Source organism: Stegodyphus dumicola, chromosome 8 (genome assembly GCF_044657685.1).
Source record: "Stegodyphus dumicola isolate Sdum_Otavi_A_Nest chromosome 8, ASM4465768v1".
In the NCBI taxonomy this organism is placed as follows: Eukaryota; Metazoa; Arthropoda; class Arachnida; order Araneae; family Eresidae; genus Stegodyphus; species Stegodyphus dumicola.
Genome location: NC_140775.1, coordinates 33,300,346 through 34,270,331, shown reverse-complemented (window position 1 = coordinate 34,270,331; position 969,986 = coordinate 33,300,346). Strand labels below are relative to the sequence as shown.

General features: G+C 33.5%; 4 protein-coding genes across 14 annotated transcripts; 2 read left to right on the top strand and 2 right to left on the bottom strand.

Annotated features, from left to right (window-relative positions):
- The first annotated feature begins 35,182 nt into the window (after positions 1-35,182).
- Positions 35,183-497,252, top strand: LOC118182896 (uncharacterized). 4 transcript variants are annotated; one of them, XR_015042537.1, is made up of 29 exons: positions 35,183-35,981; positions 163,756-163,906; positions 216,501-216,608; positions 228,598-228,637; positions 268,614-268,912; positions 282,208-282,718; positions 289,572-289,867; positions 291,543-291,833; positions 315,262-315,446; positions 319,774-319,984; positions 323,720-323,928; positions 327,458-327,680; positions 345,542-345,846; positions 380,549-380,826; positions 382,322-382,529; positions 408,243-408,508; positions 415,119-415,246; positions 418,065-418,146; positions 429,216-429,341; positions 432,568-432,676; positions 436,035-436,291; positions 437,173-437,315; positions 441,952-441,990; positions 442,085-442,218; positions 445,760-445,944; positions 448,453-448,628; positions 452,381-452,425; positions 468,344-468,416; positions 479,817-479,954. XR_015042537.1 is itself a non-coding variant. In XM_085821730.1 (29 exons), exons 1-29 carry the CDS (start codon positions 35,401-35,403, stop codon positions 480,941-480,943), a joined length of 6,222 nt encoding a protein of 2,073 aa, XP_085677856.1. In that variant the 5' UTR covers positions 35,183-35,400; the 3' UTR covers positions 480,944-497,252. The 4 variants fall into 4 exon arrangements, 1 of the variants encoding a protein (XP_085677856.1); XR_015042535.1 differs by having other exon boundaries at positions 228,598-229,051; XR_015042536.1 differs by having other exon boundaries at positions 228,598-229,051; positions 479,813-479,835.
- Positions 497,253-508,971: 11,719 nt separating this feature from the next.
- Positions 508,972-643,304, bottom strand: Atx-1 (Ataxin 1). 2 transcript variants are annotated; one of them, XM_035353041.2, is made up of 4 exons: positions 642,950-643,304; positions 548,242-549,284; positions 526,822-527,808; positions 508,972-522,409 (listed from the first exon to the last, which is right to left on the bottom strand). In XM_035353041.2, exons 2-4 carry the CDS (start codon positions 549,256-549,258, stop codon positions 521,951-521,953), a joined length of 2,463 nt encoding a protein of 820 aa, XP_035208932.1. In that variant the 5' UTR covers positions 549,259-549,284; positions 642,950-643,304; the 3' UTR covers positions 508,972-521,950. The 2 variants fall into 2 exon arrangements, with proteins under 2 accessions (XP_035208932.1, XP_035208933.1); XM_035353042.2 differs by lacking the exon at positions 642,950-643,304 and adding an exon at positions 557,135-557,705.
- Positions 643,305-666,364: 23,060 nt separating this feature from the next.
- On the bottom strand, positions 666,365-867,907 carry LOC118183484 (uncharacterized). 5 transcript variants are annotated; one of them, XM_085821725.1, is made up of 22 exons: positions 867,734-867,906; positions 846,799-847,043; positions 839,177-839,333; positions 838,605-838,724; positions 828,512-828,655; positions 811,911-812,066; positions 810,296-810,433; positions 801,491-801,634; positions 781,604-781,756; positions 747,803-747,946; positions 744,787-744,945; positions 737,301-737,426; positions 727,199-727,339; positions 726,937-727,122; positions 723,254-723,391; positions 719,420-719,545; positions 707,436-707,567; positions 705,142-705,264; positions 697,579-697,710; positions 691,342-691,468; positions 673,233-673,495; positions 666,365-666,627 (listed from the first exon to the last, which is right to left on the bottom strand). In XM_085821725.1, exons 1-22 carry the CDS (start codon positions 867,792-867,794, stop codon positions 666,476-666,478), a joined length of 3,267 nt encoding a protein of 1,088 aa, XP_085677851.1. In that variant the 5' UTR covers positions 867,795-867,906; the 3' UTR covers positions 666,365-666,475. The 5 variants fall into 5 exon arrangements, with proteins under 5 accessions (XP_085677851.1, XP_085677854.1, XP_085677853.1 ...); XM_085821728.1 differs by lacking the exon at positions 673,233-673,495 and having other exon boundaries at positions 867,734-867,907; XM_085821727.1 differs by lacking the exon at positions 810,296-810,433.
- Positions 867,908-876,285: 8,378 nt separating this feature from the next.
- Positions 876,286-966,535, top strand: LOC118191324 (uncharacterized). Of its 3 annotated transcripts, none has more exons than XM_085821724.1 (13): positions 876,286-876,442; positions 885,664-885,887; positions 895,686-895,909; positions 904,693-904,784; positions 916,352-916,504; positions 918,249-918,351; positions 921,682-921,827; positions 924,164-924,316; positions 927,629-927,731; positions 934,419-934,607; positions 942,676-942,800; positions 963,153-963,222; positions 965,670-966,535. In XM_085821724.1, exons 2-13 carry the CDS (start codon positions 885,680-885,682, stop codon positions 965,784-965,786), a joined length of 1,683 nt encoding a protein of 560 aa, XP_085677850.1. In that variant the 5' UTR covers positions 876,286-876,442; positions 885,664-885,679; the 3' UTR covers positions 965,787-966,535. The 3 variants fall into 3 exon arrangements, with proteins under 3 accessions (XP_085677850.1, XP_085677848.1, XP_085677849.1); XM_085821722.1 differs by having other exon boundaries at positions 876,379-876,514; XM_085821723.1 differs by lacking the exon at positions 876,286-876,442 and adding an exon at positions 881,978-881,997.
- The last annotated feature ends 3,451 nt before the right edge of the window (positions 966,536-969,986 follow it).

Sequence of the window (969,986 nt, the reverse complement as noted above, 5' to 3'; positions counted from 1 at the left end):
TTAGCAGCGTTAAAATCCCCGCAGATCAGAATGTGGGTTAGAGGAGTATGGTGTAAGTTGTCAAGTTCAGTTAGGAGGTCGTTGATACTGAGACTAGGGGGAAAGTAGCATGAAATGACCATGAGGCTTCTCTCTATTGAGTCCAGAATGATGGCAATTGTGTGGTTTGTCGTTCTCCAGACCATGGGATTCATTGCACCTTTATAGACGATCATAGCTAGCTTGTTATGGGAAAGAAAAATTTTGTTGTGTGAAGTTGAGCCAACTGGAAGTCCTTCTTTAGTGATATAAACCTCTTGAAAGATACCTAAGTCCGCCTGCTGTTGGAATTGGACATGCAGCATGTGACCTGTGGCTACTGAGGATCTTTGTAAGTTACATTGGATGACTTTGAGAACTGGAATTCTTGATCTTTGGGTGTTATCTAATGTTGTCCTGCTGTCCGCAGGAGTTTCTGGACCGCAGTCCTGTATACAGGACATTATCTTGAACTAGCCGCGTGGTGGCAGTCGTGATCTGTACCTTGTTGCTGATTTGCCAATGTGCAGTTTTTGCATATAGGATGCTCCTTGCAGGATCCTATGGGCATGGAATGTGCGCCTGCGCACTGCACACAAGAGGGTTGTTCTTGGTAATTCCTGCTGATGTGGCCTAGACCTTGAAAGTTGAAGCAACGAGGGACACGGAAGTATCTTCTAAAAGGGCAGGAAAAGAAGCCTAAGTAGATGCGGCCGCTAGATCCAAGCCTGTTGAAGTAGTCCCTATCCAATTGTGGATAATCCAGTTATTCTTGGAGTTGGATTGGTGTAGGGGAGTTCTTGGGTGGATAGTCCCTACTTTGTTGGACGGGAGATGTAACTCAAATGCCCTAACGATGTCTTTTGTAGTGAATTCTTCCGGTGCACCAAAGAGGATTATCGACTCTCTTCTTGGCTTTGGCTCTCGAAGGGTGAGTGAATCTTTTAAAGATGGTACTTGTTCTATTGAACTTTTCAGCTTGAGTAATTGCTCGCGGGTGTTACACCTGACTAAAAGCTCTTTGGATCTTGTGGTGCCAATCTGCTCTATAGGGATGCCCAATCTAGAAGGGTTTAGCTGAGAAGTAAGCTGCTTTTGGATGGCAATCGGGGAAGTGGTGGAATCTATGGGGGCTAGAAGTAGGACGTTGTCCGACAGCTTTTTCTGTGACCGTTTCTTTTTCCGTTGAATCAAGGTGAATGGACCTCCCTCGTCTTCTTGAACTTCCTGCTGTGCCTCTGCAGTGGTGGGGAGATGAGAGGAGGTTGGAACAGAAACTGATGTTGAGGAAGGTTCGAATAATGTTAGCAATTTCTGCAGGGAATCTGCTTGTCCGTTGTAGACTTCCAGTTGTGCTTGATGGGAGTTTATTATTAATTCCTGTTCAAGCACCAATTTCTGAGCCAGGTCCACAAAGTCCAGGATTATTTTGAGATCCTCTTTGTTCAGCTTGCGTTTGGCGTTGTTCGCTGCCAGGAACCGGGAAATGAAGGCGATCTGAGCCAAAAAGTTCTGCGTTCTTGAAAGGGATGAGTCGATAACGGGTGGACACGGTAAGCCTTCTGATGTAACGGAGGGGGGTGCGGAGGGAGGGAGGGAGGGAGGAGTCTTTAGCGGCCATTAGAAAATGGTCATATGATGAAATGGCATACACAGTGATTGACAACAGTATTGTGACTGATAAAATGGCGAATTAATAATAAAGGTACTATACACTTATTGGTGTAAAGTAACAGGTCTTCAATGCAGCTTTGGAAAATAATTAACAAGGATTTGGTGTAGGTGACAAAATGGCCGACGTACAGGATTTAGAAAAAAAAATTAAACGTACATATGCTAATACAAAATCAAAACACTAATTAATGCAATTAAACAAAATTAATAATATAGAATGATGCAGTAATATATTCCAAGATAATAAATACTTCTTTAGATGGTAAAATACCACAATTCATTACTGAGAAATTGATTTACGAAAGTAAAGCAGTTGTTTAAGACTTAGAATCTGTCAACTGTAACTCTGTCAACTCTTAGATACTGTCAACAGGTAATATCACATATACGCTTATTAATGTAGGCAATTAAAGAGATAATGCAGTACCAATTATAAAGATAACATAAATTAGCACTCTTGCTCAACAACGAAAATAGCCTAACGAGATTAATTTAAAAATGAATAAATGATGTACTTAAGGTATAAATGCAACATTTTAGAGTAAACAATTAGATATATGAACAGTCGTTAGTAATGAAAATCATGAATGCAAGCATTTTAAATACGATTAAAACATCTGTAAAAAGCTGGGATATTAAATAGAAAACTCCCCTTAAGTTTCTGAACTACCTAAGCGGCTAGGTTTGAAGATTAATTACTAATTAACAAAAACACATTTTAGCAAGAGATCATTATAAACCACACTAATGTATATGTAGATTAAGATTAAGAGCTTAGTAAATGTATAAGAACATTTCAAATCAGTTAAAAATTGCTTAAAAGTGACTGTAGCAGCCGAATTTACTTCAGTAAATACTCTAAGACCTGGTTATGCTGAATAGAACCAGTGTTCATAACTTTTATACATATTAATTTTTTTTAATTAAACAAAAAGAATGATCAAAATTCTGCCTCGACAAGTTTGCCAAACTCGATCTACTATATTGATATAAAAATTTTGGTTGTTCTAAGTATATTAGAAAAATATGACACTTTATATTACAAGAGGTACATTGAAGAGTTGACACGCAGACGGGAACCAGTGAACATCTTACTATTAAGATTGCTGTTGCATACAAGATATTACAAAAACATACTTATCAAACATTTAGATGTGATGTACAAAGAGAAACTTTCATTTAAGAGTAGAATAGGCGTATTAAATGCTAATAGCTGTATTACAATTAATATAAACTATTGAGTTAAAATTGTTCAATCATAGAAACTGTGATACAAAGAAAGTGCCTGTTACTAGCCTCTATTGAGCTGTGTATGTGACCTTTGCCAAGGACGAGTTGTTGTTGCGTCCTCTTGGCAAGATGGCTGACGTAAAAAAATCAGAGTCAACAGTACAAAATTACATAAGATATTACGATTTAACTAACAATGCTTTTACATGAATTATCAAAGATATTAGGAAAATACACAGCTCAATAGCAAGTTAAAAATTTGCCTACTTTGGTAATGATGAGATGAACTTGTTACAACGAGGTAATCCAAAGAAATGAATTTTACACAATTAATGCACTAATTTTGAGACTTAGAAAAAAAAATCCCATACACTTATCCTATGCTTCACAATGCTATAACACGCAATGAACGCTAACAATGACACAACGATAGACGAATCACAAGAACACTTATTACTTAAAAACTACTGCACGCACAAACACAAAACTTATATCGAATTGCTCCGCTAACACTTGGACAACTGATTATCAACTTTGTTTGCACTTTTAATTAGGATTTCCGCTAATTACGAAAGATAATCCAGGAACATCAACACACACGTCTTTCCTCCTCGGCGGAGGGATGGGCTCTTTTTTTGTGTACATGGGCAAAGCCAATGTAGTGCGCAATGCCGAGGTTGTGCGCGGTGCCTAGTTTGTGCAATTATAGGATGTTTTTTTAAATGAAAATAGATCGATGTGTACATGGGCAAAGCCAATGTAGTGCGCAATGCTGAGGATGTGCGCGGTGCCTATTTTGTGCAATTATAGGATGCTTTTTAAGTGAAAATAGATCGATGTGTAAATGGGCAAAGCCAATATAGTGCGCTATGCCGAGGTTGAGCGCGGTGCCTAGTTTGTGCAATTATAGGATGTTTTTTTAAGTGAAAATAGATCGATGTGTACATGGGCAAAGCCAATGTAGTGCGCTATGCCGAGGTTGTGGGCGGTGCCTAGTTTGTTCAATTATAGGATGTTTTTTAAGTGAAAATAGATCGATGTGTACATGGGCAAAGCCAATGTAGTGCGCTATGACGAGGTTGTGCGCGGTGCCTAGTTTGTGCAATTCTAGGATGTTTTTTAAGTGAAAATAGATCGATGTGTACATGGGCAAAGCCAATGTAGTGCGCAATACTGAGGTTGTGCGCGGTGCCTAGTTTGTGCAATTATAGGATGTTTTTTTAAGTGAAAATAGATCGATGTGTACATGGGCAGAGCACTACAGACCAGGCTTCCGGCCTCAGGTATAACCAATCGGAATAGTGCCTGACCTGTAGAAATTATCTACTATCTACTTCCGCCACTGCCAGGGCGAGCCCGCAAACCAGCGGCATTTATTGAGTCTAAGTCAGAAGTTACCGATTCACAGTAATGGTTGTTACAATGGCACCTTTGCAGACGTTGTCTGCTACATGAAAAGATGTAAGTGCTGTACTGAGCTGAGTATTATTCATATGCGCGTGTAATTACAATTGCTCTGATTGTGTAATGTTCCATCGGCAGTAATGGGTTAAGAGCACTGTATGAAATTTAGTACATTGAGTTAGAAAGGTGTCCGGATTTCACTGCAAATCGTTATTGGTGAACTTGGCTTAATCTTTGCTGCGTATCTGTCTGTGTCACATACTAAAGACATACTGTACATGCATACATAGCATGATGATATACATAGCATGAAGTTTACATACATAGCATGAAGATTATACATAGCACTAAAAATTACACATAGCATTAAAAAAATATACATAGCATCAAACATTATTACTGTTTTGCTCAATGAACAAATTATATAACTTACTATCCGCACAAATATTGTACTCATTAGTAGCTGTGCACACAGAATATTATAAACATTAAATAGGTCCTAGCAGCCAAACGTTATTTACATATTACATAATATATGCGTTTCATAATATGCGCTTACATAATATATAGGATTATAAGATAAATAATTAAATACTCGAATGCAGAACATTGCAAATTTGAATAGGTAAGTAAATGAATGATACTGAGATACATAAATAACGATTAATAGTGAGTAGCTAAAGAATAGTATTTAATACTAAAGCTCATAAGTGCATAACAAAGTTCGCAAATAGTACTATAAGTTTCAAAATTTCTTAATTTAATGCAAAACATACAGCTGGTTTTCAGGAATTTTGTGCGGAAATCGAAATGATGCAACTATCTTATAACTATTAATACTAAGTAAGCGCATGATAAATTCTAGATTAGATATGCTTGCTTAATAGGTTACACGATTTGCAATAAGGCATAATTACATAGCAGTAAAATAATAAAGAATATAGGGAAGTGCTATGGCTGACATGACTTAGTGCGCATTTTGATTACATGACACTTCTTGGTAATATGCAATAAAAACATAAGAGATAAAAATGGCAACATACTGAGATGAATGAGTACTAAGAATGAGGTTTCTGAGTACAGTAAGGAAAGCACAGAATACCATGGTACAATGAAAACAAGCATGAAATTTTGTACAACTGGCAACACATATTATTGATACGCATACAGGATCTTGCTTACATTACTTATGCAATGCTTAAATATACATAATATAATACATTCTTAAGATAATTTGCTTACGAAACATACTTATAAGAGTGTCAGTTCATTACTTAATGCTGATGGGAATCCACTTACATATATATACGTTGGATTATGTATTTACTACATTCAATTTAAGTGGAGGGCATAAGATTACGATTATATTGATTAAATTAATATATTAGACACGTTAATGTGTTGACAACATATACTGTAGTTACAAAATTCAGATTAAAATGAAAGCATATGATATCAATTATAATAATTAAGTTAATACTATAAACACATCGAGGATGATTATTACAGTCAAGTAAAAGTCACATAAAGTGTAGTATTTAAGGTAATACGTTAAATGCGTCTAACGAATAGGATAAGAGTATGATGAAAATAATATGGACATAACTCTAGTAAACAGATCTTACTTATCTGGTAGCAGGGTTATGCACTGGGAGGTATTAGGTGACAAATGAAAAGTGTACCCTGCAGAACTTGATGATCTTGTGAAGCTTAAAGCACGCACCCCTCCGTTCTAGTAGCATTTTTGTCCATTCCCTCCAATAACTATCTGAAGGAGGACGCATGTGGTGCGCCTCTGTCAATCTGCATATAAATGCATAATGGTCTGGCGTTCCGATTAGTCTACATTCACAGAGATCATAGTCTCTAAGTCCAAATATGTGTAGGTAATCAGGAAATGGGCCGTGCCCAGAGAGGAACGTAGTCAATGAAGATGAGTTGGAGAAGACAAGGTCTGTAAATTTTGGGATAAATTTATACGTCCTTCGACCTGTCCGGGAAGTATCCCATCTCTGCTGCCATTCTGCGTAAAGGTCGCCGCGTGTAATCTTTTTGAGATAAGAGGAAGGCAGAGGTAGAGCATGTTCTGGCAGGAAGATACCCGAAGCCGCTTGTTTTGCCTGTTCATCCACCAGCTCGTTGCCGACTACACCTGTGTGCGCTGGTACCCTGCTAATGATGGGACGATAATTGAGTGGGAGGTTGACTAATGCCCTTTGTATGGTGAGTACGAAGGGGTCTCGGCTGGCTGGTCCTTCTATGGCGGCTATGCTCGACAGTGAGTCACTATAGATATAGACAGTTTCTTGGTGACCATATGAGAGATCGATTGCTTTTTTAATAGCTAACAATTCAGCTTGGTAGACTGTGTTGTTCGTATTGAGTCTACGTTTCCAGCGGTATTTGATTTCTCCATCGATCATTGTGTATAAGCCGCATCTCGTGCCATCCTTTGTTTTGGAACCATCCGTGTAGATGGCTATTGCGTTCTGCCGACAGAGAAGTGTCTGCGTGTATATATTTTCCGCGAGGTTATGCTGGGCTGGGTGGCAGGGATAGTCAAAGATCTTGTGCATATACTCCGAGGTATGCAAGTTCCTGTTCCAGAGTTTATAGTCTTTCCTAAGTCGGAGAGTATTGGAGATAGCCGCCTCTCGCTCTGCCACCAAGTCTAGTGGTGGTATCCCTGTTAGGACTTGCAGTGCCGCTGTTGAAGTTGTCCTGTATCCTCTGCTTATTTGCAAAAGATGTGGGCGTTGGAGTGAGTTAAGTAGGCGCCTCTCTTGTACCGTTAGATGTTTTGCCCAAATGCCGGATCCGTATAAAATTATGGCCTGAGTAACGGTGAGATACCAATGTTTTAGCAGTTTCGATGAAATGCCCCAGGTTGGAGCCGCTGTTCTCTGCATGTAATTTTTAAGACTGTCTGTTTTTATTTTTAGATACTGAAGATACGGAAGCCAGGATAACCTTGAGTCAATGATTAAGCCCAAGTATTTGAGTTGTTTAACTATCTTGATGGGGTTGCCATAAAGTTTGATGGATGGATTCCTTTTGAGAGGTCTTTTGGCGCCTATGAGCAAAGCTTGGGATTTTGAGGCAGAGATCGTGATCTTGTGGTCCCTTGCCCAGAAGCTAAACTTGTCGAGGTAGAATTGCGCTGTCATTTCGAATTTGGATCTTCCATGGACTATAATCAAGAAGTAGTCCGCGTAGGCCAGTATGTCACAGTCCTTGGAATTGTCATCAAATTCCTTGAAGATTGAGTTGGCAACTATCGACCAAAGTACTGGTCCAAGGCATGAGCCCTGGGGGCATCCTTTCTTTAGGTGATGTCTGACTATACCATCGTTCGCTGTATACTGGAGTGTGCGATCGCTGAGGTAACTATGAATTAGCTCTTGTAGTTCTGCCGGGCAGTTCATCTGAAAAAAAGCCTGTATAACGTCTGGCCACCACAGGGAGTCAAATGCTCCCTGGATGTCCAGACTAATGATCAATGAGTGGTGCCCCTTGTTTCTGTTGCACTCTATCAAGTTCTTTAACTTGGAGATGGCGTGTTCTGTAGAAAGTCCTCCTCGGAAGCCAAATTGCCTGGGGTCTATGGAATTGTTTCTTTGTAGGAAAAAATTTAGTCTTCCAAGTACTACCCTTTCTAGCAGCTTGCCAAACGAGGGGATGAGACATATTGGCCTGTAGGATGTGGGTTGTTGTGGATCTTTGCCCGTTTTATGGAAGAGTGCTACCTCTGCATTTTTTCCCGATTACGGAAATTGTCTATTCTTCCAACAGGCACCGATGTACTCTTCGACTAGGTCAGGCGCAAAAGCATAAATCATGCGTATTACGGCATTGTCTAGCCTGTCCGGGCCTGGTGCCTTCTTTGTGTTTAGGTGTTTGACGATAGCCTCTATCTCATGCCTAGTAGGAGGGGGTTCCAAAGAAGTCTGATATCTGGTGAAGTTATTGAATGAAGTTCTTCTCTGATTGCGCAAGTTTGTCATCTGTCGGTGGGTCTTCTTTGAAGAGTGACTTAAGTATGTAGCTGATTGCTTCGGTTACACTAGCGGCTGTTGGAGCGATTGACAGGGGGATTTGTGTTGGTCTAAAGACCTTGTTGGTTGCAATCTTGAAAACCTTGTCGTATTTCTCAACGGTGCGAGAGCAGTATTCGCGCCAGGAGTCTTGCTTGGCTATAGAGATCTGTCGTTTATATCGCGCTTGTTGTATTTTGTAACGCGCGAAGAGTGTCCTGCGGACCATTGGTTCCTGTGCGGATAGAGCTTACCGTCTCAGTTTTCTGAGTTTGCTCCGTTCCTGTGACAATTGGGGTGTCCACCATGAGGCTGATGTCCGAATTTTAATTTTTTTTGTCTTGAAAGTCTTGCGGCAGGCATCAGTGCATTGGTCAATTAATTTGTCATAGGCTTTGTCTAGAGCTGCTCTGGTCGTGCTATTCTGAAGTGCTGTTTTAATAGAGGGGATGAAGGGAGAAAGGTGTTGTTCCAGTTTTTGTGTCCCACCATATGCCGTCTTAAATCTTTGTTTAATTACAATGCTGCGTGGGGATTGCAAGTTAAACATGATAGCTTGATGGTCACTAAGAGAAGGGAAGTCTGCTACTGTCCAGGCTGCAATATGTGAGGATAGCTGTGGTGTTGCCAAAGAGAGGTCAGGCCAGCCTCTGGCACGTATTGTGTCAAAGGTGGGAGGGAAGTCGCTTTTATTGAGGATGACCAATCCATGAGAACTTATGAAATCTATGACAGGAAAGGAGCGAGGACTGTCTGTTGGTGAGCCCCAAAGGCGGTTAGCAGCGTTAAAATCCCCGCAGATCAGAATGTGGGTTAGAGGAGTATGGTGTAAGTTGTCAAGTTCAGTTAGGAGGTCGTTGATACTGAGACTAGGGGGAAAGTAGCATGAAATGACCATGAGGCTTCTCTCTATTGAGTCCAGAATGATGGCAATTGTGTGGTTTGTCGTTCTCCAGACCATGGGATTCATTGCACCTTTATAGACGATCATAGCTAGCTTGTTATGGGAAAGAAAAATTTTGTTGTGTGAAGTTGAGCCAACTGGAAGTCCTTCTTTAGTGATATAAACCTCTTGAAAGATACCTAAGTCCGCCTGCTGTTGGAATTGGACATGCAGCATGTGACCTGTGGCTACTGAGGATCTTTGTAAGTTACATTGGATGACTTTGAGAACTGGAATTCTTGATCTTTGGGTGTTATCTAATGTTGTCCTGCTGTCCGCAGGAGTTTCTGGACCGCAGTCCTGTATACAGGACATTATCTTGAACTAGCCGCGTGGTGGCAGTCGTGATCTGTACCTTGTTGCTGATTTGCCAATGTGCAGTTTTTGCATATAGGATGCTCCTTGCAGGATCCTATGGGCATGGAATGTGCGCCTGCGCACTGCACACAAGAGGGTTGTTCTTGGTAATTCCTGCTGATGTGGCCTAGACCTTGAAAGTTGAAGCAACGAGGGACACGGAAGTATCTTCTAAAAGGGCAGGAAAAGAAGCCTAAGTAGATGCGGCCGCTAGATCCAAGCCTGTTGAAGTAGTCCCTATCCAATTGTGGATAATCCAGTTATTCTTGGAGTTGGATTGGTGTAGGGGAGTTCTTGGGTGGATAGTCCCTACTTTGTTGGACGGGAGATGTAACTCAAATGCCCTAACGATGTCTTTTGTAGTGAATTCTTCCGGTGCACCAAAGAGGATTATCGACTCTCTTCTTGGCTTTGGCTTTCGAAGGGTGAGTGAATCTTTTAAAGATGGTACTTGTTCTATTGAACTTTTCAGCTTGAGTAATTGCTCGCGGGTGTTACACCTGACTAAAAGCTCTTTGGATCTTGTGGTGCCAATCTGCTCTATAGGGATGCCCAATCTAGAAGGGTTTAGCTGAGAAGTAAGCTGCTTTTGGATGGCAATCGGGGAAGTGGTGGAATCTATGGGGGCTAGAAGTAGGACGTTGTCCGACAGCTTTTTCTGTGACCGTTTCTTTTTCCGTTGAATCAAGGTGAATGGACCTCCCTCGTCTTCTTGAACTTCCTGCTGTGCCTCTGCAGTGGTGGGGAGATGAGAGGAGGTTGGAACAGAAACTGATGTTGAGGAAGGTTCGAATAATGTTAGCAATTTCTGCAGGGAATCTGCTTGTCCGTTGTAGACTTCCAGTTGTGCTTGATGGGAGTTTATTATTAATTCCTGTTCAAGCACCAATTTCTGAGCCAGGTCCACAAAGTCCAGGATTATTTTGAGATCCTCTTTGTTCAGCTTGCGTTTGGCGTTGTTCGCTGCCAGGAACCGGGAAATGAAGGCGATCTGAGCCAAAAAGTTCTGCGTTCTTGAAAGGGATGAGTCGATAACGGGTGGACACGGTAAGCCTTCTGATGTAACGGAGGGGGTGCGGAGGGAGGGAGGGAGGGAGGAGTCTTTAGCGGCCATTAGAAAATGGTCATATGATGAAATGGCATACACAGTGATTGACAACAGTATTGTGACTGATAAAATGGCGAATTAATAATAAAGGTACTATACACTTATTGGTGTAAAGTAACAGGTCTTCAATGCAGCTTTGGAAAATAATTAACAAGGATTTGGTGTAGGTGACAAAATGGCCGACGTACAGGATTTAGAAAAAAAAATTAAACGTACATATGCTAATACAAAATCAAAACACTAATTAATGCAATTAAACAAAATTAATAATATAGAATGATGCAGTAATATATTCCAAGATAATAAATACTTCTTTAGATGGTAAAATACCACAATTCATTACTGAGAAATTGATTTACGAAAGTTAAAGCAGTTGTTTAAGACTTAGAATCTGTCAACTGTAACTCTGTCAACTCTTAGATACTGTCAACAGGTAATATCACATATACGCTTATTAATGTAGGCAATTAAAGAGATAATGCAGTACCAATTATAAAGATAACATAAATTAGCACTCTTGCTCAACAACGAAAATAGCCTAACGAGATTAATTTAAAAATGAATAAATGATGTACTTAAGGTATAAATGCAACATTTTAGAGTAAACAATTAGATATATGAACAGTCGTTAGTAATGAAAATCATGAATGCAAGCATTTTAAATACGATTAAAACATCTGTAAAAAGCTGGGATATTAAATAGAAAACTCCCCTTAAGTTTCTGAACTACCTAAGCGGCTAGGTTTGAAGATTAATTACTAATTAACAAAAACACATTTTAGCAAGAGATCATTATAAACCACACTAATGTATATGTAGATTAAGATTAAGAGCTTAGTAAATGTATAAGAACATTTCAAATCAGTTAAAAATTGCTTAAAAGTGACTGTAGCAGCCGAATTTACTTCAGTAAATACTCTAAGACCTGGTTATGCTGAATAGAACCAGTGTTCATAACTTTTATACATATTAATTTTTTTTAATTAAACAAAAAGAATGATCAAAATTCTGCCTCGACAAGTTTGCCAAACTCGATCTACTATATTGATATAAAAATTTTGGTTGTTCTAAGTATATTAGAAAAATATGACACTTTATATTACAAGAGGTACATTGAAGAGTTGACACGCAGACGGGAACCAGTGAACATCTTACTATTAAGATTGCTGTTGCATACAAGATATTACAAAAACATACTTATCAAACATTTAGATGTGATGTACAAAGAGAAACTTTCATTTAAGAGTAGAATAGGCGTATTAAATGCTAATAGCTGTATTACAATTAATATAAACTATTGAGTTAAAATTGTTCAATCATAGAAACTGTGATACAAAGAAAGTGCCTGTTACTAGCCTCTATTGAGCTGTGTATGTGACCTTTGCCAAGGACGAGTTGTTGTTGCGTCCTCTTGGCAAGATGGCTGACGTAAAAAAATCAGAGTCAACAGTACAAAATTACATAAGATATTACGATTTAACTAACAATGCTTTTACATGAATTATCAAAGATATTAGGAAAATACACAGCTCAATAGCAAGTTAAAAATTTGCCTACTTTGGTAATGATGAGATGAACTTGTTACAACGAGGTAATCCAAAGAAATGAATTTTACACAATTAATGCACTAATTTTGAGACTTAGAAAAAAAAATCCCATACACTTATCCTATGCTTCACAATGCTATAACACGCAATGAACGCTAACAATGACACAACGATAGACGAATCACAAGAACACTTATTACTTAAAAACTACTGCACGCACAAACACAAAACTTATATCGAATTGCTCCGCTAACACTTGGACAACTGATTATCAACTTTGTTTGCACTTTTAATTAGGATTTCCGCTAATTACGAAAGATAATCCAGGAACATCAACACACACGTCTTTCCTCCTCGGCGGAGGGATGGGCTCTTTTTTTGTGTACATGGGCAAAGCCAATGTAGTGCGCAATGCCGAGGTTGTGCGCGGTGCCTAGTTTGTGCAATTATAGGATGTTTTTTTAAATGAAAATAGATCGATGTGTACATGGGCAAAGCCAATGTAGTGCGCAATGCTGAGGATGTGCGCGGTGCCTATTTTGTGCAATTATAGGATGCTTTTTAAGTGAAAATAGATCGATGTGTAAATGGGCAAAGCCAATATAGTGCGCTATGCCGAGGTTGAGCGCGGTGCCTAGTTTGTGCAATTATAGGATGTTTTTTTAAGTGAAAATAGATCGATGTGTACATGGGCAAAGCCAATGTAGTGCGCTATGCCGAGGTTGTGGGCGGTGCCTAGTTTGTTCAATTATAGGATGTTTTTTAAGTGAAAATAGATCGATGTGTACATGGGCAAAGCCAATGTAGTGCGCTATGACGAGGTTGTGCGCGGTGCCTAGTTTGTGCAATTCTAGGATGTTTTTTAAGTGAAAATAGATCGATGTGTACATGGGCAAAGCCAATGTAGTGCGCAATACTGAGGTTGTGCGCGGTGCCTAGTTTGTGCAATTATAGGATGTTTTTTTAAGTGAAAATAGATCGATGTGTACATGGGCAGAGCACTACAGACCAGGCTTCCGGCCTCAGGTATAACCAATCGGAATAGTGCCTGACCTGTAGAAATTATCTACTATCTACTTCCGCCACTGCCAGGGCGAGCCCCGCAAACCAGCGGCATTTATTGAGTCTAAGTCAGAAGTTACCGATTCACAGTAATGGTTGTTACAATGGCACCTTTGCAGACGTTGTCTGCTACATGAAAAGATGTAAGTGCTGTACTGAGCTGAGTATTATTCATATGCGCGTGTAATTACAATTGCTCTGATTGTGTAATGTTCCATCGGCAGTAATGGGTTAAGAGCACTGTATGAAATTTAGTACATTGAGTTAGAAAGGTGTCCGGATTTCACTGCAAATCGTTATTGGTGAACTTGGCTTAATCTTTGCTGCGTATCTGTCTGTGTCACATACTAAAGACATACTGTACATGCATACATAGCATGATGATATACATAGCATGAAGTTTACATACATAGCATGAAGATTATACATAGCACTAAAAATTACACATAGCATTAAAAAAATATACATAGCATCAAACATTATTACTGTTTTGCTCAATGAACAAATTATATAACTTACTATCCGCACAAATATTGTACTCATTAGTAGCTGTGCACACAGAATATTATAAACATTAAATAGGTCCTAGCAGCCAAACGTTATTTACATATTACATAATATATGCGTTTCATAATATGCGCTTACATAATATATAGGATTATAAGATAAATAATTAAATACTCGAATGCAGAACATTGCAAATTTGAATAGGTAAGTAAATGAATGATACTGAGATACATAAATAACGATTAATAGTGAGTAGCTAAAGAATAGTATTTAATACTAAAGCTCATAAGTGCATAACAAAGTTCGCAAATAGTACTATAAGTTTCAAAATTTCTTAATTTAATGCAAAACATACAGCTGGTTTTCAGGAATTTTGTGCGGAAATCGAAATGATGCAACTATCTTATAACTATTAATACTAAGTAAGCGCATGATAAATTCTAGATTAGATATGCTTGCTTAATAGGTTACACGATTTGCAATAAGGCATAATTACATAGCAGTAAAATAATAAAGAATATAGGGAAGTGCTATGGCTGACATGACTTAGTGCGCATTTTGATTACATGACACTTCTTGGTAATATGCAATAAAAACATAAGAGATAAAAATGGCAACATACTGAGATGAATGAGTACTAAGAATGAGGTTTCTGAGTACAGTAAGGAAAGCACAGAATACCATGGTACAATGAAAACAAGCATGAAATTTTGTACAACTGGCAACACATATTATTGATACGCATACAGGATCTTGCTTACATTACTTATGCAATGCTTAAATATACATAATATAATACATTCTTAAGATAATTTGCTTACGAAACATACTTATAAGAGTGTCAGTTCATTACTTAATGCTGATGGGAATCCACTTACATATATATACGTTGGATTATGTATTTACTACATTCAATTTAAGTGGAGGGCATAAGATTACGATTATATTGATTAAATTAATATATTAGACACGTTAATGTGTTGACAACATATACTGTAGTTACAAAATTCAGATTAAAATGAAAGCATATGATATCAATTATAATAATTAAGTTAATACTATAAACACATCGAGGATGATTATTACAGTCAAGTAAAAGTCACATAAAGTGTAGTATTTAAGGTAATACGTTAAATGCGTCTAACGAATAGGATAAGAGTATGATGAAAATAATATGGACATAACTCTAGTAAACAGATCTTACTTATCTGGTAGCAGGGTTATGCACTGGGAGGTATTAGGTGACAAATGAAAAGTGTACCCTGCAGAACTTGATGATCTTGTGAAGCTTAAAGCACGCACCCCTCCGTTCTAGTAGCATTTTTGTCCATTCCCTCCAATAACTATCTGAAGGAGGACGCATGTGGTGCGCCTCTGTCAATCTGCATATAAATGCATAATGGTCTGGCGTTCCGATTAGTCTACATTCACAGAGATCATAGTCTCTAAGTCCAAATATGTGTAGGTAATCAGGAAATGGGCCGTGCCCAGAGAGGAACGTAGTCAATGAAGATGAGTTGGAGAAGACAAGGTCTGTAAATTTTGGGATAAATTTATACGTCCTTCGACCTGTCCGGGAAGTATCCCATCTCTGCTGCCATTCTGCGTAAAGGTCGCCGCGTGTAATCTTTTTGAGATAAGAGGAAGGCAGAGGTAGAGCATGTTCTGGCAGGAAGATACCCGAAGCCGCTTGTTTTGCCTGTTCATCCACCAGCTCGTTGCCGACTACACCTGTGTGCGCTGGTACCCTGCTAATGATGGGACGATAATTGAGTGGGAGGTTGACTAATGCCCTTTGTATGGTGAGTACGAAGGGGTCTCGGCTGGCTGGTCCTTCTATGGCGGCTATGCTCGACAGTGAGTCACTATAGATATAGACAGTTTCTTGGTGACCATATGAGAGATCGATTGCTTTTTTAATAGCTAACAATTCAGCTTGGTAGACTGTGTTGTTCGTATTGAGTCTACGTTTCCAGCGGTATTTGATTTCTCCATCGATCATTGTGTATAAGCCGCATCTCGTGCCATCCTTTGTTTTGGAACCATCCGTGTAGATGGCTATTGCGTTCTGCCGACAGAGAAGTGTCTGCGTGTATATATTTTCCGCGAGGTTATGCTGGGCTGGGTGGCAGGGATAGTCAAAGATCTTGTGCATATACTCCGAGGTATGCAAGTTCCTGTTCCAGAGTTTATAGTCTTTCCTAAGTCGGAGAGTATTGGAGATAGCCGCCTCTCGCTCTGCCACCAAGTCTAGTGGTGGTATCCCTGTTAGGACTTGCAGTGCCGCTGTTGAAGTTGTCCTGTATCCTCTGCTTATTTGCAAAAGATGTGGGCGTTGGAGTGAGTTAAGTAGGCGCCTCTCTTGTACCGTTAGATGTTTTGCCCAAATGCCGGATCCGTATAAAATTATGGCCTGAGTAACGGTGAGATACCAATGTTTTAGCAGTTTCGATGAAATGCCCCAGGTTGGAGCCGCTGTTCTCTGCATGTAATTTTTAAGACTGTCTGTTTTTATTTTTAGATACTGAAGATACGGAAGCCAGGATAACCTTGAGTCAATGATTAAGCCCAAGTATTTGAGTTGTTTAACTATCTTGATGGGGTTGCCATAAAGTTTGATGGATGGATTCCTTTTGAGAGGTCTTTTGGCGCCTATGAGCAAAGCTTGGGATTTTGAGGCAGAGATCGTGATCTTGTGGTCCCTTGCCCAGAAGCTAAACTTGTCGAGGTAGAATTGCGCTGTCATTTCGAATTTGGATCTTCCATGGACTATAATCAAGAAGTAGTCCGCGTAGGCCAGTATGTCACAGTCCTTGCAATTGTCATCAAATTCCTTGAAGATTGAGTTGGCAACTATCGACCAAAGTACTGGTCCAAGGCATGAGCCCTGGGGGCATCCTTTCTTTAGGTGATGTCTGACTATACCATCGTTCGCTGTATACTGGAGTGTGCGATCGCTGAGGTAACTATGAATTAGCTCTTGTAGTTCTGCCGGGCAGTTCATCTGAAAAAAAGCCTGTATAACGTCTGGCCACCACAGGGAGTCAAATGCTCCCTGGATGTCCAGACTAATGATCAATGAGTGGTGCCCCTTGTTTCTGTTGCACTCTATCAAGTTCTTTAACTTGGAGATGGCGTGTTCTGTAGAAAGTCCTCCTCGGAAGCCAAATTGCCTGGGGTCTATGGAATTGTTTCTTTGTAGGAAAAAATTTAGTCTTCCAAGTACTACCCTTTCTAGCAGCTTGCCAAACGAGGGGATGAGACATATTGGCCTGTAGGACGTGGGTTGTTGTGGATCTTTACCCGTTTTATAGAAGAGTGCTACCTCTGCATTTTTGGTCGATTTCGGGAAGTGTCTATTCTTCCAACAGGCACCGATGTACTCTTCGACTGGGTCAGGCGCAAAAGCATAAATCATGCGTATTACGGCATTGTCTAGCCTGTCCGGGCCTGGTGCCTTCTTTGTGTTTAGGTGTTTGACGATAGCCTCTATCTCATGCCTAGTAGGAGGGGCTTCCAAAGAAGTCTGATATCTGGTGAAGTTATTGAATGAAGTTCTTATCTCTGATTGCGCAAGGTTGTCATCTGTCGGTGGGTCTTCTTTGAAGAGTGACTTAAGTATGTAGCTGATTGCTTCGGTTGCACTAGTGGCTGTTGGAGCTATTGACAGAGGGATTTGTTTTGGTCTAAAGACCTTGTTGGTTGCAATCTTGAAAACCTTGTCGTATTTCTCAACGGTCCGAGAGCAGTATTCGCGCCAGGAGTCTTGCTTGGCTATAGAGATCTGTCGCTTATATTGTGCTTGTTGTATTTTGTAACGAGCGAAGAGGGTCCTGCGGACCATTGGCTCCTGTGTGGATTGAGCTTGCCGTCTCAGTTTTCTGAGTTTGCTCCGTTCCTGTGACAATTGGGGGTGTCCACCATGAGGCTGATGTCCGAATTTTAATTTTTTTTGTCTTGAAAGTCTTGCGGCAGGCATCAGTGCATTAGTCAATTAATTTGTCATAGGCTTTGTCTAGAGCTGCTCTGGTCGTGCTATTCTGAAGTGCTGTTTTAATAGAGGGGATGAAGGGAGAAAGGTGTTGTTCCAGTTTTTGTGTCCCACCATATGCTGTCTTAAATCTTTGTTTAATCACAATGCTGCGTGGGGATTGCAAGTTAAACATGATAGCTTGATGGTCACTAAGAGAAGGGAAGTCTGCTACTGTCCAGGCTGCAATATGTGAGGATAGCTGTGGTGTTGCCAAAGAGAGATCAGGCCAGCCTCTGGCACGTATTGTGTCAAAGGTGGGAGGGGTGTCGCTTTTATTGAGGATGACCAATCCATGAGAACTTATGAAATCTATGATAGGAAAGGAGCGAGGACTGTCTGTTGATGAGCCCCAAAGGCGGTTAGCAGCGTTAAAATCCCCGCAGATCAGAATGTGGGTTAGAGGAGTATGGTGTAAGAAGTAAAGTTCAGTTAGGAGGTCGTTGATACTGAGATTAGGGGGAAAGTAGCATGAAATGACCATGAGGCTTCCCTCTATTGAGTCCAGAATGATGGCAATTGTGTGGTTTGTCGTTCTCGAGACCATGGGATTCATTGCACCGTTATAGACGATCATAGCTAGCTTGTTATGGGAAAGAAAAATTTTGTTGTGTGAAGTTGAGCCAACTGGAAAACCTTCTTTAGTAATATAAACCTCTTGAAAGATACCTAAGTCCGCCTGCTGTTGGAATTGGACATGCAGCATGTGACTTGTGGCTACTGAGGATCTTTGTAAGTTACATTGGATGACTTTGAGAACTGGAATTCTTGATCTTTGGGTGTTATCTATTGTTGTCCTGCTGTCCGCAGGAGTTTCTGGACCGCAATCCTGTATACAGGACATTGTCTTGAACTAGCCGCGTGGTGGCAGTCGTGATCTGTACCTTGTTGCTGATTTGCCAATGTGCAGTTTTTGCATATAGGATCCTATGGGCATGGAATGTGGGCCTGCGCACTGCACACAAGAGGGTTGTTCTTGGCAATTCCTGCTGGTGTGGCCTAGACCTTGACAGTTGAAGCAACGAGGGACACGGAGGTATCTTCTAAAAGGGCAGGAGTAGAAGCCTAAGTAGATGCGGCCGCTAGATCCAAGCCTGTTGAAGTAGTCCCTATCCAATTGGATAATCCAGTTATTCTTGGAGTTGGATTGGTGTAGGGGAGTTCTTGGGTGGATAGCCCCTACTTTGTTGGACGGGAGATGTAACTCAAATGCCGTAACGATGTCTTTTGTAGTGAATTCTTCCGGTGTACCAAAAAGGATTATCGACTCTCTTCTTGGCTTTGGCTCTCGAAGGGTGAGTGAATCTTTTAAAGATGGTACTTGTTCTATTGAACTTTTCAGCTTGAGTTATTGCTCGCGGGTGTTACACCTGACTAAAAGCTCTTTGGATCTCGTGGTGCGAATCTGCTCTATAGGGATGCCCAATCTAGAGGGGTTTAGCTGAGAAGTAAGCTGCTTTTGGATGGCAATCGGGGAAGTGGTGGAATCTATGGGGGCTAGAAGTAGGACGTTGTCCGACAGCTTTTTCTGTGGCCGTTTCTTTTTCCGTTGAATCAAGGTGAATGGCCCTCCCTCGTCTTCTTGAACTTCCTGCTGTGCCTCTGCAGTGGTGGGGAGATGAGAGGAGGTTGGAACAGAAACTGATGTTGAGGAAGGTTCGAATAATGTTAGCAATTTCTGCAGGGAATCTGCTTGTCCGTTGTAGACTTCCAGTTGTGCTTGATGGGAGTTTATTATTAATTCCTGTTCAAGCACCAATTTCTGAGCCAGGTCCACAAAGTCCAGGATTATTTTGAGATCCTCTTTGTTCAGTTTGCGTTTGGCGTTGTTGGCTGCCAGGAACCGGGAAATGCAGGCGATCTGAGCCAAAAAGTTCTGCGTTCTTGGAAGGGATGAGTCGATAACGGGTGGATACGGTAAGCCTTCTGATGTAACGGAGGGAGGTGCGGAGGGAGGGAGTGAGGAGTCTTTAGCGGCCATTAGAAAATGGTCATATGATGAAATGGCATACACAGTGATTGACAACAGTATTATGACTGATAAAATGGCGAATTAATAATAAAGGTACTATACACTTATTGGTGTAAAGTAACAGGTCTTAAATGCAGCTTTGGAAAATAATTAACAAGGATTTGGTGTAGGTGACAAAATAGCCGACATACAGGATTTAGAAAAAAAAATTAAACATACATATGCTAATACAAAATCAAAACACTAATTAATGCAATTAAACAAAATTGATAATATAGAAAGGTGCAGTAATAAATTCCATAATAATAAAAACTTCTTTAGATGGTAAAATACCACAATTGATTACTGAGAAATTGATTTACAGAAATAAAGCAGTTGTTTAAGACTTAGAATCTGTCAACTGTAACTCTGTCAACTCTTAGATACTGTCAACAGGTAATATCACATATACGCTTATTAATGTAGGCAATTAAAGAGATAATGCAGTACTAAATATACAGATAACATAAATTAGCACTCTGGCTCAACAACGAAAATAGCCTAACGAGATTAATTTAACAATGAATAAATGATGTACTTAAGGTATAAATGCAACATTTTAGAGTAAACAATTAGATATATGAACAGTCGTTAGTAATGAAAATCATGAATGCAAGCATTTTAAATACGATTAAAACATCTGTAAATAGCTGGGATATTAAATAGAAAACTCCCCTTAAGTTTATGAACTGCCTAAGCGGCTAGGTTTGAAGATTAATTACTAATTAACAAAAACACATTTTAGCAAGAGATCATTATAAACCACACTAAAGTATATGTAGATTAAGGTTAAGAGCTTAGTAAATGTATAAGAACATTTCAAATCAGTTAAAAATTGCTTAAAAGTGACTGTAGCAGCCGAATTTACTTCAGTAAATACTCTAAGACCTGGTTATGCTGAATAGAACCAGTGTTCATAACTTTTATACATATTAATTTTTTTTAATTAAACAAAAAGAATGATCAAAATTCTGCCTCGACAAGTTTGCCAAACTCGATCTACTATATTGATATAAAAATTTTGGTTGTTCTAAGTATATTTGAAAAATATGACACTTTATATTACAAGAGGTACATTGAAGAGTTGACACGCAGACGGGAACCAGTGAACATCTTACTATTAAGATTGCTGTTGCATACAAGATATTACAAAAACATACTTATCAAACATTTAGATGTGATGTACAAAGAGAAACTTCTACAAAGAAAGTGCCTGTTACTAGGCTCTATTGAGCTGTGTATGTGACCTTTGCCAAGGACGAGTAGTTGTTGCGTCCTCTTGGCAAGATGGCTGACCTAAAAAAATCAGAGTCAACAGTACAAAATTACATAAGATATTACGATTTAACTAACAATGCTTTTACATGAATTATCAAAGATATTAACACAGCTCAATAGCAAGTTAAAAATTTGCCTACTTTGTTAATGATGAGATGAACTTGTTACAACGAGGTAATCCAAAGAAATGAATTTTACACAATTAATGCACTAATTTTGAGACTTAGAAAAAAAAATCCCATACACTTATCCTATGCTTCACAATGCTGTAAACACGCAATGAACGCTAACAATGACACAACAATAGACGAATCACAAGAACACTTATTACTTGAAAACCACTCCACGCACAAACACAAAACTTATATCGAATTGCTCCGCTAACACTTGGACAACTGATTATCAACTTTGTTTACACTTTTAATTAGGATTTCCGCTAATTACGAAAGATAATCCAGGAACTTCAACACACACGTCTTTCCTCCTCGGCGGAGGGATGGGCTCTTTTTTTGTGTACATGGGCAAAGCCAATGTATTGCGCAATGCCGAGGTTGTGCGCGGTGCCTAGTTTGTCCAATCATGGGATGTTTTTTTAAGTGAAAATAGATCGATGTGTACATGGGCAAAGCCAATGTAGTGCGCTATGACGAGGGTGTGCGCGGTGCCTAGTTTGTGCAATTTTAGGATGTTTTTTAAGTGAAAATAGATCGATGTGTACAATGGCAAAGTCAATGTAGTGCGCAATGCCGAGGTTGTGCGCGGCGCCTAGTTTGTGCAATTATAGGATGTTTTTTTAAGTGAAAATAGATCGATGTGTACATGGGCTGAGCCAATGTAGTGCGCAATGCCGAGGTTGTGCAATTCTCTGATATTTTTAAGGTGGAAATAGATGGATGTGTACATGGACACCAAGCTTTGATGTTTTTCGGGCGAATACGGATCGTTGTTTACAGAGGAAAACGAGATAATGTGTGATGACGAGCTGTCATGTAACGTATTTTATATGTAATGTTTAACATATCATTTGTGTATTTTAAATTTGTATTGTTGTTTTAATTGTGAACAATATTTAAGACATCATTTTTCATTTAAATTGTATTTTAATGTTTTGGTTTTGATATGTTTATAATGCTTTCCGACTTACGATATATATCGATAGCCCGACGATCTACTCAACAGTAGCAAAATTGTAAACTTTGACCTATAAGTAACTTTTACCTCATTATTATGATACGTAGTGTTTGCAATCGTAATCGCACTTGATAATATGAGTTCTTTGATAATACAGTGTCTCACAAAAGTGATGGGACACTTGTGCTTTACAAAAGGAAACTGTAATAAAATAAAGTAAAAAAACATGTAAAAATTTTTTGTGGGTGTGTTTCATACTTAAATTTAGTAACAATTATTACATCACATACGTTTTCTCAAAATATTAATTTAATAAAAATACAAATGTTTAGAACGGAGCAAAAAATGGTTCACATAAGTGATGGACACCATTAGGTACTACTACGTACTATGCAACAAAAATCGTCTGAAGTAAGCAATAAAAATATTTTTGGGGGTTTTTATTTTTACTCAAAGCAATTGGCAATAATTTATCGCAATCGTCTGCAGTATTTCTCTCCAGTTTGTTGTGGAATTTTTGTGTTTTTTATCTCTGTGCAGCCATGAATGCTAAACGAAAAGAAACTTTGCCTGAAATTCGAAAATTAGTTATTAAGTTGCATATTGAACGTGGAAATTCTATTAGAGAAACTGCTGAAACCGTTAACCTGAGTCATTCAACAGGTTTTAATATCATTAAACGATATAAAAAGAATCATATGATTCAGGATAAAGAAGACCTGGCCGACCATCAAAGCTATCCAATGGACTAAAGCGAATTATCGTTCGAAATATTAAAAAAAATCCAAGAATGAGTGCTCCCAAAGTTGCTGCTGATTTACAAGCATTATATGGAGTAATTGTTAATCCTGAGACTATTGGAAGAGTAATTCGATTTGCTGGATATCACGGTAGAGCAGCCAGGAAAAAATTCTTCGTGAGTGAAAAGAATAGAAACCTCAGACTGGCTTTCGCTAAATCCAACATAAATAAGAATTCTGATTACTGGAATGAAGTTATATTTGCTGATGAGAGTAAATTTAATATATTTGATTCTGACGGTAAAATCTTGGTTTGGAGAAAACCCAGGAAAGACAATTAATTAAAATCGGTGCTTCAAGAAGAATAGGGTAAAATCACTCCAGAAATCGCAAAAAATTAGTCGAATCCATCCCAAGAAGATTAAATCATGTTTTAAAAGTAAAAGGAAATCCAACAAAATATTAAAACCTTTTATAAAGTAAAATTTTTGGATAAATATTTGATGGAAAAGTAAGTGTCCCATCACTTATGTGAGCTATTTTTTGCTCCGTTCTAAACAATTGTATTTTTATTAAATTGATATTTTAATATTTTGAGAAAATGTATGTTATGTAGTAATTGTTACTAAATTTAATTATGAAACACACCCCCGAAAAGTTTTACATGTTTTTTTAAATTTATTTTACTACAGTTTCCTTTTGTAAAGCACAAGTGTCCCATCACTTTTGTGAGACACTGTATGTGTGTGTGTATGTGAAGCATTGCTTAGTGTTCCTAATTTGTAGTATTTATTTTCTTATAATATTTTCTTTCATTGCGAGAAATTAATTTTTTTATTTATTTATGTGTAGAATTCTAGTATACCTGCCTACAAAGAATATAATGTGATTTAGAAATTTAAGAACCTGTTTTTCATTAATGTGAAGTTTAAAATTTTTAGAAAATAATGAAAATTGTCTGCTTACTGGTATATAAGGAATTATGTTGTTACGTAGCAAAACGTTAATTTGTAAATATGATAATATTGATATGTTCCAGAGTATTAATTAAAAAAAAACTTTTTTTTATTTGTATAAATGCTAAAGCTTAAAAATCTTTGAAAATATGGAAGCTGTATGCAATACAAGTATGAGAGACTGCGACGTTCTTTATCCTTGTAATAACTGGTAGAATTCGCTTACTGTATCATGATAATTTTAAATATAAACAATTTATTATACTTATTTTCAGTTACGCCTAAGCTCAGAAATGTAAATTTAAAGAATTTGATGTTAATTTACAATAATAAACAATTCATTATTTTTTTTTAAAGAGAAAATACAAATTACGCGTAGCATGGAGAATACATTGTGACGTAACACCAAATTATTTATTAAAGGTGAAATAGCTAAAGGTTTCCGGTATTGTTTTTAAAATTACATTCTTTTAACCTTAATCATTTTTATTAATCATTTCTTAATATTTCTTTCTCTTAAAACCGTGTATAATAGTCATAAACTTATTTCTATTATTCACGATTTCTGGTGAAATCAAGATGGCTACCATTTTTTTAAACACGGAGTTTCGTCGAAAATCTGGATGGCAACCATTTTTCAAAACAACGTATTTCATGGGCTTTGGCGCCAAACCAAATTCGCCAAACTTTGAAGGTGGGCTATACTAAAGCTGTTCCCAATTTGTGTTCAGAATTGTTAGGCAGTTATTCAGTTTTGAAGAGATAGACCTGTTGTTGTTTTTGTGTTATTGTTTTTCGGTGTAGGTTATTATTATTTTTTTTTTTAATTTTCCATAATGGGTGAGTTTATGAGGAAATTTACAAAAGCTCTATTATTGGAGTTAGCGGAGGAGTTTGAAACAAATGTGTCTCAGGCAAATAGAGTAAGAGAAATTAGCCAGGCTATTCTAAATGCCGAGGACTATGAAGAAGAAGCTGCGAAAGAATACGCGGCAAGAATTTGTGCTGCGGCTGAGCAGAGAAAAGCAGAAGAAATAGCCGAACAAGAGAGAGCAGAGCGGGAACGTGAACAAGAGAGAGCGGAACGGGAACGGGAGCGAATTTTTGAATTGGAAAGGTTAAAACTGATGAATGTGGTTCAGACTAATAGCCTAGCTTCCACGGTTTCGAAAGTTGAACAATCTAGAGAAAAAAAAGAATCTAGTAGATGAAAGATCTAGTACCGCGTTTTGAACCGAGTAATATAGATATTTCATTATTCTTTATGCTATTTGAGAAACAAGCTCAAAAAGAGAACGTTAATGAGATTGATTGGGTCTCGCAATTAATTCCTTTATTACCTCACTATGTAGCCCAGTTAATAGTGAAAGAACCAGCGGATAAAGGGGATGATTATCAGCATGTTAAGAAATTACTCATGCAGAGATTCAAGCTTAGTTCTTGGGCACTAAAAACAAAATTTGAAGAACATTCTAGAAAAAACGGAATGTTATGGGTGGATTTAGTGTATGAATTGAGAGTGTATTTAGAGAATTGGTTGGATTCAGTAGAAGTTCAAGATTTTGAAAGTCTTAAGGAACTTATGCTCACTGAGCAAATTAAGCGGCGAGTCCCTCTAGAAATAAGAGAGCACTACTTAGACAATCGGGAAGAATTTAAAAAAGCTTCCATTTTAGCAGAGAAATGCGACAAGTATGAGGCTTTGCGAAGAGATACGAGGAAGTAAGAACAGAGAGCGGGGTTAAAGAAACCATTTGAGAAAGATAGAGAGCGGTATGTAAATTCTAACTGTAGTTATAATCAGAAAAGTAGTGGTCATCAAAAAATTAAATCAGAGGAGCATAGAAAAGTGGAGGCTCCTAAAAAAAGCAAGTTTTCAATGAAGCAGGTTTCGAGAAACAGCGGAAAATAAGGTGTTACCAATGTGGAAAGGACGGACATATCCGACCTAACTGTCCATCGCTGGAAAAGAATAAGGCTAATCTGGTGAATAATCTAGGAACGGAGAGTTTATGTTTTGAGCCGTATTTCAAGAAAGCAGTAATTAATGGGATAGAGAGAGAATATCTGAGAGATACTGGAGCTGGTATAGATCTGTGTAATAGTACTTGGATTTATACTAGTGACTTATTAGGGGAAACTGTATGGGTGAAACAGCCTTTGGACACAGAGTGTAAATGTTTACCTTTGGCGAAAGTCACCATTGAAGGTGATTTTGGTGTGGTCACCACAGAGGCAGCGGTTACTCATGTAGAGTTAGATAAAGAGTACTATTTGTTAGGGAATAAAACTGCACAGTTGATTGAGGAAATTAGGGAACGACCAGTCCTCTTGAATGTTGTGGATACTCGTAGTCAGGCGCATGCGCGCAGGAGTTTAGTGAGAGAGACTGCAGAAGACTTAGATTCCAGATCGGAAGAAGAGAAAGAGATAGAAACTGAAAGGGTCGTTAAAAATGAACATTCGGAAGAAAGGAGGTTAACCAGTAATACGGAGGAGGACATTAAAATTCCAGACATCAGTTTAGAGGAAAGGGCTATCCTTGCGGATGTTTCGCCAGCAGAATTCTCGGAAGCACAAGCAACAGAAACTCATGATAATGTTCAACACCAAACAAAATTTATTATATCGCATACTGAAGGAACACAAGATCTGCAGAATTCGATATTCGAAAAACCCACTTCTATCAAGACGCTTTCTTCTGAGAAATTGCTTCCAAATAACCTTGCTGTAAAAATGATGTTCAATTATAATGCTGAATCAAATGCATATGCTATATGGCGTACAATGTATAAGGAGACATTACCAGCCATTGGCGAGTTTTCTTTGGATGAACTGACAAATCATAAAGTCAGGAAAAAGAAATTGGGACCTCATCCAAATATAGTTGTAAATGTTGAAGAGTGTCCTATCTCAGTGATTGATTATTCAAGATCAGATCTATGGACAGCAGGAACTTTAGCATATGAAGTATATGGAGGAGCCAATCCTTTTTGTTCTGTAAACTATTGTTTGAAAAATGATTTTTGTAGCGTTTTGGAATTATATTTTTGTAGATTCAAAATTGTTTGCATTGTGTGTTTCTTATTCAAAATGGTTAGAATCAAATGTTTTGTGTTAATTATTAGCATTTTGTAAACTGAAAAGGTACTTTGTGTAGATTCAAAATTTAAATCTTTTTGTTGTATTTTTGCATTTTTGTTATCTAGAAATAAGTGCAGGGTAATATAACTGGCTTCTCTATTATCACTTAAATGGTTACCACTTGTGTTTTGAAAGCAGTGAAAAGTATTTAGAATTTTTCCTTCCATACTCAAGAAAAATTTCTTTATGAGGAGAGGAGTTGTGATAAGATCACATAAAAGAAGAAGAGACTGATTAATATGGACAAGGATGTCTCGTGAGAATAAGCTGAAAATTATTATTTTTTAACTTACAAACACGTTTTCAATAGTTGTTAAAATAGTCTTTATTAAAATAATTAAATCGTTGGCAATGTTAAAAACGCAAGCTCGAGAGCCACGAATTGCTCTCGCAGTTTCTCTCTTGTCGAATTGTATGTAGCCATTTTTTTTTTGCGTTCAATAAAAGTTTTATGCTGTGTTTTGTTTTGAACCTGATGTCACAACCCAGGGTTTGTATAGCGGTTTCGGCCACTACACCACAAGATGATTAAAGTTTTGTTATAAATACTATGTGACGTCATCTACAGGCCATATGTGTATCCGTTTTTATGAATTGCTACTCCTTATCGATATTATGCATCTTTGAAACTTTTCCTGCATCACTTAGGTAATTATACTTGCTTTGCATTTGAGAGGAATTTCAACGCATGAGAGATTTAATTTGAACAATTACTTTATACAAGTCTTCAGTTATTGCTATTTCTCGAAGTAAGGTAAGAGACACAATTGTCAGAAATATACAATAAGTTCTAAGCTTGACAAAACCAAACATACCAACTGAAAAGAAAAGCCAAAAGAAAGATTTTAGGAAACACGAGAAACAGATTTTCTTCTTAAAAAAAGTAAAAGCGCTTAGTCCCAACGGATATCCTGAAAATGTAAGTTTCTTTTGTTTTCTTTTCCTTTCTGAAAAAGGGCTGTTAGCCGGTATATATTTTTTCCAGTTTTTATTCTATATGTATGTTCGTCTGTGGCTGAAGGATAAATTAAAAAATAATAAAACAAATTTTAGAAAATTTTTGACATTTTGAATGAAATCAGAATCCTCAGTCAACAGGAATTGATGCTATTTTAAAATAGTACAGAATTAAATTTAGAACTGCTTCATTCTAAAAGTTATTCTCACCTTAAAAACATGATTCCTTAAAAACAAAATGGATGGTTTGGTTTATTTGGTTATGGCAAAGCATTCGAGGGCTAACTGCCTAAAGGAAGGAATGCTTTCGAAGAGGACTAAGGAAAACTGGCTCTTATACAAGTTACACGTGGGGAAAACTACGAAAACGCCCATGCAGGCAGTCCATTCGCCGAGATTTGAACTCCGGGCTGAACTACCAGTGTTCAGCGACTTTGCCTCTAGGCCGCTTGTGGGCCGAAAGCCAAATGGTAAGAGAAAGGAACTACTAGGCATTACCATTAATTTATACACATGAAAAGTAAATAAAAAGAGTAACAGAGTCCATGAAATGGATAACCCTAATTTTACAAATAATGAACACAAATATAAGAGATTTCTCCTTATCGAGTCTTGCTTTAACAAGTCTCCGTTTTAACAGAGGCCATATTTTTTATCAAGATATTTTTACGAATGAAATTTATGTTTCCTATGTTTATGAAATTGGCACTAACCTGCACTCATACTTAGCATAATATATAGTCTAAAAAGCAAACTAATTTCAAATACAAGCTCTTCCCAATCATAGGTCTGAAAACTGTAGAACTGACAGCTTAGTTATTGGTTGTTATCTATGCCTTACGTATTTTACAGTCGCTTTTGCGCGCATATTTTATCCTCCTTAATATTTTAAAATTTATATAAACATGAAACTAAATTTTAAAGAAAATAAATACATGTTTAATAAATATTGGGGTATAGCATAAATGCATACTTTTTAATCTGATTTATAACTTATGAGGTTTATTTTGAATGCTTTTCGGATTAGCCGGCCATTTCTTTAAGTGGTCCAATGCTTAGTCCCATAAAAGCAGCTAATTGGTGTTTACAATAATAAAGTACTCTTAGAAGAAACGTGACCAGAAATAAAAGACGAGAAAGATAGTTTAGCCCTTTATTTTTTTTGGTTTTTCTATAAATAAAATCTTAAAATTAAAGCGAAGAATGCACTCCACTGCAAAATTTAAAATTAGGCAAAAAGTAACTCAGATTTTGAACAAAAGTGTATCGATTTTGATGACGTTCAGATACAGACCCCGTTTCTTAAGGAGAAAAAATTATCCTTGCAAATTCAAAAATGGGGGACCCGTTTCTAATAGCCACTGAAATCAAGAGATTAATTAAAAATTTACACTAAACTAAGGTTGTATTTTTTCTTAATTTTTAACTCTTGACAATTTTTAATGTCTGGTTTATAATCCTTGAGCCCGTATTTAATTCTGAGAAATTATTCCGACATTTTCTTTTCTATTGGTACCACATCGTACGATGGGCCACGGCCTTTCTTAGAACTCTATCTCAACAGTCAGGGTCGCCACAGCTCAAGTTAGTACTTTTAGTAATATTAACGTGACTATCGATGTCATCCAATCATCTTAGCATAGCCTAGCATCCTAGCATCGTAGCATTTCCTAGTTTTCCTATTGATTTATAAGTAAACATTTTAAATATTAAAGAAGGATTCATTCGCTAAATCATATAATCAGTAAATTTCTTACGGTTAATTTTTATGTATTTGTAAAATCTCTTTCTTTATGTAATTTGTGTAATTTGTTGTTTTATCAATGTTGCTACAAGCCGCCATTGTTTACAGCGCTAAAGATTTTCCTTAGATGATTTCTTTCAAAAACAAACTAGACGAGTGAGTTTCTTGCGCCTCAAAATTAAGAACGAAAATTCAGAGCCAAATATAAGTCTTGCACAAAAGTAGTTTTTTTTCTCTTTTAAGTAGTTTTGATTACAAATATTTTTTAAGCGATTAATACAACGACTGGCAACAATAATACATTTCTTAGTTTTTATATCAATGTTATTTTAAGAATTTAACTAGTTAGGAATTTGTGCTAATTATGGTGTAAATTCTTGTTTCCGTAGTTCTCACCGGGATGCAAATGAGTCGTGTTATTATTTGAAACAGCTGTTGGAACGCTTTAGTGATAGAGCTTTTAGCAGTCTTACCTGCAGTTTACATTCTATCCATCAGCTCTAAAAAAGTTGATGCTGGCTGTAGCCATTTTGATAGTCGACGTTAAGAGCGCGCTGTTAAATATTTAAGCCAGTTTAAGTAGAGCATTTTGAATAGCCTCAGGCTGCGTTTCTTAAATTTAAACTTATATTATTTTAAAGATCCAAAATATAAGAGATTTGTTTTGTAAGCACAAGTGGTGTCTTCTGATAAATTTAATAACTGTTATTCTAACCTTACGGTTATTCTAAGCTTTGTCATTTTGATTCAGACTAGACGGATAACTCGCCTATCAGTCCAATACGGTCTGAAGGACATTGATTTAAGCATGTATACAATTTAGAACCTTACAACTTCTGAGCCAAGATTAACAAAGTGATTCAATATTTCAGGTTAATTGAGAGTTATTAGTAGTGTTACGAATTTGGTATTTAAAAAGCTAATGTTAGTTCAATTACAAATTAAATGGTTTTATTTCTCGCGCAGTGCAGCGCGTGACGAATATTAAAAGAAAGCTAAGCCGGAAAATTGAAAATACGAGAGGGCGTGCATTAAATAAATAAATATCTCTTTCTGATTTCAAGAAAGTACTGAAAATTCTAGCGCGTGATTTTAAAATCTTATAAAAGGAGGAAAACATCTCAGTTTGTAGGAGTTGCTTAGTTTGTTGTTGTTTAAAAAAAACTACTGTTGTTGATTGTAGCGAATTCGTGGATTAGCGTTCTTTAGCTGTTTTGAATTACGTTCTATTGGACATTTGAGTAGTTAAAAGAAAACTACTGTGAGATATTGTAATACTGCGTGATAATTTGAGAAAATTTAAGCATTTTTGTTGTGATAATAATAAATTTTTGTTCATTTTTTTTCATCGGACTTGTGCATTCATTTCATAACGAACCCGTACGCACGCAACAATTTTTGGTGTCAGAAGTGGGATTTGAATGCCAATAACAAGAGCGATGGAAGAACAATTCAGGCAAATGATGACTGCATTTGCTGCTTTCCAAGAAAAGATGGAAGGGGCCGTCAAATCCGTTAAGGAAGAAATGAAATTGGGCCAGGAATCCGTTAAGGAAGAAATGAAATTGGGCCAGGAATCCGTTAAGGACGAAATGAAAGCCGTTCAAGCTGGTCAAGAAAAGATTGAAGCATGTCAAGAAGAAATGAAAAGAGAAATTACCAGCATAATAGAAAATAAATTTGAAGCTATGGAAGGCAGAATTGACACAGTTGAAAATAAAGTTGGACAAATTGAAGAAAAAGTTTCTTTCGTAAAAGATCAAATTGAAGAAAGAGTTTCTTCGGTGAAAGAAGAAATAGAAAAAAAAGTTTCTTCTGTAAAAGAACATATAGAAGGGAGAGTTTCGGCTGTGGAGGAACGAATCGAAGGAAGAGTTTGTGCCGTCCAACACCAAGTCGAACAACAAATTGATGAGAGAGTTTCTGCAGTTGCCAAAGAAATGGAAACGTTAAAGAAATTCGTAGCGACGGCAGGGAGCAAGAATGATGATTTTAAATTCTTACCGATGCCTGCTCGTCCATTTCTGAAGCTATCCACATATGATGGGAAGACATCCTGGCAAGTGTACAAGACCCAGTTTTCTATCGTTGCGGATGCGAATGGATGGGATTCCCAAGCTAAGGCCTGTCATCTCGCCGCTTCTTTAAGAGCCGACGCAGCGGATATCCTTCAGACTCTTCCCGAAAACAAAAGGTTAGATTTCGAAGCTCTGTCCGGCGCTTTGGAGCTGCGCTTTGGGGAGAAGTGTTTAAAAGACTACAGCAGGCTCCAATTAAAATCTCGTCAACAGAAGCCTACCGAAACACTTCAGGAGCTCGCCACGGATGTTGAAAGGCTGTCCCACCTCGCCTTTTCGGAGTGCCCGACAGAAACAAGAGAAATCCTGTCGCTGCAATATTTCATCGACGGCATCCGAGATCCTGAAATACAGAAAGCTCTTCGAATGGCAGATGTAAAGGACATGAAAAGCGCTCTGTTGTACGCCATGAAGTTCGAGGCAGCCCAGCAAGCAACTAGTAGAGATCGCTACCCAGTTAGAGCTGTGCGAGTCCATGAGCCAGTGGATCAACTGATGGCTCGTTTAGATGATTTAGCCAGACAAGTCGACGGTTTGATACGGAGTAGGAGGGAGAAGAAAGTGGCTCTAAGGTGTTGGAGATGTGGTAGTGAAGGTCACCTAAGACGGAATTGCAGAGCACCCCAGGGTACGGAATATAAAGCAGATGATTTTACCAGACAAGTCAGTGGCTTGAGACGGAACGTATGTGAAAAGAAACTAATTCTAAAATGCTGGAACTGCGGAGTTGAAGGCCACATACGAAGAAATTGCAGAACATCCCGAGGTACGGAAAATAAGACCATTTCCCAGCAACGACGCAGTAAACAAATTAGTGACCATATCGAGGAACGGAGGTTGTCAGATAATGAAAAACCTTGTTTTAAAGCGCTTAAAATTTATACAGTGAGTGGCAACAGTAACGGAATGTCCATTGATGGGAATATCGATGGAGTTCCTTGCGATATGATCATTGACACAGGAGCTAATGTTACCATCATTAGGAAAGATTTAGCTGAACAGTTTAAAGATAAACTTATTTGGACGCCATCCTGTGTTACCCTTCAGACTGCGTCTGGTGATAAGATCGACATAACTGGGAAGTTAAACGTAAACATCACGTTTGGAAATGCCGCCTACCATCACACGGCTTATGTGGCGGATATCACAGATCCATGCATACTCGGATTGGACTTTTTAAGGAAATACAATTTTTCCTTAGACTTCAAAAACAACAAACTGCTTTCAGCATCTGGTGACATGACTATCCATCCTCAGAAGAGATCCTCACTTGGAAATGCCGACGCCTTGTCCGAAAGACCCAGCTCGGGAAGCCGCCGAAATCATACCAGGGTCGAAAAGAAACGCAAGACTACCATCTATTCTCCATCTCAGAAGCTCTCCGGTCGAGACCTTCGTCTGCCTTGTGACCACGTGTTTGATCGCCATACGGATGCGCCTTCATCGCCTGAGGAACACATCCAAGACGCCCAGGCCCGGTTTGAGGGGATGCACCGTTCTGCACGAAAGCGAGTCAACTTGGCGACGGAGAAAATGAAGACCAGATACAACACGAGAGCTACTGGACATAGATGCAACAAAGGAGACAAGGTGAGGTTGTGGAACCCGATTCAACGAAAAGGACTCAGTCCTAAATTACAGTCACCTTCGGATGGTCCATATACAGTCCTGAAGAGACTGAATGACGTCATGATTCGTAAGTCTTCGAACTCTAAACCTAAAGTCGTTCATTACGACAGGTTAGCTCATTGTTATGGCCATACTACATAATGTAAATAATTGTAAATAGTGTAAGACCATGGTCCTTTATGTTTTTAAATGTGTATTTGATTTGATTTGTATTTACTATTTGTTTTGTATTTAGTATTTGATAGCATTTGATTTGTTTAAGTTAGTTATTGCATTTATTATTCATGTTGTTTGATATTGTGATGTAATGTTTATGCAACAGTTGTAAGTTTAGCTTCCTGTCCAGGGATTGTACTGCCCGGGACGTGCAGTCCTTGGGAAGGGGGCAGTGTTACGAATTTGGTATTTAAAAAGCTAATGTTAGTTCAATTACAAATTAAATGGTTTTTTAAATACCAAATTCGTAACAGTACTTATTATACGTTTGTAAGTGGAATATAATTGGTTTTGCTTCCATTTATCTTCCTGCACATTTTAGCCACCGCTTTCCCCACAGAAGGAAAAACTGCTGTTAGCGTTCTCATTCTCCTTGCAGATATAACACCACCACAACGTTGACGAAAATTTAAGTTGTCATTAAAATACTCCAAGAAAAAGTTTATATTTTAAATTTATAAGAAAAATGATGCTCTTCCTTAATTATTCGGATTAACTTCAGAATTAAAAATGTTCTAAACTTACATTTTAAGAATTAAAATACTCAAAATGAAAACTATATAAACACAGCTATGCAATTATGTATCATTGTTTCGCTCTTTCACTCTACAAATCAAATAAAATTCATTCCTTGATGCTTTAATTTAGAGAAATAAATTTAAATTGATTATTTGAAAATATTCTGAAATTATTCAAGTACAAGATTATGCTTAAAAATTTTATGCAAAATTTATTCCGTTTCTAATAAAATATCACTTTCGAGTTCGGAGATTTTCCCCTCTCTTTTACGCTCTGTCTAATATTTTAGTCGTGCCATTTCCTTCTGTGTTTAAAGTTAAAAAGTTTCTAACCTTTAAACAGAGAACAAAATTTGATAAATCATTTTTAATTAGAGATAGTTAAATGGCCTTTACAGATAAAGATTAAGTTAAACTATTTTAATATAATTTATTTTAAAAAAGGATCGTCTGGATTTTCCACATAAGCAATTCACGTTTCGTTTTTTCACATGTATTATATAATAACTTATAAGTTCTTTTGTTCAGATGTATAAATATATATCAGCTGTATTCATACTTCTTTATTAATCTGCTGTTTCAAAGTAATTTCAATCTATTTATATTTAAATTATAAATTATTTTTTTTTGCGTGATTTTCAAGGTAAATAAAAAATTCGATCGATAACTGAACCTACTAAAATAGCTATCTAAAAGCTCTTTTCTATACTGAGAGTGAGATCCCTTTCGTTAAAGGATCCGAAGTCAGGGCGACGAGAAGACAACCCCTCTTCCAGCGAAATCGGCGCTTGCGCTGTGGAGGATTTCTCTCTTCGATCACCCCTCGGCTTTCAATGAGTCACTCCGATGTCCGCCATGATGCCGCGCCGACGCAGGGCGTCTCCGGAGTAGATCGTGAGTCTCCAGCCCCACCCGGCGGTCGACGACGTGTTGTGTTCTCCCGAACAGTTAAATTCTCGACTGGACGACTGCTTAATCGGATCTCACAGAAGACGACCTACGGCGATCTTCGCCATCATGTGGCCCCCTTTTCGTCGGCGCCCCGGCGCCTTAAAACCAGGGCGCGCTCGGAACATTCTCTGACATGGGGAATGAGGAAAGCCAACAAGGGGGCGGCGCCCCCGGACAGCAACAACAGGGCGCCCCCGGATCGGTCCCCTTCGGCATGGGTGGAGGACAAACTCAACCCAGATTCGGTGGGCCCCAACAACCGCCCGGCATGCGGCAGGTGGCCCCTACCGGGAGACCAAATCTCCGACCTGGGGGTCCCGGACCACCTCAACCGGCCATCAGGGGGCAGTATCCAGGCGGTCCTGGCACAGTTCCTAGACAACAGGGGCAACAAGTTCGTCCCGTTCAGGTAGGCGTTCAGCCTTGGGCAGAACCTCCAGTTCAACAGCCGCAACGCTTTCGGGCCCCCGGACCTCTGCAGCAGCAGGCGCCCCAGCAAGCGAGACAGCCCCAGACAGCTACTCCCTTGCGACCCATAGCACAACAACAGCAGTTGCAGCAACAGCAAGCCAAACAGCAACATCAGCAGGCCATGATGTTGGAAGAGGACATTGGTGTTGATCTAAGTAACTTGTCCGAAGAAGAGAAAGCCAAGATACTATCCGTGATGGCCAGAGCCCAGGATTTGGATGAAGACTACGAAAGGCACAAGAGGTAAGTTATAAGTATTAATTTTTGTTCGTGATAATTTATGAATGTTTATTATAAACTACTGCTCCTTTATTTGACAAACATTTTAGAGTGTAAAGCTGGGAAATTTATAATGCACACTAGCATAGTATAAGGCACAGGGATTATTTTTCTGTTTGATTTTAAATACGTTGCAATATTAAGTAAAAATTTGCTTTATAATGCTGTGAATTTTAAGTAGTGTTTATGAGTGTTGTATACATATATGAGTTTTAATACAATTTTAAATTTCTGGCTTTTTAAACGTGACGGTTTACAAATACAAAATATTTAACTTTTATGTCATAAATGTAAGGCGTAAATTTTAAAGTCTTCTTTTTTGCATATATTGCTTAGATATAGTTTAAAGAACAGTTTCATTTTTATATTGTGAATATAGCTGCGTGGATCTAATTATATCAAGTGGATCTAATTGTTTTCACATAATCATTGTAATAGAAATAAATAACATTAAAATCCAAAATGCACAAATGAATTGAAAAGACTACACGTTTATTTAAACATCTTAAAAAACACTTCTTCATGATTAGCTGAAAGTAAGGCATAAAACGCTTTTTTATTCTGATAAAACAATTTATTTATTCTTGAAACTATTATGCAGCTTCAAATGTGAGATTTAGAACAGTGTCTTTTGACGATACACGTACATAATTATTGAAAAAATGAAATGGATTCTTAATATAAGATTTTGAAGTTTTCTTTGATTAAAATTTTGAGTTCTTTACTTAGAAGAAAGGAACACTAAAAAAACTTTCAGATAAGCATACTATTTAAGTAAACTTTCCATCATTTATGGGATAAAATATACCGAAGTTACAGAATTAGTTAATGTCTGTGCCCTGCTATCGTTAGATTCCTAAGCATCAATGTTTTGTGAATTCATGGTATACGAAATAGAAATTAAGTTCAAAATCCAGGGTTATTTTCCAAATGAACAACACTTCAGAATTTTGCTTATATAATTATCATAAGTTTGCACTCAAAGCATTAATATTTGATCGATACAATAATGGGGATTAAACAACGGTAATTTTTTTTTTCTTTCCCCGTTTCTTATAAGAGCAACTAGAGTATTCATGCAAAACGTAATCTTATCTATCCCTTTTCCTGTCTTTTCTTCATGTTCTTGCTTGATTTGTTTTCTACATAATCTTTACTTTCCGTTGCTTGAGGTTTATTGAAAGGTTTTTGTAAATTTATAACATCGTGCTAAGCTTCATCTCGAATTTCCCGGTTTTTCTAGTGGAAACGTGTGTACTTAGAAAACATAATTCTCTTGGTTGACAATATGTATTCTTTCTTACAGGCTTTTAGGGTAAAACTTTGAATTTGCTTGCTGTCAAATAAAATATCCAAATTTTTACTTTTTTAAAATTTTAGCGTACTGAAATTAGTATCAAGGAAACTACATGGAATTTTCTCAGTCTTCCATTAATGTATAGTGTTTTAATGAGTTACGTGTGGTAATATGTTATTATTACTTAGAAGAGTCTTTTGTGGAGTGGTTTTGCTTTTAATTTCTGCGAAATCTTTTCAAGAAAAGTAGGCGTTGTTATTTATTGGTACTGAATAAAATATTTTCTTTATCTTCGATATTAAAAATTTGTACTGATGAATATAGCTCTAGGTCAATCTTTTAAAGGATCAGTTGAACTGTTATTTAACCTATTTTTTTAGTAACTTTTCTTAACAAAACTAAGTTATTTTTAACAAGAGTTGCTTTATATTTTATATGTCTTAAGGGTTAAAATAAGCAGTGTGAAAAATTGTACATTTTAATACTACTTCCTGAGTATACTACTATATGCATTAAAAATGGAAGTTAATGATATGAAGAAGTTTTGAAATAATATAAAAGATTACATAAGTCTTATTATACATAGTAAATTTATACATATTATGTTAAATTATCTACACTATTAAAATCTGAGCGCATCTGTTTGTTTGTGGTATCATCTCCTCCGTAACTGGGAGGAGTACCCCCGGATTCCAAAATTCGTAGGAAGCCATTTCGACAATTCTCATCTTCGTACAACTTTAATCAGCCGAGATATTAATTAAAATTTTTTCCGAGTGGCAGCAGTCTCGGGAGCCGCTGGAGATAAAAATGCTTTATTTCGAAAATTCTACTCGTTTTCAAATCGTAGAGTTTGTTAATAAAAATTTGTAAGTTTTACAAAATATGAAATAAAAATACCACTGCTCAGCGTTAAATATATTATTAGTCCAAAGGGATTTTGTCCCTGAGGGATTATTGTTTTCGTTCTGGCATTTTGCGTTGAATCTTTGAAAAGCTGTATCACTTTTCTAACTGTTGCCACCAACTATTATCTGTCTGTATTATATTTGAAGAAATTAAATAATGAAGAATCTACATAAATGTATGTATGTTTCTCGCATTGTGATAATACAACGGTACCTAGAGCCATAAAATTTTGAATGATGTAACTCTACTGCAAATATGGGCATCTGGAAGCCCAAATTTGAAATTTGGAATTTGTTTTATGATCGATTTCATATTTTGTAAAACTTTAACAAAGTTCTGATTAACAAGCTCAAGGATTTCAAAGCGAGTAATGGCAACGTTGTACAGAAAAAACATTTTTGTGTCCAGCGCGAGAGACTGTGTTTTGAAAAGTCTAAAGATATGCTCAATTTATATCAATATTGCTTTTGAACTGAATTTTATGATTTAAGTGCGAAGGACACGCTATTTAATTTAATTTAATTTAATTTTTAATAATTAGTAATTTTTAATACAGACAGTTTGAGTTTTTATGTATTTTTGCCTTGTCGAGAAGTGAGAACTGAATTAATTGAATGAGAAATACTCAATCGTCTGTGAAAAACTGTTTCTTTTTTGTTTTGTTTGCTTAATTTCTTTTATACATCGTTCTAGCTTTATTATAGTACTTGAATAGAACATGTGGCAACGATTAGATAATTCTTTAAATGATACAAATTTTGTGCATTCTGAGTTATAATATGAACGAAATATAATAAATACTGTTAAGTGAACCTAGCGTCAGAGTGTCGCTATGGTAAACAAAGTGAATTTTAAAGAATGCATTTATTCTATTGTGGTTTATGCGCTGTCGGCGAAGTAGATTTAATTAAATCCAATAAGTTTAAATGAAATGCAAGAAAAAATGCGTATAATTTAATATTCCGTACAAGGAAGTCATGTGGTGTACACATCAGATATTTTTATTTTTATTATATGAGGTCATAATCTGATGTTGAAGAAAGCACGAGATTGCAAGTGACGTCATTATATGCCGAAAACGTTTCGTTAATGTCACTAGTTTAAATAAATAGCTGCTGGTGGCAACGCTTTTTATTTCAGGTTAGGATAATTGACACGATATGTTACTGCCATGTTAATTCTTTTACTGATATTGAAAAAAAGTTGTTATATTGCATTAAATTTAAATCATGTCGTCACACGTATTACCTGAAATGTCAAAAGGTTTTGTTTAGAAGTTTTGCAACAACAAAAAGTTATTTACGAAATGGTTGTTGCTTGGAAAGAATAAACCGTTTTCATTCATATTGAAATGATTTAATGTATTTTCTTCTCAGGTGTACATAGTACTTTTAAATTTTTCGTTGGCCGAAGCCCGCTAGTATATATTAAATTTCGTTCAAATGGTAATTTCCTATTTTAATATTTGTGTTTATATTTTTTATATTAAAAGAGAATGGAATGCAGAAACAAACGCTCGAGCTTGTAAAATTGAAACTAAATTTGAGATGAGTTTTAATTTTATTCAACAGTAGAAATTTACTTGAATGAAATACCAATATGTATTTAATATGTATTTAAGAAGATAAGGGAAATATTTGCAGGACATTTTTGCATTGTTAAAACTTTTATACATTTTATTATTTTAAACTTTATAATGGCAATCTTCTTTGAAGTTTTAAAAGCGTAATTTGAAATTTTTCAGATTATAAAATTTATTCTATTTTTCAGTATATTTAATTTACAATAACAAGTTTAAGTTTGTTCGACATATTTTACAAACGTTTTACTTACATAACATGGATTTATGCTAAAATTCCAATTTAGTACTCCAGCTGTCAAACCGTTTTATGTGGGATCTGTACTCGGAAAGTTTCCATAATCTATCAACTCTGTTAAAGTGAAATGATGTTATAGGAATATCATGTTATAAAGGAGTTTTATTCTAAGAAGATATAATAATTATTTTCAAAGATAACTGTCAGAAAAAAAATTGATGAGCATATTCAAGGGAAAAATTCTGAAAGTTAGCAACAAGTTTAAACATTTATATTACAATCCACTTGTTTCATTTTTTATAATGTACTATACTTGCTTGATGCATGTATTCACAAAAACAGAAGTCCTCTGCATTTTCAGTTATTTACAAATGCTGCAAATATAAATATGATTATAAATTTTGCATTTCAGTTCAGTTTTACTTTATGATTAAAAAGAACAGTACCTTGAAAAACTACAGAATCATTTTCTTGTGGTAACATCCTTCTGCGTGTTATTTTTTTAGGATAATTCATGTATTCAAACTACAGATATTTTTTAAATTTAAGGTTTGAATGTAAGACAGAGTAACTGTAAGAATGTAAAACAGAGTAACTGTAAGAACTGTAGACTGTAAGAATGCATCTTGAATTGCTTACAAAACAAAGTTGCCTTAGATTAGATGAAACATAGCTGTGGAATATTTCTATACAATAAATGTAACTGTTCATTCTTTTCGAAGAACAAATCGTGAATAAGAATTTATTAACTAATTATAAACAGCTTATTAATTAATTAATTAAGCAAAAATTAAAATAAAATTACGCATCTTATTTTTGTTATGTGATTTAAATTTTGATGTAGTTTTTGAATCATACACATAGCTGATTATAAATGAAGCTGATATTGCTGAACGTCTCTGTAGAACAGACTGATGTTGCTAAACGAAAGTAATATAGTCATCAAGCTATCACCTCGATGACATGGGATTCACTGTATCATGTCGCATTTTCCTATATGACAGCCCTCGTAGGTACTTGTAACTATTCTTTCCTTGTCGCTATTCAGAGAAGAGTTTTATTTGAACTTGTGCGTTCATTTAAGCATTATGTTTCTTTGCAAAAAAAAAAAAAAAAAAAAAAAAAAATATAGTTTTCAAAACCTATTCATCCGGCAGCTTTTAGAACGATACAAGGCGGTGCCAGAACCTGAATTCCCTTAACTGTTTATTCTCTAGAACAAGGATTTCGAATCTTTTTCTTGTATCGACCCTCTTTTTAAAGGAATGGCTTACTTCGTCGACTTGCTTACATTTTTCTCTATAATATAGGCCATTATAATACTAATAATTGTATATAAATAACTTTAAAGATAGCAGTTGGACTATGAATATGAACAAAATGTTTGAAAAAAAAATGGTTTATTGATTTATATTTAATTATCATTTATATTACTATTATTTTTAATTTTACAAATATAAACAAGTTTTCAGAAACAAAATCTCTGGTTCTAATTGCACAAAAGTTTGTAATAAATATGATTACTGAACTTAAATGTATTGAAGCAATTTTTTTAATATTTAGCATAAAATTTCTTAATTTAATTTTTAAATCCCTTTCTTCAAAAATAATTAACGTCTTCCTTGTTTCTCATTCCAGTTTTGTATTCTTCGTACTTGTTTCGTCTATGTTTTTTCTCTTATATTTATTTTATATAATTTTTTCCCTTACTACATCATACAGCTTTATATTTATAAACAATTAATTGTCATTCGTAATAGCATTTTTTGGTAATAAATGGGATCTTGATTATGTTGATCAACTGCTAGCGCGCATTGGGTTATTGGCCCCCAATTTACACCTTGATCATCAGAGATTATCAACCTTAGAAATTTCATAGACTAATGGGGATTAATACTGACCCCGTTGGAAACCATTACTTTAGTGAGTTTAATTTTTAAAATATGAAATTTAATTTTTTTCCTCCAAATGTATGCCTTTACTTAAAATGTTTTAGAACTGAATATACAGATTGCTCTGTGTTTGTTGGTTTAACTAAAATGCGACAAATCAGATCTTTTTAAAAACAGGTTTAGCATTATAAACATTCAAGTTAAAGAAAACATTTGTTTATTTTTTGTTTATTTATATTATAAATATGGTATGGGAAAACTCATCGATAAAATTTTTATAGCTTTTAATGATTTATTTAATACTATACAACTGTTTTCTCATAAACAAATTGCGTTTATGAAAACGATAACATCATAAACATTAAAAGAGAAAGTAGAGATAATAGTTAGCACTGATTTATTTGATTACTGCAAAGCAAGTAAGGGCTATATGCCTAAAAGAAGGATAACTTCGTGGAGAACGTTCAACGTGAAACTAATTCCCCACGTGTTACACATGGGGAAAACCACAAAAACGCCGATGCAGCCAGCCCGTTTGCATGGAATCGAACTCAGGTCAAACTATCACTGATCGGCGGCTTTATTGCGTCTAATGTTCCTGCTAACGTCCTTTAATTTTTAAAACATAAAATTTAATTTTATTTCTCCAAATGTATGCCTTTACTTAAAAATTTTTTTAAAAATTTTCATAAACTTATTTCTAATCTTCCTGCTCAAGCTAAATTCTTGAATTAAGTGCAAAATGCAAAGAGGAGGAGAATTCGAGGATTCGAACTTCGATGAAAAGGAAACATTATCAATTCTACAGTTCAGTTCTACAGCTAATTCTACAGCAGCCAAGCAAAAAACAGCAATCTTCTAATTTTTAGAAACATTCTAAAATTAACGCTTATAATTAAAATTGAATCGACCTCTATTCTAAAATCAAGTAAAAGCGATAAATAATACAATAAAATATTTTTTTTGTCTTTAGGCTAAATTTTAAATTTAACGGGAAAATGTTATAAAATGAGTTTAAATCTTTTAAAATCTGATTAACACATTGCTTTTAAGCCAGTTTGAATCATCAAGGTTTAGAGTGAGGTTGAGAGTTGCTAGATTTCAAATAAAATAAATCTTCTTAAAATTGCATCTTGAGGAGTAATTGAGATTAGTGACTAATATGAAATTCCTTTTTTGGATATTACATATAAAACAAATCCTAAATAATAATAAATACATGTTTGCTTGAAATAAATCAAGTTTACTTCTAGTTTGGTTAATAAGGAATCTTAAGTTTTCTGTTTAAATAACCTCTATCATCCCAGTGATTATGAATGTTTTTTAAGTTTTAATTTATTTCATAAACTAATTTCTTTAACTCATAAGCTAATAATTCACTCATAACCACTCATAACTTTAACTTATAAACTAATAATTAGTGTATGAGTTTTTTCATAAATTAATTTCTTTATTTTTACTTTAATTCATAAAACTGGCACCAAAAGAAATCAATACGACAGCGTGTAGGATTAAATACATAAAATACTAGATTAAAGATCACATATTAAAATATTTTTCTATTATGAAAATCTTATTTTTATTAGAAATATATACTATATTAAGTAAGAAATATGGCTAATAAAACTATGTATGTTTTATTTTATTAAAATTTATGGTGTTATGCCAAAAATATTCTTATTAAATGGGGGCTAGATTAGGTTATTTGAATACAGCAAAGCAAATGGGGGCTATCACCCTAAGGAGAGGGATGCTTTCCTGGAGGACTTTCTAAGAACAACTAGCTCGTACTCGTGTTATACACAGTGAACACTACAAAAATCGACCATGCAGCCCCATCCGTTCTCTTGGGATCGAATTAGGCCTGAGCTCCCAGCTAACAATGGTTTTAACCACATTAATTAGAAATATGGTTTAATTACTTTAATGATAAATAAAAAAACCTAATATTACGTAAGCGATAACAGCTTCGTTTTTTTTTACTATCTGGGCGAGGTTGTAATCCAAATAGAATGAAGTCTGGAACATATGAAACAATTTTTCAGACATTAAGGATCATTTCGCAGTAAAATACTAAGACTGAAACAAAAGACGTCCATAAATTGTAATTCTGATATATAGCAAAATTCAAGCTTATTTAGGTTTTTTTAGCAAAAGTGGTATTTTTATATAAATAAAAATGCTGTTTGTTTTTAGGAATAAAGCTTGTTAACTATCGAAAGAATTTTCCCTATTACGTATAATATTGTATGCACATATTTATTTAAAACTATTACCGCAGAGGATTGCTGATGGTAATTTATTACAATACCCTAAAAGAAATTCTTTTACCGAATTGGAAACGGAGTATTTCAAAAAGATTGTAAACTAAATAGTGCTTGAACGATTTGTCGTAAACATATGGAATCCTGATTAAGAAAAGGATCTAATAAAATAATCTTTTACAATTTTGGTTGCCAGTAAAAATATATGGTATTTAAAATTTTAATCTTGCTTTATATAAAGGAATTTTCAATTAGAAAATCATTTTTTAGATTATTAAATACTGTTGGAAAGTAATAATAAAAAAATAACAAAGTGGAGATTCATCAAACTTATTAAAGCAGGAAACTTAAAAAGTCATTGTGCCTTTGCCAGGATTAAAACAACATTTTCCATCTGTTAGGTAGTTGTGCCAAAAACTTATAGCATAAGATCAGATGAGGGGAAATGGGAAAATTTTCTCATAACCCGTTCTATAATGCACATATACGACACTGGAAAAAATATCCCAAAGGAGTGTGCGATAATAAGAATCTCCAATGCGATAGTTCGTTACATTCGTTCTCTCACTTAAAGCTAATTGGGGAGAGGCATGATATCCTGTCAACCAAATCCAAGTAGTCAGAAGTTATTGTCTCCCAGCTGGACGGTTCGTTTTAGAAAAGGAGATTATAGTAGAGAACTATTGGATTATCCGAAAAGTTCTGCGGTTTTCCAAATTGAAGTACGTTTTCTTCTAGTTATTTTGTCACTTCTGATACGGAATGATCTTGACTGACGCGGATGGTTAAACATGGTTTTTTCTGTTCACTTTAGTTTCCTTTATATTCATTTTATATAATTTTTCCTCACTATACAGTACAGCTTTATATAAAAAAAAATTAACTGTTAGTTTTATGTGCAAGGCAGTTTTGTAATCAGTGGTATTTTGATTATGCCGATCAATTGCCTGTGGATATTCGGCTATCGACCCTAAATGACTCCTTAATTATCCCTAACCCCCTTTCAAATTCCATCTACATTCAGGGTAAATTCCGGCATAAACCCGTTGGAAATCTTTGTATTATATAAATGTTGTCTTTGTTAGTTAAATGTAAACTTTTTCACGTAGTGTTATTTTATGTTATCGAAGCTCGTTCTTTTTTTCGGGGCGAAGGACGTTCAACACTGCTTTTTTAAACAACTCGTTTCAAATATATAATTTTATATGCTTGAATTTCTGAATTAATTCTTAAACTACTAAATGTTTCAGGATTCTGAATGTGACGATCCGATTGCAGTTTTTCCTAGTAATGTTTATGATATTTTATATTTTATCAATTTTTGAAATACTATCTTTTTTGAAATTTTAATTGATAATCCCTTTTTAGATCTGTTGAACTGTAATTTAAAGTTTTCAGCTTGCCGGATTTCGTTCAAGATTTCCCCCCTTTAATTATTTAGAAGTAAAAGTATCCGGTATAAAAAATTGACTATTAAAAGTATCTTCAGTTTTGTTGAGATAAATTGTATTCTGCATGAATCTATTTTAAAGAACCCTGTTGTGAGAGAACATTTTCGTTAGAACAACAACAAAAAAATATTCTCCTCGCAATAGCCTCTAAGTGTAAGTGTTTTCAATCGTAAAAATTTTCCCTTGGAGGAATTTCATAGTTTCAACGGGAGAAATGTAGTCAGCTTTTTATTTATCTGTTAAGTATTTAGTTTTAGTTTATGAATATAAAAAGCTACTTTTATTCAAGTTTTGGTGCTTGTCAACATTTTCTATACTTCATCTTGTTTAATTTGTAAAACACATTAAAATAATCTAAATAAATATATACGTATTTTTATGTTTTGGAAAGGAGAGGAGAGAGATTGATTGCCTAGCAATGGTGAAAGAGGTGCATCACACACAAAAAAAGAGACTGAGAGCCACTGCTAGATAGAGCTAGAGAAGTGTATATAGAGATCCTTAGATAGAGAAGTGTGGAAAAAGGTGGTACACACTTAGTAGAATTCACATGAAACATGATTTTATAGTCATGTGGAGCTTCAGATGAGAAAGAAATGGGATTTATTGTAAAAATACCAAATTGTTTCCCGCACATAAAAACATTGTTTCAGATGCACTTCTGCATTGCATACAGCCACAAAATGCCATGTTGTTGTTAACCCAGGTTTCATCTGGATATATAAACACCTTTTTTTTCATAATGCACTTTTTTGAGTTATTGCATTTTTGTTTAACTAAATTCTTTGCAATTCTGATGCGCACTCGTTGATGAAGTCTGAACCCAGTATCTGGATATTAATCTGTCATGTATTCTGAAATGTAATTCGCTGTAAAAGGTAATTGCATCGCTATTGTTTTATGGCGAACTACGAGTACGTAAAGAATATTTGTCTAAGGAGAGGGATGTCTTTATGGGACGGGATTTTAAAGTTTAGCACGAAAGCATATATTTGTGACATAAATGTCAAAACGGCATATAAAATGCTAAACTATTAAATGACCTTTTGATAGTTTATAGCTTTCTTGATTGCTTTTCTAAGGATTTTATAGCTTTTTTTTGTTAGATGATTTATGAGTTTATAATTCCTTGGTTTACTCGGGGATTGTTGTAGGTTAACAAAAAGCTCTAGTTACGCCAATTTTTATAGGTGCAAGATACTACAATACTGAGATGTAGACTTTTTTTATCCCATTAGTATTAATTTTATTTATAGGGTCATCCATTTGAAAGTGAGCTGCCATAGCTTCATCAGGTACATTAAAACTCTGCAAATCCCTTTAAGAAACGCTTTGTAAAATCTTGCACCGTTATTTTGTTTGTTGGGTTAAATTGCCTTACATTATAGTACCATGTATTTAAAATTCATGCGACTTGCAAGTATTACCCTTGCAGCAAAGTATGAGATCTTTTATTAAACCTTTTACACAGATTTACAGTTAACCATTTTTTGAACTCTTGCCATTTTGTGAAGCACAAAATCTTTAATTTTTCATTCAAGTTTAACTATTTTGTAACTACTTAAAAATTAAATTAATTTAAACGTAATAAATGCAGCTGTTTTTAAAATCTTCATTTTTACTTCCTTGTACAAAGTAAAAAGGAAGTATTGTAATCGCGAAAAGATTCAGGCAGCATACTTCAACGAAAATATCCACTTTGACTGCTTTCGAAAGCAATTTAACGATGTTTTTGCGTGATATCTGTACATAAGGACAGAATAAAATACTCTTTTCCTTAAAAAAAAATATATAAAACTGCTTTAAAATGATTTCTGAAGAGTATTTTTCGTGGCGTCTGTACGAACGTATGTACGTACGTGCGTACGTACGTACGTACGTACGTATCAGCATAACTCAAAAACGAGTAGCCTCAGAGCGTTGAAATTTTTTATATAGGACTACTATAACATGTGATGTGCACCTCGTATTTTGGTTTCAATCGGCCGCGCCACACGTATATAAATATATTTATATATATATCCACTCTGTTACCCGGCTCAGTAATCTCAGTTTCTTTACTCTTATATGTTTGTAAATTGTACACTTTTTTCTTTAAAAATAATTGAATTATGTTGTTTTTATTTTCCGGTTAAGGGTTTTATGCCTTTAGTAAATCTGTATGCAATATGTTTAGAATTATCAACAATTTAAAAGTTGTTTAAGTGCCACTAAGCCTATTTGATGGCGGCGATTGCTTGTTTATATTTGAAACAGCTGAGTAGTAAATTTGTTGCCAATCTAGAGAAACGTAGCTTCGCAACAACAAAGATAAACGCCTTCATTTATTATTGCGATTTAAATCATGCTTAATCCTTTCTGGAATTTTTTCGAGGAATTAAGTGTTTAAGATTTCCTTAATTTTTAATAATTTAATTTTTAATAATTAGTAATTTTTAATAGAGATGTTTTGAGTTTTTATGTATTTTTGCCTTGTCGCGAAGTGAGAACTGAATTAATTGAATGAGAAATACTCAATCGTCTGTGAAAAACTGTTTCGTTTTTGTTTTGTTTGCTTAATTTCTTTTATACATCGTTCTAGCTTTATTATAGTACTTGAATAGAACATGTGGCAAAGATTAGATAATTCTTTAAATGATACAAATTTTATGCATTCTGAGTTATAATATGAACGAAATATAATAGTGTTAAGTGAACCTAGCGCCAGTGTCGCTATGGTAAATAAATAGAGTGAATTTTAAAGAATGCGCTTATTCTATTGTGGTTTATGCGCTGTCGGCGAAGTAGATATGATTAAATCCAATAAGTTTAAACAAAATGCAAGAAAAATTCGTATAATTTAATATTCCGTACAAGGAAGTCATGTGGTATAGACATCAGATTTTTTTATGATACATTGATATTTTAAAATACGCTTAATTTATAATAAATTCTTTTGTTATCTTTTATGAACAAGCTATAACAAAAAGTGTTTCATAATGTCGTGTATTTTATAATTAGAGACAATAGGTTTTAAATAATTTGTCTGTTTTCTATCATGCTACTTACTACATTTACAAAATTCTTCCTATGCGTTAAATGGCTAATGGAACCTTATCGTGCACGGAAACAATCAAATTATTCTTTGTAATGAAATGCCCGATATCCTTAGTTAGGATGAAACTTTTAATGTTGAAGGTGATATTTTTATCTTAGATAATTTCGTGCCCTCGGTAGATTTTTCTTCCCTCATAGCAAAGAATTTGTTTTCAGATTCTGCATTTGTTGCACCAGATAATTTCATAGTATGCTATTTAAACTTATTTGATTTTAGTCAACAGTAAATAAAAGTTGCTTTATTAGATGACAAGGATAGGTTTTGTTTTAGAAGAGAAGCGAAAGATTTTCTCGCGATTCTTCAAAATTTTATGTACATTTTAATCATAAAATTAATGATAAATTCATACCCAAACAGTTTTATACTGTAATCTAAAATTTAAAGATGGTAGTGAAAAATGTTTTCTATTTTTTGTATATTTGAAAATTTAAAAATGATGCTGTTAAATTAAAGTCAAGAAGGAAGAAAAATGTAGTTAATATTTGGAATCAAATCTTGAAAAAGAATTAGAATGATGAAAAAAAATTACATTGTTTTATTAAATCAAATTTTAAAACAGAAAAGGAATGATAAAAAGAACAACATTGTTTTATTATATCAAATTTCAGAATAGGAAAAAAACTATGAAAAGAAATATATTCCTCTGTTAAATTAAATTTTAAAACAAAAAAAAAAAAAAATATGGAAAGAAAGACAATGTTTTTTTAAATAAAGTTTTAAAACAGAACAGAACAATGAAACTAACGACATTGTTTTTAGCAAAATTTTAAAACAGAAAAATAACGATATTGTTTTGTTAAATGAAATTAAAAAAAAAGGTAAAGAACGATATTTTTGTGTTAAATCTAAAGAACGATACTGTTTTGTTAATTCAAGTTTTAACCTTGCAAGAACTGCATGAAAATTCAGTTTTTGTTTTTTAAAAACATTTTAATAATCAATTATATAATATTTTTATGAATTTCCTGCTTAAAGCTGCTGTATAAGATAAACTCCTATTTTTAATGAATGACACTTTTTCGAATAATCTGTATATATCGCTTAACGCCTTTTAAATTCAGTCTTATCAGTTTATATTTCTTAAATATACTTCTACTTGATAAAACAATGAATATTTCCAAACGCAGTGCGAGATGTATTTATTTAATACTCATTCGCCTACACGCGTCGAGAGTGTTCGATAGCGGCTTCAAAGGAATTCGATTTCAAATGCCACGGGTCGTCGTCTGAGACGTTTCATTTGTGAAAAGCTGCTGCTGTTCGAAGCGAATTTAACTAGGAGCTATTTCAAGAGGGTTTTGCATCTGGAAACTCTGATGCAACAAGTGAAGTAAATTGAAATCTGAAACGCATTTCTGCTGCTATAGTCGCTAATCTGAAGCCAGCCGCTCAAAGGTTCTCGAATTCTCTAGAAGCGGATTATTATTTGTTGACATTGAAATTCAACACGTGCGATGCGTTTCCACTGATTGGCGACTTGAAATATTATTGTGATATTTTGATTACTTATTACGTTTCGAGAAAATTCAGGAACATTTAAATTAATTTAAAAATTTGAAACGTGGTGTAAATATAGATGCCTTTTCTTTGTTTTATATTAAATGTAATGTCTCGTCTGCTTCCCATTTGCTTTGAGGGTCGCTCATCTTTCGATGTTTTTGATTCAGTAGAGTCATTTATGGGAGCGTTAGCATACGTTTCGCACCGTTACGCTACAATTCCATTTATTGTCCGCGAGTACCAAAAAGTGTTGTGATTGCAGGAGATTTTAATTTATGTTTCATATTGTTTGACAAATAGCAAATTTCATCAGTAGTACCTTTTGCAGTTCTTTAATTTACTTTTCAAATTATAACAGTATTGCTTAACCAACTGCAGATTTTAAAAATTTCACACTTATTTCTTTAAATTAATATATAATAATTTAATTCTTTTATTTTACAATAATATATCTAACTGTTATAATGTAAAATGACCGGCCGGTGGCGAAGTGGCTAGCCTCGATCCCCGTGCTGGGCAGGGTTGACTCAGCCTTTCATCCCTTAAGTGGATCGATAAAATGAGTACCAAGTTCGCTTGGGGAGTAAACACCAAGGGTCCAGCGACAAGCTAACTACTTGCCCAGGGCATATGCTGATGCACTCCGGGGCCCAAAGGTCAAGAATGCAGAAAAAGGGCACTGCAGGCCATGGCCCACTAGGGCTGTTTTAGGCACTAGGCCTTGGCCCACTAGGGCCACTGAGTTGTTTTAGTTATAAAATACATTTATTAATAATCGTGCAATGTTTAAACATTACTGTGATCAATAAAAGATGTTTATAATATTATTTATTACATGGCTTCTCGAGAATCAGAAACTTTTATAAACTAAATTAAGTTTAAAATTCTATAGCGCGACTTTTTACTTACTTTCACATTTTGAGTGCTTAAATTTCTCTCTTTCGTTTGCATTAAAAATTCATAAGTTAATACAAAAATATGAAATATAGAGGTAGCTTCTTTCCAAGATGTTTTTGCTGTTACCAGACTCATTTGTCTGGCAATGGTCAGCACAAACCCAAGACATACATCGTGGCAAGGAATGACATGCGCCTGTCGTTGGCAAGAGCCTTGAGTGCCATATACGTGACATTCTGACTTTAGCTCAGTTACGTCTTTTAAGGGAGCACCCCGCAGGGGGATGGGTCCAAGCGTTTCCCACTCTTCTTCCCTTACCACCAGTCTCTTGAGGGGACTTTTGGATCTTCGCATATTTAGAGTGCCACCATGCTGCACTGACACTATACTTACAAACATCCTCGCATTCTCAGTGATTCGAACCCTAGCCCTTCGGTACGGCAGGCAAACCAATATCCCAGTTCGGTGGCCTTCCTGGATGCACCGCCGTCCTTATCGCTGTATCGAATGCATTCGAATCCAGAGAAAGGCTTGGGTATTTGTAAGTATATAATGTCTTTACGGGTGCGGGCACTTAAATCCTCTCGAATCGAAAGTCCTCTCGAATACTTGGTAGTTGGGGATGAGAGGTGGGAGACTCACGGATCCGTAACGCCCGGGGCATTCTCCTTCAAAATTGGAAGAGAGTTCGGCAAAGACCTACTTTTACTTATAAGGTACCCAAGGCCCTTTCCAACGACTGAGAAATTCTGCGCTCCTTGCCACATTAAACTTCATCGAGAAATTGCCAGATCTCAGTCTAGTTGAAAATACTTAGATGATATCGAAAGAGAAAGAGAGTTTAAAGAATGTAAGCAATAAAATAAAATGAACAGAAGCTATGATTTCATGATGGTACGATCTAATTCCAATGAGTGACTTTAATAAATTTGTGTACCCAAGCAATATGCATTTGAAATTAAAAAACAAAAATTTTCGAATTAAATATTTATGATATCAATTATTTGAAATAATAATTAATATTTATGATATCAATTATTTGAAATACATTTAAAATTCATTGATTAATGGAAAGTGTTTAATATTTTGTTGTTTTGCTTTATTATTTTCTTTTGATTTAAAAATTAATTGAAGTTTATAAGAAACATAAATAAATGATAATGTATAATAAATTAATTGTATTTCATAAGAAATATAAACAATATACATATAAATAAATACTAGCTTATAAGGTATTTATCCCGCCTTCTTATCGTGCCTTCGTGGTGTAGGGGTCCGCACGTTGTGCGCGCATTCCAGAAGTCCGCGGTTTAATTCCCGGCGAAGGCGTTGCTCATTTTTGCCTGCTTCCAAAAATACCTAATGTCTCTACAAGTTTTGTAATTTCTTTTCATTTTTTATTCATAATATTTACAGCAATAATGTTATTTTAAATAATACAAATATTTTGATTTCTATATAAAATTTCAAAAGTTTATGTGTAATTTATTAACGCTAGCATTTAATTAACCTTTAAACTATGGTTAGATGCTCTGCCACCGCTGGCGGTGTCATCTGCTGCCCCGTTTTATGTCCAGACTTGGGCAGGTAGGGGGCTGCCTGTTTCTCCGCATGCACACTGATCTATTAAATTCTGACAAAGCTATGTTCTTTGCATAACATTTGCACCAAGTTATATATCTTTACTATTATGAAGCTCGAAGAGTAAAGATTTTAACCATACAACCATATAATTACCCGACTTGGAAAGAATAATAATAATAATATGAAAGTTAAACTTTAATTAAAGATTAAACTTTAATTTGCTCTGAGTTTTGCTGCATTTCTGCAACAATCAGGAAAACTTCGTTTCTCGGATTTACAGGAGGTTTCGCTCACCGATGCCGAAAGTTGCTTTAATTAAATGACGAATTGATCTAATATGACGGCATAACATATTTCCAGAAGTTTGGTTTATAAGGTAAATTCTGCCGATCTGATCAGCATAGTGCTCAGCGCTGCTGTATCACTATGCCCTTGTTCAAATATCGGAAAAGGCTATGACGTTTCTAAGTGTATGTGCGCCACAGGGACACTTAAAATGCTGGCCCCCCAAAAGTACTCTCGAGAAGTTTGTGTATAGGAAGTTTGTGCATAGGAATTTGTGTATATTCAGAACTTCAGAAACCCCTCCGGAGTTTCTCTACCCGAGATAAAATTTCTCTCTTCTCACTCATGTAAAATCGACTGCCTCCTATGGTGCACCCTGGGTAACATAACTAATATTAGCTTCATTAATATTATCCATTTTCGATAAGAAGATTGAATTTATTTTTAGAGACAAGTCTCCTTCTATTGTGAATGTTTTAGGCAAAACATTAAAACATCCACATAGACCGATAAAAAATAATAGCTGTTGCGAGCTACGAATAAGATAAGACAAAGTGATGATTTACTGTTGTTCTAAACAACACACGGCAGTATAAACAGCTGTAAATAGCTCAAGGAGAGGAAAAGAGATAAGGCATATTTTTCATATTATACAAAAAATACCTCTGATTACTAAATGTCACTTATTAGCTTTAAAGAATTATTCACTGAGCAATAGCTAAATATAATCTCACATTTCGGAACTCGTGATTCAGAACTGAACTGACTCTCACCGCTTTAACTGATTCTCACGGCTCAAACACAGTTAGATATAGTTGAAAACTGTTACATAAAATGTACCAAATAATCAACTAAAACTAAAAAAAGTCTTGAAGGTTTCAGATTTTAACGGTCACCCAAAAGGGTTTGTTAAGAATTTTATACTCTCGCGGAGCTTGTAGTTACAGTCTGTTCATTCACTCAACTCCTACTAACCCATTGTTTACCTTTTAGCTTTATTTTTAAGCATCGTTTTCTTCGCACTTACGCCATATTCAATTCAACAACAAAATCACAAAATGTTTAAAAGCTGCATAGTTTAGAATACGTTTAGAATTCCCGATGAAGCCTTAAGTGTCAGCATATATTTTTCTTCCCTTTTTTTTCTTCTTAAGTCTTTTCTCAGTTCATCAGATTAATGTTCAGTTTTCTTACTAACTTTATAAAACATTTTTTGTCTTTTTATTATTAATGTTTTGTGTGCTTACTTTATTTGTTAAATATCACATTCTCGCCGCTTATGCCACATAATATTAGATTCAACAGCAAAAGTTTTTTTCCGTACAGTGTTGGCCTACTCGCTTAGAAATTGTTGAGTTTGTTAATCAAAGATTCATTAAAGGCTTTGCAAAATATAATACAAATAATAAAACAAATTTGGAAATCAAAATTCCGTCTTCCAGGTTTCCATGCTCGGATGGAGGACTACGCTATTTAAAATTTGATGGCTCTAGGTACCGCTGTTATTTCATAATGCGAGGAACATACATACATGCAGGGTCTTCATTATTTAATTTCTTTAAAAATAATACAGAGCAATAATATTTAAGGTTACAATTTGAAAAGTGATCCGACGTTTATAGTGAACAGATGCAAAATCCCATTTCAAGACTATTTAGGTTATTTTGGATAAAAAGATGAGGAGGATACTGTTCAATTACCTTAAAAGACATAAGAAGAGTTACTCACAAGAATTTGTTTCTAGAATCAAGGTGGAACTATAAAAAGGCAGGTGCAGGTAAAAATGGGTGAGACATCAGCATTTCATCTTTCATCGTACACGTACAGTTCCGCCGTACTAACTGTGATTAGTTTTGATGCCCTAATTTTGATGGAAATATCCCGGCGCACGGATCTGAGTATTATCTTCATCTACCATCAAGCCTTTCCAAAGAATGTTCGATTTGCCAAGATTTTAAGTACCCCATCCCACATAGATATTACATTATCTTTACAAGCATCCATATCCTTTCCGAGATTTGAATCTGGTCTAACGATATGGCAGCCAGCAGTTTTAATGATTGTACTAATCAGGAAGTCAGTATAAAAACTGCGCTCATTTGAATTATAAAATAAATTATTCGTTTATTAAATAATTTTAATATATATTATTTAGTAAAGTATAAAATTCCTGTTTTTAAGTTTAGAAATATTTTTTGATGTCGGTGAACTTCTAATAATTAGAATGCAAATGCTGCAGCGGATGCGGATGCATTACAATACTTATTCTAATTTATGACGTCATAATGCTTACTAATCAGCAATCCTTATTGGTTCCTTCGATATTTATGGTTACTTTCTAACAACTTTTAATTATAGACTATTGTTATGAATTATTAGACAAATGCAATAAATTTAATACGATTTAACATTTATGTGTCAGTAGTGAAGTATTCATCTGGACTACTTGATTCTGCAAACCATATTGATATCTAAAGGGAACACTTAATGAATTAAGAATGTTCATACCATATCGATTCAGTGTTATGGCGAAATATTTACTTTCAGGATCGTTTAATCATCGATCGCTCGGAGACTACATCTAGGGAATTCATTCATCATTCTCAACTAAATTCTATCAATAAATTAATATTTAAATCTTGTCTCGGAGATTCGACTTCATGTAATTTTTCATCGATATGTTTTATGTATGAATTACTATATTTGAATCTGTTTAAAATGTAAGTAGGAATCAGCGCTTCTTTACCTTAGCAACTGACAACCCAATCGATTTGATCATCAATCAGTCATCGAGTTTTTGGATTTCAAAAATATTCACCCAGGCGTTAAAATTGCTTTTTTCCCGATACATGCTTGAGTTTCATTTTACACAAAATAGAAGGAAACACAGATATTGCGATTTATTTTTTATTTATTTTAATAGTAAGAATTCAGACCTTAAAATTCAAATTTAGCGTATTTGTTGCTGGTAACGTATGTCTGATATTTAGCATGTTTGTCAGGTTATTTTCCGTTATCCGACCACCGTACAATTTATTCAGTCAAAAGGCCTTTTTAATTCTGGCGGCAAAACATCGCAAAGAACGAAAAAGCATGGGATGGAGAAAGGAAGGGAAGACCGAAAGATTGCAATAGTAAAACAAATTCTGCAAATTAAATGCAATAAAATGCATTTTTGAATAATTTACATGTTTATCTAATTTCCTAACCTAAATTTATTTTTACCTAAATTTTTAGTGACGTACTTAAATTTACTTACTAGGCTTAATTTATAATTATTTTATTATAACACTGTTCTTCTCTCCTTCCCGACTTAACGTAAATTCGAAGTTTTATAAATACAAAAAAGCCGTAACATTCAAATTGTCACCAAGTAGAAATAAGGACTAATTAAACAATTCATCTTCTTTTATTGACCCATACTTCTTGCCTTCAGACAATATTAGCGAGATTAATTTATATTAAAATTCTAATAAAAATGAATACATACAAAGTTTAAAAAGCGATTCAGACTTAATCTAGTTGTGCGCTGATAGCAGCAACAAGTGGGGATAATAATGCAAAATAGAATAAAAAATACGTTTAAAATTCATCACATATTCAATTCGGAATAAATCAGATGAAAAAAAGCAAAAAACCAGAGGAATTAAGGCATTAAGAAATTGGTGGAAAATATTCCAAAACCAAAAATTAAATATGCAATTTATATTTTTCCTTGCATCATCAGGGGGCCCGGTGCAACTAAAGAAGTAAATAAATAAAACAGCCTCTTTCTATACATACAAAACCACGAATTAATATTTAATATTTAAAAATAATCTCAGAAAACAATCAAAGTAATCTGTATCTTTATCAATTTAACCTCTAAAGGCCGAAGTGTGTTTATGTTTATATTATATATATCTATATATATATTATAAAATTTTTATTTAAAAATAAAATTATTCCAAGTATTTCTACTCAATATGCTGCTAAAATTGATCAGTTTAGACAAAAAGTAAGAAATTTAGAACCAATTTCAGAAAGACCCAAAAGAAGTGAAATTGAATACCATTAAAGTTTAAAAAACCCTATACATATGTACGATAAGAATTAAGGAAATGTGAAATACTGTAAACTAAAAGTTACCAAAAAGTAAAAAAAAAAACACAAAGAGGAATTCAATCAAATCTGATATAACGTTTCCAACAGCGGGATTCATCAGACTCAAATGCAATCCCCCTTCCATTTGAAAATCATTGCTTTTCTGTTATCCAAAAAATTAGGAAAACGCAAAATATTTGTTTACGAATTGTTTATAATGTCTTTCACACAAAAGTTCATTTATAAACTGTTCATAAAATTTTGGAAATTACTTGACAGTTTCTATACCCTTAATCCTAAAACTCTGAACGCATCCCTCATTCACTGGACAAGAACATGCAAACCTAAAATTGAAAATAAGCAACTTTATAATAACGAGACAAAAATGGTTGGCGTAGATATTTTCAAGGCAAATTCTTAAAAAATAATAGTAAAAAATCCTCTGGATTTATTTTTGCTTATGAAGAAGGACCTGTGTTCTAATGACCCTCAAATTCATAGAATTATTCAAAATATACACAAAACTAAGACTGCTTTTTTTTCTAACTTTTAAATGTTTGGCATCATCAAAAACAAACTGCTTAGCAAAATAATCTCTCACCTGGCCGACATTTTTCTGACGCTTGGTAATTTTTATAACCTGTTTTGTTCTTGTGGTGACTTTATCTATTATTTGTCGATTTTATTTCATTAAAAAAGTTATTCTATAATACTTTGATAATATTAACCGAAATGTTGATCACAATAATCTGTGTAACTTTCATGTTTTCGTATACAAACAAACGGGACGATAACAGTTCGATAACAATATCCCAATGACAACGTTAACCTCCATCACATTAAGCGACGTCTACTACATCTCTGTGGAAAATCCTTAGCGTTTTTTTCACGCCTTTTCATGCAGAAATTATTACACTTTTATCGAATTGTTGGTAAAGCAGACATATTTATAAGCTTGACGTAATAGTTTTTATATATTATGACTTCATCTATCTGAGTCAATTATTAAATTCTGCAGAATATTGCCTCCTCCTTAGAAGTAGCTAAAAACGAAAAAGAAAACCATGCTAAGGTTTTTATGGAAAAAAGCTGAAATTATGCCACAGACGCCAAATTTCTTTCGCCCATCCAAGAAACCTCTCCCGTCAAGTGGGAAAATGCTCAGAACTTGGAAGATCATCGTATCTCTCGGACACAAACCATTAATTATGTTGTGCAGCGACATTCAGATTTTTTTGTTCTTTCAGAATGGACAGCGTTATCCTCTGATATATCCACTTAAAAAACTAAATTAAAAAAAAGAGGACTCGTCTTTGGATAAAATGTAAATGTAGTCGGCCACCGCACTCATAAATCTTAATCGGACCCTCTTCCCAATATGTTACGAGACTAATTTTTTCTGATTTGTTCTGGAATGATTCTAGTTGTCGTATCAACCATGGCTTATCGCTAGTTTCTGAGAAGAATAGTCCTTATCCGAAGCATTAGCGAGTGAATAGGATTTAAAGATGACTTAAAGAAACTTGCAGAGTTTTAAAACAAGCTTGACAGGCAAGTGAGTTAACATTAAAATCCTTATAATGTATTTGATTTTGTGTTTTTTGACAAGAACAGTAAATGAAATTTGAGTAAAGAATACTTCAGATTATAAACTAACACTAATAAAAATAGTTTGGTAATTAAATTTTAAAATAAAAATATAAAAACTTTTTAAAAATATAAAACGTCTTGAGTATTGTACTCGATCTTCGCTTTCAGATTCTAGTTCAGCACTTGAAAGAGTTCAGTGTTAAAGAATAACAGATTTAATATAGATTTAAGAGTTAAATTTCCACATTTTCAGATGGAGAATATAAATTCATATATTTAAAAGGAACTATTCGTAGCAGTGCGAAAACAGTTGAGTGAAAATTTACAACTATGTTTTGTAAATTATTATTGGGAGCTGCGGGTTTGAGGCTAACCATTAAATAGCCATTCCAGTTGAACAGAAAGAATTGTCAATTTAAAAGTAATGTGGAATATTAGTAATTAACGTAATAATATTAATACAGCAATACAATAATAGTAATTTAATACAATAATTCTAATTTATACAATAGAATAACTACAAGTAATGCAATATCATAATTTAATAATCATATGCAACAAAATAAATAGTTGTAAATAACTAAACCATATATTACCCAAATCCTCTTTAACGCGCGAGAAATATCGTAAACTTTCGATACTATTCAAAAAGCAAACTCTAAAACTTAATTCAGAAAACTGTTTCTCTTTGGAAACGGTAACTTTTCTGAGGAATAACAACTAACTTATTCTGGCTGTCGAAGCCGTATTTATATGGCATTTCACGGCTTTCAGAAGCTTTAAGAAATATCCCTTCTAGAACTACGAAAACTTCAAAAAATTCACCAAGTTAGCGAAAAATCGTCCTATGTCGATAACTTGTCAAACATCTTATTTGCCAAGTCCTGTCAATAACTTTTTTTCTCACATCTACGGCTCTATGCGAAAGCTAAAAAAACAGGAGACGCGAATTTAATTAACACCCCTAAAATTACCACCCTAAATGCAAAAATTAAATTCATACATTAATAAATAGCTTAAACAATGCAATCAAACAGACTTAAATATTTACACAAATTTACACTAATATTATTAACGATATGCTCAGAATCGTACATTTACGTAATAAAAAATTAATCAGGTCACATTTGATGATTTGTACTTCCTTGTACGAAGTAAAAGAAGTACTGTGATCCCGAAAAACTTTTGGTATCATGTTTCAACTGAAATATCCATTTTAATCGTTTCCGATGCCATTCGGTGAATTCCAATAGTGAAGGCAGTACTAACTTCTTTGAAATTAAAAAAAAAACCAAAACAAAAACAAAACAAACAAAACAAACAAAAAAAAAAAAAAAAAAAAAACAATAGAAATGCATAAAAATATTTTAGTCAAAGAAATGCTGCATAGGAGAAAGGCGCCCAGGATGGATGACTTTAGGTTTATATTATTATATCCACGTTGCACATGGAGGAAAACATGAAAATATTACGTAACCAGATATGGAAAGAATTATTTTATAGCATTAAGTACGTCGTTTTCTTTTATTAATAATTAGTTATTACTATTGGTATTGAAATTATAATATTGGTATAGTTATGCACATTTTTAAAAATTTTTTTATAGTGATTAGTGTTAAGTTTGTTATAATTTATCGGTTTAGAGTGCAGTTACCATTTATGAAATTTAAAGCTAGTAAGAAGATCATTTTTAAAATTTGAAAAAGAAGTTAAATCATGACGCAATTGAGACATAGATAGATCATTAGGCTAATATACGTTCGGAATTAGCATGGAAAGTCCGTAATCTTTAATTAAGTCCTTGAATATCAGCAGGACTTTAAATTGCCAGGATTGTTAAATGAGGGTAATTTTCCGTCTAATTAGTCAATTTTGCACCTAAATAATATATAATTTCCAGCGGAAATAATTTTTTGGTTATGAACACATTTGTTTTCTACAAAGAGATCGCTTGCAGGTGTCTACCAGGAATGAGATAGATAATAGAGATAGATAATAGAGATAGTAAGATTGATAATAGAGAGAAATCGCACTAACAAAAATTTATAGACACTCAAATTCATTTTCTGTACTGGCTTTTAATAATGTCTAAACCTCGTGATGAAGATAAATTTACCATTTTCTGAGTTCTTTTCAGCACAATTTTTAACATAGTTTTCCGATAAAAACACCTCAATAGTTGCTTTCTACTACATTTTATCAGTATTAATATCCTATGCACGCAAACATTCTTTGTTGCCACAAAAATTGAAAAAAAAGATACCAAAATATTGGCTAAAAACTTAAGGGAGTTTATGATTGATTTTCCAATTCGCAGATCCTATCGAGGTTTCGGTATATCGATGTGGTAATAAGTTGTTTTTATGGCTTTTTGATCACCAAACTGGAAACGCATTTAAACTATATAAAACTTCGCCCTGAGCATTTTTTTAGGTGGAAGTTGCGAAACATAAAATAAAAACGGACGCTTCGACCTGTTTAGCTTTCAGCTGGACCTGTAGAAGAGTTCTGAAGAGCTAATAAAATACAGAAAGGAGATTTTTGAATGTGAATAAGTGCTCTAGAAAGCATAAAGAAAGCAGTACTAAAATTAAGCGTCCTTTTCAAGTTTAATAAAAGATGAATAAATATCGAGCATTTAAATGCTATGATGGCTTTTTCAGAACAGCTTTTTCAAAACGGCTACTGGCATACTACCTTCACTCGCGACTATTACCACGAACACGCAAAAGCAGCTTGAACTGCGATATTTAAAAGTATGTCAAATAGGTATGATGTTATTGATATTCTTTTCTCTTTTAGTTTTGTATTTGCAGCTTTATTATATTATAAAACTAAATAAACTGTTGTTTACATGGAGCTTCAAATAGCATGATTCTAACAGGATCAGAAATACTTGCAACTAAAGCGAATGAAGCAAATATTTGCTACATAAATTATAAAACGGAAGCTTTCCTAAAGCTTATACAGACAGGAAATAATATATATTGTACATTTCCGAACATGAGCCAAAAGGTTAGATCCTGCTGCAAAAATTTGATAAAATTGAAAAGCCGTACGCAAGCCCAGTTTAAAATCTCCCTGTAAATCCACAAGGAACTTTCGCCTTCCTCAATACGTGTCTTTGTGCTGTAAGAGGTAGAATATACAGATACAAATTGGACGTTTCGGGGTTCAAATAGTGAACAAATCTGAAGATATATATATATATATATATATATATATATATATGCGTAAGATAAAAATATGTGAAGCAAACTTTTGATTTTTAATTAACAATAACCCCTTTAATCTTCATTTTAATTCAGACACTTCTCTTTTCTGTCCTAAATATGGTACCTATTTGTAATACATCAATCTAAACTGCGTCACTTCAAAATTAGCTCGCATCGTACAATCTTATGTACCGCTGCAATGCAGATACATTTTATATAACTGCTGAGTAAGATTTCTATTGAAACCAAAACCTTTTTCATTCTCCCATGCTTCTAAATGCGTCGATACATTCCTGCTTTCCTTACTTGTTTTAGGTTGTCGTCGCTTACCTCTTTTTCTGTCATTCATTGTATGTGTTAAGATGTATTAAACTTCTAAAAATGTGGGATGCATATTGCGCTTATTATTACGTGAGAATCAGAATATATGTCTCAAAACTAGTTTGTCTAGTTGTAGAAAGATTAGATATTTTGGAATCAGGAAGATTAAAAATGAGCAACGCCTTCGCCGGGAATCGAACGACAGATCTCAGGAATACGCGCTCAGCGTGCAGACCACCACACCACGAAGGCACGTTAAGAAGGCGGAAGAAATACCTTATACAGTAATAAATTATGTGGTATCTACGGTTGTGTTTGTTTGCGAGTTCCATCATTCTATCTATGCAATGATCCTCGCCAATCTACTCCTAAACGACCAATCCATTACATATATACATATCCAAAAGGAAGAGCATTCTATCATTTGAGTTAGCTGGACCTGAATAGAAAAGAAATTCAAGTTGTTGGTTTATAATTCAGTTTAGTTTCGATTCGGAAAAAAGGCCTAACACACTCTACAAACCCGCATATTTTATCGTGTGTCTTAGCTAGACCTGAGCTGAAGATAACCACCAATTCAAGTTTAGTTTTTTTTAGAAAAAGAATTGCATTCTACAGATCCAGGTATTTATTTGATCCATTACATATATCCGGGTACTTGATCGTCTGACTTAGATAGATCTGAGCTGAAGATAACCGACAATTTAAATTTAGTTTCCATTCGAAAAATAAGGGTGATAGCATGCCAATAATTTCTCGATTCTCACAACTTCTAGTCATGCTCATCATTTGATGCTTTAGCAATAGTATGGCGAAGGACTACGTATAAATATGGTATATATATATATATTATGTTAATTATAAAAGTTGAATCTAATAATATATAACTAGCAGATAAATTAGGAAATGTTTTCACGTTCAGATATTTAAAGTCTATTCGTCACATCATGCAGAGATCGCAAGCAATGCTAAAAATCAGAAATCCTCAAATGACAATAGTTTTTAGAGAAATGGCAAGAATCTCTCCATTTTTCACGTTACGCCACATTGTACTTCGAAGTCATCGTTCATTCAGAAAATAACGTGCCTTGGCAGATTGCCAGTTCATATCAATAAATCATTGTGTGAGTAGTTTAGTATTATAGAGGAATATACTCTTTTAATTTATATATTAAGTTTCAACATTGTATTGTTTATTAATATAACAAACTAAGGGATATAAAAATCAGTTTACGTAACTTTTAATAAAATTTTCATAATTTTTGAAGGCAGAGAGATTAATTTTCATCTCATTAGTATAATTAATAAAGAGCTGTATACCACTGCTGCGCCATTTTTAAACTGCATACCACTGCTGCAAAGTTTTGTTTTATAGAGCAAAAGTATAAATATTGTTTTCTTAAAAAAATTCTTCAGCTTTATCCTAAAGAGAAAAAATTGACCAGAGACTGTTTTTACTTTTACACTCTGCCAACATATACACATAACTAACGGAGGTAATGTTTTCGGTCTAAACATTTCATAGTGGAGTGAATAAGAACAAATTAGGGCCCCGAAAGCAGTTATTACTATTTTTACAATGTCTATGTGTCTGGCGATTTTTTCATCCACGATGATTGTTATATAAAACTTTCAAAATTTTCTATTTTTTATATTTGGGCTTTCCGCATTCATATAAAGAGTTGATTATATTTTGGGTAAAATTGAACAACCGGAAGTGATACTTATTTGAAGCCTACAACAGGTTTTAATGAAAAACTATACTAAAATATAATCCAAAACCTTTGAATTTTAGTATTTAAGACTTTTCCTTCAATGGGAACAGAATATTATAGTTTGGCTAAAACCGATAAATTGAAAGTGATATTTTATTTGAAGCTGTCAAGAGACTTTATGAAAAATATGTATTATGAAATAATTCCAAACTTCTTAGATTTGGCATCCCAAAATATCCCAAATGTTATTGTTGCTAGAAATATCCCAAAATGTTATTGTTGCTATGACTTATCTCGCTTGTCTCAGAGTAACATCAGAACAAGCAAATGAAATTCATAGTGGCAAGGAGTGCAAGATTGCGCCTGTCGTTGGCAAAAGCCTTGACCACCATATAGGTAAGCCCATTCCCCAGCTACTTCCAAAGGCACAACATCTTATCAACAGTTATATGCATCTGTGGAGCCCCAGGCAACCCAGACCACTATCTTTTCACCTGCCAAGGTGACAAAGGACCATCACCTCCTATGCCCAACCATGAAAAGAGATGCGTACCAGCGTTTTATCATCACCCACCAGCCAGCCATAACCAAAATCTGCAAAGCTGTTACGCAGATCGGGGCAATGGGGCGAGACATTTGCTCACCGCAATACACCCATCCAGCAACTCCTTCAACATGATAATCTTTCCGTCCCACCTTCCGACTATCCAACCTTATCAAAAGCTTATCACTCAGGGGTCACACCCACAAATTTCTAAACAAAAGCTCCCTACTACGAAGCCCTCAATTTTATTTGCACACATCAATCTTCTTTAGTACTTGCCTTACCGGTGTGCTAGTAGAGTACCAACTGTGTCAACACAAAGTGCCTTCGAATACCTATATCACCTTCCAACCTACTGCAATGCATGGTACACCGCACGTATACATCTTCCACCAACTCCGACTGTGCTTAAGCATTAGTGCACATATCAGTACCTACACCGTGACTTAGATAACTCTCTTAAACTGTGCACTGTCATAGTAACTGTGCAATTATTGTGACTGTGTACTCAAATTACTGTGCCTAACATAGTGTCTGCGCTGTAGCGACTGTACCAACCTATAGCAATTGTATTAAAACACAGTGATTGGGCCAAACTCCAAATTTAGTGCTATTAGTACCACAGTGTACACTAAACTTTAGTGTAGCCTGAACGCTCGCAAATTTGAAATATAGTGCAGACTGAACTTTCAGCGAACTCTAACACCAATTCATGGCACCATAACTCTACATCCGGTCCTCATTGCTTCATCTTTGTATTTAAGTGCTCACAGCACTCTTACAACCACAAGGATATCAGCAATACACATATGACTTCCTTTACCCCATTCTTTGTATTTTAGCATTTTACTTATGTATTTACTATCCTACATATGTGTCTCTCTTCATATTTTTCTTAATATCAATGCATCTTTATGTTCGCTTTGTCTGTACATGTATCTATTCTTGTTTTTGTTTTGTATATTTTTATGTATCTGTGTTATTCCAACGGCCATGCACACCCACAAAGCTATTGTGACGTAACATTGATCTTTAGATCTGTATTATAAACTCCCGAGGCAGCCTCACGGTGCCCCAGGGAGTTATTGTTCCTATATAGGGAAGGGCGGGGGACACACGCCTGTTTACCTATGTTAAACACCAGGCGTCCTCGTCCTCCGTCACCTGTCACCTGTGCTCAATTCCACCCCCAATTTTGATGGAGAGCAACCCGGGGGGGACGGGTCCGAGGGTCTTCGAACCCTTGTCTCCTACCACCAACCTCTCGAGAAGACTTATATGCAGCGAGCTCTCGAGAAGAGCTCGCTGCATATTTAGAGTGCCCCCATGTCACACAGACACTATACATTTACAAACATCTATGTCGTCTGTGCGATTCAAACCCGGGCACTTCGGTAAGACAGTCAGAGTCACTAACTACTATCCCGGTTGGGTGGCATATCCCAAAATAAAAGCTGTTACAGGATAATGAAATTGACTTTCCCTTCTCTTACTTGATCGGAGCAGACATTATTACTGTAAATAATGCTGAAAAAAAAGTTGAACATTTTTGAACGGGGTGAGTTAAAAATTAAGTTAAGCAATTTTATGCCAGATGTTGCATCAATACAATATTGATATAAAATTATTGTTGCCATCATATTAACGCCCAGCCATCAGGACGCCCAGACCTCGTATTAACTATCGAACTTTTGTGAGGTTAGAATTTGTGATTTTATTTCAGAAAACTCGCCTATATTTGAAAATTTAAAAAATGCCAAAACAGAAGTATAATAAATAATTTTAGTTTCATGATTTTTGTTCTCATTCAAATCCATTCAACAAAAGTCTAATTATTAACATAATCGTATAAGTTATTTATACGCAGGTATTTGTATTATGATTAGATTGTATGCTGTAGATTATAGAAAAAACGAAAGGGGGTTTATGAAGAAAACAGTTCTTTTAAAAGGGGTTGACACATAAAAAACGTTTCGGAGTATCTATTACACAAAGTCAGGAACCATATTTGGAGGTGGTACTAAACCGAAGAGCAAATTCATTGCATTTGTAAATAACTAAAAATAAAATATCGCATAGAAAAAGTTCTTGATGTATAGAAATTAGGTGACAAGCATTTTTATGCAGATTTGTTTATCCTAAAAATGAGATCCTATTCATAGTATTTTACCGAACTCGTATATTGGCAATGACAGGCTTCAGTGCAGCCAACTCGTAATATTATTTGCATTAATTAAATGAAAAATATTTTTAGTTTAATGAAATTTTTGCACGGTTACCATATTATGATTTCAAGGAATAAAACCTCAAGAGAATATTAATAGCGCACTTATAGATTTTGAAACTTATAAATTATTTCTGTGAAAATTTATCATATCGATTATAATAACAGTTACTCGTATAAATTAAAGACTGTAGTATATGAGAAAAGAATATCGAATGGCATTTAGAGAAAAAATCAATCTCGGATTGTTCTAAATTATATATTAATTGGGCATTCAATGCATATTGAATATGACGTTAAAAATCTCAAATTTTTAAACTAAATATTCCGACCAATTTTTGTTGAACGAGAATCAAACTTTATTGTTTTTATTTTTCATAACGAGCCAGTATTTACCTAAATATAAGTATAGGGATAAAAAGTTAGATTTCGTAAATTTTACATAATTTATTTATTTAAAGTGCCAAAACATTAATATTTACTCTTAAAACATTTTTGTAATTATAAATACATGTCTACGCCCGACGCTTGCAAAAATAAAGCCGGACAAGTGCTTTTGTGTGAACACGGTGTATATAGAAGGCTGAGAAATGAAATTGTTGCTTTCATCTGCCGATTTTGGTGCGAACTAAGTAAATTCACTGTTAACAAAACTTAACTTTAAACTTACGAATAAGAAAAAAAAAAGAATATGTTAAAAGAGAGAATTATGCTATGAACAGCACTTCGGCTCTGGTTATTATCACTGAAAAACGGACTGTATAAAAGTGGAAGCCTATTTGTGGCAACAGCTGCAATATTTTCCCGCGATACGTGGAAACACCATCCATCACAGAAAAACAATGAGCTCAGTTGTCATGACATTTAAAAGACACTAGCTTCGTTACTATTCTGTGCAAATTCAATCAATTTTTATGTTAGGAGTTAAAATGGTTGGAGGTGATACACTTTGTTGTGCTGTAGTTTAATAATTTATCTCAGATTTTATGTAAAAGCAAGCTGCTACTTTTTCGAATTACTTTTTTAATTGGTTACTTTTGTTGGATTTATTTTAGGAATTTAAGCCCATTTAAGATAATACAAACATGTACGAGGTTAGAAGATTTCATACTTTACAAGCAAGTTCATTTCAAAATTGAAGTAATTTCATAACTAAACTCTTAAAAAGTAAAACGGTAAGTTAAAAATATTATAATATGAATAATTGCTTCATTTAACACACTTCTGTAAGGTCCAATAGCGGCCGAGTGGTAAAGTCGTTGAACACTTGTAATTTATTTCGAGGTTCGAATCCTGCGAACGGGGCTGGCTGAATGGGTCTTTTCGTGGTTTTTCCTATGTGAAGCGAGTATACGAGCCCGTTTCCCTTAGAAAGTCCTGAACGAAGGCATCCCCCCTTGAGGTTCTGCCATAATCGCAAAAACCAAACCAATCTGTAAGAAGAAGTATATATCTACGTTCAAATTGCTTCAAAAAGAAAGGACTTGTAAGGACACTGTATAAAGACACGATTTATGACCTACAAAATGAACTTTGTTTCATCTTAATTATTACCGTATTTGCCTACGTAAAAGACGCAACTTTTTCTTTGAAAACGGTCTGAAAAACGGGGTGCGTTTTATATGTCAATACTTAGTTTTTGACTACATTCATTTCTGGAAATTTCCTCTATTCGGGAGTTATGCGATTTTTTTCTTGTCGGCTTCCAAAGTGTGGGAATATTACAGTTACGTAGAGTTCAGCTAATGCGCATGTGCTTTTGTCAACGATCACAGCTGGGTTCTTTTAAACTTTCCAGTTTTTGTGAATGACTTTTAAGTGCGTGAAATTTCTAGTGTTCAATTTTCTTAAAATTGTTGGCAAGTTATGGCTCAAAAACAACGTCGACATTGCTATAACATAGCATACAAGCTACTTGTGATTCCGTATTGTAAAGAATATGGAAACAGGGCTTCAGAGAGGCATTTCGGGCAACCCGAAATTGAGAAAATGATAAAAATTTGGCGGAATTATAATGATCAGTATAAAGTTTTATCTTTCAAAAATGTGTCTAAAAAAGAGGGTGCGTCTTATAGGCCGGTGCGTCATATACGCCGGCAAATACGGTATATTTTATTTTCAGTGCAGATGTACACGGGTGCGAAATAAAAATGTGATAGTTCTATATCTCCCAGTCTACTGGGCCGATTGATGAAATTCAAATTGCGTTTTTCATGTCTCGAAATCGCGACTCAGGATATGTATTAGATTTATATATAGCATTGTTCTAATATCGGTATTTTGACACCCAATCGGACTTTTTCTGAAATGGCATGCCAATTGTTTTTCCATATTTCGATTCTACGACTCAAATTATGACAAACTGCCAAGTTTTGTAAAAATCACGCTAGTAGTTTTTAAAAAAGTAGCTCTCAAAGCATTAGCTCCTCAATGTTAATTGAATTTGATATGGTATATTTATTAATATATCTTTTTTTTATTAAACTTACTTGATTCTTTCTTCCAGAATTCAAAATTTAAACTTAATCCAAATATAATTCGCAGATTTTTTATGATTTTTTTAAAAAAATTTGTATTTAAAAATATTTTTTATAAATTTTTCGAAAAATTTTTGCATTATAACCTATAAAATTTTAGAAATCATCTTAAAATAGATGTATCTTTAGGCACATCTGCAAAAAATGAAAACTTTTTATTCAAAATTTCCTAAGATATACGTGAATTTACATTTTGACACGTTTTGAAATTTGGCATATTTAATATAAGCAATAATAACGAAAATGTGGTTTACACACTTTGCTAAAATTATTTGAAAGAATAAACGATGGGCATTTATTTTCCTTTCACTCATCAATGAAGAAAAGGAAAGTAAGTAGGTTACTATAACTTAAGAATTTCGCCAAGTGAATTATTCTTGGCGGAAACGGAAAAAATGCGCCAAGATAAATTTTTGAATTTCTCCGTAAATTGCGCACCAAATTTTATAAAATTTAATACTTGGGCATAATTTGAGTCGTAGAATCGAAACATGGAAAACGTTTGGCATGATATTTCAGAAAAAGTCCAATTTTGTGTCAAAATATCTATATTAGAACAGTGCTATATATAAATCTAATATATATCCTAAGTCACGCTTTCGAGGCATGTAAAACGCAATTTGAATTTCGTCAATTGGTCCAGTAGAACGGTAGATATAAAACTGTTCCCTTCTTTTTTTCGCAATGTACATACAACGTAAAGTTAAAACGTTTTCATAGGTAGAAACCTATTTTGGCATAGGTAGAAACCTATTTTAAGGCACTTACGGCACAAAGTAATATTTCAATAAAATCCCTCTTATCCGGCACTATCAAAATAACGGCCGTTTTGTAGGTCTAAATTTAAATCCGAAATTTAGGCCTTGGAGAAGAAAAAAAATATATATATATATATATAATAATGGACTATAAGTTTCCAACGTGGGAAAAATTGATTTTTTTTCTGCCGCATAATGGAACAAGTGTTATCCTAATAAGAAACCAAGAACGTAAAGATAATTAAGAATATATGCAGAATATAAACTGCCAAGCGATGTATACCGCTAGAGGGTAGTGTCCATGATTTTAAGAAGATATTCACATTGAAAGAATTACTTCGTACTTTGCCTAGGAATCTTTATTTTGAAACGATTTCGAAAATTTCTGACTATTTTTTTTTCGAAGACAAATATTTCAATATCGTTTCGATTTAAAAATATCTAAATAAAGAAAAGCAAATACCTTTAAATAACAGTTAAGCTATAGTAAAATTAATAATCCATTAACATTTAACATTTTTTTAACATTAAAAAAATTCCAGCCATCAAATTTTGAATAACGTAGTCCTCCACCCGAACATGGGCACTTGGAAGCCCGAATCTTAAACTTCGAGTTTATTTTATTGTCTATTTCATATTTTGTAAAACTTCAGGGAATTTTTGGTAACAAACTCAACGATTTCCAATCGAGAAGAGCAACACTATACGGGGAGAGAAGAAAAAAAAAAAAAAAAAAAAACATTTTTATCTTCAGTGCGCGAGACTGTCTATCAGAAATCCTAAAGATATGCTGTTTTTAAGTATTATGTGATTTTGCTGCTGAATCGAAGATTATGTGGCGTAAGGGCCAAGACTGTGATATTGAATAAATAAAGTAAACGCACAAAACGTTAATAATAAAAAGACAAGAAAGGTTTTGTAAAACCATCTTACTATGAAAACTGAACATTGATATGATAAATAATGAAAAGACTTTAAAAAAGTGTGTGCGAACACTTAAGGCTGCATCGGGAATCCTAAACGTATACTGCTGAAACTTTAAAACTTTTGTAATTTTGCTGTTTAATTGTATTTGGCGTAAGTGTGAAAAAAATGATGTTTAACAATAAATAGTTAAAAGAAAAAGGCTAGTAGGAGTGAATGCAACAATAGACTGTGATCTCAGCGAGGGCGTAAAAAACCTTAACAAACCCATTTGAGTTAGCGTTATAATCTGAAAGCTTTCAGATATTTTTTTTTTTTTTTTGGTAATATAAGCAATACTATACAAAATTTTGCACAAAATGTCTCAGAAATTTAGAAGTTCAAAATGTTAAATTAGAGGAGAAAAAGCAAAAATTTTCATTCAAATAACTCAATGCTTATAAATTAAGAGTGTTTATTTTTGTTCTTTTATACGCCAGAAAATACAAATCTGTTTCGATTAAAGTTTGAAAACTTTGCAGATTTCTGAAGAATACCGTTCCATATAGACTTTATTAAATTTCTGTATGATTTTGGAAAGCAACATTTCTACAGGAATTTTGTTCTGTAGGAGGTTCATAAAATTTCCTTAGAATTGTGTAGAGAAGCATTTTTATACAGGATTAAATATAAAATTGCATAAAAGTTTCTATAGATCTCTAATATTCTCTATAATAATTTTTCATAGGGGCAAGAAGAGAGTGAATAAGCTTGGACGCATTTTTACCGCCCTTAAACATCTTTTACTACATACAACTGAAAAAAAACGTCAATGTTTCTTCTTTCCTTAGCAATATTCGCCATTTTGTGAAGCTGCGAAAGCAAAAATCTTCATTCATTAAAAACGAGTTTATTTGCAAATTTATAATTGGTAATCAAGTACAAATTTTTGACAAATGTTGAGAAAATGGAAACAATTTTTGACACAAATTTGCAAGCAATTTCTTGCATCTACGTGTTTTTAATGAATTATCCTGGATACCTTTTAATCATAGTAGTACAGAATACAAAATTCCTGCCGAATAAATTAATAAAACTAACGTGGGTAATTTACAGGAAAACAATCTGAAAGGATTTAAACTTTAACGTCAAATCAGAGAATTTATTATGCGTTTTTTTTTAATTAAACATCACTTTCTTCGTACTAACATCACATAAAATTCAACAGCAAAATTACAAAATTGTCAAGTTCCTGATACAGTGCAGAGTGTTGTCATGTATTTATTTATATCAGTTATGTTATTTCTTTAAAAATAATACATGACGATAACATTTGGCGGCAATATTCGTTTATTTGAAATTTGAAACGATGCACTCAATGTGTATCAACGAAAAAGTTCCTCTGCTGCTAAAAAAAATGTCAAGAGGAAAAACAAAGTTTGTTTAGAATATTTTCAAGCTACATCTGAAAACTCGGTGAAACAGTTTAGACTCAAGAAAGCTATTCTTTTAAACAGATTTTTCTATTAAAATCGATAGATATAACCTTTCATTTTTTAAACATAACACTCATTTTATTTTTAACGCAAGAGTTAAGTTATTAGTCTACTTAATAAATCATTGGTAAAAGATCTGAACTGCGTTCACTCGCAACTTAGATAATAGAAACGAGTCTCACTTGCGTTCATTAGGTGTTAAAATCAGAGCTTTTTGATTTTTGGGATGTGCTTTTTTTCTCTTTGTATCGCGTACGAAAGACTAATTAACCGGTATTTCCATTTAATATTATTTTTGAAAACAAGCGGGGGAGATGAAAGAAACCATACACAATCCGCGGTACTTAAAATCCCATCACCATTCACAGAAATGCCTGCAGCACTGTATCGATTATACTTAAAATCTTAATCTTGTCGTTACCATTATCTCAGCGTTCAATAGCTTACTTTCTTTTCTGCATTATTATCTGGAAAAATCCAGCGACGTAGAAGCAAGCGGCACTTCTATGGATTTAGAGCCTAAAGGCGGTACTTGTTAAATTTAGCTCCTTAAAATTCGTCCTCGGATTTAATCCTCTTTAAACTCTCTTAAAGAGAGCAGTTTAAATCATAACAAAGTAACTGCGCTGAATGCTTGTTGAGAATGCAGTTGGAGACTTTGAATCTTAAGGCCATTAAATTCTACTTATGTGTTTGTTCACCGAGGATTTTTAAGATAAATTTTATAACATTAGAGTGTTTAATTTTAAATCAAATGGTGGAAACGAGTCTGTAGGCAATGGAAGTGGAATCTTTTTAATGCTGTATATAATCGAAGTTAACTTGTTTAATTGCTTCAGTAGTATTTATATATATTTTTAGGTACAGCAAGAGAAATTAAAACAGTTTTCATTTAAAAATGATAAACGGTATTTAATAAAATAAAGAAAAATACTTTATCATATAGTTTTATGAAAACAAGAGATTGGATAATTCTTTTTATAAAATTCATCTACAGTTTTATATCACAAATAACAAAAGCGTGGCCCTTCATATATTTATAATGATGACTTATATTTTTGACGATGCATTCGATTATTTAATTTCGTATTTCAGCGAATATGCTTTTATTATTCGTGATATATAACTGTAAATGAATTTTGTAAAGACATTTATTCAATATTTTGTTCATATTAAAGTATATGATAAATTATTTTTCTTATTTTACTTCAGTAAATATTTTATCAGCTTTAAATAAAAGCTTATTTTATAAAAACTGTTTCAGTTTTTTTACCTTCTTTTTAGATTATATTACGCATTATAAATAAAATTATTCAACTGAAAAGTCCTTTTTCAATAATGAATCATTATTCTTTTACTTCTAACAATTCTATTATGCGAAACGGTTAAAAATTTGAGCGATTTTCGAATTTCGCAAAAATATCATGAGTGAATTAAATAAAAGCGTATAACAATTCATTTAATGCGAGGATGAATTCTTAGAAAAGAAATGCTGAACGAAATAAATTGAATGTTTTATTGAACTTTAATGAACAATAAATAAAAGCGTGATTTGGGGTAAATAAGATTATTTTAATTCTCTTTGACTTAATTTGAGAGCAGGAAATTCATTGCAGCACGAATTTACGCAATTACTTTTGAAATTCTTAGGGGATTTTCCAAGATTTAGAGATTATCGAATACATATACGAAAATCAGATATTTTCTGCGTTTCCTTAACATATTTTTCTATTATGTCAAATTATTTTAAATTGAAATATTTTTTATGCTCTTTTGCTTTAGAATTGCTTTAAAAATACTGTAAAGTAATCTTATTCCAAAAAAATTCAAACTGGAAGATTAAACTTTAATTTGCTCTGAGTTTTGCTGCATTTCTGCAACAATCAGGAAAACTTCGTTTCTCGGATTTACAGGAGGTTTCGCTCACCGATGCCGAAAGTTGCTTTAATTAAATGACGAATTGATCTAATATGACGGCATAACATATTTCCAGAAGTTTGGTTTATAAGGTAAATTCTGCCGATCTGATCAGCATAGTGCTCAGCGCTGCTGTATCACTATGCCCTTGTTCAAATATCGGAAAAGGCTATGACGTTTCTAAGTGTATGTGCGCCACAGGGACACTTAAAATGCTGGCCCCCCAAAAGTACTCTCGAGAAGTTTGTGTATAGGAAGTTTGTGCATAGGAATTTGTGTATATTCAGAACTTCAGAAACCCCTCCGGAGTTTCTCTACCCGAGATAAAATTTCTCTCTTCTCACTCATGTAAAATCGACTGCCTCCTATGGTGCACCCTGGGTAACATAACTAATATTAGCTTCATTAATATTATCCATTTTCGATAAGAAGATTGAATTTATTTTTAGAGACAAGTCTCCTTCTATTGTGAATGTTTTAGGCAAAACATTAAAACATCCACATAGACCGATAAAAAATAATAGCTGTTGCGAGCTACGAATGAGATAAGACAAAGTGACGATTTACTGTTGTTCTAAACAACGCACGGCAGTGTAAACAGCTGTAAATAGCTCAAGGAGAGGAAAAGAGATAAGGCATATTTTTCATATTATACAAAAAATACCTCTGATTACTAAATGTCACTTATTAGCTTTAAAGAATTAATCACTGAGCAATAGCTAAATATAATCTCACATTTCGGAACTCGTGATTCAGAACTGAACTGACTCTCACCGCTTTAACTGATTCTCACGGCTCAAACACAGTTAGATATAGTTAAAAACTGTTACATAAAATGTACCAAATAATCAACTAAAACTAAAAAAAGTCTTGAAGGTTTCAGATTTTAACGGTCACCCAAAAGGGTTTGTTAAGAATTTTATACTCTCGCGGAGCTTGTAGTTACAGTCTGTTCATTCACTCAACTCCTACTAACCCATTGTTTACCTTTTAGCTTTATTTTTAAGCATCGTTTTCTTCGCACTTACGCCATATTCAATTCAACAACAAAATCACAAAATGTTTAAAAGCTGCATAGTTTAGAATACGTTTAGAATTCCCGATGAAGCCTTAAGTGTCAGCATATATTTTTCTTCCCTTTTTTTTCTTCTTAAGTCTTTTCTCAGTTCATCAGATTAATGTTCAGTTTTCTTACTAACTTTATAAAACATTTTTTGTCTTTTTATTATTAATGTTTTGTGTGCTTACTTTATTTGTTAAATATCACATTCTCGCCGCTTATGCCACATAATATTAGATTCAACAGCAAAAGTTTTTTTCCGTACAGTGTTGGCCTACTCGCTTAGAAATTGTTGAGTTTGTTAATCAAAGATTCATTAAAGGCTTTGCAAAATATAATACAAATAATAAAACAAATTTGGAAATCAAAATTCCGTCTTCCAGGTTTCCATGCTCGGATGGAGGACTACGCTATTTAAAATTTGATGGCTCTAGGTACCGCCGTTATTTCATAATGCGAGGAACATACATACATGCAGGGTCTTCATTATTTAATTTCTTTAAAAATAATACAGAGCAATAATATTTAAGGTTACAATTTGAAAAGTGATCCGACGTTTATAGTGAACAGATGCAAAATCCCATTTCAAGACTATTTAGGTTATTTTGGATAAAAAGATGAGGAGGATACTGTTCAATTACCTTAAAAGACATAAGAAGAGTTACTCACAAGAATTTGTTTCTAGAATCAAGGTGGAACTATAAAAAGGCAGGTGCAGGTAAAAATGGGTGAGACATCAGCATTTCATCTTTCATCGTACACGTACAGTTCCGCCGTACTAACTGTGATTAGTTTTGATGCCCTAATTTTGATGGAAATATCCCGGCGCACGGATCTGAGTATTATCTTCATCTACCATCAAGCCTTTCCAAAGAATGTTCGATTTGCCAAGATTTTAAGTACCCCATCCCACATAGATATTACATTATCTTTACAAGCATCCATATCCTTTCCGAGATTTGAATCTGGTCTAACGATATGGCAGCCAGCAGTTTTAATGATTGTACTAATCAGGAAGTCAGTATAAAAACTGCGCTCATTTGAATTATAAAATAAATTATTCGTTTATTAAATAATTTTAATATATATTATTTAGTAAAGTATAAAATTCCTGTTTTTAAGTTTAGAAATATTTTTTGATGTCGGTGAACTTCTAATAATTAGAATGCAAATGCTGCAGCGGATGCGGATGGATTACAATACTTATTCTAATTTATGACGTCATAATGCTTACTAATCAGCAATCCTTATTGGTTCCTTCGATATTTATGGTTACTTTCTAACAACTTTTAATTATAGACTATTGTTATGAATTATTAGACAAATGCAGTAAATTTAATACGATTTAACATTTATGTGTCAGTAGTGAAGTATTCATCTGGACTACTTGATTCTGCAAACCATATTGATATCTAAAGGGAACACTTAATGAATTAAGAATGTTCATACCATATCGATTCAGTGTTATGGCGAAATATTTACTTTCAGGATCGTTTAATCATCGATCGCTCGGAGACTACATCTAGGGAATTCATTCATCATTCTCAACTAAATTCTATCAATAAATTAATATTTAAATCTTGTCTCGGAGATTCGACTTCATGTAATTTGTCATCGATATGTTTTATGTATGAATTACTATATTTGAATCTGTTTAAAATGTAAGTAAGAATCAGCGCTTCTTTACCTTAGCAACTGACAACCCAATCGATTTGATCATCAATCAGACATCGAGTTTTTGGATTTCAAAAATATTCACCCAGGCGTTAAAATTGCTTTTTTCCCGATACATGCTTGAGTTTCATTTTACACAAAATAGAAGGAAACACAGATATTGCGATTTATTTTTTATTTATTTTAATAGTAAGAATTCAGACCTTAAAATTCAAATTTAGCGTATTTGTTGCTGGTAATGTATGTCTGATATTTAGCATGTTTGTCAGGTTATTTTCCGTTATCCGACCACCGTACAATTTATTCAGTCAAAAGGCCTTTTTAATTCTGGCGGCAAAACATCGCAAAGAACGAAAAAGCATGGGATGGAGAAAGGAAGAAGAGACCGAAAGATTGCAATAGTAAAACAAATTCTGCAAATTAAATGCAATAAAATGCATTTTTGAATAATTTACATGTTTATCTAATTTCCTAACCTAAATTTATTTTTACCTAAATTTTTAGTGACGTACTTAAATTTACTTACTAGGCTTAATTTATAATTATTTTATTATAACACTGTTCTTCTCTCCTTCCCGACTTAACGTAAATTCGAAGTTTTATAAATACAAAAAAGCCGTAACATTCAAATTGTCACCAAATAGAAATAAGGACTAATTAAACAATTCATCTTCTTTTATTGACCCATACTTCTTGCCTTCAGACAATATTAGCGAGATTAATTTATATTAAAATTCTAATAAAAATGAATACATACAAAGTTTAAAAAGCGATTCAGACTTAATCTAGTTGTGCGCTGATAGCAGCAACAAGTGGGGATAATAATGCAAAATAGAATAAAAAATACGTTTAAAATTCATCACATATTCAATTCGGAATAAATCAGATGAAAAAAAGCAAAAAACCAGAGGAATTAAGGCATTAAGAAATTGGTGGAAAATATTCCAAAACCAAAAATTAAATATGCAATTTATATTTTTCCTTGCATCATCAGGGGGCCCGGTGCAACTAAAGAAGTAAATAAATAAAACAGCCTCTTTCTATACCTACAAAACCACGAATTAATATTTAATATTTAAAAATAATCTCAGAAAACAATCAAAGTAATCTGTATCTTTATCAATTTAACCTCTAAAGGCCGAAGTGTGTTTATGTTTATATTATATATATCTATATATATATTATAAAATTTTTATTTAAAAATAAAATTATTCCAAGTATTTCTACTCAATATGCTGCTAAAATTGATCAGTTTAGACAAAAAGTAAGAAATTTAGAACCAATTTCAGAAAGACCCAAAAGAAGTGAAATTGAATACCATTAAATTAAAAAAAACCCTATACATATGTACGATAAGAATTAAGGAAATGTGAAATACTGTAAACTAAAAGTTACCAAAAGTAAAAAAAAACACAAAGAGGAATTCAATCAAATCTGATATAACGTTTCCAACAGCGGGATTCATCAGACTCAAATGCAATCCCCCTTCCATTTGAAAATCATTGCTTTTCTGTTATCCAAAAAATTAGGAAAACGCAAAATATTTGTTTACGAATTGCTTATAATGTCTTTCACACAAAAGTTCATTTATAAACTGTTCATAAAATTTTGGAAATTACTTGACACTTTCTATACCCTTAATCCTAAAACTCTGAACGCATCCCTCATTCACTGGACAAGAACATGCAAACCTAAAATTGAAAATAAGCAACTTTATAATAACGAGACAAAAATGGTTGGCGTAGATATTTTCAAGGCAAATTCTTAAAAAATAATAGTAAAAAATCCTCTGGATTTATTTTTGCTTATGAAGAAGGACCTGTGTTCTAATGACCCTCAAATTCATAGAATTATTCAAAATATACACAAAACTAAGACTGCTTTTTTTCCTAACTTTTAAATGTTTGGCATCATCAAAAACAAACTGCTTAGCAAAATAATCTCTCACCTGGCCGACATTTTTCTGACGCTTGGTAATTTTTATAACCTGTTTTGTTCTTGTGGTGACTTTATCTATTATTTGTCGATTTTATTTCATTAAAAAAGTTATTCTATAATACTTTGATAATATTAACCGAAATGTTGATCACAATAATCTGTGTAACTTTCATGTTTTCGTATACAAACAAACGGGACGATAACAGTTCGATAACAATATCCCAATGACAACGTTAACCTCCATCACATTAAGCGACGTCTACTACATCTCTGTGGAAAATCCTTAGCGTTTTTTTCACGCCTTTTCATGCAGAAATTATTACACTTTTATCGAATTGTTGGTAAAGCAGACATATTTATAAGCTTGACGTAATAGTTTTTATATATTATGACTTCATCTATCTGAGTCAATTATTAAATTCTGCAGAATATTGCCTCCTCCTTAGAAGTAGCTAAAAACGAAAAAGAAAACCATGCTAAGGTTTTTATGGAAAAAAGCTGAAATTATGCCACAGACGCCAAATTTCTTTCGCCCATCCAAGAAACCTCTCCCGTCAAGTGGGAAAATGCTCAGAACTTGGAAGATCATCGTATCTCTCGGACACAAACCATTAATTATGTTGTGCAGCGACATTCAGATTTTTTTGTTCTTTCAGAATGGACAGCGTTATCCTCTGATATATCCACTTAAAAAACTAAATTAAAAAAAAGAGGACTCGTCTTTGGATAAAATGTAAATGTAGTCGGCCACCGCACTCATAAATCTTAATCGGACCCTCTTCCCAATATGTTACGAGACTAATTTTTTCTGATTTGTTCTGGAATGATTCTAGTTGTCGTATCAACCATGGCTTATCGCTAGTTTCTGAGAAGAATAGTCCTTATCCGAAGCATTAGCGAGTGAATAGGATTTAAAGATGACTTAAAGAAACTTGCAGAGTTTTAAAACAAGCTTGACAGGCAAGTGAGTTAACATTAAAATCCTTATAATGTATTTGATTTTGTGTTTTTTGACAAGAACAGTAAATGAAATTTGAGTAAAGAGTACTTCAGATTATAAACTAACACTAATAAAAATAGTTTGGTAATTAAATTTTAAAATAAAAATATAAAAACTTTTTAAAAATATAAAACGTCTTGAGTATTGTACTCGATCTTCGCTTTCAGATTCTAGTTCAGCACTTGAAAGAGTTCAGTGTTAAAGAATAACAGATTTAATATAGATTTAAGAGTTAAATTTCCACAAATTTTCAGATGGAGGATATAAATTCATATATTTAAAAGGAACTATTCGTAGCAGTGCGAAAACAGTTGAGTGAAAATTTACAACTATGTTTTGTAAATTATTATTGGGAGCTGCGGGTTTGAGGCTAACCATTAAATAGCCATTCCAGTTGAACAGAAAGAATTGTCAATTTAAAAATAATGTGGAATATTAGTAATTAACGTAATAATAATAATACAGCAATACAATAATAGTAATTTAATACAATAATTCTAATTTATACAATAGAATAACTACAAGTAATGCAATATCATAATTTAATAATCATATGCAACAAAATAAATAGTTGTAAATAACTAAACCATATATTACCCAAATCCTCTTTAACGCGCGAGAAATATCGTAAACTTTCGATACTATTCAAAAAGCAAACTCTAAAACTTAATTCAGAAAACTGTTTCTCTTTGGAAACGGTAACTTTTCTGAGGAATAACAACTAACTTATTCTGGCTGTCGAAGCCGTATTTATATGGCATTTCACGGCTTTCAGAAGCTTTAAGAAATATCCCTTCTAGAACTACGAAAACTTCAAAAAATTCACCAAGTTAGCGAAAAATCGTCCTATGTCGATAACTTGTCAAACATCTTATTTGCCAAGTCCTGTCAATAACTTTTTTTCTCCCATCTACGGCTCTATGCGAAAGCTAAAAAAACAGGAGACGCGAATTTAATTAACACCCCTAAAATTACCACCCTAAATGCAAAAATTAAATTCATACATTAATAAATAGCTTAAACAATGCAATCAAACAGACTTAAATATTTACACAAATTTACACTAATATTATTAACGATATGCTCAGAATCGTACATTTACGTAATAAAAAATTAATCAGGTCACATTTGATGATTTGTACTTCCTTGTACGAAGTAAAAGAAGTACTGTGATCCCGAAAAACTTTTGGTATCATGTTTCAACTGAAATATCCATTTTAATCGTTTCCGATGCCATTCGGTGAATTCCAATAGTGAAGGCAGTACTAACTTCTTTGAAATTAAAAAAAAAAACAAAACAAAAACAAAACAAACAAAACAAAAAAAAAACAAAACAAAAAAAAAAAAAAAAAAAAACAATAGAAATGCATAAAAATTCTTTAGTCAAAGAAATGCTGCATAGGAGAAAGGCGCCCAGGATGGATGACTTTAGGTTTATATTATTATATCCACGTTGCACATGGAGCAAAACATGAAAATATTACGTAACCAGATATGGAAAGAATTATTTTATGGCATTAAGTACGTCGTTTTCTTTTATTAATAATTAGTTATTACTATTGGTATTGAAATTATAATATTGGTATAGTTATGCACATTTTTAAAAAATTTTTTATAGTGATTAGTGTTAAGTTTGTTATAATTTATCGGTTTAGAGTGCAGTTACCATTTATGAAATTTAAAGCTAGTAAGAAGATCATTTTTAAAATTTGAAAAAGAAGTTAAATCATGACGCAATTGAGACATAGATAGATCATTAGGCTAATATACGTTCGGAATTAGCATGGAAAGTCCGTAATCTTTAATTAAGTCCTTGAATATCAGCAGGACTTTAAATTGCCAGGATTGTTAAATGAGGGTAATTTTCCGTCTAATTAGTCAATTTTGCACCTAAATAATATATAATTTCCAGCGGAAATAATTTTTTGGTTATGAACACATTTGTTTTCTACAAAGAGATCGCTTGCAGGTGTCTACCAGGAATGAGCGATCAGTTGTCAAAATGATTTAATCTCTCTTTTTTAAGGCTTCAGAAATATATTTAATAAAATATTAAATGACTTATTAATATCACATATGACATCATTACCAGGTAGCTAATGATTTACCAAGTCCCTCTTTGGAAGCAATATTGATACAAGAGCAAAACTGCATCTTAGATCATTTGCATAATTTTGATAACATTTTACTTTCAACTTCATGTTTCAACTTCATTTTTTAAAATAGTAAATAAATAAAATACAGTGTTTAGTTGTTTATCGCCTCAAATGCGTTTATTTATTATAAAACAGGTTGTTTTTTAATAATTAATTATTTTGCACTAATATCAACTTCTCATAAAAATACAGTGATATTTGAGTTGTAGGAATGCGCTTTACACTATAGAAATAGAATGAAAGATTATAGTTTTAAAAATTAACGAAATATATTTTACCAGATTTTCATTTAAATACTGAGGCCATCCCAAGACTCTTTTATAAAAACAAAGATTTGAAGAAAAATCACTGAGTTGCTTTTTAGTCTTTTTATAAACAGTATTTCTCCTTTGTATCTTTTAGGAAAGTCGTAGAACATCTGTATGGCTTAACAGAAATCAGCTGTTGGAATACCGTTTCATTCCCTAAATAGATTTTTTTGAACTGCTTTAATGTTATATAAAATACTCCACTGGCGACAAATCTCGTAAGAGGCATGATTAAGAACAAAGCATTAATCTTTGAGATAAAGGTGGTCGATGATTGTTGCACAATGCTCTTCTTTTTTCTAATTGAAACAATTTTCTACATGAAATCAAACTAAGAATTCCATTTTTTTCTCCAGTAAGCAGATGATATCTTAAAAATAAAAGCAAATTGAGATGTTATCAGTGTTATTAGTCATCATTTTCAACTTAGTCGGTGTTGGCTGTAACAAAATGAGTCATAAAAAGTCGTTGATAAACGACATTTATAAGTAGTTTGTTTGAAGAAGTGATAATTCTACGCAAAAAAAAAAAAAAAAAATATATAAGGAAGCGAAACTTATTCCCGTTTTCTTTTAAGACACCTGAAATTCGGGTGATAAAATATCCAGTTGAAATTTGGTAATATTTGATGCTGATTTCTCATTGAAAGATTATAAAAGGAAGGCTGAACTTACGTTTCTACTATCATTTACACATTTTCAATTTATAATTTAGTTAATACACTTATCTGACTCCAAATAATCTCAAATTGGAGCAGAATAGATTTAGTTTACAGCTAAAATATGGGAAACTTTAAACTTTCAAGTCAATTAACTCCACACTGAAAAATGCTTTCATGAAACATTGTCAATGACTAATTAGGTGAGAATGGATGAAAGAATTAACATTACTCAGACCATGTGTTCAGTATAGTATCAAATAGTCCCACCTTTCAAAAGAAAGGATACAAAGTCCTTTCTGGCTGAACATAGCTCAGCACCAAGAATCACATGTCAGCGCTTACAGTAAGTTCACATCTTTACAGGGCTCTATTGAATTTCTAAGTCTAAACTCAATTATGGCTTAAGGACTCAGTCGACCCAGTGGTATTGCAATAAAAAAGTCAACTGAATAGACTCAGGTGTATTCTGTAAAACTAACATCATTCTAAGATGAAATTTAGATTAATATTAAAATTTCTAATTAAATTTCGATTATTCGAAAATATAAATATATTAGTATATATATATATAATTTTCTTAGTGATGCCTGAAAGTGACCAAGTACTTATGAGTTCATTTTTAAAACTTTTTGAATAAATTATATTCTGACAAGAAATTTTTTGAATAACCTTTATCAAAACAAATAGGTTTTAAGGAAGATAATCAGTGCAGTATATGTTATAGAAAAATAAAATAATTTTGGAAATATTTAGTATTGTATATATATTTCACATATAAAACAAACAATATTTAACCCGAAAAACAGTCCAAAGTTTAATTACAAAAAGGAAGATTTTCTCACCCTTCCAGGAAATAAAACTGGATACTCAAAAAATTTGTAGAAAACTAAAATCATACTGACAATATTTATTAATTGATATATGAAACTAACACAGGCGTTCAAAAACAAATGTGACTAAATATACTATATTCGTTTAAATATCTTTTGAATATTTTAACTTAAAAATCTGCCATTGTTTAATAGCACTTTTATTTTTAAACATGTATGACCAAGTAGTAACTAAAGAATTATTATTTACTTTTTACAGCATTAATAACGCAAAAATGTGCTATTAAAATAAAAAAAATTTGGAAATTACAAAAAACAATTTTTTAAAAATATTTTTTGGAAACCTTGTGCAAAGCATAAAATCATCAACCATCTCCATTACGTTTCAGTAAAATAAGAACCACTGAATTACTGTTTTAAACATGGTCTGATGACAATTAACGTTTAAAATAGAAATAAGGGCCAATTATTGCATTCTATGTACAAAACAAATGCACTTTGTTACAAATTCCTATTAATTTATTTCCAAAATTTATTCATTCCGTTGATTAAATTTAGTCCTTTCCAATTATGTATCTTTTTAAACCCGGAAAAGGCTAAGGAATTTAATTCTGAGTTCGCAAAACTTCATTAGCGGTGGTTGAAGCAGCTTAGGAGAGAGAATTGAAGAAAAAGAACAGTAATGGCTGCGTTATGCTCCGGATGTTAGCATCCTGCTGCCACTGCAAATAAAGTAAAAAAAAAAAAAAAAAAAAAAAAAAAAAAACGAAGAAGCAAATCTTCTTTCAGGAAAATAATTCGTGGCTTTAAAAGATATTACTATTTTTAAACATTTTGCTTTGTGTCAGTAATTTGCTACTGAAAATTCCAAAAGTAAGATTTCTGTGAGTTTTATAATATGATGATTAGTCTCTGTTATTAGCTAATAAACAGTATGCATGTATATATGTTTCTCGCACTATAAAGGAAAATAGTGGAATCTAGAGTCACCAGATTTTGAATAAGTATTGTTTTCTCTCGAAAAAACCTCAGCGCTCAAACCCTGAATTTTGAATTTCGAAATTTTAGCCTAAAAGAAACGTTAGTCCCGAATGAGGTATTTGTCTCGAAACGGCAAATTGTTGCCATCAAATATTATCGCCCTGTTTTATATTCAAAGAAATTAAGTAATGAAGAATCTACATGTATGTATCAATGTTTTTCGCATTGTGAAAAAAAGAACCGTATCTATAATCTTCAAATTTTGAATAACGTAGTCCATCATCCGAACATCATCACCTGGAAGCCCTAATTTTGAATTTGTTTTATTATCCATTTCATTAATTAAGATACAATAACACGCCGAATAAATACTAATTCAGAAGTCAAACAACAAAAATCAGCGTTATATTTACAAAATTTTCACAGGACTAGTTTCGATGGTTTTACCGAACCACCATCTTCAGCTGCAAAACCGCAAATGAACCAGATAGGAAATAATGATTAGATAAGATAAGAAAGCCTGGACAAGAATAAGCAAGTGGCGCCATCTGTTGATGAAATCAGAACTAAAATATAATTTCTTTAAAGGCCGAAGGCAAATTTGGATTGGAATTAGGATCGTTAACTAGAACAGAAAGATTTTTATGAATGTGAAATGCCTCTAGAAAATCAAGTTCTCCAATGGAAGATGTTTTTTTGAATAATTTTGGCAGCAGAAAAACTGAAAGTGTGGTTTTCGGACCAACAATGTTGAGCAACAGAAGACTTCTGTGTTTCCTTTTTTCTAACATATGCCTCATGTTCCTTGACGCGAAATTTTAAGGCTCTCTTAGTTTGGCCAATGTAAATTAAACCACACTGGCAAGGAATCCTATAAATACCCCAGGAATTCATATCCGGAATGGGGTCCTTGAGTATGGAACTCGGAATTTTATTGATGGGAGAATAAACAACCCGAAAGTTAAATTTCTGCAAAATATGTGCAACTTTATAGCTAATTGATGGAAAGAAGGGAATGACAACAGAATTAAAAAAAAATTGTTTTATGTATTTTATTACTTCATATCATAATTCTGTAAAACTCATATGTTTGATAAAGTAGTAAGAGCTGGAAACTAGAAAATTCGTGGTTTGAAACTCTGCTAGAATACAGTTGATTTCCCAGGATTTCTGGTTTCGAAAAACGTAATATTTCCTACAAGTGTGTCTAAACTAAAATGTAGTGGATGATAAATTATTCATCAACCCCTGGATTTACCGAAAAAGACTTGTGCTTCATCTTGATCACTTTAAAATGGGGGATAATGTAAGGAATTATCGCAATCGCTCATGTGTACTTTTGCGGTATAAGTATTAGCTCCTTCAGCTGGCAGATGGGAGATCAATAGCTTGAATCATGTGGAGAACACAACTGATTTTTGTTGCTTCTTGGTTTTGAAAAATCTAGCAGTCTGCATAGGTTAGGCTATTTACTACGACAAAGACTCAAAAGCTATCTGTATTAGAAGTGATGTCTTTATGAAGGAATTTTTTTCTGAAAAATTTTCTCTTACTGACACTGAATTTCTAAAACACTAGCAATCAGAGCATTTATTTGCATAATCTAGAACTAATTGACGGACATATTTATAGGTAAATACATAGCAGACAAAAACGTCGCGCAGAAAATAACGCAAGGGGATAACATCTCGCAAAATACACCATGGGAGAAAATAAAATAAAGAGAAAACATCGCAGTTCTAAAACATTATGGCAGAAAATGAGGCGGTGCAAAAATTCAGTTTCAAAGCATTTTACGGAATATCGTGATAAAAAATAAATAACCATTGCAAACATGCGTTTTCTGACTGTGACTATTTAAGGGAACTTTTGCATAATGATGAATAAGCGCACGAAGACGTAATGACTATTTCTATTTTAGTATTTCATATTTTTTTATTAAATAATACATTTTTACCAAAAAAGCAAGAAGGAAACTTGAACATTAAAAATCTGGAAATTAGTAAAAATTGATGCTACTACATATATAGCATTCAATAGAATCTTTAAACGTATGTAGTTCCCTTTTTTGTTTTTTTTTTTTTAATGTTATATTTCTTATGAAAATCTGCTAACACGTCTTTATGAATGTGAAGGCAAGCCTCCACATGAGATGCTAACTGCAACCGGCACTGATCACGAGGCAAGTTTGAAGGACAAAACCGGTTTCTCGCTCTCTTCTACTGCTGGAGTACGTCGAGGTAGGACGCCCTTCTGGGCTGTCCTGGCCGAGTCCTCACTTTCTGAGATTTCCTTATTCCCTGGCTGCGTGAAGAAGCCATTTTTCATCTTTGGAGTCCCATTAAATTAAATCCATATTAAAAGAACTTATTTGGTCGATTGCCTGTAAGGCAGCATTTCGAGATCCATCTTCTGATAATGTTTTGTGACGAAAAGATATTTTGCGCAAAATTTCATCGGACTCTTGTTCGTTCCAAGAAGTCACACAGCCACGTGCTAATTCTTGAGGTCTAAGATTCCGAACTGGAAATGCATTTGAATTAATTTCATCAAAAATGTAAGTGACTTCAATGCAGCTAACTCTACTCAAATATGCTATTTACGTAAGGACTGTACTTTCGCGGATGAATTAAGATTCTTCTGGACTTCGTCTGTTACTCACGAGCAGCTTCATGTGCGCCTTGTGTTAGTTGTTTTATGTCTGGCAATGTGATATTTTTTGATATATATCTTTTACAGTCTGGCTAACTAATAAATTGTGAATTGTTTCAACGAGTCAATGTTGTCATTTTGGGGTAAGTTAAATTTTATTTTTTATTTCCTAGTTCACACATTTTACCCTTAGTTTTTCCAAGCATATTACAGGTTATTGCGGCACAATAGCAACAAACAAATGTAACATTTATTAACAAATAAATATAACAATGAAAAAGGTTAATTAAACGATGACTTTTCATATTTAGCAACATAAGTTTAGAATTCTATTATTGCTATGTGTAGCATTAATTTTTAATGATTACGTTTCCTTCTTGTGTTTTAAGTAAACGTTATTACTTAATACAAAAATCTGAAATATTTGAAGGAAGTCAAAATTTTACTTTATTTTCTACCACGATGTTTTCTACCAGAATATTATAGAACTTCGGCAACTTTTCCCTCATTCTTTACCCCTAGGATGTTTAGTATGATTATTTTTTCCCTGTGTTTCTTTCGCAACTTTTTCAACAGCGATATTTTTAACCTTATGCTGGTGGAAATACTTCAGGAATCTTCAGATCATTGTTCACAAGTACAAGGGAAAGGAGAAAACATAGCTTAATAGAAATAACCGAAGTGAACCAAAATGAGTTTGTTTTACATGAAAAGTTCATTTTAAAACTATGCATCAACAAATACATGACAAATGTAAGCTGACGTCGGTTTAGAAACAAAATGAAACTTCTGAAATTTTATGATGTCTTAGAGGTTTCAAACTGAGGTTGCTCTGAACCACAGGCGTTTCTGCTAATTTTTTTAAAAGTAAAAACACGAATTTATGAGTTTAAAAATAAAGGAAGTATTTCATTTACAATCGTGAACTTATTTTAAGGTTTTGAGCTTTAGGTAAACACAGCATTTTTTGAAAATGCTACCATTTTTAATATATTTCATTAAGACCAACAATGTTTTGTTAATAAGATTCTATGATTACTGAATGTTGATTAGAAGCTTTATTTGGTGTATAAAGTTTTAGTTACAAACAGAAAAAAATGCAAATCAAGGTTTACCCTCATTGAATAGTTAAAAAAAATTTTTTTGTGGTCTTTTTAATATTTTTTTTATTTTTACATTATCAAAGAAACGTTTGTTATTCTTGTTATATGCAATCTATTTTTATTTAATTTTAAAGTAAAAATTATTTCACGAAAAGAGTTACACATTTCCAACTTAGCAATGCTTTCAAGTTAAGTTGTAAAGACAAAAAGTCTCAACAGTCATTTGAAGGAAAGTCATTTGGCTTTCCTTCAAATGAATTTAGATTTCGCAGACTATTTCCTCTTTTGACTGTGGAAGTCAAAACAAAATGTCTTGTCGAAAAGCATTGCTGCAAAATTCTGTGACATTAAATGCATTCGAAATATGGGAAGACGAAGAGGCAATACATTAAAGGATCACGTGATGACCATAGTCGTCTATTGACCCTATGCCAAAATCTTTACGTCTAGACGCGAATAACAAATCTGCTGCATGAGCCAACAGTGGCGATTCATGAGTCGCGTCATGACACTGATAAATTTTTCGGAAGTGGCATAAAATTGAATTAGACTAGCTATTCAAAAGTAAAAGAATGACAGATTTGGGATGGGAAATCAAATAGTATGTGTTGTTATTAATGTTCGTTTTGAAATCTCCTTGAACATGGGTATGCTAATGTGCTAGAGGGTACATTTATCGCAAGCCACGTATCTAGAGCCCCATCAGTAACAGTATCATTTTTTCCATCGTTGTAATATTCTAGAACCGCTTGGATGATAAATTCGAGAATCTGATTTCACTCTTTTCTACTTGCTTCGGCAGTACATGAACTACACTACTCTTTTTTCTTCTAGACACCCCTCGAAATGATTTTAGTACCGATGAATGTTAAGTGTCTCTCTTTTGAATGTCTACCGTCTACCTTATAATATTACAATTAAAAATAATCATGTCTTTTAAAGCAGAAGGAATTCCCTCTTTCTGATATAACATATTTCTTTAACGATGATATCAAATTAATAAAGGTTTGCATACTAGGGTTATAACGGATGACATTATGGATTGTGTAGTCCAGACAAGTTCTGTAATTGTTTAGTTCAATTAACTTTGTTATTAATTAGCTGCCTGTCTTTAAGTTGTGAAACAATCTAGTACTTTAAAATATGAACTTCAAGGTTATCCCTCACACTCAATGTAACTGGTAACCATGGAAAAAACAGCTGAGGAGGTCGAATTGCTTAAGTTTTACTCCCATTTTGTTTTCATTTATTGTGTTTCGCTTCATGAACGGTGCTCGAATGAAGGTTCACTCGAATTACAGCCTCAGATGACGTGGAAACGTGCTGTGCGCATGAACCTTATAAGGTCCTTGGCTGGGCGGCGACGATGACAGTAGTTACGATCGGAAATGGAAAGGATGACATAGAATTGAAGTGCTTATTTTAAAGTAATAGAATATAGTTAGTTATTTCTTTATAAATATTAATTAAAATACCTGAATAAAGGGATGAGTAACAGATCAAAAGCTAAAACATTTATTCTTATTACTGTTAGTTTTTTGCTTTGTTTTTTCTAATATAAATTTCACGGAAAGACCTTATCAATAATCTTTATGCCTAGGGTTAAAAAGCATGTGCTCATGTCTGTTGTTACTCAAGAAAGAAAGTTTGAAAATCAGTAACGATAGTGCAGCCCTATTCCAACCTAATTTTTGTGAACACCCCTGTATGAAATCTGAGAATATTCCATCTCTTTCTCCTTACCAACATTATTCAGCATGATATGACAGTAACATTATTCCTTGTGTGACTTATGGATCGTTACGATGTTGAAGTGCTTGTTTTTTTAATACAGACTGTAACTTCCATTGAATAATTCACCAACGGCTATAACGCAGCTCTAATTGTGTCAACAAGCGACAGGAACTCTAAATAAAATTTTCACCAGAACAGCGTTTTCCAAACTATGATCTGAGTAACATGCGATTATTTTGAGGGTTCGTCAAGTCAAAATCAAAATTCAAAAAAATTCTGGAAACCACGTGGACACACTTAAATTAACAATTTAAGATAATTAATTACTTAATAACTTATAGAGCTGTTGTTATTGTTAACTAATATGATACCAACGATGTATTTTTGTACACGATCAAAATTATAATTGAATAAATGTTGTTTTTCATTAAAAAAATAAAAGGTACGCACCATTTAAACTTTATTTAACATTTAATTTATTTAGAGTGATAGGGGTTCCAAGGCCCTATCACTCTAAATATCACAAAATTATCCAAGGCCAACGGTTCTAAAAAAGATACCCTGCGGGGGGGGGTGAAGTTTTAAAGGGGCTGAATTATAATCAAGGGATCAATAGCCGAATATGCCCCAGCAATTGATCAGCGTTATCAAGATGCCATTGATTAAAATTATTATTAATAAAATTGATAAGGAGTTGTTTATTGATGCAAAACTACATCAACGCGAAAATCATTTAATATATTTCAGAAATCAATAACATTAAAAAACAATTATATAAACATTTCATGCGATAAGTGTAATACAAAAAGATAAAGCTCAGAAATGCAAGAAAACACACAAACACAGGAAAGGAAAGAAAAAAGTACAAGACCGCAAAACCTCGTCACTTATATGTAATTCATGGTATTATGATTATGTTATATGCTGTATGTGTATATCATAGAAAACATTTCAGAAAACCTTACTTTTAAAGTGTTCGATGGCAGAAAACGGTTAGGAATTTCTGCTACAAAGCGAATCAAACCATCATTTAATTACTACTCTTTGAATTACTACTCTTACTTCAGTTCTCTTTAAATCAACAATGTATTCATGCAGTCCTGAAATGGGACCGGGGAATGTGGAGAGCAACAAGGATGGGAAAACTGGAAAATTAAACTTTATTGAAGGAGAAAACTTTATAAGATTACTGAGTTGCCATGGATACCCGAAACCAGAAAATAACGAATTGGAGTGGAAGGCGATAGCAGAGCAACATGTTGTGTAGTTCGGTGCTTGCCAACAAATCTGAAACTGCCCTATCTGAAAATATCGCAGGCACTAATGTGATTATGAATTGGCAACAGTATTTAAGATTGGCAGTTTGTCAGATAAAGTAATGAAATGCAACATAATTATCTTGTGATTTAAACTCGGGACTTAGAACATAGTTATATTCTGACGTATAGAATAAATACTTATACAAAAGTAACTAAATAGTTACTTTTGTAACTTATAATCTAACATAATAAATTCATGTCTTAGAAAAGTAACAAAATACTAATTCTTGAGACTTAATGCAACATACCTATCTAGTTTCTTAAAAACGCACGAAATACTTCCTCTTGTGACTTGTATCTTGTGAATTCAAAACGTGAGGAAATGCTTTCGTGACTGAAAACGTAACATAATTATCTTGCGACTTAAAACTTTAATGTAAGGAAATATAACATACTTATCTTGTGACTTAAAAATATAATTAAATCCCTACTCTTGTGACATAAAACCTAACATAACTATACTATCTTGTGACTTGAAAAAGTGAAGCAATACTTAAAATTGTAAATTTAAAAGTAACGTAATTATCTTGCGACTTTAAAACTTAGTATAATAAAATATAAGTGAATCAACTTGTAACTCCGTTAACGAGACGTAAAAAATCGAATGCCTAGACTACATAACAGAGATTTCCTTAAGTTTTTAAACCTTGCGAAACCTTGAGATGAAAATGAACTTGTGGAACTTTCCAGAACATTTGAAATAATTAATCCGCCTCAGAGACTTCTACAGGAATATCGCCATAACATACAACTACTTCTGCAGGACTACTTCTAAGGTTCAACGGATACTTGGTTGAAAAACTTCTATACCGTTTCTGTCGCCAATAAAATAAAAGATAAAAAATAATTAAAGCTAACTATGTGTTGATGTTACTTCAAAGATAAATAATATCTTATGTCGGTGTGATTTGCAAATCGTTTAGAAATGACAATTTGCTAAGTTTCATGGATGATAGATGCGGTAAATGGGAAGACAGGTAGAGGTTACAGATGTTTATAAAGTCAGAAAGGAAGGTTACTAATACTATTTAATTAATTATTTATTATACCTCTTACAAGTTTCAGGCTATCTACTTTGACTTAATGCTTTTAGTTTTTAGCATGAATTATTTAAAAAATTATCTTACTACCAATAAAGAAACATGGATACCGCATTTTCGTTCTTCTTTTAGCGAGTGAAAAGATCATATGAAAAATATGATAAATTAGCACGCAAAAGTATTTAAAAACCTGTCCAAACTCGAGCTAAATTGCAATATCTGATAGCTTAAAATGCTTACAAACTGGTGTCAGTGATAATTAGGATAAATTACTTCAGGTAGTTTCGCAGTTTCAAATTTGCAGGGGCATTTCCTATAATCCCTTGGTGTCTTTCTCAGCGTTAAAATCCGATCAAATTTCGCCATAATCTGTTATGACATTTCTATAAACTAATACTGGTACCAAAACGAATTAAAATACTAAGTTCCATGATCAGCCATTTTGGGCCACAGTTTGTGATCTCTTCTCATTCTTGTTTCACTTATGCAAAACTTGCACCGAGTTATTTTTATTTAATTCTGCAGAGTAAGGAATCAAGGAAACACGTAAAGATCCTTTATACCGTAATTTTCAATTGCATGATATGTTATAATTAAAATTTGAATTTTGATATTAGTGCATATGTCATGGACAAGGTGATCGATGGTATCATTATACATAATGTATAGATAATATGCTGCAGCAATGAATTGAACAGTATGTATAATGATTTCGGCATAACATATAATGACCTGTTGATTACTTGACTCTTAACGTATGTATCTCTATTATTAATAGTTTTGTACATAAATATGCAAGGTCTTCGAGAATGAATGTTAGTTCATGAGATCTTTGGGAAATAGTAAGTATAATGTGAAACGGAAAGTGAATTTATTAAATTCAGTGGCTTAAAACGATCACGAATAAAATTTAAGTGTTAACATGTGCACTATTAACAGCACGACCGACGTGTAAAAATATTGTGAAGAACACCTAGCAAAGAACTTGCAACTGCTTGTGAGATTCTGCATATGGGATGATGAAGGCTATTAAGTCTTTCCCACTGAGGCTCATTTTTGATAAACCTTCAGAGCGAAAATTCCATTGGTCATCAGAATTTTATTATGGCCCATGAGATAGGTTTATTTCTACCAGTCTAACATCATGGGCAATTCAATTCTCCTTACAAATGATTCCTTATGCGGTAAGGTGTTGCATCATGTTGACAAAAGCTCAACAATTTAGTGTCTTCCATTTCCACTTTCTCGGTTAAAAGTAACAAAGACGATCTTCGGATGAACGAATTAAAGATTAGTGTGGTATAAACTTATAATAGCAAAGAAAAGGATTGCTCAAATAAGTCAGAATATTTTGCAAGGAATGAATTCTCCACATGCGGCGTATCGGTCTATAATTTTGCTGTTTTCGTATATGTATGATATATATTTCATAGAGCTTTGCGTGGCATCCCAAATATATTTTGAAAGGATGAGATCTCGTGATTTAGGTAATCGCAGTGTTTTCGTTGACCATAACTCAGTGTATGTAGATTTACCTGGCTATGCATTAGCTTGTCATAGAAAGATTATACCGAACAGTACAGACGCAGCCACGTCACGATTTAACTCAGCTGAATAAATACACAAAACATCTGTAGATTTACTAGGAATTCCACTGATTATAACTAAACAACTTTTATGCTTCTATGTAGTCACTTACAGCCTCTATACTCTCCTATTGTCATTTATAATTCACGGGTTCATGAGTTTTCTTAAAGCATAACCTCTTTGTCCACTCGAAACAGCTGCAAAGACGAATGGTCAGATTCGCTCTTTTCAGGTTTTCATTCACCGTATTGCTAAGCTCAAGCAAGCTGTACATCTTCGTGCACAGCACAGAGATGTACAGCTCGCAGCTCTTCTTACGTACACAAGTTGGGTATCGGCTTCTGGAGTCTGCAAAATGAAGCGAAAGTTCTACAGTCATCATGAATATTTTTATTGAAGCCACCCTAACATTGAATTTCTTTGTTATTGAGGGAATATTTCAACCCTGCTACTTGAAATGATTATTCCCAGCTAAAGGTCATCCTGATACTTTTTTACTGACGCACTTCTTTTGTAAGTATAAAGAGTAAAGAGGTAATGTTTTGTATTAACGATATATTCTTGAAATATTTATGAGTGAAAATATAAACTTCGCCTCTACCTCTTAAGTGCTGTGACCCAACATAGAAGCTCCAAATATTAGACCTCCCTAAAAGTAATATAAACAACAAAATCACGCCGTTCTCGATGCAAAAACACCTCTAGAAGTTTCCATATTTGTCCATTTAGCAAATGTAATCAATTACGCGATATAATTAATTGCTAGATTGCAAATAATCAATTGCATTTAGCAAATGTAATCAATTATGCGAATAGATAATATTGCTATGTATTCTTCATAAGCTCCTTTATACCAGTTAAGTTTGATTTATATACATAACGTATCTTTTCCTAAGCTTTTATTCCTGTTTACGAATTTATGTTTTTTTTCTGGAATAAGTAGTTGTGCAAGCAAAACTGGAAGGGACAGAAGACAGTGAAAATATTTAAATTAAGGATAAGGAGAATATAATAAGCATTATAAACTGATCAAAGTTATCTCCTTTAGGTCATACCATTGACGAAATAATTACTCTTACTTCCATCCTCTGAAATGCATTGTACAGAAAATAAATATACATAATTTGTTTGCAATTGACGTCTGTGTTTATCATGGTAAGCAATTTCTGTAGGTAATAAGAAAGGTAAGCTGATATCTTTTCTCCATTTCCTTTCACCTGAATGTGATTTTTTTCATTCTTATTTTTCTGAAGTTTGTTTGCGAATGTATTCAAATTAAGGCATTATCTTAAACAACGTCTTCTAGGTATTCCAATAATTTTAGTAACTTACAAATCTTTTACTTTTGGTGTAAATATGAGATAGATAAAACATCAAAACTAAATGTAGGTTCAAATGTCAGAATTTTCGAGTATCATGGGTTTCGTAGGCAGCGAAAAAGAATGCGCTGGCCACGCATGCCTACAAGTTCATAAGTGCGAAATTCTTTGGATGTAGCTGGCAATGCTACTACGAACGTAAAAGATAAGGACAACTGAATAGTAAACAACATGCTACCAATTCTAAGTGCTGAGAGATGACTTGTATGCACAACTTTGTAAGTACTGTATTTCATACATTCTAATATATATATTCTTTTAAATGTATGTTAACCTAGAATGATACTGCAAACTGTTGACAAAATGTTTCTAGTTTAGATTTTAAAGACGAAATACGTTTCATTAATTGTTATGTGCAATCTTGTCTTCGTTGGTAGCAATAACTAAAGACCTAAAGTTATCATCATGTCTTTGTTAAGTACTGAGAAAGGTTGTAAAAGACCCTTTTATTTAAACTCAAATGTAAGTGTAACAGAAGGCATTGATCGTGCTTACAGAACTTTCAACATTTGTGCCTTAAATCAAAGGTAATGAATTTGACTTAACAAAGTAAATTAAGTTAGCCCAATGGCCACATAGATAGAGAATGCGCAAGCGGGCTCTGATCTAAAGACGGCGTGTCAAGTCTAATGGCAAAATTAACGCAACGACGCAGAATACTGTTCTCAAGAGAATCAAATAGCAAATGTGGCCTTCAGCAGGCGGAAAATTCTGCGATTCTACTCTCAAAAACTTTCCTTTAAATACTATCTCCTTCCTATCTCATTTGAATACACGCGAACTAGATATTTGCATTCCAGCAGGAAAATGGCAAGAGAGAAAGGTACTAAAGTAAATTAACAGAAAATTCGTAGTTAAAAAATTAAATTATATTATAGGATATAACTAGCGTTCGAAATATCTTTCATTTAAATACGATAATGATATTATGTTAATTAAAATATAAAGTTAGGAGGTATGCATGTAAGAGAAAACTATGCAAAGCAAACTTCGGATTTTAATTCTCAATAGCCCCTTTTATTTTTTACTTTAATTAGGGTATTTTCTCTTTTTGTTCTAAAAATAGTAACTGCTAATAACCTTTCAATCTAAAGTGCGTCATTTCAGATTATTCAATGCGTCATTTTATATTATACTAACTTATACAACGTTGTAATCCAGGTGCGTTTTAGCTAATCAATGAATAAGCTTTCAAATGAAATCAAAACGGTACCAAAATCTTTTGACTCTCTCCTAAGCTTTCTTCCGAATGAGTTGCATTCCCGCTTGCTTGGCTCCAGCTAACAGGTAGAGGCTTTCCTCTCTCTTTTAGTGCCTTAAGATGCTGTAAAATTCCAAAAATAATATGAAAATCGGGTACAAATTCATCCCATGACGATATGCGAATCAGAGTATGCGTCTCAAGAATTAATTTCGAGAAATAAATATTGTTGTACCTGTAACTACGTTTATCTGCAAGTTTTATTCTTCTGCTACTCAATTATGCATATAGCAGCACCATTCCTAACCATCTGCTATATTTAAAACATATTTGTGTCTTTGCACTCATTTCTAAATTATTACATATATATTACAAATTAAGCTGTATATTTAAGTAATAAGACAGATATAACATCAAAAGAAACTAAATTACTAAACAGAGAGTATATAGCGTTTAAATGCATAGTTCTTTAAGCACTTTGAAATATAAATTAAGGATTTTATGCTAAACCGAATAGCAATACTCGTTTCTAGAGTGTAGCTATTCGTTAGCACATCTAGAAAATGAATCAAAGATCGTATATTTACGGTAGTGGCAGCAATTACTAGATTACTAGGCTGTATTAACAACAAGGGGCATGCTAGCATAACATAATATAAGCTCCTAAAAGTCTACATAGTTTTCCAAGGATATTTCTAACAACAGAAAATATAACTACACACTTTTAGAACGATTTCGGGACATTTAATAAATGTCAAATTGTAAAAAGCATTTTTTGAAAACGTTCGATGCGATAGCCTTTTTTTCTGGTCTATAATTCTTCATCATTATTTTCATGACAGAAGAGATTTTCGTAGAATTTCCAGGGCTATTTATTTTCTGTCATCTTCCATTACTTTCCAGCAAACCTGATGAACCTAGAAAGACTTTTTTTAAGAAACAAACAGAGACCGAAGGTATACTTTGAAAAGATTTCTACACAATACCTGTATCAGTCTTCATTTTTTCATGGATGCAGTGGTACGTTTCGAAGTATGGCTTGTTGCTTTGTCCTGAAGAAGTTTCACTATTTGAAAGTCACTAGGAATAGAGAAATAGAATTTCTTCTGTAAATATCACATGTTCGTTCTTTTGACAGCATGTTGAGTTGATTTAAAAATTTTTTCCACTCTTCTTATTTTTAGTTTGGCATTTTAAGAGGGTCCTGCGAGATTCATAAAGTCTTTAGTGAAACTTATTTTGCACTGAGGTAACCAAGTTTGTACACATTTTTCTTCGTTTTCGATAATAAATAGACGTTTTTTATTGCAGTTATTTAGCTAAACCCATGCTTAATCAAGGGATACAATGTATTTCCATTTATCTTCTGTTAGATATTATATTTCATCCCGGGTACTACGAATTAATCTGCTTTGAGCCACATGTCTCGGCAAAAGCTAGTGAACTTTGTTTTTTAGCGTTTTAGGCCGTAAATCTTAGTTTATTATTTTATTTATTATTACAGAGGATTTTGCAATGATTTCTGAGTCGGCGAATTTTCTCATATTACAAACGATTTAACTCTTAGAAACATAAGAAACAGTACTTACCTTTTCAGGTATTCATTTGCAGTCTTCTTCCCATGTAGAAGTAATGATTGACGGTTTTCCCTTTCTGATTAGCAATACTGTTTACTTCGCACTTGGAAATTTTAATTTTATTTTATTAAATTTTATTTTTAATGCATTTTATAACGTTTTTGAATTACAGAATAGGAATATTTCTCTTCGGAAAGCGCAAAAATATATCCTTCAATATACAGGCTTATTTACATATGACATTTCAAAAGAAGATTAAAATTAAAAGTTGCAGACGATATCTCTCATTTCAAATAATAAGCTACTACGACAAATTCTCATTCTAAAGCTTTTTTTCTAAAAATGCTTAAACACCTTTTATCGAAATTGTTCTAAAAATGTATAAACACCCTCTGAGGAAAACAAATAAACATTATTAAAAAGGGCGTTAATAGTTTTTTGATGCATAGTTTTTAAGCATTTTGGAATATAACTTAATGATTTTATGTAACATCAAATGGCAACACTCCGGGAACCAGATATGCATTAGCTTATATAGAAAATAAATAATTAAAGTTTATAAGTTTAGCACAATGGTGGCACTTTCCAGGATGTGTGGATAACAAACGCTGTGGCAGCATAATGTAATGTAACGTCTAAAATGTCTGGAATGTTGTCTTAACAACATTTCTAACACAGTGTATGTAACTATATACGGGACTCGAATGGCAGTTAACAATAGTTTGACATCTCTAACCACTCTGCTACGAAGGCAAGTACACTTCCGACGCGAATTCGAATTAAAGCAATTTTAATATCCTTCTAGAAGCAGCCAGGATCATAATTTATATATATGCTTAAACTTAGCAGAGTGAAAACTTTTCGGAATGCGGATCGAAATGAAAACAGCTCTCGAGTTTTCGCTCTTCAGAACAACTCGGTCGATGAATTCATTTCAATTCAGTTCCCGGCGAATGCATCCCACCGAATCATGTCAGCGTTCTGTTTCTTTCAGAGCTGGAAGGCCGATTTTACTATGCTATCGATTAGGGAGTAGAGAAGGAATACACGGAAAGGGAAGTGGCGCGTGTCGCAATTGGCTAGCCTACGGTTACAATCGGAAAAAGCCGTAGGACAGGAATTCTTAACTTTTTTTTTTTTGTCCCTGCACCCCTTTTACAATAGCTATAAGATGATCTATTCTCCTTTACCAAGAATTAATATACATATTAATTACCTTTGAGAAATAAATATGTATATTTATCTAGATTTAGATAATATTTCAGTGTGCTTTGTAAATTAAACAACAGAAGGTGTAGAAAATGATGATAAATACAAAACGCGAATAAAAGTACTTTTATACATTCATGTACTAAAACTAACTATTCATATACTAAACGATAATTAAAAGGCTGACCGCATTTCCCCTTTTTAACTATAAAATTCCCCCCAAGGAGAAATTCCTCCCTGCTAGAAAACCCTTGCCATAGGAGATCTAGTTTTAAAACAAACTACCCGAACTGAAATTTAAATGATTTCAAGTACTTATCAATCTGCATTAAAATATTCAGTGAAACGGTTGTAAATTATCAAAAAGGATAGGAGAAGATTTGTAAGTTATTGAAAGGAAATTTCACATTCCTCCCAAGCGTGATTTCGTGGATCAAGTGGTTAACACCGTTAAGTGGCAATTAAAAGACCTTTGATTCAAATGCCTGTGAAAGTACCGGTTTTTTCTGATTTCTGTTTCGAAAAAAAATCTAGCGAGCTGTAAAATCACGCTAGAACTAAAACGCAGCATATGATAATCTGTAACCACTTCGATTTGACTGATTTTTATCTTACGCTGTTCTAGCCGTCCTTTAAATGGGGGAGAATGTAAGGAATTTCGCATTATCTCTGTTCATGTTCTAGGAATGCAAGTGGTTAGCATATCGAGTTGCCAATTTAAAGATCCTTGATTCAAAGGACAGAAGAGGTATTGCTGATTTTTCACACCTAATGATACGAAAAAAGGCCGAATGATCTTAAACCTAAAGCTTTCCTGAAAACAGCCTAAGGGCTTATACATAGTAAGATAAAATTTACTTTAATATCCGAGTCAAGCAAATTTTTAAACACGAATTTGCATATTTCAACCACCTACGTAAAATCTATGGTTGCTAATACTAAATTATAACGCATTAAAGTTGTAAACAAACAGTCCTCGGCCAAAAACATAATATTTGGCGTTAGAAACAATTTTAGTAACTAAAATAATATTGCAATTAAGTTATATTTGAAACCTGTTAGGAATCAGATGCATGTATATTTATGTTAGTAAAATACAATTAAACCGAAGGTGACCGTAAGGGCTTTTTATTTCCGGATGCCTACGGACTGATAGTCATTGGCATTCAACCTATAGTTCTTGGATTCTGCGCAGTGAAATAAATTTTGAATGACTGTTATAATAAAATTAAACTAAAGGAACTAATGTCCGTCGAGCAGTTGCGAACCAATTATAGATTGACAATCACTAGGGCTTAGCTTAAGGTCATTGAGGTAGGGCAATGACACAAATTTAGATAGCTGGTTAAAATAAAATTAAATCGAAGGACACCAACGATCACCGGAGTGACAGTCAATGACCATCAAATTATTGGTGACTGAACTAAAATTTAGCGCATGACAGCTATTCCTGTCAAGTTGCAGCTCATCAGTCAACAAACTGATGATAAGCTTGTCACGAAACCTACTAGAAGACTACCATTTGGTAGTCAATCAGTGGGTTCTGTAGCCTATTAGTTGACTACCATCTTGGTAGTCATCTTTTAGATCATAGGTGTGGAACAGTTCATAAAATTTAAGTATATTATTTAATTAAAATTAAACAAAGAGCACAGATACCCAGTAGCAAAGGTTTTGGTCACCAATGACCTGCTAGTCGATGGACAGAAGCTGCTAGTTAATCGATACGTCACTGAGGCAAAGCAAACACTTTAGATAGATTTTAAAAATAAAATTAAAATTGAAATGTTGCTGGTCACTGGTGACTTACAGGTTGACCGTCACTGATGAACGATTTATAGGTCACTAATATGGAGAGATCCAATTATTACAGTTAAATTATTAAAACGCAATTAACCAGTGACTGTCAGAGCCATTAGTTTCTGGTTGACTTCTGGACTGGCAGCCATCAGCGTGGATTCGTACGATGTTTCATGCAGTAGCAATATTACCAGAGTACATATTAATAAGCAGTAATGTAAGTTAGTTAATGTTTCATTAAATCCAACACCACCGCAGCTGCAACAGCAGGAAGAAAACATCATAAAGAATTTTTGAAGTCTCCCTTCAGCTTCCCGCAAATCAAGTGCAGTCACTAAGCGTATTCAAAAGAAGAATTTATTCGACCATTTGGCAGCGTGTTCAACGAATTGGGATACTTATTTCCTAGGTGTTAAATTACATCCTTGCTTCTAAGCCCTTTCAGCAGCTATAAATGGTACACCAGCGCATGAAGTCACGTTTAAAAAGAACATTTGCAAATAATTTTCGACACTTGTACGAAAATGAGATCTGATTTCATAGATATACTTATATTTCCTACCTGATATTCCATACGACGAGGAAGGGGAAAAAAGCGAGATAAAATAATAACATTCCAGACTTATTAGGAAATCCACGCACGGCGTAGTTATCTTAATCGCCGTTCACTTGATTAGCCTTAGCAGCAGATTGGCGGGGAATTATTCCGCAGGGAGATGTCTATCTTCTCCTTTTATATTATTAGTATATTATTTATAGGAAAAGTAGAACTTTCTTTCTGGTTACATGGGCCAATTTGTACTCGACTTTCTGTACACGAATGACATTTTGACGTTGTTCACAAAAATGTTACTGATAACGCATGAAAATGGCGTAAATTTTAGCTTCACGATTTCATTTTATATGTGGATTATTTTTTAATAAACGCAGTACAGCACTTTTTGGAGGCTTATCATTTTTGGAAAAGATGAAAAGCTAGAAATACAGAGTGGTCAGTAAAAATTTCAAAATGATTTCTTCTTCTTTAAAAAAAAATTCCGTGAATCTATGTTTTATTGTAACTTGGCAAAAATTTGGCGATCAATTTGGGATTTGGAAAATTTTGCTCTAATCTTTTAATTTATTTTTAGCCCAAAGGGGCAGTTTGTCCAGTAGGGCTATTAATTTCATTCTGTCATTTTGCGTTGATTCACTATAAACGGCGAATCGCTTTTTAAATTGTTGCCAATGTAAAAAACCAGAAGTGGTGGTCATTTTATTGTGAAAGCACCTAATAGGCGCCCACTGCTACCATCCGCGAAAAGACATACAATTTTTACATCCAATGCCTTCTCCGGGATTCGAACCCGGGGACTTTGGTATCACAATCAGGCTCCCCTAACCACTATACCGTCTAGGCAGTCGCCACCAAATATTAGAGCCGTGTATTATATTTAAAGAAATTAAATAATGAAGAATCTGCATAAATATATTGTGTATTTCGAATTGTGATAAAAGAATGGTACCTAGAGCCATCAAATTTTGAAAAACGTACGTCTCCACCCGAATATGGGCATCTGGAAGCCCGAATTTGGAATTGGTTTTATTATCTATTTCATATTTTGTAAAACTTTAACGTATTTTTGATTAACAAACTCAAGGATTTCAAAGCGAGCAATGGGAAAACTGCACGGAAAAAAAATATCTCCAGCGTGCGAGTATGTGTATCAGAAATTCTAAAGATATGCTCTTTTTAAATATTTTGTGATATAGCTGTTGAATTCAATTTTATGGTTTAAGTGCGAAGAACATGATATTTAATACATAAAGGTAACACGCAAAATGTTAAAAAGTTAACGATTAAAAATAATAATAATAATAAAAAAATCCGCAAGCTTTCAGATTTTACATTATGCTCCAAGGTGCGATTTTGAACGTTTTGTGTGTTACCTTTATGTATTAAATATCATGTTCTTCGCACTTATACCATAAAATTCAATTCAACAGCAATATCACAAAAAAATTTTAAATGAGCATATCTTTAGAACTTCCGATACACACTCTCGCTCGTTGGAGATAAAAATGTTTTTTCTTCCCGTAGAGTGTTGCTATTGCTCGCTTTGCAATTGTTGAGTTTATTAATTAAAAATTCGTTAAAGTGTTACAAAATATAAAATCGATAATAAAAGAAATTCCAAATTAAGGCTTTCAGATGCCCGTAATTGGCGGAGGATTACGTTATTCAAGCCCTTTGGGCTAAAAATAATAAAGGGTACGTAATACAAAATCTGAAACCTTTCCTATTTTATTTTTTTAACTGCATTCATTTTGTTGTTTGGTTCACAGCCGCATTTTGTTTCCACTATGACGTTTTCACGTTTTTACTATTACTGCTGAACGAAACTGCTTTTCCTTTGAAGCAGGGATAAAATGTACGTGATGAAATATTTCAGAATGCTTAAATGATCTGAAAAACCGATCAAATTTTTTCGGTGAAATAGCGGGTCAAATAAAATATTTGAGAGGAGGGGACATTATTTTTTACTGTTTTGATTCAGAGACGAATTATATTTCTGATGGAATGTTTCCGATTTTGTAATATTCCAGCCCAATGAAAATGCTTTACATTTGAAATATGGACTAAAAATTAAAGTAATTAAATTTAAAAGTATGCTAAATGCTTGCTTAACCCCTTGGCCTACACGATATCTGCCAGTTGCGCCAGCTATAGTAAACAAGAAAGTCGTCGCGCGCCCTGCCATTCAGCTGTTCTGCCGCGTACTCGAACTGGCGCAAAATGTATACTTTTCATGACATATTAATTTCTGTGTAACGAAAGAAATTGTGAAATAATAAACAATGTTTAGGTACAACATCTTTACAGGAAACATATTACTGTTCTCATTATCATATTGAACAAGCTCTATCGAATCAGAGTCGGCAATAGTTCCACAATTCTCTTCACTACCATCAACATTTGATTTCCTTCTTCTTGGCAAGATGAGTATAAGAGATTTTTAATTCTTCATACGAAATTATATTTGAAACGTGTGAATGTAACCAAGCTTTACGGGGAACTAAAGTAACAGATCATCCAGTTTCGTCAGAAACAACTGAAAAAAAATACTGACGTTACAATCAAAGGAAAAATATTCGATGCAGAGCAACTCCAATCGCTTTTCTAATAATAATACGCGGTATTTTTTGCACAAACTCCTCACCCCGAGTCAGACTTGTGGCTTTTGTTTATGACACAAATAGACTAGTGGCTGCTGTTTATGACACAAATTCTTTACCATGAGTCAGGCTCGTAGTTACAAGGCCAAAGGGTTAAGTGCTTAAAAATGTCTAATTTAGTTGAAATGGCGAACGGCATTTTCGCTGAAATAGTGAAACAGTATGTACAGAAATCCCATTTTACGCGTAAATTAGCTTTACATAAATTAGGAGAATTCTGAACAAAAAGGTAGCAAAATTACAATGAATGTTTCAAATCGGAGAAAGAACATATATGAAAAGCCCGAAAATAATCGTTAGAAAATTGAAATCTATTTCAAGAATGAGATTTATTTACGTATTAAATAAATAAATAAATAAATTGTAAAAGAAGTTAGAATAAAAAATATCAAATTTTCTTTTGTTCTTTGAATTAGCGAGATGAAATCTACAACACAAAAATATTAAAACGATCACAAAGGCATATCAAATTCCACTTTTTCATATGTCTGTCTCCATTCTTTATTTGAATTTTTTTCAGAATTTGTTTATGTTTTTATTTTGTTGCCAAGTAAATGTTTATGTTTATTTTCTAGCCATGAATTTGTAATTTCAATTCAGTATTTCTAGGTTAAATCTACGTAACTTAGCACTTTTATTTTAACATATTTCCTTGCCATCAGTTTCGATTTTTTGTCCTCCCTTGTGATAAATACACGTCGCTTAATATTATCATCTGTCCGTCCTGCTCGTTTATGTACGAAAACAGGTAAAATGCTTCCAATAAAGTCAAAATAGGTTAATAAAATTACCAAGTAACAGAGAAATGTCGCCAAGTCAGGGATTATGTTGCCAAACAGTTAGGTGTCTATTTCAGTCAGCTATTTAAAATTAGGCAAAAAAGTATCCTTAGTTGGACGTAGATCTTGAATAACTTTATCCATTTTGAGGGCAATCAAACAGATCCCTCTTCTTCAGAAGGAAAACAAATCTGCATAATCCCCCTCGCCCTCTAAAAAATAAATTTCCTGAAATTATCTAACACAAATTAGTATTTGCTTGTTTGCCGAATTTTAAATTTTACTTTGGCATGTTCTTTTCGAACGAGGAATGCCCTCGGAATATCAAGGTTAGGAATACAACATCAACTATCAGAAACGTTATGATCTTTTAAAGACATTTTGAACAGCTCATAAACTTTTCTAAGTAATTATGAACAGCTCACAAACAGACGTTTGCAGTTTCATAACTGAAATTCTGTGAAAGTGTACATGTTTATATATGTGGGATTTACTTTCAAAAACATGGTCGAGCACAAGTAAAGCATAATTACTGCTTTATTTTACTAATACTAAATAAATAAAAAGTAAGATAAATAAAAGATAGTTAAAGTTAATAATGCAAGCAATTTCATTATGATAATCATTCCAAACACTTTAGACCAGTTTACAGGATTTATGTAATGATGAATATACAGTTCTCAATAAATACATTCAAGGGCTCGTCGGCCCACATATGGCTTGCTAGCTATAAGCAATAGACAAGCATCGTCCGCTTGTAACACAAGGAACTTGAGCCTCCAAGAAAAGCGTCGGTTTCCCACCAAGTCTTGTAGTCGTCTCCAGCACATCCAACGGCTGTCTGTCTCTCTTGTCATCGTTTAGTGTTATGATTCGATTAATGTTATCAAAATAGCCGTGAACAAACGCTATCACATTAAGCGGCGCTTACTTTAATTGTCTTCATAGACATAGCTCGTATAATCACGTTTTCTCATCTAATCTGTTTCTTCAAATCTGCAATGGATTTCATGACTTGGGATTTGCCAAGTATTTAACAAGTGGCAAGTGATGAAGAAGCCCTGTCTCTCTCTGTAGTCTTCCAAAGAAGTTCGAACTGGACATATCTATTTAGTTAGAGTCATTTGTTGCTTTTTCCGATCATTTCGTTTCTAGAATTGCACCAAAGACACAAGAAAAGAAAGAAATGAAAACGGGCTAATATGTCACCGGAAATGCGGGGTATGTCTTAGCAAAAATGTAACGTTACTTTACTTCTTGCTTTCTTATTAGTTTGTTTAACTTATTACTTTCCTGTTAACGTTTTAGTGCAATATACTTGCATAACTAGGGCCAAGTAATATTCAGTGCAGTGCAGTTCTTAAAAATCACTGTCATCAAATGCATAAATTTATTTTTCTTCAAATGAGAATTAATATTTCCCGAAATCGGTTTTTGACTACTCTTTCTTAAACAATCTTCAGTCTCTTTTTTTGTCAGTTCTCTTTTTTATACGGATAATGGTAACATGGGAACTTCAACTGTAATAAGCAGCAAGAAATAAAAATGTATGTAACTTGCTATTTTCGTTGAAGTTATTATCCCTGAAGTGGATGGCCTTTTGTTAAACTCCTCTGAAACCATCTCTGATCCATTGTCAAAAACTAACTGATCAAAAATCGCTGACTGCGCCTGATTTTTGTTTTTTGAATTATTTCTAAATTTCATTGTTACGGCCAAGGACTATATCTGCATAGATTCTTAAAGCCATCGTGATTTAAGATTTTCATACAATTTAAACAAAAAAAATTTAAAATGTATTTTGAAATGCATTTCTGTCATTAATGGAAAACAGTAGTAACAATAGAACGAAATTTTTTGACAGTTTTTCTACCGAGTATCCGAGTATTTTTTTTTTTTTTTTTTTTTTAGTTCAGAATAAAAATCCTTTGTAAGAAAAAAATACAATGGCCTTTAGAAAACTATTATTAGACATTAATTTTATTTTTTCTGTAAAGATTAAAATGCAAAATGTGCCATTCCGTAAACCTTAAAATATTAATTTTAACAGATGCAAATGGCATTTTAATATTTACAGAAGACAATTTTGCAGACGACATTTTAATATTTACAGATGACAGTATTACGTGTTTCTGATAACGGTAAAACAAAGATATAAATACATATTTATAACTGATTCGTTAACATCTATATCTATCTCATAATTACAGCGAAATCTCGGTTTAAGAATTTAACTCATTCCTGAAAGCCGTCCGTGAACCGAAATATTCATTAACCGAAACAATGTTCACCATGGAAGTCCAAAGTAAAATGAGATAATTAGTTTTTGGACCAAACATGATTGTTTATTCATTTATTAAGTTTCACAACAGCACATTCTTAAAGTCACCCAAAAATATAAATCCCAAAAATATAAATCAGTCGATTCTACTTGAGACTCAGTGGGTCTCTCTTTTACTCAAAATGTGTACAGCGTGTAGTGTTGCTGTTGATGTTTAAAAAAAAGTTAAACTGAAATATGTCATTATCATTGAAAATGCTCGTGTTGTACCCTGCTAATCATTTTCAGAATTAAATCTTAAGGAAAAAGTTTTCATCGTATCTCATTTTGCATAAACGTCCCGGGTAAACAATTAAGGATTATGTTTGTTTTCTTCCTCCTTTTTTGAAGTGATTTTTTACAAAATCGCCTTTTGTTGATGCTTCTGAAGTTGTTATAGTTCTTTTCTGTAGAGCTAAGTTTTACGAACCTCTTAATTTCTCCATGTTTTCATTCTTAACTTCCTAGTCCATGGTTTTCCCAAGGTACATAATATAATTACACATAATACATTATAAAGGTATTTATACCGCCTTCTTAGCATGCCTTCGTGTTGTAGTGTCAGCACGCTCGACGCGTATTCGAGTGGTCCGTGGTTTGAGTCCCAGCGAGAGCATTGCTCATATTTCATGTCTCCTGCTTCGAAATAACCTAATTCCTCTACAGTGGCGTCCGAGCTAAAAGGTGGTGGATGATGATTCGCCACCACCAGAATTTGGCAATTGGGTCCCCTAATCCACAGTTGCGCTTTAAAAGGGGGAGTATATAAGGTATTTCTCCAGCCGTCTTAGCATGTCTTCGTGGTGTAATAGCCAGCACTCTCGATGCGTATTTGAGAAGACCATGATTCGAGTTCCGGCGAGGGTATTGCTCATTGTTCGTGTCTCCTGCTTCGAAATAACCTAATATCTCTACAACGTAATCAAAAATACAATAATACATAACAATACAAACAAACGCCGAAAGCTCTGCCTCCAACCCAATCTGGTCATAATTTTCTCCCCACAGAAGTAACTGTCCTGTGACTCACTTAAATGTTTTAGAGTCCCTGAAGTTTAATCATGTAGCACAAGTTACATTGAAACACCTTCAAAAATTCTATGTTGCCTACTTTAAACGCTTGTAACTCGAGACACCTTTCGCCATATGAGGCAGTTTTTGTTCAAATAATTTAGTCGTTAACTGAAACATTCGTGAAGCTAGGCTTTCATAAGCCTTAGCTTCATTCTACATAAAAAAGCTGTTTAATGCAAAGACTAATGTTTTGATCTAAATTATCCAAGATATTGTTTTTGTAATTTAATAAAGATCAGAAATTAAGGAAAAAATTGCTCTTCGAAGTGCAATTAATGTGCCATTCTAGAAATTGCCCTTTTTAAGAGTAAATATAATAGAATGATGAACAAGGAAATTTTTACTTACGAATTTATATATTAATTAATATCAAAATGAAAAACAAATATTTGTATGTACAGATTTTTCAGGCCTTTCGAAATATGAAATATGAAAAGGCAATTGTGCCTTTTCATAGTTTCATCGTGTTTCAAGTCACGGCTAGTTCGAATTTCTAACCACTTTCACTTCAACAGTCTGCATGAGGAAATGCGATAATTCATTATCTGTATTTTCCCCACAACAAAACTTCGGCTAGTATAAACAAATTCTCATTATAAAATTAATTGTAAAATTAATGACTTTCCAGAACGATAAATAAAATAAAGATCCCAAGTTAAAGGAACAGAACTATGATTTTTCCGGAATGGCAACTTCAAAAGAATATTCTAAGGATTTGATTAAGATGAATTAGTTGTATTCTTATGCTTTCTAAAGTCTTAATAGAATTTACTAATATTATCAAAGATGGATTTTATTAAGAAGAACCTAATTTTCAGTTTATTTCTGTAATGTGCTGGAAGAGGAATTTCGTCTCAGTATGGAATGAAAATGAACAAGATATCTTACGATAAATATAACGATCTGAGGTAATAATTCGTTCTTTTTGTTCTAAAGTTAGCTAATAAACATCACGTCAGTTGGCTATTATCTATTTCTAATAAAGTAATTAGTAATTCCACAACTGGAAATTGACAGCAACACTTCTTCTCTTTTTGCATCTCATGGCCTGTCAATATTATTCCAGTATATTAAAAATTAATTCGAGTAGAAGCTGTCACAAAGGATACGCAGTTAATGAACTTTTCCTATCGATCCAATGGCTAAGACCAGTGGTAAACAACTGACATTCCCCGAAACCCATTGAGTTAAACAATTTCTCTGTTTCTCCCGTGAGAACTCATTTGTCAACGGCTGTTTGGAAGCTAACGGAAATATTATTATGGACGGCTGATTCTCAAGTGCAAGGAGACGTTTGCAAATCAGTGCTGTAAATGATGCCGTCTACCGGAAAACTTCATTACTATGCTAGAATTGAATGGTTATATTCCTTCTCCCCAAATGATTAGCCTGCACGTACAGCTATTCTGCTGGTTTTCGTAAGGAAATTAGAATTCAATACTATTACAAAACGCATATACGATGCAGTGTATAGGATTTAACTGCATTATCTAAATGCTATATATAATATATACGGTAGCTCACATTTGTTTTCGGACGCTTTTTTTTCCAAGTTTAGTTACAAATATTAGTTATTCAATATTAGCTAAATGACTCTATTTTTCATTCAACATATTCTAATCATTCGCTACTTCTTTTGAAAAATGTTATTCAAAACGTCTTTTGTTAAAAAAATGGTTTATTCAAACAATTCCTCTAACTGAACTCACATAAGTACTCGGACACTCACTTTGAACAAACACTTTACATTTAATAAAAGCATAAAAATAATGCAGCGTTCAGGATTTTGTTTTAATTTTGGAACTGAAATTACACTTTTTATGCGTTTTCGGATGGATTCAATTAATATACTCTTCTAGGTTCGGCTTTATCCCATTATTTCATTTGTTTCATTACTACTTAAGAACTGCTTACGGATTTCGAAACAAAATCATGTTTTCTTACATTTTCTCTCCAACTCACTCCCTGCATGTTCGATATATACTTCCGAAGGGTATGGAGGATTTTGATAATCTTATGACAGTTGTGCAACCAACAAACAAACATTTAGCGTTGTATGTTAAGGATCGTTATTCCGATAGAATTTAAATGTATTCTGCTTTCTAAGTTTTCTTGCAGATGCTTTTAGGTTTTTCATTAAGAATATTCATATGCTTTCCATATTATATTTCAATAAAAACTAAATTCCCATTCCAGAAGCAGTGAAACATCTCCGAGCCATTATGTCTCCAATCTCATGCTTAACAGTAGGCTATTGGTCTTTCAGACTTAGTTCTTCATTCGGCTTTCGCCCCATAAGAACCCGTCTATCTGACACAAATATATTAAATTCTGACTTGTCTTCAAATATTGCTCCCAAATATCTCCAAAATCTTTACTTACCATGGATTTTGTGAACACCAGGCTTATTTCCATTGTCATTTTTGTCGACGAAGCATTTTTCTACTGATCGTTCATTTTATTCATGACACTTCTACAGCCTAATGACACTTCTAGTACCAGGCTCAATGTTTTATTTCTTTTAAATTCTCTGTAGGTTTTACGGGTCTAAATTTTCTATCTTGTTTGATTTTATGTATGTTAAATCTCTAATATATTTTAATGTTAAGCTTTCACTAGCACCTATTTCAAGAATTGAATTCTGTTCTGGATGGGACAAGTTAATACAGGCACAGATGACAGGGCCTACTACTTAAGTTAAAAATAAAGTGTACAGTGAAAGAATTGATAATTTTAAGAACAGAATCATGCATGAAGCAAGTGCTACACCCGACGTTTTTGCCAAAGTAGGAATTGAATATTATTATAATATTTGTGGCATTGTTAATGGTGCACATGAAGTTATTAATTTTTCATGATCTTTATTGGTTGACCGACTGAAATAAAAGTACATTTTTTATCCATTTCTCATAATTTCATACTTTATGGAAATTTTACAAAAATTTCACATTTTATTCTTGAAGATACCTGCTTGTATTCTGCAGTTCCATTGCGACAAAAATATTACATATTTTGCAGAAACGATTTGTCAGTTTAAGAAATGGTAAGATTTGTTTTTGTACAGAATTTAACATGGCAAATTCTTTAGATCGATTAAAACTAGGCCAATGTATTATCGTCTACTAGAAAATCAATTTTCTTTTAAAAACGATCTGAATTTAAAACTTATCCCATCTATTCTTAAATTTTAAATCCCATTTATAATCTTAGTGGTTACTTTGATTTCATGAAGCATGAATTTCTGCTTTAAAATCCGAACCTGAATATTTACATATGAGCTTAAAAAGGAATTGTAAGTAAAATAAATGTCCTATAAAGTTTTCTTAAGCCTAAGAAGGACAGGTTCTATTCTGAAGATAAAACTTCTTCGAGAGCATCAAATTGATGCTTTACTGGCCAGCGGCTGAACGTTTCAACCACATTCGACGAGAAATAAGAAAATGCTCAATTCGAAGTGGTTATTTATTTTATTTATTCAGGAGTACATTCCTCTTCACAGTTAGAAATGAGGGCAAAACAATCTTGGATAGAATTTCGGAATTGGAAGGGGTTCTTCTGATTTCCCTTCCTGGCAGACGATCGATCATTTTGTCGGCGAAATCGAGCAAACAAGAAATCATAAACAACTAAGGGAAAACAGATTTATATATTATGGAAGATATAAGCAATCATTTCTTCTGTTTTAATGTTTTTTATATTCAAATGATTATAGGTTTCACTTATTTTGAGACTTCATCTTCTCAGATTTCATATATATATATATAAGATATTGGAGCAAAGCATATTATTTATGCTATTTTTTGTTTGCAGTAGCAGACATTTATATAAAACTAATATATCGCAGTATTAAGGTTTTGCTTATTTCAGAAAAGAATTGTGAAAAGGAAGTAAGGTTTTGGATAACTAATGCCATTAGAGTATACATAAATGTAATATCAGAAAATCGGTAACTAAAAATTATAACTTAAATTATCAATAGCACCACAATTCTTCATTTCAATTTGTCTATCTCCCCTTTCTGATTTAAATTATTTATGATAATTTTTATGGATCGTGTCTTTCCGTTCCGTGCTATAGCTTACGTAATCTTTCTGCATTGCGGATGGCTGTCATCTAATCGCAGCTCATAATTTAAACAAAGAAACCAAATCTATAAATATCACTGCTACTAATACGTAGCACTTTTTCTCTCTTCGCTTGCTGCTGCAACGTGTGTTTCTCGCTGGGCTTTAACCATTGTAGAAACATTAGGGTAACTGGAAAAGCCATAGAGATGAAAAATTAAGTAATTAACAAGTATTATTTAATTTGCTATTTTTTAATTCATTAGGATGAATATGTTTCTCTCACAATGTAGAGACATTAGGATATTTGGAAGCAGGAGACTGGAAACATGAACAATGTCCTCACCGGGAATCAAACCACGGACCTCTGAAATACCGGCTCAGTGGGCTGACCACTACACCACGAAGGCACGCTAAGAAAGCGGGAGAAATACCTTATATACTCCCACTTTTAAAGCACGACTGGGGTTTTAGGGGACCCAATCGCCAAATCCTGGGTGAGGAGAATCATCATCCAACACCTTTTTAGTTCAAGCGTCAATGTAGAGACATTAGGTTAATTGGAAAAGCCAGAGAGATAAAAAATTAGCAAACGCTTTCGCCGGGAATCGAACCACAGATTTCTCAAATACCGGCTCAGTGTGTTGACCACTACATCACAAAGGCACGCTAGGAAAGCGGAATAAATACCTCATAACATATACGAAATTGTCAAGTGCGTCTCGCACTCAAAATGGTGTGTGATTGAGAATGTGTAAAAAAGAATTAAGTATCGAGAAATAAACTGTGTATTGTTATCGTCAGCCACATCTGCGAACTTTCTTCTCCGGTGCGTTATCAGGTATCTACGCAGCTCCATCATTCTATCTAGGCGGCATAAAGAATAATCAAGTTTCTACATAATTATTATATAATTATTATATTATATAGCATATATATAATAATACAGGATGCGAGAGAAGACGCAAATAATTTTAACCATGGCGGATAGTTGTAAATGGTACTGGCGTGTTGAATGCATAATTACATTGTTGCAGTAAGAGGCAATCTTTGTGATCAAACTTTCTTTCTGGAACAGCAATTTTTTAGAATCATATTCTGATTCACATAGCAATATGGGCGCAGTACGTACCAGTCTTCATTACAATTTATGGAAGTTTACAACATCTTAAGACAAGTACAATGGCTAATAGAAGGAAATAAGCCGCTACGTATTAGATGAAAGCAAGCAAGCTAGAAAATGCGACACGTTCAAATGCCATTAGAATATACATAAGTATTATATAATTATTATATTATAAAATATTATATCGCAGTTAGGTCTTTTAAAAAGTTTTGATTTCAATTGAAATCTTACTCAGTGAATGGTTGACATGTACCTGCATTAGTAGCGTCAGTTAAGATTGTATTATATGGATTATTCTGGAAACGACGTAAGAAAAGGTTATTACAAGTAATTACTATTTTCAGAACAGAAAGGGATAAATTTATATTAAAATGAAAAGTTAAGGGGCTATTGCAAATTTAATTTGAAATTTTGATGATTTGCATATTTTTTATATACTCGTATATGACAAATATAGCTACTATATATATAAAATTAAAAAGGAAAAGTATGAACTAAAATAAAAATATTTTTTTATGAAGGCTCTAACCAATTCTTTTTCCAGGCAAGGCGTTGACAGCTACATAAGATATATAGTAAAGAAATATTGATTATATTATCTCCTAATATTAATTTTAGTAGAAGTATCTAAAAAGAGTGAACCCATAGCTAGGAAGTTTAATTCCGAAAATTGTTTTAAAGTAACTTGAATGTAAATTGTCAAAAATGTTTTACGGGGACTTAAGGTAAATCATGAATAACAAAATTTCACACTTTGAAAAAGAAATTAAAATAAAAGCAAGTAATTATTGCTATTGATCGGAAATTAGTTGACTTTTCAAAGGGAACAAACCAAGTCCCGTTCAGTGAACAATAATTAATAAATACGAAGGTGTTTCGTCTTTTACTCAAGTAATAATGGTGATGTCAAACTGGCAAATTAAGTTAGGCCAAATAGTTCAGCGAAATCATGGGATTTAGAACCAAAGTAGAGTACCAAAGAACTCATTTTGAACGAAGCATTTTCGCTAATACAAATTTTGAGTGAAAAGCAATTTATGTAGTAAAATTGATTAAATACTTGAGTAATTGTACCCCGACACCCTCGTTTTTATGCATTTTAATTCAAAACTATTTGCATAAAAATTAAAAATTGGTAATCTTAATTGGAATTATGAAATTAAACTCAAAGTAATTTAAATAAATATTGGAAAATTAAGAAACATAATGCTATCTTTGCAAAAACAATAAAAATTAATAAAATAATAAAATAAACAAAATAATAAAAATTGAAAAATTAATATATATAGAATATATAATAAGAAAAAAAGGAAATGTACATGAAGATATAAAAGGCCAGAAAAATCATTAATTACGTTCTTTCTAGTGGGATGTGGGCAAAGTGTTTTCTTCGGTGTCTTACTCAGAAGGGTTGTGTGCCGAATTTCCTTATCGGCAACGGAGGCTTTGAATTATTTCAGACGGCGAAACTTGTGAGAAGTAATTTATGGGGCATGGGAGGGACTAGGAATGCTTGAGGCACGTTTGTTGCGGAGTTTTTATGTGAGCGAAAACGTCTTTTAAAATTTTGAATATACTAGTGAATGGAAATTAATTAATTTCTGGCTAAATTGTATATATACATATATATAGTGTGTATGTGTGTGTTATACTGCATATATACTAGTAGAGTTATTAGTATTTATCTGTCTATGTATCTCTATATATTTATAGTTGACTAACTTAAAAAACTAACCTCATTATATTATACGAACTACCGTAAGATCTTCTCCAATCCCTGTTTAGAACTCGAACAAAGTATTTGCCTCTTATCTATTGCTCTTTGCTGAAATGCGCATTCATTTTATCTACTTGCCATTGTCCTGATAGCCCCCATCTAACCGCTTCCCTGCATTGTCAATTGTTTCAATATTTCATAAGTTCTATATAAAATGTGGCGTTTTTGTCGCAGCCATAGTGATGTCGGAACTAAGAATATATGTCCTAAGAATTTATTCTTGGAGAAAATAAAATTATGTGGTGATTATCCAGCTGTTTGTGGTTTTCCAAATTCTATCCGCCTATTACGCGTCCTATTTGAGAGCGAGCTACATCCCTAAAAATCTCGACCTTACTTGTTTTTCTGCCTGTAACACCAGATGTTTATGACATATTTCGTATTGTCGAATGCAAGTATTGAGAACCTCTATAAGACGACCATCGACCATTCCAATAGATTTTTATTTTCAATGTAGGAGATCGCCTTGGAGAATTTCATTACTGATATTATGTTATTCCCAGAAATATCAGAGGTGGTCTCCAGAAGGGAGTTCATTGAATGACATTTGTATTTCACTATCACTAATGTGCTTTAAGGAAAGCAGGAGCTAAACTGACTTGTTGAAGAGTATAGTTCTTATTTCAAATCCTCCTCGTTTCATTTACATTCTTAGTTTTCTTTCATGAGCCCCAATTTATAATGGGGGGGGGACTGTGATAAATTAAGCTTGTACTCCCATTTTTCTGTTGTCAACTAGTGTTCATTTGTCATATTATTACTACTAGGCAAAGTGTTTTAATGTGGAATTAGTGTTTGTGTATGTAACGGATGGCGTTTGATCAGCTATCTCATTAAAAGATGTGTGAAGCATACTAGCAGCAAATGCCAAATCTATTAGCAATCATAGCCTTTTAAGATCAGCACAACGACTTTCTTGATAGTCTTTGCCTTTAAAATAGCATTCAAATGTGACATTAATATTTTCTATGTCTTTAGAATAAACAAGATGAATAGAAGGAACTGAAGTGAGATCAGAATGTATAACACTGTCCGTAAATGAGTTTTAGGGAGTCGAGGAAAAGACTGTCTCATTTTTCGAGTTGGTATGGCAGCTTAATTTCAGTTATTCGTCTTTGACCATCATGGCAATGGTATTTTTCACTCACATTTCGTAAACATTCATACGTTGAGATATGTTTTGTACTTCATGAGGTCATATATTAGTTATATATATATATATATATATATAAGGTGGTTTCTCCCTATTTTCCGCGTGCCCTCGTGGTGTAAGCAGACAGCACATCTGGCTAGCAATCCGGAGGTCTAGTGATGGAATCACGGCTAGAGCAGATCCCGGCTTGCACGTTTTTATCGTCTCCTTCATCGATTAATTTAACGACTCTGCATATGTGTTATCCCTGAAGTGCACTAAATTAATGTGCGTGCTAAGTAGTTAATCAGCAGATCTAAATCCGTTAAAGTGCGGAAATTTTCGTCTGTATATAACGAATAACGTTGATAGAATCAATCAATCAATAGAGTAGTTACTATAATTATTCAGTGAATGAATTAAATCCCAACGAATCTATAAAAAGGTTTAAAAATGTTAATGCAATTAAGAAAATGAATCATAAGGAACATGATAAAATTATGCTTTCTTATTACTTCAGTCAAATGATTGGTAATATTTTGAATTGCATACCAGTGGACTTTTATGACAAGCACAACTTTTTGTGCTACATTTAGATTTGCATTCACATTTTCTGAAATCCTGTCTAGTACGCATATAACCAAACTATTCGTTGCTCGGAAAACCTCTCGATTTAAGCCAATGGTAGTACAAATAAGCATCACCATTAACTTCAGTCACATATTAGGATAAAATTATTTGTTTTCAATAAGTAGGTTTGTTATGATCCTACCATACGGCAAATAAAATATTTTAGTAGTTTTCAACATATTCTGCCGACATACTTCGTAGCATATGAACTGCAAAATGCAAATTTCCAACAACATGACATCAACATTGTGGGCGGAGTTAATAATAATGCTTATGCGGGCTGCCATTGGCCAATTTCAAGCGATTGTCCTAGTAATGTACAATTCGCCTTATGCGTCTAGTACCAAAGGATTGTTTTCTTGATGTTCGAAATAAGAATATTTAAAGCTTCTCATCCGTAAATGAAAGTAAAACAAAAGAACAAACATTTGCACTTTAATGATTCGGAATACCTTATTGTGTATTACCTAAACAAAGTGCTGAAAGCTCTAATTTTGTAGACGATTCCGTACTTTAACCAGTGTAATTTCCTACCACTATTATAAGGTTTGTCACAGCTCTTTAAGATGCTGAATGTCCACTGTAAGAGTTACTTGTAGGGTCATTTGTACTCTACAGCTCAAACAAATATTTGTTTAATGGGAAACTGCTTTTATCTCAGTCCAGGAAAGGGGTCTAAGTCGAATGTGCTCACTTCGGAATATATGGTGCATGCTTGAGTACCTTGTATACCGTTGTAAAAGTAAAGAAGCATAATGAAGAGAAATATGAGATCTTGCAACAAAACAAAACAGCATGTATGGTAATTTGGGGCCTTTCTGGCAGATTAAGAGGATTGCGATGTTCCAGAAAGCAGTGATACTGCTGAGCGTCAGCTGTATATTGTTGAGGAAGAGCATGACGAAGTATCACATACACAGAGCATCAAGTGCCACATCAGCATCACTCTGATATTTCCGGGCTATTGCCACATTCTCCTTTAAAAACAATTCACGGATGCAATGAATTTATCACTGGTTTTAAATTTCGTTCTCTTCTGATACCTACCATAATTTTCATTTCCTAAATTAATTTTATTGGATTGGATTGGATTATTCAATTATGGCAAAGCACACTAGGGCTATCTGTCTAAAAGGAGGGATGCCTTCGTGGAGGACTTTCTAAGGGAAACTGGCTCGTATACATGTTACATATGGGAAAAACCACGAAAATGCCCATGCAGCCATCCCGTTCGCGGGATTCGAACCTCGGACCGAACTACCAGTGTTCAGCGACTTTTCCGCTCGGGCCGCTGGTGGGCTTCCTAAATTGAAGGAACAACTTACTGAAAGTATGAAGATCAACGGCTGCGGTAGTTCCCAGAGAAAAACACCAATTTATAAAAAAGATCAAAACTATATATTTAAGCAATCAGAGATTATTATTAACCCTCAGATCCTGGGTACAAAATTCATAAAAGTGTAACAAAAGTGCATACTTTTCTTTCTGAGAAACTAATCATAATTGAAATCCCAGTTTCTGTTAACGCGATAAGAAAGTTCCCCGCTTATTTCAGGATAAGAGGTGAACGTGTTACTCACTGATCCCAGGTTCGAAGGGTTAAAAAGGTGAGAAAAAATTATACTAGTATGACTTGAGATGCAGCAAAACGTTCTATTACAGCTAAACCTAATGACAGCTTTAAGAATTGTTAAGTCTTAAATCTGTCATTAGATTCCTCATGCTAAAAGTGATTTACAGTCGTTTTGAGGACGAAAAAATGGTACAAAGCATAAATATAGTGATAGTTCATCTAAGCATACAACAACTAAATTAATAAGTTTAGTAATAAACGTAAAAATTAAAAGGAAAAGAAAGAAACAGAATAACCTAAATTTTAGAATGGTGTTAATTTTCTACATGAGCTCTGATTTCTACATAGGCCAGGGTCCTTGGACAATAGTTATCATCTTTAATCATTGTTGGCCCTTTACTCTCTTTTATGCTTTCTTTAAGCCATTAACCAAAATTCGTTCTTGGGAAAATCCACGAAATCTCTCATACTCACAAAAGTCTTTCAATAGTGGATTTTTATTCTAAGCCTTTCTTTCCCAAAATACTTACTCGTATTTCTTCTTTTTTTTTTAGCCTCAATTCTGCGCAACAGATATCGTCGCAATACATGCTATTTTTCGCATTTATTTTTATTCAACGTTTAAACGAATTTATGAACCTGCCATTTAAGAGAATCTTTGTGTATGCAAATTTCTCATAGGTAGTATATGCTGTATCCACCAGCTTCTAATTTCGCCTTGCTCAAAGCTTTTATTTTGATTATCAAAAAGGGGAAGGAATCTTATCGAAACTGTTTTTTATTTTAAATTTTCTCACAAATTGACTCGCTCCTAATATATCTCAGATATGGAATGAATAACAGTCAGACATGTTTTCCCAACTTTGCCATCAATCACATTAATTTCACAGACTGAAAACAAAGAGAGAAAAAAAGATTGGAAGGAATTCAATTTATTGCAACAACAAAAAAAGTAATCATCCGTCTGGGCAACTTCCTCAGCAGACCATTATTCGAAGCTTGTTCAGATTTTGCTGTTTACGCTGAATCATCAAAAGAAAAAAAACCTCGCTTATCGGAAAACGATTAGTAACCAAGAAAAGAAATTTTTTAAGATTTGTTTTTATAAAATCTCAAGGACTTCATTTTTTCAGATGAAATTTTGCTGCTTGTGTATAACTGAATTGGCAATATATAGTCATAGTTGGTCCATATGTCCACCATATATGAAATGTTTTAGATTCTACAAAATTGTTATGAACAAATTTTTGATAGAGTTAATTTATTCATTATCTTTCTGTTATTTAGTTCAATATAATAGTTGGACATTTTCATATATTAGAAAATAGCGTTCAACATCTAATTTAAAGATGTTTATAATTACAGAGTATCTATTACTAATTTAAAGTACCTGTAGCGTTCCTCACGGTGACATTTGTTGACACGAATATCTTCTGCATTACGAAAGACGAAATTCCTCTGCTGTTTTCGAACTTTTAAACCATATTAAAAATGCACACATTGCTTACTAGTATGTCCGACCTTTACATTACATTTTTGTGCTTTAATGATTCAAAATAAGAATATGATTTAAAAGTTTCATAAAAAGAATTATGAGGAATGTTTGCCTTCCTCAGTGTTTACCATCGTGGTGCAAGTTATAGCACATACAGCTAGCTACTGGTTGACCTCAGGTTCGAGTCAGGCGAGAGCATATTTAATTTTCTTATATTTCTATCTCCGAAAATATAACACAGTCTACAAGCAGCACTCGAATAAAAATGAGATGTACGACAATTAGTTAACACTTGGATTTTGTGATTTTCTTTTTCCAATCAGAAGAAGAATGCAAGAAATGTTCGACTTCCTCACTGCGTACCTTTGTGATGTAAGTCAAAGCAACTCAGCTAGCAATCGGAGAATCCGGAATTTGAATCCTGTCAAGGCTATTACAAATTTCTAATGTTTTCTACTTAGATTTCTAATGTCTACTTAAGACCCAGGTTTGAATGCCGGAGAAGGCACGAACGTTTGAAAGCGTATAGTATCCGGGCGTCAAGGAGGCACTCAAAATACATGGAAAGGCGAATTTATCTCGAAAGGTTTATGGTACGGGAAGAGGGGTGGGAGACTCTTGAACCGCCCCCAGGGTGTTCGCTCTCGGAAATTCAAATTGAAGCTGAAGTCTAATAGTTAGCTAGGCGCATCGATACTTCAAACACCTGTGATACAACAATGGTGCTGTCCTAGCTCCTACCTGTATGTGTTTCCTTCTTCGAGAAGTCTACACACAGTAATGCAGGACGTTTCAAAATTGTATTTAGAATGTCGTAATTCCCTAAATATTTATACTAGATGAAGTTTTACCTTAGACCAGTGGATAAAATTTATGATAGATCAATAGCTATATTGATATGTGCTTTTGTATATGCAATGGAAGAGTATTTATAAAAATGTTTAACTTTAAATGCATTTATTAAACTTTTAATAATCCCAGAAAAGCAAAATTTCGATCATACTTTAATAAGTATAAAACTGTAAAACTTAAAACTTCTATCTTGGACCAGTGGATAAAACATATGATATCTCAACAGCTATGTTAATATTGTGCTTATTGGGAGGGTATTTATAAAAATGTTTAACTTGTATATAATCCTAGAGAACAAAATTCGATCATGCATTAATAAGTTTAAAACTGTAAAATTTAAAAACTTGCATATCTTGTGTGTTCAAATGCTGCAGTACGTACCAAGAACTAATATATTATCTTAATATTTTCTGCTTATGTACGCCATTTAAGACTTTCGAAACCCATAAATGGCTAAATTTACAAGACCATTGAATATTGGGAACTTCTTTCCATGCCACGTTACTTAGTGTGGTTTGTTAATGTTTCTTAAGCTTTTGCAGTAATATAATACGGTGAATAATAATCTAACTGCGGATGATCATTCTTAACTAAATTATTCTGGTGGAAACGACCAGTCTTCTACAACAGATAATCACAGTAGCACCACTCATATAAGTACTTAGGCTAGGAGTTTAGAATAGCGCTAATCTTCCTCTCATTACGAGAGTAGTACATACATCATCATTAACGTAGAGAAGGTATAAGGAATTTTTATCAAATTAGAGGACTCGGCCATCTTCCGCAGCTGTTGTTACAACGGTTACAAGGCAAAACAGAAGGGAGAAAAGACCTTGAAGTGCCTATTTTGAAGTAATAGATTAAAGCTGAAGAAAGTGGCCATGCTAAAAATTAAATTATCCATTATAGGTGCACCAACTTGTTAAAGAATTTAGTCTTTTCTGTAATGAGTCTGTGATTATTTTAAAGTCATAATTTATGAAAATGTTTTAAAGAGTCTTAAAAATTTATACATTATACCATAATATCCCTGCTACCATTACAAAATTGCTCAAAATCTCTCCAAAACTTTCTTCATATTTATTGAAAAAAAATCCACGTATGAACGATACCGCACAGTTTAAATCCGAGTAAACGAATATATCAAACTGATAATTATGAAAATATGGAGCATAATTTTAGTCAATAAATGATGTTTTAACGCTATATGTTAAATAATTCCATATAAAATCATTTCATACTGTTACAAAAAATATTTTGCAATAATTTTCTTCTAAAGCTTTATTTTTGATCTCAAGTCATTGTTCTAACATGTTACCGATGCGCACAAATATATAAGAAAACAGAATCGAAGTTCAAATAAAGAAAAGGGTGACTGTTAAAAAAGCGTCGCCGTACTTTCTTCAAATGAGTTCACCGGAGCGAAATGTTCCACACCGACTATTGATTCATGTTCGCATGTTATCGATATTATAACAATGGCAGGAGGAAACGTTACTGCAATTTTCAATTTCTGGCTCCTGCAATAAAAGAAGTAGCGGCGAAACGATAAAATAGATTAAAAAATGAAAATAAAAAAAATGCTTTCACCCTTTCGAGCGTTAAACTGGTCACGAATTCTGCTCCATATAATTGTGGGTCTTTCGTATATATAAATATTTAATGTTGACACACCAAGGTTTAATATAAGGATCAGCTGAATCGGTTTGGGAATCAGTTTTCTGCATTACTAGGTTGGCAACAGTAATCGTTTTATTTCTATTCGCATAAATCTTCTGGATTTTTGAAGCAGTAAAAGGGAGGAGGATACTTGGAGTGTAGAATTGCGTTTTGTACTTAAGCTTGAATAAACTATCAAAAATATTTTATAGCGGTCTAAAGCTCTACATAAACAGTCCTTCAGGATATTTTTTAATAATTTGGATACACGTATATACAGTAGATTGGACCCCGTTCAGAGAGCAACTAAAGACTTTTTGTAGGACTTAATGTATATTGGAGACATGGGGAGAAGGTATACAGAGACAAACGCTTAAATTAGTTTATTAACTTCTGTAAATTTCTACGAAATATGCTTAAAAGGATTATTAAGAAAAACTGTAGCTTTCTTTGTTAATATCGTATATAATTAATATTGTATGAAAAAGAATTTGGTTCAGAATGAAATTTTTAAATATAAATAATAGTGGTATGAAGAAAAAGTTAGAAAATAATAATATTAGCTTTTGAAAGAGTTATGATACTTTATAATTAGGAAAAATTCCTGTTTAGATTAGAATAAGCCACATAGGAAAACTTTATGCATTTTGAGAGAAGTTGGCATCGGTCATCCTCAAGCATTAAAAAAATATGCAATCAAATTAGACAAATAAGACATACAGTAAACCGTTGCCGAATTCGGGGTTACGTTATTAATTTATTGGGCTTACTATGAAATCTCGTTCTACAAAGTTCTATAGAGAGATATGTTAGGTATAATTCAAATTAAGAAAGTACGTATAGTCTTAACAAACCTAACTATTGTTGTAATTAAAAGGAAACAAATGTTAATTGATAGAGTTTTAGATTAATGTTTAATAAGTACATGATACTATTATTCGTTTTAAAAAGCTAGTGGTTTTGGGAGCAATGGACAATGCAACACTTTAAAACTTTTGCAGCAAGGAAAGTTTCCACGCAAATTTTTTTAATCCCAAAGTATCATCTTCTTTCTTCGTTTGGTTCAATCTCCATTGCAAAATCAGTCAGTTTATGCGCGATTTTTAAACATTCGTTTAAAAATTTTTAAGGCTATTTATCTTCTTTATTATCACTGCTTTTACTATAGGCTAGTATTCTAGGATAATTAAATTCTTCGTTCCTAATTTCTAGATTAATTATTTGATTTTTCCTTATTAAATTTCTGAAAATTATTTGCCACCAATTGCTTTTTTAATTTGTAGGATTTCTCTAGTTTCATTTGAAATCAACTAAAATCTTTTTAAATTGTTGATAACTTCTGATAAAGAGAGCAAAATGTAATGAGGGAATGCCGAATGCAGAGTCCGGGCAATTTTGTATTTGATAGAAGGGGAAAATAATATGACTATGGAATTACAATGGACGTCCTTTTAACGGAAGGAATAATTTCATAACGTTCAACAAAAAGCTTTATCTGTAGCGGAAGAAGAGAAACATTTGGCATGTACATTTTGCTTCTCGTTGAGGGCTGGGTGGGAGATGTTTATTATTCTCTTCGTAGCGTTTAAAGTTTTGGCAGCAGAACATCAGCATCTTAATCGTTCAATTCTTTTGTCCACAGTTACATTATTTTAGCTGACTATTTATCTTCCACACGACATGGAAAGTATTGTCATTCTACAAGGCACGCAATATTTCATTTATCTTCTAAACTGTATAGAGTCATTAGGTTATTTAGAAACAGGATGAAAAGTGAAAAATGGGCACAGTCCTCTCCGGGACTCCAACACTCGACCTCTCGAATACGTGTCGAGTATGCTTTCAGGTGCACCTCGAAGATATGCGGAAAAGTACCGAGAAATTACCTTATAACTATCAAAATCGTAAAAAACAACCTTATATTTAGCGTAGGTATAATGAAACACTCAATCGATTTCGAGGGCAGCTAAAGGTCCCTCCTCATCAGGAGAAAGAAATACATAGAAAGAAGAAAATAGGAATCACAGAAACACGTGGTGCTTATCAGCACTGCACGTGGTTATAACTAGATTTTTAATCAGAGTTGCACTGCCCGCCTACTTTTACTGAGCCAGGCTGTCTGATCAAGCATAAAGAAATATTAGCGAAGTTAAAATAGGGAGCGAGGGGCAAATGCACATTACGCTCAAAATCTGAACTTCAAATAATGGAAAGCAACCACTGAACGGATTTTTATACACTCTGGTAGTACCAAGTGCGAGGAGGTAACGCCATCTATCGGCAAAAATAATTGAATTAAGATAGTAGAATTTTAAAGGCATTAGGAAGGACTGGATTGGACTTCAAATCATTAACTAAACTTTCTAAATCTTTGTGAATGTGAAAAGCCTCAAGAAAATCCAATTCGCCTATGGAAGAAGCCTTTTGGATGATTTTTTCAGACCCAAAATCAAAATTATGGTTAAAAGTCCAGCTATGATACGCTATTGAAGACTTGTTAATTTCCCCTTTTTTGACATAAGATTCATGTTCCTTGATACGAAACTTCAACGCTCTTTTTGTTTGGCCAATATATCTTAAACCACACTGATATGATATACTATAAATTCCCCAAGAATTCAAGACAGAAACGCAATCTTTTAGAATCGAAGGGTGAATTTTATTAATAGGGGAGAAACCGACTTGAAAATTGAATTTCTGGAGAATCCGTGCAATTTTATAGCTAACAGAAGGATAAAATGGAAGCACGACAAGGTCATTGATATTATTTCTAACAGTGGAATGTCTTCTTTGATGGGAATCTGAAAATTTTTTGACGGCTTTATCAATAATCACGGGAGAAAATCCACGGTCAATCGCAACTGCTCTCAAATAATTAAGTTCATTGGTAAGCAAAGATTCAGAGGAACAAACTTTTAGCGCGCGGAAAACATAATAGTAAAAAGAAGCCATTTTTTGCTTAACAGGGTGGCATGACTTGGCATGGGGTGGTAAACAAACTGCAAAGGGTTTACGGTACACAGTGGTGCTAAAATCGGTTTCATTGCGGATTATAAGAATATCGATATTCTTATACCTACGAAAAGATATATATAGCTTGTAAAGACATTAGGTACTTTTTCGAAGCAGGCAAGATGAAAAATATGCAACGCCTTCGCTGGGAATCAAACCGCGGACCTCTTAATTACGCGCTGAGCGTGCAGACTACTGCACCACGAAGGCTCGCTAAGAAGGCGGGAGAAATACGTTATAAGCTATAAGATGGTTGACAAATTAAGAAAGAATCAGAAATGTTTATAAAAACCTTAAAGCCCCGGACATAAACAGTTTGTTTCAGCACAGCAAGTAATATAATTGTGTAGTGTAGCAAGAAAATGTTTTTACTATTATAATATATTTCTACAAATATTAATACGTAAATAAATAATATATTGTAGACATACTGTAAACAGAACTTTAGAAAAATCAAGATAAAAATTTTATAGTAATATAATAAACCTAATTGTAAGGTATTTTCTACATTCTTACCCCATGCCTTCGGGGTGGAACTGGAAGCACGTCTAGATAGTTGTTGTGAGGTTGAACCTTGAATCCTTGAAACCCGGCAAACCTTGAATCCCGGTGAAAGCATTGCACATATTTGACATCCTATGATATTAACCTAATGTCTCTACGCGGTGTTATAGCTTACATGTACTTTCTAAACAAAAAGGAAAATAATAGGAAAAAGCTGCAAGCAACACAAAATTATCCAGAAATTTCACTTTTGAAATATCTTCTGAAATATTATATACACACTTCTTAATAATTATATTTATTTTACTTTCTAATTGATATGATTGAATACATTTAATTTATTTTCGATTTATACTGCCCCTAACAGATGCTTTTTATAAACATATGCACTTGTTATAATAAAAAATAATGTATGTGTGTGTTACTGTAAAAGCCCGAAGTGTAGTAAATCCTAGGTTTTACCGGTAAAATCTTGCTTTTACCAAAGTGGCTTGTTAAAAGTCCGAAGGATGCTTTAATATGATTCCATTTTGGCCTTTTACCAAGCCTTTGCGGCAAAACCTAGCAGTTACCAACGCTTCCGGTAAAAGCCCGAAACGAGGAATTTTCAAACCTTGAATAAGCCAGCGCACGCAAATTTCATCACGACACATTTCTGTTCCTGTTCCTCCTTATTTGCGCCGTTTGCAGTCTATCTTCGAGTGAATTCAAACAAGTGTAAGCGGCTACGAACAACCGAAACAGTTTGTTTCCATTTTAACATATTTTGCGTTTTTTATTTTGCTGAAACGAACTGAGTGATGTTATGCGGAAAAAGTTTTACGGCATTTTGTCTAACTTTATCAAAAATACACAGGATAACAATTTAGCAAATGAGAAATACACTAATAAATGAAATGAAAGAAGCGCAATGTGTGAAGGGAAAACAAACTGTTCGTTAGAGAAGGTTGAAACGCTATGATATTCTAAATATTGGAGGAAAGGACAAACGTAAAGCACCTCCACCTGCAGAAAAAGCAGAAATCCTGTATTATGTTACAATTGATGAAGACTTCAACATCATACACGACGCTCATATCGCAGTTGGCCATGCTGGTAGAACCCGTAAGATTAGCCCTTTGTTCCTCAATGTTTCACTACATGGAACACCCAACTTGAATCGCTTCTAAAACCATTACATTCAACCGTAAATGGATAAAAATGCCTTTATAATATACTTTGAACTTTTAGTTTTAAATAGTAGCTGGCAGCATATCACAAGGAGACCCAGAATGTTCCTCTATGATGTGCTATTAATATCCACTTATTTTCAAGTAATTTTCTATATTTTTTGTGATACATAAAAGAATTGTTTGGAAAAAACATTCTGTATAATTTTAATGGCTGCACTCTATATTATTTGTTCTACATTTATTTTTCATTTTTAATTTTCAATAATAAAATTCTAGCTTAAGTAATCCCTCGTTTCGGGGTTTTACAGGAAGACATTGGTATCTCCTAGATTTTACGGCAAAGGCTTGGTAAAAGACGGAATCATATTAAACCATGCTTCGGAATTTTACCAAGCCACTTTGGTAAAAGCTAAGCTTTACCGGTGAAACCTAAGATTTACCAGACTTCGGGTTTTTAGCGTAACGTATATATCAGTATAAAATATTGTTTGAACCCCTCCAACTATGAACTTTAATTATTATACTAATGTAGATGCAAGCTTTCATTGTGTGTGATTAAGAGTTAGCGTACTTCTTTTCTATGTTTTATTCATTTAATAGGAAAGATTTCGTTTACAGTTTTAAATTATCGCAATCGAATGGAAAAAAACTTGCAATTGAAAAGGAGAGTTGTTTAAGGAGATGAAACAAGAGAATTCTATTTTTAAAATCTTTGCTTTGAAAACACTTTCGTAGATTCATAAATATGAACCGTGTACGTCACAAACGTCATACACATTTCAGGAAGGATAAAAGAAATTTAAATAATCATGATTTACAATTTGCAATTCTATCACGTTAAAAATGATTTTAAATTCTAATTCTGTCACTTTGACTTTATCTTGGCCATCATCCCATTTCTTCTCCGTTGCTAGATTTTTAGTAATTTGTAATTCTACATTTTGATTTTAGGTCCTGTGCAATTTCAAAAAGTGAAGAACTGTAAATAATCTATGGAATAAAAAGCACAATATTTGTAACTTTTTTCTCTTTTTATTTTACGTAAAATTTAAAAAATAAAGTAAACGATTATTTTAAGTCACGGTACTTAATATACAGTGTTAAAAGAGCTTTAGTTATAGCAGACATTCATAAAAATTATCAATTGGCTAACATTTGAATGCATTAGGAATTATTGTACTAATAATAATAGATGTACGTTAAAATGAAATAAAAATCTAAATAATAAAGAACTACTATAAATGCTTTTAAAATGCTAAATAATAAAGTAGCTGCTGTTACAATTTAGAAGATAAATTAAAGATAGTTTGCTATGTCGAACAGCAATACACGGAAACTAGGCATTTCTCAGGTAATACGGAAATTAAACTATAGACATTTTCTCTCATGGAATAGCAACTCTTGTCAGGCCGAGTGCATAGTAAATACCCTAGCTACTTAACGTTTAGGAAAGTCTCGCAAACTGGAAAGATTAGATTTCGTTACAAATTCTTATAGTGTAAAAAATATGCGAGCAGAACAAATTATAAAGAAAGCAAAATTGCATTCCAATCTTATTTTGGTAAAACATAACGGAGAAAATTTGAACTGGAAAAAAACAATTTTAGTTTTGATTTTTGCTCAGTTAAGTGAGTGTTAATGAAAATTAATTTTATCTATCAAACAGAATTAAAAAAAAAACTATTATTTTGTTTAAATTAGAAATTAATTACAATTTAAGGGAATTTAAAATTTAATAATTATTTATATTGTTACAGAATATTAATTTAAGAATAAAGAAAACTTTTTCTCATAGCAATACGACAACAGACCTCGTGTTTTCAAGCAAAACTCTGGAATAAGCTCAATCATTATTATATACACTGCACAAAAACACAAAGATAAAATCATGGTATTAAAAAATGAAAAGTTAAATGAAAGGACCCTTTTATTTTCTTTCTGTGTAAAAAGAGTACATTTTTAAAGTTTTTTTAATCCTGAAGTGAAAAATAAAACATAAAACACCCCTTTTTAATTACCAATCATTGAACCCAATTATGATAAAAACTTTTCTTTCTTTACCAAAAAATTGGAGAAGCTTTAATAAATCTATCTATGCATCTGTTGAGTAATAAAAAGTGTTAATATATTCAATTAAAGTACTAAAAGCTTCGGATGTAAAAAAAAGCGCTTAGCAGAATTTTTCGAGTTAAAAAATACAAGAAAAACACTAAAAATATGAATTGAAGCCTTGATGGTGTTTATAATATGTGTTGTACGTCATTAAAGTGTATTAATTTTCATCTCTATTTACAGGCTGAATAAAAATATTTTGTCAATTTCTCTCACATTTCTCTTTTATTTCAACAACTCATGTGTTACTTCATTATTTCAATTTTGAATTATTCTTTTATAATGAGTTAATAAAAATATTTTGCCATATCCATAATATTTAGTCCGTTATTAATACAGCTATCTAGTTCAAAACTTAGAAGGAAAATGTTCGGCGTGATCTTTGCAGGTAGTTAGCCAGGGATTATCTTTGTTATTAAGACAAAAACCAATCGTGTAGATGAATGCATTTTAAAATCTAGTCGAGCTCTTTCTACAAACGCATTGAGGAAGGGTAAAATTACGCAAATGCTTTTACAATTTTTAGAACTTGGGGCTAAAACCCTATAGGAGAAATTACTGGATAATACTCACAGTATATTAATATGTTTTCTCTTTTGGGATTATAGAAAATTTCATTTTCTTTCTGGAAATACAGAAATTTTATATCAATAAAATACAATTAAAAAAGGTTTTTATACAATAAGCCTTTATTTAAAGTGGATATGCTACTTTATGCATAAAAAGAAGAAAAATGATTTATCATATAGTTTAATGGGAATAATATATTAAATAATTGTATTTAAAGAATTTATCTACAATTTTATATCGCGAATAATAAAAGCGTGGGGCGCTCATGATAAACTTTAAAAGATAATAGCTTATATATCTGGCAATGCAATTAAGTTAATAGATTAAGTTATTTAGGTGTCCCACGCTTTTATTATTCGCGATATAAAATTATAAATGAATTCTGTAAATAGAATTATTTAATATTTTATTCCCATCAAACTGTATGATAAATTACTTTTCTCCTTTTAATGCATTAATTATCATAAACGTTTTGTAGAAAATTTTTGTAATTGTACTTTATTTTCTATTTTTAGTCTCAGTCACACGTTATGAATGGTGAAATTGTTGACCTTATTAAAACATAAGCAATAAATTATAGGAAAATTGTGAAACAAAAAATAACTGGCCGTAATTCAAAGAATGAAGGAATCGCTTTGAATTTTCTGTATCAGAAATTGGATGTAATAACTATGTTAAAAGGAACATTTTACTTAAAGTGAAAAAACGAATAATGTGAAAAATCGTTAACTTTATTATTTTTTTATCATTCTTGTTTTAAAACAGCGAAAATTTTGCTTTACAGTCTGTGACAATTTCGAAACCTTATATCCAATATATTCTGGATGTTGAAATTTCATAATCATAAACGTCACATAGCAAACAATTTTCAAATATTTGCGAAAAATTCGGAAATTAAGTTGCAATTTTCATACTCGTTTCGGAAAAGATTTTTCTTCATTTTTTCTTGTAAAATTCTGATTCGATATAGTTAGCTTGTTGGTAAACGAAAATATGTGAGAAAATGTGTTTAAACATTGAATAATCGAATTTTATCGAATCTAAATCGAATTTTGAAAAAAAAAATTCTTAAAATTCTGTCTAAATTTGAATTTTGTCTAATAAAAATATTTTTCAGCCTGATTTCCTTCAGAAAATCGTGGCACTGTTTCCGGACAGCACTACACTGGTGTCCAAAAGGCAAGCGACAAAAGGAATTGGCGAAAGAACAACATAAAACCACGAGCGAAGTAGCTTGTATACGCATATGTAACCTAAACCACAGAAAAAAAAATTCATTACCAACAATGGAGACGTAAAGATTTTCATAAATAACCATCTCACGGTAGTATGAGGGCTGTATAGTGCAGAAATCCATATCATTGTTCAATATGTTCGTCTATTTCATGCGCCCATGAGTTTTGATGCCACTTTTACGGTCTATTACGAGCGATTTCCTTGTCGGCCGTTCTTAGACTAGGGAACAAGCCTTCATATCGAAGGCAATCCAAATATTCTACGCTGAATCCAATCGAATATATAAGGATAATGCTTGAAAGACGATTAATTTCTCTTCATAATTCATTCCAGAATCTTTACGTGAGAGAATATGCCTAATACATGAATGGGCACAGATTCTCCAAACCACCATAGATGATTTCATTCTTGGTATGATTCGATGCAGTCGAGCATGTGTTTGCGACAGAAGTCATCATATTCTTTATCGGTTGAATTGAAAGAATTTTTTTCGCCTCCTAAAATTCCTGTTTATTTGAATAGTTACCACGTATTTTATTTGAACACCTGCATGCCAATCCCTTTTGTTATGCTTCATGATCTGCGAAAATTTAAATAATTCCGAATAATTATTTTACCTTTAATCCTAATCTGCTTTTTTCTTTAAATTTCGGACATGAATGTGAATAATATTTTCTTAATTGGCAGACAACCTTCACGCTTTGCTAAATCATCCACCTCTGTAAAGCTCATTTCACTGCACATGAACTTTAATTGAGGTGAAGCTACATTTCAGGGATTCATGAAATTTGGTACTAGATTTCCAAATATCCGGACTTCAGGTTATTGGGAATTCTAATAATCGTCATCTTTTAAACAAAATAAAATTAAACTATTGTTAATTTGTTTATATGATCTAGAATTTTTTAATTTATTTAAAATTTAGTTTTCTTTCTTTATCTTTTTTTTTTTAATACAACAATTCGTTTAATTATATAACTGAACAGAAACAAGATACGCATTTTATTTTAAACAAATAAGAAATTATTTCAATACTTAATTTTAAGGCGTCAAAAATAAACTCAAATGATTATTATGTATGTATATTTACATAATATGTGGCTTTATAGATATCTTTTATTAATTACAATAATGTTGCAATAATAGCTAGGCATTATGAACTTATTATGAACTAAACGCATATTAAATTATACGGATTAGGTATGTTATTAAAAATAAAATAAAGATTAATTTATTCCGGAATCATTTAACTGAAATTAAATCATTAAGAATTTTAAGAAACCAGAGTTATAACCTGAAAGATAATTAAAGATCTTGCGATGCATCGAATAGTAACCCTCTGAGAATTGATTCATTTCCAATTAAATATATTAAAGGTCTCATAATTCATGTAATGAATACACATACCGAGTCCCCTTGATGATAAATACTTGGTAGCAAAATATAACATTACTTAACGTAACATAACTAACTACATGTAGCAGCCTAAAAAGCTGGAAATACAATAATGTAGCCATTTCTAACTGAAAACAAAACTGTATATTTTAAACTGAGGCTGCTACATAAATCAAAGTTGATTAATTGAATTATATAAATCTTTTAGAATATAAAAATAATAATCTGGTATTTGAAATTTGCCTGCATCTTTTTTTTTAAGCCCAAAGGAACGTTAATCCAGAAGGGCAATTAGTCTTGAAACGGCATTTCGCGTCGGTTCACTATAAATGTCAGATTAATTTTCAAACTGTACTTCCCAAATATCTTCCTGCATTATATTAAAAAAAATTAAATAATGAAGAATCTGCATGAATGAGTATCTTTCTCACATTATGGAAAAATAACGGTACCTAGAGCCATCCAATTTTGAATAACTTAATACTCCATCCGAATACGGCATCTGGAAGCCGTATGTGTAGTTTCGAACTTATTTTATTGTCTGTTTCCTATTTTGTAAAGATTTAACACATTTTTTATTAAAGAGACTCAACGATTTCAAAGCCAGGAGTGGCAACACACTGTACTGGAAAAAAAATTATATCCAGCGCTATCGGAAGTTCTAGAGATAGGCCTTTTAAAAATATTTTGAGTTCAAAGGACATTAGGCCAAATGATCTCGAAACGTGTGTGTGTGTAAATGAAAGAAAAGTACTTGTTTGAGCGGAATATGAAATCTGAGCGCTTTCAAAAATTTTTTTAGCAACTAAAAAAATAAAACCCTGACAGTCAAAGTTGGCAAAAATAACCTTCCATAAAAAGTGGTTTTATTGTTATTTATAAATATAAATATTATTAAATTAATTTTATTTCAGAAATAGTTTCTAAAAATAAATGAAGTTGGGATCGTAACAAAACTGCCACAAACTAGTACAGAAATGCAACGTTCCATGTTAAAAACTAATTTATCGATTTAATTCCATAAAAAAGTATTTTTGAGCCTCGAAGGCGATGTATCGCTTTCATTTATCATGTAAAATTAAATGCAAGCAAAATGAAAGCTTTATATAAGATCATTTCTCACAAACTGGAGAATAAACAACGAAACTGACCTAGAAGCAGCCCTTAGCAAATCTTTCTACATTTAATACAATAACTACTGCTACATAACATAATGGAACGTAACATATAATTGTTACCAATATGTAAGACTTTTAATTTGTCGCCATGCACCCTCCGGCATAGCCGATTGTCAAAAATGTTACTGTTGGGCAAAACATAAGATCTGTAATTTATATTTCAAATTTAATTAATCAGTCAGTTATGGCTTGCCTGCCATGAACGCAATTTTAACAATTTAAATCTTTAAATGGCTTATTATAGATATGGTATAGGTAAAAATGAATCTAATTAGCTAAACTAAAATAAACACATTTAATTTATAATACATCTAACAAATAAAATTTATTAAAAATATCCCAAAGCTTTCAGATTTTATACTACGCCCAAAGGGACTTTTTTAACATTTTGTGTTTACCCTTATTTATTAAATATCATGTTCTGCGGACTTAAAGGACATAAAATTCAATTCAACAGCAATATCGCAAAATATTTAAAAACCGCATAAATTTAGAATTTCCTACAGACTGTCTCGTGCGCCGGAGATAAATTTTCCCCTACAATGTTTCCATTGCTCGATTTCAAATTGCTGAGTTTTTTATTCAAAAATTCGTTAGAGGTTTACAAAATCTGAAATAGATAATAAAACAAATTCGAAATTCAAAATTTGGGCGTTCAGGTGCCCATGTTCGAGTGGAGGATTGCGTTATTCAAAATTTGATAGTTCTAGGTACCGCAGTTTTTTCACAATGCGAGAAACGTACATACATTCATGGAGATTCTTCATCATTTAATTTCTTTAAATATAATATAGGGCGATAATATTTGGTGGCAAGAGTTTAAAAAGTGTTTCGCCATTTATAGTGAAACGGGGCTTCTGGGCTACTTCGCCTTTGGAAGACCGAGTTTTTTATTTATTACTTGCAGTCTGATGTGATTGCTAAAAAGTCGAATATCTTCCATGCGTCCTCAGATCACTGCCGCTCAGCAAAGATCTCCAATTTATCATTTAAATTTAACTCTTTCGTTGCCGCTGAACAGACTAACTAAAGCAATAAAAGCAGTTCTTAAGCATTTATTTATTTTTTACTCCCTTTTTACAATATATCGTAGATATAAATTAAAATACATTTTATTTAATATATATATCCAACTGATTTATTCTAATAAATAAATACTGTTACTAAAGTAAAAAGTAATTTGAATATATTGCGTAACTGGTATAGACTAAGTTTTGTAAATATATTTTTTTTCAGAAATCAAAGAGTAACAGCTTTAAAACACTATTTAAAATATATAACTGCTATGAGACCTTGTTTCAGGACCTTGTCTCGTTCCTAAAAATAGTTCGTCATCCAAAATGTTCTTAAAACAAAGCAATTTTCCCATAGGAATTAATATTAAATGAATTCCCAAGCGATTGTTTAGAAAAGATTATTTTCTATGTAAATTCGTTATACAAAACCAACGGCATTCGTTAACTCGAACACAGACATAATCTGTAACACAATACTAAACGTATAAAAATATAGGAAAACAGAATAAAATTTCATCGTATCTCTACAAATTAAAGTTGCGTAAATAGAAAACGCCGAAGAAGCCAAAGATGCAAAAAAATTATTGTCTGAAAAAGTAGCCCTATTCCGTAAAAATATCAGGTGACTGTTGTTTTTGAAGCTATTTTTATTTTTCTTATCTCTTTTTTTCAACAGTGCTCGCCTCTGCTTGAGAAGCACTTTGTCCTATTAAAATGTCTATCCAGTTTGTTTCTGTCTATGCCTTAAATTTCTCACAAAGCAACATATAGCAGTGTCATATCAAATATTTATGCTAAGTCATGATACAATAATATTCTGTGAATTTTTACATCTTACCTCATTTAGCACAGATTTCAATGATCAGATAACTAGAAACGTCCCACTTTTCCTCTTCTTTTTCTGAACACATTCCCTCCATTATATTAGCTGGGATTTGGATTAGCATTTGTTACCAGTTTCTTGTTTGTGTCTCGAGATATCTTTCGTCATCTAAGATAATTTTCGTTTGAAAATTGTATTCGGAAGCCTATCTCTTCATGACACAAGGCATTCTTAAAAAAAGATTCCACTGCATTTAATCATTGCTGCTGGCCGGTGTAGTGATTAGTGACTCGGACTGCCGTACCGATGGGTCTCTGTTCGAATCCTGGAGAAGTCAGGGACTCGTATGCAAGGTTATTTTGTATGATATCTGTGCTGCAAGAGGGCTCTCAAAATACACTGAGAGCCTAAAGACCTCTTGGCATGTTACTGGTAGAGAGCCAGGGAGTGGGAGACCCTCGGAACGCTACCTAGTATGTTAATTTTCAAAATTGGGGATCAAACTGCATATTTAGTGCGACAGGACTATGCCTGTACGACCAATGGTGAATTTCTCGTGTTATGCCATCTTCTTCCTGTACCTGTGCTTGGATTTTAAGTCATATTGTAAGGTATTTTATCTCTTCTTACGGCAAGCCTTCGAGGTGTAATGGAAAGAACATCAGACTAGTAATCGGGAGATCCGAAAGAAAAGAAGTGCAAAAGTTTTTCTTCATGCAGTAAAGAAACCCTTGCTACTATAATTACTTGCTAGTAATCATCAAAATTCACATGCTATAATCCTAACGTTTTTTCAGCTAGAGGTTTGGCTAGCTTTGAATTTAAAGCAGTCTTTATTCCCTTTCATAAACTAAGAATGCATTTACGAAGCCTCATCACGTATAAAAGAAGTAACGAATCGCAATAGTTTTTCGAATATCCACATAGAGCCTCGAGTTACGAGAGAGTTCATTGGCATAGCAAGCAACAACAAGAATTCGAGAAACCTTTGCCCCTTGAGTATTGCTTCAAGAGAATTCAACTGTTCTCTGTCTAGGAATACTTTAAGTGGTAGCTAATACTCTAAATGGATAGTATCTTAGGTCTAATCCCCAGGGACGTTATCCCATCCCCTACCTTCCTTTTCAACGAATCGAGTGAAATCCCAGCAGAAAGAAGAATTCGATGAAGATATCTTTTACGCTTCCAGACATATTTTGAATTTTTGGTTGCGAAATGAGTTTTGAGAATCGTGGCAATATGTATCTAGTTTGCAATGTTACATCTTTTTATTATAATTTATATTTTGTTATGTAGTGTGTTTATATGTTATATTGAAATGATTAGAATATATCTGAAGAAGCGGTCCCCGTGTAAATTGATTTTGAAATGCTTTGAGAATTTTCCATAAAGCCAAATTTCCGTAGTCTAATAAGGAAGAATTCTTCTTATATTAAAGTTATATTAAAAAAGTGAGTCTGATTCTATAGCACACATGCACGTAAAATCTGAAATCATTCAGGTTTCAACGGTCGCTCGAAAAGCTCGTTTAAAGTTTAATATAGTTTATGAGTAAAAACTATCAATAGAAATGAGCAAAACGTACTAGATAAATAGTTGTAGATATATTAGGTATTTTTTGGAAGTAGGCAAGATGAAAAATGAGCAGGGCCTTCGCCGGGAATCGAACCGCGGACCTCTAGAATACGCGCCTAGCGTGCAGACCACCACACCACGAAGGCATGTCAAGAAGGCTGGAGAAATACCTTATATACTCCCCCTTTTAAAGGGCGACTAGGGTTTTTTAGGGATACCAATCGCCAAATCCTGGCCGTGGAGAATCATCATCCACCACCCTTTTATTTCGGGCGCCACTGTAGAGACATTAGGTATTTTTGGAAGCAGGCAAGATGAAAAATGAGCAAAGCCTTCGCCGGGAATCGAACCGAGGACCTCTGGAATACGCGTCTAGCGTGCAGACCACCACACCACAAAGGCATGCCAAGAAGGCGGGAGAAATAGTTTATGTAGTGATTTAGACTAATATCGGAGTGCTCTGTTTTTCTGCATATGGGAAAAGGAAAAAACTATAAATCTTTCTATAAAAAAATTGAATTTCTTTAATTAGATGCATCTTAATATAATTTAATATATTTTTAATAAAATCAATACGATTCAGAAGTTAAAAAAATAATATTCGTGTGAACTTGCATCTGTTGCTTTTGCGTCTATTGCTCAGAATTACTAGAAACTCGAATGATTCAACCTCGGTAGCGGGATTTCGTGATGCAAGTACGTAATCTGATCGGAGGCATCAATTACTATATTATAAAAATAACGGCTTTATAAAGTTCAGAACCATTCATGAATTCTAAGTCCAAAATATGCTTCAGAGGAAATTCTTTCCTCTGAATATTAATGAAGCTGTATTCTTTAACATACACAAGCTAGATGCGGAATTTTTAATTTTGATGTTGGTAACTTGCACTGAATAATTTTCCTCTTATTTGTAATGTCACTTTATTGCAGTGTTAATCACTCACTGGCATTGGGAAACAGGTAGTGCTAAGAGCTGATGCCAGTCACTGTGGTATAATGTCTTTATTTATCTTTCAATACCTAACAGTATATTACTTCTTATTACAAACACTGAGAGATTTTAATGCTTTTTAATCATATATATAATTTATATTATTTACAATACGTCCAACACATAATTTGTAGTATTTGGACTATAAATGAAACATTAAAATAAATGTTTAAGCTTTTAATATTTAAGAAACCATAAAGTCTTTTTTCTAACAAAAATAATTTGATAAGAAACTGTGTGCTATATTTTTAAACAAATAAATGCGTTTTTGTTACATGTTTTCAAAAGTATATTTGCTGACAAATTTGCCTATTGCATGTCATTTAAGAAGTAATAAAAGGCATTATAATTTATTATAATTTTTTAATTTCATACAAATTTGTATGTTAAATTTTTCTTAGCACATAATAAACGACATCCTAACCTTGCTTTAGGATGTTTATATAACGTATCTAAGTGCGTGCTTTAAAAATTTATTTTAAGTAATTTGGAATCCACTTTTTTTTACAAGTAATAAATTCTGTTATTTGTTGCTTTTAAAATTCCTTGCTGAATTTTTTTACTTTTATATTAGTTTAAAACAAAACGTAACATATGTAGTTTACTTATACAGACATAAAGCAGTACATTGCGATCAGCTGTTTATATAACATAAAGTAAATATAATTTATTCGAAACAGCTAAAACACGTCTTTTTTCGGTATTTGCCCAAGGAAAAGTCATTGTGATGCCGAAAGCCGAAACAAAGAAATTGCCTTTATTTCTGAATCTTGAAACAGCCCGGTTTTATTTGGCGGAAAACGTTTTTGAACTCTTTCCATTCAAATGGAATGTAGAATTTTGGATTGAAAAAAAAAGTATTTCTGATCTTTCGGACTGTTGTTCACTGAGCTGCGATGTGAATTGTAAATTTCGAAATTTCGTTCATTCCACGTTTGCAATATGATTTGGTTAAAAAACATAAGTTGCTTTTCATGGAAACGGTTAGTAGTTTTCACCGATAACAAAATAATCACGTTCTGTCTCATTCTTCCTGATTTCTTATTCAGCAGTTTCGCTGAGCTGAATTTATTTTTGCAGATAGTTACGTTTTTAAGTTTTCGTAAGGCAATGAATCTTCAAAAGCAGTTTTGATACTTCGATATGTGACAATCTAGTATAAAACCAAAACATTTCCCCAATGAGATTTACATTAAAAAAAATTGAAAGCTTTCAGATTTTATATTACGCCCACGTTTTTTCAGCATTTTGTGTGTTACCTTTATTTATTAAATATCATGCTTTTTTTCACTTAAATGACATAAAATTAATGTCAACAGCAATATCACGAAATATTTAAAAACAACATATATTTAGAATTTCAGGCAGAAAAAGAGTCTTGTGCGCTGGAGATAAAAATCTTGTTTTCCGTGGTGTTGCCATTGCTCTCTTTGAAACGGTTGCGTTTATACAAAATAGGAAACAGATAATAAACCAAATTCAAAATTCCGGCGCCCAGGTGCCCATGTAGGGGTGAAGGATTACGTTATTCAAAATTTGATGGTTCTAGGTACAGCCTTTTTTCACAATGTGAGAAACATACATACATTCATGCAGAATCTTCATTATTTAATTTCCTTAAATATAATACAGGCCGATAGCATTTGGTGGCAACAATTTAAAAAGTTATTCGCCGTTTATAGTGAAACGCCACGAAATGCCATCTTGAGACTAATAACCCTACTTGGCTACCTGTGGGCTAATTATTTAATTATTATTTGTATTAAGTACCCATACTAAAGTAATTTATACAAAATTGATTAGTGGCAATTCTGAGCGCGGTTAATCAAATATTGAGTATATTTAAGAGATTTACGTAATACTACCCTGTTCTGGAAAGGAGTCAGAGTTTCTGGCTGCAGCTTCGTTATTATAAATAAAATAATAAACGTACCTATTAAGGCGCGTTTTTTAAAGTGTTTATCATCAATAGCCACAGTAACTAGTATGCGTTTCCGGATACATACGTATTTGAAATTTATTTGCAAAACACATTTCTTAAATATTAAGGAATTAACTTTAAATGCTTTTCATATATGATATGACGTACTTCTTTCAAAACGTGGCTATCAAAAGAAACATTTTAAATTACATAAAGTGTTCTGATAATGAACTCACATAAGCACTTGGATTAATATTTCGTAAAAATATAAAAATAATGTATGCAAATGATATTTGATATATAATTTGATAATATTTAATATATTAATTTTCGTGCACTGTAACTAATTGTTTTTACTAAGGATGTTAAAATTTTCCCATTCCTCCTTAAATTATTTTCATTTATGCTTTTGAAGAGATATTAGTCCTGCATGCTCGCCTCTCATCCAGTTCATTCCATATATGTTTAATTAGGCTTAAGTCCAGAGAGTACGGAAGAGTTTTTGAAAACTTCAAAGCTGTAGCGAGTAGAGAACGTTTAGAGCTAGTTTTAGGATTCTTGTTTTGATGTAACGTGAATGCTTTTCGCATTCAAACATTTTAAGCAAATGTCTTCTTATTTTTGTTGAAATTCTCAGATATATGACTTTCGTAATACATGCATTGGATGCAAATCAAATAAATTTTCATTCGTGGGCAAACACTAAATATGTTAATATGATAAATCTTTACTTCTAGTAGACATTTTAAACGCAATACGTAACTTCTTATTTTTTTACTGACCAAGTATATCCTTCTTGCAATTCGGCCATTTTATCCATAACCCGTGATTAAACATCCGACAAGTTCACAATTATCATTCATTTTTAAGCTGTTCTTTCAGCATCAAGTTTAACAGCCGGGTCTGCTTGGTTTTCGGAGATAAATCTCCGATTCCTTTGCGTTAAAGATGAAATGCGATCGGAAGTTTAAGATCGTGTCAGTTGTTTCACACAATATCCATTGTTTCGTAACATCGAAGACGATAAAGTGATTTACATAAATACATTAATACATTAATGATTTTTGCGATACTTCTAATACTCGTGCCACTTTGAAAATGTCATATAATAAAATTTCTAGTTGAGATATTTAGTTGAGGCGTCTTGTCATGGTCACTTCAAATTTGAAATTCTAAGATATTTTATTAAAGAATTATCAATTTTAAACTGAAGGCAATAGCTCTCGTCATATATTTTTATTTAAAGCCAAAAATTAATAATCACCGTCGTGTTCAAACGTTCTAAGTGTTCGAAATTTATATGAATTAACCTTTAACTTTTTTTGAGTGGTTTTTCATTTTTGAAAAAAACGTTTTGAATGTGTTGTTTTCAACAAGGAGGTTTTCAAATAGATATGTTGTAATATATATGAAAAATTTGAATGAATTTAAGATTTTGTATATGCTTCTGCAGTTAAATTTAACCAAAAAAGTACGAGTCACTGTATGTATGGTTGAAAACGACTATGTTTTTGGAATGATTGTTTATATACACGGTTATATGAGCCCTGAAATCAATTTTTTTTTTTTTTTTTTTTTTTTTTTTTTTTTTTTTGTAGAGAATGAATATAGTTCAAATGCTGCAGTTTTGAGAATTCCGCATATTACAAACTCGAATTCTCATGTGGTTGTTTGCAAAACGTACAGAAAAATAACACAATTTATACATATATTGTCTTTTAGAAACTAATTTAGAAATTAATTCGTATATCTGAAAAAAATATTTCAAATATCAAAAATAGGTCGAAATTACCTTAAGTAGCCACCATCATCATTACTTTCACAACTCAAATTTATTAAATCTTTAATTTTTAAAAAAAGAATTGCAACATAGCATTTTTTAGAAATTGCTGTTATTTTAGAAATGTAATACTTCCAAAAATTTGTTGAGTTGAATTTAAGGAATGCTTTTGAAAACAATTTAAGCTTCTTATTTTAATGCTTGAGCATGGAGCAACTGAAAAAATTCGCATACCAAATTTATTTAAAAAATAGGACACCGTGTAGGGAATATCCGTGTTTCAAATACCTATGTAGGGAGCTTAGGTTTGATGTTTTATTTATTTAGAGTGTATTTTAATATTTTAAATGCGTTTAAGAAATATATATCAAAAGAGATGAAGAATATGTGTAACACACAGAAAAGGAGGCGAAAGCTTTATAAAGATCATTATAACATTCATGTTATTTCCCGATTGCTCCTCACACACGTCATTAATCGACATCCTTCTGAACTAATTTAAGTATTTTGGCAGAATGCCAGTAAGGGTCTCGCTTTCCGTGGTTAGATAACTAATCAATTTATATCGCTAGTATTATAAGATATTTTCCCCCTCGTTTTCGCGTTTTCAAGAGATCCAAGGTTCGCGTCCCGGCAAGGCCACACATTTTTTGTGTCCCTTGCTTAAAAATAAGCTAATGATTCTACAAGTGGGGCGCCAACTCATAGGTGGTGGAAGATAATTCGTCACCACCAGGACTTGGCGACTGGATTCTCTAATCCCCTGTCGCCCTTTTAAAGCAGAGTTAGTAAGGTATATTCTCTCTTCTTTTATCATGCCTTCGTGGTGTAATTAAAGCATACTGGACGCGTATTTGAGAGGTCCAGGGTTCGAGTCCTGGGAAGGGCGTTGCACATTTTTCACCTCTTCTGCTTGGAAAAACACTAATGACTCTACAGTCTAACTCACGTAGAAGACAGCGCTATGTTCTGATGAAAGGCTACCCCATTAATGGTTACGCGGTTAAAATCAATGAATATCGGTATTTCAACCAGGATTAAAATCCCTATGTACGGGCTAGTATGGTGGGGTTTTGTGATTTGCCCAATGTGTGACGTGAATGCGAGCCAGTTTACCACGAAGGCATTTCTTCCCTTATGCAGATAGCCTTCATGTTCTTTGTCAAATTCAACTAACCGTAGTGTTTTTGTGCAGTAGGGGCACCTAACATCCATCGATAAGTAAGTTTTCTAAAAAGGATGAAGCGAGAAAAATTGACGTGAAATTTTACAGTTCCATTTGCGGGTATGTTCTTGATCACCATTGGAATAGATATGGCGTTCAAGGCCTGAAAAAATGATAGATGAATCTTTGTCTTTCTTACCCGTGACTCAACGCGGACCTTCCCACATTTCTAAACTAAGGATGGGAACGATAACGTCATGATGTAGATTTAATGACTTAGTTTATCACGAACAAAAATATAATTACGAAAAAAAGCAGCAAAGTTTTTCATTATTCCGATAATTACAAGAACTCTTTTGATAAGCAAATAAAAAATGAAAATAGTCTAGTCACTGATTTAATGACAAACCATAATCTCATTTCCTTAGTTTAAAGGTTTTTAACTAGATATGTATGCATTATTTATCTTTATTTTATCGGATTTTTATGATTAATGAACCGTCTCATTGCGCAGAAAACAACGCAAGGAGTTAACGTTGTCGTACAAAAGCCATGTCGTACAAAAGTACAAAGGAAAAACAGCAAGAAAAAATATAGCAGTTAATATCGTGGTATACGTTTCTAAGGGCTGTGTGCTTTTTATAGTTATTAGTTCGTTTCAAAGATCAGTAATAATACCTTAAAAGCTAAAATTATATCTGTAATGTGAAACATGTGTTATTCTATTTTATTTATTTCTTAAAATTTAATTACTTTTTTGTTTGGATTAAATGATATATATAAAATTATTTTCATCCGTAAAGTGTGATGGCTAGTTTCACGCCAAAGATCATGAATCTGTATCTTTTTCTGTTTCTCTTTTCATTCAAATTGTTCACTTCCCCGCCTATCGAATTAATTTCCACCTTTGCGTTGCCCTGCGTTGGCAACACGCTTTTGAGATTTGTCGTTCGTAGAATTCGGTCGCTAAAAGCGTAGCTGACCTCTAACAGTTGTAATTCTTATTTTAAAGCTTATCTGTATTGCAGAATTATTACTAAATGTTTACGTATAATGTTTTATTATTAAATGTATTCAGTTTGGTTTGAATAGAACGAAAGTGCTTGAATTTATTAAGGATATTTAAAACTACATCATCCATTTCGGCGCCATTCTAAACACAGGAACGTAAACACAAATTCTATTTTGTTTTGCTATACTTTACACTATCTTAAAAGAAAGATGCATTGTTTATGAGATGAATATATGAAAATTATTGTATAAAAATGCAACTAATTTTTTTCAAAGCTAGGCAAATCATAAAAGTTTAAATGTGTTCATCTCAAAGCAGATTTTTTTTAGAGCAGACGATAATTCACGCAAATTTATCAGTACCTGAAGAGCGTTATAGGAATTTGTTTTAGTAAAATTTGCATTTAAAATTTTATTTCAAGCTTAGCGCACTTTCTTTGTTAAATCAACAATGATTTATACAATCTTGAAAACTATTTCAGCAGAGTTAGTTCAATTAAGCTTTGGAAAATTTGCATTTAATACCTAAAATTTTTCTCGAAATTAGGCACTCGTTTATTACTCGAATATTAAATATTCATACTGTATTTTTGCTGCAGTTACCAACAAGAGCGTCCAAAATGAAATGGAAATTTTAGTCTCAAAACCATTTCAGTATCTGAAATAAGGAAGTATAACATAAAAATAAGAATAGGAAGAATATCAAAGAAGATTTTGAAAAATGGAAAAAAACGTTTTGAAGACGTACAATAAAAATAGTTCTTGATACAGCAACAACAACAAAGTCGATCTTTTCAGATAAAAGACAACTTAAGATTGCATCTAAAGCATTGACAAGCACAAAAGAAGCCCTAGTATGAACAGGAAACACTAACTTATGTTTCTTTCTCGTACTGCTAGCGTCATCACAACGAAAGCCTTTCTACTCACAACAACAACAACAACAACAACAAAAAAAAAAAAAAAATCCCATTCATAATAAAAAAATTCAAAAACCCAAACCAAACGTATCAGCCATTGCGTTAAAGCCTAACACCCTCAGAAGAAACAACATGATGAAAAGAAAAATGAGTGAAGATAAAAATGTTTGCTACTCACGGCCTTTTTGCCTTCGACTGTCACCATTGACAACGTCACCTGCGAAGCGAGTGCCCTCTGGGAGTCTGAAGGTGGATTTAGATGATTGCAATCGGTAATGTAACTGAGATATTGAATTCGGTCTTATTCCAATACTCTTTGTGGTAAGATTTTGTTTTCGCTTTCTCCCCCCTCCAGGGGATCGCTCTGGAGAGTGCGTAGATGTGTTCTACTCGTAGTCTAGACGTTTTCTAGGAAAAGTTACGTTGTTTGTGATGGTACATAAATGCAGCCGGGAATTTGTGCTGACAGCTTGTCACCTTGAATTTTGACGAATATAGATTTTTTGAAGTCGCTCGCTCAAACATGAAAACAAACTTTCATTTCCATGAAGAAGCCTTCGATAAATATTAAACAGGCACGAATGTGGATTGATTCAGATTATTCTCAATTGAATTTTATTTTTATGCATCTTGTGAAAGCAAGCACACATTCAAATTAAAAAATAAGCATAGTTTTAACTTTAAATTGACACTGATTCATGTTAGAAATTTGTTTTCGCGTCTACAATTATTTTTAAAAAGTTTTCATTTTATTGAAAAAAAGCTTTGCCTTTGTATGACTTATGATTTATTGCTTGGAATTTATTTTTTAATCCGGATCTGAATTATTTAATATCTGCCGCTGTTGAGATATACTCCCTGTTTACCTTATGGATTTATATAAAAAAACTTTATAATTATAAAGAATAATGACAAGCTAAAAATAATCACAATGATCTCACTGTGGTCCCGTTACCTCCTTTTACTAATTACAAAACAACGTAGTTCCTCCTCACGTTACATTTTGCTATTGATAATTTCCAATTCCAATTATGTTCATTCCTATTGATAATAACATAATTTAATAGTAAGATTTATTATGTAGTGGCCAAACTAGGCATAATATTCTGCATTACAGAGAATGTGCCTTATAAGAAGAAAGAGGAAATTGATAAATTTTTCCATTTTTGCTTCTAGAAGAAAATGGGCCCATGTCAGTTTTCCTTGAAATGTAGATTCCATTTATATTAAACCAAGAAAGGAAATTCAATATAAAAATCAATTTATCTATTTTTAAATAACGAACTGGATCGCATGTCTTTTAGCCATTTTCCAGAAGTTAGAATTTCGGTAACTTAAATACAATAGGCACCGCTTAATGTGATCACATTTGTCCGCGGCTTTTGATAACGTTAAACAATGAGAAGAAATATCCTTCAGAAACATTAATGAAATTTAATTAATTTAATAAAAAAAAATCTGATTTTAAATTTCAAATTAAAATTATTTTCAGATTTTAGAATTTATTATCAGATTAATTTAATTTTATATTACCATCAGATTTTAAATTACGTCCAAAGGTGTGTTTTTTAACATTTTGTTTGTTACCTTCTTTTATTAAATATCATGTTATTCACATTTAAACCATACAGTTCTAGAGCAATATCGTAAAATAATTTTAAACTGAGCATATCTTTAGAATTTCGGATACATAGTCTCCCGCGCTGGAGATAAAAATGATTTTTCTGTTCAACGTTGCCATTGCTCGCTTCGAAATACTTGAGTTTGTTAATCAAAAATTCTTTGAATTGTTACAAAATATGAAGTGAATAATAAAACAAATTTCATATTCAGATTAGGGCTTCTACATGCCCATATTCTATGGAAGATTACGTTATTCAAATTTTGATGGTTCTAGGTACCATTCTTTTATCCCAGTGCGAGAAATATACATACATTTATGCAGATTCTTCATTATTTAATTTCTTCAAATATAAAACAGGGGGATAATATTTGGTGGCAACAGTTTGAAAAGTGAAACGAACATTCAGAGTGATTTGACGGAAAATCGCAAAATGAAAACAATAGTCCCTCAAAGCCCCTTTGGACTAATAAATAGAAAAAGGAACATATAAATAAGTACTTTTACAGAATTTTAATTAGATGAATGCAAAAAATTGTTTATGAGCTATTCGTAACATTTCTTGAAATTATTTGACCGATGTTATAACACTTAATCTTTATCCTCGGTATCCCTCACTCACTGAAGAAACATACAAATGTAAAATTTGAAGTTAATGTAAAAATGTGACCTTAGGTTGGGGTAGATGTTTTCAAGAGACTTTTCCCCCCGTTTTAGGAGTAGGGAAAAATATCCTGCAGAAATTTGTTTTCTGCTCAAGAAAAGAGCTCGTGTTTGACCCTCAGAATCGAGAGTTATTCAAAATCTAGGCCAAACTAAGGTTGCTTTTTTGCCTGATTTTAAATATTTGGTTAAAATCGAGAACTAGCTGTTTGGCGACATAATCCCTTACTTGGTGACATTTTTCTGACGCGTGTCAATTTGTAATTTATTTTTATCTTATTTGGCGGGGTTGCGAGTTTGTCTATTTGGAGGACTTTCTGAAACAGCGTAGCCACTATTTACGTTACAAATGACAGAAAACACTTAGTTTGTTCAATTTTACAGACATCCAGTTTGTTCAGTTATCGATAATGGAATTTGAGACAAGTAATTAGTGTTCTGAAGGTTTTGTTTGGCCAGTGTCGAATCATTCAGCTGTTAAGTAAAAGAGCTGAAAAGTAGAGAGTTATTAGCTAAGAACAGCCCGATTTGATCAGCAGGATCTGGTTCTTATGGTAGCCGATGTCTTTAGAAATTGGTTAGTGATTTTCATTTAATCCTGTTCTAACTAGATTAATATAGAACTTAAGGATTTCTCCTTTGACCGTTTCGACAAACAAAAAATGTAATCAATCAATTTAATGTAGCCATCGATTTGGCACCTATAATGGATAAGCGTGATGCCACAAAACTATAGATTTGGACGATTGTCTCTGGAACTGACTCAAAGAACCGATTTACTTTAATTAGCGAACAAGCTTTGATTTCAGAAAACTGTGAGGCTTACCTTCGGGCTATAATTGAAAAAACTTTTCGGCTGGCAGTTGAAGTCCAGAGTTCGAATCCTGGGGAGGGTACTGTACATTGTATTCTCGTTCTTACTTCGAAAAAAACCTAGTGCAAATTATTTTCGCAATCGCTGGTAGCACTCAAATATTTCCAATTATATAAGTGTTTTAAATGATGAAAATATTCGTATTTTGGCGTAGTCAAATAAAAAAAATTTTTGACCAATAAAGAAACCTAACATTGAATACGGTATTCATATATTTATATTTGAGAAAATTTTATACTGGTTATGAAAAAATAAAATTTTAAGAAGTTTTTTAGACTAAGATTGATCGGTATATTTAATTTCAGAATTCGTAGTTTTTGATGTTATTTTCACTTATTATATTGTTTTTGATGTTATTTTCACTTATTATATTATTTTTGATTTTATTTGATGTTATTTTATGTTTATTTATTATTTCTTGAGAGATTGGTTAATTAAGTTACAATAATTAGAGGGAATAAGTTGAAATGAAGGGCAGCAAAAATGTGTGTAATTTAATAGGCCGCATAAGGAAGTCATGCGCTTTGCTTTAGATTTTAAAAATATAAAATACGAAGTTTAATGTTATTTGAAATAATTTTGTAATTGTATTTTGTCTACGATTAAAGGTTACGAAAGTAAAGGTTGGGTATAGAATTTTGTCCATACAGTGTGTATCTTATAAAAATATATACATTTTTCTTCAACTTAATTACCCAGAAAATATTTTCCTGTGGCATAACGCATCTCGTTTTGAAATTAGATTCTGCGTAGGTAATCACGTGACTACTTTTTTTCATTCGCTAGAAATTCTTTCCGGTAGTTCCAAACGATATTATTTTAAAAATAAGTATGCCACTTATTTCCTATGATTAAAATAAATACTGAATGCCACTGATAAAACGACCGTTTTCCTTTAATCAAAGCATCAAAGATACCAACTTCAAAAGCTGAAGGAAAACTTCTTTGACTCTTTTCAAATGCAAATGCAGGGGTTATTCAAAGGAAGGAAATTAACTCATAAGAAAGCAGCTAAAACTTTTTATTTATTTACTTTTTTTTCTTTTCAGAGCCTGAGAGAGGTTTCAGAAGCTATTTAATTATTATCTTAATCTTGAAAAAGAATTAGTTTTGCGTTAAATACACTACGTGCCTGTATTTGAGAAAAAAAGTAGAGCTTTCAGAATTCTTGATTGGGTTTAATATTAAGTTACAACTGAGAAAATCGAAGTAGTTACTAATTACAGTTGTCTTAGTTATCGATTAGTGACAGCTTTCAGGAAATAGTATTCTATGTTAAGCTATAAACTGAAGTAGTTGATTAGTATATTACTAATTAATTTCTATATTAATTAATAATGTATTTAATGAAATGGCGACCTGTTAAAATTATGAAAATTACTAATTATAGTTTTTTAATTACAAATTAGTAATCGGTTTCGTGAAATGGAACTCTGTGTTTTAACGCAGAGAATTAATTTTAATTATGAAACTGAATTAATTAATAATTAATATTTCTCTTAGTTATTAATTAGTGATAGGTTCCGTGAAATTGTACTCTGTGTTTAAATTAGTAATCGGAAATAGTTACTAATTAGTGATGAGTTTTGTGAAATGCTACTCAGTGTTAAAATTAAAAAACTGAAATAGTTATTAATCATATTTTGAAAAACATATATATTATATAACCTCTACTAAATTTAATGTACAGAAAGTTTTAAACTTGTTAATGTCGAATGAAATTATCTGGTAAGGAATTATCGCATTTCTTTCGAATATGCTCTTCTGATGTACCGTATTTTTCGCCGTATAAGACGCACTTTTTCTCCCCAAAATCAAAGGGGGGGGAAAGTGCCTGCGTCTTATACGGCAAATACAAAAGCCCACCATGGCCCTCCGCTGCCCCTCCACCTCTGCATACATACCTTACCGCAGGAATACTCGGCCACTCCGTTCCCTTCCACCTCTTGGCGCCGTCTGAGACCAGGAAGCCCCGCTCTGCCTCGCACTGTATTTGGACGGTCTCTGCCTCGCGCTGCGATTGGCTGAGCGAAGAGGCGCGTGCCTTCGCTGAGAAAATGATAAGAGAGTGGAGGAAACAGGAGGATCAGCTCCAAAGTTGGATAAAAGCAAGCACACCTTGCGTGGACCAACTGCAAAGTGGCCAGAGTTAGAAGTAGAAGTAAAGAAGTGGATCACACGTCACCGGCAAAATGGACTTTCTGTCTCAACAAAAATGATAATCTATGAGGCCAAACGCATTGCTGTGGAGAAAGGCATTCAGGATTTCACCGGATCACCATCGTGGTGCTATAGATTTATGAAGAGATCTGGCCTTTCTATGCGCACCAAAACCAGAATTGCACAAAAAATGCCAAAGGAATACTATCACACAAGTGTGTGAATGGGTTAAAAGGTCATGGGACACCGTAAAGAAAGACATTGTTGTAAAATCATTCAAGAAGTGTGGCATTAGTAATGCCTTGGATGGAACAGAAGACGACGTCTTATTTGACACCAGTGAGGAAGAAAGTGATGACAATGACCGCGTAGATCTGTCCTTCCTCATTTCTGACAGCAGCGAAGAAGAGGAATTCTTGGGGTTAGAATAAAAACATGACAGCCTTATTTTTGTTACTTTCACTGTTTGCTGACTGTTTATGAGAGTAAAGATAGCTCTTAGTATGTTACATGGTTGACATAAAATTTTTCTTAAACTGCTGTTAACTTTATACAGTTGATATAAAATATTTTACTACAGAATTTGGTTCATAATCTTTTTTTTCTAGATTTGCCTCCTTTAAAATTGGGTGCGTCTTATATGCCGGTGCGTCTTATACGGCGAAAAATACGGTAAGTGATTAACATGACCAGCTAGCAAATAAAAGGATTATGATCGAACACGTTCAAAAACAAAGTTGAAAGTCTCCATTTCGTGTTTTCCAAAAAGTTAATGGTATTTGAAACAGATAGAGTAAAACTTGACTGAGTGCACATTTCAACGTACATATGTTTTTATGTCCTTATTCATATGTAAATGAATGAAAAACTGTCTATATTTTTAAAAATTTAGGCAAAAGAACAATTTTAGTAGATTTAAAAAAAATAATCTACCAATTTCGTGTAATGCCATCTATGAAGTAACGCAGTAAAGAAAATAACCATTTTAAGCTATTAGAATTCTGAAAACATTAGGAAGGACAGAACTGAAATTGATGCCATTAACTCAAGAAGGTAAATTTTTGAGAATATGAAAAATTTTAAGCGGACCTAGGTCACCAACTAAAGATGCTTTTACGAATAGTTATTTACAGAACCAAAGTTTGCAGTTCTGAAGCTGAAGAAGAAATTCCTTTTTCCAAACTTGCGAAATAATCCTGCAAATTTATTAATATTAATCTGGTTTTCGTTGCCTTAACACAATGGTCAAGTTTTTAACAGACATGAGTTTTTGCAGTGGTGTAAACATTTATAATCTGTAATTTGTCATTTAATTACATTTGAAGGAAAAAAAATCAATATATTCGTTAAATATCTCAATATCTCAATTTTTTATTGAATATTATTTTCTAAACTTACCAAATTTTACTTTTTATGCCTTAACACAGTTGTTAAATTCTTTTAAAAGCAAAAATAATCCCTTTTTTTACCTTGAATGTGCTAAAAACATCAATACTATGTTTCAGTTTCATTTCCGTAGAAACCGTGTAAAGTAGTTCATCATACGTGGACTTGGAATAGTAATATTTTATAGATGATATAGTTAAAATGGACAGGTGTTTTGAAAATTCAGCAACTCATTTTTAATGCATTCAAAAGTTTTAGCTAACTCTAGAATTTTGAAGAGGATAAAATATGGCTATATTTAGGCAACATGAATTTATTCAAATCTGCAGAAATTATAAATCGTCTGCGTTTCAAGTCAATAGTTGCATTTTCATATTTAGAACACACTTTTTCGTAAGAGCATCCGACTGTATTTGCGAAAATAATTCAGAATATGACTGAAAATTCTGCCGAATAATAGAAGTTATCTGTTATGAAAAAGACAAAAGGAATTTACACAGCCTGGCAAGAAAGATATGAATAACAATTTCTCGAAATATATTAGGTTATTTTCTAAGAAAAATATTTGCTAATAAATTATCAGAAAAAAAGGGGATGTGGGAAAGAGGTTCAAAGCAATTTTTCATAAGTAGAAGCAATAAAACGACGTAAATCTCTGTTGCTTACTCAAAGTTCTTGCCCAGAAAAATCCATAAATAATCATTAGAATGCAATGGGGGCATCTTATGTTGATAGCAAGCCCCAGATACCATTGGTAATAGAATAAATTCACCCGATTTATAAGAAAACCTTAGATGTTATGAACAAATATTTTGGTCTCTTAAATTTCTTATACATTTAACTGTTGTTTTATACAGCTACAGGGAATCCCCAAATGTATAAAAATCGGATATAAAGAGCACATGTTTTGGTCCTCTCTAATTTCCAATACATTTAATGCTATTTTACATCAAATGATATTTTACTTTATAAGGTATTCCTCCCGCCTTCTTAACGTGCCGTCATGGTGTGGTGGTCTGCACGCTCAACGCGTAATTGAGAGGCCTGTGGTTCGATTCCCGGCGAAGGCGTTATTAATTTTTCATCTTTCTTTCTTCAAAAACGTACCTAATGTCTCTACAATGGCGACCGAACTAAAAGGGTGTTGGATGAGGATTCTCCACACCCAGGATTTGGCGATTGTATACCCTAAAAACCCCAGTCGCCCTTTAAAGGGGGGTATATATGGTATTTCTCCCGCCTTCTTAGCGAGCCTTAGCGGTGTAGTAGTCTGCACGCTCAGCGCGTAATTGGTTCGATTCAGCGCGTCCATGGTTCGATTCCCGGCGAAGGCGTTGCTAATGTTTCATCTCTCTGGTTAGAAAAATAATCCTAACGACTCTAGAACTTTACCGATCCTTCGTGTGTTTGAAATTCAGATGTAACGAACAAATATTTGGTCCTGTATAAATTTTCTGCATATTTAATATTATTTTACACAATCCTAGTGAACATTCAAATGTATAAAAATCGGATGCAATGAATCAATGTTTTGGTTCCATACAATTTTCTGTATATAATGTTATTTTGTACGGCTATAACAAACTTACAAATGTAGAACAATCGGGTATAACGAACAAATGTTTACTGTACATTTAATGGTATTTTATACGGTTATAACGAACTTACAAATGTATAAAAAATAGGATATAACGAACTTTGTGCACATCTTCAACTGAAATTTGCTTAGATTTAGTGAAACATTTACCCAGAACTTCTAAAATTTTCAACTTGAAAAATTACTAACTGTCATGTTCATCTATGTTTAGGTTATAATGAAAAATATATCTTGGAGTTTCTTTTGTCTTGGAGCAGACATAATCTGAAAGGTCTATTATTGTGGTCTAAATACACGCGAATGAAAAAGAGAAATGAAAAAGATCCAAATATAATAATTAATAATCCATGTATTAAATACAGGGAATATTTATAAATACTAATATAGAAATATTCTGTCGAAAGAGGTAATTCACTAGATGAGAAGTTATTAAATGCATTATATAAAATTTAATAATAATAATTTTCTGAAAGCTCAATATTGTAACAATAATTTTTAAAACAATCTTACTGAAGTTTGTTGGTTTAAAACCAATGAGTTTAAAAGGATATTAAAAATTACTAAAGAAACGAAATGAAAACAGGCACACATATAGAGACCCAAAGTAAAATAATGTCTTTAACAAAACAGAGCTGATTGCTTAATTATATGCACGATTACTAACTAGCCTTTGTGTTGCAGGAAAAATACACTGGAATTCTAACACTATGCAACAGTGAACAAATATCCACTAGATTTCTAATAATTTATGCAAGACTGACATGAACATTAGATTTGAAAAGAAAATTAAAATTTAAAGAAAGACAAACACAATATTCGCGAAATACAATAAAACAAAACACACTGAATTACTATATGCTGCGATCAGTTGCTGCGGGTGAAAACATCGACAGAAAAATCATCGGCTGAAAATATCGCACGAAAAACAACGGAAGGGTTAAATCATGGTACAAGACATCGTGAGAGAAAAGAAAACAAGAAGAAATAATCGCGATATGAAACATAAATAAAGGGGCACAAAATTCTTCCCAGTTATAAAACATCGTCGGACAAAATATCTTGGTAAAAGATAAAGAATCTACAAATCGCAGATATGTCTTTTCTGAGTGAAAAACGTTTAACCAAATTTTAGCGTCATGATTTGGAAACACAAGAAGAAGCAAGTAATACTTTTAACTCTATATTTTTGTCTTAATTAATAAATGTTTGCTGTAGGAGCAAGGAGGAAAATGAATTATTCAAAATCTATAAAATGGTAAAAATTAATGCTGCGTATAGCAGTTATAAGAATTTGAAACTAATCTTCTTCTTTTATTCTTTATTTTTCCATTTAAACCTACTGATATATCTTCACACAGAAGGTTATTTGAATAATGCCTTTTACCTGTTAGCAATATAAGTTTAAAATTATGTCAACTGCTATACGTAGCATTAATTGTTACTAATTTCCAGGTTTTTAAAGTTTCTTTCCTGTTTTTCAGCAACTTCTTGTTCTTCAGTTTTTCAGTGTTTCAGTAAAATTTTATTAGTTGATATAAAAGTATGAAATATAAAGGTAAAATATTGCACTTACTTTTTTTTGTGCTCACCAAACATTGAGAGAAAATTCACTTAAAATATTCTTAATAGACAGAAAAGGCAAGTCAGCAATGTTATCATTGAACGATTATTTACAGATGCCCTGCATTTTAGCACGATAATTGATACGAGAGCCTCTTTATTTTCAAACACGATGTTTTATACCACTGCTTTATTTCTATAATATATCGCTAGACATTAAAATTGCAACACCATGAAGGAAAGCAAATACGAAAAGATATGGCATGAAGACAAAATGATTAAATTTGTAAGCATTTTGGAGGTTTACAGACGTACGAAATTAGTAGAAACAGCTGCTATCCCTAGCAGCTAAAACGGCCCTTAACCCATTAGGCATGGAGTCAAACTGAGCTTGGATGACAAAAATGGGCAGCTCATTACTAGCTGCTTCATGTCTATGCTTCACTTCATCAACCGTGTTAGCTGGAGAGGGGTGGCGGTCCAGTCTCTCAGCTACACATTTCATGTGTTTAGATTTGGGGACAGATCTGGAAACCGTGCAGGCCAGCGCAGCAATCGAATACTCTGTGTATCGAGGAAGGCAAGAACACGAAGTGAAACATGTGATCTTTCATTATCTTGTTGGAACATGGCGTTTGGAGGTCTCGAAGGTAAGGCCCAGCCGCTGGGCATAAGATCTCAGAAATCTATCCATCTGCGTTCAAATTACCGTCGATCCGAAATAGAGATGTGCGTGTCGTGTATCCGATGGCTCCCAAACCATCACACCAGGTGCAAGGCCCCTATGCCAATATCGAATGAAAGCGGGCGACGTGCGGTCTCCTCGGACACTCCAGACATGTATATGACAATCAGAATACTGCACGTAGAACCGGGACTCGTTTGAAAAGGCAACATTACGTCCCTCCTGTACCCAGCTCTGTCATTTGGCGCACGAGAGTCACCGTCTCTCTCTATGTTGCATTGTCAAGGGAAGCCGAAGTAATGGTTAGCTTACTGATAGTTCACGCTGCTGGAAACATTGACGCACCTTTACGAGCTGATAGTGGGCGTGCTGCAAGCATGTCCATTTCCTGACTTTCAGTCCATTTCCTTCCATGGACCTTGATGTGGTCGTACGTTTTGCTGTGCTGACCTCATAAATTGTCTGTCCTCTCTGGCGTTGTGATCCTGCATGCCCTTCAGCATGGCCCTCAGCAATCTATTGATTCCATATTCGTATGACAGTACTTGGATGTCGACCAGTGCGACCGACGATATAACACAGCGATTATCTAGACTTTCGGATAGGTAACGATCCTGCCCCTATCGAATTTCGAACCTTGCTGGTAAGCTTTTCTTCTTATCATTCGAGGCATAAAACGGTATTCTGAGCAAACTCCAACTTTCCGAATGAAAAATCCACTACACAAGTTTTCTTTTATGAAATTCTTCAGATGGCGTTTCTCCCTCCTGCGTCGTCTAAATGAGCTGAAATATTAATCATTTGCATATCTCAACTTCTGCTTCCTTTCATGGGATTTTTTTGACGTTCTTCAGATCATTCCTTCCTGGTATTGCAAATTTAATGGCCAGCAGCGTATTATATTATTTCAATAATGCTCGTATTGCACCGCTTTATTTTCTACTACGATGTTTTATATCATGATGTTTTAAAACTACATCGTTTTTTTTTCTTTTCTTCCGCGATATTTTTCTGAGTGACGTTTACCTCTTACATTACTATAACCTCACTGTTTTTGCCGCGATGGACAAAGAAATTAAGAAAATTACAATTTTGGAATTTTATAGTTTGGATACAAAGTAATTCAGAAAGGTCATCAAATGTAGAAAGTTGATAAATTTAAAAAATAGATTGATAAGCATTATATGAATGAAGAGGAGGTAGATTTATTTAAATATGGATAAACATACGACGACTATCATTTGAAGGAAGGAATGGTTCGTGGAAGACGTTATAGGGGAAGCTGGGCTAGAAGGCATGCTGCAAATGGTGAAAAACGTGAAATCCAATCAGGCAGCCTATCAGCATCGAAACCAGAACAAAATCCCAATATTCAGCGGGCTTTGCCACTCGGCCTGTGGTGGAGCCCATGTTTACATCATTTTTAAAATAATAAAACAGGCTTCAAATGAAAAAAAAGTCTGATGTCTTTGTAAATAAGAAATTAAATAAATTAATTATTTCTTTTGGACGCTTATTTTTTATGTTTTTTAATTTAAAATATTACTTACTTATTTAATAAGTGTTATCATAATACTTATTTATTGAAGTAGTTATTAAAGTAGTGCATTTCAGTTCTAATTTTATGCTTACTTAATCTGTGTTTTATTTAATTTACAGTAAAGAAATAAAAAATCAGGTTTGATTTTAGTTTACCATATTTCACATATATATTTTATTTACGTAAGAGCCGCACAGCACGCTTGCGAGAGCAGCAGTATGGCCACCCCTGACATGTTACTTAATATTCTGCGTTGCTAATTTTTTCTACTGATAAGATTTTAAAATCCGAAGATTCATTCTGTGTGATTTAAACTTCAAACTCATTCTACAGCAAACATTTACCAGAAACTATGATCCGAAATTCATCCGTTTGTTAATATTTTAGAAAATGTAAGCTGCAAAATTGCTGTGCAAGGCACTAACACTTCTCTTTGAATAAATTTACCAGAAAAGTAATTAAATTATCTCATAGGATCAGACTATGAAAAGTTTCGTTAATAAACACTTAACTTTTATAAAATTTGAGAGCCTAATTTCTGTAAGGAAGTAATTACCTTGTTACCAAAAAATAAAAATACCTTGTAATTACGCAGATGGCCTCTTAAGCTTCACTCTAACATTTTGTTCGGTTTGCTAATTACAATTAGTGGAGCTTTAATTACTGTCGACCTCGAATTAGGAATTTGGTAAAAATAGTTACATAGAATTAATTAAAGAATAGATACTATAATTTCTGGAACAAAGTGTGTAATTTAATAAATCTTGTTAACGTGAATATATCCATCTCTTTATGACGTTGTTAATGATAAATTTATTGATAGATTATGGTAAACATGTTTTTCGCAAATTGGGTACATGTTTTTACGTCTTATGAGATGTCTGCAATTAGTGAAGGATGTAAGAAGTCGGATGATAATTGCTCACTGATAGCGCTGTAGAAGCAAATAGCAGAGGCTGACAAGTAGTAATCTTAATTTCAAACGCAAGTTATCTGAATTTGGCAGCGGGATAAATAGCTCAATGAGAGATATGAACAGTAGGAAGGATACCTGAATTTCATCAATGGTCTTATGAGTGTAGTTCAGTTGCTTTTATTGCACAATTCCGTCTGGATTTTCCTGGAGAACGTATTCTCTTTACTAAGATCATATATTAACCGAAATTCAGGAGCTTGCTCAGGTGATCTTTTCCCTTCAGGCGATGATTGCAGTGTTTCTAAATTAGTTCAGTATAAGATATGAAGGAATTATTCTGAACATAGTGTTGTATATTTTAATGAATATTAGTATTTATTTATGTATATATAATGTAGGTCTTTGTATATACTTTTGCATTTTTATGAAATTGTTTATTTACTTTTTATTTAACTAGCGCATTTTAGCGGTAATTTCATGAATATTTAATGTGTATTTTCGTTTAATTTTGAATTTGTGGTCAGTCAGTATATTTGCATGAGTTTATTTCGTATATTATGTTGTGCAATTTTAAAATTTAGTTCATATTAAATGGTACAGATAGCTCAAGTAGGACTAGAAATAGAGGCACACAAGTTTCTATCGGGCTTAAGCGACTTGGCTATCGCCACGTTGGTAACATTTGGTGATTTCTTGCAAAGCTGCTGCCATTCTGGATGTTTTCGAAACATTAGGAACTATTTTCTCAAGTCTTCCTGAAATGCTTAAGCTGTCGTTTAGCAACCCTATAAATAGAATGCTGTGATAGACCTTGATTTCGCTGAATCAAGATTCTTGTCTGTTTTACATTATGGAGCTTCCTGTTTGGTAATTACTATTTTAGAATTTGCTCTACAGGTGATTTGCTCGATCTATGATATTCCTGATGTGTTTGCGGACTTTGTCTAACGTTCTTTTTTTTATAATTTATTTAAAGTTGTTTTATCTAACCTATAAAAATTGTTATCATTTTCGATAAAACCTTCTTTTTATCTGGAATAATTATTTAAGATATCTGCAAAGCTATAGCAAGGCTCACGCTGTTTGAATATATTTTTCATGTATCCGAGAGTTAAAGCTTTCCTTTATAGTACACTGTGATGAAGGTGCAAATATCAGCTTGATTTCTCATTAATTTCCGAGGTAATTTCGTCATCTTTTTCTTTAACGTATGACGAGAGATCCGTATCTTTGACCTTCCGGTTTGGTTAAAAAATTGTGTCCAAGCTGAATAGGGAAACATTCTAATTTAAGCTTTTTATGATTTTATAATGTTAGAATTCTTATTTGAAAAGACACGCAACCTGCTGCAATAGCCATTCGTGAATCTGTGAATGCAGTTTGTTTAAAATGAATAAATGAATATTAAAAACTTATAAGGTATTTTTTTCCTCCTTACCGCATGCCTTCGTGTTGTAATTGTAAGCATACTCGACGTGTATCCGAGATGCTCAGGGTCTCGGGGAGAGCATTGCACATTTTTCACATCTCTATCACAGAAAACCTAGTGACTCTAAAGTGGCGCTCGAACTAAAAGGCGGTAGACAATAATTACTAACTGCCAAGGTGTGGCGACGAGGTCCCCTAATCACCACTCTCTCTTTAAAAGGGGGAGTACATAAGGTATTTTCTCCCTCCTTTCCACATGCGTGGAACTTTCCATTTCGTGGTGTAATTGGAAGCACACTCGACCGCGTATTCGAGAGCGACGAGTCTCGATGAGGATACTGCACATTTTTCATGTCTCCTGTTTCAAAAAATCTTATTGATTCTACAAGCTAATATTCAAAAATACCAACGAAAATATTGTAAATTCAACATAAAATGCTTTTTTTTTTTTTGTATAAAAACTGATTAATATCAATTACTACGTGAAGGGGACTGATTTGTATAGTTTTTATTTCAACGAAAGCGTAACATGCTGTTATGTGCCATGTACTGCAAACCGACATTTTGGAAATGTTTTTTTCATTTTGCATTGAAGAAGTGAGAAAAATGTTAATGAATTAAAAGTTCAAAATGAGATTGTAATTAATCAGAGACTTCACAGATGTTCTACTTATCACCCGAATAACAAATGTATTCATTAGAGATAGAATATGTGTGAACTAGTGCATTAGATGGTTATTTCCTAATGGAAGCACGCCAAAAAATATACAGACCGATTTTTCATCCTAATGGTTGCTTTGTCGTTTTAACTAAATGGTAATGGAAGGGGAAATATTAAAAAAACGTTATTAATTACTTGCTTTAACTATGTCCTGAAGAGGTAAACGGTTAAACGAGGTTAAAATAAAAAGAAAGTTTGCGTTAAATATGCCATCATAAATGGCAACTGTCTTTTTATCTTTCTTCTAAATTTACTATTTTAAAAACTTTAATAACTTTAAGCAATAAAATTAGCAAATTTCTGTAGGTATTAGTTTTATTACTGAAGTTACCAATTAATAATTTTATTTAAGAAGTCCTGACGGTTTGGGAATGTCACGTAGTGAAAATCTTAAGAAACAACATAATTAAAAGCCTTTATTTTTTTCTGTGAACTCTGCGTGTTTAGGAAATAAGAACTCCTTATCAAAGTGTAATGCAGTTAAAGTTAGAATTCGACAATGTGGAATTAATGAGATTAAGGAGGCATTTACTTTGGGATTTGCTGTTTTAATTGGTGTTCCGAGACAGAAAAATCGATAATCTTTACAAATGAGAACAGGATCCAAAGTGACAGTTCTAATCGAGTTATATTTTCTCTCACGGTTTCTAGAAAGAGTATTTAGTAATTATGATCATCATTATAATGTTTTGAATGTTTTATTAGAAATTAATGAGTTCGTTATTTTTTTTATTTTGAATACTCTAGAAAATTGGATTTTTATTCAACTTCAACTTTAATTTTCAAATACGTATAGCAAACGATAATTGTATAAAAATAATGTGGACTTTTTTAAAGAAGGAGAGCTTGATTTGCTAAACAAATAGGAAAATGAAATAGTTATGCTAAAAGAGGAATAAAGTAATATTTAAAAAAGTAGAATAGTAAAATATATTCCTTTGAAGCAATATTTAACGTTTAATTCCCAGTTCTGAATTTATTTATCGATATTTTTATTCGAAGGGTTCAAGGAATTCGAGATTTAAAAGATTCGTGTGCTTTTGGTAGAGGCGGAGTTATTTTTGAATTTTCTCTAATCCGTATTTTAAACACGAAACACTCAAAACTTTCAAATCCTTCTTAAATTCGGAATCGGGTGTCGAAACGGTTTTTCGAAGCTTTCAAACCTTTAATCTCAAATCCATATAAATTTTTATTTAAGAATAAAAAGAAAAAAGAAAAAATATTTAAAATTAAATTTGTGTAATCAAATCAAAATTTTAAATATGCATTTGAGGAAATAAAATTCGAGAATACAACTTTTAATATTCATGTACATTTCTTAAAAATAGTCAAGCCAAATTTAGTAAATTAAGTTCAGGATTAAAATTCCTTAATATTCAGGTTCAAGCTTTTAGAGTAATTTGACTAAAATTGTAATTTGAGTAACAGTTTGAAATCTTTGAAATTTCCTAGAATCCTTTTTCATCAAGGAAAGAGTAAGGAAAAAAGTCGTATTTCAAATTTAAAATAAGTAATCATAAGACACGGAGCTCTCTCCATAAAAATGTGAAAACAAATCCCAACCTTGTTCATTTTAAAAGTTTAGAAATTCATACATGCAGTATGGCACTTAGGGATGCCGTGAGATAATACTGATGATCTATAAATATGTAGCCCAAAAAACGCCGAAATTATATGCTTGCGAAAAATTATCTTATCTTTAGTGTGTGTGTATTGAGAATACGGCAAAGCACGCTAGGGCTATCTGCCTAAGGGGAGGGATGCTTTCTTGTGGGACTTTCTAAGGGAACCTGGCTCGTATACACGTTACACATGGGGAAAACCACGAAAACGCCCATGCAGCCAGCCCGTTCGCGGGATTTTAACCTCGGACCGAACTACCAGTGTTCAGCGATTTTACCGCTCGGCCGCTGGTGGGCTATCTTTAGAAAATGGAAAATGTTTATCATACTTACAACATTGTGGTCGGTGCTTGCTAGGTGTTTAAACGGACCCTCTTTCCAATACTTACAACAGATAAATATTCCGATTTAAGAATATTTAGCTTGATTTGATCTGGCATGTTTTCACTGTCAGTTTATTTCAAAGACTCATTGCAGCTTTGTCGGAGAGCTACGCAAGGAAATAGCGAGTTTTGATTGTGAAAACGCATTAGAAGAGTGTAGGAACATTCATGTAATCTTTTGACGTGAAACTGCACTAATAGAACAATAAATCTTTGATCGATGAAGAAAGTTGAGTATACAACTTCGACAGCAGATATGTAATCATCATGCTCTCAATTCAGCTGGCTTGCTGAAAATATCGCTGTTGTGCATGATGCAATTCGTAAAGAACTCCAACGTAAAGAATAAAAATAAAAGAAGTTAAGGAACAGACTGAACTTACATTAATTATCTCGATAAGGAAATACATGATAAAGTGATAGCCGGAGAGATTTGTGAGAAATTTTATCCAGAGATTAAGGGGCGGTAAAACAAATCGTAGAAGACATATGCCATATAATATTTTTCAGTCTTAAATCAGAACATTTATTTGTTGTAAGTATGTAAAAATGTTTTCCATTTTCTAAAAAATTAAGTATTTTACTGAGCATATTGATTCCTTTGCTTTACTTAGGACTCTTCACCAATGAAATTACAACAACAGTGCTCTTTTTTTCTCATTGAACATGAACATTTCAGCTGGATGTGAAAAAAACCTAAGCTCGAAGATTCAAATTTTGAAATTATGAAGTTTGAATTTTTAAGTTTTGTAACGTAGGATTCGAAAGAAGCGAATGGAAAACGTGTACGATGATTCGAATTTTCAGATATTTAATATCTTTTAAGGGCTTACGAATCCATAGATTCGAATGTCTTATCCGCACTTCTGGGCTTCATATTTGAGAAAATTTAATTATACCTTATGTCTAATTTAAACGAATTGTTTCTAAAACGTTTCAAAGTCATATATCAGGAGCTTTGTTTCTAAACTCGTATTTTTCTTCTGGTTGTAGGGCGAAGGAAGAGGCGTCGGAACAGCGACCGCAGTTGCTGTGCCCTCTTTGTCAGGTGACTGACCTTGCCACCGAGACAAACAAGATGTGTGGAGACTGCGGGAAGAACTTTTGCCAGAAGTGTGGCACTTTCGTGCCTGGTGAAGGAAGGGTAAGTACCCTACTTTTCAGTACTCTGCCGTATCATAAATAAATATCGTAAGGAGTATATAATTGCTACTGAAATCTGATCTCTTATAGAAAGGGATGAAAATAATCTCTTTTGGATTAAAAAGCTCTAACGTGTGAACAATGAATTAAAACAAAAGACTTTTACATTAAACATGGAGTCTCAGCTCTTATTTGTTAAGATATTGGAGCCATTCAGAAAAAAATGTTCAATAGACATTGAAACATGCCGCACACCAAATACAGTAGAAGTGGTTTCGTAAAAATCCTTGTATGATTCTTCGTCTCTTTCTCATTAACGTCCAAATTCACCTTGCAACCTATTACCTATTTTTATATGTTATCTTTGCTAAATGAGCTCTTTCACTTCTGTGACTACTCCATCAGTAATGCACTCTGGGTGCACCACATCGTTTATCGTCTGTGAATGATAACTCAAATTATGCTCAATATTACATTTTGTAAAATTCGATGAGGAACTTACTAAAAAATTTAAAAATTATCTTATCTCATTTTTTTCAATAGGGCCAAGAATAATTCATTAAATGAAATTCTTAATTTATAGAAACCTATTTTCTTTTCCTTTTTTCACTGACTAAAGCGTATTTGCATTATTATGGCTTATAACAAATATACCAAATTTGGAAACGCGTCAGGATATAAATTCCCACAGATCTTTGAGAATTTTGTATAAAATAATTTTTTGCAAGTGTACCTAGAAATGCATCTACTTTAAAATGATGGTAAAATTTGATAGGTTATAATTCAAATTGGTTATAATTCAAAACAATTTCGAAAATTTTTTAAAAATTACTAAAAAATACAAACTTAAAAAAGAAAGAAAATAGCTGACACTTTTCTTTGAATTGAACCTAAATTTCGATATGTGAAAGAAGGAATCAAGTAAGTTGAATAAAAAAAATGAGAGATTAATAAATATATACCAAATTTAATTAACACTAGTGGAGCTAAAATTTTGAGAGCTAGTTTTTTTTAAATTTATTTATTTATTTTTTTTATTTGAAAACTACTTATGCGAGTTTTACAAAGCTTGGCACTTTGGCATAATTAAGTTGTAGAATCGAAATATGGGAAAATTTTGATATGTCATTTCAGAAAAAGTCCGTTTTTGTGTCAGAATACCTCTGTTAGAACAATTTCTTTGTATAAATTTAATTTATATCTTAAGTCGCACTTTTGAGACATGGTAAACAGAAGTTAAATTTCGTCGATTTGCTCAGCAGAATAGGAGATAAATCACTGTCTCATTTTTTAGTGCCCACCAGCGGCCGAGCGGTAAAGTCGCTGAACACTGGTAGTTCGGTCCGAGGTTCGAATCCCGCGAACGGGCTGGCTGCATGGGCATTTTCGTGGTTTTCCCCATGTGTAACGTGTATACGAGCCAGTTTCCCTTAGAAAGTCCTCCACGAAGGCATCCATCGTCTTAGGCAGATAGCCCTCGAGGCTTTGCCATAATCACACACACACATTTTTTAGTACATAGTTAAGGGAATTAATGCCTTCCGTCCAAAAATTCCATAGTGAGGTTTCTTATAAACAATTAATGTTCAAATCCAATACCGTTGCATCACGAATGTTCCAATAATCAAAATCCAATTAAATAAATAATATGCTATTCAATTGCCAAATAAAATATATATTTTTAATCAAAAGAAATAAGGAAGCAAAAATTTGAGTATGCTGATATAAGTTAAACCAGTTTTTACACATGACTAATTATACCTAAAATATAATGCAAAATTTCGTATTATCGACTTATTCATTTATTAGAATTATAAATTAGCTTTTGTTTACAACCGATCAACCAGAAATGATGCGTTACTTAACCTTTTTTTTTTTACTTCACTGTACGAAGTAAAAAGGAAGTGTCGAAAAGTTTCAGGCAGCATATTTCAACGAAAATATCAATTTTGACTGCAATCGAATCCAATTTAACGATGGTTTTGCGTGATATCTGTACATAAGGACAAAATAAAATACTCTTTTCCTTAAAAAAAAATATAAAACTGCTTTAAAAATGATTTCTGAAGAGTATTTTTCGTGGCGTCTGTACGAACGTATGTACGTACGTTCGTACGTACGTACGTATCAGCATAACTCAAAAACGAGTAGCCTCAGAATGTTGAAATTTTGTATATAGGACTGCTATAACATGTACATGTTCACCTCGTATTTTGGTTGCAATCGGCCGCACCAAACGTATATTAATATATTTATATAAATATCCACTCTGTTATCCGGCTCAATAATCTCAGTTTCTTTACTCTAATATGTTTGTAAATTGTACATTTTTTGCTTTAAAAATGATTGAATTATGTTTTTCTTATCTTCCGGTTAAGATATTTATGCCTTTAGTAAATATCTATGCATTATTTTTAGTTTGGTTTGGTTTATTTAATTACGGCAAAGCACACGAGGGCTATCTGCCTAAGGGGATGGATGCCTTCGTGGAGGACTTTCTAAGGGAAACTGGCTCGTATACACGTTACACATGGGGAAAACCACGAAAACGCCCATGCAGCCAGCCCGTTCGCGGGATTCGAACCTCGGACCAAACTACCAGTGTTCAGCGACTTTACCGCTCGGCCGCTGGTGGGCTTCGCAATATTTTTAGAATTATCAACAATTTTAAAGTTGTTTAAGTGCCGCTAAGCCTACTACTTCTCTTGATGGCAGCCATTGTTTGTTTACATTTGAAACAGAAGGATAGTGGATTTGTTGCCAATCTAGAGAAACTTAGCTTTGCAACAACAAAGATAATGCCTTCATTTATTATTGCCAATTAAATCATGCTTAATCCTTTCTGGAATTTATTCGAGGAAATAAGTGTTTAAGATTTACTTCGTAATTTTTAATATAGATATTTTGAGTTTTTACGTATTTTTGCCTTCTCGCGAAGTGGGAACTGAATTAATTGAATGAGAAATACACAATTGTCGGTAAAAAACTGTTTCTTTTCTGTTTTGGTTGCTTAATTTCTTTTATAAATCATTCTAGCTTTATTATAGTATTTGAATAGAACATGTGGCAACGATTAGATAATTCTATTCTTTAAATGATATAAATTTTGTGCATTCTGAGTTATAATATGAACGAAATATAATATTGTTATGTGAACCTAGCGCCAGAGTGTCGCTATGGTAAACAAGGTGAATTTTAGAGAATGCATTTATTCTATTGTGGTTTATGCGCTGTCGGCGAAGTAGATTTAATTCAATCCAATAAGTTTAAATGAAATGGAAGAAAAAATGCGTATAATTTAATATTCCGTATAAGGAACTCATGTGGTGTACACATCAGATTTTTTTATTTAAAACGTGGATTTCGGTCGGAAAGTCACGCGTTAGCAACATTAGATTTTTTTAAAACATGTAACTGAGTCTTTTTTACGATATATAAATGGCGATACAAGTTAACATCTGCTGTTTGTGAAGGTATCATTTTCATATTTTTCACTTGGTTCATTGAACTCGCAAGAGGAATTAGTTCTGTTGAAATTTTAATATATTATTAACAATTGCATTTGCTTATATTTATCAAATGTTTTCCTATAAAGCCCCAGCAGTGGTGAATTTTGGAAGTTCGATCCAGATTCGTGTGTGTGTGATTATGGCAAAGCCTCGAGGGCTATCTGCCTAAGAGGAGGGATGCCTTCTGGATGACTTTCTAAGGGAAACTGGCTCGTATACACGTTACACATGAAGAAAACCGTCGACCCAGATTCGATACCAGTGAAAGATGCGTGGTTGGCTTTCGTGTGTTTTACCACGTGTAATCTCAATATGAGACAGTTTCCCTTAGACGTTCTTCCCTGCAAGCATTCCTCCTCGAAAGAATATAACGGTTGTGTGCTTCACTAATATCCAATAATTAGCTCTTTCGTAAAAAGGAAGGAATAAGCAAATCACAATCATAGTTCGTTTGATGACAATACCACTATAAACAATCAGAGAATCCTCGCCTCCTTCGGTATTGTCGTAGCAGTGTTTACTGTAGAAATCTTTAGCTTTTAATTAAAAAATACTCAGTTTCAATTTGGGTTCCATCATAAAAATGCTTTTAAAGTAATTATACATTCAGATAAGAAAATCTTACAAAATAGAAATAGTTAATTAAGTTTCTAATGAATAAATTATATACTTAATTATTTTGTTCTCAGTTTTAATTCGAACTAAGGAGAAAGTGCAGGTTTATGTAAGATGACAAAAGCCCATACCTCATTACCTTTCCAAAAGGAATATAAGATTAAACTTTGAAAGTCTTCTGGAAGTTGAGTTTTGCAGAGGATAAGAAGTGTCGTTTAAGATTTGAAGAGGTGGAATAACTTACTGGAATAGTGAAGTCATGGAAGAAAATGTTTTTGAATTCACTGTGCTGCAGTTTGACATGTAATTGCTGTTCTAGTTTTATACAACCAGATTAAAGTGGAATTTCTATAGACAACAGAAGGAGTGTTTTTTGATTTTGTTAAAGGAAACAGAAAACACTCAGTGTCTAGACATGCTAGTATAATTTATCTCGGAAATTTAATGCTCGAAAAAAGCCCTATTAGAATTAATACTTTCGTAAAATTTAATTCTCTTTTTTTGTAGTTTTATTTCACTTTTGGGATCAACAGTTTATTGTGAAGCAGGAAACATGGAAAACAAGCAGTGTCCTTGCCGGAAGTTGAACCTGGACCTCTCAAATAAGCGCCTATTGTGCTACCATTACATCACAATAAATTCAATTCATCACAATTTACATTCCTAAAGGCATATGAAAAGGAGAGAGAAGATACCTTATGAACTCCCCCTTTTAGAGGGTGACTGGGGATTAGGGAACCCTATTGCCAAATCCTGGTGGTGACGAATTATTGTCCGCAACCTTTTAGTTAGGGCGCCACTGTAGAGTTATAAGATTATTTTAATGAAGAAGACGGGAAAGAATGTGCAATGCCCTTGCCGGGACTCGAAACTGGAGCTCGACGAGTGTGCTATCATAACACCACGAATACTCGACGAGTGTGCTATCATAGCACCACGAAGTCATGCGGGAAGGAGGGGGAAAATACTTTCTACACTTCAGTCTAACTCTTTAAAATATTTTTTATTTTACAAATGCCAGTCCATTGCGAAATAGCTTATTAATTACCTTTAACATTTTTGGACAATGCAATAATTAATTCAAAACTCTCGTTAAAAATAATTATCCATTATTTGTGGTTTAGAAGAATATAAAACGCTAAATAGTTGTAATAATAAAATCGATGAAGATAAACATTCAGACCCCTGGTTATGTAAGCGTTTTAAAACTTATTTCATCAGTTTCCTATGATACGCACTTTCTTACACCCTTAATCATTAATCAATATGTTTATATTTATTACATTTTTCAAAACGAAATAAAATTTGGTAATGTTCTGTTATCGGAACCGAATTTAGAAATGTATGAATGTATGCACGTGTGTATGCATGTATGTGCATATAGTATATGTATACACACACATAGATTCGAGCTTGCATATAGACATGACCATATGAACACATACATCCATACATATATGCATACATACATATACACTGCTGGATATTAAAATTGCAACACCAGGAAGGAATGATCTGACGAACGTCAAATCACATGAAAGGAAGAAGTTGGGATGTGCAAATGATTAGTATTTCAAAGCATTTAGACGACGCAAGAGGAGGGGAAACGACATCTGAAGCACTGCATAAAAGAAAAGTTAAGTAGTGGATTTATCATTGGGAAAGTGCTTTGTAAGGTTGGAGTTTGCTCAGAATATCGTGTTATGCCTTGACGAAGAAGAGGAAATGCTTACCAGCAAGTGTTGGAATTCGACAGAGGCAGTATCGTTGCCTATGGAAAGTGTAGATTATCGTTCCGTGATATCGCCAGTCGCACTAGTCGACATCCAAAAACGACATCGAACCTCTCATGGGAGTATGGAATCAATGGATTACTGAGGTTCATACTGAACAGCATGCAGGATCTCAACGCCCTGCCATGAAAAAAGCTAATGAGAACAGACATGTTGTGAGGTCAGCTCTGCAAAACCGTGCGACTACATCACGGAACATTAGTCAAGAAATGGGCATGTTTGCAGCACGCCCAGTATCAGCTCGTAAGGTGCGTCGACGTTTGCAGCAGCGTGAACTATCAGCAGGGTAACCATTGCTTCGATTTTCCTTGCCAATGAATGCAGCACAGAGAAAGACTCTATAGAGTCTGGTGCGCCAAAAGGACAAAGCTGGGGACTGGAGTGGCACAATGTCGTCTTTTCAAACGAGTCCCGGTTCCACGTGCAGTATTTTGACGGCCGTATACGTGCCTGGAGTGTTCTAAAAGACCGCACGTCGCCTGCTTGCATTCGATATCGGCATAGGGGCGCTGTACCTGTGTAATGGTTTGGTCAGCCAATGGGTACACGACACGCACATCTGTAGTTTAGATCGACGTAAATTTAATCGCAGATGGGTAGATTTATAGCACCTTACGTCCAGTGGTTTTGCTCTACTTTCGAGGTCCCCAAACGCCATGTTCCAAGAAGATAATACAAGACCACATGTTTCACGTCGTGTTCTGACCTTCCTCGATACACAGGGTATTCGATTGCTGCCTTGGCCTACAGGGTCTCCAGATCTGTCACCCACTTAAAACATCTGGCCATAGGTAGCTTAGAGACGAGCCTGCCATCCGTCTCCAGCTAATACGATTGATGAAGCGTGGCATAGATTTGAAGCAGCATGGAATGGGTTGCAGTTTCTATCATAAAAGCTCAGTTTGACTCCGCATTTAATGGCGGAAAGAGCGTTTGAGTTGCCAGGGGTGACAGCTGTGTCTACTAACTTCGCACCCCTGTAAAACTCCCAAATGCTTACAAATTTAATCATTTTGGCTTCATGCCATACTATTTACGTGCAGTAAATATCTTTATTGGTGCGCAATTTTAATGGCGTTGCAATTTTAATGGCCAGCAGTGTATTTTTGAATCTGGTCCTGCTAACAAAAAAAGTACCTAAAATTGAAGTTTGCAAAGTCTCTGACTGACACCGGACTGTTAACTCTCGGTTCTCAAGAGCACGTGAATCACAAATCCTTCCTCAGATAATGATAGGTTTTGAGAAGTTTGCGTTTTTACAGCAACATTTCTCGGAGAATCGGGATCACAGATGATTTCGTATAGATATATTCCCCAAATATTAGGTATTTTTAATGATCCTACGTAAGTAATTTGTTTTTAAGTTAAATGTTTCAAGAGTTATACAGAGTAAAACTAATGCTTTCCTCATGTTGAGTGACCATATCTCCATCCTTGGATAAGAAATTAATTTTTCCATTACCATTTTTTTGAAGAAAGAAATTTGTTGCATTATTTTATTTAGTACTAATTTTACTGTATTATGTTGCTTACTAAAATAGGTTAAATTAGTGTAATATGTTACTTCTGAAATAGGTACTGCAAGGTTTCTTTACGTTTATGAGCGCAACGTGTAGCATCAAATTTTAAAGTATCTGAGTACTGGAGCGCGATAACATATACTGCACAGTATTTATTTTCCCCATCTAATTTGAGATTATGTGTCAAAATAGCGTTGCCTTCATTCGGCGCTTTTCATCACGCTAAACGGAAATGGAGCGGGAAAAAACAAATAGTTGACTTAATCATCTGCTGCAGTTGCCGATGCTATGCTTATAAGTCAAGCTGAATGGGAAAAAGACCCTGAAATGTCTAATCTAAAGAGACCATCTATAAAATGTTATTCTGGCCTAAAAAGTTATTTAGACCTTTCAGAACATTCTATTGTACATACCTGAGAAATCTTTTTTCAACATAGTGCCTAGAGGTAAAAGACTGAATCTCAAATAGTGACTCCTTTTTCGAAATCAGCATAACAGAGAGTAACTTGTGAGAAGAACTAAAAGTATAGATATACAAATATTGGCATCGATGTAGTGTAGTAGCTTATAAGGTATATCCTTGCCTGCTTCCAAAAAAATAAAATGTCTCTGCAGTGGCCCCCGAACTAAAAGGGTTGCGGATGATGATTCTCTTCACTCAGGATTTGGCGAACGGGTCCTCTAAAAATCCCAGTCGCCCTTTAAAAGGGGGAGTATATAAGGTATTACTGCCGCCTTCTTGGCATGCCTTCATGGTGTGGTGGTCTGCACGCTGGGCACGTATTTCTGGAAGTCCGCGGTTCGATTTCCTGCAAAAGCGGTTGCTCATTTCTCATCTTTTCTACTTCCAAATTACCTAATGTGTCTACAAGCTTTCGGTGGCAAAATAAAAGCTAAAGATTTCACAAGAAACATCACCATCAAATCTTGGTCTTTGAACATGTCTTTTTACTAATCCACATTGTCAAACATAGATTCACATCAAGATGCAAAGTAACCTGAAGGATACTGTGAAGTTCCTTCCCCTGATGAAAGACGAAGAACGGAAGTGACCTACCCCGGAAAAACCGGTCGAGGCAGGTTGGTGGGGGGGGGGAGAAAGACTGGACTGAGTGGGCACTTGGGTTGGACCGGCAAGCAGGCGGTGTGAGAGTATAGAGAACTGAAACATGTTTTAATTTCTTTTGCGCGCCTTATATATATATATATTGTATACAGTTTATTTTACAGTGTATTCGTTGTATGGTGTATCAATAGCGCAGTATGTGTAATAAATTAGTGAAAAAAATGTCAAAGCGGACAAGTGTTATTTTCCCATTATGGTAAGTTCACGAAAAGAACCCACCTCGTGTTTTCAATGAGCACAAGGCATGACAAATGGCGCACCTCGCTAGGATAGTGGGAAAAAGGAAATCACCAAAAATACGAAGGGAATAAGATCGTAAAAAGTGATTTGAGTGAACGTGGTTTAAATGAAGGAAATAATTCACGAAAGCAAGCAAAATGACAAAAGATGGTCATGAAAGACGGAAAGTGGCACGCGTAAGCCTACACGTGCAAATAAACGAAAGGGTGTATGAAACCTCGTCGTGTGAAAAGTGATTAACCAGTGTGTGGTAAAAGTGATCATCAGTATTACCGTGGTGATATTATTAATTGAAATGTTCGTGCAGTGTTGAAACCAGTGTGTGGTAAAAGTGATCATCAGTATTACCGTGGTGATATTATTAAGTGAAGTGTTATGCAGTGCGATGAGGAAATTGTACAGAATGGAGCACAACTCGTCATTTTCTACTATCGGGATCAAAGGTAAGTCCCTCTTAATTTCTTGGGAAGCACAATATATAAATGAAGAGAGCTCCCTCCCTATAATTACTATAGTAACGGAGAAAATTAAAATTGTGTTAATGTCGGTTAATAACATGATTAGAATGCCAGGCGTTAAAGCCAGTAGACACTTAGAAGGTATATTTTATATGCAAGTAAGGAATTATGATTAATTTTGTTATTAAGGAGATAATGTATGCTAAATGAATGTTAAAATAGTTCAAAAATATGTCAGCAGTAATTTCGAAACATTTAATTGTGTACTCATGTTACTAATTCAGGTAGAAATGATTATCTAATTTTGTTGTTGCCGTGTTTTGACAAAATGTTTTAATCATTAAAGTTAATAGGTTGATTAAAAATTAATTAGTTTAATGATTTGAGAACAATAAGTAAATGTTTGTTTCATTGCCAGAATATGCAAAGTATTATTAGGGCGTAAGGCCAAAGTATTCAGAACTATTTCATTTTTTTTGTACTAATTCAAAAGCTAATATAATTTTTGGTATTTATGTGTTAACATTATATGGTGAAATATATGTTAATAGTGTAATATTCACTAATGATAATGTTTGCTAAATGAATAATGGTAGTATTCAGTAGTAGTGAAATATGTATGTTTGCCTGTAAAATCAAGTGTTATTTATGTATGTGTAAAGCTGTAAAACGAAATATCAGATGTTAATATGGGTCCTAAAAGGAGAAATAGGGTGTCAGAAGAATCTGATGAAATTATTAAGAACATGCAGGCTCAAATTAAGTTAAAGGAAACGGAGCTACAGTTAGAAAAGTGTAAGTTAGAGGCAGACGCGGCTAAAGACCGATTAAAAGAGATGGAATTTCGGGAAAGACAATTAGAGAGAGAGCATGAGATAAAAATTAAAGAACTAGAATTTCAGAGTAGGAAAATAGATAAAGTAGGAAGTAAATCGGGCTCAGAGGATGAAGAAATTTCAGATGCTGAGAGCAAGGGAAATGATTTCTTGAAACATTTAAAAATAATGAAAGGAGTTATGATTGACCCGCCATCTAAAGCTGAGGAATGGCCGTTCTTTTCCATCATGCGGAAATCATGTTTAATCTCTATAAAATTCCTGAAAAACATAAGGGGAAAATTATTTTGCAGAGTTTAAAAACTAAAGTTAAAAGTTTGATTTCCACTCTAGGTAAAAGGGATTTGGATAATTATATTAAGATTAAAGATACAGTATTAAAAGAATCCCAGATTACCCCATTGCAACATAAAAAGAATTTAGAAAAATGTGTAAAAAGATATGAGGAAACGTATACTCAGCACATAGCGAGGGTTGAGGCAGCACTTGATTTCTACTTAGAATCCAGAAAAGTTAAGACTTTTGATAAATTGAGAGAACTATTGATTGTCGATCAAGTAAAAGATCAATTACCCGCAAATGTTAAGGCGCATATACTGTTAAAAGAGGTAGAAAACTGGTTATCTCCGTCAGAGCTGGCAAATGATTTGGATAATTACGTTGGAGCAATGCCTAGAAATTGCAATACGAGTGGTCAGGAAGTAAATAAAGTGGGACCAAAACAGGAACCGATAAGACAAGGGGAGAAATTAGGACGACCAAATAAGAGTAAGGGAAATTTCAGTTCTGATTACAGGGTTGATAAGGAGAAGTAGAAAGGGGTAAAAACTTTAGAACCTCAAGGAATGATGCAGGCAAATAAGAAAGTTCTAAAATGTTTTCAGTGTCAGGGTGAAGGACACATAAAGCGTTTTTGTCCAGCGATAAACCTGATAGCGAAACCCAAGAGAGGAAGCGAAAAAGAGGATACGGATGAGGAAGCAAAGGGATTAAATAAAATATGCGTAGGGTTGAAGTTAGCTAACTATGCAGGAGAAATTCCGTTAACTAGGGCAAGTGGGGAATTACCTAGGATAGAGCTGCAGATAGGCAACGCTAGATTCAAAGGAGTGATTGATAGCGGAGCAGAAGTTACTGTAATCCGGAAATCGGTAGTTCCACAGGAATATTTGGAGTCTGGAGGGAAGATATGGTTACAACTTGCCGTAGGACCCCAGGTAGAAGCCCAATTAGTTACAGTACCTATCAGTATCTGGTCAGGAGAAGAGGAGGTATAGCCTTATGTAAACGTTCATGCAGCAGTAATGCATAATTTGAACTAGGAAGCGCTGGTGGCACCTCGAGATTTTAGACTTCTCAAAGAACAAGGAGATATTTATTGGAGAGAAAATAAGGAAGAAAAACTAGTATTGGGAGTTGGTCAGGTATCGAGTAACTTGGACGGAAAGGAATCGACAGAAAAAGCCAGTCACGAGGTCGAAGGTGAAACGGAAATAGCTCGTACTACACCGTTGGTAAGGAGTAAAGATGAGGGGGAAGTAGAAGTGGGGAACAGTGAGCAAGTGTCAGCTGATAACCCACCCTTATCGCAAACTCAACGTTTTAGACAGGAGCAAGCGGAATGTATTTCGCTGAAAAGCGGATTATGGATGCACGTAATAACAAGAATGGGTATTGGCTAGAGTCAGGAATTTTGTACCATACGGGAAGTGTCAATGGGCAGCGTTGTAGTCAGTTAGTTGTTCCTAAAAGCCGCAGGAAAGAAATTGTGAAGTTGGCTCACGAAAGCTTACAAGAGGGCACTCCGCAGCAAAGAAGACGGCGGAAAAGATTAAAATGTCGTTTTGGTGGGAAGGATTGTCAAAGGAGGTGCGGAAGTGGTGTGAAGCTTGCAAGGAATGCCAGCTACGAACGAAAGTTAAAGTGAAGGATAGGGCTCCAATTACAGCAGTAGGAGGATTTTGGCTTCCCTGCTCCGGGAACTTAAGCCCACTACAGGTCTACTCTCCCTTTGGGCACATCGTGGAGGTTCAACCTCCACTATTACCCTCCAGGAGAGCAGCGTACCACCTGGAGATAAACCCCAGGCAGCACCGGTCGTCTAATGCTCCTACTAGTCGCTTGGGCGAGCCCGTCGCAGCGGGACATTACCCAGTGACCCCGGGGAAACCCCCGCGTTACTAGAACCACGTGCCAGACTCCGGGGCCGGCCAATAAGTGACCTTTCCCAGAGCCTTCAGAACCACCAAGTTCATAAATTTTATACCCCCGTGGCCGAGACTGCCTAGGTACAGATCCTAGCCAGTAGAATTACAGCAGTAGGGAGGCCAAACTACAGCAGTAGGGTGGGCAGAACTTCCATTTCAAGTGGTTAATGCGGACGTTTTAGGGCCGATTGAGCCGAAATCTTCAAGAGGGCACCAGTATGTGTTATGTGTTGTTGATCCACATAGCAGATGGCTGGAGGCAATTCCAATAAAGGCGATAACAGCGAAGGCTACATGTGACGCTTTCATTGATATTTTCATGCGAACAGGAGTTCCGAGAATGATAGCCATGGATAACGGAACAAAATTTAAGGCTAAGCTAACACAAGAATTTTTAAGTAAGTTAGGGGCCTCGCCAAAATTTTCTACGCCAGGGTATCCGCAGTCAAACGGGCTAGTGGAAAGGTGGATAGGAACAATGAAGTCAATGTTGCATCACGCGATAAATACTCAAGGAAGAAACTGGGATAAGCAGTTACCATATTTGTTATGGGCTTATAGGGAGATACCGAATTCAACTACCGGAGTCTCACCATTTTTGCTGATGTATGGTCGGGTGCCAGTGGGGCCACTGGCGATACTTAAATCAAGTTGGGTAGATGAGACGGTATTACCACAAGGAGCTGGGGAATCAGTTACTGAATATTTAATTTCTCTTCGAAATAGGTTACAGGAGGCAGAGAAATTCGCTAAAGAAAATTCGGAAGCTAAGCAGCAGAAATATGTTCATCATCATAATTTGAGGTCTAAGGAAAATGAATTCGAGATAGGAGATGAGGTAGTAGTACTGATACCAACGTCAACAAATAAACTTTGCTCGAAATGGACAAGACCTGGAGAAATAGTTACGAAAAAGTCTCCACATTCATATTTGGTAAAATTGCCAGATGAATCTGTTAAACATTTGCATCAAAATAAGTTACGGAAATATATACAGCCTATAAATGCAGTAGGGATAATCTATGAGGCTGACACAGAATTTGGGGAGGTGCAGCACGCGCCTATTCAAAGAAACCCTAAAGTAGACAAACTTTTAGATAGGATCTGTGTTTCAGAGGAATGGAAACATTTAGATAGGTCACAGAGGGATCAGTTGAGCAGATTAATCAAATCTTTCCATGTAGTGTTTGACGGGGAGATTAAATGTGCGAAGGTAGGATCCCACAGTATCAGGTTAAAAACGGGAGTTGAAAGAAAGCAACCTTATGTTTATAAGGTACCTGAGGCGTTGAAGCCACAGGTGGAAAAACAAATTGCTGATTTGTTAGAAAGAGGTTTAATTGAACCTTCCACAGCAGAGATTGCTTACCCTATTGTGTGTGTAGCGAAACGGGACGGAAGCGTACGTTTATGTTGTGATTATCGAGGGCTTAATGCGGAAAGTCAGATTATCCCATTTCCTATGCAAAACGCAGAAGAGCTTCGGTATAAGGCAGGGGCAGCACGTTATTTGTCTACGCTAGATATTCTTAAGGGGTATTGGGAAATCCCTATGGACAAGGAAAGTAGACATCTGACGAGTTTTGTTTCTCCGAAGGGTCAGTATCAGTGGAAAGTGATGCCGTTCGGTTTGTCAGGTGCTGCCGCAACTTTCCAAAGAGTGATGAACCAAGCTCCTAGACCACATAGTGATTATGCTGAAAGTTTCATCGATGATATAATTATCTATTCGTCAACGTGGGAAGAACATCTTAAACATTAAATGAGCAGTACTCAGTACTTTACAGACATTGAACTTTACGGCTAATTTAGAGAAATGCTCTTTTGGCAAGTCGGAGATAAAGTATTTAGGTCACATAGTAGGCTCGGGCAGACATGGCCCAGATCCAGAGAAATTGCAGGTCATTAAAAATTTGAAGCCACCTAGAACCAAAAAGGCATTAAGATCAATTTTGGGGTTATATAATTACTATCGAGAGTATGTTCCGAATTATGCAAAAGTAGCTAGGCCGTTAACTGATCTCACGAGAAAATCTATACCTAATGATATACCTTGGGGGTCTGAAGCCGAGAAGGCATTCAAAGAATTAAAGGATGCATTGTGCACGGCATCGTCTTTATATACGCCGGATATACGGAAACCTTTTGAGTAAGTTAGGGAAATTAACACAGACGCCTCACTAATAGGTATTGGAGCGTGTTTACTTCAACGAGATGAGAATGGGAAAGCTAGACCGATAACATTTGCTAGCCAGAAATTAACTAGCGCTCAGTCTAAATGGAGCACTACAGAAAGAGAAGCGTATGCAATTATTTGGGCTCTCGACAAGTTCGAAACTTGGACATACGGAAATAAAATTTTGTTGCATACAGACCATAACCCATTAAAGTACTTAACCGAAGGGATACCCCGGAATGCTAGATTACAGAGATGGGCATTAGCTCTATCTCGCTTCCAAGTCACTGTATTGCATAAACCAGGAGCTAAAAACTCCGATGCAGACGCATTGTCTAGGATCCCTCACGAATGTGTAAGTGACCAATAATCTGAACTAAATTGAAAAAAAAAAAAGAAACTAATGTAGGTATCAATTTTTTTTTTTTTTTTTTTTTTTTTTTTTTTTTGTGTGTGTGTGTTTGTTTATTGTAACACTAGAAAAGATAATGTTCAAGGCAGTATGGCAAAAAGTATATGGATATTGTAATTTTCATTTATTATTTTTGTATTATTGTTATTCTAGAAAAGATTGTTTTATTAGGGTATGTTAGTAAAAGAATTATTCATTACAGAAGTGTCAGAGAGTTGATATTGTAATGTTTTGTTTGTATTGCTATAGAAATTTGGACATGTGCAGTTTTTATGTTTATATGTGTTAAGTGTTTTTTTTTTTTTTTTTTTTTTTTGTGTGTGTTAGTGTTTATAACTATAGCATGACCCTTTTTTTTTTTTTTTTTTTTTTTTTTTTTTTTTTTTTTTTGCTCTCTGAGTTTACTGTGATTACTTGTGCTGTGTCCCGGAAAAGAGGGACTACCTGGTAAGTGCCAAAATAATATGGGTTTCAAATTTTTCGACTCAGTCGTAAATATTTACAAACCAGAGGGGAGGTGTGAAGTTCCTTCCCTTGATAAAAGACCATGGAGGGAGGAAAGGGAGGAGGGGCCATTCCGCGCTAGAAGTGAAGCACTGCTTTGAAGCTTGGGTCACCAGACGGGGTGTTTTTGTTTACATTCAGAAGCTCGCTTGACAAAATTCTGATAGTATTTCGACACACGACAGTTCCATAGAAATCGAAAAGGGACACTCTCGCATGAAAGAAACATTCATAGTGTGATGGATAATAGCAATTTGTACAGTTTACTGACATTTACGCAAAAATCACATCTTGGTTATTTTTCGATAACTAACAACAGCGATTTTGATTATGAATTATTTTTTTTATAAAATTCTAAGCTGTTGCACTACAAAAATATAGATTTTAAGAAAATTGCTAAAAGAGATCTGCCAAAATTTATTTTCTAGAAGATTTGAAAAGTTTGAAACTTGATGGCTAAATGTAAATATAAAATTATGTATGTTAAAATATTTGTAATTAGGCACATAGGTCAGATTAAGTTTTTATTAAATAGAGTAACGCATGCAAGGGCTATCTGCCTAAAGAGAGAGATGCCATCGTGGGGGAATTTTGAAGAAAAACTGACCTTTGAGTGGGTATTAAAAATAATACTTATAATTTTCATTCAAATTATATTCATATATATTTTTTATGTAAAACTTTCGGGTGTATGCTAAATTAGTGTAAATTACTTTACACGAAAAATATAGTGAATGCACAGAAATTAAAGATTTGCACATGCCGGAAATGATAAATAGGAAATATGTATGGGTATTTATGCATGTGCTTGCAAAAAGCATGTATCTGCCTTTGACAAAATACTTAAATATTCATTAAATTATTTATAAATGTATTTGAAATGAAGAATTTATTGACTTATAAACAACTGTGATAGTACTGTGAAGAAATCTAATGATTAAATGTATCTAATTTATAATGATTATAAATGTTATCTAAATATATAATAACCTTAATATTGAATTGTAAACATAAATTGAAATCCTGTTGACAAATACGTTATAAAACTATTTAAGCAAGAATTGTTCGTATTGGAAAGCAATCTGTTAAAAGGTATTGTAAAGCAAATGCTATGAGATGCGCACTTAAGAACGTAATAAAGAGTTTTGGAATATGTATTGTTGAAATGAAGGGTAAAAAAAAAAAATCTGATAAGTATAATTAAAAGAATTATTCCCTTTACATTTTATAATAACTCAATACAAATTATTTACAATGTATTATTTACAAATGTATTATTTACAAGTTTTAAATAATACTTAAAAAAAAAGAAAAAAAAAAAAAAAAAAAAAACTTATTTTATTCCCTTTCAGAAATGTTCAGAGAAAGTCAAATACTATTTTCCTAATAATTCTCTAATTTAAAATGAACCGAATAGAGCATTAATTATAAATTGACTTACATTTTTCGATTTAAAAGAAGCCAAAAAATCATGTCATATTTAAGAAAGTATTTTAGGAAGAAGCTCTATAAATAGAAAAGAAATAATGCATAATTTTAATATTAATAATACAGTAAACTTTGATCTTAATTTTTGTACCTTAACCGAATAAAATCGAACTACCTTAATTTTTTTTTCCAATGTAATTAACGAAAACTTGTGAAAATATTTCATTCAAATTAAACCATTCTGAGAAAACTGTCCTGTGAAAAGTATAGCATTTAATTCCGTTCAGAATGAAATGTTGTTTAAAAATATGTTGTTTTCACATACTTAGGACTCTGAAGTGTTGTAGAAAAAGAAAATATATACATTTATATGTATATTTGCGACGTAATTACAAAATATTTACACCCGAACGCGTCAAATCCCATAGAACTCAATGGTAAATAACCCAATGTTTTGGTCACCACGTAGGGATCGCCGGTGCTTCAGAGCAGGGTACGGAGAAACTTGTTTAGGGCGACTCCTTCTTACTTCCTACCTCCATGTAAAAGACGAAGAACGGAAGTGACCTACCCCGGAAAAACCGGTCGAGGCAGGCTGGTGGGGGGGGGAAGAAAGACTGGACTGAGTGGGCGCTTGGGTTGGACCGGCAAGCAGGCGGTGTGAGAGTATAGAGAACTGAAACATGTTTTAATTTCTTTTGCACGCCTTATATATATATATATATTGTATATAGTTTATTTTACAGTGTATTCATTGTATGGTGTATCAATAGTGCAGTATGTCTAATAAATTAGTGAAAAAAATGTCAAAGCGGACAAGTGATTTTTTCCCATTATGGTAAGTTCACGAGAAGAACCCAACTCGTGTTTTGAATGAACACGAGGCATGACAGATACAACAAAGTAGGAAGAAACGTCTACCCAGTCTTAAGAGGAAGGCATGAAGGAATGTCCACCACTAACTAGATAAATCCTTTTAGTGATATCCCACCAGCGGCCGAGCGGTAAAGTCGCTGAAGACTGGTAGTTCGGTCCGAGGTTCGAATCCCACGAATGGGCTGGCTGCATGGGTGTTTTCGTGGTTTTTCCCATGTGTAACGTGTATACGAGCCAGTTTCCCTTAGAAAGTCCTCCACGAAGGCATATCTTTCCTTAGGCAGATAGCCCTAGTGTGCTTTGCCATAATTTAATACACCACCTTTTTGTGATTTTAGCTGTCGTTCGCTATTATGGTCACTGTATATGGAATAAGAATTGTTGAAATGACTAAAGAGTTTTTTACACAAATTAGATGCTATTATTTAAAACAAAATGACAAAAATTTTATGAGAGTAAATGTACTTTTAAGCATTCTATTTAAATGGAAAATTATAAAAAAATAGCGTTTTGAACTTTCTTCTTTCAAAATCGATTTCGTTTTTAATAATGTTAGACCATATTAAAAATTATTGGATTATTTAAATTTTATTAAATCGTAATCATGTAAATAATCCGTGTAAAATCAAAATTGTATAGGCATCTGTTTTATTATACTTTCATACTTGTTTGTTTATACTTTTGTAGTGAAATCTTGCAGACAATTCAGACGCAAATATATAGATCCGAACTCGCAGACTGAAAATATGCCATTGCTTGAGCCCTTCATTTCACAAATTATTCATACGATATTCATAAGATGGTTTCTCGACAAAATGGATCCTCAACTTAATACATTTATTCCGCCCTAGACCCCAATAAAAGAGAAAAATGCTTTGTTTGCGTATTTGAACATTTTGCTAAATTGCTCATGAATAATTCGTATCGTAATTCTGTATTCTGGCCATCAGCATTTAATACGCACTTGTATTTTATTGCTAGCATAAAAATACGTTACACAATGATTCATAAAAATACAACCCGAATCCTTCAATACATATATAAGAAATTACTAAAATTGCCTATAAATTTATTTTAGCCCATGATCAAGTTAAATTAATTAATTAAAACTAAATGCACGAGAGCTGTCTGGCAGAGGGAGGGATATTTGTTATTCATGGATGATTATCTAAGGAAAACTGGCTTATATTAGGAACAAAACACTTTAAAAAACTCCATTGAAGCTAACTCGTTCGATGGGATTTGAGCCTGGCTCGAACTACCACTTTGTAGCGATTTTATCCTCTCTGCCACCGATGAATTTGTTTTCAGCTAAACGACGAAGAAGAGTCCTTAGACTGTCCTTAGACTTCGCCGACTCGGGAGAGTCCGTAATGTTACATGCAATCAATGTGGTGTTCAAAATTATTTTTGAATTTTGTGGAACATCTAGAAGAGTTTTACGAAACCCCAAGATTCTGAAAAGTATGGTTTGAAGATCACTGCGCTAGAATATGCCGGATTTGACACCTTGTCCTTTGCCAAATGGATGTTGATCCAGAGCTGTGTATTTATGGCAACACAGGTTTTCGTACATTATAAATGCTTCTGATCTCATTGGTAATCATGTGAATCGAGATATTTAATAAGATCAAGTAGGATATAGATGCTCCAGCTAAGCGTAACAACTGTGATGCAGCACGCTTCCGATTCGAAGGTTCTTCTTTGCAAACCTGGCATAGATGTTCAAGTTCCTGTTTCCCTGTCCACAGAGTTAATCTCTTTTACCGAAACCAAAATTGGATTTTGAATAATTCCTACTTAAAAATAGAATTTAGATAACTCGATGTTTTCGAAGAGACAATATATTGCTAATTGTATCGGGTTGTCCGGAAAGCAACGCAGCCTTTTGCAATTGTTTAGCTTTCCTATACATTTTTAGCATCAAAAATGTTTTGAATTACATTATTTTATATAGAAATTTGAAGCTCTATTTCCGCTCTATGTTTCTATAACAAACATTTTGTTCCAAAATTATTAAAAAAATATTTACTACGTGTTTTTGTTTAGATGCCAAAACGGGATTTTCTGCAAATTTACTTGTATGAGTACAAGCTAGGCGCAGCGCAGCACAAACGGCTCGAAATGTCAACGAAATATGGGGCGAGAAAAGTGTTAGCGAAGCTACAGTTCCGCGATGGTACGAAAGGTTTCGTCGTGGAGAAAGATCCTGGAAGATCAAGAGCGTCGTGGGCGCCCCATATTCGCCTGACCTCTCACCGACCGATTACCACTTTTCAAACATCTGGATAACATTCTGCTGAAGAAATGCTTCAGAAAACAAGACGAGGCCAAAAACGCCTTTGATATCTTTATCGCGTCCAGAACTTTATTCTACCGGCATAAATAAACTTATATCTCGTTGTCAAAAATGCACTGATTCGGCTGGTGCTTATTTTGAGTAATAAAATTGTTTTTGAGTTCGTATTTTAAAGATAAAGGTTAAAAACCTGCATTATTTTCAGGACAACCTAATAATTATGTTGAATGCTTCTTTCACTTTAGTAGATGGTGGTTAAAATAAATCACAGTTAAATAGAATATAGTTTTATTTCTTTGTTGAAAGAAAGGAAGAGTTTCAACTCAGTTTGGTGTATATATATATATATATATATCTTCTGGTAATATAGCTGAATTTAATTTTAGGGGGAGAGGGATAAGTAGTTTAAAGCATAATCACTGAAGAAAGTTAAGATATTTGAATATGGCAAATCTCACGAAGGTTATCTGCCTAAAAATAGGCATGCATTCATGGAGGAATTTCTAAGGGAAACTGGCTGAAACGCATGCTGTACATGGAATAAACCACATAAAACCAGCCATGCAGACTGTCCGTTTATTTGGTTTCGAGCCTAGGTCAAATTATTAATATTCACTGCTGCAGAAAAATCTGACGCTGGTATATTATTCTATCTATTACTACATTACCGTCTACATAGGGGTACCTTAGAAGCGTCGCAAAAATAAAGGATAGACAAAATGATTTTCACTAATCAGTAAAAAATTTTGGTCTTTATTTTAATTTTATTTTAATTAACATATTATATTTTATGCTTGATCTTTCTTGCACTTCATTTGTTTCGCTGATAAGTTTGTCTGTGCTGAAATTACGTTAGTAGTCGAATAATATTATTGAGCTCTAAATATAAAATTTGAGTTGTAAATATTTTGAATCATTATTGTCTGTCCAGCCAGCATGAAATGGAAGTTAATTTTATTCTATTATTTTCCATACTTTCAAGCTAAAGTGTAAAATAAGTTTTTCAGTTGTTTCAGTGTTTCGATTGAGCCAAACTGCATTTCACTTTATGAGAAAGAAGAATATCTAACTGTGTGTGATTTATCTCACTTAAACATCAGAATAAGTCCATTAATTTTTATCCTGGCTACGAGCACAAGATTGCTTCCGGTCGCTGGCATGCATCTAGAGCACATTAAAAGTGGCTGTCCGACATTGTCCAGTACCGCCAGAGTTTTGAAAAAAGACCCTCCGAGGGAACAGGTCCAAGAGTCTTCTACCCCTCTTTGCATACCGCAAACACCTTCAAAGGACTTTTCGGCTTGCCATGTATTTACAAATGCTTCCATGCCGCACAAACCGTATACATTTACAAATATCCGTGCCTTCTCCGGGTTTCAAACCCGAGCCTAGAGATACGGCAGCTAGCAAAATTAACTGCTATACCTATCAAGGTGACTGTCTGACTGTATGTTTCCCCAGTAATCAAGATATCCATCGACCGTGAAGTTAAATGAATGACTGCACATTACCTATTATCTCTGCTCAATTATGACGGAGTTTTTAAGGCCGATGAACTGTAGTAGTTTGAACCCTGCTGAAAGGATTTTCTACATGGGTATTTTTGTGGTTTTTTTGCATGTGCACAAGCCGGGTTTTCTTATAAAATCTTACTCCACTGTGGCATCCCTTTTCTCAGACAGATAGTCCTTGTGTGTTTTCCATATTCAAATAACCTAACTACTATCTTTTCTAGCAACGAAGCACCAAAGCTAATCTTATCTTAGTTATTCGTATAAACGCAAAGTATTTTCCTGAAATGAAAATTCATCAAGTATTCTTGCCGCAGTTAAAACATTCCATTGCAACTGACCTAACAAATATTAAATGCTACGGAAGAACGCCCAAAGTTGCATTTGGGATTTCATTAGATTATTCAATATTAATGCATCTCATGTTTATGCTAGGTGTATTTCAAATTCTGCCATATATCTTTGAAGTTACTAAAGCTTCCATGCTACACTTTTCTTTTAAATTTTCACGTTATGCTACACTGTACAGCATTTAGTGGTCTAATATACCGTCAGCTGTAGGAGCTGTTGTCATTCCAAAAGCATTTATATGCATATATATATATATACCAATTCATTACCAAGTCATTCCATTAGCTGCAAATTTTCTTTCAAATTATGACAATGTATTACGTATTTGAGTAAACAGGGTTTCCTAACGTGGTCGGTATTAATACCCTAGTGATCGATGAAATTTTAATCGGGATCAGTGATGATTAAGGGTCGAGCAGTTGTCAACTGAAGGTCAATAACTGAATATGCACTCGCTTCTGATCGGCATACTCAAGATCTGATTGATTACCAAAAAAGTATTAACAAAACGGATGTTCACTGTTTATTGATATAAACTGCTTATTGATCGTACCGTATAGTAAGGAAGGAATCATATAAGGGAAAAATACCTTTATTAATCTAAAATTACTTTATCTAAAATTAGTTAATCTATTTTAAAAAGAAATAATGTCTTTTTTAAAATATAAAAATTTTTTATGCAATAAGTGTAATATAAAAAAATAAAACACAAAATCACAAAAAAATACAAAAATACAAAAAGCAAAAAATTGGAATGAAAAACAAAAAACAGACTGGATATTTTTAAAAAGGTGATTACAAAATTTTAATTAAGTAGTTTTCTTCCAAATATTAAAAAATGCATCAAGCGCAGCTATCATATTAATTATCGAACTTTCGTACAATTAGAATCTGTGATTTGGGTTCTGAAAACTTGTTTACATTTATTTGTAAAATTATAAATAATAATATAAGTACAAAAATTAAACATAATACAACTTCTCTTCGACACATTTGTTCATATTCTTAATCTTTAAGCATTTATATGCAATTATCTGTATTATGATTATGTTGCATTCTGTACATTACAAGGAAAAATGTAAGGGAGTCGATGAAGAAAACAATTTCTTTAAAATGGTTCGATGAAAGGAAAAGTTTGGAAATCTTTCTAGTAACACAAACTGAAAATTTAAAATAATACACTTAGTAATTTTAATATCGTTTTCAATTCTTTTGTCTTTCAATGAAAACAATAGTGTTAAATTAAGTATAATTAAGTGGTAAAGGTTTTGCTTATAGCTTATAGTAATCATCATTTCCAATTGATGATTTTCGTAAATATTTGGGCCATTATTATATTTATTAAGACATTTCTAATATGTGTTTTATATTTTTGCCTACGGAATGATAATTATGTATCTTTGTGTGTTATATTATAAGGTATTTCTTCTGTCTTCTTGACATGCCTTCGTGGTCCGCACGCTGGACGCGAATTCCAGAGGTCCGTGGTTCGATTCCCGGCGAAAGCGTTGCACATTTTTCAATCTCTCTTGCTTCCTAGTGTTGCTTCCAAAAAATCCTACGGAATGATCATTTGTTTACATTGTAGAGACATTTGGTTTATTTTTAGCAGGAGACATGAAAAATGAGCAATGCCCTCACCGGTGCTCGAACCACGGACTTCTCGATACGCGTCGAGTGTGCTGAGCACTACCCCTCGAAGGCATGCTAAGAAAGCTGGAGAAATACCTAATGACATAAATAAAACACGTAACATTAATTTAAATTATTCTTCTGATTTAATTATAATTTATGGACACTTATATATCTGAATATTTTATAAAATTATATTTTTATCTAAAATATCCTTAATTCAGTTTTTTTGTAATTGCTCCAGGTATTTTAAAAATGGCAAAACAAGAATTTTCTTTTCATGATAATAAATTTATTTTAAACAATAGAAACACGTCTGAGCTAAACCATTAATTCAAAACACGAATCGTGTTTACGATGTTACCTTCACGTTTTTAAAAATATATTCTAAAATCTCTTAGTTTCCATTTGCCATTAAACTTGTTTTTACAGTGCTTTGAAATTTAAATTTACCACAAAATAAGTAGATGCGTTTAAGCAAACTATAATAATAGCATATTTAAAAAGAGAATTTCTTTACAGCCACCATAAAATTATGGCAACAGTAACTGAGATTTATAAACGCCTCTTTCATTTTTCTTCCCTACTTTTCCAGAAGCATTCTGAGCGTTTTTCTCTATGTTCAATGGGGGTACACTCTAGAAAGGACTTTTATGGGTAAACGGGCAAAAAAGCAAATTTAACCATTATATGCAAAATGTTTACGACTTTATTTTCTTTGTTTACATAAGGTGAGCTTTGCTTTCGTATAATGAGGTTCAACGTTTTGAACCCAAAAGCTCTATATACCTTATTTCCTCACGTATGTTTTACTCTAACTCTTTAGCGCTAGGTTCTGATCATGTTAAATAAATTGGCAGAATTTTCCCTTTCCTCTATTGTATATAACCTTTCTTCTGAAGACTAGTTTATATAGATCAATTGCATTCCATTGATTATCTTATTTTTTATTCATTATATTCAATTTGTGTTTGCATTTTTGTATTAGCATTTCATCCATTTTATTTACATTTTCACTTATTATTTGAAACGTATTTTGTGCGAATTGTTCTTTAATCTAACCGGACGTGACAGGTGTTCTTCCACTTATGAAACTTTCAAAACATGCGATTTCACCTTACCTCTGTTATTTACGTTCCAGTCGATTTTTGCATTATCTACTGCTGCTGTGTTCTGTTGTTTCTGTGGGCCAAACGTTATGGCAAAAATTAAGTTTAACACATAAGTTATCGTCTCGAAGACTAAATACTTATAGTTTAATGAATGTGGCCAATAAGTAAGAGTGTTTCAACTAGAAATAAATAGCCAATGCGTTGCGTGAAGGCAAATAACCCAGTTGTTAAAATACCAGAATTATGGACTTTAACATTCAATAATAGTATTAAAACATATTACTTACTTGTATAGTGCCATTTCTTTGCCTAAGAACACACAAGAAACATACTTTTGCACATTTCGTTAATTTAATTTTTGAGTAGATACTTTCTGAATTAACTAATTTCTTGAATATATATCATTTTATCGTAATACCAAAATTATCGTTCGTAAGAGAAAGGAAAAAAAAAAAAAAAAAACACGCATCTTGATCGTTCTTTATGGCGTCTATTGACAAGGCTGTACGTGCACATTAGAAGACCTTAAATCATCCTTGCTGATAGTTAAATGATCAAGAAGATCGAAGGATAACGCAAAGACGCCAAATGGATATATTTTTGAAAGGAATAATTATTAGAATTCTGGAATGTGGACATTTCAAACCGAAGAGTTTCAAATTCTGATTGTGCCTCAGTATGTGGTTTCAAGACTGTGGAGATGTTATCCGACGACCAGTACAAGGTCGACCAAGAATAACAACCATTTGTCAAGACCAATATTTAACAATAACTGCTCGACGTGACAGTTGCGCTAGAGTACTTGATTCAGCGCTTACAACCATCACAGGAATACGGTCTCGAGGCGAAATGTTTACAGGAGACTCGATCATTCTGGTCTGTCTGCCAGACGACCAGACATTTGCATTCCTCTCCCGCTTGCGCATAAACGCGCTCGTCTAAATCGGACTTTGAAACGCCAACAATGGAGTTTGCAAGAGTGGGCCAATGCGATGTTTAGTGACGAATCCTGGTTTATCTGAACACTGATTTTCGTCGAATAACGATGTGGAGGGAACGTGAAACTCATTTTCACCCAAGAAACCTGGAAGGACATCATTTTCCTTCAAAGTGAGTCATGGTGTGGGCAGGCATAATGCTAAATGATCACACAGACCTCTACGTCTTTTGCAAGGGATCTGTAACTGCTAAAAGTATTGTACTGCTAAAAGACGAAGTCCTTGAGCCTGTTTAGAGGTGCTGTCAGTCCTGGATTCATATTCATGGATGATAAAGCACCTTGTCACCATGCAATTCTGATCGACAACTTCCTTCAAAGTGAAAATATTCAGTGCATGCCGTCGCCCGCTCGCTTTTCTGATCTTAAGCCTATTCGAATCTGTGGGACATGCTCGGGAGGACAAGTCGCAACTCTTCCGCACACACTACACTGCGTTCCAAAACTGAAAACAGCTCTCCTTAATGCTTAAGCAATTTGAGGGCACAACGCATCCACACTCTCATATGCGGAATCGTTGTGCAGCATGTGTGGCTACCAGAGGCAACTACTAACACTTTTTAAACTGCCAAATAACCTTTTCAGTTTAATTTTGTTTTAATAAAGTAGAAACTATTAGTTTGCTCTGTTTCCTTTCAAACTGTTTTTTAGATAATAAAATGATCAATATCTTTCTTTTGCATTGCTTTCTTATGGTAACAGCATTACACTCCCATATCACGTTTCCCACCATTCTGACTTAGATTCCTTTAAATATTCACATAAGCATCAATTATGCTTAACTTTTGGACACCAATATATATACTAAGACCAACGGTTGGAAACATAGGCCATATTAGAATATATGTTTTATGCATACACAAAATAAGCAGTATGAAAAACATCTGCTTGTGCGTAACACGAATGTGGAGTATATATATGAATGCTTTTTAGGACAAAGACCATAGTGAGAAAATTTTAATAAAATTACTTGATTCTATAAAAATGAACAAATAAAGAATATGATTACATATAAAAATAATTTAATGAACTTATAAAATCCGTTTATTGTGATACTAAGATAACCGACAATACCCAAGCCATGGAATCGGATTAATTTGTTTCATTTTTCGTCTTCCATGCGATCAATGTTTTATTTTGCTATTAAGTGTTTAGTTTTACTTTATGGATATAAACAAATACTTTCATTCACATTTTGGTATTTATCCATATTTTCTATGCTCTTTTGTTTAATTTATACAGTCCATTAAAAATAATTTGAATCTAAATAAATGTATATATATTTTCGAGTTTCGAAACGGAGGCGGAAATCTCCCATCAGTGTTAAAAGAGCTGCATGGGGGCACAATAGGTTGAGAACTACTGGACTGGACGCTGACCCTTTTATTGCAAACATTCATGCTTTACCGAGACTCAAATCTTTTTCCTTCGACCATGTGAGCAACCTTTGCAAGATTAAGCTTCTATACCTATAGTGTGGCTTAACGCTGTTCAACGTTTTTGATTAGCTGCGTTCATGGGCTATTGCTTCAAAAAAAGTAAGCTAACAATCTCATCCTTTACATTGTAAGAGAAATAGTAATCCAAAATTTTAAATTCGACAAAAAAGCAACCTTAATTTGGAGTAGACTTTGAAGGAAACTCTATCGATTTTGTGAGCGATCGGACACAGATTTAGCATTTGGAAGAAAAAAATTTCTAAAATTTTCTTATGCTTTTATATAAATCAATCTAAATAAAGAAGTTAACTCTTTTTCTAAAGAGACGGATAACATTTTTATTTCTTTTTGACAGATGGAAAAGCTTTAAAAGCAGACATTACAGATTGAATTTATAGTTAAATCAAAATTGTAAAACCTTTGTTAATCCACGTTCTAACTACAAGCATTTTACCCCTCTGCCAACCCCCTTCCCCCCAAAAAAGAGAAAGGAAAAAACCTTAGCGTCCATTTGGCTTTAATCTGTTTCGTTACAATACATTTCTGCTTTAAATTTTTATCTGACAAGCTGCGTCACAGCACGTTTAAGCAAGTAACAATAATCGCGAGATTACGGAAGAAAATATTTTATATCTGTTATAAATTCTACGCCTTCCTTCCCTCGACTTTTTATAAAATTCCTTTTCATTTCCTCTCATCCATATTTTTTTCGATAAATCGGTTTTACGAACTTCGTCATCTGGTAATACGATTATGTATAGTGATGTTCTTTTTATGAGGAAACAAGCGAAGTTTGCCGTTAGAGTGCTGCTCCTGTTTATGGGTTATGTGTTTTACTTTTCTCTATGTTCCGGCTTCCATTTTGTTTAATGGATTTGTTTTTCAGGAATAGAATTTTATTCAAAGTAACGAGCAGTTTACCAGGGTTTCAGTTTCGTAGTAATGATTGGGAAATAAAAAAATTAAAATTTTATATTACTAGGTTGCTGTTACAAATATTTTTATAGAAATGCGTCTAATGGTTTTAACTAAATTCGTAAAATTGGACTTTGAAAACATTAAAGTAAAGTATACTGGACGGCAACAGACTTAAAGAAGATAGAAGTTCTTTTTAAATAAATTTTCAAATGGCATACGAAAGAAATATAAATAGTCATTTACACAAAAAAGCATAAAAGTAGAAATATTAAATAGAAAAAAAAATAATAACTTAAAATTTAATTTCTCAGATTGAATTACTGGAAATGAAACGTATTTATGTCATTTCATTACTGAGTATCATATTTGCGAAGTATACTCATCTATAAATATATGATATTTAAACAAAACCAAAACAAAATTCTAACTCTATTATTCTCTGTAACGAAAAAAAATATATTAAGCTACGTAAAGTAAAAGGAGAAATAGTGAAAGTTCCATATTCTATGAACAAGACTTGATTGAAATGCTAACCTCATTAAGATCATTCAGAACAGGAAGCACGAAAATGTAGATATACCATCACCGAGAGTAGAACCAGGTATCTTTCAATTTCTAGTTTGACGTGCTACTTCTTACACCAAGAGTAAATAACTGCGATTATTTTTTACGTTCTCATCCACTTAAAGAGAGACTCAAGGGTTACAGCCGAAAACATCGCGGACGAAAACGTCGCGGAGAAAACAACGCAAGTCGAAAACGTCGTGATACAAAACGTCGTGAAAGAAAACATCGCAAAGAGAAAACATCGCAGTTCTAAAACATCGTGGTACAAAGTATCGTCGTCCAAAATAAAGCGGTTCAAAAATTTCGCAGTTTAAAAACATCGTCGTCGAAAATATCGCGGTAAAAAATAAAGTATCTACAAATCATCGCAAGACGATAACATCGCAGACATGCTTTTTTTAGGCTTTAATAATTGTAAATGGATATTTCCATAATGATTTGTAAGCGCGAGATAGAAAGAAAGATAATTTTTACTTTCATATTTTTTATTAACGAATAATTTTTTTCTGAAAAAGTAAGAAGGAAATTTAAGCATAGAAAATTAAGGCAACTTATAGCACTTAATAGAATTTTAAACTGACATAGTTAACTAACAAAGATAATTAATAAATCATTTTTTATAAAGTTTTCTCTGGTAATGTTTCATTAAAAGTATAATCTAAAAAAGTTTAGAAAAAGGAAGATTCCTAACTGCGTGACCTTATCTATGAAACATTGCTAATTATGAGATTATTTTCTTCACTTTTGTCAATCTAATACTCTTATAATGAAAATTATTTCTTGTTCTGCTTCAGTTTATTCGTAAGTATTAAGTTTCCTTCTTACTTTTTCAATAAAAATTTATTCGTTAATAAAAAATATGAAAGTAAAAATTATCTTTCTTTCTATCTCGCGCTTACAAATCATTATGGGAGTATCTATTTACAATTATTAAAGCCTGAAAAAAGTATGTCTGCGATGTTATCGTCCTGCGAATGATTTGTCGATACTTTATTTTGTACCGCGATATTTTCGACGACGATGTTTTTAAACTGCAAAAATTTTGAACCGCTTTATTTTGGACGACGATATTTTGTACCACGATGTTTTAGAACTGCGATGTTTTCTCCCACGATGTTTCGTAGTACGACGTTTTCGCCTTGTGTTGTTTTCTCGGCGACGTTTTCGCCCGCGATGATTTTGCCGCGATGTTATCGGCGGACACCGACTCAAGAGAAGCTTGAGAACTAGTGGATCATATTCAAGCGGTGAAGAATTCAGAAAATAAATCCAGGAAACACAAAATATGAATTATTTCCCCGTTGCAGTCGGATTATGGATCTCCCTGTTTATGTAACTGGAAGTAATACTTCCATACGTCACGAGACCACTGACGGGAGCATACAATAATTCCTTATAGCTTGCATGAAAATATCAAATAAAGGTTTCAAACATTAATATAAAAAATATAAAACAAAACAAAAAGGAAAAGAAAAGAAAATCTGAAAGGTTTCAGATTTTAAATAACGGCCAAAGGGACGTTTCTTTAACATTTTGTCTATAACCTTTATTTATTAAATATCACGTTCTGTCACTTAACCCTTTCCGGCACGCTACCTTTTAAAGTCAAAGTTTTGATTTAAAAAAAAAAAAGGTAGGCAGTCTAATTAGGCCTAGAGGAGTACACAAGTAAAATTTTGTGAAGATAACACTTATCGTTTTAATTCTGTGGGTGTGCTCAAAGTGGCACTCTGATTGAATAGAGCTTCGAAAAGAGTGCTGAAACGAGCATTGTTGTCAAGGAACTGACCGATGAGATGCGGAGAAGCAACGAATACAGACTCTTGGTGTTCCTAGATTATCGGTGAGCCCGGTCTGGGCACACCTAGGGTTCCCCGTTTGATTTTAGAAGAGATTTCAAGATAAAAATGAGGATCTTAAAAAACTAAACATGGCTAAAATATATTGACTGTTTTGTGTTCAGCTGCCATCTACTATAAATAAAGAAGGTTCAGAGTAACGTATAGTAACCTATAAACCCTTTTTTATGCAATTTTTCTGTGCGTACAGAAGGACATTTTTAGGTGTGTCCTGACAGGACACACTGTGCCGCAAAGGGTTAAACCATAAAATTCAGTTCAAGAGTAATATCGCAAAATAGATTTGAATTGAGTATATCTTTAAAATTTCCGATAGTCTCGCGCGCTGGAGATAAAAATATTTTTTCTGTACAACGTTGCCTTTATTTGCTTTGAAATCCTTGAGTTGGTTAATCAAAAATTCGTTAAAGGTTTACAAAATATGAAATCGATAATAAAACGAATTTCAAATTTCAAATTTGGACTTCCACATGCCCATATTCTCAATAGGATTACGTCATTCAAAATTCAATGGCTCCGTGTACCGTTATTTTATCACAATGCGAGAAATATGCAGATTTTTCATTACTTTATTTCTGCAAATACAATGCATGTCTCTAACATTTGGTGGCAACAGTTTGAAAAGTGAACCAACGCAAAACGAAAAAAATAATAATCCTTCAGGTACAAAGCTCCTTTGGACTAAAATGTTCGGTCCTGAGTAATGAATTTTGAAATTTTTCAAAGCAATAGTAATAACAAATGGCAATATTTTCACCAAAATCCATGAATGAATATTATTAATGATATCGAAAATATTATAGCCAACGTGTAAGGAATGAAAACATTCTTTGCTCGCATAAAAGTAGGGGGGAAATGCTACATTGGAGTAAATCTACACTGATCGAAAGATTACTTTTTACTAAATTTATGTCTTACATTTGCATGTATTTCTTTCATGTGTCCCTTTTCCTTGTGCTTATGTGATATTATGTTTACGATAAAGGTTTGACAATCAGAAGTTTAAAATTGTATGCACGGAAAATGGCAACTTCTAATTTCCTTTGGAACCTAATGCTTTCATTACTGGTATTGTAAATAAAATGATGACTGATGTAACTCCTCAAGAATTTCGACTGGTAAACTATAGCAGACATGACCAAATAGCAGCTGGAATGTTTGTGAGGCTCTTTGGCGTCTTAAATGCGGCCAGCGTCGTTCTGGCTGTCTTTTGGCTGAAAGTTGTACATCGATTTGAAGCTTAGAATACCAGTCTGACAATGAGAAGATCACGACTTTTGTGTATGGATATTGGACGATGTCTAATGTTCCTGTTATGACTCCTTTCAGACCTGCTGTTTTCATCATTAGAGGTGGAACTAAAATGCTTAAGATAGAATTCGTCAGAAATTGTAGATTGTTAATCTAGAACAGACATGGCCAAACTACGGTTGGTGAGTTCTTTAGCCTCTTAAATGAGACTTGATTGTAATAAAAGTAGTTTCTTTTTTGAAATATAATTTGAAACAAAAATGTGTTTACGGAATGCCTTTTACTCATCATAATTTAGCTATTTAAATTATATATGTTTAACGATTTTAAACAATTTCAAACTATTTTCTGCAAGCTAATTCTCAAATTAAGAAGCAAAAGCAAATAATTTTGTTTTTGGAGTTGCTGAAAGCAGAATATCGTTGTTTTTAGATAAAATAGTGGTTATCGCGACAGTAAAAAGACCAGTATGTTGTAAATCCAGTTTGTTGTATCCATGATTTGATGAAGTCTCAGAGCAGAGTAGCTCCCTGCCTCTTGGTTTATTATGCCGCACACATGATGTGTTTCTAATGTTATATTAGAACACTATGAATATTTATAAATACAATATTTACTTTTGAAAAACTGTCAGTTTTCATATCATGAATTAATTACAGTTTGAAGGTTTTACATATTGATCCTTACGCTAAATTTGTGGAAACAAATTATTACTTTTCATGCAAATCATTGGCACGTTAGCTACTATAGTATTTTTCTTCATTCGAATAAAAAATCTTTTACATTACTGAAAACATAATGTCATATTTGGTGTTTCGTTACAGACTGTAGACATATAGGAAAAAAAATTGCACTGCTCGACATTGAAAATGCAACACCAAGAAGGAGTGGTCAGAAATTTATGCAAATTTCAGAGTAGATGCACGTCTCTGAGTTAGCCGAATAACTCATTGAGCTCCAATAGAGCGTGTTCTGCATTCGGGCCACGTTGCTTTTAGTCTATCCTACTACGTTTGGCCGCAGTCTTACGTGCCTTTTAGAATTCGCCGGTGAGGTTTACTTACGGGCCAACTTGGTTAGTTTTTTTTTTTTTTTTTTTTTTTTTGTACAGCTCGGCTAAAATTTAGCTAGTTAGAATTAGTTTAGTTCCTTTTTTTCTATCATAAGCCCAAGTGGACTTTATGTAAGTTCGAGTGGATCTCTGTGTGGTATTTTGTTGAGGGAATAAAAGGATATTTTAAGCCTTCTTTGGACTTATGTTTTATAAATGTAAGAAGACTAGCGAATAGTCGCCAGACACTTCACTAAAGTTCTAGTAGACAAGGACAACAACTAGAACTTTATAATCTGTTAGGGTAATGTTATTGTGGCATCTATTAGCGGCCGAGTGGTTAAACGTATTGAGTACTAGTAGTTTGAGCCGGTTCAAATCCAAGCGAGCGGATTTGCTTCATGTGCGTTTTCATATATTTCACCGTGGGTAACATAAATACCAGTTAGTTTTCATTAAGAAGCCCTCCATGAAGACATTCCTTTTCTTAGACAGATAGGTGATATTCGCCATATTCAAATAATCAAATAACCAAACTTTGTAAATTAACGTCTTACAGCTCTAGAATAATCATATCAAAAGCAATAAAATTAAGCTATTTTAGAGGAAAAAATATTTAAATTATTTTTGTTTGTTTTGTAGTGCCAAAATTTGAAACCTAAGCCAATGCCAATGAGGAAACATTTCGGAGTCCCTATGGTAATCAAATCATCTACCTAAGGATCAGAAGAGTAATGATGAGTAGGGCTGAGGGAAACCAGAAAAGAGGGGAGGGAGGAGAGGAGGGAAGCCTACATGGCTGGTGAGTTCATGGTACAACATGAGATCCTCGTTCCGAGACGGTGAGTGTTGGGAGAAATCACAGCTGAGTAAAAAAGAGGATGAAGAATCATTGGCAATGGCAAATCTGAGAAGAATAAGGGTGGCAGGATGAAAGAAAAGAGTGAGAAAGAGCAGGTAACGTATTGGAGCGGTGCTGGTGACAGGAAAAGTTCGGCTTCCAAGATCATCTCCTGTGGCGCTATATATCTGCGTGAATGGAAGCTTGCCGGAAAGTCGAGATTAGGGTTAGCTGATCAGTGATGGAATTGAAACCTAAGTCTATTACTCAGTAGATTCCTCGTGACTATAAATAAATTAAATGCGTTTTTCAATCTTATAAAAGTGTCTGTTCATTTATTACTGATTTCATGGAAATTATTAAGAAACAAACTTTTTTAAATATCTAATTTTTACATAAGCAAATTAAGTATTATTAATATTTAGAAATTTAAAAACTTTTACTGCTTATACCAATTTTTAAATAATTACTAGTATATGGATTTCATGAATACGCGGAAGTATTCTGCTGATACTAATAATACTTTTTTAATGCGTTAACGTGTGTAGAGACATTAGGTATTTTTTGGAAGCCAGAGAGATAAAACATTAGCAACCTCCTTCGCCGGGAATCGAACCACGAATCTCTGGAATACCAGCACAGCGTGCAGAACCACTACACCACGAAGGCACCCTAGAAAGGTGGAAGAAATACCTTATACTTGTAAGGATTGTTTTAACTTTATCAACAGTTAAATTTTGAGTTAAACCTCCTTTCCTATCGCTTCTTAATTTCCCCTTACCACTTTCCGCCAGAACGTAGTTTTAGAATCACTCCTCCATGCTAATGAGGAAGAGCGGTATTTAACCACGAAATTCTCCCATCTTCGTGAGAGAGATACCAGATATTCTGGTCAGCCCTCGTCCGCCTTTTTAGGCTACTTTCTCGTAAGCTATTATTACGCTCGACCGTACTCTAGGCCCTTGATAGCTTCGCAGTCAATTAGCGTAAAGGGGCCAACTCTGTTAGAATTTTGATAGTTTCGGCTATATCTCTTTAGTTAAGATTAGTTTAGTTTGATTCTTAGTCTCTTAAGTTGAAGCCCAATTGCCGGCTTTATTGTACAACTCCAAGAAGGAGTTCTGTTAAATCTTATTTGAATAATAAAGGGTCTTTTAACCTTTCCAAGTTTATTCATTGTCTCACGAACTGAAGCGATTATTCGCTTACTAGTTCTTAAGATTCTTCACTTTCGACTGTAACTTAGAATTACACAGTGGACAATCCTACAATCTAATGTAATCCATGAATTATTTTCTATGATGTTTACAGAATAACTTAATTCTACATTATTTACATATTTAAGAGTTATGCATAACATTTGCAATAATATCTGAAAGTTTTGGTTTTTACAGTTGCCATGAAAATATGGCAATAACGCTTTTGCATTGATAAAAAGTGTTAGGTTCAAATCTGTGAGTTTTAGACACAAAAGAAATTTTGCAGAAGATACAAGATAAAGATGAGGAGTTTACGAGTAAAAGAAAAATAATTGTTCTTTATCAGAACGGCAATACCACAAAAAAAAAAAACTCTTACTGTGCAATGAAACTAGTTGAATGTTAAGATGGAATACGTAATCATATTTGATTTTTGATCTTATAAAGCTTTAAAAATGTTTAATATCTTAAAATGGAATTATTATTACTTCCTTGTACGAAGTAAAGGAAGAGTAGTAATCGCGAAAAATTTTGGCTACCAGATTTCAACGGAATTATTGATTTTGGCCATTCTCCAATCGATTTTGACTATTTTGGGGGGCGGGGGACATCTGTACGTACTGACAGAATAAAGTATTATTTATTTCAAAACGAATTGTAAAATGGATTCAAAATGGACTTTTTCGTAACGTCTATACGTACGTATGTAGGTATCTCGCATAGCTCTAAAACGATCAGCCTTAAAACGTTGAAAATTTGTATATGGGTATAAAAACATGTAAAATATCTAGTTGTTTGCCTCCCCTTTTATTACAATCTGTAGAACCAAGCATATATATATATATATATACTCACCCCTCTTACACGGCCTTTTTTTCTCAGTTATCGTTCGTATCTATCTACAGAAGTGTTTTAAATGGCAAAAATATTCATATTTGAGCAGTGACTGATTTAAAAAAAATAATTTTGGACACAAACGAAATTTAATTTTTAATGCAGTTTCCTGGTTCCTGTACTAATACCTGAGAAAGTTTTATGAAGAAATAAAATTGTAAGAAGTTTGACTCCCGTAGGACAAAAATTTACCGGATATTTAATTTCAAAATTCGCAAGATTTGATGCCATTTTCAACTTACCTTAAGGAATCGATTAATTTAGTTAGAATAATTCGAGGAAATAAGTTTATGCGAAATGAAAAAAATACATAATTTAATAGGCCGTATAAGGAAGTCATGTTGTGGGCACATCAATACTTTTTTCTCTCTCTCCCTCTTTTTTTAAATGTACAGTTATTTGAAAAATCGTTAGTTATTCTTGAAATTTATAAAATGTGACAAGAAACACATCTCGTCACAGAAACTGCAGATGAGGAATAAAAGTTTGTCAAAAGTGTTTGTTTATTTTACTATCAAAGTATCTTTTGGCGGTGGTTTCCTTTGAAACTTCTTTAAAAATTTCGCTTATTAGTACAATTAGCAGTCTGTGCTTTTTGTGATTAGAGTTGTTTTTTTATCCAAATTAAAAATCCTTTGTTTAAATTTTAACACTTTCGTTTCTCCCGTTTTGATTATTATGATTATTATTATCGCATAGCTGATATTAAAAATGGTAAAACGAAGTATTTAAATCAGTCTGGTTTGAAAGAAATATCAATTCCTATTGCTGCAAGCTTTCAACGAAAAATATAATTACTCACCTTGATGAAATATTTTTAACTGAGACTGTAAGCAATTTATACAGATATGTGTGTCCTCGTCTGGATTGTGTTAAACTATCATGATTACAGTTAAGTGCGATTAGTTCAATTTTATAATTCATTTCAAAGTGAAAAAGGGTACACATTATGCAATGCATTTCTAGAATTTTAATAGTAATTGCTAACGATCATAACAGTATTAGGTTATACTAATGTTTTCTCTTCTGAAAATGGATAAAACATTAATTATGCATGCTTATCACATTTAACATAATGGAAATCAGGAATACATCATAATGTTAGAAGTCATAGTGGGAAAGTGAATTATATTTTTAGCCATTCTTTCATACATTAATTTTGTCATCTGCATAGAGATCCATTAACATTGGGAACAACTACCATATTTTAATGGCAGGGATGAGGAAATTCACGTTAAAAGCTCAGCATTTAAATACTGCGTCATTTCTTCTCTAAAAATATAATAAATAATAAAAGTATAAAAAAGACAATGAGTTAATGTAAGAAATACATAACGCAGTAATGGAGGGGGATGAAGAACAGGAGAGCAAAAGCAAAATATTTTACTTTAAAATATTTTGAAAAACTATTAGTTTAAAACTGTATTTGTTTTGAATATGTATTTAGAAAAATTATTAAAGAAGGCTGCATTGTACGTATTGTTTAATGGGAAAATTGCAGATCTTTTAAAGACAACGTTTGCCTGTAAATGTTACTTTGCTGCCGTGAAAGACTCTATGTTAAGAAGATAATCATACAGGATTGGGAATCGTGAAAGCAATGCAACCAATGAACCATGGAACCATGGAAGGGGGGGGAAGTTTAGCCAAGTTTGTGCATTACCTCAGTTCTATCCCCCTTTTTTTATATGCAAAAAACAGATAAGTTCTGTTTACTGCATAATGATGGAAAATTACTATCAGGAAACATACATACTAACATTAAATATAAAACAAAACTGTCTTGATTAAGAAAAACAGTGTTGTGTCGCGAATTTCAGATATTAATGTTTTGTTTTAAGTTATCATTATTCAAATAATTTTGTTTGTACTCATGTATATTTGAAATTGGTAAAAATAATTGTTAAAGCTTTATTTAGCTCGTTAATCTTGCAGCTTAAGTTGTGTATCAAAAGACAGTAAACTTTACGGGGAAGACATCCGGTTTATAGCTTACGTTGACAGTAGAACTGAAGGCAGTTAGGTTTGTCGCATTTCTTTGCTGGCAGGCTCATTTACTAATTGTGCAGGAAGTCATAAATCGGCCTGCCTGTTTTCGCTTGCTTTTCTCTTTGTTATATTGCAATGTTTTATTTCAACTCCCATTCAAGACAGTGGGGGTTTTGTAAGTTTAGGTAATTTGATTTTATTCGTTATTTCCGCTGGTTAGCTGGAGGGTCCACTTTACATTCCTACGTTCAGGGTACAGATGTCCGGTTGCATTGTCAGATTTTTCTTGTTTTTGATTCGTTGAGGGGGTGTAATTTCTCTGTTAAAGATATAGTAAAATTCTGGGGTTGGCGGTATTTAATTTTATGCAATTTTGTAAGCCTATGAGCTTATGAGGGCGGAGAGACCGAGATTTCTCGGGAGGCTGCACAATGTTAGAAGTCATTCAGGATTAGGAGTTGGAGTGACGTAAAATTTCGTTAAAAAAGGTTCGAAGGGCATTTGCCCTGTGGCGGGGCTTTTCCACTTTCGGGGGCTTGCGCCCGCGGTCGGGTGCGGTGGTTCTCTCGGCTTTTAGCTGATAGGAGTTTTGTATAACGACAAGAGCTCAGCAAAAAAAAAAAAAAAAAAAAAAAAGGCTTTCGTGTATATTCCGAGAACTTTGAACAGTCATTTTCGAGGCTTTCCAGATAGAAGCATTTGATTTAAACAGAAGGCGTTGATAGAGATAGAGATTTGTCCCAGATAGAAGTTTGTTCCGAAGGTGCTATACGTAAGTTTTGAAGCGTCATAGTTAGAAGTAGTACCTGTTTTGTTATCCGGCTGCGGTGTGCGATGCGGGTAATTCATCTTGTGGTGTCTTCGTAGAGTCTTTTGCCACCCTTTTCTTCTGAATTTCGGTGGTGGGGTCGAGGAATTCATTTTGTGTCGTCGCAGTGTTGTCGAATCATCTACTTCAATATTAGTGATTTACATCTTAGTGCCTTCAATGAACGATGATCCTTTTTCAGCATTATACGGACCAATAGAGCTCGCGAATTCTGCAATGCTTCCGTTAAGCGGTTGCTGAGAGTGACGAAGGATTCCTGTCTACTAACTGGGAGTTATCTTATTCTTTTTATTTGGAAAGAATCATAGGTTGGGCCTTAAGTAAAATTTAAAATTACCATAACTAAAATATGTAATTTCCATAATTGTAATTTCTGTTTTGTTAGGGATCAAATTTTTTAAATAACTAAGTTTATGTATAGACTAAACCTAATAATCGTTCATTCTGTTGAATTTCGAAATTGTTCTACTGAAATGACCAGAAGTAATAATGAGGAATATAATTTAATTGTATGCAGGGGATACTGATCAGTTATCCATTATTTACTAATAATTTAATAATCTAGAAATTTAAAAATTGTGTGTTTAAAATTTAATTGCATTTGTTTAATTATTTTGTGTGTAATTTACGGTGGTCTATTATGTCGCTCCATTTGTTCAAGCCGGGAGGCTTTTAAGAATTATGGAGCTTTGTTGAATTTGGTGTTTTTTTTTTTTTTTTTTTTTTTTTTTTTTTTCTGGTGGGCTTCACAACGCGTCCAGTTGTACTAACCACTTACAATTAATTGATTTGAAAATGTATTTAGGTTTATTAAGGAATTCTTATTATGTTTGTTTTTGTTAGTTTTGTCCGGCACCAAGGTAATGAAGTTTTAAAAGTTAAAAAGCCCTTAATTTTCAGATACTGAACAACAGAAAAAAGGAAAATGTGCGAAGAGTTACAACAGTGAACAACAATGACAGCAGAAGATGTGAAAATATTTGGGCATTCTTTTTATCAATAAAGTCACTTAATTTAATGGTACAGAATTTGGAATACATAAACATTGTATAATAAAAAAGGTTCTAAAAGACTTTTTTAATATTAATATTTTTAGTTAACTGATGATTATATCAATGCGTGGTTTAATGTTAACTGTCTTTTTAATGCTAGTTTGAACTCACGCAGACTCTTCAACTTCTCTTGCAAATAGTGTTCTTTAATGTTATTTATAGCTTAGTTTCTTCATTCTCAAAGGTTATAATTCTTCCAATTATTTCAATGCGTTCATTTTGTTTTGAATTCTGAATTAATTAGGAAACCCTCGATTCTCTAACCAACCGAATAATGCTTTAACTTAAAAAGACCATGCTTTTATCCTCTCTAACATTCAGTCATTGTTTTAAATCCTCAGTGATCTGTCTCGAATAATGTTTTATATGTTAATATTCATGTTTGATGTTAACTCCTCGAGCGCACAGAGAGAACTAACATTTTTTTACTGCTCAATGACCTCTCTCGGATTGTTTATGATTACTCTCATTTTCGGAAACATCACTTGTAAGCATTAATCAACTGAATGCGTCAAAGAAGCATACATTTTTACCTTCGCTATTTTTTTCTTCGTCTTCATGAGTCATATTAAAATGCTGATGCAACTGTTAACGCGAGAATTAACAACTAAAATAATAATAATAATAATAACTAAAATAGGAAATTCATTTTTAAAGGTCCTTCATCTCAAAATATCTTAAAACTAACATACAAACCCTCCTCAGAATGCAAATCATAGATTAGATTGTATTATTAATCAAACTAGATTGTATTATTAAGGCTTTTAATATCCCACTGATTATATTTTTGAAATTTCACATTATTGAATATATAAATATATTATCCTACCTGTTTAAAAAGTCTTAAAATTCTAAGATAAATGATTAAATTTTAAACTGCTATAGTAATCTTTGTTATCCACAGCTTCAAAGGAAAGAATAATTAAATTAAACATTTTGATATTTTTTATGTTTTCGAATACTGAGCTACTATTTTTCTGTGTCAGCAGTTCGTATAGACATTGTGAATAAACAGGCCGGACAAGCAAAGAAATTAACTAAATATTTCAGCCTTTTCTTCAACTCTAAGCAGCAATAATTTTTACAGGTTCTGGATGTCTTCATCAATTTATATCCCAAATACAAATAGTATAGGGAATATAAAAAAGTGCTACAACACTTAACACTTTTATATTTTTTACTTGATCCGATGATCCGCTTAGTGAGCTCACGTCATACAAATCTTTTTCTTTTTAGATAAGATGAGCTTTGATAATCAAATTACATAATAGTCGTACATGGATCTCTAAATATTTTGGTACTGATGAAATCTTTCGAAGACAAGTATTTATTTTCCTGTATTGTTAAAATAGAGATTTCCTAAGGTTCTCTCATTTTCATAATATTACAGCATTTCTGTGAATTTCATGCGTTTATTGTCCAGATTAATAATTATTGCACAACTTCAAATTCTTTCTTTTATATTGTAGAGACATTAAGATTTTTAGAAGCAGACAAGATGAAAAATTAGCAAAGCCTTCGTCGGGAATCGAACCACGGACCTCTGAAATACCGGCTCAGTGTGCTGACCACTAAACTACGAAAGCGCGCTAGGAAGGCGGGAGAAATACCTTATATACTCCCCCTTTTAAAGGGCGACTGGGGCTTTTAGGGAACCCAATAGCCAAATCCTGGGTGTGGAGAGTCATCATCCACAACCCTTTTAGTTCGGGTGCCACTGTAGGAACATTAGGTATTTTAGAAGCAGGCAAGATGAAAAATGAGCAATCGCCTTCACCGGGAATCGAACCGCGGATCTCTGAAATACCGGCCCAGTGTGCAGAACTACGAAGGCACGCTAGGAAGCGGGAAAAATACCTTATAATGTGGTATTCAAATTATTGCTGTTACTAATCCTACAGTTAAGTCAGCATTCTCAAAATGCAACCAGGTAAAGTATACAATAAATATTTTCACAGAACATTTCCTACCTTAAAAAATGCTAGAAATTATTGAAAATGTGTCAAATTCATGTCCTATGGTGACTACAGTTAGGGATTATGTTGTGAATCAAATTAGTGAAACTGAAAAAAAAAACTGGATAATAAATATTAAAATCATTATTTCATTATAATTTTGCTCATAAAATGGATCTACGTGGTACTATTTTAGGTTACAATTACAAGAGAAATAAAAAAAAATTATTACTTAATTAATCATGTAAATGGCTAATTTTTCGTTCGTCGTAATATCAAAAAATGTCTCTATATTTTGATTTTAATTTACCGTGTTCCTGCAAAGGTTATGTAGAGCTCCGGAATTCCGGTTACAGCCGAAAACATCGTGGCAAAAAAAACATCGCGGACGAAAACGTCGCAGGGAAAACAACGCAAGGTGAAAACGTCGTGCTACAAAACATCGTGGGAGAAAACATTGCAAAGAGAAAATGTTGGTTGTCGCATTAGCACTGAAGGCGTAATGAGTACGTTTCCCCAAGCACAGAATTAAAGAATCATAAGTCAAAAGATTAACTACGAAATCTTTATTTAATAAAATAGGATAATTTTGCTTAACTTAAGCATAACAAAAAGTAATAATGTTCAAGGACATTAAAACACTGAAGTATTGAAAAGAATAACTTACATAGAATCATCATCAGTACTAAATATCATCAGGCTCACCTATGTTATGCAATAAGAAAAATAAACAGGAACATACTTTGCCATCGTACCTGAAAGAGAAGAAAGTACTACTGGATTAGACCTTTGGCCAGGTACAAGTAGCTAGGGTGAAAATCAAATATACTGCATTGCACACGAGCTTTACTTTCTCTCGCCAATATATACCTTGGCGCATGTTCGTTTCGTATGCCTTTCGAGTTTCATTATGCAAAATACCTAAATTTATGCTAACAGAAAACATCGCAGTTCTAAAACATCGTGGTACAAAACATCGTGGTCGAAAATAAAACGGTTCAAAAACTTCGCAGTTTCAAAATATCGTCGTCGAAAATATCGTGGTAAAAAATTAAGTATCTACAAATCATCGCATGACGATAACATCGCAGACATGCTTTTTTAGGCTTTAATAACTGTAAACAGATATTCCCATAATAATTTGTGAGCGCAAGATGTAAAGAAGGATAATTTTTACTTTCACATTTTTTTATTAACTAATAATTTTTTGCTGAAAAAGTAAGAAGGAAACTTAAGCATAGAAAATTAAATGAAACTTATAGATTATACTTTTTATGAAAAATTACCAGTAAAAACTTTATAAAAATGATTTATTAATGGTCTTTGTTAGTTAACTAGGTCGGTTTAAAATTCTATTAAGTGCTATAAGTTGCATTAATTTTCAATGCTTAAGTTTCCTTCTTATTTTCTCAGGAAACATTTATTAGTTAATATAAAATATGAAAAACAAATTATCCTTCTTTCCATCTTGCGCTCACAAATTTTTATGGGAATATCTATTTACAGTCTGAAGTCTGAAAAACGCATGTCTGCGATATTATCGTCACGCGATGATTTGTAGATACTTTATTTTTCACCACGATATTTTCGACGACGATGTTTTTGAACTGCGAAGTTTTTGAACCGCTTTATATTCGACGACGATGTTTTGTAGCACGATGTTTTAGAACTGCGATGTTTTCTCTTTCCAATGTTTTCTCCCACGATGTTTTGTAGCACGACGTTTTCACCTTGCGTTGTTTTCTCTGCGATGTTTTCGTCCGCGATGTTATCGGCGGACACCGGAATTCCTAATAACGCTGTTTGAAAACCATTGGCTCGATCTTTCAGATAAAAAATTATGTTTAATTTTATTTTGAAACGAAAGCTAGGAATGATTAATCTTAACATCGAAACAAATACAGAATGAATAGATATCATTATAAGTGGCTTCTTATATCTATGACCAAGGCCTGCTATATGGTATGACTTGTTATATCTAATATCTAGAGCAGGGTTCTTAACCAGAAGGAGAATTCCCCCCCCCTCTAGGAAGGAATTTCACAGTTCCAAGAGCGGACGGTTAGCCTGACTTCGCCTGCTTTCTGATAAACCGATAAAATTATCTAAATGTAAATAAATGCACATACATTTTTTCGGTATTTAGAAAAATGTGGGGAATGGTGAAAGAGATGGGGCAAAAAATGTTGACAATCATTGGTTAGAGTCTTGTCTAAAGTCTTGTTATATCTAATATCCTACTGTTTAGAGCTGAGTGTGAGCAAAACAGAATGTGGTGTGTGAAAGGTTATTTTCTTGTTTCTTTTTCATTGCGATAATAATCTCAGAGCAAGAGACTCTAACCAAACCATTGAGATATATTTGTTTTGTATTTTGCAAGAACTCTATTAGCGTAGTTTTCATGTTTTTACATTTTGTAGCTTTAATACTTAACTGCTATTTAAAATGTATGCTTAAGTATTCACTAAGAATTCCTTCATAAACGTCAGCAATTTATTGTCTAACATAATTGATAAATCATTTTACACCGACAGAGTTCATAAATTCCATCCATTTTATTTATCCATTCGTAGTGGGTTGAAACTAAAACGAAAATTTATAATACTAAAAGGGATTAATTACTTGTAGACATGAATGATAAGCCATAATAATGTAACAAGATGGCCTTGTGCCTGAAGAAGATATTAAATAATTTAAGGTACTTGACTTCTATAGAGGCAATGGCAAAAAGGATAATTGGCGGATTTCTGCACTGGCAAGAAACAAACAGTTACCAATCTAACTATATGTGCTAAACAAACGCTTAGGGATTACTGGTTTTTCGTAATTGAATTGTGTCCGTATAGCGGGTTTTCATTAAAAATAATTATTATGCTTAATGTTTCAACCTTCCATCTTCATAGCTGATGTTTGCGGCATTATTAGCAGCTGTTACTGAACTGTAGCCAATAGAAAAAGTCTGTAACAAATTAATTTTTCGGTACGTTTATGAAATACAAATTTAAATTAAACTGCTGAAGAAATTTGATTAACTGTAATAATAAATAGAATTATCCGGTATATTTAATAATAAACAGAATTTTTCGGACTGTTTATAAATTTGTTATTTCAAAAAGTTACGCAATTGTATTAAATAAGATAATTAATGTAAATATTAAATAAATTCTGTTGAAATGATGTTATTTTAAATGAATTACTGACAGAATTGTATTAAGTACTGTAATCAATGAAAATTCATATTAAATTTCTTCTGCCTATCTATGTGTTATATAGATATTGAATAAATTACCAATTCATCATTTAGCGCAGTCAGTTACGTTTCCAGAGATGTTTATAACATTTGGTCACAAGTATTACCTTCTAAGCCTACATCAGTTTCTCTCGTGAGGGTTGCTATAAAAGACAAATTTGTTTATTTGAAAGCAATGTGTTGCCATCGCCTCAAGCAAAATATTTATCTCAACGCATCAGCATATTCCCATTAGGTAAAGCGTACGGTACTCAGCAAACCAAATGATTGAAAAGTAATAAACGCTGTTCTTAAAAATACTTTTTCTGCTTTTTGGATTTGATTGATTTATGTAAAAATGCATTTAAATCATGAGAATTCGAATTAGAAATATTAAATATTTTAATAAAATGACAGTGGATGGCTCATCACAATTCAAGGATACAATCCTCATATCTTAGCACACTATATGGTGCTGATCTAAATTGAAACTCAGAAAAGAATGGGATCTCTGATTCCATTCAAATTCTTTGACTAAGCTCAGACAGAGCTTTCTTCAGGGCTGATGCTACGACGGAAATTTTTGAATCCAGGGGAAAAAAGTAGGGAGACATAAATTGAAGATCGCATAGGTCAAGAGGAGAAATAGCATCTACTAGAAACAAAGTTATTTATTCGATATTCGGAAATAAAATGACTTATTCTCAGTATCATCGATAATACTGATTCATTCGAGGATAACCTAATATCGATTAATCGGAATCAGTTCTAAATTGCCCAAGTCTAAAGCTGTGTGGCGCCTGCAAACGTTGGTGTCATAGATATCCAAGGAATCTTTAGGAGCCGATTTGCAGTCCCGTAAATTCGAGCGTGTGGATAATTGCCGAACCATTCCCATAAAAGTGGCACGCGATTTGTTCGAAATTGTTTTCGGGATAATTAACGGGGCCGGAAGTAGTTCCATTAGATACCCATATCGATTGGCGAAGCGCATAAACGCACCCATACATACTTGCATGCACGCGCTTAGGTTCTAGTTAATAATTAAAAAGCTGCGGGTTATTACGGTATATTAAAAAATTGAGAAATTGAAAGAGGTTTCTTTTAGTTGAAACAACATTGCTTTAGAAGTTATAAGAGCTCGTTTAAGTAAGTAATGAGTGCAACTGTGACTTTTTTTTAAGTTTTTTTATATTATTATACTCTTCATACGAAAGTGTCTATGAGAATGTTTTGCATTATTCCGAATAATGTGAGCTTTCTCTGTTTTGTTATAGATTAGTGAAATTGAAATGTTGATTTTTTTTGTTAGCTTGTCTCAGTTTAACCACAGTGTACGAAGTTTAGTTCACGGTTCAAGAAATTAAATTAACATAAAAAATCGCTTTACAAATTTTTAGAATATATTTCTGATTTTGGTAAAGCAAGATAAGGTTAAGTTGCTTGTACACGTAACACCGCTATGGGGGCTATTGCCCAAGAGTAAGGATACCTGCGTGGAGAATTTTTCCTTTCCATTTTCTTCAATAAATTGCGTTACGTTCGTTTTTTAAAGCTCCGACTGATAATTTCATCACAAATATGGTTATTGCTTCTCATGTTTTTGCAAAATTGTTTACTTCTGCGGAAGAGAAACCTTTATAGTAGACAGAGTTTTGTTCAAAATTCCGGCCATCTAAGGTTGCCATGAAAGAAAGAAATTAAAATGCACAAGAAAAGGTGAAAGAAAAGAGACGAACATTTGTTTTTACACGTATTGAAATACAGAAAATTAGAAAAGTATTTAATTCGCATCCAAGATAATAACTTCAAAAACTGTAGTCCTCGAACTTTTAACGCAAAATTATTGATGCCTTTTTACTAAACTGAAATTTTTTTGTTTTCATAAAATTATTTCCACTTTTAATAACTTTCTGAGGCTATTCTAAAACAAGGACGTGCTTTGTATATGTGATCTTCAAACATACATTTCCGCCATAGTTTCGCCTGTAACATAAGCTTAAAAAACGAGAAGGGAGAAAAAATTACATTATTCTTGTCGCATATTAAAAAGGACAACTGTCTCCGGCTGGTCCATGTGACTAATGATGCAAACGACTCCTGGCGGCCTCTTTAATAATTACTGGCCCCCTACTCGACATGTCCTTCAGCGGAGGAAGGTCACGTGATCCTCCAGCACAATGGGACTGGAACGTTGCGATTTTACTTTATTTTCGCTTATTCCGATTTTCCTTCTTTTTGGCTTTTTACGTTATTTTTCTTTCATTTTTTCTTTTATTCCACAGATTCTTTTCAGTGTATGAAGGGGTTTTATGCTCCAGATATCTTTTCGGTTCACTCACTGTGCATTATCTCTTTTTTTAGTTCGGTTTTAATGACGTGATGCTACCGAGACGGAAAGCGATTAGTGAAATTTTCTGTTAATATAAGACTCAAATTTATTACTTGTTGGGTTCTCTACTAATAATAAATCCAAACACAATTTTAGTATTTGATTTCTGAAAGTGCAATAAATAACCGCTCATTGGGATCCTAATTAATGTTATAAACTGTTGATACTGTTGTCGATATACCGAAATCTCGCTTGTTTGTATACGAAAACATAGAAAATACATCGTGCCTAGGGATCAACAATAATATAATAGAATTATTTCAGAATAAAGTTTTTAAGTTAATATAAAGTTACCAAATAGACGATAAGATCGCCAAATAAAGCCAAAGTAGATTATACAAATTCCTATGTGACAGAGAAGTGAAGACAAATTACAAAGAAGTGACCAAGTGAGGGGTTAAGTCGTCAAACAGTGTGACTTCGATTTCTGTCGACCATTTAAAATTAGGCAAAAAGGCAATCTTAGTTTGCAGTACATTTTGAATTATTCTGTTGAAGTTGATGGAGGTCAGACACAGGTCTTTCTTCTTCAGGAGATTTAATTCACTTTATAGCTTCAGGAGGTGATTCCATAACTTCAGGAGAACAAATTCTGCAGAACGGTTTTTTCTCTTAAGAAAAAAATCGTTGAAACTATCTACGACAAACTAAATTTGCTTTTGCTTAGGCTAAAGTTTCATATTTTCATTTCTAATAAAGGATGACTTTCGAATATTACGATTAGGGTCAAATAACGTTAAGAAACGTTATGAATAGTTCATAAACATACGTTTGCCTTTTTATAACTAAGATGTAGTGGAAATACCTATTTATTTGTTCTTGAAATTTTTATATTAAATTAGATAAATCCCATTGTTGTTTGAAGGGTAGTTCCTTTAATATTATTAAAATAGCCGTGGCCAAAAATGAACGCTTTAAGTTGCTCCTTTTGTATTACAGTATTACAAGTCTCGGAATGAAAATTTGAAGCAGAGTAAGTTAAATACTAAAGCAATTAATAAGAGTCTATCCAATAAATAATGTTATGTTATGTTATGTAGAAGTGAGGGGCCACCTAATATTTACCCTAAGTAAGTAGGCATTAGCCCCACACACTAACTAGGAAACTAACAACATTCTGCCATCATTCCTCGAGTTGTGATGGAAAATATGACTCCAGCGAGCAGTTGTGCAGGGAAATATTTTAAGATGTTATCTATTGTAGTGGGTACAGGCAATATGTTTCAGGACATTATATATTGCATTAGAAACAGACGTGATATGCCCACGTTACAAATCATTTTTGTAAACATGATCTGTTTACTATCAGAATTAATTAAGAACTATAAAATTGTTTACAAAGCTTACATTTAAGTACTGTTGTAAAGTTGTGCTGAATATTTAAAAGCACAAGCACAATTGTTACGATTCATTATGTGCTGTAACGTGTGTTTTTGTGTTAATTTTCAGAAATTATATTATTACCTAACAGTACATCGTTATTCGCATGCAAAAATTGATCTTGACTTTATAAATTGTGGTGGCTAGAAGAAACTAATTTTTAGTATATAGATCATGCCTACAATCATGACTTGTTTACATCATTTTTTACAAACAGCAGTCAAAACTAGAAAAGAATATAAAATAATGAAAAGACATAAATAAATAAATCTGAAAACAAAAGAAAAAAATCTGATGTTTACACCAATATGACTTCCTTGTACGGAATATTAAATTATACGTATTTTTTTGCATTTCGTTTAAACTTATTAGATTTAATTAAATCTACTTCGCCGACAGCGCATAACCACAATAAAATAAATGCATTCTTTAAAATTCACTCTATTTGTTTACCATAGCGACACTCTGGCGCTAGGTTCACTTAACAGTATTATATTTCGTTCATATTATAACTCAGAATGCACAAGATTTATATCATTTAAAGAATTACCTAATCGTTGCCACAAGTTCTATTCAAATACTATAATAAAGCTAGAACGATGTATAAAAGAAATTAAGCAAAACAAAACAAAAAAGAAACAGTTTTCACAGACGATTGAGTATTTCTCATTCAATTAATTCAGTTCTCACTTCTCGACAAGGGAAAAATATATAAAAACTCAAACTGTCTGTATTAAAAATTACTAATTATTAAAAATTAAATTATTAAAAATTAAGTAAATCTTAAACACTTATTTCCTCGAAAAAATTCCAGAAAGAATTAAGCATGATTTAATTCGCAATAATAAATGAAGGCGTTAGCTTTGTTGTTGCGAAGCTACGTTTCTCTAGATTGGCAACAAATTCACTACTCTGCTGTTTCAAATGTAAACAAGCAATGGCCGCCATCAAAAAAATTATTACGCTTAGCGGCACTTAAATAACTTTAAAATTGTTGATAACTCTAAAAATATTGCATACAGATTTACTAAAGGCATAAAAACCTTAACCGGAAGATAAAAACAACATAATTCAATCATTTTTAAAGCAAAAAGTGTACAATTTACAAACATATAAGAGTAAAGAAACTGATATCACTGAGCCGGGTAACAGAGTGGATATATATATAAATATATTTATATACGTTTGGTGCGGCCGATTGCAACCAAAATACGAGGTGCACATCTACATGTTATAGCAGTTCTATATACAAAATTTCAACGTTCTGAGGCTACTCGTTTTTGAGTTATGCGAGATACGTACGTACGTTCGTACAGACGCCACAAGAAATTCTCTTCAGAATTCATTTTAAAGCAGTTTTATAATTTTTTTGGAGGAAAAGAGTCTTTTATTCTGTCCTTACGTACAAATATCACGCAAAAATATTGTTAAATCGCATTCGAAAGCGGTCAAAATGGTTTTGTCGTTGAAATATGCTGCCTGAAACTTTTCGCGATAATAATACTTTCTTTTTACTTCGTACAAGAAACTAAAATTAGCTTCATCAGCATACTTATGCGTACTACGTATTTTTTGATATATCTGCATATATATGCTGATACATTGCCAACTTATTTTTGTCAATTCATTGTATGCAATTTCGTGTATTTTTACAATAATTAATGCAGTTCCTCAATAGTAATTCCTAAGCTCCGCAATAGTTACAAGGCGATTTTATTCCACCAAAGCTTAGGAGACATTTTCGTCAAGCTCTGCCTACCTTCCAGGACGAGGGTCATCTACTAATCTCTAGTTTCCATCCCGAAATTCCTGGAACCACCATTTACGATGGCTTACACTTAATCTCCGATACTCATATACTGCATTAATATTCCTGTTGATAATTATTTAGTCGAGCTCATAAAGCAAAATATGCCGAATATGCTCTTTTGTCCCATGCATTTAAATTCGAAAAAATAACTGTTAAAATCGAACCGCTGTTTCTAAAATCTGCAGAAGAATAAAAATAACGTAAGTTTAGTACCTGTTTTCATGTCTGGTTCCCAAAGGTAGTTTTACCCCATTTCTCTTCGATTTTTAGTTCATTCAGTTGAAAACGTCATATTATTTATTAGAGGTGGACAAAACTGCTGTTTTATGGTATCGGACCATAAAAAGTTCCTCATTGAACTACATCAGTTCCTTTTCATGACTCACCGGTCACTAACAATAAATTTAGAGCAAAACATTGGTAATGTGTAGTGGATTAAGAGTGGTTAGCGAGATTTGAGCTAAGAGAATCGAATGAGCAATGAGATCTGTAGATTAAATCAAACGTTAATTTCTTGAACTGATTTCTTTTTTCCTTAAACCTCCTTTATAAGTAGAGCTAACAATAAAATTCTGGATTAAACATTTTTGAAAAAGTTGGAAAATGATTAAAAATTAAACTCATTGTTAACATGATAGGACAAACATCCTTTTCTCTCCTTAAAATGGGAAATGAACTTTTCTGGCACGCTGCCAACATGAGCTTAGCTCATTTTCGCGATTTAAGCGTTCGCTTACGTAGTAACGTGAATCAGTTGGCAAATGAATATCTGTTCCTGACACGTTCCAAGAAGAGCTCGCTGTGAACTACAAAGGAGCCACCACTCCATTTTCTGGAATCAACTGTTTATTTGCTCGGTAAAGTGATCGGTTCTGTGAATCAGTTCCATAGTGGATTGCACAACTTTATTATTTATGGGATTACTAATAACCAACAGGAATCGGTATAAAATGAGACTTCTGCAGGAATAAAATTTCAAAGTTTTAAAAAGAACTTTCTTCCTCAACTGCAGGAGTGAAAGCGAAGGAAATAAAACCACTTGTCTACTTAAAAATAAATAACATGAACGAATTCGAGAATGTTCTATGCACCTTATGGGAAACGAAGCTCCTAGCACCGTATATTGGTTGAAATGATAATTAAGAAACAAATTCTTGAAAGCTGACGACAAAGAAAAATTGTAATTAATTTATGAAAGGGAAAGGAGAAAACCAGAACATTTTATGAATGTAAAAATCTTCTCAAAAATATGAAAATATATTTGACTGAAGCCTTTCTGATTGTTAGATTAATAAGTGAATCCGATAGCGGTATATTTCGGCCCGGATACGAATCCTTGAAAACGATTGGATGTTTCTAATTGTATATATTGGGGCAGTTAAAATACTGGCGAGCCGAAAGACCTTTCGAGAGGTTTGGTGGTAAGGGAGGAAGGGTAAGAAATCCTTGCATCCTTTCTCCCGGGTTTTAATTTAATGTCAGATTAGAAGTAATAATTTTCTTATGCTCACAGGCAACGATTTTCTTTCTTTGTTGCTTTCAGTATTCTGTAAGCCAACTGTTTTTTCTTATTTTTCATCAGTCTATTTAACTGAAAAGTTTTTGGATATAAATTATTTCCAGAATGCATTCAAAAATAATGTTATTTTAAACCAATTATGAATGTGCAAAAAAGTGCCATTTCTATTTAACTTTGCATTTCAGGATATATAGCGGAAGGTGTTAAATGAATAGAAGCTTAAATCAGTGTTCTTCAGACCCTACCAGTTTGAGAAGTTAGTTATTGCTACAGTCTTTTGAATTAATATGAAAAAAAATCTACGAATCAGGGATTCTGTTTATCGGCGATGTTTTATTAAGGAGAATTTGCGTTGCATCTATTCCTTTCTTTAAGATGTTTATAGTTACTTAGCTTGTTGTATAAGTGAGCCCTTATTCATTTATAAAAAGTATCAATTACTTTCGGTTCATTTCGAGGAGAAGAAGTCTTAACGAAACCACATTCTATAACACAACGATATTAATCGTATCAAAGTTAATGAATGAGTATCTTTAATTTATTACAATTGTTACATGAAATTTATTACCTGAAAGTTAACTTAAAAACCCCATGCTGCATCTGGTGTCAATAATCAGAAAACATTTTAAATATCCGGACATTATAAAACACGTTTTCAACAACACGCTTTGCGGTTTGTGTGCAAGTATGAAATCATATTTAATGCTGAATAATTGTAAATACTGACAAATCAGATAAGGGTCATTTGATACATTACTTAAATTAAGTTACAAGTTGAGATGATAAGTTAAGCTAAAATCTTTTTTCTCTCTTTTTCAGAGGTCGGTGTGGGTGTGTAACACCTGCTCCAACCGCAGAAAGCAACAAAGTGCTGCCATGGCGGCGGGAACTCAAAATGGTACGACCTACACATCGACAGGAGAAAAGGCAAGTCAAACATTTTATTATTATTATTATTATTTATAGAAATATAACTTTCTGATATTCTTGGGGGGGCAATAACAATCTATCTGAACAGGAGGCTTTGCGCTTTTTAGATGTAACATTAATGTTTAGATTTAACATTTTATAGCAGTTTATTTCCTCTTAGTTATTTACTATTGCAAAAGATTGCAGTATCCTGCGATAATATTTTAAAAAGTTATGGAACATCATATATCTTCGCGATGGAATTTTATTCTGAATCATTGCTTTTGCATCGTGCTTGAATGTGAACACAGATCTACGAATCTTAAGTGCATTAGGGGTTCGTTTGTTTATTTATGGTTAGCACCTTACCTATTGACCACAAGTGGCCCTATGCATCAATTAAGCTGTCCCAGTTATAAACAGAAACACAGCACACACAGTAAAGTAATCGGTGTAGTAGATATCTCTCACATACCTGTTTCGATAGTATAAGTAGATATAACGTTAGCAGTAGATATAAATAAGAAGGTATAGAATAAGTAGTAGATATAGAATTAGCAGTAGATATAAAGTTAGCAGCTACCCATAACTTTGCACATTCCCTTTCCTAACGCAACTCCGAGCATCCCGAAGGTTAGAATCAAAGTGCCTCTTATTCCATTTTTCTTTTCACTACGTTCTCAAGAAGACTTTAGAACCAACGAGGTTAATATACTCAGATCGAACATAGATATTAAAGACACAATTATACGTGCCTTTCTAAATTTCCTTTTGAATAAATCTGGAGTGCCTTTTAAGCTCGGGTTAGGATCACAGCATCATTGAAGCATGTGGTACTTAAAATGAAAAGTTTTCTAAAAACTTGTTGGTAGCGGCAGAAGAGTTCATAATCCTCGTATTATACTTCCAGATGTCGGAAACCCCTGAAATACCAGAACACGAGAGTAAACGATGTCTCAAAACTTTATACGAACACTGTTTATAGTTACTATGCAACAACTAAAGATAGCAGGTCACAGGTGACGGAGGATGGGGGCACCTCGCGTCTACAGAGGTAAGCAAGTGTATGCCCCTCGCCTTCCGCTATCCAGCCTTTATTGAAGAATTTAAGATTTTAGGCAAGTTATACGGCCATACAAGAGCTAGATGGCGATACAATGGTTACCAAAAAGAGCAAAACGACAAAAGAGAGCGTCATAACAACCTGAAATTGGCAAATGAGCACATGCACAGTGTCCTAGCAAAGCTGACTGCACCTGTAGTTGCGTTCGAGCACGATCGACACTAATACTGATGTACTCAAATAATTTGTTTTCCATTATATCGAAAAATAAGAGTAACATGTGATCCGAGTTCTATACGCGTAATGAATCCTATTGCCATTTTCTCAAGTTATGTTGTAAAGACATTACGTATTTTTTGAAAGCAGGCAAAATGAAAAATATGCAATGCCTTCGCCGGGAATCGAACCACGGACCTCACAATTACGCGCTGAGCGTGCAGACCACCACACCACGAAGGCATGCCAAGAAGGCGGGAGAAATACCTTATATACTCCCCATTTTAAGGAGCGACTGGGGTTTTAGGGGAACCAACCGCCAAATCCTGGTTGAGGAGAATCATCATCCAACACACTTTTATTCGGGCACCATTGTAGAGACATTAAGTATTTTTTGGAAGCAAGCAAGATGAAAAATATGCAACGCCATCGCCGGGAATCGAATCACGGACCTCTCAAGTACGCGCTGCTGAGCGTGCAGACCACCACACCACGAAGGCATGCCAAGAAGGCGAGAGAAATACCTTATAATGTTTTGACATGGATTTCACGTGTCAACCGCTTCACGGTGGAATTCAGCATTAAAATAATTTTTTAGTTGCCTATTTTAAAATAACAAAAGTGTGGGATACTACAGTAACAGACTGGAGATCATATGTATTTTCTGAATTCTTATTAAAATTTTAATGTCGAAACAAATTATGGGCTCTGTAAGAATTAATGAAGTGTTCCTCATTAATTCTTACATTCATTAAATGCACGAATACTGATATTAGTACACTAAGTCAAATTATCCAATCTTGGCAGCTTTACATCAACATGTGCATATCTGAGGAAACAAAACAACTTCCAGAACATCATCCGTTGCGGACACGTTCAAAAGAACACATGACGTTTTACTAGAAATTATCAACAATGTTTTATCTTTTCACTCCTTAATTGTGCAAAATGTTTGAATATAGTTTTGTTAGGATTGCTTAACCTTTTGTACGAATTAAAAACAATTAATTGCATTTGGCGCGCAAGACAAGAGCATTTGGCGGGAAAATGTTTAACACCAACTGGGTGATAAAAGATGAAACATGTTTAACTGGTTTGATTCTACGACTGGGATACGTTACAGTGAGTTTCTAAGTATTTTTTAACTCAGCACTAGTTTTTAAACTAATGCCCCGTTAGTAGTAAAAGTGTCAACACTATTCTATAATTACGATGTAACTGCAAATGTTAGATCGTTTTTTAAATTTCTAATGTTTACAATCTGAAAGAAAAGACAACAAAACAAATTATGAGATTTTTGACCGAAACTTGATTTCCTGTGTTTAATTTGCAACTAATTCATTTAGGTATTGCCAGTTAAATAATTAATATCCATGTCACAGTATTCTTAGTTTTTGCATTAATGCTAAAAGACTCAAAATACCCATTGGGTTATCACAACGTTAAGCTTAATACAAGAGAATATAAATGTAGAAAATCAGAAGGATATTATCATAGATATTAATTATCCTGCTGGGATCATATATCTGTTTTTTTTTTAAACGAAAAGATCCTACAGTTTAAAATACTTAATATACATGTAGCTGGATTTAATCTCTAAAACAGAGTTCCAGAGCTCGGATATATGACTATTAACAGTTATTAGAAGGAGCTTTTTAGTGATTATGAACGAAAAAATTGTGCATTTCCCTCCGGGATTCGAACTTCGGACCTCCTGGAAACATGTCGATTGCGATTCCAGTTACACCATGAAGGTAAGCGAAAAGGAGGGAGAAAATGCTTTATAGCTTCTTAAATTCCAAGCCTATATATAAATTTTGCAATTTTGAATCTGAACTGGGAAATGATAAAGGAAACAAAGTAATTATGAAATACGATAAAGCGGTTAGAGGTAATGTGAATATTTTTTGATGTCATTCCTTTTTTTTATTGTAATCCTAATCTCCATTTTGAAATGTGAATATTGCATTAAACGTTTCCTTTTAGATTTACTTATAAAACATATTAAACATATTTAAGTTAATTTAAGATTTAATATTGTATTTTGAATAGCATATTTAAGGGGCTTGTATTAAGCATGGATACTCATGGTTCATTCGTTTTACTAACTTTGAGCTGAGTTTCATTAATTTTTTTTATGATTTTTGTGTTCTCGTTCCATCTGCAAAGTAAATGTCTTTCTATGAAAATGATCTTTTGTACTCTCAGAGCTATAAACATTACACTGCTTTATCGAATATTAAATGTTTCACATTCGAAGGAAAGAGTTACTGGAGCTTAACGAAGCAAGACCTCTTGATCTCTCCACTATAAATTATGATTTTTGCTGTAAGCGAAGAAGTGAAATTTGCCTTGCTCCGATGCACTTCCACTGACATTAATCGCTAAAACATATTAAAGAGTAATAAGATCTGTTTTTTGCATGAAAAGAGGTAATGTTAGTTTCCCGTGTTCTTCAAGTAGTGTAATTCAAGAAGAGCAGACATTTATTTATCTAAATAGGCAGACATTTATATTTAATGCGACATAAATCAGGATGAGGAATTGTACCATTTCTTTCCCGGCAATTCATGTTAAAAGAAAGTAAATCACTTATATATTTCAGCTTATTATTATTTTTTTATTGTGGATATGGAAATCAAAATCGCAAAAATTTTTGCCAACTTATCCTGATGACAAATATTGTTACGTTATTTTTCTTTCTTTAGTACTTTCGTTACGGAGTTCGTGCAGATTTGGAGTGAATAATGACAACAGCCCTTGAGGAAGTATCGAAATACACTTTATTTAGCAAATATTAATCAGGACAGCTCCAAAATCACATTTACAGTCATCGAAGAACTACTATAAACACGCTGACACAATCAACGACACAACCTTCACAATATCAGGTTATAACGGTGAAGACAGCTTCACTGCAAAGCACACAAGAGTACAGCTCCCGATTCTGCTCGGTCGTTCTCGGAACTCCACGTACTCTCGAGTGTCTCCAAGCTACAACTCGCGATGCACTCGACGACACACATAGCACTGCTCCCGACTCTTCGGTTCAGTCGTTCCCGGAGCTCAACACACTCTCTCGACGATGCACTAACCGCGATACGCTAAGAGACTCTTTCAATGCACTCGACGACCCACTCGGCATTCGCTGCCCGGCTGTCAACTCGATCGACTCCGCACGGACTGACTAACTAACTCGATACTACCAGCAGGGTTTATATAGTTTTTGGCTTGTGTTCGAGAACATTCTGGTCTAAACGGGTAAGAATTCGTTTCAGAAGTTTCTCCATTCGTCCATGGGATATCGCCAATTTTGTCGCCAAACGGTCGATTTCTCGCCAACCTTACCTTCTTGTGGCAACCCTACCTTCCCTTGCCATTTTGTGGGAACCCTAACCCTGATGTGCGGGGAAGCTATTTTACCGCGCCTGGACATTTCGTAACAATAAAATAATCGTATTTCATTGTTACATTTTCGAAATATACTTTTAAGTACAAGATAAGAAATTTTTGCTTGATTTTGTAAATGAATGCTCCCATGGTGAGCAACTTTACTGAAGCATTAGACAAAAGAAGTCGTATAAAGCCAGTGCAGAGGGTTGGAGTTGAAAACTTCATCAAGATCACTCATCGGAACTAAAAAATTGTATAAATTTTGAAAGGTCTTCAGTGCATAGAATAAATAACAATAATAATAAATTGTGTACTTACTCCGCGCATCGAAACTGACCGCACAACAAAGCTCACCAGTTTGAATCGCTTTATTCTGGGCAGGAGTCGTGGGTTATCAGAGCTCAAAACACAACTAAGGGCACGGAGCGAAGAGTCGATGAGGGACTGGTCGTCGCACTCACATTCAGATAATCAAAAGCTACCTATCCTCTAAACCAGCAAAGGACAGTAAAATCCGGGCTCGTGTCTTTATGCCCGTAGAACCATGATTGTCAGAGTATTATACTAAGCCAGTACGTATAACGACAGGAATTTCACAGAATAAAAGCATAAAACAAAAAACTAGAAGTTACAGGTATTAGAAAAATATATTATTAAGAGATTAGAAAATAAAGCGTGAAAACATTCCACATGAACTTCAAAGAAGTATGACAAGTACTAATACTGTGTAAAAAGACTTAAGGGTTTTTAAAAAGGTTTGTGACATTTATGATTTAAATTACTAATAATTAGCTTACGTTAATGTCTTTCTTCTGTTTCTTGTCTCGTTACAATACTAGCTCAGACCAGTATAGTTTAAAACTAGGATGTAATCTTAACTGAGACCTCAAAAGGAACACAGTTTGCTTCCTCAAAGGAACTTGCCGGTTAAACCAAAAAATTATCAGCAATCCAGAATAATCTCGATTGCTGCTGTTTTTCTGCAGACGCCTCTCTCAGAGTAGGAATTAGGGCTATTGAAAGTTTTGTGAAGTTCGATAAACGTTAGAGATTTAACTAGTTTCCCATTTTCGATGCAAACACCGGCTGCAGATCTGCGTCAGTTTGTTGTGATAATAGAATCTTAACTTTAACCATATCAGCAGGCAGCTGTAATAATTAGTTGACGAAAAGTCTCATTCCATAGTTTGTCTTTAATTTTTAGTTCTATTAGATGACAAGTTATGGCCAATAAAGTTTACGTTACATTTTGCGTCTTATGCTGTGTGCCGAGAGTTAAACAATATCACATGGTAACGTTAATTATCGTTAATGTTATATACATAATTTCTAGGATTAGCATTTAGGTTAAAGGACAAGCAGTTCGTGTTAGTACGGTTTGACTGTTTTCACAGTTGTAGCGATTGACTTTTAAAATATGACTTCGTAGCACCTTTGAAAAGAAATTGCAAATATCAGTGGATTTTCTACAAGCAGGAAAAAAGATAACATCTATTATTTATACAACTATTATCTGTCGTACAAATGATTGTTAGCCGATTATTAGTTTTTTTAATGACGGGAGCTCACCTTTTGAGTTTAAAGATAATTCTACTCAGCAAATTCCAAATAATCACGTCTCTTCATGTTGGAATTGTAAGATGCATAGATAACGCTCCACCTCAAAATCGAGAATGTCATTCAACCTGGCTTTGATGAGTTCTTGTATAGCATTCAGTTCTGCAGTTCAGTTAAAAAAATGGGAAAAATTCTAAAATTTGCCGATTTATTCTACATTTGAAGAACAAAAAATCGACCGTTCCTCAAAATCTTAGGAAATGTCTCTTAAAACTGGCGAATATTATTCCAGAAATTCATAATGCATGAAGTTACTGCAACAGTTAATATTATAACCATTTTCAGAAAACATATTAAATACTCCGACGTTAAATACTAAACCACGAATAACATGTAAGTCGCCATGTTTGGTCACATTGCCTTGGGGTCTCTAGAGCCACTTCTCAGTGAATGGGATCGTTTTATCCCACTCTTGTCTGAATACGTTGGCTTGTCGAGGTTAATGGACACGGATTAATTTACGAGCGGTGCTCGAAATGCTTTATTCCAGCTTTAACATAACGCCTGCTTAGCTTAATGGCTTGAAGAGACGGATCGATTTTGAGATCTGGAATAACGCACAATCGGGGTCATGTTTCCCAATTCCTCTAATCTGACGCAGGTGGCAAAGAGTCACATCTGTGTTTTTCCCGACGTATAAAATCAAAATGGAGGCATTTATGCCGGAAATGAACATCCATCTTAGTCGAGTAACTCTGAGTCCTTAGAATATGACATTTTGCAAACAAGTTCTTTTCAAGCAATTACAAATTTACTCCAGACGTTCTTGCCTGAGTGTGAACAAAAGTGAATGAAGCTGTCGTCTGCCGAGCTAGTTAATGGTGCACATATAAAAACTTATTCATTTTTCAACTAATCTTTTTAAGTAATTTAAATTAGCAAAAGTTTATTACGATCAGTTTCTAGCAATACATACTTCACATAGAACAAATTAAATCCCATCAATCTTTCTCCGAACCCCTCTACTTATCAGCAATAATTTGCTTGTAATTTTTATTTTTTGCATTATGACATTTTTTTTACTTTAGACTATTTAGACTAGTTCACCGTTATCTATCTACATTAAGGAGAAAATCTTGGTTACAAAATGTTGCATTTTCGGAACTCAGACTAACGTGACTAAAACAAATGTACCTTTCCCGCATTAACGTCTCCATTTTGCTTTTATGTGTCAGGAAATACGAAAACGTGATTCTTTTACTGTAGACTTCATTTATGACAAAGCCCCAGAGGCAGATACGCAATAGAGTAAAATCAAGCCTTTTTGCAGGCCACGATATTGGTCCATTTCTGCCAATATTAAAAATTAAAGATCCAGTTCATCTCGATGAAGATTCGCAAAATAGAACTGTACTGCATCATTTTGAATGACGATCTTCTTTTCAGAGTCTGGCGTTTCCATTTACTCGATTTGAGGGAGCAAAGAGGTCTCAAAAATGTCTAATTGTATGCTAACTTCACTAGAACTTAAAAGAAGAATAGCAGATGTGTTCATGTGTAACACACAGATTCTTTTAGTTCTAAGTATGATAAATTACGCAACTGGTTTATGAGGAAAGTGGGTTCATCCAGGAAGAAGAATTAAAAATAAATCTGTATGTCTACTTTAAGCCTTTCATATAGCATAATACCTCTAACTTAGAACTGTGTTCTGCGTAGTGCATTGCTTGTCTTAGTTCTTATACTGTTTAATCTTTATCATATCATTTATTTATTCACATTTTTAAATCACCAACATATTCATATACGCTTTGTAAAACGCAGTTTATGTTTCACTTAGTCTAAACTACCATCTTGTAAATATAATGTAAAACGTTCTGTAAATTATTATTCTGACGTTTGTGTGTATTCGATAAAAAATTCCTGTAATATCTAGCACAGTACGTGTTTCTTTGAAATTTGTGTAAATACTTATATAATGTGTGTGGCACAGCTTTTAAATGTATTCACTGCTGTTCACTTATTGCAACACATGGTCCCAATGTATTTGCTTCAAGGACCTTATATTCTCACGTAACTCAACAAGATCTATTTAAATAACGTCGCTTTCCAAGCACTCCAGGCTTTTGGTCGTGATGAACAGTTGATAGATTTTCTTTTCCAGAAAGCGCACAAACAGTAGCTTAAGAACAATAGCATGCTTGTTGTCTTTCCGATTGAAGATTATTACAAGCTATTATTCTAGCAAGCAAAGTATTTATACTGTGCTAAACGCGTAAGTAATAATCTCGTTATTTTACGATTCAATTGAATGCAACAGTTGAATTCTATAGGGATTTAACCTATGCATGGCAAGAGTTTGTGACACACGGAGGCTTCGCGTGCCCAATAAAAACATGTAGGTAACTGTTTTCAGTAGCTTATTTAATGAAAGTATTTCCGTCCATTTCATGGAATCTTATTTCTCAGGTATTTTATGTCATCCCAACATCCATTTTCGAAGATTCTGTACATAAAATACGATCTGCGTCTGACCACCAAAGGCTACTGAAGAGTTCTAATATAGCAGAATATCATTTATTAAAGAGACTTAGTGAACCTTGATTATAAGACGGAATTCCTCGGATAAAGTGAAACAGACGTGAAAAAGAAATATGAACAGCATCTTTCAATGGTTTAACGACACAACAGCAGCAGAAGCCCATTCGTCCATATTCGAAACCTCTTCCTCGGTTTGCAGTACCAATATGCATTTGAGAATTATGCTTCCCGGGTCGTGAATATCCTTCCCGACTGCCCGGTGAATTGTTCTCCGCACAAGATAAAACTATTCCCTTGTAGAGTTCCTCTCTAGATTCTTCTACTCTTAATTCTAATTTACTGTTGAAAGTGAAGAATCTTAAGAACTAGTAAGAGAATAATCGCTTGAGTTCGTGTGACAGGAAACAACAAGATGGAGGGATAAAATAACCCTTTATTATTATTCAAAATAAGATTTGACAGAACTCTGTCTTGAAGTTGTACAATAAAGCCGACGCTTGGCCTTAAACTTAAGAGACTAAGAATTAAATTAATGTAAATTAAAGATATATCCGAAGCTATCAAAGTTCTAAGAGAGTTGGCTCCTTAACGTTAATAGACTGCGAAGCTATCAAGGGCCTAAAGTACGGCCGAGCGTGATAATAGCTTACGAGAGAGTAGCATAAAAAGGCGGACGTGCGCAGCCACAATTCCTGCTATCTCTCTCACTAAAACCGAAGAACTTCACGGCTAAATACTGCTCTTCCTCATTATGTATTCAGATGTGATTCTAAAACTACGTTCTGGCCGGAAGTGGTAAGTTGAAGTTAAGAATCGATAGGAAAGGAAATTTAACTCAAAATTTAACTGTTAATAAAATTAACATAATCCTTACACCCTAATTATACGTTTATTCAAAGTTTAAAAAAAATATCATGATTATTTTCATGTATTTTTATTTGAAACTTTTATTCAAGAAAATCTGAATGTATTTTTTCGGTTACAGTTTTACGATCACTTAAATTTATATGATTGAGAAAATAATTTCGGTATGCAGATAAGACGACGAACAATTCTGCATGCAGCAGAAAAATTCCTTATGGGGCTTTTTCATGTTAAGCCATTTTTATAATATATTGAAGATTATTATTCTAGCAAGCTATTATTAATCTCGTTCCATGAGAAATATACTCAAGATTGATGATAAATGAAGAAATTTTTATCTTAATCCTACAATATACGCTGAATATTTCGCAGTTAATATCCTGTTCATGCTTGAGGTATGCGAATGATATTCAGTAATAAATTCCTCAATAGAACTGAATACATTTCTCTTCTAGATGTCTCTCATTCAGCTTATGCAGTTAAATCCTTAATACTAAGATCTTCAATGGGAAAGGAAACAATTTGCTGATCCTTGAGCTTTGCGATTAACAAAACAGTAAATATTTCAGTCGAAAAATGTACCATTTTATTTATTTTATGTCTCATCGAGCAGCGTCATTTTATAAACATTCTTAAATTACATCCTTCATGCGCAACTGGTGTTTAAAAGACAGGTAAATGTATTCGCATAATTGTTCTATTATGCAATATAAAAGTATAGCATACATCACACGATAGGGAAAAGATGAAAGGTCTATGAAGTTATAAATTTTTTATGTTCACAACTTGTTAGACAGAATCAAAGCGATACTCGTTCTAGCTTCTTACAAAGCTGGAATACACTACTGCAATAATTCACTGTTGCGTTAACATCGTTAGTTTGTTAAACAACAACGCGTAAGCATATTCAGTAAAACTTTGGGAGTAATCACACATAAAGGAGGAAGTCTGGAGAACTGGAAGGGAAATAGTATTCCCTACCGTGGGCGTCTTCTGCAATTGGATTTTTTTTTTATTGTTGAATTATTTCTTGTATTCCGTAACATTCAAGAAAATACATTTAATATTACGGAAAGCAAGAACACATCATTTTAGGGACACATTTTTTGTTACAAAAAAAAAATTGTTTTTTGTTCAAGCAATCTCTAAACTCTGCATTTTCGTTCTGAAACTCTTCATTTAAAAACAAATTTAATTCTAATTTGCATATAATAAAATGGGAATATTAAGGGAAAACTGCCAAAATATGAGAGCGCAATATTTTACTCAGCAATTTTTTTTTAAATTTCTTTGTCCCTGAATGGATTTGCTGCACATAAAAAAAGTACACTTTTAAACTTACTTTACGCTCTGATTATTAAAATTGGTAGTTTTGAATTTAATTGTAAGCAGCTGTCTTTGTCAAAATTTATTAGGTACTTAGACCGAAATTAAATTTAATTTAGCCTTAACAAGCTCATTAAGAAGTCCTACTAAAGAGGAAAGCAATCAATCATTCATAAAGGGGGGAACTTCAGACAGCTATTTACATGGTTCAAGGATTTTCAGAAGATAATTTTCTTTGACAAAAGTTAACAAACTATAAAGTGTCGCTATAAATGAAAAAAAAAAAAATTCGAGTATTTTAAGTGAAAAAAATCTTTAGGAGAGTAATTTAAACCCTTCGAATAGTTATGATTATATTGGAAGCTACCTTTCATTTACACAAGCATTTATAGAAAATACGAAAAAAAAAGTCTCTCTTTCTTTTTATTAGAATGAAAATTATTCCGTTTCCCAAAAGACAATAAATTGAAAAACTCTACCTGACATTGGTTATTATTTGGTAAGCAGTAAACAAGTGTAGGATGATTTTATATGGATTTAAAAATTATATGTCTTCTCATAACCCATTTCCTTTCACGGAAATTGCGAAACTGGACTTCTGGGATTAGGTTAGATTAGGTTATCTGAATATAGCAAAGCACAAAAGGGTCATCTGCTTAAGAGGAGGGATGCCTTTATGGAAGACTATCTAAGGGACATTGAGTCAGTCGTCTTGACATTCGTTCACTTATCAGGCAGGCTTCCGTATACTCCAAACGAAGTGGACGTAGAGCCTTAGAGAGCTCATAACTGATCTCTGATCTATTCTATATCTTGTCACCTTAGTTAAGTTTAATATATAAGGTTATATACTTTTACTGTAGAACTGTCCTCCAGAATTCCCTCCTGGTTTCTGTAGATAATTAGTTTTTTCAATACTCTGAAAAATTTTATGCCTTGGGAATTCATTTCCTTTTCTCCTAACTTTATATCTAAACATATTTTCTGAAACATTGACTGAGTGAACTTCCATCTGCTGATCCATACTTTTTCTTCTGTTCCCAACAGATATCGGGAGACCAGAACCGGAAGGACGAGACCATGTCACGTGAGTACCTCCACCCAGCCTCCGTAGATGACGTAGTTTCCCTTTCCGCAGCGGGTGGGCAACCACAGTACTACCTCCTTATGGACGATGACGAGGATGAGTGGGGGGACTCGAGCTCCCCTCCTAGGGGGGACCTCACGAGCACCAACGATGGTTTCAGTGATCGAACCTCAAGCATAAGGCGCATGCTCGAAGAAGAGGACGAAGACGAAGATGAGGATACATACGACAGCGACGACGAGAACCGGGGGGGAGGAGGAGGGGGAACCTCCACCCTCCCCTATTACGACAGAAGCCCGGGGGAGGTTTACACCATACCTGAAGAGGAAGAGGACATGACATCGCCCACGCCACCCGCGGCGTGGGATGGAGAGCTCAACCCGGACACCGCGTCTTCCCTGCTACGCTGGAGAGGTATTACCCCCACCAATCCCCCAAAAAACAATATAGGTGGACACCCACTACCCTCCCCCCCAAGGAATGTGTTCGATGTTTTTGGAGGCAACGCCTGTGCACCATCACAATTGCATCTTCTGTCTCTTCTCTATCTTTCTCTGTTTTTAATCTCATGAGCAACCGCTGTTGTTGTATATATACTTCCGGAATGATCTTCTTATTGCTGGTTGATGTTATGATTTGCATCTTTATTATCTTACTCGTTAACTTGCCTGGTTCTTTGAAAAAATTCTAACTCATTCTTTTTCTGTTTTCGTTATTGGTGTTCCCGTTTCAGTTGTATTTAATGGCATTATTATTTTTTTTTTTGGATTTCCACTCCCCTATATTTGTTTTTTATTTTTGTTTTACTCTTTCTGTTTCCGCCTGTGTTTGTTGGTGGAATACGTGGGGATTTGTTATGAAAATTTATATTTCTATTAATTAAATAACTTAAATGTTACAATAAATCTCTTTGAGAATAAAGTTTATTGATAGATATATTATTATCGATTAGGAAGTTTCATAGAACTATAACTGCTTCTGTTAGAGGTAAATATAACTTCTTAACACCCAACATAAAATTTAGGATTAATCCAAAGTTAGCGTTTTGTCCCGACAGTTAATTCCACCTTTCTTTACACACGTTTACATCCTGTGTTATAGATTTCAATCTTGTTTATAACGCATTTAGAATACAATTTCAGTTTAGAATTTAGTAATCACCAACTATAATTATCCTCGATAGTTGAAAAGACAGACTATAAAACAGCAATAATTTTTGAAGGAGGAAAAGAATCATGAGCGGAAACTGTAATATGTGAAAACAGATCGTTTTTTTCCTATTAAGATCCTTTTTTGAAAGCTGAAAACAGATCGTTCTGCAAAGTAAATTCAAGAAATGAGGAAACTTCAGTAGAGCACTAAACAGTGCATTCTACTATATAAATAAAAAAAAGCGCCTAGCGTTCTGCACTGAGGATAGAAAGAAAGTAGAACTTGAATACATAGTTAAGAGTGGTCAACAAGAACGAGAATCGAAACAGTTTTTAAAACGAAAAGAATTTTCTATATACTCAAAGCTTTCTGAAAATCTAGTTTATCAACTGCAGAAGCAATTTCAATAATTTCAACTGAAGAAAGTTTGAATACGTGATTGAGAGTCCACCAAAAATAAGTAATAGATAAATTATGAGCTCTTTTTCTTCCAACAGAAGTTTTACATTTAAAATATTTCTCAGTAAGATTGCTTGAAGCCTTCGACATCTATCCAATGCTGGCAAACTGGTTAAGGGTTTGAATTCTATGCTGTTTAATTTCCTATACGGTTCAATTTGTTCTTCATTTATTTTCTATTTTCTCTCAAAGATTGACTTCAGCTAGATCTATGTACAATGTACATTGCACTGCAACTATCTTCGCTGCTTCATCACTTTACTACTTAGAATTTAGACTTCTTTCATTAGTTAGCTACCAGAGAAGAAAGTGCAACCAAACGCTCATTATTAACTATTAACCATTAGACAAAAATGTATTGAAACATTATTTGATTTTAGATAATTTTCTGTATTTTTCTCTATATTTACCTCATCAGTGAAAACAGTCTTGAAAAATAACGCAAAATTAGTTCTTTATAAATATCCGCTCTCTGTTAAGTAACGAGTTAGTTGCAGTTACAGGAACATTTTTCTGTTCTCTTAGTACAGGGTTTCCCAACGAGGACGTTGTTGACCCCCTGGAGGTCGTTAAACATTTTGAGGTCAGTGATGATCAAAGGGTCGACAACCGAATATGCACTGCAGTTGATAATACCCCATTATTACAAAAAATTATTAATGCATTGGATAGTTAATTTTTTATTTATATAAAGTTATACAATGTAGTAGAACTCATACGAAATAAATATAAGGGGGAAATACTCAAAAATTGTTTAATATATTTTAAAAATCAGTAATAACATTTTCAAAGACATGAATTCTTTCTGCTAGAAGTGCAACATAAAAAAGTAAAACCCAGGAACATTAGAAAATACAACCAAAGAAATACGAAGAACTCAAAACTTTTTCAGGATACAAACTGTTACATAAAAGGCATTTGCAAAATTTAAAAGAAGATTTTACTGTTTACTTTTAAGACACTGAAAATTTGAATGTATCAGCATGGCTCACAGAACCACTAACCTGCGATAAATTTGGTCTTGATATTATGTTGAAAGAAGAGTTGATTGCATTGAAGGAGGCTCTTATTCAAAACATATGGATACGTTAAGTTTTGAAAGACATCTGAGAGAAATATCCCAAAATGAACTTATTACCAAACCAATATTATTAACTTTTTCCTCTTCAGACCTAGTCGAAGCAGGCTTTAGGAAAGTCGAAGCAGGCTTTAGCCAATAATTTACTATGGGATACAAATAACAGGTTGAAAATATTTTAACAAGGAGATTTAAAAATTACTTCAAGCAGTTTTACTCCAAATATTAAAAAACAACTGCATTAATACATAAAACTCAACCATCACACTGATTAAATTCGAATTTTTGTGCAATTAGAATCTGTGATTTTTTTTCTAAAAATTTTCTTATATTTCAAAAGTTAAAAATAATTTGAAAAATTTAAAATAATCTAATTAACTATTTTTTACAAAAACTTTTGTTTCTATTATTAGATTAATTGTTATCGTTAAGTTACTTATGTGCAATTATTTGTATTATTATTATGTTGTGGGCTGTATATTATAGAGAAAAATATAAGCAGGTGGATGAAGTTAATCACTTTTTTAAAAGGGATTTATGCAGGAAAAAGCTTAGAAATCCTTGGATGAAGAGTTGCGGGTTCGAATCTCCCTCATGACAGTCCAAAAAATAATATTTTCATTCATTCAAATTTTCGTGTGCATAAATGGCATATACGGCAAACATTCATGAGTAGAAAATGAAAACACTCTTCTTCCTTTAAAATCAAATTTCTGATAATGTATCCTTTTATTCCTGTGCTAGAAAATAGATATTAGTATCATCTATAATTAGTAATTTTCATATAGATAACAAGGTGATAATTTTAGACTTTATTTCTGATAGCTTCGAAAGGCATTTACAGGAATACACAGTTTGTGAACAGCAAAAAAACTTCTTTTGCTCCTAAAAAAGAGGGAACTGGGTCTGTTCGATTTCGAAACTGATAAAATTTATTTAAAATTTGTTCCATACAAAATTGTCTGTATTTGTAATTTTGAATTTCACAGTGGCATGTTTGTTTTCCTATTAGAGTTCTCTCGAAATTTTACACTATTGTTAAATCTTATGAAAGAGACTGGAATCTTACTTGAACATACTCAGAGAAACTATTTGAGGGCAACTTACACTAAAATTTAGCAGTTTAAATGCACCAGATTAAAACAAAATGGTACTTTATATAAATAATTATAACTCTCAGATGTCTGTGTTAACACATTTTTGATTGCTAACTATAAATATAGCTAAAAATAGTAATAGATATAGCATTCCTAATTTATATTGTTTTCATTTTTAAAAACTGCATTTTAACTTCAAGTTAAAAATAAAATTTATCTTCCGATATATTTATTTTATTTTTAATACATAGGGTCTCATGAACAAATTTTCGCAGAAACACGTATTTTTCTCTTTACATTGCCTATTATCGTTTTACATATTTTGCGAAAACAACGTTATTTCAGATACATTAAATATTCATGGAATATGTTTATGGTTCACTTTCAGCGCCTAAGATTTATGGAAGTATTCACAACTTGAACCATTTTTTTTAAACACACAAAATATTCTTCATCCTAAACAGGCACTTGATTAAAAATATTGAAGGAAAGAAAATTATTCAACGAAATGTTTAAAACATATTTATACACTTCAAGGCCACAGTTAAATCATCCTATTATGATAGCAATATAAAGAATTGTTGTTATTAAACTTTAAAAGTAAAAAGTCTCATCGAGTAATATAAACTTTAAAAAATGAACAATCCTATTTATATTTTTAATTTAGTTAATCATAATTACACTTTATATTTCTGATCAGATATTAAGGCTATTTGAGAATATTGTTTCTTACTTTTAGCTTATTTCTGAACGTCTTCATTTCTATCGCATTAAAATAAATCGTATGATTTTTTAAAGCTTCTCGTGGTATATAAAAGAAAATTTTATATTACATACACTGCAGTTTATTAAGTTATTTCGCTTCCTAATCATTTCTGTGTTCATCACAGAATCACCTTCTATATCCTTCATGAACTTTTTCGTTTCGTTTACAAACATGCTGATTATTTGAATCGAAAAATTTCGTTTCTAACTTGTCTTAACATTCGGCACGTCTTTTCATTTAAAATCTATCATTATACGTTTTCTATATAGAATGTGAATCTTACGAGTTCATTTTTCAACAGACGATTTAAAGGCTGTCTTGCGAATAATAGTAATAAAAAGTCTTGAAATACCGAATATGATAATTGCAAAAGTATAGGCGCATTACACATATTTTATAAGTTATTAAATATTTTAAATCGAAATACGTTCTCATGAATAAGAAGAATAAGCTCTCTCGACTTATTAAAAATTCATTATAAAATTTTTCCAATTTCTAAAAGCAAATTTTAGCATTACCAGCATTGATCAATTTAGAGCGGTGAGATAATGTTTTATAATTTTTTAATTAATGCATGATTTTCTCTAAAATGAAAATAGATTTAAAATATTTAAAGATTACCGTTTTCCAGACTGGAAAGACTCAACTTTAGTTTAAAGTTCATTTCAAATTTTAAAAAGTCATAGAATTTCGAGAAGATTGATTAAAGTGATTACAGAATGGGAGTGTTATTTTAACTGAAAGTAAGTATTACTCACTTACAGTCTACTTTAAATCACTTTAAATTAAAGCATGAATTCGTATTTTCTATGTTATTTTGCTCCTATTCATTAATTAATTTACCAAAAAAATAGTTTGAATCGTGTTGCAAGTAATGCATACAATAACAAATGAGAAATAACTTTTCATAACCAGAAATAACAAGCGTAAAACAAAATTAAAGAAAATAAAAACTATTTAAGAAATATTTACTTCGGAGCAAGTAAAATGTTTCTTATTCTTTCAGAACTAAAATATTATAAACACGCAAACGAATTCAATCTGTGAGAGTGAAAAACCAATTAAAATCTCTGGCGAAATTCTTACTTTAAAAACAATTTTAATTACTAAAGGATGGAACAATAAATATGGCACTTAAATACGATATAATGAGAAATTCCGCTACTCTACTATTCAGATTCGAATATTATGTTAACTCCATTTTCATTTAGAATTCTTATCGTTATAATTCAGTGGCAGTAAAATGAACTTAATAATTAATCTTGCAATTTCTTTCTACGTGCAAGGCATTGAAAGTATTTTAATACTTTTTATTTTCTTTCCAATGAAATATAAAGTGTTAGCTGCCCCGACGATATGAAATTCTTTACTTGAAGCTTCTTTTGTCAAAATGTCAACATTTAATTTTCTTTCGAAGATAATTATACTAGAGTGAAAGTTTATTAGCTGTACAATCTGTGGTAGAAATAAGCTCAAAAGCTTGACAATTCTTTTTAAAACTTTCGGACGATCTGGTGTTAGATTTTCAACTTTTAAAATTAGATAGGTAATTTTAATGCTTCGTTACCGATTAGATCATAGCTAATAATGACTATAAGTAATATGCTGGCATACTGAGTTCTTGAACACATTATAAATCGAGAAAGTCATTCGAGCAGCATAGTTCTAGACATAAGGTTTCAATTTTTGAGCCCATAAGTATTTCAAAGCCATAGTTTGCACTTAAATGTTTAGCCCACATGATTAAACCCTGCATGATAAATAGGCACACTACATTACATTGTATATTGTTCAACATTTATGTGAATGATCCAAATTTACACAGGAAAGAACCTACAGGAGATACAATGAATTTATTATAAATCGTATTTCTCAATAGTTTTATAGGCATTACAAATATATATATATATATATACGAATACCGTCTTTACATGCATTAGCATAGAAAATTCAAATTAATATCGAGAAATATGAAGCCACTTTTGTTATGCAAAACAATTTCTGATTTTACATATACGGCATTAGCATGTTTGAGTTTTAGCGGATAGGATATTCTCTGTGACATCAATATCCTATATCATATATTTAAGTGTTGGCAACAGATTACCGTCTATAAGAATACGTTGAGTTTCCGGATTAGTTTTGTGTTCTCTCCTTGGGCTTTCATTTAGGCTATGTTAGGCATACTTATATTTTGCTATAAAAATTATAATATATTGCGATATACTAATTTAGAAGTAACCATATTTACGAAGAACTTGATGTTCAACTTGTTTTTAGGTTTTACTCAAGAACCGCTAGAAATTCTTTAGAGTATTTATAAAGTCAGTACATTACGGTCCTAAATTCTGATTCTCGTTCAAGCATCGGTCGACAAAGATCAAAAGAAATCCGTGTAATAACGTAACTGTTTCTTAGAATATTCTCTTATAACTATAGTTAAATAACTTCAAAATTAATTCAAATGAGATAACAGGTAAAGTTCCAGCTCTACTGCTCATAAAACGATACATTTAACACCCAAACTATCACTATTAGGCTTTCAAGTGCCTTTCGGTAAATTTCTTTTAGCCTGATGCTTGTCGAAAGCCTTTCTGTTCTAGTAACCGTTTAATGACTTTGAAATATTTGTTGAAAACGCTTACGCGATAACCCCTTTCACAAAATTCAGAAAGAATTTATCATAAGTCTACAGCCGCAAAAAAGTAAAGTTCTAGCAACCAATTAGCATTAAAAAACCTACGTCAAATCGAAACTTTTTAATAGAGGGAACATCAAAATAACCTAAAACAATGTGAAATAATTTTCAACTTATGTCATTTCTGAAAACCACGTATTCCTCCTAAGAAATATTTCTAGTTTGCAGTTTTTTTTATTTACTTTTATTTCCTTCGTTGTATTGCTGTTGTCGCTGCATCTGCATCAAAGTGTTCCAATCTTGAATGATGCTGTTTCATGTCATGTCGTCGTCGTACTTACGCTAATAGAACACGAATCGAAGAAATTTGCTTGAAAAATAGATTAGAAATGTTTTATTTATAGTTAGTGAACAATATCCTTATATTTGGTGTGGAAATGCGTATATACTTCATATATATATGTATATATCTCCACTTCTTTGTTTTATATGTTGTAAAACGTTTTCGTGCAAAATAATGTTAAGTTTATAGCATTTATTTGAAAAAGCTTTCAGGAATATAGCTATATTTAAGCGAATATATCTTAGAAGCTCGGAAATTAATCATGGTTTATTTTTATATCTAAACTGGGTTAGATATTAAATCAGAAATTAAATAGATGATGCGTATAAGGTTAATGTAGGATGATAGCTGTCAATCATAATAGTTTGTCGAATGTCAGGATACCGTTGTATGTGATGATTTCTCAACGGTACTTCCTCATAAAAGTGCCAGCACTTTTATTTAAGACATATTTTTCTGGATACCTTTTATGCAGGTAAGTTTTTAACTCTATTAAAAGGAACCTCTGAAGATGGGAGTACCGTTATGTCTGCAAACCGCTATGCAAATATTTAGTTTGCTACTCTGATTAGAAAAGAAACTGACAGTTTTACTAGCATAGCGATATTTTGTATACAATTATCTATACCTTTATGAAAATTACTATTTTGGGGTTGGAAATAACCTAAAATCAGAATCGCATAAGACACGACAGAATAGCATCATTAATAGAACAGATATGATTTCAATAATATAAAGAGAAAAGTTTAAATTTATTTCAAGATGATAAGATTTTATTAACAATGCTTTCTCTATCGGATTCGGAAAGTATTTTGATTCTAAGCAAAATGTACTGAAACTCACTACAGTTTTTTCCAATTTAAATGAATGATGTTAGTATAATTTGAAGTATCGTTTTCCTTAAACCTCAAATAGGAGTAGCATTAGTATACGGCTTTATTTCTTCCAACAGAAGAAATAAGCTAAGTCTTGTGATCGAAGCGACTGGGAGGAATAGGGTCAACCGTTAGTACTCGATAACGTCAATCATTACATTTTGTACTTTTCAATGAAATAAAGCAGAATTATCATTTCAGAGCGGTGGGATGTTGTCCTAAGATTGAGAGAGATAGAGCACGGACCACCAGCTCACCTAGGCACAGTAAGTTTGGAAAGGTTTGGTTGTAAGATAGACATTTGAACATAATCACGAAATAGGATTCAAAAATTAAAAATAAATTAAGAGGAATGACTAACTTCATAACAGCATAATCCATGGTTTGGTTTAGTTGATGGATTGGTCCAGCCCAATCTATGGACTAGCTCAGACCTTAAGTCTCGTGTCCACCGAAAACATCGTGGCAAAAAAAAACATCACGGACGAAAACGTCGCGGAGAAAACAACGTAAGGAGAAAACGTCGTGATCCAAAACATCCTGAAAGAAAAGAAAGCAAAGAGAAAACATCGCAGTTCTAAAACATCGTCGTACAAAATATCGCAGTCGAAAATACAGCGGTTCAAAAACTTCGCAGTTTAAAAACATCGTCGTCGAAAGTATTGTGGTAAAAAATAAAGTACCTACAAATCATCGCGTGACGCTAACATCGCACACATGCGTGTTACGGTTTTAAAAGTTGTAAATGCATGTTCTCGTAATGATTTGGGAGCCCAAGAAGGAAACAGGGATTCTTTTACTTCCATATTTTATAATTTTGAATAAATTAATAAATTTTTGCTGAATAAATAAGAAGGAAACTTAAGCATTTAAAAAATTGAAACTGAGTAGAAAATTAACTTATAGAACTTAATCGAATTTTAAACTTGCATAGTTAACTATCAAAGGTCAGTAACAAATTAACCTTTTTTTATAAAGTTTTATTGGTAATTTTTAAATTTTATGCAAAATCCACTTTAAAAATGCTTAGAAAAAGGATAACAGCATAAGTAACCTCTATCAAAATTGCTTAGTTAATTATCAAATTGTTTTCTTTCACACATATTAATCTGATATTATTTTAATGAAAATTATATTTTGTTTTGTTTCCGTTTATTCTTAACATGTCGTTAACGTTTTCATGTATAGCGGGCAATAAATTTTCTGGATGTCGATTTGTTAATTATGACGAAAGTCAGTTACATAACATTTCACTACGGGATTTGGAAAACGTGTGTGGGCGATGTTATCGTCATGCGATGATTTATAGGTACTTTATTTTTAACAACGTTATTTTTCACGGCGATGTTTTTAGACTTCAAAGGTTTTGAACCTCTTTATTTTTACCACAATATTTTGTACTAGGATGTTTCAGAACTGCGATGTTTTCTTTTTGCTTTATTTTCTCCCCCGGTGTTTTGTACGTGACGTTTTCACCTTGCGTTGTTTTCTACGCGACATTTTCGTTCAAGATATTGTCGGCTGTAACCTTAATTCAACATTATCTGATAATATCAGACGCACTGCTATATGAACTTAGCAGAATTTTTTCCGAATAGCAGCTTACGTTAATTCCGGTTCCTAACTATTTGAAATAACACCAAATAAATATGTTAAATCTGTCTTTAAACGTATCTATTTCAGGGAAGTTTCATTGGAAGTTAAGGCTCTATTTAGCATTTTTTAATATGACGTTAGATCACTCTGTCAATCTGTGACGTTCGCAGGGTTTAAATAGAGTAACGCGTAGTTGTAAAACCAAGTGAAATTGAAATTACAGATGATAAGATGTTTGAAGTCAGAATGCGGGTTATAATAATCAGTAGCACTACAGAGGAAAGATCTGAATTGTTCTGAATGTGGCAACAACCAAATACGTAGGACTCTTGTTTTATATTAATTTTTAAGTAAGATCTCAAACGTCCAATACTTGCTGAAAGTTAAATTTGTGACTAGACAAACCCTGGAATTGGAATGTTTTATGCATAAATTCAAGAGCTTTAGATGTTTACCTGAATCCCTTCTTTCTAATGAACTATAGAAGGCAGAGAGCTAGTAAAGGAATCAATTTTTTCAAAACATATTTATAATATGAAACTGAATAAGCTCAATTTTGAGATGAGCAGAAGCCTCAGAATTCAGAGGATATACCTTTCTTAAGACAAGTCGCCATAAAAACAGAGATTAGAAGTCTTCTTTTGAAAACGAATTTTAAAGTCAGGAGATCTGAATTTAACGGAGATCAGAAATAGGAGAACAAAGACTATTTGAAACATTGGTCCAAAGTAATACGAATTCTATGAATTCATAGACTAGATGTGCTTATGTAGGTATAATAAAATTCGTGATCCTAAATTCTCCAAAATATGTTTCCTTCAGTACCATTATTTTAGTGTAAATACCATTAACAAATTAAGAAGGAATTCAATACTCTCTCCTCCAACCTGAACATATAAGTACATCTTGAACAAAAAAAAAAAAAAAAAAAAAGGGGGACAAAAAGGGGGGGACAGTTCTATATCTTCTGTTCTAATGCGGCTATTGACGAAATTTAAGTTGCATTTTTCATGTCTTGAAAGTGAGACTTAGAATATATATTAGCCTTACGGTATGGCATTTTTCTAACAAAGTATTTTGACACAAATTAGGACTTTAATATTTTTGTAACACTTATTGATACACCATGTTGTTTAATATCTTGCATACTGAGAAGCCTTCCTTCTTATTTCTCTTTCTCTCTCTCTATAATATATATAGAGATAGATAGATAGGGTGTCTCAATACCATGGTTACATATTTCTAGGAAGGATGCGGTGTACTCAGATGGCTTGGAAATGCATAGCAATGTAGGGCTGAAAAAATATGCATAAAAAACAAGTGAATGCATAGAAAACAAACATATACATAGAAAATACCAAAAATGGCAGGAGATCACATAAGTGAATATATAGTTTATTAATAGGGGTGAAGATAGAAGCTAGACCAGTACCTCTATTGTACCACAGGTGATAGAAGTATTGTTGATCCCAGCTAATTGTTAAACTTCTGTCCCAATACTGAAGGAGAGAATCCGGGTGGCGCTTCGAAGGTCTCCTACCACTCTTCTTAGGCCATCGACCTTTCGAGAAAATTATCGGCCCGTCGTGTATTTTGAGTGATTCCACCCCGTACAGACACTATACGCTTACAAACAAACATCCGTACCTTCTCCAGGGTACGAACCCGAGTTCATCGGCACGGCAGTTGATGTCACTAAAAGTATACCAGTTGGGCGGTATAGGCAGTTTATATACATTATTATTATGTATATGCAATTAAATGAAGACGCTGTAAACCTAGCCTAATTATACGCTGAAACCTGCAATGACGGATGGCAATACTGAAAAATGCCAGTTACATATTCAAACTGGGTCAATAAATTATAAGAAATAAAAACTGCTTAATTAAGCAAAAAGCATTATAGTCAGTATTTCTTTAGCGAAGATTTTAATAAAACATGAGTTAGAAAATGTAGTGAAAATTAGAAAATGTAGTGAGTTAGGAAATGTAGAAAATGAGTTCCAAGTGTATATTATCAGCATCATCTTCATGAAATACCTGAGCTGGGTTTTGAAGTCACTCGTCTCTAAAATTTGGTTTTATTATTTAATTAACCTCTTACTTTTTTATTAATTTTATGCATAAATCTTTCATTGAGTCGTGTCCATTCGGCCCAGAAATTGAAAACTATAAGTGAAAGAGAGAAAATGAAGCACTTCAAAAATATGGAGCACAATAGTTTGCTTGAATGATTATTACTGCCTTTAAAGTTACCTGTTTAAGATCATTTTACGGTGCTTTGAAGATGCTATTATACAGATTATATCTAGGACTGGATTGGAGTAATAGACGTTTGCTGAATTGGACGTAAGTGAGATCTTCCCACTTGCTTAGTCTTTTAAGGCCTTGGTAAAAAATAAGAACAAAAGTTCCTTTTAATATACAGCAGCCATTTTTATGTATTTATTTTGTGTATAGCTATTCAGAGAGTGTTTATTTGAAAGTAATTTTTGCATATTGCAAAGTTTTTCATTAACTATATGCAGTTACACATTTCGATGCCAACAGCAGTAAACCTTTTCTGAACGAGGGGGAGTTACGCAATTAATACATTTTCCATACGGCAAAATCGCGTTCCGCAAAGTTAACTTTCTGTCGAAAAAAGGGTTAGCTTATAGTTCATATTAAGAATATGTGTCTAATGTACACAAATCCAAATATTATAGTAATCAAAAGAGGAAAATGAAATAAATTTTGATTGAAAGTATTTTTATTAATGCTCAATAAGTAAGTACATCATGCAAATATTATTTTTTTTTTAATTTTAAATAGCTAACGATTTTTCTTGGGACAATGTCTAATGCCACTCATTAAAAGTTTCTCAGTAAGAAGTGCAAAGTTTTTCAATAATTTTCATAAAGTGTCCTCTTCGTTCTTTATTTGATTCAATCCCCATTACAAAATCAAACAATTGTTGTGCTTTTTTTAACAATTTGTTCAACTTGTTATACGTTACAGACTCCTTCGATATCTCTGCTTCCACCATTGGCTGGTGTTATGTAATCATCACATTCTTCATTTTTTATTTCACTATCATTTTTCCCGCCTCCTGTGAAGGGACGGACAGTTATAACCATGCCTTTTCCGGGATTCGAACCCAGGCCCTTCGGTATCGCAGTCAGACTTCCCTACCACTATCCCGTCTGGGCGGCTTTCATTATTTCACTTTTTCACTATCATTATTAACAATTAATTCTTTAATTTCTCCTTCTTTCATGTCTGAAAATTCTTCGCCATCTATTGCTTTTTCAGTTTCTATGATTTCCTTGACTTCATTTTCAACAGACGGAAATCTTTTAAAATTGTTGACAACATTTAGGCATAGATGATGCCAGAAAGCATTCATCGTTGACGAACAAACTTGTTCCCGTGCGAGTTTAATCATTCGTATACAGGAGAAGAAAAGGATGGCACATTAGTGCTTCCAAAATGCCACTAATGTGCCATCCTTTCCTTTTCCTAGGGGTTTATTTGCATAGATGTAAACATGCCTGGCATAATAGGCTGTCAATGTTTTCATTATTCCCTTGATCCATTAGTTGGATTAAAGAAGTGATTTTGGGTGGAAGGTGTAAAATATCTACATTTCTATGCAATATTGTGAGAGCTTGAACAACGTAACCTGGAGGGTTGTCGATAATTAGGAGAACTTTAATGCTTAAGTTTTGCTGTTCTAAGCAATATTTGATGTCTTTCACAAATGAATTTTAAACCAGTCATTAAAGAGATGTATTGTAACGCGGCCGACTTTCTACAGCGTACCGCGTATAACTGGAGTTCTCACGATGGGCAAATTAAATGGATACAATTAAAATAAACCGTTGTCGCAAAACAGCGTTTTGCAAGTCCGTTGCATCCGTCTAGCAACCACCAAATCAGGTATTTTCTCCCTCCACCGAGCATGCATTCGTGGTGTAACGATAGCACACTCGGCGCGTATTCGAGAAGTCCAGGTTGGAGTCCTGGCGAGGGTATTGCACATTTTTCACACATCTTGCTTCAAAAATAGCATAATTACTCTACAGTGGCGCCCGAATTGAAAAAGATGGTGGACAATAATTCGTTACCATCAGGATTCGCCGACTGGTTCCCCTAATCCCCAGTGCATCTTTAAATGGGATAAGGTATTTTATCCCTCCTTCCAGAATGCCTTCGGGGTGTAAAGATAGCACACTCGGCGTGTATTCCAGAGGTCCAGGTTCGAGTCCCGGTGAGGGCATTGCACATTTCTCACATGTTCTGCTTCAAAAATAACCTACAAAGTTACTACTATTAACTCTAGAAAGTTATCAAATGAAGAAGCAATAATTTTAGTTAATAATTATTTATTAAAGTTTTTATGAAAGTTGATACTTCATTATTAGATTTATTTAAATAAAAAACGTATCTTTTTTCCCTTGTTATTTTTTTATTATTTTGTATTTCGTTTTGATAAGCGAAAAGGGACAACGAATGAGAAAATCTTTTTTTCATTTTTCACTTCATTGCGTGTTTCACCATTGACAGCTCATCAGTCAACTGGGGTAAGAAAACTGTCAAAATTCTCATCGCGCTCTCAATGTTCTTAAAAGGAAACACAGAGATATTTTAGATCCGGCAGTTTTTTCTTACCCGAAGAGTACCAGAATAAAGCAGAAATAGAAAAATTCAGACACACGACCTTGCATGTTGATTGTAAAGCCCGTATTAAACATTTCTCATTATAGCTTTCTTTTTAATGAAAATTTTCGTGGAAAACACAAAAGGAAAAAGGGATATATTTTGGTAAATGTCATGAATACTGATAAATACGATTAGATAAGGGAAAGTATACTAATTAGCATGACTATACTAATGTAAGTGGGAAATAAGTTCTATTTGTTCTATTCTATTGCCAGAATTTTATATCTATTGAAAAGAAACTGACGGAATGTTCGCCTTTTCCTCTGTGATTTTCACATCCTCTCTATTGAAGTTTCTATTTCTTGAATTTCTTGGATAGGTATTAGTATACATGAAGCATTGCTGATATTTATTCTGCTCTTTCATGTACTAATCAATGAACTAATTAATGTACTAAATAATGATTAATTTATTGTACTAATTAATGATGATAACTTAGACCTGAAACTTTCTTTGGGAAAGGGGGGGTCGGGTATTCTAAAAGAGAAGAAAAGATATTAGAGACCCATATCTCGGGGTACTTATCGTGCGGTTTAGAGACAATTACTGAAGTATTTTTACAAAGCGAGCTCTCTGTAACCCTTCAGAGAACGACATATTTGAAGTGAAATGAAACTCTTTGACTTTTAAATTCACATTTTGTGCACTTGAAAGGGTAAGCATGTTAAAATAGAGGCTAATAATAGAGCTACTAACCGCGATCTAGAAATGAGGTGCTCATATGGTAGGGCTCTGCCTTTTTGGATTATTTAAGTAAAGTTAATACAGTAAAATGCCCCGTAACCGGCACTAATAAATGGAACTTTTGAAAGTCTTAATTTAAATACGAAATTTAGACCTAGGAGATAAAATAGTAAGTAACAATCTGGATTTAAAATGTTGAAAATATTTGTGCTATGTTTCTGTCTCCCAACGCATCAAGCCTTATGCAATTATTGAATCAAGGAATCATACATACTTATAAAAATGACTTATAAGGTATTTCTCCCGCGTTCTTGGCGTACCTTCGTAGTGTAGTGGTCTACTACGCTGAACACGTATTCCAGAGTTCCGTGGTTCGATTCCCGGCGAAGGCGTTGCTCATTTTTCCACAGCAAAGAATGTTTGAATTATGTATAGTGTCTATCTCAAATAGTAAATAAAAATAATTCCGCTCTTTACAGAATTTATGATAAAATATTTGCTGTTTATACAGTTATTTTGTTGTTTCTTAAAAGGCATAATTATGCCTAATTTTAATCCACTTATTCCTTCGTATAAAAATAAACGGAAGGAAACAAGTCACAGTTGTGACCATAATAAAACCAAAGTAGTTGATTACCATTTACTTTATCTCGAATATGAAGGACTGAAAGAACTGGAAGGACTTGAGACAACATCTTCGAAATAGGCTAATTTTTATCGTAATACGCTTTTGAAGTACATTAAAATAAAAAATGTACAAACTGTCGAAAATGTTTTTCGCAAAGCCTAATTATCCATTAGGGAAGAAAAAAGAAGAAATAATACAATAATCCAAATTTCATATAATACTTTTGTTTTTTTTTTTTTTTAATTCCCAAATTTTTAATGCTGTATCTTTCTCAATTAATGAGATCTACAAAATAGAAAAGTTCCGATGAAAAAGTAAACTATTAACAATTCAAGTTTCGAAAAATGAACTGTAATTTCGAAACTTTCAGGGCAAGAGCGTGATTTATAATCGTCACAATAATGCTGATAATGAAATTTAAACCGAGTAATATTTTCACCTATACTGCTAAGGTGAAAAACTAAAAATCTTCAAACCTCTTTGTCCGTTAATTGGAAGGGAGAAAATTGTTGTGGATCTCACAGGATGTGTGTTGTCGAGGGATATCCACTCTGAGAACTTGATCGTCTGTCCTTTGCTTCTTGAAACAACCCCGCCGTGGGGACAGTGTGATCAATTAAGTCATCAATCAACTCTTTTCATTTTATACACATTATGGGGGGGTTGAAAAAGACGAAGTGGAAATCCTATCTCGGGGATGACGATTCAGGCAACATTTAATCCCAACGAGTGTCTGCCGTTGCTAATGCCGAAGAAGCATTTCAAATCGACGAGTCTTTCTCGGGGCAAATGGTAGTGTTTAAAAAGTAGTTGCGGATTTTTATTTAGACGTACCACGAGCGAAAAAAATAGTGACTGTTATACCTTGATTATCTGCTAATGCCTTCTCCTGATTATTTATTTGATTTTAAGTAAGAGTACGCCTTGTTTGGTTAATTTCTTTTGTATTTCAATAGAAAGTTTTAACTTTTGCTAAACCAGTCTTTTTATTTTGTTTCTCGGGTTTCTCAATTTGAAGGTAAGTTAGGTTGCTGGAATGCAATAGCACTGAGCACTTTAATACAGAAAGAGATGAAATTTTAAGTATTTTATTGGAATTTTGAAGAGACGTCTTAAAAAATGTAGGCTTGAATGAATTATTCAGCCTATGTATTACTTAATAACTAGGCTATATGCGTTATTAAATAACGCATATAGTTTGTGCTCATAAATTGTTCATAAGTTTTTCATAAAATACGCACGATGATTATCGCAGAACGTCCACACAAATAAGCAATAAAGCAATTCAAAAACTGAAACTAAAGCTGTCAGTAATTATCTTTTGCCATTTCATCAACAAAGAATGAATTCTCTCTCTTCCAATAAATTACACTCCTTAAATAATATTTAAGGTAAAAATTGTATCTATACCACTGCTCATAGATTAGATATATTTTTTAAACATTTTATTATTAGCTTAGTAAATAAATTTTAACTAAGAATTAAATCACCATAAGTCGAAATTAAAATCAGATATAAACTCATACTTACTTTAAACATTTCTCGTTTTGAATTCTCATTTCTGTCACCTAATTACTCATAAACGAGGCTTTGTGTAGAAGAATGCGGAGTAATATAAATGCGACATTACTTAAAAGAAAGACAGATAATTACTGCATAACTTGTTCTTACATAATATACTCGTTTGGCAAAGGGTTGACAGCATAGGAAATTTCCCGACTTTCTCGAGGCATAATGCTAATATGAGCCAGCTTCTGTTAAAATTTACTCCGAGAAGAGATCATTCAGATAGTTTTTGCCATGATGCAAGTAATCAAAGCTAATCTACATCCTTTACAAATACTTTCAACTAATTCTGAAATCAGATCGAATCTTAAAAAATATAGAACGTTATAAAAAATCATGTTTATCGCAAAGTGGCTTAAACAGCAAAATTAAAACAATATTTTACTTTTTTCCTTGTGTATTGTTAGACCTTAATTTTTTTTAGCGCCAGGTTCTAAAAATAAAAATAATATTCGCATAGTTTTTCCTTTTTTCAATGCGTTTAAAGAATGAGCTACCCAAAATATTAAAATGGATTCGTCCACGTAATGATGGTTTTACTCTTAGCAGCAACGGCAAACTCTCGCAAACCATCTGCGAAGGTCACGCCAAACCTTTCTCTTTAACAAGACCCGACCCATCACATCGAAGCAAACATCAACTGACATTTCAGTCTATGATTTCTCTGATTCAACTACCCATTTACCTTCTCTAATTATTTACGAATAATATGAGGTTTAAGAAGGAGAGAAGATTGGATTGTAGTTTTCTTTCAAAGAAATAATATTGTGATAGATACCTGTAGTAGTTTATCCCGACTATTTTTCATTGTTTATGTTCTTATTTGTAACCACCTCCTGCGGAAATTAAATTATTCGCGGAATCTTCTCCTCTTTATTTTCAAATGATAAAATTAGCCAAAAAAATCGGAAAAAGACTGAGGAAATGCGATATACATATGCAAAAGCAGTACACCATATAAGGAAATAAAACGTACAGATTGGAATTTCGATAATTAAATCAATGGCAACAACATTTGTATGCCTAGAAGGTTCCCTTTTCTTAACTAAAATATAACTCTTAACAAATAATTTTAAAATTAAATAGAACATTTTCTTTGTACAGTTTCCACAATAATTGTAGCAGAACGTGAAGCTATTCTTTCCAGTTATGGTATAAATCACGAAACGATGAGCAGGAACGTTTAATTAATTTAGAGAAATGAAAGATTCGTCTCACCATAAATTAAGCATTCAAAGATAACTATAGAGTGTCCCAACAAAATCGCTGGATTTAATATGCCTACAAAAATAATTTATTTGGAAGAAATGGAAAATGTTTTTGCATGCCTAAAGCAAGCAGTTGTTCCGATTTAAGAATGTTGAGTTTGATTTGACGTGGTAAAACTGACATTTTTTTCATTTTCAAATCATTTCACAGCTTCGTTGACTTAGAGCGCGGTAGAAACTTACAGAGGTGAAACCTCATTACAAGAATGCGGAGTGCTATGAAAAGAGTGTTGGGAAGCTTCCTGCTATCTTTTCACGTTCCTAATAGAACAACAAATCACAAACAGATGAAGAAATTTGAAGACACAAATTCGACAACAGACATTAAATCACCATTCTCTCGATCCAACCGAGTTGTTGAAATTATAGCTATTGCGCATGACAGCAAAATTACAATTCCTAAAGAATCCGAACTTAAAGAGTAAAAATGAAATAACTTATAGAGGAAACTAAAGGTGTCATTATAATCAGATACGTGAGAAAATGATTAGGAATTTCATCGAAGGCCTATAGTGCTGTATAATAAGTCTCCGTGAAGGACAGATGGCAGACATTAAATTTCCTAATTAAATCAGAATATTTAGCTGTTGTAACCATGTAAAAATATTTTCCACTTTCTAAAAGACAAGGTACTGGTCATATTGAATTCAGCGCTTTTATTGGGGCACCCTTAAATCTGTTTCTAAGGCACTTTCAGTTTTAACAGCAGATGAAACTACTTTTTTTCAAATACCTTAATGTTGTAGGTAGGTTCTAGACAATAAGGTAGCTCGTCAAATCCCTCCCCTTCGGTTACTTTCACTGAAGATGACCACTTTGTCGACGAGTATTTGAGTGCACACTTTGAACTAAGTATGAAGAAAGTAGTCATAATTTAGCAGCGTAGAAAGGGAATATTTTGAAAGTACTAAAATATTTTGTATTTGGAAGTGCTAAAACCAACTTAAAAGTTACAATTGACATTTAGTTGTTTAAGCTTTACCCAATATGGTGAAGTATTGCTCTAAGGCAGTGGCAGTTGACTAGTTTTTAAGTACGTGGCAGGTGAGGTGAAAAAAACTGGCGAAGGTACTGGCTATCATCTAGCGACAGAAAGAAGGGTACTTTTTGCGATTCTATTTTTTGTTACTGTCGAGTTGTTGACGTAGTAATTAGCAGCTATTCTTCTCCTGTAAAATGTATAAGTATTTTGGGGGTTTTCAAACATAACTTTAGAATATCCGCCGGTAACATGACATTTTTAGCCTTTTTTTCAGGAAGATGATTTTCTTCATGATAATCGGAAAATTCATAATTGTTTGCATGTTCTCATTAACTTCTGTTTCTTCTGATGTATTGTTCCTGAGCGGATCTCTAAATTTCTTTCAGGTCTGCTTGGTGAGATTTTTTTTCTTCAGAATTCTTGGTCAGTACGGGAAAATAGTCTGTCATTCGAATCTGTCTTTTTGTCTTCTTCTCCTGGTTTCGAGGTTTTGAAAGGTTCTTGAAGTATTCGGGTCATCCCCTATAATTGCTTGCTCACACGGGATCATCAGCAATAAGGGCGTGTAGGACTATCTTCTTTTTGAGATGGAAGTCAGCATTTCCGTGGTTTAAACTACTTTTTACACATCTTGTAACAGTGAAGCACAGATGCTATGTGTGGCCAAACCTCTGGCATTTATGACACTGGATTGGCCCATTCTCCCTTAACTTGATTCCTATATCCTTAGATTAATGCCTAGAATGCTGTTCCATTATATCTTGCTTTTTCTGCTTCAATTTTGTCAAGTTCAAGAAGATATATCAGTAGTATATCAACTTTTCTTCAAAATCTGTTTTGCTCATATCATGGGGAAGACTTTATTTCCATGACAATTTATCAGTTATCTTATTTACTCTCTCACATGTTCCTTGAAAGGTACCTCATTCACAAATCCATATGTGACAGAAAAAAGAATACAAAAGAAAAAGTGCTAGAAAAATAAAATAAAACTTATTTATTTGAAGAACTGCTGTTATTTCCAATTAACGAGCCATATTCAAGGAAAATATTTTAACGTAATCTAAGAGGAAGTTCACTTTTCAATAGTTTAAAATAAATCTGTCAATTAAAAGTTATTCAATTAACAACTAACTTCATTAAAAATTAATATTTAAGATATATTCTATTTATCCTCATTAAGCAAAAATTTTACGTTAGTTTCTAAACAAATGAATTTTAAATATAACTGAACCAGAACAGGAGTTTTAGTATCCATTAATTCTATTCAAATTAAACTTGTAGAGAGATTAGGTATTTTTTCCGGAAGCAGGCAAGATGAAAAATTAACAAACGCCTTCGCCGGGAATCGAACCACGTACCTCTAGAATACCGGCCCAAAGTGCAGAACCGCTACACCGCGAAGGCACGCTAGGAAGGCGGGATACCTTATAAACTAAATACGTTTATACAAAATGAAAATCGAGAATAAAAATAATATTGAGGATACAAGACTCCATATTAATATTCGAAATCTCGTTTGTATAATTAAGCATCAGAATATCTCTAAAGAAGATCCTGTTTCTCAGAAATTTATAATCAACCTCAACACAGCCTTAAGATAAAAAAAGTAATATTTTTACGGCTTTATTTGCATACTATCTCAAAAGAGAAGACTGCGTGATAAACTTTCTATTGTTCTTAAAACCCAAAAATCGTCAACCAACGGCTGAAAAATTGTTTGCACAGAGCGTAACATTTAGTTAAGAAAAAGTACGCTGAATTCTTTCTGTAGAACGCAATTTTGAAACAATTAAAGTGCTTTGCTGTCTTTATTTTTATTAAAGCAAACATCGTGTTAGTTTGCAAGTAAAAAAAATGACATGTGCTTGCATTAAATCACTTTCGGTGTTCTAAAAAATTATAAAGCAGTTTTTCTGCATTAAACTTGAATTCGCTAAATGAAATTTGCTTAGAATTGTTTTCTTAGTAAAAACCGAAATTTTAACTGCATCTGGAGAGTCGTTTACAACATATGCGGTTTTCACACACTTTGAAAATGATAATTTATTCACAAATGCCTGCACTATGCGTAGCTGTACGTAGCTGTAAATTTAATGTATTATGGTATCGGTCCCGGAGATAAGAGAGTCAAGATTTACCTAAAGACTTTTTATTTAGTTGAGAATTATCATATGAACTCAGTGCTTTCATCATTTTTGATGAAAATATTAAGCTTATGTTTATTAAACTGAAGAATATTAATAGTTTTTAGGAACAACTGACTATTTATTTTAAAGGCAGTCAAGATAAAGTTATGTGTATGGATGTATAAAATCTCACCTTATTATTTCAATAAATTTCCATCAGACAAGTTAAAGATAAAATACTTATTAGTACAATAGAGTACAGTAGGCGCCCCTTAATATGATCACCTTTATCCAAGACACAATAGTAACCGAATGATAACATCAAGCGATGAAAAAAAATCAATCAAAATATCAATAGTATTTAACTAATTTAGTATAAATATAATTAAAATTCATTGGAACTTGGTTATGTCACAGGAAAGCAATCAGTAGACTCTTATTCTGTCATTGATAATGCAGCTTGAATTGCTTCAGACTTTTGGCGCAAAAGTTATTTTTCGATAGCCTTAAATCAAAACTAAGCTGTTTGCGATTTAATCCCTTACTTGGTGATGTGTCTCTGCCAGTTGCCAATTTAGATACTCTATTTCGACCTCATATGTCAATTTACTCCAGTGTAAAAAAATTAATTCCTCAGCATTTTGATAAGATTAATCGAATTACTGATAACAATGAGCGATGTATTTTCCTTGTTTCCGTGTAGAAGTCGGCAGAACTTCGTCAATTCTATGGTCGGCGGCTGAGCGGTAAGTTGCTGAACATAGGTAGTTCGTTCTGGATTTTAATCTCGAAGAGTTGCTTAGATTTTATGGGAGTTTTCACGGTTATACGACTCAGTTTCCATAGAACGTCCTTTACAAAAGCATCTCTTCCCTTAGGTAGATAGCCCTCGAAAGCTTTGCTATAATTAAATAAACCATATCAAACCAAACTAATCGACAATTCGATAAAAATAACCAAATGATAGCATTAACCGCAATAACACTAAGCAGCGTTTATTTACTTCTGTTTATTATCCGATGCAACATGAATACGTTATACGCACTAGAAATTAGATAATATTGTAACTATTATCAGTTTTAACTGCTAAAGTACTTTTAGTGTCGTTATCATCATCCTCATCTATTTTAATTTTAATTACTTTAACTAAATTTGTAATAAATGCTGCTTCTTTTCAACAGAATTACTTTGATAATCTATATTTGATTATTCCGTGTTATCCGACAAATCATACTTATGAAAAACAAGTCCAAAAATATGGCAGAATAAACTGGAACAAGCAAATGAAAGCCAAAATGTTTAGTCTTTTTTTTCCCAAAACTCGAAAACAGGAGTTTATCTGACAATATTTTCCCTTCAGTTTTTATTACAGGGCCAGGTTCCACGAAAGGGATCTGGTTTCCAGCGAGGTTAAGTTAGGTTAGGATATTTGAATGTGACAAGGCATCCGAGAGTTATCTGTCCAACGAGAAGAATGTCTTAGTGGGGGAGTTTATAAGAAAAACTGACTTCACATTACCTATGAGGAAATGCCGTCCAGACGGTATAGTGGTTAGAAGAGCCTGACTGCGATACCAAAGCGTCCGGGTTCGAATCCTGGAGAAGGCATGGATGTAAAATTGTCTATACCTTCATAGGAGGTAATGGTGACCGGTAGTGGCCAGTGCCGTTATAAGCAAGTGCCGCCATTGGGAAAAACAAAACATATGGAGAAACTACGAAAAATTTCTGCAGCCAGCCCTCTGTGTGTGATGCGAAAGTATTAATCGAGAGCACTATATCTAGAAACGTCCGTTAAGAGTAGAAACACACTGCGAAACATCTCGCCCTGTATTATATATCTTGATTGATGCAGTTAAAATTGACTGATGCTAAATAAAAGGCAAATTCAGAACAAGATAATAATAAGTGAAATAAAATGAATTTTGTCTTGCATAAAATCTAAATATATCAGTGTGTTTATTTCATACAACCCTTCCTATATGACAAGAATAGTTGAATTCACATATTACCAATTGTATTATACAGTATATATCTTTGTGAAAGGCATAATGATATACTCAATGTTGTGACATAAATGCAGAATTTATTTGAGTAAAGTTATGCAAAATCTATATCACTCTTGCTTATAAATAGTTTATTTCTGGTTGTTGTATAACATGATTATGCGTATGTATTTGACAGTTAAATCCTAGTCTCTCTTCATTTATTCCTGTCCTGTCTTGTCATTTCTTGACAGTTTAATCTCATTTATGTCGCGTAATCGCGACACTAATGAATCAGGTTTCCTAAAATCCCGAATGTTTAAGGAGTCATTCATTAAATTTAGTAGTCGCGTTCCGCACCGAATCATTTAACGAATTCAATTATAGCAGTTGTTGATATAATGAAAATAACAGAAATCCAATGTTCTTTTGAAATTTTGAGCAATTTGACCGAATTTATATCTGATAATCGTTTGCCAAATTATTTTACTACCATGTTTTTAACTTTACTGGCAGTATAGTATAGAGCTGGGAGTAGAAGTACTTTATTAAATAAATTTTACTTTGGTATGTGTTTCAGAAATATTAAATTACCTTGTAAATAAATACTGGCACAAACATCTTTGAGTAAGACAGCCAATTCAAAAATCCTCTAACCGGCATGGGGTTTCGATAAGCCCACATATTTTGCAACTACCATGAAGAAGAGGCATTTTCTTGATTTTAATGTCAAAATGCTCCTGGTATTTTATCAATGCATTTACATACATTTAACATTGTGCCTTAATTTCTTGGACATATTTCAAGATGCACATATATATACTTCACAAAACAATATTTTAGACCGTATATATACGACCTTGTCTGTCAGATGCATCGTGACTCTGGGAGTCACACAAATTATTTCAGCCCACTTCATATTAGAATTAAACTCCCATACCAGTAAAGGTAAGTAATTTTCAAAACTGATCGTTGTAATTGTTTTAAATGCTGGCTATAAATATTCTGCTGACAGAACAACATTGAAACTAAGGGTATTTACACACATAAGAAATTCCAAATATCACATTACAAAAGGACAAAAAATATTTCTGACTTATTTACAGAATATTTTGTCAGACTCAAAGCTAAATAAAACATTAACCCTTTAATTAATTAATTGCCTTACCTCATTTCTTATGGTATTAATTAGAGTAGCATTTTATACTATCCTTCTTCACTATTCAAAATAGTATTCTAAAATCCGAAATGAGCGAATTAAATTAAAGTTATGCATTTTTCAGTTAACGTTTGTATCCACCAGAGACCGAGTGGGCAAGACCGATAAACACTGGCTCTTTAATCTGGATCCAACCCTGGGGTATGTGAGAGTTTTAATGATTTATTTCATGCGTAAGATCAATATCAGCCTGTCTTCAATAGAAAGTGCTCTCCGAAGGCATCCTTCTTCTCAGGTAGATAGTCCTCATGTATTCTGCTTTAAATAAATCAACTAACTAACCAATGAGTTAAAGGTTTCAAGGTGGTACATGTAGCATAGGTTAAGAAGAACATTATGAACCCTCATGCGAAGCAACAAATTCATCGTGTCCGTTTTTCAATAATATGCTGAAATAATTTGAATTAATCCAAAATCCAGTCTATTGTATGCTGTCAAAAAACCTTATCAGATTACAGCAAAGCACGGTAAAGCTGTTTGTTTAAGGAGGAATTTTTTTCGTGCGGGACATCCCCTTCCTCTTTAGGTTGTTTCTTTTCGTGTTTAAGGAAAACTGTTTCGTCATATTCATGTTATCTACAGGGAAAATCACGAATATGCTCATGCAGACAGCCCGTTGACCATGATTGAACCCAGGTATAACAACCATTCATCAAAAGTCTTATTCACTCAACCTGCTGGTGGACACTTGCTGAGATAGGATACAGGGTGTTTCAATAAAAACTGGTCCATTTTTACCTAACGCGAAAACGTAACGTGATTAGCCCATTCTACCACTTGAAATGGATTTTAAGTTACACTACCTTTGTGTCATGGTCATAACTACTCGACCCTTGGCTAAAGCTATTATTCCTTATTATCAAAAAAAACAGCATGAATATAACATGCATCAGGATATTTGCAATTAGTAACAGTAGCTGTAATCAACTTTGTTAAACTTGCCATAATCCCAAAGATGGTCATCAAATCTGTGAAAATAAAGAGGTGCATGAAAAGAAGATACTTAACCTAACAGCAGATTAAAAATATACTCTTAATCAAACAACAGATTGGAAATATATTCTCTTAATTAAACAGCAAATTCAAAACATACTTTTAAATGAACAACAGATTAAGTAGTAAAAATGCATTTTTCCTTTTCGAAACATATGAGTAGATGGTGGCGGGCGGTGTGCACATTAAAGAACCTGTAGCGTTCGAAAATTTTATATCACCTTTAATCCATGACCTCTATCACGCTGTTGGCTGAAATTTGAAGCGTTATCTTTTTTACTCCGCAGAAGACGAGCCATTACTAATTGATTACGTCCCGTTCCTATGGTAACCACTACTTCCGCATGACGTCATCCACTTAACGGGCTCTGGAGGATAAGTACCACCTAAGGAATTTCTCATGGAATAAAGCTTTTAGTAATGGAAAGGGAAGAAAATATTAACTCTGCAAAAAAAGCAAATTTTTCAAAGTTATTTTAGGAGACATGCAGTGCCGTAGAAACCATTGCTGTCGTATAAGTAAGATTAATTTTCGTCTGTCAATTTCGTTTATGCAATTGAAAAACACATTTTATTTATATTCTAGAGAAAGACTTGAAGAAAATTGTATTATGCAATCAACCATCACTAATACATTTTTTAGAGTGATTAGAAAGACATGTTTTAAGCAGAACGACTTCAAAGGCAACGTTTATAAAAGCCCTTAATGTATTTAAATGTCTTTGCTGTGATCTTATTCTTAACGATATAATTTTTAAATGTTTTTGATCTTTCGCGAGAAAGACATTACTTGTAGTAATTATGTAAACTTGCTTTCTTCATACATAACTCGAATACGGGTCCGTTTTCTTTAGACATTTTCAAGCAAACTTCCGCTTACTTACGCATTTCTCGATGCTTTGGCATAATTAATTAAACCAAATCAAATAATTCGATATTAAGATAATTTATAATAGATAGGATTAGAAAGATTTTTAATAGGCTAGAATTGCGTTATAAAATTTCATACAGTTTCATACAGTTAAGTTTATATTATAAATTAAATGTGCCACCTGTTTTTCAGGACAAATACCTTGAAACTTAGGTCCCTTTTAAATTCCTTTATACACCAAGCTTCAAAACAAAGAATAGTTAAATTAAACATTTTGGTATTTTTGAGTGTTTTCAAATGCTGAGTTAGTATTTTTATGGATTAATAGTTCTTATAAAGTTTGTGAATAAACATACCAAAGAACAACTAAAAAATAACCAAACATTTTTAGCTTTTTTTACGACTCAATCAGTAACAATTTTTACAGGTGAATCAAGAGCCAATTTGGCTGCCTTTATCAATTTACATCCAAATATAAATAGTAAAAAGAATACAAAAAAAAAAGTATGGTAATCCTTAACACTCTATAAACATAATATCGATCATTTTAGTGTGTTCACGCTACACACATTTGATTCTCTTCTTCTCCTGTAATATAAAGACTGGCAAAAATAAAATTGCTCAAATTATTAAATAATTCAATGAATGATGAATTTTTTAATGAAAAATGTTGAAATTATTAATGGATTTTTAGACTGCATTTTGAAATATTATCTATACGATCGGAAAAGGGCTTCAAACAGTGCGGCTTCTTTAATTTAAAAAAAAATGTTTAAAATAAATTATTCACATTTTTTTCAAACAGCATCAATATTTGAATATTTTTAGAGTTTTCTAAATAATATGATCAAATCATTCTAACAATTTTTAACACAAGCAGATAACAAACTTTGTTGCGCTAGGAAGTTTCCACGATAAATGCAAGAGCTTCCTGTTAACTTTTTTACAAGCAATTTTTATTATAAAAATAGCAACTGCATTGAATGAGAAAATATATAAAATATTTCAGGAAATCTATAATATAATATAACTCTTAGGAGTATTCCTTAATCAGAATTGGGAAACAAGCAAATGAAGAAATACTATTGAATTTTTCATTGAGAGGAGAAATAAGTGTTTTTTATTTGTTTATATAGGTAGAAAACAATATAGATTATTTGTATAGTTAATCCTATTCTTTTAAAGATAGATTTTTTTCACAAGAACCTGTCTGGCCTTTATGCTAAAATCGATAGAAATTAATTAAATACTAGAAAACTATCTATAAACTGTAAAAACAAATATTATCTTCTAGTAAAAATAGTTACAAAATTTTTACCTGTCAAGCATAAGCATTTTATAAAAAAGTTAGCTGAATGCTCCTGTAATGATCAAATATTAATTTTATTTCTATTTTCAGCAGTATCAAAGATATTTTAAATTAAGCTTTTAGCCAAGACAGGTACCAATTTACATTAAAATTTATTAAGTTTTAAATTTTAATTTGAAATTGAAACTGTATAGGGAAACTCATTTTTATTAAAAACTCGTTTGTTCGAGGTAATTATGCATCTGCTTTTGAAATTTCTGTACTCTTACCATGTGTAGAAAACTCAGTTCTTTGAAACTGCTGATAGCATTTTATTTGAAATATGAAAGAACAACTGGAATGGTTTGCTCTTTTATTCACGCTTATTTGTTTTTATGTGGTGGCAGCTGTAGTGATTTTTCCATGGCAACACAGCGATGAGACTCGTTACTCTATCCCCAATGGGAATAGGAAAACGGCGAAGCTAATTTCAAATCGGTATAGGTGCGGGCGGAGGGAAGGAAGACTTTATTTAATTTTTTTAACAAACTCTTTGTTTTATTATATGTAGAGATTAAAAGTAATACAAAATATTAAAAAAAATAAAACTCCCATTACATTACGCGCAAAAGGGGAGTTTTTTCAACGTTTTGTATGGTACCTTTATTTATTAAATGTCATGTTATTCGCACTTAAACCATACAATACAGTTCGACAGCAATATCGCAAAATAGTTTTTAAATGAACATATCTTTAGAATTTCCGATACACAGTCTCGCGCTTTGGTGATAAGAATGTTTTTTTTTTTTTTTTTTTTTTTGTATAGTGTTGTCATTGCTCGCTTCTAAATCGTTGAGTTTCTTAATCAAAAATTCGTTCAAGTTTTACAAAATATGAAATAGATAATAAAACAAATTCCAAATTTGGGCTTCCAGATGCCCATATTCGCTGGAGGATTACATTATTGAAACTTTGATGGCACTAGGTACCGCTGTTTTATCACAATGCGAGAAACATACATACATTTATGCGAATTCTTCATTACTTAATCTCTTTAAATATTGAACAGGGCTCTAATATTTGGTGGCAACAACTTAAAAAGTGAACCGATATTTATAGTGAATCAACGCAAAATGTCAAAAAGAAATTAATAGTTCTGCTGGGCAAATTGCCCCTTCGGAATAGTAATAATGTAAACTTTCTTTAGTTGTAAAGAATGAAAACATATAACTATACAATATTTTAATAGTTGAGAATCTTCTTGATTACAAGGTGTGAAAGTCTGAGCAACAGATGCGAACAAAATAAATGGTAAAGCTTCACCCTTTCAGTGCCGAATTCACAATATATCGCCATTTGCAACAGAGTATCGGTAAAGTGTTAGAACTCTGTTTCAAAACAAATTTATTATATATATAAATGGTCTAAGTAAGTCTATTACTGCTAAATGAATTATTCATGTGCGTAATAATAAGTAAATATTATATATTTTCGCTAGATAAATAACTAAATATAAGTATTTGTAATAATATTAAATTTTGTTTTCAATAATGATATTTAATAGACAGTAATGGCGCGGCGCATGTAACAAAGTTCTGCAATGAATCTAAATACCACATCTAAATTTCTACATGTGTGTTTCAGTGATATCTGTATCTAAATCAGTATTCAATCTAGTTTGAAAGCGAACTTATTAGAATACCAAAAATACCCAAAACTTATTAGAATACCAAAAATACCCAAAACTTATTAGAATACCAAATTAATCTAATCTAAAATATAATTAGTATCTCATCCGCAACATTCAAGTTGCATCAAGCAAACCCAAAGCAAGTTCCAAAGTTCAGACTGTTTCCACTTAGCGTTCTCTAAACCATTTCGCTTCTATTGATTTTCACGTTGCCATTCAGAGGCAGAGAAAAATATCTGTTCAAACCTGAACAAACGTTATTCAGGAATCACTTATTCTGCAACTAAGTATAAACATTTATAATAATACTAATTTCTTTTCTGTAACGTTGTTCAATAGACAGTAATGACGCGGGGTACCTAACAAAGTTCTACAATGAATCTAAATGCCACAACTGAATTTCTATACGTGTGATTCAATGGTATTTCTCTCTAAATCAATATTTAATCTAGTTTGAACGGGCATTTATTAGAGTGTCAAAACAAATTAATCTAATCTAAAACCTATTTACATCCCACATCTCATCCACAGCATTCAAGATGCATCAAGCAAGTCGAAAGTAAATTCCAAAGTTCAGACTGTTGCCGCTTAGTATTCTTTAAATCAATGCGCTTCTACTGATTTTCCTTTCGGAGGCTTCAGAGATTCAGTAAGCCATTCAGAGGCAGAGAAAAACTTCTATTCAAACTGGAACAAACGTTATAAACGAAACACTTGTTCCGAAGCAGATCCGTCTGAAGCTTGACGAGCGTCAAAGGAGTTATCCTTTACTTTTAAGGCTCGACACTAGTTATTTTGTTAGAAATGATTGAAAATTTAGCTTATTTTTAAATTTTAAATTTTATGCTTCATATTATGTGATCTACATAAAGCTTCGAACAAACGATGGTTATTCTAATGTGCAAATACCGTTTTTAGAAGAAAAGCTTGTTTTTATGTTTTTCATGATGTTTTTATATTTGATGTTATACGTATGAAATTTCAACATATAAATTGAAATAAAACTGGTTTTATTTTATTCTTTAATTATTTCGTAATGTACTGCTTTTTGAATTTTGTAAATATTTAGTTTGTTTTAGTTAAATTGGTTTGAGCTTTTCTATCAAACCTTAGCAAATTTGGCAAATTGGCACAGTATTCTCATAGGTACAATACTTTTGCTCTGTGATAAAAGGGTAAACATCAAATCTAAAAGGGTCAATAGTATGACGAAAGTCTTAACTGCAGATTTAGAATGATGGATAAAATACAAATGTAAATCCCCGCACAGCAGATGTAGAGTGGACAATGTTAGAAATTACACAAAAAATTTCTAAATCACTAATTCTTTTGAAATCACATGCTAACTACAGGGATATTATAAGACTGCTTTTCAAAGGCATAGTAGAGAAAAAGGAAAATGATACCTTACATTTTATTTTAGCCTGTGTCGCTTTCTTTCACGTCTTTTCTGCGGCAAGCCAATGATAAATTTGCACAAAATCCCTCTGAAATTCAGAACAACATTTTAGTTTCCGAAAAACAGAATGAAGATGAAATCACCTAAGGGCGAAATTCCATTTGAATGAAGCCTCATTTCTGGTAAAAGCATGTAACGTAGGCCGTAATGAAAATTAAACTCCTCCTCAACACAACCTTAATTCCAGTGATTCCCTTTCCACTTAGTAGGTCGTTTTCTGGGTCATTTGTATCTGTGTAATCGCAAGGAATTTGGGGATTATCGATTGGTCCATCGCAGCTATCGGGTGGTTGAATTTCATTATTGGAGCCGTTCTGTCATTGAGAATTTGAGAAAAGGAGAACAGAAACTTATAGAAAGCTTAGAACTCTTTACTGGAAGACTAATCCCACCCACATCTCTTGTTTGTCACCTCGTTTCGAAAATCATAAATATCTTTTCATATAATGAAGCTGAGAGTGTCGTGTTTTCTGGACTGTGTTTTACCGTATGTATCAATGATAGACACAAAAGACTGAATATATTTATAAGGTTTTTAAAGACGTCTGAGAAATACTTTCTCATGCTTATACTTGTTCCCCAGTTTCTTGCGGTGCGAAACGTTTGTAAAGAAATTTAGATAATATTATTTTTATTAATGATTTCTTAATTTAAAACTAGGCCTGCCTTTGTTCCGTATGGCATAATGCAAGAAATTTAATTATTTAAAAGACTTGATTTTATTATAATGTTTGTAATCAGAGCATATTATGTCATTACTGTTACTGCATATTAATGTTTGGAAGTTAAACGTGTTACTAGTATATTTGCTGATAGAAAATTATTTAAATGAAAACATAAGTTTATGAGAATTATGCTAATTTGTTAATAGCTAATGTTAATCATTATTGGTCTTTCCTATTCATTTCGTTTTCGAACACGTATAGTTCGTCTAATCCAGATAGGTATGCGTATGGAGTGACGCAAGCACATGGATTTAATGAATCTGAAATATTTGATTAGCGAGTATTTGCTTCCTGACGCAACTATTTGTCTTTGTTCCTACCTGCTTCACTATTAAGAGTCATTATATGTTTGGTAAGTGATGTCGAAATTTGATTTCCATTAGTTAGAGATAGAGTAATCTAGGCGTTGATTTGTGTAAAGTTGAATGATCTGTTAGCTGCTTAAAGCAACGTTTCTTCTAATAATTCCGCAAACTAGCGATTATTCAGTCATGTAACAATTTACCAAACAGGGAGCTCACAAAGCGTGATAAATTTTCTTTCGTAAACTTTTGCTTTTGTACATCATTTCTGTATAACTAACGAGATAAATTTTAACTTTGAATCTACGATTACGAAAAGATTGAGCTTATTTGGGGGGGGGCTGATATGTGTACCTTAGCAGCCTCTGCTGTGTGGATATAATATCACAAAAAGGCTTCCTTGTTATGATCTTTCCGGGCAGGTCCAGGGCGATAGACAGTTATCTGACCACTGAGTTCAACTATTTTCTTTTTTTATGCTCCCTATGCCTATTCCTTCTGTTGAGAAGTTGTTGGGTTCGGATTCAGGCGGACAAAGTCGTCGGGGCAAGATTTATTGTCCGAAAATGGGATGCTTTGTCGAACTTGTTCTTCTGCCTCATATGAGTTGATTACAAAAAGACAAATCCGATATTAGCAAAAGCTGACAAGAGACAATTGGCATTCGCCTTGATAAATAATATCACTACTTTTTGCTTTCTGCTGTATAAGAAATACTGACTAAATTGTAAGCCACATGTGCCAATCAGAGAATCTGAGAATTCAAATAGGAAATGTGGCACGTCTAACTCTTTTCGTGATTATTTTTCTACAAAAATTCGTTTTGTACTGTAATTCCGTTCTTCGATTGCGTTTAATCTTACCCATTTTTATATTTGGCTTCGAATTCATCTTAACTTTCAAGTATGCACTGTGGTTCTGCAAAGCGTGTGCAAACTCCTGGGTATGTTTCAAGAAGACAAATCGAAAGTTATATAGAAATGTAGAGCAGGAAACGCCATCTTTGTGTGTTAGTATACAGAGAGAACGAGGAATGAAATAGCAGCATGTAAGAAAATAAAACAAAAACTTTCTATTACTCACAAAAAATTTGAAAAATGTGTACAAAATATACATAATGGTTAAAATTGTGACCATGAACTGTATTACCCGTCTGACATCGTAAGCGCATGTAATCTAGAGCTGGACGATCCGCTGAGGAACTGATGCAAAGAACCGATTCAATTTACAGATCGAATTTACTCCAATTTCAGGAAACGGGATTGTGGCGCTCTTATAGTTTACGAACAGCTCTTTTTGGAAGCGTGCCAAGAATAGATATCCGCTATTCATTCACGAGCTGATTCACTTTACTGAGCGAAAGAACGCCTGATTAGCGAAAAAATAGAAGAAAGAAGCTGGAATCCTACCAGGAAAGTTCGATTCCCATTTTAGGAAGAAAATAATATTTATTCTCTCATGTTAAAAGTCAGTCTAATTTTTATCATTTCCAAACGTTATAAATTCTAAAATTTTATTATTACTTCTGTGTAGAAAGAAGATTTTATTGAATCCTTAAGTCAATTTAAGGAGTTACCGTTTGATTGATTGTTTTATTCCGATCCCATGGCTTTCCCGATTCTTTTCAATTTTCACTAGTTAACTGGTCCCGATCCCATTACTCATTTGGTTTTTTCCACTTTTCGCTTAATCCCTGTTAACCGCGTTCGATTCGCCCCTCGTTCCAGATCTTTCTCATCGAGGTTACTATTACTGAGCGGTGGGTCATAAAAATTAATTGTTGATCCTATCCATAAAAGAGTGGTTTCGCCCATCTTTAATGGAATCTCATACTCTTTTGAAAACTCTTGTCTAGTCTCGGGCTCTCTAGCAATTACACATATGCGAGCTACATTATCCTCATCACTTTCAGTTGAGATTTAGCTGCAGAAGACGAGGCATATTAAACCCGACGATCTTCCAGACTAAAGGATCAACGCCAAAATTCTCACGAAGGCTGCGTCCACGACTTTACGTTGCTGCATGGTTTTGGTTTGCTTTAATAGAAGAAGCTATATCTCCTACAATTTGTGCACACTTACCGGAAACACCCTATATATAATATGGGAACTCACTTTACATTCAATCAAAATCTTATGTATATCAAGCCTCTTCATTTACAGAAAATGCTCGTATTCGAATTTTCGGTGGAAAATATGAGGAAACTTTGCTCCACAGTGTAAATGTTTTATTGGAGATCAACCATCAATACTGTTGGTGTATTAAATTATTATAGCTAATGTATTCAATCATCATTTAATTTTTATAAATTATAAACGAAAATTGTCTGCAGTAGGCCAATAATGCGAAGTTCCAAATAACTCGTTTTTGCCTTAATTAGTTCATCTTTTCGAGTTGCGAACTCAGCTGCTGTCATCTTTCTTTGATTAAAAAATATAAGTTTACTTTTCTAGGTTATATTTCATTACTCTGATATAAAATAATTAAAAATTAATTGAAAATAAAGATATCATCATTAGAAAGCAAAGACACTCTTAAAACTAATTAAAGTTTGTGCTTTTATTTCTGAAAAACTCTGAAGTTTGGTTCAAAAACTATAATTCATTTTTATACATAACAGAAGATCTGAAGAGTGTTATCAATAGTATCTCAGTTAGCAAAGTAAGTGGATATCAGCCGGTTCAAATAATGCTTAGGAAAGAAAACCTTTCCTCAAATGAAAAATACGCTACAGCAATCTACAGCTTTCAGCCTTATTAGGTTGAGGAACTGAGCAACTGCTTCAAAAGCCTTGATGAGACTTTTTACTCATAGCAATGAAAATGTAAATATAGCAATTCTAGAAAAGGAGGTGGAGTTATTTGTTTACTTTTGTTCTTGCGTCTGATGAATGTTCTCCGTTCTGATGAATTTTTAAAGAGTTATGCAATTTTTAGTTAAGATAGTAAAGCATTAAAAGTTTAACCTTCAAAACTAGTCCTGCAAATTTATGCAACTTAAAGTTAATTCTTATTGCTTTAGAGTCCTCAGCATTTATTCTTCGGCATGTTTATTTAAGTTGATATTTTATTTAAGCTAATATTGATTTTAATATATTTCTGGAGGATATATTTCGAAATTACTACTAAAACTTTACTAATATTCTAAGCCAGAAGTGTTTATTTTCTGTTTTTATTCAATAATCTTTTTATATGTGAGTTAATAGTAAATCCCCACAACTATGAAAATGGGTTAAAATGTATCGTACCATTCCGTCATTGTTACAGTAACTCGTATATCGAAAACAATTGTTTCTGCTTTAAAGTATAAAGCTGAATTTAGTTTTTTTTTATGTTAATTCTTTTCTAAACCTTTCATTTCTTCAGTCTGTCTTCGCCAGAATGCAGATTAGTTTGAGTTTAAATAGCGAGCGAATTTATAATTTTGAGAGAATACTGTGGCATCCATCCAACGCATAGTTCACCGACCGATCGTAGAAGCTCTTGTTGGAAACGTGCTTAGAAAGTGTAATTCTCACTTCAGGGGAGAATGTTTTCTCCTCTCATGTAAACACTAATTTTCTTTCTTAATTAGATACTAGAAACATTCTGAAGTGTTTGTTGTTTGGTTGGGGGGGTGATTTTTGGTTCCTTGTATGATATGTAATATTTAAAAATTGTGAGATTACAGCAAGGTCATACCAAAACATGAAATAAACCGACATAATTTTTTCAAAAATGGCATCTTTTCCAAATGGTTTGCGGTTTTTCACCATGGACAAAAGTTTTCCGGGAGGAAGCTGTACTGTCAAGCAAACTGTACAAATTTTCGGTCGTCTCTTGATTTTAGCCAATGGCAGTCCAAAAAAGCATCTGTATTAACTCCGATTATTGTGAACATGTCACAAGGCCTGAAGCTTGTTTGCATTCAAGTATTACCAGAATTATTTTTATCTCTAAATAATTCTTTCGATAAACTGATATTTTTTGGATAAAATGGTTTGTTGTGCAAATCGGTTTATAATCGAAATATGACGAATTCTATCATGCGGTAACAGAAACATTTTCGACTAGATGGTTTGTAGTATATTCTGCAGATATACTTGGCAGTATATGAACAGTAGAATACAAATCTTCTCAAATTGAAATCGTCATCGCTTACCTGGGCTGTCATTGGCCAGTTTCAAATGGTTGTCATAGCAATGTTATAGTTCGATTATGTGCCCCCGGGACTAGCTTAAGTTCAGTAGACTAAAGTTGTCTTCGTCTAAGACGAGCAGCAACCCATTTAGCTGAACTATGTTGTGGTGAGTGAAACATATATCTGTTCAAGCGCAGGATTTGAAAGCCATTGTCGGAGGCAAATTGATAAATGAAGGCCTAACTTTGTGATTTACTGCTTTAAGCACATGATGTTCTGAAACCGCGCATGCAGAAGTGGATACTATTTGTTAATTCTCAGTTGTAGTACGGCATGCAATTTTAATAAACCCTTTAATTAAGTTACACCTTTGTGTGAGTTATTATTGACTTCTGTTGTCTAAGTTATCAGTTGGACTTCTGTTCATTTTGTGAAGGCAATAATTCGTTGGAATAAAAAGAGCAAATTAAGTAGATAACCAAGTTTAACCTTACAGAGTAACTATTCATTAAAAAATAAACCATCTAAATTCCTGCAAAATGCCATGAATCTACATTCTTGATGTTCTATATTCTTAAGTTGACATGATAAGTACAAGCATTCGCAAACATTTTCTAAGCAGCTATAACTCTAATAAACAAATGTATTTCTTTCAACTCGTAAAAAGTTGTACTTTTTTTACCTAAGACCTGTAGCAACATCAGGAATAGCTTGAACTGTTGTAATGTGCCGCCCGAACGGCATAGTGGTTAGCAGAGCCTACTGAGTTACCGAAGGGCCCGGGTTCGAATACCGAAGTAGGCATGGATATTTGTAAATGTATAGTGTCTGTATGGCATGGGGCACTATAAATATATGGCGAGCCGAAACTCCTGTCGGGGGAGGGAGACCCTCGGATCCGTCCTCCGGGGTGCTCTGTATGAAAACTGGGGACGGAACTGAACGAAGTTGTACTGTCACGTGTATGTTGCTCAAGGCTCTTGCCAACGACAGGCGTAATCTTGCTTTCGTAGCCACGATGAAGTTCTTGAACTTGTTCTGATGCTATTGTCAGAAAAGTGAGATAAGTCGCAACACAACAGCACACTGTTGTAATGTTTTATCTAAAATAACTTTCTCCCTCCGTTTTATCCGCATCGATTCACATTACTTTGGATAATAGGCATGTTTAATATTAGGAAAAAATTACTTTGACGTAGATTTGGAGTAAAACTCTATCAATTTTGAAGAGAATTATATATGGTCCCTCTTCTTCATGAGCAAAACTGTCTTTGCCAAAAAGGATTTTTCCTGAAGAAGTGGGATCTGTGTCAGATCACCCTCGAAATCTATAAAATTTTATTTAAGTTCTACGGCAAAATAAAGTTTTCTTTTCAAATTGTACAACGCGTTTCGCTTCCATTTGATTTTCTATATAATTATAAAGTTTTCTGAGAGTTGCTTAAACTAACCTCAGTATGCTATTCCTTTGTGAATGTGTGGTTGTGTTTCCGTGTATTACTTACGAATTGTAAAAGTGCAACGAACGAGTTAAAAATATTCGTTCAAAGTTTTTTTTTAACTTTAAAACTTACGAAATTCTTTGAGAATTAGGTAGTATTACAGAGCGTACTAGGACCGTTTTAATTATTTTTTTTTCTGTGTGTTGTGATGTTAAAAAACCTACTTTTGTGCTTACTGGGAATACGTGTTTTTATTTAATACTGCATCATTTTACCGTTCTTTATAATAACTATATTGCTGTAACAAGAATTTTGATACATTGGAGTTCGATGAAAACTGACAGTTTGAATTTATATTAAATTCACCGATACTGTTTAGAAGTTCGTATCGTATTGTCAGTTTTGTTACGTATTACGTATTATCTGTGCTACAAGCTTATCCAATGATTAAATGGTACTTAACAACTGTAGGATAATTTTTTAAAAATAAAAAGGTATCGTTGAAGATTATTAATAAAAAACTTTCAAGCATTCGATAGAGACAAAAAAGTATTTTATTTATGAGGAAGTATTTGTTGCAATCAAAACTTTATAAATTACTTAAATAATTTTTTTTTCTAATGAATTCTCTATAAAAATGACATAATTTATTACATAAAGTACTTCTCTATCTTAATTTACATTTAAAATTTGAAGCTTTTTCTGTCAAAAATTGCATTCTAGTCGCTACATCAAAAGTAAGACATTAGTCTGTATTAATATCTGAGGAGCGAATTTTCAAATATGATACCTAATTTTAGGATCACAGTTTGAAACACGATTAAACGCTAGATCTGACGAATATAATAATATCAGTTAACATTAAATTAGTCAAAAAAATAAACCACATTACTTGACCAATATTAATAATTTAGAATAAAATGTAATCCTATTATTATACTATTACTCTATAGCGGAATTACTATTATTTGTTTTACCAGGTTTTGAATTAAATTACCGATAATGATGTCGATTTTAAATTACCTGTGAACCTAGAAATCAATGTTTTCAAATTCGCATTACCTACGCGTTTTCAACAACTAAAAATCCTAATTGTAATTCAATTTTAGGAAGTAATTAAAATTAAATTTGCAAAGGAGAAACATTATTTTTTTATAATTTACTGAAATATTCAATTTTAGCTTGATATTAGTCATGAAGTAAATTATGAATTTTGAGAGCTACTGCCGCAAATCCCTCTTCTTCAACGAGAAAATTTATTATGCCTTTGAGATTCAACATAAATCTAAAAATATTACACCGATAAAATTTTGATTTAAAAGGCAAGAATCTTATATCAAGAAAGAAAAAACAAAAATTCTCTCAGTTATTATCTTCCTTTATCGTTTAGCCATTTTTATAAGTTTATTACAACTAAAATCATCTATAATGCTCTTATAATTGGTTAAATAATTCTTTCTTTCTTGTACCTATATAAACGCCAAAATGAACTCCTATAAGTTAATGAGTTTAGTTGTTCTTAAACTTTTTTAATGACTTACCTCTTTTTTCAATCCACTGAATTTTATTTTGTCAACAGGTGATATTACAACTACTGCTTCCTCGGTTTTCATTAATTTACGTTTACTTATAAGTGATATTTCCGGCGAGCACAATTTTTCCGTTTCTTGAATAAAAAGAGCAGTACCAGCTTCTCTTGGAATAACAGACTTTTTGTATAAACCTAGCGTTAATCTAAAGTTGCATTTATATCGTAAATATCGATTTCAAACTAACAAGCTTCTTTTCCATATATGTAAGATGATATGCATAAATCTTCTTTTTCACTTATTTGAAATTATTCCTTTCATGGGAAAATTAAGATATTTTAAGAAAATTGAGGACTGATTGTCTTTTGCTCCCCTTTCTTTGTTTACAGGCATGGGCCAGCCGTTCCAAATGCAGCAGCAGCAAAAACAGCCAGCAATCCAGTCCGGGCAACAGTCCGTGTCCCTGCTGGGCACGTCGGGAACGAGCGGAAGTGGTTTCGTGTCCGGCTCCCTCATCCCGAGCAGTGTGGTGACCCCTGGAGGCATGGGGAGGGGCGGAGGGACCATACCTAGGACCGTGCCCCTTACGGCCCTGTCCCAGACGCTGCAGCAGCAACAGCAGCCAGCGTGGCCCAATTCCCAGCCCCAGCAGCAACAGCAGCAAACGCAATGGAATTTACAGCAAGCAGTACGTCTACATTTATTTCTGTATTGCTCTTGATTGCACAGTATTCCCTCCTATGTTGAATGTCCCATGTAACAAACCCGCGCACAGAAACAGAAATGTCCTACATAATGAATTCCGTTTTGCATTACGAATCGCACATGAACGTAAGCACACTAAACAGAGATTTTTTTTTTATTTATGGTGAACAAAGGAAAAGAGAGCAAGAAGATATGAGAAATATTTTTACCTCTATATTTTTTGTCTGTAACAAAGATGTACTGAAAAAGGTAAGAACGACGTTTCAACATTCAAAAATTTAAAGTTAGAAATATTAAATTTAACTATTAATAGAATTTTAAGTATACCTAGTTAATTATTAAAATTCGTTAGTTAATCTCTTTTATAAAGCTAGACTGGTAGTGCGAACATGCGCTTAAAACTTTTAAACTCCGAAAACACATGTCTGCATTTTTTCATCATGCGATGATTGGTAGATATTTAATTTCTACCGCGATATTTTCTAAGAACGAATTTTTAAAACTGCGACGTTTACACACCGCTTTATTTTCTACGACGATATTTTATACAGTTATCTTTTCTACTTGCTTTCTTATTTTCACGATATTTTATACGACGATATTTTCCTCTTGCATTGTATTCTCTTTGCTGTTTCAAAAAGCGATATTTTCGGGGGAGACCAGTATCAGTAACTGAATACATTTCTAATATCATCAGCTAATACAAATTCAGTACAAAGGAAGTTCAATGTAACGGAGCTATAGCAAAATTTGAGTAACCTTGTCCATTGAAAGCAACAGCAGATGTAACCTGTGAAGTAGTTATTTGATAAGTCTTTCATTACACTCTGAGATATATACTGGAGGTAGAACTTTGGTTATTCTTTGTCAGCTATCACCATTTCCACAGAAGTCAGTGAAATTTATCAGTATCAGTATCTGAATGCATTTCTAATGTCATCAGCTGATACAAATTCGGTACAAAAGAAGTTCAGTGTAACAAAGTTATAGCAAAATTTGAGTAAACTTGTCCATTGAAAGCAATAACAAAAGTAATCTGTGAAGTAGTTATCTGATAAATCTTCCATTATATTCTGAGATATATAGAGATAGAACTTTCTTCATTCTTTATCAACTATCACAGTATCCCAAGAATTCAGTGAAATTTATTTCCAACAAACCAATTCTTTATTGTTTGTGTTTTTGTTTGCTAACTATATTTAATAGTTTTTTATAAATGTCTTTTTCTCACCATCCATCTAAAACACCGCAGGTGAAATTATTGTAACGAAAACAAGGAGAAAAGAATAGCTTGCAGAAGAAAAACATCCTAGCAAAGAACGAAAGCACTCGGCAAGTAGAAATAAAGTTTTCATTTTAAAACACCGGCGGAAAAACATCACAGTAAAAAATAAAGCGATGACAAAAATGTGTTTTTAAAGATTCTCAGCATTTTAGAAGATTAACAAAAATGCATACCTCTACGAAATTTCATAGCTTCTTTGCTTGAAAATCACAAAGTTTTGTTGTCTTGACATTTTTGTCATGTTGTTTACAAATTGAAAACCATCTGTCTTAACCTATCTTTGCATTGCTTTAATTTCTAAGCAGTCAGTAAGAACTGAATCGTCAAACGTTAGTTACATGCTCTAGCAGTTAGACAGTATAACCATTATGTGAGAAAAGTGATGCATTTAACACGCGACAAATTACAATGAAGCAACATTTCTATGCAATTTGTAGATAAATTAGGCATTTCAATGTGACGCGCTACTCGTACTTAGTATTCTAAACAAAGCATATTCACTTTAAACTGGCTTGAAATGAACACTGTCAGCTCTTAATGAGCAAAGTTTTCAAATGAGCCACGGTGATGGATTTATTTTGGAATTCATGGCTTAATACTTAGAAGTTCAAATAGGACTGCTTATTTGTTACAAATGCGGGATGACTGCTCTTAATTTAGCCATTAAATTGATTTCCTGAATTAGTAGCCGTGCATTTAATTCAGCACAATGTGGAAATTCCTCATTGACGAATCCGTAAGTTCTCAAGTAATGCAGATTAGAGCCAGACGTTGTTTGATTTCATTTAGATGTAATTGCAAACTTAAAGGTATGCTCACGATTCTTATGATTGTTATCAGCTTTGTAACAATAAAACTCCTATAAAAGTGACATGCAGACACGTATTTGCAAGTTTTTATTTTACTTACATATGTTTTTGTTTACTGTAATAATTAACATAAAATACAGAAATGTTTAGAGCATTCCAAAATAACGTGCCCTTCTAATCCCCGTTTCTTTGTTGTGCTGATGTTAAACACGCCTGTTACTTGGTCTTTATAATTTGGGTAACCAGAACGTTGCGCCACCAGAACATTTGTCATCATGTGTTGGATATCACGCGTTACATTTCCATAGTTTATAAACTTCTTATTATATCACATGACATTACTTATTCGTTATCCATTATTTTTAATTTCGTATTCTGCATTGCCCTTTTATTTCGAAATTATTATTAGTTTATTTTTCTATTCATATTCTTTCACGTACCCTCACAAGAAAGTATAAATTACTGTTAAACAAAGACTTCACGTATTCCTATAGCATAAACTTACAGGACTGCCTGTACTGCATTTTTAATATACAAACATTATATTATACATTGCACAGTAATATTAAACTTATATTGCATAAACCTTATATTGCACTTTTAATGCAATATAATTTTAATGTTCAGATCCCAGCTTAACTTTAAAACATTTTTTAAGTTAGACAGCCATAATACGCCACCTAGATTAAAAAAAATTGAGGTAAGAGACCTAGAAGTTTAAAATACAAAACATAAAATCATTATTTAAAATGAGTATAGGAATCCAGCTGCGTGGAATTAACTCAGAGTTATTTAGACCCTATTAGACTGACAAGCGAGTTATCACTACGTCTGAAATATTATGAAACAAATCCCACGAATGTTTATATAACCCTTCTAAAGCGCAACTTGTGCATTGAAATAAACTCTTCTGCTTGCGGGTATTCAAAATAACAGAGCTGAAATCTCAGACTAAAGATGCTGTAGTCAGACACAAGTAGCCTAATTAAGTTAGCTCGATATTTTAATGACTTACTTTTAACATCGGCCAGTGAAATGGCTAAAGCTGGAATATTGATTGCCAAGCTGGGTGATGACAAGTAGTTCACTGCAGGCGAGCTGTCAAGAGTTTTATATCTATTACATTCAAAATTCTCAGCTTAAATGCTCTACAATCTAATGAGAATCCTGGTGACGACTACGGAAAGGAGAAGTTATAGTTAAGGTTTAAATCGTAAAAACTAGTTAATTAGAATAAAATACTTTCCAAGAGCTGCTCAAACCAGCAATGTCGAATGGTAGGAAAACCATTCTATCATATTATTCTTTCTTATATTAATTAAGCAAAGAATTGACTTTATTCAAGATGTAGCTGTGGACTTTATCCTAATTGGATAGCTAGTGTACGAAGCTTTCAGCCGATGTTTTCCTCAGCGGCAAAAATTTCTGTTTTGTCAAATAACAAAATTCGTCTAATGAAACCAAGGCATACCTGATATTTAGTACACACGTAGCATTTGGTCAATAGTTCAGTTGCACTCTCAGCGATGGTTACAAAGTCATTTTAATCGTTAGTTATTTTTCTGATGATATTTGGTTGCATTGTTTAAACATGGAAACGGCTTCTAAGTTATATTTGATACGGAGTGGAAAGGCAAATTCTTGCTTTTTATTTTCCTCATTATGTTTTTCTTTATCCATCGTTTCTATGATGATTTCAGTCCTAATCGAAAGATATATCAACCTTTGCCTTACACAACAAGACATTTATTTTCCCGCTATACACATCCCACAATATGAGACACTTATTTTCTCACCAAACACATCCCACAATGTACAGATCCACAATAGAGAGCATTTATTTTCCCTTTATGCACATCCCGCTGTGTACAATACATTTATTTTCCCACTATATACTTTATAGAGTCTCGTTCTCTTTGGTAGCGATGCCAAGCTGTAAAAAAGACTATATGCGGAATTATCCCCAGGTCTTAGTGACAACAAGAAATCAGAAGATGGATGTAAAGAACCGTTTATTCAATGAAACATAGTTGTACAGATGGTCCCACTTGGATTTACGAAAAGCTAACACTTCTGGCTAAGGTAACGTTAAGCTTAAAATGCATTAAATTTAGACTAACGGCTCATAGGATAATTTAACTCGCAGGAAGGCTCTGATTCATAAAAGTCGGCGGAAACAAGCTGCTTGATGGCTAGAAGCACTCAACGCCACATAATCAAATCGCTAGTAATTCAAAATAGAAACGTATCCTTCAAGGAGGCACAACGCTCTAAAATCACCTTTCAAAAACCTTCCCTTAAATAGCACTTCTTTGATTCCAATTTGAATACACGCGAGCTAACTTATTAGCATTCTGGCACAAAAGCGTAGGCGAAAAAGAGACTGACAGAAAAGTTTCTGTAACTATAAATTAACTATCAGTAAAACTAAATACATCCCCACAACTTAAGAACTTGAAGATTATATCTTTCATTGCACTTACCTGCAAGGAAGACATAAATCAAGTAAACGTTAACACATACGCCTTCTGTCAGCAGTTTATCAACTTGCATAAAAACATCTTTCGTATACTTAGAATTATCTCAGTATAATAATTCACCAAAGCAGTATAAAGCTAAAAACTGTTTGTGGTCGACTACAGAGTAAGGTTCGATCAAAAGAAGAGTAGAATGCCTTTATAGGCTTGGATATCAGCTATGAAATTCCAGTCATAAAGTTTCTTAAGATATGCAGTTTTATGAAGAGTGTTTTCATAGTATGGTTTAAAGCATTTGGAAAATATAAACTCTAATTTTATCTCGTAAAGTAAATCATTAACTAAAGTATCAATTATGTTCTAATAAATTAAATATAAAATGTCTTATACATTACTTAGCAACGTTCTCCAGATATTAGAGAATAAATTATTGACTAAAATTATTTTCAGTGTTTATTATTAATCGGAAGTGAAGCCTTCCCACAAGATTTCAACATAACCCATTGAACATGTATCACTTATTTTAGCATTTAAGGGTTCCGTAAAGCTATATTCATCATGGAATTTGCAGCCGTTCATTTGAAAGTATTAATTACGAATATTTCTACGAATTTTACACATAAAACTGCGGACCATTTAGTTTTTAATTTAGTCGTACATTAATCGCTTGCGCAAGAAGCTTGAAGTAAATGTGTAAATGTTACCCTGAACTGAAGTGACAAGAATTTCTAATATTGAATGATTACTGATTGGATATGGTGCAAAAATTTAGATTTCATGTTACAGAATCCTCTTCGGCTTAATAAAAATTATTTAGTGAAACTTTGCAATTTGCAATTCCTTGTTTGGGGCAAGGGCAGGTATTGGAGGAAATACTACATTATCTACGTTCCTCGAACACATTCTGTATGAGTCCTGAAGTTTCTAACACTAAAGAATGTCTCTGAGTGGAACAGAAATAAAAATATGTAGTGGATAATAACTCGTCATCCTCTGAATTTCATCCATTGGGTCGCTTGATTCTTGCCAATCGCCCATTATATAGAGGAGAATATAAAGAATTTCTGCATTCCTAATGCGTGCTCTTGGAGTGCAGAATATTAGTAGGTTCCGTTAACAACTGGAAGAGCTCTGGTTCGAATCTCGGTGATAGTACACTTTATTTATCACGTTTCCTTGTTTCGAAATATTTAGTTAGCCTCTACATATATATCTACTACACCAAAATTAAAATGTGATAAACAATAACTCGGCATCGCCTGAGTTTGGTCGATTACGTCTCATGGCTTTAAGAGTCTCATGGCTCCGTAGTTTAAGTGAGGTAAAATATGTATAATGAATATCTCATTCTTCTTTATGTTTTCATGTAGATAATCAACAGCATGCGGCACGTCCAGAAACTAAGTTCCGTTTCAATTTATCTCCGCTGCAGCTCTGCGATCGCAGTTCCGCACATGCGCAGTAGACGCTCTGTATCAAGGAGAAGAAACGCGAGCCATTTGGAGATCGCTGTCCGTCACGTACGCTTTGTTGTGCTTGTTTACAATGTCGGTGTTAATTGAAAATCCCGCCGCTTGTGAAATCAGATCTGTGATTCGTTTTCTGAATGCGAGGAAAGTGAAACCTAGTGAAATTTATCGGCAAATTTGCGATGTTTACGGACCAAAAGCGATGAGTGATTCAATGGTGAGAAGATGGGTCCGAAAGTTCAATGACGGACGTAGTGATGTGCACGATGAAGAACGAAGTGGGCGTCCATCTTTGGTTACAGAAGAACTGGTTCACGCGATTGATGACAAGATCCATGAAAACCGAAGGTTTACAATTAGTGCTCTCGCTATGGAATTTCCCCAAATTTCACGATCACTAATGCAGGAAATTGTTACCGAAAAACTGAAATTTCGTTAACTTTGCTCACGTTGGGTACCAAAGATTCTTACTGAGCAACACAAAACAAAACGGATGGGTAGTGCACTTCAGTTTCTGACCCGTTATGCTGAAAGCGGCGAAGATTTCTGACACAGATAGTCACAGGAGATGAAACTTGGGTTTCTCCACACACCCCTGAAACGACACCCCTGAAAGTAAGCGGCAATCAATGGAATGGAGGCACACTTCATCCCCAGCAAAGGTTAAGCCGAAGCAAATCTTGACACCTCAAAAAATGATGTGCACAGTGTTCTGGGACTGGAAAGGCATCTTACTCATTGATTTCTTACCGCGTGGTCAAACAATCAGAGCAGATGCTTATTGCGAGACACTTCGGAAATTGTGCCACGCAATACAGAATAAGCGCCGAGGATTGCTGTCAAAAGGTGTTGTTTTTCTTCACGACAACACTCTGCAAATGTGACGAAAAACTTCCTACAGGGATTTGGCTGGGACGTGTTTGACCATCCTCCGTACAGCCCTGACCTCGCTCCTAGCGACTTTCATCTGTTTTTACATCTTAAGTCTTTCCTTGGCGGTCAACACTTCAACAATGACGACGAGCTGAAAGAAACTGTTTCCAACTGGTTGAAGACACAGGCGGCAAATTTGTATGAAGAAGGTATACAAAAACTTGTGCCACGCTATGACAAATGCCTGCAATATTTCGGCAGTTATGTGGAAAAGTAGTTTAAGAGTTGTTGGATTTTGTGCAATAAATAACTTTTCTGTAGCTGCACACAATTTACTTTTATTACCAAACGGAACTTTCTTTCTGGACGTACATTGTATTTTATGAACAACTATAATATGGTTAATATTCACAATTAGGAACTGTATGTACGGTAAATTAAACAAAACATTAATATAAAATAAAGATTTAAATTTTTAAGAAGTGCACTTATTACTTTTAAATAATTCGGAAGGTAAACTGTAGATTTTTTATACACTCTGGAAACGGATATTTGCAGCTCGAGTAGAAGATGAAAAGATCCTATACTTCATGTAACGGTAATAATTGCTGAGTTGCCTGGATGTTAGTTACAGAGTATCAAATCTTAAAGTATTGGTCTAGAAGTTCCTCCAAAAGCTTTTGCTGAAGACATTTTTGAAGATTTCTATTAAGAACCAAACCAAAAGTAGAAGCTGGTGCCATGTTTTATGAGCTATGCTACTGAAGGCTTCTTCTAAGAAAAACTGTAAATTTCTTAATGGATTCTGGTACATATTAAGAGATTACATCTTAAATGATACGGCATTTTCCTTTCTCTGATTACAAGAATGGTATAATATTTTCCTGCGCCAGACATTTTATTTAACACTCTCATAGAGGTTATACAATTCTTTTTTTGTACTAGTGATAAAGCAAGAAGATGCATCTTAAATCGTTTTAGCCGCTCGTAGATTTTTGCATTTGTAACTTCTATAAATCAGGAAATTACTTCTATAAATCAGGAAATGTATTTTAATATTTTAAACTTACAATTAATTTATAAAAATATTAACTGATAGGTTCATACAATAATTTAAACGATTTTTTAAAATTTTTTTAATTATTTCTTTTAATACCTAAAGAAAGAAACTTTAGAGGATTTCTGTCAAATAGCTAATAGAACATTTAGAGACATCAGTGTCGTTGCTTTAAAGTAGCGACATAAAATAGATTGCAAAAATATTAATTCCAAATACATATTTAGCATATGAATTTAATATGAAATAGTGATAAAGACATTTTGTTTCATATAAAGTGAGTCCAGAAAATCTGAATACCTCAGGGAAATTTCACACATTAAGTAATTATTACTTAGTATTAGTAATTGCTTAGTATATTAGTATTCAAGAAGAATAAATAAATAAAAATTTAATACTTTCAAAATAATAATAAAATTTATTTTTATAAGCATAATTACACAATATTCAGATTTTAGGAGAAATAAAAATATCGCAAATTGCATAATTCAGATTAGATTCCAAAGGTACATTCGAAATAGTTCCACAAACGCTGATAAATTCATCCATTATTTAAATACAATTATTGATGATGATTTCTTTTCTTATGTAGGTACCGGGATATAGCTAATATTTTAAAATATGTATTTTATCAGTACTCAGTACTTTGAAATTTATCCATACGGATTGATAAAGCTATTCTGAAAATTGAAAATTAACGGTAAAACTTTGAAATGAAATTCTTCAAAAAGCAGAAAACTTACTCAGAAGGAACTATAAATCTGTAGAAAATCTATTTTTGAAGTCTCGATGCAGCGACTAAAAAGTAACAAACTTACAGATATGCTGAGTACCTCTATGAAACTTTCCCGACGAGTATAAAAATAAATGCTTCATAGTTGCTTGAACAAATTCGATAAGCTATGAGCAAAGCTGTTCATCCCTGAAACATAAGAAGATTTCTGAGATCTGTTGGATTTCATGGTACAGTAAGTGCGTAAAAAGCGTTGGCATTTTTTCTTTCAAATAAATTTAAGAAACTACAGTTTGCGATATAAAATATCAAAAAGGATCTAAATCTTTGGATGACAGTGCTTTTTCACTGATGAAAGTAAGTTTTATGTGTACATCTGCGATAGTCGAGATAAGATATGGAAAAAAAAAGAAGGGAAATAAAAATGGTAAACCTGGCATCAATGTCGAAGTCCGTTGTAGGAGAACCCATTCTAATTTGGATTCAGCTAAATGTCAAAATCTGCTGTATAATAATCTGGAGCCACCTATGGGCAAATTAGAACTAAGATGCAATAAAACTGTCCAACAATTTAACTACCCTCAGAGTACTGCTTGGATTTTGAAACAGTGTATATGTCTTTTATTATTTGACAAATTAGTTCCATTCATTTAACCACTTACCTAATGCTGATTGAAAGGTTGTTTATCTGAATGCAACAAAATCAACAATGGCCATCTGAGCCTAATTAAAGATGAAGGGTGTTCCAATAAAAGCGCCGGATTCAGTATGTCCAATAAAATATTGCTTACAAGTAAATTAAGAATGGAAAAAAATGTCTGTCAATCCTCTCTGACATGTTCTACAGCACCATGCTCACTCGATATCATTTTCTCATACATGAACCTACTGAGATGACTAATGGCACATTAAACTTGTTATTTATATTAGTTTTACTCTTTACGCTCGGATTCTTTGGGACGTGCTAATGATGTTACGTACAATAGCGATGTTTACAACAAACCGGCTGGAATAAGAGTAGGATGATTTAATGTCTGCTCTCGAGCCTGTCTCCTCAAATTTCTTTATCAGTCTGCTATTTGTTATTCCATTAAGTACATTTTCATTTCGAAAGACTGCACAAAGGTTTCCAACAGTCGGTGCATAACACTTTACATACTTGTAATGAGTTTTCGTTATCAAAACTCACTATTCCTTTGTGTAGTGCACAAAGTCGACTAAGCTGTAACGACGTAAAGGTATGAACTGAGAGTTATAAAATGCCAGTCTTCTCGGGTCAAATCAAACTCAACATTCTTTAAGCGAAACATCTGTTTTCTCTTGTAATGTAGATGTATTTCCCACCTTCTAAAAGCAAAATCTTTTTGTGAGCATATTAAATCCTGCGGTTTGTTGGAACATCCTTTATATGCAGATCATACCTTTTTACGAACACATAATTAGCAAATAATATATCACTACTTCAGACTGTTCAGTACAAATTAATATGGAATATAAAGTACTCAAAACTGCATGTTGAAAACAAAATTAGGTAGGAAAAAATGTATTAAGAGCTCTCGCTGAAGTTAACATAATGCTGTGTGTTATAAATGCTTTAATCTTGACTAGAACAACATATATATGTATATATATGTTTGTGTGAGTGTTTGTATGTATATATGTATAAGTAATTTTATATTTTAAAATGTAAACAAAAGGCTCAAACCGGAAAAAATGTCCATCCAGTTACATTAATAAAACTAGTACGAGTTCTATAAAATCATATGAAATTGAAGCATAACTTTAATGAATAATCACATACTCATCATAATATGCATAGATATTTTCTATAAAATCCGAAAACAACTAAAATGGAGATTTTCTACAATTAACATATATTATGTTACAATAGAATAATGAAAATAAATTAATCCAGATTTTAAAGCTAGTTAAATTCTGATAATTATTTAATAATATTAAAATTTCCGCAGATCGGTTAAATTTCTCCTTTCAGCCAGTGCTAACAATTAACCGAAGTAAATTTTACTCTGCATATATAGAAAGGCATATTAAAAAATTAACAAATAAGAGATGCTTTGAAAGAAGCCTCGCAAAAGGCGTTAACCCATTGCCTGACGTGATTCCCAGTTAGAGATTTTACTCATTGGAATACCTAGTGAGGTCACGTTTGTTTACAGTGTTATGCACTATATTCAGAAAAGTGCTTACCTGGTATATATTTTTGTAACCGTTGTGGTAGTCATGTACTTTCAGTTACAAAAAGGTTTTAAATGACCCAAAGATTCATTTTATAGCATTTTTCAATTTAAAGAAACAAATTTTGTAAAAATTGCGAAATTTAACATTTGATACGTTTTTTTCGGTCCTTCTACTTATATTTACGAACGTTTTATGCTAATTTTAAAAAATAAAACATAAAACGTGTGACTCCAGTACAACACAAATTAACGGAAACACTTGGTAATAAAGTCGGAGACGATATATAGTGGCCGTTAACAAATTGAAGGGTGAAATGTTTGTGTGTGTTTGTAACAAAAAATAAAATATCAATTTAGAAAAGGTTTGTGATATTAAGTAGCAAATATTTCGATGCAGATTACTGTGGAAGTTATTGATCAATATACTTTTTTCCAAAATGAGGCTCTTATTAACAGTATTTTACAGAGGTTGTGCTGAAGGAAACTCTGGCGGGCTTATTGGCACACGACACAGTTCGTCATATTATTTGAGATAATTAAAAATGAAAAAATATTCATAGTTTTGTGAATATTTTTGTACAATTAGCAGATTATGTTTTGAAAGTAATAAAACTTCATGAGAATATTAATAACGTATTTTTAGACTTTGGAAAATTCTTTCACATAGCGAATGTGGCAAAAATATAAGCTCAAAACATAAAAACAGTACAATGCAAACAAAATACCATTGAATGGCATTTAAGGGGGAAAATGTGTTTCGAATTGATCTAATTTATTTATCAATCAACCCCTCCAAGAAAATAGAATATGGCATCAAAAATTTTGAAATTAAATATTTCGGCTAATTTTTGTCGCTCGGAAGTCAAACTATCTATGTTTTATTTTTTACAACAAGTATGCATTTTTCCTAAATATAAGTATAGGAACTGGAGGAGCGTATAAAAATTTAGATTTCGCAATTTTTATAAAATTAATTAGTACAAGTATGTATCTACTATCAACAGTTGCAAAAGGAAATGACCGGTGAAGGCTTATATGAACACAGTGTATACTGTGCGAAATGTTTGTTTTATTTAATTTCACTCTAAAAGGTTTTAAGGTTTTGCTTGTTTACTTTGAATGTAAAATTGTTAATTCATTTTATACATTTGCGATTTTTTGTATCTTATTAAAAAATACAAAGAATATTTGCCATGTGCAAAATAAAAGTTAGAAATTAATGCTGTAAATGCAACATCGAACTTCAGGTAGAATTTTGTATATTGCTATAAATAATATATATATAAAATTTGTATATATATATATATATATATATATATATATATCACATATGCTATATGCATGCTTGATGATGTAGATTTATAATAAAGTGCAATGACTGTTAACAATCAATAATTTTTTACTGAAACTATCCTAGTTATGTATTTATGACATAAAAAGAACGTGCTTTTGAGACAATTTTTTAATTTAAGAAAAATATTTTACACGGAATTACACCAAAAATTTCCAGAAATCGTGTTTTTCTCAATGCTTAGATGATTAAAATCTGTTCTGTTGTAGAATCAAAAACGTTCTGTGAAAGTACTAGCACTACTCAAAGTATTTTTATTTTTTTATATCCCATATAACTATATGTAAACATTACTAGCATAGTATGACGCTTAAATAATATTTTAGCTGATGAACTATTTAATTTTCGAATTCTTTTTGTTTAACAGGTTTTTCCTTATCAAAGAAGGCATTCATTTTACCAAATAAATGTTTTTGTGTCTTGTTGCTTTCTCGATTTTTAGTATGTTTAATTTGATTTCATATATTTATAATATGAAATTAATTCTTCACAGATTTAGGTTCAAAATTTAAATTTTGCGCTATGCATTTAAAATAATATCATGTACATAACATATATAGTTTTAAAAAGATGGGAAAATATTTTTGTGATATATAGCCATTTCAGCACTCTCGAATATATCTCAGTATCGTGATTTTTAGAAGTTTAATTCTTTTAATATCATTTTGGAATAACATGCCTAACAGTCTATCTCCAACATAGTTAGATACCTAGTTATTTATATACTGTTATCATAAAATCTTTCAAGAATTGCCGGATTAAAATCTTTAAGATTTTATAAGCTGAAACTGCGTCTTTAGATGAAATGTAAATAACGTAAAAAGATAAATGGATAGTGTTCGTCGAACTAAATATTTAAACTAATATTTCACATCTTCTGATATAATTAAACTTTTAACATTAATGATTGTATTAGCGTCATTTCTATAGTAAATTTATATTAAGTTCATTATATAATTGCTTTATTTTCTGACATTAAAATATTTACTCTTTAACTCAAAAAACACTCTCCTCTTAATTTCATAGCAAATGCAACAGCAAGTGACGCAAGGCGGTCAGCAGCAACTATCCCTGCAGATGTCCGCTCAGAAGCAGATGAAATCGAAGCCAATGGACCTCGCTCCTGGCCTCATGAGCCAGCAGCAGCAGCTTCAGCAGCAGCAGAAGCAGCAGCAACAGCAGCAGCAGTTGAAGGGTCAGAAGGGTCAGAAAACGGGAGAGCAGCAGGACTGGTCCCCTGGGACAGACCTCTCCCCCATCATGGACGTTTCCCCGTCGCTGGAAGCTGCGGAGCAAGAACTGATGGAGAAGTGCCAGGAGGCCGACCAGTTAAGACCCATTCCGAGGGCGACCTCTGGTACCATTTCGGGCATGTTGGCTGACTTCAACAAGGCGCTCGGACTGGCCACAACGCCCACGCTGGACGAGGGTCAGCAGCAGCAACGGAGTCTGGTTGTGGCGACGACGACGGCTCCTCAGCAGCAAATGAGCGGCGCGGTTGGCAGCGGCGGAACGGCCCCGACAGCAACGCTATCAGGTTTGTGCCAGTTAATAACAAATATTATTTTATATCAGTTATCTTAAGATTATGTCATAACTATTATTCTAAGAATTTACGTTTAGTGGATCATTAAACTGCAATCCCGTAACTACACTCGAACTCCGCTGTAACGAACCCAGCTTATAACGAATGAACATTCTTTGGTCCCATCCATTTTCCTGTGCACTTAATTATTTTTATACTGTTATAGCGAAAGTCTAAAAGATGTGAAAATCAGATATAATCAACTGTATTAATATCTGCGAATGAAACGTTTTTATATTTTTCGTATTTTTCCGAACAGGACATTCAAGAACAGGGCGAAACAGGTATGACACCCAATTCTAAGAGAACAGTAATATCTTAGGACACAGTTTGGTGTACATGGCAATTGACTAACAAACGTGAATGCGTTCTCAGATTCCATTCCAGTCTCCTTTGATTGAGCTGTCCCACAGAACTCTATTCGAGACTGATGCTATGATGGAAATTTTGAAGTTTATTCAGGGAAAGTGGAACCTTGGGAGCTTGCGGTTTTACAATTGATTCTTCTTTTACGAAAAGATAGATTTTGTTTCTTATCGGTTGGTTTTATTCGAATATATATGCTCTTTAAGTCCCGTCCTTAGAATATGGGTTTTGTATTCTTCAGGTTGTGAGGATTTATTTAAGTTATTTAACAGTTAATTTTATTTTGAAGCAACTTTCCTGTTACCATCGTTTTCAATCCGCGCTTTCTTTCCAGAATGCAAGTGAGAAAGCGCTCGTGTATTCAAATGAGGTATAAAGGAGTTAGTATTTAAGGGAAAGTTCTGGAAGGCGAATTTAGAGTTAGACAGAGAGAGAGCGTGCTCTTCCTACCTGAATGCCACACTGTAATCTTTGATTTACTGTAGATGCCATCTGGGAATATACTGAGTTAATAAAGAGTTCTTTACACCCTTTCTCTAGACTTTGTCACACTTAAGGATAATTCCTTACACAGTCTGTTGACGTGTAAGGTTTATGGCATAGTTAGTTTATTCTCGCTAAGAATACAAGACTTTATAAGGTGTTTTGCAAGACATAAAATATTCTTCAGAAATGTTATTGAATATGACTGATTAAACGTATTGTATCCTTTCTATACATAGGACACGTAGGGCATAAATGATCTTCCTATTTCATATTTTCCAGAACAGCAAACGTCTCACATAACCTTTCGCCCAAAGTCTCTGCACTCTGTTTCTGCATCCAAAGTTCATCCTCATAGCGACCAACAAACGTAAAGTTTCTCCAGTGAAGATAAGCTGGCCATTATTCGAGAAGTCTGAACTTAGTACAGTAAAAACAGTACATTTAATTCAAATCTATAATTTTGTTAACCTATAAAAAATCGAAACTATAATTTCTGCACACGGAAATATTTTTGGATACGAGGAAAGGTTTGAGAAAGGTGGAGCATAGGGATGTTGAAAAAACACTGAATGTTTCACCATTTAAAAAACCCTGCTTACATTTAAATAAATGGTTCAGACAAAGAACTTGTCAGACACTTTGAAGAAACTGGAAAAGAAAAAAATAACAAAATTAAGAAATCGCGTAATAATAATTCCAATTAAATCTTAATATGTTTTTATTTAAATAAGATTTATTTTTCACGTCTTTTCGTAGATAAGACAATGATTAATAACTTTTTTTTTATTCGTTATTTACTTTTTATACGTTTACGTTATGTAGAGAACAGAATTCCCGCTTCCTTTAAGTTCGTTACGGCGGAGTTTGACTGTATAAGTAAATCCAACAATCTAAATTATTTAATCTTCCAATGCAGAGCCACTAGGAGTTTTTAGCCCAAAGGGGCAATTTGCCCAGAATTGTTGCTACCAAATGTTAGAGCCCTGTATATTATTTAAAGAAATTTAATAGATAAAAATATGCATAAATGTATGTATGTTTCTAGCATTGTGATAAAACAACGGTACCTAGAGCCATAAAATTTTGAATAGCGTACGTCTCCACCCGAATATGAGCATTTGGAAGTTCTAACTTGGAATTTGTCTTAATATCTATTTCGTAAAGCATTTATGAGTTTTTGATTAACGACCTCAACGATTCGAAAGCGAGCAATGGCAACACTGGAAGTAGGACCAAGGCGTTTGGTTACGGAGTACCTTCGTAATAACTTCGTAATTACCTCCACATCATCGTTAATAGAAAATTGAGATAATTGAGAAAAGAAGCATTCGCTAAAAGTGAAAGGCAAAGCTATTAAGCTGAAGTCAAAAAGTCACTAAAGAGTCCTCATTGTTAGGACACAGGCAAAGAGTACAAGCAGTTGTCACAATAGAGAAGCTTAAGACTCAGGAGACATGAAAAATGTGCAGTGCCCTCGCCGGGACTGGAACCCTTCAAATGTGCGCGAGTGGACGAGTCAAGTGTGCTTCCAACTACACTACGAAGGCATGTGGAAAGGAGAGAAAAATTCGGTTTTTCATGAGACATCCTTCTCCTGACCAAGAACTATAGTCAGAAGGATAAATTCAGCAACATTCTTCCAAAAACTTTTAATTTTGGTATATATGTAGGCATCGTGTTCAAGCCATAAAGGCAATTTATCACACAACAAGAAGTCCAGAAAAACCCATAAAGGAGACATACAGAAATATACAAACATATATAACATATACAAACATATGGAATTAAAATAAGGCAAATTACCTGTTTTTCTGACCTTTTGAAAAACTGTGAAATTACAAAAAAAAAAAAAAAAAAAAAAAAAAAAAAACGTTGCAAATCCCTTTTGTAACCCATACAAGGATATCTCATAAAAACTTCCTGAATACCATTCACAATATATACTATTAAAGCGCACTTTTTCCTTTCACGATTCATATTTTAATACAGCCCAGTTTTATGAGTTTTCTTTTCGAGCTTCTCAGATAAAGGAAGCTGTTTCTTCATTTCTAAACTTACAGAAAACTTATTCATGACATTGAACAAATGAATTCATTGAAACAAGTTTTCATTAAAAAAAGGTGTATCTTGACTATGATCTGCATGATTTCTTTAACTCACTATCAAATCCGTAGTCAGAGACGCGACCAAATATTTAATAATTACTTACAGCAAACAACTGATCAAACTTGTCCGAACACTATATCTCTGCCGCACACATGAACTGGTTTGTCACTCTCTTACACTCAAGTGGACTATCGTAAGAGGAATAATATAGATATCAAAAACAGCTGAAAAAAAGGATAAAATCCTATATTATTATAAGCGCAATCCTATTTTAGATTGAATACTTTGTACCTCTTCCCAGATTTAGGATTCCCAAATTCTTTGGGCATGCTTATCTAAAATGTCTTCATGAATTTTTGTTTTAGCCAATAACGAATTTCTGTTTACTGCTGCCGGCTATTCAAGAACTTCATAACTTGTCCCAATTAATGTATAAACACTAATCTCACTAATCTACTAATCTCACTTTCGAAACAAAACGGCAATATTAGATGTACGAAGATGCTATTATGTTCCTGTCTCTCTTTTTATAAGATATTCATTGTAAGTGTAAGAGCATTTCGAAAGCAAAAATTCGATGGAAAAGGAGTAATAATATAACTAAAATTATTATTAAAATAGCAAACCGCCTACAAATATTGCATGTACACAATTTTTATATATATGTGTGTTTAAGGCAAAACTATTATTAACAAGATAAATGAGTGAAAATAAAATCCCTTTTGCAACAGTTTGTGAGCTTTAATTACTGCTGAACAAAATAATTACAGTACTATCCTTAAAATAAATGTTTCTAAATGTCGGATAGATTAAATCTGGTCGTTACCTCCTTCAAAGTAAGTTATATGCGAACATGCAGGGAAACTAGAGCTTACTCCATGAATGAAATTATCTGCAGAAGTTTCTTAGTGGAAATGTCCCTACCTCTCTCTCAGAATCGTCCTGAATGTCCTCCATGAAGATTATGTTTCCCGTCATATGAAAGAGTTTGATTTATAGGTACGGTTTTGGCCTCAAAATGAAGTCACACCGAGCTCTTGAGAAGCGAAGAAAAGCTAAGAGGGCAATAAAAACTATGCCGACAGTGTTTCTTTCATAAAAAGGATTGTGCAATTAAAATCCTTTTTCTTTAGATCAGATAGCTAAAACTGCTTTTTAATGCGATACTTTGAGGCAATTGAGGGTAGAATTTATTGCAACCGATATTACTTGTACAAGGAGGGTAAATGGTTGCTTCAGCGCGTCAACACTCCAAAGCTATTCTCAAGCGTTCCATGTGCTTTTGGCCGAAAGGAAATCCATAACAGTTTTTATGCCTTTAATTCGCAAGGTTTGTAGAGACATTAAGTGTTTTAGAAGCAGGCAAGATGAAAAATATGCAACGTCTTCTCTGGGAATCGAACGCGGGCTTCTCAATTACGCGCTGACCACTACACCACGATGACTCCCCAAGTAGGTGGGAAAAATACCTTATAGTTTTACCACCTATTACACCTTCAAAGCTGAAATCCAAAGGCTGGTCATTTTTATTCCATTATTAAATCTTGAAGAATTGCAGAGGACATGAGACACTTTTCAATCAACAGATTTCCAGGATTTTTCCTTCCTTTCAGCCGTGATGTAAGAGGTTTATTTTTTCTGAACTGCAGATAAATTGTCGCCCGTCTTTAAATTAGAATCCAGGAACAGCATTTAAATGCAACAAAAGTGAAATCTAACTGAAAGTCATTACATTATTGGCTTGCATTTAACAAATGAAGCTTAATATAAATCATCTCTTATTGCGGAAAGCTTATAATTCATTAAAGAAAAAAAGTACAAAAGGCAAATGATTAATTAAATGTTGTAACCCCAGGACTGAATGAGCGTCACCTAGCGGCCGCCGAAATAAACACCAGCCAAAAAACAAAGACTACAACAGTCAGTCGATGTGCGGGAGTCATGAACTAAGCATGCTGTTTCTCCGAGATGTTGTTCCCTGAGATTTACTTTGTAACTTAAATGTGTAATTATAAAGCTCTTAATTGTAATGTTTTATCTTTATTGTGTTTTGTTAATTAAAACTATTTAAAAAGGCCTATTGAGTCTTGTTTATGGTAGTTTGGGTTATAATGTCTAGAATTTCGGCTCTTAATTAAACACGATTGCTAACCATAACTGCTCAGTCAGGTGAATTATGATAGTTTAAAACCATTGGCTGAATTGTTAACATAGCTCTTTTCTAGATTATCTTTTCTCTCTCTTTTTAACAATCACTTACTTTGTACTTCTGGTGGAGTTCACATAAAAATGTAGAAGACAAAGTTAGTTAGTAAAATAACTGTTAAATAAAATAAATCTTACAACTTCAAGTAATATTTCGAAATTCTTTTGATCTTGTTTGGTTTTTTTTTTCATTATATATATATATATATATATATAGTATATAATCATATGTAAACATACATGATTATATATTTATGTATGCATCTATATGCCAGTTCTAAATTCTCTTCTGTTCTTTCGTGTATTTAACATATCAACCGAAGTAAGGCAAACCGAGATAGTAACCTTGGTCGAAATATTCATTTTGCTTTCCTAAATTCTATTCGCTGTTATTTATTTTTATGTTTCGTACAATTAGAATACCAAAAGATGTTTCGTACAAAAAACAAAGACTACAGCAGTCAGTCCATGTGCGGGAGTCATGAACATAGTTTTGCTGTGCTCTGTGTATGCTAACCTTAATAGAAAACTGGCCACAAATTGAGTAATATCCAGTTAATGGCAGAAAAACTATCATTCATTGTAGTAGATTATGCACTTTACTTTCATTAAATTTTCTAAATTCGCCTACAAGAACATATCATTCCGCTTCTTTCGTCTCTTGTTCAAACTTCCAAATTATATGTATTCATTGCTATATAATTGTCTCCATTCCCCCCTCGCTTTTCAAGCGAGAACTCGCCTTGTATGCTTAATGAATTGCCCAAACACAGGATTTGAAAAGATTTTTATGAGTTTTTCTCTTGATTACATTTGCAATCTGATAAAGAAAAGTGGATCCAGCTGCATATTTTGCTGTATTAATATTTTATCTAATTCCATCCAGATTTCTTTCTCTGTTAAGCTGCAAAAATATTTAATACGTATCTCTAAGAAAACAGTAATAACTAGAGTATAAGAAAAGTATGGGCAATGGATTCCTCTATAAAGGTACAAGCAAAAATCCAGCTGCATTCGAAGAAAGTCTTTAGATATTAATTTTGCGATTAAAAGTAAATCTTTAATTTCAGTCCGAAACGAAAACGCAAAGAGTAATCAAATATCGAACTTCAATGAAATGGAAGGATTATTCTTTCAGTAGTTGAAATAAGTAGAAATCAGCAACGTTACAATTTTATAAAGCTTTCAAAAGTAGTTTGCACAATCAAACCTGAATCAATAGCTGTTTTAAAATGAAGTATAAAGATTGTCTAAGTAAACGAACCGTTAGTTTCTTTCTAAGGAATAAATTTTGAGCTTGGTGAAAAAGATAAATGTTTTACTTCTTTACCTCAGCTGAAGTACCTCAGCTTATGCGGCATTTTATAACTTTAAATATTATATATTTTATATAATATTTAAAGTCAAAAGAGAGCATGTGCTATCGAGGTTTGACTATATTTAGTTCTGATGATTCTTCTTCTTTTAATTGATTCTTTTTCTTTTAATTAATTTTTTAATTTATATTTTATTAAGTTTATGATATAACTTCATGTTAAGATTTCATTAAAGTGATACATTCTGCATGTATAACTCTCTCGTCTTACAATTATGCATTTTACCTCTAGTGCTGTAAGTGAAAAAGTCGTTGTATTTCAATCAGGTGGCACGGAGATGGATCAGAACCAGAATCTCGTGCAACAGCAGTTCCAGCTTCAGCAGCAACAGCTTATGATTCAACAGCAGCAGCAGGTTATTCATCAGCAGCAACAGCAATTGCAACAGCAGGTACACTTTCAGCAGCAAATACAGCAACAGCAGCAAATACAGAACCAGCAGCAAGTTATAATACAAGATATACAGCAGCAACAGACCCTGACAGCCTCTCTTGTGCAGCAGCAACCGGGTGTGATCGTAGGCGGAACTCCGATGCAACAGCAGCCCCAATCCCAGCGGAAGGTAACTCTCTACTATTGTATAAATTAGGATTCCAACTAACTATAATTTTACATCCGAAATCCTTAAAATGCAATCATTGTTTTCTGGTCTTCTAATTAGGGTTTTAGGTTTCGTTTTGTTCCTCGTTATGAGGCTATAATGTGGACAGGCATACAAGCAACGTTGGCTTACAAATATTTTATGTCTCTTGTGTTACATTGTTTCTTTGTACTATTTATTGATCATAACAAGAACATGTCAATGAAATTGAAACGATGCATTACTTTTATGGTACTGTAGCGATCTAGTGTTGCTGTAAGCTGGCGTGATGCTGCTCGATATATGGTTGCTTGTGTTGTCATTTATTACGACCTCTGAGACGTGCAGCAATACACGCAGTTGATTTGCCCTTGAAAATTATGATAACCCTGGGATTTGATCTTAGGCTTGTCGTGTGGCAGTTAAATATACCACTAACGCAAAAGAGCTCTTGTATGATTGATTCTGGTTTAAGAAATGTTCTGTTGCGAGGGTAGGATTGTCTATTGAGCACCGTCCTTTCCCAAGCATTTCTAATGCGATATGAGGAGATGGCATTAATCGTCGTGAACTGAGCCTATGTGGTCATTCTTGTGATCCCACTGTGCTGCTAATGGTTTATTGTTGCATTGATGGCCCGTGGCTGCGGTTCCGGTGTATGTATGAACGTGCTTTAGGTAGACCTGTTGCTGCATTGTGCAGAGTAGTTGAAAGAGCGCCTTGGCCTGTATGTGACATTGTTTGTCATTTGTCCTTAGTGAGCATCAAACTACGCACTTTCGCTCAATGAGCGGAAGTGCGTAGTTTTCCGGGTCGTCTTGTAGCGGTCTCGTAGTGTTGTACTCTAGATCACAACGGATCGCGATAGCCAATCAAACGCTCGCACTGCAAAGCGGCTAGAATACCAGAATCCAACGTCGGAGAGATCTTTTGCATTATCGGTATGATCTTCGACTGCCATGTAACAGACATAGGATCAAATCATCTACGATTATTGAAGATATTGATAAAGGGCATTACAGGTGACAGAATGAATTGTTTGGTTTATCCAAATTTTAATCAAAAACAAACCGAAATATAAAATTCTCTGATGATGAAATTTGATGGAATGCCTCATTCTGCAGGTTTTATAATCTTCTCGAGGAAATTATATCTTTTGTTCTCTAATAAACAGTTAATTAAACATTCGTCAGAATATACCTGCTATTAAGAGACATGCACCAAATATATGTTTATGAGTAACTTCGAGTATAATTGCTTGGCAAATAGTTTATAAATGGCTATTTTCACAGAAAAGAATACAGGTCATAGTTTAGGAGGTAGCTTATCTTCTTATCAACTGTTAATTACTAGGTCCACACGAATAATTTCATTTTCAGATTCCCCAAAAATAATATTTATTTTTATGTTATGGAATTATAAGTAGCCGAGTGCTTTATTTGGAGAACATTTCACTCTCGATAAAGCTAAGGTTATTTCTGAGTGCTTTATTTCGGTGCTAAATTACTTTTATAAAATTTTAGCCAATATCCATGGATATATGGGATATCATAAGCCGTTGCAAATCCAGCTCCGCTGTAGCAGGGAAACTCTGTGACTTCTATCATATAACTGCAGGCATATAAAAACTTCTGCTTATTTTAACATATATTTCCAGGTTCACAGGCGTCTGCCACAGCCTACTATGGAACAGATGCAAGCGGCGGTCGCCATAGCAGCACAGACGCCCAGGAGCAAGTCCCAACCCCCCCGTACCCCCAGCATCGGAGCAACCCCCTCCTTCCAGAGACCAGTTTCGCCCATGATGGCTCCCGGTGGACAAAGGACTTCGCAATCGTCTACGCTCTACGATACGTCGACGAGCAACCTCCTCAGCGTTCAACAGCCAATGATGCTGGGCAGTGTCTCTCCTTCAGCAACCACTTCCATCAGCCCAACCTCTCGCAAGGTATGTCTATCCTTCAACAATTCGTTTTCAAGATATCATTGCTTTTAAAGCTCAGTTGCAATGACATGGACGTGTAAAGTGAAGTTACGAAAGCTTGTTTCTCACATAATTGATATAAATTACCTTAGGATAGCAAATTTTTCAAAAGAAAAGAAGGCAGAATTCGCAAGGAAGTCGCAGTGTATGGAAGGAAAATTCGCGAAACTTTTCACAGTGAAGGATTTACATTAACATTTCGGGGAAAGGGGAGATGCATGCAAAATAATAATATAGTCAACAAATAAAGTGAAGTTACATTAGAAATATTTTATTGAAATTTACATTAATAAACCAATTAAATTCTATAAACGTATTCAGCACCATTTTAAGAGCAAGAACAGCATTTAATTGGACGGAATTTTTATACTCTCTAACATATACATAATTTTTTCATTCATTGGCACTTTTTAAAAAAGAACCATTCGGTTTCAAAATTGCTTTTTGATATTGAAAAGCAGTGGAAAGTAATTTAACGCTAAGTGCAGCACATTGTACAAAAACGAAATCAATTTAAGTTTAAATTAAAAATTCTAATTCACTTGTTTTCTTTTTCACATAATCGATGTTTCTTCAATAATGACATTTCTCCGCTATTTATTCTAGTTAGTTTAAGCAACAACATAACACTGCTTTTTGTTTCTTTACTTTTCGAGTCCTTTACTAATACCCCTCTATTACAAGTCCTTCAGTACGTCCCCTGTTTCTTGATCCATTGCTTTCTGAATGCTGAGATGTCAGAGCTTCTTTTTTCCTGTCTTCCACCATAAAAATAAACACAGCAGTCTTCTTTAGGAATCCCCAAGGAGAAACAGAAAAATTTATAAAAGATTAAACCATATATATTGTTTGGTTCCCATGGTTACAGATCTTGTTTCTGGAGCAAGGCAAAAGTTTTCTCCGTCTTCCCCTCTCCCTCTACCACGTCTCTTGATTGCTATTTTTAGCCCTAAGGGTGTGTGTACTGGAGAAGGAAGTTTGCTATTGAATCTGGAATTGCCTTTCGGAATTATTTTGATTTCTTGCATTTAGCTTAACCCTAGATATATTTCGTTAACTCCGCAAGCAAAGATTTTTTTTTTCAATTCGAATTAGATGTGTCATCCTAATTATAATTAGGACTTATATTTTTTTTTTTATTTTCAAGCGTGAAATTCCTCGTTAATAATCCTGCTTTACGTGAATCAATTTAAGATAATTTTCCGCGGTGTTTTCATATTTTCTTTTCTGCGTATCCCCCTTAGTTTTTTAGCGCTAGTCCTGAAAATGTAAAAAAATATTATAATAATTTTCCCCTTCCTCTATTGTACATAGTTCTCCCCTTCTGAGGGCTACTTTACTACTAAATCATATTCGCCTTGTTATCTTTATTTTTCTTCGATATATTCAGTTTGTATTTGCATTTTTATATTAGGCCTGCAGCTATTTTATTTTCACTTGCATTTAATATTTGAAACATATTTTGTGAAGATTCTTCGTTAAGCTATATGGAGTGGCAGGTGTTCACTTTCCAAACATGTGATTTCACCTTACTTCTGTTGTTTACGTTCTATCTTATTGCAGCTTTGTCTACTGCTGATGTATTCGATCTTTCGAACTCCAGGTCCTCTATTCACCCACTTTTCTTTCGTTCTACCAATGTTCCTTTTGGAAACTGCGGTCAAGACTCACTCATGTGAGATGTCCCTGGGGCTTTACATGGTAACTTAACCAACGTATCTGGATAAATTACCATAAAGTATTGGTTGAAAATCCGTCAGATATTGCAATTTGATATTACTATGTATTCTTAGTGGGATGTAGGTTTCTTTTAAAAATATAATTTTGTGATAGTTACCGGTAGTTAATGAACGGCTACTTTTCATTCTTCATGTTTTTACTGTAACGCGCTCTTCGGAAATTAAACTACTCGTGTTACTTTTCTCTACCAAATTTCAGAAGATAAAATTAGTTAAAAAAAGGGAGATACACGAGAAAATATGGTAAATAAAGCAGTTTTAAAATAACGCTTTTAAGCAGCAGTATACTGATTCGTCTAGCAAATATGTTCAAGTCATCATATGAAGAAATTACTTTCGAATTCCCCAGCATAGTTGCCCAGTTAAAGAAATTATTACATAAATTCTGCACCACGGTAGGTAACACATAGCGTTTAGCTATATCTTTTATTACGTGTAGTAACATATAAGCTTCTTATAAAAATTACACTAAGCAACAAACTTTAACGAGTTTTTTCTTCTTTTAAACAGACTTACTGACCGTTACGAGAGAAGGTTTTGTTTTGACTCTGAACACCGTTACCAATAGTTTTTTTCCATGATTTTGAATAAGCTTACCAATTGTTTTGGGGTCCTTGTCGAGAGTTGATTTTGTCGAGAGTGATTTTTTCTAAGAAAGATATCATTATTTTATGCCTATAAATCAGCATAATTACTTTAGCATGGAAAATATTTTACTACTGATACTGTGGAGACTTAAAAGATTTTTCGAAGCAAGATATACAAAAAAATCCGCTTTGGTGTTGGTTCGAAGCATGGATCTTCAAGCTGTTAGCCGGACATGCTCATTGTTTATATCATGAGAGAACGCATGAGGGAATGCAATAACTCATTAAATTCTCCACTATTTAATGGACGAGTGAAATCTAATCGACGAAACTGAGGGGGATGATTATTTATTACCGTCAATATTGTATGTGCTCTTGAATGTATGTATAAACTATTGTGTGTGAACTATATGCAGAACTTCAATTGCGAAACTATTGTGCTATATGCGGAACCCTGATCATCATCTTACCCTATTTTACACCGAATATTGACTGTGGGTCCCAGAAATTAATATTCAGTAGCTCATATATCTAAAGGTATACTTAATATTCGTATTCGTACAAGTATGCTATGTTACCGTATAAGCAGCATCTTTAATGAGTTTGTAACAAGTTCAATGAGGACATTTGATACAGTAATAGGCACATTAAAAATAGCAAAAATTTATAGAGAGATATAACATTTCTTTTTTTTTCTTGATGTAGTAACAGGCACATTAAAAATAGTAAACTGGTGTGCAAAACTTAAGCAACAATGTAAAAATTTAGCAGATAGCCATGAAGTTGCAGAAAAGGAGGTCTGGAGGTCAGAACAATGAACATGTAAATCAGTAGAAACGTCATGTGTATGTAAATATCAGGAACGAAACGTCAGAGGCGACGTGAGCGTACACAAAACGCGTGATGTCGGCGCGCGCAGCTCAACAATAGAATAAAAGGAAGGACGGAGACGCAATTCAACACATTCGCTGCAAGTGCCAGTGAGTCATTTCGTGAAATATGGCTAGAAGAAATCACCTGGACGACTTCACACGTGGAAGAATGATCGGAAAACTGGAGGAGGGGCGTACTGTCACCAGTGTAGCTGCAGAGTTCGGAATCAACAAAAGTGTCGTTTTGCGCGCTTGGAAAGCGTTCCAAACCACGGATACAGCTGTTAGAAAGGTTGGTGGTGGCTGCCGGAGGACGACAACTGCAGGGAATGATTGATATATCGTCCTGCAGGCGAAACGAAGACGACAGCAGTCAGCAAGCGCCATTGCTCACAACTCTGTACAGCAACGGGGCGACAAGTGTCGTGGTTTACTGTGGCCAGCCCCTTCACAAAGGGGATCTATTAGGCCACCGTCCTGAACGCTGCCTCGTGTTGAAATTTGGCCACCGACGCCACCGTTTACAGTGGTGCAGAGAGCACAAAAACTGGACAACTGATCAATGGAGTCGTGTCTCTTTACGGATGAGAGTCGGTTCAATACCAGAAGCGATTCTCAACGCGTTTTGATTTGGAGAGAGGTCGAGACCCGGTTTTATCCTAGTAACATCAAGGAAAGACACCGTAACGGTGGTCCTGGAGTTTTTGTCTGAGAAGGCATTATGCTGAACGGGTGAACTGAGCTCCACGTTTTCGACAGAGGGTCTGTAACCGGGGATCGCTATTGTGAGGAGGTACTCCTTCCCGATGTGCCATTGGCCCAGACTTAATTTTTATGGATGACAATACACGGCCACATCGGACTCTTGCTGTTGAGGAGCTACTGGAAAGGGAAGATATCACTCGAATGGATTAGCCAGCGTACTCCCCAGATTTAAATCCCATCGAACATGTTTGGGATGCTTTGGAGAGACGCATTGCAACTCGCTTACATCCTCCGGAGAAACCCAACAACTCAAACAGATGCTGATTGAGGAATGGGCACTCCTACCGCAAGAAATATTGCACGAGCTGGTTCTGAGTATTCGGAGACGGTGCGAAGCAACCATTGCATTAGGGGAGGGCATATCCCATATTAAAGAACATCTGCTTGTTGTTCTTCCTCTTGGATAGACAATCATGAGTCACGATACTATGCGTTCAATAAAGCTTGTTTTTTTTTTTTTTATTCCATACCGTATGCATTGTATTCCTTTTTCAGCTCCGATACTTTCGTCATCCTTTATGTACATAATACTCTCCTTCATTTCTGCATTTCATGTCTCTCAGTTGATTTCTCGTGGAGTTACGGTAAAAACCCTGCTGTTGCTTAAGTTTTGCACACCAGTGTAAAAATATATTGAGAGATATAAAATTTCTTTTTTTTTTCTTTGATGCAGAAACAGGCACATTAAAAATAGTAAAAATATATAGACAGATATATTTTTTTTCTTTTTTCTCTCTATTGATGAAAAGCTATGCAAATGTAGCAAGAATAATGGAAATGTTGATGTGAATGATATCGATGTGATTATATAATCTTTGTTTTGAAATGTGAATAATTGGCATCTGTAGGGATGATGGCACACTGAAAGAGGGCCCTTGTCGGCTAAATGTCCTGTCTGCTAAATGTCGTGTCGGCTAAATGTCCTGTCTGCTAAATGTCGTGTCGGCTAAATGTCCTGTCGGCTAAGTGTCCGTGTCGGTTAAGTGTCCTTGTCGGCTAAATGTCCTGTTGGCTAATTGGGGTCGGTTAAGTGTCCTTGTCGGCTAAATGTCCTGTTGGCTAATTGGGGTCGGTTAAGTGTCATGTCGTCTAAGTGTCCGCGACCGCTGAAAGGCTTATCTCAAGCCAGTCCAGTAGTCATGCGTTGCTGTGACGTTGAAGAAATTCTTTGGTTCAACAGCCAGATAGGAAAGTCAGAGAGTAACCTTCGAAGGTAGTTTGTGGGAGTTTGTCTTTGTTAGTAGGACGAAAGCAATCACAACGTGGACGAATCCATTTTAAAAATTTAGGGTATCGTTTTCTCTGAAAGCATTGTGGAAGGGGAAATTTATGTGAACATTTTTTAAATTTCAGAACTTAATGCTGAAATGCTAAAGAAAAATACCCGAAGAAAGATGGTATTTCTTTTTTCCTGTTTGAGCAGAATTACTAATTACAAACTATATTCACATCTTACTCTCATCTTGAAAAAACATTCATAATTTAGAATTTCTCGACTGTAAAGTTTACGAAATAGCTGTTTGAAAGAAAACGTTTTCGAGAACTAAATGTTGAAGTTGCTAAAGGTTGTTGATATAATCACAATAATATAAAAACAACTGAAGCATGGCAAAACATTGCTTTGTTTCTATTAAACCCCTATGAGTGCTTTTCAAAAATTATCTTTTTATGGCAACAACAGTTATAATTGCTATTTATATTACGATTAAGTCACTAATAAATATCCAAAAGTTAAAATTTTTTCCTCCGATACATCATAAATTTGGTGCGTAAATACTACTTTCGTTCTTTATTTGGTAATAAATATTGTTTTCACTGCATAATTTTATTCTTTTAGTTTCATAAATTTAGACTAACTAATTAACTCATCCTCTGTCTTCAGCTAAAATGGAATTATATCGCTTATTAACAAAATAAAAAGTTTAATAAAACTAAATTACTATTTAATAAATGACAAAATGTATCTACAAATACAAAGGGAAATCAAATAGGGCTTTTAAGCATACATTTACCGGTGACACGAAAGGTAATTTGAAAATATTTAATATTTAAGTTATTCGTTATGTCACAAGTATCATCCGTAATTTCCCTGAGACTCAAGTTGAAAGCAAATGTTTTGTCTTTTCTTTCTTTGAAGAAAATGAAGAAAGAAAGAAAAACAAATAACAAATATTCATACTTTATCTGTCCTTGATTTGGATTTATTGGATTTATTGATTTGGATTTATTGGAAGTTATCATTCGTATTATTTACAGCCATAATAAAAAATACAAAAACTGATTAGATCCAATCAAAATCTTATTTACAGAAATTTTCATTATAATTTAAATATTTACTTACAATCCAATATTTATAAAAAACAGTTGTAAATCAAAAATTAATTTCTGTTTTCCACATTAATGAACAGTTCCTGAATCTCCGGATCCTTGAAATAGGAGGCCAAATCATTCTCATTTAGTAATCAAGGCTTTTACCTGTTATCTCTGATAATGGACAAAATGTCTCGTGGGTGTCCAGTAATGAAAGGATCGACTGCATATCTGATTGAGATAGTCATTAATGATTACACAGTTTTTTCTTTGATATAAGGGTCATTAGTAATTATATCAACGATAAATTTTCTCTTATGACCTTCTGTAATACTCGTGGTAGTGACTGGGTTAAGAAATAATGAAAACACCACACATAATGTTTTGCATTTTATTTCAAATTAATAAATAGATTTGTGCATTTTATTAATTTTGATATGCTTTTATATAATAATTAGCTTTGAAACGCTGCTGGTTAAAGTAAGAGTTAGAAAGTAAAAGAACTCCAAAATCCTTTGAGCCTACAAACAATCTCCACGAAACAATGCAAGATGATCTAGGCACCATTTGTGTCTCATTCTGGGTGATGAACGACAGAAGTCAAAAGGAGCTCCTTAGGGAAAAGTCTTGTGGTGGCTGTCCACATCCTTGCTCTGGGACTTGTAACCATGGCGATTGCTTCCCCCACCCCCACCCCATGTCTCTTTCTTAATCTTTTGCAGCCTTTTGGGTACAACTGCAATAGGTATCGGTTATCCGTAAGCTGGCGCTCAGTGAACTTTCCAAGTCTTTTTTTGTTTGCTCAGTTCTTTACTCCTTTCTTTCTAAAGAAACAGGCGTATTTCTGTCTTTTGAGCTAGCAGGCGTATTTTCCATGGAGGAATTAGCTCTCATGAATTGCGCTTGATTGCATTTCGTGGATGTTTTAGTATGAAAGAAAATATCTGAAATTCTCCCATATGTATAACTGAGAAACAATTATATCCCATGTACTAGTTCCTCGGTCTTTTAGGTACTGTATTTCGAAGCTTCGAAGCTAAACATATATAAGATGACCACAGAATAAGTATGCATTTCCATGTTGAATTCACGAGAAAACTGGGATAGTTAACAACTTTGGGACATTTATGTTTAAGTTTTACGAACGAAGAGTTATTTAACTTCAATTCTTTCTTTTCCGGCTCTTTTCGACATGAGGCTCACTCATTGCAGAATTTATGTAAATTTTGAGTGGTTATCAGTTTTTAAGATAATGTTTAGAGGAATTCAGAATACTTTTGTAAGAGATATAGCTAGCTGTCCACTGATGCCTTCTTGAATAACGTGTTTTGCTGTAGGCGACTACAGCGCTAGTTTTGATATCGGTAATGTAGATTGAGCTTAGATTCAAATTTCGTAAGTTGTGCATATAAATTTTTACCGTTGTCTATGCAGAGCTTGTAATCTGTATGCGGGTTAGATTAAAATTTTGAGCTAATAGAAACTGCGAAAACAGCTTGTGGTTAGACCAGGTCCAGCTGGTTCTTAATTTTATTTTTGTGTATTTTAATTTAACTCTTTAAATTAATGAAGTAGAATGAATTTTAAATTATTGTTTGCTTAAAATTAAAAATTTATGTAGAGACAATTTATGTAGAGACCCCTTTAGAATTTAGGCAGCACCTCACTTTTATTAAAATTAAACTAGCTACGTTACTTTTAACCACAGCAGATGTTACAATATTAAATGTTATTTCTTACAGAAATGGCCTCTGAGAAATGCAGGGCTATTGAAAAAGATGGATTTGATTTTTAATCGCTATATTGTGCTTTATGTTATCTAAATATTTTTAGTTTTTATAGCAAAAAAGTTAGAAAGTTTTCATGTATATATGTCCTTATATGGAGAGGCAAGGCACACTTGATATTTGCAAGAGCTCAGTGCGTTTGTTTTATACAGAAATTAAATGTTCAAATCATCATTAATGATCATTTTATAGCATATGGCTTTGAAACATAAGTTTGCCAAATGCAATATTTGGCAAACTTGTGTTTCAAAGCCATATGCTATAAAATGATCATTTTCCGTTGTTACAATCGCCCAAGACGTTACATCTCTCTTTTCTGCGGCCTTGCAATATAATCCAGCATATGTACATAGAAACAGAATACAGCTTTACTACCTGAAGGGAAACTAACGGAGCTCATATTGAAATTTACTAACAGTTACCAATAATATGTAAACAAAATTTGAACTTTCACAATTGTTTTGTGTATAAAAGCGAAGGGTTTTGAGTATTTAGATTAGAGATTCTGGCAGCCGCGTCTTGCTGTTACGCTAGTTTAGCCCTAAGTCTGTATTATAGTATATAGTAAACCTTATATTAGTGTCTTGCTAACTGACGTTTTAAAGTATACGCCGTTACCTACTCTGAGCCAGCTTGAGTCTACTTTATGGGCAGCCTAAGACTACATTATGTAAATTTTAAATTTTGAACTTTATATTATGTTAATTAAAATATCCGCAAGTCACAGAGATTCATCTATCGCTTAAACTGTGCTTTCTTGTTTTTTAGGAGTTACATAAAAAGTTACTTTCTCACGATTTCGTAAATTTTCAAACAGTATAATAATTCGCTAACAGTCTAGTAGGATTTGTAGGACACAGGTTTCTGGATACAGCAGAACCCTGCAGCCCATAAATTGTTAAGATGCCTGTAATACTTTCTCTAACAAAGTTGTTTAAAATCAGGTGCATCGTTTTGTTGATTCTATGTTACTGAGGCTGGTCAGTTGCCTCATAATATATATTAAATGCAAAAACAGGAAAAGTAGGTTGCCTCAGGCTATGGCAGCTCATTTCTTATGTTTTGTTAATACAAATCCAAGGCTGGATGTTCTAGACATCTTTTTCTAGCAAGATGGTGCTTCTTTCGATATTCACATTCTAACTGACTGACCAGAAGCAACGAAGCTGAAGCCGTAAACATTCCTCAGTTCCTGCGGTCAGTGTTTGGACTTTATTACCCGACACAATGGCCTCCTCCAAAATTTCTTTCTTATAAGCTTCATCAAGTTTAATTACTTGAAAATAAAAATGGCATCTCTCACTGAGAAGAAACAAGCGCTATTATAGCTTTCGTTCCCATCGAACTTGATATTTTAAGACATACATGGCTAAAATTGATTGCAATTTTAAGTGCGTTCCGAATAATCAATGGAAAGCTGGACACACATATTGACTACGCAGATAACTGTTTTCGCTGTATCTTCTAAAAAATAGTAAGTTAGTGACTGTAATAGTTTACTGAGTACAAAATAAAGCTGTAGTAGTAGTAGTAACGGAGGACGTGGGCACCATCCCTTCATCGTTAAAGTTAACCGGTAGTAGCACCACATCCGCCCTTATCTAGAGTTGACCATTTGGAGCTACGTGGGGGTCTCGCACGGAGCGGCCAGACCGTCCCATTTGCAGTGCTGCTCACCAATAAATAAAGCTGTATACTTCCTTTGTATTCTAAGAATTCCCACGCTTCTTGTACAAATGCCAGGATTTATGCTAATGAACCCTGTTATTATTTTATTTGGCCTTTACTACTTATTAGTTATTATGCCAATTAGTTAATGTACGTAAGCGAAGAATTTTTGAGTTTGCGAGACACCTTTTGGTAGCTTTTCTGACTTACTCCTATCCGCTATTGAATTGATTGATCGGTTTTAGCTTTACTAGCTACATTTGTTTTATGGATATTTAGTGCCCGAGCCAAAGCTTATTTAGGTGAGCGTTACTTTTCCATCTAATATTAATTTGACTGGACATTTTGTGCTACGTTTTCCTGCAAGTAAGGGCTGTTAAATTTGTATTATTGGGAAGTTTGTGTAATGGTCAGGCTGACATGTTAATAAACAGATTTAATGCAAACCTTCATCTGAGTTTAAATTTTCTGTAATTTAGAATGTAAGACGGAGTGCTATTTTAAGTCACCTGTGCTACTTTACGTGTACATACATGTAGTTTTTCCGAGTTTCAAATCTGAAACACTAAGGTAAGAGGAATAATAATGTATACCGAATATATATATATATATATATATATATATATATATATATATTGATTTTATACAGTTTACATTGCTTAGCTATTTCATTAGTGTCAGTATGTAGTCGGAAACCATTCTGAATATTCTGAAATATTCAAAGACTTTTTCAGGGCCAAATAATTATCCTTTATTCAGAAAATCAGCTTATGTCCCCGGAAACAATTGAACAGCATTTTGGGAGGCCTAATTATCCTGCAATGGAAATCAACCGTCGCGTATTTTCCTCTTCTGTTTTTTAAAAATTTTCGTCCCAAAATCGAGAGAGGAAAATTATTACTTCCGAAGGGCGCGTTTGAGGTAATGAATGAAAACTAGTTATGGATAAATTAAAGGTATCTATCCCAGGATTGTTTCTTTAAATGAAACCTACTTCCGATAAGAATACCAATATTAATATCTAATCAGATATTTTCATTTCTGCTTCCCTATAACTTGAATCACGTCTATTCTTATTATTGTCGCTGTTGGAAACTACATCTTCATATTTCCCCATCTAATATGTGAACAAGAGTATAAACATAATATTGATGTTTTAATTACATCCCACCCAGAAATCCAGTTATTCCTCAATTGGGTGAAAGCCCACAAAGTGAACGACGGCAATGAGGCGGCTGACCTCCTTGCAAAGGATGCATCGACTAACATCAACAGTGAGATGATTCATGTCCCATGGTCCCATATAAAATTTACACTGAATGCAATTGTCGACTCAAAGTGGCAAGAAGAATGGGATTCTGCATTGCAAGGCAGAACAGTCCACGATTTTTTTCCAAGAACTGACAAAGAGGCACTACACTATGACCATGTTCTGAATCAGTATATATCACAGGGCACGGTCCTTTCCCCACCTACTACTATGACAGAGGCATGTGCCCAACGGATCTCTGCCTATGTGGCGAAAGGGGTAAACCTGATCATTATATTTTTGACTGTAATCTAACAGACGGTAAATATCTGATTAAACCTAACAACAATCTAATACCATTTAAGAAATACGCAATAAAGAACAGACACCTTAGGGCCAAAATCAAAGACGTTCTTATACATATCTAAGTACTCGGACTAGGTATTTGTCATATCTAATGTTTATTAATCTTCATATAATACTAAAATATATTTCTTTAATTTTTTTATTTTATTGTTCCAATAATTTCATTTTCCTATGAGATGCTGAGGGACGGGATCTCCAAAGACTTACTTATTACACTCTCAGCCTTAGAAAGGACGTTTATTCATACATTTAGACTTTTGGAAGCATCAGTTGTTGTACTTTTCAAGGACAGTCTTCTCAGTATGATTTGTGTACACTATTAATATCAGAAATCACCAGAAATCTTAGAAAGTCCTCTCAAGGGGTTGATGATAAAAAAGAGACACAGGAGATCTTCGGACCACCCCCGGGATTTTCTCCCTCAAAACTGGGGTGGAAAGTTTAACAGTTAGCTAGGTTCAGCAATATCTCTATTACTTGTGGTACTACAGAGGTGTGGGCCTAGCTTCTACCTGTACCTGTTTTAATTGCATTTCATTTACGTTTTAGTGGCAATAGTTCCCTTTTTTTTTTGTTGTTAGAAGTTTGATAAAAATTTATCGAAAAAGTTTTTTTTATAGTAATTTTTGAGATTCACCATATAAAAAGTACACTAGCAAAATATTAGAGACGTTTCTATTAAATAATATGATTTTGTGAAAGTTAGGAGAAATGTGATATATTTGTCTGAAGAGATCTAAATGATTCCCGTTCGTGGTCGTGTCCAGATAAAGATTCGTGAATTTTATGAATGAAATGTTTCTTCTGATTAAATATCTTTACCCGCCACTGGACAGTCTCTGCTACTGTTTAGGTCTTAAATCATCCTTAAATAATTACAAAAGATGAATGTGGAGCTGACTCAGCAAAACTGTAGACTGAATGCCAGTTCGTGTTTGATTCGCTGTGATGGGTCGGTTCATATTATTAGGCTAGCATAAAGTTCAACAGTTAGGAAGGAAAGATTCCACTTAACTTCAAGTAGTTAGAGATAGTTTATATCTGGTTAGTTAGACCAAAACATTCACTACGTGGACTGATCCATTTTAAAAATTTAGGCGAGCCCGTTCTGTGAATACATTAATCTGGCATTTAAAATCGAGAGGTAAAAATAAGCAAGGGTATATATATATCATAACATTTTTTCCTTTAAATAATTTGCTGTGATTTTAAATTAATGAACCAAAAAGAGAGTGGAAAACGAACTCAATGTATCAAAAGGCCGTAATATTATGACTCTTAAAATACAGATTATAATTAATCGATTGAACCATGAGATTCGACTGGATTAAACAAGCCTTTACCTTCTTCCTTTCTAATGTATTTTTAGAATTGGGAGAGTAACGTGCGTAATGCAGAATATGAGAATGCACGGATAAGCTAATTTGACAGAGAAAATTTCCGATTTCTATGACTTTCAAAATAATTTATATTATTACCAGGACGAAAGCAACTTCTAAAATTACGGCATTTAATCGGATACCAATTCTCCTAAGGATTCTCTGCTGTTTATTAGTCTTTCTACAGTTCCGAAAATCCTAAATAATATACCCATCTTATTGTCTCTTTACTCTTTCCGAATTAGTCTTAACATTTTTAAATAACGTGTTTACAGCAGCAAGGATCTGCAGGGCTTAAAAAGTAATGAGACCAGAAAAGAAAAGCATCCCTTGCGCAAGTAAATCTATAATGGCTGCAAAACGGATCTCTATTTTCTTTAGGTACCATTTCTTCTCTCTTTAAACAGCCAAAAATCTCTTCCCTGATTTATTTAGCACTTAAGCGGACCGCGACGCCTTTTGCGATGTCTCCCTTTTCAGTACATTTTCCCGGAGTAGCAAACAAAAAGGAAAGCAACAGCCACCATTACCCAAATTGCATCCACCATCATTCGCGGCCGTTGAGCAAAGAAGCCGCTCTTTTCCTTGTTTTGTTTGTTTACCGTTTTGGCCATCAGTTGGCATTAAGACCAGAATTCTAATGCAGCTTTTGACGGTTATGGATGAGAAGGCCATAAGAAAAAAGAAATGTTTTAACCGGAGGAAATTTGGGGCCAGACCTTTAAAGCATGTTGATCTTCTTCAACTTCTATAATTGTGCGAATATTCTGATTATACGTTCAACACTTACAGTGCATCAAGACCTAGGTTTGGGTGACGAGATTTTTTTAACAGACGACCATATGGCACAACGAATGATTCATTTACAAATTTAAAAGAAAGAAGAATTGTTGGAAATTAATAGTTAACTTATGTTTAAAATTGTAGTATCTTTTGTAACAAAGTGTGAAGAGGCCGAAGCTCTTCCGGAAGAATACAATTACAAGAGCAAGTCTACTTAACATTGAGATAAATGGACATCTGCCTAAACTGGCGACATATCGCCAAGCTAGCGATGGTTTTGGCGACTAATTTTTATTGCCAAATTTGGTGAAAAAGGGCAAAAACTCCCCAAACTTCGCGACGTTTTTGTAAATAAATAAATTTTGTAATAATAATTGTAAATGATCCTTATATGTAACTGCAACCATAACCGGCCCTTACATGTAACTTTAGCCGTATATGCCATCCAGTAATTTTGGGAGATAGAAGGTACTAGAGATTTTCCGGCAACCGGGGGGGAGATAACTAGTATACGAGATCGAAAGAGCATCAGCTGCCAGTTTCAGTTCAGAGCTGATTTCGAAGAATTGAAAGATCTCCATTCGCTTCACTCTTCGAATGAATGCTCTTTGCATTGCTTTGATTAACGTTATTAATAGTGTGAATTAATAACTACTGATTGTGCTCTGTCCTTCTCAGAAGAGCTGTGAGAGTACTTTTGTGAAAAGTTACAGAACTGTAAAGTATTTCGTTTGAATAAATAAATTTTATCAAACTGTCATTGGTTCTGTGTGCATTCAATCCATTACGAACCCGTACGCATGCTACAATACATGTGTTATTTGTATAAAATTAAATGATATCTATCTAGTGAAAGATATATATGTGTGTGTGGATCGTAACATTTAAAATTTAATTGTTTTAATTTTTCAGTTTTTCAGCGGTTTCGAAATATATTTCTTTAGACTTTGTTTCTAATTTAACTAGTTGCTTAATGTGATTTCTTTTGAGTATCCAGGTTCGAAAATTCCTTTTATAGTGAATACATTTTATACAGTATTTTTCGTTTTGATTTATGTAGGAGCAGATTATATCGTGGTGTTTTATTACAGAAAGTAATAAATATTTCAAAAACACTTATACTTTGATTTATTACATTTTTATTTGCATTATAAAAAGTTTATGATCTTACATTATTAGTCCAAAGAGACTTTACTCCTGAAGGACTATTGTTTTCATTTTGCGATTTTGCGTTGAATCATTCTGAATGTCCGCATCACTTTTCAAACTGTTGCCGCCAAATACTATCGCCCCGTATTATATTTGAAGAAATTAAATAATGAAGAATTTACATTAACGTATGTATGTTTCTTGCATTGTGATAAAACAACGGTACTTATAACCATGAAATTTTGAATGACGTAATCCTACTGCGAATATGGGAATCTGGAAGACCAAATTTCAAATTTGGAATTTTTTTTATTATCGGTTTTATATTTTATAAAACTTTAACGAATTTTTGATAACAAACTCACGATTTAAAAGCGAGCAATGGCAACACTGGAGAGGAAAAATTATCTTCAGCGCGTGACACGGTCTATCGGAAATTCTAAAGATATGCTCTTTTAAATATTTTGTGATATTGCTGTTGGATTGAATTTTATGGTTTAAGTGCGAAAAACATGATATTTAAAAAATAAAGGTCACACACAAAACGTTAAAATAATGCCCCTTTGGGTGTAATGCAATATTTGAAAGCTATATATAGTATATATATTTTACTTTAGATTGCTTTTAGATTTTCGCAGTTCGTGGCTAAATAGTCTATGAGAGTTTTAAGTTTGTTTCGTAGTAGTTTAATCTTTTGGAGTTGTCTAAGGTACATCGAGAATGGACCACAGAATTAGTGGAAGAAATTTTCCTGGCAACGTTGTACAGAAAAAATATTTTTATCTCCAGCGAGCGGAACTGTGTATGGGAAATTCTAAAGAGAAGCTCATTTTAAAATTATTTTGCGACATTGCTGTTGAACTGAATTTTATGGTTTAAGTGCAAAGAGCATAATAATAAATAAATAAAGGTAACACACAAAACGTTAAAACGCCTCCTTGGACGTAATTTAAAATCTGAAACCTTTCAGTTTTTTTTAATTTAAATTAAATTAATTTATTTTTTATTTATTTTTCTTTTTATTTTATGAATTCATAATCTTTCAGATTTAATTCAAAAATGTGATACTGTTAAAATTTTCCTGTTGCTCCTTGGAACAGACTAAAGAACTTGTAACTATTTGTTTTATTAAATTATTTTATTTTATTATTTTATTGACTTATTTTGTTTTTGATTCAGTTCTGATGTATGTTTTCCCTGTTCGACTGCGAGGCACCAAATTTTGGTTTAATTATTTAATTATTGTGTCTTGATTTTATATCTGCATGTATATATATATATATGTATGTATGTATAACTAGAAATAATAACATAATCCGAAAATGGAAAGTTGAAAATAATTTATTTTAAATTTCACTTTATTGTTTATATAATGTGAAAGATATATAAAGATTAATGTCAACAATAGTAGTAAACTAACAGAAAGGCACAAATTAAAAACAACTGAAAGCAAAACTTGAGAAAATTAAAATTGAAACAATAATAAATTAATACAGAAAGAAAGTGATAAACGTAAATATTGAAAATAGTTGATAATTTCTGAGGTTTTAATCAAGGAGCGGGAAAAGCAGTCAAAGTCACGGTTATGAATTATATCTGGATGAACTGCAAAAGAAAGTACTCACATGGAATTATGTTTCTAATTTAAAATCAAACTAATTAAATTAGATATAATAAATTAAAATATTTTATACAAAATTTAAAGAAACCACTTTTCACGAAATTTTAAAAAGCAGTCCTCAAGATATATTCTGCCCCGATGCGACGCGAATCACTAGTTATTAAGTTTATATTTTAGCACTTTCTCATTTAATTAATTAATTCTGAAGCATTTTGTGCTACGTTAATAATATTTATTAATTAAATACTCTTCATGCAGATTTTTCACAGATTCTACTTATATACTTTTCACAAAATTTCTAAAATTGTAACAACTTGGACCCCAGCTGCTTTATGAAGTTTGGAAATTACTAGTAGGCAGTATGATCTAATTTCTTCAACTATAACAATTATTTTCAGTTTTACTAAGTTTAATGAAAAAAAGGTTAATTCCTATTTTCTGTTCTTTTTCCTATTTTCTTTCGTATTTTCTGTTTCATTTACTTCATATGCATTCGCTCAGACAGACCTATACCAAAAACAATCGAAAACGAATAGTAAGCATATGTTACCTGCAACTTTTTCATGAGAAATGAAAAGCCATTTTGCATACCATGATTGTTGATGCAGTATAATCTCTTACTTTAAAATAGGAGCTTTAAGACTTTTGCAGCCGTGCGCCGTTTGATATCGGAATACATGTCTTCATCGCTTCACAGTATTTGTTTTCATCATCTCATTTGATACTGTAATTTAAGGCAATCTTTATTCTTGCTCTTTTCGCTAAGAGAAGCATGCTAAACGTAAATGAACAAGGAATGATACATTTAGGGTATTTTACCATCTGCCGCAGCTGTCTTTACTATGGTTACGAGGCAAGCAGACCGGTAGAAAAAGACCGATAAATTACTGTCTTAAAGTAAAAGGCTACAAACTCCAATTTGGAAAGAGCTGTTATTAGTAAGAGACCGCAGTCATTCCCAATTAACCCTGAGGTTAATAATTCCCCTTTACAATAATTAGCTGCATGGAAAATAAAATTATGTGTCCTGTTTAAGAGGAGTTCATTTTGATAACCGTAAATTTTAGGTCCCCTGAAATTTAGGACATTATTGCCTAGAAACAGTCGAGCTTTTAGTTGCAAATTTTTTCTTTAGTTCTAATCTATTGTCCGTATACAATTCACATACACTGCCCGACATAGAAAATACAAGACCATGAAAGACTGGGTAGATCGTGAGGTCAGCTAACACACAAACAGAGCATGCATATGTAAATAAACATTGTTATTTATAAAAAGATAAATTTATATAGTATTGAAATACAGAGGGAATCGGTAAGATGTATGACCACCTATGTCGGCGATGCAGGCTACAACCGTGCGAGGTACAGATTCAATTAGTGTGCAGATAGTTTTTTGAAGGATAAAAGCCCTTATGCTCTGAATCCTCCTCCAAAGTTCGTCTTCCGATAACGGCTGGGACAAAGCGGAGAAACGATGGCCAATCACGTCTTAGACATGCTCGATCGGCGGAAAATTAGGAGAAATCGCAGGCCAAGGAAGCAATGGGACATACTGCAAGGCTTGTCGGCTAACGAATGTCGGTGCGGTATCATTTTGTCCTGCTGAAACATACCATTTTGCACCCGTTGAAAGTAAGGTAGTATAACCGTCTGCAGCACCTCATCAATGTACCGTCGTGCTTTTAATATGCCTCTGATGCGTAAAAGCTGTGACTTGCTTTCATGACTAATAGCAACCTATTATGCCATGCTGACGAGCGGTATGGCGTTCCGTAACAGTACTCGGACTAGCTCTATCTTACCGACGTCGCCAGATTCTTATCCGGTGACTATTATCAGGTAAACGAAACCCAGACATCGCTGAATATCACATTTGTCCATTTTGTCACATTTGAATTCAAATGTCCAAGTGGCTTATTGATGATATCATCGTAGTCATTGGCCTCGATTGTTTAGCGTTAATGACCATTTTCGTAGTAGGCAAAGCTCCCTGCACATTCCGAAAATTGTCCATAGTAGTCAATTGTGGGTCCGTCACCGATTCTCTTTCTATGCATCGATCTACGTCTAAATGGCTTGGTCTTTCTTTTTTTATTTACATTTCCTCCATCGGTCCATTCTATGCGCAACGAATACATCTGCCGGCGTTTTAGCAGCGATACGAAGGTAACACCAACCAGTGGTACATAAGCCTACAATTTGACCCCTCATAAAATCGTCCGTTTGCCGAAACGCCTACGGTTTCGTCATTCAGGCATCTCTTCATTCACGTGTGTCTTCCGGAATGTTGAACTTCTTCAAATGCTGAGTTTCCTAAGCAGCAGAGAGTAGCGACTGTTGGTTCGTCCTCCGTTTCCTTCCCTTTTATCTCCCTCTATAATTACGTAAACCAACTCTGCATGACTTGCTCTGCTACATATTCCCCAAAATTTGCATATTTCTACTGCCGAATCTTATACTGTTGCATTTTCTATGTCGAGCAGTGTACATTTCTTTGTGCAAGTTGGCTACAATCAAGTCGATGGTTCATGGATTATAATGTAATATTTTTGGGGAAATTACCTTTAGGTGACCGAATTTTTGGCGACAGTTTGAATAGCAGAGTTGCAAAGCATTTCATTTCGAAAATCATCTTCCCCTGTTTTCCGTTTGAGTACAGAATTCGAAGCTACAAACTTAACGGATAAACCTGTTAAGGCGTAGAACTGTGAATTATGTAATTTGAACAAGTATGCCTTTTACACGCTTATTTAATATGAAATTTACCAATATAAATAATATATAAAATTCACAGAAATTAATTTCAATATTTACTTTAAGTAAGTGAAATAATACTGAAAAATAAATTATCACAATATGAATATCACATTTATTTTAAGCTAGATTAAAGATGTCAATTGAGGAAATCCATTGAACAAACAAATACGGGTATTCAAAAGGTTGTAGAAACAAATAAATGTCTTTTGCTTAGTAGTAATTGCTTACAAAATGCGAAAAAGAGGGAGGATAAGGAAAATTATAGATAATTCCGAATTGTAAAACAAGGCGGTATATAACGGAGGCAACAGATGAAAAATATATCTGAAATAAAACCAAGTAGAAAATCTCTTAATTCTTTCAAAATATACTCGTTTCGTGATAAAGTCTCGTGAAAACTACTGAAATATTATTGGTGACATTAAAACTTGTTATCATACATAACAAATGTTTAAGCAGGAAAGATTCGATATTATTAACCTTCTAAGATATAGTTAAAGTACTTAAGCAGTTTTCTGGTTAGAGTGAGTTTAGTTTCTAAAATTAAGGGAACCCAACTTAATATTAGTTTACATTTTCAATAAAACTATATTGATTTGAATACCGATCACAAAGAATCCCTTTTTTTTCAGAAAAAAATCGTCTATAATCAAGTAAAAAATAGAGATCAAATAAACAAAATGGCGCAGACAGGCAAACTATAAAACATCAAGTAGTTTCTCGAAAATGCTGATTGATCGTAAAGAATCCTTCTGAGTTCAGCTCCGTATAGTTGCCTCAAAACTTGTCGGTAATAAAGAAAAATGGCTATCATATTTGGAATCAGGAGTACGAAATCGATTAAGAAACACTCAAAATAAATACTGAGAAGTAAAAAACCAATTTAGACGCAGAACTGCACCTTTCTAACAATAAAAAATAAAATAAGTAAATAAAGCTACATCATCAACAGTCTTCTAATCCCTTTAAATTTAGTCATTTCACTGTTAAACATCCAAGCTTTCTTCTCTGATTTATTTCACACTTAAACTGAACCCATCGAAGACCATCCCTTCAGTTTATTTTTCCTCGATGAAAAACAAAGAGAAACAACGACAACCATTAGCCAAATTGCATCCAACGTCGTTGGCGGCTGAGCGAAGAAGCCCTTTCTGTTACTTTTTTCTTGTTGGTGTTGTTTTGGTTTCTTTATTTATTATTTTGGCCATCATTCTACGTTAAGCCAGGAATTCTAATGCCCCTCTCGACGATTATGGACGACTGGCTCTTTGAGGAATGAAATGACTGTGATATCGGCAAGATTCAAACGAAAGTGAAATAAATTTCTTTAACTTTGGTTAGATGGCCTCTTAATTTTCTCAGTTTAAGTGTTTTTGTAAATTTTGGCTAACAAAGGTAAAGGGAAATATCACTCCGTCAACAAACTCAAAACAACTTAATTTTAAAACAACTTTTTTGTTTAAAAGAACTTAGAATATATATGCACTTCTCGTGCTCACAGGAATCAATCACCCTTTGTGGCGATGCAATTAAAGTAACATTCAACTTTAAATTAAAACGTAGATTAGTAGTCAAAGACTACACAATGAAATTCAAACCGGAATTGGCTCCAAACTCTTGAGGAAGCTAAAAGGAGAAGTTATAGTAAAGTTTAATTATAAAATAACTGGTTAATTTAAATAATACATGCTGTATCTGAATTTGAAGTTGCGGAGACAGTAGGTATTTTTTGAAAGCAAGAAGGATGTGAAAAAAGAGCAACGCCCTCGCCGGGAATCGAACCACGGACCTCTGGAATACGCACTTAGCGTGCTGAAAACTACACTATGAAGGCGGGTGAAATACCTTATAAAGTGTTTTATATTTATTCACGTGTTTAATAATTTTAAATTAATATTTTGTTAACACTGATATTTATTATTTCCTTGTATTGGGAGGCAACAAATTGTTCGTGATTATTTTCAGTCCAAAAGGGACGTTAGTCCCGAATAGAATATTTATCTAGAAACCGCATGTTGCGTTGAATCACTATAAACGACGTATAGTTTTTCAAATTGTCGCTACCAAATACTATCGCCATCGCCCTGTATTTCAAAGAAATTAAATAATGAAGAATGAGCATGAATGTATGCATGTTTCTCGTACTGCAAAAAAACAACGGTACCTAGAGCCATAACGCCAAATGAGGTACACGCACTTTGTTAAAATTATTTGAAAGTAATGAACGATGACCTTTAATTTTTTTTTATTTCTCCATAAATTTCTCACCAGATATTATAAAATTGAATACCTAGGTATAATTTGAGATGTCGAATCAAAATATGGGGAAACATTGGTATGTTATTTCAGAAAAAGTTCGATTTTGTGTTAAAATACCGAGTTAGTTTCAACTCTTTTGTTAGGTCCTCCGATTTTATTGGAAGCTCTGTTTAGAAATCTATGAGTTTAAACTTCGTGCGGGTAATTCTTCCAATCTATCATTATTTTGTTGGCCATATCGAATCGATCCCAAATTTGTTTTATCCAAGGATCCTATAAATTTGAAAATAATCCACTGCTTACTGATCTGTAGGAGGCAGGTCTCAATTTTTAACCATCTTTTTCAAAATACAAGATAATCACTTTATATGCTTGTTGATAAAAACAAAACGTGGTTTATCGAAAATTAATCGGTACTATATTAAATGAAAGTGCAAATGTTGCGAGTATGTTGTTACTTTAGACTTATTCACAAACGGCACTATATCGCTCTGCTTGGCTACAGTTTCACGATCGATGGGATAATACGTAAGTACCTGAATTTATTATGGAGTATTAAAAACGATTAAGAAGGCACTTTTACATTTTTACAAAGAAGTTCTATTATATTGGCATATGCCCAAATATAGAGGGGATGTGTAGAAAGGATAATTAATGTGTTGTTTTATTATCTGAGCACCACTAAGTAATGATAAGCAAGTAATGAAATTGTTTATATATTCGTACCCTCTTTAAAGGCAATCTACAGAACTTGTAAGAAAAAACACAATTAAATGTTGAAGCATTTTTTCGTATAACTATAAGAAACCAAAAGCGTAGAAAGCGAATGAAGCACTAACAACATTTTTATTGACTCGTTATATAAAAAAGAATTTCTGTTGCTTTGTTGTTCAGCGTATGCGACAAAAAATGTCAAACCCATTCTTTTAAGTCAAAGAACGGAGAATAAAGAAGACACTCGCTCCTTGTTTAGACGACGAGTTCTACAGGACACTATTTAACAAGATGAGCAAAAAAATGTAAAGTTGTTGTGCTATTTCTAATCTTTGTGTATTTGATTTTTAGAGGAAATTTCTAACGTTTCGCAAGCATCAGAGTTTCTCCTTTTTCCTATGAATGTCTTTTATTATAATTGCTAAGTTAATTTTATATTTAAATCTTTTTACGTATTTTCCGTTAACATTTTTGCAAAAATGCGTTGTGAAGTAATCGTATTTTCGAAGTTAAAATTCGAATAATTCGAAGATTCTGAGTTACCTTACGTTTTCTTGAACTTCTGGAATACGATAAAAAGACGTTTACCATTCGTTCATAAAACCCCCTCCGTTACCTATCAATGCCGAATTAGTAATATCAGTGCCGAGTGAATCCTTCTAAAAAAACATAATACTTAAGAAGAAAATGAAGAAAACTCGTGTAAGTAGAGTATAATACATTATAAAACTTCATCCATTTCTATGACAACTTTAACCTAAAATTATGTTGTTCAAAATGTTTCAGAATTTCATTTAATTATATGTTAATCTCAATTAAAAATACCTAATCTGATTTTAATTTAGTTACATGCTAATTATTTGTGCTATTGCTCCGTTTTTGGTCTTCATCCTCCTTTGTGAAATGTTAACGTAAGTTTACAAGTGCAAAACTTCGGACGAAAATATCGCGGAAAAAAACCACCCAAGACGAAAACGTCACTGTACGGAACATCATGCGATGATTTTTAGTTGCTTCATTTTGAATAACAATGTTTTGAAACAGCAATATATTTACACCGCTATTTTTTACCTTATTGTTTTAAAACTGCGATGTTTTTTTTCTAGTATTTTTTTTTTTTTTTTTTCTGTCATGATATTCAGTACTATGATGTTTTCCTTCTTGCGTAGTTTTTGTCCGCGACGTTTTTTGCGGCCACCAGAATTTAATACCTCTGTGTTACATATATTTGTTACGTATATTACTACATATATTACATACATTAATTAATACTGCTATGTTCCATATATAAATCACATGATCATGCTAATGGAAACGTAACTGATTTTTTTCGATTGCAATTCTAGATGTATTTTCTTGTTCGCATTGTTTCTTCTTTGTTGCAGGACCAGGACACTGAGACGGAGGGAGGAAAGAAAATCCGCCGTCGGCTGCCGCCCGTGCCCTTGGACCAAGAACCCACCTCCGTCCCTCTCCGAAGAACCAAAGACCGAACACGGACACTCTCTATGGGGGCTATGCCCCTCTCCACTTCATCAGACAAACCCTGGGATAGGAGGATACCACAAAGGTGAAAGAATGCTCACTCATACCCTCATTTTACGCATGGGAATTAACTGTTTAATCTGTTAATATGCTCAATTCAGAATCTATTTAACAGCCACTGGAGCAATATCTCAACGTATTAAAGTACAATAGTGAATACATCAATGTATTAAAGTACGCATAATAACAGTTAAACATGCTGTATATCTAAATTTTTCGAATGAAGGTTATACATATTTAAACGTTTGTAATAATCTCCAAGTAGCCTTACAATACAGCATCAAATGACGTAAGTTGTTAACATACCCTGAAACTTATTTTGAACGAAATAGGGCTTAACTTAGGAAGAAATCATCATGTCGATGCATACTGTGCCACGCAAGATAATCTAAAACACCTGCGGGGAATGCAACATATACGTTTCTGTTGGAAAAGAAAAATATTTTCCAGAATTATCATAGAAAATAAAGCACTTTGTATGGTTGTGATTTCTAATTTCAACAAAAAATAAGTATATTTTCTCAGCTATACGTTAGACCAAATAAATGTTCAGTAACATATACGTATGTTCACAGTAAAGAGGAAAAACTAAATTAACATGTAAATACAATTTGAGACATAGTATTTATTTTCGTGCATTGCAAAAGAGTTAGGCAAATTTGTATAAGAAAGAAGTGTTGTTTGTGATGCAAAAATAAAATCACGCCCAACAAGAGTAAATAATAGACCTTTGCCAGTTCACTCTGTATAAGATCTTTCATTTACCTTCAGAACTATAATAATGTACATTCTTATACTATATACTTATATGCTTATTAATATAAGCATTTTCTTTTCAGATTGTACGAGTATTAAAATATTTTTGCTTATCCTTGCAGTTGCAATATATTAAGAATACATAGACAAACGTTCAGCGGAAGTTGACAAATGTCGAGTGGGAAAGAAAATAAGAAAAACGAAGAGTATTTAAATCAGATAATAGATAAGGCTGGTAACTACTTTATATTTTTGTGTTGAATTATGAACCCAGCGCAAAAAAGGAAAATGTCGGTTATTTGACAATACAAATGTTATTTATTACTAGAGTAGATCAAGGCCTAATTATTCTTGTTGCAAAAATTACATTTTCTGCTGCAATCATTTGGTAAAAAAATTGCCAAAAAAACGGGTAGGGACAAATTTTATTTCTTCTTTTTGTGTAAGACAAAACGTTACATTAAAAGGGAAAATATTACCATTGATACCATATATACTTTGCCTGTCCTCTCATAGCCATATGGCAGATTTCGCCTGCTAGGTGGGCTGGGGGCCAGTGCTCAGAACTAACTATCTAACTAACTATATATACAAACAAAGCATGAATACAGTTGATAAAATTCATAGCAAAACTTAGAAAAGTATTTACATTAACAGTAGTGATACTGTTCTTTATATAGCATACTATAAAAATAGTTATAAATTTTACAACCTTAACTGTGTTACCAGATCTAGTTTTGTGCTTTCCTGTCTAGTTAAAGACCAGCTGTGAATTCGACAAAACGAGAAACCTTCAACGATAGTTAGCGTCGGCTTGAATGCTAAAAACTCGGCGTCCAACCGGGTTAGTGGTTAGCCAGGCTGATTATCGTAAAATGAGGCCTAGATCCGAATCACGGAGATAGCATCGATATTTATAAATTTATAGTGCCTGGGCGGCATGAGGGCATTTTAATATGCGGAGAGCCTGGATTCTAAAAGACTGGTAGTAGGGGGAAAGGGGTGGGAGATCCTTAGACCCTTTTCCCCGAGATGCTCTCTTTCAAAATTGGATGCGTATTTGAGCAAAGTCGTACTGTCACCTATATGGTGCTCAAGGCACTTGCCAATTCTAGGTTCAGTCTTGACGCCTTGCCACGATGAATTTAGTGGACTTGCTTTGATATCAAACACCTGATCTGATGTTATTGTCGATCGGGTGGGACAAGCCACAAACAAACAAAAACACACTAAAACTCTCACATACACACCTATGCACAATTTTCTAAATGATTGCCACTGAAATCTGCATAAATTCTGGAATCAGCATACCTCGTGGCAAAATAAGGCAAACAGGCATAACCATTTGTTAGAAAACCTCAAACATAATTCCATAATATAACCAAAAAGACAGATATTTCTGATGCTGAAAGTCATAGACAGAAACTTTGATGCACGATTCTGCTGTTGAACAATATATTTAAAAAGGTTTAACATAAGAAATATGAGATAGCATCGATGAAATGCAGGATGTCTAAAAGTTGCTGAACAACTTTAGCATCTGGTTGTTTGAGAATCGAACAACTTATAGCTTTGGTACTGGTCACACTTTAGCAACCATGGTTCAACGTTTTTGTGATAAATGACTGAACTTACACAACCTCGACATACGACAAAATAACCTCTGGTTGACTGTCTTCCAACTTTAGGCATGTGTAGCGAATCAATGTATCGAGATAAATTTTGACTGTTATTATTGGTTCATTGAAGAAGAAATGGTCGTAAAATCCAATCAAACAGCATTCCATAGCAAACATTCACTTCTGAGTTGTCTTGCTTCAACTTCCTTGTGACATGAGGATATTCATATCCACAAATCTTTACATTAAATTTACATCAATTCAAAGCAAACGGTTGAGAAAAAGCTTTGATATACACTCATGTCCATAAATTAAGGATAATGCAAAATCAGGCAAAGGAAGAGTTAGAAGCAAAACAAATTTGACTTATTTGTAAAGCTTATTGATTAAACAAAAGGAAAAGAGCAAAAAAAGATGCTATATGTTTGATATTATTAAAAAAAATTAGCCATTTTTTCTCCCTGGAGAAAATTACAAAAAAAACCTATTTACAAAAAACCAATATTACATCGTTAGTATGATTGTTAATACATTGTATGTCTCCCAGACGATGCAATACAGTCCGTACAACGCCTAGGCATGCTGAGTATCGATCTGATCTTGGGGGATATTACACCACTCAAAAAGCAATGCTCTCCGAAGTTCCGGTAGACATGTAGGAGGAGGTTGACGGGCTGCAACTCGTCGGCCAAGCATGTCCCACACGCCCTCTACTGGATTCAAGTTCGGTGAGAATGCTGGCCAGTCCATACGGGTGATATCCTCCGATTGAAGGCATTCGCTTACGATGTTTGCACGGTGAGGACGGGCGTTGTCATCCATAAACACAAATTGTGCGCCCATGGCGCCCCGAAAAAAACGTACATGTTGTTCCAGAACGTCGTCCCAATAGATTTGCCTTGTCATAGTTCCAATTTGAACATGCAGGTCAGTTCTGGAACCCAGAATAATTCCACCCCAAACGAGCACTCCTGCACCACCGTAACGGTGTCGTTCAATGATGTTTTCTTGGTGGTAACGGGTACCTGGAGCTGTCCATATGAAAATCCGGCGAGAATCAGACTGCAAGCTAAACCTGGACTCGTCGGAAAACATCACACAAAAGCCCACTGTTGCGGTGTCCACAATGCATGCTCTCTACTCCAGGCTAACAGCAGGCGACATTGAGTTGCAGTAAGTGGAACGCATCTGACAGGTCTACGAGCATATAGACCAATCTGCCCTAAGCATCTGTACACGGTCTGCCTTGAAATTGTCGTACTAGTGGCTGAAGAAAGCTGACGAGACAGGTCTGAGGCTGTGCTCTGCCTGTTTCTTTTGGCAGTAACTGCCAAATACCGGTCCTCATTCGGCGTTGTAACTCTGCGGCGACCTGTGCTGTAACGTCTACTCACATTACCATCATCTTGGAATCGCTGCCAAAGCCTGGAGATGACACTCTGGGCAATTCCAAGTTCGTCTGATACTTCCAGTTGAGTACGTCCACATTCCAGACGGCCGATAATTCTACCACGTAAAAAATCATCCAAATGTGTCCTTTGTGTCATAACTATTCGGTTATTGCACTGAAATGCTTATAAAGCGCCCTCGAACAATTTTACTTCTTTGCCTGTATTCCTTATATATCTTACACTCTCGTCATTGTGACGTACCATCGGTGTCATCTGGTTACTTGCTGATATTTGCATGCGATTCTTGAAGATGTGTGTAGTGATTTTACAGGTGATATATTTATTTTAGAGTTCGATTTCTGCGTGACTCCGAATTATCCTTAATTTATGGACATGAGTGTACTTGTAATAAACCGTAAAAGTTAACAGCGCTATCTCTTACAGGATGCGCAGCGTAATGAATAAAAATTGTTCAAGGATTTTGTCCACACCATATATAACAAAATAAAAGAGCTGACGATTGACACCTAAATTAACAATTCTTTTAGTTAAATCTTTTATTAATAAAATCCTTCATCTTCAACAGAACTACGTCTTTAGACGATGGTATGGCTTTGACGACGGCAGTGACAACAACCAGCTCCATTCTGGATTACATTGGTTTGACAACCTCTACTGACACCTACTTGCAGCTCCTCTCCTCTAAAGATTTCGGGGGATTGTTCAGCTCCTGCACAGCCACCACCACAACAACATCTTCTATACTAGACACTATACCTTCCTCTCTAGGATTATCGGTAAGAAAAAAAAATATTTTCTTCTATTACGTTTCAAGTTTGTGTTCATGAAAACTATTCATTTATGAATTATGACGATGCCCAACATTGTAAAATCTCTTTTGCGAAACAGCAAGAGCACATATTTTAGCTCAGAGTCTCACGAACACATGACAGGAGTGATTCTGTATTAGAGTGATTCTATATGATTTAAAATTACTCATGTCTCAGTTATTTGTGTATTGTTTGATTTCTCACTTACACTGGCTGCAATACAGACACCCCTCAATTAACGACAGATGGTAAAGGATCTCGTATATCAGACATGCTAAAATTTCTAAAATTTTACTGTAAATATTAAATATAACACCGCTCACTTTAAAGGCATTTCTGTATTGAAAGCAGTAAAACAATCGTTGTATTACTTCTTCTATAAGACTGCTTTTCAAGTGACAGATTTTAAAATTGTTAATGTGAAAGATCTCTACAAGCAGGAAAAGTTCACTCTGCTTCGAGGAATTCTCACTGGAAAAAGCTTACACCAAATCTCTTGCAATACCTAAAAAGAAAGGTGATGATCTTTAAAGGTTGATTTCCAGCAATGCAATACCAAGATTTTATTTTGCATGCAGTCTAAAATTTGAATCATAAAAATAGTTTCTATTTTATATTTTCTATGTAAATATAGGGGAAATTTTCTTTCTTCTATAGCTTGATTAATGCGGTAGCAATGAAACGTTAAAAATACCATTTTACAATTTTGTAGTACATATTATAGTGTGGTAATATTATTAATAAAAGTGACTTAGTTCTTGTCTCTAACTTTTTTTTTTCATTATTATGAGCCACGAGATATAACATAGTCCAGCATAATATTAAGAGAAAACAGATCGACAACAATAACACACTTTCATAAAATTTGTTAATAAATAATGATGATTTTATAACATTTTATAATGACTGTTGTTAACAGAACTGAAATGGAGCCTTGTAATGCTTACTCCATGATCCATCAGTTAAATGCCTGGTGATTAATGCATTTTGAAACCAAGAAAAACTTTAAGCACATTTATTTCAGAACTTTATTTTCGAGCTGTGCCAGCAGTATTGTGCCATGAACGAATTATATTTTGTAAGGAATGTTATTTTAGTTTTAAATTAAGCAGTTTTGCACAGATACTTGTCTTTTTTATCTTACCTCATTTCCTTAGCTGGCGTCTGAGTTATTTCAGAGACAGTGTGTTCTGCTGTTCGGCCACGTTGTTTCCCCGATTTAAGTTTGCTATGTAAGGCCGTGCGTATTAATTGCCGGTTTGTGTACCTTGAGGGGGGTAGGGCTAAAAGCAAATTCGCGTTAATTATCTCTGTGCAGCTTCGGCTGATTATTTAACTCAGTTTTAATTTTATATTTCTGTTTTTAGTTGCAAGCAAACGTCTTGGTTAAGTTTGTAAGCGGGAGGAGTTTCATTTGTAAATTCTTACTTGGGTTGAATAAAAACGTCTTTTCACCCTTCCTATGCCTTGTCATTGATACAATTTGAACTTAACGAATAGTCGCTTCATAGTTTAAGTATCGATCTAGATAACAAATTAAAGTTAATTTAGCTAGAATCACACAATTTAACCGGTAGCCAAAACATTCAAAAGCCAGACGTAGAAGAAGGCACATTCTTAGTCTTCTCTCTATTTTTCTGCGGTGTTATAAAGATGACTGCAACCACTGGCCTGATCTTTACACTTCTTTGCACATGCGTTAAGAGAAATGAACTGAAAGACTTAAACTTCCTTTATTAAAACCAAAAATCTTGCCATGATGATAAATCTAAAAAACAATGATTCGATCAAAATTACCCATTTTAAGCAAAGAATGCTGCTATACAAATTTGTAAATTTTGACTTAGTTTCTAAACGATATAAGATACTTTCAAACTTCGCTTTAAATAAGCTCTTTAAAATTTCAAAAGTTTTAAATATGTAATACTCTAAATTACAAAATTGTAATCCTCATTGTTGAAAGTATAAGTGTGTATTAAATTTCCAAATATAGTAGTTGCCTAGAAACCAAGTTCTACATTTACCATTTATAATTGTTATGCTATCATAGAAAACATTCTTTGTTGCTAAAATGCGAAAACGGCTTAAGAAGCCCTAAACTTTCAGCTGGAAGTATAATCTGCCAGAATTTGAGTTACCATTCGTTCTTTTACTGAGATGATAAAATTTATGTTAGTTTTATGCACAGTACAATGTTCATTGTACAATTTGATTTCAAAAACAGCTTTTCAGAAATAATTTAAGCATATCTCCATAATTAATTTTTTTCATAAACTGTTGGGTATGAAATGGAAACGCATATTATTCATATGGTTGTTTGTATCAAGACCTTTCATGTATTAACTATATTACTTACATTTAAATTTTATCCTTCAAACAGGATTTATAATATCTTATCCTTTTTAGTCTTATAATTCTAACTTTAGCCAAGAAATGTGCTTCAAACTTGTTTTCTTTTAAGGTTTGTTCACGTTTATCGTATTTTGCAGTTTTGGTGTGGCAACGACTGCGCAGTCGTAGGTTTTTGTGTTTGAAAGCTTATAAGTAACATAAATAACTGAATTGGAATTTTTGATCAATTAGTTTTATAATTAGCCTCATTGTTACAATTGTTTAATTTTCAACGCTAGTATACTCGTAATTTTAACATGTAACCATAGGAAATATAATTTATCCATGCAAGTAAATAATTCCACCTTGCCTTTTAATTTTAACGGTAATTGAAACTGTTGAAGTTATAGAGTTCTAATTGGGTAATACTAACTCAAAGTCATTCAGACCCTGTTAGACTAACAAGCGAATTATAACTCCGTCTAAAACGTACAACAAAGTCTTATGAAGGTTTTAAATAATCTTTTTATTTCAGTTTAAATTGAATAGAAAGCACAACTTGTGCATGCACTCAAACTCCCCTCCCCTTGCGGTAAATTTACAACTTAAATGTATCGCAGCCAGAGGCTGTGCATATTTGGTCTAACTAAGCTGTATTAAAACTTTAACGGGACTTTCTAACGTCAGCTAACTCAGTGATTAACGCCGAAATGTTAACTTTCAGAGAGAAGCATTAGAAAACAAAGCTGAAATTGCCGCTGTCAAGAGATGAATGTAATGTAAAATATTCAAGATATTTACTTTATTCTGTAACCTCCTTTGTCCCGGGAAGGGCTAATGGAAAGGAGAAGTTATAGAACAGATTAAAATCATAAACATTTATTAATTAGCACAAAATACCTTAACGGCAAGACCTCGGGAGAAAGTAGTCACTAGATTAGCCCGGCGCTCTCGATCAGCCCTTCAGTTTAAATTTAATTTTTTCCATACTTCTAGAATAAATATCATATATGTTTAATATTGATACCAAAATCACTTAACACATGGATGGGTTAGAGAATGGATAAGAAATTCAGCTCAAGGTAATCTAGCTTTTATGCTTTTCTTTACGTTAAAATAATAACAGGAAAACTACTTCACCAAAACTAACTTCCTGTGATCGAGGTAACAAGAAATTTAATGACGTTTCAACATGCACATTGACATAAGTGTAATGACCAAGGCTTTGGGTCCTACCTTAAGAGAGTTGTTAAGAGTCTATGTTAGCCAATCATACTGTTCTTTGAACTGAAATTGAGATTTTATAGTGCAGTAAAGTATGCATTTCTTTGCTTCAAATTCGGTTTTATCTGATTTGCACGTATTTTGCAGACGACCAGCATGCTGGGACGTCGAGATCTGAGCGCTCCCCACAGTCTCTCCTCCTACCTGCGCAGCAGCGGTGTGGGCGTTGTACCTTCCACTTCAGCCTCCTACCTCCTAGATCACTCAACCACGGACACAGGTCCCAAGCTTCCCTCCTACATGATGTCTCTGAAGCAGCAACTGCGGGAGGAACTTAGATCGGTTACGGAACAAAGGTGAGAAAACATGGAAACTAACTCTCTCTTTTAACTAGTTCTAACCCTAAATATTAGTTCAGATACATTTCTTGAAACTGTAGTGAACCTCAGGTACTACTGCTCATGTTTCGCTGGTAATACGACTAGTATATGGATTAAGTTACATTTCCGTGTTTTAAATAAAAGGAATTGTAACTATACAGTTACACAGTATGGCTTTATTTTTCCGCATTGAGATATCTTAGAAACCAGCTTTATCTGATATCGAATGTAACATTTACATATACTCTTGTCCAAATTTATCTTTACATACCTAAAAATAATGATATTCCATAAACTATCCAATCGATGTAATTCATTTTTGAAGGGAATCTGTGTTAACATTATCCCACAGAAAGTAATTAAATTGTTTCTTATATGCAAATCAAGGCATTACGTCATCCGACAATGAACAAAGCGTTTTACGTAAAGTGAATATATAAGTGAATTTGTACAATACAGCGTTTGATTTCAGTGTCTAAGAGCTCGAAAAGGTTTGTTACACTCCAAAGTATAATTTGGGAGAATCTGTGAAGTAGAGAATTATCGGCCGTTTAGAAGCATGGCAAAAACCCATATAAGCTGCGAGATATGTGACTATTTCAAGACAATCTCTACACTATGAAAACAACTTTAGAACTGTTCTAATTGTTCTAGAGTTCTGAAGTTGATCTAAAGTCGCAAACGAACAGCAACTGCTTCTAAAGATCGATATCTTACAATAACTGCTAATCATAAGACCAACTTTACTGTTTTGCAGTTATGTTAAGACATTGCAGCAGCGAATAGGACTGCTGTATCATGTCAAGCTGTATACAGAAACCTTAACGAACAAGGCTTTTATACCTGCATGTAGGAAGTCAAGGGTATGTGTTTTACTTTTTCATAACAAAAGAGGGATCGCATTCATTGTTGCAAAGATCATCACAACTGGAATGAACGCCAAGGGTCCCGTATTCTCTTTACTTAGGAGTCGAGGTTTAGTTTAACATCTGATTCTAAGCGTATTTGAATCTGTAGGAAGTCAGCCGTTTCGTTAATGCAAGTATGATGGTGAAGGAAGGAATAATGACAGATGGACGTACGCCCCTACAAGTTTTTAATAGCGGATCTATGACAGACAGAGATCGCGGGATGAGGTCTTAGGATCTTATGTAAGATTTCTCAGAGGGACGTATGGATTTGACTTTTTATTTATGGACGATAATGCTCTTCTTAATCTAGCAAAACTCATTTACAAATTCCTTAAAAGTGAAGGTACTGAGTGAATACACATGGATGATCTTAGAAAAGCAGTTGCATGGAGACATCCCCAACCTAAAGATGTAAATGCCTTCCTGTGGAGCGGTGCTTGCTACACAAGGGTGCCTGAGCCTAGGCTCTACTCCTTGTAGAACAGTTGGTAACTTCGAAGGTTGATATATGATTAACCAAGCAATTAAGGATATATTTTTTAATAATTAAAGCTCAGGTTTATATGATCAAATGCAAATTAAATACTAACAGCTATGAGCAAAAGATGAACTGGGAAGTTGATGAGCTGTTAATTAGATTAGCCACAGAGGCTGTCGAGCAGGTGAGAATGGTATTATATCACATGGTAAATTAATGTAAATACTAGTAGCCTGAATTCATATTAATAAGTTATGCGAAAAGAATACACAATACAGAATGCATGATAGAAGATGAAAGATAACTTCACATATATACAAACCCAAATACAGACATGAAATACAGAGATACAGAAAAATGATGGTACTTAGCAACTAGAGGCATGAAGGAAAAAGATGAAGTTTACATAATCCAAGCATTTAACTGGGATAGGTGCCTTTCCATATTATTTAAGTCAGTATAATCATAATTATAAATTTTTATGCTGGAGTTGTCAATAAGTTGCTGCGTACTGTGAAAAGTTTTAGCCAGTATATAGTAGTGAGTCATGAGCAACTCCATGTTGAGTTCCTCATGGATTCTATTGTTTCTTGTGTACCATTCAGCATGTAGGAAGCCGCAATACCCCTGTTTTCCACCATCTGCCCCTGTTTGCAATATTCTTTTTCTGGACAGTTGCGGGATTTGGACGATACCCCAATAGTCAGTGAAAGCCACCCGGGTGTTCGCACTCTGCTCTCACCTGTCACCACCTGTACCATTCAGCATTAATGATTTGTCTAAGTACACTGTTTTGACAGACCTGAAGATGTAAATGCCCTAAAGACAACATTGTTGGGAGAGTGATCGTAATTCCCCAAAGTGTGGTTAGCAGTGTTGTTGCCAGCATGAGAACACATTACGATATGTGTGTACAAGTCAGAGGAGATCGCATTCCATATTAAATGCATGAGTCTAAATTTTTCTGGGTTATTCTTTTTTTTTCTGAAATGTTCTCGCAAATTTTATTGCCATTTTTACTGTTCTGTTTTTATTTGCTAAAAATAGGCACCAAAATTTTAGGAATGTTTAAAGTACATATCAAACCCGCGCGTGAGTTTTAATACAGAGGAAGTTCTCACCATCCCTGAAACTTAAAATGCAGCTTTTTATGAATGAATAAAATTTGTATTTATGAATGAATAAAATTTGTGACCAATATCTAGATGGGAACCAAAGCATCACAAAACACTCGACAAATTTGCAGTTAAATGGGGAATAATTTTTGTTATATATTGTGGCAGGACTTTTTCCCAGCCAAATGAAATTAGCTATTTTGTTTATCTTCACTCCGAATTGAATATGGATGAATTTTACACGTATTATTTATTTTAATTTATTTTGCATTACATATATATACGTATATGAAGAAAGAACTGAATTTACGTTTATTATAGTATTTAATGCTATTTTGTCTGCAGTTTATTTAAATCTCATATTATAAAAGGCTAAGAGAAAGAAATGTGTGAAATGTATATGACGTGGACGCACATAGCTGATCAACGTTTATTAATGTTTCACAATACTTAACAAAGTTTTCAACCCAAACATTGTGTACAGTCAAGTTTATAACTAATTTCATGAGTTAATTTGTTAATTTACTAAGCATTGTTACTCAAAATCTGAGTTATGTTGTAAAATAAAACAATAAAATGATTGATCCATTTATCATTTAATATTATTTGTTTATTATTTCATTTCGTTTCGTCTTATCGCCATGTCTGAAATGTATATACAACATTAACGATGGATCTGTTCTGTACTTTTTAATTCTTTCCTTCTTATACGCATACAGTTCATACCGTAGCGAGTTTCATACGTTCGCTTATTCGATTCGTTAAGGAATCGGAGGCTTACTCGTATGTAAGAAATTTCTGACATAGTAGCTTGTAAGATTATTGTTGTTTTAAAGAATGAAAACACCTTTAAAAATATTTGTTATCCACATGTATTTAGCTTTAAAATTTAGCTTTAAAATAAAAATGTATTTAGCTTTAAAAATATCGAAAGTACAGATATATTTTTATGCAGTGTAACATTACTACCTTACAACTGAAGACATGTATCTTTTATCCAGGCGACGTATAACAGATCCTGACCTATCTGGGCTACTCTCGCATTCGACGTGGCTGGACGCTTCATCATACGATCCCTTGCGGAAACTAGGTTCATCAACTCTACCTTTAACTTCCAGTGGAAGTCGTCTTGGAGGTCCGCAGGCCAGGCGCAGTAGACATAGGAGGCATGCCTCCGACACCAAACTATCAATGTTCTCGTCGTTGGGTAGAGACGAGTTCGTGGTAAGTTAACTAAGTTTCTGCTTGCTGCACATTTGACGAATGCTGTTGTTTTCGGGTTGTAAGTAGGAGATGTATCCAACTCGTTTTGTGCTCTATAATTGCAATTAGAGTATGGATTTATATATCAGACACATAAAAACAATAATGTAATGTTTCTCGTCGAATGCAATGTGTCACGAGAAATAAGTTGTAAGTTTATGCCGACACGCATAGACCTTCAGCATGTACGAGCTAATATACTTTGAGAATAATATTGTGCTACTACTTCAAATCGGCAATATCATTAAAGTAGGCATCAGTGCATCTTATGCCAAAATCTTTTAAACGTACACTTTTTTACGGCTATCCCAAGATAATTACATAGTTCTTAGACATCCGGTTTCCTATCCCACCGTGCTGTCATCTTAGGCCTCCAATATGTACCAAATAAATCTGTTATTTCCCTAACATAAAGCAAATGGGCTGTGAGCACTGTTCCCAGTTCCAGACCGCTGGTCTCTGCTTTCAAATGTTATTTAGAAATACTTTTAAGAGTATTTTTAAATATCATTTTAAAAGCTATTCTCTGGCTGCATATAAAAAGCCAGGTGACTTACCTTCTTAATCTTCTAAGGAACCTTTATAACATCTCTCTTTATTAGATCCTTTATTAGATTTATATGTGATTTTTTTATTATATTTATAAATGGCTCTTTTAGTAACTGTTTATTATGTTTATAACTCTTTTATTACATCTTCAAATTAACAATTTACACATCCCGTGTTATAAAAACTCCTCTGCTTTCGGGATTAACAGAATGCAAAGAGTTAAACTTAAGTATGCGAAGTACAAGATTTGCAAGACAAAGCCCATCCATAAGCTTTGGCTCAGGCCCTCGACTCATGCAAGCAAACACGACAAGCAAAGGCTAAAGATGATTTGAGTAAATTAAAGACTGGATGAAAAATATATTAGGGTGGTTAGCGGTTCCTGCTGCAAATGTGTTCTAAATCAAAGAACTCTGCTTTTATATACATTAACTAATTTGTATCGTGGTGAGATCTAACGAAAGTGGAAGTGATAGTTTAGCTAAAAAGATCAAATCGGGAACTAATAAACATAAAACCCTACTATTATTTATGCAAAATTCTAGTTAATCTTCCTCTTTTAAAACTATTTCAGAATATGAAATTCATTTCTGTATACGATGGTTTTAAAATTGCAATGTTCTAGACGTACACATGTTTTTAATGTTCTATTGTTAAGCAATATTTATGCTTTTCTATAACTATGCAAGAAAGTTCGGAAATATTGAGAATCTGAGACGGACTTGTAAGAAACTGTCGTAAAATACTAGATGAAAACTTTTTATGCCTAAAAAATTGTTTCATTAGCTTGGTACAAAAAACTGTGTTTACACTGGAGGTTTTCTAAACCAGTTATACTAAATAAGGAATTTGATTTCGTTATACTAAATAGGAAAGTTTTTTATGTCTTTCTATTATTGCTCAAAAGTTAAACCATTATGAAGAGATTAGTACCATATATGCATTCAAACAGACACTATTATTAGAAGAATATTTTAGAGATATGTGCATTAAAACTGCATATATTTGTAGAGTTGTTTATTTCTGAGTAGGAAATAAGAAAAATCATCAGTGCCCTCACTAGGATTCTAACTTTGGATCTTTCCAATGACAGCCAGATGTGTTGTCAATTTCACCACGAAGGCTCGCATTAAGGAAGGGAAAAATTCCCTACGTTCTCCCACTTAAAGGGCGACTATGTCGAAAACGATTCAACCTCCAAATGCAGGTGTTGACGAATTATTGTCGACAACATGTTAGTACTTCCACCATTTGTAGAGTGATTAGAATTATTTCGGATTAGAAAAATGAAAACAAACCTCAGTACGCTCCCGGATTTCGTATGCCGGACCTCTCGACTGCCAACCGGATGTGCTCTCACGAAGGCATGTGCTAAAGGAGAAAACCCTACATTTTCAAGTAAAAGGAAAACATATTCTTTAGGTAAGATTCAGAAACTTAACGACAGTTTTATCATCACTTTTTATCATCATTTATCATTATATCTGAATAACGATTTTTCAAAACTTTAAAAATTCGGCTCTGATTCTTTCTTCATCAAAAGTACAGATTTAAGAAACATCCATGGGATTTAAAGAAAGAGACCTTCACAATCGTGTTCTGTGTTACTTAAGCTATTGAATTCGCTTCCCAAGCAAAAAAGAGAAACTTCCTTCAAGCATTTATGACATTGATTGCAATCGGTATAGCAGAAATAATCTGGCTGACTGTGGAGGAGGCAAATAACATTTTTATTCTATACTCCAACTAGATGACAGAAAGAATATTTTTTAAACAAGAGCATTTCCTTGCGAACACTTTAAAAGCCAGGGGGAAAATCCAATACAACAGCAACCTGTGTTCCTGATCCCTCTTTTCGAGATATCGAAAGGAGTTACAAAGAAGTTGTCTCTGTATTTCCCGCAACAGCGAAAAAACAAAAGCCCAAGAATTCCACATCTGCCATTTTTCCTCAATTTTCGAACTTCATGAATAGCTCTTAGAAGAAGAAGAAACGAGGCACGCGCTCTTTTCCAGAGTTGTTTCTTTTTCACCCATTCCAGAAGCTAGATAGATAAATGCATTTGCTTTCCCTCCCCACCACATGCATCGTACTGCTCTCTTTGATGTGCTAGATAGGTGAAGGAAGGATTCAGGTTTCTTTTTTCGATAAAGTGCTTCGGCGCCTGGCGAAGTTGCAAAGAGTGGAAAGAAGTATTTTTGCTCCTGTTTTTGGGTCTTCTTTTTGCATACGGGTAAAATGAAGACTTGTTGGGCTGACTATTGCTTACGAACTACTAAATACAAGATGAAAAATTGAGTTTTCTATGAGATAGTCTTCATAAAATTCGCTGTAAGTGCGTCTGTCTGTGTCTTAGAAGATATAAACTTCGCGAATATGGGAATAGTAAATGTATTCACAGACAGAACTTTCTTACATCATGAAGTTGTCTGATAAGCTGAAATTATTTGCCATGCAGAATGCTCTGCGGTGAATTAAAGTACATGCTCTGTTATTACTCTAAAATGCGTTACATTGTTTGAATTTAGTTGTGAAACGTTTTGCATCCAAAACTTTGGCAGATATACAGCATTTTCTAGCGTATTTTCCCCCATAGCGTTTTAGCGTTAGGTTAAGTTGTTAAGTTGTATTCCTTTTATTATTTTTGTTTTTATTTGGTGTATTCAATTTGTATTGAATTTTTATATTAGCAACTCGTTCATTTTATTTTCGCTTGCATCTATTCCTTGGAAAGTATTTTGTGCAGACTCTTTGTACGGACTCTCTACTCGGACGTGGCAGTTATTTTCGCCCTTAAGAAACTTTCTAAACATGTGATTTCACCTTACTTCTATTATTTACGTTCCAGCTCATTGTAGCCTTATCTGCTGCTGATATGTTCGATCTTTTGAAGTCCCATCTTTTGTTCGCCTCTCTAATGCTTTGCTTCTCCGATGCCCCTCTTGCGAATATCGGTCAAGATCCATGCCCGTCATGTTCGGCTCATTTACCGTCTGGTATTGGCTCAGTATCCATCAGATACTGGAATGCAGAGTATTTTTTTTTTTAAGAAATATTATTATGATAGTTATCAGTAGTTAACCCATGACTACTTTTCACTCGTTATGTTATTACTGACACCCCGTTCTTCGAAAATTAAATTACTTGCCTTATTTTCCCTTCTCGATTTTCGAACGATGAAATTAGTTTAAAAATAAAGGAGAAAAAGCAAGAAAATACAGTAATATATATTTAAATTTCCAGTAAGACAAAACTATTCTATCAAGCTGTAGAAACTTTGCTTCTTTTGAAATATTCTATAACTTTTTCGGAATAATTTTTCCAGAAATGTTCAAAGATTTCATAAATTTCCCCACGCATGCTCTTGCAGTGTACGTTTAACAGACTTATTTAACCACTGGAAGATGTGGGTTCCAATTTCAAAGTCACCGTGGATTTTCCATGTTTTCTTGTCTTAAAAACCTAGTAGATTCAACTAGAAAGTCAAGAATTTTTTTTTTTTTTTTTTTTTTTTTGAGTTAATATAGCTTATGTACTTTCATCTGCATTGACTTATACATTTTTTTTTATTTCTCCTGAAGTCTTTACTGTTTTTATTCTTTGAAAACACGGACTTTAAAAATCAAATTTGTTCACAGAATTTTATTGTAAAGTTTGGACTGTTCATTTTTTTGCATTCTTTTTAACTTCGTTGAGTTAGAAACATTCTGTGCGTCTAACACCCTTTTTGTCTTCTGTTTGAAGTTAATTTGCATCTTCTGGCTCTTCAAAAAGAAAAACGTATAAGTAGAGAACAAATTACATCATTAATTTTTGATAAACTATAGTCGACATAATAGTTCGTCCAACATTAAAATAAAGCATTTCAAGTTTTATTTCATCTTTAATGCAAAATAATAATTCTAAGCTGCTAATTGATTACTAATTACTATTTATAAAAAAGGAAACTGACAAAATTCTTACCTTTACTTTTTAATCTCACAAATAAAATTAACTAAAACTGAAAGCACAAACTAAGCCTGTAAATGGGGAGTACCATATCTCTAAAAATTACTAACTTCTTAAATAATTATTTTATAAAGGTAGGTTGTTAACTGAAAGTAATTTTTCTATCGGGATATTCAAAATAAAATTTTAGGCACAAAACTTAGCTCTTTTCTAGTCAATTTTATGAAGTTTTGCAACTCTATTTTTACTTTATTTCATTGATTTATTCGATTATGCTATGCTTTTGTTACTTATTCTATTTTAACTGCTTTACTTTAAGGGATAGATTCAAAATCAATTTCATAATGGGAAATGATACGTAATCAGTCAGGATCTAAGGTATAAAATGACAGTAATGGTAAATGACTTCGATAATGGTTAAGTGATAAAGATGTTCTCGAGGATAAAAGTTGATATCGTAGAGGAAACGAACTTTTCTTTAAAATACGCAAAAGTAACATACAATTAAGTATTTAAGAGGTCATATCGTTAACTACATTCATGAGTTTTACAATAAAGAAAAAAGGTGTAATTTTATTCCTAATAAACTTTAAAGTTTTGCAACTGACACAGATAATTCTGCATGTAGACATTACACTGAGTCGCCTTTTGGTGGCTGAAATTATGATACAAAATATTAAAGGAAAATGATTTACATTATATAAATCGCAAATACAAGATATCTGAAAAACCGAGAAAATTTTTGTTACGATTATGCAATACTAACGTATAACCTGAATATTTCTAAAATGCGGTAAATAGACTAACAGGCTTGCTGAATGCTGTATTACATGCACAAGCACTTGTAACGTAGCGGAGTGTAGTTTTGGAGAGTTTGTGGGTATATCAAGAAGGTGATATAATGCCATTAGTAAAAAAACAATTAACTTATTAACAATAAAATTACAAACATATAACATAAACATAAACCTATTAACAATTATTGAAACTTAAGAAACAAAATACAAATTAAAACAAATTATAAAAAGCATACTCAGCCCTTAGTATCAACACAACAACGCTTTTATACCTTTTGTAACACTGAAGGTGTATATGGTTTCTTGTTGCCGCAAAGTATTTCGCCAGTGAGGGTATTCTGTCACATTCTGAAGTAAGAAATATCCTTTGTTACGCATGCAAGCACTTAAAGAAACATACAGAAGTCATTAGAAAGAACTTGGTATATCAACATATTCAGTAGGAAGGATGCGTACACTTAGATCATGCACGGAAAAGATCTTTAGATGATCTCTTAAGTGTGAGAGAAGCTTTGGGTGCATAAAGCATTTAGTATACATTTACGAAATGCTCTACAAGAACTCCTCTGCAGGAAAGCTGGTGACAAGGGTGTAAGAAATAGTCTAAAAATGACTAAGATGGAATATAAAACTCCATATATTTTTTAGTTCGCTGTTTTGGTGTTGGTTCTTAATTTAAAAAATAATAGAAATCCAGACTCGAAAGCATTTTAGACTAGAAAATTAGAAGGATCTACCATATGAGGATAATATCCATAGATGGTTCAAGAGTTTCTATAGGCAACCAAAGCTGAGATGAGTTTTCTTGCAAAGCTTTCATTTTTCATCAAACCAAGTGTTTATGTACGCACTAATGTACACTAATCGAATCACAAATGTCGCTGCCTACGCATCTAACTATGAATCTAATGACGTATCTAAATGCCACATCTAAATTTCTGCAAGCGATGGTTCAGCTATAATTCTATGATCAAATACTCAATCTAGTTTTAAAAGGATTTATTAAAATACTAAAATTAATCTAATCTAGAATCTAGAATCGAATCTAATGTTACATCTCATGAGCAGCGTTCTAGCTGCGTCATAACAAATCGAAAGTCAACTTCTCACTGTTGCCATTTCGAGGCAGAGAAAAGTTTGTTTCTAATCAAACCGGAACATTGGCATAGTGAAAGTTTCTAGTCAAACCGGAACATCCCGGCCCCCGTTGGACAATTGTCCAACATCATTTGGAAATGGGAGTGGACTGATATTGGAGACGGCTCGGCGAAAGATTCCATCTGAAGTTCTGACGTCTACGACTCGTACTAGTCCATCTGGACCAGGAAAGGTTTCCTCTATGCGAGCTAGTATTCACTTCATGAGTGTCTTATTTTTATCCTTTAACAAGACTAGTTGTCCTGCCTTGAGATTGGATCTCACTTGATTCCATTTTGAGCGGTTCTGCAAATTATTAAGATATTCCACGCTCCAACGGTTCCAGAAATTAGCTCTAAGTTTTTGAATTAAGGTCCATCTAGAAGACCATCTAGAAGAATTAAGGTCCATCTAGAAGAATTAAGGTCCATCTAAGGTATCGACTTCTGGTATCGACAAAAATGGAGCTCCTATTAGGAAATGACCTGGAGTCAAAGGCTGAAGATCTATTGGATCAGCCGAAATAGGTGATAGAGGTCGAGAGTTCAAGCAGGCTTCTATTTGTGTAATTAATGTATACAGTCTTCAAAGTTTAAAATTGTCGTTTTCGCAACCTTTGTCAAAATTCTGTTCATTGATTTTATATTAGCCTCCCATTACCCGCCAAAATGCGGGGAGGAAGGAGGAATAAATCTCCATGTTATACCTTCTTCGGAACTAAAGCGCTGAATAGGATCCGATCTACAAATTCTAAAGAGTTTATCAAGAACATTTTTCGTTCCCTTGAAGTTCGTAGCGTTATCACTCCAAACAATGGATGGTTTAGATCGTCTGGCAATAAACCTTCTAAGGCATGCTACAAATGCTTCAGTAGACAAATCCGATACTACTTCTAGATGAATAGCCTTTGTACTAAAGCAATTAAACATCGCGATGTAGGATTTTAACGTAACTCTAGATCTTTTCAAATTAGGCTTGGTGATAACTGGACCTGCAAATTCCAGTCCTATTTTTCGAATGGTCTAGTTATTACAATTATATCTCTAGGTAAGTCTCCCATCATTTGGTTTATGGTTTGCGTTTCTTGTTCGAAAGCATGTCATGCATTTACTTATAACGCGTTTAACTCTATCTTGTCCTGAAGGTATCCAGTATAATTGTCTAATAAGAGAAAGTGTTGTTTGAACGCCCGAATGAAGAGATTTTTTATGATAATAATCTATGAGTAATTTAGTGAAATGATATCTTTTGGGTAAAAGAACTTGATGTTTGTGGTCTTCTGAAAGATTGGAGTAACGTAGTCTCCCACCAACTCGTAAAAGATCATCTTCATCAAGAAATACATTTAAGAATAAAACCTTACTATTACTTGGAACTGATCGTTTCGATTGCAGGCACTTAATTTCAGGTTGAAATTCAGAATGTTGTACACATTTGACTAGCACCTTTGTTGCATTCTGTAGTTCAGAAGCACTCAAAAAACTTTCTTTTCTTAATGGTGGATTGGTTCTACAGTTGTTCGCAAACCTTAAACACCACGCAGTAGTTCTAATCAATTTGCTGAATGACGAATACCTTTTAATGAATTCGTTCTCAATGGAATTTTCACCTGTGACTGTTGAGTTCACTACAGCTCCCCTTCGAAGTTCAAGCTCTTCATAATCCTTGAAATCTCTTACTGATTCTGCAAGTTTAGGCCTCGAATCGATGCTCTGTAATAGCCACTTAGGTCCATGCCACCACATGTCACTATTTCGTAGTTCAGACAACGTTATTACTTTCGTGGAATTTGTCTTTGTTCCTCTGGTCAGCATATCAGCCGGATTTTCATCTCCAGGGCAATAATTTCAGGACTCAGGTGATGTTTTCTCTCGTATTTCCGTATAAAGGTATTCATTAAAAGGTATAAATGGAAATGGCTTCCATTTATTTAAATCGCCCTTTATCCAATGCAACGTAACAGAAGAGTCTGACCAAAAATATACATTCATCTGGAGTCTTTTCTCTAACTGTTCTTTTACATTCGAGGCTAATCTTGCTCCGATGAGCGCCCCCATCAGCTCTAATCTTGGAAGGGACAGCTTCTTCAGTGGAGCTACTCTGGTTTTGGAAATGACAAAACTACTTCCTATTTCACTGTTCGTCGTGACGTATCGCAGGTATATCACAGCTCCATATGCCTTCTGACTTGCGTCGGTAAAGCAATGCATTTGACTATCTCTCAATTCAGACTTGTTAGACTTTCGGAAGTAATGTCGCGGAATGTTTACATTCTGAACCCCTGACAGTTCATTAATCCATTTCTTCATTCTGTTTTCAAAGTCCAATAGTAACGGATCATCCCAATCTACCCCAAATTGCTAAATTTCCTGCATTAGTATTTTTGCCCTAATGGTGAATGGACTTATAAATCCAATGGGATCGTAAAGCTTTCCAATGGTTTAAGAACTTCTCTTTGTCCCGAATTATAAAACTTCTCATCGATCCATTGTCTAATAGAATACGAACTGGTTCTCAATTATCTTTATCAGAAAATGGACGTATCATCACAGTACACGTTTGTAGCAATGCGCTGCGGAAAGTTTCCGTTTTTAATTCACTAATCTGAACATCTTTACTGGATGGAATTGTCGACACGACCTTGTTTTTCTTCGATTTGGATCCATTGCCCTCATCGATCCATTGTCTAATAGAATACGAACTGGTTCTAAATTATCTTTATCAGAAAATGGACGTATCATCACAGTACACGTTTGTAGCAATGCGCTGTGGAAAGTTTCCGTTTTTAATTGACTAATCTGAACATCTTTACTGGATGGAATTGTCGACACGACCTTGTTTTTCTCCGATTTGGTTTCGAGTTGGAAACAAATACACTGGTGTGCAAAAATTAAGGACGAGACGGTTTTTTTCAATATAACTTTGTACAAAAGCTTTCCAAATCAACACATTTAATACCGTAAGATTCCCAATACGTAAGAACATGAGTAATGTAAGCAACACTTACTAAAAGAGAAATCAGAGGGAGAAAAAGAAGCTTTATTGAAAAAGTAGCATGGAGCGCAATGCGACTGAAGACCGAAACATCCCTGTGATGGGTGTCCAGCAAGAAACATCCGGTCTTTATAATAGGGGATATGATCTCCCCTGACTGCTAGGCAGGTTTCACAGCGTCTGCCCATGCTGAGAATTAGGGTGTCAATGAGTTAGTTGTTGAGGCATTGCTGCCCAATCGTCTTGCAGCGCCAATCGAAGTTCCGGAATCGTTACTGGTGGTAAGGTACGAGCTGCCAAGCGTCTGCCTAGAAAATCCCATACATGCTCGATGGGATTGAGATCCGGAGATCGTGCCGGCCAATCCATACGTTCAATATCCTCACTCTCTAAGAGCTGTTCGGCAGCTACTGTGCGATGACATGGTGCATCGTCATCCATGAAAAGGAACTGCGGACCCATAGCGCCTCTAAAAAGATGCACATATGAAAGAAGAATCTCGTTACAATAACGGGTCCCGTTGACTGTACTTGCGTCGATGATGTGAAGGTCTGTACGACTACCAAGCATGATGCCTCCCCAAACGAGAACACCGCCACCTCCATACCTGTCCCTTTCAATGATGTTCGAGGGATGATTGCGGCTTCCCCTCTCTCTCCAGATGAGTATGCGATGAGAATCGCTACTCAGACTGAATCTGCTCTCATCTGTAAAGAGTACTTGTCCCCGTTCATTGTCTCTCCAATTCCGGTGTTCCCGGCACCACAGAGAACGCCTTCTCCGATGGGCAGGCGTTAGAGGTATACACCGTACAGGGCGTCGTGCAAACAGACCACCACCGTGCAGTCCTCTGGCCACGGTAAAACGCGATATCGGTCATCCAGTCGCCTGTGTCGTGTGTCTAGCGATTTCTCCCGCTGTCTGCCGCCTGTTTCTTCTGGCCTGTAAGGCAATATACCGGTCATCTGTGGTTGTGGTTCCTCGTGGACGACCCCTACTAAACCCCCGGATAGCTGTTCCTGTAGTTTGAAATTGTCTCCAAAGACATGAAACGATGCTGTGAGCAATTCCGAACTCTGCAGCCACACTTGTCACACTGCGGCCTTCCTCCAACTTCTCAATGATTCGACCTCGGGTAAAAGCATCCAGATGTCGTCTAACAGATTGATTATTCGCCATTTCTCGCTGAGGCAGCAACTCGGTGTGATTTTAACTGCTATACGGCGTGAAATCTCGTTGCCAGAAATACTGATCTTACACCGACAACATGCTCAGACACTCCCCCATTACGTCTACCTGTATATCTGCGCATGTGCTACCGTACATCACCTTACTTAATCTCCTGATTGGTCTTTCTGTCCGCTCTGCCTCTTCGTTCAGCTGATATACTAATTTTTCGACTTCGTCCTTAATTTTTGCCCACCAGTGTAGACCTATTGTGTTTTTATTACATATTTCGCACATTTTTCTTTCCTTACACTGCTTAATTTTATGCTGAGATTTAAGACACAAAAAACATCGGGCTTGAGATTTTAAAATATTTCTTTTCTCCTTCACGGTTATAATTTCCCTGCACTCCGAATCGTGTAGTTTGTCACAGTATATGCATTTACTACTAGCGACTGGAGCAACATATTCATACGTTTTAGGCGAACTTTTTTCAAACTGTTTACTGCGCTTGTTGTTTACATTATCGAGAGTGGAGTGGAGACGATCGTTTGATTTATGCCTCCCTTTATGAATCATTCCCGCTCTTTGTTTTGTTTTTGTTTCTCTACTTTCATTTAACTGCGTAGCTCTTTCGCGGCTTTCTATTTCTTAACGAATAAATTCCATTAATTCGTTAACGTTCTATGTTTGGTCACTGTTTCTATTGCGACTGTATTCTAATGTTATCTCTGATGGAATTAATTTTAACAATATTGGGCAAAGTAAACTATCGTAAGTTTCTGATACCACGTTCATTGACTTTAAGCATCTAATTTGAGTTTCACACTGATCATAAAAATTCCTAAGATTTTCTATATCCCTTACATTTCTAACAGGGGAAAGATTTAACAGTTTATTCATGTGAGCATTTATTACCAAATCTTTTCTCCCAAACCTGTTAGTTAACAATTCTATAGCTGAATAGTAGTTCTCATTTGTAAGCGAAAGTCCGGAAACGGCATTATAAGCTACCCCACCTAGTAATGACTTTAAGTAACTGAATTTATTTACTTTCGATAATGAGTCATTGTTATGGATAGCTGCCTCGAATTGACTCCAAAATTCCTGCCAACTGCTAGAATCACCAAAAAATTTAGCGATAGTCAATTTTGGAAGGCAAATAATTTTATTATTTTCAAGTTTGGAATCTATAGCGGTTTCCTTAGGAATGTTCATACTTTCCTTATCCGAATTTTCGAGTTTGTGAATTTTTTTCTTGCTCTAAATTGCCACAGTTGGATTTTTTCTTCATATTCTAGAGCGGATGAAACTTCAAGTTCAAATTCATCCTCTGGGACCTTCAAATCCTGTTCTATTTGAGTGTTTAAATCACTCAGAGGTTTTGCCTTTTCGTTTAATATGTCTAAAGTTTCTTCTATTACATTTATACTAACGTCATCTTTGCTTAATTCTGTCTCAATTTTTAGTACCTTGGACACTGCTGCCCTTAATACTTTGCGTTTCAATTTAAGCTTAGCGACAGTATCTTCCATAATTACTTTAAAATAGAAAACTTATCCTACCTTTTGCAGGCTTCGCACACTTCACACCGTGCAATCTATACTTACGAATCCATATTTTCGAATATTGGCCGGTTTCCCGGCATGTAGCACCAAAACATGTTTATGTACGCACTAATGTACACTAATCGAATCACAAATGTCGCTGCCTACGCATCTAACTATGAATCTAATGACGTATCTAAATGCCACATCTAAATTTCTGCAAGCGGTGGTTCAGCTATAATTCTATGATCAAATACTCAATCTAGTTTTAAAAGGATTTATTAAAATACTAAAATTAATCTAATCTAGAATCTAGAATCGAATCTAATGTTACATCTCATGAGCAGCGTTCTAGCTGCGTCATAACAAATCGAAAGTCAACTTCTCACTGTTGCCATTTCGAGGCAGAGAAAAGTTTGTTTCTAATCAAACCGGAACATCGTCATAGTGAAAGTTTCTAGTCAAACCGGAACACCAAGACTGACAAAAATATCACCTGATACCGCCATCTTTCATCAAAAATAAGCATTCGAATACAAGGGCTGATAAGGATATGTCTGTCTTGCTAGTCGAAGAATCCAATAAAGTGTTTCCATTCTTTGCCCATAGGATGGACGTTTCATCCCAGGAGCTATGGGATTTACAAAAGAAGCATTCCTCTTCTTGTTCATCTGAAACAAAATGCTTCATAGAAGTAACTGAGAGTTGTTACTCTGAATTTGTGGCCCGAAGATGAAGAATGGCTCGAAGATTAGCATTATTTCGATGTGTAGCTTTCTATTAATACGCCAAGCAAAAAAAAAAAAAAAAGAAAGAAAGAAAGCAGTGATTTTCACTATCTATGTTCACTTCTTGACTAGTTTCTAAATTTTACAAGATACTTCTGTTATACACTAAGAAAAAGTAGCACTTAATTGCTCCAAAATGTTTTCGATCTTCAGATTGATTTAACATGAACCTCCCTGTATGAGCTATTAACTGCAATAAACATGCTTCAAAGCATATTCATTACAAGTGTAAATAATAAACTCGCAATCCAAGGAAATTGAACAGTGCAATGATAAATATAATTCAAATGAATGGAAAAGTGATTTCAAAAGCACGCTCTTTCCCTGAAGACAGTTTTTTGCTTATGCGAAATATTTTAATGCTAATTAAAACAACTTCTCAGGAACTTGTCATTAATGGCCTATAAGAGAGCGCTGTACAAGCCGCTTCCTTTTAGTTGAACATTTTGGACCGCTGCCAGTCAAGTAAATAAGTCAGACATCCTATAATAGGATCATAATGATGCAAATTTAATATACTTGAAAACAAGTTCAAAAATTAAACCCGATTATGTTCCATTAGTTTTAAACAATATTTACATCTAAAAGAAAGTTTTAACTAGATTTTTTTTAATATGTCTGTACCAATTTTTTAGTAAATGAATGAGTTTTGCAATCCATGTCATTTACTCCGTTAATTACTAAGAATTATTGAAAATGATTCTAAATTTTTTATTCAAATAGGTAAAAGAATCGAATAATTAGAATGCATTTTAATTAACGTAAATCCATTTAATGCCTTGAGTTTTTTATTATACACCATTTCACGCATAAAGATGTGAATACACCTAATTCCGATTTTACGCGATAGATATGCTCCTGAAGAATACATGTAAAATAGATTCATATAAAAAATTGTAACTAAAGAATAAAAAAGGTCTAGTAAAAAACTGGTTTCGAATCTAAAAAATCAGCAAAGTAATTTAAAAATAAAAACCTCTCTGAAAATATTAGTTTTAAGCTTATTGTTTCAATAAAATATATATGTAAGAATAATATATAAGGAAAAAGTAATGAAACATATAATGAAATATATAATGAAATAATATATAATGAAGTTCTATTAAAGTAACATGTAATTAAAATCATAGCATGTAATGGAAAAATATTAAAGTAAATTTGTATTTGAAATGAAAACGAGCCCACATATACTCGTACAAACAAAAATCTGCTTTATACAAAACAAGATTTTATTCATTTTCACTTTCTGGCAATAAACGGAGTACATACTTACGTACGGCTGGAATATCACCTCTATCGCTAGAAGCTTTGTGGATATTGTTTTCTTCTTTTATTAATGAAATTATTTTTGATATCTCTTGAACAAAATCAACACGGGTCTCTTCTGGTCCTGAGTTTTCACTGGTTTGACAAATGAAATCAATTATTATTGGCCCTAAGGGGCAATTTGCTCAGAAGAGTTATTAATTTCATTTTTGTATTTTGCACTGGTTCACTATAAAAGTCTGAATCACTTTTCAAAATCTTGCAACCAAATATTAGAGCCCTGCAATTAAATAATGAATCTCGCATCGTAAATAAAACAACGGTACCTAAAGACATCCAATTTTGAATAGCATAAGCCTCCACTCGAATATAAGCATTCGGAAGCCCATATTTGAAATCTGTCTATATTTGAAATTCTATTTCATATTTTGTAAAACTTTAACGAAATTTTGGTTAACAAACTCAACGATTTCAAAGCGAGCGATGGCAACACTATATGGATAAAAAAAACTTTTATATCTCCAGCTCGCGAAACTGTATCGGAAATTCTAAAGATGTGCTTCTTTTAATATTTTGTGATATTTCTGTTGAAATGAATTTTATAGTTTAAATGGGAAGAATATGATATTTAATAAATAAAGGTAACACGCAAAACGTTTTAAAAAACCCTCCTTTGGATGTAATGTAAAATGGGAAAGATTTCAGATTTTATTTTATTTTTTTAATTTCCTTTTTAGTTCATTTTTACAGTAATGTACGTTTTGAATTATATAGTAACTTTGTATTATTTTCGCATTTTAGTATTTATTAAACTTTTTTTTGTTGTATTCGTTTTTCGGTTAGGCCGTTACATAATTCATTTTAAGAGACCGTCAACAGCTTCAGTCATGTTGAAATTTCCAAGGCCGTTCCTCATTCGGATCATGTTTGACAAAATGATTACCCAGTTTACTGGCTAATTCTTGACCTTCGTTTACTAAACCTGCATTTAGAAGTGGTCATTTCTTCATTATCACTGTGTTCGAACCTCTGATATTTCTCTTGCTTACTTACTTTGTCAACTAACAATTCATGAATATCTTCAAACGATAGATCATCGAATCCTTCTCCAATAATTGTGCGGGTCATTGTAACGATATTGGCAAATTCGATCATATTAGGGACGATGAGAGCTTTGTTTTTTAATAGTGCGCCAAAAAGCTTTACAACATACAATGAAAGTTGCTGGTTTAAAATAAAGCTAATCAAATTTAATTGAATCTCTAGCTGAGAATTTCTTCCGCACATTAATCATTGTTAATGTTTCATCATTCATTTAGTCCAAAAGATGTTGGAATAGTTGTTTTACGTACTATGGTTTAGATGTCGCAATTATATTTTGGTCTATACTTGGTTGTAACGAAGATGTAGCATTAGGTGGCAGAAATAAAATTTATACATTTAGATGTTCCAGCAGTTTTTTTTAGAATTTTACCAAGCAAATAAAACGTCTTAGGTCCAATCGTGTTAAATCGAATGAGCCCATGTAAAAAGGAAATTATATAGTTATTCTGAATTCGTGTTAAATGAAATTCGTGTAAAAATAGAATTAGATGTATTTTATTTTCCTCTTTTACATTGTTAAAAATTACTCAGAGCGTTTCTGCAGGGTTAAATTACAAAAGCAACTCCAGTAAATACCTAATTTTTATACAAGAAATAGGAGACATGTTTGCTTCCTTTGCAAACTTTTAACTTTTATAAAGTAGCTTACTTAACTGGCTAATTAGATTTGAATTCTATGATCCTTTGTTCCATTGCCAAAATTTAATTTTTAATGTGGTTTGCAGTTTCATAATGAAACAGACGTACAAACATTTCATACTCGTTTAAGGTAATGATCTTATCCAATAATAAAAAGTAGATTACAACTGTGCTGCATGCGCGTACCAAACTGATGTCCAAAATTAAGTAGCTTGCTCTGAGACGTATCTTGAAATATCTGCTGCCAAATCTGAAAATTTAGGAGATATATATACCTTTAAATAATATTTGCACTTGGTGTGAAACGAAAAATAACTAACAATCTACAACAAGAAATAATTCAGAAGCTTTTTTTTTTCTAAATAAAGTTATGGTTAGTCACAATTTAATGAAATTATTTAGAACATTCGTTTAAATGAAAATTTGAGATGAAAACATATTTTTTAAATTAAACCTCTTTACTTCAAATGGATCTAATTTGAGTATCTCCAGGAAAATGATATTTATATTGTAGAACACATTCCGATAAGCTTGTAGTACCTACTATATTACTAACTAGGCCATCATACTGTAACCTCCTATTGTAAGAGGACTGGTGGTTTAATTTAAATTTAGGTAATAGTTCAGCTGAGACTATATTTAAGAAAGTTCCTTTCTACCTTCACATTGTGGATAAAAATAAGAATACCAGGCATTTACTGTATGCTCTTTGGAACTGATATTATTTGTATTCTTTTGAGCTCGTCATAGGGAAATATTTGTGGTTTTGTATTATATACCTTTCCCAAACAACAATAAAACGTAGGTAGTACGTTCAAAAACCATGTCATTCGTCTTATGAGAGTTTTTAGCGTCTTCATAACGGTCTTCGTGACATGCTGAAGTGGTTCGTGTTTCAACCGTACTGTTGACGAGCGTCTTTCCACGAACAGTTCCAAAATGCTTTCAAAACCATTTGTAAAGTATATTTATTCAAATTACACATACATACTGCATATCCTTCAACCTACGACTAAATTATGTTGAAGTTACGTACGTACAAAATGCTCCCAAGTAGTGCTGTTATGACTTTTTGTTGAAATGTATCCTTGAGCTTACAGTACTTTTAGATACGTACTAATTTTGTTTAATCTTTTGCTTTTCATATCACAGATAGGGAAGTATAAGCTGATTATTTTGATCAATGTACCATCTATGCAGAATAACATCAGTCATTTTATAGAACTTCATTAATAGTTCCAGAATTTTTCAGAATGAAACTTTCTTTTCATTATTTTTTCAATACATTTATATAAATGTTATACAAAAGTATTAATAGTACCGGTATTTGGTATGCTACTGTCCGTTATAGAGTTATAGTGTACAGAAATTGTGCCGAATGTTCTGCCAGCTGTTCAAATAACATTTTGTTGCAACATTCCAAAAATCTTTTAACACAACGCTCATGGCACGCTTTATAGAAATACTACAACACAACACTTGACACAGAACTGTCTATTTCAGAATGTGACGTGATTTAAAACAGTATATATAGTGTATATACACGAATATATAGACGGGATTTAAAACTTTTATCATATAAATGTTTCACCCTCGTTCTTGAAATACGTACATTGAAGTTCTTGCACTAGTTGGCTTCCTCGTAATTTTGTTACAGTTGATACACTGTCATAGATTTATAAGGTATATTTTTCGCCTTCTTAGCATGCCTTCGTGGTGTAGTGGTCAGGACACTCGGCGCGCATTCGAGAGGTCCATGTTTCGAGTCCAGGCGAGGGCATTGCTCATGTTTCACGTCTCCTGCTTCAAAATACCTAATGACCCTACACATGTAATTTCATATTTCGCGATCTTAACTTCTGTATTTGTATACTATTTTTCGTAGGATGATCCACTGTCCAGATACAAGCTTTACCAGCCAACAAGCACGATGCCCTTCAAGTCTTTCGAGTTCGAATCCATCGACGATCATCTGCGAACGGACGGATTGTACAGCTCTTCTCCCTACACACGAAGTTCGTCACTCATCCGGGGCTCCACCTACCCCAGGAGGTCTTCATTGACGGACATGAGACTTCGCGCAGATGACTTAGATCACATCCCTCTCAGAGACACCTCTGTAAACACCTTAGGTGTAAGCACTAAGTCTCAAGACCCTGCGCTTCGGAGGTATAGCAGAGAATTGGCCAGGTAAGAAATTTCTGCAGTTAAATACATTCTTAAATTGGTTCTAATTAATGCCTAGTCTTAGGTTTAAGGCTCTCTGGCTCCCGGCAACCCAGTGATATTGAAGAAGCAGTTTGTACACATTGCTTCTCAGATACTTCAAATCAAAATAGACGTGGTGGAAATGTTAATGCTAATTGTCTAAAACAGTTTTAAAATATTTCGGTAACTGAGCTAATTGAGATATATTTTACCAACTAATTTCCCTAGCTTGTGCCTGTAATGGTTAATCTTCTTCAAGTACAGATGAAGAGGAAACGAAAAGCAACATTTATAGTTTAATGAGCCATAAGATAAAAGTCAGCGTCGACAGTTCAAAATTCAGTAGAGTCAACTTATAATCTAAGAATTATTTCATATTTCAGCTCTTGAGTACTTTCTTGAACACCTTCTCAGTTTTGCTTTAATATACGCAACTTAGCTAGACAAAGAGAGCATTAAAATTTGACATTAACCCTTTAACTGCTTAAGACATCTTTTTAAACATCGTAAGAGTTCCGTCAAAAATGTTTTACATATGTATACACGGACTGAAATTTTTCGAAAACGAATCTAAAGACGCATTAAAAGCACATAGAAGTATATTCAATAAGGTTATTATGTTGTTTGAATATTTCAAAGCAAACGAAGGTTATCTGCCTAAGGAAAGAGATGCCTTCATGGACTTTTTTATTGAAACTGGCTCACGTTACACATGGGAAAATCACGAAAATCTACATGCAGCCACACGTTTACTTGAGTTGGAGCTGGAGTCTAACTTCCAGTATTTAGAGAATTTAATCATTCTGCGACGCGATATTAATAAAAAAAAGTAAAACTGAGTATATATTCTATTATAACTAGCTATTTGTTTTGTTCCTTAACCATTCGTTCAACTTTACTAACATAGTCCAAAAGTCTTTTTTATCTGATGAATTACAATTCTTTTAATCTCTCCCCGTTTACCGAAATCTGTCTGTTAATTATTTTAATTATAGATCTTGATCCAAAGAGTGTCAGAGAGGCAAGGACGCCTGAATACGGGTAGTTCGAATCTATCCGAAAGGCTCAGCTAAAACATGCGAAATATTTCGGTAAATTTCAACCCTTTGTTTTCTCACATGTCTAACATAAATGACCCAGGAGGAAAACCCATTTATGCCCATACGCCCATTTTTTAGAGTAAACTAAAGTAATAATGTCATCTAGCGGACAAGGGGAATAGCTTCTACGTTATGAATTACTTCAGGCGAAAACGTATTCATATCCGTAGTAACCAAAGAAATATCTTGCGTACTAGGAAAAACAAATTTGTACATGTAACAAGAAGGAAGAAGAATTTGTGTAACATTCTTTATCCAGACTAATTCTTGTTTATAGTACTTGCCTCTTGTAACGATAACCTGTTGGTTTCGTCCATCAGTTTTTAGCAGTGCTTGTGAACATGGAATGGAAATTCTAGTCCAGGCCCCGTTCCAGTCGCCGAGTTCTCTGCCACGAAGAGATAAAAAACAGGAATCTACGCTGTATGGAAGATTTAGAAGCGTGAGATATTAGTTTAAGTTTATTTTTATGCGAGTTAGGACCTGAATGTAAAAGCAATTTTTTCCTTTTATTTCAAAATTTATTTGATTAGTTTCCTTGATGTGATATTGGTCATTGACATAAAAGCACCGGTAGACCATATACAAATCGAAAACATGCATTTCCTGATGAAACTGTAAAATAATCGAGCTTATCAGGTCCCTGAAGGGAAGAAAGTTTCATTTATTCCTTCAAAAAAGACTAAAAAATAGACCCGCTGGAAATGTTAACCATAACAAAACTACACGGCATGCATAAAATAAACATCATAACAATCAAATGCCACATGATAAATTCAGACACACTTTTAATTCTAAGTGCAACATCGATAGGTTACCCAAGAAAGGACACTTGCAACCTTTGTGATACTGTAAAAACACACTTTGATATCAGAAACGCTTGCCAAAAAAATCGGAAAAACTTGATAAACCACAAATGAACAAAACCTAATTTAAGATTTGAAAATCGAAATGAAGGAAAAAGAACTTGAATTCAGGAAGAGCCAATTATGACAGCGAAGATGGTTTGGTTTGGTTTATTAGATTACGGCAAAGCACTCGAGGGCTATCTGCCTTAAGGGAGGGATGCCTTCGTGGAGGACTTTCTAAGGGAAACTGGCTCGTATACACGTTACACATGGGGAAAACCACGAAAACACCCATGCAGCCAGCCCGTTCGCGGGATTCGAACCTCGGACCGAACTACCAGTGTTTAGCCACGTTACCGCTCGGCCGCTGGTGGGCCTACAGCGAAGATGTGTATTCCCAAGATTAACATCAGATGAAACCGTCGAGAAAGTATTTTAGTCACCTAAGAAAGTGAAAATTCGTTTCTCTTCTATTTTATATAATGAAGTTACACAAGCTAAAAATTCATTTTTCTCAAAATTTCTTTCAATGGACACAAATGGCTCTCCTTCCCCGTGTTTTCAAATATGACCCAATTTCCCGTAGATCGTTAATTCTCAAGATCGTTGGTTCCTTAAATCGTTGATTCATCAGTGTGCCCGAGGCATCTTAGGATGTCGGGAGATTGTCCTAGAAGTGCTGCAAGATATTTCGGAGATAAAAAAAAAATATATGTTATTTAGGCCTCTTGTTTAAGTCGCATCAGTCGCCTTTCTCATATTCATATTTTAGCAAGCAAGCTGTCTGTACTTTGCGAACAGCAAAGATCAGAGTAGAAAATAAACTTGAGGATGATATAAGAATTCCGCTGTCAACTGCAAGTCCCGATACCAAATATTTAGTTTATAGGTATTATTTGCAACTTTCATATTAGCAAATAAAGCTTTTTTTCAATGATTTATACTCTAGTAAAAATATGCTATTATAACTACTATTTTGTTTCTTCTTTTACAATATATTTCAGAAAATGAATAAAATTAATACTGGAGTAGACATTTATTTTAATCAAAATTTAGCTTGCTTCTAATAACACACTTCACTTCAGTTTTTAAAATATATAAAAAGAATCTGAGAAAGTTGCTGCAATGTTTCCAAGGGTGTCGCAGAATTCACCAGATTGGTAAACCCTACCTTACATAAGTTTTACCATGAAAACAACTCTCCTTTTAAGCACTGAAAGTGTGCGAACATTCGTAACATTTTGTTATAGATTGTATCTTACTCATCGAATGAAAATGGCACTCAATAGTTGAATGCTCACATTCAGTAAGTTATGTCAATTCCCTCGTTGTTTGACAGGGACTTGATATTAACGACTTGAGCTATCATCATCAAAATCTGATAGACGTCCAAAATGTGAATCATCAATTAAAATGATCCCATAAATTAAAATAACCATTTCTTTGGTGTAATTTCAGTCATGGCATAGTCCCATTTGCATCACAAATTGCTTTTGTCTGCTCTGCTGCCTTAATCCATGCTTAAAGTGTAGAATGTGCCAGAAATGTCAAACTTTGAGCTATTGATGCTTCCTGTTGCTCCATCTAAAAAATAGATAAACTATGCTCAAAATTTTATGAAATATGAGTCATTTTATGAACACAAAATTACATAGAAAGTAATAACAATGTAATAACGTCAAACGAACTCTTGGCGTTACAGTTCTAACTCATAAGAAACTAACTCATAAGAAAGTGTTGTTAATTTATGCACTAACCGAGACCTCGTGTGCTTTGCTGTATCCAAATAAACAAGCAATGCCACTCTTATTCTGACCCAGCAGCAGTCAGATGATAAAATTGCTGAATACTAGTAGTTAATCCAGATTCCTATCTCGCGAAACGGGCATTCTGTATGGGAGATGTCTCGGTTTTCCCCGTGTTTAATTAAAATACTAAACAGTTTCTCTTAAAAGGTGTTGAAGATGAAAACATCGCAGCAAAAAAGTCACGGACAAAAACGCCACGGAGAAAACAACACAAGGAAAACAAGTTGTCGGACAAAACATCGTGGGAGGAAAAAAAAGCAAGGAAAAACAATGTAATTCTAAAACATCTTCGTAGTCAACTAAAAGCGGTGAAAAAATTTCGCAGTTTTAAAACATTGTGGTTCAAAATAACATTGTCAAAGAAACAATGTTTCTGCGAATCATAGTATGATGATAATATCTCTGATATGCGTTTCCGGAATATAAAAATTTGAGGTGAATTTCGCATATTTAAAAGAATAAGAAGAATTGCGTAGAACTGTTAAATCCGCATTTCATATTTTTCTATTAACGAATAAATATTTACTGAAAAACAAACCAGGAATCTAAAACATCCCAAAACCTGAAAATTAGTAAAAATTAATGCTATTTGTAGCCAGTTAATAGAATTTTAATCTTATGTTCCTTTATCTTCCTTATCCTTTTTATACTATATTTTCTCATGAATATTTATTCATACAACTGTATAAAAGAGAATATTTATGTATTGACTTTTATTAGTTGGCAAAACAAGTTTAAAATTCTACTAATTAATATACGTAGCGTCAATTTTAACTGATTTTCAGATATTTAATGCAAAAGTTCCCATTTTTGCATTTTTAGTATAATACAAAAATTCGAATTATAGATATGAAACTAATATTTCCTCTTGTGTTCGCAAATCATTATAAAATTAATTAAAAAATTTTATAGTAGGAAAAAGCATGTCTGTAATGTTATCATCATGCATTTGTTTATAAGTACTTTGTTCTTAACCTCGATATTTTGTGCAACGATGTTTTGAAACTGCGAAGTTTTTGCACCGCTTTATTTTCTGCCACGATGTTTTAGAACTGCGAATGCTTTGTCTTTGCTTTCTTTTCTTTCATGATATTTTGTCCTTGAAATGTTTTCTCCGAGACGTTTCCTTCCGAGATGTTTTTCCGCGGGTATCATAAAAAGTCTCCCACGAAAGCATTCTTTTGCCGTTATGTAAATAATCCAGTGCAGTTTTTTAAAGTTCTATATTGTTCTTTCATTTTTTTGTATTGTTAGACAATACAATTGTTATTTCTTTTTTAAGTATCCTATTTTCTTATGTAATATATAGTGCACAACATTTATTTTTCTCCTTGATGAAAGGGAATTCCGTGCGAGACTCTTACATGCAGTAGAGTTTTTCTACAAACGAACCATAATCCATTACTACGTTTTTGCCTAATTTTGAATTTTAAACATTTTTTCTCTGTGTAGAACTAAATTATTAAGAAAAGTAATGTTCTTCATAGTTTTCAAAGGTCTGCTTTCAAAGGGCCTCACCTTCAAAGAAGCAGAAAGAAAGGATCACCTTTAGAATCACAGTACTATTAAAGATATTTTACCGGTAATTGCTTTCGAAAACAATGTAAGATATTCTCCCATTCAGATTGCTTACATTTAATAAACCGTTACGGTACTACAATATATCTACGCTTTTATCTTTCCACAGATTTCCCAAAATAGCGGACATCGATTACTATATACACAGTTGGAAGGACAAAAAAGATCATGTAATTGCTTTTCAAGGAGATAAACCGTAAAGGTTCTCATAAATGATGGAGCGAATCCACAGTGAATGGCAAAGTTGCATGTCTCATTTTATTATTTTCTTTAATTTATCTGTAAATATATCCTGGGAAACAGCTCTAGAATAGCAGCTGCTGAATCAGATATTCTTTAAAACGGCTGTACCGCTTTCGTGAAACGTCAAGATTGGTTATTTGGCTATATAATATATTATATTTTATAGCAAATTTAACTTAAATGCAAAGCGAAGTTTATTCTTTAACTAATTCCTGCAAACGATGCCCGCTTCACAAGCTCAGAATAAAATTTTAAAAATGCATTAAGGTAATTGATTATTTATTTAGTTTTAAAAGGAAATATATTTGATTATTTTATTTCAATGTATGGTATTTAGACTCATTAATTATTTTTCAATCTACCTTTCAATGCATTAAGTTGAAGTTCATGAAATCGCCTTATATACAAGATGTTCATCTTTATTCCTGTAAAGCAACTTCAAAAATGTAGTTGGCCGAGCAGATAAAACCACTGTAAATCAATAGTTTAACCTGAGTTAAAAATTTCGGGATTGTTTTTTTCGATTATGGTAAAGTATGCTAGGGTGATTTGTCTAAGAAAAAATATACCTTCGTGGAGAGCTTTCTAAGGGAAACTGCTTCGCATCCTAGTTACACGTGGAGAAAATCACGAAGGCGCTCATACGGACAGCATATTATCCTGGAATCGAACCTATGTCGAATACCAGTATTCAGCGACTTCACCGCTCGGCCGCTGGTGGGCTCTAAATTCCCGGAGAACAGATTCGACTGCATTAGTTTTTTCTAGTTTTCTACATATGTAACTTAAGTACGAGTCAATTTCCCTTAGAATTTTTTTCATAAAGGCATCATTTCTCTTGGCCAAATAGTCTTACTGTACTTTGTCATAATCAATTTATTAAAGAGCCAAAAATGCAAGACTGATGATTTCAGTTTCAAAGCGCAACGTATTTCACGTGAATGTCAGATAGATAATAACTCAGTTTTCCAAAACAGTTTTCTTGGTAACAGTAGTTCTTGCTTTCATAGATGTATTTCCTTAAGTCATTTTCATTCTATGCTCATCTTTTCAAAACATCACATATATGTGTCCTGTCGCTTCTTCAGGTCTCAAGATAAATTTTTGTTGTTCTCTTTTATTCCGTGACCAGATATGGATGAACTAATTAGTAATCTTGGATAGGTCAGGTTGTGCATCTATTACTAGTCGTAACATTAGCAGTGGCAGTACAACTGTTCCCCTCTGTCTAAGAACACCTTACGCAATGGAAATAGAGGTCTTGTTATTATTTCCAGTACTCTCGGCTTCAAAAGAAAGCTTTCGGATTGAAAGGTTTACGATTTACTAGCCTGTGCAGATATTTTTCATACATCTATGGCTGGAAAACTGTGGGGAATTGAAAGGCTAGAACACATTCGAGACATTTTTCTAAGCGTTTATATATAAATGTTTCCCAATCAAAGCTTCGGACTTAATATGCTCAGTGAAATACCTTATTTCAGAAAATAAACTTGTTTGTTGTATTGAATGTTTCAGAACTTGTTAACATATATACGACAATGAAGCAAATACAAAATATTGGCAGAGATCTTTGCCATATATAAGTAACTGTGACAATAAGAAATATAAAGAATGCAAGTAAACGATTATATTAGACCACAAAACAGTAACTGACAATAAGTGACGTGAATAGTATGTTGCAAAGCAAACCGCAAAGACTCTCAGATTGCCGCTCAGGTGGTAGAGTGGTTGATGACACTGACTGCCGTACCGATGGGCCCGGAATCGAGTCCTGGAGAAGACATATTTGGAGGCGTATAGTGACCATGCTGCATGGATGCACTAAATATACACGGCGAGCCGAAAGTCCTCGCGAGAGGTTGGTGGTAGGAGAAGAGAGGTGGGAGACTCTCGGATCGCTCCCTCAAATCTTGGATGGAAATTTAACAATTAACTAAGTTCAGCAATACTTCAGTTGCCTATGGTACTACGGAAGGGCTGACCTAGCTTCTACTTGTACCTGTCACATAAAATAGCGATGTTCTCAACGGGTCGGCTGAATCGACAGCGGGGTGACTTAATGTCTGTTGTTCCTGGGTCCTCAAGTTTCTCGATCAACTTGTGAACTGTTGTTTCATTAGATGCGCTTTTACTTTCAAATATTACAGAATAGCTCCAAAGGTTTATGTATAGCAATCGAGATTCTTATAATGAGTTTTAAAAATAAAACCTCTCTATTCTTTTCTATAACGCTCCATAAGAACTAAGCTGCAATGAAGCTGCGAATTAAACAGGTAAGGATAAACTGCCAGTTTTGCTAAATAAAATAAATTTCGGCATTCTTAAATCGGAACATCTACCGGTTTTAAATGTATAAAAATATTTTCCATTTTCTAGTATTTGGGGGAGGCATATTAAACCCGGCGCTTTGCTTGGGGCACTTTGTACGAGACGTCTGTGACATTATGTACTACGCAGAAGTTTGCATCTTCTAAAACTTATACGACAAGGATTATGACTGGGTTAATTTATTGCTTAATTCTGGTCCTAATTCTTTTCTAGTGGAGTAAAGGAACGAAGAGTTCAGAACAAAGTTCACATTTAATTTTCAGAACAATGAATGAATCATTTTGTCTACACTCCGACTATATTGTTCAAATTTGAATTTCTTTTATGTTATTTTAAATACCCACACTTGGCGGAGGGAGGTTATTGTACCCACAAGTAGAGCCTTCTGTCTAATGTTAAGACTTAATAAAAATGATTATTATTTTAACCTTCATAGGACTTCATCTTAATTGAGATCGAAGCCGGTAGCTCAATTATCAGTTTAGTAGGGTCTGAAAGGTCAACGTTTCAACGCAACTACTTCGTTGACGTTTCAACGCAACTAGAACACATTATAATATCTTTAATATTCTCCTTCTTATTCACTTTATTGAAAGTATAATTGTCTAAAATAATTAAATATGAAGTATTTCTTTGCTAACTGTTACGTTATCTATAAAGTTTCTGTTCATCATTAAGTTGTTAACAGCTAAGATTTCCAAAGTCGAAATTTATCAGTGGATTTTCTACACCCCCTAAAAGTTGGCTTTCTTTCAGAATGGTTGCATATGTTATATTGGCTTCCTTATCTAATGCTGCAACTAATCAACAGCTATCATCAGTTATACAACAGAATGCACGAAAACGAATCTTTCTCATTTTTCTAAAGTTTCAAATATTAATTTAAGATTTATGAGTGAAGATTCATTGCCTGATAATTTTCGCAAAAGGGACTTCAAATATAATGTACAAAAATTTTTCATTTTTATACCTTCCCCCAACAGTTGTGATGCAGAACGAAGTACCTGATTGGTTAGCTGGCGAGATGCCAATATCAGTCTTGTTAGTGTTAGGGTCGAATGTCACTCGGGAACTGGCTTCGAATTCTGAGCACCGGGCGATCAATCGACATCTTCCCCCACCACACATAAACGATATCCACCAGTGAATGTTCGCAGAAATAAAACTTGGAAATTTACCTGTAAACAATTTCAAAAGTACTTTCAACTTCTCTGGAAAATAGAAAGGATGAGGAATCTGAAAAATGGAGTGGAAAAGATGAAAGTAGTGAGAAATCAAAATTAGTTCTTACGTATTAATATCAGAATTGAGCAGCGATTCTCAACCGGTGGTAACCAAGAGAAAAGTAGGTGGTACGCAAAAAAAACAAAGCATTTTTAACTTATAAATTCAAAAATTAAGTACAACAACTTTCTGTTTAAGGTTTTTCAACATTCGTATATTTATGCTATCTGAGTTTCCAGGGTCAATAGCCACTCATAGACTTGAGCAAAATGATCCGTTTTTATTTTAAAAAATATTCTTTTAGCCATACACATAAAAAACATTGTCATAAATGATGTTTTAAAAGGAGTCATAGAAACGGATGTTGTATTCAATAGAAAATGAAAATACTTTTTTATATAAAGATAATAGTACCTAACTAATTCTTTTAGAGTTGATCGATTTATTAGCATGTCCACACTTTATTCGCCACCATTTCCGGGCTCATATTGCTCTTTTTTCCATTAGAATAATTACGTCGATTTGCTGTCTCTAAAAGCAGGTATTTTGTCTTCCTGTTGCTTTGCATTCCTTACTTTTCCACACAATTTGAGAGTATAATTGTTTATTTCTGAGGAAGTCGTAATATACAACGCATTTAAATATTTCTGAAAAAAGGACAAACAATCCTAGATTTCCAAAATGGAAAAATGGCGGGGAATGACTAAGCGGAAAAGTCATTATTCACAGGGGATGGATACAGGACAATTTACTAGCATTGTCCTGTATTACATTTTTATTTTCCTCTGTGATTTAAAATTTGAATTGCAGAATTTTCTATTTAGTGAATTATGGCTTGCGCATTTAGCATATTTATTGATATTTTTGGAAAATTAAATAAATTAAATTTAGAATTACAAGGACAAAGTGTTAATTTGTTTAACATTAGAGATAAAATAAATGCAAAAAATTCGAGCTAATAATCAGAGAGTTGGTTAATAATATTTTAAGCTTTTTACCACAGAAAATTTCTAACCGAAAATAAATTGAAAATAAAAGAAGAATTAACATCCGACATTAAATATCATTCTTTTCCATTGATGAGTAATTTCAACATGTATTTTCCCGAGGATTGTGAAAACGAAAACTGGATTAGAAATCCCATTTCGCCCAAATGCACCTAAAATTTTATTTCGTGAAGAAAAGGAACAACTGATATAAATTCCCTGTGATCGAACTCTAACTGAAGATTTCAAAAATAACACACTTGTTAACTTTTGGGTGAACAGAAAAAAAGAATTTAAAGGCATTTTAAATAAAGCTATTACATTTTTATTGCCACTTTGCACAACCTATTTGTGCGAAAAAAGATTTTCTTCCATGTTACATTTCAAAAATAAATACAGAACAAAATTAAAAGTGGATCGTAATTTACGGTTAAAACTAAGTAAAATAAGACCAGACATAAAGAACTTGAACTCTCTTAAACAGGCTCAAATTTCACACTAAAGTTTAAAATTAAAGTATTATAACTCAAATTTTGGTAATTAAAATGGTAACCATTTTTTAATCGAGTATTTTTATGTGTGATATTTAATACAAATAGCCAATAGGTTGCAGAAGTGGCGAAATATAGTTTTTTTAACATTTCTATTGCGAAATTGAAAAACAATCATTGTAAAATATAGTGGTGGCTCTAAAGTTTTTCAGTCTTTGTTTAAGTGGCACGCGTAGCGTACTATTTAAACAACGCGTGCATTGATGATTGATGATGCAGAGTGATTGAGAACCGCTGCATCAGAGAGTAATGCATGATAAAGAAAACAGCAGTCTGAAATTTTCCAATGAATCTTCAGCATTCAAAGGCCATAAATTATAAAATGTATTTTATATATATCCGTCGCAACAAAAGTTTTTTTTTAGGTCAACAAGTACAAAAAAGGCTTCTAAATTAACATTTTCCGCAAAACAGTGAGAATATTGCATTAACATACTTTAAACATATCCATCAGATCACAACGTTACGTTACTTGATGGCACCATTCTGCTTTCAATAACAACAAGGCTAGTTTTTCTTTTGTAATGCCGGAACTGAAAATGGTATTTACAGAGCGGTGTCATTAAATACTATCTGGAAAAGTGCAACAAGAATAAATTATTTGAATTTCTTGCATACCTTTTCTGTCTCTTATTCCAACCTACTTGTTTCCTTCAATGAAAAACAAAAAGGATAGCAGTTTACTCTAACGTCTCAGCTGAGACAAATCATCTTAAAGAAATATCAAAGAACAGATTTTATCGCAGCTGCCAGCAACTTTAATAATAGCGGGCAGATAGACAGACAAAGAATATAATTCTTTTGAAGTGAAATACAATGAAAATCATTTCTTTTTCTAAATATTTTCCTAAAACAGACAAATTTAAGGAAAGTTTTTAATTTGTCTTTTGTTCAGAAGGTATAAAAATTGTTTCTGTAGAGTGGAAGACTTAACTATGCAGAAAATTCGTAAAATGTCTTGTAGAGTTCCTTTATGTTAATTAACCAATAATTTTTAGTATTTACACCTTTACTGTCACTTTTACCTTCCGGTTTCTCGCCAGATAGCAAACTGGCTCGCGTGTATTTAAGCTAAGGTTTTTGACATTGGTTAAAACTTAATAAGCTAAATGACAAAAGTACCATTACATTCCAGGTTCCACTGCAAGACAGCGTGTTCTGCCTTTCGAGGTCACGTTACTAAGTTGCTGCTAGCTCAGCTAAGTTTCGTAGTTTTCGCCCTTGCATTATTATTCCAATATCAAATGTCCACGCCGGTTAAATCTGTGAGCTCACTTCGCGTTAAATAGATCTGTGTAGCCTTTCGCTTCTAGCTTATTTAAATTTTACATTTGAGCTTACTGTTATTTGAAGTTAACTCGCCATAAGTGCTGGCTTAGCTTGTAAGCACCAGGTATGCCTTCTGTTCTACCTCAGATTTAAATAAAGGGTATTTTACACCCTACTCAAAGCTCAGTTGCTATTTCAGACTTAGAGATAATTAGCTACCGTTCCATCTAAACTATGGTTACAAGTTATGTTAACCAAGAAGATTACCAAACGTCATAATCTGACTTGTTTTAGTGGAGCACTTAAGAAAAGTTATTTTCTATTTGCTTTCTTTAAGCTTTTTATTTTTTATTTTCAATTTTAAGAAGAGTTTATCTTCGTGGTTTACTAGTAGTTAGTTTGAAAAAAAATTCTATGCCTTTTCTTATTGAGTCGTTACCATAGCCAGAATCTCATGCATATTGACTTAATTTTAATGCAGTGCCTAGTGAAGATTGCATCGGGTCACTGGTCTCTTACCTGCAACGGTTGTGAAGCAGATGCCGAGAGTTATCGGCTTTGTTTGATAAAGTTGGTTAAGAAGTTATTTAAAATATTTTCTGCTTAATACGATCGCAATTAATCTTATTATTCGCATTTTGTTATCGATTTGCTTGTATAGATATTGTTATCGATTCGCTTATTCGATCCGCTGATTCGGATATTGTTTTCGATTTGCTTGTCCCGCCCGCTTGTATAGAAAAGAAAATCATAGAAAATATATCACTTATTGTGATCATCAATTCGGTTAATATGATCGAACTATTATATAATAAATTTTCTAAACTGACGTAAAGTCTCGAAATAAGTTTAAAACGCATTAAAAATCACCAATAAACATAGGAATCTTGCCAAGTAAGGGATTAAGCTGCTAATACATTGGTTTCGATTTTAATGAACATTTAAATTAGGCATTACCATTTAAAATTAGGCATCGAGACAAGTTGCCGTATTTGTCGATTCTGTACTAGAATGTCTTAACTGCCGCTCAACCAGTATAGTGGTTAGCGTCGCTAACTGCCATACCGAGGGCTCGGGTTCGAATTCCGGAGAAGGCAGGGATGTTTGTAAATGTATAGTATCGGTGCGGCATGGCGGCACTCTAAATATGCGGCGAACCGAAAGTCCTCTCGTGGGGTTTGAGGGAAGTGGAGGGGGTGCTTTCGATCAGAATTGGGAGGAGGAACTGAGTCAGTTCGCGCTATCACCTGTTAGGTGCTCAAGGCTGTTGCCAACGATAGGCGTAATCTTGCGTAATAAACGATAGGCGCAATTTCGTTATTCTTTCGTTCTTTTATGGCTGTAAATAATGCGAATGATAACTTAAAAATCCAAATAAAGGATAGATAAATTGCGAATATTTATTATTCTAATACATATAGTTCAACCTATAGTTTGTATACATGCGACATTTTAGAAGAGGGGGAAGACGATATTTCTCATTCCAAATAATCTGTTGTTTGAAATCTGTATTCGGAAATACTTGCTTTTTTTCAATTCTTTATCAAGCTCCTTCTAAAATTGTGTAATAACCCTTTATATAAAGTTCTTAGGAATGTACAAAAACGTAAATTTAATATTTTATGCAAATTTTGTTTTAATTTAAAAATACAAAAACATAAATCTTTGCCTCATTTAAAGCAATTTTTAATATGTTTGTACGCATGTCGACTGCGAAAATAAAGGCCTAGTAAGAAATTTTGTGAACACAGTTAGTTATTATATAATCAGTAGTAATTAAAGTACAAATCAATATTTTAAAAGCATGATAATACGTAAAAAAGCATTTAGAGTGATTTTAAGTTCCAAATTATCCTCATTGCATCGTCAGCAATTTCCATAGACAGGAATTTATCAAGAGATATCTATACCCCTGTGTCAATTTACTTATACGTTCGTCGCTTTTTTCTGAGCGAATTAAATCTGCTCATTAGGTGACCCAACAAAGCTTAATTACTCTGTCAACTTACCAATATGCTCTTGTAAGCAAAGACAAAGCGAGTAGATCCGAAAATAGGAAAAGAAAAAAGAGTAGTGGGGATAAAGTGCATTTGAAGCACGTGATGTCAGTTCCTCTGAAAAGGGGGAGAATTGAAAAACCTGAGCATTTTTTCGAAAGTACTTCTGATTTGCGGAGGAAAGGGATGGGGTTTTCTTTTCTTCTGCCAGTTCCAATTACGAGAAAAGATTTAATTTTAGAAGCTGTCTTGTAACTTTTTTTCTCCTGGACTAGGATATTTTTAATAACTTTGAGACAAAAAGTTAATCCAGGTTGACATGAAGTTTTGACAGAGGGTAGATTCAAGTATCGTATCAAATTTTGATTAGGAAAACTTTTCTAAAGGTCTCCCGATTCTAAATTTTGGTAAAAGAGGATTATTTTGATATTACCGTATTTTTATTTTAAGAGTTTTAATAGTATTGAATTTTTATATATGGAAATGACATACGTCAATGCAAAACATTAAACTAGGTTAATAAAAATATTTAGACTGACGAATATTCTATATAAAAACTCTGCCGATTTCAAGAGAAAGAGACACACGTCCTTCTTCTTCAAGAAGCATAATTTAGTTTAATAAAATAGTCGAAGATTAATTATTTGGTGACGCACCAGTGGCCGAGTGGATAAGACTGTTGAATGCAGTTTTGATCTTTATAGTGGTTAGACATCCTGATAGAATCAGTGAGCTTGGATTCTTGTCTCGTAAGAGGTCCGGAGTTTTGTAAATCTATAGTGTCCGTGCAACATGGAGGCACTAAATATGCATGGCGCGCCTAAAATAGTCTCGAGTGGCGTGATCGTAGACTAAGAGGGCTGAGAGATCCTTGAACAGGGCCGGATTTACGTATAAGCTACACAAGCTAAGTTTAGGGGGCCCCCAAAAAATTAAAATATAGTATAAATAGTATTAAAATATAAGGTTGTTCAGGAACATCTCGACACCTTAAGAGAAAATTACTGGTTGACATTTAAGGATTTTATCATTTATTTTTACAGAAAATAATTATTCCTGTATTAGTAACACATTATGAAAATTTGGCTTACCTGAAAAACATCATAGTTTATATAAATGCGATGAAAAACATAAAAGCCAGATGTCCACTTCTTCCTTAACTGCGGGAGATCTCGACAGGTATCTACGAGGCGGTAGGTACAATTCAGAACAATGGCGTTTTTTAAGAAATAAGGGCAACGCACTATGGAAAAGAAAGATTAACGGACTAAACACATATTAACAATGCAACAATATATATCCTCCCTTTTAACTATGTACATTTGTTGCATGTAAACTGGGGTTGGTTCTCATTTTGTACACACGCCTCATGGAATTACGTACTACACTCTCCAACACATTTCACCCACTTCCGTCCCGCAGTATCATCAAAATAGTACCCACCGCACTCGCCACAGTAATTTTCACTATCTTCGAGATCCCTCGAGGTACTGGGGGTAGTTCTTCCCTGACGTCTAGATCCTTGTGTTGGTGTTTTACTGTGCAGTTGACTCCTGTATTCTGCGGATGTTATAATGGCTGATTCTTGTTTTTTTCTCGTATTCCGTACAGAGTGGTTCTGTACTACTGGTACAGGGAATAATTCCGAAAATGATGTAGACGCTGATGTAGTAGATGGGGATGATGACCTCTGGAGGTTATCGTCTTCCTCTACCATAACTGGAATGGTTTTATTTGTAGTAAACATGAGTTCATATTCAAACACATTGTCTTCCAAAATATCGCGATTGTATGGGTATATTCCACATTTTCGAAAGTCATTGGCAAAACTGCCTGACACGACTTTCGAGATCTCTCCGTAACCTACTGTCTAAATCTCCCCGAGTTACCCATTTCTATGAAATATTTCAGCACCCCCCCCCTCTGACTGGCTATGAAAACTTTTTGCGTAGACATTCATGTTCCTAAGTGCCTGATCTCACTAGCCAGTCATTTGGAAATCGCCAAAAATCGAAGCCATCGTCCACGTTTATCATCGTTATCAAAGCCAATCTTGTACTTTATGCATTGCAAACTATGAAGAACTTACCTGACAGATTATTAATATTTATTTTCTTTATCAATCTCTTACTTTACAATAATTTCGATTCACAATGACGCACTACACTCTTAGGTTATTCCAATACAGTGGTTTCCATATGCGACACCAGGCTGCAGACCACTCTGGTGTCGATTTCAAGAGAAAGACAATATTATAAATAAAAGGCCTTATAAAGGGCCCCATATCTTAAATAGCTTAGGGCCATATCAAGTCTAAATCTGGCTCTGGCCTTGGACCTATATCTCAAATAGCTTAGGGCCTTATCAAGTCTAAATCCGGCTCTGTCCTTGAACCCATCCCTGAGGAGATTTCTTTCAAAATTGGTACGGAACTGCGCAAAATTACCTATATGGTTCCCAGAGCCCATGCCAACGGCAAAAGAAATCACACATGATAAAAATCGTGGATTTATTTAGATGTTGCTTGTCAGGCAAATGAAATAAGTTAAACCAACCACTCACCTCTAAACAGTGGTACTGTTCGACATGGATTCAGATCCCACCCAATGGTTGACTGCATAGGAGGTTTCGGGGTTTTTTGCTTGCGTAAAAGTGAATTTGAGGCAGTTTTCGATGCGATACTCACTGAGCATTTTTTTAGAACAAAAGCATTTTAAAGCGCTTCGTTGAGCTTTTAACTGCGTTTTAAGGATTCCTAATTTTATTTTTTCTTAAGTTACTATTTTGTGGATCATCTAAGTTGGTTTGCGAGTTAAAAGTATCTCTTGTCGGTTGTGATCGACCAAAAATCTATCGTTCTGGACTTGTTGGCTCTTCTTAATCTACATCCGCAAAAAATGGTGACCAGAATATGCCCACAAAAATACTGTTAAAATAAACTCTTGATATTAAAAATTTCAAAACCGCCAGATCTAGGAATTCGAAACCTTGGCAAGGTTCAAAAGCGACATTTATTTAATTCATAAAGCATTAACTTAATGAATTTTCAAAAACAAAAAATGAACTGCATGCTTTGCAGTGAAAAATAGTAGTTTCTAAAAATTTTATGTAAACAGTTTATTTATTATACTTTTCTGAGCTTCTGTGGTCACAACACAACTGTGTCAGTCCTAAGTCCCAAAATACTCTTTAGTATAAGAAACCAAGAAAATATTGAAAAAAAAGTGTAAAAATGTATGCCAACACTTTTCACTGCATCAGGAATTCTAAAATTATGTCGCTATGCAGCTTTTAAAAATTTTGTGATTTTGATGTCGAACTTTATGTGGCGTAAGTGCAAAGAAAACAACCTTTTATGCTAGTGGTGAAACGCCAGAGTACCTGGCTCGAAAAGCCTACCTCAATCGAAAAGTGTCAGCTTTTTTCGACCTTAGTCCCGAAGCAGGAGTGTAGTTGCTAAAATAATCGAAACTACTTAAAAATAGCACAAGGTCCTAAACTGATGATGCGGAAAGAACGTAAAATTTGTTGAATAGAAGAGATTGCAACGCTGTCAACGCTAAAATAAAAATAAAAATGCAGAAAAAGGATTCAGTAAGAAAACAATGTTTAATATAAAGCTACAAATAAAGGGATAGCTGGAGGGAGGTCAAGAGCAGACTGATAGACTGAGATCTGAGGGGAGAGCGAAACGCAAAAAGCCTTAGCAAACTCTTTCTCTGGCGACGGTTAAGATCTGAAACTTTTCAGACTTTTTGCTATTTTTATGTTACTTTTAATTCCCGCAAATAACTGAGGTTCTTCTATCTCATAAGCTGTAGCTATTTGTTCAGTAAAAATGTTATTTTAACCTACTTTGTGATTTGTTTCAGGCTAAACAATAACTCGCTGTCAGTCTAGTAAGTACAGCAAGAATTTCACGCAAGATTTTAGGTTCAATAGAACCTTACAAAATAGATGATAAATTAATATATTTTCTTTTAGTTAATTATTTTACGACTTTTTAAATAAAAACTTATGAGTTTTAATTAAAAGCTAAAAACGTTTTTATTACATCGACCTGTTGAGTATAAACGGAAAATATAATTCTCAGACACGTTAATTTTAATGTATACATAATTAATTATACAAAACCAAGAAATCTAATTCATTTTCGATTATTTTATTTCACGTAAATTCACAATCACATAGAGAGGGATTTAATTCAGCATTGATATAATCTTCCGTGTTTGTTCTCACCGAAAAGACGACAACGTTCTTCCTCTTTTGACAGCGTCATACGTATCTAAATAATAATGAAAATGAGTATTATTGGTTAAACAAACTATACGGCACGTTAAACTTGTTTACTTAAACGCTCGCATAAAAGCTATAAAATCATTATCTTTACGTGCGTTGGCGTTTCGCAATCTTCGATGCCTTCAGAAAAGAATATTTTGTTTAATTTTTCCTTTGGCAATCCGCCAGCCGAGAAGAGCGCCATCTCCCGTATATTATAACAATTTCTCATTCGGTGAGCAAGAAAACTAAACAAAAAGGAAAGAAACAAAAAAATTCTTTTTCGGAATGCTTTAAGCGCGAAAAAGAAAGTGTATATGAAATGTGAAATGGATAGAACACAAAACAATATCCGCATAGCAACTAAAATGTTTTTTCCCTCTTCTTTGAACTCAATGGAATGTTTGGAAAAAGCGTAGAACAAATTGTTTCCAAGATATGCAGGCGTTACCTGCGTCATTTTGATGGACATCAAAAACAATGTCTCTTTTTATCCAATTTTATCGGATTCTTTGCTATAAAAATGCATATTTAAAGTAAATACGGAAGCTTGTTTCGTCCCTGTTTTTGTTGAATAAGCAAGAGAATAAAATTTAAGCCAATAATGTTTCGAAATAATATATTTATTTACGCGTAAAATTCATTGCAGTTGCTTATGTTTTGTATCTAATTTACATTATATGCTTTTCATTTTCATTTTATACATAGAGGTGCGTCATATTATGAAAACAATGCTTTCCAGAAAGTAGTTCATAATGAGGAAGTCTGTTGCCACAAATTTCTATAAAAACTGCTACCATGCAGCACTTTAATCTATTCTTGAGACTGATCTAAAATCGCAGAACTTCTTACACAGATTTCACAAAGTAAACCAACTATTTAGAAACGTATAAATGTATTAGTTATAAACAAAATATATTCATTATTTATGTATTTCAAGGGAGGTTGTTCTAAATTTCCCAATCTTCCGCCAGAGATCAAAGACAAACTTGACATTTTTATACATTTCCCTTTGTGGTTTTAGAGATCCGAGTTTCTAACAGTTGTCTAAAGTGGTTTGCTTCTCGCACTTTGAATGGTCTTAAAATAGTTCATGGCACAGTCATTGAACAGACTACCATTCTGATTCTGTTCTGCTCAACTTTATTGTTATGTCAGTCTTTAGTCATGGCCTCTAGTCATGACGTAAGTTGTACACAGGCTTCTCCAAACGGTGTTAAAGAGGCTTCAAACGAATCTTTCTAGATGATTCTGTTAACACTCAGATTTGTAGAATCTACCCTTCAAAAGTTTTCCAACTCTAACTTAAAATAAAAGATGGAAAAGTTTGGAACATTTTCTAAAGAGAATCTTGTATACAGTTTTTTAAATCGTCAATCATCTGTGGTTCATCGATTGAAGCAAAAATGTTACGAAGAGGCAAGGTACTGCATCTTTAATTCATATTCCAGTGCCAGTTCCTCATCCAAATCTTTCAGATGACCGGGAGCACTATCACGCAACTTTGATTAGTAAGACTTTTCCTGTCAAATATTCTCTATACAGGAGTAAAGGCTTTCATATTCTAAAAATTGAGGGGTTGATCTATATGTCTTAGATTAAATTACACACGACAGACAAGTTTGATTGAAAGCTCTGGGAATTTCTTAGTGATATGTAAGGATTTCAACTTCATATTTTTAGTTACATTAGCTGCAAAGAGAATGTTTATGGACTTGAGCTGAAACAAATATGCCTCTTCAACTGTTACGTAGATACTGTTGAGTATTATCTTACCAGAGCAGCCACTTTAGTCGCAGGGTTCTCCATGTGGTACCGGTTTTATTATGCGAACATTTTTCGACCATGAGAGCGTTCTGTATGCGGTTCGCTATGACAAGGCGTTATGAGAGGCTGTGTTGTACATGTAATAAACAGTGCGTCAACGAATGAGATTTGAAACTATTCGTTACAGAAGGAGAAGAATGATCCTGGTGTCTGTTAACAAAATAAAATGTATTTAACTAGAAATTTCATTTACTAAATATTTATCCTAACATGCATAAACAGTGATAATAACGGTGCAAAGAAAAGTTTCAGATTAATGCTTATTTTCTGCCTGAAATCTAAAGGTCTTACACAATTCTAAAGTCTATTTCTGTCTTTAAGAAAATTCAGTTAGTTACACTTTGTAATTCAAATGTATCGGCAGCTAAATATTATATTTCCAGACATCTATTTTAAACAATTGCAATATATCGAACTAACCACTAACTTATGTTTTATAGTAAAATTCATGTTTATATTACGAAAACGATGATACAACGATGAGAATAAGAAAGCATAACCTATTCCCTTTCTTTTATTTGTTAAATTTTTCATCAACGCTGCGGAAAAAATACTTATATTTGCATGTAAGTAATTATAAGCTTATTTATTTCTTACTATAAAGTCCAGCTGCAATACTTCACTTCGCTTCACATTTGGAATTTGATAAAATTTGTAACTCTGGAGAGTATTACTTGAAGGTATCCTTTACCAAGAATTTTAGATACCCAGTGTTGCTCTTTTCTTATGAATTTTAAACTGCAGAAAGACACTGTTCACAAATTAATCAAAGCTATATCTTCAAATCTTTGAATAAGATTTATATCACAGTGTAAACTAATTAGCTCCGTTTGTAGATTTTCTGGGGATTTACTAAAAGTCCCAGAAAATCATTTCGTTTTGGTAATGAAAGTAATGTAAAATCGGCCTTTAAATCATTAAATTTTTAAACATTTTCTTCACTTTCTTGCCATAATAAATAATATCGTAGTAATGCTAATTAAAACACAATAACAGGCCGAACAAATATTCATTTGCGGAAAAAATACTTATATTTGCATATAAATAATTATAAGCTTATTTATTTTTTACTATAATGTCCAGCTGCAATACTTCACTTTACTTCACATTTGGAATTTGATAAATTCCAAATTCATTCATTTGCGGTTTTGCAGCTGAGGACGGTGGTTCGGTAAAACCATCGAAACTAGTCCTGTGAAAATTTTGAAAATATAAAGCTGATTTTGTTGTTTGACTTCTGGATTATTAATGCTAATTAATTTATAGGAATGCAAATAATGTAAAATTATATTGAGAGGCATGTGGCTTGCAGGCCGCAGGTTTTGATTTCCCCGTTATGACGAAGCTCGCATTTTGCATTTCCGGATATTATGCAATGTCTTTGAAACTAGCTGTAAACAATGCTTCTATTAAATTGAACACATGACAGAAAAATAGGACAGAGTATCTTTGTAGAGTCATTAGGTTGTTTCCAGCAGGAAATATGAGCAATACCCTTCCCGGGAACTTGAACCTGGACCCCTCGAATACGCTCCGAGTACACCATGAAGGCATCCAGAAAGAAGGGAGAAAATACTTTATATCTTCAAAGAAATTTTACAATCTAAAAACACCCATAATGAGAACGAAACGAAACTACACACCAAGATAATATACAAAACAATTGATGCTTTCAAACGAGCAGGTGTTAGAATCTCTGAATATATTAAGATACTAAATTAAAAAATATGTATGCCTTTCGTCATCAAAATGTTAAAGTGACCAGATTTTCATGAGGTTCTTGAGAGAAAAGGCAATTTCGATGACTTTAAAAAGTATATAAATAAAAAAGAAAAGAAAAATTCAAAAGAATTTAGATTTTAACCTAAGATTTTTAAAATTTTTTTCGTCCCTTTTGAATTTGTTAATTTTTTTTTTATCCCTCAGCGTCCAGTTTGCCGGTCTGCTCTTACACTCACATCTACTGTTTTTTCCTTTTTAACATTATTATTAAATATCACTTTCTTCGCACGTACGCCCCATAATGCTCAACTACAAAGATCGAAAATTTTCAACAGCAGCATAAGTCAGAATTCTCGGTATAGTGTTAAGTATTGCCATTAATTTTTCTGAGTTCGTCATATCAGTGCTTAGTGTTCTTAAAAAGATGATTTAAGCAATTTTTTGGTCTTCCTATTATTAACTTTTTTCCTTTAACATTATTTATTATACATCATTTTCTTCCATCATATAAGTTTTCAAGCTGTCAGACCATTACATAATTTTTATCTCATAATTCTAAATTTCGAGTTTGAATTTAGACCTTTAAAAGTACCATTATTTTGATATTGCTGGCTAACTGGATGTCTGTTTCTAGTGATTTTATTTAGTTGTATTTTCAAGTTTTTAATCTGGGTATAAGTATTGTTCATCTGATTGCGTTAATTAATTAGTGCGGATAGTTTCTATCTTTCTCAAGATCGTGCACTCATCCTAATCCTTTGCATGTCTCTTCCTGACCCTGTCTATATTCCTTCTTTATTTCACATGCACACGCTGATTGTTTTTATTTCGATTACTCTTGTATTTCGACAGTTATCTATGTGGAAATGAAAGATTATAGGCTCTACAGTTGATTTATTTTTAAAACTGAGCAACTTGTTTTGAACAATCTTTTCTTGATGACATATACTTAAATTAAGTATCGTTGTGGATAAACACACTTCCCAAATCTTATGACATCTTATGCTATCACTTCCCTTTTTTGTATTTTCCCGCAGCAGCTTTATTTAACGCTGATGGCTTGTGTGATAGTAATTTTTCCATCGTTCCGCAGTAAGCGAAAATCGTTTCGTTGTGCTTCTGATCGCACAAAAAGATCTTCTTGACCGTATCGTATGGAACTAATGAAACTAATACGAGCTGTACATATGTACAAATTCCCAGAATATTTACAGTATACGGGACATTTTCTAGTACATATCCTGAAGCAATGACGCTGCATTAAAATACGGGACTATCCAACCCAATTCTAATATTTATCGGCATTGATAAGTAACGCAGAGCAACTTTATGTACATTGCGGGAAAGAAAACGGTCAGTTCTACATCTCTTCTACTGTGTCGATTGACGAAATTAAACTTTCGTTTTTCATGTCTCGAAAGCGCGACTTAGGATATGCATTGGATTTATATATAGCGTTGTTCTAATACAGTTACAATAATATTACAATAATATTATTAAATATCACTTTCTTCGCACGTACAATTATATTATTAAATATCACTTTCTTCGTTGTTACAATAATATTATTAAATATCACTTTCTTCGCACGTACAATTATATTATTAAATATCACTTTCTTCGTTGTTACAATAATATTATTAAATATCACTTTCTTCGCACGTACGCCCCATAATGCTCAACTACAAAGATCGAAAATTTTCAACAGCAGCATAAGTCAGAATTCTCGGTATAGTGTTAAGTATTGCCATTAATTTTTCTGAGTTCGTCATATCAGTGCTTAGTGTTCTTAAAAAGATGATTTAAGCAATTTTTTGGTCTTCCTATTATTAACTTTTTTCCTTTAACATTATTTATTATACATCATTTTCTTCCATCATATAAGTTTTCAAGCTGTAAGACCATTACATAATTTTTATCTCATAATTCTAAATTTCGAGTTTGAATTTAGACCTTTAAAAGTACCATTATTTTGATATTGCTGGCTAACTGGATGTCTGTTTCTAGTGATTTTATTTAGTTGTATTTTCAAGTTTTTAATCTGGGTAATAGTATTGTTCATCTGATTGCGTTAATTAATTAGTGCGGATAGTTTTTATCTTTATTTTGACACAAATTCGGACCTTTTTCTGAAATGGCATGTTAAGTCTTTTCCATATTTCGATTCTACGACTCAAATTACGCCAAACTTCCAAGTATTGTAAAAATCGTAAGAATAGTTTTTAAAAAATTAGCTCTCAAAATTAGCTCCTCAATGTTAATTGAATTTGATATATATTTATTAATATATCTCTTTTATTAAACTTATTTCATTCTTCCTTTCATATTTCAAAATTTAGGTTCATTACAAATAAAATTTGTCTATTTTTTATGATTTTCTTAAATTTATATTTTTAAATAATTTTTATAAGTTTTTCAAAAAACATTTTGAATTATAACCTATAAAAGTTTTTGCATCATCTTAAAGTAGATGTATTTCTAAGCATACTTCAAAAAATTAGAGTTTTTTATTCAAGATTTCCTAAGATATACGTGAATTTACATTTCGGCGCGTTTTGAAATTTGGCGTATTTATTATAAGCGATAATAACGAAAATGTGGTTTACGCACTTTGTTAAGATTATTTGAAACTATGAGCGATGACTTTTTTTCCGCTCATGCGCAATGAAGACAAAGGAAAGGAAAATAGGTTGCTATAGATTGAGAAGTTCGCCAAGTGAATTATTTTTGACAAAAAGTGAAAAAAAATCGCCAAAATAATTTTTTAAAGTTCTCTCTAAATTTCTCACCAGAAATTAGAAAATTTAATATCTAGGCATAACTTGAGCCGTAGAATCAAAATATGAAAAATATTGGTATGTTACTTTAAAGAAAGTCCGATTTTGTGGCAAAATACCTATGCTAAAACAAAGCTATATATAAATCCAATATATATCTTAAGTCGCGCTTTCGAGATGTGAGAAAGGCAATTTGAATTTCGTCAACCGTCCCAGTAGGAACAGGAGAACTTTTTTGTTCCCCGCAGTGTTCCTTAGTGAAATTACTTTTTCTAGTACTCCAGAAATATAGCAAAGCTTTCGGTAATTCAGAGTTTTGGTTCAGATTCTGGAATAGGATTACTGTGCAGTGTATTCCTGCAAAACTTCTAAGGAGAACTTGCATAAAACTTTTAAATGGGAAACTATTATGACAGTAACAGTAGAAATCTTATATTAAAAAAGGCGAAGAGAAAAAAAATATGTGAGGCTTGGATGCAGATAGCTCATATTTGCTAATATCAAACAGTGTTCAGGAATGATTTTACCTTAAACACTGCGTACAGTGAGTGCAGGTTTTGATCAATTCCGTGAGTTGATGTGTTGTTTTAACTTTACTACTTATTGTTGCTTAAATGTGAGTTATGTTTTAAAATAAAGCAATAAAATATTTGATCCACCTTCTTTTATTTCTTACTTAATATTATATATTTATTATTGAATTTCGTTTAATTTTATCGGTCTCAAAATATACATACAGCTTTAGAGTTGAATTTATTCCTTACTTTTTAACTCTGTCATTCTCATTTCCGTTCAATTCATACCGTAGTGATTTTCGCGCGTTCGGTTATTTGATTCGTTACAGAATCGGAGGCTTACAAATTTAAAAATAGTAGTATAATTCCTGAAATTCGCGATTTATTCTACATTTTCTGAAGAACGTTATATTCGAAAAGTAATAGAAAAATCCTTAAAATTTGCGAAAATACACCCGGCAATTTACTTTTTCTACGTATATATGATATTTTGATTTTGAATTACTTTTTAATGTTAAAAAATGTATAACTTTTTTTTTTTTTTACCTTTGAATTTGAGTTTGAAAATGAGAGTGTCGGCCTTCTAAAATAAGCATCCCGTTTCGTTGTGTTGTTAGTGAATAATTTTAATTTCAAAGATTATTTACTAATTTATTTTTTATAAAGATTCTTTTGGCTTAAATGGACTAATGTCTTTATTTTGATTGAGTATTCGTGACTTATGATTTGGCTCTAGCAGAAATATGTTTTGGTGCTTACTTGACGAAACACTCTCACTTAATTTAGCTGTTTTTAATTGATGGTAGATTGGTTTATTTCCCTTGATAAGTCGATAAATCTGAGATCAATGACAGTAGCTAATATTTCAATACTTAAAATTTTTACTTTTGATTTTAGTATTTTTGTGATTAAGGATTTTTTAACTAATTTTTATGTTTTTAAAAACCGGTAACCAATCCTACACTTTTATTACCAATAGAGGTCTAGAAAATACTAATTTAAATTACTAATTAAAATACTACTAAACATTTTTTTTAATAATTCATGGTTTTAATTGAATTTCTGCTCCTTGGAGATGGTATATAAAACGTTTTCTAATTACAAATGATTGGTTTATATATAGATATAGATATCGTATTTTGTATTTATCTACTTTAATTCTTTGACATGATTATTCGGAAATGCTTAAAGATTCTGGAGATTACTATTAAATACGTAAAATTCTCTTTTCACTAGCTAAAAATCAAGTTTTTATAGAAGTCCCTTCAGCGTCCAAGCGGTAAATTTTCTGAGCGCTGGTTGTTCAACCTTGGTTCGGTTCCAGGCGAATGGATTGGCAGCGTGGGTCTTTTCATGATTTTCCGCATGTGTGACGGGAACCCGGGCTCGTTTCCTTAAGAACTTCCTCCACGAAGGCATGCCTTCATTTAGATAGATAGCCCTTGCGTAATCAAATAAACCAAGCCGGTAACCAACCCTTCACTTTCATTACCATATAATTGGTAGTGTTTAATTTGGTGTCTTATCTCGTGTTACAGACAAAAGTATGCTATTAAGAACATTCTCTGAAACTATGTTACGAACAAAATACTGATGCTTTAATCAATCAGATGATTTGATACATTTTTAATGGGAATCTCTTAAAACACTGCAGGTGAGACCATTTCCTACACAGATTTTTACTTGTTCAGCGGTTAAATCTCGCTCATCAAGGATCCAATTTGTCGCTCTAGGGAATGAGGTTGGTTCGGTGGAGAGTGTCATCCTGTCCCCCGATAAACGAGAATTGTTTTGAGTGATGCATTTGAGCGAATTTGAGTGTCGTTTAACGGTTCATCGCTGTCGCTGTCTGAGGCTATCGGTTCTACCTTGATCGATAACGAGGGGTGGAAATAGAATCTACCTCATCTAGGGGTCGTTTCCAAAGTGCATCCGAAACCCTTTGTTTTTCGAGTTAAAGACAAATACCATATTTACTCGTGTGTTTTTCCCCTTAGCATTTTAGCACAAGCTTCTGTAAATATTTTAAGTAATCACTTAATTTTCGACTTCTTCAGGACGTCCAGAAAATGAGCTCCTTTAAATTTTAAAATGAATTCTTCCAATCAGAAGTTGTTTTCATCCTACTAATTGATTTGGTTGTGGATCTTGTGGGCACGGGTTCACACTGAGGAAGCAATACTAGTGAAGAGCTTCAAGAAAACGGGATATCTAATGCTAAAGGGATATCTCGATAAATTAACGAGATATCGCCAAGCTGTGAGGGTTTTGGCGACTAATTTTGTGTCGCCAAATTTGGCAAAAAATTGACAACAGTCGCCAAACCTAGCAACCATCTGGCGAAATTTTGGTCCTGCCCCTGTATAACTGGAATTGGTACTCTAACTAAATTACTGTAATTGATCCCTGTAATGTAACTCTAACCGTATCCGACTCTTGTATGTAACTTTAACCGTACATAGCTTCCGATAATTTGGAGAAAAGGAAGGTACTCAAAATATCTCCGGAAAAAAAATTATCTAAGACTGAAGACAGCATCTGTTCTCAGTTTTTATTTCAGACCTGACTTCGGAGTATTGAGAGATTGTGAGAGTTTCGCTCTTTAGACGCCCTTTGCACAGCGTTGTGTTTAACACTATTGGTAGTTTGCAGTGGTAACTACTAAATTCCTCTCTCCCATTAAGGAGAGCTGCGCAAGTACTTTTGTGGAAAATTCTAAAGCTGTACAGCTTTTCTTTTGTGAAAATAAATCTTATAAAGTTATAGGTCGGTTCTATGCAATTCAATCCATTACGAAGCCGTATGCAGGCAGCAATATTCTAATTCTGATGGCTTCACGTCGCAGCCTTCTTTTTTTATAATTTTTAAAAAAGTTAAATAATGATGGCAATCCTTTCAAGTTATTTATTGTCTATGTACCATAAACTCCTAATTATCCATTAACAGGTTCATGCACTTTGTTTATTATCTTTGAATAATCAAACTATACGAAAGACTTCTTCACTCCTTAAAATGGAGTTTATTGCAATATCAAGATATAAAATTCCTCCAAAAGTTTGTATTTATTTCTTTATTACTTGGTTTTTATATATTTTCCTATTGTTATATATATATATATATATGTTTTATTTATTCATTTACTTATTTACTCAAGTGATACATTTTATGTAGTAATTTTGTCTTACTTATTGGACATTTTATTTAATTTTTGTGTCCGTCAGTATGTTCGTTTATATTTATTTCATGCCTCATACTGTGAGTTTTTTTATACTAAATGGCGTAATGTTTGAAATGTGAAAATAACTATTGTAGAACCCGAGATACGGACAGAAGCCCTCCTACATACCTTAATTGTATTGTTGTCAAATTTGCGATATTTGGCGATTTTCTTGCCTGCTTTCCGATGTTGCGGAAGTTTTCCGAAAACATATTTTCGAAGCATTGAGCGGATTTCTGTCGTAGTTTCTAGAAGTGCTCGCTTTCCCGTGCTGCAACACTGTAAACAGGATAATTCGAGTCGCCGAGAGTTAGTTTAGCTACTCTTTGCAGAGTTGCACGATTATACTAAGCTCGTGTCCGGTGAATATTGCTTTAAGACTTCTCTGAGAACTAATTGATGAGAATTTCACCTCACCTGCGTTTTGTTTTCCTTCAGGCTATTCATAACTGTTTATCTTGCAATTAATCTCAATAAAATTTCGAGTCTTCCTGTTCACCTACCCTATTATTTGAGAAAATCTCTACGAATTATGATAGTAGCATGTGACAAAATTGTCTTTCATCAAGAATTGCAATTGTTATCTGAATATCATTTTAACGTAATATTTCACGTATTTTAAATATGCACTTCAAGGAATATTTAATGTACATGTTTTCTATTCGTATTATTAGAGATTTACTGCAAACAGCGGCAAGCTTAACCAGCTGTATAAAGGACGGAAAGTAATTTTAAAAATTGCAATTACTAGGACAGCCTAATAATTTACCAAACATTACCATTTTATGACACACAACAACTTTAATTTATCATACAGCTGCGTGATACGTTTCCAGATCTCAGAGGTACTGCCGTTTCACCCGTTATTAGTTCTTTAGTTTTTCTTCTAAATTACAGTTTGCTTTCTCTTGTTGGATTTGATGAATATATCTTGCTTCTTAATCATTTACACTTTTATTGACATAATAAACATCTATTATAACTTTTGCGTTTTTTGGGATCCCCTGCATCGAAATCTTTGTAGACACCTAAGTTAAGACTGGAACTTCACAGGCATGGCCATCTCTAAATATGGGCATAAAGTTTCAGCTTAGCTGCCAGAGTCCACAACCAAATTCTGCTAGCTTTGGCTGAAAGAAAAACCTGACCGCGCGTAGAAATTTTAAGCAAGCAAATATTTTTTTGACTTTTGCATCCCTCACACTCCTCCTCCTCATTTGGTTTAGCCTGAAAGAAGCTATAACTCTCGAAACAGGATTTTGCGTTGGTCCACTATAAATATATTTTGGGTTAGAAATTTGCTAAATTTCAGGATTACTAGATATGTAAAAGGTAAGATATGTATAAAAGTAAAGTACTGAATAAATATGTTTGCAAGAACATAAATTTTTATCCGGTACTTTTCTTTTATATTTAAATGGACTACTGTGATAAAATGAAATGTTTATGAAATATAACTGTTTGTGTACATGCACTAGCTATTCTTTGAGAAATTTTCATCATTACATTTAGAAAACTATCTGAAGACACTTTAGATATGTACATAAACCTTTTAGTTCATTTGATTTACAATATTTTACAGAATTTTTATGGAAAGTTTTATAAAATTACTATAAAAGTTTGGTTAAGTTTTAGTTAATTAAGTTAAGGTTTTTTCCCGTAACAGAAAGGTTAAAAATATCAGGTTTTTCAAAAAATAGGTTTAAAGTAATGCAAACACAAACAGAAGGAAAAGAAAATGTTGCCAAGTATGAAAACTAGATTTCAAAAATAATCTTGTTTCCGAGCACTTAACAAATAGAAAGTTTTAGAATCATGATATGAACATTACCAAAAGTATTCAAATGAAAAATTCTCAATTTAAAGTTATTTAGAGAACTCTTGTGTGTCTTTAGACATCAACTTTCAGTACCTTAAACAGAAACAACAAGAACGGCCATAATTCTGCTTCTAACGACCAGAGAGACAAAATGAATGTAGTTTTGAGAAGCTTAATGTATGAGCTTTAAAATAAAGTAATAAAAATGTTTTGAAACCTTTCATCAACATTGACGATTAGAATGCCGTCGCATACCTTAAATAAAAGGCTTATTAAAACTACCAGTGTTCAAATGTCGTACCCACTCGATCTGACAATCAAACTACTAATTTAGAGCAAATAATTCCTCATATATACAAATAACTCTTCAACCCAGTATCTTCAGTTAAGCAATTCATATCTCACTGAATCATTTTCAGTTAAAGAAGAAAACTGTTTCCTATGATTTCATTTTTAAATCTATTTTTTAGTTCATGAAATTAAAAAATCAGATGTGTACACCACATGACTTCCTTGTGCGGAATACTAAATTATACACATTTTTACTTGCATTTCATTTAAGCTTATTGAACTGAATTAAATCTACTTATAATTTCTTTTTTATTTGTCAATAGCGCATAAACCACAATAGAATAAATGCTCTCTTTTAAATACACTATATTTGTTTACCATAGAGACACTCTGACGCTAGGTTCACTTAACAGCTTTACATGTCTCATATTATAACTATGTCTATGTCTATGTCTTATGACTCAGTAAGAGGCAATCGGCCATTAACGGCCTTTACAATATATTATACTTGACTTTTAAATGCGTGAAGAATCGAATAACTTGTATCCAATAATATGGAAGTACTTGTGCACATGCTGCGCTAGAACTCAGAGATTACTAGCGACGGAGGCTCCTGTGCCGCCGTCCGTAGAATAAGTAAACTTTGAACAAATGAGGCGCTCATGTGACGCAATCTATTAGTAGGGATGAAAAGCATTTTAGTTGACTGAAGCTCTGGTGGCGCCATCTCTTGCAGGAATATTATAACTGAGAATGCACAACATTTATATCATTTGAAGAATTATCTAATCGTTACCACATTTTCTTTTCAAATACTAAACAGCGTTACATGTCTAAATCTAAAACGATGCATAAAAGGAATGAAACAAACAAAAAAAGAAACTTTTTTTCACAGACCATTCAATATTTCTCATTCAATTAATTTAGTTCTCACTTCGCAACAAGGCAAAAATACATAAAAACTCAAAATATCTATATTAAAAATTACGAAGTAGATCTTAAACACTTATTTCCTCGAATAAATTCCAGAATGGATTAAGCATGACTTAATTTGCGATAATAAATGAAGGCGTTATCTTTGCTGTTGCGAAGCTTACTTTCTCTAGATTGGCAACAAATCCACTAATCTGCTAAGTTTCAAATGTAAACAAACATGGCCGCCACTGTAATCAAAAATAAAACTTAGCTGCACTTAAAAAACTTTTCTATTGTTGACAATTCCACAATTATTGCACGCAGGTTAACTAAAGGCATAAAAATCTTAACTAAAACAACATAATTCAATCATTTTTAAGCAAAAAATGTACAATTTACAAGCGTATAAGTATAAAGAAACTGAGCTCCCTGAGCTAAGTAACAGAGTGAATATATATATATTATATACTTTTGGTGCAGCCGACTGCAACCAAAATACGAGTTGCACATCTACACATTATAGCAGTCCTACATACAAAATTTCAACATTCTGAGGCTACTCGTTTTTGAGTTATGAGAGATACGTACGGACGTATGTACGCACAGACGCCACAAAAAAATTTCCTTCAGAATTCATTTTAAATCAGGTTTGTAATTTTTTGGGGGAATAGAGTCCTTTATTCTGTCCTTACGGGCAGATGTCAGGCAAAAACATTATTAAATTGCATTCGATAGCGGTCAAAATGGATATTTTCTTTAAAATATGATACCCGAAATTTTTCGCGGTTGCAATACCTCTTTTTTACTTTATACAAGGAAGTAAAAATAATATTTTTTTTTATAAATACTTAAGAACTAATGGCCAGAGTCTACTACATATTTTTTATTCTTGAACATTAAGTCACATGACAGAATTAAAAAGAAATCACTTACAACAAGATGGAGGAAGGAGGTTTCAAGAATTAAGCGTAAGATAAGTTCCGCGTCACTAATCTTCTATTTAATTATTTTCCGCATGAATGCGTGAGCTCCGACGCGAGAAATAGCATATTTTGAGAGAAAAATCAGTTATTAATTTCGTCGTCATTTAAGGTAATGAAAAAATTAACTCGCAAGAACGGAATTTCGAATTAAAGAACCTATTTCGCTTTCAGTTACCTAAGGCAATTAAACACGCTCAACAATGGGAAAGAAAAGTTTCTTTAAGTTTTTGTTTCATTTTCCTTAAAAAAATAACTTGGTATTTCAATTAATGAGTAGAAAAACCAGTCATCTACAATATTCGCAAAGCATTTTTCTGCATTCCCTCTTCGTCCCCCCTTTTTTTGTGTATAATGCAGGTACAATCAGGTTCTGAAGAAGAATTACTGGGATGGTACTGGGTGTTCGACATCGGCAATTATATCAAGATCAAGATTAATTCGAGGGTTAATCGATTTCACTTTCTTCTTATAGTTAGCCGATTTAATAGAATCTTTATTTTTCACGATCGTAGTGACATCATCATTTTTAGCGTACGTTATGTGACAGCTAAATCTCAGATTCGCATGCCACGTTTACATTTTTCTATAGCCTCTTTTTTTTATCTCTGTGGTGATTCTAACAATTTTGTTCGTTGCTTGTCTATTCTTCATTAACTTTCTTAAAACTCATTGTTAATATATTTTCAAAGCATTTACACGAAAATAAAATATTACTTAAAAGTTCAGAGTTATAGCGCGGGTTGCTTTCTGAATAGTAATATCAAGGGTACTGACGCTCATGGGCAGTCGTAGCGTTGTCTCGAAAGAGGTGAACACATGTAGCGCATCCAGTCATAACTTCTCGAACTTGAGTCCTATACCAAACAAACATTTTCGCATCCAAACATGATGTATACCAAGCTGGACGTTTACCAATCATGGTAGGTTTCCCGCCTATCTAAACAGATTCCACCTCCAGGAGAACTGCTTATGCAAAATGCGTAATTCTTACGGAGATGCAGCTCACTTTGTCGAGGACTGTGTATTAAAAGGAGTGTGAGGGAAAAGTATGGATCATTCAACATGCGAGATTTGAATAAAAAAAGATGGAAAGGCATGAAGATGTGCTAGGGAAGTATTGAATATTATTAATATGAATAAGAAGACTATTGGAATTGAAAACTAGATCTACTTTTATTTATTTTGTAGGGGGCGCACCCGGGCTGTTGGCTCCCTCTTTTGAGTCGAATTGGCCGGTCCTCCTTTTAGTCATATGGCCGGTTTATGCCGGCTAAGTGGGCTGGGGACTGCGCCCGTTAATACTAATACCAAACTGGACGTATTTCAAAGTAGATGCATAAGGAGATTCTATATTCTAGATATAACTATTGAACAAAATCCTATGCTATATAAATCAAACAGTGGAAAACAGTAAAACAAGGTTAAAAAATACCTCCTTTTATTTACAATATGGTTTCTGTTGCTCTCATAATAGTTAATAATAGATTACAAACGATCGATTTAAAGTTGCAAATAAATTATATCCGTTTCCAACAATATTATTTTTCATTTGTTAGATTTTTATTTTATTTACATCAAAATACCGTGTTTACTTTCTTGTTTTAAGATAAAGCCTGATTTCAAAGCTCTATATGCAAATATGAAAAGTGATATTCATATTTGAATGAAAAGATTAAAATTGGGAACGTTCAAGTTACGTTTAGTTATGCCCAGCCGCCATCTGTGTTTTTCGAGATAGACAATCAGCCTCAGAAATCTCTCTCAGGGTTCTCTCCTTCCACGTGTGAAAAATCTTTAACGACTTTACAGAATGATTTGAACCTAAGTTTCAACTCTGAAATTTCTGCTGTCTATAGAGGTGGAGAAGATCATTCAAGATTCAGTATATGTGCCTCCTTTACAGAATACTTTGGATGAGCAGCAGCGATTAATTCAGTGACGACAGACATAGAACATAAGGCTTTCATGAGCATATAACTATCTTAAAGTTTTAATTCACTATCCTGAAGTGATGCTCTTGTGCCTGAACTTGGAAATTATGCTATGGAAGCTACAGAAAGAGTTCGATTAGTGGGCTTGTGCTGTTGGAGGAGGTCACTTTGAATATTTATAACATTATATTGAGCATTTATATTCATTTTGCATTTTGATACAAACTGAATATTTTTAAATATCAATAGACTCCTTTCGAAATCGGATGAAAATTTCAGTGTAAAAATATAAAATTATTATTATTTGGAGTAGGAATGGTAAAAAATTTTCTCTCCTAAATGTAGGTGTATTTTCAATCCACCCTCTATTTACCCTTCTATTTTGAAGTTTATGCATATGTTTATACTTTAAAAAGGGCTTAAAACAGTCTTTATGAAATTTCCTTCAAATATTTCATGCGTTATTGTGTGCAGATTGCGTCGTCACACGGACACGGGCCTCGTGTCCCTTGGCCTGGGCCTGGATCCCTACGGGAGAACGCCTGGAGGCTACAGCATGGCGCAACGGCATCAGCACCTACGGAAGCCTCGCTCCTGGCACCCCTCTCCCTACGTGTCGGAGGACGAAGACGAGAGAGAGGAGAAGAAGGCCAAGATCAAGGCGGAGATCGCCCGAAGGAGGCAGCACATCGAAGAGAATGCACGACTGCATGACGAGCTCTACAAGATCGCCAGGATACGAGACGCAACAGGTGAGAAAAGAAATGGCATTGACCGAATAGCTTATGTTTCTGTCTGCGTTTCTTTTTTAGAGATTTTTAGTTATAATGTTGCCGGAAGCAATAATTAAAATCAATCCACAAAAATTCTTCTTGCGCATTTTCTCCGTAGTGCTTTCAGTGTATGATTTAGAAAGTTTTAACTTGTTCGTATAATATTTTATTTAATCTCTAGATTCAGAAAATTGACACCAATACCTATTTAAGGAATTTTTGAGACTGATATTCTTTGCCCGTTTCAAGGTTATGTATTTCAAAGTTATATTCAAGGTAAATCCTGCGAACCCCTAAAAAAGGCATTCACCTTTTTCCTCATAGAGATAAAAAGAAATTAGGGTGGACATAGGGTATAACGACAGCATCATCTAAAGACTCAAACTCAAGAAGGTGCTGACACATGTTGTAAATATTTATGTAACAATTAATGGAGTAAGAAAATAAATAGTTTTCCTACCTTTTCGATAACACAGTAACTCACAATAACCGTCCCTTCTTGGAAAACATTTATCTAACACATTAACACACATTTAAAGTGGAATATAAATAGTTAGATGCTTTCACAAACCATAATATGATCTTTACAGAAAACTTGTAATAGTTATTACGCGAGAGTTCTTTTAGATTTTTCTATTACATTAACGTAAAGAAATGGAATGTGGTCAGTCTATATGATAACAATAAATACGGTAGTATCGGATTCATTCTTATTATATGAGAGTGGATATTTGTTATCTTTCCGAAAGCGATAAACAGTTTCAAATGTCTAGTGTTATCCAACGATTTTTCTCCTTGAAGTACATCTCCAGTCATCTTCAGTTTTCTCCTCTTTTCAAAACTTTTTTAAGTATTTAGTACTCGTATTAATAAAATCTTCAAATTTAAATTAAGTATCATAAAAATAAAATTTGATTTTATATGTAATCTAGAAGAGGGACAGCACAATGCCGAAATAAAAAAATAGTGCTGTAATATTGAAAATAACAGTAATTTTAAAGCGTCCAGTTGCCATTGGCCTTTAAATCATCACCCTTCTTTCCTCCGAAATGGTATACACCGTGTAACTTTCCTCTTCCCAATTATATAGATTAAAATTAGTAACTAAAAGGGGGAATTAGGCGAGTGAATGTGATAATTGATGAGAAATAACCTTTTTTTGAAACCTTACTGTACGGAAAAAAAGCTGGACAAACTTTAGTACCAAACTTTTTTTCTCCATAAATATATGCTTTACTTTTCTTTTTACTTCGTTAGAATAAAAATTAATTTTTAATACATTTTAAGAATATAAAATTTTCAGCTTTATTTAGATTGATTTCAGACTTTTACTAATCTAAATAGTCGAATTTCGGAGCATCCTGATTTATTAGACTAAACTGTTAATGTCTCATTCTCAATTCATCTGAACTTACTATAGCTGGATTAATCGGAGAAGTGTATTGCTTCATATTTGTTTTATTTTTTATCCCAGGTTACGTAAGCCCAGCTTACGGCGATCGTCTCTATACGAGCCCCATTTCCTTGGAGAGCGGTGGCTCGTCCCAGGAGTCGACCCGGGATCAGGACTTGTCCGTCCTGCAGACCATGGACGACCTCCTCCGTAAGGATGTCTATAGAAATCATCCATACTCCTCCTATTCCTCTGCATACGTATCGCCGCAGCACACGAGAGCATCCAGGTGAGTTGATAGCTCATTCTATCTCTCTACTTTCTAAATAGCACAAGCATGTAAACTTAGAATAATATATATATATATATATATTATTTAGAATGAAAGGGAATATAATGAAGTGATGGGGAGAGGAATTATGTGCTTAAGTACCATCACTTTGAGCGCTTATGTTTGCAGATTGCTAAGTGTTGCATAAGAGAGTTTTGATTCATGATGAATTAAAACTTCAGACACTGTTAAAATCGCTTTGTTATATGAAACATTGTGGAAAATAATTAATGGTCGTTTGAAGATATAATTCTTTCACGAATCATAATTTTAATAAACTAAATAATTTCGTATCAAGAGTTAACTTGTAGTGAAAAGTAAATTGTAGATAGTTCTCAAAAGAGTGTATCCTAATATTTGAGTTATCTCTGTGGATCTGAATAAAACGAGGAATATCCAAAGAGCCTTGTTTAGAAGTTGGAAACATTTCTTATGAGTTGAAGTAACAACAGATCAAAGTGAGGGACCCGAGTAGGAACGAGCCGTAATTTAGGATATAGATAAGATATTCAGTTTCAATTGACAACTCAGATTTTGGCCTGGAATAGAATAAAGCGATTATATTGCGGAATAATTAACTATATTGCGTTATTTCTACTTTCAGAAACATATTATGCGTCCTACGTCTGATCTTAGCTGTAGACCAAAGCTCATGCCGCGATTCGATTAGTTTCTTATACGTAAGATACACTCACTTCCAAAAGTTAAGCACGAAGATGTAAAATGCAAAAAAAAAACCCACAAATACTGCTTTGATTGACACAAAATTTGGCAGGAAAGTAGCATATATATTTATGCATAAAACAAAATCAATAATTATATACATAAATGAAAAAAACAATATTAAACTTTTGTAAGTTATCAGATAATGACATACTGGAGACTTAAACAGAATTATGTATAAAGTGAAAATAAACAGCATAAAATGAAAAAGGACATTAATACCATTGTTCCATGGGATATGGACAAGATAAACACAACAACAGCTTAAATATTTTTAGAGCTGTGTTGATGCTTTCTTGGTAAGGCCGATTAGCTGATGTCTCATTAAGAGGGAATTTGCAGGAACGATTAATCATCGGTTGAATACCTTTCCAACTCCACGAAATGAAGATGAACTGGGAACTCGGATCGACACTACATGACCTACAATACCTCAGGGCGTTATATATATAGCGTTATATTCTTAACGAATCAATAACACGTCAGATTCAACATTGCATTGTCCGAAACGAAGCTTCCTAAGTGATCGCCGTGTATTTCAGGCTCATGGAATATGTATATGAAAATTGAATCATTTGTTCTATACCAGTCTGGCTACGTGTGAGTACAATTTTATCTGTTTTTGAAACTTCCTTCAGTGTGTCACTATTTTGCTGTCAGGCAGCGTAATATCATTCAAAATTTCGTTTTTAAATGATGTAAACAAAGGCGGCTAAGGGAATTTTGTAAAAATCCTAAAATTTCGTTTATAGCCATAAATGTTTCTTTCATTTTTCGGCTTGAAATTTTGTGCTGAAAATCTGTCTTGGATATTTGGATAATTGTTTGTTTATCGATACATAGTTGACTTGAATATTCCAGATATTTAATACCATAAATTAATTGTAATACCGAAAGAGTTCGGAAACATATAAGCAGAAGTCAAAGACTTTTCGCTGTGTATTTACACTTTCCGAAAAATAACTGTGAAATGAAAAATTGTGAAAGTTGTTCAGCAGTCCTATTAACAAGTTAAATTGAAGATATCTTCTTGATGCAAGCCTGTTTTCTGCTATAAGCCTCTTCATATCATGAGCAGACTGGATCTGATGCCCTTTTAAGGACTCTTTCAAAAATTAAAGACGCAGTAATTGTCTAGTAATAGATTTGAATTCTAGGGTTAATGTCAGAAGAGTTCCCTACTTCTGCTTCACGATTCTGGAAACAAGAAGCCATAAATTCCTTTGCAGTAGAATTATTCCCTGTACAGAAGTTGCCAATATATTTCTCCTTGATGATAAGGTAACCACAACCGAAAGGTTATAAACATTTACAGGTTTAAAATTTTTGTACGCTAAAAGAGAGTAATTTCGCATTAGTCTAATCTTGACACATTCTGCAATAACAAGGCATGAGGAAAGCACGTACAAAGAGCGTTAGCTCAGAAGGACTGTTAATTTTGTTTTGGCATTTTGTGGCGTTTTATTACAAACGCGTTTCACTTTTCGAAGAGTTCCCACCAAATATTATCGCCCTGTATTAGAGTTAAAGAACTAAATAATGAAATCTGCGTTGTACGTTTCTCGTATTAGGATAAAAAAATGGTACCTAGAGCTATCAAATTTTAATAATGTACGTCTCCACCCGAATATGGCCATCTGGAAGCCCAAATTTGGAATCTGGAATTTGTTTTATTATCTATTTCATATTTTGTAAAGCATTTATAAGTTTTTAATTAAGAAACTGGACGATTTCAGAGCGGGCAATAGCAACATTGTACCCCCCCCCCAAAAAAAAAAACATTTTAATCTCCACCGTGCGAGACTGTGTATCGGAAATTCTAAGGATATGCTCTATTTAAATTATTTTGTGATATTTCTGAGTTAAATTTTATGGTTTAAGTGCGAAGAATATGATATTTAATAAATAAAGGTAACACACAAAGCTTAAAAAAAGCGCCTTTGAGAATAATATAAAATCCGAAAACTTTCAGAATTTTTTTGTTGTTGTTATTGATTTATTTCTATGTATATGTGCCATTTTATTTATTTAAATGAAAAAGATTTTGTTTTGCTAAGTGGCAAGGCTGGATAGTTTTGCATTACGTCTTTTCGGTTTGCTCTTCATAACGAAAACAATCTCTTACTATTCCTGAGGCGAAAATAAAATTAACAAGCATCACATCTAATGAAATAAGCTAAAGTATGAATAATGTCAAGGCTCTTCTTCCCAATTTATTTTTTAATAAAACTTTCCTTTCGGTAATAGTTAAGAATATCATCTTAAAAACAAAAATGTTTTTTTCAAATTTCGTATTCCATTTACATTTATTGCCGTATAAATGTCGATTAAGTTATTTTATAATATTTTTCTGAAAAAAATGAATATTTTTAAGAAAGAGGATTTTATTAAAAGAAATAAATTTAAAAAAGCATTATTTTTCACAACAATTTCGAAACGAATGTTTTTTCTATTTGTATTTATACTGTACATCTCGAAGCATTGGAAAATGAGTGCTGCCCTGAGAAATGCAACGAAACTTTTGCAATCAAGTTAGTATAGCGAGACCTTGCTATATTGACAGGCGGATGGAAATATATCTCTGCAATCAAATTTTTAAATGCAGAGCAGTGAAGTTCTGATGGAAAATGTAGAGTAATCAAATATAAGATGACAGGAGTTTCGTGCTTAGTATTGTTCCTTAATATAAAAATAGACTGAAAAGTCTAGATATCTTGACATTCATACCAAGCGCGAAACTTGTTATGCACTCTTTCGAATCTAAGAACATACTTTGTGTTCAGCGCTTTAAACAGTTTGTGCCCTTTTATTAGAGGTGCTCCATTTTCATATTTATTTTGGTAGCGTTTTTACGTATTAGAAAAATTAAATTATAGGCATCAAAAACAGAGATCTATAGACGAAAATGAAGAATTTTGAAACTTGGTAAATTTCTGATCGGAAGAGGATAAACCTTTCTTTAAAAAACGGGAAATAAAGAGTTTTGATGGATCGTATATTTAAACCATTTTCGCAAATTTGATAAATTTTTAATCACTTTCATGAAACTCATATTCTTGAAAGTTTTTCATATTTGGTTCTCATCTTTTTACTATTTAACTTCATACAAGATTTCGATTATTTTTTAAATTATTCATTCCTTTAAGGAATTTTTGGTCACATATTGATACTTTAGAAGACTAATTTTTAAAAAGTATATATATTTTATTTTTTGTTTTCGGGAAATAAAATGAAATTCACTTGGTCAATTGTAGTTGGAGGAGGAGGAATAAAAGCAAAATAAAAATCTGAACGCTTTTTTCGTATTTTATATTACTCCTAAAGGACCTTTTTTCCCCATTTACACACACATAGACGTTTCGAAAGGATTTTGGCTAATAATAACTAAAACACATATCCTTAGAATTTCCGGTAGACAGTCTCGCGCGCTAGAGATAAAAATATTTTATTCTGTGCAGTGTTGCTATTTTTCACTTTGAAATCGTTGAGTTTTTTAATCAAAAATTCGTTAAATGTTTACAAATAGAAAACAGATAATAAAACAAATTCGAAATTCAAAATTAGGAATTCCAGGTGTCCTATTCGGGAGGAAGACTAAATTTGATGGCTCTAGGTACCTTTGTCTTTTCACTAAGTGAGAACCATACATACATTCATACAGGACAATAATATTTAGTGGCAACAGTTTGAAAAGTAATTCAACGCTTTTAGTGCATCGACGCACAATGCCGTTTCGAGACTATAGCCCTTCTGGGTTAACGCTCCTTTGGGCTGAAAATAATAAAACTTTCATTGTGTAACTGAAAGCGTTTGTATTCCTTCTTATATATTTTGTGCTTATTGCAAAACTGAAATCGGGTTTTTCTGTCATCCACAATTGATTGTGTAAATATTAAAGTGCTTTTAGTTAAAGCGGAACAGGCAAGTAAGTGATTCCTCATATTTAAAGCACAAATTCCCGAAATCGCCAGGTGTGAAAATAGAATCTGAAACATCAGACACTTATCATTATTTTACAACTTCCGGAAGTGATGCTACTGTTTCTATCTAGCGAATCAAATTCTTTCCGTCATAAATAAAAATCAGAAATATGAGAGGAAGCTGTTGCCAATGCAAATGGCCTAAAATCTTTCGCTTAACTTCATTCCGTAGAACCTCATTAGTATAAGAAAAGTAACTCATTAAAAATAATTTTATCTCAACATCTCGGTAATATTTTACTATATTATACAATTAATATACTATTGTAGAGACATTAGGAGTTTTTGGAAGCAGGAGAGATGAAAAATGAGCAATGATCTCGCTGGGACTCGAACCACGAACCTCTGGAATACACTCCCAGCGTGCTGACCATTACACACCGAAAACACACTAAGAAAGTTGAAGAAATACCTTATACTATAATACGTAGTAGAGGTTTTGTAGTAAGATAGAGATTAAAATCTTTCTGTAGATATATATATATATATATATATATATATATATACGTAAGAATAATTTACAACTAAATTGCAAAAAGACCAAAAAGCGAAAATCCTTGGAATGATTATATTTTTATAAAAAAAAAAATTGTTGCCTTTCTCTCTATATATTATGGTTTTCAAGTGATAATCTCCTTTTCAAGTTAATGTAATTTTAATTCAATGATATCTTTCTATTTATATCATTTTGTGCTCAAAAAAGAATTGCAAAAACAAGGCTCCGCAGCTTATAAAATTTAAACACTTTTCCGTCTGAATTTAATGCTATTTAACATTAAGATTTTTATTAACAGTAAATGTTTGTATTTGAATAGTAAGATTTTGATTAATGGTAATTCAGTGATTTAATTTAACAGTAAAGATTTTGTTTTACCTGTTGCAAACAGTAAATATCAATTTTGTTTATTTCGCAGCAAAATATATTACGAGGTATTAAATGTAACATGAAGTTCCTAGATCACGAGTTCTTCTTTCGTTGCTTAACTTGGATTGGAACATGAATTCTTTGTTATTGCATTGTTTTCACTATATCCAACTATGAAGTGCATCTCCAATTTTATTATCTATCCTTCTGCTTTACTGTCGACAAATAAAAGTAACAGAAAATTAACCTTACTCGGAAAATACGATGTGGACATTTGCCCTCCACACTTAAGACCACCTTGCATCTCAGGAGTCACCTTGTTGACTCCCTCATTAATAAATCCCATTGCTCTGGCAACAGAAGACAAGTCGCGGCGTCTCCCTTGCTCACCTCCATTGCTCTCAAAGACATACCTCATATGCTTGCACAAGAGGCAGAATCTTTATTAATTTGATTAGGCCTTCCTTTCCGTCTTGCGTCGCCGTAAAATGTAATTGCGTCTGTTTCGTTAGGAAACTGGAGACGTGAAGGTCTTCTTGGAGCAAGTACTTCCTGTAACTTTATGGATTATTATTTATTGATTTTCTTCTAGAATAATAAGAGAAAGCTCTTCCAGGATTATCTTACTACTGCATGCGAACTAATAGAAGAAATGACTTTATATATAAATATGAATGGTTGAAGGTCAAAGGTTTAAGTATTTGTAGACAGGTTTGTAGATCTGTCTTCTGATATTTGTCTCTGCTTAAGTTCATATTTTTAGTGCTGATATTTACGATCTTAAGGATCTATAGAACATTCAGAAGGCAAAACTGTTTTTAATTAAACGAAATTGCTTTACTACACAACCAGAGTTGAAAGCTAAACAATTTAGTTTATGAATTATATTTATTTGCAGCTTTCCCCGTATGGGGGATTTAAATATCTTCGTATTTAAATCTACAGTTCCGATAAGAATGTTCTCACGAAGTAAAACCTTTTATATGTGAAATATTAGCTCTGTTTCATTTTTATGTAATAAAAACATTGCCTGTTTTCCAAATTTCATACATCTTGCTTGCTTTCATCACTTCTTTATTTGCTCATAAGACAAGAGATGTGTCTTTCAATCTCTTAAAATGTATATGATCATTTTAACAACAGTTATGCGCTTTTTTCTATAATTTAGAATTAATGCAGGGTGTACCATAATTTTGATCACTTTTTAAAAAATTATATACAATAGAAAAGACTGGAGAATCAGAGTGCGATCTGCACATAAAGTCTTACAAGAAAGCAAATGCTTTGGCATGACCTATATTTTTGTTCAAATTTTCTCCAACAGATGGTATTGTTAGTATATATTATAGAAATAAAATGAGAAACATTAAAACTATGCAGCATTTATTCACTTATATTTGAGGGCATACTACGATATTATTAATATTATAGCAATCATAAGCTTTGAATTATTCATCTTCCTATAAGCACTTTAAATTTTCATGATAATTACGGTGCATCGCATTAATTGATGAGAACTTGAACTAAAATATAGTGAATGTTAAAACTAATCTGCCTCTCTGATGAGTAATTAGAAACAAATCGTACTGTAGTATGTGTTGAGTAGCTACGACACCAATGTTCAGTTTCTATACTTTGCCGTAAAATCATGGGCACCAATGCCTTGTTACTACTTCCTCTTAGGAAGGAAATTAATGCAGAAACAGACAGGTAAAACCGCAACTAACTAAATATCAACTGAGAAACTAAACTCTTAAGAGTTTGCTAATTACCAAACTTTTAGTGATCGTATAAGTGAATTTTTAATGCATTGCGTTCTGAAAATGCATCCGGGACCGCGCCGTGAGAAGATCAAATAAACAACATGTAAAATCAATATATATATAAGAAAAACACATAACAGATATAAAGAAAACATAAGTAATAGGTTTCCAGATTAAATATCAGTTTATTCAAATTCCTCACGATAAAAATTAAATCTTATCCTAATCAGAGAGTCAAATTTCTTATTTGTGTTACATTTTTAATTTACTTATTTTAGACACAGGGGAATTCTTCAATTTGTCATTTACTTTTTGTTACATTTAAATTCATGATTTGCAAATCTATTACATGACTTTTAATTAAACGGGTACCCGTTCTATAATTTATAAGAGGTTAAGGAAAACATATTATTTGCAATTCACATCTAGTCTACGGAAGATTACACAAACAACGTAAATTATTACATCCTAATTCATATAAAGACCTTAAGGTTTGTCTCGGTAATTTAGAAGGGGAAAGGGAACAATTGAAAGCCTGAGAATTAATTTAAAATTCGACGTTGTTATTTTACATTCCAAGGAAGTCGTTGAAACCTTACTTAAAGTTCAAACACAAAAAAATAGGAACTTATCTTGTGGTGTACATCTTGAAGTGGAGGACTCGTATCCTAATAAGAGTTGACGTCGGCGGCGCTTATCCATGGTTGCAAATGGAAGTTTCAGAGGACATCGTCCTGTCCTGGCACTATTGGCGAAACACACACGGCAGGTAACTGGTTTTCATAACGACAAAGCAATTTTCACTCTGGAAATCAGAAACAGGAGCACTGCTGCCCAGCACGGCTGTCCGCCTGGTCTTCCCGCTTCGAAAAATCGGGCCACGAGTCTTAATCCTGAAAGTCTTAAATCCTTCCGCAAAAAAAAAAAAAAAAAAAAAAAAAAAAAAAAAAAAACTCATGCAACGTAGAGCCGAGATTCTTAAACCTTTTTAGTATAATTCGCTCGGGTTCAATTTCGTCTTTTAACCATAACGCGGCAGGGAAGCCTGTTTGCAGCTCCCGGCCGGAAACGTCTCTCTAGGCAATTACAGCTCGCCTTCTCTCGCTCATCCCAAGAGCAAGCTCGAAGTTACAATCTTAGCCCAAAAGTAAGTAAGTCCACCCAGTAAGTGATTCCAAGAGTAAGTGAGTAAAGTCTCTTGCCTCTTAGTCAAAAAGCGGCCGGGGAGCATCTCTCTTCGTAAATTACATCATTTCCAACGCTCAACCCCACAGCAAGTTTCAAGAGTAACGTCCAAAAGTAAGTTCCGCACGAAAAGTCATTCAAACTCGAATTTTCTTCCTCTCCTTCTCAAACGCGGGCTCCCACTATGGCTTCAATTATCGCCCCCTTAATTTGGGCAAAATTTGCGTTTCAACCCAGAATGCGAAATAAGGGCGAACGCGCATGCGCGCCCCTTTTCAATTAGCCAAACCGGACCTTCCGATCGCCAAAACCTGAATGACTTACATCTAATATTAAGTAGCAACCTCTGACCCTTCTGTCACGTACTTCCTGTCCTAAGGTCAACTGCACAATGAAATTTCTTCTAGAACATTCTAAAGAACAAAACGCGCGAAATCATGACTTAGCAAAATTGCCTCCCTTTCCCTGCTTCTTTTCACAATGAATCAAAGCTTGTACAAAAATTGCAAATAAAAGAAAAATAAATAATATCCTTTAAACTAAATAATATTCCCAGAAGCATCTGTTTTTCCCCAAAATTAAAGCATTAAAATAAAGAATTCAGAATCAAATAAAATTAAGATTTCCATAAATCAGAAAATCATTCACCTAGTTTTTATAACGCGATCAGACAAATTCTCTACACAACATGCCTTCCCCTAAGGAATTAAATTTTGGTTTACCAAAATTTAGCAGACAGACACTTCTTAAAATACCATGACTCATACTGTGCAATAAGTCTAAAGGATAACATAATGTACCAATATTTCACCCGATTCCTTGGTAACAGTGACGTTACTTACACATTAAATCTCAATCCAACATGTGGAAGCAAAACAACAAGATTAATCAAGGCAATTACTAATTAAAATACTCAAGGAAGATCATGAAAAATAATTAATCAAAAACATCAATTAAATCACTTAATTAAACCTAGAAATATTCAGAACACATACAAAAATAAAAATAAAAAATAAGGCGTTAATCAAAAACAAAATATGTCTAAGATCAAGAATTCAAGAATATTTTGACAAAAAGAAATTCTTTTTTTTTTTTTTTCAGTTCATTACATCACACTAGTGTTGCAGTCTCTGTGTGGCCACATTTCTGAACGTTTATTTATCTATTCATTTTTTTTCAGTTCGTTAATGTAAACAATTTCACCTAAGGTCGAACACATTCTACTATTGTGACAATTTCTGCTGAGCACAATCATGGAGTACATTAAATGAGTACGGAGTTGTCAATGCAAGCGAGGGAAAACCCTGTAGTTAGAAATCATTGTGTTAGCAACTCCCCCCTGCAGCCTTCAACGCGAGAAAGTGAAAGCAACAACCCCGTAATGTAAGAACTCAGCACCACAATACCCTTTAGTAGAAGATCACAATGCTCGAAACACAAACAGCTGACTGACAGTTTAGTAGAATACAAGCCAAGAAACTTGACCTAAAAAGAAAAACCAGATTTCACCCCCCTACGTCTCACCTTCGAACAAGGAAGAACAATCACTCTTTCAAAGTTGAAGACTTTATCTGTCAATTTTTCCCTGGCGCTAGATAAGCCACTGAATTTGTTCGGATACTCACACCCGAAGAAAGAAATAATCTAATCCAATTGTTCACACCAAAAAAAAAAAAAATAAAATAAAAAAAAAAATAAGATAATTAACTCGCCGCAGATACATAAAATAAATTCCTGAGAAAATAAACACACTAATAATTCAAACAAATCCAAATAAAATATGCCACATGAACGTATTCAAACAAAGAGTAAAGACCCCCCTAAGTACTACGAAATTGAATAACTTCCAAGAATGAATCCCAAACAATCACGTCTAAGAACAGAAGCGGCCTGATCAGGGCCCAGCATTAGAAAAGAAAAGAACGTTACAACACAAGGAACATCGGAACCAGCCGAAAATACCCCACACAAAAAATCAGAAAGAAGGAAAACGTGATTGTCCAAAAATTCAATCCAACCAAAATCAATTCCGAAAATTAACATAACGAATACGCTGTGCAAATACCAATTAGAATTTTATCCAAGACACACACAAAAAATAATAATAGTAACACAACCTAATGCATATACAAATTCACGTTTGGCCAAACGGAAAAAAAAATCAATATATATATATATATATATATATATATATTTCGCTAAATTCTGATTTACTGAGCCCAAAAAAAAAATGTTTGCAAGGCCCTACATTAGTAAGCAACAAAACCCTGCGAATCCCTACGTCTCAGGCTATAAGGAATATCAGCACATTGATTATGAATTCTCTCTGGAGCATCAGAATTGCACGCCTGCAATGAAGGAAAGTTTATACGTTCAGGTACCTTTGTCAATCTATCCACATGCACTACCTGCGACTGCTGTGGGCTCGTAACTGAATCTTAAAATTCACTTTGGTGACCTGTTCGACCACTCTATATGGACCCTTATTAAACTTCACAAATTTCTTAATCAATCCAGGCCGCAACACAGGAGTAAAAAGATACACCATATCCCCTATTTTAATATTTTTCGAAAAGACAACCTTGTCTCTAATCTTTTCCTGTCTTTCAGCCGCCTCCGTTAAGTTTTTATTTACTAAAGAGAAAACCCTGCGGAGTCTTAAAATTAAATCCCTTGAATAAGTGTCTGTGTCACGATAAGTCTTAAAGTCTGTTTGTGTCAACAAATCAATAGGTAAATTTAAATCTCTTCCATAAAGAAAAAATGCTGGGCAGTCCAGTAATGCGCTATGCCGTCCAGTTCTGTGCGCTAAAAGTGCAAAAGGCAAATGTCTGTCCCAATCTTCCTGCGTCTCACTCACAAGGTGGCTGAGAGAATTTATTAGAGTAGCATTTAAGCGTCAACGACTCCGTCAGACTGCGGGTGGTAACTGGTGGTGGTGTGTTTAGTGATGCCTAATTTCTGATATACTTCTTTTATTGCATGTGAAATAAAATTCGAGCCCCTGTCAGTAACTACGTGTAAAGTAAAGGCACACCATGAGCCGAAATAAAAAGTTCCAGTTTTTCTGTGATAGATTCAGAAGTAAAGTCTTTCAAAGGATAAGCCTCGGGCCACCTCGTAAAATAATCAGTGATAACTAAGATGTATTTATTTCCCTGTAAAGTAATAGGTAAGGGACCAACAATGTCCATGGCTATTCTTTCTATCGGACGGGAAGCCACAGGCAGTCTCAGAAGAGGAGCCTTGTGAGAAGGCCGGTGACCCCCTCCTTCCGATACAGGAATGACAAGATTTTACATAATTATGAATGTCCCTATGCATGCCTTTATAATAAAAGGATTTTTGAATACGTTGCAGTGTGCGATGGAACCCGGAATGCGCCGCCACCGGCGAATCGTGGTGCTCTTGCAGAATACGTGAAACTAAAGATCGTGGAACAACCAACCTGTGCAGTTTTTGCCAACGGGTACGTTGCTTAGCATATTCACAATATAAAATGCCATTACGCATAAAAAATTTCAAAAAACGAGGACTAGGAGTCAAATTTTTTTTATATCTGAAATAATCTGCTTACACTGCATATCTGAACCCTGCTCTTCTTTGAACGTCTGTAATAAGTCTGGACTGACAGAATTTTGAACAATATGCGTTACATTTACTGCTCTAGAAAAGAAATCAGCTGTTACGTTCAATTTCCCTGGTTAATGTATTATTGTATAGTCGAATTGGAACAAGCCCATAATCCACCTAGCTATCCGGGAAGTGGGATCCTTCAATTTTAGTACGTGGGACAGTGACGCTTGATCTTAATAAATTGTGAACCGTTTCCCTAAAGGGTACTGGCGAAAAAAGGCAGTTGCCCAAACTACTGCTAAAACTTCCCTTTCAACTGTACTGTATCTGGTCCCCGGATATTTTAACTTCCGGCTTGCGTAACAGATTGGATGCAAGAACTCAGTATCATCCTCCTGACAAAGAACAGCTCCTAAGGCTAAATTGGAAGCGTCCGTACAAAGCGAAAACGGTTTGGAAAAATTAGGTAGAGTTAAAATAGGTTCCTTTAAAAGTTCATTTTTAAGAGTGACAAAGGAATTTTGAGCTTCATTGGCCCATTTAAATACAATTTTTTCTTTTGTTAGCTGTGTAAGAGGAAGAGCCTTCTGTGCGAAATTAGGTATAAGTCTTCTATAAAAACCTACAAGCCCGAGAAACCTTCTAACTTCTTTTCTATTCCAAGGAGGAACAAATGCTTGTACAACTTTTAAATTTCTGTCATCTGGTTCTAAGATACCTTTTGATACTTTAAATCCTAGATAAGTTACCGTATTTATGCGAATCTAATGCGCCATCGAATCTAATGCGCATCCCCATTTTAAAACTTTAAATAATAAAAAAATTGTTTGTCGACGAATGTAATGCGCATCAATGGTATGAGGAATTTATTGAATCTTATTTTATACAACAATGGATTTTTATATAAACTATCAATCAATGGTATGATAATTTTATTTAAATTTAGATACCATATTTTATACATTAATGGATTTATACGTAAAGTAGCAGAACATAGAATTGACCTATTAGTGGGCTATTGTTATGTGAAACAATCATTGTTAATTACCACTACCGTATATACGGTACCTATCGTAAAATATGAACATGAAATAAATCGTAATATTTCTATCTAGCTAACAGTTTCTAGAATCAGTGATTAATAGTAAACGTCTTTATTCATTAATGTTTTCATCACTGGAATCCTCCCAGCTCTCTTCGTCAGAAGCAGATTCATTTCTTCTTTCCTCATCATCGTCATCGTCATCCTCAGCGTTCCAGAGCACGTCATCTTCACTGCCATTCGATGAATTTGAATGCAGCATTTCTTGAAAGATTTCATAATCATTGGTGCTTCGATGTTTTTCCAGGTAGCAGAAACCCAGTGTGCAACAATGTGCGGTGCAGCACGCTTATTTTTCCTGTCAGGGTCAATTCACGGTTTGGCTCACAAAACTATTTTTTGTACTCCGCCTGAACGTACCCATTAAAAGGTTTATTTATACTAACGTCCAGGAGTTGTAACACAGACGTCATCCCTCCAGGAATTATAACAAGATCACTGCCTAGGCTGTGCATCTTCTTTTTTACGTCGTTGGTGAGATGACCACGAACTGCGTCCAGACAAAACATTGATGGTGGATTGGAGAGCCCACCGGAACGGCGTTCCCATACATTTCGGAGCCAATCAAGCATTAATGATTCCGTCATCCACCCCTTCTCTTGGTTTCGAATCAGGACATCATCTGGGAATAGCTTTTTCATTCTTAGGGGTTTTAGGGATGTTTTCCGTTTGAAGATTAAGAAAGGGGGGAGTTTGCACTCGTCTGCTGTTATTGCCAGCATCACTGTTACGCGTTGTTTTTCACATCCCGAAGTTTTGATGATAACATCCTTAGTCCCATTCTTCGTAATGGTGTAGTTACGAGCATATCAAACCAAACTGGCGTCTCGCCAGCGTTGCCAATTTGCCCCATTGAAAAATTCTTTTCCTTCCGAAGTGTAATGACATACCGCTGAAATGTTAGTAGTTTTCCCTCAAAATCTGCAGGAAGCTTTTGGCATATTGTTGTACGGCGTCTTAGAGATAAGCCCATCCGCTTCATAAACCGATCCACCCATCCACGGCCACCCTTAAACTCTTGTTTCGGTATTCCAAGAACTTCAGCCTTCTCTTTTGCTTTATTTCTTATGGTGTCACTAGTCACAGATTGTCCATTCTCCCTCCTTTCACGTACAAATTCCAAAACTTTTTCTTCAATTTTAGGGTTTCTTCCTTTGCGAGGGCCAGTGAATTTCTTTCTACTAGCTTTAGTTGCAAACAGTGCCAATTTCTGTTGCCGCCACAAGCGAACATTGCTCTCAGCTAAGTTGAACTCTCTCCCTGCCTTTCTATTGCCATTTTTTTCAGCATAAAGAATTACTTTACGTTTGAAAGTAGCGTCATATGACATTCTTCTCTGTTTGCCCTCCATTTCTTGACTACGTACTCTGCAGTTTGTATCCTCTATGCAATAATGTGTCAACGATAAATGTAACGGTAAATGTAGTCGAGAAATACAGTAATCCTTTGTTACGATTTAAATTTGGTTGACTCTTCGGCAAACTTTGCACTCGAATCTAATGCGCCATCGAATCTAATGCGCACCCTAATTTTGAATACTACATTTGGCCAAAAACGATGCGCATTATATTCGCGTAAATACGGTATTTGGATTTTGAGAAAAATGACACTTGGACGGTTTCAACTTAAGATTATGATTTCTGAGTCTGTCAAAAACTATTTTAAACTTTTCAAGGTGCTCGTCAAAAGTACTCGAAGCTATCACAATGTCATCTATGTATATGCCTATTTTTAACGGGGACAGATTGGCTAAGACAACAGACATGAGCCTTTGGAAGGAACTGGGTGCATTGCGCATACCAAAAGGTGTCCGAAGCCATTCGTAATGCCCGGAAGGGAAGAAAAACCACTTTTAAAGGTGTCATTCATTTGGAAAAAACCCGAAGTTAAGTCCAACGTGGAAAAAAAATTCGCATCACCCAATTGTTCCACAAGCTCGAGCATATTAGGAAGAGGAAATGAATCTTCAACAGTTTTTTCACTAAGTTTCCGAAAATCCGTCACTAGTCTATAAGTATTATCAGCTTTCTTTACAAAAAGAACCGGCGCACTATATGGACTATCGCTTTCTTGAATAATATTGGAATCCAATAATTCTGTTATTTGTCTATCTAATTCCTCGCGAAGATGAAAAGGCACTTTGTATGGCTTTTGTCGAACCGGAATACTATCCTTAAGGTTAATATTGTGTAGAATTGTATCGCACCCCGTTAGCTGAGTTACAGAAGAAGCGAAAATGTCATTGTAATGGCCTAAAAGCTTAGTCAGGTGCTGCTGCTGATCCGCTGACAAGTGAGAAAGGTCAAATTCTCCCCCCCCCCACGACTCAAAATCCTTTCCTTTCTCCATGGTCGTCGTGTTATTCACGCAAGCAGTTTCTAGTGAAGACACAGTAACAGGAAGAATAGATGCTTAGTTCTTTTGTTAATATGAATAGTCCGTGGAGTAAAATTTGACATTAAAAGTCTTAGAATCATTATTTAAATTAACTAATCTTGCCTCAGAGAATTTACTATGAGAGTTTTTATCAATCGGCTCTAATAGGACTGTGTCATGCGAATCATTAAATGTAGGAGCAATTACCTTTACTACATTCTCAGAAAACGGCAAAAGTTTATGTTTACGAACTGCATAGCAATAATCCAAGGAATCTATCGGTCTCGGAAAGAAACAATTTGAACTGTCACACCAACGCAAAGCAAAATTTTGCCCAAGTAATTGTTTAGTATTAAAATCCAGAATGAGTGCATTATCAAGTAAAAACTGTGTTCCTAAAATGGCACCATAGTGCAAAGAAAAGTCCTTGTCCTTAATGAGAAATTCAACAGGAAAAATCCTGCCTTGCAATATTACGGGAAGTGAAACTTTTCGTGTCATTAGAACATTCTGATTAGAAATTCCTTTTAAATAAAGTTTACAAGGAGAAAATGAAACTTTATCCCCTAACCCTGCAATAATTTTTTCCTCTATAATATTAACCGTTGCCCCCGAATCTATCAAAAATTTAATTTCTGTCAATATAGAACCCTCTACTATTGGTAATGAAGATTCTCCTGTAGTGACTACAAAGACGGATGGCACCACCAAAAGGGCATTCGAGGATGAAATGGAAGCGTGTTTCTCCCCACCCTTTTCTAGTTTAACTTAAATGTCTGAGCTTGGTGATTCAATTTGCTACCAGTTGCACCTCGGTCCTGGGATGCTACCGCCAAATGTTCGAGTGCATACGAGAATTAAGTCTATTCGCCGTTCCTGCCTCTCTTTGTCGAAATCTGTGATCTGATCTGCCCTGCTCGTTATTAGACCTGCCATTTACATAACAATTTCTGCTTATGTGTCCTACCCGGTTACAACGGAAACATCTAGGCTGTAAGGATCTCGACCGAGGATTATGCACCATCAAAGATTGCATTTGGCTCTGCAAAGTATTCATCATCTGTGTCAACTGGGTTGATTTCTGTTGTTGCAATCTAATAGCCTCTACAAGCTCTACATTTTCACCTGAAACGCAAAGAGTGTCCTTGGAATTTACCGTACCCGTAGTATGGACCGCCTTAACTTCAGCTGACTGAAAATCTGTCTCAGCATGGTTTTTTATCCACATCTCTTCCTCCAAAACTGCGTGATAATAGCAATTCCTGTCTCTGAGTCTCTGCTGCCGGATCGCCCATCCTTTCTACTGGCACTGTTTTATAAGATAAAGCCTCGATACGCCCAGCGAATTGTCTGACTGACTCCCGCGGCTTTTGAAATGCCTGTATAAGGGAGCGAATATGGGAATGTAGACTTTGAACTGTTGTAAACCTGTCCTTTAAGGCACCTACCAAGTAGGAAAAACCAGCTTCGCTCCTCAAACGCGGATTATTCCTAACCAATTCCGCCGTTTCCCCCCCCCCCAAGTTTAACCCGAATTACCGTAACTTTATCTGACTCCGTCCATCCTACATGTGATGCTATCAGTTCGAGTCTATCTAAAAAATCAGCTAGGCTAATGCTATTTTCTCCCCCCGTAAAAATAGGAACTGACTCCAGTGGGTCCAAACCAAAAACTGAAGTACCACTTACGCCCGGGGCTGTCTCTTCCAACATCTCTACTGATGGGTCAGGCTGTCTCGCAGAACGGCGCGTTTTCTTCGACATATCGCCCTCTAATAGTTTTGAATCATTCAAACAAGCTTCCAAATTGTCAAGCTAATTTAATCAGCTGCCAGTTACGCTCAAAACTTTAAAAAAAAACCTCCACTCATTGACAACTCCGGTACTTTTACAGAAAACATAAGTATCGATCATTACATCTAAAAAACATACTGAGTATTTCGAAAGCCTCAATATTTGAAATTCACAAACCTTCTTAAAACCTAATACTTTTGTACTAGTAACAACCTAACATGCACAGTATGAAATCATCGAATCACACCTACTAAAACACTATCTTTTTAGTTAATTTTATAAGAAAACAATTTACCTAACCTTAAATTCAATTCTTAAATTAAACGAGAGAATGAATATCCTGTCATAGCCAGTCAGAAAACAGAATTCAAATCAAAACCTTAATTAGTCCTCACACATAAAATTTAACACCTTCTTAAAACAGTAAGTTATACAAAATAAATAAATTCAAAAATCAGTTACTGATTCGATCCTTCACTAAGCAGAGGTCACGGCACCATTGTTGAGTAGCTACGACACCAATGTTCTGTTTCTATACTTTGCCGTAAAATCATGGGCACCAATGCCTTGTTACTACTTCCTCTTAGGGAGGAAACTAATGCAGAAACAGACAGGTGAAACCGCAACTAACTAAATATCAACTAAGAAACTAAACTCTTAAGAGTTTGCTAATTACCAAACTTTTAGTGATCGTATAAGTGAATTTTTAATGCATTGCGTTCTGAAAATGCATCCGGGACCGCGCCGTGAGAGGATCGAATAAACAACATGTAAAATATATATATAAGAAAAACACATAACAGATATAAAGAAAACATAAGTAAGAGGTTTCCAGATTAAATATCAGTTTATTCAAATTCCTCACAATAAAAATTAAATCTTATCCTAATCAGAGAGTCAAATTTCTTATTTGTGTTACATTTTCAATTTACTTATTTTAGACACAGGGGATTTCTTCAATTTGTCATTTACTTTTTGTTACATTAAAATTCATGATTTGCAAATCTATTACATGACTCTTTTAATTAAACGGGTACCCGTTCTATAATTTCTAAGAGGTTAAGGAAAACATATTATTTGCAATTCACATCTGTTCTACGGAAGATTATACAAACAACTTAAATTATTACATCCTAATTCATATAAAGACCTTAAGGTTTGTCTCGGTAATTTGAAGGGGAAAGGGAAACAATTGAAAGACTGAAAATTAATTTAAGATTCGACGTTGTTATTTTACATTCCAAGGAAGTCGTTGAAACCTTACCTAAAGTTCAAACACAAAAAAATAGGAACTTATCTTGTGGTGTACATCTTGAAGTGGAGGACTCGTATCCTAATAAGAGTTGACGTCGGCGGCGCTTATCCATGGTTGCAAATGGAAGTTTCAGAGAACATCGTCCTGTCCTGGCACTATTGGCGAAACACACACGGCAGGTAACTGTTTTTCATAACGACGAAGCAATTTTCACTCTGGAAATCAGAAACAGGAGCACGGCTGACCGCCTGGTCTTCCCGCTTCGAAAAATCGGGCCACGAGTCTTAATCCTGAAAGTCTTAAATCCTTCCGCAAAAAAAAAACTCATGCAACGTAGGGCCGAGATTCTTAAACCTTTTTAGTATAATTCGCCCGGGTTCAATTTCGCCTTTTAACCAGAACGCGGCAGGAGAGCCTGCTTGCAGCTCCCGGCCGGAAACGTCTCTCTAGGCAATTACAGCTCGCCTTCTCTCGCTCATCCCAAGAGCAAGCTCGAAGTTACAATCTTAGCCCAAAAGTAAGTAAGTCCACCCAGTAAGTGATTCCAAGAGTAAGTGAGTAAAGTCTCTCGCCTCTTAGTCAAAACGCGGCCGAGGAGCATCTCTCTTCGTAAATTACATCATTTCCAACGCTCAACCCCACAGCAAGTTTCAAGAGTAACGTCCAAAAGTAAGTTCCGCACGAAAAGTCATTCAAACTCGAATTTTCTTCCTCTCCCTCTCAAACGCGGGCTCCCACTATGGCTTCAATTATCGCCCCCTTAATTTGGGCAAAATTTGCGTTTCAACCCAGAATGCGAAATAAGGGCGAACGCGCATGCGCGCCCCTTTTCAATTAGCCAAACCGGAACTTCCGATCGCCCAAACCTGAATGACTTACATCTAATATTAAGTAGCAACCTCTGACCCTTCTGTCACGTACTTCCTGTCCTAAGGTCAACTGCACAATGAAATTTCTTCTAGAACATTCTAAAGAACAAAGCGCGCGAAATCATGACTTAGCAAAATTTTTCCTTTCCCTGCTTCTTTTCACAATGAATCAAAGCTTGTACAAAAATTGCAAATAAAAGAAAAATAAATAATATCCTTTAAACTAAATAATATTCCCAGAAGCATCTGTTTTTCCACAAAATTAAAGCATTAAAATAAATAATTCAGAATCAAATAAAATTAAAATTTCCATAAATCAGAAAATCGTTCACCTAGTTTTTATAACGCGATCAGACAAATTCTCTACACAACATATGTCAGTTTGTTTGTTTTGTCCGATTTTTTTAAAAAGCATCTAAATTTATGGGACAACAATAGATAAAAACGTCGGGTGTCCACTTTTCATGGATTTCCATAGACGCATTTAGATTTAATGCATCATTCATGTAATTAATTGGTTTCAGCAACACATACAACAAAGCGGTTAAATGAGCTCCACTTAAAGTAGTTTCTAATCGAGATATATAGTAGATGATATGTATGCTACACACAATTATAAGAAAAAAAGTTTTGGAGAAAGAGAGCATGTTGCCGAATTTTCACCATCAAAGGAAATCAACAGAAATGTTATTAAAATTTAAAAACTTTTACTCGTGTGCTTATTCTATAGAACTACAGAAAAACCATTTAAAGTCATCTACCATACTGTTTGTGAAATTACTTTATCAAACTAAAAGCCAAAGCTTAGTTGCACTGCGAGAATATTGTCATCTGAAAGAACTGGAAAATAGGTCTCTCTGGCATTTTCTGATCGGAATTGTTAAAGAAGTGGTTGGCACTTAATTATTTGGTTTATTTTTCAGTTCCGTGCAGCGTATCCTTGAAATTCTTTGCCAGATGTTCAAGAAGATGTAAAGTGAACTGTCCATTCCATTGCTTACAATAACAGAAATATTGCTGTCTCTTTTACACTAATATCTATTAAGATTTACAGCTGTGTCAATGCAACAGCTAAACTGGCAACACTTTTCTTGTGTTCCAAATCAATTACCTCAGTTACAGCAAAAGTAAGGTGTTACGTATGCTCGGGAAAATGAATTATCACCACCAAAATTTCTTAACTCTAAGCAAACAGACACAGAAGGAAAATAAGTTTATTCCATCTCACCACTTGTGAAGAATTGCATACAAACATAAATTTACCAGCCATCTGGACCAGGTTTAAAATGCAAGCTTCTTTTCACAGTTGCTAAATGTTCAACAGTTTAATCTAACTTTAGCACTACAAATTTCGCCGAGACCGCGAGAAAAATTCAAACGTACCGCTTATCAAATCGGAATCTATTTTAATTCTACAATATTCAATTCAGGACCAGCGTTGGAATCCCCAACAGCACAAAACTTTACTAATCACGGCAGACGCAGCGATCAAGCCAAAATTCTCGCCCACAGCAATTCATCATTCCTCTAACTTTGTAATAAACTTGCTTTATTTTATTTATTTATCATATGCTTCGCTGTTAGGCACCACACACCAAGGGAAAGGTGTCCCTTGGAAGACTTTTTAACGGAAACTGGCTCGCATCCAAGCTACACATGGGGAAAACAAGAAAAACAACCATGCAGCCAGCCCGTTCGTCAAGATTAGAACCCCAAATCGAAATAACCAATGTTCATCGGCTTTTACCGCTCGGCAGCTGGTGGGACTAGTAATAAAATTGTTTGCCACTCAAATCTATATAAATAGTGGAACGAATGAATCTCGTTACGAAATGAGGCAGAGAGAAAATATGGAAATTAAATAATATTTCATTACTTTACTTTACTTAGACATAAATTAGACTAAAACTTATTTCTTTGCTTTGTTTTATTTTGGCTCATTTTTCTTATAGAAGCTGAGATCTTGAAGCCTTTATATAGGATTACATCCCAAATGCTCCCCCGGTTCTCCAGAAACCGATGATGAGTAAAGACACACAGCATAAAAGAAATGAACTTTCAGGTTTACTTGGAATCAGAGAGTACACTGACTACCAATAAGTATTTGTACACCTGTGATAGAAAAGAAAAACTAACTTTATTCAAAATCAATAGTTGGTAGAGCCTCCACGAGAGGTAATTAGAGCGTGGACCCTCCGGGGCATACTTTCCACAAGTCTTTGTATGACAGCTAGTGGTATTTTCTTCCACTCGGCTTGGAGAAGACGTAGAAGTTCCTTCACCGATTTTGCACGAGTAGTGCACCCCTGAATTCAGCGATGCAACTCGTCTCAGAGGTTCTCGATAGGGTTCAGGTCTGGACTCTGGGCAGGCCAGTCCATTCGATGAACTCCATTGGCACCATACCAAGCCTTTGTTAACGTCGAAACATGACAACTGGCATTGTCGTCCTGAAAGTAACAGGGGTCCAACCCGTAAAACTGCCACAACGTAGGAAGCACATCGTCATCCAAAATAGTGCAATAGGCATCGGAGTTGAGCTTACCATGAATGGGGACTCATACCAGGAAAAACACCCCCAGACCATAATTCCACCTCCGACGAACTTGATTATTGGCACAATGCATTCTGGCAGGAGATGTTCTCCAAATAGACGCCAGACCCAGACCCTGCCATCCGAACGGTAAAGGGTGAACCTTGATTCGTCACTCCAAAGAACCCGTTTCCACTGATCTACGGTCCAATTTCCATGTGCTTTGCACCCCATTAACCGAGCAGCGCGGTTGGACTTTGTGATCAAAGGCTTATGGGCAGCAGCACGACCATGAAAAACAAGGAGATGTGTTTCCTTACGGATGGTATTCATTGAAACAATACTTCCGGATGCCTGTTAAAACTCCTCGCGGATGAGGGCCATCGGTTGGGTGCGGTTCTTCCGAATTTCTCTGGACAGCACTCGTCGGTCTCTATCTCCCAGTTTCGTTGGTCTGCCAACACGGGGCACATTCCGACAGTCACCGCTTACCTTTCACTTCTTAATCACATAGGCAACTGTCGATTTTGGGTACTTCAGATCGCTAGATATGTCCCTTAAGGATCGGCCACATTTGTGATACCCGATAATTATACCTTTCTCGAAATCAGAGAGCTCCAAACTGCGAGGCATCTTACATGCGACTAAAGCCGATGCTGTTTCCTACACGATATATACCGGCGTAGTCCGTGACGTACCTTAGGATCGCAGATATCGTCATTTGCATATGTGTCCAAATGGTAAAGGATGGTGCGCACGTCCCTCGTTCCTAATCCTAATCCTAATCCTAATCCTAATCCTAATACTTCTTGGTAGTCAGTGTAGAAGAAATTATTACGTGATTTTATTCTCTAAATCTAGAAAAGTACAGGTTTTGAGAAAGTAAACGTAAAAAATTAACAGCTTTCTAGCTGATATTCGAGGCACTGATCCAGTTACCAGCTAGAATGCTAATCAGTTTATAGGAATTCTCAATTTGTGTAATTAGAAATTATCGTTGAATGTAAAGAATCTTAAGAACTGATAAGCGAATAATCGCTTGAGTTCGTGTGACAAGAAACAAGAAGATGGAAGAGTAAATAACCCTTTATTATTCAGATAAGAGTTAACAGAACTCCGTCTTGGAGTTTTACAATAAAGCCGAACGCTCGGGCTTCGAACTTAATATATTAAGAACTAAATTAAACTAAGCTAAGCTTAACTAAAGGGATATAGCCGAAGCTATCAAAGTTTTAACGTAGTTGGCCCTTTAAACACGAGATGACTGTGAAGCTATCAAGGACGTGAGTACGGCCGAGCGTAATAACAGCTTTGAGCGAGAGTAGCCAAAAAGGCGGACGCACGCTAATCAGAAACTCTGATTCTCTCTAACTCAGCAAGTAGAACTTTGCGGTTAAATACCCTCCTTCTCATTATGTATTCAGACCTGATTCTAAAACTTTGTTCTGGCCGAAAGTAGTAAGATGAAGTTAAGAATTTGACAGGAAAGAAGTTTAACTCAAAATTTAACCGTTAATAAAATTAACATAATCCTTACAAGTTACACCAAGAAAGCACGCCATGAAGAATGCAATAATTACCACTTAAAGGCCGACTAAGAAGAAACATGATGCTCAGTCTACGAAATCTAGTTAGTGATGAGTTATCATTTAACCATACCTTAGCTCGAAATCCATTGTAAACACTTTTAGGTTTTTGGGTGGTGGGAAACTAGAGAATTAAACTGTTTTCTCGCCAGGATTCTAATCACATGGTCTTTCAGCTACAAGCTGAACGTCCTGAATATTTTTTACTATAACAGCACGCATGAGAAAGTGTGATAATTTCTTTCGATATGACATTTAAAATAATTTCAGTGTTGCATGAATCTACCTAAAAATTTAGAGAAATTTCCTCTAAAGCCTTTCCTTTCTGATGCGTAATTTTCGCATTTAACAGTTTCTTAAAATCCAGTGACCTAAATGCTTGGAATCAGCACATTTTTGTTAGATACTTTAAATAGCCAAAAGTATCAGCTAAGTAAGTTTGTTAAACTGAGCAAATAAAGCCTGGGTTTTCAGCGCTATTCACTAATTTTCCAGTTCGTAAAATTCTTGCAAGCACTTAATAACTAAATTATACTAAAAATAAACTTAAAAATCAGTTACTTGAGAAACCTTTTTCTAACACATCTTAGCAAATTAACTGCATTAATTACGGAAAAAAAGCTGTTAATTTCCATAGGATTCATTTTGCCATTAAAGTGTCAATAAATATTGGAAGAATAGAAAAAATGTTTGAACAGTGAAATAGTTTGGTTGTAGCAATAACATTTTGTAACAGCATCAATATTTGGCTGGAACATACTAAAACAAACCGTCTGAATCTTTTAGTCACTTCAGTTATAAGGTGTTTCTCCCGCCTTCCTAGCGTGCCTTCGTGGTGTAGTGGTTCTGCACACTGAGCCGGTAGTTCCAGTGGTCCGTGGTTCAATTCCCTGCGAAGGCGATTGCTAATTTTTCATCTCTTCTGGCTTCCAAAAAGAATCCTAATGTCTCTACAGGGGCGTTCGCACTAAAAGGTATTGCATGAAGATTCTCCACTTCCATTATTTGGCGATTGGGTCCCCTAAAAACCTCAGTCGCCCTTTAAAAGGGGAAGTATATAAGGCATTTCTCCCGCTTTCCTAGCGAGCCTTCGTGGTGTGGTGGTTCTGCACGCTGGGCCGGTATTCCAGACGTCTGTGCTTCGATTTCCGGTGAAGGCGATTGCTAATTTTTCAGCTCTCCGGCTTTTCCAATTAACCTAATGTCTCTACAAGGTACGTAGGGGAGTGTGTGAATACCAACATTAAAATATAGTGCCATATATAAAATGTTGCTGTTGTAACTAATCTCGCTTGTCTTATTTAAGCCCAAAATCATTCTCTCGGTTTGCAGTATATCTTGAGTGCTCTCATGGTGTACAAATCACTATACATTTACAAACATCCATGCTTTCGCCGGGATTCGAGCCCGGCCCCTTAGGTACGGCAGTGAGCGCCCGCATATGAAATAAAGTTCAGAACCGCTTGTGTTGTGTTGTCTTGAACTATAAGTTAAACTTCATGGTAATAGAAAACATCCTTAATCAAAACAGAGATTACAATCCTCTACATATTTTTTTAATAATGAAATCTGGTTTGTTGGATTATATCAGTGGGTATAAAATTTTTAACAAAACGAAGTAAAATATTTTTACAGTTTTGCGTTGTTTTATACCTGAACAAAGCACAATTTGAATATACGAGATGATTTTTCTCCTATCTAGTAGCATATCATATGTATGTAGCAATAAACATTTCTAATGTTTCTAAAAAAGATTCGATTTGTAGCTGTCATAATTAACATGCCATATATATGTTAAATAGTTTTCGTTCTTAACAAATTAAATTTTTTAATGTTTTTCGTATACTTTTTTTAATGTTTTTCGTATATTTCTTAAAAGATACTTCAAAACGACTAGCTTTATCAACGTTCCTTTAAAAAAGCAAGTACCACATATTGCGTTTTATGCTTATGAAAAAGCAAGTACCTTTTAAAATATTGCATCAGTATCACACGTAATTTTGCTTACTCCAGATAAATTGCTCTCGGTCTTCTTCTTTTTATGAGACTTCATTGTTATTATAGGTATGACTCAGTTGCCCGCTCTCATCACCAGCCTTGGCAGTACGAAAACTTGTATCTGGAGGATGATCCACTGGATCCCTACTATTCGCCTGTGGATTACTACCCCTTAGCAACGGACTCCGAAACGGATTTGGCCCCCATGCCTCTGCTGCCGGACATGCCGACCCGGTCCCGGAAACTCCTGCAGGACCTCGGCAGCTCTCCTATAGGACCCCACACTTCCACAGCTGCCTCCTCGAGACACCACCACCACTCATCCAGATCAGGTGGGACATTTTCTCTTGCTGTTTCTCTTACGTCTTCATAGCCATGCTCCATATATAAAGAGGCCAGCACCTTGCATAGATCTATTAGGATTCGCCAAGCTAATCAACTATAATCAGTAACTTCATAAGCATGCCCTTACACCTGTTCATCGCTAGTCAGCTGGAGTTTTGTTTGGTAATCTGATATAAAATTAATCCAAATCTAACATGTATGGTGATGCTTAGGTATAAGGGTGTCGGAACTTTTATGAAAGTTGATTTTTCAAGTTAAAACAGATCTTCATAAAGCTGCCTACACATTTATATTGGGCCATTGTTCTGAAAGGTCCTGTCTTAGTCAACGCTGCTGGTAACCTGCGAAAATTGCTAGCACCTTAATAACAGGGCAATATTATGCAGATGTCCTTGTTTTCAATGCTTGCTGCTGTTTTTTGTTTGTGTACACTGAAATCGAACTCGTCTACTGCGCATTTGGAAAATTCATATATTACCTAATGCTTTTAAATTCTAAATATTACATCATTTCATCGAAACCGTTGTCCCAAATCTGCTAGATTATTCAATAAAGTACATTCACATCAAATTGTACGTTTACAGCACTGTCTACACACATCAGTTTGAACGCTTACGCATCTGAAAACAAGAATGTGTACTAAGAACCACTCTTAATTCTCCATATTTGTCCTCTTTTCACTATTTTCTTTTCTCAAAACTAAAACTGCTTCTAGTAGGAACGTTTGTCACTGAAGAGATTAAAAATCGATGACATTCGCTGCTAACAGCCATGTGAAAAACGGATCTCTACAACTATTTTTTCGTTAATTGATCACATCTTCTTTTGCTTTAATGCCGAATGATCGCATTTTTCTTTGTATTGTTGCGTGTGTACGGGTTCGTTCTGAAATGAATGCACAAGTCCAGTAAAAAAATGAACAAAATTTATTATTATCACAACAAAAATACTTACATTTCCTTAGATATTCGTGCAGTATTGCAATATCTCACAGTAGTTACCTTGTAATTACTCAAACATTCAAGAGAACTTAATTCAAAACAGCTAAAGAAAGCTGATCCGCGAATTCGCTACAGTCAACAAGAGCAGTCTTCTAAACAAACTCTTGAAACAACAACAAACAAACTAACTAACTCCGAATTGAGAGGGTTTCCTCCTTTTTATAAGATTTTAAATCGCGCGCGAGAATTTTCTGGAACTTTCTCGAAATCAAAAAGAGATATATATGTATTAAATGTTAAATGCATGTGCTCTTGTATTTTTAATTTTCCGTCTTAACTTTCCTTTAATATTCGTCACGCGCTGCACTGCACGGGGAATAAAACAATTTAATTTATAATACAACTAACATTAGCTATTTAAATACCAAATCCGTAACACTGCCCCCTTGCCAAGGACTGCACGTCCCGGGCAGTACAATCTCTGGACAGGAAGCCAAACTTACAACTAAGGCATAAATGCAATAATAAACATTACATTACAATAACAAAGAACATGAGCAATAAATGCAATAATAAACATTACATTACAATAACAAAAGGACATGAACAATAAATGCAATAACTAACTAAAACAAATCAACGCTATAAAATACTAAAGACAAGTCAAATACTAAATACAAATCAAATACAAAATACAAATCTCAAAATCAAATCAAATACACATTTAGAAGCAAAAACGGACCATGGTCTTACACTATTTACAATTATTTACACTACGCACTATGGCCATAGTAATGAGCTAACCTGTCGTAATGAACGACTTTAGGTTGAGAGTTCGAAGACTTACGGATCCGAACCACGACGTCATTCAGCCTGTTTAGGACTGTGTGGAGACCATCACAAGGTGACTGTAATTGAGGCATGACTCCTTTTCGTGGAATCGGGTTCCACAACCACACTTTGTCCCCTTTGTTGAATCTATGTCCAGTAGCTCTCGCGTCGTATCTGGTCTTTGGTTTCTCCGTCGCCAAGTTGACTCGCTTTCGTGCAAAACGTTGCATCACTTCCACCCTGGACATCTTGGATGTATTCCTCAGGCGATGAAGGCGCATCCGTAGGGCGACCAAACAGGCGGTCACAAGGCAGACAAAGGTCTCGACCGAAAAGCATCTGGGATGGAGAATAGCTGGTAGACTTGCGTTTCTTTTCGACCCTAGTATGATTTCGGCAGCTTCCCGAGGTGGGTCTTTCAGACAAGGCGTCGGCATTTTCAGGTGAGGATCCCTTCTGAGGATGAATAGTCATGTCATCAGATGCTGAAAGCAGTTTGTTGTTTTGGAAGCTTAAGGAAAAATTGTATTTCCTTAAAAATTCCAATCCGAGTATACATGAATCTGTAATATCCGCCACATAAGCCGTGTGATGGTAAGCGGCACTTCCAAACGTGATGCTCACGTTTCACTTCCCAGTTATGTCGATCTTATCACCAGGCGCAGTCTGAATGGTAACACAGGATGGCGTCCAAATAAGTTTATCTTTAAACTGTTGAGCTAAATCTCTCCGAATGATGGTAACATTAGCTCCTGTGTCAAAGATCATATTGCAAGGAACTCCATCGATATGCCCATTGATGTACTGTCTGGTACTGTTGCCACTCACTGTAGAAATTTTGAGCGCTTTAAAACAAGGTTTTTCATTATCTGGCAACCTCCGTTTCTCGATATCGTCACTAATTTCTTTCCTGCCTCGTTGCTGAGAAATGGTCTTATTTTCCGTACCCTGGGGTGTTCTGCAATTCCTTCGTACGAGGCCTTCAGCTCCACATTTCCAGCACTTTGGTTTCTTATCACTCCTTTTTCGTCCCATGGCATTTAATTGTCATTTCAATTTGTCGGTCTTATTTTCCGTGCTCTGTGGTGTTCTGCAGTTCCTTCGTATGTGGCCTTCAACACCGTAGTTCCAGCACTTTAGGATTGATTTCTCTTCACTTCTGTTCCGTCTCAAGCCACTCACTTGTCTGGTAAAATCATCTGTTTTATTTCCTGTACCCTGAGGTGTTCTGCAATTCCGTCATAAGTGACCTTCAGTACCAAGTTCCAACACTTTAGAGCCTGTTTCTTCTCCTTCCTTTCCTGTATCAAAGCATCGACTTTTCTTGTTAAATCATCTAAACGAGCCATCAATTGATCCACTGGCTCGCGGACTCTCACAGCTTTGACTGGGTAGCGATCTCTACAAGTTGCTTGCTGGGCTGTCTCGAATTTTATGGCGTACAACAGAATGCTTTTTATGTCCTTCACATCCACCATTCGCAGAGATTTCTGTATTTCGGAATCCCGGATGCCGTCGATGAAGTATTGCAGTGACAGGATTTCCCTTGTTTCCGTCGGACACTTCGAAAAGGAGAGATAGCACAGCCCTTCAACATCCGTGGCGAGCTCTTGAAGTCTTTCCGTTGGCTTCTGTTGACGGGATTTTAATTGAAGGCAGCTGCTGTAATATTTCAAACACTTGTCCCCCAAAGCGCCGGATAGAGCTTCATAGTCTCTGGTTTTCGGGAAGCGTCTGCAGGATATCCGCTGCGTCTGCTCTCAGAGAAGCGGCGAGATGACAGTCCTTAACTTGGGAATCTCATCCATTCGCATCCGCAACTATAGAAAATTGGGTCTTACACACTTGCCAGGATGTCTTCCCATCATATGTGGATAACTTCAAAGATGGACGAGCAAGCATCGATAAGAATTTAAAACCATCACTATTGCTTCCTGCCGTCGCTACGAATTTCTTTAAAATATCCACTTCTTTGGCTACTGCAGAAACCTTATCATCAATGTGTTGTTCGATTTGGTGTTGGACGGCACAAACTCTCCCTTCAATTCGTTCCCCCACAGCAGAAACTCTCCCTTCTATTTCTTCTTTGACGGAAGAGACTCGTTCTTCAATTTCACCAGCCTTTACTTTCGACCGAGTCTATTCTACCTTCTATAGCCTCGAATTTGTTTTCTATTACGCAGGTAATTTCTCTTTTCATTTCCTCTTGACCTGCTTTAACTCGTCTTTAATGGATTTCATCTCCTCTTTAACGGATTACTGTCCCGCTTTCATTTCTTCCTGTCCCGCTTTCATTTCTTCCTATCCCGCTTTCATTTCTTCTTGGCCTGCTTTGATTTCTTCTTTAAACGAGGCAACTGTCTTAGTTGTTCTTCTATCGCTCTTGTTATTGGCATTCAAATTCCCACCGCTGCACCAAAACTTGTTGCGTGAGTACGGGTTCGTTATGAAATTAATGCATAAGTCCGATGAAAAATGAACAAAATTTATTATTATCACAACAAAAATGCGTAAATTTCCTTAGATATTCGTGCAGTATTGCAATATCTCACAGTAGTTATCTTTTAACAACTCAAACGTTCAAGAGAACTTAATTCAAAACAGCTAAAGAAAGCTCATCCGCGAATTCGCTACAGTCAACAAGAAAGGTCTTCTAAACAAACTCTTAAAACAACAACAAACTAACTAACTAACTCCGAATTGAGAGGTTTTCCTCCTTTTTATAAGATTTTAAATCGCGCGCGAAAATTTTCTGGAACTTTTACGAAATCAAAAAGAGATATTTAAGTATTAAATGTTAAATGCACGTGCTCTTGTATTTTTAATTTTTTGGCTTAGCTTTCCTTTAATATTCGTCACGCGCTGCACTGCACGGGAATTAAAACAATTTAATTTATATTCCAACTAACATTAGCTATTTAAATACCAAATCTGTAATAGTATAAATAGGTTCAATGTTTTTGTCTTCGATTTTTTAAAATACCATCTCTTAATTTAATTTCCACGTTATGCATCACAAATTCACTTATTTTAAGAAGTTTCAAAACACTCAAAGGTGTATTCATGCACATATTTAACATACATACATTTATCTGCATGTATTTATAATGATTATTTATTTATGCTCATGTATAGTATAAAATTCCACTTACTGTGATGAACTTGTACGTGCATTACATCCGCTCTCAAATTATTCTTTAAAACGATGCCATTCAATATTATGCGGAAAGCATAAAATATCTCGCACTAGATTTCCATGCAAGTCCTGCAAAAACGTCTTTGCTTGCTGAACACTTAGAAGATGCTACACTTGGCACTATTTTGATGAGGAACTGACTAGGAAATATGACAGCCAAGAAGCGCTACTAACGATAAGTTCTGAAGAAAAATATAAAGATATTATTATAATAAAGAAGATAATAAAGAAGATATTTGTATGGCTTTCCATATCACCTGAATCTTCCTGCGAGAACAAATAATAGCGGTTGAAGTTAAGAAACACTTTCAACGTTAAAATATTAACTACTATATCGCTGTTTTCACAAATACAAATGCATGATCATTAGTTTATTATTTAAAGTTTTGAAACATTTTATTGATAATTGAATATTTTGCTTTAGAAATCTCATACAAAATAGTGAAGGTTACATTTTTCTGCGAACATCAATCTATAATAACATAATTCTTTGCACATTGCCTCTCTTTAAATATGAAGGGAACTTGTTGCTAAAACGAAATTTTTAAAGGCACGATCTATGGTTTAAAAATACTTTACATAATCAAACTTACAATAATTTACAGAAATGGTTGCTTAAAACGTTCTTCTTTTCCAAGCCATTTTAGTGTTTCACACAAGGGAGAAGGGGAGGAAAAGTAATTTTTTCATTAAAACTAAAATTATTAAAAGGAGAGTTTTAACTGAAGTAAGCCATTGGAGTTTTAAGGAAAGCTACAACTATTTATGAAAATTATAAGGTATTGCAAATACAAAGTGAATTCATTAAGATTTCTGAGACATAAATACGGTACCAGAAAATGAAACACTATTATAACAATTACTGGTAGCAGAAGACGGTATTCTTTTAGTTTTTCAGACCTTAGAAGATCTTGATTCATTCGCACTTTGTAAAATGGAAAATTTTTCTTCTTGTACCCATTTCGACCTCTATTGGCTTCATCATTCCTTGATAGACTTTCTGATTTCATGACAGACAGCTTTTATAATGTGTTGTTTCAACGCTGCTGAGGCTTCGGAAAATGATTCTAAAAATCAGGTAACCATAATCGTTCCTAAACATATTAATCATATTGCGATTTAAATTAGAGGTTGGACGTGGCTACGCAGAATCAAATCAACCGCAGCAGTAGACTTAGTCCGCATATAGAGTAAGTAACTTCTTCTAAGGATGAGGATAGATTGTCCTTTAAAAACCCCGTCTAAAAACATGTGTAAGTGAGCGTCTGCTTTGAACTACTAAGTTTTGTACATTCAGCCTAAGCTAATTGCTCTAAGATTGAAAGCAATTGAAAGAGCGCAAGGCTGTAATTAGGTTGAATATGCAATGTTAAAGTAAGCGTGGTTGAACTGATTAACAGATAGAAGTTTAAAGTGTCACAATGTATGATCCGTCAAGAAGTTTTAAGATGTAAGGTATTTTTAAATTTCTCTTTGTAAAAACCACCAACCATATTATCGCGTCCCTTCCGTTTTTCTTCTGCAGTAAATCTTTAATGCCGTTGTAATTCGCCTTGCTTTAAGATTATGCTAAAGAATTTTCTATCATAGGTGTGAAAATACGATTGATGTTTCTTTTCCTCTATGTAGGTGGTGTTCCTCAGCCTTATGACGAGTACACTGACGGCCGGGGTGCCGTTGATGACCTCAGACGCTCGTCTCCTCATTCTCAGCCGTCAGGGGATCGACAGCAGTCCACCCACCTGCGAAAAGCTCAAGTAAGAACGTACGCACACTGTTCTTTACTTCAAACTTCTATTATTTATGCTTCTATTATTTGTGCATATTAATTTTACTAAGGGGAATTAAAGTGAAAGCTTTTCTCTAAACAGATGTTTATTAGGTTGGCTTAAAAAGAAACTAGAGTTAGCCTAATTTTGAACATTTTTCTGAATAAAACTTGATTTGTATCTTCTTAAAATTAAACCCATTCTGCCTTTTGCATCCTTCCCAACGCCTGCCCAACATGCCTGCTTGGAATTTCACGTAGTAGTTTATCAAACTTTCAGATTTAACTTCAATGTCATGAGTAGTTATTACAGTGAAAGAGCGAGTCATTCATAAATAACGTCAAAGTTGCTGCATTAGACTCCTTCAGATTCTTTAAGACCAAAAGTGAACTAAAAATTAAAAAAAATAAAAAAACACAGTTGATATATATATTTGTTTTCTAATGAAATTGGTTACGTAACAAGGATTTATCATTCCCTTTAGGTCATATTACCAATACAACATTTGTTGTAATTTCTTGAGGCAGTTTAATAAGGAATATATAAAACAGACCTCAACAGTGAAAGAAGGAGGCTAATTGCTTCATCATGACAGCTCAATATCCCATAATCTCCGAAGATGCGGAATTTTTTTAGGAAAGGAAATTCGGATTGTCTTCTCATTATATTGTTACCGTAATGACCAGTAGAAAGTCTACATTCAAGAGTTGATGTTTAATTCTGCAAAGCAATTTCAGTTCGAATTGCAAAGGTTCGGTGCAAATTCAGTACACATTGAAATAAAACCCTTCCTGACAGAATTCCAGTTATTGTGAATGAAGACCGCATTTAATATAAATTTGCGCTCAGAATCTCGTCGCCTTTTCCAGTTTCTTTTTGATCAACAAAGTACACAATAATCCTGCATGATATCTAAATTATTTTCTTTTAAGTAGCACACAAAATTCTCGTTCTTCTAATCTCATGCTTTTTAACAATGTAGTTAACAATTAAAGAGCTACTATGTGAAAAGAACTAAAACCCTGAGATCAATTAAATAATCAAGTGTGTTTAATCTAAAATTCTGTGATTTGTGTACCTGATGAGTTTATATAGCTCTCCTAAAGCTATCTTGCTTCGTCAAGTTAAAGGCGCAGAGTATTACTGTCTTAAATCTTTAAATTTATCACATCTAAATTTAGGATAATGAAAAAACATTTCTTTGTAGAAATCAAAATGTTAACCATCTGAAGAAAGAAATATCATAGCAGCTGCACATTCTTACAGAAAAGTCATACCACACAGAATTACTTTTGATATGTGGCGTAGTATAACTTACTAATAGGAAACTCCTAATACTTTCAGAACCTAAGTTAGTTATTACTTAAGTCCGTTGTGCATCCTTTGGCATTACATAAACTAATGCCAAACTTTACTGCTGTTTTTTGGATAATGTGTACTAAGTAAACAAAGTTTGAAAGCAGGTATGAATTACTGTAAAACAAAAAAATTACATAATTAATATAATCTTTCTTTCTCTCTCTAAATATAAGCGAAACAAAATGCGCAAGAAATGCTATAAAATCGAAACAGGCTACCATGCATTAAGATAGAGAAATCTTTTCTCCAAATAGATATCAGTTTATTATGTCAGCTTAAAAAGTAACTGATTAAAATCAACCTAATTTTGAACATTTTTCTAAACAGAACTCCATTTGTATCTTCATAAAATTAAACCCATTCTGCCTTTTGCATCATTCATAACGTTTCATGTTGGCTTTTTTCATGTAAATTTCATGTAATGGTCTATTAACGTTTGCGATTTAACATGAATTTCACCTACAGTTATCACAGTAATACCGAAGTCGCTGTATCAGACCTTGCAATGGATAATTTCAAATTCCTTAAGACCAAAGGAGAACTAGGAATGAAACAATGCATGGCTGGTATTTTTGTTTCTGATAAAATTGGTTAGGCATCAAGGATTTATCCTTCCCTTTAGATCAAGCAGTCAATGCAAAATTTGTTATTTAAATAAACTAGCAATGCAACATTTCTTATTTAATTAAATTAACAATGCAATATTTGTTATTTTAATTAATAAAAGACTAGATTAAACTATATTAGACTCATTATTGTACGTAAGGAATGTGTTTACTGACGCTTTACAAATTTATGGAGCGTTTCATTAGATTACAGTATCGTTCCAATTATCATGAAGATGACCAGCAACTATTGCCGTTACATAAGACATAATAGCTTCAATTTGTTTTAATGTGATCTGTCAAATAGTCGGTCTCCAGAATGTTGTTACTGAATGTGACATAAGAATCTTTCTAATAATAACTGCTTAAAAGCAATAAAAGCACTTGAATCATACATGCAATTATCAGCGCCTAAAATATATTTAATTTTTAATGTCTTAGTTTGATATTTATGAATGCTGCAGCATTAGTTAAATAATGAAAGATGTTTCTTATGCCATATATTACGCACCTACATCATGTATGAATAAGATTAAATTATTGACATTTTGTCAAATGCATAAATAAATGTTTCATTTTCTTTGTTTTAAATTAAGCCTATCAGATTTTAAAAGGCATATTTTTCCTAAATGTGTAATAAACTTTATAAAAAAAGTATTTATACCGACTTAAAGGTAGAACAAACACATAAATAATCTAACATGCTTTCTCAGCAGCTACTGAATTCTTTTTTTCTGCTCTGTTTGTAAATTAAGCTTGACAGCCATGACGCATTTATGCAATTTATTGAAATATCTGCAGTTGTTTAATGAAATATTCTGAAGCATTATATTTGTTTTCAGGACCCAAAAACCAGTCATAAGTACGACTTTCCTGTAAAAAGAATTTTGCTCACTAGAGATCCAAAAGACCGTTCTGTTAGTGGTAAGTTAAATACTTAATTTTTAATTTCAAATATCGTCGATTACAACACGTGTTGTGCCAGGCTTAATGCTGCATAACATGAAACGAATCTTAAGTAAAGTATATCCTGGTGTATAGCTATGAGATTTAAATAACAATATAACAACGGTGAATATTTATAGTAACTTTTGTGTTGTTGTGAAATAACAATAATAGATTCTCAACCGCTTTGAACCTTAGAGCACATTCTAGAATACCGGTAAAACGGCGGACACATTTATTTTTTAAATGTAAATTGGTTTCAAAGTTTTCAAGGTAATAGTTGCTATACATAATATATAAAAAAATATTTCAAAAATATAATTTTAAAAATATAATAAGAGGCTCTCTTCTTTTGCTAATCGCATAAGTAGTAATCCAGATAAAACAAATCTGGAAAAAGAGAAAGGCAAATAAAATCTCCAAAGCGGATAATCTCATAAAATAAAATCTCATGATTTGAAAATTGTTGGAGTACAGGAGTGTACTTATCTTTACACCGCCGTACTGAAACCCAGTTGCATCCACCAGAAGTCTTGCCTAAATTCTGGAGATCTTTATTATTCTGCCACAATACCCACTGAGCGTCACATGACAAAGCCTTTTAAATGAAAGTTTCTGTAGCCACAGTTTATAAACATACCGGCCAGCGGTCCATGGTATTCTAATATCTCGATTTTTAGCTCTTCACGGGCACATATACATGTACATCTGTATTTTCACGGATGTATATGCTTACATATATATATGTAGATGTGTACATGCATTCTCACAGGCTTCTTAATTCACACTGTTAGATAAGGCATGCAGATCCGTGTATTAAACCTAAATATTAGATTTCTGTTTTCGACTCAAATCATGTTATGAATTAAAAACATTTTATTTTCACAATAAAAGTTTCTTTCTCTCGTATCAGTAGCGGTTTCTTCATATAGAATGTTTCAGAAAAATTACACGACTAAATATCTCTTGGTATATGACTCCAGTTTCAAAAACACAGCTTTCAGTTTCTCAATAAAAATACATCTTTCAGTTTCTTAGTCTTCAGACTGCAGTTTTGGTGATGTGACAAGTTTTAGTAAACATTTACAAAACTTAAACTTTTGTATGTAATCAATAGGGATAAAATGATCTATGAGGAAAGTATTTTCTATGACAGATTTACTCAAGCAAACAAGTTGGCGAATTTTGTACCTACCAGTTTGAGTTGGAAATACTGCCAGAGCCATATACAGCATACTTATATCCTTCAAAAGGGAAGAGTCAGACAATTATTACATCATGAACCATTGGACGTTATAGTTTGCCTATTGCGAGGGTGGAAGACTTCGGTCAAACAGGCTACGTCACAGATGCTCAACGGGCGTCTGTCGGTGCAATGGCAAGCACAAGTTGCGACTGTATTCCGATAATATTACTAAATCGTCTGATTTTTTCATCTTTTCGTGATTTGACTCGGCCATTCAGCTTCCTAGACTTGACGCCTCCGGTCTACCTCCTCTGACGTCATCTAAAAAAAAGAGAATCTCTGCACATCATTTGCGGACGATCGATGAAATGGAAACTGCCATTAGGTATGAAGCTGATGCGTTTCTAGAGGACAGATGCATGCGTTTTCTATAGGACAGCTGCATCCGTTTCTATAGGAGATGTCAAGAAGCGTTACGGGAGCCTTCTTGCATAGTCATCAGCAATGCATTCCAGCAGAAGTAGCGTATTTAGAGGATATTTTATAATTTTAAGAACCATTGATGTTTTTATTGTCTATATTATATTCTGTGTTACATATCTATGTGTTCGATGTCATTTCACGATCACATAAATTTACTGAACATACTCTATTGCCATTTAAATTTGACAGATATAATGTGTGCTACTCTGCACCATCAAATTTAATTAAGCTGTTATTGCTGAAACCTCTGACGATCTTATACAAATACCCTAAAAAATAATTATATGTACTATGTTTTCGAATAAAAATTTCTAAAAATTAACTTTTCCACTAAACAAAACGCATTAATTTAAAATCACAGTTTCGTATTCTTCTCCGTGGAAATGGCGACATTTCATATTTTGTATTTAACGTGTTTAGTTTTACGCAACCGCTAAATAGTTACATTTTAACCACGTTCCTCGAAGCCTAATTTAAGTTTAAAGGATCGGGTTTTTTTTCTGAAATTCCTTTAATAAATCAAATGTTTACTAATAAGAGGTTTCTTTAAAAAAACGGCCTGTATATTTTTATTTCTATTTTTTTTTTTTTTTAATTTTTAACTTGTTACTGAATATCTTATATTTTATGTTAGAACTTCCGCTCAAGAGAGTTCTATGCTAGTCTTAGCCTTTCCTTATCTTATTAGACTGGAAATATTCCCTCGAATTTTAACAATAAATTAAAAGATTTTTTTATTGCTATTTTCCTCCTCGGAGTCGCTTATTGTTCTCACCGAAATCATTAATATCTAAGGGGGAAAACATACACGGAAGCGAATTTTAGTTAAGATCTCTCCGAAAGAGAAACGGGGTGGATCAAAGTTAGATCATCTTTCTTTTTATACATCCCTCACCAAAATTAAAAGATACTGTTAGAAATTAAACATAATTTTTACTCATAGAAAAATGATTGAAAACAGTTTCTAAAGAAGCGTTATTTAAAATAAAATATACTATATCTTACAGTTGATTAATATCAAAGTATTACATTTTAAAACAGATATATTGGAATTTATGAATGATAGAAAAACATCTTCCATGTTTAACAGATAATCTTTTTTTCAGTTTGGTATATGGTTACCCCTAGGAATGCAAATCTCACATCTTGATTTCATAGAATTTACCAAAGATTTGATTAAGTCTTGTGTAATTGCATACCACTCATCTGAAAGTGCTGTTTTAGGTCCTGGATGATCTGGGGAGTTTTTTGCATCTACAATTTGGCATCCTAAGATATTTCACATATAACCAATCGGTTTCAGGTCTAACGAGTAAGCTAGCCACTTCATTCGAACCACAAGTTGTATTCTGACACCAGACATACTCGCTGCGGACGAGCATTTTTATCCAATAGCAAAGTATCTGATAAGCTGTATTTCTAAACAGCCTTACGTGTGTTTCCAAAATACTCTTCACACATCTGAGATTGATTACCCAATTTCCATCAAAGATATGTAGCTCGATGTAGCCATATTTAACGATTCCACGCCATGAAAACTGTTTCCTTAGAAAAGAGATCTTTCTTAAATAAAGGAAATCAAGTTGTACAGTCTTCACTTCCTCATGGTCAAACCACGTCTAGAATCACAATTCAAGCTAGACTCGTCAATAAACGATACATGGCCTCATTTTCCCTCGCTGTATTAAACATGACAATTATACTGCCTTTAGAACATGAAGAGACCGGAACACGCAAGCCAATGGTCTCCCCGCTTGAATTCCAGATTCGTAAAGCATTTGTTGCAACAGTAGAACGGTGGCTCTAATTCTTGTGGGAGTTCGAAGGTCTAAAATTGATTCTTTTATTAACAGGAGTCTTAACAATAGGCGTGGAATACTAAATAAGTTATAAAAAAAGGGCAACTTGTTCAGAAAGAGATCGTATTATTCCCATTTTAGCATTTAATTGGATGTATAATTTCACTCCTTAATATGCGATCCTCACAATACTAAACAGAATGCGCGTATGAAGAAAATGAAAAGAGAGAGAATTCTAATTATGGCATTGCCTCGTGTATGAAGTTATTCCCATGGTTATCGAAATACACCATGGGAATAACTTAAAAACTAAAGATTTTTGCTGAAACGAAAACGACTAATAGTACATAAGTGATATAAAGGCTCAAAATGAGGTAATGAACGAAGTAAGAGAAAAAGAATTAACTACAAGAGCGAGTAACTGAGGAAGTATTGTGATACGTGCTGTGATGTCTTAGTCATGGGATGGTTTAAAAAGATTTGATTATATATTAAAGTAAACGTTATAAAGAAATTCGAACGCGATATCTACCAGTGACAAATTCTTCGCAAAAAAATTAAGATGTCTACTTAATTTCACGGAAATAATTTAGATCTCTGGTTACTTATTTTCTTCAAAATTTAATTGGTCAATACATTTCCATTAATTTTCAGTTAAGGAAACAAGGCTGGCGAATTTTAGCGAAGTCTTAACTTGGCAATAATTTCGGAGACGGTAATTCTTCATGAACTGCACTGATCTTTAATTTACAACTATCTCAATATTAAAGTAGGTTCACTTCAGTCGCTAATAGTTGAAACTGAAAGATTAGCCTATAGGAAATTATACTTTCCCCTATACGTGCTGTCGAAGTGTAAGTTGTAGCTAAAATGAGAAGAACGATAAATTCATCACCACTTGGCTTTGGTAGACTGAGTCTTCTTTTTCCATCTCGCATCTTTCGTTCTTCGCAAGGAACCATTGAATTCCCGCGTGCCTTCCCTTGTGGTGTAACTAGCAGCACGTGTAGTTAGTAGATGGAAGATTTGTGGCTTGAATCTTGGCGATGGCTCAGCTGATACCTCATGCCTCCAGCTTCGAAAAGCTAAATCTTTTTTTTACATGTAAAAACCCATCTTTCAATACAGTTGCTGCCAGCATTGACGCATTTCTTTCAAGATTGGATTAATTGATAGTTAAAACTCTGTATCAAGATGACTCAATGCATTAGATCCTCTATAATCTCACCTTACGTTTCGGGATGTGTTGCCACTGTACGAGATATAAGGCTCTTCAGATATGTGCTGGATTTATGGGTTATGAAAATCAAAACAACGTTCACGTGGAACATAGTAGTTACAAGAACAGAAATGACTCTATAATGGCAACCCACGTAGAGCTGACAGAAATGCTTTTTGCTTTTGCTAAAAATAGTTGATATTTTGTCCAAAAAAATATATAGCAATTACATTCAAAGGTGTTGAACAATCAGAAGGTTCTAGTATTCAGGTTGCAAAGCTTTAAATTATGATTAGGTTCCAATAGTTGTTAGTGACATCTCTCCCACGCTGTAATTTTCACTAATTAGAAATGCACGCTAACGTAATAGATAGGCTGAAGTATTCTAATTTAAATACTCGTATACTTGCGAATGCTCTGAGAATTCCCAATTCAAATTCCATGGCTTCTGTTAAGACAAAGACTTATAATATAGTTCAAATAAATCAAAATGTAGCAGTGACAAGCTGATAAAATTTAAGGGATAGTGCATATTCAGTTCTGTCATAAGCTCAAATTCCCTTAATAGTAATATTTTAAGAGATGAGCTTCCTTATCTAACTAATTAGTTTCTGCAGCATGAATTAACACGGAAATCCTTTCTTAAGCTTCGCTCCAATTTTCTTAATTAGATGCCCGATGTGGTTTATTAAACCAGAGTTGAGATGAAATGAGAATTTATGGAAACGAAAAGGAGGAGCAAGACTTTTACGAAAATTAATCAATTAAAATAAAACCTTCCAGACTGATTATTTAAATGGGTTTAAATTATGATTGGAATAAAATTTAGATTTCCCTTTAAAATGCTTTTCTTCCTTTAAAGCTGTTTTGAAATTGAAACTAAAACAATGTTGATGAATAGAGTAATTTATGCCTCGTGTACTGAAAAGGGATGGGAGAAGAATCCCCCCCCAAAAAAGTGCAAGAAATTCTAAAGAAGCAGTATATAAATCACTCTCAAACGGCTGAGAAGGAAAAAAACATACATGCTTTGCATAAAATGTACGAATTAAAAAAAAATTCAATAAAAATAAAGAAAAAAGAAGAAATGAAAATTTTCCGCTCTCTTGGAAAAAACAAATTTTGGCTGCTTCAGTTATTTCTTCTTTCTCTGGATGTTTTGCATATTTAAGATAATATTTCATCTTCCAAATCAAACGAATAATATTTTAAAGTTTTCTTTAAGTCTTAGGTATTTTAAAGTCAAAATTCTCAGCAAATTAATGGATGTCAGAGATAAGTTGAAAAGTTGAATAGGAAATATAATTTCAAACCTAATATTAATCCTAACCTGATAACACTGCTTCATATTAGGCACACCCAGAATCCATTTTCAAATGCTCTTAGTTACAGGTTTGGGTTTTTGGTATAAATTGCATTTTTCCGATTATCGCAAAACACACTGGAACTATCTGCTTCAAGGTACAAAGACTTTCGTGGAGAACTTTCTAGAAGAAACTGTCCGTATTCACATTGTGTAGAGACATTAGGTATTTTTGGAAGCAGGCAAGATGAAAAATTAGCAAAGCCTTCGAACCGCGGACCTCGGGAATACGCGCCCAGCATGCAGACCACAACACCACAAAGGCTTGCCAAGAAGACGGGAGAAATACCTTATATACTCCACCCTTTAAAAGGCGACTGGGGTTTTTAGGGGACCCAGTCGCCAAATCCTGGGTGTGGAGAATCATCATCCACCACCGTTTTTAGTTCGGGCCCCAGTGTAGAGACGTTAGGTATTTTTTTAAAGCAGGCAAGATGAGAAATATGCAACGCCTTCTCCGGGAATCGAACCACGGACCTCTGGCATACGAGCCCAGTGGGAAGACCACCACACTACGAAGGCACGCTAAAAAGGCAATAGAAATACCTTATATACTCTCCCTTTTAATGGGTGACTAGGGCTTCAGTGGACCCAATTGCTAAATCCTGGGTGTGGAGAATCATCAACCAACACCCTTTTTAGTTCGGGTGCCATTGGAAAGACATTAGGATTTTTTTGGAAGAAAGAGAGATTAAAAAATTAGCAATGCCTTCGCCGAGAATCGAACTCTGAAATGCACGCCCAGCGCGCAGACCAACACATCACCAAGGCACGCCAAGAAGGCGGGAGAAATACCTTATAATTGTACTTGGGGAAAATCATGCCAGTTTTTTTTTTTTTTTTTTTTTTTTTTTTTTTTTGCCAGTTCATTCGCCGGATTTGAACTCAGGACGTTCGTTAGTATTACCGCTTTACAACTGGTGGGCTCTTTTTCTTTATGATTCGTAGAAATTTTGAATTTTTCCGCGAATTTTCTGAAGTAAACTTTTAAGACGGGCCACTGCAAGACACATAAGTTTCTCGTTAACACTTCATCATAGCCTGTGAATAGTCCTTCTCAAAATCTTGCTATTCGATATGGCGTTAATTCTTTAATCTATATCTCAAATTAAAACTACGGGTTAGTTAAAAAAACGAAAAATTTAAAAGCAACAAACGGTCAGATTAATAACAACTTTACTTTTTTTTTTATTCTGTAATATCTAAATGGTGCTATTTACAACGCATTTAATAAATATAATAAATGGAACTCAAAATTTTTGTGAATACTTTGCAGCACCATTGTAATTATTAATAATTAATTAAAAGATATTTCTAGTTCTGTAAATTACCGATCTGGTCATAGAACCTTTCTGTTTTTAAACTAATTCGAAAATAATTGATGTGGCCAGCACATGACTTCTAGCCGATTCCATTTTTAAATAGCAACGAGCTGCAAGTGAAATATCACTTTCGGCTGATCGTTCGTGAGCAAAATCTAGTTCGTTATTCCAATAAATAGAATCCGTAATGGAAAATTGGGGATTCTATATTATTAGGTATAATTGGCCAGGTATGAAAACTGCTTTTTCTAAATTTATAGAAACATAATCAAATGCTTGCTTCTTGTGCCTCGTTATTATCAGCAGTGCAAGAGAATAGCACTGCATTTTTGGTGCATTCTAAGAGTATTGAAATTCTCCAAATGAGACACTGTTTGTAACAATCATTCTCTTCTACGTCTTTGTGTAAGTAAACATCATATCTAGGTACAACAGAAATAGACTAAATATGTGCTACATTAATTTAAATTAATTCTAATTATAGTGATTCTACTTTTTTCGGCAAAAATCTGTTAAGAGTTTCAAATAAGGTTTTTCTGGTTTATTATTTATAGTCAAAATCTAATATGTTGTTCTCAATCTTAGTTGTACATGCATCGCATGTGCACGTTTCAGATACAAAAACTGTATCTGAAATTCATATTCATGTTTTTTCACGAAACTGAATTCACTTTCGGTTGTTCAGTTTTTCTCAAAATCTAATTACTCTTTATCTGAATGCAGAAAGCTCAAATAAGGAAAAGGAAAATTTTTTAAAGTAAGTTTTGAATTAAAAATATTACTTCTCTTACATATATTTACCGATTATTAACCTCATGGTTAACGCAGCACATCCAACACAGATTCAAACAAAAATACTGTTAAAAACAGAAAATCAAAATTCCCAATATTGTTTTATTATCATTGAATAAAGTTCATCAAATCCTTTGCAAATCTAAACTCTTTACTGTGGCAAATATTTCTTTATGTTGCAATGTTTTTTCTTAACATGGCGCAATAATACGCAGTCTTCAACGAAATGGAATAGGTTGGGATGAAACATCAACCTTCTGGATGGGAGGATTCTATAAATTAAAAAACCTATAAGCTATTTCTCCCGCCTTCTTAGCGTGCCTTCGTGGTGTAGTAGTTCTGATTGCTGGGCCGGTATTCCAGTGGTCCGCGGTTCGATTCCCGGCGAAGGCGTTGTTAATTTTTCATCTTGCTTGCCTCCAAAAAAACCTGTGTCTACAAACCTATCATTTTATATGATCGTCGTAGAATAAAAATTACGATTATCAGTATTCATTTTCTTTGAAATGTAATATGCAGAATGTTCTGCACCTTTACATGCCAAATTCCGCGGAGGCATTCGAAAATAATTTAACTATTGAAATCATTTTTCACTGCCTCTTAATGATCAAAATTCTATATTTTTGACCAAATTTAGTACTAAAACCCAAATCAAAGGTTTTCTTGAGAAATTAGTAATTTAATATTAGATAAAATAGCATTCCCTGTTGGATTTGTACCTAACCCCATGAAAATTTCATTTTCGCATATCTCTTCAGTTTAAGGATTTGTTTTTAACTGGTCGCACCAGAATTCTTATGTTTTATTCCACGAAATGTTTTCTATCTTTGTACAGTATAGCAAGTTAAATTTTATATTTTCAAGCCGAAGAGTGATAAAGTTGCAAAATTGAGCATTTACGTTGAAACTGGAATTCAGCAAACAGTGCGCTTTTTATTACCTTACTGTAGCTAGTATGCAACACTAAAGCAACTTCTCTGATTTGGGCTGTAACTCCCCTAAATATCAACTGGGAGAACTACAGAAAAATTCGTACTACAGAGGCGATGAGCAAAGTATACAATACGATGAGCAAAGTATACAATAGTATAACCATGAATAGGACTCATACAGAACGGAACGAATGGCGTTGGTATGAAAATGTTTGACCAAGAGGGAGAACAAGAATCCAAAAAGCCTTAGTAAAGGACATAACGCCTCCTAACTTTAGTGGTTGTGATGCAACGTCTGTTGATACTCAGCACCAGTTTATGTAACAGTTCTTGGGGCAAGATTTTTCATGCTTCAAGCAGCATCTGTTTCAGTTATCTGGTGTTCTGCACAGTGTACGATCATGTCGCCAGGCGTCTCTCTAAAGTATTCCACGCATGTTCAATGGGATTTAAATCAGAGTTGCAGTCTGAACAATCAATTCTGTAGATAACTTCACTTTTCAGGAGTTCCTCAAAAGCATGAGTTCTTATGGCCATGCATTGTCATCCATAAAAATAAATTCGGAACCAATGGCAGCCCGGAAAACATGCATATAGTGGAATATAGCCTCATCACAGTAATGTTGTTCTGTAAGTGAATCTGGTCAAGAATGTAGAGCTCCGCCTCCATAAAAACTCTCCAGGAGCACTTTAACGATCTTTTTTCCTAAAGTTAATAGAATGAAAACGTATCTCTACTTCTCTTCATATTTAGTGGCTTCGAGAATAGTTTATCAGGCTGAAACGACTCTCATCAATCAAGAGATTGATGAGGTGTTCAGTCTTTTTAATCTCTACACTACTATAAACGATGCCACTGATGTGCTGTTGTCATTGGTATGTAGCGTTCAGAACCGCAGGAGAGTAGACCACCTTTATGAAGTAGTCTGGACACTGTAAACTGGAACATCTGTCATCTGGTTGCCGTGCGCAACTGCTAAGCAATGTTGACCACTTTCTGATTTCGATCTCTTATCTTCTGTCAGGGCAGTATATCGATCATCAGTCTCCATTGATTTCCTTGTTACAACCAACCTTTTTTACAGCTGTGCCTGTCATCTGGAAGGCTTTCCAAGAACTTTTCTCGTTAAACAGCACATTTATCAATTACAAACTCTTAGGCGACCGACATCAAACTAGGCCCTGCTCAAGCTTTTCAATCATTCTACCACGTATAAAGGCGTCCTGGAGTTTTTGTATAGCCACACTTCACACACAAAATTTAATAAAGCATAATGCATAAACATGAAATAACTGTATAAAATGCACTAATTGAATAAATAATTACAGTTTTAATTTAGTAATTATAATAAATAAGTAAATAAGCACTAATGGAATAAATCAGTAAAAACAAATGCATATGACAAAAAATGCATAAAAAAGCAGATTACAAACAAACGAGTATGAATATTTAAAATGTGAAACACAATCTTTTGATTACGATCGTTGCTATAGCCATAATATAATTAAAATAAAACAGAGTAGTAAAATGTACAGTTAAGATATTTCCTTTTGTTTCCTTTCTATTAATATTTTATATAGCTGTTAGGAAATTTAATTGCACATATGCGAGTGGCATAATATTTTGAATGGACATTGTCGACACAGAACATATTGTTACCTCATAGCATTCCCTATACTTTTCTTATCGCGTGTGAACATTTACTTCCGCTTTCACGCAAAAGATATACATTTTGATATCGGATTTTAAAAATAAATCCTCCATATTCTCCACTTTCGTGATAAGTTATGCCTTTCTCGATTTAGTTCGATCTTTCAGCTACAGACGAAAGAAAGTAAAAAAAAAAAAAATCTTACCGACATACTAGTACAAGATTGAGCCATTCGTGTCAAAATCCATTAGTGCTGTAATATGCAACTCACTCTAATAATTTCTTCTCTTTTTCTCGCAGGTAATGGTCTTGGGATGAAAGTGGTCGGTGGCAAAGAGATACCAGGGAGCAATGGAATGATAGGAGCTTATGTTGCCCGGATATATCCGGGAGGAGTCGTTGAGACCCTCGGAGAAGTCAGAGAAGGTAAGAAAAATCATTTCGTTTGCATCGATATTCTATAAATACACCCAAACGCGAAGAGCACCATGTGACTACGATATTGGAAGAATAATTTTCAGAAGTTCCCATTCTTTCGCACGCATGTTGAATATGCATCGCTTCATAATCCACGATGTTGTTGTATGAAATTTTAAAATGTTCACTATGCTCATTTAGCACAAAGCTGTGAAATTTCTGCACGCTGCGACACTATTCGAATCATAATTAATGATCTTCGGAGTACCATTCAGCCCTTCATTTTATGGTGGATAAACTACAATAAGATACAGTCGTACGCTATTATATTTAAAATATAGCACTAAAACTACTGTATCACAGTGATTTCAATTCATTGTTGAATCTAAGATCAGACAGCATACTTAAATAACTTGTACTTATAAATTTTTAAATGTCTGTATAATCTCTCCCAAACTCAATTTCGGCTCACACGGAAATTATCCTTGGGTAATTTCGGAAAATTATCCTTGCGTTACTTAATTTACATAAGTAATGTTTTGTAGTAGTATTTTTTATTAGTCCAAAGTGATTTCAGTCCCGAAGGACTATTGCTTTCGTTTTGGCATTTTGCGTCAGACTCATAAACGTCGGTTCACTTTTCAAACTGTTGCCACAAAATGTTAGAGTCCTGCATTATATTTGAAGAAATTAAATAATGAAAAATCTGCATAAATGATTGTCTATTTCTCGCATTGTGATAAAACAATGGTACATAGAGCCATCGAATTTTGAATGACGAAATCCTACTGCGAATATGGGCATCTGAAATCCCAAATTTGGAATTTGTTTTATTATAGATTTTATATTTTGTAAAACTTTAACGAATTTTTGATTTACAAACTCAATGCTTTAAAAGCGAGAAATGGCAACGTTATATAGAAAAAAAATACTTTTATCTCCAGCTCGCGAGACTGTGTATATCGGAAATTCTAAAGATATGCTTAATTTAACATTATTTTGCGATATTGGTCTTGAACTTAATTTTATGATTTAAGTGCAAAGAACGTGATATTTAATAAATAAAGGTAACACTCAAAACGTTAAAAAAACACCCCTTTGGACGTAATTTAAAATCTAAAAAATTTCAGATTTTTTTTTTTTTTTTTTTTTTTTTTTTTTTTATTATTATTATTATTATTATTTTATTTTATTTTTTTCTTCCTGCAACTCAAAAAGAACAATTTAAAATATCACGCGAATTTGATGATCGACGCAGCTAAGCTAATATACTCTGTCATCGGCAGCTGCGCGAACATCCACACATTTATTTACGACCATTTGAAATAAGTATATATTACTCTAAAAGTGGAATCGCCCAATTTAGTGAAGATTTGGTGGAACTGAAAGAAAGCGTTTCCTCTGCTACTACTGAAGTACTACATTCAACGGTAGAATGAGCGTGAACAAAACTGGAACGGAGGATAAAGATTTCTCGCTTTATGAATGAATGATATATCGGATATTCGTGAAGCCTCTAAACAGATTTTGCATTACCATTAGCTATGTTGTCCTCTCTTTTTCCATCAGAATTGCATCGACTATAATGACTTGCATATTATAACCTTGGTGCTGTTACGATTCAATGTATACAGCAAATCATACATAATTTTGTTATCAAGTCAATAAAAATAATTCGCCCTTGATAAATAGATATTTATTACTAATTAAATATAAAATTTGAGAAATTATCTTCTTATAGGAAGGTGAAGTTGAAAACATTGTAGTATTTTTTATTCAATTAAAGACTAAATTATAATTTCAGTCCTTCCTATGACTTCTCCTTCCCGTTTCCTCACCAGAATTGTAAATGAGTCAGTATTTAAGCTGATGTTTTTGGATTGTAAGACAGGGTATGTTTTTGCCTCTTGAGACCATGTTACATTAGTTCTCTGGCATCTCTGATAAATCTGTGCTTATTCGGCTTTGCGCTAATTACTGCCGAAGTTTACACTGCTAAGGCGTTTATTTTGAGTGAACTTCGATTTAAAATGTAATTGTGTTGTATTTGAATAATAGTCTACTTTTTAAATTTAAATTTGATTGTTATTTTAGTTGCATCACTACAAGTGGTGATTGATCCCTTTAGCAGAAGTAGCGCATTTATGTTCGAAGTTCTTGTTTAAAAAAAAGGTTATTTTACAACTTTTCCAAGGCTTTTTTGTAAATTTCAGACTCAGCAATAATTCGCTTTAAGACTTTTAGGAGTCTGACACTAATTTAAATCTCCCAAAGCAAGTCAAGCTCTAAAACATTCATAATTTTATTTTTGATTCACCTATTTAAAAATAATAACACTGACAACGAACAGTCAAAAAGAAGAATTAATATATTTATAGTCATGAGTATTTTCTTCCTTCTTTGTGCATGCCTTCGTGGTGTTACTGGAAGCACGCTTGATGCGTATTCGGAAGGTTAGAATTTCGAATTCCGGCGAAGGCAATGCGAATTTATTTAATTTCTTTACTTCGAAAAAATTCGAAAGGATTCTACAAATAGCGCCCGAACTAAAAGGTGGTAGGCGATAACTAGTCACTAACCAGGATTTGGCAATTGGATCGCCTACTCTCAATCACCCTTTAAAAGGGGGAATATGTATGGTATTTTCTCCCACCTTTCCACATGCCTTTGTGATTTTAGTTGAAGTACGCTCGTGGCTATTTGGAAGGTGCGGAGTTCGAATCCGTGCGAGAGCACTGCACATTTTTCACATTCCAGCATCGATATAAATTAATAACTCTACATAGTAATAAAATGAAAGCAAATAAAATTGAAAACATATTTCAACACAGCTTCTATTATTTTCTCTAGTGCTAGTTGTACTAGAAGCTTTCTGCGATGATGCCATTTCGGCTTGGCGTTAAGGGGAAATGATGCATACAGAGCGCCCCGCTTTTCAAAACTTAGTCACTAATCTAAATGATTAGTGACCCATTCCATGAAAATGCTTCATTATTATGAATAACGCTTTTTTACTACGAAATAGTGCTCTTTGAATAATCCTGCATACCTAGAGTATAATATACTGGTAAGCTTGAATTTTTAACTCCATGTTAATATTCTGTTCCCCGCTTCATAATCAAGAACATGCATGCTAGGATATTATACGTTGTTGAAAATAACATGATTTGGTAATAGTCTATAATATATCATTATTGTTCTAATTGTTCAATAAGCATATTTCTTTCCCACGCAGGAGACCAGGTGTTGGAATGGAACGGAGTCCCTTTGACGGGGAAGACCTACGAGGAGGTGCAGAGGATCATTGCCTCATCAGGAGATGAAGTCGAGATAATTATACGCAGGTAAGGATACCTTTGCTTATATTATTATGATTCCAGCTATAATTTTATACGGCGGTGTAGTCAGTTAGCAGTAGTCACTTACAAAACTGTGATGCGCTGCGCAAATGTTATAAGTGGTAAATACGCACGAGGTGAAACATGAAACCGAAACGTAAATTTTACTTTGTTTCCCTGAATTTGAATGTATCACAATTTATAATACAAAAATTTCAGTAATTAAGATTTTAAAATGCGAATGAATTAAAAGAGTTTTTCTATTTTACAAATGTCTAAAAATTCAGTTATTTTAGATTTGGTTCCTGTATAAAGAGAGACTTGAGAAATTTAAAAAGACAAGAGCTTAGTCTCCATTCTTCATGATCATATCGCCTTAAGTAATTTGTTCCTTTATAAGAAATGAATGTGATATACACTGAACTTTCTTTAAGCAGTGCTAAATAAAAGCATAATGATTAAATTTCCAGTTAGCATATATAGTCGAACCCTGCTATAACGAACAAGGCTTATAACGAACTCCTGGATTTAACGAACGAATCTTTTGGTTCCGCCCAGTTTCCCGAAATTAACACTACTTTATACTTTTATAGCGAATCTTCTGGACTAAGAAAATCGGGTATAGTGAAGCGTGTCGATATCTTTCATAGAAACTCTTTTTATACTTTTCATATGTTTTCTAAAATTTCTGTAAGGAAAAAACTATCACTAATCGTTAAATTCATCCGCATTCAGGATTTTAAGATCCCCGTTCCATTTTATAAAAGGGAAATCTTCTTTACATTATTTTTTTAAATTTTCACATTTCTTTGATTTCTAAACAAAGGCTATGTGAGACAGGTGTCACCCCCTAATTCTAGCAGAACGAGCATACAAAAGCTTATCTTAGTGTACATGGCCATTGAACGAATAAACATATATAGGTTCTCTGATTCCTGTTAAATACTTTAACGTTACATGCAGAATTCTATTTAAGGCTGATGCTATGATGGGAATTCTGAAATTTTCACTCTGCAAGGAATGTGTAAGCAGTGAAATCCACGGGCTTGAGGTTTTACAGTTGATTCTTCCTTCCGGAAGTGAAACATTTAGATCCTTATTGGTTTTGTTGACCATAAATGCTTTCCAATTTTTATTGAAACAATAGGAGATTTCGGATTCTTAATGTTTTTTTGCAAAACATGAGATATTCTTTGTAAATGTTACTAAATCTTTGTGTAGCACCATATATATCTTGGAAAACATTGTTCTAACTGGTCATTGAATAAGACACGTTGGGGTCGAAATTGTCTTCCTTTTTCATATTTTCCAGATCAGAAAACTCTCCTATAATCATTTATCGAATTCGCTGCACTCTGTTTCTGTGTCAAAAATTCAGCCGCGCATGTCGTGCTGCAAAGTAAACATTTAAAATAAGATGAATATTATTCGAAAACCACAAAATGGATGCAGCCAAATTGATGTCTGCCAGAAATACAGTTTATTAAATTTGTATTTGGTATTATATGAAAAAAACCTAAACTCTTGAACTTCTTCTAATAGAGAAAAATTTGTTGAGAAAGTTGGAGCATAAGGATGTTGAAGAAGCATTGTTGAAGAAGTTCGCTTTTGAAAAAAGCCATTATCTGCTAGGCCCTAGCAGCTAGAGCAAATGATTCAGAAAAAGGGCAATAAATTTGCTAAATATTTTGGAGAGAGAAAAAGAGTGAACAAAAATTTAATAACTGCGCTTGATAATAACTGCAATTAAATATTAATATGATTTTAATTAGTTTTTTTTTATACTCTTTGTTTGGTAGATGTAAGCATGTTAATCAGTTTCTTCCTTTACTCATCATTCAATTTTTACACGTTCTTATGAGATATTTCCTGTTTCTTATCTCGAATCGGATATAGCGAAATAAATTTCTGGTCCGTTGAAGTCATCATAGCGGGGTTCGATTGTATTCGCTTACATTTATATACTTCAAAATTTTTTAATAAAATAGAACATTCTCTTTGGAGTAATTTAAATGTGCATAGTAAATGTGAGTTATAATATGGTAAGGTTATTTATATTCCTTTTATGTAATTAAAAATTAAATTTCTTATTTTCGATGTACTTGAAAATGTATTTTCTCCTTTCATTCTCCTGTCACTGCTGATGTGAATTTTATTTACAGCAGATCTCGCGTGGTCTAATTTTTGATAAAGAAAGTGGTGATGGAAGGCCTAAGCTCTAAGTTACGCAGCTAAAATAGTCAGTTCATAAAATAACACTCAATATTCTATCTATTTTATTTAGGTCATAAATTTTATTATGAAGTGAATGGGGTGGAAGTCGCCAATGTTAGTTATTATTTTGTACACTGCACAAGATGGTTAGGCAGTCATGTATTTTTCCCATTTCATTACTAATTTTTATTGTACGAAAATCAAGATAAAAAAATTTTAATTTCAGGAGCAAGTGGTTACAGTAAGAATTTCAAAGTACAAATTAAAAAGGTATCATGGATAAACTGCTGATAATCACAATTTCATTTATTTTAAAGAGACTTACATTTCAATAAGAACACATAGTAATATTAACATTGCAATATCTAATTAAGATGTCTTTATTTCTACTTTCCTTGAATCTTGAATCTCTTCTTATCTTGAATCTTGCCTGCTATTATAGTTATCCACCGTTACTCCCTAGGCCTCAAATCATTTAATGCTTCTGGAACTGCTGTCTGTGTCGTTTTCTGCAGCTTTCAGGTGGTCGGTAACGAAGTTCGGCTTTACACTTCACAAAACTCTCATGCGAACGCTTGGTTACTTTTAAGAAGTTACCATTGTTGATGGGTGGAAAGCGGAAGTTTCGGCCTGACATTCACAAGTAGTTTGTGGAAGTTTGTTTTAATTAGTAAAACGACGATAGCCATAAGATGGACGAATCCAATTTAAAATTTAGTATAATTCGCTTTCTGAACGAAAGCGGAATTTCTTGAGGAAAGATTTTTAAAATTTTTACAATGTTGGAGGGATTCACAACGTACACAAGTAAATGCTGTAAATATTATTACTCATCTGCGAAGTGCATTTTTATGAATACCATAATTGTTGACCAAACTAGTTTACCAGTAGTCATCTTTTATTTTTATAAATAAAGCAAAAGAATTTTACGATAATCTTTGTAACTGAACACGACAAAATGAAATATAAAAACAACAAGAGTTATTATATTTCATTTTGTCTAACACATCATGTAAGAAAGAAAGGGTAATTTTAAACATAATCTGTATATCCAGGCTTCTACATTAATCTGTAACGAAAGTTTTCTTAACTGATTCTTGAACATAGTTGATTATCGTTTGCTTGTAGTTACACTTTCATTTTCTTTCAGCGACTTCAACATGTTAAGTTCTCGGTCATCCTCCCATCAGCATCATCACCATCACCATCAACAGCAGCAGAACCAGCATCAGTCTCGGTTGTCCAGAAGTAGCGGTCACCACGACCAGCATCACCAGCAGAGTCACTCGCGGTCTACAAATTCGTCCTACCATCACTCAGGCAGCTACAGGACGTCAAGGGGCGACACCGACGGTTACAATAGGAATTATGATAGCGCGGATTTCTTGAGATCACCTGTGGATGAAGGTAATAAATGCAGAACTTTTTCAGCATGTTTCAAAAAAGAGGTACCCAAGTCTGTAGGACTGTAGGAAAGCAAACAGCAATAGATTAACGTTTTTTATTACTGTAGAGATTCAGAATTTGTTTGGATGGATTGCTAAAGGGCTATTGGTACGACTGGTAGAGGAACACTTGCCACAGTATTATTTACTAGCAGTGCAGATTCAACAGAAATTTCAAGCAGAAATTCTTGAACATAGTTGATTATCGTTTGCTTGTAGTTACATCTTGTATATTCGACCTTTTGTAAAACTCCTTAAAAGAATCTAACTGTGCAATTCCCGTGAATCCCAGAGGTCCAGCTACAAGCGTACTGACACCAGTCTTTTGCCTGGAAAGTGTTCCTTGATTTTATATCAGGCAATGAGGAAATATGATGAGTCGTACGAAACATGTAAGAAAATATTCATTGGGGCGACATTTTAGTTGTAATGATTTGTCTGTAACTGGTGCCATTTCACCACATTCAAAGACCGCCAGAAAATATTTTGCAGCATTGAAAATAGCCATCTTTGAATGGTGTGACGTATAATGACGTTCAGATTTCCGTTGGAATAATAAATTAACGTAATAAAAAATGTAAGTTTTCTAGGGGGAGGGGGTAGACGCCTATTTTTCACATTAGCCCAGTACCCAGTATTTGTACAGTTTCTAAATTATTCTTTTTCATGTCTCAAATTTATGTACCCTCTTTTGAAACATGTTTTCTAATATGCTCTTACCAAATTTTAAGGTTACTGAAATAACTTTCCGAATTACTGAAAGCACTCAAGAAGTTCCAATTTAAAACTTTTTTCATCTAAAGTTAAAACTTCATTTGTTTCAACGACATTTTCCTCTTACAGTCCATAATTCGAATTACATGGATCCATATCGAGATTCGGAACGTTGTGGATCGGCTTCCCCTCCCAGGGGTTACCGGACGTCACCTCCAAGACAGCAGCGAATAGGCTCACCTATTGGCAAAGGTGATAATTCGGACAATAAGGTATGATTCAAAAATTTATTTTACCTGTAAATGATATAGCAATCGCAGTGGAAGAGTATTATTTTGTTTCTACTTACATATGTATGATTTAAAACAAATGAATGAAACAAATCTTTTCTTTTATTGAAAAGATTTATTTCCTTCATTTTTATGTCTCTTTTAAGTTTTGGTTGAATATTATTCCATAGATCCATAGATATCCATAGATCTTCCCATTTGATACTACAGAGTTCTCCAGTGAAATTTAGTAAATGGCTACTTTTTCTGTCAACTTTCGTCAACACAATTTTCGTACTATAAGAAACAGTATCTTACGAATGCCGGAGATGGTTGACAAGCATCTGTATAATAATAGATTGTCAACTGCAGTTCCCTGAAGTCCAGCCGTGGCAAGAGAACAAAATTACCTAATTTTACATTATGCTTCTTATTATTTGATAACCATGACTTTCCAATGCTTGTGTATTTTTGTACTTTTGTCCAAGAATTTATAAGTGGATATGCAGTTTTTAGATATATATAATCCATACGTAGAATTCTGATTACTGCAGATCAAAACATACTTGCTATAACTTAATGTGTCTCATGAGGCCTAGGTTAATTTTCATTCTCATTACCTTACAACATATTTTAAAAATCAAGGATACAAATATTTTATGTTACAGTCTTAAAAATACGAAGACATAAAATATTTTACTAAAATTTATTCAAGTAAACATTTTTAATTTTTCATGTGTAAACTAAATTTGGTCTCGTTCTGGTTACATATTCAAATCTGTTTACAAAATTTACTCTACATAAATATTGCCTTGAAATAATCAATCTGAATAACACGTTTGAAATATAAATACGATTTTTATTTTGCACTCTTAGATGCATTTCTAAATATTCGTTTACTGAAATATACGCCACGTTACAAAGCCCCAACAAACATTAAATTCTCCTGTTACAGAACATTGAGTTATCAATAGCAAATTAATAACTCCTATAAGATTCCAGGTGAACGGTTATCTGAGAGACGTGGGTTGAATTAACGCATATTTGCACATATGAACCAGTTGTGAGAACTTAAATTTTTACATGTATTTTAGTTCAAATCCTATTTTTCATTTATGTGAATAACTAGAAGACTCGTGGATTCATTATTGAAAATAGTTCGTTTTAATGGTCTCCTTCTGGCATTAAATTCTTCCTAAAAGTTTCTGAATACAATTTCAAATCACTCTGCATAGATGAATTTATGAATATTTCCAGGTTAGGCTTTTATTGTATATAAACCAAAACACTTATCATATTACAAAGAGTGTCTCAATGAAAACGCAGGATTTAATATGACCAAAACAGTACTTTATTCTTAGAAAATGGGAAACATGTTTACATACAGCAAGTTAAATGTTCCGATTTGCTGTGATTTGTCACGACTTGCTGTAAAGTACCTCACTATTCAATGAAACTCGTAATCACTTTTTCACATATCTCCTTACTGAGTATGGCTAATGGCAAATTTCATTCCGTTTTTCTTTCTTCCGTTGTTAGTCTTTCTAGGATTCTAAATTCGGAATTTTTTGGGACTCAACACTCTCAAATAAATAACACTTACGCATAATATCGATGTTTTCAACACACCGGCTGGATCGAGATGAGGTGATTTAATACCTGCTATCGATGGGTCCTCAAATTTTTTTATCACTCTGTGAACTATTGTTTCATTAGACAGACTTTCAAATTCAAAGATTACACGAAACTTCCTTAACAGTTTGTGCATAACACGCTCCATTCTCGTAATGAGTTTTCAAACTTTGCTGTTCTTTTGCTGAATGTTCCATGTTAACAATGTCGCAAAATAAATTGAAAGGGATAAAATACAATTGTTGCCAGGTTAAAACATCCTGAAAACAAAACATTGCCTGTTTTATGTGCCTAAAAATAGTTTCCATTTTCTAAAAATATTTTTTGGAGGGAGGGGGGCATGTTAAATACTACTCTTTTATTGAGACATACTGTACAAATGTTTTATATGTGTAAATCTGTTTGCATTTATATAAGTGTAAAGATTCTAGATGTTTAAAAAATTATTAGAAGAATTTAAAAGCTAGTTATGTTTAAATTCAGTGCTTATCACTACTTAATTCATTTGTTTATCTCAGATGTTTTAATAGAAGCGAAAACTGTTTATGTTTCTAAAATTCAGAAATATAGTTTTACAAAAGTCAGAATTAAGTTTTTCAAATCCAGATATCAGAAGTTCAGAATAACCTTATGTATTCAACCGAACGAATATGCAAATCATTTCGGGCTTTTTGTATGATGTTAGAAATAGTAATGACTGATTTTACTCTCAGCTTTTAAAATTTGAAATCTTTTACGTTTTGCAGCAAAAAATCGAAACTTCTCCAGTCAAAACTCAAATTCATGTACACTGCTGTTAAATGTGTGTGAAAATGAATGTTATAGGAATCGTAGAAACTACTAGTTCTATTACATAATTAAAAGTATGTTCTGTTCTAATGAAATTAATGTTTTGAAAGCTTCAAATATGATGATACATTTAATGCCTGACTTAAATTAGAGACTGCCTTGGTAAAAACATCACCTCACTAGCTGAAGCTCTTAAAAAGCTTTCACATGCAAAACGAGTTTGCGCTCATGCAGAGGAAACTTTTTCTATTTTTAATTAAAATTGCTTTTATTAACACACACAGTGCTTCAGTTACAAGAAAGAATATCATAAAAGGCAATTTAAGCTTAGATAATTCTTTTACTATACAAGTACAAGTTGAGAAATATGGTTAAATGCTAATCACATCGGATGATATCATTTATGGGTAGTCATTGGAAATTTAAGTTTTAATACTGGATACCGGTATATAACATTACTAATTTTTATTGCCGCAAACCTTTCGTCATTTCGGACACCTCCAGTCCTTATAAATGATGGTACACGAGCATTATTGCGAGTCTTTTAGACGACGTTTCTCTTCTAGACGTTTACCTCTTGCAAGTTTTTGTTTAACCGACGGCAACGATGCAGTAAGAAAATATCTATCCATTCCCATTACTTTAATAACATATTCAGCTATGTGTAATCAATGGTCGCTTGCAACTTTTGTGACTACGAATGTTTGTTTAGGCAATGATCAGGTTCCTACTAGGTGATTGCGTTTGTAGCTAAGCGTCTGTATTGCAACTGTTATTTGTTACTGGGCAAGGATAAATTGTAACATGGGCGAAATGCAAGCCCAGCAGCCTACCTGAAGCCGAAACTTTATGTTGCACGTTGAGTACCATTTTGATTAATGATATAAGCTCAAGCACCTAATTCCTATTTGAAATTATTCACATTTAATGTATAACTAATAATTTTTTTCTCTACAGTATACATTAATACGTTATATTTACTTCAGACATGCAGCCATATTTTTGGCATATCTTATAAGCACTTCATATAGATACATTGCAAGTTATTTTTTTATATAAAAAGAATCTTTAGAAACTGTGAAAGTAACAGCAATAAAACAGTTATACGTTGTGCCTTAACAGTAATTTTCTTATTTTGAGCAAAGAAAACCATCATCCAAAAATGGCTGAGGCGTTCCATTGCGACCACTGCGAGGGCGATAATAAGTGACAAACAATTTCTTTTCGTCATCCTTTTCGTCTTTCATTTGTCCTGAATTTGCAATTAATAACGCGATTTTTTGCCCACTCATTCATTGCTTTAACATGCTGTTTCAAGAGCTGCGATTATGCGATATTATCGATGGCTAAAGATTTACAACACATGTAAATCATAGAGATCTGGGGCTCAATGCCTATGAATCTATGATTACGTTTCAAGATAGATAATAATATATATGCATGTGATCCGACTTAATAGTCACTACACGATGTAGAACCTTCTGGAAAAACCTCCCAATTAGGCGGGAGGTAGGATCCAGGCAAAATGCTACCTTCGAGATGCTTCTCACGTCTCACTGGCTGAAGCCCAGTTCCATACATACCGGGCGACAGACATATTATAGTCTCCTTTTACCCACCATTAGGCCCTGCCTCGCAGTGTCATCACTCCCGGTTCTCGGACCTCATGATGAGGTGCAGCTGTATGAGCCTGAAGATCTGACTGGTCATCTAAAATGCTACTCACCCGTACTAAGCGGACGAACCCCCACCCGTGATCCAGCCACCACCACCCATCCCCGGAGTACAGAGTTCTTACCTCTCTCCTCATCAGAGGCACTTCGTCCTTTAGTTGGCCAACCATCAGGTGAGGTACCGATATGGATCGATTCTATTTCCCCCTTAGTCCAAACGTATCAAACGATCTTCGCTCGGTGTTCTGGAAACGCCGGGCTCATGTCTTTATCCCCCAGTGTCGAGACTCCCAAAGTACAGATAAGAGCCGGTACAATAAAGGATTGATAAAGGATTGACGGAGGAGTTCGAGGATAAAGGCATTCATTTTTACAACTTATATTAAATGAGTCTGATCACTGCGTTAGCCGAGACATAAATCTAATCATATTAGAACAAAGGAGTCACGAAGGCTATGATCCTATTCGTCTGTCCAATCTGTGTGGTATTGTTTCAGCGTATAAAAAGATTAGAAAACTAACTGCAGTTCTTTTTTTTATCGCAGGAAAAGTACCGGGCAGAAGATATATCTGGTGAAATACAGGTAAGAGTCTTACAAACCGTGAACTTTTCTCATTTTGTAATGGTAGTTGTATTACTTGATACCCGTAGTTTATTCATAATTTTGTTCCTTACAGCTCCAAGTGTGTTACGATTCGAAAGCCGCCATCTTGTATGTGACGATCGTGCGCGCGAGGAATTTAGTGACATCCAGAGATAACAGCGGCCTTCCAGATCCCTATGTAAAGTGTTACTTATTACCAGATCGGTGGTAAGCAGGAGTCCCTTTTTTTTTTTTTTTTTTTTTTTTTTTTTTTTTTTTTTTTTTTGTTAAAGTGACCATTGCATAAAGCGTTTGAAGATATTTGAGATTTTCATATGTCGAATTGGGAGATTAAGTTTGTCGATTTTGGCGACTAAGCGGGGTGATCGCTTTCAGAGCCGGGTTTACGTATAAGCTACACAATATATAGCCTAGGGCCCCCACTTTCTTGGAGCCCCCAAAAAATTAAAATATAGTATAAACAGTATTAAAATATATTATAACAGATTTATAAAGGGCCCCATATCTCAAATAGCATAGGGCCTTAGCAAGTCTAAATTTGGCTCTGATCACTTTAACAAGGAATGTATTGTTCTAAATTTATGTGTATTAGTTAGGTATTCTTATAATTGCTTTAAATATTTTTGATGATTTTATTTACATTTATGTACAAAAAAACTTTATTTTACTGAACTATTTTACAAATAGACCGTCTTTGCCAATTCTAGGTAAAATCAGCGCATTTTTCCTAATCGCATTGTCACATTTTCACTATCTAGCAGAATATTTAAAATGTTTTTTATTATAATATTGAAATTAGATCAATTACAGTAATACAATGACTTCTAAGTGTTCAATCATAGTAGTATATCTAAACTCTACCTCGAGATAATGACTTACTTCCTAAATCAAATAAAATGAAGCTTCTTATTAATTTGTTTATGTATTTTAATCTTTTTTTTAAATTTCAACAACTTACGTCTGAGATCAGATATTGTATCTTGTTAACTAGTCCGCTGCCAATAGATGGATGGCCCATGCTAGCACATCTTTATACATGATCCTTTGAGCTTGTAATTAAAGCTGAAATTAGCCATTTGCAAGAAAATGTTCTCCACATCCCAGTTTGGTAAACAGGCAAATCATTTAAGGCTGCTCAATCATAAACTTGTAGTCTTCAGGACTACTAATAAAATTCCAGTCCAGGCTTTTCCGGTCCCTGTAAAATTTTGCTGAATTTTCTCATTATCAGTAGACTTGATAGTTACTTCCGAATCAATGATAATTCTCCTAATAAGTAAAGTTAAGTTCCTAATAAATAAGTAAAGTTTGGAATAATTTTTAGCACACTGTTTTGTAATTTTTATAACAGCAACTTCTCATGCAGACGAAGCTTACAGTTCAATTGATTGAATCATCTGCAGGTAGATAACTCTCTTAGTTTTAATGCTTAATAGAGTTATAAAATCTAGTTATAAAATAAGTACTCTATATAACTTATTCTACTGATAAGCAATATGATTTTTTAATATTAACTTTTCATCAAGAGTAATATTTAAGTCCTATCTGTGTGTTTAACAGTACTTACTATTGTGCCAGTAAAATAATAAGATTAATTTTAGCAAGTGAACTATTTTTATAAAGGAACCAACAGCGCCTTTTTAAGTGTTAAATTTTAATCAAACAATTCACATTTTGAAGAAGTATATTAAATTCATTCAGATAATTACGTATGCTAAATAGAATTACGTATGCTAAATCATAATGTTATCAACAATAACATTAATGGGAAGTAACAAGTACTCTATATCCATTGGTTTATTTTTCTACTTCTCATATTTAAGAAAACGATAGTTTTTTTCTTTGAATATCAGATGGCCAAAGAATGACTTAAATCATTCTTCAGCTGAAGTGAGATTCCTAATTTAAAACCTTCATTAAACAAACATAGTGAACATCATGCCAATTTCTATCCATTCATATAAATTCCTTTTACAATATGTTTTATAATTCCGTACAGTTTTACTTTCTATCAGTCTTTTGAGGTACATTGTGTTTTTAAGTGTCGACTTAGGTAAAATAAATTGCATTTTGTAATTTTAATTGAAATAGAAATGTGTTGTCTGTTTAAATAAATGAAACATAATTTCTTTGCTTAATTTGTTTGAAAAATTGTATTTTGAATTATTTTTACAGAGTTCTTTCCATTAAGATTCTTTTACTTTTTAAAATATTATAATACTTTTAACTTCTGTATTATTATACAAAGGAACCTCGGATCACGAACGCCTCACTTCACGAATAATTATATTCACTAAAAAATCATCGGAACAAAAAAACACCTCAGATGATGAGATACTCAAGTTAACAACATATGATTTTTCGTTAACCTATGCTGCATAATTAACACACAGAAACTTCTAGAAACATCATTTTAATATTTTCCATTGCTCAACTCTTATTAATAGAGCCTGCCAGCAAGTGACTTAACAGAATCATGAATTCGACTTGGAGGCAGTTATGGCCAGATTGCATTGCAGACAGAGGCTTCAAGCGATTTGATATTTAGGACGTTTCTGTTATCTACGATTTTGAGTCGAATGGAAGCCAGTGAGTCTCAAGCACAGTCTATTGTCCCTTAAACGCAAAAGAAGATGTCTTCTTAAAGACTTAAAGTCGATAAAAGAAGATGTCTCCTTAAAGACTTTACAAGATGTTTTATAGAAGATAATTTCGCATAATACCTTTCCACTTATACTGTCCAGTCTTCCTCACAAATGTACAGTAAAACTAAATTAAGTTTTTGTTTTTTATCTTTTTTACACTATATTTATCTTTTTCGTTTTATATTTAATGATCTTCATTGGTCTTTGATTACGACATTGTGCACAAAAAAATTGTTTTGGTTTGCGAACATTTCGGTCAACGAACGGTTTTAACAAATTAAGTTCATGAACCGAGGTTTCACTGTATAACAATATTTATATATCTTATAAACTGTTGATCTTCCCAATAGCTCAGAATTTTTTTACTAATTTTACATTTAAATTAGGACTTTAAATAATAGTACAGTTATCCTCGAGTTAAAGAAAGAATTCCGTATGTCTCAATTTAAATAAAAATCCAGAAAATTTATCTTAAAAAGAAAGACGTGTCTAAATCTTAGGCAGATGGAAACTAAATCCCTATCATAAAATAACCTAGAGGCTCAAATGAAAAGAACAAGGAGAAAGTTCTCGAGAAAATTAAAAATACAACTTCAGCGAACACACGGGTGATAAGATAACAAGAAATCCTTGTTGCTCATATATACGTGTAATTGTATATTTTCAATATGCTCTACAAAATCAGGCAATTGGCTTTAACGTGACATTCACTTTATCATGGTGAGATGAAAGCGAACATAAAATTTCTGGGTTTAATTCTCTCTATAATTTGATTCTTTTTTAACAAAACGATAGCTTGTATACCACTTTTGATAATTTTACTAGTTCTGGTACAACAGAAGATCACGGACTTCGTAATACTTCAAGGCCACAAGTGTGATTACAAACTGATAATATTTAATGAAATATTGGAGAATTTGAAATTTTTTATATTGATTCTTCTTGAATATGAATCGGTGTTCAACAGTTACCTCCTTACTCAGTTGTTCTAAATGTTTAGGCAGAGTGACAGCAAGGGTCACTATTGACGTAGTCGAAGAATTCTCTTAACTATTTTCAATTTAAACTATTGTATGTTTCATCTCTTAACTGTTCTTTGCCAGCGTGGAGAACCAGAGGCGAACGCGGTACTTTTCCCGCTGCAGCAACCCGGAGTGGAAACAGACCATGGTTTACCCGAACGTCCCTCAGGATCAGCTGAAGAAAAAGCACCTCGAGATATCTGTTTGGAACTACGACATCAATAGGCCCTCCGAGTTTCTTGGAGAAGTAATACTTGATCTAAAAGGTGATTGATATGCATTATTCTGTTAGCTGGTTTTTCATCTTCTTGAAAGTATCCCACATATATTTCCCTGACATTTACGCTGCAAAAATTAACTTCTTACTTCCGTATGTAAAAATAGATAGTTCAGGTCCCTCAGAAACTCGAAATAAAAGGCCATAGCCCTCGAGATCATATTCACTTGTAAACTGTTCAAATGTTTATATTTACTATCTTTTTTTATTTATTATGGTCAATATTTTACAGTATTTTAGTCTTCAAATATTGAAGCAAACTTTCCTCCACATACGTTATCGAAGCCTCACAAATATTTTGTCATTAAATTACCTCCGCCATAAAACCACTCAAAATTCTTAAAATAATGAAGCTGTATCCTCAGAAAATGAAATCTTCTCATTTTGTTGTATTGTTCTCTTGTCGTTACGGCATAAAGATGGTGGAACCATTATAAAATCGAGTTCCTGAGGAAAGTAACTCTCATCAAAGCTGTCGTGAGCGTCCATACGAAGACATTAACTATGGCAAACTTGCCGAAGTTGGCAACAACGTTATTTTCAAGTTGCCCATCGTTCTCCAAGTCACAAGGGTGTCCTAACATAAAAATCATAAATGTGCCGACACTCTTATGAAATTATGCATCATGAAGAAACCAAACTTCATCAAAGCTGCAGGCACACCCGTGTGAAGATCTTAATCATGGCAAACAGTTGCCTAGTTGCATAAACGTTTCAGCACCTTTATAAAATTTTCTGAAATCATTTATATGGCAGGACATAAAAAACTCTTGCTTTTTACTTCCTTGAACAAAGTAAAAAGTAAGTATTGTAATCGCGAAAACTTTCAGGCAGCATATTTCAACGAAAATATCCATTTTGACCGCTTTCGAATGCAATTTAACGATGTTTTTGAGTGATATCTGTACGTAAGGACAGAATAAAATACTCTTTTCCTTCATAAAAATTATAAAACTGCTTTAAAATTAATTCTGAAGATAATTTTTCGTGGCGTCTGTACGAACGTATGTACGTACGTGCGTACGTACGAATCTCGCATAACTCAAAAACGAAGAACATATGCCTCAGAACGTTGAAATTTTGTATATAGGACTGCTATAACATGTAGATGTGCACCTCGTATTTTAGTTGCAATCGGCCGCGCAAAACGTATATATATATATATATATATATATATATATATAACAAAGTGGATATATAACAAAGCGGGTAACAATGTGGATATATATATATATATATATATATATATATATATATATATATAACAAAGTGGATATATAACAAAGCGGGTAACTTTGTTACCCGGCTCAGTGATCTCAGTTTCTTTACTCTTATATGTTTGTAAATTGTACATTTTTTGCTTTAAAAATGATTGAATTTGATTGAATTATGTTGTTCTTATCTTCCGGTTAAGGTTTTCATGCCTTTAGTAAATCTGTATGCAATATCTTTAGAATTATCAAGAATTTTTAAGTTGTTAAGTGCCGCTAAGCCTAATATTTTTTTTGATGGCGGCCATGTTTGCTTACATTTGAAATTTGGCAGAATAGCGGATTTGTTGCGAATTTAAAGAAACTAAGCTTCAAAATAGCAACGATAACGCCGTCTTTTATTATTGCGAATTAAATCATGCTTAATCCATTCTGGAATTTATTCGAGGAAATAAGTGTTTTAAGATTTACTTTGTAATTTTTCATGTAGATATTTTGAGTTTTTATGTATTTTTGCCTTGTTGAGAAGTGAGAACTGAATTAATTGAATGAGAAATACTGAGTCGTCTGTGAAATCTGTTTCTTTTTTGTTTTGTTTGCTTAATTTCTTTTATACATCGTTTCAGATTTATTATAGTATTTGAAGAGAAAATGTGGCAACGATTAGATAATTCTTTAAATGATATAAATTTTGTGCATTCTGAGTTATAATATGAACGAAATATAATACTGTTAAGTGAACCTAGCACCAGAGTGTCGCTATAGTAAACAAATACTAGAGTGAATTTTAAAGAATGCATTTATTCTATTTTGGTTTATGCGCTGTCGGCGAAGTAGATTTAATTCAATCCAATAAGTTTAAACGAAATGCAATAAAAAATGCGTATAATTTAATATTCCGTACAAGGAAGTCATGTGGTGTACACGTCAGATTTTTTTATACCATGTGGTTACGGATTAGACTCAGCAGTTAATAACTTGTGACCAGCTAGATGAGGCTTCAACCGTTGAGTTAATAGTTTATCTAATGTTGAGTTAATAGTTACTAATAGTTTATCTTTCGATTTTTTTAATGTGTCATTAAGTCTCTTTCTTTAAGTTTACGTCTCTTTCTGCAATCTAGAATTATGGTTTGTGTTTCATCTCTTTTAAGCCATCAATATCAGTTAACGAAGTATGATCACATACTTAGTCATTCTCTGGAAATTTCCCGAATCCCAATAAACCGGGATCATCACTGCATCCACTCTATGAAGCACAATAACTAATACAATATATTTCTTTAGATACGTCTGTCATCGACGAGCAGTCCCGGTGGTACAAACTTCATCCTCACGATCCCAAGAAATATCCGAGTCACTCGTCCACCCTGAACAACGAAGGGGCCATGAAAATGGCAAGACTCAACAACCCCGCTCAAAAATCTCTTTACTTCGAGAACGGGGGAGACGACATCAGAAAGGTAAACGTTTCCCACTGTCTCACTGTTTGTGAAGTACGCTTGGTGTAAGCACGCTATAATGCACTCATCTGTCGTTCGCTGTCGTGAATGACACATTACTTTCTGCTATTGGTCAGATATATGAAATAAAAATACAAATGCCACAGAAAATTAATCAAAACATATTTTTTTTTAAGTTTCAGTTGATAAATTAAATTTATTTATAATTTTCTGCATTCATCAAACTCAAGTTATTGATTTTAGTTGCAATCATGTTTATCTTATGACTTTAATTGTAGAGTTTTCTTGTTTATTATGTATTTATTTTATTCTTATATGTTCTTCTTTCTTTTGTTTTTCCGGCCCACCAGTAGTAAGTCCTGAATCGCGCAAAATAATCTACTTCTTAACAACAGTTTTTTTTTTTTTTTTTTTTTTTTTTTCGAATGCACGAAAGATTTTTCTAAAATTAGCAGCAGTTTCAGACTGACTGTTGTCGAATTTTGAACTTGCAAATGGATTTCACATTGGTCTACTATTCTTTTACTGTTTCAAACTTTTGTAATAACACTGAGAGTAACATTAATGACATGGGATACGATTTCAATTTAGAGACAGTTCATTACCTCTCTTATTTAAATGTATGAAATTTGTTAGTAAAATCATCACATCAAATATTTAAATTCCTACTGAATTCTCCTGAAAGTTTAGTTCCTACTGAATTGCACACTGGTTCAGTCTTTGAGATTCCTAAAGATTTTCCTTACCATTAAAAAGAAGGAAAACTAAATATGCACGAAAGTAATGTACATAAATTAAATATTTTGCTCTTAAATTAATGCTATAAAAGATACCAACCTTATGCATGCACAAATTATATTTAGATTCTAAAATTATTTAAAAGAAATTGCTCACGGAAAAAAAAAGACTTAAATAAAATGAAAAATTGATAAAAAATAAGCACTTTTTATAAACTAAAAAGATATTATTTTCATTATCTTTGATTTAATTTGGTTTAATATTAAATAGCACTTTGATATTTTAAAAAGATCTGCTATATTGCGTTCCCTTATAAAAATAAAGGGAAACAAACATTCTCATACTATTTAAATTTAAAGCTAAGCTTTATGAATTATAAAAAATAACTTTATAAAAGTTTAGTAAATTAGATTATGACAATATTTTAGTTTATTTTATTATCACAGAAGTAGAAATATTTTCCTTTTTGGCTCTTGTTCCTAATAACATATGATGAGCAAATATGGTAAGAAACTCTCAATAAATATAAAGGAATTGCTAGTTACCTGACGCAATGGGTTCTCTTTCTTATCATTTATTAATTGTTATTAAAATTATTATTCTATTCAGCAGTTTTTTTATATTTGATGTTTTGTGTTGCTAAATTTCTTCTAATGCTTTTAATTGATGCAATCTGAAATAACGTAGCATATACGTATACTCATAAAGCTTGAAATTTAAATGTTGTGTGCTATAAAATTATATATGTATATTTATCTTGGTTCAAAAATGTGTTGTTATGTAAAACGGTTAAATGGAAAGAATGTGTTAACTATTGTTCAATGTGAAATGTTTGTTAAGAAATGTGCATGTTCAGTGCAAAAACTAAAACCAAATAATGAATGTATTTAATTAATCAATTATTATATTATATGTCAGATATGTGATTTAATGTCTTTCTTTGATCATCTCGCAGTCACGCTATTTCTTCTTTTCATTAAAAGTTACAGTTTTTTAAAACTTCAAATAAGATCATTGAGAAAATATTACACATTCTCAGTTTTAGGAAATTTATATCGAAATGTATTAACATATAAATTCGACTGAATACATACTTAATAACATATGCAAAAAGAAGAAACTAAATATATTATATTATAACTAAATATATTATATTATAAATATATATTTTATTCTAATGCATGTACTACTATTTCCAACTCTTCCACGCTCAGTTTTTTTAATTTATAAAAACTTGTTTCTTTTTATATTGTAAATATGTGGCAAGTTAGAGGTATTCTCATTATGTATTCTGCTGATATAATTGTTAGCAGATCCATTTTACATTTGGAAAATTTATATTCAAGAAACGAAAAGTGACGAAAGCATATTTGATTTTTCAAGCTTTTCTGCTCCAAAACCCGAATGGCTCTACAGGGTTCCCCTGACTAAAAAACGGCAGTTAGAATTCATCATCAGCGAGATTTATTGAGTATCGCCACCTCCCTACAGTTTTTCCTTTAAGTATTAGCAATGTTATTTTATCTATATGCTTTTTTATTGTAGTAGTTAACACGTCTTTCTAATAATTGGAAGAGATGAGTTCAATCCCCAGTCGGGGCATATCATATAGATGATTTTTCAAAAGTTCCAGCTTGAAAAACCTAAGAAACAGGTCTGTCACTTTGCCAAATGTAGATATATGTAATACATTTTAAAAGTTTATTTTTACTAAAATATTTCATTGAAATAACGCAAACAAATCTTGGAAGGAATCTTGGAATCTTAGCTTGCTGCTATGCCATATTAATTATCTGCCTAATTGCGTAAGTAATTAATGCTTTAAAAATAAACAGATACCATTTTAATTCAAATGTTGAATGGTCATAGCTGATGTAAACATTATTTATCAGTTGTAATGATAGTTAATATATGAATATAAGGATGAAGTAATTTGAAAGTACGTGTAGAAAAGGAAATTGGATATTTATAGAAATTGGATATTTATTGGTATTTAGAAGAGAGAAACACTGAAAAGAGTTGTTTATTATTTTACCTCCTTTAATTTCCCCATTTCCAGAAGTAATGATGGCTCCAGCTTTTTAACGAATATAAAAGTCATAAGAAATGGATAGAAAAGGAAATCTGCCATATGAATGAAGGCTAAAATTCGTAGAAATTTCGAACGATCCTTGCATGCTATCCTGTAGGTGTAGGTGATGAGATCATATTCAAAATCAAATATACGATATTGTTTTCTTCTGAGTGTCACAGTATCAAAATTGTGTACATAGGACAGACGGATATGGATAGAAAGTTTATATCTGTTAGAAACATCAAGATGTATGGATACTTTGGAAGTTATTATAGGCCTGGATACTAGTCATTAAGTATAACTTTAATAATAATCGTTATAGAATAAGAGAGCTACAGTCTATAAAATGCTGTCTGTATTCACTGTATCACATAATCCCATCATCGTGTCACCAAACCATTAACCAAAACAGCCCAAATGCTACTGCTAATGAAACCTTTAGCATTAAAATTCTCTTAATATAAACTTAACTTCCTCTGCATAAATTTAAGTCTTAGTATTCTTCTAATGTAAGCTTCTACTGGAACTCAGACCAATTTGTTTTAATGAAACGTTTGACCATGAATTTTCTCAATGGAAGTTTTAGTCTTAAAATAAAGTTAAACATCAGTCTCAAAATTATTCTTATATGAGTACCTGCCTTAAAATTAGACCAACGTTAATTTTAGCCAATGAAATGTTATGTTACAAGTTTTATGGATTTAACAATTTTTGCAATGTTTAGTCTGAAATTTCCATCGAAACTTTCTGAATATTTTTTTTTCATTCAGTGGAAGCATTAATACATCTACATAAAAATTAATAGTAACGCGAAGAAATAACTGCTTGCGAGATGGTTTCTAAAGAAATGGCTTGCTGTGCATATTGTATGTATAATTATTGGTGTTTTGCTTTGAGTATTGTGTTGTAATTGTTTTGTCCTTTCTCATTGTGCATGCAGCAGCAACACACTGCATAAGTGCGGGACAACTTCCTCCTAATAAAAGTATATTTCTTCTTTCTCTTTCTTTTAACTTCTCTAATCTTCTCTGCTATGTGATCAGTGTTGCCACTCATAAGTATTATAAAAACACTTCCTACGAAAGGAAGTACGCATGAAATATTTCTGTCGTAGAATACGAGGGTAGTTTAAAATATTCAAATAAAATAAGGACACTACAAAATGATGTTACAAATACCGAAAACTTTTCAATACTAATTTATTCTTATTCAACTGTGAACCAAACATATTAGACGCGAAATGCGCACCATGTTCTTTTTTTTTCCTACGTGTGGTAAAAGATAAGCTTATAAAAGGAAAAAAGCTAGCATTTCATGTATGCGTTAAACGAGATTAACATTTTTAAAAAAATTCCCTTCTATAAAGCAGAGGAATGCAAAATTAATTCCATATTACCTTCGGAAGCAAAGAGCTCGTCAATAATAAAGATCAAGTAATAAAAATAAAAAAGAAGATATGTACAGGTGGTATGCATTCAGTCGAGATTGTCATAAATTGAAATAATGCATTAAAGTAAGCGGCATAATCAAAATTAACTCTTTTTATCATGATTCAGTTTATAGCAAACACATAATAAAAAAATTAAAAAGAATGTAAAATGGGTAACAAAATGGAATGGGAAAATAAAATAGAATCAACAACTTGAAACTGAGTTGCTTAATAAACATGCCTTAATAAAAGACAATATTCGCATTTTAAATTAGTGTTAAATTCAAACTTCTAGTGGTAAGAGAAAAAAAGAGCAGAAGTAGGATGTTAGTATTCCTAATAAAATAAAGAGCAGAAGTAGGGGAGTAAAACAGCAAAAGTAGGATGTTAATAGTCATTTGTGTAAAGCAGTTATAATAGAATTCCTTTAAAAGATACCTAGCCACATTAGATAAAGCAAAGGCGACGATAACACTGGCATTTTGGTTGAATACAAATTTAAAGGATACGGCGTTCTTAAGCGAAACTAACTAGAAGTATGAAACGCATAAACACGGGGGGGGGGGGGGGTACAGTCGACCTGGAAAACAAAGAAAATCAAGAGACACTGCTAGAAAAATTTTGCTTAATAAAAATATTGTTTCAAAATTAGTTATCCGATTAATCAACTCGAAAAAATTAATCGAAAATGCAGTGAAATTTAATTAATCTGAAATCAGATCATTCCGAATTTCGGTTAATCTGGACAAAACGAAAGTCTCTAGAATTTCAACTATAAGGTATTTCTCTCGTCTACTTAGCGAGCTTTCGGGGTATAGTGGTCTGCACGATCAGCGCTTAATTGAGAGGTCCGCGTTTCGATTTCCGGCGAAGGCGTTGCATATTTTTCCATCTCTCTTGATACCACTTTTCAAACGGATTAAAGCACACATCGGTAATAGTGGCAACGAGCTCGCAGATGAATTAGCAAAAGAGGCATCAAACAGTTCTTCCCTTCCAAATTACTCAATTCCATATCTAATATCATTACTAAAAACAAAATTAGAAACAAAATTAATGCACTTGTGGAAGCAAACCTGGACTGAGGCAACAACTGGCAGAAGAACTTTTACTTTCATATCAAATCTTTCCAGATCATTAATATCTACCAACCGTTCAATTACATTTTTCCTAACAGCTCATGGTCCATTTACAGAATACCTTCATAGCTTCGGACTTCACCTTACATATCTCTGTACCTGTGGGAATGAAGGCACAATAGACCATCATCTCTTTCACTGCAACCTTACTAAAGATTATCACCTTAAAGCATACAATTTAACTTCTGTTCAGTTACGGTTTCAACAGTTATTAAAAAGTAATATTCTAAGAAATCATCTTCAAAATATAATAAATTATATCTCCGCAAACATCGATAATCTTAAAAGAACTTGAAATCATATTATTCTACTATGTTTATTTACCTTACTTAATACGCTATTCTTTTTGCTACCTCATTTTAATGCTTTCACTCAAGACCATCTTTATTTAAGTACATCTTCAAGATTTCCCAAGCTGAATCACGAATTTAAGAATATTTTCTATCTCCTTAATATATTAATCTTCTTAATTAATTAAACTCAAGATTATTAGTCAAGACTTTTACTCAAGAATGACTCTCTATCCAAGAATTTTTCCAAGAATTTTTCATTCAAGTTATCCTAATTCATTCAAATACTATTTCTCATCAACTTTTATTCAATTACTGCTTTTCATTCTCCATAATTAAAAACTATACTCTTATTCTAAACTCTTTACAAAACTTACATTCTCAGCCCCTACTATTCTCATACATTATGTTGTTCATTATTAAAATTTATAATGATCTTCTTAAGTATTTACTTATGTATCTATGTTTCATTTACTTACATATTTATTTAGGTATTATGTATTTATATTTTTATCATTTTTAAATTTTTATTATATAATTCTCAAAATTCTAATACTATATTGACTTCATATATAACAACATTGTATTTAGGCATTTATCTAATTCTAAATTTTTAATCTTTATTTATTGTATCTATTTATGTATTTATATATTTATTTATTGATATTTATTTTTATTATGTAATTATCCAAAGTTTAAAATTTTATTGTATTTTATATATAACACACTTGTTAGATGATTCCATCAGTTGAGCTGAATGTTTAAAGGCGGTGCAGCTGCTCATCTGATGGTGAATAAATAAATAAATCTCTCTTGCTTCCAAAAAATCCTAATGTCTCTACACAACTATGAAAAAAAATATTTCTAGAACACTTTCGATTATTTGAAACACCAACGAAATTTGCTAGTCTCTCACGTTCAGATTACCAAGTGTCCATTCCATACGCTGTTTCACGATAAATACAATATCAAAAATACTGCTTGTATGTTTCTAGACAAAAATGTTTAATACTTCGAGAGCTCTCGCTCTCGAAGTATTAAACATTTTTTGTCTTGAACCAGACTGGCTTCGGATCTTTACTGATGGATCCCTCCTGTCTGATGACCCTAATCCTGGAGTTTTCTCCGAAATTTTTCCCTTTCTATATCCCTGTGGTCCGAGATTCTGCGTTTGAGGCTGAAATAGCTGCGATTCGCACAGCTCTGTACCAGCTGCCATGCCACTTGGAAAAATTCACAAGAGCCGTTATCCTCAGTGATTCCAGAGATTCTCTGTTAACTATCGTTTCAGATATCCCATATCACAGGGCATACTGGATTGTCGACATTGTCTAAAAAACATGGCATCACTTGAGAAAACTGTAGTTCTCCAGTGGGTTCGTGCCCACTGTGTGGTTCCAGGCAACGAGAAAACCAACTTTCCAGCAAAAAAGTGCGCTTTAATCATGCAGAATATTTCTCGTGCTATGCCTTTCCATACTGTTAGGGATCTTATTAAAAAATCTTTTAAAGTATTTACTCAAGATCTCTATCATCGTGTTTCTCAGAAGTCTTGTAAGAATGCTATCCCAAATTTGTGTAATGGCCCAAGGCGGAGAGCTGTGGCTGAATTCCGCCTTGCCACCGAACATGACTGCCTACGATATCATCTCCATAGATTCAAAATTGTTCCTTCTCCAATGTGCACTTTGTGGAGTTCTGAAGAGGTGGTGGACACCACACACCTTCTCTACTGTTCTGCTCTGCGCAAGACTTTTCTCGCCGAGCGTTACTGGGAGGCAAGAGATATGTTAGATTAATGGACTGTGTTGCAGCTATTTTTAATATTGTGTTGCTGTATTCTGTGTTTTTTGTTCTTGTTTTTACTGTAAATGTTTCCAATCTGCCATTGGAAATAAAAAGAAGTATGAGACTACAGTATAAAACTAGCCAAGAGTATCAGACTATTTAACAATGGCAGTTCATCCAAGATTTAATTCTCAGCCAAAATAGTTTAGACTGACTGCATGAGATGTACGTGTTTTTCTCCGATATGTTACATGAATACTAACTAGTTTCCTTCAGTTTCTTTATAGAGGACTTCCTTATCTTAGGACGTATTTGAATTAACCAGACAGTTAGCCTTCTCGTACCTTGCCATGATCAGCGAACCAAACATTATTTTGTAATACATTCAACATTCGATGTGGGATCTTTTCCTGTTTGTACTTCTCTTTCACAGCCCTCATTGTCAAGTTAAACAGCTATTTTGTTTTCCAGTGTTTACATGAGAAGGTATTTGAACAGGTAATTTATTTAGATGTTGCAGTCTATGACAAATGAGAGGGTATTTCTGCCTGTTTTAGATACATGACGAAATTTTGAAATGCTGAATATAAATTTTGATACAAACAGACATTAGTGTAAAATAATAGCATCGGGTTTGTTATAAAATTACATTCAATAATAATATTATAATCGTAGTGAGAACATTTACGATCTAATTAGGCCTAATCTGATGACTCATTTTAACTTCTGCGCAAAATTCTTGTGTCGACCATTTAAGGTCTATGGAATCGATATACTTTAAAACCAAATTCCGGCTCCGTGTAAATTATCAGGTGACTTATCACCTTGTCTTAAACTTTCCTTGAAATAATAATAGAAAGAACTCAGTAGATGGTTTAAAATAAACCTTTTTATTAACATTTCTAATTAACAAACTGCACAGCTCGTGTGGTATAAAATAAGTCATCATGGCTTGCAGGTTTTAAGCTAATGTAAAACATAAACATAAAATTTACAAGAAAAAGTCCTATTGGTCCTGTCACGCGACTAAACACAGCTAGCAAAAGATTAAAGTCAATCCAGGTAATTTATGGGCTTAGTGTAAACAGTACGAAGAAAGATTTGCCAGAAGCTCTCCCCTGACTTACAGAACTTTGTCCTTATGCAAATTAACTTATTTACATCCTGGTTCAAAAAATATAAGATATGGATTAATAAATACAAAACCTTGAAAAAGTACCTCTCAAATAAATAATCTTGTGGGGCTAAATGATATTCGCATCGGAAAGTTAAGACAATATCCCCCGAACTTCATATTAAGTAAGTTTCCTGAACCTTGTTCTGTAAGTAATACATTCTGTCTGTATTCATGGCATTTATGACTACGGAAGAATTTTAAAAATATGAATTTTAAAATAAGGATATCCAAAATGATAACATGAAGAAAATTCAATCTAAACAGTATTAAAGTAATCTTCATAATTTTATTTATTGTAACGATACAAATAATAAAACCGTATTCGTAACTCAAATTAATAACAATTTTCAGATATATTTCTAAACATTCCCCGCAAATAACTTTTAAAACTGTTTCCTATTTGTCTGCAAACCAGAGAAACACTCATCACACAGCAGCGAAGATTTAAATCCTCTATCTCTTTATATTCCTTTTTTGTAAATCAATGTTGAACCGTGTTATGATTGTGTACAATGAGCTTGACACATGCTAGATGTTGTAATATTTGCCTGCTTTATGCACTGCTATCTTGTCACCACCCTTATAGTGCTGTTGTACATTTTGTTGTACAAAGATTACTTTCAAAAGAATTAAATTTTTGCATTCGGGAGAAACCATAAACTCAATGAAATGAGTTATAGATTGATTTTAAAAACCTCTTATAAATTATACTAATTTTATGAATATTAATTTACTGAAATAATTCATTTTCCCAAACATCCTTTGGTACTTCCTGATTATCCGCTCCACAAAAAGCTTTGTGGATCCACACTCATTGGCAACATTTTGAATATATGAAAAATTTTTTGAGTATATTGAAGGCTTATAGTACCTATGAACCGTAAAGACACTCAAACAAACTGTTCTGAAATAATAATAAAAAGAAGCATTATATAAGAAACAGGAAATTTAATAAGAAAAAATTTATATGGCAATAATTAAATTTTTACAGCTGGTGAATACTGTTCAGCTATTGATTATACATATGTGCGGTATGCGCTTGCATGAATTACCTACTGTCGTGTATTTGCGCGAAACTGCATCAAAAACACGCGGGTTCTACCGAATGTTAAAAGAGGGGATGGAGATAGTCAAAAAATATTCATCTTCTTAATATTATGAATGCGAGTCGATTAAAAATCCAAATCTAATTTCTTCAATTTATTCCCATATACTTACGTATACAGATTAAACTGAAACTGTAAAACTAAAACTGTATAATTATGCCATAAAACTCAAATTGTATAACTGTACTGGTAAAACTCTGTAACAAAACTGAAAAATCATAAAAATATTTTTATAAAAATAGCATTCAGTTCTGCTATCTAATAAAACCAAATCTATCGTTTGATTAAGATTCAAAAAAATCAAAAACAGTTACAACAGTATTTTGTTTTTTTCCCGTAGATTTTAATTTTGCTGTAGATGACGGGTGCAGTTAGGATAGCTACAGAAAGAACTCTAGCCGAAGTTCATAAGATATGGCGTTAAATATAGCTATTGATATGTATCACATAATAATAAAAACTTATCTTTAAAATGTCAACATTCGGTTTTGGAATACAAAAAATATCCCTGCAAGGCACCAGTACATTTGAACATCAAAATCTTATATAATATTGTCGTAATTAAAACTTTTGAATATATTATTGAGAAGTAGGTATTATTTTTATTACTCAGAATTGTCTGATGAGAAACAATATACTGCATTATATGAATGAAAAATATAATATGACATCGATCTTCAAAAGCTTAAAAATTTTCATCCCAAAGTGTCTCTTTTGTTAACACGCATCTCTTTTGTTAGTTGTAAACATTAGAGAAAGAGTTTCGGAAAAATCACTCGAGTTTTATCATGTACTACATTGTTTTTAAATAAACCATGAAGGTCCATACTTAAAGAATAGTTATAAATTGTTTGATACCAGATAAAAACATAAAAATTCATTAATGTTTGCTCGACACATTTAATATTGAATCTAGATAACACTGAATGGCTGTCTAACAATTGGTGATGCCAGTATGACTTAAAATAAAATCTAAAAAAATAGAAAAATATAAGAAATAAGGAATAACTAAAATTCATAATTTAATTACACTAATACGTATAATATTCCATCTTTTTGTATTAAAGGCATTACTCATAGGAAGACGAGTATTCTAAGAATATTATATTTAGTCATTAGCCACCTGAATATTCCGCGTTATTATTAGTTCAACTCCAGAGAAAGCAGGCAAACAATGCATGTTGGCAACTAGCTTTCAAAAACTAATCATCTACGACGAGCGCATTCTAATCTGTTTCTACGTATTAGTCCGTTATGGTGCACTTGAGTAGGAAAGAAATGAGCAACCAGGCTCTGTACTGCTTTATTCTTCGTCCAGAATTATTCTCTAAACGCAACAATAGATTCTTGGCCAACTACCGAATAAGGATAATGTTTTGTTCATCCTTATATGGTGCTCTTACCACATCATGATGATCAGGTTCCTGGAGGAGGTATATCAATAAGAGAGAAAACGCTTCTGTAGTTATTCTGTGAAATTTATTCTATTATACCGGAACAAATGTCTTAACAAGCTCTACTGGTTCATCCAAAGATTTTCAAGACAATGTTCCCAAAATGGAATATGATAGCAAACGAAATGGAAAGAAGTATTATGCTTCTAGCCTGCATAGCAAGGAATGGAATTTTAAAAACAAGGTTTATTGCTGCTGAACATTTCTTGAGTGACCCTACAGAGCAAGCATAACCGAAGTACTGAGAAATCTTGGTTCCTGGAATTAACTATGAGCGGTAGGTCTCTTGATCATCCTTCCTATTCGGATGCTTATTTCACGTAATACTGAGAAGGACCCATCTAAGATAAAGTTCGGTATGGATTGCCCAAATAAAATAATCATTACAGGACCAAAACCAATATTTACATATCCTTGAATTTCTGTTGGTCCTTCGCATGCCTTGGAGTGCAGTTATATACCATTATACTAAGACATCTTGTTTAAAACGTACTCAGTGGAAAATAATAAGGGAGATAAAATTTTATAAAGAATGAAATACGACTTTTTTTTTAAAATAGCTAGAATGAGATATTTCATTCTAAAAAATCAGATCCTTCAGTTAAAAATGTGAAGATAAAACTCTCATTGAGTCACAATTTTCAGATCAAAAACAAAGGGATATACTTATAGATTTTGAAGATAGCAAGTTTAAATCACTTTACTTTCAAACTTGAGTATATTAACAGATTGCTTAGAATGAAAGATGTAAATATAAGATACTATAGGTAAGATGGTAATTGAACTGATAAAGAGAATCCAACGAAAATAGCTGCAGTAACTCGAGAAATTTTATTTGTTTAAATATATTAGCATTCGCTTACATTTGCTTATAAATAGAACTGATTGTTCTGGAAACTAGATGAAATCGGGATACTCAAATATTTTAGAAAAAGAACGCACAAAAACTAGAGTATAATTTTTAGACAGAATAAATTCTATTTTATTGGAGAAAAGACTGTCTTCCTTGGCATTCTGCTTATAAGTTATCCGACTTTTTTGTTTGACATTATATAATAGAGTATTAACGGATAAACGGCATACAATATAAAGGTAAGCTTACATTTAAAAATATGAGAAAGAAATTAATACATGATAAAGTGACATCCTTAGTTTTGATTATACTACTCTTTTGCCTTCCGAAAGGTTAAAATTCAGCTTTCCACCTAAAAGAAAAGTTATCACATTACGCGACGATAATCAACGCAGATCTTTCAAGACCGATGAAGCATATGGACAAAACAACAGTACAAAATTGGGCCTTTTTCAAATGGTAAACAAGCTCTAGAACAGGCGTATTAATTGCATCGGATACCCTCAGTATATTAGCAGCTATTTATCCTGATATTTTATTTACGAGTCAAATCAACTTTGAAACCTTTGCGGCTATTGTCGTTGGAAATTCGATAGTTTTCATTATAAGCAAATATTCATGATGTCGTTTAACTAAAGAATAATACTTGAAAGCTTTTGCCATCAACACGATAAAAAGGTCATTGGATATTTGAGTCACTTTGTTGGAAATGGAAACTTGAGCTTATTTGAAACATAAAGAATTTAGGATGTATAGAAAATAGTGTGATTGCTTAGCAAACACAACTCTCTCGTCCAAGCAATCTTAGGATCGATTCCCTTTAGAAGTTAGATCTTTAACATGACAGTGCAAATTAGAGAAGACATTAGTCATTTAAACCGAACTTTCAAAAAGCATGTGGGGAAAACTAGCAGACAGTTTAATGTTTAGTACTTATAATCCAGTGGAGTGTTCATTTACGTAATTCACAACGTAAAAACGAGCTTTAATTTTCTTGTTCATAATCGTTGAAATGAATTTGGAAACTGAAGATGAATTGATAGAGGAAATATAATACATCTTTCTGTGAGCTACAGGTGCAGTTACCTACATTTATTGTCCTACAGCTATCATCGTATAGAGCAGTGCTTCTCAACCTTTTTTGGTCCGCGGACCGGTAAAACTTACGAAAAGATTTCGTGGACCGGTGGTTTCCCCCTTCGCACCCCAAAAAACTTTACAAGCTATTCAAGAATTACTACATAAGTTAATTGTAGTATTTTTATTACCATTTGCTACAACCACATTTAAATATAAAGATAAGTAAATATTGTAATTATTACATATCAGTATAAATATCATATATAAGTAAATAAACCTTTAAGAAAAATCACACAATATTACAAAAAATAATCACAAAAACCCTTGCATATAAAAATGGATCAGTGACGGTTCCTGGACAAGCGAATGAGGATCCCTTGTCTACCATACCTGAAGCACCACTTGTCAACCTCTTCTCTCCCTCAAATGGCAACAACTAAAATAATCGGAATTCATAATAATGCTTTCCTTGGAAAGAATATCTCTACAAAAAACACATTCAGGTTTTGGACAATTTTCTTCTGATTGTGGCCAAAGGAAAAAACCATATTTCAAATAGCCTGCGATATAGTGCCTTACAAAGCGTTTTCTCTTTTTGGCATATTGTGGACTATATTCACCTTCATCTGTATTCGAAGGGGAGGACGACGTACTTGGTTTTAGAATATCCTTTCTTTGGACGAAATTTAGTAATGTGCCTTTAGTTTCCTTCTTACTCATCCTGGTTATTGATTTTTAATCTACCTAAAGTTAAAGAAATACTGTATATACCCGCGTATAAGTCAATACCGCGTATAAGTCGACCCCTCCACTTCGACATAAAAAATTCGTTGAAAATAAGAAACCCACGTATAAGTCGACCCCCCACTTCCGAAATCGATCGAGAAACTTCGAAAACATTTATTCAAATACTACATTTATAGAACTCTTCTGTCGTCATTGGCTCGTCATCATACATATTTTCAGTCTCGAACTCTGTATTGTTACAATCACTACTAGAGCCTTCGTCGTCATTTTCCCTTTCAAAAACAGCATCATCTGCCGCGCCGTCTAGTTCGTTGCTAACACAACATTTTTTAAAAGATTTTATAATCATTTCAGAGGGTATTTCGTTCCAAGCATCTTTAACCCACTGAGCAATTAATGTAATATCAAGCTTTTTAATGTTGCCTCCCTTTGTAAATGTTGGTCGACCGGAACTAATCTCCTCTGCCCAATATTTTCTAACATTTACTTTGAAGGGCTTATTGAGGCAGACATCTAGGGATTGAATGACGGATGTCAATCCTCCCGGAATTACGGCCACAGTCGTTTTTAGGTGTTTTGTCACTTTTGTCACTTCTTCAGAAAAGTGTCCACGAAATGAATCGTATACTAAATCGTATACTGTTTGGTGCGTTGGCGCAAACACAAACCATGGCGATTCATAAATTTAGTGCACCAATGTGTTGATGCACGAAACGTGTTTGGAACACCATACTGATCGGTTATTCGGGGGCCGAAAATTCTTTGGTTTAATCGAAACATACTCTAGTTAAAGTATGAAACTCTGTGATTAGTTCGTCACATAATTTAAGTCATGAAATTACTTCAAGTAAGTGACTTATTTGATAAGTCGACCAATTTGAGTGCTGGAAGAAAACAACTGCATTATATAAAGAAATTTTGGAACTTCCGATTCTTTTTATTTTTTATGGCCCCGCGTATAAGTCGACCCCCCACTTTGAAGTCTTTTTTTGTCCAAAATATCTCGACTTATACGCGGGTATATAAGGTAGTAGTTATAGCACAGTATTAAATTCAGTGGTTAATAAAAACATACGCTGGTGTATTGTTTTCAGTTGTCCAAGCGTGCAGAAGAATGTAAGCAAGATAAAAAGCGAAACCTGACCTAAGAAGCCTTAAACACTACGATAGTTATTCAGCGTTCAAGTAATCAAAGATACTCAAGGCAGGTAGGGGCACTATTGTTACTATAATGTAGGTGCTGTGGCAATATCGGTTGTCGGCCTATGACACTTTGGGTTTTCAACAGATAGCTGGATAGTTCGTGGACCGGCAAATATTTCTTCGGACCGGCGGTTGAGAAACACTGGTATAGAGCTATAAGATAATTCTTAGTAAAACTTTCAACAGACAGAAAAGAGCTGGACCTGATTGGCGAAACTTGATGCAATGGAGGAATGGATTTGATAGAATGTAGAGACTGAGATACAATGGCGAAAAGTAATTACATTTTACCTCTTTTTTCGCATCATTCAAGGAAGCTCGCAGAAAGCCTAAAGCTGTTTCATGAGAACCATTTTCAGGCGCATATGCTTATACATTCATATATTGTTTGATTAAAAACAGAATTAACTGCTATGTAGGATAGGATAATTAAAATTGGAGAATCAGACAATTCATTGCCTGATTGCAAAATGATCCTGTGGCAAGGTCCAAATGTATATGCAATTAATGGGAGAATTTCTCGTGATGAGCTAATTTTGGAAATTCGAATTTTCACAGACAAGATTATGATTTTTGAAGACAATGTAAAACACAATACACGGGTTTTTTTAAACTATTTTTGCCCGAGCTGTACTTTATCTGAGAACAATTTCTTATACACGATAAACTTATTGAAATCATGATAAGCAGGGTAACTGCAAATAGCGCATTTGTTTTCTGGTTTCCACGAGTGAAACTGTGGTTTAGGATTCTTATATCTTCTTTAGTATGCACAGATGCAGGAACACGCATTAAGTTTGCGAACGAATGTAGGATAGCAGCCCCAAAATATCAAGCCTGTTATGAGGTGGCAGCGATGTTGTGAGGGCTTATTAAACTTCTTTAGCCCTTGAAAATGTAACCTTGTTTAGCACTCGACCAACTTAGACCTTCCATCTTCTTATTGGCACTTATTTGCTTTGACTAGTTGCGTATGTTGCTCTCGGGCCTTTCACAAAAATTTGAGAGACACAAAAAAAAAAGCGTATGTGTGAAATGAAGAGCAGAGCTGCAGTGTCGTTCATGAATGAAAACAATTCAGTCCGGAAATATTCTGAAGTTTTTATCGAAGCTCGTATCATCATTACGTACGTAGAAGGGGACGCATTCATGTGTGGTCACTTTCTCAGCTGTAGATAGCAACCTCTGCTTCACTTAAGTGCATAGTTCTTGTTGAAAGGATGCAAGGAATTGAAGTATTTTACGCACTTTAGATACACTGGATTTTCAAATAAAATATTTGCTCAAGATTTCGACACAAAATAAATTGAAAATGCAGATGAATTCGGAATGCGATGTAAAGATGAAAATCTTGATCAAACATGGTGACATATGTTCACCCACATATGTCACAATAAATGCAGGATTTACAAACTCAGAAATTCGAGGAAAGATAATGGAGGAAGATATCAAAATAATGATAAATGTTCTCAAACAAGATAAATTGCGCTTGGCATTATGACGTCCTAATGATAGTCCTGGGACTTTTACAATAATTTTCATTTGAGCATCATAATTCATCGGTCTAGCATAAGAATTGAAATGGTACTTTGCAGAACATACATTTTTCATCGTTGTTATTTGAATGCAGAAGCTCAGTTTGGAACTGCATAATGAAAAACTAGTATAATAAACGTAAAGTCTTGTGGAAATGTTCGAAAATCCCATGGTAACGATAACTCCAATGGATCTTATTTCTCCCCCGTGAACCGTACCCAACTAACATATTCCATAAATCAAAAGGCGCATACATGCCTATATTCCTAGTTTCGATTCTCAATGTAGATCTGTACTAAGTGCTTTTGGGTGCTATAAGTTTTCAAATCATATGCTTGATAATATGCTGAATCCAAACAGAAATTAAGGCATGGCTATTCGAGAAGATTTCTCATGAAACGAAATAAGTTAAATTCCTAATTAGAAGGCATAAATTTATCAGGTCAAGTAAGCTGAAAAGAAGGAGACAGAATCAAACGCTGAAATAATCATCGACCTAATAAGTTTAATAATAATCATAGAATTTATCGTCAGGCGATTAGATCCCCACTTCAGTTCGAGACCGAAACAAAATCTTTATGATACGGTATAAATCACGTACGGACTTGGAGGAAAAAGTTAGCTAATTCATTTCGCAGCCAGTTAAAAGACAGATGTTGTATTCAGAGTACACATAAAGATCATTAATAGCTTCTGCTGTCCTGAATTTAATCAGCTATGTAAAAGTAAAGTAACAGAAAAAGGAAAGAAAGAAACAAAATCTCGGTTTCGAGTCAAAGCAAAAGTTTTGAAAATACGTTTCATTATAAAATTTCATTTTTAACAAAAGTACTCCATTTTTTAGCCTTTTTAATAATATAAATTAAAGTTTGCTTTGCTATTATTTAATTTTAGAATAGGTTTCTAATTTTAAGTTTTTAGTTTTTAATTTTTTTAATAAACAAATATATGAGATTTCAGAACCTTACAGTGGAATTTTCAGGGGCTGATGAGCAAAAGAGAATGCAAATATCGGTTATAACAAACGTAATGAATGCAAGAGAAGTGAGATATATTTCTTTCATTTATAAATAATTACTTAACCAGTCATTTTGATCTGTACTAATATAAAACGAGATGAATATAAAAAAGCTACTTATATTTTTATGACGAAGAGATATTTCTTAAATAATGAGCCTTTAGAAAATATTTTATGTACAGTAATCTCATGTACTTTCTGTATAATAGAAATATTCTAAAGAAAACTTGTCAGACTTTATCATAAAATTAATTCTAATTTATTTAGCAAATTATTAAGATTGTTAATCTTAATTCTGCTTCAAAAGAGGACTGAATGTTTTGGTACTAAATAAATGCCTAACTAGTACCTGGATTTAAGTAATTAACAAAATTTGACCTTTACTTGCCACCTGCATCTACTGAAATGAAATCCAAAATTTGAATTTTACTATTTATTTAAAGTTCAAGATCACGCGGCTCCCCCTATGAGCATCTAATTAAGTACCTTTTTCATGGCATTTACAGTAAATAATTATTGATGTAGTCGATATAAGCTAATGAATAATTATTACTTTCAAATATAATGTGAACATCTAAAATGTTTACTGGTGTAAGTTTATTAATTTAAAGCATTTATCATATTAACACCTACCTTTTGTGGAACAAACGGCTTCTGAAGGAAAATTAGACTATATGTTGTATTTGGAAATATTTCTGTTTGCTGAAAACGTTTAAAGTTTGGAATGTATTTTTAAAATACTCCTAGAGTAGGTATCGCTTAATGTGATCACATTAGGCCAAGGCTTTGATAACATTATCCAAATAATAACATTAAACGATAAGAAAAAGTATTCTTCAAAACATCAATGGCATTTAATTAATTTAATGAAAAAATTTGAAGAAACATATAAATACGTATTCTCACAGCGTTTTAATTAGTAAAATGCAATCTTAATATTCGGAAGACATCCCTAAATGAAAGAGAACATGCTAATGTAACATTTTAAATTAAGCAAAAAGCAAACGTAGTTTGTAGCAATTCTTTTTTTTTTCCCTCAAGGAAAAAGAAAAAATTCTACGGAATTGTTTTGCTCCTGAAGAAGAAAGGCTTGTGTTTGATCGTCCGCAAAATCAATAGAGTTATTCAAAATGTACATTAAATTAATGTGGCTGCTTTTGAAATAGCTGAATTTTAAATAATTGATTAAAATTGTTTAGTGATTTAACTCCTCACTTGACTACATTTTCTGTCACTTATCAATGTTTATAACTTATTTTGACCTTTTTTGGCCAACCTATCTTTTATTTGGAAACTTAAGTCTAAAACATTTATTCTATAGTAGTTTGATCCAATTAACTGAATTGTTGATCGCAATAAGCGATGTGTTTTTCATGTTTTCTGTGACTGCTGTATTAAAATATTTATATAAAAATTTTCTTGTCTTATATGTGTATGATGCTAAATATGATTTTCAGTTAATGAAATATGTGTCTTTATAGTCTTAATAATCTACTTTTAATATTAATGTTACTTTTAATTATTAAAATGATATCAAATAATATAAAATGGAAAATACTAAAATACTAATTTTAGGAATTTTTCTTAACGTTTATTTTTGCATGATAGCAAAAAATACCCTTCATCGTGTTTACTTCTCCTGCTGAATGTGAATTAAATAAAAAAATCTCTATTTCTATTAGCGCAAGAATAAAGTTTTAAATGCATAAAATATTTAAAAACAATAAGCATAGCCTTTTTCTTTCTGAACAACTGGTGAAGGACTGTGCTTCCAATTTTTTTTTAAATACAAATCTTTTAAAGAAGTGGGAATTGAAAGACAGATGTTTGAGTAAATCATCTGTATAAAAATAAAGAATGTAAATTTAAAAATTGTAAGTTATTATGTGCGGAAACACTACAATCACTGATGAAACTTATTTTCTGACATGTCTCATTTAATACCTTCGCTGAGTAAATACTAAGCTCTTCAACCTAACATTCATTTTTCCAAATATTAAAAATAATTAATGTAGTAGGGCAGTAATTTGCCATTAAATATTTCAAATAATAATTTGTATGATGTGCTATTTTTAATTTGCAGAGCAACAACATGGAGAAGAAGATTTTAAAGCAAATGAATAAGAAATCCAATGCGAGTGAAAATTATGCTAGGGGTATGTGATATTTCCTTAATAATTATTAATATTATTGTAATATGCTTTATGTGACAAAAAATAAATCAGATTTGAGTAAAACTTTTTGCCTTCATGTATCTCCATATACAAAGAGTTCGAAAAAGACTATATGCTTTATTTGCTTTTAAATATTGAATCCAGATACATGCTTACAAACTTCCTCTAAATAAGGTAACTAGTTTTATATAAATACAGCACATTAGATGGGAGGGTTCAGTAAATATAAAATTTAATATCGATATAATTGCCATAGATTAAAACGTCCAGTTAGTAAAATGTTCGCAATGAATTAGTAATTCTCAAACATTCCACATCTTTACGGACAAAACCTCAAACATTCTTTTTCCCAAATATATTGGACATATTTTATGGAGATTTAAAACGATCTGAAAAATTCTTATAGTCATATATCTATATATTCTAAGATGAACTTTGTTGTCTTTAAGTACAGGAAAAAAAGGAAAGAAGCTGACTGTGCCTGAAATATAGTATAAAGCTAATACTAATCTTTTACTTGTGTTCTAATACTTGTGTTCATATCTGGTGAAAAAAAAAAAAAAAAAAAAAAACTTTATAGGAAACATGAACTTCGGGTATCTGCATAACTTTACATAGGACGATCTTCAAAATGCCACCGCGCATTATCTAGGCATGTATGCACACGCCCTGGAATGGCTGGCTTCACACGATACAGCAACGTGTGCACATCACAGCACCAAAGTACACACAACGTGAAGACAAGGAACTAAGTCACTTTCTACAGTAACTAGGTTTTTCGATAGACCAACTCCTTCAGATGGCCGCACAGGAAGAAATCCAAAAGTGTCAGGTCTGGTGATCGTAGCTTCTATAAAACCGGACCCCCATGTTCAATCCAGTGACCTAGATATTGCATATCCAATAACTCACGTACAAGAGCGCTAAAATGCCCCGGAGCTCTATCATGCTGGAATCATAGGCCAATTACTTCCGCTAAGGAAGTCAGTTAATATATTACGGAGAGTTAATATATTACCAAGTATGAATGTCCTGAAGGCCGTTCAGACAGCAGATATGGTCCAATCATGCGAGCCTATTGTGTTAGTCCACAAATTTACAGATCAGAGGACCTAATGTCTTTGCAAGCGTATTGCATGAATATTGGTGTCTGACCACATATGGCTGTGCCAATCACATGAGAAGCATGCTTCATCAGTCCACAAAGTAAGCGCAATGAAAGCATTATCGGCATCTGTTGTTGCGATAGCCATTCACAAACATCAATGCATCGCTGAAAGTCATCTGGATGTAGACCCTGCACAGTTGTACAGCGAAACAGGTATAGCCCCTTTGACCCATCTTGCGCACAGTACTGCTACTCGCATTCAGGTCCCTAGCTTGTGCGCGTGTTTTCAACTTGGGAATTTCTTCCCCCCCCCGAAGTATTGCATTTTCCTGTGCTGGCGTAACTCTGCCATGTGTTGTCTTCCCAACAATGTGGAGATTCTGTTCCGGCTGCACGCTTCCAGTTTTTTCAGTCTATCGTGCAACCTGCTGATGACTTTGGCATTGCGAGGACGGACAGTGATGGATAGCAACGGGCATACTCCTCAGCAGTTCTTCAGGCATCACCATTTATAAAGTTCATAAGGTATCATTGGATACAATACATGTCGCAATATTCACGAACTTAATACATTATGTCAAGACTCCGGTAGCTAATAGATGCAGCTTTTTAAATACGATTCAAAGGACGGCTTGACATCATTCCACGGCGGGCGCATGTATGCCTCAAAATACGCTCTGTAAATTTTGAACATTTTCCTATGTAATCACTATGTAATTACTGATGTTCATGTTTTCAGTAAAGTTTTTTTTCCTTGTATTGGATATAACAACGTACTTTTCTATCGCATTCGTCATGAAAACTATGGGTGGTATAGGTACAGTTCTTCGAGCTTTTATTTTTATATCTCCAAGCCATGAATATGGTTGGCGCAGCGTTTGGGCGACCTTGATGGGGCATCCTGTATAATTCAGGCTGCCAGTGTCAGCACTCCTTAAGTTAGTGTTTTGTTTTATAAGTATCTAGTTTCACCTTATTACGAGTACCTTTTAAGTCTAAATACGTTTTAGGTCTTTGGGGGATAATGAAATTTGGTTACATTGTAGAGTCATTAGGCTAATTGGAAGCAGAAAAGATGAAAAATATGCAACCGTCTTCGCCGGGAATCGAACCACGGACCTCTGAAATACCGGCCCAGCGTGCTACCGTTACACCACGAAGGCATGCTAGGAAAGTGGGAGAAATACCTTATAAAATGATTGCAGCATCTTTTGGTGGTATGAGAAGAAACGCACTTGCAGCAAACATTATTGTTTTATTTTGAGACGTTCTTGAATGCTGTCAGTCAATGATATTTGTTAATATTGAAACTATCAAACGTCTTTCTATGATCGTGTTTTTTTGCAGGAAAAAAGTTATAACATTGAAAAATATTTGCGAAAGCATAACGGCAATGTATGATGATACCTTTCTTCCTAAGGTGTCGTCAAGTAGGATTTGCTGTGAGTTCTTTCGAGAGTTAGCGGTGGGGGAAGATGGGAGAGATGGGCAAAACTGATCTTTTATGGAATCGTATCGGAACTGTTCGTTCACTGAAATGAATCTTTTATTGTGACTTACCACTCATTAACAGTAAACTTTATAAAAAAGTTCGGGAATGAAGAGTAAATCAAGAGTGTTAGGGACAATGGATCGAAAAGCCAATTAGCAAGGGTGAAATAAAGTGCGAAAAGAATCGAACAAGCAATGCAATCAATAGAATCGACAGAATCAAACTCTAACTCCCTGAATCGATTTCATTTCACTATAGCTTTGAGATTTTCTATATATTTCCTTTCTATATGGAACTAACAATAAAATTCTAGAATAAATGTTTTTCATAAAGTTGAGAAATGATGAAAGTTAAACTTATTTTTAACATGGGAGGATAAACATTCATTCCTTAACTAAAATGGGAACCGAATTTTTCATGCACGCTCTCAACAGCAGCGGTGAACTAAAAAAAAAGTGTCCGCTCTCTTTCGTGATCATGCATTCACTCGCTCAGTAAAGTGAATTAGTTCGTGAACAAATAACAGATCTCTATTTCAGTCACTAATAATAGAGTTACAACTCAGTTTTCTCGAAACAGAGTAAATTCGCTCATTGAGGTGAATCGGTTCTTTTAATCAGTTCCGGAGAATATTGGCCAACACTAAAAGGATGGGAGAACATAGGATTTATCCCAGGAGTGTTCTGTATCAAAACTGGGATGGAACTTTTTCTTTGTTACAAGTGTAAATTCGGTAGCTGCCTGTGGTCATGACCTCTATAACGATTTTCATCCTCTTGCGACTGTTACGCTGTGATACGCCCTAAACAATGTTCTCAGCAATGACACAGCTAAAGGACCGGTGAGTTTGGCCTTTTCTGACAAATGCTAAAGTAGAAAAATGGATCGTTGGGGAATGAAAATATTTAGACGAAGAGGCGTTACTCGGAAATGGTACCTGGCGAAAATGAATGTAAATGTACGCACTGAAGAAATGTGAGCTAAGAACTATGAATTTATTATACAAAATAGATAAAGTACAGTTTCTCAGACTGTTACGATAATGGGTCTCAGGGCTAAATCAGTGGGGGGAAATCCTGCATGAAAATCTAGGAATGTTGAAGCTCCGTGCTAGGAGGTACTAGTATTGATGTCACAAGTGAATAATCATACTATTCATTGTTTCCAAGAATTGCTCTGCATGACAAACGCTGATAAAAAAAAATTTCTTTGCCGCTAATAACAAGAGATAAAACATGATTTTATCCCTGGAATCCAAAAACAAAGCAAGAGAACAAGGAGTAAAGCATAGTATATCTCCTCAACCCTAGAAGTTCAGAGTCCAGAAACCTGCCGCTAAGACTTTGAATGTCATTTTGGGAAGAATAGAAACCACTGCCTCATAATACTACAATAACATGTGTATATACGCTTATATACCACATACTACTGCAATAACTTATGTTTATTATGCTAGCCTGCTTGCTCAGTTCTAACAACAGAAAAGATTGACCCCTCATTCCCGATCTTTTTCATCCAGGTTATTGTTAGTCACCGGTGAGTCACAAAAAAAAAAGAACTGATTCATTTCAGTAAGCGAACACTTCTGACCCGATCTCATAAAAGGTCAGTTTTGCGCATCTCTGCCGTCTTCCTCCACCGCTAACCGCTCGAAAGAAAGTAGAATGTAAAAGTAAAATACTCTATCTGAAATTTGGCATAGTCCAGTTTCAGATTCTCGAGGGGTTAAACTTTGTGAATTTTTAAGTATGAATAATTTGTTCGTTCTAAACGAAGACTGTGGTCCTACTTTCTGTAGTACTCAAGGTTCAAGCTATATTGACATTACGGCTGTGGGATCTGATCTTCTTGCAGATATTTTGTGTTGGTGTCAACCAGATTATGAATCCCTTTCTGATCACTGTGCGATTGAGTTTGAACTTTCTGTAGCTTCTAATAACACTCTATATGACAGAAAAAAACAGCAAAATTGTCTTCAGTGTAAAGAAAGCTAACTGGAATATTTTTTACAATACATGTAAGCAGTCGATTGATGAGTTTTCGCAGTTTATTGAGTGCTGTACGGATAAGCATGCATTAAACTCTCGACTAGAAAATTTTGTCTCGATTCTCTATACCCCATCTAAGGCTTCCATGCCTCTAAAAAAGTCACGGGTTCATAAGGTACCTTGGTGGACTACTGAAATCGATTGTATGAGAAAACAGGTTAACGCTGCTAGACGTAGGTTTTCAACGAAATCGTAACTCTACTCTTAGAGAGTTATATAAACAAAAATATCTTTACTTAAGGCATAGTTACAGTTTAAAGCTCCAGGATGCAAAGCTTAAGTCTTGGAGAGAATTCCTAATGAGTATAAATGAAAGGAATGTTTGGAAAAAAATATATACGAATGGTATAAAGAAAAATTTTATGAAAGGAATTAAAGTCAGTGGAATTTATCTCCCATCTGGTAATTGTACAAAGTCGCTTGAAGAAACTGCTAATGAGGTTCTTAACAGAAGCTTTCCCACGGACCATTTTAGCACGGATAATTCGTTTCATAGAATGATTAGGGCTGAAGCTTCGTTAAATTATGTTGCTAATCCAGATCCTCCATTTACTATGTCAGAAATTAATAGTGTTATAGAAAAACTTAAATGCAATAAAGCTCCTGGTCGTGATTCTATTTCAAACGAAATTTTGAAGCAAGTTCATAGAATGTTTCCAAATTTATTCTCCAAAATCTTCAATACATGTCTGAGGCTTGGTTCATTTCCTCGTTGCTGAAAAACAGCGAATGTCGTTTGAATCCCTAAGAATAGTGGTCCTCGTATCCCGCATTTAGATAACTTGAGATGCATTAGTCTTCTTCCCAGTTTAGGAAAATGCCTAGAAAAGCTGTTTGTTAATAGAATTACCTGGTTCTTGCATAATAAAAAACTGCTAAATAAAGCACAGTTTGGTTTTACCCCTCATAAGAGTTGTGAAGATGCTCTTTTGTACTTAAAAGACATAGTGGACGAAGGTAAGAAGAGAAATTTACACACAGTTTTAGTGTTTCTTGATATCAAAGGTGCTTTCGACCACGCCTGGTGGCCTGGGATACTTGTTTTTTTTTTTAAGGAAAGCTGGTATTCCGTGTAATATTTACCACCTTATTAAAGATTTTCTGCATGACAGATCTGCATTGCTCTCCCTTGGCCACGTTTCTTCCTCCCGCATTTTGGAAAGAGGTTGCCCTCAAGGCTCGGTTTCCAGACCTTTATTGTGGAATTTAATTATGAATGATTTACTCAATAGACTCTCACGTTGTCCAAGTTGTAAAACAATTGCTTTTGCTGATGATCTACTAATTTGCTTTCAAGAGGAGTTTCCCATTACTCTCTTTAATACGGCTCAAAACACCCTTAATATTATTTTCAATTGGTCCAGAGAATAGAAATTGGAATTCAATCCTAATAAATCTAAAATTATGATAATTAAAAGAAAGCATGTCAGCTATACTAACCAACAACTGTACTTGGATAATACCTTACTCGAAACGGTGAATGAAATTAAATATTTATGCGTTATTCTTGATCATAAGTTTTGTTGGAAAAATCATATTATGTATTTATCCAATAAGTGTGAAAATATACTTAGAGGACTTAATCGTGTCTCTTGCAATACTTTTGGTTTAAAATTTAATGTTATTGATATGATTTATAAGCAGGGTATTGTCCCCTTTATTTGCTATGCTTCTAGAGTGTGGGGAACAGCTTTAGAAAAGAAGATTAATTCCCGTATACTTCGCATAATTCAAAGAAGAATTTTGCTAAGAGTTGTGCGTGGCTACAGAACAATTAGCTATGAAGCCTGTTTCGCAATTTCAGGATTTCCTCCGATTGACCTTCATGTTTTGAATGACAAAAAGTTTAAAGATACCATCAGCAAATTTATGTTCGATGCCAAGGTGTTGTTTGAAGATCTTCCTCATCCTGCCAATCGTTTGCCAATTCACACTATCATTTATGACAATTCTGTTGATGATAATTTCCCTGTTGTGTGTTATACAGATGGCAGTAAAATTAATAATCGAGTTGGATTAGTCGTTTTCCATAATGGTTCTGAACTGGAATACAAGCTCTTTAGAATTCCCAATGAATGCAGTGTTTTCCAAGCCGAATTACTGTGCATTAGTGAGTCAATTAAGTGGATATCTAACAACTGTTCGCTAAGTGCTAAATTTCTTATTCGCACTGATTCTCTTTCATCCTTATTTTCTCTTAGGAATATCTTCTCATATAATAAATTAATTGTGACTTCCCATGCTCTTCTTAAAGACCTTAATAATAAAGGTGTTGATGTTATCTTTTCTCATGTACGTGGCCACACTGGCAATCTAGGAAATGAACGGGCTGATTGGTTGTCAAAACAAGCTACACATCTTCAAGTAATTACTCCAATGATACTTCCTAAGTCATTTTACAAGAACAAAAGTAGGGATGATACAATACTCGAGTGGAATGAACTATACAGGAATTCTACTACTGCCTCTTTGACTAAAGTTAGTAATTTTGAAGTTACTCAATTTCTAACTGGACATGGTAAATTCGATTCATATCTGAAGAGATTTAGATTATCTAGTACAGACTTGTGTTCATGCAGTTTCGGGGGAGTGCAAAATGTCGAACATTTGTTGTTCTATCGTTCAAAGCTCAAGGAAGGACGAAAGGAACTCATTCCTAAGTTAAACTCTGTGAATATTACATTTCCTCCCCCTCTTCATGTTTTTGTCCAACATAAAATGGCTTTCTCTTTTTTCTGTAAATTTATCTCTTACGTATCATCTGTGAATTTGTAAGTTTATTTTATTTTGTGTTGTGTTGTTGTATTTTTTTTTTTACTTACCTCTGTAAGCCTTGTGTAATACTATGTGGTACACAAGGATTTAAAATTTTCAATAAAAAAAACTGCAGCAAAAAAAAATATTGCTTCTACACGACAGCGCTCCAACACACAAGGCTTGGTTTCCCAGATCTCTAGTCAGCAATGCAGATTTCAGCTTCTATGAAAATAGCGGGAGAGGAAAACATCGTCGAACAAAATAAATTGTTAAATACTTACCATAAAGACGCTGCATGGGGATTATATCGTACACGTGCGTTTTCAGACTGAAAGTTTCGCTACTGCTATATTGTTACAGATTTTGTATTTAATTTGCTATTTTTAGTAGAATTATAAATAAAACAGTTTTATTTCCTCTGCAATGCAGCGCGTGACGAGTTTTAAGAGAAAGCTACGCCGAAAAAGTAAAAATACAGGAGCACACGTATTTAACATTTAATAAACAGATATCTCGTAATTGTACTCTTTTGCTTTCCAGAAACTTCGAGAAAATACCAGAATGTTCTCGTGCATGATTAAAAATCTTTAAAAAGCCGGAGAAAAACATCTCAATTCAGTTGTTTACTAAATTTTTGTTGTTGATTGTAGCGAATTCGAGATGAGATCAGATTAGCTTTCTCTGCGTTTTGGAATGAGTTCTATTTAACGTTTTAGTAGTTTAAAATGTAACTACTGTGTGATATTGTGACATTATACGAATATCTGTGAGGAAAACGTTCAGCATTTTGTTTTTATTTCTTGTGATAAAAATAGATTTTATTGATTTTTATCGGACTTGTGCATTCAATTTTATTACGAACCCGTATGCACGCAACAATATAATGATTTGTGAGCTCAAATGAGTTTTTATTTTTCTACTAATCTTTAATTTTTGCTTTTTATTTTACTTTTTTCTCGTTAAAATTATTCTTTTGCATTAATTATATTTCCATTTTGTCAAATTAAAAAAATTGAAATTAATTTTCAATTTAATCGTCTTTTTATTACCAGATTTTTAAATTCCTGCAGATATAATTTAGGAAGGTGACTTTGTAGATAACAATTCTCTTGGCTGCTTTTTAATAAAGATCAGAATTATCACTTTCATTTATCTAATTAATATTTTATTTTTGTTTTAAACTGTATATGGTTGGTTCTACGGCTGATTTCTAGTTCTGCTCTTCTTATTATATGATTTTAGCTTTCTTCTCATAAGGTAATAGCTTGCCAGCTTTAAGCAGATTAATGTTTCATTTTTTTCTAGCATATATATATTGTCACGTTTTTTTTCCTAACACCAGTTATTACATTATTTTTCTTCCTTCACGTTCGTACGGTGTTCGGGAGGATTTGGAGTGAATAATGACGACAGTTGATGATGAAGTATCGAAAGACACTTTATTTAGTCAATATTAATCAAGAGAGCTTCAAAACACTCTTACAGTCGTCGTAGATCTACTATAAACACGCTGGAACAATCAGCGACACAGCCTTCATACTGTCAGGCAATAACGGTGGAGACAGCTTCACTGCAAAGCACCAGAGTACAGCTCCAGACTCTGCTCGGTCGTTCTCGGAACTCCACGTACTCTCGAGACTCTCTATGTTACAACTCGCGATGCACTCGACGACACACAGAGCACAGCTCCCGACTCTTCGGTTAAGTCGTTCCCGGAGCTCAACACACTCTCTCGACGATGCACTAACCGCGATACACGAAGAGACTCTTTCGATGCACTCGACAACCCACTCGGCACTCGTTGCCCGGCTGTCAACTCGATCGACTCCGCACGGCTCGCTAGACGAGGCACACTCTCTGAGACACACTAACTGACTGCGGACCAGCAGGTTTTATATAGCTTTCGGCTTGTGTTCGAGAACATTCTGGGCTAAACCGGTAAGAACTCGTTCCAGAAGGTTCTCCATCCGTCCATGGTATATCGCCAATTTTTACGCCAAATTTCGCTAAATGGGCGATTTCTCGCCAAACGTGGTAACTTTGCCTTCCTTGTTATTTTATGGCAACCCTAAAACTGCTTTGCGGGGAAGCCTGTACATTTCGTAACAATATGTATATATATATAACTGAACATTGAAGTGAATTAGGAAATTGTTAGAAAAACAGTATGCACTATAAGCTTGCATCAAAATTTTATTTTGATGCAAACTTATTTTAAGCATCAAAAATTTATTTTACCTCTTACATAGTATTTCACTTTTGAATATTGCAGTTCACCATTTTTCCTCATTTGTTTCTCATTCTGATGGCTAATTTATTAGCGACCTGAGTTAGTATGTTTCCAGCATTTCTAAAACCTCAAATAAATTAACTTGTTCACATTCATTTCCATCACTTTGATTTATATTCACCCACATTATATATATATGTGTGTGTGTAAAAAGATGATTAATAGCTGCATACAGTTGCAGAACACTGGTAATGCATATTCTACGACTGCAACAATTGGTTATACGTAAGCGGTATATGCAGTAAACACAGGCTTGGGTTTTCTAACCTATTCTTTATTTCATTTTTCTAAAGAAAACTGTAAATGTATTTAATAAAAAGAATTAATTAAATGATAAGTCTTAATGGCTCACTCCACATGTTTAAGCTCTACACATTAACTGCTGCTATATGTAATCATAACTTTCATTCATTTTCAGATTTTGAGTGCTGGATTTTCCTTTTTAATTTTTCAATTAAAAATTTTTGCAGTTCCTCAAAATTTGAACCAGTATGAGTTTTTAAAAATTCTTCTTTTCTTCTCATTCTCATAAATCATTAAATACATCAGCAGCTAACATGTATCCGAAATTTCAAAATTTAATAAACGCGGGTCTCCACTGTAACCGTCATGGGATTCTTATAGATATTTTATTTTTTACCACGTTTTAAATTTGCAAAATTTTGTCCCCTACTAATTTTTTATTTTATATGCTATATTTCTCTTTTATTGTTTTCTCTTCTATTACGATGCTTTGTACGTTGATATTTGCCACCCCCCCCACACACACACATTGTTTCTTCACGATGATTTTATATTGATGTTTTCGCTGAAAATCATCTTTTGGTCCAACACAGTTCGAGAATGGGCAAGCCGCGAATCACTGGCAATTCATCCTGGATTCGCAACCCAGCAACTTTATGGGTTAGGCAAGTGGAATTTCATAGGTTTATTTAGAAGATCTGTAAAAAAGGCCCGCAATAATATGCCCTTTCCATTACGTAATCCTCTGCCATAAATAACATACCATTTCAAATGATATCCTTTTACTCTATAGTCCAATATCATAGAAAGCAGTTGTCAATTTCCGTGACTTTATCTCTGATTGCGTTACAATTGCGCTTACGAAGCCAAAACATAACAGTTTTAAAAAAAAAAAAAAAACATGTGAGATCATTTACTTTTAGCTGTAAGCCATACCGAAATCTGCAGCTGTTGAAAATAAAGGATGAACCTTAAGATGGCATACTTTTTGCGCTTATTTTCTTAATTACCTTTAACGGGCTTATTTTCTTAATTACCGTTTAGGGTTATTTTTCTTAATTACCGTTTAGGGTTGATTTTCAAAAGAGTAAGGGAAATTAAATCATTGCTTGCAGCACGATTTATATTCTAAGTACTGAAGATGTTTGAAGTCAATCCGTCACACTGATATTACCGTATAGCATATGTGCTACAAAAAGTAAATTAGAGTTTCATTCATTATAAAATTCCTTACGATGCTAAATTTACATATCAAGTCCTATAAAGAAAAACTTATAATTAATCCAGCCGACTGAACTAACCTTAAATTCTAAATTGCTTTTTGCAGTGTTAGACATCCTTCCGACGCTTGTTTCCTACATCCATATCTTGTATAGTATTATACTCGTATTATTCTATAACGTGCCTCCTATTTCACCTTGTGTTGTTCCTTTGTGTCAGCTAGTGAGCAGTCAGAGTTGGCGACTACCAGCACTTCATACGGGCAACATCACCGCTCATCCATTGCTACCGCAGGGTTGCCATGGCGCCGTTTGCTCCATCCTATGACCGTCGGGCAGAGAGCCACGTCGCCAGTTCTTCCAGCCAACGTTCTACAAAATGTTGCCAGGTAAAGCGTATTTCCATCTTAATCAATAAAATATTTGTTTTTGCTATCTCGAACCCTAGCATTAACTACACAGACAAGATTCATTTATGACTTTGCCCAATTGCAGTGACAATTTTTATGGTCAATAAATGGAGAAACATATTCGTGAAGTCTCCCCACTTTACTTGCCATTAAATAGTCGAAACGGCATTCAAAAAGCTAGACTGAAATGTCTTCACCTTTAAAGGCACTACAGACCTCAAAGGTACTACAGACCTGCTGTGACATCCGACGTTTCGAACCTCGGATGTCACAGCAGCCTGTATTGCTCCGAAAGCCTGACAACTTTCGAACAGCAGCCTCCGTTATCTACTGAATGACTAAAATCCTGATTATCCAACAAGCAAGAGTGAATGGTAGCTGGATAACACGAAACTACGGAGGATGGATTATTAACTTCTTATCAATGTCATCAGAATCCAGTTCGAGCAAACCAATCCCGCCATATTGGGAATGCTGGAACTGACTTCGGGCAGGAGAAAAATCAAAGTTTCTATTCCGTGAAGTCCAAAATTAGTTCGTTTTCCTTTATGAAATGCTTAATGGAATGTAATTCTCTGTTTTATTAATAAATGACGATGCTTGTTGTACACTTGTTTGAAAGCTGGGCAGGATTAGTTGTAGAGGCGCTTATGGGGAGTGAAAAAGTAAAGCAATCTTCGCTTTTTATTACCTTTTCCTGAAATATGCTCCAAAGACAAAGTGATTAAAGTAGCCCTAATAATTTGTTGGTTTAGGCTTTGCCTAGTCAGGCCGTGTCCCATCATTTTCCTTGTTTTGCTTATTCGTCTTAAGTAATAGTATTGTGAGGAAGATTATGAAGATATTGAGTGTCTCTGACAAATTTTCTACACTAAAATAAATTAATATTTATGGGTTTTTTTTTTTTTTTTTTCAGCCCTGCGGTAGCCATAAGTGCGTGATCCGAAGAAGGTGCCTCAAAAGACCATAAGTTTGAAAACACTGAAGATCAGTGGAAACAAAGACGTCTCCCTACTGACTGCTCTGCCAAAAAAAGTCGCCAAACCCATGAAAACAAATCCGCGTTGCTGCTTCTGAGAAATACTCAAAAACAGGATGTTGTTCCGCTGCTCTTGCACTCTTATTCAACTTTTATAATCTTTCTTAAAAAAATTGAAATCAGTTCAAATATCGCATTTTTTCGAAAAATTTCGGCTTCACAGGAAAACATTCAGCTCTCAGAGTCCGTATTTCTGAAATATTCAAAGTATTCATCGCTTACTCAAGTACACAATGAAAGTATTAATAACCTTCTTTGTCTGTGTTTCCGTTAATTGAGAAACCATAAAGTCCGGAAAACTTACTCTGAATGCCATGCTTTTATTATTTTGGTAGTAATTAACAAATGGCGCACAATGAAATTGCTATAAGTTTATTTTATTTTATTTTGTTTTAGAATATAGAAGGGAGCTGAGAAATATCTCTGAGTTTGTTCACTGAGAATGTTTTTTAAATATTCGTGGTGTTCATTTATAAAAACACTTCTAAAACATAATTTTTTATTACTTGCGCAAACTGGGCTATTGAAAAGTATAACTGATCTTAAATTTAGGAAAAATTAATTTTCAAATTGATGTTGACTTTACAGAAAATTTTTTTGCATTTTGAGAGAGGAAAAAACACAGTATCTCTGAAGAAGTAGAAATCGTGTATCCCCAAAATTGAAAATGCTGCATTAAAATAGACAAAATAAAATAAATAAGTTTTAATGGACCATCAACAATACTGCATTAAAATAGGCAAAAATAAATAAATAAATTTTAATGAAACATGCTTTTTTCTTTCAAGAATTTCTTTTTCCTATTCAAATTTTTAAATCTGTATAGTAATTATAAAAAAGTCTTAAATTTAAAAAAAAAATATAAGCAAAATCTACCTACGGTATTTAAAGCTATTATGTTATATAAGTATGCTAAAAATCACTCATAATAGCTTTTATAAGCGCTTTGTCAGAGTTTGTTTAATAATATCCAAACACACAACTGATTTTGTTAAACCCTTTCAAACGGCTGAAAGCATATCATTCTAATGTTATCTCCCATAAAGGTTTATTTCAGTCGCTCCAAGATTTGTTCTATAATGCTTCATGCTTGCCATTCAACAAAAATACAATTGTTTTGCATCGAGAAGAGAACTTTCTTTTCCTTAGCCTAATATTTGGCATAACATGCCCTTTTTTGTGCATATTTGGCGCTAAAATGCACAAATATTTTTTTTTTTTTTAATTTTTTAATGCTTGATTAAAATACATTTTATACTTGTGATTTCCGTGGCCTTTAATTTTAAGAACTTAGATTATAAACTCTCTGTTAATGTATAAAATCAAAAATCCATATATGGAATGTTTTAACACATGTGACCTCAGCACTTGCAAGAAAAAGCTTTTTGGTCTGAGCTGAAGCTTATTTATGAATTGATGTGTATACGAGAGATATAAACTGGTTTGTACATAAATTTCATGGCCCATGTAAATTCCTCGTCTACTTTATTTAGGAGCAGATGGAATGTTCTTGATATGATACGAATTTTAAGGAAATTTTGTTTCTGTTAGTAACTCAAATATTTCTTTACACTATATTTACAATTTTAGCATAGTTATAACTTAAAAATATAATTTCACATGAATCCGAAACATGAGCAAGGAAAAAAGTTTCTTAACTCTATTTTATTAATCTACAGCTGCTTTTTTTTCCCCTTAAAGTATTGCAGAATGGTGGAGTTAAATACTTAACTAATTATTTATATAAATATTCAAAACGCTAATTATTTATTTAGTTTTCATATAGAGAATGATTTTTAGAATATCTGGAAAAATTTTAAAACTGAACGTATAGAAATCTAGAATGTAGCGCTCATTTACAAGATTTACCATATTGTTTAATGTTTGTATCAGGTTTCTTAAAGCGCATAATGAATGTAGCATTTTTTTTCTTTTATTTATTTTTCTCGAGCATGCATTCAGAGGCTACTGCCGAATTAATGTTCTAAGAACTTTCTACAACTTTGATGAATTTTGTAAAAAAAAAAAAAAAAGGTGATTAAATATTTGAATACCGGACCTCTTGGAGTTGAATATTGTCCTAAAACTTTCATTCCTTTTTCAAATTGTAAAATGTTCGTAGAATAAGGCTAGATGGCGTAGTTGACCGAAGGTGCTTTTCCCATGTCACTCTAGGGGAATTGTGATAAAATGTAAACATCATTGCTTTTATTCCCACGTAGGTCTAGGAAAGAAAATGCGGAATATTCCAAACCTGACTTCTTTCTTGAACTTTGACTCATCTAATCATGGCGAGTGGCTGAAAAACAAATGAATGATTTACCTCGTAATTACCTTATCGTCTTATTCTTTACTGATAGGTTGCCATTTTTATAAATACTAATTTTTTAGAATGTAGATTCGATTGAATAATGTAAATTTTGCACATTATTCATTTTTTTTTTTTTTTTTTTTTTTTATTTTCTAATAAGCATTTTTGATAACTTCCGGAAAAGTAAACCCTTATACTTATTTTTCTCTTTAAAAAGCATTAAAACTTCTTATTTATGACATAAGTATTTTTTAATTACGAAAACGTAATGCACGTTGACACTTTATTCAACAGAAAAATAAAGAATTCAATCGTTTGTTGTTCTGGCAATCCATAGTTTGTTGTTCTGTTGGGAATCGCAATGTTATTTAAAAATTTCCTACCAAAATTTCACTTGCATTTGTCAAATGCAACAACAGGAATAACTCGCTGTTTGCTTAAAACAAATAAATTTTAAATTTCACAATTTTGTTGGTAGGAGAAGATTAAGAATTATAATGTTAAGAATTTATCTTTAGCACATTTTTGCGAATGGTTACATTGCGTACACTTAAATCATCGAAGTTTAAACAGTTTCACAGAGATAACACTCATATAGTATCCCCAAATCAGTCCTGGATTTCTATTAGAATAATTTTCATCTTTAACACTGTCATAAAGAAGTTTGCAAAGATTTATAATACGTAGAAATAAATTGTCTTTTCCAATTGAGATCCCATCTCAGTTGGTTTTTTGCATTTAGTTGTAAGGATGGCGCTTTGCAGTTTTATTCTATATAAGAAATATGGTGTAAATTAGAATAAAAAGCTTTAAAACAGGAATTCGATTTTTGAGTGAAAATCCACGTATAATGTAAATGATATTATTTTAATGGTAAATTTTAACAAATATCTTAAGCAGGTAGGAGAGGAGAAAATTGGCAATTTTTATTTACTGTTAATGGATTATTTTTACCAGTTATAGCCCTGCTATAAAATGCTAACTTAAATTGAAATATTATAAATTTAGCTTTATTAAAGGCGCAGAAAAATTATTAAACTACAAATATTATAATATTAGGTAAAGATAATGCTCAGATTTATTGTTTGAAGAATAAATATTATGGTATAGGTTTCGAATATAAAATATCAAATTACGTGTCAAAACTGTTCTCGCTGAGCAGTTACATAAAAAAGTAAAGTCAAGGGAATCTATCAGTTTTAAACCGCATATTTTAGCATAAGACTTTTATTTTAAAACTTGACAATCAAGACCTTGATTGTCTTTTATTGATTGTGTAACAAAATATTGCATATACTTATCTTCTGAACTCTGTCAGAAAGTTTAGCACATTGTTCCAAATTAGTTCTATTCATATTTCGGAAAATATGTAAAGAAAATCTCTTTTAAAATAATGGTTCCCCCCCCCCGTCTACCTTCCACTAAAATCCATAGTTCTTTGAACAGTATTTTGTGATTTCCAAGTAATTTTCCTATTAATATTTTTTTACTTCTTCCTTTTTTATAGTATTTGTTATGATCTAAACAACAGACTTCTTGAAATCATTTCATAGCTAAATGACTTAACATATGTGTCTGATGAACTAATAAATTTATCTTAAACTTCGAAAGTTCAAGAATTAAGGATTAGTAAGCGTGCAATAGAATTTTTGCTTCAAATACAAAAAAGCAGTATTATGAGTAATAACAGCTCCAGATGACATTTAAGTTATATTACAGTAATTGCTCCGTAAAAATTTGGTAAAATATTTAATATAAATGAAACTATTATTTATAACATACTTAATTCTTTCTTCACGGTTGAAAGACGAGTTATATTCATGTATCTGTGATAATCATGTCAATCTTGCTGGAACCTCATAAGTGTATGTCTAGAATTCTTTGAACATACTGAATTTAGGACAGTTGCCAACTGAAGATTAAGTAATTTTATCAGGCTTTTCTAATAATAATTACGTGCATTTGTCCTTGATTATTTTCTGTATCATGGATTTCATAATTTTATTTTTACAGTGGATTAACCTTGCATAGATGCCATTTTAAGGTTAAATCATTATTAATTTCTTTTAAAATAGACTTTTATTCCTTTATGAATGATTGTCTACTTAATCATTATCGAAAACTACAGAATTTTGTTTATTGGAATTCGTTGACGTTTTGAATTTTGAACAGTCGCTAACTAAAAGTTGGATCATCATTAATTTGCTTTTGGAAGGAAATAATTGCCTTTATTTGCATTTAATTGTGAGATATCGCATTAAAAGCTCTGGAATTCTCTAACATATGCAATTTATGACAGTATAGTTTCTATATGAATAATTAGTTATTTTTGTAAGTTACAAATTTTTGTCAGTTGCCATTTGACGAGTAAATGATTATTAATTTATTCAAAATAAAATTTACGAATTTGCGACAATTCTTATTTGGCGATTGAGTAATTACTAATTTCATTTTCAGAGCCTTATAAACCAAACCTACTGATAACGTCATTTACAATGTTTTTCAGCTGCTCTCGCCATGTTCCCCCTACCTCTTCCCATCCGTTGCTCCCTGGGTATCCAAATGAACAAAGTTTTCAAATGGTCCAAAACAGACACCTTTTCTCTGTCTTTGTCTTAATAGTTGTACATAAAATCAATTAAATATTATATAAATAAATAAATATATATAAATATATATATACATATACATATATAAGTATAAATACATAAGATGATATATATAATGTATAATATTCACATTACTTGTAATATGGGAAGCATTTTTCTCCATAAAACATGAAATTTAGGTGTCAACTCATGTTTTCTAATCGCTCTTCTTTATAAGCATATAGACTGCCCAAAGTATTTTAAGTGCAGAAATAACATGTCTCTAAGTTCCAAGAGACATTTAATTTGTATTGCTTTTTTCGTCAGCTGTCCCTTTGCACAAATGAATAACACATGAATTTCTCGTAAAAACCAGTGATGTCGTTCCAATTAAACTGATTTTGTTTTGGGAGGGGGGGGGGGGGGAAATGTGATTTTTTTTTTTTTTTAAAGTACGCAATTAAACGATTTTAAAAAATAATAAATATAAAGTGAGATGACATGTCTGTCTGGTTTCAATTGATTTACAACAATATCCTCTGTGCCAACCTAAACCGCAAGGGCCGAATGCGCTATATCTAAATTCATGAAGTAATTTCTAAGGCACAGCAGCGAATTTCAGGTGTCGGCTAACAAAGACAGGAGTCAGCTATGTGGTACCATCCGCAATACGTTTAATTTACTTTTAAACTTGCTATTAAATTTGCATAAACTTTTTGTCACAGCGAATACTCTGACAAGAGCTTAGAAGAAAAGGACAGAGTTTAACTCAAATCTAACCGTTAGTAATATTTAAGTATAACTATCACAAAGTGTGTCAGTAAAATGCCACTGACAGTCGTGTTATATTTTGTTCACCATGAAAAGAGACTTGGCCAGGCCTATGTAACGAGATTTCAGACGATCCTAGCATCTTGTTTTATGTAAACCAGGTCTAACAACGCTTGCTTTATAACAATGGACTCATTTGCAATCTCCAGTGAGATTTCTCCGTCTCACTCTGCTGTAAAATGAGCTACCCTTCCTACACGCAAGATCAAATCTCTTCCCGTGGTGGACAGACTATGTCCGTGGTCGGACGGCTTGTAACAAAAAGAAAAGATTGTTTAGTTTTGCCACTCATTGACAGAAATCAGTTGCTCAAAATTTTTGGATGGCATCACTGGTAAGAAAGCAAAAGTTACATTCTTGAATCTGAGGAGTATTGAAACTCGGTTACAAATAAACCGAATAAATGTTTCAGATTACAGTTAAACATGACTGACCTTAAATTTCATGTTGAGGCTTGTTTGATATGCTTCCGTGTGTTGCAACACTTGTTGGAACGCTGGATTTTTGCTTTGATGGGAGAACTATCTCCGTTGCCTAATCCTTCGTGTTTCCTTTATGTGTGTGGATAGGAAAAAAAAGTGTCTTGTGTCCTTATGTCACGATGTTGTTTACTATGAAAGCTTTCAGTGGCGGCGGTATATCTACAACTATAAAACTTCATGTCTGATTACTGTGTCTTTTGAAATGGAAAAGAGCTTTCCTCAAGTCAGCATTCTTCTTCAGAAAGTACAGAGTTATATGTATCCGTAATTTAGATGATTGTAATAATTGTAAAAAACGCAGTCATTATACAAATGCGATTGTCATATGTCTTTGTTTCTTTTCCTGATTTGTTTATGGTGTCAAATTAATTTATAGTTATTAAATTTGAGAAGTGAAAGTCTACCTAATAGGCTAAAGGAATATTTGGAAGTTTAAATGAGTTTCCAGGTAATATAATTGTTCCTCAATTAAAATTCATAAACTAACCGGTTAATCCATAATGAATCTCTATTTCAAACGAAGGAGTTTCTCTCCTCCCTGCCGAAAACCAAAAACTACAAAGTGTTCCAAAATTCATGAAAAGCATTAGCTAACTAAAAAATCATCGTAAAATTACTTCACTGGAGTTTCCTTTAAGACACACGTAATATTGGCCTTTTGTAAATTATAAAGAGTAACTTAATAACACTTTTTGAAAATGAGTGAATTTTATCTAAAATAATATGAAATTGCGGCAAAATGACTTTTCTTCCTTTTTTATGAAATGCAGGTTTTAAGCGTTCCAAATTGATGTAATTTTAAATAGTGAAGAAAACATAAATATTCTGAGTAGCAAGTTTACAAAATTACAATTTTTAGTCATTCAAAAATAGCATGGTATGTCACTCCAAAAAATGGCATAATAGCTATGCCATTTCTATTTATTTGAAATTCGCTTATTTTCATCCAGGAAACCAATACTGGATCGCCTGAACGGTTGCATAGCATATGTCTAATCTACTACTTTTGAAATACATATAGGTAAAGGTAACGGTAAAAGTATGGGGGACAACAGCAATGTACCATAGGTCAACTGATAATGCCTTCCCATACTAACTCTTAAAAAAGGGGGGGGAGTTACAAGTTTTATAAGAATTTTCATAAGACAACATGGATTACTTACCAATTCGATGGCTGAAGGATCTTTGCAAAATATTGAGAAAAGATGGATTATTTACAGATTCGGCGCATGGAGGTCCTTTGTAAATATTGAGATAATATGAATTACTTTCAGATTTTATGTGCGGAGATCCTTTACAAATACAGAAACAACACGGATTATTCACACATTTGATATGTGGAGGTAGGTCCTTTATAATTATTGAGATAATACGAATTATTTACAGTTTCCATGGATGGATGTCCTTTGTAAATACTGCGACAGCACAGATCATTAACAGATTTGCTTACTGACTACTACGGCGTTCAGCATGGGGAACAGTTATCGTTGAAAAAAATAAAACAAGCACATTAACAGAAAAATAAATCTATAGTAGGATTGCATATTTATAGCTATTAGTCCTAGAAAACATATTTTGAGACCTCTAGGATTATTTACAGATACTGAAAAGCTAAAACCCTTTCATACAGACTATGAATTTGTGTAAATATCAGTACAAACGGTGAAGTTTTCAAGCCTACTGCCTATATTTTTCATATAAATTCCCATTTCCAAGCTATCATTTCAAGAACAAATAGAATAAATGATATTTAAACAAGCCTAATCACAAATGCATTTATCCAGATCAAAATTACTTATTAGAGGTGTAATTTTTACTTTTTAATTTTGCTTGCCTTATATTTTATATAAAATATCGTCAAAGTATTAATCTACCTTGATAATTTTTGCAACATAGATTAGTAACTAAAAAAAATCATAAAGGATTAACCGGTTGGTTAAGCTGAACTGGAAACCATACATATTAATGAGTCCTCATTATGTCTGTATAAAATTTAACCTACTTCAGTAGCTTCATTTCTCATATATATGTTGATCGGTTGGTAAAAGTACTGAAAACTTTCCCATCCCAACAAAGCTGTACATAAACTGTAAAAAAGCTGCCTGTAATATTTATTTATATTGTAATTTACTGTAAATAACATGAATTTCAAAACGGAATATTTCTTAGAGAATTGTGTCATCATAGAACATTTCAGTCACTGTAACCGCATACCGCCGCCCATGATGCCTGTATCTACAGTTCAGGACCCTTTCACTAAAGTAATTATCTCTGTTCTTCACCTGCGATTATTGCAGTCTTGTCGGAGTACATGTTGTGACACGAATGACTCCTGCACCCTGCCTGTAAATCAACTGATACTGGTTTTTCGTACTACATGCTCTATATATTCTCTACGCTGTAATTTCATGCTGTGTTATACATGAAATAAGTGCATCAAGTGTAGTGTGTCTCAGGCATGCAATGTAGAAAAATTTTTTGCCTTTGTCCTCTAACAAAAAAGTTATTATCGTAGTCCATTTTTGATAAACTTTAGTGAGTTGTCGTGGTGTGTTGGACGTTTATTAAAAAATTTATTTTTTTGGCATAATAAAGGATTATTATCTGTGTTACGAATGAGAATACATGGCAGTTTATGGTTGTAGCTTTTGAAGAGTTCTAGAATTTGGAGGTTTAGATAATTTAAATACTGTGCGTTATTTCGATTATAAGGATCATCACTGTCATTTGAATTGTTATAATCATTTTGAAGCTCAAGTAGTTTTAGTTGGTGAAGAAAATGTAAATATTCGAAATCGCAACTAAATACGACACTAAATGTCAGCTGGTTTAACATTTTACCCAGAATTCGCAGTGCTTCAAAAGTTACCCTCGATGATTGCTTCTATTGATTTAAAATTATTTACAAATTTTGCGTTTGAAAATAGAATTCGTATCCTGAACGACTGTTCTTCATACCTTTCATTTTGGAAAACTGTGAATTTCTGGTTTAAAAAGAAAAACAAATGAGGGAGGGGGAAAAAACTGTCATTTTAATCTGGCAACATTTCTAAAAAAAGTCCATGAAAATGTTAATCACAATTATGCATTGTGGTAATATTCTCTCTGTGGCCTTTCCCACTTACAAATGAATATTTTTTTTAACGATCAAGGCACGCATTATTTTTTAACTTTTTTTAACCCTCATAAAGCGAATTTGCGATAGAATTCATGCAGAAGATAAACGCGGATGGATTGTTCGCCGAAGACACGTACTGCAAATACGTTCTGCTCATACATCCTCGTGCAACGGTTCTAGATTTATCCTTTTCAAGATGTCTGATAGGCTCTCTAGCGGAGCCACACAAAGGTAGACAGCATATCAGGCATCTCAAAATTTATATAAGCCGCAAATGGCACAGAGAGATAAAAACCAAAGTTCTAACACGTTATCATAGCGATGTATAAAAATAGTGGTGATTACTTATATTACTAAATATTTAAAATTTTTATTTGGATAATATTGATTCCTGTCCCTTAAAACTTGCCTTAAATTATCGTTTTATTTATTTGCTTTTAATTTAAATGCCTGGGAAAAGTGAATAATATTAAGTTTATTCATTCACTAACAGATTCTAATGATACCATAATTCAAACCAGCTCGCAAATGCATTTTCTCATTTCAGTGTGTATTTTATCACTTGATAAAAAAAAGTGTATATATAAATCTTCCTACCGCTCTGCGATTAGATAATAAATACAGAAAACAGAAAGATTATCTGAGTTTTTTCTTACATTTTTGTTATTAGTTCAATATTATAAAATAACATATTTTTTTATGTACAGGAGAAACGTTGATGAAAGTGGCGACTGTTTTCAATGTCATACAAATTTACTTCCTCCTATTCACAAAATGTATTTGTAAAAAAGGAAAAATATATTGATGGTATTTAAAAATTACAATTTTTTTCACACATATAATACCTTTGATAACATATGAAAAACTGATATGCCCAAATTTCATAATCTCCACAAAAATAGCTTTAATAACTATTAGTTAATAATTATTAAATCCATTCGATAAAAAATTAAATAACTGCCTTAAATTAAAAGCTTGCATCAGTTACATTATTATACGAAAAATACTAAACCATGGAAATCATACTAAATCCATTCGATAAAAAATTAAATAACTGCCTTAAATTAAAAGCTTGCATCAGTTACATTATTATACGAAAAATACTAAACCATGGAAATCATACTTTTCAATCTATTAAACAATAACTGAAGCTTGACGCTGATGAATATATAGTGAAAACCATTTCCCGCATCACATGTTATATAAAATTGTTAATGTATTTCTAACCATGCCAACAAATCGCTACCAATTTTCAATAAAAACGTAAAATTTTTATAAGATGGAACAATACCTATTAATAATAAATTCAATCTTATTATTTTTAATTTAGTAGTTTATTATTTCATAATTATACATTTTCCATTGGCAACAGCAATTTAGAAAACAATTGCCATTAGGGTTTCTCCTGAGTGCTTATAAAAAATGGAATACTAATGCTCGCATTTACGAGCATAAGAAATGACTGATTTCTTATAGATTGATTATAGTATTTATCGCTATGTTTTGGGCGAATGCAGTTTTTCAATCAAGGTGAAAGTTTTCTTGCAACAGTCATGTGTTGATGTTCTTTTTTTATGTCTTTGGCGTTTTAGCTAAAGGTGTGTATGTTTGATTGTTACCTGCGTTTCGTAACGTATAAAGATTAACACTTCAATGTGCCTGTTTACCAGAAACATGAAAAACAACGAGCAATTTTGTAAATCGTTTTTCAGTTCACACACGTTGATGTTTAGATGTCACTCATTTTTCCCTGTCGTTTAAGTACCAGAACATTTTAAACCTGCAATTGTGCCTGCAGTGAAATATTCCTGTGCCAAAAGGTCGGTAAAAAGTTTGGCATTTAGAACTGCGGAATTTTTGACTAAACTAAAGATCTTTCTAATGCTATGATTAGCCCTCGAGTGATTTTCTATAACCGGAGAGATAAACAAACAAAAAAACATTATGATAGTATGTGATATGATTCCTGATCAACAGAGTTTTCTGAGTGTATCTATGAGCATTAAGCTGAGTAATAATATATTATATTGTGTTGATTTTTATACATTAAATGTATACTGGTTTGATACATCTGTAAGTAATATCTTAATTTTTCAAAAAAGTTTGTGTGAGAGAAATTACGATATCATTGGGTGTTACTATAGAGTACTATAGTGTTAAGTCAGAGTTGTATTATTTAAGAAAATATGCATAAAACCCAGATCCAAATGTTATCTGTTACGTAACTGACATTGAGAATTATTTTATTAACACTCCGTTGCCCGCACTTTATCTGAGAGATACTGTTACACACGTATTTTCCAAATCTGTGTACTTACTAAACAGCTTGAGTTCCAGAAGACAAAACCCCTTTTATTTCTTTTCCTTCTTTTTTGATGCATTGTGGTTTAATCATGGGAGCCATTCTACAACAATTGTTTATGTAACGCAATAGTCTGGAATATGTATAAGTTCAATATCCCCAAATCAACCAGCACAAACACTAAATTCTGGTCAAAGCAAACTCTTTGGCCCGATTTCCTCTGATGCACGTTTTTATACCTAACGCTCCAATTAATTGGCTAAAATTTTTAGCAGAATGCCAAAAAGCGGCGCATTTCGGGTATCAGCCCTTTATTTATTTTTTATTATCTTTTTCGCTTTTATTAGTTTCTTCCTCCTTTTAATTTTCATAAATTTGAAATAAAACGGGTCTTTCACTTAAACTGCTTATAATATAATTCATTTCTTCTTTGTTAGCATTATTATTGAGGTTTTTGGCATTGTATAAAAACGCTGGAACATTATCTCACAGATTCTGAGCGCGCACTTTACCTAACTCGAATGGAGTGTTAAAAACAAGTCAGAGATGGCGAATCTTCTTTAAATCATTATCGTATAGCACTATACTCTAAAGATATCTTTCAAGCCAAATCATTATTTATTAATCCAGCATTATTCACATCGCTAACTTTTAGATGATGTTAACATGATTCCTTAAATAAGCTACTGGCAAAAACAATATTTAGTCTTTTTTTTTTTTTTTTTTTTTTTTTTTTTTTTTTTTTTTTCATTGAAATAAGCGTAGTCTTAGCAAATTTGTGTTTAGTTTTATTTACTAAGTTAGAAAAAAATACACATACAATAAATAATAAAAGAAAATTGTGAAAAGATATATAATGCATATTCTATTAATTGCAAAACAATTTGGTTACACGCTTTTGAGCACTCGCCTAAAATATATTCTTTCTAATATATCTTTATTTTGTGTGCTAAATGTAATCATTATTATAATTATTATTATTTAGTTTTCTAGCACCTGAAAAAACTAATGAATTCAAGGGGTTATTCTTTTACGTTTTTGATTCGACTGAAAAGAAGAACTTTATTTTCCTGTGAGTCACAAAACAGTCAGTGGAGTGTGTGCCTGTCAATATGTCTCCGCGGTATAGCCAAGTTAGGATAATAGGTAGTAGTTTTAAAAAAATCATAATTTTCAGAGTCATATATATATATAAAACTCAGATTGATGTATTTATTTATCTTTGATAGGAAAGCAATTAATGAGGGAGCTGACATTTAATCAGTTAAAAATTTATGAAAAATACAGCGGTAATTTTTTATTGACATCATTTCCTTTAACAGTTAAGCCTCATGAAGGTGGTATTTTTTAAGGTGGTACCAAAAAAAGAAAAATTGTTGTATTGATATATGTATGATAAAGAAACAAAAAGTTTCGCCATCCCAGACTTTTTTATATGATATTTCAACAAATTTAACATAACACTTAGATTCAATTTTGTAATATATTTAATTTTATAATATACTTTGCTTATATTTTGTCAGTTACGGAGATGTGAATATGCTTGTTGAAATTCAAAGCATTTGTTTCGTAATTTGGTTAAAATTCCAGAAATATTATGTGTATATAAAATTACAAAAATAAGAAATTCACAAAGTTGTCAAAATAATATTTTCACTTTATTTGCTTAAAGTGATTACTAAAATGTTCTTCTTTGAAAGGGTGTATAACAAATGACAAAGCGACTCAGATGCCAATATACTTCTAGAAATATTAATAAATTTTAATCAAAAATGCAAATTTACCTCATAGTAATGTATAAGGGGGTTACTAATAAAAACATTCGTTATATTACTAAAAAGGTTTGCTTAATGATATTAATTATTTATTGTTTTATATAAATAGAAATATTTAATCCACAATAAATCAGAACAAAAATTGAAATAAAATTATTTATATTAAAATATAAAAGTATTTTTATTAATACCAAACTATTGGAAGTATTTATATTAAAAAGTGTTCTGAAATTTTAAATACACCAAATCTGGCAGGTATTTTCCTCTGAAAATCATTAAAGATACTAATATTTATAAAGAAATAACATCAAAATTTTAAACATCTTTCCATTCTTTAAAATTTTGGCATCACATTAAAGGTCCCATTATATCAATATTTCGATCTAAACCTACACAAAATTAATTAAAATTTCAATATTATATTTAAGAAAAAGTATTCGAACTTATACATATTCACGTATTTAGAAGGTGAATTAATTTTTAATGATATCTCTTTCATAATATAATGGAAAATGAAATAAAAAGAAGCATAGGCAAAACAGATGTTATATAACATTTAATACTTAGTACGTGTTCATTACTTTTAAAATTTAATAAACAAATGCCCAATGAAAAAAGCTTATTAAAAGATAATATTTTGTTATTTTCTAGATGATATATTTTATTACATTCACAAAGTTACTATTTTGAAAACTATTATACGTATGTAATCAATTCTCAGTCGTCTATATTACATTTACTATCTTTCATGGCATTTTCGACAATGAGCATAAAACCATACGCATGACTTGGACCGGAGTATTTACCAAATATGTCGAAAATGTAATAAAGCTTACTAAAGCGATTAGCGAGACAGCGAATTCTTAAATCCCCTTGAAGCTCGCATTTTAGCCTGACCATGGGCGCAGTGGCTAATCGCACCACCTACGTTCGCGCATATGCACAATCAGTTCAGGTGCCAGCATTTTACGCAGATTTCCGTAATGCAGGCGGTAGTCAGAGCGAAAGTTGTTAACCCTAACTCAGCAATAGAATGAGTTGTTAATAGTTCACCAGCAAGAGAATAATTTACAAGTAATAATTATCAGTTATAAAGACGAGGTCAATCTATATACATGATAATGTTCAGGAAATGATTAGACAAAATATGGATTTAATGATGGTTCTAATTGCAAGCGAGGACGTGTAATTAGTTAAAAAATCTTTAATGTATTGACAAAAAGGCTACAAAAATTACTTAAATTCTTTTATTTAACTGAAGAATTTTTATGCAAACTTAGACCCTAGTCTTATAGCATAGGACTGTCAGAATTTATTATTCAATAAGAAAACTTACTGAACATTATAACATTCTTATATATTCATCACTTTTTCAGTACCCACACATGTTTATAGGCTCAAATGCCATATTTCAAAATCAAAGTTATTTATGAAATAAAAATTTATAAAATCTGATAAATCATTTGTATGTGCAAATTTTTAAATCTAAATCACTTACATTAATTATTTCTGTCTTTTAAATTACATCCCATTATTTATTTCAATTTAATTTATTAATGTGTTTGTACTAAATAATATTTCAAAGTTCTTTGAAGTACTTTTTGTGCCCTGAAAATGCCAAGTATTTCCATAAAAAAAAAATAAGCAGGCATACAGAATTGTTAATAACCAGTATTATATGATTAATTGTTGATTTAATCGCTTTTAACTTATTTCATGTCTAAATTTTCTACACAGAAATCCTCTGTCTAATTTTTATTATCTTTTCTCAGACAGCTTTTAAAGAGGAATGAATTAAAGCACAAAACACATCTTTGAAGCTAAATGTATTCTAAGACGTACAAAAAATGTAAACAAGATTTTGTACACCCCACTCCCAAATCAGTGATTTAAACTATTCCAACCGTTCAGGAAAACGATAAATATTGCGAACATAAAAATCTACCCTTTTTATATATATACTTTAATAAAAGGAAATGTGTTCCTTCTTTTTATAAGAAAAAGAACCCATTTTCCATTCAAACTTTTCATTCTAAACTTTTGAAAGTCGCCAACGCTTAAAAAATAATAAACTACGCCAAGGTAGTAACCCGCCTTTTAAAAAAAAGATAAGGCAGTTCTCGTACGTGGAAATACGTTACGGATCTGACAATTCAATGCGCATGCGTGGTTAATGGTGGTGCGAATAGCTTCAGTGACTAATCGCACCGGTGGTGCGAAGCATCGGCCGACAATGGGCGGGCAGAAGTGTTTTGGTAGTATCAAGAACAGTCGATCTTCCAGTGGTTGAATAGTATAAAAAATTTTAAGAATTTGAGTATTTGGTCGCTTTGTCATAAATCTCAAATATAAAGTAATCTAATAGTTTTACTACCTTTTTTTCAACTTCATTTCATTATTTGTGAGAGTAAGTTGTAATTCCATTATGAAAGGATTTTATGTGATGTATTTATTATTCCTAGCAATGATACGAAGAGATTTTCAGTGTCCAACAAAAGGGACCAAACTGAATGTCTCAGCTGGCTAAACTGTAACTGTGACGGGGATCGATAAAGCACAAAATCACGCAAGGCACTTGTCATTTCTGTTTGATTTTCGTTGTGTGCGTTGTATGGTCTTGTGAAACAACAAATAAATCTTGGATTCTTTCTGTGTATCCAATAAACATTTTCCCTTCGTCTTTCTCTAACTTGGGTATCGTTCTCCATTTTTCACAGAGCAGTAGATTATGACTGTTGAAACATTGTTTCATATGTTATAAGCATGTTTAAAAATAAATCAATAAAAACGTTTCTGGGAAACTAGTTTCAGTTCTTTGCTGTACTACAAAATTCCTTATTGCATAACAGTTACATCCATGTCCTTATTATTAATATATTCAGAACTTCTTCCATTCTTTAAGATAAATACGTTTATTCGTCTAACACAATGCAAAGGGTGTGCTTACACATTTTTAGAATAATTTCGATAAAGAATTTTAAAAAGTGCCTTTTTTAATACATATTTCAGGCAATAGCTTACTGTATGAAATAAGAAATATCGCCTGCTACTTTCAAATTTAATTCTTCTTTGAAAATGTTGTATGAAACAAGCTGTGGATGAAAGGATAAAGGTATGTACTGCTGTACTGATTCTAAAATTAAATCGTTTGTAACAAGAGAAAAACTCGCCGACGCAGAAATCACTTGCACACTTTTTTAAATACATCTATAGCAACAGTAAATAAAATAAAAGAAGATTTACAACTTAAAAAGGCTAAAAAACATAATGATCATCAGGTTTTGCTGAAGTGACTCAACGCAGAACAATTTGTAGATCCTGGATCGACCAAGTAGAAGCAGATAAATAGAAATACATTGTAACTCTTGATGAAACGTGTGTTTACAGATTAGTCATTTATTAAGATATCATTGCATTTATTAAGGTATTATTATATCGTCAGGTAGTCTTCGGTGTATATCAAGCAGGGCTTAATTTCTAAGATTAGAAGTGCCGAAGCCCTATGGAAGACCGTCAGCAAAGAGAAACAAGAGTAAATAAATAAATAAAATGACTATTAAACTCATTAAAAATTTTTTAATTAAATAGTTAATTACTATCAAATTAATTAATATCTATTTGATTAATGTTTATAAATTGTTATTTAATCAATAATTATTATATAATTAATCAATTGTAATTTAATTGATAATTATTAGATAGTTTATTAATTATAATTTAATCGATAATTATTAGATAATTAATTATTATTTATTGAAATAATTAAAGATTGAAGTAATTAAATAATTAAAATTAAATAAAATGTAAAGAGATAAATTGAAATTTAATAAGCGATTTTTAATACAATTTTATTGTTAAAATAAAATTTTAGAGATAAAATTCCTACTGAAATTGTTATTCAATTACATAAAAGAAGTGCCGAAGCCTTCTTATTCAGAGCTTCTTATTCGGTGCGTTCTGACTAGAATTATGATTTATTACAAAAACTAGGAAGCACCGGAGTCGAGATCCGGTGGGCTCCAGCCCAATTTAAGCTCTGATCGTAGGGGGAGATAAGTTCTTTTATCACCACAAAAATTAAATATACTTAAGGTATAGCTGATGAAAATTCGAGGGTAAAACAGAATGACGGTATGAGTGGGTGGAAACAAAAAATGAGGGGAATTTTGGTGAGAGAACGTTCTCTTTGACCTCGGCTCTCTACTGATATAATTATAGCCATCAAGCAGATGTGTGTCAGGGGTAAAATGAGTCCTAATTTTGACTCCTAAGGATGAATGTAAAGTTGCTGTTTACGCTTCCCCCCCCATTAGTGGATACTGTGGGAAGACGATGTATAGGACGTGCATGAGCAGTTTATCTCAGTATTTCACTCTTATTGTACTCGTTGTCACTTAACGCACATTTAAGAACACAAATTTTCCTTCCTGCGTGGATAACTAACTGTAAGCATTGATAACAATACAGTAGCTATGATGGCATGGCGAGAAATTTATGCGTTCCTAAACAAACTCCCCCTCCCCCCAAATTTATTGCCCTTCTGAAAGGCAAAGGTTTCCGGATGTGAGTGAGGGGACTTGAACGTCTCCTGTTCTAATGAGTTCGCATTTCTAGGGAAAAAAAGTATTGCAAAGTCTGCTTATTGTTAAACTAAAACGTTAGGAATTCTAATTTTTTCCCCTTTAAATTGCGGTTCATTTCATAAAGAGAAGTACTGGAGCTCATCTTATTTAGCGCTTCGGCTAAAATTGTAATTTATCTTAAAAATTGAGAGGAACCGGAGCCGGGCTCCGGCGCAATTTAAGCATTGATATCAGGGGTTCCCAACCGGTAGGGGAGGGTTCTGCCCTGGAGGAAGAAAACGCAGTCAGACTTTTATTTAGTTTTTCAGTATTTGATTTTAGTTTATGAATATAAAAACGTTTGTTCTTTAATTTATAAAACACGTTAAAATAATCTAAATAACTGCATATACATTTTTCGAGTCTTGGAAACGAGAGGAAATATCCGCTAGCAGTGGTGAAAGGGGTACATAGGACAAAATAGGTTGAGAACAACTGCAAAGAACTTCCAGGCACTGGCAAAGAACTCCTAGAAGTTTTATCACTGGTCTAGATATATGTATTGAGATTCTGAGCAAGTTTGACTAAATTTCGCAAAGCAGCATTAGGAAAACACTTTCAATCTCACAGTGCCTCAGCCAATACTTACCACGTGGCAAACTTTATAGTCCAAAAACCTTCTTCTACACTAACTCATTTTACAGATGTTCTGTAGGTTTGACATGAGAGTTTTGTCACGCCTGTTGAAACATGCCTGATTACCTTTAAATTTTTGAATTTTGATATGCATCCGCGTGCATTTTTCTCTTATTGACAATATATTTACTGTATTAGATTTTGAATCTACACTGGTTATCATTAATTAAGGTAAAATCCCAAAAATGATTACTACTCAAAAAGTTACAGGTAGAATTTAATGAAACTGATTCACAGTATACAACATATAGTACTGTCTGTCTACGAAAAGAAGAGCCTCGCCATAGTGTCTCGCGAGTGGCGGTCGCTATAGTAACAGGGCTAGTATATTTCAAATAGGAACGAACCAAGGTTGACACCAACCTTCCAAAGCAGACTTTACTTGAACTTTACTTTGCAGAAAAGCAGACTTTACTTGAACTTTACTTTGCAGAAAAGCAGACTCTGAGTTGAAATTCTATTCCTTCGTGCGCATAACTACAGATATCAACCCTCGTCGTAGCGGTTGGCCGTCCTTGGCTGAATCTTCTAGATGCCAAATCCGTGATTAGAAATTTTTGCCAAAGTCTACGAAACACAGGACTCACATTTAGCCATCTGGCCACTTCTGTCTGACTTTGACCTGCCTCTAATATCCCAATCGCAGATCTTCGGGAAAATGATGCCTGGAAGTCATTGTTACAAATTAGCTACCACCCATTTTTTATCTCAGTACCACAGCGAAATTTGAAGACTTGTGCTGCAAATACAATTTTATGCTCTTCGCAGATGACGTGTTTCGATTGCAGCGCCGCTAATTTTGCATACTGCAGTTTTACTCAGAGTTCTCATTTGAGAACATATTCAAATGTTATACGAAATGGCTTATTTCTGAACGAGTTATTGCCATTTTTCCTTAATGTTTGGAAACCAATGTAAATGAACTTTTATACTGTTGTTCTGATACCAACAGTCTCATTTTCGCAGTATATTTATAAAGTATAAATATATAGCATTAGTGTCCTATAACCTTCCTGGTAAACAGCTGCATCCGCAACACATAAAAAAACTTATATTAGTCTTGAATCACACTTAAAGATTCTAAATTAAATCAAAATGGCTTGGTGGGTTCAAATTCTTTGATGCCAGAGTGAAATTATTTTGGATTAATCAAGGTCTTCAGAGACTTGTGCATGAGAAAGACGCACACTTGATAAAATTTGTTTATTAGACAATCTAACAAATGTATGATCATTCTTACAATTAGTTATCAGTTTTCAGAATTCAACATTTACCAATAAAATAAATTTCTAAGTTCATTTCTTACTTCCTATTGTTATTCTTTTATTTTTTTTTACTCAGAATGTCCGAATATTCTACAGTGTACATATGCGGTGTTACTTTTTCAGTAAATTAAAATCCTGAGTCTTATTACGTAACAACGATCGTAATGCCATCTCGAAAGTGATGAACAAGACCCATACATGAGGGTAGTTCTCGCATCTATTCCCATCTGACTTGCCTGGTGGTTATCAGAGGAATCATTTTCACTGCTCCTAATACTCTGATACGATGGTAACCCAGTCAACGAACTATAAATTATTGGGTTTAGAGCACCTGTTGGCGCATTTTACGCCAACGAATCTCGCCAAATTATCGCCTCCTACGATTGAGGCAACAGACTTGAAGAAGAAATCTAACCAGTCTGACGTGAGCAATTACTTGTAACCGAAGCTCGCAATTAAATTGTATTTTGCTTCACTGTAAATATTTGTATATGATGTTTTTCTAAATAAAATAATTAAAAACGAAGCAGTGAAGCTGGTCCGTCGATAAAAAATAACCTTTAAGAAAAATAAGTTTATTCATCTGGCTCCCTCGACCCTGGAGCCTACTTCAGCGGTATGGATATATTAATGAAAAGCAAAGCATCCCTAAAGGGGAAAATAACTAGATTCGAAACTTTTGTGCAAACTGCAAATAGTGATGTGGACTTAGTTGAACTTAAAGTTAAACTAAAAAACATTCAAGTTCTTCAAAAAAAAGTTGATGAACTACGAAGTGCGTGCTACGCACAAAGTGAAATGAAAGATGATGATCTGACCAAAATTGATGACGACTTAAACCAATGTGATGATCGTCTGGAAAAATTGGAGGTAAGAATTGAAATTCTCATTAATTCTTACAATAAGTTAAATTCTGCAAAAGCAGTAAATGTTACTGAAAGTAATGTAGATGAAAATTTTCAAATCAAAACTAAAATCCCAGCGTTAGTTTTGCCTGAATTTTCAGGAAAATATGAAGAATTTAGTTCATTTAAAACTCAATTTGATGATTTAATTACAAATAATGTTCAGCTGAGTCATTCACAGAAATTGTATTATCTAAGATCTTGTCTTACTAATGATGCTAAGCATTTAGGTAGTAACTTTGATAATTTTGAATCTTTGTACAATGCTTTAGAATCTCGCTATGATAATGAACGTCTGATTGTTGACATTCATGTGCAGAATATTTAAAATTTTGAAAAGATTCAATCCGAAAATGCGAAAGATATCAGAAGTATGATTGATTGTATACAAAAGAATTTACGCGCTTTGAAAGTATTAAAATATGAACAGAACAAGTTATGTGATGTTTTTCTAATAAATATTCTTCTTCAAAAACTAGATAAAGAATCTAGAAAAAATTTTGAATTATCTCACAAATCGAAAGTAGTTCCAACATTTGACGAGTTTATTAGATTTTTGGAACAGCGTGAATCAGTTTTGTTATCTATAAATAGAAATATTACACCCGGAAGTAAGGTTAATATAAACAAGAATTCCACTCCTTCCCATAAATCGAAGGTTCTTTTGACAAATGAAAATAAAAACTGTGTAGTGTGTAGGAGCTTTCATCCTATTTTCCTTTGCGATACATTCTTAAAGTTAAGTGTTCATGAAAGATTAAAATTAATTCGTTCACATAAACTCTGCGAATTATGTCTAAAGCAAAATCATAAGAAAAGTCAGTGCCTCTCGAAATTTAAATGCGCTTGCGGAAAAAAACACAATAAATTAATATGCATGGATAATGAGGGTCATTCGAAGACTCCTTGTCGCTCGGTGACGCCACTTAGACAAAACAAAATTGAGCTCGATGCCGCCGCTGGAAAAGGTGACTCAGAATTGAAAGCGTTGAGTGTTTTAAGTAACAAGAATAAACAAAAAAGAAAAAGTGTACTTTTTTCTACTGCAGAGATTTATGTCCGTGACGCCAATAATCGAAGAATAAAAATCCGTGCGATTTTAGACAGCGCATCTAATATATGTGTTCTTACAGATAAAATAAGTGAATGCTTAGGAATAAAAAGGGAGAAAATTAAAATGCCTGTTACAGGTCTTAATGGATTAATTCAAAATATTAAATGGAAAGTGAATACATTTATTTCAAATGAAGAATGTACCTTTAATGAACCAGTTGAATTCTTGATTGTAAATAAGATAACAGGACTAACTCCGTGTTAGATATTTCGAAAGTAGAAATTCCACAATTTTTAAATTTAGCTGATAAATCATTTTATGAAGCTTCAGAGGTACATGCCCTTATAAGTGCTGATTTATTTTTTAAGGTTTTGAAAAATAATACGTATAAAATAAATGATGATTTATTATTTAAAGAGTCTGAATTCGGATTGATCGCATGCGGGAAGCTTAACGAAATGCAACCTTCTTATCAGGGACATTGTTTTCTTGTGCAAAATGACTCTCTTCAAAATACTTTAAAACTTTTCTTTGATTTAGAGGGACTTGGTATTCGTCATGATCCAGTTTTGCATGAAAAGGATCAGGCAATGGAAATTTTTAATGACACCGTTGAATTTAAAAATGGACGTTGTGTAGTACAATTACCTTTTAGGAAACATTATGAAGAAATATCTGATAATTATTCCTTGGCGCGGCAGCGTTTTCAGAATTTGTGGAGAAGATTTAGTCATGATCCTGAGTTACATCAACAATACCGTGAAATTATTTGTGATTATTTAAAAGAAGGCATAATCAGCATCGTAAATCCTGATACAAAAGAAAATGCTTTAAATAAGCCTATATATTATTTGCCTCATCAGGCTGTGCGTAAAGAAAGTAGTTTAACGTCGAAAACTAGGATCGTCTTTGATGCGGGTAGTCATCAAAATAATGAACTTTCTTTAAATGACTGCTTGTGGCCAGGGATTAACTTAAATCCAAATCTTTTGGATTTACTAATTAATTTCAGATTGAACAAAATTGCATTTTGTTCAGATGTTAAACAAGCTTTTCTGCAGATATGCCTCTCTGATGAACATAAGGATGCAGTTCGTTTTCTTTGGAGTAGTGATGGTCCAAGTGTTGATAAAAGGCCCAATTTACAGATTTACCGTTTCAATCGAGTAAATTTTGGGGTCAGTTCGAGCCCATTCCTGTTAGCAGCTACTATTAGACATCATATTAAAAAATACAAGGAAGATTTTCCCGAAACAGTTGAAATTTTAGACCAGTGTTTTTATGTAGATGATCTCATTTCTGGAAGTGAGGATTTTGAAGAAGCACTTGAAGTATCTAAAAATGCCAAGAAAATTATGGAAGAGGCTAGAATGGTCCTCAGGAAGTGGATTAGCAATAATGCTGAATTAATGGAGCAATGGAAGAATGAAGAATTCGATACCTATCCTGCAGACGCTACTCTCAGCTTGGGCGCACACCAAACTAAAATCTTGGGACTTTCTTGGAAGACGCACGAAGATTATTTAACTATGGATACTAAAAATATTTTGGAATTTCTTTCTATGGACAAAAATACGAAACGCTTCTTACTTCAAGCAATAGGGAAGATATTTGATCCTTTAGGATTAATTTCGCCTTTCACCATTCGAGTTAAATGCCTCATTCAAGATCTCTGGAATGAAAAAATTCAGTGGGATGAACCTTTACCAAAGGAAATTGAAAAGGAATGGAAGAAGTGGTGTGCTGAACTTCATCACTTAGAAAATTTGAAAATACCTAGGTTGGTTAATGATTCTGCATCACAGGAAGATACTGTTGAAATACACAGTTTTTGCGACGCAAGTAAAAAGGCATATGGCGCTGCCATATATTTGAAGGTGAAGATACTCAGTGGAATATCGGTGAAACTCCTAACTTCAAAAAGTCGTGTGGCTCCGTTAAACGGTGTAACCTTACCAAGATTAGAACTATTGGGTGCTCTAGTTGCAGCTCGTCTTAGTTCTAAGGTAAAGAGAATCGTGAATCTGAAAAGATCTTCTGTTGAATACCATTGGACAGATTCCAAGATTGCACTTTTTTGGATAAAGGGTGCAAAAACCCGATGGAAGCAATTTGTGGCAAACCGAGTGAACGAAATCACCAGCTTGACAGATCTCAACTCTTGGCATCACTGTGCAGGTAAAGAAAATCCCGCCGATCTTCTCTCACGTGGAATGAATGCTGATTCCTTGGTGACAGATTCTAGATGGTGGACAGGTCCAGAATTCTTGATGCAGCCTGACAATTTCAAGAACTTGCAACCATTTATTCCTGAGATTGAAACCATCGAACAAGTCGAAAAAGAAACTTTGCGGCGAGAAAGGAAAATTCCTTTTGAAGATGAGACTTGTAAAGAGACAGCCCTGCTAAATGACAACTCTCAACATTTTATTGTGGACGACCTCTTAGAACTTTCAAACAATTATTATAAAATTAACCATGTTTTGTCTTATATTTTCAGGTTTATTTCCAATTTCAGGAATAAGGTAAAAAACACAGGACCACTGTCAGTGGAGGAGGTAAGAGAAGCTGAAGAAGTGTTGATTAAGCATGAACAACGAGTTCTCCTTGAAGGAAAGAAACTGCCAAGTAATATTTCGAATTTATTTCCGTTTTTTGATGACAAAGGAATAGTACGTGTAGGAGGAAGGCTGAAGAATGCTTCAGTGCCATATTCTCAAAGACATCCTCCTATTTTACCTAAGGGTTCAAGATTAAGTAAAATTTATTTTGAAAGTTTACACAGGAAATTATTTCATGTTGGACCACAAGGTCTGCTAAATGCAGTGCGCTTGAAATTTTGGCCTTTAGGTGGCCGTAGTCTCGCACGTAAAACAGTACATCAATGTGTAACGTGCTTTAAATGTAAGCCCACTCTTTCTTCACAAATTATGGGTAATTTGCCTAGTGAAAGAGTTAATGTTTCAGCTCCATTTTCTATTACAGGTATTGATTTATGTGGCCCTTATTTAGTGAAATTTAAAAATCAACGTAAAGGTATTCTGAATAAATTGTATATTTGTATTTTTATATGTTTCGCAACAAAAGCCATCCATCTTGAGATATTAACAGATTTGACTTCTGATGCTTTAATTGCAACACTTAAACGTTTTACAAGTAGACGTGGCAAATGTTTCAAAATTTATACTGACAATGCTACTAACTTTGTTGGAGCGAATTCAAAATTGAAAAAATTTTATAAGCTCATTAATTTCCCAGACAAAGAATTAGCTAATCATTTTTCGCAAGAAAATATAGATTGGAATTTTATTCCACCCAAATCGCCTCACTTCGGTGGACTTTGGGAAGCTGGGATAAAATCGGTGAAGTACCATCTTAAACGTACGATTGGCAATTTTCATTTCACTTACGAAGAATTCGAAACGATTGTCATTCAGATAGAAGGAATATTAAATTCGCGACCGCTTACTTCTCTTTCTAGTGATTCAGAAAGTTTCGAAGTTCTGACGCCAGGTCATTTCTTGATAGGGCGACCTATAACAGCAATTTCTGAGCCGTTTTTAACGGATTTAAAGGAAAACCGCTTAAGTCGTTGGCAAAAAACTACAAAAACTATACAACTTATTTGGAAAAGATGGAAGTCTGATTACTTGAATACTTTACAATCTAGATCAAAATGGATGGTTGAAAAAAATGATCTGATGATCGGCCAAATGGTTTTGATTAAAGAAGATTTTCTGCCAATTAACAATTGGCTTTTAGGGCGAATAACATCATTGTACCACGGTTCTGATGGAAAAGTCCGTGTTGTAAAAGTTCGTACCAAAACAGGGGACTTTAAAAGGACAATTAATAAAATAGCTGTATTGCCTATTGAAGTTTAGCAAGTTGTGAATTATGTTACTCAGTTGTTAGTAATTATATTGAAAATTATTTTTCTCAATAATTTTGTATTCATGATTTGTTCACTTATTTTATATTTTTCTATACATATTTTATTGTTTACATGAATAACTGAAACTTTAATACTGGTATTTCATAATTAAATGTTAAGTTCTTGCATGTGAACATAGCAAGGCCGGGCGGGATGTTGGCGCATTTTACGCCAACGAATCTCGCCAAATTATCGCCTCCTACGATTGAGGCAACAGACTTGGAAGAAGAAATCTAACCGGTCTGACGTGAGCAATTACTTGTAACCGAAGCTCACAATTAAATTGTATTTTGCTTCACTGTAAATATTTGTATATGATGTTTTTCTAAATAAAATAATTAAAAACGAAGCAGTGAAGCTGGTCCGTCGATAAAAAATAACCTTTAAGAAAAATAAGTTTATTCAGCACCGATGTGAGGCTTATGAGCATATGCGGTACCATGGAAAGTTTTTGTCATGCAGATATAAAGGGTTTGCAAAGGATTTGAAATTCAATTAAATATGTAAATAAAATAATCTGAAAGCTTTCAGATTTTACATTACGCCCAAAGAGGCTTTGTTTAACGTTTCGTATGCTACCTTTATTTATAAAATATCATGTTCTTTGCACTTGAACCCCATAAAATTCAATTCAAGAGCAATATCATAAAATATTTAAAAACAGCATATCTTTAGAATTTTCGATACACAGCCTCGCGCGCTGGAAATAAAAACGTTCCCCCCCATACAGTATTGCCACTGCTCATTTTGAAATCATTGAGTTTGTTAACCAAAAATTCGTTAAAGTGTTACAAAATATGAAATCGATAATAAAACAAATTCCAAATTCGGGCTTCCAGATGCCCATATTCAGTGGAAGATTATGTTATTCAAATTTGGATGGCTCTAGGTACCGTTGTTTCATCATAATTGAGAAACATACATACATTAATGCAGATTCCTCATTATTTTTAATTTCTTTGAATATAATACAGGGCGATAACATTCGGTAGCAGCAATCTGAAAAATGAAACAACTCTTATCGTGAATCGATGCTAAATGCCAAAACGAAATTAATAGTCCTTCTGGGAAAATTTTCTCTTTGGACTAAAGAGGTTTTCATAAAATAAACTTTTATTTAAAACAGATGTGATTAATGCACCAAAGGGAGAAAGGTAATTCATCATATGGTTTAAAGGGAATAAGAGATTAAATAATTCTATTTACAGATTTCATCTATAATTTTATATCGCGAATAAAAATGTGGCACCTAATTAATGAAATCTATTAACTCAATTGCACTGTCAAAAGTATTTTTTTATCTTTTTTTTTTAATTTATCATGGGTGTCCCACATTTTTATTATTCGAGATATAAAATTTTGCAAATAGAATTATTTAATCTACTATTTCTGTTAAACTGTATGATAAACTGCTTTTCTTCTTTTAGCTTCCTCTCATACTCATCTTTAAATAAAAACTTGCTACATAAAACCGTTTCATAATGGTACTTTATTTTCTGTTCTTAAATCTCATTTACGTGTTAGTAAAATAGATTATTAAAAAGACGAATATCTCCAATTATTATTTTACGAAAAGTTCAAAATTTTGTAATCAATACATCTTTAGATGTTGCAATTTTTAAATTATAAATGTTAAATAGTCTAAAAAACCGAGAGATTTTCAAAAATTCAGAAATTAAGGTACAATTTCCATAAGAAATTTCTACTTTCATACAAGTTCACAATCTAGAAGTTTCATTGAAAACATATTTTTCCGCTGTATTCGATAGTGCAAACAGTAAAATTCTCATATATTTAGTTTTTCCGTTAAAAAGATATGTGCGAAAAATCAGTTAAACATTAAATAAATAAAATCTAAATCAAATTTTGAAAAAAATCGCTTCAGCATATTGCACCCTCATTTTTTGTACACACTAAATTTGAACTCGATAGCTTATCAGAAAGTAGGTTAAAAATCAATGAAAAAATTCCACTCGCAGTGAACTAAATAAAAGCTTATAATAAAATGTTTTATGCAATATAAATTTCTATGAAACCTTAAATTAAGAGACTTTTGCATAAAAATTGTGTCAAGATGTCAACTGGTTTAACATACATAAGCAATTAATAACAAAAGCTGAGTAACATTTTTATTTATCATAATCAGTCATATATCCAGACATCTGCCAGTGACATTGTTCAGAATTCATAACACAAATTAGTGTTACAAAGATACAAAGTAAATGAGATACTACTTTGAGAATGAAAGGCATATTTTGCATTATTAGTACAAGCTTGATATAAATTCCAATGGCTAATTTCAGATGACATTTAAATAAGAATGCTTATATTCAAATACAAGAAAATAATGAATGAATTGAAGAAAACTCTTCAACACTCTCTTCCTATCTGTACAAGTCATCAACTATGAGAAAATAGACTTTCATACATGAAACCTTTTGGCACATCAACAATTAAAAAATAGACTTTTCCATATTTGCAAAACAAAGAACTCTTATTAACACACGTCTTGTAATGGATACACATTAAAGGAACAGCAAAAATGAGAAAAGGCATGGCATTCCAAGCTTCTTTTGCAAAAATGAAGCAGAAGTATGGATTCACATATAAAATAAAAAACCATTGAACTACAGAAAGATGATCAGCCTATTACGGATCAGTTTTCAATTTCCACCAATGAAAATATAATTTATTCAGAAGAGAACTTATATGCTTATATGTTTATATAATTGTTCACTATTTGTAAAATAATTCTAATTCATTTAAATCATGTTAAATTATTATACTATAGTCTTATTATTTTGAAAAGTTAGTTACGGTACCTCTTAGTTTTTTGTTTAGTAAAATATTTACTAGATGCAAAATATGTACAAGACTAAAAAAAGTGTTCTTTCTAGAGAATTTCCTCGTGTACTATTTACAATCTAATTTTGGAGTCTATTAGCTAAAGGTCATCACAAGCTATTACTTCAATTGTATAATTTACTCTGCCAGTAAATATCTATAACGGTAAATATTTTATTCCTTGAATACATGAGACATATATATATACTATATTCTTGAATTGGGTTAAAAAATTTCAATCTGTTAAGCTATTTAAAAATTCCAGTTTCTGGTTAAATTAAGACTTTTTAAGGTTCTCATGAATTGTGTGTGTATAGAGGAGGAAGTTTTGTAACAACAAAAATTACCTTAAATTAAAACAAAATTATTTTATTATATATTCTTATTAATTATATTTATTATCCATATTATTAAATATTTAAATTTAATTTATGAATAATTCTAAATAGTATTATAATTTTTTTAGTCTATAAATTTAATTCCAAGTTATGTGTATGTGTGTATGCGTATTTAATTTTGGCAAAGCACACTAGGGCTATCTGTAATAAATAATTCCAAGTTAACCATAAATTAATTTAAATTACTTGAGCTGTTGGTGGATGAATATTTTAATTTTAAATATATATAAATAAAGCTTTGAATTATTATCCATGAATAAAATTATTAACTTTCATAGCACTTCATATTGTAATATTTTACTCAGTAGCAGATATACTTATCATACTAAATAAAAATACAATTTTTATATAGACTATTATCTTAACCAATGTCTATTATTAATTTTTTTTATTTGCCTGATTAAATTTAAATATCATATAAATATAAAATCAGCTCTATTTCAGTAACATATATAATGTTATATCTAACATACATATATTTTAGTTTTTTTACCACTTAAATCTTCTAATGGAATATATCTTGAGGCTATATCTGAGGCTATATCTTATGGAATATATCTTGAGGCTTAAGATATCTTGAGGCTTTTTAACAATTTAGAAAAATTAATTTGACTAATTTAATACTTAAATTATTCAAGATTGCTAACATTAATTTAATAAAAGGAATAGAAAATCATAACTGCATTCATGCAATAAAAACATTTCAAATAATTTTAAAATCAATGAAATTATGATTCTTAAAAAGAGGTACTAAAATTCTTAATTCTACAAAATTTTAAATAAAAGTAATATTTTTAATTTAAAATAAGAGATAAGATATTTTGTTGATCTATCATGAAGATCAATAAAATGACAGATTAAAAAACTTAACAAAATTAACTACATAAAAAAGCACATTCGATTTTGAAATTACTAAAATTTTTGCATATTCCAGGACAGTGGTTCCGAAACTGTGTACCACTGAGTAGTGGGGTTATACCAAACTTATCTAGGGGTTTTGCAAGTCATAATTAAAATTTGAAAGAATTTAAATACATTGCAGACCTCAAATGATTGTCTTTAAAATAATAAAATATTTTTTATTGTTATTCTTGTTGTGTTATCTAAAATAGAAATTTTAAAACAATGAAATAATATTTTTTTTTTCATTTCCCCCACATAAAATCTACATTAAAACTGATACTTTAATACTTTTGTAACATTTTTACTTTTTTGAAGATAACAGAGGTGTCTGCCTGACTCCCCCCCCCAAAAAAAATCTATCTGCCTTATTTAGAAAAATTAATTTGACTAATTTAATACTTAAATTATTCAAGATTGCTAACATTAATTTAATAAAAGGTTGTTGATAACTCACTATAATTTATTAATTTAGTAGATTTACTATATTATGGCAAAGAACACTAGGATTATTTGCCTAAGGGGAGGGATGCCTTTGTAGAGCACTTTCCAACAGGGTCATATTCACATTATATGCAGGAAATACAAAAACTCACATGCAGTCTTTCACAAGGATTAGAATCCATGTAAAACTAACAGTATTCAGCAAGCTTATCCGCCTGGTTGTCAGTGGGCTAACAAAATTTGAAGACCACTGATCTGAAGAAAGTGAATCACTTTTGAGAAAAAAAATTAGAAAAAGAAAGTTTCATTTCTCATAACATTCTTAATTTTAATAATTAACTTTTTTTTTTTTTTTTTTCCCTTGGAAACTTTCATTTTAAAAAAGAGGATTTTTTTTAGTTTTTTTATTTTAGTTTTTTATTACAATTTTAGGAGTAAGTATAACTTTTTAGCTTCACTTTTACCTTTTTTTTACGGTTAATGGAATATTATAAAACAGATATCTACTCAAATTATATTAATTTTAACCACTGCATTACTTAAATTATAGTGAGTTTGACGTGTCATTTCTTCTCTACAATATCATTCAAGTTCACAGATTTGCTTTTAATGAACATTTTTATTAATAATATATATTCTGAATAAAGTTGAAAGAAAAAGACGCAATGATATCACAGAATGATAGGAAGTTGGAATTTTTTTTCTCTTCTTTCATTTACAATTTAAAAATTATTTACATATTTAAAATGACAGACTGAAAATATATAATAAGATAAAAGAAATTCATTCAATAGGGAAAAAGATAAGCAATATAGCAGCACAAAATATAATGCAATTCACTAATGCACAATAACCACAGCACATAAAATTGTGCCAGCAAATATAGCACTGCTTTAAGTCTTCATTTCAAAACCACTTCTTAACATGATATTTGAAACATCTATACACTATACAATTTTGCAAACACAATAAGACAGCAACAGTTTTTAACAGCAATTTATAACTTTTTTGTGCATATTTCAGTAGTATGAAAACAGCAATAAAAATTTTGAGAAATATTTTATAAATGAAAAATCTTAATGTTGTTCATTTTATACAAATTGTTGCAAAATGAATTATAAATTATGACAAATATAATGATATTCATCACAGTATTGTGCAGAAAAAGGGGGAAATATTCAATTAAAGATAATTATGCAATTTTTTCAGTCTACAGTAAAGCACACAATTATTAAAAATATTATTCCCAATATTATAGCACAACAGCTGCAAAATTTTATTTTGAGGGAAAATATTTTCTTTGAACATATATATATTTTTCAACTGATATACAATCAGTAAAAATGACACAAAATCCAAAAATTTATAAACAGTTCTACAATATTTAAAGATGAAAGCAACATCTGAATCATTCCAAATTTCAGTCACAATGTAATATAGTATATACACAGATATAAAATACTTCAAAACTAATGAAATAACTTAAAGATGAAAGAATATGTTAAAAAATATATATATTCATCGCACAATGCGTGGCCCTGTAACCTCTACAAACCATACGTAATATTTGTTTCTACAACTTTACATATAAACTGCGAATGGCAACGAAAATATATCATTAGAATAATAATATTTTAAAAAGATCAATGTCTTAAAATTTAATAAATCATCAATCAATTTCTTTAAAATATACTAGTGAAATGTTATTCTTAAACAGAAAAATAATGTTTTGTGATGTAGCAACCAATACATCCCTTGGCAACCCAAGTTGGCAATGATAAATAATATGGCAAATAACCAGGAAGAGAGAAAACCAGTCAGATGGCACTAATTCTTCAGAAACTATGAATGTAAAAATTCCTCCTTTATGGATACATAAGCAAGGAATTTAGTTTTATCAAATAGAAGCACAATTTACAATTGATGATATACCTAATAAAAAAGGAAGTATGTGTGGAAACAGAAAGCACCTCCCACAGCCTAACTGCCTATTGTGGGGCTGTAGCAGTTGCTACATCACAAAACATTATTTTTCTGTTTAAGAATAATTTTTCACTACTATATTTTAAAGAAAAGTTTGGTTTTTTCCCCTCTTTATTTGCAAGTTTTCGATAACCATTTCTCCTCAACCTAACAAATAAACTTGTTTTAATTGATCGATGGAAACACTGATGTCTTGAATAAAGATATTAAGTTGAACTACATTGTCTCACAAATGGAACCTAAATATATAGACACTAATTGGGACATTATAACTGATAAGGTTGAAAATAAATATTCATTGGCAAAAGAGCATTTATTAAATGTATTCAAAGAAAGTGAAAACAAATGAATCAAACGCACCACTTTTCACTGGCACTGAAATCGCCAACATGAAATTAAGCCATTTAATTCTTGGCAACCAATGAAATTTCTGACATGATATCAAAAACATTATAGAATGAAAAATTGCTGCACTATTTTAAACATATATGGGTGGTTAGTGATGAAGGTAATGATAAACTGGCGATTAGGGCTGGTAAGATTTTACGACATGCATTCACAAACTGAAGTATATGAGGCTTATTCAACTGAAGTTAAGAATTTGAACATGTCACCAATTACTAGAGAATACATTTGATCATACATTTGACAATTACTGGAGAATATATCTTTGTTGAAATGGCAGATTGAAGAGCTCCATTTCTACCACTAGCCAAATGAAAGAAGTTGTAGCAAAGGAAAAAATTATTATTTAGAAGCAGAAGTTTAAAGCATTACAAATCAGAAGGCAAACTGTGTTATTACCCCTTTACTTTCATATCAAGATGCTTTGAAGAAAAATATAAGCCATCATGTAACTGGAAAAATGAGGAAAACTTGTTTGTGCAGCAGAATCAGAATTCTTTCAAGGACCAAAAAACCAAATTAGAACTGAATACCTTCACTAGTGAACTGCAAAAACAATGGAAAAATTAAAAACAGTTACCTGCCAATGTAAAAGATAAATTATTTTTTTCACAATACTATCATATTCAGATTTATGTTCACATGTATTTGTCGAAGTGCAGCACATAAAGAAAACATTAGAATCCCCTTATAAAGGACCTTTTGCCATAATTGTCAAAAATAACAAATATTACAAAATGAGAATTAAAGGAAAAGACATCAGTGTTTCCATCGATCAATTAAAACAAGTTTATTTGTTAGGTTCAGGAGAAAATGGTTATCGAAAACTTTCAAATAAAGAGGGGAAAAACCAAAATTTTCTTTAAAATACAGTAGTGAAAAATTATTCTTAAACAGAAAAATAATGTTTTGTGATGTAGCAACTGCTACAGCCCCACAATAGGCAGTTAGGCAGTGGGAGGTGCTTTCTGTTTCCACACACACTTCCTTTTTTTGGTAATGCAAAGAAATACAGTGCTTTTAAGTGCACACAGAGATAATTTTTGCATGCATCATCAATATACCTTTGTAATTCTTTTTATTTCTGTATTTTATCTGTGCATACTCTCTGGCTATGTATGGGGCATGGATTTACTCCTTAATGGAAAAATACAAAACGGATCTCTATTCAAATTATACCAATCTGAACCACTACATTACTCAGATTATACTGATTTTGACATTTGAGTATTTACATAACTTCTGGCTAAAAGACCAACCCTCTACCCTGTCATCCCCTTATACATACCATCAACTTCATACTTAATTATATTCATGAATTTTCAATGACTTCATTTTCACTGAATGCAACACATGTTAAGTACAATATCTGCAACTAAATCATGAGATTGATGGTTCAGGCATTGTCACAAGCAATTTGAAATGGAGCAGTATATTAACAGATGGATAATCATCATTTGGTCTTGTTAAAGTGAAAGACAGCATGTATACATAGGGGGAAAGCAACTTCCAAACCTAACTACTTAATATGTGACCACACAATGAGGAAAAATATTTGCTTTGGTGTGTTCTAAGATCTTTTAAAGTTTATTTCATTAGCTTTAAAATATCCAATGTATTATTTACAACATATTAAAATAAAATAATTTCTTACTGTCAAACAATTAAAAATATTATATCAAAAACTTTTAAAGTTTAACTTAATAAGAGATCAATTTTGATTTGCATATTAACAAGTTTAAACAATTTTTAAATCTAATTTTGTTAACTAATTAGAATTAAAAAAAAATATACACATGCAGCACACAAGTCATTTTTTATTTTGAAAAGTATATTAAAGATACAAAAAAAAAATCAAGTTGTTAGAACCCACACACATATATAACTAAATAAAAAATGTCTTTCATTCTCTAAATATTGGAAAAGGACTATAAACCATTTAACATGATTACTTAAAATACTGAAACACAGACACAATGTAAAGACAGCATCACAAAGACAATAAATTAAGGTATACTACTCAACTTTCTATAAAACCTCCACTTTAAATAAAATACACAGTTAGAAATTTAAAACACAAATTAATATTTAAAATTATGAAAATAATAAAACTAAGAGGTATTTCAAAGGTTCAAAACCCTTTTTTCACAAATTTTTAGTGAAAAATAAACACATTTTTAAATATCATTCTATATTTAGTAAGTCTGCAAATATGTTTCCAGTCGATTAATCTTATGAAATGTCCTTTGTACCAAACTATATTAATAAATTTTATAATCTCCTACCTTGAAAAACACTGAATTAAGAAAAATTCTAAAATATATTTTATAAAAAGATATTTTATAATTTTCATCTTATATACAATACTACAGCTATCTCTGTACAAATATAATAAAATTCTAATAGAGCATTGTGCAGAAATAAAAAAATATAGACAGACATATTTTTTCAAATTTGTATTACATAATTAAGATATTTACTTGATGTGCACAAAAATTTCAATAATATGGTAACTAAATAAGTGTAAAATCTGATTTTGAATTAAAAATTTTCCTTATATATACAAAGTGATCTAACTTTTTAATTAATCCGCTATCAACACTGAACTAGAGTTAATATTTTGATTTCCAAAATTACCATAATTAATTTCAAATTTAATATAAGAAACTAAATAATATATTATAAAATTAGGTAAAATTACATAATTATATTCATAGATAATTATCAGTAATTCCCAAAGTTATGATGGAAATTTGATTTAGGTTTTGAAGTTTTAATGTGAAATATTCAAATTTCCAAAGCATTAAAAGTACAATACATTTCCAAACTTTAATTTAAATGAATAAAAAAATTAACTGTTATAGATATTTGAGAGTTGGTAATAAAATACGGATTTTATTTCTTCATATTTTAAAACACAACAGACTAATTATATCAACTAATTTATTTTGCAATTTTAGAAAATGTTTTTGCTTCTGAAGAAATGAAACCTAATGTCAGATCAGCATTCAAATCAACAGAATCTTATTAAAAATATATGCTTTTTGCTTAATTTTAAGGAAAAATTACTTATTACCAACACCACTAAATATTCTACAGAAAAATTACACAATAATAATAATGTTGAAGATAATTATTTCCAAATGGTTTTCATATACATACAAGATTCAAAAACAAGATTTTAAAGCTATTTAAGAATTACATTAATACTTGTTCTCATTTAAGCATTATAATATTTAATGTTTGAGAAATATTCATATTTTGTACACTATGGTAGCTATTTCATACAAATTGTAAGCACTGTTACAGAAATTGGCAAAATACATAATGTTTTACAATTTTTTGTAGCTTTAGCTTTCTAGTCACATTTTCTGCTTATTACTATCTTTCTCTGTGGTTTATAATTATACTGAAGATAAAAAAGAGAAAACTATAAAATAAGAGAAAGAAGGAAATGAAAGCTGAAATAAAAATCATGTAAATAAAACTGAAAAAATAATCAAAACTGTGATAATGATAATTGATGAAAATAAAGAATATCTTGAATATCATGAACACATACTTTAAACATAACCCAATGAGCAGGTGTAGCAAGCCGTATGTTATTTAAGTTCAGATTTCTTTAGTTTATTTGCAGTCAGATCAATAACTCAAATTCAAGCAGCATATAATACAAATAATCAGTACATAAACAGTTTTGTATGATAAATATACCCTAAGGTATGCATCTCATTAGACAACATGTGCAACGAATAACTAATGCCATGTAATAATATCGCAGCATAGTTCCTTTTTTATGAGTAGTTGACATCAAAGAAAACAAAGTGCCATCAAAGAAAACAAAGTGTAAAATATTAACTTATTTTACAAATAAGGGTGACTTTTAATCACTTATTTTATTTTTTATATTACATAATATCACAGGAAAAATTAATAAAAATTTTGATAGAAGACCACAAATACGCTGACCATTGCACACAGCCTCTCTGATCTAAATAATGAAATTTACAATGATAAAGATTGCAGAAATGCAAAATATTCAAATTAAAAACTTCTATTTTTAAGTCCACCTGGGCATAATTTGTGGTTAATATTCACTTTTCATTGAAACAAAGAAGAGTGGTAAATTTCACTAAGTGAATTTCCAACAAAAAAAATTGACGAAAAATGAAGAAATATTTTGAGAAGAAAACATTGTGGAACTGGATAACTAATCTTGATGAACTTTCAGTTTACATATATATATAAATTGAAAGCTTTCAGATTTTATATTACATTGTTTTACGTTTTGTGTTACCTTTATTGATTAAATATCATGCTTTTCGCTCTTAAAACACATAAAATTCAATTCAACAGCAGTATCACAAAATATTCAAAAGCAGCAGATCTTTAGAATTTCTGATACACAGTTTTGCACGATGGAGATAATTTCCCCCCCCCCCTTCATATTCAAAATCAGCAGATCTTTAGAATTTCTGATACACAGTCTTGCACAATGGAGATAATTCCCCCCCCTTCCATACAGTGTTGCCATTGCTCGCTTTGAAAACTTTGAATAGGTTAATAAAAAATTCGTTAAAGTTTTAAAAAATTTTACATCGATAATAAAACAAATTTAAAATTTGGGCTTCCAAGTGCCAATATTTGGTTACATTATTCAAAATTTGATGACTCTAGGTCTTGTTTCTTCAAAATGTGAGAAACATTCATGCAGATTCTTCATTACTTAGTTTCTTTAAATATAATACATGGTGATATTTGGTAATAACAGTCTGAAAAGTTAATTGACGCAAAATGCTGTTTCGAACTTAATAGCCATTCTGGGCTAATCCCCTCTGGACTAAAAATCAAATGACTGATGATGAAATGACCGACTATGTTTTAAATCCAGCACAAAAAAATTCTGATTTTAATGATGATTTAGAGAAAGCTATAAAGATAACTTTTGAAGATTTGGCTTTTGAAGAAAATTATTTGACACTTTTAAAACAACAAAGGTGTGCTATTAATTAGAAAGTAGAGACCACAATGAATATTAATTTATAAAGGGAAAAAAAGGAGAACTCTATGGCATTTCTTTTTTTTTTTTTTTTTTTTTTTTTTTTTTTTTTTTTTTTTAGACTTTGCTTACTCAAGAAGTCTCAGTGATATAAAAGATACATATGCCAAACTTCAAAAAGATTGGTAAATATTTAGAGGTGCCACACTTTGTTCAATTTTGTAAAGGTATGCAAAAAAAATATGATTTTTCAACGTTAATTTTATTGGGAAAACTAAAAATTAATAACCTAAAATAATATTAAAACTAGATATTAAGATTAATAGGTAGGCAAAACATGCATTATATTAATCAACTCTGAATGATGCAATCTCTTCTTTTGTTAGCTTGGTGAAACCGTTTCTGTAATGCTCAACTAACCTCAAGAATTGTTTTTATTGTTCATCCCCGGCCGATTCATTGACACATTTCTATCACAGCAATTCCTCTTTTCATGGGGGCCCACCAGCGGCCGAGCGGTAAAGTCGCTGAACACTGGTAGTTCGGTCCAAAGTTCGAATCCCGCGAACGGGCTGGCTGCATGGCCGTTTTCATGGTTTTCCCCATGTGTAACGTGTATACGAGCCAGTTTACCTTAGAAAGTCCTCCACGAAAGGCATCCCTTCCCTTAGGCAGATAGCCCTCGTGTGCTTTGCCATAATTAAATACACCAACACCACCTCTTTCCACGGTATCATTGACCACCTTAAAAGCATTCATACGGCTTCTTAGAGAATAACTGCAGTATTCATGTCATGGATCCCAAACAATTCAAAGAACATTGTTGCTTTTTTTATTAATAATGAAATGGCTCATTTTGTTGTCTTCAAAAACTAGGTTTTTTACACTCCGATTGTTTAATTTCCTCTTTCTTCGCGGGTTCATTTTCTAAATTCTTAATCACATTTTTATTATCAGCCTGAGTAACTCATACGTCCAAAAAAGCCAAGTTTACATTTGTTTCTGATAGATAAAAAAGGTGTCTCTTAGCAATTGTGAGAGCACTTTTTTTTTTACATTAGCATTTGGGTAAGTGCTCAGGAGCTGTAACATAATCAAAACATTATTTGGAGCCCGAATTACAGTTGTCTCATGCTAAAAGCAAACATATACGAGATTCACAAAATGTGCACCTTGTTTCATTACTTTTAATTCTCATCGAGGGATATTCAACTTTTCAGTGAAGAGAATAATTTAAGTGCATATATTGCCTTTGCTTTGCTTGTTACAGAGGCCCTTGAAACTGAAGTCGTTTTGAGACTAACCTCCTAGAACTGCAAATCTATTTTCCAAAGATTTAACACTCCCTTGGGCAACTGAAGGCAACAGTTTACTATCCTAATGTAAGACCAAACAAGGAGGATTTTTCAAAGAGTGACTCTTTGATGTTCTTCACCATTTTACTTTTATTGATATCTCAAGCTCAGTAAACCACAACTGGAGATACAGAAACTTTTGCAACATTGTGGTTAAAGAAATACATGAGAAGCCCATTAGTAAAAAGCCCTACAATATTAGAAATTTGCCTTATTTCAGATAAAAGTGATCAATATGTGCAACCCCTAAATATTATCCAACCTTCTTGAAATTTGGCATACATATCTTTTACATCACTCAGAGTCAGGATATAAGCAAAGTCATATGAAAATCACATCTTTGGAATCTTTGTAAAATGAAACACCTAAAGAACTCCAACTAGAACATCCTTAAGTTTTAAAACAAACTATTGTAAAACACATATTTGAAAAATGTCAAAAATAATTTTTATATACTTCATGTCCTTTTTTATAATGTTTGTTGTTTTGTTCTATAAAATCATAAAAAGAAATTCATAGCTTTTCTTTATCACCTTTTTCTTGTTCTTTCTTTCCCCTTCTCTTTATTTCTTTTTTAGCCTAATCGTAGTAATTTTTACGATCAAAAATCTGCCTGTGAGCTATGCTAATTTCTGGTCTTCAATTGCACTAAATTACTTCTCTTTCATTTAAACATTTAAACTTTTTACATTTATTTAATCAAAAAATACTGCAATTAAAAAGTTAACGTAGCAAATATTTTTCAAGTATAGGAAAGAATATTTTAAAACATAACATTAGACCAGGCAATCAAAATACTATACCATAACATATTGATTCAATATATATATATAAGAGTAGTCAACAATATTCATGATTCACCATATATTGCATACTGATTATTTTAAAATTTTTTTGCAATAACAAGGGGAAAAAAGTTACCATATAAAATGGCCAAAATATATGACAGCTTTACAGATTTGGCAGACAAAGAATGAAATTTCAGAAGTTTCCTACCCATACAGGATATCGCAGTTTGTGCAAATTATTGTGATCAATACAAATGTCTCCAAAATATTTTGGGAAAAAATTGATTTAAATGGATTGGCACAGCATAATATATAAGAAATTCACAGGTTTTAAGATGTTTTAAACAACTTTTTTAAATAAATTCAAAATATTTAAGTAAATTTTATGATTATTAGTAAATTAACAATCATGGTTCATCAAAAATACAACTCAGACAATTCATAATGTTATATCAGTACTTATTTACTTTATTCCATATAAAATAGTATGCTGAAAATTAAATCTATGTTTTTTGATCAAACTGAATACATTATAAATTTATCTGCAAAGCTATACATCCACAGAAATAAAGATGGAAGCCTGTCTCTCGGCTATAGCCTATTTCTCATCCCAAAATCAACCTAAAATACACTTAAATTCTCTTCACTTCAAAAATCATACATATTTCACAATTCAACTTTTTCACTGTATTTGTGATAACTTATGAATGAAATATGAATAACAGTTTAATTATCACACTAATTTAAATTTAGATGCTATTTATGTAGATGCGTTTAGATTAAGTTTTTAGTCAAAATATCTATGAGAATGAGTAAAGCAGATAATACGCATACATTTTTCACCAGCATGAGAAATGTGCATATTGGCACACATATAATAAAATTCTACAAAGTTTTTTTAAAAACATGATGAAAATGAAAACTGTGACCAGATGCATACTTATATACGTATATATATACATACATATTCTCAAGAACTTAATGGATCTGCATCCTCATCTTGCGAAAGATTGTCAGGAGCAGACCACCGCCTTTTCCTTTTCCCTGAAGGTCGCATTTCATTTTCGGTTGTCACTAATTTATCTAAAAGTTGGGAGGATTGCTTTTCGGACGGTGAATTCACATTTGAAAGAAGGCCAAGCACTTGAGATTTCATTTCTTTTGTGTCATCAGCTACCATATTTTCAGAAGATAAATTCTGCTTCCTTGTGGTAATATTTGAATTCACAATTGGCACAGATACACTAGATACCTTTTTTTCACCATTGCCTGGTGTCTGAGGTTTATCAGTAAGAGAAATACATACATCTCCAACTTTCAATTTGTGACAAGTTAAGCCATAACGTTGGGCAGAACGTTCAGGTGAACAAGAGGACCAGCCTTGCTTGTATACAAAGAATGGATGTTCTAGAGGAGCTTCAACAGTTATCTGTTAAACAAAAAAAAATTTTTTTTTACTTCTTACAATACACACACACACAAAAAAAAAAAAAAAAAAAGAGAGAGAGAGAGAGGTGAAATCCAAAAACAAAATACATTTTTTTCACTCATTTTAAATCCAAAAAATTTTTCAAAATTATATTTTTTTCTTCTTATTAATTAAATTCAGTCCTTTTTATTAAAATTAACACCAAACACAGTTTGGTATTTAACAATAAAAACATGATATATTCTTTATTACTTATATGGCAATTAATAATCACAGCCGATGGTAAATTATATACTTTTATTTTGAATATTATTATTATCCTCATGACATTTATAAATATTTTGAACACTTAATAAATATTAAACACAAGAGAGTTATACATAGGGGGAAAAATTATTTACACCACATACCAATCTCAAGTGTAACAACTGTTGTCATTCAAACACAAATAAATCAGTAAAATTATCTGATGAAATAATGAAACTCTTTGGGATTTGCATTTGACATTGAAAATGATGAAAAAATCTTAAAATACCAAGATTCTTCTGCATAAATTAAACTACTTGTGCAATTCTAGTAATAATTAGTATTCGGGATTTTCCCTATAATAGCACAACATGCACCACACAATTTTCTACAGAAAGATGTATTGTCAGCATTGCCTACTAATGTTAAATAAAATGTGGTGGTACTTCCTCATTGTTATGGCCCCCATTGTTTAAACTGCACCAAGATTACTGATAAATTACCAATGTACATAGCAAATTGTTACCAAACAGCTGGCAATCTTAACAAGGTTCACTATTCATTATTTGAAGAGCTCAGAGAAGAGCACACATTATTGCTGTATTTTCAACAGGATTTTCTAGCTTTTTCACCAAATTATTAGCAATATTTATTTCACCAAACTATAAGATCGATATATTGCACTTTCAAGAAAAAGGTATTTTAACTTGTACACCACTAAAAGTGATCATTAAGACTGTTGACCATTTGGTGATTTATTAATAATCTTGGCCTCATTTAAATAACAGAGGTGTTCTTTTTATTTCTTAAAACAGTGTTCTTATTTCAAAATGTGTTATTTTGTTACATTCTTTACTGATTGTAATAACTAGCCAGAGAGATATATTTCTAATGTCTAGGAAAAATTTTACTGCATCTGAAATGAGCTGATGTCAAAAGTATGTTTTCTTGCTGGAAATTTCAAATTAACACATGTATCTTGCAAAAGAAAATTGCTAAACACATGTTATTTTATAGACAGAAAAGTTCAGATGTTATCTTAGCAGCAAATGAAAAATGAAAATTTATCAAGGGAGGGAAGAAAAGAAGACAGAAGAGGTGAAAAAAAATTACCAGGTCTTTTTTAGACAACATAGCTTTCTAAATCAAACAAAAGAATATGTAAATAAATGACAAATTAGGTCAACGTTCATCTGATGCTAATTTCAAATAATAATTATGCATTTTGTTGCCCCAAAGTAACAGTTTTCTTTCTTCAAGAGCAAATTATATGTAGAATAACTTGCTGTTGATTCAAGATCTTAATTCAGGACAATTACAATGTCCATTTTAGCTCCGAGATTTTTAATAATACCGTGCGTTAATATATTTCTTTGCTTTAATACATGCATTAATTGAAAGTTCTGTATTTTCTTTATGTAAATGATTTCCTGTATGTTCATGACATATACTATTTGAAATGATGATTTAGAAAATGATTTGGATGTTTATTTCATCCAACAGTGGAATGTTTCTGAGCTGAAGAGTAGGTGGTTTCAAAAACAGCATTAAAAATAGCTTTAAAATTTGAGTTCTGTGTGAAAATGGTATCATAAAGATATTAAAAGCATTACTACCGTTCATTGCAGAACAAGCTGCTTTTTCAAATGTGACCTGTTTTATACCACACTTTTGAATGTGTATTAATGTAATTCACAGATGAGTATGGTATACATTTTGACATATCAATGAAAAATTTTCCACATTTTATAATATGTGGCCAAAATTATTTAAACTTGTTAAACTATTTTCATGATATATTTTTCTATTAATAGAGACAGGTTATGTAAGTTTTTACCATACATTGGGGTTGGGAAATTGTTTATGAATGGGATTTCAAACTATTAGAATGTTCATGGCAATGAAGGAAGTTACACCTTTGCTGAAGATGCTCAATCAACTACCATTACCTGTCTCTCATCACTAAGTTGGTTAAATTACTAATGATACTGAGAATGAATTAGTCATGAAACAGAGAGAAAATACTGGAATCAGTTGTAGGCTATTTTTGTTTCAAAGTATCTACCTCATTATGCCACTGCAAAATTTTAGTTTTTTTGCCTTTAAAAAAAAAACATCAAATAACTGTCTGCAAGCAAACTTGCATCAGGCAGTAATTATATATTATTGCAAACACTTTATTAGAAGTTGCCAAATCGTCAAATTTTCAGACTGTGTCAAATTCTGATAACTATGTGCTTTTTATGCATCTTCTGGGTTTAGCCAATCAGCATTTCAGTTAGGTAACTTATAAACTAGGCTGCTCATGGGAAGTTTTATGACTTTCTGATCATCCCTGTAAAATTCAGTGATAAACTGGTCTTATTATGAATGTATTAGGTATGATTCAATTCGTAATTGAAACAAGCAAGTCAACAAAAAGTTTCACTTACACAAAAGCATATAAATTCTAAAAGGAAAGGTTAAAGAATGTAAGATTATACTGAAAAAATCATGTTTTTAAACTGCAGATAGAAAATATTAATTGAAAATATTTTTTAAATAAAATTAATTACAAGTTTTATTATGGTAACAAATTTTTAAATATAAAGAAGTCAAACTAACAATAATTTTATTCATAAATTTGGATTAATTTCTATTTAAATAGTATTTTCAGAACTAATGCTACTCAAAAATATTAAACCTGACTATGATGTTTGTACATAAAACAACAAAATGAAGAAATATTAATAAATCTGATATTACATACTATTTAACTTATTGACTCATGACAACTTTTCTCAGTATTTCTTACTTAATTGTAAAAAAGAGCATAGTGAAGCATCAAAACTATCAACTTACATACACTTGTCAAATGTGTAATAAAATCAAAATCTTGTGTTAAGGTACAATTAAATAATAAATAATAATAGAGTTTTCAATGAATGATAATTTAACATTTTGTAAAATTAAGTTATTATTATTATTATTATAATTGACAATGCAAGTAAGAAAACGGGAAACAGAAGTGTAAACTTTCATGTTATTAAATGTGTAAAACAGCTAGATAAAAATAATGCAAGGCAGGAGAAAGAAGGCTATTTAATCTTTTAAAAATATAATTTTTTTTTAATTGTAATAAATTTCACTTAAGGAAATAATACGAATGACGAAAGGAATATATATGGAGTAACTTAAGTTACAAATGCATCTCGGCTTGAACTGAATCTTATGCAAAATTCACCTCTGTTTCGTATTTATGTTGCCACTCCACTGGCATAGTGAGGATGATGTAGCCTTGGGAATGGATTCAAATCCTAGCGAAGCTATGAAAGTGTGTTACTGTACATTGCCTTTGTGGCAAGTAGGTACTTAAATCAAGCCAAAGTCTTCTTGAGAGGCTGGTAGTGATCTGCTCTGGCTAATGTGAAGATTTTTAAATCCAGTAGTGAGCATTTATTTAGATAACATATTTTTTCTCATGGACAATACTCTGTGGACAACCCACATAATCTTCAATATTGTCTTCAGTTACCATGCTACTTCACAATTAGTCATATTTTTCTGCAAATATTGCATAAAATACATGCTGGAAGATATTTTTACTTTTTCGTAATAGAAAACATCATATCAGGATTCTTTCTGTAAATCTAATAAAGATACTCTGTCAAAATGTGAAATAATGTAAAATGAATATTAATGAAGGGGAGAGAGAAGATCCCATACAAACACAACAAATTCTTTATTTTTAAAATTAGACTAAGAAAAACAATGATAAAACGTCAATTCCCTTCCAATGTAAAAGTTTTTTTATCTCATATTTGTATCTTTAAGATAAAATCCAACTTTTTCACTTAATTAATATGCTATCAAAAAGGAAGCATATTCTTTTGACAATGAAGGATATTAAGGGTACAATCTGTTCAAATAAAACATTTGAACACATTGCAAAATTTTCTTACTTATATAACAGTAAACATGTTAACTGGTTTGGAAGGGAGAGAAGAGCATGCTATCATATCTTTTCAAATATCTAAATGGGCTATGCTCTCAGCCAGAAAATCTGGAATAATGCAATGCTTTCTATTTTCAATACCTTACTTAATATTTTTTCTTGAATATTTGTAGTTATTTCAATAACAAATAATCAAAAAATTTTTTAATTAATGAATCATAACACAGGGTACCTGTATATTGTCTTGACCAACATGAAAGCCCAGTTTGGCAGCTCCTGTAGAAGGAGTTTTCTCAATGCTCACTACAGTACTAGAATCTATTTTCAAAGTGGAACTTAATAAACCACATTCAATAAAATCTTCTGTAGTCATATTTTCCACTTGCTTTAACTGGTTGTTGGCTAGCTGAATAATGGCACCTTTGATGAATGACTGAGGATACTTTAGCTGTGCAGCTGCTCCTGGCGAACTGGGAGGAGCTGGAGATGGAGAACCAGATGAAAGTGAAGAACAATGGTTAGGAAAACTGCCAGAAGGACTTGCACTAGATGAGGGAATTCTGTTCGTGACCTCAGTTAAAGAAGATGCAGAGCTTGAAAATGAGCGATACCCAGAAGAAGGAATAGATCTTGCCTGTTTTGGAGATGGCTCACGGTGTGTCCGAATGGGCGGAGCTGAAAGTGGGGCATCGGCCACAACTGACTGAGGCAGATCAATGATATTAATGCTTGGTGGTCGTAAAATTCTGTGTTTAAGACTACCTTCTTTGCCAGTTGGTAATTTATATCCTACATGCGAAGGCGATGTCCTTAATTGGCCCACATATTCCTTTGCTAATCCAAAATCTGCAGGAACTGTAGTGGTCTGGGAAGTTTCAGTAATAGGACTGCAGCTAGCAGAACCTAATACTGAGTCAGCAGATGTGAAAGATTTTCTCCTTGCAGTATCTTCTTGAAGCAAAGTGGGAGACAGTTGAAGTTTGACATGGCCAGGTTCTCTTTCATGTGGTGAATGAACAATCATCCCCTCAGGAGATCTGCTAATAAGAATACTTCTTCCTTGTTGGAAGAGTCTATTGTGGGATACTGTTTGAGACAGACCAATGCTTGTAGGACTTGAAGCTGACTGTGAATGTTGCTGTAAATATCCAGGTGAACAAGAATGATGAGGATGTGTTGAGCTAATGTTAGGCACACTATTCAATGAATAGTTATCAACCTACATATCAAATTAAATAAAAAAAATGAATAAAAAACTAAATACAATGATGAGCAACAAATGTGTGAAACATACATCATACATGGAAAATATTTTCTGAAACTTGCAAAATTTCAATAAAATTATATCCAATAAATGTATTACTTTTTTATATGTAAAACAAAGGTTACTATTTTTCAATCAAACATGGGGTAAACATGTAAAATAAATAACACATATCTAAATACATAGAGCTAAACATTAACCTATAATTTTAATTTTCAAGTCCTTTTTTCATGGGATTAGAACAAATATATCACAAAATAAATTCATATTATGTAATTATATTGTTTTCAAAATACTAACAGCAATAAAAAAGTTTCTGTTTAAAAGCTGAACTTTCTGAAATATTGTACCCCTTTACACAAAATCAACACTGAGTTTAACACAACTATCCCATTGTAAAACAAGGTTAAATATATACTTTTGGTTGAATTCCCACACTGTCTGAAACAGCTATCTTTACATCACAGTGTGAATGGAACTAATCATTCTTTCAAGGACTTTTTTCATCATGCTGTAAGTGTAAAGTCACATGAAGAGATATCTAGCCTATAAAGCAGATAGATGGAAATAAGGTTTCCGTTTAAGTACTTTTCTTTCACTGATGTCATGTGCGCACGCATTATTATACAGATGGTGAATGCAACACAATAGGAGAAGTTGCTTCACTTTATTTGCACATTGAAAATGCTAACCTTTCAAAGCATTGTGGTCTGGAGATGGTATCTCAAACAAAAGAACATAAAAAAGCTATGGACACAATTAAAAGAAACGGAAAACAGTTATTTCCCAGCAGATGTTCTGCTCTTCAAAGCACATAACAATGCCTACCTTATATATCCTGATGCCAGATATTATATGCTCACTTTGCATTCCCATATTCAAAGTAAGTGTGTGTGTGCCTGTTGTGCATATGTTGCATATATATATATATATATATATATATATATATATATACAGGGTGTCCCATAAGTCTGTAAAAGGAATCGGAGGAATTGGATGCAGTTTGCGAAAATGTGGTACTTTTCCGTTTCGCTGCCGCAAATCTCGCCAAGCAGACTTTGTTGGCGACAACATACAGTATACACATAAAAAATATTAACAAATGTTAGTTCTAAGAATTTTTTATTTTGAAGGCATAAACATATGGTTTAAAATTTTGTAAAAAATTGTAAAAAATATGGTTTAAAATTTTGTAAAAAGCCAATAAATAAAGCCAATAAATTTGTAAAAAGACATTAATTTAAGAATTTACTATGCTATCATGGTTTAACATCCTGATTCGCCAGTTCGTATCATGTGACCCCAAATGATCTCATCTCACATAAACTATGCTACAAAAATATAATTCTCTCAGTAATTATCTACATTAATTTCAAGATAAATCTTAATTTGAAATACAAGTTTAAATGCAAAAATTATTTCAATTTGTACGAATAGCTTACTCAGAAATTATGTAAAACCACAGTGCTTTACGTTGCTAGTACATTCTCATTACAATTAATGAATTTAACCCTTGATTTTGCCTTTTTTATATTTTCGCCTTCAGGTAAGGTGACCAGACGTCCCAATTTAGGTGGGACAGTCCAGATTTCAGACTTCATGTCCTGAGGTCCCTCGCTTGCCCCAGGGGGACGACTGCTTCTCCCACTTTTCTGCAAAAAAAACTCTTAGCCGATAAAGCTATGATGTCATCACTCAGAAACGCCGTCGGATTGGCGAGAAAAAATGACATAAGAAACATCATAAGTTTTTACGACAACTGTGCTGGATATCTGAAAGAGAGGGTTGAGCAATTCGAAGATTTAAATGCATTTAGTTGGGTTGCGTTAAATGAGCCACCATCGTGGGAAAACGTACAAAAGAGCGTGCAACTATTTGGGTGGAAGATTCCGAAGGTTGACATCGATGATAACGAGTTATTTGACGAAGTAAGCTACATTAGGCGCTTTACTTCACCACAAAAGACTGCGAATTGGAATCGTCAGAAAACTAGTCTCGACTGTCAATGGGCTGAAATTTTACATCATTTCAAGGATGTAAACGTGCCACGTGCGCAAATCCAGAAAATTATGGAGTTTTTGTTGTGTCTTCTAGGAACAAACACCGTCAGTGAAAGAGTTTTCTCGTCTATGAATATCATATGGACAACTGAAAAGACACAGTTAAAACTGGAAACTCTACAAGAAATGTTAATGAAGTGCCAGTTTTGAGTTTTACAGTCCCTGTAGTTCCTGTGATGAAGTCTATGAAAGACTTCTACAAGAGGCAAAACTTCTTAGAAGCATTCATTCGTCAATGAAATACATTTACAGAACACCTACACAGGATGATCCTTCTAGGTCAGCGGCTGATCAGGAAGGCCCATCGTCCGCATCGAATTAATATATTTGTGGCATCATGTCCTCGATGGACACATTCAAGCAGTAAGGTAAATAGGAAGTTACAAAATTTTATTTTCCGACTGCTTTTTTTTTATTCTTTGTTCGCTCTTATGTTTACTGAAAGTGTGTTTGAGTTGCCTCAGTCCAGATCTCAAAGTCTGTGATTGTTGACTTAATAAATGATTCAGTCTGAGATATGGATAAATTCTCTTGTTTCATTCAATAATAGAGTCTGCTTAACGCACATGCTAATTCGCAAATGATGGGTAATTCTTTACAGGACAATGTGACTTTACTAAAAATTTTGGACTCCGTATTTTCACCTTTAGAAAGGGTTTCTGCCCTCTCCCATCCTCCTCCCCCACCCAAATTTGGACCCCAGCATCCTGCTTTGCCCTCCGGAAAATCTGGTTACCTTACCTTCGGGTGAGCGGTGTGATTGCATTCTAATTGACTTAATTACTGCGAATGGCTTTAGGGCATAAAATTGAACTATCTAGTAACAATTCTATGTAATTGTATGCCAGTATTGAAAAAAACAATCAATCTGGTACGAAATGGCTGTGACTTGTTTTGAAAATGAGGCGTAAAAGGTTACCAGCGAAGATATTCTGTTTGACATCAGCTGTACCATTATTGGCGACTTTATCGTTTGTGACGGCAAAATGAAAAGTACTGAAAATGTCATGAAGGTAGAATTTTTTTGATAAATTTTTTTTTTTTATTTCTGTCGATAGGGGGAGAACAAATCACACATTTCAAAGAACACTACATTTATTTGTACGCATGCAACTGTTTACTAACATGACGAATGGCATCATTTAACTGCATCAAAGATGATGTACTATTGCAGTATTCTCTGAACTTGACATAACCCCAAAGCCAAAAATCAAGTGCTGTTAAGTCCAGCAAGCGAGGGAAGCCACTCATTTCTACAGCGATGGCTAATTAATCGCTCTTCAGTTCTTCTTAGGCACATCCTCACTTCGGCTGGGACATGAGGAGGTTGTAATGTATTTTGCAGTAATTTATAAAACAGACCATCTTCTTAGTAGAACATAAATTTTATTTCTAGTTCACAATGATAGACAAATTTTATACAATAATTAAGTGGCAAAATTTTCATACTACTCCTAGCTGGTAAAATATTCAGAATTCTAATCTTTTTAAAACAATATCTCACGTTGCTGAGTAACGGTTTAATACAAATATGGCATTGCCACTTCAACAATAATTATATTTATTTATTAAATAACAAGATATTACAACCTCTCTCCCCTCCAGATAAACTTTAATTGATATTTTTATAAATTAAAGTTTACTTTTTTTTTTTTACAAGATATAACATAATAACATACACTGAGGAAGAGAGGAAGGAACAAAATACTTTTCTATCTATATAGAGAAACAAATTATTTAATCAGGCCAGGGAGTACGACTTAATGCGTCTACATTTTTATGGTTTTTACCACTTCGATGAACGATCGTGTAATTGTAGGGTTGTAGTACTAGTGCCCATCTCATAAGTTGTGGATTTAGACTCACTTTATTTTTGAGCCAAACTAAGGGATTATGATCGGTCATGATGAGGAATTTAGTATGCCCGTCGAAATAACATTGAAGTTTCTTTACAGCAAATATTATGGCGGCGCATTCCTTTTTTGTGGTAGAGTACTTTTTTTCAGTTTCTGTAAACTTCTTACTGAGGTATAATACTGGATGTTCATTGTCTCGTTCATCTTTTCGAGCTAAAATGACACCCATACCAGAGTCTGAAACATCAGTTTGCAAAATAAACTCCTTATTTGAAATCAGGTGAGTGTGACAGAGGCTTTTGTGGCAGTTTTTCTTCTTCAACAACTTGCTCTTGTCTGTTTAGTTTCTTTAAAAACTTCTCCTTGACTTGCATCTCAACTCCAGAACTTGGCAATTCATCTGGAACTTTTAACTGAGAATCGTTTTGTCAGTTTTTTCTTGTCAGATAGTTTTTGCTCTTTGCGAGATGAATCTTTTTTCTTATCTGCTACTTGCACTCTCATTGAATGTGGCTCCTTTGAGTATCCTTCATCATGTTTGTGCCTCTTTGCTAAGTTTTCTGACGCATGCATAGATCCTGAATGTATTTTTAATTTCTTAGCCTTAGAAGCACCTTCATGAGTTCTTTTGTCAGAAATTGAAATTCTTTTATCTGCTGTTAACAAACTGTTAAACACATCTTTGCTTTTTGGAGAAGAAGGAACTGGGGAACTTGTAGGGGAATACTCACACACACTATCCACAGATGATGAATCAGCAGGTAAATAAGGTGAGTCAACTTCCATATCAATAACTTCAGTTTTCTCATTAGGAGATGAACGCTTAGATTGTGTGTCTGATTTCTGTGAAGCATTGACAGAGGCTTGACTCTTAGGAGGGTGCGTGTTGACCAAATTATTGAGTTTTAGCAATTATTGAGTTTATTTGTTTGGTTCTGCATTAAAGTTGTGTAGTTCTGCATTTGATCCCTATATTTTTCAGGAATAACAATTAATTCCCTTTCATTTGCATTTTTATCTAATTTCTTTTTCTCCTTTATTTTGAAATAATTTCCAAAATTTTCACTTTTAGCTTCGCTAAACATTGAGATTAGATCTCGATGCTGAGATTCAATTAATTCCTTTGAACTAGCATTAATTATTTTCTTAATTTCCTTGTCTTTCTCATCAGCTTGCAGTAAAATATCTTCGTCAGACTGAATAACAGACAGTTCTTCCCTTTTTTTCCATTTCGGTGTCTCTACTTCGATCTCCTTCTCGATATCGTTTTACTTGAGATCGTGTCAAAACCGCATTTACCCTTTCTAAATTTAAGAACTGTTTATCTTTGAACAACTGAGCGGTTTTGTTACCCAATACATATCTGCCAGGATCATTTGTAACAACAGCTGCCTTTGTTTTTATGTGACCAAGTTCACAATTAATTTCAACTTCAGCTAACGGCAGACACACTAAATGGTCATTTAAGAGATATTGTATCCAGACATGTTCTCCAATCATTTTTGCTTTATCTACGTATTTTCGAGAAATAACATCTACTGTGGCTCTTGTGTCTCAAAGAATTGGCATTTCATACCCATTAACTAAACCGTTAATTGTATACGTCTTTAATACATCATCATTCGAAAATACGCAATTTATCTTTTCATTTGGTTTTAAGCGAGGACACCGAGGCTTAAAATGTTCGTATGATCCACACTCGAAACAGCGTGATCGATATCTTTTGTCATATAATTTTCTTGGTTTTTGTTTTGGAACTGATTCCTTTGCTGATGATCTTTCTTGTATTTTGAATCATCCCATCTATCAGAATGCTTAAAATGAGGCGGATGCTCTATTTTTTTCACAAAATTATCATAAGGCGGATTAAATGATCCTTTGTTAATTTTCTCAATCTGATTGGCAGAAAATTTCGGTTTTATTGTTTTTCTGACATCTTCAAAATTTTCAATTTTCTTAACCATCTCAATAGGTGAAATTATGGTTGTTCATTGATCCATAAAATGTTCTTTGAAATCAGAAGTGCGCTTTTTTATTTGATCAACCAGCATGAGATTTTTTAGCTGTTCAAAAGTTTTAATGTTTAATCCATTAAGCCCTCCTTCTAAATAATTCTTTAATTCATAGTAGAAATCATACCAAGTACTTTCAGTAGATTTTTCGTGTTTATTAAATAGTTGTCAAAATTTTTCCGCACTCAATTTAAATCGTTGTAACAGTAAAGTTTTTACATATTCGTACTTTTTCGCATCCTCTTCTGGTTCTCTAGCAATAAGCTGAACAATGTTAGGAGGCAGTAATGAAATAAGTTGAGTCACTTGATTTTCAGCAGGTATATTCATTATTTTAGCTTGATGCTCAAATAACACCAGAAATAAACTTATTTCATCTTCTTTAGGGTTGAAACGTGGCATGACATCGTGAATTCTGATTTTTAAAGGCTGCTCAGGTAACTGCGTAGTTTCTACCGGCTGTGCTGTTGCAGCCATTGCTTCCAACTGAAGTTTCTGTAGCTAAAAGGCTCTAATTCGCTCTTCTCTTTCACACTCTTCTTTTCTTTCCCTTTCTTCTCTTTCGCGTTCTTCTCTTCTTTCTCTTTCACGTATTTTTTCTCTTTCTCTTTCTTCTCTTTCGCGTTCCTTTTCTCTTTCGCATTCTTCTTTAATTGCAGCCAGTAGTTCTCGAGTAAACTCCTCATCATAATCGGGACTTTCAGTAATCAATTTATGCAAGTGAGCAATCTTAAATTCAGGTTTCATGGTTAAACCTAACCCTTAAGCTAGTACTTTTAAATCCTGTTTTTTTACTCCTAGCTAAGAATGACATGTTGACACAAGTTACCTTTATTAGGCTTCCCTTTGAAATTGAATCTAAAAGATCGTACTTGTACTAAAAATGTATAATTTCTGGGGAGACTTAATTTCTCAAATACGAAATTCACACTAACCAATTGGAGAGAATTATTTAAACAGCTTTGCCAGGTTGGCACAAAATACTATAATACTACGTCGGGTTGACGTTTTAACTCCCTATTCACAAGCCTCATTAGCTATAACTATATGAACACCTTTGCCAGTTAGGCAATACAATGGAATTTTACTATCTGTCTCCACTCCTGGTTAGCGATAACAAAAACAATTTTTGCCAGTTTGGCAATTCAACTTTTAGAATATACAATCTGCAATATGTTGGGATGACAATATTACTATCTACCACACGACTGGATGGCGAGAACTAAGAAAAAAAACTTTTGCCAATTCTGCAGTATAATCAAATCCCACTGCGTCAGTTTGACATTGCTACTTATTTTCCAAGCGCCTGCTTGGCAACAAATTCAAAATTCAGCTAGCAGTTCTTTTTTTTTTTTTACAAATGCCGGGATGGCTTACACATATATATTATCAACATAAAAATTCAATACAAATAAAAGTAAAGCATAAATAATAATTTTGCAATACTTCTTTACCACAAATATCAATTATAAATTTAAGCTGAATATTTTTTAGTGTCAGTTATTTTAAACAAAATCTTACACAATAAACTATAATTCTGAAAAAAAGTATTAAAATTCAATAAAAGCTTTTTTAAGAAAACCAAAAGTTAATCTTATCTTCAGAGATCAGCAGTATCATGTTTTGACAGATTTTTGCTCGGACGCAAGTTACAGAAGCACAGAAGATAAACTTTGAATGATCTGCTTCAAATCTGGCTTTAAAACGGCAGACTTCTTACATCCATTTCTCCTTGAAATAAACAAACTTGGCAATTGGTATTAGCAAACTTGTTCTAAAAAATTCAGCAAATTTCTGGGATTAGGAGACCAGCACCATCGAAATTGATAATTGCACTCCTAATTTCCAGGATCTCGGTGGAACCTCCAATTAATTAAGACTGTAATGCATTTTGCAGTAATTTACAAAACAGACCATCTTCTTAGTAGAACATAAATTTTATTTCTAGTTCACGGTGATAGACAAATTTTATACAATAATTAAGTGGCAAAATTTTCATACTACTCCTAGCTGGTAAAATATTCAGAATTCTAATCTTTTTAAAACAATATCTCACGTTGCTGAGTAACGGTTTAAAACAAATATGGCGTTGCCACTTCAACAATAATTATATTTATTTATTAAATAACAATATATTACAAGGTGCTCCATCTTGCATGAATGTCACTGTGTCGAGGACATTATGTTTCAGGAAGTTTGGTATCACTTTCTCCTGCAGCAATTGCAAGTAGTGTTGAGTAATTCAGCAGATTTTCCAGCCAGCTTCTGCAAGCGCTTATTAAAGAAAATAGGGCACACAATTAATTCCTTAGAGTGTCAATTTATGAAGCCACATCGGGAGTACAGACCTCTGATAAACTTGGTGCCCCCCCCCCCGGAAGGCAATGACACAAACTTCCCATTTCTTCAAAACTTTGTAACACAGAAATCAGTCACACGATAGTGACTGGACCTGAACCTTCCTTCCATCTCTTCTGTGTCCAAAACGTTTGTAAAGCTTCAGTCAGTAATTCTTGGCTGATGTAAAACAGCTTCATTAATAATGCTCTATCCACTAGTGTCCGCATCGCAATTAAATCTTTAGGTACGAGCAAGTAGGATGAAAATTCTGAAATGAGCTGTTAATCCTAAAACCTGCAATTTTTAGGACTCTGATTTGCATATTTCTTGTTTCTTGTTACTGTGCGGCACCATCTATCAATGAAAATTTTGATTACCCCCCCCCCTTTGTTGAAAAAAATCCACCTTCATGAAAATAACATTTTCACAAACCGCATTCAATTCAATTACTTCAATTTTTATTATTTTTTTTTTATATTCACAGACTTACAGGACAACCTGTTTATATATATACGAGGGCCATCCAGGAAGTAGATTACGTTTCCGTCTGTGTCCGCTAGGGGCGGGGCTAGCGCGGCCATCTTGGGGTCAGAGCGTTGCGCAGCTCAGTCTGCATCTAGCCGTGCTAGTGAGAGGTTCGTGCTGTGCTCCGTTCAGATACTGTGACGGTTTGAAATGTCTGCGTTAATTGAAAATCCCGCGAGGTGCGCTCAGTAATAAGGTTTCTGACTGCAAAAAACTGTAAACCGATAGAAATCTATCGGCAGCTTCGTGAAGTGTATGGGGACAACATTATCACTGAAGGTGGAGTGCGTCAGTGGGTCATAAGATTTCAAAATGGCCGAACCAATGTTCACGACGAAGATCGAAGTGGGAGACCCAGCATAGTGACCGCCGAACTTCTCGAAAAAGTCGATGCTAAAGTCCGTGAAAATCGAAATTTCACAATAATGGAACTTTCTTTGAGTTTTCCACAAATTTCGCGAAGTTTGTTGCACGAAATCATCAGCGAAAAGCTTGGTTACCACAAGTTTTGTGCAAGATGGATTCCAAAAATCTTGACAGAGGACCACAAAAATCAGCGAATGGCTGCAGCGTTGAACTTTTTGGACGCTTACCATAAGGATGGTGACTCTTTACTCGATCGCATCGTTACTGGTGACGAAACATGGGTGAAACATGTGAACTGTGAAACGAAATTGCAATCAATGCAGTGGGGGCACACAAGTTCTCCCCAAAAACCCAAGAAATGCATGCAAACAATGTCGGCAAGGAAGATGATGGCGACTGTTTTTTGGGACAGAAAAGGTGTAATTTTGGTGGACTTCCTGGAAAGAGGCACTACAATAAACTCTCAAAGGTATTGCCAAACTCTCCAAAAACTCAGAAGAGCAATTCAAAACAAGCTCAGAGGAATGTTGAGCTCTAAGATCTTGTTGATTCACGACAACGCCCGGCCCCACACGGCAAATGTCACTCGTAAAGTTCTTGAATCTTTTAAGTGGGAGTTGTTTCCTCATCCGCCGTACAGTCCCGACCTGGCACCGAGCGACTTCCACCTATTCCCAGCAATGAAGAAGTGGCTGGCTATGCAGCGTTTTGATGACGACGCACAGCTGCAAGAAGAGGTAACGAAGTGGTTGAAGGCGCAGGCGGCCGAATTTTTCGACGAAGGAATTTCCAAGCTCGTACATCGCTACGATAAATGCCTTAATTTGTATGGTGACTATGTAGAAAAGTAGTATTTGAGTGTGGCTTTCATCTGTATATAATAAAATTTGTTTCCTATACTTTGTTTATTTTTTTATTCCAAAACGTAATCTACTTTCTGGATAGCCCTCGTATATATATATGTAAAATATAAAAAATAGGATGGCTTTGCTCTATGCAAACCTGCAACCTTTAATCAACTTTCTCATTTTGTAGCCGACGAAAATCAAAAGCACAGGGAGATTCTATCTGCAGATGATTGACGCACGATGCAAAGTCCTTGACACGTTTTACGATAGACATTGAATTTAGAAGCACGTTAGAATTTAATCCAGAGGAGCTTTTTTCCCACGTAGAGGACAAGCCCTGCTGGCTAATTACTAAACTGTGATATTTTGAGAGATGGGCATTGCTTGGCTGAGTGGAATACAGCAGAAATGATGACAGAGAAGGATTTCACTTTTTACTATTCCATATCTTCATTCCAATTTTCACCAAGATCATTTTTACTTTAGATGAAATTCTCCAAATTACATATTCAATAGTGATTTAAACTAAATACGATTAAATTTAGACTTTCTGCATCATAACTATTCTACCAAAGGAAAGATGGGTTAAGCAGCAGCGATATGTTGTAGCACAAGAGGAGAGAAGCAATCTGATGCAAAATGGCACGACTTCATTATTTATAGAAGTGGTTACGTAATAGGCTTGATGTACGTGTGAGTAAAACGTGCATGCGAAAATATCCCTAACATTAACTAGGAAAGCCGAAATCTTAGTTAAGATAGACATGTTACAATTAATAATCAAATTTATTAAGGAAAAGTAACAGTTGCCGGGTACATTATAATGGCTTAAGAAATTCAGAGCACAGTACAGATGCGAGTACACAAGATCACATATTTCGGCGAAGCAGAGACGCACACATTTGTTGAAGTAGTTCCACTTGACTGCCGGGGAAAAATCTTCTCTCTCCGTCAGCCTGTAGGTTTGCCAAACGGGTTTACTGTTTCGCCAATTGGCGCTTTTCTGTACAGTTTTTAAGTCCGTATCGCCTGTTTGGCGCTGCCGCTGCATACTCCCTCTGCAGTGTCAACGAAATGTGACATACCAATGCGGGGGTCGGATTAATCGTACAGAACGGGTGATACAATTGTCCGAAGTTTTTTTCACAGTCTTGGAAGCAACTTGAGAAGAGTCCATGGTTACAAAAGCGGGTTTCAGTCTATCTATGGAGATCGTTTGCTTAGTCCCTTTTATTTCGAGATCAAACGTTTTATCTCGTCTTTCTAGCACCTTAAATGGTCCATCATAAGGAGTTTGAAGTGGTTTTCTAACTCCGTCGTGTCGAACAAACACATATGTGGACTTGTGAAGGTGTGGATGAATGAAACATGTTCGCTGGCCGTGGCTAGAAGTCGTGGTCGGGCAGACACTGGCAAAGTGAGATTTTAAATCCTCCACAAACTGTTTGGGGGACGCATCCGGAGGTGTCGGATTGAAAAATTCTCCTGGGAGACGGATAGTCTTTCCATACACCAGTTCAGAAGTGGTTGCTCCTATGTCCTCTTTGAGAGCGGCACGGAAACCCATCAGCAGCGTTGGAAGGGCAGCCACCCAGTCACTGGTATCGTGCGCTTTTAAGGCAGCTTTCAAAGGGCGGTGGAATTCCTCGATCAGTCCATTCGCCTGTGGGTGGTACGGAGACGTCCTGATCCTCTTGATTCCCAATAATTGGGAAAGGGCTCGAAATAAGCCGCTTTCAAACTGTCGCCCTTGGCCGGTAGTAATAACAGTCGGACAACCAAATCGAGTAATCCAGTGGTCATAGAAAGCCTGTGCGTGCTGTTATGTCTGGTATGGGTACTGCTTCGGGCCATCTAGTAAATCTATCTATCATAATTAGACAGTAATAATTATTTTGAGAAGGAGGTAGGGGACCAACAAGGTCAAGGTGGACGTGATCAAACCTCTGTGATTGGTCTGGAAACTTCATTAACGGGGTTCTAGTATGCCTGCTTACTTTTGCTTTCTGGCACGGAATGCACTGCCGTGCCCATTTCGCGCAATCTTTGCGGATGGAAGACCAAACAAACCGTGAACATACTAACTTTGTTGATGCGCGAATGCCGGGGTGACAAAAATTGTGCAAGGTGGCAAAAACTTTCTCACGGAATGCCGGAGGAATGTAAGGGCGGGCGTTACCTGTTGACACATCGCAATATATCGGTAAGCTACAATTCAGTAAGGTAACTTTTTTGAGATGTAGAACTTTTGACTCTTTAAGCAATGTTTGTAATTCTGGGTCGATTTCTTGCATTTTAGCAATTTCCTCATAGTCGATAGGGTTAGGCATGCTTATTGCTTCTATACGCGAAAGTACGTCGGCAGCGATATTCTCCGAACCTTTTATATGGCGAATTTCAGTGGTGAATTGTGAGATAAAGTCTAACTGCCTAGCCTGACGAGGTGAACACTTATCCAAACGCTGTCGGAATGCATACGTGAGCGGTTTGTGATTGGTGATTAAAGAAAAGTTCCGTGCTTCCAACATATGCTTAAAATGCCTAATAGCAGCATAAGCTGCCAATAGCTCTCGATCATACGCACTATAGTTCCTTTCCGCCTGCGAAAGCTTTCGTGAGAAAAATGCGAGAGGCTGTAAATTTCTATCAACTATTTGTGATAGCGTTCCACCAATCGCGAAGTCTGACGCATCAACCTGTAAAACCAACTGGGCATCTTTCTTCGGGTGTGCCAAAAGAACAGCATTAGCGATTAGCTGTTTGCACTTTTGAAATTCACTCCGCGCTTCCTCGGACAAATTCAGGATTGTCTTATCATTTTTCTTAGCCCCTTTTAAATACGAAGTTAAATGTATTTGATTCTGGGCTACATTGGGTAAAAATCGACGGTAAAAATTTAAAAATCCTAAAAATCTCTGCAAATCTTTTACCGTTTTAGGAAGTGGGTAGTTAAGTATCGGTTCCACTTTGTTCGTCAGAGGCTTGGTACCATCTTTATTGATTATATGGCCTAAAAAAGATATTTCCGGAACGCCGAAAACACATTTCGAAGCGTTAATTGTCAATCCGTATGAAGTTAATCTTTCAAAAACAGTACGTAGGTGAGATTTATGCTCATCTTCCGTATCACTAAATATCAAAATATCATCTAAGTAGACGTAGGCGAATTTTAGATCTCCAAGAATTTCGTTCATAAACCTTTGAAAGGTTTGAGCTGCTCAGCACAGTCCGAAATTTAAAAACGGAAATTCGAAAAGACCAAATGGTGTGCAAACTGCAGTTTTCGGTATATGATCTGGATGGACTGGTATATGATGATATGCCCGAACGATATCAATTTTTGAAAAAATTGTCTTTCCGCTAAGCGTATTATTAAAGTCTTGTAAATGCGGGATAGGGTATCTGTCGGGTTCGGTGCACGCGTTTAGTTTTCGGTAGTCTCCTACTGGCCGTATGTCGCCCGAACTTTCAGAAACTACATGAAGAGCTGATGACCATGCTGATTTTGATGGCCTACAAATACCTTGATCTATCATAAATTGAAATTCTTTTTTTACTGCTTCGTATAACTTCGGGCTTAACCTACGAGGTTTACTGTGCACCGGAGGACCATTTGTTTCGATGTAATGAACCGTACTATGCTTTACTCTACCCGAATCGGATTTTAACTTCAGTACTTCCGGAAAGTCTTTCAAGATTCTGTGATATGGTGAATCACCAGATATTAACTTTACCGAAAAATAATTTTTAGAAACGGAAAGAGAACCAATACGAGTTAATTTCGTAGTATTATCGATAAGCCTACCTCGTTTTAAATCGATTAAAAGATCAAAATGCCTTAAAAAGTCGGCTCCTATTATAGGCACTGGTACATCGGCGATTAAAAACTTCCAAGAAAAGTTTCGTCTAAGTCCTAAATTCACAGTTAACAATTTTGTTCCATACGTAGAAATTCTGGAATTATTCGCGGCAAATAATTGAAGCGAATCAGGATGCATTTTCTTAAACTTAGAAGTCGGTGTCACACATGAAACATCCGAGCCCGAATCAATCAAAAAGTTTAAATTTAATCTGTTATCGTAAACATGTAAACGACATGAATGCGCGACTGCCGATGAATTTTGATCGACAGCCGCTACTGCTAGTTTTCCTGGGCCGTAGTGTTCTGAGAAAAGGAACAAGGTGCTTGACATTTTCGTGCATTATTACCGAATCGCGAATGAAAATAACAATAATTGTTCACACGTTCTCGGGAATGCCCACGCGAAAAACTATGTGCTGTGTTATGTTGATCCCAGGGGAAATTATTCCTCGTTTTTCCGCGGGAGAGCCGCTCGACTTGTTTACTTAGGGCAGAGATTTCACTCCTTAAGGCCTTAAGCTCCTCGAGGGGGGCACCAGAATCGTTAGGGTTTCTGGGGGAACTCGCCGAAGCTGCCTGGACCGCGAACACGCTGTTGTTCGTTGGCGTGCGCACTTCAGCTATCTTATCAGCCATTTTTGCTAAATTGTCTAAGGATTCCGAACTTATTGATAAAATGGCATGCACCTCGGAAGGTAACCTTTGCAGCCATAATGATTTTAAAAATTCGTCAGTTATACAGTTTCCACCTAATTCTCTCATTTTTCTCAATAAGTGAGATGGTTTGTCGTCCCCTAAATGCAATTCAGAAATAAGTCTGCGTATTTGCTCGCTTTCCGAATCTGAGAATTCTACTATTAACCTAGCTTTAAGGGCATCATATTTAGCCGTCACTGGGGGATTAAATAAAGTATCTGATACTGCGGAAAGAGTTTCAGGGTCTATCGAAGAAACCACGTGGTTGTATTTTGTACTATCGCTACTAATCTTCGCTAAAGCAAAGTTACTTTCAACTAGAATAAACCAAAGTTTAACCTTTTTTTTCCATAAAGGGGGAATTTTAACTGCCACGTGTGAGATTTGTGGCTCCTGAACCGCCATATTCGATTCCTCGTTGGTTTGGCCTTCCGATTCTGGCATGGTTGCCAATTATAAATATATCGTAAATCGTAAAGATCAATTTTAAACAAACAAACAAAGATCAATTTTAAACAATCAATAATTAAATTAAAACTATAATTTTAGAGCAAAACATATCACAAAAACATAATTAAGACCAATCACAGATAATTAAAAAAATTTGACCACATACCTGTAAATCCTCCTTAAGTGTGATAAACCACGTGTAATCCGTACGATAAAATGAGGAGGAAATAAATAGGGTTGAGCCTTTATCAGTCATAAGGAAGAGCATTGGCATCAAAATAAGGCATATTTTTAGTTTTTTAACAAAGATTGAGACATAGTCATTAGGGATCGAAACAGAAGGAGCGAGGGACAGGGTCACCAATGATGTACGTGTGAGTAACACATGCATACGAAAATATCCCTAACATTAACTAGGAAAGCCGAAATCTTAGTTAAGATAGACATGTTACAATTAATAATCAAATTTAATAAGGAAAAGTAACAGTTGCCGGGTACATTATAATGGCTTAAGAAATTCAGAGCACAGTACAGATGCGAGTACACAAGATCACATATTTCGGCGAAGCAGAGACGCACACATTTGTTGAAGTAGTTCCACTTGACTGCCGGGGAAAAATCTTCTCTCTCCGTCAGCCTGTAGGTTTGCCAAACGGGTTTACTGTTTCACCAATTGGCGCTTTTCTGTACAGTTTTTAAGTCCGTATCACCTGTTTGGCGCTGCCGCTGCAGGCTCGAATGTTCTGGAAAGTACTGGTCTTGGGGGAAGATCCTGAATTGCAGAAAGTTAATTAAAGGTTGCTGGTTTGCATAGAGCAAAGCCATCCTATTTTTTATATTTTACATCTTTCTTCACTAATCTACTAATGCTTTGCTCACCCAGCCTCTTGTTTTTGAGGGTGGCTCTTGCTTGAAAATATCACATTATATTACACGGGCAGATAGCTATCTGTGCTACTGCTGCTGTATTATTATGTAAACTTATTGATTTCATCTTATAACTACAGATTTATCTAAAAAGTTCTTATATGTTCTACATTAATCAAAGTTCAATAAAAAATGAGCTGCTGAACGACTACCAATGCCTGATTTGATTAGTCTGACTTCAGATTTTTAATAACAGACTTAAAATTCTTGTGCAGAAACTGAGAAAAATATAATTTTCTCAGATTCAAAATTAAAAATATTGAAATTCTAAATTAAATAGTATTACATAAACAAGAAATTAATTTAATAAAAATCAACTGTACTAGAGCTATAAACCTAATGCCAGCAGTCCATTCCCATGCAGACAACCTACTAGCATTTCACATTCTTATACATACAGCCACTATCCAGCAAAAGCAACCATACAGAAGATAATGAAAAGTAATCACAATCCATCTTAATAGATGCATTGTAAAGTATCGAACAATCATTGGTATTCTTCATAAAAACACATAATGCTATCATAATATCAGTCCACAAAAGTGCAGAAAAGAACAGATGCTGGTATATCTTAATGATAGTATAAAAGTTAGCATAAAATTATACTGATTACCATTACTAGCACAGAAAAGTTAATTGCCCTTTTAAGCCTATTTAATATTCATGTATATTTAAAGAAAATCATGTAAATCTCATCATGCCAGCCCACTGACTGGAAGTCAAACTACTAATGTTCAGCAGTCCTATTCATACAATATTTTCATGGCTCAGAAAATCCTACCATAAAATGAAAGGCAACTATAATCCATAACCTGCTACTAGCATTTTTCATAACAATCACATACAGTCAAAAGTTGTTAATCCGGACTCGTCGGGACTTCGGCGATTTCGGATTATAGATCATCAGTTTAAATCTCGTAAGATGGCATGCAGAAATTCTAAAATTAAAAATATGAAACCGTAATTTATGAAATAAAGAACAATTATGATCTAAAGGGTATCAAAATTTACAAAAAAAAAAAAAAAAAGCTTAATATTTATTTGTTTACTTTATTAAACATTTCTGTCAATGTAAGTTGTTTAAGTTGCTTCATTTTATGTGATAATACTTTCTCTTTAATTCTATAAAAAGACATAATTTCTTGTTCAGTTACTAAGTTCCGCTGTTCAAGTCCCGTTAATTGCTGTGCCGAGAATACCGACTAACTTGTCAATCGAAATTTTTTCGTTTTCACTAACCTCTCTGTCACATTCTTCATGTCTTTATCCATTTTCTGCAGCAATTCCACTTTTTGTTTGTTGGACATCGAAACATACTTTCGTTTTGTAGATTCTTTGGAAGTTCCATCATCGGAAATTCTATTTGACATAATCGAAAGTTCAAGTTTACTTTTATAAAATTGCTCTTACAGTCTGCAAAAAATAATAAGCCTGATCCAATTCCAAGATTAAGGAACAACGAAATCTGCAACATTAACTGAAATAGATAATTAGATAATTTTAGCTTACACCGTCCGTTATACATTAAACGAGCTGGCGAAAACGTATTCTGCACTTGCGCACACGCATATGCGCAGTAGTCAAGGTCTTACACGCACGCGTAAAACGCCTGTACGCATGTGCCAACGCGGCGCATGCGCAGAAAGTTTTTAGCTTTGAGGTCCGGATTATAGATCATTCCGGATTATGGGTGTCCGAATTAACGACTTTTGACTGTACTAATAATTAACATAAAATCAGCTAACAAAGTTTCTATGAAAAGAGGTAATATTTTAATAAATCAAGATAAAAGGTATTATCCTGTCAACTGTGAAAGTGTCACCATGCAGAAGTCACCATGCTATTTATTCAAAAGAACAAACTGAATCAGTCATATCAGTTTCATTAATAACATTTTGAACCACTTCCTTCCTGTAATGACTCTTGAAAACAACCTGATCTAACAGCTGAAGAATGGAAGTTGTATTAGGAGGAATGAAAACTTATTTTATGTTCTTCAACAAGAGATCAGCTGGATGAGCAGCACAGTTGTCTAACAAGAGCACTATTTTTTCTTGCTGAAGTTCTTTATTCCACTTCGTAGGAAAATTACTAAAAATATTGCTTGTCATCCAAGCATTTTTATTGTTACAATAATTCACAGGCAACAAGGGTTGTTTGCTTGCACAGATGAGTAACACAGTCTTTTCAACTATTCTGTCCATATTACATATTAACAACACAGTAACATGTTTTATCATTTTTTACAGCCAGCTGACAACTCACTTTTAAAAATTACAGTGTGCTGAGGTAGGGCTTGATAATAAAGACCAGTCTCATGAGTGTTAAAAATTTGATGCAGTTTATATTCTTTCAAAAGTCCAGCAAAATTCTTCTCTATCCAATTATCAGCTTAATTAGAATTTGTATCTTGTTTCTCTCTACATAATTCTCTAAAAATGATATTGTTGCTTCCTTTCCATCTGGTGAGCCATCCAATTGCATGGACAAACTCCTCTCCCAGCATGTTTGGCGAATTCTGTTACCTTCTGATTCAGGATTTCTCGAGACATTGTGGTGTTCCTGTTCCTGGCAGTTTGAAACCACACCATGAAGGTACTTTCTACATTAGTATATGCTCCAATTTAATGCCGCGAGACACTTGAACTTGACTTCAATTCATCCGAAATCACCTCCCTTCTTTTCAACAATGTACGTACCACATATTGTAAAATTCTGAGTTGCATAGATGCTTCACGTTGGCTACATTTTGGTAAAGTATCATATTGCTTCATCAATTCTTTATCTTTTAGTCGTTGCATTTAGGTATTTTGAGGCACGACCAAACAACAAAAGCACGATGTTCATGGGTGAAATAGACAAACTGTGTGAACAAAAAAAGCAATTTTTTATACAGATTCTCCCTCTCTTTTTTCTATGTTTCCTCTTTTCCCCAACTATTCCAATAAACCTCTTGTAACTCACCCCCACCAATGATTGGTCTAGACAAGAAATTTCTAGCATTTACAACTCCACACGTAAAAGTGAATCAACCTTGAATCAGGAGCTGATTCAGAATCAGGAGAATTCTTATCATTCTTCAGAATTAGGAGCTGATTCTGAAGTGTTGAATGTATGGATGTATGTGTTCATGTATGCATGAATGTATGCGTGTGTACACACACACATACATTCCCGAATTTGGTCCCAATAACAGAACAGTACCAAAATCAAAGACTTCAAAACACAGATGTGGGGGGTTTAACAATTCCAGATAAGAAAATTCATGCATTTTCTGATTTTTATAAACTTTAGCACTCATTTTATTAAGTAGTTATTTTATAATGATATTGTATTCATTTAAATTCATTCCCTGAGCTCTGATTTTAGTAAATGGTTGATATGATAAATTAAGCAGTGATAAAGTAATCACTTCTTTATAAAGCAGTGATTACTATTAATCACTGCTTTATAAAGAAGTGTGGTGGCACTCACTACAATATACATTTCATGACATCGTATTGCTATTACTTATACTTTTTTAACAAATAAATGCAGTAAAAAATTTTGAGTTAGTGCTAAACTAGGAACAAAATATACATTTTAAATTTTTGCTTTATTTAGTCAAAAATAAAAATATTATCAATTTTAGCAAAATTATTTACAAGTATTGAATAATTCAAGCAGTGTAAAGCGATGTTTATATATTGCTATGATCTTCATTTCACAGCAACATATAAACATCAAAGTACAAATACCACATTTAGGATACCTCAACATACAAAGTAGAAAAACGTGTGCTGCGAAAATGTAACAGCAAAATTTATTCACTTAAATTCAGATGTTGTAATAATTCATAACACAAACTACTGAACTATTTTATGCAATGACAAAACCAAAGGTGATGCAGATATTATTCATAAAATGACTAGAAAGTAATCTGAAATCCGTATCAGTATTGTGGCCAATTTATTACTTTTAAATTTTTAATTTTAACCTGTAGATCATTAGGATAACTTACAAGACTTACAAATCCTTCTTAGGAAAATCTATTACAAGGAAACCTTACTAATTAACACATAAACAGCATTTAATAATAGAAATGAGATAAGCACCAAAATAATATAACAATACCAGCGTCCAAAAAAAGTTCTCTAAGAGGGAAAAACAAATGCTACAAACAAAAAGTCACTTTTTTTTAACAACATCAAATTATAATTTTAAAGAAAGTGCTCCAGAATAGGTATAATTAAATTAAAATGAAAACTAATTATGTAGATTGCAAATTATAACACTGATCTGAAGTAACTGCTAGCATTTAAATGATACTGATATTTAATCAACTATATCTGGAAAGTTTGTCATTCTACTGTTAAATAAGGCAAAAAAATAGTCTGACACTAATTAGAACAGAGAAATAAGTTTTCGGCATTAGATGAACAGATAAATTAATAAAATAAACAATACCTGTAAATAGGAACGTACTGGTTCAGGTGGGTTAACTGAAGCACTTGTAACAACAGAATGAGAAGCTGGGGCATAAACAGTAGCTGATGAATAGGTAGCAGGAAAAAAATTTGAGTATGGTACAGTACGAGGAGCTTGGCTATAATACAATGCTGTACCTGAACCACCAATTGGTATCGAAGCCTGCTGCACATGACGTGTGCGTTCAACTTGGAATGGAGAAGCGAACATTCTCAAACTACTAGTATCAATTGGTCTAGCTATAACAACAGGTGGGGAGAATACAGGTACGGAGCTGGGTAGCAGTAATGAAGGTGTACCATCTCCAGTGTCAGTTAATACAGTTGGTGCAGAAGAATTCACTTCGTTGACTTCAGGAGATGACACATGTCGACTTAATGCTCCCTTAGATGCAGCAGAAGCAACTTCGGATAGCCAATTTAGCTGTTCATTACGAGGATTAGAACTCCCAGTCATGGCAGACTTTTCCGTACCATTCATCAGCGTCTCCAGCAATCCACATAGAAGATTTGAGGCAGGTAACAGTCTTTTACTGTTTTGGTGGAAAATAATTCGTCCGAACAAGAAACATTTAACTTTAAAGTCATCTGCTTCTTTCAGACTCAAATATGATTGACATATCAAATCTGAGATAGTTACTGAATTTTTATAGTTCTCATCATCAGAATTGTGCCTTACTGAAAGAGTACCAGTAACTGAATTATTGCCTTCTTTATGATACTGATAAAAATATAGCTTTCCACTAATATGGAAATCATTATTTTGTTCAATATAAAATGAATTGATACATTCTAACAAGCCAAGATCTCTTTTAGTACTAAAAGTACTGCACAATAATATAAATTCTTTCAGTAATATAAAACAGAAATTATAAAAGAAACTGATACTAATCCAGAATGAAAAATATAATGCCAATTCCCAGTTTTTAATTGCAAATTGGGTCCCATCATGAAACTTCAGTGTTATCTTACAAGCCAATGAGGAAACAGACAGCATATATTTTGCACAAATGCCAAATATACCTGTAAAAGAAAAGATAAAATTTTACACATGCAACAAACATAGCCCATTTAAATTATTCTAAGTCAGGCATGTCAAACTCAGTTTTTCAAGTGGCCCACAAATAATCATCAGTATACAATAGTATGGGTTGCAAGGATGGAAAAGCCATTATTATGTTTAATTGTGTATTTAAGAAGTAGGCAAATATATAAAATTTTACCTGATGTTGCAGTTCTTTAAAAAAAAAAAAAAAAAAAAAAAAAAAAAAAAAAAAAAATGGAAGAAATATAAGGAAAAATAGGTAATAGATGGATAAACTACTGTTTATTTTCTACTACTATAGAACTACTGTTTAGCAGAAAAAAAAAAGACTTCTGCAACCAGCTTTCTGATGTTTAAAGACATAATGCTAATATTAGTGACTTTCAGAATAGAGGTCAGCTGAATGTCTGCTAACTGGGATCTCATTGAAGACTTGTTTCCTTTTCAAAAGCGAGAAAAGTTGTTCGCACCGATACATACTACCAAACATGGAAATCGTATAAGATACAAATTTGCAGCTTTCTGGGAACTACACTAGCAATTATTTGTTAAATTCAGGGACCCCCCCCCCCATGGTTGAAAACAAGGTGAGCTCATCTTCTGATAGATTGTAGCACAGCTTTCTTCAATTTCAGTTTTCAGATGCTGAGGTTTCTCAGCACATGCTTTGTACAGTACAGAATCCCTTTTGATATAAACTCAGCTTTATATCTTTTTGGAGTGAACTGACAGCCATGTTTTTGACATGCCCACTTTAAATCGTTTAAAACTTAGCTCAAACAGTTTCAAGCTTAACTTTCTGGCTTTAAATAATAATTCTAGCATTTAATTTTCCCCAGTATTATAAAAGTACAGAATTATTATGCAGTTTGAAAAATTATATAACAAATTTCACCTTATATACATATATTTTGTTTATAATAAAAAGCCCAGTTAGTGATAATATTATAAAGCAAAAAGTGCAATGTTTCAGTTTAATTATGTTGAAATATAACCAGAGATAAATTAAAATTATTTGAAATAAATAAATTTTATATGAAAGTCATAAAGATGGCATTTTGATCATATGAATATGAACAATTAGATGAAGAAGTACAATGCACTGTATCTAGAATAATACTTTTAAATGCATATTAGAAAAACATAAAACTAAGAATTTGAAATCTTTTAAGACAATTAGCAAGTAATGACAGTGAAACTTCGGTTAATAGCAGTAACTAACCACTCATAATTTTCAAAATATTCTTTACAAAACAATACATTTGTATTAGAAATTAAAAATTAGAGATACTTTCTAGAATATATTTAAATAACTCCAAATAATTAATTTTGTATATCATTACATCCGTTTTAAAATTTTAAGAAATGCATGTTTCAAAATTATTACTACATGTATGTAAATTGCTTTAGTTTTCAAATTTTCATCTCTTTTAAATGTAATATTCAAGAATAGAAATTTATGCCTCAAGCAATTGTTTGCTTTGTTTAAATATGTTAATGTCAATATGGAATACATTATTCAACTTTTTTGAATTATTAACTATTTGTTTACATTGAGGAAATCAAAATTAAACTTTTAAATGAGATTTTTTTTAAAATTTATTCTAACACCCAAAATTTAACTAAACAATTTCATCCAATTAACAATGAATACACTCGTGTTTATGCTCTTGTTCATATGGGACATTATGCCATGATGATACAACAGTTTGGAAGCAGTGAATTGAATGGAATCAAACTATGCCAAAATTCTGGCAGAATACTATGAAATGTGATGTACCATATAACTGTTTTAATTAGACCTATATTGTTACCAAAAGTAGATGGTGCTGCTTTGCAGTGAAATAAATGTAAAAAGGTAAAGTTTGGTTTATGGTATGTGTTGGCTGGTGAGCATTATGTAATGTAATTAGGTAAATTAACTGTGCTCAGGTTAATTATGACACATAAAATTAGAGAAGAATGGTCTACCACATAATAGGACTATGTAAACAAAACAATGTACATACAAAATCATACAACAGGTATGTCATGTACATGGCAGTGATAAAACGTGCAGCTCCTTTTCAACTGATAGCACAGAATAAGAGCAGTACTACTACAGGTATGGAACCCAAATTCAGCAAAATTTACTACCAGATATTCTGTTACTACTCTTCAATTTCACACATGATATTAGAAGATGATATTAGATATATAATATCCTGACATGCCTTATACATCAGTCATTTAGAAAAATGTCTGAAGATCCAGTAGACTAAAGGGCAGTATTAACTCCCCATACACATTCTCTGAAAATGTTCAATATGTGTAAATGGACTTAGACTTGCTGAAAGGTGGCCCTAACAGATTAGCAAACAGGTCACAGAATGTTGTTGATTATAGCTGATCCATTAAAGAGCCACAAAGGATCCCTAAAAGTAACTGGATATCATAGGTAACAGTTTCCCAGATGGGAATATCAAAAATTATGGATATATGCTGCTCAACAATAACATGAAGCAAGCAGTATTAGCAGGATTACTCCATATAAAAATTATAAATTTATCCGAATTAAGTGAAAACACGATCAAACAATGAATGATACTCACATCTTTCAGTAATGATCTGGACCAAGACAAGTAGTGTAATAGAGCACATTTTACTTGTTGGAATACATAAAGAAATGCAGTCTAATTAAAACATCTGCTGGGATGAACTGGTGGGACGTTCTCTCTAAGAAATCCAACTTTAGAAGATGAGATATGATACGAACATAAGAAGTACAAATTTTTGCAGTAAAATTATCGCCAGGATGGCTGATTTTGGAAATGATAAAACATTTGAATCATTTGCCATTAAACAGCAACCTGTAATTTTTTTTTTTTTTTTTTTTTTTTTTTTTCTCCAAAAAAAGAATGACTGCTTGAAACTGCAATTATGACAATTCAGAATTCTAAAATAACTATAGGTAAGATGCTAGCCATGTTGAATTAGTGTTTTGTTTATTTGTATTTTGTTTGTTTTGGTCCATTAAAATGCCTTGCTAAATCAAGAAGCCTCGTAGATTTACCTTCTACTGCTCACATGAACACTACATGAATTACAAACAACCCACCCAAACAGATGCAGCATTTTCATTCCTATGAAATTTTTGGATGACTGAAATAAACCACTCTAAATGCATACTGTGGATCTACTCATGGACATCCTCCTTCAGTTCCCTGCTGATAAAATCACTGATAAGTGATTTCCCTTCTTATCAAAGAATGCCTAAACCAGTGCAACAATTTCTGGCACATTATCACATGGTATTCTTTCTACAGGTCAACGAGTGTGTGAGACACCCACTGAGCACAACTTTTATGCATTTTCAAATCTTAATGCATAATCATGCATAGAGTTCCTCTGCCAATACCTATTTCACATTGAATCTCATCAAAGAAATTGTTTTGATCTGCTGCAGTGCAGCATGCATCAGATTTATCAGTGTTTATCCCCTTCACTACGCTTTCACTATCCATACTGAAGTTCTACAGAGCTCTGTGCAGGGAGCTTCCTCACCACATATAACCATCAGACTTTTGTGCTGCTGCCTGTTCGTCTTTCCAAAGAAACCATGCAGTCCACTTTTGACTATTTTCATCATCCTCCACTACACCACATATACACTTGTCATGGTCTTCTGCTCTGAACTTCACATTATGACTCATTACCTCTATTGTACTGGAACTACACAAAGTACCTTGCAGCAGAATGTTGAACTCGCAACCACCAACTGAAACAAACATCACCATTACATTCAGCTGTTTGTTACACTGGAATAGCTTATTTCAATGATCATACAAATAATTTTTAAAGCACTAAATTTGTCTCCAATCCATTACATACTGAACTTCATAGCTGCTTCACTGAAGTAAGTATTGCTGTTGATGGGCAGGATTTAATTGTAAGTATTCAAATTAATGTCAAAAACAGCAATTCAAAGATTCAAGAAATTCAAGAATTCTGGCAGAGTCCAGCCTCTGCCAGAATTCTTGAAATATGATTTATAACTCTACATGTTTAGATGCGTGAATAAGCAATTTTAAATGACAGATAGCTGTGCTGTCAGTACAATTATGCCAACTCAGTACAATATACCACTGAGAAGCTGTCATCCTAGGTCTCCTGCTATCTTTTTGACAGCAGATGCTCTTTTGATATCACTGGCAACATCACGATCTGATTGTATTATTGCTCAAACCTCATAATGAACAAATGGTTCACTTTCCGAAAATGATGATGCTCAGTCAAGCTTATACAAATAGCTACACTATTAACACATACATCTTCACGATACTCTCATATGCTAACATTACAATATAAGCAGTTCAAATCAATACAGAGTGGGGCAAACTAAGTAATATATGGTTTAGGATATGTGCTTTCCATATGCTTTAGACCTACTCCATAAATTTACAGACTGCACATTTTTATCATTTGGACCCTTGGTCGAGAGGACTGGATTTCTTTTTAGTCCAAAGAAATTTGAGTCCCGAAAGACTATTACCGTTTTAGCATTTTGCGTCGGACTCCTATAAATGTTGGTTCACTTTTCAAACTGTTGCCATAAAATGTTAGAATCTTGCATTATATTTGAAGAAATTAAATAATGAAAAATCTGCATTAATGTATATTTCTCGCATTGTGATAAAACAACGGTATCTTGAGCCATCCAATTTTGAATGATGTAATCCTACAGCGAATATGGGCATCTAAAATCCCAAATTTGAAATTTGTTTTATTATCTGTTATATTATTAATAAATAAAGGTAACACACAAAACGTTAAAAAAAAAACGCCCCTTCAGATGTAATTTAAAATCTGAAGCTTTTCAGATTTTGTTCCCCCTTTTGATATATGCTAACACAAGTGATCTTTGACATGAAATTTTTAACTCCTGTTGAGATCATGTACAATTCTACTCAAGATGAAAGAGAAAATAACAAAAATGAAAGCAATTGCTATAATAATGATCCAGATCCATAACAGTACTGAAGGCCTACATGATTTGAGAAGGATTATTAAGTTGGTTTGCACCAACTGAAACAAACATGGTACATGTGAAAATCGTGAGTAGACACGTTTCCCCTTGATTTCCATATGAATCCCACTCTTTTTCTGTGCAAAGTAAAACTATCTTACTCTTCCTTATTTTGATAACAGATGGCTTTATAGGGTATCTTTGAAATTTTATTCCTAAAAAGAATTTGGAAAATGACCACATGTAAAAGAAGTTAAAATATTTCAAAAAAATTACAAGTTTATAATTAAGATATGTAGACACAGAACTGTTTTTTAAATGTTATATATTTTATATGGTTCAAAGATAACAAAATGTCATTATGACCCTTAAGATGTTGGTCTGGAATAAATTTTGCATTTGCATTTCTTTTATCTTCTAGTTTAAATAAAAGCAATTGACAAATTTTTATACTTTTTTCAAATAAAAGACTGGATTATTTATTACGTACTAATGGAGAATTATATTACATATGGAAGAAAATTAAAAACTTCACAAAAGCAAACCGAAGGGAAAAAAGTACAAGTATTCAGTAGTTTTTTTTTTTTAATCTGTTCAGCTTGGCAAGTACATTTTTAATATAAAAATTTTAAATGTGGAAAGAAACCTTTAATATTTTTTCAAAGACATACAAAAATAAACTCTCATAAGATAAAAATTATTATTATTTTTAAGAAATATACCTTCAATATAAAAATTATATGAAATAATCAATTCAACAAATCAATGCAAATCATATGAAAATATATTTCCATGGAAGTTGCAAATAACAGTTTCTTTTAACAATGCGAGCTTTTTTTTTCTATTCATTTTATATTTCTTATACTTTTACAAGTGCTTAGAATCTGACTTGCACAAGACCCATATTGTGAATTTTCTTCACCGGATATTCAGTCAAGGATAAATTTAATTAGCTTGATCTAAGTTCTAATATTAGTTTTCAACAATGCAAATTAATTCTAAGAAACAATAAACCTAAAATTAAAAGTAGAACTAATACAAACAAAAAATTTCAGCCTTCTACAAACAAAAAAAATTTTATCATTATCAAGCCTAATAAACTATAACACTAATCCCAGCCTGATGTTAACCCTCTGAGCGGCCAGGGTTTTAACGCTAATTAGGGTTTTCGCTAAGAAAGCACAAATTTCTCAAAACTACTACGAGAGCAAATTATTTTTTTAATTTTAATGTAAAAACTTTCCTGGTATTTCATACATGGATTTGTGTACTTTTGATATATTGCTTTCATTTGACATAGTTTAATATGCATGTATATGTACGTTCTTACAGATATCACAAAAAAATATTCTAGGCTGTATATATACGGCCTTGCCGCTTAGAGGGTTAAGCTGCACCACAGTATATGATTTTTGCTCTATTACTTATAACCCATATTAGATAATGCCACATATGATGTGATGCAAAGAAATAAATTCTTTCCTCACACTATTTTACTCTGAAATATAAACAGTAATGCAGCACACAGTTTAGATCTATGTTACTAAAAATCTGATTGATCAGAAATAATATTATGGTTGATAGAAATCAACAAGGAAAAACATACAGCATATTCATTCCAGTTACACAATTTACTAAACACACTGCCTTTTATCATCATTGGAATGCAATAATCTTAAGTATCCTACTGGATTCTAGAAAACAAAGCTATATTAAAAAATAATGCTGCAAGTTATATTCTTAAGATAAAAGTAGCAGTACATCTAGAACAGTGCACAAAGATTAAACTGTTACTATTAACTCTAAGACATGACTGCTATATCTGCAATAAAAGTAGTATAAAATTAGGGTAAATTGAATTACAATAATGTATTAGTAATAGTATTGCAAAATTAAACTAAAAATAACATATTAATAACAATATTCTAAAATTGAATTTGCAATATAAAATTTACTTCTTCATACTTAACTTTACTTACAAAATAAAGTTTCTTTCAATTTATTTAATTTTGAATACATTTGCACAATATTTTTTAAATTAAATGCAACTTTTACAATTACTAAATCATTAATTAACATATTTTAAATAAATGAATTTTATTAAAAATAAATAAATGTTTTTTATTCAAAAAATAAAATCTTCCAATATTATACAAAATTTCTACACATGGATGGATTTAACACTTAAGAATGCATAATATGAATTTAGTATACTTAAAATTAAATTTTTCTACCACAATTACATTTTTCAAACATAAAATATGGCAATATAGTAGGAGATTGAGGTGAAAATTTACAATTTAATTCTACAGAGTTTCCAACAAAATAAAACTTCTTTCAATTTATACAATTTCAAATATATTTATACCGTATTTCTGCAATTAAACAAAACATTATACAGTTAACATATTTAATGAAATATACAGAAAATTAAATATGCTTGAAAAACTATTTTAAAGTTGTATTAGGAAATTATGCATATTACGATATAACTTTAATATTTAACATGCTGCATTTAGATATGCAGATGTTAAAGGTAATAAAAATCATAATAATAAGTTAAATTTTTAGACGGCGATATGTAAAAACGAAATCAAGCAATGTTTCAATTCGATCATAACCGAAAAAAAAGTATTACTTCACATGTGAAAATTTCGGTTATGGAATGCACTCCAAAACTTGTCACATGTGCAGTTTCCTTAAATGTATTACAGCATTTTAAAACACCATAGTTTTAAGAGGGATGCAAACTTCAAAGCATGCAAACTTCGATAAAAGCTAAAAAATTACAGAAAATTTCGTCATATCAATTTACATACATACTTGCTTTCTTTGCAATTCGTTTATTGCATAACCAGTTACTAAGAATTTGCTACCGATAAAACAAAGCATGACATCACGTTTAGCTGAATGCAATGTTTAAACTGACAGGTACCGACCGCATAGCAACATCCGCGACATCATATACAAGTTGCAGCAAGGAGTTAACGATATTAACATAGTTGCCTCGGGCACTGTAACAGACTGGCCTTGTTTTAGCAAAGGTCCCACTGTTGTACTACTATTTCATTTAACAATCTAACCACAAAAGAAAAACATGCTTCTCTTCCCTCTTCAGAGCGATGATAATCCAATGACCCGGACATTAGATTTCTTTTAATTTGTTACTTATTTTCTGTTGGAGAAATGTCTTTGCCTGCAACTCAGCAACTTAAAATTGCCGACTGTTTAGTGTATAGTAGTGCCATCTACTGCATTTTATGTCTACTAACATTTCTGAACTGTATTAAATATCAAGTGTACTTGCAAACATCTTTTCGATTCCTAAAAAAACGAGTAAGATATTTTCTAATTTACTCCTTAGCTATATGAAAATATACTTTTACACGGCATTTTATCTTCTGCTATAGTTAATTTACGGCGTCGAAAGGGACTCGAAGACTCTAGTTGAGTTATTTTTCTCGACTTCTTTTCAGTGGTTCGACACAGGTGCAGCCACAAACCAAACTGCTTGCGGTATTTTCGTGGTTTGCCTATGTGTAACGTAGCTAGAAGTCTTAATTTCTAAAATTAAAAGGCTTGAATTATACAGAAAGCTGCAAAAAAAAACACCAGAAAAAAAAAAGGGGGGGGATTTAAAAATTTTAAAGTATTAAAATTATAATATTTAAAATTAAATAAATGAATAAAACAAAAGTAAAAAAAGGGGGGTCTGAAAGTGTTCTGATTTTAACAATCGCCCAAACGGGCTGTTTTAAAGTTTATTACGGTTTATCAGTAGAGATTATCGATAAAGATGGCTCAGGTGGAATAGTGAAAGATTTTATAGGGTATTATAGGAATATAAATTTAGACTAACATGAAAACGTGGTGTATCTTCTGTATGTTTAAAAAGTGAAAAAATATGTAAAGTAATTCTATAAAAATATTCAATGTTTTTTATTAGATATATCATGAATTAAATTCACTTTTATCATTTAAATCCATCCAATTCAAAAGTAAGAAACGAATACTGTTAAGAACTGCGTTTAGAGCTGTTTGTTAATCTACAACAGATGGATTAAATATGAAAAAATAATCTTCCATTTTTTTCAAATGATTTCACTGAAATCTTTACGCATAAGGCTTTTATTTAATAATAAATATTTCATTAGTAGCAATGCTTTATATTTTGCCAGGGATGAGAAATCTTCGACATCAAACAACTTTATGTTTCCCTTAAGGTCTTAAATAAATGCAACAGTAAATCCACAGTAATTAAAGTATTAATATAAGAAAAATAAATTTCAATAACTTTAATGCAATCAAATTTCCTTTCAAATGTGGGAACTCGACTTACATTACAAATATATAGGATGTTTCTAGAGTTTCTCATTCACTAGTTTCTAATAGTGCGACGGGAACCAGGAACAATCCTAGCGGGAGGCAAGATGGTGCCACAGCACGTGGGAAGCCAAATTTAAGGGCGGCGAAATGATTATCAAACGTATTAGATTCCTGTAAAAAAGGGCGGCCCACAGTCTAGGATCGGCATTGTTGGGGATCACTCCATCCTTTCTGAGGTTTACGTTGCTCAGTCGCCGCTACTTTAGCAACGGTGAGCTATCCCGACTGCCATAGCTATAGCCGTAGCAGGTGTCAGCTACGTTTACATTTGGGGTTGAAACCAAAGATCATCTTCCATCGAAACAGCCTTAAGGTCGTAGCCAATCACGGAGAGTTAGGCATACGTAAATGTGCTACTGACTCAGCCAATCACTGACCAGATATCAGCAGTTTGCTTCGCTGTGATTGTTCGGTTCTTATACCAGGACGGCATAAAGTTGAAGCGTTTGAACATCTAGACAAAATTCCTTATGCAAATTTCCGTTACGTGGCTCTGAGTGGTTGCCTAGCATTGAAGGTTCACTTACGCTGTTACCATACAGCAGTTGTTTGAATGCTACCTTAGAAGTGTCTTGAATGTTATCTAAAAGCTTTGACTGAAAAGTGATAAACATTTTTAGATATTTTTTGCACTTGCACTGCATCAAATTATTAATTAAAACTCATTATGCAATATAGAAACAGATTGGCAACGATTAGAGATTTCTTAAAAATGGTCCTAAAATAAACTGCGCAGATTCCTACCACAGCATGCGCTGTTGATATACACCATATCCACGAAAGTTCTTACATGGCTTTTATTTTTGCAACCGCTGGTTGTAGACATATACTTCCAAAAACAAAATTGTTGTAAATGACACAAATATTGGGCACTTTAAAATTGCTCCCAGCCAGTGACGTACCTAGGCTGGGGGAAGGAGCAACATCCAAGGGACGCCAAATTGATATTCAGAAATTTTAGAATGAAATGTTTTCCATTCTTGACACGCAGAAGGAGAAGCAAAATCAGTGGTCCCCGGGGGCTGAAAATCCTAGCTACGCCTCTGCTTCCAGCCTAAGCAAAAAGGTCTCTTTCATTCTGCTCAAGGATTCAGGATAGTTCAGGTGCACTGCCAAATCTTTCTACGCTGAAGTTTTGCAGAGATTACTTAAAAATTAGAATCATTGTATAAATGTAGTTGCTGTTGATTGCACATACCTTAAGTAAAGCTTTCTTCTTTCTATATGCAACACTATAATAGCCGGCTGACGCCAAATAATGTTTTCCGACTTTATTCAGTTAATAGACTCTTACTTTTAGACAAAACAACTTTTTTTGTGTTTGTTTGATTGGAATATATATGTAATATATTCAGGCTCAGAAGCAATGACCAGGAAATTGGGGCGAATGCAGATTAAATCTTCAGTTTTATTTTCAGCAACATTTTGCGACTACGCACAAGTCGGCACATTAAATGTGCCCGTTCCAAAGGGCTTAAATTTTTTATAACTTTGTAGCAAGAAAGCAGCAGCAGACCGACAACAGTGCAGCTAGGCCAAAGGGTGGAAAGCAAATGCGTTATTTTCAGGGTGAAATCTTATTCAGACTGAGCCAGACTGAGTTAGTTTGGGTTCTCAATACATTCTGATTGAACAGTTAATATTGCTGTAAAATTACTATTGGCTGGTTGAGTTTTAGTTCCATTTACATCATCATAATTACGTAAGAATCATATGACATAGATTTTTCTCGAAATGACGCAGTGCAGAGAGGGGTTACTATTTTTAGAATTGAGAAGGGAAATTTAAGTTGTTAATTTAATCTTTTATATATTCTTTATTTTTCTTAGATATATATATATGTATATGTTCTACATAATGTTTTGCAATTCGTAAACAAAATATGAAATTATGCACTGGCGTGCGTTAGAATACCGAAATTTAAAAATTTAACAAATTACTTTTTTAATATCCACACTATCAGCAATTAATTTTTTTAACATTATGTATTTCTAAATAAGCATGTGCAGGTTTTTTGTATACTGCTTTATGTCCTATAATTTCAATGTTTTATCAAAAATTTTCTTTATGTTTTCAATAATTTTGCAATTTGCACTTAATGAGCTTTAAATGGATTTTTTTTTTTGGGGGGGGGAGCACACAATTGACTCTACACTCTTAAAAAGATTAGGCTGTGTTAGGTTATTTGAATATAACAAAACACATGAGGATTATTTGCTTAAAGGAGCCTTTGTGGAGTACTTTCTTGTGATAAACTGGCTCGCAAGTTACACGTAAGTATACAAAATATTTTTAGTACCAAAGGCAAACTTCCTCTTCAGGTTTGCGATGTTTTAAGAATTATTTCCTTCCGACAGCCTTAGGGCAAGAAAATTTCGACTTGCCAAACATTGCAGTCTGTTTTCGAACTTAATTTCAGTCAAATTCATCATGCCTTAATTATTACATAGCAAATTACGCGTAATTATTTAAACTCAAACTGCTGTCCTTATTTTGTAAATATTTCCTTTTTCTTTTCTTTCCGGCCTTCAAAGCTGCAAATTACTTTTTCTTTTTCCTTCCTTTCCTTTCTTTTTTCTTTTCTTTCTTATTCCTTCTCCTCCCCCAAGTTACAAATAACTTTGTTTTAACTTACAGTCAAGCTGATGGCCAAACTTTTAAAAATTAAAGAGACATTGGATTAGACGTCACTGAAACAGAATTTACGCCAGCGAATATTATACTGTGCAGAGAAAGACTGATGTCTGAAATCAGGGGCATAGCTACAGTTTCTAGCGCCTGGGGACAACTGAAGAATTTGCGCCCCTTTCTGTGTGCCAGAAATGGAAAATATTTTACTAAAAAATTTCGTAGCATCAATTTGGCGACCTTTGGATGCTGCGCTCGGGGACAGATGTCCCCCCTTGCCTCACCCTAGCTACGCCACTGTCTGAAATCTAAAATATATTTAAGTATTAACATTAAGCCTACGCAAAATTAAGGTTGATGAAGTAATAAAAACTATCCTCGTCTCATTAACTGGGCAACTAGCTCTGAAATTTAATTATATAACACATCTGAAACTAAATTAACACGTTTCATCAAATAATGAATCTGAGAGGGAGGAAATCCAAGCCATTATCATATAACACGGGATTATGAAAGAAAAGTGGTAGAATTCTGGCGCAGTATAAGATTTTTGAAAAAAAATGAAACGAAATGTAGCTTGCGGTGTGTCCAAAATAAATTTAATTAGGTGATAAATTTACAACATTCTTTCTATTAGGAGAAACGGTTCCAAATGTTTGGTGATACCAAAAAATTTTTAAAGAACGCAATCCCATTCAGTTCGCTAATTGCAGATGGTGTAAAACATTTTACTGCTTTGGTCATTTTTCTACTGCAGCTTATCTATATCATGCAATAACAGGGGGAAAAGATCTCATTACCAAGAAAAAAGTAATGTAGAGTAAGGGAATTTCGGCGATACATTTTTTTAGGTAACATATTTAATTGATTAAATTTTCAAAATCACAGGCTAATGCAAAAGCGAAAAGAGCCATTTCAAATGCGAAATGCTGGTAAATTAATAACTGGTGTAACCGCCAGAATTTTTAATGCAACCATGCAAACGTGCATGCACTGTGTCGTACAGCTGCCGGATATCAGTTTATGGGATGGAGTTCCATGCCTGTTGCACTTGGTCAACACATGGACGGTTAATGCTGTTGTGGATGACGCTGGAGTTGTTGTCCAATGATGTATCATACATGCTCGACTGGAGAAAGATCTGGTGATCTGGCAAATAAAGGCAATTTGTCGACTCTCTGTACAGCATGTAGAATTACAATAGCGGTATGAATACAAGCGTTATCCTGTTGGAAAACACGCCCAAACGGCTTCAAGTGAGTAAGCTCGTACGGTGTTCTCTCAGTTCTCTGAGCTAAACGGAAAACTAATGCTTTCTCCGGCCGTGTACAGGTTTCGCCCGTCCGCCGAGAAATTTCCAGTACCTTCGATTTCTCGCAGTTGATGGAAGGCATACATAGTTAAGGGCTGTTCCCACTGGGGTTTATCTGAGCTAACGAACCCAACTAACGCAGTCGACCCATCTCCAAAACCAGTTTTTTCTCATACAGCAGCAAGTTGAAAAATCTGAACTGCAGGCACAGCGGAGCTAATCGACACATGGAACCGACTCCGTTAGCTCATATAAATCCCAGTGGGAACGGCGCTTTACAGTTACATAGGGCCAGACACAGTACCAATTACATAACGACCGGATCAATTACAGTTACAGAGGGATCGGACCGATTGTTACACAAGACCGGTCCCTTTGTAACGATTTTCGCCATGTTTAACATGTATAAAAGTCATTTTCTATTAAAAATTCCACCACGAAGGCATCCCTCTCCTTAGGAAGATAGCCCATGACTACTCTACCGTAATGAAATAAACCAAACCCCAATTACTTTTTTGATAAGTTCGTTTACTCAGTCTTAATACTTATACAGATATGGACTAAATTAAATTTTTACTGCTTATTTGTTATTATATACTTTATAGAAACAATCACCGACAATAGCAAAACATTGAAAGGAAAAACTATTCAAAATGAAAAGGTAATTGAAAACATATTTTTTTCCAAAATGTTTACCTATAAATATGTTTCTTATTTTTTTTTTTTTTTTTTTTTCTCCTCAGAAACTAAATCATTAATTGCAAAATCGGTCCTTAAAGTTATGAAAAACATTCTAATAAGTATAATAAAAAAACTTCGGTGAAAACTTTGAAAATTGTAGAAGAAAAAAGGTACTTTAATTGTTAAATTTTTCTTCCATTAAAAAAAAAAAAAAAAAAAATTTTCTTCAGCTTAGAATCATTTTGTCTAACAAAAAAAAAAAAAAAAAAAAAAAAAAACTGAATAATGTTTATAAGAAATCTGATATTGAACACCACATGAATTCCTTGTACGGAATATTAAATTATACGCATTTTTTGCTGCATTACAGTTAAACTTATTTCTTTGAAGTTCATTAGAGATATAGTTCTCATTCAATTAATTCAGTTTTCACCTCGCGACAAGGAAAAAATACATGAAACCTCAAAATATCAAAAATTGAAAAATATGAAACACCGAATACAGTTAAAACAATTAAAAAAAAAATTTTTACAATTTAAATTAGTTTCTTCGCAAAAACAAGCAATTCAGCCTGCAGGCAAGAAGGCAGATTTTTCGGTGCGCAAAACTGAGAGTTTAACTTTGGTCTCACTCCGAAAAAAGGCACTGGAGGTGCAAAAACTGACTTAATTCACTATTATGTTAAGTTTCAAATGTAAACAAATATGGCTGCTATGGTAAAACAAATTAGGTTTAGCCGCACTTAAGCAACTTTTAAATTGTTGATAATTCTACAACTATTGCATGCTGATTAAATAAAGAGTAAAAAAACATAATTCAATCATTTTGAAAGCAAAAAATGCACAATTAACCAACATATAAATATTAAAAAAAAAAAAAAAACCTGAGCTCACGGTGCAGAGTAACAGAGTGAGTATGTATATAAATTAAAGCATCTAAATTATTTAGTAAACTGGAATAAAAGGAAGGCAATTCCTCTATAATATAATAATTGCAACCGTGTATAAGAGTTATAACATAATATCAGAACTAATAGAATTAAAGAGGGAATTCAGAGTAGAACAATCTCGAAAAATAAAAATACATTAACAGATAAATAAATAAAATTATACAAATAAAAACAAACAATATAAATAATATAACAAATAAATAAAATTATACAAATAAAAAATTAATCTCCTTTTATTGAAACTCCAATTCAGAACTCATCAGGAAAAAATGAATTAAAGCTTCATAAAAGGTCGACTAATATATTTCGAAAATATGTTTTGTTCTCCTGGTCCATTTGAGATCAAAAACCGTAAAAAGATTTCCGCAAATTTTTATTAAAGACTTTAAAATTGATATAAAAACAAAACCTCGAATCTAAAATATACCAGAATTTTCCCCATACATTTTCGAAACACTTGGAAAAAAAGACCATAAACATACATAGTGCCCAAATGACTGTTAACAACCAAAGAGCTTTACATTATGTACATTAAAATTCAACTAACCTAAAAAAAAATAAATAAATAAATAAATAAAAAAATAAATGAATTGGTTTAAACCAATATATGAAACATACATGGTGCCAAAGTGACATTTAAAAACCATAGAACTTTACATTAAAATTCTACATTCAAATAGTATATTAAAATTCAACAAAACAAAACAAAAAAATGGTCTAAAACCAATATATGCTAATCCGAAATTCAAAATCAAGTGTAAATAAAGAGCAAAAATAATGGTCATTTAAACAAACTAAAAACTGGGAGGTCTCCGATTATGTTAAACAAATTTTTAATATCAAGAAAAGAAAAAAAAAATGTACTTGGAGATTTTTATAAATAAAAAGGTTAAAACTGAGCTTTAAACAGCTAAAAACTGAAAACTTATTTGAAGCAATAATTGAAAAAAAATTGAAAAGCGTAAACTGCCTGAATTCTAAAGATGACCGGTCTTTCTAAAGGAAAACGGCTCGTATTTTAGTTACGAATGGGGAACACATACTATTTTGTAAATACGATCTACCAAGTGTTCAGTGGTTTTATCTACTCAGCCACCACCTTATTTTATAGGCACTTTTTATATTAGAATTTTTATGATTTATTTTATTTAACTGATTATATTTTATTAGTGAAAAGGACGATTAGTCTCGAAACATGATTTTGCATTGTTTCACTTTTCATTCGGGTTTGTTACCATTCAGCCAAATGTACGAAATTTATCTTTTAAATTTAACCCGCCTGTTATTTGATTAACAAACTAAGCTATTCAAAATAATAGGTACATAACATCATTTAACCTTATTTCAAGAGCATTATTCTTTATTTTTTAATCTGTTTGATTTAAATAAAAATCCATTCAAATTACGACATACTAATTTAAAGCATTCAATATGTTTATGGAATTGTGTGCTATATGTTTCTACTTTTCAAATATGTAGAAGATATTTAATGTTCCCATGTTAGTCTAAAAGTATATTCATCCAGTGTCCTACAAAATGTTTTGGTATTCCACCCGGCTCATCTCTACCGATACTGCTCTTATATTAAAATTTAAAACGGTCTTTTTGGATGGCCGTTATAAAACTTGAATTCTTTCCGAATTTTTCATTTTAGCCCCAGAAGGCTCTTAGTCTCGAAACATGATTTTGCCTTGTTTCACTTTAAAACGTTGTTTCGCTTTTCATTCGAATATGTTGCCACTCGCGAAAGCTAATATAGTATTCTTTTATATTTAATTATCTATTATTAATTAATAAACTAAACAATTTAAAAGCAATAGATGCATTCTTAAAAATATTACCTTGTTACTTTATAAGGTTCCAACCTTGAATTTACAGCCAACTGTGTGGAACCTTGAGAACTGGTAAGAGAATATTCGTTTTAGCTCAGGAAACAGAAACGTAAACTCAAGAAGGGTTAATTACCCTTTACTGCTCAAAATAAGATTTAACAAATGGTCCTGTCTCAGGATATACAGAAAAGCCTCTAACTCAAGAATACTAGGAAATAAAACTTAAATAATGCTTAGCTAAAAGATATAGCCGAAGCTACTAAAATTCTACAGGAGTTGGTCCTTAAATGTTAACTAAACGGCGAAGCTATCAAGGGCCTGAAATACGGTTGAGCGTAATAATGAGTGTAGCCAAAAGGCGAACGCGCGCGAGTCAGAATCTCTGGCTCTCTAACGAAATCTGCGAAACTTCGACTTAAAAACTGCTCTTCCTTCATTTGCATTTAACCGCGATTCTAGAAAAACACTCTGGCCGGAAATTTGTTATCTGAAATTAGAAAGGATAGGAAAGTAACTTTAACTAAAGATAACCTTTGGGCGTAATATATAATCTGAAAGAAATTTACTATTATATATATAAATATATTATTATTATATAAATTTATTATTATGGTGAAATAGTTCATTTGGTTTGCTAACCGCTTGAATTCTCCATGAAATTAAAACTTCGGGGTCTATGAATATTTTTGCCTGTTTCACATCAAAATGAAGGCAAACATCTGACAACGACTGAAAGGATGACCTTGAATCCAAAGAAGATTTTTTTTAGTTGCTGTTATGCTTCCCATATCTTTAAAAGAATCCCCGCCTGAAGTAGTAGTTCGTGACGAACGACGAAACTAAAAAAAGTTTATCTGCATAGTCACAGAATGATGCAATATTGATTTTGCCACTAGGGTGAACACTTTCTCCATTAATGCATTTATGCTAATCGCTTTCTCTTTACATTCTGTCTAAGCACGAAACATAAGTTTTATATTTAATTAGGTAAGAAAAAATGCATATTTAACGGAAGCGAAGCATGCCAGTTGGAAGGCTCGAAGTACTGATCTCCCATGTAATTCATTGTTCTGCTTGTCCTATTTGATGAATTTACAGCATTCTATGTCGCAATAGTTTAAGATAAGTCAATCAAAATAAAATTTCGCATTAAAGAACGTAAATCCCATGTCTGAGAAGGAAACATACTAACAGAAATCTTCTCGGAAAAAAAATATGTATATATAAGTGAAATTCAGATTTAACTGAAAAGAAGACGTGAAAAAATTTTCCATCACAAATCATAATTCGGCATTTTTTTTTTTAATTTTATTTATTTATTTATTTATTTATTTATTTATTTTTTTATTTTTTTGTTTCGCTTAAAATAACTGGAGTGTTTATGTGCGTGGACAGACTTCTTTAGCTTACGAATTTTAATTCTGCCATCAAAGAAAATTATCGGCTAGAAATAATAATTTTAATTCCATTCCGTCCAAAAACACAGAAAACCCTTATTTCGTATTTTAATTATTTTGTTTCCATTTTCCTCAAGAGACAGCGTTCTAGTTTATAGCCTTAGCATATATCCGCTTCTTGAAGGAAAAGAATGTGTGTGGGTGTGATTATGGCAAAGCCTCGAGGGCTATCTGCCTAAGGGAAGGAATGCCTTTGTGGAGGACTTTCTAAGGGAAAATTGGCTCGTATACACGTTACACATGGAGAAAACCACGAAAACGCCCATGCAGCCAGTCCGTTCGCGGGATTCGAACCTCGGACCGAACTACCAGTGTTCAGCCACTTTATCGCTCGGCCGCTGGTAGGCCCGAAGGAAAAGAACGAATACCAAATGTAGAGCTTGTAGCAGGTTAAATTCTTCTGATTTTAAATAATTAAATTAACGTGGTTTTCTCTTATCTAAATCCTTTAATAACTTTCATTTCTTGATAAATTATCACGTTTAATGTCAATTTATATTTAGAATTCAATGAAAGTGGTTTCTTACTTCAAATGCCGACAGTTTTCTTTTAAACTCAAAATACTCACACATTATATTTTTCCGGATTATTTTCTGCCAACAATATGGTATCGAAAAATTCACTGTTTGACTGTTACTTCATGGCTGAAACTCCTTACTATTATGGTCGAAAATCGGCCAGAATACTCCGTCTCTTTGAAGAAATTCGTGGAAATGTCCCAGTTTTTTACTTCCTTTAAAAGTGCAAACAAAACTCTTGCTGAAATTTCCGAAAAATGTGAGCCCGGAAAGATATATTCTTGGAATGCTTAGTATGTTTTTCAAAAGTTTCTAGTTGTTATTCAAACTTAAAAAATCTGATGTGTACACCACATGACTTCCTTGTACAGAATATTAAATTACATGCATTTTTTCTTGCATTTCATAAACTTATTGGATTGAATTAAATCTACTTCGTCGATAGCACATAAATCACAATAGAATAAATGCACTCTTTAAAATTCACTATATTTGTTTGTAGAGTCATTAAGTTAATTGGAAGCAGAAAAGATGAAAAATATGCAATTGCCTTCGGCGGGAATCGAACCACGGACCTCTGGAATACCGGCCCAGCGTGCTACCGTTACACCACGAAGGCCCGCTAGGGAAGTGGGAGAAATACCTTATATACTCCCCTTTTTAAAGAGCGACTAGGGTTTTAGGGGACTTAGTCGCCAAATCCTGGGTGCGAAGAATCATCATCCACAACCCTTTTAGTTCGGGCGCCGTTTGTAGAGTCATTAGGTTAATTGGAAGCAGTAAAGATGAAAAATATGCAGCCGCCTTCGCCGGAAATCGAACCACGGACCTCTGGAATACCGGCCCAGCGTGCTACCGTTATATCACGAAGGCAGGCTAGGTAAGTAGGAGAAATACCTTATTCTCATATTATAACTCAGAATGCACAAAATTTATATCATTTGAAGAATTATCTAATCGTTGTCACATTTTCTCTTCAAATACTATAATAAATCTAAAACGATATATAAAAGGAAATAAACAAAACAAAACAAAAAAAAAGTTTTTTACAGACGATTCAGTATTTCTCATTCAATTAATTCAGTTCTCACTTCTCAACAAGGCAAAAATACATAAAAACTCAAAATATCTATATGAAAAATTACAAAGTAAATCTTAAAACACTTATTTCCTCGAAAAAATTCCAGAATGGATTAAGCATGATTTAATTCGCAATAATAAAAGACGGCGTTATCTTTGTTACTTCGAAGCTTAGTTTCTTTAAATTGGCAACAAATCCGCTATTCTGCCAAATTTCAAATGTAAGCAAACATGGCCGCCATCGCAAAAGTAAGTAGGCTTAGCCGCATTTAAAAAACTTTTAAATTGTTGATAACTCTAAAAATATTGCATGCTGATTTACTAAAGGCATTAAAACCTTAACCGGAAGATAAGAACAACTTAATTCAACCATTTTTAAAGAAAAAAATGCACAATTTACAAACATATAAGAGTAAAGAATTTGAGATCACTGACCTGGGTAACAAAGTGAATATATATACACATATATTTATATACTTTTGGTGCGGCCGATTGAAACCAAAATACGAGGTGAGCATCTATATAGCAGTCTATATACAATAGCACATAGCAGTCCTATATACAAAATTTCACCGTTCTGATGCTACTCGTTTTTGAGTTATGCGAGATGCGTACATACGTACGTACAGACGCCACGAAAAATTTTCTTTAGAATTCATTTTAAATGTTTTATAACTTTTTTGGGGGAAAAGGTCTTTTATTCTGTCCTTATATACAGATGTGACGCAAAAACATTGTTAAATTGCATTCGATAGCGGTCAAAATGGCAATGATGTTTTGATTTAAATGCCAGAGAGCGACCACGAATTATCTTAAATTTTCGTCCTAAGTTTCGAACGAAAAGAACTTCAAAATAATTTGATTGGTAGTGGATTCGCAGGGAATTTTAACTGAAGAAGACAGTAGATTCTAAGTTTTACGAAGAAGTTCTGTGTGATCCCTCGTTTTGAAATACGTTAAAATTGTTTGGAAGCGAATTTTTTTTTTTTTTTTTTTTAATGTACATTTATTTTAAATAAGACTCGAGTTCAATGAGTGACGACATGCGCATTGCACTTGTTCACCTCTTCCGAGACAACGTTACGACTGCCCATGAGCGTCAGTATGCCTGTTGCTACCATTCAGTAAAGAACCCGAGATATAACTCTGAATTTCCAAGATCATTTCTGTAGTTCTTCCCGTAATTTTTTTTGTAAATTCATAAACAATGAGTTTTAGGAAAGTTAATGAGAACAGTCACGGAACGAAGAAAATTGTTAGTATCACCATGGAGGCGAAAAAAGGGATTGGTGAAAAGTATGAAGATGGCATGCGTATCCGGGGGCTTGGTTATACCATACCGTAAGCCGAGTACTATGAGGTCCACAGTTGTGAAAAACTAAGACTTTATTAAATCGACTAACGTTGCGAAGAAGATAATGATGTATACTGAAGTATCATTGTATTTATATATTAAAAAAAAAAATTACCACCGTTATTATAACATTATGAATGTATTAGAATCTAACGACAGGGAAACTTTCGTTCAGCTTTATGCAAAATACTAGCTCCATACTCACATTACACATCGAGAGAACTAAAAGCATACGCACACAGCGCGTTCATCGGGAACCGAACTCGGGAAGAGCTGCTAGAGATGTGTATGTGTAGGGATTAAATGCTGTTGTAGCTCAGAGCAGGCTTGTTGCCCAGTGAAATCTCTGTCAAACAGTGTGAGAGCACCGGCTTTGGTGGAGTGATGTGACACGAAAACAATCAATGTCAGAGCCTATACAGTCGCACCATGTGGGGGGAGGCAGAGCTTAAATGCGACTATTTTTTAGAATTTAAGAGGTACTAAGTGACAAAATTTAGAAGAGAATTTAGAACTTGCAGAGACTGTGCCGGAGGGGAAAAAGGCCTAGCTTCGGCCTTGAAAATAGGTGAGGCTGAACTTCTGTGAAGAGTGAAAAAGAAAGCGCTTAACTGAATATACCGCAAAGAAATAATATGTATCCATAACTTTTTCTAAATTGATGATTTGCATTTGCATTCTTTCAGATTCTAAGATTTGTAAAGAAGCGCATTCGCCTTTTATCTCCCCCTCCCTCCATTTATATTTTTTAGCAGGGTACACACAGGACTGGCGCAACACAATTTGCCGCCTGGTGGAATCCCTGCAGGTCCTAAATACTGCTATCCGGTGCTTCTCTAAATTCTTAAAAATACTGCCGCCCCTAAATTCTGCCGCTCACAGCCTCCCTAAATTCTAAAAAATTTGCTATCTACATTTTGCTGCTTGGTGCTTCTCTACATCCTAAAAATGGAGCCGTCTCTTCAATTCTGTTACCCACAGCCTCCTCTAAATTCTAAAAATTTTGCTGCTGGTTCAGAGTCGTAGCTAGGGTTTTCAGCGCCCACGGACAACTGAACATTTCGCGCCCCCTACTGCTTGCCAAGGAAGGAAAACATTTAATTATACAATGTCGTAACATCAGTTTGGCGCCCCTTGGATTCTGCGCCCGGGGACAGACGCCCCCCTTGCCCCTCTCTAGCTACGCCCCTGTGCTGGTTCTTCTCTAAATTCTAAAAATGGTGTCACCCCTTAAATTCTGCTGCTCAGAGTCTCCCGTAAATTTTGCTGCTGGGTGGTGCTTCTTTATCTTCAAATTCAAGGGTTAAAAGTAAACACAGATATTCAATTAAAACACGTCTGGTGCTTATCATCGAACGTTAAACTGTTGCCAAGCAGTGCAATTTAACACCATTTATGGATAAATGCAATATCGCCCGCTGCACAGGTTCTGGCGCCGACGCACACAAGTAATAAAAAAACAATACAGAATTATGCAAAATCATTTCCCAGCGCGGGAAAAAACTAAGAGTTTTTGGCCTTATAGCAAAAAATATATTAATACAAGAACAATGCCCCCGCTTACCGAATGCAGTAACGCTCTCGGCAATGTTGCAGCAACGAATGCACGTGGGTATGCAAATGAAGGGAAAGGGAGAGCGAGAGAGCTACATTGTTGCTTGAACTTTGCAGACGACCTCAAGACTGAATCAAGGTCGCCACTCGCCTCGCGCCGGCGGCCTCGTAGTATGTATTTTTAAACCGAAGTTCTTTCTGTTGCTATTAGAGCGCCCGCGCAGCTGTCCCTCGCGTACTCTCTCTCCACCACCACTCTCACCAAAATCGTTTCTTCTTTCTACCCCCACTTCCCTGCCTCCCGACGTTTACGCACGATGTTGCGGAATGTTTCGTTTTTTACTCCGGTGTTTCCACATTGTAAAGTTGCTACGGTCTTAGGGGAAAAATTCCTCAAGAATGCAGTTAGCCAGGGTTTCTTAAACTTTTTTCAGTCGCGACCCCTCATTGAAATTTTTCGCAATCCCCATACCCCATAAGTATTGCGCAAATACACGCGTGAGTGAAACTGTCAATTTTTTCACTTTTACTGTAATATACTGTTGCAGTTTTAGGTCCTTAACTTTAATTTTAAGACATAGAACAATGTGAAAATTTTAAATAAGTAACAGACGAAATGACAGCGTCACGTGCAAAGCAAGGAAAATGAACTTTTATATTTATAAAAAGAATGCGTCGAAACGTTTTCGTTTTTTTTTTTTTTTTTTTTTTTTTTTTCTTTGTTTGTATTGTGTTATCTATATCTATTTTTACATACATTGCGTAAAAATATGTGGTAATTGTAAAATTATTATTATATGTTAAAGAAATATTAAAACTGCTAAATTAACTTTTGGCGACCCCTGCTGCAGGTCGCGACCCACAGTTTAAGAAACCCTGCAGTTAGCAAAGAAGGCCCATAATAAAAGAACGTAATTCAAGATGCACGAGCCGCGCCCCCCCCCCAAAAAAAAAAATCAAACAGAAAGGCGGTCCACGAATTAACGCGTATATTATAAGTGAAAACGAAGGCGCCCAATGAAAATATCGAATATATAAGTCAAAGCATTATTCCTACTATTTGTTTTTATACATGTTTTTATGTTCCTCGCATTGTGGAAAAATTACGGCACCTAAAGCCGCAGAATTTTGAACACACATAGCACTCCATCCGAAGATGCGTACCTCGAAGCCCGAATTTTGAATTTAGAATTTAATCTTCATTTATTTCATATTTTGTACGAATTTAATGATTTTCTGATTCGGCGATTTAAAAGCAAGCAGTGGCAACATTGATAGAAATAAAAAACATTTTTATCTCTGTTGCAATTCGGCATTTTTAAAACATTTTTATAACTGTTACCATTTGGTAAAATGAAAGACTTATCTTTCAATTTTAATTGAAAAATTTAGGTTTTATAGCGTTCTATCTATTGATAACAAATTGCTTATTTATAAACCCATTCTACGTTCCATGCTATGTTATGTCTGGGCATATTCATATAGAACTAATCGAAAAGCCTTGCAAACTGGGTATTTTACAGAATGCCTGAGCAATCTGTGAAATGTTTAATCGTTTAATATATTGGTTGGCCAGTTTTTGCCATTCTATAAAATGCCTAGGTATTCCCTAGAATGCCAGATTTCATACTATGCCGGTAAATTTGCATTTATTCTCTACTTTTTATTTCTCTCATTCTCATCCCCATGCAGTTCATACCGTAGGTGAGTTCGCCCATTCACTTAATCGATTCTTTAGAAAACTGGAATCTCAGTAGCTAATAATAATAAAGACGAATAATTGTTTTTATTGCTTTAACAGTTCAAGTTATTGATGAATAACAGACAAACGAATTTGAAAGAAAAATTAAATACCTTACGCTTTCCCGAATGTCAACACACTGGGGCATAGGATAAAAATATTTTATTTCACAAAATGGTAACATAGTTCTTTGAAGTCTCTGAGTTTGTAGATTAAATTTGAAAAATAAATATCTTTTGCTTTACGGAGTGGCAACATATTTCTTTTAAATCGTTGAGTTTCCTGACTCAATTTGAAACAAAAATTATTAAAAAAGAAAAAAAAAAAAAACTGAAAGCTTTCAGATTTCATATTACGCTCAAAGAGGCGTTACGTTTTGTGTGTTACCTTAATTTATTAAATATCTTCGCACTTAAACCATAAAATTCAATTCAACAGCAATATCGCAAAATAATTTTAGAATAAGCATATCTTTAGACGCGCTGGAGATAAAAAAAAAAAATTCTTTTTTTTTCCCTCCCGCACATTGTTGCCATTCCTCGCTTTGAAAAAGTTGAGCTTCTTAATCAACAAAATATGAAATAGATAATAAAACAAATTCCATATTCAAAATTAGGGCTTCCAGATGCCCATATTTCAGGAGGATTAAGTTATTCAAAATTTGATGGCTCTAGATACCGTTGTTTTAACACAATGCGAGAAACATACATACATTTATACAGATTCTTCCTTATTTAATTTCTTTAAATAAAATATAGTGCGAGAATATGTAGTGGCAACAATTTAAAAAGTGTTTCACCGTTCATAGTGAATCAACGCAAAATGCCAAAACGAAAATAATAGCCCTTCTGGCAAACTGAACCTCTGGGCTTCAAAAAGAATCGAAATGTAAAATTTGAGCTTCGAAGTGCATATGTTCGGTTGCAGAGCTATTTATGTTTAAACTTTAGTGGCTGCGTATATGTTGCCGTTTATACACACAGCGAGGAACATGCATATACATACAGATTCTTCATAATTTTAATAATATAGAAAATGTGTTGCGCTGAAAGTAAATAAATAAAGCATCAAAAAAGGAGCAATAAAATCTGCAATAAATTAGTCATACAAATTTTAAGGTAAACTTTCTCATTCTGCGGGAACTAACACATTTTTACTACCCAAGATACCTGAAGAAAAAACAGCAACTGTCAATTAACACTGAAAACTTAATTTTAAAAGAAGTCTATTACTTCCGTTGTGTGATAAGTAAAAATAAATTAATTTTATTCTAAACGTACTCAGGGAAAAATATTCTAACACAATATGCAGAAACGTAATCAATCCACCCATCCAAACCTGATTACGATGTTATTCGAACATTATTCCGTCCCTGGTATTTAGGTCAGATTCGTACGATTCTACAATATATGTTTTATAAAATTATTTTTAAAAAATTCACCAAATTGTTATTGGCTCATATTTTTCTATAGAATTAAACTTTTGATGGAGATTATTCCATGTAGTTATATTATTTTCCTTGGAATTATAACATCTATAGGTACTTATGTAGTATTACTCAGTCGACAGCTAAAGTTGGCTACCACAAAACCATGCAAATTGGCGAAGTTCCCGCCAAACTTGTGCTAATCGTTCTTGCGAAATTTAAAAATTACTGACGCTTCTTTATTTAGTAAATAATCACTATTGACTCGCTTCATTTTTCTGCTTCGTAAAAAGGCTTTCATTGATTTCTTACTATTTCGATAAGCCCTCCGATTTTACCGGAAGCTCTGCTTAGAATACATGAATATAAAGTTCATGCACGTAATTGTTGCAATCTATTACTATTTTATGGCTGATATTCAGCTAGCCATTTAGTATCCATCAACACTCTCCCCCCACCCCCATTTTTTACTTCCTTGTACAAAGTAAAGGAAGCATTGTAATCGCGAAATTTTCGGGTATCATATTTGAAGGAAAATATCTATTTTGACCTCTATTGAATGCAATTTAACGACGTTTTTGCGTGACATCTGTACGTAAGGACAGAATAAAGGCCTTTCCCCCCAAACGAATTATAAAACTGATTTAAAATCGATTCAGAAGAGATTTTTTTCCGTAGCGTCTGAACGGACGTATGTATCTCGCATAACTCTAAAGCGAGTAGCCTCAGAACGTTGAAATTTTGCACATAGGACTGCTATAACATGCAGTTGTGGAGTTCCCTTTTTGTTTGCAATCGGCTGTACCAAAAGTATATATATATATTTAACAAATATTCTCTATTTGTATAAAGCAAATTTAAAGTTAATTAAAATTAAAATTTAAATTAAATTTTAAATTCTTATGAAATATATATATATATATATAGTAATAGTAATTTTTTTAAAAATTGTTTTAACTGTATTTGGTGTTTTGTGTTTGTCTATATCTTTCAATTTTTAATGAAGATATTTTGACGTTTTATGTATTTTTACCCTGCCGTGAAGTGAGAACTGAATTAATTGAATGAAAGCTAAATTTCTAATGAAATTCAAGGAATAAGTTTAAATAAAATTCACCAAAAAATGCGTATAATGTAACATTCCGGGCAAGTAAGTCTTGTGGTGTAGACATCTTTTTTTAGTCCAAAGGGATTTGAATCCAAAAGGACTATTAGTTCGTTTTGGCATTTTGCGTCGGACTCATAAATGTCGGTTCACTTTTCAAACTGTTGCCACAAAATGTTAGAGTCCTGCATTATATTTGAAGAAATTAAATAATGAAAAATCTGCATGTATATTTCTCGTATTGTGATAAAACAACGGTACATAGAGTCATCGAATTTTGAATAACGTAATCCTCCAACGAATATGAGCATGTGGAAGACCAAATTTGAAATTTGAAATTTGTTTTATGATCGATTTCCTATTTTTTAAAACTTTGACGAATTTTTGATTAACAAACTCAAGGATTTCAAAGCGAGCAATGGCAACGTTGTGCAGAAAAAACATTTTTATCTCCAGCGCGTGAGTCTCTGTATCGGAAATTCTAAAGATATGCTCGTTTTAAAACTATTTTGCGATATTGCTGTTGCACTGGATCTTATGGTTTAAGTGCGAGGAACATGATATTTAATAAAGAAAGGTAACACACAAAATGTTAAAAAAACGCCCCTTTGGACGTAAAAATCTGAAACATTTCAGGGTTTTTTTTTTTTTTTTTTTTTTTTTTTCCATATTGGTTTACATTTGAAGCTTAGTAGAATACTGAATTAATTCTTTCTGCACTTTTCAGCGTCTTTTCGCGGAATGGGACCGAAAGGAAAGTTTTAGTTTTGCGCACCGAAAAATCTCTTTTGCCTGCTGGCTGAATTGCTTGTTTTTGATTAAAAACTCTAATTTTAATTGTGAAAATTTTTTAAATTGTTTTGACTGTATACGGTATTTTATATTTTTTCAATTTTTAATAAAGATATTTAGAAACTTTATGTACCAGTTATAGTGACAGTTAAATATTAAATATTTAGACTAATAATTATTTCAATTCATTCTAATGAATATAAGTAATCATTAAATAGCTTACTTTAATTTAAACTAAAGATAAATAAATTATGAAAACTTACTATGTTGGATAAAATTTGAGAATCTATACTATTAAATAAAGTAATAACAACCTAGTCTCTTTCTCTTTTCTTCTTCGACACATAAATAAAAAATGTACGTTTCTATATAAATAATTATATGCTTCTTTATTTTTTATTATGCTTTGATGGTGTTTCGATTCTGATAAAGTTCGTAGCCTTAAAGAGAAATTACTAGAAATTATCTTCATCACGGATTGTAGATGCTCATCGGTCAGTCGGGTTCTTAGCAGTTTTACACTGTGAATAAAGCTCTTCACATAGAAATGTATTCCCAAACAAAGTGATTATTCTTAGAAGCAAAAATTCGTAACTTTCCTTTTTTTAATTTTTTTGACAAATACCAGTAAATGTAATCAAATTTGTATCTTCACATCGTAGAATAAGATTTATATTACCTTGTAAACAAATTAGCTCCATTTTCTAGACTTTCTGCTGCGTTCGTTTTTGTAGTAATGATAGAAATGTAAATGGGCACTCCAAATAACTGAAATCTTAAAATTCTTGCAACACCGTGTTTAGAACAAATAGATGATTGAAATGTATTTGCAGGCCGCGTGAAATAGCTGCCAGTTTGAGACCGTTGGTATAACCCATTCGATTAACTTTGCAAAGTAGGACACCTGTGTTGCCATCTGTTGACAAAATCCGAAGATATTAAATGAAATTAAAAAAATAAATAAATAAATCAAAGTTTACCAATTAGCACCGTGGAAGACGATTTTAAATATTTTATATTTGTTCATTTTGAGACCTTTTTTTCATTTGTTGTTATTTTTTAACGTCAAAGCAAGAACTATTTATCTCAATCCTATATAATTTTCTAATCTGTATTCTTCTCAGTCCGGTATTGTAGACATACTATACAAATATCATTTTATACTTTTATTTATTTTTACAATATTATATATTTTAGGTTGACGTCGGAGCAGATTATATCTTGATGATAAATTAAAATTTCAAAACATTTGTTTTTAATTTTCATTTTATATTTCATTACATTTTCAATAGCCTCTAAATTTTATTTTAATAAATTTTTATTTGAATTATTCCAAGAAATTATAACAATCCAGACATAATTTAGAAACGTGGGTCTGTTCAAAATTCTTCCGCTGCTCGTTGAATAAGACCGAAGAATTAGCAACAATTTGTTATATTAGTTTTATTATGTTTTTTAATTGGGTTGGTTTGTTTTTACTTCAGTTTTAATGCATTTATAACTTTTTATTGAGTTCTTTTTTTTGGGGGGGGGGAAGGGATTAATTTTGATATATGTACTTCCTATTAAAGTTAATCTGTTGATCCCCTTTTCTGATTTAATTATTATCTCTTGATTTTATACAGAGTATTTCAGAAAATCGGTTATAAACTTTCAGGAGAGGTAGAGTACACCTGAACGATGGAAATTCACATAGCAATGCATGGTCGGAAACGCTTTCCTGGCGCGGTAGTGAAGAACAAAACACAAGAAACAAAGGACTGGAACAGAGTGAGAAAACATGTTTATTATTCTAATACAACAGAAACCAAGAAATGAAAATAAAAACCGACAACAATTGTCATCAAAGAAAGAATTAAATTTTACAACATCGAAATTACGAGCTCGGTCCGTGATGCAAGCCTCACATCTCCAGCGCATGAAAGATCTGATGCTCTGGAATACCTGGCGTATCCCGGACTTCCCCAGCAGCTGCAACGACACATGCAACAGGTTCTAGAGCACTGCTAACGGGCGTTTCATACAGGGCTAAAGTAGTCATGGGTAGTAGAAGTCATGGGTTTCATACCGTGGCCTTCGAGATAATTCTAATCTCGAAGGCCACGTTCATACACCGGTGTCTTGACGTATCCCAGAAGAAAGTACTCAAAGCAAGTGAGGTGTAGCGATCATGCTGGCCAATGCACCGAACCACCCCTGCCGATCCAATGTTAAGGGTACGTTGCATTCAGGTGGAGACGCACATCAAGCTTGTTAGTCTATGCAAAAATTTAACATTCCTAACACTTCAGCTACACTGTGCATAATAAACATGTTTTCTCACTCTATTCGTGTCGTATTCAGAACCACGCCAGGAAAGCGTTTCTGACCATGGATTGCTACGTGATTTTCCTTCTTCTAGGTTTACTCTAGCTTTCCTGAAAGTACGCAACCGAATTGCTTAAACATTCTGTATACATACATTTAAACTGTCATTTGCTACAGGGCATGTCGAATATATATTTATTCATTTCAAAACTTCGTAGCGCTAATTTTACAGATTTTAAGAATTAACTCTTTTTATTTAATCAAATTTTCAGTTATTATTATTATTATTGTTATTATTATTATTATTATTCATATGTTGGATTGCTTCTGTTTACTTGTTTGTTTTTCTGTTTCAGTCTGTTTAAATAGAAAATAATATTCAGATTTTTAAGCTTTTTTCCTTGTTTATAATTTTGATGCTATAATTTTGCAAATTTTTCCTTTTTTTTTTTTTTAACTCCGGCCTTTATGGTTTCAGATGTTATATTTTCTCATGTGCTGGATTGCTTGTATACACGATTCGTATTTTTAGACTCATTTTGCTAGAAATAAAAAACAATAATAAAATTAAGTTTTTTTTAAAGCTTGTTTATGATTTCGATGCCATAATTTTGCAGTTTTTTTAACTGCTTACTATGGACTATAAAGGTTGGGCAGACACACACACATTACTTTGATTAATTTTCTGAGACTATTTTAAATATACAATTTTAGTTTGTGTCTTTGCTGGTTCAGAAACAGACTAATATTGTTACTTCTTTCGTTTCTCGAAACCCCTGATGACGATGCAGCGAAAGACGAAAAATTTCTTTCTTACTTTTCATTTTTGGACTTATAATGCAGTCTGCCACTGTGCTTCTGCGTTTTTGTTTTTTGCATATGGTTTGTTCCGAATTAAATATGGGATGCACTTTAAAACGTACTTTGTTTTTATTTATTTTGCTTTTTACTTTGTTTTTATTCATTAGTCGAGACATTTCATTTCAGCTACAGGATTTTTCAAAGTAAGGTTTATGGCAAGACATTTTATGTCAACAGTTTTAACGCTTCAGAAAGGATGTGCAAAAAAAGGTAACTTTTTATTCCATAGAAGTGCACATACTACATATATCCATTATAACTTCATAAATAATCGTTAATTAATTTTGTTACCTATTTTTTTAATTATGTTTTTTATTTATATTTATTAGTTTCTTGAGGAGGTTATACATTTTTTAAAAAATTTTTCATTATGTTTTAATATGTTAAAAACCAAACGACGATTCGTACGTAACATATGGCATTAAAAACATCTTCCTTAATTACAGTGATATATTTTAATATATTTTAATGCATTTTTTTATACCTGTTAGATATATTATGGAAACTAAAACGAAGATTATAAACTACCAAGAAAAGTATTTATTTCTTTTAAATCACTTAGTTTGTTCAGCAGATCACAGATTAACGAAAAATTTCGATGCGACATTTTTAGTTTTTTTTTTTTTTTTTCCCAATACCAGTTAGATAGATGTATTGTCAAAAATAAATCATACACATAAACTATTAAGAAATGTGTTTATTGCTTTTAAATCACTCCGTCTGATCAGCAAATTACAGACTGATTAAATTCGAACGATAAATTGGACAGGCAAAAATTACACTTCCATACGATATTTTTAACTTTTGATGAAGTTATCATAAAGTAGTCTTAACGTAAGTCGAGAAGCGCCTTTAAAATCAAAACACCGGATCCCCTCCCCTCACTTATGATATTTATTTATACACAACATTTACAACAGTCTGCTTTAATCAGCGAAGTCGTTCCACACGGCTGCAAATCTGACAGAAGGAAGATGATATGACGATATCATTTTATCTTTTCGGCAAATGAAAAGGGAAGGGAGTATGCAAAGGGGGGAAGGAGAAAAGATGACGCAGCAGCAGGTCCCGACAAAAGGTGTGACTCACCGGGCGATAAGCATTTCGTTTCATTGTGTTGGGGTTCACAAACATTTTTTCGCTGCCAGACACTTTTTCTTCGTTATCGCTTTTGCTTCTCGCCAGTCTAATTTGGGTCAAGCTGATGTTTACGCTACGAATATAAATCGCGTAATAGTCAACAATTTTCTGTTTGTCATAGATCAGGTAGCGTTTCGGATAATTTCAAAGACCCACTCGTGCTACAAGGCAGAAATTAGATGGACGATATGGGAGCTTCCGCTTCTTCACTGCAATGAAGTGAACATCTTAATAAAACGAAACATACGAGCTATTGGAGCATGTAAAAATAACGCTTTCACAATGCACACTGCAAAAGCAGTGGATCCAGTGATGTAGCTAGAGAAAGCTGCAAGCCTGAGCGGCACACTTTTTTTTTGGGGGGGGGGGGGTGCGGTATTTTTCATCTGAAACATTATTTTATAGGGGTTACTCATGTGGATCGCCGAGGCAGGTGAAGAGTAATACGAGTCTGAATTGCCTTTAGGAATTAAATTGAGAAAAACAATGGTTTTACTGTAGATCAGTAATTTTCGATTTTTTTTCATCCATGGTACACATAATTTAAAAACTTGGGGACACTCTACACTACGGCAAACTGAAAAGAAATTTTACTTGTTTCTTTAATTCATGTACCTTTAATAAATTTTGTAAAAATAGCATATCATATATCAAAGGAATATGAAATAAAATTGCATTACAAAATAAACAAAATGTTTATTTAATGATAATTACAAATTTCATTTAATAAGAAATTTGCGACTGGTGTATTTTGATGACTTCATTTATATTTGGAAATAAAAATGATAAAGCATTTCGTGATCCAGATTTGAAAGCCTGTATATTCCCCTTCCCCCACCGCTTTTATGTTGATCAAAGCCGAAAACCCGAATTCGAATAAATAAGACGTGTAAAATTGAAATTATGCGCTTAAAGCTTTTTTGTGATATTGTCGGATAATCATATCTAACACTAATCCAGAACAAACTGACAGATTTAACTGAATTTTTTTTAAATTAAATCTTATTACCCACCAAAATTAGTTCTTCCTCTTCTTTCAATGTTAATTCATACACCGATGTGGTGTTTAACACATGGGGATTTCGAATCCAATCACATTTTTAGCCCAAAGGGGCGTCAGCCTGGAGGGGATACTACTGTCGAAAAGACATTTTACGTTGAATCACTATAAACGGCTGCATCACTTTTCAAATTGTTGCCACCAAATAGTATCGCCCAGTATTATATTTAAAGAAATTAAATAATGAACAATCTGCATGAATGTATGTATATTTTTCGTACTGTGGAAAAACAATGGCACCTGGAGCTTTCAAATTTTGAATAACGTAGTCCTCCACCCGAATATGAGCACCTGGAAGCAAAAGTCTTGAATTTCGAATTTGTTTTATTATCTATTTCATATTTTTTAAACGTTAAAGAAATTTTGCAAGAACTCAACGATTTCAAAGCGAGCAGTGGACTGTACGGAATAAAATATTTTTATCTCCAGCGCGCAAGACTTTCTATCGGAATTTCTAAACATATGCTGTTTTTAAATACCTTTAGCCCAAAGGGGCTTTAGCCTAAATGCTCTCGAAACGTGTATGTGTGTGTAAATGAAAAAAAGAAGGCCACCCCGGGCATAATATAAAATCTAAAAGCTTTCAGATTTTTAATTTTTTTAATTTTTATATTTGGAAAATAATGAACAATTTTTTGCTCTAGTTGTTAAACGACCGGCAACTATTTTATGAGTTATTTTATCAGTCTTTTAAGAACTGATTCAAATTTTTCTAAACTAACTACTTGCACATTCTTCTATAACTTATGGGTTGAAGTTAAAATATTTAATCTGGTCCATGCATATTGCCCTACTCGTCTAACGTCGCTTATTCATAGTCGTATCTCGTGACGTTAAGATGCAGAAAAATCCCATACGCACTCAATAAGGGAAAAAAAATCACTAAATGAGAACAATCACAACATATATAATTACATACAAATTAATTTTTATTAATTCGTAAAATCCGGCGACACACTAAAGTAGCGAAACTTCTGAATGAAATTCCGACTAAATACTTGAATGAAAATTACGAATATCAACTAAATTATGATCACAATAATGTTACTAAGGAACGATTCTTATTTAAGAGAGAAATATTTCAGAGTTTTATTTCCATTATTGCTAAGGAAAGCGAAACAAGAATGTGAAGGGCAGTCCTTTTGAATTTTTGTAGTTTATTCATAAACAGTCTTTAGAACAATGTTCCAAATATTGTAATACTACTGTGAAGTTTCCTCACAACTGCTGTAGCTATCGTTAGTCCTGAGAACTTTGTAAATAAAAATCACTTAAGGAGCATTTAAGAACTATATGTTCATTCTCTATTTAAGAAATCTTTTTATAAAGTCTGCATTGACAGCATTTTTCTTGAAGCAATCATGGAAACCTCTACAAGGGCTGTTCGCACAAGTTTTAGACGATTTTGCTTTGCTATAAAAAAAATATAGAAAATTCTGCTTGGAGGGTTTTTTTTTTTTTTTTTTTTTTTTTTTTTTTTTCCTACTTCAACTATATCTTTGAACGTATAAATTGTCATCTACTTGACAGTTTTGTTTTCATGCAAACTGCCGCTTTTAAAGAAGCAATGGATGGAAGGCTATGTTTGTGTTCTTTCCGAAAAAAAAAAACAAGTTATTTAGTTATTAAGAAACTTTGTGAAAGTCAGGGTTTTTCAATATCCAAAGCAACGATAGGCAATGTTTGTAAACAACAACGGAAAAAGATGTTAAAATTTAGCTTGAAGTGAAAAAATTGTTCCAAATACGTATCCAGGGAAAAAAAAAGGAATGTTTCGAATGCTGCAAAAGTAAGATCTTTAATGTTAAAAGAAAATCCGCTAATTCAAGGGACAGTTGCAAAATCTTTAAAATGCTCAGTGTGAACTGTAAACATAGTGATTAACACTGATTTGATTCGTAAAAAGGCAACAACAACAAACAAACAAACAAACAAAACATGATGTAAATCGTCTTTCTCTTCACAACATGCCGCCAAACGCAGAACGCGCTGCAGAATTCTTTATGAGAAACATTTACCCGGACATAAATGCAAAAATGTTGTCACAATAGACGAATTTTAGGTATACTTAAAATAAATAAATAATAATAAATAATAAAAAGAGATTCATTATCATCTAAGAGGAGAAAAAAAATCTTAAAACATGGTTCAAGGAATCGAAAGAGAGTTTTTAAGGGATTGATGATTGTTGTTGGTTTTTCGTATAACGGCAAATTAAAAATAAAGAGATTGGAGAAAAATGTTAAGATCAACTCCACATATTATCAAAAACATATATTGTGCCCAATTTTCACATATTAAATACCTTCGCTTTACACACAGTGTGATCAATCAGTAGAACTGCATCAAGACAAAGCAAACAGCGACACGTCAGAAGCTACTGTTAATTTCCTAGAAAAAAGGGAACAAGAAATGGGTATCAAGGACATACCCTTCAGCCATAATCCGTACAAAATCCCCTGATGTACACCCATGGATTTTTGTGCTTTTGGACTTTCAAAAAGCAGATTGTCCAAACCTTTTAGACTTTGGAGCTTTTACAACCTTCTTAGACTTTCAAAAGCGGTTCGAGAGCAATGGGATAAAATAACTCTTCTGATCCTACAAAGGAAAAAAGATCACGGTGTATAAAGATAGTGAACAATAACGATTTACAATGAAAATCGTCTAAAAAGCATCCGAACAGCTTCTGTCATCGATGGTTTTGCTAACAAAAAAAAAAAAAAAGCAAGCGAAATGATATAATTTTTAAATGCTAACTAGCTACGTCCAGACGCATAGCTAAAACTTTTGCCGCTCAGAACGGTACTTGAATTTGTAGTCTATCTTGCTATACAAACAAATAATTAAAAATATGTCAAAATGACATAGAGAGAAATAAATTAAATTTTAGGTTTATTTTTGAAGAAAAACTTTAAATTCTACATTTTAAAATTATATGCATAAAAAATAAATTATGTGTGTTAACCTTTAAGTAGCATGTTGGATTTAAGAAAAAAGGCAGCTTTCCCAGCGTCACTAAAGATGTACGAACGAAGAAACAAGGTAAGAAATTTTACGATTACTCTACTTGTTCTAATTGTATTGTATTTAATTTGAATTTCGATCGCTTGCAAAATCGTGGCGTTCGAACAGAGACGCTGGTTTTGACTAAAAGGCATTTTTTTTTTTTTTTTAAGAATGTGATGTAACATTTTCCCTATTAAACGTTAAGTTTACAGATTAGAAGCTATTGATCGAGATCTTTTATAAAAATTCCAAAAACCGATCAAAATATTGTTGCGGATTTTGTACATAGCTATTTTTGGTAGAATTGTGAAATTGCTTTATTTCCCCGCGTAATGCAGGGGGTGACAAGTTTTAGGAGAAAGCTACGCCGAAAAAGTAAAAAAATACAGGAGCACGAGCATTTAGTAAATAGATATCTCGTAATTTATATTTAAATTGAAATAATGCAGTTGCGTGTTAACTGTAATTCTACACTTTTGCTTTCCGGAAACCTCGAGAAATTACGAGAAGCTTCTCGTCACTGATTAAAAAGCTTATAAAAGCCGGAGAGAAACATCTCAGTTCAGTTGTTTACTTACTTATTGTTGTTTACTGCAGCGAATTCGTGGTGAGACCGGATTAGCTTTCTCTGCACTTTGAATTGTGTTCTATTTAATGTTTTAATAGTTTAAAATATAACTACTGTGTGATATCGTACGAATATCTGTAAAAAGGATTCCTAGCTTTAACCATTGCTACCCGTGATTGCTCGGCCTGAACCTAAACTTACAGGCGCATTTCGTCTTGTGAATGTAATATTTTAAATGCTTAAGTTTCATTTTAACTTTAGTGTTCTGTTAATCCTGGATTCTTTATTGCAGATTCTTTTATTGCAGAAGTTGTACAATTTGTTAAACTCAAGATGTAATGAAAAGTTTTCTTGGTGTGCTTTACTGAAAGATTAAGATACGGCTGTCTTCACGAAGCCAGAATTTTAACATTTAGGATAAACAGATTCCGTACACATTGTCACTAAGTCCTATTTATGGAAGATAATGGGCAGCAGTAACTAGAAACGACAAAAATTTTAGAATTTTTGGAGGCACCGTGCAGTAGAATTTAGGGACCAGTGGAGATTGCAAAATGCTTAGCATCGGCTCTGATGTCCACTGCTCCAGGATTATGAGGAATTGTAGAATGATTCTGGGAGTTTCTAAAATCTGTGGGACTAGGAGTCGAAACTTAACGTGGATTTTTCCCAGCGTTGGATGTCGATGCCCCTACCCTCTGCATTTGCGAACGGTCATCCGAAGTGCACGCAACAATTATGTTCATAGTACTTGCTACTTCTAACGGAAAAATTTCGTGCGGCCTTTTTTTAGGGGGGGGGAGAATTGGGGAGGGTCTTTCCATCTCTGTTGTTCAGGGCTCCGTTCATCCACGCAATAATCGACGTCGTCTACTCCAATAGAAAGCCGCCGATGAGATGGGTGAGGAGAGATCGTAAGAAACCGGTTTCAGGCAAAGCGAAACTGCCAGCAGCGATCTTAGAGTAGACGAGCTGTATTATTAGCGCATAAAAGTAAGAATACTCAGTTAACTCCCGATTACATCAGATTATTTGGGCCTTGTTTAAAAACGTTGTCTGCTTATGGAGCAACGATAGAAAATAAAATACTATCATAGAGCATCAGAATAAAGTAAAATTTCTGCAGGAAATATAAAAAAAAAAAAAAAGAAGAAAATGCATAAGATAACAGCAGTGATAGAAAAACTATGTCACAGTATTTAGAAATGATTTCACCCATATGTGCATTTAACAATTCTCTTTTATTCACATGCATACATGCCCATATATACACGTGATATAGTGAAAAAAAATTGCAAAGAGGAGCAGAAAGAAATGACGGAGTAACAGAAAATTCGCAAAATCACGTAGACATAAATTTTAGCAGCACAAGTTGGCCAAAGTAACAAATTTGCGAAAAATCGTACGATCTGGTGACAGTGTACTATCGTAAGCGTTTTTTAAACTACGATGTTTCGGCTATATTATGGACGGCTTAGTACTGTTTCGTTCATCCTCAGCTAGAAATAGTACCGATTCGTCTGCTGCCTTCCTCCTTGATCCTATCTCCTGTTTGAAAATTCACTTTACGATAAAGTGAACACCTGTCAATTTTCGTCAATTAAAACGGTTTAGACGAGATGACTCTTACTACTTTGGCCAGACTTAATTTTGGATTTCTAATATTTATCAAATAAATTCCGAAAAAAAAATCGTCTAAATCGATTCAAGAGCGGTCAAGATGGATATTTTCTCTGAAATATGACCCGAAATGTTTCGTGATTACAATATTTCGTACAAGGAGGTAAAAACGGTTGCTTTTACTAAGAAAGATTCAACAGCAATATAACTATCCTTTATCTTTTACAGCCAGCTCTTATATAAGTTTAATTGTTTTCTGCACATACTTTTATAGTATATAATTCATATATGCCCTTAGTCATTAAAAAATTATAATTTGAAACATAAATATTAATTGTTCTATTATTGTATATAACATTTTTAATGAATGATAATTTGTATAATATCATATACATATAAGAAACGAACTTTCAATTCTGCGACTGATATAATTATAAATACATATTGATACTGTAACAAAATTTTATTAGAAGTCTATTTATATGGGTAGCTATTTGCAATCATTAAAAAATGTAATAACATGATGCATATTTATTACAATTTTCCATCATGAACCAAAAAAGTATGTCTTGCATTCTTAAAAATGTGTATGATAGATATGATAGAATTTGATGTTTCTTCTTGCATTGTTTCTTCTTTTCCCAAAGAGAAGAAGAATGCATTTTAAGCAGACATCGTCGCATTATAGAAAGAAGTCCCAAAAGCAATTTCTTTTCTTTTGTTACTGAACAACTTTGTTACTCACTTATTCCGTTTCCGAAGTTCTAAGAACTGGAATATTTCAATGACTATTTCCTGTACGATTAAAGAAAACTTTGTTTCCTTTCGGGCGAATTGACCTGACGTCGTAAATTCCCGTTTGTAACAGAAAATTCGCTGTTTTTAGAGCATTCTAAATAATTTTTTTAGTAAAGCAATAGAAAGAGTAGAATTAATTCCTTCTCTCAAATGTTATTTAATATTAGTTTACACTGTTAAGAATTTTGTACATAGATAGATGATTGTAGTGTAATTATGTTTTTTATTTATGTTTCGTATTATTTAGCTCAATGTTGTATTTTTCTGTATAATGTAACATGAAAATCCAGAGGGAAGATGCTATGCCAGAAAAGTAAGACTACAGTGACAAGTGGATTTAGCACTGAGTAAATGGAAATTGAGTAAATTGCTGAGCGAGGCAATGGTTTTAGCAACTAATTTTTATCGTCAAACTTGGCCACTAAGTGGCGACATTTTAGTCTGGTCCATTTATAACGATAATAGATATTGTAACTGAATAACTATAGTTGATGCTCTATGTAACTGTAACCATAATTCGGCTTTTATAAGCTTTCCAGTATTTTCGAGAAGTACTAAAAATATGTGAAAACTGCGTAAGACCGACAACAGCATCAGTTCCTCAGTTTTTGTTAGCTCTTAATTCATCGTAAGTTCGGAGTACAGAGATATCTCCGGGTTAGCTTCGCTTCGCTCTTTAGATGCAATTTGCATTGCGTTGTGTTTAACGTTCTCAGTAGTTTGATGTGTAACTATTGATTGTACTCTGTGAAGAGTCGTGCGGCTATTTGCTTGTGGAAACTTCCAGACCTGTGAAGTGTTTTCTTTGATGAAATAAATTTTGTAAACTTATCATCAGACCCGTGTGCATTAAATCTATTAGGAAACCGTGCAAACGCAAAAATACATACACAATAATAATAATAATTAATATTAATACCAATAAATCCTATATACACAATAAAATAAATACTAAGATTACTCTTTAAAGTTCCGTTGCAGTGAGTTTCTCAAAAAAATCTATCATTTGTTATCATTTTTTAAATTTCTTTTTAATGACTATAATCTACCTTTGAATATTACAGCATGATGACCATATCTAGTTTCAATAAATTCAGGTTTCGATGAACTCATGATCACGTTTTAAATAAAGATGAATGGAAATGTCAAGAGATAAATCCAGAATAATCATGTATGATGGAAAATAGAACTGTATTTCAAGCTTGCGCATCGTTCTGAAATTATTTCACAGCAACTGGTGTACTGATCAGATTGATATAACAAAGCAATCAGCATTTATGGAATTGGGGATGAATAGAGAAAGTTCACTCTTCCGTCAGTAGGGGTATTGATAAAGGATAGAAGAGAGCAGAGGGTAAAACGTAAAAAAATACTCAGTGTATGAAAGCAATGGAAAATATCAAAAATGTTTAGCTTAATTATTCTTTGTTTTGAAGCTAAGTATAGAAACGATTCCTAAAGCATTTAGAATGAGATCCTAAGTTCTAAAATTTTTATTTTTGAAAATAATATGTTATTTTTATATATTTAAAACTATGAATTAAGATATTATTTCCAATGTGGCAGAGTTTCACGCGTTCGTTTTACTCGATTTGTTACAGAATCGGTGCTTACTACTTGAAGTTTAATATGCAAAGCATTATATTCTGCACTCACTTAGACTGAAGCAATTTTCAGAAATTGCATCATCGGTAAGCAACAGTATCTATTATCAAGAGCAAACGAGATGTGTCATAATTGAACACTTGATGTACGACGTCATAGCGCACAACGTTTGAGAGCCGTTAGAATGAGTAATGCTTACGTGTTAGGCGTCTCATGACATATCCCTTGGCTTCTGAACGAGTCACTCATAATACGAACAAGATCGTAAACCTTCATTTCCTATTAGAAGGGTGGATTATATTGTCTCCTTTCCGCAGCCTTTAAATCTCTAAAGGGCAACAGTTTCCGTGTCATTTTCGTCAGCAATCAAGAGAAATATCAAGTGAAAGTGAAAATACAGAATACATTAGCGTGACTCATCGAAAACAATCAGACATTTTATATATTTATTGTATTGTATAAAAAATTTTAAAAAAATAAATTTAAAAATATGCAGAACACAAAGGTATGTTTTATACAGTAATTTTCGAGCGCAACTTTCGAATGAAAGTGCAGAGGTCCGAATGATTTTATAGAGTAATTGTGTTTGTTTAGATATACGTTCGTGAAGAATCCTTATTGCTGTGATTAGCTTTTCTATAAGTTTGCATCTGATTGCTGTGAAACTTCGGTTCACCAATTTTATTCATTCCTGAAAGCCTAAATGTTCGTAAACCGGAACAATTTTTACCGTAGGAATTAATGCATTAATTCGTTCTTGAATTACAGATGATTGCTTATTTGAACTTTGTGCACATGTTCGTAACCCAAAACCAATAAAATAAATAAACATAATATTAAACAGAAAACATGGGCGAAAACTTAATTTAATTTTATTATACGTGTAGGCAGAAGAGTGGACGGCACAAGTGGAAAATGATGAGTGTGTGTGTGTGTGTGCTTATGGCAAAGCCTCGAGGGCTATCTGCCTAAGAGGAGGAATGCCTTCGTGGAGGACTTTCTAAGGGAAACTGGCTCGTATACACGTTACACATGGGGAAAACCACGAAAACACCCATGCAGCCAGCCCGTTCGCGGGATTCGAACCTCGGACCGAACTACCAGTGTTCAGCGACTTTTACCGCTCGGCCGCTGGTGGGCCTCGGAAAATGATGAAGATGTTATTATTGGGTGCGAAACTTGTTTTCCATAAAACATCAGGTAACTGTCTTAAGAGGTCTCTTCTTTTATTTTCCTACTTTATTTCTGTACTGAGTTATAGTCTTGATATTTATTTATTATCACGTCGACCAAAGCGCCACTCAACTCTACTTGAGACTCATTGGGCCTCTGTTTTGTAGAGATATTAGGTTATTTCGAAGCAGGAGACATTAAAAACTTCAATGCCCTCGCCGAGACTTGGACCTCAGACCTCTCGAATACGCGCCGAGCGTGCTGACCATTACACCACGAAGGTATGCTAAGAAGCCGGGAGAAATAACTTATAGTTTCATTAAAAATTTCCCCTATGTTAATAGTTTTAAAAGTTTCTAAATCGAAACATGGCATTGTCATTAAAATGCTTACTCTATAACTTGCTACTGCTTTATCAAGCTGAAATTTTTAGGCAAAACTTTGCGTCCTATACTGTTTTGCACGTATTTCTCGGATCTGAGAGTGGGCGTCATTTTTGTTTCTTCCTCTTCATCTGAAGATATTTCTTTCAGAATCGCCTTTTGCTGCTGCTTCGAAATTGCTGTAATTCTTTCATGTTGAGCTCATTTTTATGATCCTTCGTAGCTTTTCCTCGTCTTCACTGTTAACTTCTTACAATGGTTTTGCCTATAGCCATAATATCATAGATAATAAAAAAAGGCCTAAGTATCAAAGTGATCAAAGTCTCTGCCTGCAACCCAATCTCTCCATAATTTGCGCCAGGCAGCATTCCTAGTCTTGTAATTCACGTGTTGGTAGGCTTTGTTAATGAGAGGTAAGCAATTGAAAATGTTAAAAAGTTTCTAGAAGTCTTTTAGTGTTAATTACATAGCCTAAGTTACCTAAAACACCTTGTTATATTGTTACGAATTTTGTAAATAATTACGAATTTATGTAAATAATTTTAGTGAAATTTAGAAATTTAAATTATTTATGTAAATAATTTTAGTAAACTTGTAATATGCCTTGTTTAATGTGAATGGCTTTAAGACAGTAAAGCTGCGCCGGAAAAATAAGTTTACAGGGACAAATCCATTTAACATTGATGCAAATGGCTACCTTGCCAGTTTGGCGAAAAAGCGCCAAACTGGTGATGGCTTTGGCGACTAATTTTTGCCGCCAATTTCGAAAAAAAATTTCCAGATGTCGCCAAACTTGGCGATCATTCGGCGACATTTGGATCCTATCCCTGTACAATTGTAACTGGTCTGATCCCTATATGCAATTGTAACTCTATAAGCCTTCCAGCAATTTCGAGAAATCGAAGAAATAGCATCAGTTTATTTCAGAGCTGAGTTCAGAGGACAGCTCAAAGTACTGAGCTTCATATTTGAAGATTTTTATATTGTCTTATCTTCTAACGTTCTCAGTAGTTTGACGTAGTAACTACTGATCATACAGAGAAGAGTTCTACCAGTACTTTTGTTAAAAGTTCCAGAACTGTAAAGTGTTTCTTTTGGGAAAATAAATTTTATCAAGCTATCATCGGTTCTGTGTGTATTCAATGCATTACTAACCCTTCCGCACCTAATAATATGTTGCCGACATGAGTGTTTGTACTTCGAGACACCTGTCGTAATCCGAGGCGTTGTCTATTCAAATAATCTGTTCGTGAAGTGAGGCGTTACTGATTCGAAGTTCCACTATATTTATATTTCGGCAAAGCAAGCGAGCACCATCTATCTAAGGGAAAAGATAATTTTTAAGGGAAACTGGGCTCGTATTCACGTTACACATAGGGGAAACGACGAAAATCCCTACGCAGCTAGCCCATCATTCGCAAGATTCTGAATTCACTTCCAAACCACTGGAAATATGAAATGTTCAATGCATTACAAAAGCTTAGCTCGCACCTGTTCAAAATTAGAAATAAAATCGATTACAATACCCCGGAGCTACACTTGTTTGCAGATGATACAGTAGAACAAAATTTACTAAAATTCTCATTATTCATTCCCAACTCCAACATATCTCATACTGGCCAATAAGAAGGCGCGTTGCTATAAACAATGAAAAATCTTATTCAATACCCCTTCGCAAACAGCAGTTGCAATACATCCGCATTTTTTACTGAGATTAAATATCTTATGGCCAAAGTGTATTGCATATTCATATTTATGAATCATTTCAATGGTACAGTGCAAATTTTAACCTTCATCTACAGGGACAGGGACAGGCCACTTTTCCCTGTCCCTAACCTTCATCTACAGAAAAAGAACACTCTCCTTAAAAATAAACGGTTACTTTTAAATCGATTTCACGCACTGCTTTATGTACACCTCATTTGGGGCCGCACTAGCAACCCTTGTCAAGAGTGCCAGCACATCTTTTTGAATGTTTTAATCTTTTGGAACATTTGCCTACTTGCAAAGAGGTGCCGGCACTTTTATAATGTTTTACAAAATCATTCGGGTAGTGAGACGTGAAAATTCCCTAGCTTTTATGTGATGGAGCAAAGAATTAAATCGGACAATTGTTGAATTTGCGACTAGCTAACGACGACGGGATTAAGACGTTGAATTCAATACGGTTATTAGTTTATCTTTGGCTATTTTTAGAGTGCCATTAAATATTTTTAAGTTTTTCGTTTTTTTGCTGTATGAACTCAGCTGTATATTTTTCGTTTTTTGCTGTATGATGTCTTCATATAGTTATGATGAATGTTTCATCTTCTTTAAACCATCGGTATCACGTCACACAGCTGCGTCACAGACAAAGGCGCATCGCGAAATTTTCCGAAAAAAACCATCCGCCCCTGCAAGAAGTCAGTGGAATGAGATATGCAAGACGTATTACAAGAAAAGGCATAATAGGAAAATCACTAAGTGCTAATTTTTTTAATTATTAGCGTAGAATGCGTGGATGTGGCAGTCTGAGACGTTTAAAGGATGTTAAAAATTATTTTAAACTCACAAATATTCAAAATAATGTAATCACCCTATCCAAAAGGATTTCACGATAACCCCCCCCCCAAAAAAAAAGAAAAAAAAAAAAAAAAAAAAAAAAGAAGATTCTGCCAAAAGAAAAAAATATACCGAAACAGAGCTCTGAAAAAGGCGCTAGTCCACAATAAGTTATCGTACCACTGGATAATGTGGTTAAACAGAAGAAATCCTGTGAAGCTGTAAATTGCTTGATTTCAATACAATTCAGCTTCAGGTAATTTAGTGTAATTGCAGAAAAGGGCTGAAGCGTGTATACAATATAAATTATCTGGATTTTAACTAAACAAACCGGTATTGAGAATTATTCTTTATCGAATGTAATTCAACAGTTAACAAGATTCATTTGTTTTGTTACAGGCCGTTAACATTCATACATAAATTCATATTATTATTATAACGATAGCAAACCACTTTTCTTATTAACCTCTGGGACAGAAACCCCTCCCTTCCCATCGAGTGACTGAGGTTTTATTTCAAACGTTTACTCCTCAACTCGCCTGCCTTATTTACTTTCTCCTCAAGATGTAGCACCTTCGAGCTAAGTAGAAAGAGAGAAAGATTTTTTCTTTACTGTAAGTAATCCCGAAGCATAATTGGACACTTGGTCAAACAATAAACTAAGAATCTGAAACTAGCGATAACGAAACTGCGCAGAGGAAAGGGTGTGACCAACAGAATCAAAGGATAAATAATTCAAAAAACGCCCCAAAATCATTGTTAACAAACATGGATATCAACTGAACATTTCCTGTTATAGTTGGCGCTCCTTAATGTAATCACGTTTCTCCACGATTATTTTATAACATTAACCGAATGATAACATTAAACGAGGAGAAAAAATATAATTCAGAGCAGCAATGGGATTTAACAAGTTTATATAAATAGAACAAGAAAAATATAAACAGGTACTTTAACAAAATTTTAATTAAAAAACGCAAAAATTTGTTTATGAACTGTTCAAAATGTTTTAAATGTTGCAGTTCATTTTTAAACTGTTCATAATATTTCCGGAAATGATTTGACTGACGCTAACACCTGTGATCTTAATACTTGGAGAGCATCCCTCATCACTGGAAGACAATATGCAAATTTAAAATTTTAAATTGCGCCAAAAAGCAACCTTAGTTTAGCGTAGATGATTTCAAGGATCCCTTCCGCCCCGCCCCAGGAGCAGAGGGGGAGAAAATTTTGCATATTTTTTTCTGCTCTTGATGAAGAAGGACTTTGATAACCCTCAAAACGATATGCCTCACTAAGGTTGCAGGTTGCTTTCTTGGCTAATTTTAAACGGTTGACTAAACTCGAAAACAAGCTGTTTGGCGACTTATCCCTTTTTTGACGACATTTTTCCGATACTCATCCCTTTTTTTACCTATTTCGGTTTTATCTGACAACTTTATCTCTTATTTGACGCTTTTGTCTCAGTTAAAAATTATTCTATAATACTTTGATAATAATATTAACCGAATTGTTGATCACAATAAGCGAAGTATTTTCCATGTTTTCATATACATATGAGTGGGACTTCGGCAAATCGAAGACAATATTCGAATGACCATTAACCGTGATCACATTAAGCGACGCCTACTGCATAATGAAGCTTTGATAGCTACCAACCACAGGTACAATCTCAATTGCGGTTGCAATTACTCATTATACTTCTGCAGAGGTACCAGAAACATCATCCTAGTCTGATTTAGATATATAGTGTTCAAAATTTTACGGTTCTTGCATATTATTAATAGCTCATTATGTACAGCAGAATATCAAATAATTCCATTCCCACTAACTCATAATTGTATTTATTTATTTATTTATTTTTGAATTTGTTAGTACTATTGTTGTAAAGGAGTTGCAGTTATTTTAGACTAATTCTTAATAATGTACAATTCTTGATTACGAATATGTAAAGTTAAAATTTCTGTATTGTAAGTATTTTTAAAATATATTATTTTGTTTGAATTTGTTAGTAATATTATCATAAAGGAACTGTAATATTTTAGAACAATTCTGGATGATGCACAATTCTTGATAATGAATATATAAAGTAAAAATAGCTATATAGTAAGTATATGTATTACTGTAAAGTACATTTATACTGATTATATAGCACTATGATACACTTGCTTAAAATCTAGTGTAGTATATTGCCAAAGTGCTGAATTTCTGCCCCAACACAAAGTCTAATTAAATAACTGACCTTTTATAATATCCGGAATGTATTATTATAGGTTTTTTGTAATATTTTCGTGTTTAGTATTAGTTATTTTCTGGTACTATGTATTATTATAATATTAGGAGTTATTTCAGTACTATATCATGTCTTAATGTGAAGAGTTCTATGCTTCAGTAAATTAACTCGAAAGAACCTTAACGAGCAAAATTACTACAGTACAAAGTCCGTAATCCGGACTCGTCGGGACTTCGCCGATTCTGGATTAGAGGTTTTTCCGGATTATAGATCATCAATTTAAGTCTAGTAAGATGGCATGCAAAAATTATACAATTAAAAATATGAAACCATAATTTATGAAATAAAGAGCGATTATGATCAAAATTTACAAAAAAAAAAACCTTAATATTTATTTGTTTACATTATTAAACATTTCTTTCAATGTAAGTTGCTTCGTTTTTTGTGCTAATACTTTCTCTTTAATTCCATAAACAGACATAATTTCTTGTTCAGTTACGAAGTTCCACTGTTCAAGTCCTGTAATTGCTGTGTCGAGAATACCGACTAACTTGTCAATCCAAATTTTTTCGTTTTTCGTTTCGTCTCTGCCACTTTCTTCACTATCTGAAGCGCGCAAGGGTAAACGCTTTACGCGCGCTTTAAACGCGCATGCGTAAGTTTGTGGCTTGGAGGTCCGGATTATAGATCATTCTGAATAATGGACGTCCGGATTACAGACTTTGTACTGTATTACTGAATAAGTATCCGAGTTTTTTATTTTTTTCCAAGTCCAAATGGGCGTCAACCCAAAATGGCTATTAATTTCGTTTTGGGATTTTGCGTTGGTTCACTATAAAACGGCGTTTAAATTTCAAATTGTTGAGGCCAAATATAAAGCCTGCATTACACTTAAAGGAATTAAATAATGAAGAATCTGCATGAATGTACGTATGTTTCTCGCATTGTGAGAAAACAACGGTACCTAGAAACATAAAATTTTGAAGTAGTCCTTCACTCGAATACGGGCATCAGGAAGCTCAAATTTGGAATTTGTTTTATAATCTATTTCATATTTTGTAAAACTTTAACGAATTTTTGATTCACTAATTCAACGATTTCAAAGCGTTCCATTATCATTAATATCGCGTGCATCTTCAAGCACGAATATTTTATGCGCGAGATTTCTTTACATTTCTTACTGGTATTATGTTGCTATAGCGTAACAGAGCAAAGACGTTATAATGTCTAACGGTTTTTGCGTCGAATGTCTTTCAACTTTTCAAATCCCGTTTTGAATCCCTCGTGAAAAAAAGCCCCTTTGGGCGTAATATAAAATCTGAAAGCTTTTATATATTTTTTTAATTTTTAGTCCAAAGGCGCAATTTGCCCAGGAAGACTATTAACTTCGTTTTGGCATTTTGCGTAGATTCACTATAAACGTTGATTCACTTTTCAAATTGTTGCCACCAAATATTATGGCCTTGTGTTATATTTAAAGAAACTAAATAATGAAGAATATGCACAAGTTTAAGTATGTTTCTCGCATTGTTATAAAACAACGGTACCTAAAGCCATCAAATTTTGAATAACGTAATCTTCCACCGAATATTTTATTATAAATTTCAAATTTTACCTGAAGCACTTTTGTAACGAATTTTCGATCAACAAACTCAAGGATTTCAAAGCGAACAATGACTATACGAAAAAAAAAAAAAAAAATATCTCCAGCGCGTGACACTGTGTATCGAGAATTCTAAAGATATTCTCCTTTTAAAATTATTTCGCGATATTGCTGCTGAATTGAATTTTATTGTTTAAGTGCGAAGAACATGATATTTAATAAATAAAGATAACACACAGAACGTTAAAAAAACGCGCACTTGGGCGTAATGTAAAATCTGAAAGCTTTCAGATTTTTTTTTTCTCTTTTTTTAAATTTCTTTTACGGCAGACTATTTATTTTTTGCTTTTCACCGCTATAAAACCAGAACTGGCCATTATTTCATTATGGAGGCACCAAATAGGTGGCTATAAGGGAACAGACAATTTATACCCATGCCTTCTTCGGGATTCGAACCCGGGGCCTTCGGTATCGCAATCGGCTTCCCTAACCACTACACCATCTAGGCGTCATCTGTACGTGTTATAAGTAGCATTCGCATTACTATATTCGACAGTATGTAAGAAACCCATGAGTTCAATAATATTGCGCATGTAAATTAAAGTACCGTGTGTATTTCAATTCCATGAATTATTAGTGTATAAAGTATCCTAATTTAAATAATGTGATTAAGTGAGCGTTATGTAAATAATCTAAGTCTTTGTTATAACGTGAACATGCAACAGGACCATGAATGTACCCCATAATAATACGTTTACTACAAGCTTAATCTGTATATCTCTGGAACAGTGTTGCAAATATGTATATTTGATTTTAGTTACTGTATTTGAACATTCTAATCAACTTCAGTCACTCCTAATTTAAGAAGGAGGATATGTAAATACGACAGAGTGAACTATGTATTATTGCATAGTTCTATGTATTATTACAAGCCCTGTATGTTTGAAATAGATACATTGTATAAGCAATCAACTGCGCCATTTTCACGCAATGTCTGGTCTTCTGAAACACTCATGTGGCAAGGTAGAGCGGTTGGTATCTGATACAGGCCTGGTTGTGAGGTGAAGGGCCAAAATAGCCTTATCCCGAAAGAACCTTAACGATTTTTATTCCTGATTTAGCCCGAAACGAAATATCGTTTGACCATCCTTCTCATAGTAGTCTCGTATTCCAAACCCCTCGTATAAACATAAAGGAGTGTGAGTTTATGACACTCACACTTTACGTTCTCTTATTTATATAAGGGAGAGTAAAAACACAGACTGTGTTACAAATGCAAGACGAGGTATCTTTAATCCGGGCTCAAATGGAATACAATTACTGAATCCTCCTCTCTACGGCTCAAACGGGAACAAAAGTGTTAAGGCTTTTGGGGAACCGGCTCAATCGACACACTAAGCGGATAGGGATGGTGTCTGCCAGGATGACAAAAGAGTGGAAGATTTTTAAATAATATCAGGACAGTGGTCATCCTTAGCGGTGCTCAATCACAAAGCTGATGTTAATTAAATTATATTTGAATAAATTCTTTAAAAAAAGGAAACTGAACTATTAAAAAAAAAGTCATTACTGTTCCAAAATTCTGTGTAGCAGTTATAAACCTTTTTCTATGAACTTACCTTGTGTAATAAATTAGAAATTTCAATTAGTTTAAAATAAGAACAATTAAACATGTGTTTTACATCTCAGAAGAATGTTATTGTGCTCCGTTAACATGTAAAGCATGTTCTAGCAAAATAAAATCCATATTGAGCGGCAGAGCAAACTAGGACTATTTGTGTAAGGAAATGGGATGCTCTCGTGGAAGGCTTTCTAAGAGAAACGGGTCGTAATCACGTTAAGCATGGGAAAAGCCACGAAAACAATGCAGCCAGCCCGTTCTCGTGGGATCGAACCCGGGTCAAACTTCCAGTATTTGGCGGTTTTAACCACTCCACCAATGGTGGGGTCTGGAAACTGACAGACTCAACGGGAGGAAGCAAGAAACAGCATCTATTACTCACGTGTCTAGGCAAGGGCTAACACTCTGTGAAACATAGGACTTTTAATTTATTTAATACACACCCTTGCGGATAACCTATTATCAGAATGCAAACAAAAGCATAACTTCTTTAACTTATCTTTCAAACTGAGCCAGTCTGTCAGAGATTAATAAATTATGTGATTTAAAAATAATAAAAACACTTTAAAAATAAATCCTACTTTACTTTTAAAATTTAAATCTTACTTTACTTCTTTTAATAATATATAAAATTGGTATTCTTTTAATAATATATGAAACTGGTATTCTTTTAATCATATATGAAATTGGTATGTATATTACAATGCATTTGATTTATAATGTCTGCCGATTCCTTTTACAAGCATTTTTAGCTATGTTGTCAAAAATTTAAAAAAAATATTTCTAAAGCCATAAATTATGTAACTAGCACAAGATCATTTTTCATTTCTTTTGTAAGATAAACGTAACGTTTAATTTCTTTTTTACATTTTAAAAAAATCATTTGATATTTTAATGGTTTTATTAATCTATATGCTCAGATTATATCTTTTTATTCTATCCATTTTGGAATGGATTTCAGAAAGATTTATTATAAGCATTTACTGTTTTTAGGATAAAAATGGTTAATAACCAAATTAAAAAGTGACAACTATGTAATTTTTCCCTTCCTCAGTACGTTCACAAAACAAATTCCCCTAAATTTTAAAATAGATTCGTCCATGTAGAGATTGTTTTTGTCTTACTAACAAACACAAATCTTCGCAAACCACCTGGGGCCGAAGGTCAAGCCAAACTTTCCCATTCAGCCTTTTCATTCTAACTGTGAAACAAGCCAGACTAATACAAGAACCAACCCGTCATAGCGAAGCAAACGCAAAACGACATTCAGTCTAGGATTTAGCCGAGTCACGGCACATTCACCTTCTCTGCTAGTTTACGGATGATTTGAGGCCTAAGGTGCAGCATAGACAAGAATAAGAAGGGGCAATATTTCAATGGCAGGGAAGTAGAAATGAATATATCCTATCAGATACTGTAATATTAATATTACTATGTATTTTTTATTTAAATGTAGGTTTCTTTTAAAGAAATAATTTTGTGATAGTTACCTGTAATTTATCCATTGCTACTTTTCGTTCGCTAGGTTCTCAATATAACCATGTCCTTTCAAAATTAAATTATTCGCATTTAATTTCGGATAATAAAATTAGTAAAATTAAAGCGGGGAAGAATACATGAGAAAGTACGGTATATATAATGAACATTTTGGGTCTGATGTTGCGATAAGATGAAGGTGATAAAAGCTGGATGGTTTTATGCAATGAAATATTCATTGGTTGATAAGGTACGTTATGTTTTATCATTACATTCTTAAAATATACACATATAGTTAAAATGGTGGTCGTCTTTCCATAATTAAATGCTTATTTTTCACATATTTACAACATTTGAATCTACGATATAAGAGCGGCAGAACATACATTTGCGAAACAAAAGCAGGCGTAAGAACAGCAAAGGTTATGTTACTGATGTTGGATTAATAACGATGAAATAAACTAAATTTCTCCGCAGAAGGACATTGTTATCGCTTTAATGCTAGTGGTTTGGTTAAAGTTCCGATTTAATTATGATTAAATATAATATTATGTTTTTACTTTTGTTATTACATAAGTACACATGTTTCATGAGCGTTAAAAAGAATCATATGACAGAGATTAACTTTGAAACGATGCACTTCAGAAAGATTTATTGCGATCATATTTATTTTTAGGAGAGGAAGTGGAAACAAAATTGAGATTGACTCGAAAGAAGAGAAATTTATAAATTAAAAAGAGTTGTTATGAATTAAAGTTAGAATTTTATATTATTAACGGCAAGAAAGCTGCGCTTTATGTAAACAGTTATGTCGAGCGGATGCGACTGCTTCATTGTGTAAAACTATTACCAGTATCTATGGCTGACCCAAGATTTTCAATACATGTATGTCATAAAAATTTTGATGATGGTGTATATAACAAGAAACTGATATAAAAGATGAAGTTGAATGTTTATGCTTTTCTCTTCCAAAAAATACACAACTGTGAAGATGAGAGATGATCTTTATTCAAGCACAATTAACATATGTAATCAATGTAAGCGCCGAGAAGGACACACCCCCGGTTCGATAATGATAATTTCAAGCAAATGTTCCACATTTCGACAGTATTCAAGCGGGAAAGAGAAGCTGCAAGAAAGAGAGAGAGAGGGTAGAGCGATGAATAGTGAATCTATGGTACATTTTATATCCATTGGTTGATTAAGGTTTTAATTCACAGATACCAATTAATACTGACTAAAAGACTTTTTGTGTTATGTACATATACGCGCTATGAACGTACGGTATCGCGTTATATAAAAATCCTACGACCAGGGATTAATTTTGAAATGACGTATTAGAGGGAGATTTACTACAAACATATTACTATTTTTAGGATAGAATGAAAGTTAGAATTTGCACGGGAGCCCATCTCTGGCCCATCCCATCATCTTTTGAGATAAATTACAGTTCTAGCCGGAGCGCACTGGAGCACTAAATATGAGAGCTAAGACAATTCTTTTATTAAATGAACCCTAATTTCAACAGACAATTCTTTTATCTCGAAAATTTTATTTTAATAAAAAAACTAAGTTAAAAATCGATTCTGACATCCGAACGCATGTTTCTCTCTTCTTAGAAAACAAACACTTGGATGGAGTTTGGGACTTTTAAGGAAAGAAAAGCCCTCATCATGTCAAAGAATTATTCTCCAGGAAGTGCAATGAACTGATGAAAGCGGATAAATGTTTCGTTTTCGAAAATACTATAAGTGATCACACTGGTTGTGCACTTCAATTGTGAGGAAACTCCCATGGAAAAGAGCATTTGAAGACTTTTTGAAATAATGATTATTTTTTTACTTTTGTTTTCCTTTACTGATGGCTTTCTATAAGGCACGGCACTTTCAAATTTTACAAATTAAGCTGTGATATATAAAGCTACTAAAACTTCAAAATATTTCATAATCCACCAATAATTGTCTCTCGATCCGTAGTTCTGAAGACTGCACCTAGAAATTAGTAAGGGGGGATAAGTAGGCTTATCAGATGTCCGGGTTTAATGATGTGGTCACTTCATCCCAGCCAACTGGTTATTTTGTCCCGGTTATTTGGTTAAAATTGCCGAATATAAAAAAATTAAATACCGCGCAGCTTCTGGTAAAACGGTGATCCGACAATTAAATTATTCCCTCTGACACACTCATTGTTGAAAATCTAAATATTTTGCATTTAAGTTCTCCCCCCCCCCCAAAAAAAAAGTGATGACGGATATCCTTCTTACATTCGATGGGGGAAACCGTTTTAGTGGAGCAGAATGTTTTATTTGGATTAACAATAGTGAATTAATATGGTCTGAAATTGAAGCTTCAGGTTACATTAATGAAACCCAAATGATACAATAACCATGGATCAACTTTTTGATATCGTTGTGATTGCAAAAGCTGTTTGGTTAGCTAATTATCAAATCTGGAAAGATAAAAGCTATGAAGAAAAATGAATACAACTTTACAGTCATTTCAAAGGGAAGGGGAAAAAAATTCATTGCCTTATCTTTTTCAAGAATGCTTTTTCAGCATGTTATTGAATAATGGATATAATATAGTCTGAAGAAAGGAATATAATAGCAGAATCAAACGTAAAAGTTTTACTGAGTTGCAAAATTAACAGTGAACTAATCTGCAATGAATTTTCCGACGCTATTAGAAATAAACAATTTTTAAATAAAGTTCACATTAGTGATAAATACTAGTATTTTCTTAATAAGGTATCTTCAGCTGAGTTACTAAAAATTTCTTTGAACTCATCATTGTTTTTTGTTAACAACATTTTTATTTAGCCTTTTCAATCATAGGTACTTATTTTAGCAGATTTTATTTTCTATTATGAGTATTTTTTGTCCCGGATTGAATAAAAACTATCCTGGTAAGCGTATGCATAACTCATTTTACAGCGACATTCACTTCATTGCCATAGTCTGGACCCCAAACCGCCATTTCTTAAGATATTTTTTGCGTTATTATTTCACCGGAGTATATCGTAGCACACCTACAAAATAGTTATTTTAAACCATCTTCGGTGTGGCGTGGTTACCGCAGTCTTTACCCTCAGGCGTCACAACAAATGTCCTTCCCGTTTGCACCGATCGATTACTCCGACTACGCCGTCGTCTGGTTGTTGAGTTCGCTCATTCAGGTCAGTAGTAGAAGCGAAAGCTGGCGTGACGGCAACTTTCCGAGCTTACGCAGGATGCCAGTGGAGTAATCCGTCCTCACGCGATGCTGAGTAAGCTTCAGTTATGTCATGCGTATCATTATAAGCTCACATATGGTAGTACTCAACATGTTGTCATGCATATATAAACAATATGAATGTCTCTTTCAAACCGTGACATGCCGAACGAAGAATATTGATTTTCGACACGTAATTAAAAGAAAAATATGAACAATTTTGTACGAGATACGTTATACTGCACAGCACGCTTAATTTTTCCATTTGATGTTACAAATATATTAATTATAACAATAATAAAAGAGGACAAAGAGAAAATAAAAAGGAAATTATTGGATGGGAACATCTTTTATTCAAAATGAAGATTATTTACAAAACAACGCCTTACCAATATAAAGCATAATACTAAATTTATTATTTTATTAAATTTACAAACATCCATCCATGCCTTCTCCGGTATTTCAATCCAAGCGTCATCGGTACAGCAGCCAGTGTAGCTAACCACTATAACGATCATCCCCCAACTCCATTCCCAAACTCAAAAAAATATATATTTATTTAAATTTAGATTATTTTTTAATGTGTTTTATAAATTAAGTAAGAAAAATATAAAAAATGTTGATAAGCACCAAAACGCAAGTAAAAGTACTTTTTGATATTCCTAAACTAAAATTCAATACTTAACGCGTAAATAAATGATTGACCGCATTTCCCCTGAAACTATGGAATCCCCCTCCCTGGTTGAGAACCCCTGCACTATACAGATCATGGCGTGATAATTAAGCACCATAGTGGCCGAGTGATTAAGATTAATAAATACTAGTAGCTCTACGCGAGTTCGAACGTAAATGAAACAGCTGGCTGTATGGCTGTTTTATGTGGTTTTCCCCATATGCGATGTGAATTCCAATCAGTTCCCCTTAGAATGTCCTCCACGAAAACAACCCTCATTTTAGACAAAGCCCTCGTATGCTTTCCCTCACACAAATAACCTAATCTAGTTAAACAAGGATATGTGAGAAAAATGTAATTAAATAAATAAAAATGATTTATTATCAATTAGCTACATTATTAACTATATTAAAAAATCAATAAAATAGGATATTAAATTTAAATTCATACATAATTTTTATATAGTTGCCCTTGGAGTAACTGCCTTTTTATAGCAAACACACATTATGTGTCAAATTTCAAATCATCTCGGTAAGATACCAAAATTTAATTCCAAGATCTGAATACAGAAACTAAGCCATCTAAAACGGTGTAAAAGAAGACAAAAGGCAGGTCTAATTTCATTAACATACTTCGACTGAACTACTTCCTTTTCCGAGCGGGGGGGGGGCGGAGCTTTAAAATGTTTCACCTCTGTCCATGAAACTTACTCATGGAAATAATTCTCCCACCCTTCAAAAAATTAACAATGGAGACTATTACTGACATTTTTTATGATCAACCAACTCCTGAGACTTTCAGAAAATAAAAACAGCCTACAGTTTACTGAATATTCATTGATCAAAGAAAGCCGAGAGTCCTCGTTTAAGTGGGGTGAGTGAAGACAGATGGGGTGCGTTATGGGAATGCGCGTAGAGAAGGGAAAGGTTCCTTTGAATGAACCGATCGATGCGCGCGACTCTTGCGTCACGTAACATTCCATGCAATCGCCGTTCCCAATCCATGAAAGGATCCATTCCTTCATTCAGTAGGGGGAGATGAAAGATTTTGGAAACTTTGCTATAGAGAGGTTAAAGAGGAAAAAAAAAAAAAAAAAAAAAAAAAAAAAATGCTAACCTATATGGGGGAAGGGAAGAGGAATTTTTCACATTCTAATGCATAATCGAGAGGTTTTAAAATTCAGGAATACCCGCTTATCCAACACCCGATACGTCGAGGGCGTATTAACCAGGCTTCGGTTTAACCGAGTTCAGTCTAAAAAAAGGCTTTAGTATTATTTATTGAGGAACCAAGGCAAAACTACATTAAGAAATCACAAGCGTGATACAAAAATGCCAACGGAAAATAAAAATTAAAAAAAAAAAAAAAAAAACTTATAATGCACTGACAGTAGATGATGTCATAAAAATTTCTAATTTAATTTTTTCATCAGTAAAGATATTTATTCTTCCGATACGTAAAGCAAGTTCATTTTATTATGAATACTGATGTAATTTGCATAGCCAAATGAACTTATTTTGCAGGTATTAAACTGCGTGAAAATAGAGGTAAATTGTGAAAATTATTTTTCTGTTAATTATAGTTATTATTTCTTTTATCTGTTCATTATAACTATTAATTCTTTACCTTCATTATAATTATTATTCCTTTTCTTTTCTTTACTATTTCTGTAAATTCTTATTATTCTTTCTTTTATATTTCTGAAATAATTATTTCTTTCACCTGTGTACTTTTTTACACCTTTCTGGTATTAACAGTGATTTTGCAGTAACCGCGGAAGTGTTTTCTTATAAGCTAATTGCATCAATTACCTTTATAGCGTCGCTTAACCGGTCAGTTGAAAATTTAAATAACTGACAAAATTTTAATTTGAAATAAACTTTGTGCATTTCACAAAATAAAGTTAATTAAATCACAAACATTACATAAAAGAATAACATGGCAAAATTAACAAAAAGTGACAAAGGAATTTACTTGGGGACAAGGGAAGGGAAGGTAAAAAGTTATGTCCGTGCAATAAATACGCAGAAATTCCAACTAACCGTTGAGTTGTTAAGTTCCCCCCCCCAAAGAGGCAAATTGCTCGAAAGGGCTATTAATTTCGTTTTGGCATTTTGAGTCGTCCTCTATGTAATGTGGAAAACGTACTAAACCTGTTATTACGTACTTCCTATTGTTTCTTTGTAAACTACAGTTTCTTTAGAAATGTACTGTTCACAGAAATCGTGAAAATGTGTACAAGCGTGCATGCGTGATACACTCCAATCTATTCACGAAATACAGTATATGGTTGAGATTAATGGAACAAAGTCACTTTTATAATTTTAATTTCCTTTATTATTGAATATAGCTTATAAATGGACACAAAAATTATTCGGCAACAGTTACATAAATAATAGCAATACGATATTATCCGACATCTGACTAAATCCACCAATAAAAGCGGATGGTGTTCGAATCATTTCGGTTGGTAGTTAAAGTATTGCCAAAGTGCGTGAGGTCTATTTCCTTAAACCTTAGGACTCCTATGTCGAGTGTGGCTCGAAATCGTATTTCTTACACCAACTCCTTTGTTGAGCTAGACTCGACATTATGCATTGTATTTTCTAAAATAATTTTAAATGTTTAAATCTATTTTTTTTTCTTTCAAATATATTGTAATATGTATATAAAAACTAAATCTATCATATTTGACCAATTATATTATTTTAAATTCTTTTTAGTATTATTCTTACATTAGGATCAAAAGAGTCATTTGTATTGTGGTGTAGTGGTCGAACTCGCTACCCAAAGCCTCTATTGTATTTCATGGATGAAATGATTCCAAACTCAAGTTATAAAACAATAGTGAGGATTTTAATAAAAATATAAATATAAGGAGTTAAGATTACATCAATCTGGTATGTGGATAACACTTACCCAATAGTACTTCTAAACGGTTACAAATGTACTGTGCTAAAACAACAACAGCATATTCGGAAAGATTAATCCGTGCTAAATTTTCTAGCACAACAAAATACTCCAAGCAAAGCAATACTATCTCCAACATTCCCGGTGGACATCCGGTCTTCTAGCTCGGAAAAGTCAGGAATAAATAGAAGGGCTAGCTCATTTCTTTGTTCGACTCCTCGCCGACGCGAGCCTAATGGGGGAATGTAACAGGCAATAATCTGACGTCACTGTGATGCCATCTGTCCTGATTTCCCGCGTTTAAAACAGTAGTTTCATTGAGCTGCGAGACGATTTTCTAGAGGTTACATATCCCAAATTAATTTTAATAATATATATATCTGTTTTCTAATAATGTATATATTTAAAATAATTTATATATATGTAATTTTAGTCAGTTTTTATTTTAAATTCTATATTGTAAAGTATCGTTTACGTAATATGGCTTTTTGCGCTGCAGTAACGTGCCGTAGCACTTACAGAAGTATGAAAGGATGAGATATTTTATTTCATGGGACCAAAGGATCCAAATGTGAGTTTGCTTTTGACGAAAGAATGGATACACAAATGTCAAAGAGAAGATTCTATTAATGTGAAGATCGGAAAAATCTACAGCGAACATTTTCTATGCAGTGTTTATGAAGATGATATGAAAAACCGCTTGTTTGGATAGCCACAAAAAGAAACTGTTGAAATGGAATGCTGTGCCGAAAGTAAATTATGATGACAATAATAAATCGAAATTGATGATGACAATAATAAATAAATTTTAATGATTTTGAAATAAAACTCACAAATGAAAATGCAGATCATCCTGAATGTTTAAGGATAAACAAGAATGCATTGATAATTTGAAGAACAAAATAATATCCTTAGAAAATTGTATTAAATTGTATTATTGAAAAATAGAGAAAAGAAAAATTTTAGAATGTTTGTTCAGCAACAAAGAAGGTGGACGACATCTAGACAGAAATTGGTATCAGAAATTAAAATCTCAAATAGCGAAATTTGGGGGGGGGGGGAGCACAAATCGGAGAATTTGGAAAAATGTCTAAAGCCTATTTTTATAAAGACACAGATTAATGCATTACTGAAAAAGAAGAAAAAAATCAGGTGGACTAGTGAAAATATTTCACGTTGCATCGTCATAAGAGCTCTGTCATCTTAAAGCTATGATTTTTAGAAAGAAAAAAAAAATTAAGAAAAAAATTGGAATATCTTTACCTAGTATTATCAAATTAAAGAAATTATGTTTATTTTATTTTTTAGTGTTTTCTAAATTTTAGTGTAGTCCAAGAATTCAAAGTAATGTTTTTACTCTAAAGAAGAAAAGAGGTGAATATTTGTATTCTGTAGAAAAAGTATGCGTTCCCAGTTTCGACGAAATGCATACAGATTGAAAACTCTGCTATGACTCTAAACTGAACTAAGTTGGTTCTTTTCAAAATGTGCAATTTGTTTTAATCAGAGGTCTCATTTCGCGCTCTGCCTCAAATTACTGAGAAACCGCGTTTTAGATAGAGGTTTTGTTTTAGAGTATGTAACTGTTTTAAATTTTGATATTATTAAAGAGGTTTTAAATAGAGATTGAGAAGAAATCAAATTGTGTCACAAACTAAAACCAAATTATTTAATGGTCAAGGGAAACGAGAGACAAAAAGTCGCTCCAGAGAAAACATTATTTTCAAAAAGTACCGCAAAAGGTATACTCTACCCCACAGGAAATCAGAAAGCATCTGACTTTTATGAGTTAATCGATAATATCTTTGGTATTATGAATAGTACTAAAATAGTACCAACAAGAATAACAAGTATTTAACAAACTAATTTTGTTAAGTACTTGTTAAAGTTATTCTTATTGTATCCTTTGTAACTAATTATTGATTAGATTTTGTGCTAGATTAGCATTCTAGATAAAATATAATAGTATAAAACATCAAAGTAATTGGCATAAAAAGACCTGCTTCCTTTACTCACACTTTTGAAAAATTAAATAACTATTTTAGGTACTCTGAATAAAGCTATTTTGTCAAAATTAAGGTAACAATCTTATATACATTTATTTAATTGTAATATAGATATCAGTATAAATTACAAAATTATTTAAAAAATATCTATTATATTGAATCGGAAGAGAATTATAACAATGTAAAATTTACAATTAAGCAAAAAATCAAACGTGGGTTAGCAGAAATGTTGCCATATATGTCATATATGTTTAAATCTATGTCAATGTAAAGTTGTTTTTTGAGTAAATTTAAATAGCTGCTATTATAGGTATCTTAGAAGCAGTATAAAAATTCTCTCAGTTAGCATGCAAATAAAGAAATGATTAGAAATAAACGTGCATTAAATAAAAAAACCTGCAAATAAAAATAAAAAAAACCACGGAACTTTATGTTAAAAGCTTAGCACATTTTATCTATTATTTTAAAATTGAGTAAGCATTATTAAATTTTTTAATGGTTCAGTCTAAAATGCATAAAGCAGTAACATTGCCTCTTCCAAATTATAGCTATCTTTCACACTCAGCTCATTTTAAACGCTGGTTCAAAAACGCTAATTTCCAAGCTGTGAATTATATTGGCGCGCTCAGTGTCATCATGGCTACGTCATCACTACTCACTTTCTGCTTCAGGGGGAAAAGCTCTACGAGCTAGCCCTTCTCTTCTAAGTCCTGGGAAAAGTTGGCTCGTTGAACGTGCAGATGATAATTTCGAACTCCCGTACATACTCACTGAGGTATTCGGCTACGCTCTCTTGAAACAACCTCGCTTCACGACGTCCAAACCTCGATTCCCCCGTCGCTTGTCATAGGCTAAATCACAGCGAGAATATCCGCTCGGGTAAAAAACAGGTACAGTTGCAATCTCCAAACCGCATTCCAAGCCCCGTGCAAGTGTCCCTTTGGTCTGGGAACTATATCCTTGGAGGACGAGATAAGGAACATCTGCGTGACCTTGTCACAATAAAATGTGCTAATAAGTATAAAAATATAGATGCCTTGAATCAAGAGAAAGCAATCATTCATCAATGAATATGAAAGTAGTGATGACGAATGTATGACTCAAATAGATAATGAACTTTAATTATTGGAAGATGATATAAATTTTACAAAAGCGTCTCAGCTATTGTTTCCGGTTCCTTTTCAAACCGAGACCGATTCTGACGAATAAATTAGTCTAAAAAGAAGAAGACATACAAACGATAAATGAGGATAGCAATGAGCAACCATCTATTTCTACATAAACTACGCAGTTCGTTGGAAATAGATGAAACATTATGGACAAATGTCATTGAAGAAGACAATTATCGTCATAAAATAAAATTCTCAGCTGGTGAAAATGTTGTTGGGCCACAAGTTCCATCCAGCTGCACATCAGCTCTGGAACGTTTTGAGTTGTTTTTGGCTCTAGTAAAAAATAGTGAGTGAAACTAATGCATACGCAGCAAAAATATCAGAAAAAACACCGAGTAAATATTCCATTTAGTAAAATTGAAAAGATGTAACTAAAAGTGAAATGAGAGCTTTTATTAGTGTCATCATAAATATGGGTCTTGTTGCTTCACCAGCTTTGGAATCATACTGGTCTCAAGCATTTCATTTGAAGATGTCATTTTTTAGAAAGATTTTTTCACACAAACGTTTTTTCCCCAAATACTTTGGTCACTACGTTTGGAAACTATTTCACCAAACACTCAAAAGTCGAGGACGAGGATACAAAATGTGAGCAACTTTCTGGATTACCTAAATCAAAAATTTATGGAAAATTATTTATCTCGTGAAAATTTGGCAGTTGACGAATCTACAACCTTGTTCAAGGGAAAAATAATATTTCTCATCTCTAACCCTAAAAGAACGAACAAAATGGGGACTTCGAATTTATGTTTTAGCAGATTCTAAGACTTGTTATTTATATACATTTGTTCCATATCATAAAATTACTACAGATGGCTTAATTAGACCAGATCTTAATTTCACTAGCAGAATTGTGATGCAACTCAATCGAAATTTACGAAATTCAATTCCTGAAGGTAAAGGGTATTAAATTTTTACTGACAGATTTTATACGAACCTCACTTTAGGTGCAGAACTTCTAAAACCCAATTGCGTTCTTACTGGAACAATTATGACCAAACGAGAAGGACTACCAGAAAAAAATAAAAAACAAAACAAAAACATTAGTTATTAGACATAAAATCGCTTATAGAAAAGGAAAAACGTTAGTAACATGGCGTGACAAAAGAGTGGTCACAATGTTTAGTACAAAACAGTCTTCTGTTTCACAACCTGCGAAAAAAAGATCAAAAACGACTGAAAATGCCAGTGAAAAAAAAATAAAGAAACCGACTATCATATTAGATTATAGAGAAAATTTATTGATGAGTCTAATCAAAGACTTAAGTGCTCCTACACACACACACACACACACACACACACACACACACACACACACACACACACACACACACAACAACAACAACAACAACAACAACAACAACAACAACAAAAAAAAAAAAAACGCCCTATTATCCACAGATGATACTATCTAATGTTTAAGATGGGAAGACACATTTTATTTTTTCTCATAAACACAAGGAGTGTATGATGTGTTCCAACCGGGAAGTCAAAGGAGGGAGAAAAGAAAACATTCTCTTGTGATAGGAAACCCGGTCTTTATCCAGGAGAATGTTTTAAAAATATACTTTGAAAAATTATAAATAATTAAGACAAATAAATTGATTAAATATATAAATTTATATTTATTAACTATCCTACTACTTAATATAATCGAAAAAATATCTGTTACACACTCTGCGCAGTTGCAATACATCCTTTTATTGAGACCCTCTTTTTTTTATCTATTTGGTAAATGAATTAAAGAATTGTTGGCTAGTAAGTAAAAAAAAAAAAAAAAAAAAAAAAAAAATTAAGGAGTGGAAAGGGTTAATATCTTCGTGGAGGTCCTTCTAAGAAAAACTAGTTCTTTTTCACGTTAAACATCTAAAAATCAATAGAACCCCATGCAGTCAGCCCATTGACGTAGGAAAAGAACTTGGGATGAACTACCACAGTTCAACGCTCTTATCCACTCGTTAATAAATACTATCACTGGCTTCCATTCGGCACGTAATAGCTATGAATATGAGCTTCCGCAGGTGTGTGTGGGGGAATTAAGTACAAATCCCACCATTACCTATTTGCTAAATAACAATCCGTTGATTTAGACGTGTTACCAGAGGCTTTATGCAGATAGACTTTAGATAGATACCCTTTCCATATAAGGCTGGAATTCCTTCCATAAAAATTGGTTCTAAAATATCCTGCTGACAGTACAGGTACAGGTAGAAGCTAGGTCAGCAACTCCGTAGTACCACAGGTATTTGAGGTATCGCTGAACCTCGCTAACTGCTTAACTTTCCGCCCCAATTTTGAGGGAGAACACCTCGGGGGGGGTCCGAGGTTCTCCCGCCCCTCCATTTTTACCATCAACGTTTTGAGAGGACTTTGAGATAACTGACTTCTGGTATAAATAGTGTACACAAATCATACTGAGAAAAGATTGTCCTTGAAAAGTTCAACAACTGATGCTTCCAAACGTCTAAATGTATGAACAAATGTCCTTTCTAAGGCGGAAAGTTTAATAAGCAAGTCTTTGGAACTCCCGTCCATCAGCGTGAAAAAATGAAATTGTTGGAACATTAAAATAAAAAAAATAAATAAGTATATTTTAGAAATATATTGAGATGAATAAGCGTTAGATATGACAAATGTCCAGCCCGAATCTTTGGATATGTAAAAGAAAGTCTCTGATTTTGGCACTAAGGTGTTTGTTTAATTTCTTAAATGGTATTCGATTGTAGTTAGGCTTAATCAGATGTTTGCCGTCTGTTAGATTTCAGTCAAAAATATAATGATCAGGGTCACTACTTTCGCCACATATGCAGAGATCCGTGGGGCACATGCCTCTGTCATGGAAGTAGGGGGAGAAAGGACCGTGCCCTGTGATATACTGATTCAGAACATGGTCATAGTGTAGTGCCTCTTTGCCAGTTTTTGGGAAGAAATCGTGGACTCTTCTGCCTTGCATTGCAGAATCTCATTCTTCTTGCCACTTTGAGTCGACAATTGCATTCAGTGTAAATTTTATATGGGATTTAGGGCACGGGATATGAATTACCTCACTGTTGATGTTAGTCGTTGCATCCTTTGCAAGGAGGTCAGCCGCCTCGTTGCCGTCGTTCCCGTTGTGAGCTTTCAGCCAATTGAGGAAAAAATGGATTTCTGGGTGGGCACTTATTGTATTTTGAATATCCTGAACCAGTTGGTTCTTATTGTTTCTGTCCTTCAGGACATATAATGCAGATTGACTGTCTGAATAGATAGCTATTGTCCTGAAATTATTTGATACAGCTTTATTTACTGCAGATTAAATTGCTGACAACTCAGCTTGATAAACAAAATTTTCCGGAGATAGTTTTCCTTGGTGAATTTATTTTAGCCTAATTACTTCAGACTTTTTTTTTAGTTTTAATTTACAGTTTTAACAAAATTCAGTAACTATCATTAAGTCGCGTTGGGAACTTTTCTGCACATTGACGAAGCCATTTCGTACAATCATTTTCGTCATTTGAGCAACAAAAAATTAAACTGTTTTATTACTCTTAAATACGCTCAAGCTTCATCGAGTTATAACCCAGGCCACGAATTTCTATTTATCAACAGCTAGGCGTTTTTCATATAATTTTTTACAAATTGTCTTTTTCCTCGCAATATGCTTTGGAAAAAGCAGATGGACTTTAGGTTTAAGCATCTTTTTTAATCTCAAATCTTTATGAATGATTGTACTTACAGTGCTAGCAGACATTCCTGTTCCGATGGAATGGATCTTTGAATCGGCGGATTTTCTTTCAGGATCAAAGACTTTACTTTTTTTTTTTTGGCATTTACCTACGTTCGACCAGTCTTAGGATGCGGTTTTATCGCGATAGTTTCATGCGATCTAATTTTGTATACTAATTTATCTTTCCTTTAGACGCTCATTCCTTTTCAGATTGAATATATGAGAAGTACCGAAAATTCAGGCGTATAACGGGAACCTATAACTTTAAACTACATTTATAAATTTTTAGGTATATTCGCCTTACAACGCGCACCTTTTCTTTACGAAGAACTTTAAAAGATATATACGCTAAAGATATAAACTTTAAAAGAAAATTGCGCCAAGATAAATTTTTAAATTTCTCGCCAAAAATTATAAAATTTGATATCTAGGCATAGTTTGTGTCGTAGAATCGAAATTTGGGGAAAAAATGGTATGTTATTTCAAAAAAAGTCCGACTTTGTGTCAAAATACCTATGTTAGAATGTTATATTTAAATTTAGTATATATCCTAAGTCGTGCTTTCGAGAGACATGAAAAACGCAAGTTAAAAAGAGAGATTTCAAGAGGTTTTTTTTTTTTTTTTTTTTTTTTTTTTTTTTTTACTGCTAGGCAAAACGAACCAGGAACGTGAAAGAGTGATCCTTTTGAATTTTTGCTTCTGTGAGTAAGGTAGAACGGAAGATATATAGAACCGTCCCTCTTTTGTTTAAGGTGTACTTATATGTGTATTTGTATGTAGTGCTTATGTGTGTGTGTGTGCAAGGTGTACATATAAAAATCTAATTTTGTATGCTAAGTTTTTCCTAGTTTTTAATCTATCATTTTTATATCCCGGGTATAAAGCGCACCTGTAAATTTCGATTTTATTTTTTGTATTAAAAGTGCGCGTTATACAACGGAATATACGATATCTTTCTTTGAAATGCAATAACCTCGATTTTTTTACAGCTTTGCAATTTGTTGATACGAATATTTTTCCTAATAAAATGCATTTCTAAAGCTTCGAACCATCTATCAGTTTTAGGAGCCATTTCCAAAACAAATCTCTTATTCTGTATTATAATCAAAACAAAACATGCAGCAGCAAAAGTAGAAGACGATTACATTGAAAAATGCCAAATCTTTATCTCAAAATGCTAACGAGAAAATTTAAATATAAAACTGTTTCCATTAAGTACAAACGACCTTCTGTAATGCATTAAAACCATGATACGTCATTATACAACTGCTCCAGTAACAGTTTTTTTTTTTTTTTTTTTTTTTTTTTTTCATTAATATTTTTATTTGATTTGCTTAATAATTAAAAACAACCTTTCATCCGAATTTTAAAATAAATTATCAAAAGTTAACAGCAATCGGAAAATGGGGACTGCTTCTCCAGACGTAGCAGGTGTTCAATAAGTCCTCTATGCTCAAAAACAGGACACAAGGCGGGAGGTATAACCTGACTGATGAAGCCGGAGATACTCGCCATTCATTATAACAGACGCATCCTTGGCTGCACTTGCTACAAGCCGCAGAGCGTGGCCACACGTCCGGATTTTGTTTCGCTGCGGTTGACGACGGTTCTGTGAGTAAGGTCTTCCCTCATCCAAGGTCGGGCAAGACGAATGCCGTCGGCACTGCCCACGATGCAGATAGGCGATCCTTCAACACTCCAGAGCTTCTTGTTTTGAGCATTCCGAGACTGGTAATGGCATTTCCGTCACGTGTGTGATATTTATCGGTTGAGTCAATTTCATCGGTGGGCTCTCGTCGCGATTCCTGTTGGTTAACTTTCCTTAAAACGAGTTAAACTAAAAAATATTTAAAAAAGAATCTTTAAAAAAATGTAAATCTGATCATTTAGATTCCAACTTAACACTTAACAGGCGTCATAAACTGGTTTCTTTAAAGACTGAAATAGGTGAGTCCATGAAAAACTCCAAACTAATATTTTAATAAGAACAAATACTTTAAATTGGATTGGAAGAGAAATACACCAGTGTAAAACTTAAAATTAGCAAAACAGTAACCTTATTTTGGCTTAGATTTTGAATAAAATTCTATCGATTTCAAGGGCTAACAAAAACATGCTTAAATGTACCAGATTGCCATATTTTCGAGAGAAATTCCTTTGCTTCGTTCGCTTGCCTACCTGAACCATTTTGTTTTTTGGCATAATATTTTTTCCTCAGAAGACAAAATTATTTGAAATCTGCAACAAAACAATTTCGCTGTTTTGAAAATTTTAAATCTTAGAGCGGTGTTCTCTTCCAATCTCTTCCAATTTGACTTTTTGCTACTAACCGGCATTTTCAAGAAATTTCTTTCAGTTTCATTGATTTGCCTTCTTGAGCCATTTTGTTTTTAAAATGGCCGTTTTAAGCTAATGTTAAATTCTCATATTCTATGAAATTCTAGGTTTCTTTCCAGTTATAAAAAAATATTTATTCATATACACAGTAGGATGTAACCAAAAAAAAAAAAAAAAAAGACACGAAAGACAAATTTTTAAAACATCTGAACTTTACATACAGTAGGCGTCGCATAACGTGATCATGTTTGTCCACGGCCATCTTAATAGCATTAAACGATGAGAAAAAATATGCTTTAAAACCACAACTGAATTTAACTAATTTAATATAAATATAACTAGAAACATATAAATAGGTATCTTCACAGAATTTTAACTAGCAAAATGCAAAAGTCTGTATATGAATTGTTCATAATGTCTTTAATGCAAAAATTCTTAACTGTATATAACGTTTCTTTAAATCATTTGACCGATGCTGTACACCTAATCTTAATATTCAGAAATCATCCCTCATCAAAAGAGGGTATTCCAATGTGAAATTTAAAATTAAGCAAAAAGCCGCCCAAACGGAAAAGTGGTTAGTGTTTCTGACTACCGTACTGAAGGGCTCGGGTTCGAATCCCGGAGAAGGTATGGATGTAAATTGTATTGTCCCTTCATAAGAGGCAACGGTGACCCACGTATTAGGTGCCTCTATAATAAAGTGACCACCTTTTCCGACCTTAGTAGTGGCCAACGCCTATAAACGGCTAGAGCCCCCCCCCCCCAAATCGAAAAAAAAAAAAAAAAAAACGCAATCTTAGTTTGACGAAGACATTTCAAGAAATTACACCTCCCCCTAGAGGGAGATGAAAGTTTTTTTGTTTTTCAAGAAGAACAGACCTGTGTCTGATCGGCATGGAGGCATTCAAAATAAACGGCGAGCCGAAAGTCCTCTCGAGAAGTTGGTGGTAGGGGAAGAGGGGGTAGGAGATCCAAAAAAAAAACCCGTTCTCTCGCAGCTAATACTTACGCTCTGTAAATTATTTGAGCCATCTCGAAGCTTAGTATTCAACTGTGTAGTAGTAGTAGTTACAGAGGACGTGAGCAACTGTATAGTCTTAGACTACTGATCAACGTGTAAATTTATTTAACAGTTTCATTTAATTCGCATTGCCACAAGTCGTGGTTATCGGTAGCACACACCATGCTGCATTTCTTCAGATATATGTTGTTTTACCTAAAGTAGAGATACTACATTGGTTTAGCTAGATGGGGCAAAAGAGGCAGTCAGTCCCGGGCGGCATATTTTTTTTGGGGGGAGAGGCATTTTTTGCGTGAAATATTATTTTTATACGGGTTAGTCATGAGGATCGTCGAGCCACTTAAAAAATATTCAGATTCTGAATTGCATACGGAATTAAATCGAAAGAAAAAAAAAAAGTTTTTTACTCGAGGTGAAGTATTCAAAGAAATTCCACGAGATTTCATCAGTTATATACCCTTGATATCTTTTTCCTCACCATGCCTCAACAAAATTATGATCACGGTGACATTAATAACGAAGAATTTCTTGTTAAGAGAGAAGCATTTCAAGAGTTTTATTTCTTTACTGCTAGGCAAAGCGAACCAGGAACGTGAAAGAGTGGTTCTTTTAAATTTTTGAATTCTAAAATATTGCCTCCAAAACAAAGTTCCAAATTTTGTAATATTATGGCGAACTTTCCTCACGACTGCTGTAAGCGCTCCTGGTTATCAGAAGAAGTTTTAGGAACCAAAATCATTTATAAAGCATTTTAGAATTATAAATGTTTATTTTATATTTCAGAAGTATTTAAAAACTATGAATGTTTATTTTACATTTAAGAGACCTTTCTACCCTGGCTACTTTACAGCAACTGAGTAACAGACAAGAGAAAGAAAATATATATATATATATATATATATATATGTATATAAAAGCAAAATAATATTTTTAAATGTTTGGAATTAATTTTTTTTTTCAAAAATAAACATAGAGTTTAAATTTACTTCCTATATATCATTTTGACATTTTTTAGTTATTTGTTTGTAATATCAAGAGGGGCAGAAAAAGCTCTAGCTACGCCATTCAGTGACTGCAAAATTTCGCATCTGTGAAGATGTACTTCGTAAACGATCGAGTTTATCGATCAAAATTTTGTTCGCCGATGCCAAATTAGTGCAATTCCCTAATCTCTTTTAAGCGAAAACGTATCGCTGTGGGGAAAATGACAGTATGAGCAGTGCCAAGTTTCTGCAACTCTCTTACAAAACAAATCAGAGTGTATATGGGGAGAACAAAAGAGCAAAAAAAAAAAAAAAAAAAAAAGGTAAAGTGTTAAGTGTTTTAATACGGATGTTTCTTGCGTTCTTTATTTTGTTAACTCGTTGTTGTTTTATGTAATTCTTAGTGCAATGCCACTTTCCAAAACGGCTGCTGTATTTCGCGTCTTAGCTCTATATTAGTCACTAACGGGTGGAGACTTTTCGGGAAGGGAGTGAGGCTAATTCTGTGTTTACCATATTTATTCCATCAAAACTTACGAATGAAAAATACGAATATGAACTAATTATGATCACGATGATATTAATAAGGAAGAATTGCTCGTTTTATAGTTTCATTTCCGCTACTATTAAGGAAAACAACGCATAGAAAAGCAGTCCTTCTGAACTTTTGCAGTTTATTCTAAAATATAGTCCAACTAACAAAGTTCTACACATTTTAATACTACTTCGAATTTTCCTTCCGTTGCTATGTTCTTACAATGTACTCTCCATTATCCGGATGCGGATTGTCCAGTTTGCGGGTTATCTGCGAGTGGCGGTGCCTACGCATACACGCTCAACACTATGCGCGAGAATGAATAAGAAACAACGCATGCGCAATTCACAGCATGCTGTAAAAAACATTAAATTACGCCCTTTAGCTTGTTCTGCATGTGCAGATTAATCTAATTGTGAAGATATAGAAGCATTATAAAATTCCCTCGAATAGGGAATTCCACCTTGGTCGAAAACCCCAGCTCTAGAGCGTCATCGACGGTTTTACAAATAGAAAATGAAGCAAAACAGAATGTTGGAATTAAGTTTCGCTTCAAAAATAAATATCATATGCAAGATTCTTATTTTAAAATAACCAGTAATTATGATTTTAATCTTTACTTTAACTTCTTCTTTCCGTATTCCTCGCCAGAATGCAAATTAGCTTGTAGTGTATTTAAGCTGAGGGATTTTGGATCTTAGAGAGACAGAGTTCCTGGCACTGGCGTACCGTGGTTAGAATTCTGTTAGCTCTTGCTAAATGTTGGCTTAGCGTTCTCCCGCAGCCGTTACTTATGCGCTGGTAAATTATTTGAAGCAGCTCGTAATTTAGTATTCAACTGTATATATAGTCTTAGACTACTAATCAACGTGTAAATTTATTTAACTGTTTTTATTTAATTTGCACCGCCACGAGTCATGGTTATCTGTAGCACAAGCCATGTCCGTTTGTTTAAAAGTTCAGTTTAATAAAAAGGTGTTTAAGCCTTTGTAAGCTTTTGCCATGCTGTTTTAGACATTGTGATAACTCGCTACTTGTGTAGTAAGGTTGCAGAACTAAAATTCCAGTATCACATCAAAAGTAACCTTTTAAATGTTTATTTCCCTGTATGTCGTTACACAGTGTACTTACACATTTTTTGAACAGGGCCATTTAATTTATGTTTAATATGTAAACATTTCGATCTAATAGCCTTTTTTCTGGACTACAAATCAGCATCGTGATCTCTATGACAGAAAGACTCTTCATAAAATGTTTACGGACATCGATTTCCAATCTTCTTCCACTACTTTCCACAGTCCATCAATCGTGGTGGGTGTCCTCTTATTCTCATTTCAACAGAGGACTTCAGGAATATGTTCAAAAGGTTATATATGCAATACATGTATCAGTCTTCATTTTTTTCAAGGAATGCAGAGGTCCTTCTTGGAGGACTCGTTGCTCTGTCCTGATGAAGTTACTCTTTGAAAATCTTATAAAAAACGAAATTTCTTTCTTAAATGCCCGACGTAAATCTTTCTTTTGATAAACCGCATCGAGACGATTTAAATTCCCCCCCCCCCCATTGTTATTTCTAACTTCCCATTTTAAGAGAATCCTGCGATAATTTACCGAAACCCTTTACTGAAACATTCTTTGCATTGACGGAACCAGTACGCTTTTCCCTCTTCGTTTTCAATAAATAAGACTTTTTTTTCTCCCTTTTGGTGCAGTCATTTAGATAAGCGCATTCTTCATTGTGGGTCATAATGTATTGCTATTTATGTCCGGCTAAACACTTTTCATACACGGTTCTACAAATTATTCTGCGTTCAGCCACCATGCCTCAGCAAAAGATGGTGGACATTACGTTTCTTTAGCCTTTTTTTATTTGTAAATCTCGGTTTATTATTTTATTTATTGTTGCTGCAGATGTATTTAAAGATTTTGCAATTGATTTCTGCGTCGGTGAATTTTCTCGTTACCAACGATTTAACTTTAGAAATATTAGAAACTGTACGTACCTTTCTCCGGTATTCGTTTGGAGTCTTCTTTCTACGTAGACGTAATGACTGACGGCTTTCGCCTTATGTTGCCCTTAGAAATTTTAATATCATGCATTTCATAATGTCTCTGAGTTATGGAACAGGAATATTTCACTTTGGAAAGCGCAAAAACATAACCTTCGAACCACAGCTTGTTTACAAGTGACATTTTGAAAGAAGAATAAATTTAAAAGCAATAGACAATATTTATTTCAAGTAATAAGTTATTCGCAGAATTTTTTATTCCAAAACACTTGCTTATTTAAAAAATTCGTTTTTGAAGTCCTTCATTATGCTCTCCATGATGGTTAATCATTTCTTGTTTTGCCAAGACGAATTTCTTCCTATAGTGAAAAAGGATGTGAAACTTTCCCATCATATAAAGAATAACACGTAAAACGAGATTACTGGGCGGGGGATGCCGAGGCCTCGTTTTTAGGCCGCTGAGTTGTTTTGGTATGCTTCATCTATGCTAAAAATTTATTAATTTTTAGAGTAATAGCTAAAATATAATAATTTCTTATTCTCTTTAAAAATAACAGTATTTTCTATATATAATAATATTTATAATATTCTATTCTATTTAAAAACAGCATTCCTAAGTTATTACTTTTACCCTTATTTTTCATAAAATTCACATGTGATAAATACAATTTAGTTTTACAGAAATTTTTTGAATTCTGCATTACAAGATATGTTGAGAATAACAGTCCTTAAGGAGTTAATCCAACAAGGATCTTTCGGAAATGCTCACTCATCAAGAATTTCTGTTAGTATACCATAAAGCGTAGAAATTTTTAATCGCTCAAGAAAAATGTTCGAAAATGTCTTTTTTATAAATGCCCAGTTACATCCGCTGACTAGATACTTAAGCTGTTATCCTAATTATCAGAATGTTAACAGGCTATTATCTTCATCATCAGTTGTCTTTGCTTTACTCACGGTTCAAGTATTTTATCTACTAGATTTGGGTTGATAAGCTTTTAACTCAAAGCACATATCTCCGGCAAAAATAGGAATTACATCTTTTCATAAAGTTAATTATAATAATCTATGGATATACTATTTTTTTTTTTTTTAACTTATTACGTGCTCCGCCCTTAGGCACTACACGGAAAGGGAGGTATGCCCCGTGGAGGCCATTTTAAGGGACACTGGCTCGTATCCACGTTACACATGGGGAAAACCACGAAAACGCCCAATGCAGCTAGCCCGTTCGCCGCCACTCGAACCCCGGAACGAACTACCAGTGTTCAACGGCTTTTACCGCTCGGCTGCTGGTGGACCTGGATATACTAATTAAAATCCAATTTATGAATAAAAATGAGTTTCCTCTTGGCATGGTAATAGAGCACCTTTATGGTTCTGAATTCAAGAGCAGGGCATGGATGTTTGTGTTGTCTTTCACTCTTCTGGCGGGTGTAATACCCTGCAGTGTATCCTGGGCAACGTTTGCATTGATGGCAGGGATAAATGAACAACGATGCATGACGACCGACCCCTTATTAGTGCCAGTGCGGCGTGCAAACGCTTAAAGCAATGGCAAACCGAAAGTCCTTTCCAGTGGTTTGCTCATTTACCCTGCCTTTCTAATAGTCCCGAAAGTCAGGGAGGACACAAATCTGTCCTTTCGGACTTTCTCTATCAACACTGGGACAGATCTGTACAATTAGTATGGTGGGATTATACCCGCACAACTAATGGGGAAATTCTGGTTTCCCGCCCACTTCATGAATATATGTATGTTCCTCGCACTATGAAAAAATGAGCTTCCTTAAATTTTAAAATCGATCTGTCCACTCGGTTACTGCTTTCGTCTTGCTAACATAGACTAACTCTCGCAAACTCCCTGCGAAGGTCACGTCGAACCTTTTTATTCTAAATGTTGAACTTTATGCCAGCATAAAATAAGAATGACTCATCACGGCGAACCAAACACGAACGAACTTTCATTCTACGATTTCGCTTTCTCGAATCATTTATAGATGTTTGAGGCCTAAGGTGTAGCAGAGAGAACAATAAAAATGGACGAGAATCAATTTACAGGGAAATAGAAATGAAGATAACATCTTATTAGACATTCTAATATTGATATTACCCTGCGCTCTTACTCGAATGAAGGTTTCTTTTAAAGAAAAATGTAAAAGTTCCCTGTAGTTCACCCGTGATTACTTTTCATCTGTTATGTTCTTACTACAACCGCGTCCTTCGGAAATTAAACTATTGGCGTAATTTTTCCCTCTCGATTGTCGGAAGATAAAATAGCCGAAAAAAAAGTACAGTAATTAATTAAACTGGGGAAGGAATAAATCCACGGCCCCTTTATACAAAATTCCACAAAAATGCATGCACATTTTTTTTTTAATAAAAACCGGTGAACAAGTATTACCCGTACTTTTATTGGGGTTTTGGAACGTATTTTACCCTCTGTATTGGGTAGAAGTGCCATAGAATAAAAGGTGCCCGCTCTTTTAATAAGGTCTTTTCTCACTCTTTTTCCCTTTTTTTCATTATTAGTTTCTTCTCCTCCCTTCCCCGAAGTTAGAGACTTAAACTACATAAAAGTGTGGACATATTTATTCTGAACATAGTTATGAAAGTTCCTAAGTTTTTTTTTTTTTTTTTTTTTTTTTTAACAATAGTTGACTTCCGTAAAAGTGTCAACATCTTTGTAACGCGGTACTGTTATGATGATGTTCCTGATTTTATTATAGGATAGATATAAATGGCGGAAACTTTTGGCTTAGACTGTTCACAAAAATTAAAAGCTTCAAACGAGTCATCCTGTGCAGTTCTTCTCTCCTCGTCGCAAATTCCGATTATTTAGCTCATAGATGATTGTGAAACTCAAATTTAATCTCAAAAGTCTTTCTTTCACCTGACTCACACTTGAAAGTGAGTCATCGCATTTGCAACAGTGAAACAAAATCAGAAATGGGGCGATTTCGAGGCAGCTTTTCCAACACGAAATAGGAATACGTGCGCGGAAGAGATTAAAAAATAAAACAAAATTAAACGAGTGGTTGTTTGTCTACAGCTCTTGGGCAATCCAATTTTCAGTACGTTACGTTCGAGATGCATGTTTTCTTGGAACTACTGAAACATATTTCGTAGATAAACTTCTTTTGCACATAATTTAAACTAATTTAAATTTAAGGAAGATTTATATCATTGTTTTATTATAACACAGGACATGTACTGGAAAAAACTTACTTTATAAGGCCATTCGATTTGTACTGAATGTTCAGTCTCCCTAATTAAAAAAAATACTTAAAATTAATTTTGGTTACGTAATACCTTTCGGTAAAAATTCTCTGAAATTTAAACTTTTATAAGGGCCTCGAAGAAAAGAAATGTCAATGAGAAAAATGCCTTTCACAACCGATTAATGAACAATAAAGTTTATCCTTATAAGACCAAAATATCTATTTAGAAATCCGGGGACGAAGATGAAAGCTCTAAAGATTAGCCATGCTAAGGACGTTTAAGGTTTTGGAGTAGATTCTGGACCAAATTATATCCAAAGGCCCCCATCCAACTGTTGAAGAATTAGCGGAAAAATTCTATTCATGCACCAAATAACAGCTGAAAGACTCATGAGTTCCGTGAAAAGCAACAACGGGTGGAAACCAGAAAGTACATGTTATTGAGCAAAGTACCTGACTTTCCTTGCTTTTTAACTCCACAAACGAGCCACTTTGGAAAGAACTGTAGTGCGTGATGAGAAATGGGTACCCTAACATAATGTTAAATGTCTGAGGACTATGTGTCGCGTGGCAGACCCAGCAGGCGATATGCCTGAAAAGAAGAATTGCATCTCGAAGAGGTTTTGTTAATTGTATCATTGGATAGGTCTCGACCTTTTACCCCCCAGGATTATGACATCCATAAGAATAATATGGTTGTTCATTTATGCTGTTCTACACAGGATCACGCTTTTCTTGCTCTATCTCTCGAAAACTAATCCGCTTACCTAAGCCATATAAATAGAGCTGGATTAATTAACCTTTGAGGAAAATAATCATGTGTGAGCACAGGATCAAGGAGGCTGCGCTTAGGGCATAGGATTTAGGGCATCAAGGAGAGTGGAAGCACAAAAATTTTCCATTGCCGGTTTTACCATAGAATGGATACGCAGCTAAACTAAAACCGAAAAAAGAAAGAATGCGGAAAAAGCAGACGTTATACTGTAAATACAGTGGAACATCAAAACAGTGTAGATCGTCGATGTCAAACGGTCTTTAGTCTTCGCCAATTCCAACACTCTAAGGCTGCTATCACACATCGGTTTGTTTCGGAAGAACAACTGTTTGGAACAATTTTTCTGCTTTGTCACAACAGCCAATCACCATAGATCGCTTTGGGGTTAACGCAGGGGAAACTGGTTTCCCATTGCAAACAAGCTGATAGCTGATTATTTGAAAACAAACAGCAATTTTTTTGGAAAGGAAGGAAAAGGAAGTCGCGTGTCTGCCTTTCAATAGTAAACTAGGCCGAAACAGTTGTTCGTGTGAAACTAATGCCGTGTGATATGGGCCTTACACCAAGCTTATGTCTATCTATGATTTTCTTAATTTCAACGGCCATGGCTTCCTTATTTTTCTTTGCAGCACTATTCTGAGGCAACAATCTTCTTAGGAGGCATTGTGAAATAATTATTTTCACGTCAAATGTAATACACAATTAACTCACATGCGCATAAACATGTAGATCATAGAACACTCAGTGATCCGACGAGGGTATTCCCGGAGTTGAGCCGGATCGGGAAATGGTGCCACGCATAAGAACAGCCTGGCTCATTGCTCGTTACCCGAGATAATGCTCGTACTTAGAGACAATGTTTTCGCTCATACTCGTATCTCGAATTTCTCGTATATAGAGGTGCTCGTATCTCGAGGTTCCACTGTACTTTATACTGCGTAAATACTATACTGTGGGCTCATCAAAATCTTTTAAGTGCATAGGGCATCTATGTCTTAATTCGGCCATGCATACGAACGGAATAACCCATCAGGAGTTGCTTCCGCGTAACTCAACTACTAATGCAGATATTTACTGAAAAAAATTTTACAGATTTATGTCGAAACCTGATCCGTAAGCACCCAGCGTTCAGTAATTGCAAATACTTTGTCTTTCAACATAACGCCAGTGATCATGCTGCTTTAATCAGACGGAAAAAACTACTCGATATTGGTTGGAACGTTTTACCTCATCCAGCATATTCCCTAGACCTTGTTCTTTTATACTACTGTTTGTCTTATTATTGCAGAAATTCTTAGTCCTTCAAATCTTTTGTAATATGCAAGATATGAACATAAAAAAAAATTTTTGACTCTAAACTAGAGGATTATTATCGAGGAGGAATTAATCTACAGCAAGATAAATGGTAAGAGTTCTTAATGATGGCAGTTATGAAAACACATAATAGCCCAGAAGAAGACTAGAAGACCAGAAGTCTACACTAAGCCAGAAGGACTATTAGTCTCTCAATGTGATTTTGCGTCGAATCACTTTTCAGATTGTTGCCACCCTATATTATTGCCCTGTATTGTATTCAAAGAAATTAAATAACGAACAATCTGTATGAATGTACGTTTCTAGCACAGTGAAAAAACGACGCTACCTAGAGCCATCAAATTCTGAATAACGTAGTCCTCCACCCGAACCTTAAGGCCCAAATTTGGAATTTGTTTTTAATCTATTTCATGTTTTGTAAAACTTTAACGAATTCTTTATTAAAAACTCAACGACTTCAAAGCGAGCAGTGACAACACTGTACGAAATAAAACATTTCTAACACCAGCGCGCGAGACTGTCTATCGCAAGGAGGTAAGAATAGATCAAAGTAAGCCTGATTTCACAAAAAAGAAGCGAATAAAATGTCAACAAGGTGACATCACGACTTCTCATGGCCGCCATACAGTGTACGGATAAGACTTCGAAACATATTAATTAAATAAAATTACACTGACTTTGAGAGCAAATATCACAGTCTGCAGGTTCAGATAAATATCTTTAAGCAGAATTTGCATAAAATACCATTGAAACTTTAACTGGTCTTCCAGATTTTACCATGTATACATTTGTCTTACAGTTACCATTCACATATTTTTATGTACCCAGATTTTAATAAATCTGAAACAGTTATTTGCACTCTTGCGAGTTCTCTATAAACTAAGTGCAAAATCGATTATGTTAAGTATTAAAATCAGAACGGGAGATTTATAAACGTTCAATGATGTAAAAGTAACATATAGACAACACCAATTTGAATGTCAACAAAACCAAACAAAAGTTCGACTATTACTGCAACAAGGGCATCTTAGAGATAATGAAAAGCAAGTGAATGAAAATAATTATATCCAAGAAACTGAAGATTAATGTAAAATCTAGAAAAGCAGCCTAACCGTCAGATTGCTAGCAAAGACTAAGATGACTTCCTAACCCTGTAGTGCCATTAACTTAGTTTGGCGGAACAGGTTAAGTAAAGTGATCATATATCTCTCCTGTTTCGAAATAACCTAATAACTCAACAACTTCATAAGGGTGCCCGGCATAAAGCTCTTCGCACATATAAACAAATAGTTTTTTTAACTTGAAAAGCTACCTTATAAAGGTGTGAACACCGTTATGCTGGGGCACTACTATGCAATTAGAATATGGGCACTTATGCCGGAGACCGTTATGTCGGTTTCTTTCTTTTACAAGAATGGTGCGACCTTTATATGACAGATGCCAAATGGCCTGTACCTTTATTACGCACTTTGCATAAAATGCCAGTACTTCGGTGACGGTGCACCATTATGAATGAGTTTTTAATGACTGAGCGAAATAATCGCCGAAAACAGAGTTCGCTCATTTGAGGAATGGACTGGCTGTATGGGGTTTCACCGCTTCCCGTAAAGTAAATATGAAACTAGTTTCATTAAAAAAGTTCTGTACGAAAAATTGCTTTCCCTTAAGCAGATAGCTCTCGTGTACTTTTATAATTTAAACAGCAATAAAAATTTCATGTATTTACTCCCAAGAACGAGATTATTGTTTTCTTCCCATATTTGCAGAACCACATTAAAGCAAGAAACGTCAATTTAATGACAAAATAAAATTTCAGAATTTCTCAATTTAGTTCCATGATGTCATTAAGCTCTTCAAATTGCAAAATTCTATGTACAGCTATAGATGGCAAATTTTAATTTTGATTCAGAAGTCATTCTATAAAAATAGCAGTTCTCACGTCTACAGTAGCGTTCAGATACAGGAAATGTTAAACTCCTCAAGTCTCGATTCAATTCCTGATTATTCTTATCACTGGCCGGATGTTAGGGATCAGTCTTTCTTTCTAAATACAGAGACAATCCTCAGACATGCGTCATGTCTGATTTATATTGTATGGTGGATACAATGCTACAATCCAAGTATTTACGGATACCAGTTGCATAGCGCATCTGCAAAGTTTCAGGTCTAACTGCTTTTAACATATTCTAGCAAATCTACGAAACGATAATCCACAACATTTATAACTTCACTAACGGACAAGCCTGCCAGATGAGCGGGCTGCGGCCAAAACAAAATTTATAAGTTCTATGTGCACCTGAAAATAAAACTCATAAAAACATTTCAGTGCTAATAAAATCAGTTCATTCTTTCCAAGCAACAACCAATTGGTAAATATAATTTTTTCAACAACCAATTGGTAAATATAATTAAACCAGGAAACAAAAACTTTTGACACTTCAGGTTAATACGCATGACAACAACTTTTTTTAATATCAATAAACGAATTACCGTGGCAATAACATATCGTGTCAATTATCGTAACCTGAAACACAAAAGTTGCCAACACCTATTTATTTAAAATTCTGACATTAACGAAACGTTTTCGACATACAATGACGTCACATGCAATCGCGTGCTTTCTTCAACGTCAGAATAGGACCTTATATAATAATATGTTTAATGTTTGGCAATGCTAATTTTATTTCGTATTTTGTAAAACTTCGATTTTTTTATTAACGAACTAGACGATTTGAAAGCGAGCAGTGGCAACACTTTTCAAAATAAAGCATTTTTATCTCCAGAGCGCGAGACTGTTGCTACTCGGAAAAATGCGAAAATTAGCGTTTTCAGAGCTTTTAATTAATATCGTGGCTGATTAAAGTCGTACGAAGATGAGAATGGTCGAAATGGCTTCCCACAGATTTTTGGAATCCGGAGGTACCTCTTTCGAAATTCAACCCCCAGCCTTTCTGGAGATAATGCTACAAACAAATGCGCACAGATTTTAATAGTATAGATTTCTCCTAAAATAGTACCGTCTGCTTGTGAGAAGAATTTTTTACTTGCTTAATCGTTTGATTTCATCCAATAAATATTCGCTATTATGAATTCCAAAAGTTTGCAAAGAAATAGCAAGAAAGTTTTGCGTAAAGAAACAATTAATCATGATTTTTTTTAAAATTCTGACCGGGTGGAAGTGGGGGAAACTGCGTGAAACATTCATGCAGATTTTTTTTTATTTAATTCCTTTAAATATAATACAAAGCGATATTATCTGGTGGCAACAAACTGAAACGTGGTAGAACGCATTTAAGCTCGACGCAAAATGCCGCTTTGAGACTAATATCCCATTCAGGACTCGTCCCTTTTTGACTAAAAAAACGCAATCATCTGTTAAGGGTTGATAAAGGTTACCCACAGGCTATTCAGTGGTAATCCTCAGGTACCGTCGTGTGCTGTCCACGTCACGCGGCAAAATTTCTCATGATCGGCGAAAAGCCAAATACTAGAAAAAGGTTCGCCATGGCCACAACAAGTTCGGTTTCAGAAATTTCCAGACAAAAGCATGTTGGGCTTTCTTTCCTTTTTTTTCCTTTGAGGTAGAGGTTAATTTATGCCTAATTTGTTCATAATGAGCAGCCGGTGAACTTCATATTTTAGAAGGTTTAAAAGGACAGGCCTTTGAAAAAAAGAATTTGGTGCGTCCAGTCTGTAAAGCTCAATCGAATAACTGATTTCTGCTGCATGATCATGTGCTGCAATACAATTCTATTTTCGTCAGCCGTTTCTGGCGAAAGAAAAAGTGGCACAATTCTCAGTCTTCCGCGTATTTCACTAAATTTAACACCTACAGACTACTTTCCCTTACATGAAGTCTCGCATAAAAGGTTATTATTTCAATGGCACTGAAGAGATTTAATCAAACTATAACCAGTCTTAAACAGTAACATAGGAATCAAGAAGCTATATAAACATTGTACAGATTTACAAGGATTGTTGAAAACTCAGAAATACGACTTGCTTTCTACAGTTTTCGATTTTATGTGAGCATACATTAACGAGCTAAAACATTATGACCATATCCACATTTTTCAATGATTTCGTCTGGATGACATGGAGGGCATGTGATTAAGTGGGAATGGCATTTCACTGCTGCTGGAGAAGGTAAGGAAACATTCTTGCACTTAAACGTTTTTTGCGAGTGATGGGAAAAGCTGCTGATCTAAGCGAATTTGATACAGGGCAGATTGTAACGGCTCAAAGACTCGAAACGCATATCTCCGAGACTGCACGACTGGTAGGTTGTTCACGATCTGCCGTTGTTGGTATTTACGCAGAGTGGATAAATGACGTTGAAACCAGCAGTAGACACCAAGGTATTGGACGTCCATGCGTCATCAAAGAAAGAGGACCTCGAAGACTGTTCCGCTTGGTACAGCGAAATCGGCACCAGACAATGGCTCAGTGAACAGCCCAATAAAATGCAAGTCCAAATGCATGCGTTTCACAACACATAGTTTAGTGGACATTGTTTGGATATGGCACTGCACAGCAGACATCCCACTCTTGTGCCTCTGTTGGCCAAGTGTCACTGTCAACTACGCCTACAGTGGGCCCGGATACATCTAGACTTATTTATCACCAGCTGAGCTGCTAAACCGATATGACTACCAGCATTTGTACTCAATTGGTGGAGCATTCTATTGTTGCTAGGCCTAGCCAAAAGTCTCTACAGAATATTAAAATTTGTAGCGGAATTTATAAAATTACTTCGGAAGATGGGTATTTGTGACCGGTGGTTATTAAAGAGGCTCTGTCAAGATTTTGATGAATAAGGATTTTAGCAATGTTTTATGCAATGTGCACATTTATACACTGACTACCAATAAGTATTTGGACACCTATGCAAATGACGATATCTGCGGTCCTAAGGTACGTCACGGACTCCGCCGGTATATATCGTGTAGGAAACAGCATCGGCTTTAGTCGCATGCAAGATGCCTCGCAGTTCGGAGCTCTCTGATTTCGAGAAAGGTATAATTATTGGGTATCACAAATGTGGCCGATTCTTAAGGGACATATCTAGCGATCTGAAGTACCCAAAATCGACAGTGGCCCATGTGATTAAAAAGTGGAAGGTGAGCGGAATATTGTCGGAATGTGCCCAGAGTCGGCAGACCAACGAAACTGGGAGATAGAGACCGACGAGTGCTGTCCAGAGAAATTCGGCAGAACCGCACCCAACCGATGGCCCTCATCCGCGAGGAGTTTCAAAAGGCATCCGGGAGTATTGTTTCAATGAATACCATCCGTAAGGAAGCACATCTGCTTGGTTTTCATGGTCGTGCTGCTGCCCATAAGCCTTTGATCACAAAGTCCAACCGCGCTGCTCGGTTGATGTGGTGCAAAGCACATCGAAATTGGACCGTAGATCAGTGAAACGGGTTCTTTGGAGTGACGAATCAAGGTTCACCCTTTACCGTTCGGATGGCAGGATCTGGGTCTGGCGTCTACCTGGAATTATGGTCTGGGGGTGTTTCTCCTGTTATGGGCTGGGACCCTTGGTCCCCATTCATGGTAAGCTCAACTCCGATGGCTACTGCACTATTTTGGATGACAATGTGCTTCCTACGTTGTGGCAGTTTTACGGGTTGGACCCCTGTTACTTTCAGGACGACAATGCCAGTTGTCATGTTTGGACGTTAACCAAGGCTTGGTATGGTGTCAATGAAGTTCATCGAATGGACTGGCCTGCCCAGAGTCCAGACCTGAACCCTATCGAGAACCTCTGGGACGAGTTGCATCGCCGAATTCAGGGGTCTGTCTCTCCAACTGGAAATGGAACCTTCCAGCAGGGCAACGGTCTATGTCACAAGGCTCTAACTGAGCTGGAGTGATTCGAAGAGAATAAGGATGTATTCCAATTAATCTTCTGGCCACCTAAGTCGCGAGATCTTAACCCAATAAAGCACATTTTGAATGTCATGAAGCGGCAGGACAGAGCTCAAACACCATCATGTCGGAATATCTCGATTTTGCGTGACCGCAGCTAAGATATTTGGCACAACCTGTCTCCAGTCAACTACCAAGAACTTGTGGCATACATGTCAAGGGGAGTTGCAACTTTTTGCAGGCCAAAAGTCTCGCGCCGCATTATTGAGTACGTGGTCATAATTTTTTGGCTCTTCAGTGTAGTCCTAAGACTCTGTAGATGTGTACAGTTAGCTCAGCAAACATATTGTATACTTATAGTTTGTTCAGTTAGAGCCGATGCTAGGATTTTCCCGGTGCATCTTTGAAGCTTAAACCCTCCATAAATTATACATGGTACTTAGGTATTATCGCAACTATCTTCGTAGAAGTTGTCAAACTTTCGTAATATGCTAAATTCTGGTAGCCATGAGAATAACCATTCTTCAGGCAACCATGCGCATAACAATTCTTCGGACAAGCGATGTCGTCATTTTCTTTTGCGTTCTATTTGTTACAGCCCAAGTGAATGGTTTTTACAGAAAAATCTCGATATTTTTTGGTTTACTCTCAATTTTAAAATACGCATGTTTGGGACACCAAAGGGGAAAAACTGCGTTAATTTCTTCAGGAATACAGCATTTTGCCGCTAAATGGCTAAAGAGAATAATGATGAAATGCATTAGTAGATAGCCAGCACGTAGTGCCAAGGCTGCACTGGAAGTCGTGTTTGTGCAATTATCCGATGCTTTTTATGTGAAAACAGATCGCTGTGTACAGGGTAGTAGAACAGCGGAAAAAAATTAGAGAATACCTTGAAAAATGTAAGCATTTTTTACATATTTAATAATTAAAATTTTTATTTTAAATTTCTAAAGTGTGTTTCTTTTGGTATGTTGGTAAAGTTTGCCGATTTACATTAACTATCGACAGCTTGTGAATCATTCTTAAAATTGTCGCCAAACTGCGCCAAGGTAACCACGACACATGTTAAAACTTAAACATCCCTCCTTCCAAATTCTGCCGCCCTGATTAAGCTAATTGTAATCGTTAATGACAGTCACTGATATAAAAATAAAATATTTTGGGGAGCGTATTAAATTCGGCGCTTTTGTTGGCACAGTCTACTCATTGAAATTGTATCCCAAACTAACCCATAGATTTTAAATTATCATTCAAGCAAAACCGAATCCTTTAAGTATGCCCTTTTTGTTTTCGCATTTCTTGTACTAAGAAAAGCTCGAGCCTGTTAAAAATTGAACTCAATTATTTTGTTAATGAGAAATACTTACTCACACAATCATATATATATATTATATAATGCGTAAAGTAGTAAGAAATTATACAGATTTCAACTTTAAGAAACGAGGTTTACTAAAATGTAAACCAGAATATAGGAAATCATGCAAACATTTCTTTTTTTTTAAACAAAAAATAACATCTTAAATAATTTCAGTAGTCACTACCACGTCTATCAGACTGGATATAAAGGTTATCCAAACAAAAGCTTCGGACTTAGTACGCTCCCAAAAATACTTTTACAAAATGGAAAATATATTTACTTAGTTTCAAAAGGTAAATATTTCGACTTAAGAATGAAATATAATGTTTGGCATATGTCTTTCGTGACTTGTTCTGCAGCACCGCACTCTCGAATGAAATTCGTAATGACTTTTCCATTTATCTGCATTAAAAGGATCTGAATGACCCATTCAGTTTCGTCTTTGCGGTTTCTCTTTAAGTTCGGATCTTTGGGACTTGCAGGAACACTGTGGCGATGTTTTCAACAGACAGGCTGAATTGAAAGCGTGGTGATTTGATGTCTGTTGTCGAACTTATATTCTCAAATTTCTTTATCATTTTGTGTACTTTTGTTTCATTAGGTACACTTTGAGGCTCAAAGAACACACGTACTTCCTAACAGTCTGTGTATTTTTGTAATGTGTTTTCACAATTAAAACATGATTTTCCATTGTATAGCGTTCCACGTCGACTTAACTGCAAAGAAGCCAAGAAATGGTTTGACAATGATAAAATGCCAGTGTTGTCAGATCAGATCAAACTCGACTTTTGTAAATCGGAAATTTTATTTATGTGTCGCAAGTTTTTATAAAAATAAAGTATTTTTAGGAGCATATTAAATTCAGCGTTTTGTCGGGACACTCTAGACACTGAAATGCTAATCAAAATTAAGCCACAGATTTTGGATTATAATACAAATATGTTTTAATCAAGTGCGTAACATTGTAGGTTATATTTTGATTGTTCATAAATGCTTCGCATGAGATTTCTGCGAAATGGTATCGGGATTGACCACATTCGTGACATAACTTTTGGGTCATGCAGCCCTGAAGTTTCCCAAAGGTTCACCGCTTCTAATCGTTTAAATACAGGGTGTTTCAAAAATGATGGGCTAAACCTTCAGAAGTGGTAAACAGCATCGAAACAGTTCTTTTCTGCCGCAAAATACGTAACTGAACATGAAACATAAAAGCGTTAAAAGACGCTTGATAACGAAGTGAAATACAATGCGCGATGTTATCGTCATACGATGATTTAGAGGTGCTTTATTTTTTACCATGATCTTTTCTACCACGATATTTTAAAACGGCGGTGTTTTTGAACCGCTTGTTTTCGACGACTATGTTATCACGATGTTTTAGAGCTCCGATAAGTCCTCCTTGCTTTCTTTTCTCCCACGATGTTTTGTATGATACCGTTTTCTTTCGGGATGTTTTCGGTGGACATCAAGGAGGTGGGGCGTAAACATAAGAATGACATAGATAATGAAAAATAACTTAAATCAAGATTAATTATAGCAAATTAACCATGGAATTGTTTATTGCTATAATTATGTGCAATAATATTTATCTTACATATTCCTCCTCCCTTTCCGCCACTTCACAAATCCATTTAATCCATTTAAAGAAATTCGTAATCCAAAACATTTCTGGATAATTTTTAATATTTTGTCGGGGGGGTTACTTTTGTTGAAAATTAATACTTTTGCTTGGGGGAATTAATATTTTGTTTGGGGGAGCGGGAAAACGTTTCAATCTTCTAATTTTATAAAGTTCATTTTTTAAAGTCTTAGTAATGAATTAAGTAATACTATATGACGTCTGGAATTTTTTTTAAATGATAATTATGCTGAAATTCTCATAATTTTCAATTGGCTACATTATAAACTAGTTAACTGCACAAAACTTAGTACCTCGGTCCGTCGATTATTATTGAATGTCATAATTATCAATTGGATATATTACAACAAAATATTGCATTCTCCGTGCGTGCTCTTGTAGCGTGAGTGGTCGTAAGCAAAGTGGAAGTTCGAATCTGGAAAAGAGGACAGATAACTTTTCTCATTTCTCGGCTCCAAGGTTAGGTTACTTGAATGTTGCTAGCAAATGAAGGCTATCTTCTTAGTGGTAGGTGTGCCTTCGTGGAAGACTTCCTAAGCGAAGCTGGCTCCAATTCATGTAAGATATGGAGTAAACAACGGAAACCAATTCTGCAGCCAACTCGTTCGCACATAATAATTACATGACACGATACAATAATGCAGCAGATATTCATAATTATCAGTTGGACACATTATAAGGAATTATTGCGTTCTCCGTGCGTGCTTTTTAAGAGGTCAGCCCGTTCATTTAACAAAGTGGAAGATCAGTGGAATCCCGATGACAAAACACAATTTTTCACGCTTCCCGACTGTAACGTTACGTTGCTTAAATATGGTAAAACACACGAACGCTATCTACCTACGAAGATGCATGTCTTTTTGGAGAACCTACTCAGGGAAACTGTCTAGTACTCATGTTAACATGCAGAAAAATAAGAAAACCGATCCTGCAGCAAATTCGTTCATCTGGGTTCGAGTTCGGGTCGAACTACCAGTATTCAGCCACTTGCCGTTGGTGATGGCTTTTCCGGCTCCGAATAACAATTCCTAAAATGTTAAGAACTTACGTATTATCGCAACTAAGTAAAAATCGCCAAAATTTTAGAAGACACCACGCGCATAAAAATTATTCCGGCAACCATGCACATGACAAACATTCAGTTTCTGATGTCGCCATTTCCGTATGGGTTCTTTTCAAGTTCCAATGGCTTTTATAGAAAAATTATGATTATTTTTGTCTTAAATTCAATTTAAAAATTTTTGCTTATGGCATTTTCCTATAATAGAAAAAAGAGAGGTGAAATTTCTGCAGGAATGAATTATGTTGGTGCAAAATCGCTAAAGAAACAATGTTTCGAATTCATTCTCACAGCGATTGCTGCGAAATTTCAACCCCGAAAAAAATAAAAACCCGTTTGTAGCTAGGTTTACTGACTGTCTTTTGGAATAAGTAAATAGTTGAAAAATAGAATACTTATGTAATAATGTATACGTATTTAATACATAATGTGTGTACAATAAAAGTAATTGTTCCTTTTCTTCCGTAAAATTCGCAATCTGCGCTATGGTGGCTGCGATAATTAAGTATGAAATGTTATAAATCAAACGCTTCTTAAATTATATCAACTAAGCATATTACTAAAAAAGAAAATAAGGCTCTAAATTGTTAACCATTGCATTTCAATTTTTAAATTATTATAGATCGATTAAATTTGAAAGAACAATTAAAGATCTTATGATTCCACGAACAGCAGTATTCTGAGAACTGGCTATTTGCAAAGTCGAGTGGAAGATAAAGATCGCATATTTCGGGTAGTGACGACACTTGCCAAGTTGCGTCGATGATAAACGCACGTAGAGTACCGAAACGTAAAGTAAGAGTTCAAAAATTTTGAATTAAAGAGGTTTCTGGTCGCAACAAAATCGAAACCACCAAGCAGCTTTATTCAAAACACGCTGCATAAGCATCAAAAGTTGCTTTTCAGTTTCACAAAACAAGAAGAAATAAAGCAGAACAGATTAAGCATCCAGTGCATGTGTTCTTATTATAAATTAAAAAGTATTCTTGGAAAATGTGCTACACCTGTAAATATAAATACGGAATCTTAGATAAAAGCACAATTTCTCGGGAGACTTCTGTCGAAAATCTCGGTAGGGTAAATCTGAATACCGTTATCACTTAGATAGCTTCATCAGAATATAACTACTTTCCCCCCCCCCGCTCTCAACAAAGATTACTTCTTAAATTGCCTGAATCGTAGAATATGAGATCAGCACTAAACAAAGGCTTATCTCCATTTTTAGAATTCGAAAACTGTGATAAGAAGAATATGCGGAACTTTTATTCCACAGTTTCGCTTTATTATTTTGCTTCTGGAATATGGAAATATATTTTATTAGCTTAACAACCAGATCTTTCTGATGCTCAATTTAAGGCAAACATTTTCCCTTCCCCTCTTTTTCCCTTCCACGTGAAGGCCCACCAGCGGCCGAGTGGTAAAGTAGTTGAACACTGGTAGTTTGTATCCTTGTTTCGAATCTCTGCCAATGGGCTGTCTGCAAGGATATGTTCGCGATTTTCCCTCTGTGTAAAGTCTATACGTTTCCCAGTTTCCCTTAGAAAGTCCTCCACGAAGGCATCCCTCCCCTTAGAAAGATAGCCCTCGTGTGCTTTGCCATAGTTAAATTAACCAAAGCAAACCCTTCCAGTGAAAAACAAAACATGTTACTCGCGTATTATTACAATCACTTAGTTTCAGAATGCGCCAAACTGTGGCAGCCGCGCGCATAACAGTTCTTGGTACTTACGTATTACCCAATCAACCGTGAAGGTTGGCTACATTCGAACCATGAAAGTTGGCAGAGATTCCATCAAAATTGCGCCGAATGTTCCTACGCAATCCTAGGAACGCTGAACTTTCCGCAATTCCTCTGCATTTAATAAGCAATCAGTATTCGACTCGCTTCGTAAAAAGGCTTTCGTCGCTTTCTACTGTTTTGTTAGGTTCTCCGATTTTACCGGAAGCTCTGTTTAGAACACTACTCGCTACTCGCAGGTAATTCTTCCAATCTATTACTGTTTTGTTTGCCATATTCAGCTCAATATCGTGTCCATTAAAACACGCGTAGTTTGACGGTTCACTACTTCTTTGAAAATATTCCAGAGCTTTCTGTTCTGTAGAAGGCAGGTCCCAAATGTTTCTCATTTCTTTCAAAAGGCAAGGGAAAAAAATTCAGCAATAACAGCTAATTCTTTGTTACAGAAAACCACAAGGCTTATCGAGAATCAGTGCGAGTTTATACATCAAATGAAAGCGCCGATGTTGTGTGAGAGTTGTTACGTCCCCCTTGTCGCTTAGCACAGCTGCTTGGCGACAGTTTCACAGGCGACGGATAATACGCAAGTACCATTTCAAATTTCACATTTTAAACACTTGATTAATCTTTTTAAATTTTAAAAGTTACTTAAAAAGTTAATTCTTTTCAACTTAGGGAATTTGGTACCTAAAAGTGGATGAAATTACCAATTTTCTAATTTTTTGCTAAATATATCCTATAAAACCTCCAGTACACCGAGATGAAATTTTGAAACGTTCCAAAGATAATAAATGACGGAAAAAGGCTTCTAAAATTTCTAACAGCTCTTTAAATGCCACACAAACCTCTGTTTTTTTCCACACAGTCCTCCACACCCACATCTTTCCTTTTACTTCTTAATTGCCTCAGCTATTTATTAAAAAATCACCGTTGAAGTTAGTGAGTGCAACTACCAGTAAACTCTGTTTATATGAGTAATCTGGTTGATTTTAAATACTGAATAAAGCTTGAAAAAAACACTCTTTTTTTTTTTCACTTTTGAACTTGTAGGCTGCTTTTTTTCCCCCACGTCTGTTTATTCTGCTCAGCAAATATTTCCATGTGTATTACCAGTTGAATAGCAATAGTTTTTAATTATATATTTATAAATTATTTAATATTTTTCCTGTATGTTTATTATCACATACTTAATAGAAACAAGGTCAGATTTTCGCAAAATATTGAAAATATAAACCATTAAAATGAAAATGAAATAATTTATTTTTTTTCTCAAGCTATTAATTAATTGCAGATTCGACCCTGCAAGCTATGAAAAATATTCTAATAAACGCAATAAAAAGACTGCGGTAAAATAACTGAACATTGTAGAAAGAAGATATTTTAAAGGTTACATTTTTCTTCAAAAAAGTAAATTAGAAAAAATTAGTCAAAAATTTTGTTTTCAGCTTAAAATCATTTTGTCTGACCAAACCATTTAATATAGTCATAAAACATACATCAAAGTTCTTAAATAATAATAATAAAACATTCAAGATCCCTTAAATAAAGAACTTGTTCCGCAACTCTTAGCTTATAATTTATATTCTCTATTTTAATGCAAACTAATCACATTTAAATAAATAACATATAAAATGAAGTTTGAATATGAATACACACAATACGATGCAATACTATGTATCACAGTGTACCACCCTTGCGCTGCACATGCGAGGGTGCTTATTTCACCTTGCGATTGATTTATCGCTAATTGGTGGGATGTGAGTCGGTAATTATTGATATTCATTATTTTACATACGAGGGTGATTATTTCACCTTGCGATTTATCGCTAACCATATGCATAATTACTCAAAAGCGGGGAGGCGGAGGAATTCACAGAGGAAAAATATTTTGCAAGGAAGTTTTAATAAATAAACACATATAACTGTTAACATTTCGTTGCTAACAGTAAATAAATTCTAAATTAAAGGTCAATATATATAACAAAAGGTCTGATCACTGTGTAGGGCCAATAAGGCCCAGACCTAAAAGCCTAGATTTTACAGCCCCTAAAGTCTCTTGATTTCCATGTAATCTTTTTTTTTTTTCCTTTCTTTTAGAAAATTAACATCGAGAGGGTACAGCACGAGATTGTCTTGATTAGGCGCCGGTTATAAAGTAAGAAGGAAATAAGTACTTTGAAACTTTTCGCGCCCCATCAAATATTGTCTTGAGATCCATCGATGGGTCGCGCCCCACAAGCTGAAAATCGATATAATTTAATGCAATGCAAGGCACTCACTATAAAGGAACTAGTTTTGAACCCACTAAAAACTAGTCTAAACTGACCATGGCAGTAAAACACGTTTCTTGACTGCAGCGACATGTTTCAACATGTCTATGTCCAGCAACTCGTTCACGATACGCCCCAATCCTATATTGTTCATGAGCCAAGTACATATGCAATGCACTTTTCATGTCAAAGCATTCTTCGTGACTTATACCTCATGGAGTCTAAAAATAGATTAAGAAAATTTCGATATGTCTAGACCAAAAGTTTCCAACGGCATCGGTATTGACCCTTTGGAGGCCGAAGAAATTTTAAAAGTGGTTAATAATGATCAAGGGGTCAACAGCCGAATATAAAGAAGTAATTGATCGGCATAAAAAATATCCCACTGATTACATTTTTTTAAAACTTTAAATTCGATAATTAATTGTTCATTGATATAAAGCTATATCATGCAATACGGAAAAAAAGTATAACATAAACATAAGGAGAAAAAATACACAAAAACTATTCAATATATTTTTTAAATATATTTTTTTAAAACTTTTTTAACTTTTTGCTTGCAAAAATATATAATTAAACAAAATTCCATGCGTCAAATATAAATCACATCCCGATAAATGCTAAACAACGTTTGTCTTTTTTATATATAATATTCAATATATTTAAAAAATATATTGAATATATATATACATATGCCTTTTTTCAAATAAGTAAACTGCTAGAATCACAATAAAAAACTACGGAAAACGCAAACTTCCACGGAAGATATGTTCATATATCAATCGTTTGCAAAGTTTAAAAGAAGATTTTAATGTTCGCTTCCAAAACACAGAAAACTTGAATGTGCCAGCATGGCTCAAAGAACCACTGAATTGCGATTGATTTAATCTTGAAATTATGACACAAGGAGAATTAATTGCTCTGAAGGAACTGTTCAAGTACAAATCTTATTCAAAACACACACGTCCTCAGAGTTTTGGAATTTAAATGTCAATAGGAGAGAAATATCTCAAAATAAAAGTTGTTACCCGCCCCTCCAAAGAAATATTATTGATTTCCCCTCTTCTTACCTAGTAGAAAAAGGCTTTAGTGTCGTGAATCAGTTATTACGGAAAACAAGAAGCAGGTTGAATGTATTTGAAGGTGGTGATTTAAGAATTAAGTCAAGCAATTTTATGACAAATATTAAAAAAAATTGCGTCGATGCATAAGCGCAGTCATCTTATTAGTTAAAACAGAGCTTTTGCGGAATAAGAATGTTTGACTTTGTTTCAGGAAAGTTAAACAAGTTTTCAGATAACAGGTTTTACAAGTTACAAAACTAACTTGTAAAACTAAAAATAATAATACATAAATCTAATAAACCGTTTTTTCAAATATTTTGTTTATATTCTTATTCTAATTGTTATCTCTAAGTGGGTCGATAAAACGAACCATATTTTTACACGGGGTCGATGGAAGAAAAAATTTGGAAATATGTGTAGAAACACATACATTTCAAACACAATGAAATTACCAAAAAATAAGCTCTCTCCTTCGAAATTAACGCTTTTTCTAATAAACCAAGAATATTTTTAGTTATTACTGAATATAACAACATTATCGAATTTTTGTCTAAATTCAAGGAAATTTTTCACTTAAAAATTAAATCTTAAAAATATATGAAATAAGCATAACACATAAAAAGCAATTAAACAAAATTCCACTTGGATTAAGAAAAAATAACTAAAATTGCAGAAAAATAAACCATACACACATAGACAAGATTTTGCATTTTATATAACAAATTAGTTATACGCTTTATGCAAACCCCACACAAGTTTATATTGCACATGCATCAGAATGATTTAAAACTCAAATTCCAGCACGTCATCTATATTTCTGTGCAGCACCAAAAGTTGCAAAAATATATAATTAAACAAAATTCCATGCGTCAAATATAAATCACATCCCGATAAATGCTAAACAACGTTTGTCTTTTTGCAAAAGAAAACTGCATGATAACTTACCAGCGCTTTCATATTCTTTTACAATATTCCAAAAGGTTCAATATTTATAACTTCGTAAAAAGTCCAAAAATTCTCATGGAAGTTCTATTCCAGGGGGCTCAAGAAAGTCACAGAACGCGTGGGTGCACAGGTTCCGTGCGCTTCAACCGTCGGTACCACAGACGAACGAACGCGTGAATTCTAATAATCCCACGGCAGCAAAATTCGAATCTACAGCTGCAACATGCGGTAGTCTGCCTCGTGTTCTACCCGTACCATCGAAAAGAGGTTGCTATGAGAGAGGATTACAAGTTTGCCAGAGCGATACATAATCGCCAAAGTTGCCAATCGCTTGAATGAAAGGGGAAGAGCATTAATTCTCGCTCAGGATGTTGGCTCTGATGCCTTTTGCGCGAATTTTTTGCTGTTGTAAAAATATCATTGTAGCAAAACGCGCGTAGTTGTAGGATTATGTAGATTTCAACAGTATAAACAATGAACTTACTCCGTTCAGAACAAAACAATCATATATCCTTTGTTCTAAAGAGCGTTAAATAAACAAGAATTACACTGACAGTTTTACGTATTTAAAACAAAGGTATTTAAAATTTAATTATGTAACAAGAGTCATAAAATAAGAAATTTTATGAACTCAATATAGAAAAGTTTTAAATAACATTAAAAAAATTTGACAAAATTATTAAAAAATTAACGTATTTCAGATTAATTAAAATTTAAAAAATATTAAAAAATTAACATATTTCAGTACATTAAAAAATAAACAATTCTTTTCTGAAACATGTAATAATTACATAATTTTAGAATATTTTTATTTATCCCATTTTAGAGCATTTTTATTACGTAATAAATACCTAATTTTAGAACATTTTTATAACATTATAACTGTTTATAATAGTACATTGGATATACTTAAAATTAAATATATTTTAATTTATATATAAACTAGGCATAAAGATTAAAAAAAAAAAAATGCTAAGAAACCTTGTTCTTGTTGCTTTTAAACTACTTAATTTTTTAAGTAATGCAGCAGATCTTATAATGCGTTGAATGCCGGCAAGATAGAAACTGACTAATTGTCTGCTAACGTGGGAAGTCGGATGATGCCATTTGATAAATTCAAGTTTGACTTCGAATCCTTTATTTAAAATTTTTGAAAAGGGCTGAATTGTTAATAATGGCAAAACACACAAAAATTACATATACTCTAAGGAAAAGAATGCCTGTGGGGAAGACGTTCTAAGGGAAAGTTTTTTATATTCACCATGCACATAAGGGACATCACGAAAGACCGTGGAGCTAACCTTTTGCTGGGATTTGAACTTCAGACGATTTAGCACTGCTCACTGACCTTATCCATTTCCGGCGAATGGTAGACTAAAGATTTCCGAAAGAAAAATAAACATGTAAATTATTACGATGTGTATACAGCTATAGCACTTATTTTACTGTCCTTAATTTTCATGTTTGATGCAGTTATGATGTATAGAAAAATGATAAGTATTAATAAACCTCCTCTTAAAAAAATGTAAGGTTTGTTTTCTGCTAACTAATATGCCGAATATGATTTCTTTCTTAAAGTGAAAACAAAACTTACTTCGTCACTTTTGCATCATTTTCATCCCTACATAGAGCTCCGACTATAGGAACTTTCTATTATCTGATTCATTTTCATATCGGATTCATTCGGATTACTGAGCAGACTAGATAGCTAAAGTTCGGATAAGCCGCAGTCGGCATCCAAAATCAGTATGTATCAGAAATGAATTCTCTATTCCCAAATTTTATATGATGATTTGGCTACTTGATAATTACTGTAAGCCATTAAGGGGACATGATAATCCAAGTATAGGATGTATTTGATTATCACGGGGATGTGCGTCTTGTGTCCTTAAGTACACACATTGGAATCAACATAAGCAATTATATACGTGTTTCGCAAACTCATATTGCACTACAAACTCGCATTATGTTTAACTCCGCCTGAGGATCGCAGAACTCTTGAAAGGAATGTTTAGTCACACTTGGGGGTTTAATCAAACTCTTATTTAGAGGCACAGATTGTTTAATTATCGCTCAAGCATACCACGAATTGTATGGAACTTGAAGAAACTGATGTATAAAGACTGGCCGTCACTTTACCTATTTGTATAGATGTTATGTAGGAAACTACCTCAAATATTTTATACCCCAGAGCCAAAACTGTCAGAGTACAGATCTCAGACAAAACAGCAAACGACCTCAGGAGGGGGGGGGGAGAGTATTCAGCATAAGAAAAACTTGGTAACTTGATACTATTGATGATACTCTGTGTCTTCATAAAGTGAAAGATAAATATTGTATTAATTTTTGAAAGCACACCATTCCTCTGAGTATGCTCTGTGTTTAAGCTAAAAGAAAGCAGCAAGTGTGTCATCATTATCTTGAGTGACCCTTCAGATCACGTGATATAAGTCTAAATTAAGTTTCATATAATAAGCCCAAATAGCCGAAATTAAGTTGCAGGATTTTATTTTAGCTAATTTTCCGTCAACCTTCACCAAAAACAAATTAGGTTGAGATTAAATTGGAAGTTATCTTACTTCCTTGGGAGAGCTTTAAGACGACTGACCAATAAAACTGTTTACCTTGAGACTATAATATACTTCGCTCATCATATGCACCTCGTATACAGTGAGTAGCATATTTATTTTTGTTATTTAAATTCAACCCAACTTGCATTCTGATAGCAGCTGACGAAAGAAATAGAAGGCGCAGTAAATAATTGAATAAAAATAGCTTATTAGCTATATTAAACATTGTAACAAGTTCTTTAAATTTCATTTTTTTTTCCTTGTACGAAGTAAAGGAAGTATTATAATAGCGAAAACTTTCGGGTATCATTATTTCAATTAAAATATCCACTTTTACTGCTCTCGAATCCATTTGAACGAGGCTTTTGCGTGACATCTGTACAAACGGATAGAATAAAGGATCCTTCTTTCCAAAACGGATTGGAGAATGGACTTAAAATGGATTCACAATAGATTTTTTCGTGACGTCTGTTGGTATGTATGTATCGCGCATAACTGAAAAAACGAGTACACGTAGAACGTTGAAATTTTGTATGTGGGACTGCAATAACATACTTATGCACCTCCCTTTTTGGTTGCAATCGGTCGCATCGAACGCATATATATATCCACTCTGTTACTCGGCTCGTTGAGCTCAGTTTTTTTTTCCCCTTATATATTGGCAAATTTTGCATTTTTTGCTTTAAAATGATCGAATTATATTGCTCTTATGTTCCGGTTAAGGTTTTTATGTCTGTACTTAATCTGCATGCAATAGCTGTAGAATTATCAACAATTAAAAAGTTTAAGAGTGGCGCTAAGTCTAACAAGGCTGCCATTTGTTTACATTTGAAACTCTTGGTAGATTAGTGAATTAAGTCAATTAATGTACCAATTTCAACGAGTTCCCCCCCCCCCCAGTGGGACCAAAACTTAACTTTCAATGTTGTGCACCCAAATTTTGTCTTTCAGCCCACTGGGCGAATTGCATGTTTCTGCGTAGAAACAATCGTAATTGTAAAACAAACAAACAAACAAAAACACACACACACAAAAAAAAAAAAAAAAAAAAGAGGTTTTTAATTGTATTTGGAGTTTTTAGGTTTTTCTGTAATTTACAAGTTTTAAGGAAGATGTTTTTGAGTTTTTATGTATTTTTGCGTTGCCGCGAAGTGAGAACTGAATTGATTGAATCAGAAATATATCTCAAATAAAATTAGAGAAAATAAGTTTAAATGAAGTCCAGAAAAAAGTGTGTATATAATTGAACAGGCCGTACAAGGAAGTTGCGTGGTGTCCGCATCAGATACTTTTTTTGAATATACTTCCTAATATCTTTCAGTATTATTTCTGCAGTTCCTATGGTTAATCAAACGAAAATGATTGGCTGAATGAACGAAAATGATCAATTTTAGTGGCTCCGAATAGAAATGAAACAGATGAACTGTGGTATTTCCAACTCGGAACATACTGACTACGTGTGAATTTTTTTTTTTTTTTTTTTTTTATCACCTGCGATAATGAGGATTTTCCTTAGAAAGTTCTTTACGAGGAGGTCTCTCCTTCACAAATAGCCTATCATGTTTTGTTATAAACAAATTAATTACCTAACTGATTCGAGAAGAAAACATTAAATCTCCAAAGAGGCAAGTTAAATAAAAGTAAGGCTCATTAAATTGTAGTTATTTAATGTTCACTAAATTTAATTAATGAGTTACTTATTTTACGTTGTTAGTAGCTGTTGAACCACTTCAAAAACAGAAGTATTCGTCTGCTGCAGATAATGAATGGTCACCAAGGGAAAAAAAAAGTGCAGTAATTTATTCCTCATCTGTTTAGCTCTTTTTATAAAGAGGGAAAAAAAAAGTACGATGATTTTTTTTGGGAGGGGGAGAGGTTTCAGTTAACATCCCAAAACAGTAGGGTCATTTGTTCGGATAATACAACTACAAAAGTGGAAAAAAAGTAAGTTGCTTCAAAGCCTTTTCTGACTCGAATACAAGTGATCAGCCTGCGGAGTATAGCTGAAGACTGACGATGGATTAGCCAAGACAATGGACAGTATAGCCTTTGCTCACGGTACATTTTCTTCGATGCGAACGTTTGTTTTCTGTAACTGGAGTAGAGTGCTAGGGCTTCCAATTAATCACTTGCTTATTTAGTCAAGTATCTGCATTTGTAATTTCATCGATGCCAAAAGAATTTTTTAGAAAATTTAACTTCGGAAAAATTAGTTTATTGAATTAATGCATCAACATGCGGTTGTCCGCACGAAAGTTTTACACAGGTAACAACAGATGAACCGGTAAATGCAACTCGTCCATTAAATTAGGTTACTAACTCAATTAAGTTACTCCAGTGTTAGCAGCATTAAGAGGATTGCTTTTGTTGGAGACTTTCCAACGAAAAAGGAAAGCATGTGAAAACCACATGCAACTTCTGTCGAGTCATAGAGTATGGGATGGGAGAATTGACTTACCAGTTTCAGTTGTTTTAACACTTAGAAACTGACAAGCCACACCTGAAAGAAAAAAAAAAAAAAAAAAAAAAACTATATTTCAGGGATCTTATGCTGGATCTGAATTATGAATACTGCGTTTTAACACCTTACTGCCAATTAAAAAAAAATATCACCCGATTGGTGGTTCTATGATAGCTTCAGTAAATTCGTGGTGGTGGTGGTGGTAGGAAATGAAGCGTTAACATTCTATTTAAATTCTATGTGCAGTGAGTAAATGTATTAAAAATGTAAATATTTAGGTCTAAAAAGGTTCGAAAAACTCAGCTGGATATCATACACACAAAATTAAAAATTGAGAACAAAATTTATTACAACTCATATGAGAAAATTGGTAAATTTGGATTTAAGCCTTATATACAAAAAAAGGCATTACGTGCATTTAAGCCTTATGTACAAAAGAAAATTAATTATACGGCATTTTAATCGAAAAATTCTTACCTACGCAGAAAAATGGCCCACCAACTTCCGAGCGTTAAAGTGGATGAACTCTGGTTTCCGAATCCCAGCGAAGGGGCTGGCTGCATGGACGTTTTCGTAGTTTTGTTCCTGTGTAAAATGTATATCAGCCGGTTTCCCATTAGAAAGTTCTTCACGAATGTATCTCTTTTCTTGGGCAGATAGCCTTCGAGTGCTCTGCCATAATTAAATAAATAAAAAATCAAACCTATGTAAAATAGAAAAATATATAGCCACCCACACGGTATAGTGGTTAGGGTAGCCTACTGCGATGCCGAAGGGCTCGAGTTCAAATCCCGGAGAAGGCACGGATGTTTGTAACTGTATATGCGGCGAGCCGAAAGTCCTCTCGAGAGGTTAGTGGTAGAGGAAGGGGTGCGGGAGACCTTTGGATCCATGCCCACAGGGTCCACAGAGTCCTTCGAAATTGGGAGTGGAACTGAGCGAAGTCGTACTGTCATCTGTATGGCGATCAAAGCTCATGCCAACGACAGGCGCAATCTTTCTTTCCTTGTGATGATGAATTTCTTGGGTTTGTTTTCATGTTACTGTTAAGCAAATGAGATACGTCACACACATACATAGCAAAATATATATATTTGCTGTGCACTCAGACCCCATTCACTGTTACAAGCTTAAGACTTACTGTAATACTTCTATTGCAGCCACTTTGGTTGCAGAATCACATCCATTGCATATTCAAGTGCAGCATGAAGCCTTTCTCAAGACAACTCAAAAACTTAAAATGCAAGTAAGCTATGAAAAAGAATTATTTAATTTACTTCATTACAAAAGTGCCTTAATTTCATATTCCTGTCATCCGTTTTATTACGAAGTATATAAAAGTAAAAATATACAGTCTAACCTTTTTCTTTAAATTTATAATAATAGAATACGCAAAATTCACACAGCTAGTGATGATCACATGGGATTGCGCATACCACAATCGCAATTGGGTTAGATAATTTGAACTTGGCAAAGCACATAAGGGCTATCCACCCAAATGGAAAGGCAATTTCGTGGAAGATCTTCTAAGAGAAAGTGTCTCATATTCGCATTATACCTGGAAAAAACCACGAAAACTAACCATAAGGCTACCTCATTCACCTGACATCGAAACCGAGTGAAAAATCTCAGCATTCAGTAGTCTTAACCACTTAAACACTGGTAGAACTAATCGGCTAGGGATTCCGAGTTCCAGACGGACCTAAATCATTCATAATATTTAAAAAAACAGTAATCATACTTCATGCACTAAGCTGGGAGGCCCTTCAAACATTCAAATGAGAGAGTCTCTCCACTTCATAAATCAATGTTTCTCATGCCGAGGGATTTCATAGTCTCAGAGGAGGAATGCGATCAGCCTTTTATTTAGCTGTTAAGTATTTTAGTTTAGGAATATAAGATCTAGTTCTATTCAAGTTTCGATATTTATCAAAATTTTCTGTAAAAACACATAAAAATAATTTGAATCTAGGGACGACTAATGAGGACATGGAAAAAAAAAAAAAAAATTCCGTGAAACAAAAATAGTTCCAAAAGTTGCCGGTATGGGTAAACCTGGCGCTAGCTCTAGTCTACACAACTAAAAAGTTACATAAGAAGTAGGTAAAGTTTGAAAATGCAAATGTTCGGTTACGTAAAAGGCAGCAGCATCAGTAATTCTGTCTCCCACTTTACCTCAGCGCGCATTACTCGTAACATTTTTTTACCTTCTTTCAATAGAACGCATCCCCCGCTAGAAGTAACAACCTACGTAAAGATCTTCTGTCAATTAATGCATTTAAATGCATAATTCAGAAGTTTGAAGAAACATGTCCTTAGTAGTTCGGTTTGGTAGAGGAGGGAAACCGGTGCTAGAACAGACAGTTACTGATGTCGCAATTGCAATCGTTGACGGCACCCATGGAACCACTGCTGGTAGAAGCAGTGCCCTGGAAGGAGCGCGACAAATGGATTTGAATCTTTCAACGGTATGGCAAATCTTGTGGAAAGTTCTTCATTTCTATCCATACAAGATAAGCCGTTTGCAGAAATTAAAGCACAAGGATTTTGATAATCGAGTAGCATTTCATCTAGTATTTCTTGCTAGGATAGAGGTTGACTATGCTCGGCTGTGCAAAATTCTGTGGGAAGATGTGGCCCATTTTCACCTAAATGGAACTGTTAACACTCGCAATAATCGAATTTGAGCATTCAAACAATTTCAGCAGTTCAGGGACTCCCACTGCATTCATCAAATGTAAGTTAGGAAAAAAAATTGTTAGTACTCTTTGAAAGTAATCTTTACCGTTTGGTATGGCTTCACACCAGATTTCATAAATGAATCATTCTTTTTTGAAAACATTTCTCTAACTGGAGTACGCATCTGTACTGTTGCCACTCAAAGCTATCATGATATGCTGACTGATTCTGTCATTCCACAATTTCAGCAAAGGCAACTGCTACATCAGGTAACTTTTATGCAGGATGAAACACCAGCATATATAGATCTATCGGGACAGCGGCTGTTGCGCCATCACTTTACAAAAGAAAGGGTTCATAAGTCGTTTTTTTTTTTTTTTTTTTTTTTTTTTCCAATTGCATGGCCGCTTCATTTCTCAAATCTAACTCTATGTGACTATTTTCTGTGGCGTTATTTGAAGCTTAAGATCTATTTTGGTGAGGTACCGACCTAGACCATCTTAAACGATAACAGGTCATGGGCTGTGCTCAGCATTCCTGGTGACATGTTACGTTCGGCCATTGAGAATGTTCTGTACAAGATGCAATGTGTGATCCACGGGAAGGTGATCGCATAGCAAGAGGTCTATGTCCTCTTTTATTGAAAAATGTGCAATGGAGCCGGAAATATCTTCTCTGTAACCCTTTGGGACATTTCATTTACTGCACTAAAGCGATGCTGAACTGTAATTTCTTTCTTTCTTTTTTTTTTTTTTTTTTTTTGTTGTTCCTTTTTCGAGTTATTAGCTGTGTAGACTAAAACAATGCCACATTTTCCTCTATCGGTAACTTTCGGAACTTATTTTATTTCTTATGGCATCTCTTCTTTTTTTAATGTCGTCCTTAGTTTGTTTATCAAATACAGCTCGTAGATTGAGCTACAGATGATTCTAAGTAGTGTCAGTTTAAAAATAAAACCTTGTAGATATAGTTTTCGAATTTCCTTTCGAATTTCGCAGAGAAGGAAAAGAAGAATGATTTTTTTTTTTAGTCATGTTGGAAGGGGTGCATGGGGCAAACAAGTTGAGAACCATTGCATAAATCCTACACTACATATATGGCTAGAGCCTGATTTCTGCAAGGGCAAATGGAGACAGTTTTCTCAAGGAAGCCTACAAATCCTCTATAGTATTTAAAATATGTAAAATTTATATGCATTTTAAATTCTAGGACACCTACTATATCGATGAAATTAAAGAGAGGGCCTCAAAAAAAGTTTTGCCCCAGGTCTCCGATTCTGTAAATCGGGCCTAGCAGATTGTTCTAAAATTAATGATAATGTGGATTGGTCATCTATTCTGATATTTATTGTTTAAATTAAATATCAATTAAAAAGACATCTTAAAGAAGAAAATAGTACATTTCAATCTAAAATGTTGGAAAAATTTTTCGCATATTGCTTCTTCCAAAATTTTTATAAGTAATAGATTTTGAATAAAGCAGTAGATGGCGCCACAGGTTAAAAGACCCCTTTGAATGGTATCTTGAGAAAACTGAACAGAAACGTAAAAATTTACAAATTTTATGGCCGCAAAAATTTTCTTTAAACTTGAACGAAAATTTTTTAGCTCTTTAAACTTGGAAGTAAATGTTTGATAATTAGGAAATTTCAAGCAAGATTCGATACAGCGAATGATGTTTTTAAGTAAAACTGACCAATGTTATTTACATTTACAAACTTACTCGGTGATAGGTATCTCGTCGCTGATTGATTTTTGTATGGATTAGCTGAAATATGGTAAAATTATATCTTTAAAATGTTATTTAAGAAGGTTTTTATCAAGCATATTCAGAAACGGAAAATAATACATAAATCCCAGAGATCTATGAATTTACTGGGATACACATGATTCACTGATAGTGAATGAGCAATAGTGAACACAGTAGTCAGCATTTTTAATATTAATATTGATTAAAAAATGCAATTTAATTAATTTATCTCACCATCTTATAGTTAATAATTACTATTTGCTTCTGTAGCTTATGGTCAGCTTCAACAATATATTACAAATGCTTCTTATAACTTCTAGTTCTCGTAGTTCAGATGCAACATGACTCATGAAATGACAAAAATACTATTGCAAAACTCCTTTCATTATAATGCTGCTTCAAATCAAGAATCGAATTATCTTACGCGTCTCAGTTATTAATATAATTCTAATTTTAATTTCCGCAAAAAGTTTTAATAAATTTTTACAATTGATGTTCTAAATTCTTTTCCTCCATATCATTTCTTTCATAGAAAAAAGATGGTATGTTAAAAGAATTATCTGGTACATATCTCTGTACGTTGTAAAAATTAAATTTTTAGCACGTTTTCCATAATTACTGGAGAATTATTTAATAACAGCCTTGCAATCAGGACACAATTAAGGCATATTTGAATCAGTCATCGCTATTTGAGTATAAAACAGAAATTAAAAAAATTGTATGCCATTATAATTTAGTGAAATGCTGAAAAAAATGTTGATAAATTAAAACTTCACTTGTCTAAGTAAAACTTACGAACAAAATTTTAACTAATCCATTTAAAATGAAAACAAACCATTAAAAATCTCGTTAAATATACTCAGTGGGGACATCTGTTGACTAAATTGTAAGTTAAAACGTTCATATTGTTTAAAATTTTGCAAAACTGCCTCTTTATTTTGGCGTAGAGACTTAAAACCTGATTTTGCTTCAGTGCCCAGAATTACTGAACTATCGTAGTTTATAAATCGTATCGCAGTTATGAAATTTCGAGAAGATTTTATCTATTGCACATTTAACTATTAAGTTGTAAGCTGCTTCTTTTATAATACATAAATCCAAAGAAATTAAATTTTCACTAGCAAGAAATTGGAAGCCATTTCGTTTAATTTTTCGTACCTCAATTTTAGCTATGAGATTAAACTATGCTTAAAGACATGAAGATTTTCGAAGCCAAAGCAGCATGAAAAATGAACTGTGCTCTCTCCGGGAGTAAAATTGCAGATCTTTCGAATATCAGTTGGATTTGCTAACCATTTAAATAACAAGTGCACGCATTGGGGAACGCAATAATTTCTATCATTCTCCCCCATTGAAATATCGACTGTGAAAATGCCCGAGATCCAGTCGATCAAAGAGGTAAAGGATGGTAAAGAATTATTATTCAGCATATTTTAATTCAGACGTCACTACAGAGATTGTTTAGATTTTTTTTCAACAAGAAAACGTAGGAAATCTACTGTATCCTTGTCAGGATTCGAATTTCAGATATTCCAGTTGTTAGCTGAAACGTACTAAGCAATTAATCACGAGAACATACACGGGAAGATGTGATAATTCCTTGTACACATGTTATTCCTTTTATATCTGCAATGAGAAGCAACGCTTTCGAGAAACAGTCCTCTTTTCAACTGTTTCTTAAGAATCTCACTTATTAACCTCTACTTTTCACTTCTTTTGACATTATATTGGTGCATTTATCTTTGAAGATAAATGTTCTCTATTCTCGAACATGTTTTATGTAAAGAGAGAAATAATCCGTCTATTATGTTTGTTTGCTTTAATGTGGCAAAGCATACGATGGTTATTTCCTTACGAAAGGGATGTTTAAAGAAATAATGTAAGGCAAGGGAAGCTTAGCGAAATGCTTTCGTGGAGAACTTTTTAAATGGAACGCGTATTCACGTTACTCATACGGAAAACCATGAAAGCAAATGCAACTTAGGTTAAGTAAGCGTGTAGTAAATAGTTAAAGGTTTTGATTGACTTTTATTTACCTTCTCTATTTCTTGGAATATTAAATTCTCTAAAATTAACTTTCACAAAGTTTCATAATGATTTCCACGAAATTGGCTATTAGTTTAAAACCATTGAAATGATTTATCATTTGGTGCTTGTATATATAGATGATACATTTATATAAATATAAAACAATAAAAACGAGTTTGAAGATTATGTTATTGCATAATGATTTTGCTGTATCGATTAAAATGATAAATTTTTAGTACTTAATAAAATGCTTGATTTAGTTTGGCTAACTGATTATGTTATCTGCTTAATACAAAGGATGCTTTTACAGAGAACTTTGTGAAGGATATTGTCTCCCATTTACGACACATGCGAAAAAAATGTCCGTTATCCCCAATATTCGAGTTCCATTATTGATAAATATGAATTGCCAATAATCAGCTGTCTTACTTACTAGGCCATTCTGTAGATAAAAAAGTCTTTGATTCAATTATTTCCTAGCCTTACTTTATTTTAAAAAATTGCTTTTATTTTAATAAAAATGTTTATACAGAAAAACTTTTGTATTACTATTTTTTAATAAATTTATTTTCTCCAAACAATGTTTATTTACTATCAGAACTTACCGATATTGAGAATAAATATTTTGGGTGGGAAAGACGTTGCTAGTATCGCAAAAAAAATCAGTATTTCTGTAAATGTGAATATCAGTTATTTTACAATTAGCAGCCAGAATGGCTTATGTAAGTTCCCGAAGAATAAAATTAAAAATTTTTATTCCTTCACATTTTAATCCTTTCTTCCTCATCTCCATATTAAACAATTCAGAAAACAAAAGAAGTCTTACCTTATTTCTTTACGGTCCAGTTTTGACAGGAAATTAAACGAAGCCGTTGAGTCGCTTAATGTCACATTCTTGCCACTAGGTGGCGGGCATCTCTTCCTTTACTTTTGCTGTAATTAAGTTCCGAGAAGCAGTCGAGATTGGAACCGCTTTGAGGAGCGTAAAGACTCAGAGTTAAAAATGTACTGTCTTAAAATAATTATCACTTACCTTGTAAATAGTGTATATTAGCGTTTTCTTTGAATAAATAATTAAAAGACAAGATGGCCTGCTAATTGTAATAGAAACTCTTACTGGAAAACGTGATTATTAGAAGCCTGGCGTCGAGAACACTGAAGATGCAGCAGGTAAGGAATTTTACATTAATTTTATTGTAAATAGAAGAACCTGATGCCCGAACAGGGACGCCAGGTTTTTTGAAAAGTTCTAATAAAGTGAATTCAAAAGCTGAATATTAAAATTGAAGATTTTAATACTTGTTCTTGAAGTATTCAGCAAAAGAATAATTTTGTTTTCTAAGTAAGAGTTAAATATTTGTTTTTCATGAGACGTATATTTTTTGTGTAAGTATTTGAATCTAAGAAAGATAATGGCTGAAGTAGATAAATTAAAAAAGAAAAGAAGTATCTTAAGAACTGCCGTTACAAAACTATTTAAGAAAATCGAAAGTGAATTAAATAAATCTGAAGGTAGTATTAATGAGCTCGAAGAATTGTTAGAACAGCTTAATGCTAAAACCGAAACGCTATCTAATGCCGATGTGGAAGTTGAACCAATTCTGAGTGTAGATGAATTCGAAAATGAATTCGAAATTACAGAACAATATCGTGAGAAGATAACGTTATGGAAATTTAGGCTTAAGAAACGGATTAAGGAACTTAATCATGACTTAAATGCACCGAACACACAGCAAAATATAAAAGACACACCTAATGTTAAATTACCAAAACTTTCAATTCCCGTATTTTATGGGAACAGTAGTCAATGGCTTACTTTTTGGAATAGTTTTGAGTCCTCAATACATAATAACGAATCATTGAACAAAGTAGACAAATTTAATAACCTGAAAGCATATTTAGGAGGAACAGCTGCTAATTGCGTTCAAGGACTTCCGTTATCGCCGAAACATTATGAATCAGCAATTCAAATCTTACACGACCGTTTTGGAAGGAGAGACATTCTTATTAATGCGCACATGAATAATTTGCTGAATATTGAATCATTAAAAAATGCGAATGACATAAAAACATTTCGTAACTTGTATGATAAAGTACAAACGCAGATTAGATGTCTCGAAGCGTTAGATGTTGTATCGGAATCTTACAGCGCTTTGCTGTGTCCGATGATTTTGAAGTTATTGCCTTCAGAATTAACGTTTGAATTTCATAGAACACAAAATGTTGGCACCGATTATAACATAAAAGATTTAATGTCATTTTTACACGCAGAACTTTCATCCCGTGAACGCACAAGGTCAACGGTTTCGCAACAGCAAAAAGTATCCGATCGGCGACAGTCTTCTTCCCCCCCTGCAAAAAGCGCATATGGTCTCTCAAATAGACATAATAAACCAAAGATTCCGACCGCTACAGATTTGTTTACAAAATCCGAATGCAGAGAGGAAAATATGAACTGCGTCTTCTGTAATCAATTTCACAAGATTTATGACTGTAGTTTCGTTTCCGGCTTATCATTACAAGAAAAAAGGGACATTTTAAAAAGAAAATGTGCTTGCTATAAATGCCTAAAATTACACCATTTGGCTCAAAACTGCAGAACAAAAATAACTTGTTCTATTTGTAAAAAACAACATGCAACTATTATGTGTAATAAACAAAATCCTTCTGTCGAAGTTTCGGAAATTAAAAAAGACAAACAGATAGAAAATAAAGTACTTTCAAATCAAGCAGGATGTTCAGAAGTATATTTGCAAACTTTAATTGTTCGCATATATGGAAGAGGGAATAACCAATTTGTTCGAGCGATAATTGACACCGGAAGTCAAAACTCATACATAAGCAGGTATGCAGCAGAAAGGTTACAATTAAGAAGCTTAGGTGAACAAAGTGTAACCCACGGACTTTTCGGTGGCATAGAAGTTTCGGAAAAACATAAACGTTATAGAATAAAATTGGGTAGCGTAGATAAACGGTATAATTGCGAAATCAATGTATTGGATGAAAGAAAAATATGTTCTTCGGTCCCTAAAATCAAAAATATACACTGGATTGGGGAACTTAGAAGAAGAGGAATTTACGTCAGTGATGTTTTTGAAAATGGAAATTGCAGATTATTCCAGGAGAACCCCCAAGAGATTCATTTGTTGTTAGGGGCAGATGTTGCTGCAAATTTATTTACAGGTAAAATCGAAGTTCTTCCTTGGGGAAGATTAGTTGCTGTAAGTACAAGACTTGGGTGGACAGTCATGGGGAAAGCGAACACTGACAATTATGAAATAGAAAATTCCTTTTCCACGCTTTCGTTATCTTTACATATTTCTGATGCCACGTTGTCAGAACTGTGGAGGCTTGATGTTATCGGAATAACAGATCCAGTTACAAAAAAGGCTAGAGAGGAAAGGGATTTGCAAGCAAAATTGCAATTCGAAAATTCTGTATTTCTAAACGAAGAAGGGCGTTATGAAGTCGCACTTCCGTGGGCGGAGAATCATGTACCACTCTCCACCCACAAGGATTTAGCGTTGAAACGTCTACAATCTACCACCCAGAAACTTTTATCTCAAAATTTATTTTCTTCATACAATGCAGTTTTTAATGACTGGTGTAACTTAGGAGTGATCGAAGAAGTTAAAGAAAATATTGCGGTTGACTATGGACATATATATATACCGCATAGACCGGTGATCAAAGAAAATAGCTCAACACCAATTCGACCGGTGTTTGATGCGTCTGCGAGGAAACAATCGTCTCCTTCTCTAAATCAGTGTTTGGAGTGTGGACCAAATTTGATAGAACTAATTCCATCTCTTTTGTTGAGATTTCGGGAAGGCAAGTTTGCTGCTATAGCAGACAGTGTAACTTAGGAGTGATCGAAGAAGTTAAAGAAAATATTGCGGTTGACTATGGACATTATTTACCGCATAGACCGGTGATCAAAGAAAATAGCTCAACACCAATTCGACCGGTGTTTGATGCGTCTGCGAGGAAACAATCGTCTCCTTCTCTAAATCAGTGTTTGGAGTGTGGACCAAATTTGATAGAACTAATTCCATCTCTTTTGTTGAGATTTCGGGAAGACAAGTTTGCTGCTATAGCAGACATTGAAAAGGCTTTCTTACAGATCAGTGTAAGGCCTCAAGATAGAGACTGGCTTCGGTTTTTCTGGTGGAATGATGTGGAAGAAAGGAAAACGAAAATATTTCGTCATACTAGGGTAGTATTTGGGGTTAAGAGTAGTCCTTTCCTTTTGGCAGCTGTTATAGAATTCCATCTACAAAAGTACATGAAAAATTCTTCATATGATACGGAGATAATAGCTAAACTCTTGCGTAGCTTCTACGTAGATAACGTTGTTGCCAGTTTTGACAAAGAATCCGAGATGATTCAGTTCATCGAAAAATCTCGAGAAATAATGAATGAAGGAAAGTTTAATCTTCGAGGTTGGTTACATAATGAAGATAACCTGAAACAGGAAACTATTTCACCCGTATTGGGTCTGTTATGGAACTGTCAGAAAGATAATTTAACTTTGAATCTGTATTGGCTAGAAGATTTTGAAATGGGTATAATAACGAAGAGAACAATTCTCGCTGTAACACACAAAATATTTGATCCTATTGGTATTGTGAGTCCTGTTCTCTTGTATCCTAAAATATTGTTGCAGAACCTATGGAAAACAGGAATTTCTTGGGATACTGAAGTTGACGAGAGTACAAAACAAAATTTTGTGAATTGGTATAAAAGCCTTTTTCTCTTAAAAGAAATATCCCTCCTACGTTGGATACATTCCAGCAAGGACAATAGGAAGTTCTGCAGCATTCACACATTCTGTGATGCCAGTAGTAATGCGTATGCTGCTGCAGTTTTCTTGAGAACTGTGACGAATTCTGGAGTTGAAGTTCATCTGTTCGCATCGAAGTCTAGGGTAGCTCCCGTAAAATCTATTACGATCCCTCGCCTGGAATTTATAGCTGCCACGATAGGTGCCAGACTATGCTCTTCTGTTTTAAATGGTTTGCAATGGCAAAATGTGGAAACGCATTTTTGGATGGATTCTACAACAGTTTTGACATGGATTCAAAGGGAAGAGATTGTCTGGGCTGTCTTTGTGGAAAACAGAGTCATGGATATTAGAAAACTCACAGATCCAAAAACGTGGAAACATATTGCTGGAACAAAAAATCCAGCTGACCTCCCATCAAGAGGTTGCACCGCTAAACAACTTTTAGCAGTTAGATGGTGGGAGGGCCCCGACTGGCTGAAGAAAAATCAGGAAGAATGGCCTAGACAAAGGGAAATACCGGATATGGAAATAGTAAATTCAGAAAAAAGGAAATCAGTCATTTCTGCACTAAATACGCAAAGGGTAGAACATTTTTTTGAGAAATATTCATCTTACCATAAAATGTTAAGAATAACTGCTTGGATATGCAGATTTATCAACAACTGCAGAAGACCAGATTCTAAACAATCAGGAGAACTCACGGTCCCTGAAATAGAAACTGTAGAAAAGAAAATATGCAATATAATACAAATAGAAGCATTTGGCAAAGAACTTAAAGTTAGCAACCTTTGTACCTTTCTTGACTCAGATGGCCTTATTCGGTTAAAGACCAAGATTACTAGAAGAGAGGAAGAAGAAAATTTTCTCTGTCCAATTGTATTGCCCTCAAATCATGACTTAGTTCATAGGTTAATTTTAGATTACCATTTGCGACTATCCCACGCTGGTGTGCAATTCGTACTAGCCAATATTCGACAGAAATTCTGGGTCCTGAGAGGAAGAAAAACAGTACGTAAAGTTCTTATGAAGTGTGTTCGCTGTAGAAGATATAGCGCAAAGAATATAGAGACTGTTCCAGCACCTCTTCCTGAAGATCGAGTTAGAGATGCTCTGGTGTTTGAAGTGACCGGAGTCGATGTAGCCGGTCCTCTTTATTTACGAAAAGGAAAAAAGGCATGGATCTTGCTCTTTACTTGCGCGGTCTATCGCGCGATACATCTTGAACTGATAGAAAGTTTATCAACAAATGCGTTCATCTTGGGATTAAGGAGATTTATTGCCAGAAGAGGTCGTCCAAGTATTATTTACAGCGACAATGGCACTAATTTCGTTGGAACTGAAAATCTTTTAAGATCGATAGATTGGAAAGAAATAGAATGTAATTCAACTAGTATGAGAATACAGTGGAAGTTTAATCCCCCAACTGCTTCATGGTGGGGCGGTTGGTGGGAGAGGTTGGTACAAACAGTGAAGAAGATGTTGAGAAATGTTCTCGGCAAGTCCTGTGTCTCTTACGAGGAAATGTTGACTATACTTTGTGATATCGAATCAGTGATTAACTCAAGACCCCTTACGTACCTTTCAGAAGATCCAAATGATCTTACGGCACTAACTCCTTCAATGTTTCTACAAGATGTGCACGACGTCGGAGTAGCAGACTTAGACTACCTGGATACCATCAATCTGACAAAAAGATACAAGTTCTTGCAGAACTTAAGAGAACATTTCCGCAAAAGATTTCGTGATGAATATTTAGCTATCCTAGTGCAAAAACCATCTAAACGATCTACTCGGACTATCAACAAAAATGACTTGGTGTTTGTCGGCAGCGACAACAAGAAGAGAATAGATTGATTGGCCAATAGGTCGTGTTGTAGAACTATATCCTGGGAAAGACAACGAAGTACGTGTTGTCAAAGTGAAAACTGCAACGGGTGAACTCCTAAGACCTGTGAAACGTATTTATGCTCTCGAACTTGATAGACCTAACTTGTTTAGTGACTTCACCATGAACAGAAAAAACTCTGCCGATAAGTGTGACAGTGATATGAACTATCAAACTAGATATGGACGTAAAACTGTAAAACCTGTTACATATTTTTAAATAGCTATACTAATTTTTGTTTCTTTTCAGTATTTTAGAATTTTAATTGTCCTAACAGTCGTCAATTGGAACATGTTATCTGGATATGGTATGAATGTAATGCAGAAAATGTTTAGATGTGTAATCCTTCTTTGTAAGTATTAATTTTAGAGCATTAGTTACTTTTCATATTTGTGAAAGTTGTACTTGAATTTTTGTTTGATTATTGATAAATTTTGTTTTGATTTTCCCATCTTATCGAGGTAAAATCAAAAGGTGGGAGGATGTCACATTCTTGCCACTAGGTGGCGGGCATCTCTTCCTTTACTTTTGCTGTAATTAAGTTCCGAGAAGCAGTCGAGATTGGAACCGCTTTGAGGAGCGTAAAGACTCAGAGTTAAAAATGTACTGTCTTAAAATAATTATCACTTACCTTGTAAATAGTGTATATTAGCGTTTTCTTTGAATAAATAATTAAAAGACAAGATGGCCTGCTAATTGTAATAGAAACTCTTACTGGAAAACGTGATTATTAGAAGCCTGGCGTCGAGAACACTGAAGATGCAGCAGGTAAGGAATTTTACATTAATTTTATTGTAAATAGAAGAACCTGATGCAACACTTAATACATCTAGGTATAATGGTAGCTGTTCCATCAGTAACGGTAAATGAAGTCAACTGCATAGTTCTAACGAAATTTAAATATCGATATAACAAGGCAAAACCCAAATTATGCATTTCATTCAAATGCAAGCTTTGAAACGCAAGACAAACTTCATATGAAGAACAGAGTAAGCAAATGACAATAGGATAAAAAGCAACTCCTGCCTCTTTTAAGTTCAATTCATCAACTTTCGAAAGCTAGCTATGGCGAAGTTCAACCAATTTAAACCTTAGAACAGAAAACAGAAACCTTAGAACAGAAAGTGCAGCAAAAGATCCAATTTATACTAATGGAAGACTACGTCAAGGGCATGGCAATTCCTGGCATAGCTCAGTTCATTATCATACATATCGTAAATCTTATTTCCAACAGTAAAGGCTTAATGTTTACAACAATTTATTTCAGGAGTTTTTAAATTTATAAACTTAACTTTTGTGCCATATAAATAAGAATGAAAAATATCTATACAACCATAAAAGCATTTTCGGATAAGAAATCAATGCTACGTAAATACAGTGTTTATGAGGAACAAAACATTTTAAATTATAGTATTCGATTAAATTCATAAATTACACTTTTACATTATGATCAAATATAAATATGCTACACATCGTAGTAGACGGTGAGTAGTAATGCATAACAGCGAATATCTGTGGCATCTTTCACTTTGGTGAAAACTTCACTACGATAACTTGTTATTAATCGTGCACCATTAGCGCACACTCTTACACATTTTTCCAGTTTATTGCATGGTCAGTGATAAACTTATTAATTGCCTTAAACATCTCATCCTCCGTGGTATCATTTGTAAGCGGCTCACAGAATAAAAATTCTTCATTTATGACTTGTTCACTTTCAAATCTAGGATAAGGATCTCTCCGCGTGCCTTCGTGTTGTAATTGAAGCATATTCGACGCATAATGGAGAGGTCCAGGGTTCGACTCATGGCGAGGGCATTGCACATTTTTCACGTCTCCTGCTTCTGCAAGCAGCGCCCGAACTAAAAAAATGTGGTGGAGGATAATTCGTCACCAACAGGATGTGGCTACTGGGTCCCCTAATCTCCAGTCACCTTTTACGAGGAGGGAGTATATAAGGTATTTTCTTCCTTCTTTCCCCATACTGTCGTGATGTAATTGAAAGTATGCTCGCCGCGTGTTCGAAAGGTTCAGGGTTCGAGTAGAAGCGAGGGCATTGCACATTTTTCAAGGTCTCCTGTTTCAAAATAACCTAATGAACCACCAGTATAAGCCATCAGATGTGCAAAGCTGTACACGTCTGTGCTTTCATCGAACTGAACCGAAAAGTATTTGCTTTTAACTTCACATTTTTTATTAGTGTTTGCTTTATTTGAGCTACAGTTTGAGTTTTTTCCACGAAATAGTTTCAATTAATAAAGAAACAACATGAAACTTGGCTGCAGCAGTAGGGTCAAGAAAATAAGTCACAATATCTTTAGCATTATGAAATATTAACGATTCTTCAATTGTCATGATAGTCTAGCTGCATGTAATATTAATGATTCTCCAACTGTATATTAACGATTTTTCCCCTGTGTGGTTTTGCATTTAGGGCAGTTCTCAAACTAACCAAATGTGATGCCTCCAACTGTACACTCACTGATTATGGTGAAGGAATGGAGTGAACGTATGTTAGTTTTAATTTTAGTTAATTTTTATTTTAAATGTTCATTTTCTTACATTCAGTGTGTTAACACTGAACCGTAAGAAAATGAACTTTTAAGAGCCTTAACTAACATATAATCAATATTATCGCGGCTATAGATTCTAGTTTGTGGAAGGGGTACTAAAAGTGGAAAACAGTATATATCACAATCCATAAAAGATCCATAATATAAAGATCCATAAAAGGGAGCCATTTTACACTCATTTTTAACGCTAATTTAAATAATTTGTGTAAAAATTGTACCATCAAAAGTAATGTTATGTATTATTTAATGATACATGTACAGCAGCTTGATAAATCCTTGTGTATATTTTACTGTGAATCCATAGCACTTCGAAGAATATACTAATACCATTTATGCTTCTCTTAATTAAAGAAAATGATGCAATAAAATGTCTACTTAAAAAATCTGAAGGCAGGAGGGTAATAAACTTAATCTTTTAATTCATATCCAAATAATTTTATTGTTTATTTTATTGGCCCTATACTGTTTCAAACGTAATTTGAAAAAGGGTACTCTATTCGAGAAGTTCACTCTAGGAGATGATTAATCGGAATCACCCAGTTGGCTACCTAGCATTAAAAATGAAAGCATTATCAAGTGTACAACGCTTTTAAATTACTTATAAGTAGTGCTAACAAAGTTTTCTTTTCTTAAATATCATATCTTAAAATTATGCTTCGTTGTATATTAGTCTAAAGTTAGCAAACACAATCTATTTTTTTAAATGAATTTCTGACTTGCCATACCAATTTGGCGCCGCTCCTAGTTATTCACTGAGGCAAGTGAGGCAAGAGCCTCAACCTTGTCGCGGCTCTGACGACTAGTAACCAAGAGTAGGGCTGGATTACACATTAAGCATATTCTCCCCCCCCTCCGCCTTTCTAGCGTGCCTTCGCCTTCGTGATGTAGTGGTTCTGCACGCTGGCCCGGTATTCCAGAGGTCCGTGGTTCAATTCCCGGCGAAGGCGGTTGCTAATTTTTCATCTTGCCTGCTTCCAAAGTACCTAATGTCTCTACAGTGGCGCCCGGTGTTGGATGAGGATTCTCTATACAAAGAGTTGGCGATCCGGTTCCCTAAAAACCCCAATCGCCCTTTAAAAGGGCGAGTATGTAAGGCATTTTCCCCGCCTTTCTAGCGTGCCTTCGTGGTGTAGTGGTTCTGTACGCTGGGACGGTATTCCAGAGGTCCGTGTTTCGATTCCCGGCGAAGGCGGTTGATAATTTTTCATCTCTTCTGCTTCCAAAAATTACCTAATGTCCCTACAAACAAAATAAACATGTGCTTTTAGGGCATCAAAGAATGGGGTCACTACAAAACGGTGCTCAGAGACTCAAGAAGAAGAGGCAGCATAAATATTTTACATTGGCGGGTTTACTATGGAATGTATGGTGCAGCTAAACCAAGACCCAGAAAGAAAGAATGGGAGAAAATGGACTTAAATATATATGAAGGAACCGAAATCTTTTAAGTGCTTAGTTCCTCTAAAAGTCTTAACCCCACTCTGACTAGATTAAAACACTGAACAAAATTCCCTTAATGTTCTATAGCTGGCAACTAAATGCAGTTTTCTTTACGCACAAGAATATAAGTTAGTTCTCTTAGTAAAAGTTCTTTCTATGAAAGGCTCTTGAATGCTTTACTGTAGTAAATACTCTAATCTTCCTGAAAAGCTGGACTTCCAAAGTATACATTCTTAGCATGGTGTACTGCAGTCAATTATCTCATTGCAAAGTATTTCATAAAAATAAACATTGTTGTCACGTATTCATTTCAGCAGATTGAATTTTCCTCTGACTTCAGTCTAATGCGGCATATGGAAAAATTACAGATGAATTTTTAAACGAAGTGCGGTGGGTATATCATTAAAGGTCTGTCTGATACCTCCTTCCAATATTAAATTGAAAAGGCAAAGACAGTGAAAATATAATACGTACTTTTTTACACAAATGAAAGGAACATGATGTACCATTTGTCATCTTCAATCTAGAGTTATCGTAGTAATTGCCACGCTTGAGGACTCCGTTTGCGAGGTTATTCAACAACAGTTGTCATGCATATCCAAAGTTTTCCTACAGTTCTTTTCGAAGTACATTATTTTACCACTGAGCGACATTTTGTTTCTAGTACCCTCAAAAGCAACCTATCAGTCCGGAGTTCCTATCTCTGAAAAATTCACAAAACTGTGATACTCAGTTGTTGATATCCAGAAGTAATTTACAGAAATATCACTGAAAATGATAAGGACAGTTTCTCGAACTTTATACTTAGTTTTCATAAGCATATATACAATGAAGAAAAGAATTTAGATGCTATCACTTTTTTAAATAAAACGTTATGTCTTAGTTACTGTGAAAATGCAATATCCATATTATATTATAAACTCTTATCATGATCATTAGACCATAGCGATAATGAAGAGCCCTGTGCCGACATGAAAAAGATGAAATTATGCCTTTCCTAGCAGTGCAGCAAAAGCGCGTTATGTTTCTGGTTTCACTGTTATTTCCATTTCATAATTAGGAGGTTTTTTTTTTTTTTTGTTTTTTTGTTTTGTTTTACTGCTTGTATCGGTATATTTGTGCAAAGATCTGTAAATGTAGACCTTGGAAGATTCTGGTTTTCATTGCTTTTGAAATTGCAAACCAAGTGCTACAAAACGTTTCGTGAAGGGATCTGACAATAATTTTAAAGTAGAACTTTGGAATAAAAGTTGTAACAGATCTTTAATGAGATTCATACAAATACACCGGGTTAGATATGCGCATGGGGAATTTCACCAGCGTTAGTCTTTTCGTCCATGGATTGGAATGATAAGTTAAAAATCATATTCAGATACTACAATGTGGATAACTGCCAGGTGCCTGGACGAAGATATGAAAGGACGTCTGTGGTTGAGATGAACCGTCATAAGAATGTGAAGAAACAATTCCTGGGGTCCATAAATTGGGCGGGTGAGCCTCAAGGAACCTATGATGATTAAAAACATTGCAATTAAAAGATTGAATGCAGTATAATAAAATGTATTTCAGTTGCAGTCAAATAAATAATATAGTTTAACATTAAGAAGTAGCGCATTATTTTATCCACTGATTTGCTTAATTAAACTTTAACTCTCTGGTTGGTAATCTGTTTCAGTTTTGTCTATGTTCTTTTGATTTGATATATTTGATATAATATTTTAAAGCTGTTTCGTGGAATGTACTCCCTAAAAAAGGGGGGGGGAGGCTGCTGGCATTTGAAGATATTTACGTTTGAAAAAAAATTTTTTTCTCAAGGTGCACAGTAAAGGAATGAAACCGCTATAATTAATGATTAATGGGATTATTTATTCGAATAAAAAAATTAGAAAGTGGAAAAAAATTACTATTCTGTATCTGCCCTTGGCAAATCAGATAAAATGGTCCTCAGAGTGGAAGACGTGCATGTAGTTCACTCATAACATTCTTCAGTATGAAGTTTCAGAAATGCTCAAAAAGGTTCAATAGTTCGTTGACTTAATGGAATAGATGTAAATACACCATGTCAAGTGCTAAACATTTTCTCTGAAGAAAAATTTAAACGATAGGATTAGCATTTAAGAATGCATCTTTTTCAAAAATAACCTGGGATACTGTGATAACGTGTATAATTGCAAAATATAAAAATGTTGATATACTGAATAATACAATTCTCAATATGATACAGAGAACAATAAAAAAATAAAAAGTGTCTGGCTGCGATAATACTCGATGTAGTCACTTACAGAAATCTTTTGAAGTTCTTCAATAAATAAAAATTCCATGCAGTGGTTTATTCACTTCCAGATCTGTGCTTGAAAGCCACTAGCATCCTAGTGTAAGCTAATCTCATTATTAATGACCATAAGACTGTTTGAATATTATCCAACTTAGTTCTGCACAATCATAGTATACTGGAAAAATAAATCCTCTCCCTAAAATGTATTTCACCTCTTCCCAAATCCTCTCGTAACGGTTTGGGTGGATGCGTTCATACCTGCAGATAGCGCCGTCTGCTCGAAAATGGTGGAAAGCTAAGTGAATAGATCAAAAAGTTTCCAGCCTCAAATATGAAAAACTCTTTGGCAACAAATGCCTCTTGCAGACAGTAGTATAATGGCAGTACTAAATGAATAAACTTGAAAAATACTTATAGAGAAATCTTATGTATTCGTTTTGACTGTGTACTGAATGAAGGGATGTATTACATTGTTCTGTTGTTTAAAACTGAATATAATTCTTTGATTCAACTTTCAACGGAAGTAGATCTTAATCCTAAACAAACGAAGTTAAACAACGCTTGGATCATATGTATGCTGTTTCATCTGCTTTGTATTCTACAGCGAAGAAATGGGTAAAACAGTTTTGAACGAGTCGAGATTCGATAGATAGTTCTCGCGATTGAAGGCACTGACATCATAGATCTATCCATCGGAACTGTTTTGTAGATTCTACAAGAATATAATTGCATTAACAAGGTGCCCGCGAAATGGGGATCAAAAATTCCTATCAGAAATTCAAAATCCGCCACATCTCAATGCAATTTAAAAACAATCTATGTTTAAGGAACTTAACATGCCATCGTTCCAGCTCCAAGTGTTTATTATTTGTTTTTCAGACTAAAAGTTGACCTTCGTGGAAAGATATTTAATGCTGATTATGAAGAGAAAAGAATAATTATGGAGCATCGTGAAGACGAGCCCTTCAGATTACTTTGGCAGAGCATAAATTGGCTTTTTAAACGATATGAAAAGTATATCGAGGTAAAGGTACAAATAGGCCGGGGACGCTAAATTTTCACTATTGGTCAAAGAGCTGTAATCTCACCGCAGTAACTGTGCAGCTTCACCTAATTTTGATGGAGAATTTCCCGGGGGACAGATTCAAAGGTCTCTCACTTGCATAACCACAAAATCACTAGAAAGAACATTTGGCTCCCTGGTATTTTAGGTTCCCCATGTCGTGCAAACACTATACGCTTACGAGCATCCCTGCCTTCTCCGGGATTCGATCTTGAGTTCAACGATGCGATGAGTGTCACTCATCATTAAACCAATCAGAGTGGCTTATATGGAGGTACAAGGAGATCCAACTGAAAAATAAACTATTAAAACTTTATGTATTTCATTTAGAAATATATCAGGCCGGAAAGTTTTGAATCTGTCAGTGTAGCTTTGCTCATCAGATGGTGGTGTAATATAGACCCTCAAGCTCTAAGCTGTGAAATTTCGAGTGACCACTCATTGCTTATAATAACAGATATATTTATATGCTTTACAATAAAAACTTTTTAACAGCTTTATATACATTTATATCTATTTTATCTTTTAAAGCTTGAAACAGAATTTCACATTTAGTCAAAATGATTCCGTTCTCTTTAGTTCTTCTCAATAAGCATACAATTTAGATGTTGAGGGACTGTGTTTCCTGAGATATTCGTATGACATCATGACTGACATCCTCTTCTCTAAAAACGACCAATTAATTGAATACAAAGATTAATTATGAACTCATACATTTTGCAACATTCCAAGGTTTTTCAATAAAGAATTAGATTTTTTCCCCTTTTTCTGCTGAAATCTGTCATACTGATTAGAATTATAGCATGCATTTAATTTAAAATTAGATTTTTTATGTAATCTAGAAATATATTTTTGAATAGCCCTATTGTACAGTTCTGGAAATTTTAAGTCTGAATAACTTCTGCAAACGCTTAAAAAAAATAAAGATTGCGAGTACACGATTAAAAGAAAAAGTGTTATTTTTTTATCGAAATGGCAACATTAGAATGATATTCGAAAAAGTATTATTACAAAATGTAGCTAGTTGAATGTTTAAGATGAAGTAGCTATGTTTTAATGTTTTTAAAAGTTTAAATAATATTGTTTAAAAAATGAATTTGCTTAACATGAATACTCTAGTTTTTATTTGAAAAATTCTTATTTGTTGAATTAATAATAAAGTTAGGTGAGGAAGGTATTTCAGCATAGAATATAAAATAGAGGAGGACAGTTTACTGTCGCAATCGTCGCAAGATTGGTGAGTTTTAAAAGCTCAAAATTGTTTTGAATGTTTATTCCACATCTTTATATTAGAATATAGTATAAATTATGTTTAATGTTATACATCAGGAATTAGAACGGAGCATGTTCATGATTATTAGCTCATAGGGTGTTAGCCCAGAAGGGCTATTAATTTCGTTTTGGCATTTTGCGTTGAAAACTTTAAATGTCGGTTCACTTTTCAAATTGTTACCACCAAATATTATCGTCCTGTGTTCTATTTAAAAAAAATTAAATAGTGAAGAATATGCATAAATGTATATATGTTTCTCGTAAACAACGATTCCTAGAGCCATCAAATTTTGAATAATGTTATCTTCCACCGAATATGGGCATATGGAATTTGAAATTTGTTTTATTATAGATTTCATATTTTGTAATACTTCAACGAATTTTTGATTAACAAACTCAAATTCAACGATTTCAAAGCAAGCAATGGCAAAACTTAAAAAAAAAAAAAAAAAAAAAAAAAAAAAAACACTCCAGCCCGCGAGACTGTGTATCGGAAATTCTAAAGATATACTCATTTTAAAATTATTTTGCGATATTGCTATTGAACTGAATTTTATGGTTTACGTGCGAAGAATATGATATTTAATAAATAAAGTTAGCGCACAAAACGTTAAAGAAACGCTCGTTTGGGCGTAATGTAACATCTGAAAGCTTTCAGACATTTTATTTTCATTTTAGGTTGTTAGAATACGTCAAATGTTAATGAAGAGGATTTAGTATTATATACCAGTGTTGATTCTTATACTTCGAAACAAACTTTTTAAGCTCGTTTTAATAAATGATACAACTATACCGAGCGATTATAAGTATATAATTGTTAAGCATAAATTACGTTTGAAAAAAAAATGTAAGAGATACTATATTAGAGCCTGTGTATTAAATTAAGTGAATTTCAACGAATGGTTATATCCGCGACACATGATTTGAAATGTAGAATTGTTCTAGCAGGAACTGTGTTTAAAGAATTTTTTAAATTGTACATCCGTGCCAAAGATATGACCGAAAAATATCTTAAACAGTCTTAAAGTCTACATGTACTCCAAAAAACTGATTTTCTAATATTAATTCGCAGACCATATTTATCTAAACGCTGGAAAACTGTTTTCAGCATTTAGTTAAGATGTAAACGATGTTCTTTCTCGTAAGAAGAAGCAATCAACAGATCATCCAAATATGGAAACACAAAGTCTAGGCTATAAAGAACTTCACCGATGAATATCTGAAAGGCTGCGGGGGCATTTCTGAGGCCAAAACTCATTACATTGAATTGGTAAAGACCAAAAGGTGTGATGATAGCAGTTTATTCTTTATCTTCGTCTGCGACCGGAATGTAAAAATGCGTCTTAAAAAGGTCAGTTTTAGAAAATACAGTTTTATGAGTTAAATTATGTTGAAACTCTTGAATTCGAGGAATGGGATAACGATCAGGTAGAGTTAAATCATTCAGTCTTCTATAATTTGTGTAGGGGGACTTGCCTATTCTGAACTAGAACGGCTAATATTATTGTCTAGCATGTATTTGAATTCTCTTTTAGCTATTTCCAATCGTTTAGGGTCTAATTGTCAATTGTCTTGCTTTACAACTTAACTTGTTGTCCTTTTACTTACAATATGATGTTTCACATTACGTTTTACAGTAGAAATAAGAAATTTGGTTTTGTTATCCTGGGATACATAGCAAATAAATCAGAATATTTACATAAGCTGCTTGTTGTGTTTACACTTTCATTAATAGAGATGGGTGCAGTGTCACCATAAACTGCAAGGTTCGTCACACCAGCAATTAATCTTTTATGCTTTATATCAATCAATAAATTGAACTTATTAAAAAATCTGCACCTAATACGGGTTTACTAATTTTTGCGACAACAAATGAGAATTGAAATATACTCGGCGCAAATCAAGATCAAGAATTAAAACTTCTGTACCAAAAATATCGAATTTCGGTATTATTTGCAGCATATAATTTATAGTCACTAATAAGTTTGTGTATAGAAGTACGAGGAATAAGGCTTATGTCTGCTCTACTGTTAACCAGAAAACGTAAATCATGCATTAGGCTCGCATGCAACAATCTGAGTTTGAGACTAATGCGGTCATGTGTATAATTTCTTTGTATTCTCATAAAAATGTCTGCATTTCTTTGAGCACTCACTAGGTTCTTATTTTTTCTTTTTGTATATATAACATGTTTCAGATTAGCAGCATCGTTCCTTAAAGCAATGGATGTGCTTCTCCAGGTGAGACATGTATAGTTCTGTTAATTTTTAAATGCAAAAATATTTGCAGAATTTTAAAACAAATAAAGATCACGAGTTTTCGAATAAAAGTAGAGTTATACTTTGCCAAAATAGTAACATTAGCATGATATTAGAAAAGACCTTAGTATAAAATGTAACTACTTGTATTTGAATATTTAAGATGGGGTAAATAATATTATTATTCTTTTGAAAGTTTATATAAAAATTGTTAACGGATTTTTTAAATGTTTAATCATGATAAAAACAATGGCTTATGATGGAAACATATTAACAATAATAGCAATAATAGATTTGTTTATTTTGAAGAACTTAATTTTTTTATCTAAAAAATTGCTAATTATTGTACTAATAATGGTGTGAGAGAAGAACCATGTTTCAGAGTGTACAATACGCACAATTGATCCCCTAGATAGTATGGCCATTTTTTAACAGCATAGAAATAACAGAGGTCACAGTGCATTTATCACTATGTCTTCAGCAAAAATGGATACTACTCGCAGTGAACAATACGCAGCATAATATTCCGCATTCGCTCGGATAAAACAGAAGGAAAATATTCTTCATTTGGAAAGATGGTTTTGATTATCAGCGTTTAGTGTTAGAAGAGCTCTAGAGCAGTATTATCTGCCAGTTTTTATGGTTCTTCCTTAAGGACTTCATTAAGGCAATGCATGAGAACACCCACCCGGCAAACGTTGAGTCATACTGTCTTCTCTGTAGATAACATCTAATTTATTCTTCATTCACGTTATAAGTTAGATTCGAATACTTGTTTGCATCATTGAGCTCATGCGTTTTGTTTGCATCATTGAGGTCATACCTAGAAGCAAGATCTTCCCTTATTCTTTGGTCTTCGTGAAACTCGCAAATTCTCTGTGAAACTGTTATACATCCCGGAGAAAAACTGGCTTACAGTATGTGTGTGAGGAATGGAAGAAACATCTATGGAAATGCTTTGAAATTAATGGTGATTATTTTGGAAAAGGTTATCGTAACAAAGATCTAGGATACAAATTATTTCTGGGAAAAAATCTTTTTCTGGAAAAAAATATGAGCAACCTACATGTTCTTCAAACTCAGGCTACATTATAGCAGATGACTTACATGAAGATATGAACTGTGCTCGAGTTCGGGCCTTGAAATTTTATAACCTCATAATGTACTATTAGAAAACCTTCACGAATTATCGGAAAGTCCTAAATGAGCTTTCAGTAACAGCACAAGGAACAGAAGATACTCACCAACTCCTTGTCCTTTAAGTATGTCGAACAAATTCTGTGTGTTTCCGTCCAAAATTTGATAGTCTGTAAGGAAAGATCTTCCCGAATTCCCGGAGGCTACGGCTCTCATCATCGTCAAGATCAAAGGCTGAGGTAGATAAGGAATAGTGGGTAATGCCAGTGACTGGTGTGTGACTGTTTGTGTCTCGTTCAAGACGCAGTCAATGTCATTTTGACGACACTTTTTGCGGCACACCACTGTACCATCGCTGTTCAATTCCTGGCTGCGAGACAAGAAGTTATTGTAAAATCCATAATAATGAAAGTAATAGCCACTAGCCTCATGTGGCTACAAAAAACTCGAAATATAGCTACTGGCATATTTAAAAAAATTTAATTATTATTTACAGGTGACGCTATCAAACTTCTCGACAGCATTCATCCAAAAATTATCAGAAATACTCAAGCATGGGAACAAGCAACAAAGTGTGGCATTTTGCAAGCGCCTGAAAACACCAAAACAGTACGAATAAATTGCGCGCGCGGCTGCAGACTCTTATATTAACAAATATAATACATCTGTGAATTTGATACGTTCGATTGTTAACAGAGATCACTTACCACGTTCACTTAAAATTCCACATGCCATATCACATACGCCCATGTCATGGTACTATCCTGGGAAGATTGCAAGCAAAGATGATGCATGCAACAAGAGTATATCATTACAGCACTAGATTCACAGATGAAAACGTTATAGTGCATATTATACTCAGTAAAGTGTTATAAATTAAAAGTAGAAAAAGGAAAAAGCATTCGAGGTAGGGAACGAAATATGGTGGATTTAAAACTAGGATAGCTAATTATTTAGCTCCTTTCTTTGGAACTGGATGAACGAATTCAAACAGTACTCGTATACTGTTTGAATTCGTTCCCTTTGTCGAACTCGCTCCCATTACTTTACCTGTGTCAAAGGCATGACAGTTTACCGCAATGTGTTCGGTATTACTTTATATATTTTTGGATAACTGCTGCAAAGATATTTTGTCGCTGCAATAGCTTAAGCGCTCCTCCAAAGAGATTGTTAATGTATGTTGAACCATGTCGTTTGGGGTACTCCTGCATTACTTCCGTCATAAATACTTGTAACACAATGTGAAAATGATAAGCAGTTTGGCTAATCGTACAAAATATTTATTAATTAACAAAGTTGCTTTTAAGCAAGCGAGTATACCCTTACTCTTGTATCTCAGTACTCAAGCAATAGTTTTAACTCGCAGATATATTACATTTTTCCCATCTCTGGCTATAAATACTGCGGATGCGCATACTACCTTATATATTTTGTCCTACAGTTTATGAACGATTGCAAAATATCACAGTGTTATTTTGTTTACAAACTTCACCATCACTGAAAGAATAAGGTTCACTTTATGCGCCCAGTACTGACGGTGCAAAATGTGATCTTCAAAAAGTATTTTCAGTTGAAACAGGCAAGAATAGTGAGCAGAATCTGATACTGGACCTTTCATTTGAGCATGCTATCGGGTCCAGTAGCTTCTCTTGTTAGTTCAATTTATTTATTATTTAACATAAAGATTTAGAAATTTACTAATGAATAATTTCAGCAATAAATAAAGCAGTAAAAAGTATTTTCTTTTACGCTGATTGTTATTTTTTACAATTCATGTCAGTCAGGGGTGTTGCAGTACTTTAGTTTATTTTAAGCTTATTATTTCCTGCAAGCCAGTGGTAAATTTTGAAGCATAACCTAAAGTGTAATGTTTCCAAAATTATGAACGTGAATTGTTACATTCGGGCAGAAATGCAGGAGAAAAATGTCCGCGCTTCAGTTTCTACCTGACGGAGCTCAAGCGGTACTGTTAATGCGTAGAACTGCAGTACGTGGGCTATCGAAATCGCCAAAATGCCTGCACATGCATTATGCACTCGTGTAGTTATTTGCGTTTTCATTCTCCAGTGGTCACTGTGTGGTAGATGTTTACAGCAGCATTGATTGTTGGCCCTTTCTATATCTGAGAAAAGTCGGTCTTGAACACTCGTCGTTTGTTCTGCCAATAGTTATCCATTGATATGAATCTCTTTTAAAAAATATTTAAAACTTGATCCAATACAGCAGCAGTATTTGCGTCTGGATATCGCTATTGTATAACATTAAGGAAATGTTTTGCAATCATTTTTGAAAAAAATAAAAGAATATTCATCCGCAGTTTTCCTGTGACATGGCCAACACCTTCACCAAACCTGAAATCGGGATTGGGAAAAGGGTCTTGGAAATGTCTCAAGAAAACTCTGTTTAATTTATACGTTGCAAATTTAATGGAAGAAGAAGCTAGAAACACGTATCATATGTACAACATCTGTATAAAAAAAACAAAGTTCTGCTGTGAGCACGTTGTTTTGCAGTTTCAGCTTGTATGAGAAAGCGAAGAACAGCATGCTGAGTCCTTTATCACTCGTACATCTTTATTACTTTTGTATTAACCGCTAGTTTTTGAGTCACTTTTTTATTCTTTATGAATAAAATTTAATTACTTCAAAGCGTTGATGCAAAATTTCAAGTCATTCTGAGCGGGGATTCTTGTTACTTCCTTGTAGAAAGTAACACACACAAAAAAAAAAAAAAAAAAAAAAAGTATTGTAATCACGCAAAATTCCGGCCCTCATATTTCAAAGAAAATATCCATTTTGACTGCTATCGAATGCAATTTAACGATGTTTTTGTGTGACATCTGTACGTAAGGACAGATTAAAGGACTCTTTTTCCCTAAACGAATTGTAAAACTGATTTAAAATGGATTCAGAAGAGATTTTTTTCGTGGCTAATGTATGTATCTCGCAAAGCTTAAAAACGAGTACGTTGAAATTTTGTATATAGGACTGCTATAAAATGTAGTTTTGCACACTTCCCTTTTTGGAATATATATACATATATATATATATATGCACATATAATATTTGGATGTCCAAAATATTATATAAGTATATATATATATATATTGTTACGAATTTTGTATTTAGTTAGCTATTTTTGGTAGAATTGTAATTAAAATTGTTTTATTTCCCCGTGTAATGCAGCGCGTGACGACTTTTAAGAGAAAGCTACGCCTAAAAAGTAAAAATACGGGAGCACGTGCAATTAAAATAGATATCTAGTAATTTATATTTTAACCGAAATAATGCAATTGTGTGTTATCTGTAACTGTAATCCTACTCTCTTGCTTTTCAGAAACCTCCAGAAATTACGAGAAGCTTCTCGTGACTGATTAAAAAGCTTTTAAAAGCTAGAGAAAAACATCTCAGTTCAGTTGTTTACTTATTTGTTGTCTTTCTCTGCGTTTTGAATTGTGTTTTATTTAACGTTTTAGTAGTTTAAAATATAACTACTGTGTGATATTGTGATATTGTACGTATATCTATGAGGACAAATTTCAGCATTTTGTGTTATTCCTTGTGATACGAATAAATTTTATTATCTTTTCATCAGACTTGCGCATTCAATCCATTACGAAACCATACGCACGTTACGAATTTCGTATTTAATTAGATATTTTTAGTAGAGTTATAATTAAAATTATTTTATTTCCCCGTGCAATGCAACACGAGACTATTTTAAGAGAAAGCTACGCCAGAAAAGTAAAAATACAAGAGCACGTACATTTAACATTGGATAAAAGTTTATCTCGCTAATTTATAAATTTAATTTGAATAAATGTAATTGACTACTATGTTAGCTCTAACCGTAATTCTACACTTTTTGCTTTCTAGAAATTGCTAGAACCATCTCGCCCAGCCAATTTAAAAAGCTATAAAATGCCGGAGAGAGAACATCGCAGTTCAGTTGTTTAGTTACCTGCTGTTATTATTATTGATTGGATTAGCTTTCTCTGCGCTGTAGATTCCGTTCTATTTAACATTTTAGTAGTTTAAAGTATAGTTACTGATTATATTGCGTGATATTGTGATATTGTACGAATATCTCTGAGGAAACATCTAGCGTTCTGTTATATTTCTTTTGATCAGAATAAATTTTATTAACCTTTTATTGGACTTGGGCATTCTATCTATTACGAACTCGTACGTACACCAATATATATATATATATTTGAAAAGTCAACTAATTTCCTATCAATGACAATGATTACATGTTTTAATTTTTCCTTTTACAATTGAAATTTTAATCTTCATGATGATTTAACTCCAGTCCCCGTTAAAACATTATTAACATTTTGCTTTCAAATTACTTCAAAACATCTTTCAAAATATAACTTACCAGTATGGATTCACACTTTTAAAATAATTCTACTTTAATTAAACTTAGGAGATAATATAATCAATTAATCAATACTGTTTAGGAAATAAATTATTATTAACTAACTTTGCAGCAATTGCGCAAGTAGTAATAACTTGTATTCGCACTAAATGGATTTAAGATCATACAACATTATATATATATATATAATATTTGAATATCCAAAATGTTATATATTTATGTACCTACTCTATTACTCGACACAGCTTTTCTTACTCTTTTTTGTTGGCAAATTGTGCATTTTTTGCTTTAAAAAATGATTGAATTACGTTGTTCTTATCTTCCGGTTAAGGCTTTCATGTCTTTAGTTAATCTGCATGCAATAGTTGTAGAATTATCAAAGATTTAAAAGTTGTTAAGGTGCGGCTAAGCTTAATTTTGTTTTATTATAGCAGACATATTTGTTTACATTTGAAACTTGAAATAATGAATGAATAATAAATTTTAAATGAAGATATTTTGTGTTATGTATTTTTGCCTTGCCACGAAGTGAGAACTGAATTAATTGGATGAGAAATATATCTGTAATGAATTTCCAGGAAGTAAGTTTAAACAAAATGTAAGAAAAAATGAGTATAATTTAATATTCTGTACAAGGAAGTCATGTGGTGTCCGCATCAGATATTTTTAGATTAATTTTGAAATGAGCTCTTTGTAATTATACTAAATAGCACTTATCACAGATGCTTCAAAACTAGTGGCATTTTATACCATCGACAAGTTAAAAGTTATAATGCTAGTTGACTACCTTGTCTTTGCTGTAACGCCTGCTGGAATACTGGGGCTGACAACACCCCAAATTAAAACTGTATTGACTGAAATTAGCATTTCTAGAACCACCATAACCTGTCTTGGATATATGTCTAAGCAATCAGAAGCTCATTCACGTGTCTTGGTTGTTCATTTTAGTAAGCGTTTGCAGTAGGTATCATAAAATAGAATATCAAAGGTATGAAAAGGCTCCATGTTCAGATGAATGTCCATTTTTTTTTATTTTTGTTTGTTTCCATCATATAAAAGGTCAACTTGTAGGCGAAGTTATGACAGACTGTGGGATATACCATATTCATGTATTCATGCATCATTCAGTTTCTCGCTATGCCAGACTGTGAGTTGTACCATATTCATGTAAATGTAGGAGCCTGATGGTATAGGGAACAGATGAGGGCCAGCCCCGCCAAAGCATAGTAGCAGATAAAGTATGAACCTTAATGGGTAATGTATTCTCTAGTAAAAATGACAATTCCCTTCTCCCAAAAGCAGGGATGATTCAAAAGACATGTTTTAGAATGGTTACTTTGCATTGAAGATTAAGGAATAATTTCGATTATATTAGGATAATCGTTTCTTCATTTGATTAATCTGGCTGTGTAAAACATTTTTCTTGTTGACAGTTTTCTATATAGCCGTATATATATTTCCTGGTACTGGTTAATGAAACTGAAATACTTGCATCTGTAATGTAACATTAGATGAGTACAAAAGTTTACTCTTTTTTAGATGGGGATTACGAGTAGATTTGATATCATATTTGACGTTATAGTCACTAAGATGTCACTTATAAAACGAAAAACGATGAATAGATAGGCAGCATATAAATGCAAAGTGCTTATAAGAATAAATCATTCGTAAATGTCAGATGATGAGCATATCAGACATTGTTGTTTGTTGTAAAAGTTTGAAAAGGGCAGTACTGCAGGCTTAGCATGCCAAAATATTTGTCAAGTGAACTGAGAGAATGCGGTTGACGATAGCACACACCGTTGCTGGTTTAGAAAATTCACAGACGGAAACAGAAGTTGTGAAGATTAGAAACGTTTCTATCGGTGGTTTCTAAGCAGATTCTGGACGAAGATATAACGGATGACCCGTATCCAATTATTGAGAAATTAGCGGAAACGATATCTGTGAACAGAAAAGACAAATGTATGAACTTAAGGTTCATCAGAAAGCTGGATCTGTGGGTTCCATATCACTTCTCTGAAAAGCAACAGAAAGGAGAATCAGTACCACTGTTTCTTTTCCTTCTCGTCCCAGAAATGAACCATTTTGATACAAATTTATGCGTGACAAGAAATAAGATTACTTTTTCTTTATGCGTCTGCCACGCTTTTTGGCCCCAACCAAATACATGCAAAGAACGCAATGACAGCATCATTTAGAGACTACGTGTGTATGTGTGCGTGAGAGTAAACAAGAATAATTAAATACACACACACCATATTATTACAATAGCACTTCGAAAATGCATGGCAAGTGCCTAATGGAAAAGTACCGAACTAGACTTTATACCATAATGTTAATTGTCAAACAGCTGTGTTTTGGAAACAGCTGTGTTTGGGAGTCTGTTCTATTCACCTGAATAGAAAGATTATATCCCGAAGGAGTTTTGTTAATTATATGGTCAAATATGAGGGAAATAACCTACTGGGAGTTTATCTACAAGAATTAAACCATAAATGTTGAAATGTATTACCAAGAGTTAGACAGATTGAGGAACTTGATACAGAAGCGTTCAGCATTGTCAATTTTAAAGGATAAATTAATTAAAAGAAAAAATTCAGATTATTTACTTTTCAACGTAATAATGTTAGGCCTCGTGCTACTTTAATCACACGGGAAAAACTACTCAACTTTAATTGGAAAATTTTACTTCAAAACTTGTTCGTTCGGATTGCATTATTTTGAGATGTTATGGAACTTTCCTAGGCTCTTAAAGCATTTGATGACGTGCAAGACATAAAAGCAGCATTACAGGAATTTTTTTGACTTTAAAGTGGGTATCAAGAAGTCATACTAAATGATGGAAATTACGTGGATGCATAGGCACTCTATTTTGAGTTTCATTTTCAAAGAACTTTTCGTGCCTTTAATAATTTATTGATGTCGGCTATCTTTTTCAAGCCAGCATTCCAGCGATTCTTCTTGAAAATTATAAATCTAGCTTATATTATAGAGTCACTGTGTTATTTTGAAGCAGGAGATGTGAAAAATAAGCAATGCCTTAGCCAGGACTCGAACTTGGATCTTTCGAATACGCGCCGAGTGTGCTACCGTTATACCACGAAGACATACGGAAAGGAGAGAGAAAATACCTTATATGCTTCCTCTTTTAAAGGGTGACTGGGAATGAAGGGACCCAATCTCCAAATCCCGGTGGTGACAATTTATCGCCCACCACTCCCACCACTTTTTAGTTCGGACGTCACTATAGATTCATTAAGTTTTTATTGATGCTGAAGACATGAAAAATGTGCAATGCCTTCTCCGAGACTCGAACTTGAACCTATCGAATACGAACGAGTGAGCTGCCGTTACACTATGATGACATGCGGAAAGGAGGGACAAAATATGAAAATAGTTTTGGATATTCCTTTTGCAAAACAGTGGCTATTTCACTATATATGGTGTTCGAAAAGGAAAGCAATTTTCTACCCAGCATATTGCATCTGGCATATTGCAGACGGATCCATTAGTGTTGAGATTAGGTTACTGCATTAGGTTACTTATGGTATTGAGATTAGGTTACTTATGGTTTAAGATGTGGATGACGTTCAAACACACTTTCATAATCTTCAAACCATTCTGTCGCGGTTTTGGCGTGAATTAGTACCTTGTCATCCAGGCACGTTTTTCGAAATATGAAATTCGAATGAGTGTAGTTTATTAATAATCTTTGACAGTGGCAAACTTTCAAGAGCAATCCGTGTTTCCAGTGTTCCTAAGAGTATTTACAACGATTTACTTAATACTGCGCCCCAAACCGCCACCATTGTTCTCCCAGCATAAAGTAGCCCGGATCAAGTGCCTCTGAACGAGCGGTCTATATATATATACCCACTTAAGGTTCATCAGAAAGCTTCAGAGAAGTTATATGGAACCCACAGATCCAGCTTTCTGATGAACCTTAAGTGGAAAAAGACATTATAGGTGGACTCATCGATGAACAGTACACATTTTGCAACGTATACTGTTTACGTTTTGTCGTCGCGACATCACCGAAATTAGCATTTAGCATGTGTTTTAGTCAGAGATTAAATTCTAAAATAGCCGGATCCCTATAAAAGACTTTCACGAATGGTGAACAAAAATAAGTAAATGAAGTAAAAAATAATTTTAAACTAAATAAATGACTTTCATCCCCCCCCCAAAAAAAGATAAAAATAAAAACATAGATTTTATTACGCCCGAAGGAGCGTTTTCTTCACTGGAGATTCAAAACAGGATTTGAAAACTCATACAGACTTTCATTCGACGCAAAATACCATTAGACATTGTAGCGACTTTGCGTTCTTACGCTACCAACATAATACCAGTAAGAAATATAAAGAAACCTCGCGCATAAAATATCCATGCTTGAAGGTGCACGTTAATGTTAAAGAACACTTTGAAATCGTTGATTTTGCTAATTAAAAATGCGTTAAAATTTTACAAAACATGAATTAGATAATAAAACATATAAGCTATTTTCTCCGATCTTTCCGCATGCCTTCGTGGTCTAAGGGTAGCACACTCGGCGCCTATTCGTGAAGTCATGCTCGAGTCCCGGCGAGGGCACTTCTCACTTTTAGCGTTTCCTGCTTCAAAAATTCTAATGATTCTACAAATAAATTCCAAATAAATTCCAAATTTGTCTTCCAGATGCCCATATTCGAGTGGAAGACTACGTTATTCAAAATTTGATGCCTCTAGGTACCGTTGTTTTTTTCACAGTGGGAGAAACATACGTACATTCATGCAAATTCTTCATTATTTAATTTCTTTAAATATAATGCAGGGTTCTAATATTTGGTAGCAAAAATTTGAAAGGTGAAACACCGTTTACAGTGAACCAACGCAAAATGCCAAAACGAAATTAATAGCCCTGAGCCCTTTGGGCTGATAAAAAATTAAAAAACAAATTAAATTTATAACAAATAACTAACTAACAAATTAAAATACCGGAGCTTATCTTTCTTGAGGCTCCGGCAGGAATTGTCATTTCACTCATAAACCGAGAAGTAGAATCGATTTCTGGTGGATTTTCTGGATGAATCTAAGTCCTGTCTTAGTTATCAGTGGTTTTTCCATTGCTACAAAACCATGAATATTACCATTGTGAAGCTCCCGACATTCAACCTTTGTAGAAAAGAGCAAGGTACAAAGAAGGATAAGTTCTCCCATAATTTGAGCAGTTTTTTGATAATTGCCCAGAAAACTGCTTTATGTTTTTGGGCTGCAATTCTTTTTAACACTTTAACGTTCCTCTTATTTGAATGGATTATTAGGATAATCCATTCAATTATTATAAGGATAATTAGGATCCTTATTATGGATATTTTGGATCTCAGTACTTTAAAAAGATCTGTTGTTTCGGTGACAGAAACACCAGCCAGTAAAACATTCAGATATACCTTGATTAAGATCTATTCCTTATTTTATGTCATGTAGATTTTAATGGTTGGTAATAGTATCATAATATCGCTGAAAATTGAAACTCTTTTACGTTGATAAAATTCGAAATCAAATAGGGTTTTCAATCAGAAGCGTATGCATTTGTTTGAAATTTAGAGGCAACATTTGCAAGGGCTTCAGTTTCATTATCCAATCTCTGTATGTTAAACGCATTTTTAAGAAATCTTATTTAATTCTTTTCTCAAACTGGAACTATCTGCATGCGATTAATAATTCAAGATAGTATATTATGCAATATTTTTATACATCTTTCATTAAAAGAAATTTACAAATAGTTTTTAAAAAAATTTTTCTTACTTTTCACCTTTATTACTGCCTTCATTTCCACCAAAACATATCATAAAATGCAAATATAAATGAATTTCCATACGTATATTAATTAATTACTGAGAATTGTAGATATGGATAAGAAAACATTGCATTCAAGTAATTTGAGACGCAAGAATTCAATATACAAAAATTATTGGCAGTTTTATTTATGTATTTGGCATTAAAGGAAATAATTTAAGAGCTATCTGGGAAGAGACTCTATAACAAACACTGTGACTCGTAACAAAAACCGACTATTTACATACTACATGAAACTATATTAAAATACTGAAGTTCCCTGAATTAATCAAAATCGATAAAATTTTAAAATTCATGTTCTGTGACAAAAATGAAGATTTTGGCGATGGCATTCCCTCCATAAAGACCATTGTGATAGATCTTGGCAGTGAGGTCCAACTCGATCTCTTGAGGCCCCGGAATTGTCTTGAGAAGCGACAACATGGCCTCGTTGTAGGCAGTTCTGCGCAGATGGAAATATGCCCTAGTGGCAGGGGGTACCCCTTGTGGGGCTCTGACTTCCTTCAGATCAAGATTAAACTGGACTGTAGTTTCTTTGAGCGCTGGACCTCTCATGGTGAAAAGATCGAGTTGACCCGATGCTGGAATCCTTATGTTGGATACAAAAGTGATATAGTTGTAGGAGATGGACAGGGGCTTCTTGAAACATTCGGTGTCCCTTTCTTGGCACTCTCTGTGTGACTGCTTGCATCGGCTGCAAGAGAAAGGGAATGAAATGAGAGAAATCTGCCGTAGCCTTTCCACAGTTCGAAAACGTGTTTTATTTAAGCATCGAAACTATTATGGTAATTACTGTATGGTGCTCAAAAATAAAAAGATTTTATATGGAAAATAATGTAAGAAGAATAGATGATTAAGCAAATGCATAATGAAATATTACATAATTTATTAAAATAAGAGGTAGGGAATAGTCAAGCATTTAATACAAAAATGGAGTTTTTCTAAAAAGGAAGCATGGAATTAATAACTGTCCACTTAATTCTTACCAGATCTTTTATTTACGTCATACAAGTCATGTATGGAAGAAAAGCAATTTTAAACGATCTTAGTTAACTTCTTAGTCATAAATTCAGGATTATAGATAATTTAGAATGCTGAATAATATGTTCTACTAAAACTTACCATTTCAGGAAATGAAATAAACTAATTACTGAAGATTTCAATAGAGATTCACCGCAGAATGTTATAAACTGAAATTTGGCACATAATAAAATTCTTTAGGCAATGTTGAAACATCTTAGCATCTAGAATCGAGCTTTAATTTCAAGATGATCTACGAAGAAAATTCCATATTTTGACTCAATTAAGCCCTGAGACTTCTGCGGCTCTCACTTGGTCAGTGAAACCCAATATCCTTAGCTGACACATTTTCTATAACTCGAGAACATAGTACGCAGATTATTAATGTATTCTGTTTGCTAATTAAAAGCCCAATACCAGGAAGGGAAAAATATGTACGAAATCGATACTCATTGAAGATTTAACTTCCATCATATTGATAAAATGCTTATAAATGAAATTCGCTAGGACCTTGAGAATTACAAAGTAATTGATATCGCGTAATATTATCGAGGGTATTAAACAATGCTACATGGTCCGACATGGAAGGAATGAAATTTGGAATGCATATTTAAAGTACGTCACTCCACTTCTCAGTATGATAATAAAGTGCATCTGTGATAGTAGGTGGTAATAATTGGTTTATTTATAAATATGTGACTACGGACCAGACGATTCAATCAATGAAAAAGTAAGGCAAAGCAAGATTATAAAAACAATAACAAATAACAGCCCTCCAGAATCTTTGGACTTGTGTAAAATACGTCGTAGTGCATTGTGTAGGTATAGCTAGAATTATTTTAAAAACACTGCCAATTCCTTGGTGAGGCATCACTAGCTTAAAGAGTCAGCAATTTATATGGGTGCAGAGGCGGAAGTATCAGTGACACTTCGTTCCATAACTCATGTGATAGACCTACCATAGGGCATTGCTCTTAGATGTCGCAGCGAGCCTTTCATTGAATTATATCAAAGATAGATTTATTTATTATATTGAAACATTTGAAGGAAAATGAAGCATCTAAAGACTATAGCAATATCCTGCTGCTCTTAACGATATCACACCGAATATGTGGACTCTGTCCTTTGTGCAACGGATCTCAAGTTTGAGCTAAGTTAATTGATACAGTTTTACGATTACTCCGTGTTGTACTATAAATATCTTTCTACTTATCGTTTTTGCGTCGGCGTAACTGAAATTTCTCAGCCCTGTGTGTGGTTCTTCTAAATACTCTCAACACATGTTCTCTTCATTGTTGCCTGATTCCTCTAGTATGAGCTCAGATAACTCGATTGGAAATTTTTTCTTACATCATACCTTAAATAGCACTTGGCCAAAGCTTGAAGTCTGGTCGTTATCGCTATTAGTTCATCGATTGAGCATGTTATATCCTTCTGTCAGCATCGCTAATGAGCACCATTTCAGTACTTTACGTTATCTCTGTGCTACATTTACGTTATTTTCAGAAGTTTATTAATTAATGGTGCGACATACCAGTTACATGTCCTTCCTCGGCGTACAGTTACACAAATTTTATCTCCTTGGTATTACAATTTTAACGATCAGCAAAGCATATCAGTCTGAAATGAACCACAGCACGATTTTCACTCAGGAGGAGGAAACTAATTCTTTAAGCACTTTAGGAAGAACCAATACGTCTTTATATCTGTCACAGAAATACCCAGCTATACAAAGAGTTATCCTTGAAAGTATAATGAAGATTCTTATTTTCCTCGCCTTAACAATGTTTTTTTCTTTCGCTAAGAGTATGCTCTCTCCAATTTTAAATTAATTATTTATAAAAATAATCTCGTAAAAGCATTGCAAAAATGTTACCCAGTTGCTTGCTTATTGGGATAAAGTTAACTTTGATTACAAAGGAAGCAATTATTAAATGCAACATATAAAAATTGCCTACAAATAATTTTTATGTTTCTTTTACATATATAGAAATGAAATTATTTTTCAGATGTAATTTAACCCTTTGACTAACGGGACATACGTGTCCCACTAAAAGTTTAAAAATTACTGATGGGTTAAAAAGTCCTTAGAATCTCCTGAATGTTTGGGATCATCTTCCAATAGTTGTAAAATCAAGATGCCGCTTGTGCTCGTCGTACATAAATGAACATAGAGAAAAGAAAAAAATATGAGTTGCCTAATGTGTAATGTTATGCAAATAATGCTTTAACCTGTACCATACGATGTAAAATCTATTTCATATAATAAAGTTTTCGAGAATAATAGTAATTGAGTAATAAGTCTTATAGTAAGTCGATCACTACGTGTTGGGACATATGTCCATTAACTACGGCTAGAACATAGTATGTGTCCCAGCCTTTAGCTTGAAAACCGTTTGTTAAAAAATTCCCAAATGCTAAATTTTCCTTATTGTGACATATTTTGTTTACTTGGATAGGAAACGGGCTAATTTTTTTTAAATTCGTAATCTAAGGCTTAAAAGTTATATTCCACCATTATAAAAGAATTAATACACGATTTATTTGTTCGCATTTAAAATACTAGTACTGGGTTTCTCAAGTTAAAATCTATTGTTAGACCTAGATTTTCTTTCCATCAAAACTAGAATAACTACATCCTTTTCACTTAGGAGTTTCTCTAACCATAAACGTTACTCCTAAGACCTTGTGCTTAGTATTTAAACCCATATTCCTTCTATCCTAAGTTTTAAAGTTTATTCGGAATATATGAACAAAATATATTTTCTTAAGTATGCCTCTTTAAAATGATGAAACGACTGCATGCTTTACAGCTGTCATTTTCCAAGGCTTATTTAAGGGAAGTAAATCAAAGCGATATTAAGAATTTATTTCCATAGATATATAAGAATCTATATAACTAGCGAGACAGCTTGCATTGATAGATCATATTCTAACACAGACGATAAGAGGTGGCTAACGACAAAGCAGAATTTATTTGCTAATAAGTTATTCCATATAGATCCGTAATAATTCGTCACACACTTACAGCATAGAATTTTTATTTTCAGATTTTCAACGAAACTCAGTCCCAGAGTTTCATCATCACTACAATTCACAACTGAATTCTTTGAATGCCATATGAAGAAAGAAGGATTCTTTATTGTTGACTGGTGCATATATTTGACTTTTGCTTCATTTATTAGTTCTCAACACTGTGATTAATCTGGATCTATATCTATAGATCTTCGATATGGGGGATTTGTGATTGAGATTTTAAGCTCTGGAAAGCTTGTGCATAAGAAAAACTTAGTGGGCACGTTTACAGCTAGCCCTACATTGCCATGTGCTTTCCTTTAAGATTCCACAGTAAACTGAATTTCGAACTGATTGTATCTAACTATTGCAGTCACTAAGTCCAAATTTAATTATTTTAATAGTCTTTGTCAGAGTCATATTCCATCAGAAATTAGAAACTATTCAAAATTCATTAAGTAACAGCTGAATATCAAAGCTTCAAAAAATGAAATTAATTTGAGGCCTAATTTAGGCTAATTTAAGGAAGTGCTCAAAAGCCAAATTCTTCGTTTGTTGGAGGTCTGACAAAAACACGGTATAATTTATATGAAAACATATGAAGGCTTATGTAGAAAGGTATAGAAAAACCTGAAAAATTATATTAGAAAGTTTGAGAAAATTATAAATACGTTCACAGTTGAAATAGAAGTCGTCATAGAAAAGCTTATGCAAAATATAGAGTCAAGTCTAACTGTTAATTGACTATACATAATAATTTTCAAGCGAAAGAATAGAAACGTTTCTTGAGATATAAGCTAAAAATGGAATTTTGTTGAATTGTAAATTAAAGAAAACATGCATTCAGTGGTATCAGTTATCATACATATCAGTGTTGAACAGAACTAATGTCATAGGCGAAAGAAAAAAATATTAGATCATAAAAGACAAGATGTATGTTGCTGTATAAATAATTCAGAATAATATCCTTGTTATGTGTTAATTTTTTTCTCGCTAATTTGAATAAACGTCCTTTTTCTGTTGGCAATTACTCAAAGAAATAGCTGTAACAATTTCCGTGAATACTACTAAATCACATAAAAGTAACTCTTAAGTAAATAGTTAAGACCACGTCATAGGAAATAACAATAAGCTTGCAAATAAAATATTAGGACAGCGAACTTTGCAGCACAAAGAAGACTTCAAAAAATGCTAACGAATGTAATGCATGTAAAGTTGCGTTTTATATGACAATTTTTTTTTATGAGATTACTAATGTAAAATCGCATTCATACTGGGCTCTGGTTACTTCCACAACCAATTTAAAATGCTCATTTGGACAAACAAATATTTTCACTGGATGTCTGTTCATAAAAACACATAATAACTAAATTAAGATATGATTACTACTCAAATACAACAGTCCAGATGGCTAAGAACGAAAATCAAAATCAGTGTGATTTATGTTAAATTTACACAGACAAAATATACAGACAATTGACTTAAAGCAATTTAAGTCAATTAAGGTGAAACCATAACAGGTTATTGCCGAAACATTTTCCAACAAAAACCATTTACCAAAACAAAGAATAGCATATATTTTATCACCATAATGCATTGGAACATATTAAAATTAAAAAATTGTTTTCATTATATATATTAAGATCTGATATCTAAACGAAGCTTTGCTTGAAGTCAAAGTAAAATTCGTTTGAAGTCAACAGAAAATTAACTTAAATTCAGGAAGAAATTCACTGAAAAAAAAGTGCAAAATTTTGTCAAAGGAAAATTTACTTAATTAATAGGATATTCGGCGAAAGTCAAACAGCGAGAGCTATCCGTCATGTCTCTATCATATTCAAAAGCAATGATGAATTCATCTGAGTTTAAAAAAAAGTGGAAGTTATAAAAAGCTGGCCACTGGTAGTGAAGTAACAGTGCTCCGTTTGTTGAACAAAAAAGGCTTTTGACTGGAGTAGTGTTAATTCAATTTTTTGGATCCAGTGTAAGTTATTTAAATTAAAGAAATTTGAAAGTTTGTGTAACATACTGTTTATGGTGCTAGATACTTTATGACCTTTCATATCTGGTTGATTTGTAGAATTGGCAAACTTACTTGTTGCGATAAGCAAGAAGAATAATAGTATAAAATTAATATAATATCTAATTACAGCAAAGCATTAGAAACAAATGATTAAGCGAATTTTGAATAGCACAATTTATTTAAATAATTTATGATTAAAGATATATATTTTTAACAAATTGCATCATGCAGATTTCTTTCACTTCATACTCTTTCCTCAGTCCGTCCTTGAGCCTAAACCCATGTCAATTTGGGTATTTTGAACAAGTCTTTTGCCGCACAGGATGCAAAACGAGAGGAAAAGCTACACAGTTTGGAAAATGTGTTCATATTTCACTTTTTGATAGAGAAAGAAGTAAAAATAATAAATAAAAAAATTGGCTTTGAGTACAACATAAATTTCTGTAAACATTTTTTCACGCATTAGGATTATCAGATTAAGGTGGAGAATTTTAGCTAAAGTGTCGTAAAATACCATAAGATGTGTACCGAAATTTTCAAATTCAAGCAAATATTAAAAAAAAAATTCTGTTCCCAAAGTCATAATTTTGCAAATCAAAACTTTCACTTTTCACTTTTTGATGGAAAAAAACGGTAAAAAATAAATAATTTTTTTCTTTAAATAGAACATAAATTTATTTAAGTTTTTAAAACATTTTGGAAACAGAATAGCGCATCTTAGATTTTTTTTGCAAGTGTCTGTCAACACTAAAATCATATCTTTATGAACATTGAGGAAAATACTAACCATGCAGGCTCCAAATTGCTAGGTAAGTTTTTGTACAATAATACTGAAAGTTCTAGATATATTTCACAAGATCACGAATGTTCAATTAAGAGAATTATCAATAAAAAATTTGAGAATAATTGCATTAAGGCGATATGACGAAAACTTTAAGCCAAACTGAATCGTTTTTCACATTTGATCTATTGAAAAGCCATAACATACTTATAGCTATGAAGAAAGGTACAATTTATACAAAGAAGAAAATATACATTGATTAATAATAAATTTGAAAATAAGAGAGAATAAAAAAGGGTTTCTCACAAATAATTTTATTCACTTGCTTTAATTTAATTTTTTAAGCTACCGAATTTCTTTTGCTGATAATTTTCAAGTAATGTCCTCTCTTAATGAAATGAATTTAATTTAAGCTTTCCCTATTTATCCCAAGTTTTTAAACTTAACGAATGATTCAAATTTTAAGGTTTTCTATTCATTTTCTTGTTCCTGATCTAAAAGCGTTTGTTTCATTTTCCGGCAACAGGATGCATTATTTATCATTTTGGCGTAAATTTTGATGAAATATTCTCTGAAAGTAGCGCCGCAATTAGTTAAGAATAGCCAAATTCACGGGAATTGCAAAGAGAAATATTTAAATAAAATAAGACGATTATTGGCAATGATTTGAGGTACATTCAGTTTTGCTGTTTTATAAAAATATTTTGTTTCTGTTTCCTAATTTATTACTTAAATATGCATGTGTAATACCTCAAATAAAGTAACGTCGTTTAAAGCACCTGGTGGAATTATTAGATGCAACTTTTTTTTTTTTTTTTTCCTGCTTCCTTTCGCTTGATATACGAATATGGTTAATCTAACCGTTACTTAAATTAATGGACTAACGCATCTTGTAAAAAACTCGATACGATATAAGTATACGATAGAATTTTTGCATAATAATAATTGTAATCTATTCACAGAGTATAAATTTGTGAGCTTATGCATTGCAGTCGACCTTCAATAATCCTCAACTAAAGGAGAAAGAAAACACCGATTTCGGATTCTACATTTCGGCATTCATTTCGATATATACAAGCTTTGGGTAATCGAAGTGCACTGGATAGATATACAGTTTCGTATATAAATAAATAAATAAATTAATAAAAACACTCACTTCCTATGGTCTTTATCTCTGAAGTAGTTGGGCGGGCAGATTATGCGATTACACTTGTAACCTCCTCTTGTGTTTAGACACACTTCTTCGGGCTCGCAAACGTTGGATTGCTCACATTCGTCAATATCTGCGAATATAAGTCAAGCTAATAAAAAACGTATTCAAAATATTCGTGGATTAAAATCGCCGTTAGCTTCGCAATACAAAACAAAGATATGGTACAGAATTGTCTCTAACTATTGAAATTGTGTTGAAAATAAAGAAATGAGATTATTTCGTAGAAAACTTAGAGACCGTTTTGCACAATTTAAAATTTAAACTTAATGCTTTATCATGATCTTTGCGGAAGGAAAATTTAAATTCTGGGTTTCAAGCAGGAACTCATTTATAAGCAGGTGGCTACCACAGTGTTACTGAGGACCAGCAACCACTAGCCAATTTCTGTTAATATCCGTTTGAGAAAATGATTTGAATCTAGGCCTTTCTACCATTCTGAGCTTGATTTTGAGTGTCAAATCTATTTTTCCGCAGGTATTTGTTATAGATTTTCCGATATTTGCTTTAAATTTCCTAGCTTACTTTGTAGTACCGAAACGAAATCTGATTTATATTTTAACTTAGTAAAAAATTGAATATTTGGATAATGGAACAGTTTTAAACAACTGGTATTCAAATAAATGGTATTCTGCTGTCAAAAGCAAATAATTTTAAAGAATGAATATTAGGAAGATTGAAAATGAAAAGAAAATTTGAACACGAATATAGATTGAGACACATTTTATAAAATATACAAGTCACCAAACAATAAAAATCGTCCTTCAAAATTAGTAACTAAATCTTCTTAACAGATATCTGAGCATGTGTACCGTCTGTTATTACACATTGGGAAAGATATACAAAATAACCAAAAACGTCCTTGCCGTTTTGGACAAACAGAAAGAAAAGTCATAAAACAAAAAATAATCACCGCTAATACTCAAAGTAATCACCATTGGCATCCAGTGCCTTTTGCCAGCGAGTGTCTAGCTCTGCGATGCCATTGCGGTAAAACTCAGGAGTCTTGGAGCAAAGAAGTTCGTAAGGGCCTTTTCAAAGTCTGGCCGGTTGTTGAAGGATTTCCCACGAAGATGGTTGTATAGGGAATGGAAAAGGTGGTAGTCTGTTGGTGCGAGGTCTGAAGAGTATGGTATTGGTGCGAGGTCTGAGTATGGTATTGGTGCGAGGTCTGAGTATGGTATTGGTGCGAGGTCTGAAGAGTATGGTATATGAGTATGGTATAGTGTCTCCCAGCCCAGTCGCTAGATAGTGTCCCTGGCCTCCCGAGCCACATGCTTGGCTACTGTTACTCTCTACGGCTGCTCTCAGGGCCTCATTGTCCAGCCTTTCTGGACGACTGCATCACCAAGAGACATAGTCCCTCATCTGAATTTCTGGAACAATTGCTCTGCGGTTTGTTCGTTAACGGCATCATCCCCAAATGTCTGGCAAATTCGGTGACTTGATTCTGCTGCTGACAGGCACACTTTAAAATCATACAGCAAACAATTCCGAACGAGCTCCTTTGACACGTCCATTTCAACTAGTCGCTATGTGAGTTATGTTTGAAGAAGCGGTGCAACGCGCTTTTATACTCTTGGACAATGTCCGGATTCCCATCCTAACCACTTCGTCGCCAAGTTTGGCGAATATTTTTATGTTGGGGTTCACTCTTCCAATGTCATATCAGAAACGGGAAGAACTTTTTTGATTACCTTGTAGTTATAGTTAGTCGGCTTATAGTTAGCTCGTCAAGTAAATATTCCATTCCTGCAATTTCAGAATGCATATTTTTCAAGTGAAGAGTAAAAATTCAAGGTGTTACCTTAGTTATATGGATTTTTTAATTTAATCAAATATTTCAGCGAAACTCGTTTCAGAATGCGCTATAAAGTAGACAAATCAGGAAGTAACAGTTATATAGTGATATATTATGGGAAGAAGTTAACATGTCTTCGTAAGTTAATAGAAATGATTTAAATACTTGCCTAATTCTTTTCACGTTAGAAGTTTAGGTATTTAATATACTTCAGCTTAATCGCTGCCAATCTATATGCGTTTTTTAGGCAAAAGATACGCAGTTTTCAAAAATTTGCAAAAAGTACTCTTTGTTAAAAAGTACTCTAGAAATGCTGTGATGACACTATCTCGATCTTCGAAGTTTTTTTTTTTTTTTTTTTTTTTTTTTTTTAAAGAAGGGAAATCTTGATTTTCAGGAATTAGCTGTTTTAAGATCAAAATTATTAGGACCAAGCTTGAACACAATTTATTTCTCAAACTCCAGGACCCAGGATAGTTTTAGTCGTGATTTTTAGGAACAACTGGTCCATGTTATGAAGAAATACATCAACACTGTAAACAAATACAGCTGTTCTCCGCTAAGGGACACGTCACATTAATCGATAAGTCTTGAAGTCCTGGACCTTCCAAACAGGAAGACAAAATGCTTCCAGCTTGATAACGTACAAAAGCTTTAGTTCCGTGAGTGTCCAAAGCTTTTGCCGCGGATTCGGATGGAGATCTGTTTGGATGGGAGGCTCTACTGTATATTGAAAAGTGTACAGAAACTGAGCACTGGAAGGAAAACATTCATCGAGTATCATAGAATTAAAAGGACTTTTGAACCCGAGCCATCATTATTACCCACTGGTGGGCGTTGAGGAAATATAGGGAGGTGTTACTGATTCAAGGTGGTATAAAGAAGCATTGATACCAAGCTTAATTGGTTAAACACTTTTAAAACAAACATTTAAACATTAACTCGATTATACAAATATAACAATCAGGAATTTTCATAATAATCATCCCAAATTATACACATTTAACCCTTCAGACAAGCTGATTTAAGGCACATTCATTTTCTATTCCAACAATTAGGAGCAATATTTGTCAACAGTTAGGAGTTGTCTGTTTACTAATTTGAAAACATGACAATAAATCCGGACTTATCCAGTACGCCCAAGTAGCATGTTCTTTCGGTATGTACCACTGCACGCACTGTGGTTCTACGCATGATTTCAGGCCCATTACTCTAAATATTTTAAGAAATCTTTAATCGTAACAATTCTGTTTATGAATAATATGATGACACTTTGGCAATAATTTCATGCAGACCAAATGTAATGTATCTCTGAATATCTTTAAGCATTTTCAGTCAGTACCTATAGATTACACACACCTAATATGTTTCATGATTGGAGACGCTTAACAAAATACAATTCGGAATGGAGGTAGTGAGCTAAAAGTGTTTAAGAGAATGAAAATGATGATGATTCTCCTTGGAGGATTAAACTCTTATATCATAACTTCCTGATGTGGCGCTACCGCTCGCCGACAGTCACTGAGGTATCTCAGAAACAGTGAGACACTTCTGGTCTTGGGAGAAGTAATTGGGCATTTATCAGCATATGAGCAATACGACCACGCTTAAAAATTTGGTTGCCTAAGAAGTTTTTATAAAATTATTTTTAATATTCACTCTCTTATACAAATATTACAGCAGTGCTTCTTTTCAAAAATCATACCAAATATTATCAGTCCAATTTTTTTTGTCTGTTGAATATATATGCGGAGGAAACATATAAAGTTCTGTATGTTTCAATCCATCCTCCAATTATGGAGAGATGGATTGGTGTATCGCTGGGGTGCCTGTGTAGAATCCCCATCGAAAACGTTAATCATGCGATCGTTTTCTAAGGAATGACTAGTAGTTCGTATTTAGTCTATAAACATAAATATTGAAAAGGCAGTTTACTTAAAAAGTGTATAAGCTCTTTAAGGAGCTGGAGTTGATCGAGACAAAGTGAAGAACATAACACAAGTAAAGATAATAAGTAGAATCAGCCAAGTAACTCAAATATAATTACTTACAAGAATCAGCGAAATGCAATACAGTGGAAAAGGAATGAAGATCCCATATGGATAATAAGATTTAAGACTGCTTTAAATCTTTTCACATTCTTTTAAATTCTAAACACAAGACCACAGATCTGTAGTTTTACTATAATCCAGTCTCTCCAGAGAACATAGCTTTTCAACTCAGGGCATGTCTTTAGAACCTTCAGCGTATGTGCAATGATAAGAAAACAGCATATTCTGCAAGGTTTATTAATATAACTAAAAATATGCAATAAATATATGTTTAATCGTTGGTATCCTGTTTCCCAAATTTATGGCTCATTTCACTAAGGCAGAGGTTCCAAATTTTTTCGGTTGACGGCGCGCTTACAGTTTTGTTATTTTATCACGGCGCCCTAGTTGTGTTCAAGGAAGTGTTGTACAAGGTTTGTGCCTTACAACCACTACATAGTGTCATAGCAAATCACAACACTTCATTAAATACGACTCTATTAACACTAGTGGCCATGCACAGAAATGAAAAAACCACAGTTTGAGGCTCAAATAGGTATATATTGAATTGATACACAAGAATATTATATTATCATTCTTAAAGAAAAATAGGAAATAATAAATTGGACTTGTGAGCTTGCTGATCTTCGCAAAGTTTTTCAAAGCAAAGGATAAGACTTGACACCCACAATAATTTCTTGCTCCCCGTTGATATATGAACGATATTTGCTCTTTATTAGAGCTACAGCTGAAAATCCGGTTTCGCATAAATATGATGTTGCAAAAGGAATGAAAATCCTTAAAGCTTTGGGACTTAAGAGTCGGATATTCATTTTTGATGATCATCCAAAACTTCATCAAATCGGGACAAGCGAATTTTGTTTTAAGGCTGTTATCGAGAGAGCTCAGTGAGACTTTCTCTTCTTGTGAGGTGAATTCTGATGGAGCGTGAGCATACAAAGGATTTTGGATCCACGAATATTTCTCGATATTTACTTCCTCAAAGTATTTTCCAAAGCACTCAGTGGGCTTCGAAAGCTGTTCCGTGAAACGAAACAGCAATTTTTGAGAGAAAATGAGCTCATTAGAGGATACGTATTTACGCATTACGTGGAAACAATCTTGCCTGCCATCCTTATTAATTTTTCTTATCCACAACTTTAGTTTTCTTCTATACGCCGCAATCTTCTCCAATAGTTTCAAGGTGTGGATATTATTGCCTTGTAGAGACTCATTTAAGGCATTCAGTTCGCCAAATATATCTCACAAATATGCCACTTTTAGTAAAAAGCTTAGGAAAGTATTTGGACTTTGCATGTCCTTCCTCATGCAGAAAAGTGTGAATTTCTTGATGTAGCTCGAATGCATGGGATAAGACACCTCCACGTGAAAGCCATGCTGAACTGCAGTAATATAACAGTGTTCAGCTCCCATGTCGATGTAAAGGTTTTTGAATAGTTTGGCTTTCAGCGGCCTCGTTTTTAGGTAATTTACTACGTCTATTATACGTCCCAATACCAAATTCAATTCACAGCTCATCGACATCAATGCAAATGCTTTCCTGTGGGTGTTGCAATGGGTCCACAGAGCATGCGGTGATCGCGATGAGCTCTCGAGACATCTCCTGTCGATGCGACGCGACGGTCGAATGCGGGTTTCTGAAAATCTCTCGCGTCGCCTAGAAAAGAATTTGATTTAGGCAGCGCACACAATTTGAATTTATATTCCGTAAAAGAGTAAACAGGAGAGCTTTGCGGCGCCCCTGTTTACTCTTCACGGCGCCTCTGGGAATAGCGCCGCGGCGCACTCTTTGGAAAATCCTACACTAGGGCAATAATTTTAGGTTTAGGTTTATTGTTTAAGGCAAAGCAAACTGATGGCTATCCTGTTTACAGATAAGACGCGTCATTAGAGGATTTTCTAAGGGCTATTCTAAGGTCTTCTGGCTCGTATTCATGTTACATATGGCAATAATCATGAAAACTCCCATACAATCAGATCGCGAACCAGAATTTGAATTTAGATCAAACTTTCAGTGTTGGGCGACTTTATTGCTCGATTGCTAATGGACTAACCAAAATATTATAGCGAATTTCTGTTAATGAGTACAGCTCAGTAGCTAATAATTTGTTGCTCGAGGAGTAGGTAGGAGTGAAAAATCCAACAAGATGAACAGAAAAGGAAAAAAAAAAAAAATTGAAAAAGAGGTAGGGAATTGAAACAAAAAAGATTATGAAAATGGATTATAGAAATCCTGTTTCATATCATCTGTAACATTACAAAATATCTCCAACGAAAAAAAGGTTCGGCTTCTTCTTGATGTTAGTAATACTAAAGTATTGGTTCTCTTACCTTGACAAGTCCTTTTGTCTGAGGATAATTTATACCCTGATGGGCAGGTGCAGGAATAAGATCCAGGTTCATTTACACAGAAGCCGATGCAAAGATTGCCTCGACCTTCCCACATCTTACATTCGTCGATATCTGAAAATAAATTTGTTAAGAATTGGAACTATAAGTAAAAATACAATTACATATCTTATTTAAATGAAAACATTTAACATTTCTGTGGTAGTATTCGCAAAAAATATATTCCATAAAACTGTTTAAAAATTTTCTCGAAATTGTATTCATTTAAACTAATTTTAAGAAGAAACCTTCTTATTTAAATTTTTAAGTATAATAGAAAGATTCCATTTTAATTTAGAGAAATTTAAAATGAATTAAAAAAAATCGAAAATAAAAATGAGAAATAGATTTTAGCAAAAGCAGCAATTAAAACGCTTATTTATAAGCTTATTTACGAACCTGTAGTCTGGCTTCGAAAGAAAAATAAAATTTCTGAGCATATTATGTAAAGTATTAATTATCTGACTAATATTAAGATTCTGAAATTTTCTAAAATTAGGTAAAATTTAGTTTTAAACTGCTTTTAATAATTCTATAAAGAGATACACCAACAAGGAATTATCCGAACGTGCCGAAATTGCTTATGTTCATACCTTACGATAGACTATGCAAATGATTAACCTTTGGTAGTCAGTGACTTATTAGCTGCAGCTCCACAACAATTCGACGGAGAATCCGGTTGGCGTATGAAAAAAAAAAAATTCTGATGTGTACACCACATGACTTCCTTGTACGAAATATTAAATTATACGCATTTTTTCTTGCATTTCATTTAAACTTATTGGATTGAATTAAATCTACTTCGCCGACAGCGCATAAACCACAATAGAATAAATGCATTATTTAAAATTCACTATAGTATTTGTTTACCATAGCGACACTCTGCCGCTAGATTCACTTAACAGTATTATATTTCGTTCATATTATAACTCATAATACACAAAATTTATATCATTTAAAGAATAGAATTATCTAATCGTTGCCACATGTTCTATTAAAATACTATAATAAAGCTAGAATGATGTATAAAAAAATTAAGCAAACAAAACAAAAAAGAAACAGTTTTTCACAGACTATTGAGTATTTATCATTCAATTAATTCAGTTCTCACATCGTGAGAAGGCAAAAATACCTAAAAACTCAAAATATCTATATTAAAAATTACGAAGTAAATCTTAAACACTTATTTCCTCGAAAAAATTCCAGACAGGATTAAGCATGATTTAATTGGCAATATTAAATGAAGGCGTTATCTTTGTTGTTGCGAAGCTAAGTTTCTCTAGATTGGCAACAAATCCACTAGTCTGCTGTTTCAAATGTAAACAATCAATGGCCGCCATCAAAAAAAGGCTTAGCGGCAGTTAAACAACTTTAAAATTGTTGATAGTTCTAAAAATAGTGCATGCAGATTTACTAAAGGCATAAAAACGTTAACCGGAAGATAAAAACAACATAATTCAATCATTTTTAAAGCAAAAAATGTACAATTTACAAACATATAAGAGTAAAGAAACTGAGATCACAGAGCCGGGTAACAGAGTGTATATATATATAAATATATTTATATACGTTTGGTGCGGCCGATTGCACCCAAAGTACGAGGCGCACATCTACATGTTATAGCAGTCCTATATACAAAATTTCAACGTTCTGAGCCTACTCGTTTTTGAATTATGCGAGATAAGTACGTACGTACATACTTTCGTACAGACGCCACGAAAAATTCTCTTCAGAATTAATTTTAAAGCAGTTTTATAATTTTTTTGGAGGAAATGAGTCTTTTATTCTGTCCTTACGTACAGATATCACGCAAAAACATCGTTAAATTGCATTCGATAGCGGTCAAAATGGATATTTTCGTTGAAATATGCTGCCTGAAACTTTTCGCGATTACAATACTTCCTTTTTACTTCGTACAAGGAAGTAAAAAGGATCTTCAAATGCTAAGGCATAACTTCTATGAAAACGTGGTTCCGTCGACTCAAGCGGACTGTACCACTACTTCGCAAACGGGTACGCGAACGGGATGAGTAGATGTCACCATTTTAGAAAGGACGTGGAATAGGACTAAAGCAGGGCGGCCAAATCGCCGGTTAGCTATACATTTGGGTCGAAGCGACGTTACCATTCGATAATGTTGGCAGGAATGGTGAACCGTATAGAACGTCCAGAAGGAAGCAGTCGACAAAAAATGCGATAGAACGCGAGGAAAGAGTTTGGTGCTGACAGACTTTAATGTGTCCCTATCAACGATCCGAAGGGGAACCGGGATACCAGTGACTGTAATGACCACTGATAGGCGACTCAGCGAACGGGCTTGAGGTCACGAAGGAAATCACGCCAAGTGTCCATCACCGCTGCACACTGTTAGGCAGGTCTATAATGTTGTTGAGTAGTTTGGGATAGCACGGACAGGAGTAGAATAGAATTGTTTCAGCGATAAGTTCCGCTTCGAAGTGAGTCCCGATGACCAGCGAAGACATGTCTGGAGACGTCCAAGATAGTGATAAAATACTCATCTACTTTTCGTCCATTACACAGTCCTACAACCAGAAGTTATGCATGTATGCATGGGAAGCAGTTTCATTTGATACCCGGACCAATTTGTTTGCCATCTGTGACACCCTTACACAACGGAGGTACTTCGATGAGATTCTACGCTCCATAGTGCTGCCCATCCTTTCTCCTGGGCTTACAGTAGCAGAATGCCTAGTCGCACAGAGCACACCTTTCTACTGCTTTTTTTTTTTGGGGGGGGGGCTTCTTCAACACTGTTCTAATCGGTGTAATCGCCAGATCTCTCCCCACTACAGCTCGTGTGGGATGTGATAAGCAGGCGCGTGGATCACAGCAATCTAACACGCCAGTTAGAATACGTACAGCAAGCAATCTCGCAGGAGAACATCTACCAGTTCTTAAGAGTCAATTCTCAGCCGGATAACAGCTTGCATGAAGACTAGAGGTGGGCCAATACATTATTATATTTTTGCTTTTGTAGCTGTATTTCCTGAATAAAACATTAATTTCTTATGATACTGCTAGCGGTTTGTTTCCAATATATGTACATCAGATCTACTGATTTTCGTCTCATTTATAACTCCTTCTTGGTACTGTGCTTTTGGTGTTATAAAATGTATTTCGACAGAATTTGTCACAAGTTTCTCTTTGTTCAATAAACGCAAGTTTTCTAAAAATGTATCCAGCTAATTTTGAAAAATTTCCTTTAGAATTATTCACTGGGCATATAACATAATTTGAAGAAGAAAGACTTATGTCAAATTCTCTCGAAATGGATGAAACATTCCGTAAATTTAAGCCGATTTAAGATTGAATTTTGCTGAATTTTAAAATTTAAGTTCGCATGTTTTTCTTTCGTCTATTATTAGAGTTATTAACCTGGTTTTTTAACAATTTACTTCTGTTTCATTTTAGTTTTCTATCTTTAGTTTTTTTAAAACTGATGTACTACTTCTTGGTTTCTTGGTATTTTTTACACGTTTTTACACATCTTCGTTTCTTTCATTTAATTTATATTACATTTATTCTCTGTATTGTAATTTGTTAGTTATTCGATTTTTCTTGTGTTTTCCTTTATGGTGCCGTCAAACCCTTTCTTAAAATACAAAATAATTTTACTCGCTAAATAAAAGATACTTGTATAGTGTTCTTTTGAATTCTGCAGAGGATTATTCTAAAAAAATGTAAAAGTTAATTTCTTATTAAATGAAGTAAGGATTTCATTTCCTAACGCTACACTGAGTATAAGATGGCATTCTTTTCTTGTATCTATTTCTTTGCATAGATATTTGCATCATCTTTAAAGCTTTAGGGTATTGCAACTGATCAAAATCAAAGTAAATGTATTTAAATGCTGTAAAATAATCTAATTTCATAAAAATTACCTTTCATTTTACTATAATTTGATTTCCTTACGTTATAGTCATTTTTATACATTTCCGCCTAAGAATATTTTTGCGTGCGTACGGGTTCGTAATAGATTGAATGCACACAAATTCGATGATAGATTGATAATATTTATTTTATCAAAAGAAACACTTCAAAATTCTGAAATTTTCCGCAGATATATTTGTACATGTGTTCACAGTATCACCGAGTACAATCAGCAGTTACACTTCAAACTACTAAGTATGTTAAACACAAGGCAATGCAAAGCTCATCTAAACAGAAAGCTAACCCAGACATATCTCAGTACTCCATCTCACGCTGAACTAACAACTCGCAACAATAACAACAATAACAGAAGCAGATGCTCTCTCCGGCCTTATAGTTTACACCAGGCACCGAGATATTTCCAGAACTGCTTCTCGAAATTACTGGTAAGGAATATGGGGTCGAATTACGGTTGCAGCTAATGTAGTCATTAATTACATTTCTTCATTTACAATACCTATTATGATAATACAAAGCGAACCAACATGTCTCCAATAGGTCGCCAACTCTGGCGACTTATGGAAAATTCTCGCCAAATTTGGCGATACAATTAAATGTTATGACCACTGCCAGCTTGGCAGTATCTTGCCAAATTACCGAGATACTCATTTACTCTATGTGAAATGGACTTGCTTCTGTATTCTTGCTTTTCCGGCGTAGCTTATCTCTTTAGATTTTTCTAGATTATCTCTCTAGATTATCTCTTATCTCTCTAGATTGTTACATTACGCGGAAAAATACAGCAGTTTCACATATAACTGCACTAAAATCATCTGTCTATGTACAAAATCTGTATTCCAAGCTAAACTGTTAGCCATTAGAGAAGCTATGAAATTTGCCAGGAAACAACAAGAAAAAAAGCGTTATAATTTCCGACAGTGCTTCAAGCATACAGGCAATAATCGGACTGAGCCGCTCGCCTCTAGTAAGGGAAATCCAACGTTTACTATCCTATTTCCCAGAGAAAACCCGTCTTAAGCTTCACTGGACATGCGCTAATGTGGGCACAGTGGGCATGAAGCAGCCGACCAGCTGGAAAGAGATAGTGCAAATGGACAACTTGTCCCAACCATTTCTCTCCCAATTTCATTTTCACATCTTAAATCAAGACTGGAACAGGACCTTATGTCTTCTGTGGAAAACTAACTGGACACAAGAACTAACAGGCAGGAGGACATTTAATATGCGGCTCAACGGGTACCATCATCACTATATGTTCGAGTGTGAAAGCACCAAAGACCTACGTTTCCGGCCTTACACAGCTGAAAATACCCAGGCATGGCCGAAACAACTTCAAAAGAGTAAGCTACTACGAAACAAACTTAAAAACTCTTGTAGACTACCTGACAAAGAACTGCGAAAATCTAAAAGCAATCTAAAAAAAAAAAAAATCATTCAGCAAAATCTTAACAGAGTTTCTTCAATAACCACAGGTCATAAATACCTATTTTCCGAAGCAACTTTATAAATTCAGATACAAATTTATTTGATTTTTAATTAAATTTCAATATTTTATAAAGATTTTTGGCTAGGCTTAGCGAAAAAAAATGCTCCACCAGTTGAGTACAAATGCTGATACTCATATAACAGGCAGTACAGCAACTCAGCTGGTGGTAAATAAGAAAGCATGTACAAAATTCGTAATAATATCTTAAATTTTATTTCGTGATAAAGATCGTTCAGTTTTATTTTACCTTTTGGTAGTAATTCCAATACTGACAAATGTGCTACAGTTTACGTCTAAGATAAGCCGAGTCTTTCTAGAAAACGCAAATACCCATTTTTCGGTTCTAAGCGAGCCTTTTAATTTTGGTCTCATCAATGAAGAAAAATAATTGTTTCTAAAAAATATGTATGAAATCAAACACTAAAATTACATATAACAAATACTTTTTTAATAATCTACTTTGATTTGTTAACGACAATAATACTTCTTTCTCTATTAGAGGTTCGGAAATATTTATTATCTCGGAATAATTAGTAATTCGAAAAAAATCTGTGATTATGAAACACCATTGATTTTAACACCCTCTCCACTTTTAGCAAAATAAAGGCCTATCATTTTAGTTCTAAGAAATACGGTAACACAAAAGAAGACAAATGCGATAGAGATGCATATTGCAGTATTCTGACAAGGCCATTTTCTGCCTTCTCCTCAAAATTATCACGTGGTTTTCCTTCTTTGATTAAGCAACTTAAGCGGTTTTCCTTTATCTTGTAATTGTCGCTCTGGTGACTTAAGTTTACTGATTGACGAATAAGTGGATTTTACGTTCACCGTTTCAGGAATTAGGTAAAAGCTGAGAGTCATTAGGAAACCATATAGTCTAGAAGTTTTGTTGAACGCTACAAAGAGTGGTTATTGACGGTTATTGCAGTTGCAAACAATTTTTCGTTATTTATCAAACTACTTAGATGTACAGTATTTGCTTGCGTAGCGTATTGTTCCCCGTAATATTCTTCACATATGATTTGCAATACTTGCACATTTTTAACTGACAGCCTGAATTCAGGAACTAAATTCTTCCACACTGAGCAGTTTGTTTCAATTTCTCATATTGGTATTCTTCGCACATCCTTTCCTAAACTCTTTATTTAAATTCAGAATTTTAGCCAAGGCCATTCATTCTCCTTAGCAGTGGAGGCAAATAATAAAATGGAGGGCGCACTATAGAGATTAAATCTGCAAGAAGGATGGATTACGAGAAAGTGGACAAGGGCTATCTGCCTAAGGGGGAGAGATATTTTCGTAGAGGACGTTTTAAAGGGAAACTTGCTTTTATTTATATAACACACTCAGGAATTTAAAGTTGATTTGAACTACAAAGTGTTCAAACATTTTACAGCTCGTTCGTTGGTGGTTCAGTCTACAAGAAATATCGATGAAAAGCTTCTAAAGACACACAATGTTTTGCAGATATACCATGTTCCACTAGAAGATTTCTTCATTATCTTTTCTTGTGGCAGCTTTCCAGCTACTACTAATAAGATATAATCATCGAAGATCTATATTTTGCGTTTTCCATAGTTCCTATAAAAATTATTATTATACTTATCAGATAGTTTAATAAGAGATTTTGTTTATATTCGTACTTCAAAGGATGTTAATATTGAGCAAATAGCAGTTAGCATTTAAAGCAATATTTAGCATTAATAAATAGTTCACCTATGCTTTTTAACCATATATTTGCTTTTACATTGCCTACTTCTCCAAAAATAATATACGCCACATAATTTTCTTCTCTCAAGTTTCAAGTGGTAAAATTAGTGAATGAAAGGGAGAGATATTGTACTAGTAAGTATGGTAATTACTTTATAATGTATAAGTATAGACACTGGTTATCGGAAAATTGTTTAGTCACGATTTACTTTCTGTTTGGTTATCGTAAAATGTATGTTGAGGCATAAATTTACCCTAAGGTATGAGAGTCATTTAAGAGGGTGAGGAATACAAGTTTGAGTTTAGAAATATGAAACCATACGGTTTGCTTTATATTTAGAGGAGCTACAAAATCCATAAAAACAGTCAAACATATATAAACAATCAAAACCTACCATGGCAGGATCTATTGTCTGAATTCAAAGTGTATCCTTGATTGCAAGTACATTGGTAAGAACCCCATACGTTATTACAGGTGTGTTGGCAGATGTTTGGAGACGACGCACATTCATCAATATCTGAAACGAAGCAAAAATACAAATAACTGATTACTATAAATGTAATCAGTTTCATTTGTTATTATTTTATTCTTTAAAGAAATTTTATCGCAAAAATAAAAGAGATTTTAAAGTTGTTTTTATTTCAGTCAATGAACAGAAATGTTTCCCTGTACATGATTTCCATAGCACTGACTAAACCATAGTTATTAAACGCTGTTTTGTATGTATGTTGTTTGATTTATTGTGTGAATAAATTTGCAATTTTTAAAGAAGCAGCGAAAATTAGGATATTACAAGATTTCTAAAGTTTATATCACATAGCAACGCTTGATTAAGATGCCTATGGCCTTACTTAGCATTCTTTCAGGGATTCAGACGCTAATTTACTTTTTTTATGAGTGAAATGAAATGAAGTTGAAAGCTGAAGTAATTAAGAATAAGTAACAGAAATAAATGTAATGTAAATAAAGTAAATTTCAAGCCTTTAGTTTTGTAAGTTAAGCGAATGTTCTTTCTAAATTGCGAGAGGGAAATGACAAAGAGAAAACATGAGCATGTATGAAAACAAGAGAGAAATTTGATTATATTTCGAGCTAAATGATAGAAAATAAAAGTGTTAGGACTACCTATTGACTGAAAGGGAAAACAAGAGCAACTAAGAAACACATTCTTGAAAATATGGCCTAATGTGGAATTAAAACTGGGATCATTAACCAAAGTTAAAAGATTTTTATGAAAATGAAATCCATATGGGAAATCTAATTCTTCAACAGAAGATATTTTTTTGATTAATTTTAGTTACAGTGAAACGAAAAATGGGGGTTCTTGATCAACAATGACGAGCATTAGAGGATTTAGAAGTTTCCTCTTTCCACTCCCCAATCACCTTGCTAAGTTGTCTAGCTTTGTCACGCCCAGCCATATAGTCAACACTTCACAGGAGAAAAGAACTCACGTTTCCGAGATTTATTTATAAGCACTTTCGTTACAGCATACAAACTCAATCATTAAACATTTCAAAAATTAGAAACAAAGTCCAATATTAAGAAATAACATAAATTAAAAAAATTGCAGTTCTACTTTCGATAGTTTTTTGAACTACCTTCTTCAGCTGTTTAAACGCAAATGAAAATGTGATTTCATTTGCACTTAAGCAGCTGAAGAAGCCAGTTAAAAAACTATCGATACTAGTACTGCCTAAAAATTTAAAAAAATTACTCTGATTCTTAATGTTAGACTTTGTTTTTGATTGTTATTCAGCGTGATATTTTAATTAAATTCACTCAACATTTGTTAGATTTTTGAAAAGCCTTGTGGAATTCTCACTTGTGTATTTCTCAGTTACTGCAGAAAGTGAAGAATCTTAAGAACTGCTAAGAGAATAATCGCTTAAGTTCGTGTGACAAGAAACAACAAGATGGAAGGGTAACTAACCCTTTATTATTCAAATAAGATTTAACAGACCTCTGTCTTGGAATGTACAATAAAAGCCGACACTTGGGCTTGAACTTAAGAGGCTAAGAAATAAAATAAAACTAATTTTAAACTAAAGAGATATAGCCGAAGCTATCAAGATTCTAACCGAGATGACTCCTTAACTCTGGTTGACTACGAAGTTATCAAGGGCCTGAGTACGGCCGAGCATAATATCAGCTTTGAGAGAGTAACCAAAAAGGCAAACTCGCGCAAATCAGAAACTCTGATTCTCTCTCACTTAGCAAGTAGAACTTCGCAGTTAAATACCGCTCTTCCTCATTATGTATTCAGAGTGATTCTAAAACTCCGGAAACTTCTGGCCGGAAGTAGTAAGTTGAAGTTTAGAATTTGACAGGAAAGGAACTTAAAATTTAACTTTTAATAAAAATAACATAATCCTTACAGCCTAGACATCAAGTTACTGTCAGCCAATGTTTGGGTATATTGTTCACATTTTTAAATGCATTTTCCGAAGGAGAGACTTGACTTTGTTTCTCCTTCAGTTGACTTGCCTTCTAGAATTATCAGATTGTCTGAAATTGCTTCCTTTTGTCTACCCTAGCTCCAATGAATGAAATCAGTTTTTTTAAATCTATTTGCGCTCTCTACTTCATTAGAAATTCGTAACTTCCTATGATCGTCGCCCCTGTCTTGTTTCATAAACAAAACAGTAATAACACTTGAAAGTCTAAAGAAAATTAAATACATCTTACCTATACAATTTTTACCGTCATCCGCTTTCCTAAAACCTTCCTTACAGATGCATTCATAGGATCCTTGAGTATTAACACACTCGGACACACTCGAGCATACTTGCCCACGGTATCGTGTGCATTCATCTATATCTAAGGAGACAAAAGAAGATAAAATATTTGTCACTATTTTATGATATCGCTAAGATGTTTGTTCAACTAAACATTAAAAATTCTAAATTTTTATTGCCTAATCAGCTTATTAACTCCATCTTAAAAAATTCCATCTTTCCCATATTATAAATGTACTTCCATAACACTATAGCTAGTAAATAGTATGTAATAAAAATATAAATTTTATTTACTGAAGGTTTGGTTTAGTTTATTTGCGTTATGGCAAGCACTCGATGGCTATCTGCCTAAGGGAACAGATGCCTTCTTGGAGGACTTTGTAAGGAAAACTAGCTCATATACACCTTACACATAGGGAAAATCATGAAAACGAAACGTCCATGCAGCCAGCCCGTTTGGGGGGGGGGAAGGGTTGTGTCCGAGACCGAACTACCAGTGTTTAGCGAAGAGTTCGGCTGCTGGTGGACCTATTTACTGAAGGATAACCTGAATAAAATATAAATAAGAAATAGGTACATCTTAACAATTACTTTGTGATATACATCCATAATTCATATATTAATATAATCACATCTTTTGCTATTATTATTACATTACCATTATATTTTATAATAAAAAATATCAAGATTCCTCAGGTTACATTAAAAAACACACATAGCTTTTCTTAAAGTAATTTTTAAAGGCTAAATATTTTAATCAGCAATTCTGAAATTGAGACGATTTTTGTTAAAATTGTGCAATGAATACGAATTGTCAAACTAGATAAAGGAAGACTATACGCATTATTTTATCAACACTTTTTACTTCTTTGTACGAAATAAAAAGGAAGTATTATAATCGCGAAATACTTCAAGACATCATATTTCAACGAAAATATCCATTTTGAACGCTATCGAATGTAATTTAACGGTATTTTTGCGTGACATCCGTAAATAAGGACAGAATAGAAGACTCCTTTCCCTCAAAAAATTAAAAAACTGATTTAAATTGATTTAAAATGAATTCTGAAGAGAAATATCCGTCGCGTCTGTGCGTACGTACGTATCTCGCATAATTCAAAAACGACTAGCCACGAACGTTGAAATTTTGTATATAGGACTGCTATAACATGTAGATGTGCACCTCGTATTTTGGTTGCTATCGGTCCCACCAAAAGTATAAAAATATATGTATATATATTTTATAATATATAATTTATCAAGCAAAGCAGTAATAACAATTTTTGAAAAACCAATTTTGGTCAAGAAAACATCTTGCGCAATATGCTGCAAAATAAGTAAAAAATAAAAATTGTAGAAAGCTCGCCTAAAAGTTACCAACAGCTGCTGCTCCAAAAGGTTTAAGACGTTTTCAAAAATTAATACACATGAAAAGCAAATCATTAGACATATAAAACATAAATACAATAAAATTAAAAAACAGAAAAAGTTAAAAAGTAAGCGGAAAATGGTAAATTAGCCCAATTCGACATCCAAACAGGCTTTTCAAGGGAAATTTCATTTATTTGAACGTCGAATCAAGCTAACTCCATTACGCGTTTCGCCGAAACAGACAATTGAAACTTTTTCGCTAAAAAATTTTTTAGACAAAGTGTCTTGGAAATTTTAATAGTCTGAATTCTCTGTTCCAATTTCCCGACGCGTCCGCTCAGAATGACACATTAAGGTGTTAAAATATGTTAATCAAAATCAAACTTTCTAAATCTAGTCTAAAATTAAAATCAAAACGAAAATAAATAGCGATGAGCTATTAGTCCTAAAAATACAAATACATTCGGGCTGGGCCTGCAAGCTTAAAGATTAACAATTTTATTTTTAAAAAATAGATTTTATAAAACTGTAAGAAAACCTGTAGTTAATAATCAATATAAAATAAAAAATTGAGAAAAGAACAACTCAGTGGGTCTTGCTAAGACCAAGAAAAAGTTGTAACAAAAGAAACAAAAAACTGACCTTTGGCGATGTAAAGCTGTCCCTCTGAAAACATGCAGAAAAATGGCTGCTAACTTCTAGCGTCTTATTTTGGATGACGAACGTAGGGGGGAGCGAAGTGTTGTGGGCGTTTAGCCAATGCGAAGTGATTTTCGTTATCTGTAACTCGTCTCCTATTATCGGAGGGGGCCGGAAACCTCGGAAACCGTGTGAAGAGCTCAAAAAATGGCGCTTGGCTTGTAGTAGGATGGAAAAAATTTTTTGAAGTGAAAATGGCAAATTCAGCTAAAACTATAAAAACTTGGCCATTAAAGCATGAGAAAAAGGAAAAAACAGTAATTTGTTAAAAAAGTCGTAATTCTTCAAGCTAGCGGGCGATCAAGCTACTATGAAAAATGAAAAAAGCCCGATTTGTTAATAAAAGCAGTAAAATTGGCCACTAAAGAAATTTAAATTTAAAAATATGTACATAATAGTATTTAAGATTAAAGTGCCAAAATTTTTTTGGAGGAAAGAGAATGAATAAACAAGAATTTTCTGTACATTTTTACAATAGATTCTCTGAATTAGTCATCCTTCTTAAACCGTCCGTAGCTTTAGGTATAAAAAATCATTATCTAACTCAAAAAATCTATAATTAGGTAAGGTTAATGCCAGCTTTGGTAAGGGAATTTTTAATTATTTTATGTGGTATTTGGTTACTTTTTAAAATAGTTACGAAGTATAGTATTTCTTCTTGTAAGTGTTCCGCAGTATTGCAAATTCTTTTCATTCTAAGTAGCTGTGAATAAATTGTGTTGATTATTACTCTTTTGGAAATATTTGAATTCCAGTTAGTGAGTTTAAGTGTGGAAAAATTAAATTCTCTTCTTTTATCGTAAACTTTAATAAAACGGTAATCAATAATATGTAAATCAAGGTAGACTACATCATGCTGTTCTGTATTGGTTTTATTAAGTTTTAAGCAAGCAGGGTAGATATTAGCGTTTTCTATTTTGTTGTAGTTATTAAATGCTATGACATCATCAATATATCTATAGATGTGTTGGAAAAAGAGACTTTCTTCCGTTCTGAGTGAACGTACATAGGTTAGTTCTTTAGTGAACAGGAATAATTCACAAACTGAAGTTGAAAAATTCCCGCCCATAGGTATTCCCTGAACTTGTTTATAGATGTAATTGTCAAATTGAATAAAATTATTGATATATATATATATATTATATATATATATATATATAATATATATATATATATATTTACTCTCTTACTCTACGTAAAAGTAAGTAAGAGTAAATATATATATATATATTTACTCTTACTAACTTTTATAATATATATATATATATATTTACTCTCTTACTCGGCTCACTGATCTCAGTTTCTTTATTATTATATGATATAAATTGTACATTTTTTGCTTTAAAAATGATAAATTATGTTGTTCTGGTTAAGAATTTTATGCCTTTAGTTAAGCTGCATGCATAAATTGTGGAATTATCAACAATTTAAAAGTTTTCTAATTGCGACTAAGCCTAATTTTTCATTACCATGGCCGCCATGTTGTTTACATTTGAAACTTACAGAATAGTCGATTTATTGCCAATCTAGAGAAACTAAGCTTTGCAACATCAAAGTAACGTCTTTTTTATTACTGCGAGTTAAATTATCCTTAATTCATTCTGAAATTATCATATAAGTTATTAGCTTGTTTGTGTGTTTGTCATTTTAATTGTAAATTTTTTTTTAAAATTCTTTTAACTATACTTGGTGTTTTATTTTTTATATCTTTCAAGTTTTAATGAAAATGTTTTGAATTTTTATGTATTTTTGCCTTGCCACGAAGGGAATTAATTAGCAGCGCATGCGCATTAGGTAAGCGGTGTTGAATCATCAGCGAAAAATGTTTCTTTTTTATTTGTTTAATTTCTTTTATATATTAATCTTTCATTACTGCGAATTAAATCATGCTTACTACATTCTGGAATTTATTAGACGAAATAAGTGTTTAAGATTTACTTCGTAATTTTTAATATAGATATTTTGAGTTTTTATGTATTTTTGCCTTGTCGCGAAGTGAGAACTAAATTAATTGAATGAGAAATACTGAATCGTCTGTAAAAAACTTTTTTTTTGTTTTGTTTTGTTTATTTCCTTTTATATATCGTTTTAGATTTATTATAGTATTTGAATAGAACATGTGGCAACGATTAGATAATTCTTCATATGATATAAATTTTGTGCATTCTGAGTTATAAAATGAAATGAAAAACTGGTAAAGTCGCGCTTTGCGGAATGAACCAGTATTCATCTTAGTTTCAAGTAGTTATAAAATGAATGAAATGTAACGCTGTTAAGTGAACCTAGCGCCAGAGTGTCGCTATGGTAAACAAATACAGTGAATTTTAAAGAGTGCATTGTTCTATTGTGGTTTATGCGCTATCGACAAAGTAGATTTAATTCAATCCATTAAGTTTAAATGAAATACAAGAAAAATGCGCATAATTTATTATTCCATGCAAGGAAGTCATGTGGTGTACACATCCGATTTTTTTACTGTTAGAAACACAATCTATGAATTTCATATTAAATCAGAAATAAATATAATGAAGGAACAAAACTGCACCGGAATATTTCTTTCGAGAAACAAAGATTAATATGCCGTTCAAAACTACCAGAGATTATCAAAGCTGAAAAAATAAAATACGTAGATAGGTATCAACAGCGGATACAGCCCTTTCAGTGGCAGATTCTGAAACAAATGTGGCGTTGAAAATCAAGGTCATAGATTAGGGGGCAGAAAATGATTACACAGAAGCATTGTAACTCTATAGTTTTCGTCGCTAATGATCTCAAACAAGTCGACTCGCTTAACTTGCCTCACACATAAATAAAGATAATGAGAACAGTATCCGATTGTAAAAATTCTCGACCAACGACCTTGTTGTAAGGTTTTTTTTTTTCTTTCTTAATTAAGTTTGTGTCTTATTGTGTTTTGCAGCTGTATGTACTAAATGGTCATCATCTTTATAACTTAGTTCTACTTTCAACAGTTTAAAGGATCTTGTAAAATATAACACATTTTCCCGTATAGATATAAGCTAAAAATATTGTTTTCCTGTATAAGGAATTTATAAAAATTCTCGACTAATGACCTTGTTGTAAGTTTTTTTTTCTCTGAATTAATTTTATGTCTTCCGTTTCGCTGCCGTATGTACTAAATGGCCATCATCTTCATGGTTTAATTTGACTTTAAATAGTTGAATGTATATTGTGAAATATCACAGTTTCCATAATAGAAATAAATTGCAAATATTGGTTTCCTGTATAACGATATCTGTTTCTGTAAATAAAATATGGAGATTCCCACTCTGCCCTGTCTTCAGGTTTCTTAAAATTTTATTTTCTTCTGTTTTAGGTATGTAATTTAACGTTTTCTGCTGAAAATTTGTTCTATTTTGGTTCTCAAATTTAGATCTATAGTTTCTTATCAAAATCAAAAATCTTAGCAATATCAACTTCCCTTTACATTTAAAATAGGAGAAATTTGAGCCTTGGACTGACTTTCTTGGTTTCAAAGAAAGTGTGCATTTTACGGGAAGCAGGTGCGAAGATTTTTCTCCAAGAAGAAAAATGCTATAGGAAATTAATGGCTTTTAAAATTCTCCTATTTATATGACATATTTTCGGATTACAGAATATAAAAATAAAGAAAGTGCATTATTCTGATCGAAGTAGAACTTCGTACCTTCCTCCGCCTAAGAATTTTAATTTAAAATTAACTTCAATCTAAGTTTGAATTATCTGTTGACTTAAATTGAAAGCAGCTTTATTCTCTTCTATTTATTCTATTTTATGGATTACAAAAATATCTATGATTAACTTGAAACACTAAGATAAAGACTAACTGCAAAAAGGAACTTTTAAAAACTATCAAAACTAGGTCAATATGCTGGGTTTCTCAATAGCAATATGCAATATGCAATACGCTGGGCATGTATTATGCTGGGCTGTATACATCTGAAATTTTATTTCTGAGAATTAACGCGTTCCGAGCATTTATTTAAGAAAATTATGAATATGTAAATTGTGTTTTAACTTTAGTTTCCATAAGCATTAAAGAAAAACTATTAAAATTAAAAAATTCAATACGATTTTGCAAACACATTAAAAATTACAGAATATCAAAGAAATTTTTCAAAAACGCTGCAATGATAAACATTTTAAAATTACTTTGAAAGACATGGTATCAAAATAAGCTACATGCTTCACTTATGGTGCTTGTAATTTTATTTAAAGTCTATTTTAATAAAAATATTTTTTGGAGGCGATCGAAGAAAGTCATTATAAGATTTTCATGTAGACTTATCATGCTGTAACGCAAAAAGCAAACCACTGAAACATTCACACAAAAATGTTTTTCAGAGCATTCACTAGACATTCTTCTATCTAGTACAGTAGTGAACATTTTAGAAGAAATTAAAGCATTCACTACAGTTATAAAGATAAATCACAGTAAAACCTTTAAATAAATCACAAAATCAGCTAGTTTAATGTGTTTAGATATCCTAAAATATTTCCTATTAATTTACTACAAAATTAATTGCCTCAAATTTAACTTCTTTAATATTATTTACAACGAAGCAAAAAATATTTATTTTATAATATATAATAAAATGATTCATTTATAATGTAGAACGAAAAATTCCATGCATGTCCTCAAACTAACATGTAATTAGAGCTTATATGTAAGTTTTAAACACTCCATAAACAAGGGAGACATACATAAGAATACGCTTGAATAAGGAAAAAAGTGTCAATAATAACCGGAAAAAAGAGCGAAAAGTATTGACATGTTGAAAGAATGAAAAATATTAGCAAAATGTTGGCGCTATAGATGGACCTCTGCGTAGGAGCATTAACAAATAAGTTTTTTCCTATTCATACAAGTGGTAGCACTTTAATGAAAACGTGTTAACAACATAATATAATTTATTTATTGAAGTTAGAGCATTAGAAAATAGAGTTCCATTCTCTGCTCATATTTAATTTTAAATCTGTAAACACATACAATCGATTTTCTTCATTCATACAATCATTTATGGGAGTGCTCTGAAACAGAGTCATTTCTCGAAAAAGTTTTGGAAAATCCCGCGAAGAAAAAAATCTGTATAACTGAGAAACTTTACTGCACATAATATTCAACAAATAATGGTAAATATAAAATCGAGTTGCAGAAGTGAACCTTTTATAAGTTTTTAAACACTGTACAAAACTACTTTCACCTTTAAAATAAAATCATTAGGCAAGAACTAAGTAATTATTAATTTACACGACAACGTTAAGATAAATATAAAAATCTGATGTGTACACCAGATGACTTTCTTGTACGGAATATTGAATTATACGCAATTTTCCTGCATTTCATTTAAACATATTGAAGTAACAGTTAACGAATTTTGAACTAAATCTTCGTCGATAGCGCATAAACCACAACAGAATAAATGCACTTTTTAAAGCTCACTATATTTAATTACCATAGCAACACTTTGGCGCTACGTTCACCTAACAGCGTTGCATCTCATTCATTTTATAACTCAGAGGGCACAAAAATTATATCATCTGAAGAATTACCACATGTTCAATTTAAATACTATAACAAATCTAAAATGATGTATAAAAGAAATTAAACAAATAAAAAAGAAACAGTTTTTCACAGACGATTCAGCGCCGCTTTACCTAATGTGCATGCGCTACTAATTAATTCAGTTTTAACTTAGCGGCAAGGCAAAAATACATAATTCAAAATATTTTCATTAAAAATTGAAAGATATAGAAAAACATAAAACACCAAGTACAGTTAAATATATTAAAAAAACAATTTTTACAATTAAAATCACAGTTTCTAAGCAAAAACAAGCATTTCGGCCAACGGGCAAGAAGGCATATTTTTCGGTGCACATCAGTGAACGTTTACTTTTAGTCTCACTCGGCAAAAAGACTTTTAAGGCGTAGGAACTGCCTTAATTTGTTGTGGACGCTATGGTGAGTCAATATACGAGATAATTTCATAATTTAAATGATAATTCCAGAATGAATTAAGCAGAATTTAATTCACAATAATAAAAGAAGACGTTACTTTGTTGTTGCGAAGCTTAATTTCTCTAGATTGGGAACAAATCCACTATTCTGCTAAATTTCAAATGTAAAGAAATATGGGTGCTATGGTAAACAAATTAGGCTCAGCTGTCACTTAAATAACTTTTAAATCATTGATAATTTTACAACTCTAACATACAGGTTAATTAAAAGCATAAAAAGCTTAATCGGAAGATAAGAACGACATAATTCAATCATTTTTAAAGCTACAAATGCACTCTTTTGCAAAAAAAATTGAAATACCATGAAGGAAGTGGTTGTTTTTGATGAAAATGAATATGTGTATAGCTCATACACAGATAACAAAATGATTAAAAAAATCAAGGTCATAGTACTCGTTCACGGCTCACAATCACCCATTAAGTGATCAAATTAGTAGTTGGTCGAACAGCCCCTGGCGGCAATGCATGCTTGAATTCGTCGAGGCAAGGAGTGGTACAGGTTCCTGAGACACATTCTGCCAGGCATTCATCATTTGTCGCTCCAGATCTGCGATGTTTTGCGGTGCCCGAATCTGGCAGCCTATCATGTCTCAGACATTCTCGATTGGTGAAAGGTCTGGTGACCTTGGTGGCCAAGGAAGAGTATCAACCGCACAGAGACAGTCCAGAGATATCCGAGCAGTATGTGGCCTGGTATTATCTTGTTGGAAAATGGCCCCAGGATGACGTGCCATGAAGGGTAATGCAACCGTCCGCAGGTTGATGTCAACACATCGTTGAGTTGTTAAAGATGTACGGAAGATGACTAAAGATGATCTGCTGTCATAAGAAGTAGCGCACCACACCAGGGGTTATTGGCTGTATGCCTTTGTAAAACAAAGGCTGATTGGAACCGCTGGTCTTGTCCTATCCAGACACGAACACGGTGGTCATCTGCTTCAAGAGTGAAGTGGGATTCATCGCTGAACACTATACAATGGCACTCTGATGGCAGCCATGATTATCGGCTGCGACACCATTCCAGACGACTCCACCTATGTTGTGGGCTCAAAGGCAAACATCTTAAAGGCGTCTGTGAGCGTAATGCCTCTTCAGACAAGCGCCGTGAGAGAGTGGACGGTACTACGGGAGGTATGGAGGTGGCTGTAGTTGTTTAATAGTCGACAACGATACCTTTGGGGCGGTTCGGGCCTGGCGAACAATCATCCTATCTTGCTTCGCATTTGTGCTCCTTGGCCTTCCAGAGCCTTCATTTCGTCGGCAATTTCCTTGTAGCAACCACTGCTGCCAACATCTTTGCACAGCAGTGTCTGTACGCTGCAGGTGACGGACGACCTATTGCTCAATATGACCACCCAGCTTCACGCAACCCTACAACGCGACCACGTTTGAAGTCGTTTAGTTGTCTGTAAAGTCTTCAATATCGTCGTAATGGCATCTTCAGTTGCTTCTTTACGGAATTACAATGCAGCAACAAAAAAAGATAAATTTTTCGCCTGTGTTACTGGTTTTATACTTTGCAAATTGCGCACTAGAAATGCGCGCTATGATCGCAATTCCTCTTCATTTGCCTTGAAACTGATCATTTGCATGTTTGATCAACATGGGTTTGCATACCAAATTTCCTCACGATCACAAATATCCTTGGCGCTTCGATTTTTTTTTTTTTTTTTTGCAAAAGAATGACATATATTTTCTATATACATATATTTATATGTGTATACTTTTTTTTGCAAAAGAATGACATATATTTTCTATTTACATATATTTATATGTGTATACTTTTGGTGGGGCCGATTCCAATCAAAATGCGAGATGCACATCTACATGTTATAACAGTCCTATATACAAAATTTCAATATTGTGAGGCTACTCGTATTTGAGTTATGCGAGATACATGCATACATGCGTATGTACGTACGCACTTACAGATGCCGCTAAAAAAAACTCTTCAGAATCCATTTTAAACAAGTTTTGTAATTTTTTGGGGAAAAATAATTCTGTCCTTACGTACAGATGTCACGCAAAAATATCGTTAAGTTGCATTCGATAGCGGTGAAAATGAATATTTCCGTTGAAATATGATGGCTGAAATTTTTCGCGATTACAATGCTTCCTTTTTACTTCGTACAAGGAAGTAAAAAGACGAAAGATATATAAATGAAATAAATCGTATCTGATAAATAATAGTATCCACGAAATAAATGATACTTGAAAGACGTTCTTAAGAAATTTTTCTCCGTCTCACTTGAAAAATAAGAGGCTGCAGAAAATCTAGGCAAAAAGAGACTTCCCTGAGAAATTTTTCAAGAGATTCTAAGCAAAACAAGAAGATTATGATAGGTTCAGAGACAAGAACTTCCTGAAACTATTCTTAAGAACTTTCAAGAGAAATAAAGGCTTATATCTTTTAGGCAAGTTTCTCCATTGCTTCCAAAACGGTAAGAGATAATGGTGAAACCAGTGTGAATTCCCCGCTGCTTTTAGCCGTACGGATACGTGGGGTTTAGTATACCAGAGAAAGTATAGCTACAGAAGCTCACCGGTACTTCTCACGAAAAGAATATAGAACATGCAGGGAAAAAAAAAAACCGTTTTAAAGAACTTCTTTACCATGATGTAAAAGAAATAATAAAATGCAGCAGAGACATAAAAAATTTCCCAGAGGAGTTCTACAGGAATCTTAGATAAATAAGAGGTTGTGGCATGATCAAGAAAAGAAAGGTTTTAGAGCATTTCTTTACTATAATAGATACAAGAGATTACAAGAGATACAAGATGCCCAAGAGATACAAGAGATTACTACAAAGCCAGAAAAGAGACTTTCAAGAGATTTCGCCCGTAAGTCTCCAAGGAATATAAGCGATTTTAGTAGACAGACCCAGAAAGGACTTTCTAGGAAAACTTATTGTTAATCTTTTCAGATGCAAGGGATTATGGGATGCATAGGGAAAAGACTTTCTATAAAAGCTTTTCAAAAGGAATACTAGATTGCAGCAGACTCAGAAGACAAAATATCTTCCTGAAGTAATACTTGAACACTTTCCAAGAGAAATAGAAAATAATCTTAATCTTTAAATCTTCATCTTTGAAAAGGCTGCCATCCTGTCGCAAGAGAAATGATTCATTATAATATCACCTATAAAATTAAGAAATAATGAAATTCAAAGTTAAAAAGGAAATAATAGTACTCAACATATCTAAGAATTTGTGACTGAAAATTCAAATAAAGTGCTTTGTTCTTCTACTCACCACCCCACCCCAAAAGATTGTTAGAATGCAATACAGCATGGGTATGTAATTATCACGCTTAGTGATCACTGGAAGATCCATGGTTCGAATACTTTCAAAAGCGCAGTTGATTTTTCATGTTTTCTGGCTTCGAAAATCTGTACGCTCTCTACAGATAACCGTTAAATTCTTGATAATAATCATAAGGATATATTTGACTTTCCATTTGTTTATATGATGTATATTAGAAAATATCACTTTTTATTAAAAACACCAGTTTCTAATTCCTTTGTAGCAACATATTTTCATTTAATTAGTGAAAGAAATAAGCTTACATGGAATGGTTTGAAGTAGAAAGTTTACTTCATAAGCAGTCTTTGTATTTCTTGTCAAGAAATCAGTTTAATAAACTGGAGTTTAATTCATAGTTTAGTTTGATAAACTGAGGCTGTCTTAAAACAATGCGCTTAGTTTGTGACTGAATTTAAAGAATAAGGTTTGTTTCGTTGTAGGGTAATTTCGAGTTTTCGAAGACGTTATGCTGTGTAAACTTTGTTCGATCCTAAAATGGAAAAAAAAAAAAAAAAAAAAAAAAAAAAAATCAAAGTCCTACCTTCACATTCTCTTCGAGCACTGAGAGTGTATCCGCGAGGACATTCACATACGTAGCCACCAGGTCGATTCCGACATGTCTGTTGAGGGCCACATTCATCGATCCTTCTGGCACATTCGTCCACATCTAAAGAACAATTAATTATTTTTAACAATTAAGTGAGAAATACAATATCCATTTGTATATAAGACCATTCCTTTATTTAATAGTTAAAGACCTTACAAACCGTTTTATTCTCGTCGTTATTATACTATTTTTTCTTCTATTCCATTTTTATTCTATGAATAGCAAAACATCCACGCTTCGCGCGAGAGGACGAAAAGCACTTTTCATAACGAGTGATTCGCATAACAAACAAAACAGAAATGTAAAAAAATGTCTTCCTTAACGACGGCGTTTTGGGTGACCTTGGAGATATCATGACGTCACATGCAGAATCTTGCCTGCATCTCGGCTATTAGTCTGAGTTTAGTGCTCGTTCAGATAGCATCTTATTGTCTCTTGTGAAGTTTTAACAGAAGAATTGATATTCGCAGCGTTGCAAGGGACGGAGAAGCAGCAAGCTCAGATATAAAGGTAGACAGGAATTTCATCCATGTATTCAAGAAACTTTGTGAATTCTGAGGGTTTATCTGCCACAGAAGGTGTCTGACTGGGATAAGATAGGTCTCTTCTGGAAAAAGATGTCGAAGATAAATTACAGCAGAGAAGAGGCATTTCCAGTCTACAAGGCAATGGAAGACCGTCTTACGTTACTGTTTTGGGCAAACGCAAGTCTCGAATTAAAAATTAAAAATGTTGCTCGTTTACCATTCGGACAACCCACGAACCTTCAGGAAGTATAAATTCCAGAAGAGCAGGCTAAATATCATGTAGAGGTCCGACAACAAGAACTTGGATGAAATGTCAGGATTTTATGGATTGGATCAATGAAATGCTTGTATCTTGGTCTGCAAAAAATATCTGCTTGAGATGAATTTTCCACTCCGTGCCTTGCTTGCTGTCGGCAACGCTCCTGCAAACCCTTCAGATCTAGAAGATGACTTTCTTGAAGAATTAAATTCATGAAGATCCAGTTCTTGCATCCGAACACCAGTCATTTACACCAATCCATGGATAAAGACGTCATATCAAATTAAAAAAAAAACTTTATGATAAAGCGCTTTTCCAGCGTTGGTTTGAGACAGTTGAAGAACACTCTCAGAGAGTTTTGGAAAGACCCATTTTCACATCGTTGCCTATCTGAAGCTCATCCACAAGCCATGGGATGAAGTGACCAAGAGAACCATTATTTCTACATGGACAAAGATTTGGCCGGACAGCGTTGTCGAACACGACTCCGAGGTGTGTGAACAAGTGCTTTTGTAGTCTGAAATCGAACCAAGATTATGGGGCTAGAGGGAGACAGCAACGACATTGATGAGCTAGTTAAAGAGCATGACCAGAAACTGCATTCTGTGTCACAGGAAGAGATGTTGTCAGGGCAGGAGGAGATAACAGCTTCATCAAAACAACAACCTTTCAGAGAAATTAGGGAGATACTAAAAGTACGGGAAAATGTTGCATCGTACATTGAAAAGTAGCACCAATAGCTATGTGTGCTATAAATTTATTTAATGATAATGCTGGGCTCAGTTTCGGCAACTTTTGAAACGCAAGCAAAACCAAATGTCTCTATGCAACTTTCTTGTAAAAAATAATGTATTATAAATAATAAAGTACATTAGTATAAATTTGTTTGAGTATTGTTTTTGGAATGGAACACATTATCATGTTTTACGCTGATTCGTACGGGAAACACTGATTCGCATCATAAGTAAGATTCAGGAACAAATTATACGAAGTTCTGTTGTAATTGAGAAAGACTCTCACCTCTCGAAAAAAGGAGGATTTTCTCGACTCTATAAAACTTAGCAAATAAGGTGGCGTCATATCACTCTTCTTTTAGGGAAAGTCGTGTGATCACTAATAGAGAGCTCGCATAACGATTTTGTAGTTATAGCTGGCATAAATCACATTTCATTTCTAGGCAATCGGTCCTTGCTACGTCAGGAAAGAGGATATAAGGTTTTTACTTGAATGTTTTTTGAACTTTTCAACTTTTCACCAAACTGGTATAAGAATTGATTAGTCACAACGCTAACTGACATATGGTTTTAACGATTTAGCTGTCATTAACTGCACTTTCACAAACGCGCAATTTCACCTGTCCTGATTAGCTAAGGCTCAAATCCTGTTCCACAGATGTGAATGAAGTTAATGGCTTTTACGTCATATGACTATGGCAAATGCGACAGCTAAGGAACGAAATATCTGCAGGCAATGTTCCATGTTTGAATTTCAAAATATTGGACCTATAATGATCGAAAAAAAAATAACATCCTGTGTAAAAATCGCCAAATGCTATTATGGGAGACTATGTCGGAGATTAGAAACATGTATTCTGAGGAATTTTTTCCAACACAATTGATGTTAAAAGAATTGCAATTTCTTGATAGTACAAGTGCTTGCCGAAGATATGTATGAAAATGCATAAAAATTGCATCAATAACATATAAAAAAATGAAACTGTACTTCAACAATTTGTTCAGAAATATGTATGGATCTATTTGCAGAAGCTCTGTGTCAAATTTCGTAGCTTTGTGGTTCCTGCTTTTAAATTACGTCACACAAACATTCTTGGACTTCTTTTATGAACTAAGAATTCAAAGTAGCGGCTGCGGTTTTTTGGAGCTTAAACCAACTTTACAATAAGAGGAAAGCAGTAAATGATGTAGTACCTCCCACGGAAATTGTAATACTTAGGCGAAACATGACAGGTGGAGTTGAAAACAGACTTTTTCCATGCCTGCGATAGAATTTAAAGGAAGCTAAGTTATTAACGAGATTGCTGTGCATTAAAATTCTTAAAAGTAATTGCAACTTAGAACAGCATTAGAACGAAAAATTTGATTTCTATCTCAACAGTGGGATGCTTTTGAAAAACATTCAGACTTTTCTGCTTACATACCTGATAACTTTTATCCTGAAAAATAAGTGCATTTTTCGTGTCTATCTAAAGCCATATTTACGATACATTTTATAAATGCCTCGTGAATGCTGATCCTGTTTTACGTCTTTTATAACTGAAAACGAAAACTTAAATTTTATTGGCAGGCTTAAAAGCAATTAGAAAACTATATTATGCTTGTTATCCACCCATTTATAAAGAGTTTTTTCATTACTAAATTTTCTTGCAATTCCTTGCAGAACAATAGGGCTGCTGGCAATCCTGGCTGAGAAATCTTGAACCAGAAATTTCCTAAATATGGATATTTTTCTAAGAACTCCTATGGGTGAAAAAGTTGAGAAACACTTCTAAATACGATTGTGATTTTTATTTTGATTAAAATTATTGTTGTTTTTATAAAGTTTTATGTTTTAAAGCAAATGGCAACATACCGGTATGAGAATCAAAAGAGAAAAGCTATAGCAAAGGTATGTAAATATCTTAGCAGTAGAAATCTATTTTATTAATTATGCTGTAGGTGTAAATATTAAAAACATTATTATGAAAAAATTAATATCTAAAAAATAATAACTAAACAAAAGCAGTGGAATCGTGGTATTGAAGCAGCATCATGCAACCAACAGTATCTTAGTAAGGATGTTGTTGACATAAAATATTTTCAAAATATTTGTAAAAAGCGGACATATTTTTTATGGCCAACCTTTTTTCGGTCATAAGTAATGTATTATAATTAGGATGTCTATACACCTGAAATCGATATGCTTTGCAGATATTTTCTCAAACTGTTTTTTAGTTACAAGTTTTGTAAAATGTTAATTACGCACCAACACACTGATTTCCGAGATCATTCAACTCAAAACCAGGTCCGCAACTGTGTATGTTCCTGCACATATACGATCCTACTGTATTCAAACATCGTTGATTGGGTCGACAGGCATCACTACGGGCACATTCGTTGATATCTGAAATTAAAATACTTAAAAGCATTTTTTGTGTTGCTGATTGATAGAATCATTATAATTAGAATCAAAACATAGCAAAATTAGGGTATATCAAACATAAATATCTAATTAATTACTGGAAACATTGCTTACCTATTTTTGATCATAATATTAAATTACTTACTTACCTACTGATTTAAAAGTTGATAAATAATTTAATTGGCTATTTAGCAAACATCCTAAGCGGTCTGAAACAAATTTTGAAAATTCATTTGTCTCGTTATTATTATATCTGACAAATTCTAGTTCAGTGGGATTTTAGTATATAGCATAGTTATTTTATTATGGAATTTTAAAGTATAATTTTATTATATTTATTGTACCTAGCGTAAGTCAAACTATTAATTCTCAGAGGTTTGTCTCAAATTGGAGGAAATCAATAGTTCTTATATTGCTGGACTTTCTGGGACAAACATACAGTTTTCAATAAAGGATTGCCAATATTTTAAGGTTTGGTTTCCTTTTATTCAGTGCAATTTTAGCTTCGAGGGAAAATGGAGAAAATAGTAGACTTTGAGCCGAAATTTCTGTCCCCCCCACACAGGAGGGGAAAGCGAAGAAGGTTGCAAGTAAATAAACGCGCAACTTGTCCGCCTTATTCTGGCCTAAACATTTTCATAAGTTCGATGTCTTTAACTGGCTCAAATTTGGCGACCGTTTTCCAAATTATCATACTAATTAATTTCACTAACTTCCACGCAGCAGACTACTTAACGTATTTTTCTTCTGTTCGATCATATTTTAAACGAAATTACTCAGCAATTAATTTTGATTTGATCATGTTTAAGAACTAAGTATTGGAATAAACTTGAATTGGAAACACTAAAAATGTTCTTCTTTGAAACTCTGATTTAAAAATAATCCAGACAAATTAAGTTAAGGAAAACTAAAATGCAGGAATTTATAATTATCTCATTTCCTTAATAAGTACGGAGAGTAATTAGTTTATTTAGCTAGACTGACATTTCTGTCTTCGAAATACTATTTAAAAACAGTAAGACCATATTTTATCCTTGGAAGACGGCATTCTCATTTTAATTCACCGTTATTTAATAAAATTTTATTTTAATGGCAGAAAATCTGAAAATCGTTTTACTCATAAGTGCTATGACTTCTAATTGTTATTAAAAAGGAAATGAACCAACAAGCTTAACTTGTATGCTTGTTGGTTCAGAAAAACAATTAGAAAATAGAAGAAAAACAAAACAAACATAATAGAAGAAAAACAAATGGCTGCATTCTGATCTTTTAGCTCAATCTCGTATTTGATATTTCAGGTTTGGGCACAGAAATTGCAATCAGTATTAATGAATAGTTAAAGCTTTGACACTGAAAATAGTTAAATGAAAAGATTTCTAAACCTAAACTTTGGAAGATTGAAGCAATTTATCTCGAGAAAAGGAAATTATATATGAAATGTAAATATATACGCACACACACACAAAAATCATTAATTAATTATGCAAAGCATTTCAATAAAATGGGAAAGCCACTCAAAAGACTGAGTTGTAAGTTAATACAAATATGTTTCTAAGGGATAATATCGACTTATCCTTTTGCACATTTTGCAACAGCAATGTTTCCAAAACTGCATTTCAGTTTATTAAAATTTTCATCATTTCGGAAAATGCGAAGTTCTTGAATTTAGCTGGTTGCATAGGAGTTTTTTCCATGTGTAACATGAATGGAAGCCAGTTTCCCTTACAAGTTCTTCCAGTAAGGCATTCTTCATTTGGGCAAATAGCGCTTTGGCATAAGCTGTTAAACAAATAAACTGAGAATGCAAAGCACTAATAAGTACTGATCATATCATAATTTGTTATGGTATGGTCGGAAGTTTTATAATTCACAAAAACTTACTCCAGCAAACTGGAGAGCCGCATGCGGCTCACTTCTCAATTAAGCAGTAGTTTTATTTATGAAGTATATAATTAAAATTTAACGAAAATATCTTCGCGCTACGACTCTTGTTATGCATTAGTAACGTAATTTTTTGATAACATTATTGTGCGTATAATAATTTCAAAATGCATATAGCATGTTAAATAAAGTTAAAGTAATAAAAAGAAAGACAAAAAATTTTGCTTCTGGACTTTGGCGGAATTTTTTTTGGAATAGACTTTAACTATCGAAGCAGCATAAAAGAAATATACATTGGGAAATATACTCTACCAATATATCTTACTGAATAATATCATGGAAATAATAGAAGAAAAACATCGTCTAAGAAAGGCAAGATAATCATGTAATAAATACAAAATAATCATGTATTCCAGACATTGCACTACCAAGAAATAGAAAAATATAAAAATGAATATCAAACTTATTGCAAAGAATTTGGAAGATTTATGAAGAATCGTTTTCCAGATTACTTGATACAGATTTGGATTTCAAATCAGAAATTCTATAAAGCCAAGTCGTAAATAGAAATCGTCGTAAAGCTTTAGATATTTCATTATCACACAATAGGGAAGATTTAGTTATTTTTAATGAATACAAAATAATTTTTTGATATACGAAGAAGGCGGAATACAAGAAGAATCTCAAACTCATTGTGATGGTCCTTGAAAAGAAAAAAAAATAGGCTAAAATTATGAGAAGGTATACTTAAAATTTCATATTTTCTGTATATAATTTATCAAGATAAAGTGTATATATTTTAGGTATAATATATTTATATAGTATTTATAACTATATGTATTTAAACTCTTAGACAAAATAGGAAACGTTCATATCCCATTTTTATCATATTTTTAATGTAATTTCATGACGTTAATTATATCTTGTTAAATTCTTTCCATTTCATTGCAACATTGTAATAAATATAATCAGCTCTTCATGACCGTCCTATATAATCAAGTTGGTATCTTCTCGTTGGTTTGCTTGTAAGTGTAAATAAAAATACTTTTAATAAGTTTGAATTTATTTAATTTTACTGTTTTTTCATTAATATAGCGCTTACTTTTGATTAATCCATATTTTATTTAAAGGTTTTGGATGAATTCGACTAAATAATTAATGATTAAGATTTCCTGTTTTTTTTTGTTTTTTTTTTAAACGGAGATCTGTCTGAGAGTCAGATTAGAGTTTAGAATGTCTAGCTTTGACGATTTGCCTGTCTGAAAAATATCCTAAAGTAAAGAACGGATAATAAATTGCCGAAGGTTTTGGCTTCTATGTTTCAAAATATAAAAGCATTCATTCAGTTTATATTAACCTTGTATATTTTGGTATAAAGTTTCTAAGCATTAAACATAAAAAATTTGATTGATTTAAGTCAAAATTTAAAATAATTCTTAGTTTTTACGTGATTTATTTTAGTTGAATTATAGTTTTATAAAATTATTAATGTTGCATGTATATAGGAATTGAACTAATATATAATACTTAAGTTAAATGTAACAGATCTTCCCTTGTTTGGAAATCATACATTCTGAAAGATATTGACCCAAAAGAAGGACAAAAACTTGTCGATACCATGAAAGATAGATCGTGCAAATTCTCACCTACGCAATTTCCCGCATCGTCATGTTCCATCCCTTTACCACAAATGACCACTTTACAAGTCCCATCGGCGAGCAGCTTCTGTCCCAGAGGACACTTGATTCTGTCACAGCGAAAAGATCCCAACTTGTTTCGACACTCAAAACCTGGTCCACAGTTGTGGGTGCCCAACTCACATTCGTCATCATCTACAAAAGGAGAATAGAAATCACATTACGAAAATGTATTCGGATCTGAAAGAGAAATTTAAGTCAAAGAGCTAACCTTCGCAGTCTCCAGAAGCTGCATTGAGCGTGTAGCCTGTGCCACAGCTGGTAATCCTCACGCAAGTGAAGGAGCCGATGGTGTTGTCACACCGCTGGCTGACGCCGCACGAATGCAGTCCTAACTGACATTCGTTCACATCTGCAATGAAATATGTAATAGACTAAAACTTATTTAAAAATGCTAATAATGAAATTTAAAATGTTTTATTTGGGATACACAGAAGTTAACGCTATGTCTAGTCGAAAAATTAATCATAATTATTTGACTAGACCAGCGGTTCTCAACCTTTTGACTAACGCGTATCATCTAGTACCACAATCACTCTTGAACAAAGCTCTGATCGCGTAAATTTACAAATGTTACAGAAACTCAATCAGGATGTTGGGGTTTTAATTTTTGAATTTAATAGTTAAAAATACTTTGATTTTTTGCGTACCACTTATTTTTCTCTTGCGTACCACCAGTTGAGAAACCCTGGAGTAGACTATTGCATTTATTAGAAATAAAAAGAACTTGAACAAAATAATGCTGACAAGAACATTTTGGATTTTTGTCGGATTTACTTGATTTACTTACAAATGGGTTAACAAGATTGAGCGAAAACCTAAACAGATACTGTTTGAAAAACGACTAATCTGTTATTAGAATTTTCAAATCAGGAAAAACAAATATCTCTTCTTGCCTAAGGTTGTTCGGCCCATGATTGAATAGACAAGAGAGCTGAGTTACCCGTATTGAATTCTGGCAACTTAATGGTCTACCTGCATGATGATATTCATGCTTATTCCAAAAATATTCTGAATATGAGCCATATTTTCTTAGAACGTCTCCTAAGGAGGCATTGGTAGTTCATTCTCCAGTGTTTCGCTACGGGATTATCAGAAGTATTCGAGGATTCTCAGTCTTCTTTGCCTAAGTAAGGCTAAGTGAAATAGTTATTTGTCTGATGATTTGCCTGTCTGCAAAATACACTCATGTCCATAAATTAAGGATAATGCAAAATCAGGCAAAGGAAGAGTTAGAAGCAGAACAAATTTGACTTATTTGTAAAGCTTATTGATTAAACAAAAGGTAAAGAGCAAAAAAAGATACTATATGTTTGATATTATTGTAAGGATCTTAAGTTTTACTAACGTTTATTTTATTTTAAGTCTTTACTATCACTTCTTATTTTCTACTTCCGGCAAGAATTATAAGCGTGAAGGTTTTTATGCAAAGTTTGTCTGGCGAACGCCAAGTATTTATGTGTGGCCTTTTTGCCAAGCGAGAGAGGAAGCAGTAAGTCAACGAAGGCCGCTTACCTTAGAAGTTACGCAGTTGCTGTTTGCCTTCCAGGCCAGAGGTTTTAATCCTCTTGATAAATTAAACGTATTGTAGTGTTCACAGTCTCTGTGCTACATACGCTTCCTGTTATTATAAGGCCAATCTTCCACGTGTATTATTCTAAAGTTGAATTAGAGTTTAGTTTTATTTTTATACTTTTACGTTAGACCCCGAGTGGCGGGTCATTGTATTCCGAAGTACGGAAGTTATTGTATATAGAGAAAAATAAAGGCTTTTGTATACCCTTCGCCTGTATCCTGTCTACATACTACAATTAGTGAACATAGCTTTAGTAAGCCCTCTGTTCCTAGTCAGGTCCTTGTATGTTCCCAAAGAAGGTTAGAAGGAACAGTGAACCTGATAGTGGCGCCCAACGAAGAAGAATAACCATGGCCGAGTTTCAAGAAGAACCTGTGCTGCCTGCAGAAACGGCTCAGAATCCAGAAATGCCAGCTGCCGCCCTGGAAGGATTCGGTTACATCGTCCAGACCATGCGCGCTTCGATGAAACCAGAAGCAACATTTAACGGAAACTCACCGGTAACCAGTTTTTTGGAAAAATTGGATGACCACTTCATGCTCTACCCCGTGCACGAGTTTCAAAAAGTTACCTTAGCTACCAGCGCTTTGAGGGGCCAAGCGCTTAACTGGTTCAAATGTATCGGCAGAAGTCTCTTGGGTCAAGCAGGAAGTCCCACCTATACTTACGAAAATTTCAAGACTGCCCTACTAAAAGCCTTCCCTGTTGTAAGGGATCGTGCGAAATTAGAAACGGAACTTTTTAGTATATATCAACAAAGAATCGAAAACCTCTCGAGCTTTATTTTAAGAAAAATTCACGTTTTCAAGCTCTTGTATGGAAACCGTCCGGATCCTGAAATAATTCAAGTGATTTTGCCGAGGTTACTGCCCCAAGTGCAAGACTTTATTGAACTAAGAAATCCGACTACACTGGAAAAGTTATTTGAGCTAGCAATCCAGTTTGAAAGTAGAAGAACGGCGGACGTCGAAAGAAGACGCCAGTATCAACAGCGAAACCAATTTGGTACGCCAAGACTACAGCAAACTCAAGCATACGGCTACGGAGAAAAAGCGAATCAGTGGGCAAGGAAACCCGAGCATTCAAAAACAGCCGGCGAACGTCGACAGTTCAATAGCAACCCAGGAAAAAAGTCTCAAGGCCAGGGGAAAAAGAAGGAAAGCACGGAAAGGAAAAATAATTTAAACTAAAACGGATTTCTGCTGACGAGAGGGTGCGGAAATCCGAAGGCCACGAAAACCCCTCTTCCTACAAGTTAAATACAGTAATGGTGAAAAATTTGACTCTTCCGAAGATTGAAGTCTTGGTGAATAATATCCCAGCCACCGCACTCCTGGATACCGGCGCGCAGTGCTCCTGTGTGGCAGAGGAGTTTTTTAGAAAGTATTTTCGCAAATACCGCATATATAATGCGGATAATACAACAGTCTTAGCGGCGCAAGGAGAAAAATGTAAGTGTGTAGGTAAAGTACCTTTGTATATCCGTATCAAGGACGAACAAGTAAAGGTGATGTTTTTTATAGTAAAGTATCTGCAAGCACATTTAATCTTAGGAATAGACTTTCTTTCAGACGCACAAGCTACACTGGATTTTAATGAAGCGTCCCTTAAGCTGACAATGAAACCAGTGCGTGTAGAAAAGGTTGAACCGCCAAGGTTAAATCTTGACCACCTGCCTAATGACGAGCAAGATAGAATCCGACAAGTGGTAAGTGAATTTGCTTCGTTATTTAGTGATATTCCAGGATTTACTCAGGTTACTAACCATAGTATTGACACCGGAGATGCATTGCCACTTCGTCAAAAACCATACCGGTATGATAAGAATAAGGAAAAAATTATAGAATGGCATATTTCCGATATGCTACGTAAAAAGATCATAACGCCCATCTCAAGTAGTTATGCTAGCCCGGTGGTTTTATGTAAGAAAAATAATGATTATCCTTTGGAGCATCCAAAAAGGTGGAGATTCGCTATTGATTACCGTAAATTAAATTCCATAACGAAATATCCGGTATATCCGTTACCGATCATAGAAGAAATTTTAAGGAACATAAAATCAACCAAATTTATGACGACTTTAGACTTAACGACTGGTTATTTTCAAATAGGGGTGAGGCCTGAGGACGTGCCTAAGACTGCTTTTATAACCAAGTCTGGCACTTATGCATTTTTGCGTATGCCGTTTGGCCTTTCAGGGGCCCCAGCAACATTTCAGCGATGCATGGACATTGTGTTAAGACCTGTTCTTGGAAAGTCCACATTTGTCTATTTAGACGATATCATTATTACTAGTGATAATCTAGATCAACATGTACAGGATTTAAGACAGGTGTTTTCTTTATAAATGAGGGCAGTCTAAAAGTTAATGTCGAAAAGTGCAAATTTGCAGCCCCTGAATTAAAATATTTAGGTTACAAAATATCTCAAAAAGGGATCGAGACAGATGAATCAAAAATAATCGCTGTACAAAAGTATCCGACTCCAAACACGGCAAAGAAGCTCTCTTCTTTTCTAGGACTTTGTTCATATTATAGGTCCTTTATAAAAGATTTTGCGGCTATCGCTGAGCCATTGTTAAAATTAAAAAGGAAAAAGGCAAGATTCTCGTGGACGGCCGAAGCCAATAGTGCTTTCGAAAAATTAAAACAAGCATTCACGCAAGCCCCTGTGTTGAAATTTCCTGAAAAGGATGAAAATTTAGAAATTTCAGCGGATGCTTCGGATTATGCGGTAGGAGCGGTACTTTCGCAAAATCAGCAGCCCGTGGCATTTTTTAGCCGAACTTTAAATCAAACACAAAGAAACTATTCCGCGACCGAGAGAGAGGCACTTGCAGTTCTGTTAGCAGTGCAAAAGTTCCGAGTCTATTTTGGAAAGGCGCCGATAACAGTATACTCTGATCATGCGGCGGTAACTAGATTGTACTCAGGGAAAAATTTATCCCCAAGGTTAATAAGATGGGCACTCAAGCTGCAAGAATATAATCTGGTAATCAAGCATACCCCCGGAAAGGAAAATATCGTAGCAGATGCCCTATCACGAATTAAATTAGACGAACAGGGTAATACCGTAAAAGTTGCAATGCTTACAGCGTGTACAATAAATTCCCGAGAAACTGTAATAACCGAACTGGGTAAGGATCCTGAGTTTGGAAGTATTTATGAGTATTTTAAGGATCCTGAAAATTTTAGCCACCAAGATATTGTGGCGATAAGAAATAGGGCGGCCCATTACGAACTAATAGATGGTCTATTATTCTATACAAAAACTACGAATTCCAACAACGAATTTCGACCTGTTATCCCAGCTAGTCTTAGATTAAATATCCTGCAGGAGCTCCATGACAGCCCTTTAGCTTCTCATGCTGGTATTCGAAAAACTATCCAACGCGTACGCGAGGCAGTCTACTTTCCTGAACTGCAAAAGTTAACAAGGGCGTATGTCCAGTCCTGCCCAACATGTCAAGCAGTTAATTATATTAATTTCCGCCCGGCCGGGTTTCTAAATAGTATTAAATCCGAATTTCCAAATGAAATAATTGGCATCGATTTATTGGGCCCTTTCCCAAAAAGTCAGTTAAATAAAAGTCCCTATCTCCTTGTTATGGTTGATCATTTTAGTAAATGGACCGAAATTGTTCCCTTAAAACGAGCCTCCGCGAAATTAGTTACTGATTCTATTTTAAATAAATATATTTTAAAATACGGGGCGCCCCTAAAAGTTATATCGGATAATGGTCCTCAATTTGTAAGTAATATATTTGAAGACATGTGCCAAAAACTGGGCATACGTCATTTAAAAATGGTCCCGTATCGGCCGCAATCAAATATAGCGGAACGGGTCAATAGAAATATAGTGAAAATTATCCGTAGTTATGTTAAAAATTTTCATAAAAGCTGGGATAACTATGTCAATGAATTTGCTTTCGCCCTTAGGACCGCAAAACATGATACAACGGGCAAAACTCCTGCTGAGTTATTTCTAGGTAGAAAGATTATAACACCGTTAGATAAATTATTTTATGTGCAACAAAGAGCCCCAGAATTTAAAATGGGTGATATAGAAAAACTAATAAAAGAAGCAAAAAAGAATACGGAAGTAGCACAAAGAAAACAGAAGTTATATTATGATTTGAAACGACGGGGAGTAACTTATAAAGTAGGGGATGAAGTTTTAAAAATTAAGCATTCACTTTCTTCAGCACCAGAAGATAAAACTGCCAAATTTTTTCCACGATTTGAAGGACCATATGTTATAGAAAAAATAACTCACGCTGTTGTAGTGTTAAAAGCCAGGAATGGTGAAACCTGTTCCGCAAACATTGATCAAATTAAGCCCTACTTCGATCGTAATAAAATGCAAATCTTTTCAGATCTTTTGCAGGATCCGGCACGGCAGACACCGCAGGTACAAGTTCCAGAGGTGGGAAAACGACAAGTACAAGGGCAAGCCAATGAGAGACAGAAGCAAGTGAAAAGAAAATTGCCCCGCGGAAAAATTGAATGTAACAAGAAAAAGAAGCCGTTCCACCGTCCAGAAAACAGAGTTCCCGAACACCCCCAGGATGAAGAAGGGAGAAGGACGACGTATGTGAAGAGGACCAGGAGAAATGACGGCAACTATAACCCGGCTTTAAAACGGAAGATCTACTCATCCGACAGAACTCTCCGCAGCAAAAGTCGCCGAACTGCGGAAGGGCCATCAGCGGCGGAGGAAAAAGTTCAAGGAAAATTTGAACGGCCAGCAACGAGGTCCAAGCAAGAACACGGAAGAAATTTCCCGGTTCCGCCAAGACCAGCTGCCATCAAACGGCAAAGACCACAAGCAGAGGAGAAAAGGAAAGTATTCAAGGGTGGCCGTACTGGTGAAAAAAGGAAGCTTCCAGAGGAAAGCACTGAAGGGCGAGCCCGTACAAGAAGGAGGATAAACCAAGCTACTATCTGCAGTACCTTTAAAGACTGGGCCCAGAAAAGGATGTCCGAATATTACAAAGATAAGTAAAATTTTATGTTACTTTGCAAACTTAAGTTAATCTTTCATTCTTACTGCAAGTGGCAGATTTCAAGAAGTTTTACCTCATGCGAGGTCTACCTTTATCGCCAAAAGGGCGAGAAATGAGTTGTGACCGATTTTCTTATTATGTTTTCAATTACTCGCGCGTAAAACTAAAGTTGATGTATAATAGCGTTGTGTAAAAACTTAAATATTGTAAAAAAAGTTATTGTATAAATTTTATTTAAAACATTCTAGCAAGAGAGAAGTTTTAGTCTGAAAGACTTTTTGAAATGTATTATTTCAATGTAGAAAGAATTGGCACTTGCTTTGAAAAGAATAGAAGTTAACAATGTACTACTAATGTATGTTTTCAAATCTGTAAAATTAACGGCATGTTGATATGTTCTGTTATTTTAAATGTTAAGAAATACCGTGATATGGTAAAAGTGAAAGTAATGTTAAAAATTTGTTATTCGTGTGACTGTAAAGATTAAATCATGGCGAATATGTGGTAAAGGTTGAATGATGTAGTTAGGCTCTCTGACGCTACACTTTAGAGTTAGCCACTTTTAGAATAGTACCTCAGGGTTTAGAGTTGAAATTAGGGTGTGTTAAGAGGTCTCGTTATGTTGAATTTTAACACGTTAGTGTTTTGATTGTAGGAGGAAGTGTGGCACACGTAGACAGAAACACATTCGTGTTTGGTGTTCTTTTACAACACATGTCAGAGAGCACGGGGAGAGATAATTAAAATAGTCATGAATGAAATAAGAATGTTAAGAGCAGTATAATTCTATATGTTACTTGCCATGTCATTGTGTAACATTTCATTAAACTAGTTTTCCTTCCAGATCTCTGGAAGGAACCAGAATTGAATAAAAGCTCCTGGTTAGATGCAGTACAGATGAAAAAAAGATTGTTGTATATCCTGGGAGCTGCTATTGTAACAAATTTCTTTCTTTTAAATTTTCTAGTTTCTAGCGAAGCATTTTTGTAAAAGATTGGCCTCGCGTTAGATTCTAGAGCTAAATGTTTTCAACAAGGTCGTTTTAGACCTCAGTTTCAAACTAATTAACTCTGGCGGGAAGTATGTAAGGATCTTAAGTTTTACTAACGTTTATTTTATTTTAAATCTTTACTATCACTTCTTATTTTCTACTTCCGGCAAGAATTATAAGCGTGAAGGTTCTTATGCAAAGTTTGTCTGGCGAACGCCAAGTATTTAAGTGTGGCCTTTTTGCCAAGCGAGAGAGATGAAGCAGTAAGTCAACGAAGGCCGCTTACCTTAGAAGTTACGCAGTTGCTGTTTGCCTTCCAGGCCAGAGGTTTTAATCCTCTTGATAAATTAAACGTATTGTAGTGTTCACAGTCTCTGTGCTACATACGCTTCCTGTTATTATAAGGCCAATCTTCCACGTGTATTATTCTAAAGTTGAATTAGAGTTTAGTTTTATTTTTATACTTTTACGTTAGACCCCGAGTGGCGGGTCATTGTATTCCGAAGTACGGAAGTTATTGTATATAGAGAAAAATAAAGGCTTTTGTATACCCTTCGTCTGTATCCTGTCTACTTACTACAATTAGTGAACATAGCTTTAGTAAGCTCTCTGTTCCTAGTCAGGTCCTTGTATGTTCCCAAAGAAGGTTAGAAGGAACAGTGAACCTGATATTATTAAAAAAATTAGCGATTTTTTCTCCCTGGAGCAAATTACAAAAAATCCTATTTACAAAAAATCAATATTACATGCTTCGTATGATTGTTAATACATTGTATGTCTCCCAGACGATGCAATACAGTCCGTACAACGCCTAGGCATGCTGAGTATCAAATTATTGATCTGATCTTGGGGGATATTACACCACTCAAAAAGCAATGCTCTCCAAAGTCCCGGAGACATGTTGACGAGGAGGAGGTTGACGGGCTGCAACTCGTCGGCCATGCATGTCCCACACGTGCTCTACTGGATTCAAGTCCGGTGAGAATGCTGGCCAGTCCATACGGGTGATATCCTCCGATTGACGGCATTCGCTTACGATCTTTGCACGGTGAGGAAGGGCGTTGTCATCCATAAACACAAATTGTGCGCCCATGGCGCCCCGAAACAAACGTACATGTTGTTCCAGAATGACGTCCCGATAGATTTGGCTTGTCATGGTACCAATTTGAACATGCAGGTCAGTTCTGGAACCCAGAATAATTCCACCGCAAGCGAGCACTCCTGCACCACCGTAACGGTGTTGTTCAATGATGTATTTTGGTGCTCTCCATATGAAAGTCCGGCGAGAATCAGACTGCAATCTAAACCTGGATTCGTCGGAAAACATCACACAAGCCCACTGTTGCGGTGTCCACGGTGCATGCTCTCTACTCCAGGCTAACCGCAGGCGACAGTGAGTTGCAGTAATTGGAACGCATGTGACAGGTCTACGAGCATATAGACCAATCTGCCCTAAGCGTCTGTACACGGTCTGCCTTGAAATTGTCGTACCAGTTGCTGAAGAGAGCTGATGAGGCAGGTCTGAGGCTGTGCTCCGCCTGTTTCTTTTGGCAGTAACTGCCAAATACCGGTCCTCATTCGGCGTTGTAACTCTGGGGCGACCTGTGCTGTAACGTCTACTCGCATTACCATCATCTTGGAATCGTTGCCAAAGCCTGGAGATGACACTCTGGGCAATTCCAAGTTCGTCTGATACTTCCAAGTGGGTACGCCCACATTCCAGACGGCCGATAATTCTACCACGTAAAAAATCATCCAAATGCGTCTTTTGTGTCATAACTATTCGGTTATTGCACTGAAATGCTTATAAAGCACCTGCGAACAATTTTACTTCTTTGCGTGTATTCCTTATATATCACTTTTACACTCTCTTCATTTTGACGTACCATCGGTGTCATCTGGTTTCTTCCTGAAATTTGCATATGATTCTTGAAGATGTGTGTAGTGATTTTACAGGTGATATATTTATTTTAGAGTTCCATTTCCGCGTGACTTCGAATTATCCTTAATTTATGGACATGAGTCTAATGTGATTGGGATGATTTATAAGATTTATAATGATCGGGATGATTTATAATTAATTTATTCAAACTTGTCTGGGCAAGAGAGATGAATGAATGTCTTTACTTCTTGTTGAATAGTTTCTAAATATTCATATGCAACTGAAATACTGGCATTTAAATTGTTCAAAATATTACAAGTTGTGAATTTCCCAAACAAAGATTTCATTAACTACTTCACTTTCGACTAATTATCCAATTGCTTCAATGGCAATTTCTACAGATATGCTAAACATATCTAATTCAAAGCTCCTGTTACAATATAAAAAAAATCAGATCTTTACTTATTGTGAGATAAAGAATCAAAAACATGACCTTGCACTTGACCCTTCTAAAGGTGAATAAATAAAACACATGAGTATTTGTTTTTATTTCTTTGCGTTTTTTAAGACTCAAGTAAGCAATAAAGGAGATAACTGGATAACAGACAAATAGGAGCAGAAGTTAGGAACATGTTTTAAATAAAATCTTACGCACTGCACTTAAAATTTAGACAGCTACAAAACTGCTATCTTTAAGGTCTCACTACTTATCTTTAGTTCTCCAAATTTCAATCTGACTTTTCTTACATGTAGGTGAAGACTGGTAATATTTATAAATAAATAGCTTATATCAAAATGTTATTTAAAACAAAAGCGATATCAACAAAATGTGTGGTTTTAGCTCTATAAATATTTCTACCTTTACATCGTCCAGTGAAAGCATCCCTAGTGTAGCCCTGGAAGCAGGTACATCTAAAGCTTCCGGCAGTGTTTTCACAATTCTGGTCAGCTTCGCACGGTTGATGAATCGAACATTCATCTAAATCTAAAAAGAAAAATGTTAAATTGAATGCTCTAAATCAGTTCTCCTCGTTAAGACTAGCATTAACTAAATTAAAAATGTTCATAGAATTAATTCAAAAAACTAATTGAATGAACTTTCATTGTGACACTGTCTACTTATTGAAATAACCTTATTTTTTCATGATGGATTTAAAGGCAATAGTAATGTAAGGTATTTTTCCCGCCTTCTTAGCATGCCTTTGTAGTGTGGTCGTCTGCACGCCGAGCACATATTCCAGAAATCTGTGGTTCGATTCACGGTGAAGGCGTTGCTAATTTTCCCCTTTTTCCTGTTTAAAAAATAACCTAATGACTCTGCAGTACTACACAGGATGTTAAGCAGTGCAGGTTTACCAGAATTTCCTTTAGCATTGGAAACATTTTCTATTCTTCAGAAGTTTCTGCATAAAAATAAATTTAATTTCTGTTCTTGGCATTTTATCATTCGTTTAATTGTATATTCAAAAGCTGGTAGATAATTATAAATATTCTTTTGAGCATAAAATATCCATTTCCGAATTCTTTCATTTTGTCCTACTCAGACGCTTTCCGTTTTAGTAGTTTGATTTCCCTCAACAGAAGGTACTGACTTAGAAGACTTCAAGAATTTATTATTTAGTTGTAGAGACATTAGGATTATTTTTGAAGAAGGAAAGATGAATAATGAGCAACGCCTTCGCCAGAAATCGGACCGCGAACCTCTACAATACGCGCCCAGCACGCAGACCACTACACCACGAAAGCACGCTAAGAAGGCGGGAGAAATACCTTATGCAATCCTCCTTTTAAAGGGAAACTGGGGTTTTTAAGGGCCCAGTCTCCAAATCCTGGGTGTGAAGAATTATCATCCACCACTCTTTTAGTTCGGGCGCCACTGTAGAGACACTAGGATTATTTTTGAAGAAGGAAAGATGAAAAAATGAGCAACGCCTTCGCTGCGAATCGAACCATAGACCTCTGGAATACACGTCCAGGCAGACCACTACACCACGAAGGCACGCTAAGAAGTCGGGAGAAATACTTTATATAGTTAGTATTTTCTTTTATTTTTCTGTTTACTTTTGCGTATTTTACGTGCACAATTCTGAAGTATATAAATAAAAAATTAAAAAAAAAAAAGAGAGGGAAAGAGAGAGAAAAATTGAAATGTTTCAGATTTTAAATTACGTCCAAAGGGGCGTTTGTTTAACGTTTTGTGTGTTACCTTTATTTATCAAATATCACGTTCTTTGCACTTAAACCATAAAATTCAGTTCAATAGCAATGTCGCAAAGTAGTTTTAAAATGAGCATATCTTTAGAATTTCCGATACAGAGACTCAAGCGCTGGTGCTAAAAATGTTTTTTTTCTGTACTACGTTGCCATTGCTCGCTTTGAAATCCTTGAGTTTATTAATCAAAAATTCGTTAAAGTTTTACAAAATAGGAAATCGATAATAAATCCAAATTTCAAATTTCGTCTTCCACATGCCCATATTCGTAGGAAGATTACGTCGTTCAAAATTTGATTTGTACCGTTGTTTTATTACAAATGCGAGAAATATGCATTTATTTATGCAGATTTTTCATTATTTAGTTCTTTCTCTGGGCGATAATACTTTGTGGCAACAATTTGAGAAGTGATTCGCCGTTTGTTGTGAATCGACAAAACCGCAAAACGAAAACAATAGTTCTTCGGGGACAAATCCCTTTGGACTAAGAAAAGATTTAAAGACAGGCTAAGGTACAACTTGGCTAAATAATTAGGTGAATGACTGAACAGCGAAATCGGCCATTACTCCAGGAAAAGAGCAAAGTTCTTGAGCTTGTTACTGCTTGACCAGAGGAATTTTATTACTATCCCTAGTCAGGTACGAAATATTTGCTACCACTGCAGGTACTTATAAAAGAGCTAGATTTCTTGTACTTGATGTATAAGCGTGCTTTCAAGTTTGGTATTCTATGGTACGAGGCGTCAGGTCACGGCCGCAGAGACACAGGATCAAAGGATGCAGGATTGGGCCTCATATTAATATATCAACAATGAACATCAAATTTCCTTCATGGTACTATGTAGCTACAAACACCAACAGCTCAAACAGTAATCTTCACTAAGAATTGACTCTGTACAGATGATATCACGAAACACGTTATATTCAATGCTTGGTTCACGAAATAGTTGACAGACAACCAATTCTGAATAAAAGCGTTTAATTTGGCAGAGATCAGAATATATCCTTTCAATGACATTGCACAGGTCTATTTAATTGCTTACGCTGTTATGCAGGCAGTAGAGAAGGATCTCTTAAATGAAAAATATACATTTCTAATTTTTAAGTACTATTTAAATGATTTTTATTTAGAAAACGCTTCTCAGAATTAGCACTGAAAGCACATTTACAGCAATTGAAAGGAAAGTTCTCACTAGTATTTCAATATTTCGAACTTTGGTCTGGAGATTGTATTTGAGAATAAACTGAAAATATTCAAAAGAACTGTCCTTCCACATTCTTGTTTCGATTTCCCTAGCAATAATGGATATAAAACCCTGAAATACTTCTTTTTTCAACAAGGAATTCTTCTTTATTAATGCCACTACCATCAGTTAGTTGATATTTGTAATTTGCATTCAGAAGTTTCAAAGGAGTAAAAAAGTTATAACAAAAGAGCGTAGCTGTTGAAATCACGTGGGGATTTCTTTCAATGCTTTATCTAAAACGTTTTTCTTCTCAGTTGAATTCCGTATGGCAATTTAGAATATAGTTTGTAGAGTCATTAGGCTTTTTAAGCAGGTCAAAATAAATGATAAATGCGTAATGTTCACGCCGGAATTCGAATACAGGAACTCTCCTTTGTTAGCCGTACATGCTCTCCAGTTGTAGCGCGAAGGCATATGGTAAGGAAAGAGTAAATACTTACCAAAATTATTCTTCAGTTGCGTAGATGATCCACCTGACTAACCCCTATAAAATCATATTTCCCGCCCCTTTCCCCCCGGAGTGGACCGCTTCTTCCGCCTTTCTCTAGTTACGCCATGGTGTCAAAGTGTCTTTCAATTAGCAGTTTAGAAAGACGGAATGGTTTCGGGAACGACGTTTCTATGTAGTGTCTTCACCCCCCGGGGGGTCGACGCAGAGAATTCTGCGAAGCTACTGGCTAGGCAGTCTCGGCCACGGGGGTATAAAATTTATGAACTTGGTGGTTCTGAAAGCCCTGGAAAAGGTCACTTATTGGCCGGCCTCGGGGTCTGGCATATCCTGAGCGGTACGGCTCTATAGCCGGGGGGGTGATCCTCTTGGTTTGCTGGGTAATGACCCACTGCGACGGATTCGCCCATGCGACTGGCAGGTAGAAAATCAAACGACCAGTGCTGCCTTGTGAATTCCATGTGGTGCGCCGCTCCCCAGGAGGGGTAATAGTACAGGTTGAACCCCTACGATGTGCCTCAAAGGTGAGTGGACCTGTAATGTGATTAAGTTCACGAGGCAGGGAATGCCCAAATCTTGTTGTTGTTGTATGTCTTCAGAAAGATAGAATAGATAATCATAGTTAAATAATGAAGAATCTACGAGAATATATTTCTGGCTTTGGCAACAATAAGTGTTGCTAGGCGACTGCAGACGATTCCACTCGAAAGTTTGATTTGTTAATAATAACTTCTTCAGAATATATTTTTATTTTAGCGTGATTTGTGTTGTCTACAGTAAATTGAAAAATTATCTCGGGCAAAAATTAGAATTGATTAGTTAATATTTTCTTGCGATTATTTTTCCTAATTGTCAACGTTGATTATCAAGACAAGAGTGCTTTGATGAACTTAATTCGTTATACAGCGAAAAAGCACCATCCTACAGCACTGTAAAAAACTGGTATAACAAATTCAATCGTGCTTGACGTTCGCTCCAGGACGAATTCCGTGAAGGTTGTCCAAAATCGGTTGCTGTGCCAGAAAATATCGATGCTGTGGGTGAACTGATAAAGCAAGATCGTCGATTTGTTCGCGTTGGATAACGCGTAATCCGCTCAAAAGAAGGCTTGTGTCGATTGATGCAAGGAAATGTTGGAAAAACACGTTCAAGGTGCATCAAAAGCTGTTTACATCTACGCGAAACTACGCAGGTGACGAATCATGGATCTATGCACATAAGCACGAAACAAAACAGCAGTCGACTGTATGGGTCTTCCAAGGACAGCCAAATCCAACAAAAGTTGTTTGCAGAAGAAGCACATCGAAGCAAATGTTTGCCTGTTTCTTCGTCTTTACCGGTAAAGTGTCGAAAGTGGCTTTAGGGCAACGTAGACGGTCGATTCCGAATGGTACACAACCTTTTGTTTGCTAGACGTCATAGGAGAAATTCGAAAATAGCAGAAAAAGAGGCAAATCATTCTTCATCACGACAATGTGAGGTCTCATATATCGGCTCAAACAAAGGAATTTTTGACAGGACAAAACATCGTATTATGGGTCATCTACTGAACAGCCCTGATTTGGTACTCAATGACTTATTTTATTTCCGCACGCACATCAATAACAAATTACGTGGCCAGTGATTTGCAACAGCCGAAGAACCGGTTGATGCATTCAAAACGCATGTTTTGGAGTTACCTCAATGGGTGGATAAAGGTTTTCGAAAATTTATTAAACGCTTGGCAAAAGTGTATTGATCTTCATGGAGAATATTTTGAAAAACAATAATACAAATTTCGATCATGCACATTTTTTTTTCATTATTAAGTCAGAAATATAAATAGCAACCCTCGTATATGTATGGTCCTCGGATTGTGGAAAAACGGCAGCACTTAGAGCAGCAGATTTTGAATACGTGTAGTCCAACTTGTGGACTTCAAATTTTAAAAAAATGTTTAATTTATGTCATATTTTGAATGAAATTAGTGAATTTTTAATTAACAAACCCAGCGATCTATGGCAACATCGTTTAAAATAAAAAAAAAATATTTCCGTCGCGCCAGACTGTTGTTATTTGGCAAAATGAAATTATCTTTCACTTGTAATCAAGAGGCTCAACTATTCAAAAGCAATATGCTGCTACTGCCCGAAAAAAAGTACTTTTATATGCATGTTGCGCTTTTATCTATATGTTACATTATCTAATATGTAACGCTTTAGTGAACGTCAGCGTGTTGGCGTTCACTAAAGCGTAACATATTTAATGTTCAAATTTAATCAGTTCGTTACTTATTAACAAACCAAGCGAGAAAAAGCAATACTCGCAGTTCTTAAGAATATGTTTTCTTACTTTTTAAGCTGAATGGCTAAATATCTGCTAAAAAAATCTGATGTGTACACCACATGATTTTCTTGTACGGAATAGTAGATTATACGCATTTTTTCTTACATTTCATTTAAACTTATTGCATTGAATTATATCTATTTCGTCGATAGCGAATAAACCACAATAGAATAAATGCACTCTTTAAAATTCACTATAATTGTTTACCCTAGCGACACTCTGGTGCTAGTTTCACTTAACAGCGCTACATTTCATTTATTGTATGTATAACTAATCCTAATAGTCTCTGGTATATTGGTGTCCAATCACATTAGGATTTTAAACAGTTCGTTTTGCAAATGCCTTGGGCCAATTGTGTATGTAAATATATCAAGGTGCGAACTCGAAGGCGAAGATACTTCGGCCGAAGAAAGGGGAGTCAAGGTTTTATGAAAACAATTAAGTTGCACGAGGAGAACGAGCGTGCCTAATATCTTACTAGTTGAAATTCACAATTAAATAATATGAGTTGAACATAGAATGCAATATAGTACGCTGAGTAGTAATAATGTGAATGACATAAATCATTGAATGATTAAATTTGTAACTGAGAGAATTTCATGTCGAGTCTCGAGCACATGTGAGTTAAATTGGAAAATTCCTACTATGAAAGGCAGTTGCCACACAACGATTTATAATACAATAAACAAATTATAATTCAGAATGCACGAAATGTATATCATCTGAAGAATTATCTAATCGTTGTCACATGTTCTATTCAAATACTATACTAAACCTAAAACGATGTGTAAAAGAAATTAAACAAATAAAAAAGAAACAGTTTTTCACAGACAATTCAGTTTTTCTCATTCAATTAATTTAGTTCTCCCTTCGCAACAAGGCAAAAATACATAAAAACCCAAAATATCTATATTAAAAATTAATATATTAAATATCTATATTAAATATAATCTATATTAAAATAAATCTTAAGCACTTATCCTTGAATAAACTCTAGATAAGATTAAGCATGATTTAATTCTCAATAATAAAAGAATGCATTATCTCTGTTGTTGCGAAGATTAGTTTCTCTAGATTGGCAACAAATCCACTGATCTCCTAAGGTTCAATGTAAACAAATATAGCCGCCATGGAAAAAAGAATAATTAGGCTTAGCCGCACTTAAACACTTTTAAATTGTTGATAATTCTAAAATTATTGCATGTAGATTTACTAAAGGCATAAAAACCTTAACCGGAAGAGAAGAACAACGAAATTCAGTGATTTTTAAAGCAAAAAATGTACAATTTACAAACATATAAGAATAAAGAAACTGAGGTCACTGAGCCGAGTAATAGAGTGGATATATATATACATATACTTATATACTTTTGGTGCGGTCGATTGCAACCAAAATAGTAGGTGCACATCTACGTGTCATAGTAGTTCTATATACAACATTGTAACGTTCTGAGGCTACTCGTTTTTGAGTTATGCGAGATACATACATACATACATGCGTACATCGTATGTATGTATCGTACATCGTATGTATGTATGTGTACGTACGTACGCACAGACGCCACGAAAAATTCTCTTCAGAATTCATTTTAAATCAGTTTTACTATTTTTTTTTTGGGGGGGGGAGAGTCCTTTATTCTGTCCTTACGTAGATATGTTACGCCAAAAACATCGTTAAATTGCATTGGGATAGCGGTCAAAATGTATATTTTCGTTAAAATATGATATCCAAAATTTTTCGCGATTACAATACTTCCTTTTTACTTCGAACAAGGAAGTAAAAATGTATTTAAATGAAGAAATGTCTGATTAGTATTATTGAATATTTTCATGAAATTACACGAATTGGACTCATTGAAATCATTAGCTATTTTTTCCGTTTCATGATAATTATTTTAAGCGGCTAGTTTAGGAAAAAGCAATGAGTTTTTTCTGTAATGTTCAAAATCATATAAAGGAAATTTTTCTGACAACTTTTTAAAATTTAAAGGGGTTTACTTTTTCTACAACTAGGTTTGGAAGAATAAAGTTTTCACATAAGTACTTATTTTTTGCTTATTTTTGAGGCAAGAATTCTCTGAAGTCTTGGCTGAAAAATATGGATTTACCTTACCTATACATTCCTGTCTGCTTGAATCATAAGTAAAGCCTGTCCCACATTTCTGAACTGGCGGTGGCGCTCTCGTCTGACATTGAAAACTTCCTTGCGTGTTGACACAGTGCTGAGTTCTTCTGTCACAGTCATCTGTGCCTTCAACACACTCGTTCACATCTGGTAGTACAAATAATAGTAATAATAACAATAATAATAACTCAGTGCAAAATTATCATGGCTCTAATTAATTACAATTCTCACACACACAGTTCGGTTGTTGTTCAGTTTACGTGTATAGATGTCAATAAAATAATAAAATAATAATATAAGTTTGATAATGCGTCATTCATAAAACGTTTGGGACAGATATTGAATTACTCACAGATATTCACACTGTGAATAAAAATATTTAGGTTACATAAAAGTTGATAATTAAGTATGAAGCATTATTCAGATGTTCGCTGCTTAAAGAGACTTTACATCTTTAACTAGCTCCAAATACAAGATGTTTAGCATTAATTTCAGAAAAATTTAGAAAATAACCATTGTATCTATATTCACAATTTGTTTGGTTTATTTGGTTACAGCAAAGCAAGCGAGGGCTATCTCGCATAAGGGATGCCGTCTTGGTGAATTTTCTGAGGGAAGCTGGCATTTAACTACGTTACACATGGGGAAAACCATGAAAACGCCCATGCAACCAGCCCGTTCTTCTGAAGTTGAACCCAGGTTGAACTACCAGTGTTTAGCTACTAACCGCTTGGCTGCTCGTGGGTTGTTGTTTGTTTGTTTCAACAATTGTTTCAGAGTTATTAGGTTTGAAATTGATGCTTGTGAAAAATCTTAAGTACATTTGAAAGGAAATTGATAATTAAAGAAATATTTTGTTGACTCCGAATAATACAGCTCTCGAATTCTTCTTCTTCGTCACACTGATATGTTATGCAAATTTAATATAATTTGCAGACATTTATGTCAAACATTTGAATCTCATTACTTATCCGAACTATAGCCTTTTAATTAGTTTTATATAACTAAAAATAATCAAACGTTAATTAAAAAAACCTTTTAATGTTAATTTTTTGAATGCAAATTATACTAAAAAATTATAATTTGCATTTAGCTTATCTCCATAATTATAGTTCATTTGAATAAATTGTCTTGATGACATGCCAGTTTTTTCCCCATGTTTCGATTCTAAGACTCAAATTATGCGTAAATATTAAAATTTGTAAAATTTAGTGCGAAATTTACGGAGAAACTCAAAAATTTATCTTGTCGCATTTTTTTTTTCAGTTTGCGCCAAGAATAATTCACTTGGCGAACTTCTTAATTTATAGCAACCTATTTTCCTTTCCTTTTTTTTTTTAACTTTACACGAGAGGAAAAACTCATCGTTCAAACTTTCAAATAATTTTGAGAAAGTGTGTAAACCACATTTGTCGTGTAACAAATATACCAAATTTCACAACGCGCCAATATAATAAATTCACGTATATCGTAAGAAATTTTGAATAAAAAACTGTAATTTTTTGCAGGTATGCTTAGAAATACATCTACTATAAGATGATGGTAAACCTTTTATTAGTTCAAAATTGCTTTTGAAAAATTTATAAAAATTATTTAAAAATACAAATTTTAAAAATAAATCATAAAGAATGGGTGAATTTTATTCGGAATGAACCTAAATTTCGAAATATGAAAGGAAGAATCAAATAAATTTAATAAAAAATGAGGTATAAATAAATATCTACCAAATTCAATTTACATAGAGGAGATAAAAGTTTGAAAGCTAATGTTTTAAAAACTACTCGTGCGAGTTTTACAAAACTTGGTACTTTGGCATAATTTGGGTCGTAGAATCGAAAAATGGAAAAAAAAAATGGCATGTCATTTCAGAAAAAATCCTATTTTGTGTCAAAATACCTATATTAGAACAATGCTATATAAAAATCTAATACGTATCCTAAATCGCGCTTTCGAAAAACGCCAAGTTGAATTTCGTCAATCGGCCGAGTAGAACGGGAGATATAAAACTGTACTTTTTTTTTTTTTTTTTTTTTTTTTTTCGCAGTGTGCTTCATATCCAGATGTACAGCTTTTGAGGCTCTGTCTTACCTAGTTTTTTAGATATAATGCGCGCAAGTATGAAGAATAGTGGTTTTTAAGGTTTTTTTTTTTAAAAAACCTATTTAAAATTAAAACTTCACTTCTGGAAACTTTTCAATTTATTAAATTGAAAATTTAATTTCCAAATTATTTTATTGAAATTTTTAACTTTATTTCAATTCCATAATAATAAAATCATTTTGTTAGTGATAATGTTTTACTTACATAATATCTGATGATATTTAGGATGGTAAATGTAAAATAATTTGTGAATAATAAAAATATTAACGAACACAAAAATTATTAAATGTTTAAAAAACATAACACATCTAGTACTTGCATTAATTGTAGTAAAAATGTAGCAGAATATTCTCAAACTTAGCTGCACATAATACGTCTGAGAAGTTCTCAAATAAATTACTGAAATTTTATATGATGTAATAAGATTTATACAAATTTCTATAAAATGCTTTCACAAAAACAATTCGAAACTTTTCAGTTTCATTTTTATTGTTTTTTTATAGTTTCTTTTATTGCTTCTTCAATTGTTTCTAATTTTGAAGTATTGTGTACATTTCTAATACTTCGAATAACCAAATTAAATTCTGTAGCTGTTTTTCAGCTTCGATTATTCGCTGTAATTCCCATTATTTTTCAATTTCTGAAGAATATTTCCTACGTTATAATCCAAATTTTGCATAATTTTCAAGCTTCTTTTATTTTATAATCGAATGCTACTATCCTAAATGCATTTCATTACACCTAATTCCTTCCGTATCTGCAACTAACTCACAACACCTAAGATGGTATTTTAAAGACTATTTTAAAACACTTGCCCTGCATAAGTGTGAATTATTTGTGCTATTTAGAATAAAAAATTCTGCGATGTTTTACGCCAGATAATAAATTTTTACGAATGACTTACCATCGCACTTGTTGCGGAACTGACTCCATCTATAACCATGAGGACAACTTGCCTTAGTGACACAACGATAGCTCCCAACGGCATTTACGCAGTTCTGTGTAGCAGGATTGCAAGCATGGCTACCTTCCAGACATTCATCTAGATCTGAATGGGACGTATCAGAGTTTTAGAATAACATTACTTAGCAATCGAATAAGCTATCGGATAAGTGATATAACAGAAAATGCTTCCAGCAGAATCAGGAATTATACGGCAATAATTGTCTTTTACATAAATTTTTTACTCCTCTATAGGCTTTAATGCCCTTTTAGCACTCATATGATGATCTATGAGATAGAAAATGTATAACTCAAGTAAGCTTGCTCAAAAATAAGTAACTGATTAGACATATATAATAATCATATCAAATCAGAAAATCTCAACAAATTATAAATGATATTAATAATGTGTTCTAATCGGAAATCCGAATCAAGTATGTCATAGTGATTCTGTCAATCACAGGAAAATATTTTGGAAATATTTATGCATTGGTTGTTTGGTGATTCATTAAATGATTTTGACAAAGCACTCGAGGGATGTTTACCTAAGAAGAAATTAGCACCTAATGGCGTTATACACAACAAAATCCATAAAAACGCTCTAACGCCAATTCCTTTGCTGGGATTAGAAGCCAAGCAGAGCTACCAATATTTAGCGATTTTATCCACTCAGCCAATGGTAGGCCACTTATGCTACAATGACAAATTAATCATACAATACATAAAATTTCTGTATGTAGTTATATTGTTTACTTTCTTTTAAAATATTTCCTTTCTTTCTCGAATAATAAAAGCTACCACATACAATATATACATTTTACATATTTTTGATCGCAAAACGTTCCATGCTTTATAAAAATGGATGGAATATCTCTCCGTTTGTGGGGATATGTCGATCATCTGGGCTTTATGAATAAAAAGAGAAACAAATGACATCTAACCTTTGGAAGCAGAAGGTACATCAAAATATATTCGTATGAAAAATATTAATACTTTATATTTACACGTTTTCTTTTAGGAATATATATTTATTTGTGGCTAATCATATACAACTTACAATAAGTAGATTCGACGACACCTCGTAAAAGACATTTGACTATGAAAAGTGTTTTCCATTTTCCAAATAAAAGTCACAATATGATGGTTTATATTTCGGAAATCTTTATTATTACTATTAACATTACCATGATTAACTTAGCATTACTATCGGTAGCAGACATTCTATATGAAGAACGGTGTTGATAGTCATACTGACGCACGCATTACGAAACTGATTTCACTGATCACAAACTGCTTTGGGTATAGGTAAAGGGAGAGGGGGAAGCACACGAAAAATTAATCATTGGCCGTACAGGTACAGTTCATCAACACTAACCGTGCCATTCTGCCCCCATTTTGAAGAGGAACACTTCCCAGGGTTTCCCACTCCTCTTCTTCTACAATAGCCTATCGAAAAGACTTTCCGCTCGACGTGTGTTTTGAGCAGCCCCTTTTGACACAGATACTACATGCTTAAATATACTCATGTCTTCTTCGAAAATCGAACTTAGGCCAATCTGTATAACAGTCAGCACTAAACACTGTACTTGGTGGATTTGACTTTTTTGCTTAACCCAGACTCTGTGAAACCCTGGCTGTCCCCCCCGGGTTGACCGGGGGGTTAGGCCTCCACCGACGAAATCTAGGGATTGGGTCATTTAACTGTGTATGACAGTCTCGAGTTGTCGGTCTGGGTGACCCTTCTCCTAGTGTACTGTACTAACCACTGTATTGGAGGAGTGGCGCTTTTGGACATGGTATATCTTTTTCCAGACGATAATGTTTAAAACGTTTGCCACGCATATCGCGTCATGCATGAGAGAACGCCGTGAAATGACGTTACGCCGCCGTTGAACTGGTATTTAAAAGGCTGCATCTTGCACCTACCGGTAGTCTTCGTATGGTGGCCATGTATTCCGTTCGTTACTACTGCGACATGTACTTGATGTACGGCCGATGTAATGGAAATGCTTTACAAACTGCTAGGGAGTGTGCCCGTAGATATCCGTCCCGCCGTCCTCCCGATGTCAACGTCATCCGTAGGCTGGACGACAGACTACGAAATAAGGGAAGCGTCTTGCCAGCACCCAATCTTCACGATATTGGAAGACCGCGGAGCGGCCTGACGGTAGCACAGGCGGATGCAATACTGCAGCAGGTAGAAGAGAAGCCCGAGGTAAGCACATGCACATTAGCCCGTGAGATGACTTCGAGTAAAAGTACTGCGCACAGTCTTGTGCGGTCTGAGAGGTTACACCCATTTCAGTCCACAACCGTGCAAGGTTTGAAACCAGATGACTTTCAGAAACGCGTGGCCTTCTCTGAATGGCTGTTGCAGCAACAGAACACAGATAATGGTTTCATTACATATATCCTGTAGACCAATGAATCATGTTTCACTCGTGATGGGGTATTCAACCATCACAACAGCCATATGTGGTCCCAGGTCAATCCGCATGCAGTCCGGCCGCAGAAACATCAGGAACGTTGTTCTCTTAACGTGTGGGCCGGCATATTCGGGGATCGCTTGCTTGGACCATATCTGTTGCCTGACCGGCTCTCGGAACAGTCGTACTTGGTGTTTCTCAATGAGGTCTTAACCGAGTTCCTCGATGACATAACATTAGCGGCAATGCAGGGACTTTGGTTCCAGCATGATGGGGCTCCGGCGCATTTCTGTGCTCCTGTATGTGGTTGGCTGGATATGGAATACCTCAACCGCTGAATAGGACGTGGGGGTCTGGTTATATGGCCGCCATGTTCTCCAGATCTTACACCGTTCGATTTTTTCCTATGGGGCCATCTCAAGGAACTGGTGTATCGAGACGTAGTGACAACACCAATGAACTTAGTTGCTCGTCTGCATGCTGCTTGTACTTCGGTGGACCCCGCGATGCTGCAACGTGTGATGATAGCCATTCCACGTCATGCTCAAGCCTACCTCGACATGCACGGCGGACACTTTGAATATAGGATTTAAATTGTGCATATACTGCTGTTGATATGTTCAATAAAGTGTTTTTTCTTGCACAGGCAATGACGTCATACTCTGTTTTTCGTATTTTTCTCGTAAACTATGGATCGTACAGGAACGCTTCTTTGGTCAGTTTTTATGTACTCCCAACGAGGAATCTAGCTGTTCAGAGTTTATGCGGTCGTTTTGGGACACCCTGTATATCTCAAATCCCGTTACGTTTGATACAAAATTTCTGTTGCCCTGAAGTGATGTAACGAAAGTTTTTGTTTATGTGTCTCCAAAATGTTAAATTTCAATGGAATAACGAGCATATTTCAATACAGTGTTTCTCAACAAAATCTCCAATATACTTACAATATGGGTAATTGTGACTACATTGCATATCACATGAGGTAATTGCAGAGAAGGTGAAAAATAATTTTGAAATTTGCATATTGTTGTAAATACCATTGAACCGATATTAATTAATTTTTTTTCATTGTGGTAGTAGAAAGTAACCAAGAATGCTTAGTGTTAATACCTCTGAAACGAGCTTAGATAGCCCCTCATTACGAAGTATGAAAGTCAGTGATATAAACGCAAAGATGGTGTGAGTGATAGAACCACGTACTGCAGTGCATCCCAGGACCATCGGGAGTTGGCCTCGCAAGCTGGTGAACCCTGAATATGTGATTTACAGTTCCAGAAAGGCTTGTTCTACAAAACTGGTGTTAGAGGAAAATGGGAAACTGATACGGAACATATTCACTAGAACTCCCAAAATATCTCAACACGGCAGAACTTACGTATGAGTAGTCTAGCCTGTTACACCTTTCAAAATGTTTTGCAAAAGTTCAGTTTTCAGCCTTAGAAGCTACATAATTGACAGGAACTGTCGATGACAGACAATTTGCATAGTATAGAGTATGGTGAAATCCCGTTGGATTTGCACAAAAATTCGCGTCAACTATTCAGCAACGTCATTTGGAGTGATGAAGCTGCCTTCCATGCGCCATCCTATGTGAACGGGCACATTGTCTCTGCTGGGCACAAAAGAGATCCAAAGCTCACAGTTGAGAAAGAGTACCATTGTCCGAAGTTTACAGTGAACTTCCAATCGGATGGTGAAAAGCTGTTCATTCTTGAAGACATCATGGCAGGAAAATAGTACTTAGATATTATGTGGAATTATTTTTACCTTATTTGTAGCTATCTGCAGTAACATCAACAATTTTATTTTCATGTAAAATCATACGCCCCGCCAGTTTCATTTTACAATGATGTTTTTTTTACGGTCAAGGCACACAGGGTTTTCCAGGGTAATGATAGGGCAGATACTTTAACCAAGGAGGCCACACATGCTGTCGTGATTATGAGATAGATCGATGTTCCAGGTTCGAGACAAAAGGTTATTTCTATAATGTTTAAAAATATACTCGAATCTTGGAATACATCTTAGATGCAGTCTAACAGAAATAAATATCTTTTAAATTTTTTTAAAGGAAGAAGAAAATGAAAATCATGAATGATATCAACTTCAATCAGCTTGTCACGGGTCATAGCTGCTTACCACGATATTTATCAAGATTTGATGTCCAGGATGACCTATTCTGAAAAGCTTGTAATGCAGTAAGTGATAATATGCGTTTTCTGGAATCATGCGAACTAACTGCTGGTCTCCGAGAAGATTTTGAAAGTACCAGCGAACGTGATTATTACTCTAGGAGAAATATAAAAATCGCACAGGATATTATGGGATAATAAGGATAGAATCAGAATTCAAAGTTAGGGCTCTCTTACCCCTTTTTTATGTGTGTGGTGTGTGAGTGTAATACGTCCGTGCTTACAAGCTTACAATTATGTGTTTTATTTTATTTTCTCATTATTTTTTTGTAACTTTCGTTCTCCCCTCTCCCTCTTCAATTCTCTCTCGGTTGCAACCCATTTTTGCCTATAAAGTAAGTGAATTTATATTCACTAGGCGGCCCCGAGTGCGCCCAGATTACAACTAACTAACGCCACCTCATTTTTCATCCACGGATTATCCTTAACTGGTTTAATGAAAGTGTCTTGGACATTAATTGAGGTTTCGTGATCTGCATGAGTGGCCAGTATGGAACTTCACTCTATGACGTTTTACTCTGTGGAGGTTTATCATACCAAGCCACTAACTGTAGACCAACTGAAAGCTCGCACGTGTCATGTCCTCTCCAAGGTACCACCCACCCTATCAGTGGCCAAGTGGTTAAGACCTCTGATACTGGCTGTTCCACCTGGGTTCGATTCCAAGCGAATGGGGTGGTTTTCTTAGTTGATTTTGAGGTGTAACATGAATTCCACTCATTTCCTTTACAATATCTCCACAAAGGCATCGATGCACTCAGGTAGATATTCCTTTCGTGCTTTGCCATATTCGAATAACCTAACCTCACATAACCAACATACTACTAGAATTTATCGGTGAAAATTATTCTCAGCTGATTAGAGAAATTTGTGAATTGTGCCTTTGTGAAGTTTTAATTCCAGAGTAAAAGGACCAAGAACTACCATCAAAGGTACTAACTTTTTTTCAACAAACATTTACTTTCCACCCTCCATATATTTTTAGTCTCTTGTCTTATATCATCATATGAGTACAATCCCTTACCGTTCTAAACACAAACTCTGACTTACTTGAAAAGATTTCAAATGCACTGTAGTAATCCAGACAACTTTCACAATAATTTAATTTGCAATCACTTATTTTTCTTCATAATTTCTTACCTTTATTTCCTACACATTGAAATACAAGGATTAAATAAAATACCGTATTCAAATAGCTTTACATTGGGAAATTATTCCTTTTTGTAATTTCTGAATTATTTTTCTAAAACAAATCTAAAGAATGAGGCAAGGAACACGGAAACACGGAAGGAAGGAATAACATTAGCTAAGACTTTCACGATTTAAAAAACGAAAAATATGAATCGACTAGAGAGCAAAACAAACAGGAAAAAAAAAAATGTCACAAACATAGGGTTAAGCAGTATTTATGAAGATTCTCCACCTGTAAAAGAATAAAACTCGTTAGTTTTTCGATACACAGAGGGTACAAAATTTCTCGTATTTTTGTTATTTAATATAATTGAGCAAAGTGTAAGTTTCCATTTCTGAAACAGGCATAAATTAGGTCCCTTAAAAACCCAAGTCGCCCATTAAAAGGGGAAGTATATAAGGTATAAGGTATTCTCTCCCTTCCTAGCGTGCCTTCGTGCTGTAGTGGTTCTGCACGCTGGGCCGGTATTCCAGACATCCGTGGTTCGATTCCCGGCGAAGGCAATTGCTAATTTTTCATCTCTCCGGCTTCCAAAAATACCTAATGTTTTATGGTTATTTACATGTCTATTTATGCAACGATACTATGATGCCTTGCACCATGATTCCTTTTTGAAATTCGCGATTCAATTACGAATTCAGTGGCTTTCCGGTCATGGTGCAAGTGCTTGTACTGGTACACTCTCTGCATTCAACTTGAATATCCCGAAAATATTTGATTAAAATGAGAAATTTATGTATATATGCGAACCTGAGATAGCCAGAAGACTTGATAAGGGAACGCTATAAGTACTCCATGCCCCAAAACGGCAAAGAAAACTTGTTAGTGCAATAAAAACAATGTTAAGTTTCTTTCAGTCCGAAAGGAAATGTATACCGATAATTTATTTCTCCAGATCATTCAAAAATTAAGCATTTTATTGTGATACTTCAAGGTGATTAAGAAAAGCACTTATCGTAAAAGACATATATGAGAATGGTTATTGCACCTTGCCACAAATTTAGGCCTTCATAACGCCTTAAGCCACACTGACTTGAAGATCCAAATATCGCGGCCTCGTTTTCTTATCAGGTTTGATATCTGGCATTTTCTAAAACTGTGAGTCTGAAATCCAGTTATGTATAGTCGGTCTAACTACGAATAGGACTTTACGGCAGAATCACAGAGCATGCTATCTCACATTAATAAAAAAAAACTCCCGGAAGGTGTTCTAGTAGTTCGAGTGCTAGCGCTGGAATCAAAGCATAAAGCAGCGAGAAACTCTTTTGAGTGGGATGCAGAAGTAAGACTAATTTATAAAAATTTTTAGAAATCTAGTTGAGCTTGTGCTGTGTGTTTTGAATCGGCTAGCTTCATGTTGTTTCTGGCAAGCTCAGCAATAATTTTCACAGTTTTCTGTAGCGATATTGTTAAATTTGTGCATGTTTTCGATCTGCCGTACTTTTTAGGTTCTTTTCCGTATTTAATAAGGGTGCTTCACTCAGTTAATATGGAATATTTTAAGCGCTAATGTATAATTTCTAAGTTTAAGGCATTTAATTGTTCTTCAAGTTCAAGGAGTAATATTCAATATTACAAGGAGTAATATTCGAATGCCAGAAAAGTTTAAAACTTTTTACCTTGACAGTTACTGCTGGAAGAGTTGAGCTGTAGCCCCGGAGGGCATACCTGGGGTAATGTAATGGAAATCAGCCTATATGCGGTCAAGTCGTAAATTTTTAACCCTTTTTTTCACAGGGGGAGCTGAAAAGGAGGGATAATCTTGCTCGGGATCTTGAGAAAATGTGGGGGTCGTTTAAACATCTAACTTCTCTACATTCAGTTTTATACAGAGGAAAATACAAATTGAATTCTTCGAATGAATGTAATTTTGTAGAATGAAAATGTATTGTTGCGTGCGTACGGGTTCGTTTGAATTGAATGCACAAGTCGATGAAAAATGGACAAAATTTATTACTATCACAACAAAAATTTCCTCAGATATTCTTTCAGTATTACAATATCTCACAGTAGTTATCTTAACTACTCAAATGTTCAACAGAAGTTAATTCAAAACAGCTAAAGAAAGCTGATCCGAGAATTCGCTACAATCAACAAGAGCAGTTTTCTAAACAAAGTCTTAAAACAACAACAAGCTAACTAAAATCACTGACTGACTAAATTGAGAGGTTTTCCTCCTTTTTATAAGATTTTTAAATCGCGCGAGAGAACTTTCTGGAACTTTCTCGAAATCAAAAAGAGATATTTATTAAATGTTAAATGCACGCGCTCTTGTATTTTCAACTTTCCGGCTTAGCTTTGCTTTAATATTCATCACGCGCTGCACTGCGCGGGAAATAAAACCATTTAATTTACAATTCAACTAACATAAGCTATTTAAATACCAAATCCGTAACAGTATTATTGAACGATAAACTGTAAGGCAAATACTACACTTTAATCTTAGCCACACTAGTTAATTTTATCACAGGGCATGGACCTTTCCCGTCATATTTCCACCGTCACCGTATCACAAACACGGATATCTGTGTCTGTGGTGAAGACGGGACACCGGATCACTACATTTTTACTTGCCCGCTTACAGTCAATCACCATCTGCCCATATCTGTAAGCAATTCCGAGCCATATCATCGGTTCATAATACAACACAAGCCTTCCATCAATAAGATCTGCAAAGTTATAGATCAAATAACGGCATTGGGTCAAGACATATGTCAGGCCACTTAATAGATAAGTACTTACTTATCTCCTTCCGTACCAAATCTTACGTACTCAACTAAAAGTATTTCTTCACATTAGCAATCTATGGATCAGCTGTGTACCAAATTGCAAATCTCTATGCATCTGCAACATATGTGACTCAAATGTATATCGAATTTGTAATACATGCAATAGTACAAATATACATATCCTATATGCCAATCACTATCTGCACTACAAAGTGAGCATATTACTTCTATAACAATCTGTATTAAGTATTATATATATAATCTCCAATCAGTAATATGTATTACGTACCAGAACTATGCGTAATTCAAGTGCCTGTAATGTATTATGTATAATCTGCGAACTGTATTATGTATAATCTGTATTATGTACAACAATCTGCATTACGTGTCGTGTATAATAAGCAACCTGCACTACGTATTACGTACATGTATTATGTACCAGTACGCCTTATATACATGCATTATGTACTTGAAATCCGTATTATGTATTTTGTACCAATCGCGTCTCATATTGCAAATCTCTTTGCAACTGCAACATATGTGACTCAAATGTACAATCTGAAGTACATGCATTAGATGAAATACACATATCATATGTGTCAACTACTATCTACATGTCAAATTAAGCAAATTCATTCCACCACAATCTGTATTAAGTATTATGTATAATCTCCAATTTGTATTATGTACCTGTACTATATGTAATTCAATTCCCTATAATGTATTGTGTATAATCTGCAAACTATATTATGTCTAAACTGTAATATGTACGACAATCTGCATTATGTACAGTGTATAATCTGCAACCTGCATTATGTATTATGTATCTGTACTATGTACCAGTAAGTACCTGTATTATGTACTGCAATCTGTATTTTATATACTATATTTTATGTATAATCTACAATCTATATTATGTAATATCTACTGCATTGTGTGTAATTCAAATGCCCGTAATGTATTGTGTATAATCTGCAATTTGTATTATGTTTTATGTATAATCTGTACTATGTACATATATGCATTATGTACCAGTATTATGTACTTGCAATCTGTATTTTATGTACTATATTTTATGTATAATCTGCAATCTATATTATGTTATATGTACCCATAGGCATTATGTACCAGTATTATGTACCTGCAATCTGTATTTTATGTATAATCTGCAATCTATATTATGTAATATGTACCTGTACTGTGTGTGATTCAGGTGCCTGTAATATATTGTGTATAATCTGTACTCTGTTCTATGTATAATCTGTACTACATACTTGTATGCATTATGTACCTGTATTATGTACTTGCAATCTGTATTATGTATAATGTACCAATTGCATATCAAGTTGCAACTGCAACATATGCGACTTAAACGTATATCCAATTTGTAGTACATGCAATTGATCCGGTATACATACCATATAAGTCAATCAATATCTGCATTTCAAATTAAGCATATTAATTCTATAACAATCTGTATTATGTAATGCGCATAACCCGCAATTTGTATTATGAAGTATGTACCTGTATCACACACAGTGTAGGTGACTATAATGTATCTGCGACTTGTATCATGCATTATGTAAGATCTGTATTATGTTTAACAATCTGCATTATGTACTTGTGCATAATCTATGTCAATCACTATCTGCATATCAAATTAAGCGTAATTTCTCCATAAGAATCAGTATTGTGTATGGTATATTAATCAGTATTAAATAATCCTAAGTATTATGTACCAGTATTGTCCTACTCACAGTGCACTATGTATCCTGTATGTATGTAGTTTATTTGTATTGCGCATTATGCACCTCCAAAAGATATGTATCATGTATAGTATATTAATTAGTTTTAAGTAATCCCACGTATTATGTAACACTATTGTCCTACGCACAAAGTACTATATATTCTGTATGTATGTTGTTTATCTGTATTATCTGCATTATGTACTTGCAATCTGTATTATGTACACCATGTAATCTGCATGTATTTAATTTTCTCTTTTGTACTATGCATTTCGCATAAACTATGTACGTGCATACTGCACAACCCTTAACATAAGTAACCCGTACTATATGCATATCATTTTGTTACATATCACTTAAAAGCATTCCCGTATTGCATTATGCACAGCGCATTATGTATATTGAATTTTTAATAGTCTTTGTTTATATGTGATATGTTTCCCCCCTCTTTGTGTTTATTTATTTATTTATTTATTTGTGTGTGTAATTTGTGCATTATGTGTTCCATGTGATATTTTTAACTAATTTTAATGTGTATATTAATGTGTTTTATGTAACGGCTGTTTGTAATTTTTATATATAACATATGTACTACGTTCCCACACAATGTCTTACATCAGTTATAGCCCCTGTATGGCCATGTAACAAATTTATTTAAGATCCAAATGAACTCCCGGTGCAGCCTCCTGGGGCTCCAGGGAGTTGATGTTTCTAGATAGTGGAGGGCGCGGGACATACGCCTGTTTACCTATGTTAAACACCAGGCGTCCCCGTCCTCCGTAACCTGTAACCTGTAAGGCAAATAACATCTTTTTTTAAAGCCATAGGAGTAGAAAGATAGATTTTTGTTACATGAATGAATTTGTAGTAAATATTGAGTTTTCATTTCGAATGCTATGTTACATGTATGCGAAGAAGCTGAGTATCTGAGAAAATAGTCATAACCCAAATGGCTTTCAACCTTTTTCACGTCTAAGGACTGTTTTTCAATTACATTGTGGTTGCTGCTTTTTGGTTAATTTTCTAATGACACATAAACAATAATTGTTTTTATTTGAGACTTATGAATAAAAAAACGCGAACTAGACTGCAGAAAAGTCTTCAGAATGAAGTTAAATAATACTGAAAAGTACATTGTTGATGCACTTTTGTGTTTTATATGTAGTAGTTAATATGGAATCCTTAAATTATATATATCTATGGTATATATAAACGGAATAAAATATAGAACAAGGTATAAAATTTCAAAGAAACATATCTTTATTATACAATGTTCATTACCATACGTATACTTACGTAATATCAATATAAATGGTTACAGTTAGATTTCGTAAATATATAATTTATTTTTATATTTTGCATTTTTTGTATTATACGTATCTGAAGTTTAATTTTACTTGTTCTCCTTTTGGGTTACGACTTTAAGTGAGACAGAATTGTTAGGGCCTTCATAGGGATTAAATTATATACAATTAATTAATATCCAACTTTTCCTTTCTTTTAATAATTATATATATTTATATACTATTGTTAGCAATTTCCACAGTCTACCGCCAGATGGCGTCATAATATTAAAAGGTATTCAAAGCATTTATAATAATAAATAATAATAATAATAATAATAATAATAATAAACGAGAGATGAGGAATGTAACCACGGCGACAGACGATATTAATTACTCATGCACTAGAGCAGTAGAATAAAGTATTATAATGATATTGATTGTGAATTTCTATCCTGTTAAATAATAACGCAAAATCAAAAAGATACGCATAGTGGATGTAAGAGAAAAATCCTCACGCCAACACTATTTCAGAAGTATGCATAAAATAACAGTTTGTTAAGTCTGGTTTGTTTGATTATAGCAAAGCATTCGACGGCTATTTGCCTAAGGGTAAGGATGTCTCGTGGAGAACTTTCTAAGCAAAAACTCACTCGTATGCATGTTACACATGGGAAAACCCCGAAAACGCCAGCACAGCCTTCCCGTTCACCGAGATTCGAACCCCGGATCGACCTACCAGGGTTCAACGACTTTACCGCTCAGCCGCTAGTGAGCCATACATACACACACACATCCACACATATACATTAGATAATATTTATATGTCGTTTATAACGTATAATTGAGTGCAATTTAAACATAAAGAATTAGAAAATATTCTACGGAATTACTTCGCTTCGTAGACTTTTTGTAAGTTTCACCATATTTCTTAAAGAAAATCTCAATGCTAGTTCCATTTCCAAGCCGTTTATGTACCTTATTTTTTATGCTTTGAATTATATTTAGAGAATTATTTCACCTGATTATAGCTGAAAATGCAGTTTTTTTTAATGAATTTAAGGATAAGAAGAGAAGTAAGTCCTTTTCTAATTATTCTTGAAGCATTTAAATTTTTTTAAAAAAAGGTTACCTTAATACGGATCACTGAACTAAGGTGCTCGATAAAGGACCGATTAATTAGCTACTAAATTTTGATTTTCGTTGAGTAAAAATGAATTCATATGCATTCCGTAAGAAAGCAAATATTCAAAAAATGCTTTTTATATTCTCGCAGTCATAATATTTTTCTTAAATATTCAGCTAACTCATATTCAAATATTTCAATCCATTATAATTAATAATAAATCGATATAGTAAATAAATAATTAAAATCAACTAAATGGAATTTTAACTTCAAAACTTTTCGCATCCTATATAATTTGTCTCCATTCTAGTACCATGTACATCCTTGTATACATTACTGACTTACAGTAAAGCATAGAGGAGAACTCTGTAGCTCCATTCAAGTTTTTATTCCTGATGTACTGATACTGAATGAGACCTAAAAACACTTTTCTTTTACAATGTATCTACCCTTATGATCTCTAACGCACCTGCTTATTTTCCCCTTCTCAAGTAACGTCAAGGTTCCCCTCTTGACCGCATTCGAGATGCCACCAATGTAATGGGCTGGCATTTATATACGCCTATCACGTTAACACATATTTCCTTTCCTTGAAGGCACTTATGTCGTCCTTCAATGCATTCGTTTATATATTGGAAAATAAAATAAAATTAGGATTAGAAAATGCTGAGCAAGATTAATTATTAAATTACAGGAATAATAAAAAATAGAATATTTTGTCGAATGCAGACATCATTTATTTCAATAGTATTACACATGTTCCTGTTAAATTTCTATTTTTGATTTTCAGCCATATTTCAGCGCTGCAGATGTTTTACCATTCTAAAACCCCTACGACATCCATAACTATTTGCAGAAACGTAGTACGTAGTACTAGAAGCGACTTCTTGTTTCCCACCAAAACGAATTTCCCTATCACTAAGTTTTATTCAGTAGCACATTTATCACATTTTTATTACATTTTTTCTCTTTGCTTTTCTTTATTTACTTTCTCATTTTTTTTCTCTTCGTCTTTCTGAATCATATTAACCAAGATACTGATGCCACTAACACTAGGAATATTAACTAAACAATAAACAATAACTAAAGTAGGCAAATAATATTTAAAACTCATTCATCTTATAATATCGTGAAACTAACAGAAGAAAGTTAACGAAACAGATGCTCTTAATATAACATATTTGTTTCCAGTGTAAATATTTTATCCCCAGTCGGAAAAAAAATCTAATAATAGGTTAAACACTCCTCAAATCCAGTAAAGAACTTTGACGGAAATATTAGAGATTGTTTGCTGATTTATGCCCGATTAGGAAGATTATAATATTGACGATGCAGCAGGATAAATTTTAGTACCTTAAAACAATCCACGATAATAAAAACTTGTATAAGGAAAACAGCAGACATTTATTCTGTGATGGTGGAGAATTATACAAAAATAGTAGTGAAGCCCTCTGATTGACGTCACATACGTATTCCTTTTGATACTTTGTTATTATTTTGTTATGTTTATCCCAACGCGCTATTATTAGCACCTTAACGAAGTGCTAGCAGAGAAATCATGCGAACGGATTCCGTAATTAAGGTCCAAAATTGGAGAAATGCAGTTAGAAAAAATAAATAAATGATGCCCAGGCCTCTTGAATAAAATGGAGACCTGCTAGTGAGAAGCAGAAAGTTTCCTCACAGAGAACTGAAGTTCTCCAAACAGTTAAGAGGTTATAAGGTATTTCTCCCGCCTTCCTATCGTGCCTTCGTGGTGTAGTGGTTCTGCGCGCTGGGCCGGTATTCTAGAGGTCCGTGATTCGATTCCCGATTTTAATTTTTCATCTCTCCGGCTTCCAAAAATACCTAATGTCTCTTCAAGGTTATCACTTCTAGCGACAGTCTCTGCTAGACAGGACTTTTCCGAGAAACCAGTTTCTGGTAGCACTGGTTTAAACGGCAGGATTTTTGAAAAAAGAGCCCCGCTGGAAGCGAAGTCCCACCTAGCTAAGGAGATGATGTAGCGGCTACGCGGGATTTCTTCAAACCTCACCGAAAATGTCTCGGCTGAAGCTCTGTCGCGGGTAGAGATAGAGCAATCAGACGAAAGTTCTGCTTCTGAAGGATCACCTGATCTCAATCTGAGGGATAATCGATTACTATTTGGCGTTCAAGTCTTTGTAGTAAGTTAAAATGGTAACCGAGCTACGTGGATTTCCTGAAAATGTGCGGATTCTGAGAATTTGTCCCTTTCGACGTCCAGTCCCGGTAGCCGAAACATAATGTGATTGGGACAATAGGAATGAAAGCAGCCAACAAGTGATGTATGCATCATATTCTGGACCTGGGAGGGAGCTAAACAGTTCTTCGAACGATCAGGAATATTTATATCCGCTTTAGACAAGATAATTAAACATATAGATCAAAGTTAAATTCAATTTTGATTGTTTTGTCAGAAAACTTTTTCAGCGTCGATAATAATTCGCACTCTATTCCAAATAACTGTTCTTAGAAACGAAATCTTGCGTCTTGGAGGTCGCGTCGAGTTCAGTGTCATTTGCAGTAAGTGAACCTCTTCTAGAACGGTTAGAAAAGGATCATGATCATTTACATTTAATATCCATAAGTAACCGATAACTTTAATTCGTGTATTTTCTCTTTAGTTGTAACTTTGTAAATGTGATCTAATAACAGTTTGTTGATTTTAACTTTTGCTTTGAGTAAATCTAATTTTTTTAGGAAGATTATTGGGTTAAAGCTCTGGAGTAATTCAACTGCCGTTAGATGAACAGAACTGTAATCATGATTAAGTAAAACGTTAGAGATTATTTAAAAGCCTTGGTCTAATCAAAGGCAAGAGAAAAAAATAGAAACCTGGTAGAGGGGAAGAAAAGTATTTTGAAATTTAAATTAAGAACTTTTCTTTTACTTTAATCCAAATATTCAATGCTATACTCAAGCAAAGATCATAGGAGGGAAACCTTCTCTAACATTCTTATTAATTACAAAAATCCTTTATTCTTTGCTCTCTATTACTGAATTCATAAACTTTAAAAATGACTCAAAATTTAGACAAAATCATAGCAACGGAGAGCAGTGTTTAAAAGATATTAAAAGAAGTGGCTGCTATCTCTGGCAATCTTTTTTGTCAGTATCACAAATATTATCGAAATTTATCAGAGAAAAAGACAAATTCCTGTTATCAAAAGAAACAACTGTTTACATAGCGCTATCATCTTTACAAAGACTTTCACTTTGCCCCAAAAATATAAGATGTTCAAATTCCGACCTTGAAGAATAAGTAGAACTAGAGACAGAACTTCCTCTCCGGCTGAAGATAGTAAAGATGTTTTACGTGCAGTGCTTGTTTCGCAATACGTGAGAGAAATGGGCGATTCTTGACATTGTGAGAAGCTATTACAAAAAAGGTTTTGGTCGTAAGTAGATAGAAAATGGGGGTTCACCGACACGCGGTGTGGGGTGTGGGCGTGGCCAGTGACGTCACACAGAGGGCGGGACCAAAGGCAACGACATCACACTAGGAGGCGTGGTCACGAGAGGAGTTGAGGTGTTGGTAGATTGCTGATTGAGTTGTAGACCTCCTGCTTTTCATTTAAAGTTAGTTTTTTATATTGGCAACGGGAAATATTTTCTGCATCTTAATTTTGATGATATAGCGATACTGCCCTCTCTTGACGAAAAAGTGAATTATATGTTTTAGAAATATATTTTTTTAGTCTGGTGTTAAAATTATTCAATGCGCGACTCTGAAAACAATGTAAAAGAAATAAATATAAAAAAGACTTTCCTTTAATGATAGTTCATCATGTCATGAAAATGAAATTACAAGATAATTTGTTTTTATAACTCAATTTTATTCTGATACATTTATCCTTTCTAGTTTTAAATGAAACTTTAACTTATTTCTTATGTTTTCTGTTCATAATAACATATTCATTTACTGTCATATTTTTTAATACTTAACACGTTTCTAATTTGTAATATTTATTTAATTTCCACATACTATTTTTTTTATACCTTTCATAAATTTCAGCATACCCTGATTTTTAACTTATATGTTATATTTCACAAACGTTCCCGCACATGCTGTTTATTTGTTACATTACTTAATTTTAGATGCAATTTAACACTTTTTTTAACGTTATAATGTTCAATATATTCTGAATTTTAACTTCATTTACTTTTTTTAAACCACTCTGGTATTCTATACACACTTTAACTTAGTGGTATGAAATTGTATTTAAAAAGAAACGTTTTTTTTCGTGATCTTAGTTCTTTTACTAAATTTTCTACAGAATTTCTAATTTCTTTCACGTGTTTAACAATATCTTCCTTACATTACCGAATATTTTTTAAAAAAAACTTAAGTCTATAACTGTTAATTGCTTTTCTTACGTTCATGATTTCCCTTCTGTGGTCATATTTCTTAATTCTAGCTTAACTTATTTATTATAATGTTTTTATTTCTGTCTCATCACTCGTAATTCCAACATTTTATCCCTTTTTATTCATTTTAACGATATGGATTGTTTTCATTTACTCCATATTCAAATATTTCCTTACAATTTTTATAATACTTGTTTTATTCCTCGATCATAATAGATCACCTACAGGTTTTACTCAGAAATTTCCATTCACAACTTTACAGTTTAATACCATTTATATCTAAATGTACTTCTTTCTCATATAGTTTTATGGTCTTCAAAGATTCTAACATCATATTTAGTTTTAAATCCCGATTATCTTTAAGTGTGTTGATAATTTTCATTTCTAATTTTACAACCACGTTCAGTGTTTCATCCACACATACCAAAATATTTCTTACATTTTCTGATATTTAGTCTATGTCATATTTCAGTACTTCAAATGAATTTACACTGCTCACACTATTATTTTTTCATGTTTTAGAGACACTTACTATACTAATTTTACTATTTTTCCTGCACTAATTGCATCTATGTCAGCACTCATGATAAACTAGCAATTGTTTTGCATCACATGCATAAAGAAATTCTTAAAACCAACTTTTTCAATATCGTACTCAAATTACTGTTTTCCAGATGGGAATTACCAGTATTCTTTGGTTTTACTCTGTTACATCTTTTTAAATTTTAACATCTTACTTTTAATTCTAACATACATCTTTTAAACAGGTTTTTCTTTTAATGATAGCCTTACCTTATTTGTTCAAATTAATTCTTTCATTCACCTTCTTTACTACCTTTCAGTACCTTCATAATTCACTATGCAAACGCAATGTCTTTCACTGACATTATTTTTAATAATACCACAAGTTTCCTTAATTGACAAAAAGCGAATTATTTCTCATTTCAAAATAGAACTACTATATTTTTGCACAAACATTACCTTTATCCATTCAAGCCACCCCTTAACCTGTAACTGACGTAGCGATAGGAAAGGAGATTCTTATCATATGCTCTTTCGACATTTGAGGTTTCTAGAACTTCTTTGACAAGTATATCAATACCATCAGAAAATATACTTAACACTTTTACCCAGTTTAAAGGAAACATATTGTTATAAGAATGGTTTTAGTTAAATTTATAACACAAATAAACGCATTTTGTGCTAAATAGGCATAAACATTTAGATTCAGAATATTTCTTTTGAATCCGACGTAAGACTTGAATTTCATTCATGATACGGATTGTCTCTTGATTTTCTTTATGTTTACCTTACACTAATAGAAAATTTTTATTTTACAAGTTCAGCTTTTAATGAAATAGAAATAAAAACTACGATACACCTGCTGTTTTTAAGAAAAGGAACTTTGATATATTTCTGGAAATGTAAATGCTTTTAGAGTTTTCTTTCAATAACGTTGATTTTCATTACTTTACTAACTTCAATAATTCTCTTATTAGCTAATATGAATGAAAGAAGATTGTCAAAAATGTGACACAGTATAATTCTTACGAACATATGTACCTTTACCAGCATACAGATATTACCGATTGAAATGAAGAAAGATAGAGATATTTTACTCCAATCTACATTAAATTTAAAAAAAATATATTTAAACTTTCATACATTCCAAAGAATAAACGAAAACTCAATAGATATTGTCATGTTTGTATATATGAGATAAAAGTTTTATGAATGGTATTTAAAGTAATGCTTAGAACTTCATAAAAGCGAACATTCACTATGTTAATACACATATCATCAGTTATTTACATTAATCAATGTAATATTAATCATTACATGTACTATATGCATATATATTTAAAGTTTAATTGTCTTACAATTGAATAATTAACTATTGAGAGAAAGAGGTTCATATCTTACACTATTTAATTCACATGGAACAAATTTTTCCATCAACCACGTTAAACCACGTTTATTAAATTCGCCAAAGCTCTTTTATTTCTGCATTTTCACACTCACGACACATTTTAAATGTAACTATTGATTACCATTTCAAACACCGATATCATAACTCAGTGTAAAACTACATCATAACTCAATTTTTCCCTACTAACTACAATTTTATATATTCAAGAAGTACATCTAAGACATGATCATTTTCTATGTTCTAGCAAATCGATTCAATTGCGAACATACTATTAAGACTTGCGATTTTAGAAGACTTGCATGTATTAACGATGTCAACGTTTCTTCGTTTTTGTAAGATTCGTATCAAACCATGTCGCATTCGAATGTGGTGTAAGCGATCACTTTTTCTTTTAAACACTTGTAAATAATGGATGCAATTTATAAGAAGAGAAGTATCATGCTGTTTCAAAACATCATCATCAGCATATTTGTGTTTCTTTTGACACCAGCAAAATTTAAAAAAAAAAAAAAAAAAAGGTTCGTGAGATTTTCTTCAAATTCTGTTTTACTTGAAAAAATGTCCGAACATTCAATACGATGTAAAGATTCATATTGTTTTAAATTCTTATGCTCACTAAATATTTTTTATCACGATTTACTCTTAAAAGAAACTTTATAAGTTTTCATATCCTTTTTACATGAAAAGAACTTGTGATTATTCACTACAAAATTCTAAGAGGAGAAACTTCGCGACTTTTCAAACTACGAGTACAAACTTAAATTTCTTAGGACATACACTACATCTGATGTTTCTTTTATGAGATTTCAAATTTCTCTTCAGATTACTCATATTCAAGAAACCTTACAAATATATCACATAAGTTCAGCGAAAAATCGCTTCATAAACTCTTAAATTTTCAACACGAGTGAACCACTTGAAGCATATACTGCACTGTAAACATACAATACTTAAAAAAATTGTTATAAAAAATAAAAATACATTCATTTCACCAAGAAGCTTTTCTATTTAAATACATTTATTTATTTCCAAAGAACAAGTTTCTGTATTATACATAAAATATACTTAGAATTTTCTTTCATTAGTTAATATCAAATTAACAACAATATCCATTTACTGATATTTGATATACATGTTTGCTTTAAAATTAAAACTAAAATTTCAATATATTTCTATTAAAAAAAACATAAGGAAAAAAAATACTCATAACACCAACCAAAGACAGAAATTTAAATAGAATAGCTGTACTTATATTAGTGCATTTTTATAATCTTCATAACATTTCGATTCAAAAAACCTATTACAAAATAAATGAAACATTTTTTTCTGCCTTAAAGAATCTCTTATATTTTTAAAATTAATACATAAAAATATATCTTCACCAATATATTTAATTCTATCCTCAACACTTATTATAATGCAATCATGTCTTGTTTGTGAAGGATGATTTACAATGCAACCTTCGCATTTATATAGCTTTTTTATCACTGAATTTAATTCAGTTTTGATAGAGTTTATGAGTTCTTTAAAAAGTTCATCATCATCACTTACCATATCCGAACAATTGTTTTTACATTTGATTTGCAACGGTAAAATAATTTCAAAAATACTTTTATATAAAGTATTAGATACATCAGGAATAATTTCTTTCAATTTTTTTAAAATATCACAGTTTACTTTTAGGTATGTAGGTTTTAGTTTAAAAGAATTTTCATCTTGTTTAAAAACTTGTTGAAAAATACACTCACCTTCTTTGTTGAAAACTACCAACTCATTATTGCAAATGATGCTGGCACTCATATAGACAAGATTAAGTTCATATATTTTTGAGGAAAATTCTTGCCATGTTGCAGGAGTTATAACAACACCGCGTGTAGTAGGGTATAATATTTTATTTTGTTCCACACATTCACGTAGATCAATGTTCATTCTGCTTTCAAACTGATTTATGGACACAAAATATCCCCAACCAAGAGTCCACTGTGCAATCAACTTCGAACTTTCTTTTTTCTGTTCTCGATTATTCGGCATGAAGATATTTTCAGGAACAGACTTCATATAGTGGGCAAACCAGTCATCCTCTGGAAGTTCATCCTCATTATCTTCCAAGCGTCGTTTTTTAATTTTCGAAATTTTTATGTTTCGGAATGTGATACTAATTCTAGGATCTTTAACGTCAGGTTGAGAGGGTATTCCGTGCATCCAAAATTGATTCGTTGGGGGTTTCATTACAAGGAGAGTTCCATGAGTTAAGTCCACGCTTCGAGATGTGAAATTTCGCCTGGTAAATACCATTTGACGTTTTGCACCTAAACTGATGATAGGTATATCACTTTCAGGTTCGAGACAAGTTTCATTGTCTTTATGCGTTGAAATTTTCGCCACTCCGTCAGGATAATAGTTCAATAAAGCAAAATTATATTTTTTGCCAGTTATCGTTTCAACATAATCTTTTACATTTAGAAGAGTTTGAGTCCATGGTTTTGCACAAATGCTCGTTCCAGAGAATTCGTAACTAAGTCCTTCATCACCAAAACCGAGTACTTTTCTTCGTCGAACATACTGAGTCCCATTAATTTCAAAACTAATATTTTTAAAATCATAATTTGATAGTTCATCTAGCAAAATATCAGCTTCATTTCGTGAATACAATTCTTCGTATAATTCCACATTTAACTCTGTATCACATATATTCCTCATATTCGCTTTTGAATCTAACGACAATTCTGAATGATATAGAAATACGTAGCATTCTTAAATAGCAAAAATTATCTAAAACATACATTAACGAAATGATTTCATCAACACTTATCGTAATACATTCTTGTCATGTCTTGTTTGTGAAGCCAGTCTTTCCGGCGTCATATGTGTAAAAATAATCATGATAGGATAGTGGAAAAGAGTTATAGTGTCCTAATGTTGTTATTCTGAACCTCGATATTACATATATGCATAAGGAGAATCTTAAAAGCATCATCCACTTATCATGATAGAGTAATGGAAAATTTCTAAAACTTTGATAATCATACGCGAAAGAATGTATTATCTTAAGGTTATTGTTGATAACGTGCAGCGCTTATCAAGGGTCTTCCTTTACTTCTGTATGTATTGTCAAACTTGGAATAGCAACAACAACCTTAAGATAATACATTCTTTCGCGTATGATTATCATGATAAGTGGATGATGCTTTTAAGATTCTCCTTATGCATATATGTAATATCGAGGTTCAGAATAACAACATTAGGACACTATAACTCTTTTCCACTATCCTATCATGATTATTTTTACACATATGACGCCGGAAAGACTGGCTTCACAAACAAGACATGACAAGAATGTATTACGATAAGTGTTGATGAAATCATTTCGTTAATGTATGTTTTAGATAATTTTTGCTATTTAAGAATGCTACGTATTTCTATATCATTCAGAATTGTCGTTAGATTCAAAAGCGAATATGAGGAATATATGTGATACAGAGTTAAATGTGGAATTATACGAAGAATTGTATTCACGAAATGAAGCTGATATTTTGCTAGATGAACTATCAAATTATGATTTTAAAAATATTAGTTTTGAAATTAATGGGACTCAGTATGTTCGACGAAGAAAAGTACTCGGTTTTGGTGATGAAGGACTTAGTTACGAATTCTCTGGAACGAGCATTTGTGCAAAACCATGGACTCAAACTCTTCTAAATGTAAAAGATTATGTTGAAACGATAACTGGCAAAAAATATAATTTTGCTTTATTGAACTATTATCCTGACGGAGTGGCGAAAATTTCAACGCATAAAGACAATGAAACTTGTCTCGAACCTGAAAGTGATATACCTATCATCAGTTTAGGTGCAAAACGTCAAATGGTATTTACCAGGCGAAATTTCACATCTCGAAGCGTGGACTTAACTCATGGAACTCTCCTTGTAATGAAACCCCCAACGAATCAATTTTGGATGCACGGAATACCCTCTCAACCTGACGTTAAAGATCCTAGAATTAGTATCACATTCCGAAACATAAAAATTTCGAAAATTAAAAAACGACGCTTGGAAGATAATGAGGATGAACTTCCAGAGGATGACTGGTTTGCCCACTATATGAAGTCTGTTCCTGAAAATATCTTCATGCCGAATAATCGAGAACAGAAAAAAGAAAGTTCGAAGTTGATTGCACAGTGGACTCTTGGTTGGGGATATTTTGTGTCCATAAATCAGTTTGAAAGCAGAATGAACATTGATCTACGTGAATGTGTGGAACAAAATAAAATATTATACCCTACTACACGCGGTGTTGTTATAACTCCTGCAACATGGCAAGAATTTTCCTCAAAAATATATGAACTTAATCTTGTCTATATGAGTGCCAGCATCATTTGCAATAATGAGTTGGTAGTTTTCAACAAAGAAGGTGAGTGTATTTTTCAACAAGTTTTTAAACAAGATGAAAATTCTTTTAAACTAAAACCTACATACCTAAAAGTAAACTGTGATATTTTAAAAAAATTGAAAGAAATTATTCCTGATGTATCTAATACTTTATATAAAAGTATTTTTGAAATTATTTTACCGTTGCAAATCAAATGTAAAAACAATTGTTCGGATATGGTAAGTGATGATGATGAACTTTTTAAAGAACTCATAAACTCTATCAAAACTGAATTAAATTCAGTGATAAAAAAGCTATATAAATGCGAAGGTTGCATTGTAAATCATCCTTCACAAACAAGACATGATTGCATTATAATAAGTGTTGAGGATAGAATTAAATATATTGGTGAAGATATATTTTTATGTATTAATTTTAAAAATATAAGAGATTCTTTAAGGCAGAAAAAAATGTTTCATTTATTTTGTAATAGGTTTTTTGAATCGAAATGTTATGAAGATTATAAAAATGCACTAATATAAGTACAGCTATTCTATTTAAATTTCTGTCTTTGGTTGGTGTTATGAGTATTTTTTTTTCTTATGTTTTTTTTAATAGAAATATATTGAAATTTTAGTTTTAATTTTAAAGCAAACATGTATATCAGATATCAGTAAATGGATATTGTTGTTAATTTGATATTAACTAATGAAAGAAAATTCTAAGTATATTTTATGTATAATACAGAAACTTGTTCTTTGGAAATAAATAAATGTATTTAAATAGAAAAGCTTCTTGGTGAAATGAATGTATTTTTATTTTTTATAACAATTTTTTTAAGTATTGTATGTTTACAGTGCAGTATATGCTTCAAGTGGTTCACTCGTGTTGAAAATTTAAGAGTTTATGAAGCGATTTTTCGCTGAACTTATGTGATATATTTGTAAGGCTTCTTGAATATGAGTAATCTGAAGAGAAATTTGAAATCTCATAAAAGAAACATCAGATGTAGTGTATGTCCTAAGAAATTTAAGTTTGTACTCGTAGTTTGAAAAGTCGCGAAGTTTCTCCTCTTAGAATTTTGTAGTGAATAATCACAAGTTCTTTTCATGTAAAAAGGATATGAAAACTTATAAAGTTTCTTTTAAGAGTAAATCGTGATAAAAAATATTTAGTGAGCATAAGAATTTAAAACAATATGAATCTTTACATCGTATTGAATGTTCGGACATTTTTTCAAGTAAAACAGAATTTGAAGAAAATCTCACGAACCTTTTTTTTTTTTTTTTTTTTAAATTTTGCTGGTGTCAAAAGAAACACAAATATGCTGATGATGATGTTTTGAAACAGCATGATACTTCTCTTCTTATAAATTGCATCCATTATTTACAAGTGTTTAAAAGAAAAAGTGATCGCTTACACCACATTCGAATGCGACATGGTTTGATACGAATCTTACAAAAACGAAGAAACGTTGACATCGTTAATACATGCAAGTCTTCTAAAATCGCAAGTCTTAATAGTATGTTCGCAATTGAATCGATTTGCTAGAACATAGAAAATGATCATGTCTTAGATGTACTTCTTGAATATATAAAATTGTAGTTAGTAGGGAAAAATTGAGTTATGATGTAGTTTTACACTGAGTTATGATATCGGTGTTTGAAATGGTAATCAATAGTTACATTTAAAATGTGTCGTGAGTGTGAAAATGCAGAAATAAAAGAGCTTTGGCGAATTTAATAAACGTGGTTTAACGTGGTTGATGGAAAAATTTGTTCCATGTGAATTAAATAGTGTAAGATATGAACCTCTTTCTCTCAATAGTTAATTATTCAATTGTAAGACAATTAAACTTTAAATATATATGCATATAGTACATGTAATGATTAATATTACATTGATTAATGTAAATAACTGATGATATGTGTATTAACATAGTGAATGTTCGCTTTTATGAAGTTCTAAGCATTACTTTAAATACCATTCATAAAACTTTTATCTCATATATACAAACATGACAATATCTATTGAGTTTTCGTTTATTCTTTGGAATGTATGAAAGTTTAAATATATTTTTTTAAAATTTAATGTAGATTGGAGTAAAATATCTCTATCTTTCTTCATTTCAATCGGTAATATCTGTATGCTGGTAAAGGTACATATGTTCGTAAGAATTATACTGTGTCACATTTTTGACAATCTTCTTTCATTCATATTAGCTAATAAGAGAATTATTGAAGTTAGTAAAGTAATGAAAATCAACGTTATTGAAAGAAAACTCTAAAAGCATTTATATTTCCAGAAATATATCAAAGTTCCTTTTCTTAAAACAGCAGGTGTATCGTAGTTTTTATTTCTATTTCATTAAAAGCTGAACTTGTAAAATAAAAATTTTCTATTAGTGTAAGGTAAACAAAAAGAAAATCAAGAGACAGTCCGTATCATGAATGAAATTCAAGTCTTACGTCGGCATAAAAAGAAATATTCTGAATCTAAATGTTTATGCCTATTTAGCACAAAATGCGTTTATTTGTGTTATAAATTTAACTAAAACCATTCTTATAACAATATGTTTCCTTTAAACTGGGTAAAAGTGTTAAGTATATTTTCTGATGGTATTGATATACTTGTCAAAGAAGTTCTAGAAACCTCAAATGTCGAAAGAGCATATGATAAGAATCTCCTTTCCTATCGCTACGTCAGTTACAGGTTAAGGGGTGGCTTGAATGGATAAAGGTAATGTTTGTGCAAAAATATAGTAGTTCTATTTTGAAATGAGAAATAATTCGCTTTTTGTCAATTAAGGAAACTTGTGGTATTATTAAAAAGAATGTCAGTGAAAGACATTGCGTTTGCATAGTGAATTATGAAGGTACTGAAAGGTAGTAAAGAAGGTGAATGAAAGAATTAATTTGAACAAATAAGGTAAGGCTATCATTAAAAGATGTATGTTAGAATTAAAAGTAAGATGTTAAAATTTAAAAAGATGTAACAGAGTAAAACCAAAGAATACTGGTAATTCCCATCTGGAAAACAGTAATTTGAGTACGATATTGAAAAAGTTGGTTTTAAGAATTTCTTTATGCATGTGATGCAAAACAATTGCTAGTTTATCATGAGTGCTGACATAGATGCAATTAGTGCAGGAAAAATAGTAAAATTAGTATAGTTAGTGTCTCTAAAACATGAAAAAATAATAGTGTGAGCAGTGTAAATTCATTTGAAGTACTGAAATATGACATAGACTAAATATCAGAAAATGTAAGAAATATTTTGGTATGTGTGGATGAAACACTGACCGTGGTTGTAAAATTAGAAATGAAAATTATCAACACACTTAAAGGTAATCGGGATTTAAAACTAAATATGATGTTAGAAACTTTGAAGACCATAAAACTATATGAGAAAGAAATACATTTAGATATAAATGGTATTAAACTGTAAAGTTGTGAATGGAAATTTCTGAGTAAAACCTGTAGATGATCTATTATGATCGAGGAATAAAACAAGTATTATAAAAATTGTAAGGAAATATTTGAATATGGAGTAAATGAAAACAATCCATATCGTTAAAATGAATAAAAAGGGATAAAATGTTGGAATTACGAGTGATGAGACAGAAATAAAAACATTATAATAAATGAGTTAAGCTAGAATTAAGAAATATGAACACAGAAGGGAAATCATGAACGTAAGAAGAGCAATTAACAGTTATAGACTTAAGTTTTTTTAAAAAAATATTCGGTAATGTAAGGAAGATATTGTTAAACACGTGAAAGAAATTAGAAATTCTGTAGAAAATTTAGTAAAAGAACTAAGATCACGAAAAATAAACGTTTCTTTTTAAATACAATTTCATACCACTAAGTTAAAGTGTGTATAGAATACTAGAGTGGTTTAAAAAAAGTAAATGAAGTTAAAATTCAGAATATATTGAACATTATAACGTTAAAAAAATTGTTAAATTGCATCTAAAATTAAGTAATGTAACAAATAAACAGCATGTGCGGGAACGTTTGTGAAATATAACATATAAGTTAAAAATCAGGGTATGCTGAAATTTATGAAAGGTATGAAAAAAAAATAGTATGTGGAAATTAAATAAATATTACAAATTAGAAACGTGTTAAGTATTAAAAAAATATGACAGTAAATGAATATGTTATTATGAACAGAAAACCTAAGAAATAAGTTAAAGTTTCATTTAAAACTAGAAAGGATAAATGTATCAGAATAAAAAGTCTTTTTTATATTTGTTTCTTTTACATTGTTTTCAGAGTCGCGCATTGAATAATTTTAAAACCAGACTTAAAAAATATATTTCTAAAACATATAATTCACTTTTTCGTCAAGAGAGGGCAGCATCGCTATATCATCAAAATTAAGATGCAGAAAATATTTCCCGTTGCCAATATAAAAAACTAACTTTAAATGAAAAGCAGGAGGTCTACAACTCAATCAGCAATCTACCAACACCTCAACTCCTCTCGTGACCACGCCTCCTAGTGTGATGACGTTGCCTTTGGTCCCGCCCTCTGTGTGACGTCATTGGCCACGCCCACACCCCACAACGCGTGTCGGTGAACCCCCATTTTCTATCTACTGTTGTAGTGCTTTAACTAGTGTAAATTTTATCAAGATTTTGCTGTAAGCTGGACTACATTTGACACTACATTTGACATTAATAGGACACGTGTTGATTGAAACATCTATTTAGTTGAGGCATGTCTTATAGAACAGTTCTTACTAGATAGAAAAATGTTCCTTATTTATTTGGAAAACATACCACTTAATTAGCAACGTAAATCACTTATCTACAAAAGATACGCTTCGAAGCACTGCGATAGTGGCATCGCTTACTGTTGACTATTGGAGGCATTGTCTTCCGTGCATCGAAGTAGACAGTGTTGAAAGTGACTGTGTTGAAAGCATGCTTAACATTCGTGATCTGAATGAGAGATTTCAAAGCATGCTAAAAAAAAAAAAAAAAAAAAAAAAAAAAAAAAAAAAAAAAAACTCTAACTATTACTGTATTACTTGGTATAGGAATACAGTCCATTTTCGTCAGTGGATGTTAATGTTAATGCACACATACTAAAAAAACGCGTACGGTATAATAATCATTCTGTACACAGGTTTTCGACAGTGGCATTTCGGAACAGCTTTGGAAAATATGTGTAAGAGTTTTACACAAATTAAGCATTAAAATACTAAACGCTTTCTCGAAATAGTGATTATTTTTAAGAGCAATAAATTGACACATTTAATGGATAACAAGCACATAATTAAATGTTACTGTACATATCGGCAAGATGAAGAAATAAAGAAGTAAGCTTTTCACGAAAATTTTCCTTACTGAATATATCTTTTCTCTTTTGCGTTCCACAGATAATTTGAAGGAATTATTTTTAGCTTCGTAGTTGTTAGAATTATGTTTGAAGTTTTCAAGCTTTCAAAAATTGAGTAAGTAATATCTGATACATTTGCTTAACTGCTGATACATTTGCTTAACTGGATTTAAATGTTACATTTACAGTTAACCCAAAGACAATTTATGAATTAATTAATCTCAATTAATCGGAACCGAAATGCCGGAGCTTGGAATAAAAAACAATTTTTTTAAGGCTAAAATTATTGTTCAATCTAATTTGTTCTTGCGTGTAAACGGCAAAATGGAGGGGAAATTTCTTTCTAAAAATGTTCTTCTACGGTAACCTCGTGATGCTGGAGCTGCTGCTCCATTGCTGTTGCAGGTGTGGGAAATACCTATTGGGAACTCCAAAATCGTTTTTCATCGGGCTGTCGAACTCGCTTGTATAGCGCAACAATTTCTATTGTTAAAAAGTAACAAAACAGCTTTCTTAAAGTTAGTGTCATTTCTAACGAAACCGCAGGCATCAATAAATTTTGTGTTAGTATGCACTGATTTTTACGTTAAACACATTCATTTGTTATCTATATATGTCACACAATGTTATTTTAATGATAATGGTTGCAGCTGTAGTATTTTGATATACTTCACATGTAAAGGTGAAAATAAATATAAATTCTTAATTAAACAAAAAAACATGATTAAATTACGAATAATTGATTAAACTCATCTGCTGCTTTCAATTGCTTTAGAATAATAATAGGAACATTCATATTTAACAGACACACACAAACACACGAGAAAAAAATTGAAAGAAAAAAAAAGAAAGCAGTTCTGACTGCTTTCTAAAATGAATTACTGTTGTATCCGAAAGTTACTTTTAACAACCACTCGTACATGACTCAGCGCTGATTTTTGTAAAGTTTCTCAAATGCTGTTTCTCAAATGCATTTCATAGTAGGTTACAGGACATCAACATGCAATTCTACACTCTGCAGAATATTTCCGATATTTAAGTAATAAATCGAACATCTATACTTCTGTACTGCTCAGTCATATCAAGACCCTTTTAAAGTCATATCTTATTTATAAGTTAAACAATCATATCGAGAACGTCATAAAATGTTATCTTACTATTCAGTTATTTCACAGATGCAGAATATCTTTAAATTTCTAGCATCTATTATACAATAATAGATATTTTCTTTCATAACGGTTGCCTTTAGTAATTCATGAAATTTACTAGAATTTTTGGTAATCAAATGTGGTTTTGGTTTATAAAATTAATCAATGTGATTAACGTTGCACGAATACAGTTATGAAAGTTATTATAATGTCGTACAGAAAGTTTATGTTATAATACAAAAAGTTTTAAGGGGTGTTGGAACCCCAAAATCTTCAAAAAATTGTGATTTCGAATTTTTGCATTTTCAAATTCTCTACACTTTTATCTTTTTAAAACTACAATTCTTTAATCTCTATGAAAATTATAACTGTAAAAAAATATAGTTTTAATTTGTCATCTACTGCTTTGATCAATGAGGATTTTTACATAAAAAAACGTTTTTCTCCAAACGTGATTTTTTTAAAACTCGATGTACCTTTTCTTAGAAACTACTGCTCACACGTGTCTAAACTTTTTATGGCTTATTTATTAGGTTCCCTAATATTTACTGAAATGAGCTTTTTTTAATAAACTTAGAAAATTTTTTTTTAAATTTTTTGTATGAGAAAAGTGCTAAATTTTACTATGCCTAACAAAATATTCTGTAATTTACTCTAAAATTCATAATGCTTCAAAAGCTCATTTCAGTATAATCAGATAGGTGTACATTAATTACAAAAAAAATTTCAAGGTCGTATCTACGGTAGATTTTGAGAAAAGGTACATCGAAAATGGCCAATTTAACATTGTCGGTATAGGAGTTTCTGATACCCCTTAAATAAATAATTGTCATTGATATGTTATCTTGGGGGCTTTGAAATGGGACTAGGATAGGTTTATACCAGGTGTGATCAAAAAGACATGCACGTTATAATTTTGATTTAATTTACTTAGCCAGCTATTTTATATTGGCAAATCTGTACTATCATTTTTCCCTTTCCTGCCAAAATGCAAATTAGCTCGTGTATGTTTAAATGAAGGTTTTAAATTGCTTAGACAGAGCGTGTTCTGCCTACTGAAGGCCACGTTACTTTTGCTATTCTAAGATAAGAGATCCTGTCTTCAGGGTTGCTTTATTCTTGCCGATAGTGCTTTCACGCCAGTGTAAGCTTAAGAGTTAACTTTTGAGGTTCATTTATTCTACGTAGAGTTTGGTTAGTAGTTATTTAGGTTTAGTTTTACACTGAATTTTCTATTTTGAGTTTTCTCCATTAATGCTGGCTAATTTGTAAACAACAGCTATGCTTTCAGTTCAACTTACTTAGTTTTAAATAAAAGCGTCTTTTACACTCATTCTAACGTTTCTCTTTTTATCTTTAGACATAGCAACAAGTCGTTTAGATTCTTCTTGAGGATAAGCCACAAGTTACAATTAATAAAAAGCGAATTCTTACGCAGTTAAGTGTCAAAAACTATGGAAATTGCAAAATGATTATTAATGACAAATTGCTTCAATGAATGGAACCCTTATACTCTTAAAAGTAATACATCACTTGAAATTTTATTCGTAATTTATAGCTTTACTAATTGCTTCGTTTGTTACAAAATGGTGATGAGTATTCTCGAGGAGAACGCCCTTTTAGGACTGAGCATTATTTCACAATGTATTCTTATAGAAAAAATGTTGAAACGTTAAAGATTCCTTCCCAAATATTTGAGAACCTAAGAGGACAACGATTTTCCTCTTGGTAATTTGATTTCGAGAAACTGGAAGCATTCATCATAGAAACGAAGAGGCTGCTGATCTCTTCGGAGTTCGGGCGTCCGAATATCCGAATAATGTGAAAAAAACCGGCTTAGGAATCAGATGCATTATATGGAAATGCCTTAAACCGTTTCTTGAATTCTTCCAGTTTCTCGAAAACAGGTCACCAAGTGGTAAATCATTGCCTTTTAGATTTAGAATTATTCAGGAAGATTTTTTTAAACTCTTCAACAATGTTTTCTGTAAAACTGCCTTATTAATCAATGCTCAATCATACAAATTCGTTCTTCTTGGGAAAAATTCCTCTTCGTCTTGCACCAAATAAACGATTTTTGAGAGGTAGTAGTATATACTGGAATTAAAATTTCACGTGATATATTACTTGTAACAGTCGTCCATTGACGCAATATGCCATTAATTCCCATTTTAAAATTCCCAGAAGTTTTGAAATTTGTGATATGTGGGACCGTTTAATCACACGGTATATTTTCAAGTTAGTTGCCATCTGATTTGTGATGTAATGTATTGCTCAAAATAATGCTTACATTTTTTGAATTTTAGTAACAAGAATATTAAAGACAACAAATGTTAACATTTTTAATCTCATATCTGAAAGTTTTAGATGTTCAAAATTGCTGCCATTTGCAGCAATATATCGTCTTAAACGCTGTAGAACAGAACGCTAATCAGAGGATAAGATTTCAACGGAAACGGCGCTGAGTTAACTGCTAGATTTTATATTCCATGTCAGCCAGTCCTTTCTGCTTACTAATGCACGTATTGAAACACCAACCTTGCACACTGATAGTTGGTCTCTTGTTGCTGCACCATCCTTCCTTTAGATCCCTTACAACTCCTTCTTCCACATGGTCGTCATGTAATATCGTTATTTTTTTACGTAATTATGGTGTAGTCTCGCATTGCACTTCGCAAAAATTCGAAATTCCTGGATAATCTTTTAAATTCCCTTGCGGTGCTTGGAAAAAAAAGTATTTACCTCAGCTCTTTAGTGCATACTTAATGCCCAATTTTTGGAAGATTGTGATGAAACTAAAAGCAATAGAATGCCAACAATGCACTTACACGTGATCAACGTAGACATTTCAGTTTCAAATAAAAAATGCTCATTCAGATTATCTTTAACAATTCCTCTAATGTTCAAAAAGTGAAAACTATGTTTTGGAACACGCTGCTTTCCTGGTTATTCAGCTATAAAACAAATTAGAGAAAACGCTGATCGCAACACATCACTATGTTTCAGAAAATCCTGTGAAATTACATACTTTTATCATCAAAATAAGCATTCAGTGCAGTATGTGGTTAGCTTTTCCAACTGGTAGTATAATTTTAGCAACAATCGTTCAAAAATTATCTTTCCACTTTATCTTCAGAACTGAAACGTTTCAATGACTCGAAAATTCTGTAATATTTTATTGTACCAATTGAAAAAAAATAATCATAAGGTTAACAAAAATACGAGTTACGAAAATATCCATTAAAGCATAGTAGTGTAAAAAGAGTATAAAAACTGAAGCATTAAAAAATTGCCCATTTTCTAATTTTTCTAGAAAATTTAGATTCGGTTCTTGAAATTATGCTTAGGAATTTCAGAATCGTCATGAAAGTTATCGGTATTTTTCGGTGAAGCCTTAAGTTACGTTGATGAATTCTATAAAAACTTTAATTATCCCGTAGTGAAAAGATGCAATATAAAGGAATTTCTTTTAAATGTTTTGCTATTTGAGAAAGTTTTCTTTTAAATTATTTGCTATTTGAAGCAAGATCTTTCTAAATATGGGTAAAGGAAATCATTAGATAGAATTTAGTAGCAGAAGAAATCAATATCTGAAAACTTACTTTTCTAATTTAAAAGACAATGTCTGATAATGGAATTTAAATTCAAATAAATATTCTTACTAGAAATAAAGTTTAATTGTATTTTACTTTATCTTCTGATTAAGAAATTACATGGGCAGGATGATAAGGTCTTTTACTCCAACTCCATAAAGATTCGCCAGTATCATTGGTGTACAAAATTGATTAATGGCTTTTATTTAGTAATGAAAGCTGTATCTTATAAGAATATTTAATAATGGTCTGAAAACGAAGGATTTAAAAATTCTCACTTATAAAACTTACCTTCGCAGGCTGACGTTCTTGGGTTTAGCCTATAACCTGGCGGGCACCGCTGAGTTAACTGCTTTTCCTTACATTCAAAGGTTCCATTAAGATTGATGCATTCCTGCGTTGTATGGTTACAATTGTGCAATCCCGCTGAGCATTCGTCGATATCTAGACAGAAAAGAGACTTACGTTAGAATGATGTCCCCTCCACGGAATTGTAGTTTTAAATAAAAAGAGCATAATATTTGATGCACATTATATTTTTATGCAGCTTTAAAATTTGATTCGTTACATGGTTAATGTATTAACAACCTTTTAGTACACTAAATGCCTTTATTGATTATGAAACGCTCTTACGTTTATGTTTATACATCGAGAGGCCAAAAATTATGGAAATGGTAATTAAGTATACCTTAACATGTAGTCAATACATTAATCACAAGAGGGATACCCGCGACCTATAATGCCAATATCAGTTTCAGAGTAGTTGTTTATTAAGCAGTCTGACTACCTGATGCCAGAAGGATTGGATATGCAGCACTTGGAAATAAAACAGGAATTCTGTTGCTCCACGGTAACCATGTGAAAAGTTTATTGGGAATACATTAGAGCTAAAAAATAAGCAAAAGACGCTAAAAGAAAAGGTACGAATGTAAAAAGAGGAGTTAAAAACATGCAATTTATATATGGGGTGCAAGTTGCATCGCTGAATGCAAATAGGCAACCAAAATTAGCAAAAAACGCAATCCCACAATCGAACCACAACAACACAAAAATGACATGGGGGACCTATGTGCCAGTTCGCAGGCAGTAATAGTTCCAGATAGGCAAAGAGAAAAAGCATGATCCGAAGATACTATTTGACGATGAAATGCGGTGGAAAAATGTCCGGATGTTCCAAGATATTCCACTGTTGCTAGAGAGCTGAATGTGCATTATAATGTCATCAGTAGACTGCGAAATCGTTACCAAAAGAATCAAAACCCATGTAGAAGACGTAGGTCTGGACGCTAAAGGATTACTACGACTTCAGATGATCGCTTCCTGTTGCTATGTGCAAGATGCCGTAGATCACTAATAGCACGACAGCTGCCGTCGAATCTCTCTGCTGCGGCATATCCCGCCAAACTGTGTCTCATCGACTGCATGAAGGTGGACTCTACGTCCTATGACTTTTGTTTTGTGTTCCTTTGTCCTCATTGCAGTTCAGAGAGCGACTGAATTGAGCCCGTGATTATTTATATTGGCTGGGATAGCAACAAACGGTCGCAGACTGTGGTGTTGCTGGCCGTGATCGTATAAAAGTAATTATACTAAGAGTATCAAATGCGAATTAATTCCGTGTAAAAGTTAAACTAAAAATTTAGTGGTCAGTACATTGCATGAATTTTAATAATAAGAATAAAATGACTTACCCAATAAGGCATTCATGTGTCATTAGCTATCTTTTAAATATACATTTATTAAATCACAAAAACACACATCTCTTGATTAGCCTAGATAAATCACCAAAACAACTTTTCTTGATTAGCCTATATTCGATATGTTATAAGAAAAAAACACATTCATGAATGCCCTTCGGCATGTCCTACTCGTTAGACCTACGGGACTGTCACAGCGTTCATTTTTTACGGTATATTGCAATTCCTAATCCTGATGCATCAATGGCACACTACTTATCAGCATCTTTCAAGAAGCTTAATTAATATGCAGTGCAATTACTCGTGATAGAAGAGATCAAATTTCTGGTAGATAGGCTTGAAATTGGCGCACATGGTCGTCACTTCGAAACATCCAATTGTCAGGATTATACACGTTGAGTCACAGCACAGGAACAATTTTTACCTCGCAGCCTAATCAGTAAAGTTTACCTGAGTTCTTATATTCTTCGTACAAGAACATATTTTCTCTTCCATCTTATGAAAATGGACATCAGATCGAGTACTGTGGACGATGTCGAGAGCTGTGTGTGTGAGTGTGTGTGTGGCCCAAAGGCCCACACACTCGTTAACACGACGACAGGCAGAAAGAGAAAGACAAAACCAGTCCTTCCAGTTTTTATCCACTGCGATGCACGTGGCAGGGCGCGATAACGATTTAAGAATCGAAACAGCCACCGTGTTCACTGTGAGAATTCTGTGTTTTCACATTCCCTCCGGCCGAAGAAAAAAAAATTCGTCCGATCACTGGACAAATGAAATCCCTCTCTGCTGGATACACTTGAACTTTCGTCAGCATCACATACACATTTCACACCAATCTTTATATCACTTGCAAAGGCACTGCACTTTATCATTTCTTTGGCACTATATAAACATTTCACATTACACGCACACAGTTGAGCTCTCGTATGCACTATACACACATAATTCACATTAATTTTTCACATTGCTTGGGAAAAAAAAAACATAGCACTTTAAACACTTTGTGATACACATTTTTTTTACATTCTTAAATTAGTATTATTCTTTTACGTGCTCATGCATGTCTACTCTTACCTAAAATATCACCACAGATGTGATTCCATAAAAGTAATTTTGACGTATATAACGTATATAATTTATAACTCACATGTGATAAAATCAATTTATCAATTACTAATGATATTGCATTATCAATTTGATGTTACTCCTCTTAACCATTGTTTACCTTTGTTTACATTATCTCATTCTTTACATTTTAGAATCACATTCACTATTTTATTACTTAGCTACTTTTATCATTTGATCATATTCATTTCACATATGCATTTCATACACTAATGTATCATGACATTGTTACAAGTTACATTTGTATAAGATCCACTACTAAATTACATACCTTCAATTTGATTCAGCAGTAAGACAAGGAGATTAGCACCACACTCTTTCTTTCTTTTTTAATCTGCTACCTAATAATAAATGAGACCCTGCATAATACAATTCAATTCTTCTGGTATATGGACTAGCCAACTCTACCAAAAATCGTGCAATTAGCGCTTTATTACACTAAATTGACCCATACCACACATGATCATCATTCATTATCTAGCTTGTACACCTGCTACATTCTTATCATAATCACAACTTCTTTACACTTTTTTTTTTTTTTTGATTTGCTGATCTACAATTTACAATTGTGTTACACTCCTAATCCTCATTTTGTGTTGAATCTATTCTTGAAGGCTTTTGTAAAAACAATTTACTTACGTGAACTTTAGTGGTTTTATTCTCTAATTGTATTATATAATTATCATTTCGTAGCTTTTTAATGATCTCATATGGGCCCTTGTATTTTGGATGTAACACCCTTCTATCAGTAAATTCCTGCATAAAAGCTTTATCCCCTGATTTCAATTCTGGATTTTTTTTCCTTTCAAATATTTTTTTGCACAATTAAAGTATTCATCCTCATTTAATTTTACTTGTTGCTTATCTCTACTCAATTGTTCCTTTAGTCTTTTGGAATATTCCTAAAAATCTTCTGCTAATTTAAGAGGATCATTGCTATCTATGGGAGTATTTAATGTTCTACCAAAAAATAATTCTGCTGGTGAAAATTGAGTTACAGAATGTTTAGCATTATTATAATAGAGTTTAAACATCAGTACTTTTTGTGGCCATTCAAATATTTTGTTTGATATTGCTGCAATTGATTCTTTCATTACCCTGTGAACTCTTTCAATCAACCCATTGGACTGTGGATAATAAATTGAACTTTTTCTGTGTTCTATTTTAAGTGATTTAAAAAACTGATTAAATTCTGTGGAACAAAAATAGGAACCGTTGTCTGATAACAAAATTTTTGGAATGCCAAATCTGGCAAAATAATCATTTAAAGATTTTATGATGGATTGAGAAGTGAAGTTGTTTAACGGAACTGTTTCCAAATATCTGGAATAATGATCAATGATAGTGAGTACATAAAACTTATTATCTATGGATCTTGGCAGTTTACCAACTATGTCTATAGCTATCATCTCTCCAGGAGCAAGATCTTTCTTAGGAATTAGACGTGGCATAGTGTTGTGAGGTCTAGACTTATTTTGTAAGCAATCTGAACAATTTTATACAAAACTTTTCGTATCTCTGTACATACCTTTCCAATAATACTTTGCCTTTACAAACTCATATGTCTTTTGAATACCAAAGTGAGGCGCATGAACTGTCTGTAATACATCTTTAATTAATGCCTTAGGAATTAGAATTTTATTCTGGATACTTCTGTCTTTCTTTCTAACATTTACAGGTTTTAATTTTATCATTACTACATCTGTATGACTATCAATAAAATATTGTTCTACACTTTCTTTGTGGTTATCCTGTAATTTTTTTATAATTGATTTTATGTCTGGATCACTTTGCTGTTTACTAATTATGTTTTGAATAGACAAATTATCATTGGTCCTAAATATATTTACATTGTTTACCACTACATCCTCTGAAACTCTTGACAAGTAATCTGCTGGGTTTTTTAAACCAGGAATATGCTCCATCGTCTAATGAAATTCCTGTAAATATCACAACCAACATGCTACAATATCTGGCTGTTTGTCAAGACTAATATGGAAAGTCAGAGGTTTAGCATCCGTTAATATAATAAATTTTTTTCCCTACAGATGTTCGTGAAATTGCTTTACTGATCTGAAGATTGCATAAAGTTCTCTCCTAATTGAAGGATATCTAGCCTCAGCAGGTGTTAAAATTTTTGAGTAAAATTGTACTGGGAAAAACTTATCATCATTTTTTTGCATTAATATGCCACAAATGGCTGATCTAGAAGCATCGGTTACTAAATATAAAGGTTTATCATTTTCTATGTTTTTTATTGTGGGTTTTTCTAAAATTAATTCTTGTATTTTATCTAATGCATTTTGGCATCTCTCGTTCCACACGAATGGTATACTCTTTCTTGTTAAATTTACTATTGGCTTGACAATTTCTGCATAATTAAAAATTAAGTGTCGAAAATAATTTACCATGCCTATGAATGTTTGAACCTCCTTCACATTTCTTGGCCTAGGAAATTTAGCTACTTTCTGAATATTCTCCTCTGAAGGAGCAAAACCATTCTTATTAACCGGAAAACCTAAATACGTAATCTCTTGTTTACATAACTGCAATTTGGCTGGGTCTAACGTTAAATTAAATTTTTTTAACTTGTCAAACACCTTTTGTAAAATAATTACTAGTTCATTTATACTGTTAGCTGCAACAATTATGTCATCTAGAAAATATTGTAAATTTGGACCCTGCAATTCACCTAAACATTTTGATATTAGAGTATGGAAATAAGCAGATGAATTTTTTGCACCAAAAGGTAACCGAGTTGGTTGAAAATTGCCAAGTTCCGTGCAAAAGGCTAATTTTTCTTTATCTTTCTGATCTAACTTTATTTGAAAAAATGCTGACTTAAGATCTAGCACACAATAATAACTTTTACCTGCTATATTATGCAAAATATCTGAAATCTTAGGTAGACATATTTGATATGATTCATTTATGCAATTTAGCAATATATAATCTACTGCCATTCTAAATTTTAACTTGCTAGGATGAGTATTAGGTGGTGCTTTCTTTTTGACAAAAATTACTGGAAAACTGTAACTCGATGTCGATGGCTCTATAATACCTGCTTCTAACAATTTGACTATCTCCTCTTGGGCATATTTTTTAGCAATGCGAGGAATAGTGTATGGTCTAGTTTGAATTGGAAAGTTATGTAATAAATTAAATTGTGGCACGACAGCATCAGTCTCACCCAGAGTGGTGTAAGATTTTGAAAACACAGCTGAATTTTTCATGAGCATTTCAATCATCTTATTTTTTTGTTCTGCTTCTAAATGATTTAAATCAAAATCATCTGGGCTTAGTTCCTCCTTTCTTAATTTTTTAATTTCTTTTAAAGTTATATGGTTAATCTGCAAATTTTGTTGCTCTCTAGGTTTTTCAAATTGTTTTTCTTCGACTTTATATACCTTACCAATCTTTTCACCATTTCTTAGAATAATTATGGAATTGGAATTGTTTTCAATTATGGTGAATATATATTGCCTGTCACTTATCTCATGAATTGAATCAGTCATACCTATCTTGCCCACTTTTCGCCTGTCTGGTGAGAACATTATTTGCTTTTCTTTCTGCATATTAATTGGAATGCTTAACTTTACTATCTCTGCTGTATTTGGCGCAATTCTGGTATTCAATACTACTCTTACAATACCCGACTCCTCTGGTCTACTATTCTTGTCTACCTTTTTTGCATTAATGTTAGTACAATTTTTTCTTTTGTCCAGAAGATCAAAATATGTGTTATCAATGATTAACTGACTTTTATCTGCATCTATAAGTATCTTATTTTTTTTGAATGAAATCATACCCTAAAATCATTTGATAATTTGTGTTCCAATTATGTTGTGTAACAAAAAATTGGTTGGCAAGCCATTTATTTCCTAAACGAAATTTTAAGTTTACAGCAGATAAATATGGGATAGTAGCATTATTTAGCGTATGTATTCTTACAGATCTGCTTAAGTAATGAATCTTTGTATAATTTTTTATTACCTGCAAGGTGTCTGGTTGTATTAAGCTTAAATTTGCACCTGTATCGAGTAATGCTTCTACCACAAAGTCGCCAAATTTGATTTCAATTACTGGTAATTCTGTGATACTATTAGTCTGGCAAGAAGCTACCAATTTTTGTTCATTACTTTCTTTAATTTTGTGTCGGAATCTTTCATGTGTATTTGGCCTATTTGAGTTCCTTATTTTCTTAATTTTGTCTTGTTTCTCCCAAATTTTTTTATGGGCACTTGAGTAATACTTTGTGTATCTGGGAGATCTGCAAGTACCCTTCATTAGTTTAAATTATTTCTACGAGTATTGTATCTTCTGTATTGTGGCCTATTTCTATTACTGTTCTGTGGTCTATTACCTCGCGTGAAAGCATACTGACTATGATATCTATTCCTTCTATTGATAAAGTTACCCCTATAAAGATTTCTTCTGTGGTTGTTTCTAGCCTGTCTATAATATTGAAAATTATTGTTTGAAGGAAAATAAGGGCACTCTGTAGTCCAATGATTCTGTTGGCAAATATGACAAGACTCTCTATTATTAATACTTTGTGTAGCATTATTTTCTAGTCTAGTTACATTGTTTACACTACCATTAGGTAAAATTTCATTAAATTTTTTTGACAAATCCTCAATGGCTCTATTATTTTGCATTTGTTGCATAATTAATGTATTTAATTCAGGTGAAAAATCATGTGTCAGTGAGCTATTAACAGAATCCTCCAATGCTTTTTCTATGTTCTTTGCCTGTTTAACAACAGTAGAAAAATCAACAGGTCCTAGTTTTTTAACCTCCAGTCTTAAATCTGGTCTGAGAGCTTCTAAGAATTTTGAAAGCATTGCCTTTTGAGTGAGGTTATGTACCTCTTCATTCGAACTAGGATAGCACCCAAAATATTTTGTGGCATAAGTATTCACTTTTTCCGCTAAGTCCTCGACTGACTGATCTGGGGTCTGTCTAATTGAGTTAAAGTTATTTTGAATTGTGTCAAATGACTGAGATTTTGCAAATTTTTTACTTAGTAATGCTTTTAAATCATCAAATGACATATCTTTACACGATTCATTATCAATTAGAAATTTTAATGCTTTACCCCTCAATTGAATTTTTAACACCAAACTTTTTCTGTTCTCATTCCAGTTCTCTAAACTTGCCATTTGGCATAACTGATCTAGAAAAAATGTTATATTTTTGTCATGTTCCCCTCAAAAAGTAGGCAGAGCAGTAGCCAGACTCATGTTCATTACATTATTTTTCTTAGCCATTCTAAATCAATTTACTATCCTTTAGTACCACTATAAATTACTATTATTATTACTCTTAATAGATAGTACATTCATAAATACACTATTGTAACTTATCGAAATTCTTCACATAGATACAAGTTATTACATACTCATTACCACACAATATGATATACATTCAGGAATAATTTCTTAAATACTGACCAATTTTGAATTGATATTACCATTTTCACATATCTATTTTTTATCATTAAATTATTTCACATTAGCAGAAAACATAGTCATATGGAATTCTATATATATATATTTTTTACATATGCAATTTTCAACTTAATCTTTCTTAATGATTCATATCAGATAATCACAAAATTTAAAATTTTATCCAATCATTACTAATATTCACTTATTTGATATCAGACATAATCACAAAATTCAGAATATTTAAGCAATTATCAATAGTATTCATACTGGAATCACATGTGTAGTTATATTTTTAGGCATAAGCATAAAATGGTTCTCTACCTGAAATAAAACAGGACCAACAGTTAAAACTTAAATTCATTTTTTTGTCACGGCACCATAAATGTGGTGCCTTTATTATTATTATCCTGGTCACGGCACCATTAATGTGGTGCCTTTATTATTATTATCCTTCTCACACAGACCTCTACGTGATTTCTGGTGGTTCCGTCGCAGAATGTCCGATCTCACGACGAAATTCGACATTCTCTTGTGCATCTTTTTACCGCTGCAGTGGTTACAACGCGGATATTGCCCGCCCGCATATAATTCGAGTGGTGCGGAATTATCTGGAAAGTGAAACCATTCCACATCTTCTTCTCATTACTTCTCCTCGTCGAGATGACATCCAGCCTAAGGCTGCGGTGCCTAATGGAGTAATGTCATCCCGAAGAAAAAAAAGCTACTAGTAGACACACATTTACTGATTCAAGCGTTGCAGGTTACATACTGTAAATTACATAAAATATTACATGGTGCAAAAGTATATGCTTCGTTAGACTTCATTATTCGCAGTGATAATTTCCAGTATTGCAGATTAGACACAATTATGTTATATACAACATTACATGGTGTACAAATTCGTGCTTATTTAGGCTTTTACATTATTCACAATGATTTTTATACTGCGCTTTGCATTTAGTATATTACAACATTTAACGTTTGAAGGGAGTATATATATATATATATATATATATATATATATGCCAGCTTGCCTCGGCGTTGTCAAGCATACATTTCAGCTAGAGAGTATCATACTCGTTATTAGGGTGATGTTTCTATTGCACATTGTTTCAATCCATTTGGCCTTTCGCAATATGACGATCTAATACATGCATTGTTGTATGTCTTTGCTTTATTGTTTGCTATGTGGTCCCGTAATGCCACACCAAACTCTTTGATGAATTTCACGCATATCTATTACACAGTTTTTGTCTATCCCCTGTTTTGCCTTAACTTATTTTTTGAGCTTTTGTAACTTATTTTTTTTAGCAGGAGTGTATTATTTTAATAGCATTTTAACTCAATCAAACCAGTGACCAGACCAGACAAGATAATGTGAACTTTCGTCGGTTACCATGACCGTAACACAAAATTTCTGTAAACACCTTTCATCTCCGTGTTTACTTCATATAACTTTGCAGAAGAAAACAGACTGGTGTGTGTAAGCACTTTCGTGCTTACATATCATAAAGAAGCTCCACTAGAATGGGCCCAAAAACTTTCGAATTAGATTGTAAAGACCTTATTTTATTCTACCCAATTATTTTTAGTTTAAAGAAACTTTCCTTTCCCTTCTGATTTCAGTTTTCTGTCAGAATATAAATTTAATGACGTGTATGCAAATCTAAGTGAGTTGAAAATAGTACTTAAGCAGCAGTTTTTGGGACTTATTTCTGGGTTTATGCCACGTGGTTGACTTAGCAACCTTATAGTTGCATAGTCGGTGCTATATACTTTCTTCAAATTATATTGATATTCTAGGTTTGGCTTTGCTGTGTGTAGCCCATTTAGCGGTTTGAATAAAGAATGAGCCAGTCGTGTAGCCAATCTTACTTTATTGTGATTGTACAGCTTTTTTTCTATTTAAGTTGCTTAGCCACAACGAGTGGTTAAATTGTAATCACCCAGTGAGTACGTTTGTTCAGTTTAGTTAAAATAAAAAGATTATTATAAACTTCTTTTGCAGTTATCTGTTCTTTCAAGACCTAGCGAGAATTATATATCTAGTCTTTTAGTAGGGTCTTACCAGTTTATGAACTCGAAACACACTAGAAGACTCTACAAGATAACAGGAAATAGAGGTAAGTATCAGGGACTGATCCATGTTGTTTTGAGGTAACGGGATCTAAGTCACGGATTGTTCCTATCTCTATCATATTTTTCAAGCAAGGAACAGATTGGTAGAGGGCTGGTTCTGTAATCTACGGATGGTGCTTTCATTCGATTAAACCAAATGATAAAAAGATGCGCTCTTCGATTCTATGCTGGTGGGCAGGTGCTAAGAACGGATCACAAACGGCTGTAAAAAAGCAAGTGTGATTGGATGGCAGGTGAAATAAATTATACCAGAATACTATGAAATAGCTATAAAGATAATTTATTGTTCTCTGGAATATAGAAGGCTTTGAAAAGTGTTCAAGGAACAAAAGGGTCTTTTTGTGATCAATACGTTAAATGAAAAAAATGCAATTACCATCCGCAGAGCATCTTTCTAGCGTAAATTGTCAGTACGGGATATCGCCACCATGGAGGGCGATGCATGATTCCACACGTCGTGTCATTCTTTGCATAACCTTATCCATCAACTGTTGGGGGAATTTATCCCATTCCTCTGTGGGTGTCATTGTTTATTGGAGAGCATTGTTGACCAGCAAGACTCCTTCCCAAAACATCCCAAACATTTTCAGCCGGATTCAAATCTGAGTAACGTTCTATTCATACGAGGTGTTGAATACCCTAGCTCTCTAGACGCTTTTGGACACCTACTGGTCGATGACATATTGCGTAACATGTTGCGTCGTCCACGAAAACAAATTTGTCATCGCCAGCATCACGTAACATGAAACAGAAGAACGTCACTCATGTATCATTGTCCAGATAGTCCCAGTTGGAAGCACATAGAGCGACATATATCAGTTGATCCCAGCCAATACCATGATATTGCATGGAGGATATCGGACCCTCTCCTGTATTTTTGACGGACTATATGCAGTACCACTCTCACCCCCATCAGTTGCCGTACACAGTCAGACGACAGACTGAACCTACTTTCATCTGAAAATAGTATACAAGCCTAGTCGTCTCTCCTCCAACTGCGATGCTTGACGACACCATTGCAAACTGGCGGGACGGTGAAGTCTAGACAATGAAATGCACACAACAGGACGGCGGGCATATAGTTCTCCTCAATGGAAACGTCTAGCTACAGTTTTTCGGGAGACTCGCTGGCCAGTAACCGTAAATAACTGATTTGTTACCTCAGTAGCTGTGCTGGGCCAGTTCCTTTTTGTCGATAGAACTATGTACCTATCTTCTGCAGGCGCCGTATTGCGAACACGACCTTCCCCGTGACATTTGATAAACATTACACATTCCATTTGTTTGAAATGGTTTCCAAAGCCTTGAAATAACACTGTGGCTGACGTTGAATTTTTTAGCAACATCTGTTACTTTTGTCCTTCTTTAAGCTTGCCAATAATACGCATAAAATCATCTAAGTGATCTAAGACATCCTGAAGATTGTAAATCCGTTAAATAATTCTTTCCCATTCAATTTTGCTTTTGAACACCAACGGGTCAGTACGCGTAAAATCCTTTATGTCTTTTACCAGCGCTATCATGTGACGAACAACTTTGAAAATCCAGAATCTGCATACTCACAACACGTCTTACTGTATCCAACACTTATGCTAATTTCCACATTTTACTGCTTTCCATTTTATGGTTGCTATCTCTGCTACTGTCATCCATCTTTAGCATTTGTCCACGAGTGTATTATACGGTACTAATGCTCTCATTCGTCCGTTCATGGTTTTCAAGCTTTCTGCGGTGAAGAAGTATCCCAATAAACTAACGAACGCAACTTATCGTCAATTTTGATTACCAGGAAGTGAATTGAGAAAACTTCAACAGATCTTAAAACCAGGAAATATATTTAAGAAAAACCGCTCGCTTTTTTATTACAATTTACATTTGATAAGAATATATGAAGTGCTAGTGGCATAAGATCCATAAATACTAAACGAACATAAATACAGCGTGTTTCAGTTCAACACTGGTTTACACTGCAAAATTTATAAATGACTACATTTCCAGACCGGTACAGGAAATTCATTGCCTTGAAGCCCTCAATGTTTGCTTAGTAATAAGGCCTGGACAAGGTAAAAAATTGTTATCAGGTATTTATGGAATTATTTTTATGCATGGTGTCTATCTGTAAGTTAATTGTGCCTGTGCCGATAATTTAAAATGTTTTATTAATATACTATTGTGGGCTGGCATCGTTCATTATAATCGGATGACGCGACAAGCTGTGAGAATAAATCTTTGATTTTTCCGATGAGAGAAGTCAGACGATTCCGCCATTAAGACGATGACGCGATTAAAAGATGTTTACATTTAAAAGACGATTAATTCTCTTCATTTGTAAATAATCTCACCTATTTCCTCCTACGTATGTAATTACTTTGTAGTTTGTAGCAACTATTCATGTTTCATATAATAATATTCAATTTTTACATAAATCGGACTAGTTTATTAGCCCCTAGACAGCCACAAAAGGAGTAAGTTTACAATATATTCCTAGACAGTAAATACCGATTCTACAGATTTGGGCGCTTAGGCCGGGATGAGCCTAGGAAGAAGCATTATGAATATTACAAAATAAGAGAAGTAAGTTTTGTTTCGATTATTTCCACATTGTTACTTCTAAGAATAGTGTTCTATGATACTGTGAATTAAGATGACTACCTTAAATTCTATTCCTAGAATTTCAAATTCTTTAAAGACTGGGCCTACTAAGTCAATTAAACTTTTACATCAAATTGTGTTTGGAACTTTGTTTGATCGAAAAAATAGAGCTAGATTGCGTAACTTTTGTGGTTTTCCATCTGATTTTAATATTGAAGAAACAAAACAAAAATTACTTAAAACTCTTACTGCAAATGATTTTATTTCTGTGTGTAATTTGTTACATCTTAATTATGATTCAAATCCTGATAAAAACTGTGATTTAATATTGAATAGTCTTTGTGATTTTAAGCTTTTAAAATCCGAAAGTGATGACGATGATGAGTTATCTGAAAACGAAAGTGTTTATGATTCTGATAAGAATGATGATATTTATTCTGTTCGGTCAGAATCACCTCCCATAAATAACTCAGTGGATGAAAACATTATAATGCCTAGCACTATTTCCTTACATTTTCGTGATATTTTAGAAACTGTTTCTGAATTTAATGGCACTGATACATATCCAGTTGAATCCTTCATTGGTGATTTAGAAGAATCTTTTAAATTATTTAAGTTATCGGAATTACAGAAAATTGTATTTGCTAAAAAACTGCTTACTGGTTCTGCTAAAATATTTATTAGGTCTTTGAAGGGTATAATATCATGGGACAAATTAAAAGAAAATCTTTTATCTGAATTTGGTTCTAAAATAAACAGTGCACAACTTCATAATTTGTTACAGAAACGACACTTAAAACCTGGTGAATCACTTTCCGAATATTTAATTGCCATGCGTGAAATAGCCAGTCGCGGTTCTGTTGATGATTCATCAATTCTTGATTATGTAATCAATGGGATACCAGATCAGAGTAGTAACAAAATTGTTTTGTACGGTTGTAAAACTATTTCTGAATTCAAAGAGAAATTAAAAATTTATGAGAAAATATGCGTTCCAGATACGAAGAATAAGGGATATTCAAGTACTAACACACAAAATAAAACACGCGCTGTACCTAGTAAGATTAAAGAGCCAAGGTGTTATAATTGCGGAAGTTTAGGTCATAAGTCTAATTTTTGTAACAATAAGAGTAAAGGATTTAAGTGTTTTAAATGCGATTTGTTCGGACACAAGGCCATAGATTGTTCGAAAACATCATCTAAAAATATCCAAGATGCCAAAGCTGTTACTCCGATAATCAGACTTGTCAGAAAGAAATGCATAAAATTGTTAATTTGGGTAATTTTCAAATTGATGCTTTAATAGATACTGGTAGTCAGGTAACGTTAATCCGAGAAGATATACATAAGAAGATAGGTTCTCCTGAACTTAAGTCGGCAGATCTACAGTTAACGGGGTTTGCTAATGGAAAAATTAAGCCTATAGGAAGATTTGAAGGTGAATTCGAAATTGATGGTTCTTCATTTCGATCAAATATTTGTGTTATCGTAGAAAACGAAATGTTTTTACAAGCGATCATTGGTACTGATATTATAAGGCAAGGGGAATTAACTGTAAATAAAAAAGGAGTCGAAATTAGAAAATTGCAACCTGAAAACTATTTGATGTGCATTCGTGATATTTATAATGACGAGGAAATTGATTTAAGCCATATCAAAGACGGAGTACATAGAAATGAAATACTACACTTAGTAAGGAATTATGAGCCGAATAAAATAAAAACATCAGGCCTGAAGATGCGAATAGTGCTGACAGATCAACTTCCAGTTTATTGCTCGCCGCGACGCTTTCCCCCAGCTGAGCAGCGTGAAATTGATAAACAGATTTCGGAGTGGTTGGAGAAACAAATCATTAAACAAAGCTGTTCTGATTACGCAAGTAATATCGTGCTAAGTAGGAAAAAATGTGGCTCATGGAGACTTTGTGTGGATTATCGGCGCCTGAATAAAAAAATAATTCGCGATCGCTTTCCTCTGCCATTAATTGATGATGTTATTGATAAATTACAAGCAGCAATGGTATTTACAACACTAGATTTAAAGAACGGATTTTTTCATGTTGAAGTGGACGAAGAAAGTAGAAAATACACATCTTTCGTGACACAAAACGGACAGTATGAATTTCTGAGGGTTCCGTTCGGTCTTGCCAACAGCCCAAGTGTTTTCCAAAGATACATCTACGATATATTTCGTGATCTTTTAAAGGAGAATATTGTTGTAATCTATATGGACGACATCATTATTCCTTCCGAAAATGAAGCTCAGGGAATTCAAAAATTGAAACGCGTATTACAGACTGCACCGGAAATCTGGAAAGAAGGAAGGATTATTACATCCTTTACCTAAAGAAGATATTCCTCTAAACACTTACCACATAGACCATTTAGGACCTTTGGAGAGTTCTAACAAGAATTATAAATACATTTTCGCGGTTATTGATTCGTTTACAAAATTTGTTTGGTTACATCCAACTAAAACCACCTCTAGTAAAGAAGTAATAGCTAAACTTGAAATTCAAAAATTTTTATTTGGAAATCCCTGCAATATAGTAGCTGACAGAGGTACTGCATTTACTTCTCAAGAATTTGCTGATTATTGTACTAAGGAAAATATTCATCTATCCTTAATCACAACAGGATTACCAAGAGCCAATGGACAAGTAGAGCGGTTGAATTCCATTATCATATCAGTCATTTCTAAGTTGGCTATAGATGACCCTACGAAATGGTACAAACACGTAAATGATGTCCAGCAAATAATTAATTCGACTTTTCAGAGGAGTATCAATTCGACACCTTTCGAACTTTTGTTTGGTACGAAGATAAAGACGAATAAAGACAGGAAGATTAAAGAACTAATAGAAGCTGAAATTCAGAGGGACTTTATCGAGTCTAGAGAAAATCTACGTAAAGAGGCGAAAGAGCAGATTCGGAAGATCCAGGAAGAGAATCGAAAGACTTATAATCGAAGTCGAAAACTCCCTCGTAAATACAAGATCAATGATATGGTAGCTATTAAACGCACTCAACTAGGGCCAGGTATAAAGCTAAAATCCAAGTTTTTAGGTCCATACAAAATCACCAAGGTGAAGCCTAATGACACATACGACGTGGAGAAGGTTGGTTTTACGGAAGGACCGTTCAAGACTAGTACCTGTGCTGAATACCTGAAACCATGGACAGACGATCTTTGATAATGAAATACCAATTTTGATGATTCCTGATTTAGACGTTTTTCCCGACTAGACAAATTTCTCCCGATTTGACTATGGACTATTGTTTTAAAGACGTGAACTAATTTAAGAAGACTGAAGATGATGTCTAAGGATGAAATGTATGAAGGAAGACGGCTTAACGAAGATGATTTTGAGAAGACGCATTCGAATGACGGTATCTAAGAAGACGCATTCAGAAGACGTATTCATATGATGTTTAAGAAGACGTAAATACGAAGACGAATCCAGACGAATTGTTCCAGACAACATGAAAGGAAGACGTGTTTGTAAAATACATGTATTCAGATAGACTGTTAAAGATGACCGAACACTGAAAGAGCGTTGAAGAAGAGATACAGCCGTTATTTCTGAAGATGTTAAGATGATAAGGAAAGATGGCTGAAATAAACCTTTTAAGACGACTTTTCCCTCAATAGTAACTAAAAACTTCTTCTTTTTTTTTTTTTTTTTTTAATTTTATTTTTTAGATCCCTAGATGTGATGGTGGTGCTACGAGAATGCGAGGCCGCATTCCATCAGGATGGACGAGCATTTGTGGGCTGGCATCGTTCATTATAATCGGATGACGCGACAAGCTGTGAGAATAAATCTTTGATTTTTCCGATGAGAGAAGTCAGACGATTCCGCCATTAAGACGATGACGCGATTAAAAGATGTTTACATTTAAAAGACGATTAATTCTCTTCATTTGTAAATAATCTCACCTATTTCCTTCTACGTATGTAATTACTTTGTAGTTTGTAGCAACTATTCATGTTTCATTAAATATTCAAGTTTTACATAAATCGGACTAGTTTATTAGCCCCTAGACAGCCACAAAAGGAGTAAGTTTACAATATATTCCTAGACAGTAAATACCGATTCTACACTATAGGTATGTTTTATTAGATAATATCAAGAATGATTGATTAACAAAGCTGACAAGTGAAAAGAAAACTTGAAGTAACTTAAAGATCGTTGGTTTTCGGTGTATAGTCTCATATTAATAAACAAAAGCGATTTTTTCCTTTTTAAAATAAGATATCTTTTACCAACAATATTAGTTCAACAGTTTTTTAAACAATGTAATCTCTTCGACAGAGAAATGAAACTGTCAGTATTTCTAAAACAGAATTTTATTAAATATTTTTACATGTTGTATATCTGAAATAAATAAAATCCGAACTGACGACTCATTAAAAAGCTACCTTTCTATTTTAATATATTTTAATAAATATTAAATAGAATAATTATGCCATTTTCCTGTTTAAAAGTCTTTTTTTATTTGATGAAAGAATAAATTTTTGGTATCTGGTTCTTAGTGCTTCTCGTATTATAAGTGGCTTACACAACAGTTGCCCGAATAAAATTGCGTTGTATGAAACAGACCTTCAACCCCTTAGCCTAAGAAGAAATGCTGCCCTTGCAAAATACTATAATAAACTTTTCAGTTTTAACTCCCAAAATAGAACTTCAGAATTCCTGCAGCACTGGAGTAATAACCAAAGACTTAAGAAAAATAACCCATTAGTCAAATTGAGTATGCTGGTACAATTGACCGTAATGTTGAGCAGCATTACTTGAAACAATGTTTATATCCGTCTGAGGGACTCCCTAGAGTCGAGTTTCATACGGAACTTTTGTCTCGAGTTTTCAAGAAAAATGATATTCCGGCCCTGTTACGACTATACACGCAATTCCCGCTGAAGCTACCCTTATCTATACTGATGGGAGTAAAAGCGAGGGCTCTCGTTCCTGTAGTGGAGTTGTCATTAAATGCCCAAATGGAAATATTGTTAAAATAAAGAAAAGAAATTCTGACTTCAGTTCGGTTTTTAAGAGTGAGTTTATAGCCATCGAAGAAGGACTAAACGCAGTTTCGTCCTTTACAGATCTTAAGGCAGTATGGTTTTTGTCTGACAGTCGTAGCGCCATCCAATATCTTTCAAACTGGTGAAGAGTTGGTGATAAGGCCGGAATTGCAATTCTTAGCAAGCTTAAGCATGTCTCGTCACTCTGTGAAGTGCACCTTCAGTGGATTCCTTCCCATGTTGACATATGGGGGAATGAAATGGAAGACATTCTGGCGAAGGAGAGTTCTGAAGAACCATTACCAGTTACCAATTCATTGACATATTTTGAACTGTATTCCATTAGAAGACATGCAGACAGGCAAATTTGGCTCGTTCCCCCGAATCATCCCTGGTATCAAGCTGATTGTCCTGGAAGATCTCTTGCTATTGATTGCAATAGATGTGTTCAGACAACACTTTCCCGATTCTTCAGCGGACATCTGAAAGGACTTACTTTGAGAGAAGTCTCAAGATGCACCCAATTTATTCTAAATGTCAAAATGCACCGGTATCACCGGCACATGTCCTTGAGTGCCTGGAGTTGTCTCTTGAGGACCTAAATATCAGTTCCAAACTAAATATCAGTTTTATTAAAAGTACGAAATCCAAATTTTTATACGGTCTTCTATTCTGATATTTATATGTAGAAAAAACTTCGTTATAAAAATATAAAGACCAAAAAGTTCAAATCTCGTACAACGAAGATTCACCAAGATATTTAATTTACAAGTCTCCTAAGCTTGCTTTCGATTTTCTGAAGGTGAATGGACTCGTGGACCTCGTCTAGTATGTTCCTAGACATGGAGATTAGTAACAACAACAACAACATAACTTTCTGGTAATCTATTGAATTGAAGAATTGAAGTAGATAGTGCGAAACATTTATGTCTTGTGCGTATGTGTTCGACATCAACCTTAAAGACAAATGTAAATATATATGAAATCCTGGTATCACGATTTATTTAATTAAATTGCAACCATTTCTCACTTTTCGTGAATAATAATAGCACTTTAAATGGTGGATATTAATTTCTGAAACAGGCTTAATTTTCAACCCTGCGGGAAAGTCAATGATTAAACTTTCTCTCTAAATGGTTGCCTTTCATTCTTAAATATTTCAGACGGGCTTTGGAATTTTAATTTTTCTTGGAGAAGGGACAAATGCCATCAAAATAGTACTACTTTTAATGTACACCGTATCCACAAAAGTTCTTACCTGGCAACCGTTGGTCGTACACATATACTTCCAGCTACAGAAAGTTTTTAAATGTCGCAAATATTCATGTTATGGCGGTTCCAAACTAAATATCAGTTTTATTAAAAGTACGAAATCCAAATTTTTATACGGTCTTCTATTCTGATATTTATATGTAGAAAATCTTCGTTATAAAAATATAAAGACCAAAAAGTTCGAATCTCGTACAACGAAGATTCACCAAGATATTTAATTTCCTAATTTGGGATATCTGAAGGTCACAGGTCTCTAATTTTTTGAAACCCTGTTTTATTACTTCAGAATCATAATTTAGTAATCATACAAAAATATTTCATTAAACTACAAATAGTTTTCTTTTTTTAGTATTAAAGTCTACTAGTGTTTTCCAGAACACTAATTTTGCTAAGATTCTGTGAATAAGATTGATCAACGTTATATTGTTCATTACTTTTCCCGCCATTTTCATAGACAATGCTAGTCACTTAATGTATAAACACCAGAAATCTTTTTCTAAACTGATATATAATTTTTAACTTCGTACAAAACTTCATCCCACTGAATTAGGTTTCCAACTTTAAAACGAAATAACTTATATTTAAGTATCTTGTATTTTGTAAACAAATGTTTTATATTTTACTTTTTAAAATAAATATAAAAATTTCTGCATATATAAGTTTAGGGACGTTGAGAACAAATAAAGTTAAATTTTGTAATTTTTGTGAAACTCATACTTTTTTTTTTTTTTTTAATTTAAACGTCTGCGACAAAAGTTGCGAAAATAAAGGCTGAGTAAAGACGTTTATGGCTACAATGTATATACATATCTTGCTTTCGAAAAGTGCAAAATTTTTTGAATACGCATATTTGACAATTATACAAAATTACATACCAATGCATCGTTTACGGCTAGAATCGAATACGAATCCCTTTTCGCAGTTTTCTAATGAAGGAATACATTCAAAGCTACCAATAATATTTCTGCAAATTTCTGTAGAGTCACACGCATCAGGAATCTCCTTGCACTCATCTATATCTGTAGAATAAAATTATGATATTTAAAAATATATAGTCAGTACAGAAAGCAAATTTTTAAATAATCTGCTTAAAATGATTAGCCAATAAAATTAGCCAAATAAAAATCTACATATTTTGTATTTCCACAAATGAAAAATTGAAAGTCTAAATTGTAACCATTTATTGTGCAGGGTTTTCCTTATTTTACATAAAAAAATATTATTGAGAGTTCACCTCTTAGGCGTAAGTTAAGTGTTATCTTGCACTATTTATTTCAGGTTTGACTTGTATTATAATATTCTACGTTTTAGTTTCCACAGCAAGTTGACGGTGTCTTTGTAACGCAAGAAGTCCGTCCCTTTTTGTTAACTAGTTTGAATTAATAAAGGGTTATTTTTATCTTTCGTCTGAGTCAGTAGTTTTTATTCACGCCTGTGCGAGAATTCGCCAGGTCATTATAAAGTCTATTCTAGTTTATGTGGAATAACAGAGACACTCTGTAATTGAATGGCTGATTAAATATGTTCTAGACCATCTCTGCATCCATGTCTGCCTAAATTTGAAACGAATATAACAACGAAAATTATACAATATATTTCCACGATGGGAAGAATAAAATATTTAGAAAAGAGAAAAGCTAAGACACATAGTCACTGAGCTGAACTCACTCACTGAGCCTACCTGAGCGAAATTGGAAGCGTAAACACCTGGTCGGGCAGTAGGTGGAGTCAGCCGACGGTAGCCTATCAGCGTTGGAAGAAGTGAAATGTAAAAGTTCATCTTGGCGAGAAAAATTTGTGCGTAAAAATAAAGATACTCATATTATTCATCAAAATTTGAGACGCGTTAAGAAGCCACAGCTGTCATCTTTCCGCAGAAATAGTAACGAAATTGAAAAATTAATTCAACAGAATTTTAAAAGCATCAGAAAAGATTGGATTGGAATTAAAATATTAACTAAACAAGATAAATTTTTGTGAATATGAAACGCTTCAAGCAAATCTAATTCACCAACCGAAGATGCGTTTTGGATAATTTTTGCAGATCCAAAATCAAACCCGTGATTAAATTTCCAACTATGATTAGCTTTCGAAGATTTGTTCATATCTTCTTTTCGGACATAATCATATCTTCCTCTCTTCATTGCAGAATTTATTTGCTCATGGTGAAGAGGGCCCTGTACCTATTCGCTCTGCCCAACACAAGGTTGTTGTTTTGCCTAATTATATGTTTTACTCTGGTGTTTTTTCTCTTCTTCCTTGAGTTTCGCTAACAAACGGCATTTTCGAGAAAGCTGATGCAATTTTGTTTGCTTGCCCACTTGCGCTATCTTGTTCTTTACTTTGTCATTCTAAGTGATTGCAGAATATTTTTAACGTCATTGGAAAATGTCGTATTTTAACCGTTTCCCTTTCCCTATTTTAAATTTTTAGTGTTTACCTACTTTTCATTTTTGTTCCCCTTTTGGTTTAAAATGTCAACAGAGAAGACCTGATTTTGTAAATTACGCCAAGCATATAAGATTCTTGAACCATCTTCATTCTTTGCTCAAATGCGAACATCAGAATCAGAATATCATTCCCAAATTTGTACAAGTCAAATATAATCTCAGATCTTAGTTAATGTTTCGAAAATTATCCATGAATTCAAATTGTCCCTAATTCTTCACAAACACGCTCAAACGTTTGTCTTAAATTTAATATGAATTATATAACCTTCATCTGAAAATTGACAATTTCATTTAAAATGTTTCCTCTTTTGATCGTAAATCTTGGCCTAGAACTGAAACCGCTTGTCAACGGTATAAAAATATCCTTACTTCTAAATTCTAAACACTCACACCCCAATTGCCTAGCCTCAGATATCCTGTTAATCTTCCCACTTTAAATAGTAGCAATCACCTTTTTGATATCTCTGGAAGTTAATTTTTCAGAGGATCAGATGAAATTACTAAAATATAGCTTCAATATTTCAAAGACATCCAACCCTTCAGCTCCTAAAATCATTTACTCCCACTGAAAAAGCTTTTAAATTCTCTAAAATTTCAGCAACACAGAAAGTATAATCCACCACTTAATTACTTATAGCGTGAATTTTACTTATAACGTCACCTAAATCAGCATCATAGTATCCACCCTCACAATACGGCTTTAAAGCTGGATTTCCCACAGATCACGCAGTGATCATTAGACACTGTTACCCGCAACAGAGCTGATGACTTCCATACAGCGGTCGTTGCTCTGGATATCAAAGGAGCTTTCGATTCGCTGTGGCGACCAGATATTATTGCCGAATTGGACTACCATCACTGTCCCGCCTCGATTCAGCACCTGCTGAAGAGCTACCTAGAAAACCAGTGTCCAAGTCACCACGGATAGTGAAACTAACAAAGACCCTCACAAGAGGATGCCCATAAAGTTCGTGCTTTGGGACAATTTTATGGAACTTGGTGGCCAATACAGTATTTGCACTTTTTGAGAACATGAAAAGAGTTACAGTAATAGCGTATGCGGACGATTTCCTAATGGCAGTGTCAGGTCGTAGCAACCTGGAGAACAAAACCAGGTGTTCCTCAATATTTTTGCACAATGGGCAAGGCAGTACAAACTTGAGTTGTCAATGTAAAAAACGCAAGCTCTTATCGCAGGGCGCGGTCCTCCACTGAGAAGGAATCCTAGCCTCTGTCTATTAGAAAGCAGAATAAAGTGTGTCCCAGAACTCAAATATTTGGACATAGTCATTGAATAGAGACTTTCCTGGCTCTCGCATATATTAGTTTTAAAACAACGTATCAGCAACCTGACCAACACAGTGAAGCATATAACAACAGCGAAATGGGGACTATCACCTAAATTACTCCGAATCTAGTATAAGACGGTGGCGGAAAAAATTGTGACTTACAGAGCGGTCGCATGGGGAGCACATGTGGACGCCACCCTTCGATTTAATAGCAGAAAGGGGGAAGCGGCACTCATAAAAGTCACAAGGCTGCGCAGTACGCACACTATGGGTACCATGGGGTCAGAGTTACGATCATGGCGAATATAAGTAACACTATCCATAAATCCCTTACCACCCCGCTGATAATAATCTACGAAACTACACACATTTCTCTTGTGACAACAGCACCAAACTTGCCTGACTGCCTCTTCACAGACGGATCGAAAACATCAGTAGGCACTGGTTGTGCTTATTGTCTCGTTCTGGACGGAGACGTAATACACATATGGAAAGAAAGCTGGCACAGCAGAACTCTCTGTTCCAATCTGGACTTCTAGCCATCAGCACAGCAATCACATACTGTGACGAAAATGCTGGAGTCACTAGACGGATCTACACGGATTCGGCGTCCAGCTTGGCAGCAATAGCGGGAGACAGCTCCCGCAACCCAATTGTGCAAAGAATTAGAAAGCAACTTCTTCAAATTCTAGAACGAAATAAGCCAAGGCTCAGTTGGGTTCCAGAGCACAGCAGAATAAATGGAAATGAGAAGGTCGATGCAGCGGCAAAAGAGGCGGAGAACTCCACAGAAATCAGGGAGGATGCCCCTTTATTGCCAATCTGATATATTAAAAAAAGACATGGGAGCAATTGATCTCACAGTGGCAATAGCGGTGGAATCAGGGCGCCAAACGCGTCGACGGGTCTACAGATTTATCCCAAAAGTATCAACAGAAATGCATACTCAAAATTATTACTTGACACAATCTCTAACGTGACATGGCGCATTCCTCGCATACAAATGTCTCTTTGCCTTTCGTGGCAGTGACAACTGCGAGTATGGTAACGAAGACGACTCTGATCATTTCCTATTCTCCTGTCTTCTCAGGTCTTCATATTGGGTCAAAAAGCCAACTGACAGTTTCTGGCCGCAATATTCAGAATATTAAGACGAACAGGTCAGCACATCGAAAATTCAAAGCTGTGATAGACAGCTGTGCAATAATGTACACTGTGAAAAAACAAAACGAGACAGTTCTATATCTCCCGTTCTACTGGGCCGATTGACGAAATTCAAGTTGCGTTTTTCATGTCTCGAAAGCGCGACTTAGGATATATATTACATTTATATATACCATTGCTATTTATATATACCATTGCTCTGATATAGGTATTTTGGCACAAAATTGGACTTTCTCTGAAATAACATGCCAATTTTTTTTCCATATTTCGATTCAACAACTCAAATTATGCCAAACTGCCGAGTTTTGTAAAAATTGGAAGAGTAGTTTAAAAAAAATTAGTTCTCAAAATTTTAGCTCCTCAATGTTAATTGAATTTGATATATATTTATGAATATCTCTTTTTTTATTAAACCTACTTGATTCCTTGTTCCAAAATTCGAAACTTACGCTTAATCCAATTATAATTCGCACATTTTTTATGATTTATTTTTAAAATTTTTATTTTAAAATATTTTTTAAAAATTTTTTGAAAAAAAAATTATATTATAACCTAAAAATTTTTTAACATCATTTTAAAGTAGATGTACTTTTAGGCACACCTGAATTAAAGTTTTTTATTAAAAATTTTCTACGATATGCATGAATTTACATACTGCAGCGTTTTGAAATTTGGCATCTTTTTTTTTTTTTTTTTTTTTTTTTTTTTCCAGCGATAATAACGCTAAATGACAATACGCACTTTGTTAAAATTATTTGAAAGTATGAACAATGACTTTTTTTCCGCTCGCCTGCAATGAAAAAAAGAAAAGGAAAATAGCTTTCTATAAATTAAGAAGTTTGCCAAGTAAATTATTCTTGGCAAAAACTGAAAAAATACACCAAGATAAATTTTTGAATTTCTTCGTAAATTTTGCACCAAATTTTACAAAATTTAATAATTAGGCCTAATTTCAGTAGTAGAATCAAAATATTGAAAATAACTGGCATGTCATTGTGTCAAAATACCTATGTTACCTATGTTACCCCACCAGCGGCCGAGCGGTTAAGTCGCTGAATACTGGTAGTTCGGTCCGAGGTTCGAATCCCGCGAACGGGATGGCTGCATGGGCGTTTTCGTGGTTTTCCCCATGTGTAATGTGTATACGAGTCAGTTCTCCTTAGAAAGTCCTCCACGAAGGCATCCATCCCCTTAGGCAGATAACCCTCGAGGCTCTGTCATAATCACACACACACACCTATGTTAGAATGATTGCTATATACAACTCTAATATACATCCTAACTCTAATATACATATTTCCACTTTCAAGAAATAAAAAATGGAATTTGAATTTCGTCAGTTGGCTCGGTAGAACGGAAGATATAGATTGCACAATGTACATGACATAGAATAGAAACCGTTGAGATAATGCCAGTAATAGTAACTAATCCCTCAAATGCCAGTTCTACAGCACAGTATCTGCCAATGGCACTCTCTAAGGTAGCCACCTAGAGATAGTCTTGGTTTCGAAATGTAAGTACAACGCTGGGTACTGTTGCAAGGCAATCAGTAAAAATAAGATCTGTAAAGAAAATGTTTGCTGCGAATATATATTTCTTCAAAATATATATTTCTTTCTTGTAACTGTGCCCATGTAATATATTTTATCTAGTTCAAATTGCAAGGCAAGCACTCTGTGTACATATATTTCAAGAGCCTTGTAACAGTGCCGATGTAACTTAGTGTATATAGATCAAGTAAATACATTTGCTTTGGTATTAAATTCCGTATGGATAAATAAAGATTTATCTGGGTCGGAAGCAACTCAACGGTTTAAACCTTATTATATTATTACTTTAGCGTGGTGTTTCCTCAATATTTATTTATTTTTTGACAATTATATTATAATTCTAAAGTAAATGTTAGTAATATATTGTAATATAATATAAATATTAGTAATCTATTTCTAGCATTTGAAAAGTTATACTTGATGTTACTGATGGCTCAGAGTACTAATTTAAGGCAGACATGGGTTCAAAATAGCTATAAGAAATTGAAATATTTGTCTAGCCTTGCTGGATCAAAATGCTCAATTAAAAAAGTAAATTAAAGTTTTCAAGTAACTTTGATTTAAAAAAAATGACGTGGTTGATTTAAAACAATGAAAAACTTGTTTGTTGCAAAGAATTACATTAATAATTTTAAAACAAACTGTGTAAAGTAAATATTTCAGCATTTAAAGCATATTATGTAAATAACTTTTTTAACCTAGAGTTAATTAAATTTAATAAGAATAATTTTTATTTTCTCTTCAATTTTTAGTATGTTATAAAGAAAGCTGTAATTTTATCATTAGATAAGGGCAGCAATTGCGGGAAAAATAGCAAAATTTCACGAAATTATTTTTCATGCCTAATAATATTGCAAAACTTATTTTGTGGTCGAAGATTTACATTAATGTTTCGGAAGAAGGATGTGTACCTCGATTGAAGCAATAACAAACTAATGATAATGAAAATTAAAATATGCACAAAAATGATCATATGTGTTTTAACAAAATATCACAAAATATTTAATGTAAAAATGTGGTTCTAGTCTCATACTTGTAAAGAAAAATAGGCCAAAAGTTAAAAAACAGTGTAAGCTACTATGATCATCTAAATTTTCACATAATTTATTAATGGAAAAAAGATTCCTTAAGGTTGTATGGCTTGTTTACCTCATTGAATAAGTAATAAACACATTAAATACTTCAATGTTTACTTCATTCATAAAACTTACCTTTTTTGCTCGCGAAATATAATTAGTACATTTTTTAAGACATAAAAAACATTCTTTTTGCTCGGCCACATCACATTAGTCGAAAAATTAAAAATTGAATCATGCAAGATCATTTTTAAGTAAGGTATGCTCAAATTTATTAGTACATAATATTCAAATGATAAAGCAATCTACATGAAGAAACTTTAAAAAGCATTTTTAAACTGTAATAAAAAAAAAAAAAAAACAAATTTTCAAAAATACAGTTTCAGTAGAATGCAAAAACTATATTTGTGCATCTGATGTAAACACACCGAGCCAAATTATCAAGTCTGAAATCGTCACTTTTTAGTCTTTAAGCACATTGCTTTTTAGGATAAGAGTAAAGATGGAAAATCAATTTCACGCACAGAAACTCCCTTTCAGTACTAGTCAGCTATCAGCAAAGTTCTCTCAAACATTAGATATGATTACACGTGCATGGCTTTAGTGGTATTTGCTTTCATATTCACAGTCAGTGCTGGTATTTTATTATTTATTACTAATTTCTAATCAGTAAAACATAGTAAAATTTTTAATATAGTAAATTATATACTGCATTACTACATCCACGAAGACCATAACACATACATCGCACAACATTAACTAGAAAGGCGCCATATTGCTCGTTTGGGAAACTTTTTTTGAGAGCGGAGGAGAGAGGGGGGGAAGTTTTTTCCACACGTCAGCGTTAACACGGAGAAAAAAGTTTTGCGATTGTGAATGAACTTGGTCGCGTTAAAGAGATAGTTCATACCGGTGTTTATTTGTAATATCAGAAATGTAAGTACGTATGTGTGTGTGTATTCAGAGAACCAGCTCCCTAAGATGACCGCCTCTGAAAAAAACCAGTATTTCTGAAAACATAAGTATAGCTTGGTATTGAATATTCCCTATGTAAGGCGACCATTCACAAAGAAAAATCTGCAAGTGTGGCTGGTCGCTTTAGAGAGATTCATATCGTAGATGTAACCTCTCTAAGACGACCACCTCTAAAAGATAAACGTATTTCTGAGAACTTGAGTATATATTGGCGTTGAGCATCATATCTCTAAAGCGACCACTTGCGTTTTTATTTGCGGCTGATTATGCGTTTTCATTGATGCGTTTAACAAGATGCGTTTTTATTTGCGGCTGGTCGCCTTAGAGAGACCTCGCTGTGTGTGATGTATATGATTACTGTTGTTGTTTCAAAAAAAATTAATCAAATAAATAAGCATATTTATTAAAAATCCTCTCTAAAACGACCACCTGCGTTTCCAGGTCACTCTGATGGTCTTAATGAGATCATATTTTCATTCTGTTAATTTTATTGTTTACAAAAAGTCTATTAACGTCAGATAGAAAATTAGCATAAACCCATATAAACCAACAGAAGATTTATTATTGTATTGATACCAGTAAGAAAACCAGTAAAAGTCAATATAAACCAATACAAACCAGTAGAAAGTGAGGTATTTTTAGCAGGGATTGTAATGAATTTCTTGCATAAATTCTAATGAAAAGCAGCATCAAATTTATTTACATCGTAAAAAATTTGACCTTTATAATAAAAATTAAGAAAAGTGCTAAAATAATACGAAATTCGCTTATTCAGTATTCGCAGAAAGATATATATATGCAAAAACTTAAAATTTTCGCGAAATTCGCGCCACGGTGAAGTTAATGTTCTAGTTTTAACGTATATATAAACTGCATATTTAATTAATGATTTGTTAAGTAAAATATTAATTATGAAATAAAATTAAAAATTAATACATCGTTAGCAATTACAGATTTACAATTCAACATTATTTTATCGAAACATTAAGAAAGATAGCTCTAGTAACATACAGTTTGTTCCTCCCCCAGGCACTAAGGCTATTACTCCTCGAAAATGCTTTTCATAATTAAAATATATATATATAATTCTTACTGAAAACAACTTCTGCCTCTATGAAAACTGTCTAAATTTTCAATAAAAATATAAATTTATAGGAAGCTATAAAATTAACTTACCCACGCATTTCCTTTGGTTCGGATCATAACGCATCATGAGCGGGCATCTAAAATCGCATTCATAACCACCAATGGTGTTCCTACACTCTTCATCAGGCTTGGTACAATCATCTAGTTTCTCCAGACATTCATCTACGTCTTTAGATGCAACATAAACATAAACAGAAGGACGAGACACACATAGCAGGGGATAAAAAGACAACCCATTAAGTGACCCACGAGTACAAATACAAATGACCGTCACAAAACACGAAACATACATAAGGAACTAGTAACAGAAAAGCGACCTATGCTACAATAACATTAACTTTAGGTAGTACCAAAAACACGTTTTTAAAATTTCTGACCAAACACAAAGTAATATAAATCAGTCTTTAATTATTTTTAGCTTTTAAATTCTAATCAATTTCGAAACTTATTTTTAAATAACATGCAAAGGAAGCATTGTTTAGTTTATTAGAAATTCGTTTTTACATTAAAATTATCCTCTAATCTTGTTTTTGACACCTATGACAGCTCGTTCTGGGAATAGATATGCAGTCACTCCAAATTTTTATGCAAAGAAGAGTTGATTGTTAAAAGATTAGGGACAAAAGATTCATGATAGTAGTTATTTTCTCTTAGCATATCCTAAACACAGTCATGAAATCTTATTGTCAATCGTTAAGGAATCCTTCCTCCCTTGATTTATCTGTTCAGAAAATGACTTTAATAAAATGGCTTCGCATTCAATCTTCCACAAGCTTTACCTCTCCAACAAACTAATTTGACTTCAGCCAATATTACGTGTTTATAAACCCCTTCTTTCCCTAAATGACAACCTTAAATTTAATTGTAAAGTACTCAATAAATTTAATTTCAAAGATACAATTTATCTGAAACCCAATTCTGTTTACGTATACCAAATTACATCATTCACTCTATTTTGATGTTAAAAAAAAAAAAAAAAAAAAAAAAAAAAAAAAAATTCTGTTTGCACTTAACGCATTCCCTATCCTTACTGGTTGTTCTTCACAATCTTTGTTTACTCAAGAACTTATTTATTTTAAATCTGTTGCCGTTGACAAAGATTTTCCTCCTTTCCAATTAATTTTTTCCTGTACATGAAGAAAGAGTTTTTAAATAAAATTCTATATGTTTAAATAAAATTCTATAAATTCATATTAATATTCTTGTCATATAATTTTTCCTTTTTATTAATCACAGAAACGTGCGGAATCTCTGCATTTCCTAAGTTATTCAGCACAATCTTCTGTTGCTAAACAATGAATTATAAAAATCATTGTCATTGCCCAGTCTTCGGAAATCTTATCTCTTGCTTTCATTATTAAGGACTTTATAACATTTAAAATTTTTCCCTAAGAGAAAAGATTTTTTGTCAAAAGAGGAGAAATTTACAAAACTTTTATGGTTAATAGTTACCCATTTGATGATGATGTTAATTTTATTTTCTTCCACTAAAATTATGCAGAAAATGGAGAAAGCCTTTTGCGACATAATTTACAACTAGCTATATTTCAGAGACCCTAGACTATATTTTGCAAACTTTTCAGAAGTCTATATTATTACTGTATCACGAACCAGATTAGAAATTACAGAAGAGAAAATTATTTACCGTCACATTTTTCCTCTTGCCTGTTCCATTTGAATCCTGCTGGGCAATCTTGCCTTTTGTTCGATCGTGGCACACACTGGTAACTACCGTACAAATTCTGACAGATTTCAACAGCGTCGTTACATTCATTGATGCCTTCTGCACATTCATCGACATCTGCAATTTCGAGGAAAAAATGGAGGAATGTAAGCTGAATTTTCAAAAAATAAAATATACAAATTTGATTAAATTAATAGTGGAATTTTGTGCTGTCATAACAGTGGCTAGTGTATGAATGCGATGGAGAATTTTTGCCGTAAGTATAAGCAAGTCCAATGATCCGTAACATTCCTTCCAGTCTAAAATTCCCTAAGACTCTATTCAGACAGTAGTATAAAAGTCGTAACTGGTTTAAGTCGAGCTTCGTTGCTGGGTAACCTTGCTACGTCATATAAACTAGTTTAGGGGTTTGGGCATAAAGTTCGAAGTTTTCAACCTTATTCTGACTTGATATAAGAATCGATCTCTCAGAGCGGATGCGGGAAACCTATTGAGCGAGAAAAAATAAAGGAAAGCTGTTGTTGCTTAATAAATAACTTACAGGTTCCCCCCCCCCTCAAAAAAAAAAAACTGAGACGGCACACTTTAACACACCACCACTTTATTGTTCACACCTGCTATATACAAATTAACAAGGCAACAGAAAATTAAGAAATTTACAGAAAATTAAATGCATCTGCGCATGCGCACAGCGATTTCTCCTTTTCGTCTGCCGAGTCTCTAGGAGGGGGGCAAGAACCCCCTCCTCTTAAAAGGCGGTTGCCATCTGTTTGCCACATTTCTCCCACCACACTCAAAACATAAATCTTACATCAATATAAATCAGGGTTATACAACAAAGAAAATTGCTTAGTACTTAAATCATATTACTTGAAAACAAAATTAATACTGAGGAGTAATAATCCAGCAATAATAATAGCACAACAAAATAAATCATAATAACTCAGACATGAATTATATTACTCATGATTTTACAACTGTACCACTACTGGTGGTGAAAGGAATTTGATCATCTTGAGTATTATCTACTATATTATCCAGTTCCAATCTATACAATCTCTGTAACTCAAGAACCCTGAATTATTACATTTTACAAGAGCAACTCTTATGTTGCCATCTCGACCAGGGATCACTCTAACGCGTGCTAAATTCCAATATACACGGTTTTTGTTTTGATCCTCCAACAAGACAATTTCTCCTACAGAGAGAGATTTATTTTTGTAATTTATTATAGACTGCTGCCTTAACTGCGCCCTAGATACTCACAGCGAAATCTCACTCTTAACAATTCCCTCATTCTCTGGAGATACTTCGCTCTTCTACTCAATTTTTCTTTCTCCACACTGTCAATATCAGGTACAACTGACTGTGGAGTTTCATGCAGAAATTTTTCCGGAGTTAAAGGCAAGGGATATTCAATATCGTCAGACCACGTACGCAAGTGTCTTGAGTTGACAATTCTTTCACAATCCCACAAGAAGGTGAGTAACTTACCAAGAGAAGCACGACCTAAAGTTTTTCTCAATATTTGTTTTACAATTTGTATTAAACGCTCCCACCATTCACACCACCAGGCGGCGGATGGAGGATTAAATTTCCATTGTATTCTTTTTTCAGCAGTGTTAGAGCAGAGGCAGTCCTAATCAATGGTTTGCAAAACTCTCTCTGCACCCACAAAATTTGTCCCATTATCAGAATATATGGTTGAGAGGTGTCTACGACGTGTGATAAAACGCCTTAAAGCCTGAAAAAATGATTCAGTTTGTAACGTTGCGCGCCTCCAACTTGCACGCAACCAAGGGGTGACTGTGGAAACTGGATAAAATACAGAGTCTTGTAAAGGGTTTAAGTCCCTTTTTATTCAACGTAATAAATTACAATTGCGTGCTCTTGACGCTTACAGACGGCGCCATCTCGGCGGTCAAATAAAAATAATAACCTGAAAAGAACTTAAAGACAAGACTCTAACTACGAGGCTCTCTAAAATAACTAACTCACCGCGTTTTACAATACCGCTGCTAATTCAGCAGACTTGAAGCTCACTTGAACGATTAACACTACTTCCCGCCAAGCACATAGGCCGAAACGCGGGGTTCTTCAATTTCTCGCTAACTACCTCCGCGCTCGTGAAGTAAGAATATCACACACCGAACTCGTTTCCTTCCTATTTAAATCCGAATACTTCCGCTGATAATTTGAATCCTTGCGCGTTCTACTCAAATTTACATATTCTGGCATTGGCAGTTCCAGGGGAAAGTAAGGCTTGACAGGAAAGATAGTTTAAACTTAAAATAAATGTTAGTTAAAATAAATATAAACCCTACATTTGCCGCTGCCAGAATTTGGAAAACTTGGAAACAGGTCCTACAAACGACCTGTTGTAAGTTTCTCTAATTCTGAACTAACTGGCGAGAACCTCGTTTACACAAAAAAATCTTATGTAACAAATTGTATACTAAAATTCTGTTGATCGTTATAAAGCTCTCTTCTTACAGCAACTTTTCCTGGACTTCATCAATCAATCTTGGTCTTTCCTTCCAGCATCTGGAAGGAATAAGTATCAGTATCTTTCTACATACATTATAATTTACACTTTCTTGACAAAATAAATTTTTGTTTTTAACGATTCGTTTTTCTTAGTTATTGCTTACTTCACATTCATTCAATTTTTCAAGCATTAATTTAACTTTACCCTGGCTCTCCACCATGTGTGGTGTCAAACGGGAATATTCGTGTTTTAGTCTTACAACACTTCCCCTAACCACCATGATTTGTTAGAATTCAACGACCAAATAGACACACCTTACTCGACATTCTACAACTCAATGAGCTACTTTAATATTCTTAAAAATTCAAATGTAGGTGGAGAACCCTACAAAACACATTCATTCTAACTTCCCCCTCATTCATCTTTAAACATGCAGGCTTTCGCTCTAAAGCATGACTTTATCTACAATTTAATACTTAAATTTTGACTTCATTGCTTTTAAGCATTCACTTTTAGCATCTACAATTTTATGCTTCTAGACTAAATTCTACTTTTACCTAACATTCAAGTATTTACGTACATTTACAAAATTTTAATACATAGGATTTTTACAATTTACCATAAAATGCATAAGAGAAAATAAATTTTTACTTTACTCAATCTTCGCCAAGCTGGCGGCACTGAAACTAAAATTCTTATTAATACAAGAATACGAAGTTATTTTTATCTTCGGCCAAATTTTTGCTTTAACATAACAGAATTAGTCTTTCGACCAACAGAAAATGCTTGTTTTTAGCTTTTACACTTAAAGAAAATAATACTTTTGCCTTAGCTAAATAAAGTAAAACAAAACTAAGTCTCAACCGAGACATATTGACTTTCGTCAAAACATAGAACTTCGTACTTATGCATAACATTTCGGAACAAAAGAGAAAAAAATTTATAGAAGGTTTTAACTTATCTTTGAGTTTTGGATGCTTGAAACTCCGTCATTCGTTTTTGGCAATATTGGTCCCAAGTTAGAGGTTTCATGGATGTTAATCTTCTCCTTATTGATCTCCGAGTGTCGTCCACATTGCCTTTTCTTTTGCGTCCTCTACATGCTGGCCTCTTGGCGGAGTAATCGTCTGGTTGTTGGCATTTCCGTTTTTCCCTGGGACGGCTGGTCTTGACGTCCTCCGGTCTGGAGTCCTTCTTGAATTTCTTTTGTTCCTCGTATTTTTGTGCCTCCTGTTGCCGTTTCAGTTTCCGGAACGGCGGCATTGCTGGCACCTGACTCTGTGGCCGTGTGCGCGTTCTCCTTGATGTATAATTTTTCCTGCAATCCTTTGTAGGTGGTGTTTTCCTCTTTACCACGGTTTCTTTACCCGGTGCATCTGTATTTTTGTTTTTCTTAAACGCTGGAGTTTGAAAATTATTTTTTCTTTTTGATACCGACGTCCGGGTTGTAGAAGTGCTAGGTCTCTCTTCAGTTCTCTGTTTCTTGGGTGGTGGAATAGTTGTTGTCTCTGGACCGTCTATTTCGTTTAGACTTGAGTCCTGCAAGAAACTTTTAAGGATTTCAAAATCATTTGGATTATAGTATTTTTTCACCTGGTCGGGACTTGCTTTACAGATTTCCCCTCTCTCGTTCTTAAGATATAAGACTACTCCTTTGATTTCCTGAATTACATAGGGGCCTTCAAACTTTGCCGTAAAATTGTCTGGGGCACTTGATAAAGAAAATTTCCGCTTCAATACTTTATCCCCAACTTTAAAATCTGCTTCACGGCGTTTTCTATCCTAATATATTTTCTGCCTATTTCTTGCCGTATCCGAGGTTTTAAGCGCCTGATCAATTAGCTTTTGCACATCTTTTTGTTTAAACTCCTGATCTCTTTGTTGCACAAAGAATAATTTATCTAAAGGTGTAATTAATTTTCGGCCTAAGAATAATTCTGCTGGAGTTTTTCCCGTAGTATCATGATTTGCCGTTCTTAAAGCATAAGCTAATTCATTTATGTAGCCATCCCAGCGCTTGTGATGTGTGCTCACGTAACTGCGAATTATTTTTACTATGTTTTTATTAACTCTTTCTGCTATGTTAGCCTGTGGTCTATACGGAACCATTTTGATATGGCGTATGCCAAGTCCATTGCATATGTTTTCAAATATTTGACTAATGAATTGTTTTCCGTTATCGCTAATGACTTTTATCGGTGCACCGTATTTTAAAATGTATCTGTGTAAGAATGCATCTGCGACTGTTTTGGCTGACGCGCGTTTAAGTGGAACAATTTCTGTCCATTTTGAAAAATGATCTACTATTACTAAAAGAAAACGATTTTTATTTAACTCGCTCTGGGGGAAGGGACCAAGAAGATCTATGCCTAAAATTTCATTCGGAAATGTAGCGCGAATGCTATTTAAGTACCCGGCCGGGCTGTAATTAATATCATTTATTAACTGACATTGATTGCAGGACCTGACATACGCCGTTACTATTTTGTATAATTGCGGGAAATATACCGCCTCGCGTACCCTTTTTAGTCTTTCTGACCCCTAGGTGGTCCGCTGTTTTTGCTTCGTGCAACTCCTTCAAAATGCTTAATCGAAGCGAGGCTGGGATGACTGGCTTATACTCAAGATTTTCGTTTGTTGTTTTCGTATAAAATAATAAATTATCTATTATTTCATAGTTTTTTGCTCTATTTCTTATCACATCGATATCTGTATGCTCAAAGCTTTCGGGGTCTTTCAAATAAGCATAGATATTTCCAAATTCAGGATCAGCTTTCAGTTCAGTAATGACCGTATCTCTAGAATCTAAAATTTTTGAAGTCAACACAGCGCATTTAAGTTCATTTCCTTCATCGTCCAGTTTTATACGAGAAAGTGCGTCAGCTACATTGTTTTCCTTACCCGGTTTATACTTTATTGTAATATTATATTCTTGGAGTTTTAAAGCCCATCTTATTAACCTGGGCGTTAGGTTTTTCCCCGAGTAAAGTCTACCAACAGCCGCATGATCCGAAAAGACTGTTACTGGCGATTTGCCGAAAGAAACTCGAAATTTGTGTACAGCCATTAATACGGCTAATGTTTCTCTTTCTGTAGCTGTATAATTCCTTTGTGTCTGATTCAATGTTTTACTAAAAAATGCCAGCGGATGGTTATTTTGCATAAGAACCGCACCCACCGCATAGTCTGACGCATCTGCTGCAATTTCCAGGTTTTCGTCCCCCTCCGGGAATTTTAAAACAGGGGCATTAATAAGCGCTTCTTTTAATCTTTCAAAAGCTGTGTTAGCTTCCGCTGTCCACGTAAATTTAACCTTTTTTCTTTTGATTACTAAGAGTGGTTCAACAATATTAGCGAAATCTTTTATGAAAGATCGATAGTAAGAACATAACCCAAGGAACGAAGAAAGTTTCTTGGCGGTGTTGGGCGTTGGGAAATTCTTAATAGCTTTTATTTTTGAATCTTGCGTTTCTATACCCTTTTGCGAAATTTTATAACCGAGATATTTAAGTTCTTTAGTTGCGAACTTGCATTTTGAGGCGTTAATTGTAAGATCGGCCTCTTTTAATAATTTAAAAACTTGTTCTAGATCATTTATGTGTTGTTCTAACGTACTACTCGTTATAATTATATCATCTAGATAAATTAAAGTTGACTTTCCTAGGACAGGCTTTAGAACAATGTCCATAGCTCTCTGGAATGTTGATGGGGCCCCACACAACCCAAAAGGCATGCGTAAAAATGCATAAGTGCCCGATTTTGTTATAAACGCGGTTTTATGTATATCTTCGGGTCTCATAGCTATTTGATAGTAGCCAGACGTTAAGTCCAAAGTAGATATATATCTTGTCGATTTGATCTGTCTAATGATCTCGTCTATAACCGGCAAAGGGTAAACTGGAAATTTGGAAATACTATTTAGTTTTCTGTAATCAATAGCAAACCTCCAAGCCCTTTTATCCGAAGGAGGAAACTCGTTCGTTTTCCTACATAGTACGACTGGACTCGCGTACTCACTATTTATGGGCGTTATTATTTTATTCTTTAACATCTCCTGAATATGTTCTTCGATGATTACGTCTTTTTGTTTGTCATAACGATAAGGTTTAGTCCTACACGGTTTTTCGGCATTTAATTGAATCTTATGCGTTACTATTTGGCAGTTTCCTGGTTTTTCTGAAAACAAATGAGAAAAATTACTCACCACTTGCTGTATTGCTTTACTTTCATGGTCATTCAGATAGCTAAGGTCCAATTGCGGTGTCTCCACAGGTTCCACCACCCTCTGGTCCATCTCCAACACCACAGAACTATCTTGAAAATTTAATTTGGCCCTCGCGGCCCTTAAAAACTCCATACCTAAAATAAGAGAATGTTGCAGATCTTTCACCACAAAAATTAATACTTTGAGACTTTCCTCTTTTACCTGTAAGTTTAATGATAATTTCCCGATGCAGTGACATGTTTTTCCTTGCGCCGCTATAATTTCCGTATTTTTGGTTTTAAATAATCGTACCCTATAAAAATTCTTTTTGAAGAAATTTTCACTCATAAAATTTCCTTCTGCTCCTGTATCAATGAGGGCTTCTACTGGTACATCGCCAACCAGGACTTGTATAATTGGTAGCTGTGAGTTTTTTACGATGACCGTATTTAAATGTCTATTTGAGGGTTTTTTTAAAACTTCCGGGGTCTGGACCCTCCCTTTCACAGGCCCCTCTAGTCGTTTAAAGCTTTTCTTTCAATCTGTGTCTTAAGGTACGCGGATGCTTATTTTCAAATTTTCTTTTTGGGCCTTGACCTTCGAGTTTCGATGCGTTAGCTTGATAGTTCTTTCCCCCATATGAGCGATTTCCATTTCTGGTTTCCTCCTTCCTTCGGGTATGTTGAGAATATGTTTCCCCTCTCGCTTTTTCCGCTATTCTGCGATTTTGAAACTTCACCGCCAATTCGAAAAGTTCCTGCAATGTGCTTGGGTTTCTAATTTCAAAGTAGTCTTGAACAGCGGGTAACAATCTTGGTAATATTATTTCAATTATCTCCGCATCGGGTTTCTTCCCATACAGCATATCCGTTAGCTTGATTTTTCGTAGAATAAAGTCCGTCAATTCTGCTATATCCCGTTGATAGAAACTATATAGTTCGGCTTCCAGCCGTGCGCGATCTTTCACTATGGGGAAGGCCTTTACTAACGATTTTTTGAAATTTTCAAATGTATACGTCTGGCTTCCAAATTCCCCTAATAAAAATTTGCCTATGTTTTTCCACCATACCGCGGCCTGTCCTCTTAGTGCTGATGTGGCGATGGCAACTTTTTGTCTTTCAGGCACAGGGTAGAGCTGAAAGTGGTTTTCTAGACCTTCTAGAAATACCGCCACCGATTTTTTTCCGTCGAAATGGACGTTTGGCTTGATTGATGCTCTCAAAGTCTGGACCAGGTATCCAAATCCTTCTAACTGGCTTGTCATTTCTTGGTGTTGTCCAGCGGCTTCCATCCAATTTTCGGCCATTTCAGTTCGATAATTGTTCGGGCGCCAATGTAACGTTGCGCGCTATCATCTTGCACGCAACCAAGGGGTGACTGTGGAAACTGGATAAAATACAGAGTCTTGTAAAGGGTTTAAGTCCCTTTTTATTCAACGTAATAAATTACAATTGCGTGCTCTTGACGCTTACAGACGGCGCCATCTCGGCGGTCAAATAAAAATAATAACCTGAAAAGAACTTAAAGACAAGACTAACTACGAGGCTCTCTAAAATAACTAACTCACCGCGTTTTACAATACCGCTGCTAATTCAGCAGACTTGAAGCTCACTTGAACGATTAACACTACTTCCCGCCAAGCACATAGGCCGAAACGCGGGGTTCTTCAATTTCTCGCTAACTACCTCCGCGCTCGTGAAGTAAGAATATCACACACCGAACTCGTTTCCTTCCTATTTAAATCCGAATACTTCCGCTGATAATTTGAATCCTTGCGCGTTCTACTCAAATTTACATATTCTGGCATTGGCAGTTCCAGGGGAAAGTAAGGCTTGACAGGAAAGATAGTTTAAACTTAAAATAAATGTTAGTTAAAATAAATATAAACCCTACAAGTTGATAATGAGGTAATCAATTCTATATGGATAGCACGATAAACCGCACAGGTGAAGAGCACAATATATGATTTTCGTCCATCCTTTAAATGCAAGGGTCCATCCAATGATTTCAAAAATGGCTGAATCACGAACCCTATCATTCGGTAAAATGCCTGGGACTATCTCACCTCTTTTTAGGCTTAAATCTCTGACATCTTACACTTTTTCTTATACAGTTTCTTATAGTTTTACGTGATTTTAAGATCCAGCATGTTTCTTTTAAATGCGATATCAAAAATGTAGTACCTGCATGCAATAACTCTTTGTGTGCACTTAATATCAATAATTTGACTGCTGGATGTCCAGAAGGTAATATGATGGGGAACTTAAAGCTGCTAGAGTCGTCACGGTAAGCAACATTAGACTTAGCTCTTATTAGACCCTGATTATCGACAAATAGTCTGATTCGTCTTAGCTTATCATCTGTTTCACCATTAAACGACTCTTTTTGTATTAATAACATTAAAGCTATTTATACCCTTTCTATTTCAGATACAGTCAAATCCTTAGAATGGTTGTTATTATTATTCTTACGTATATTATTATAAAATCTGAATATCCATGATAACATTCCTACAATTTTCTTAAATGATGAGAAATACTTATAGTACCATCCAAAACAAATGGCATTCTTTACCAAAGTAACAGTAACTGTCTTACGTATTTCTGAATTAACTAAATCCTTATCTGCTTCAACATTAGATTTAGGCCAATTTGCCTCATCCTCTAGTAACCAATCAGTTCACTCCCACAATTTTCTTTCTATTAATTGATCTCCATAACAACCTCTAGAAAGTATACCAGCAGGATTGAGACTACCAGGGTCATGTCACCATACAGTGGGGGAGGTCAAAAATCTGATTTCCTATACACGACTGAAAACGAATGCTTTCCAACGTTGATTTCACCGTATGCAACTTAAAGCCGTCGATGAGTCAAGTCAATCCAACAGTGAATACAAACTTCATGCAGGCAATATCATTAATAACTGAAAACAATAACCTATAACCAATATTACAACCAATATTAATCGATTCTAATCGAGGAACCGTAATAGATTTTAGAGGTGCTACTTTCGATCTTGCATGTACCAAACTAAACCTTTACCTTCTTGTCACTTTATACTCTTAAAAAGACGCATGCACCATACGCACTTTTATTACTGTCACAAAAGAGATATATACTCACAGCTTCATTAATAGATTTGAGACCTACCCATCTAGGTATTTGGATACTAGATAGCAAGTACAAAAGTTTACGCCAAAACCTAAATTTTTTGGTTAATTCATCGGGAGGAACATCGTCCCACTTAAGCCTTAAATTCCAAGTTTCCTGTAAAATTAATTTTGGAATCAACATTACAGAAGCCGTATGTCCTATAACGTCAAACACCTGCTGAGCTACTGCTAAAACTGTCTTTTAGTAACTGGGTTATCCAGTTTTATATCTTGACCTATTTTGCAAGCTAAGGTATCTTTATCTGTATGCCACACAAAGCCCAAAACAGACACATCTCCTTCTTTGGAGTAATCTTCCTCTGGTGCCATAGTTATTTGTGATTCATTTACAAACTTTCTCATTTCTATTTCTGAATTCATACCAGTCACACATTTATCTACGTAAAAGGATGTTTTCAAAATCTCCGCTGTATGAGTTAAGTTTTCAGGAACTACGCTCAAATGATGTTGTATTGTAGCGGACAATAAATACGGACTACACGTAATATCAAAAACTACCCTACTATGCCGATACAATTCAACTTGTTCTTGATTATCCATACTGAACCACATAAATCTCAAACAGTCTCGATCTTTTCCCCTTATAGATAATTGCAAGAACGCTTTTTCTATATCTGAAGTCACACCAACGTAATTCTTGCGAAACCGATTAAGAACCAAAGGTATAATTTCAATTAAATTTGGTCCAGTAGATAAACAATCGTTCAATGATCTGTAACCAGGCGAATGAGAACTTGCATTAAACACTGGACGTGCTACTATTTTCTTTCACAACCGCTCTATGAGGCAAATAATGGACACCCTTATATTTATTCTTATCCGGTACTTTTTCAATTATCCCGAGTGCTAACCAGTTCTGGAATGCATCTCCGTAAGCCTCAAAATTTCCCGTTGTCGTTAATTTTCTTTTAGTATTTACTACAAGATTCTTTTCTGCTATCACTTTGTTTTCGGGTAAAAGCGAGCTATCCGACACCCAAGGTAATGCTACTTCGTATCTCCCGTCTGAATTTACCGTAAGTCTCTTCAAAATATTTTGGCGTACCTTCCTGAAACCGAGTTTTGGATTTACAGACGGAAGGTTCATTAATACCCAAAACAATTAACTTCCAGAGATCACTGATACATTGACCTTTCACTAACAGAGAAGAAATTAAGAGGGATTCAGTATTTACCGTAGTTGGCTTACTGCCATTAAATTTACCCATAACAGTCCAGCCTTTTTTAACTGCGTATGCACCGCGCAGACGTCGCACGTAAGGGGAACAATTTTTTTCATTTAGCAACTTACCAGAAAAATCCACGCCAATTAATAGTTTTATCTCTTTATCGACATTACATGAACCATTTTCTAAATCAGTTAATTTAATACTATGTGACTTAAGTTCGCGTAACCATGAACCAGATGGGAGTTATTTAATTTCAGAACATATTTTGTTTTGACCAAGTACCTCTAATTTACACTTATATTTGCTATATATATTGCTTACTTTAATAACATAGTTTTCATACACATTTTCTGAAGTTTCAACTCCACCAAATAGAAATTTCTTAATTTTTGACTCACCAATACACTTACAATTTAACTACTGAGCAACATCATTACATAAATATGATTTCATAGAACCACTATCATAAATTGCTCGTACAAACATTTCTTTAGAACCATTCTGAATTTTTACAATTAAAGTTTGAAGATATACATCTGATACCTTAACACAGTTATTAGGAATGCCTATTTTGTTTTCGTCATTCTCTAACTTTGTGACATTTTTTGTTTTGTTAGAAGGCAAATCAGGACACATAATCGCAAAATGTCGGTTTTTACATAAGGTACACCTATGTTTAGCTTTACACTGATTTGCTCTATGGTTTTTTTAAGACGCACAAAACAAACATTCTTTTTCTTAATGCTATCTTTCTTACAATCTAAACTCAGTAAACATGCATCCTTACAACTTTCAGACAAATGAGATTTTTCACAAAAAATACAAGTATCAAACTTTTCATACGTTTGAAAATTTTCATTACACTTTGTCATGACGTGATGACCACGCATGCGCAGTTTTAGCCCAACGGCCTGCAGCGCCTCTCTCTCTCTCTCTCTCTCATGTGGCTTACTAGAGAAGAGTAGTTAGTAGTTAATAGCGAAGTTAACCCGCTGTATGCCAGTGTGAATGAAAATACGTAGTTATACTTTTGTGTTAATCATTTGTTCTTGTTTTGTTCGTGTGTTAATAAAGTCTTTGTGCCGTTAAATGTTTGGTTTTATGCAATGCCCACATTACGATACGCCTACGGTAGAAATTAAATATATATCCAGAACCTATACGCCCAAGAAGCAGGATATGACACACTTACTATTACTACTAATTAGTTCACATGCAGTTGGAACAACAGGTTTTGTGTCAAAAGTCTTATTTTTCGTATTACTTACTTTATCAGAACCTAAACATCACGGGTAAGTTTAAATTCAGTTTCTACTTCTCTTTTTATAAAATCAATTAATGAATTCAAATCACTCTTACCTGTTGCTTCAATAGACATACCCTTGATTGTCTTTCACAAATTTGTATTAAATCAGCAGGAAGTGCTGATTCCACTAAAGGAAATAAAACAGCTGCAAATTTATCTTTAGTTAAACCGAGTGATTCCAATGCGCGTAGTTGAGTTTGCAACTTGTCATTAAGAGTTAATAAGTATGTCTTTTGTTTGTCATTGATTATCAGTTTTAATAGTTCTCTAACATAAATTTGAATTAAAACATTTTCATTTCCAAATCGTTCTTCGAGGTACTCCACGGAACTCTCCACTATTGCTCTTGGCGCAGTCTCAGGTTTCGTAGATTGCAGTAGATAAAGAAACTGGTCTTTCTTATAGATGCGAGTATCTTCATCTAGTTTACTAAATCTCGTCCAAAACGTCAGCCAGTTTCGAGGGTCTCCATCCAACTTCATCAGTTCGATCTCTGGTAGTTTCTGTTTTGCGGTCGCAACTGTTCCTGATGAAGAACCGCTATTCGTTGAACCCGTATAAGGTTGTGAACACTTATCCTTTTTTCTATTGGCTTTTACTTTCAACGTAGATAATTTATCGCAATATTCTTGAGCTGCACTAAATTCCCTTTCGTATTTTTCTTGAGTACAGACTTTTTTCTGTAGAAGTTCCAAAAAAGAGTCATCCAAATCTAACTCATCCAAATCTGGAGAATCTGATCGTATTAGGTCTTGCACCTTATTAGCTGTTTTCGTAAACGCACTTCTAATTGCTTTCCTCTTCTGTTTTACTATTTCCAAATCCTCCATGTTTGCACGTAGGAACTTCTCTTATTTCCGTAAATTATATAAACAATCAAGTGCCGAAATCGATAATGCTACTCTGCGACATTCAGGCTGGCTTGGCTCGCCAATTATGTTGCTTAATAAATAACTTACAGGTAAAATAAATAAATAAATAAATGAAAAACTGAGACTACACATTTTAACACACCAACACTTTATTACTCACACCTACTATATACAAATTTACAAGGCAACTATAAGAAAATTAAGATGCAGCTGAAATGCATCTGCGCATGCGCGCAGCGATTTCTCCTTTTCGTCTGCCGAGTGTCTAGCATGGAGGTAGGAAGTAAGATGGAGTGGCCCTAACTGGTTTCTCCAATACCCTGCTTTGAAGCACTGGCGATCCCTTCGTTGGTGACCAAAACATTGAGTAATTTACCATTGAGTTCAATGTGTTTTGACACGATGGGATGTAAATATTTTGTAATTACGTCGTAAATATGCATATAAATGTATATATTTTCTTTTTCTACAATACTTCAGAGTCCTAAGTATATGAAAAGAATACATGCTTAAATAAACTTCATTCTGAACGGAATTAAATTCTATACTTTTCACAGAACAGTTTGCTCAAAATGGTTTAACTTGAATGAAATATTTTCACAAGTTTTCGTTAATTACATTAGGGAAAAAAAATTAAGGTAATTCGATTTTATTTGGTTAAGGATTACGAAAATTAAGATCAAAGTTTATTGTGGTATTTATATTAAAATTATGCATTATTCCTTTTCTATTTATAGAGCTTCTTCCTAAAATATTTTCTCAAATATGATATGATTTTTTAGTCTCTGAGACATCTTTTAAATCGAAAAATATAAGTCAATTTATAATTAATGCTCTATTTGGTCCATTTCAAATTAGAGCACCTTTTATTTTAATAGCGAAGTACTTTAAATAGTGCTTAACTTTCTCTGAATATTTCTAAAAGGGAATAAAATAAGGATTTTTTTTAAAAAGCATTATTTAAAATTTGTAACTTAGTTATTATAAAATGTAAGGGAAATAATTCTTTTAATTATAGTTATAAGATTTTTTGACTCTTAATTTCAACAATACAGATGCCAAAGCTCTTCTTTATTACTTTCTTAAGTACGCATCTCATAGAATTTGCTTTACAATACCTTTTAACAGAGATTGCTTTCCAGTATGAACAATTCTTGCTAAATTAGTTTTATAACGCATTTGTCAGCAGGATTTCAATTTATGTTTACAATTATCATTATAAATTGACCGTACATGGTACTTCCACCGAATTCGCAAATGTATCCGTCTTCTGTTCCACACATTTGTGCAAAACTGTACATAATTTTACACAAATGTGGGTTACAAATCAAGGAAAAGTTAACTTATTGGCATATCTGTATGCATATTTATTCATTTCTACGAGGATTGCAGCATTTGGTGGTAATTTTATTTTTATTAACCCAAATAAGTAAAGCGTGTAAGCCCAAAGTGATTATTTTTCAGATACATAAAAATAAAATGATGAGTTTAAAATGAGCAACAATAAAGCCTCTCCTCTAAGAAATTTTAAAAAGTACATGTAACAACAATAATATGTGGATGTGAAAAAAATTTATTTTATTTAAAACATTTTCACATTTGGAACACAGAATAAAAGTAGCGAATACTCTATCAAGGGTATCGAAAGATGTATACAATTTTAAAGGTACCGTAAGGTATTCCTTTTCATTCTTTAAGCATAACATTTTTGCTAAAATCTATATTTTTGTAGTTCAACAGCTTAGAATTTTATAAAACAAATTAATAATAAAAATAATAAATAAAAAAAAAATAATAATAACTTAAGAGGTGATTTTTGCGTAAATGTCACTGAAGTATACTAATTGCTATTATCCACCACACTATGAATATTTCTTTTATGCGGAAGTGTCCTGTTTTCCAATTTGTATGGAACTGTCGTGGGTCGAAATACTATCAGAGCGCTGTCAAGCGAGCTTCTGAATGTAAACAAAAAAACACCCCATCTGGTGACAGAAGCTTCGGAGCAGTGCTTCACTTCTACTGGCGGTTTGGCTACTCCTTCCTTTCTTACCTCCATGCTCTCTGGGGGGGGGGCAAGAACCCTCTCCTCGTAAAAGGTGGTTACCATCTGTTTGCCATAGCTGTAGTAGTGTCGACGCAAGATCAGTAAAACCTTGGTGTCGACGGAATGCGGAAATTGACCTTCCCTAATTGGTTGCAGCTTAGTTACTGTCTCTCAGGTATGAATGGAATCCCGCATTTATGCCTCTATGACATTTATACCACCGTCTGAACGGAGCCTAATAAGCAGCTTGAGGATGACTCATTTTCCAGGAATACGGATTAGGTAAAGTTGTTCCATTATTTGATTTCTATAGATCTCTGACCTTATTCCATTAGATTTCTTTAGGTCGATGTGAAAATAATGATTTAAAGTTAAAATATTAGGAATCATTTTTATTTGACGGCAAGAAATTATTTTAGCTTCAACAAATATTAAACAATCAGTATACCGCGTATGGAACAAGGTTGAATACCATTTCGATGTATGCCACACTCCTTATAGCTTAATCAAAGAAAGTACAGTTTCACGCGACTTAACATTAAATTTTCACCTTACTTGTTATAATTGTGAATCATGAGAACTACAGAATACTGTAATACCCGAGGAGTGGAATGCGCAAGGGTAGCTAACACCTTATAATGTTAACAATGAATATCAACTACTACCTTATTATTCTAATGGGCAAAACATGATACACCTGGACAAAGTTTATATTTCCTCCAGGACATTTAGTTCCTTGAATTTAATGTTCCCATTTCTTAAAATATGATAGAAATATGAATATTGTTGAGGAAAATAACCTGAGCAAAAAATTGTTGCTTTGGTAATTTAAAATTGCTCTCATTTTTAATCTGTACTTAAAAATTTATTATTACATCAATTTATTCATTATCAATAAAAAGGGAATTTTGTTGTTTGAATATGATAAAAATATATCAATAAAATGTATTTTTTTTTTTAGTATTAGATAACTATTATAAAACAGCCCATTACTCATTTTCTGACTTCAGGATATTATTACCTTTTCTTCTTTTAACAAGTAAGCCTATTTTAATATTTCTTCAAATTATCTGAAATATCTTTCCATTCCTTGAAATAAAAACAATAAAATGGCGAGGAAATCCCAGATTTTCGGAAAAGAAACCTTAGTAAGTAGGCAAACAGAAATAACTGCAATTTCTTATATAAGATATTCTAGTTTATATTTTCAGTATCGTTTACATTCATAAATGTTATTTAGGATGTTGTATTTGGAAGTTTTATATTAATTTCTTGAGATATTATTGAGTTGTTCGACCTACCTACGCACCTTCCCGTATTAAGTTGTAACCTTAAGCCTGGGCGACAGGGCTGGTTGCCGGGAACGCAAATGTAAGAGCCTGGGGTGTTGACACATTCATCTCCTGGTGTCCCACATGCATCTTGTGAGGCACATTCATTTACATCTGTAAGAAGAGGGAAAAGAAAAATATCCTCAAGTACGTTTTTCTTGTCACACGCAATTATGCAATTTTTCAAAAAGCGTATAAATAAGAGGGTGTGTAAAAAGCTAATAACAAACTAAAAATTATGAAAATATGACACAGATGTAGTCATAAATAAAAATGATGTGCGAACTTTCGACATAGTTGTCCTTCTTTTTAATATATTTCTTATATTATTTCACCATTTTTTGAATCAATTGCAGAAAAATATTTTTGTTATATCCACCAGTAGGAATGCAAAACTTATCTTTTAAATATGTTTATAGTTTCTTTGATTTTATAGTAACATATTGATCATTTTCTGCTACACTGTATCATATTTTGTAGTGTATCGAGTTTATGTATTTTATTTTGTACGTCTGCCAAATATTGCACCTCGTGTTCATCTTGATGAGCGTGCATATCACGTGACTACACACCTGTTCATTTCCTGATTTACCATGGGTACTCTACTGAAATTTCTGTTTTTAGATTTATAGATTTAATGACATATTCTACTATTATTATTAAAATACTTTATTGACTTCTTACAGTATTTTTGCCAAGAAACTATGTATTTTTGCCTTGACCATTGCCTTGGAACCTCTCAACCAACACGATGTCTTCCTGCATCCATGTAACTACTGGTCACTCCCCTCTTCACTGCTAGCCTGTCTTGCAGACCGACCCTGAAGCACTGAATACCTGAAGCTCTCATAGAAGCAATATAAAAAAAAAGACAGCCGGAACAAAGCATGCATCAAAACGAAAGATATATAGAACGAGTTAATTGAACTTGGGTTCAAAGTAGAATCTGTACATCAGCTCACAAGAAAGAGAAACGGTGAAATAGCTAAGCTCCCGCTTTTCCTTATAACACTTCCAAGGATTGAGGAATCTAAATAATTTATTCAAATGGATTTATTCAACCTCCTTCAGATGAAAGTTAAAGTACAGCCTTACAAAGGGCGTATGGGCCCCTGCAATGTTACAGATGTCAGGGGTTCCACCACACCCATACGAAATGTAATTATTGCACAAATTGTCAAAAAAGCACATACAGCCAACTCCCGTGGCTGTGAGAAGTTCCCAAAGGATATTCCCAAAACCATGACTTAAGCAGATAGATTTGTGACAAAGAAATCTAATACAACAGCTGTATCAGAAGGATTTCCTTTAGAAAAAAATTACCGAGGCCAAACAGGTAATAAAAGACCTTACGGTTGTGCTCTAGATAATCCAAGAATCGGGAATTCTTAGCATCAACTCAATCATGAAAAACAAAGTCAGGTAAAGACACGTCCCGTACAGAAAATAATGGACCAGCTCACAATTAGATGTGCTCCGATCCGCATCATGATATGGAACCTTGTGGTTTCCACAGCAGAGTTCCAGAGCTGCACAACTTGTTTATAGACTATGATATAGTCATAGGAATAATTACTGAGATACTCGCTTCCACTGGGCAGAGACTGGCAATCCCAAACTATGCGTCTTACAGATGCGACTGAATCACTCACAGCGGCGGAGAAGTACTCATCTATGTTAAGAGGCGCTACCAAACCTGTTTAATTAATATTTAACGGGGAAAAGGACTAGAAATTGTTACTACTTGTGTCACCCTCCCTTCAACAAAATCGACTTTCGTGCAGTATACAATGTGTAAAGCAAGCTCTCGCTTGAACATCCAGTAGAACTTCTACCAGGGGATACCCTCGTCATTGCTGCTGGCGACTTTAACGCCAAACACAGAGACTGGCTGTGCAGAAAAAGCCATGTTAACGGAAATACTCTCCACAATTTTGTGCTGAACAACCCCCGTAGCTCTATGTACCAGAGGAATACACTTATTGCCAAGGCAACCCCATTTATTCGGATATCTTGGATATATTAATTACAACTAATATTCCAACAGCGATGGAAGTAAAACACGAACTAAGCTCTGTTTACGTACCAGTAAGTGAAGTACTGGTAGTCTCCAAAACTGAGTCACGTGATCTTAAAGCAGTCACTGACTGGACACTTTTTCAAAACTTACTCTCGGATAATCCTCCGGAAATAGGATGTTAAAGAACTAAAAATGATATTGACTATGCTGTTAAAACCTTTACTAATTCAATACAGAAAGCGCTTGAGGAAGCCTCGGAAGTTGTATCAGCTTCTGAAAAATTCTCACACTCCCTGCGCACATCAGGAATGCGATTCAAGAAAGAAACTGGCTTCATAAGTAATACATCCTGACAATGGGACCCTGCCATCAAACGAAGCATCAACAAGCTTAACAGGGAAATTAAGAAGCTAATCAAAATCCATAAGCAGTATCTCTGCGAACAGCGAATGGAAAGTTTAAGTGTCACTGATGAATCCTTCTGGAGCACGATTAAAAATTTCAAACAGAAATATTCCTGCAATAGACCTATTTACACTAATGATCACATTTTCGTCTCTAATGAGGAAAAATATAAAGCTTTTGTAAAATATCTAAAAGAGCAGTTCTCTCCCAGCTTTTGGCCTGCTGACAGCCAGTCAGAATTAAGCACACTCTTCAAGGTCTGCGATTGGCTGAATGATCCTACAGCCTAGAGCATCCCAACTATTAAAATTAGGAATTAAGGAATTGATCAAACGCCTTAAAATTAGAAAAGCGTCTGGTAAAGACGGAATTTCCAACTCAGCTATCAAAAATTTTCCACTTAGCACAATCACCAAGTTCTCTTCCATCATCAATGCGTGTCTCTTCAATTCGTACTTTCGTAAGGACTGGAAGCAAGCAAAAATTATCATGATTCCGAAAGCTGGCAAAGATCACAGTAAAACTGAGGGTTACCGCCCTATCAGCCTTTTGCCTGGGCTAGGAAAAATCTTCGAAAGAATAATCCTGCATAGAATGAAGAAATATTTTCACTTACTTCCGCCTGAGGAATTTAGATTCCGCCAGCAGCTATCGACAGCCAAGCAGCTTGTAAGAATCAAAGAATTTGCCGAGCTGCGCTCCACTCAAAGCTCAATGTTGTACTCCTTATGCTTGATGTGGCCAAAGCTTTTAACCGCGTCTGGCTTGAGGGGCTCAGTTGTAAACTGATTGACCTGCGATTCGACCGAGAACTTATTCTGCCCCTGTACTCCTTTCTGTCAGATCGAACTTCAATGTATCAAATGGAAAAGCCACCTCAGGTGAATTTCCCATTTCGGCCGGAGTCCCTATTTATATTACGTGGCAGACTTCCCCAAGCCTCCAAACAGTGGATACATGCTAGTGTGTTACGCTGACGATACAGCTTTAGCTGTTAAATCGGCCAACATTAATCATGCGATTTGTAAACTGTAAAAACAGATTCCTATGATCGAAGATTGTTGCCGCTGCTGGAAGGTAGCCATTAATCCCCACAAATCTCAGCTCCTGTTTATCAGAAAGGAAAAACGAAACGCTGCTCTCAAAAGCAACCTGCTTTTCTTCGGAAAGCCGGTACCCATCTACATCGTCATGTGAAGATAAAATATCTCGGAGTTCTAATGAATCAACATTTCACATGAATCAACATTTCAAATATTAATTACATTAGAATAAAAACCACTCTGTGTCATGAGCTACCTACACCCAGTCATTGGCAGATAATCCAGATTAGATCTGGTTAAGAAGAAATTGATTTATACTTCTACCATCCGACCCATCCTAATATATGCTTCTCCTGCCTAGGCGATTGCAACAGACAAGGATATATGTAAGATTTCTCAGAATAATGATAGATGCGCATTTTTATGTGAGAAACGTTAAACTTCACTCTGACTTAAATTTGATTATATCGACAAATTCCTGAGAAAGACTAACGAGCGGTTCTTCTCCAAATCCATGAACTGTGAAACCTTGAAAACGTTTCATTATGAGTTACTTAACGTAGACCGCTACCTTCGACCCTATGGAGCTCATATGCTGAACCAGAACATTCCCACCTGATACGGATACTGTAATTGCTAATGAATTTTTTCTGAAACTTCAGAAAATTTTTGTAAATATTGTACATAGCTTAACTTTCTCTTAGCTTGAATTTTCATGTATTTTGCTTTAGCAACTCGAGATGTTTGCAAGATCCTATTAGATGACTTCTCCTCATTACGTGATAGTACATACCAACCTGCGAGCCTCACTGAACAATCAGATGAAATGCAACAGAAATGCTGCTTATCACGTCGCAATGCTCACGCCCTCTTGCCTACCTTCACCTCTATGCCCGGCCAGGGCTCATTAATTTAGAGCTTTCATCGTCATGTGTCGCATCGACATTACATCAGAGAGCCGGAGCATCTCGTGTTTTTTCGCATGATAATTGCGGCATCCAAGTGGACTAAGGAACAACCACGCATGCGTAGCGCATGTTAATCGCGGCAACAACTTTGGAAGGTATTTGATTCGAATCTGGAGAAGCATCGAGGTCACACGCAGCGCGAAGCTCTCCATCCTTATTGAAACTTCATCGTAAGTATTACTTTTCATTATGGATGCCAGGACCTTAGTGAACGGTAGTTTTTCGTAATGGAGATCGATTCGAAAAACGCAATTAGTCCTGGACAGCAGATTAAATTGATGGACATGACGAGTCATTTTGTTACTACTAAGTTTAGTGGCTTGCCACGAGATGGACTTCTTCTGTGTAAGGAAGGTACCGAAAGTATAACCCAAAACTATCAGGCCCCTGGTAAGATAATATAATCAACGGCGGTGATATGAAACTTCTTGTTGAACAAATACTAAAACTGTAAGTTGTTCTTGATCTTTTGAAAGAACCCGCTTGCGCTCGCACCATGGAAGTTTTAGAGCAGAAATTATCCGGAGAATCGGGTATATAAAATTCGTAAGAAAAAATCCTAAAAACCAAATTCAGAGTGTTTTAAAATGCCTAGAAAAACTCATAAAAGAAATCTCTCTCAATCCGACAATGAAGATATCTTAATCAGAATAACTTTAAAGATTTAAAACAAGAAGATGAGATGCAACAGGAAATATCTGATTCTGATGTTGAAATACCCCAACCAGAGAAAAAAGGTAATTTTCTCCCAGTTATCATTTCCGATTTGGAAGTAGACTGGTGTTGCAAAATAACAGAAAAATAACGCGCCAGTCTGTCTCAGACAGAGAAAACGTTTTAGAACTAGTTCATGCGTTTTAATTGTAAGCGACGCTGATCGTCCTTACGCTCTTTTTAAGTTAATTTGTAATATTGCTGTTGAATTGAATTTTATGGTTTAAGTGCAAAGAATATGATATTTAATAAATAAGGGTTAAGACACAAAACGTTTAAAAAAAGGCTCCTTTGAGCTTAATAAAATCTGAAAACTTTCAGATTTTTTTTCTTTTTAATTAAAATTTGTTTAATTTCTGTTATACATCGTTTTAGGTTTTATTATAATATTTGTATCGAGCATGTGGCAACGATTTGATAATTCATCAGTGATATAAATTTGTGCATTCCTTTCTGTAATGCAATTGAGTTGGTACGTGTTTTCTAAAGTAACGTCTGAGTGTGACTATAGTAAATAAACATATTAAATTTCAACGATTGCATTTATTCTATAATGTGTTTATGTGTATATCTATCGACCTAGTCAATTCAATACAACTAAAAGCACTGCTAAAAAAACTAGGAGTTGAAAAAAATCAAAGGGAACATAAAAGGAGAAAACATGACGATTCGAGAATTTAACTCAGATGATTCTAGAACAGTAACGAAGATGTTTAAAGAACAAGAAGCACCCTCCGACATGTATTTAATTAATGCTGATAACTCCATGAAAGCTGTATTAAAGAAATTACCAAAAAACATGAATATTTAAAACATTTTAGAAAAATTAAAAAATAAAGGATTTCTCGTAAGTAAGATGCGGAGGTTAACCAGATTTAGAAAGAGCCAAATGATTCTCTTACCATTTTATCTCGCTGAAGTCAAAAGAAACAATGACCAAAAACAAATATACCATATTACTACAAATAGTGAGTTAGATGTTCTTGTTGAAAGGAGGCAATTGCAATGCCACAAATGCCAGCGCTACGGTCACACATCTTCGCCCTGCTACAGTAAGGAATGATGCTTAAAATATGCACGCGCAGATGAAACTTACTTGTGGAAAAGCAGCAAGGGCGCACTACCAGCTCTCTGTGAAGTAAATCATGTTTCCAGTTACAAAGGTTGCGTGAGTGCGGGTTAGTAATATAATGAACGCACACAGATCCGATGATAGGTTAATAAAATTTATTTTATCGAAAGAAACACTTTAAAGTTCTGGAATTTTTCGCAGGAATACTCGTACAGGTATTTACAGCATCACAGAGTACAACCAATAATTACACTTCAAACTAATAAGAACGTTAAACAAAACGCAATGAAAAGCGCATTTAAGGAGAAAGTTAACACGAAGGTATCTCAGTTTACGCTGAACTAACAACTCTCAATAACAATAACAACGACAACTGAGAGCAGATGCTCGCTCCGGGCTTATATAGTTTTCACCCGGCCGCCGAGGTATTTCTAGTACTTTCTGCTTCTCGAAATGACTGGAAGGCAATACGAGGGTCGAATTACGGTTACAGCTAACATAGTGGTCAATTACATTTATTCAGTTACAATACCTATTACGGTGATACAGGGACCGAACCAAAATGTCGGCAGGTTTGGCGACTTTTAGGGATTTCTCTCCAAATTTGGTAACAAAATAAGTCACCAAAACTTTTGCCAGCTTGGCAATATCTCGCCAAATTACCGAGATACCCATTTAATGTTTAATGCAATATTCTGTATTCTTACTTTTCCGGCATAGCTTGTCTCTTTTAGATTTTTCTTATATTACATGTCACAGAAAAATACAGCAATTTCACATATACAAGATATGACACACACACACAAAAAAAAAAAGACGTCCAATAAAACAGAATCACTTACAGAATCAGTTCCCCGTGACATTATTCCCTTCAAAGTAGTCTCCTTCAACATTCATAGACTTCTGCATTCGGTACTGCCATTACTGGTAAAAGTTCTGGTACGAGGTTTTTGGATGGCCCTTCAGGAGATTCTCCATTTTTGCCTATACCTCTTCAACTGAGGTAAAATGGCTTCCCTTTAAGCAAGATTTAACTTTAGGAAATAAACAAAAGTCAAATTTAATAGTAAGGAGGATGCCCCATCACAGAAATGTTTTTGCTGGCTAGAAACTGCTCGACAGATAGCGCTGTATGAGCGGGTGCATTATCCTGGTGCAACAGCTATTCATGACTCCACAACTGTGGCCTTTTTTTCCTAATTTTTCCATGAAGTCTTTTTAGTACTTCAGTGTAGTAGTGTTGATTAACAGTCCGACACTAGGAACCCACTCAATCATTACAGTTCCATTAATGTCGAAGAAGACAATTAACATTCCCTTGAATTTTGATTTTGACATGTGTGCTTTGCCTCTTCCCCCTGAAAATTGCCTAATGCCATTCAAACACACGTGCACGAGACAAAGTTTTATCTCCATAAGCCTCAATTAACATCTGAAATGCTTCAGTGGCTGATTTCTTAAGTTTCACAAGAAACTTGATGTTGATTCGCTTTTCGGTTTTTACATTAGACTTTTTTCCCGGCAGAATACAGTTTCATATGTTCACTCAATGACGCACTACTCCCAACTGGCGTGATCAGTTAAGTCGAAACTGACGGCACGGATAGAGGAGGTGTGTGGGATGACGTCACCAAAACAGTTGTTGCCAACTCCACTCTTTTTCCAAGCTACACACTTTTCACTCTTTCTTTCTATGTGTATCTTTTTTCGTGTGTGTGCGTGTGTGCCACACCTTGTAATTGCACTAAAATCATCTAAGTACAAAATTCCTAACACAAGAAATACCCCAAAAATCTAAAAACACTCAATATTTCACGCGAAAACAATCCAAAGTTTAATTACAATAAGGAAGATTTTCCCACCCTTCCAGGAAATAAAACTGGAAACTCAAAAACCGCCAATTCCTTTTTGAATAAGACCACAAAAAATGCTAATGAAACATCCTTTATAGACTAGCTTCAAACTACATTACGCAAAAGCTAAAGATTTCGAAAAATTCAAGAAAACTAAGAAAGGCTCTTATGCAGAAATCAGAAATAGGCATGGAAGCCGTAGATTATTTCATTATTAGCCGTAGATATTTATCAGTATCATAATCAACCGTAAGCCTTTTCGCATGTGATAAATTTTATTAAAGTCTGATGTGATGATCGTAGTCCCAGTGGACAGAGACTGTTTCTACTGCCAACTGACTTAGCGTTCGGACCCTGATTTTGGACTTTACCGTTTCCTCAAACAGTGTAAGAATTGGAGGCTCCCTTCAGCCCACCTGGACACAAGTGTCCCCATAGCTCAAAAAAAGGGTCCTCAAACAGTGTGTCTGAAGTTTCAAGACTTTAAAATATTTTAGACATTAAAAAAGACAGGCTTTAAAAATATTTGAGAACATTTTGAATTAGTTCGATGCCAAAAATTGTAGTTTTATTGCACTTCATTGTAAATAGTTTTTCAAAAAATGAAGTGAAACCGCAGTGAACTATTTTCGATTACACCACATGCCGGAGACCTTTCGTACACACGAATGCTGACTTTGTCACCTTGCTTTTTTTTCTCTCCTCAGGTTGTAAGGTACGATTACATTGTGCTTCATGAACTATCGTGAAGGTCTAAATGGCGATTTTTTATCTCCTGATAAAAACTCCATGCAGATAAAAACTCCAGTATCAGAGTGTCGATCAAAATCCAGATCCAGTGGTTTCTGCCACATATGTTCAAGCCAGATTATAGAATACCACAACAGTTTAGCAGAATTTCCTGTGACTAACGGCGTAGTTGTAGGTGCAATGTTTTATCTTCATTGTGCTTATTGAAATTCTTCCTAACGAGTATTCCTTTGAAGAATTTGGCTAAAAACCTGCTAAAGTAAATTAAATGCTGATTTAAAACCTGCATACACAAGTATATTCTTTTCTTGCTGAATGGAGTAGCCATCTTAATTGTTTCTTACAGAAGTCACATTTCTCATCAAGATGAGTAGCTAGCGCACGCTATTACAAGCTGGACGGTAATGATGCAGTTAAAATACTGCAATTTTCAAATTTATCATCAATCTGTTGATGATTTTAATGCACAATTCTCTAACTTGAGTCCGCTACTGTTGTCAAAAGATGTCAATGGCCATTTTGAAATAATATCACCATTGGCTGGCTGTCAGTTATCTATGAATTGCTTTAACCATGCATAAAACTATATAAGGCGTAAGCAGTGGTCACCGCGTAAGCTTACACTGATCACTCAAAGCTTTTGAAATAAGCTTGTAGTAATCAATGCATTGAGAAAACATGAACATTCGTCATTTAATGTATCTTTATAAATAAGTTTTTAAGTTTGACGTAGTTCTAAAATGCACTAATCCGAAATGAGATACCTTCCGCAAGAGATGAAGAGGAAGAATGACCTTGCTTGTTTGCATTAGCTGTACATAAGTCACGTGATCTCTGAAGTCACCTGCATTGTTTGTTTACAAAAGGTATACATAAGTCACGTGATCAATGAGGTCATCGGAATGTATCTCATTAATCCAACTTGAAAATAACAAGATATGCTGTGCAAGCTCTTTAACCAAGAAATATAACGTGATGATACATAGGAAATACGCTAAAGTTTTATTGTGAGGTATGTGCATATATGAGACGGTTAACAAGATTGTTGAAAGAAGTTTATTGGGGGTACCGACAACTAACGCCAATTTGGACACATGAAGCGTTTTATTATAAAATTCAAAACGTTTTGGAAAGAGTTCGTATGTAGGTTAGACGTACACTTCCTGTATCAGAGTTAGTACGAAGATATTAGTATAAACGTATCCTAAACAGAAGCATGTATTAGAAAGGTGTGTTACCTTCACAAGACGTAAGATCTGCTCCCAATCTGTAGCCTGGGTAGCAGGAACACAGCACTTGATCTCCTATATCTTCACATCGTTGACTGCACGGATTATTCGTATCGCAACGACCTTTTCCTTCAAAGACATGAAGATTTAAATCAATAAATTCACAAGAAATTTGAATTTTTGTAGATTATAATTTTACAACTCTATGTCTAAATTTTTACATAAAATAAGATTTTTAAAAGTTAGTTCATGAATAGATTTCTGTTGTTGACAAAGAGAAACTTAATACAGTTCTGAAGATAAAATTACCACTCTATAAAAAAGAGAACGTTTTGATTTACAAAAATACACTTGTCATCAGCTATAGCACACCTACCGCAGTAATAATGTAATTAAATAATGCTGATTTTTAAGAAGGTGACAGAATTTATCGCAATTCTATGCGAAAACGGCAAAATTTCCAAATACAACCACATAGTTAGTCTACCCTGTCTTTAGCTGACTCAAGCTCGCGATGCATTTATCAGAATTCAGTAATCACATTCACTAGGACACTGATTATAAAACTGTGAGACACTCACCAGATGGTAAAGCAGAGATCCCTTGAACAGATGATGCTCCTTCGCAGCATTCTAAAAATACTTCGTCCCAAGGTGCCCCGAAACGAAAGTTTTGAAAAGTACATGGTATTCTTCGAGAGCCGACGTAAATACCCAAACTGCAACTGTAACAACAGTCCTTAAAAAGAAAAAAAGGAAAACAACTTAGAATCTGTTTCCTTCAAATTCTAGTTCACATTTTTTTAATGTCCATTAACACTGAATGTACGATTTTTCCCTTACAATTTATTTGTGCTCTGCTATACAAAAGCCAAATATTTAACTGTAACATTTTATCACATGCCCCAGATGATTATGACATTTTTCTTATTAAATAGTCGCATTACCCTTCATTGGACACAATCTGAATTATTTCACTATTCAAGCCAGCCCTGAAGCAGCAAATCGTTTAGCATAGCTGAAACATGAGATAGATCTGGCAATCTGGAACATTGTGTACTTGTATCTTTCACATGATCTGCATTGAGATGTCATTAATACTGAATTTCCTCGCAACAGTAACCTGCATATAACGAAATATCTGTGTGCTTATTCTGTTTTCTTTCATAATCAGCTGCTTCAAATAATTCGGTAGAGCTTTTTTCTGATGTGTCTCCGAGATTCCTCACATTCATTGTCTTTCTTCTTATTTTAAATCTTTATACTCATTGCGCATGAAAACCACAGTTCAGATATCAAGTATTTTTCCAGGATCTTGTAATATCACGCGATCTTCACAAAAACCTTTCTCTTAAAGATTTTTGCAAAGGATAGCACCTTTGTTAAATTTTTCGATAATCGTAATAAGCTTTCGTTATATATTCTGACTTCTAAGTATCGTGGTAATCTGGTATATAGTGTAACTAAAAACCTCTGAATATTCAGCGAGACACATCATTATTGTTTTGTGTCGTTAATGTCAAAACATTTATTAAAAGAAAACAAATTTTTCCTCTTGCACCACAAAGTATCATAGAAGGCTTACAAAATTTAAGTAAAGGAAATCACATCAACTTTAAATAATACAAATAAATTAAACATATATTATTAAAAACATACAAAGAAAATCATTAACAGCATTCAAAATAAGATTAGCATTCAAAATATCAACAAAGTCATTAAAAGGAAGGTAAGTCAGAGAAACAGATTTATGGCATTTAGGTTATAAGGATTTTAAGTTTTACTAACGTTTATTTTATTTTAAAACTTTACTGTCCGCTCTTATTTTCCACTTCCGGGCAGAATAAACGCGGTTAGTTTTAGTATGCAAATTGAGCTTGCAAACTGTTAACTGTTTAAGTTGTGGCTTTTAGCGAAGAAGAGTTAGAGTTAGAGAAAGAGACTTATTTTACGCGTGCTTTTCAGTCAGTTGCTGTCCGTCTTTAAGGCCAGAAATTTAGTCCTCTTGATATTAAAGATGTATTGTAGTTTTCGCGCATTTATGCGTATTAAATACGTAAAGATTAAAAGGCCAATTCTCACGTTAATAGTCTTAGTAAAATATTTGAGTGTAGCTCTTATTTAAATTTAGTTAGTTTGTGGTTCTTATTTGTTTACGTTCAGACTACAAGTACTGGTCTTTGTATCCCAAAGTGCAGTTGTAAAAGCAGCTGTAAGCTGTGAAAAATAAACAGTGTATTCCCATCTTTGTCTTATCTTCTACAATTTCATCGGACATAGTTTAAAGTAAACTCATTGTTCTACTCAGGACACCCATATGTTCGCCAAACAGATTAGATGAAATAGTAGTCCTCTGGATTTTAATGCATTTCCTGCATCATTTAGCAAAGGGCAGTCAGAAAGTAAGTGGAAGACACTTTGCTGAAATCCAATATCACAATAGCACAAACTGGAAAATGTCAAAATTTAATTTGTGCTATTGTCAACCGTGAATCCCAGACAAATATCGCATAAATTAACATTGATCAGTAAGTTTTAATCTTTCATTATATCAAAAACAGTTGGGGAAAATGTTTTTGTAATATCTTCCGTATTAAAAGTGATATACTCATTATTCCATTGTTCAATCATTTTAGCTTTGCTTATTTTGGAATATTTACATCAACATTAATGTCTGTTCTAGTTGCATTCTTAGCAAACCAATTAGCTCTCTCTCTTGCGTGTCCGCTTACAAATGTAAAAAACACTGAAATACCTTTCTCCCTCAAAATCCCCCAGAAACTGCTGTATATTAGCAATAATATTATTACATGATGATGTATTTTAGGGGTTCAAGGAAGCGAGAGAATCAGTGCAGGTTAAGCAACTGGAAACATGTCTATACTGGCTAAAAATCCATTTAATTTAATACTTAGAAGTTCAGAAATATGAACGGTATATTCCTTTCTAATAACAAATTGGTGGTGCTGAACGCTGCCTGGGATAACCACTGACCTGACTTTGTTGTAAAAGTCTTACAGTGTTAATAGTCATCCTAGCAGAAGGGATTATTTCTTCCATATATAAATAATACATGGGCATACAAGGCCTGTATATAAGCACAGATATGTTAATTACAAACATTGTCTTGTATCATTTACATGAGATATTTAGATATAATAATAACAGTTATGTGCACATTTAAACATTATTTGATTTCATATTTACGATACTGTTACTAAGATAACCACAGTAAACTTGTAATTCAGTTACACATTCACTGGAGTTTCTGTGTTATTTTTAACTGCTTTACAACATTAGTTTTAACAAGTACATGCAAAATGGATAGTAATAAGCTTACATTACAATAGTTTTTGCTTTTACAGTCCAGTTACTATTCCACGGAGCTAGCTATGTTTCTAATGTTGATTTGCATTTGTTGTAATACTATCTGGCTTGATCAGGGTAGGGAGTTACGTGACTCAGTTTTCTGGTACCTTAGCTGATTTACTTGGAATAGTTGAAAACTGCTATTATAGTTGTAGTATCCATCAAAGGAGTATCTTTGTTACAGTTCAATTGAGCATTAATGTTGTTAGAGATAACTATCCTAATCTGGTGTAATTATCAGCCTTTCTCCGCAAATGATGGTGCTCAATTTAATGTAAAGATGGGTGGAAAATATTTTATCTCCCCGGAATATCGTATTATTTGACTATGAGTTTACAATTAATTGCGTGTATTATTTGGGTTTTATGCACAGTATTCGCTGTTAATAAAACATCTTATTTAAGATTCAAAAGAATTAATTCGTAATGTAGGTGGAAGATAAAGTGTTTAATACGATTAAACAGCTTTGATTAATTTTATTGCTTACATATACAGTAATGTATTTTTCAATGAAAGTATATTAATGCATGCAGCAATTTCCTCTGTGTATTGTAATTAAGTGTCATTACTATTGCATTAAAAATATATCCAATTTATCTTTAATTCTATTAAAAAAGAATGCGCGATAATACATTGGTGCTCAAAATTAAAGAATAATTATAAAAGTGACACCACTTTATAAAGACATTAAAATTCTATTAGGTATAATTCTATATGGTAATTATAAGCAACACATACTGCAGTTTGGTGTTTAGGCATAAATTATACAAATTAGGCAAACGAGAGTCATTATGAAAAGGAAAAAATTGACATATTGACATCTAGCACGTATCTTAAGGTTAAACATAAAGTTTGAAAGCGATCACATACTGTTGTTGAAAGGCACAATTTAGATCAAAGCCAGACGCGGCGAGTGATTGGTGGACTTCAAGAGGTTCAGAAACAATTCGTCATTTCGAAACACGTGAATTTTCCTAAAGCATGAGCTAAGAATCTGGAAATGTTTTTTATTCAAAGAAACAATTCCTCGCCTAACTGGTGAAGGTCGTCCAAGGAGGATTGTAGCATCTGTAAATCTTTATTTGTCGCTGCTGGCACGAGCTGGACATTTGCTTTGGACTACTCAATAGCTAAGAGCTCTCGACTGAATAATCCTACTTGCTTATCATATAATATTTACTTATCCTATAATATTTCCTTTGTAAATGTTATTTCCATGTCATTTCTAATATTGTGTTGCCTTAAGAAGATTGGACATACTTTCCGATGACATCATTTTCTCTTGGCGTAAATGATGTTTAGGCGGGATTCTTTCTGTTTTGTTTTCGTTGAATGAAGAGTATGAGTGAAAATTATCGTTTGTTTTCTTTGAAAAGAAAAATTTTAGCTGATCTTTCAAAGATGCTGTTGATACCAAAAGCAGTTTTAAGCACTTAGAATATATAAATGGTTGAGAATATATAAATGGTTGAGAATTTAGTGCAAAAACCAAAACACGACGATTTCGATCCAACTGTAATCCAATGTGTTGCTAGTAGGTATATTATTATTATTGCTATTTTGCTGCTTTCTGTTCATTTCACTTTGCAGAAAATATTTCCTTTGTAAATGTTATTTCCATGCCATTTTTAATATTCTGTTGCCTTAAGAAAAAAGTGCATTCAGTATTGTGGCTGAATTTAATACATGTGCATAAGAAAAGAAACTTCCTTCTCTGACAAACACTATTTTAAAGCAAAGATACAAAAGATGTTATACATTAAAAAATGAGCAATATTCATAAAGTAATATTATTCAATTTAAAATACGTATCTCTCTTTCTCTGTTTCAAACCTATATTAGTCTAACTGGAAAATAAATTTTACTCTTTCAGGCTGATTATAAATATTGTGAATTTACTACGTTAACATGTTACCTTCCAACGTCGCGTTTGGTAACTGACTTGTCTCATGCCTTCGGAGATTGCATCTGCAGAGAATGGATATATAATGAACATGAAATAATGAACTAATAATCACAGCACCTTTAATATGAAGGTTTTTAAATTAAGAATGCATTCATTAAAATATCTGCACTTAATATTAATACGCATTTACGGAGATAGCACAAGAAGAAATAATACTCTTTAGGGGAAAAAATCACTACATTTTTTTATATTAAATTCACTATACTGTAGTGTTGTAGGAATTGTAGTCTCATAGTAACAAAAGTACAACTCACGTAATAATCTTTTCGGTAACTGCTATCAAAATGTAAACAAACGGTATAAAGGTGTTCCCTGAAGCCCATGCAAAGTTAAGGCGTTCCTAAGCGTAGAGGAAATGACGTCATCGGAAGCTATATCCAGTCACGAGGATAGATTTTCCCTATGTGCGTGGCGCGGTACAGAATGTTTGTATGCTTCCGGGACATAAACTCTCTTTCGCGACTTTCATTCTTTGCTGCTTGCCCGTGTCGCCATCTATTAACACTGATGGGAAGTGCAGCGTCCGAGTTACCGATTTTTTGGCGACGTGAAACGGCATTAAGATTTGATCTCGAATCTGATAACGCGGCAGCTAAATACAGTACGGCTAACCCAAACAAGATCCTTTGTGACATTTTCCGATACTTGAACTGTTTCATGGTGCGGCCTTTGATTTCCTCCAGGACAGCTACAGCTTCAACAGCATAGAATTTCTGTGATCATCATTGCGTAGAGTTCCATATTCTGCATCTTCTAGAAGAGAAGCTTTTAAAGGATTGTATGCAGTGACTATGGTATCAATAAACAAGATAACTGGGCTTACGCACTGTCTACAAATGAATCCTGGTTTACTCTAAATAGTAATTCTTGATCTACTTTCATCAGGAGAAAGCCTAAAAATGCAATCATCCATTGCCATACTTGCGAAAGTCACTGTTGGTGGCTATTTATTTATTTCGTGAGAAATCGTAAAAATACCCTCTTCTGGCTTTCTGTTAGCACGCAAGAGGTAATACTTAATTCACGCTGTGCATCTTAAGTAAGGCTCTTTACTGATGCTATGGATTCAGATTTTTTGTTTATAAATTTACAGTGCTTCCTTTTAATGCCTTCAAGTATATTCTTTAAATTGATTGGCTGTCATATTCCTCTGACCTGAATCCCATTGAGCATAGTTGAGATGTTAAGGTAAGCAGAAAGGATATGGCATTAACAATAATGCTTTAATATTATTCAATTTGAACGACACGCAATGCATCTTTACAAATGTTTATGTACAATTTCAACATAGAAAAAGTTTGGTTTTATTTTAATAACTATCCTTTTAAAACATTAGTTGAAGTAAATAATCTTGAGTGAAAGACGTAGAAAAGTTATTTTTTTCCTAATGTTGCGGAGCAGCTATCAGTTCGACTTTCATTGTTAATAAACAAACCATAACATCTAGTAGAGAAAATGAAATTGGGAAAATCAATTATTTTCCTTATTTGCAGTATTAAAATGAAATGAAGATTTATTACTTCAGAGAACTTATGTTGTAAAAGGAAACACATATTCAGCACTTTGACCTTTTCCCAGGGAGAAAATTATAAAGTTTCCAATATTTGCATTGTTTTCGTTTTTTATTTATTTCAAATTCAATTTTGTACATGATGCAAGAGTAATAGTCTTTATTTATCACCCATTATATCTTGTGTCAGCGTTTTGTTATGTTGATGTAATTTTATATGTCCGTGGCCTTTTGTTACATCACCGTTAAATGTTCTATGATATTGGTTTTGGACAGCGAGCACCATGAAACTTTTTATTTCGGAATAAGAGGTGTGAAAAATATGCAGTGCCTTTCCCAGTACTCGAACTCCGAATCTTCCGATTTGCTAGTCAGACGTTCATTCCAGTTACACCACGAAGGTACGCGGTAACGAGGGAGAAAAACCTTAAGAGATTATCACATATGGCTGCAGTCCCCGCTAGACAGGATTTTTCTGAGAAACAATATTCTGGTAGCACTGGTTTAAATGGGAAGATTCCTAGAAAAAAGAGCCCCGCTGGAAGCGAAGTCCCGCCTAATTACGGAAATAATGTTGCGGCTACGCGGGATTATTTCAAACCTCACCGAAAATGTCTCGGGTCCCGGGTAGAGACAACCAATCAGACGAAAGTTTTCCTTCTGAAGGATCACGTGATCCCATTTTGAGCAATAATCGGTTGTTGTTTGGCGTTCAAGTCTTTGTAGTAAGTGAGAATGGTAACTTAGCTACGTGTGTTTCCCGGAATTGTGCGGGTTCTGAGAATTGTCCCTTTCGACGTCAAGTCTCACGTAGCCGAAACATAATGTGATTGGGACCTTACATTCTTCACATTTAAAGGGTGACTGGAAAGGCCGGGATCCAATCGCCATCCCTGGTGGAGACGAATTACTATCCCACACCTTTTAGTTTGAGTTCCACTTGTAGAGACTTTTGAAATTTAGAACTGGAAAACGTAAAGAATCTGCATTGTTTTTTCCGGTATTTGAACTCCGGACCTTTCGATTGCTACTGTGACGTGCTTTTAAGTTGCACCACGAAGGCATGCGGTGAGGAAGGACAAAATCTCACAAATATACCAATTAAGTACATTACCCATTTTAAATACGTGAAAGTATTAGTATGTTGTTAATATTCCGACATTCTTCAACTACTAAAATTTAAAATGTTCTGTTTCACTACAGAAATGAATATATGATAAGAATGCCAATAAAAAACCAGATTCATAATGTCATTACTGAGTAAAACATCATTTTTAGAGCGATGGTACTGGAGAATTAAGACAACAGATTGGAAGTAACATATTATTCTATTACTGGATTTAGATTTAGATAACGTACCTGAAATGTTTCTCCACTTTGGAGAGTGGACAAAGTACACTCGCCTCCTGCTCTGGCGATGTCCATCCCTCTGCGACAAGAGAGTTTCCGTTGAGCTCTTACGCAACATATGTAGAGTGTTGTGAGGCAAGCGAGTCTGTCAGGTACTTGAATGGTAGCCTGCGGAGGACCTGTACATGTGGTGTGATTATTTGCCCATTCCACACCCGATGAACAGCATTGTTGTAATATGGGCTCCAGATTTTCTAAAAAGGAAAATTAATGATAATGAAAATTATTGTAATAGGACCTTTCAGATTCCAGCTTTACATCTAATAGATGCGAAAACGAAAAAGGATCATAAAGCATTTCTTATTTTGTTTCTGACCAACCGGTATGGTGGTTAGGGTAGCTGACTACCATGCCGAAGAGCTCGGGTTTGAATCCCGGAGAAGACATGTATGTTTGTAAATGTATAGTGTCTGTGCGGCATGAGGCACTCTAAATATGCGGCGAGCCTCTCGAGAGTTTGCTGGCAGGGAAAGAGGGATGGGAGACCCTCGGACCCGTCTTCCGCGGTGCTCTCCGTCAAAACTGGGGGCGACACTCAGTTAAATCGCTCTGACACCTGTAGGGTGCTCAAGGCTGTTGTCAACGACAGACGTAAACTTGCGCTCCTTGCCACGAGAAATTTCGTGGGCTTGGGCTGACTATAGATGACAAGTGAGCATTAGCACAACAACAATGCAAATTAATCTTTATACAATCAAGAAATACGTGCTCGTATATGAAAGGATGTTTCCTGATTAGCGGGACTAATCCTAAGAGATCACATAACGAGAAGAAATAAACATTTCTTATCACAAAATGCATGATGAAACATTAAGTGGATAATTCTTTTCGTTTCCCTACATACGCCGTATTACGGTCACTCCTAATACACGCATTGAATCGTTGATACAAAGACACCCGCATGTTAACGGAAAATTTCTGGTGCTTCTTGGATATCTATCAGTAGTAGTAATTGAATATATGGCGATCAGTTAGGGATCGGCATAAATAGCATTCTAGTACATTATGTATGTGTTCCGGTAAAACCAAGTCCAGATCTGATAAAAGTAGGGAGCTGGGTCTGAACGATGCGACTATCTCGGCCAATCCATTGATTTGTGAAATGTGGCGTTCAAGTAATCATGCACCGGACTGCTGATATAAACTTGCACTCTATCATGCCGGAACAACATTTCACAACGAACGTTTGATAATACATGGCCCGCCAATAACCACGATTACACCATATTCGAGGCAGGCAATAAACGTCAGGTTTGCATTAATTTAATTTATTTAAAAGTATAATGTAAAAAATATTGAAATAGAACATCTTGCAAGAATCACTAACGTTTCCTAAAATTTTATAACTTTTTTAAATGCAATGCACTCTTTCTGAGCTACACTCTCTCGCAGATGACCACCTCTAGAAATGACCAATGCTTCTGATACAATAAATATTTATTAGTTTGGATAATTTTTATATCTTTTCTACGACCACCGTCAAATATGCATTACAACGACCACAAAACTGTTTAATTTCGATGATGAATTAAAATTTTGGATCTAGTACATAAATCAGGGTATTATATTTCCGGTTTTTCTAGTAACAGCAAAATTGTGTTTAAGAAACAAAGTAGTTAATCATTAATTCAGTGTCGTTTATTCACTCTTTTGTTTCATCTAGCCACTCGCTCAGCCAGCAGCCTAAAATACTAGTTATCATAAAAATTTTAAAATATATAATTATTTTAAAGAGCCAAACTAGTATGATTTAATAAAAATATTTAATATTTGTAATTAAACATTTCATGATTTAAATGCATTTTAATTTAAATCAATTAAATTCAAAAGTAGAAAAATTATTGTTAAAAACTGGTTTTATTTGTTCTAAATCGCTTGATTTGTTATCAGAGACGGAGAGTTTAAACTCGAACGTCAGATATCTTCCGCTTTACTGAATGGGAACACGTTGGCGATTGGAAGATAAAAGTATTTTATTTCAAGTAGTGATAACACATTTCTTTTATATAGTTCAGTTTCAGAATGATTTATGATACCAGGCTACCCGCGCTTAATACCCTAATCCTATGGAAAATTCTGATTTGTTAAATATATTCTGGCAGTAACTTGTAAAGGCATTTAAATTATTAAGTCATACAGTTAGTAAATAAATACAGAAATTTTATCGAAACACTAGTAGGCTGTTCGAACTGCTGTTTTAAAAGTCCTTGCATCATTTTACGAATGGACATGAGTAGAACTGAAACTAGTTGATTAAAATTGAAAAATAAATATATTTCATTTTGCTTAATGGTCACAATTTAGAATGCCGTAGATAAAAATGTTTTATATCAAACGTGCAGCCACCCCTCGCTTTCAAATCGCAGAGTTTGTTAATTAAAAATTCACTAAATAGGTACAACATGCGAAATAAATAAAGAATCAATTTGAAATTTGAAATTTTGGCTTTGTTTTACACATGTTCGGGAGGAGATAAATGTGTATTCAAGATATGGTGGCTCTAGGCGTCGTCTTTTTTCCACAAGAAAGAAGCATACATGCGAGAAGCATACAAATATAAACAGGTTTTTCATTATTACAGAAGAGATGATTACGGTGAAGCACGCGAGAGTTATCTATTCAGCGTCGTATTAATATATCCATTTGTCTTGCTTCCAGTTATGAGTCACCTTTTTCTTTAAATGAATTATCAAACTTCTGTACTTTTATATCATGGGCTCTCAACCACTGAAGAATTCTCTCTAGGCATATCCTCTACACTCTCATTTTCAAACTCAAAAACAAAAGTATACATTTTAGAGCATTAAAATGTTTAATTTAATTAAATTTAAATTTAAAAAAATTAAGTTTCAAAATGATAGTGTAGAGAATATGTCTTCTACAGTAAGGATACCGTTCAATTTAATTATGTTCTTACTGAGAAACTTTAATTTTAAAGATTATTTGCTATTTATTTTGTTTAACAGGATTCTTTTGGCTTAAATGGACTAATGTCTTTATTTTCATTGAGTATTAATTATACTTATGATTTGGATCTAGCAAATAATTTGATGTTTACCTGGAAGCAAGATGAAACACTCTCTCTAAATTTAGTTGCTGTTAATTGATGACAATTTGGTTTATCCCGTTATTAAGTCGATTAATTTGCGATCAATGACTATAGCTACTTTTTCATTGCTTAAAATGTTTACTTTGGTTTTTGGTTTTTTTTTTTTTTTTTTTCGATTAAAGATATTTCTTAGTAGATTTTTATGTTTTTAACCGAGGAGGTCTTGAAAATACTAATTTTAAATACTAATTAAAATTCTGACTAAAAATATTTTTCATTCATGGTTTTAAACTGAATTTGTAATCTTTGAAGATGGTATATGGATAGTTTTCTTATAAATTATTATGAATTATTGGTTTTTTACTTTGCAGCTTTAGCGTAAGTCATAGGCTTTTTAATTATTTTTATTTTACATGTATATATGTACCCACTCTGTAACACGGCTTGGTGAGCTTAGTTTTTTTTATTCTTATATATTGGTAAATTGTCCAGTTTTTTTAAAGTGATTTAATTATGCTGTTCTTATGTTCCGGTTAAGAGTTTTATGCCTTTAGTTAATCTGGATGCAATAGTTGTTTAAGCGCGACTAAGCCTAACGGCGTAGCCATATTTGTTTATACTTGAAACTTAGCAGAATAGTGAATTAAGTCAGTTTCTGCAACTTCAGTATCTTTTTGCCGAGTGGAGCCAAAAGTAAACTTTCAGTTTTGTGCACCGAAAAATCTTTCTTCTTGCCCGTTGGACGAATTACTTATTTTTGCATAGAAATTCTAATTTTCATTGTAAAAAAAAAAAAAAAAAAAAAAAAAAAAAAAATAGCTGTTTTAACCATATTTGGTGTTTTATGTTTTTCCATATTTTAGTTTTTAATGAAGGCGTTTTGAGTTTTTATGTATTTTTGCCTTGCCGCGAAGTGAGAACTGAATTAATTGAATGAGAAATAGATCTCTAATGAAATTCGAGAAAATAAGCTTAAACAAAATGCTCCAAAAAATGTATTATTTAATAGGCCATACAAGGAAGTCATGTGGTGTCCACATCAGATTGTTTTCTTTTAACATCGTAAATCTTAAGTGATAAACATTATGTTAAAGAGTTTCCAAATCAAATATTAAATAACCATCTATCTCGAAGGGGGCTGACAGACTCAAACAGATAGTATTTTAATAAGCAACAGAATAATTACCATATATAAAGATTTATTTAAAGTTTGTTTTACAATACAGTATTTTAAAATATTACTTAAAATATTATTTAAACTTTGAACGCTTTAATATTTAGGATATTTTTTTCTTTATCCTGTCGCGTCTTTAGGCAAAACCATGTCCTAAGAGGTTAATAATGAAGACGTGAATAAGTCGCTAGAAGACCATAAAGTAAAAAAAATGAGACAAAAAAAATGAGCTCAATTAGAAAGAACTATAGTAGTTTCAGAAACAACAACAAACGACAACTATATAACTGTCTTCAAAAGAGAAAGAACAAAAAATGATCCTATTTTTCTTATCACTGCAATTTGTGCAAAATGGAGTATCGATATCACCCTGATAAACTAGTAAATAGCGAAAACGTTTTGTTATAAAACGTTGTATAACGTAATTTTCCATTTATTATTTATCTTTGTTATTATTTCGTAATTTTATTAATGTGCAATGAAACTTGGAGTTACAAATTTAATTCGTTCCGGAACAGTGTTTTGTCGCCCGAAATCTTCGTATACCGAAACTATTTTTCCCATAGAAATTAATGTAAAATGGATTAATTTTTTTCCTGGAACCGCAGATGATTAGTTATGTAAATTTTACAACAGTAGGATTTGCACATGTTCATAATCTGAAACCGATGTAAATCATTAAATATAAAGGAAAAAAGTATTACGCTATTAAACAGAGGCGAAAATTCAATTGAATTTTATGTTACTTATACAAAGAACAGTGGGCGAGGGGAATAATAGTGAGAAAATCTTGTTGCTTGGAATGCAAAATCCTCATCAGCTAACTGTCTTTAGGGGACACATTTTTTTACCTTTTCTTTGTCTATAAACCCCACTGAACTCTGAGACTCACTGATCTCTATTTCATTCAAAATTTGTCGAATGCGATTTGCTGTTTCCTGCCTTTTAAAATGCTTCTGAAGTGAAGCATGGCATTGCCATTGATAATGGCATTGCTTAGGTTTCATTTCGCTATTTACTAGTTTATCAGGGTGATATCGATACTCCATTTTGCACAAATTGCAGTGATAAGAAAAATAGGATCATTTTTTGTTCTTTCTCTTTTGAAGACAGTTATATAGTTGTCGTTTGTTGTTGTTTCTGAAACTACTATAGTTCTTTCTAATTGAGCTCATTTTTTTTTTTTGGTCTCATTTTTTTTTTTTTTTTTTTTTTTTTTTTTTTTTTTTTTACTTTATAGTCTTCTAGCGACTTATTCAAGTCTTCATTATTAACCTCTTAAGACATGGTTTTGCCTAAAGACGCGACAGGATAAAGAAAAAAATATCCTAAAGCGCTCAAAGTTTGTACCTGCGACCCAAGCTGGAAATAACGTCGGAATTCGTAATCCTGTAAATCCCTTGATGACATACTTTATTAATGAGAGTTAAATGAAAGAAAATATTAAGATGTCTCGACAATCCCTGAGAGTTAATTATATAGCGCAGGTTACTTCAAAATACTTTTCAAAATCGTATATTGCCAGTGTTCATAACTCGAGATGTCGTTCACCATTCCAGACACTTTATTTCAGAGAATTTATTCGCGAATGAAATTGTTCATGAAGCAAGACATCCGTGAAGCAAGAGATCCGTGGGCAGTTTGCATAGACTAATCGGGTATCGTCCGAATAAGCAAATATCTAAAATTACACTCCGAAATCAAGATGTCACATGATCCATACAACGGCAAAGTATCAGATTTTTCTGCATGCGTTGCATAAAGTAGAAACAGATCTGAAGACACAATCCATTCCATATTAACTTTTGATAGAATAACATTATTTTAAAAGCTCATTGTTGCGGAAAGTTTGCTGTATTCCGAAAACATGCAAAAACTAACTTTGTAATTAAACATTCTCTTGCTTACATCACATGTTAACATCTACACATACTTGTTACACTATACATTATATAACGTGCATTGCATTAAAATGAAAGTAAATTTTAGACTTTAAACTTAGTAATTGAAGACAGCACAGTTTATTTAACGCGAAGCTGACTCAAACTTCTCATCAGCGTAACAATGTGAATATCGGCAGCAATAATGCAAAGCCGAAGGAAACAATCTTATTAAAGCTACGGAAAGCCAGTAATGCGCTCTGTCTTACAAGCCGAAAACCTGAGCTTAAATACTCTCAAACTAATTTGCATTCCAGTAGGGAAACTGAAAAGAAAAATGACAGTAAAAGCTTAAATTATAAATAACTAGTTATGCAAAATAATAATAACCTTACAAGTTTAAAAAAAAGTATTGGAGCATTGTGGCACAAATCTTAGAAGTAGCCAGTTTTAGCATGCGTTTCTTGTAAAATGCCTAGAAGAAGGTTTTTAAATCTTGGAAAGAGACCGTTTAAGGTTTAAGAGCTACTTTTTATAACGGTTTGAAGAAATTGAGATTTTTATTTTTATTTTTATTTTTTTTATTTTTATTTTTATTTTTATTTTTTTTTTTTTGACAGCAAACTTAAAATTTTTCGTTGGAATTTTGGAAACTCTGATAAAAAAATAGCTGAATTATTGAATTTAAATTAAAATCTACTGTTCAATTGAGTTTTGAAATATTGTAAAACAAATTTTCTTGAAAACAAGCCACAAACAGGACACAAATTTTCTTGAAAACAGCCACAAACAAAACGTCACTTTCAATGAATCTCCCGTGAAAGGAGATTGACTGAAAGTGAAGAAAAGTGGATCGGAAGAAATATTATTTCTAATTCTAAAACCAGTAAAGTCAGATTAACTTTAAAAGGCCAACAAATATTTAGAAAATCTAGTAAAACAAAAACTACTAGAAATATTCAAGAAAATATAGCTTTAATGGCTGAATAGCTAGCAGAAATCTATTTTTCAGTAAAGTGAATCGAACGCATGGTTACACTTCCCTAAGATCTGTACTGAAAACCCTCTACATTTTGTGAATTTGGCTATATTAGTAGCTGAAAGTAAATTTAATATTTGAAAGTGATTATAGCAAATGGTGTGGCAAAAACAAAATACTGAACGCCAAGTGAAGAATCTTACTCCTTCAGTAAAACATGCTAGAGGTTGCCAGATGGTCTTAATCTATATGAGCACTTGCGGCGTTTAAATTCTACATTTTTATTGATGCCAAAATTTATAATTTTATGTATTTGAATATTTTAAAGCAAAATGTACGTGAAATACAGCATACAGAAATGGACATCTTATCGCATTAAAAGTTTACCAGTATAATGATTCGAAGCGTAATTCAGTATATTTGCAAATTGTGGGCTTTATATACGTATCCCCATGTAATCAAAATGCTTGTGTATAGTCCAGAATTCGATCCTATTGAGCATATTTGGGGTCTCGAGACAAAATTAACAAAATCAGAATTTCCGACAGAAGTGTACTTGGAAAAAAAATCTCGCAACAAAATGGGAAAAAAAATAGAAGCAAATCTCAATCAGAATTTTATAAACTCTATTCCTAGAAGATTCGATGAATTCATAAAAAGGAAAGGAGGATCGGTACATTATTAAACCAATTTTATAGATTAATTACCCTTTTCAAAAATGTCTGAAAGCTTGTTCTGCCCAATATTTTTTTGACTCACTGTATATACCTACGGAAATGCTCAAATGCCAGATTTGCTTTAACCTATACCTGTGATGGAATTTGTAAACAGAAATTTCCTTTCTAATTCAGCATTTTCTTGCAGCACACTCCAGAGCATTCAATAGAGTAAATTCATTATGCAGATCGATAATCATAATAAACTGTCAGTTTTCTAGGACGACCGCTGTTGTACACCAAAACCGTCCGGATCCGTGAATAGTTTTCTTAGAGAAGGTTCAATGTACTCAAACATATAATTTTATAAAATAATTACAATACTATGACAATAAATGTTGTAAAAGGAATCGAGTGGATAAAATACTTTAAATTCAAAGATGGCTGTCACATTAAAAAAAAAAAAAAAAAAAAAAACAGCTTGGTAATAAATAACGTTAACCAACTGAACTTCGCGTGCAGCGATGTATTCCGTTATCAGTAAAAACTCAGCTACAGCTTCGCAGAAGATCGTAATCTGAGAGACTCTTCTGGTGTCGCCGCAAATAACATGAGTACATTCACGGTGCATATCATCAGTAAACAAGTGAAGAATTTTCTATGGACATTTTTTTTTTTTTAATTCTTAAGAAAATGAATATTTGACCTGAAGTTTTTAAAATTAAATGAAGTAAAAAGTACATTTTACTAGTAACTTCTGATTTACTTTCTTCTTTTATGCTAAATTGCGTATAAATAATTTTAAAACATTTAAAAAAATTCTTTGAAATAACAATAAATTAAAAAATTTAATACCGCATTTGAAGCAGGCCAATTTATCCAGCAATTCAGTATAACTAATTTTTGATTGCAATGTATGTCAGTGGTTTCAAACTGGTGACCGTATTTCAACTTCTTCTTCTCGTTATTGGTCGAGTTACATCCGGCCTAAGGCTGTGGTACCTAACGAATTAATGTTAACCCGACAAAAAACAAAAAAATGCTACCGGCAAACACACATTTTCTGATTTAAGTGTTGCCGATTTGAACGGTATTTTTTTTTTTTTTTTTTTTTTTTTTTAAGTGCGCATAGTAATTTTGTATTTTCATTTGTATCGTCTCAGTGATATGTAAGTAATGCGAGAATAAAGACTTATTAACATAAGTGAAGAATATTTCTTAAAGAAAGTAAATAAGTAAGCTAACATTTCAGAAGTGGGATTAACTAGAATTATTACCTATGATTTAACAACGTATTGCCTTAATGTACGTCAAGCCTAAACTGAATGCGGAAACTCGCCAAAACTGAAGGTAGAAAGGTACGTGCATTTATAAACTGTTTATGTTATATAAGTATTACACGGAAAGAACTTAAGTATAATTATTGCATTATTATTTGAAAAATTGAAGTCTAAGATGGCTTATTTGGCAAGGGGCAAGAAATGTGACTTAAAAGAACTTGTCTCTTGGAACTTGATGTCCCTTCTGATATTAAAACTGTAAAACTTCTGATATGATTTTGAATAGTAAGAACTATAACGAAGACTTTACTAAACAAATGCTAGATAGAATTATAAATGATCGTTTAAACAAGGAAAAGTTAGAAATTTTAGAAAAAGATAAGCAAAGAGCATTTGAAATGGAAATTTTAGAAAAAGATAAACAAAAGAACATTTGAACTCGAAAAATTGAAAATAGAAGCGGAAATCAGAAGTAGTAATTTAAATTTCTACTTCTGATTTACTGTTCTTTCTAATGTTAGTAAAAGTGATATTTCTGATATGAGTAAATTAATGCATAAGTATGATTTGAATGAAGGTGATGTAAGTTTTTATTTAGTCTCATTTGAGAGACAGGCACGACGTATTGAGTTAGAAGAAGAAAACTGGGTTTCTCAACTGTTGGGTCTATTGCCTTACGAAATAACTCAATTAATTACCCGTGAATCAAAAGAAAAAACTAGCGAGTATAAACACGTTAAACAACTGCTATTGATAAAATTTAAGTTAAGCCCTGAACAGTTTCGGCAAAAGTTCGTTGATCATATTAAAACGATGCCTAATACGTGGAGGGACTTCACGTTTGAATTAAAAAATTATTTTGAAGAGTGGCTTGCTGGATTAAATGTAACAGATTTTGATTCTTTAAAACAGCTTATTATTACGGATCAATTAAAGAAAAGGGTCCCCGTTGCTATACGAAATCATTTCATTGACGATTGGTCTAAATTCATTAATCCTGAAGAGTTGGCAGATAAACTAGATGAATATAAAAATATTCGCGCAGGGATAAAATTACTTCAAGTAGAAAATAAAACTGTTAGGCATAATTCTAAGCCTAAAGTTTGGTTCTAAATTTTATGAAGGATCCTGTAATCCAGAAATGTTAGCAATTCTATGCAGACAGATGGTAAATTTCAAAGTGTGTTTTAAAAACCGTTTTGATAATAAATACAATTTGACAGATAAATTTTATAAAATAGACGATAGGAAAAGGGAATATAATTCTGGTATCCGCAATGAAAAGGGTGAGCCGAAATGCTTCAATTGTTTTGATTATGGACATATAGCGACGAATTGTCCTCAACCTAAAAAAGAAATTATTTGTAGGAAATGTAATGAAAAGGGTACTTTAAAACTTTAATTGTACTTTTAAAAAGTGTACGTCTAAGAGTTCAGACTTGACCAATGTTAAAAATAATTTATCCGTGAACCAGAATTCAAGTGTTTCACCAACTGTATATTTAAAATATACTCACATCAATAATGGAAAAAAATTACTGCAATCATAGATACTAGTTCTAGTTCGTATTTATTGAAATAGCCTGTGGCTAAGAAACTGAATCTTATTATAAAACCTGATATGGGGGAATTGTTTAGCTTTAGAAACCAGAGTAAACCAGCCGCTAGAACATTGGGAAAAGTAACTGTTAATTTAGAGATTGATAATGTGGAAGGAAAGGACATTACAGTTCTAATTGTAGGAGATGAAACGCAACCATGCGACTTATTAGTTGGTCGAACATGGATTGATTTGCCACATATTGCGTACGCCATGATAGGTAATACCTTGCACATACGCTATGCTAATGATTGTCCATTTTCACAGTTGCAAAATGACATCAAAACTGCGCGAATTAAACTGAAGGCTTCCCAAGAAACTGAAATCGAAAGTAATACAGTTAATTTCCTGAAAGTTAAAACTGATGAAATAAATAACGGTTATGTTTTAATAAGTGGATCGGAAGATGAGTTGGGCTCATTATTGGAAGTAATACAGTAATACCAGTCACTAACTACAGCAATCGAAAATTAATTTTGAAAGAGAGTCAATGTATCGGTAGAACGGAAGTAGAAGAATTAGTTTGATCAAGTCCAGATCAGAAAACTGAAAATTCAAATCAAAAGGAAATAATGGTAATAAATGAAATTAAGAAGTTTAAGAGACCGATTACTTTAGAAAAAATTAAAATTAATAACAATATTATACCAGAGAGAAAACAGGAAGTTTTATATTTGATAAATGAGCATCGAGATTGTTTTGCATTAAATATGGAGAAATTGGGATGTACAAACTTAACAAAAATGAATGTTAAAGATATTGAAGGGAGTAAGCCTATTTGCATGAAGTCGTATAAAACCAATGCCGAAGAGCGTACTTCTACATAAAGAAGATAATAAATGAATGGAAGAAATATGAAATTGTTACTGAAACAAGATCTCCGTATGCTAGTCCACTTTTACTTATAAGGAAAAAGACAGCTGAACTACGATTAGTGGTAGATTATAGAAAGTTAAATTCGCAAACTGTCAAATTTCCACTGCCTAGGATAGATGATCTTCTTGAATGTCTTAGTGAATGCAAAGTTTTCACTACACTGGACTTAGCACATGGATATTTACAAATTTTTTTAAATGAAGAAGCGAAACTGAAAACAGCTTTCATCGCTCCAGATCATACTGGTCAGTTTGATCTTTGGGTTAGCTAATGCTCTGGTTCGAATCCCGCAAACGGGCTGGCTGCATTCGCGATTTCGTGGTTTGCTCCATGTGTAACATGTATACGAGCCAGTTTCCCTTAGAAAAGTCCTCCACGAAGGCATCCCTCTAGGCAGATAGCCCTCGTGTGCTTTGCCATAAATGAATAATCCAATCCATCCAATTAGCTAATGCTCTGCAAAATTTCAGAGACTTATGAATCAAGTTTTAGACCCATTGCCTAATAAAGAAGTATTATGCTGTTTGGACGACATATTAATTCCGGCTAAATCTTGGGAAGAAATGATGGGAAAACTTAGAAAAGTGTTTGATAGATTGAGAGAAGCAAAGCTGACATTGAAACTCTGACAAAATGCGAATTTGGAAAAGATGAAGTTGAGTATTTGGGATTTCTAATGAAATTGAATGGTATGCAACCTGGACCAAGAAACGTAAGAGCCATATTAAACTTTCCTAAACCAATGAACATGAATTTAAACAATTTTTAGGCTTTAAAAGTTTCTTTAGAAAGTTTGTACCGAAATATGCAGAGAAAGCTGAGCCGTTAACGAGACTGATGAGAAAGGATGAAACATTTACTTGGAATGAAGATCAACAAGAAGCATTCAGTACTTTAAAAGACCATTTAACTAATACATCAGTACTAGCGTTGTATAATCCGGAAGCAGAGACTGATGTGCACACAGACGCGAGCAGCAAAGGGCTGGCAGGAATGATGTTTCAAAAAGGTGAAGATAAAAAGTGGCATTTAGTTTATTGTGTAAGTAAAGGAACAACAGAAACTGAAAAGAATTATCATTCAAGCAAATTAGAATTAATGGCTATAGTTTGCACTTTGACACAACTTCGACAAGTTTTAATTGGAATCCGATTTATCCGATTGGTAATTACAAACTGCCAACCTTTAGTTCATTTAAACGCGAAGAAAACTTCAAATCCTCAGATAGCAAGGTGGAGTGATCTGATCCAGGAATACAATCTTGAAATACAGCACAGACAAGGCAAAAAAATGAGTTACGTAGATGCATTGAGCCGATCGCCAGTTGATTAGCCAGAAGAAACTTTAGACTCTATAATTGAAAACAACTTGGAAGTTTATTTAACGCTAACGATAGATGAACAAATTCTTATGACTCAGCATTCAGATCCAGAATTACGCAAATTAATAGACATTTTAAAGAAAAAGATAAATGATAGAACGAATGCAGAAAAATATGTAACTGAAAATTACGTTTTGAAGAATAATCGATTGTTTCGTAAAGAGAGAAATTGTTATATGTCATACCAAAGTCGATAAGAAAAGGTATTGTAGTAAAATTTCATGACCTTTTGGGATATTTTTCAGCAGATAGAACTGTTGCCAAAATCAAGGAGTCATACTGGTTTAAAGGAATGAAACTATATGTTATGCGTAACATTTCGATGTGTTTCGAATACCTAGTAAATAAAGTGCCTAGTGGTAAGAAACAAGGAGTAATGCATCCAATTAGACCTGGTAGACCTTTTGCAATCATACATGTAGATCAACCTTTTTCAATCATACATATAGATCATTTAGGACCATTCGTAAAATGTTCAAGAGGAAATACAGAATTATTTGTAATAATTGATAATTTTACAAGATTTACACGCTTATATCCTATGAAAAGTACTGCAGCTAAGTATGTGTTAGTTGCATTGAAGAGTTTTGTACATGATTTTGGGTTACCAGAAAAAATTATCAGCGATAGAGGAACATGTTTCACAGCGAAGGAATTTCGAGAGTACTGTCAAAATAATGGAATCAGTCATACGCTCAATTCAACTCAACATCCAAGTGGTAATGGAATTGTGGAAAGAGCAAATCGAACAATTTTTGCTACGATTATATCGAATATGGAAAATCCAAATCAGAGGGATTGGGACAAAAATATTAAGGAATGCGAAAGAAATCTAACCAATATGATAAATAAGACTACAAATAAAACTCCTTTCGAAATGCTTCACGGTTATTCACCAAAATTTAACGACGGATTGATGAGGATGATTATAGATGAAGACGAAGAAGAGAATTGAAGATATACAGATGAAAGCAAATTGTGACAAGAAGAGAAGCAATTCTCTACTATTCGAATGAGGAGAAATAGTAGTTATGAGAAGAGTACCTAAATCAACTGGAGAATCAACCAAAGTACAACCAAAATATCGAGGACCTTTTACCAAGAGATACCTGTAGAGTGACTCGATTAGAAGAGAAGGTGAAAGGACGTTTCTTTAGTACGACAGCTCATGTGATCCAATTAAAGTCATGGCAGTGTCAAGCTGAATCAGAGGAGGACGATGATGAGGGTGATGATATTAGTGTTGCTGGGGGATAACAATAATAATACGTCGCACATTACTAAAACTAGGACACGGAACAAGAACAGAAAAAGGACGGTGAATCTATATGACAGTTATAGACTTTCGAACTATAAATTTTAATACAAGTATTACAGATTTAATTTTTTTTAAGTAAATGTTCCGAGGTCGTAACAAAGTCAGGATGCCAGAATGTAAACGCAATGCATTGATTTTATTTTAAATATATTTTCCCCGAGTGCCAACAAGGGTATTTTGATAGAAGCTGATTTGAACGGTGATGTTTTGAACGGTTTTTGAAGTCGCATAGTAATTTTGTATTTTCAGTTGTAACGTCTCAGTGATATGTAAATAATGCGAGAATAAAATTTATTAATATAAGTGAAGAATATTTCTTGAAAAAAAGTAAGTAAGCTAACATTTTACATTACACGCTGCACAAATTCGTACTTCTTTAGGCTTTTACATTAATCACAATGGTTTTTTATGCTATTTAGCATATTACAACATTTAATATTTGAAGGGCGTATACATACATACATATATATATGATGAAATCAAACTCAGAAGAAATTTTGATGGCGTAAAAGTGTTGATCCATAACGAATAGGAAATTGTAGGCGAAGGCAGATTAAATCTTCGTTTTTTATTTCAGCAAACATGTTGTGGCCACAATCAAGTTGGCACATCAATTGTTCCTATACCGAAAAGTTTACATTTTAGACAAATTGCAGTAAGACGGAAGAAGCAAACAGATTGCAGTCTAGCTAGGCCAAAGAGTAGAAAGCAAGTGTGTTATTTTCAGGGTGAAATCTTAATTCAGACTGAGTAGTTTTGGTTTCCAATGCATTTTGATTGGATAGTTAATATTACTGTAAAAGTACTATTGGCTGCTTGAGTTTTAGTTCCATTTGCATCACCAGAATTATGCAAGAGTTATATGGCATGGATCAATCTAGAAATGACGCAGTGCAGAGAGCGGTTACTATATTTAGAATTGAGAAGGGAAATTTACGTTGCTAATTTAATCTTAATTCTGTATTTTTCTTACATATATATTAAAAAAATAATAATAATAAAAAAGGGGGACGAAGAAGAAGAAAAAATTATGAAAAAAGAAGAGAAAGAGCTTGATTAAATAATATATTAAAAATAAATAACAATATGAATGGTGAGAAAACACACAAATATAAGACTATAAGACGTTGAGAGGTAAGTCCTCAAATAAATTCGCTACAGTTTAGTTGTCAACTAATAGTATCTATAATAAGCCAAGTCATTTGTCTACGATTGTTACATCACTAAGGTTTATCGCAGTTATTGTATAATTTACAGATTCTAGTATTTATTTGCGCATTATAAGTTAAATCTCTATCTATAACTAGCAGCTAGCGAACATTATGCTGTTGTGAGACCGAACGAAAATTATGCTGTTGTGACATCGTATTTCAACTATGTATTTGTTGCAAATATGATGTTGCCAAGATTTCAACATGTTAGTTATTTGAAACCCGGGTTTATATCATTTTCATTGGTTTCGGTTTGGTTTGGTTTATTGAGATTACGGCGAGTACACTGGGGCTATCTGCCTAAAGGTAGATCTCGTATGCACGTTACACATGGAGAAAACCACAAAAACGCCCATGCAGCCAGTCCCGTTTGCGGTATTTGAACCTCGGACCGAACTACCAGTGTTCAGCTACTTTATCGCTCGGCCTCTGGTGGGCCTTCATTTCCATTGTAAATGAGCATGAATAACGCATCAGAAAATCTATAAATGGAGCTAATTACTCGTAATTTGCAATGTGATACAAATCTTTAAGATTAGAAGATACAGATTTTATTAAGTTTTATTCGTACTTCATAACACAAACAAGTAAATAAGCTCAGGTACGCATTTTTGAGCTAAGAATAATTGCTTTATTTGGAAATACATTTATACGAGAGCAGTTTTTTTTCAGAGTTGAAAATTAATAATTAAAGAGCCTAATTGACCGATGAGCATCAACATTCCGCGACGAAGATAATTTCTAGTAATTTCTGTCCGAGGCTACAAACTTTATCAGATTCGAAAAGCTATAGAAATAAAGACGTTTATAATTATTTGCATACAAAAATATCAACTTTTAATTACGCGGAGAAGAAAAATTTAATAAATGAGAGAAAGAGACTAAATTATTACTATTTATTCTCATAATTTGTCCCACTTGGTCAGCTTTCTCTGAAAGCTTATAAAGTTTTCATATATTGTTTATTTTTAGTTTAAATTAAAGCAGTGATTGATAAACACGTTAAAAATATTTGAAAGAAATGTCAGAATAAGAATTTAATATTTAGCCGCCAGTAGAATTCAAAGTGTAACCAACAAATGTGTCTTGCAGGTACCAAACTTCAGATTTCAGATGGAAAATAAATATAAATTTGAATTTTTTTCCCCTTTGCGATGTTATTATTGTCGTTTATGTGTGTTTTGATAAATATTTAGTATGCAAAACCTTAAAATTTATTTAAAATAGTTTTATTTTATTAATAAAATTCTTCATTTTGTTAAAAAATGTATCTGGCCCGTCAGCTGTTTTCACATCGGGCATTTGGTTTGCATGCAGTTGGAAGTTGAAACCACTGATGTACATCAGCGTAATATAAAATACTTTTTTGATAATGTTCTTATTCATACAACATTTTTGGTGTCTTATAATTTGATGCACTTTGGAAAATCACTCATATAAGTAGAAACATTCTTGCGACGCATTTATTTCCAAAAATTCCGGTAATTTCTAATACATTAGAATCTTCTTTTCTTATTCATTTGTTTCGTTCGTTCGTCATTTGTTTCGTTTTCATTCAATTACGTTTGGAGGGTGTGTAGAATATTCTTTTCTCAATCTCTCTTCCTGGTTTTAGCTATTTTTATCTATGAAAGTGAAAGCCATTGTTTACGATTCATTGAGCTACTTGCAAATTATTTATTTTTTATTTATTTAAGCCAATTTTTTTAATTATTCCTCTGTTTCGAATACTTTAACATATTTTGAACATTAAAAAATGTTATCAAAGTATTTCCTAATTTGAAAGACACTTACTTCATTTATTTTATTCTTTCATGCCTACTAGTGGCCGACTAGTAAGATCGGGGAACACTAGAAGTTCTATACAGGTTTAAATCTTAGCAAACAAACTGGTTGCATTGACGTTTTTGGCATATAAATACGGATCAGCGTTTCTTAGGAAGTCCTTTATGAAAATATTCCTTTCCTTATGCAGATAAAGTCCAGGTCCTAGTGTAGATTGCCATAATCCAGTCATTCTTTTGTCTCAATTCAGTATTTATGTAATGTTGTTCTTTATAAGGACAAGCTAGAAATCCGAATAAAAGGGACAATGCAATTTTTGATAACATACTATATTTGGAAATTGATTTAAGATTTTCTGAGATAAAATTTACTTATGATTGAAATTTTATAGAAAGAAAGGTGCTAGGTGTTTTTTACAGTAGCTAGTATTGTTAGGTGGTTTTTACAGTACCTGGACACATCTAGCAGCACTTCTGTTTCTATCTCTGATGATGCGAAATTAATATAACTTTTGAGTTAACTATGTTAAAATGAAGACAGAGACCATTTTTATAAAGTTATAAAATTTTATAAAGTTAATTAAAAAGCTAAACGATTAACCATCCGACTACTATAATGACACGCTCATAAAAATGAGAAACGGTTATTTTATCAGATGAAAAAAAAAATGTACTGGAGAGAGCTGATGAGAATCCATGTTATTAACATAATTCGGAACTTGACATACTTGGAGAAATGTTTCAGTAAACAGGGGTGAAATAAGGATAGGAGAATGTTTTGGATACGATAACAGAACTTTCGTTGTCTTGACCATTATTGTACACGCTCATATATTATCAAACTATACACTCTCAATAATGAATTTAAATTGGGACATTATTAAGCGGCAATAATTGCATGTTTCAAAGAAATAATCATTTATGCCATGCATCTGAATGGACAAAACAGTGGTTTCGGAGATAAGTAATTGATGTCACGGACGGGTTGGTCATCCAGGTTGGCTATGACCTTAAATCGAATGAAAATACCTGGAGGGAAATCGTAAACCTGTTCCATTGCAATAATAAGTAAACAGCAGCGTTTTTCTACAAAGGGTTTTTCAAATAGCGATCTGTTGCTGCTGACAAAAGAGATATTAAATGTATACAAATTTGATTATTAATGCCAAACAGAATTTGTTTATTAATTTCAATAAAAGTAATAATAATCAATAAATCTTAAATGATGATATATTATATATCAAAAATGTACACTGCGAAAAAAAAACACAAAACAGAAAATAAGATTAATACAAAAAAATCCGAAAGGTTTCAGATTTTAAATTACGTCCAAAGGGGCGTTTTTTTAACATTTTGTATGCTACCTTTATTTATTAGATATCACGTTCTTCGCACTTAACCACATAAAATTCAGTTCAACAGCAATATCACAAAATAATTTTTTAATGAACATATCTTTAGAATTTCTGATACAGAGACTCGCGCGCTGTAGATAAAAATGTTTTTTCTGTACAACGTTGCCATTGCTCGCTTAGAAAACATTGAGTTTGTTAATCGAAAATTCGTTAAAGCTTTACGAAATATGAAATCGATAATAAAACAAATTCCAAATTTCAAATTTGGTCTTCCACATGCCCATATTCGCAGGATAATTACGTCATTCAAAATTGGATGGCTCTAGGTACCATTGCTTTATAACAATGCGAGAAACTTACATACATTTATGCAGATTCTCTATTATTTAATTTCTTCAAATATAATCCAGGGCAATAAAATTTGGCGGCAAGTGAAACGGACATTTATAAAGAACCAACGCGAAATGCCAAAAAGAAAATTATACTCCTTCAGGACAAATTGCTCCATTCGGACTAAAAAAATAAATAAATAAAAATAAAAAATGGGACAGTATTATATCTCCCATTCTACTGGGCCGATTGACGAAATTCAAATTGCGTTTTTCATGTCTCGAAAGCCCGACTTACGATATGCATTAGATTTATATCTAGCATTGTTCTAATATAGGTATTTTGACGTAAAATCGGGCTTTTTCTGAAATGACATGCCAATTTGTTTTCCATATTTGAATTCTACGACACAAATTACGCCAAATTACCAAGTTTTGTAAAAATCGCACGAGTAGTTTTTAAAAAATTAGCTCTCAAAATTTTAGCTCCTCAATATTAATTGAATTTGGCATATATTTATTAATCTCTCTTTCTTTTATTAAACTTATTTGATTCTTCCTTTCCTATTTCGAAGTTCAGGTTCATTCCAAATAAAATTCACCCATTTTTTTATGATTTATTAACATACTTTCTTCGTACGTACTTTTACATACTTTACTTCGTGCATATTCATAGTTTTATCAGAACTATGAATATGTACGAAATCTGTAGTCACAGTAAATTTGTTTAATTTCATGAAGAATTTTAATTACTAGTTCAATGCGTTGCAAGTGCAATATATATAAAAATTTCAACGTTTGTTCAGTCAATCAGCAGATCACATTCAAATGAATATCTAGCATATATTGGCTGCCACGAATAAACGGTAAATTAGTTAAATAATTAGTTTAATTGCAATTTCAAAATTTAAAATACAGCCTAGCATCTCATAAAGTTTAGCATTTAAATTTCAATATTATAACAAAAACAATTCAAAAAATTTAAAAGTTGCAATTTAATATTCGTATACTGATTTAAAAAACTTAAGCAAATTTGAATTAAACAATTAAAATTAATCTACTAATTCAAGAATTAATCCTCAACAATACAAGATGGAAACATAAATTCAGATATTTAAAAAGAGTTGTTAAACATAGCAATAAAAAAAAAAAACGCAGGACAAAAAAACTCGCAATATTAATTCATCATACACTGTCGCTACGTGGAGACTTAGCTCTTATTTAATAGCGAACATTTTTTTTTTTCAAGACATAATTAAGCGTTTATTTCACATGTGTACAAAGCTTGAAGCAAATATTTCCCACACGTGGCACTACTTTTATTTTTGCAGGACATGGAATCCACTTACTGAAAATGATTAAAAAAGAAAAACTCTTAGAGGTGTTTAGAAATATTTTAAAGGGAAAGCGTGATTCAAAGGAAAAATCTGAGAAGTTATGGTTTAAAAAGAAGGAAGTACTATTTTATTATACGGCAATACGTATACAGAAAAAGGAATTATATTATTATTTCCAGTTGTCTTACATTTCGTTAAACAAAGTGATATTCGTCAAACGGTAGGGGGAAGTAAATAGGCACTATGTTCTTTGAGGAAGAACTCAAAATTAGATCATTCATATTGTTCATTGCTTTAAAACATATAGCATATGCATTTATTGTAATATGTATATTCCAAAATATAGTGTTACATAAACTTTTACTCAACAGTGCTTTCTTGCTACATGACGCTAACTTTAGTTGTTACAAATGTCTTCTATGTCCCCGTCTCTAATACGGGTAAAAAGATATATACTCTCCGAAGTGTTCCATGTCAACTAGTTCAAATAAACGAATTTGTACTATAGTAAAGAACGAAATTATAGCACCTACTACTCTTATTAACTGCTACTGGAATAAAAGTAATGGCTTCCTGCAAGATAGCCTTGGAAACTTTCGAATACAGTGATAATATACATGGTAAATTCTATGATTATATATACCCAAAATAAGTAAATTGACTTAAATCACTTACCCACAGCGCTGATGACGGAGATTAATCCGGCGATGACGGTAATAGCAACCACCATTCCCATCTTTCGCCGTCAATAAATTTGCAGATTTAAATGTTTGTATGAAGACCCCAACCAACTTTACTTCTAAACGAAGCTCGCAAGCTGCCCTTCAGTATTGGCGCATGGGGGCTCATTGAATCCACTTCCAATATGACCTCTGAACTCCACTCCACTGATAACCACAGTTTAGATAAACTGAGATTTTTATTTTTTCCCATCTTCAAGGGAAAGGAAATGGGACAGATTTTTATTTGTTTATTTTTGTAGTTCCTTCTTTTCAACCGGAGTCTCAGCCAAAACATACTCGACAAGGAAGATTAGACCTTAAAAAAGCGCAGTACTTTTTTTTTTTTTTTTTTTTTTTTTACTCTTATCAGATGCTTGTTGTCATAGGTGCAAGAAATCGACAGAAGTATTCATTTTCAGTTAGCTTGAAGTTTCTGTCAAGGGCATAACCAGTATCAGCGGGATTCTCAGAAACATCGATGGTATCCGAGAAATATCTGTATTATTAAAACAAGATCATGGCAGAACGATGGACAGTATATCTGAAGGAAATAAAGGAAAATATAAATCAAAACCAATTTTAAATTAGAAGTATTCATAATACGAAATTTGGTGTTGCTTAACATTCATGCAATAAACTTCAACAAAGACTCCCTTTACTACACGAAAAATAAATACTCAATAAAATTTCTGCGTAACTGGTTCGATTTCACATAGAATAACCTTGATAGCAATCAAACTGACTGCTAATAAAATTTGCATTTTTAGATCTCCCAAAACATTTTAGTTTCTTGAGTGAAATTGTGTGACTTTCCTAAAACTACTCACACAAGCGGCATATACAGTTTTAAAAACAACATAGTTCAGATTCAAGTTGTTCCGAATTTTAAACAAAATATATTTATTCATCGTAAATAAGCTTTATAACAATGAAAGAAAATAAATGGTACTTAAATAAATCCTTTTTCCAAACAACTGATATTACCACACTTCACAGAAATATGCAACGCATTAAACTGAGTTATAACAAATGTGTAAAAGCTTCTTTTGCCCAAATAAATCCTACACAAAAGAAAACATTTACCTCATCATATGTTTGCTAAGGAAATGTATCTGATATTTACAAATCACATTTAAAAAAACAAGCTTAGTTGGAATGAAGCTCTCCAGAAGAGAAGTATAAAAACAAAAGGGAAAGAAACTTGTTCAAGTTGAATTTCACTTCTTAAGTGTTATAAAATATTGTATTATAATGTATATCATACTGTAATAACACAAGCCTTTCTTGTATATTGTAATGGCACGATACAATATTGACCATATGTCAAAGAATGTTAAACAAACGTACCTTTTACTTGATCATTCTTATATTCAAAAGAAGTAAACTGCGCATGTGAAATGATTTCCAGAAATAACAGTATTATAAAATAGTAAAAAATGTACTGTAATGCTCAGATGAATGGTAAAATATTTCCAATAAAACCATCTTCTAAACGTCGACTGATCAAGTATTTTACAATAATTTTGTTCTAGCTGCAATAAATGGAAGATATTTATATGAAAGCTATTTACTGTGGAATTACTACAGTAAGATGAACGGAAAGCTCTCTAGGGCAACATAAAAAGGGGTTTAGAAAATAAATTAAGGGAATCTGTTTCTGAAATAGAAGTGTGAAGAGAACTAAAACACTCAAAATAAATTGAAAATGCAATTAGTTCAATGTGTAAAAAATTATTAAAATATAGTAGGTGTATGTAACGTGTGTAAAGCACCTTCATACAGAAAATATGTCATGTTACTAGACATTGTAATGAGGCAGAATTGGGGAATAACTGACACATTTCGAATTTTAAATTCGTTATCACGCAATGATTATATTTACTGACTCTAATTTTGAAGTCCTAGAAACACTACTCTAAAATAAAAATGTATGTTAATGTTTTCCGATTCTTTGCTCTGAAGCAGTTCTTTCACTGATCTAGAGTAGTTTATTGTCGTTTATTAGAAACATCATTTTATTAAAACAGTAAGAAATTTAAAAACAGACGTAAAAATGCGTATCCATCAGTATGAAAATTGCATTATATCGGTAAGTAATGCGGAAATTCATATTTTTTTTTATCAAAAGCATATGTTTTTGTAGTGTTTTTTATTAAGAAAAGCTTATATATTCTATATTTTCCCTGTTTATTTACATCGTAATAAAATATTTAAAATAATTAATTATGTTTTTAATTATTTATTAAGTTCTTTCTCACCTATATAAATATTTAAATTTTTACATGCACACATCTAGATATAAATTAAGAAAATTTTAAACTAAATTGCTAAAATAGTTAATAAAGCAACATCTCATAATTGGATATATCATTTTGACAGCTTAGTATTAGATTAAAAATAATTAGAAAGAACATTAGCACTTTTAAAGCAGGTACATCATGTATCTTTACAGTATCAAAGTTATGACAAAAAAGTAACACATTTTGAACGACATACTTATTTCTAACGGTTATAGATATTGCTACGAATTTTGTATATATGTAAATAATTTTGTGAAATTGTAGTATCTTTTGTATAATGTAATATGAAAAGTCTGAAGAGACGGAGCGCTGCCGTTAAAATAAGATTGCATGGGTAAGTTTATTTAGCATTGAGGTAAGCGCTTATCTTGCTAAATTGGCTAGATATCGCTAAGCTGGCGATGATTTTGGCGACTAATTTTCGTCTTCGAATTTGGAGATAAATTGTCATAATTCACCACATTTGATGAACATGTAGCTACCGTGGTTGTGTGCAGTATCGTAAGAAGTTTGAGAAGAAGTTTGAGTTCTAAAAGCCAGATGCCTTCACCAGGAGTAAAGAAGACTTTCCGGAACTCGGAAATCCAGAAAAGAAGGAAGCCAGCGAACTTGAACGCAGTACAGCGAGAAAGTGAGACAGAAAAGATTAGCTGTTCCTAAAGAAGCTACTGAAGCTTTAGTGTGGCTTGAAGACGAAAAAATTCGATATTTCCTCAGCAGCGTAATCGAGCATATTGACAAAATCAGAAATGTTAAAAGCACTGCAGAGAAATTTTCGGTCGGTTTTAAAGCAGCCATGTGCATCCTGAAATTTGCAGAAACGGAGGATTAATTGAGTTTCCCTCTTTAAATATTGGTACTCAAGGACTAAAGTCATTAAAAAACAAATTTTTTTTTTTCTACTTTCTCACAATTCCACCTTTTCAAGCTGCCTCTTGCGGGGTCAATTCATGCGAGGGTGACTTCCCATGTGACTGGCCTCGGCAATTCAACGCTGACTGGGTTTTTAGTGAAGACTTTGCAGATGCTGAGAGGACTTTTCACGTTCGACCTGCATGAATTAGCCACCTACGACCCTTTTTCTCGCCTGCGGGCGGCGGTGCTCATGCATCCGTTTATTTCAAAAATTAACTGTGATTTGCCAAAGCCTCACCTGATCTAATGGATAAAACTCTGTGTAGTTAGTGCCGTTTCTTAAGGGTTAGGTTATCTAATTACGGCAAAGCCTCGAGGGCTATCTGCCTAAAAGAAGGGATGCCTTCGTGGAGGACTTTCTAAGGGAAACTGGCTCGTATACACGTTACACATGGAGAAAACCACGAAAACACCCATGCAGCCAGCCCGTTCGCGGGATTCGAACCTCGGACCGAACTACCAGTGTTCAGCGACTTACCAGTGTACCAGTGTACACTCGGCCGCTGGTGGGCCCCGTTTCTTAAGGGATGATTCTGATTCTGACTTGACGAACATTTGGCGAGATTTTTGGTCTGGTTCCTGCATAACTGTAATCGGTACTGTAATTGATCCCTATATGTAATTGTAGCCGTATCCGAACCCTAAATATAACTTTAACAGTATATGCCTTTCAGGAAATTCGAAAAATTGAATGGTACTAGAGATTTCTCGGCGGCCGGGGTAAAACTGTATCAGCCCGCATCAGTTCTCCGTTTTTAGCTCAGACTTGACTTCGGAGTACTGAGAATATTATGAGCTTCGCCTTTGAGATGCGCTTTGCATTGCGTTTGTGTGTAACGATCTTAGTTATTTGAAGAGTAACTACAGATTGTACTCTGTGATAATGAAAAGAACTATGCGAGTGTTTTTGTGGAAAGTTCCAGACCTGTAAAGTGTTTATTTTGGTAAAATAATTTTTATCAGGTTCTCATCGATTCTGTGTGCAATTAATCTATTACGAGCCCGTATACAAGCAACAATATATTGAGCTTAAAAATATTTACATTTTTGGCATATTTTAACAATCAGAATATGATTGAATATATTTATAACTAACGGTGTTTTGTATACTTATTTCATTATCCCTGATATTGTATTTGTTCTTTTATTTTATAAACCGGATATTAATATATTTTAAGCAAAATGAAAATAAAATACCTTCTTCGTTATTAACATAAAACTGTACTACACACTGCGGGCATATTATAGATAAACTGATCACTATATTTAGCTGACTTTTCCCTCTTCAAGATTGGAAAATAATGTATAATTAAAATGACCTACTTTAAAAGTAATCATATTATACTTTTCTAAAAAAATCATATTTTTTATTTTTGAGCCCTGAAATCGATTATTTTGTAACACAAAATTAAATGTAACTTTTAAGCGAGTGTAAGTAATGTAAGCGAGTGTAAGTAATGTAGCGAGTGTAAGCGAGTGTAAAGTTTTAAGCGAGTGTAAGTTCTATACTCATATAAAATTTACATTATTACTGAAAATTTCTCAGAATTCTGACTAATAGTGCATATATGTTATTTTTCTAATATTAATAAAGAAATTTAAAAATTATATTTATGAGTTAAAATTTGTAAGCCAGCTATGTCTATGTCATAACACAATTAAGAGGCAATCGGCCTAGTGCGGCCTTTACCAATATATTATAAGTAGGGTGTCTTTAATGATGAGTTGAATCCAGTAAGAAGTAAGATGGAACGTACTTCTTGCACCTAGTGCAGAGTCTCTAGAAGAGAAGTAAACGTAGCTCCAAGATGTGAGGATCTGCAACTTGAAGAATTTCTGCCGCTCGGCTATGCTTGTCTTGAGAGAAGCGGCGAATTAATCTTTATCTGCAAAGTTCAGAATCATCTCAATGGCTTGAAAAGCTAGGCAAAGTTTCTGCATATTTGATTTAGCTGATTTAATTCTCTGAACTATTGTGGTTATTGATTTCATGAGAAAAAGGGTTTTCTGATCTTTGAAAATATTAATGATTTCTGCTAAATTTTCCTGCGGGTTTTTCTGCTTAACTTTGTCACTGTAAAGGTTTTTAGGCATTTCTTGATTAGTTTGGCCTGAAGCTTGAATAAATTCGGGGAAGTCATCTTTAGTGGGAATTTCTTGTGATTTTTCTATCTTCTGTAAATGATTGAATCTTTTTCTGTATACCTTACAACCACGATAAGAAGAAACGTGATTTTCGTGACAGTAAATGCAAGTTGGTTTTTCATCTGGTTTTAATTTACATGTATTAGATCTGTGATTTTGTCCGCACTTACAGCACCTGACCTTTTTAAAGCAGTTATTTTGGGAGTGCCCGAACTTCTGACAATTGAAACATTCAATTGGGCGTTTTCTGGGCTGATATTTTTCTATTGTGATATTGAATCCGAACATAGTTTAATTGATGAATTTTCTCTCCTGCAGAATTTCTTTTTAGTTCAAGGGAAAATATAGGTAAATGGATAATTTGGTCTTCTGCTTTCTTCGTGAATTGCTTTACTTTAATTATAGGGAAGCTTCTGCGTTCTAAGTCTGCATGAATTGCTTGCTCTGTGTAGGATCTTGGGATATTCTTAAGTATAACTTTAATTGAAGAGGCTGAGGAAATTTGGTACGTATGAAAACTAATCTGTGCTTTCTTGAATTTATCAACTGTAGCTTTATAATCGGCTTCGGTGGTAGTGTAAAGGAAAATCTGTCTGGCTTTGATTGCAACTCCAAATTCGTTTTTATATATCTCTCTGAGCATTTTGTCAATTTCAGGCCAATCAACATCGTTTTCTGGAATGACAAATGGGGAAATTTTCGTTTTATTTTCTGCTTTATTCTGTGTTGTAGTCATCTGCGTTTCATCTGTAACTTCCATATTTTCGTTAAGAGTTTCAAATCTGTTATTTTGCGGAATAGCTGCTGGTGGGATAGACTCGGAATTTTTCGCGGTTTTCTTTGGAGTTTGCCAATCCTTCTGATTTCTTGTTTTTATCGTCTGTTTTAAAATTTGCGAGCTTCGGAGTGTTCTGAATGCTTGCTAAAATGAACTGATTTTGTTGAATTTCTTCTTGTAACTTTGAACGCATTTCTATCGCTGGTGGGGAGGTTAATGTCTTCATAGACTCAATACAGTTTAATTTATCGGCGATTTCGTTTTCTAATTTGAGTGAGAGATCTTTTGGGTTAGTCGGAAGCTGAGTATTAAAATATTCTTGCGAGATAGCTTCTGTTAAATTAGGAAAAACTTTTCTGTGTTTGTTAACAACTGCTTCAAAATTTGAAGGGGAGGGTTTGAATTTCTTAGTATTATCAGCTATTTTCTTAGGACTTCCTGCGGTTTTCTTTTCTCTGAGATTTACTTTTCTTAGTAGAAATTAGTATACTTTGAAGCGCCGGGTCATCTGAAGCAATTACAGGCATCTCTTTGGATGTAGTCGATTTTCTTGAGTAATATAATATAATATGAGTAATATAATAGTCGAATAAGTAGAATCATTATCGCTATCATAATCGCTGAAAGTAGCATGCCAAGGAATTTTGCCTCTATCTGGTGGTTCGCTATTACTGCCCATATCGAGGAGAACAAGCAAAAATAATATTTACTAAAAATCAAGAACAGTCGTCGTCGCAAGACAGAAACTTACATCTCATCCTTCATATCATAAGTCAGAATGCACAAAAAGTCGTAATATTATTAATCACTCAGAATGCACAAAATTTATCATTTAAAGAATTATCTGCATATTATAACTCAGAATGCACAAAATTTATGATTGTAAGCCAGCATAATCAATCTGTCTTATATATAAGGGGCTTAAGTGTTTGTCGCCGATAGTTTATTGTTGCCACTTGGAGAAATGAGGGCGGAAAGTATCGTTTTCGCAGTTTTTAATTAATATCTGGGCCGATTAAAGTCGTACGAAGATGAGAACGGTATCGATGGATTCGGAGAACGTTTTGGAATCCGAGGATACCCGAGGATTTCAATTCGGCGCCGTTCCGTAGATATTCGAGAAAAAAGAATTTGGCACCTAGCCAAATCCCTCTACTAGGGAAAACCCAAGAAAGGAAGTGGAAAACGTAGGGAAAAGTTAGCATTTAATTAATATCTCGGCTAACTGACGTTCCACGAAGACGCGAATGGTCAAAATGGCGTGCCACGGACCTGCGGAATCCAACGATGTGCTTCGCTAAGCCCGGGACCCAGCCGTTTCGGAGGGTTATCTATCTATCTATCTATCTATCTATCTATATATATATATATATATATACATATATATAATGTTGTATCATCTTATATGCGGCTTAAGTGTCTGTTTGCCGCCGATAGTTTATGGTTTCTTGCGTAACTGTACTAGCCAATAGGGTGAAGTTGCCACGGCACAGGATTGCAATTGAGACGTAGACAATTTCCTGTAAAACTTGCCCTTGCTATGACCATCAATAAGTCTCAGGGCCAAACGTTTAAGCTTGTTGGCATTTTTTTACCTGAATTTCGACACGGTCAACTTTATGTTGCCTGTTCTTGAGTTCGTGAAAGAACGGACGTAAAATTAAAAATTATTGATGGTCTTCTGCAAGGCGAGCTTAAAAAAGGTGGAAAGATCTGCACAAGGAATGTTGTGCACAAAGAGATCTTTACCATGTGAAATAACCTTTTATTGTTTAAATCCCTTTCTTTATTGAGCTAGCGGTGGCTCTTTAGTAATGTACCGCCAATGATTTCCTTCATTGCACTCTATTTTAAGCAATTAAGCAAATAGAAGAGGGAAACCCTGTGGGACAGTAAGCAAAGGGGCGTCCTCTACGCCTGTCCTGGGTAATTCAGTTTGAATTAGCAGACACTTTTGCACAATTTTAATTGCAGTTTATAATATCTAGAACAGCGGTCATTTCGTATGACCGCTGGGCTTTCTAGTATATATATATATATATATATATATAAGCGGCTTAAGTGTTTGCCGCCGATGGTTTCTTGGTTGCTTGCGTAACTGTAAATTGTTTTATTCTCTGTGCAGTGCAGCGCGTGACTAATATTATAAGAAAGCTAAGCCGGAAAAATTAAAAATACAAGAGCACGTGCATTTAACATTTAATAATTAAATTTAAAATCTGTTTGTCGCCGATAGTTTATTGGTTGCTTGCGTAACTGTAAATTGTTTTATTCCTCGTGCAGTGCAGCGCGTGACGAATATTATGAGAAAGCTAAGCCGGAAAAATTAAAAATACAAGAGCACGTGCATTTAACATTTAATAAATAAATTTAACATCTATATATAATAGAAATCAGAAATATGCAACCGGCAAAAACCGGCAACGATGAAAAACAAATAAAATGAAATAAATATGCATTTCACATGACAGCACCACAAAAAAACCGTAGCTGTTCTACTGTTGCACCATTACAGCACAAGGAAGTAAGCGCTTATTGATTATGATTGTTATGTTTTTCTAATATCTGATTGCCGTTCGTTTTTCATGTGGGAAAAGTTTGTATCCGCTTTTTTTATCATTTTAAGATCTGGTGTTTTGAATAATGTTGATGAATTAGACAGAACTTAGCATTTTATTGTCACATGTAAAATAATGCATGGATGCAAAAAATATATAATTTATTGCTGTAATAATGAGTAACCTTGATGTCAGAAGGCAATATTTTCTCCCCATTGCCTCAAGATCATATGATCTAGAGAAATCCTAGCATTTGTAAAGACCTGTAATATGCATCAAGCATTTCGTAGCATTTTATAACAAATCTATATACGACATTATGTATATCAAAGATACAAATCTTTGATCTACTTAATTTACTTGATTGTAATTAGAAACGTTTAGTTCTTAGTGCAAGACATCCTATTTTATTAGCATATACTATTTATGCTATTTTTATGACTGCAATGCGAATTGAATTTTTTTAAATATTTTTACAAGTATTGGAGGAATCTGTTACGATGTCAGGGTGAATTTCATGATTGTAATGCAAAATGAAATTCGTTTGTAATTTTATTATTTATTACCCTCGTATTTGGAAACATGAATAAATATGCATTATTGTGTAAATATATTAATGTTATACAGAGAATAAATGTAAAAACCGTAAGCAATTGTGTGTAATGTCTTAAGTATGAAAAAAAAAAAACATTATTTCATTATTAATAACATTATTTAACTTGAAGAAATTGATTTAGTGGACAAAAACGTCTTTTTAAAAGTATTAGTAATTCTGTGTACAGGTCTGGCTCAGAATGACACTCATGCAAAATTGCTTCATATTAATTGACATTTATTCCATGTCTTCAGTTCCCCCCCCCTTTTCTGCATGAAGGTTGTATGTAGTATATGAGTTTCTAGTGTACATGATTACAGTCAGATGGTTTCATTCACCTTTTAGATGATTTTATAAAAGAAAATTGTTAGGGGGAACTGGATAGTTCTTTTTACTGTATAATAATTTTTTTGATTGTGAAAGAATTATTGATGAAGAAACATTATAAAAGAAATAAGCGCATTAAATAATTAAAATGAAGATTTATTATATGAGGAAATGTTTAATTTTTCGAAAAATTAATATTTATTGAAGAAGAAGACTAAGTATACTGCAAAGAGTATAGTTAAAGCATGTAATAACAAATTTAAGTTTATACATTAGTTTCTTCAGCTTATTTAGAAAATGTTAATTGTAAAAGATTAAGGTTAATTGCCATGTATGATTAGGGTAGTTATTCCCGTGCAAATAATGAGGTTGTATAGTTAAAAAAAGATTGCAGATAAGAAACAATAACAGAAAAAACTTTACTACATCTAAATAAAAATTATATTTCCATATTTGAAGCTGAAATGTTTATATTAAACAGAACACATTCTTTTAACATAATTAATGTCATAGTACTAGGTTTCTGTTTAAATGAATGATGTTTTCACACTTATAGTGTATAAAAACAGATTTTCCTCACTTAGTAGCATATTTTTTAACTTAGTAAAAGGTCATTTGGTATTGAAACTATTTAATGGTACTGACATGGGCAGGAAAATGACTTATTTTGCATTCTAGAAGACTAGCAAAATTGAGGAGTAATTCAAAGTTTAATATTTCAATAATGTGCTTGTATTTTCCAGTCTGCAATGCTGAAAGTGATGTACTTTTCTATACAGTAAGTGCTGGTTAACATGGTCACATTTGTCCACATCTATTTTCATAGCATTAACTGAACAATAATATTAAATGAGAAAAAATACCTTTCAAAATAGCAATGGAATTTAATATAAATATAACTAAAGCAATAAATCGGTATTTTTACAGCATTTTAATTAGGAAAATGCAAATTGTTTGCTTATAAATGGTTCCTAATTTTTTTAATGCAAAAATTCATTTATGAACGGTTCATAATGTTTGTAGATAAAATTTGACCGATGCTGTACTCTTAATCACAGCATCGGTCAAAGATGATTTTCTAGATGCTTACAGAGAATTTCTTTTCGAGTGAAAAGAAAAACATTTTTTCCCCCTCCTGAAGCAGAAAGATGTGTGTCTGATCACCGTCAAAGTGTATGTCAAACTAAGATTGCTTTTTTTCCTGCTTTTAAATGGTTGACTGAAATTAAAATCAAGTTGTTTTGCTTTTTTCCTGCTTTTAAATGGTTGACTGAACTTAAAATCAAGCTGTTTGGTGACTTAACCTGCCACTTTAGGACGTTTCTTTGTTAATTGGTGATTTTAAAGGTCTGTCTTGACCTTATTTGTTGAATTAAGGTTATTTAACGATTTTAGTTTGAAAAATTTATTCTGTAATAGTTTGATCATTGTAATGGAATTGTTAATTAAATAAATGATGTATTTTCCATGTTTTCATATGCAAATGGTGGGACTTTGGAAAATCGATACTAGCATTTGAATGATCACATTACGCTGTATTAACTGTACTTAAAGCAAATGGAGAAAAGTAACTATTCCAACAGAAGGATTAAAGCTCTAGTTTGAATTTTTCTACAGTCAAAAGTCTAATCCAGACTCGTCAGGACTTCGGCGATTCCACATTATAGAGCATAAGTTTAAATCTGGTAAGATGGCATGCAGAAATTATAAAATTAAAAATATGAAACCGCAATTTATGAAATAAAGAGCACTTATGATCTAAAAGGTATCAAAATTAACAACAACAACAAAAAAAAAAAAAAAAAAAACTAATTTTTATTTGTTTAGTTTATCAAACATTTCTTTCAACGTGCACATGCGTAAAGCAAACATTATGCATAGTCAGAATTAGAAAATTGCAACCAGAAAACTATTTGATATATATTCGTGATATTTATAATGACGAGAAATTTGATTTAAATCATATCAAAGACGGAATACATCGAGATGAAATACTACATTTAATAAGAAATTATAAGCCGAATAAAATAAAAACTGCCCTGAAGATAAGGATAGTGCTGACAGATAAACTTCCAGTTCATTGCGCAACGAGATGTTCTCCCCCCCCTAAATAACTTGTATATGTTCTTTTCTTATTATTAAAATAACTTTGACTCAATATGGTTAGGTTAGATTATTCAAATGTGGCAAAGCACACAAGGTTTTCTGCCTAGGGGAAGAAATGCCTTTAAGGGAGATTTTGTGAGGGAAATTGACTCGTACATTATGCATGGGAAAAACTGAAAATCAACAAACAGTGCAGTCAGCCCATTCACTTGGGCTTGAATTCAGATCGAACTACTGGTATTCAGGGGTGTTAACCACTGTGCAGAATATATTTATATGTAAATTAATTGCATGATGTGTTAAAGTTTATGAATTAAGAAATTATTTTAAATATGGTCAATAAGATTTATCCTATCTTAATTTCAGCTAGTGTCTGGTCTTGAGACTTGGTCATTTTCAGCTTGCTGAAAGTGGTGGAAAACAGAATGCTTTTTACTGAATGCAGTAAAATGATTTTAATGCCGAATTATTGAAATAATTTTAGTACATAGTCTTCAGTTTTCAGTACTGCTCTATCATGTATATATTTTACATCACAAAATAATTATTTTTTCTAAAATCCCACTGAAAATATTTAAATTAACTTTCTTTTATTCTGTTGTATTATCTTCACTATATTATGGATTTATAATTACATTTAGTCAAGGTTATATTCAGATACAGTACAAAGTCCGTAATCCTCACTCGTTGGGACTTCGGCGATTCCAGATTAGGAGTTTTTCCAGATTATAGATCATCAATTTAAATCTGGTAAGATGGCATGCAGAAATGATACAATTAAAAATATGAAATCGTATTTTATGAAATAAAGAACAATTATGATCTAAAGAGTATAAAAATTTAAAAAAAAAAAAAAAAAAAAAAAAAAAAAAAAAAAGCAAAATATTTATTTGTTTACTTTAATAAACATTTCTTTCAATGTAAGTTGTTTAAGATGCTTCCACAAAAAATTCAAAAAGTTCCTTTTCTTGTGTCATATATAGTGGACTTTCCAATGCCGTACTTCTCACATAATTTTGAGACGGATAGGCCTTTATCCATTTTTTGCAGCAATTTCACTTTTTATTTGATGGACATCGAAACATACTTTCGCTTTGTGGATCCTTTGGTAGCTCCAGAATCGGAAATTCTTTTTGACATAATTGAAAGTTCAAGCTTACTTTTATAAAACTGCTTTAACAGTCTGCAAAAAATAATAAGCCGGATCCAATTAGAAGATTAAGGGACAACACAATCTGCAACATTAACTGAAATAGATAATTAGATAATTTTGGCTTAATTTATACCGTCCGTTATACATTAAACACGCGTAAACATATTATGCGCTCCGTAAACGCATTATATGTTTACGCATGTGCAGAAAGTTTGTAGCTTTGAGGTTCGGATTAGATTCCCGTTTATGGACGTCCGGATTAAAGACTTTTGACTGTATAGTATTATTTAAGTGTGTATAATTTTTGTATAAATTATATTGGGAGGTTGCAGGTAGACTATTTAAATATGAAAAATAATTTGAAACATAATAGAATAAATATAGTCAAAAGTCATTAATTCGGACACCCATAATCCGGAATTATCTATAATCTGGACCTCAAAGCTACAAACTTTCTGCGCATGCGTTGCATTGACACATGCGCGTAAGACCTTTACGGCTGCGGCGCGCATTGAATTGGAAGTTGATCTGTCAGCACTATCCTTATCTTCAGGCAGATGTTTTTTTTTATTTGGCTTATAATTCCTTACTAAATTTAGTATTTCATCTCAATGTACTCTGTCTTTGATATGATTTAAATCAAATTCCTTGTCATTATAATTCGCTTCCGATAGTGAAGAAAACGAAAAAATTTCGATTGACAAATTATTCGGTATTCTCGACACAGCAATTATAGCACTTGAACAGTGGAACTTTGTAACTGAAGAAGAATTATGTCTGTTTATAGAATTAAAGAGAAAGTATTATCATTTAAAATGAAGCAACTTAAACAACTTATGAAAGAAATGTTTAATAAAGTAAACAAATAAATATTAAGCTTTTTTTTTTTTTTGGAAATTTTGATACCCTTTAGATCATAATTGTTCTTTATTTCATAAATTACGGTTTCATATTTTTAATTTTATAATTTCTGCATGCCATCTTACCAGATTTAAACTGATGATCTATAATCTGGAATCGCCGAAGTCCCGACGAGTCCGGATTATCAACTTTTGATTGTAATAAAAAAGATCGTTATTTGGTGGATTTAATAAGTATTTACAGAAAAATTTGGTATTAGCGATATTAAGAAAAAAAAGTATTGTAAAGTTTGCAAATATAATTGTGGAAATTCAATACTGTAATAGAATAATTATCCAATTTATGAGTTTATAAGTTTTTACTCATATATAAATTTTATTATTTGTAGGGCTTTTGATTATCCATGCTAATGTCAGGAAAGCAATTCACAAGTAATTGAAAAACACAGATAATCCAGACAATCAATTCTCATACATGTTGTATGTTTTTATTTCTTAAAAAATGAGTAATTTTACTTTGTTTTTGAGAACATTTAAACATTTGTTGATTTTTCAGTCATATTTTTCAAAATACAATTTCTTCATTGACATTTCTTTCCCTTTGATTGACAAAATCCAATAGAGTTTCAGCAGACATCACTGCTGTCTCGTGTCTAAGTAATTCTTTGTTTGTATTCTCCATATCACTCTTAGTCTCTTCAATTTTTGTGACATTTGAAACAATATCTGCATCACTCAAGCATTGAAAAACTTGGCTCAGTTAAATCAAAATACTTGTTACGGAGGTTTGATTACAATTATAACACAGTGGACTGTAATTTAAAATAGGAATGGAGATGACCTTTGAATTTAATCGAGCTAGTAGCCATGCCACATATAATTCCAGTCTGAGTATTTTTATCGGAGATACTCTAGATTTGTAACATAACAGTGTTGTTTGCCACTGTCCTTGGTTTTTTTTTTGAGCTTATGTAGATTGCTGCACCATAGGCACGTCCTGACGCATCCATGTAATTCAATCATTATGATATTTGTAATGATCACATGCCTAGGAACCTTTACTTGGGAAGAATTGGATCAGACCATTTTAATTTTTTTTCCCCACAGATTTTGTAGAGATATCTTTCCCTTTGTAATCACTGGATCAATTAGTCTGAGAGGATCAAACAGGCTTGCTATGGAAGATAGAACATCCCTTTTTATGAAACTTGCCTTTGATTCTATATTAACCATAATATTCTCTATCTAGCAGTAGATGCCAAGGTGTTGAACATCCATGTGTTAACAAAGAAAAAGGATGCCAGAGACTGTCCCGTTTGGTACAGCAATATTGGCCCCAGGCAGTGGCTTAGTTGACAGCCCAATACAGTGCTGGGTCAAGTGCGCATGTTTCAGAATATACACTTTAGCAGACATTGTTGGATATTGGACTGTGCAGCTGACATCCCAGTTATGTCCCCCTGTTGACCAAGTGTCATTATCAACTACGGTTACAGTGGGCCTGAGAACTTGAGTCTCGAAGTTAAATTATCGGAATTACATGCCCAAAGCATGCCGAGAGTTTTCACAAGATGGGAATCTGAAAAAAAATTATATTCAGTAGCCTTGTTGTGTAACAAGTCTGGATGGTTTGAAACCCATTTATGTAACTTCATCTCACTCTTGTTCAATAGATTTATTAATTCAAATTGCAAAGAAATTGTGCTCTTTAAATTTTCTGAACCTGATAAAATATCATCCACCATAGACATCCGTAAGTAAAACTGCGGAAGCAAGGGGAAAACACCTGTGCTCCTCCTCAACTAAAGCTTTTGAAGTTCTAGTTGCCAAATATGGGGCACATGTTGTACCATATGTAATTTTTCTCAGTCTGTAAGTTTCAACAGATGAGCACAAACATGATTTTCACAAAATTCTCTGATGTTCTCTATCACTTTCTTCGACAAGAATTTGCCTGTATGTTTTAGTAATATCTGTGCTAAATACATATGTATGTGTTTGAAAGCAAGTTACTATTGAAAACATATCTTGCTGCACAGTTCCACCATTCAGTAATAAGGAGTTGAGACTTATTCCATTTGCGCACTTAGCTGATGCATCAAACATGATTCGAAAAGGGGTAGAAATGCTTTCTGGTCGAAACACTGCTTGATGTGGGCTGTAATAATTTCCACTACAGTTCTCGAAGTGAAGTAACCTTTTCCATATGATTTAATGTAAGATATTCATCCGTTAATGCCGTATATAAAATGGGCATAGTTTGATTTTTGTCCACTTTTTTCCAGAACAAATTTAGACGTCTTTCTGCCATTGATTTAGATTCTCCTAAACTAGAATGTTTGCCTTCCGTAATGGGTAATCTAACGATAAATCTTTCAGTGTCATCGCGCTTGTGAGTGGCAACAAAATTTTGCTCACAATGTTCTCTTTCAAGTGTTTGTGAATCATCATTTGTATCATCTCCTGGAAAGGATTCAATTTCAAAGAATTATACATCATTATTACCTTGACTTCTGCACAGTTAGATAAATTTCTGATTTTTATTATTTCTCCATGACTGAACTATTGTTATTGGTTTTACTTCCAATCAACGTTTTGCTATTCCATATGGCATCCAATACGGTCAATTTTTTCCACAACTTCATAAGATCTTTATCTTCCTCAGCAAGAGTTATTAGAAGACCTGCTCATGCCTGTGCATTGCCACATATGGATAATTTGCAAACAGGATTATCCACACCTGGATATTCAAGACTACACTGTAGTTGAATTTTGATTTTGTAGATTGAATTTCATTAAAAAAGGATGCAAATGCTTTAAATTTCTTAGATAAGTTAACAAATATTTTACACTTTTTCCAAAATATTATGACCATCCCCGCATTTTCTAGTGAAGTCATCTGGATGTCATCGAGGGCAGGTGATTAAGTAGTAATGGTATTTAACTGCTGCTGGAGAAGGTAAGGAATCATTCTTGTACTTTTGGGAGTGATGGGAAAGGTTGTTAAGCAAATTTGATAGAGAGCGGATTTCTAATGGCCCGAAGACCCAGAACGAGTATCTCCGAAACTGCACACCTGGTAGATTGTTCAGGATCTGCAATTGTTGGTATTTATGCAAATTGGATAAATGACAGTGAAACTAGCAATAGATGCCAAGGTGTTGAACATCCATGTGTTAACAAAGAAAAAGGATGTCGGAGACTGTCCCGTTTGGTACAGCAATATTGGCCCCAGGCAGTGGCTTAGTTGACAGCCCAATACAGTGCTGGGTCAAGTGCGCATGTTTCAGAATATACAGTTTAGCAGACATTGTTGGACATTGCACTGTGCAGCTGACATCCCAGTTATGTCCCCCTGTTGACCAAGTGTCATTATCAACTACGGTTACAGTGGGCCTGAGAACTTGAGTCTCGACCATGGATTGTTGAAGACAGTTGACTGGTTGGATGAATCATGATTTCTTATTCATCATGTCTGTGGTTGTGTCAAGGTACACTGTCTTCGAGGCGAACAGTTGCTCCTGTACAGCAGGTCATACACAGGATGGTGGTGACGATAGCAGGTCATACACAGGATGGTGGTGATGATATTATGCTTTGGAGGACCTTGTGGGTGGTAGAATAGACCATGAAAGATGTGGACTATCCGAGCATAACGGCGAATCAGTTGTATTTTTACATGGTGTCTGTCTTTCCAACTGGATATAGAATCTTCCAGCATGATAGTGCCCCTTGTCACAAGGCTCCAGTTGTATTGGAGTGGTTCAAGGAGCATAAGGATGAATTTCAGTTGATGTCCTGTCCACCTAAATTGACAGATCTTTAATCTGACAAGTGTTATGGAGCGGCAGTTCAGAGCTCAAACACCACTATGGCAGGTTATCTTGACTTTGCATGACTTCTTCTTGGACATTTGGTACAACCTGTCTTCAGTCATTTACCAAGAACTTCTGGCATCCATGCCAAGATGTGTTGCAGCTGTTTTGTAGGCAAAAGATTGTGCAGTGCATTATTGAATAAATGGCCATTATGTTTTGTCTTATCTGAGTATATATAATATTTCACAATCTTAGTAACTTTATATGCGGTGAATAATCTGAATAACTTTTACATGTTTAAATTAATTTTTATTTTTTATTTTATTAGAAATTCTTCTGATGAAATGACTTCATTTGAAGTTTTGCCTAATCAGAATGGTCTCTCTGAGTCTTATGATTCAGCAGAATTCAGTTTTATCCCAGCATCAAATCCTGAAGAAAATTTTGATTTGACCAACATGCACTCTGCAATGACATCTTCTGCAGCAGATCTTAGTGTTGAAATTCAAGCACGGCTTGTTGAACTTTTGGAAGAAAATGCAGCATTGAAAGGTAAAATTTTAATTTATAAATATGATACTTCTTTCTAAAGCAGCCAGCACATGAATTGTTGGTGACGTTTGAAATTTGCATGTTATGGATTGAGCAATTAAGTCTGCCAGTTTTAGCAATTAACCTTTTAATGCATTCAATCTCATTAACTCATGTACACATAACTAAATTATTTCCATGTACCCGAATAAATACATTCAAGAAATGTTTTGTCAGGTATGAATACAACAGAATACATCTGATACAGTTTCTTGAGTTAAAATGACAAAAGAGGTTTAAAAAAAAATAATAATAATAATAAATAAATAAATAAAATAAAAAAATAAAAAAACTGGTGAAAAGAAAGACCATGTTTTCTTGAATGCTTATTTTTGCATTAAGGGGTTAAGAGCAGTTGCTGCTCTAACGAGGAATCTGTTATTGGGATCGGATTCAGGAATGTGTGTATATATTGCGTGGATGTATGGATATATGTGTTCATGTAGGCGTGTATGTATGTCTTGTAACAGCTTTAAATAATATTAAAATCTTGTAGATTAAATAATTTAAATAGTTGAACATTAAGGTATTTGTGAATGGCAATATTTGAAACCAGACTCGAGTGCCACGTGCGACTCTCGCACGAAGTATGTAATTTATTTTTAAATGATAGAATGTGTTTTCTCTTCTTGTTTGTATGTCGCCATTTTTTTTAGTGTTAAATAAAAGTTATTGCTGTGTTCCATCATTGGAGTTGCTTCATATTGCCAAAGAAGTATCACAGTCTGTACATATGTATATGTGTGTATACATATATTAAAATACATCCATCCATACATGCATTTCTGAATCTGGTCCTGATAACAGAAGAGTACCCTGATTTGTATATTTTATGAACTTTTAAGTTATGAAGTTACAAAAATAATGTACTTTGGGGTTCTTTCTGATTATCTGCACCTTATCAAGTAGTGACTCCGTGAAGATGTTGTGAACTTTCAAAAATTGTTTGTTTGGCTATCTTTATGCCTCCCAGGTACTAGTTTCTTCGTAAAAAATAATCAGATGACGTATTTTATGAGAAAAAGGGTAAAAATATATTTCAGGGTGCCCTTTGGCAGTATTCCTGTTAACATCCAAGAGTAGGGAGGTGTAGAGAATTTTCATTTATTTGTTGGGTCTCCCAGCAGAACATTAACTATTGTTCTGCACATTCTTTTGTATGCTGGAAAGTATGTATAGGTTAGCTGTTGTTGTTTTTGTTCCTGAAACTGCATAGTAAACATGACAATTCTACTAAATGTCAAAATGTAGAGTGTGGATAATTAGAACATAATAAATAAGTAATGTTATATTGATTTCTTGTTTTTCATCATAATTGCTTTATTAACTGCTTCAGCCCATGCTAATAATACATACTGTATCATACACCTCTAAAAGGACAAATTGTTATTTAATATGCAGAACCAGTATTATGTTATAAATGTGTTGCTATAAAAACAATTTTAAAAGGAAATAAATGATAAAAACTATAGCAAGGAATTCACTATAGCAAACTAACTATAGCAAGGAATTCACTACTATACAAAATGCAAATTCATAACTGTTTAGCTAAATCATTTATTTACAGTAACTTTAAATGGATTAAGATAGTTGAAATTTAAAAACATATCAGAAAGAACTTAAGTTAAAAAGATAAGTGAAAAACCTAGAATTTAGGATGGGGGGAAGGACTGGTGTGTCATAGAGACAAATTGTTAGATGTGTCAAAGCTAATCCCACCAAATCAAGCCAGAGTTCATATTCTCTAAAATTAATAATAATTTAAAGTTAAATTTTGCCTGATTTTCAAATTTACAAACTTCCTAAATGTATTTACTTAATGTGCTAGTTGTGCTATTTAATGTGCTTTCTAAAATACATTATGTAAACATGCTGCTATATTTTAAATAGCTTACAGTTACAATTGTGTAGGTTTCTTAAAATTTGCTTTTTCATAAGTTGAACCAAAACTACATTCATCATTTAGTTTTGAATTTTTCAATTTAGATGTTAATTTCTGTTGCTAAATAACTTGTAGATGTTCTTTTCTTATTATTAAAATAACTTTGACTCAATATGGTTAGGTTAGATTATTCAAATGTGGCAAAGCACAGAAGGTTGTCTGCTTAGGGTGAGGAATGCCTTTAAGGGAGATTTTGTGAGGGAAATTGGCTCGTACATTATGCATGGGAAAAACTCTGAAAATCAACAAGCAGTGCAGTCAGCCCATTCACCTGGGCTTGAATTCAGATCGAACTATTGGTATTCAGGGGTGTTAACCACCGTGCAGAATATATTTATATGTAAATTAATTGCATATGTGTTAAAGTTTATGAATTAAGAAATTATTTTAAATATAGCCAATAAGATTTATCCTATCTTAATTTCAGCTAGTGTCCGGTCTTGAGACTTGGTCATTTTCAGCTTGCTAAAAGTGGTGGAAAACATAATGCTTTTTACTGAATGCAGTAAAATGATTTTAATGCCGAATTATTGAAATAATTTTAGTACATAGTCTTCAGTTTTCAGTACTGCTCTATCATGTATATATTTTACATCACAAAATAATTATTTTTTCTAAAATCCCACTGAAAATATTTAAATTAACTTTCTTTTATTCTGTTGTATTATCTTCACTATATTATGAATTCATAATTACATTTAGTCAAGGTTATATTCAGATACAGTACAAAGTCCGTAATCCTCACTCGTTGGGACTTCGGCAATTCCAGATTAGGAGTTTTTCCGGATTATAGACCATCAATTTAAATCTGGTAAGATGGCATGCAGAAATGATACAATTAAAAATATGAAATCGTAATTTATGAAATAAAGATCAATTATGATCTAAAGAGCATCAAAATTTTAAAAAAAAGCTTAATATTTATTTGTTTACTTTAATAAACATTTCTTTCAATGTAAATTGTTTAAGATGCTTCCACAAAAAATTCAAAAAGTTCCTTTTTCTTGTGTCATATATAGTGGACTTTCCAATGCTGTACTTCATGCATAATTTTGAGACGGATAGGCCTTTATCTATTTTTTGCAGCAATTCCACTTTTTGTTTCATGGACATGAAAACATACTTTCGCTTTGTAGATCCTTTGGCAGCTCCAGAATTGGAAACTCTTTTTGACATAATCGAAAGTGCAAGCTTAATTTTTATAAAATTGTTCTAACAGTCTGCAAAAAATAATAAGCCGGATCCAATTAGAAGATTAAGGAACAGCGCAATCTGCAACAGTAACTGAAATGCCTTAAATAATTTTAGCCTAGCTTATACCGTCCGTTATACATTAAACGTGCATGCGCATAAAATTTGTAGCTTTGAGGTCGGATTATAGATCATTCTGGATTATGGACGTCCGGATTACAGACTTTGTACTGTATTTTATTACATGCATATTTCTTCTTATTTCTAGTGGCATAATTTCTCTGAAATTGCTACATAATGTAATTCCAAAAATCTGTGAATAAAATTAAAATGCAGAAGGAAAAATACCACAGATGAAAGTGCACTAATGAAATAAAATAAATCAAAAAATATTATGGTTGGAGCGTTTGAATCTCATGAATTGTAAGAAGGATTTATGAACATAGTCTTTGCACTTTTTTCGTCATTCAGAACTCTCGGATCCTCATCTAAAATACATGTTTAATGTTTTTAACTCAAAGCTTTGAAAAGATTATTTGTATTGATGTCCTTTGAAAACATTGTTAAAAAAAGAGGGGGCAATGGGATTTTAGTAAATTTGGATAGCTGATATCAACTTGTCATCCTGAGAGGATAGACTATGAAGTTTCTGGAAAGAATTTAGCATTCCATATTTAATATTTATTTATGTTAATTCTTGGAAAAATTCCGATGTCCTGTATGTGATTTATTTAAAAAAAATTCTAGAAGAATGCATAAAAAAAAAAAAAAAGAAAATCTGAAAGGTTTCAGATTTTAAATTACGTCAAAAGGGGCGTTTTTTAAGCATTTTGTATGGTACCTTAAAAGTTCACTTAAACCATAAAATTCAGTTCAAGAGCAATATCGCAAACTAATTTTAAATTGAGCATATCTTTTTTAGAATTTCCGATGCACAGGCTTACACGCTGGAGATTAAAATGTTTTTCTGTACAACATAACCATTGCTAACATTGAAATTCCTGAGTTTGTTAATCAAAAATTCATTAAAGTTTTACAAAATCGAAAATAAAACAAATTTCAAATTTGGGCTTTCAGACGCCCATATTCGCAGTAGGATTACGTCATTCAAAATTTGATGCTCTAAGTACCGTTGTTTTAGCACAATGCGAGAAATATACATACATTTATGCAGATTTTTCATTATTTAATTTTTTAAAATATAATGCAGGACTCTAACATTTGGTGGCAACAGACTTAAAAGTGAAACTGACATTCAGAGTTATTCGACACAAAATCACAAAACAAAAACAATAGTCTCTCAGGGACAAAGACCTTTGGACTAATTATTACTTAAATATATTTGTTAAATTTTATTAAAAGAAGATTCAAGAGTTTTAATTATGTACTCATTAAGTTTCTAATTAAATCTAGGTGTATTTATAAAAACTGTATTGTTAACAATTTTCCATTAAAAATGCTTTGAGAATTGTTTTGAATTCATATTCAAATTAGTGAAAATTTAAGATTTATCCTATCTGTAAAAAAATACAGTGCATGTAGTAAAATTAAGTGCGGATTTTTATGTAATAAATTATCAAAACTTTTAAAATTAGAGTGTCAGAATGTTTTAAACCGTATCAGAAAATAGGCCCACCAGCATCTGAGTGGTAAAATTGCTGAATACTGGTAGTTCAATCCTCGCTCAAATCCTGGCAAATAAGCCAGCTGTGTTCAAATTTTTGTGGTTTTTTTAGTTTGTAGTTTTCGTTCTTATGTGTAACCTGAATATGAATCAGTTTTCCGTAAGAAGTATTCCTCAGATTAACAAATACCTTCAGCACAACTAGTATAATTTATTACTATTTACAAAGAATTAAAGATGATGTAAGGAGATTGACTAAAGATACGGTAAGCAGTGTTCATATCTGCTTCCATTCATTATTGACTCTATTGTGTCTTTATTTTTTAAATCACCATCTTTTTTTCTTCTGATGTTGCCATTCCGGAAAAGCACAACTTTCTTTTATGTATAATTGATGATCCTTTCTTCTGATGTTGCCATTCGGAAAAAGCACAACTTTCTTTTATTTATAATTGGCAATCCTTGTAAGTCCCTCCACAAGAAGCACATTCATCACCTTAGAGACAATAATGCTCAGAGTTCGGAGAGAGAGAGTCTGAAAAAAACAAATCCCCCCCCCCCCGAAAAAAAAGCAACACAGCTTCTGTTCAAAACAATGAAATATAAGTAGTGAAAACTCCAAAATATGCAGCTCCCCAAAATAAAATGATTTAATGAACACATACTAAAAAAGTAAATTATATATGTATTATATAACATATACACACTATCAGAACTTAATATTAACGTATAAAATTAATGCTGCTGGAAGTATTTTACTTTTGTGTTGTGAGAATGAGTTTTCTTTATAATTTAATTCTGTTTATGAGTTTACTGATAACCTTGATAAAGCATCTGCATTCCCTTGTGAACTGCCTTTGCGTGTCACAGTCATGTTGTAATGTTGTCATGCTAAGGGCCATTGAGACAGTTTAGCACCATGAAGGGCATTTTGGGTCAAGTAGGTGAAGGGATTGCGGTCAGGCAGAATTTGCACTTTGGCACCAAAAATCCAGGTGTAAAATTTTTTCAAGGCTTTGATGATAGAAAATGCTTCTCTTTCGATGGCTGACCATCATTGGTAATAGTTTTTTGCTGAAAAATGACCTGGGCATTTCTTTGCCATGTTCATCATTTTGAGCTAAACATGTTCCAGTTGCAAATGCAGATGCATCTGTATAGAGGAAAGGGCTTGTCAATGTCCAAGGTATGCAGGGATTGCATTTTAATCAGCTCTTCTGTAAGTTTGTTGAAAGATGCTTTCAGAGTCCCACAGAATATTATTTGGTATGCTCTTTTGTAAGGTTTGTTAGAGGCAAAACTATTTCAGAAAAATTTCGGATATTGTTCCTATAGTAACTAGGGTTCATACGGTCCTTAAGAGTCCTTAAATTTTTTGGAATCAATTTTTATTCCTTAATTTTGACCAAAATCAGAAGGTCCTTAATTTTAATTATCTGTTGTTTCTATCTTTTTTCAGGACTGCCATTTTGAGTGTGAATTAGCATTTTGGAGGAATATTTTTGGAAATTCACTGACATGCATGGTTATCTTTTGAATGGGTTCATGGGTTATAATTTGTTTCTATTTCTAATATAAATGATGGAATACTTGAGTTTCTAAGCAAAAAGTGAAACATAAGCATTTTGAAATTCATTTTTTCTAATAAAGAGCTCTTAAACAACTTTTCGCTTTTGGGGATGTGAATTTTTTTATTAAATGATTCTAAATTTGGCAACTTATCAACATTTTTGCAATTTTAAGATCAGTTCCTATAGAAAATTTTTAATTCCGAGATCTGAGAATTTTTGACGATCTTTTTTAAAACATCCTAAAATTGATAAATTTCATTAAAATAATGGTAATATATTGAAATTGTATTTAAAAAATAACATTAAAATAAAACATTTAAATTTTTTTGTTTTCATTTTGGCAACTTATTATACAATATTTTAAATTTGAAAAATAAACGGTATAATGCTATAAAGCACAATTTATGAAACAGCTCTTAGCAAAAGCAAAATTAGGTATGTTATTAATTAAAAATATCTTTTACATTTTTTCATAGTAAGAGTTATTCCTTTATAATTGTCTCAGACTGTGCATCAGTTTTCTCTATTAAAATTAATTTTACACTTTTTCCCTCCTTTTTTTTTTTCCAAAATATTTCTGGCATTTTGCTGTAACGGAATTGGTAGGGATAATTTTTCTTTATTATTTTAGACATTGAAGCTTGGAAAGTTTAGGAGGATTTGAAGGCAAGATTTATAGATCCACTATTCTAGAAGATTTGAGAAATATGTGACAAAATGAAAACTATCTTCATGTTATCAACACGTAATGGATGTATTTTACAGAAAGTTTGTGATGAATTTCTAACTTTCAGGGAACGTCTGGAAGAACAATGAAAACATAATGTTTTACTCATGATACTAAAATCTTTTTCTTAACATGTTTATCTTCCCTTTATTTTCTCTACTTTTCACTAGACTCAAACATGAAAAATATCAAAAATGCTTCTAATCTTATCACAAGCGCAGGCATTATAGAAAGGGATTTTTTTTTATTAATAAAGAAACTGAAAGCTTACAATTTAAAAATTCATCTAAAATGACTTATTGCATCATACACAGAGCTGGGCACTAGGCATTTTCCCACTTGATGTAATCTGTGGATCCTAAATTCTGCTACCTAATGCCTTTCTAAATTCTGCTTCCAATGCCTGCTTTAAATTCTAAAAGTTTTGCAATTTCTAGATTTTGTTGTTCAGTGTGTCACTAAATTCTAAAAATTCTGCCACACTAAATCTGTAATTAGCCTTTATATATTTCATATTTCTTCTAAATGTTCATATTACTAAAGAAATAAAATTAGCCACTTTTCCTATACATTTTAAATGCATTTAGTGTTTTGTTGAGTAACAGAAATCCTTAATTAATTCTAATGTGAAAAGGAAATGTGAGGAAGAAACAAACTGAGTACATGAAGAAAATTATTCTTCAAAGATATGTGCAGTTATTATTATGTAAATTACCCAATTGTTTATGATTTCAGCCTTGACTATCATTTCCCATTTTTTGTTTCCTCGTATGATAGAATTAGTGAGCCAAATTAAATTTAAATTAATTTGTATAATCTTTGACCACTAGCCCACATTTTTAGTTTGAATTTGACTGTTCTTGTTTAATTACGTCACCGTGAGCTGTAATTGATTTTGTTAGCATCAGACCATGCCTTTATGTTCTAAGTTCATAATAGGAGGCTTATTTAAACCTTTGTCTGATATTCTAGTTACTTTCAGACATACTGATAATTTGCTTTATGTCTGTCGGGGATTTTGGACTATTTAACTTTTACTAGATCAAGTAAACCCTCATAGGTAAGGAGATAAAGCACACAGAAATTAGTGAGAGCAATGGTTTCTAGTTTGAGACAAATCTCTGATTGTTAAAAAAGGTGCTTAAAGAGAAGGAAATCGATATAAGCTAGCCAAAATGTTTGGGAACGTTTCAAATTAAAATGATGGATAAATATTTTGTTGAGAGTTATTGTTACAAAGCATAAATATTTTGTAGTTTTTAGTGTGTAATTATGCTATCATTTAAAATTTAATGTGATAAATTATAAGTATTTTAAACTGTGAAATTTTATTAGATTTTGGTTTTAGTAGGGCTTTTTAACAAATATTGTTAAAAAATAAAATTTAATAGGGGCCATGTAAATCCATAATGACTAAGGTTATCTAATTACTTAATAAGTATTTATAACTAACTGCTTACCCTTAAAAATTATCTCTACATATTAAAGCGAGTTATTGCCTTTCATTAATACTCACTGTGGTCACAAGATTAAAACACAAAAATGTAAAAATTCAGGTAAAACTTATTCTTTGCATCTATTGAGACTTACTATTATACAAAACAACTAATCTCATCTGGTGCTTTAATGGCTTATTGGAACCTTAAAGTATATTAACTGGGTTACAACCCCTGGAACTCTACACGAAGCTACGACACTGACTGCATCAAACAGAGCCTGACTATCTTTCAACACTTTCCAACGTTGCCTACATCAGGCCTTTCAAGTTTGTTCTAATCAGCAGGTCTTTCTCTAGACAAGCAGCAGTGGTGACAACATTCAGTCTTGTTATGAATCATACTGATTATGATCTTACTTCTCATTTATAAAATCCACCTGCTATTTACTAAACCTCTAGACTGACCAAGTGTGTGACAAAGCGAGACAAAAAAAAAAAAAAATCAATATAAAGCGCTGTTAGTAAAACATAAATGTCACTTATCTTCTTTTAAATATGTCCAACTAGTTTAAGTGTAAAATATTTAATGCTGCTTTATAAATTGCATAAAATTTATTTTATTCTTTATTAATTATTATGTTAATTTATTCATGTTAGTAATAATGCATACTACTTAGGGATCTATTTTATTTTTAGGATGGTATTACAAAAGTTAAATTTAGGCATAGAATAATATTTTTAATTGAATTTATTCAGTTCCAATTTGCTAATAGGTCCTTAATTTTCTTCATTAATGGTCCTTAAAAGTACTTAATTTCTGTCTGCAAAAATGTGTACAAACTTTGAGTAACCTGCTAGCCCTAAAAGACTTCCGACTTTCTTTTTAGCGATAATATTAGACAGATTCTGGATGACTTCGACTTTCTCAGGATCTGGAGAGTGAGTGCCTGAACCTATTACGTGACCTAGAAACTTTTTGTGACTCACTTTTTTTACTTCACTTTTGGTACTCTTTCCTGAAGCATCTTCAGCATTTTAAAAGTAAAGGGTTTCTAAAGATTGCATAAAATGTTAAATTATTTTTTTAGATTTATCCTCTTACTTTATGAACAGTTATTTGATAAGAGAACAATTAGCTTTTTTTTTTTTTTTTTTTTTTTTTTTTTTTTTTGTGAAATATAATGCAAAAATATCTTGGCAATTAAGAAAGAGTAATTTTATTTATTTAGACAAGCTAGGATTAAAGTTGTTTTTGTTTATCTGCAGAAGCTCTGAAGAAAAACAATGTTATCATGCAGGAGCAGATGAGCACTGTCACTGCCTGGCATAGTCAAGTGGCAGCTTCAATGTCACTGCATCAAAATTCCTTACATGAATCTCGAAAAAGAATTCAGCAACTTGAGAAAGAGAATGCAGAGCTTCAATTGAAAGTAAAAGAATTAGAAAGAAAATCTGATACATCTTCTTCTGATCATGCAAGCTTCACTATGGTAAAAAATGCTTTTTATTTTTTGTCATGTTTTTAATATTTCTCTCTTTCCAAATTATTTTTGTAATCATCCTTTTTTCCCCCTTTTTTTTCTGTATTTATCTTATTGTTTTGATTGTTGTTGAACTGAATTTCAAACCTTCACACAGCAATAAATTTTAACCTGCTACTACAATAATAATTATAAAAAAGAATAAGGAGGTGATTGAAAATGGTTCATTTAAAACTACTAATAAAAATTTTTATAACTTGTTTCACCTTTCATTCACAACTGTCAACAATCCATATTTCAAAAAGTTATTTTGTATCAAATTTGTTTCGCTAGTTGTGAATTTGATGGTTTCCTATAATAATTTTATTTACTCTAGAAAGATTTTTGAGAATTATTTGATATTCTGGGAAGTAGAAAAGAAGGTTCTTACATATTAATGAAACCACCCTAGTAGAAGTCGCCAAATTTTTAGAATGTGCCAAACTCTGCAACCCTCCTTAAACAGTCTTTGAGTCAAGCAATGCCAGTATATGTATTTGAGTTTTTTTATGCTGTATTCCAAATTCCAATGGTTTTTATAAACAAATCAAATTTTAGACATTTACTATTTATTTAATAATTATTTTTATCATTATTATAACTACACCACAGTGTCCACCAAATTCTTGCATTTCTGAAAAATACCCTTCTAGTAAAAGAACTGAAAACCTGATGCATGCCAATACATAAGCCTATGCTTCAATCTACTACAGGTTCTTCAAACTCAGTACATTGTGAACTTAATTTTCAGACTAAAATTTAATCATTATGTCCATTAAATCATCCCAATCAAAATCTTTTCGATATTTACAAATTAAAGCTACCTTTTGCACAATTAGGCAATTTTTTTATAGATGAAAAGGTAAAAGTTACTTCTTAGGTGCAGTTTGATGGTTTTTTGAACCCTTTGTTTACTTCCTTGTACGAAGTAAAGGAAGTATTGTAATCACGAAAAATTTGCAGTATGGTATTTCAACAAAAATACCCATTTTGACTACTCTCGATTCCATTTGAACGATGTTTTTGCATTACATCTATATGTATGGACAGAATAAAGGACTCCCTTTTTTTTTTTTTTTTTTTTTTTTTCTCAAACGGATTACAAAATTGATTCCAAATGAATTCAGAAGAGATTTTTTTTCGTGACGTCTGACGTACATACGTGAAATGTATTTTCTCATACATTATTTGTGTTGTGCAGCTGGGGCAACAGGAATGAGACAAATTTTGGAATATGAAGTGATACGTTTATTTTAGCATCCACCTCACAATCTTCGCCAAAATTTAGGAATAGGGATGCAATTTAGGTAGAGAATCGCCAACACGTTATTAAGCAATATGATTATAATTTAATTTAGTCAACTGATTTAAAAATATCATTACATACATAACTCTCATAACTCAAAAGCAATTAGTCTCAGAATGTTTAAATTTTGTACTTGAGACTGCAATACCATATAGATGTGCACATCCCTGTTTGGTTGCAATCATCTGAACCAAAAGTATGTAAATCTCTCTCTCTCTCTCTCTATATATATATATATACCCACTTTGTTGAAACTTGGCTGTGTGAGTGAAGTTTTTTTATTCTTATATGTTGGCAAATTGTGCATTTTTTGCTTTAAAAGTGATTAAATTATACTGTTCTTATGCCTTTAGTTAATTTGCATGCAACAGATGTAGAATTATCAACACTTTAGAAGTTGTTTAAGTTCCACTAAGCCTACTATCGTAAATGTTAATGTAATGTTACTAATGTAAATAAATATAAACACCGCCATTTGTTTACATTAGTAACATAATGAATTAAGTCAGTTTCTCGTTCATTGTTCGGTAGTAGCAGTTGTGAGCAGTTTTTCTTATTTAATAAAAATTTCTGTTATTCTCTGACGTCAGAAATCTGAAATTAATTTGCATAAACTTTCCATTGCTGATCGTTTGAGGTGTTTCCTGCAAAAAGCCTACTGGTAAATTATCAGAGGTTTTGAGAATTTAATTTCTTCACAAGCCTTGAAAATGTGTCCAACTAATCATTTCCATGGTCCTCATATATTTTTACCACACCAGTTATGAAACATTTTAACTAATTCCATTGCAGATTTTACTGTGTTAGCATTTTGTGAATTTCTTTGAAATTATCTTTGCCTTTACTTTCTCCATGTAGACTATTCATAGATACCAATTCTTCAGTCACCTCAAATAAACAAAGGGTTCGTAACGGTCCTAACAAGTGCTTATAAGTCCTTATATTTGAAAATAAATTATAAAAGCCTTTATAGGTGCTTATTTTTTCTGCTTAACCTAATAGGTGCTTTTCTCTAAAGCACTTACTTTTTTTAGTGCTTTTTTCACCCGCATCAAAGTTTCAATTAAATAAACAACTTTTTCTTTATTATCTGGAGCTTCAGATTGTGAATCATACTTCCGCAAATAGCTTTCTTCACATTAACGTAACCTTTAACCTTTGATTTGCGCGAGTAGAGACAGGTGTACGTCGTTCTATTGATCAAAGAGTTGTGCAAGGGGTGGAAAATTCCGGTATATTTCACTTACTTTTCCTCCCACCCACAGACTATAGACGTTCCAAATCCCATGTGGTCAGTTCATATTCGAATTTTTTACCATCGTTATGCTTATAAGCATATGTATGAATATTTATAATATATTTGCAGTAAATGCTGAAGTATAGCTAAACTTTGAAAATGGGTAAGTGTGTTTTTAACACAGATTGGGTTCCTAAGGAAGAATATTCGGAATGGCTTAAACAAAGCAAAAATAATCGCAAGGCCATGTGTTCCTGGTGTAAAACTGAAATCAACGTAGCAAGTATGGGAGAGTCTGCTTTAAAGTGTCACATGAATCGTAAGTAAACATTTTTCTATTTAATTATTACTAATTCTTGTGTGAAAATGAGAAATTTAAATCTCCCATGAACCGTTGATTTATTTATTTAATTTTAATTTTCTTTTTCCTGCTTTTAAAAGGCTTTTGTCACACTGTTCATTTACTATATTCCCTCCTTCCTATTATTTCTGCATTTCATGCGTATCTTCAAAGTTGGAAATTTTGGGCTTACATTTTCAATTTTTTTTGCCTTGCATTCTACAGTATGGAAGACAGGGGTCATAAGGTTCTGGATCCTCTCCCCCCTTTCTATGAAAAATCTCGGATATTCAGACCGTTACAGTTCGCTTTGTTTGAGCCATTCAGAATATTCTTATTATTGACTGGTTATTATTTTTTTATTATTAATAGTTTTACTGTGCTTGCTAAGCAGAATATTCAGTTTCATTGGGCTATATTTTTTTTTGTTTATAAATATATTTTTACAATCTATATGTTTATGGTGATAATTGGGCTACAGATCATAGTGTTTTTTTTTTTTTTTTTTTTTTTTTTTTTTAATCAAGAGCAACATTCGGGGAGGGGTAAATTCATACATTGCCCAGCACATAGTTTGTGATTATGTGGAACATGCTGGTGGAATACACAATGTGTCAATTACTAAAGAGATAAGAGTGGCAGCTTCATCAGCTCATTTACAGTATCAGTTATATTTGGAAGAGCAGGGGAAAAAAAAAAAAAAAAAGAAAAAAAGAAAAAAAAGAAATTATTTTAAATAAAAAAAGAAAAACAGCAGAATCAACAGATGAATTGATTTATCTTAAAAGAAAGAAAACTCTCCTAGAAAGAGATGTTAAAGTGCTTGGAAATAAAGCAAATGAACTTGCGGAAAAGGCTGAAGTTACAAAAGACTTTAATCTTTTAAATAAATCTAATGAAATGTTAAAAACTATTTGTGAAAAGCAAACTCTCTTAAGAGATTTAGATTCAAACATTAAAGGAAAGAAAAATCAAAAATAAAAGTGATATTACTAATTAATAAGCATAAATCACTAAATTAAAATTTAATTGATAAGCATAAATCTTTTTTCTTGTTTCTTTTTTATGTTATAAAGTACTTTGTATGAATATAATAAATATAGTTTATTATTTATTTTCCTTAAACTGATATTTCATCATTGAATCTTGTAATATAGTTTAGTTTTGCGTAAGGTTCTTCCCCCTGTCATTGTAAACTAGTTCTGTAAATTGAACTGTTATTGTCTTCTATAAATGTAACTGTAAACCATAGAAAACAATTACAATTAAAAAATAATTGTAATTATTTCCCATGGTTGAGTAATGCTGATTTTCTTTTTAAATACTGAATTTCTCTGATTTTAAATTACAGCTAAATCTCATTTTTATTTTAAGGTTATGCAGTTGTGTATATACGAGGGGGAGTCAAATGAAAACCATAATTATTTTTTAAATATTATTTATTGGTCACACATGGTGCAGAAGTAAATCACTTTTCAACATAGTCCCCTCCTCGTTCACTGCAAGTCCGCCAGCGCTTAGGAAGAGTCTGAATACCTGCAGAAAAAAAGTCTATTGGGCGACGGCGCAACCACTCGTGCACCGCGTTGCATACCTCTTCATCGGAGTGGAACTTCCTGCCGCCCATTGCTTCTTTGAGCGAACCAAACAGATGGAAATCGCTCGGTGCGAGGTCTGGCGAGTAAGGGGGATATGGGAGGCATTCAAATTTCAGGTCTGTGATGGTCGCAACTGTTGCACGCGCCATATGGGGCCGTGCATTGTCGTGTTGCAGCAGCACACCGGCTGACAGCAATCCACATCGATTCGTTTTGATGGCAGGCCGGAGATGATTTTTTAGGAGGTCCGAGTACGTAGCACTCGTCACAGAGGTTCCTCGGGGCGTGTAGTGTTCTAAGATGATGCCCTTTTCGTCCCAAAAGAGGGTCAGCATAACCTTCAGACGGCTGTGCCCGAAACTTTTTGGGTTTCGGTGATGAGGAGTGGTGCCACTCCTTGCTCGCTCGCTTTGTTTCAGGCTGATGGTAATGCACCCATGTTTCATCAACAGTGACGATTCGTGACAGGAAGGCATTACCGTCACGTTCAGCATGCCACAAAAGGTCTTCGCACGCATCGACACGTCGCTGTTTCAGTTCAGGCGTCAGTTGTCAGGGCACAATTCTTGCACAATTCATTCACCTTATGAAACTGAAGAACATCATGCACAATATGATGTGCCGATCCATGACTCGTGTGCACATGCTGCAATTTCGGTTATTGTCACACGGCAGTTTTCCAAAATGATGGCTCCAACGGGTGAAATGGTCTTTGGAGTCACTAAGTGCCGAGCCTGGCCGGGGCATGGAGCATCGGCCACGGACGTAAATTTCAACGTTTCAACGTAACGGCCACGGACGTAAATTTGCAAATTTCTGGCACCATTCATAAATTTGTGGCTGTGACAAACACGCATCTCCATACTGAACCTTCATTTGCCTAAAAATGTCAATCGGTTTCACACCTTCACTTTGCAGAAACCGAATCACAGAACGCTGCTCCTCGTGCATGTGGCTAGTAGGGCTGCCATTTTGGAACTGTTGTTGCGCCGGTGTTTGTGCATCTGCCGGCTGCTGCCACCTAGGAGACATCCGGCATACTATCACAAACAGGCATGCCAACTTACAGCTCACTGGCGTTATATGCGGATTTTTATTTCTACTTTTATGGTTTTCAGTTGACTCCCCTACGTATGTAATTAAACAGGTGGTTATATTTTTTTTCTTAAAATGTGGTGCTTATTATTTATTTTGGCTACGAACCCCGTAAACAGCAGCAGTTGGGTAGTATCAGTAATGACTGTTGATTTATCAACAGCCAACAAAAACTATTTGAAATTTTTAAGTTGTCCTGATGTTCTCAACTCATCCAACAGTTGTTCTCATCAAATGACTGACAGGTTGAACCAATTCCATTATTTCTGGTAACATTTCTTCAGCAATTAAGAAAATATGATTTAAGCAATTTCTCTTCAGTGAATGGCTTCACTCTCAGCTAATAAATGAGTTGTTCACAAACTGAAAAGTTATTGCTTCAGTATCATCTTTTTATTTTTGCAAGAAAACTGTGCTGTCATACCTGTATGTGTGACATACGTCATTTTAAACTTTCCAGTTTTAGTGTTCACTTTTCATGAATTTTGAGTTTTGTTTCATGTCCTTATTTTGGTAGTGATGATGTATAATGTACAGCTATTATATCATCATGTAATAAACATAATATTTTTTTATTTAATTGTGTGACAATACAATTTACACTCCATTCTGCTTTAAAAGCATGATATTTGAAGTCCACTTTTGTTTTCTAATCTAGTTTTAAGAGTGGCATGGCAATACTGGGCAGCAAATAAATTAAAATGGAAAGAACAGAATATCACAAAGCATTTATAATTAGTAAGCCCTGATAGACATGATATGTACTGCTAAGACAAAACTGAGAGAACTGGCAACGTGATCTATAGCAGCAGCAGACAACAAAATGCGAATGTGCGATGCCAGCAATGCTGCATGTCTCCATTATTCGCAACTTCTTAACTTGATTGTTGGCAGTTGTGTTAGAGCATGCAATTTAATTTACTTAAAATTTTTTTGCATATAAAAACAATATTAAGCTGTGGGCAATAGTTTGCCAACCCATGGTATAGATCACTCAAATGTTGAAAAGTATAGTCAGTCAAATGTTAGCTCTATCTAGCAGTGATGGTATAATCTTATATTTTAGCCTGTCTGTGATGCAGTATTGAATGTTTTGGAATGCAAGATCTTATCTATGGGAGACATTAGTGGAATTTAACATTGTTAGTTAAAGATGATGCTTTTTATTGTTAATCAAAACTGATTTTAGATTATTGTTTGCACAAAAGAAAATACAGACTTGTGTCCTAAGTAGTCATTAGGTTATTAACCTTTTTGTCTTTGAATTAAATAAATATATATTTTTTCTTTTAAAAAAAGAAGCAAAAAAATTATTCTCTTAACAAATATCCAGCATATAAAAGCGTACTGATTAAAGTTTTGTAGCCACGATGTAAGAGAGACTAGTTGCATTCCAAAGAAAAAATACATTGCTTAAAATTGGGCAGAACAAACTGGTATAGATTTTAAATAAAATTCTTTCAATTTCAAGGGAAATCAAACATAGGTCTCTATTATTCAAGAGGAAAAAAAATATATATATTCTGCAGAATTATACATTTTTGCTTCTGAAGAAGAGGTACCTATATAGAAGGAAAGGAAGAGGGACCTTTGAATTTGTCAGAATTTTATTTAAAATCTATGTCAGAATAGTGTTACTTTTCTGCCTAATTTTAAGTTTTACATTGCCGTATGTCCTTTCCTGTTGAAAAGTGCGTTGATTTTAAACAGTTGTTGCTGGCCATTTAAATTCTGAGATGTTTTATGATCTTTTGATTAGTACCAATTTCCAGTTTCATTCAGCCTTCAGTTTTTCAAAATATAATTTTAATTTCAACTATAAATCAATAAATCAATATCACTAAAAATTTAGTCTTTATATACCACTCTTGAGGCCAGAATTTATTTATAATAATTAAGTATTTAATGTAAGATTTATGTAAGATACTGCATGTCTACAAATTTAAAAAAAAAAAAAAAAAAAAAAAACTTTTCATTTATGTACTATATTAGTGGTCTTTATAAATTATTATTTATAAAGATAATTTTTTAAATTACTTATTATTAAAGTAATTTCAACATTTTCAGATTGTTGAAATTACTTTAATAATTTCAGATTTTTCATTTTCAGCTTGGATTATTCACATTATGGGGTGAAACTTCATAAGGAGGTTGGTTCACAGGTGTTTGTTCTCAATCAGGGGGCAATGAACCTGTCAAGTATTCAGTTTTATTTTATGAATATAAGAACTACTTTTATTCAAGTTTTGGTATTTATTAACATTTTCTGTAATTTTTCTTATTTAATTTATGAAACAGATTAAAAATAATCTAAACTAAAATAAATGTATATCAATTTTTTTAGTTTTGTAATGGAGGGAGGGATTATCGTCAACCAGTGGTTAAAAAAGGTGCATGGAACAAAAAAGGTTGGCAGCCACTGCTGTAGCAGAATACAGCTATCTGATATTTGTTCTTGGGCTTAATACTTCCACAAAGTTATGAAGAAAATATTTATTACATTCATAGCTGTATCAGGCAGTTGTAATATGTCAACGAGGTCAAATGTTTTCATTTGTTTTTCTTGTTGACTAAGTTCTTTTTTCTTGAGACTATTTTTACATTTTTGCAGAATATCTTAGGTGTGTTTTGTTCTAAGTAAATGCATGAAAATTTGTACAAGATCTGTAAAACATTAGTGTCTGTAAAAAAATTAATATGATTTTTTTTTAAAATTCCCTGTTAAGAAAGCCATTTCCCTGTTGTAATATATTTATGTATTTTTACGTTATTTGCAAGAAATAATTTGTGTGATAGAGTAGTACTTAGTTATATTGATTTTATAAATTTATTGAAGGAATTATGGCCACAAGAATCAGCACAATATTCATAAATTTGTAGCGTTAGCTACTTTTTCAAATGAAGGTTCTGTATTTAAACCTTTGAAACTAACTAGTGCTGGAAATTTATGAATATTATGCTGATTCTTGTTTCCTTAACCTCCCAAATAATTATTATTTGGTGTGTTATTTTAAATCATTTTGCTTGCAAGAAAATGTATCTAGAGATTGTGTATGGAATTGTACCATATTTCATTGTTTGTTTATATTTATTTAAAAAAAAAAGATTTCTGACTTATTTGTACTGTGATTCTAATATGTTTAGAAATTGTTGACAATTGTTTTATTTGTTTTATAGATTAATTCCACAAACGAAGAAACAGGAGATTCTGCAGATAAACCAAAACCTACAAGGGGATCCTCTTCTGACAATAAGGAGTGTAAAAGATGGTGAGGAATATGTGAACTGTAATTAATTTGTTGTGTTTTGCACTGGGTCCTAATAAAGCTTATAGTAATATATTCAATAGTAAATTTTCATGATATTTTTAGGATGCATTAAAATATTTCATAAAACAGTTCCTTTTTATCTGTTGGTGGAAATATGTTTAGTTAAATAATAATAAAAAAATACAGTATTAATGTGTGATTAGAGTTAGTAGTAAAAATATAAGTCTGAAAGTTTTGTCCTCTGTAAGAGATCTTTGTGGTCACTTTGCATTGTAATCAAACTTGCTAACAAAATTCTATGTGTGTATCCAAAATTATATTTACATAATTGAAATAATATTTCATGACATAACTAATCAAACTGATTTTATTTTCATGGTGTGAGCAGAGGGCAATACTTGTCATTATGAAATCCAGTTTGGTTAGTCTGTTTCTGAAATGCAAATAAATGGTACTGTATAAAATATGTTTTTCTGCGAATGTATATAATTTATTATCAAGCCAAAGCAGTTTTTTTTTTTTTTTTTTTTTTAAAGTCTAAAGGAGTTTTGTCCCTGAAGGACTATTGTTTTCATTTTGCGTTGGTTCACTATAAATGTCCGTTTCACTTTTCAAACTGTTGCCACCAGATGTTAAAGTCCTGCATTATATTTGAAGAAATTAAATAATGAAAAATCTGCATAAATGTATGTATATTTCTTGCATTGTGATAAAACAATGGTACATAGAGCCATCAAATTTTGAATGACGCATTACTACTGCAAATATGGGCATCTGGAAGCCCAAATTTGGAATTTGTTTTATTATCGATTTCATATTTTGTAAATCTGTAACGAATTTTTGGTTAACAAACTCAAGGATTTCAAAGCGTGCAATGGCAACATTCTACAGAAAAAACATTTTTATCTCCAGCGCATGAGACTCTGTATCGAAAATTCTAAAGATAAGCTCAATTTTAAATTATTTTGCGATATTGCTCTTGAACTGAATTTTAAGGCTTAAGTGCAAAGAAAATGATATTTAATAAATAATGGTAACACACAAAATGTTAAAAAAATGCCCCCTTGGACGTAATTTCAAATCTGAAACCTTTCAGATTTTTTTAGTCCAAAGGGGCTTTGTCCTTGAAAGACTGTTTATTTCTTTTTCTTTTTTTGCCATTAAAGTATATATAAGAATCCTAGAAGTGAATACCTGTTGTCAGTTGAGGAAAAAAGACAAGTAGTTAAAAAAGTGAATGATTGTGTTGAATGTTTCAAGTCAATCTTTGTCTTCTGAAAAAGAATTTAAAGACATAACTTTTACTAAGAGGCCATGCCAAGGTCACTGAAGAAAAACATCTGTTCCTTGAATTCATATTTCTATCTGTAACTGAAATTATTTGACATTTATTTAACTTATTAATAGTAAAGCTTTAAATTGCATAATGTATGTCTTTTCTTGGCTACTGCTACAATAATTTCTTCTTCTTTATATTGAGTTTGTCAGGTATTGGGAACCTCTTGCTAAATAGCATTTTGTGCCAAATGCACCAAAACCAATGTTTCCTAGCTTTGGGTTGCCTACTTTGTTTATGTTGTTTGTGTCTAACAGCTCTTTAATAGAGCTTGCATGAAACTCCTTAGTATAGAGAGAATATCTAAAGTAGTCAACATTATCAGAAGTTCAGTAGCCTGTTCCTCCGATAAGCATTTTCCAGTATGTCCCTCAATGAGTACAGCCAATTTCTCCCCCTCCTCACATTCTCATTTTGATTTTATCTAAAGAGTCAGTCATGTTTTTAAATAGCTTCCTGCCCTTCTCCTGATGTTGATTGAGTAATTTGAGCACAGGTCATTTCTACCTCACTTGCTGAAGGATTCATTTCTGTTCCTTCAGTTGATTTCCTCTGGGTTTCCTTGTTTTGAGAAGAAAGGTCTACCTCAGAGGTTTTGCCTGCAAAAGCAGAATTCTAGCTATATTGTCATTTTCAGCCATGTATAAACTAGAAAAGAAAGTATAGGATAAAAAGGTCCGACCAGCATTGCCTTTGCTGGATAAGGCATTCTAGAGGCTCTGTTAATACACTATAACTGCAGTGTCATTCACCTTAGGCACGGGTCGCATAACATCAGGGTTATGGGAGAGAATATCACAGCTTCTTATTTATTATTCAAAGCTATCCTCTCGGATAATACAGGACGTCCAGCTGTCCACCACCTGTGGATGAGTCTGGTAGCCACTCATACAACAATTTACTCAGACCAAAAATTTATTCAGTTTTATATTACTTGCAAATAAAAAACCCCTGGTCCTATTAAAAAAAAAAAAAAAAAAAAAAAAACCCTCATGCTGCTATGGAATTACGGGCAGATTTGCTGACTCATGGCTGAAATTTGCAGTATGCTAGCATGGTTGCTTATGAGCTGTTCTTTTCAATAAATTTGAGATCTTTTCTAATAATAAGTGAAATTAGTGTTTTAAATGTAAGTGCAGGCTTAAGGCCCGTTTCCACTGCTGCGTATGCGTTTCTCCAATTAGTGATCGAATTCACTTTGATTGACATCTGCAATCCGTATCCCTATGTCTGCAGATACATTGGGGTCACGTGGTAAAAAAGGAGCAAATCAGGTGCAGTTACCAAAAATTAATGGCGGCAGAAGTAGCAATGAACGCTCGCTTAGGGAAAGAATGTTTTGCTAAAAAATACTTATTTCTGAATTAACATTATAGCGAGAAATCTGCATGCTGAAAAAGTCAGCAATCAGCTGAATTTAGTTAAAAAAAAGATTTAAAAAAAATAAGATAACTGCAACTACAGTACTTGTTCGCAGATAAAATCAGACGTTCACGAAATTCGGTTCAAGAAAATCAGCGGCAAAAATTATAATTCCAAGTCCATAAATAGCAAAATTTGTCCTGACAATTATTTCCTAGTTCTGCATACTCATTTACTTTTAATGAAAATAATTGCCTGACTATATCAAACTGCTATAGCAAATCAGATATTAAAAGATTTGTTATTTTTTTCTTTTGAAACAGGTAAAAACTGAAAACGTTAATTATAAATTAAATTTGATATTCTTTTAAATATTCCACTGCATTAAAGATTATGTTAAATTTGTATTTATTTATAAATATATGTTTTCAGCTGACATATATTTGTAAGCACATGAAATATATTTTTAGCAGTCCGTTAACTTCAATCGGAACACCACTTTAAAAGATAATGTTTTTTGTAAAAAATGTACTAGAAGCTGAAGAACAAACTGGTCAAGTTTTTTAGACGATAGCACACTGAAATAGGACCAAAAATTTTAGTTTTGAGAATTGATTTACTTGATGATGTACGAGGGTAAGTTGAAAAATAAGTTTTCCCTGTCGACTGTGGTCAGAGTTGTGTATGAAAGTTAAAAAATAGAATGAGACATTAAAGATATGACATACCTTTATTTTATTATTCTCGTACGAGTACGTTGAGACATTTGTCATATCGCTTGATAAGCTTCAAAAAGTCCTCCAAGAAAAATTCACGCTTTGCATAAGGAAGAAGCATTGAACGGCTTGCATAAGGAAGAAGCATTGAACGGCTATGGGCGAAAGGCCACACAGCAGGAAAACGCGCAAGTCACCAATGCACCATTGGGTAGAGGTCGCTGCAAATCAAGCAGATGTCACTGTTGCAGTGCCTGCGCAAAGCGGAGACCAGCCTCTCATTTGAGCCTCGGTAGGTTTGGAGAGAAGGTGCGTTTTGAATTTGTGGTCAAAGGAGGAAGTGAGATGGTTATCCGCTATGAATGGGCACGTGGAGTATCAGGAACAGAAATTCATAACCGCCTCGTGGAAGTCTATGGGCCAGGTGTGATGTGGAAGCAAATGGTGCGAAGATGGTGTCGCACATTCAGTGATGGACGTCAGCAAGTGGAGGACATGCCGAGAGCTGGACGGACGCGCACGGCCCCTACAGATGCAAATGTCAGGAAGGTGGATGACATGATTAGAGCGAACCGGCGTATCACCATCGATGAAGTAGCCGAAGAACTTGGAATCTCACATGAGCGAGCTCAAAACATCATCCACAACATTCTTCGATACAGAAAAGTGTCAGCACGATGGGTGCCCCGAAAATTGACCTCGACACACAAGGAACAACGCATGGGGGTCAGCCTGGAACATCTCGTGCGTTACCATGAAGATGGCAATGACTTTCTGTTTCGGATTGCGATGGGGGATGAAACGTGGGTCCACCATTTCACACCAGAATTGAAGGCCGCATCTATGAAGTGGAAACATCCGTCATCACCTGTCCGAAAGAAGTTCAAGACAACTCCCTCTGCAGGAAAAGTGCTCCTCACAGTTTTCTGGGACGCCCAAGGAGTTTTGTTGCTGGACTTTTTGGAGGTTGGAACCATCAATGCTATGCGCTACTGTGACACCCTGTCGAAATTGAAAGAGGCGACTCAGAAAAAGTGGCCTGGCCTTCTCACATCTGGCGTTCTGCTGTTGGATGACAATGCCAGACCACGTTCGGCGACGGCAACGCAAAACCCTATTGCAACTCTTGGTTGGGAGCGCCTACACCATCCGCCATACAGTCCTGATCTCGCACCAAGCGACTTCCATCTGTTTCCGGCTTTGAAGAAAAATCTCGGGGAAAGGCGCTTTGGAAGCAATACTGAAGTAAAACAAGCCGTTCAACGCTTCTTCCATATGCAAAGCCCTGATTTTTTCCTGGAGGGCTTTTTGAAGCTTATCAAGCGATATGACAAATGTCTCAATGTACTTGGTACCTATGTGGAAAAATAAAGGTATGTCATATCTTTAATGTCTCATTCTAATTTTTGACTTTCATACACAACTCTGACCACAGTCGACAGGGAAAACTTATTTTTCAACTTACCCTCGTATATAAGCCAAAATATGCATATGACTCCCGTGTGATACTAGCTTAGTGGTAAAGCTGACAGTAACAAGGTTTAACTTTTGGGTTTGTGAGTTCGAATCCCATACGCTTTTTGCACCCTGTCTGCAGCTTTCTTAGCTTTTTGTTCCAATTTGATCTATATTCAGGTTTTATAATTTATTTCTATTATTATATGCATTAAATATATTGTTTTATTTATGCTTTTATTTATTTAAATCCCCCCCCCCCAGATTTTGAAAATTATATAATACGAATTTAAAGCATACCATATATATTTGAATTTAACAAACATTCTCTATTCGTAAAAAGCAAATTTAAAGTTAATTAAATTTAAATGAAATTTTATGCGAACAAATAAATGATTAATTATTGCTGCGAACTAATCCACAATATCATTTAAATTCTGAGAGTATATGTAAATCAGCAAAATCCATGAATGTATAATTCCAAAAATTTATTTATCCTATTACTCACTTATGCATTTTTATAAATTTTTTTAGGATTAATAAATTTTTATTCATAGATTTTGATATTTGCACTTGATTTACATATTCTCTCAGAATTTAAATGATATTGCAGATTAGTTCACAGTAATAATTAATCATTTGTTTGCATTAAATTTCATTTAAATTTAATTAACTTTAAATTTTGGTTTTTACGATTAGAGAATGTTTGTTAAATTAAAATTTCATTCCTTGCAGCAATGGCGCAAGAGAATTATTTAAATTTTATTTAACTTTAGTATTTATTCTTTTGAAATCCTGTACATATATATATATATTTTTCTTTTCACTTTTATGTAAATGTACATACATGTGCTCAGACTTTTGTTTGTTTACGGCTCTAAACTTTCATTACTAATTAACTTGAGACAATATTAATGCCCTAAACATTTTTTAACAAAAAATTACTTTAATAATTGCTTTTAAATTCAGTCCTCTCCAGCAGAAGCGCAGGAATTAATTAATTAAATATTTCCATTTTCTTTATTTAATGTGTATATATAAAGAGAAAAAGCTTATTTTTATAACTTCCTCTATAAAAAGAGATATGAATTTAAAAAATTTTAATTAAAAATAATATTTTATGTATTATGCATAAAATATATAACTGCCCGTAGTGCATTTTAAAACAAACGAGATTTCTAATAAATTATCCAGCTACGACCTTAAAGTCAGTGGTATACAAGCATAGCAAATTTTGTGTAAATATTGTGAACCTTTCTTTACAGTTGCTCTGTATAATTAAAGTACCAACTATTTTTTAATTCGTTTAACTTTTAAATTTTATTTATTTATTTTTTTATTTTCTCAGTAAGAGTACATTTTAGTTTTAATAATATATATATTATTTCATTTATATTTAAGGCTTCTAGAAACACAAAGAAATTTTTAAACTTTACTTCTTCTATGCAATTAGTGATGTTCAAAATATGCATTATAACCTTACTTATCTAAAAATTGCTAGCGTACTTTACTTTCTCAGTTCATAAGCAGAAATAAAAATTTCCAATAACATGGAATTTAGTAAACAAAACTTTTCTGCGTTATATGTCAGGATCCATATCAAATCCAAAACAAACAATATTTGCTTAAGCGGAAAAAATTCAGATGTTCAGCGTCTCGTCATAACTCGCGAACTGGTTGTTTGGCGACAAAATATTACAGTGATACCTAGTGGTGGAAAATGAAAAAAATCTACACATACGCGGCAGTGGAAACGCTTGTACGGATGCCATAGTGTGTGTCTTCAATTGACGCAACGTGTTCGTATGCAGTAATGGAAACAAGCCTTTCGAGGTGTCTTTTTGTATTACCTAATTATGTAGATTTTTGGGCTAGTTAGCGCTTCATTAAATTCAGTGCTGCAAATAACACAAGCTTATTAGTGCATTATCTTTAGTTTGAATCACAAGCTGGAGAAGAAATGAATTTTAATTAATTGTTTTATGGTTGTTAAAAATCTTATTTTTAATAAGAGTAGTTTTAGAGATATTTTTATTAAATAGGCGATAACTTACTAAGATACTTCAGGTAGCTCATATTGGATGTTAAGTCCAGTTTCACGGGTTAAATGTAGATTAGCAGCTTTGCAGGCGTTTTAGATGTGCATCTTAATCTGAGCTTCTTTTTATGGAAATATAACACTTATTCACATTGAGCAACCTGGTTCATGATTTTTTTCTCTTTTTTTTAGCTCAAAGGAGTGTTAGTTAAGAAGGGCTATTAATTTCATTTTGGCATTTTGCATTGGTTCACTATAAATGGCATTTCACTTTTCAAGTTGTTGCCACCAAATATTAGAGCCCTGCATTATATATATTTAAAGAAATTAAATGATGAAGATTCTGCATAAATGTATATATGTTTCTCACATTGTGAAGAAACAACAGTACCCAGCGACATAAAATTTTGAATAACATAGTCCTCCACTTGAATATGGAAATCTGAAATCTCAAATTTGGAATTTGTTTTATTCTCTATTTATATTTTGTAAAACTTTAACAAATTTTTGATTAACAAACTCAGCAGTTTCAACACATTCCATTAACATTAACATCGCGAGCATATTGAAGCACCTATATTTTATGCACAAGGTTTCTTTCTTTCTTTCTTTTCTTTTTTTTTTTTTTTTTTTTTCTTTTCTTTTCTTTTCTTTTTTTTTTTTTTCAATATTGCTGTTGAATTAAATTTTATGGTTTAAGTGTGAAAAACATGATATTTAATAAATAAAAGTAACACACAAAATGTTAAAAAAATGCCCCTTTGGCCGTAATAACTGAGATCATTTAGAGATTAAAGTAACCAATCAGACCACCTTAGTATCCCATATTACCATTGTTGACCCTTGTAAGACTCCTGCTTGGTAAATACTTTTTTTCTTTTAAAGTAAGACAAAGGCCTAGTCAACAGATTTGTTCATTAGTACTTTTTCAAAGTTTATATCTTAAATTAGTGTAAAGATTGATTATGAAATGAAATAATGTATAGTAATAAAAGTAAGAGTTCATTTAATGTATATGGTGGGGTATGCTAAAAGTTAAAAATTGCATTTGAATTAATTATCAGTCTCTGGAATGTAGCATATTCACAATATCCTCTGGCCAGTGTCATTAATTTCCTTGATTTCCATAAACATATTTCATTCTGATAAGCAAAAAAAAAAAAAAATATTATTACTTAGAGAAAAATTGATTATTCTATTACTGAATTGATTTTAATAATATTGGTGTAAGTAAAAAAGTATTATGAAAAATATTTATGCATTTTAATTCACAGTATAAATCAGCTGAACAGGGAAAATTATTGGAAGATATTAATATATAAGGAAAATACTTATTGTCAGATATACATGCCAAATGTGTATAAATGTATGCACTTGTTAAGTATTTATAAATATATCTATTATTAAATAAAAAATATATATCTCAGCATTAAACACCATTCTGACTAATATTTTGTGTTTTAAAATGAACCAGTTTAATTCTGCAATTATAAGATCCATATAGTTTATTAGTGAGACTTTTTTTACTCTTTTCTATCCATTAATTAAAAAATTATAGGATGAACTGATGTGATAGCCAAACAGAGATAATTAAGATAATTAGGGATTGCTGTTGGTTCTTGCTTTTTTCCTAAGTCCAGTCATGGCAAAAAATACTATTTAGCAAAGATTTGTGATTGAAAAACAAAGAAATTTCATTTGTGTTTCATGTAAATTTAGACTTTTAAATAATTACAGAATTAAAAAAAAATTCTAAATCTCTTGTCTAATGATAATTTAGCAGTGAATGTTTTTCTTCGTGAAAGGAACTGACTTTATGTTCAGCATAAATAATCACAGTTTGTTAAAGAACTCACTTTATGTTCAGCATAAATGATCACAGTTTGTAATTTTTGTGTTGGGTATTATGTTCAACTTAATGCTTTTCAAACAATAGTAGTATCTTCAAGTGAGCTTATGTGGAATTGAATTTTGTGAATAGAGACTATCTACTAGATTAATGTAATCTGAATGTGATGAAATGTTTTACTGTATACTGTTGTAGTCTTACTAAGCTTGTCTTGAGTTTTTTTAAATTATTAATTGATTCAATTTTGCAACAAGTGTTAAATATTGTTGTATGAATCTTGGAGTTTTAAATTCAGCTTCAAGTTTACGTAAAAAAAATTGATCGTCACGATATGTCATCCTGGATATTTATTTCTTATCCTAAAAGTAACAGGATGTGGATGCCCAGTCAGAAGCAATTCCACTAGTGTTTGAGTCACATATCTTGTAAATAATTCAGGTTTGCATCTTGATCATGGCAGTATTCTTGTAATCAATTTCCATGATCAGCATTGTCCAGTTACTCATTGATCATGCCAGTGCTCTGAAGTCACACACTGAATAACTCAAATAGAAGATTCTTTATTCTTTCTTACAGAGTTAAAAAGTTACAACTTCTTGATATAAGCTATCACAGCTGCATGCTAATAAAAATATCAGTTGTTTTGCATGTGCTATGGCTAAAGCTCATTACAGTCATTTGAGAGCTTAATATTATTGTGAAAAGGGCCCAGTGCTTCTAGATTGGATGCTTTGGAAAGTGTCATCAGAGTGATTTACTTCTCATAACAAACTCATAGTAAATTAATTTATGTATTTCTCAAAATAAAACTTGTAGATATTTTTGTCATTATCACCATTTATGATAACCATGATTTCTTCTCTCTCTTGTTATGCTCCTATTTCATTTTTCCTCTTATCAAACAAGTTCTCAGATCGCCACTGTTTCATACCAGGCCATTAACTAGTCCATAATACAACCCCAAATAGTATCCAAAAGTCATCAAGGCTTTCACTATAACTCCTAGAGAACTTCACTCAGGTCAGTCAATGAACTTGCAAGTGTTGATAAGATTTTGGTGATCAGAATTTTTGTTATTTTGAAGTGTTTTTAATGGTCTCGTGTTTAAACATTTCTTTTTATATAGTTAATAATTTTAGCAGATCAATATATAACTTCATTAAGCTTTGCTGTCATTTTGTAAGTCTAGGCTTCAGGTATGATTAAAACATCATGTTAAAAATAAGTCATTGTCTGGCTTAATGTTCACAATTTTAAACCCATATGCTTAATTTAGACTTGAATTTCTGCCTGTCACTAAACCTGAATTTTTATTGGTTAAAAGTAAATTAATTAATAATAAAATAAACAGCATCACCACTTCATTCCATGCTATCAGCATATCATCTTTATTCCATGCTTGTTTTACCATTCAAGTCATTTTGTCGTCAATAAAATCATTTAAAACTTTGGAAATTTTACTGCTGATAATGTGCTTAGATATTTTTGAAAGACTGCCATATCTTTATCATGGCTAGTATATTATGCATAAGTAAGATCATGATTGTTTTGGATATCTGTAGATTCATCCATCTGTAATAAAAAAAGTTTTGCTTTTTGCTTTTTCAGTGAGTATATTTCTTTGCTCTGGGCATTTCATATAGCTGTATGTTTTTAAACTTATCATTTGTCAGCTGAATATTTTAGTTGTTGCAGAATGAACTAATATGATTGAACATTAAAGATTCGCAGCACTATTTAAATGTCAGCAGCGAAATTTGAAATTAATAAGACCACGAAACCTTAAAGTTTTGAATTAAAAATGAAAAGTGCATAGCAAATGATGTCCCAGCAAATGAAAACACGAGTCATGGAAGCTGCCTGTTGGTCATAAAGGATTTTTTAAAAAATGAAAATTTTATTGAAGGGAACAAGCTGAATTAAATAACTAATGTTACACGACTCTGCATTAAAACTGCAATTCACTTGAGGTATGTGGATGTCTTTGGCATTTCATAAGCAAGAAGTTCCCTCCTTCTGTATTGATGGAAGTGATTATCTTTTGTAGAGTGTATCTTATTTAGCTGTTGCCAAATTTTCTCCCAAACCACCAAACTTACATCCTTAACTTGAGTAAACTTAAACTCCTTAACTTGAGTAAGATCTGCTGTAGTTGAATTTTTTTATTTTTATTGTGATCAAAATTAAAATAATAATAATAATTATCCTATAAGAATGACAATTTCTAAATTACTTCATGATTTTCATGTAAGTAATAGTGAAAAAGTGAATTTACAACAAAATTGTGTAACTGAATGAGAAGTAGTGATTTTGTGTAATTTGGTGGGATGGGGAAAGGGGCTAGAATATCGTAATGTTAAAACAAATATCTTTCAAGCAAATATTTTAGATTTTAAAAAGAAGAAAAAGTATCCATTTTATCTTTATTTCTTTTATTTATAGAATTATATTTAGTCGATATTCCTCCACAAAAAAATTTTAAATTAATTCTCTATGTATATTTCTTTATAAATGTCTGTATGCCTCATTTTTTTTATTTTAAATCTAAGGGATTTTCATTAATGACTTGAAATCTGCTAAACTCTAAAAATCTGTATATCCGTAAGTTCAAAGCTAGGTGCATTTTTTAATCTTTCTCTATACATCAGTATAATTAGCACTCAAAGGAAGCTTTACAAGTTCTTTGGCAAGAAAACTTTTTTTTTTTTTTTTTTTTTGCTTGTGTGTACTTTTATATCTATGATTATATTAAATAGGATATTATCAGATGTGGATTGCTGTTTATATTTAAATCACAGTTTTTCTCAATAGCTGTGAGGTATTGAAAAAACAAACTGAAGAATGTCAAAATGCTCACAAAGAAACAAAATCTGCAGATGAGGAGATAATTCAAAGGTTGCAACAAGAAGTCATTATTTTACAAGATGCATTGAAATCTGCACAAAGCAGTTCCACTGAAACAAGGTATTAAGCATCTATGTCTGTGCCTGTCCAAGCGTATTATAAGACCTTATTTATTGAACCAATAATAATTATAAATAGTCATAAATAAACAACAAATATAAATAAAAAACAAAATTGATACCTCAAAATTAAAATGTTTCTGCATTAGTGTTAGCAATAAAAATTGTGACATCTTTTTATTATTATGCAAATTTCTTTTCCAGTGCATTTGAGTCAACACCACTACACATTTCCAGAATAATTATCTGTGAAAATATTACTGGATATCTAATTCCTGTAAATATATATAACTTCAGATGCATTTTAAAATTTAAAAGAAATGTAATTGTAAGATATATTTCAAAGAATGATATCATTCTTCTCAAATTAGCAGAAAGAAAGAAAAAATTATAAACCATCCATTGCAAACAGCAGTGCTAAAATTTTCTCTAACCAGCCCTTTCCCCCCTCCAAGTTGAATAAATTTAAAAGAAAATTAATAAAATTGTTTAATTAATTACATTAAGGAAGAAGTAATTGTATTACTTGCTTTTATCTCCTTCTAAGATTAGAGCCAGATGACAATAACATATCCATCTCCTCCATAGCAGATGTACCCTCATCCTTTACTATGTTCTAAGGTCTTGCTTCGATTTGTTTACTTTCAGTGTGTGTCTCATTTGTTATTTTCTTTATGAATTTCTGAGATTGTTTGAATTAAAGGATATTTTAAATAATTCTTAATTGAATTAACTAATAAGTAACTTACTTAAACTAAAAATAGATACGTTACAAAAACTTTCCAAGTGGGACAAAATTTAAAAATAAATAAGGGCAACCTATTCTCTTTTATGTATTAAATTTTTCTATGATGCATACTGTAAAGAAACATATATTTGTATGTAAATAATTATAAACTTTATTTCTTAATACTTTCAGCTACTCACCTGATGTCTTTTTGATTTTTGTAAAGTTTGTAATTTTCAAAAAAAAAAAAAAAAAAAAATTGTAGAAACTATATTCATGAACTGTATATTGTAATCAATCAGCGTGGTTCTTTCCTTATTGATTTTTAGCTGTGGAAAAAACTGTTCAAGTATAAATGTACTCTCAAATAAAATTATTATTCTTATTTCAAAAATTTGGACTTGAAAGTTATTATATGTTTTGGGAAGTATGAAAATGTATTTTATGTTAATGAAATATGTTTTTTCAAAATTTCAATAAGATTTATATCATAATGTGAATTAATTAGCTGCATTTGTAGATTTACTGAGGCAGTACTAATTTTTTTAAAAATGGTAATGAAAATAATGTAAATTTGGACACCAAATCGTTAAAATCTCAAACTTTTTCTTCAAATTCTTATTATAATAATGTTAATAAATTTATGGGAAATTGCTTTGGGAGCCATCAGTTTGAGACCTGTGGGTTAAGATATTCCAGTTTAACTTCCAATTTAACATTGCCTAATCTTTGGATAAAAATTAATAAATAAAGTTATTCATTTTGAAGATTTTGGTAGTTTCCACTTATGTAATTTAACTGGTTGACCATTCAGCTTTAACTTTTTGCATTTTTGATAAGCATTATAAGCACTTAGTACTATTCATGTAACTAATTTGCACTTTGTAGTCTTCAGGTAACTAATTTGCACTTACTAGTATTCAGATAAGAGAAGAATCAATTTTCTGTGGTATAAAAAATGTTTTCCTCATCTGATTTTGATCATTATAACACCTGAAGATAGTTTCTTTCTTTTTAGCCAGTGCTTGTCAAGTGTGCAAGCAGAATATGAAGAGCTAAAAGCTGAATATGATAAAGTGATGAAATTTCTTGGGGAATACAGAGAAGATGAAAAGCATAAGGTTTGAATAAGTTTTCCTTTCTTTCTTTTTTTACTCTCTCTCTCTCTTTTTTAATTAGTACATATTATCTCATTTTTATGATATTTCATCTACTCACATGTTATTTCCCTGTATGTGTAAACGATACAGCTGAACCTGACAGAATCCAGATAAAAGGAAAAAATTCAAGAATTCTGTATCATACAATTGTTCCCCCCCCCCCCCTCCAACCAAAATGTGTGTTTGCTACTGTGCTTAATACATATTTAATATAGTGTAATTGCATATTTACTATGATATTTTAACTCAAAATTTATTCTCTAGAATATAATTCCTGTAGTATAATTTCTGTAGTTATATGGTCATGTTGTTCTTTAATTAATTATACTATAGTATTATTGTACTATATATAACACTATATATAATACTATAAATAGTGTTATATATGGTACAATAATATAGTATTATTATAAGAACAATAGTACTATATATATATGAAAGTAGAAAGATAACATGAACAAGAGATACCTTAGTGGTCAAGAATTTTGCACATTGAGCTGAAAATTTAAAAAATATTTGCAAAGAAGAGGAATGTTTAAAAGCTATTGCTAAAAAGTACATTTGACACTGTAGTTCCTCTGTAAAATAGTTACATTATGTAAAAACAACTAACAATACTAAAGAAGTCTAAGTTATCGTGTAAAAACTTAATGTAAAAATTACAAAACGAGATAACTTTAAAACCAAAAAGGAATGAGAAAAAACTAATAAATTTTAACATAAAAATTTTTAATAATTTTAAAAATATGCTTGCAAATAATTAAAAACATTTCAAATACACAGTAAATATGTACACAGAATTGCAACAAATGGTAAATTAGCCCAACCCGAGGTTTAAGTCGGAGTTATCAAGGAAAAAGCGGCTCAAAACTCGAATTAAGCAAATAGCGTTTCTGCGTTTCGTCAAACGTTAGCAATTAAGACTGAAAGCGTAATTTCATTAATAAAAAAATCGAGCTTACTTATCTTAATAAAGTAAGTCTCAATTGTATTGTTTCTTTTCCTGATGCACTTGCAGTTTAAATTGTAAATGTAAAACTTACTATTAAGCAAGAAAAAACTGTACAAGAAAGACTAGTTAGGCAACTGTACAATTAACATAAATAGCTAAAAAGCTATTATTCCAAAAATTACACAATTTTAGGGGAGATACCTACTAGCATGAAGAATATAAACTTTTTTAAGGAGAAGAATTGGAAGAAAATAATAATAATGTATCGAAATGGGTCTTGCAAAGACTAAAGTAAAATATAAGAATAAGAAAAATATAAAATATACCTGCGTCCATAGCGGTGGCCTAACTAACTTTAAGCGAGCAAAAATTGCTGCAAAGGGTTGCCATAAATAGAAGAATTCCAAAGGAGTGCTACCAGAAAAGAAAAGTAGTTAAAATTCTCTAATAAGGTGAAGCTTCGTAGAAGGGGGGAAACAAATGTAAAGAAACAATAGCCAATGGTACTTAATGGCCAAAGGGGGAAAACTTTTCTGCTTAAATGGGGGGTTTTCGAAGGTGAAGGATGGAGGCTATTCTAACAAAATGGCATCTTGTACAAAACTGAGTCGTGAAAAAATGTGAAGGCAAAAACAAAATGGCTAACATCTAAGTAAGTGTTTATTTGGCCGAAAGCAGTTGAAATTGCAGAAATTGGAAATTTTTTATTAAAAAGTCGTAATTCTTCTCACTAGAGTGCGAACAAGCGAGTTTGAAATGAAAATGGCCCTTAAATTAATAAAAGAATAGGTATGGCCAGAAAACAGTGATATTAAATAATAAATTTAATAATTTAACTTAATGTCTGTGCCAATTTCAGAGAGAAAAAATTGAGGCAGTATTAGAAAACTATGTTACATTTTTACATTAGATCATGTGAACTAGCCATCTATCATCTACCTTCTTTTGGGATTTAAGTAAAAAATTTCATTATCTAATTCAAATAATCTAAACTAAAAGGTAAATGCCAGCTTTTTTTAAGGAATTTTTAATGATTGCTTTTAGAATAAAATTGCTTTGCAAGATTTTAATGAAGTAGAGCACTTCCTCTTGTAGGAGTTTTGCGTTATTACAGATTCTTTTAATTCTAAGAAGTTGTGCATTGATTGTATTGATAATGAATGACCTTTTTAGAAATGTTAGGATTCCTGTAAGTAAGTTTTAATATATGAAAATTGAAGTCTCTGCACTTATCAAATATTTTAATTAGACTGTAATTTAGAATTTGAAGATCTAGGTAAACTATATCATTTTGAATTGCATTAGTGGCATTAAGTTTGAGGCAAGTAGGGTAAATATTTGCATTTTCTAGTTTGTTAAAGGCATAACATCATCAATATATTGAAAGATGTGTTGGTAATACTTTTGTTCTTCATAATTAAGTGAACGTACAGATTTAAATTCCTGCGTGAAAAGGAATAGCTCACAGATTTCAGTCGAGCAGTTTCCGCCGATAGGAATACCCTGTACTTGCTTAAAGATAGTGTTTTCTTTGGTCTTTAGGATAGTGTTTCTTTGGTCTTTGCGAGACCCATTTCAATACGTTATTATTATGTTTCTTCTAATTCTTCTCCTTTAAAAAGTTTATATTCTTCATGCTAGTAGGCATCTGCCTTGAAATTGTGTAATTTTTGGACTAATAGCTTTTTAGCTTTTTAGCTATTTATGTTAATTGTACATTTGCCGAACTAGGCTTTCTTGTATAGTTTTTTCTTGCTTAATAGTAAGTTTTACATTTGCAATTTAAATTAAAAGCGCATCGGAAAAAGAAATAATACATTTGAGACTTACTTTATTAAGATAATTAAGTTTGATTTTTCTATTAATGAAATTACGCTTCAGTCTCTATTTGACGAAACGTGCTAACGGTATTAGCTTAATTCGAGTTTTGAGCCGCTTTTCCCTTGATAAGTCCGACTTAAACCTCGGGCTAATTTACCATTTGTTGCAATTCTATATACATATTTACTGTGTATTTGAAATATTTTTAATTATTTGTGAGCATTTTTTAAAAATTATTAAAATTTATTAGTTTTTTCTCATCCCTTTTTGATTTTGAAGTTATCTCGTTTTGTAATTTTTACATTAAGTTTTTGTGCGATAACTTCTTTAGTATTGTTAGTTGTTTTTACATGATGTAACTATTTTACACAGGAACTACAGTGTCAAATATACTTTTTAGCAATAGCTTTTAAACATGCCTCTTCTTTGCATATATATATATATATATTTGTGTGCATTTTTATTTTTTGAGGTATCATGTGCTTTTTTATGGTTTTTCTTACATTGAATCAATTTAGGAGTCAAATGAAAAGTGTGAAGATACAACTAATCGGATGAAACTTGAATCTGGGCAAGAGCAGGAAGAGGCTTGGAAATTAAAATTTGATATTCATCAAAATGAACTGGAAATGTTACGTTCTCTTATTGAAAAATATAAAGAGAGGTAATAATTTTTTTAAACTTTTCATTTTCAAATACAGTAATATGTTAATAATAATGTTCATGAAGATGTATCTTAATATAGTAGGTTAGGGGAATGTTGAGTATGTATAAAATATTTTTCTACCTGCCTGTTAATATTTAAATCTTTATATAATAATAAAAAAAATATAATTTGTTATATAATACTGTTTTACAGATGTTCATATCTTTTCTGTTAGAGATGAAATAAGCTTTTCTAACTAAATTTTACTATGCAGTTTATGTTTTAAGACAGGTTTAATTTAGACAGAGGAAAATTAATGGTATTACATTTTAACGTTCATTAGTAGGGGTTTGCTGGTATTTTGAGGATTCTAGATAATAAAAACAAAGAAATCAAAAAAGCTTTTCCTTGCCAACTTCACCCCGTGGACATAACCATGCAATTCATTTTCTAAGATTGGCTTTTGTTTTGAAGTTACATCAAAAATCATGTTACATTTATAATATCTGTGTTTTTATCATATTTTGTGGAGTTCGCTTAACTGTTGTAGCTCTCTTACCATGAAGATTGATGTTTCTGTTCCACTGATAAAAATGCATACCCTGTATACTTTTATTATTAACTTCAATTAAAATCAGTAACATAAATTGGTTGAAATATGCATCCTGGCAAAAGTAACATTTTTGCTTTTTGTATACTCTTTTTCATGCTTCAAAATTGATTTTGTATGTTTTGAATAGCTATCCCATTGCCTGGGAGGAATGCTATTTGCACCATGATTAAAATTACCTTTACTGATCTTGCTGAATAATTGGTTTGTGCATCCACAGATCGTGCCATGCTACTTTTACATTGCCAGATGCTCAACAGTACTTCCTTACATAGTCAAAATGTGATCAGTTACATGTCATATTGTGAACCCACATGTTACATCTGAATAAGAGTTGATAGAACTTTTGATAGAATGTCATTTTGTTGATAGAATGTCATTTTTGCGATTAGCACAATTAGCATCTGATTTAATTAAAGTAAGGAAGGATAGTTTTCACTTCCAATGTATGAGTAATGGAATTTTCAAAATTTGGTTTAAGTCATGTGTTCTCTTTCAACTGAAAAATTATAAAATAGTAATTTAATATAAAAAATGATCATACAGATCTGATTTTTTTGTATGAAAATATTTGCTAACTTTGTTTGTTTACAGTCAACTCCCAATTAATTGGGAAAGATGTTCATGATAACTCTAAATCATATTTAATCAGAAGGCAGTTAAAAAGTGCATGAAAGAGGAGTAACCCCAACTATAAATAACAAAAAAAAAAAAAAAAAAAAAAAAAATGCTGTTAACAGTTAGAGTGTATTTTCAAGTAACTTAATCTGGAGACGAATTTATTCAGTTACCTAAATCAAATCAGTATCAAATTACTCTCAAGCATATTGGAGCATTCTCTTTTTGTCATTGTTTCTTCCTTTCCCTGTCTCTAATTTCTTCCTCACTTCACAATAAGGAAGTTAGTTTTTGTTTACATTGTATTTTATAGGAGTCAAAAGGAAACTGTTAATTCACACACTTTTTTCCCTTTGCTTTTATTGCTGACAGTTTGTAATAGTAATTTTTCTATTGTTTTGCAATAAGGAAACTTTATAGGCATTGCTCAGTTGGTCTATTTTGCCCTCTCCCCCCATAATTGAGATTTGACTCTATAAGTAAATATATACTCAGTACTGATCTTTTGAGATAATGAGATAAAAAAGTTTTCTTTAATTAGAACATCTGGAATAATTGTATCTTTTGTTGTGGTTGCTGTTTGAAGATTTAAGCAAAGTTCTCCTCTTCAGCCATAAATTAAACCTTGTAGATTTAATGATAACTGATAAATTATGCAAATTACAATTTTTGTCACCTTGCACGTCCAAGGCCTCTAAATGCCAGTTGCCTTGTGACAGGATAAATGTTTACTTCATTTTTACTGATACGACTAGTTTTTTATATAATACTGTGCTCATTTCTTTGTGTGTTTATAAATTAGAAAAGGTAGTATAATATTTTAGTGTTTTATTTCTGAAATTAGTTTTATATAATGAAATTAGAAATATAGAAATGGTTTGAGCATTTCAGTTAATAAGTATGTTTTGGAGTATACTGAATATAAAATAAGGAAGATTCTTCTTAAATTATGCTACTTATAAATAGATGCATGTATCAACAGTTAAACTTTTATTAAAAGTGGGATCATATTGTAGCTGGTAAAAGCCATTATTTTGTGAAGATTAATAATGTTGCTTTAGATTCTGATTTGTTCTTGACAGTCTTCAAGTTTATCAGATAAATTTGATTAATTTAATTTTGCTAGGAGTGAAACTTTACAGCAACAAGTTGATGAATATCAAGTAAAGCTTGAACAAGTCCAGACTTCAGATGGTCATGCTATTCAAAAACTGCAGGAAGAACTTAGGGCTGTGCGAGAGAAACTGAAAACTGAACAATATCATCGAGAGCAAGAAAGGTATTCAGTCAATCGAAGCTATGAAAAAGATTTAAGCTGAATATAATGTTAGAGTGATAAAATGTTTCTAAATGTTTATTCATTTTAAACTGGGAACTATTTTTCTGAATTAAGATAACTAAAAAATAATTCTCAATGAAATAATATCCCATGTGGGAATGAAACTGATAAAATTAAAAGCAATCTTCTGTGAAAACTTCTGTGAATTTTCGCTTTGAAATTAGTAATAGTATCCAAGAAATATTTGATTCTATTTCAAAATGCAAAATTTCTTACTAAAAATTTTCAAGTACTAAAAAATATAGTCAGAGTCTGATTTATTAAATATACACATTTAAAGTGGTCTGATTTTGTTGTATATTTTACAAGGTTACTATTTTGATTTTTTAACAAGTTGGTATGAGAAACTTAAAATATTCGTGATTTTGCTCAGCTGCTTCATGGGTGCTGAGCCAATGAGGAAAAAGCCTTGATGCTAATTCTTGTACAAAATGTTGAAATATTTCAAAGTATCTGTTCAAAAATTAAATTTCTATTAAAGCAGAATTTTAAACATTGTCTGCCACATTATGCACTAATAATAATAATAAAATTGATTTAACCATTTGAGTCCCCAGCGGTGCGATCGCACTGTTGAGATTTTATGTTGAGAAAACCCAGTACTTTTCGAACACTGTGGATAACTGACAGTGTACTTGATGTTGATAATGTGGGCACTTGATTTAAATCATGTGTACATCAATGTAAAATAAAGCGCTGTCGCACTGCTTGGGTCTTTTCGTACTCATTTAGAGAAAGCGCAGTTGTGCTGTTTAGAATTCTTTGACAGTATTTTTTCGATATCCCCTGGGACTGAAATGGTTAAAGCAAAAATTGAAAGGAAAGAAATGGAAGAAGAGAGTATAATGTGAACAAATAGCTTTACAGTAATGAACATTAGCTACAGTAAAACAAGACAGTAACTGAATATTCGTATATATTTTAAAAAGGAGAGAGGATAATTGGTGATTAAAGTTTTAAATAAACTAAGCCTGTAGTTCAGTAGTAGCCAGATCTCCTTTTTTAATTATGGTACTTTCTGATTATTCGTACCCCAAACGAAAAGTTGTAAATTTATTAGCGACTTTAGAGAGCATTTGTGAACTCATTGACAACTTTTTTTTTTTTTTTTTTTTGACAAGCTAATGTGGCAAAAATTGCGACACAGTGAGAATGTTATTAAAGAACAATTAATCAATAAAATTATAAAATGCTGGAAACACTGGTAATAAACCAAATTGGTTACCTTTTAAAGAAATCTTTGTAAGTTTTTTTTTTTTTTTTTTTTTTTTTTTGTGTTTTCTTGTGTAAACAGCAGTCTGATTTTACTAAAAAAAAAAAAAAAAAAAAAAAAAAAAACACATGAGAGACTTGCACAAGTTCAGTATCAATCAAAGTTTTGGCATTTTGCATTGGCCAACAATAAGTAAAGAGAATAGCTGTTCTTAATGAGATGCGGCTATTTTCAAACCAATGTTCAACCTGCATTTTAACACCTTGTTTGCAATTTTCCATCCTGCATTTTCATGAAATTCAGTCCTTTAAGAAGTACCCGAAAGCCCAAAATCCAGATGGTTCAATATCTGAAATGATCTAAAATCTGGACCTTCAGGTGGCCAGTAACTTTTTTCCTTTAGATTTTTTTTTTTTTTTAAATTTATTTATTATGTTTGTGCATTTGATATTTTTTCACAATAAAGCATGGGGAGATTTCCAATTCTTAACTTTGGCACCGACGCCAAAGTGGCGAATAATTATTTATTTTGTTTTCACCACCACGGCGTGACAATACCTAAACAGTTTTAGTTTTAGTTTTTTTTTTTTTTTAGGTTTTAATGTTAGTAATTGAATGCCAAAGAACAGGGTAACCTTTTATGTTGTCTACACTTGACTATGATCACAGACTTCATCTAACTCCATTGCAAAGTTCTGAGTTTTTAATAAGAAATTATTTATTAGAAATTTCTTTCCTTATGCAAAAGGCAGATGTTGTAAATTATATCCTTAGACCGAAAGATTAATGCTGTTTAAATTGAGAATAACTGATTCGTTATTCAGTTAAGGCCGTGACTGGTCCCAGAGCTGGTGCAGCTACACTGGTGACAGAATTTAGGGAAGGTAAATTTTTTAGAGTTTAGAGAAGTACTGAGCAACAAAATTAAAGGATAGCAAAAACTTTAGAATTAAGGGATATCACTGGGAGGCAAAATTAATAGAATTTAGGGAGGCTCTTAGCAGCTGAATTTTGATCCACAGAGATTGCATTTAGCCACAAAATATCTGGCACCAGCTCTGGATAAGTCTTAAGTATATATGGAAATTTATTTTTTTTTTTACTCAGATTAAGCCTTAAGCACGTGTAGGAAATAGTCGTAAGTATAATAAATAACTTAATATAATTGGAGTTCAGCTTCATCAACGTGTGATAGAATCAGGCCAAAATTTAACAGAACAGCATGTCTTTAGTCGTTAATAATTTTTCAACAGATAAATTGAAATCGCAGTTTTGTAGTTTACAATTAGAAAACTTAAAATAAAACAACAGGATCAATAAGAACTGATGTTTGTAGCAACCTAATCAGAAAACTAAAAAGTGCCAGTGGAATTTTATAGTACTATATTGGAGTGTCTAAAATAACATTATTCATTTTGATAATTTCCCATAGAGTGCCAGGTTTGAGAGAATTTTCAATAATTTTATTAAAACAAAGCTTAACTTTCGAATTTAGTATAAATGATGATACACTGGAAAAAATTTATTATCAAAAGTAGCCTTAGTAAAAATTCCTATGAGCCAAATTATAAAGTTTCTTTCTTAAAGAAGGCAAAATTTGTTACTGTTGTTAATAATTGTATGAAAACATATTAAATTCTGTCGTTAATAATTGCATGAAAACATATTAAATTATGTTGCTAATAATTGTTTGAAAACATATTAAGTTGTTATTTGTTTATAAAATATACCAAATAAAGGTATTTCTGTAATTGTATGAGTATTTTTATACTAATTGCATTTATAATTTATAGATAGCTTTTTTTCAGATATCAGTTAGATAGTACACATAGTTTGTTATTTCAGTAAAGAATTTCCTTTTTGTTTGATTGTTTAATAATTATTTTTTGTCTTTGGAAAAATTTTCCTCATTTCTGAGTGTGGCAAGTTGATATACTATCAAATTATTTTAAATTGTTATGTCAGGTTTTTAAATGGCAAATTATAGATCGAGTATTTTTAGAATGAATTTATCTTTAATTCATGGATGTTTATTACAGGTGTAAGTATGTTGAAATGAAGACACTATTTGAAAGGATCAGATCAGATTATGATAGAGTGACTAAATTAGCTGAGAGTTATTCTCAGCAAGAACAGTTAAAGGTATTAATTGATATTTTGCACTATTTTGAAGTGACATAGAATAATAACTATTTTTTTTATGTTAAGTCTTGTAAAATATTTTTCCTGATCAAATACATTACAAAAATGGATGTGCATACTAACTTTAAAAAGTTCTAGAATTGGTACTGTATTGCTAAATTTGGTGATAATTTTTTTTCAAGCTCAGTTATCTTCAAAATATTGCTTTCCACGAGTTATTTATGAAAGTTCTACTGAAATTATTTAAGACATTTTTAAAACTCTGAGCACACTAGAACCTGAGCAGTCATTGAACACTGATAATTAGGTCCAGGGGTCCAAATCTTAACGAATGGGCTTGGCTGTATGGATGTTTTCGTGGTATTCTCCACGTGTAACACGTAGTCGAGCCAGTTTCTGTTAGAAAGTTCTACACAAAAGCATCCTTTCTCTTAGGCAGACAGCCCTTGATTGCTTTGCCATATTCAAAATGAAACCAATAAAAACTAAAACCCTTATATATATACGAGGGCCATCCAGGAAGTAGATTACGTTTCCGTCTGTGTCCGCTAGGGGCGGGGCTAGCGCGGCCATCTTGGGGTCAGAGCGTTGCGCAGCTCAGTCTGCATCTAGCCGTGCTAGTGAGAGTTTCGTGCTGTGCTCCGTTCAGATACTGTGACGGTTTGAAATGTCTGCGTTAATTGAAAATCCCGCGAGCTGCGAGGTGCGCTCAGTAATAAGGTTTCTGACTGCAAAAAACTGTAAACCGATAGAAATCTATCGGCAGCTTCGTGAAGTGTATGGGGACAACATTATCACTGAAGGTGGAGTGCGTCAGTGGGTCATAAGATTTCAAAATGGCCGAACCAATGTTCACGACGAAGATCGAAGTGGGAGACCCAGCATAGTGACCGCCGAACTTCTCGAAAAAGTCGATGCTAAAGTCCGTGAAAATCGAAATTTCACAATAACGGAACTTTCTTTGAGTTTTCCACAAATTTCGCGAAGTTTGTTGCACGAAATCATCAGCGAAAAGCTTGGTTACCACAAGTTTTGTGCAAGATGGAAGGCAAGAAGAGGTAACAAAGTGGTTGAAGGCGCAGGCGACCGAATTTTTCGACGAAGGAATTTCCAAGCTCGTACATCGCTACGATAAATGCCTTAATTTGTATGGTGACTATGTAGAAAAGTAGTATTTGAGTGTGGCTTTCATCTGTATATAATAAAATTTGTTTCCTATACTTTGTTTATTTTTTTATTCCAAAACGTAATCTACTTTCTGGATAGCCCTCGTATATATATATTTGTTCTGTTGAGTGGCCCATAAATATGGCATGCATTAAAAAAAATGTAAAAAACTTTCCCTGTGTGGATTATCATAGTGTGAGTGGTTACCATATCCAGATAACAAATTGAAGAATTAAAGGTTCTAATCTGGGGAGAGCACAGCAGAATTTTCACCTTTTCTGCTCTTAAAAATTTAATAGTCACTGCAGTGATCAGAGTTGCCACACTACCTGGAAAACCAGGAGAACCGGGAAAAGTCAGGGAATTCGAAAATTGACCAAAATATTCAGGGAAAAGTCAGGGAATTTAAGTATTTTTGTCAAAATCTGGAAAAGTCAGGGAAGTTCATACAACGATCCCGCCAAAAAAAAGCGATTTTTGCGCCGACGTCGGAAGAGGTAACTTTTTTGGCGAATTATGTATCACGTGAGTGTCATTCGAGTAGCTGGTATAGAGCCAATTTTCGCAGCTCCAATTTGATTGTCTTTTAGGAAGGCAAAGCAACTTTCCCGCAACTTTTGGTTTCCAATATTCTCGAGAATCGCATGTGCAGTGCATGAACTAAAGAAAGTACCTGTTCTCGTATAAAACAAAATGGGTTTAATCCTAGTATACGGTACCATGGAGGTTACAATCAAAGAATATGTATTGTAAAGAAGGAAAACCTCTCTGCAACAGACGTGGCTGTGGCTCCGTTCCATCATAGAGGGAAAACAGCTGTGCATGTCTGATATATCTGTTGCCAAAGCTCGAAACCTGTGTCGAAGTTCGAAGGTCACGTTATCAAGAGTTCATAAAATAAATATCGTTTAAAATTTCTTTAACCACTTGCGCTAAAAAGACGTGCCACGCACGTCAAGATGCTTTTGTCTCAAACCGCGAGCAACGTGAACACCACGTCGATAAGCATTTATCGCAAAAATGAAAATAACGTGGTGCAAACATCGCCTAACAACGAGATTGTTTATTTCTCGAGTTACAGCTCTGGATTGCACTCGCAGATGCGGAGCGGCGTAAATGAGACACTTTATGGCTTGTTATATTGTAGCGCACGGCACCGCAACTGTGAAGTTTAGTCTTAGCGCAAGTGATTAAACTCTAAAAGAAAAGAAAATATTTTTTGGCGCAAGTAAATTAATTCATGGATTAGTTATTTTCAGAGGGGAAAAAAAAAAAAAAAAACTACGAAAATCCGTTTTTAAAATTATTTCGAAAAATCCAAGAAGAAACGTCCTTTGATAAAACGTTTCTTCTTGGATTTTTCGCAATAATTTAAAAACGGATTTTCGTAGTTTTCTTTTTGTTAAAGAGCGTTTCTTCTTAACACATGTTTCTCAATTTCCTGTACACATCGCGGAGAGGGAAATTCTGGCCGCCAGGTTCCGTCGCCAAATCCCTTGGCAAATTTTCCCTCCGCATTCTAGCGGCGTACTAGCATTTTACTTGTATGGAACCTTTTCTTCTTTACATAGACGTTCTTTGGTTAGAATAATAATGGGATTTGGCGACATCTTGGTGCGCAATAAACGGGTCATTTTGGTCTTGGCGACAATTTTCAAAATCGTGCCAAAGCCTTACCGTATACTAGAATCTTTTTAAACCTTTTTTTTTTTTTTTTTTTCTTTTTAATAAATACCTTGCCATTTTGCAGTAAAATAAAAAAATAGTAATCAGTCATCTAGGCTAGCCATGTAATATAACTATATTCACTAAAATATCGTTGATTATTCTAATTCAATTTTTAAGTAATTATTTTTATGTTATTCATATAATTTAATGTTGCTTCTTCCCTCTAAATTTATCTATTATTAGTAAATTATATTTCCAAATTTCAGGAAATTTTCTCTGGCATAATCCTGAAATTAATTATAGCAGTATGATGACATACCATCACAAAATTTAATGCACATATTTTTTCCTTATGTATGCTGTGAAATAAATATAAAATACCTCAATTTATTAAAATAGATTTCTTTCTTTCGTTTAGCTGCAGAATGTCTGCAAAAAAAGCCTTATTTTATTCCAGATTGGGAAGATTCTAATCTCAATCTTCAGTGGAGAAAACAACAACTATTATAATTATATTTGTGTTTTCAAGTGTTGAGGTGCCTTTTAAGAACATACCTCACACAAATTAAATTTACCTAAAATCTAACCTAACTATTTAGCATTGTGTTGTGATTTATAAGGACCGGATTAGCCTCATGTTGAACTGGTGATGATCATGAGTAATAATTAAATAAAACATACATTTGTTATCCAATGTATATATCTTAAATTTTATTAAGTTTCTTAAGTGGAAAACTAAACAAAATTATCAAACAAAGTATACCAAGAATAATTAAAAATAAATGTCCTCTGGGACTTACTGAATAATTAAGTGAATTTGCTACACAATACAAGTAATACCATAATTAATTTACCTCTTAGCACAGCCAACGTACATTACGCGGATAGACTGGAATTTTCTTGAAACACACCTGGAAAACCTGGAAAAGTCAGGGAATTTCATTCTCCTGTTTGAGTGGCAACCCTGAGTGATGCTTGAATGCGCGTGTGTGATAATTTCTCACCTGATTTGCCAACTGGGTCTTTGCCTCTCCCCATTTATCTTTTAAGTCGGAAAGAACTGAAGCCTTTCTGCATTCCTCCCATGCAACCTCTTTTAATGTACATGGTTATCATGTCAACCTGGCAAAATTTCTGTATTTCAACTGGAAAGGGCACAATAGAATTTTCATGCTTCCTGCTCCAAAAAACCCAGTGGTCCCTACCATATGATTGAAAAAATTGCTGGAAAATGTAACTCATTAAAAAATAGAGAGAGAGATTTCAGATGTACACTTTGCAAAAAAAAAATAATGGGACAGTTCTATTGGGCCGATCGACAAAATTTAACTTGCCTTGTTCATGTCTCAAAAGCACAACTTAGGATATATATTAGATTTTTATATAGTATTGTTCTAACATAGGTATTTTGACGTAAAATTGGACTTTTACTGAAATGGCATACAGATTTTTTTTCCCCCCATATTTTGATTCTATGACTCAAATTATGCCTATGTGCCAGGTTTTGTAAAAATTGCGTGAGTAGTTTTTTTAAAAATTAGCTCTCAAAGTATTTGCTCCTGAATGTTAAATGAATTTTTTGTATGTTTATTAATATCTATTTTTTTTATTAAACATACTTGATTCCTTCTTTCACAGTCTGGCAATCCAAATATTCACAGTTACTTTTCTGATTTATTTTTAACCCCTTAACTGCCTCGAGCATATATATATATATGCCCTTCCAAAATACTGAATTATTTTTTGATGAACTGCTTGTGCTTCATATTTACTGAAGCTAACCATTTTGCAGAGCATGAACCAACATCCTGTTAAGAAAAATTAAGAACAAAATCGTGGCATCCAACCAATTCCGAGGAAATATGTTTTCTTAGGTGTACTGTTTTTACGAGGTATAACACTGAAACCTAATATTACACTTTACTGGTCTAAAAATAAATTGAACAAAACTCCATTTTTTGAGATCTTTCTTATTATCTTTTTTATTATACATCCTTTTTATTATACTTGCATCTTTTTTATTACTTGCGTCAGGGGTTAAAATTTGTATTTTTTAGTCATTTTTATAAATTTTTCAAAAAAATTTTAAATTATAATCTATAAAACTTTTACCATCACCTTAACGTAGAGGTAATTCTAGGCTTAGCTGCAAAAGAGATTTTTATTCAAAACTTTCTAAGATATGCATGAATTTACATATAGGTGCATTTTGAAATTTCAGTATTTGTTATTAAGTGATAATAACGTCAAATGTGGTTTATACACTTTGTAAAAATTATTTGAAAGTATATGAATGATGACTTTTTTCTCGCTCATGTATAATGAAAATGAGGAAAGGAAAATAAGTTGCTATAAATTAAGAAGTTTGTCAAATGAACTATTCTTGGTACAAATTGAAAAAAAATGCCCTGAGATAAATTTTACAATTTCTCTATAAATTTCTCACCAAAAATTACAGAATTTAATATCTAGGCATAATTTGAGTTGTAGAATTGAAATATGGAAAAAAATGGTATGTTATTTCAGAAGTGTGATTTTGTGTTAAAATACCTGCATTGGAACAATCCATCTATAAATCTAATATATATCCAAAGCAACACTTTTGAGACATGAAAAATGCAGTTTTAATTTTGTCAATCTGCCCCCTGGAAATGGGAGATATAGAATGTCCCACCCTCTTTTTTCGCAGTGTAAATATTCGACTCTTCACCCACAGTCGATCAAGTCCTTCAAGTTTGACCCATGCACATTTGCAGGTGATGTATTTGGATGGCTTGCTGCACAGTTCAACAAGAATGTTAGTGCTGATTTCAAATTGTTAATTTAAAAAAAATATCTCATAAATATAAACCTTATTGATAAAGTAGCCCTAGAAGAAGCAATCTGTTGATGTTAGGTAAAAAAATTGGGCCAGCGATTTTATTGGCCTGCATATTCTAAACGATTGCAGTACAAAAAATTATCTGACGTGCATGTTATTAAATGCATCTTCCAAAACTCACTGCTATTTCATGCTAAATATACTTTTGTATGCAGGATATCATTTTCTTCACTTCATTTTGTAATCATGCTACTTTATAATGTGTGTCTTTCATGTATTCTTCTTTTAATCAAAAGAAGTTTTACAGCCTTCCATCAAAAGAGGTTTCATAAATGATTTTATGAGCCATAGTATTTCTAGAAGCCCAATAGGTTTTTTTGAGCCCACATAAGTTATTTTTTATGACATTTACTTATGTTTAAAAATCCAAATATGTTTTACATGTTTAAGAGGGATAAATTAATTAGCTTTTATATATATAAACACTAAAAAATTGTTCTGAGATCTTTACTTTGCTCAAGCTCAAAATACTTGGATGAAACAATTCACTTGCTATTCAAAGAAGGGGTCTAGTGCTGCTATTTAGTAAGCTTTACTGTACTTACTTAAAATAACCAGTGCTTTTTAAATGCATGCAGCTCTGAGAGGGTTTAAGAGACATAACTGTATTGTGGATATGATTACATGCACAAAATCATTTTTAACAGCTTTCTTTTTTCATTATTAAATTATTATAATATTATGTATTGCTATATTTGAGGTTGTTATTAACCTGGTGCATACTGAATAAGGAATTTCTTGGAGGGAGGTCGGGAATTAAAATTTTCCATGGACTTTCGATAGAATTATTGGAAATTAACTGCAATATTTTTCTATATAATTTATAAACTGCAGATTTCTGTATTCATAACATGCTGTGGCTGCTTTTAGTAACCAAAGCATTAAGTATTTTAGATTTTTTTTTAAATCCTTCCTCTTCCTTATGCTTTAAAAATATTGTTGCATATTATAAAATATTCTTATCTTTACAGAGTGAAAATTTTGTTACAATGAGAGAAGCTGAAAATAAAAGGCATTTGGAAGAAATGGATAATCTTACTGCTCAGCTATTTGACACTCAACAGAAGCTTGAGGAGCAAAAACAAAAAGTTAAAGAATTAGCATCTGAGCTTAATATAATCAAAAAAGATGGAGAAATTATTCCAATTTTAAAATCACAAGTATGTATTTCTCCTTCCTGGTAGTAATCCACTTTGTGTCAGAATAGTGTACTGAAATTTATAAACTATCAGTTCCTCACCTTGTATTCTGTAAATAAAACTTAAGCAATTGCCTTGAAATGAAATGAATCAAAAATTATTTAAGGTATTATTTAAGGTAATTATTTAAGGTACACTGGATTTTTGATTAGATAGCATCTTCTTTGTGTCCAGTGTGCCAGTTTATGCAAAAAATATATGAACTAGTATTTACAGGTTGTAAATCAGATTTAAAAATGTGTATGTCTATAAGATAAAACTTTGACACATAGTAAGATAAAATTACATTTCTGATTTAAAATAGCTCCTAATATCTCCTTTTTAGATTATTTTCCCTTTCTGTTCTAAAATAGTAAACTGCATATAACAACTGTGTCATCTCAGAATTAATTTCTGCCAATCTATTATGATACTTGCATAAGAGCAAAAGCGAAAGTAAAATTTTTTATATTGTTATAATTAAATAAAAACTTTTAAACTAAACTGATACTATTAAAGCAATCCATCTTCTGAAAAGTTCAGTTAATTCACTGTTCTTAATCTAATATCAATAAAATAATTTTGATGTTCTCATGCTTTTCCTTCAGTTTAACTAGGATTTAGCCTGCTACTTCTCTTCATTGTCAGTTTTAATGCTAAGAATGTGTGAACATACACTTGAAATTATAAAATAATTGTTGCACTAATTTAGTTATGTATGTGTACTTCAATAATTCAAAATTCAATTTGATTTTGAAGCAACGGGCAAAATTTACATATTTATAATTCTAATTTGCATTTGAGCCTTTTTTGGCTGACTTCAGTCACAATAATCTGGACATATGCTGACTTCAGTCACAATAATCTGGACATATTTGAAAGCAAGTGAAATAAAAATAATAATAAAAAAAAAAATCGCATGTATTTCTACCAAACTATAAAATACGGTATTTCATCATGTATTCTCCTCCTAACTTTTTAGTGCAAACTAGCACTAATAAGTTTCAGCACTAAAAAGTAGTTTTTCTCTCCGAGGGCTAGTTTTTTTGGTAAATTTTATTCCTTTGATTATTTTTATTCAGTGTATTCAATTTGTACATTTGTGATTTTAAATATGTTTTCTGCAGATTCTTTATTAAGCTACCTGGACTTAGCAGGTGTTCTCACCCTTGAGAAACTTTTGAAGTATTTTGGCAGATTCTTCATAAAGCTGCAACAATGCAGTAGGTGTTCTCACACTTAAGAAGGTTTCAAAATGGTGATTTTATCTTACTTCTGTTATTTACATTCCAGCTCATTGCAACCTTATCTACTTCTAATTTATTCGATCTTCTGAAATCCGAGTCTTTTATTGTCCCCTTTTTTTCTTCATTCCTTCAAAGTTCTTCTTGGGAACTGTGGTCAAGACTCATTCATGTAAACTCATGGGTCTGTAAATGGTAAATGAGCTGGGATGCTAAATGACCAGCTGAATCACCATCGGCTATTATAACGTCAGTAGTATTGTGTATTGGAATGTTAGTTTCTTTTAAAGAAATAATATTTGTGATAGTTACGAATAGATTATCCATGACTACTTTTCATTTGTTAAACTCTTGTTGTAACTACCTTCTTCAGAAATCAAATTACTCCTTTAATTTTCCTCTCTCTATTTTTGAGTGATAAAATTAGTTAAAAAGGGGGGATACGCTATGCTTATAAAAAGTTGGAAATATGGATAAATGTTGAAAAATCAAAGACAAGACGGTGCAAGCTAAAAGCTTAAGAAAAATAAAAAGAAGGCAGTGGGCAAATCTAGTGGCATAAGAAAATGAAACTTCTCTGAATGTTTGAGATGTACAGCTTTAATAAGAAAAGCTATAGAATAAATTTATAAATAAAGTTAATTAAAATGTGTCAAATTTTTACTACAAAAAGCAGTTAATTAAAGTAGTTGCTAATATACGAGGTGGTATCAAAACGTTTCAAGGCTATATCGGTTTACGAGAAAGTATTTGGAAAGTGCTAGTATGTTTACACTCTGTCACCTTCAAAATACTCTCCTTGGATAGCAATACAGTGATCCAAGCATTTTTGCCACTACTGGAATGTGTCCTGGAAGTCTTTCTGAAGTGTGTTGCACACCTTCTGGGATTTGCTCTCTGTCTCCGCAGTGGTGTCAAAATGGCTACCTCTGAGTTGAATTTTCAGCTTTGGGAAAATGGCAAATTCCATAGGAGCCAAATCTGGCAAGTAGATTAGGTGAAGTTCAATCATTTTGTATCTGGTAAGAAACTTGCCTGTGAGAAGATCAAAGTGACATGGTGCATTGTTTTTGTGGAGCAGCCAGTTTTTTGCGTGCCACAGATCTGCTGCTTTCACCAAATGTCCTTCCTCAGATGCCTTAAAACCCAGTTGCAGAGCTACTGTCTGACCCCTGGAGACAAAGTTGTGATGCACAGTGCTGCAAATATCGAAAAAGACAATGAGCATGCACTTGGTCAAGCTACGGACCTGCCTCACTGTTTACGGCCATGGAAATGATGGACTCTTCACTGTGTTCCATTGTCTAAGAGTTGTACCTATTCACTCAAGTTTCATCACTGGTAATGATCCTCATCATGAAGGATGGGTCATCCATGGCACACTGAATGAAGTTTTTGGCAGACTTTGAAGCGATGTTCCTTCTGCTCCTGGGTCAGCAGCCTAGAAATGAACTTGGCAAAAACATGGTGCATGTTCAAATCGCACATTAGGATTTGCTTGTATTGTTTTGTTTAACACTCCAACAACAATGGCAGGGATGTTGTAGATTGTTCTCCAATCCATATGCACACATTGCTGAATTCTTTTTGACATTTTTGGGTGTTGTGCTTATTGGAGGTCGTTTTGATCTCTCATTGTCTTTCAGTGATGTTCTTATGCCCTTTGCACTTGCCACTCAGAATTATCAAACAAAACATTGCAGCATTGTTATACATTCGCTAAATCTGTTGGCAGATTTGCTCAGTTTCACACAGAATTTTACTTTTGCTCATTATTCTAACTTCCTGTTCATGATGAAATCACAGAGGCGGTAATGCATATGGTCAGATTATTACCAGTCGCACAGCTTTCTATGTAAGAGGGGTGCTTTTAAGTAAGGGTGTTTGAAAATAAAAACCAAACGACAGAAAAATTTCAAAAACTAAATTTTCAGATTCTACATACATTTTTCTATTTTTCAACATAGTTGCCAAGCTTGTTTAAACACAAGAACTAGATTTTGAATACCCTCTTCATAGAAACTTGCTGACTGCTTCGATAACCAAGAGGTCACAGCTGTTTTCGCGTCCTAGACTAGACACTTCAGGAAATTTATTTGAAAGAGTACTTATGGTGAAGCATCTGTTCTCAAGAATTTTTGCTTCAACTTAAGCCACCATATCATCTGTGATCACAGATGATCAACCAGAGCGTGACTTATCATGGACGTTTTCATAACCAGCTTTTAAAGTCTCTGACCCACTTATGGACTTTGCCTCAACTCATGGCAGTAAACTTCACAAATCTGCCAGTAAATGTCTGCAGTAGACAGGACTCTTACCAACAAAAATGTATCGCTGACCGCATCTCGCACGGGGTGGGCAAATCGATAATCTTGAATATTTTAAAGACACAGAACAGATCATACAGGTTAGCTACACTGCTGAAACTGAGCGCATTAGTTTCCAAGGAATGCCTGGACATGACACAAGCACTTGTTGCTGTTGCACAATACATATAAGTGTATACAACAAAATAACCCTTACTTGAAAAACACGCTACGTACATAGGACAATGTCTCTTGGCACATTGACTTATGAAGGTCAGTGCTGCCTGTGCATGCAGCCTCTGTTGGCATGTTATAGAATTAGCTTCAAAACCTTTTGATATCACTATGTATGATAGAAGCAGGAATCTTCATTTGCTTTTAAATTCTCAAATTATTTCTATATCAGGGATGGATATTTAAAAAAAAAAAAAATTTTCTTTTTGTTTTTACGTGTAGAGTGTATCTCGGTATATGTCCAACTTAATATACATCCTGTTTGCATATGAAAATGTTTGTTTCTAATGTGAGTCGAGTTGGTGAATCTTGACTGCACAAGCTACACTTGTGTACATCTTTTGAGACAATGCTAGGGCTGCCCACAAGCATCAGTATGCCTGTTACTATTATGTAGTCAACAACCAATGCTATAACTCTGAATTTTCATGTGGCTTTAAATTTTTTTCACATAATTTTTTTTTTAATTTATTGAATTTTAAAAAAGTTTAGAGTCAAACAACAAAGAAAATTTTTACGATCTCCACAGAGAAGAAAAAATGAGATTGTTGAAAAGTATGTCAGGGTTCGTACGATCCTTGAGTCCTTAAAAGTCCTTAAATTTTTTGGAATCGATTTTTGGTCCTTAAAAGTCCTTAATTTAGGCCAAAGTCAGCAGAAGGTCCTTAACTTTAATCATCTGAAATTTCTGTCTTTTTTTACGACTGCCATTTTGAGTGTGAATTAGCATTTTGGAGGAATATTTTTATCGATTCACTGACATGTATGGTTATCTTTTGAATGTGTTCATGGGTTATAATTTGTTTCTATTTCTAATATAAATGATGGGATACTCGAGTTTCTAAGCAAGAAGTGAAACATAAGTATTTCGAAATTCATTTTTTCTAATAAAGAGCTCTTAAACAAGTTTTCGCTTTTGGGGATGTGAATTCTTTTATTAAATGGTTCTAAACTTGGCGACTTGTCAACATTTCGGTGATTTTAAGATCAGTTTCTATAGAACATTTTTAATTCCGAGATCTGAAAATTTTTCGATGAATTTTTTAAAACATCATAATATTGATAAATTTCATTAAAATAATGGTAACATATTGAAATTATATTTAAAAAATAAGATAAAAATAAAATATTTTTATTTTTTGCTGTCATATTGTAAAGTTTCATTTTGGCAACTTCTACAATATTTTTAATCTGAAAAATAAACAAGGTATAATGCTATAAAGCATAATTTACGAAACAGCTCTTAGCAAAAGCAAAATTAGCTATGTAATTAATTAAAAATGTCTTCTTTTTAATTTTTTCATAGTAAGCATTTTTCCCATGTAATTTTCTCAGAATATTCAAAATTCTCAGATAATGCATCAGTGTTCTCTATAAAATTAATTTTACACTTTTTCCCTCCTTTTTTTTTTTTTTTTTTCCCCCTAAATATTTTTGACTTTTGCTGTTACAGAATTGGTAGGGATAATTTTTCTTTAGGATTTTAGACATTGCAGCTTGGAAAGTTTAGAAGGATTTGAAGGCAAGATTTATAGACCCTTCGATTCTAGAAGATTCGAGAAATATGTGACAAAATGAAAAATATCTCGATGGTATCAACACGTAATGGATGTATTTTACAGAAAATTTGATATGAATTTCTTACTTTTTGGAGAACGTCTGGAAGAACAATGAAAACATAATATTTGAATGTTTTACTCCTGATACTAGAATCATTTTCTTAACATGTTTATCTTCCCATTATTATCTCTACTTTTCACTAGACACAAGCATGGAAAATATCAAAAATGTTTCTAATCTTATCACTTGGGCAGGTATTTTTATAGAGAGGAATATTTTTATTAATAAAGAAATTGAAAACTTACAATTTAAAAGATTCATCTAATATGTCTTAATGCATCATATACAGAGCGGGCACTAGGCATTTTCCCACATGATGCAATCTCTGTGGATTTTAAATTATGCTGTCTAGTGCATTTTTAAATTCTGCTTCCAATGCCTGCTCTAAATTCTAAAAGTTTTGCCATTTATAGATTTTGTTGTTCCGTTTGTCAATAAATTCTAAAAATTGTGCCACACCAGCTCTGTAACTGGCCTTTACCATATATATTTCATATTTCTTCTGAATATTCATATTACTAAAGAAATAAAATTAGCCACTTATTCTATACATTCTAAATGCATTTAGTATTTTTTAGAATAACAGAAATCCATAATTAAATCCAAAAATTCTAAAATGAAAAGGAAACGTGCTGAAGAATAAACTGAATATATAAAGAAAATTATTCTTCAAAGATATGTGCAGTTATTATTATGTAAATTATCTAATTGTTTATGATTTCAGCCTTTACTATAATTTCCCATTTCTATTTCCTCATATGATAACGTTACTGAGCCAGATTAAATTAAAATTAAATTGTATGATCTTTGACCACTAGTTCATATTTTTTGTTTGAATTTGTCTGATTTTGTTTAATTATGGCACCGTGAGCTGTAATAATTTTGTTAGCATCAGACCATGCCTTTATGTTCTAAGTTCGCTTTAAATAAGAGGCTTATTTAAATCTTTGTCTGATATTGTAGCATTGTTAGAAAAAATGCTTAAAGAGAAGGAAATCGATATAAACTAGCCAAAATGTTTGGGAAGGTTTTAAATTAAAATGATGGATAAATATTTTGTTGAGTGTTGTTGTTACAATACATAAATGATTTTTAGCTTTTAATGTGTAATTATCCTAATATCCTTAAAGAATCAATGTCATAAATTACATGTATTTTAAACTGTGAAATTCTATTAGACTGTGATTTTAATAGGGCTTTTTTTAACGAATATTCTTAAAAAATAAAATTTAATAGTGGCCATGTAAATCCATAATGACTAAGGTTACCTAAGACCATAATTACCTAATTTAATCATTTATAATGAACTGCTTACCCTTAAAATTATCTCTACATATCTCTACATGAGAGAGTTATTGCCTTTCATTAATACTCACTGTGGTCACAAGATAAAACACAAAAATGTAAAAATTAAAGTAAAACTTATTCTTTGCATCTAGTGAGACTTAAAATTATGCAAAACAACTTATCACCTCTGGTGCTTTAATGGCTTATTGGGACCTTAAAGTATATTAACTGGGTTACAACCTCTGGAACTCTACACAAAGCTATGACACTAACTACATCAAACAGAGCTCGACTAAATTTCAGCACTTGCCAACCATGCCTACATTAGCCTTTCAGGTTTGTTCGAATCAGCATGTCTCTCTGTGGACAATCAGCAGCGGTGCCAAGATTCAGTCTTTTGTTATGAATCATGCTGATTATGATCTTACTTCTCATTTTAATCTATGCCGCTTGGCATAAAATCTAATACCTACTATTTACTAAACCTCTAGACTGACCAAGTATGTGACAAAATGAGATATAAAGGTAACTATTAGTAAAACATAAATGTTACTATCTTCTTTCAAATATGTCCAACTATTATAAGTGTAAAATATTTAATGCTATTTGATAAATTACATAAAGTTTATTTTATTCTCTAACTTATTAATAATTACGTTAATTAATTCATGTTTAGTAATAATGCATACTACTTAGGGATCCATTTTTTTTTTTTTAGGATGGTATTACAAAAGTGAAATTCAGGCATAGAATAATATTTTTAATTGAATTTATTCAATTCCAATTTGCTAATAGGTCCTTAATTTTCTTCATTAATGGTCCTTAAAAGTACTTAATTTCTGTGTGCAGAAATGTGTATGAACCCTGGTATATAGATGGCATGCATGTCTGTGACTTAGCTATTGCGTACCGTATGCTGAGTCGATGGTGTCTACGATTGTGAAATAACAAAGATGATATTAAATTGGCCAACACTGCAAAAAGGGTGAAATTAGTTACCAAACAGAGATCAGAGATTTTTATATTGGATAATTGCTTTTGATCTGGGTAGCAGAAAATCATTTATGTACAGTATCATGGGTAGTACTCAAATGAAGCACTGCACATGTACACTATAAATTTCACCCACTGCATTTGTATTTTAGTATTAAACAGTGTTATAATAATAACAATAGGATTTTTTTTAAAGAACAGATTAATTATTTTCCCTGTATTTATTATTTGAAAAGTTAATTTGGTATATGTCCAAGGATCTAGAACGGATTGATGGCCACTATGTTTTAAGTAATCATAGATATACTAAATAAGATGCTATTGTTCAAAATGTTTTTTTCTCTCTTTTTTTTATTTGAAAAGGTTGAAGTGTATAAAAGTGACTTGAATCATGCAGTTCTTGCTAAAGAAGCAGCTCAAGAGGAAGCAGAAAAATTGTCTCAAGAACTGAACAACTTATATTCGTCACTTTCCCTCTGCAGCAACTGGTAATTTATTATTGCTTGTAAAATGTGACGTCTACTGTTTTCATTAACATTAAAAAATTTTGTTAGCTGTCAGCTACATTTTTTGTTGAGTATTTAATTTGCTGTTCTGTTTCTTTCAGTGATGTTATAGTAAGCAAAAAACATCAGAATATTGCTAGTCTTATATATTGCGGGATATTGTCTTATATGCATTGCTGCATTTAATAGAAAACCAGAATGTTTTTCTTTACAGAATATTTACTGAAACAATGAAATAATTACAGTGTTGCTGTTGAACTTAGTCCTTGTCCAATTTAAAACTAGTGCTTGACAAGTGTGTAGATACGTAGATACTGTAAGCTATATCAAAAGACAGACAAGAGGAACCATAATCATGAGAAACAAACAAATTTGCAAAATGATCCACTTTTAAAGCAGAGTATGCTGAAAATTGCAGCTAGATTATAAAGATTTTTGAGCTTATTCAGTATAATGACCAAATTTCCTAAATATCTGGCTTAATGCCTTGTATCAATCAATTCTTTTTTTTGGGGGGGGAGGGTAAACTGCCCAAAAGAACGCATGTGGGAAATCCAGTTTGAGATGATTACCTTAAGACAAAGAATTGGAGTGAGTTTCATATGTGGTGCAAAAGTTTTTTTGTTTTGTGGGAGCAATTCAAAGAATGAATTTTAAAAAAAGATATATTTGTGTGATAATTAATGTGAATGTTTTTTAATACTTTGATGTTATGAAGGATTTGCATTGATTTTAATGACTTTTCGTTTACACACTCTTTATATTGGGCATAGATTGTTTAATTTTTATTTCTATGTCTGTGAATGGATAAATTCTTACTGAACAAACCCTCACCAAAAACTTTGCTGAAAAAGATCGATTCAGTTCACTTACCAATCAATATAGCAAAATGTTTAGCTCTATTTTGTCATGCTTAATTCTAAACTGCTGGATAATCACAAAACATTGAGTAGTCATGTCTGTGTAGAATGCAGCTGCAAGCTACTTTTTGTTACTATATTTTTAACTGTGTTGCATATCTTTTTTATATTCGTTTAATTTGCTTATCTATGGAGTAATTAGTATGACTTAAGAAAAGTGATAATGAAAAGGATAAACAAATGTAAATTTTAATTTAGTTATGTTACGAAATGTACAGGCGCGGTAAGATGGCTTACCCACAAAGCAGTTTTAGGGTTGACATAAAATGGCAAGAGAATGCAGGGTTCACACATTTGGCGAGAAATCGCCTGTTTGGCGACAAAATTGGCAATATACCATGGACGGTTGGAGAATCTTCTGGAACGAATTCTTACCGGTTTGGTCCAGAATGTTCCCGAACACAAGCCGATAGCTATATAAACCATGCTGGTCTGCAGTCAGCAAGTATGCTTCATCGAGAGGAAGTGTGCGTCTCTTATCCAGTGACTGTGCCTCGTCTAGCGAGTCAATCCCTGCGGAGGTGATCGAGGGCAGCGAGTGCCGAGTGGGTCGTCGACTGCACCGAAAGAGTCTCGTGGTTAGTGCATCGTCGAGAGAGCGTGTTGAGCTCCGGAAACGACTGAACCGAGAGTCGGGAGCATGCTCTGTGTGTTGTCGAATGAGTCACGAGTTGTAGCGTGGAGAGTCTCGAGAGTATGTGGAGTTCTGAGAACAACCAAGCAGAGTCGGGAGCTGTACTCCGGAAAGCAGAGTAGGGTGCTTTGCAGGAAGCTATCTCCACCGTTATTGCCTGACAGTGTGAAGGCTGTGTCGCTGATTGTTTCAGCATGTTTATAGTAGATCTTCGACGACTGTAAAAAGTGTTATTGGAGCTGACCTGATTAACATTGGCCAAATAAAGTGTGTTTCGATACTTGATCAAGTGTCATCATTATTCACTCCAAATCTACGAACCCCATACGAACATGAAGGAAGAAAATAACGTAACAACTGGTATCAGAAGAAGAATTAAAGAAAAATGCAACAATTGGTGTCAGAAGTGGGATTTGGTAGTGAATGCCTGAAGAAAAAAACCATGGCGGAGGAAACAAAGACTTTGATGGACTTCTTAGCCGAGATGAGGGCTGAGATAAAAGCTGGATATCCAGAGATAAGAGCTGAAATGAAAGCCGGATATCAAGAGATCAAGGCTGAGTTGAAAGCTGGGCTGAAGGAGATGAAAGCTACACTGGAAGAGAAGAACGCCCAACAAGAATTAAATGTCGGCCAAGAAAAGGTGCGAGAGCAACTCCGACAGGTGAAAGGGGAGCTTACAGAAGAAACTAGAACCATAAAAGACGATGTGGAAATGAGAGAAGTGGTTTCTGAAGAATCAAATGATGAAGAAATGAAGAAAGCAGCTAATGAACTGTCTGAGGAAGATCAAGAAATGAAAGATGAAACAACTAACGGGATTAAACATAAAGAATGAAAACATAAAGAAAAAAAAGACGGGAAAATAGATTTTGATTCTCAAGTGCCTGAAGTGGAAGAAAGTGAAAATGTGATTGTTAAGTTCGTCGAAACTGATAGTGAAGTTATGAAGTCGCAGTTCGCAAATATTGAGCCATCTGAAAATGCATGTGATCCAGAGATGACAGAAGTTGATGTGCAGCTTCAGCAGTGTGCTCCAGTATTTCAAGAAAATTCACCCACTTTGCAAACTATGTGTGCGTCTCATAGTGCAGGTTTTGCAGACAAGGGCTTGATTGTGATTTTAGACAAGGATACTTGTGTTTGTAAAGTATCGGGTTCCGTTCATGACTGATGCAGAATTTGGAGCTGGTTCTCAGAAAAAGGGGGAAAATGTGCATGTACCAGCTGCTAAAAATACCGAGGTGAACTGTTATGTATGCTGCGAATGAACTACAGAATGGTGAACAAACTGTTTCACATCTCCCTGTGGATGAAAAGTCTGAAAGGACTGAATCTTCAGACTGTGATGCAAAACATAAATATATCTGAGAACTGCAGTGGAAAAGTATTTGACCCGGGTATAACTTAATGAAAAGACAGAACCTGAAATTCATTCAGAACTTTAATTTGTATTATTTGAAATTGTGATGTGCTTAATTTGTGTATATAACTTGTACATAGTGTAAATATTTGCTTCTCAATTTTAGGGGTACTCATAATTCTTGCACATGAGTTTTCTTACCTAGTTTCAGTGTAAAGTTTGTATGTAATGTAAATGTTTGTTTCTTTAGTTATGTTATTTATTTATATCTTATGTTTGTTTCATTATGTTTTGTTTGTATCGAATTAGGCTTCTGACCAAGGGTTGTACTGCCCGGGACGTGCAGTCCTTGGGAAGGGGCAGTGTTACGAAATGTACAGGTGCGATAAGATGGCTTCCCCGCAAAGCAGTTTTAGGGTTGCCATAAAATTGGCAAGGTTGCCACATTTGGTGAGAAATCGTCCATTTGGTGACAAAATTGGCGATATACCATGGACGGTTGGAGAACCTTCTGGAACGAATTCTTACTGGTTTGGTCCAGAATGTTCCCGAACACAAGCCGAAAGCTATATAAACTGTGCTGGTCTGCAATCAGCAAGTGTGCTTCATCGAGAGGAAGTGTGCGTCTCTTATCGAGTGAGTGTGTCTTGTCTAGCGAGTCAATCCCTGTGGAGGTGATCGAGTTGACAGCCGGGTAGCGAGTGCCGAGTGGGTCGTCGACTGCACCGAAGGAGTCTCGTAGAGTATTGCGGTTAGTGCATCGTCGAGAGAGTGTTGAGCTCCGGAAACGACTAAACCGAGAGTCGGGAGCATGCTCTGTGTGTCGTCGAGTGAGTCACGAGTTGTAGCGTGGAGAGTCTCGAGAGTATGTGGAGTTCCGAGAACGACCAAACAGAGTTGGGAGCTGTATTCCGGAAAGCAGAGTCGGGTGCTTTGCAGGAAGCTATCTCCACCGTTATTGCCTGACATTCTGAAGGCTGTGTCGCTGATTGTTCCAGCGTGTTTATAGTAGATCTTCGACGACTGTAAAAAGTGTTATTGGAGCTGTCCTGATTAACATTGGCCAAATTGGTGTTTTGATACTTCATCAAGTGTCGTCATTATTAACTCCAAATCTACGAACCCCGTACGAACGTGAAGGAAGAAAATAACGTAACAACTGGTATCAGAAGAGGAATTAAAGAAAAACGTAACAGTTAATATTAAATTATGTGGAATGTTAATTTATTTGGAGTAAAGCTATTTTGCAAAATGTATGTTTATTTCAAGTAAAAAATATTTAATGTTGGAAAATTATATAATGTATCTGAAAGACGTATTTCATTAACACTTGAAAGTTGACAGCTGTCATTTTGACAGTTTCACATATGATTACTTGTCTTTATTTGTGGGATCAGGCTGCTGAAGTTATGCGACTTTTCCTAATTTTACATGATATAATTTTGTCATTTTGCCACTAGACCATTAGACAGCGGGCTCTCGAGTAGCATGCCACTCGACAAGAAAAAGCAGATAGTGCAGGGCACTTGTTCAAATGTAAAGCAATCACATCTTATCCAGTCATACAAAGAGAACACCTAGGATACTACACAATGTTAAACTGAAAAAGATGAGCACAGAGGTGATTGTGCCCAGTTAGCATTCTAAAAGTTGTAACTGCAGAGGTGAGTCAGGAACAAGTTGTAGTCTAGAAAAGAGTACATTCCAAGGTCTGCCATTTGAAAGATGCAAAGCTGAATCATGAAGAAAGCATCTCGAAATCCTAGCTATTTCCAATTTAGCTGAATCTAATCACAATTTCACAAGGGGTTTCTGAAGAACAGAAGATCCCTTCCTGGAAAGAAAATCAGCCCTCAAAATACCACAGTGGGAGGGGATTCAGTATTAGGATCTGTTAGAAAAATTCTCAAGCAAAGTCCTGCATCTTAAGATGCGGGGTTCTGAACTTCTTTAATAGAAGAAAGAGTCTGTAGTGCAGAAACAGAATCAGAAAAGATCACAGCTTTTTAAAGTTTTATTGTATAAAAAGTTGTTCAGTTGATATAAGAATAGACTCCATCTCTGCATCAAAGTCATTTATGAAATTTCCAACCAGAATGTGAAAAAAAAAGTATGCTAAAGGTGCTAACTTTGGCACCCTGTGAAAAATCAGAAAATGAACCATTAGTACCCATGCAACCAGTTATCAGAAGGGTTTCAGTTATGGATGGTCTCCAAAGCGATCGCCTATAAGGCCTGAGGAGGAAGATCCGATATTCTAATTATCTGAGTTAGATCCCACCTTACATCGAGATCCATGTAATGAAGAGGGTAGGGAGGAATAAAGCAACTCAATCGACAAGTCATTAATAATTTAGTAACATTTAATATCATGGAGACATTGTATAAAACCTCTCTGAGTCTTCAAATTGCATTTTGAATTAAAATCTAAAACACCAAAAGGCAACCTTAGGAAGTCTAACTAGCTCATTATATAGAACAGTAGCCCTTCTTTGTATGACATTAATCAGGTCTCATTTTTGGTGAAAAACTGTAAGGCCAACACAGGGATCGTTTTAATTCCAGGAATAATGATTCTTTGAGCTTGGTTTTGAAAGACTTCCAAAAGCCTTATCACATTAGCAAAAGCAGAGGCAAGCACCTCATGCAATAATTTAAGACAGACGGGATATACATTTTGTAGGTTAAATTTAGGGTGTCTCTGCCACAGCTTCATTTAACACCAGCGAGCCTCTTGCGAATTGGAAGCCTTTTTTTTCCCTTTATTATTATATGCTCAGCATTTTTTTGGCAGGTAAATTTCTTGTCAGTAACACATCCCAAATACAGAGAAATGTCACTAGATTGTAGACTTTTGTTAAAATAAGTCAGTTCAGGAGTATATTGTTGATCCAAAATAATACGGACACGCATCATTAGGTGTGTAACTGATAAGAACATGAAGTTATGACGTATTGAAGAACACATAGGTTTAAAAACTGGTTAATATATAAGTTCCACTCTCCACAACATAGATCCTATCCATGACAATGTAATTATTAATTGATGTATATTTATTTTTCATACGGATTATTATGTAACAATTATTGTATAGATGAGATTGTCAATTTAGCATTGTAATATTACTATCATGGATTCAGTCAATGCCACTGGCGGTGGATGGTAGATTCTTTTCCGTCGCATGGATATATAACTCTGATCGGTGTAGAACCTTAGGTCAGAGGTCCATGCAACTGCATATCAGTATATTGTTTCTGATTAAACGTAAAAATTGGCAAGAAGTCTTATCAATGTTTGCCACCACTGACCAAGTCTCTAAAGAGCTGCTTTCAAGATTAAATTAAGTTTAGATAGTTCATCATTTGCCTTCCAGCATGTGCATATGGGCAAAATTTACGTCAGATTTAGTTTTTAATGCACATTTTTTGCATATCGAAGCTGAGACATCTAAAGGTCATTTCCATTCCTCCTTTCTACCCTTCCTCCTCTCCCCCCCCAGGCTTTTGTGTTACATGGCAGCTTTTCCGTAAAAGTTATGACACACGCGTGGTCGTGGGTGAAAATTCGGAAAATATTTTGTAATTTTGCGTTATTAATTGCCGTGTTTTATTTTAATTTGAATACATTTGGCTCTGTAAATTTTATATCGGTTTTCATGGCAAAAAAATATGTGCAACCAGCTGATTTTGCTCACATTCTTAAAGAGTTATCTGATGAAGACAAGGAGACCTTTGGATGGGATAACAATAGAGATTTCCATTCCTTATTTTTTTTTTTTCTATTTTTTAGAAATAAATAAAAATATTAAAGTTAGTTTAAAGTGCATTTTTGTAACCAGTAGGAAGTAAATTTCCTTGCAGAAGTAAGTAATGCTAAACTTACTTTTTTCCTACCAAGGTGTTTTCCTTTTTTATTGTCTATACTTGCCTTTCATGAATATTCAAATTAGCTTCGATTTTAAAATATCATTATAAATTTAAAATTTTCTATAATGAAATACATCATTGCATTTCCATCTCACTGACATAAGAACTTTAAAAAAATTAATTTACTTATATTTGAATGTGATATTATTTGTATTTTGCAATAATAAGATTAATATTTTATTTCTTAAAAAATTTATTATCAATATTCACTCATTTCTGTTGTCTTCCATGCCAAAAATTGTAAAATAACTGATGTCGTAAAACATACGACGTGCGCATGCTCATGTAAAATTGCCAAGCGTGCTTGCTGGAAGGTTAGTAAAGGTATTCCAGAGTACCAAGTCATTGGCCAACAATGCTACATTTATCAAGCCATCAGAAATTAAAGGTTAACTAAGATCATTAATACAGATATTAAACAAAATTGGGATCAGTACAGTGCCCTGAGGTAGCGCAGCTCTGCTTAAAGCTCGAGAGACAATCACCAAAATAGGTAGCACAAAACCGCTGTGCCAGAAAGTCTTTTTTAATCCACATTAACATCCTCCTACCAATATCCCATATTCTAGAACTTCTGGACAATTCAGTGTCTCTAAACAAAATCAAAAGTGGCTTCAAAGTTCACAAAGATTGCAAGAGCAGAATATCAGTGATTCAGTGAATCTTTAAAAGTTTGACTCAGAAAGGAAACCATTGGTTAGTAGAGTGAAATTTCCCAAAGCCCGCCTGGGCAGATTGTTTGATTCAGTGTACCAATTTAAACGAGCAATGTCATCCTCTCCATGACCTTTGGTGGGATGCTTATAAGAGAAATAGGTATGTAACTATTCAAAGCAGGTTTGTTTCTTTTAAGAATTGGTATCACAGTGGCCTTTTTCCAAATTACAGGAACAACTCCAAGCATCCAGCTATGATTAATTAAAAACAGCAAGGCAGTAAAAGCCTTGTCTTTAAAATGGTGTAGTAACTCAGGATACACTGATCAAGTCTCTCAAGAGCTGCTTTCAATGTTAAATTTAGATTGATTAAATTAAGTTATCCAGGACTCTTTCCAATATTAATTTGTCTGATATCCTCTTTAAATTCTTGCATATAAAAATTCCTATGGAAAATATCTGTAGTATAGTTAAATGGCGTAGAGCTAGAACGAAATCTCCCTTCTCACAATCCTTTGTCTTTTCTTAAGGTCAGTCCTCAATCTTTGTGTTTAAGAGTAAAAACAACTAAAAGCAATAGTTTAATAAATCTCTGTTGTCAGTTAAATGTCTTCTCCCCACTCTCATAGGTTCTTTAAGATTCACAATTGGTTTATTTTTTAATTTATTTTAAAATCTATAAGTCTTGTTACCATCTTTTATGTAATCAATTTTTTCCAATAAATTCATTAAAACACTTTCACTTTGCAATCAGAATTTCCCTCTGAAGAATAGCAACAGATTTTCTCCAGTTCTAAATGTGCAAGATTCTTAGATTGCTTGGCAGTTCTGCAGGCCTTTGAAGAAATGTTGTAAGGAATCTAATCTTTCATTCCACAAAGGTTTAAGTTTAAATTTTCGTCTCCTAGGAATCCATTTTTGAGTACAAGAAGAAATAGTTTCTTGAAATCTGGAGAGCGCATTGTCAATTGAAGAGCAACTTTCTGTTGGAATTAAAAAGTCATTTAGAGATTTAAAAGTATGTCAAGTTTTTGTCTAAAAGCTCCCCCAATCAGCTTTTTTAAAGTTCCATCTGATTTTAGTGTCTTTAAGGTTTTTTTGTAAACAAAGTTTGCTTTGGGATATTGATCCTAGTGATAATGATATGGTGTCTCGATCTGGAATCATAAAGAATTTCTTTGAAAGCCCCAAGAGCAATATCAGAAGACATCAAAGCCAGGTCAGGATTTCTACCATTCCCATTATAATGTAAATAAGTATGTACATCAGGCAAAGGTCTTAAAATAGTTTCTCTTTTTACATGACATATATATATATATTCTTATATATATATATATATATACATACAAGGGCTATTCATAAAGTAACTTAAGTTTCAGTACTGCATATCAAGAGATAGTGCTAGTATTTCCATCTTGGTGTCGGAAAGTCTACTGAATGCTTACACATCGGGTCATAATTGTTGATGGCATGTCTTACCTCTGCTGTGTTCACTATGAATGTTCAAAATATGTGCGGCAATAGAAAATCCCACCAGTTGTGAAGTGTGATCAGTGATTAGATTTTTGTTGCCAAAAAACTGAGACCAATTGAAATTTATAGGGAACTTCGTACGGTGTATGGCAACGAAGTAATGAGTGAAGCCAGAGAGAGACAATGGTGCATCATGTTTAAAAATTGCCACACAAATTTTCATGAGGAAGCACGAAGTGGACTGCCGAGCATTGTTAATGCTGAACTCATAAAAAAGTTATGAAAAGATTCACGAAATGTACGACCTCACAGTTTTGGAGCTCTCATTAGAGTTTCCTCAAATTTCACGAACTTTGTTGTTTGGTGATGTAACTAGCTCTAGGCTATCACAAGTTTTGTGCCAGATGGGGACCAAAACTCTTCTCAGAAGACCACAGAAAGCAGCGCATGGCAGCAACTTTGACGTTTTTTGAGGTGTACCGGGGACAGTGAATCACTTCTTGATCGTGTCATAACAGGAGACGAGACTTAGGTAAAATTCGTCACTTGTGTGTGCTTGCTTGCAACACAGCATTTTGATGATGAGGAACTGCATGCAGGCGTCCATGCATGGTTGAAGTCTTAGGCTAACAAGCTCGTGTACTATTATGATAAGTGTCTTAATTTGTACGGAGATTATGTGGAAAAATAACTGAATAATGTGCCTTTCTAATCTAAGCAATAAAAAATGTTTAAAAATGTTTATTTTCATTTTTTTTTTTTTTTTTTAATTCGAAAATGCTAAGTTACTTTTTGAATCTCCTATGTTTATTCTTATATATAATTTACTTATTAATGGATTATTGAGTATGTTATCTCCTTTAATAAAGTTAGTAGAATGTTAGTTGAATGAAGTAACTTACTTATAAGCATTTAAATGAATCCTGAAAATTTTTTTAAATGAAACATCAATTTAAAATCATGAAAAAAAATTTTAAATGGAAACTTTTAAACTTGACAAATGACCAAAAAACCAAGTAATTATCATCATTGATCGGAAATTGGTTGACTTTTCAAGGGGAACAAACTAAACCTCGATTAATTAACAATAATAAATGCAAAGGTGTTTCATCTTTTACTCAAGTAAAATTATGGTGTCAAATTGGTAAAGTTAAGCCAAGTATGTAGATTTTAAATGAGATGAATTTATGTACTATATAGAATTCATTATGAATGGGGAAGTTCCGTTAATTTTATAAATTTTATTAATATCATGATATATTATTGTTAGAGTAGTAGTAATAATTTCTCACTAAATAAAGTGTCTCCTGTATATATGAGAACCTATAATCCACCTTCACTTTCCTGTAGTATTCTGGTAATACATTTTATAATGGTAATATTTTAATGCCATAAAATTAACCCTCAAACCAGTTAAGCATTTAACCAAGAAACCCGGAATATTCCAAAATTGCCATTAAAAGATGCATCGTCTTTGTTTTAATGCCAAACCCTGGTACTATATATCTGGATTTATGTACTTTTAAAATATTGCCCTAATTTCTTGGACATATTTTAAAATGCATGTATGTGTATCTTATTAAACACATTACAAAAAATATTCTAGGCTGTATAGTGTGTAACCTGGCCTGTTGGAGGATTAATAAACTGCAATGGATGAAGTCAAAAAACTATATTGTTCTTTCACAAAGAATGATAATTTTGAGACTGCTGTAAAAAAAACTGTCATTGAAAAGTGCTTTTTCACTTTATTTAGTCAAACAGTATTTGAACAATCCTGTGGATGCCCTTTTAAGCGGGTTATATTCTCTTTGTCTGTATCAGTGGAGTAGCGAGCATAACTGGCGCCCGGGGCAAAATACCTTTTTGACGCACCCTTTCCCGGAAAAAAAAACCACAGTGATATGATGAAAATCTTGTTTGGAGACCATTTGTCGCCCCTCTGCGAGCAGCGCCCAGGATATCATACACCCCCTTGCCCCCCCCTCGCTACACCACTGATCTGTATGTTGAAGATAATTTTTCTGTTGAGAGTTTATAAAATGTCTCAAATATTTTGGCTTGAATTTTTTTCAGTGGTTGATTTTTCAAAAATCTAACTTTTTGAGCATAGAATAAATTTTAGGAGATGCTTTTAAAATAATTATGAAATTGTTCTGTAATGCTAAACAGAGTTTATTTATCTTTCAAAAATATTGGCTAGTTATACAAATCCTTGTAGCCATTCATCATTGTAAAATTTTAATCTTGACTGAAACAGGTCTCCAAAAACACAAATACCCAAGTAGTTTTTGTTTTGTGTAAAAATCTACTTTTTAACAGTTTACCCATTTTCGTATGAGCTCAACTTCACATTTAACAACATTAACTGATTTAAATGTTGCAATTTTAAGAAAGAGAATTCCCGAATTGACTTGATGATTAACTTAATACAGAAAGTACAGTTAGTTGCCAGTTTCTGTACATGATATACTGTGGCACAGTAGGGAAGGGAGTTGTATACTATCCATAAGGAGTCGAGTATATGACTGGTGTGGGTGGGCTAGTTATATCTTTTTATATGTCTTTTACATTTTGGCCAGTAACAATCACATGGGAAGTAATCAAAAATGTTTTTCCTTTCGTCTAATTTCAAATTTAAAGTGTTGTTTTTCCCCCTTTTTTTAAATTCATATTCATAATACAGTCAAAAGTCTTTAATCCAGACTCGTTGGTTCTTTGGCGATTCCGGATTATCGGTTTTCCAGATTATAGATCATCAGTTTAAATCTGGTAAGATGGCATGCAGAAATTATAAAATTAAAAATGTGAAACCATAATTTATGAAATAAAGGGCAATTGTGATCTAAAGCGTATCAAAATTTACAAAAAAAAAAAAGCTTAATATTTATTTGTTTACTGTATTAAACATTTCTTTCAACGTGCGCATGCGTAAAGCATACATTACGCATAGTCGAAATTAAAAAATTGCAACCAAAAAACTATTTGATGTGTATTCGTGATATTTATAATGATGAGGAATTTGATTTAAATCATATCACAGATGGAGTACATCGAGATGAAATACTACATTTAGTAAGGAATTATAAGCCGAAAAAAATAAAAACATCTGCTCTGAAGATAAGGATAATGCTGACAGATCAACTTCCAGTTCATTGCGCGCCGCAATGTTCCGCCCCCCTCCCTTAGAGCAGCGTGAAATTGATAAACAGATTTCGGAATGGTTAGAGAAACAAAGGATATGCCTTTATCCATTTTTTGCAACAATTCCAATTTTTGTTTGATGGACATTGAAACATGCTTTTACTTTGTAGATCCTTTGGCAGCTCCAGAATCGGAAATTCTTTTTGATATAATCGAAAGTTCAAGCTTATTTTTATAAAATTACTCTAACAGTCTGCAAAAAATAATAAGCCGGATCCACTTAGAAGATTAAGGAACAACGCAATCTGCAACATTAACTGAAATAGATAATTTTAGCTTAGCTAATACCGTCCGTTATACATTAAACGCTCATGCATAAACATATTATGCACATGCGCAGAAAGTTTGTAGCTTTGAGGTCCAGATTATAGATCATTCCAGATTATGGGCATCCGGATTAAAGACTGTAACAGTTTATTATTATTATTCATTATTGATAATTTTTTCAAATACCAGACTATATCATCATTTACAACCAGTAAGGCACTTGCCACAGGTTGTGAACCACTGGTCTAAAGCATTATTTTGATGGCATTGTGGAAAACAAGCTGAAAAATGTTTAAAACTATCCAGTAAAATGCTACTTCAAAAGCACTTCTATATATCTTCTTTCCTGGCAATAATTTTTCACTTGAAAGCAATTACTTCTAAAGCACCTGCTTGTTTTATCAAGTGATCATAGACAAAAGAGATGTGTTGGAATGGAGGGGAATACTCTTCAGTGTGCCAACGAACATGAACTGTAGGGGGTCTTACAAATGAATAAATTGTGCAACTTCTGTGTGAATAATTTTTGTGTAGATAAATTACACTAAAGATGAAAATTCTGACTAAGTGAATCATGCAAAAGACCAAAATGTCTTCAGATTCAATTTCATTTAGTAGAGATGGAAATAAATCTGAATGAAAATAAATATTTAAAAAGGATGAAGATTTTGTTCCACAAAAACTTGAAATATTGGATAGTGATTTTGAAGTTGATGGAAAAACATAACAGTACATACATAAAATGTTATGTACGGTCCCAGAAAGTGAACCTGTGAATGTACTTGCTAAAAATAAATGGAAATGAAAAATATTTGAAAGGATTTTGACATCCTAGATTACTTTTTATGTGGCGCCTTCTAAGAATGAAGTTGCAAGAAATGGTAAAATAGCCAAAGAAGCCATTTTCTTCATCATCAACACACATTAATGAAATCTGTTGGTATAATGCCTTGGGCAAAGAGAAATATGGAAAATGACAGAGTTTGTGGTTATTTATTGATAAACTAATGAGAATGATAATAAAATAATCAAATAATGATAATAAATGATAATAAAAATCAAAGCTTGACAATTTCTGAATAATAACTGATCAGTTATTACTGACTCCTGCTTACAAGTACAATGATTATAATTTTCTGTATATCAGTGCAAGAAGAACAAACACCTCTAAATACTGAGTACATTTTTTTACCAAAGTTTTGATGTTACAGATAATGCCAATGAATGTTAGAGAAAATTCCTTTACAATGTTGTAAAAGGCCCTTGGACAATGATTCGAGGATGCCTGGCATTACCTTGTGGAATGCTATTGTATATAATAATGAGGTCACCTTTAGTTATCATTTAGTCATTTTGCCCAACCATCACTACGTCGATGACATCTGGAACCTGTTGTAGTACCCATGCTGTCAGACTGGCAGGTTTTATTTTTTAACATGATAACGCTAGTCCTCACATGTTGCTATCAACATTCTTTACAACATGGTAACCCTTCCATGGCAATCCCTAGTTGTTTAACCTCTCACCCATTGAATACCTTTCAAGTCGGGCAGGACAGCATTAGATGCTGGCGTGCGTACATGCCAGACCACATTTCCACATGCATTGATGTCTGAAGTAACCTTATGCCATATTAATCAGTAACAGTTTTGAATTGCTCTTGCCGCAGCAAATGATGTTTCTGTTTCTCTAATTGTTATCACATTTTTCTTCATTTTTTTCCCTATATTTCTGAATGGTGCACTAGGTGAAAGGGGCTCCCAGACCAAAGAATTTGAACTGGGAGAAGAAGTAAAGCTTCAACTCTGCGGAGAAAAATTCAGTCTTGAATGTATAAGGCATCAACAAACTTTACAGGCATAAAGGTAGATCTTGAAATTTATCTATGAAAGTGATCCTGCCGGTAATATCTGAGAGCCGGCAGTTTTGAATTACATTCATAGATAAATTTCAGAGCACTATATTGAATGGGTTAAAAAGTGAATTCTTTACCTAAAACTTATTCATATTTCTTTAATCTTAGAAATATGTTTAAGTCCCCAGCTTTAATTTCATTAAAAGTCCATTTCACGACATGAGAAGGTAATAAAAAAGTCATATGTAATAAGCAATTGAATTGGAAACTCTCATTGGAACATTTTATTTTAAAATTATAACTCAAATTATTAAAGAAATCAGAAATATTTGAAAGTATCTCAGTACAAAGTTTTCTTATGCAATGCAGATTATCTGCTTTACTTTTAAGAACTAATGGATGCCCAAGATTTCTAAAAAGCAAACTTTATCAAATCCCTTAAATTTTAACAACAAAATAACATCTAACAGAAGCAATTCCAAATTAACTCTTATTTTAAAACCTAAATCTTACTCAGAAAGAATTAAAACACTATAATAAAAATGTTTTCGAATTCTTTTGCACAATGAAAGAGCTCGAAAACATGTTCTAAATTATCCTAATTAACATTTCTTATTAACAACTTGCTGTAATTCTACCTATGGCTTAGTGTGTTTACATTTCTGATCCTCTGTCAGCTGAGAGGTAAGAATCAGTTCCATGCCCTTCATCTAAAACCAAGCAATCAAGGACATGGTCAGTGTTCAGGAGGGTGACCACTGCGAAGGGTTGCATAAGCACTATGTTGCACGTTTTTTTTTAAAATTATTTTAATAATAATAAATGTTATATCTATGAGTTTATTTATGGAAATATGTTATCTTAGGCATTTAAATTATCATAGAAAGCATAATTCAGTATAGTATTACATCAGGACTTAGAAGAGAAGGGTTAGCTCATAGAGCTTTTTCCCCTGAATCAGAAAGTGAGAAGTGATGACATAGTCATGTTGACACTGAGCGCGCAGATGCAATTCACTGCTTGAAAATTAGCGTTGTTGAACCAGCATTTGAAATGAGCTGTGTGTGAAAGATAGCTATAATTTGGAAGAGACAATGTTACTGCTTTATGCATTTTAGACTGAACCATTAAAAAATTTAATAATATTCAATTTTAAAATAATAGATAAAATGTGCTACTCCTTTAACATAAAGTTCCGTGTTTTTTTTTTTTTTTTAATTTTTATTTGCAGGTTTTTTATTTAATGAACGTTTATTTCTAATCATTTCTTTATCTGCATGTTAACTGAGAGAATTTTTATACTGCTTCTAAGATAACTATAATAGCATCTATTTAAATTTACTCAAAAAACAATTTTACATTGACATAGTTTTAAACATATATGACATATATGGCAACATTTCTGCTGACCTACTTTTGATTTTTTGCCTAATTGTAAATTTTACATTGTTATAATTCTCTTCCAATTCAATATAATAATAGATAGTTTTTAAATAATTTTGTAATACTTATATCTATATTACAATTAAATAAATGTATCTAAGATTGTTACCTTAATTTTGACAAAATAGCCTTACTCAGACTACCTAATACGGTTATTTAATATTTCAAAAGTGTGAGTAAAGGAAGCAAGTCTTTTTATGCCAAATATTTTGATGTTTTATACTATTATATTTTATCTAGAATGCTAATCTAGCACAAGATCTAATCAATAATTAGTTACAAAGGATACAATAAGAATAACTGTAACAAGTACTTAACAAAATTAGTTTGTTAAATACTTGTTATACTTGTTGGTACTATTTTGGTACTATTCGTAATACCGAAGATGTTATCGATTAACTCATAGAAGTCAGATGCTCTTTTTGATTTCCTCTGGGGTGGAGTATACCTTTTGCGGTACTTTTTGAAAATAATGTTTTCTCTGGAGCGACTTTTTGTCTCTCGTTTCCCTTGACCATTAAATAATTCGGTTTTAGTTTGTGACACAATTTGATTTCTTCTCAATCTCTATTTAAAACCTCTTTAATAATATCAAAATTTAAAACAGTTCCATCTTCTAAAATAAATCCTTTATCTAAAACGTGGTTTCTCAGTAATTTGAGGCAGAGCACGAAATGAGACCCCTGATTAAAACAAACTGCACATTTTGAAAAGAATCGAGAACTTGGTCCAGTTTAGAGTCAAAGCGGAGTTTTCAATCTATATGCATTTTGTCGAAACTGAGAACGCATATTTTTTCTACAGAATGCAAATATTCGCCTCTTTCCTTCTTTAGAGTAAGATCATCACTTTGAATTCTTGGACTACACTAAAATTTAGTGCACTATTTTTTTAATTTGCTAATACTAGGTAAAGATATTCCAGTTTTTTTCTTAATTTTTTTTTCTTTCCAAAAATCATAGCTTTAAGATGACAGAGCTCTTATGACAATGCAACGTGAAATATCTTCACTAGTCCACCTGATTTTTTCAGTAATACATTAATCTGCATCTTTATAAAAATAGGCTTTAGACATTTTTTCAAATTCTCCGATTTGTGCTTCCCCCCCCCCAATTTCACTATTTGAGATTTTAATTTCTGATACCAATTTCTGTCTAGATGTCATCCACCTTCTTTGCCGCTGAACAAACAGTCTAAAAATTTTTGTTCTCTATTTTTCAATACTTTAATACAATTTTCTAAGGATATTATTTTGTTCTTCAAATTATCAATGCACTCTTGTTTATCCTTAAACTTAGGGCATTCAGGAATATCTACATTTTCATTTGTGAGTTTCAAAATCATTAAAATTTGATTTATTATTGTCATCATCAATTTTGATTTATTATTGTCATCATAATTTACTTTCGGTACAGCATTCCATTTCAACAGTTTCTTTTTGTGGCTATCCAAACAAGGGATTTTTCACATCATCTTCATAAACATTGCATAGAAAATGTTTGCTGCAGATTTTTATGCTCTTTACATTAATAGAATCTTGTCTTTGACATTTGTGTATCCATTCTTTCGTCAAAAGCAGTATCTCATTTGGATCCTTTGGTCGTATGAAATAAAATCTCATCCTTTTGTACTTCTGTAAGTGCTACGGCACGTTACTACAGCGCAAAAAGCCACATTACGTAAGCGGTACTTTACAATATAGAATTTAAAATAAAAACTGACTAAAATTACATATATATAAATTATTTTAAATATATACATTATTAGAAAACAGATATATATATGATTAAAATTAATTTGGGATATGTAACCTCTAGAAAATTGTCTTGCAGCTGAATGAAACTACAGTTTTAAACGTGAGAAATCAGAACAGCTGGCATCACAGTGACGTCAGATTACTGCCTGTTAAGTCCCCCCCATTAGGCTCGCATCGGCGAGAAGTCGAACAAAGAAATGAGCTAGCCCTTTCTATTTATCCCTGGTATTACATTAGAAATATTAATATAATAGTAAACATTTATTAAATATATAAATGTGAAAACGAGTAATCGTAAATTGAACAATTTTTTCTGTAAAGTAAAAAAAAAAAAATCGTATGTCAAATACTTTGCAAATAAGGATTTTAAATATAAATACAAGCTAATTCTCAAATAGCAGATTTATGCTTCATACTTATATTTCAAATAGAAGGAATTTTGCCAGCACCCTGCATGTTTGCTTAACCACATGCTGGCTTCAGTTCAAAAGTCGCTTGAGGATAGTTAGGCTGGTTTACATTATGTGAGCTTGCTTTCTTCTCCCTTTCATATTCTTGGTTCAGACCTGGCTAGCATGAGGCTGCCTTTCCACAGTTAAATGTCCCAACCTCTAGAGGTGATCCAAGGAAGCATAAGCCCCCAGTCAGCCCAGGGGGACAATTTTTATCTCACAAAGTCTGGGTAATTGCACACTAAGTCACAGTGATGGACAGCTATGCATCCACCTAAAATATCTAAGAACACTTGTTTGACTCTGCTAAGCCTGAACCTCTGTCTAGGTAATAACGTAGCCTGAATGCCAGGATTGCTCCCAGTTGGCCCCTAGGGGGGAGGGGAATATCCCTGTTTCATTTTCTCAGGTGCATGGATTTTTTTTTTTTTTGTTTGTTTGTTTGTTTGATAATGTGTATTTAGATGGGCTCTGTTTAATAATGCAGTGAACATATGCTAAGTGTTTCTTTATATGCAACTTAAATATTACATGAAAATATAAACAATGAAAATAGCATGAAAAATTATTTACTTTAAATTTTTAGTCATGAAATAAAAAATCTATAAGTTGAAATAGTTACTATGCCGTTTTGTATAAACAGGCAAACAAGGTGCATTCATTTGTATAAGTTTAATGCAGGAGGCAAAATTTGAAATACAATATCTTATCAAAACTCTTTTATTTCGCCCTCAAAATAGTTTCCGGTTTTTTTTTTTTTTTTTTTTTTTACTTTATCATCAACTATTTATCTTGGGTTGTGCAAAAGTTTGCAGGAATATTCTACATTCTCAGAATTGAGGGCAAATATTTTACGCTTAGGAATAATGTCAGAGAAATGTTTGTTAAGTGATATCTCTGCATTTACTGCACTGAATTTGAAACTTTTTTTTTTCAAATGGACTGTTAAAGTAAACATTATATGTGTTTATACATGTTTAATCTTGACTCAAGTACTGTATGATATGAGACATTACACTATAGAGGGTGTTAACACATTTTTAGAATGATTTCAGGGTCATTTAATTAATGTGAAAAAGTATTTTTTGAAATGTTGATCTGATAGCCTTTTTTCTTTTTATTAATATTAGTCTGCATTGATATTTCCATGGCACCAGAACTTTTCATAAAATTTCAAAGGATATTGATTTTATTCCTTTCCACTATTTTCCAGAGTCCATCAATCATGGTGGGTTTGCTCTTAGAAAAAAAATTTTTTTTTTGCTTCAAGATACCAAAATAAAATCCATAAATTAGTTCAAAAGAGAAATGTCAGTGGATTTCACAGGAATACATTGAAAAGTTATATGTTTATCAGTCTTTATTTTTTCAAGGAATGTAATGGTATTAAGTCTGGCTTGTTATGTAGTTTGGATGAAGCTTTGCTTTTGAAAGTCATTGAGATAAAAGAAATTGGATTTCTTCTGTAGACATAAAACTTTCTCTGTGTAGTACATTGAGTTGATTTTAACATTTTCTTCCACTTTTCTTAATTTCTCACTGTAAGAGTGTCCTCTGATGATTATAAACCCCTCTCATAAACTTTCTTTGCTTTGATAGAACCAGATTGGTACCTTTTTTTTTCTTCATTATCAAAAATAAATGGACCTTTTTTGTTGCAATCAATCCCTTGCTTCATCAAGGATCACAATGTATTTCCATTTATCTCTGCTAAATAATTTTCATACAGAGTTCTACAAATTGTTCTGTGTTCTGGCATGTCACTCAACAAAATGGTCCAGCTGGTGAACATTATATTAACTTTTTAAAATTATAAATCTGTGTTTATTATTTTACTTATTACTGCTACAAATGTATATACAGACTTTGATTTCTGCAGCATTAAATTTTTCTCTTGTTACTGACGATTTAACTTTAGAAACATTAGAAAGACTATGTAGCTTTTTCGAGTGATCATTTAGAGTCTTCTTTCCATGTAGAAATAATGACTGACAGTTTATTTCCTATCTAGCTAATAATATTGCTTATTTTGCACTTGAAATTTTAATAATGTAGCAGACAATATTTCTACTTCAAATAATCTGTTGTGAGAATTTTGTTTTTACAAAACATTTGCTTTCTTTTAATTCTGTATTGAGATCATTCTAAAAATGTGCAAACATCGCCTCTGTTTTGGAAGTTTTTCCACATAGTCTATATTTGTGAAGTTTTGACTCAAGGAGAAAATTTAATTATGAAATTAAAAAACAGAGTTTTATAATTATTGTGGTTTTAGACAGGACACATGTTGTAAAAAAGCTAATCTGCAGCACAAATGTTGAATAAATTTTTATATATTTACTTTGATGATATGTTTTTTTAATATGTTTTCAATATATGTTTTAGTGATGCATCCCGAGCCATTTCTGATTTAAGATCTCATAGTAGACTGAAAGTGAAAATAGGAGGCAAAAAGGTGAGAATCAAATTAATTTTATTTATTTTACTCTGATTACTACTTTCATTGCTTCTTTAACATTTTGATGTTTATTAGTGCACAGTTATGATAACCAGAAATTTTAAAATATGTATGATTTCATTTGCTCAGGCCGTTGAAATTTTTAATCAGAAAAGATTTTTAAAATTAGGAAAAAGTTTCTTCAAACTTAGATTAGTCGTAAGTATTGGAGAATTTCTTTCCTATAAATATCTGGTTGTAACAAAAGTTTTCAACCAAAAAACGTTCTTAATAAAGTAAAAGAAAACATGAAAGCAGTACCTTTAGTGTGGGTAGTAATCACCAACCAAATCTATGATTTTCTGCCAACATTTTGGTAGTTTTTCAAAGCCCTTGGCCCAGAAACATCGTGGCATGAGTCCAAAGTTAGATCAATCTCATTTCCGATGTCCTGTGCAGAATGGAAGATAGCACCAGCAAGATGTAGCTAGAGGTGTGAAAAAATGTAGAAGTCTGAAGGAGCAGTGTCAGCGCTATACTGGTTGGTGTGGCAAAAGATCCCATTTGAGTTCATACAGAGTCCAATGGCTGAATGCAGACACATGTGGTCTTGCATTATCTTGATGGACATTACCTTTTTGCGCCAGAACTCAATTCGACGTTTTTCCTTAATAGCAGCGTCAACATGGACTAGCATCTCGCTGTACACCTTACTCTCAAGGGTTTTACCTTTTTCCAGATACTCTTTGTGGATAATACCACAGCCATCCCACGAGATACTAAGCATGATCTTTTTGTTAGTCAGGTTGTGCATTGCGGCACTGCCGGTGGGCTTATCAGGCTCAGACCAACCCTCTTTTTGGCCTGTGTTGTTGAAGTAAATCCACTTTTTGTGACAAGTGAATATCCAGTTTAGAATTTTGTCCTTGCATTAATATTTGAGCAGATTAGTGCAGGCTCAAGTCTGTCTGTCCCTATCTGCTTGAGTCAGCTTATGCAGCACCCAGTGATTGAATTTGTACATCAAGTTTATGCAGTGCATAGCACAACTAAAGGGCCATTCCCACTGGGATTTATCTGAGCTAACAGAGTCAGTTCCATGTATCGAATAGCTTCCGCTATGCCTGCAATTCAGATTTTTCAACTTGCTACCCTATGGGAAAAAACTTGTTTTGGAGATGGGTCGACTGCGTCAGTTGTCTCTGTAAGCTCAGATAAACCAAATTGGGAATGGCCCTTAATATACATGGCACATAACATCTAACTCCTTAGCTAGCTCTCAAGTGCTTGCATACTGTTCTTCTTTCTCAAGTTCTTGTGGGTGGACATCATCAATGTCAGTAGGCCGGCCAGACTGCACATCTTCAATGTCATAGTCCTTGTTTTTGAACTTTTGGTACCAACTTTCACAGTATCATATGATACAACAGTAGTACCTAAAGCTGTACACATGATTTGGTTACATTTTGTAACTGACTTTTTGCAACAGAACTAGAAGTAAATGATAACATGATAGTTCCATTTCAGACACCTTAATGGTAATGGTAATGATGTTTTTTTTTACAAATTTCACATCACAATATTATAAAACTAGTCTCTTTCTTTCAAATGCTATAAATCGTTTGAAAAAATATGATTAAACATGCCAATATGAACCATTTGCGCAGATAATATTTGTGGTGACGAGGAACTTTCATTAAAACGTACTTTTTTAATCCATTTAATGAAAGTATGCAATTGTTTCTTTTCTTTTACATGATGGCAGTGTTTTATGTTATCAGAATTTTTTACATATTCAGATTTTCGTAATTTCTAAAGTGCATTGGCTGTCAGTTCTTTAGAATAAGTATAATTTTATGCAGACGTATGAAGCATTTTCTAATTTACCAGACTCAAGTTGCTATGTTCTATCCTGTTCCATGGTTGTACATTTTGTCTGTAAATTTCTGTTCTTTAACTTAAATCTGTTTACATTTTTCATAATTGAAAGAATACCCACATTAATTGAACTCTTTTTTTTTTTTTTTTTTTAATCAAGAATTAATGATGTTTTTAAAATATCTTACACTTTTCTGACCCATTTATAAACATTTCTTTAATTTTAATGTGAAGAATTTATTTTTAATCATATAAAATTGCTTTAGGAACTAAAAAAATAAAACACAAAAAGGATACAGACAACTTAATTAACTAAAACCTTCAAAAACTGGTGTAAAACTGGTTCTGTTTATACTGTTGGTATTGTTATGCATTCAAATTCAGTCTAATCTTCCATATAGCAGAAATTATTCCAGATTTTACAACAGTTGGAAAATATTTGTGTTTTTGTACAAATTAAACATGGACATTGATAAATTTGAAATTGTCTTCAAATTGTGAAATAATATTTTTAGTTATAAAAACATGTATCGGTAAGCTTTTTTCAAGTTACCTTTGTGCTTTCAGTTTATGTTTTTACTTTTCAGGGAACTTCAAATGCAGAGCAAAGCAGAATTATTTTGTGCCCTGTATGTTCATTTGGATTCACTGATCTTAAAGCTGCTGAAAATCATGTAAACAGTTGTATTGATAAAGCACAATAGACAGAATGTTCTTACCATCTTCATTATTTTATTATTAATTAAGTAATCTTTCTAAAAGATATGTATTATGTATACGTTTTATTTTATACTAGCTTCCATTGCCTTTTAATTATTATGGTAAAAATATATTTTCATATCAGTTACTATGTATTTTTAAAGGGATTATAGTGTTTAGGAAGAACATAACAAAAAATATTTTTGTTTATTTTATTGAACAAGTCTTTCCTTGTAATGTATTTAGAGAAATATAAAAGAGGTATAAACTTAAGCATTTTAATAACCTCATTGTTATTGTTAAATGCTAAAACAAAAATGTATTTGTTTTCTTGAAGAATCAGTTGTTGTTTTTTCATGAATTTATAAATGAACTTTTGTGCCAAATAAATAATTTATAATATTCTTTTTGACTATAAATTTGAACACATAAACAGTATTTTGTACAACGGTATTACAGAATTTTGAGTATTTAAAATTATTAAAAATAAAGTATTAAGTAAATTTTCAATATTAAATGTAAATAAGCCCTGCTTCATGCATATTTAAAAGTTGTATAATCCTTCCAGTTGCTTTTGCATTATGCAAAAATGCCTTTGTGCTTTATATGCCGATGTTCATGTAAAATATTCACCTATTCTTTGCAGTTTGTAAAATAATGCCATTTGATTAATGATTTATAGCTTGATTCATGTGTAATAAACATTATGTAATACTTTACTTTTGCTATTAAAATGTGAACACAAAACTTGGAATTAATTTATGTTCATTCCTTACTCAAATTGTGTGTGTCTAAGCTTCACTGAAACACTTCATGGATTATCTCCACTTTTTCTTCAAAAATTTATGGCTGCTCAGGACTTTCAATTACAATCCCAGTAACCTAGATTTAATCTAGGTTTGTTAGTTGAGAAATTATTTGCAAATAAGTTTATATTTTCATTAGAAATGGCAAGAATTTTTCAGGCTTCAAATTCCAACTTTTGGTTGTTGTTTAAGCTTTAAAGTTGGGGGATTTGACAGGTACAGGTAAAAAGTATGGGGACACCAGTGATGTACCATGGGTCAACTAGTAATGCCTTCCCATATTAACTAACTCTTAAAAAAATAAAGTTTTATAGGAATTTACAAAGAAATTTTGAGGAAATGGTCAACTGAAGCTTTTCAAATGATCTAGAATTTGCTATGGTACATCGTGCAATCCCACCGTATGCCCCGCATCCAGTATTTATTAAAAATAATGATTTAGGACATAAAAAGATTACAATATAGTCTCAATACAGTTTGAAATTCACAAATTGAATTGAACATATGTTTTGGTGCAGCAAAAATAACACACAAACATAATGAGATAATTATAATAAGTATTGGGAACACAATGTTATAATGAATTGTAGTAATAATAATAAAGAGGTAAGTGTCCATGGAATCATTTCAGTTATAAAAGGTTGTAATAGCTTATAATGTTCACAAGTGGAATCATTCTGTACACATTCACAGGATGTAAAATTTCACTAAATTTATGTAGTAAGAGAACTTGTACTTGAAAGATCTAGGCCACAGGAAGAAAGTCATTTTTTTTTTTTTTAAACTTCGGATACTGAATTTTATCTTTAATTAAAAACCTTTGGAATGCCAGGAGATCAGTTTGTCGAGATTTGATGTAAATATCCTCAGTTAAGGCGCATGAGAAAAAGTAACGTTCCCTGTTTCCCCTTATATGCAAATATCGGAGTTCACCATATTTTTTGCATAGAAATATGTGGGAAAGGGTCCGTATCTTGTTATATAGTAATTTAGGGTTTAAGTAGAGAGATACGAAGCTTATATTGCAGATCAAGTTATATGTGCGTCTTCCCTGTAAATCATTATTTTACAAATCTTGCCAAGATTTTGAAGCAAGTTTTTTTTTAGTTGGAACTTGAAATTTGAGCAAGGCCACAGAATGATGATTTCAGTACCATCTTGATTAATAGCTACTTCTTTGGCTAGTTCATTTGCCTGATCATTACCAAATTGGCCACTATGTCCTTTGATCCATGAAATTTGAATTTTGTAGTTTGGAATTTTGCCAAGAAGAGAATTTATGTCAGAAATCATTGGAGATGAAGGTAAAAGATTCTTAACCGCTAAAATATCTGCTTGGGAGTCTGATTTTATGGTAAATTTGTTGAGATTTTTTAGAAGGGCTGCTTTTATGGCTTACAAAACACTATTATTATTATGGAGATGACCTTTTCATCTGATTATATTTGAAGGAGCAATTTGAAAATAGACCAACTTTTCCTCCAATTTTTTATCCATTGGTATATGCAGTTGGAGATGGAACTACTTGAATTTTCATCACACATGAGGAATTTTATTTTGCTTTAAAGCGAAGCTCTGGACGAATAAGATTTTTTTCTTTTCATAGTTAATTGGTTTAAAGGTCTGGTTATTAAATTCTGCAGCTTGGTGAAATTGAAGGACTTTCATGTAGGTATTTCTATTTCTGCACTGATTGATAGTGTAAAAGTACTAGCTAAAATATCAAGAGCTATATTTGAAGCTGTGCGATACGCTCGAATAATGCAAAGAGTAAAAGGCCTTTGAATTAAATTTCAACATTTAATCTTTCTCACTGTCGTTGGTTGTGCCCAAATTCCGGATCTGTAATTTACCATTTTTGATATGACTGTTTATAGAAGAACCCGTGTTATATGGGGATTTAAGCCCCAGTTATACCCATCCGTCATAGGCAGTTGGCTATAGATGTTTTACGAAGTTTAATATTATGTGGATGAGAAATCCAGGAAAATGTGTTGATTATTAACCCAAGATTCTGGATTATATTCAAAGACTTGATCTTTTGATTATCAATTTTTAGAGCTATAAAAGTTTTAGCTATATGTTGTCCTGATTTATAATGACTTAAGACTTACTATATGATATTTGCAGTGTTTGAGTTTTGCAAAGTTGGTTAAATATCTGAAGTGTTTCATTATAATTATCCTGTAAAATTTCTCTGGTATGACGGCTTGTAATAAAAGCAATATCGTTTGCAAAAGCGATAGTTGTTGAGTGTTTTGGCTATGGATAAGGAATGGTATTGTTGAAACTGATATTCCAAAGCTCTGCATTCATACAAGATCCGTGGGGATGTCCACTGATTTGATTACGCACAATTTGAGTGTTATTGTAAAGAATCATACATTTCCTATTTCTGAAATAATCTTGGATGATTAGAACTAAACTTTGTGAGTACTTAAAGGAACACAGAGATTGTAAAACTGTCGGCCACCGTAAAGAATCAAAAGCTGATTTTTCAAGTCAAGACATATTATTGCAGAATGAAGTTGGTTGATTTTATTATTTTTGACTTATTAAAGAGCTGAATTGATTGCAGGACTTGTTGAAAATAGACTTCGAATTCCAATCTAGTTATTACTTATTAAGTTTCTGATGTAAATGTGAAATTTTAGGTGGCCAATGAGGTATCTCTCCAAAATATTTTCCAGGGCTGGGAGAAAATTTTATCGGAGGATAAGATTTAGGTTCCTCTGAGCTTTTATTCTTCTTATTGAAAAGTGTTATATTACCAACTTTCAGGCAATCAAGAAAGGATGAAGGCTCTATACATCATTTGCAAAAACTACAGATTATATCAGGATGGGCTTGATTGATTAATTTTTATAATGTAATTTGTTATGCCATCTGGGCCTTGTGCCTTTTTTAAAGCCAGGTTTTTAATAATTAGCTTTTTTTCTTGTTTTGAGGATGGAATATCGTTGTCTGTTTGCGGAATGTCATTGAAATTGTGAATTATAGTGTGAGAAGGAGAATCTTTAGCTGGATTATCCTTTAGAAAGACAGCATCAAGAATTTCATTTAGGGTTGAGAGAGTGGCATCTTGAATGTCAGCAGAACTTGAAAGCAAATTTGATGAAAGTTGGATTTGTCACAGTTTAAATATTTTACTGCTGGCGATCTTATACTTGTATAAGGTGCCGTAAATTTATTTATTATTTGAACAATATTTGTGCCAACTTTTTAATTTAGCTTTAATAATCATCTTTTTGTAGTCTGCATTTTCGTTTTTGAATTTAAGCCATTTATGGTGTCTTAATTCATCGCCGGTAATCGATTCCATTTTCCGTTTCAATTCTCTCATCCTGTGCTTCTGAGAGCATAACTCTTTAGGCCACCAATTCATATGAAAATACTGTT

What these genes read in the sequence shown, in the direction of transcription:
- LOC118183484 (XM_085821725.1), bottom strand. Translation starts at nt 867,794, where the DNA reads ATGGGAATGGTGGTTGCTATTACCGTCATCGCCGGATTAATCTCCGTC. An exon ending in TAATACGGGAAGGTGCGTAG is followed by an intron (nt 812,067 to 828,511) that starts GTAGGTCGAACA and finishes TCGAAATTGCAG; the next exon opens with ATGTCGATGAATGTGCAGAA. An exon ending in AAGCAGACAGGAATGTATAG is followed by an intron (nt 737,427 to 744,786) that starts GTAAGGTAAATC and finishes TTTTCTTTTTAG; the next exon opens with ATTTAGATGAATGTTCGATT.
- Atx-1 (XM_035353041.2), bottom strand. Translation starts at nt 549,258, where the DNA reads ATGCTGTCTGTTTCCTCATTGGCTTGTAAGATAACACTGAAGTTTCAT. An exon ending in CAGTACGTTCCTATTTACAG is followed by an intron (nt 527,809 to 548,241) that starts GTATTGTTTATT and finishes TTTGATATGTAG; the next exon opens with GTTGATAACTATTCATTGAA. An exon ending in TTGGTCAAGACAATATACAG is followed by an intron (nt 522,410 to 526,821) that starts GTACCCTGTGTT and finishes TTTGTTTAACAG; the next exon opens with ATAACTGTTGAAGCTCCTCT.
- LOC118182896 (XM_085821730.1), top strand. Translation starts at nt 35,401, where the DNA reads ATGGGGAATGAGGAAAGCCAACAAGGGGGCGGCGCCCCCGGACAGCAA. An exon ending in ACACATCGACAGGAGAAAAG is followed by an intron (nt 216,609 to 228,597) that starts GCAAGTCAAACA and finishes TGTTCCCAACAG; the next exon opens with ATATCGGGAGACCAGAACCG. An exon ending in AAAAGACCGTTCTGTTAGTG is followed by an intron (nt 418,147 to 429,215) that starts GTAAGTTAAATA and finishes TTTTTCTCGCAG; the next exon opens with GTAATGGTCTTGGGATGAAA.
- LOC118191324 (XM_085821722.1), top strand. An exon ending in CTTTCCCTCTGCAGCAACTG is followed by an intron (nt 942,801 to 963,152) that starts GTAATTTATTAT and finishes TATATGTTTTAG; the next exon opens with TGATGCATCCCGAGCCATTT. An exon ending in TGAAAATAGGAGGCAAAAAG is followed by an intron (nt 963,223 to 965,669) that starts GTGAGAATCAAA and finishes TTTACTTTTCAG; the next exon opens with GGAACTTCAAATGCAGAGCA.